The 824,043-nt window shown below is 43.1% G+C and overlaps 20 protein-coding genes and 3 long non-coding RNA genes across 104 annotated transcripts; 13 read left to right on the forward strand and 10 right to left on the reverse strand.

Moving 5' to 3' along the window:
• Positions 1–52,036: 52,036 nt before the first annotated feature.
• LOC100879209 (protein dpy-30 homolog) lies at positions 52,037–53,388 on the reverse strand. Of its 2 annotated transcripts, XM_012281474.2 has the most exons (3): positions 53,256–53,388; positions 53,063–53,139; positions 52,037–52,442 (listed from the first exon to the last, which is right to left on the reverse strand). In XM_012281474.2, the coding sequence occupies exons 1-3, from the start codon at positions 53,269–53,271 to the stop codon at positions 52,200–52,202; spliced, it is 336 nt and encodes a 111-aa protein (XP_012136864.1). In that variant the 5' UTR covers positions 53,272–53,388; the 3' UTR covers positions 52,037–52,199. The 2 variants fall into 2 exon arrangements, with proteins under 2 accessions (XP_012136864.1, XP_012136856.1); XM_012281466.2 differs by lacking the exon at positions 53,256–53,388 and having other exon boundaries at positions 53,063–53,249.
• Positions 53,389–53,627: 239 nt separating this feature from the next.
• On the reverse strand, positions 53,628–114,969 carry Dscam1 (Down syndrome cell adhesion molecule 1). 50 transcript variants are annotated; one of them, XM_076533914.1, is made up of 29 exons: positions 114,635–114,969; positions 112,163–112,286; positions 108,570–108,751; positions 108,047–108,185; positions 99,720–99,881; positions 97,283–97,432; positions 87,253–87,376; positions 79,405–79,841; positions 78,986–79,242; positions 78,590–78,902; positions 74,594–74,911; positions 65,029–65,148; positions 64,779–64,952; positions 64,424–64,720; positions 63,994–64,355; positions 63,555–63,926; positions 63,298–63,484; positions 62,933–63,220; positions 62,547–62,816; positions 62,253–62,484; positions 62,007–62,183; positions 61,736–61,902; positions 61,178–61,417; positions 60,637–60,804; positions 59,972–60,109; positions 59,094–59,284; positions 58,665–59,022; positions 58,019–58,076; positions 53,628–56,739 (listed from the first exon to the last, which is right to left on the reverse strand). In XM_076533914.1, exons 2-29 carry the CDS (start codon positions 112,248–112,250, stop codon positions 56,655–56,657), a joined length of 6,054 nt encoding a protein of 2,017 aa, XP_076390029.1. In that variant the 5' UTR covers positions 112,251–112,286; positions 114,635–114,969; the 3' UTR covers positions 53,628–56,654. The 50 variants fall into 50 exon arrangements, with proteins under 50 accessions (XP_076390029.1, XP_076390026.1, XP_076390030.1 ...); XM_076533911.1 differs by lacking the exon at positions 87,253–87,376 and adding an exon at positions 90,675–90,807; XM_076533915.1 differs by lacking the exon at positions 87,253–87,376 and adding an exon at positions 95,503–95,626.
• A 1,047-nt stretch (positions 114,970–116,016) lies between these two features.
• Positions 116,017–117,203, forward strand: Dpm1 (Dolichyl-phosphate mannosyltransferase subunit 1). Of its 2 annotated transcripts, none has more exons than XM_076533964.1 (4): positions 116,017–116,306; positions 116,392–116,558; positions 116,628–116,818; positions 116,874–117,203. In XM_076533964.1, the coding sequence occupies exons 1-4, from the start codon at positions 116,273–116,275 to the stop codon at positions 117,091–117,093; spliced, it is 612 nt and encodes a 203-aa protein (XP_076390079.1). In that variant the 5' UTR covers positions 116,017–116,272; the 3' UTR covers positions 117,094–117,203. The 2 variants fall into 2 exon arrangements, with proteins under 2 accessions (XP_076390079.1, XP_003699419.1); XM_003699371.3 differs by having other exon boundaries at positions 116,019–116,243; positions 116,348–116,558.
• Positions 117,204–118,098: 895 nt separating this feature from the next.
• Positions 118,099–123,780, forward strand: LOC100883870 (centrosomal protein of 104 kDa). Of its 3 annotated transcripts, none has more exons than XM_076533962.1 (16): positions 118,099–118,356; positions 119,085–119,249; positions 119,532–119,743; positions 119,806–119,992; positions 120,046–120,257; positions 120,325–120,532; positions 120,634–120,781; positions 120,841–120,967; positions 121,037–121,263; positions 121,321–121,590; positions 121,762–121,993; positions 122,055–122,233; positions 122,315–122,460; positions 122,536–122,637; positions 122,694–122,819; positions 122,885–123,780. In XM_076533962.1, exons 1-16 carry the CDS (start codon positions 118,317–118,319, stop codon positions 122,953–122,955), a joined length of 2,652 nt encoding a protein of 883 aa, XP_076390077.1. In that variant the 5' UTR covers positions 118,099–118,316; the 3' UTR covers positions 122,956–123,780. The 3 variants fall into 3 exon arrangements, with proteins under 3 accessions (XP_076390077.1, XP_003699420.1, XP_076390078.1); XM_003699372.3 differs by having other exon boundaries at positions 121,780–121,993; XM_076533963.1 differs by lacking the exon at positions 118,099–118,356 and adding an exon at positions 118,622–119,020.
• Positions 123,781–123,792: 12 nt separating this feature from the next.
• Nsun2 (tRNA (cytosine(34)-C(5))-methyltransferase Nsun2) lies at positions 123,793–127,381 on the reverse strand. Its single transcript, XM_012281511.2, has 11 exons — positions 127,162–127,381; positions 126,539–127,018; positions 126,384–126,468; positions 126,152–126,314; positions 125,969–126,076; positions 125,711–125,898; positions 125,498–125,642; positions 124,980–125,429; positions 124,555–124,922; positions 124,310–124,477; positions 123,793–124,239 (listed from the first exon to the last, which is right to left on the reverse strand). The coding sequence occupies exons 1-11, from the start codon at positions 127,225–127,227 to the stop codon at positions 124,115–124,117; spliced, it is 2,346 nt and encodes a 781-aa protein (XP_012136901.1). The 5' UTR covers positions 127,228–127,381; the 3' UTR covers positions 123,793–124,114.
• Positions 127,382–128,586: 1,205 nt separating this feature from the next.
• Positions 128,587–157,064, forward strand: LOC100883976 (Rad, Gem/Kir family member 2). Of its 2 annotated transcripts, none has more exons than XM_012281492.2 (8): positions 128,587–128,942; positions 130,176–131,423; positions 132,786–132,929; positions 137,573–137,750; positions 149,510–149,718; positions 153,146–153,237; positions 153,331–153,523; positions 153,769–157,064. In XM_012281492.2, exons 2-8 carry the CDS (start codon positions 130,538–130,540, stop codon positions 154,047–154,049), a joined length of 1,983 nt encoding a protein of 660 aa, XP_012136882.1. In that variant the 5' UTR covers positions 128,587–128,942; positions 130,176–130,537; the 3' UTR covers positions 154,050–157,064. The 2 variants fall into 2 exon arrangements, with proteins under 2 accessions (XP_012136882.1, XP_076390081.1); XM_076533966.1 differs by lacking the exon at positions 128,587–128,942 and adding an exon at positions 130,066–130,087.
• On the reverse strand, positions 140,881–142,396 carry LOC143264875 (uncharacterized). The gene is made up of 2 exons (XR_013038845.1): positions 142,237–142,396; positions 140,881–141,629 (listed from the first exon to the last, which is right to left on the reverse strand). It is a non-coding gene; the product is annotated as an uncharacterized LOC143264875 (long non-coding RNA).
• A 347-nt stretch (positions 157,065–157,411) lies between the features above and the next one.
• Positions 157,412–159,376, forward strand: LOC100874685 (vesicle-associated membrane protein 4). Of its 5 annotated transcripts, none has more exons than XR_013038844.1 (6): positions 157,414–157,642; positions 157,741–157,790; positions 157,861–157,911; positions 158,057–158,289; positions 158,867–159,021; positions 159,216–159,376. XR_013038844.1 is itself a non-coding variant. In XM_012281936.2 (6 exons), exons 1-5 carry the CDS (start codon positions 157,577–157,579, stop codon positions 158,902–158,904), a joined length of 438 nt encoding a protein of 145 aa, XP_012137326.1. In that variant the 5' UTR covers positions 157,414–157,576; the 3' UTR covers positions 158,905–158,943; positions 159,216–159,376. The 5 variants fall into 5 exon arrangements, 4 of the variants coding, with proteins under 4 accessions (XP_012137312.1, XP_012137326.1, XP_012137319.1 ...); XM_012281936.2 differs by having other exon boundaries at positions 158,867–158,943; XM_012281929.2 differs by having other exon boundaries at positions 158,867–159,376.
• Positions 159,377–159,525: 149 nt separating this feature from the next.
• Fatp3 (Fatty acid transport protein 3) lies at positions 159,526–170,865 on the forward strand. The gene is made up of 13 exons (XM_012281913.2): positions 159,526–160,192; positions 166,232–166,382; positions 166,440–166,677; positions 167,009–167,234; positions 167,802–168,003; positions 168,168–168,360; positions 168,869–169,012; positions 169,072–169,209; positions 169,352–169,418; positions 169,485–169,575; positions 169,646–169,799; positions 169,867–169,922; positions 169,981–170,865. The coding sequence occupies exons 1-13, from the start codon at positions 160,074–160,076 to the stop codon at positions 170,077–170,079; spliced, it is 1,878 nt and encodes a 625-aa protein (XP_012137303.1). The 5' UTR covers positions 159,526–160,073; the 3' UTR covers positions 170,080–170,865.
• LOC143264876 (uncharacterized) lies at positions 160,199–164,375 on the forward strand. Its single transcript, XR_013038846.1, has 2 exons — positions 160,199–161,098; positions 161,198–164,375. It is a non-coding gene; the product is annotated as an uncharacterized LOC143264876 (long non-coding RNA).
• A 116-nt stretch (positions 170,866–170,981) lies between the features above and the next one.
• LOC100879548 (5-oxoprolinase) lies at positions 170,982–178,537 on the forward strand. Of its 2 annotated transcripts, XM_012281897.2 has the most exons (21): positions 170,982–171,748; positions 171,802–171,987; positions 172,883–173,121; positions 173,189–173,351; positions 173,440–173,525; positions 173,609–173,810; positions 174,005–174,265; positions 174,340–174,459; positions 174,516–174,717; positions 174,778–174,997; positions 175,081–175,219; positions 175,304–175,581; positions 175,661–175,921; positions 176,012–176,117; positions 176,198–176,365; positions 176,427–176,671; positions 176,746–176,857; positions 176,932–177,156; positions 177,229–177,410; positions 177,588–177,747; positions 178,229–178,537. In XM_012281897.2, the coding sequence occupies exons 1-21, from the start codon at positions 171,587–171,589 to the stop codon at positions 178,367–178,369; spliced, it is 3,858 nt and encodes a 1,285-aa protein (XP_012137287.2). In that variant the 5' UTR covers positions 170,982–171,586; the 3' UTR covers positions 178,370–178,537. The 2 variants fall into 2 exon arrangements, with proteins under 2 accessions (XP_012137287.2, XP_076390080.1); XM_076533965.1 differs by lacking the exons at positions 170,982–171,748; positions 171,802–171,987 and having other exon boundaries at positions 172,984–173,121; positions 173,176–173,351.
• Positions 178,538–178,643: 106 nt separating this feature from the next.
• LOC105662189 (uncharacterized) lies at positions 178,644–181,336 on the forward strand. Of its 3 annotated transcripts, none has more exons than XM_012282947.2 (4): positions 178,644–180,435; positions 180,545–180,699; positions 180,825–180,998; positions 181,071–181,336. In XM_012282947.2, the coding sequence occupies exons 1-4, from the start codon at positions 179,992–179,994 to the stop codon at positions 181,210–181,212; spliced, it is 915 nt and encodes a 304-aa protein (XP_012138337.2). In that variant the 5' UTR covers positions 178,644–179,991; the 3' UTR covers positions 181,213–181,336. The 3 variants fall into 3 exon arrangements, with proteins under 3 accessions (XP_012138337.2, XP_076390083.1, XP_076390082.1); XM_076533968.1 differs by having other exon boundaries at positions 178,644–179,151; positions 180,159–180,435; positions 180,825–181,336; XM_076533967.1 differs by having other exon boundaries at positions 180,825–181,336.
• Positions 181,337–216,644: 35,308 nt separating this feature from the next.
• Positions 216,645–319,474, reverse strand: Neto (Neuropilin and tolloid-like). The gene is made up of 10 exons (XM_076533179.1): positions 319,259–319,474; positions 314,572–314,965; positions 257,896–258,326; positions 256,728–256,956; positions 239,230–239,490; positions 235,688–235,845; positions 234,382–234,631; positions 230,875–230,990; positions 221,562–221,699; positions 216,645–220,464 (listed from the first exon to the last, which is right to left on the reverse strand). Exons 2-10 carry the CDS (start codon positions 314,714–314,716, stop codon positions 219,454–219,456), a joined length of 2,739 nt encoding a protein of 912 aa, XP_076389294.1. The 5' UTR covers positions 314,717–314,965; positions 319,259–319,474; the 3' UTR covers positions 216,645–219,453.
• LOC143264748 (uncharacterized) lies at positions 302,583–305,593 on the forward strand. Of its 5 annotated transcripts, none has more exons than XR_013038666.1 (4): positions 302,583–302,938; positions 304,111–304,358; positions 304,437–304,870; positions 304,950–305,593. It is a non-coding gene; the product is annotated as an uncharacterized LOC143264748 (long non-coding RNA). The 5 variants fall into 5 exon arrangements; XR_013038664.1 differs by having other exon boundaries at positions 304,978–305,593; XR_013038663.1 differs by having other exon boundaries at positions 302,583–302,991; positions 304,437–305,593.
• Positions 319,475–323,266: 3,792 nt separating the features above from the next.
• Ndg (Nidogen) lies at positions 323,267–339,248 on the reverse strand. 5 transcript variants are annotated; one of them, XM_012281966.2, is made up of 21 exons: positions 338,914–339,248; positions 331,940–332,218; positions 331,500–331,705; positions 331,324–331,415; positions 331,015–331,161; positions 330,515–330,748; positions 329,904–330,429; positions 329,446–329,612; positions 329,239–329,367; positions 329,066–329,164; positions 328,309–328,470; positions 327,672–327,809; positions 327,180–327,305; positions 326,934–327,056; positions 326,236–326,579; positions 325,135–325,471; positions 324,739–324,967; positions 324,387–324,562; positions 324,195–324,303; positions 323,904–324,022; positions 323,267–323,607 (listed from the first exon to the last, which is right to left on the reverse strand). In XM_012281966.2, exons 1-21 carry the CDS (start codon positions 339,127–339,129, stop codon positions 323,480–323,482), a joined length of 4,086 nt encoding a protein of 1,361 aa, XP_012137356.2. In that variant the 5' UTR covers positions 339,130–339,248; the 3' UTR covers positions 323,267–323,479. The 5 variants fall into 5 exon arrangements, with proteins under 5 accessions (XP_012137356.2, XP_012137364.2, XP_012137362.2 ...); XM_012281974.2 differs by lacking the exon at positions 327,672–327,809; XM_012281972.2 differs by lacking the exon at positions 326,934–327,056.
• Positions 339,249–340,836: 1,588 nt separating this feature from the next.
• LOC100874799 (uncharacterized) lies at positions 340,837–630,318 on the reverse strand. 6 transcript variants are annotated; one of them, XM_076534070.1, is made up of 16 exons: positions 629,236–630,317; positions 579,514–579,688; positions 552,727–552,865; positions 519,368–520,177; positions 518,128–519,212; positions 440,544–440,733; positions 374,549–374,737; positions 364,905–364,998; positions 358,130–358,327; positions 349,729–349,941; positions 347,870–349,504; positions 347,283–347,531; positions 346,459–346,914; positions 345,991–346,266; positions 344,471–344,743; positions 340,837–344,043 (listed from the first exon to the last, which is right to left on the reverse strand). In XM_076534070.1, exons 2-16 carry the CDS (start codon positions 579,678–579,680, stop codon positions 343,853–343,855), a joined length of 6,165 nt encoding a protein of 2,054 aa, XP_076390185.1. In that variant the 5' UTR covers positions 579,681–579,688; positions 629,236–630,317; the 3' UTR covers positions 340,837–343,852. The 6 variants fall into 6 exon arrangements, 4 of the variants coding, with proteins under 4 accessions (XP_076390185.1, XP_076390184.1, XP_076390186.1 ...); XM_076534069.1 differs by having other exon boundaries at positions 374,549–374,758; XR_013038888.1 differs by having other exon boundaries at positions 343,902–344,043; positions 344,471–344,789.
• LOC100879989 (uncharacterized) lies at positions 488,452–489,336 on the forward strand. The gene is made up of 4 exons (XM_003699422.3): positions 488,452–488,622; positions 488,723–488,776; positions 488,987–489,110; positions 489,177–489,336. The coding sequence occupies exons 1-4, from the start codon at positions 488,467–488,469 to the stop codon at positions 489,248–489,250; spliced, it is 408 nt and encodes a 135-aa protein (XP_003699470.2). The 5' UTR covers positions 488,452–488,466; the 3' UTR covers positions 489,251–489,336.
• A 6,778-nt stretch (positions 630,319–637,096) lies between the features above and the next one.
• On the reverse strand, positions 637,097–640,521 carry LOC100880216 (uncharacterized). Its single transcript, XM_003699424.2, has 2 exons — positions 639,626–640,521; positions 637,097–639,569 (listed from the first exon to the last, which is right to left on the reverse strand). The coding sequence occupies exons 1-2, from the start codon at positions 639,902–639,904 to the stop codon at positions 639,288–639,290; spliced, it is 561 nt and encodes a 186-aa protein (XP_003699472.2). The 5' UTR covers positions 639,905–640,521; the 3' UTR covers positions 637,097–639,287.
• Positions 640,522–647,193: 6,672 nt separating this feature from the next.
• On the forward strand, positions 647,194–655,470 carry LOC100874914 (EF-hand calcium-binding domain-containing protein 11). 2 transcript variants are annotated; one of them, XM_003699377.3, is made up of 6 exons: positions 647,194–647,450; positions 648,113–648,169; positions 648,226–648,321; positions 648,377–648,512; positions 648,578–655,268; positions 655,438–655,470. In XM_003699377.3, the coding sequence occupies exons 2-5, from the start codon at positions 648,137–648,139 to the stop codon at positions 648,733–648,735; spliced, it is 423 nt and encodes a 140-aa protein (XP_003699425.3). In that variant the 5' UTR covers positions 647,194–647,450; positions 648,113–648,136; the 3' UTR covers positions 648,736–655,268; positions 655,438–655,470. The 2 variants fall into 2 exon arrangements, with proteins under 2 accessions (XP_003699425.3, XP_076390117.1); XM_076534002.1 differs by lacking the exon at positions 647,194–647,450 and having other exon boundaries at positions 647,488–648,169.
• On the reverse strand, positions 648,702–655,064 carry LOC100880330 (ATP-binding cassette sub-family C member 10). 3 transcript variants are annotated; one of them, XM_003699425.3, is made up of 16 exons: positions 654,924–655,064; positions 654,081–654,839; positions 653,683–653,940; positions 653,329–653,605; positions 653,020–653,243; positions 652,677–652,914; positions 652,339–652,607; positions 652,035–652,259; positions 651,758–651,969; positions 650,838–651,693; positions 650,541–650,767; positions 649,978–650,484; positions 649,621–649,812; positions 649,312–649,555; positions 649,108–649,247; positions 648,702–649,045 (listed from the first exon to the last, which is right to left on the reverse strand). In XM_003699425.3, exons 1-16 carry the CDS (start codon positions 655,062–655,064, stop codon positions 648,928–648,930), a joined length of 4,887 nt encoding a protein of 1,628 aa, XP_003699473.1. In that variant the 3' UTR covers positions 648,702–648,927. The 3 variants fall into 3 exon arrangements, with proteins under 3 accessions (XP_003699473.1, XP_012137470.1, XP_076390112.1); XM_012282080.2 differs by lacking the exons at positions 648,702–649,045; positions 649,108–649,247 and having other exon boundaries at positions 649,340–649,476; XM_076533997.1 differs by lacking the exons at positions 648,702–649,045; positions 649,108–649,247; positions 649,312–649,555 and having other exon boundaries at positions 649,689–649,822.
• Positions 655,471–655,661: 191 nt separating the features above from the next.
• LOC100880441 (coiled-coil domain-containing protein 97) lies at positions 655,662–657,151 on the forward strand. 2 transcript variants are annotated; one of them, XM_076534001.1, is made up of 3 exons: positions 655,662–656,548; positions 656,632–656,794; positions 657,018–657,151. In XM_076534001.1, exons 1-3 carry the CDS (start codon positions 655,662–655,664, stop codon positions 657,024–657,026), a joined length of 1,059 nt encoding a protein of 352 aa, XP_076390116.1. In that variant the 3' UTR covers positions 657,027–657,151. The 2 variants fall into 2 exon arrangements, with proteins under 2 accessions (XP_076390116.1, XP_012137451.1); XM_012282061.2 differs by lacking the exon at positions 657,018–657,151 and adding an exon at positions 656,872–656,979.
• Positions 657,152–657,362: 211 nt separating this feature from the next.
• On the forward strand, positions 657,363–661,725 carry ALiX (programmed cell death 6-interacting protein-like protein AliX). Its single transcript, XM_003699427.3, has 14 exons — positions 657,363–657,707; positions 657,989–658,104; positions 658,287–658,414; positions 658,497–658,772; positions 658,844–658,945; positions 659,011–659,233; positions 659,301–659,424; positions 659,495–659,672; positions 659,731–660,036; positions 660,104–660,319; positions 660,388–660,537; positions 660,610–660,751; positions 661,004–661,192; positions 661,267–661,725. The coding sequence occupies exons 1-14, from the start codon at positions 657,502–657,504 to the stop codon at positions 661,371–661,373; spliced, it is 2,463 nt and encodes an 820-aa protein (XP_003699475.2). The 5' UTR covers positions 657,363–657,501; the 3' UTR covers positions 661,374–661,725.
• Positions 661,726–663,204: 1,479 nt separating this feature from the next.
• LOC100875025 (uncharacterized) lies at positions 663,205–794,446 on the reverse strand. Of its 4 annotated transcripts, none has more exons than XM_076533998.1 (10): positions 792,561–794,446; positions 762,029–762,064; positions 721,102–721,320; positions 692,617–692,673; positions 672,737–672,873; positions 671,188–671,544; positions 668,407–668,469; positions 667,987–668,306; positions 667,612–667,908; positions 663,205–667,523 (listed from the first exon to the last, which is right to left on the reverse strand). In XM_076533998.1, the coding sequence occupies exons 1-10, from the start codon at positions 793,132–793,134 to the stop codon at positions 667,253–667,255; spliced, it is 2,331 nt and encodes a 776-aa protein (XP_076390113.1). In that variant the 5' UTR covers positions 793,135–794,446; the 3' UTR covers positions 663,205–667,252. The 4 variants fall into 4 exon arrangements, with proteins under 4 accessions (XP_076390113.1, XP_076390114.1, XP_012137497.1 ...); XM_076533999.1 differs by having other exon boundaries at positions 663,205–667,505; positions 792,561–794,437; XM_012282107.2 differs by lacking the exon at positions 668,407–668,469 and having other exon boundaries at positions 792,561–794,438.
• Positions 794,447–824,043: the final 29,597 nt, after the last annotated feature.

The following is an 824,043-nucleotide window of genomic DNA, read 5'->3' on the forward strand; positions in this document are numbered from 1 at the left end:
GCGAAAGACGTTCTAGCGGAGTTTCCAATTAACCAAATGAATGGCCTCTAAACATCAGCCTTTTCTGCGGATAACGCGTTATTCGATTCTTAACGGAGAAGCGGGTAATGATGGTCACTTTAAACGATCCTAATAAAACTGAACTGCTGACTCGGATACTTATTGCAAGCTTCATCGAAGCTATTACTGTTACTCGAATAACAAAATAAGCTCCTCGGTATTCATTCTCTGGACAAAATTAGCAATTAAACAAGAAACGCGCTTCGCTGCCATTGTTCGCGCTGGCAGGTAATGTTGGTCACGCGACATTTAAAGCCATGGAAGCACTCCGCACATAATTTCCGTTTCTTTCCTTTGAGCAATTTCATCCAATCCTTCTTCGGAATTGTTCCCTTTCTTTCGATCGAATATCGCGATACGCGTAACTCGTTAGTCCGATTTCACTGAAAACTTTCAACTTTTTCAAATTGAATCTTGCCCGCGTTACAGGTAGATATCACGGATTCAATTATTCCATGTTTTTCCTCCGTTCGTCGTATTTCGATGGTCGCGCATGGAACGCTTGAAACCGAGGGGTTGATTTTCAAACGGCGGTCAACGAAAACAAGCGAATTAAAGCGTCGCGCCATCCGATCGATTCGCGATTAATATTAAACAGGTGTCGACGCCGGAACGAGTCGCGGATAAGCATGCGACCATCGAACCGGTCATTTAGGCCGTAAAAAATTTAAACCCTTTTATTTAGGAATTTTGTAACGTCGAAGTTTAACAAATTAAAAGTAAAGGAGTTAAAAGTGTCGATGCCTCGAGGGACAGTCGGCCGGCATAAAACACGTGGAGCTTGCGTTGTAACGAGGAACGATCGAAAGTCAGCGGAGAGGACGGAACGAAGCACGGTAAACAATTCCGCGCACGGAACGAGCACCAGGGCCGATTATATACGAGAGGAGAGGGTCGGACCCGTGGGGCGACGTATATTACGTAGCACGTACACATCGACCCATACGAACCCTTCGCGTCGTGACCTTTACCCGCCTTCGATTTCCTCCCCGATCCACTCGAAGCCGATTCCGACGAAGCCGAAAGCTTCCGCGAATACGGAATTCCTCGGAGAGAATCAGCTCCTTCAATGTTAATTAATTTTTTAAAGGGAGACCAAAGGTCACGTGTCCTCGGAAGTCGACAACGATCGCGCAATCAATTAGATAACGAGCGTTCCGAGGCGGGGGACGTTTCTTTCTTTGGAAAAAAATATTACTTTCCGGTAGCCGTAATATAACCGAGGCGAGCGTGTAAATCGCCGTAGGGCACGCCACAGCGCACAACACCGTGACACGGTAGCGGTGCAGAGCGGCGGTGGCGGGATGTGTGCGGCCTGGCTAGCCTGTTATTTGTCCCACGCGCTGCCAGATTAAGATAATGGGCTAATGCGAGCCCTCCGCGCTCCGTGCTGTTCCCGGCGACCGATGGTGGACATCAGCGTGTCGGCGGGGGAGGAAGGGCAAAGATACGATGACCAGCGACCACGCGATCCTCCCGGACAAGCCCGGTTATACGCGCCTCGTTGCGAATTATCGTGCGAACTAATCGCGGGGCATGCGCCATCCGCGCGTGCCCACGAAACTGGGACTCGCTTCGAGCGACCGAAAACGACCCGTTCGACGATTGTCAGCCCTCTATTAAGCGTGCCGCATCTCCTCGCGGTTTCGCACTCGCGAAACCTATCCTTACTTTCGAACTTCTCTGATAAACGACTCGACCGAACTACCATCGTCGTATATAATCAACTTTTTCTCGATGTCTGAAACTCGAGGGAGAGTGAATCGTCATCAGACTGCGATGTTTGTGCATTTGTACCGGGAAACTGTACATGAATCATATAAGATCCAACTATAAACCAGTCAGGTTTGCAGACCTCGATTTTTACCCACAATCTGTAAATGTATTTCGTGGTCGATAATCGTGCCGTATCAATGACACGTATTGCAGCGACAAAAGTCTGTGCTGCATCTAATGGACGTGAAACGCCACAAGCACCCAGCGTGCACCCCTCATGAGATTCGAAATTATCGCCCGGGGTTCTATCCATGCTGTTGTCTCTAGGGTATAGTGCGCCCCGATAGATCGACGAAATCGTTGTAACCACCGATGGGGGCCATTTAGAGTATCAGCGATACGGGGAGTTTATACCGCGTGAATGGGTGTTCAACTGGTAGAGTAGCTTTGCTCAGTGGTCAAACATCTACCGTTTATTTTATCGCGTTTATCGTTTAGTTCGATTGGTCTCCTCAAAAACGATCAATCAGAAACGTTGATATGGGAAATTATTTTATTGCGATCAAACTGTATTATTATCGTTTGTGTAATAAATATCATTTATTTAATGAACATACCCGTTTAATGAACATATTAGTTTAACCCATTTGACGAACACAGCTACGAGAAATCAATGTTCCTATTTTAGAATAGAATAACATAAACAACTGAAAGACCCCTAACTGTGGAGAAAGTAGGGTTTCCATGGTAAGGGATTCCATGATCCTATAAAAAAGGGAACATACGTTTCCACTTAGAGGAACACCCATGGTGTTCCACCTGCTACATCCCGCTTCGAAAACCCTTTGCAAATCCCCTGTCCAACACATTCGTTCCAGCGCAGACGATAATATCGATATAAATCGAGCGTTTCGCGCGGCACCAGACTACGTGGACGATTCGTTCGTAATCGGCTACGCGGTTTCTCAATTATTTGCAGCCGCGCTGGAAATTGAACGTCATTTGATTTCGCTGGGAGGAAATTAATCCTGATGCGGCCGGGACGGATCGTACGCGTTCGAACGTAATCTGGGTTACGCTCTGTAGAGAAAGGAAATGGATAACGAAGGTGGGGAGGAAATAATGGCGGAGGAAGGGATGAAAAACCTGTTACATTGTCCCTTAATTTTATAAACATCGAAGTACTCCGTAAATTGAACACGACGTTTCCACCCGAGTGGCTTTACATCGTGGAAATGAATATGAGTTGTACACGTTTCGGTACATCGGTTCTGTTCAAACTTTGCGTAATTAAGGGGATGTTAAAAATAATAATTCGCGGAAACCTTTTGCAAAATAAGAGAGATTCGCAGAAAATGTATCGTACATTTCTCAGGCGCATCAATGGTAATATTAATGAAATCGTTAATGGTCGGCACGGTAAAATATGTATATAATAAAGCTAACAGAATGCTAATAATAATAGTACAGCAACAAGATATGTTCTTTCATAAAATAAAACGCAAGTAAGCAAAGCCCGCAACATTTCCTGCATCCCAGAATCAGAAACAATTCCGTGTAACCGAAGGATTCATTAACTCGCGTAAAAGCTTGTACGTAACTATCGATATCGCTCGTTACTCGGTTATTTGATACCTCACCGTTCGTAAAATAAAAAAGGCAGACGCGCCAAACCAGGTACAGAAATACGTGGCGGGAATTCGTCGAGTTGTAACACAATTTGACGCGAAAATTCCAAAGAACAATAAAAACATCGAAATTTCCGGAACGAAATTCCGCCAAGTCCGACGTGTGCGCTCGTAAATATCATTATTTATCAAGCTGGCGGGAATACTCGTGTCTTCGTAACGCGAATTATAACCGGGTTTCCCTCGTTGACGCTATTATATCGATGTCCGCGGACAGCGTTTTAATCGGCGAATTGGTGGACGGTGGTACTGGAAAAAAAAAAGAATTGCCCGGTAACTGGTATCAACGGAGGCGATTATCGATCGACGGGCGTATTTTCGACGCCGCATCGCGTCGGGACGAGCGGAATGGGATGGGCTCGTTCGTTCGCTATCGAAACTGACGCCGCGTTACCGAGATTTTTCCGATATCCGCGCCGCGGGCTGTGCGAGCGCGGAAAATTCAACGCCATTATTCGAGCACGCTGTTGCCCGAACGAGCTGCAGGCCCGTGAGTGCGCGCACGCTAGCCCCCACGTTGTAACGACAAGCTGAATGTTGTTAACAACTGGTATCAAGAGTAGGTTCAACACGGCGCGGCCGAAATCTACGAGGCTTTGTAGCTGACACGATAGCACGAGCTTGCACGTGGACCGCAAGAGCGCCCGTTCCAGGACCAGACGCCACCGAATCAGCCTGAAGAGGGCACGTACCGCGGACGCGTCCAAATCGACAACGAAACTCGATTTATCGTTTCTGACTCGACACGGCCGACAGGTGTTTCGAAAATACGTGCCTGGACACCGCTCGAGCCCAGGAGGATTTGCGCGACGTCGGTTCTCGACATTTTCTAAATCGCATAGAACTCCCTCGTGTCCTACGCCTCCGGTATTTACTTTCGCCTGTCTTCGCAAAATGGTTGACTCGCGAACCACCCACATTTCCATCAAAATCACTCTTCTTTTTTACCTACACTGGACTTCATTTTAAACTTCATATCTTATACTATACCCATACTTTCATATTGTCGGTCCATGTTAAACTGCAGATATTTCAAAATTAATCACTGTCTGCTTTAAATGTCAATCAATTAACGTCAATGAAATATTTATATGGATCGATGAAATTTTTATCGGTATTTTCGTCGGACTTCAAGCTTCAAATAATAAAATAAAAGTGGCATGTGTGCTGTCTTTATATCGTCACATCGCGTCAGTGTTTTGGTGTTACAAAATTGAACGATCGTTACTTATGTCGGACAGAAATATTCATATGCAATAATCATAAACTTTAATTTGCAGAGTGATATTAGTGCCCATGCAACTGTTAATAATTGAAAAGAATCACTGCTTTGTGTCTGTTTACTCTACAATTTATGAAACGATGAAACATTAACATGGTCTCACGAACATATAAACTTTAACCCCTTGCACTCGAAGGTAATTTGACTGTTTACAACCTGCAACTTTAAAACTTAGTTAAAAAGTTAAACGAATTCTCTTCAGGTTATTCTTTCTCTACTAATAATTTCATAATGTTTATACATCACACGTGTCATATTATAGAATCAGTTAAAAAATTTCAAATGGTGACTGAGAGTCACCTCTCGATTGCAAAGGGTTGAACTAAGAGTAATATGATACAAATACCATAATATAATCAAACGGAAGTTTAATTTTCAAATTGGCAACTAAGTAAAATCGCTTCACCATTGTTTGCACGACAATATATCGCATTGGTTGAGGCTTCGATAGCCGTCCCAGATTCTGGATGACAAAAGGTACGCAAAGCGGAAACGTAGGATGAAAATATCAGGCTCGGAGCGAGAAATCGTTGGGGATGCGCGATCCGCGAGCGGAGCGGAGTCGGTCGTTTGTTCCGTTTTCCCCGATGGTTGTAGCGGGTTCTCGTCGAGTCACGATCGACGTTCCCCCTTCTTCGTGGGCGAAGAATAGCCGAAGGCGTTTGTTCGTCGAACACCGCGGCGAAGGCCAACGACCCCGAACGAGCGGCGATGAGTGTGCGGAAAATCGCGATGAAATATCGGCTCGCGTGGAAAGAGGGTAGGCGGTTCTTTGTGCGTCCGAATATAACGGCGACGATGGAGAAAGCGTGAAAAGGAGCATCCGCGAGCCGGGATTTTAACCGTTCATCCCGTCCAGATTATATTCGTTCCGGTTTCACCGCGTTCGATCTGGCAACGACGTCGTCCGATATTTCTTCGCGGCTAATAAAGAGGGAACGCTCGGATTCTGCGCCTGTTTCGCGAACTACCAATTAATTTATAGTCAATTTGCAAGAATTAGCGGGACAAACATGCCACGATTCGTGCTATTCGTGCAGATCATGCATGTTTCACCGCGCACGCGCGTGCAAGAACAATGCCGAAATGTAGAACAAGAACGATAGCTGAGAGTTCCATTTTCATCCTGGACAAAAATGTTTTTCGATCCTCCGGAACGGAGATTACCGAAGTATAGATTTCTAGAATTTTTAAACAATCGGTGTCTGGAATTCTTCAATTTTGATAGCGAAGTAGAACAAAGGCTGGTAGAAGCGCAATCTGGTCCGAGGGGAGGAGGAAGCGCGTAAAAAATCTGCAAACATTATGGACAGCCTTAAAATGGGTTTGAAGACAAAAACGTTTAGGAAGACCTACTTTACAATGACAAGATTTTGCATAAACGGTCGTTTACGCTTCAAGAAGCTTTCCACAGTCGAAACGTGGCAGTTAAAATCGTAGGTTCGTGAATATACATCAACGTACGATAAAACGACTGGAAGTCTCTTGAACTCGACAAACTTCGTTGACAGAGCACGAAAAAAAAGCTGAGCTCCTCGCGATTCCGTGAAATATAAATCGTTTTGATCCAGCGTAAAAATTTCACGAAATTCTCTAGCTCGTGGAAATTGACGTTCATCGGTGCGAAATTCGTTTTCGCATATATTATCGAAGATAATCTACACTTTCGCGCAAGAAACAGCCAGCGAGAGCTGAAAAATCGACAGCCGGAGAAATGAATTCACGCTTCGAACACGACAGTTTTTCTCCCGTGTTTCGACTCGGAATGAGCCCCGATTATCGAACCGCGTAGAATATGCGTCAGAAAATTAATCCAGATATCAGAGAACGCGCATCCTGTGGCGAATGATATCGACCCACGCGAGCTAAAAGATTAATTAATTCCCTAACGAAATTTCATCGAACGATCGACAATTTATTTCGCGCCGATTATTCGCGTTAGGGTGACCGATCACGGGATCGAAAATACAGAAGGCCATCAAAAGGATGCGCACGCGAAAGGGTAGAAAAGGAAAATTGCGAGAAGCCGCAGTTTCCAGGGAATCGCGTTTGTTCGAAAAGTTTTCCAGTTACAACGGGGACGCGTTTCGCGTGGCTATCCCCGGAGGAGGAACAGGGACTTCCCTAACGAGTAGTGTAAAATGCTCTGAAGCGATCCCAGTAATCGTCGGTCGAAAATTCTATAAGACAACACTGGCTGGATCCCCCCGTTCCACTCGTTCTACGTTCTCGTGGCTTTACAACAGCTGGTCCGTCGAAAACTCCAACGGGAAAGTGGTGCTCCAAAGGGAAAACTGTGGGCTTTGCGACCACGGATTCACCGTGTACGTGTGTCTCTGTGTACACGTCGTCGCACAAAAATATTTGTTCACGGTTTACTGCAGTTTAGTACGCGCATTAATAGCTTCAATATTGCGCTATAATTATTGATATACGAGGAGTTCGTAGAGCTGTGGGATGATAGGGAGATTAGGGCAAAATAGGGATGTGGAGGTATAACGATTTCAACCCTCTTGCACAATTAAATCATTTCACTTGTAAATCTCTCGAACCTGTCAAATCGTATTCATGATGCAATGAGTACTTTTAAAATGTACAAACATCAGGGATCAATCATGTATCTTGCACCTTGTAAAATAAAAACAGTTTGCGCAATAAAAACGTCCAAGTTCCAGCACATAAATTTGATAACAAAATTAGTGAAACATAATGGACGATGGTGTTAAAATCTATGAACATATTCAGCCCGTGAATTAAACGTTAATTTTGTTGGCGAAGTAATCAGTGAACAAGCGTGGGACAATTTACACACGGTCGTCTTCGAAATTTCATTAAATGGACGCCTTTATTCCCGCGTGCCGTGGCAGGAAATCGTCTTTGTGCCGACGCCACTGTTCCAGTTCTCCAACCCCTTCAACGTTTGTCCGGCATTTGCCGTCGCTTTGGCTCGCAACGCGAAGAAGAATGGTCGGATGTGCCGGCAAGAAGAAAGCCACGAAGCTGTTCCCCCGTTGGGAGACGATTTTCCTTTGCCGTGGAACATTTGCATCCAACTTTGTTACACTCGGTCGAACGACAAAGACATACACGAAGACAAGCAGCCGCAGATGGCCGAAACTTTGCCGGCAGGACAATGCCGGAGGAAGACGGGACACGAGTAGTAGGGCGAGTCGTCGCTTCAGGGGGAATGGTTTAATCGGCCACCTTCTCTACTCCCGTTCCTCGAGTGTACCCTCTACCACCCCTTCATATCACCCTTTGCTCTGGTTATCCGACGGCTGACGAACAATGCTTCACTCTCCGCCTCCATGGAAACTGAGCCATCTTTCCCTTCCCTCGCCAACTTGCATCTCCTATTTTCTACACTTTTTCGCTGCTTCAACGTGTTTGCTCATTTGCATAATAAAATAGTATTTATCGCTGTTGCGAAATGATAAAATAGCAAAATAGTTTCTGCACCCCTGAATTACTATAATCTCAACATTTACAAATTCTTGCTTTTCCTACATCTCTTTTCTGAATTTCTATACGTGTAGTAGTACAATGGTAGAACAATGGCAAGAGATAGAATAGAATAACAAAATAGTACGTAAACAATGAAAACGGCATCACACTTTTATATTTCCTAATTATCGAAGAAAATTAAGAGGAATATCTCAAAGCTATCTCTCTACTTCTAGCTATCTCTAAACTGCGAATGCTATTGATTTTTGCAGAAGGTGACGTCAGCCGTATTTACATTTTTGTCCGTTCGCATTTGATTCGCATCAGTCCAGCCGTATGTCGCGCGTGAACGCTTGCTGGGCGAGTAACGTTAGAAGATATGACTTTTTACGACCGCGACGACGATGAAAAGGTGGAGACGCAACGACAGACGATGCTCAACAAGTCGAGTCACTGTCCCGAGTTATGCTCGCTTCTGTCTCTATTTCTGCTACCGTCTCTATTCCTTCTATTCGCGGTGCGTTCTCCGTCTCGGTTCCTACTTTCTTGCCCACAGCTCGCCGGTTATCTTCGTCCTCCTCCGAGACGCGTAATAACGACATGCCTGCCGAGTGGAATTTGTCACATTTATCGCGCAGTTTCTCGCCTTCCGAATCGTTTAATTAAACCGTCGCATTCTTCTTTCCACGTGGAACGTGAATACGCTTTAACGGAAAAACTGTTGATACGCGCCGCTTGTAACGATCGAATCGACAAATTTTAATCGCAACATGTGGTCTTTTGCTGTATGCGTTTTTGTGCTCGACACAATATTTGAGCTGATATGTAACTTTTCACGCCAATACTTTTTGTTCTGTTTCTTTACATTATGGACTTGTCATAAAACTGTGCATGAATGTGCTGTATAAAGATGTGTATTTTTACTTTATTGACAGTGCTTATATTTCTGGATTATATTGTTCAAATCTGTGCGGACATCTCTACATTCATTCAATATAAAAGATGCTCTAGATGTCCACATTACTAAAACCTTAGGTCTATAGATCTCTATTAGTCCTATATGTAAAAAGACGTATAGATACACATTCCTGTAATTTCTCCTATAACTTTACATACATATATCTCTAGATTTACATACATATATCTCTCCTGCCTTGGTCTTTCAAATCATACATCTCTACATCCCTAACAAATTAAAACCACAAGACCTCCTTTTAAACCATAAGACCCACAAATAAAGACCCTCCTGAAGAAACAGTCCGCAGCAGCAAGTCAGCAGGTAAACGTGCTATGTGGATCACGTTAGAGCGTGTCTTTACAAAGGGAGCAAATAGTTAACGAGTGCAAGCCGCAGTGGTAAGGTAAGTCGACGTAATCGAATAGTGGATTGAAATGACATCCGCCACTTACCGGTAACTCGACGAGTCTCTCGGTGTATCTTCAGAGCTCGCCTTGGCGCTATTTGGAGCGTGGATAGACGTTACACCGTTGACCATTACACGTCGCACGTAAGAAATGACGACGGCGCGCAACCGGTATCGAGTTTTCTACGGTTTGGTACATGGGAATCGTCGCGCGTGCACCAGAAACAGGATATCGTCGGATCAGCATTCACCCTAACACACATCGTGAGTCACGTTATGACGAATGGCTGTGTGGCTCGATAGAATTTCACTGGAAACCGAAGGTCGAACGTGTCGGTCGCGTTCGATGAACGGTCTGATAACGGGCTTGGCTATTCGCGCGAAAATGTTGCGAATTTTGTCTTTCCGACCGTGATTCCAACCGTTTCTAGACTTACTAGTAATTCCTGCACTTTATTACACGAGTCGCAAAATTAGACAAACAAGTGTGGTCCAAAAGTGTGTGATAATATAATGTGAACATCTTAATATTTCATTGATGACCCGAAGCTGTATCGATGTAAAATTTCTGCAACCGTTTCGATAGAATCAAGGGAATTATTTTGATACACTTCCGCGCGATGAAATCAAGTCAGGCTGTTTATCCTTCAAAATCGTTCATTTGATACGAAACGAGCCGATATATCGATTATCCGTGGTGTTTTGAAACTGGAGGCATTCGCAGGAAATGCCGCGTGGAAAAGTTCACTATTATTACCGCGTGCCGGATAATTTAATCGAAAAACCGAATACAGAACGGTCGGGCAGGTATTATTCGAATTCCATCGCGAATATCGTTCGATGAACGATCGCGGTGATAAATTGCAGTAAAAAATACGACCGCCAGCGGAAAATCGGAATCAATCGTGGTCCGAAATTTCAAGCGCGATTAACAATTATGTAAATGTTACCCCTTTCCATCGGTGTCGGACCATGTGTCTATCCGTATAACTGACAATCGTGCAACCGCTCCTATTTATCCCCTTTAACGCCCTCTATTTCTCCGTTTCCGTTCTCTGTTGGATTCTCTACCCGTCTCTGGCTATCCCTGCCAATGAGTACGTGTCAGGAAGCATGAGATCCTTCGGCCCATTAGTGTCCATGCGTACCGATCCCAAGATCGAGTGGCGCAATACGGAGCCACTCGGCACAAATGAGCCTGTCGTGTCTGGATAATAGCAAGCGCAATATTCGGTCTGTCGCGATAGATCATTCGTCGCACGCACACGCTTCCGGCTCCGTACACGCACGCTCGCCACTCGAGCGCGGTGAAACGCAAAATATCGTGCGGCGGTTGACGAGCGGCTACGTTCGTTGACCAGACGAGCCTCCGAGCGCGTCTGATCGATTAGGGACAATACTACTCGCGCCGAACCGCACCGACAACGCGCGGTGCTCGGCAAACGTCCTTCCGTGAAATTGCAAATTCTCCCAACGCAATTCTCTTCCGCTCCTACTTCTCTCAATTATAACAGAATATAAGAATTTCGTTATCTTAGTATCTGGAGATTTTTATCGAATACGAATTTGAGAATGTAAGAATATGGAGATTCAGGACATTGAGAATTTGAGATCTTTAGGACTTCGAAAATTTGAACATACACAAACTTGCATTGTATCCAAAAATCTCGGATATCAATTAATCTCGGATAACCAAAAATCAATTTATAATCTGCAGACCACTTAAAGTTCTATCATCCCTGATTCCACGACTGATCAATGAAGGGAGGAATTAAGTGTTCGGAAGCAATCGAAGCTTAATACCCATGAAGCTTATTACGTGCATTGACTGTTGCGCTGTTACGAGGCACGTTTTAAGTAACATTCGTTTCGTGTCGGTCCGTCGTAGTGGGAAGATCGAATCGCGAGCCATTAAAGCCAACTTCGTCGAATGTGATTCTTGGACCGTTTACGACTAACGTATCCAACACACGTCGTCCGTACGTGACGCGTACCACACTCGTGGTCCTTTCATTTTTCCGTTGTCCCGGTATCCCCAAGCTTCCAGCGTGCACGAGTCATTTGCTACGTTCGACGGTATACGAGCGGACCAACCCGAAGACCCGGCACGATGACATCCCGGCCAGCCGGTGCGTGAAAAATCGCATTCCCTTTATACAACTACGCAGATTTCTTCCATCGTTTCGTCATCCTTTCCGCCATCCTGGGAACATCAGGACAACATATGGCGAGCTTTTAGGAGGCGTTCGCGTGTCTTGGATACGTCAAATACCTTAGACTCGGGTAACTGCCGCTTCGACCCGCTACGAACCCTGACAAGGAACACGAATACCGTTCCCCTGTTAACGTCGCGCCTCGTTAATGGCTCGTCGCGATACGTTTCACCGATTATTACGGTAATAAAGCGGTTGCGATGGAAATAAGGGTCACCTTCCTAGCAAAACGTCGCTAAATCCTTCACCAATTTACACCTTGCCGATTTTTACGCTTTTGCAAAATTCCACCGTCTCTATTATTGTCATGACTACGAGCTTTCGTGGCTAAGCGTGGATTAGGAACAGTGGAATGCGAGCATGAAAAGTAGCCCAGATCGTGATTCGTAAAGAGGTTCGGCCGAAGGCGACGTGAATCATTCCCGGCCCATTAATAATATTAATCGCGTTAGCGAGGTGACAAGGCAACTTCGTAATAGCTCCATTATGGGCGAAGCGTCGGGCTAATTGGGCTGAACGATATCGGGTACACGGACTTTTGGCATGCGGTGAGGCATGACCAGTTCGGTAATCCGCTAGGCCTACGACCCCTGCGGTGCGGTTTGCTCTCGAGCGTCCTCGGTATCTCAACAAGCAGATAGTGGAAGCGTCTATACGTCATTTCGCGGCTGCCTGGAAACCCCAAGAGCGTCGCGACGCGCCACCGGCACTGGCTGTTTCGTGTATTAACGACACCCGGCCGGCAAGGAGCGATAGGGCGTAAGCCGTGAAATATTGAAATGGGATTTTTCCGTCCCCCGTGAACTACGAGGCCGCCGACCAACGCCTCTGCCACACGGAAAATGGGAATATAATGCGATTGGATGAAGTCTCTCCTCCATCCCCGGCAAGAGCATCCAGTGTGTTCGACGAAAATCAAGAAAATTCACTGTACTCTCCGCTGGCTTTCGTGGGCCACGGTTACAGGAACAAGGAAAAAGAGAACGGATAATTTGTTCGTAGTTGGGAAACAGCTAGCACGGTAATCCGACTGTGATTCCGTAACTTTGATCCCGAGTAAATCTAACGGACGCTGAAATTACTCTGGAACGTGTATTCACAGTTCGAGGGGCGTTAATATTGACGAAGCATTCGATAAAAGGAGCTCGTTAAAACTGAAACACGTGTTCCGTATTCAAATAGCCGGTCGATCGTTTTCGCGAGTCGATCGAGTTTACACAACCGTTCGTAGCTAACTTCTTCGAGCGAAAAAAGGTACAGGGAACGCGACTGGCTAACCGACGATAACTGAAACGGAAAAACCGTCGTATACTTTCGCGGATCGAAAGACGACTCTGTTTATTTGTAGCCCATTCGACGGATCCTATACGCGGATGCAAATTATCTCGAAAAATTCAATCTCCTCGCCACACACAAATATCTTACCGCTCGCTAAGTTCTCGGTTTGACGATCGGCCAATCGGATTTTTACGACCAGTTCTGATTCCGCGGAATATTCCGAGCTGAGAGATTGGACTCGAATTCGAACAACTTCGACGGACGGAGAATATCGAGGCACATCGAAGCAACGACCAGTATAACCGCAGGTTCGTGTAATTCGTAATTGCGGTCGGTGGTTAGCGGATTCGCGAATAATTGAGGCGCGAACAGGTCAAGTTTTATCGTAACACGATCTGCTGGTCGAAGCCAGGAGAGCGGCATGCCGTCGCGTCGTTGCGTATCCGGCCCGGTACAACCGTAACTCTCGCCGCCGCTGTTGGCGCTGGTATTCGCGCTTGATTCGTGCTGCTAGCCGAGTAAAACGCAAAGTTATTCGGCTGCCTTGCCAAATAGGCGATCTAAATGCGCTCAACCGACCAGAAGTGGTAATACGTTACCGGTTATTGCCGGCGGCAGCATCTTGCCGAGGACCAGCCTCTCGAGAAGTGGTCCAAGAAAGGCGGCGATGGTGTGAGGTACCGGTATGATGCACTGGAGGCCAAATATCTCGTGGCACCACGAATCGCCACCAATTTCGGGGCCAGAACGGGCGCGTCAAATTAACCGAGAAGCAAGATCCTTTCTACGGTCGATCCGAGAGAGAGGCAGAGCGAAAGGGAGAGGGATACAGCACCAGAAACCAGTGAATTTTTCCGACAAACGATTTTCCAGCGGTCGAAGTTTCAGCGAGTTGGCAATCGACTCGAATCTCTTCTACCTCTTGCCGCGTTAACCGGGAATAATCGAGGGATATTACGACGGGCTTTTTCGAAAAATGGCAGGTCAAACATAATGGAGCTTCCATGAAATTTACCTCGCCTCGACGCAAGAGGGGATTTTTTTTTATTAGATTTAATGACCGAGCCAGCGCGAAAGTAGGGCGATCCGTATTATCGGAAATAGCCAGCCCTTTTATCTCGCCGGTATGTACGGTAGAGCCGCGTAACCGGGATCGACGCACAGTTCGATCCACACCCCGTAAAATTACATCCAATGAACGAAAAAAACCAATGGAACGTGCGCTGCCGATCAGTCACTCTCGAGAATGCCCATCGCTCCGAGACTTTCAAAGACGCTACTCAATTAATAAAACGCGTGTCCGATCGTTCGACGTCGAGGATCGTTGTTGTTTCTTCCCTCCGTCGAGCGACGAAAGCGAGACACCGAACACCACAGTGTCGCGAGAAGTTCCGATGAAGTTTTAATAATGATCGACTTCGAAATTTGCTAACGAGCGTCGCGGCATAAATTATCGATCGTGTGCAAACGAGTGCACGCGATCGCGACACGATGTTCTCGTATCCAATCATGAAAATGCGACAGTAGCTCGGAGCCCTGCTCGTCAACTGGAAGCACGGTTCGCGGATTTCGCGGGCGGGCGGACCTATCGCTTTCAACAAAAACGCATAAATCAGGTCGAGCCGGGTTCCGCGAGCGAAACAGAGGAGAGAAACCGTGGGCAACATAGTCGGTGAGCAGAAGAGAAAGGGAAGTCATCGATCGGCAACCCTGTCTTCGTTGGCGCGATTCGACGAGGCGTGCACTCGTGGCCGTATTCATATTCATATTTCAAAACTCGCATCCACGGCCCATTGTACCGTTGAATACGCTATGCAGAATGCGTCGTCTGCCGTATAACGTTGCGCCGCTCTGCGACCGCCTTCTGAATTAGTAATAGCGCGCTGACAACGGGACCCGACTCTCTTGCCGGCCGACCCGCGACCCTACCTACCCGAATGCCTATCGTGGCGAACGCGATTCTCTTCGGATATTAATTTTGTTAATGGATTTACGCGCTAAACGTCACGCGATCTCGCCTACGCGCGCATGTGCCTCGTGTTTCGTTTCGTCGCTAGCTTCGAGCTGCTCCTTCGCCGTAATCTTGATCGATATAATCCTCGGTTAGCTAGGCAATACATCGAATTATCTACACGAGGAATATCCTGCTCGAGATAATGACTGTCTGCGAGGAGATTGATTAGATGCGGTTTATCCTGAACGGAGACTACATTGGATAGCGACTAGCTAAATGGCGACTATTACAGGTGACTGTGACTACTCCAAATGGGGACCGCATAATCCGGGACTCTGTGGGTACCGCCTGTGGACTGCTTCGAATGGAGATTGTATCGGTAGGAAGTGTGTAAATAGAGACTACTCCAAACGGGGACTGCATTGATGGAAATTATATAGATAGGGTTATGTGAATGGTCCTCATATTTGGTGTATAATTCTTATTTGAGTGTCCCTACAGCCCAAGTGTACGATTACCTTGATCCTCTTTTTGTCTTTATTACGGTTAATCCTGAATTAGATATCCATTCTGCGTAGACGTCGAAAGTAAACCCTATCAAATCTCGTGGGCAATTATCTCGAGCGCCATTCGGAGTGTTCCTCGTAGATAATCCCTATTCGGTTTAGCTGTTTAAATAGTCCCCATCTGGGGTCCCGTGATTAAATTTAAGTAGAACCGAATCAGTCGATGAGGAACCGACCGAATCATCTTGCAGCTCTCGAGAAACAAAAGAGGCCGTAAGCCGAGATACTCGCAAATGAATCGAGGGCTCCGCGGATGGAAATTAAGAGCGGAACGAGTACCGTCGCAGCGAGAATTATTCGCGAATGTGGAACGCCGTCTGCACGGTCGCAATTGTCTTAATATTCAAAAGGGCCGGAATGCATTTTTAAACGCGGCCACCGACTACACACGCTGCGCCCTGTCTCTCCTCCGGCTTCCAGCCGGCTTCCCGTCCGCTGGAAACTCGCAATTACGACACATTCGAGGATCTCTCGAGGTAAAAGAATTCCGGCCACTTCTGAGAGCAGTCGGATCGTCGCCGCTCTCACGTAGCGCAATTAAATGACATAGAACAGAACCGCAAGGGTCCAAGTGGGTACACGCACGTACACTTTCTCGCGGGTTACCGTACCTTCGTACAAAGTAAGAAGCCGTGGCAAGGGGGATATACGGCGGTGCTAACGAGGCTCCGAGGATCGAATCAAGACCGAATCTCCGCCGTTGATTGACCAGGGCGAATCCTAGAGCGGCGGAAGGCTAATTAGCAACCGGGATTTCTGTACGTGACCCGACAACCGGATCCCGAGACACGCCGATTATGGTTGCTCCGACCGTCTTAATTCTAACCTCGACAGAATGATCGACGAAGATAGAGGACACTACGGAACCGCTAGTTTCGCAATGGCGTCGGTCAGATTTCTCTTTGTGCAAACTACCTACGCTCGGTCTCCCCTTTAAATAGCTATCACTAAGCACCCTGTGAAATTCCTTCTCTACGATCTTCCCTTTGAACAGGATAACTGGCTGCCACTTAAACCGCGAACAATTCCCTATCCCGCGATACACAAGCTGCTGCACCAACGAAATTGTCCCATTCGGATGCACAGAAGTCACCGCTTGCCGATTGTACATAACATTCGTCGAATTTTAGCGTTTAATCGATTCGTGATGCGATAACTCTGACATCGTGAATCCTTGACAATTCGATTAACACTTCTTGAGCAGAACCGTGGTGCCGAACAATAGCGAAATTTTGATAACAGCTCGTATATTATCGAGCTAATTTAACTTCGTCGAATAAGTTAAAGAAATACAGTTACAAAGTTTGAATACGTTAGCCCGAAGTTGCAATGGCCCACAGAGGGTTAACCAAAAGTGAATTCCAAGTTCCTTACAATAGATTCTAATTCTGTGTACGAGCAAAGATTTCACAGACGGCGCAGATAGGCAAAGTTCCACCGACGCGTTAAAATGCCCTCCAATTAGACGGTTCTCGACGAAAACCGGCAGGGCCGCGAAGAGGAATCGGGAGAACGGAAACGGTTTTCGCGTCATCGACGCTGATTCGATTTCCTCCCGTTGAAGGCGACGCAATTAGACGAATCGTGTACATCGCCATCAGAACATTTAACGAACTCTTGGAGTCGCGTTGGTCCGCTGACCAACCGACGCGAAACGCTTAATTAACCAATTCATCATCGTCCGCGCGGGACTAGGGCGACCGCGAAATAAGCCTAGCGAGCTGGAGCCGAGTCATGCACGCATCCAGCGTTCACTGACAAGCTTCCAGAACGTACACTCTCATTCACAAATGTCACGCGACATTTCGCTATTTTAGAATTAATCCGCGTTACCTTGCAAATTCGATTATTACATTGGCCAGAAACAGATGTTCTGTTTAAGCACATTTGACTTCGCGTTAACGCGAGAGATGTTTATTATGCGCTCGTAAATCATTTCGAATGTGCTTTAATAAAATGTGCACACGCCTCGTATAAAGACTAGGCGCTTTAATAAAATGTATACACACTACGTATAAATACGTGCTTTAATAAAACGCATACACGCTTCGCATAAATATAGGGTGCTTTAATGAAACGTATACACACTCCAGATAAATAGGCAGGGTCCCAATAAAATGTGCGCGTATTTCAAATAGGGAGTGTCTCATTAAGGCGCACAATCCTCTTATGTCGTTTTCTTTAGCAAAGTACGATATGCACGAGCATGTCATAGTTCTAGAAGTACAGTGTCTGTACGTTCAAAGATTGTACAGCTTGTAGGATAATCAATCATAACCGTTCGATCGAATAACTTATGAACGAGGATGTACACGTGTGGGTGGTACGTATACGGGCGAACGAGCCAGCCGTGGTAACTTCGCGCGAATCTACGGAAGTGGTATAATTACGGCAGACGAGAGCGAAGGACGCGAAAGAGGGCGCGAGAGGGAGCGAAACAGAGAGCGTAGCTTGCAAATTTGGTACGGTGCGTGCGACTCGTTGAATCCAATTCAACCGGCTGAAATATAACGCTCGTCGATTATTGCCGCGTGCACGTGTACGACGCGTGAACACACGGGCCGTAGACGAGCATTAAAGCGAGCTACACGCGAGGATCAGACGACTGGCAGAGGCCGTTCTGCTGCCTCTCTATGGCTTCTGTCGGCCAAGCAATCTCTTTTCGCGTGGAGAGCGAGCAGGTAATTAGCCAGCCTCCACTCTATCGTCGATTCAAACTGCCGAACCGCTCTATGTACGGAGCGGTCATTAATTCAGCTGCAGTCAAACAGTGTCCACGCTGCGACCCGCTCCCTGCGTCGAACCTACCGGCTTCCGTTTCGCCTCCTGTAGCTTCATTATCTTTATTATTTCTGTATCGGTTCGTTATCTTTATTATTCCCGCTCGGACGAAAGTCGAGGATCGATCGTCGAGCACAATGGGAGTTGGTCCGAGAAAGAGATTTGATCCTTTTAATTCGACCATGGATATTTTCAACGCTGTTGATTGCACCATGGACGCGTTTTAATGACGAACATCGTATTTCATAACAGCACTCTGTTCCAGCGGAACGTTTCGCCGATGCTTGTTCTTTAGTTAAGGAGAAACTAGGGAAATCTATGGGATAAGAAAATTTTAGAGCAACCTTAAAGGGAACGTTGTATACAAATGTACGGCTGCATCCGAGTGTATAGCACGTTTCTCGATTTATTCGAGAGGAAGGTGTATAGGTAGGGACAGATTTCTCTTCCCGGCACAACAGTTTCCAGAAACTTTTCAAGAGTCGGAGGAAAATCTGTGTCGAAGCTGCGAGGAAATCTGTCGCGGTCTCGCCCGTGTATCCAACGAACGTTCGGAAGATAGACAAACTCGTGCCAACTGATACGCGAATCGAGTAGAGTCTGGTAAAGAGATTCGACGTTCCATTGGCTGGATAATTTGATCGCCGATAGGTTGACAAAATAGCTGGATCCTCGAAACGAACGGGAAGATAAAAAGGAATCGATTTAATCGGTCTCGATTGACCGTGATTTTTCTTCTACCTCTTGTCTTTATTCTCTCTGGACTCGAATAGTCGTCCGCGGTCTAACGCTACCCGTAATGCATCTCGTGAGGAGAGTTAACTAATGGAACACGATCGTCCTCTACAGGACGAACCATAATTCGGCGAACGAAATCGATAATATTATTCTAGAAAATTGTTATCCGCAAAATAATGAATACGGTCGTCAATACGCGTCATTGAAATTGCGAATTTAAATATTTGATGAAATAACTGATACGCGGTGCAGTTAATCTCTCGCGCAAAAAGATACGCAAGGTCGTATGTCGAATATCGATCGCTGTTTATGAACACGTAAATGAAGAGAACGACGGAAGCGATCACAATTCGTAAATACGAACGAACGCGACGAACATTTGTAGGAATTTTTTTGATTATTTAGTGTGCTGAATCTGTCATCGAGATTGCGTGCACGAATTATGACCGAGCCTGTATTATTGCGATCCGACGCGTTTGCACCCTATACGATCGCGGCAACCAATTCCAATTCCCCGTTCGGGTCAACGTGACGGCCGGCAAATAATTTACGAATAATGAGGACGGTGTGTGGAACCCGGCCAGATCTTTCCCCGTCTCTCTCTCTCCGGTCGTACGTAGGTGTCGGTGGACACACATTACCTACAGTTAACAGACAGACTGCGAGCGTACACCGGACTCGAACGTGATCAACCATGAAACACGCTTATAAATTATTCCGCGCGTAGTCTTCCAAGTGAAATCGGATACACCGATGAGCGGATCTCGATTTTGCAAATAATAATCCCGTGTAACGGATGAGGCGGAACGCCGTTGAACAAACCCAATGAATGGAACTATCGGAACCGGGCTACAGGGAGCTGTCGAAGAGCATCGCCGAGTCACGGCATCCGCGTTGCATTTTCAGAAACTGCACGCGACGTCTGACAATTTTTAGTCTCGTGCTCGCCCGACAAGGATATCCTTTTCTTTCGTGTCGGAGTTTTTAAAATGTCCATCACCCCCGTTCCGACCGATTTACCTCGAAAAACCGGTATCCCGCTTGACGCGATGTAACTTCGCGAGAAACGCGAAATATGCATGCATCGCGGTAACGTTTTCGCGAGCTTCTTCTACCTGCGTTTCCTTCTCGCGTCGAAACAATAAACATGCATCACGGAGGAAGGATAAACCCTTATCGTAAAATTGTATCTCGTATGCCAGAAAATGTGATCGCGAAACCTCCATTACAGGAATAAGGGTTAAGATTTTTTTAAATCGAAAGTAAACGGTGCAATAGCGAATTAAATTGCAAATGCTCATAGATCCACACGGATGTCTTCGACAGGAGTTGCGGTGCTCGTTGTCTATGTAAACGCGAAATCCTGTATAAATGGGGCTAAGGGAAAGTGTCTCGCAACACGTGGATTCTTTGCGAAGGAAGTAACGGAGAACGATTCGACAGACGAAGAAAGCCTGGCCCCTTTATTCAACGCGATCGAAAGACCTGCCATACAATACCGCGTTGAAGCAAGCGAGAGAATCTTATTAGAAACTCCTACCAGCTTAGTATCGATTCCGCATCAATTTGCATTGTTCGAGACGATCCGAAGGGAAACTATTCCCCCACTTGGCCCCTGTTACCTGCTTTTCTACGAGTCTAGATAGAGCGAGACACTTGGACGAGGAAAGAAAGGGAGGAGAGACAGAGAGGGCCAAAGATTCCGTAAACTTCTTGGCAGGGGAGAAAGGGGCAAACGGAGAGCTTGTCAATACCGTCCATTACTGTCATGACACCTTTATTACTATCGTCGTTCCGTTGCTTTTCATACGGCCCAACGGGTTCCAAGCGTCGTGGGTTACTGTCGACAACGCAAGTGGTGCAGTAGGCTCTCGTTATATTGCCGTGGACGAAGATGCGAGGATGGAGAATTAACGCACGCGCTGCAACGTTATTCTAAAGTGGTGATACAACTTCTGTTTCCATGGGCAATATATCGAACCTTCTGTATTTCGACAGATACAAGAACTTATAATCGGATAGAACAGATTTTGTTCACAACCAGAAGTTTGACGTCAACAAAATTTCTAGCGGTTTGGCTCACCAAGAAGGGATAGAGACTCGGCGCGAATCATTGTGTGACGAAGGAACTCTCCGTGTTTCTATGAACGAAAAATGGACCGTGTCGCGCGTTCATTTGAAGAGCATCGATGTTTCTACGTCAGTGAAACGCTGTCGACCGTTTGATCGAACATAACAAATATAACGAAAACACGGGCGGGTACGCGTGTAACGGGCGCGGAACCGTCGTTCCATGGGAATTTCAATGGCGATTCAACGTCGAGTGGACGAAACGGCAGGTTTTTTTTGTCAACTGAAAAATAACTATCGCAACGAGGCAAAAGTAAGAGAGAACAACCGTTTAAATATTATTTGTACGTTGAACGAGTTGATGAATGAGTGGAATCGTTAACGAGTCATTGCAATACGAAGGATACATCGAAATCGCTCAATTCAGCGTTCTGCGTGTGTACGCGATGTTTATGGACAAAAAGAAATACAACGCAAAGTGTCCATTAAAAAAAGTAACGTTCTGCATAACAGCTTCATAATTTGAGAATTCGATAATCCGTGAAGTTGAAATTCCGAGAAGTTGGTAACTCGTAAATTTATAAATTCAAGTGTTTGAAATTTTGTAAACGTTACGCGTCAGTGGCAAGTTGCACGTAGTCGCAAAGCGTCCTCGTTGTAGCCCATTATCGTTTCAGAGCGTTTCGAGTCGTTAAGCGGTGCACGGGCGTATTTTAAACGTGTACAGGGAATCATAATAAAGAAGCAGGGAAAGAACAAGAGAAAATAAACATCGTAACCACAAAAAGCGGGAACGCGTGGTCGGATGCAGATTTCGTGGATGATCCGCGTCAGACAGGGTCCAAAGTGGCCGAGTCACTTTTGGTCGGCAGGCAATAACCAGGCGAGAGCAATATAAGAGCACGCGAGCGACTTGCACAAAGTGAAGAGCATATTTATTGCAGACCATAGCCGGGCCAGCGGGCTGTGTGACGATGCCCTCAGAGACGACAAGTCTCACGAGGGGTCGGTGATATATATATATATTTTCGGCGGTGCACACGACCACCGCCACGGCCTATCTCGCGGAAATGCCATTTTCGAGACTCGACGTTCCCGGAAAGCAATAATACCGAAAGCAGTTTTAATAAAGGCTCAGCCACGATATATCGTGGCTATGCCCCCACACCCTTTACCTGTCCGACCCCGACTGTACATTGCCATCGTCCTATCGTCCATTCTTCCACCCTCTCGTCCCTTCCTCGTGCACCCTCTTTCATGGCAAACGCCACGGCACGAGCATACAACCGCCGTACCTATTCGTCGATGACCGAATTCTCTCTTTTTTTTTTCTTTTTATTTTCCTTTTTTTTCTCTTCCTCCTCCGTGATTCCTCTCGCTGTGCCAGGGGTCCAGATTGCTCGACGTCCGACAATATTTTATCCTCCGCGTTTCATTATTTTTAACGATGGCCATTTTATTACGTAATTCGTTTCAATTTATACGTACCGGCACCGAGCGTCCCGATAATAACGCAAAAATCGTGCCCGAGAGAGGAAAAACGAGAGGATGAAAGATCAGCGTTGTTTCTGACACGTCACTGTCTCTCTGTCAACTCGCGTTCTCCCTTTTCTTCGCTTACGCGTGTCAGCCTCGTCTACATGAAACGTGCGGGGGAAAAAAATAATAGATTAATCCCAGGGAAGTCAGTCCCGGAGAATGGATACGCAAGAAAGCCGGGAGATTAAACCGGAAGATATATTACGTATCCCGTGCCATAAACCAACTGACGAGACGTGCATACGCGGAATAAGACCGGATGCGTTCTCTAAAATACCACTTTGACGATGATTCGATAAATTCCGAGGTATCCTTTTTCCTTTATGTTAGCTTCGTACCACGATTCTTACAGCAAGGAATTTTGAAACTGTGCTTTCTACTTCATCGTGATAGAATATACATGAATACCTTGTTTTACGGAAGACGAAAAGTAATTACCGTAACGAATATCGAGGAAATCGTTCTTGTATTAATTGAACCGAACTGTACCTCAAAACTGAAACAAGCTTTACTGTCGTGTACATTGTACGGTCTAACGAGATCGCGTATACAGTGATCGTGAAATGTTTCAAGTGCCCATAAAGCTCGAAGATGAAGTAGGGGAACTCTAAAACTAAGATTAACTTTTCCGTTACTGTAATGTCCGATCAAAAAGGGAATGTGTAACAAAGCGCATTCCGTAAGAGTTTAAAGTACCTCTGTTTCCCTTAATTTCAAATTTATTCTGCCACATTCATCCGCGAAACTAACCGGGCGGTTATCGCGGCAGCGAGAAGAAAATTCGCAAGCGTCAAGTCTGCAACGGCCGCGTCACGGTGACAGGGTGTCTTCAACAAAGGATCCTTAATTTCCTGTTTGCCGGCGTATTTGTGTGCAAGAGCAAGTCGGTAACACTTCGCCGAAGGAAGAGTAGTTCGGTTTCCCGGCGAAACGACTATGTCAGTGGTACACGGAGGCCCATCTTACAAGCGCCGAATCTAAATTGGAATCTAGCCGCAGGCTGGACGAAGTTGAAGGAGGTTCGAAGGCGTCGCGAATCATCCACGCATCATCGCCGTTCGCGATTACGAGATATCTCGAAACACGTTCGATGGCGGACGAAATTCAATCGGCTATTCCGGCCACCGCATAGTCGGCTTTTACGAGCGAAAAACGAAAGAAGGCCAGATATTTTTGCGAGCACGTCGTTCCGCGCGTACGCCGAGCCTAGCTCGCTTGATTTATGGAGGTGACAACGTACCGATGGTCCGGCAAATATCGATTTTTCAATATTCCCGATGGTTCGCCCTCGCGGACTACAGAACCGTACGTGACGCTCCAACGACACAGACCTCGCTCGAATTATCATACGTCGAACGATTCCTGAATTAATTCTGTTTCGGTATGAACGCTCGACCGACCGATCGATCCACGAATTTCGTCATTCGAACTCCGGGTTCATCGTTTTTAAAACCAGAATCGTTGGAACGATATTTTGTTTCGTTTAAAAACAGCAACGCTAATTGTTTTATTAATATTTACGCCGCTATTGTTTAAATGTTTCGTGTTATATTCGAGTGTGATTGTTTGGACTGAATGAAATTAATTATCCAAATAAAAAATATTTATATTCTTAATAATACGTATTCTGTCTATCCACGCACGCGAATTTTCAGTTCGGTCACAATATTCAACTCGATATTTTAATATTATTACAGGTATTGTACATACAAAATGCTTATAAACTATTCATTGGATAAATCCGATGATTTACGAAGCGTGATAGAATGTTTAAGGAATATAGGAGACCTTAAGGCGGTTAAAAAGTTACATCAAAATACGGACGAAGTAAATGAGTTTCAGGGACTGAAAGGACCCAGTGGCGTCCATTTCCGTGTTAATATAATGGGAGAAAATATTGAACGGGGTCGAGGTTAGTAAAGTATCGAAAAAAGTAAGGTCGGGCGACAGCGGCGGTCTCCGAGGCAAAGAGTTCTCGTAACTATTCTTATTTAAAGAAGTACGGGAAACGAGCGGTACGCGTTGTAATACTGCAGTGTATTTACGTCTCAGGAGCAGCTGCAACGATCGTACGGACGTTGTAGCGTGGCACCTAAACGTTTTATGGTATAAATTATCCAGAACGCGAGCTAAGCGAATTCCCACACCTTCGGCAACCGGCTCACCTCGAACGGTGCCCCTCATTTTAAAGTACGCCAGTTAATTCTCGATTTTTTTCTTCAAAGTTATTTTATCGACAAAGTAAATGGCCGGTATCCTCTTCGATGGAACCTCCACGCGTTACTATCACGCTTTCTCGACACCAGGACGAGCAAATCTTTTTCAATCTCTTTTGAATCCTTTACGAGCACGATGGGATTGGAGAATAAGAGATCAGTGGGATGGGTGCGGGGAGAAAGATGAGAACGGGGTTGAATCTAGCCGAGAAAGGGTACCGCAGACCCGAGGTGCAAAGAAGAAAATGAGAGGGAGAGAAAGAGAAACGGCAGAAAGCAGCGGAGGTTCCGAGATCCTGTTCCTTTTTTCCTCGAGTATCGATAATCCCTCCACGTAAATCCTTAAACGCGTCATAATGGACTTTGCCCGGTTATTATCGGCTCTGCCGCTATACTCGCTGGAATTTCACCGCCTTTACCTAACCGTGCCACGGTCCGTTAGACGATCCTCGAGCAACCAGCCGAGGAAAGACCGACAAAACGGAAGCGCGAGAGAGAAAGGTCGCTCAGACAGGAACGAGAAGAACAGGCTAAAGGTCACACCTCCGAGTCGAACTCGAGCAGGACGATTTAGTTCTGACTGGAGGAGAATGCGAGAGAACGATAAGTGCTCTTCAGTGTTAAATCCACGGGGAGAGCTGCATCGCATAAGGGGAAAGGATGATGCGGGGATGGAATCCGCTCGCAGGTGTTAAAATATTCGTTACGCAGGAAACGTGTTTTCGCTCGCCACGGGATGCTACGGCAACACGCTTCAAAATACTTTTACGCTCGATGGCTTTTTCCGTCGAGACGCGGCTGCGGGGAAATGGAAGCTGCGCCGTTACAGTCTAACCTATATGTACTGTAAACCGTCACGGAATGGAAGAAAGGATGCTCAACAAACTACTTCGTCGAAAGAGATCCTTTGTTCAAGAGATATGTACCATCAAGGTTAGGTTACGTTTTGAAATTCGAGACTTTTAATTTTAATTTTAGAATTTTGCCATCTTCTAAATTATTTCCATACTTTGCAGTTTTCAGACTTTGGAATTTATCTTTTGAGACCTCAGAATTTTGCACTCTTCGACTCTTTGAAATATTTTAATATTTGAAATAAAACACATCTGACCTCACCGTGATAAAGCGAGTAATCAGATCATAAAGATTTGTATTAAAACCATATTCGAACCAGTTTCCAAACAGACGATAATACATAAAGGTGTGTGGTACAAGGAAGCAAAAGGAATACAGCGATTCCCTTGTCTCGTTTCCGCAATATAATCGGGATTTCACGTTCCCATGGTGGCTTCTCGAAGAGAAAAGCACACTTTCAGGGTGCAACGCTTACGTATGTACTATGCACCGTTAGAGCATCGCGATACATACAGGTCCGTCGTCGCAGGGAAACGCTTTAATGGTACACAGTCTGACGGCTGAGACCGGAAACGGGGGAAAAGCTGGAATCGGAAGGAGAAAAAGCTCCGGATACTTTCCGTGGTATCGACAATGCGCGAGGAGAACACGCAGAGCAGTCAAGTTGACTGGAGACTCGACGAGCCGCGCATGTACACGCGTGTATGAATGTACAGTGTGGTTCAAAAATATTTCTCTTCATTTATACCGAGTTTCTATGACGAAAAAGTTACGATTTGAATGCCGCGAGGGCATTCAAAAAATTCCAGCCTTCATATAAAAGATTCGGAGCTTCATTTTTAGATATCTAAATTTACAAATCCAAATAATAACGCAGATGTAAATTTTTAATTGTGCAAAGGTCACGTTCCTATATTTGCAGGTCCCCGAGCGCCCTAATTTCGAAAGCCCTAAATCACCAAACACCGTAATTTCCACGTCCCCAAATGACCGTAATTTAACACGTGGCAATATAAGGATGTTCCCCGCGAGTGGGTCGTCGGTAAAATTCGTGGATTCGATTTATCTCCAGCTTTAATTCGGTCGGTTGAAATACGCGGTAACGTCGGGACACACTGTCATTGAATCGCTCGATTGCAAGAGATTCGAGCGAAAGGAAAAGGGAGAATTAATTTCGTGCAAGGTTGAACCGGTGGATTGGAGAAATGGCGTAAACGGAACAACGGGCCACGGAATGGCAATGCGTCTTTCGTTCGGTCAGGGCCTTTCCTCTTGGCCGGAATACGTCCGGTAATTGCGTTTGTGTGTAGCCAGGAAGTTTTATTTGGCTGGCATTTATTCGGCAACGAAGAGACAGCAGCCCACTTAGCAGGAGAGACAAATGTATTTACGTCGTGAATCTGCCAGGAAGCCCGCATTCACCTTTCAAGCTTACCCCGTTTATCCGGGGATTCTCACAAAATTACGGCGAGCTTTCGCTACTGGTATTTCGACCGTTGGAAAAAATACACACCGAAACGGTAGTAACTGCAAATTGTTAATGGAGTGCATTATATTAATTCCGACGTGCGCTATTCTTCTTCCTTCTCCGCTATCGTGACAAATTAGATTGCCGTCCCACATGCTGGCTCCCGCTGTATGACCCTGGAGAGACCGTACAAAGTACCTTCTTCCGAACACCGATTTATTGCACGAACGTTCTTTAACTGAAAATAAATGTAAATACCGAGGATAATTATTGAGATTACTTCGAACCATAATTCTCGATGCAATCTCGTAATTGGAGAACTCGAAGTAGTCCTTATAATCTTTCCTGGGATAATCGATGAAAGGCTATTAGCGAAGAACTGCTCGATCCAGAGAGCTGCAATTTACCATTTCGATGGTCGACTTATGACATCCTGCGGAAAGTAGCGAACGCGAACATGACTCGACAGCTGCGACACCGACAGAGCCGGCAAGACGCATAAACGAAGGTGTACGTGTAAACGCTGCTTCGATAATAGATTCCCCATTTGGAGTTCAGAGTTCTACGGTGAATCTGTAACTTCGACGATCAAACTGCTTGCAGAGTTTGTCGCTCGAATCGAATGGGAGTTTGGGTAACTCCTACCTAGCCTGGCTCTTCTCTCTTGTACACGACTATGTATGTACATGAACGTATATACGCCTACGTCTCTCCTCTATTCTCCTCCGCTGTCTTTTCCTGCATATACGCTATCGCTCAAAAGTATTTACTCGTCGTTAACGCAACGTCGTGAATACACGCGGTAAATTACGCGTTCGCTTGTAACGAAGATACATTATCGCTGATTCGAACTTGCCTTTCTTCGATATTTAAATTAATCGATTTGTTTGATTGATTGTATTATTTCACTGACAGTATTTGATTTATATTTATAAAAGGATACAAAAGTTTCGAATGAAAGAAGTTTAAAAAATATAGTAGATTCATACGTTATTTAATAAACTGGATGAAGTAATTTAATTGCACTTCCATGTCAGTAAATATCAATATATATTGATTGTGTCTTCAAATATTAATATTCGTTAAAAGCATCTTCGAAGAATTGATAGAATTCTACGAATCAAGCTTCTGTTTGCACACCTTTACGACACATACTGACCATGCATGAGTTACAACGTATACACCTGCAACGATGTTCGATCGCTGTAAAATTTCTCGAGCGAGGGCCGTTCTAGCAGGAAAACAGAGAGAAGGCAAAGCGGAAATGTTGGAAATTTGCCTCGGGCGAGGTATGTCTAGATAAGGCACCGATAACGCAAGGAATTGCATGTCCGATAATTGAAAAGCAAGCGGACTAGAATATTTGCACGAGAATGGAGGACAAACAGGTGCGCGTATATACACTTTTCTTGCAAATGTACTCGATTGTTGACAAATTGAGTGGCTACATTCTGCTCGGTAATAAAAAGTTGATCAGAAATTCTGTTTGTTTAAAGCGGACTAAAAATGTATACCGATTTCGATTATCTCGATAAGATCTACATTCTAATAAGATTAATAGATTCATAAATTTTAATGAGACTAAATAGATAAACAGTGTATTTCTCGGATCTAAGCTAGCTCATTTTGCACAAATTAAAATTATATTTGAGTTTAATGTACTGAAGTTTAATAACTGAAATCTTTAGAGGCGAGAAACGTTCGTTTCCGAAAGTGGGTCTCAAGCAATAAAAGTTTGGGAAGCCTCGGCGCAAATAAACGGTGCAACAGCACCATTGATGTCGAAGCCAAAAAGGATGAACCGTAAAGAAGACAAATAGGAGTTTGATGCGAAACCGATGATCATTGACGAGCTAATATTTCGAGATTACGCGGACAGGATGGTCCGGACAAAGGCTAAGAGAAGCGACGGGCAATATTCGCAACGTGCCCGGCAGCGGATACACAGGGTATATGCAGTCGATATCCCTGATATCCTGGACATCCCCGATGGGCGCGATACACCGAGCGAGCGCGTAATTAAAACTGACGCTTTCGTTTCGACGTACGCCTGACACGAGCGGTCGCCCCGCCGCTCGTTCCGACGTCCAACGAGAGAGAATAAAAAAAAAAAAGAGTTTTCAAAATCGCCGGTTGTCGGACAAATGTGGGCCACGCGAAAAACGGGAAATTATTGGGGGAACATTTCCGTGCACGAGCGCGCGGCCGAATTTACATTCGACGAGCGTGCTGCCATGCCCTCCTCGGTGACGCGAATTAAATTTCACGGCTATCCGGCCAAATCGTGTCGCTGCAAATATTTATTTGATTTCCACCGATACCATTATGATGTAACGTCGATTTATTTAATGCTTTTCAACCGTTGCGCTTCCCTTCGCGTACGCAATAACATAACTGTCTCGGTTTGAACGATGAACGAGGTCAACGCACACCGACGACGCAACGAGAAACAACTATGACGGAGACAGCTGATCGTTCGTGCTTACGTTAATTTACTTCTACAGATTTATTATCGATTTATGCCACCTGTTCAAAAAACAATTACCACATTTGCATAATGCTCATTCTGGATAGAAAAGCTAATATGAATTTCTCGTTGCATTTAATATCTAACAAAACTTGATCTAGTAATTTGCAGCAGCATCCTGAACATGTTCCGTTGATCTGAGAATCAACGATCACTTCGATAAAAAAAGCGAATTTGAACAAATTCAACCTGTTGCTACTGAAAAACGAAAAAAAATGTCTGCGTGTTGACACGTAGAACGCGTGATCAAAGCGTGGAAAGGGATAATCGAGCGGGTCCTAAAACGTAGCACGAAATCGTTGATTGGCCTGGGGGTAGGAAAAGGAGAGTCGCGTGAAGGAGCCGGAAACAGGGGCTGTTAACACAATACCGTAATGCCGACACGTAGACGCGAGTCGATATGATAACCGAGACGCGATAACGATTTTCAACGGGCCCGTGTACCGCGTCGAATCGACGATAAATTGAGTTAGCTCTCGCCAGAAAGCGATAAACGCGCCGTTGTTGCTCGACGAGGACATAGCTCGATACAGGACCGCGTGTTTCATTCTTCCTTTCCTCTCCTCTCTCCTTTTTTAATTCCATCAGACCGACTAAATCCGTCGCGAAACGCGATTCAGGATGGCAAATTGAAAAATCTCAGCGACTCCCCGGGTTTTACGAGACGGTGCGGTCCCTAATGCCGTTTTACGACCGTACTAATTACAAATCTCGCGATTAAAATCCTCTGTCCTCGGGGTAAAACAGAAGAACGGAAATGTCTATCAACGAGCTTTGTCGCGGTATTACGGGCAAGCTTTCGAAACGTCTCGAGCGAAAAATACCGGGCAAATCGAGTTAGGTGCCATTTCAGGAAGAGGAAAACGGAAGATACGGAACGGAAGTCGCAGTGTTGGCGATACGATGTTATTTCCGAATTTCCAAATTGCTCGATTAGCAAGTCTCTAAATTTCTAAATTCTCAAACCTTCAAGCTTCGAACTTCCCTAATACTCAAGCCCTTCACCTTCAATATTCCCCGCTTTCTAAACTCCCAATTTCCAAACTCCATAACATTCCTCAATCTCCATATTTCCCGATATCTTTCAAATCCTGGAATTCCCAAACATCCAAATTCTCGAAACAGTCCAAATAGCTGCAAGTTCGGAATCCGTGAATAAGCGGGGCGACAGAAAAGCACGGAAGACAGAAGAAGCATAATGCAAATAGAGGCAGAAGCAGCAAGGTTGTCACGGAAAGTAAATTAATTTCGGTCCCCTTTGGTTTTCGCAGGTTCCACGAGAGGCAGGCGAACGTGTCCCGGTTGCTCGGCGCATTATGGACGATCGGGCAAATATGGGTGTAATGCGTCCGTGTAAAAGCCGTGCACGCGTGACCCGGCCCTCGTATCGAACACAATAGCGCTGTCGGTTCTGTATTTTTCGTGTACACGTAAAATCCATTTGGTCGTTCGACATACAGGGTTGTCACTCGGTACAATCGCATCCTCCTGTTGTCGCGACGCGCGTGCTCGCTCGTGGGGCACGCTACTGCACGCCACGGGTCAGCTTTATTGTCAGCGCCGCCAGAATTCCGGCTTTCGCATCGAAACGAAGAGCAATTATTCTCGTCCACCGCTGCGAGCTTTTAATTGTCCGGCTGCAACACCGGCTACCCTACCGTGTTCAAAATATTGTATTACTTTTCTGTTACGAGGCGAGCGCGATCGCGTTGAAAGCGTGTTCTAACCTTTTAAATTTTCCCATTAACCGACACATATATCGAAACCTCACCCTTCCTCCATTTTCACGCCCGCTACGCTTTCGCTTCTTTCGTCGTTTTGTTTGCCTTTATTGGTACTCGATGTCGCGGAGGACTTTATCGAACATCGTTTAACAAACCGTGCTGGCCGGGAATTAAACGTCGCGCGGAAAATACAAGCCTCTGTTCGAATCGCGGCCAATCGCGCTCGAATAAAGGTGGCCTCGTGGCCCAGACCTATTAAAGGGACGACTTGGGAAATTCGGCACCGTGAGACTTTGAAATTTTGCGAACTTCAGAATTTTGGGTACGAATTCGGAGAGAGGGGAATGATCGGATTTATATTAAAGTACAAGAATATTAGAACCTAACCGAGAAGTCGAACTTTGTTCAAGGGTCGATTGTTGAAAATGAAAAATGAGCATAGCTGGAGGGACATTAAGAATATTGACATCAACGTTCTCAAAGTTTGAGGCACTTTAAAGGCAAAGGAGAAAACCAATTACCAGTGAAATTAAGCATCGTTATGAAGAAAAGATGGTTCCCGGAGCGATAAAGCTCGCCAACGCGCAGTAATAATGGCTCTGAAAAAAAATTACAGGACAAACCGAGTTGCCATTAATCATCCTCCGTGGTCTTCTACTTTGACGCTATCGAATTATCATAGTTTCTAATCATCGTAAAATTTCGTGAATAAAAACTGTCCGCTCAAGGACGTAGATTTCCAGGCGAATGGAACGAACGAGCTGCATGGAAGATAACGAATAATAGCCATTTCATCGATCTTGCTTTGTTCTGGTCAGTGAGCAAGAAACGGGACAAAACAGTGGCGAAGCTAACATCGATATTATTTTCGATAGTACTTATGTTAATAGGACGGCAGATTCCACTAATTATTTTGATCGGTAAAAGAGGAAACTTCTGAGCTATTAAATTTTCAAATTCCCAAATCCTTGAATTCATCTCTCGTCCAAATCTCCAAATCCCAACCTATGAATTAATAATTTAGAATAGAGGAGCATTATGGAATGAATCTTTTGTAAATATGTAACAGTAGCTTCTAAAGATCTAACTGCGGTTTCATTAACGAACACGTAACACGTACGAACCCTCAAACGGTTTCTTCCTTTTATCAGAACCCTGCGTCGTTTGTTTTCACCTGGCGGCTTATTTCGCCGCTGGCCAGAAACTCTGTATTCTAGGCGCATCGCGTAATGCCGCAGCATTACTGCGGATGTCTGAGCTCGCTAACCGGTAAATATGAGTTTTCACTTGGTTCACACCGCACAAACCTGCCTCTGCTCTCTATTTTTACCTCGTTAATTACGATTACGCGTCGTCCCAAGGCACGGTGTCGTCGCGTGGAGAACATGCGGCTACAAATGGACCAAAGTGGGTGTATTCATCGATACAGAACTCTCGTACATAAGATTTCGTTACGCAATCAATAAAGGTAAGACTGGAGAAGTACTCTAGGGAGTTGGGATTACAATTTCTGTTGGAACCATTTTGAAGCTTTACAAATTCACAAGTTTCTTGAAATTTCCAAATGGAAAAGTCATCTATCAACGGATCTTTGACGTTAACAAAAAGGTAGCAAACAAGGTGGGAGACGAGCTCGTTACCGAAGTATTAACATTAGAAGTTGGTAACGCTAAGAAAGGTAGTTGTTCGCGAGGCGAAGTCGCGTCTAAGGTTACACGATCGGACGGGAATGCCTTAGCCCGTTAATTTCTAATTAAACAAGGGAATTTAGTGTATCAGCGCCATAGTTTCGGGCCACTCGAGCCTCGAGTGGAAACTCGAAGTCCTGCGGCAGAGGCGGAGGCGAGAGGAAGAACGCGGCGAAGAAGCGAGAGGAAGAGAATAGCAGGAACTCGAGAAGGATCTACGACCTCAATTCCCTGGCCTGAAATAGGCCCGAGTCTTCCTGAGGTCGGTCTTCGGTACTTCGACCCGCGGAAGCAATATTTCCACGGGACTTCCGAGAAACGGCGAGCCCCGCCGGCAATTAGTCAGGAAGTGGCTGACAAGCCTTCCCCGCGTCTCTACAAAGCGAGCTTTCGACGAATTGACCGCCTTTGTGCGCTCGATCGCCGCCGATCCGATATTGCCGCGAACGCCCGCATACCGCCGATTAAAGATCCTCCCCTTTTCTTCTTAATTAATCGTCTCGAATCGTCTCGACCGATCGATCAATCCTCGCGAGACAAAGAGAGAGGATCCTCTTCCGTCTCGCGGATTCGCGTTACCGTCGCGTTCGTGATTTATCGCCGAAGAGCCGCGGCCGACCGACTAAATCATCACGGTTGCGCGTTGTTTCGCACGATAAGACAATTCTCGCGCGATTTTCGCCCGATATAATTCTTCTTTAATGGCTCGTAAACAAAGTCACATAAATCCTGACTTTCGTTGCCTCGCCTCGGCTACCTCGACTCACATCATCGCGTCTGGTTGAGCTTGCCAACCGTTCCACGCGCTGCGAATCCGCTCCAATTTCGAATGTTAACGATCACCGAACCTTGGAGCTTCGATACCATTCGTCCACGATATATTTGCCGGAACTGACCATTGTGTCAGTTTTTTCTAGCTCTCATTTTGTGAACATATAATCTAATATACAGATATTTAGCATATGATGATACACATGAAGATCCGAGTGTTCATACGATACCACGCGTTGAAACAATGACAAAGTCTCCACGAAAATCCCCAGTGAAGATAAACCCACTCAACGGGCCATATAAACGGGAATCGTACAGCGAGACAGCAACATAATATTTTTCTGCGAGAGTTGCTTTCGGAATTCGCAAGGTTCGTGTCGACATTATACGGTTTCGCCGTCGAAAGGACATCACGTTTTCGATTCCATCATGCAGCGAACGGGGCAGGTGTCTGGTATTCCGGAAAACTCGTTCTCCAGGGGCCTGTAAAGCAATACAGGTATCTCCGGTTGCATTCATCGAGCTGGCGTCGGTTCCTTACGGACCATCCGGAATCCAGTAAAGTCGCAGGGCGGATAACGGATGCCGCAATATCCACGAGCCACGCGGCGCGATTCATATAAATTACCCGGGGTCTGACGTGATTTCAGTCGAGCCGTCGCGCGTTTCGTTACGTGTCCAGTTAACGCCGCGGATTTGTCTTCCGCGATGAAAGCGAGCACCGTCATTCTTTCTCCGCTGGAAATAAACCCGAAGCGCCCGTAGGTTCCTCCGCCGCCACGTTGTTTCTTTATGCATACATTTCCGGGTAACAAGATCGGTCGCTGAGACAGAGCGAACGGTAATTACAGCGAGACCGAGTATTATACGCTTAAGTATCCAATTACGAGCGGATCGGGCCGAGGGATCCGGTCGATTGAAAAATTTCGAATTCCCCGCGCTTAAGGAGAGTCCGCCAATTGTCCGTTATTATGCAGTTCTTGTTATTAGCGTCGACGTAGCTCTAGCAATTCAGCCAGGATAAAAGGCCACTCTATATCGTGCGCCTTGTCGTTTAACGAGTACCATTACGGGACGGTTCCAGTCGGATCGTAGGCTCTCCGGTCTCGTTCCCTTCCCAGAAAGAGTGCATTGTCTTTGTCATTAAATTACGCCACGCTTAATGATCGTCGTCGACGTCGCTCGCTCTACCGCTCGCTGTAATTTACGTAACTGCGGCCAGTTACGTCACTGGGACTCACGAATGCCGATAACAGGGTTCGGATGAAAACCGTACGATGAAAGTGGTATTACTCAATGCCGGCGCGGACGTAATCGAAATATTCGACGATACGCGCCTGCTGTCGCGGTGATACACTGCGACGTGTAAACGATACAGATATGGGATTACGCGATATTTCGAGCTCCTCTTGCAATCTTGTGAAAGCAGAAAATGCGAGGACTTGCTTGTGCTTTCCACGACACTCGAATCTAACAGAGCGTGGTAACCGGACATAGAATTGCACCCGTAGATTCGCTGGAAAATGCGACGGGCATGCGGAAAAACGACGATGAAGAAACGAGGGTCGGTCGTCGTTAGCGAGTCGTATATTAGTAGAAATCTGCCTGGAAGATCGACGCGACGTTATAAATCAATGACGATTCGCGGTTCCAATTAAACGTCGTCGCAGACGTTGAAAACCGAAGGAAATCCGTTGGAGAACGTCTTTATCGTGCTGATACATGATTGCAGTTTAAACAGGACGTCGCAGTTACCGTGCCAAACGAGTTTGTTACAGGCTCGATAATTGCATCTTCCGCGACTGACTGTTTCCGCACTGACGTAAGTCGCGAGGATAAGCCACGTACAAAGAGAAAATCAGGAAGCGGGAGAGGGAGAGAGAATAGCCTAGCTTCTCAGAAACGATCGGGAAGCTTGTGATTCCAATTAACCGATAACGAGCAAAAGTAATATCCTTTGTCCTTCCGTCTCCTTCTTCTCCTCTCTGCTGCTTTCCTCGCTTTATTTTACTACGACCACCTTTTTATTTTTCCTTTTTACGAATCGAACATCACGCGTCATTTTTCCCCGAATAATAGAATAGTACAGTTTGGACGTAGATGGCAAAGATACGTCCAGATAATCGGCGACGCACGGTACTTACTTGGGTTCGCCATTGTGAAAGGCTTACGACTCTTATTTCGTGAAACTGCCGAGGTGACATAAATTCTATGCGATTTTCACGGTTATACCTTAACACTATATCCGGCAGCGTTTCGAAAAAACTGATGATGGTATAGCACGAAACGGAATCGGTGATGGGGTTGTAAAACAGAAATCGTGACAAGTCATAAACGTTTCGTTTCACAGCGGGTCGAGCGATAACAGATCTTTCCTCGTAATCGAGTTACGACCAGAATTTCGATATTACCAATATTTACGATGCGTAAGCGGTCCTATCATGCGATAAATTAACGCGTTTCGTAATCACCCCTCTTTGGCGCGTCGAAAGGAGCCAACCGAAATTAATCATCGGCCCCTCTCGATTACGCGCACCTTACGTATCGAACGTAAATTTCGTCCGTGTTTTCTTAATCGATCGAATACGGTATCCGACGTGCCGTGCGCAGCGCTAATTAACGTAACGCGATGAAGCGGGGAGCAAAAAATCACGGAAACAACGAGCTTCTCGCGTAAATAATAATCTTTGGACGTAAACCAACACCGGGAGTATCATTTATAAACCAAGTAACCACCACGGTTGCATCCTCGTGCACGATTTTCGTACAGTCGGAGCGGAACGTACTCTCCCATGGGATTGCGGCTGCTAACTCGTGTGTATAGAAAATGTACGTTCAAATAGTGTGCGTGGGTAATAATGTACTGTCCGCTGGGGATATACGGGTAATCGAATGTTTCGGATATCCGGATCGGATAAGATTGAGCTAGCAGATGACCTATGACATACGGGCCTCGTGTTTCGAATAGACTACCGTTTCCAAATTTCCAAGTTCTCAAATTTCGAAATCCGATTCGCAAGTTTCAGCGCTTCCCTCGCGAAATTCCTAAACTTTCGAATCTCCACACTTTCGAATTCTCTCCATATTAAATATGAAAGTTTCAGAGAGCACAGGCAGAATTTCTTTTTGATAAGAGGAAATCCGCGAAGACAATGGGATCTCTCGTCCACAAAAACCGATATTTCCGTCGTCAGAACCACTGTACGCGGCTTAACGATCAACCCGGAAAAGGAAATTTCATCTTCTCGCGAGCTGCCCTCGTTTTACTCCTCTTTTTCCTTCGTTTTTCCCTATCCACCCTTTTCCGCGGCCCTACCGCCCTCTCTCCCCCCCTGCTTCTGTTCCTCACCTCCTTATTTACAGCGGCAAATAACTCCTTTTGCGACGTAATATCGTTACGGTTATGTAGTTTCGCCGATACGCCGGTTCTTTATTCTATTCCAAGGGATTCGTACGGATCCACCTACCCTTGTATGCGCGCCACGTTTCCCTTCTTCTCGCAATCTTTTTCCCCTCCTTCTACCCCGTGTTCTCTTGCTTGCCTATATTTTCAGCTATCATCTGGGACAGCCTATTCCCTTCCTTGGCACGAAGACAGAAAACGGTCCGCGTCGCGAGATTCAAGCGATATTCAGCTGCACCGTTGGAAATTGAACGATTTGTCGTATAAACGTCTTTGAGCCGATTCGCGACGACTCGATTGATAAATCCCGGGCTATATATAACACCGATCGTGTTTCGTGCTCGGTTAATCTCGCAAACAGTCTGCCACGAGGATCGCCATCGAGACGTTCAAAAGTATCTTACGTAGTCGTGCGGAAAGTTTCTGCGTTTAATCGTCCACGTTGATGCGAATGTCGGATGGTGTAACGGTGGTTCATTGACCTGACTGCTCCGTGTACGCAGCATTAATTGCATACGATACGATACATGTACAGTATCGATACGAGTACAGTTTTTATATCGGTTCCCCGTTCAAATAAATCTTTACGTCAATATAACTACACAGTCGATGTAAGTGAAATATGGTCGATATAATTCCGAGGATCCTTTACCGGAATATCAGGAACACGCACAAAGGAAACAGCATCAAATATAATCATAATACTCGACGCGAGTTTAACGGAAAGAAAGAAGCTGCCTCAGCAGCGTAGCACAAAGCGCAGCGAAAGCATTGATATTTTTAAGAAAATCCTTATGAAGCAGCTACCATCTCCAATTAATTATTCGCGTTCTGCGCTGCAAACGGTAACGATAAGCAGTGACATCGCCGCTTAATTGCCTGCTGAGAACAGTAACGACAAAGACAACGAACAGGGCGGCTCGTCTCTGCCTTGTAATTGAACCCCTCCTATGGAGCGCGGGCTACGACAGCTGGATGCACGCTTTAATCGCGACTAACCTTATCCTAACCTGGTGTCCCGTGGAACAGACGGTGACGACGATTTACGGGCTAACGAGTTCGCGCTTCTCGAATTTCCCGGATGCTCGCATGATTCTTCCCCGCTCGGTCGGTCGCGGTGGGAGACTCGCGACGGGGACACCCCCGTGTCTTCAGCCATCCAAACTTCACCCCTTACATTATCGTAGCTACGCTGCCGGTTCTTACGCTGGCGGGTGTCGCTAACTTTTTAACTAGTTGCAAATTAAATTTTAATTCGAACCTTAGTCTCTGCCAGTTTCTACGGGTAGGCTGCTGAACTTCTCGAAATAGATTTAAAAAACCGATTCCTTGCGAAATTTATGGGACCGAAGAAACTACTACTGGGATTTCAAAAATCGATGCTTTGTGAAATTTATAAGAACACGGGAGTTTTTACGAGCACGGTGAGTGCAGTTTCCTGACACGTATATTTTATTTTGGGAGATTTGATAATTGAGGAGTTTTGAAAGAGGTAGGTTCCAGCAATCTAGCGTCCAAATTAAAAAAGGGAGGGTCAAACATAATCTGCAATCCGCGCAATTACATGGCTGGGTAACGGACTCAAGCATAGCGCGCACGCGGTGAACTTTATTAAATTTTTTTCTGGAGAGTGCGTTATTCGAAGCTGCTCCAGTTTCCCCGGTCTCCCAAGCAGGCTAAGTTTTTCCGAGCCAAAGAGCAGAAACAAAATAGTCGGCTAGGAAAAACGGTAAAAATTTGCCGAATTGTAAGGATGATCGCTCGGATTGTATCCGTGGGCGGATGCAACAACAACAACACTCTCGACGGAACAACCGACGGATTTAGTTAGCCAAGCGTAATGGACCCCGCGAAGTACGCGATTCTTTTTTGTTCGGAACACGGCAACGGGTTAACCAGCCAGAGGCCGTTCTCGCGCGCAAGCAACATTTCAATTACCGCTCGACGTATCCTATTGTTGGCGGCGAACTGAGTCGACAAGTTTGAATCTCGCCGGGTGCTCGTCGGTGAGCAATGTAAACATAAATTTCGAAACTACCGTCAGCGATTTTTACGAAGCCGCTGAAATACCGTGGCGCACGGTAGCGACGTGGCTGCACGCACACACAAGGATTACGACGGGAGTTCCGCGAGAAAAAGGGTATCGGAACGAGGGAGAAAGAGAAGAAAAAGGGTGGGTAACCCCTCTTGCGACGGAGCGAGGGCAGGACGAACAAATTGCACTTCCCAGTCTCGTTAAAACAATGTCGTCGGGGGAAAAAGAGAAGAAGGGCCTCGGCGAAGCCGTGGAGGAACGACGGTGACGGGGTAGAGGCCGAAGGAAAAGCTAGGTGGCTGCTGCAGCTTCCAACGAAGCAGTATTCAGGTGGAAAGAGCTCTTCGCTCGTTAGCATTTAATTGAGAACCTCGCGAGGAGAGGACTCCGGGTCCCGGTAACAACCGGTCGACGAGCTCGTTTAAATATTTTAATAATCTCTTGTATCGCGAACGGCGATTCGAATATTTAGCGGCGTCGCGATATCCAGGCCCCCTGGACCGGGCCAACCTCTTTGTCGCGTTCATTGGAAATACGCGCTAAAAAGGAGCTTCATCCGTTCTCGAGAACGCGGCCGCTGGTAAACGATCGGCCGTCGCGTCCGTTTTATCGAAGCAATTACAGAGAAATTTATCGATTCACCGCCGAATGCAAATCGACTAACCGAGTCGAGACGCGACGACAATCATTATCTCCTCGCGAACAACCATTACAATTTTAAACGATCGAATTTACATCCAGCTTTCTTATTTCTCGGCAACCGTGACCTGAAAACCACCCTCTTGATTATCGAGTGTCTAAATTATATCGGTGGAGGTGTACGAGTATCGCTTCGAATAATGATTCGATATCTACTGAAGCGAAACATTATACGAAACAACCTTAAACGAGGTCATCTTAGCATACTGTGAATTGGGTTAACATAGATCTCAATCTTTACTTTAATCTTCATATTAACAAACCTATAAACGTATTAAACTTATAAAAGTTCTAATGTATTTTCCTATCTTCAAAAGAAAGAATTGATTTACCTAAAGACCGAAGCAAAATGAGGCGATTAATCGCACGGATTCGATCCGTCTGACCTCTATTCTTTCGCAAAGTGGACCGTTGTAATAGAAGGTGATATCGACCCGTGGAACGTCCTTCGAATTTTCCAGCCTAATGGATCGTACCATTTAGGCCAACATTTTGAGACCACACGTTTTTCCTCCGTTGTTTTTTCTTCTCTTTTTTTTCACAGCTAGCACACCTGTTCGCAGGCGCGCATACTCGCGACTCGTTTCTATACGTGTCTATTTATCGGCTCCGGTTGAAGGCTCGTTCATCATGCCGTAAAGCGATAATCAATTAATCGCGGCGAAAACTCGTATTTAATATTTAAACTTCTTGCCGAGAGAAGATTAATCCTTTACGCTCCGGCAGGGCGTCTATGATCGACCTATTTATCAGGGCAGCCTCTTTCGCCGCGCTTTACTCGCCGCTCGTGTTACTCGACGGAACTTATCAACCGTTGTGAAATACATTATTGCTGGTTCGTTAATTTTTCAGAAATATTTATGCGAGCTCGTTGCCAGGCTACCCGGCAGCGTATCGTCGATCCTACGTTTCCAGGGCGTTCCTTTTACGACGCCGTTCCGCCGCGCGATAGTCGACGATTCTTTCCGTTGCATCGCTTCCTTATTAAACGTTCAATGATGCATTCCGCGCCATGAATAATCGCGGCTCTCTCGTTCGCCAACGATATACCTTCTATCGAGAGAGCTCGTCGACCCGCAAACGTTCCATTACCTCAGCCACAGAGAAACAAGAATATTCCTAACTTTCTAACCTAACCAAATAAAGATCCAATTTGCCTGGGCTATAATTATTTCACGAGTTTGCCGCATCCTCGTCCAATCTGCTGTATCGTCGACCAGTTGGGACGCTCTTTGACCTAATAGAACGAGGAAACTTGACTCGTGGTCAGCGTTAATCAGTCGACTTGGTAATCTGTTGCGACCGCAGGTAAGTTGTCCCGATCAGCATCCTTCTCATCTAAAATCTTGAATCTGTCGTCGTCTGGTTTCGCCTTGCTTTGGCCGTATCAAGGTGAGCCCGGTTCATTAGCACAGGACCGATAGGTGTACGAAGTTCCTCGGAGCGAAGAGCCCGATTAGCTTACGCTTACGGTATCTATATATCGTCTTTGGGAACGATCGACAAATATAGCCGGAGTATCGTGTACTTCAACGGCATTAACTGGGTTTCTCTGCACGGATTTCACGGCCGTCGACTTCGTGTTTATACACACCGTCGTCGTCGTCGTCGTCGGTGGAATGCACGTCCCGGTACCCGGTGGTATTTGTTGTTTGCAGTTACTCAGCCCTCTATGTTTTCCTCGGGTCCCATACCCTCGAATCGTTCCCTTCGCTCTCTCTTTCTCTCGCCGGTCTATCCCCTACCTACCCCTCGCTCTCATCCCTTTTACCGCGCCAAGAATGCACCACGCGTTGCCCCGTGCAAGCAACATACTGTGTGTACCCAAGGATGGAGCAAATTTTTCTCGAGTTCAGGAATTTGGAATTTAGGAATTTGGAGCATGGAAATTTCCGGATTCGGTAATTCGGTCATTTGGAAATTTCGGGATAATTCGCTGATTCAGGAATTTAGAGATTTAGAAATTTGGTAACAACAGAATTCAAGAATTTCAATCTGCAAATCCGAAAGCTTACGTGTTCGAGACACGAAAGACCCTGAAATTTTAAGACTTCGAGTTTCGGTAATCTTCGTAATTTCCAAGCACGAAAGTCCCCGAAGTCTCAGGTGTGGAATGCGTGTTCCTCGCTATACGTATACAAGGGCATCAGGCTAAAGGAGGGGCAAGGAGAAGATAGTCTGCGGAGAGAGATTTTATTATACGGTAGAACGGAGAGCCGCAGGAATATAACCGTGGAAATGCACAAATAATACGAAAGCCACAAAACAGGCGGCAGTGATAACATCGCGAAAACACGGTGACAACCAGGAGGAACGAGTAGCGAACGTGCCTTCCGCCGAAGAATCCACCTTCTAGTCCCACGTAGCAGATGCAGACGCGAACAGTAATAACGAAAGCAGCAAATATTTTTCATCGCGGAGTCACGGAGTATGCGGAGGAAAAAAAATTCGCGGGGATCGCGAGGATAAAACCGTGCTCGCGGTTATGGCTGTATTTTCGGAGGAGTGGAACGGACGGATATAAAAAGTTCTTAACGGTTCAAATAAAATTTCGATCTACGTTCGATTGCATTTTATATCCTCGGTTTGAATCGGGTTAGGTTCAGATACCAAATATTTTTTCCATCGGATTTTACAGGAGCAAAATATTTATGCAAGACTTCCGTTCGTGCTAAATATATGCATTTCCACACCATGAATGACATATGGAAATTACTGCATAATTGTCATTGTTGATTTGAGGAAAAACAAACATGCTCTTACAGCCAATGGAACATACAAATTCGAATTTCATGATACCATAACCGATTCGATACGAAGGTCCACTTTTACGACTCCGCTATCTTAATCGAAATCGTAGCGATTAACGCCCGAAGAAAAACGTTCGAGATCCGAAAGTTTTACGAGCACGATCCAAGGGAGTAATCCGAACACGGTTGAACTTGATCTATCGTAAGCTGGATCGCGACAGCCGTCGAAGATGCTTGCGAAAGTATCCGGTAGGGCGTTAAATCCGTGAACAAGCGAGGAAGAAGATCGCGGAGGATGGTGTCCGAACGATTTTTGATCGCGAGAGGTCAGAACAACGCTGATCGACTCGCTTCTGGTACCGTATTCTCTCTGTCTGCTCTTAGACTACTCTTTGTCGCACTCGCGTCCGTGTACAGAGGTGGATAGCGAGGTACACGGTTTGCCCATTATCGGGTGTTTACGGCGACGACGAGGGACGCAGGAGGAAGCACACACGACGAGGATCGCATCGCCGCCGGTGGAGATCGCATCGGTCGCTCCGCATAATAACTAGCTACCACGCATTTACATTTTAATACGGGGCCACTCTGCATGGCCGGATAAAAGGTACAGTAACCGACGGGGATGAAATCCTTGCGTTGTCATCGACACCCTCAGCTTCGCGGATACAATTTGCCAAAACCGATACCGCAAAACCGTTATCTTCAAAAGGGTAACCGAATAAAAATTTATATGTCTGACTAAATCGACTTTAATACATACATCTTTTATGGTCTACCAGAAAAACATCTTAACCCTCTACCCCAAAATTTATAAAGTGTTCCGACATGCGCAACTTTCAATTAAACGAGTCCTTTATTCTGTTGTTTTTCCGGTCGTTGTCGCGAAGAAAAATACTCGCGGCGATCTCGCGACAAGAGTCGATGGGGTAAGTTTTTATTCGAGCCACCTTCCCCGAACGCAGCGTCAAAGAAGCGAGCGGGCTTGTTATTAATGCAGTTTGCACCAGCCGTGGAGAACGGCAGTAAATTAAAGAGTACTCGCGTTGAGAGAGGGAGAAAGACATACGGACAGACGGAGAGACGTATTACTCTATTTCCAAGTAGAGACTGCCAAGGCGGGAACGTCTTGTTCGACGAAAAAAACTGTACAGTCTTCTTTACATCTTCCACGAACAGCGACGACGATCGTTACTCTAGCTTCCGCTACAGGACGGCTAACGTACCTTGAAATCTACCAAAATGTTTTCACCTCGATCATTTTGAGCATCGCGAGAGTTCAACGTCATTTTCAACGAGCTGTTTTATAGTCCGCTGAAATTTTCTGCCGTTAAACGACCTGTACTAGCTAGACATCTTTGGAGTATTTCTGTGGTCTATTAGGAAAACGAATGAATATTTCGCTTTGATAGAAGTGCATGTATCGAGCACTTCCCAATTTCGGGTTCGATATTTATTCGTTGTAAATATGCAATGCTTGTATTGTACACCGCTATGCAAATTAATGTACGTATTATCAAGTGATCGAATCAAGTGAACGAATTGAATCGGCTCATAAATTCGAGAGATATCGATATAAATACTGCAAATAAACAGTATTTATCTTTGGTGCGCGCAATTTATGAAATACATATTTGCTGACGAGTGATCTTAGAGGAACCGCGGAATCGATCAGCAAAGTCTGATTGATCTAGTAATTCGTGAAAGCGTTGGTCATCGATTATCCAGGATGAAGGTTTCCCGTCCCAAAAGATTGCCGTGTATCGCGTCGCAGGATCCAAGGAAGCAACCAGATGTCCATTAAGATAAGCCGCGACCATGTTTAATGGCGAATTCGAATGTCGGCACCGAGGTTGGTCCGTGTCGTAGCGGCGGTGACGGTTGTAAGGGTGGTAACACGGGAGGGTGACAAAGAAACGAGAAACAGGGGCAATCGTTTCGTTCGGTGGTTTATAGCGTTTTCGCGACGTATCCGAAATGCGATACTGCGGCTGGATAGGCCTTGAAAAATGTCCTGGAACAGGAAGAAGATAACCGGTTGGCTATTTCGCAACGGTAACATCCGATGGAACGAAATCCATTTCGTCGGATGAAATGAAAAGAGCGGGAAGAATAAAAAAAAGGGGGAAGAGCCCGGAATAGAAGGGGACGGTTAAAGTTGAAAAAGGAAGAAGGAGGAAGAAAAAACAGAAAATTATTAAACGCGATCGTATCGGTGCCGTGTCCGTGGACCGATGCAAATGGCCCATAAATTTGCGAAATTACATTGAAAATCAATGCGCAAGAGGGTAGCGAGAACGAAACAGAGAGGGTGAACCAGTTTTAATAAAAACTCTCTAGCCTTTTTGTCAACGCGTACCCGCTCTCAGCGATATTAAAGCCTGAACTTGAATACCGGCTAGCTCGTTTCGTCGAAATGAACGAGCTTACATATTCTTAACCATTTTATAGCATGTAAGGGAATATTGGGGTACAGGTTCCCGGAATGTTGCTTATCTGTTTAATACTCTGTTCCCATGAATAATACATTCGCGACACGTGCGCGCATCAAACAAGAAATCGGACGTAAATGACGTATTTACTAAAACTTAACGCGATCACCCACCCCTCGAAAGGTGTTAATCCCCCACTAACGACCGTGGTGAAAGAAAAAACAATAAGAGGGTAAGGGGAAGCAGATTGACCTTATTCCGATAATAACTCTCCATCATTCGATTGGATCTTTATCGATCAGAATAAATACGGATCGTTTATTCACCCTCGCGATTCTGTCGGATTTCGCGCGAACGATCGATCCGCTGTATCGATCAAACCAGCACTCCGTGCAGTTGTCTCGCTGGTGGCAGGCGTGTTTCGTTATCTGCTCGATCGTTCCACCGTAATCGGTTCTACGGTCACACGCGAAACAATGTTCGCTTTCCTGACGAGAGACCGTGCCCTGTTGAACGACGACGTTGACGCTTCAATGTATATCGTCGAACAGGGATGCTAGCGGCAGACAGGGGCGGGTAGATATACAACGGTGATTTATTAGGTGGGGAATTCCAATTCGCGGCCTGATTCACCGTGGACCGCAGCCGAATCCAGTAAACATCTTCGATCCTCTTCCCAACAATTCCTCTCTGCGGTGACTCGTGTGTCGCAGAATTTCCGTCCACTCCTTGTGCAAATCCCATTTACACGAACGCTTACTCGCTAAACAATTATCGTGCTGCACGCGCTCGCCTTCGGGGAGATCGTTATCGAAGGAGAAAGATCGCTTTAAGCCAGTAAGGATTAACCAATGGCTATCGAGTTCGATTAATTAATGCGAACACAAATATTTTCGTACAATACAATTTTGCAGTGTATTTCAGAAAAATCTTTTATCTCGCAGAAAGTATAATCGCGCCTTCGAACAAATTACAAAATGAAACGCAACGGTTGATCCTTTCCTTTGTCCCGTGTTTCAAATTAATTAATGGTAGTGTGTAATCAGAAGCTAACAGCGTTCTGTTCTCTCTCAGTGACGAATGATCTTTCAGTTATTCTACGAAGCTTTCCATGGAAATTAATAACAAGGAAATGGATTACAATGATTGAATTTTCTCAGCAACGTCGATATCGACAAATAACAGTGAAAACTAAGTAATAATAATATTAGTAAGAATTACCGATAAAAAAGTTAAGGTTGATAAAATACAAATGTTAATAATTTATGATGTATGGCATTCTATAAAGTAAACATGAATCCCGTACGCTGTAGACTGTGGATTTCATAAATCGTATTTATACTCCGTAGACCTCAATGTATCATAAATATTCGCAGTCCATTGACAATATACTTAACGCGGAGCATTGAATCGGTAAGGTTCGAAACGAGGTCGAAGAAAAAAGGTGTTCGATCGTGATGAGACCGCGTTCGTGACGACAGTACAATATTTTCGTAGCATCACGAAACGTATTTTTGTCGGTTGATTGGTAGTCTCCGAACAGTTTATTACACCCCGGTCGACGATTTCGAGAATAAGCCATTACGGACCGGCAGACGTTGGTTGTCAGCATAGGAAGAGGTCGAACGAAGGCACCTATGTGCGTGCTTCTGCCGCAAAAATATCGGTTTGGCCGGAGTGAGTTATATCTCCATAAGGTATTATTCCACGGTAAGAGATGGCACGGCTACTATCTGATTCCGTTATCTCGGCGCCTCTCGTATATGCCCGTTCCTGGACTCCCCCGCGAAATAACAGTCTCCGAGAAATATCGTATTCCACCGTTAGTCTTCCATAGAGTCATCTACTCATTGTTCGCCTTTTAATCGCCAACCTTTTCTTCCCTTGACCACGAAAGAACAATGCACCGTCAATCGCGTGTATGTGCACTCTTTGTTGGAACAATCTGTGCGTACCTTTAAATTAAAGGCAAGGGGTTGGAAATTACCTTAAGTAATTTTGTCGAGACAAGTAGTGCAGTCTGATAAAAAAACTGATGATCTTGTGCAAAATTTGAATTGACCGATCGGGGAAAGAAAGTGTGTCCTATGAAATGAAATTGAGGATAAAGCGAAAGTTGAACTAGGTCCGAGCGGATAGGAAATTTATCGGCGATGGGCGAGATAGATGAGAAGAGAAAGGCTCTCGGCCGTTATATACCCCCGGAGGTACGCACGCGTGAGTCAGCTATTAATACCCACAAATTATAAATAATGTCTGTGCCGCGACCACAAATCAACGTTTACCGTAATACCGGGCGAAGGGCTTTCGACCGGTCGGAGGATTAAGCGATTTCCGAGAGACGCCTACCTGCTGGCACCACTGAGAGAAGATGAAGGGATGGCGGAGCGCAGGAAACCGAGTCGATTCGACGTCCAGCTGCGATCGAAAACTGAAACCCGAGGGAGTGGATTTGTGCATTAAACCCCTTCTGCACGAATATATACTGGTTCGCGCAAAATGTTCGTTGATACAGCCGAGAGATATCAATATTGGTACTGCTTTGTACACCGATGCAATTTCCAGAGGTATAAAAATAGAGTTGAAAAATATACGAGAGTAAAAAGAGAACGCTAGAGGTCCCTTGTGTTTTACGCGTGCGCGTTAGGGCTGGTCATTAGACTCTAGTGAAATGGCTGATCTAACTTATGGGCCTCGGAATTGAGAAAGTAGACAATGAGATCCTAATCTCCTACATATTGCTCCGTGAGAGAACACCGTATCACTTCATTATTCTCACAATCCCTTGTTTAAAATTTTCTCCTACACAAGACCCATCTCTACAAATTAGTTTTTAAAATTTCATACAATTTTATGTAGTTTCTCGATACTGAAACAAAAGTTTATCGAAACAGGGAAGTTGGAAGAAAGGGTACCCTTATGGTGTCTGATCCAGCTCATTGCCATCGAGATAGTCTAAGAAACAATCCAGAAAGGTGGTAACGAGATTGAGTCGCGGAGTAAGTTGGTGTGTTTACAGTAAACATTCATCAACTTGACTGTAGAATATTGTCTGCAGCTTGATGCACACAGCCAAACTTGTTTCGCTTAAACGTGCGACGTATTCTGCGTTCCCAAAGCGAAAGTAAACACCATTATGAAATTGAGTCTGTTGCGTGTTTTCTAACTAATCGTTCGACGTGAAGAGAAATGGAATGTTCGCAAGATTGCCGTGGCTCACGAAGACGATCGTGTTTGTGTTTCATCGCTGTCCAATTAAGGCAAAGTTTTTCCCTTTCCAGAATTACTCGGGAATTCTTGCGAACTCGACATACAGAGTTCAAGCGCTCAAGGGTTTACGGTGCCTTAATAAACGACAGCCTGATGGCACGAGATCGCTGTTGTCTCTTCCATGCTCGATATACGATGAGCGGATAACGAAAAACAAGCTGTTATTCGCCAAGAACGAGTCCCCGGTATTTGAGATATACACGGTGGTTCTTTGGTCATCATAACTACGTTCTTATTAGAGATACATTTCTTTATTCATATCTAGGCTAGGCGAAAATATTTTCAAATTGTTGGAATACTCGAACCAATTCGATAACTTTGCTATGTTTGGAGAAAACGGAGATGGAAGACCGTTCAGGAAGAATCGACAAAGTTTCGCGTAATTGCTTGTCGATGTTCTAACGGAGGGAAACGTCAACGTAGGACGAGCAAGCACGACAGAAAGAGGAAAAAGAAAGGGGAACGTCATCGAATAGTCGGGGACGAGATGCCGTGGTACGATAACGAATGCCTGCGTCGCGGATCTTGTCTCGTTGTCTTCGGGGTAGCGACGCGATGCGGCCGGCCTCGAGCATCGCGACGCTACGCGAAGCGAGAAAGACCGAGCGGAGTACCGTCAAACAGATTGAAATCAACGGGAAGCGACTTCTATTTTCTCCTCTGCACTGTACCGGAGCCAGATCTGAAATGAAAATCTGTGTCCCCGCGAGCAAGGAACCGCAAGATAATTCAGAAAGAGGAGAAGAGACCTGGCGGAAGAGCGGAGGGGCAGAAACGATAGAAGAAAGAGCCGTTCCTTCACGGATTTCAAGCGTTCCGTCAGGCTGATTAAAACGTCCGACTGCAACGTGACCGAATTACGAATTTCATTTTCGAGCTGAATATGCTCTCTCGTCATCAAAAGAAAGAGAGAAGGGGAGGCTTTTAATTTGCAGCTGCAAACGTTTCGATATTTAATTAACGATTTTATATTGCAAACGTGCTTCGCTACTTTCGGTACAGATACGTTTAATAAACGCTGAAGCGAAACGTCCGTGCAACGTTCAGTCTGCAAGTTTCATCAGAATTTTTGTCCAGGACGGATCGCTCTTAGGTCGGCCACGTGCTAATCTCGCATCTAACGTGTGCACTATATTTTGTACGTGTTATACGAGTTGTATTTCCACTCATTATACCGGCACACGTTACATCCCCGTATTCAGCAAAGAACCCCTACCTAGTTACGCCAATGGCTGCAGGTATCATCTTTCGCGAACAAAATGAAACATGAATAATAAAGAAAAAGAAAATTACAACAGAGAAAGCAAGAGAGTGAGAGGAAAAAGGAAAGCGAAAAAACTTTCTGGCTATCAGATAGAATTTTAGCATGGCAAAAAATATGAGAGAAAAGAGGGCTTTAGCTCTCGCGCGAATCTGCCTAGTAAGCGTTTTTTCCCTCGACTCCACCACGAACAAGCAAAGAGAGATAAAAAAGTTGTACTAGAGTTTCCAGTTATGACGAAAAATTTGATGTTACTCAAAGTGTGTTCGAAGAGAGGAATTTCGAAAAATCTCGCATTTACCACCCTCCAAGATCGCTGCGGGAACTTGGATGAAAGTTTCGTTTCTTTCGCAAACGAAACACGTTACTTTCATGGTGTACAGTTTTCTTTTTATTTTTTCATTCCCGTCCTTCCCTGGCCGCGTTCAACTTTCATTTCCTAGCTCGTAGGAACTTTCGATTAGATTTTCAGAGAGGAACGGCGCGAAACCGACGGTAGACGCCCGGTCGAAACGACCCTCGAGTAATTTCAGTCGAACGTCTCTGAATCCTTTGACTGGGCTCTCGTCCGGGCTAATGTAGCCGTGCATATTCAAACTCGCAATTCATGGTGCATTCCAACACGATTTCCGGGACCCTGCTGCGACTACGCCGCAACACAGCCACGACCGACAACATAATGTACCTTGTCTTGCTTCGACCGCGAATCAAGACGCGCGTTTAATCCGCGTTTGACGCTCGCTAGCCTGTTGGCCTGGCTGGGCACAGACGAGCGGTGCGATATTGCGCGAAACCGAGCAATTACTGTCGGTAATCTCGCTAATAGAATTCCAATATGCGTGCCAATTGAACCGAGGCACTGTATATCGTGTGGCCGTACGAGCGTGAATCTGCAGATTGTACGCGCACGACGAAAGCCGTGACACGGTTTACCCATTAACTACCCGCCTCAGTTTACTTGCTGCTCGTTCTTCTTTGTGCGTGTAGAGCGCGCTAACTGCTATATGCTGTCACGGCCAAGTCAAAATTACTGCTCGATGCAAAAATAGTGCTCTCCCGAAACAATTCTGAAAAAATAACTTTAAATGTTACCGAGTACTTTGCACGTACAGTAAAGTTGCTAAAAACATATTATAATACTTGATTCTTATTATAATACTTGATACATAAATACGTTAATTATACTCTTGTAAACTTGCTTTGCAAACTCTCAAACTCTCTAAAAGTACTTCATTCTATAAACAAGTTTAATTAGGATAAATTTTGAAAACGTTCTGATTCAAAAAAACCGCCATACGTAAGGAGTACCGATATTTGACGGCGCTATAAATGAAAAAGCGCGCGAAGAATTACAATTTGCCTATGCTCTCTAATTTCGCTAAATATACATAAAATCGTATATCGCTAGAGACAATTGTATCTAGAAAACGCAGCGTAATAAGTAAAAAGATAAGAGTAATAGGGAGTTTGCGGAAAATGTACGGTTACAATACTAGCAAGTAGCCAAGGCGGTATACAAAAGAGACCTCGTTAATTGGACTCGGTACGATGAAGCTACCGCGCCAATTGTTCTCTATGAAATTACCCGATATCTCCTCGTCGTCCTTTTATACAATGCAACAGTATTATCTCGACTGTGCACGAATATTCTTTCTGTGAAACTGTTACAATCTACCAACGCAGTTAAATCGTTCACACCATGCTCAACGATTCAGCAACCGGACTAATATCCGGTTAGACTCTTGTACGCGAAAAATTAGGCAAATTTGAACGCTAAACTATCAACGCAGTTGCGAGATAAATTCAAAGTGCGCGTTTGTAGGCTGTATATACGTAAATTAGTGAATTTATCGGAGTGTAAAATACATTTTGTGACAATTCGTTGACCAATTACGTTCAATTGGATCCAATTAAGTTGTCCAATTAAAATCGACACGAACACAGGAGACATTACGATTTATTGAACCAGCGATAACGATCCTCGTTTTTCACGATGATGCGAAAACGTGGATAACAGGAAATAATTCTGTTCAGGATTTCAGAGAGAAAGAAATTGTTTCAGATTTGAACTATTGAAAATATTTAATGTCTTTGTAACATGGTTAACCTGTACAAATTTGAATTATCTGCATACACACACAATGGAAAGAGGGAAGCAATCGTAAAGAATTGATTAGATAGATACAAAAATGAACATTAGTGGTAACTTATATTACTGCGCTTGAACCATTGAAAGAACCGTCGCATGATAAAAAGCTAATACATTTTTATTCAATTTGAAATTACACGGATGCACCTTGCCCAATTCAAATATATCCCTATGTCAATAAGTGTCTATAAAAAGTCAGTAAATGTTCATAAACAATTTATCGAATTTCCATCACATACTTAAAAATCGATAGGCAGTTCATTGACTAGTTGGCGGTGATTCACCATTGTCATATTGGCTCTTGTTCCTTAACAAATATCCAGCTAAAAAGCTGATGGGGTCAGCGGGTCTCTCCTTAGCTAATGTTGACAGCGCTTGTAACAAAATTGGAACTACGGTTTGATCCAAGTATTGTCTCGTTGGTAGAGATTGCACCTCGACACGAGATTTCTTTGGAGGTACACCAGACAGGTCAGAGTCCTTATTCATTGCTAGTATCCTCTGTAACAACAAATTGAATGACACATTAATACTGACATAATTTTTAATCAAATCGAGGTCCTCCTTAAGCTATCTATTATATTCTTTATTATATCCCGTACATAATGTAACAATAGACCGGTATTCACTTAAGTTATCTTTCATTTACTTAACGTGTCTTTACAAACTATAAATGTAATAAATGGCTTTAAAAAGACCCCAATTAGGATTCAAACAAATATTTTTATATATTTGTTTGAGAAGTTCACACACAGTTGAATACATTTTGAGGTGTTCAGACAATGCAGTAACAAATGGTTTTTGATTAAATTCAAAGTATTTGAATTTGAAATATAAAATAAGAAGATACGTTAACCTAATCGTGCAAACGACACATTCTTGTGATATAACTTCAAATATAAACAAATTTTAGCGTAACAGCTGTCATCGGATTGGCGGGAAATATTGAAATTTATTAACCTAACAAAACATTGAAAATATTGATCTACGAAAATCGTAGCTAATATTGTAGGAATTTGCGATTGTTATTAGAGCATACAAATTTCGAGTATTATCTATAAAACAAAGAGAAACGAATAGTGTAACAGTTAACAACGAAGTTTATAGGTTATCTGACTTACGTGCGCTGTTTCACTCACAACATTGGTGAGGGGTTGTGCCGGAGTTGTTGGCTCGGTTCTTTCTTCTGTCGTATTTTCTGGCGTCACAAGAATCATAAATTGGACAACATCGTTATTATAACGATCCTTTATTCATAAGTCATTGCTTAACGTTACTTGCTAAATAATAAAAAGCAAAATAAACGGTACATACCACCGCCGGACGCCATCGTGTGAACAAATGATGCTACCAACTACCACAACTTATCACTGCACGAACACTATTCAAATATTACCATGTATACATGTAGTGGTGAGCGCGGTATCGTCATTAAACTTTGAAAAAACATTTGAATTATAAATGTTTACTGCGTTGCTTTCGTAATATAACAAATTATGCATTGGAAAATTTTTGAGGTCAACTGAATTTCATCAGATATTTATTGTCGCTTAATATTTAAGCAAGAATTGATCTCGCAGGTAAGAGAATATAGATCCAAACACAAAAACGATTTCAGTTAGCATTTTAATATTTTATTAAGGATTATTCAATAAAATTGAGGAAAAAAATTGACAAACAAGCAAATGTTTTTTTTGGTTTTATTTATTTAACGTAAAGTTAGACGCTATGACTTTGGTACAAAAACATAAAATAGTGGTACTGAGGAAACGGTGTACTGCAAGCGGATCCTCGAGTCCCTACGAACGCGGAGAAATACGAGTATCGTTGTACGAGAATGCAAACTTACAGCCAATTTAAAGGCGAGCACTGAGCGCAACACAGAAGTTTACTAATTACGAAATGTCCCGAGTCTGCTTGCGAACTTAAAACAGATCAAACGATACGCGCCCCGCCGAAGAAGCTCGAAGAACCGCCCCGTTGTTGCACGAAACGAACATCCAATATTTCCATGGAACAAAGCATAATATTATAGGTATAACGTGGACGGTGATTACATACCGACCGTTTCACAGCATCGTTCGAAAAAGAATAACATCAAAACCTTGCGAAGAGAGAAACGATACCAGATCGATCACACAAAATCCATATAACGACGAACGAGTTTCCAATCGATGATAAATGAAAAATTGCGAGATAATTCGCGGTTAATCACGTTTTTTTTTTTCTTATTTTTATTAAATATCGACGCTCACGTGCGAACCGGAGGCGCACGCGAAATCGATCGTAGCGGTTAATATTGGAATAAGTTAAATATTTTCGTCGAATTCTCTTTCATCGCGTTAAGTTTCAAAGCTTCAAAGCGAAAAGCTCCGCGAGCGTTACGTGAGTAAAACGTGATATACATTGTTAAAAGGTGACTTGGATATGGCTACATTTAATTGTGGTAGAGCGCGATCGTAACACATACACGAGACACGAGACTTTGCGCAGCCTTTAAAATCACATCGATGAGTAAAAAATGCTTTGGCGAGCGGAGTCGCAGCCAGCGATACAAAAAGGATAAAATTGGGAAGAGAGAGAAATGAAAAAACTATTCGTGTTCCACGGCCAAAGTAACCCGGCACTACCTCATCGTCTACAACGAGGTATTCTTCGACCGTGAACTCTCAACTGGTGTACCACTCGTGCATCGCCTCAGCAAATAAATGCGACACCTAGACATACCTACTTACTTACAACGTACTGTATATGAACGTCAATATATATATATATATATTTATTTATTTATATATTTATATATTTCCGTATATCTAAATAGTGTTGTAATAAAAACGAACTATGAGTTACGCGCCGTGACCGTTTCCTGGCAGACTTCGAGCCATAGATTTAAACGTTCGAACATCTTAGTATCAATCTTTTTCCCCTAATTCGAATACTAAACGCGATTCTAGTAATTGTTGGGCGAGAATTTTAATATTTTTCCTACGCTCGACGTCATCGCCGTTCAACGAAAGAGGAAACGGCGCTCCTCGCGACCATCCGTCCATCTTATAACCTACTTACGTTTAAATCGGTACTTGTTGCTCGAATTGCTTACACGTATAATATCATCGTCGCATGTATCGTTAAATTCACGTATGCACACTGGAGAGCAGGGTGGACTTCCCCGGAGAAGATGGCAACGTAGGGAACAAGTCACTCGTTCGTTTTTGATTAGGAAAGCAATTTTCAAACAGAATTTTTGGAATTTTTCAACTCAATAATTTCGGGAAAGCGGATATTAGTGATCCACTTAATCCCTCGAGATTGAGAACAAGTCGAGACTGCTCCCGTTAAACTCACCCTCGTCCAAAAGAGCCTACCTTACCCCCAAGAATACATTCATAATTGATCAAGAATAGCTTGCGAATATATGTAAATGTGTGTGTATGTACGTGTGTATTGCGGACTAAATATCATATAGGAGGATTAAAAATCGACAGCGAGCGTGGTGTATTCGTATGTATGTCACATGTACGTGTGCTTACGTTCATAATCATTTCTGTTTTTCTCTAACGTATCGAATGATGTGGTCGGCTGAAATCGTATGTCTCTGCGATAGAACGTGCCGCGTTGTTCTTCCTACGGATCAGTCAATCGGTGTTTTCGTCAAATTTCGAGGGTGCTTTTCTAATTAAAACGCCACCACGGCATCGATGTGACTCGTTGTCCGACTACTGCTAAAGAACGACGACAACAACGACGACGCACTCTCTGCGACACCGTCGCAAATACAGTGCTCCTTAGAAATTGCTCTCCGCGACGTCGAGACTCCAAGATCGTCGATCAGCAAAAATAGGGGGTAGGTGATAGGGGGCGGGGACACAACCTTCGTTACGAAATTATAAATCGTATATATGTATAGTATCATTAATACGTGTATGTATGTATGTATAATATCATATGCCTGCCGGGTAGGGCAGTGTGGCACAACCATGACTTAAAAAGCGAGTAACTAATGTATCTCGTGTGTACTTCCCGTGACTCGTGGGCTCGACAATTGGAAGCGACAATTGTAACCTAGGATACATCTCGCCAAAAGACCCCCGTGAAATTTACCGTCGCCGAGAGCACGCGTCGCGGGCCGGATAATTGTTTCTGTCGCGTTTTCAACGTCCACGCGAACATGCCGGGTGTGTTCGCCTTTCAAACGGTGTGTGTCTCGTTCGCCGTCGTCCACTTTCTCGCGCAACCGCACGATATCCCTTGCCTCGCGAACAATAGTTGTTCCCCTCGTCTAGAACGGCAGTCAATGAATTTGGCAGTATCGCGATCTGGCCTTGTTGGTAATTGAGCAAGAACGTGTGAGCGATCGAACATCGAAGAAAAACACGAGATCGAAATAGAGAAAGGCCGTAAAAAATGGAGAGAAAAACGATATGGTCGAAGACGAAGAGAAGGGTCCTCTTTCTCGATTCAGAAGATAAGGATGCCGTGGACGGTTGCGTGGACCGCGTGGCCTACGTTCGACGAGGTGTACACCGTGTGAGATGGACCGTTGACTACCTACTCGCGACGATGGTGATTTTTCTAATATGATTAATCGTTGCAAATTGGACCGACGACAGCACCGGGGGAAGAGTTAGCGTGCGCACTCTTTCCGCTTCTCTCGAGTCTTTTTCGGCCGCTATCGACGAGAGAGACGGAAGACCACGGAAGATGATTTACAGGTTACACTGCCACAGTATCGTAGGGTGTGAGGAGTCCCCCGTGACCGCCGTGGCCGGCGCCGGTTTGCCGGCCGGGGGCTTCGTTTCTGTAACAAACAAGTTACGATTTTAATCCTCCTCCTCGTACTGTGTTATCACCAACTCCCCCAACGATACATTAGTACCCTGGTTACGTAGGATAGGAAAAGGGTTCAGAACTTGAACATTTTTAATTTAGCAGTGGACAAATGTAGGTCCAAAGCTCTGAATCCTTTTCTCGTATCACCTTTATACGTTATGCTCGGCGAGCATAATGGTAATGATTGCTAATAATGATGATTACAACGCATCTAAAGTATAGCGATTAAAACAACTGATGAAATGAAGATGATTCGGCAACGCATGCATTAGCTGCGACTCGCGGACACGTTAGTGACACCGCGAATCTTTGCATTACTTAGATACGATGATGGAAATGTATTAATAGCGGCGGTTAAAATTAGTAGCACCAGCAGCAATGGCAGCAGTATCTGTAGCAACGACAGGAGCAACAGCTGTAGCGGAAACAAATGAACTGGCAACGATCGGATCGTATACCGTTTGGCATCGGCTGGTAAACAAAAAAAGGATTAGCGTTAACTACACAAGTATCACGAGTGACGGTTGTCACCATGACCGCATGCAAACACACGTTGACATGGTAAAAGCGGTTTTTGTCTTTTTTTCGACCCAGGTAGAGATCTGATTGTCGTTGGTATGAAAGCGACGCTGTCGAAGCATTGACTGACCTATTCTCTTGGCCACAAAACAAAACTAGCTAAGGAACAAAGTTAAACGCAACGTTCTAAAGCCTTTCGAAAATCACGCTCTAACGCGATTATCGTTACAAGAATGCATCCTCCATGGTAATTACGGTTTAATTGTCTTAACGAACTTACGGCTTCCTGCGTAAAGAGCCATGAAACAAGAAAAAAGTCAGAGATACGTTAAAACAGATTGTCAAGGAGGATTGTACTGGAGTTCTTTTAGCGGACACCACCGTGCACTCGATCGCCACTACGATACTTTAGTTTTTGTTTTCGTATTTTTTTGGAACGTCCATGAGACACCGATAGCATGTACCAATCGTTGGATAGAGAATAATTTACGCGTAATAGAGAGCAGGTCTAGCAAAGAATGCGTAGAGTCGAGAATGAATGACTCTCGTCCGTGTACGACGAGAAGTCGAAGCGAGTAATTTGGGGATAGAAAACTCGGGCCAATTTACTTTCGAGAAAGTCAATGACAATTCTCGAGGCAAGAAATCGCTCGAGACACAGCGGCATGAGACGGTGACGATTGAATCGGTTGCACCGTTTTAACCAAACTCACTCGATCTCTACTGACCTCTCTATGAGTTTACGCATCTCCTCGGTGGTCATGCCGTCCTTGCCGCGAGCATTCACTGAAATAGAAAAACACACGGCACGATTGACACAACGGTAAACTACTACGACGACACGTAGCATGCAAATTCGTTGAGGCTAATTACGATTAGAATACACAGACTCCGCAGCGAGTCCCGTTCATTCGTGTACCTCGTGACTCGCTCGGCATGCCTATTATCGTCTACTGTGTAAGAACGAGCAACGACAGGAGACCAAAATGGCGGATACATCTGCCCCAACGGAGATCATCGATCGATACCCTCGTAGCCTGGATTTACGCGCGTGTGCAATTTGTACAAACTTTCATAACTTTCGAATTTCTGGAACATTGGAACTTTGGGAGAGAAAGGATAGTCTGTGTTCAAGGAGAAGTCCAAAGAACTAATCTGAAACGAAGAATGTAGGACCTAAGGACATCCCTCTTCCTGAAAATCGAACACCTACAAATCGCTAATTGGTGACCATGTTTGATACTAGGAAGTCAGCGCAATTTGCAGCAACACGTAAACCCAGAGATAAACGAGTAGTATCTCCGATCGTGCATCGACTGCTGTTCACGATCCGACCGTTTCGTCCCCTATTCGATTACAGTTCTTTGTACTGACCGCCGTAGTTGCGGTTCACAAGTTGGTCGCGATCACATTCTGCCTCGCTGATCTCGTTGCTTTCCTTGCTGTCGTTGAAGCTGGAGTTGTTCTGGTCGTGGTTCCTTGGTGGTGGTGGTGGTGGTTCCGGTGATCCAGAGACGGGGATGTTGCGGGCCGATCCTACGCTGCGACGTCCGACAGAGCCACGAGATCCGTAATGGTCATAGGGAGCGCCATATTGTCCGTATTGGGAGCCGTATTGGTCTTCTTCCGGTGCGCAGTTAGCTGGGTCGTCGTATTCGGGAGAGAAAACGTTGTGGGTTCCGCTGCCGCCTCCTTGTGATGGTACTCGGGAGTAGCGTCCATTTTGACGGGGCTAAAATGAAGCGACAGAAATGATAAAACTTGGAAGTTAGAGTGTTTAGATAGGAAAAACGGTAAGGGTACCATAGACTGAGATCCAGAACGGCTATGGGCAGAGGCATTGGTAGGATGTCCAACAGGTGGTCCCATGGTGCCAGAGTGTCCGTTTCCGGGGTGAGGGAATGTCTGGAATTGCATAGCCTTGCTGGGGTCCATTTCTTCGCGGAATCCAAGAAGGTGGAAAGTAGCGTACGGGCAGATCTCATCCTCCATACCTGAAAAAAAGGATTACCGAGGGTAGACACTGCCATTATGTATCTAATCAAACTAATCTATTATTGTACAAGACTATGGGTCGAGGACACTGTAGGCGTCGTTTGCCTTTCAAGGGACGATACTCCATGGATGACTGTTCTCATGCAGACATCTTCAAAGTAGTCAGGTACCTACGTTTCGCATTCCTACGTTTCCTTTCCTCGCTCTTACTCTTCGCGAAGGTTTATAGAAGTCATGCTTATTAGTGTCTTGCACCATCGACCACTCGTTCTGTAGTCAGACACTGAAGGTATCCGTTGAAGACTTTACTCTGAACTTTATTCTCAAATTCGAAATTCAGTGAAGCTCGTCTCACACACCTTCAACAAATATCTTCGACCCAGAAACGCGAGTGGGCTGGTCCTACCGACAAAGTGGCAAGAATCGAAAGAAGTGTGCCTGTGAGTGCCTCGTGTTTGCGAAATAAAAGGGCATCAGCGCAAGCATGCGAAGACGTGCAACATTAAGAGGAAGGACAGGTACCAGCACGGTGAGAACCACGGACGATAGAGGACTTACGAAGACTGACTGCAGGCAGCCGACAGCTGCACCGGCCGCGGGTTAGTCATTCGTAGTGACGCGATAGACGAAGGACACGAAGTAGGAAGAGCACGCTTCGTGTCTTGAACTACTTTCTGTTTACCAACCTCTGTGGGATAATGCTTCGGCACTGCCCATACGTGGTGGCGGTGGACATCTTCGGTTCGGCGCGCAATGATTCAATTCTTCGTACATATGTCGTCTGGGATCCCAGGTCGAGTGGCTCCTTATCGAGCCTGTTCCACCTATCGAACATATACTACAAAGGTCGTACGACTGACTGACGCTTACCGATATTCGGATTTGGCTCGCTGCCATATCCGGTCGATTTTTTCTTTGACGATTGACGGGCTTGTCGGTGGATAGAGAGGTTCTTACTCGATCTTGGTACGCGCAGCAACGCATAGCGTAAATAAGGGAGGAGAATGTCCGGTTCCCGTAGGGCATACATCTCGGTTACGATAAAAAAGAAAAGAATTTGAAGCGAGGCAAACAACGAAACAACTGGCAATAACTATGATGAACGCGTGTATATCTGTCTATGTAATGAGATTGTGTCTGAATGTACGTGCATTGTACGACCTATCAATCTTGTAGATTCTGGCTCATGATCGTGATAATCTAATCGTGTTCCTTGTGCGACATCCGACTTGTGTGTCACGTATGTAAAAAACGAAAGAAGAAATAACGGTAATACTATCGTGCCGATGCGACAACATCTAGACAATTGGAATTTAGCTAGAAATCATAATTGTTGGCAGTTGTGGCTTACTTATAACTGTACCTCGCTTGATGCGATCGCAGGTGTTATAGTTGGATCCAGGAACAGGGGGTAACTTGCGGTTCGGTGGTGCGATGTATCCAAGTTCGTCACGAAGGTCGGGTCTGCGTTTGTCGAGAGTAGCTCCGCCGACTCCGGTTTGCTGGTATACCACGTCATCTAAAAACCGATCATGGCATATTTATGAGACAGGGATCAATGCCGATTGTTTCGTGCTTGATTGTGTCGTTGGTCCACCGGCACCTACGAAAGAGGATTTTGTAAACGTAGGGCGTGGATCGATTGTCAGAAAGATGCTCTGTATGTGAAACGAAGGATAGAGTAGTAAGTGTGACACTTGAAACATTTGACAAAAGTAGGACATCTCGATATCATACCCTTGAAGGCGCAATTGCATTTGTCGTTAACGATACGTTCACAATAACATTCTGTAACAATCCTTCATGATTTAGTAGCAGAATGATGAACCTTCTGACAAGCTTCCATGATCGTAATCTTAGCAAGTTAAAATAATAAAAAAAAATTGCTATACATTGTCCTTCGTAATATTTCTCGTCGGCTGATGAGATACCTCGCAGCCGTGTTTGTTCCGGGCCTCGAGTTCTCCTGGACAACGCGACACAAATGACCACAATTCCCACGATAATGACGACAACGGTAGCTCCGACCGGTACCACAACGTTCACGTCGAGCCAGCTGGGTAGCCAAGGGAAATAACGTCTGACGTCCGTGTTCTCGTTACCACCGTTACGTACAGGGGGTGCGATCGTACCTACACGTCGAAACGGTAACAAAGAAGAAGAAGATCACAATTACCTTTATCGCTACCATGGCCCTTTCCTCTGAGAACGCAGATCACGATGACGGCAACGATTATAACGAGAATAGCTGCTACCACGGGTACGACCAGATTCAAATTAGCCATGAAAATTTTCATCGGATCCTCGTCGTTGCCACCACCGTTTACGTCAGGCAGCTCTCGGGCCGGTGCAATGGTGCCTGGAACAAAAAATCATGGCGACCATTCAATCCAGGCCACCATTAGCACCGGCCATGAGTGCCGCTGCTTCTTTAATTGCCTCATACTTACCTCCAGTCACGGTCAGTGTAGCAAACTCGTATTCAGCTACGGCGAAACCGGCGTTGTTGTGAGCTGTCACGCGAAGATGATACCAGGTAGCAGGGTCCAGATCCAGAACGACAAAGTTTCCGCCGGGTTTCACGTTGTTCGATACCTGATTCCATTCCTGTTGGTGCCTGTTCAAACAATCAGGTGTAACCATTGTTACCAGAGTCGCTATATAAATCTTAAAGAGGATAATCGCCGAAGGGTTTCATCTTTCAGAATATTTTTCTCTTACTTCTTCTTGTGTTCGACGACGAAGTAGAGCATGGGGCAACCACCATCGGACCAGGCGCTCAAGTGAAGGGTAATGCTGTTAGTAGAGACTTCGATGAACCTTGCAGCTTCGGGGATGATCGGTTTGGAGCCTTTGGTACGGGTGTTGAGCATGTCAGAAGGATCGCCAGTGCCAATTCTGGATTATCAAATCAAACAATTACGAATGCACCGGCTTCGCTTCGTGCCAGAAGTCGCAAATCATTACCCGTTGTATGCGGTAACGTAGATCTGATATCGGGAGCCACACCATAAGTTTTCTAAAGTGTATTTCTGAGCCGTGGAACTGATCTGAGCGGTTTCCCAGTCGCCGAATTCCGGTTTGTAGTGAATGGTGTATCCGTGGATGGGGGCGTTGTCGGTGGGGTGAGGTCTCAGTTTCATGGTCAGCGAGTTGGTGGTGGTAGCAGTGAGGGTGACTTGCGGTGAATGCGGAGGAGCTACAAAACGACACGAGATTCCGATAACTTTCTTCTTTGAAACTGCATCGCGTGAAACTCACCATGGACGATGAGTTGGTGAGTTACGGTGTCATGGCCGAACGAGTTTTCAACGTAGCAAGAGTATTCGCCAGCATCTGTACGGTCAACTTCCTTGATAAACAGAGATCCTTCGGGCAATTGTCGCAGTCTGTCGCTCGGTTGGAGAACGGCGCCTCGGACTTTCCATGTTACTTCCGGTGCGGGTACGCCGACAGCAAGGCAGGGCAATTTGACGTCTTCCTTGTACGTAGCCGTGAATTTGTCGTCGAATGAAGCGATCTTAGCCGGTACTGCAAATGAACGTAATTAATTTAATGCTAGACATATTTGATACTAGTGTTCGGGGATTTAGACACTGTATGGATCTAGAGTCCAGAAATTTGTGGATAACCAGAAGTCAAAGCACCTCTAACGCTCGGTGCCAAAGCCACAATCTTGGAAGCCTCTCCCTCGCCGATGTTGGTGCTGGCAGTTACCCAGAAGTCATATCTGCGTTGTTTGTCCAGTCCAGAAGCCTCGTGAGTCAGTTGGTTCGGTGGTACTTTTTGGCTAGTCGGTTCCTCTGTGTTGTCTGCCTTGGTGTAAACGGTATACTGGGTGATCACTCCGTTGGGTTGGCTTGGTGGGCGCCATGAGACAAGAATGGATTCAGCGGACATAACGAGAGCTTTGATAGCGATCGGTGCTTCGGGGGCTGCGAACAAGCACGACATAAATTCAAACTGACTGCACAATTTCTCCCGAATATCTTTCCACGAATTGTAGTCCTACCATCCTGTTCGGTCTGGCAGTGAATAGGTGCGGACTTGACTCCATCGCCACCGGAAGTGAAAGCCAAAACTTGCATGCTGTAGTTGGTGTATTTCTTCAGTCCGTGTAAGATGGTTTCGCTGGAGGATGTGATCTTGGTGTCCTTCGTGTTCTCGTCATACCAGGTGTCAGATGGTCCGTAAATAACCTACGGAACACGCTTATGAGCCTTTCTGAAGAAACAGGAAACAGTCAATCTGTACAGAGATGTAATCAACCTTGTATCCAGTGATAACTCCGTTGGCAGCGCTGAGAGGAGGCGACATCCATGAAACTCTGATCGTCTGGGAGGTAAGAGTGGTGCAGGTTGTGTCATGAGGAGGCTGTTCGGGTACTCCTTCGGCAGTGTGTTGTCTTCGTTCCTCGCTCATTGGGCCTGAGCCAACTTTATTGAATGCCTGAACAACAACGCTGTACTGAGTGTAGGTTTTCAAGTTCATGATCTGCAAATGGTGCTCTTTTCCGTCCTCCTTCGAGAAGTCCACAGTTTCGAACATGTATGGTTTGTCAGAAGAAGAGAGTCTGTATCCAACGTAGTAGCCAAGAATCTCGCCGTTCCAGTCTTCGCGTGGGGGTGGTTTCCATGTTACCTGTCACATTTAATCCCTCGGTAATTTTCGTTACAAGCCTAGAATCTATCTGAAGCATAATCAGTACCTTAAGAGTGTGTTGGTCAAGAGCATCAACTCGAACGGAGGTTGGTGGGCCGCTTGGAGCTTCTTCGGCAGTGATGATGGTTACGGTATCAGACGGGTCAGATGCGCCAATTTCGTTCTCAGCAACGATTCTCAGATGATAAGTGGTGGCAGGTCTCAGATTGAAAACTCCAGCTACGTTCTGTTGCGCTCCAGGTACCAGTACTCTGTCAATGTCAGTTTCCCAGGAGCCTTTGCTGATCTTGTATTCGATGATGTAGCGTTTGATCGGGCTGTTTCCATCGTACGGTGCTGCCCAGGACAACTGAACCGAACGTCCGGATTTGTCTAATACTTTAAGGCCGTATGGAACTTCGGGAACCTCTGCAATAAAAATTCCACGGATTAGAATTCCGACGATCATAGAGAATTGTTCAGAAGTAGATACAAACCTTGGACAACCATGTTGATGCTAGTGTCGTCGCTTCCAAAGGCATTAGTGGCAACGCAGGTGAACAGTGCAGAATCGCTCCTCTCGGTTCTCTTGATGCTCAGGTCAGACAGTACTCCATTAGCCAAAATTTCTTCGCGGATGGTGTAACGAGAGTCGCTCTTCGGGTCCAGTCTCTTGTTGTTCATGTTCCATAAGATGCCAATCGGTTTTTCACCCTGAGCCTCGCATTGCAGTACAGCCGGTTCTCCGCGTCGTGCAGTCTGATTCCTCAGCGTAATTTCGAAATGGGGTGGAGCTGTGATCGAAGAGACATTACTCGCAACGTTCGCAAAAATGCTCAGATGAGAACTTACCCTGAACCGAAATGAGAATGACAGCCGAGAGTCCTGAGCCAATTCCGTTAACAGCTTCGCAAAGATAGTAGCCTTCGTTCGTCTTTTGAATGTTATTAATAGACAGGGTTCCATCCTCTACGCTGATGTCGGGGTTGCTAAGTTTCAAGTCGGTATAATCGCCCGGTGTATCCCCTGTAAACGAAGGTGTAATAATTATGATTTTATAAAATTATATATAAAATTGTGGACGAGAGGTAAGAATACTAACCAGCTGCTCTCTTCCAGGTGACTTGAGGCTTGGGGAAACCGTCGGCTTTGCATTCAACGCGTGCATCAGAACCCTGAGCGAATGCCTTATCGGTCGGTTCCAGAATCCAGCGTGGAGGTACTGTTGCAGAAGAGAACGGTTATTCAAAGTGTTCTGTCGGCATTCACCGATCAACAGTTAAACCGGGAGTCAGTCGCATCGTGATCTTCGGAGATGCATTATTTGAAACCCGCGGACATTTCTCGTACGATATTCGATAAGAAGCCGAAGATCGCGACGGTAAGTTTCGTGGCATGCTGAACGAAACGCGACTCCCTCCCGCAACTGCGACAACACTGCGATAATTCGTACATGCAGGAACTCAAGAATGATTATGCGGGTGACTACTGCACGAACAGAAAGAAGGTCAACAGGCAGATAGATGGTAGAGAAGAGCACGGTTGCGGCTCTGAAGGAGCTCACAGCGCGCATGCGAAAGACACTAACTAAGAGTACTACGATACTCGAGCACGGTCCATCATGCTGCACCGCTTGAGAAAGAGTGATCTGTCTAATTGTTAGTTAGTCCAAGGGAAGAAGCATGCGTGTTAAAAAAGATCTTAGCTACCACTACGAATGCATGTAAAAAATGAACGAGGCGAGACGTGTGGTGAAAGGCATTGGGGGTCGGGGTGAAGGTGAAAAACGGATACGAGGTGATCGGGTGCAGGTGGACGGGGTGATTCTGAGGGGTTGATTGGATGGTCGGTCGGTCATCTTGGAACAAGGACACGTTGTAACGCGACGGGGGTACAGTGAGGTAATATAATGACAAATCGACACTCGAACTTTGTGATCACGAGAGACACGGCTCGATCGTAGGACCTACATAAGAGAATCGCTCTGAAAAAATCGCGACGATCCACCGATTACTGCTAGTTGTATGATCGAGAGTAATTGTGACGCGATGCGAATCGCGCATGAGAACGAAAAGTGACGTGTATGAGCCTGTCATGTGCCTGGATCTGTTGTCGCGGCCAAATCAACTGGAAAGCCAACGAAAAGTGTCGTCGAAGAGATCAGCGACGACGAGCATGACAACGAGACAGGGAAATCAAACTAGGCGAAATATGTACTTATAGCCACAGATACGATGCGGGTCAAGCTCAACCAACTTGCTGAGGGGAGAGACGGGAGAAACGTGTGGGACTTTGGGCTCACTCTGCGTCTGTTACTCGGCTGAAAAATCATAGGCGGAACCAGAAACGCAAAAATAAACAAAGATAGAATTATATACAATTTCACCAAAATATAGAATATGGTAAAAAGACAGAAAAAGAGAGAGAGAGAGAGAAACGGCGCGCAAGAATGTCGTCTCCGGTGACGAAAGCAACGCACTGCATGTGTGTGTGTCGTGTATATAAAAACTCTTCCGCTGAGAAATGAAATCCAGAAAGCTTCGCCAAGGGAACACGACAGCTTCGGCAACGACGAAGATGCATCAATCAAGCCTGCAATCAAATACTCTCACGGGTCCGGCGTGGTTGCTTTCATTCCGTATTATTCAATCATCGTTCAATCATTATCATCATTCAATGCTCCCATTAGTCTGGCCCTAACCGTGAACTCGCAATGTCGCCTCGTGGATCGTCCTGCCGGACGGATTACTAGCGATACACGTGTAACGTCCAGAGTGCTCCGGTGTAACCGGCTCGATCAGCAAAAGACTTGTCCGTGGGCCGAGTTTCCCGATGCTGTATCCCATGAATTGCGACAATGGCTGGTCCTCGTGCGTCCAGGTAATATTGATGGGGGTGTCACCCACCAGCACCATGCACGCCAATTGGGCTGCTTGTCCCTCATAGATCGGTTGATCCCCAAAATCGAACGGACTGATCCGTGGTAAGACTGGAATGATAGGCTCGAGCTAAATCCACGGATAGGTACATGGATGTTCCTTTTGCGATCCTTTTGTCCATCCCTTCATGGTACACTGGTCAATCATCGTGTTCGTGTACGTTGTCGGTTCGTTGCTTCTCACGAGAAACACTGGGTCCTCCCCTTTCTGGCTCCAAACCTACTTTACGTGTCTCCGGTTATCACGGGTCGCGCACATACTTCGTTTTATTAACGTCCCGACGAATACATCTCTCTCTGCGAATCGTTTCGAGAAGGACGAAGAGGATTTGGAAAGAGAGACAGAGACAGAGAAAGCACGAGAGAAGTGTGTGTACGCGTACGGGGACGTGGCACTGGCGTAACTAAGATCGTGGTCCAGGGTGGTCCCCTGGCGACGTTTCTCGGATGAAAATCAGGGTGTTTGTGATTTTGAAGATTTCTAAAGAAAGATTTTACGTGCAAGGAGAAACCTACCCTGGTCCCTATCTAGTTACGTCAATGGAAGCGCGTGAAAGAGCACGAGAGAAAAGAAAAGTGAACGAAAGGAAGGAGAGGGAGTTTAACTCGTCCTGAACTAAGGACAAATTACCTTTGATGATGGTAGCCCAAGGATTAACGAGAGTGGGACTGCGGTCCAACAACTACACTCGGCCGAGCGACCTACCTAAACGATGATGCTTCGAAACAAACGATATGCGGGAAGATAATTATATGTAAGAAAGAAAGATGGACAGTCGGGCAAATGCAGACTTCCAAAATAAACATATTCAATAATATGCTATTACAACAATCAACAACAGACAGTAGAGACGCAGTTCGTTCGCCGTTTCAAACCTTACACGACTACTACTCGAGCTACCAAGTGTCACACGAACGATTCAGTCAAATATATCGCGTTCGTTCGCCGATCTCACAACAACGTATTGATCGATGGCACAAGGACTACGCGTTGCACGCCTGGACAAATCATGCCGATTTTCAACAAATTCTTTCTATACACCGCGTGGCGTTTTCTTTTCTTTTTTATATTCGTTTGCGACGATTACATGATATGATCTCGTTTCTGTACCGTTCACTTTGAGATGGGCGCTGTGCCTAGCACGACCGGCTGGATTATCGGCGACGCAAGCATATTCTCCGGCGTGTTCTCCCCTGACGGCAGGGATCGTCAGAGCGGACACTCTATCCCCCAACGCGGTGATACCCACTCCGTCGCCTACTTCTAAATGGCGTCCCTCGAACAACCACTTGAGCGAAATCGGCGTGTCCCCCTTAACGACCGCGCAATGGACGATTATCAGATCGCCGGAGTTGGCCTCGTCGAACGAGAACGGCTGCAGATGCGGAGCGACTGCCGAGAGATAGAGACAGACTCTAGAGTCAGGCACAGATAATAGCAGAGGGAACAAGGGTTAAAAATTAGACGGACAATTCGTTTGCCAGGGTAGACGCGACTTCATTCGACACGGTTCGACTCTGACCGAATCGAAGACGGATGCCCTGCTCATCGATTTCTTGTACGCAACGGTAAATTTGCCCCCGCAGAAATAAAGAAACGTCAAACAGAGCGCAACAAAAAAGAGGAGATCCGAATGTTACTCAAGCAAGGAGAACTACTGGCTCGGGACAACAGAAGATTTTCAAAGGGACAAGGCAAATAAAGAAAAAAGATAGCGTGACGTTCGAATTATTAGGTTTACCGCAAAGTTCTGTCCATATTATGGCCATTGTTGTTTTCCACTTTCAGATGTGTCCTACATTACGTGTTATGTGCACTGCTACATCGTGTTCGCTAAGGATTTGTGCCACGTAAATTGCGGTTTCGTGTTCGGTTAATTAATCTGTTCTAAATGAGAGCAGAGCAAACATGTCGGATGACAAAGTCCGTTTATGCCACTACGAGTTCCAACAAGAGAATTATCAAATAATTATGAAAATCTGCATACAGAGGAAGGTATAAATGCTGTAGTGGAAAGGAGAGTGAGCCTCGATTAAATAGTCGATGTTCCGCGAAACATTTAAACGAAAAAGACGTGAAAGACAATAAGCGAATAGAGTATCGTTGAACAGATACCATTCAGCACTCAGGACCTGTATAGTCCAAAATGGGTACCATTAGGAGGTATCCGAGTTTCGTACGTGGACAGAACTTTTCGGCAGATCTAATATGCAAGATCACTGTTGCAGATCTTTTTAAGCACCGTTGACGATCAGATCGGCCGATAGCTCGTGCCTTCCGGCAAGGTTTTCCGCGATACACGTGTACGTTCCAGCGTGCGTCGCCTGGACAGATCCTATGCTGAGTATGGCGCCCCGTCCGCCGAGATCCACGATTGAGATTCCAGAGTGGGGCGAGATCGCGTGACCGTTTAAGGTCCAGCGAAGCTTCAAGGGTTGATCGCCCTCGACCACGGCGCACGGTACCGTTACTACTTGACCCGAGTTAAGCGGTTTCTCGCCGAACGTGAACGGCAATAATTTCGGAATGACTGGAAATAGAAAAACTGAACTGAAACTGCGCACGGAATCGTCGTGCGCTCCGCTCCCCGTCGGGAAGCGTTTGTTCGCGTCTCGTTCCTTGCACCAAGCTAATTCGCGCGATGGACCACCGACACGAGCAGAAGCGAACGAAAGGGGATACCAAAGGCAACCGAAAAAAACGCCGAGTGCTGATTGCGAAGGAGAGGGTAGGAGTCGATGGTCGGGAAAGGAAGTGAGGGTGTCCATGTATCGTCGAGGAAGCGTGTACCGTTGACGTCCAATTTGGCCGAGTGCGAGGTCGATCCAGCCGCATTCGAGGCGACGCAGGTGTACTCCCCGGCATGTCTCGCAGCTACGGACTCGATGGTCAGTTGCTTCACGCGTTTCCCGGAGTTAGACACGATCACGTCCATTCGATCGGACCTTATCGGTTGACTATCGAAGGTCCAGGTGATCTCCAGAGGAGAGTCGCCTTTGGTCACCACGCACTGTACCGAGACCAAGTCTCCGGCGTTCACGGGCTCGTCGCCGAAGGAGATTGGCGCGATCTGCGGAGACACTACGAGACGAACAACCACGTGTCAGACTGTCGCTGGAAGAACGGGTGGAAACCGATGCGGAGAATCGACGTGGTCATCGAACCGTGAACCGATATCGCGTCGGAGCGGATCGACGTTGGAATGAACGAAAGGGATTCGAAGTTGGGGATTGACTTGAGGGATTTTCGACGTACAGGATAAACCGTGCTAGATGCTTCGTATAGTTTCATAGTACCGTTCACCGATAACACTGCGGATCGGCTGACGGATCCCACCAAGTTGCTCGCGACGCACGTGTATTCGCCAGCGTGATGCGCGGTGACGGAGTCGATGATCAAGACGGAGTTCTTTTTCCCAGTTTTCATGATATTTATGTCCGGATGGGTGGCACGCGTGATAGGTTCTCCGTTCAAGCTCCATTGCGTCTCGATCGGTGAATCACCCTTCAAGATGCTACACATCGCGGACACTTGCTCGCCCCAGTTAGCCGGTTCCTCGCCGATTGAGAATGGCGCGATCTGTGGAGCGACTAGAAACAATGCCCTAAAGCTATTCAGTTCTTTCCACGGAATCTGTTTCGGTCAGTCTGTCGGTGTCGTTGGACGAAAACAAAGGTGGGATTGGACAAAACGGGACGGGGAAAGAAAGGAGAGTCTCGAACATTTTTGTGGACGCGTGCTAGCGAAGAAGGGAAGTGATAGCAGTTTCGTTCGTATCTGACGGAGCCTATTCGTGCAATGTCTGTACCGTTGACGGCCAAGGTAGCCGAATAGCTCGTCGCTCCGGCTGCGTTCGAGGCTGTACACGTGTATTCTCCGGCATGTCTGGCGCTCACGGCTTCGATGGTCAACAGACTGACTCGTTTCCCGGTGCTCGATATCGAGATATCGCCGTGATTTTCGCTGGTGATGGGCTCTCCGTTCAATGCCCACGACATCTCTATGGGCAGGTCGCCCTTTACGATCGTGCACACCGCCGAAACCGCTTCGCCCCAGTTCGCGGGTTCGTCGCCGATCGAAAACGGCGCGATCTGCGGCGCGACTGAAAACGTTCACCCAAAATCGATCAGAGCGCGAGCGACCAATCGGGAATCCGCTAGCCCTCTCGTTAACCTAATTAACAGCCACAGGAATGGAGTTTGTACGAAAGGAATCCAATCGATCGTCGAATCTGGTTCATCGGTTGTTTCCTTCGCGAACGACGTCTCTAAAGCGTCGTCCCCCGTGAGTACGCGCCACGACGGGGTACGGGGGCAGGTATGAATATTGAATACGGGTGGATGATGATGATGATGATGTATAGGATTGAAAAAAGGAGGTCCCAGAACTCTCGCCTCCAGGCGTGTCCGTGTGACGCGCGTCTACCACACATGCGTGCGTATTACCGTTCACGGCTAACATAGCCGTGTGGCTCGAGGCTCCAGCTTTGTTCGACGCGGTGCAAGTGTACTCTCCCGCGTGTCTGGCAGCCACTGCATCGATCGCCAACACGCTCAGCCGCTTGCTTTTCGTCACAGTGTACTGATCCGTGCTCTTCGAATCGATCGGCACGCCGTTGAAAGCCCAAGATATGTCCATCGGGAAGTCGCCCTTCAGGATCGAGCAGGTCGCCGAGATCGCTTCGCCCGAGTTCACCGGTTCGTCGCCGAACGTGAACGGGAAGATCTGCGGTGCAACTTGGACAGAGAAACGCGCGTCGCGTGATAACGGCCACGAAGGAACTCGAGATACTCCTTTTTGATCTTCTCGTCGAGGAGAAATTTCAGGGAACAGACGGGAATATTTTTACGTTCGAGCGATTTTACGACAACCTGAAAGATCACCACCGCCTCCGTGGAGCATGTTTTAAAACACAGTTAGGACTGAAGGTGTTAAGAGCAAAAAGAGGATCGTCAATGGGCAAACGGCAAATGCAGCATGGATATTACTGTCGTTTAGGCGATGCTTGTGCAAAACTCGTTTTTACTCGTGCAAGAGCGTGCTTGTTGATAAATAGGTACCGTTCACGGCCAGAGTCGTCGAGTGGCTGACGTTTCCAGCTCTGTTCGTCGCTACGCACGTATACTCGCCCGCGTGTCTCGCCGCCACGGACTCGATGCTCAGTGCGCTCATATGCTTATTGATCCTCGTGATCGTCACGTCCGGATCGTTGAAACCTATCGTCCTATCGTTAAACTTCCACACGATCTTTACCGGAAAGTCGCCTTTCATAATCGAACAGGTAGCCGAGACCATGTCTCCCGAGTTAGCTGGTCCGTCACTGATCGAGAATGGACCTATATGCGGCGCAACTACAACGACATCGAAACTGTCTTTATTTAACGTTCGCCAACTTGGAATCGATCGATCGATATTCGCTTTATTAGGCCGCGTTCACGACCCCGTAGACGTCAGAGACGATTGACCTCGCGAGAATAGCGATCGAAAGTGTCGTTTAAACTGGATCGATGATCCGTGTCACGAGTTCCTAAACGTCATGGATGAAACGAACACGCGTCACCTCCTCTGTTCTTCGACGGAACGGGATAAGAAGGAAAGAGTATGGAACAGGTTGGTAGCATGCGCGAAAAGAAAACAGAGAAGTATTAGAAGGGAACATAAGGGAAGGTTAGCGTGTACCGTTTACTGCGAGAGATGCAGAGTAACTCGTCCCACCGGCTGCGTTGCTGACGGAGCACGTGTATTCTCCCGCGTGTCTCGCTGTCACGGCGTCGATCGTCAGCACGCTGACGCGTTTGCTGGTGTTTACTATCGATATATCGTAATGATTGCGAGAAATCGGCTCGCCGTTCAGAGCCCATTCGATCTGGATCGGGTGATCCCCTTTCAATACCGTGCACGTTGCGGTCACCGTGTCCCCCCAATTCGCTGGTCCCTCTCCGATCACGAACGGCACGATTTCCGGCGCAACTGCGGTTATCATAATAACAGACTACTTAACTCACGACTCGAAACGAACAAAAAGGTATTTCCTGTTCACGAATCGTGATTACCTAACCGAAGATCGCTGTCGTCGACGGATGGAATGGTGAGGTGAACGATGGAGTCGCGAACGGGACATGATGGGAAGCTATTTGGCCGAGTGTCGCGCATGCATCGAGAAAACAAAGCAAACCGGGGGGTGAAAAGGAACACGCATTGTACCGTTCACGGCCAAAGTCGCGGTGAAACTCGTTCCACCAGCGGCGTTGCTGGCCATACACGTATATTCCCCGGCGTGACTCGCCGTCACGGCGTCTATCGTCAGCAAACTGACCCGCCTGCTGGTCGCGATCGATATGTCGGGATAATCGTGGGAAATCGGTTCGCCGTTGAGAGCCCATTCGATTTGAATGGGAGAATCACCCTTCAACATCGTGCAGGTTGCGGTCACCGTGTCTCCCCAGTTCGCCGGTTTCTCACTGATCACGAATGGAGCTATCTCGGGGGCAACTATGACGAACAAACAATCCTTAATTGTCTAAATTATCCCTCCTTTCGTGGACAACGAATACTACCCACACACCGCGGATCGATCATCGTTCGTCGTGAACGACCTATCGAACGGAGGAGATTCCAAGCCTCGACCACCGACGCCAACCGGAGACAATGAGGAAACGGTGTCGAAAGATAAGGAGCGAAAAGAGGGAAGTGTCGGAGAAAACGTGTCTGCTGAGGAAAATACCGTTGACGGCTAGGGTAGCCGAGTGACTGGTCGCTCCAGCCTTGTTGGACGCCGAACACGTGTACTCTCCCGCGTGTCTAGCGGCTACAGACTCGATGCTGAGGATGCTGTTCTTTCGCGTGGTCGCCAGAATGTTAATGTCCGAACGATCGCGGCCGATCGGCTCGCCGTTCAACGCCCACGCGATCTCGATCGGCAAATCGCCCTTGAGAATGGCGCACACCACGGAAATCGAGTCGCCCCAGTTCGCCGGCTCTTCGGTGATTACGAACGGAGCTATCTGCGGCGCGACTGTAATCAATCGTTGGCTTTGCCCAGTTTCTGTCGTTCGCGCGACAACGAACGTCGCGACCCTTTCGATTCGAGGCGAGATTGCGGAGGCGGTACGAGGGATGAGCGAGGAGTTTGAGACGGGGATGAATTCGGGGATAACCGACGAAATTTTCGGATGCGTCTACTGCTGTAGATACCGTTGACTGTCAATTCCGCCGAATAGCTGGTCGCGCCGGCCGCGTTCGAGGCTACGCAGGTGTAAGTGCCCGCGTGGCTAGGACTGGCCGAATCGATGGAGAGCAGGCTGTTCCTTTTCGTGGTGGTCACGGATATCCGGTGACTCTCGTCGATGGGCATTCCGTTCAACGCCCAGCTGATCTCGAGCGGGGAGTCCCCGTTGACCACGGTGCAGACAGCCGATACGGAGTCGCCCCAGTTCACGGCTTTGTCGGCCATTTCGAACGGGGCAATGCGCGGCGATACTGTCGACGTGACAACAGTGCCGTCGATATCGTTAAAGGAACACAACGGTCGACCGTGATACTTGGAGCGTAAAAAAAAGACTACGTAGCACCTGGATAAAATTTCACGAAAGAAGAGCTGTCCGAGAAAAGGTGTCGTTCGACTTTACCTCCACCCCCGAGTGACCCCCGACGCGTTCCACGCGGTTGACCGACCACCACCAGCCGATCAGTTCACCCGATCGTTCTTTTTTACACGTAAAAGCGTACCGTTCACTGACAAAACCGACGTGTGCGTAGCGGATCCGGCTGCGTTGGTCGCGGTGCACGAGTACTCGCCCGCGTGTCTTGCGGCTACCGAGTCTATCGTCAGGGTGCTGATCCGTTTACTACTTCTGCTCACGACGATGTCAGGAATGTCGTAACCGTGGTTACCGGACACGCGTCCGACATCGATAGTCCTACCGTTCAGCGACCACACGATCTTCACCGGAAGATCGCCTTTGATCACGGCGCACTGAACGGTAGCCATTTCTCCCGCGTTGGCCGCCTCGTCACCGAACGTGAAAGGCGCCAATTGAGGCGCGACTGGAAATTCGAAAAGTGTCTCTTGAATCGCGCGTAGGAGCTCCCAGAGAGGGCACCGGTTCACGGCGTTTTTTTTTTTTTTCGTTTACGAGATCGAATCGCGAACGACGCGCTGGAGCTGTCGGATAATGTGGATAACTACGAGGGATCATTGACTACCAGGGATCGGAAGGACCGGGCACAGAGTACTGTAAAAAAAAGGAAAAGAAAGTGATACTGAGAAAAGTGAGAGAAACATGGACCATCGTCTCGCTGTATCCGCGCGATGGACCGTGTCCTTACCTGCCGTCGTCTCTGACGATAATCTTACCTGTTCGCTACTACACGCGAGCATCGATGATACGTTTACGCGCTCGATCATCGGCACGACGACGGCAGTGGCCTTCGTTTCAAAATTATACGCTATGTAGATTACTGCGGAGAACAAGAAGTTACGAGAGAAAATACTGACAGAGCGTCGAAAGCGAACGAAGAACGCGCCGACCGATGTGCACGCGACACTCTTTTCCCGCGTTTCCGTCGTCGGCGTGTTCTTGAACGGTTACTTGCAGTCGCAAAATAAAGAAAAAGATTCGTATAGTCGAGGGGGATACCGTTGACCGAGAGCACGGCGGTGTGGCTGTCTGATCCAGCAGCATTTGACGCGATGCACTTGTATCTTCCGGCGTGCCTCGCCGCCACGCTGTCGATGCTCAAGAAGCTGACCCTCTTATTATTAATAATATTAATGTCCGGTCTGCTCGAGTCTATCGGTGTGTCGTCGAACGTCCACGTCAAGTTCACCGGGAAGTCTCCTTTGACGATCGTGCAAGAGACCGACAGCATCTCGCCGGAGTTCAGGGGATCGTCGCCGAACGAGAACTGGAGGATCTGTGGCGCGACTGCGCGAGCGACACGGCAGCGTGGTCGAAAGGTAAGAAACAACGAAAATAACGGTGAACGAGGAAGGTGTATGGTACGCGTGCCGCCTCCGCGCGAGAACTAACGAGGGCTTCCGGTCGCAGCCGCGTAATCACAGATCCGAGCGTCGATCGTACGAAGTTTCATCTGGACTATCGTCGGGAACATCTAGGAATTCGATGCGTAGAGGAAAGAGGAAGAGGAACGCAAAGATGTTAGTCACGTGCGAAGATCGTACGCGTGTACCGTTTACGGTCAGCTGGGCAGAATGCGTGGTGGCGCCAGCGCGATTCGACGCGGAACAAGTATACTCTCCGGCGTGCCTCGCCGCGACAGACTCGATCGTTAGCACGCTGTTTTTCTTGTTAGTGCTCGCTATCACGACATCGGATCCGTGCTGACTGTCGATCGGAGTCCCGTTAAACGCCCACGATATCTCGAGAGGCTGATCTCCCTTGGTTACGGAGCAGGTGACGGAAATCAGTTCACCCCAGCTGGCCGGTTCGTCGCCGAACATGAAGGGCAGTATTTGCGGGGCGACTGGAAACAACCACTCGAAGCAGACACGACAAAGCGTTCACCCGTTTGGCTAGCGTAACAGCCACACCGGCGAGGATACGCTTGGTCATGTCCGACTCGAAAAGTCGAAGCGAGGAGGAACGAGTGTCGATTCACGAGTACAGCGCTTTCTATCGTTTGTTCTATGAGGTTGGTATGGCGATGACCCGTAACAGAGGAACAGACACGTTTCTCGGGAGGAATCTATTCTCGGTACGGACATTGAACAGGGATAGTTGCGAGGGACAGTCACGATGAAAGCATAGATCGAGCGAGCGGGGAAGAAAAACGGGCTGGAGAAGAGGAGAGGAGATCGTACCGTTCACCGTTAAGGTTGCTGATCGACTGACGGAACCGGCAAGATTCGATGCGGAGCAGGTGTACTCTCCAGCGTGACGCGCCGAGACGCCGTCGATGCTAAGGGTGCTCAGCAGCCTGCTGATTTTCGTGATAGTGATACTAGAGTCTCTGGACGCGTCGATCGGTACACCGTTGAACGCCCACGATATATCCATAGGCATGTCGCCCTTCAAGATCGAGCAAGGTACGGACACGGAATCGCCCGAGTTGGCGACCTCGGCATTGAAAGTGATCGGCAGAAGCTGCGGGCCAACTGAAGTCATCGCACGCGGTTACGAATCGCTGTCTCTCTCGCTGCGTTCTATCGATCCTTCGATAACGTCTCGGGAGAAAATACTTGTGGTCAAGGTGTAAGACTCGAACGTTGACGGACCGTTGGATTCTCGATGCAAGGACGTCGGGCGTCGGGATTACCAACAAGGGGTTACTTTTCGCTACGGTGCTATTTGCCGGGATGGTGCAGAAACGAAACGAAACGAAAACGAAAGAGAAAAAGGTAAAAAACCAGAGCGAGTAAAATTGTCTAGGAACGGATGATAGTCCCGAACCATTGACGGTGAGCGTGGTCGAGTGGGACGCGGTTCCAGCCGCGTTTTCAGCGGTGCAAACGTACTCCCCCGCGTGTCTCGCGGTGATGACTGAGATCATGAGCATGCTAACGCGATCCGCGACCTTCTTCGCAAGTACGCCGGAGGAACCGCCCATCTCTTCTCCGGGATAGCTCCAACGTATGTTCAAAGGCAGATCACCGGTCGGAACGATACACTGCAGGTTTGCGAACTCTCCGGCGTTCATGGGTAGCTTCGTGAACGAGAACTGCTGTATCGTGGGCGGCACTGAGGGTGGAGGATCGATGTATGGACGTGCGATGAGAGGTCGCGGGCTTATTTACGCGACCGGTTACGTGTCGTACGCCGTGTGTTGCCATAATCGTTAATGGGTTGGCTGCGTTCTATATCGCGAGTTGCGATCTTGCGATCGATACCGTTATAGACCTCTGATCATATCTAAACCGTGTCTGATTTCTATTGTTAATGCACCTTTGCACTTCCGATAAAGTTAGCTGCCACCAAAACATGAAACTAGACTCGAATGTACAATCGGTCTCTGTTGGAACAAGCTTATAACGCAGCTAACCCATGAACTAGCGAAGTTAAATGATCGATTTCGAAATGTAGAAAGTCTGATTCGGTATCGATCTATAAATCCTTCGGTTTCAAAATCGATCATTCGATAACCTAACACGTTCAGAGACACGGTATCCGATGGAGCAGCGGTCGCTACGAGTGGTGGACGCGGAAAAACAAATTCTGACAAAAATGCACCAGTTTTCTTACGGTCGATCGTCAGCCACCGCCATACCAACGTTCCAACGTTCCAACGAAAGCGCTCGTGCCTCTTTTCTCTAAAGAGGTTTTCCGCGCTACGTGATTAAGTGTAAGCGAATTCTGCGACGGGGTCGTTGTCCGTGTGCACGTGTCCGCGGTCGGTGTTCGTTTCGCGGATGTTCACGGGTAATCACGGGTTTCGCGCGACACTCGGTTCGGCCGAGATATGGACATAATTGGCCGTCGGATCGACGAGCGCCAGGATTCGCTGAAAGAGTCGTCAGTTCGCTGTAAGACAATTATTCGAACGTTATCGCGTTAACGTTCGTCGAATCGTCTAATCCTCGTGGATACCTGTAAAGAATGCTTTACGCGGAATTTCGGTGCACCGATTTGACAAAGGAACTTTTGTTCGTCTACCGCGAGTTCGAACTTTTCGGATAAAAATCGCGATTTCGTGTAACGTTCAATTATTCGATCGGATGAAATTCGCGCGATGTCAGGGGATGATAAAAAGAAGCTTCGAACTTACCCATTACTTGTACTTCCAGGGTTCCTCTTGCGCTATAGCCTTGAGCATTGCGTGCCACACAAGTGTACGTAGCCTGATCGCTCATTCTCTCGACGTTCTCGATGATAAGCGTGCCGTTGGGGAAGACCTTTTGTTTCCTGTTGATCGGTAATACTCTGGTGTCTCGTTCCCACACGATGCTCTCGATCGGATATCCGGCGACTGGGCAGGTCACGCGAAGAGTCTCACCAGCGACGATAGCCTTTTTGTCCATGTGTCGGATGAAGGGTAGACCGTAAACGTTCAGACGAGCCGAGTGTTCCGCTGATCCAACCTGTAATCAAGAAATCGTTCCTCGATCGCCGTTCTTTGTACCTCGACCTGAATGTCGCGCAAACGAGACGCGATCGCCCTTGCCTTTGACGCGGCGATGCATTTGTAGAGTCCACCGTCGTTCGTGTGAATGCTGGAGATGTTCAGATGAGAAACCACGTCGCCGTTCACCGTAACGTACTGCCCTACTTGAAGCCTCTCGGTGTTGGATAGCCGTTTGCCGTCCAGTTCCCAGGTGATCTCAGGAGTCGGGTTTCCACTGGCGACACACTTCAGGAACATGCTTGGTCCGGGCTGAAGAGTCTCCTCGGCGAAGGCCTGACGAATCTGCGGGGGTTCGACTGTGGGTGTACAAACGTTTCCGATTAAATTATCGTATTCCCGATACGTTCTGACCCAAAACGGTACACTCTCGTTATTGGAATCTATTTCTGATACCCACAGACATCGCTAGTAATTGCTAATTTTCAATTAAACTTGCAAACTGTAGAATTAGAACTTACATCGTCCACCAAGTTTGAGTTCCGCGGTTGCCTGAGCGCTTTCCTGGTCATTCCTAACGAAGCATTGGTACATTCCTTTGTCCTCCTTCTTGACACTTTCGATTCTAAGCACGGGTTCTTCCAGTCCAAGGGGTTTGCCATCCTTCAGCCAGGAGATAGTCTTGATGGGGTTTCCTCTGACGTTGCAGGTGAAGGTAGCCGGTCTGCCGAAGTCGATGGTCTGGGTGCTGGGTTCGATTTCCGCGGCCAACGGTGCGGTCACAGTCAGAACGGTCTCCACGCTTTCACCTCCCACGGAATTGTTGACGATGCACAGATATTTGCCGGAATCCTCGACGCGAGCCTCACGGATGATCAACGTTCCGCTAACCTGACGTACACGATCGTTAAGCTGGACCGGTTGGCGGCGAGATGAACCTTCGATGAACTTGTACCATCTGAAACGATAGACACGAAGGGGATCGTCGGTTTGCCGGATCGATTTACCGTACGAAATGAAAACGATCTTATGTATGAAATGAAGCCAATAGAAACGTGTGTTTCTCGTTCCAAGGTGAAACACGCTGGATGGCGGGAAACGCGATCGGGACGCGTTCGCACGACACGCGATATCGCAAGGGAGAGAAAAACGTTCGACACACGGTGTTTCTGTTCACTTCATTCCACGTTGCTTTTATTTTCCTTGCTTGGCACGTATAGGCAGGGCTTTGGGCGTCTCTGGGCACGGGCTTCTGTCTCTACTGCCGGCTCGTTAGCGCGTGTCTCGCGCGACACGAGTACGCAAACTTAATCGAACAAAGAACTTGAACTCAGCTGGAGCTTATAGCAGCGGTCGTGAAGCAGAGCAGGTGAGGAAACGGAAGGACGGAGGCTGGCAGCGGCAACTTCGTTACGATTGGAAACAGAAACAAAAAGAGGATACAAAGGCAGACGTTTCGAAAACGAAAGTAAAATTGCTCGGTGACGTCGCGTCGGAAAAGGTGATGCTGAAATAAAAGTTAGCCGGGTGAAGATCGGGATCGAGACGATGGAAGAACGAAGGTGGTGGTATCTTGAGCGTTTACGAGGCGTGAGAATGGTGCAACTGAACAACACGAATCACGAATCTATACCTGGCGAGTGAGAGAAAGAGAGGGTGTTGGGGGGCAGTGAAAAACACGAACGGATGAACGGAGGCACGAAGGTGGCGAGGACTTACCAGCCAGATATCGTGGGACTTATTGGAGGTGTGCAGGTGCAGGGCAACATTGTTCGCCCCATTGATCGGGTGACACCCTCTCGGACCACCCGGATCAGCACCGAGGTTACCGAAGGAGAAGAGGGCCCGCATCCTTTTCGAGGTCGCGCATCCGTCACCTATCTCGGGGTTGCGCCACGGGGCTCCAGTTGGCACTGAAAACCAACACGTCCGATTGGCCCCGGATACGGGATACGTTTTACACACTTTCCTTTTTCTCCTCTCCTCGTTAATCGACCGTCTCTTTTAATTGCCTAGCGTTCACTCGTTCGTCGTTCTACAAAGCCACACGATCACGTTCGGCTTCGATCGATATCAAACACGTTCAAGGCGAACGAGACGAGAAAACGAATAAAAATTTCTCTTTTCTAATCTATGCACCTTTCTTCGAGATATTCCGAATCATCGCTGAACGCATGCTTTGCCCACTCACTTTTTTCCCTTGCCTTTCTTTATTTACTCGAGGCTACCTTTGTCCTCCTCCCTGTATGGTTGACAATTTTTGTTCTCAATTATTTCTCTCGTCTCTCTTTCTCTTTGCCTGTGTCGAACGTCCGACATCTCGGATTCTGTACGGTACCGCCACCCGACACGGGGTAGAGGGTAAGGATGGAACGCTTCGAAAATAGGAACCGTGCTCTGCGGAGCAAGACAAACGACCAAAGAAAAGCAAAAAAAAGAATTGAGAAGCTATACGGAATTGTGTGTACCTAGAGATCGGGGCAGGAAAGCCTTGTGCCGCACACGCCAGCGCCAGAGACTCGCCCTCTACCCCGCGGTACTTATTAAGGCCGTCTCCAGTCCCTTTTGGGGCAGTACGACCCGACGGTTCTGCAAGGATATCATTTATTGCCCAGAGTGACAAATTCGTCTCTTCATTCCTTTTCTCTACTCCGTCGTTTCCTTATTCTCTTTTCGTTTTTTAATCGTTACGGACGCTTCGTTGCGAGAAAAGAATTCGCTGTATTTAATCGAACCCTTCTGACCCTATTGTTATATCTTCCAAGTGTAGTAGATTAACCCATTGACTGCCAGCTACGAGATATCTCGTAGTAAGCGTGTGTATCAAAACTGCCAGCTACGAGATATCTCGTAGTGTTTTTTTTTCAATAAAAATTACTGTAAATGCTATTACAATATTATATCAGTAACTTAATATAAATATATTTTGTAAAATTTCATGTATTCTTCAAAACCTTGGCACCCAGGGCAAGACGCTCTAAATATGTCTGGCAGTCAATGGGTTAAGATAATTGTTAACTGTACTTATTCACGTTTCGTGCAATGACAAAATCGGGTCAAAAAGGTCGTAAAGCGAAAGAACAGAAATTCTGAATTTGCAGAAGGTACAATTTCCATCATGGCAGTCAACGTGATAATTGCGATAGAAGTAATTAGTAGACACACATACAGAATCCTGTTCTCGCCGTAAGTTAAACACGATGTTACGTACCTCGTCCTGCTCTCGGTCGGTTAATTAGCATCCTGAGTAAATTACACTTAATCGCATGCGATCTACTTACCTGACAACGCCAACGGGGCAACAGGTCGCACGGACCGAAACTGACATCAACATTGATTCGACTCATCAACGACGACGACGACGACGACGACGACGAGGACGCTGAGGAGCGACAGGAGAAACGAAGGGGTGATCTACCTTGTCAGGGGTGCGGGAAATCCCTGAAGCGAGTGACTTAACGCTATATCCTGACCCCTAGCAGCCAAAACCACTTCCCGTTCGAATTTCTTGCCCGACGAGCGCGGAGCTATCTTGTTCGTGCCCTCTGAAACGCGACCATCGTGGCTCGAGACGTGGGCCGTTTAATCGCGAGAGTACCTTGTCACTGGGACAGGAAATCCCTGAGCCGAGCAGTCCAAAGCCACCATCATTGTCCTCGGAACATCCACGAGCTTGCTACCATCATAACGTTCGCCGGCGATACGTGGCGGTACGTTACCTGTCGGTTCTGAAAGCGGCGTTTACGTTAGGCAACTTCTATAATTCCAAGACTTTTGTCTTGCTCATATGTTCCACCATTTCTCCATTTTTATTGCCCTATGCAAGATATGGCGAGACACTGCAAGTTAGTGGAAAGAGCTCAATCCAAGATAAAGGTAGTCTGTCTGGCAAAAGTTGCCTAATGTAAACGCCGCATGAGCAGTACCGCGGACAGAAACTCGACTGAACAACGCGATTCTAATCTCCAACGACACACAATAATTGAGAAGAAATGGGCTAGAAAATGAGCCGGTACCCGAGCAGGATCGCCACCGCCTGGAGCGAGATTCAGTCCCCAGTTTACGCGCCCCTACCTGAACGTGGGGGCTGGGAAACCTTGAACAGGACACGGCAGACCCACCATTAGATCGACTAGGATGTCCCTCTTCAGTCCATTCACGTCCTTGTCCCGTACGTTCGGTCGTACGCTACCACGTGGTTCTGCAATACCGTAAACAAGAGGGAGCTAGGGAATCCGTCGTCGTTGAGAAGCGCGTCAATGAGAAAGTAAAAAACGCGGGAACGAAAGAGACCGTTGAACGGAAGCCGAGGAAAAGGGTTGGTTCACGGTGTCCCACGTTGCTCACCTGTACAGAGGCGGTGGACTGGCCTGAGCCTCGCACAACAACGTCGAAGCTTGGCCCCGGATTTTTGTCAACCCGGCTAATTCCGACCTAGGCGGTGTACGAGGAGGACTACTTCCGACCGGTTCTAGAATACAAAACGTGGACAGATTCACCAGCAGGCAGAAAATCGATTTTCGCGAGAGAAGAAATTGAACGCGTAATCGCTCCAGGCGTAGTCCATCGCCCTAACGAGGAACACGTCAGAAGACACCTTTCTGTTTGCTCGTCGAAGCGTACCTGAAGATTGGCAGCGGATGCGCTTGAGCCTGACACAACATAGCAGTGGCGGTTTCGGCCGATATCGAGAAGACCGTAATTTTAGCGGTGGGTGGTACTTTGGGTGCAGCGCCGCTGACAGGCTCTAGAGAAACGACAAATGGAATGTACCCCCAACGTTGTATCATAGATCTTGCCGTACTCGCTATCGAGAGTCGTAGATATGTACCTAAAAGCTGGAAGAGGGTGACCCTGGGCTGGGCAAAGCATGGTTACCGGACTGTCCACGTAACTGGCGAGGACGTCGTACTTTGAAGTGGACGCGACTCTAGGCTTGGCACCGTTCACAGGTTCTATAGAGATGCCAAATAACCGATGAGTATGAACGGGTTCACTGACCTAAACGTGGGAGCAGGGAACGCCTGGGCATCGCACAGCAGACTTATCTCGGTGCCGTTCGCCACCTCGAAGGAATCGATCTTGGCTGACTTTGGGAACTTAGGTGACACCCGACCTGCCGGCTCTGACATTCATAAAACACGTTATTCGCTCGATACTTGCACCATGACGGAACGCGCCACCACCTTCTGCGGGTCTCTCGGAGGAAACGTGACAGAATATCGGAAAAACGTTACCTGTGAGTCGGAGGTGGCGACGCCTGAGCGGCACACGTGATCGCGACCGAGGATTTCGCGGCTCTGACATAGGTGACGCTTTTCGCGTCGCTCTGAAAGCTGGGCGCCTTGGATCCCACGGGCTCTACGTCAAACAAACGCGAGACAAAACGGTGTCTCCGACTAGAGTAGAGCATTCGTCAATTTACCTGAACGACGGAACTGGGAACCCTTGCGCGGGACAGAGCAACGTCGACGAGGATCCCGCGGCGCGTACGAAAGAGTTGACGCGATCGTCGCTAGAGAATTTCGGTCCTTTCGCTCCCAGCGGCTCTGGCAACGTAACAAAATCGTGCACACGATAGAGGCAAAGGAACGAGACGCTCCTTAGCAATTTGCCCGGTCAATTGGAAAATGAAATCGCGAAGGAGATCGATAAGGAAGACGGACTGACTCGACTACCTGAACACTGGTACCGGATGACCCTGCGCTTGGCACTGCAACGTGAATCCCGACGAAGTTTTGGTCTTCTGCCATCGTTTCGCGTCACCGACTACCGAAGGCGCCTTACTTCCTACCGGCTCTTCGCCAGAGAAAAAAGAAACGTTACCAGACAAACCGGTATACCTGAGCTTCGAATGTTCAGAGTACTTCTGAAGGTCCATTTATAGCGTCACTCGTCATTTGGAACGTTACTAATCACTCGTGGGAATGCCACCATTGTGGCATATGTCTGTACACATGGTGATAGCACACGTCAGAGTGCTATGTAACGTGAGGAAGAATAAACAATGAATACGACACGTGGCAAAGTACAACTCATGGCACATACCACGTCCCCCATACGATGTGTGAAAGGAAAAAGCTACTGTTGATGTATAAATGGACCTTAATCCCTCGAATTCAACAACCGACTAAACTAAGTTGCAAGAACGCTCCTCACGATTTACCTGAACGTTGGAACAGGGTAAGCCTGCCCTTGGCAAAGAATCACGATGTGCGTACCGGTGTGTCTTTCCATGAGACTGCCCTTTTCTCCGAGAATCGAGGGTGCTTTGCTACCGACCGGTTCTATCGAGCAGATAAACGGACCGTTTGACAACTGAACGATTTACCTAAAGTTGGGTACAGGATATCCCTGAGCAGGGCACGTCATCACCACGTTGTGACGCGTGCTAGTCGCCTTCCAACCGTGTTTCATTTCATTGATCAACGCCGGGGCTTTGCTGCCGATCGGTTCTAACCGCACAAAGTTTCAGATTTATAATAAATCTAAGGAAGTGTTTACCTAAAACTGGGCACAGGATAACCCTGAGCCGGGCAGAACAGAACGACCGTCGACTCGCAGATCCTGTCTTTCCAGCCACCCTTCAAGTCACCTGTCAACGCTGGCGCTTTACTCCCGACCGGTTCTGTCGTACGAACAGGAAGTTTCAAAGTGATGCAAAACGATTTACCTAAAGGAGGGCACAGGATGCCCCTGAGCCGGGCACGACAGAACGGCGCTGGACATTGCTCTCTTCTTCAGCCAACCACCTTTCAATTCGCTCGTGAACGCCGGAGCCTTCGTTCCAATCGGCTCTACGGATTTCACACAGGCATGCGTACAAAATATCCGCGTTTCTGTTCAGTTATGATGTTAGTAACAGAACCTTTGACCGAGTGAACGACCAGACAGAGAGAGAGAGAAACGATGAATTTAGTCACAACACGTGTAATTAATTGGAAGGCGCGTAAGAGCAACGTTAATCACCACGTTTAATCGCATTCGTTTATAATTCTGAAATTACCTAAATGAAGGCACGGGATAGCCCTGCGCTGGACAGAATATCACGATACTGGACATTGCCTCGACCTGTATCATAATTCCTTTAACGATTCCCATCAACGCTGGCGCTTTGCTCCCGACTGGCTCTGATTATATGTAAAACAAGGAAGCTGTCAGCAACACATAATGCCTGTCGTACAATTACAGGGAACAGGGGACCCCCGCTTAGATGGGACTAAAGAAGCGAAAGACGGAGAAAGTGATGAAATGAATCCAGCAAGTAGACTGCTTTCTCCTCGCGGTTAACACGTCGTCGATCTTTCCTCGATTAGAGATTATTAGAGATTTTACCTAAACGACGGAACGGGATATCCTTGCGCAGGACACGGCAATACGGCGCTGAATCCAGCTCCTTTTTCCAGCCACACACCCTTCACGTCCCCCGTGAATGCCGGTGCTTTGCTGCCGACCGGTTCTAACAATGCACACGAGATGAACGGGGCGGAATTAATTGTTCCACTTTAAGTGTCGGAAGAGGGAACCCGGTACCGGACAAGGGCTGGATGAGGGCAACGAAAAGAAGGCCAAGGCAACATAATGGAAACAATTTGGACCAATAAGTGCTGTTCAGTTTTCGCTGATTGACGAACAATGCCGCTTCGAGCCGATTAAAAATCGCAGCGAAGGACTTCCATTCTTTTAAAAGGCCGAACGTGATTTCAATTAACCCACTGACGGCCGTAAGCACGTCGGTGCGCCATTTTGTCGGCCATTTTCAGCGTTCGTGTTTGAAATATCCGTTCGATTATAACTTCCGCGTTCAATTTTATATGTTTAAAAATTCGTAGAATTTCTTCAGAGTAACTTGAAGCTTTTGGGTCGTTACAAAATTAGAAGTTTCGAATCTGAAGATTTGCGGTTGTTAAATTTATGACACTTTGGAAGTTCGAGACTTCGGAAGTTTGTAAGTTCCAGCAAGAAAAGTAATCGTTTTAGAGACTCGGTCCATAAAATGCAGGTCTTAATTTATGGATAATATCTTAAGCCAGAAGCTTAAAGTGTCGGAAGTTACCGAACGCATAACTAGATTGGCCATCAGTGGGTTGAGAGACTCGCTGAGTATATAATTCGACTCGGCAAGAGGAATTTGAGGAAGAAAGAGTTACCTAAATGAAGGCACAGGGTACCCTTGCGCGGGACAGAAGAGCACGAGACTGGTTCGAGCTTTGTTCTCCATCCATCCACCCTTTAAATTGCCCGTCACCGCTGGCGCTTTGCTGCCGACTGGTTCTGACGAATTATACAAAGACAACAGAAGAGCATGCTGTGAGCAACCGTTGCCTCTTTGATCAACACCGAGCGATTAATGACGTTAGCTACGATACCTATAGGATGGAACTGGGAACCCCTGAGCGGGACAGAACAGGGTGAGATCCTGGCCACTGAGACGATCGTACCAGGACAGCTTCGTGTCACTCGAGAACTTGGGCTTCTTCGTGGCGACCGGCTCTGTCACAGGATTAACAAACCAGGGACATGAAGACCGACTTCGAACCACGGGAACTAACTATTTTACCGGGTTAAAACTGTATCGAGTTACCGAACACGATACGAGCTAGGGAAACGGGCTTTGCACCTGACCGTCGCCACTTAATGGACTTACTGAATCATTGTCCCGTGAACAAGCGACTCTTTCGAGCGAGCAACATACTGCTTTATCTTTATCTCCGTCCCCTCTCAGGACGCACTCGATGGGTTTCAATAGGTGATTTAGAGTACCTGGTTACGGGAACAGGATGCCCCTGGGCATTGCACGGCATGCTCACTTGCGACCCCTCTTTACGTAGGAAGAAGAACGACTTTACATCTCCGAGGAACGCTGGCGCTTTGCTCCCCATAGGCGCTACGCAACGGAATAACGCGTATCATTAAATTTCTAGACTAGCTTCGACAGGGTTCTCCTTCGAACATCGTCTTCGACTAGATCGTTTCGGCCCGCGTTTCCGAAACCGCTACAGGAACACGATTCGTTTGACTCGAATCAGTTTCGTACCTATGCATAGGAGTAGGATGCCCCTGAGCGTTGCACGGAAGACTAACATCCATGTTTATTCGCCGTACCAACAGAGACAGTTTCTGGTCCCCGGCAAAGGCTGGCGCCTTGCTCCCCATCGGCTCTACGCAACGGAGTAACGCGTTAAATTTCTAGACTGGCATCGACAGGGTTCCCCTTCGAATTCGTCTTCGGCTAGATCGTTTTCCGAAACCGCTATAGAAAAGGAGATTGATTCGAGTCACCCAGTTTCGTACCTATACACAGGAGTAGGATGCCCCTGGGCGTTGCACAGAAGACTAACGTCCATGTTACGTCGTCGTGCTAACAGAGACAGTTTCGGGTCCCCGGCAAAGGCTGGCGCCTTGCTCCCAACAGGCTCTAAACAACATTGATGCTCGATTATTCCGGAGCACGGTGTACCCGATACACGAGACGGTCTCTCGCCCGAGGCGACAGCAACCGATAACTAATTCTACCCTGTCCGCAAGCGGTTTTTTTTATTCGCGCTCTCCATTCAATCGATACTGAATTCGTTACCTAGTGGTGGGCACAGGGCTTCCCTGCGCGGCGCAGAAAATGGAGATGGGCTGCCCCTCGTATCGTCTGATCGTACGGCTCAGATCGTCCGATGTTAATCGGGGAGACCTTGCCGCGACCGGCTCTGAAATCGATCGTTCGTTCATTCTTTTCGGGCAACCGATTACCTGGTGGTTGGCACGGGGAATCCCTGAGCGCTGCACGCGAGCACCACGCTCGTGCCCTGACGCCTCGCGTATTTGCTCAGGCTATCGTCGCTGGAGAAGATCGGCGACTTGAACCCGACCGGTTCTACGAAACACATTCCACCCGACACGTTACCCGTTATGTCAACACTCGCGGTGTTCAACACCCGGGGGACCCAAATAACCACGGCTGAGAGGGTGACTTTGATAAGTGATTGATTTCGAGAAAAATTTTAGACAGGTTTTACTGATATAGTTTTAAACTCTTGCTCTATGATTTATTAGGCGCGACAGTCAAAACTAATCACAGCTACAATAATAAAACAGACAAAGAAATGTTATGTCAATTTGGTATTAATCGTTGACTATGCAAATTGGACTTGAACTCCAAATTGAAGCGTATTCAAAATTCCAGTAAAATTGATCACAAACTACGTCAAGAGTATTAAAGAACAGTGCAGTTGAACAACCCACATAGTCAACAACATAGTTTAACTCATAAACTATCTGAACGCACTTCAATATTAAAAATGTTGATACGATTTACAGAATGACTCCGATCCGGGTACCAAGGTGTTGACACAAAGAATGAACGCGAAACAAATTGACGACTCTATTTCCTCAAAGCCTCAAAATAAGCAATCGATTACCTGGTGGTTGGCACGGGGAATCCCTGAGCGTTGCACGCGAGCACCACGCTCATACCCTTTCGCCTGGCGTACGCGCTAAGGCTAAGATCGTTGGAGAAGATTGGCGACTTGAATCCAACCGGTTCTATGGAACACATCGAAACTCGGAACAGAACCTTCGCGATGACTCGCAAGGAAGTCGCGAAGCTAAGTGGATCAACGACGATCGTGAAATCGCGTTCACCTAAGATCGCGTTAAGGCCAGCGTGCAATATTTCCTTGGGACACGCGAGACGGATTACCTGGTGGTTGGCACGGGGAATCCCTGCGCGCTGCACGCGAGCACCACGCTCGTACCCCGGCGCCTCGCGTACTTACTAAGCATATTGTCCGTGGAGAAAATGGGCGACTTGAATCCAACAGGTTCTGGGAACAACATTAAACCGTTGGGACCTAACCTATGATCTTGAGACGAGTGATCTAATGCTTAGTGACCTCGTATGCAAAAATGCATGTCGTGACCTAATGGTGGGCTTGTACCTGCATGACGTATGGTCTTAACACACGGTATTCTGATGTGTAGAGACTCGACACGATGATCTAACGCATCTAGAATGACAATTTAACGCTACAGAATGATCAATTACGCATTGACATATCTCGTGGTGATGCAAGACGTAATAATCCATGGGTAATCTAATGCGTGGCGATGTAACGCGCGGTGATTAAACGCGTAGTTTAATCAAAACAGGTTAGAGTTAATATGGAGACCGCCGCAAAAGCCAAGCACGGGTCATTCGAAACCGCTCGCGGCAATATCGGGATATCGTATCGATCACAGGGTCGACCGCGATTAAATATCTCGTCTCACCTCGAAAGTGGAACAGGGTAACCTTGCACCGGACACGTCAAGCTCGCTGCCTCGTTGTTCCTACCCTCCATAAATTCGACTTTACGAACGTACGGCAGTTTTGGCTTAACGCTAGAGGTGGGCTCTGAGGAGGACAGGAGAGCATCGATTAAGACACGATTGTTACTGACCGTGTGACGGGGACAGGGAACCCTTGAGCGGGACAGGTCATCGACACCGCGGTTGAACTGGCCGTAGGTTTCACCACCTTTATGTCGGCGTTCGTAAACTTTGGTTTCGCGCTGGACACCGGCTCTGACGGACAAACTCGTTAACGGTATTCGACCTACGAATGCTTTGCTTCCCTGAAGCTGGAACTGGGTATACCTTAGATTCGCACGGAAGACAGAAGGTGGATAAATATCGGTGAACCGGCTAGTCTACCTTTTACCCATCGACCTAATTTGCTGGACTTCTTTGATCGCAGCCATGCAACGGATGCACACGCTCTAATCGACGGTCGAGAGAGATCAAAGCTCTCTTTGTGTACCTGAAGGCAGGAACAGGGAACGCCTGGGCTGGACAGGGCAGAGTCAAAGGCTGCGTGTGACCCACCGTGTACGTGGTATAGGTGCGCGAATTTTCCGTCATTGGGAATTTCGGTTTGGTGCTGGCCACGGGTTCTACGGGAGAAGAAGCGAATTACCCTCTACTTCGAGTCACTGGAACAGGGTTTCGAGTCCATGGAAACGAACGTCCGAAACGCGATCGAAAATATCGATCAAACTATTCATGCGGCGGAGGAGCCGATCTGCCGTGAAACAAAGAGACCTAGTTGGGCCGTTTGTTGCTCTCGAAGAGAATAGGCTGTTCCGCAGTTACCTACCTAACCGGGAAAATCATTCCACGAGCGCAGAAGAGCGGACCGTGAGTTTACCTGAATGCTGGCACAGGAAATCCTTGAACGGGACACAGTAGGGTGGTAATCGTGCCCAGCATCGTGCTGGGATTTGTCGATTTCACGTCCAGGGCGGTTAATTTAGGTTTCGAGCTCGACACCGGTTCTGCATCACACGAGAAACGAACGGAGAGACGATCTCCAGAGATGGTTTACGCGATTGGTCCCTATGCGCCTTCTTGAACTTACTTGAACACTGGGACGGGATATGCCTGTGCAGGACACTGCAACGTAACAGCTTCAGACTCCAGCACCTCGAATGTTCGGCTCTTGTCGATCATTGAAAACTTTGGCTTCGCGAAACCGACTGGTTCTATAGAAAATGGAAAAATGCTTCAAACTTTAAACGCACCAGAAGTAGAAATTGCGGCATCAGAGAAATGTGAACCTAGCCTTGTTTAGATCCTTTATTCTATCGATTACCCATCTATCTAAAGTTTCCAATTGCCCAAAACGAAAGAGAGGACTATCGAAGGGTATGTCTCTGCGCTCTTTCTGATAGTCGAGACTCGGAATCCAGCGATTCTATTCTGTCCTGGTGACTAATATACTGGGACAGGGTGAAGATAAAGTAAAGGAGAAAGCAACGAGACCGAGACTATTTTTCTCCGTGCCAGGAGGCAGCAGAGTCGACGGATATATCGACCTACCTAAACGTGGCGACTGGAAACGCCTGAGCGGGACAAAGCAACGAAAATCCCGTGCCTTTCGTTACGCGTAATCCGACGTCGTTTACAGATGGGAACTGTGGCTTGCTGCTCGAGGCCGGTTCTAAAAACAGAACGCGAGACGGTGCGGAGGTCGTGCTTTAAAGAGGAAGCCGGGAACGGTCTTTGAATATGCTGGAATAGGGACTCCCCTTCGCCATACAAGGTCGCAATCTGTTCACTTCGCAGACGTTACACCCTACCGTAACCCTTTGACGTTCGAGTCCGAAGTCGCAAAGTTTTAACTGTTTTAATAACGCGGTTCTTCTGCTGCCTACCTATACAGAGGAACCGGGAATCCTTGCGCTGGACACAAAAGGGTGACGCTTTTTAACGAGGACGAGCTGAATCGAAGGAGGTCGCTCGGTCCGGATATTTGTGGACGAGTGCTGGATGCTGGTTCTGACGAGAAAATTACGTAATTCGCGAGACGATTGCCAAGCCGCAGACGTGTTACCTGTACGAAGGAACGGGAAACCCTTGGGCAGGACACAGCAACGTCATCGCACCACCGAGTACCACTTTAAACGTCTGCGAATCCGCCAAAGATGGAAATTTCGGGCGGGTGCTCGCAACCGGCTCTAAAGGAGACACCAACAATTTTTTTTTCCTATTTCACGAGGATTCGAGCTACGTTCTTTGAAACTTCGCGTGTTCCCGAGTACCTGAAAGCTGGAACGGGGAAAGCCTGGGCCGGACACATCAGAGTCAGAGGTTGATCGCAGTGAACCGTGTACGTGCGAGAATTTTCGGTCATCGGGAATTTTGGTTTAGTGCTGCCCACGGGTTCTGCGAGAAATACAGACAGACGTGATCAATCGATTCCACTTAACTGACGCCGGGACAGGGTGCTCCGAATTAGTCCCAGTTGATCACACCTGAAGTCTGTTCCTCGAGTTTTATTTTGGATAATAATAAGATGTTAACCCTTATCGGACGGCATGCCATGAGGTAACAAGATAAAATGAAGCGAAATTTTCACAGGTTAACTTATGACTAAAGTGGAATCTCAACGCAGAAGCTTGGAGAATTTGAAACTGGATCCAACAATATAAATGATGACACTGCATCAAGTGTTTCACTGTATCTACCATATGCATACCACATGGAGTAGCGGCTTGCAAACTGATTTATGAGGACACAAATCTGACGCGACGTAAAGCTTTATCAAAGTCTTTTCCTTAACATTTGAGTCGCGCAATCAACTATCGGAAGATAGTTCGCGAGTAATAAAGCTAACTCGAAATAGAACTCTGGCTCATAGTCGGTAAAGGCTTCTACCATCCGATAAAGGTTATCAACGAATCTAACCGCGGTCCCACCTATGCGAAGGTACTGGAAATCCTTGAGCAGGGCACAGCATCGTCACCGTCTGTTCGAGACTGGAGATGAACCCGCGAGAGTTATCCATCGTTGGGAACTTGGGGCGTGCACTTCCCACGGGCTCTACGAGAATTCCCGGAGGAAAGAAGCGTGTAAAGAACGACGGTGCCTCTTTAATATTTCGCGTAGAGGAAGTACGGGACAGGGAACCCATCGGGAATAGACTCATCGATCCAAGACACTCGCGAAAGTTGAACGATCTCCTCGATCATTAAGAAGGAATATTAGTCAGCGTAGCGTAGATTAACGTCAGCTACAAGGTTCAGCCATTTGTCGCGACAAAGTTTCCTGACGCCTGTACAAGATCCTAGAAACTAATAAGAAGCTCCGCGGAATTAACAGCCTAAGATCCTCAACTGTAATCGTGCCTCGAAATCTTATCAACAAGTTCCCTACCTATAAGACGGAAGGGGAAATCCTTGAGCGGGGCAGAAAAGCGGCAAGCTTCCGTTCGTCCTCGTCGTGAGTCCGATCAAGTTGATTGTACTGGAGAGTTTCGGTCGTGTACTCGACACGGGCTCTGCGAATCGTCGTCGAAAGAAACAGTGTTTACCGTGCGTCCAGTAACACGAATCTCGTCCACGCGACTTACTTGTACACGGGGACAGGGAACCCCTGGGCGGCGCACATCAACGTCACCGAGCCATCTTTCATCGTACGGAAGCCCCTCGTATCGTCGATAGTCGGGAATTTCGGTCTTACGCTGCCGACTGGCTCTGCATGTTATCAAATCGCGGTCACGAAGTTATAAATATCGCTTCATCGAAACTAGGATTCGGGAACCCCTGAACGGACTTCAACGAATTGATCTTTGTTAAAATGTATAAAACAGAGTGTAGGGGAGTCTATGGTTTGAAGTCTAGAACCTGTGTGTGGACCTAGAACGCTAGTGCTAAGTTAGAATCTATGACCTGAAGATAGTGCTAGACCTAGGCAATTAGGACCTAAACAAAGTGTAGAGCAAGCTAGAACCTAAAGATTGTCTAGGGAGATCCTGGGTTCTAGGGGCCTTTATGTTTGAAGCATCACAACGTCGAAGCATTTTGGACAGCATACCTATAATTTGGCACCGGAAATCCCTGCGCGGGACAGAGAAGGGGCAGCGTCCCATTTGACACGACCGTCAAGCCATTTATGTTGCTCACGGACGGGAATTTTGGTCGGACGCTTCCCACGGGTTCTGCGGTCGAGATCGAAAGAAAAACAGAAGACATAAGTTGACCGTCACGAGCCGAAACTTACTTGAATACCAGGGCAGGGTAACCCTGAGCGGAGCAGAGGAGGGTGACAGAGCCATCCTTGACCGTTCGGAAACTCCTGGAATCGTCGATGGTCGGGAATTTCGGCCTCACACTGCCGACTGGCTCTGATTATACAAACAGCAATGTTGCTTTCGGAGAATAGAAGAGTGTTCGTTTCGTTAAACGTTTCTACCTGTTAGAGGGAACGGGGAACCCCTGGGCAGGACATATCAAAGCCTGAGATCCGTTCATCGTCGTCCTGAATCCACGAATGTCGTCCGTAGATGGAATCTTTGGACGAACACTGCCGACAGGTTCTGGATACCAAGGATTTCAACGTTATGGTCCTGAAGGATAACTTTTCACGAGGATAAACTCGAACTACACGCTTCGATTTTTATGTCTTTCTGAATCACTTTTGCGGCCAACGCTCGAGTAGTCTTACGAGTACCGGCAGATCCTACGTGATTAGAGCCGTTGACAAGGATTTACCTGCCTGCTGAACGGGGAACCCCTGAAGGGATCTGAGCCGCCTCATGTGTCACCCTTCTAGTTTCTCAACCGTTAATCCGATTACGAGTCTTTTGAAGCGTCAGGTCCCGTGGAAACTTCTATGTTCTTTGTGAAAGAAAACGCTGTTTGATCGCCCTGTAACCTTTACTCGTCGAAATGCTCGATCACTTTTCCCGTGAACTTCCGTGCAAAATTAGCGACCTCAAAATACTCTGATTTGTTCGTTTCTGTTAGGTGATTCATACCGTGTTCACAAAAGAGAAGTACATTCTGAAAGATGTCCTTTGAAGCTAATTCAGTGTAGTTTGATATAAAAGGCATCTGTGACGCCATTATGGGATACAAGATGAAGTTTGATTACGAGTAAAATTTCTCTTATAGACAAAGAAAACTCTTTACCAGACTTTGCAAGCTTTCAGAACAATACAATTAAGAAGAAAGGTCCTACTCGAGATCCATTTCTAACATTCTCTTCCGGTCTTTCCTCAACTTTTCCGCCTACGCTGGAAGTTCCCTTCTTTTTTTGATCTCGTGCCAATACATGGTACCGGGCATCAGTGATCAGAGATATCGTACCTAGAAACCGGTACCGGGAATCCTTGGGCGGGGCAGAGAAGCGGGAAACTGCGTTTCGATTCCGTAGAAAGTCCGTTTATGTTGTCCATGGAAGGGAATTTTGGTCGTACGCTGCCCACCGGTTCTGTTTCAGAAAAGAACTGTGGAGTCTTTGTGGGTCCCCTGCTCGGACCCCTCTTCAAAATAATTCTCGTTGTTATATTTTGTGCATCGCTGATACTGTCGCGGATAAAAATTCACCTGCCTATTTAGCGATACAGTAACGATAGCTCTGTACCCAACGAAGGTGCACGGTACCCTATCACTTCATTATGAGCACCTTAGTACTGCATCAAAATTAAGCATCTTAATTTTTGCAACTTATACTTGGTAGCTGAACTATATGTCTCTTGACATTTCTACGAAAATGGGTCTGTGTATTTCTTTTAATCAAATGTAAAGCTCAGATCACATATTTATAACATGTGGTTTTATAAAAAAAATATTGATAAAGTCCTAGTAAGCGTGAATAACTTTTGTCCTGTATAATACTTGTCCCTCGTATCTGTGATCAAAAGTAACTGAGATGTGATCAAGTAACGTCGTTCACCCTGCCTGTATTTCAATGCCCATAATGGATTGGCGGAGTACCGTATGTCCTCTCTAACCATACAGTTTCAAAAAAGGTTGAAAGCTCGAATGCTGACAGCTGCATCGAGCATCCATTCCACCCGTTGAATGGCTAAATCTTGAATGCTCGTGTGAAGTAATAGAGTGACGTTAGACTTACCACGCGAGAGCGAAGGACAGAGCCCGGAGATCGCGTGAGGGCGCCGCAAAGCGTCGAAAGAAATTTTCAATGTTCTGTTCAATTTCTCTGTATCTTTTTCGTATTGATTTTTTTGCTCGTCGAAACCGATCATGCCAAGAGTGAAATTATGGGCGGGCGGTGGCGCGTGCCCGCAGGGGTACCCTGTCCCAGCATTCAGGTTCACCAACGAGCTAGATCTTCTATCCAAATATCTTTATAATCTGACGGAATTTCAAATGCTCTAATTAGAATATATTAATACGATCGAGCTCGTTGGGTCAAATCAACACGTACGTCGACGTGATCACTTTAACCGAGACCAATTGATTTTCATGAATATGTGAAACGTTAAAAAAGAAAATAAATCAACCGAGCGTTTAATTAGTTTGCGCCATCGAATGCTAGTATTACTTTGCTCTCGTTCACGGGAAATCAATTGCCTCGGTGCACAGTTTCGAACCCGGACTAAACTTCTACCAGGCGCCTCGTTTCATTCGATAAAAGAATAATTGGTTTGCCGTACGACACGAATCGGTACACAGAAGCGATTTACATTTCAAAAAGGATCTCTTTCGCGCGATCTTTTCTAGCGCCGTCAAACTATAATATCATTACCGTATTAAACAACCACGTGAAGATAAGTCCATTAACAACCGCGTTGTCCAGGTTCGAAACTACAGACACGATTCTGATTTTGTAGTCGAATAAAAATGTTTAAGAACATTCATGTTAAATCAGTGATGGGCGATATTTGCGACAGCACGATACAGCTATTTAACTCCTCCTTATAAAAACTCGGTATATTGGATTTCCAAATGTCTCGATTAAAGTTTCTAAATATACAAATCTGATTTGAAGCTGATGATTTTCACGGGTTGATCTGCCCATCACAGTGTTAAGCGATGAACTATTTTGACATCCGTATAAAAGATCGAAGTAATCAGAATCGTGACTTCGATCAAGATGAAAATGCTCGATGCTCTCACTTACCGGTAATGACGAGTCGTCCCTTAGTAGCTGACAGTCTGGTTTCGCCGGTGAGTCTATGCTTGGTTCTGCATTGGTAGGTCTTGTATCCATCTTCAGGTCCAACATCGCGGATGTGCAGTTCTCCAGACGGCAAAACCAGGTATTTTCCATCTGTTCGCGTGACCAGGTCACGGAGCAAAAGTATACAGATTAATCGACTCCGTTGATTGGTCCGGTGGTAGCTTTCTAACCAGGGATAATTGACTTGCCGAGCCATCGAGCCAGTATATTGGAACAATTTAATACGGAGCGATATTTTAACGGTTGGTAACCGATCTGGCTATGGCAATCAGAGAAATATTCAATTATCCCGACGACCACACGGTACTCGTCCTCGATCGGTGCACACGTGTGCATATAGACGAGTACAATGCCGTCTTGATTAATACATTGGCCCGCATGCACTCCATTACCTTTTACTACCTTGGCCAAGTTCGTTGAACGTTGAATAGCCACGGACTCTTTATCTATCTCGTGCTTTCATCGTTCGACGAATCGTTTGGGAATTCAAGCCGGCTCGTCAAACACCGAAGGAATATCGAATTTGCATTGTTCCTTCGGGATGCCCGAAAAAAATTAGACCGAATATATTCTGTTTGGAGAATTTAATCCTCTACCGATTAAATTGTAAACTATTTGACGGAGGAATTAGCGAGATTCTACAATGTAATCCGTCTCTTCCTGTAGACACGTTAAAATTGCCAATCGCCTCACGTTGCATTCCTCCGGATGACTTCTTCCGGTTACTAAATAACTGACGAACCAGCTTGCATGCAGCGAAACAACTACAAGCGTTACAACGGTAGAGATGGGATGCAAGTACTCGATAAATTCAGAAAACAATTTATGAACATTTTTAAAAAAATTGTAATTCAATGTCTTGATCGAGATGGATGCACTTATGGACAATTTAGAAATTGTTTAAATAGATAGGTTTACAGTTTAAATAGATAAGAATGAATAGATCAATCAGAAATTGCCTTCCGTGTAACTGTGTAAATTGATCACGGTGTTCGCCGCTGATGGATACAAGTTTACCTGATCTCTTCAGGGACACATGTATGTCCTTAAGCGATTAGATAAACATTTACAAGAAGCTGAAAAAATAAACTGAGTAAAAAACCGATAATACGGAGTCATAAAATTAAAATATTCTTACTAACTTATATTTCTCGTACGCCGGTGAAAATGAACATGGCGTCTGACATGAAAGAACACACGAGTTGCCAAACAATCTCGACACTTACAAACACCGTAAACTTCAAAATAATCTTGCGATAATATAAGAATCTGATATAAAGCTTGATCCCATCCCTACACATGCACTCGACACTAAAGCACACAGAAAAAGAAAGAGGTACGAAGAGTTGGAACTCTGAGAAAATGAAGGAAAAAGGGGAGGAAGTCTGGGACAGCGCGAGCAGCGGCAGTCAACGTCGTACGAACAAATTTCAAGAATAATTTTCGAAACGAGGGGCATCCGGGCATTCGAACCGTCTCATCTGAAACGCCATATCTTCGTACACGTGATCGAGACTCGCGAATGGGAGGCCGACGGTACGCTCCGGAGAAATAACTCTTTTGTTCGTCGAGTCTCGATATCCTGCTTGATGTTTCTTCCCTCGTAATTTACCGCATCCTACACGCACTCGCCAATTTCCGTTTCCCCGGCTTCTCCCGCGATCGCGATGCACAATGACGATCGTACCTGTTGCGTGCTTCCTTTCGCCGCGATTTCTGCTCGAACGCGACGCAAGATCGCAGAGGATATCGCTCGTTATTGGACGTTGCCCGAGGGAAACGCTCGTCTCCGCGAACGAGCCAAAGAAAAATCGCATGACTGTCCGTTTTTCCGCGTGCGAAGACTAAATGGAGCCATAAAAAAGTCACGCTTCGGGCCCGCGAGAAGGAAATGTGTCGCGACACGCGATCACAGCGTGGATCAAAAGAGAGCAAAACGTTCCATTTTTATTAGCTCCTTAAGTATGAAACTTGACTTATGCTCGAACGCAAACTTTCACATTTATTGCCCCGTTACAAATTGCAAGTTACATTACACTCTGCTTCATTACAGCTTCTATGTCTCTCACAATATGTTTATTATATTTCTTGATCCATTATTGTGGAATTATGTTAGGCACCTTGCGAACACTATTTCGTAAATTCACTACCAAAGCCACAAACTTATTCCAAAAGAGAAAATGGTCCTTTCGTAAGGCGAAGTCTGACACAGCTCCATACTTCATAAATCACACTGGTTGGAGCTGTGTCCTCGTCACAGCTGGTGAAAACGTTCCTCGACAAAATGAGGAAGTTTACGTTCTGTCGTTCCTGTCAAGTTCCATAGTTAACGGACTAATACTTGACTTCTTTATGTTCGTGCACTTAGCGCGTGTACCGTAGTCGGTGCTAGGATAAATTTCAGTGGTCTCGTCTTCGATCCAAGAGTCAACCTCGACGAATTCGGCGACGAAGCTCGGTATGTGACACTTGATAATTGCGGCGTTCCCCCGAAGGACGTGTTCGTCCATCACGTTCACTGCATACCGCTGCCCGACAACTGCAACCAGACACCGGTTTCCGGTTTTACCATAAGCCGCACATCAACATACAGCCTCGTATCCGTGGTGTCGCGACCGATCGCCCCGACGAGCGTTCGAAAATTACCGCGATTCTAGCTTCGGAGACGGAGAAGAAAAAAAGGTGGCGGTGGTTCGATAGGGTCGATCAACTCTGAATCGAAGCCGTACGAGTCGATCGCGGACTATTTAGGCCAGCGGCGGATCAACCCTTTCGCTGTGATGCAGCCGAAAATCTTTCCGTGTTTACTGGCAATATTTGAGCTTTGGAATTGTCGACTTTTCATTTTCATAACTGGAGAATTACTGATTAACCCCTTGCACTATTTGTCGGGTGCGTCAGTCAAAACTGCCTAATTATAGCTACAATATTAAAACAGACAAAAAATTGAATATGTTCTTATTCAACTGTTGACTACGTAAATTATAATTGGACTTGAACTCCAAACTGAAGCGTATTCAAAATTTGAACAAAATTGATCACGGCCGAAGTTTGAGTGCGTCAGACTCATCAAAATAATGCAAGGGGTTAAAATCTGAGTATCACGAAAAATTTAATTATGTGAAAGCTTGTAATTACACGTGTACTATGTGTTCTGCGATCAGTAATTATCATAGTGAAGGGTTTAAGCAGCACTCGAATCGCGATCAAGATGGAATGCACCGGAAACGAACGCCCGTCGAGGTAAAGGGAAAAATCGATGGGTGTCTCTACCGTCGCCATAGCGTGCGAATAAATGGTTCGCGCCTAGGAGAAATTTCTGTCCGTGCTCCATGCTGATTGATACCGTATGATTGTCCATCGGCCACGTAACTGCCGCCGTTCGAATCGATCCATCCTACCACGTCCACGTGGTCGGCGACGAACGAGGGAACTTGACACTTGAAAATCGCCGCGTTGCCGCGAATCGCGAATTGATCGTAAACCTGAACTTCAAAGTATTGGGCGACCACTGCAATAAAGCGAACACAGAAAAAAACAAGGACAGCTTGTCGAGAGGTTGCGCGGCCGGTGGACGCGGGCTTTGATCCGGCTAGATTGAAATTTCAATGAACCGCGACTCTGCAAACGCGAGCGACGCCGCGACGCTCTCTTTGCACCGATGGAAATTAGGCTAGCCAGCGGACATCAATTTCCTCGTCGGTTTGATTAGTCCGGCTTAATCTAATCCGAAATCACGAACCGTACCGCCGACGACCCCGTTTTCCTCCGCGTTCTACGCCTGTTCGTTCGGCCGCTCCACATCCGAGGGCAAATATTTGAGGAAAAATACATCCGAGCTCTGTTTTATTACTCTTAATCGTGCCACGAAATGACCTCGATGTAACGATACGTGAAACACGCTCGTCGAGAGAAAGATATGAAAATGAAAAGGATTGAAGGCAACGAATTCGTGAGGCCCGGAAGCTCGGGTACCTTTCATGTTCACTCGAATGTACGTGATATTCTTTTTATATATTATATTTAACATGATAGCATTTGTATGCTAGTAATGCAACACATAATGTGTATACCTTGCTCGATGAATACGTGTTTTACGCAGTTGTGGCATTTCAAAAGTTATGAGTCATATTTGAAACTCGTATATGTAAAAATAAAGAATGAAATATCCAGAAGAATCACATTATCCGTTTATGAGAACATTTCCTAACTTAATGCCCCACGATTGGATCATCTACTAAGATCATACTTTAAAAGATATTCTTGATAATGGAACAGAGATTATAACTACGAAAAGATTGAAGATCCATCATAACAGCAGGAAGAAGAATAAAAGGAAATTTAATTCACACGCGAATCGATCGAAGTTTTTAGTTATGGGCCAACCTGTCGAGTCTTCCGGTATCTCGGTAGCTATGGCCTAATCGACCGTGAAATAAATTCCATTAGCCCGTATTACCTAGGAACGATCGATAGCCGAACGAGAACGGACTCTCAAGTTATTCGCGGTCACATTAATTCCCACCGCGACACGATTAACCCCGACTTTTAACCTAATCGCGAAGAGGAACGAGGCCACTGCCAGCCGCACGCTCTGCCGCGCTGCGCCGATCTTGCATCGGCGTGCAAACGGAAAGGGCAAACATTTTCATAGGCGAGCAAATTGCACGTTCCACTCTATCAGGCCACCTCTCTCCTTCACCGTGCTACGAGCATATCCTGTACACCCTGAGAGCGAGAGAACAATACGGACGCCGGCGTCGAGCGTCAAAGCGAGCGAGCCGAGGCCCGTCTGTTCGCGCGAGGGATGAGCACGCTGGTAATTCCATTTATTAATTCCATTAAAATGCCGGCAGGACTTGTTGGCTGGAAATTAAACGTAGGCGGCTAACGGTCGCGTTATGCGGAGACCGTTTTCGATAAACGGACCGGACAAACTCGAAATACGTTTCTTTCGTCGGAAATCATATCAGACTGCTTTAGAGAGGACCGAATATTTTTTTGTGACAGAACATCTGTTGTCGTGCTCACAGTTGTTCTGCGTCGATTAGTAGATAATTAGTTCCAAATCGTTGTGATTATTTTTGACAAGTGTCAGAGGAGATAAACAGTAACGTTATGCAATGAGTCTAAATTCTACCTCGATGTTATCGCGAAATTATAGCTAGGTGTAAATTGATATTGAATGAATAATTGAATAGGAAGATGTTAAAAATTTGAGAGTGTAGAAAGCATGCGTAAACAGTTTAGTCCACGACGAATTTCAATGGAACCTATACATAGATTGTAGGAAGGGTTAAAGCCGTGCTCATCGCAGCCTCGCTAAATATCCTCCCCCTTTTTCAACGAAAAAGTACCCTTTTCTTCTTGGCCGTTCGCGGTGTACGTGGACCCGTCCTCGACAGCCAACCACTCGATCACGTCTACGAAATCCGCCACAAAGCTCGGTACAAGGCACTTCAAGGTTGCCGTGTTGCCGCGCAAGACGAACTCGTCGATGACCCTCGTCTCGTAGAACTGCTGGACCACTGCAACGCGCATTCTCCCAGAAGATGTCGCGACACGAAACGCCACAGAAACATTTGTCGACGAAACGCGTCGGAGGAACGTTAAATTAGCGTCGCGAGCGATTCCGGTCCCGGATAGTCGATTCGTTCGGGGAAAAGGAAATGAAAGCATCGTGAAGAGGAAACGCAGCTACGATTTCGTGCTCGTCGCCTACCGTAATCATCCCCGGTCGTGTATACCGTTCCATCGTCGGCCACCCATTGATCCACATACACGAACTCGGACACGAAACTCGGTATTTTGCATTTCATGATCGCGCTGTTTGCTCGTATCACGTACTCGTTCTCCGCCTCGGTCACGAAGAACTGCGAAACGACTGCCCGCGCGGGCACAACCAGGATACACCGGTTAAAAATCATCCACTGATCAATTATGCGATCTACATCCACTCAGTTACCAGATACATAGCACCCGATGACACGCCTTAGGGTTATTATATCCTCTGGTAAGCTTTCAAGTTAACTGTGAATACCATGTACAATTTCCTTATTAAATTATTTAAAATACTGTGAGAAACAAGAATCTATTCTTGACTATTCACAAAGAATCTATTCTCAAAGGTTTTCCCGCCAGAAACTAATTAGAAACGAAGTTCAGAAGGAAATAGCCATCGGATTAATTCCGACGAGGGGTAAAGTTTCCGCGGACTTTATGCTGTTGCTTGGTGACGAGGGAATTAACCGTAAGGCGTGTCTAGCCCCGATTAAGTGGAATCCCGGGCACAGTACCCTGCCCGACAGCAGGATCTTCCGGAAGATAGACTTCTCCGTCCTCTCTGATCCATGCCTCGACCGTAACGAACTCCGCGATGTAACTTGGGATGCTGCACTTCAAGATCGCGCTGTTACCCCTGATCACGTATTCCGTGAGAATTTCGGGTTGATACGGCTGCGTGACGACTGCGCGGAAAACAACAGGCAACTATCTCCTCGAAACTTCATCTCGAGAATCGACTCGATATTTAAACTACGATCGATACGCTTCGAATTTCGATCTTCGTATCCCATTATTATTCGAACGCTTCGAGTAATCGGAATTGATCGAATACGTCAAATGCTGGAGTGTTCATCCCCCAATTTATAGCCCGAGATCGTCGAATTCCCACGAAACGAGCAGGAAGAATTCGATTAAACGTCCCGCGTCCAGCATCGAGATTTTCACGCGATTTCTAGCGGACGTAATCGAGTTGGTTTATTTTCTTAGGAGAGCCATCTAATCCCAGCGTGAGAGCCACCGTGGATGGTTCATTAACCCTCGCGTTGCCGCCGCCGTTCAACTGCCACCAGACTGGTCCGCGCCGGAAACGAATCGTTACCACGTGCCACTTTGAACTCTCGGCAAGGTTGCCAGGGAACCGGGGTACGATCCAAGGAAAAAACTCGACCCGAGTCGAGGATTCTGGAAGCTGGTGGCCAATAATCGTTGTCGGATGGAGCAAAAAGGGATGGGGGGAAAGAGAAAAAAGGACGGGAACGAATGAATGCGTGTACCGTAGTCGTTGGACGGCTTGAAGGTCGAACCGTCGCTTCCAACCCAGGCATCTACCGACACGAATTCCGCGACGAAGCTGGGTATGGTGCATTTCAAGATGGCGGCGTTTCCGCGTATCACGTATTCGGACACGACCTCCGCTTCGTAGTATTGAGTCACGACTACGGGAATCATCAGCGTTTCATATACAAGTTATGTAATACAGGGGTTGAAACCGTTTTCACACTTGCTATTAATAACCGGTGTAAAACTTATGATGAGCTGGCTACTAAAATCGGATACGGTTTGTTACGTATCCTTTGCAAGTATATTTTACACAAAATCATTTTGGAACATCGAAAATACTTCTTCAAAACGAAGGAAACTTGTACATCCATAACGTGTTCAATTTCAAAAAATTAGAATTGAAAATCACGGTCTTCAACCCCTGTGCAATTAGTTACGTAACCTAGCAAGACCGGTAATTCGAGAGAAACTTTTTCGCTGGCGTGAAAAACTCAATGGTTCGGCACCCCTCTACGATCAAAGACAACCGTCTCGAGTGTCATACGACGTTGACCAACGTTGAACTCGCCTTTATCGAAAACTTTGAAACTTCCCGCCCTACCCTACCGTTCTTTTCGTCCGGATTAAAAGAGTTTCCTTGGTCGTCCTGCCAACCAACCACTTGAACAAACTCCGCGACGAAGCTGGGTATGCTGCACTTTAGAATAGCCGCGTTGCCGCGTATCACGTATTCGTTGTTGACTTCGGACTGATAATACTGGTGCACCACTACAATACACATAAACGCTGATAATCGGTCGCGGTTCTAAGCGATGCGAGTCCACTCGCGCCAATTACCGCTTAACGCTTTGACGACCGCGAGCTTCGCGGAATCTGCGGCCTCTGTAATTCTATTTAACCTTTTAACGGCTAAATAGCGGCTACTGATAGCATTGTATTCGACAGATAAAATTACCCTTTTTCAAATTGCAATTGGTAATTGTCACACATCACTGGCGTAACTAGGCTGAGATTGCGATCACTCGAACATAACATTGTGGACTGAGATGCTTCTAAAATTTTAATTATTCAATCGTCAAATTAAATCTTCAAGACACAAAAAATTTCCAAAGCTATCTAACAATAAAGTGTCTAAATTCTCAAATACTGACATTGTCAAATTTTCAGAAATCAATTGATGGTACTTAATATTGGACGTCGATTATTAATCAATTGAATGTGCCCACCCCTAACAAAAATCCTAGTTATGCCAGTGTGCTTTCCGATAAAAACTAGTGAGCATATGTACCCGCAGCTCGGGCATCAAAGCGTTAATGTCCGCCGCGATTATCATAAATTGCATGCACCAGCTGTGTAACACGAAATACGTGTATACCCGTGGCATTATCGATCAGTAAGCCATTGTATGCCCATCGTCGATTTTCGAAAACAAAACTCTGTGGAACGAAGAACAGTTCGGACGACGTTGACGACAGCTTCTCCGGTGACTTATTCGTCGTCGCCCTTCGAGCAGATCGATTCGCTAGGTCGCATCTTACGCCGCAGTCGCGAGCTTAGAAAAGGTTGCATCCAGGAGGAACGCGTCGACACGATGGCAAACGATCGGTGCACGCCTGGCTATGACTCGTGTGCCATCATGAGTGTATGCACGTACGTTTCTACGCATGTGCGAGAAACGTGAAAGAGAGCGAAGTAGAGAGAGACGCGAGGAGAAACGTCTGACGTCGACGTCGATGTCGACGATGCGCTCCAATTATTTGGGCCACTACGCTCCCCGGTAAAGGCAACGAGCTGGGAACATCGCTAACGAGATGAGTGACGATGTTCGCGCATCCACAGGGTGTTTTTTCCGAGAAATCTTCTCGAAGATCGAGCTAAGTAATCGGCGAAGAAAATCCCCGATGTAGGTTGAAAAATGAACGTCGTCAAAGAAACTTTCTTAGTTCTACGAAGCACTGAAATACAAGAGTTCTTTCTTTGATGTCCATAGAAAGTATTCTGCTTTTTATAACTTTGTAGTACCGTGTTACGAACTTCTAAAGGACTTTCACATTTCGAAAGTAAGAATTTGGTACTTTGGAATCTCTCAAATTCGAGACAGACTTTTGAAACTTTGCTTTTATATTACAGTGACTAGTTTCTTGCTATTTTTTTTTTTTATTAAACACCCTGTAGACGCACATCAATCACGAGTGACCCACGCTTTCGGTCCATTGCTCCATTTCATATGAATTCGCGGCTCGTTGCATGTCGTGACAATTGCTTCGATGCATTACACGCGGCCTCAATATGCATCAATAAACGTTATACACGCAAATGTTCGACACGACAGACGTTTCCTTCCTCGCGTGCTCGTTCGATGCGGTTCGCAAGATTCAATTTCGCGTTGCGTTGTACGCGAGACGACTGTAACGCGACGATTTGCTCGTTAGACGATTGTACGTTTGAATCGGGACATTTTCGACGTTCGTTAAGTGTACCGTAATCATCGCCAGGTACGAATTCTTCCCCTTCGTTGGTATGCCAGGACAAAACCTTCACGAAATCGGCGACAAAGGATGGAACGACGCACTTCAAAATGGCACTGTTTCCACGAATCGCGTACTCCTTGTTGACGTCTGTGTCGTAGTACTGTGCCACCACTGGTGATCGTCGTTTAAATACACACGTTAGCAAAATATGTTACTCTCCAATCTCCAACTTTTCGTTAAAACCACATAAATTAATCCAAATAGTACAAACCCTCGAAATAACTCGAATCGTTTAATCCAAAGTTAAAAAAAGTTACTCTGTTATGAAAGTCTGTGCTGAATGAGAAAATATTTCGACGCGTTTTGCTTAATTAATTGAAATAAAAGAGGCGTGTAATGTTCGGATAAAAATACTTTTCTCCCTCGTTTTTTACCCGAAGCGGTCATGATTTTTCACCGGGGGAATTTTAGCTGGAACTGGTTCAACTGGGTCAAGTAACAACTACACCGGGTCAACGACGTATGTTGGCAGCAATTACGGTGCTCGATCAAGGATTAAAAATTTCGAGAATAATTGCGAGCCGAATATCACGGTTTCGACGAATGGACGGAGATTGGAAAACAACGATTGTTTACGCGAACAACGGCGGCGGCAGCGATTACTCGTTATGGAAATCCTGGTCTAGTTTTACCCGTAAGTTCGAGGAAATCGTAATAATTGCCACCGATATCCTGTGTTCACGCGTATCGCGACGAGTAACGAACTGACCCACTAATGTTCGAAGACATTCGCGGCTTCGAGCTGGAAAGAAATCGTCTTAAATCCGTGCCTGGCCAATCTTTAAATACCGTAACTATTTAAGCTCTTGATCAATTTTATAGACTTTAATTGACTGGTGTGATGTATGATTTTAAGAAATTATAAATAGATAAAATTGAAAATTTTATGTCAGGTGATTTTAAGCTATCTTTAACATCATGTGGTAAAATACTTTAAAAATGAAGGAAGTTATTCTAAGAGTATTCTGCTTAAGTTTCAAGAATGTCAAGGCGACCTATCAAAATTCAGTTTCGCTCGAATTAACTTATCTGGATCGAAAAACAACAGATGGCCAGGCAACGGTAATCGTTTCGCGCAGTTTTGAAATACAAGAGCATAACCACTTACCGGCTCTCACGTTAACATCTCGGCTGTGAACTGAACCTGCAGGAGAACGCGCCAGACAGCTGTAAACCTGAGCATGAACCTCTTGACGGTAATCCTCGGCACGGAAGGGTGGGAACACCAGGTTTCCGTTCGGCAAGACCTAGAACCGTGCAATTTTTATTAACGAAACGTTCCAATAAGGCGTCAATTAATTCAGCCTTCTCTGACTGACGTAAGATCGTTGCACCGGTAACGACACGTGGGAAGTGCAGTCCGATGACAAAATTACCAATCATACGATTTTAATTATTTCTCTGAAACTACGTAATCCGACGTTGAACGTCTATTTTTACATTTACTTGGGAATTGCAGTGTTTAATAATTGTGAACAAATGGGTCCCGATAAATTATCCCACTTTCTGTGAGGCAAAAGTCTAGCAAGAATCTACCATATGAATTGAAATATTCATAATAAAATTATAGATGAATGTGCTCCATGACAGCTCGGACCGAGGTTCATTAAACGAGTGTCGAAAGTAGTCACCTGTCTGAGTCCAGGAACATCTCCAACAGCACTTCCGTCAGCACGAACCCAAATGATATCCGGTTGGGGGTTTCCTCTAGCCTGGCATTCGACGACAGCACCGGTTCCGTTAGAGAAGTCAACTCGGTTTGGTGGTTCCTTGACAAATACCGGTCCCATGGATTCATCCTCAGCGCAAGCCACTGTGAAAAAGGGAAAACGAACCGTTGTATTCGATCGGCAGTTTCTTCTGGCGGTGTCAGCTAGCTGACCAACGTTAAGAGATTTAATTAGTCGGAGCTGTCTCCGGCAAAGGGACTTTTGTTGCGTGTCTTTTGGTTTCGCTTATCATCGGTCTCCACCAGGATACGCGACACCCACGTTCAATTGGCGCGTCGCCAATTGCAGCAAACAACAGGTTGCCGGTCTCTGCTATTGAATAATATGCTATCAACGTCACGTGACCATAAGGGAGACGACAATGCGTGATTCCTTTTCCGTCGACGGGAGCGGTGCTCCTTGCCGCATCCACCGATGCACGAACAGTTCGTGATTCGAACGTGATCTCTGATTGAAATTCCTGCCCGAGCATATCTGTACCGACGCCTTTTGTGGACTCGAACAACTCGAGAAGTTTTTATCAATTTTTTGAGACGCGCTGTCTCGAACAAGACTCGATTTTCTTATCAAACGCGAAGTCTCTCGGGAATATCGACTTCGCATGGAATAGAAGTTTCCAGCGAACGGAGATAGATTTTATTATTTCCGCTCGAGTTGGCGGAAGCCCTTCGCCGATACAATTTTCAACCGCGAACACAAGTTCACGCATGTTTACGATTATACAAGAGTTCCGTGTGCCACTTTCCAAGCCGTGTAACCGCCTACCGGCTTAACTCGCGGTTACGGCGCGACGAGAACGGATAAACGCGGCTCGCTATAAAATCCGAGTCACGAAGAACCGGTTACTAAAAACGTACGGAGGCCGAAAGAACGGCAGAAGGCGTGCAGGTACAGTGAACAGGTGTTCCGAACTTTCGTCGTACTCCTCTCTTCTCGCTTTCTTTGGCGCGTCTAGCCTTGCTTTGTTCCTTGCCATCGAGCACGGCGTGAATTTAATTACAATCGAACATACGTACACGTCGTCGAAAGTCGATTAACACCTGAACGATCGACGTCACTCATTCGTCACTTTGATGTGCAACCTTTCGATTTAGTATTCTCTGCAACGTCCATTAGCTACAATTTGATTTTGCAACTTGTAGCACGTGTTCGCTACAAAATAGGGGGAAGAATCCTCGTCCCACTTGTTGATATTTAGTCGATGAATTTTCACTTTTATAAACGTGAACTTTTCCACATGAATGTTCCGATAATATCAGTCGATATCAGAATATCCTGCCCATCTATCTAGTCCCTATATCTGCTGACCCACTTCCCGATCATAAACGCGGATTCCAACCGATTCGAGGGGTCCGAAGGCTCCCATCTTTTCAGAAGTCTAATCGTTATGGCCGTCACGATCCTTCGAGTCCCTACGTAACGTGAATCGTGCGTGAGTCACTTCTACGCACGTTTTCGTCCTGTGAACGCGTGTATTATGTACACGTACACGCTTCGGGTACGCACATTATATGGCCGCGTACGCGCGTTCTATCGTTGCTGGAAATATATTCGATGCAGCGTGTCCGGACGTTTCGAAGCTTGCCTATATATAGATTACAGAGCGGTTATCGACCGCGAGGAATCCCGTCTTTGATCGCGGACGCGTAACTTTACGAAAAACAACTTCAGAGAGCCGGACTTATCGGGTCATCGATCAATGTTTCCGCGGCTCCTTTCTCTCCCGGCGTTTTGCATCCGTGTCGATGTTAATGAACAAGCTCGTTCATTCAACGAATAACACGCAGCGGAGGCGTTTCTGTGAGCAGTGCACGCGAAATTGCGATCGATCCTCGTGTTTTCGCGCTTTATCCGGAAGCTTACCAGTGGTCGTGAATATCAATTAACGAAGGTCTGATCGCCTTTCATCCCGCGTTCGAATGATAAAGCTGGTAAGAAATGTTATCGATTAAAACGGAGAGGACGGAAATATTCATACGGCCGGAAATTCAACGCAGTCCCTGCATTCTGTGTTTTGGGTCAAGTACGAGTCTCGTCGGTTTGTTCGATTTAGTTGGGATCTATTTTTAAACCTGGACTCTTTTACGTGGAGGACTTTTGCTCCAGCGGAGAACGCAACCTTTGGACGTCTATTTTTTCCCGTTACTTACAGTTTGTGAAAAGCTGCTTTACGATCGAATAAATTCAAGGCAGATGGATCTTAAGTGATCAAGATTTTCACGATCAGTCGATAATCAATCTTTCTTAACATTTAAATATTAAGGGAGTCTGAAATATATTGATCGAGGTTATGTGAAAAAGCGTCAAATTGACGAATGTATTCTTCGCATCAGCGATCAAAGTGTCAATAATTTTCACTGCAGCAGTGAAAGAGAATTTGCGTTCACCATTCATGATGTCGATTAAAACGAATACATTATTCATCGAAAGTCTCGTGTATTTCGAGAGGAAGGCAAAAATCAAAGGATTCACCTGGCGAGGCACGGTGCACCGAGAAAATACGATTCTCTTTCAGACACGGGCATCCGTTCTGGGAACAGCAGCTGTTCCTTTCCCTCGGTTTCCTCTCTCCCCCTGCTCTTTCTTGGCCTTTTCTTCGGCAGCTGCACACCGTGCTCCGTTTCAACCTACCTACGCCTCGTGGACCTTTCACGGGCTGACGGATTCGAAATGAACCAACGCGAGATTGCATCGACAACAACGAACCGTCCATTTCCACCGGGATCAAAATTGTTCCCCAAATTGCACGAAATGTCAACCTTAGGAGACGCGGCGGCCGCTGGGACTCGCTATTCTATTAAGGACTATGTGGATCTCGAGAGAGTGCAAACACGCTTAGAAAGTTGGAGAGTATACAAGTTTCATTAGAACGCGTAATTGTTTATACGTGCAGTTGCAATTGCTCGGAATACGATGATTTCACTTTCCTAGCCAACCTACAAAAACCTACACGCAAGGTTATACAATGCAGTTATACAACGCGTGTCGTGCGTGAGCAATGACAGAGTCGAGCAATTAATTTTATCGTTACATTCGTAATTGATTATCGGGAGCAAACGTTAAGTAACGAATGTATCTGTAAAATGCTACTCGTTCTAAAACATCGCGCAATGTTTCGTTGTAAAATCTTGAGCAACTGTTAGTTAACAGTTAAAAAAGGAAACTAAGTTCATGCTCCTTTGTAAGTCAACGAGCAAGAATCGTTGAATAGCAATTATAAAATTCTCCGAGATTGCCCATGGTTCTATTGATCTCGTGCATCCTCGGAGCGCGTCATCCGGAAGATAGTTTAACGAAAGACGAGTTACCGCGTCAGCTGCTGACCTCACAGCTTGCACCGGCGCGTCGTACGAGGTTCTCGATGCAGGAGCGATTAGATGGACAAGATAAAACGCAGCAACGCACGTTTTCCACTCGTTGAACGTACTCTCAATCTGTTCTTTGTAGCGGTACATTTTCATAAGAAAAGAACTAGTTATTTCCAGTTGACTCACCGTTCGTCAATGCCAAGACAGCCAGTAGGAGCATCGTTGCGATGTAGGTGGGTATCTTACACCCCCCTCCTGGAGGATCACGCCACATTCTGATCCTGTCTTCCTTGATCGCACTGATTCTCACCTGATTTCACAGAAAAACACTCGACTGAACAATCGAATCACCGATCCTGACAACTCGAACGATCGCAACAGTGGCGTTGAACTTTTACGAGACAGAAAAATGATCGACGACCGAAATGTTTTCCCGGAATGGCTTCCTGACTCAGTTAGGACACACGCAGTTACTCCTACGCACGCGTCCAATGAATATATTCGAATCGAGTGACCTTTGTACGGTTCAAGGCCGACTCGTCCTCGTTCACTCGATAACGTTCGCGAACGTTCATGGTTTTCGTTTTGAAGCTCAAAATAATCATGCATGACCGAGGCCAATGCAAATTGCGAAAGCGGTAGCTGTACACGTCATCGGTCGTACTTGATAGTTCCCTGTGTTTTTACATTCTCATACGACCAATACGCTACGTGCAACGATAAGATACGGAAGCTGCATCAGCGAGGAAAATAAGAATGAAACCAGGATAAAGTAAAACACGATAAAGCTGCGTGTAATGCGCCTCGGGCGGAAGAGATTCCCAAAGTTCAGACCTAAGAGTTATATGTTCAAATGCAAGTAAGATGTTTAAATTTTCGGTGGGATTTTGAGGCTTTCGGAGCTTTGAGACTTCGCAGTACAAAGATTTTGCAATCTTCGAAATTTTGAAACGTTGAGACGATATTGACATTTTGAAAGTTTCTTAAGGAAGTTTGTCTTAAGGAAGTTTGTGCGTGTCTCACAAGAAGTCTATCGTGAAAAATACGAGGCGGGTGGTCAGGAAGGGGCACGCCCCGATTCAGACATATTTTCTAGCCGTAGCGCATTAATGGTCGAAGTGGTCACATCTACTAATAAGGCTCGTGTAAAACTAGCCAGGTGGTACGTACCGTACCCATCTTGATTTTGTGCCGGTCTGAGGGACTTTGTGGGCCGCACAATACCCCAGGTTTGAAAAATTATGAACAGTAATCTGGAGTAGCACTCTTGTTTGCCCCGAAATAAAACACCAGTCAATGCTCCTGAATATAAAAATGTACTTCTAAAAGCCTGTTAAGTACATTAAGTATTTAAGTACGGTATTAAATCCTTTAAGTACGTTGCTACTATAAAAAAATCGTGTATCCAGCGATTCAGTGTTTGAAACAAGTGGGTCGTTAAAAGCGATGATTTGAAAAAATGGATCTCGGTGAAAATTTGGGAATCCCGCAGTAGAAAAAGCGAAAAAAGAATGCAAATCAATGCACGAGTGTAAGAAGTGCGCAAAGCCTTTAGCAGCCGGGTCATGATAATCCCAGGAACACGTTGGCTGTCGTTTTTCAAAAGCGCCGGCGATTCAGCGTGCACGTGCTGAATCGTTGATAGCATGAGTCAGGTAGGAAGAGGAGAGCCAGTAGGAGAGCAGAACTAGCGAAGAGGAGAAGAGAGAGGAGAAGCAGAAGCACGGAGTAGTGCGGCTCGTCACGGAGCTGCTCCCTCTCGGCGGGTTTATTGATCGCAGGGTGCGGAGCGGACCAATCTACCCCTCGTGCAGCGTACGCCATGCTTGCTGTTATTTGCCCGAACCAGTCCGCTTGCTCGCCAGTCTGTCTGACTCTCTGCTCCTCTGTTGGCCTTCGCTAAATCCGGAAAACCCGCCCCCAGAAAATGCCGCATGGCCTACTCTACCTGGACCAGAAATACTAACATCCTCCCTCCTCGAAAGGTGCGAACGTTCACCGACAAACTCCGTTCGTTAAACTCATCGTGCGACGCTGTTAGATACTGCTATCGGAGCATCCGAATCGACGAGGACTCTCCATCAACATGGGAAGTTAACACCCTTGCATGCGACACGGACCGACGTCTTTTATCTTTCTCGCGAGAAACAAGCCTCTCGTTCATGTCGACAAGAAAAGAAAATATTCGATGAATCGACCGTTGTGCGCGATCGTTTTGGAGTAACGAGTAACGCGACCGATACACACTGCACCCGCATGAATGAATGCGCGCTGTCTGGTTATTCATAACTCTTTTATTACGCGATAATCGCCTTGTCAACTATCGAACTATGATCGATAGCAGTGAATCCGATGGAATTCGAAAATCTGTCAAAATCGGTGGACGTCAACGGACTGTTGCGATCGTTCTAATCCGAAGGTTCTCCAGCAAAGGAGAGCCGGTCACCCGCGGTATTCACACCCGGTGTTCACAGGAGCACATGTATATACACACGTACACACCCACGAGAAGTTTCGCGACTCCACAATACGACTATCAATGACTTTTTTCCTTTTTACGCGTTTTCAAGGATGACCGCGACGGCTACTCGGTTAGGCGATTCCGAGCGTGACTCACACGTGCGAGCGAGTCACTTTTTCTCTCACCGGTCTACGTACCAAAGACACGTCGATTATATCGCAGAGATACACGCTGATCACACCGCTCCGAAGAACAGAACGAACACTCTAGGTCCGTAGACGACCGAAGAGTGCAGCGAGGAGCGTCGTTTGCTTCGGGACAGCGGCTGCTCCACGGGATCTCGGAGCCGACGGTGGGGGGTCGCCGTCGTGCTTCTCTCTTGCTTCTGTACGTACTGGGGAACGCTGGTTGGTCGACCTTTGTCGCACCCGAGGGAACTGCCTATATCGCTTATGTGTGTACAGCACCCGGCATGGTAGCCTTCTCTAGAGAAAATGTCGATTTTGGGGAAGAACGCCCCGCCACTCCGATTTTACTAGCATTCAAATCTTTGCATCGAATTCTTTATTCCAATAATTATTGAATCCTGCTGGCATGATTCACGCCCCACTATAGATTTGAATAATTCAAGGCCAAATTCTGCCAATATTTATACAGCGATATGATTCCAATACAAATCTTCGAAGTATCGTGAACTCAGAAAAAGGAGTACAATCTTCAATGATTGCATTTTATAAAATTAAAACATGTGAGTAAATGGAACAATATTGAACAAAATTGTGCGGTATTTTTATACGAGAAGATTAATCTAAATTTTTGCTGGGGATGTTCATCATGCTCTGTACTGTACTTCCACAGTACCTTCTGTAATTGCAATTGTCACGCGTTTACCCGACCACACGACACCGAATTTCACTTCCTCAAAGCTTTTTCGAGATGGTGAAAGGCAGTGGCGATTAACCATGCGCGCCTTCCTTTTTTTACAACGAGCTTAACACGTACGCTCTTTTATTTAGGATAGCGGAATTGCTTTTGATTGAAATTTAGCACGAAATGGGAATTTTAATCGCATTTGTTTCCGCTCACCCATCGTTTAATCACCCCGTATCTGCAGATTTATAGTGGAACAGAGTTATCTGATGCGAAAAGGAAATTGTAATTTCAAAGCCATTACTAATCAAAAATCGTGTTATCGGAAAAGTTAATCGTATTGTTTAAGTTTTACAAAAGAGCGCGAATGTAAAATTCAAATAAAGAGATATTCTAGAATAATAAGTGATTTTTTATTCGAAATTGAATTGCACATTTATAAATAAAAATTTGTCATAAAATTAATTATTTATAAAGAGGGTAATAAAATTTTGAAAACACGAATATAAAATCAAGTTCTGTAGCACTCTAATTGTACAAAGAATATTTTAAAGAAGAAAGTAAAATATTGCTCCCAAAAGTTTTCGAATAACAAAATTCTTGCTGTCCTTATCACTTACCGTAAGAGAAACAAGGATATCTTTGATAGAGTTTCTCGATTTCACCGTATGAGGTCTCTAATTTTCCACACGTGTACGACTTCGAATTGATGTCCAATTCCGCATGTGGTAGTGCGACGCCCGATAAGGAAGAATCCATCTATGACGTTTTCGTGTTTCAAAATCTAGTGTCAAAAATGGTCGAAAGGGAACAAACGAAAAAGGACATAAAGGAGTTGTCCAAAAATGACAAGTACTCAATTTTACTTCCCACTTATAACGAGGTGGAAAATTTGCCGATAATAATCTGGCTCATCACCAAGTACATGGACGAGAGGTAACTAGAGCAACAACATAACCTCAACTATGAGCTCCTGTAGGGTGAATTTAAATGTTAAAAGTATGAATTACGAAAGATTCAGTCAAGCGAAAATATTCTAGCAAACTTGATTATGAGATAATCGTGATAGACGATGGTTCTCCAGATGGAACATTGGATATGGCTAAGCAGCTGCAGAATGTGTACGGAGAGAACAGGATAGTTTTGAGACCGAGGGAAAAGAAGCTTGGATTAGGGACTGCTTACATGCACGGGATTAAACATGCTACAGGAAACTTCATCGTTATCATGGATGCAGATTTATCTCATCATGTATGTAGTTTCTTTTTGAAACAGCTGTTACAGTTACAACATTCTGACCTACATATGTTTCTCCTTCAGCCTAAATTTATACCTAAAATGATAGAGCAGCAGAGGTATCTTGATTTAGATATTGTTACTGGTACCAGATACGCGCAAGGAGGAGGAGTTTATGGATGGGATTTCAAAAGGAAATTAATCAGTAGAGGAGCTAACTTCTTGACTCAAATCTTGCTGAGACCAGGTGTTAGCGATCTGACAGGAAGCTTCAGGTATATATCTTACAACTGCTGCTGTACTCAATAAACTTAATGTAATGTATTGCAGGTTATACAAGAAGGATGTGTTGGAGAAACTCATTCAATCCTGTGTCTCGAAAGGATACGTCTTCCAAATGGAAATGATAGTTAGAGCTAGGCAATTGAAGTACACCATAGGAGAAGTTCCCATCACGTTCGTTGATCGAGTGTATGGAGAATCAAAGTTGGGGGGTTCAGAAATTGTCCAGTTTGCAAAGGGCCTCCTATATCTTTTCGCTACTACATAAATTCGATGCGAAATAAAAATTTCAAAACATTCCCTGTATCATAAATACATGTATAAATAAGAATTGTATATTGCTGTACGTTTTTTAAATAAATATATAACTTTATTAAATGCATTTTGTATACCTCGATCAATCTACAATAGTTCAAGACTATGTTTTCTTGTTACATGTTAGTTTGATTGACATACTTCAACCGGTACCCTAACTTTATTAATAATGTAACTGCCCCACACATAGTACGACAAAGTGACTTTGAAAAATTCGAAAGTTGGAAATGCATAAAGTATTTTATGTTCAATGATAAAGATCAGTTTGAACCCCACCTAGTGACGCCAGTGCTTATTTTAAACAAAGAAAATGATTCATGACGAACAATTCCCCGGTGTGTCGCTGGTAGCGGACAAATTGACGCGCATAATTACACTAAATGAAAAAAGCAGACATCTGTTCTTTTTTTAAAAAACAGAGAAGCACGTGTGAGCACACGTGGTTGTGAATGAGAGACACGAAACACCATATAACGATTCTCGCGAGCGATTCCACCCTCGCCGCACCCTCTGACGTCACGCAGCCTCCGTTTATTGATCCATTACGAAATTACAGTCTATATTTCGACTTGGATAGAATGCAAGACGGTGCCACAATGTGCCACGTACAGAAACCAACGAGGAATAAAAAAGTACACCCTCCGATACCACAAAGTCTAAATTTATATGACAGTATGAAAAATAAATTTCGTACGATGAATACGTAACTTTGATTTATTTTTAAACGAACAATATTATGCATAAAAATATTTTGCAACCCTGTCGAAATAAGAAAAAGCTTTCTGGCAAGAAAAAAGGTATTTAATCGTCGCTGCACGTTTTCCGATAATTGATTTATCACTGAAAGGGCTTGAAATTACGAGAATGGTTCCTCTCCGACCAGCAAAAAAGAGCTAGAGGTCTCGAGATCAGTGTTTCCGCTTGCGGAACGGGTGCAGTTAGCCAGTTCTGTCGCAAGCTTCGCCGCGGCCAGACGTGCAAGTGGCGTTACCTACGCGCCGGGGTGAAACTTGCAAGCTCCCCTTATCGAGCTTTCAGATGGCTGTGCCTTTCAGATTTTGACGTTTCCGTTCATCTTTCTCCTCTCGTACCCCCCTTTCTCCTCCCCTATTTTTTTACACGGTTCCTCGTACATTTCAGTAAGTCAATCTCGTCGGCAGAGAATCATCCCCCGACATGCCACGAAAAATCGGATTCAACGTCGTGTACGCAACCAGTAAGAGAACATCAAATTGTGTGACTGTGAAATCTATCGAATACCGATAACCTCGTAGCTGTGCGAGATATTTGTGCAAATTTAACGACTACGATCAAAAATACATACACGAGTGACGTTCCAAAAGAAATTCTTCAAAGGGTAGAAAAATCGCGTAATAGTTTATGCACGAACAAACATCGATTTTTATACAATATACCGTTTTGACGTGCAAATTGCTCCATTTTTTTTGTTGGTTGTTGTTTGGAAAAACAAATTAACAGCAAGGACTCAACACGTGCTTCACCGGGTCTCGTTACGGACGGCAATTTATCATTGATCCGAGTTGATAAAAGCGTATTTTTGTATAATATCCCGTGACTAAATATTAAACTCGATAGTTTTTCATTTGTAGATCTGTTAATCGGGATAATGTGCGTTCAGTCGTTGTCACGTTAAAGCATGTCGGGGATCAAAGCATCGCGTGACGGTGTCTCGTGTTCGCGGTCCATCGTGAAAGTATAATTTCAGAATTAAAACATTATCGATTACATAGGTATCTCCATTTTTGTTCAGAAACGAGAACGATAGCATTGCGCTAAGCGAAAACGATGCAGATAAAAATTGTAAAACTTTAAAGAATGAGGGTGCTTAAAAAAATTCTGACGAATCTCGGGAATCCGCTGTAAAGTTATTGCAACCTCGTTGGTATTTTTGGAAACGTATTTGTTAATCGTTGAAAATTACAGGCGAGGAGGACAGGCACTCTTCGTTGGAGCTAAACATACATGGACCGACGGTAAGGGGTTGGCAAAGTTCGCGAAGATGTACATATCCTCAAGAACTCATTCTTCGTCTTCACGGGCCGACGAAGCTCACAAGGATACAAGTCTTAGCTCATCAATATCTAATTCGTAAGTTGCACACTACGTTCCTTCGAAATGTCTAAATATTTGACAATGTAATTCTCGTAAAACTTTTTCCAACGTTAATAAATTTATGAAAATTGTAAGTCTATTCTGTAGATAGCAATTTAATGACGAAGATCGAATTAGCCGCTGCAGCCCTCAGTTCCCGAGGCTACTTCGTTTCACCCTTCTTCGCTTCACCCCTCTCATTCAAACCCAGATTGAATGCCAAGAAAAGCTTTATGCATTCCTTTATTTTACGCTCCAAATTCTCTGAAATTCTTACAGCCGAGAAGCTAGAAATTTGGACGTCGAAGGAGGAAAATGCGTCCGTCACGACGGAGTTCAGTTATTTGGGTTACATCACGTTGTCGGACAATGCCTCGACCATGTACAAAAGCAGAGAGTTGAAAAGCGTCGCCCTTCCGGAGACAGAAGCTGTCTCGTTGAAATTGAGACTGCACAAACCGCACAGTAACGCGCACAATGTTTATCAACAGGTACAGATCGAAGATCATGCTTATATGACATCGTGATGTGCTTTATCAACGATCGTTCCTAGGTCGGTCTTATCGCTATCAATATTCTTGGTGAACCTTATGGACAAGAGCTGACTGGTCAAGGGGATGCACCGTACAATCCCCATTACACGTCTCCATATGACGACCTGGCATTCGAGATGTACGTTGATCGTGACGTCGCGAAGATCATAAGGCAGATGGAGGCGAAGAAACTGCAGGCTGTGGAAGGTAATCAATGAACGGTATATCTAAAACAAGGATTGATCACATATGATTTGCAGAGGAGAGGTTCGAGTACGCTTCCAAGTTGAAGGTGGCGATGGAGAATCTCAGGAAAGCGGGTGAACGTCTCGGAAAGTATGAATTGGAGAAAAAATATGCTATAGCTCTGGAAGATTACGATAAGGCCAAGGCGAAGAAGGCTCAAGCGCAACAATATAGGCAGCAGGTGTACCAAAGCTTGGAGGTGCAAGATCTACTTGAACTTCACGGGGTGTGTATATATTGGAGTACCATGAATCTGCGAGAAGCACCTAATAATTTATATTTCGCGCAAATAGCCACTGGAGAAAAATAATATGTCATCCATGGAAGGAAAGGAACCCATCTCGGTGGACACGTGTAGCTCCAACGCGACGGCTGCTCCTGAAGATATCACATCTCCCCCGAGATTGGTGATCCCTCCGAACCGCGATGGAGCTATATCGCCAACAGGTCCTGCACATCAACCACCTGTTTCGCCTTTGCATCAGAAACCAAATAGTCCTGGTACGAAAATTTTCGATTGATTGATGGACCTCGACTGCTATGATCAAAGGCCCAAAAATTTTTGAGACGGTGTCAGAGCAGAATAATTTTAAATTCCACAGAAGTGACCGATAGCCCCACGAACGGTGTCATAGAAAGGCAGAATAACTGCAACAAAGGATCTCTTAGAAGGAAAACGAAATCCGCAGGACCGGCGCTTCGATCCAGTTACGAGGCTTACGAGGAGAGGACGATACCCGCTTTGAGACAGTAAAGAAAAATAAATTGCATTGCTTCGTAAACACAAATTACATTGCTCCGTATTTCAGCTCGCACACGAACGAGTTTACCAGAGAGTGTCACATGGATAATTCGGAAACGAAGGCGATATCGAAACTGAACGACAGGGAGAAGAAGCAAGCTGCCTTACCTATAGCCGTTTTTGGAATGGAAATGGTGATGCAAGTTTCGAACGATTATTTGTATCCACTCGCAAATTATGCTGATGTTTAACGAATGATTTAGGTGGAGAAATTCTACTCGAAACAGTTCACGGACAAGGAGGAAGGTTTGATGCAGTTGAAGGAAGAGTTGAAGACGTTCGATCCGGAAGTCTCGAAGCACTCCGCGAATAAAACGGCGAGAGCAGCCATTTTGTTGTTGCACAGAGCTCTCAGAGACAAAGTTTTCAGTGTCTACAGCCTGGCAGCGCAGTTGATCAGGATTTTCTTCGCGGAATTCGCGACGGATAGGTAAAGATACTTATCTGAAGCTTCTGAACTAGTAGTAAATTCATTTTTCCTTTTAAGAGTATCGTCAACGGAAATTGCGAGGAGCGTAGAAAGATTACTACCGGAATTATTAACAAAGTCAGGCGATACCACCCCGAGAATTCATAATATGGCAGTGCACACGATACTGAGTATGGCGGATTGTAAATGCGTGAGAGAGTTGCACATCATACCGGTGCATCTGACACGACCCGTTAGCAGTAGTACGCATCAAAGACTGGCCCTCAGTAGGCTAGAAATGGTGGAGCAATTAATTTTGAACCACGGGATTTCTACTGATAAACAAAGGTGACCCAAAGCAACATTTCATTGTACTTCTTTTCTGTAACATGTTTAAAAGTAACATGACCTTTGCGTGTGATAATCGACGTATCAGATAAGTGATATAATTCGATGTCACTCGCAAGGTCTACCCTCCGTATCAAGATTGCTCCTATAAAACGCAATTACTCTGATAAGGTACTGTAATTGTTGTAGTGGACTCACGTGTCGAACGTTGTCAGAGCTGGGTTCTTCGGGGTTGCACCATCCAGCGGAAGCGGTGAGGAAAGTTTCAGAAAGGATTTTAGTACTTGTGTACAAAGTGAACCCTAGGTTGGTTCGCAAGCAGCTACCTCCTGACGACGATATTACTAGGAGGAACTTATTATACCGTCAATTGTTTCATGAATTCGATCTCATTGATCTGCAGGTAAGGGTACTTTGATAGGAATATATATGAAGTGTGAATTGTATGTAAATATGAATTGTAGAGGAAAAAGGAAGCGGAAGCCAGTCACAAAACAACGACACCTACACGGACAAAATCGACGGAAAATAATGTAGCGAACTTGACGAAATCTCCTTCGCGAACTAGTCCTGTCGTTAGCACCGGAAGTTCAACAAGTATAACATCTCCGTCCGAGAATAGTACAGAGCACAAGGGTGATAAGTAAGAATTACTTATGAATTCGCAAACTTTAAAATTTAAAATAATCTCTGTTATTTTAGTTCAATTTTTTACTTTTCACAGAATATGCATATTCTGTCTCTCCAAGGGGCAAGGATATTCCGAGGAGGGATTAAATATTCATTATTGGAAAAGTTGTCCGATGCTAACGAAGTGCGAGGCGTGCAAGCAAGTGGTAGAAATTTCGTATTTGAATTTACACTTATTAAGTAAGCAATGATTCGAAATCACAAATTTGCAGAATTAATGTTCATTCGTTTGCTTAATGCTTATATTCTTTTCAGACGAATGTGATATGCGAAGCAATTACGTCAAATGTGACACGTGCAAACTAGCGATTAACGAGCATTCCTTCGAGGAGCATAGGAAAGACAACAAGTGTACAAGTATGCATTACATGGATCAATTATCAATAAAAGATTTATAAATTATTACTTTGTAGAACCCATCGAGGGCTACGACCGCTGTCCACTCTGTTCGACTCTTGTAAATCAGAACAAATGGAAGGAACATCTCATGGGTGATCATCCTTGTACGAACAATCCACGAAACAAACTAGGAAAAACCTGTAAGTTCGATCGTCATATAAGTTCAGATACTGTAGATAGTATGCCAAACTGATTTCATCTCTAGGTTCGAAGTCTCCATCCAATTCTCAAAATCTTGCCGGGAAAATGACCTCACCAACCAGTAGGGATTATTAGCATCAACCGTCGACTTCGAGTTTTTTCGGAGTGTAATGTTTTAGAAAAGATTTTTCTTTCGTTTTCATTTATAGTTTATCTATATGTTATGAGCTGTTTCAGCGTTTTTTCATATTTGTACTTATATTTAAATGTTTTTTATAGAAAAACCCGTCCTTCATTAGTAGAAATCTCTGTGTTGAACGAATTTCTAAGCGTAAGTTTAAAAACCCTCTAATCTTTAGGATCTAGGAATCTTGTTATCGATTCGATTGAAAATCGCAAGAGCATCTACTACGCAATGTAATTAAAGCGAATACCGACGACAAGGTTAAGAATGCCATTATAAGGACATTGGCGTAACTAGGTAGAGATCAGGGAGGCCAACATCCCCTAGAATGCAGGTTGGCTCGTTCCTGAACGTGAAGAGTGAGGAGTGACCATGTAACACGTTGCAAATTATCGTGTAGTAGTCTAACGATATAACGTGTTACGATGCTGTCACCCTTCTCTCTTTCCTAGATGAAAGTTTTAGTTACACCAATGGACAAGGTTATTCATCTTTTCCAATTTTACCGTACAGTAGATACACGAAGTTTAATACGATTCAACGACGCATTATCAATCGTTATGGCATCGGCCATTTCAGAATTAATGATTCCTCTGCATCCGGCCATATTTCTAATAAAGTTTGTACTATAACCTCACAGCAAAGTATCCTCGATCTAGTGGCCGAAAAATAATACGAGAAAAGGGTATTTGCCGCTCAAACTACATACAAGATATATGTACTTTCATAAAATTATTTCATAGAAAATGAATAGTAAAAAAAGGTATTTCCCATTATGTTACTGTCGCTTCTTTTTTCCCTTGTGTAAACGGTTTATTTCGTTCTTGTACAATACAACACAAATCTGCGAAATTTCGAGACATAACAGAAACAAAAATCGATTCGAATCTAGCATTAAAAATTATGTAGAAAATGAGCACCCTGATTCCTGTTTCTAAATCTCGCAGGCCTGTGTGTTCATCGTGGTACATCTAATAACATTCATCTCGTCATTTCTTCGGACGACGAATACTGTCATTAAACATTTAAACAAAATAAAAAATTTATTTATAGATATTAAAGGAACTGTACGTTGTATTACGATATTATGTGTTCCTCTTTCATTTCACTTTAGAGTTCTGCTTCATCTTCTATCTGTGCGTTATCTTCTTCTTCTTTGATAACATTATGAACAACTCCGCTGCTGTTTAGTTCGGTGGCTGTCGATTCGCGATTTTCTTTAAATTTATTTTTCTCTGAAATACAAATTTTTAATTACTAATTTGTATATCCTATTATTAAAATATTTATTTCATAAAGACTTACCAAATTGCGAACAGTCAACCCCTAACAGTCGTAAGTAATGAATTGCATCATTTCTGGAAATATAAGCTTTTAGAGACATCGTTCCTCGCCATCCCACTATTTGCAACTTCAATGGATACGGATGTTTTGCTTCGCTTTCCTCGTATATAAGTATACAACTTCCGACGGCTACAACAATCCATGAATAAATTTTTGTAATAAAATCTTAATCTAAATGCTCGTTTTAAAAGTATTAGGTATGTTACCAAAATTGCGTAAACGTTCTTGAGTGCCTGCATCGAGTTTTGTTACCTCAGGCGGTGTGTGTGGATTGAAGTTTTGTAGAATCAGTGTCAGATCGTCTTTAGTCACTTTGATTTTCCTAGAATCGCCAATGTACTTAATAATACATTGCAATCCTTCGTGCGCGAGCCTAAACGGACAACCCATGTTCTTGTTTTCGCAACGTACAAATGCTTTCACGCCGGTATTTATTAATTTTATGTGACCTTCGTTAGAGATTACAACGTTGCGAATTTCTGGTGATGTGTAATAAATGTTTTTTTTCTTCCTGCTAAGACACCTCACTAAAAGACATCGAGGATCCAACTCGTCCGATATGTCATAGAACTTCCTGAAACATTCAACGTTGAATAAAAAATTGACAAAATAAATAAAATGCATAACTTACTTAATAGACAGCCATACGTCTTCCTGATCATCCTTAAAAAATACAAACGGATCTTCTTTGTATCCCGTATACTTTTTACGTTTTCTTCTGGGATCACGTTGTTTGTTTTCATCTTCTAGTAGTCTTTTTCGCAGTTGCGAGTCTCTTATCGATTCTTCTTCCAAACTCATTTCATTATCGTCTTCTTTTAAGTTAGAATCATTTGCAACTTCTGTCTTCGTTTGCTGTTCTGAATTCAATGCATTACTGCTTTCTACAGAATTAGAATTATTTGCAGTTTCTGTCTTCGCTTGCTCCGAATTCAATTCGGTACTGTCTTCTGTAGAATTAGAATTAATTACAGTTTCACTAGTTGGACCCAATTCAGATTCCCAAGGTAATTCCGCTACCTTTTCCAAAATAGCCACAAAGAACCCGCCAGTATCTTGATGATGTGGCAATATTCTTATGCTAAATGATTACGTTAATTAGTATAATAATCGAGTACATATTTTGGAAGCAACTAATTGTTATACTACCATCGGTCCAAGTGAAATTTGGAAGCATCCTCCGGTTTTGGCGGAAACATCTGCGGTCGAATTTGTGTCTGCCACTGTTCCGGTACATCTTCCCAGGATTTGTAATATTGCAAATTTTTGGACGCCGGTATCCAGCTTGATACACCTAAGAAATATTTCATTAAATATTTTACAATATCAAAATAAACTTTAATCATGCAAAATATAACACACCTGGATTACACACTAATCCAGGTACTAAATCCCTGCAATCGACTAATTGCACGGAATCTTGAGTTTCAAGAAGCAGTCTATGAAGTACAGCTTCATTTTCAATTGGATTTAGTGAGCAAGTGGAGTACACCATCCTCCCTCCAACTGCTAATAGCTCTAATCCTCTCCTTGCTATCCTATACTGAATTCTACGAATAAACAGACATAAGTTGATGCTATTGATTAGACAATTATAATTCAATATAAAATCGTATTTACCCATGAAGATGATTACCATTTGCTGGACTCCATTTGCACCAAATATCAGGATTCTTTCTCATGGTACCATCACCACTGCATGGTACATCTGCAAGTATTCTATCAAATCTGTTAAAAAAAAATATGTTAATTACAAGAACATTGTGGACTCAATTTTTATAGAATATTGTACTTTTTACTAACTTTAATGTCTGTTTGGAACCATCTGTTTTATCAATGGTAAACCTAGGCAATACAGAGGCATCATAATTTGTGATCAAAATACTAGGACTGTTCAATCTCTTTGCCTGATGCACCAACATGTAACACCGATTATTGTCAAGATCATTGGCTATTACAAAACCACCTGTGAAACATTGATAAATAAACTTTGTGTCATCAGTGGATTAAATATGTAGTATTTCAATGAGATTACCTGGTAGTGTACTTTCATTTTCAGAGTGTATCATTTCTATCAGTTGAGCTGTTTTTGATCCTGGTGCTGCACACATGTCTAAGACCTATTTACAATAATTTTCTTTAAATTCCTTATACAGATTTACTAAGATAAACTTTATTATATCAACATACTTTATGATATGGTTTTACATCTAATACTAAAGGTGGTACCATGCTGACCACCTCTTGTCTACTGATACTTCCACAATCAGTTTCAACAATTAAAAAATTATGCAACTTAAAATACGCTTCTGATCTTCTGATGTCTTTTCTAGTTAACTGTAATTGCCAAGCAAGTTCATCAGGGTAAAATGGTATGCATTTCAATATCTGTTTTGGTTCTTCAGTTTTATCTGAACTTTCATTCGTTTGCATGTTCAAGATCTCCTTGAAAAAGTTACTTTTAATAGTTTCAAGCAATACTCTAGCTTCTCCTTTTGATCCCGTGATTCTAAATGCTACTGGAAGATTCTCCTTCATAGTAGACATAAACGAATTCCATTGATCTTCAGGAACAATTTTCTGAGTCTTATAATAATTTTCAAAATCCTTATTTTCCCTGACGATGTCTGCATAGCTTTGACTCATTGTAGTATTCCATTCATCTTTTTTCTGCACAATTCATAAACATTTGATATCTTAAGTGAACAAAACTCAAATAACATATTGTTTGTACAAAATGACTAAAGATTGACAGTGTAGAGTAAACATAACCGCACCAACCGGCACGTTTTCAATAGTAATAAAGATGATACCTTCTGTTTTTCGCGCCGTTTCTCAGCAAAACTTTTTTTCGGCTTATGTCTTCGACCTTTCCCCATTATATATGTTAGAAATCTGTGAGTTAACAAACGGCCACGTGTAACGCGGGACAGCAGTAAGTGATTACAAAAATACTCCTAACTCCTAACTGCTCCTAACGCAAAGAATGTTAGTGACCTGTTCTAGTCTAACCTGTATCTAACCTTACTTAACCTAACCATAATCATAATATTATTTGCTGCGGTTCCCACTAGATGGCGATAGAGGTATACGCTCAAAAACGTGCTGTGAGAGTAAGAAACCTAAATGCAATTTTATTAACTTTATTATGGTTCATATGGATACTGTAAAATGAGGATAATGAAGTAGCAATGTAAAACATGTTTTATCAATATTTTTTTAAAATGTTTTCCTTGTGTATATAATTTTCTTCTGAATTTAAAATTTGTAAAATCAATATTAGCACTACAAGAACTTTTTAATTTGTCAAAGAAATTAGTCTAACGTGAAATTTAACGAAGGCTACAGTTCCGAGCTAATTAAACGAATATTTTATTCGGAGCTACATTCTTTATCATAAAAGTTACTTTGTCGTGGTTAGATACTATGTATCAACGAGTTCAATGTATCGGGTTTGCTTGTCCAACGTGTTTGACGAAGTTTGACCACAAGCTCCCCAGGTGCAACGATACTTTTCACGACGCAAATTCAAACGCAATCTCGGTGAACGTTTACGGTGTCCTCGCAAACGGTCGATTACCCTAAAGGTAGCACCGTGGTGCCGGTAGCTGTCTGCGGTTTTACACGGGAATCCAATTTCCCTTGGGACTATGGCGACTCGTATGCTTTCGCATTTGTTGCTCGTCGTGGATGGATATTCTTTTGCAAATAAAATCGGAGCTCGGCAAAAGTGACAAATACAAACCCTCTGTAAATTAGAAATAACAACTACTGCGCTTTTTGGGAGAAATTGAATGACAAAACGTTTAGACTTTTCTGGTTTGTTCAACCTATTTGAGGTAGTTGTTTCAAGATCCAAAATTAAATGACAAAACATTCAGACATTTCTGGTTTCTTCAACCTGCTTGAAGTAATTGTTTCAAGATCCAAAATCAAATGACAAAACGTTTAGACATTTCTGGTTTGTTCAAACTATTTGAGGTTCAAGGCCCAAAGTTCTAAAAATATTTTAAAGTTCCAAATCTAAAGTGAGAAAGTTGTAGCAATTAAAAAAGCCCATGATGGTGAAAGTAGAGTATCGAAAGTGATCGATGTGTACGAAACGCGTATTCAGCAAGGCCGTGAACCCGAGGAGGAACTTAAGAGGGGTCGACACTCGTGTCAAAGCTGACAGGACGATATTTCTTTGAACCCTCAGGTGGAAGGCTAAGGAGATCCCGCGGAAGCACGGGAGAGAAATGGATCGAATTGACAAAGAGGCACGTGCGAAGAGAAAGAAAGCCCCGGGGACGTTGGTAGGTGGGAGTCGGAGCAGGGTGATGTTGGCGGGGGTGGAAACGATGGCCCGTACGCTGCAACCCCTCAGTAACGCGCAAGCCCCTGTCGAAGAGGTAGCTTCGTTCGTGCTTTATTCGGATCGCGAACAGTTTTCCTTCCACAAATCACGTCCGCCGATTACACCGTCGACCTCCTCGTCGAGGACAGCGTAATTCTCTCATGGAACTATTTGCTTCCACCGCGAAACCGTCGAAGAAACAAAACAACGCGGCGATCCTCCTCGCACGATCAACAGGTTAATTCTTCGACGAGTCTGGTGAGTCGACGATGCTCTGAGACGCTGATCTTTGATATGCATTCATTTCTTATGCACCTTTTTGCATATTATTTATTACGCATTCTTCGAACCGCAGAAGAACATATATTTTACTCGATGAACGTGTATTTTATGTTTTCCTAATTTAGTTTAAGTATCGTGACCCTCTTGTTTTCGCAAGATTTTTTCTGCCGAGGAAATTTCATATTTTTAAAACAGTGTATTCATGCAAGGAATAAAAGGAACAAATCAGAGGATTATTTCCTTGCAAAAAGATTTGTATAAACGTAGGAGGTGGATACCGGAGAAAGAATTTCTTTAGAAACGTGTTTTAGAACGAAAACTTATTACACGAATGAATGGAACACCGTTTGTAGTAACATTCTTTGTCTTCGAGTCACCCGACTTATTTTCGATTACTTTCTTCTATTCATCTCTGAATGAGTAATTTAAAGATTGCAGAATTATTCGTCCGAATATGAGGGAAAAAAATGAACACAGGTATTAAACATGAATTTCGCATTAATCCTTAATGTATTTCATTCATATTTCTCCACGCTCCACATCCCACACTTAATTTCTTCTACAAAGATTTTAATCCTTTTATTCTTAATATTCTTGAGAGATGAATTTGTTTCTATAATGAAATTTCTGTACATTGTATATCTTTAAGATACTCTGCTTCAAAAATATATTACTAAAGAAATAAAGTATGTTATAGTTAATATTAATTTCTCACGAACAAGTGTTCGAGTGACTGCATGGTTCATAGAAATTTCCTGTCCCTATGTCTCGTATTATTCGAGAATTAATTTGCGAAGATGAAAGGGAAACGGGTCTATACTGTTTACACGGTTTCGTTACAGTACAGAAGTACTCTGTCACGCGGTTGATATTAATTTTGTTCGCCAGTAATGTTGTCAGCACTGTTTTCCTTTGTCCTTAAGAAGGTTCCTTTTTCAAATTAAATAAATATTCTTCCTAATCTTGTTTAAATAAGTGTATAATATTCATAGTTTATAGGAAGTTGTTTCAAATCGATCCTCAATTACAAGAGTGTTTAATTGAATCATGTGTTAAGTGTTCAAGCTTAAATTTTTGTTCAGCTAATTGAAGTAGTACCTCATACTTTAATCTTGAAATAGGTATTCAATTACTAATTACGATTTAATCGTTCAACTCTTAATAGAATAATTAAAATTGAACTGAATTAGAGGTTACTCTATGTTTCAGGTTTACGGACGTATCGATCGACTCGAAGATCCTCGAAAACAACAAGTGTACCGTTACCTTCATCTCGAATCAGAGGCAGAAAATGCGCAAATTGTCGAAGAGAAGAGAGGAAAAATACTTAGTGAGATGAAAATCGAATCCGTTCGAAACGGTTGGTGGTTCGCTGTAGCGAAAGAACTGGAGGTGATCGAGACCAACAAAGAGTCTCGTGTTTCATTGTCGCCGTGGAGGCACAATGAGCCCGGGAGAGACTCGTTTTTCTCCCTGGTAGATTAAAATAGACGAGCCCAGAAAGATAGGGGAGAAGACGATCGACAGGTAGAAAGGAAGAAAGAAGGTGTATTCTCATCTACCTGTCGAAAATGGCGACTAATAGCCCCGGACAATCGATACACCTGAAGTCGCCCCGTAGCCCTCGTCAGCTACCGCAGTTGCCACAAATCCCGATCGGAGGCCAGAGAAGTCCCACGCAACTGTCGGTGGTCAAGTCACCGGGAACTCCGTTGGTCTTCGAGTTCCCGCCGGAGTATTATCCGGAAACACCCAACACGAATTTTGACTTTGAACAGTTTGGCCGAGCGAACGAGGTAGATCGAGCACCAAGAAGTCCCAGTTATTACGTTCGCCAGGGATGCAGAAGTCCCAAGAGTCCGAATCCGGACCTGTTGCATTCTCCCGGTCGAAAGTCGCCGATCTTCCAGTTCTGCGAGACCAGAAAGAACCTGGGGAAGACCATGAGCTATCCACCGAGGAGTCCCGTGTCAGGGTCACCCATAGTCCCAGTCAGGTCACCCAGTTCGAGCAGTTTCGGGTCGAAGAGCCCGAAACTCTTCGATCATCGCAGGAACTCCTGCTTCGGACTCAGCGGATCTAAGAGTCCCATGTCGCCCACTATTGTCACCTCCTCGATCCATGGGTCAACCAGTCCGAAACACTGCGAGACGAATATGGAGAATAATTTGAATTATAAGAATGGGTCGAGGAGATCGTCCGTGGAAGGCTCGTTTAAGGAGAAGAGTAGTCCGATAGAGAAGAAAGGTAGCAAGAAGGGCCACCTGAATCGAAGTCAAGGATGCCTGGACGAAGCCGGGAACAGTCAAGGTAAACCGAAGGAAGAAAACTATGAAAAGGAAGAGAAGAATATAGCGAGGAGGTCGACCAGTGACTTGACGGAAATTGAAGACGCTGACACGGAAGTGACGATGCTGTCCAGTCCCAGAAGAAGGGGCTCCATGAAAGGCGGTCTTGGTGAGTTTCCTCTTTAATAATCACATATTTCCTACTATTGCTTGCACAAATTTAAATCGAGTTTAAGCGAGAGGGATAAGTGCAGGGTTTTTAACGAACGTTTGTCTGCGTTTTATTAGACATAATTATGATTAAATCAATAGTGGTGCAGAAGGATAAATTACGTATAAAAAGCAACGAGTAAACAAGTCGTTAGCTGCACACGTTGCAGCGATTACGTTTTGACGCTGTAGCTCTCTGAGTTTTTTCATTTTTTCAATTTCCACGAAATGTTGAACATGATGTAAAACGTTAATGAGCGATCCAGCTGAAAACAGGAGAGTTTAACGAGCTTTGCCATCGAATACATGCGACGGATTGAATTTAAGAGCCCACAAAGTGTAGCTGGGTAGAAAAATTAATTAGCGAATTCGTGGAATCGCGAAAGAGTTCATTATTGATTGGTTAATGCGCGGGCGAGCCTTGTGACCGATGAAATTGTAAACGAAATTACCTGGTAATGAGATATTACAAACTCACCTAATTATCTGGATACTAAAACACTCGGTTGATACAATATCCCTGTACGAACGGAATCAATGACTGAAATCACTATCGGCTTTATAAATCATCGATCGTGAATTTCCCTTTCATTCGCTACATTTTGTTACTTTAGTTTTTCAATAGTTTGGAAAGGCATCTAACCACTGACAGGGTTTATCTAATAACACGGTTGACAAAGTTTTGTCACGTAACCAGATAACGAGCTCCGTTTCCCTAAAAATCACGTTTTACGCTGTGCTTAAATCTGATTTCGTAATCAAGAAGAATTGTGGAGCTGAATTGACTGCATACGATTTAAAGCTCTCTTGAATTTTGTAAATATTCCACGCTCTCGTCGCCGGTTTTACATATTGAATTCGTATGAATTTTCATTTTTGAATAAGTGAAATTTATTTAGATTTTAAACCGCTAGTTGGAACGGTTATGTGAACTGCAGAACTATTAAAGTCTGACTCATTATTTTTATTATTATTAAAAAAATAATAGAAGTCCCAAAATTGCACGGTCTCCAAGTGGTAAAGTTTTTAAACAGTAAGGGTGTAATTAATAGATTGTTCGACTTATTTCGAGCATCTAATCCGGATCGATCCTTGATTAATTCGTGACCCCGATGAAGAGTGATTGACGTTCCAGCGAATTAATCATCGTGACGAATCGTCATTTGACGCGTTCGGAGTGAAATTACGAGCCACGCTCGTTCCGAGTTGCAATTATCTATCCCTCGAACGATTCGTCCGACAAATCCCTTTGAAGGGATGCACACCACGAATCCCCAGCTGCCATTCGATGAAATTCACCGAGAATGGCTCTGTGTTGCAGCTTATCTAGCGTCCAGACGAGGCTCGCGCGACAGCCAGTGTTCCAATTTGTCGAACGTCAGCAACGAGGATTTGGGTCCGTTGAATTTCACAGCTCATCCACGTGGCAGGCAACGGAGGACCTCGAACTTCTTGGAGCTACCTGGTGAGCACATCTCCTTAATTATCCAGGACCTTACGGTTATTGAACCAAGATGTTTCGAGATCAGAACAGACTCTAAACTTATCTCCACAGTTTATCTCAATATTGCTAGACAACTTTTATGGAGATTTTATGGGGACATTTTCGAATGCGAGTTGAACGAGGTTCGACGTTTTTATAGATTTGTACAGCATTAAATTTTATGGCAGACAATTTATCGGCAGCTGACACAAAGTAATAATAGAAGAAAGTTAGCTCGAGCCGGATCGCGATAATAGGAAAATGCCGGGTTAAGCAGACTTCAATATTTGAACGGTAGAAACATAAGATTGTTATCCACTAATTAGTACGATTATTTTGCTATAAATGCACTTGAACTTGGGTCATTAAAGTACCACTGATTCACAAGTTCTTTCTAATTATGTTCAGTCAAAGAGAAGACTTCGGATCATATTAAATATGACTGATCTTCAACAAAATGAACAGTTGTGACTGCAACTGCCTATCTTTAGACATAAATAATTGTATCAAGATAAAAAATGACACTCCTTAATTTTTGCGACACAATTGAACAAGTGTTCCACAGAAACAGGGTCAAGTTATCGGCTCGGCTATTGTTCCAGGCGTTTTTAATCGTGCGTTGCTGTTTACATTGAATCATATCGGAAGCAGGGACGACACGGTACTGCTTGGCCTGGTTTAAACTTTCAATGTACCACTGAAATACGGAGCGAGGTCTTCGCTAACAAAATAAATATGTTCACGCATTCCCTGTGCACAGATTTACTTCTTTTTGCAATTACCGTGTTCATCCTCCGTTGTAATTAAACGTAATACAGTCCGCCCTCGCAGTAAACATCCTACAAAATTCTTGTTTCAACAACTGCGTTTAAACGCATATCAAACTTTTAAGAGCAGTTGCGAATGTTATTGACAAGCTATCAAAACCTCTTGTGCTCTCGAAAGTAATTCATTGTAAAAATTAGTTGAACGGGTATCAAGTTTTTTTAATGGATGTTTATCTGAAATATGTGGAAATCGATACGTCATGTTCTGCATAACGATTTCAATAATCGAGAAGCGTTGGTATAAAAATAAATCATTCCGAACATGAACTTCTCCACTTACATCGAAATCGTTTTTCCATGCGCGTGTCAACAGAGTATGCTCGGGCACCCTTCGAAGACGAATCTGTTTCCCTTGATCCTTAGGGAGCAGAGTAACAGCGGAGGGTGATATCGCAGCCGTTATCGCGAAAATAATTTCTGTCAGAGCTCATTTCGTAACCCCTGTCCGTCGGATTTAGGCTCCCCATAGCAAGCTGACGGATTACCTTAAAGTATCCGAAACAAGCCGTATCTGCACGTCGGAAATTAATTATGCGGCCCGGTGGATAAATACTTTCCGCAAACAGAGGCTGACCAGCTTTTCTCGAGCTACCAAATTTACTTTCGGGTCGATACAAAAAATCTACGAAGTTGGATGACATTCTTGATAAGCGGTGCGATAAAAATAGAAAATCGATGACCAAAAATTATCACTGGCGAAACCTGTGCACCGTATATTGGAATTGATAACGAAAGCTTAACGTACAGGAGGGATTCTTGTAACTGATACGGTTGCTCGGAAAGTTTGGGGGAAAATTTTGAGTGGAAAATAATGGGCGGACTTAGTGATACGACGTAAAATGATACTCTTATGGAAATACTTTTTGCTGTTGAAAATATGCTGCTTGTGAATGAAAAAATTTGATTGATGATAAAATTGATGTTGAAAGATTCTTATGGAAATACTTTCTGATTATTTTGGCTATTAAAAACAATTTCTTTGTGAATGTTTGATGAAGCCTATTTTAAAAAGTAACCTGTGTCGCTTACAAAAATTGTTAAAAAATGTTCTAAGGAGACTATGTCCCAAGATCTTAATAATTCGAAATCAAAATACAGTATTGTACTACAAAAATAATTCGCAAGATTCTTATGGAAGTGCTTTCTGATTATTTTTGCTATTAAAAACAATTTCTTTGTGAATGTTTGATGAAGCCTATTTTAAAAAGTAACCTGTGTCGCTTACAAAAATTGTTAAAAAATGTTCTAATGAGACTATGTCTCAGGATCTTAATAATTCGAAATCAAAATACAGTATTGTACTACAAAAATAATTCGCAAGATTCTTATGGAAGTGCTTTCTGATTATTTTTGCTATTAAAAATAATTTCTTTGTGAATGTTTGATGAAGCCTATTTTAAAAAGTAACCTGTGTCGCTTACAAAAATTGTTAAAAAATTTTCTAAGGAGACTATGTTCCAAGATCTTGATAATTCGAAATCAAAATACAGTATTGTATTACAAAAATAATTCCTGTACCGGTAATAGAAGCCTATGCTATTATATGTCGTATTAGATACGGCTATTTCTACTGCGCGAGTCAATGCGTTAACTGTATACTATGTAAGCCGCTTAATCACTGAACAGATGCGTAATCACTGATCGCAAACTAGGATAATCTTTTGCTATCGTGTCTAGATATGGTAAGAGGATCTGTAAAACCTCATTTGTAAATGCGGGGTAAAAATATGATAGAAGCCTTTTACGTCCTATAAAACACTACTGGTCTGAGAAAAAGTTCAATCTTTCAATTTATGTTCGCATATTTCATTTACCGTGGAGACGTTAATTTAATTATTCCGTTGATAAAGTATCATGCGTACCGTTCTCTATAGACGCCATGTAAGAAATTTTTTTTTCACTGATTGTGAGAGTCGTACAATTTGTAATTCTCTATCATTGCATAACTTTAGAATCAAGACAAGGAAAAATTCATGGTGAAAACTTGTAGAAGCTACGTAATTCTACGTCCATCAAGGTACAATGTGGATGAATATCAACACTGTTAATTTATAGAATCAATAACGATATCGTAACAGACAAATAAACAAAGTAGAATGCGCCTTTCAACCTAATAGAAGCGTTCGGTACCAAACGATGACGAACATGACATTCGTCAAGTTCGACGCTCAACGAGCTAATAATTAATCGAAGCATTTATCCCGTTGGTCGATTGTCGTAAGCGGAGTGACATTGAAATTTCCTGGCGAAATCGAGTATCATCGGTTTTCATCGGTGCGGCTAATTTTGAGACTTCCAGGCGAGCGTCGTTGCCCTAATTAGATACCTAGCCCAGAGGGTGAACTCCTTGAGTGCCTCGTCGAGTGTAACCGCATTAAATGTTGGAGCGTTCGTCGGCTACGCTTTGTCAGCGAACGTAATCGAAGTGACTGATTTTCCATTCGGGTCAAACTTGTCCTCGCATGATGAATCGTGCCATTGGACATCCGTGGCCGATCGTTCGCATTGTCCTAGCGTCATTGTCCTCTTCGTCTTTTGTTCAAGGTTGCCATACAGATTAAATATCAATTTTGTTCCGATTTTTATTAACCATTTCATTCTGTAAAACTAATGGAACTGCAATATTGTAACTCGATGTTCGATTGTGTCATATCTGAAACTTTTATTAACCTTCCATTTCAATACGATTTATTTGGATCGAAATTGTATGACGTTCGTGTATGAATTTTTTAACTTTTTTACTGAAACGTGTAGTAATTATAATTACGTTTGACAGGGATAATCGTACGAAATGTTAGAGCAACTCAGTTTGTGATCACCCTTTCCATGGAGGCCATATACGATTCTGATACAGTATTCATGAGCTGTCTTTGATGAAGCTGTAAACGCGAAGACCCACGATATACCTTGACCCTTGGGTTGCTTTCCAGGGGTTCGAATGCTGGACCACGTTCGGCCATCAAAGGCTCTTAAGTTTCTATAAAATAACAAGCACACCACGTGTCTCAACGACCAACAAATAGTAAACTTCAAACTCTATAAATTTTTGTCTATCAACTCGTTCAATGAATTTACAGTAACACTTTGTACGTATCGAATAAAAGCGAACATGGCAAAGAGAAGAGTTTAAAAATAGTCTACAAAAAAGCGAACGAAAATTTCACAGAGGGGCAAACCAAATTTTCCTTTATCGCTCAACAGTTTTGGCAATACGCTTTGCGTTATTTCAATTCGCAAATATATCTAACGAGCGGTTGCGTGGAAATTCGGAAGAGCGATAAAACGTGTACCTTGATGTTCGAAAAACGATTGAAAATCACCGAATCGATGTATTTTTAAACCGTAGATGAGCAGGAAATTTAAATTGGCAAGCTGCATATTAAGCAGTAAATCTTCCAAAGTTAGAACGGTTAAATTCTTTCCAAAATAGATTTGCAAATTTATGTTCCAATGTTATTTTGGAAGGTTAATTTTATCAAGTCCTTTTTATATCTATCTGTACTTTCTGGTATAAATTGTATCTGTTATATGAAAAAATTTGATCTGATTATCTGGTATAAATTATACTTTGTATCCATCATTATTTGTATCAAAGATGAAGTTACTCTCCCGTTATTTTATAATGATATTTGGCGATTATAAACGATCAAAGATCGAAACTTGGAGAGAGTAGTGTGTCAGTTAACGATGAGCAGTATCTAATTAACGGTACACCCAATCAATATCTGTTTATGTAATCTGTTTTCCTGTTCGAACTAATGGCACGGATTTAATTAACTGTCCATCAATATGTTACAGTGCCGGATCACATTAGGCCACGCGTGCACAGTTTGCCAGAAAAAGCGTACAACCCACGAGCCGGGGACGACCTCTACAGACTTCGGGCATTCAGCATCTCGCGTAAAGGTGTCGTTAATCGGGGTGATTCGATTATTTCGAGACGAAGCAGGAGCAACACTTCTGTCAACAGCAGCAGGTATCCCTAAGAATATTTCATAACTTTAAAAAAACACGGGTGTAATAATTTAAAGTGAGTGGTTTGAATTATGGATTAAAATTGAAGTCACAATTTTATGTCACAATTGTCAGATATTAAAGTTCATAAGAGGATGCAGTACCAGTAAAATATTTTCGAAATATGACACGGAAGAATTCGATGGAAGTGCAAGTCGTACGTGTCCGTGAATTTTATGCCGATATGATCGACCCACAATTCGAGAATTTCGAAACCGATAATCGAGCGCGTTCCTCGAACACCGGCCCGATCACGTTCCTCTTTCAGGATTAGTATTCTTCCAACCTCTTCCATCGAATCGCATTGAATTCGACCTAGAACGAGAACAATGACGAGCGAAATGCGTGACATTCATCGATCACGTCAACTTCTGCCCCCGAGACATTTAACTTCGAATCTTTGTTACGTTTCGACTTCTTAACTTAGCTTTCAAACTTTTCCACTGAAAAATTACTGAAAGATTTTCACAACAAAAGTCATTTTATGCTGAACAAATTTCTGTTAACAATTACAATTGTTCGGCACATTGTATGGTTTCTTCGAGACCATAAGTCTCTGACAGAGAAGAAACTTATGCATGCACTTTGTCTACTTTTTATAAAAAATGGTAATCGAGGTTTCGGTGACGAAAATTAGTTCGATACTAACAGAGAAATTACCTGTAGGTGGATAAAGATCGATGAATCACAAGGTCAAATCGTAAGTGATGGAGCGTGTTCTCTCGTGTTGCCGATAATTAACGAAAAACGTTTCTCTTCCGATTTGATCGTGAATTGATAAGCAATCTCAGGGGTGAAACACGATACCAATCTTTCAGACACGTTCAAAAATTTCTTTACTATTTAATAACACATAGCTGTATCATTTAAAATATTTACCATCTATGTCCATTAATGTATCACGTTCATTACATCCCTTATAAAATTCGAAATATAAATTCTGCTGAGTGAACAGAATTAAACAGCACCTAAGGGTTTCCTCATTGCAGATCGAATTTAAGCAATATTTAACCGTTCGATTAATTGCAATGATTCCCCAGCTGTCGGCTGTTAGTAACTTCTGATTGTCAAGTATTAATCACGGATTTAGCACGGAAGTTCGTTTTCCCCGCAAATAGACGTCCTCCTAAGCGTATCTCTCGACGAAGATATTGAAACTTCCCCTCGTATCTCGCCGGTTTAGCCGTAGCTTTCGGGGAAAGTGTAAGTCGTAAACGAGGACCCTCGAAAGTTGACGGCCTGTAAAACTTTCAGTGACGCTTACCGCATGTCCTAGTGGTTCCCTGGAGAGTGTCACTTAATTTCGTCAGACGACGCTGAATTTCGTCTCGACTGAACCCCTCGACCCCTTTGCCACTGTGTCTTTGTACACTTTAGCGAATTATCTTTTATCTTCCTCTCGATTCTACTCGCGAGGTACAAAGCACCGGGTTATTCCACTCGAACGCGGTTCATTAGCGAACTTATATTTCGCTTCAGGTAACATGTGAAATTGCTTTTGGGTGATTGGGAATTTATTCTACAACGACGAACTATGTTAGCCAAGTTTAATTTATTTTTATGACACGATTGCAGTTTCAATTTTATAATAAATATTAACAGTGCTTTCCTTATATCGTCGCTGTAATTAGTTGAGAACCCTCAAAGCATTTCCCGCGACAGATTAATTTTCGAGCCAGCCATCAAAGCATTCTTCCCGACAAATTGTTGACAAAATTAATTTGTAACTGCTTTCAGGCGCAGTGTTCGAATGCTTGAAATATTGCGATGGACCTGTGTCGCGAGAGGCTAAGAAAATTCACGCGGTAGGTCAAAGTAATTCGTACTCAAGGGGTTAAGCAAGATTTATCCGTGTACACTGTTCCGGTGAAATTACGTTTATAAATCTCCATATTGTCCGAAGGCAAGACGTTTCTGCCAGGACTTCCCTTCCTGCGTTCGTTTAATAAACGTTCGCACTCTGTCAGAATATTCAGGTTAATTTGTTCGAACAAAGTGCCCCCAGAAACAAATCAGCGGGAGTTGGTCTAAATGAATAAGAATATCGTGGAAAATAATCGGAAGAGATTTTGTAGTTCGTTACGCGGGTTACTGTGGCAGTAGAAATAGTCGTGTCTAGTCAGACATGGACTAATTTCGAAATTCTGAATTTGCTACCTTAAATATTGTCACTAAATGAGAATTCCTTACATTAAATTAAATTAATGTAATGTTATAACGAAGTTAATGCTCCTTTTTTGAAATTATATTCCGGTGAAAGGAACATAGAGCCTACCGTCGTTGACCTAATCCCGTAAGCCTCAATTTTGCTCCCATCGTGTTCGAATTTCCTTCGATTCAAAGACGTCCTTATCGAGGCTAAAAGATTAGTCGAACGTAAATAGAGGAACGTTCGCCACTTTGCTTAGCTTTTCACGGTTTTCGTTCGACGTCAGCTAATTGGATCTCGAAAACCCCATCGAACCCATATCCCACCCACTTCTGTGTGTACCTGCCAGTTGAATTATCGGTCGTCTCTGACGGCAAATAACGCTGATATTTCTTGCTCGAACTTCGCCAATGGTCGAGAAAAGGAAAGGTTAAGGGTTACATGAAAATTGCACTTCAGTTATCAAAATTAACTGCGAATCAAACACATCTTAACTATGCAAGGTCTAGGTCGGAACGCGTTGTGTAACATGTATTCCCATGGTACTGCTTCTACGTTGCATTGTCTACGTATTGTGCTACAAGTTGCATTATCACGAAGTTCTATGTTTGGTACTTCTATGCATTATATCCACATGTTGCATTCTGTGTGCACTACATCGCGAAGTACCGTACGTTCACATGTCATGTTACGCATACGTTCGCCAACGTGTTCCCATGTATTGTTCATTATCTACGCATTAATTACACATCATTAAACTTCTCCTACCACACGTTGTAGAAGCGATTGTATCGCTATGTATAACGTCAGACGTCGCTGAACTATAACAGTGTTGTACATCCGTGAGATGTACCTTTTACGAAAGTCCGATTTACGAATTCGTATAAGATACCATTTTGTGATCTGAATTATCAGAAAGAGGGGAGATTGAAGAAGACAAGAGAACAATATCTTAGAAAGTTTATTGTACAAAGATAACCGTTCGCAACGAAGTGTGGTCTCGAAAGGTGACGATGATGGAGAAGCTTACTTATTCAAAAGGAGGATCGAGCGGACCTAAGAGGATCCTGGGAAGGAAGGGGCGAGTATTTGGCAATGAACCACGCCGATTGGAGGAGAGCCAGCTAATGGACGAGGCTTCAAAACGTTCCTTCGTTTCCTTCTTCTTTTCATTATCACGCATCTCGGATCACGGTGGTTATTTCTGTAACGTAGCTCCATATTGTTGCGGATGTCTTGACCCATCGGTCCTTCGACTCGATTTCTGCTCTTCCTTTTACCTCTTCTTCGACTGTTCGTTTCGTCCCCTGGCGAACGTCCATTTCGTTTCTCCTGTCACTACGACAGATTTTTCGACTATGTTTTCCTTTCTCGAAACGTCTAAACTCGTCCACTAACGGAGCACTTCCGGAGCGGAAGTCGAGTCAAAAATACCACTCTCCTCCACGTGGCACGAAAGGGTGTATTTTTTTGATTTACGCGATGTCTTCTAGTCGCTGTACTCCACCGTCTCCTCGTACTCCATGCTCTGCTGCGACCTGGTCGACGACGAAGTCACGGACTTGATCGACGTCGACGACTCGATCACCGATTTCGTCTGCACGCTCTGCACCGACTTCATCGTCGACACGGACTTAGACTCCGCCGTGATGTTCATCGATTGCTCTACCAGGCTATCGGCACTTTCGTTTGCTGCAAATTGAAAACGGATCTCATTAGTGCTCAGGGTTAAACACTTAACTCGACGTTTCAAGTACAATGAAATTTCTTTTAAAGTAGGATTTTAATCGAGCGACGTCTTCAATTTTCTATTGAAACTTTTAACAAGTTTGGTTATTAAACTAAATCTACCAATTTGAAGTTAAAAAATAAATAAACAAACGAACACACATTTATTCTTTACCTTGATGAAAATCAATGCTGATTTCAAGGAATGTTTTAACAAAATGTGTAGCTTATAATAAGAAACTTGTGAACCAGTTATTTGACCGGTTTGGTTTTAGTGTTAATCAAACTTTGTGTGAGGGTTTGGTAAATATTCAATGCAATTAATATACAAGTCAGCAACAGGGTTAAAACACAAAGATCTTATGTCTTGTATAATTAAATTGACTATCCGAATACCAACACGTAAAAAATCGCAATTTTTACACAAATTGTAATTGAAAGAATCAAAAGAGAATTTGAGCTTGAAGAAGAATAGCTCGTAATTAAAAGATTCGATTTGTAAATCGAAGCTGGTGTTCGAAGAATAATGTAGTTAGAGAGGGGACAGTTGAATCGAATTTGTTACACGCACCTTTAGCGACCTCCATTATCGAGCGAAGTGTCCCGGTTCCCAAGGGTGGTAAGAAAGAAAGATAGGAAGTAGACGCGAACAACTCGAGTTCGAACTCGCGAATGGGTCGAACCACGGAGCTTTCGGTTATTCTAAACCGGTCGTTGGACGCGGGGAAGTGGAAGGACCGTGATCACGTGGTGGACGGTGCACGGATCAGGGGTGCAAGAGGGCGAGAATGTACGTAAGTCGTGTTTGGCGGCTTTACGACACGACGAGGAATATTCGTGGAATTTCGAATGGCTCGCCGCGTATGCCCGACGCTCCTCGATGAGTCAATGTTCTTCCGACAACGAAGCGTCCCAGACGCCCAGCTCACTTTTTCTGCATTATCGGGTCTAGGTTAGTCACTGACAGGCTTCTGTAATTCTTTGAACTATACGCGTCCTACGCACGTGGCCGTCGTACATTCTCTATTATACGAGACAGCCATCTTATGTTTATGGCGGAATATTCGATGACCCGAATAGTAATGGTTAAAATAGTCTTGCGATTTTGATCACATTGAGAAAATACTTTTCGGGGAATGTGATTCACGGTTTATTAGTAATTTATTAAAATGGGGTTCGATCTCATTTTCTTCATTTATATTAGATTTAGGTTCTTGGTACGTCTGTACATTTCTGTAGTTTGATAGCAGGCTTGATTTTTGCATCTCTGAGTTTCTACACTTCTGGATTTATTTACAGGTTTCAGGCTATGTAGGTCTTGGTATATCCACATTTTAATATCTTCAATTTTTTATATATTTCTATCCAAATCTTTATATTGTTAGAATTCTATATCTTCAAACCTGTATACCTGGTCCCTATGTGTCTACATAGCTACATTGTCAGATCCTTAGGTACACATATGTACACATATTCTTATATTTCCACATTCATATATTCTTTGGTCTGTAAGTACTCATGTGTCGAAATCTCTAGATTTGTTGATCTCCAGATTCTTCGATTATGTCCTCAGACACATTCTCAAATCTGCACTTCTTTTAAACATCATTTGTATGCCTATGCATATCCCATCATCCTTTCAATCTCAACAACAATTTGCAGCTACGTATTTGCACGTAACAGACAATTTCTCTTTACTTCAAGAGCTCAATGTTTCCATAGAAATTAAGTAGAGCGATACGTTGAAATTTGAAGTCGACAAGACAGCGATAAAAGCAACACGTGCAGCGGTTCTTTCCTCGGGAAATGACGGAGTAACAGCGGTACGATAATGTTATTTTACTTGCTCATCTCGAAGATGTTCCCGACACGAAAGGATGATCCACAAGTAACCGGAGTTCAATGGGAAGAAGTCCCAGGAGAGGAGCACCATGGAAAGAGCTCGTCTCCCGAGGAATTAGGATCAACGTTTGTTAGCTACAGCTAAATGAAACGCGAAGCGGGAGAAAGTGGGTAGCGTTGATCAAACATCTTTAGATCGACATCTCTCTCTCGAGAAATATTTCTCTCTGTGGTATTTCACTTGTCTTTATGGTTTTCCAATATCGAAGCTCTATTTTAACGCTCAAAATTACAAAGAAGTCGTAGAGCGAACTTTTACTCGAAATTTACCTTTTAGCGTGCAAAATATTTTAATAATTTTGGAAGATCTATTCCACTTAACTATGCTAAAACAATAATCGTAGACTTCTGTTTTCTTGGAGGAAGATCCCGGACGTTCATGTTTTCATCATTGTCTCGGAACGATTATTCACGGTTGAATTCTTGCCAGATTTTTCTCAGACAATCGTTCTTTGTTTTTCTTACGTTAACAGGTAACTTCTGCGATTCACTAAATATAAAGGCTGATTTTCCGGACCGTGTGAGTCACTTTCGATGCTCGAGTAAGTCTTCCATAGTGACTATTACCGAATAATAATCTATGACTCATTAACTCGTAACCGTGAATTTGATTTTCGTCGATGGACACGGTCCAACGTGTGTGTCGGGTTTCCGAGCGATAAATATTCACGAGGTAATTGTCAGCCAACCGTCCAAATCATTCCGATTAATTTACCGGAAATTTTGACAGGAATCTTTAATTATTGCTTTGACGTCCGCAGGATAGAACACTGCCAGACAGGTCCTTCGAAAAATACCGCTTTCGTTTCTTATAGAAACAACGTCACGCTATTTCTTCGGTCAAGGACATATTCCGAGGAAAATTTATTAAAACTAAGGCATGTATTTTATGATTGGTCACTTTTGACTCGGTTCGTTATTTTCGAATAAAATTTACTGGCTGCAGAGATTTTACGGTGATCTCTGCGCTCGATGCAAGTTGTTTTATGCAAATCCGATTCTCGAAAAGGTAAACGTCAAAAAGTATTAACGGTACAAAAAATTAATTTCAGATATTTCCGCTTTTTTACAAAATATCTCTTTATTTTCGAATATCCGACAAAAAACGCATTTGCATTTTTATGAAAATACGCGCACGTGTTAATCCTTTGAGTGGTCAGCTGCAATGTGTTTTCCGATTTACGTAAAGCGAATGACTATATTTTTTATTCCATCAAAACGAGGAAAATGTATCGATGTTACATTTCCATGGTGCTTTAAAACTCCATGTTCCCAAAAATAGAGACCCTACTTTATGGCTCACCAAAAACGCGTCTGCCGGAAATGACTTCAGAGAAATATCTCGTAGAGAGACGTTCTGGGTCTTGTGGAAGGTTCTCGCTGGTTTATCGACGCCTATGTATCAATTTTTTTAGCGATTCTGAATTTATGCGTCGTAAAAGTTTGACGTAAAAATCGTTCGACGAGTCGAAAAACGGAAGCTGAAGAGGTAGGAAAGAATCGAAAGAGGATTTGTATGGAGGTTGAGGAGCTTGGGCACTTTTCTAAAGAACTGAGCTGAAGAGTGAATTGTGTGCATCTTTCGCTTTTGGAGGGTGAGCTGTGAAATTTGGGAAGTGGGAGTCGGGAATTTGGGGGTTTGGGGGTTGAGAATTTGGGGATTGGGAAATTTGGGGATTGTAGAATTTGGGGGATCGAAATTTTGGGGATTGTAGAATTTGGGGATTTCAGAATTCGGGGATGTGAGAAACTAGGGGTTGGAAAATTTGGGGATTGTAGAATTTAGGGGATTTGAGAATTTGGGAATTTGAGAATTCGGGGATGTGAGAAATTGGGGGTTGGAAAATTTGGAGACTATAGAATTTCGGGGATTTGAGAATTTGGGGATGTGAGAAATTGGGGGTTGGAAAATTTGGGGATTGTAGAATTTAGGGGATTTGAGAATTTGGGAATTTGAGAATTCGGGGATGTGACAAATTGGGGGTTGGAAAATTTGGGGATTGTAGAATTTGGGGGATTTGAGAATTAGGGTGTTTGAGAATTCGGGGATGTGAGAAATTGGGGGTTGGAAAATTTGGAGACTATAGAATTTCGGGGATTTGAGAATTTGGGGATGTGAGAAATTGGGGGTTGGAAAATTTGGGGATTGTAGAATTTAGGGGATTTGAGAATTTGGGAATTTGAGAATTCGGGGATGTGACAAATTGGGGGTTGGAAAATTTGGGGATTGTAGAATTTGGGGGATTTGAGAATTAGGGTGTTTGAGAATTTGGGAATTTGAAAATTTGGGGGATTCAGAATTAGGGGATTATAAATTCGGGGATAGTAGAATTTTGGGATATGAAAAATTGAGGAGTGGTAAAGGGGATTGTAGAATTTGGGGGATTTGAGAATTAGAGTGTTTGTGAATTCGACAATTTGAGAATTTGGGAATTTGGAAATTCGAGGATCATAGAATTTGGGGATTTCAGAATTAAGGAATCGTAGAATTTGAGGATTTCAGAATTCGGGGATTTGAGAAATTCCAGATTTGAGACTTTGGGAATTGTAGTATTATAGTATTATAGTAGTATTCTAAAATCCTCAAAGATTGTAAAATACTCCTAGAGTACTCCTTGAGGATTGTAATACTCCTGTAGAGTACTCCTTGAGGATTATAGAATTTTGGAACACGAGAGTTCGGAGATTTGTGAATTCAGAAATTTGAGAGTTAGAGAATTTAAAAATTAAAGAATCTGGCTATTTGGGTACTTGAGAATTTGTAGATTTACTAATTTGAAAATTTGTGAATTATAGAATTTGGAGACTTGAAAAATTATTGATTTGAAAGATATGAGAATTTGTAGAATCCAGAAAAATGTCTACTTGACAAGTAGATATTTGAGAACCTAGATTTTGAGAACCTAGTCATCAATAAATTTGCAAATGCAGAGATTTGTAAGTGGATCGACAAAATCCGCGCAAAGTACATAGTCTTCACCGCAAACATTTAATCTTCCGCAAAAGCAGTATTCGACTGTGTATTTTCGTTAAAAAGCGACGTTGAAGGAAGAATAGATGTGGAAAAGACGGGATTGTTCTCCTTTGTCGTTGGAAGCTCGATCGTTAAGAAATATGGCTTCCATTGTGAGCGACAATAAGAAACACGGTTTCCGAGGATAGAAAAAGAAGTTCAGCTGTCTGGTCGGCACCTGGATCCCCAGGTTATTACGCGAATTATTACGTCGTATCGTTGGTAGATCAGCAAGCCGGTCGATGCGTTCCGTCGCCTCTCCAAATAGACGGTGTAAATATTTGCACCGGTTTTTCGTTTTCTTACCAAGATCCCCTCGTTTATATATAACTCTGCATCTTCAGCGCCATCTTCGTGCTTCGGTTACACACGTGCCAAGCCAGAGGAATGCACCAAGCATTGTTCTTGGCTAGAACGCAACGTGATCACTATGACTCGACGAAAACGAAACGTTTCTTCAAAATCGCAAAAAGAAGTTGTTTACTGCTTCGCCATTGCCAAATACTTCCTTTCATTGAAATATTCACTGCAAATTATCGGACTGGGGACTTGAAGACTACGGAGCATGAATATAGTCTTCATGTATGAACGCTAGGGTTAAGGAAAGAGTTTCGAAGTTTGCAATCAGATTTAATCCACCTGCTGAGCACCATGAAATAGTTATGTTACATTATGCAATTATCATGCAATTCTGAATGTGACTGTCATTAAGATCTGCAGGTAGTCTGAAGTTCTTCATTAAACTGCATTGTACAAGGAATCGAATTTTATGCAATTGTCAGACATCTTAAAATAATCCTACAAAGTTACAGTATGCAATTATTTAGGTAGAACTTCATATTCTAAATTAACTTAATGACAAACTAGTATTAACTCATTATATAAAATTATAATTTTTCATCTTCTTTCAAATTTTCATACTTCTTAATTTTCACACTGTCAATAAACGTTTCACAATAAACCCTAATCTTCGACTCTTTCGAATGTCCCATGACGTAAATGCCCCCGAATGTCCGTAAATCTGGTACTCGGTCCTGAAAAAAGAAGCTTTCTCGTTTTACATTGTTCCCTTTTTGTCGTATCACGGCAGCCAGTGGCTTAGGTAGCTTTTCTACCGGACCCACATTAATCCAGCGTCCCTAGTTTTTCTCCACGCGTGTTCTCCCTAGTGTCCGACACCATGCGCGTAAATTTGATTAGTCTAGCCGCAGGCGATCGATAGACCTCTAGCAAGATACGATTGGTGTCGGAATCGGTGTTCGATGAACAAGAAAAATTCGTGGGGACAAATCTCGCGGAAAGAAATTTTACTGCTTCCAGTCCTGTCGTTTGTGGAATTTAATTCCATACACAAAGGCACTATTATTTAAACTACACAATTCAGGGAAAGGGTTATAACTCCAGATCTGAGAGTTATTTAACCTTGCATTATAATTCAGGCGCGTTAGTCAGAACTAATGAGGTACAATAATAAAACAGACAAAAAATGTTGTAATTTTATGGCAATTTGGTATTGATCGACTATACAAATAATTGGACTTGAAGTTCAAATCCAAGCTTATTCAAAATTTTGGTAAAATTGACGATGAAGTAAGAGTGCGTCATGAGTGTGTCACGATTACCCACAAGTGCGTCATGAGTGTGTCACGATTATCAACGAGTGTGTCACGATTGTCCAAAAGTGCGTCACGATTGTCCACAAGTGCGTCACGATTGTCCACAAGTGCGTCACGATTGTCTAAAAGTGCGTCACGATTGTCCAAAAGTGCGTCATGATTGTCCACGAGTGCGTCACGATTGTCCAAGAATGCGTCATGATTGTCCAAGAGTGCGTCACGATTGTCCAAAAGTGCGTCACCATAGCAAGGGGTTAAAATATTGCAATTTCGAAACAAGTTTCACAACGAAACAAATTTGTTTAAAAATCCAGGAATTTTTACTTCCAAATCCTTCTTGGAATAAGAGTTTCATGCAAAATAAAATATCTCCAAATGTCATCCGTTATATTCTAGAATTATTTCCCAAGATATTCGAGTAACTAATTTATTCCTTATTTATAAATACCTCCTCTTCACTTGAAATTCGGGTAGTTACATTATTTGGGCTAGTGCCAAACTATGAGCACAATTCATTGTAAACTGTTCACTATTAAATTGACTCAACAATGCTCTCATCAGAGGAACAAAGCGAGACTTCTGCTATCGAAATTTCAATTCCCCATTTAGGAGAAACGAGAAAAATTGTCCAGATTTGCGTAATGTATCGTGTAACGTCCCCGTTGATTTGATGGAAATTCGATCGAGGGGTTTGATCTCACGAATGAACTGCCGTTGCTCTAAGATTCGATGGTACACGCTCTTGGCCCATTAACCTCGCGATTCGATTTTTCGATCGCAAATGACTCGAGAAGGTTTAAGCCGAACGATTTTCGACAAAGGGACTCGATACGAGTTCATTAGAATTTTCCGTTGGAATTATTTTCCGATTCGTCGAATACTGAAAGGACGAGATATTCCTCGGTCTCGCGAATTTGATTTTCCCGGCTGTTTCGTTGTTCTCTTCCGATGTGATTAAAATAGAAATACGACCCAGTTTTGCGAACGACACACGTACCGAGGGAAAATATTAAAAATAATTGCTATGAAGATATGACAATTGCTTTCGGAATCATTTATATAATAAAGATTGTTATCAATGTTATACAAATTTTATACTGTAATCCGATAATTTAAATTAACACATTGAGTGCAGTGAAAAACGTACATCAGATACCTGAATTAGCATTGACCACAGGGAGAACTGACATTTGTACTCTTAATCTTTCAATCTTATCTTTTAATCTGGTACTCAACTTTATGATCACTATGGTCAACGCGATAAATTAACCTTGTATTATGTAAAAAGTTTCAAGCTAAACTTTGTATTGCAGGAACAGCAACGTCTCGGGCGAAAGGTCACCGTTCGAGGGCTCATGTTGCAGTGGTCAGGGTGTCGGAGCAGACAGCACAGAAAGCGAAGACATGGAGGACATTCCGAAGTACAGAGTAGTATTACTAGGTGATTCTGGAGTTGGCAAAACTGCGCTTGTCTCGCAGTTCATGACCAGCGAATATATGAACACCTATGACGCCAGTTTAGGTAACCATTTTGATCTTAACTCGATTATTTCCATATTCCTAAATTTGGAGTCTCGAATTCTGAAATATTCGAATTCAAATGTTTCCAAATCCTTATACTGCACTTAACTTTTCTATCAAAGCTTAACTCCTCAACGCTTAACTCATCGAAGCTTAACTCCTCAACGCTTAACTCATCAAAGCTTAACTCCTCAACGGTTAACTTATCAAAGCTTAACTCCTCAACGCTTGAATCATCAAAGTTTAACTCCTCAACGTTTAACTCATCAAAGCTTAACTCCTCAACGCTTGACACATCAAAGCTTAACTTCTCAACGCTTAACTCCTCAACGCTTAACTCATCAAAGCTTAACTCCTCAACGCTGAATTCATCAAAGTTTAACTCCTCAACGGTTAACTCATCAAAGCTTAACTTCTCAACGCTTAACTCATCAAAGCTTAACTCCTCAACGCTTAACTCATCAACGCTTAACTCCTCAACGCTTAACTCATCAAAGCTTAACTCCTCAACGCTTAACTCCTCAACGCTTAACTCATCAAAGCTTAACTCCTCAACGCTTGACTCATCAAAGCTTAACTCCTCAACGCTTAACTCCTCAACGCTTAACTCATCAAAGCTTAACTCCTCAACGCTTAACTCCTCAACGCTTAACTCCTCAACGCTTAACTCATCAAAGCTTAACTCCTCAACGCTTAACTCCTCAACGCTTAATTCCTCAAAGTTTAACTCATTAAAGCTTAACTCATCAACGCTTAACTTCTCAACGCTTAACTCATCAAAGCTTAACTCCTCAACGCTAAACTCATCAAAGCTTAACTCCCCACAGCTAAATTCTCCAAATTGTCAAATTACTAAATAATCCAAAAGCTAAGAGTATGCGAGAGTCCATGTGACATATCAAGACCTGATACCAATGTCACCAGCGTCCTACAAATTTTTATAAAAATACCAATATAACAATCTACCATTCGATCGACTGCCATAACGTAAAATAATACAGAAAGAAACCTCCTCTGAGTTCTACTTCCACTTGTTCCTTCGTGTCCTTAAGGAAAGAGATCTCTTGAACGCAATTAAAACGCCAGAACCAAGTTCCCGTTTAAACTTAAGAATTTTATAAAAGAATTTTCAGCGGATTCCTTAAACTGAAGTATTATTTTCCTTCGATTTCTTGATAAAAGTTTTTTGCCCGATAAATATCAGACGAAATTCAATTGTTTTATCTTCACCATTTTCTCGTAGGAGTTTAACTTTGTTATCATCGTATATTGGTCGTGAAGGACTTTTCAGCACGATGGTTTTATCCCCGCTCGTTCTTTTACGATTTTCTTTTACATTTCCACGGGGCACTGTTTCGCGGATTCACGAACTGTGACTGGTTGCTGGAATTCATGTTTGCATTTACGTCCCGAACGAAATTACTGAAGAAAAACGTCGCAAAGGATTTATTCCACTTCCTTTCTCTCGTGAACGTTTCGCTAACTTTAATATCTTCAAAACCGTTTGAACCATTGTTTAACCATTGGAATTCATTCTTCAAAACCATTCAATTCCACGAATTTAATTGAAAAATTACCATAAAAACTGTGACATTATTTCATGTATCAAAATTTTCACAAACGGAATATAAAACCATGCAATTACCAAACCCTCGTAACTTTATTTTCAATTTCTCTTCTCAAGAGCGGTCCGTAAAGGAACTCGAGTAACTTCAGCAAAGAAAATTTCAACGTCTGATGAAATATTTTTACGTTCAAACAAACCTTTCATTTACAGCGTAAACCTGAACATTTCCATCGACGTGCTCCATCGTTTGTAGCTCGAAAAGTTCCAGGAAGCAAAGAAATCTAGGTGAACCCGATGAGTTCGCGGTTAGGCGAGCAACGTTAATTATAAACGCACGCGTGAAATCACAGCAAAGGTTACGAACGAGCGGGATTTCCTTCGTTCCTTTTCGAAATGTTGCCTGATTGCCACTCTACTTGTCGTCAATTCTATACGTGACCAGTAATGAACGATTCGCTTTGATTACCGTCGGAAATGAGTGTCTGCCACGAATATTTTAAAAGCTGCCTTTGACGCTGGCGCTAATTATCACATGTCATTATTTAACGTTTCAAATATAGACGGGGTGGCATTCTATAGCCACGTGTGCTATGTGGAGATTTACTGTTTCTGTGATTCGAGATTTTTGTGTTAGATATCTGGGTTCTTAGGTATTTGGAATTTTCAGATTTCTGGATTTCTGGATTTCTGGATTTCTGGATTTCTGGATCTCTAGATACAAGAATCTCCACATCCCAAAATTTCTATCTTGAGATTCTGGGACTCCCCGAGTGCTATATTTACAGATACCTAAACCGTCGAATCCCTAGATCACTAGATCCCTATATTCTGGAATTCCTACGTTCCACAAAGTCTACATCCCAGAATTCCTAAATCACCGGATCCCCATATTCCAGAATTTCTACGCTCCACAAACTCTACATCTCAGAATTCCCACATGCCAGAATTCCTAAATCACCGAACTCCCACATTCCAAAATTCCTCCGCCCCACAAGTCTACACCCCAGAATCCCTACACGCCCCAATCCCATCACCCCAAAATCCTACATCTCATATTCCCATATCCCAGAATCTCCACATTTCAAAATCTCCACATCTTTCACCTCTACACTCTAAAAATCCACATCCATAACCCTTTACGTCCACATACTCCTCGAGTACTGCTCGTCCTTATACTACTCCTTATATTCCCTGTATTCCCGCAATTCATCACCATGTCTCGCACCTAAAGTTAATTGTAAGATTGAAAATAAAATCAAGGACAGGAAAAGCTTTCCTAGATTTTATTTCTCGGACCCTAAGTTCCCGGTAGCCAACGATAATGGCGGTTTCGTGTAGCTCGCTCAATGCTGATCGTTAACGCGGTTGATTGCCTCGGGTGTAGCCACTTGTCGAAGCAGTCGCGCTTATTACACGACAATTATTGTTCTACGCTTGCCAGAAGCGATTACGGTATTCATTTACTTCGCTCGCTTCTGTCTCGCATAATCGTCCGTTTAACGACGCTGCACTGCGAGCAGATCCCCGTATTGACGAGAGCGGAACAATATTATTGCTTGGACATTGAATGTTATCGCTGGCTGTCGCTTTCTATCCGGGACGCGGCGATCGAATTTAATGAATGAAACACGAAAGCGTGCGATCGTTAAACTTTAGCAATTATATTGTTCTGAAAATACCATTGAATTTGTATCGAACACGCGACGAACAATGGCTTTAGCAAAAATCTGGTATCGTGTTTCGTTAGCAACGTTCTCGAGCAACGTCGAGAACACTTGAACTCTGGTGAAACCACCGGAAGCGCTTGTTTAACGTTCCGGGGCTTTTCCGCGTGAATTCACCTGAAAATTTCGTCTTGCAGACGACGAGTTCGGCGAGAAGACGGTCTCCATCTTGTTGGACGCAGAAGAATCGGAAATGGTGTTTATCGATCACCCCTACGTGGAAATGAGTGTAAGTGTAACAGCACTAAATTTCGCGGAATTTTCGTTTAAAATTCGATGAGTTCGCTATGTGGGAAGGTATTCCGAAAATTTCATTGCGTAGGTGGAAAATTCTTTGTCCACGTACGAGCCGCACGCCTGCATCGTCGTTTATTCCATCGTGTCGCGCACCAGCTTCCAGGTTGCCGAGGAAATACTGAACTACCTGTGGAGAGAGCATTACACGCAAGAACGATCCGTGATCGTTGTAGGAAACAAGTCTGACCTCGCGAGAAGTCGCACAATTTCCACAAACGGTAAGTTTTTAAATTAATGAGAGTCCAAAAATATATAAACTCAAAAAGTTGTCCAAAAATTTATTCCAAGAGACTACGATTGATTTAAGAGACAATCGAGTAATCTTTGTAACGTTTTTCACGGAACACCGAGTCCAAAATTGAATTCGAGACACAAAGACCGAACTATTAGCGCGAACTTGAAATTCGATGAGAGACCTTTGAGGAGTTGGAATCCGGTGATCGAATTCCGTATTCTTTCAAAGAGGGCAAGCAGCTGGCAACGTCGAGAGAATGCAAGTTCATCGAAACGTCCAGCGGGATACAACACAACGTGGACGAGCTTCTCGTGGGCGTACTCAAACAGATACGGCTTCGAGAGACTCGCGACAAGAAGCTGAAACGACAGGGTAGCAAGGGGAAGTTTCTCTCGAAACTACACGGCAGCAAGACCGCACTCAGCTTGAATCTGACCAGGGAAATACTGAACAGAATGTGCTTGATCGATAGTAAAAGCAAGAGTTGCGAGAATCTTCACGTACTCTAAACGTGACTAATGCGTTCGCTACTTGATCTTTCGCTAACAGGATTCAAATTGTAGCACGTCATTAAAATTAAACGAGTAAAACGTGTAAACCGCACATGTTAAATTGCTGAAAATACAGCAATGGGCAAGCTTCCAAACGGTAGCGAACTTGTTAACACGTCAACTACTAAGTCCACTAATTGTAGACAATTATCATTTTTCCCTGTTTAATGTATCAAACGTTCTTTTCCAACCGACAGTTTCCACATAACATTTTAATTGACGCAGTAATAAAAATGCAGTACATATAATTATAACAACGGGAAATTTAAATTTCAAATCGTCAACGAAAGCCAAGGGTTAAATCCTTCCTGAACGTTTCTCGTAAACGCGGGAGGTAATGGTCAACGCGCAGTTTGAGCATCCCATGATCCGTTTTATGTTCATGCTTTTCAATTACAGAAATTTTATTGAAATCGTTGGACGATGTCGTAGAGAGTTTAACGCTTTCGGTTACGATCGGAACGTCGTTCAAGGATCGTTACTCGCGACGTGAACCGATATTTCCGGAAAATAAAATCTCGTGCATGGATGCATAGTCTTTGCCGTATTCGTTGACGCGTTCTGACCACGCTGTTTTATCTGTTATCGATTTCTCGCCGTTCTTTCCGCCTAACGAATTCGAGCCTACGCGTGTCCCAGAAAGAGGATGGACGCGCAAACAGGGTAGCTTTTACCCTTCCGATCACACCTGTCCTTCGAATAATATTTGCTCGAACTTCCGAACCGCTAGGTAAGTAAATATCCGCTTACAATCGAAGAAAACGAGAAACACGAACTCTGACGCGTGTATGGCTTCGGTTTGCGAGGGTTCGTGATTCGCGTGAAGGCATCGCAAAAATTACCGTTTCAAAGTTTAATATCTTGCGGCATAAATTGTTCTGACGCTTTGGAAGATTAGCTTAAAATAAAATTAATTTTTGGAGACGACGCTGAGTCCCGTTATATGGCCCTTGAGGCTGCTACTTCTAAGAACTTCTTTATCAAATATTAAATTTTCTTATAATGTTATCAAGAGATCGCTCTTGCCTCTTTCAGAAATTTGTGCAACATGGTCAAAATTTTATTCCCACGTTCAGTAGTATTTTTTCGTGATCTCAAGAACAAACTGGAAATCAAATAATCCGAAGAATTGATTTTGAATGCGTCGCAATTGGAGTTCGACGCGCGCCAGACCTCGAAATTAGAATCGAGGACAAATTAATCGCGCGGACAGCACGGGAGAATTTGGCGGCTGTTTCGAACACGATTCGATTATTTATTAGGATCTAATGGTTGCCGTTTGTCTCTTGCTCTCAAGTGGCTTGCGTTCATTTATATGCAAGGTCTGGTCCAAAATATTGATGCTCTTTTATTATCTGGTCCAAAATATTGATGCTCTTTTACCACAATCTACAATAGAACGCAAAAAATAATACTCGTCCGAAATTCATCACTTTGGAGTCAGATCGATTAAAATAACAGCGTACGTCCAGGCAGACAATGAAAAAGAGACTAAAGAGATGGAGAAAATTTTCCAATAATTGCGATATAGCAACCTTCAATTAAACGGTTCGTATTAATCGGCGTAAAAACGACAGCTACTTCCGGAAATTGATGTCAAGACTCGCGCCAAATTCGATCGTTCGGTTGGCTCGATTTTCAAAGCGTTTTCCCAAACGGTGGTCCTCGGACTAATTAATTAAACCGAGTGGGAGTAACAACGCGAATGATTATTTCTTCAAAGCGCTCCCTTTCGCGGTGATACGCGAATCCGTCATAATATATTTCGCTTTGAAAGTCGAGCTAACGAGCGAGCCAACTGGACGCTGGTCTCGTCCAGTCTGCAGCGACGCTGGACGTCTCCATCGCTTAGCGCGGCCCATAAACGATCCAATATCGTGTGTAAGTGTATAATGTAACGTAGCCATTAAGTCTGTATCGAAACGTTGGGTTATTCCGAGGATCGTATGCGAAATTGATTAATTACAAAAGTACATAGAACGAAAGTCATTATCTCCGCAATCGATACTTCGAAAGAGATTCTTTGAATCGAACTTTTCTCGTTTGTCTTCCACGTTCTTGTCTGATTTTCGACGCTTCGGCCGCGGATAAATGGGTATCGTGAGGATGCACGCAATTCAGTCGAGTAGGGACGGCCTAAACACGTACGTACAAGACGAGAGACCTCTCCGTCGGTATATGTGCACGTAGACCTATTATATCGTTATTATCGACGTTGTTTTCATCGAGGCCACGAGATTATCGATAACGATAGCGATCGTTAAAGCGACACGATTGTTGAATTAGATAAGCGCTTCACATATCGAGCAACCGCTTATAAAACTTGTAGAAAGTTCGTATTTAATCGTAATCGTTAGACTATACTTGTTCCATAACGTTTATTTGTAACGTTGTTATTTCGCGTACTTCAGAATTAAAATATCGCTGTATAATTTGCTGGCGTGTGAAAGAAGAGACTAACAGAATTGGTTTTCGTACTCCGCGTGAGTAATGTACAGCTATTCGTGTGTGTCGAAAACGTTTTGAAAAAATCATTTCTCATGTTGTTCATCACCCTACGAAGTTGCGGATACCGAAGTTTCGAATAACCCGAAAGGCTGGTCTATTTTTATATACACACAAGTTCATCCGACACGTTTTATCACGACTTGTCGTTTATGCGATTGACGTTTTTCTACTGTATAAAGAACGATTCCGCGAGAAAAATCGTGCAAGGGTGAACATTTTTCCCTCCTTTTATTCTGCCGGACAAAACATTCTTATCCAGTTAGTTGCTAAACATAATGGCGGCGAAACTTTGAGAATGGCATTGTTTAACGTTTGTTCGACATATCTAACGATACTTCCAGTTCCCCCTTGCACGTTCATACGACAATCAACTTATTTTATTATCTATCGTTGTAACTCGATGATATCTGTAGTAGAATTTAGCATTTGGTGTTTACGTCGAATAAAAGCAATATAAGAAGTGTGTACGCTTTTTCATTTTATTTACCCCTGAAACACGATCAGTTTTGGCACAGAACTATGTCGAATCGCTGCGAATTAAATTGAGTTAAATCGGAAGGAATCTTAAAATTGAATCACGCCCAATGAAATTACATCGAGTACTTAACAATATTTTCGAGAACAGTTCGCAAAGACGTTAAATGCTAAAATTTGCAGAGCTAAGTTCTCTCCGAGCAAACTAAATTCTCCCCAATTAATTTGCGAAGAGTGCACGTGTGTCCCGGTGCAAAACTGTTGCATCCCGTTTTCAAATACGCCGGTCAACACGATCCACGCCATCTGCCGTTCAGTCTACAAGTTCAGAACCAGTTTCGAACTTGGCTCGGGTCGATGGAACAGCAGAATCACTGCAATATGGCTACGAATCGAGTGTTCCAGTAGCGTGTTCGAGACACGTTCGCGAGAACTGGCCGTCGCGTGGCGGTATTAACAGCCAATTCGTCGAAACAGAAGCAACAGGTTGATTAACCGGGATCATGTCAACGACCAGTAAGTGGGATTTGTCCAAGGCGGATATTATAGCCGCTGCGAAAGACGAAAAGGTGAGTCGTTTTCCTTATGGCACGTACGCCATAGCTGACGCGTTGGCAGAGATATCGTTGAATGGCGGGAATTTCAAACTGGATTCAAATTGTTTCAGGAACTGCTTTTGGAACCTGAGAGCGATGCAGAAGAAAACATGGTCTATAAGTAAGTTTACAATCTTTATTCAATATTCTTGTCTCTGATGAATTCTACCATATGGTTTTTATGTTTTTAGTCGACCGAGCACGTCCTCGGGAGAAACAAGGGTGGACGGAAAAATGGACAGGTAAATGTCTGTACACGTTTATGGTAGTCGCATTTGCTTTCGTACTTTGCTTCACTGATATATTCTCTGCTAAACAATCACCTTATCATCGAGGAATGTCCTTCTATCGCCAAGTGTTTAAACAATGCGTCACTTTTTATTCAAGCGTCCGGCTACAAATTCAAGAGGTCACTGGCGTGATGCGAGAGAACGTACAGAAGGTAATGGAACGTGGCGAGAGGCTAGAAGATCTTCAGGAAGCCAGTGATCGGTTAAATATGGCTGGCAACGAATTCAGGGCAACCGCGAAGAAAGCACAGCAAAGGGCGTGGTTGCAGAACTTCAGAACGAGACTCGTCTTGGTCACTATCACAGTGACGGTCGTAATCTGCATTATCGGTACGACACCAGTTTGCGCAAGTCTATGTTTGAACATGCATGATAAACTGCATGTCGTTCTACTCTTTATCGCACTTTACAATTTAAAGCAGGAATGCGCTATCCTTTAGCTCGGTAAGTTGTGAAGAATTCTTCGCAAAATTCAACGAAGTTTGCGACGTTCTTAGGTGACGGAATTGCTGAAAGGGAAGATTAGAAAGTTCTTATATCCCTAAATTCGATTTCAAAATCCCTGAATCAGTATATTCCTACATTTCCAAAGTCCACATCTATCATATACTCCCAAAATGTATAATCTTTGAATCTCTGTATCTCCATAATCCTATTCTCCAAATCTCCACGTCTTCAAAGTCTGTGAATCTCCCAAGATCTCAACACCAAAGATGTCCAAAATCCTCTTTCCATAAAAACTTAAAACTTGATCGCGCATTTCTGATTTAAAGCGTTCTCCGAACGTCTATGTTTCTCTGTCGCGAACATCGTGCACCAGCACCTGTTTTGTTCGACCGTCATCGCAAATCATTAGCCTCGATCGTTAAAAAGCGCACGTAGTCAGATCGACGCGTATCGTTTTCAGTTCTGGACATCATGGTGCTTTACCTGGTTCTCAGATAGCGAACACGGTGGTAACGAGCCTCAAACGTTCGATTGCAGGTACTCATCAATTTTCCACTTCTAAATCTGTTCCCAGCACACGCTCTCATCGGCTTCTCTTTTACCGGTAGCGGTTAGGTAGGTCTCCCACGAAATGTCTGTCGAGATTAACGCACCGTGTCAGATCGAGATTTAACAAGGCTCTTTACCGTTATCGATGCTTCTCATTGTTCCTGTACGACTTGCACGCGTCTCGCTTTTGATCCTCTCATGTTTTAACGTCCGAAGAAGGCTTGAACGCGTCGAAGTATCATTGGCGTTTTATTTTTCAGTATCCATCGTCGTGAAATATTCGTGACCGGGGCTCCGTCCAGACTGAAACACTCTCGTTATCGTGCGTACGTTACGTTCTATATTTGTACCTGTCTTTCATCAATTGTATACGTGTATTATTAACATATAAGTTTGTATAAATATATATTGTTATTCTTAAGCGATTCGCGTTCAGGTGTATTCTCTGTCTCGTGGTCTAAAAAAATGCGGAACATAGTCGGGTGCGATATACACTAATTAAAGACGAGTCTAGGTTCTTTTCGGTTTTATTCTCTCTAGGTTCTTTTAAAATCGAAGACTGGAAGACTCCTCACAGCTATTTTTACCCGAAGAAAATCGATGTTGCAGTATCGAAAAATTTGCTCGTGCACCTTTGCATCCGCCGCTTTTACCTCATTAATCGATTAGAAAATTGAGCACATCGCGGCGTCCCCGTTTAACGCAATTAAACCGACACTGTCTTAGACTCGATGAATTTTCAACATCGATTAGATCGCGATCGATTTTCCGTTCGTTGCACGAAGCCGCGAAAAGTTTGAACTCGCGCGATTCCCCTCCCACATTCTAGCACGCTACGCCAATGACTATCAATGACGATCACTTGTACGTTTCGCGACACGATACGTATATGCGAGTACACACACCGGCAGCCTGGTCAGTCGTCGTCCGCTCGCGACTTGGAGCACCTGACCGAGCGTATTAGTCCTCGTACGCGCGAGCCTCCTTGCACGCGTTCTTTTCTTATCTCTTGCGCTCGACTCGCGACAGAACATCCCTGTTAGATACGTGCTCGTGGTAACACGCGACCTAACGGGCGCCGGCGAATCGATCAGTGCGCGTCCTGTTCCCTCCGAGTCATGGGACTGCACGAGCTGGTGATCGCGAGTCTATCCGTTATTGTCGGCGCCTATTTGCTTACGGGAAGCCGACGACGCTTCGTTTATTTGCTCTGCAAGACCTTGCCCAGAGACGTGCTGTGAGTATTTTAAATTATCGTGCCTCAATTAACACCAAATCGATCGATGATACTGCTCACTTTTTCCTTTCTGCGACTGTCACCGTGAAAACATTTCAACGATCGATCGGTACGATTATTTACTGTGCATGCTATGAATTGTAAACACTAGGATAAGATTCTACGAGATATCGTGCGAGTGTTAGACATTTAAAAATTGAAAGTAAGTTCGCAAATTTGAATCGAGAAATTTGGGAGTTCGAAAATTTCGAGAATCGTTCATCGACACTGGTGGACCCACGTGCTCGCCGTTACCACGGAAGCAGAAATGGTGGAAACAGAAAACCTTTGAACAAATATTCGTAATATCTCGAGCGTTACGGCTCGATTTGACTTTGTACCGAACGTATATTCTTGATTACGCTTGAATGTACACCCACGCGTGCTCTTTCACGCTCCGCACTTGAACCTAATCAAACATTTTCTCTCCGTTTTCACAGAGTTCACGTTACAGAATACTCGGCGAAAGTATTGTTCAAAAATGTTTGTCATCCGTGTCGATGCCTTTTGCAATCATATTTCATTTCCTTTTATACACATTCGAAATGTTTTTATTTATTCTCATAATTCCGGTGTAAGTGGTACTTCAAATTTACTGTCCTTGCAATTTTCTTATCTATGCTTTTACATACTTTTCATTTTTAGTCATTGTCTGTCACTCACTGTTTTAATTCTTAGGTTTGGGGACCTTTGATTAATTTGTTAGGCTTCTGTGGTTCACTGTTCTCGAAAAGAGTGGTACTTATTTTGGTAGCAAGCGAGGTCATAACGTGCCAGTGGCATCATCTTTTTCGTAAAATAAATTGTACTGCCAATTAACACGTTTACTGCGATGTGGGATCCATCGACGTTAATGGAGTAAATGAAGTACAAGAGATTCTCTCTACAAGCCAAACCAGTATAGAATGCACGAAGTCTTATATTCCTATAACTTATCTAACCTCTTCATTATATTTGCCTCGTTAGAAATCATATACCAGTAAATGGAGAAGAGTGTAAACACAAAAACAATGATAACCTTTGACAAACTGACCGGTACAGAGTATTTTCGAGGAGGTTAATCTACATCCAAAAATTGTCCTCCGATAGCAGTTCGAAGACTAAATCTGCAGCAAAAAGGTTGCATAATAACGGCAGGAGCGAACCCAGGCCATTTGGCATTGATTTTATCACAGTAACAGAACTGGCCATTGATTGATACACCGCATCGTACCGGTATTCTTCGCGTACGAGTGTGCTCGTGCTATCAATGTGCACACATTCATCGGCGGATGCAGCTCGTGCATTGTACCGCCGCGAACGACCATTGTCGGGCCAATATGGAGTGCATGGAATTTAAACAGCTCCTTCAATAACATGGTTTTCATCCCGTGATCGCGCTCGAACAGAGCACCGTGCAAATACCTCCTCTGTTTTATATTTCGGACCTGGGAACCGCATGGTGTTTCGTGCGGTTCGCAAACATCGGTTACATAAGTTCGTGCGGCTTTAATTTTGTTCGACGCGTTCTCTTTGATGCGTGGACTTTGACTTTGACGACTGATGGACTGAAAAGCCGGAGAAATTCCCTTGTGGTATTGGATGCGGGAACGGGGCAAAAGTGGTTGATGTTTTTAAACATTTCACGGCTGGACAGTTGATGTGGGCATTTATAAATTCAAACAGCTATTAATAAAAATTGCACTTTCATCGTGCAGATATTTTTGTTGCGAATATAATTACCATCTCTGATACAGCTCATTTTGAGCGTAGTTTGCATAGGGTGGAATTTATGAATATGATAAAATATTCGCAAGTTTAATTTCCCTTTTAAATAATAATACAGTACATTATTAAAGTGTTTTCGAGGTTCTATTCGGACGAGGAATTTATTAACCCCGACCCTGACATTTGAATGATTTTTAAAATTTAAAATAAGGACAATGCATGAAGGTTTCAAATATTCACTTTTACATCAGAATTATTTGAGTCACGATTCCAGGATCATGAAAACCGTCACGCTTCCCCATATTTCTCAATAGAAAAGATGTCTACTTATACGAGAATTGCACCGCTTTTTCCACGAGCAGAGTCGATGGAATCGATTACAAAAGTGGTCGCTAGCATTGCCGATGGCAACAGGTTGTTGGAATATCGAATGCAGTATCGCATTCTCCGTACCCGGAACACGTGTAATCGCGCAAACATCGTTTGCAAAATTTTCTCGCCGAAAGATAAACAGCTCAACGCGCGTCCTTGTCCGCGAACGAGTGTTGGATGCCAGCGTTTACATTCCATTAAGCGTTGGTCTATCATCGCTCGAAGATCAAATGTCTCACTTGCCCTGCGCCATAGTTGTATACTCGGTGCAGTTTCCTACGAGACGACAATTTCTTGTTTCACAAATTTTATGTTTCTTTACTCGGGAAAATTTTATGATAATCGCGGTTGTATGGCGCTGCACGGTAGATTATGGCGATACTGCAGTTGGTTTGTTGGGACACGTTCGAGAATTTGAGAATTTGGGAAGTTGATGAATTCGGGAAATTGGGAATTTGAGGATTTGAGAGATTAGGGACGTGAGGATTTGGGGGTGTGAGGATTTGGGGACGTGAGGATTTGGAAATTTGAGAATTTGGGGACGTGAGGAGTTGGAAATTTAGGAATTTGGGAGCTTGAGAATTTGGGGACGTGAGGAGTTGGAAATTTAGGAATTTGGGAGCTTGAGAATTTGGGGACGTGAGGAGTTGGAAATTTAGGAATTTGGGAGCTTGAGAATTTGGGGACGTGAGGAGTTGGAAATTTAGGAATTTGGGAGCTTGAAAATTTGGGGACGTGAGGAGTTGGAAATTTAGGAATTTGGGAGCTTGAGAATTTGGAGACGTGAGGAATTGGAAATTTAGGAGTTTGGGGACGTGAGGAGTTGGAAATTTAGGAATTTGGGAGCTTGAGAATTTGGGGACGTGAGGAGTTGGAAATTTAGGAATTTGGGAGCTTGAGAATTTGGAGACGTGAGGAATTGGAAATTTAGGAGTTTGGGGACGTGAGGAGTTGGAAATTTAGGAATTTGGGAGCTTGAGAATTTGGGGACGTGAGGAGTTGGAAATTTAGGAATTTGGGAGCTTGAGAATTTGGGGACGTGAGGAGTTGGAAATTTAGGAATTTGGGAGCTTGAGAATTTGGGGACGTGAGGAGTTGGAAATTTAGGAATTTGGGAGCTTGAGAATTTGGGGACGTGAGGAGTTGGAAATTTAGGAATTTGGGAGCTTGAGAATTTGGAGACGTGAGGAATTGGAAATTTAGGAGTTTGGGGACGTGAGGAGTTGGAAATTTAGGAATTTGGGAGCTTGAGAATTTGGGGACGTGAGGAGTTGGAAATTTAGGAATTTGGGGACGTGAGAATTTGAGAGCTTGAGATTTTGGGGACGTGTGGATTTAGAAACTTGAGAATTTGGGGACGTGAGAATTTGAGAGCTTGAGAATTTGGGGACGTGAGGATTTAGAAACTTGAGAATTTGGGAGCTTGAGAATTTGGGGACGTGAGGATTTCAAAATTTAGGAATTTGGGAGCTTGATAATTTACAAATTTGAGAGTTTAGGAACTTAAAAATTCTGCATTGAAATTAGGGTAATTGCACATAAAAAATTTGCGAATAGCTAAATTGAAGATTCAAAACTCCCCAACTTTGAATCTCCAAAGTCCTAATTTTAATTCTCCAAAAATTCAACAATCACAACACCAAAATGTAGATTTACCCAAAGAAAGTGTATGAAACCCAGTAAATTATATCTGCAAACGTGTAATAAAGCGTTCAAGGGCGTACGTTCTCCATAGCGAAGAGTATTAACGTCGACTGGAGGATTACCTTCATGGAGATGCAAACCTGAGCCCAGGGGTTAACGTGTGGCAACGAAACCGCGAGTGATGCACCGCGGTCTCTAGGTTATCTTCATACCTAGCACGCAACGTGCTTCGTTATTTTATTTGATTTCATTTAATCACCGTGGAAGCGTTGGAAGGGGCTGACCGCTGGTGTCGTATACTCGCCGCGAGACGAGAGCTTCGGCAAAGGCGTAATCTTCCGGGGATAGCTTCTGTTTCTTCAACATTTTTATATTCGAATAAAGTGTAGCTTATATGCAAATAAAGTGTTATTAAAATATCGTCGGTTGTTTTTATTGATTTTACCTAGCGATTTGGCCTTAATTCCTTGAGATGGAGATTAGATGTGAAGATTAATAATCTTAAGATGTGAGGATTAATCTCTTTTGTGATTTGGGTAATTACTGTTCTTATTGTCAAGAGTATACTTTTTTGAATGATTATAATTACAGAGTTTTCACTGTAATTATTGTAAACATTCTTTTTTTATTTATAAACTGAGAATTTATTAGTTTGTAGAATTTATTGTAAATGCAAGTTGAGAGTCATGATGAGTAGTTGCAATTGTAGCAAATGTTAGTGATCTTTTTCAGTCAATATTACCGAAATAATCAGATGGTACACATGCAAGAGACAAAACATTAGCAACAAACGTGGTATTTTAAATTATCTACAATGACTCCATGTATATTTTAAATTATCTCCATTGATTTCTAAAGCAGATTTTGAAACGACATTTAATTCGAAATTAATGCATATAAATTAACAACGGTGAAATCTAAATATCTGTACATGGTAATGGAAGCGCAATCAAACAGGTGTCGAAGGAGCAATCGCAGAAAGGTTGCGTTCGCGCGACACATGTCACGCGCGTGTCGAGCCGCGACATTAACCAATTGATCCAGAGAGGAAAGGATGTTACATTAGAATCGTGGTATAATACGTATCAACGATCCAGAAAACATACGATCGTTTCTATCTGTACTCTGATTCGCTTCCCGACTAATCGTGTCATTCAATGCTTTTCCGACTGACCCCTTTCCCATCGTAGAAATGTGTCGCGTAGAATCACTCCCATTATCTAAATCATTACCGGTTGTCACGTCTTTTTTAACACGTCACTTTAATAAGGTGAGCAATTGATGATATTCCAAAATCAGAGTTAAAATTACAGAGAACATTCAAGGTTTAGAGTGATAAAATTTTAAGGTCCATTCTCCATGTTTGAAATTTTAGACTACAGCATTCTTCACGTTCGAAGTGCTAAAATTTTGGACTCCATTCTGCAAGTTTCGGAGTTATGGAATTTTAAGGCACAATATTTTTTAAGTTTCGAAGACTTCAGATTTTAAACACTAATATTTCTCAACTTCCAGTGTCGTAGGATTACAAAATCCAACACTAAGTACTAGTCTTCAAATTTTGAACACTAATATTCCTTAACTCTAGAGTCCTCAGATTCAAAAATCCAACACTCTATAAGTTCCAAAGCCTTCAAATTTTAAACACTAACATCCCCCAACTTCTAGAGTCTTAAAATTATCACATCCAACACTCTCTGAGGATTTGAGGACGTGAGGATTTGGAAATTTAGGAATTTGGGAGCTTGAGAAATTGGGGACGTGAGGAGTTGGAAATTTAGGAATTTGGGAGCTTGAGAAATTGAGGACGAGAGAATTTGGAAATTTAGAAATTTGAGAGCTTGAGAATTTGGGGACGTGAGGAGTTCGAAATTTAGGAATTTGGGAGCTTGAAAATTTGAGGACGTGAGAATTTGGAAATTTAGAAATTTGAGAGCTTGAGAATTTGGGGACGTGAGAATTTGGAAATTTAGAAATTTGGGAGCTTGAGAAATTGGGGACGAGAGAATTTGGAAATTTAGAAATTTGAGAGCTTGAGAATTTGGGGACCTGAGGAGTTGGAAATTTAGGAATTTTTGAGCTTGAGTTCCAAACCCTTCAAATTTTAAACTCTAACATCCCCAACTTCCACAGTCCTAAAAACCTAACCTACCTCCCATCCTAATCCATCACAAACTGATCCCTCGTCAAACCGAAAGATGAATTTCGTACTTCCGCATCCAGACTTTCAGACATCAGAAGTAAATGTTATTAAGCACCGTTTTTCTTCCGTGACAGGGGTGCCTACAGGTTCGTCCGTGTTAATGCTCTGCTATGGTGGTTCGAAAAGCGAGGGTACACTGTGGCAAAGATATTTACGAGGTTCGCCACCACTAATCCTGATAAAATTGCTTTCATTTTCGAGGACAAGGAATGGACGTATCGAAAGGTGAGTCGAATTAACGAGAATTCTTGCAGAAAGCATTGTAATGTTCTCGTTTCGTAGCTGGAAGAATACAGCAATCAACTGGGGCGTTACTTTCGAACGAAATCCTTATCCCCTGGGGATAGCGTCGGTCTGATAATGGAAAGTCGCCCCGAATATGTGGGAACGTGGCTAGGTCTTAGCAAGGCTGGATACGTGGGTGCACTTTTGAACACGAACCTTTATAGAGACGTTTTGGTTCACAGCATCAAGGCGGCCAATTGTAAAGCTGTTATTTTTGGATCGGACTTTAAAGAAGGTTCGTATCAAAATTTTCTTGGAATTTCTAATTAGTAGACTCTTTTGTGATTTAATGGAATATATGCATGACAAGAATTAACGTCAATAAGGAAATGTTGAATCACTCTTACAGTGTAAGTGTACTTTGTTGAAAAAGATTTCTAAGTATCGCTTAGCGAGAATATCAATTAACTTGTTGGCTCACTAGAACCAGTTGTATGATCTTTCATAATGCTATTTTTTTCAAGTTTTTTGGTTATCAGCACACTTCTCGCCTTAAATTGAATGTTAGCAACTTTCGATATTTCCGCTCTGAAACAGGAATAAGAACGATACGTCTTTTTGTTCAGTGATTCGTGAAATTAGGGAGAAAATTCCAGACGTGGCTTTGTACCAGTGGTCGGATCTGCCAGACACCCCGTGTCTCGAAGGAGCGATCGATCTAAAAACGGAAATCAGCACCATCGATCCGAGCCCTCTCGACCTCAGTCGAGGTACTCCCCGGGATAAATTGATTTACATCTATACCTCGGGTACCACTGGGATGCCGAAGGCTGCTGTTATTACTAATTTAAGGTACGAATTTTGACGCAAGCTTTAAACAAAAATCTTCATCAATTTGTGAGTCAGTTGACACAATTATTAACGAATCAGCGCGAGATTTAATCATAAAAAATGATCGAAAAATAAAATTACGTCAGAACGAAAGTGATAAGTATGATTCCAATTATCTCTGAATGATGTAAAAATGCAGATTATGTTTCCGAATACGCACGATAAGCGATGGCAATAAACAGACTTTGATACCAATTTTGGAAAGTACGGAATAATCGACGAGTCATCGTTTGCGAGAAAAATGAAGCTGCAAATGTTTATCGTCTCGAACAGCTGCTTCGCTTTTTTCAATTATTAAACGTTCATATTTCTCAATTATCTGTCTGTGAAATTTTATGATGTATGAAATCATCAGACGTTTCAATGACCTCGTTGCTCAGCGGCAACGGCGTATGTACTTTGATACTTTCCTTTTCTGATACCAACTATAACTCTCGTCAAGACTATTTCAATCAAAATGCTATTTCGATGGCCCGAGAATTTTCCAGAAGTCATCACAGTGATTTAACAGCAATTTATTTATTCTAGGTACATGTTAATGGCGTGCGGCGTAAACTCCATGCTCGGTTTGCGATCGACCGATCGTATCTACAATTCTCTACCGCTCTATCACACCGCCGGAGGGCTAATTGGAGTGGGTCAAACATTGCTAAAGGGCATCACGGTTGTCCTTCGCAGACGATTCAGTGCTTCAAAGTTCTGGCCGGATTGTGTCCATTACGAATGCACCGTAAGATCATTGTTACTCGGTCGACTCAAATTCAGTAGCATGCAATCGTAATTGGAGTTTGCAATTGCTCTATTACACTCGGTTTTTCCGCGTAACGTCGTATCACGAGCAATTTATTATAGTAATTGATTACGACGATAAGAGCAAGAATGTTTTGATTGCAGGTCGCACAGTACATCGGAGAGATCTGTCGATATTTGCTCACTGTACCTCCAGGCCCTTGCGATACCACGCACAAGGTTCGACTGATGTTTGGAAACGGCCTTAGGCCGCAGATTTGGAAGCCGTTCGTGGAGAGATTCGGGGTGAAGCAGATTGGGGAGTTTTATGGTGCTACTGAAGGAAACTCGAATCTGGGTAATTTCATTAATTTAAGCTGTTAGTGGTTTAAGCAGAATCTTCAATTTTTCATAAATAATTTTCAAATGCTTTCCATTTTTTATACCTGTCTATATCTAGGTTACAGTATACTTCTAAGTGCGGATGCACTACGTAACGATAAGGTAGCAATAACGTTCATTAAAAATTGATAAGCAAGACTATTAGTCATGAGCAAATATTTCTGTTTTCGCAGAAATTTACAACATGCAAGTACAACTAATCTATGAGAGTACTCGAAAATATTATTTCTAGTTAATCAGATAGATCGATGTTGATAGCCTAGTTCATTAATCTCGCATGACTAACTTTACCTCTGCAATCGAGTAATTGTAGCCATGGAAAAATTTGTCTATAACTTTAGAGCCTATCTGAAGTTATTTCACTTTTTCATTAATATTTGTATCTTTTCCTGTTTGACACACTGACTTTAGCTACATTTACATAGCTTTAAGGCAAGGATTTTTTATTCATAATTCCTTTTCAGTGAACATCGACAACAAGATCGGAGCAGTGGGATTCGTGCCGTTGTTCGCTGGTTCCCTGTATCCAGTAGCATTGTTGAGGGTCGACGAGGAGACTGGAGAACCATTGAGAGGACCGGATGGTCTCTGCATACGCTGCAAACCTGGTTAGTTTCTCGCTTCTGTCAATGTCGTAATAGTACTAAGTTGCTGTTTTCCTCGTTAGGAGAATCGGGCATCTTCGTGGGCAAAATTAATCCTAAGAGAGTGCTGAACGACTTCTCTGGATACGCCGACACGAAAGCGTCTGAACAGAAGATTCTTCGTGACGTGTTCAAAAAGGGCGATCGTGTCTTCAATTCCGGTCAGTAATGCGTTAAAAGCTTGAAACTCTAAATACAATCGCAACGTACAACGTACAAATAATGTACAATCGTATAAGATTAGACCAGACTTAGATGTTGAATATTTTTCAATAATATTGCATGTTCATATTTTTGGCACAGGTGATATCCTACTTATGGATGAGATGGGCTACTTCTATTTCAAGGACAGAACCGGTGACACGTTCAGGTAAATTCACATGAGTCTTTGAGTTTCCTAAATTCTTAATTGTTTTAAGTCTAAAATGCTACACAGGTGGCACGGTGAAAACGTGGCTACTTCCGAAGTCGAAGGTGTAGTCAGTAACGTGATTGGTCTGAAAGACGCAGTCGTTTATGGAGTGGAAGTAAGTAACGACCGAGAGAAGCTGCAATTTGGTTTTAAAATGCTCTACAGATACTCTGTAACATTGATAGGTACCTGGAGCCGAAGGCAAGGCCGGAATGGCAGCCATTTACGACCCAGATAACACTCTGAACATCAAAGAAATGGCGGAGGGCGTGAAAAAGGCTCTGCCGTCGTACGCCAGGCCTCTCTTCGTTCGAGTTTTATCGGAACTACCAATGACTGGCAAGTATCTTGCTAATAATATTATCCGCTTCTCGCGCAAATTTGATAAGCTTCTATGTTCCCTCAGGCACGTTCAAGTTGAAGAAAAAGGATCTTCAACGAGATGGTTTCGACATAAAAAAGGTAACTCGAAATCTTCTGTTTCTCTTTTCTCGAATCTGTTTTACTTTCTAATTTACAGATCACTGATCCAGTTTACTTTCTGGAGCGTTCTGGGGACTACGTGAAACTCACGGAACAAATTTACAACACTATCCTCGAGGGGAAGGCCAAGTTGTAAAGACTGCTACCTGAATCTGTTCAGCAAAAGATATTTTTTTAACAAGATTCGCAAAATTGTTGTATAATTTCTATTTATTAACGAGAGCTGTTTTCTATCTTTTGTAAAATCGTTCGCACGTTTCCGAATCTCGAAGCTTCCGCGAAAAACTGCATTTATGGATACATATTTTTACACGTATTCTACGATACTCGGTTGAGTTAAACCAGTGCCGCCGTTAGAGTTTAAGGGACCCTGGGCAGACATTGTTATTGTTGAACGCCTAAGACACTGCGTTAGCTCAGGACAGTGAGAGTAATTGAAAAGTGAAAATAAACGAGTTAAATTTTATAAATGCAATGCACAGCAGTAATATTGCATTTGCCATTCACATCGATTTTACAAACAGAAACTTTATCAGAGAACCTCCAGCTTTTATTTCCACTCTCCAGTTGCATCTCGCTATATTGCCAAATTGAGCTGCAGTGACTAGCGACGTAGAACAATGGAGCCCTGTCCCATTAACGGCGATACGGATTAAGCATACGTAGATTAGAAAACGTATTTTTATATTGAGAAACGTTCTCAACAGAAAAATTGTAACATTTAGACATCTGTAGGTTTATTTTGTACGTACGTAGGCATCAAAATTTCTAGAGATAAAGACTTTGTTAAATTATTTTGTAAGAGATGCGACGATCATGTGATGCGAACGTACGACCTCGACCCTGTAAAGCGACGTTTGCGTATGTAAAACGAAATGACATGTCATAGTTTAATAAATCGTTCTCGTTGAGATAAAAAGAAGTGTCAATTCGACTTGGACTTTGTCCCGTAGGGGAACCTGAGGTTCCTCCCATCGAGTCTAATGAAACCAGAAATCATGAGTGCGCAGTCTCGAAGGGTCCGGTGACCCTGGTCCTTAACGACGCGACGCTACTCTCTTTACGGTTCAATTAACCCAAAATACTCTTCATTCATGGAACCATCAACAGAATAATTTATCCGATACTCGACAGATCCAAAAAGGAATTATTAAAATTCGATCGAGATATAAACTTCAAGCTGGGACTCAATATATACAAAATAACCTCTAAATAGTTCCACGTTTGAAATATCCATGTACATTCGCGTTACGTAACAACCCAAACGAATAAACCTAATGGAAATATACTAGCTCTGTCATCGTTCTACGCCTATGTTCCCTATCGGTGTTACTCCATCGCAAAACAAACAGTTGCATGTTCCGTTCGAACATTCAGAAGAGTACTGTTGATCTATGGTAGATCGTGAGTGAAATTTTTTCAAAGACAAATCGAGTTTGCTGTTAACAATAATCGCGATATCACAGTCAAAATAACAGCAGTCGAAAATCCACTTTGTTTGTTCTATCGTGTGTACACTGCGGGCTTATGTCGTGATCTTATCAGACCTTATCGTGCACCGAATTCGATGATTCTCTGGTGAAACAGTCTCGCGTGTGGTATCCACTGGATCTCTCGAGCTTTTGACAGACTACAGGTGTAAAATGGTCGAGAAGTTCGAGTTCGCTATAGATCGCGGTGGCACGTTTACGGACGTGTACGCCAGATGTCCAGGCGGCAAGATTCGAGCGATAAAACTACTGTCAGTTGATCCGGCCAATTACGAAGACGCGCCGCGAGAAGGAATTAGAAGAATTCTTGAACAGGTAGTTAATTATAGCGACATTAGGTGCGCTGATTAATTTGCTGCGATTTTTAGGAGACTGGGAAAAGAATTGAGGGCGAAATTGACACTTCGTTGATATCATGGATTCGAATGGGAACTACGGTCGCTACGAATGCTCTGCTGGAAAGAAAGGGTGCGAAAATGGCACTGTTGATAAACGAGGGATTTAGGGATCTTCTTTTTATTGGAAACCAGGCGAGGCCTAATATATTTGATCTGGTATGTATCTGAGAGTGGTATGGTAGATTCAGAGCTCTGTAGTTTCAAGTACTTGAGTTCTTGAATTTTGAGATTCCAGATTTTTATATTTCATTACTATGTGAATTCTCAACTCTTCAAATCCCGAAACCTTCGTATCTCTAAATTCCGCTGTTCTCAAGTTCAAAAACTCTCAAGTCCCCAAACTCTTAAATTCTGAAATTCTCAAGTTTCCAAATTCTCAAGTTTCTAAATTCTCAAAGTCCCACACTCTCAAAGTCTCAATCTCTCAAATTCCCAAACTCTCAAAGTCCCAAACTCTCAAAGTTCCAAACTCTCAAACTCTCAAACTCTCAAATTCTCAAGCTTCCCACTCCTCAAACTCCCAAACTCTCAAAGTTCCAATCTCTCAAACACCCAAACCCTCAAAGTCCCAAACTCTCAAAGTCCCAAACTCTCAAAGTCCCAAGCTCTCAAAGTCCCAATCTCTCAAACTCCCAAACTTTCAAAGTCCCAAACTCTCAAAGTCCCAAACTCTCAAAGTCCCAAACTCTCAAAGTCCCAATCTCTCAAACACCCAAACTCTCAAGGTCCCAAACTCTCAAAGTCCCAATCTCTCAAATTCCCAAACTCTCAAAATCCCAAACTCTCAAAGTCCCAAACTCTCAAAGTCCCAAACTCTCAAACTCCCAAACTCTCAAAGTCCCAAACTCTCAAAGTCCCAATCTCTCAAAGTCCCAAACTCTCAAACTCTGAAACACCCAAACTCCCACTTCTGAAATTCTCAAAATCTCAAATGCCTCAACCTCCAAATTCCAAATTCCCAAAATTCCAGATCTCCAACTCCCAAACATCCCAAAATCCCAAATTCCCTTCCATCACCTTTCAACCCACAATTAACGCAATACTTTTGCAGCAAGTCCTCACGCCAGAAGTCCTGTACAAGGAAGTAGTAGAAGTTAAGTGTAGAGTAATACCCGCATTGCCGGGTAAATGCTACCTGGAGAACAAAAAATGGCGCCGAGTGAAAGGTTCAACAGGCGAGGATCTGTTCGTCACGCAAGAACTAGACGAGGAGAAGCTAAAAAAGGACCTCCAGGAATTACGACGATCTGGGATCGAGAGTTTGGCCGTGGTTTTGGCACACAGTTACATGTTCGTTTCTAAAGACGGCAATTGTTGCGTCCACAATGCTGTATCTTATTTTAGTCCCTTATTTCAGGTTCGCTGAACAGGAAGTCAGAGTAGGCGAGTTGGCGAGGCTTGCAGGTTTTCCTCAAGTGTCTCTTTCCCACGAAGTTATGCCAATGACTAGGATTGTTCCTAGAGGATTCACTGCTTGTGCTGACGCGTACTTGACACCACATATTAAACAATATCTACAGGTATAACATTCAAAATCTATGCATCAAATTTTTTTATATTTGATTCACGAGTTTTATTCGAATAAGTGATGCGTAACCGATTGTTCAGGGTTTCTCGTCAGGGTTTAAGGATAGACTGAAAGGTGTGAATGTGCTGTTCATGCAAAGCGACGGTGGACTGACTCCGATGCACTCGTGAGTGCTACATTTATTCATTCAGTGAATTATTCATGGAATAAAAAGTGAAAAGTACTTGTACACTTTTGAATAATTTATAGATTCAACGGGTCTCGTGCCATTCTTTCTGGCCCTGCGGGTGGGGTCGTAGGTTACGCGATGACCACTTACAACAAAGAAACCGATTTGCCTGTGATCGGATTCGATATGGGTGGCACTTCGACTGACGTGAGCCGTTATGGCGGCAGTTACGAGCATGTTTACGAGAGCACAACTGCGGGTGTTACGATCCAAGCAGCTCAGGTACTTCCGATTCAAAATTACCCTCTGATGCGTTGTTTTATGAAACTCAGCGTTTGTAAAAACTGTCTCGCATAAAATAGAACATAAGAGCTACAAATTCTGAGCTAAAAAGTTTCATCCACTCTAAATTCGAAAGTTCCGTTGTTTGATTGCATATTTCTTTCAACGTTTTAAAACGTGATCTTTGGTTGAAGTTGGACGTGAACACAGTTGCGGCAGGAGGCGGATCGATGCTTTTCTTCAGGTCAGGTCTCTTCGAGGTCGGACCAGAGAGTGCAGGAGCACATCCAGGACCAGCGTGTTACAAGAAAAACGGTCCTCTCGCTGTCACCGACGCTAACTTGGCTCTAGGAAGATTGTTACCAGAGTACTTCCCAAAAATATTCGGACCGAACGAGAATGAACCTCTGGACAAGTCCCGTACATTGCAAGCCTTCCAAACGCTTACGGATCAAGTATTGAATATTTCTTTTATTACAAAAATGACTAAAATACACGAGGTATATGAAAGTTCCGCTGTAATTTATAGATCAACGAATTTCTAGCGAAAGAGGGTCACAAGGGTAAGATGAGCATCGAAGAGGTGGCGATGGGTTTTATCAGGGTTGCGAACGAAACCATGTGCAGACCAATACGAGCTCTCACGCAGGTACAGAAACCTTCAAATACCTTGCAAAGACAGGTTGATATCTTATTTCTGAATAGGCCAAAGGCTATGACACCTCTCGACACGTTTTGGCCTGTTTCGGGGGCGCCGGAGGGCAACATGCATGTGCCATTGCTCGTTCTCTGGGAATGGGTACCGTTTTCGTTCACAAGTACGCTGGAATCCTCTCAGCTTACGGAATGGCATTAGCGGATGTCGTCGAAGAGGCACAGGAACCCAGCGCAGAAGTCTACGAACCAAGTAAATAATTCCCTAAAGGTAACCTTTAAAAATATTAATTTAAATGTTCTTTTACTTCAGAATCATTTGCACGATTGGACGAGCGTTTGGATGTTTTGGAGAAGAAGGTTAGAAATAAGTTAGCTGAACAAGGCTTCGCAGACTCTCACATAGTCACGGAACCATTCTTGCACCTGCGTTACCAAGGCACAGATTGCGCCCTGATGTGTACACCCAGCTTAAAAGGTAGTGGAAATAAAGGTACCAGACATGGGGACTTTCTGAGTACATTCTTGGAAAGGTAATATAGAAGATTTTGAAAATGAATCCAATAAAGAGAAAGTTACATTGATAGTATGATAAATGGATGTTTGTTTGATGAAGGTATCAAATGGAGTTTGGTTTCACGATGCCTAATAGAAAGATCCTGGTGAACGACGTTAGAGTCAGAGGTGTGGGTAAGATAGATATTAAAGAAGATCCTATTCTTCCTTCCGCGACGACGCCACCTAAAGTGGAAAAGGTAAGTGCAAGAATAAAGTATGTAGAAGTAGGATTTAGTATTTATTTCAGTCGAATAAATAAAAATTGTGACCAATTTCCACAGTCTACCAAGGTGTACTTCGAAGCCGGCTACCTAGACACTAAAATCTACCAACTACACGATCTGTCGCCCGGTCACAATATACCCGGCCCCGCCATTATAATGGACAGCCTAAGTACCCTCTTGATCGAACCCGATTGCACCGCATCGATCACTCCCCGTGGCGACGTAAAAATAAAAATTGGCCAAGGATCGAAGACCGAAGTCACAACGGAGTTGGACACCATTCAGCTCAGCATATTCTCACACCGTTTTATGAGCATCGCCGAGCAGATGGGCAGGTAGACCGATAAGATGAATATAAAAGTAACGTCCCTGCTATCTTCGATCCTATCGTAAGTTCAGAAATTGTGCTTGAAGGATTCTTCAGAGAACTTCCATATCTACGAACATCAAGGAGAGATTGGACTTCTCTTGCGCTGTCTTCGGACCTGATGGGGGCTTGGTCTCGAATGCACCCCATATTCCGGTGCATTTGGGCGCCATGCAGGAGACCGTGCAGTTTCAGATGAAGGTCTTTAAGGGTGAATTCACAAGGGGTGACGTGATTCTTGCGAATCATCCGTCGGCGGGTGGATCGCATCTTCCGGATCTTACTGTCATCACTCCGGTGTTTTACAGGTGGCTACTTAAAGGATAAGGCAACTTAAAGCCTTGTGTCTCTAATAGCTTTAGGAATGATAATTTCAAGTTTGTTAATCTTTGTTGCAGGGATGTGGAGAAGCCAGTGTTCTTCGTTGCCAGCAGAGGTCACCACGCCGACATCGGAGGAATTACTCCCGGCTCCATGCCGCCACATTCGACCACTCTACTTCAGGTACAAATTCATAACACCCTTCAATCAATAAGACAAGCCAATAAGACAATGCAACCCCTATTCAATGCACTAATTTACAGGAAGGAGCCGCCTTCAAAAGCTTCTTACTAGTCCACAAAGGCGTGTTCCGAGAAAAGGAGCTAACCGAAGAATTAATGGCTCCAGGCAAGATTCCAGGCAGCTCCGGAACCAGGAACCTGTCGGACAACCTGAGCGACCTCAAAGCACAGATTGCTGCTAATCACAAAGTAATCAACCTCAAAATGAATCTAGTCCTCGTTTATTTAACCTGATGAATTCTCACCATAGGGTTCGTTGCTGGTCAACGAATTGATCGACATATACGGACTCGACGTGGTGCAAGCATACATGGGCCACATTCAGCACAACGCCGAGGTGGCCGTCAAAGATATGTTGAAGTCTGTTGGCAACAAACTGTTAAAGGAAACTGGAAGTACTACTACAAGCGCGGTAGACTATTTGGACGACGGAAGCGAGATTAAATTTCTGTTGAACATCGATATCGAAAAAGGCGAAGCGATATGTGACTTCACGTAAGCTTTCAATTTTAGAAGTATAGCTTGTGGCAATACAATAAATCGGTAGTTTTCACGAAAGATAATTTCAGTGGTACAGGGTATGAAGTTTGGGGCAACTGCAATGCTCCCCGGGCGGTTACTCTTTCAGCACTGATTTATTGTCTGAGGTGCATCGTGGGCAGAGATGTTCCTCTGAACCAGGTAACATCTCATTTCGAGTATCAATTCTCTTCAACTTTAATCGCTTTCGTAGACTACTACATTTCTTTATTCAGGGATGTCTCAAGCCCGTCAAGGTAATTATCCCCAAGGGATCGCTTTTGGATCCTTCCGAAGAGGCTGCAGTGGTGGGCGGCAACGTTCTAACATCTCAAAGAGTCGTAGACGTGGTTCTGCAAGCTTTTGGAGCCTGCGCCGCGTCCCAGGGTTGCATGAACAACGTGACACTCGGTACAGAGGAGTGGGGATACTACGAGACCGTCGCTGGTGGCAGTGGAGCTGTAATACACCAAACTTTTAATCATTTCCCTTGATTGAATAAATATTTGTTTATCAAGAAGTGATTTCTGAAGGGACCAACCTGGAATGGCAGAGGAGGAGTGCATACTCACATGACAAACACTAGGATCACGGACCCGGAGATACTGGAACTTCGTTACCCAGTTGTCCTCAACAAATTCTCCCTTCATCCAGGAAGCGGTGGCGCTGGGGCATATCGTGGTGGCGATGGTGTCATTCGTGAGATTACTTTTAGGTAAATTCTTATTTTGTTAAGGTTTGGGAAATTCACACATAATCACAAACTTAATCACACGTCTATTAAGTTCGATATAACTTCAGTTCCTCTTTGCGGTAGAACCTAATGTATCACATCTGATATATTAATTTCCGTGATAGCCAATGCGCTAAGTAATAACTCATCGTTCTTTAGAGCACCCATGACGCTGTCCGTGCTAACGGAAAGAAGGGTGCATAGTCCACCAGGACTAGCTGGCGGTCTGCCAGGAGCACGAGGAAGAAATACGTTGCGAAGAGCCGATGGAAGAAAGATCAACCTGGGCCCAAAAACCGCTGTTCCAGTTCTTCCAGGGGTAAGAACGCATTACACGAATAATTCAGTTGGAGCGTGTCTAAATTCAGAAAAAGCTAGCAGCACTTTAAACGCTGTCTCGTAAAGATTGTTTCCCAGCGGAGCTCGATACATTTGGAAGCGGGATGTATACGAGCTCCTATGAACCGTCTGAGATATTTGCGTCCACACTACTTCCATACTTATTCGTAAAACCGTGCAACTGTGTTTCGGGAAACTTCTTCGTTCGCGCGGCAAATGAAATATGATCACAATCTTCAAAGTTTTCTCCGCGGAAGTTTTCACTTCACGCTCGCAACACCTTTACGCGTTTCCTCTTACGACCCAACAATTTCATTTCTCTCCGAAGATGGAAGACGCGGAGTTGTGTACCGAATTTTTCTATACGTATCTCTGAATCGTCAGCGTCGCGCGTTCGCGTGGAGGAGCAAAGAACCGTGAATAACTTCGCTGTAATTTATGAATCGTTCTCGTGTTCGCAGGATACCTTTATCCTGGAGAGTCCAGGGGGAGGCGGTTACGGAACTCCCGGAGAAAGGGTTGCATCGATTCAAAGAAACCTACAAGCATTCGTCGAACGCGGGAGCGTCTACGAGTACCGGAAGGCGCAAGAATCTGTCTAGAACAATTTATACGAATTAAATTATGTTAACTTGTCAAGAGCACAATATTCTTATACTACTACTACATCACATTTTGTCGGTATGTTTTAAATTCTTATATAAAATACTCTGTAGGATTTAATTTCGTGTAATATTATAGAATGTTCAATAAAAGAATTCTCAAAAGAATATTCATTGATTATTCCAATCATGATTCACTGGCGATGACTCTGTAACATAATTTTGGGCCAATTTGTCGGTAACGGATGGTCCTCGAAGTATCTCAATAAATTGAAGCAACGATCGGATGAAATTTACTGCAACTAACATTGATTCGCTCGCACGCCTCATTCGGCATGGTCGCGAAGCCTGCAGTTCCATTTCCGGTCGCAGTAATTGCCGACCGAAATATCGTGACTACGTTGCACACGTGCATCTCGAAACTTCCGATTGCACTTCCATTTGCGAAGCAGGCGAGTAGTTTCTTCGTCGCGTATACGTTTCGTGCCACGTCCATCGTGTTTCCGCGTGAACTACTATTCATGCCCGTAACCGGTCGCGATAAAATAGAGCGCTCCTCGGTTTTTCTCCCTATTTTTTTCCCTCGAACTCATCGATGGAATCTCCATTGATGCTCGCGGCACGATATCTCGCGAGATACGAGCGGAGAAGGCACTTCTATTTTGCGGATTTCCAGCCAGAGAAAGCTTCTTTGTGCTAGGCTTCCTTTCATCACGGAAGGAGATCCAAGAAACGTTCGAGGCTCCGCGTTAAAATGCAAGACGGCACCGCGGGTGTTAAAGGTACGTTCACAATTAGCTCGTTCGAACGAGCGACTGATCCTCAAGTTAGCAAGTACGTGATGGCCAAGGGAGGAAAATATACCAAAATCCTGACGCGAATTCTCTTTGATCTCGAGGGACAATTACAAAGGACACTGATTGGACCGATTAAAGACCGACAGATCCACCTTTCTTCTCTTTTTTCCACGATTTAACAATTCTCGTTTTAAAGCGGGAATATAAGTATGCGTTATGATCGGAAAACGATAAAGTTTCCGCGAAAATGTTACGAATACCCGGACGCAGGAGAAAGAGGAAGCGGAAAAGTTGCATGAAAAACGACGATAGTTCGAGTAAAGTTTCGCTCTTCCGGCAAAGTTATATCCTTCGCACGTCGATACGCGCGGCATGCCTCGTCCTGCCAGTAAAGCTGATCCTGCTGGAATCCCGCTGCCGCGGTAAGAAAATTTCCTGCAAACCGGCACGCCGCAAAAACAGCCTCGTGTTTTGTAGGAACCGAATTCTAACTCGAAATCGATTCCGCGCGCTCACTAAAAACGAGACATTCGTCAAAATCGGTGACAGGACCAGTTGTGTTTGTCTTCTTTCGTAATACAGCAATTCGTCAACGCGTAACGATTTCTGATCGTGCACATTGGCGTAATCGGGATTATTAGAAGCTTCAGTTCATGTTTTATAGCGGACTGTTATTTTAGAGCACAATTCGTTAGATCGATAAGTTGGATTGCATTCTTTAGTTGCACAGCCGATATGTATTGTCGACTGGTTGTATAAATGCAGGCGCTAGACTGACATGCATTCGACGCATTTCACAGTCGACTCGTACAACCTATTTTCAATATGCTATTGTTTAGCTCACGTGAAATTGCTACGCGATCCCATATGGTCATGTGCTACATGTATGACCTCCATATTCAACAAAGTCAACCCGGTTACGCCAATGACTGTTCAAACGCCACATATCAAGCATATTTCATTTTTCACGCAACAATTCCTGATCGAAACAGCTGTGCGACGCCTATAAAATTGTGTCCGAAAGTGGAGCCCAAACAGTCGAAACTAGCTATCACGATGAAACTACTTTCGGTGTTGCGAGTGTCCCTCATTACCACGTTTTACTGCGTTTCCGTAATTTCGTCGGTTAAATGCGACGCTCGAACGAGTCAGAATGAGCCAATTGCGGATCCAAAAAGCTCGACAGTAAATACATCTCAAGCAGGCAGGGAGATTCATATCAACGACATTGTTAAACTTTTACGGCTCCTCGAGAAGAACTTTGACCAGGTGGGTTTGAACGACAATATCAGTTAATCAGTCTGCTTCGTGTTTCTTCATCGCTGGAGAGAAGAGACAGTTTGGTAATAACGTCGCGAAAACGAGCGAACTTTTTCAGCTGACGGCGAGAAAGCAAGTTTCGGAAGTCCTCGGTCCGGACGACGATTTGAAAAACAAGGTGTCTGGCGACCATGTTGATGCGGAACAGAGCTTGCAGAGATTGTTTCGACGGGAGGCGCCTGACAATTCGTCTGCGGATTCTGACTCGTCCAGGTAACGATTGTTTAGATTACACGATGAAGTCATCACAATATTTATGCATTACAATATTTGTGTTATTACAATATTTTGAGAAAAGAATACTTCAACGTTTCACCAAAGAATCCAACGTTTTGTAGCAAAAATCAGGCAGCTGTAAATGAAACTTCAGACAGCACGAAAAGCAACGCAGACTCTTCGCAAGAACGAAACGTAAAGACCGATAATCCGTTTCTAGCGAATTTGTTTAAAAATGGATTTCTGGGCAACGTCGAGGCGGGTTCGCCGCTGCAGCCTGTCAAGCAGATCTTGGGGTTCGTAATGGATAAATTGAAGTCGAAATTGAAAGCTGACGGAGATAAAGACGACCAACAATTGAACCACAGATTCCCAAGGAAGTTATTCGAGCGTGGCAAAAACGTGCTGAACACTGTGAAAGAAAACGCCGAGGGTTTGGCTCCAGTTGGTATTCACAGAACGCTGAAGCTGGGTCCGTGGTCCGTGAACTTTGACATGGGGAAACCATGATCCGTTATCGAGTTTCAGACGGGCTTTCTAGTATAAAGTTCTTTCGATATAAGTTTTTTGCTTTAGAACGCGGTTGCATTTAGCTGAAATAAACGGATGAATTTATTGCTGGAAAATCAAGGTTTAATTTGCATTATCTTATGAATTATACGAGATTTTATCCACCTTTGTCTTTAATAAAATTCATCCACATCATAATCCAAGTGTTCAATATTTTGAAATGTACACAGATTTATTTTGATAATAAATGATTTTCATTTACCGCGGGAATTGATATCGAAGTCGAATAAACCTGTCACGAAAATGAAGCGAGAGATAAGAAGGAGCGCCGTTAGATAGCTCATCACTGAAACCAGTGTTCGAGAAATAAAACGGACGAGTTGATTAATCGACACCGAATGTAATTACCATAAAACGCAAGCTCGAGCCTTGTTACAGTCGAGGCGCACCACGATTGATGATCATCGCGCGAAAGAATATTGAACAATCGTGTCTACCGATAGAATTTAAGATAATGGCCGTGGATGAACCAGATGCCACGTGTTCCCCGATTAATCACGTTTCGATGCGTAACGAACACTCGACAAGTGAATCCAGTCCGCATTAATATTCTCGATGATCAATTTATTAGCAAGTTCCAATAATCAAATTAACAGGTAACAGGATACGTTATCGAGCGTATTGAATTCAGTCGGGGCAATTAAACCATGTTCTTTCCGTTTAATTAATATCGCGACATTCATGACACTGAATAGAAAGTCACTGTTGTTTTTCATTTGATCCTGTCGCCTTTATTTCGTGCAGCGGGAACAAATAGTTTCGACGTTTCCGTAAACAATGAGGAAAAGTTGTATCGATAAAGTCGCGGTTCGACAGAAAATACCGTGAAAGGACCGTTGTTTGTTCCTTCAACTCGGATTTTTTCCATAAACTATCGCTGATGCTTTACTCGTTCTTTGATTCTCTTCGGAGAGACATTATTTTATTTCCGAATGATTAGGTCGATGTTGAAGGCTATCTCAAATTTTCTGAAAATACAGGTGACAGTAAGCTGTTTGATTTCTCTTGATATTTATTTTTCATTCAACTCCAATACTCATCCCTTAACCTATTGATCAGCTGATCTCAAAGTAGATGCAAGGTATTGATCTTACCGAAAGTATCAAGTGCTGAATTTACCATATGTAAAACTAGAAAAGTATATGCATGTTTTTTTAAAAAAAGTGCTATTGTTCACCAGACGAAAATACGGAGCTAGAAACGGAGGTCCACGTCGCATAGCGAACGATAAAGGGGTGGTCACCCACTGCCAGTGGCACGTTACCAGTCACCAACATAAATCGTATTCCTCCATCCCTTGTGTAATGCGTGGCTGATCTTCCAGAGGAAACCGTACAGGAACGTGGACCATCGACGCTGTCTCGCCTCGATCTCTCGCATAAATCGTCAAACCGCAGCTTCTGTACCTCGTGAAAGCTTTGAAAGTATAATTTCTTAATCTTTCGTTTCGTATGCTGCGCTATGCTTCAACATTTAGCGGCTAAATGCAGGCGAGAACGTTAATCTACGTATCTGCATCCTATCTGATTCGAATTGAGCGCAGATGCGTGATACGCGGAGTGCAGTTACCACGAAAATTGCGGAATTAGATCCGACTCTGTTCTGCGATTGAAGGAACGCGTCAATTTACGGATTGATATGGAGATGATTTTTTTGACGCTGCAAAAAGTTAACTGTGTCGTTTCTAATCTGTAACAGTCACATAAAATAAAATATACAAAATATAAAATATCTTTGGTTGACGAATTAAAGAACTAAATATGTGAAGGCATATGTGTAAGCACCCTCGAAGAAATTAATAATGCAGAATTTTGAACTGAAGTGGACCAATATACCGGCAATATATCTTCCTAAACGATCCCTTGATCGAGGAAAGATTTTACGAGCGGGTTGATTTTAAAACAGGCGACGTGCCTCGTGAACCCGACCCAAATTCAGAAGAATTTCTCAAGAGTTTCGCATACCATTACGAGACAATGCTCTTCCGCAGGACCGGCAAACACACCTTCCTCTTCTGTCATCACTCGCGTCGTTAGAATGCTTCAGCCTGGCGAGACATTCTAATATTGAGTAAACACCGAAACGGAGAAGGTTCTCGTCGCGAGGCAAAAATTAAAAGCGGACGATTCAGAAGACGTTCGCTCTTCGAGTTCTCGCGCGATTACTCTCGCTTCGAGAAACTTTAACTCCGTTTAAAATTCAACTTGGAGACACTATAACGCGCATCGTTTCAATCTTTTCCTTACGTTCGAATTCCGGGCTACTTCGTAACTGTAGTAAATTCGCTTTTAAGTTCGGGGCTGACTATTTGCAGTAGGTGCCTAAGTGGAAAAGTTACTGCAGAAGATGGAAATTTAAGAGCTTCGAAATTTCAAATTTTTATGTTTTCAAACTTGCCAATTTCGAAATAAGCGTTCGGAAAATAATATGATCTTAGTATGCTACTGAAATGGACGATGTGACACGAAACAAAGTTCCACAAGATCAATAGAAACTTCGGAGTCCACCGAACGAATATTATTCCGTTCGATTCAAACGACGATCAGTTTTCGGAACTCTCTTATTCCACAGCTGTGTCAACGTTGTTCGAGAAGGTAACCTCCAAGTCGTTACGATGTTACGATTATCCCCGTTCCTGAAGCCCGGTTTATCGAAACGTTTCTCGAACGTCGGTCGTTCGAAGGATTGGCGGTTCGAGATAGGCAAATTAGCGTTCAATTTGTCGCGATATAACAGGTACGGTCTATACACGCACGATATCCTGAATTTCTACGAGCCGATAATAGAAGAAGTCCTCCGCCGGCTACCAAAGGACGTGCTGGACGCCAGAAATTTTCGGTACCAAACATATCCGTTCATTAACTGTTTACGATTTACCGACGAATTTCAGTCGCTCGAGTATTTCGTTTATTCGCGTGTTTGCAGTGAGCTGAAACTATGTGTACATAACTCGCGAGTGGCCTACATACGCTTTACAGGTGCATACGAGCGGCACAATTGGACTTCATGAAAACGTATCTACCGAAGGAGAAATGGATCACGTACGAGCAAGATTTGGAGTATCGGTATATGGAGCCGTACATACAGGAAATCATCGAGGAGAGGCAAGAGATTTATGATTTTGGATGCACCAACTACAGAGAGTATGATTGGCCCTCCGGTGAAGTCAAGTGAAGTGTAAAATGGCTGAAACGTGAGACAGAAATTTTTTAATAGTAAATATACTGTGTATCAAAATGATGTACTTTTTTCGATCAATTCGCGAATCTGAGTTTTGCATTACATTCCTTAATACAATACTACTATTGTATAAGACTAGAATCATATACTATAAGATCTTGGATACACTTTGCATATGAAGTATGAATGCGAGGGGATGTAAGAATTCTTCAAGATCCTAGAACTTGCAGATACCTCCGTCCGGAAGTATCTCGATCCTTTTTGGAACACACGCACGTAGCAGTGAAACATCGCATCGCCTCGGGTAGGAACGATAAAAGCGGCTGGCGTTAAGGCACACTCATGCGACGCCGCTCCTTGATGATAACTTCGTTATCTGCTAACCTTAATTATGGACCTTATATTCAAGTAGCCGTCTCGCAGCAAGGATGTCGCTGGAGAGATTCGAAAGTTGCTTCTTCGAGTGCATCGCGTGTTGCTCTCGTTGCCCTCAAGCGGTTCTTCAATGCTCCTCTGCCCTGACCTACACAGGATTCGCTCCTATTCAAACGCAAGCGTCAGAAATTCTGGACGCCTTTGTGCGCGTTCGCCTTTACAGATAGGCATCTCGTTTAGCCTGGTTTCGTTGCGATATCGGGCAAAGTGTCGCTTAATTAATGGGTCGAATCTTTGTGCAAACACTCCCGGTATTGGGGGACGATTTAAATTGTACTCGATCGTTTTGAGATCAACACTTGCATTTATTTTTAATAAATAACAAGAATTTTGTACTTGTAAGAAACTAGGTGTTTAATACCGAAGAAATAGTTATTGGAATTTAATTCCACGTGTATTTGAATAAACACGTCGAGTTATTTTCCCGTGTTAAATTTTTACGATCCGTTTATTTTAGAAGCTGATAATTACGCGAATTACCAACAGAGTAAATTTTCGATTTCAGAGTGTAAAAAGGAAGAAAAATTACAACGTGAAAACAGATAACGCAGATATTCTATCTTCCGCTTCGTGAATATCAAACACGTAACGTACTATAATATTACGCGCTACAGCAGCGTATTTACAAATTTTCTGAAAGGATAAAGCGAATCAGAGGTTTAAAAATAATATCATTTATGAATCGCGCCTTCCCCTCTGGGTGTTGAATTTACTTTTACAACGGGAGTGAAAACATTCAAGCGTATCAATTAATCGCATTAATCAATTTTCAGTATAATGCATTCTGTAAAAACAATAATTCCGTATGTTCACGATTAAATCCGTTGTACATCGGATTGAAATTTCTCGCCGATTCAAGAGCATTATGCGACAAAGGGATAAAGACGTGAATAATGGCCGACGACGTCTGTCTCCGTAATTACAGAGAATTTTAATTGGAAAACCACGGGGAGAAGTTTGCCAGGAATCGAGTGTCGGAACAAAATGGTAAATTAACATCAGGATCATAACGCGACCGCGGACCAACCGGAAGTCGGATTAGGTTAATTCCGCCGGTACTAAATAAGGTGTTCAGCGTCCCAGTTCGGACCGATTGTACGTTATAGAGCAGCAATGAATAGGTTCGCTTATTCAACCGGAAACAAAGAGACGTAATATTAATTCACCGTGGATACTGAACACAGAGCATTTTCAACAAGTATTCGCCAGAGACATAACCGATAGTTTTATGTCGTGAGCGCATATTGCTTCGATTCAATCTAACCGGGTTAAGACCCAAATTAGGAACCACGTTTCCCTGACAAATTATAATGGGGGAAAAGGAATCGGAAATTATTTTCATGTTTTATCAGAGCTGACCTACAGGTCACTAACCTCACTTTTCACTCTAGTGGATTGGTCGGGAACTAAAGGATACGCTCTTTTTGCTGCTCACTTCACGTCAAGTGCATACAGGGTCATTCGAACGTTATATCATTCCTTGAATTGTCACGCGAAAGAGATGGAGTGATATTTTAGAGTAAATTTACCAGATGCATGAAAAGATGTTTTCAAAACAATTTTAAATTAAAAAATTTTCACATCAAATTCTTGAATCCTTCAATTTTCTCAACTCTGTAGATCTCAAATTCTATAACAAGTCTTGCAAGATTCAAAGGATTGTGGAATGATCTAATACCTAAACTTCCCAAGTTCATCCAAGTCGGTCATTTTCACTCTCCGCGATTGTTAAGATCATAATCAAGCGTTTAGCCAGTTGATGTTTCACGAAGAGGCATTCAATGTGCAAACGGGTGCAAGACAGCTGCGAGCATGATTATGTTTCAAGGCATGTTTCCGAGAAGTTGGGCTTTGACTTTGAGATACTACACATAACCGTTCATCGTTTTAGGCTCGTTTGCAGAGGTCGGACCGATGCTATCATCGAAGTTTCGGCAAGGAAACTCGAGCGTCTTCCTGTGGAAACACTTGCGAAACTGTACCATGGTTGCTCGCAGATTACGGAATCGATTGACGCGAAACCGAGCTTTGTCCAAGATTGAAACTAGTTGCATTTGCCTGGTATCGATGGGCAGACGTTAACGGGATATGTTCCAGATGATCGAGCTGGCCAACATCTTCCGGTTCGTCTTAATTATCTCGTAACTTTGATCGTTAAACGAACTCGTGTTTCGCGCGTATTTCCGAAACGTAGGAAAAACAGGGTTGGATTACTTGGAGCAAAATAGATTTGGGGCGGAACGGAGATCTGATTAGCCTGTCTCGAGTCCGAGAGAAAAATGGCGCGACGCTTGGAACGACAGCGGCGATAAACATGAGGAGAATCAAAAGAAGTCTTAATTTTTGACGCCGGGTTCAACGCCGGAAGTATATCAGCGATTTTTCCAGCCGGCTAATAGCCACGGATTCATCCGGGATAAGTCCTTTTATTACATTAGTCCTCGACGAATCATTATACAGCAGACGGTTTATTAAGACTTTAAGCCGAACTTCCACGGTATTTCCCCCGATAGTAATTTGCATACATTGTAAAGTCGTTTCTAATTCTTATAAATTCGCCCAAACTTACAGAACGTTAATTAGGGAGCTACCGAATGAATGCCGGTTGAAATTGCATTCAGTAGTCGGGTTATTTTTTCCGTGGCAAACAAGCGATATAAAAAGTATTTTCTTGCTAATTCGTACAATCAAGGGGAAACTTCTGCCACGAAATAAATTAGAATTCCGATACGCAAATTGAGAACCCCATTTATTACACGGAATATCGTTAACAAATCTACCAAGTATGAAGAGTGCACTTAACGAGCTGCCTGCAATTATTAGCATTTACGCTGCTTCTACCACTTTGGTAATTTATTGAATATTATGGTTGTTCGTAGATTCCAGGAACTCCTTTTTCGTGTTTAAAGAACAGTTCAGCTATTGAATGCTAAGCATATTCGACGTAAATTGCGTTATCGATCGTGTACGGAATTTGATAGAAAGATTTTTGAATTTCGTTTCATTAACAAGGCATAGCGATGCTTGGTAACGCTGGTCGCGTACTGCTCTTATTACTTCGTTAATTTAATTATTCCCAGCGAGAAAGCATTAAGCCGGTATGCTACGCAGGGGCGTGTAGGTTAATATAATTGAATTGTAGCGTGCCTTTGCGATGCCGATGGGAATTCGTGGTACATCTGGCAATCGATGAGTGTTACACGAAAAGTACCACTGTACTCGGAGTACGCTGCTGCATTGTTGATACAATTTATGTTACCCGATTATGCTCTTCGTGGAAGTACGAAACAAACATTTTCCTGCTAATAATTCTTGCACGCATTTTGAGACACCAAACGTTTTCAGACAGTCCGAAACGTTCTGTTGCTACTCGAAATTGTCAAACGCTCCTTATTTTTGTGTATATCCAAAGCGAAATTAGTCCACCGCAAGTAACATTAAGCAACGTGGCGAAAGGAAAGGAATTTTATTAAAACTCACCGACAACCGCAAGGATGAACGCGCGAATTGCGCTTTTGCGAATTCAAGCGAACCGCGGTGAGAAACTTTTAATTAAACGGGACTTTAATAAGAAATCTCTGCTGCCTTGTAATGTGTGCGATAATAAATTCTGCTTGTCGATGCCGCGAGCGGAGTAATTTTGGCCAACGAAAGAATCGAGATGCACATTATCGTGGTTCCGAAATACAATCCCCGACAAAAAAATTATTTATCTACCTGAAGTTTCTCAAACTTCCAAATTCCTAAAGTACCAGATCTGTGAATGGCCAGAGTCACAAAATTTCAAAGTCCTAAAGTGACAAAATTACAAAGTCGTAAAGTCACAAAATGACGGACTAAAGTGTCAAAAGTGTCGACACAAGTACCTGCTGTCACGAGTAAAATATTTCAGTGTTGAGAAATTGGTTGAAATCAGCACAGTTTCGCAGAACATTGCTTTCCTTACGCTTTCTTCACACGCAATTGCTGATAGGTGGAATAAATCGTTTCCTCATAAAATTCGAGGCCATAGAGTGGCAGCCACCCAGAGAAGATACGCTGTTTTCTTCTATTGAAATTCGAAGACAATTCGCGACTAGTTGACGTTAAAAAGCTTCCTTGTATCTGAAAGTTTTCTCTCGAACGAGGTTCAACTTTCCTGTCGAAAAGGTTATCGAGAATAACTTGATTCTCACAGAAATTCCTGTGTCACTGCGCGGTTATTAAATTCATTTATAACAGCGCAGCGTGTCCGCCATGTCGCGTCATTTTTTTTACAAAGGACGTGGTTATTTTTAATCCCGAAAGCGGCCAGATCTAAAAGCGTGCGCTTTTTGAAACGTTAATGCGACTGGCGGAGAGGACTGATAACGTTCGCGTTTATTTCACCGAACCAATATAACGACCGAAGGTAATTTTTTTTTTTAAAAGCTTTTTCCATTAATGTTTCATATATTATTCTTTAATATGGATAACCGTACGTGTACCGAAAGGGGGGTGAATAAAATTCGTCGCCAAGTTGTTTTTGACAATTTCGATCGAATAATCCGAGGATCGATTAAACAGTTTGATTTCCATGTCCAGGAAATTGAATCGACCCCTACAACCTCGTCTTCTTAATGTCTCGATTGACGCTACGAGACTCTCGTTAGGAACCCTAATTTACGTGCCAGATTTGCATTTATATAGAGCCCGCGAACGTGCTGCTTTTAAATCGAACAATCACCCCTTTGTTCTTCAGTTAAATCACCACTTCGACTAATTTGTTTTGCATCCTATACTTATTCTAAACCCTTAGATTGATCTACATTTCGATGCCAAGAGTCTTTCCTATCCGCAAATTTATTGTTAAGAATAAAAGAACAACAGATTGGCCTACCAACAATTTACGTCATAAATCAAGTTATAAAGACTCCGCACTCAAAGGGTTAATTATCCCGTCTTTGTTCTCTCTTTTCAATTGTCCGGCGATCTTGATTACATTCTCCTTTGTCTACGAGAGAGCAGTTTTTTTCGATCGCAGACTAGCCAACAAAGCTAGTCTTAAACGATTGTCGCTCGCAAAGACTTCCTTCGATTTTGCAAGACGGCACTCGATGGCAAATACTTTTGCGCAGTTGACGATAGTTTCCCGCGTTAAATCACGCTTATTTACATAGCCGATGGAGTCAGGCTTGAATTCGCTAATATCAGCGAATTTCAAGACGACGGTATGCATACATCGGTGTGGTATGGCGTGGTCGTGCAGCGAGCCGCCATTAAACAGCTCTCAGACAACGGCTTCTATACTATGGTACTTCCTGTCCCGTTATCGTACGAACGTTAATTTCGAACCGCGTTTCCCCATTGTTTATTCAGCGTCGTTATTTATCGGCAGGATCGTTATCCAATGATGTCCTGATTCTCTCGGAAAATCAAAGGCGAACCGTTCGTTTCTGGCATGGTTGCCGGGGTGATAAAACAGCATTCAGGATCCCTGTCCTTTGTTCCGCCTTTCGTAAGTGCAGTGGAATCGTTGTTTTCGAAGGGAAACCATACAAACGACCGTATAACTCGAGACTGCTAACGAATCGAATACGTGTTGACCGATAATGACTACCGTGCAAGCTAATTATTAACTGTAACGCGATAATACGCAAAAGCTATTAGCCGTAACGAAGTGACTCGTAAATAAACTTTGTCCAAGGGAGTCGGATAAAGAGACAAATAAGAGGACCGTGATAAAAGGATCAAGCTATGCTTTGAGTCATCGGAAATTATTAGTTGGAAACTCCGACGAAACTCGAGGATCCATTTTGTCCATTACCTTTGGACCTCTCTACATTTACTGTTTTAATTTACAAAAGCTTTATCCTTCGTTACATCCTATTTGCTGTCATCTGCTGAAATCCTCATTATAGTACTGCGGAATCTGTGACAATTAAATTTCGACCCTATCTCCCCCAAATGTTTAATTGCGTTTTAATAGTTATTTCCCGACATGTGGAGAGTAATTTAGCTGTGAATTTTAGTCGAGGAAATATACGTAATGCTGCTTTAATATTAATTATTTTTCGTTCAGTCCATTTACCCTCGGATTAAGAGAAAAACGATCTTAATTATCTTATCCGGGGATCAAGTTAATCAATCGAATTGTGAGCCACGTTTCCAAACGGTTAACTAAAGTACACGATATCCCAGGGAGGAAATCGAATTAGTTACGAACAATAAAACAGCTCGTAAAAGTCGCGACTTCCGCAAGAAAGATCCAGTAAACCGCTACGAATGCAACCGACGAAGCTGATCTGGCGCTTGTCATCCGGGCTCGTTTTCAGGCTGACTAAACGCAGATAGGGAAACGTCGCGTCGTGCAAATCGCGAGAGGCACGAACTCGCCAAGACGAGATAGACGAGCGTACAAAGAGGTGAATGCAGCGAAATAAAAAGGGGACGAGTGAAAAACGATCGAAATAATACGATAGCGTTCGCGTTCGATGAACGAATATAAAACACGGTCGAGACGAGTCTTCCGAGCGACTTAACAGTTTCTTTCACATAATTTTATGGGGTCGCTGTTATTTCCCGAGCTTTCGTGACTTTGCTTTTTACAGCTCCGTGACAAACGCTAAATGGGAAGATTAAATTGTTTCCGTGTTCCACGAAATTATGCCACCGGTAATATTCGCTGACCACCATGGTCAACATGTTAACTTGTATCGTGCACGTTAATATTCACGGTGGCAATTAACATGTTGAGCGAGCTGGAGAACGTCCATCGGAAAACTGATTAATAAACTGATCGAACAGCACCGGAAGTTATAATTACGAGAAAGGGGGTGGCATCTTAAGTTGGAGATAAAGGGAGGCGATGGATAGCCTATTTCGATAACGGAGAAATCGACGGAAAGGTCGTGAACTTTCCTTCCCCGGGGTTTTTTCCTTTTGTCAGACAGTCGACCTGGCGAGAACCGTGGACGGGGTGTAAAATCCATCGAGAGGAAATAACGTGGAGGAAAGTACTAAATGCGCGGTCAGAGGAAGAATGGCTCGGAAAAGAAACGTCGGTAAGTGGCCTGGTAAGAACACGACTTGCAGGTTAACCTTGATTTTACCTTTTCTTCTTCTGCCTTCCGGCAATCTCTAATCTCGAGGGTTCTTCACGGCACTAGAGAAAAGTCTCTGGTCACAGAAATCGACGTCGTTCGAGCAACACCTTCGGCTTCACGAATCGATTTTTCATTCCTCATCCTTCCGCTCCCTTGTTTCCGCTGAATCTTTAAAGACGCGAGCAAACTGAAAATCACCGTCAAATTGAGGAGGCACGATGAAACGAAGTTATCGAACTTTTTCAATTTGCGGTCACTGCTTCAATTTGCAACTTCGAGTAATTAATGTTATTACAGATTTCGAATACAGTTTGCTTTGCATTCGATTACATTAACCTTTAAAGTCCGAATTTCCATGCGTTCGATCCGAAAATGTCTGTTTTCGCAATTTGCGACGGTAGGTGAAGGACCAAACAGAGGAAGAAAATGTTTAAAACCGGGTACAGTTTACCCGTGTTGTTATTACCATACATATTGCGTTCCCGTTGCGAATCGCTTCCCTTCCTGCCAGATTTTCGTGCCTTTCAGCGTTGCAGCGTTCTAACGACGAGCAGGTTTGCGAAAAGATTGAATTAAAGCAGCGAACGATATCCCCTGACAATAGCTCGTTGCATGTAAATTAAAGGTGAATGAACATTGTCCAAACGAGGCTTCAACATTTATTACGTAGGTATATTAAACCGCCAAAGTAACGCTCTGAAATATTCGGTTCAAGTGATTGTATCGCTAATCACGTCTCGTCGTTTATCTCTTTCACCTAACTTTAACGTAACATTTATAACCCGGAAATTAATGATACAACATGTGACCATATAGTAGCAATAAAATACATGGCGATGTAAAGCATAATGAGTCCGCTGTATCGAATGAGCATGTATAATATACACGCAGGATCTTCACCATCAATTTACTCGGAACGGACGATAAAGTATTCGCTTTTTAAGGCCGAGTTCACACGGCGATTCGATTTTTTCACGTATACGGTTTCACCGAATACGAGACGGCTATTCACAGCCGAGCCATTCGATTCGATTGTTGGTGCAGTCTAGTCTGCGAACAATCGTCGTGGATTCACGTTAGTACCGCAAGCGGAGTCATGTTTGTTCGCGTGAACAACGTAATACAAAAACAAGTTCCATCGTGTTCGATAAAAGCGTTCGCGGATTCGTGACTTGATCAGTTTGCGAGGAAAAATATTTCTGGAAATTTTACCAACTGTACCACTTGATAAAATGCTGTATACAGGGTGTCTCACAACTCGTGTAACTCCGAGAAACGGGTGGTAGAGAACGTAATTCTGAATAAGACTTTCCTTTGCGAAAATGGGGTGTAAAGCTTCGTTTTTGAATTATTAAGCAAAAACACGGACCAATCAGAGCGCGAGGACTACGCCCAGTCGGCCATTATGCTCGAAGGCGTCGCTCTCGCGACTGCGCGCCGCGATTGGCGCCGAATCCTCGTGCTCTGATTGGTCCGTGTTTTTCTTTAATAACTCAAAAACGAAGCTCCAAACCCCATTTTCGCAAAGGGAACTCTTGCTTAGAATCGCGTCCTCTACCACCCCTTTCCAGGAGCTACACGAGTTGTGAGACACCCTGTATGGTGTACGAGAAAAGTTGCTACGTGTGGAGCCGGCCTAAGTGTAGCAAATTGAAAAAACCCGGTATACATTTTTAGTCTACGCAAATCCATTACTCCGCGCTGTTCGTACATATTTTGCCTGAAATTAAAATTCTGAATTGCCAGGAAGCTCGTAACGACGCGTCGAAAGAATTTCACGAGCGTAAACCGGCATACGAGGCGCAGCAGATAAAACAAATAGTTGTGGTTCGAATTAAAAGATAATTATCGCAATATGGCCAGTTGGGCACGTATGTACAGTAACAAATCGCAGTCTTGGACAATTTATCATTGGGCATTGTTGGAAAACGATACACGAATCGCAATACCTGTCGACCAATCGTGAAATATGAATTCGCGTCGAAGGCGCTTTAATGCCACGGAACCGTACGTTTTAGTTTCGTTTGCATTCTCATGCATCTTTTTCTCCGTTAAATCCATCGTCAAACACACCGTCCGCGTTTCGTCCGCGACTTCCCGATGCAAGTTTTCATTCACAACAGCGAGAATAAACTTTCGACGAATACAAACAGCCCGTATCGTGGTCCGGATTTTACGAAAAACGAATAACGTTATGCCCGGAGTTTGCGTTGGAACACGGTAGTGATGAACACGGTTATGATGAAAATCTTACTTGGAAATTGCTCGAATCGAATTGCTAAATAACCGGCTATCGTTAAATTCTGTCCATTATTTACTATTCGTTTAAGTTTCATAAAATGCAGAGGCTTTATTGAATGATACGAGTATGGTTTTTCGTAATTTCCACTTTCGAGGCAATATCAGGAAGCAATATTAATGCATCGACTGTTAACGCTTTAAATTTTATATAATGGAGTAATTAATGAAAATGAAAACTGTTATTTAGCAATGAAAATGGATAACAAGTCAGACAGTCAAATTATGCTTGCTGCCATGTTTAACATCAATAAAATGTTTCGTTATCTAATTAATTATTCAATTACGCTTGCAACGCTCGCTTCTAATGGCAGTTGAATACTAATTAATTATATAATTACAGTTGTATTAATATTACCAGTAACAAATTATCTTTGAGACTCATTTACTATCACAATAGTAATAATTTATAACAAAATAGTTATATGCGATTCACGGGTAATTAACTTCTGCACTTGTAGGAATAAATTGATATTTGCTGTTGATATTAATATCGTGTACAATGATAGAACGTATGTTTCTAAATAATAATGATTTATACAATACAGGATTTTACGAGATATTTAAATTGAAAGTTACGAAAGGAACAATATAACGGTGTAAATAATAAAATGGTAAAAGTACTGTTAATCTACTAAACGAGATACCGGCGTCCACTTAACAAGGTAACAATCTTGTTTCCCTTCGAGTAGACAGACAAGCGCATTTCAGAAAATCGAAGCAGCCGTGCAACAAATGGGACTCGTAATCGAGACAGAAATTCCAATTACATAGCTGTATCGAAAAAAAGAATCGAATCGCTGTCGAGGTGTAATCATGCTTTTCTTCTAGGGACTTGTTGCACGAATTTAACGAGATCGTTTTGTACGGCAAAACGCATAATGACGAGGCACGAAACTGCAGGGAAAAATAACCGACAACAATAAAGCGATCTCCAAACAGCGACGTGTTTTTTCATCTCGAAAAAAGGAAACACAGAGGATCTGGTACCGAAATTAAAGATAAACAGAGGCGATTGCGAAAATGCAAGCCTTGTCACTTTCAGTCTACAAGTTGCTTATAACAAAAAGAAATATTTTCCCATGAAGTACGCTGCGGCTTATGCTTTGTCGAATGTTGGCTCGCTTTTGACACTGTTCTGTTTGCACGGAAAGTTGCGGGTGCGACATCTGATGATAAATTACTGGATAAACGCGAAGATGCATCGCTCGAGAATAAACAGACATTTGACATATTTATAAATGAGTATGGGGTGTTTTTTAAAGTATTAGGTTTTTACATTTCTAGGTTATAGTAGATTTGTATATTATTTGGTTTCTATTTTAGATTTCTGAATTTTTAGATTTTTATATTTGTAGATGTCTATGCATTCCATATTCTATACTGTAGATTTTTATGTCTCTGTAGTTTCATACTCTAGATTTTTAAATCCTAAGATCTCAAGGGTGTTCTACAATTACTGCAAGAAAAGGGGTGGTAGGTGGAGCCTCAACCAATATTTTGCACGAGGAAAAAGTTATACCACCCCTTTCCGGCTCTCACATTAATTGTGAAACACTCTGTATACCTAAACTTTTATTCTCACAAATTCTTACATTTTTATATCTCCACATTTCCAGAACTCTACATCCCCAAATCCCCACACCGCTTAGGAAGACTAATTATTTCTCTTTCCGACCCCCTGTTTTCATGGATAGACAAAAAAAAGAAAAAGGAGCGTTCATTTTGTCAAGGGTGCAAGAAAATTCCTGTTAACCTTTTTATCCTAGTCCCCACGGACAACTTGGACGGGACGAAAAATGATATCCTCGATGAAATTAAAAAGTAATTACTCCGTGAATCGTGATTTAATTCTAGCCCCGAGCAACCGATTCAATTCTTCGTAGTCTATTATACGAAACGTGGAGGATAGATCAGTTCCTATAAAGATATCTCGAAGAAGATGCCCGACGATATCGACCTGTTCGGCGGCGAGGATTTAAACCAAGGAGCAGTTCAATGAGCGCTGCTAACGAGGGTTAAAAGTAGTCGGGAAATAAGAGCACGTCGAAAAACGGGACTGGGATTTATTCAGACGAAGGAGATCATGCGAAAAAGTATTCCCATTCATTTCTTTTGTTGCATATAACTTGATAAGGATCGAGTTATAATATTAACGGTATTTATATTACTTATTTTATCAAGTTATATTATTAACGTGGACTGATATAAACCTTGTTACGGTCGAACCATTCGATAATCATTATAATGAATTAAAGCGCGTAATAAATATTCAATCGTATTTTACAATATTGATTTCCACCTGCATATTTCATCTATGAGCATACATAGAACAAATTTATCCGATCTGTTTAATTTCCGCGAATGGAACGTTTCGTGATTAAATTTCACAGATATGTGCGAAATTTTAAAAGTATCGTTTCAACGGTAATAAGACAGTTAAATCTATTATGTCATACGTAACCTCAAAAGCTATCATCGAATGAAACATAATCTCGTTCGCGAGCGGTAGCTTTCCATTTTACCTGGTAAAATCATCAATCTTCGCAATGGATAAGAGGAGGTATAGCTTCAAGAAATAGTCGATTTAACTTATCGTTGAACTTCCGGTCGCGCGTAGATCAATTATGTTCGTAATATCAGCGCTCTTTCTGATCGTCGATACGAACGATTATCCTCGCTTATCGATTATAGATACCGTTCGAACGATTGCCATTAACGGTGAAAGAAAAAATTTGATTCGACTATAATTTATTCGTCGATGGTCCGAGCATTTTTCAAGAGCACACATTGGCAGAAATGGATGCACGATTCGTCGATTTACATTCGCGGAATTTTCATCGCGAGCTTTAACGATGCCATGAATTTTAACCGAGTGGCGGACAAATGAGACGTCAGCAATTCCAGCGAAGTAGATCGCGGATAAAGTCTGTCGATCGTGTTAAGTAAACTAATTTCTATCTTTACATCCCTTAATTTTGAACGCTATTTGTTCCGAGGCTGGAGGCACGTAATATTTCATTTTTCTTAATATCAGGAAAATTAATTGAAATTAATTTTTCTCCGCTTTGACGCATCGAAATGTATTTCCCTTTGTGCGATTAAAAGTTGCCGCTTCTTGGAAGGCAAGTTCCGGCGCAGGGTACGGAAAAAGTGAGACGTTGGAGAAATTCATTTCACCCCCAACGGGTGTATATCTTGACGGGTTAAACAACGGGAGAAGCGGAAGGTCGGTGATTAACTGGAAAGAAACGGGAACGAAGGGATAGGCACTACCTTTGTAACAGTTCAGCGATGATTAATATCCGAGCGTTATCGGTGCGTAACTTGTGGAAACTCGTTACAAATTAATTAAGCCGCCGAAGTGCCAGTGGACCGTGATTTATTATATCAGATTATTACAGAACTCGAAAGATTTACCGTTAAATGTTTATGAACGCTTTTAAAAAACTCGGATATCTGTTCGATGCACGTGTTACGTCTTTGCGTCGAAGAAAATGGCGGAGTCGTTGTCGCTCTGTTCGAATCAACTAATAAATCGTTCCGTACTATTCAGTCTCGGAACAGGGACATTTATGAACGTTTTCCCGAGATTTTTTGCGATCGTCTTCGGGAGAATTCAGTTCACGAGTGCATAAAAGAGCGGTAGAATGGGCGTTGAGCGTATTAAGCTGCCGGATAGCTGGAGAATGCTGATCGATCTTCGAGAAGCATGCAATAGGACGATATTTCACGATCGAGATGCGGCTGAAGCTCGTGAGATCGCTTGAGCCGGGATCTCGATTGTGTCGAGCTTTTGGCATCTCGGCTCACACAATGCGAGGTGTAGCTCGACCACGTAGCATTTTATGTACCGAGAGCATCGAGACCACTACAGTGAAAGATTAGGGACGATTTTCGATCTTAAAGCCAGCGAAAAGAGGTCGCGACGGTGTGAAACCCTTATGGGTCTTGTCGCGGGGAGGTCTACATCGTCGAGAGCTTTTTGGGTATTAACCTCACGGGATCCTACATTTTGACCTTTAAACTATTCTGACTCTGTGCCAACGTGTTTTCTTGCCACAGCCGCGGGCTGATAAATATTAATAAGCTTCCGGGTACTTCTGCCATCTGCGAAAGTAAATACGTTCGTTGCTTCATTTTTAAACGCCTTTCTACCGTAAAATGGACTCGTTGCAACATTATTATCGTTGCTCTTATCTGCGGACAAGGGATTTCGCTTTTGATACATAGGCGAGGGCAACATCTGAACGATTAATGGGAATAATTCAATGACACACTGATCTCTGTTCTCTTTTCCTTCATTCTTTTTGTCTTTGTCTTTCATAAGACTTCTTTGTGTTCCTCATTTTATTCTCAGTAAAACATACTGCCACGGTGCTGAGTATGTGACAAACAAATTTTTAATAAATGAAATAAATGAAATTATCAAGCAACTTATCTGAATAATTTATAAGAAGAACATAATGTCAACATATTAGCACAAGGAGTACAACCCTTTCTTTAACCAGCCTCCAAATAAACATTGCTAACAAAAAAGTTACAGATAAATACATCAATTGTTAATTATAAATATCGAACGATAAAGTACCCTTTTCGCGTCATTTTCGCCGCAGAATTTTCAAGATCATAGGACGGGTGGAAATGGAGCTGTAACTTTCTGTCGCATCGATTTCTCAAGTTTCATCTCACGGTTCGATATGCCAGTTTCCGCTTAAGCGTTGCGGTTCTCGCAGTTATCAGTTTGTTAACCGACAAACCGAACCAAAACGTTCGGCGAAGTGTGCCCGGAGGTCCGGAAGAACGTCGAAAGTTTACGAAGGAAACGGAATGCCTCGAAGGAAATCGAAACGCGACCGTGTCGTTAGATTTCGAAACGTTGATACGGTGTTATTTCTCGTTGTTTTCCTACAAGCTTCGGCTTTCGCTCGGTTGAGCACTTGTTGAATGAGGACGCGAGTTCTGCTCGATCGACGACCGATCGTCGAAAAGTTTAATCATAAACTGCGGTTCGTTCGAACGCGAAGTGGAAACGCGACCAAAACGCCGACCGAGTAAACATTTACGCGGACTGATTTTTGCAAACATCGTCGCTTCGCAACGTCGAGTATAATTGCGAAGATAGGCTGAATTCCGGAACATGCTATATATTATGTAAGTTCTTGGAATTGAAGGCAGCGAAATGCAAACTTCACTGTAATTAAATTTCCTTGCTACAAATGCTGTAACTTTCGGTTCGTTTATACCAGCTGTTTACTTAGTTATTAATTATTTAGCTGAAGCACTTGCCTTTCGAAGGTTGCTTCAGAAAGAAGGATGTTACTGTAGTAAAAATATTTCAATTTTTTACAAGGATATTGTAAAGAATTTTGATTTTTCCTCTCAGTCTACCTTCGTCGCTAATTTCACTTCATCAATTGAATTTTCCCATAATTTCCGTCGCACGAAAAGTCATTTCGTCGCGCGGTTAAAATTCGAGGAAGATAGATAAGAGACGGATCACGCGTGAATGATAATTAAAGGAGAGAAAACGAGCAGCGAAGAGAGAGCGTTTACTTTGCTATCGGGCCGCTAACAAAGCGTTTTGATAGCGGATCTTGCGTTATTGGAAGGAGCGCGAAAGTCGAGAGGAAGTTAGCTCGAGGAAACCATCCGTCGAATTAATTACGGTTGGTCGCGGAACGAAACGAGGCGATAAGGCAACTTGGAGCAGAATGAGACGCTCGACGCGTTAGGATAGCGCCTCAGGGATATCCTCGAAATCGATCTTCGGCTTTTAATCACCCCTCGCTTGTTGTCTGCTTTGAATTTTGCGACTACGCAATTTCTTAAGAGCCTCTGCGAATCAAGATTCTAAATTACATCGTTTCTTAAAGAAAAACCTCCCTGGAATAATTCGATCGCTAGCATTCGCCGGTGTAATACGACAATCCGAGGTAATACGATTTATGTTATCTCAGGGTTATACGTTTAAGTGAAATGGACAACAGTGACAGTTAATAACAGAGAAACCACTTCAAAGAAATTCATCAAACTTTTTAATTGGAAAGTTTTATAGTAGCAAGAATACTTTGAAAAGGTTCAAACGTTCCCTTGGAGGGGACAGGATCAATGGTATCAAATTGATCCCGTGACATACTGGGTTTTCATTGAATTCGCTCCATCACGTCTCGGAAGCCTCCTTGAAAATTCATCAGGCCACCGTCAAGAATTTTTCCCGATTCTTCTTGTTCCTTTTCAGTTTGCGAACCGCAACAATTCTCCGCGATCGTGTTTCCAATTTCTTGGTCGGACCGGGGTGGTTGGCCCTGCGGCTAACGATACAATCCTGACAGTTTAATAACATCCTCGGCAAAGTTCGCGTCCCGATACAGACCCGGCAACGTTTCCGGTATTACTTTTCCAGCTGTTCGTTTCTGCCTTGCTTTACCCTTCTCCCGTTAAGTTTTCCGGTTCGATTCGCTTTTTCCGCGACGACATTACGTCTGCATTTCTCCGCGATACTCTCCTTCTACTCGTCAAAGTTCCACGCGCAAACAAAACTTGACGACTGGCAAACTCCCCGAAAAGTTATCGATGCGTTCGCGCGAATCACCGCGCAGGATGCGACAAAACGGAACCCCGAAAGGGGGTAGAATTTTCCCGGGAACCCCGGTTCGTCAGTTTGAAATATCGTCTGCGGAAATCTCGCGGCAAGTTCGGGCATTAATGCGGTATTTCGTGGATCCAGCTCCGGCATTCGTAAATACCTCGGCGAACTTCTTTACGAGTTCGTATACGACCGTCAGCTACTTGATCGAGCCCTTTTTTTACGGCTGCCAGCTTCTTTTGACATTCATGAGCGCACGGAATGGTATCCGTTCGCTGCGCGCTCCCCGTGGATCCTTTATACGCGTGTTTTTACTCGGGGACGAGAACACCGTCGCCGTCGATGGAAGACAAAGGGACAGGTGCCGTGGAGAACACGTCGAAAATTTAATCTCGATACTCACCGGAATTCTCGCGTAACCGATAAAGGAGCTGACGGTAACGTCGCTCGAATTCGAAATTCTAATCGTAAACATTTTACGAGACTGCCAGCGAGAACGATGGAGACGCGTTTCGCGGTGAAGATCAAAGGGAATTCGCGACGGTCTCTGCGACCCTCTAACAGCCTCCCTTTACTCTCTCTATTATGGCGATTGTAGGAGCAAGGAAAAAGAGAACAAAGAGAACGTTTCGTTCTGGATCCAACAGTGGACTCATTAGCGAGGCTACTTGATAGAACCGTGTCTTGGACTTGGGGACAAATGCTCGACGAAAAGATGTACAGGATGGACCAAAAGGGATGTGCAATTTAATTTGAACTTTACACAATTATAACTCACATCAAGGTTAACAATTTTGCAGGACTCCCTGAAGTAGGGGAGATTTTTAATCCCTTGCTCTACAATATTACACTCGTTACATTTCACATGTAACAGACTCGTATGTTCATTGCAATTGAATAGTAGAAATGACCTGAAGACAAAACGTGCTTGACATTTTCCAGTTGTCTTAACGTCTAAAAAATTGTAGGTTAGGTTAACTCGTGTACTGGACTACAGAACACGTATGGAAAGGGATTCCAAGTAACTTCCCACAGTTACACGAGCATTTTGGCCAATTTCGAGATCAATTGACTGGCATCGGTAATCGAAAATACAATCGGAAATCGCATTCGATGTTTCGTGTGGTTGTGTTTAAGTCTTTCATCGCGATTGTCCGCGGGTTTATCAGCTTTCGGGTTCGGAGACTGTGGCGAGGTCGGATCGAGGAAAAATCGAGGGAGACGGTCCGAGAAAAATGAGGGAAAAATCTCGACGGCGAAAGTACGGACAGACAGAGTGCACGAAGAGAAGAAAAGGGAGGGTAATCTTAGTACCCGAGGGTGCGCTCGATTCAACGTCTGGATTTTACCGATCCCTGCGACTTTTCGGCTCGCCTCTAAGAGAGAGAACGATGGGGGTGTTTTACGGTGGAGGGAGATGTGCTTTTGCGTCTACCATATCACGCGCTTGCCTCTCGTGGGAGACAAAAGAATCCCGGTGACACGGAATATATGTATAAAGCAATTTGCTGTCTAATGCTTCTTTTCTTTCTTCGTTTGCATTCTGGATGTCTTTAATCCACGCTGTGTGTGCTGTTTATCATTGAGTAGTTCTACTTAAACAGTAAGAAGCATCGAAGCTCCACTTAGTTAATCCTCTTCAAGAATTCCTCTCCTTATTTTCAGTCACGTAGACCAAGTATTTTCGTTTAAAACCGGATTAACTTCGTTCCGCATGTCAGTCTCCTTTTACGAATCCCTGCGTAAACTCCCGTCGGAGCATTCCCACGAAGGGTAGACCACAAATCGTATCGCTTGACATCCAGCAGAAAATTAAAGTTTATCGTAATTACCAGCCACCGCGGCGATACAACGGTATATCCCGTTCGCCTTTCGTGGCACCGACGCCATTAAGGATTTTTACGTCGTGCCATTTCTCGCTCGCATTTTCCAGACCCGTAATTATCGTATGAATTAGTCATCCCCCTCCGCCGACATCAGGCTCAGCTTTCACAGGCTTCTCCGCCCAGTTCTCGGCTCTGTCCGCGGCATTTCTACCGGAAAGAGGAAAAATAAAGAACCGGAAGGACATCCAAGAGAAACTGATAGCAGGAAGTATTCGATCGATTCTTCGGTGAATTCCCGTTTAAAGGTTGGACCTTTACTTTATTAGACACGAAAACGCAAGTAACGAGGATAACGTAGGTGGTTTAATTAGCAGTCCCTCGAATATCAGATAGTCGAGTCTCCTTTCATTAACGCACGGAACGTGTGCTTTCAGGCTTGCTTAATGTCTGGAGGTAATTCGTTAATGTCAGGAAGAATTACTTTTTAATTGTGGACCACGCCTTATTTGAATGAAACTAACACGCACATCGAGGGAACTTGTCCTCGTTATTGATGCCTCCTCTGGGAACGCAACCCTTTGCTATAAAAAGTCTAGAGCCTAGGGTATCGATTCTAATTGTAAGAATTTAAGAGGCTATCTTATGGCCATCGGTTACGGTCAAATGAAGATAGAGGAGCGTTGAAAACAAAATGGCGGTCCGGCAAAATATCGCGGTAACTTTCGAGCATCTCATCGATTTCAATCACCTTGAAATGCATCTGTCAAGGTCAACTTCATCATACAAAGAAGACAATTTAATTAAATAAACGACTCTTTGAATGCAATCCGTTATCATTTGTCTTTGCATTCGTTTCATGCTTTAACAACCCTCGTTATTAAAAGAATGGTATTTCACTGGTTCATAACTGTTTTCCCCTATTTCGAGAAATGAAATGCGCCATGTTTGAACTCCTTTTGTGTCAGTAAAAGAACGCATTCAATAGCGAGAATCGTTATTTTAACTCATATCTGTAGACACTTCAGTTCTTATTTAACTCCATCCACGAACAAAAGATACTCGGTGCAGGAGAGGAACGAGCCGAAGGAAGTGTGAATAAACAGAGTGCACATTGTTACGTGAACAACGACCGAAATAATAGCTCGCATTTAACATCGTTAAACGGTTAATCAAGGTACGGCCTCGGCTAGAATTAGCCCTGAGTGGTCCCCTTCCTGTTCCCGGCGTAAAAGTGTGATTAATTATTGCACGTTCGAGGCAAACAATGGATTTCCTTTCGGCCACTATTATTTGCACGAGGCCACGATGAGAAATTGCGGTATTTGCTCCCTTTTTGTCGACCTAATTTCACCGACTCTTGACCATCGCGAAAGGAACATATTATTTATCAACGACGGAGAAAAAAAACCGAACGAATTTGATATTATTGCGTATTCGAAATGGCTGACGCTGCGATCGATGTAATTCTATTCGAAGCGACGTGAAAACGCTAACCCAGCACAGTTCGACGTTTCCTTGTTTGTATTTCCATTCGATTGGCAGCGAAATGAGTGAGCTTGACATTAAAAAAAAAAATAAAAATGTGCGAACAGTTATTTGTTCGCGTTCGATTAACGCCCGAAGCTATCGTTTGCGCGTGCACACAGAACTTAACAAGTTCTTTGTACGTTCACCCTGTTTACCAATTGTTTACGTTTCATTGTCTATTGCGACTAGTTTTCGAATTTCGAGATAGTTATTTATTACTTTCATGTGTTTCCCGAATACGAAGAGAATGTACTTAAGAATAACCCGTCGAAATTGTCGCTCAATAAGAGCGTCATACGAATTTGCTTAAAGCAATCAGCTGTCGGCGATAAATCTCCCAAACTCAATTTTCACGGCAAATGATGATTAATAAAAGTCAACTTGGTCGAGCTTTACAATTTCATTCCTTGATTTACTGCGTTTACTACTAGATTAATGTATATAAAATTTTTTAAGGTACAATCGTTTTTAACTTGGGAGCTGAAAGTTTGATAACTGAAGCATTTTAGAATATGGACTAAAAATGTGTAAACTCAGACGATCAAGTGCACACATTTTTCATAACGGAGATTATCGAATATTCATCTCTAATATCGCTTTTCCGCCAACAGTCTGTTTTCTTATTCAACTTTGCAAGGTAATCAGCTCGTAAAGTACTCTTAAGTTTGCATAAACTAAAAGTTACGTGTACCTTCCACTACCTTTTTCCTGGGCCATAGAATCTTTAGAAAACACAATGTAGCTTCAACAGAAGGCTGTAACAATGCTCAGCGTAATTTCAGATTCTATCTAGGTGATCAGAAAGTTAATGGCTGTTTCAAACTAACCATAGGTACAATCATTTACCGATGCTTATCCCATAGCTGTGCATAAAGATACCAGAGAAGTAAACGTCGCCGGAACGCCCAGAGGGAGCTCGTTGCGTGGTAGATTCGCTTATTATGCCGATTGCAGTTCGAGCAACTTAACACGAAACCACGACGAACGATACCACGTGCTGCATCGTTTGCAGAGCCCACGTTGTTGTTCAAATTGTAATTTCCAGTATTAAGGGACATTAGCAGCTCCAATGTTTGTTTGCCTCCGAGGAAATTCCGATTATGCTCGTCCGCATCAAACTGGTGGCGACACATATCGTGTTGGTCTTTGCAAGAAGAGGAAAATGGGGAAAAATAAATGTTTACGCTCAAATTCGCGTGGACGAAGGGAGAGAAATTTTTTATCGTGACGATTGTTGGAGTTACAAAAATTTTTGTTGAATCATTGTACCAGGTTAAAATTAAAAAATTGGGCAAGTAGGAAATATTTATTACTCTGGTTTTTCCTTTACAACTGCATGCAGAATTGCTAACAGATTGCAGAACATGTTCTATTTCCGGTTCGATCAGCCACTTCCTCCGCAACGATGCAATGGTCGTAGCAGCGATTTGATACTGAACGTTATTAATAATTCAGCGTACACAAAGCTGTTCCAATTAAACCGTCCGCCGTAAAACAATCATTAACAGCTCGCAGTCGAACGAGACTTATGACGTCGAACGTTTTTATGACAATTATTCCAGATTCGTACGTCGTATTTGTTAATGGATTCATTGTGATTTAAAAGCGTAATCAAATTCCGTTTGTTCGGCGAACGCGCGTTTATCAGAGAAAGGGTAATTTACCGAAAACAATTTCGCTCGAGCGGATAAAGTAAGTGTTTGAAACGGGAAGCGATATAATCCGGTTTACGCACGGGAATTCGAAATAAAACGGTTGCTACTAATTATCGATTTTTGTCATCTTTGCATTGTACGGGCTCGCGGCTGATTCGATTATTCGAGTTATCAAGGAGAACGGCTTCGCATTAATTGGCGCGATTCACTTTCACGAGGTCGACGTCGAATCAAGGATTTAACACCGTCGCTCCTTTAGATACTCAGACGTCCGGCGAGTACTTGCTCGTTGGATAAAGCGGAGAACGGGAGAAAATAAAAAAGGGGCAAGTTAAACGAGGAAATGCATCCTCGAACGATTCGAGTTCCCTTCACCTAAGCGAGGAGATCGATTGCCTGCCACTTAAATTTCAAATCCTCTTCAAAGTAAACGAAGAAGCATTAAATACGTCTGAGCTTCCTGACTGCTAACGAAGACAGAGAACATCCTTAAAAGTATTAAATCTTTCCATCGTAATCTTCATACGCGATCGGCCATTTTCTCCTAACTCTTAGTACCCTTATTTACTTCTTGCAATAGCTTACATTTTTTAAGACTACCAAAAGATCATTGTTTATAATTATATCTTACTCCTTTTTGATTAGGTCCTGAATTTGAAATGAACAAAATAGCGATGTTCACATACGAGAAATTTATGTAAGGGTATATGAAGTGCAGATACACAGAAGTGGAAACATAAATAACAAAAAGTGTCAGATTTGCCATAACGAACGAGTAAAACATTGAATGACTCGAAGTTACGACAGCGCGTAATTAATCACATTAGTCGGTTGTTTCTGTCCCTTCTACCGGCAAGAAGTTTCCGGATTAACATCCAACGAACTACACTTTATCAGAGCTAATAACAAAAAGGTATATCGCGCAATTACGGCCAAGTCTCTCGTTAATCCTCCCACTTGGAAGTTTGGAATAAGCAACACCGATGCGATTCGTCGGATCCTACGACCACCCCGTTCAGGATTAAACTTTCGCGGCTTGATCCTCACCGTAAACCTTAATTGAATATACTTCGCCGCTCTTAAGGCAACAGTAGACCGCTGATTGCCCGCGGATCCAAGAAAAGCGCCGACAAGTTCCGCCGCGTGCTTTATTATTCCCGCCGAATGGTGTTAGCCGAACTTTCAAACTTAACGCAACACGCTTATACGCAGCGGCTTAAATCTTCTGTAAGCTCGACCGTGTCGAATGCTAATGTAATCAAATTCCCTCGCAGTTTCACGAGCTCTGATTCGCGAATCGCACTTGTGCACGGCGTTAAACTCGCGAACGGATAAGCTTTACGTTCGAGTTCAACCAGAGAATCGTTCCTTTACGCGTGAATTTATGTTCCTTTCGCAAAACTGTCCATCGTTTTAACGGGATAACTCGGATTATTTACAATGACCGACGATTCCTTCGATAAACTCCTTGACGGTGCAACTTTGTCTCCGAGGTGCATAAAATTAACTGCTTCAAGTATGATTCGTTAGGGTGTTACTTCGTTTGTAAATAGTTCAACAGCAGTTCCGTTTATATGGCTCTTACCAACTCAGCTACAGCCCCGTCTAGGGCCATATACCGAGACTCCACAGTGTTTGAAGTTAGAATTTATTCATGGAGCATCTTGGCAACTGTAATTCAAACTCGCGTCTGAGTTTCAAGGTTCCTTGAATTCTTTTCGCGGAGGTTTCGTTAGCGGTATCACTATCCGATTACCAATTAGCGGAGTTGAAAAGTATTTTAAGAGTCATTTCTTTTCTCCTAGCAGAAAGCTTCTCTTGTGCAACGTAATCCGAGATAACTCTGGAAATATTGTGCCGCGAGGTCGGATTATTCCGCAGATTTCGAGAACTACTCGACGGAATTAATTCGAAACGACTTCTGGCACGGTAAATACAAGACAGCGGAATTTCTGCGGAAAACAAGCGTGTGCCTAGGCGGACGTATAAATAGAAACAGTCGGTTCACGCTTATCCAGCGGACCACGGGCGGAATTAGCCTCGACCGTTTCCTATGAATGGCGTGAACGACCCTAGAATATCGTGAAATCTCTCGAACAGAGACGTCAAATCTCCTCGGGGATTTTCAACCTAAAAGTACACGCAACGAAGATCGATAACGAAGGAGATAGGAGAGGAGATATTTGATTTCGCGAGGAATATTCAGAGACGGATTTTTATAAGGTCCTTCGCAGGGTTGATGCCGCGAGTAATTTGCAAGACTCGGTGAAAGAGGATCTTGAAAGGAATTAACCCTGACAGGACGAATTAAGCTTGATTTATATTAACCGTTCAGACATGAAACGTTCGGACGAAAATTACAAGGCTTTTTAAAACTTTGAGAATTTGTAACAAGAATAATTAGAATTTCATATCATAGGTATTATACCATTACCCTGCGTACAAATGTTTACCACATCTTATCCTCGAACGAAAATGTTCCGTGGATCTTCCACGTCGAAAAGAGGTAAAATCCCCTTTATTTTCCGTTTAACCGGGTTAATTAAATTTCCATTCGTACCCTTCCGCCGACGAATACCGCTGGACGAACCGATTTTCCGAAATTGTTTCAAGCGAATCTGTGATTCCGTTGGATCGTTATGCCGGCGGTCCATTAGGACGCGGTTAATTTCGCTGACTTTTTGATATTTGTAATTCAAGTCGAGAACCGAACAACTTCTCGCAAACCGAGGAATCCCCTAAATGGGAATAATCTACAAGTTCGTAACTCGCCGCAAACACACCGGGTGATCCACTTTCGTGAAATGGATCACGGATTGGAACAAAATATGGAAGACAGCGTAAAATGCACCCGGGCATCATAGTAAAATTTTATCGAAACCAAAGTAAAAATTTCATTCCTTATGTGGATCATGAGTTAAATCATTGTGCACCTATTGTAAGGCCTGTCACGTGAACAAATTACGACACGACGTAATATAAACGGAACACCGTGTACAGACAGTAGTGGTCGATCATATCGGAAATTAAAATGAACATTATTAGCGTCGATCAGAGGACGAAAAAATGCTGGCGTAATCCCGTTGTCGCGGGAATATTTATTGTGCAACGAAATTATGCGAACTGATGCGGTTTCGAGGGTATCGAGCCGCGTATTTACATTTTATTAAAAGTGACAGCGGCCGATGGGAGGGCATAAATCGCGATACCGCCGATATTACCGGTGGCTTCTATGCCGTATGCGCCAGATGCAGATACAGAACGATGCAGGCGGATCCGTGGCCATCACGGTACACGCCATAAAGCCGAGACTTTATTCCTTCTCCATTTTCCTTCTCGCCATTTTTCCTAACGGTGTCTGGCCCCTTTTTCCGCGACTCGTCTCCTATTTCCTCGACGTTGTTTACGCGGGACCTGTCACGTCGATCTTATTCGTGACGGATCAGCCGCAAAATTGAGCCGCGAAATTGTTCCTGCGGAAAGCGGCAGTCGATTGGAAAGTAATATGGGGGTAGAACGGTGGACAGTATGTTAACTCGCTATAATGGCGTCTTATATGTTGCGATCGTTGCATGAGTAACACTTATTAAACTTACTTTACTATTGGGAAATTTTCTGGTTATTTGATTACTAAAGCTTTGAAGAAATATATCAAATTTATAATAAAATATGATATCAATCACGAAGTGCATAAAGAGTGAAAGAAAAAACGAACATCTAATTTTTGGATGTAAGAGCATCTGCTGGTAGAAATATTAATCATAAAAAATTGCAGAGAAAATGAAACGTCAACTATAAAGTTGTTCAACTTCCAGACATTAACAAGGGGTTATTAAAGTAGCAGTATTCGCCAAAGCAAGAATGCTCATATTCAAGAAAGGAAAAATGCGTGTAGAATGACTAGCAATTAAGTCTAACTACATTAAAGGCGCGTAATTTACAAAGACACGGGTTAGATGGAAGACGGTAGATTCTTCTTAGTCGCGGAACAAACTTCCTCCCCTTTAACGAAGGTAACGAAGATTCAGCGAAGGAAGAAAGGTAGATGGCCGCAGACAAAGTATTTGTACGGGACATTAACTTCAAATCCCTGATCGACAATACCATTAATACTCGCGGGATCGTTCAAAAAGTCTATTGTTAATTCATTTAACAGCACCCGCAGGGAGGATTCATTGTCGGCTTTGGAGCTCTTGATTTACGGGATGGTCGGGCAAAAATTACTCCGCTATCTGGATAGTTATAAAACTTGCGTACAAATGAGGTGGTCAAGAACTACTTCATCTTTCATTTTTTATGGTCAGGGATAAAATAATATTTCAAACTTAAAAAATACAAATATTATTTCAAATTTCGAGTTTAGACTTTAGAGTCTCAAAGTTACCTAACATTTCAGGGAACAGAAGTTTCGAAGTTTTCCAAGATTTTGAAGTTGCAGACCTGAAGTTTCTACAATGTATTCTAAACAAAACTTTCAAGAATTTTCAAAGTTTATCAAAGAACCAGAAGGCTTGTTTTCGAGGTTCGTTGAAGTGACTAAGAAGAAGAAATGTTTAATGAGAGTAATAAAACAAGTTCAAGTTTCATTGGTTAAAACAAGTAGGTCGATCACGCCTCAGAGGACACGGCCATTAACGAATATTTATGCTCACGCGAGACGTTAGAAAATATACCGTTTCGAAGAATAATGGTTCACGAGCAGCGCGTGTAGGTATAGGCGTTCTAGTCGCCACCGACCGAGGACACGTTTTAAAAGTCCCTTTTAATGGCACATCAATCGATCGAGACCTCGTGACGTCATGAAATCGTGATCTTGGGTGAGTAAATTTTCTTTTTTCTTCTCGAAACTGTTCCTCCGTGGCGAATTCTTTCTCGATCAACTGGAGCCTTTTCCTTTTATTTCTCTTCGTCGAATAAATTTACCGCGGCTGTGACCATTACGTCGCGAAATCGTACGTTTTCGGATAAAGTATTGTTCTTGAAAACTCCGCCATTTTGTGGGGACATTCGTCAAGCCCGTAATACCTTTGACTCAGCGCGAGATATGATTTAGCAAACGGTGCAACATAAAATTGTTGCGAAATGTGTATCAGAAAATATAAAATTGTTTCGCTGGAATCCCTCGTGTAAGAAATAAGAAAGTTACAGTTATTTTCGCTTAGCAGGGTCTACTAAAAAGATGCCGTAGCCGGAGGATTTGTCTTCTATCGTTGAATGTACGGTGAACAGCGGATCGAGGATCGAACAGGGGCGGTTCTTCTTCGTTTCCAAACACCGTGCGAAGAAAGGAAAATTTATCTCGCAAACGAGTCCCGGGTAAAAACATGGACCTCTTCACGGATACAGAAAGAAAGGAGAGAACGTGTGTTGGATGTTCTTGCACGGGCTACTTGAAGAACATCCAACGACCTACAAACGTATATTTACCGCGGACGTCTGACGCTCGAACAGCCTCACCCTCTCTGTATAAACGAGGTTCCACGACCCTTTTCCCGTGCTCTTTGCGTTACGGTACATCCGACGGATCTTTCTTCCGGAAGCTCTCGAAATGCTTATTTTACGGCGGCCCGTCATAAAGCCGCGATCTCCCAATGAGCGTAAAACTCTCGACTTCGATTCGTCGTAACCCATGGACGCTTCGATAAATACGCGCCGAGTAGAAACGAGAGGTTTATACTTCACATCTTGTTACACACTCGAAATCCCAATGCTTACGAGGGTAACAATATTCTACGTGATTATGGAACTGACATAAATGATCTTTTTGCCTTGTGGTAAAACAACGCGATTCCGGATGTCAGATTCGCGGTATAAAATTTGATGTACTGCGTTGACTGTGCAACGCATCGATTATGCAATATGCCGAATACGAAATGCGGTTGCGCGCCAAATATGCACCCCTGGATTTTTATGGTGGTCTGTTATCGTGCAATAATGGATATATGTAGTATTATATTTTTAAATTTGGGTATTTCTAAATTATCATATGTCTAAATCCTTATATCTCTAAATCGGTGTATTCGAATCCCTATTTACTGAAATTTCTGTGTACCGAAATTTGTACCCTGTCCCGAAATTTCTATGTCCCAAAATTTCTGTACACTGAAATTCCTACACTTTAGAATTTTTGCAGCCAGAAATTCTTGCATCCAGAAACTCCTACACCCTGAAATTACACTCCATCTCTGCACTTCGAAATCCCTATGGTCAAAATACCTACACCCCGAAATCTCTGCACCTCAAAATTCCTATACCCTGAAATCTCTACCTCCTACAAATCCTTCCTTCTGCAATCTCCTTCCTTCCATTGGTGCCTCAGAACGATTAGACACCATCTCAATAATTGTAGCGATAGTTGTTTGACAGCTACAGAATATAAATTCATAGATAACCTGAATCGATTAAGCGAATTTCGTTCTCTAGACTAGTTTGTTCGTCGAAGACTAGTTTTATGATAGAAAGATCGCGAGAGATCGCTTGAGGAATACTTTGGCAGGAGGCCAACGCATAATCGCTTCCGATAAATACTGTTCTCATCGGGGCAACGGAAATGTCTGGTAATAAAAACGAAGGGGCTGGAAGAACGTAAATGGGAAGAATATGTTCGTCTTACGCCTCTCCTGAAGGAACTTCTAGCAGTTTGATGCTACCCGATCTCACGCTTTTTGCTTGTGGTTGAGACCACTTACAGAGGGTTGCAACTACGGTTTGCGTCTTCAATTGCAGTTCACACATTCATATTTACGTGACATTCGCTTAATTATTCTGACAATTCATGTATTGACCCATTGTAAATTTAATATCGTGCCTTATTACCTGAAGTATTTAATAAAGATAACTATAAGTGCATATCATGGAAAATCCTATTTTGTAATGTAGATTATGAGAACCTTCCATGAAGATTTCTGTAACATTATTTTATCATCCGATGAACAAACGTATAATTTCGATGAATGTTTAATACGCTACCTCGAATTAAACGTCCGTCGGCGCGTTAAAAATCTCGCAGCATGAATAATTTGATACGTCCTATGCAAATTTGATTACGTTCAATTATATCGAGGAATACACCCGTCAGATTCTCAAATTTTGATCATTCGACTGCGGGCTATTAAATCGGAATTAAACTATCACTCGTGTGATTAATTCGAGCGAATATGCGATAATAAAAAGGTCTGGATCAACGTTAAAGCGTAGCCGTACAACAGGTTGTTATTCAATTGTCAGTAAAGCGGAGTCCCGCGGCATATAATCGTGTAAAATTATATCACAGGGTCCGTGAAAGGTTGGAAAACAATGTATGAGATTCTGAGTGAAACAGAGAATAGCGAAATAAGAGAACGTAAACGGTTTAGCGTTATAATTGGCAAAGTCGCGAGCCAGATGGAAATTTCTCTGGGAACCGAGACGTAGCGTGGTACAGTGGATATTCTATATAAGCAAATCTTTCGGGAGTGAAGTTGTGCTTATATCGTACAGGTCCTACATTGATTGATGTCTTGCCGAACGTAGAAAAGGACAGAAGAGAAAAATATCACGGTCGCCGTTTGCGTATATCGTAAAGGTGCTACATTTCGAGCGATGGAGACCGAACGTAAACAAACAGTGACTTACTAGAAGGACACTCCTAATGCAAGAATAAAACTTTTTTATTTTTTATTTTTTTTTGTTTAAATTTTTTCCATCATATTTGTAACATTTTTCTCATTAAAATGAGACCAAACACGACATACTTCGGGACATATTTACTTGTAATTTCAAGTGTTACGCGTACATCGATGATTTTACTCTAATAAGATATTGGAAGTAAATATAACTCAAATTACGTCATGTTTGGTCTCATTTTAATCAGAAAAATGTCGCGAATATGATGGAGAAAGTTATATAAAGAAATGGATGGAAAATAAAAAAATTAGCAATGCTCAAGTATTGCAAACAATCGAACAGACTTTTGATCTTTGCCGACTGCCACGATCATAGCGTCTCTTTCTTTTTGACTCGCTATCCTCTTCGACGTGAGAAATTTTTATCGTCAATTAAACCAGTAAATATAGTCTAAATTATGTCGTGTTTGGTCTCATTTTAATCGGAAAAATGTCAAGAATTAATTGGTAAAAGTTTGATAACGAAAAAGTCAAAAATAAAAAAGTTTTATATTTGTATTGGTATTGTCTCACGGATACACTAATACCCGGGTCACGTTACATTTCCCGGCGAGCGAACCTCGGGCTTCTCGAGGGGTCTTCCCCCCAGTGGTGGGGATAACATTTGTGCTTATATCGGAAAGGACATTTTTGCTTATATGGAATGAACACTGTATTACGAATTCGAGAGTTTACGACTATCCTGCGAGGAGCGTGTGACGAAGTTAGCTCGAGTCTGGATGCTCGCACGTCTGCCACAGCGAATTAAATTTAAACACTCGGCATACCATGGAACGGATTTCTATTTCGTCCTTCGATGCATGATTTAGCTACGCGCCTGAATATTGATTTATTACACCACTGAATAATTTCTACGAAGGTAAAGAATGCACAATTATACATTCAAGTCGAATAAACTTTCACGAAAGCTCTTCACGCGGTTCAATATTAAATTTGCAACGCGTAACCGACCGAGAAATACGAGTAGCAAAGACTTCTTTCATAAGATCTGTGCAACAAGTAAATCCTCGTTTCTGGTACGACGCTCTTACCTTGACGTTCAGTTTCTTGCTTCGTTGCACGTTTTCATCGCGAACATTTAATCCGAACAATGGTACCGCGAGACGGTAATTACCCTGTTTTCAGTTAATGATTTCGAGCATTGTTTTGCATTATACGTTATATGTGACGAAGTAATATACAAATAGCGATACGGAGAACATTTATGGAACATCGTGTTGTCAGGACAAGAAGAATCACCATTAAATATAATATTTCATTGTTGTCGGATGGTCCGCGACATCGACGTGACTACGCTACACGACCGTACATAAATTACAAATTATGCGGAAGAGATAAAGGTGGATGAGCACAGTACCTGCCACGTGGGCTCATATAGATGCAACCGGGAACATTACTCGATACATAGGGTGGACCAACAGTTTGCGTTTCAGAATTCACCTTCGAACTCTGGGACTTTGAAATTTTTGTCATTTTCGTCTGTGAAATGTTGGGACTTTAAGATTGTGGGACTTTTGAAGGATATGAGGTTTTGGTATTTGAAATTTTGGTCATTTTCGTCTGTGAGATGTTGGGACTTTAAGATTGTGGGACCTTAAGATTGTGGAGGTCGAAGGATATGAGGTCTTGGTACTTTCAAGCTTTGGAACTTTAGAAATTTAAAATTGTGGAGCACTTTAATTATAGAACTTTATAGACTGTAGTACTTTGGGGTTGTGGGACTTTAATGCTTTAAAGTTGAGAAGATTTGAGTTTTTCACACCTTCAGACTTTCGGACTTTGAAATTTTGGTCATTTTCGTCTGTGAGATGTTGGGACTTTAAGATTGTGGGACCTTAAGATTGTTGAGGTCGAAGGATATGAGGTCTTGGTACTTTCAAGCTTTGGAACTTTAGAAATTTAAAATTGTGGAGCACTTTAATTATAGAACTTTATAGACTTTAGGCGTTGTGGGACTTTAATACTTTAAAGTTGGGAAGATTTGAGCTTTTCACACCTTCAGACTTTGGGACATTGAGACTGCAATTGAGGGACTTTATATTTTATAATTGTAGGACTTTGGAATTAAAAATATCAGATAACATTCTATTGAAATGTAAACACAACTACCTTTTACAATTCATAGATTAATAATTTTAATCGAACAACATTTGTTGCTACAAAGGCTATGAAAGATTATACAAAAGTTCGTGGAATACCCTGTATATGTAGAAAGCAAACGACGAGCGATTTAACCGCGATTTAACTCATCCGTCTTCGTTATTTCCGTTTCTTTGATGTTCGATCCGTCAAAGGTCTATGGGTTGCTAAACGAGCAAAAATCAACGTCTGTCCATACGTGCTTTTTAACGATTTCAGGATACTAAATGGCCGCCGTATTTTTACATAGCTGGGATCGATTCGGTGCAATGATTACAAGGTCCGTGTTTATTTAAGCGACGTTTAATGACAGGGGACTGGGAACATCAAAGCGTGGCTAACGCTTGTTAATATATTATTACAGGTAAATCCTCAAAGGCCATTTACTAATTATTTAAGACTAATTAGGAGGTAAATAAGCTAATGCTAACTAGCGGAGCAAACATTCAAGTTTGAAATAGTTTAACACGTTCGCCATAAATGGCGCATTTGTACGATTCTAAGAGGTAAGGTTCTGGAAGCATTTCATGGGTTAAAACTTCTCTTTGAAGACCATAATTTTACGTGAACTCTTGAAGACCAAAAAGCGTAAAAAGTTTGAACGCAGTTGCAGGCTTCAAAGTGTCAAAATCCTAATCCGCAGCGAACGTATTAAAGTTGTTCACAGTAATTCCGTACTAAAAGCTGCTAGGGAAATGATTCACATGCCGAGCCGTTTACTCGAATCTAGATTATAGTTAAATAAATAACGTCCGTATTCTTAATCCCTTAAAAGGATAAAATTGAAACGCGTCCGGAATGTACGATGCAAGCTCGTCTTTATCAAACCGTTTAAGAATCATAAAAATCCCAAAGGTGTCTTTCAAAACGAGAGATACAAACGGAGAGAGATTAAATCCCCTCAGACATCTTCAATTTCTTGGTGCAGCTCGGCGTATGAATAATTTATGAGGATAAATGTACGATTATGGTAGGAGAATGGATGAAACGTCTGGTTTATTTTAAAAGTACTATATTTATTCGTCTGACGCGTCGTCAATCGACAGACGTGTTCATGTATCATTTATATACAAATTGTGTACACTCTCTGTACATTCTGTCCTATACGATCAAAGTTAACACGTAACCTGTACAGAAGCGAGAATTTTCAACGTACTAAATAATCACTAGATTCCTGACAGCTTTTACAACGTAACTGTTTTTTTACATCGGTTACACGATATAATTCACTCGCGTGGTTCGCATATTCCCTTCGGTTCGCTACACGAATCTTTTCCGTCGTTTAATTGACTAATTTTAATTATACTTGTTTTCGCGCCAAAAGCGCGCGCTTCGATAGGTCGACGAGATTACGCGGGAAAACAACGAAACGATTCGTAACGAAACGCGTGTAACACGAACTTACAGAAGTTAAATTCGATCCTAGGGATCGAGAAACTATCCACTGGGAAAATCAGCGAGAAATTAGAAAGACTGCGATCGTCTTTCGCGCATCGAATTTGTACAAACGACAACGCGGTGATGTTCGTTCATCTCGAAACCGACACATAAATGCATTCTTCCGATTTTGATTTCAACCTGGTCAAACATGCCTGATCTTTGTCTATATCAGTGAAAACACCGTGGAAAAATAGTTTGCCTAATATCATATTCGTACGCTCGTGTTGTGTGCGATAATCGAGCCGCTAAGTCGACATCGCGTGTAAAAAAGGGTTAGGCTACGTTCAACCTGAATATCGTACGCCAAACGAATTGACGCGTTTACAAATAACAAATCTACTTACTCGTTCGTAGAAACAATCAACCGATCCTCGACAGTCTTGCCAAGCTCCTCGACGAGTCCTAAACATTTCACTTTCGTTTACTCGACCGCGAAAACTACCTACATATAGTAAATTAACTCGGGACTGACTAGTCGCCCGATCGTAACCCGCCATCTGGTGGGGCGCGGTCGCAACTATCGATACCGAGAAATAAGCCGAGTTTCCGATATGTCTGTCGTCAGTTCGCGCTTTAATTATACTTCGCGAGGGAAACGTCGACGAAATAAACAGCGATCGTTCGAATTACTCTACGAGTGCCGCGTGTTTTATTACCGATTGTGACCGGTGCAATTAAGGAAAATGCAACGAATCCAATTATGCTGAGTTTGCGAGGTAACCTAACACGCTATTAAACTTTTTTCGGATCCGAAGTTACGAAATCTTCGAACAATTACAGAATAAAATTATGCTAATCTATTTTACTCGATCGCTCTTTGGTTCCACTAAAACGAGTCATTTAAAATTACCGCCGTAATCGTTGTTCAACTAAAAGCAAAGTAGAAAAATAAACGATGCGTTCGAAAATTTCTGTCACGCGGAAACGAAGGAGTACACTATTTGCTAATGCGTTTTCGTTTAGGCACAGTTTATCTGTAGCGTATAATTAATCCTTTCGTGACCGTGAACCCTGTATATTAGCTGCTGATCAAATGTTCATGGATCGATCATTCTAGTTCGGTCCTGCGTATTTACCAGCCACCTGTGTTTGCTGTGGTTCTTACTAGAATATGAGCGTCCATAAGCGCCCATTGATCATTCATGTTTCGAAATTTGACCACTGATTATGATCGTGATCACGCGTGCATGCAGGTTAGAGCAAATGCTACAACTATTTTCCTCAAACAAGATATCGTACCTGGTTAAAGGGTTGTTCCGTAAAAAAAATTATGAATATGTTTGACGAAACATCTCAACCTATGGGACGCAACGTTCTTATCGATACGAATAAAAAAGTATTAAATCCGGTGCATACTTCGATCAAGACCGAAAGGATTAAAGGAACGCATAGCAAGCTATAATAACGAGCTTCTGAAATAAATCGACAAATAGCGTTCGTTAATCAACGACAAAAACGATTCTAAGCTTGTATCGTTAACAGTATTACGCCCGCTAGTAATTCCTCGCGTACTAAAACCTTTGGTCCGCGATTCGATCGATCTTCGGCTAGCGAAAGAGACCCCCCGCGATTCGCGATTAAACGTTAGAACGGTATGGTGGCTCCGATCTCGAGATCCACCGATCTCTCGGTCATGTCGATCGATCTAACGACGCAACGAAGACCGCCAAGGGAGGATCGCGAGCCTCCGAACGAGCTCTGCGTGCCCACGGTTCTCCTCAAGGGTCGAATGAACCTTCGGTTGGTTCTGTTAGGCCAGGTTCGATAAAAAGGTTCCTGATTGTGTCGTTTCAAGACACTCCAAATAACCGAGGATCTCCGGAGCGGCCAATGAGAATGCGAGGGGCAGTCGCAGTGCTGCCAAGCCAAGGTCGGCGTTTTGCATCGGAAAATAGGAGCCCCGAAAGCCTCCGGAGGCCTCAAGATCGGTAGATCGTTCGGTTTCAGAGCCAGGCACGACGCTCTCGATACACCGTCCATCGATTCCGTTCCGGTCGATCGCTGCAACGTACTTGTTCCGATAGACGGAACAGCTGGATTCGGTTCGACGAATTCACCGTTATTGTCCGTACGAGCCTCGGTTTCTTTTATTTCGCCGATTTCCGTGGATCTCCGCAACGAGGGCCGCCTAGACTCGTGGTTCGAGAGGTCCGACTGGGCAGATCGATCGATCGCGGCGGTATGCGTGGATCAGGAGGAGGAATTCGCCTCTACGGTCGAGCTGGTCGAAGCGTCGTCGTCCAAGGAGCTCTGTGTGGCTACTGTGACCTTGTGTCCGTCGTTTCGACCAGGCAACTGATGATCGGTCACGGTTTGACGGGGATGGCGTCTCTTGTAGGGCTCCCAATCCCCAGGACCCCGGCGTCAGTGAGTCGCGATCACGTCCGGCGCGCTCTTTGTGCTCTCTATACTGAAAGGCCGCCTCTGATCCACTTCTATGACCGCCTCCGCTCTGTACCTTGGATCCGGTGTCGTTTGAGGGCACTTCGGCGTGCCGGAGTGTTGGGCGCTCGACGTGTTGCTAGATCCGTGTCCGGACCCGTACAGAGAGCTGCCGTACCTCTCGCCGGAGCCAATCGTCCCTTGTCTCAACAGCTTCGGCGACTGACGATAAGCGCTGTTCTCCCTGCTCGGTTTCGGGCTCTGGAACCTCTGGTACGTCGGGTAATCCGGTGGATCGGGGTAAGAGGCGCCCTGATGAAGCCCGGCCGGATAGCTGGACTCGTGAGTCGACCAACCGGGAGGAGCCGGGATGGGGTTGTGCTTCGGACAAATACCCATGCTACCGTCTCGACCTCTCGAAGCTGGGCTACAACCGGAACACTGAGAGGCCACTTGCTGGGAACTGTGCTCGGAAGACTGCTGGGTGCTGTGCTGAGAGGGAAGGGAACTCTGCCGAGACTGCGGCGGACTCTGGTGATGATGCAGATGATGATGACGATGGTGATGTAGATGATTGGTCCCGTTTTGCGAACTAGGTCCACGCACTCCGAACGTCGTGAACCCCAGCGGCATCCCGTTGTCCGAGATTCGAGCCTCGAACAGACTCTCTCGCGTTTGACAAGAATTGTCACGCATCTCGGGCTCCTCGCTCGACTCTTGCAAACGTTCCTGCGTCGCGTTGCTGACGTTGTTGCTCTGGTGAATGTCGTTCATGTCCCTCGTGTTGTACGTCATTTCCAGCACCAGGTCTTTCGTGTAGTCCTGAGCTATCAGGGTCGTGGGTGGTAAAAGTTCCTTGCTGGGAATCACCTCCAGACTCGGAGACTCGTTGCCACGATCACCGATGTCCGTCCTGGAAGACGAAATTGGACAGGGTGTTGTCTTACGACCCAGCTCGTCCAATCGATTCTCCCTCGACTGTCTGATGTGCTCCTGGACAAGACAAACGAATTCGTTCGATTAGATCGGCAAATATTGGAGTTTCGAATAACTGGAACTCGACTGAAACATCGGAACGTCCGATGAATTATCCGTTTTGTTACGGCCGATGGTGTTTGCACTCGTTGCCGAGCGTAAATGACACGTCGATTGTTAATTTTAAGTCAATGTTTAACGCGGTGCGTGACAACTTTCAACGATGGAATTGCATTCTCTAATACTCGCGTGGATAATTAAATATATCACACGGGTTGAGAGCCGCTCCAAAAAAAAATAATTCAGAGTGTTTTACCCAATTGCTCACACGTGGCTGAAATTTAATTCTGGACGTAACCAAAAGTAAATGTAGTTAAAAAATGATGTCGGCTGTAATTTAAAAAGTACACTTCTTACGAGCACAAGCTTTTTCGCCGAACCGAATGAAAAACCGTACGAAGTATAATGTTTATTATGCGTAGTTGAAACATTAACGAGCAAAGTTTTACAAGTTTATAGCAAATCCCTCCGAGCGATTGCCGCTCGGTCGAGTCAGTAATTCATGCGGAATTTCATTCCATTTGCCTGTTAATACTTGCCGGCGTGTTCGTTATACGCGCAATTTGTATGACTTCAATTTTCCGCGTTCTATCTTCGAGAAAGAAGTGAAGCGAGGACATAGTTCATATTGTACTTTATCTTTGTCTCGCGTTAGGCACGTATGTCGGTACGTGACATGTATGAGCCGTGGACAGCATCGAAATCTCTATGTTCGTGTAATTGGGATTCCAGAAATATCTTGAAACGCGGATCGCGTGGAAAAAGCTCTCGTGATTTGTCGGCAGAAACGTTTGCTGTTTCACTACATTGTAAAACTGTAGATTGAAATCTTGTTACAAAACTTACATTGATCATACCGAATGAACGAATAAATTTTTAATAAGAAAGATTTTATATTTGGAAAGTTTTATGAATTTGGTAATATAATTTAAGGTCGAATGTTTGATCGTGTTTTATACTTCGACTCGCAGATTATGGAAAGAAGTTTTATTCGTACCTGACGATTTTCCAGACGATTGGTGGGCGAAACGACTATTGGAAAGGAATTCACTTACCCGAATGATTCGATGATCCCGGATCAACTTCCGTACGCAGTTGAAGACGAATGCGAAACTCATGCCGAACATGATCAGGGAGAAAACGATGAGAATTATGACGATGTGCTGAGAGTCTATCAATCGTGACGTTTTTTCCTGCAAACAGATAAGAAAATTATTTGCATGCTTTTTATTTCATTATAAAAATTTTATATTTATCGGACTATCGTATGTTAAATTTTGCGGATAAAATTTTCATTCGAAGTAAAATCGTAGGCGAATCAGAAATACGATGTTCGATGTAAAGCATTCTGAACATAACGCATGAAAATAAGCGCAACACGTTAGCAGAAAATTGTCAATGGTCCCTAATTATCTGGTTGAATATGCGCAAACTTTATCTGGGATACAAATCGCATTGTCTCGGTGGATCACAATGTACACATTCATCAGGAACAATTACCGTAACACGATACGGGAAGTTGCACGTAACGTACGAAGCCGAATCTCAGTCCCTTCATATGCTTTGTGTACCTTGCTTCTGCCGCCTGCGAAACCGCAGCATTAAATAAGCTGCCAAAATTTCAGACACGTCCATTTCACGCGTGTGTCCGTAAATACGATAACACGATACTGTGGCAAACAAATCCTAAGAGAATAAACTTCCTTGCCGTTCACCTCTGTTGCGCGAAATTATTAAACGATGAGAACTCGGGCAACCCGCCGGCGAACATATTTCATTTAGAGCTTAATTCTGAAATCCTCTGGCCGCGCCAGACAGTTTTTATGAACAGAGGCATAGTTTTGCTGTAACCAACAGAAATGGCGGATTACAATAGGTTGATTTGAAAATAATCCGCGAGAATTATGGAGACGGCCATCTTAAGAGCGTCCGCTGACATGATTTATTTGTCCATGCTTAGGAGTAGGAGGTAGCCATAAGTTCTCCATAGAGACTCCAACATTCTCCCAGGGATAATAGTGGATCCTATTCATTCGTACATGATATATACGGGAGTAAGTTTTCTCTGGAATGGGCGATATAAGAGAAGGAAATTCTAATCAGGAGTAATATATAATATCTGCGTAGAGTGCAACGATTATAAATGTTCGCTATCTTAACCGCACATTACGTCGTCTTTATTGTCGATGCTCGAATACGCTACGTGATTATGGTACCATCAGTAATTTGGCTGTACTTTGCTTTCTTCTCTCTGCATAGCATTAAAAGGTGGAGCGGCGGTCGAGATAAGAGCAATAAGAACAATGGCGCATAATGAGTGCATTTCGCGGTGAATCGGTACAATTAACAATATAGACAGAGTTATCGTAGCTAGTTTACGCCGGTGAAACACTGCGAATATTCTCGAACCGAATGAGATTTCTGTGCATTAGGCGCTTACATTTTCTACGAGGAATCTGAAGCGCGGGGGGTGAAAGGGTGGAGATGCTTCTGTCGAGGGCTTGGAAATGTTTCATTCCGCCTCTACGAGCACGAGCGGTTTATTGTTATGCTTATACGGGCATAAGAGCACACTTGAACGCGATCCATGAAAAAATGTGTACGTATCTTTCGAATGGTGGTCAGTTTGTTTTCGGCCGAATACACTTTTGATGAGTTTCTCCACTGTCAAACGTGGATTTATTTCATTTCGAAACTTGAAAATTCAATATTTTCGATCGTGTCGATATTGACGTTGCTGGGTTCGTTCTATCGTGTAGAATAAACATGTCCTATCACGAACGAATAATATTTTTTTCATACGCGTTGCTCGATTTCTCTTTACAGGCAGCCATGCCAGATTAATAATTTCGATTTAATCAGAAGCCGAGGATTATTATTCTCGTGTATAAAATATCGTTGCAAGTATTATAGCGCTGTAATCCTATTTGGGAGCTTGTTTGTTTCAACAGGTTAATACTCGAAATCGGAAGCGAAATATTATTCGACAAATATCGGAAAAAATGGTTCTCCTATTTTTTTATGAAATCGTTTTTATCACCAGAGGTCCAACGGCTCGAATCGCGTTTATCATCGATCCGATGAAGTTGAAGCTTTCACGACAGTTTAATCCCTCGAGTCGAAGATCAAAGCGAGGACCACGCCGCCATCAAATAGTCAGGTTAAGGATTAAGTTATGAAACTGTCCGAGCAGGAAATGCATCGCTGACAGAACCTTCCAAGCTCCAGCATTGTCCCTTCCTGTGTTTGCTTTAAGGTTAACGAGAAAATCCTTGGAGCAACGGTCAGCGCGGAAAAATATTTGCTCGACATGATACGGGACTTACGGTGGCTATCGTTGACAAGGATCTTTTATATATCACCGGCACGAAGGGTTCTCGAGTTACGACTCCGATCTATAATACCTAAAAATATGACAAAAGCTCGATCCTTTATACCTGACACTGTTTGTCAACGTTCAAGGGGAAGAAGTTAATAATGGAACATCTTTTCCCGTCGCCGAGTACGAATGGACTAATGGCCGACTCGAAAAAAAGGAACGAGGGGTTCTTCTTGTCAAATGTCAGATATCAGAACAGCGTGGAAGTATTTATTTCTTGTTACGCTGGCTTTTATTGTTGGCATGTTGAGGTTTATGCCTTCCTCGTGAAATGCGAATTCTATGGCGCGTGATGAATTCGCGTTATTCGCCGTTTAGCCCCATTTGAGATGCTTGTTACTTCCACGAGAAATATAGGGGAGCCCGGTGTAAGATGGCCGCACTAAAAGTAGATGTAATTTTATTTTTCTTCCGTATACACAGTATTCTACCGACGGTATTTGCCCGAACGTAGATCTACTCGTTTCGCGTAGATTTCCATTCCTTGACCCGAATCTGTCTGCAGACAGATATTCAAGCGAGCTGGCGTGGAAATTAATGTCAGTCCAACGACGATCCGTTTCTTTCGACCGAGAAAAAGTAATAATTAGTCGCAAGGTGAAAGCGATGGAGAAGTCCTCATTAAGAGGAAGTAATGCAGCTTCCTCGGCGAGAGGAAGGTTCTGTTATGCTCCCGATTCCCAGATTCATTTGATCGTGAAAGGGTTCGCGCCGGTTGTAACGATAATTAACGAAGGATTCCTGTGGCTTAATTACAATCGATATCTGTAAGAAGGGTTAAGAACGACGGATATAAATGAAAATGCGAACGAACGGAGGAAATCAAATACGTTTATTCAAATAGCACTATCGATTCGTTGATAAGAATCAAGTTAAGTGATCCGCCATTTATTGATCGAAAGTGTCTGTTTACGATGAAATTGTGCGCAGAGATTCGAATTAAGGTTGTTCGATATCGGGCCGTTGTATAGTTGATTCGTTGCATGGTCGATGGTCAGGATGCATGTGCAATACGTTATGCAGTCGATACGTTGCATATTCCATGCGTTATACAGTCGATATGTTGCATATTCGACGCGTTTAACGCATGGCTTGAATAGTTGACGCGTAAGATACGCATTGCATAATTGGTGAGTTGTGTAATTGATGCATTGCATAGTTGACGCGTTGCATAGTCGGTGAGTTGCATAATTGACACTTAACGCATAGTTCACACGTTGCATACTCAACGCAGTGATTAATCGATGTATTGAATATTCGACGCGTTTAATGCATGGCTTGAATAGTTGACGCGTAAGATACGCATTGCATAATTGGTGAGTTGTGTAATTGATGCATTGCATAGTTGACGCGTTGCATAGTCGGTGAGTTGCATAATTGACACTTAACGCATAGTTCACACGTTGCATACTCAACGCAGTGAATAATGGACGTATTGAATATTCGACGCGTTGAATACAGGCGTTGCATAATCGACCTGATGAATACATGGAGCGTTGTATAGTTGACGCGTTGTATATTCAACGACCCATAGTTCACGCACTGAATGTTCGAACTATGGGTCGATAGTCAACGCTTTGCGTATTGAGCGCGGTGCATAATCGACGCATTGAATATTCGAAGCCAGGAATATTTAATGGATTACATAGTGGTCGAATATTCGATAGTAGCATTGTATGTTTGAAGAGTAATTCATATATTAAATTATATTTATGGAAGTACCGACAAATATTTAAATATAATAAAGTTCGATCGGAAGTTTCCATTTGTATTTCCATAAGAAGCATCGAGCTAATAGAGCAAATAACTCAGCACCAATTAACTTCTGACCTCTCGTACTTTCTTGCCGATGGTAAAGGAAATACGATCGAGTGGCTCGTTAAGGCACCGAAGAAACGGTAGGCAACGTGAAACGTACTCGAGGATAAATCCTCGCTTTCTTGGAGGTGAAACATCACGATTAAAAGGAGTAACTGCAAACACAGTCTCTAAGCAAAGTAAAAGGAGAGTCCTTGCAGGTAGACCGCAAAGATGAGACTCTTTGCGGTCGTTTGTTCCGCGATATTCATCCGTAAAGATCATGAACCTTCTTGTCCCTAGGCCACGCTAAAACGGTTATTCTCTTAAGAGATGGTCGCCCGAGAATTCCTTTGTATTCGTACGATTTATCGGGGACGGCGCAGAAAGCTCTCCTGTTTCTACAATGGGGATCCGTTTTTATTTTCCCGGAAATTCGACCAGCATGAGAAGCTGCGTTGTTTGACCACACACGGCGAATCAGTTTCCCAACGGACTGAATTCTTGTCTGCGAAAGATGCGGGTTGATTCAAACGTACTTGGTGGTTTCGAGCAATGACTTTGTATTCTGGGAACTTCGAGCGAATTGAAAGGACTATTTTAAGGTTTAGAAAGGTTTGAACAATTTAGTCTGTAATTGTTTGGATACTTTGAGCTTCAGGATTCTTTGATCACTTCATGATACATCAATGAAAATGAGTTGAGGAACCTCTTCAATAAAGCAACAGTAACTGTACCATAATTATCAACAAGATTCAGCTTGATGTATTAATACTTCAAATAGGAAACTTTAAAAGCATAAGTTTCACGATGGATAATTGAGTGCATTTATTCTGAGTCTCCTAATGTTCGCAATTTTTATGTCACCCGTTTTTAAAACGGTATCCGCGGATACAATAGAACGAAAGTGAACGAATTCAAAGCATTGTAATCGCGGAACAAAAAATATTTATTTCGCATTCTGTAGATGCTCCATTCTGCAGGCTCGTTCGTGTAGATCAAACGTGTGGAATTTTCGGATCAGTGAATACCATGAAACGCTCTGGGCAAGAATACCCCACAACTGTGCGGACGCCTCTATCGACTTTCTGACACACGCTTTCTACATGAATTCATCTCGCGTAGAATCGACTTCACGCTCGCACCACCTTGGAATTTCTTCGTCGTCTCCCCGACCGTGACGCGAAGTCGAGGCGTGACGGAGCGTGTAAAAAATGATCCCAACTTTGCCTCCGAGTAGCTTGTTTAATCTTTCAGGGGGTGGACGAGGAATTACGCAAATAACCAAGTCATTTTTTAGAGAGTAACTTGGAAACGATGATGTAACTTGTTCTGGGGATGAGCACAAAAGTTATTAATTCGAAGCGGAAGAAAATTGTGAGGCAATTTATTCGTTGGACAGTTCGACTGACAGATCAAATAGGAACATCGAGAGTCTTTATGATCTCTCTCAAGGTCTTCAAACTCGTTTAGAAATGTAGACAATAATTTAAATATACATAATATAATCAATGTATAAATTTTCCAAAATTTGCAATTGACATGTGAACTGTTCACAAAAGCCTGAGAATGCATATGCAGGACTTCATCGCAGTAGTTCATGTTTGAGTTAAACCTCCATAATGAAATAGATCAACAAAAAATAGAGGAGATAAATTTTTTACTGTACCATTTACGCGGATCTCAAGATCTGAAAAGTCCACGATTCAAAGAATTTAATATTCCGCTTGTCATCCACGCGCGAACGATACGTATGCTCCAGGGAGGAAAATGAAAAATTGTGGTCCGCTTTTACGAGCCAGCTTGAATCCCAGCCGCAACCTTTTCTGTTGTCGTTCATAGCTTCCCTTATTCCTGTCCCGCAGCCTTCTACCTGAGCGTGTCTCATGACTGCAATAAAGCACGACAAGATTGTAAGCCGCGATAGCGGTGTTCCATTCGCATGGGAACACGACTACGAAATTGACGGTACGAACTTGAATGCAGAACGAAATCGTGCCAGATACGCCAGCCACCCTATCCAATTTTATTTCTCTCTAATGGAAAGTGCACCCCTTCCTACCAAGTGAGAAGGTAAATACTAATGGAAACCAGACGATAGGAAAAAACGAAATCACCTTCGAGAACCATTCGGTGCCTCTGCGGGGAAGTAGATCACGTTAATTATCAGATTTTGGCGATTTATTTCGATTTTGCTTTCATTGGACTGGTATTTAGTTACTTTATTATATTTATGTACTATTATATTATTTTACTATGTTACTGTTTCTCATGACTCAAATTCTACAATCTTCAAATTTCCTAATTTTCAAATGCTGAAATACTCCTTCCAAATGAAGCAGTGCTATGGGGATGTCATGCGTAGTGATCGAACGCATAGATGTCTGACGCGTGGGTATCTAACATGTCGGAATCTAACACGTAGGAATCGCGTAGGAATCTAACGCGTGGATAGCTGACGCGTAGGTATCTGACACGTGGATATCTGACACGTCTGGATTTGACAAGTGAATGTCTAACGCGTAGGAGCCTAACACGTGGATATCTGACGCGTGAGTATCTGACGCGTGGGTATCTGACGCGTGGATATCTGACGCGTGGACATCTGACGCGTGGGTACTTGATACGTGAATATCTAACGCGTGGATATCTAACGCGTGGATATCTGCCGCGTGAGTATCTGACGCGTGGATGTCTGACGCGTGGATATCTAGCGCGTAGATATCTAACGCGTAAATACCCGACGCGTGAATATTTAACGTGTATATCTAGCACATATCTACCCAACACTTCTTCACCCCAACTTCACTATACACACACCTCAAAATATACAAGCAGTCTACTTTCTGTTATTGCACCATACCGTAACTAATAGCACCTATAAGAACTCTCAGTATCCGTTAATCAAACCATGGAACGAAATCTCCAATGACAAACTGGCGAATAACGTGCCAACAGAATCGAAACAAGAACAAATCGATGCACTTACTAACCGATTAGAGAAGCTACTAGTTTACAGCCATCGATTCCGGTTTGGACACCGTCGAACGGAGATGCACGCAGAAACAAGGACGCCGATCGAATGGCAGCATATCGCCGGCATTATTTGCTGTCAGATTAATATCCCGTCGGTGCCATAGTGCCGTCGGTTCGTAGGTAGCTTATTTTGGTTGCTTGCCAAAGACGGGCGCTAGTTTGCACCCTCAGAACCGGAAACGCCACCCCGTACAACGCCACGGATACGCGTTCAGATATCGTGAAAGCAACGGGTCAGGAAAACGGAACGAGCCAGCCAAAGCAGAATGCCACGAATAAATTAATTAATCGTTCTCCAGAGAGAGCGGTGAAAGCATAGGAAGATATTAAGCCCCTGATAAACTTCCGTGGAGGGAATTTTGGTGGAGAAATAAGACACAAATTGACGATTAACTATTTTATGATCGGTTCGTGTAGCAATCGTTATTGATATGTGTTGTATTCTGCACGTGCTGCGATCTACGTGCGTTGTATTCGATAGCGCGTTGAAATCAGCGCTGGTTGCATTCAACGCATATCGTATTGACGTGTTGAAATCGGAGCGCGTTGTATTCGCATATTGTAATTGGTAATGTGTTGGTTCGACGCGTAATCGATACCTGTTGTAGCTGACGCGCGTTAGTTGGTTGGATATCCACCCGTTAGATACCCACGCGTCAGATATCCACGTGTCAAATATTCACGCGTCAGATATCCACGCGTCAGATATCGACGTGGCAAATACCCACGCGTCCGATATCTACGCGTCAGATACTCACGCGTCAGATACCCACGCGTCAGATATCCACGCGTCAGATATCCACGTGTCAAATACCCACGCGTCAGATATCCATGCGTTAGGCTCCTACGCGTTAGATTCATTCACTTGTCAAATACCCACGCGTCAGATATCCATGCGTTAGGCTCCTACGCGTTAGACATTCACTTGTAAAATCCAGGCGCGTCAGATATCCACGTGTCAAATACCCACGCGTCAGATACTCACGCGTTAGATACCCACGCGTCAGATATCCACGCGTTAGGCTCCTACGCGTTAGACATTCACTTCTCAAATCCAGGCGTGTCAGATATCCACATGTCGGATACCCACGCGTTAAATTCCTACGCGATTCCTACGTGTTAGATTCCGACATGTTAAATACCAGGTTGCGATTGACGTGCGTTGTATTGTACCCTGTAATCAATAACGCGTTGTAATCCGCGTCGTAATCGCTACACATTGCGATCGTAATGCATCATAATCGCGTTGTGTCACCACCGGTTCACGCGAACTAATTAATTAGGCAAATTAAACAAATATCGGCACGGCTCATTCCCAGTTCTTCAGGCGATAACCGGCATATTAACACGAGCGGGGTTGCCGGCGGTAAGAGCGATGAACTTGTTTCGAATAAATTAATTAGCCCCTCGGAAGAGACGGAGGCAGAGCAAAATGGTGAGAAGCGATTAAGTTCGGGGCGATATGGCATACCGCCCCTCGCTGCACCCCGCGCCGGATCCTCGATTTCATACCGGCGATAATTGCAGTCAGAGAATGATGACGTTTTCTCAACGAACGAGCAACGACCGCGAAGAAACCTTGTCACGCTGTTCGTCAAATATCGCAGACGTCATTAATTGGTCCGATAATACGCAAACTTTATTCAGAAAGAATCTGCTTTGTCGTCGATCTTCGCCACTCGGAGTGCTACACTTTCCCAAGTAATATTAGGAAAGAGCTTTACGATTGGAGGACGGTTAGTTACGATAGTTAGAACGAGGAGCTGAGAGATCTTATTAAACTTCCTCTTGCTTGTCCTCTCGCAACAATTCTATCAGACCTTTCGAGCTTTCTACGTAGAACTAACTTATCCGCAACCTTGTTTCAATCTTTGCCAACTGGTTGATAACGAGAGAAAAGTAAACTTTCTCCTACTATAAACGGTGTTGCACATTTGCATGCGAAGTAACTTTCTCTCGATTAGGGGACCAACAGAAACAGTGCTCGAGTTAAACTTTTACATTATTAAGTCGGAATCACTCCATTTTGTATTATAGATCTTTAATGTAATTCTAGGAAATGATTCTTTTTTGTATACAAAAAAAAGATATAGAAAATGGAACATCGGGAAATATTTAACAATCGGTGTTAAATTTGTGGATGTTTGCTCACTCACGTTACAAGCCTGATCTTCTTCGTCCCACCGGAAACGGCAATTGACCCTCCCGTTGCACTGCAGATCCGATGCGATGCATGTCGCGTCCTCGCAGTAATACTCGTCGTCGTGGCAGGCTGAAAGTATTCCAGAAAAAACACAAAGCGTTATTTGTCCTCTCATTTTATAACACGTTAAATTCGTAATTAATAACTGATGTTACACAATTAAACATGCAGCGTTTTATATTCTTGTCACGTGTCATTCTCCTGTTTAACATTAACGAGGTACGCATTGTAGGTAAATGTGGACACTCCGGACAATATTGAAAAGTTCATGATTTATTACATGCAGCAGTTGGAATATTCGGATCATGCAAGGAAGTTTTCATTTAAAATTTTATTGTTTGCCAGAGAGGTGAATAAGTGAATTTCCTCGACCTACGGAAAGTCTCGTAAGATATTAGTTTCGCGAGGATGGCAGGTGTAGAGAGCCAGACATTCTTTTCGTGCCGAGATACGAAAGCGGATTCCACGCGCGTAACCGCGGCTTACTCCATTCAGCGTTTAAGGGGTTATCCTACTGTGATCAGTCTGAAAAGTGCACGTTTTTTCGGCTTAAAATGCGAGAGAAGCGAAATGCTACAAACATTTTTTAGTCCCTTTAAACGCTTTTGCTTAAGATTGTACTCGAGAGCAAACCTCATAGCGTACAAAGTATCAGAGAGATCACAGAATGTGTCGAGAGTCATCCAACAAGCAGAGATAAGTTTGAATAAATCTCACAATCTTTGCCTCGTAATAATTTGCAAGATTCATGCACATTGTTCGAGCGTTTGATAAAAGAGATCTGCCATTGTTGAACGAATGAAGTTCATTGAAGCTCACGAATCAAGTTAGATTAAAGTATTGAGAGAGTTCTCCGAATTTTATAGTAGGATAACCCATTAACCGAGTCTATTAAAACAGAATTCGATATATCCTACATTATAATTTGAGACGATTATCCGTTTTCAATGATATCGCTATTCGAATATTAATTGGACGTTCAAGGTAGAATCGGTTCGTCGATAACGCGGTGAATTAAATATCTTTTCTTATTTTTTTAGCGTGTTATACTGGAACGAATAGAATGCCGAGCAATTTTTATCTTCGGGCGAATTCAGTTTCCGCTGAAACAGCTAAAAATATGGGAAATTTTTTCATTTTCAAATTGCGAAATTAATTACTCGTCAGCGTACGCCATTTGCATGTTCGGGCAGCTCGCGGGCACAATTGCCTATCACTGGCTCGGACGCGTGGAATTTGAAAGGTATTTTCACGCGATGTACGAATGAAACTTCCGCGAAAGATCTCGGATATTGTAGTGATATGACGAATAATTCGAAGCGTGTCACGAGGTAAACGGATCGAGATGGAAGCGGGCTAACCTCTGCTAAGAAACTTTTCATCGCTCATGTCAATTTCGCAGGATGGAAATCGTATTTCCGATAGGCCGAGATTGACATTCCCATTTTCCAATTTACCTATCGCCACCGTATTATCGATTCCTCGTTTATTGTCATCCCCTTCGGGGCGTCGTTTCGGAAAATAACGAGTTGGCTTAATGGACTCGTTCCCCTTGTTAATAACCTTTGATCAAAAATCAATCTTTCGATTTTTCGGCGCGACAAACTTGCCAATCATATAATTGCTATACATCGGTCCTTTTCTTTTTTAATTTGTGGATTTTCATTAGACTGTCCTACCTTGTTCGTGAACACGAGAACGCTTTGAACGAACAGGTCGTGGCGGCGGTAAATTTAATGAAACTTTCCATCGAAATTGCTTGCGTGTCGCGAACAAAGTCTTTCACAATATTCTCACATCAGCCCAACTAATGGAAGTTAAAGTTTCCGGTACCGTTCGTGATATTCGTTACAGGAATCTGCTATTTAGTGCAGTATACGGGTAGAAAGATGTATACGGGGTGGAGCGTATAAAACAGGCCATTTATAAAAATTATCCTATGATAAAAAAGTGATGATAAAAATGAAATTGATTGCCTTGATGATTTAGGTTAATTTTGAAATATATCACAATTTATTAATGTGGGATTTTATAATGTTAGTTTATAATGCGTGGCGATATGACTATTTCACATATGACAATTCTACGTATTACAATTTCATGCGTGTTAATTTTACACGTAACGATGTCACATGTGATTATTCCACATATGACAAATTCCACACGTAACGATGTCACTTGTAACTATTCCACATATGACAATTCCATACGTATCGATGTCACATGTGATTATTCCACATATGACAGTTCCATACGCAGTGATGTCACATGTGACTGTTCTACATACGACAATTCCATATGTAGCAATGTCACATATGCCTATTCCACATATGACAATTCCATACGTAGCAATGTCACATGTGATTATTCCACATATGACAGTTCCATACGTAGCAATGTCACATGTTACTATTCCATATATGACAATTCCATACGTAGCGATGTCACATATGCCTATTCCACATATGACAATTCAATACGTAGCAATGTCACATATGCCTATTCCACATATGGCAATTCCATACGTAGCGATGTCACATATGCCTATTCCACATATGACAATTCAATACGTAGCAATGTCACATATGCGTATTCCACATATGACAATTCCATACGTAGCAATGTCACATATGCGTATTCCACATATGACAATTCCATACGCAGCGATGTCACATATGCCTATTCCACATATGACAGTTCCAAGTATGTCAACTCCATGTATGACAATTCTACACATGACAATTTTACGCACGTTAATTCCACACGTCACAATACCATATGTGACAATTTCACATATAGTTATTCTACACATACGGGTACCATACGTGACAATTCTACGCGTGTAAATTTCACTCGTGACGATACTACAAGTAATAATTTCATATGTGGTAACACCATACCTACAACATGTGACAATTTTATATAGGACAAATCCACATGTGACGACGCAACGCCCGATAGTACCACGCGTGTGGCAACCCCATTACGATATCACGCATGGTGGTTGCAGATATAACTCGCATCGGTACGATCCGACGCCAAGCAATATAAGATGTGTCAATATCACGTGCAATGTGTGGCAATATAACGCAAGGATGTGTAGAGACCTAATTGACGATGTCAAAAACAAATAGTCCGTTTCACCCTGCATTTTTGTTATCTCCGATCGAAATAAACGTTTTTTCGCGATAATGAAACAGATCGGTTAACGCGATAATCTGTTGGTTTTCGAAATTTCTATTTTATACGAAACTAATGACTCTGTTTCGACGTACTGTAATCTGTTTATTCAACGATTGCGATTATTGAATCGTGTAGTGGAAATGCAAACACGCAGACATCGGCGTGGCCTATTATCGAGTCTCAAGCGACGACATATTGTAGTGAAACGATATCGTGATAGTACGAAACGTATGCGTAGAAATGGGGAACGATTAATCGGTGATATCTGTGGACTCACGTTTGTCTCCCGGATCTCTGTCTCTGAGCGCTGTCATGACAGCCTCGAAGCTGCTGTTCAACGCTTTCGGCTCCGCGTAAAACCTGACAAAGGCGATATTGGTCGTGACGACCACCGTGTCGGCGATGCTGCCGCAGAAATTCTTCTCTCTCGATGACATGTCGGTGCGTTCTTTGAATATGTCCACGAAGTTGGCGTCGCACTCGTTCGGTCGTTGCAGCTTGAAGGGATCCGAGAACGTCAGCTGAATCTGAAAAGTTGTACGTGTTCCGGTGATAAAGCCTGCATCGAACCGCCTTTCTCCTCTGTTCCTCTGTTTCCGGCCGATGAACAGCGAAAGCTCAAAAAGGATCCGCACCAATTAGACGGTAAATTGTGTGAGGCAAAGCGGACGTCTCGATCGCCTGGCATTTTTGTGCCCGACGTGATTTCGTTTGACCAGATCGAACGCCCCGAAAAGCATCGGGGCTCAGGGATCAAAGGGATCCTGATAGAGCTACCGGTTATGAAGTCTTTCGAACGTTCCTGTTCAATATAGACCGAACACCTTGAGCTTTCGCTGTGACGTCGCCTTTTTTTCGCCAGTGATCAAACTTCGCCAGTTATTGACTCTAACAAAGCCGTGACGCTGATTTAATATCGATAACACTTTGAACGGACACTTTTCCACGTCGTCATTATAATATACAAGCTTTTATTTCGTTGCTCCGTACTTTTTTATTAAACTCGCGTATTAAACGTAGGGAATTTTATGGAATTTAATTATGTGGATATAAAATACTCGCGTATAATAATTTCAAGTTTCAAGAGCACTGAAACTGTTCCATCGATATTTTGAATACAAAATGAACGATTCCTCGTTGAAACGAACAACGGATCAATTCATGGATTGCTGTTTTCCATTAGCGGATTCCGAATTTCAATCAATTTATATCGAATTGGTAAGGATTTATTGATTTGTAATAACACAAAGAATTCTCAGTTTATGAATTAAATAATGTTTTTTACAGATACGGTATGTTGGAAAAATACGGGGTATACCTCGTGCATTGTTTATGAATCTATCGTTCGTTACAAAAGAACAATAATTATATTACGTCAAAAACGGCGAAATGTTTGTGCTATCGATTTTATTGTGACTGTAGCTTCGAACTGACATTTTGCAAATATAACCAACGTGATATTTGGAAAATAAATATGAAACATGTGGAACAGTAATAGTTAGAATAAAATCAAAGATCGGTAATTCTTTGGTGTATTGCGTTTTAATATTTCATGTAAAGTGTTTAAAAGGGTGCAAAGTTACCTTCCATCCTTCCTTTACAGTAATGTTCCAAAGACAGTCTATGGGAATGCCTTCTCTTTCAGCGAGTTTCTTCCGATCCAACACATCGTCGCTGTTAATAATCGCCTCGGAGCCGTTCACGTACCGCACACATGGTTCCGGTTCCGGCGGCACTCCCGCTGTGAATCATACCTATTACAGCATAAATGCTTTCCAGTGCCAATTTTTCTGATATTTTAAGAATTCGCTGGATTCGGGACTCTGAGACTTTCAAATTTCGGGATATGGATTTGAGAATTTGGGGGTTTGGGAATTCGGGGATTTGGGAATTGGGAATTTGGGAATTGGCGATTTGGAAATTGGGGATTTGGAAATTAGGAGATTTGGGAATTGGGGATTTGGGAATTGGGAATTTGGGAATTGGGGATTTGGGAATTGGGGATTTGGGAATTGGGGATTTGGAAATTTGATATGTGAGAATTTGGGGGTGCTGGAATTTGGGGATGTGGGAATTGGAAGAAGTGGAAATTTAGGGATGTGGGAATATGGGGACGTGGGAATTGGGAGATGTGGAAATTTGGGGATGTGGAAATTTGGGGGTGCTGGAATTTGGGTACGTGGGAATTGGAAGAAGTGGAAATTCGGGGATGTGGGAATTTGGGGACGTGGGAATTGGGAGATGTGGAAATTTGGGGATGTGGGAATTTGGGAGTGCTGGAATTTGGAGGTGCTGGAATTTGGGGACGTGGGAATTGGAAGAAGTGGAAATTCGGGGATGTGGGAATTTGGGGACGTGGGAATTGGGAGATGTGGAAAATTGGGTATTTAGAAATTCAAGAATTCGATCACCTAAGAATTCATAGATCTATCATCTCGACTCCTCCAAAAAAATTGAAAAATTGCCAAGCAAACTCCAAAAGTCCAACCCCAAAAGCCAACCCCAGCAAAGTGGTACAACTAACTTCCTAACACCTAACAAACCCAGCAAGAAAAGCGAGAAGCAAAATAAAGAACACGTGCCTCAGGCAAACACGCCGCACGAATCGAATATTTCGGTACAAAAACTGGTAAAGAAGAAAAAAACCTATCGTAGCCATTGTTAGAGGTATAATTAATATCCCGTTTCGAATTGGCTTTATAAAGTCTCGTGAACGAGGGAGCGCACAATAAAAGCGGGAAATTAATCAACCGGTCGGAGATTCACCTCCCTCCATCGGATTAATTTCCCCTCCTTGTCGGTGCTCGAATTTGAACGGTCGTTATCGCCGTAACGCTGTTTTAATGCCTATCCAGGCTGTGTGATAAGATCGATTCACGGACGTTGAAAGTCGCGCGTTTTGGAGCGTATTAAGAGCAACGCTGGTGCTCGAGCGGTATTCAGGATTCGAACATAAACGTACGGTAATAATGAGGCGTATGGAAACCGGGGATGAATATCATCGTCCTCGTTGTCGCGTTTCTGGTAATCGGCCTTTCCGACGTATCGAGCTTAGAGAGAGACTTGACGGGAAGTCGTGAAATTCAACCGCGTTATGTACGAGTACTGCTGTCACACCACGGCCACAAAGTATTTTACTAGCCTTGACGCGTTATCGATTTGTCGCTGACGCGAGAAGGAGACACTGCAGCGGACGCTGGATGACAGGGAATGAACAATCGAGGTGAATTTTGTGGCTAGTTTTTAGCGAAATTGAAATTCGATGAGATCTAGTTTGAGTTAAATTGCAATCAAAGAGGAAGGTAGAAACTATTTAGTGGAATTGAAGTACTGTGGCTTTCAAGGATAGGAGGAGCATATGCGCTGAGTAGTCTACGCGCTGAGTACTCCACGCGTCGAGTAGTCTACGCGTTAAGTACTCCACGCGCTGAGTATTCCACGCGCGGAGTATTCCACGCGCCGTGTAGTCTACGCGCTGAGTACTCCACGCACTGAGTAGTCTACGCGTTGAGTACTCCACGCGCTGAGTACTCCACGCTTTGAGTAGTCCATGCGCTGAGTATTCCACGCGCTGAGTACTCCACGCGCTGAGTATTCCACGCGCTGAGTACTCCACGCTTTGAGTAGTCCATGCGGTGAGTATTCCACGCGCTGAGTACTCCACGCTTTGAGTAGTCCATGCGCTGAGTACTCCACGCGCCGATTACTCCATGCGCTGAGCATTCCACGCGCTGAGTAGTCTACGCGCTGAGTTCTCTACGCGTTGAGTAGTCTATGCGTTGAGTACTCCACGCGCTGAGTACTCCACGCGCTGAGTACTCCACGCGCCGATTACTCCATGCGCTGAGTATTCCACGCGCCGATCACTCCATGCGCTGAATACTCTACGCGTTGAGTACTCCACGCGCTGAGTACTCCACGCGCCGATTACTCCACGCGCTGAGTACTCTACGCGCTGAATAATCAACGCGCTGAGTACTCTACGCACTGATACTACCAACTAAGGATATCGTAGACCTCTTAATTTATATTCACATTGGAGCCCCACCGTTCACATTAAACAATACTATCATCCTCGCTTGCATACAACCGTTGAATCATTCATCTCCCCATAAAGACGACCTATAATTCGTAGTAGTTGAACCCATGTATCGCAAGATGGGTCCACAAAATCCTCAGCGATTTAAAGGCAAGGCTAAAAGGGGCGAGCTCGATAAGTACGGGTGTATCTCCTGCATTCATAGGCTTCCCCCTAGAGTTCTTCATGGTGACTATGAATTAATTTCGTCTCTCTGTCGCGCCTTCACGGTACACGACACCGTTGATCATCTATTCCCGAAGTGTCTCGTAATTTCTCCACCAAGAACGCGACGAGAACCACCAAGTATTCGCTATAGAATCGCCCCGTTCCTACGGGACATTAATAACGATCATGCTGCGATATTCTTTATCCCTCTACGAACCTCTTTAGCACAAAACCGCCACGGTATTTAACAACTTTTGCTCGAGTAAATAAGTTTCATCATTTTTCAAAACTTGTAGTTTAATGGATATTGTCGGAGTCACTAACGAGGTGGCTAACCGTTTTGAACGTTTCGAGTGCTTTGAGATGATTTTTTAACGCTGGTGAAATTGGAACTTTGGTGAAATTTTAGAGGGAGGTTCTTGAGGATTTGAGGGGTGAGGATTTGGAAATTTAGGATTTTTAAAACTTATGAATTTGGGAATTTGGGTATTTGAAAATTTGTAAGTTTGAGAGTCTGAGAATCCGCGAATCCATGAATCAGAATTTGACAACTCTGGAATTTAAGAATTCTAGAATTTGTGATCTTAGGATATCTGAGTTTCTTATCTTTTAAATATTTAATATGTATTACTTTACACAGGTATCTTGACATTGTCCCTAGGGAATATTACCATGTTACTGCCCCCGGAACTCAACAGCCATTATCCCCTAAAAGGCAGTCGATAATTCCCGATCTATCCGTACATCGGAATGTTCCCTAGGGGAGCCTAGGTGCTACCGCAACAGACTACACGCGTTCCCCGTGACGTTAAACGCGTTAACATCTCCGCAAGACAACGTGACGGACGATGAAGAAGGATCGTAATACCGTGGACTTACGATAGGTTGGTCTAGGTACCATACTCCAGACGGCCCTGAAGCCCTTTCCCTCGATGCTATCGTCACTCTTGAATCTTAGCCAGAGGTATCTCGTCTTCGACGTGATCTCTGGGGGGAAATTTGTGCCGCAGAAGTTGCCGAGAAGATTGGAGAAGCCGTGCTGGCCGTCACGTACCTCGAGGAAATCGTAACGGCAGTCGGTGCTTTCTTCGAGCTTGAACTCGTCTCGAAAGTCGAGCTTCAACTGCATACCTTCGTCAGCTGAAACGACAAAAAAGAGGAGAAACCTATGTTAGAAACGGTAAAAAAAAAACCACACGAGAATACATTGTTCTGCCCAAACGGTTTCTCCATTCCCTGTTATTCAGGGACGGAAACGTACAATCTTTGGACTGCACGAATGTTCAGACTCGATTATGCTAACTGCGCTTGGAATTGAAAAAGGATTCGTACGCTTATGGATAGTCTCGATTCACGTTATCGCATGCAATCTCGACAATGCCGGTATTTCCTGCAAATATTGCGCGTAACGTTCTTAGCTCGTCTTTCAAGGAAAAACGAATATGAGGAACGGAACAGCGTCGCTGTGCATCGCTGGAATTGTTGTTCCAGTATTTCAGTCCGCGATTGGTCGAATCGTACGATGGGGATTCGTTGGCGCGACTAGCATTTCTTTCGGAGGACAGTTTTAAATAGCCAGTAGATTGGAATGCGTTATATAGCTACGATAGGTCGCCACGAGTTGTATTACTGGGTGATAAATCGCTGTGCGTTGTAGGATTATGCATTGAGTAACCTACGCGTTGAGTAGTCTACGCGTTGAGTACTCCACGGACTGAGTAGTTTACGCGTTGAGTATTCCACGCGCTGAATGTTCCACGCGATGAGTACTCCACGCGTTGAGTAGTCTACGCGATGAGCACTCCACGCGCTGAGTAGTCTACGCGTTGAGTACTCCACGCGTTGAATATTCCACGCGATGAGCACTCCACGCGTTGAGTAGTCTACGCGATGAGTAGTCTACGCGTTGAGTACTCCGCGCGTTGAATATTCCACGCGATGAGTACTCCACGCGATGAGTACTCCACGCGCTGAGTAGTCTACGCGTTGAATATTCCACGCGCTGAGTACTCCACGCGCTGAGTACTCCACGCGCTGAATACTCCACGCGCTGAGTAGTCTACGCGTTGAGTACTCCACGCGTTGAATATTCCACGCGATGAGTACTCCACGCGCTGAGTAGTCTACGCGTTGAATATTCCACGCGCTGAGTACTCCACGCGCTGAATATTCTACGCGATGAGTACTCCACGCGCTGAATACTCCACGCGCTGAGTAGTCTACGCGTTGAGTGCTCCACGCGTTGAATATTCCACGCGATGAACACTCCACGCGCTGAATAGTCTACGCGTTGAGTACTCCACGCGCTGAATATTCCTCGCGATGAGTACTCCACGCGCTGAGTACTCCACGCGCTGAGTAGTCCACGCGCTGAGTACTCCTCGCGCTGAGTAGTCTACGCGTTAAGTTCCCCACGCGCTGAATATTCCACGTGCTGAGTATTTCACGCGCTGAGTAGTCTATGTGCTGAGTAATCCACGCGTTAAGTAGCCTACGCGCTGAGTGCTCCACGTACTAAACAATGAACGCGTTGTATAATCTACTCGCATCCCAACATGTTCAATAATCCTCGCATCGAATCATCGATTCTACATACACTCTACACATAATACAGTCCACATGTAGTCTATAGATCGTACACTCCACCCACTGTGTATTCTACTCTTCGTATAATCTACGTTACACAGTTCACGAAGCGTCCACGAACCGTATCGAGGCATGTACAGTCCCCGCGTTATATCGCCACCTACAATCCACGCATCGCAACGCGTCATAATGCGTTAAATTCCCTATCACGTAGTATCTACCTCGATCCGATTACCACGTGTGGTATCCCCCCACGTTAGATTACCGCGCGTAATATCTCTCAGCCATATCAGCATACATCGACACACTTAAGGGCGGGAGTTGCAAGGTTCGCCCCGTACTCTATTTAGTTACGCCAATGCAAATATTCTAATGTCGTTAGCCCCGTTGAATCGCCCTGGCATTTGGCCAGCTTGTTCCTAGTCGTCGCGTAATTTCTGCTCCTCTTTTTTTATTTCTTTCAGACCGTTCAACGTCCAAATACGCACGGTTCAATTTGCGACCGGTACAGCGTACTTTTTCGCGCGTTTTTGTTCCACGACGGGGAGGAAATCGTTTTATTTCGGCGCAAATTCGTGAAAGCGGTGATTCATTAAATCGTTGCGACGCGTGGCATTCCATCGGCATAGCCTTTCATTCTCGAAATGGAAATATGAAATGCAGTCTCTATTTTTTCTTCCTTCTTTTTGCTATGATTCGCCGGATTTTTCACGACCAAATATTCCGCTCGTTATTCGCAAAAGCAACGAGTTTAGTAATCCGGTAGTTCTTGCGCGCACGACGAAATGGAAATTGAAATTATTTTATTTGATACGTGTAATAACTCAGCGTATTTTGCGACGAGTCCTGGATACCCTTATGATGTATCTTGTAACAGACTGGTGTAATCCGCAAAAAATCACGATCCTAATTGCTTTTCGCCGGCGAAGCTCGTAAATTCCGGCCGATACGCGATGCAATCTGTAATGAAGCTCTTGGATTGCAAACGTCCTTAACTTTCCCAGCACGTATCGAGATTATTCGAGAAGTATTCCCCATGACCGTTAGAATTCGTTTCGTCTCCGAGATTGTTCTCGGGGCTGGAATTTTACAGGGCTACTTTCGCATCCCTAAAAAATTCACCACGTAACATTATACAAATTGTTCACAATGAGGCTATTTTCAATAGACCGTATTTCTGTGGCATGAATGAAAATTTGGCCATCGTCTCGGGAACGACCCACGCAAATCGTGGTCTCATTTTTGTCCGAAGGTCGCATAATTCGGCGAGAATTTGTCGCGACGGGTCATCTGTGACGATAGTCAGACTTCCGTCTCAATCTAGAATGAATAGCTCGCTTCAAGACGGTCGTTCGTTTAGTCCAACCGCGTGTTCCGACTCGAAGAAAAGGCGGATGAAAGGCAAAAAATAGGGAAAAGGAACAATGCCCATCACGACCATTTTCTTGCGGTTCGCGAAGAATCTTTAAAGCGCCGGCAATCTCACCCTTACCGCTGTCCGCTTTCGCATGGAAATACCCGTATTCCAACTACGAAACGGTCGATCGCATTTTTTAGCGGATTCAAAGCGCCTTTTTCCTGCCCTTTCACGCTTCGTTATCTTCAAATTGTGTCGCGCTCCTGCCGCGCGTAATCTTCTACGGATTAAGAACTTTCTTCGAGACCGCTTGTTCAAAAATTCATTTCCTTTCCGTGTTTAGGTCACGGCTTTCATTGTTCAATTGTTTAAGGATCTTAGAGGATTACAATGGTAAGGAGATTTGGTAATTTGTAAATTTTTATTTTTGGAAATTTGGGGATTTAGCACTTTGCGCTCAAGAGGCGCCATTCGACTTAATACGATAATTTGAAATAAGCATTATTTAATTAATTCTAGAATAGTTCTCATGTGATGTATAAACATAGTGAAATACACAATAGTGGAAATTATTAGTAAAGAAATAATAACCTCAAAAGAACTCATTTAACATTTTAGTTAATATTTTAACGTCGCTGTTTGCAAACAATAAAATTATCTTCGAGTGCAAAGGGTTAGAATTGGAGGATGTGGGAATTTGGAGAGTTGGGATTTTGGAGATTTATGGATTTGGAGATGTGGGAATTTGGGGATGTGGGAATTTGGAGATTTGGGAATTTGGGGACGTGGGAATTTGGGGACGTGGGAATTGGGAGATGTGGAAATTTGGGGGTGCTGGAATTTGGGGATGTGGGAATTTGGGGACGTGGGAATTGGGAGATGTGGAAATTTGGGGATGTGGGAATTTGGGGACGTGGGAATTTGGGGACGCGGAAATTGGGAGATGTGGAAATTTGGGGGTGCTGGAATTTTGGGACGTGGGAATTGGAAGAAGTGGAAATTTGGGGATGTGGGAATTGAGAGATATGGAAATTTGGGGATGTGAGAATTTGGGGGTGCTGGAATTTGTCGATGTGGGAACTGGGACAAGTGGAAATTTGGGGGTGCTGGAATTTGGGGATGTGGGAATTTGGGGACGTGGGAATTGGGAGATGTGAAAATTTGGGGGTGCTGGAATTTGGGGATGTGGGAATTTGGGGACGTGGGAATTGGGAGATGTGGAAATTTGGGGATGTGGGAATTTGGGGACGTGGGAATTTGGGGACGCGGAAATTGGGAGATGTGGAAATTTGGGGGTGCTGGAATTTTGGGACGTGGGAATTGGAAGAAGTGGAAATTTGGGGATGTGGGAATTGAGAGATATGGAAATTTGGGGATGTGAGAATTTGGGGGTGCTGGAATTTGAGGATGTGGGAACTGGGACAAGTGGAAATTTGGGGGTGCTGGAATTTGGGGATGTGGGAATTTGGGGACGTGGGAATTGGGAGATGTGGAAATTTGGGGATGTGGGAATTTGGGGACGTGGGAATTTGGGGACGCGGAAATTGGGAGATGTGGAAATTTGGTGGTGCTATAATTTTGTGACGAGGGAATTGGGAGATGTGGAAATTTGGGGATGTGGAAATTTGGGAGTGCTGGAATTGGGAGATGTGGAAATTTGGGGATGTGAGAATTTGGGGGTTCTGGAATTTGGGTATGTGGTAATTTGAGAAAATGACAATTTGAAGCTTTCCAAATTGCGAGATCCCCAAATTCTCAAATTCAGAATTCCAAGGACTCGCAAATTTTAGTACTCACATCATTAACAAATAAAGTTAAAACTCACAAATACCATTAAACTTATCCCACATCTAGAAATTTGCCTACTACGCTAAATCCTACAAGTACGATACGAGTCCTCCAGCTCACCAACCAACACCCTCAACCCAGCGACATAAATTCTTAAAATTGCAAAAAACGTAGTGAAATTTTATCCACGTCAATTTTATCCAGTACTGACAGGCAAACGTTGCGCGTTACCATAGAGTGAGTAACGTCGGTCCAATATTTGCCACTTCGAGTCGTTGTCGTCGATGTCTACGGGAACTTGGAGGAACGTTGCTGACGTACGGAACAGGTTCTGTCAAGGGAGAAGTTCAGTGAAATCTAAGGAATCCGCAAGCGTTTGAGCGTGTCGTACGCGTACCAACGATATTAGCACACCGAGCTCGTGTCTCGGTATCCTATGAGACTCATTTGTTTCGAAATTGTGCCACTTCCCGCCGACTATACGTCTTCGTGGTTTTCTCGGAGCTAACGAGCGTTTCTTAAGTCTCCAACGGTGGATTATTCAGCTAGATGGTCACGTATCGTTCTTACATAAATTTCAATGGCTCACTCTAGCTATTCATTTAATTCGCTTTATGTCTCTCCGTTCTTCTTCTGAAATATTACTTTCACGGCTATTATTTCTGCTTTGGTTCAACAGTTTTAATTTATTTACAACTGCTTTCGTTGCTGAAATTGACAGGTTACAGACACAATTCTTTGAAGTATCATTACCGTTATACCCAGCATAAAGTAATTGAAGAATTAACTGCATCAGTGAGTTAATTTTATATCGAGACTCTTGCTGTTTGTTTCGAACATTTTGATAAGCCTTTGTTTCGTTTAAAAACATTCAATGTTTAATCTCTTCGTGAAGCATAAAGATAAAAATGTTTTAATTAATCCAATCCGTGCGGACTCTACGGAATAAAATATTTGAAAGCAGCGAAATCTTGGATCTTCCGCGAAACTAAATGCCTTCAATTAAGTTTCTTCTTATGCATGCCTGTTTACTTGCACTTACGGCTACTCGAAAGCATGAATATTCCATGCGCTTACACGGACGTGTTTACTCTGGAGAAATTCGAGCAAAACATAAGTTGTAACTCCCATAAACATCGTTTTACAAGAACATATTCGTCTTGTGAAATTCCCACAATTTATCAATCGTTATTTGTATTCCCAAAGTAGCTCCTTTCTTTATTAAAGCAGACAAAGAGAGTAGAAATTTTATGTCAATTTGCTATCAATCGTTGCAAACAATCGACCATACAAATTGCACTTGAAATCCAAATTGAAGTGCATTAAAATTCGAGTAAAATACACGAAGTACAAGTGCGTCACGACTGCGTCATGACTCCTCAAAATAGTACAAGAGTAATCAGATATTTCTGACGTCTATAATTAATAATCGATCGCCTAAGTATAAAGTGATCGAATACAGACGTTACAGTATTTCCAGATCCCTATTTCCCGAGTTGTCCTTAAAAGCGGATTTTTCGATCGATCCTCGTCACAATGAACGTTTCGAGTCACGGAGCCAGTGTAAACCAATCTTCGCACATTTCCAATCGATGCTCCGTGAAATTCTACAGAGAAGTCGAGTTTGATTTCTATCCGAACGTGGACAGAGTTCGATTTTCAGCGGGGGCTCTAACAATTTATCCGTAACTACTAGGCTACGTGGTTTTCTCGATATTGATTAGTCTTTTCTTCGTTGGGATAGCGAGGTATCAATAGAGACACGAAGAGAACGTTTTTCTTGCCCACCTGACATGGGAAGGCTATTGAACTTTGAACGTGCCTCGCTTTTGAGTACACCTCCAACTGATTATTCCACGATTAATTTCGCTGCTGATCTTTAACCAGTCATCTGATGACTCTACTTCACTGATCTTTATAGACAGCTTTATAGACGGCTTTGAAACTGAGGTTCAGTTGAAAAATGGTCCTGACAAAATATTTTAAGATCATTGAAACCCACTTCACTGATTCTTAAATATTTCTTTATAGACATCTTCCAAATTAAGACCCAGCTAAAAAATGTTCCTGATAAAATATTTTAAGAATATTGAAATCCACTTTACTGTCTCTAAATATTTCCTTATAGGCATCACTGAAATTACGACCCAGCTGAAAAATGTTCCTGACAAAATATTTTAGGATCATTGAACCTTACTTCACTGATCTCTAAATATTTCCTTATAGACATCACTGAAATTACGACTCAGCTAAAAAATATTCCTGACAAAATATTTTAAGATCATTGAAACCCACTTCACTCATCCTTAAATATTTCTTTATAGACATCTTCCAAATTAAGACCCAGCTAAAAAATGTTCCTAACAAAATGTTTTAAGATCATTGAACCCCACTTCATTGATTTCTAAATGTTTCCTTATAGACATCACTGAAACCAAGACCCAGGTAAAAGTGTCTCCAAAAAATTTCAGACCATTGAAATGTACGTAGTTTGTGAATAATCCAGTTTGTTTCGTACAATGACCAAAAGTTAATACGAACCCCAAAAGGGAGGTAAAATGTTTGGTGGTAAAAGAGTTAATTGTTTCGATAGTAATCCAGTGACGGTTTCATTTGAAAGTTTGTACGAAACTCTTGCGTATTCTCTTGGGAAGTGGCAAGAATCGCGGGGGCTCGTACGTAAAAGTTACCGAAACACTCTGCGTAGAAGACAACGGGCCGTTTGTAGAAAACGGTGCGGAAGAAAATAGAAAAAAAGGAGAATAAACGGGACACCGAAGTTTTCCCAGGCAGAATTCGTGTTGCCCTGTAATAACGATCGGCATCTCTCCGGGGAAAGGTCACCGAATTTTCCGTCTAGCTTCGCAGGATAAGGGTGTGCCTCTCATGGACTCTGCAAGTTGAACGAGCTAACCGCTTTGTTCCCGGAAACTCCTGCGGGATACTGCAGTCTCGTGGCTCGTTTTCTCTCGTCTGTACTAAATTTTCATCGTCCTGTATCGCCGCTTCCGCTAATATTTGCGGATATCTCGAAAAAAAAAAAAATGGGGCAAACGTTTTAAGAAATCGCGTAAAAACACGTAGCGGAGGTGTGAACGGAATTTTTGCCGCGTTCGAAAAGCCGAACGTTACGTCGAAACTTGATTTCGCGTGACTGCTCGTGGCTGCATGATTGCGCAGCCGATTCAGACCGAACGTTGTTCCGCGAAAACGTTGCTTTTCACCCGAGTTTTCAGAAGCGTTTTATATCGTATCGAACGCCCGCAGTTTCCACGGTGCGTCCGAATACACGTTTGAAGAATCGATCGTCCATCGATTTCGACGTTAATTGCGTACATCGATCGATATACGAGCTTCTTTTATCTCCGAAGAAAGGGCGCCGTATAAAAAGCCTCGAAAGGGAAGCCGAGTTTATGACATGGAACTAACTTTAGCCGATTTAATCTTTTACTGAATGATAGAGACATCGTTCGTTGCCGTTCCTCCTCTATTTTAAAATTAATTATTTTCTGACGCACGAAAAATATTTTTCGATATACTTCTAGCGTTTGAGAATAAAAGGTATCTGAAATAATTATTTTTTTATTTAAAAAATAGAGAAGTGTTCTATCTCCTTCGTGTTCAAATTGATCGCCATGTGTGAAATAATATATCGTGTCATTAAAAAAATTTTTGAATTTTTAGCTTCTTAATTTGCTTTCCAAACAAGTTCCCAAGTTTCCAAACATATAAATTTTGGAACTTGAAAATGTCAGTAAAATGTCGCGCACGTTTAATCACACGTTGATTAAACAAAGTTTCAATTAGAATCTGGCGGAGCAAATTCCCGTAAAAATGAATGAATTTGCCCGGGAAAAACAACGGGGAAAATTGTTTCCAATTTTCATTAACAGGGAAGCAGGCAGTAACTGAAATTTCGTTGAGAGCGTTTTGCGGGTGTTGGTGTAACGCGTTACGGCACGATTATATTTTATCGGAGGACCGTGGCCATATTTTACGCGGTATTAGAGGGCTTAAGGACGCCACGAGTTTGGAAAATGGAGCGAGCCGGTTCTTTTACATTCGCATCAAGTCGTATCTTGCTGAGTGAGAACAGTTAACGAGTAACCCTCCAACAGGAATGACCGTGAACGAGGCAATCCGCCGTGAAATGCGGGTCATTTTCGGATATACGCCGTTAAAAGTCAACGAGGGAACTTTGTGTCTGGGATTTTATACATCGACGTTCTATTTTATCTGTACTAACGCGACGTGTTTGACGAAAATTAACTACATCGGAAGATATAGACCCATTCGTTTCAATTAGCTCGGTTATTTTTAGCGATCATAAACTGTGCCACATTTTCCATAAAGATATTACCTGTATCTCCAAATGACCATATTTTACCTCGTACCTAATGTACTGTTATATTTAATGTACCGTAATCTAATTTTTATAAAACTGAATACAAATATCGGGAGAATCATTAGCAATATAAAGCAAAGACTTCTCTTGTGTCCTCTCTTTGGATTCCGTCCAACTCCTTCCTTACGATCTTCGAGTAAGAAGCAAATATCGGCAAAAAAATCAGCGTATCACAGATTTGCAAGCTTCGAAGCGGAGATATTTTCGGTTCGCTTGGCGCACGAAACACGGCTAAAATCGTGCATCGAAGACGGTTTTCTTGCAGCCGACGGATAAATCGAGGAGCAGATAGAACGTCGTTTTGTTGGCCGATGATGCATGGACGTCGGCGCAGAATGGACGCGGACGCGCCGATGCGTTTCATTTTGTACACGCTTAAACGCTCGGCCGGCCCGAGATTTCCGCTCTCACGGTGATTCACTGCGGCTGGAGGCAATTCGACGACATCGCCCATCATGGAACACGATCGTCCAAAACAATGGGGAACAAGCCAGCCGCAAGAAGGAATTAACCAGCGATAACTTTATTACGGGTAACTGCAGCCGGCTTCCAATTTAAACGAATCCGCCCTTTTCATCATCGAAATAATCCCGACTCGTAGTTACTACGGTATTATAGCTCATTGTAATGTTATTATAAGTGGTACATGTTCCTATTAGCGGTTCATTATGCGTTTATTTCATTCCGTTCAACGGCTTCGTTACATTTAATGAGGATGATTTTACAGGCATGGTAATTGCTGTATTATTCGTTCAACATTTTTTCTTTTTTTTTAACATTTCTAAAGGGAATGTTTTACATTTAGGCTTGAGAGCTAAGTTTTTAAATTTACAAATACCAGAATTTGCAAGTCCTAAATTCTCAACTTCGTTCTTTAACCCTCAAACCTCTTTGACGTATATTTAACCTGAAGGTAAATTCCCAGTGTTGTCACCGTAAAGTTCACCGCGATCTCAATGATCGGCGACCTCAAGAGGAAACCTCAGCGAGACGCGTTTCGACGCCGAAATGGACGATAATCGTTGTAAGTTTCTGTTCGGAAAATTGATGGATGGCAAAGCACATCGACGCTGGTGTTTAACGCTATTTTGGTTCAAGGACAAGCGCAGTGTCTTGCCGCAATTAATGGCTTCCCTTGCAGAGACTCTCGGTCTTAGAGTATTTCGATGTTCCACGAAACACGGAGAAGGCAGAAGGGCGGTCGCCCTTGATTTACGTGGGATCGCATTAAACGGTTCTTTGATGGCCCCTTACCTCTTGAGTGGTTGATAACTTGATTTGCTCGCCCACTTTGGAACTTGGCCACGATTTCCTCCCATTTACGATGCTTCTGAACAACCTTTCCTCTCGACCTTCCTGTAGCTACCCTTTTCTTTTTGCGCTCCGGTGTCGCCACCCTTTCGCTCCTCGCAACAGCTCCTTCTAGTTTGCTTTTGCCAACTCGCGTCGATTCAGTCGAGTAACAAGAGACGAAAAAATTGTCGTGATTACAACACTTTCGAAAAGAAGTTTTTACGGAACATTTAACAATGTCTCTCGAGGAACAAGAGACGCTCCGTCGAGCAAACCCTTTCAACGATATTTCTGATGGACCGGTTTGTTATTTAAACGCGTTTAGAACAATGACGAGGAAAGTAATCATGGCGCGTGATGAAGGAACACGTCATATTGTCCGCCGGGGGGCAAAGTTTTTATCGCGAACTTGGTCCCCGCAGGGTGAAACACGAAACTTGGCACAGGTAAGAACACCCAACGCTTTAAATTGCGGCCACCGACTGTAGTAGTGAATGGGTGGTTACAGGTAACGAGACAGCCAAGAAGAACGGCCGAGGAAGCAGCGAAAGACGTCGTTGTCTGTGAAAAAGTTGGAGGACGTACGATTAGTGGACAACTAGTCCGTTCCACCACCGTGTACGAACTTTTCAATTGAATTCGACGACTCGTAACTTTCCTCGTTTCCAACGATCTTCGCTTTCAAAGCTGACCGACGTTTGTTCCTCGCGCAAGTTTCTCACGCTAAGTGCTGTTAGCGGGGATCTTACACATCGATACTATTTCGAAACTCAATCAATTTCAGTATGAATGGCTCTGTTAGAAAGCACTATCGTTTCATCACCTGGAGCATTAAACTTAGTCCGGTAGTAAACTATTTGATCAACAATCGCTTAACTTCGATTAATTCGGAAATGACCAGCAGATGTGTATAACACAAAGTAAGGAGTCAGATAATTGTGCGAAGTCTCAGTGTCAATTAATCGGGTTTATATTTACGGATAGCTAACTCCCGATTTTCAGAATAATTAGAAAAGAAGTTGCATACTTTGGACTCGTTACCGTCCCGAGGTAGATGAAGCGTACCCGTTTAACGAACTGCTGTTCCTCGAGTTCCGTCACTCCCCGAAGAAAGGGACGGTGCAGAATGTCAGCGCGAAGGAAAAGGTTCGATCGCGTTTCATCCGACGAATTATTCCGTCTCCATCCGACTGTGATCTCATTAACTTGCCCGAGTGGCTTCGGCTGCTTAAAGGTGTCCCACATTTCATAATGACAGCGGTGTAACCGTGTTCGTCGGCAATTAAAAAGGTTCCATCCATGCAATTAGGACCTTCCGGAAGGGCTACTTGGCCCGCTTGCGTGCCCCTCGGTTAGGAGTACGAGTCAAAAAGGAAGACACACAGAGTGTATATACCTTGTCTACGCTATATAGCGACGATCCATTCAATCGACTTCTGTTCCAGTTTCCGGGCTTTGGAAGAACTTGCCGTCAACCCAAGAGAATCAGTCTGTAGTTTACGGTCGGCCGATCTTTCGAACTCGAAGAAAGTTACGGAGCTTTTGGTTCGACGCAATCCTCTTGGCTCAACTATTACAATTTTTATTAAAACGACCGTGAGACGTACGGTCTGCCGTCTTTAACATTTAACAGCAAGCGTAACGGAGACGATCAGCGCTCGCCAGCGACGTATCTTCGTATAACCGTGAAATATTGACAGAATATATTGTCCGAGGAATGAAATTTTCTTCATAACCCCTCTGAAACTTTTCACGAGAAACGTCAGACGATGTCAGCATCCGGTAACAATGAAATAAAGTTTCGACGAGGTCCGCGAATTTCGATGATCGAATCCGTTTCTATATTCATACCCGCGTGTTTTCCGATAGTGGCCGGTACAAATTCGCCGGTGTGTCGAGAATGCATAGAGAGTGGCAATTTCGACGCGACGCTGAATGTTATCTCTGTTATATCAAGCAGAGAATCGAGTAGTCTCTTGGTCCGATCGTTCATCAGTTCACCGGCAATTTTCGGTGAAACGTCAACGGATAGATCCTAGCCCAATTTCTCTCTCCACGCTTTCAAACGATTTCGTCTTTGCGTGGTAGCTACCTTCGAATTGTTCCAATTAAACTTTGATCGAGCCTGCTCTTCCCGTCGTTTGCCGGAGCTTTGTTGGGAACGCGATTGGAACACTGACCGTCCCTCTGTCGCTCGATGATCCTCCAAAAGTTTCGACGATCCATCGTGTGTCGACTGGTAACTGGATGGCAAGTTTAACGAGTTCGCGTAGACGCGTAAGAAATCGGAACTAGCTGAAAACTAAGAACTGTGCTCGAAATAAGGGGCTTAGATCTCGAAACGGCTTGACCCGCAACTCGAACATGTTTAAATCTTCCGAAGTTCAGGCTCATCCTTCGTATAATTTTAATGCAGATAATTACGCTGACCGATTTATTAGTCCAGATTCAAACCTCTCTTCCTTCAAAAAAATCCTGCTAATTCCAGTTTTTGCCTGGCAATCCTGGCTTTTCAGCAGCCTTTGTCGATGGTAAATTCGTTTCTCGTGAATTCATGAACAGCCAGCCGTTCAATAGTCATTCTCGTCGCAGAGAGAATTTTCAGAATAGGTGAAAATCCTTCGTTAAAAATGCTGACAGCCAGAAAAGTGGCAATTTCTCTTAAATCGATGTAGCTCGCAAATCCAAACCGGTCAACTGATTTTCACTTTGAACTCCATATCTTTTTTTCAGATTACTAAATAGACCTCGTTTTCAAAACTTTGTACGTTAAAGTAGTAAAACGAGAAGATTAATTTTACTTAAACAAAAATTTTACGATGGAACATTTTCGTATTACCCAGAACAATTTCAACAACCTAGTGTAAGCCAGGGGTCGATCCAGTGAAACTTCCGTAATCCATAGAAGATCCACATTGACGTGTGGATAATTGGGTGTCGTAACTTACATGGAGCGTATAATATGCCATAATCACCTCACTGAACGTAATACCAGATGTGACATGCTGATAGACAAGTACCTTTAACGATGTTCGATTCCAGGAGCAAAATTTTCCGAATTCCGCTAATGATTCTAATTCCTCTTAACGCTGTTCACAATCGAACTCTGATTTTGATGACAAGCTCTGTGCTTCGAATTTGTCATGCGTGTTCAAATGTTAAATGACAGTTTCCAAACGCCCGTGCAACGTTCCGTTAAATGAAATTTATGTTCTGTATGTTAAATGATTTTATTTAAATTTTTGTCACTTGGGAGTTCTATCTTGCTTCGAAGCTCATTTGCAGAGATCTCTCGTCTCGAACGGACGATTTAATCCGTTCCTTGAACGTGTTCTGAAATTTTCCGGATAATTGCCCGAGAATTCACTACTTATCGTTTAATGAAAATATCTCTCGTTTAACCGAACGTTGCAGTTAAAAGCTCCGCTCCCTTACGAGCGCCACGATGTAGTTTTCGTTCCTTCCGAGCGGTTTCTTATCGCTCGACAGCCAGTTGCGGCACCTCTGCTTATCGGTCCGAGGAAAAGAATATTATCAAAGGAACTAACTCTGGATTTATTCGGCGCACGTTACAATCGTTTTAACCGTCCGCGTTCTTCGCGGTAATTCATGTAAATTTCGTGGCAATAACGTGATCTCGATGAGACGCTCCGAAAGGAAGTAAAATGGACCGGTTCGATATCCGCTGCGCATGATTTACAGTCGAATCGACGGAAATTTATTCAGTTTCTGCTGGTAACGCATCGTCGATTTACGATGTCGCGTTAAAAAACGCTGCCGAGAGGAATATTTCAAGGTTGTCTCTGGGACAATGTTCGATTTTAACACGCGTTCACGAAGATCGTTTCCAAAACTCGGCCGAGGACCAGCAATCACCGTGGATACTATTTCGGGACCATCAGAAGAAGATTCGTGTACACCGTCTCGCCGACCCTGACTCAATTTCGAACACGACCCAGCTGCCCTCGTTTGCACAATCCTAGTCTCGAATAAACGCGATCATTGGCCGAAATTTCAAGTCTCGTCTGGATTTATTAAGAATTCGAGTGTTGAAAGTCAAGGTGGAAATTCCAGACAAAATTTAGCTATGCTCTTAACACATAGTCAAAATTTCTGTTTGCAATATTTTTTACAAGACTTTAATGAATTCACCTACTCTGTCATAAATTTTCTTTGACCAGTCACTTCATTAGATCCTTTGTTTAAAATTTTTAATCTGCAAGTTGTACAAGTAAAGAGAATTAAAAAGACATTTTAATTTTCGAGGAATAATATTAAGGATTAAGATGCAGAATAAAATGTTGTAGCCGGTTCGTTTCGTTTTATTTTCCAAGCGATCGAGACGAGAAAACGCGAGAGAGGCTAATCTCGTAGCGCGTTGATTCGCGTGTAGTCGGAGGAAATTCCATGAAAGAAGAAAATCACGAGAGCGAACGACTCCGTTCCTTTGTGGAGTGGTTCGTATACAACTCGTTTCGAGTGGCACGCGAGGTACAAATCAATGAATGGGTCGATTACTTTTTTGGGGCAATACGAAGTTGATCGGTTATGGACCAATCATTGAATAATTGAATCTGTAGATTTATAAATTTTTATATGTTTAAATTGGTGGATTCACAAGTTTTCAACTCTCTCCAAATCACCAAATTTTCAAAAACGCCATCATTATTAATAAACCCAAAACATTCGATTAACCACAATAAAAAATGCAGACTAGATCAGTGATCATGGGTCATGAAAGTTTTCGCGTGAGACGAAGAAATATTCCGGTGCACGACTCTCGACAATGGCTTTCCGGTCTTTCTCCACGATTTATCGATTCGTTATCGAGACTAGCTGTTCGCACGACCACGGTCAGGTCAAGAGACCACGGACCGTTATGATTTATTACACCGACCCGTATTCGACAACGTTTTATCCGATTACTCTTCTTCCCGACACGGACAATTTCGAACAGAGCGCAAGAACAGAGAAAAGCTTCGCTATGATACGACCCGGAGAGCCCTTTGTTTGCTTCATTCCAACGGAGGGATTTATGCGTTTCTTTTTGCAGCAGTAATTTTTGTCAATTGCGCTTCACTTGTTCGTTAGAAGCTAGGGATAAAAGAAGCTGAAGGTGTGGGATTAAGAACAGTGGTACGTGGAAAAATCGGTACGTGGTGTAGAGATCTGGAGATATGATGCATTGCTGTTTGGGAGTAGAGGGAGGTAGAGATCTAAGGCTATAGGAAGGTGGTGACATGATCTTTAAGTAGAGGAGTCTGTGGACATAGAGATCTCTAAGTGACAGGGATTTAGGGACATAGAGATCAGAGGTTGTGGGGATATAAGAATCTCTAAGTAGAGGGATGTGGACACATGGAGATCTCTGAGTAGAGGAATTTGGAGATATAGAGATCTCTAAGTAGAGGGATGTGGACACATGGAGATCTCTAAGTAGAGGGATGTGGACACAAGGAGATCTCTAAGCAGAGGAATTTGGAGACATAGAGATCTCTAAGCAGAGGGATGTGGAGACATAGAGATCTCTAAGCAGAAGAATTTGGAGACATGGAAATCTCTAAGCAGAGGAATTTGGAGACACAGAGATCTCTAAGTAGAGGGATGTGGACACATTGAGATCTCTAAGCAGAGGAATTTGGAGACATAGAGATCTCTAAGTAGAGGGATGTGGACACATGGAGATCTCTAAGCAGAGGAATTTGGAGACATAGAGATCTCTAAGTAGAGGGATGTGGACACATGGAGATCTCTAAGCAGAGGAATTTGGAGACATAGAGATCTCTAAGTAGAGGGATGTGGACACCTGGAGATCTCCAAGCAGATGAATTTGGAGACATAGAGATCTCTAAGTAGAGGAATGTGGAGACCTAAAGATCTCTAAATAAAGAAGCCTAGGCACATACAGATCTTGTGGTGTGAAGATCTAGGTATGTAGGAATCTAAGATCATAGTGATCTCTAAGTAGAGAGATCTGTGCCTGTAGAGATCTCCAAGTAGAAGAATCCATACATGTTCAGACATAGAACTCTCACCTGAAAATCTAGGCATACCATATATCTAAACTCATAACGATCTAATATACACCCTGTAAAAAATATACGACAATAGAAATAACAAAATCTACAAATCCAGAAATATAAGAGTACACGGATCTATAAAATACAGATTTGCAGTTCAGACTTGTTTACGACACAAACGAACGAGCAAAAACTTGCAAGTTAATTTCCATTCGGCGAGTCTTCGTATCGATATCCCGGGTAAAATTTATCGAATGTTTGGCTTGGATTTAGCGGAGCCGTCGCGGAACCACCAGAACATATTAATCATAGCGTCGCGCGATCGTTCCCCAGTTTCGAGATTCAATCGAGTTTCACCGGGCTAGTTACGACGAGCTTATACATATGAAACGGACGGAACGTCTCCGCTCAAAAGCGGAACTGTGCAGTTATCCCCAAGTTAATTTCGCGTCTTACGCTTTCGTAATGAATTTACTCTCCCCGATGATGTGTATCGTTGTTTCGACTTGAGCCATTTCTGTTTCCATACTCGGCAGATGTGTTACCGCAAAATAGGATAACGGAATATTTAGTGCGGGGATCATTTTAATCCGCTCTCGCAAGTACAGGGTGGTCCACAATATTTGTACACATGACTTTTAAAGTATGCATTCTTTGACAAATTTCTTTTTATGTGGTTTGACAATTTTTTATGTTGTCCTTTTGCACTCTGAAAATTTATTTTGCAATTTAAAATGTCCTCTCGGAGAGAACAGCAGAGTGCAAAGTGTTATATATTTACATGGATTGTAAACTGTACAGTGAATGTATTTTTTTATACATGAAGAGGTTTCAGAGATTCAGTCATGTCACAAGTTGTGCAAGTCACATGAAACACCCTGTATCCGGAGGTTTGTAATAAAGACTCTATCCAGCAGAAAGTACTCACCTTCCAGGACTTTGACGCACTCGGTGAGGTTCGGATAGTTGTCCGGATAGTTAGGGCTGTAAAATTCTCGTTTCACCTCGTCCCCGACGCTGAACTTATCGCACGCGTCCGGAACGTGTCTCATCTGTCGTCGAACAACATCAAAGAATGTAGTCGGCGTGGTCGTCACTTTGCTATGGTTTTTCACGTTCTGTTTGAACGGCGACACTGCTACCTGCGTCGGCACTATCTGCACATGTTTAAAAATCACACGATAATTTACCACCGGTTAATCCCCTCCGGTTTAAAAACGGTTGCCTCCGCTTAATTTACACCGTGGACGCACAGAATTGATTTCAATTCGAAACTATTGAAAGTTTATACGATCGACGAACAATAATCCTCTAATACTCAGGTGTCGGGCCGTTAATTAAACGAAGGTAGGGGCTTTGGGCAGCCGCTGGTATCGTGATACCCGTGAATTATAGTTATCGTTCCCCTACCAAATTATTGGTCACGTCTGAAATATATTACGACTATTACCGCGCTAGTACGCTAACATCTGCTACGATCCGCCTCGCGATTCTTCTTCTGTTCTCTTTTTTGCTCCTGCGCGCTGCTGGATTATCGCGCTCCAGACTTTATTAATGCCGGATCGAAACCTCCGGACCCGGTAATAACAGGAATCATGGGAATTGGAATAACCGTGAATGCCAGGACGCAGAATCTGCTTCGATTTCTGCTCTACTAATTTGGCTGGGGATTAATGAAATAAGAATCGTGGTCCTTAAATACTGGGATCCTTTTACGATTCTGACTTTCTCAATACCCCGTTTCGAAATCCCTTTGCAAATCGACCAATTCCCAAATCCCCAATTCTATCGTTCCCCAATCTCTAAAATATATCCCCAAGTCTGGAATTCATATGTTCCAAACTTCAAGTGTCTAACCTACTCCTCGAATCCCTGAATCTACAAATCTTCAAAGGTTCACTTCCTCATATCCTTGAATCTCCCAAATCCTTGTATACTGGAGTCCCTAGATTTCCAAACCCCCTAAGTGCCAAATCACCAAATCCTCACATCCTAACCTAACCGAATCTTCAAAAGTCCAAGCCCCAAATTATCAAAACCCTAAAATTGCAAATTCCCAAATTCCTCACATCCCAAAATTGAAATACATGACTTACGTTATCGAAACTCGTAGAGGAAGCATTCTTGAAGGACCCTTCCGTGGATTGCGTAAACGTCCGACCAGCGGATGGATTTACGTTGTGCCTAGGGTTCCTGGAGGATACGGTCGCGTTTCGATTAAAGAATTTCACTTTCCCCGAGCCTTCCGTTGTGGACATCGCACGCATTTCGATCTCCTCCTCGTCCTCGTCGTCGTTCGGACTCTCGCTGACCGGTCTCAGCAATTCCAGGGTAACTCGTTCCCTCGAGGTCCAGCTGTCCGTGTGCCAGCCAGTCGTCTGACGAAACTTTCTGACGGATTTGCTTTCTGCCGTGGCTCGTTCCGTGCTCGAGGACCACCAGGGAGTGGACCGGTTGTTCCTTTTCGCGTCGTACACGTTCCACAGTGACTCCGTCTCGCGTGTGGCTTCCGCGGCCGTTCCAGTGACTGAAACACACATATGGTATCGTGTTACGACACTGGCAAACACGCAAGTGACATCACAAACTGCGATGCGTTGTTATTTCGTTTGAAGGGATTCCGATTGAGCGAAGTCGAGACAAAATTAGAACGTCTACTGTTTTACCATAATTCGCTTTTAGTAGCTTAGTTTGTTCGGATTATTCGTGATTTTTTAGTAACGTGGCTACAGCGAAGGTAATTACGAACGGACTTAAGCTTCTGGCTTAAAGCATCGAGCAAGTTGGTTACACTCCAAATGCGAATAACATTACGGTTTTATTATGCATTATGCTCTATTATTTAGTTATCATTGCGGTCTCAGCCGCGCTGCGAACTACCATGTAAATTTTATGAGCTCACGAATTCTTTTTCTTCCAATTTGCATTTTACCACAATATTTTCTACATGAACGCGTTGACTGATCGAATGATGGATATGAAATATGAAGTATCGTGCGGTTTACACCGGGAAACAATATTGTGATCTCATTAATATTTGATCACGCTGTACATTCAATAACGACGGTTTTAATTATTAATGTATAAAAGTGTGCTGTATCGTATTCTCTTTCGGCTGCGACGATCGGTACACGAATAACGGCTGGCTCATTATTTATTTGTCAGTTTATTTTCAAAGCCGAATATCTTCTCCGTCAAAAACTGTTTCCTGACGATTTTAATAATGCAATTATTTTCTCCTGCCTCGCACTACCGGAGCTTCGTAAATCGCAGGGTAACGAACTGTGATGAAATATTTGCACACTGCGCGTATTTCTTGCTGATTTCGAATTTACATCCGTCTGCGTATAAAAACAGTGCGAGTCAAAAGTTCGGTATAAAACAGAATTGAAACAACACGTGCGTTTGAACAGGACCTCCGATACGTCTAAATGAATATTTCGTTTCGGCAGAACACGTATTCTGCAAGATTCTGGATGACAAATTCGGGTCAAATTGAATCGTCAGGTAATAATTTAGCGTATTACATTTTAGACTAATAGAATAATAAAATAGTAAGCTAAATTGGATAACAAAGTAATAAAATAATGGATACTAAGAGTATAAGATTTTCCGAAGAAGTTTCAAATTCAGCATGGTTCATCGATTTCGATTTACTTTTTATCGCCGTTGCAATCCGTTTCGTTCGACAGCGTTTTTTCCTCTCGCGGCCATTTTCAGTTTAATGTCAGCCGCTGTACACACGGAATCGAATCCCGCCCGATTTGTAACCAAATTTTCTATGAATCTACGTGCCCGGTTTCCTCGAAAAGGCTATTAGCTCCCTAGAAGCGAAAGCCGCTCGAAATCGTCATCAATCTACAAAATCCCGAGACTGTATTCCTCGCGCCAGACTAATTATACGGGCATAAAAGGGTGTACCGTGCATGTAATGCTATAAATGCTTCCCTTTAGTGTTCACGTTTTAAAGCGGAGCATCGCGTCGGAGTTTCAGAGGGAAAACCGAATGTTTCAAGTTTGACAAAACAGTCGTGTTTCATAGACAAAGCGAAGGAAAATGCAGGCTATAAATGTTTGCAAATGTTCACAGTAACTTGAACGAATCGTGCTAATTGTATCCGAATAAATCCTACTAAGATCTTCAGAAACATTTGATATTAGTATTGTAATAAACAATGCGCATTTCTGTAACAGCAATTTGCATGAAGAGGTACGTTAGCACCCTCGAAGCTCATTCAATTTGTTAAGGTAAATTCCTACATCTTCTTTCGCCGACGGGCTAATAATTTGCATCCTCGGTGGAACTCACAATGAATTGAGTCACCGTTTCGCAACCTAGCTACCTGTCCCTCGGTGCTCGCAAAATTAGCAAACATTAACGTCAGGAACGAACGTTTCCGAATGCAGCTTCTTTGACGATTGTTCCCCTTCAAGAAGTTGCTACTTCGTTGACAGTTTCGACAAATACTGCATCCTCGGAATTTTAACTGGCTTCGAATTTATTTCGTTTAGGTGGAATTCTTGCTTCATCGAACTTATGAAAAACACAGTTTGCTCGGAAAATTTCTTTCCGCCATTTTTAGGAATTCCGCTGAAAACTACAAAGTTTCTTTCTATAAGAAAATCGACGAACTTTTGATTAACATCGAACTCGTTTAGCTCGATTAAATTCGATACTGTGGTAAATGTGATGAAATGCAGCTCTTGAGGTCGGTAGAGTTAGGAAAGTAATCTAAGGGTATTCATGAAGATGAGGTATGTTTGAAGAAATAGCTGATTAAAATTACAAATGATAGTTTCTTAGGATAGTACCTTAGGATCCTTACATCTCTAGATTCCTCAGAGATGTTAGCTTCCTCAGAGCTGTTTATCAGGTCTATCTCTAAAGTAGTCATATCTTCAGATTATCATTCCTCCAGAGAACGATAGTCCCAAGTTTCTATTCAACCAAATTCTACATCTAATTTTCTATATCCATAGATTCTACTTATCCAGATCTCCAGCTACCCACATCTCTACATCCATCCCCTAAAATTTGTATACCTCCACATCCCTATTTATCCAAATCTCCATCAGAAATTCTCATTTACCCAAATCTATATTTGGAAATATCTGCAACTACCATTGTCGCAGCCAGAGTTAATACCGTAGCAATTCCAGAAGCAAGAGAGATTCGTCGAATGATTTCTCTGTGTGACCGGGTGAGCGGTAATGTCATTAACCTAGTAGCGCTTTGACCAGTCTATCTTGAAATTTCGAAACGCAACACCGGCACAGGATTTCCCGCGGAACCTCGAGGAGTTCCTGAGGCGTAAGCGTTACCACGGTTCACTTTCCCAGAGCAAAAGCTGCAAAAGAGATGCATATCGTCGCTGGTCAAATAAATCTGATCTTTTGCACAGGACACTTCATTCTCTCTTTTCCTCCGTCGCCACTGTTACTCGTCCTGTATGTATCTCGATTCAAAGACGCATTCTGCTTCCATTGCCGCCTCTACAAGAAGAACGACCCGGTCGTTATTCTTCTTTTTCCACACTGCAAGATTTTACCGCGTTGTTTACGACTTTGTTCCTTTCCCCGTCGGGATTTTCTTTCCTGGTACTTTTCCGCCTCGTATCTACGTACACCTCGCCTCGTAATTGTTTCGTTCTCGATGGATTTTCTATTGTACCTCTTTCCGACCGCTTTTGCCGTCTTTATGTGCGATACTGATGAATGTGGTTCGATTCTGAATGCACGAACGTACGTACGAATTATTCTTGCATAGTGATCGATCAGAATGTATTTAAATATCGTTGACGCATTGACTGGTTCGTAAATGAAGTCCATAATTGTCAGAATTAAATATATTTATACTATGTAACATGCGAGACGAATGAGGTACTGACTCTTTCCAAAAAGCCCCTCAGTTATGGACATACCAGAGTCCCGCTAATAAAATTACAAATATAATTGCCAGCAGAAGGGCTAACCTACGTAACGAAAGATTACAAATGCGACATCGTTACAACTGATCCCGTTAAAAAGGAGGAAAGTAGTATAACGCGATAAGCGCGCCATTGTCGATCAAACGCTCGAAATTCGAAACAACGCAAGGACAAAGGCGCTCCAATAATGTCGCTAATTTCGAAAAGTGGATGCGTCAAAGCGTCAGCACGCATACGGGAAATTCATTCTCGCGGCAATCCTGTCGGGATTCGAGCGAGGATGTTTGAAAGATTAACGGGAAAGTTTTCTGCAGTAACCGGATGCCACCTCGAAATTCGCAAATCTCCAGAGACAGGACTTATTTGAAGCGACGCGTATCGAACAATTCGTATCGAGCGATATTACGTTGCTAATTGCGTCGAAACACTTCGTTAATTAATAGACCATGGCTGCTTGTCGGGGAACAAAATGGCGGCGAATTAAACGATGCAAGAGGGCAAAAGAAAACGGGACACAACTTTGCCAGACTGTTTCGTGAACTGGTGTCCCATGGGAAATTATAAATAGAACGTAATATCTCGGCCCACCCTGAAGACTGACATTCTGCTAGTTGTATAAATAGTTAAACTCGTCCCGCAATTTGTTTCGGAACATCTATCCTGTTATCGATGTTGCATCAGGGTATAGTTTAACTTATATGCCCGAGAGCTGGTCTAATCCGAGCGCAGTTTTGTTGCTTTTCGAGAAAGATAGAAATACAAGAGCGCAAAATTGGATTTTGGTTAGTCGCAGATACGGAGTTATATGACTCGTTCGTTATTGCAAAACCAGTCGCATAGTTTCTGTTCTTTTGTTTTACTTGTAATCGATATTTTGTACCGAAATGTAATAAAAGGCTCAAATACTAGAACTCGTTATTTCGCTAAACTTGTTACAGTTTTAGAAAAGGAACAATCGGAATATCTATATTTTTACGAATTTCTGATTTTCGAGTCGATAAGTGTTTAACAAGCATTTACGTTTAAAATGTACAATTCTTGGTACACGGTTCGTGAGTCGACCTGTACACAATTAACAACGAGCGTTATGGTATTCGCGGTAATGCGGTCATTAGCATTTTGGGACAATTGAAGCTAATTAAATTTTCGGAATAAAACGGGGGATGCATCGACCGCACCGAAAATATTGCTCGTATATGTAATTAACGGTTTCGCTGATATCTGTTTAATGATCGCCCTTCTGAAATTGCGAATCTTTAAATTGCATCGTGGGAAGCCGAAACAAGATATTATAATTGCGCCGATATCGAAGAAGCCCGGTTTGTTAAAACATTTATTAGCTCTTTCTGCTTTTCCAGGAACACCGCTGGCAAGTGTTTATCGATTGGGTTGTCCTCGAATGTTTCAGGCGGAACGTTATCGAAGGAAAGTTTGTCCTTTGAACTTCTAATCCTTCCATTTTCGCGAAATGTATTCGTTCGGTGGAAGTTTCCGGTAGCTTCTTGTAGCGATGCAAACGTCACGAAGAGCGTTAGATGATAAATCGAAAAAGTTTCGCACTGAAAATCCCTCGGAATATCGAGGCTCTTAGCCAGTTCTACGAAAGATCTCCATATGCGATTCTCACAAGGAATAAGAAATACGTCTACGTTTTCGTGATAGCCAACTGACTGATATCATTCTCGATTTTTAAATTTTCATGCTGCGGTATTCCTCTCGCGAACGGGTTAATCGAAAACAAGCAACGGATAGAATCGTTCTACGTACTTTCAACCCGGTTCGCTTAAAGCTCCGCTCGAGAATGCAAAATTAAAATTCGTCCCGCGAATTTCGTTTGACGTTTAGATAAACTTCTATCCGAAAGCAGATTCAGGCTCAAATGGAACTCGGACATAGAGCGATGATTAATTTTAATATTTCAATCGGGAGATCCGAGCAATTTCGAAACACAAATACTTGTTAGCGCTGTTTGGAACGGCAGCTTGCGAAACGCCGAAGGATATTTCTGGAATCATAAAATATTTTGGATGGAGAGGGTGGATCAAATATACCGATGGCGGAAATCAAAAGCGATGCTTCACTATCCGAACAAATATCCGAGGCACGAACGGACGATCGCCTCGTCGGTATACGGCGAACGCAGACGTCCGTTTTATTATTCCAAATATCCGTGCGTCGTTCGCGAGCAGGGAAATTCTCGTGTCAGTCGAACTCTTCCTCTCGCTATGCTCGATCCTGCTGCTCGATATCGGCCGGTCTGCAACTAACATGCATGCATGCGCGACATGCGCCAGCGACCCGCGTAGAATTCCATTTTCTTCGTTTCAGGTACACAGCCTCGAAATTCTCTGCGTGAAGAGAAGAGGTGATCGAATCATAGATGGCGCGTTCCGACTCTCTCCCGTCATTTGCATCGAATTCTACCCACAAAGTATTCCATGGCGAATTGTAATTGTTGGAGTTATGGAAAATAAAATAAACGCGTGTAAATATAGTTACTGTGATAGTAACTATATTTTAGTTACTGTGATAGTAACTATATTTATGTAAACGAATGGTGGAGCTACTGAAACTCGGCGTACACAAGATGGCGGCATAGAAACTGCCACAATGACGCTACTTGCATTGATACTTACACGCTCCAAATCCTAATAACTACATAACCTTACAATAATTGTAAAGTATATGTGGTTTCTAGAGAAGTGTAAACATTGTTTTTACTTTAACAGTATACTCTAACAATAATTCATAGAATTGATCAGTGAAGTCCAGAGTTTAAGAAGTCGTTTGATATCAGCGATTCGGTGCCTGTCGAAAATTAATTAAAGCGACAGAACTTCGAATCGTAACAGCTGGAGAATCCACTGCCGCCAATTTGTAGAACTTGCAGACACTGCAGGTTTCAAGTTTCAAGGAGCACGTGTCTAATTTGCGATCGCGACTGACGTGGATGATTGATTGTTGCGATAGTTTATTCCTGTTGGTAAATACCGTGTATAACTGGTATAACGTGAAACCGAATCTGCCAAACTAACTTCTATCGATTAGAGTAGCAAAGCCACTGCGTCAGATTTGTCTCGGAAAGAGAGTCGAATATTCGCTATCAGAAGCCTATCGAGTACTCGTATTTGTTCAGGAAGCGTAAATATGTTCTACGAATATTAATGGATTAACTGGGAGAAGCCAGTCGTCAAATCAATATAGTTAAAAGGAAAAACGGATAAATTGGAATCTGTAGAACGTATAAAACTCTGAAATTTTGTCCATAAAGCCGATCATTGCTGAGTAGTTTTTTTTCATTCGACATGGCTTTTTCCGAAGTATAATATCAGTTTCCGAACGACGTTAAACAAAAGTCAATAGTTCCAGAGTAGTGATTGATTCTTCCCCTGGGAAACGTTCGGTAGGAAACTTCCTCGGTTCCGCTTCATAGATCTGGGGTGTTTCTTTGCGTATCCGAAGAAATTCGTAGCAGTCGACTAAAGCGGCTGCAACTTCCGTATTACCGGACGGATATTACAAATTAGTTTGCGCGACGATTTATAGTCCTTCAAAACTTTCTAATATCCTTCGGTTTCGAGCCTGATAGGTAAATATAATTCCCTAACAATTAAGCATTCTCTCGTTTCAGTGGCAAGCACATCCGTGTTTTAATCTCTGTTATAATTTTTCACGATACAGCAAGTTTCCAAATTCCTAAATTACATTTCTTGTGACGAAGAGTCCCGGAGTTTATAAAGATAAAACATTACACACGCTAAAAAAATAACATTGTTCCGTCCTTGCAGCTTACAGTTTTAGTATATTGTGAGATAATAAATTAAATGTCGCGCTGGGGAATAGTAGCTCGGGTTCCTTAATTACACCGACAATCGTAGAAATACCTAAACTAAGTTCGTTGCAACACACGTTTCCATATTCTGCGAATTTAATATGAATGTAATTTAATTTTCTTTTAGTCAAATGAAGTACTTTTTTGATTAACTTGCAAGCTGAAACTATTTTGAAAGGACCATACTAAGAGAGAGTAATACTTTTTCTATAAAATAAAGTGTTATATTTCTTTGAATCTCTTTTCAATCTGCGACTTGTATCCGAGTAAAGAATTCTATACGCGCATCTTTGTTCTCTGCCCATCGAGTTTCCCGATAGTTTTCCTCGACGCGAAGTGAAATCGCGAAAAATCAACGTAACAAAAATGGAGACGCGTTCAATAGCTGAAAAGTTTGATACTCGATCCCATGGAATATTTGATGGTTGGATGAAAGAGGTGGTACGGGCCGCTCTTAATCGACCGAAATGTTTTTCCTTTTCTCTATCGGGATAGAATTTCTACTCTTCCAAATGGTTTTTCCTTGTACGGCAAAATTTTCTACCGTTCGAGCCAATTGAATCTTTCGTGCTGTTCTCTGTCTTTTTTCCATAAACGTGACAGCTGTTCGGAGCCAGGCAGCGGAATAAATCTTTGCCGATACAACGAAAACATCGGCGAGGAATGGCCGCCAGATAGATTTATCGTCGAGCCATTCTACTTACTTGCATTTCCCGAACTCTTCGCGAAGAAGAATCTTGCGGTTGACGCTGATGAAACATTTCTCGGTGGTAGCCTGCGGGATTTTAGCGGTTTTTGCGCCATCGCTATATCGGCAAATATTTCGTCCGCTTCTTGTTAGGGAACCTCCGGGGGCTTATCGTAAGAACTTGTACTGACAAGCTAACCGCCCCAAGTATTCTCCTCTGATTTTAATGAGCTTTTGCATGCTGATAGATCGTGCTATGAATCCTCTATACATAGTTTTACAAACGATCAACAGTTTATACGGCGTTTCGTACAAGTACCTAACACGTCGGTCGACAGGAGATCACAAAATGTTCAGCCATGCAAAGTTACCGCTGTTCAACCATAAATATTTTATAAATTTCTAAGTTTCCAAACTTCGAACCTAAAGTTATCGAAAATCTGAGGACGTTCAAACTGCCTCGTGATTAGCTGGTTACGGAGGAGATTCGGTTGCTCAAGAAAAGACGGAAATATTTAACGAAGTACCGGCTGGCTGCGAGCGAATAAAGGCTGTCGGTTACGCGAAACTATATTCATTTCCATTCGACTTAATAATTTAACGCCTTTCAGGAGATTGGCTTGCCTCCTGATCCAACGAAGCAAAAGTTGCCCGGAAAATTTATGCCGCACTTACGTCCCGATGTTTTCCCAACATTGAACGTCCCTCTCTTTCTCTGTTCTGAAATTCCCTAAAATTAAGATCCCTTTCTCTGGCGGTCCATTAAAATGCAACAGTCGACGGCTGGGTGCTTTACGTTCGTCGCCGGGTCAGCTTAGGTTTTGTTTTATAAAACATTCACCGGCTACACCAGATATTTCGATGTACCTTCGGGATAACCGTATCGCGGAGAACAAGTTGCAGAGAAACTTCCCGTACTCATCGCAACAGCAATTTTCTCACTGCTTCTCATATAACTATTCATCTAAACGCGCATACACCTTTCAACCTCGCTCGAAAGCCCATTGCAGCCTGCAGTTTATAGCAAATATTCTGCGCGAGGTTTATCGCGGAGTTTAACGTTTCGCGAGAAAAATTCTGGGTTGTTGAAACTTCAATTCGGATGCTACCATTTTGTAATCCTTATTCGCACTGATATTTCTTAGAGAGGTGGTAGATTTAAAAGATATACAAGTTATAAATACTTAACCTTGTATACAATTTTAACCTCGTATTCTAATTTGGCTGAATAGAATACGTATAGATAGAATGGTAGTGCGTTACATGGATGACTATAGGTTTACGTAACAATGTCGATAAACGGAAAGCAGCCTTAATGCTTGATCTAACAGTAGATCACGGATGAAACGTAACTTCCCGTTGGATCTTTATGTGCCAAGATAGAAGCAAACTTCAAAGTTCCGTAGTTTTATCGCAGAATTCGTAAGGATTCGAAGAAGTTGAAGGCGGAAATCGACAGCCTGTTTCCAAGACGAGTCGATCGTGGGAGGACATTTCCGCGAGGGCACGATGCCAGCGGCTAGAGAGGATCGTAACGTTGGATATCGTTTCCGGTCGAATTTCGGCAAAACTCCACCTACCGTCTTTCGCGGTGCGCACCATCTATCTTTTTCGCTGACTTCGCCCGAACCACGCCACCGAAACCGACGATTTATAATGGAAATTCCGTGAATTTCTCGAAACCGGCCGCGCAATCCCGTGAAACCATTAGCGGCGAGACATTAATTGCAAAGGTCAACGAGTGGCTGGGCTTTCGCGACAGTGGCTTGTAATGAGCATGCTGCACCTTTGTTGCCCGCCAATTAAACTGACAATGCATCGACCTTTTGCATACCGAAGCGTTACTTGCTTAAACGCTTTAATTCACATTTTACCACCTACGATCTATTGCTGATCTCGAGATTACCCAACTGTTTCACTGCTTTATTCTGCTTCATCATTACTAATGTTCATTATTCATCATGTTCATAGAGTATGTTCATCATTATCTTTTTACTCGTGTTGGTACATATGTAGAGAGACCTTTTGTGCAACAAAATGGTGGCTCGTTCTCCAAATCCAAATCTTTCCAAGTAACCTAACCAAAATGTAACGAAAAGGCGACGGTGGTTTTGATAAGTACTCGTATATTCTGTACAGGATAAGAAGTACTTGGCAACACTTGTAGCGCACAATATCTCGTAGGAAAATTTAATGGACTCCACGCTTGTTTGGTACTTAGTAAACGTGCTTACGTATCTGAGAAGCGTCTCGTATCGTCGAGCACACTCAAAGTTGCACCGGTAACGGAATAGTCTCGCGACGTTATCTAGTTATATTCTATGCACAAACGATTTCAGTCGATGTACGGACAAATTATTCAACCGAGGACTTCATATTCAAACGAATTTCCAAACAAAATTTCGACGCAACGTCGCCATCAAGTGATCCCGCATCGTCACCGTCAACTTTCTCGGAATTACGGACGATTAAATTTTCCAACTACAAAGTTTCGCGCTGCTAGGAACGCATTTATTCGCGCGTGGAAAATTTATCTCGCTTGAAAGAGTACTCGGACCGTGTCTGGAATTGATTGAATTTACAATACCGGAATAGCAGGATATTGCCGGTTTTGAGGTTCCCGTTTACGCGTTTTAGTTTGTATTTTCTCTTTGGGACATCGTCCAGGATTTGAAACTCTATTCCCGCAGGCACCGATGTATTTTAAATCCTTTTTTGACTATAGTAAATTTTGCCATTGACTTCTCGAACGTTTACGTGAAATTTTAGAACGACTGTTAAAATTGGAAATTTCCTTGCGAATTTTTCGTCGTAATTTTAAACGAAGATCAAAAAAATTGTGGATTAAACTTCTGTTAAATATTAAGATTTTGTTGCAAGTAATTTTCCCTTGTCGTGATTCCACGAATTTCTAGTTACAAATCGCAACACGCTCAACATGGTTGACAATGCTCGGCATGCGGGAGTTCTAAATATACAAGACCATATTTTCCGTCCTCGTCTCTTCGGTGTAGCCATCTTCCTGAGTTCGAACGCCTCGGCGATGTTTCCTCTTTCCTTCGGCGCGCCATTGCGTTAATTTTGGATCCTGCTGGTCGCGCCGGGGATCGGACAGCTTCAAACTTATTACCTCCACCGCTCGCTCCCTTTTTTTCCTCGTTCTTTCCTTTACATAAAGCTTGGGAAACGCGGTCTCGTTCCAGGCACTCGTGGAATTTGCTCGCGTGAACGCAAAGCTCCCTCAAATCCCGACGAAATTTCGAGCTGAAGTTTCACGCGACCAACTTGTCCGCCGGAAACGTAGTTACCGGCGCGAAAATGAAACTCACCAGCAAATTCTCTGGCCTTTTTTGTCTCAATATGGTCCGGTATTTCCGTTTTATCGCGGCAATAATTACAGCTAATTTATGCGCTGTCCGTTTTACTTTCATAAAGCGTGTTTACTCTGCCCTGCTTCGTAGAATAATAACTTTAACGATATGATACGTATTTATCTAACTATTTACACCGTTGCTCAAAAGTTTCGAGTACTCTTTACCGTTTCGATAATGCAAATTATACGTCTAGTGTCATTAATATTTCGTGTCTGCATATTTATTGCTGCACTCTATAAATTTCGTTGCGAAAATCTGGGACTTTCGTACAAATAAGAGGATCTTTTCATGATCACCTCCTAAAATATCGCCACGCATCTCGACGTTCCATCTTTCGAAGCTGCTATTACAGCGGTGCCATTGTTGTACCACAAAGCCGCCATTATGCGCATCTTACGGGCGTTCGAAAGCATTCGCAAGGACACGTAACAACAATTCTGTGATTCCGTAGAATCCCGTCTTCTACGTTAACGAGCAAATATGGTGATAGCATACAAATGAAGACACGAAAGCAATGTAACGTTTCATTAATTTCTTGCACGGTCAAAGTGTATGTTATGCTGAAAAGCGTCCATTGACGGATCTGTACACAACGCATGAAAGCCGCCATATAAAATGATAATGTAAATACACGATATGAATTATGTATATTTTATACATAATAACGTAGATTTATGCACAACACGTACAATAAACCACGAATTTAATATTAATATTTGAGAGTCCGTATAATTTCAATGTTTATAACGGTGATTAAAGTTTATTTGAATGAATGCGTAAAAATTGATGATAACTCGAACTCGTTAGTAGCGAAGTCCGAGCGAGTGAGAGATTAAAATCATTACGGGACGCGTTTAATGTGACTTGGCCCGTGACAGATTGATTCCAACACACGTGATTAATTATTACTGCTTTGGCATACCTGGTGCTAGATGTAGAGCATACGTTTAATTGAAAGCGAATAACGAAACTTTATTGATCGCGTGCGGTACTATGTGTTCGGATATTTGGTGATTAAACCGCAGATGCTTATATATTTATGCCATTTATGAATCTCACGAGGTAATATTTGATTTTTGACTCGCATTGTTGTTCGATTAAATTAAAATTGCGGTGTCGTGATTTACCTGCACCGTAATGGACACGCTAATTAAGAGTAAAGAGAAATGTAGTAAGGGGAGTAGAATAAAGAAGGAATTCTTAGAGCGGCAGAAACCGTGAGATTTCAAGTTCCTTGAATTTCTAATTCTACAGAGCGTTAACGTAGGAAGACACAGGAGTTAGAAGCATGTAAGTAGAAAGATAGAGGGTATACATAAGTAAAGCATACTGCAGCACGCGAAACTCTTCGTTCCACCGAGGAAACGCTTCAGAACTTAAACACCTCCTTTTATAAGGGAAAAGTCCTCGTGCAGCTTGACGAGTGTGTTCGCAACGGCCGACTTTCTTGTCCCAGAGCACAGCTTCCGGCGCCGCCTCGTCGCTGCGAGTGTTCCCGGTTTATTCCGCTCTTTCCTCGCGCACCACCCTTTCCCTTCTGTGGTCGATGGGGGAAAAAAATTCAGAGTACCACTTTTACCCCATTAAGCGAAATTCACGATCAAAAGGTAAATGGACGAGAGTAATTTGCGGTTCGTGTCGTTACGAGTGTGTTTAGTAATCTGGAATACGCCAACGAGGGGCTCGCGTTTCTGAACAATGACAAAGAAATAAAAAGTATACAATCCTCGATGCATTTTCGCGTCTCGTTTACCGGTGTTTTGTTCCACGTTCTCGATTTTCGTGCCAGCTGTCTATCGAACGCGTCTTTTTAAAGGAATTAATTAAAATCCACAATATTCGCGTGAAAGAGTGACGTGCGGGCTTAATTAAAAACGTGGATTGAAACGGGTGTTGGGTTATTTACAGTCGAATCGCTTGATGAAAAATAAATTCAAACTCTAAGATTCGGTTGCTAATATCACTCGATATTTTTATTTTAGCTGATTTTTTATCAATCATTATCCGTGTAACGACGCGGGAGTAAACATATACCCCCGTACATGAACCGTGGGAGCAAACATATTCGGTAGGAAAATATTTTCTGAAAATCTGTCAGCGTAACGAGCTACAAGGTATTCTTTGCAACCCGTCACAGACACGCTCTAACCGAAACAGTTACAATGGATCCGTAAACGCGAGCAGTCGCGAATTATTCATGCCTCGTGCAACATACATGGGAAAAGAGCGTTTGCGTATTTATTATCGTACGGTAGATATACGCAGAAGGTACGTGTATCGGAAATTCGAAGCGCGCGAAGTGGCCTCCATTGTCGAGAGATCGGTAGCAAATATGTATCTCGTTACGATTTGCTGCTTCGCGCTGAGGCGTTTATTCCGTGAATAATTTTCAGAAACGAACCGCGTGATTTTCTCCCCTTTTTTCGCCACCGACTCGGCTGAAACGCTGCGGGAAATCGCGCACGAATTCGTTGCTTTACGAGTCTCGTTAAACGACGTAAACAGGAGGAGACGGAGTGAGGTTTTCGTTTCACGGTCCCATTGCTTCTCCTTTTTACGACTTCAAAATTTGATGCGTTAAAATTTCCTGATATACGACTGTCTTGCGGAGCATTACTCGAACCTGTTACGGACAGGACACGAGCGTTTGTAGATCACGGTAATAACTCTTTCTCGCAATTCTTGAAACGACATCGTTTCGAGCTTAATCCCTCTAGTTATTCGTCTGAAAAAGAATTAATTATGCAGCCTCCAGCCATAATTTCAACTCTTATAACAGTCAGCGTAATAACGAAAGAGTTATAAACCAAAACCGTATTTCAAACGTTTTAATAATGTAATCCCCGGAGAAAGATAAATGGCATCGTAAAGCACGAGGCAGATAGTAAATTGTACTTTGTATCGGTGTACGGATCAGAATCACAAGGAGCGTACTCTTGACCCGAAAGAAACTTTCATATCCTTTAACGCAACCGCATCGTTACATATCCTTCAAACTATTCGTTGAACACGAGAGCGTAATGTTCATCATTCTCTCGTAAAGTTCTACTGCCAGGCAGATTTACGCGGGAGAGAAAGTCAAGTTTAGCGAACGGTTACGATAAAACAAGCGAAACGATCTGTGGAACGGGCTAGCGATTCCATTCCCATTTGCTCGGAAATGAATTTCGCGACGGCCATTTCGATAAATAAACATCGTCGATCGATACGGGACGCGCGCTCGCTGCTACCGATTTTATTTCCAAGTAAATTTCGAGTCTACGCTCTGCCCGACGTAACGTCATATTATTTTATTTGTCGCTTATTGGAAAAAAACGCGACACCGTTGTCCTAGATAACGCGAAAGGACCGGGGTTTTCGATACGCAACGACCCGGTGTTTTGATCGTTGCCTGACACGGAGCACCACTCCAAACGAAAACGAACAGGAGTGTCGTTGAATTTTTTTTTATTTTTTTCTCAACGAGTTCGAGAACGCTACAATTTTCGAGGGGGGCAGCCGCAACTGACGGGTTCGCTATAATGCGCCGAACAATTACGTCAATCGCAGGTGTCACTGTTCGCTTATCAGAATTATGGTAATGTCGCGTGGCTATTATGGTCGTGTTTTGGGAAACGGGTTGGATTATTTATAGCGAAACGAGTTTTGCGAGCGTGCCAAACGTACTAATGCACGACTAATGCGCCGAGCGCAAATACGATCATTAGGCGAGTTCACAGGGCTGCTTCCAGGAATGCGAATTTTCATGAAGAAAGGTACCGATGGGGGCTCTTCGATGCGTTAACCTTTGATGTATTAGCACCGATATTACGAAATGAGACTTAATACTGCTGCGAATTAATTCCTTGCTAGTTAACTCTTAATGCATCATTTTTGTAAAATGAAAAAATGAGACTGCTTTTAATACATATTTTATTAGTAAGTAGATACGATTCTAAAAAATGCGTATATGCCATATGTAGTAAAAATATGTTGCACTTTGAACTTCGTATGTCACTCAAACTTCATATATCACTTCATACTTCATATATAACTATGTTGCAATACTTCATCATGTATTTGAGGGATAACATGCACAGTACTCAAATTTTTGCACACTCAGGAAATTTGAAAGCAGCTGAAAGGTGTTTTCCAGGAATGAAAGATTTTTCTACGTATTTATTAAATCAACATTTACCATTCATTTCTTCTGATAAGTGAATTGTGTGCATTGTTGTTTGCCTCAATATAAAATGAAAAAGTCTGGTGCAACGGATAAACAAGAACGATCAAATCGCAGACAATAGTCGACTCAGCGATTGCATCGGCACGTTCACAACGTTTGCAATGACTTCAATCATTGATTGCGTAAATACGTTTGAGCTAATTAAAAGGCCAATAAACACGAATAAATATTTGCTATTGAATTAAGTAGTTACGGCTTCGATCCAACAATGCTGACCACTGGTCACGAAATACAGGTATACAAACACGATAAGATACTGCATACGTATATGATATTCTTTTGATCGAGTTATACGTTGTTATCGGTGTATCGCGTTTCGAGCTAAATTATGCAGAATTAACCCTTTGTACTCCTGTGTCGAGAGAGGCTCGATACTTCGGTCTTGTAATTCAGATAAATTATATTTTTATTTACTGCTTGTAATAAATGAATTTCACGTACTGCACTGTTGTACATTTGATTGAAAACCTTCTCATGATTTAATTTGTAAATGAAAGTGTTGGTAAAGGAAAATGAGGAGTGCAAAGGGAGTCGGCAAATAAATGTATTTAAAACTGAGTCATCGACTATCTGGACCAAAGATGCGAGAAGAGATTCTAAATTCCTATTTTCCCGAAATAACCTCCCAAAGTTTCAAAGTCCTAAAATCCGAAAGTTTAAAACATCTCGAAGTTCCGAAGTACCGAAATTCCGAAGGAAATTCGATGAAATTATAAAAAAACGATAAAGTCGTAAAGTTTACGACAATCGTGGGATATCGATGAACAACGAGGAGAGAAAATTCCTGGAGACCCGTTAGTTTCTGTAAGAGAAAAAAGTCCGCGTGCGAAGAGTGTTCCAGTGGTTAGGAGTTACTCGAACGTTGCGAAAACGACGTTCCCATAGGAGAATAACGTCGACGATAGGGGATAGATAAAAATGGAAAACGAACGTCCCTCCTTAGCGAGCGATAAAGAACGAGGAACTGTTGGGGTGAATCGAGGAGCCGTCGAATAATGGAATCGGGTATTATCAGAATATATACGCGCGTCCGAATAAAAAGTTCCGTCCTGTGAAACGACGAAAAAGAAACAAGAATGGTCGGTAAGCCGGATAATCCGGCCGGAGATGGACGAGCGAGTTTGCTCGTGCCTTCGGCATAGACAGCTTGACGAAAATGGCTTTGTAATACTATGCGGTATTATTTCCTCTATAACACGCTCGTCATTGGCCATGGCCGTACGAATTGTTAAAGTGTGCAACCTGTAGCTGGACACAATCGTTATTTAACTTGGACTACAATATCGACTCGAATGCACTTCGTGGTTATCCAACTCTTCAAGGATCGCTGAGTGGGGCACCTGAGAATTTGGGGGATTTGAGTATTTGAAGGCTTGAGAATTTGGGGGTGTGGAAACTTGAAGACTTGAGAATTTGGGGGTTTGGGTATTCGAACACTTGGGAATTTGGGGGATTTGAGTATTTGAAGGCTTGAGAATTTGGGGGTTTGGGTATTCGAACACTTGAGAATTTGGGGGATTGGAGTATTTGAAGGCTTGAGAATTTGGGGGGTGTGGAAACTTGAAGACTTGAGAATTTGGGGGTTTGGGTATTCGAACACTTGGGAATTTAGGGGATTGGAGTATTTGAAGGCTTGAGAATTTGGGGGATGTATAAACTTGAACACTTGAGAATTTGGAAGGTTTGGGTACTCGAACACTTCAGAATTTGGGGTGTTTGGAAACTTGAACACTTGAGAACTTAAAGACTTGAGAATTTAGGGGTTTGGGTACTTAACCCTTTGCACTCCTATGTCGAGTATGGCACGACGTCACACTTCTCTTGGATCTCATAAATAATTCAGATAAATAGATTGGTTGAATATGTATATTATCATTTATTTGCTACTTGTAATACAAGAAAAATGCATTTCTCACATACTACGTCCTATGGCAATACATTTTATTGAGAATCCTTTTCTCAATCTATTTTGTAAATTAAAGAGTAGGTAGGTGAAGAAAATTGAAGAGTGCAAAGGGTTAATGGTTCAAGTAATGGAATTTGTAGCTTCAGGAATTTAGAAATTTAGAAATCTGGGGGTTGAGAACTTATGAGATCTCACAGAAATTGATCAACATAAAACTTAATAAAGCTTAACCCTTTGCACTCGAAGGTAATTTGACTGTTTACAAACAGCAACTTTAAAACTTAGTTAAAAAGTTAAATGAATTTTCTTGAGCTTATTATTTCTTTACTAATAATTTCCACTATTGTTTCACTATGTTTATACATCACACGTGTCATCAGTTAAAAAATGCTTATTTAAAATTATTGTATTAAATATAATGGTGACTGCCACCTCTCGAGCGCAAAGGGATAGCTTCAGTTGTCTTCACGTTGCAGGAATAATTAACCAGTGACTGTCCATGAAATCATAGGTTATAGCCTTAAGTTTCGACCATTTGTAATTAACATAAAGTAACTCTATTCTGATCACACCCTGACAGTCTTCGAGAAGCTTGTTTCGCGTCTGCGTAACGATGGAAATTCATGTTTAGGTAAAGGTACTATCTATCGCACCATTAGCTCTAAATGCGACACGCTTTCGAGTAAAGAGGATATTAGTGTCTAGCACTCGAAATACGGGATCCAGGAACACGAGACTTTAACGCAGATGATAAATCATTTATTCGAGCCTAGCTAGAAGCCCCAGAAAATGCAGTAACATCAATTTTAAGCGAACCCCATTTAAACGTTGATTTGTTGGTTCCTGAACAATGCCTAGGTGGTTCACGCAGTGCTCGTATTTCGTTATTGAGGTGCAAATGTTCGTATGAATAATGTTTTAACTTTATATTGATATGACATAGGCAATTTTACGTAAAACGAGATTGCAGTTTGATTGCCTATTTTCACGAAAATTTAGTTATGTTCGTATCGACTATTCTGAAGCTGGTTCTTTTAGAGAATACACGAAAGCACGTATTCATAAACATTCGTGAATTATTGCGTAATGCGGTATAATAAAAAATTTCATAATGGAAATTTCGAAGCGGGCTCTACTTGCTGAAAAGTTACGCGGTTGTGTTCGCGTAATTAGTATAAAAAAAAAAGAAAAATGATATTCCGACGGGAGGGCGGTACAATCCCATCGAACCGAGCAAACGTTTAAAATAACTTCATTACGTTGGTGCTCGTCGGTGAACGTGAAAAATACTCGTCGAAAATATCGTGTCCGGAGGTCAAAAATCTAAACTCGAAACGTGGCCGGCCGCGGTGAAATTGCGCGAACGATTAAAATCGAGAATCGAATTATCATCGCTTTTGCATATTCCGTGGGGAAAAAGAGTGTCAATTTCTGAATTCCTCTCTTCATCAGATTCAATATCAAAAATTTTACGTTGCATCGCGTTTTACTTTGCACGGCGATGGCGCGTATATTTGATGAAGGGTAGTTGAATTTTAAAAATTGAATGACCCATCAGAAATTAAATACTGAAATGAACGAGAGTTCCTGCTGACCGTGCAGAATTACCAGACGCGCACTTCATATGCAGTTAATTAACTCTCGTTAATTACACAATTTTTATTTCCCATCGATTTTCAGCCACGAATCTAGTAATCCAAAAAAAGACGATTTTTCAACGTAGGCAGATGTCCAGATTACGTGAAAACTCCAGTTCCTGTAATTTGGAGATACAAGAATTTTCGAACTAAAGGATTTTAAAATATAGACATCAAAAACAGCGGATTCCATTTCGCTGTGAATAAATAATTATGGCTTTTACGACGCGCCAAAATAGCGAATTAGATTTTCCTTTTATCGTCAAAAATCAACTAACCTTATCAACGAACGAGCCATCAAAGTTCGTCGTCCTTTGAAGTTACATTTTAAACACTGTACCAGCCGGGAACATAACCTGCAACGTCGGCTTCGATATTAAACATCCATGTGGTCCGTTCTTTATTACTCCCAAAATTTTCCATGTAACTTTCTCCTGGTCTCATTAATTATTTCAAAGCCCTACGTATGTAGCTCTAAATATTTCCCATCTTTTAATTTTACATTCTGCGCGTTCTTGTTCCATTTTCTTTTCCCTCCATTTTTACTGCGCTTAGATAAATAAGCCAGAATGAGTTCAAGTTGGAAACTACCGTACCATATGATTTAAAATTCTATCCCAGCATCCGCAATTAATTCCGTATATTTAATTCGTTATTTCAGGAACTATTTTTATAACAATTCTGAAAATTTTTGTAATAACTCTGGCATTCATAACGGATGAACATGTTGGCAAGACAGACCCTCTCGAGAGACAATTTTCTAGCCCCTTTTTTTCATCAATCATGTCAGGAAGATACTCCCTTCGATTTGCCGATGAAAAGATTTCACGATATTACAGCTCCATGCAAAATATATCTGGGAAAACTGTCAGAAACTCGGCTACCTTGTTTCCTCGTGCAAACTATTTTCCCTTCTTAAAGTTACCGCAAATCTTCGTGAAAATATAAATTCGATACGTGGAATAGAAAGAAACGAAACAGAGTTATTGAAATTGAACATTGATCCATCGCCGTTCGATTCCACTTGATCCGCCGGGTGATTATGATGTACGTAACGATGACCCGAGCAGTAGATTGCGAGTGGAATAGAAAGAGGATTATCGGAACGCTATGCTCCTTGAAATACGGGACACAAAGAGGAAGGACTTGAAATTGCTGTAGGAAATTGAGAGGTCGATGGTAGCATGACTAGGAGTGGGATTCGAGTGTATTGGGAGATTCAGATCTGCCTGGATTCGAATTGTTCACGAATTCTTCGAGAAATAAAAATCACTTGCAAGTTTACGGACGGGATATTACCAGGCTGGAATTTATTGGATCGACGGAGAAATTATCGAGTTTCGCAAGACTTAATTGTTTCGATGGTTATCTACATTTCCCGCTATATATTCAAATACGGAATATTCAAATTGAGATTCGAGATCAAACTTAGGAGTTTCGTGATTCCGGTGTTTCTCACTGTTCTAAATCGCAGGGAATTCCCTTTACACGGTTCTCTTTTTCCCCTCTTCCTGCAGACATGAAATATTACGACGCCAGCAGCGACAACTCCATTTTTATGATCCAGGACTCTTGGCGCGAACTTCCGCTTCGTTCGAAAGCCCTAAAGCCATTCTAACCGCGATCGTCTCTTGCTTACACTTTACCCCCGATTGTAATTTCCACGTGTTTGCCTCTCGACGACGCTTAACGGGGCTTTCGTTAAACCTCCAAATTCCTCGTCCCCGTTATCAACTTTCACGATCGAGCATTTCGATGCATTAAACCGAAGCCATTTATTTCTTCTGCTATAGATTATCTTTCATTTCATGCAAAATTCCGTGTAGTTTATTATATGCGTATCGGAATCAATATGGGTTTACGGCAGGGATGTGAGATTCGTTATTCAACGCTGAAGTATTGAAAAGATTTCGATCAAATGCTCCAAATAAAAGTTTAATTAAAACTACAACACGCTTTGTAATCGGTCGTTATTGTTATTCGAATTCTATTGGGAATTTTCAATGGAAAATTGCATTAACGTACGAATGCAATAATTGTTTTAAAAATTATTCGGTTTACGTGGCTTCGTGCATTTCGATGGTGTCGAAATTTCCAAATGTCCTCAGAAATTCTGAAATTCTCTACCAAAATTCCAAACGTCGAGCAATCGATTGAACGGATATCAGATTTTTGTCCGAATCTGGGCGGAAAAGATTTGCCGAATTGTTTTTCTCTTTATAGCGCAAAGAAACGGGCCGGATCGTTAGGACCTCGTCATTTGTCAACTATATCTGGTCGATTAATCCTCGCCGGTCGAAAAAGAGACGGCGCTAAATCGTTGAAAATTGCGACGAATTATTTTCTCGGCCTCGTTTACCCGGCAGTGTCTTTCTTCCCCTCGCCAGTTTGTTCCCTTATCAGCCTTGAAAGCAACGTTCATCCTGGTTATTATTCCACGGCCTTGGCGAATCTAAATCGTCGTTGGCCGGTACAATGGCAAGAAAAAGTGGTCACGGAGAAACAAAAGAGCCGAGACATTTATCGAGTCGCATTAGGTTCGAATAGTGGACGATTTTCCGCGTTAATGCCCGCTGATTTACCCCCTCGTTCGTTTCGGCGCGCGTCTGTTGCCCGTTTATTCCTGACCCTTTATGAAAGTTAGCTCAATTATTATGAATATCACGACGATGAAACGACCCCCGGGTTATTCGCGAAATTTACGAGGGTGCTTTGCTTGTCCCGACTTTCCTGTTAGCAGGCTATTTTTCGTTGGCGCAAACTCATTCGAACCGGAATAATGGAAACGCGTCGAGGCTACCATGCAAATTAATACAAGCTGGGTTGCTCGAAATTGTGTTGAATCCCCTTTTCTCTTTACTCTTCGTAGACCTTCACTTCACGGAATTTTTAAAACCAACAGATCAAAAATCAGGTATGAGTGTCGAATCAAGCTGCAAGTAGAATAGCAAAATAATAAATTGTACACGTGTATACCTGCTATCGAATCAAGCTGCAAGCTGCACAATAGCAAAATAATAAATTAGTTGTACACAGGTATATCTGCTATCGAATCAAGTTGCAAGCTGCACAATAGCAAAATAATAAACTAGTTGTACACAGGTTTACATGGTATCAAATCAAGCTGCAAGTGTAATAGCAAAATAATAAATTAGTTGTACACGTGTATACCTGGTATCAAATCAAGCTGCAAGTGCAATAGCAAAATAATAAATTATTCGTACACGGGTATACCTGGTATCAAATCAAGCTGCAAGTGCAATAGCAAAATAATAAATTATTCGTACACGTGTATACCTGGTATGAAATCAAGCTGCAAGTGCAATAGCAAAATAATAAATTATTCGTACACGTGTATACCTGGTATGAAATCAAGCTGCAAGTGCAATAGCAAAATAATAAATTATTCGTACACGTGTATACCTAGTATCAAATCAAGCTGCAAGTGCAATAGCAAAATAATAAATTAGTTGTACACGTGTATACTTGGTATCAAATGAAGCTGCAAGTGCAATAGCAAAATAATAAATTAGCTGTACACGTGTATACCTAGTATGAAATCAAGCTGCAAGTGCAATAGCAAAATATTAAATTATTCGTACACGTGTATACCTAGTATCAAATCAAGCTGCAAGTGCAATAGCAAAATAATAAATTAGTTGTACACGTGTATACTTGGTATCAAATGAAGCTGCAAGTGCAATAGCAAAATAATAAATTAGCTGTACACGTGTATACCTGCTATCGAATCAAGCTGCAAGCTGCACAATAGCAAAATAATAAATTAGTTGTACACAGGTATATCTGCTATCGAATCAAGTTGCAAGCTGCACAATAGCAAAATAATAAACTAGTTGTACACAGGTTTACATGGTATCAAATCAAGCTGCAAGTGTAATAGCAAAATAATAAATTAGCTGCACACGTGTATACCTAGTATCAAATGAAGCTGCAAGTGCAATAGCAAAATAATAAATTAGCTGTACACGTGTATACCTGGTATCAAATCAAGCTGCAAGTGCAATAGCAAAATAAACTACTCGTATGACCAATTTGACGAAATAAAAATCGGTACAACAGAACTAGTAAAATAATAAGTCCGAATCAGTATTACGTATTCTGAACGTACAGTTCCAAAGATTAAATCTGGTACATTATAACGATCCACGGAAGAAATGTGGCACGAGTGGGTGGAATCTGAACGTAACAAAGAAACAACGAGCGTCGTTCGTGAATTGCAATAACGATATAAAGCGGGCGGCAAGCTGTTGCCTGGAAAAATATCGCCGAATAAACGGCTTGATAACTGCATCGAGAGAATCGGTACGCTCGCGAACAGACTTGCAGATTTCCTACATTTAACGGTCGATTCGCGTCGAGGAAAATTTCAGCGACCGAGCTACGAATTTTCTCCGCGCATTCGAACGAGTAACTAATTCTAGCCGCAGGGGAGGGAACTGACACAAAAATGGAAAAATGTTATTAAACGCGAGAGATTGGCCGTAGTTTATAATGAACTTTTTGATGAACTCACATAACCAATTTTACGCTATTCCGTTTCATTATTCTCGGAACAGCGTTTGCTTTTTACCCAACTCTTTGCGGAGTACTGAAAGTCCAAGTTTTTTGCGTTACGTGAACAACGTTCTTCGTAATTTTGCTTTCTAATTTTATGCAAGAACTACTCCCGATAATAGGCGCTACTGATACGATATTATGTCTCGACGTAATCTACTAATTCGAAATCCGACTCCTATCGTATGATCAGGCTCGAATTACACTATTAACTGTGCTATCTTCCGTGGAACGGATATTGTGGTTGAGGATGGACCGAGAAAATATTTGACAAACTCTATAAACATTTACAACTGCAATCAGACTCTTGGCAAATATTTAACCCTTAACCGATGAAGTTTTTCATTTAATTACTTCCAACTTGCCTTTTAAAGTACCCCCAGGACTTTGATCACCGTACCTACTTCACTTTCCAACTAATCAAATTTGCCAATAAATTAAACCTGCAAACGAGACAAACGTAAATAAAATCGCGCGAATCTAATTACTCCACGATCAGTCCCCACGGGAAGATCCAAACTTTCGCCTCATCGTGCATTCAGAGCTGGCTGCTGTATTTTCTCAAGACCGTAACTCATACTCCTCGTCCTTCACTTTTCAGCGCGACAGTCGGCTCCCTCGCTTATAAACGAGCGAACTTGGTACATAATGCATGTCTCATTAGAGCCAACTGTCTATGCCACGGAAGCGTACAGTGAATAAGAAGCACTCGTCTCGAATGATCCCGACTGAAAAATCCGCGAAAAACGGGTTCGTTGCGCTGTTTCGATAGGGTGCCGGATCGGTGACAGGGTGTCAACAGTATATCGGGAGTGCATCGCTGTTCGCGGTCGAAACTCGCATCGAACACGATAATCAGAAGCGGACGCAACGATAATGGGTCAGCGAGAATTGCCTGGTGATTGATGGACGGGAACGTGCATGTGTTGTTACCTGCCGTCGTGCCATTGTAACGTATCGATGCTCGAGGCTAGGCTTAATGCGTAGTCAAGGTTCGCCAGTAATTAATCATTCTATGTGGTATTTTTACTGTCTGTCGGTATATCACCGATCCTGCCACCCTTGCGACGTGTAGTCGTGTCGATGGCTTCGACAAACCACTTTAACACACTCAATTATTATGTTTTCTCATACAAATTCATTTTTAATAATTATTTCAAACTACACAGGTTAGAATACGCAATGCATGGATATTATAGAAATTTTTTGAATTAAAAGAGTGTGACTTTGACGTTGATTTTTTAGACCTTCACCTTTTGTTACAAAGCTAAATATAACCTAACCTGACCATACGTCAAGTTGACTTTAAATATTCTCTACAATAATGCAACCAACCCTTTCAATGTAACGAAACATGACTCTAAAACCGTAAAGTTCAGAAAATCGATGAACTTCCATCGACTCGAAACAAGTTTAACCAACTTTGCTGAGTTTAATTCCACAAGGTCCCGTTCTGAAAGATTTGACTCGCAGAGTTAACTGGTGGATAGTTCGTAAAATCCAGCGGGAAGAAAAACACGGAGTACGTTGTTGATTTAATAACTTTCCGCGAAAGCGTTGCGCGTTTCGTACAAAATTTCTCGTGTTTGATATTTTCATTCAATTTCAAGCTTGATCCTTGGAAATCGTTTGCGCGGATGTAGCGAACCCATTACGGGTGTAACGGTTTTCCGAAGGTGGACGTTGCAGCTATTTTACCCATCGAAAGATTTTTATTTTAACGAACCCGAGCGTTATTGGGAAGCAGGCCGGAATACCAATAAGCACGGTAAAATAATCACCGGCTTGCTCGCGTACAGGAATTTTGCGTCAGCAGTTATTGAACTTAATATCCGAGTAATTGAGGAGACAGGATGGCCACCACGGCTTGCCGATAGGAAATAGAAAATCGAGGTTCGAGCATCTTGATCATCTTTCTGCATCCTGCTCGGCCTGTTTCTTTAATTTCCTCTTTTGGAGGAATGTTTTGCATACATTTTATCATAAATAACATCGGAATTAATACAGAAATTACGGTAGAAAGTTCAAACGGTAGATGCAGAGTCCTTCAATTGCAGTAAAACAGTAGTGGCTTTTACTTTGTGTTTCAGCGAACTATAGGAAGCTAACCGTTTTATCGAGTAAAAGGTGGATTTGATCGCAACAATGGTAAAAGCAGGCAGATTGCGTGAAAGGATTACGCGGTCGAATTTTGAATAGCGTACACGGGACTTGTTACTTGGATCGAGCAAGCGTACAATCCCTAATTTCAGGTAAACTGCCCACACCCAATCCCGTGAGTTAAACCATCGTTCACGCGGGTTTACGGCGTGTTAATTGCTATTGAATGTAACACACGAAAGTGCCCTGTTTCTACCATTAACAGCTCCTGTGCAATTAAGTTTCTAGTTTCTCGATGAATTTATTTCATAACGATACCACCAACTTTGTCTATTAGTGGATTGGAAACTGATACTGTATCGGAATAATTTCCGGAGTGCTCCACATGTGCTTGCTCCAGTGCGATGTAGAATGTCACTTGGATAACATATGTATACGAGGGGAATGTTTCTTGTTCTACATTTCAGAGGAACACTTGCAGATGAAAATTTCTACTCTTTTTTATTCTAGATTTTTTAATTTCTGGTCAAATCAGAATTCACTTGTTATACGACAAAATTATTTACCAGAAAAAAGATAGTGTTTATAAAAATTATATGTAGAATACTGTTTCTACGTCTTACGAAGTCAGCCATTGGTACTTGCTCGAAGTATTCAGACGCAGTCCACACATGTTTGTTCATCGGAAAGTAGATACAAAGTTCGCTCGTACTTCAACACAGCGGAATACATGTACGAAACAGATGTTCTGTTGACAATGATAATGGTGCAAGTCAGACTTGTATCATTGTAATTGCAACTGTTTCCTGTGTGTGTTTGTTTTGCTAGTTCATGACATTGTCACCATAAATTAACCCGTTGAATGCCGCACTGAAAACGACCCTGCAGTAGGGAATATTGTTGTAGCAATTATTCAGAACGTGATTTCATTCGATGTAACCTTTACAGTTTTCTATATTTCAAACATCCATTCTAATTTATTTTGTTCTTCGTGTAAGTATGCGTCTTTCTTGAGAAATAAAAATCACATTTACGGAGAAATGTCTTCTTTCTGTAAGTGTGTCATTTTGGGGTAATATATTACCAGGAAGTTTATCATAATGTAATAAAGTCTTTCGCATAATAAGGATTGAGCGACTTATATCACTTCGTCCATTGATATTAACTGGGGAAGAGTTTACCATATTAAAATAGTCTACCTTCTTCTGAATAAAGACACAATTTCACTTTGGTTACATCTTTGACTATTTCATACTTTGAAGCTAATGAAATTTCCACATTCAAAAATTTTCAAAGGCAGAAGCTTTCAAACCAGTTCACTATTTTAAGTCTCGTGACGCACCAGTTGCGTCAGTTATACTTACAGTTGTCTTTAATTTTACTCAAGTTTTAAATCCACTTCAAGTTGGAGTACGTTGGAGCTTTCTTTGTCTATTTTAATGTGTTAGCTGATTAGTTCTGACGCACCTAAACCATAAAGGGGTTAAAAGAATGATCGATGTACAAGGAAGGTAGAGGAGCGCTGCATTAAATTCTGACTCGTTAACGTCGGAAACGTGTATCGTTATCGAGTGTGCCGATAATCTCGTCTAATCCCTGTAACAGGTACCGAAGGATCAAATCTGCCGGTTTCAATTTCGAGTCCCATCTACCCGCGGCGGCCAAAATTGAGATGCAATCTGTCCGTGAAGGAGCATCCATTGCCTCGAAGGGGATTTGCGCGTGCCATCTATGCAGCAGCCAGTTAGCGCTGGATAGTGGTTTACGTTAATCGGATGCAAGTTCTGGACTAATGCGCATCCGTCTCGGTGACGTTATCACGGTCATCGTCTGTCCGATGACTATCGTTACGTTTCTGATCCGACATGCATGTCCACCGCGCGTTTCCGTTCGACGCTCTGACGAACACAAAATTCCAACGTCCGACATTATTGGACTCTTGCCGGGGTAACCGCCTCGAATGGTCGCGGGCACATAGTCAACGCAAAGAAAAACTTGTCTGTGGGCATTTCAACCTTGATTAAGGGAAACCGTCTAGCCAAGTCTGAGTTAATGAAAGGGTATCCATCAGACTGATTGCGCCACGTGTAACGTAATAATCAGGGCAAATATTGAAGCTGCGGTTTGCATCGACAAACGAGTATTGAAGATCGGACAGGGGGAGATAAGCGGGGTACTTTTTTAAGAGGATTGACATTGACGTAGAGAGTGAAGGGGATCTTCTGATGTTATCAATGTGGTTTCTGCAAATTTTGGATTATATAAAAAATCATTATGATGGTTTCGTCAGAATAGCCTGTTAGCATCATGTAAGTTTGAAGGTTCGTCAGTTGTAAATATATTTTAATACCTTGACTGTCACAGTGAACATATGTGGCCAGACATATTCATAAGAACAAGGAAACCCTTCAATTTCATCTCGTAATTTGTCAGTACATATCATTGTCTAAGAGCCATCAGAAGCTTCTTTTCCTTGCTTCACTATAAATAATACACATAACTGAATGTGTCACATATGACCACCAATGTTCTACATGTTACATCTACATTATACCCATATGTTAACTATCCACAGATAGTTGATGTACAATTCACCTACACATTCACAAACCGTTCCAACCAAATTGTCCGTATTTTAATGTCAAATGTAGACAATTACAAGTACACAATTTGTACAATACGAGAAATAAACGTGTATGGTCAGTTAGAAACTCGATTGCCGCAAATTAATCCGAGAAGCAACGAAGCGTCATGGCAGCAGTCGCCGCATTGGAACAAGGTAGAGATTCCAGTGAACTTTAACCTGTCATGTCTTGGATACACAAAGTTTGCTTCGGAGTTTCTGCGGAATATCGCGCTAGTCGCTAATTAACGAACAGACGTAACTATCATAGCAATTTCAATGACTAAGTTAGCCCCGTGTTTTTTGAAACGTATCTTCTCTTGCTGCTTGCGGTGTTACATTTATTGGTACGGTTTACAAATCAAGAGATACAGTTCAACGCGTCCGAAACACAATACGAAGTACAGCGTATCAACTCGCTGAAACACGATGCGTTGAAACGTCTTTCGAAACACGATACATATGTGATGAAACACGTGTGCCGAAATTCAATGAGTCAACGTACAGCACGGCAAAACACAACGCTCGGGGGATAACACGGAATTTAATGTGTCGTGCAACGCTGTGAAACAACGTTGAAATACCACGTGTCAAAATGGAACATGTAGACAATTAGCGCGTCAAGGTACAACGCGTGACTGCTCAACCGAAATTCACCACGAAATAGAACGAGTTGAAACACATTGCAACACTTAAAGCAAGGAAATTTCGTTTGTCAATTTAATAGAACGAAAAATAATTGCTCGATATTTCAGTGAAATATCGATATTGCATATTTATAATTTCGGAAGCAACGCGTCTCGATAACGTGTCAAACTAATATCGATTTCATTGGATACCTATATGTTTGATAGTAATCGACATAGTAATTTGCGAGGTGGTTTCGAGCACTAATCATCCACGCACCCGAGGCGTATCGGAGAAATTAAAATCACGATCAGTTGATGTATTCAAGTAAAATCGCGTGTAACAGAAAATTATCAAAATTACATCGTGTATTTCCAAGCTATTTATCCGATTCCCGACTGAGAGAACTCGCGAAAGCTTTTTTGTTTTTAATGAAACGTTCTCGCTTCGTGTCAGAAGTTTGTGCGATAAAGCTGCTTTGTTACTTTCATCGTGAGAATTTTTAAGCTCGATTAATGGACTATAGAACGTCTTTCTCTTTTTAGTATGCGTCAGTACCGTGACGTTACTGGAGAACTTTTGCGGCAATCGACGTCTCTGCTTCGTTTCCACTCTTTGTTAATTTTTCTCCGTTATGTTCGCACTCGTATTGAAATTAATAGATTTATGGCGTTGGAACTCTTTCTAGACTCGACAAAGCACTCGGTGGTGACTCGTGAACGTTAGGGGATGGACGTCCTTATACTCTATACATATTTATTAAGAATTGCAGATTTTATTTTTCAAAATAGGAACCTTAAAGTGCTGCCATAAATCTCACGTGTATATAAAATAAAATAAGGAGTAAATTTTCGAGTAGAAGTAAAGTTTCGATACTCCTCGTCGAATTAAAGTAGAGGGTGTTTAATCCGCAAGGAAGTGGCCGCAAGGAGTTTCTAAGCAAGGAGGTCGATACCATTGTCGGATTTTTCGTCGAATACAGATGACTTTCGTTAATTCAAGGGGCGTAATCAGGAAGTTAATTACGACGCAGCGGTAACCGCCTCGCGATATTTTACAGCCAGCATGGAATTGCCGGTGCAGTTGCTCGCGGCAAAATTCTCGGCACGTTGGCTGTATTTCCCTTGAAGCTTTTACTCGCTACCTGACAAACCACCCACGACCAGTTAGAACTCGTAATTTAAACGAACCGTATCGTAATTCTCGCGTGATACGCCGTTCTTGCATCGATTTCTATTAAGCTATTCAATTACGCTAAATTACGCGCGGCAAGTTTGTTCCGCTGGGCGCGCGTGCTATACGCGCTGTTTCTACTACGTAAACCTTACGGGTCGTGGATGCTGTTACGTGCCTTCCCCTAACTTTCACGTTATCAGCAACACCTGTATACACCGTGGAACCGTTTACGAAAACTTGCAGCCATGTCATCTCGATCGCGTGTACATTACATTAAGTAGGTAAAGACTGGAGCCATCTTCTAACAAATGGAGGTCTTCTGACGTGGTCACCTTTTAATGTGGACTTAGAAATTTTTACGTTCAAATCTCTGAATCACCACATCTCTCCATTTCTAAATTACGACTATAAATATCTAAATCTTCTGATCCATAAATATGTGAATCTGTAAATCTCCGAGTACTTAAATCCTCAAATACTTGAATCTCCAAACCGCTAAATCTCCAAATCTGTAACTCTCCGACTCCTCAAATCCACAAATCCTTGAATCCCTGAATCCCTAAATCTCCAAATCTCTAACTCTCTGACTCCTTAAATCCATAAACCTTTGAATCTCCGAGTCCCTAACTCTCCAACTCCTCAAATCCTCAAATCCTCAAATCCACAAATCCTTGAATCCCTGAATCCCTAATTCTCCAAATCTCTAACTCTCCGACTCCTTAAATCCACAAACCCTTGAATCTCCGAGTCCCAAAATCTCCAGATCTGTAACTCTCCAACTCCTCAAATCCACAAATCCATAAATCCTTGAATCCACAAATCCCTAAACCTCCGAGTCTCCAACCCTCCAACTCCTCCCCAAATCCCCAAATCCCTAAATCCCCAAATTAACCACCTAAACTCCCAACTCCCCAAATTTCCAAAAGCCCATAATTCCCAATATGAAACTTCGCGCCCAGTAATGAAAATGGAGATGTTGGAGAACAGTTTCATTAGCCAGAACAATATGCTCCAATCTTGTGTATCTTCGGCTTCTTCGCAGAGTGTATATCGCTTTTTATTTCGTCGACACCACGTGCGTGTTTTTCTTGCTACAACGCAGGCGATATGTTCTGGAATTGCCTTCGCAAACAAAGTTGTAATTGCGTTGGAAAGGGGAAGGCAAAAGTTAGAGACTGCCGTTGAGTCGTTTGTTCTACCTTAAGCTGTACTCTTGTTGTTCTTCTTTTCGGTTCGGGTAACTTTATTGTTTGAAATATGTTCGTTGTTCCGGTCAAATTTTCCTCATATCCAACTTCCTAATAACGGTACATTTTTTTAGCTCGATAATGATATTTCACGCGTTAGTGAAAATGGCGTTTAAAATAAAAAATTGAAGCTGGTTCTCAATTATTCGATTATTATTATTAAACCTGCCTAAATTCTGGGGGCAGTTATCGAGAAATCAATGTATTAATATCACATTTCATATTTCAATTTTAGCCTTTCATTCGATACTGTGATGTATAATTCAATATTATTGCACATATGAAATCTGGTATTGATACTTCAAAATTCCGGTGAAAATGTTTCAAAAAGCGCACCCTTCATTGTAATATTTCTTTTTGAGTATAAAGAGACACATGGTACAATTCCATTGTTCATTTTGGCGAATCGAACAGCATCGAATTATGCCCCATTAAATCATAAGATTATATGAAAATTATAATCATCGATAATTTTCATAATGGATTTACGCTTCTTCAGAATAATCAAATTACACGTTGAAAACTGTATAACTAGTAGTTGGTAACGTTCTATCGCGTTAATCCTGCTGTAACAACGCAATAAAGCAACGAATAATTCGAGAGAGCAAGCACCGCGTCGGCGATGTTCGTTTTGTTAATTAACAGTTTGCCATTTTGCTTCTGCGACTTGTATTCGGCTGGCGGACGGCGAAAATGAAAGAAGAAAACACGAGCGCAGTGGGCGTCGGTCTCCACGGAATTCCGCGCAGCGAGCAAGCAGAATGCGGCGAAGTGAGCGTCGAATTTAATAAAACGTGCAGTCAGACAGGTTGTACAGGGATCTCGATAATTCAACGGTCATCCATGGGAACACGAGACGCGGCTAATGGGGTGCGATTTTTTGCGCGTGACGAGACGGGAATCAACGGGGCGTACCGGTACGTGGCGAGAGAACGAAATAGCGTGACGACGATCGCTACACCGCTGATCCGCTTCGATTTTAATCGACGCCAAACGTGCCGCACCGACGAATATTCCTCTACGAATTATATTAAAATCGTGCTTAATAAACGACGGACAATCTCGATGCTCAATATCGTCACTTTCTGATACGCGTGCAAACGCAATTTAACGTAAATACCTTCCGTCACACATTTCACACTTTTCTGCTTCCATCAATAAAAATGTAATTTCAATTTTTACCTCCCTTATAGCTTATTGTAACGAAAAATGTAATTTAATGTCAATCTTCATAAAGAACTTTATTATAATAATTAACTGTGCCTAATTGAATTTAAGTTGGTCTAACTGTTCGGAGAAGAAACTTAGGGGGTGATTCAGCTTCGGCATCGGATTACCGGAACACAGACTCTGTCCAGGTGACGAATGCATTACACGTCGCAGAATCTGGGTCACGTGTCTGGAGGGTCCTAGACCTTGCAATGTAGATTGAGCGTAACGCGTGTGGATTGTACACCTTAACCACATTATGACACATCGACTGTTATCGATAGCACGACACTTGAATACCAGCATAGAAACCAAACTTAACCAAACTTCGTATCTTTTAATGTCGGTTAATTTAGACCTCAACCAGACCTCATCAAACAAAGTCCAAAAGAACAATTTTATCTCGAGAAAGTTTACAACGAGGTTAAAACTTCTTCCAATTGTTCCCCAGCAGTTTGATCCACGCAAACTCCACGTGTCCACAAACAATTCTGCCGGTGGCGAGAAGATATTTGACACGTCTCAGCGGATTTCGCGCCGGCACATTCGATGCTCTCTTATCACAGAGTCGTATGTCCTGGCGAATCCCGTGACACGTTTTATCCGTGCAATGTAAGCGAAGCCTCAGATCCGAGTGAAGGAAAGAGGTGAAACGCGTCGAGTTTAGAGCGGACATTTGCAGACCGGCATTTACGGCATCGCGCGCCGACTAATCCGACTCGAATGAGTGGCGCAACCATTTCACAAATTTTCACCCGCTTCCGTGTCCGAATGGGCTCGCGGAGGAGCCTCTCTGGGCCGTGTTTACAGCAGATTAGAACGTTGTTCACCACTGAAAGGTTATATCCTAGATGAAGCGGCAAAATGGCTCGTCGAGAGGGAATCAGACCCTCCAACTTATCTTAATAACCTCCTTGTGCAGACGCTGCCGAATCAGAAGGATTTACGGAAGACTTCTCGAGTTACACAATTCCAAAATCTCTTAAATTCGCAATCCTTCGATTTCCACTAAATTTCCAAATCAATTTGCAACTTTGTAATTTTCACCCAGCTCCCAAATTCTCATATCTACAATTATGAAATCGAATCTCCATTTTTCAAACTCTTGATCCCCCAATCCCCGATTGCTTGAATTTCCAAAACCATCGCCTTCGATACGTGAGTCTAATATATAAAGTTACCGAACTCCGAGTAAAAATCGTGGTTGAAGATAATCGAAAGCGGGAGGAGTTGATTAACCTTTCGATAGCGGAGGCATTTAAGAAAAGGCATCGTTGAAAGTTGGATCAGCTCCTAGGTGGAAAAGTTTGGTATTTCGTCGGGAAGTCGGTCGCAAGTTCGCGTCAAAAATCCTCCGCTAACTACTTGGTTGAAACAACGGCCCGACTGGTTTGTTCCGCCTGCAAACAAGTCTATTATCTGACGCCTGATAATGGAACGCGGCGCGGTCGTTTGATCGTCCGTTAAGCAAATTAAAGTTGCCGCTAACGTCGTCGCTGGTCGTGCTACGTCGAACGCTCCGAAACTCTTTACAATAGCTTCGCAGCAGAACGCTGCGGTTATCTTGCGGCTTCCTCGAAAGCTAGCGCGAGTTTCCGCGTACAAATAAAGACTCGGTCGGTGTTTCACGACCGGTGTTCCGGGCAGCTTTCCAGCGGGACGTTTCGCCGAATTTGTTTGCCTTCTTTGCCACCGTCGTTTGCTCTTGCTTCGTGGTCAGCCTCGAGAAACTCGTAGCCATAGTTGGGTGGAGAAAATCTTTCTGGACGTTTTTGGCTCGTTACTTCTTTCTTCATTGTCTTTCCTGCTCCTCTTTCTCCTACACTGATTCTCCATTTAAACTCTCGAATGCACGAACGTTTTTGGTAGCACGCTCTCTTTCGTGCATGCTCTCAGGAGAAATTAAACGTTCGGTACCTGCATGCACCTCGCGTGCTCTACATTTTCTATTAGAACGAGGAGCTTACGGTAGTCGTTCGTGGAGCGCGAACGTATGCGTGAAAATATCGTTGCCAGCGATCTAGCATTTCCAAGAATCAAGGCTCTCAAGACTACCGAAACTTTCAAAAGCTATACGAGTTTCAAGACCTAAACTTTTATAGTTCGAATAAAACTCGGGGCGATTTGAAGTATACTTGACCGGAGTTAGCGATCGATGAGATCGTAAGGTATTTATGGAGTCTGTTCCGTGCTGGATGCGTGCGAGGAAAACGAACGAAAGAATGATGAGTCGGTTTTTGTCGAGATAGTTGACTCGACGTCGCAAATTTTTAAATGAAAAGCGCCACGTGCGATTGACGACGACCTTTCGAGGCAACTTGAACAGATTCGACTTCTGCATATATATTCTTCGGCGGTATATATTCTGAGGGATCAATATTGTGACAGCCGGTGTTTATTCGCGACTCGTTGGATCAACAGTCTCTTTCTATCCGACTGAACACGTCGCCGGTTGCGTTGGACACGCAGTGTTATCCTGACAGTTACCGGCCGATAAAAACACGCTCATACGAACAGATCGCGTATCCCGACGGCCAAGAGAGCAAAATGGCCATTGTGTGTTCGCGCGTTGACACGGCTTACCGCACGTGGCAACTAATATTCCCCGTTGTTCTTCTCCTATCGCGTGAACAGCCGTCAATTTTGATTTTAATTAACTCGTTTCAACACGTGGTCGACGCACGGTCTCGCTTCGATAAATTCACGCGTTTAGAAACAACGATGGACAGCTACGCTTGTCCGATCATTGCGGCCGAGTACGCTGTTGGCAAATTAATTGCTTTCCGCTAAAACTTGCTTTCATACACCGTGCGAATCGAAACGTCATCAAAAATTAATAACTGTCGAGTGCTGCAAAGGATCTCGACTCGACCCGTTCGCGAAAAATAATGATGGATTTAAAAAAACGTGAACTGTCGATATTCTGATACAGTTGGACAAATAAACCAGTTAATTTCGACATTGATGTACTCTCGGTGCTATTTCGCGAGAACTTCGCCAACAATTCGTTTCAGCGATTAGACCCACTCGTTGCGTCTTTCGATCGATGTTCGAAGTTCAGCCACTCGAAACCCTCTTCTGGATACGTTCGGCGAATGGCGGAAAAGGAATGCAAGAGCGTTGGCTCGCGAAATAAGCAGGCGGAAGAGGAGCGGCGTTATGGGCGAACGTGCAGCAGTTTTCGGAAGCCACAGTTTCCGGTGTGGCATCTCGGAAGTTTGTCGAGTGCCGAGCAAGTTGGTCGGTGAAACTCGTAGAAGCTCCGACCCTGCACGGTAATTGTACTCGCCCGATCTCGAAGTTTGTCCGCGTTTAAATAAGAAACGAATTTCTGTCGTTAGAATAGAACCGTCGGCCTTGGTGTTTCACCTTGGCTCTGATCGCGCCTTATCTTGTCTCGCTGTTTTTCATCCGGAGCCCGTTTTTCGGCTAATAAGATTTCACGGACGACGACTCGCGTGGCCCGCACTCGGGGCTGATCCTTTATCCCGCTCACGTACGCCCAGTCACTCGAGGGGATTTCGAGGGCCGTACCGACGTTGATTCCGAAAAGCTTCTTCGTCCTGTTGAGTGGAAACGGTGCCTCTTGCCTGACGACGACGGATCGATCGACCCTTCAATCTTGATTATCAACGTAATCCGATTACCCCTTTGGCCGCGTAACGGTCTTTTGTATCGTGCCGAGTGCCTCCATATTTTTTTTACGAGGATGCTCCGTGATGCCCTTGCCTCCAGTTTATTGTGCGCCGCGTGTAAATATGGGCAAATAGATACTCTGCTCGGCAACTTCCGAGGTCACCAAGTTACGACCGATGAATTCTCATCTAAAGTTTCTCGACCGAACAAGTCATTTTATGCTCGATAAATACGAAAATATTGTTACGGGCATAAACACCGTCATACAAGGTATACACTATCGTAACAAATACAGTATGCGCTTCAACACGTTGATCGTCGTAATGAAACTTCACGTTCTTTTGTAATTATTATTTTTCTATTATCAAGTGTGACTGTTTCACTGTGGTCATACGTAACATTTGTGGTACTATAGAATTAATTAAAAAGTACTTATTTCAACTTGCTGAATAATGATTTACCTTCCGAGTGCATAGGGTTAACACTAAACTTACCGACATATAATGTGTACTTAATTTGAAATTAAGAAGTAAATGAGCAAACGACGAAACATAAATTAGTACACACATCTATCTTGATGAAAATCAATGCTAATTTTAAGGAATGTATTTTAACAAAATATGAACCTTATAATAAGAAACTTGTAGAGCGGTCATTTGACCGGTCTGGTAGCTTCAGTGTTAATCACGCAAAGAACAACTAAACGAAATATGTTTGGTGAACAGAGTGGTACTCGCAGCTAGTAGTATCAACAGAGAGTATCAATAGAAAGACTAACAGAGTTCTAGCAACAGAGGTTGCAGCGTGCATGCTAACAAGTGAAACAAACCCGCGAGTGATCAGACGTGCCGGTCTGATCAACGTGATCACCGTCGAAAGAGGAGATCGCTCGACGCATGATTATTGGATTTTTAAACGGGCAACGAGCTAGGGGCGTGCCGTGTTTTCTGCCCATGAAACTGTCAGCCGTCAGCTGCAACAAGCGTAGCTCGAGGAATAAATGAATCGAAACTGACGAACAGTTGCTGTTGGTTTAATTTCACTGTGCTTCGTTCGACGCGTGTTCGAAACATGGAGTAACATGGTCGATCAAGCTCCGTGATAACGTTTACCGATAAGAGAAGGCAATATAACGACCCGTGGAAGGTTTCCAACCGCACGAAATAAATCACCGGGGTGAAAAGGCGCGCGTTTCGGGCGTAACGCTGCGTAAGTAATTCGCCGACAATCTCGCGTTAGAATTCCTTGAAATTTTACAGTGGCAAGCATAATCGTAAGTTTACGGTGAATGCGGACGTGACTATTATGCGAGTGTACATTTTACGCGGGGAAAGGAACACGACTACCTCGGGTTCCGTGCCGTCAGGATTTCCTGTTTGGAACGAACGAATAGCCACGCGTCCGCGAGAAAATATTACACCACTGAATTGTTACAGGTTCGGATGAATCTACGAGCCTGTGCGCCACGCCACGTTATCTTTCCTGCATACTACAGCTTTATCAGATTTTCCCTCCCGATAGATTTACGGGAACCTGAAGACATTTCCGTAACTAGCTAGATTAGGCTTGAAATACTGCATTTGTTCTGTCATTTTTTCAAACACCATAAATCATCGCTTTTAAGAATTTACAAAATCACGTTTTATCGGTTTTCTCGCAGATTCATTGAGAATTCCGATAACGTTTCTCACAGATATTCAATATCGTAAAGATATCTCGAATGGAAATTTAAAAACGTTTAACGTTACGACTTTTTGAATTTTCAAACCGATTCTCAAATATTCTGTAAAAACTTGTGTTTATGCATGTGTCGAAGGCTTCTTCAGTATTTTTCTGATAACGTTAGTGGCGAAGAGTTGGTAAGTGTTTTTGTTCAGCGTTTATGGATGCATCATAAATTCGCGCGACCAAAGCGTAGAGAAAGTGTCGACCGAATCGATACACAGAGGCAAATTTGCCTGATATATGATAATGGATCGTTATGCTAATGGCTAGTATTCTCTGCGGCTATGCCACGATTATATATTAAAATTTGAATAAAAGTTCATCGACCAAATATCTACCGACAAACGTTGCTCTTGCGAATATCGAAGAGCTATATTACAAATATTCACGCAGTTAATTAACAGAAAAAACAATACATCAATAAAAACAATAATTACAAGTACCTACGAGAGGAAATACACCCGTGTGCTTTTCAACGAGTTCACAATGTCCCGGGAGTATAAAGAAATTTTGCATAAATATAGATTTATTAAGGAAATAATTTTCAGCGGTCGCGAAGCAGCATAATTTATGCAAAACGCTACCGAAAATGGGGAGCTTGATCGATATTAACCGGCGAATGCTTTCCACCGCGTATAAAATATGCAGGAAATAATTACGGGAACTTTTTGTATATTTCGTAGAGCTGATATAACATTCTGTTGATAGTGCTAATTACGTTTTTCACATCGTTACAATCTATTAAGCTCCACCATGCGCTCCATTTCGTCCCTGTCCTTTGTGAACATCGTGTGTGAGTTTATTCCGACGTTTCTCGTTTGTTCTACGCTCCACAGGGACGATTCTTCGTTCCTCGGACAAATTTTGTCGCGCAGAAACCGTCGGAATTTCCGGTTGACAAACGAGCCCGGTCGTTTCCGATGGTAATGGAGCAAGTTCGTTCGACACAAGCGTGGCTGTCCCTGTCAATCGGCAAAGATGAATTTCACTTTTGACAAAATGTATCAGTCCGCCGGAAAGTGTGCTCAAAACTCAATTCGTTTCAATGTGACATTTTTCGAAACCTTTCGTACGAACAATCTCTGTTATCGATAGCGTTGATCGATTACCGGTGTCACGTTGTTGCGAAGCAGTTTGCAAAGTATCGATAATTGCCGACAAATTGAGGCTGCATCTCCCGTCTGGCGTTTCGCTCCTCTTTTATTTGGAATTAAGCTACGTTTTCCAATAAAGAGTATTAAATGTTTCATGAGGCAGACTCTAGCTATATTGTAGTGGAACTGTAGCGATTCTTCGGTCGGATAAATTGACTAAAAAATATTCTCGTTTTGTACGGCAATAATATCGCTGGAATTCGTGCGCGATAGAACGCGTGACATGCAACGCATTGCAGTCTACAATTGACAGTGCAACGACGATATATCGTTATTCTATTTCCCAAGCGTGATCGCGATAAATCTATTGTTACAGACACGAAACTGGATTAACGTAGCCCGCACAATGCTAGAAATTAAAGTTCAGCTTCATAAAAGGAATAAACTTTAAAACGTTTCCGAGTTAAATTATTGCTACGGTATCGAGATAATTCTGCTTGCAATTTTAATTTCAAATCAAATTATTGCGCAGTGAAATTCATCAAAATTTGTCGAATAATCTTTAAATGGTCAATGATGTCAATAACGCGCCAAAATAACGTTTGCGGCCCGTTACCAATAAATTAATTTGTTCTCGTACGAGCATATGAAATTTTGTATACACGAATTTCATCGAAATAAACACCGACAATTTAAACTGAAATTAGCAAATATCAAGTACACCGTGGAAATTATTAATTGCTCCTTTTTCGAGTTGTTGTATTTTCTCCGGTGGTGTTTCTATTCTTCCAGTCCCAGGACTCGTTCGAATGTTCTTCCTGTTTCCTCTCGCATCGAGCCCCTCGTTCTTCTCGCGTTTCCGCCCTTCTCTTCCGGTGTTTCCCTCGGTCGTTCTTCTTATTATCCTCCGGGTCTCTGCCCCAGTTCTCTTCTTTTAACTCGAACCTCCGTCTTTTCTTCCCGGAATTACGTCGGCGCGAATGTTTGCCCTGTTCCCTCTCGCCGAGAACTCTTTCCTCGCTCGTCTCGAAATTTGCCGTAGTTTCCCAATCGCCGAGCCGACCAGAAAAGAAACCGGAAATGAAACGAAATTCCGAAGGAACCTGATTTAACCACTCGTCCATTTTTCATCCGGTTTACGCCATTTTGGAGATCTTTATAGGCTTCAATATTCTTCTTCAACTTCAAGATTTTTTTAGAGAAATATAAAAGATAGTATTTCTATTTTCCTCAACAAAACCTTTGTCTATAGGATTTTATTGCTGATCATAATTTAATGACTAGCACCTGCATCCTCCATATAAATTTAAAATAATAGACAAAAATGTATTCAGTAAATTTTTCCCCAATAAATCTTTGTTCACCCATATTTTACATTCTCCCGTATTTCCTTAAAAAGCACCATCTATCTCGCGTCTCTAAAGTGACATAACCTCTTAAGAAACCTGCTTCTCGGTAAACAAATTCGAATCCCGAGCTGGAAGACTGATTACGCGAATGTCGGTACCTCGTTACACTTCTTTCCTTCCTTTTTCCTCGTACGGCTCGCAGTGGAAACATCGACATTTGACTTTCGTTCAATCTTATAGAAAATAGGAAGGTTTTCAGAGAACAACAGAACGTACGTGCTTTCAACCGGGCCATACGTTTTACACGGAGTGAGCAGTTGTCGACTGGAAAAAGACTTTTCTTCATTCCGTGGTGGCGTTAACTCCCCGTTCACGATGAATGCTGAATGGACGTTGTAACGGGGCTACCAGACAGTTTCTCGTTCGAATGGAAAATGACTGACGAATGAAAGACTAGTTGCGAGGAATCAGAGAATCGAAAAACAGCGAGATTCGTTTGGTTTTGTCATATTTTAAAATGAAATGGTAAGCGGTTTTTGTAGAGAAAAAAGTTTGTCTACTCTGCAAGAAAGAGAGTGCACTATGTTTATTATGCACTGTACTTTAATACAAGAAATAGTTGTCTTGATCGATTAACCACTGACTTCTGTTTCAATAACTCAGTCAATTAACGCGTAGGTAAATTAATTACAGATACGTTGAATTTCAGAATTTCACTCACGAGTGAATTTATTAATGCAAAGTTCGATTTCAATATCTCAATACACGAGAATTAATTAATTTCCAGCGGAGTATCTGTACATACTCCACATTCACCTGTACACAAGTCATCAGTAAACCCAGAAACTCGTACACGACAGAATAGTAAAATAATAAGGAACAGAACAAGGTATATTTTTATGAAACACTTTCCCGCGAACGTGCCCATGGCGTTCAATACCCTCCTGTCCAGCAATCAACTCAGATCCTTCGCACAGCCCTCGCAATTTACGTTGGAGAGTGTCGACAATCGAACTCGTCAATAAAACTAAGCACCCGCCGCGTCGAAGATTGAAAACGAGACGTGATCGCGATTTCATTTAGTTCACGAAGATGCGCTCGGACTGACTGGCTATTTCCATGCAAATACGATCGATCTACGTATTCGCTGATACCAGCTATTCCTTCCTGGACGATGCTTTTACAGAAAAGAAATCGAAGGCCACTCGGTAAACAGCGAAACATGCAATTCCAGTGATGTTAGTATCATTTTTATGGTGCTTTCTTACAATTGCAGGATGCTGACGGTATCAGGGTGCATTATTTTTGGGGTGATGGGAGACGTTTTATTAATTTGGGATTTGGGGGTTTGGCGAGTTGGGAGTTTGGGGGTTGGTTATTTGAAGAGTTGACAATTTGGGGGTTTGAGTAGTTGAAGACTTGAGAATTAGGGGGGGGGGGGGTGGAATTTGAAAATTTGAGAATTTGGGGGTTTGGGTATTCGAACGCTTGAGAATTTGGAGGATTTGGGTATTTGAAGGCTTGAGAATTTGGGGGTTTGGGTATTCGAACACTTGAGAATTTGGGGGCTTTGGGTATTTGAAGGCTTGAGAATTTGGGGGATGTGGAAACTTGAAGATTTGAGAATTTGGAGGGTTTGGGTATTTGAAGGCTTGAGAATTTGGGGGGTGTAGAAACTTAAAGACTTGAGTATTTGGGGGTTTGGGTACTCGAACACTTGAGAATTTGGGGGATTTGGGTATTTGAAGGCTTGAGAATTTGGGGGATGCGGAAACTTGAAGATTTGAGAATTTGGGGGGTTTGGGTACTTGAAGGCTTGAGAATATGGGGGATGTGGAAACTTGAAGATTTGAGAATTTAGGAGGTTTGGGTATTTGAAGGCTTGAGAATATGGGGGATGTGGAAACTTGAAGATTTGAGAATTTGGAGGGTTTGGGTATTTGAAGGCTTGAGAATTTGGGGGATGTGGAAACTTGAAGATTTGAGAATTTGGAGGGTTTGGGTATTTGAAGGCTTGAGAATTTGGGGGATGTGGAAACTTGAAGATTTGAGAATTTAGGAGGTTTGGGTATTTGAAGGCTTGAGAATTTGGGGGGTGTGGAAACTTGAAGACTTGAGTATTTGGGGGTTTGGGTACTCGAACACTTGAGAATTTGGGGGATTTGGGTATTTGAAGGCTTGAGAATTTGGGGGATGCGGAAACTTGAAGATTTGAGAATTTAGGGGGTTTGGGTATTCGAACACTTGATAATTTGGGGTGTTTGTAAACTTGCACACTTGAGAATTTGGAGGGTTCAGGAACTTAAAGACTTGAAAATTTTGGGTTTTGGGTACTTAATGGTTCAAGTAATGGAATTTGTAGCTTTAGTACTTTATACATTTAGAAATCTGACGGTTGAAAACTTATGAGATCTCACAGAAATTTACAAACATAAAACTTAATAAAGGTTAACCCTTTGCACTCGAAGGTAATTTGACTGTTTACGAACAGCACTTTAAAACTTAGTTAAAATGTTAAATGAATTCTTTTGAGGTTTTATTATTTCTCTACTAATAATTTCCACTGTTTATACGTCACACATGTCATATTGAGTCAGTTAAAAAAAGCTCATTTCAAATTATTGTACCAAATAAAATGGTCACCTCTCGAGCGCAAAGGGTTAATAATGAACCACGTATCTTTTGTAAGGGTTAGACCCGTAGATACGTCATTATCGCGTATTGTCGAGACGTTTGGTCGTCTAGGGGACGTTGGAGCAGCGAGGAATCGGTTGCCAGAAATCTCGGAATTGGGTCAATTCGAGTCGCGCGGCGTCTTGGAGCGGTTTATTAACAAAACCCCGCACCGTAACCTTCGTCTCTTTCCCTTCTGCGTCCGCGACCGAATGTAGGTTGATGTATTAATATCATTAACTCGCGTACGAACCGTTTCGGCGCGTGTACCCGCTCCACTGCTCGTCGGCCAAATCACGAGCCCTTCGGTTGCTCGCTTCTTCGGGACCCGGGTATTTTAAGACCGTTCGATTTCCTCGAGATTCGTTCGACCAAGAAAATCAGACAAATGTTAACCTACCGAAACACCGACGCTTTCTTCGACTTAAGAGGCGGGATTATTTATGGGTTAGGAACCAAAGTACTTGAAATCGAAAGTGTTTGAAAGAGTCTGCACCCTGAAATCAGGGTAAAAGTTCTGAAACTGCAGAATATTTCAACCCCACATTATCAAAAGAGCCGTTATTTCAATTTGAAATAAAATTTGTTTCCGCGTACGGAGTTTGCACAGATTTAATTGTCCGTGATTAATGGCCGCCGCAGTCTGTTTTGCTATTATACAATTTTCGCTTTAATTATCAGTTGGCGAGCATAAAGGAGTTTAATATCAGTGATTATAAACCGTGGTGAAAAAACTTGAACCAGTGCATGATCGTGTACTTTTGTTTTGTAAAACTTGCATCCGTGTTCGGATGAAATACGAGCTTAAAATATCCATAATTCTTTTCCACGTTGCAATAAATAATATGATAAAGCGAATAAATCTTGTTTGAAAATGCAGTATAAATAAGCTGAATGCGAACGAAATAAAATAGCGTTGATAACTTAATTTATCCTCCATTCTGCGAATCAATAATCCCGCATAACAATAATCGCTTTCGGGTAAACGTGGAAAGCATTTCGAGCTGCGCTAATCGGGCAAACCGAAATTGCCGAAACTTTTGACAAATCGCATCAATAACGAACAAGAAGCAACGTTAGAGGTCAGATAATTCGAACGACGCCATTTTATGTTGCATTCTTACGTTGATAACAGTTGTACCTCTGATACATATGTGAGCTCCATCGAACTGTAGTTAAGGCAAGGCTTTAATTCCTTCCGACAATTATCCCTGGATCCTTGAAAGCACAGGGCAGAAGAGAGATTAGAGGTCCTTGGATGGCCGCTGGCGAACGTGGCGCGAAATTGTCGGGGAATTTCAGTTTATGATGTCGCTCTGTGCTACATGGTTACGGGACCAACTTCAAAATGAAGGGGATTACGAACCCTTCTTCTCCGGCTTAATTGCTGGACCGACACCTTGCGAAATTTCAACTTGACGTTCTACAGCAATGCTAGTTCAAGCCTTTCTTCAAGGTCTTACATTCTGTACATCTTGTCATCTGCACGTGGAATTATACTTGGTGAACTTCTGAGGTTACCAAACTTTGCACTCATACTTAAATTTCACATTCTTATAGACTTATATGGTAGGCTATGGAGAAGGCACATAACCTTACATTTTTTATTTAATTATATATGCTGAGGTTCGGTTGTCGAACTTTGCACTTATACTTAAATTTGACATTCTTTTAGACTTATAAGGTGATAGGCTAGCAGAAATACTGAACACGTATAACCTCACATTTTTTATCTAATTATGCTGAGGTTTGGTTATCAAACTTTGCACTCATACTTAAATTCAACATTCTTGTAGATTTACTTATAAGGTTATAGGTTATGAAGAATACTGAACATACATAGCCTCACATTTTTTATTTAATTATATATGCTGAGGTTTGGTTATCAAATTTTGCACTCATACTTAAATTCAACATGTTTGTAGATTTACTTATAAGGTTATAAGTTATCACGAATACTGAACATCCATGACCTTAAATTTTTTATTTGATTATATATGTTGAGGCTTGGCTATCAAACTTTGTACTTGTACCTAAATTCAACATTCTTGTAGATTTACTTATAAGGTTATAGGTTATCACGAATACTAAACATACATGACCTCAAATTTTTTATTTGATTATATATGTTGAGGCTTGGCTATCAAACTTTGTACTTGTACCTAAATTCAACATTTGTGTAGATTTACTTATAAGGTTATAAGTTATCACGAATACTGAACATACATGACCTCAAATTTTTTATTTGATTATATATGTTGAGGCTTGGCTATCAAACTTTGTACTTGTACCTAAATTCAACATTATTGTAGATTTACTTATAAGTTTATAGGCTATAAAGAATACTGAACATACATAACCTCACATTTCTGATCTAAATATATATACTTTTAACATACAGTTTTAACATACAGTTTTAACATACAGTTTTAACATACAGTTTTAACATACAGTTTTAACATACAGTTTTAACATAATGTTTTAACATACAGTTTTAACATACAGTTTTAACATAAAGTTTTAACATACAGTTTTAACATATAGTTTTAACATAAAGTTTTAACATACACTTTTTAACATACAGTTTTAACATATAGTTTTAACATAAAATTTTAACATACAGTTTTAACATAAAGTTTTAACATACAGTTTTAACATACAGTTTTAACATACAGTTTTAGCATACAGTTTCAGGATGAAGAAGTTTGAAGAAACACTATTGCAAATCAAAGATGCCAAACATCTAATCAACCGCGTATTTTCGACACGAAAAAAAGAGGTGCAAAAATCGATTTTTGATCTGGCACAATATTCCACGAATGGTGAAACGAAGTTTATTTTGTTGCATCGAATTTTGATCGCAGCAAAGGAAAATTAACAACTTCGACCGCATCGGTTCGGGCAGGCTTTTGCAGCTGTTTGAAAGCTTTTAAAAGGTATTATCAGAGCCGACCGCGTAGATAGAAACAATTCGGACAATATCGTTGCATCGGACGGATTGCGTTTCATTTCAGTACGTAATTGTGCCAGGACTGGAATGCAATAATGCAGTTACTCCGAATGGGCAAAGGAGTCGGAATACCGTTGCACGAAAAGTAATAACGTACCATGAACGATGAAACACGGAATCGAAAATGCAAACTTTGTACATATTACTTAGGTGTTCGGAATCTGAAACAATGGTAGAAATAGTCGATAGGAGGTTTGAAAAATTAGATTTCCTTGCACTTCGGATCTGGCGTCGAACGGAGAAACACCGTTCAGTTCATAACGATCGGGGACACAAAATAATTCGATAACGTCCACTCTACGTGGCAATGAACATTCCCCTGAATTTCTCTCTTGGCGAAAGCCTCGATGCTGCGACTAGATCCAATTGCAGTAATCGGTCCCCTGAAAGCGCTGTTATTGTTAGCTGAAACTAGACGTTAATGTTTCATCCGTGGACGTAAGTTATTGGAAATCAAACTGCTAATAGAATTACTTTCTCTATGATCTTCAACCACGTCTAATAGCGAGATAATTAGTTAAGGTCTGAAAACTTCATTGTCACAGAACAAGTCTGGTAATCGAATTATCGAACGGAAGTTCATGAAAGACCCGGCTGTATTTCTTTCGTTCGACCACGTCTGTATTCGATGACACGCTTCGTCGGCGGTTTATTCGTGCGTGACGACAATAAAGCGTGAACAGAAGTTCCTATCGAGCATTTTCGAATCGGTTATTGTAACCGGAAGCTTCCGGAACGTGGACTGCGTTCCCGGAAACGTCATAGCTACCCGACATTTTCCATCGCTTCGCCCCCGATATCCTGTGCGGATCTTAACAAATTTTATGCTTTCCACTGTTGCGATAGAACGATTAATTTTCAAAATTGTATTATTGTAAATGAACGAACGTTGTCGAAGCTGCATGCGGAAATTGAGCGAAACAATTTTGATTTGAATAATTCAAACGATAAATTAACTCCAAATACGTAACACTGTATAATACATAAGACTCTCTGTAAACAATATTGGTGTATCAATTGTACTGCTTTGAACAAATGACAAACATGTTGATTTGTATAATAGCCCACAGAATGTTAATTGGTGTTTGGAAATAAACAGGCGAATCGTAACAAACTAACAATGAAATAAATATTTGAGCTTTGAAAGCGGCGAAAATAATATCAAACGTGAATATTTAGAGTAAACGTTTAATAAATATAAATGAAATATAATTTTGAATATTCGTTGGTTCAAAAATTACAAGTTTGGCAATTTTGTAGAATAAGGCGACACAAAAGGACAATAAATTTCAATATTCATAATTTAAACACTAACACCATGATACCTCTAATGAGATAGCCACGCACTGATAACAAAAAATAATTTTACCAGAGCTCTCCACAGAAACTTTATTGACTTTCGAGCCAACAAATTCTGACACTATGAATCGCAATATTTCGTCCACAAAATCGACTGCAAAACTGGAATAAAAAAAACTAAAAAAGAGCGAAAACGAAATTAAGTCAGTTATATCGTCTCTTTTATCGCGATGACAATTTGATCGATGAACACTTCGGTGTTTTATATCACTGTTATTGTTTCGTGTCGGAGGCCAGAGGGTGTTTAAGAGCGGTCCATTTTTCAGGATATTCAGTATGACGAAAATCCACTTTGACACCTCCAGGGCGGGCGTCTGGAGAGTCACAAAGACTTCGTATTTCTTTGAAATTACCTGGTAGCCAGGCTCGGCTTAAATCTTTCTGTAGGGCCGTTTATGCGCTTCAAATGGTTACTGGGTCTGCAAGAGCGTCGTTGCAGTTTCCCTTTTTCACCCTGAGGCCACCCTTTTTCGCTCGCTTCTTCACTTTCGCTTGTCAGTAACTTATTCACGCTCTCTGGTTACCCTTGAAATTTACGCGGACTATTTTAACGTTGTTTATGCTACACAGGGAACAGCGAAATTGTCCGGCGGTCAAAGGGCACACTGCATCAATGAAAGAGGTTCTTTTACGAGTGTACTCGCGAAAGTTACCAAAGGGTGCTTTTAACTGATTAAAGGAAGGCAATTGTAAGTTCAAGATTGAAAGAACCTGCAACGAATTAAATGACTCCTTTAATTTCTTGCTCAAAGAATTCTCGTTACTTATGTTCTGAAATATATTTTACCATTATGCAGTTTGTTCGCTGATCGATTTATAATTGATAGATGTTGCACATTTGCTCGGTAATCCAGTAATAAGAAAGCGGGATGTTCTTCGCCATAAATCCTCGTTTCGGTTGACACTTTACATCGTTCCGCCGTTTCGAGAGGCAGACGACAGATATCTTTCGCTTCCTGCACGGCCATTTATTTCGTGCACGACGATTCGAGTCGATACGCCCGACAAGCGATTGAATCGTTCGCGTAACATTGTAAATACGTAATTGCGAGAAGCAAACGGAGAAAGCTCGATGGGATTCCACGATGGCAAGCTTATTGCCGGGCAACAGAGAAAAGCGAATGGAAACGACGCGAAGCGTTCCTCTGGGCCGTCCTGGAATCCAATTTCACTGATAAACGCCTCCGCGTGCAATTAATCGAAGTCTGTCTCCATCGGTATCGGCACGGTTGCAAATTTAATTAACTGAATTTCTGCTGGTCAGCGCCGATTACCTCGCATCCGTGAAATTTCTCCCGAAAAAATTTCGCTTTCCGTTTGAAGTCGTGCTTTTGATTTATTCGCGGATCCAAAGCTTACGGATTTACATCGTTATTGGATTTTCTACGAATTACGAGTTTTCGCGAGAACGATCTATTTCTCTGATCTGCTTGCCCGCCGTTATTGCCCACGGCTTAGCCCCCGTTCAGACTTGTTCAGGAGTTTTTGTATCTAATTAAACGGGGATCAGAACTGCAACGGTTTTACTGTTCGCGAATTTATTGCAAGGCTTAACGAGTACGTGATCGTTGAAAATAGTGTTCGACGTTGATTTCAGCTGTCTTGTTAACTGTTTGGGTACATTTGAGTTAGATTCGTCATCTGTTTACTTGGGCGAAGTTACGGTGGACGAGTCTGACACGTCATTTGAATTTAAGAAGACTTCTACATATTAATCCATATAGACAAATTAAATCCGTCCATGGGCATAACAATCTTCAAATAATTCAGTGCTCAAAGGATTAAAAGTAGAAAGCAAGAGTAAATTCACTGTATCACGTGATGATATACTAGAGTGTTTTTCGATCATCACGAATCAGAATTTCCAATTGTGAAAACGAGGGGACCATAACCAGGACGTGGGACAAAAAGGCGACAACGACGGCAGCCAGCTATTAGTCTTCAGGATTTTATCTACTGCCTACGCTGCAGAAACGGGGCGCCCGGATTTCTATGCGAAAAATATGAGGGAATCGATATATCCAGACGAAAATTTTCCCTCTCTCATTCGAAAATTTATCCCCGATATTATCGTTTCCAGGCTGTATTTATTTTGTGCCGGTACGCAAACAAAATATCGAACAATTTACATCCGAAATCGCTTCCTGGTTATACATTATGTAAATGCTGCGTATTTGCCAGTTGCGTATCTTTAATCCTTCAGGGTATTCCTTGTGTCATTAAACAGTGTTTATTTTTATTACATCGAAATTTGATCAGCTGCTTTTCTTTTAACGCGATCTAAAGAGAAGGAAGTGTCGAAGACTTTAAGAGCTTTATAGACTCTGGAGGCTCTATTATGGGGACCTTAGGGAGCCGACGAAAAAGTTATTACCTAATTTGCAGAAAGAGCTCTGTTACACGGCTTTTTTCTCTGGGGAACCATAACGTACCCAGCACACATGATCACTTACAGCACGTAAAAAAATACGGTTTAATTAAAATTGACCCACTAGTCGTTAAAATGATTAAACGACACGTTCCATTTATAAAAACCACCTAATCACCCTCTGTAAGCTATAAGATGAATAAAACGTCAGAGAAATATAACCTTTTCCCCAAGTTTTTCCACGCCTTTTTACACGAACATTTATGAACGCAAGAGTACTCGAAACTGATATGAATACACGTTTAGACCGGCGTAATAGCACGATTTTGAGCCTTGCAAAGTGTTTTTGATCAAACGAAACCACTTTCCAGCGAAAGAAAGTTCACGCTCGATAAAAGGAATTTAAATTGCGTATGAAATTTTTCGCACCCTCGTAAGATCAAATTGTATAGCTTCCGAGATAAACATTTACAATTTAAAACGCAGAGTATTATCCGATGCGAGTGCGGAATATTTATTAGCAATCAGGACCGCAAATTGTTCGCGATACATTGACTTTAATAAACCACGACGTCGAGTAACTTCTGTAGCCAGTTTCACCCCCAGTTTTGTCCTCGATCCTAACGCTGATAACCAAGTTTATCAGCCCTTTCCTGGCTGGCATTAAATTTGCGAACTTGCCAATTACTGCGGCACTTCTTACGTAATACTTTCGGACGTAATCGAACGCATTCGGTGATCAAATTTATCTGATTTAATAACCTTGCAAATTTATTAGATATGTCAAAATCAGAGGTATAATATTAAGAGAAAAAAATTGAAATGTTCTGTCAATTTAGTATCAAGTGACGCAAGGGGTGCGTCACACTGAAAATAGTGCAAGGGATTAAATGTGTAGATTTCTCTGTTTTTATTTTGATCACTCTGTATATACGCGTTATCTGCCATCTCGACGTTATTGACGTGGCAAAATGAATTTGCCACCGTAAATCCTTTAATAATTCAGGTTGACTCGACCCCGCGCTTCGATCTTCATCGTTCAACGACGAAGCGAGACTTTGCAATTTTCTTGGCTCGCAACGAGTCAAAAGCTTCTCCCGTCTGTATTTTCTTCTGAGAGGCTTGTACGCGGAAACACCTACACAAAACCACTTGCCGTCGGTTCCGGGTAAGCACATTAAACGACTTGCAGTTTCGTTACGGTCCGCCATTTTCTTCTCCGCAAGAAACGCGAGTAGGGAAAACGATCGAGCCCTTTGTGTGTTGAACGGTTTCGATCGTATCGTGGAATTTGGATAATTTCGCGATCGTGATTCTTCTATCTTTCTTGTTAGTTTTGCGAGACACGAAAGTGGTAAGTGGATAAAACGGCTAATTCGGAAACCGGGGACTTTGAAGCGAGATGAACGATAGCGTATTCCGCCGGGGCAAAAATGAGGCATTCATCTTTTGCAGAAACGATTTCTCCGTGGAGAGAGACTGAATGTTGGAAACACTTTGCGAAATTGAACGTTTACATTTAGAGTTCGGAGCACGCCTTTTCACCAAACTGTTTCTGAATAGTTTTCCGGGATATTTTTGAGCTCCACTTTGCTGGCAGTAGTATTAAAAATCGATGTGGGTTTCGATGAAATTCGGTATAAAGCTGCAGTTTCGAGGAAAGAACGCTGTACATGTTAATGGAAGGAAATATAAACATTATACAGGCATGTGGAATTCTTGAAATAAAAATAGATTTACAACTACTCCAATTATAATCTATGCCATTTCGTAGTAAGGTAAGGCTTCGGTAATTATGCACAATAGATCTGGAAATTGGTGGCTCACATTCTGAGATACGCTTTCGCTTTGAAATGCATCGGATCGCTCGTTATCGCTTTATTCCATTCACTCACTATGTATCCATTTGTTCTCTTCGGCCACGCTATTCAGTGTAATCTGATTAGTAGATCTGCCCATTTCAAACACGATAATGTTCGAATAGGTGGATCTATTACTCTGTAATTGTAGTCTGCAATTAGATTCACATACCATCCGTGTAGCAACTTTGTAGCCTTTAAGCTTAACCTTTCATTTCACTTTATTCATTTATGTGCAATTAACCATTGTAAGAATAGACGATTATAAAGTAATAAGAATTTCATATACATATAATAAGAATTTCACAAGATACGCAAATAACTTAATAATTATGTATAGATTTGATCAATGCACAAACAAAATGATTGAACTCTTGATGACGCGATTCGGTTACGAAGTATCACGCTGCAGCGAATGCTGCTTGCGTGTACTTATGAAATAAATATTTTAAGACGCGTTATCTTTATTCAGATTAAACGTTCTCTGCCTTTTTATTTAAATATTATTAGCTACGCAGTTTCAGACAAACATGCATTACTTCGCACAAGTATCGCATAAGCAAAGAGGAAGAAGTATAATTGAATAACATTATAGTACAGATTTAGCATCTAATTTCAATTTCGAGCTTAGGTCACGAAACCCCTGATTCAGCGAACAATCGTAAATGTGAAAAGAAAGAGAGTCGTAGGTTGCAGGAATTATGCAACGATTCCAGCATCGCGGATGATTGCCGGAAGATTGTTCCCTGACAAAGTAGGTTTCACATCGAACCACCGATGGAACATTCATTCTGTATGACGCGCAATCCGTCAGGGGATTCCTGAGACTCGATATTGAAATTGTAGCTTGTTGCTCCTTCCCGTAACTTACGACTCCGCTGAAAATTTACGAGCTATCGAGCCTCCTGATTGACGATAATCGTTTGGAGGCATCAAAAATTCAGTTACATTAAATTGGTCGAGATAAAAGCATTGCACGTGCTTTACGAATCAGTAATGTAATTAGACATCGAACGCGTTCGTTCAAAGAAGACTGATACGAAAATGCACGGGAGGCAAATTAGATGGCATGTAAATAAGAGAGACTGTTTTATTACAACAGCGAACGAGTTCGGAAGCGGTTTCCGTACTTTCCCTTTGGGCATCCTCTGACCAACCGTGTCCCTGTGGATGCAGGGAAAACTGCCACCGCAACGAGGCGATAATAAACTGGACAACTCGAGACGAGTCAAAGAGAACGCGGACGCTGTTGTCTGACAATAATATTCTCGTAATGATGTTATATACGGTGAAATTTATCATCCTGCTCTTTGATACTCCTCGCATGCAGCAATTTTGCTGAAATTTTCAAACTGTCCATTGGTGCCGGAAAGTTATTTCACATATTGACATACAGTGTTATCGAAAAGGTGGTGAGATTCGTACGTGTACTTTGATCGATCATCCACGTGATACGCGTCAGAGCGAGAATGCAAATTATTCCAACGAAAAGAAGAATCGTCGTTCGTGCGATAAAAAGGCAATCGTGCCGTCATGCAGGCAGAAGGACATAACTGCGCTCTTTGAGACAGACTGTCTCCAACCGGCATAGAAATAGTTTCGTTTCACGGATCGACGTAACGATCCTTTCAAGCAACTTGGATGGAACGTTCTTTGCTATGGACGGAAGTCGCTATGATACAGTCGTTCCTGTCAACAAATGGGACTTTCCGGGATTCGTCTTCTCCTTACGACCGATAATCACTCGATACTGCTTCGTGATAGGAATGCTATATTGCGACGGGATTTGATAGAGCACTTTGTGCATCGAATACGGAAGGTCTTTGCACTCGAAATTAAACGTTTAAGTTTTAGAAATGAGTTAAAAATTTGCTGAATTCTTTTAAGGTAACCAATATTTATTTAAAATTGTATTAAACTGAATGATGAATGCACCTTTCAAGTGCAAAGGGTTATACATCAAGTAATTAACATTTCAGTCAATACGTTGTATTGAAAGTGAGGTTATGTTCTAAATTATGATCTAAAGTCCAAATGTTTTTGAGTTTGTCTAAGTGGACGAAACAAAATCATTAGTAAAATTAATTTTGTGATGAAACGAATATTCAGCAACTAAATAAATATGTAATTAAATAAAACAAGGATAAACGAGATCCAAAGTAATTATTCCTACACGAGCAGGATTGTAATTAAGTGCATACTTCGGCGCGAGAAATTCAGGTGCAATTAGAAGGACATAAAGGAAATGGGATAATTAATTTCCAATAATATGTTTCACCGTAGAAAATAGCGAGAAATGATGATAGATGATGGTAGACATTGGGGAAAGCTATAAGGTAAACTAAACAGTAAACTTTTGGGAAACAATACCGAACCGCTGTATTCTGGCTGAGCAGATATCCCTACCATAAAATTCTATAGCTAGGGCTTTCATGATTCCCGTTGTATAATTCCGCAATTACCGCAGCCCGTTACGGTGGTATTTACGCAGATCTGAGGGATCAGGTGCAGTCAACTTCTATCTCGTGTTTATGTTTAAGAAAGTTTGCTCCACGTGTCCTGTCTCGATCTTCTTTAACGAAACTTTATTCATTTCGCTTTGACCCCAATGAACCTGCTTAATTAAACTTCACCTTCCGTCCTGTTCTGCCTGAATTTTCAAGCTCAATTTTCTCGAAAGTTAGCCGAGCTCGATAGAGCAAAATTTTAATCCACATCTTCTACTTATTTTTTCATACAGCACCGTTTACATGGATACCTCGAGACACCGTATCGGTAAAGGCAAAGAGCTTTTGTGAGATTGTGCTTGAAAGTTATTTGCACTACAAAATTGCTAATAATACGTGGGAATAAAAAATGTATCGTGACATTGGCCTACAAGTTTGTCCGCGCAGAATTAAAAAACAACGCTCTGGTGGGAAAGGGTGCTTCATCGTTTCGAAAGCTTGCGGCAGTTTACACTATGCTTCGACGAGAACAATGCAAACTGTCCTAGACACCGTTCCCGGCTGAAAGCGCAATTGTACCAACTACCGACGATGTAATTGATCGCGCGTAACGTCTGGATTATACTTGACGAGCTGCTATCGACAGAGAAATTGATTGGCAGAGATTTTTGTCGGCGCGTGTCACCCGAGCAAAGTCGACAAAGACACGAGAGGTGGACGATTAACTCGATTTGACAAACTTCCCGATAGAAATTCTGATTATCTACCCTCGACAGATTAGTCAATTAAAACTTTGCCAATCCATCTGTCTTCATGGCGAACGACCCTGTCAATTGGGTTCTAGTTGGATCGAACATCTTTTCAACTTCGAAAAGGAGGTTGGAACGGTTCCACGTTCAAAATTAGGGGAAATAAGCGTAGTACAGGCTTTCGTTATATCGATAAGAATTGTAGAAGTTTCTTCGATATTGAATTTATTACGGAAGGAAGTTTTCTATACATAGAATTAGCATTTTTCAGTAGTACGAACGGTCCACGGTCTTCAAGAGCTGCTACCTGTTACGCACGGGGAAAAAGCGACTCAAAAAGGACACTTTCCGTTTCTTACAAAGATCGCTAACTTCCCCGAATTCAATTTGATTTGTGATATGTAAAACGCGATGAAAGTTCCAGGTTGAACTTTCGAGTTTCCAGAGATAGCTCACTCCGGGTTCCTGTTCGGCAATAACTCTTGTCGGGATTACGGAGTCCATGTGATACACCGTCTTTCGAAAACTCTGATTCGGTGATAAACTTATATTTTGCTCTTCATTCTTCATTTATTTATTCAACATAATAGAATGGAAAGGAAAACATGCGTTTCGGCCACTAATTCGTAATTGCTTGCCACGATTAGTCGCCTATGTAGTAGCTTGCTACGATCGCGCAAACAGTTAACTGGGTAAATTAGATCCGAATAAACAGCGATCTAGCATAACTCGGGGATTTAGTTCCCGGTGCAAGGGGTGGCCGAGCAGTTCTCCGCTTGTAAACGTAAATCGAAACCTAAACGACAATCAAGACATACCGCTCCTGAAATCATCTCCTACAAACGGATTTGCACAGTAACCCGTGGCTAAATAAGTCAAGATTAGGATTTGAGGTATTTCGGCTCGGAAATTTGAAGACCCAGGAATTTCGGGATGGAGAATTACGGGACGAATATTTGAGCTCTGAAAATTTGGGTGTTTTTTAAACTTTTAATTTTTATGACTTTCAATTAAATCACAATATCGCGAATTTATGGCAGATCACATCCTGGGATTTAACCCCTTGACCTGCAATTTTCTGGACAGTTATTCACAGGTAGCTAATTATTCTTACAACCTGAAGACAACTGAAGAAAATTAAAATGGTAAAATCAAAATTCAATTACAGTGAAAATATGAGACTAGTTCATCACATTCGAACAGCAGCGTTACGAATGTGACAAGTTAAAAATGGTCCCTAAAATCTGAAAATAATTCTGTACAGTAATACACTAAAAATGATTGAATCCAAAAGATCCAATATCAGAGGAAGTAACAGTTCGAAAGGTGGTGAAAATAAATAGGGTATCCGACTCACCGAGTACGAGCAGCAGTAGAACTTGTTGCGGGAGCCGAGCCACCATTGTGGGCTCCTCCTCTGGCACATTTATGAATTGAAATCGGCCGATCCTGGCGTGGCCCGATTCTACTCTCACGATCACAGCCGCTCCTTGCAACAACATTCATTTAACGTTCCTCCCAGCTTCCACGGACCCGTTGCTCCTCTCTTGGCTTGCACCTCGCTGAAGCACACACTCGCGCACATATATGTACATATGTACAAACGTGTCCCACACAGCCGCGCGCGCTTTTTCGCGTCTGGAACACGTTCCCCTTTCGATCTCTTCTGCCGTTTCACTGGGATCACTCGCGAAACACTATCTCTCCTTCCAACGTTGGTGTTCACATCGGGATTTCATCGATCTTGCTGCCTGCAACATTGTTCGCGGATTCAGCGTGCAAATCGACCGGTTCGATCCCGAGGATTTGCGTGTCGGGGATGTTAGGCCTTTCGGGAAATCCTCAATAACGAATCACGTCGTTCCCGTGGCAATTCCGTGGTATGCTGGCTACCCAAATGTTTGAATTTCCTACGATATCGTGATTTCGCGCTGTTTGAATTTCTGCGTGTGTTTATCAAAAAGTACCTACGTCTATATATCTATAGTCTAGATATCGGTACATCGTTACGTCTATAGGCATTTAGACTCCCAGATATGTGGTTGCTCAGATACCTGAATGCTCAGATACTACCAGATGATACCACGAGATACAAGGTTGATACCAACCTTGATCCCCAGATATCAATAGCCTGAATCTTTCATATTCTTACATCTCGAGAGCTTCATACCTAACCACATACCTAGGTCTTCATATTCAATCTTAAAAAATATGCTAAATATTTAGACATGAAATAAATTTCTGAATTATATAAATTTCTCAAAATCTCCATTAGGGAACGACCGGTGTGAAGAGTCATGGCTTCTGAAGTGAGCTGACCAATATTTTACAGACCACAGCGCGCTGATCGAGAGATCGTTATACGTGTATCATGGGAATCGGTGAAAAATAGGGATTGGGATAGCGGGAATGGTTCCTGGGATCTTGATCTTTGTTTCAGGCTACCTTCACTACTTTCACGGTTCCTCTTATTGGGGTCTTGGGATCCCTTTGCTATTGAAAAGATAATGTATCGAAACGAACAAACCCATTCTTATTTATTTCTCTGAGGGTACGTTGTCACGGGACATTAAAAGTCATGGCTTTTGCTATCGTGACTCGGTAACATTTTTGTTATCTAACGTTTTAGAATATCGTGAAAGAAAGCAATTTAAATTGGACACGTCGAAATGTATAAAAGAATTAAATTAATCGGCGTGTGCTGTTTTCTGTAACTGAAATGAACAAAAATCAATAGTCAGATAAAAATTGTTTCAATAAAAGCTTCGTGTAACTTTTTGTGTCCAGCAAAGCAAACACTTGACCCTTCCATATTTTCATGCGTTTTGCAAACACTTTAATTTGATCAAAATTCCAAACACGGAATTTAACCAATAAATGTCCGATTATAACAGTGCAACAACGTAACTTTTGCTAAACAATTTCATCTGACGACGTTGATGCAAGACCTAATGTCACGGTTTTAATTCTGAACGGTCGATAAAACTCGTTACATTTATCACGGCGACATTAAACGTCGCGATTTAACGCCACATGAAAACGTATTCTGACCGTTTGATTAAAAACCAGCGGATTAACAGGCTATGTACGCTATACATCGCGTACGTTTTGTTGTCGAAACAGAATGAAAGCAACAGGGATTTGAATGCTGCCTTTTGATTCGCGGGCCACAATCGTTCGCGACAAATACTTCAAAGTCGCTGAACGATACAAGGGGGTCGAAGAGAAACTGAATACCAAGAGTGATTTAGTGGCGCTACAGAGGTTGGCAGAATCGTGTACACGAATAAAAGCGCGTAAACAAAACATCACCCGATACGCGGACACGAAAGTCTATGTATTTTATGGAGCAGTCGTCGGGGATCGAAATGTATCGCAGCTATCGTTGATAAAGCATTCCTCGTGGCAGGAGAAAAGCATCAAACCAGCGAGCGAATTGAAAACCGATAAAGTCTGGTCTTCTTCAGGGATTATCTCGTCGCCACTGTGGCTTCCGAGTTTGAAATGCGCGCGTTACGCGCTCGTTCGCTTCCCAACTTTTTGACGAAACACCCTCATCGGGACTTTTGTTCTGCTTCGATTCGAATAGTAAAGTTCAACTAACCTTGGGACTTCATTGCTTTCGGACTTTGGAATTCTTCCAGTTTACGAGTTTTGGCAGTTTTGGGGTTCGGAAGTTGCAAATTCTTGTTTTGGTATTCTTCAAGTTTGGGATCTCGGAATTTTATGGCTTTTGGACTTTGCAATTTTCTTGGTTTATGAGTTTTGGTACTTTTGGGGTTTGCGACTTTTAAGTTTGCACATTTTGGTATTCTTGAAGTTTGGGATCTTGGTATTTTGATATTTTACAACTTTCGGACTTTGCAATATTCTTGGTTTATGAGTTTTGGTACTTTTGGGGTTCGCAACTTTAAGTTTGCACATTTTGGTATTCTTGAAGTTTGGGATCTTGGTACTTTGATATTTTACAACTTTCGGACTTTGCAATTTTTTTAGTTTATGAGTTCTGGTACTTTTGGGGTTTGCGACTTTTAAGTTTGCACAATTTGATATTCTTGAAGTTTGGGATCTTGGTACTTTGATATTTTACAACTTTCGGACTTTGCAATTTTCCCACTTCATAAGTTTTGGCATTTTTGGGATTTGCAACTTTTAAGTGTGCACATTTTGGAATTTTTAAAGTTTGGGATCTTGGTACTTCAGAACTTTCGAACTCTGCAATTTTCCCAGTTTACCAGCTTTGCCACTTTCGGGATTCGGAACTTTCACATTTTTATATTTTGATACTCATGAAGTTTGGGATCTTGGGACATCACGGTTTTTGGAACGTGAGTCTTAGTGAATCAATTTTGTGGATCTTTGGACCTTGACACTACTGGGAATTTTTGAAGTTTGCAACTTCAGGGTCTTTGAACTTTAAGTCTTTAGACCTTGATACTATAGAAATTTCAGCAGTTTAGACTTTAGGAATTTAGGATTTAGTTTGAGATTTTAGAAGTTTGAAATAGGATTTTGTAACTTTGAAACGCTGATACTTTAAAATTTCAGGAACGAACTGTACAACGTCAGTACTTTAAAATTATGAAGTTCTAAAGCATTAAAAATTAGAAACTGTGGTTTAACTTCGAAATTTTACAATCTTAGAACTACTATTTTTTAAAATATTCGAATTTTGCAACTTTAAAAACTTGACTTCAAAATTGTTTCATACAAGATTTTTTAATTCCATTTCATCCACGCATGTTCATCTTATGCATAAGCAGCACGACTTTCCAAGTTTGAAAATGTTTTTACAGCGTTAACTCGAGGTTTTATCTAAAAAATGCAGGCTACTAGCGACTGTGTCTACTGTAAATATTTTGCGGAAGTTTTCAGACGAAATCGCAGTTTTTCATGACTTTTAATCTTGTTCTGTACAACATTTTCAGCCCTTCTGTTAGTTTTTCATCCGCCAACGTAAATGCTCGTTTGACTCTTGACGTGTGCACGCGGACAAAAAAAGGACGATATAGAACATGGTAAAAATCGTCACGTCTCCATACTCTTTATGAAGTTTTTTAACCGCTCCTTTTTTCTTGGAGGGTTGAACATGCTCGGTCATGCGATTGGCCATTTCGAAAAATTTCTCTACTCTCGATCTCTTTCTGTCCTCTCCGATTTGAGATCGTCTGGTGTAATTCCACTCGACGGAATCGAGACGAAATATTTAAACGTAATCGCAGTCAAAAGTAAATTTTCGATGGTGGATTGATATAACTCGAAATGTTTGAGATACTTCAAAATTAGTTTCGAATCAATTTGAAAGTGTAATTTGATGAAAGGTTATGAAATGTGTAATTTAGTATGATTCTTCTTTTTAACTATGAAGTACTCAAGTAACTTGAAATCTTGTGAGACCTTTAGGAAAATTTAGTGGGATGTTCCGTATCAGATAAAAGTCATATGCGTTTGATAATCGTACTCGTGTAAAACGTTTCTAAATATTGACTCCAGAAGATTAATCCGTAAACTTTGAGTACAAAGCAAAGTCTTTGCAAGACCCATTTCTTTTCTATTAGCCGAGTGAGGCTATCCGATCGTACCGTTTCTCCGCGGTTATCCCTCGAATCTCCTCGTTCTTCGAATAAGCGAGACACAAACCGTCCCTTAATGAAAATGTCACTTTTCGCGAAACACAAAGTAGACGATATAGTTAAGAGCTTTGCACGAGCAGGCTACCGACGCGAGTGCATCGACAAAAGATAAAAAGGGCTACGAATTCCCAAAGAAGAGGGAGTCTCGCTAAGCGGATTGCAGCGTGGAGAAAGGACCTCGGGGGTTCGGATGCTCGCAGCGAACGATTGGAGTCACGAGGAGACCCCTTTTAAATTATCTTATCAAAGCTGTCCCTCGAACTATAGCGATCTCTCGAGGCCGTTTGGCCGGTTGCCGAGATTTTTCGTGGATATTTTCGTCGCGGTCGTGCATCCGCGGTCTCTGCTCCGTACTCTAACCGAAAGGCCCAACATACACGACGTGAGAGACCACCGACAAAAATTATATACCGTAACACCGGATGAGGCTCTTCGATTTGCACTGGTTCACTAAGAATCACTATACTTCAATTTTTCACCGGACTCACTCTGTTTCTGTGGAATTCCCGCCGAGTTTAGGCACGTGGGGAGAAAAAATCGCGCTTCCCTTTCTCGAAGGGGTTGGAAAAGAACCACGGCAACGAGGCGTTGCACGCGGAGTCTCACCGCCGACTGACTAGCGCGAGACTCTTCTTCGTTTACCCCTCCTACCCTGCTACCCTACTCCGCGCGAGCACGCGTAGCAGACGCGCCGGCGTTCGCGAGTTTCGCGCGAGTTTCCGCGACCCGCTCTCTTCTGCTTCAACGTTTCTACACGTTAACGCGTCCTATTGCGACCGGGACATAGGCACTGGTAACTTCCATACGTCTTATACGTGCGTTGTTGACAAGGCAGACTCGGAGCGGGTTACGTCCACCGGCACAATTTTAGGGTATTAACGCGGCTTTTCCGTGACAAAGGGAATTACACTCGCGGATGAACTTACGGCATTACTTCCTATTTAACGTCTGCCGTGAATCCTGACGACACATGTGTACCTCGACGTCCTTGTTTGCTGACTAATATAATACTGTTAACATTAACTAACTGTATATGAATCTCAACGAAGATATGAATCTCATGGAAGATTTGATTCGTAGATTTGAAAATGCACTGCACCCCTGTGGACGTACATTTGCACGACTCATCGTTTCGTGAATAAAATTTCAGATACAAATAAAATTCTTCGATCACAATTAATAACTGCATGTTGATATAAAATTATGCTTTCAAATAAAATTTCACCCCCACTTTCTTTATCATTTCGTATTGTACAATATTTGGTACGAAAAAAATTGTTGTGCTGAAGTGAAACATACGTTGCAATACAGTGGGTCATTTTTATCGTGAACGTACAGGGACCTTAACTCCTGTTTACTTGAAACTCTCGCGCGACTCTTCGTTCTCGTTCTCCAAACCCCTGTTTTCTCGCCCCGATGCCGGACACCGGCACAGCGGTCGTGAACGGCGTTACAAACCGGACGGGTTTCGTGGAAATTTGCGGTTACCGGCGTGCTTCGTAATTGCATTGTCCGATAATTGTCGCGTAATTGTTGTCGGCGGTCGGGCTAACGGCCGGGTTTGCTTCTTATTTTCTAGCCGCGCGGAACTCGCACAGATAGCGGCGTAATCTTGTTTGCATTCGTGTTGCGGTTGCTCTTTCGGTGTCCTTTCAACGCTGTTTACCACGAACGCGGGAAAAACGTAAATCCCGGGCCGGAAAGGTGGCTGGAATTCTGGCAAAAATGAACGGTGTGGCTGACATTCGCTCGAATTGCACGAAATAGAAAACAATGGACTCTGCGCGTTCTCAGGGTATGTTAGTCGCAATTAGTGTGTTGTTTGGACTCTCTAAATTTGCTTGTTACATGCAATTTGTTCTACCATACGGACAACTGAAATTATTTGACAGCACGATGAAAGTAACCTCCTTGCAACTGAAATTATTTGACAGCATAATGAAAGTAACCTCCTTGCGAATAAGCTTTGTTGTTCACATAATAAGTATAGATGTAGACAATGCTTATAATAATTATAAATGTTCTTTTATAAATGTAGACAGTTATCTTTCACAAAGTATAGAAAGTGAAGAATAAAGTTCCAATGTAGTATCCTCAACGTACACCAACGTCATTGGCACCGATACTATCCAATAATATCCCAACATATTCGATGTTTATCCAATAATTTATGCACAAGAAAATATTGACTAAGCGGAGACAAGTTGAACGGCGAAGCTCAAACATGGCCCGAGTAAATCGATGAAGCAAAGCTGATGTTAATTCGCAACACGAAGTTCGCTCAGAACAGGTCCATTGCGAAGATGGCGGAGTTCAAAGCGAGGAGCAGCCGCATTCGCGCTCAAAGTGTGTTTATAATGGAAGTCTCGAGGAAATCGAAGGAACGTATTGCGGTTGCGGCAGCTCGATGCGTTTTTCCGAGCGAGGAACAAGCGGCGCGCGCGTTCGCACAGGCAATTTGCAATTTGCAAAAGAGCCGACGCTTTTGTCGATTGGAGGCCGGTGAATGGCCGTGCGAATTGGAAAACGTCGGTTAGACGTCTGGCAGTGACGGGTGCTCGATCAGCCGGTTCTGCCGTGCCCTTTCGCTGGGCAACCGTCGACTTTTCTGGCCGAGTTCAACGCTACTCTCTTCCTCGTCAGCTTTTTTCCTTCCTCCTTTTTTTTGCAGTGAATGAATTAGCGACTCTACAGCTCGCGAGCCTCCGGTAACGACGTGGCGGAACTCCAGCGAAATCGAGAGTTGTTACTTTATTACCATTCTGTTCGTGTTACGTTCCTTCTTGCAATTATAGCCTTGAATACAAATTATTTACAAATATAATACTCGGTGAATAATATCGATTTTCGACTAAATATTTCATCAAACTGGCATCATTATCGTAATGATATCATTAAGCGTAGCTATTTCTATGCACCCCTATTACGCTATGAAACTGTTAGGTACTAAGCTTTATTTGACGAGATTACGTAGGGTGTTGAGTTTCTTATTCGGTGCAGACATTAAAGCGGAGATTGCAACGGTGAGCCCTGGATGAGTGTAAATTCTCTTTCGACTCCGGATTATCTGTTTTTCGTTACAGGATTAGAAGCTAGCAAGCTCTTACCGTTGAAGCTCAGACATCCAGAGTCCTCAAACGCGCTCTTAGCGCCTACGTTGCACTCGGATGTCCCACGTGTCCCGGCAGTGGTTGTGCGCTTGGCAAGTTTTCTGAATTTTAAAGTAGACACTGATATTACGTTCTTCGACTTCGTAACTGCGAGTTCGCTTCGATATTCATTGGAGAACTATACCCACCGTTTCCCGATATTGCATTTTTGTTTGTCTTACAAATAACTTCGACTTGTTTGTTACCGCCGTCAAATATTTGAGTCGTGCAACGATATTAACGTCGGAAAACTCGACGAAAAGAACTGGGAGATCGAACGTCTTTATCGCGGCTCGAGGCAGAGTCAATCGACGAAAAAACCGTGTAATTTCACTGGGGAAGGGACAACACTTCGTTTCCTTCCAGCGAGTTTCAGCGTGAACCGTGGTCTAATCGCGGAACAACTCCTGGGAGACACCTCGGACTCGAAGATTCTTGCCTCTCTGTGGCCGTTGGCTAAAGTTTAATTAAACGCGACGCGTTCAAAAGAGTCGCGGTAGGAGAAAGTCGATCGTTAGTCGATGAATCGTTTACTGCGCGACGCGAATGGTTCCTCGCCGTTTAACCGCGGCCTCGTTCTCCTCTGTCTTGTTAAACCGTCGTCGTGAAGAAGATAATTGATCATCAACAACGGGGAATTGTATTTTTATGCCGCGGCCATGCTACGCTGTTGTTCTTATTAGGTATCTAAGTAGCTGCTTATCATCGTAATACAGCGACGGAAAAATGAAATGGGCGGCTGTTACCGCAGTAATGAACACCGTAATTGCCCTTCGCGGATGCTCTGCCTTGCTGAGAATTTATTTGCGCCCCGGTACAGAACGGAGAAAGCTGAGGCTTCATTATCGCCAACTTATGAGCGACGACAGACTGATTTTAACGTTCGCGATCGTATCGGAAATTTAGCTCTTCCTTGTTGACGTCTCAGATCGACTTCGAATAAGATTCGATGTTGACTGATGTTCTAATGATTACAACTAATTCTAGATCCTCAGATTCTAGCTCAGATCCTTAGATAGCTTTCAAAGTCTCTACACCCTCGAACTTCGCCATCCACATCTCTCTACCACTCAGATTTTAACATCCAACACTCAGATTCCTACATGGGATTTCTACATTCCCTTAGATTCTTTAACCTTCCAGATCTCCACCCCTTCGGATCTCTACATCTTCAGATGTCTAAATTCCCAGACAGAGTTCCTTGTCCTCTCTGCACCCCTTTAGTACTTCAAAAATTTATCACCAGGGAGAATGAACTCGTGAAGCGTAATTAAGTTTTATTGTTTCTTAAGTTTTTATTAAATAACGCGTCAGGGGACCGTGGTACAATACAGCCAGCTTCTCACGCCGCGGTCCCTGTATTAGATACAAAAGTGTTACTCGAAAACGTAAACTAATCATACAAAGAGTAATATTATAATTTACACGCGATTGGCACGAGCCGAATTCTTGGTTTCGACCGCTCGTGTCTTTGTAGCTTAATCTAGTGAGCGTCGGTGCAAGGTCCTGTCGCGTCGTCCGCGCACACGCACGTCCTGCCACCTTGACCATCCGGTAAGCACAGTTGATCCGTGCTACACCTTCCGTTCTCGTACTGACACACGTTGGTCACTGTCATGAAATAATTAAGCAAATTGACTGTTTAATCGAGGATTAAAATAGCTGGATTTGTAACTTTAGAAAAGGTCTTAATAACTGGGATATTCATCGATGGGATAACTTAGTTGTCGATAGCTTGTTAGCTTAATCAAGTGACGATGATCGATTAGCTGATTATGACGCGACTAATTGGGTTACCACCGACGAGGTCATTGCGAATTACGATGTCTCTCCCGCTTTTATGTACTTTTAAAGAGGCGATTAATTTTACGGGGACACAGCGTACGTTGACGTAAAACTTGATTTACCTCGCGGGCATGACTCAGGAACGACGACTATTCCATATAATTTACCGCTTCCTCCCGGTGGAACCGATATGGCCGGCTTCCTGTCCCCGCTGCTCTTCATGGCGACTTCGATCTTGTGCCTGCGACGGTAAATAAAAGATGATTTAAATACCGCGCGCATTCCATTTTCCTGCGCTTCAACGTTTAATAACTTCAACTTAGTACACGCGACGGTGAAATATCGTAATGGGAAAACTGTTCAGAGAGTTCATATTGTTCTACTTTAAATTGAAGACAGTTTTGTGAACTCACGTCTTCCAGTCGGTCCAGTAATAATTCTGATGGGAGATCGCCAGACCGAACGGATAAGTCAACTCGTTGGCAACCACGTTAATCTCTCTGCTATCGATCTCCATGCAACCTGAAAGGATTAAACAGAAAGAGGAATTATGAAATTAACGACGATGATCATAATGTATCTATTAGAAACAATTCTGTATTTACTTATCGTGAACGTTCCAGCGTCCGCCCAGCACAGTTCATCCGTTGCCCAATCGATGCTCAACGAATTCGGTAATTTTACGAAATCTCCTTGCAGGAAGATTGCCCGACCACTGCCGTCCTCGTTGGCCCACTCCAATTTCGGCGACGCGCGATTCCAGTCGGACCAGAATATCTTGCTAAAACAGCCAAGTTTCCCATTCAATTTAATTTTCCTCGCGCTCTGACAAATTAACCTGCGCCAGTTTTAATAAAGTTCGCGACGATGAAATATTAATTAGTTGTAGTTTCGTGCTGGGAATTGAATGCATTCTCTCCAATTTTTTTCATCCTCGAAATTTATTTAAGTACTCACCCGCGATAGGGGTGGACTGCTATTCCCCTAGGATTGACCAGTCCGTCGGAAACGAGTACCTTACGTTTTTTCGTCTCGAGATTGGCAACCTCGACGGTCGTCTTGCTCGAATCGGTCCAGAAAATATTTCTCGAGACCCAATCGACCGCCAGTCCCTCGGGGCTGCTGACTTTCCGCAGGAACGTGTCCGCCATCGATCCGTTGTAAGCCAGCTCGATTATTCGATTACCTAGAAATATAAATCTCGGTGTAGACGGACAAACAGGCCATATACTCTCGCGAGAAAATTGCATCGTGATTCCGGGACCACGAGTTTTATCTCGGCGCACGCGAATCTGTCGATTAAACCGAATTTATTGAAATTATCCGAACGAAAGGGCGTAAATTCGGCTTTACCCGTGATGTCGCTCGAGTAAGCTTTGCCGTTGGTGCAGTCGATGTCGATCGCTATTGCCATCTGCGAGTACTCGATGTAAATCGGACTGCCGGGATTGTCGTGTGTAACCGTGAACGGAATCCTCAGGGTGGCCATTCCTTGGTTCACCAGCAGGAAGTTTGCTTCGTGTTTCGGTCGGGGTTTACAGTTGTTCCCATCTCCGGTGTAACCTTCGTTGCATACGCAAGCGAATTGATTGCTGCCAGCTGCCACGCAGGTCGCGTCCGGCGAGCAAAGGGTCGGGTTGTGTCTGCAGGACAACTGAGGTAGACACGTCAAACCATCCCCGTAATAGCCCTGAAAGTAGTCGGAATCGCTCTCCGTTATGTTTCGGCGATCATCATTCGCTGCCTCGCATCTGTTGCATGCGAACGTTTTACTGGTGTCATTTAAACTTCACCTGTTACGCTCGCGTATTAACTGCACACCATGGACGCACCAATTGTGCTTTCGAACATTTGGAATTTCGAAATATGGGCATATGGTAATTGGGGAATTTGGACTTTCCGGAGTTTCTACATATGGAAACGTGGAAATTCGACGGTTTAGATCTGTCTGATCATTGCCACTGCTAATCTACTTGCGGTGCGGGCCAAATTGTACTGGTATTCACGAGGCTACTCTTGTTTAATTAAATTAACTTAAATTGTCCTATCTCTAGACTTCCAACGCTGCGGGTTCAAATATCGTTAAAAATAATTCTAATCAGAACACTCCAAGCTCCCCAAACTTTTGCGTCCCAAAGATCTAATTCTGAATCTATGAGACCTCTTCGACTGCCATTTTTTAAACCAGATTTGCAGCTGAGTTGTATAAACAGTTGCAAGAGTAATAACCATCGTAAGCAATATTTGCTCGACCATCATAGATTCACAAATGTGCAGGTAACCTTCACACGGGGATTACACTCTGTTTGCAACGCGTATACAATATCGTTGTACCATCGAGTTCCGTTCAAACAAACGCATAAACTATTATTAACGTTAGCAATAACCAAACAGCTCTCTCCGGAAACCGCGTCCTTATAATTCGAGCTAAACCGAGGTGTTCAATAACCGTACCGGCTGACAGATGCAAGCGAAATTCGCGGACGTCTGATTGTATTCGCAGACCGCGTTTCTGCCGCAATTATTCAACACGTTGCAGCCGATGTGGTCCTCCAAGCACTGCTGTATCCCGTCACCGTTGTATCCCTCGATGCAGACGCACTTGTACCCCCCGTCACCGGCCGATACGCACTGCGCGTTCACGTGGCACTGCGAAGGATTCGTCGAACAATCAGACACCACGCAACGTCCATCCACCATGCCGAAGCCAGGATTGCAGGTGCACTCGTATCGCGAGTTCGCTGGGTTGTACGAGCACCGTTCGTTCTCCAGGCAGTCCTGGTTACCGCTGCATTCGTCTGCACGCAGAGGATCATCGTTAGAGATTTTGGATTTGGGATTCAAGGGCTTTCTCTGAGGTAACTGCATCGTGTTACGACATGCAACGGAAAGTGGCTGCAGGCTTGCAATCAGGGAGAAAATATTCGTCCATCGAACAGCTTATGAAATTAATAGAGCGTTCTTAAAATCTCGAAAGGACAAAAAGGAAATCTTCTCAAACTTCCAAAGTCATAAATTCTCAAATTTCTGAAGCCAATGTTGACATCCGATTATGTCTACTCTAATAGATAACAGAATACTCTTCTCCCCGATGAAATATTGTGTAAAAGCTCTCGAGCACGTGATAAGATGAAAGATAGCAAAGATATGACCGATGGGGCTGCAAGTGGTTCCGTCTCCTTCGAATCCAGGGTTGCAGACGCACTTGGCCAAGGGTTCCTCGTGTTGGCAGGAGGCGTTGGGGTCGCAGATGTCCACCTCCAAGCAGGACACCTCTGCGCAGGAACAATAGCTTTCAATGACTCGTCATCGCACCGCAACGACGCCATTGTACTTGCTCGTACGCGAGTGATAATGAACGATAGGCGAAACGATGAACAAGATGCGATGTGACGTACCTGTTTTCGTGCACTCCATACCGTCACCCTCGTAACCCGGGTTGCAACGACACTCGTAATCGGCGGTGCTCGTTACGTAGACACACTGGGCGTAGGGATGACACCTGTTCACCACGTTGCACGATACTAGACAGAAGCGTGCGCAATTACGAGGGCGATCAGCCGAGGTGTCATGTTTAATTGCTTGAAAATGTTTCGGTGAGTCAATTGTGGATCGAATTTAAAAGCGAAATTTACGTGCCCGTGGGACGTGCCAACTTTTCTACCAAATTGACTGCCCATCAAAATTTTTATTTTTTAATAGCGGAAAAATTGATGTACAAGATGTAATTGATAGACGCTACTTTTGATAAATGGATAGTCAACTGGATGATTAAATTCGATCGTGATACACGTAAATAAGATTAAATTAATGTGACCGCGGGTAGCATGGCTTCCGCTGTATACATTGTTAATTCAGCCAAACAAGCAGAGAAGCAAAGCTTTCCGTACAGTGAACTCCTGATGGACCCATCGTTTCGTGGTTGTATCCTGGTATAGGCGTGCAAATCTCCTCGAAATGGTCGTAATCGTATCCCCAGGGACATATGCAGCCGTCTTCGTAGCATTCCGGGATTGGTCGTGCCGATACTAGAACGCACGATGCAAACCGTTCGTAGCTAACTGTTAGTGATCATCGCAATTCACGCGAGTTGATCGTAATTTCAACATGACCGATTCGTGCTATTAGTCATGCATCGAATTTTCTTGACACGTTATTCAATCCCTTCGAGATTCGAACTCGCGAAAGAAATACTTGTTTACGAAAGTTTTAACGAGATCCTTTGAGTTCGACTAAAGAGTGGCATGTAATTTGGTGCATTTTTATCGAACGGTTATGACTAGCTTAACAAGTTAATTATTGTTCCTCCGACAGCACAAAGACATTGTTCTCGAGGGATTGAATTTTCCACGCAAAGTAAAAGAGGGACAAAACAAAGCTTGCGATTAATCAAAGGCTTAAATCTATCAGAAAATCTCTTTCCCGTGCAAGTTAAGGTTCTTAAACCCTTTGAAAAGAGTTTAACCGAGGGAGCTGTCGAACCTGATAAATAAACCAGAAGCAGAACTTCTGATTGCTCGTACTTACAATCCCGATCCCAGTCAACGGGCTTTTCTTCCTGTCGCACGCATTCGTTATTTCGGTATTTCCAGCCCCTCGAGCACGAACACATCTCCTCCGTGCAGTGCGGTTTCGGTGGTTCATCCGTTGTGGTTTCGTCCCCGTCCAGATTGCACGTGTAACCATCCCCTGCAATCGATTGTGATCGTTGAAACGAAAGCTGATCACGAGATACCGTTGCCGGGACCGCGCAAAACATAGAATTCCGTAGTTCAATACTCCATCGATCACTGCGATCCATTGCAACGTAATTTGTGCTCTACACAAGGCCGCCTGCAACTTTCTAGAGTAACAGGATAACGTAATAGAGCTCCACGAAACTTGTTACTTATTGGTTACCTTTAACGACGTTAAGTCCTACGTCCAAGGAGTAGTTTAATTGTTCTGCTCTAGTTAAGCTATCGGCCCTGTTCAATTTCCAATTTTGCTCGATAAAATTCCTCCGGATATTTGCGAAGGGTTACACGGGACACTTTCATATAAGATCAATTTAGTAAGGTCGTTACCAAAGTTAAGGAATCTGCCAGGAAATTGTGTAAATTCTGTCCGAGAAGTAGTGCGCTAGTTCTAGCAAATCGAAAATGTAGAACTAAGTCACAGTTATAAAATGTAGCAAAATTATTTGAGTTATGATCGTTCCATCGAACACTTCAGCATCTGTCACGAAGTTTGGATAAATAAAAGCAACCGAGACACCTTTGATTTGTACATTAAATTATCTTACCAACAAAGTCCGGCAAACAAACACAGACGAACTTCTCCTCGTCCGTATCGAAGTTGCAGACCGCATTGGGTGAACAGTTGTTCTCGATATTACAGGGACCTGCAACAAACTCCGTCGATAATCAATTCAAATTCCCTTGATCATCGAATCCCTTCTTTCCCGACAATTCTCACCGCGTTGCACGGGGTAACATCCCTCCTCGGTGTCCTCGTAACCCGGCATGCAAACGCAATCGGGCACTTCGTCTATCATCACGCATATCTCGTAATGGCCGCAACGTGTATCCTCGCAAGAGGGTAGTCCTACATTTACAACAGACGATACAGTTACTGGCAACGCGTAAAGCAGATTTCTTACGTTAACAACGCACGGTAACTTACTCTCGCAGACTCGACCGTCGCCAGAGAAACCAGGTCTGCATTCGCACGTGTGGCTGCCTTCTTGATTGATGCACTGTGCATCGGGAGAGCACATGTGGTTGCCGGCGCTGCACTCGTTCACGTCCACGCAGACTGCGCTACCGTTCTCTTCGTACAGGTACTGATATCTGGTCGATAAGGTGATAAGTTAGGTCGAGGAAGATATACAGGGTGTACCGTGTGACTTTAATGATCTACAATAGAATCTTTGAGGGTCAATCAATATAGAATTGGTGCATAGCTGACTTTTATTATGTCATCTTGATTTTACTTAGACATCTAGATTTCTTGGTGTAGTTAGAGAAAGACTAACTTATCTCACTTTCGATCTTGAACTTTATTTTTTTTAAATATCCCACAGAAGACCCATATCAGTACCTCGACTAGCAGTGCCATTCTGCCACTCAAAAATGACTTACCCAGGATTGCAGACACATTTGAAGTTGTCTCCCTCGACAACGCACGAGCTGTGCTCGCTGCAAGTCTCCCTCCCCTGAATGCAAGGGTCCTCTTCTTCCAAGGGCGCTACTTTCGTGTTGACCGCGAAACGCACGATTCCTTCAGTGGCTTCGTACGTGGTGACGCCTCTGAAGAATTTCAATCTGTTCGTGTCATCTTCAGGCTCGACGGTCAGGTACGGACACTCGTTGTAGAGGATCGTCTGATCTTGCATGAAAGTCAGTTCCCGGTCCACGCCCGCCTCTTTCACCTTGCAAGTTCTCTCGCTCTGTGCACGGATTACTCCGGGCTGCGCTCTGGTATAAAGTTCGTCGTAGTCGCCGTAGTCGACCTTGGTGTCCCTCGACAACCTGGGCAAAGTACCTTTGATCTCCGCCTCCATCTTTAGTTGTCCGAAGACGTCCAGGCCGAGGTAATTGCTTCGTATCGTCACTTTGTCGCCGGTTGAGGCGAACGTTAACTCCGCGGTGTGGTTGAACATACCCCCTGAATCAATTGTTTCGCGAAATTATAAATGGAAGACTCTGTCAGATTTCGCTGAGTGTTAAAGACGGACTTCACAAAAACGTACCCGTGAGTTCGTACCCGTTCTTCGTGTCGCTAACCGGTTTCGCGAACAGCCAGCCGATCACGCCACCGAGGTTCCCCAGCAGCTGAAAACTAGCTCCAATTTCGTCGGGCACCCTCGACAAAGCCGTGTACGTTCTTCCGTCTTTCGTCTGAACGTAACACTGGAGGTCCCTAGCCGGAAATTCCACGCCGTTGATGATCCCAGAAACGCGTCCGTTCACTCGCAGTGGAACATCTACGAATTTTTACAACCCTTTGAATCCTCCGTTCCGGTTAAAAACATTTTTACGCGTGTCTGAGCAGAACCGCGTCTTTTACGAGGCAGGACAAGTTTCTTGTGATCTATGAATAGATCAGACGGGCGAGATTGTTGGGTGTCTGTTTCGCAACGCGAAAAGAAACGATCGAGACCGTCTGAAAGCGAATTTTTATATACCGTGGCTGGATCAAAGGGACGCGTGATTCGCGAGTGTGTCGAGATATTTTACGACTCGAATTTACCGTTCGGTTGACAGGATTTGCCGTTGCCGAAATATCCTTGCTTGCAGTGGCAGCAGAAACCAGCCTCGTAGTCGGTGCAGGTCGCTTTGCTGTGGCACATCGTTGCCCCGGTTCTGCAATCGGTTATCTGATTCGTTGCGCTGGTGTCTGATCAACGAACAAAAGTATTGCACGATTAATATCAAAATAATGAGATGACGTGCCGATTCAGGGTGATTAAAATATGTAGGGAACAAGTTTACGTAGTTTTTGTCTACAAACTTGGGGCTTTGAAAGATTGTCCCGATAGGTCTGGGAGTAGATCCTCACCTTCAATATTGTCAGGGGTCCTCACATCCTCATCATCGGACGTTGGTCCAATGTAAAACATCCACTGACCCGGTCTGTTCACGTTCGACCACCTGGACAATAGAAATTACGATGTCGTTGCGCAAGTTGCTCGTAGACAAGATTAATCGCTCGTAAACGGTCGTTCCGTGACTCACTTGTCGACATTCTGAATCTGATCCGTCCCGGAACCCTTCAGCGTGTACATTCTTCCTTCGCTCATTAATCCTGCTTGAGCCTTCGCGTCAGGTAGACCACTAGGGTGCGATTCACCTTGAATCCATTGTATGCCGTTTTCCGGGTACAACAGCTCGGCGTAGGAATGCGTGCCATTTGAGGAGATGGCTACTTGATACGTGTTCACCTAGGAGAAAGCATGTTACTTTAACGAGTAGGATCAATAGGTATCTGCATCATTCTTGCACCCTTCGTCGCTCTTTTTATCCGCAATCTTTTGTACATTTGATCTGGCGATAACATAAGGAAGATTCATAAGAGATCAGTGTCTCAGACCCTGATGTAACAGAGTTTTCTTCTTTCGCGTAGTTTACAGAAGTTCCGAAGGTGAATCATAGAAACTCGATGCAGTTTTACTCACCTTATCACTCTTTCCATCATAGTATCCCACATCCACCCATGTAGCGAGGAACACATGAGTCGGCATAAAATCAGCAGCGTCCGAGAAGGCGCTGCGAACCATTCCGCCGGCTCTACCCAGCACTTCCGGTGCGTCCGTTTCACCATAGTACACTCGTCCTGATGTTTTGGTATCCACATGCGTGTAAAGAGGTGCGATCACAGGGTCGTCCAAGGGAAACGGAATGTTGAAGAACCTTGGCATTGCTCTGGCGAACGAGAGTACGCCATTTCCGTTCACCTGCGATAATCATAGTTTTAAAATTAAGCGGAGCTTAAAGCTCCAGTCGTAGTTACTCGATCAAGAATGGAAGATATCGTTCTTTAATGTTCTGGTTTGAGTTCAGAGATAAAGTTTCACCCGTCTTTATCTAAATTCCTCCTAGCAGTCTCCGAAATTTTACAAGCTCAGATTCGGGGTGGATTTGCATATCTAGACTCGCTGATCTAAGTTAATACCAATTTCAAATTATCGACCTATAACCACGTTTGAACTTAAGATAAACGAAGGAAGACATGTGACGTAAATCAACAGGTAAAGCTAGCACGTGCTGCGGCACAACGGGAAGTCTCTCAAGTGTTGTATACATAAACGACGAAGAGTCATTCACCCGGTGCACGCTGAAGAAAGGGTTTGAAATCGAGATCCGACTTCAACTCGCTGGCAGACGCGCGGTCGTTTCGTCAATTGGCTAAACTGAAAGGCGACCGCGTTACTCCATATTCGTGAGCAGCTGTCCCCTTCGTTACGGAGAGCCGCAGTTCTTCGTCATAAACGAAATAAAAACCGCTTTTCTCATCGTCTGAACTTAACCCGATACTTTTGATAAACTGGAAAAGGGAATTGAAGTTGCGCTAACGAAGACTTTCTAGGATCCACTTCCGCGTTCTTCGAGGGTTCTTTAGCGGGTCGTTCGTAGCCTTGATTAAGGGGATGCTTGAAGATGAAATCGTCGAGAGAGGATCGCGAAAAGCGAAGAAAATTGAAGGAAATGAATCGTTCGGATAAAATAACGTTGATGAAAGTTGATTGATATGCTCCGTGGAAATCGAAGGTAAATTCAACCCTTACTCTGGGGTATTTATTTATATCCGAACTGAGATGATCTAAGTCGAAAAAGATATTCATATCTTCGTGAAACCTTGTTCTAAAATATGTGAGAATTGTATCTTCGATCAAGTATATTTTCAGAAAAGTTTTATGGAAGTATTGTGTAAGTGACATTGCACTACAAATAGTAGGATGTAAGTTTAGCACGAATAAGAAGTGACACGCAAACGTAGGTCTGAACGGATGATGCATTTGGATCTGCAGCACGAACGTGCTCGATGGCAGAAGGCGACAACCAAATTCCGGCCTGGTTTCGGTCTGTCTCACGGTCTCGTTTCAAAGCGTTTAACGTCGCTCGAACTTCGAGATGATTGTTCAGCGCTCGTATTGTTTTCACGTGATGTTAATACCACGGGCGCCGCGTCGAATTTAACACCCGAGTCGCGCGTATCGTTCAACGAGCGACCCGGTCACGGAAATTGACACGAATTAGACAATGTAGAAACGATCCTGTTGCAGTCGCCGTTAGATACAAATGAATAATTTATCGAGTGTCACCGATCAATCCTTTTCCTCGCGCTCAATTTCGCGCCAGACAACGCGAGTTTCTAAGCGAAAGGGGAAACGAAAAAAAGGGGGTAACGAATCCCTGCGAGTAGCCGTAATTATTCCGTTCGAGCTCTTCTCTCCTTTCAATCTTGGCCCGATCGATGGCAATCGGCGCAGATTAGCCATTTCCGATTATACGATTTTCCAAGTGACAATTACGAGAGGCAAACCGGGAGCACCGATACGAGTCTCGGGAGAAAGAAGGACAGAGATCGAACGAGTGGTCATCGATCGTGTTTCCGTGCTCGACGAACGTTTTGACAGTGGCGAGTATCACGAGTGGGGGAATAGTTGGACTCGGCCGCTATCTTCGTCGGGGCTATCGCGCGGGTCGTAGGTCACAGTCGAGCCGATGACACACACGCACACACGTAATCCCCGTGGTGATCGTAAACGCGAGAGAAAACGGTGAAAATAGATAGGGACTCGCTGGAAGTAATACATGGAATCCATTTTGCTCGCTGATGTCTCTCTTCCTGATGTGGCTGATTATCCCGATTGCTCGCTCGACGAACACGTCGAAACGGGAAGGGGGACCCAGTGGAATTATTCCTATCTACTGGGTCATTAACTAGCTTCGAATATTTCGCATCTTTTTTCGACTCATTTATTTTTAACCGTGCGCTTTTATTTATACACTCGTGGAGCAAGGGAAGTACATGAAATATCGGAACACACTCTTGAGAATCGTAGAAGCTTTTATCCAAAGTCTGAAAGCGGCCAGTGGGTACTAAATCTGGTGAACATGATGTCTTTCCTTTTTGAACCAACTGTTCACTCGTGACATACCATGCATCAAAGTGAACAATAGCAACAATGACAGCCAGTAATTTAATATATTGACTCACATATAATAAATTACCGTATGCGACTAATAAAGAATATGCATCCTACTTGGTTGATACATGACGGTCGATACTTCGATGAGCAGAAAAATATAATGGTGCAAATCATTGCGACGATCGAGTGAAAAACTGCTTTCCCTAGAAGAGTCACGGAACTCGATTTCTCCGCAATTTCCAAAGAAGTTAGAAGCGAAAGGAGATAGCTGGTAAACCGCTAGGCGACGAAAGGTTCAATTAGTCGGGCAAACAACGAGCGGCGTACCCGGTTTCGCGCCACCGCGTTAAATAGCAACTTTGTGCTCGTTTAAACTTGAAAACTCGATCGCTCCGCGGGACACTTTGGCATGGATAACGAGATTCGCGAGCCGCGCTCGTTGCTCATTGAATTTTCCTCGACAGCCGCGATAACTAACGCTCGCGGCGTCGTCTCCGGACGACGAAGACGCTCTAGACGAGCAGCGAGGTGAACAAGGCGGACCGCACGCGCTAACGCAATCGTGTAATCGTCCGCAATCATTTTGATGACTGAGAATCGTCGACGATAAGCGAAATAGAGATGATTGTCGTGTAGGCCGAGTTTCTAAGTAGACCGTCGCGGGGATACGTGTGTATCGTGCCGCTTATCTGTGTCAATCAATTCGTCGAACAAGTGGTTCACGTTTTGCATAGCAAACATCCGACGCTGGTCACGAATTTCACCGCGTGCTGATGATTACCGCGACCGTAACATTTTCATCGCGTGCCGTCTGAGAAAGTCATTCAGCATGTTGCAAACTGGCGTAGGTCGGTTACGGTTGCCATTGGGCAAAATTGGATAAAACTCACGTAGTCGTACTGATTTTACGATAATTTTTCATCTACATCGTTTTCTGGAAATTAACCTCCTTAAGTGTAATTACACGTGTGTCGATAAGGGTAATTGCCTTTATTAAGTTTTTAAATTCCTCGAGCAAGGATCACGGTACCATTGTTTTTGAACTAGATACAATTTGCTTATATAATCGCTACAGAGTAAAATATATCACACGAAAAGAGTAAATCTTAAAAAATCATCCCTGAAGGAACGATTACTAGAACGTAAAAAATAGGATTTTCGATAGAAACTCAGTAACCTTGAATGAATATCGGTTTTCGTAAAAGTCGCCGACGTAATTCACTTAACCGTAAATTTTTCAAGCGAGGCTAATTGACCTCCGTCAACGATGACGTCGCCCGGACAATCTTGAAGAATCGCGAGCGTAATTTCGCAACCGTCTCTCCCCCGCTACGAATCATCCGTTAACTAATGTGGGAAAACGTCAAGGCTAATTGTCCGCGTTTACACATAAAATCGTCCATCAACGTCCATCCGCATGCAAATGCGTCGGCCAGTTTCCGATATCGTTCGTTTAGCGAAGATAGGATCGCGCAGGCGGAACCAACAGGTATCCGTTTCCTCGACGAGCTTCAGTTTCCGCGAACGTGCGAACTACGCGGTTACGCGGCCCGTCTAATTACACCGGCTTCTTCTTCCGTCCGATGAATCGGATCACGCTTACGTATGCATTTATCCGTCTTAATTAGCGACGCGTGATACATTGTTGTTGTGAAATTTTCGCGCTGTTTCCACGACTTTGTCTCGCTCATCTGCCGAGAGTCGCGCATCCTTGCGTAACTGCTAATTAGATATTTATCTGATGCTCGACCGGGCTTAATTAACGGTGCCACGTCTGTGCAGCTAAGTGAAGAACGAGCGTGAGACGACGTTCAGATGTTACTATCAAAATATACCCTTGCCAGTCTCTCGTAATTATCCGTCATCGATTTGCCTTATCTTCTCTTCTGACCTAGCTGCCTTTTCGTCAACGATTCGACACGCGACTCATCGATACGATTGTTGATGTTTCGGGACGAGTGTATCGATAGAGCGTCGATGAATGAAACTCTTGGAACCGTGCGTACTCGATATACAGGGTGCTTCAAAAATTATGATAGCATGAGGACGTGCAAGTCGACGAGGAAGAATAACACCAGACTACAGTTGATAGGTCTGTTGACTGGATTAACCCTTTCAAGCCCTGTGCATATAGTGTACATGACATTTATTTAGTTTCAAGTTCACGAACACTTTGCAACATTATACACATGCACTTACATAATCAACTAATGTACTATTATAAGTGTACCATAACCTCTTTATTATTTCATACGAACAATTTGTTCCTAGATAAGAGTCTGAAAGATCAGTTTACAGGGTCTCTATGAACCTTCATATCCAGTTTCCTTAATAAAAGAACAGAGAAAATATGGAAACAACGCATTATGCATCTTCTAAACGTCCAATTAATAGCATTTACCACGTTGCACGACGAAAACATGACGCTGTCATGAGATCATGCACCTTGTCTGGCTAGGATCAATTAGAACGAAGATTCCTACGGTAAGAAGCAACCGCGCAATCAACGTTCATTCACGCTGCGTACGCGGCTCTGTGAATCGCTTCGTAGAAAAGTGAGATCATCGTAGGATCAACCGGTAGAACTACTCTAATCTGATCGTGTTTGCCTAACATGAGTCAATACCTTTTCGCGGTTAATCTTTGCCTACCGTTTTACCCGAAAACTCCGTTTGATAAATCGACGAAATCTTATCTCCTCCTCGAACTTTTCTGTGAGCGTTTCTTTCATGAACGTCATTTTCTTTGGGGACTATGATAGTAAATTCTGGTAGCATTTTTGGTACTCTTGGGTTGTTGGAAATTTTCATTTTTTACCGGGAAAGATGATTTTCCTTCTTTTTCCAAGGATATGGGCAAAGTAAGAAAGGTGCAAATTCGATTACCTACTGGAGGTACTAGCACTACTGACATAATGTAGACCCTTGCGCAAAGAAGTTCCTTGCATTGAAGAAGATTACATGTGATAGCAGCGAATGGAAATTCAAGGTTCAGAAATTTAGACTTGTGGAAACTGCGGAAGTTTAGAAGTTGATTTTGCTAACTTCTGCTACCTAAACCAAGCGTGATATCGGAGAATTTTCCGCGGGTGTTATCGCGCGTGCTGGCGTCGATGAGCGTTGCAGGGGCGAGTGTCCGGACGCGTATCCGCGTGACGAGTGACGCGTAACGAGACGGTACGCGAGAATCAGCTCGTGCGACGACCCAAGCGCAATTAAGCGATTGCGCCGGCTGTTCTCGACCGTCATCGCGCGCAATGAATTCGTGTCACGCCAGAAGATGACGACGGATTAGACCACGAGGCGAATTAAGGGGATGACCGAATGTTCCCGGTTTTTCTTCGTTCAATATAAAGCATTAACGAACGAATTACCACGCCAACGTCGCCTCGGCTCCGCTATTTCGATCTCGTCAGAAACTCCACCGTTTACGTTTCGACGCGCAACAGGGACAGAGTGGCACCTGGTTTTAATTTTGAAACTTCAAATAAACGATTTTCCAGTTGCAACACGACAAAGATCGTTTCTGTTCACCGCGGAGCGTAAACAGCGACACGCGTGCCCCTGTTTACACAGTTTCGCGCTCGCGCGCCAAGGGTTACACGCTCGGCGGTAACGTTCAAACGCGCCACTTCCAGCCCGGTTTTGCCGTGTATTTTTGTGAGCACCGAAATTAAACGGGACCGGATGCGAATGGCCACGCTGTCCGATGGGAAATCCGTGGTCGACGGGGATAAAAATAACAATTTTTCGACCGAATCGCGCCGCTTTTCGACGAGTTTTAAAATAGCACCGTTTCTTTACGTTACGTTAGCAGTCTGCTTCGCGATTAATCATAATCGCTGTGAAACTGCTAGGTAGGCTTCTTTACGAAATTTTAATATATTGTCTAGCGAGTATTTTCTACTCTGTTATAATTAAACTTATTTACGTGTGAAAGTGATGCTATCAAAATTAAATAATGAACAAGATTACTGTGAAGATTCAAGTAACTTGATTCACAGACTTGGCGTGGTTTGAACAATTTATTTCATTATAAGATTGCGACAAAGGCAGTGTAGCAAGACACGTAATCGTAACTATTCAGAATACGATTTGTTTCATTTCTTAAGCACTGCGTACATGCTTCCACGCCATGCATTCCTCAGCTTTCTTTATTTAGTTATCTCATAATCAAACACGGGCGAGACAAGTCTGTAGAACATGGTGTATGAAAAATACATTATCAAGAATGTAGTATAATAGTCTGAAGTGTAGAATGTCCAACCAGCTGCTTCATACTTCAACATTTTGATATGCTAAAAACTTGAAGAATTATTCGCCAAGTGATCAATGTCTCGAACTAACTCGCCAAGCGTTAACGTATCTTCTTCAGATTATGCTACAAATGCATAAACATGAACATAGTCTAATAATATAACATTGTTATGGTTCAAAGTGACACTGCAGCCGGTAATCTGATCGAGTCGGGAAAGAAATATTTCAATGGGTACTCACGAATATGGAATTGTAGACTCTGTCGTAGAATGCGATGGGGGTCTTCAGGATCGTTTCGGCGGACACGAGCAATCCGTTCACGTCCGACTGCAGGATCGAGGAGCCGGGTGTCGAGTACGGATAGAGATCATGCTTTGAAAGGGCCGCGGCGAAGGGCACGATCAGGGCCAGCACCACGGCCAACCACGAGACGTTGAAACGCGCGCGACGAGTCATTCTCTCGGACTGACTTCACGCTACTGTCGATCGACACGGCTACGACGAGTCTTCTCTCGCCGCCCCCTAATCGCTTTTGCCCGCTTTGCTCCTCTCGACCACTCTTCTTTCGAACACACGAAACGCCGACTCGTCTCTGCGCTTTGCTCTCTCCCGCCGATAATTTCGTCTCTCCCCACTCTCGACCTACGCTCGCTCGCTTCTTACTCGCGAGGGTACACGCGGTTTCGCTATCGTTGCATCTGGAGGTATCTTCGATATCAGATATCGGACAATTTCCCATTTGTCACATCGTCGGATGCCATATTGCAAACTTTCATATTTTCCAATTTTGTAGTTCCCCTATTTCCAAGCACGATCTTGCAATTTTTCGATTATCAAATTTCCTAGTTTCTACATTTTCCAATTGTACAGCCCCCTATCCCTAAATTTGTCAATTTCAAATTCTTCGGTGTCCCAACTCAGTCTCACAATTCTCCAATTTCGAGTCATCTCAATTCCCAAAATTCCCAATTCGAAGCACCCCAATTCTCCAAATCCGAAACTCTCAAAGATCCTCAACTTAGTTTCCAAATTATCAACCCCTTTGCAGTGACCATCAACCCCCTCAAGCCTAACACTGCATTTACACTAACTACGCAACAACTCCAGAATAAATAAATAAACCGACAACATCGAAATGTCACTCCGCTGGCGATAACATTTGATCATACTCCATAAAAATGAACTTATACACATTTTTAACTTTTCTACGAATATAATTGTGCAACCCGAGGCGGACGATGCATCTATTTTTATTCCATGAGTTATCTGTTATCTGTTGTAAGTGGTCGCATAATCGAATCAATTGCACCTTCGATCCGTTCTATTGTCAAGGACCCGGACACTCGGACGAGCGGCAATTTTCACGCGCACGTTTTTAAGCATTTCATTGCGACACTAATCGCGATTTATTGGTAGCCGGTGCAAATGGGATTCAAGGTCGGTGCAATTTGCATCCGGTGCCCACATCGAACCGCTTTAAGGATTCACGCTATTGGTCTAGTCGATCTTAATCCCCTGATTAATCTGTATATTCAATCTCACTCTTCCGTTGTGTGATACGATGCACGAAACGTTTAAATTTAATGTTTAGTCATGGACTCGGGGATCGCTTGATATTGCTAGTTTTATATTTTGAACTTGAGTTTTATTCTGAACTTGAGTTTGCAGTCGAAGATAATTGTTTGCAAACAGCAACTTTAAAATATTAATTAAAATGTTGAATGACTTCTTTTGAGGTTATTATTTCTCTGCTAATAATTTCCACTACTATTTCACTATGTTTATACATGAACACTATTATAGAATTAATTAAATAATGCTTCCTTCAAATTATTGTATTAAATGGCGCCTGAGAGGCAGCCTCGCAGAGGGTTAAATTTCTACAATGATTCATGTATCACGAATTTCTTTGCGTTCATATATTTTTAGAGTCCCATATCACCAGTGAAATAAAAGAAAAGCGAGTAAAATTGTTCCAAGTAGCAGTAAAGTTTGCATCGAAACTCGGCGGGACAGAGTCGGGCTTTAGACTCGCCGCGACCTAAAAACGCGCCCCAATAAATTGTCTGAGGAATTCCCGCGATGCATCCAATTCTCTCGTCTCCTTTTTGCCGGCGGGTTGAAATTCCTAAGGGGAGAGTAAGAAAACCGTTCCGACGCTCGTTTCGTTGCACGTTGTAAATTGATCTTTATTACAAGAAATTACATGACTAATTTGTACATATAAAATATAAATATGGTACAAGTACTATGGTACACAGTAGACGCGTGGTGCGATACCTCCGGTGTGTGTGTTCCTTGGTTGTATGTGCGTGTAGTATGTGCGTGCGCGATGTGTCTTACTCTCTGTTTCGCGGAATGATGCGGAGGTCGGTTAACTCTTAATCGTTAATTGCTATGGCGGTTGCTATTAATTCGTTACTATTCACGGTAGACGGAGTGACGCGCTCTCGGCGACGTGTCTCTCTTCTCGAACAGGAAAACGAAAAGGAAGAACCGGATCGTGGCAAAGTAACAGGGAATCGTGACAGTGAATTGGAACGATATATCGAACCTCGTTCTGGAAGCCGTCGTTGCGGGACTATCTATGATGGTAAGAAAAGGAGAGACGATGAACAACGTGTTCGGCAGTGGTACGAGAACGGTCTAAAAACACGGACGAATAGCGTAACGGGTTCCTTTAACAACGGACAACGATACAGGGAACTTGGATTACGGTCGTTCGTCCCGGTAGCTTCGCGAACTTCCGGTGATCGACGATTCCACGTTGCTCGGTAAGCGTGGCCTAACAGCTAGCAGTCTTGTTCCGCTTATAAAATGATCAGTCTGAATCAGACTGCCGATCGTCCACAGACATCTTCGAATCCGGGTAGGTAAGGCTGATTCGTGCACGCGATTGCTCTTTGTGCGCTTGGCTAGTTTTAGGAAAATTCTCGAGGTAGAGCAATCGAGTACGAAACGTGTGACGATTTGAATATGTCTGTGGAACCAAGCTGTTCGGTGGTCCTTGAACTCTGTACAAAAAGGGATGAGCTCTTGGACTGGCAGTGTGACTTCCGTGGATCGAGACTATGTCTGAACACGAAGAGATCGCGAGAACGAGGCTTTCGGATGTGAGCTCATGTGTCTTCTTAACGCGTGCACACTCCAGATCGCTCTCGAATTAGGTTCAACTCAAATAACATTTCGATTGAATCTACTCAATTTTTAAACAATGTCTACAACTTTGATCTTCAGGTCTGAATTTATCTTCAGACCCTTGAACTTAACATTAAATATTGATAAAAATATGCTTTATATCCGGAAGCCTCGGGCTGGATGAAAGAAAAAAAATAGGATCGTAAGAACGAGAGCTGTCATTCGCAGCAGCGGGAACAGAGAAATGATTTTTATCGACACCGTAGCTCGACCGAATCGGCCACGAATCGTATCAAAAGGCTGGAATCTCTTTTGTTTCTGCCGCGTATTACCGCCATTCTCGATTTATTTTCATCCCGTCTATTTTCATTCTCCCTGGCACCTTTCCCCTGCCACATTCTGTACACCCACGTCTCTCACCGATACGTGGATTCCTTTCGATAAATCGTTCTCTCTGCCCCTTTCGCAACCTCATAACGCAATAATTCTCGCGTTTCCCATTTTCATTTTTCAGACAGCACTCGCTAACCGAGCAACCGTTACGATTACGAATACGTTTACTGTCGAAAGGTAACTCTCGCGGCATCTCGTTTCTCATTTTCACGCTCGTTATCGTCTCTTTCTCTCATTCGCTCTCTCTCTCTCTTTCTCGCAGCCTCGCATTCACCCATTCAGGTTCTCGTCATCTTCTAAGTGGAATTACAGAGCCCTACGAAGTGCGGTAACTGTTGATAACGATTAAAGCTACGATAATATCTTGAATGAACGTGCGTGCATTAAATACAATGGTTACGACGCGTATCATCGTCGCTTTTTCCCTCTCTCGTTTGCCTCGCGTCACAATTTCCATACGTGCGAAATCATTCTCACCTCGTGGCTAAGTGCCGTTTAAATTCGACAAAGTCCAAAGGAATCTACGCGTATTAAATTTCGTCCCTAAATCGTCGATCGAAGATTCAGCGTCGAATCGAAGAATCAATCCTCTAATTTCAAAAGTACACGCTTCCTCTTATTTCTTCGTTCGCAATCGATGCTCTATCCTCGATCGACCCGTTAAAAATTTATTTACGATACCGATTTACGTAGTCCTAGTTCCATTGGTAATCAATGGAGCAGCGTTTAGTACCAAAAGTCGTGCCTCGCCTGTTCCAATCGGAACTCGATTTATCTAAAGCGATCCTGACGCTCGATTGGTAAAAAAGATGCAGCACCATACGTACGCTAAATCAGTAATAGACAAGTGCAAGCGACGTTCTGAGCACAGGCGGTGGGTCATTCGATGGATTGCAAATTGGATTGTGTTGTGACGAACTTATTTTCAGCTAGTGAAATCATGTTGGAGATATAGGAATCTGAAGATGTAGAAGTTCAGGGGAATATAAATGTAGGAGTATAGGAATTAGGACATAGTGGAATTTTGCGGTGGAACTGAAGCTATAAAAAATATGGGGACCTTAGCATACGTGGATCTGCGTATAGAGGGATCTAGGAACGTAAAGATCAGGAGATACCGGTATTTAGGAACGTGGGAATGGAAGGGTATCTAGAAAAGTAGGAATCGAAACATCGGTACCTAGGAACGTAGAGATCAGGGACATCGATATCTGAGTATACAGAGATCTAGAAATTTAGGAAAGTGTATATAGAGCAAAAAATCGAATGACAGTGTCTGCCCATCGCTTGCCTTGTCCATCACAGCGCAAAATAATACGAAGTCAACAAGTATCCGACAACGTCGAACCGCATCGCGTCGCAAGAAACTCTGTCCTCGGCTCGTCGACGCGAAACGGAAGGGATGAAATCTTTTATTCGTGTTCTATGATCCATTACACGCGCGTAATAATAGCGACGACGTACGACGACGATCACGACACGATTAAACGTCATTTAACAACTATTGGACGGAGTCGAGCGACATCGTGACAACGATTCCCATTTCCTTCTTCATCAGCGACTTCGCTCGTCTCGTTTCATTTCTAATCGTTTCCTGGCGATCCTCTCGCGATCAGCACGCGGTCCAGCGCACTGATCCGAGTCTAGGTTAGGTGATCCGTACCCCGGTCGGCGATTCGGCCTGGCGCGTGCAATGTTGCCGAGGATAAGAGTCGAAGCAGGTGATCAACAGGACGTGACTCTTGCAGGCCTCCACTCGCTTCTGCAGGATACACGTTTCTGCCTCGAGGGCCTCCAGAAACGACGGATCTCGCCAGTCCATGCTGTTCTCTACGTGAACTGCAATTACGAAAGTTTAGTCAGCGATCGCGTATCTTATTTGCAGTCCTCCGCAATTTAAGGACACTCCTATCTGATACCAAGTACAATTCCGAATAAAAAGTTTCGGTAACAACTTTTGCAGATGCTTCCTCGCTTATCTCTGCTTGGTCCATTATACCCGTTATGTATCACGTTATCTCTAGTAACATTCCTTAAACTAGTGCCATTTTAAACTAACTTATTTACCACACGATTTTCGATTCTGAACACATTTTGTCTCACTTAGGATAACAATGTAAAAATAATAGAAGTTTAGGTTGCGTTAATCAAATTAATTACAATAATGATTAATGATTTATTTCACGTTGCATGACTTAGTTCAAACGATTGATAACCAAGTGTCCTTAATTTGGAAGACAAGCTGTGCAACAGGGTTGTAACTCACGATCGTAGCTCCAGCGTGTGTCGGGCACCATCAGGCGCCTTTTAGCGTCGCGAAGCTCGAGCCTAAGAAGGCGCTGCCGTAGTCGCAGGTTGTGTATCCTGGACATCGTGCCACGTGGATCCGAGCGCAACTGCGCGCGCCTGTCCAGGATGTCCACGTCCTCGCTTGTGTACGCGAGTATCCCCGGCAACGCCGCGGACGGCATCCGTGGCAGATGGGCCTGGCATTGGGCCCGCGACGGATGCCCGCACTCTGCCACTCGCTGTTCCACCGCTGAAACACCCGCACAACGTCGAGGTTAGAACCCCCAGCGCGCCACCTGAGGAGAACCACCGTACGGAGGGACCATTTTAGAGGGTTGCCATATCGTTTCATGGGGAGGATTTCTCTACCAAACTCTCTTGCAACAATTCCTAAACTACGTGTCGTTAAGAGTGCATTTTCACTAAACGTACTTGCAAAGAAGTCTCTTGTTCGTTTCTATTTGCCTCGCTGCTGTAATCTGAAGTACTCTAAAACACATTTGCGCTAGGCAAGAAAGTAGTCAGAAAAGTAATTAACTCGGCGCGTTTCAGAGCCTAAAAACGAGGAAGATGTCCTCTTTCTCGCTTCCGTGGAGCTACCTACTTGTCTGACTACTCGTCTGACCACTTAAGCGGCTATTTGCCTTTCTTGTCTGGTGCGAACGCGTCCTTAGACATGCACTAATCTACCGGCACGAAAAGAATCTGTCGCTCGGGTTTCTAAACGCCTGCAACAAGTGGTGCCACCTCTGAGCATCGACAGATTCTTCTTTTCTGACGAGTGTGAGGCGAATTACGTTCTGTGCAAGTTTACTCTTCAAAGTAACTTCGAAGCATCAGCATGCATGGTGGATCAAAGTTACTGACAAGTTCGAGACGTTCAAAGAACATTCAAATTAATTAAATCATCACGCATTTCGATTCTACGTTCCCTTCGGGCTCACGAAAGTTTTCGGAAGACTGACATTTAAATATATGCAAATGTTCGGCACGGAAATTCGTAGAAGAGGATTCGTGTATTTCGAGAAAAATCACGTTCAAATGCAATTACTACTCTGTATACATAGTATTGTAGGAGTGTATTGTATTTTATGTTTGACTAGTTGTAGAATGTTTGTATAGTTTGATAATCACTGTGAAATTGTATGTATGACTGCAAGTGTGAATGACGATTTATGAAAGGAACAGTGTGAAATGCTAAGCGGAAGTGGTTGCTAGCGTTTTGAAAAAGTGTTGTTGTTAGTTCAGTTTAGAAACGGAAGATTGGTCTAGACGTTCTAGACGAATGAATTATAAGATTGTACGTTTTACGATTTTACTACGTTTAAAAGTTCAATACGTTATTGTGTTTTTGTGTTCTTATTGTGTGCTCTTAAATAAAAGGATAGTTCTAAAAATTCTATTCCTACAGTATCGAATACGTAATTACATCTGTACAAGAATCAACACTGCGGAAATACTTTGGTGAATGATTCGGAAACAGGCAAAAGCAATTACCTTGATGTTCTTGAAGAGCTCCGGTATGCCTGGACGAGTCGCTAGCGATGCTGCTGGTTTCGCTGTCTCTAACGATGCTGTCGTAGCCAGAACTTTCGGCTCGATGCCTGGACAACGTGGCCGGCGAAAGTTTTGCTGCACGTGGCGTGGAATCGGCACCGGAGTCGTAGCCTTCTTTGTTCAAACCTAACGAGGAGCCGACGCTGGTGATTTTGCGTTGCAATCGACCCGAAGACGGGGCCGGTGATGGAATGGACAACTGTAACGGTGCTGATGCTGTAACAAATTCGTTTCGTTCAGTGAAGAGATATCATGAACTTATTTCTAAATTTAATATACACCGATCAAACTTGAACTCTTCAAGAAAGTTTCAAAAATTATTTAGTGGTGAAAAACCCCTAAGATCCTCAACCATCTTAACTTCTTAGACTAAAACGACAGTCAATACGAAGGATCCACATCGAGTACCTTGAACCTTGAGATCTTCCTCGATGTCCGACTTGCCAGTGACCGTCCTCTCGGACCTCTCGACAGCCGTGAATAATTTCTTCGCCTCGACGTACTCCTCTTCGGGATCAGAACCGGAAGCTCCGTTCCCCGGTAGCCTCTCCACCTCTTCCTTGAGATTCGGATTCGAGGCACCGTCAGGATGCCTCAGACTAGAGATGTTACATTCGCCCAGTTTGCCGCAGTATCTTCTGGGGCTGGCTATGTGCGCCACGCTGTTCGGGTACCAATACGAGGCGGTGGCCGGTCTCGTCATACTTTGACGACAATTGTCGCAGATCTTCTCCTGGTCGGACTTGCCGGCGATGTACGCTGGCTCGCTGTAGATGCTGCCGTGATTGCTCGCGTTGTCGTTGAACATCACGTCCGAGAGGGACAAGGACTGACAGCGCGACGGTGGACGGAAGACGGGGGCGGCTGGAATTTGTCCTGCGTTAATTTCATACTTGATTGAGGGTGCAAATTAAATGCGAGAACTCGTTAGTTGACTGTAGCGATTGTTGTTGACTTTAATAATTAACACTTGGATGGTGTCTGTCGTTTTCCAAAATTTAATTGATATACTCGCTGCATTCGTATATGGTTATTCATAAAAATATACGATGCAGGGTATGTAGGAGCTTAAAGATTAAAGACGAAAGCTTAATAGACACGTTGAAAAAGTCCGCAGTGAAGTCACAAATTCGACAGTGGCCACCAAAGTGCTGAACGTAAAAGAAAGAATAACAGAAGAAAGAGAGTTCAAAAGATCGAGCAAAGTGGGTTCTCGTGGAATGGAAACTTACATGGAGTGTCTCTAACGTTCACGTTCGAGGAGTTCTCCCTCTGGTAGGTTACGGAATTGGAGACATTGGCCAGCGCGAGCTTGCTCTGATAGAGCTCATGGAGCCGAGCCAACTGGTCGAACTTGTACCTGGTTTCCTGTTCCAGGAAATCCTCGTGGTCGAAGTATGGCCTTGGCAAAACACCCGCTCCAACCGGTGGTGGGTACTGAGGTCTGTATCGTTCCGTATCCGACATCACCGACATCGAGTCTGAAAATCGATATTATGTACTTTATCTTGCTGTTTCTGGATATCGCCCGTTCTTCGATAAGAACGAAGGAAGTGGATAAGGAGGAAGAAAACGAAGACGCGCGTTCGAAATCGAGAATATCGACGAGTAATTATATCGAGCCGTTTTTCCACTTTCCTCTCGTCTGCTTATAATCTCTGCGTCATTCTTCTTCCAACAATGCCGGATCAAGTATGAGCGAGATAATGATCGAGGATCTAAGAATCGATCGACGGAGAGGAATATTTGAAAGCATCTTGTGAAGTAGGATTGTGAAGGGAAGATGGAAAAATAGATTTGTTACTTATTGTCAACTTACCCGTAAAGGTCGACACGACAGTCAGATTCTCCTGGCTAAGGATTCTCAGTGGATGTTCCTCCTGGTCGCTCTCAGGCAGAGGATTCTCTCCCATGCACATGGCGATGTCCTCCTCCGTCACCTGGAGGCAGGAGTCCTGCATCGGGACGGGTTCCAGGTCCTCCACCTCCACGATTTCCAGGATCTCGTCCTCGGAAGACAACGAATGTCTGGAAGGTAGCACGATGTCCTTGTGCGACAGGTTCAGGCTCTCCATCGAGACCTCCCTGCTGACCCCGTTGCTCAGGGGTTCTATAAGAGGTAGCGGTGGTGGTACGACGATCTCCTCGTCGTCGTCCTCGTCCTCCTGAATGTCCAACTTGCCTTTGTCCACGCTGTCGTCCATAACCGGACTGGCGGTCAGATCCAACCCGGAGTCCGTGTTGGACTTGACGTTCAGAAGGTTCAACTTGGCGCCCAGTTTCTCGGTGATGTCCTCGATCTCGTTCGCCTTCAAGCTATCGCTCTCCGCGGTGGATAACGAGGTGTCGTCGTCGTCGATACCGGCGCAGGTCTTGAAGGTGGTCAGCTCCTTGAATTGCGACGACTGTCCAGATATCTTGCTGCTTTCGTTCCTAGCAGCGGCGTGTTTGCTTCTCTGTATCTGAGACGATTGGTTCTCGACCCACTTTCTAATCATGCTCTTCTTGTGGCTGTCCATAAACCCGTAACTGGAGGAATGTTGCTGAGTGTGGAGCTGCAAGGTAGGCGGACCGGTCAGCTGCATTGGCCCGTCGATCCATGTCTCCCTCGGGTGGTGAGAGTCCTTCACCATGAGCCTAAATTCCGCGAGCTTGGACTTGGAGATTCTGGGACCGTCTATCCACTGTTCGTCCGAGCCTCCGCTGGGTGCCGCGACCGGAATCTTGCTCCCTGGCGAATCATTCACCTTGGAAGACGACACCTTGGTCGCCAAGCTCTTCCTGGCTGGACTAGCCTTCGGAGTAGCCGTGTGAGCCGGCGACGTCTGTTTCGAGGCGGTCTGGGTCAACGTTTTCACCACTTTGGTCGACTTGTGAACCGGACTGCGCTCTTCCGGGATCTTGCAAGGTCTCTCCGCCGTGGACCCACGCAACACTCTGCCCATGGCGCACCGATTGTCACCCGAGTTTAGGCTCGGTATGTAGACCGGAGGATGCTCTCCGTCCGTCGCGTCGTCCGTGCTGGGCCCAACATAGATCACCGTATCCGCGGACAGGTCGCTCGAACTCGGATCGCACTCGCTGTTCTGCCTCGCCGCTTCCTCCCCGGAACTTCCGCCGCTGCCCGTCCCCTGTGTCCCGCCTCCCACGAACTTGATCTTTCTCCGCCTCATTCGGTGGATGCGGGAAGCCAGTTGCACGGTGGTGAACGTCTCCGTGTAGTGCTGCGCGTTGGGCGACACGTGGGCGATCATCGCCGCGTGACACGTCAACGAGCCGAGACACTCCTTCAGTAATTGGGTTAGCTTGTGCTCCTTGTACGGCAGATGCTTTTGCCCGTTGAAGATCGCCAGCAGGATATTGCCTAGGCCGGATAAGGGGATCCCTCCTGAAGACTTGCCGCGGTCCGAATTACCCAGGTCCATTAGGTGGAGCCTGCTGCGGCCGCCGGCAACTGGATAATTAAGAAAATCAAGGATCGTGTTTGATATTCCTTCTATATTAGTCGTGCTAGCTTTGTCGAAATAAAGTATAGCCTTTATTTCCATGCTAACATCCGAAAATATTTGTTTGGTGAACGATACTATTGAAAATCGAGCCAGAGAACTCGATGACAAACGTTCTTTACGAGTAAAGCGATACGAAGTAGAAATACGGTCGAAAAGGAGAGCAACTCACCGCCTCCTTTGCCGGCTACGCTGTACTGGTAGACGTGAAGGGTGTAGAGCATGTGCGCGTCGCCGTCGTCCCGTTGTCGTCCAGCAACTGCCGCATCCAAATAGAAAGCGGCACGTTCCGCAGTCGGTGCACGGAGCTCGCTATGCTGTTGCAGTTGCAGGCTGCCGAACAGCGGATCGTCTCTCAAATACACGGCCGGTGACTGCTCGGAATCTGAGAACAAAGAACGACCGCAAACCAGCTTACACGTGTTCTCCGTTACGGTTGCCGCAAGCCATACGTGTACGCTAACGTGGATCGATTTATCGTCTCCACGTGTACGCGTCTGGCTCTTTTGATAAACGGCTATCAATTTCGTGTACTTAGAGGCTCGCATAATCGATGAGATACAACGGAGACAAATCTGAACTCTGCGGAAGCTTCCGTTAACGTCTCCTTTAAGCATGGGGCATAGTTACATGATTCTGTTGCTCGACCGTGCTCGTGTCATTTGTTAGTTATCTAAACGTGTCGTATTATCAGCGAAGTACGAGCAGGTCGTTGGATTTTATTATTTCGTGGAAAAATAATATCGAGGAAAAGAAACGGTGATGCAGGTAGCCGGTAGTCAGGACCGTAAATCGGCCGCGCCTGGTCTCGGAATATCCACGGAATGTCTTCTCCGGCTGAGTTACGACGACGATAAAACGTCAAAAGATACGCCACGCCAAGATATCACGACGCGTTATCACGAAGTATCGTCGGACGTCGCGTACAGCGCGATGGTCACCGTACGGTGCGCGAATAATCAACGTAATGCGAAACATAGCTGTAAATAGTGATCAGCGTAAAAGCAGTGTTACATCCTCGTCTAGTCTCGTGGATATACGAGTCGTCTTGTACTTTTTCCGGCCGACACTGATTCCGTTGGAAGCTTCGTCTCGAGGAAAACTTTACCGTGTGATCCTCGGACCCATATCAATGTATCACGCTCCCTTTTCTTTCGGACAAAGGATCTTAACTTGCCAGATGATAAATCGACCATAAATTTTCCCCATTTGAAAATCCACGGCGAGATTAGAGAATTAATCCTCGGACGAAGCCGATGGGACAGCCACGATTTATATTTAATTTTACACGATTTCCCGTTTTCATTTTCAAAATTGTTCTGTAAATTATTAACGAGTGGAAGTTTCTATTTTATTCTCGTAATTGTTGAGATTTTTGGAGTGTCTTTCGAGGTGGAATTGTTGAACAATACAGAAATAGGTAATTTTGCATCACTCGGAAAATTTATAAATTTGATATCCGATGTCTGCGATTGTTAGGATCGTGAGATTTAAGAAAACCGAAGAAAATAACGAACGTCTTTCGCAGCAAGAAAATTTTATTGCCTGCACTAGGAGGTTCGAGCAGTTGGCAATAATACACGCGCCATCTGATCGGCTCGTAAACCAACGTATTTTATGTACATCCTGACCGGTGACATATTGGCTATGCCTTAAAAAGAGCTTTCGATGCGAAACGACGGAGGAGAAAGGGCCATCGGGAGACAACGATCGTTATTACGTGTATATCGGCTGCGAGTTGTGGTAATATAAAAAATATACCTGCACCAAATGGCAATCAGAGTGGACCGAACATTGTAGAACTAATCGTCAGAATCCGTTGATTAAGCAAAGTTCTGACAAAAGTACAGATGACGGAAGAAGATACTCTCATCGTTAACTGCGATACAGCGTTTAGATAATCCCCTTTGTAAATTGCCAATTAACGTTTTACTGCTTCGAGAACTCGCCCCGTGTAGTGTCGTTTCCGACGTCGTAAAGGAACAGAACCGAGGACATCGTTGATACTTTATTCTCGTTACGCGTTGGAGCACCCGTTTGTCTGCCTCCATTTTACGACAGTTTATAACGTCCCGGGGAACGCTGCTTAAGATTTCTATAAATTGAATGTCCCTCGTGAAAACGCAATTTGTGACAGCCGTTTCTAAATCGCTTTCGTCGCTGTTTTTAGATCTAATTTGAAGGGTACGATTAATTAGTTGGAAAGCGTGCACAAGAATTTAAAATTTGAAAATTTCAGCAGTATGGGATTTCGCAGACGATGCACCCTAACGTAAAAGGTCGTGAGCGGGTGAAGATGCCAATGGCCGCCGGATCGTCTCTGAGCAAATTACAGGGAAACTCTAGAGCTAGAGCCGCGACGAGATGCTATCGATCCCCTCGGAAGCGAGTTTTACCGCTTCCGGTGTACCAGATCCGTGGCTGATAACGCGAACGAAGATTATTCTCGAGAGAAAAAATAATGACGCGGAAGATTGAGGCTTCGGTTCCTTTTTTGTGCCTCTTCTGAGCGTTTCAGATATTTTTAGACCCCTCGTAAATGGTCCGTCACCGACGCGAGAGCTTCGAAAACCCGTCTCTCCGTTAGAACTACGAAATGGTAACCATTTCGTATGGTCTACGAGGCATTTGGGAAAACAGTCTCGTAACGCGCGTATCCCCGGTCATTCGAAAAGGCGGAAACAGATTTTTTTTACTGCCCCCCGACAGGTTCACCCTCTCGAGGGACGAGATTGTCCATGGGCGTCGCTCGATGATGGTATTCGAAACGCGTCGAAAAACGATTTATCCGACGTACCCGGTTGCACGACCCCTTGCGCGAGATAGCACCGACCCAGGAATACACCGACCCGTGCATCTGGCAAAAGACGCATCCATTATGCCTCTATATTCCGGCGAGTCCTTCTCGCGGAAGATCGCCTTTTTATTTCCTCGATGTTCCGCCAGAATCTTCCTCGCGAGCCGCACAGATGCCGACAATATTACTTTCCCTGTCCCCTTTATGGATATTGCCACGCCTATGTGTCGCATTAATACACCCGCGATCGTGGGTGTACCACTATTTCGTGTTCGTTAGACCTTTCACGCTGTCTTCTAACGAAGTTGCGTCTTCAATCTTTTGGAATGCGAAGTTTAAGATATTACTGACCGACAAAGTCTATGTACTTCGTATGTTATGCGAGAAACGTATCGAGTTCTTTATCACGTTTTTCAAATTTACCGCAGCCACCACTTATCTCTGTAGAATCACCTTAACGCGCAGAAAAATCGACGTCGAGGACGTAAAGTTGAAGTAACCGTGAAGCAAGCACGAGCGTTAACGAAGGCAGCCCATAGCTCGTACTAAAGTAGAAACAGTCAGCGTTGGGAGTGGCGGCAGACGTGCTTTACGCGGTCGTACGTTCGCCGAAATAAGTAGGAACTGCGAAGACCACCGGGTCTTGGATAGTCTCTCCAGGGAAAGAGGTGTGCAGGATGAAGGGATGCTCCAGGTAGCGAGTGCAAGGGTAGGTCGTCAAGACCCTGGAGAGAGTTAGGGCAAAGCTCGTAATAAGCGACTGTGAATATTCGTCCTTCGTGAAAGTCTCCGTCTTGGCTATAACTCGAGGATCCGTTGGGAGCCACGTTTCGTGTAATTTTTTCCGTTGCCAAGACTGCAAAGGGTCCGCAAATGTTCATGAATCATTCTTCGCCGTAATAATCACGAGAATGTTTATACGAGCAGATAAATTATATACTCGGTTTCTATATTAATTTTCGGGGAGCACAGTTTAATCTCTTCAGGAACAAAGAACTCTTTCTCTTAAACAAAGAACTGTACATTTACATTCTTCAGCTGTCTTTTTACTGCAAATAGTCCGGGGAATCATGGACAATGGTACAAGGCAGTAAAAAAGTTCGTAAAATTTTCCCAGCGTTGTGTTTCGGATAATTGAAATGTCGGAACAAGCACTCCTGTTATCGAGAAATTTCGAGTAGAAACACAGTTCGTTATCCTCGAAATCTACCATATCCACAAATAGTGCTGCGAATGCCGCGAAAAAGGAAGCGATAATAGAGAGATACAGCTTCAGCAACATTTTACTTACTTTACTAATTTGCGAAACGACTATTATAATTAATTGTAGGTGTTACTCTTTCATAAGGGCAAAGCTCTCTTTATGGTAGTTTCATTCGGGACTACATTTTTATGTTTCTCTCTTTGCGACCTGACTTCAACTACTTCCGACTTCATTTCGCGGTTTTTAATTACGTCCGGAGGGTCTTGAAAAAGTAATATTCTTGCGGACAATTGCCCGGAAGCGCAAAAATTACGAATTTCACGAGGATATCATCGATAATTGTAGGTCATTAGGAAAGTAGAGCAATGCGACTTTTACGGAAATTACTGCTGACGTAAACTAACAATTAACTTGGTGGAAGGTAGGTATCAAAGCCTCGGACCATTAAACTTTCAAGTGACGAAGTGAGGAAAGCTGTCGTTAACGGAATGACCTCCAATTCCTCTTCTTCCCCTTTTCAGGACCGAACATGGACCATTTGCTTGGAAGCCAGCCGCTACGTAAGACGACGGTTTTCTTTAATTGCCTACCGCATCCCCTCGTAAAAGTTATTGTCTCAGATCAACGATTCGGTTGTCTAAATTTCTTGTTAAGAGGCAAAAGTAATTTCAACAATATACGCACAATTAGACCGCCAATGTTCGTACATTTATGATGTATTAGAGTCTGGAAGAGTAATATAGATCTAGGGTGTGCAATGGCTATGGTGTGCCTATAGGGTGTGCTCTGATATACAGGGTGTCTCACAACTCGTGTAGCTCCTGAAAAATGGTGGTAGAGGACGCGATTCTAAGCAAAATTTCCCTTTGCAAAAATTGGATTTGAAGCTTCGTTTTTGAGTTATTAAAGAAAAACACGGGCCAATCAAAGCGCGAGGACTACGCCCAGTCGGCCATGATGCTCGAAGGCGTCGCTCTCGCGACTGCGCGCCGTGATTGGCGCCGAATCCTCGCGCTCTGATTGGCCCGTGTTTTTCTTTAATAATTCAAAAACGAAGCTTCACACCCCATTTTTGCAAAGGAAAATCTTATTCAGAATTACGTCCTCTACCACCCCTTTCCGGAAGTTACACCAGTTATGAGGCACCCTGTATATTATAAGTCAACATCTGTTAACGTCCATAAATAAATATGAAAGTGTACAAAATTACTGTGACAAAAGACAGTTCTAGCGACAGTGAAAAAGGACACCTCCAGTGAAAGGAAAAAAATCGTGCACCCTTTTCCCCAATTTGCCATCGGTTCCAAAAGAAATAAAATAAAGAAACGGACGAAAAGCGGTGCATTTCCGTTCGGCACGTTTTATACATCCGCTAAAAGCCACGGTTGCTATACAGCGATGCTACGACGCTTCTTCCATTATTCTCTGTGCTCGTCTTTATCCCGCTTCTTATCCGCTTTACGTACGAACCACCGGAGAAACATAAAACAATAACCGTACCGCGAGTCGTGAGAATTATTGCGAGCGTGCTTTGCCTCCTCGTCGCCAGACGGAGAAGCCGGAAAAATATTCCAGAAAATATTTTTCTTGGTGCCATTGAAATGCACGCGACCGCTTAAAAACTACCACGATCCTACTTTTGCTCGGAGAAACGTTCCTCGCATTCCTGGTACGTGCTGCGAGAAAATATGGAGTAACGGTGTTGCTCAATTTTTCGTGATACTTTCTTGTATTTGGAAGGTCGATGTTCAATAATCCTAACTTAAAAATTTGGAAAAACCTTGCAAATTTGGAGATGTATAGAAATATAAGGTAATCATTGAAGTAAAGAGAAGTAGAAGGGAAATGGAGATAACTGCGTAATGGCGCAGAAGGGGTTGTAAGAAACAAAAGCAAATTGCCGCAAAGACGGTGTTTCCAGCAGGATCTGACCCGTCGAAAAGTTGAAATAATTACCGTGGCCCGGATTATCGAGTTCCCCGGAAAAGCCGAATCCGAAGGGTGTGTCGAAGGAGCTTTTGCTCGCAACCCCCGTCTCGCGAAACGAGAGACACGGAAAGTCGAAACGAGAGCAAGAAGGGGTGGTTTCTACGGGCGAGACAGACCTCGAGATACGAGTTAATTATTTAATAAGCTGGAAAATTAATTGCACCGCTTCTTAATTAGTTAGCGCGTTCCAGGAAAGCGGAAAGAGTCTCGTTAAGGCCGCTGCCACACGCGCGTGTTTCCGAGCGAAATCAGCGGGGGAGGCTTGTTCGAGAGAAGCGTGTGTTTTTCGATCGTGCCGAGAGGAAACTCTGTCCCTCGAAATTCAGCTTTCTGAGAAGGGGTTGTTGAAACGGTCTCGAGACTCCTGGACAACTTTGACGTTTCGAGCGCGCGGCATAAATCAAGTCACACCGTCGCAAAGGTACGCGAAAAAAAGAAGTTCGCAACAGTTTATGAGTTAATGCGACTCGGTTCGAGAAGAAAGAACGTTCGACGCTCGAGGGTTTTATTACGCCACGTTCCGACGTGGCACGCGACACGTGCGTTAATGTCAGCTGCAAAATTTACTGCGATCCTAAACCCTTTGAGATTATGACCCTTTCGCATTTATCCTCTTCCGAGGCACGATCGCGATAACTTTGGTTACATTGTGCGCCGCGAATCGCTTTTTAACGCAACGCACCCCCCTACCGTAACGTTTTAATTTCAAAGTCCCTGTTTAACGATGGGCTCCACCCTCTGCCATAATTTTGACATCCACAAAATGAACCTATCTTCCGGATCGTTTTTTAAAAAACGCGTAAAACGTTGCGGATGATCCTGCAAGTCGAAGTTACGGCTCCGTAAACAAAATGGGTACTCCAGGCAAATTGAGGTTGGAAAAAGTTGATATTTCTGTATCTGGAAATTTTATACTGGAACGATATACACGGATTCGACGGTCAGCCGAAAGTATCGAAGTTTCGACGAAGCTCGAACGTTCGGTTACATGTAACGCGTGCAGCATTTGTACCGTAATCTAGGCGGGCAACTTTTCTCGTTTGAACACGCTCGATTACGATAGCATTGTGTTCCCGCGCGTCGAAGAAACTTGAGTCGTAAGAAACACTTGTCTCGGTCGTCATCCCCCAGTTTTAAGAGTTTCTATTCTCCCAACACTCGTTTCTCTCCCCGGATCGTCTATCCTCCATAACGGGAGCTTCTTATATATAATGTATATATAGCAAACTTTATGTATACATATACATGTATATATTGTTAGGGGCTGAAAGTTTGCTGAGCATTTCGCGATAGGGTTGCGAACGTTTGTCGCAATTAATTCGATGCCTGGAACAATGCGGGCAGGTACAATCGTTTTGGATTAATTAGTGCCGAGTGCAGGGCACAGCGAAGGGAATTGCGCAGTGTCCTGCACTGGTCCGCCGAGAACTCGATCTAATTTTCACGAACTTCGTTTCTCTTCCCCCTCGTCGCGTTACCCTCGGTGCAATCGACGTCAGCGTGAGTTGTAACTGTGGTCGCCTTAACGGTTACTTCCTCGATTCTACCACTTGAGTTAGAGGTTAATTTTTGAGTCCAAATTGAAGATTAGAAACACTTCAAGTTGCAAATAAACGTTGTTAACAAAATATTCGACCAAAAAACAAAACACGATTTCAAACTACTCTCGATGTCGAAGACAGATAGTATTTCGAACGAATAACTTTCGTAACTTTCCATTTAAGTAGTTCTATTTCCAATATCGGTATGCAAACTGAACTGGGGGGCTGCCAAGAAAATTGCATCGATACACGAAACGGAAAAACCGGACAATGCAATCTTAACAAACGCTGCCTCGGCAATAAAAGGAAAAGTCATCGTCGTCCAACGGAAATTACATTCGGAAATCGCATGTGCCATTCCTGCCTCAACTACGATCGCATTCACAAAAACTGGGAACAGCGTCTTCGGATCGGCAAGAATGGCCGGTAATAATGCCGTTGGACGCATTGGTCGAAAGCCTGGAAGAATGAAATCGTTCCATTCCGTTTTTGCGTACGTTCGAGAGAGCCGCGATCCTTTAAGATTCCGTGGATAATATGCAACGAACGTCATGCTCTTGGTCGCCATTCGGTTTCCTCTTCACGGACCAACTCGTCCACTCGGTGGTCCGTAAAATTAAGGGGTAAGATGACTTCTTTCTCCGTCCCCCTTTTTGCTTCCTCTTTTATTCGTTTGGCGAGATGACTTCGAAATTGCTTCATCAACCGTTCAGTTTGTGGAGATAAGAATTGTCTCTTTACCCAAATTACTTCGTCCCTGATCTACTAAATTATTTTTATTAATTTAACAATTCGCGGAATATCAAGGTGGAACCCGTATATATCTCTGACACTAACGTTAATTGTTTTATCTCCGTCCATGATTTTTCCCTTGCGCAAACGGTTACGCGTTAATCCAGAACCGTTCCTCGAATCCAAGGGTTAATTGCCAGCCAGCGAATGCTAGCAAAGCACCCCCTGTCTCAACGTTTGCTCGTCATCACCTTTTCAAGACTCCCTGTGCAGCAATTTCGCAGATAGCGAACCGCACTTATTTACTCACCGTTTGCGTGTGCCGCGAGAAGATCCCTGAGCTGCTGTTGGCCGGTGGTTAATTCCACGCAACTAACCCTGACGCTGAATCTGGCACCCGTCCTCTGTCGTTGCTCCGAAATACCACGAAACAACCAGGCGATCGCGCATGGTATTGCTCCCAGAGTATGACCCGCTTCCGGTGTACCCAGCATCGTGTGCGACTTGCCTGCAACAATCAACAGATCCAAGTTCCTTCAGATTTCAAGCATACGGTCATTTATTCAAATAAAATATAAACTGAGTATCTTTAACCGCTTGACGTACAATTTATTTGTCAGATGCGTCAGTCAAAACTAAATATTCATACGTATAATGTTTGAACGAACAATAAACATTAAAATGTTGTGAATATTCAGCAATCTTTAATAATGCAAATTATAGTTGGACCAAATTTTAAGTTGAAGAGTATTACAAATTTTAGTAAGATTTATTATATTTGAGCTGTGAGTGCGTCACGAGTGAGATTCGTCAAAGTACAAGGGGTTAAGCGACTCAATCGGTTTGCTTCAAAGATCGAACTATATGTGAATACACTTTCTGAGGAAAAATAATAGTCTGGGTCTGCAATGTATTCAATTGGTTTTCAGGTATATAGCACCCCTTGACTCTGCTGCCAGAGTGAGAGCTTCTCTGTGTACCCAGTGACGCATAGATTTATTTTAACTCATTAATTAAAATGAAAACATCAGTCAGACTAATCGTTAACTTGCCAGCCAATTGCGTTTTGTGTGAAAACTTGCAGGCATATTTCAGCTTTTGCAAACGACCGCCCCTTTCAAGTTCATTCTTTCGAAGCGCGCACACGATAAACAGAATAATCGATTTCTCCATTACGAGTCGATTTGCGCTCTTTGAAAATCCCCAGCCCGCAAGTGTACACGACGAATCTGCCGATCGTCGTGGAGCGCAACAATCGCGACGCCTGATTTGCGGTTCGGCTTGACCAATTAATTTGTTTACTATTTGCCGATGGTTCGATGGGAAAGCGCGAGCCGCGATAAACGCTCGATCATAGTTAGAACGCGTAACGAAGCCCATCAACGGGGATCTAATTTATACGGCGGATAGATTGGAACCGATTAATTCGGTTACCATTACAACGTCCGCGGGTTTGACCGGTGACGGTCGAAACGAATGTAATCGAAACTGGCGCCGCGGTTTAACGTCCACCGCTGTTTGTCAGAAGAATTGCGAAATAAATTGTTGCACAAACGCCGTACTTTTCTACAACCTTCTTTTCGTAGTCAAATTAGAATCGTTATGATCTAATTGTATGTTAATTGTAAGTCGCGAAGATGAATCGCGAGGCTTTTCAAAATCTGAGATCTGGTTTCGGGAATGGCTGATAGGGTAATGAATCAAAGAGCATAACGAGGATACTTGACGCTCGGGCACGCTGAATGGAACAAGACAGCGTGAACTGCACTTTTCCAGACGCTAGAATAGCATCCCCTTGTGGCAAGGGTGAAACTTTGGGACCCGGTACAAAGAAAAGGTAAGATTGGCGACCAGAGGGTAGTATTGATAGGGAAACGAAAGAGTCTTATTAAAATCATAAAACAATACGGCGCTGGGAGTATTCGTGGCAAAGAAAGAAAAAAAGAGACGAGAAGAATGGAGCGGGAGAAAGTGACAAACGAACGGGTAGAAAGGGAGAGTTGGATGAGAATTGAAAGCGAAAGGCGTAAGAATTCGGTGGAGGGTCGAAGCCTGGCGGCTATACGACGAAATAATGGAAAAGCAGCGGCAGCCGTCGCTGAATCTTAAGCGTTATTTAATTGTTTTACCGTAAGACGGTGAATTATGTTGTTATTTAATTAGAAACCGGGAAAAAGGCCGGCTCTCTCCGGCCATTTTCCGTCAAGACCAACTTTCCGGTTGAATTCAGACAGCCAGCGCGAATTAACCAATCTCGATTACTTTTGTTGCGCGCAAATCTCTTCAGACGAAAATCTCGCTCTCTCCAGATTTTTGCGCAAAAATTCCCTTCGAAATTACTCCGAACATTTTTCTCCTCGCATCGGGTGTTCAACTTTACGTTTCTAAAATTCACCCCGCAGATGAGACGCGTATCGAGACAACTCGCGGTCGATTCACGCGGCTAAAAACGCGGAAAATTTCAGCGCGAACTTTTACCAGTAGGTGGAAGAAAGCGAGAAACATTCCCGGGTAACCGAGTGCTTTAAAGCCGATGCATCCCGCCGATTGGAATTCCCCTCAAGTTCTCACCCCCCGGCCGAGATAAAGAGAATCGCGTCTGGTCCCGTCGATTACTCGAACGCAGCGCGAATCGAAGTCGTCTCTGTCGGAGCGTTTCAACGCTCGTCGACTTCGCGAGATCCAACGTCAACGACGGAATACCGAAACGGGTAACAGAACGGGAACGCGGAAAAGAAAAAAATGTGATCGATGCACGAAAAAAAAATGACGACCAGCTATCGAGGCCGAGCGAACGGTATCGATTTAATTTCGGGGATTTTTGCACTTCAAAGGGAGCAAGGAGAAAAGCACCGACGAGATAATTCCTGGATTCGCTTCTTCCTCGGGGTAAAATAGACATTTCGGAAAAAAATTTATCTTTGGACGATTGTGCGAGGTGCTGGCGAAATTCAGCAACTATTTTGTGGGAGATTTGAAAGCATATTTGATGCAGATTTGGCTGGGATTATACATTCAAACTCTTTAACAGAGGAGCTATAATAAAATAGGGTAGGTTGACAGAATATGGAAATCACATTTGACTTCGACGTAACTGAAGTATAGTTCTGAATAATTTTTCCTGTACATAGAGTGATTGCATTCATTTACGAAGTTGTAAAGGTGCAACAATCAAGATAAATATAAATTTAAAGATACAGATATAAAGTTGAGCGCTACTTTGTTAAAGGTTATTGCTACAAAACGATCCCCATCGCACTTGAACACGAGTGAAATAATTAAGTAGTAATATACCCCAGAAGAGGTAGGAGAACAGGAAATAATCGTGTCGTAAAGTTTGTTTTAGTGCGTAGCAACAATTATCGCGGTGTATTTGCACGCGAAAGGGGTGGCAGCAGTCCAAGGGTGATACGATCTGTGGTTCTTTCCCGTCGCGTTGGTTAATCTGGTTTTTGGGTGGTTTCTCGCGATGAAAGGGATCGACAGCGTGTACCTTAAGGGCCGCGGCTGATGCAGAGTAATTAGCAGCGCGTTACAAAGTACAAAAGACCGTATTGTCTGGTCGGCATGCAGAGTGCTCTTCCTTCGCCCCACATCTCGCCAGTCGCCCTTCGTAATTTTCTGTACGACAAATCCCGTTGGCTTCAAAGGGAGGCTCTTCGGTTCCCTTGTTTCTTTGGTTTTCATTTTTTTTATTATGGTCGCTTGCACCGGTCGATCTTGCGATATATCTTCTTTGGCAGCGTCGTCTTTCCGCGGCACGATCGACGCTTCGTTTTAAGATTGTCCGGGCTCGTTCGATCGTTTCCACGATGCGTACGCTCCTCTCCTTCTCGCCTCTCTCCCTTTGTCGCGCGTTCGTTGTAATTCCGTCTCTCTTTCTCGTTGCGTCAAAGCGACAGGGAAACGGCGAAGTAAAGAGTTAGGGGAGTGGGTCCTGCTACAAAGAAACTAGAAGAGAAGGGAGAAGAATGACTCGCGGAGGGTCCGGGAGAGAGAAAGGAAGAGGAAAGTGCGTTGTCGCAGCGATGATCAAAAGCAGTTTGCTCGCGGACTTGCCTCAAGTATCTCTGTCGAAGGCGCGAGGGGGATGAAAGTTCGTTCGTTCGGCTTCCTTCCCAACGTCTTTCTTCGCTCGCGTTTCTTTATCTTCGCCCAGACTCCTACATAGCCGCCGTTACGTTCTCTGTTATATGTATATACACATATATATGTATATGTATTGATCATTTCTTAGTAGTTCGCGGGGAATTTGAACGATCGCGCATTAAGGGAGCTCGATATCAGACACGAGAACCCGTCTCTTGGAACTATTACCGACTCCTCTTCTTTCGTTGTCGATACCGTCGCGATCGAATTCCCTCGGAAAGGGCGAAAGAGGGCTGAAATTGCTCTTAAAAACACCGAGACGCGACCATCGATCAGACTACAATCGACGGAGTAAGAGTTTCAATTCAAACGTTCCCCAAATCGATATACTTCCGTCGCACTGTTCATCACGCGAATCGCAGGAATTTTCGTCCAGATTAAGGATCTTTATATTGAATAGCAAGCACACGAAGTTACCGCTGAAATATAGCAGCTGGACGAACATAATCTCCGGTTCGCGTTAAGATTTGAATAGTTAGAAAAGATGGTGCGTGTCCCAGTAGCATACATTATCCCGTTTGCTTTTCGACTCCACCTTTTTGCCCCTCGTTCTCGCCCCTTTTCTCTCCTCGTCCGTTTTCCTCGCGGCCTCCTGTCCCCACCCTTCGCAGGCATCGCCCGAGAAAACCTTCCTTACCCTCGGTTTCCTCGCATAATCATGCATTTGCATGCAAACTCGATATCACTACTTAAAATGTAAAACAACTCTTGCGCGTCTCGTCGACCGCGCTCGAGACTTAGCTTCCTGCCGAGACGATGAAAAGCTAGCGGAAAACTGCCGGCGAAAATACAGGCGGAACGAGGACATTCTACATCGAGAATTGGTATAGTCGTTCGCGGTTCAACTTTGATAAGGGTAACTCCCTTCGTTATTATCGCGCTCAGAGTGTTGACTTGCTTGACTTAATAAAGGAGTTTGTACATCTGATTGTCGCGGAATTCATTTTCAAGCGTGAAAGTGAATATAATCGTTATGACGGTACGTGGTTTATTACCACGCATTGCATTACCTCTACATTTCCATGTGCTAGGCGTTGTTACTGCGAGATGATTTACTAGGTGCTATATTACTGTACTACACTTACGATGTGCTGTATTTACCCTGCGTTACATAACCACGCGTTTAATTATCACAAGTTGTATTACTATGCGTTTCATTATCACGGGTTGTATTACTCGCGCAGAAGCACTGTATGTTGCATCACTGTACGTTATCCTACTACGCAGAGAATTTACACCTGCTGCATTCTTACTCGTAGAATTACTATTTGTGGAAGTACACGAATAGAATTTGCGTGCGTTGCGTTTTTGTGAGTAGAATTGCTACGTATAGAATTGCCAGGTATAGAGTTACCACGCGTGGAATTACTAAGTATAGAATTATCACGTGTTGAATTCGCACGCGTAGAATTACTACGTATAGAATTACCAAGTATAGAGTTACCACGCGTGGAATTACTACGTATAGAATTACCAAGTGTAGAGTTACCACGCGTGGAATTACTACATATAGAATTACCATGTGTTGAATTCGTACGCGTAGAATTACGACGTATAGTATTACCAAGTATAGAGTTACCACGCGTGGAATTACTACGTATAGAATTACCAAGTGTAGAGTTACCACGCGTGGAATTACTACATATAGAATTACCATGTGTTGAATTCGTACGCGTAGAATTACTACGCATAGTATTACCAAGTATAGAGTTACCACGCGTGGAATTACTACGTATAGTATTGCCAAGTATAGAGTTACCACGCGTGGAATTACTACGTATAGAATTACCATGTGTTGAATTCGTACGCGTAGAATTACTACGCATAGTATTACCAAGTATAGAGTTACCACGCGTAGAATTACTACGCATAGTATTACCAAGTATAGAGTTACCACGCGTGGAATTACTACGTATAGTATTACCAAGTATAGAGTTACCACGCGTGGAATTACTACGTATAGAATTACCAAGTTTAGAGTTACCACGCGTGGAATTACTACGTATAGAATTACCAAGTATAGAGTTACCACGCGTGGAATAACCACGTATAGAATTACCACGTGTTGAATTCGCACGCGTAGAATTACTACATGTAGCATCTCCACGCGTAAAATTACCGCTCAAACAATATCCACGCGTTGCATTTTTACGTATCGAATTACAACATATAGAACTATCACGTGTTGCACTGTCACGCGTAGAATTACCACACGACGATTTAACATGCGTCAAATTATCCCACGTAGAGATACCACATATTGAATTTGCGCAGCATAATCACGCGTTAAATCTTGCACGCGTTACACTATCACGCACCGCATTTCTACCCACAGCATCTACCTTCATTCGTGCTGAATCACCACGCGATACGTAGCCAGAGGTTTACCGCGCGTAGAAACATTAAGCGCAGTATCTACGCGTTAAACTGCAGCGAGTCGAATTGCCACATGCATAATTTCGCCACGCGTCGTGAGTTGTATCGCCAGACGTGGATTATCACGCGTAACGAACGATCGGCCATCGCTCCGAAAGCAGATTAAATATTTTGCCGTACTTCCATACAAGAGTTGACAACGTCTTCTTCCGACGGTTCTTTGTTCGGCAAAGTTCGACGTCCTCGTGGACAAAACGCTATTGTCTAGCCCGCGTCTCGACTGGCCGGCCCGAGCGTGGAAATAATTACATGAAATATGAATAGCTCGAGGAATCTTCATCGTTTTTATACACGGTTTCTCTCGGCTACTCACAAATGGGCATCTTAGACTTGTTCGCGAGCTGTGTTAACTAATGATGCAGAGGGTTAGTCTCTGAAATATGAACTGAAGTTCTTCTTAACATTCACGGTGACTTTGGACGATTTTCGTTGTCGAAGATTATTTTTATAGATCGAATCGAAGAAGTCATTGCTCGAGATTAAACTTTTAAAATGCTCACCTAAGCCAGCGTGTCCAAAGCAGAACAAACACCCGTCCGTTCCATTGATGACCGCATGGATGACGTCCGTCAACGCACTCGAACATATCTCGGTCTGCAAAGAAACAAAAATTGAGATAAATATTTTGAGAGGCAAGGAACCCTTTTAATGATCGATATGGCACGATAATTGATATGAATCGCGTCATCCCAATTTCTCCGGTGTTAAGTTACTTGAGGGCAAGAAGACGAGACGATGGACTCGATTTTAATTGCTCCCGATAGTCGGTGCTCTCAGAGGGGGTTGAAGTTACCTTCGAGGGTAACGACGAAGCTTAACTTAAAGCGGTTAAGAAAGCGTTTGCGGGACGGTTTAATAAACACGTCAACAGGATAGAAAAGGAGAGAGATTAAATCGTCTTTGGTTGTTTTTAATATATTCATAGAGCCGAGAAGTCCTTTCCCGGAGAAAGAGAGTTTAGATTATCTACGGTGTCGTTTCCTTCGTTTTCCCGTCGGATTTTCTCGTCCGTGGTCGATAACTCGACCATGCGATTTCGACGATCCGTAGAGAAGAAAAAATAGCGCCGGGGAGAAGCTGCGAAGGGTTGTCGGGGTTTCGCGAATTTCCTGCGGAAGCGACCGGGAATTTCCTTCGTGCTCCTCGACTCGTTCCGATCGATAGAGAAAAGCATCGATCGTTCTCCGTTACTCTCGCAAGGGTTAGCAAACGTTCCGCGGCCGGAAGGGGCGGATAAAAAGGGAGGGAAACGAAGGAACGGGGAACAGGTTGCCGGGAATATCGAGAGGAAGATGAGGACGTGTCGATACCTCGACCAAACAAGATTGAAATCTTCGTGGACGAGAATCGGATGAATCTCGAGACCTGCGGATGGAAAAGGGGAGATGAAAGCAGGGTTTCGCGAAAGAAATGCAAGAAAAAAGGAGAGGATAGTTTTGCGGAAACGCGTAACGAAAGATTTGGAAAGGAAACGGAAATAAGATCCCTTTTCCAATATGGTAATTCCAATCTGTCGCTGCTCGTTTCGAATCCCGTTCCGCGAAAAGGAAACACTTAATCCGTGATAAGCGATGTTCATTGCGAACAGTTGCAACTTTTTGTACAGTCTAAGCTCTTTTTAAGAATATACGGTTGGACTTATAATTCATAACGTGGCAGTAATGGACAAATCGCATGTGGTAATTTGGTCACGGCAGACGTGTAATGACCGTGAATTTATGGCTAATGACTTGACGAGTTTATTAATTCCAAAAGTATAATCGGATTTATGCGCAAATAATTATCGCTGGTAATTAACACTTTTATGACCGGTGTATATTCATGATTTTCATACGAAACTTTTTGCATACTAATTTTATTACACGCATTTACAATTTAAACGCAAGATAATTACATTACAGAATACTCGTAAATCCTCTTGTAAAAATTTCGAAAGTATCTCGAGGTTCTCGATAAATTGCAAAAGCAAATTGTTTCAGTTGATTAGCACCAGAAACAGTTCGAATCGAACGAATATTCCAACGGAAGTGTCTTATCCGTTTTAATCGCGCGAAAACGGTCCGTTTCGAAATCCCCGAGTCGAGATGAGATTAACGAAGCCGAAAGAGGCGAAGAACGGTCGGTTCGCGGGACAACAAGGACATTCATAATTATAACGGGATCATCCTCGGAGATATAATGCAAAGCAAACATATTTCGCGGCTACCTGCACCCTTCGAGAGACCCGACAGCTTCCCTCCGCTTTCAAACGACGCGACGGCATGACGGTTAATGAAATACGTGACCGAAGCCTCCGTCATAATCTCAAACACTTGATTCCGCGAACCCCGCTCGGAATTGAGCGGAACGAAGGGTTCGCTGCGTGGAAAACATCCCCTTCGGAGGCGAGGATCGTACACCTGATAATGCGTTCAATTCAAATTTCCTCGCCCCTCGACAGGGACGTTAAAAATATTCTGGATCAATCCCAATAAAAAGCTTCCAGATTATCCAAATTTATCTTTGAACCTCAGGACGCGTAAGTGCTCATGAAAGAGCTTAGGAAAAATTCTAAAAGAATTCTGATGTCCTGTCTATGCAAAATTTAGAAATTTAGAATTTGAGTACATTTTCTATACTGTGTCTATGAGACACTTGTACATCGGTAAACAGCTCGGTACAAACGATAGTGACGGTATTAAAATCGAGTCCCGATAAAAAATATATGTAAAATGGTTTTATTTCTAACCGAGTAAGTCGTCGAACGAATCACGGTGCGGTGAACAAAAACCGGATGTCACGCATATGGCGACGCAATTTTCGGGATTATCGGCTCGTGAACGCGAACCGACGAAGCTTTGCGCGTGTACGTGTGCGTGAAACGAGAACGACAAGCACCCCCTCAGGCCTGCTTGTTTTTGATACGGTTTTCATCGAACGACGTCGCTGCGTTTCTGCGGTCTCGATGGAGGGCACCAGCTGCGTGTACATGCAAACGCGAAACCGTGTTTTCTTCTTCATTTTTTATTAGTGTTCTCTTGCAGTGGCGAAGCTCGCGCGAAAGTGGCATAAAATTATCGTAACCAGACGCTGTTATTGCTTAGCATGTATTCCAGTTGAGAACTGCGAAATACTTTTGTACATTCTCTTTCTCACATTTCATTTTGCACCTAGAAGTTGTAAGTGAATATCAAATTTTATTGTAAACGATAATGTATCGATAACATCGCTGTAGAATATTCTTCGTTGAATTAATAAAGTTTCCAGAGTTTCATAGAAAAAGAATGATACAATTCTTACTCGAAGCATCAAGCAAAATCCCTAGCGGGGGTTTAGGAGAAGGCCCTGTTTCGTCCACCGCCATCGACATCTGGAAACTTGCGAATTAAGAGATTCGCGAAAAGGGGTCATTCGATTATTTCCAGCCATTAAAAGGGTACCCTTTTACCCACGTCGACAGTCCCACGACCGGTTTCACTCCTTCCACGGCTTCTTTCCGAACTTTCTTACACGAGTTTTACATTTCGTCGCGCGAAAAAGGGAGGCTCGAGAGGGTCGGCAAGAAGGAAAGAGAAGCGGCAACTTCCTCGACGAAGCTTGTCTCGGGCCACGAGCATCGACAACTCTCCCCATCTTCAGCCCTCCGTGTCGTTGGTATTCCACACGACCACACCAATATTGCGTTACTAGAACGCGTCCTGCAAGTGGAATCGAAGCTACGCGGGGTCAGGTTGACGTCGCTTGTAAGTCACACCGCGACGCCCGTCCTGCGTCCCTTTTAATTTACACTCGCCAAAATTAATGTCTGCTGTCCCTCTGTTCCCGTAATTGAGACGCTATCGGCACATACCAATTTTTTTCAATCGCTCCAATTGTTTCGGGTTGGGGAAGCTTTGACGATTGGATTCTGCTGTAATTCGCAAAGGGCATTCCTTCATTTATAAATTAGGAAATACTCAAATTTTCATCTGTCTATATTCTCCAGTTCATAAGTTTCCAAAAATCTTCAAACACATAAATTTTCAAATTCCTCCCCTTCAAATTGCAAGATCCCCAAATATCTCAGTTTGCAAATCTGCAAATACCTAAATTCCCAAATTGTCACCGCCCCAAACGACGAAATTCAGAAACGTCCAAATCCCCAATATTCGCAAATCTACCCAAGACATCCGGTGCACCATCGATCCCGACCACATCTGGTGAAAATCGAGGGAACGTGCATTACCAGCTTCTCGCCGTCTTCCGAAGGGTTCATCTTGCATGGCAGACTCAACGCGGAATTTTCAACTCGTCAAGCTGAACGAGAAACTTCTCGCAGCGCGATAACTCCCCGGATAACAGCCGAGGAACTTTTTATCCAGCCCGCGAGTATCAAAGTAACGCGTTAAGATCGATCGAGGGGTGCGCGAAAGAGGGGTGTGAGGGAAGCTATGGAGATCCACCGGGGTAACCCCAAGCCTCGGCAGTCGGTGAAATATGTCGCGATTTACACGGGAGATTGGCGTCATTGGCGCCTGGGGAGCAACCAAGGGCACCCTCCACTCACCCCCTCCGAAAAAGCTACCGGGACAACGCGGTGCTCTCGCGGTGGCTGATCGGATCAAAAAAGCATTCGCGAAATCCCGAGTCGGTTGAACGATGGTAAATCGAAATCGTTAATAATCCTCTTTGCCTTTCTTCTGTGCCTTCGTTTGTGGACTGTGGACTGCTATGGACATTACATTCTGTCGTATAATGATTAATAATTACTGTCGAAACCGGCAGGAGTGTTATCAAAGCAGTGAAGAATTTTATTATAACCAACATGACTTTGATTATAACATATTTTCGTGAAGGATTCAAAGACTTTCCAAGCAAATTCAAATGAAATATCACCCCTATCCAAAGAGGTAAAACACTTCACGAAGAAGTACAGGTCCTTAAGAGAAATTTTTTGATTTGTATGATCAGTCCCCTTTTAATTATGTGGAGTGTGTTTGAAGCAGGAATGGCGTTGCTGACCAAATAAGCCGCGATGTTCTCCGGCTTCGAGGCGTCTGACGCGAGGCAGACACCTGCCAAACTTCATCAACCCTTCGTGAAGCCCGAATCGTGGGCCGAATTAATCTTACTGTAATATGGAAATGCGCGGTTCGGTCGAACTACGTCAAGATCCGGTCGAACGGATCCGGTCTGCGTTAGAACAAGGAATATAGATGCGGCCAATTGGGGTGGATTCGTTCCACGGGCCCGTATGATTGGTTTACAGATTACTCTGACCCCTACCTACAGCGGTCCGTCATCAACCCCTATCTGCTTACTCGCTGGACGAATCGTCGCGATCGTCTGACGGGTTTTTTCTAACGTTCGAAGAGGAGCTGCATGAGAACAGCGATGCAAGAGTCAATAATTAATTGCTTTAAATAAAATTGAAGACAACTTTAGGATATTAAATGAAAGAATTAACGAGTATTCGGGACGAGGATCAGTAACTAAAATGGACAGGGGGTTAGATAATATGAAAACTGTCACGGTAGCAAGTTGAAACCGAATAAGCTTGCGAAAACTCGACGTAACAGTTTACAGAAGCACCCTGAAGCAGATCCATTCACGAGCACGCCCTTCCGTTTTAATCTGAATCCAGACGAGGGTGGAGTATAATTTTTCGGTAATCTCCATAATCGAATCGAGCCGCAAATTAGAAGGGCACCGGACGGCGCGAAAGGTATCGATGGTTTCTTTCCTCTTAATAAGAATTCGTCAGCCCGGGTAGTATATTCGTCCCCTTAATAAGAAATTCGGCGTCCATGCTCCGAGGAAGCTTTAATCTTGGTAGTCGATCCATTTACCCCGGGATACCGGAAACCCGCAGAGAACAAGGAGTCACGGTACCAAGACCCTATTCGATCAGCGTTTGCCGAGAAACGAGCAATAGATCGAAGCTACGGTTACAGGAGAGAGGTCGCAGACTGAGAAAGTAAAATTCAGCAAGGGTGAATCTATGAATCGAAGCGGAGAGAGAAAGATAATAGCAGCGCAAGCGCGTATCGAACACGCGCGTAATCCACAGCGTGACTATTAGTCGTAAGTCAATAATAAAGCCCCTGGCCTGGACCGACTATAATGGCTCCAGTGAATTATTCTGTCCAGGATGCATTGTCCTGGTCGGATCGTCCACGGGGATAGAATTGTCGGCGGCCGGCGGCGATATATGCGGTTTACACACGCGTAAGATCTCGAACGGGAACGCGTCTAGCGGCGCATTCAGCCACGTAGGAGCCACGTAATTGAGATGGATGTTCAATTAATTTGCCCAGGTTTCATTTGCACACCGACACCACCTACTAACGTCGCTTGATCACACTTTTTACTCCGTTTCTTCGAAATTACGTTTTCGTCCGATCTAGCTTTTAAGTTCCTCCGGGATCATAAGCTCCCACTGGATTCTCCCACTTAAACTGCCTCAAAGTCCTAAACTCGGGATTCTTGTTATCCTAATACCTAAAAGCTAGACCCTACGACTTTTCGAAGTTCTAAACTCTTACTAAGCTACCCTTTCTACGAATTCTCGAATCAAATTCTTAACACTAAAACTACCAAACTGGTCAAATGACCGTTCCACAAGAACCTTATTATAAGGTACTCATTTCGTGAAAGTACATTCTTTGAAATCAGAATTGATTTTCATCAAGATGAAGAATAAATGTGTGTACTAATTTATGTTCTGTCGTTAGTTTATTTATTTTTTAACTTCATTTTTAATTTCAAATTAAGTACACATTATATGCCGATAGGAGTAAATTTAAATGTTCAGATTTCTAAATTGACTCCACATTCCCAAGTTTTTCAAAACTGCAACAATCTTAAACAATATAAATGGAAATCGAGTACAAGGAATGTAAAGTACCCTCAGTTTGATTCTGATTAAACTCGACTAAAGACTGATTGCAGTGGAAAATTCGCGTTGAACCCGTGTCACCGTAAACTAGCGTAAACTAAGCCTAAAGAATGAATGGCGCAATGTAATTCGAAGGTCTGAGGAATAATGCTTGGCAAATTGCCGGCTCGGTTGTAAGCTACAGTGTTCGCATAACGACGCTGAAAACGGCCCTCGGGAAGACGATCGAACAAATTCGAACTTCAAAGACATTTCCCGGTGGTCGGGGTTCCTTCCTTCTCCGCCTTTTCTCCGTCTCTCGCGGAAAATAAACTTTCGCGCGAGCGTGAAACAAGCCGCGAGCGGCGAACCAGCGCGTCTATTCTTACGTAATGGCTACAACCCGAAGGGATGAATGGGTCTGACAGGCAGACGATGTTACGAATTTATCGGACGATTCGATCGCTGCTTAGTCGACGTAACGTCAGTTCGCGAGAAATTTTCTTTCGAATTTCGAAGCTTCACTTCGCGTCTGAACGTTCCTCGAAACGCTTTGGCTACAAATTGCTCTTCAATTTCTTTCTCATTTTGACACGTTGCCAATGAACGAGTTTGTTTCTTCTTCTCTTGACAAATCGCGTTATCTTCCGACGAAACGTGGTTAAGACGTTCAAGATAAATACCGTAAGGGTTGAAAAATATTTTCGACAAACTAGAGATGTTACTATCGTCATACGTTATTAGTCACTATCGTCGTATCGTCATATATCAGATAATTTAGTAATAAAAATGTCATTGCTATACAAAGTAAAATTCTCTCAGTGTAAAGTTGGACATGGCTTATTTGTTAAAGCATAAAAATTAATGAAGTTGGGACGCATACAGTTTGTAATAAACTTTGCACGCGGTTTGGTGTGCACAGATTGATCAGAGCAAACACTAAATGACCGATGGTCACTATCGACGACGTTAATTTACAACTGACCCATAATCAACCTGACGCGGTCTGTTTGCGCGTCATATTGGGACGCTTCTCCACACAGCAGCCAGCAACCGGGTATTCGCGGTTCGCGTATTTGCGGACTCAGGTAGCAAAGGTATCCATTGGCCGAAGATTATCGGCGAGCGGGAATTGCGACCAGGCTGAATTACATTTCCGACGTGTGTAATTTAACACAGCGTGAAACGTGTGTTTTTCAATCGAATCGCAGATACGGCGACGATAAACAACCGGTTAGCGAAAACCACCGGATGTTATTCTAAAAATTACAATTTTTTTTTAACATCGAAATGTATATTGAAATATGGACATCTAAGTATAAGCAAATTTGGACATAAGATAAATTTATGTAGTTATATAAGAACTTAGTCCTTTGAGAACTTTGTGATTTGAAAGTTTGAAGAATTCGGTCAATAAATTCCCTAGAGATTTGTCCCAGCCAACGTAAATACCTCGATTCCTTTAATATCCATCATAACCGGTACGGTTTCCCTGCCGACCGTGGCTATTGACAGATTTAATCATCCCGTTAATTCGTCGCCATTGAATCCCGAATCCGTCCCTCGTCCCTTTCCAATTTATGTAATCTACGAACCGCGAACAGACATCCGGAAAAAATTGAAAAACCGAGACGTCCGAGAGGGACGCTGGTAAAAGATGAACCACTTTCCGGGACTTTCCGGGATGGTCCTGCAACTCTCTTTAAAATATTCACGCGATTCTGCGTTTGACGGCCGGTCGAAAAGGACGAAACGTCCCCCAGGACACCACGCTGCAAGTTTCCTGTCCCTTCCATCGATTCTGAAGTTTCGTTCGGTTCAGGTCCAGTTCGGAGTCTATTTTAACCGGTCCAAAGTGAGGGTGGTCAAAAAAAAAGAACCATGGAAAGAAAGAAGAACGTTACTATTGTGACTTTCGATAACAATCGTCGCTGACGGACATTTGATCGAATCAATCGATCGTTTTCTATCGGGTACTTCTAAACACGGTCGGATAGAAGGGCTGCGTCAAAGGGCCAGGGCTGACGGGAGGGCTAGTCCCTGGGGAAGACCAGCAGCCAGCGTGGGATAGAGACCCGCGTACGCGGCAGGGCAGGGGAAAGGGGTTGGGAAAACCGAGTAGCTCCGGGCTCATTTGAATCCGACGCTCGATAATGTCCCCGGAGAGCACCAAAATATCTCCTAGAGCCGCGTATCTACGTGCATCGCGCGATATTGCAAGCCAGCTTCTTCGTGGCTTACGACGTCCTCCTCGATGGTGTCGTTCATCAATGCCATACAACAAAATTGGCCCTGCTAAGTCGAACAACCGAATCGCGGCAGCGCTGGAAAACGACGAGAGACGCTGATCGATCCACTATGCGAGTGGATGCACCCACGACAGTTCTTTTCATTTATCCGCGAAAGATCGACGAGGCAAAAATGACGGTGGAAAGGGATGATTTAGTGGCGAGTTCTGACTGGTAGGATTATCGCCTAGGTTACACCAAAGGACCACTCAAAATAGAGGTAAAAATGAGCAACTGGTCGATTTACATAAATAACCCGGTGGTCAGCGTACACTTGGGAGCCAAAAATTCGACAAAATTTGGATTACTCTGTATACAAACTCGTAAGTCCATAAATTAATTTGGCCTCGAACGAGTGTTTAATTTGACCACTTCGTGTTTCCGTTATAAATTGTAAGAATAAAACGAATTAGCGAGTCGGCAGAATTTCTAGTTGCAGAATACTCGAGGATCGAAGGGTGAAGAATAATCGTCGAGGAAGAAAGTTGACGGCAAAGTGTTCCCCGTTAGAAAAGAGTGCTCGAATACGCAAATTCGAAAATAATCACGACTATCAGGACCCGATTCGATTTCCTGGAGGATCGTGGATAGAAGTCACCGGCAAGAAGCAACATTCGCCCGAGGGGATGTCGAGAGATGGTGCAGCGGGGGGGGTGGAGTGGATTTTCCTGTCGGTAGGTGGAGTTTAGAGGTCGGGAAATTAGTTTAGTTATGCGCCCGGCAGGGACGTCTCTAGGATGAACGTAAGCCGACGACAGAGCACGTAGACGTTCTAACTTTCTGCACCCGTTCATCTTTAACCTCCTACCCCCCAGAATTCCTCTCTTTTCTTATTTATCCGCCACTTCCGTGCTTCTCGACGATTTCGATGGTAGACGAACAACCGTGGAGGGACGATTCCTCGATTACGAGAGAATATGCCGGTTGTAAAAACCTGCATCTTCCATGAGCGTAAAACGATCGCGATAAAACAGCCATTCGCGAATTATTCACGACACGGGGAAATATGTTGGACGTTTACCTGAGAATCTTCCTCGGTGAATATCGCGTCGAAGGCGAACATTTTTGGGGCTGCCACCGCTGGTCTACGATCATCCGCCGACGAGGATTGGCCGGCAGTTGGATCGATCAACGTCACCTGCTTTTTCCTCTTGTCCGCGTTGAAGAAGCTCCCACCCTCGCCGGGTGACACCTTCAACATCACTTTCACCTGGAATTTCAAAGCACACCGCTACTTTTAATGTAATATAAAGATTTTTACGGTCGGAAAGATCGGACTGGGCAACATGTTCTATCTATTAACATGATCATTTGAGGAAGTGTATACGCTAACATGTGTAGCATGACGTGTAATATGATTATCGGCATGTTTCTCTAACAGAACCTTTGTCGTTCCATCGTTTGATCGCTCTTATTTTATTATCTTACGATTGTTCTCATTCGTCATGAATGCTGAAAGGGGATCAAGCTTGGTATTAATGATTCAGATCATCGAATTCTTCAGTTCAAGCGCGAAATTCGGTTTCGATTGTCTGGCGAGTCCTTTAGAATAGGTTGACGTAACGTAATGAACGAAATCTTCTGTCGGATCGAACAATAGCCTCGTCAGAATTATCTGATGGACAGTTTCGGCCGGAAAATAGACGACGGGTCTAGAATTACGAGGGCCCACATTAAGCGATCTGGTTCAACGAACCACCATGCTATACCCCGGGTTTAAACCTGGCGAGTTATTAGCTAATAGAAATCAATGGATGAAATGTGACGGTTTATATCTCCGATGATACTTGCTTCGATGTTGCCAATTAAACTGAAATAGAGTTCATTACTCTAAGTAATTCGTGCGAACTCGACATCTAGGAATACTGTCAATATACGTACGACAATCTGTACAATTACATCTGAACTTGGACACTAACATTTACAATTCGGTAAACAAATAAATGTTTAAAGGGGTTCGAGACGGGAAAAAATAAAGGTGGTCTACTTCTATCGAAGTTCATCATGGAAAAAGCTGTCTGGAATCAATCATCCGAGGTAAAAGCGATACAGGAAGGGAAACAACATAGGGAAGGGGTGTCGGCCGATGCATCGATGCATCATTAAAACAGCATTCGTTGTCGAGAGATCGATGTTCAGTCGGCGTGGCGTGCGGCAAGTCGGTGTCCGTTCGGTTGGCTGTCCAGGAAATTGCGTTTCGAGATTTCGTTCAGATTGCTGCGCACGTTCTATCTTTTGCATACGGAACGGTTCTACCCGTTGAAAAAAGAAGACGCTTTTCTACCAACGATTTCTCCCAACCCTGTCGAACATCTAGATACCCTTTCCTTCTGAATGTCTGTGCATAGTAGTAGTTTACGACCAAGGGACCGAGTACCAGCGATCGAGAGACCGGAAATAAAATACCCTTCCAGTCTTATTGGGAAAACTCTGCATATCGATTGACTCGTCCTCTCTTGCTACTCCTCTTCACTTTTTTTTCTCGAATACTCGACTGAGTTCATTTACTCTTCTCTGTTCTCTGGAAGGTCACGAAGTTCGGAACACTTCGGATTTTGGGATTTTGGAGGTTGATCTGGGACTTTGGTGGTATGGAATTCTCGAGATCGGGATATGGGGATCTTGGGATAGTGACGCTTTGGCATATGGAGATATTGGGATGTAAGAGGTGAGCACAGTAACCTTGGGATGTGGGGACCTCATAGGGACATAAGCATCTCGGTATATGGAGACCTTGGGACATATCAAATTCAGCACATAGCAACTTCGGGACATAGAAACTTCAGGAACTTCAAAACACAGACTCTTCAAGTAAACTTTGGGACATATGAACCTCAAGATATGAAGACACGAGGACCCGAAACATAGAAACCTCGGTCAATTAAGGTACAAAACATAGAATCTTTGAAATGGTCAACCTTTGAGACTTGAACTTATTAATCCAGTAAAATGACATCCATTTTTCTGAACAAAGTTCTGCGCACAATCTATTTACGAGAATATAAGAGAATGAAAGTAGATATACCAGGGTGATTTTGCCTCCCTTTAACATTTCCCATGATCCCTCGCATCCGTACATCCACTAACGAGGCTGATTTCAGAGCAGAGTATTCCGCACGGACGACCCGAAGAATCATGTTCCCGCGGATATTTCTCTGTCCACTCGTTCTTTCTGCTCGCCGCAGCGTGTTCGTGAATGCCGGATTTCTCTCGGTAGAGCTGTAACGGACCCCGTCGATAAAACACCGTGGAAAACTCCTACGGTCCAATCGGGAAACTTCAAAGCCATCGAAGTTTGCCGTCGTCGATTCATGCGTCCTTCCTGCGAGAAGTACGCGCGCAGTTTACACGAGTCGCTTGCTCGAATTAATTAGTTCCGTCGGTCGATTCGACTATTTTCCGGAACTTTCGAGTTCGCCGCTCATAGATATCGATCGGGGCCGAAACTTGCCGAATATCGGGACGAGTTCACCGGTGTTTGATCTGTTCGAATATTAGAGTATCTCCTTGATTACGTCGGCCGCGCGTTAATTGGCCTTGATTTATAATACGATACCGGCAATCGCATTCGCAGCTAAGACAACGCCGAATTTACATAAACGGCTCCTTCGGCTGGCTACCTCATACATCCTCGCAATTTGCTCCATTGTAATCTTCAATCTTACCCTAATGATCCTGCTACCTTCTGCCCAGGCAGCCTGCCAACTTGTCTGTTCCTATTCACCGAATCTCCAAATTTTGCCAACCCCTTCCTTTCACTGCGAGTCTTCACCCATTTTGTCATGGTTGCAAACCCTTGTTTGTTCATTCACGCAATAGATACACCTTTCACGAAACAATGTTACTTGGGTTTATTAAAACATTCTTCTCAAGGTCTATACTGGACTTTAGAGATAATATGTGTGAATTATACGAGAACGTTTGTATAGTGTTTCAGCTAGAGGTAATTTAATCTCCACCGTCTCAATTCGACGCACCGGTTTGAACAGAGGCCCGTGATACCGGAAACGGGCCCTGGATCCGGAAGGTCGCCGTTAATTTCTCAACGTCCGAACAACAGGAATGAGCCGCGCCACCGTGCCTCATACGCGGACCTCGTTGTCGTTTTCCGGACGGACGTTAAAGTGCAGAAATGTTTTATGGCGCCACCGGGCATTATCCGCCAATTTACGATCCCGTCGGACCGTACACCCGCGCTTACATGCCTGTATCGGCGTGAAAGGTCGATATAAATTCGTATTTGCTTCGGCCGAAATAGCACGCTCCAGAGAATACGATGTATTCGCCGTAAAAATTTATAAGGACGTAAACTATGCAAACGATGAGGACGTAAAACGTGTTACTCTCTTACGTAACTTTCTGGTGAAAGTTATGTTTCGATCTAATATCTTCAAAGTCGTAACTAATAACTTTCTGCAAAGTTACTTTTGGAGATCTAAGTTCGGAAGTTATTTTCGAGAGTTGTTTTTGATCTAATAACTTTCTTGAGAGCTTGTTAACGATCGAAGTTCACCTAATTATTAGTTCCGTACACATTAATCTATCCAAGTTTCTGCCTGTCATCAACCTACCATTAATTCACATCGACCTAATTACTTAGAGTAATAAATACTGCAACCTCAAACCTCTGTAACTACTACTTTCACGTACGGTCACGTAAGCTTCGATAAAGAAGGGACGTGGTGTGTCACGATACCCTGTTAATTTTTTCAAACGCTATGCACTTGATGAACATTTCTTCTGTTTTAAATTCAAAGGCATATAACATTTATTTTTATGACACACGGACTCAAGAGATGTCACTGGTAGATTTGGATGATCTAAAGACTTGATACCATAATTATGATTGTAGGGTTTCTAAATAAAATGAAGTTTGTAATTGCCAAGATGTTGTATTATATTCGATCGTTGTATTATATTGTCTAGTGCGAACGGCAACTAACTCCCTTCCTTTAATCTTTTTCCCAAAAAGGAAGACTCCTCAGCCTAAGGACGAAAGGAGCCAACCGTCTACATGATTAAAGTCAGGAAATGAATAAACTACAGGTGTGGTATATCTTCAGTAAGAATATGTCATACTTCCGATGAATTAACGATTCCAAAATTAACGATTATCCGTGAAATCCTCTGTAGGGAGCAAGAGTCTCGAGGAAGTTCCTTATCAAGTATCCGGGATAAAGTCGTTACACGAGACAGAGAGCCATTAATGCGCGAAATCGATCGACACAGGTTCGCCCCGGGGTGTTCGCCGATGACGTTACTACCGTTTTAACGAAGGGGTTGCCACGAAGGAATCACATTTTCCCCGCAGACGATGATTATTTAGATTATCCGCGATCCGTCGTGTAATCCCCGTGCAAAGAGTCAGCCGGCGCTCGCGTCTCGCAATCGCTTTGATGACATTCGTCTTCGAAGTTGTATCCCCCGGGGCTGTGTTTCGTGTTCTCTTATAACGGAACCAACGACGACCCCGGCTCTTGTCGCGATTAAAAGCCAAAGCGCAGTTCGATTAATTCCGGTTATTTGCGTCGGATCGATCGGCTGGAACCGATGGTTTATTTGCTGTCATCCCCTTTGCTCTCCGTCTCTGTTCCATTCTCAGACCGGTCTTCTTTCCAGTCTCTTACACGTCGACTGTCAGACGATGTACCTTCAATTACCTTTGTAACTCATTATTATTACTATTGCAACTGTTGGATGCGAGGGTTGCGTCGAGGATTAGGGCGAATCCTTTTGTTTCCGTTTCGCACATTTGAGGAGTCTCTCGAGAATTCAAATTAAGCTGCACGTCAGAATTGGGCAGATTACTTCTGTAATTACTTCTGAAAAATATTTGTTACATCCAGTGCTTAATCGTTGCTAAAAAATCGAACTTGCGTTGTCCAAATATTGTTATTCGTAATCGGTGAATGATCAATTTTACGCTCGGGAGCAGAACGCAAGTTTGTAAAACTAGCGTATCGTAGCAGGGCAGGAAAATGAATAAAACTTTTTTATTTCGTTGGTTTTACATATTGCCACGCTTCATCCGGAAATTGGATAGCTCGGGAAATTTACACGAGACACAGTCAACGTGACACCGTTCTAAAGCGTGGCATTGTTTAAAGAGAAGCCAACTGGCAACGGTGGGAGCAGCGTGGACGTAATCGATTTCCGGCGTGTTAACGATTTCCACCCGGTAATCGAATTCCCGGCACCAGTTTTTTTCCCGTTGCACCGCTCCGCTAGTGTTAAAGGGCTCGATGCGTTTATGCAAATTCGATCGTCGTTTGGATTTTCCATCGATCCGCGGGAAAACGGTTATGCTCGAACGTCGCGATAGGGTTGAAGTTCCGGGAAATCGGTAGGGAAAAAAATGCCCCCCGTCCGAGCAAACGAACGCTCGCCAATAAAGCACTCGTCAATAACACGGGACCAACTCGAAATATTGTTTATTCATGACGGTTTTAACTTTTCGCTTATAGTAACTTTTCACGACTGCGTCGCGCAATTTTTCAACTGCAGTAAAAATATCTTTTTATTCCCGTGCAAATTATGCGCAATCTATTACACGAAATTTCAGCCGCTGTAAAAAGCGCCCTTGCTTCGAAAATATTGGCGTCCGGTTTTGAATCGCGTGATTTGCGAAATAGGCGAAGATTGATTCTAAATATAAATTGGTATATCAACAAATTCACAGCTGCGTGCACAGCGAGGAATTTATTGCAACTCATTTCTCTTTGTAGACAGAAAGAATTATAATCCGAAGACATTTTTATCGTGTAAGAAGCGAAAAAATGCATCGTATGTATGCATGATTAATGGACTCTGTTTATTTATGATATATCTGCAAAGTCTGAGTAATTCGCGTAATCTATGAGATCCACAATTTACGGATTATACGCTGCCTGTTTATTCTGTACATTTCGATATATCATAAGTGCATAAACATCCGCAGTATATCGATCATTCGATTCGGCGTGCGGCAATCTAATAACTATAATTGAATCGCGGTAAATTAACCAGAAAGCATTTAACGAACTTATTGACGTTTTAATCAGGTATTTTATCGAGGGTCAACGGGTCCCCGCAGTAAGTAAACACTCGCAAATGCAGATGGAACGCGAATCGACGAGAAACGGGGAGAACTCGATACAATTTCCGGGAATTCGCGGTCCAAGTGCACGATTACAGTTCGATAATAATTAGACTACATATCCAGGTGGGTAGATTGCTGTAGCAGAAGTTTCTGATTTAGCAGCCATGGAATTAGAAAGTTAACCCACATCCAGATCGAGTTACAGTCGAACGTTAAACCGTTATTAGGCGGTTGGAAACGGCGAGATAAGACCGTTGATATCGCGACAGACAGATCCTTTGATACCACGAGTTCAGGGGGTCGTTTCGAGAACCACCCTTACTGCGAGACTATCCCTGTTATCCGTTCCACGGCTAGATGTATCTAAATACATCTTTATTCGGGCCGCAGGCGAACGTCGAAGGGTGAAAGTCGAGCGTAGAAATTTCTACCGAGCTTCGGGCTATTCGAAATTTACGTCGCGAAATGGGTCACCCTTCGTGAAGGGCTGCCGACAAATGCGATTTTCCTACGACGAGATCCTTCCTCGAAGAACGCGATCTCGCGTGTACGTCATTCTTTCCCGCAGAAATTCCCTAAAAATCGGTACCCTCGATATTACCGCGGGAACTCGAATCGCAGCCACAATGGCACCGCTTGACGCTATCGAGTTGAGAACTTGAAATTGAGTTGAGGAGTGTAATGCTACTCGTCGCGCTTTAATTATAATTTACGCGACAAGTTTCACTACCGGCCGGAAATGCGATATTATGCGAGGAGTTCAAGTAGAATACAATATCAGAGATACGATTTAACCCGTGTCATTGAATTTACCGCGCGAACGACAAAACAAATATCCGAATTGTTTGTCATTATTCGATTCGCGACCAATCACGCAACGAACACGACAGTAAGAGGGTTCGAAGTCCCTTCCGAGAAAGCAAAAACGACCCCTTGCAGACCCTTCATTTACACCGCGTCCACTCTATTCCACCCACCCTCGCCCCTAAATTCCTAAACGCCTTTTCGCCAATTAAAAATTTTCCATCCCTCACGCGAAACGTTAGTATTTCCGCCGCGACGGTATGTCTCTTATCTGGTAACCGGTGTGGAATTTCACGATTTACTAGGAAGCTACGATGCCGACTACGAAACAACCCCTGCACCTGTACGGAGCGCAGAACGCTTCCGTGGCTTGCTAGAGGGTGAGAAGGGGTGACCAGCTCGGTTAGGGTTGTCAGTCAAGCGATGGATAGGCGGCACTGCAAGCGTGCTACACGCTATTTCGCCGTGCTTCGTTTATATTGTACGCTATGACGTAGTAATAGCTCCGTAATAGCGGGATTAAAAATCGTATTAATATTGCGGTGTCTGGCGAAGCTATTTATTTCTATCTTTCGTATTTTGGTACTTTCGGCATTAAGTGCAATTTCTCCTTCCAAGAAATTTCAAATTATTCGAAAATCTGAACCGAAATATCTTATGGAAGTTGACCCTTGCATATGCGTCTATCGAGTGATCCATCTTCTTCGTTCTTTGCTCCAGCGAGCATCAGCGGCTAGCAGCTTTCCCGACATCGACGTGTCAGTGAAAAATTGAACCACCCTCGGCCCACAAGTTTCTTCCCGTCCGGAGATTTGTTTAGGAATTCTGAATCTCCGGGAAGAAATCTAAGCTACGACGTTTCGCCGGGTTAATCCGTATAAATCAACGGTAGCTACAAGTTTTTCCGATTCGTCTGGAGGCGCTGGCAAGAGAGGACACAGGAAGGGAATTGATGACGCTCATAATTCGCACCCCCGTCAAGCTGTACTGTTCGTGTTTGGACTGGCATAATCCGACGGCTTAGCGCCTGAACGACCGAAACCGACATTTATCTGCTGCCTGAACCAAGGATTATTGTCGAATAACGTTTTTCGGACTCGTAGGCAGGCCGACTTGGCGGATTAATTAACATCAAACACCTTGCCGTCAGTCTTGAGCCTTTCTTTAAACCATTCCGAAGGTACAAACACGTGATAGTACATAAAAAATAAACGAGGTAGAACAATCGTGACCGATATTGCCGGGAACGTTAGCAGATATTGCTTTTCGATGGTGCGTGGTTCCTTTATTATTTTCGCTCGGCAATCTCTCTGCCCTCGCAACAGAAAAAAGAAAATGATCGTTACGTGTAACAGGAAGCGGAAAGCCACGAGGCAAGAAAGAGGAGGAGAGAGAAATTGGTTTCCAAAGGTAAACTAATTTCGAGCCACTTCTATCCGTGAAGAGAGGAGTCACCCTACCAACCAGTGTCCAAATCCCACTTTCTTTCGCCTTTGCCGCTTTCTCTTCTCTTCTCGTTTCTCCGCTCTTCATTGTCTTTTTATGCTCGTTCTTGTCCCTAACCTCGGTGACCCAATTTCTCATTACGCGAGAAAAAAAGAGCATCGGCCATGGCTGAGATCGTCTAGTTCGGCTGAACGAGCGAAAAGACAGCCAAGCCGGCCTCTTTCAATCCCGAATGCAAATGAAAGTGGAGCCGAGGATTCTTTGAAGGACCCTTTCATCCTTTGAGCATAATGGTGCGCACCGGAGGTCCATTAAGGCTCCTACGGGGAAATTTTTCGTCGCTGCCTCGCGAAATAATCAAGACAGGACCTGACCCTGACTCTTGTACCTTCTACGTCGTCATCGTCCTCGGCCAGACGAGATACCGAAACAGATCGGCGAGACGCGGTGGAGATAAGGGTACATTGTTGTCGAAATGGGGGAACGTCGATTTCCTTCTTCCGAAATCTCTCATTGTGAACTACGTTTACTTTACGTTTCACTGAACGTCATTTTTTCGATCTCGATTTCGAACGTCGTTTGTAAATGTAACTTTTGACAAATTAACACGGTCGCTGTTGACGGAATTACATCACGACAACGAAGTCATAAATCTTCCACTTTGGAAGTTTACATCAACATTAATATACAGTGAGTTCTCACAAGTCACAACTCCAATTAAATTAAATGGGACACAGTTCCAAAGTCACCTTACCAAAACATCGCAACAATAAAGGTGACCAAGAATTTGTGGCTCGGAATTTGTTCCATCGATTTTCGCGTTTCAATCCGAGTAACTGGCCCGCTGTGTAATCCTTGGTAATTTCGACGTCGAGTAGACTGATGATAGTCGAAGAGGGAGACGTGTCTCGACGATTGGCTACACCTTCAAACGGTCCGGGAACCAAACGTACGTCGTATAGCAGGGAATGTAAATTGCTCGCTTCTGCCTGAAGCCACGGAGCAATAAATCTCGACGTTGAAGACGCGACGATTGCCGTCTACCGAGCGGGGATAAAGTCCCGAATCACGCACGAGGATTAAAGACCGTTCAGGTTCAACGATCATCCATCTGCTGAGATCACTGTCGGTTCTCATGGACGACTTTCTGGTCATTGTTCTCCTTAAATTATACTACTGCGAAGTCTTCAAACTTCTCCAAATTTTGAATTTGCTACTGTCAGAACAGTATGTGACCAAAGTGTTAATTTTCTTAACAATTTTAACTGTGATATATAAAGAAAGGAACAATGAATCGAAAAACAATTTGAGCCCCACTGTCAGTTCGCAAAGTATCGGTAAAAGTAGACATTAATATCAAGTTCCCTTGGTTACGGCAGTTCGTCACGAAGGTAGTTCCTTTATATGAAAACCGAAAATTACGAGAGGAGGGAAGCTTTATCTCGGATTTTAGCACATCGATCGTCAGATTGGACGAACGAGGGACAGAAGTAGCCAGGAAACAGGTAGGTATTGCAGAAATACGTGCAATTACCCGCGACAACAATTACGTGTCGGTTTTTATGGACAGCTGTCACGCCACGCCGTCGATACTATTATCAAACTGTTGTTACTTCTTTTTTTTTCCGGCGCTCCGTCGACACGAGCATCGGTGCTCTCGTAAAAATTCACTCAACGCGGGCCGAGCGTCGCGCTTTAAATCTTGTATCGTCAACGATCGTAGTCCGGTGAAAATTGGCCGTGTCGACGCTCTAGTCTTTGATTATTCACTTCTCTCGATGAAACGTCGCGAAAAAATATGCCCGCGAGTTGTTCCGAACGATATTTACACGGTCGCGTAAACGGCCGCGTGGCACGCGATCTCTAACCCGCTCGATATCTCTTGCTCTTACATTTTTCAATAACGCGTTAACCAATATTCGATCAAAAGAACAAATATTAATTGAAAAAATCGCGGAAGAGTGAACAAAGAACTTCGACTACTTCGTATTCGAGAAACGAATCCGGGAGGGATGAAATTCGACGCTGATTGAACAGTGTACATCGCGGGCGATAAAATAGATAAAGACCGAGGATATATCGCGCGAAAATAAAAGGCGAAGCTCATCCGCGAAATCATCCCCCAGGAGCTGCAGCGAGTAAAAAAAAATTACTTTAGCCCTCGTTCCCGTGATGCGCTTAGCATATTCATGCGCCGGCGCTATCTAGAGTTTTCCGGAGTCTGACCACCACCACCGTCATCCTGCTGCACCCTCTACATATTCATAAACGAACCGTGGTGCAGAGAGGGGCGAAAGAGACGGTGGAAGCGAGCTCACGTTCTAAGGAGAGAAGAGCAAAAAAAACGTCCCCATGGATCGAGTTGTCGGTGCGCCGCAGGAAATCAACAGGATCAGGTCCTATCCAACTGGCGTTTTCTCTCGATCGAATAGTCGTTAATTGTTCGGACTAAAAAATTTCTTTTTAGTCGAATTTTCATTGGATGAAAATCATTGCTTTCGATGACCACCTATAAAAGATTGATCTTTGAGGGTATTCGAAGTTCAGCAAAGTTCATCTATTTCTTCCTTGAGTTACTTTAAGACACGTCACGTTTCTGTCAGATAAGTGTTTAATTTGACTTCCAACGATGCTTCTAAGAAAATTAAATTAAAACTATTAAAGATTGAAATCTTGAACTGTTGAAAGTTTGAAAATTGTGTCGGTGACGTAACTGGTTATCGAATATCCAATTACCGACATCAAGAATCCTGTAAACGTTTCAGTATCGGAACGCAGCTTTCTGCAAAGGCAGTGGAACGTGTCGGTGTACGATCAGACGCAATCGCGTCGGTTCAATTATGCCTCCGATTACTCGCCCAATTCGTCGTTCTGCGTTGCTCCAAAGACGTTGTTCCCTCTCCGTCTCTCTCTGGCGTGGATTCCGCGTTGCTCTTTATGCTAAACTACCTGGTGCATCTGCATGCGATGCGTTACACAGAAACGGTAGTTTAGCGTTTCTAGCCGTCTCCGGTGTTTCGCGTGATGCGTTGATGGTGTACAGGGTGCAGCAAAATTCGCAATACAAGCGAGAAAACGGTGGTTTCCCGTGCAAACGCGAGCCCAGATTATGGAGTTAATTTGCTTCATTCGGCCGCGGGAACAACTTTGAAATTTCATCGGATATACGTGCGGTTATCTCGTTCCTTGATTACAACGAATCCAGACACGTGTTTCTTTATAAGCTCCGAGCGTGTTCTGCGTATTACGAATTGAATAAACAAACAGTTATCTCGTTCCGTGATTACGGGAGGTTTACTGCTCGCAAATTCTGTGTACCGTGTTCTGTATTTTAATATAGCTAATGAATGGAATAAAGAAACGAAATTTTGATGGAAGTAGCGCGTCTATTTGAATCATGAGGGACGTTAAATTTTCGGATTGAATTCCAAAGTTATTCGTTTCCCGAAACGAGCTGTCAGACGAAAGAGTTTTATTCTACGATTGCAATATATTTCCGCATATTGTATCGGCGAATTTTCTCGATCGTGCCATGAATTATGCGTTGCCCTGTATATCCGGAATCGAACAGAGGCAGAAGAAGGAAGGGAGAAAAGATACACAGGTGACTAGGCCGAAGCGAGAGGGCGGATGCGAGTGAAATCGGCGCGTGTACGGTCAGACGAACGAGCCGACGCGACGCTCCCTATCGTGCATGTAATATGCACGTAGCAATACGCAAACTTGTCAAATATATCATTCCGCTCGATGTATCCGAACGCTCGACCGTTGCTCTAACTTTATTCAATTTCCCGTTTCCCGACGATACAGCGACGCCGGCACGCATAAACAAGCATCGTGAAAAACGGAAAAAAAAAGATTCCGATCGGACCATTTCCTCCGTATTGAATTATCGAGCCGAAGGGAACAGGTACACTGTTCTTCACACACCGGTGCACCTGGAGTCTTCAACAGGTACGGAGATTCGACGTCGGCGCTGTTTCTCTTCCGGAATGCGTTGTCGCGCGTAAACGATCACTCGATCGAGCGAAAAGGAAACGCGACGAACCGATATGATACAAAGAAAAATACGAAAATCATGCAGAGAGGTGTAGCGCTCGAAGGAAACCTACTTCGAAAAATCTTAACAATTATTTGACTTTGGAAGACTCTAAACAGGAAACTGTACAGCAACCATAAATGTCAAACTATCGGAGTTAATTGAGCTCTTTCTTATTCAGTGCTCTATTATTTCCCACTTTGCACGGTTCTTGCAACTTCCACGGCAGTTTAATTCCGGCGATGGCGGCACGGGGTGATCGTTAAAGTGGCTTCACCGCGGCGCACTGTGCAAATTCATAATTCATAAGTTCGCGCCAGTTTCGCATTGAAATCGCCTCGAGAATACGCACTGTGACGATCTCCGATAATGGCGTGGTTTAGCTTGTTTCCCGAAGCAAACCGCCACTACCGCCTTCCTTCTCGCCTGGAATATCATTTTCCAGACCGCGATGCAGCGAAGCGTTGTAAGCGAAACATCCAAGTGCGTTTCGAACCATTAATCCGAAGTATCTATCCCGAAATTTTGCTGCGAGCACGATCGTTCGTTTTATGGCACGCTCCGAAGACGTGATTTCGAGCGAAGGTCTCCATTTTAAGCAACGCTTCCTGCGCCGCCATTTTAACGAGGAACTGCTGCTGTTGTAAAAAGATCGATAAAACTGTACGTTGATAAATACGCGGTCGACGTCGATGGTTATTAAACCTTGTCACCGGTCGGTTGACGTATTTTCACGTAAACCCGTCATTTATTTTACCCGAAATCCTTTTGTATTACAAATTGACAATAATTTTGATAAATACATGAAATTTTGTCCAGCAAAAGAGCCGTTAAAATTGTTCATGAAATTTATCGAAAATTATATTATTAACTGCAAAGATTTTAGGACGGTATTGGTATTAATAAATGTTTATAAATACGAAACGATCAAATGCAGCGCGACTTGTCAAAACCCGAGCCCGATTGAAAATATTGTTTCATAACTTTGTAAAAAGCGATCGTCGCGTTTTTGATGGGTGAAACGAGGTCTGTTCGTCGCCAATGGCCATTTACATTTCGGATCGATCGACGAGGATTATAGGAAGTATCGTTCGCTGAAAAATTGATTCGATCGCGGATAAAAACGTTTTGTTTAGGCAGGGACGATTTTTTGAAAAAATGATAGATAGAGTCATAGATAATGGATTCTTTATGGAAGCTGCGAAGGCTATAACTTTTCATCGATTAATCCGCGCATCTACACCTGTATTGGAGTCACGATTCTAGCAAGAATATTTGTTCAGCAGTTAGAACAAAGATTTACCAGCTACTGTTAATGATCCGGTTGAGCGGTAAGCGCGAAATGAAACGTATTTTATCCGTCTCTCTCTTTTCACAGCTGTTTAATCAGTATCGACCGAATTCAGTTCCCTTTGTCCGATCGCAACAGCTTCACCCATTTCTCCCGCAGCCGTTCACGATCACCCATACTGCCGTTCATTTTTTATCCGGCAACTTCGCTAATGGCTTAATTACGATGCAATTACGTTCACGTTTTATTTGCTTAATGGTTTACGCGGCTTTCAAAACCGCCGCCCGGCGAATTAATCCGCTTGCCGCGATTCGACGCGTTAATTCGCTACCGCGAGTTATTTCTCCGTTTCAACGAGCAACTGACACGCGAGAGAAAAACCGTGGCTCGGATAATAAATTCAAGCCAACGAAAATATCTCCTCTCGGCGTGTAACTCCGTTACGCGAACAATCGAATCGCGGGGCAAAATGCGTGTCTCGTTCGCCAGGTTCTTTCATTACAGGCCTCGTACATTTTCTTTTCTACGGCTGTTCCTCGCCACGGTTGCTGCCAGCAACTTTCCCTCTGAATGCGACCTCTCTGCCGCGTGGCAGCCTGGCAATGTCGTTAATTAATGGAGTCGCTGGCTTTCGCGATAATTGGTCAGAAAACGATGAGCGAGCGTGCATCGAGCGACGAACGGATCGAGGTCGAGCGGCTGCAATCGTGGCTGTCATATTCTTTGACGAATTCCCTTTCGCTCGTCTGCGCCACTCGTTCTCGCTCATTTCCTGCTTAATTTCGCGAAATTTCATGACAAACGTGCTTCACGTCGCGAGACGGGTTTCAGATCACCGACGAATCCAGACTCTGGTATTCGGAGATTATATTCGGTTATTATCTTAGGAAACGTTACGTTATATTTTTTTAACATTTAACAACTGCAGAAGAAATTGTTATCCGTAGAGGACAAACTTCTGATTAACTCTGTTCTCGAAAAGTAAGCTGCCGTAAAAAGAATACGGTTACAATGCAGGATCAATTTACGAAATGCACCGTAACCACAATATTCTTACGTTTCCATTTTCCTCAGCATCAAAATTCCCAGAGCGAAGGTGTTTCGTCGTTCATGAAAAAGCAACGAAAGCACGAGACACTTGCAACTCGAGCATAAAACGGCGTCGACGAACGATCACATTTCGTATTTCGTACCTTAAGCCCTTCCATAAAAGTTCCATCATCCCCAAGACGTTCCTTATTGCTCGATTCCCGTAAATGAAGTGCATCATTCCGCAACTACCGAAATGATAATTTTCTGGCGTGTTAAGAGGCTGGCATACCGTTCTTACATACTCTCGGTAGATGGCAGACACCAGATATACCCCCGTATGCTGCATTGATATTAATGTTACCCTTTTCCCGTGGCGTGGATTAATATTAATCGCCGCGGTCGTACGTGGCCGTGTTTCGCGGGCCGGATGTACCCCGGGAGATCTGTTCCTCCCGAAAACATTCATCCTGGCTGCCCCTTCGAGGCGAACGCCTCCGACTGCGCGTGTTCAACGTCCTTGAAAACTCGACTCGACGTTTCCCGACAGGGGAAAGGGTTGTGGGGTGGGACTCGCGGAACCCGTTTTAAGATGTCCCTGGTGCAACGCCAACGGCCGCGGGCTGCTTTACGAGCGGGGTAAATAACGACTTGGTCGTGTCGCGTATTAGTTGAATTTATTACGGATGCGGACGTAAATTTCGTGTGTTGCTGATGGCTGTCGCTTTCAGGTAAATTAGCCATTGACGCTGCTGGCAATGTTCCCGTCTTCAAGAATTAGACCTTTCGCGAGTGTACGTGAACACACGCAGGAGGAAATATAGCAAGGTTTTTTGGAATACTGGATATTAATTGAGGTCTCCATTACGGTACATCAATTCCTGCGTTAAATATTTCCAACCGTAGACGCGGTAATAGAATATCCTTGCGGACTCGCGTTATTTCTCCGTCCATTTTGTGCTATCCGACTGTCGACGTCGCAAATTTCTTTCTCTCGTGCACCATTTGACGAGGCATTTTTCCTGGCCGAGGTAGCCATTAATTTCGAGGCATTATTAATTTCGCGAGACGGTCCGATGCACGCCGCGGAGAAAATCCCAAGTCTCGAGGGTGGGCCCTCGCGATTCCGCGCGCTCTCTCTTGTTTTGTTTTCATTAGCCAGAGCTGTTTACTCGCGCGACAAGCCCGAGACAAGTGGTTAGATTTCGCTCGATACTCCGGGGCGGGCGATGTTACACGCCACGGAAAGCCACCTTCTGCAGCTGCCTAACAAACCCCCGCGGAAATTCGTTGAACAGCGAAAGGAAAGGGACAAGCTGGTTGATTTCCCGGCGACGAGTTATCGTACGATCTCCGCTCTTGAGCCGAGAATCTGTTGGGAAGGTAATCTGAAAAATGACGGTTTTATTCATGAGCGGTATCCGCGTTGATCTACGAGGAAAAGAGAAGAAAAGGGTGCCGGTGAAATCGCGATTCGCGACGATTCAATCGCTACCCCCTTGCTCTCTTTCCCGGATGAAATTTCAACGGAGCGAACGGGACCCTTTTGCAGTAGCTCCACGATTTATCTCGCCCCGAAACGGGGAATCGATGATTCCGCTTGATCCAACCTGCTCACACGTTTCACGTCGCTATTCGTGTTAAATCGGATTTTCCGTTTCGACGAAAGCAATTAGCCGCTTTTTCTAGCAGTTCGTATCGAATCTCTTCTTTCGTCCCTTCGAAATAACACGGGAATCGTACGAGACGTTCCTATCGATCTAGACAGGAACTGTAACCCTTCTAGCCTCGTACCTCGTGCAACTTGCATTAGAGATTTAGGAATTTTCAGAGCTACAAATTCGCCACTTGCCGCTGACAGTAAACCGATACGTGGTCTACCGCAGAAATCTTCGACACTATGTATCCCTCGCGCGATAGGATAATTCCGTTTCGAAATTTTACGACCGAACCGAGAGTGATATCTCATCCGTTCCACAAAGGAATAGAAAAAAGGATCGACTGAAACGAACGAATGGAAATTGTACGAGCTCTTCTTTGTTTCGTAGTTGGAGACGAAGGGAGTTGGCACGGAACGGGAAAAGAGACGCCTCGACCGGTGGCGTGAATGTTTAAAGAAGGCGCAGTTAGCGACCGGAGAAGTACAAATGGCTAGCGCCTGGTCCATCGATTATTCACACGGGGTCACGTTAAATATGTAGGTTTTCGTGGGGATCGCTCGCCCGGGGTGGCTTCTTCGCCAAGGGACGAGTTTCACGGTCGACTGTCTCTCTCCGGTTACGCGTTCTCCTCTAAACCCCCTCCCCTGCGTTCTCGCTCAACGACGAGGGTTAACTTGCATGGGGAATCGGCGAATTAAAAGAAGACGACCTTGACTCTACTGACCCACATTGGGGTCGAGTGCATACGGGGCTCGAGCCCCCTTCAATTTCAACCCCCTTCGTGTTCTTTCTGTCGGCAAATTGGTCTACAAATAAGTAAACGGAGGCCCCCTGTTAATTTATGATCTTTTAAACCCCTTTCTTGCGGTCTTTAAATATAATCTAGGCAAATGTGTGTCGATGTTTTTATTACAGTGTGACCATGTGGTTAAACTACATTACAGTAATTACATTACTGCTTAAATTAATTAATATGTATGTAATATTTCAAGTACCAGAAAGTGGAGTTTATGAAGCTTTGAAGAAACTCATTTTCGCTGGAGGGGATAACACCCCAACCCTTAAGGACGCAGGGTGAGTTATGCGACGGAAGAAGAACGCGCGATATTTCACGTAATCCCTGTCGCGCAGTTAAGAGAAAGGACTAGCCTCGTTAAGGTACATCTCAGGCATCCGCGGCAATCGAGGCTCGCACGTTCCCATGAGCGACACGCGCTGCAAACGACAACTTCTAACCCACGTAGGTGAAATCAAGAAGATTTGTGAAGGAACAAGGGTTGCCGGAGTCACGCGTGCAACTTAAGGGTTGTTCTTGCGTGGACAACGGAGACAACCATAACTAAGAAATAAAAGTTCGGTTTGTTACATGACCCACTAAGAGATTAAGGGTTCAAGGTAGATTTTACGAGGTGGCAAGAGACTGCGAGCATAAAAGGAAGGGTATTGCGAGTCATCGGCAAGCATGCAGACAAGGAGATTTGAAGAAAAGAACGCGACGAGCAGACTCGTCCGCCTGACGCGGGTAAATTGCATCCCCAGTTACACAGGCGGACGGTCTTTTCCCTGGCAAACACGAAAGTGCACTCCCGCGAGTTTCCAACTCGCAAAATACCATTAGAAGCCTGGCTTGCTGCGTTTATTAAGAGTTATGATCGTATGACATACTTATTACCTCTCTCTCTCCGTTTCTCCTCTGAAAACGCGTTCATATCGATCTCTAATCATCGCTAGTTCTTATTCTTAACCTCTATATTATTCACCATTCTTCATGCAGAATTTATAAAATATTCAGTAGATATAGCGGAGTCGTAAATCTTTAAATGTCCAAGTATATAATTTACAACTTCGCTATATCCTGTCGAGAATTATTAGCGATAAATTTGTGAAACTCACTGAAGCAAAAAATAAAGTTGGAGTGTGTAGAATATTTTACGTTTAAAAACGCGTGCTTTCTGTATCCACCTTCGATTCCCTTTTCACTCTGCCAAGGGTGCGAATCGAACCCTCCGGTGGCCCGGTAATACCGACATCCGGCCCACTTTTGGCAGTTTAACGAGACTCTCGCCCGAACTTGATCTACGTCTAGATATTTTTCTCATCAGCGTTCAGCTCGGTAAACGGCGTAGCCAGCGGGCGGATACGAGGGGTAGCAGACTGTGCAGGGTTGCGGACTTAACGGGTATCGGGTGGCGCGGGGTCGCGCGGAGTGGACATATTTTTCTTGAAATTTGTCGCGGCTATCTGTCCAAAGGGATCTACCCTCGCGTATAATTCCCAGCCGGAGAAGCTGCAAATCTCGAAGCCCTCTCCCCAACAACCTCCCTGTACCGATTTACCCGCGCTCCCTCGAGGCTGATATAAACGTTTAAGATTCCGGCGTTTACGCGCCCTGTGACGAATCTAGTCACCGATAAACGCTGGTTAAACGCGCTGTCTTTCGCGATTTCACCCTGCCATTCCTCACAACTCCAGGTTTGTTCTGTGGTTCGCTAAATGTTCGAAAATTACTTCATTCTCTGACAGAACTTTCGTGGAAATTTAAACGTCAGATTTTAACATTCAGCGAGAAGGTTAAAGTTGATGGAACGATATAGTAATCGTAAATTTATAAATGGCAGGAAAAATCAACAAAATTTTGAGACCCAATGGGATCGTCGAACAACGTTTTCAGCGTTTAAAACAATCCACCCCTTCCGTTGAATGCAGCGCCTAGACGTTGTACACGGTGTAGACTGCTTATTAGGCAGTTGTTTGTCCAAATTACACGGTGAATAATTCATGCCAGCAGCGCGTATGAATTTATATTAAAACATTGCCCTCCCTCCTAATTTCAATGTTGCTTATTATGCACCATTGTTGCGCGTGTGCGCTGACGCATTTACGCCGTGAACCATAGGATTCTTTTTTCCCGTCCACGTTGCAAGAACAAATTTAGGCAAAGGTCGCCAAAGAGTTTCTCGGAATTTCCATGACAACGAGGCCCGGCTCTTTCCAGCCCCGTGAACGCCTTATTACGCCCACGTATAGGACTGTACATCATCCGTCGACACTTATTGACTCTTAGAGAGGCCGATTGAAAAGTAGCTGCGTCCGTGCCATTTATTACCCGCCTGAACTGGCACGCGGCGTAAAGAAGACCGAGACTTCTCGTCCACCCTTTGCGAGTTGTCCGCGAAAGGGGATGAAAAATAGCTGGAAATTTCGGCGATGCGAGCCCCTTTTCGACTCTCCGCACTTAATAAAGGGAGTTCCGTTCACCCGGTGACTTTTCGGGGAAAAAAAACGTTTCATGCCCGAACTTTCATCCCTCTGTACGGACAAATTGCGTTATAGGCCGACGTGTCGGGGCGGTGCACGCACGGCGACGTTGATTTGTGGCGCGTTTCAATTATCGATCTATGTGTACAGCTTCGTTTTTGGTGTTAATAGGCCCTGGGGTGGCTCGCATAATTATCGGCCGGATCCTGTAATGGATATCGCTGATGGCGAAAGGAGATACGGAAAAATTGACCTTCATTGCGCTGCTTAAATAACTTAGATCACGGTTTGCGAGTTGAAACTCAAATGTGTTAACCGTTTAAGTTCCTATATTATCAAGTTACGTCTGCCAAATTTATTTAATCCATCTCGAATTTCTGAGTATGTATATTTCGTACAAGAGACATAATTTCAATAACCTTGAAAAAGTGTAATTGTGATACATGACATTTTACCGCACAGTCTCCAAAGTGCAGTAACTTTCAGTATACTCAACTCACCTTCATCAGAATTAAACCATGAACTTTCCGTTTACCCGGTAACGGGTCCACCATAGCGCAATTCGTTGTTTCCGTTTCTCGGTAAATACCGCCAGCTACAAAGCAGCCTAATTTGCGTTGCAATCCGCGTGTTTACAGTCGCGCGAAATGGTCGACTGGGAAGGTCGAAAACGCGGCTGCTCGTCTTTGAAGTTGAAGCGTTGATCTCGCGTTGTAGCGGGCAAAAGCTGATTCAGCTCGGGATTAAGCCCGATTCGTATATTAGGTACGTACACACGCTCGCGTTAAACAACCAACGGCAGAGACGGCGAAGCGACGGGAGGCGCGGATTAAGCGCGGCCCTGCGGAAAGTGTCGTAAATTGTCTCCCGGCAGGCTAAACGAGGATATGTGCTTTAGCCTCGCGGGCTAAATGATAATTTCAGCTTGTGGAGGAGGGCACGGGGGCAGGAAGGGCAGCATCGAAAACGAATGGCGACGCGGAGGAGGCGAACACTGGGGGTGGTTCGTTCGGGGTTGAAAATAAATCGTGCCGACCAACCGCGTTTCCGCGGACTTGATTTACCTCCTTCGCGAACGATTTCGTGCAAACTGTCCCTTTTGCGTGTACACAATCTTTGCGTTCTTCTTTTTTCACCCTTTCAATATGTAGAGGTCCAAAGTACATCTAACATGACTCGTTAAATTTCAAGTCATTCAGAGTTAAAGAATAGTGAACACCTGTCTATCAAATTACCCTGCTTTAAAATATATATTGTCCGTATATAACATATAATAGATCAACAATGTGTATGAAGTTTAAGAAAATGAAGAACAAATAAATATCGACTACTTCAAAGTCGTGTTTTAACATAAGATACTCGAATTTATATTGAAACCATAAAATATTCTGTATCTCCTCTCGTATGTTAACCTAACCTCTTGCGAGGTTAAGTCCTTGCGAAGGCACAACACGATCGCCTTACTCCCTAGAGACTGAAAAATGCGGCAGCACAAAATAACCCGAGGAAGACAGTGAAATTCACAGAACTCCCAAAGGTAACACTCGATACCGTCATAAACTCCCACGAGGTGTAGCCAGGTGTTTTTGTCCGCAAAATCGAGTTGCATCAAAGATGCATGAGCTTCTCGGTCGCTGGGTGACAAGTCCACGTGTTCGGCAAAGAGAAAACAGGGAGCTAAAGAAACGAAGCAAAAGAGCAAGTTGAATTTCCGCGATGTCTGATCCAACAATACGCCGCCTGGTCTAAACGGCTGTTCATTCAATAGACCCACATGGGTCTCGACCCGATAAACCGACTTGTGCCTTTTAGATGCTCGTAAACCCTTCGTCTTCGATTATTCTCGCACCCCTGCCAGCAATGGACGTCCGTGACAATTCTGCCGAGGCACAGAAGCCGATGGACGTTGGCCTTGGGCCACTCTTCATCCCTCTTTTGTCGCGTTTTTTATGGAAATCGAACTCGTTCCACCGCAACGATACGCTCTTTCCTTGAACGATAACTTTCGGGGGATTCTGGAAGGGTTGAGACATCTGCCTCATTTGAATGCACCCTTCGAGAAATCGAGAGGATACGTATTACACGCGTTGCTACTCTTGTATAGAGATGGCTATTCGATACTCTTGCTCGTAAATTTTGAACCAGTTTGAGCAATGTAGACTTTATATCGATAGCCATACGATAGGTATGATGCAACATGTGTATGTCACGCGATTATACTAAGAGTTACGGTATCAGTAACGTATGGAGATAACACGTGGAAATCTTATACGTAACTCTGCTTGTTCACTTGGAAAGTTTCGAAATCTTTAAAATTGTCGAGAAGTTCTAAATACTGATTAATGGTATTTGAATTTGTAGGAAGAGATAATTAGTCCTCGACTGTTCACATCGCTTTAGCAGACAATTGCCGTAAGAAAATCTGTCTGAAGTTTCTTTACGTCACGTTCCTTCGCGTTCGCCGTGCAGTGGCCAGAAGCTTGCACAGGTTGGGCAGGTTTACGCGAGGTACAATTAAGAAACTTGGAAAGAACAATAGATTTTTATGCAACAGCGAAGTTCCGTGTTGCTCGCGCGCCGGGTCTAATTTTAAACTCCAGACGGTCTCTCCCGACGATGATTTTATTGTCCCTTGTGTAACGCGACTTTCTTGCGACCATTTTAACCGTACCTTTTACTCGCCGTAACAATGCTTCCTCGTTAACGGGCTACGTGTGACCGTGAACTCGTTAAACGCGTTAATAACTCGCTACGAACGATTTCGTGATAATGTGTCGTCGAAAAACAAACGAACGTCGGGACGCCGCGATGTGTGCGGGATCTGGTAATTAGACCAATTTAGTAACTAATTAATACTCATTCAAGGACTAATTAACGTAGGTACATATTTTCCCTTTCAAGCTTATCAAAAGCGTCATTCTACTTTCCACTATATTCACATTATATTCATTTGTATGTATACGTACAATGTACTTTAATTGATCAACCGAGTGACGTTCGACAAGTATTTTTGGCTCAATAAAACTTAAAAGGCCCTCTGAACAGTTCCACGATTTCGAAGTCCTTTTCCTCCCACGCACTCTTTCAATTTCTGGACTTCCGTTGTCCAACGGTGACCTGTCAAACGCAGACGCCTCGCAAAATCTCTTCCATCGCGAATATTCCACGAATCGAGAACTTCCATCCGATGGAGAGGAATCGAAGGAGAATTAGGGGGATATTATTGCTCGTGGATCCATTAGTCGATAGGGGTTTATATCGGTTTCTAATTAACTGTCAACGCTCGAGACGGAGATTCAGACTTCTTTTCCAAAGATCCTCTCTGGGGTTTCGAACATTGTTTGGCCCTCAAGATTCCCCCGATCAAACTTCCGGTGGAAGTATATTTGATCAAAAACGTTACTTCAAAAATTAATCCTTGAGACGTAACTGAATATAGATCAATTGATCACAATTAAATAATAAATATTCAAGAACAATCTTCCTTACATTTTTATAAATCTTTCAGCGAACAAATCCAATTTTCTCGAAAACGTCGTCTGCAAAATGTTCAATTTGCCCTTAGAAAGGAACCCTCGTACACTGATTACGAGGCGCTCTGAAAACTTCGCCGCTTTATCGAACGCTATTTCGCCGATCAGCACAACAAAGTTGCACAAGCGTTCGAGCACGCAAAACGTTCGTTTGAAACCCGACTTTCTTTGAGTGTATTAGGGTGACAATTTTCGATGATCGAATTGATAGTTTTGACTCGCAGGGGTTCGTGTAGGCTGTTAAAGTAAATGAGCGGTTCTCCTTCCATGATTCCGATGGTCCCCGAGTTCTGGCTGGAAAGCACTCACATTGATTTGTTCGCAACTCCTGGTTTATAGCCTCTCCTTACTCCGAAACACATCGACCACTCCCATACCAGTCGCGATAAAAACCTCCCTTGGCCCTCCGACCCTTCTTTTTCCTAGCGAACATTAATTCAAATCGTTCAATCGGTCTGAAGAGAATACTCTTCGACGTTGCAACATCTGGAGACATAAGGGCGCAACTCGAAAAGCTACTCGCTGGGTAATTGAGTCTCCTGACGCGAGATCAAATTCATTGTCTTCGCACGCGTTCTTATTACGAGGAAAATTCTGAGAACGTGGATTACGAGAATCATAAGACGTCCATGTTATAGGAATGCAGAATAAAATCTTTTATTTACTCTATTCAATGAATATGTAAATCTCGTTCCATTGCAATTGGTACAAATATCGAACACGGTCTCGTTAAATAAATTTGAAGCGGTTGAAATAAATTGAAAATGATTCTGAACAGCTCTGATAATTCTGTGTCTTATCTGCAGCGGAGATAATATAGCAATTACGATTCAATCGCGTGCATGCCGCGTAGGAACGGAATTAGATTGATTAGATAACGAGAAACGTCTCGGTAAAGCAACCTGCAGCAGCTTTAATTAGTCATCCGAGACGGTCCAAGGCAATGAATGATTTAGTGAACCGGTCGCGCCTCACAAAGAGGTTTCCCGTGTTCGAGTCCCGGTTATGCATATTGCAGGAACGTGCCCGTCATTCAAAATCCCCCGACTCACTCGCTTACGGCCCGTTCTCTCTTTTTAGCGTCGCATCAACGAAACGATAAGAGACTCTTGCTCGTGTAAATGACTTCTGCCTGTATTGTACCTCCTCCGAACAAATCGCGAGCTCTTCAAATGCGAATAAATAACTTCATCGATTGTGAGCTTCCAAATAAAAACGTGTATGAAGAGATATTATTGTTGTTAAGAACAACATCTGCAGTAAAATTCACTTTCGTGATGTGTTTCTATAGTCTCCATGGGCTAGGTCCTTCCTGATCGTTTCACTTTCTCTGGAAGTGCAATTTCCCCGCCTCGACGACCACCGTAGCACCACCCGCGCTCCGCAGCCACAGCATCGCCACCCAAGCAGTACTAACAGCATTATGCAAATGAGATGGTTCCGCCGGCACGAAAACGTTGGAACCCCATTCAAGGTACTTCCCCATCCGTCGCAAAAACCGAGGTTTCGCTTCGGTTTCGAGTGGATCCCGATAAAGTCCCACGGACGCGACGAAAAGGAGAACAAACCTACATCCCCCTGTTCGACTACCTCCAGGGACTCTTTGCGACGTTTCGATTTTTCAAACGGCCAGGAGAAAAAAATACGAACATTCGATGGATACTGGCGCGGTGAATGTTACCTGAGAAAGTACCAGTGTGCCTTGCTCCCCAGAGCTTTCTTTTGTTAAGTGAAACACGTTGGATCGGGGAGTGGGATCTTATCGTCCCATGTTCCTTCTTCAGGCAACAGTCGATAGCTGTCGTCGCATGAAAGTGTCTATTAGTCCGTATCTTCTAGTGACAACATTTTTTATTACATTTGCAATTCGACTTTTACCTAGCAGTTGAAGAAATAAGAAAAAACAGTAACATTACATATCATACCATGTTAATAATATGAAGAAGCACAACAGAGTTCTATCACATGTTCTCAGAAGTTCTGAAACTCATGTGATAGTCATATAAGTTGCACAGAACTTACAGAGAATTTAATGAGAGGTGTCGGAAAATTTTGAAAGTAAAAATTTAAGTAAAAGTCCTTGATGTACGTTAAAAAGAACGTGTGTACAATGAGTACATAGAGTAACACCGTCGATCGGTTTTGGCCACCTCGAGATCATAAGAAAGCAAAGTCGTTAGGCAACATCAGTCCCTTTAATAATTAACCCTATTCCGTCGCGTCAGCAGCGAAACAAGCAGGTGCACAAACAACGAGAGAAAAACGAAGAAAAACCGTTCTTTTCATCGGCTAGGAAGTTCCGCCCCGTGTCTCTGCCTCATTAGCAAGGAGAACAGCGAGCGTCCGCCGTGCTTCTTTCCCTGGCTGGTAACTTCTGTCGCGTGTTCGCCGTGCCGCTTTAATTGCGTCCGTCGTCCAATCAAAGGAAACTTTTGGGCGTGCACGGGGCCAGAGGCGAAGCTGAGGGAAAAGTAGGGGGAGAGAGACAGAAGTTGGGAACCGGGGCTATCGCGAGTAAGTGATCGATTCCATTGATAATCGCGTTAACGCGGACCAGCAGCAATCGGCTGCGAATAACGTAATTACGTGGGCTGCATTACCGCACGCATCTGCGTGGGATCGGTTGCGGCTCGCCACGTTCGCGCTCCTGCCCGTGTAATTCCTTTTTTATCCCCGTGCAACCCTCGCGTATCCCTTTGCCGGCTCGAAGGATACGCGCGAGCGCTTTGATCTCGCGACGTCGACGTTAACGCCGCGGTCCTTCGACTTTATTCGATTAACGGCGGTCAGCGAAGTAAATGGGAAAAAAGGGGCAGATCCATCTCGACGATCATTGTTTGTCAACGAAGTTAGAGACGGCAAAGAGGCACAGAGACTTTGATTCTTTTCAGAATGTCCAAGTGGCGCACGACGTTTGACGCGGCAAAGGGTTGTCGCGATATCGAATACAAAGCGATGGGACAAAACGAAGGGCTGTGACGAATAAAAAAAGGAGTAGTAGAAAAACAGAAAGGAAGAATGGAACATGGGGGAGAGACGCGGAAAAACAGCCCTTTTTCGCAGTGACAGCCTGTTTACGTTTCGGGCTATTTAGAGTTCGTTTACGCACGGACAGGAATGCGGCGGCCCGGTTGATTAACACTTCAAACGGGAAAACCGCATAATGCCACGTAATGACAGCGCTCGGAAAGAGGTAACCTGGCTGGCGTGTTCGATAAATCGAGGCCTCGTTAGAGCGGCTTTATGCAGCCGACGAAAGGGGAAACTGCCCTCTTCCTTTTCTCCTCTCGATACAAACACCGAAACGTGACTTCAAATAACGTGCGCGTTCTGACGATCGATGTTAAACGAATCTATGTACCACTTCTTCGAATAATCCGTTTGCTACGATTGCCTGTAGCAAATGTCTCTAAGCGTTTATACGCGATCTAAATTTACCTCGGCAGTTCATGATAGCAGAAGGTCAATGCATTACGGTAAGTGTATATTTTCATCTATCGTGGTACACGAACGTTCATAAATTAAATTTACCCAAAATTGAATTACTTCCTCGACGTTATCGTTTAGCGTGTCAGTCAAATCGCGATTAAGACAAGCAACTAAATTTGTATCCGCTAAATGTATGCATTAAATCACGTTATTCGTTAACTATTGAACGTTCCAAAATTATCGTTCGTAATTGACAGCTTAATACAATCAGAAGTTGTCCGTCAGAGCGGCAGTCTCCAAAATGCGGAAGATAAAACTATCCTATTAAAGGAAATAAATTGTTAATTCTTGAAAGTTGACGTCGACCCGGTATCCGGGAAATTACGTTAAATAGGGAACACGAGGATAATTGCGAGGCGAACGAACGGAAGGTCCAAAAGTACCTACGGGTCGAGACCGGTCGTGTTAAAATTCAATATCGACCGGGTCTCGAATTGCACTCGACTCGTTTCGAATGCATCGATCGAGAGCGCAAAAGGTGGTCGACCTCTTGGCACGCCGGTGGCTCGGTCTGAATCTTTCAGAACCGTTGGTCGCGTGTCGTTCGATCGGTCGCAAGATTCTTGACGTTCCTAATTCGAGTGACGGCCGCGTTCGTCGCACGACAAACAATTATTCCGAGCGTTTTAACGACGTAACGTCTCTCGACTGGAAATATCTCTCGCGGAGAGCCAGCGAAACGAAGGCAGCCGGCCATGTTCGTCCCCGACGAAATCGATGACGAGGTCCACGGAAACGAAGGGGCCACCACGGAGGTGTCGTCGACCGCGGGGTTTATATATTAATGGATAATAGGATATCCGTTGCGCTGTCGGGCTCGAATCCCGTCCCTCGTTGCTTCTATTCAACAGACCGTACAAAGATAAACCGATACCACCTCGACTCGTCGAGCAGAAGACGCCTCGCAGCTCTGACTCGCATAATTATCCCCATTTCTCGAGTGTCTTTCCCTCGTTCATCCCGCACCGTGTGTATCGAGATTTTCCTGGACACAACGGGACCACGTTAATGATTCCTGATCCCTTTTAACGACGATTACCGCGCATCGAATAATTGGATTCGCGGGGACGAGACACAGCACGCGATGCGTCGGTGAACGGATTTTGTAATAGGGTTGCGACGCAATTATACGGGTCGAGCTGGTTTTTAGAGATCTTACGAGCTCCAGCGTTCATATTTTCTCTCTCTTATCGGTGAGTGACGGGAATACGAATTGGCGAAAGTTTCCAGCATTTGATATTGAACTTTCCGAACTTGGACGGACCGAGACGAAGGCGGTTATTTTTCGTGACCCTCTCCATTTTAATCCATTATTTTCCACGTTAAGTCTTGAGTACTCCCTAAGTCCACTGCTTCCCCACATTTTCATATCTCCGGGTCTTCTAATTACAAACTCTCCAGCGATAAAATTAAAGAACCCGAAAATACCTTAAAAATGACAGAGAAGTTTGCATTGTTGTACAGAAAATACTGGGAAGCTTTCTTTCGGCAAAAAAATTCTGCGAAGCCATAGCGCGCAGGCGAAAAGCCGAAGGCTATCGAGGGCCAAGAAAAATAGCGGTAGATTAGGCGAGCGAGGAAGAGAAAATCGTGAAACGGTCTCGTAGGGAGAGAGAAAATCGTCGGACCTCTCGAACATCAAATTCAGCCACTATGAAAACAGGGGCTAAGTGTTTCGATATTTATCGGCTGCCACTTCGTCCGGACCGTTCCGCGAATGGCTGTAGATGTCGAGCAGCTTGAGCAGCGAGGAAAAAGGAGGAAAGGAGGGCGCTAGTGGGTTATATTTTCTGGAGAGAGTCCAACGACAACGGCCGTGGAAACGAGCTCAAGGAGGAGCCCACGAGAAACCCTACGATTCAATTTCTCCTCTCAAAATGGAACTCCACCTCCTGTTTCCTTAATCGTCAAAAATATTGGCCCCGTCGTCCAGCTTTTCTCCTTGGACGACCAGGTAGTCGTTGCTCGACGATCGTCTTCTTGGGCCATCGGCTGGACCGTGGCCAAAAAAGAGTCGACGGGAATATTTACGGGGGTGGACGGTCCTGTCGGAAAATTACGTGACTGCCGCGTTTTCTTTGGCCGGCGAACAACGCCCGTTATCTCGAGCGTAACCGTATCGAAATTATCGCGACGCTCTTTCCATGAAACGGAGCGCGAAAAGTCTCGTCCACCGACAACGTGGAACGCGTTAGACGGCTGAGAATCCCGAAGGAAACTCGTAACGAAGAGGTTTTCTTAACCTATTCAACAGCCAGCTTTCGTTTTCTCAATGAGGACGTTGAACCTGACGGGTCGTTGGCCCCTCACGGTCCTTTTCGTCTTATTCCGAGGGATTTTTTACAATTTTTTGTATCGGCAGAGAACTGTAGTGGTTCTCGAGGTTTTCCGTAAGCACCACGCCTTTATTAAACTTTTATTTCGAACCCAACGATCGTTATCACCGCACGCTGACCACATACGGGGATACTTATGTAAATCGACTTCGAATTATTATTTAACAACCAGTCGCAATGTCCGGGACTTCTGTTAAAATTACACGTTACGAGTAGAAAACGTGAAGAAAGGCTAGAAATTAATACGTTGTAATAGGAAGAGGGAAGAAAATTCTGTCAGATATTCGAATGCAGGTCGATATTTTACTGCGCATACCAGCGCGAAAAATGTCACTTACTAACATTTCTCGCGCCCAAAAAGAACATGACCTTTTACCGCAAATAGAACAAACCGAACAACGTTACGAATGCATACCGCTACCATCAAAATATAAAACAAAAATATCCAATACGTATACAACGTCGGATGCAAAAGCGCTCCATTGGCAAAGAATAAAATAAAATTTCGCCGACAAATGTCCAATATTTCCTGTTCGCGCGAAACATAAAAACGTAACAGTTAAACGTTACATACTATTCCGAAACCCCTTCGATTCCAATCAACCGACAACAGAAAAAATCACCCTATGAAAAGAACCTCGATATTTCGATATTAAAATCTTTTTTATTCCCATACACATTTTCTAAGTCCAGAAAGTCAACAAGTAGATCGTTAAATAAAATCACGATATCGAGTACGTTACTTATTGTCGGTGATTATGCGACATAAAGGCTGGTGATCAATGTTTCTTTTACTGCGCGTGTAAAGCGCTTTACGAAGAGTGGCTAGTGGTTATCTGCGAGATCGGTCCTTTACAATGGCGGGTGATAGAGGGGATGCTCGAGTAGGAATCGAGGAAGTTCACGGCGATGTACCAGAGATACCAAGCATCCTGCCCGAGGGCACATTAGTCCTGGGAACCAGAGAACGGCGCAATAGGTGGCCAGCAGGCTGCGAGTGTATCACCCGGGGCTGCCGGACGTTGTTCGGTCCACCCTCTCTCGACGGACCATCGGTCTGCACGATGGTTGCTTGGGCTGATTCGTAGAATGGGCAGAGAATGGGAACAGGTCGAGAGAAATTTCGAGGTCCGACTAACGAACCAGTCTCCGCGGAATGTATGTAGAATCACGCCCGGGTACGGCGATTTTCGCGGTCGGGAGATTAAAAGGAACGTGATCGGGGTTAACCCTTTCACTCTGACGATTTTTCCAAAACCACTCGCCTGTGCCTCCTTGATTGCCTCGCTAGATTACTCTTCGTACTAACATTAAATGTCTTATTTTTATTGATAGTAAATTAATTACTGCGAACGCTACATTGTCGTCCGTGCAAAAGAGCCGATCAAAAAATGTAGCAAGGTAATAAAGAAAAATGTAAGGAACATAAAGTTGCAGAATACATTCAGTTGGTACAGTTAGGTTAACCGTGAGAGTACAAATAATGGCAAGAGGGTAGTAAATTGTAAAATTCCAGAGAAAAGGTGTAACCTCCAGAGTATAATTCAACAAATACGGTTGTTGCCGCAACAACAGTTACTAAAGCGAGTGAATAAACTCGAGTAGAAATTTCGTGGAGATCACGTCATTCCGTGGTTTTCACGATGGCCTTTCGTATAATTCAGCCAAAACGAGCACGTATACGCGCGCACGTCCGACCGAGTGCATTGCCTCCGAATGAACGCGACACCGCTTGAAATATCGGCGGATGATACGCGTTCTCTTGTCTGGTCGTTTGTCGGGTCCATTGCGAAGCAACGATATTCGTGGATCACGTTGATTTCACGTATTCGTTTACCAGTGGAAATAATTCGGACAGCGCTTCGTATGTCTTAATTTGTGGGGGTGGAAAATTGAGACCAATTCGTTCGAATTTTAATTCTACTTCAGGGAAGAAATATTAAACCGTGCATCCGACAATTAGATCTGACGGTGATAGTCAGCGTGAAGCTTTTATCGTAAAATTTCATTTCGCCGTTTTATAAGAACCTTTTATTTATTGGACTCGAGCGAGAAAGAAGGATTCGTTAGTTTGTTCGACTAACTGGCGTTCGTTCAATTACATCCACCTGTTTTACGCCGCCTATCTTGGGAAACGCGTTAAAAATTTATAGCGCGGCGGTCCGACGATGCATTTCGTGCCTAGGCAGAACCGTCAGGTTAACGACTATGACCCTCTGCCGGCCGACTTTACGCCGTTCAATTATCCAAGGCGTCGGGACGCCGCGCCGCGGGATAATATCGCGTCGGGGCCAGAAATTCGCGTTAACGCGAATACCTATGTCAAGAAAACAGAGCCAGGTCTACGTTAAGTCCGGGCATCAAGACAATCCTCTTATTAACTTTCTTCGCGTTCATTACAACGTTCTCGTTCCGTTAAAATACGTTGATTGCATCCCCTGCATCTTTCGTTCGCCATTCTGCATCGTGTGTGCAGGAAGTGTACCAACTGGATCTAACATCGTCATTCATCGAATTACTTATGAGGTCATTGAATGAATACAAGTGATTACACAAGTAAATGCTCAAAAAGATATACAAGTAAAAAATCAACATTCGTCTAATTGTTTCTTAATTTAAAAGATTAATAAACAAAAAGAATTTAAATTTATCAGAAAAGAAACCTTCCAGTAGATTATCTCGGATAAATTCAGTGATTGCGGAGGCGATATAAAAGCTTGCCTCCATCGACAGTTACTCGAACGTGTCACGCTAGGAGTCAACGCTTCCTCCTCTGTTTCCACCTTTTCCTTCGAAGCTTTCCACTGGAAACGTTCTCGTAGTACACCGAGACAGGTGCACGAAGCGACTGGTATTTACGCGTGGGTCGCGTGCCTGGTGGCATAACGCCAGCCGTACATCGGACACCCCTTTTCCTCGCGAACCCGCTGGAAACCATCGAGAGACGATATCGAGGTGCGCGTGCGTATCGTATATCATTGATAAACGTCCATACCGAGACCCTTGCCGTTATCTTACGACCTGTGCTACCCTTGCGTCACCCTCTGCCTCTTGATCATCCCCCGTCACGATTTCTATATCGCGATTCTCGCTCCGCAAAACACTTCCTTCGCCGCCACTGCCTTCGTTATTTCCTTGTTACAAAGTTTCTGTTTCTGCATTGGAGACTGTCTTCAAATTTTTATTTTCTATCGAAGATGAGGTTGTAAAATCTGTTTCTCTGGGTTCACCAGTACTTATGATTTCAAATCTTTAAGTCTCAAAGAGATACTGGATCTCCAAACCCATGTCCTTAATTCCTATATTTTCAAGTCACTGTTCACAAATAGCTTCGTCACGAAACAATATCCCCAAATCCCTACATAACGAAGTTCCCGTATCCCCACAGCCCTATAACCCTACTTACACCGTGTTCGAAGTATTCGCGTGTTAAAACGTAAAACAGAAGCGTTTAAAGTAGTCGGTAGCTGACGTCCATGGTGTTTCGTAATGGCGCATTAACGCGTCAGCCGCGCACGCCTGAAAGGTGCTTCAGAGCGAAGTAGTAGTCGCGACAGAGAAAAAAAAATGGAAAAGCTAGGAGAAAAAGAGGTTGCAAGAGAGAAGAAGCTGTAAGAAAGACAGATAAGACGAGGAAAGGTGGCTGACAATACTCACGTGCTAGCAGCACAGAGTACATTTGCTCTGTCGAGACCGACTAAACATCGAGCTTCTCTCGACATTTACAGCCGGCCATATATCTCGCCCGGTGGGATTTAAAGGCCACTCGTCGCTCGAACTCATCGATCTTCGCGTTAATGCCTGATCGGGCGCTGTATTTAACGAAATAAACGAACGACGTGACTAGAGTTCGCAGTTTTATAGAGATTAAACCTTCTCGCGTGTACGACGAACACGTGCGTTTCGGTTTTATCTCGGAAAGGTCTCTTTAGATCTTTAGGTTCTGATATTCTTTTGAAAATAAAATGAAGGTATCAAATAAATTGTAAATCGTTGACAGAGTATTTGTACAGCTTCGAGAATAGAACGAATACCTGGAATATCTAAATCCGATAGGGTTGGCAGTATTTAACCGCAACAGAGATCGTAAGCCAAGGGGTTAATTTTCCTTTCTCCTCGGCAACGTTTGTCACGCGTTAGAGAGCAAATAAGCAAGGAAATCACGAATCGTGGCTCTCTAAATGGTACAAGTTGCTTTTGTGCGTTCATTTTGACGATTGAACGGCACGGGATCCGTCAAAAGGGAACAAGGCCAAAGGATCCCTGTACAGACGGCTCTCTAAATAACTGTACCGGAGCGGCTCGTTTGGGAAAGACAATCGAGCGTTGTGCGCGAATAAATTAGCAACGAGAGGGTTGGAATCGCGACCGCGCGAGGACTCCGTCGTGCGGGAATAGCGTCGTCAGCGTCGTCTGGCGACGTCTCGCGGTTCCTTTGAGCCGCCTTTCGACGGCTGTTTGTTTTCCTTGCTTTTCCCGCTCGTGCACACAACGCGCCACTTTTCGATTGAAACGCCGCGACGACACACCGTCCAAATAAATATCTTCCGGGAATATCGCCGCTTTCCGAAGCTCGCCGGAAAAATGGATATTTTAAGTTCCATCGAGACGGCTGCGCGACCTGCGACTTTTCACCCCTCGGGTGCAACCCTTTGCTCCGGCAGACGTGGTTCGCCGCTCCGCTTCCGGATTTCAGCAGATCCGCGTGCGGATAACGCGCGCGACCGACGAATATCGAGTATCGAACGCGTCTAGTATTTAGCGGTGAGTGTCGAGTTTCCATGAGCCACCGACGCAGCCCCCAGACGCGTGTGTCCATAGGGGTTGCTCTGCTAACACACGCTTCCGCGCAATTTTCGTGCTCGCAGCTCTAGCTGCGAATAGCGAACGAGAACGTGAATTTCAACGTTCGTAAGTCGTTATATCCGGAGCTTTTTCTGCGAGCACGTACTTCCGTGTAGAAGAAATGTAGGAAAATTTAGTTCGAATATCATTTTTCCAATATTTAAAAATCTTTCGTTCGAAAAAAGCCCAGCTGTTTAACCTTGGCGGGATTTCGTTCCGCGAACATTTCCTTTCCGGTGGCAACTAGTTCTTCGGCTATTCAGAAAAAAAGAAAGAGGAGAGAGGGACGCGAAACTAAGCGGAATTACGAGCCGGCGGAGCAATTAAAATTAACGAAGTAATGCACCGAGCACCGGATCCGTTTTTTTTTTTATTTTGCACTAACGGCCTCGAAACGACCGCCACGCTACGCTGTTATATATATATATTATTTAAACAAACTTTGACATCTCGCTCGTGGTATTTCGCTCTCAGAAAGCACGCCAAAATTTGAGCCACAATTCCCGCCTAGCTGAAGCCACGCTCCAACGACCAGAAATAATTTTCATTCCCGTCTCTAGTTACGTGCTCGAGTTTTCATTTCGCTCGTCTACTGTATTTCCGGCATCCATTTCATCTTCATAAAAAATACGAATAAAACGGGGAAAAAGACGGGAACAGTGGGAAGATGATTTTCCTTCTACGAACCCCTCTCTTTTAAGTTCGGTCTTCAAACATTAATCGATACTTTGATATAAGAAATGTCACCGTTAACGAATTAATCGCGGTTAATAATGTCAGGAAGAACACCGGTCTGGAATAAATAGATGTAGATGTTTAACCGATAATACATTAATTATTGCGAATGAAGTACCAAGAAAAATATACAAAATATGCAAACGCCGCATAAGGTATTAAACATATTCGTATTTATTCATCAGTAATTTATGTAACACGCAAAATATCCCATATGAAAAATATGCAAAATTGACACCGAACAGTGGATGATCACGTTATTTAGTCAGCCGTGTAAATTCAGAATTTTGCATAAAAACAATTAATTTTTAAATAGGACTTCGATAGGATGGACAAGGCATTGATTGAATTGAAAGACCTTGAGAAGTATTAAGATTAAATTTGTGTATGGGGAAAAAATTGTGAAAATCAGCGATTCAGGGTGTATCTTGAGCAGAAACAGTATCGTCGACGTTCAGTCGTGGAATTTCCGGAGGAGACAAGCTCGACGTTTGAGCTCTCAGCACCCCGTGAACAAAATCTGGACGACGCAGACGGTGGCGCTGTTAAACTACACTTTTAATTTGAAAAGCTCAGACGAGCTTGCCACCCGTTCCACGTTCTCCTCCATTGTGCCATTTCCGCCACAAAGGGAGTCGAAACCGGCTTTGTTGTTTCACGGCCGCACCAACACCGCTAATGCCCGTCTGCTACTATGCGACATTCATCCCCGGATGTTGTCTGCTAATCCGGAGAAGTAACGCGTTCCGTGAAATCGTTCGAAGACGCAACTTTCCCTCTTTTCCTCGTGTTTTAGATCCTTTAACGCTTTAATCCTCGTTATTCCTATTTCCGTTCTTTGAAGATCGAGCGCGGACAAGGTGAATTTGGGGAATTTCGAATTTGGAGAATTTGGGATCTGGGGAATTTGGGATCTGAGGAATTTGGGATCTAAGAAATTTGGGACCTAAGGAATTTGGAAACTAGGGGATTTGTGACCTAGGGAATTTGGGATCTAGGGGATTTCCGACCCGAGGAATTTGGAATTTGGAGAAATTTGGGATCTGAGGAATTTGGAATCTGGAGAATTTAGGATTTAAGAAATTTAGGACCTAGGGAATTTGGAAACTAGGGGATTTGGGATCTAGGAAATTTTGGACTCGAGGAATTTGGAATCTAGGGAATTTGGAATTTGGAGAATTTGGGATCCTAGGAATTTGGAATCTGGAGAATTTGGGATTTAAGAAATTTAGGACCTAGGGAATTTGGAAACTAGGGGATTTTGGACCCGAGGAATTTGGAATCTAGGGAATTTGGGATCTGAGGAATTTGGAATTTGGGAAATCTGGAGAATTTGGGATCTAAGAAATTTAGGACCTAGGACAAGAACGTACGTGCAGAGTTCGTGTTGTCTAGAAATCTGCGATCGATACCGAATCTCGGTTCCATACGATCCGCTCGAAACACCGCGCCTGAGCCACGCTTCATTATTCACGAGAAGACATCCGTCCCGCGGAAATAATTCACGAAAAGCCGGTTGCGAGAATTCAAATCACGAAGGGGGATTCATTAGATTCGATTTAAAATTCGGATTCGATCGACCGGCAAATTTATGCGATCCTGTTTCATTGATGGCGACGGGTTTAGGATTCGTTTATTCTTTCGGAAAAGAATTCCATCTTCGTAAAATATTTTAGAGAGATGACTTTGCTGAACGATTGTTCAGCTCCGAACTGGGATCCTCCAGGATCCCCATGCTTGTGCGGGGTCAAAGGACGACCCATTAAACGTGTAATAATACGATCGCAGGATAGCAAAGATTAAGATAATACCGACTAACGAGTAGGGAAGGAGAGCTTCATTATAAGCTTTACACGGGGCAAAGCTTCGTCGGCCTTCATAAATCCCATATAATTGGGAACCAATTAGAAGGTATCGGGGTTTAGATACCATAGATCGGTGTTCTTAATCGATGGATTTAATTGATGCACCGGAACGAGATACGACGTCGATAAAATTCTGATCTATAATACGAGCGAGCACCGAGACCGAGCTTCGGTCACCGAACTTTATCTATAATTCAACCAACTCCTGGAGCATGGTGCCAGAACATCCTCCGGATTTAGCTCGTCGACGAGCACGTCGCGTCGCGAATTATCGAATCTTGCGGTCGACAAATTCGTCCAGGTGCCAGGAGGGAAGGGGGATCGATTTCGAGAGATTTGACTGGGTAAGCGACACGGATAGGGTCGTCGATGGGGCAGGGGTGGAACAGGGGTGGGTACGCGTTGGCCCCGTAAGGATGGACGGAATTTAGATTGCTTATTAAACGACGAATAAATAACCGGTGCCCTGACGACTCGGAGAAGCGCGTTCCACGAATTTCTTCGCGAAAGAACTTTCGTGTGCATCTCTTTCGAAAGTTCGGCCTCGAAGTTGTCTTCCAACTTCACAGGTGTCAAGTTTATAATAAATAATTTTTATAAAAAAAAAAAAATAATTTTACTAACCAAGATAATTTTACCAAGTAAAATATTTTTGACCACTTCCTGTATTTACAATCTAATAAATTTTTTTATGATATTGTATTCTGGAACGAAAGTTCACGGTTGATAAAGCACATAAATGTTAGGAGATGCGCTTTAATCCACAACGTACGATCGAAGTTGCATCGCGTCGATTGGAACGCTCTCCCTTCGGGTTAAGGCGCGGTGGCTTTTATTCTCCGCAACCCTCTCGCCGTTTTTCGTATCCTCTCGGCCGCTGGAAAGGAGGTGGCGGAAGACAATGGAATGCTTACGTCAAAACCCGCGCCCGCCTCGTCGGTATTTCATGTCTCAATTATTTCTCACAAAAGCAACCGACGAACAGCGCCGGTGTCTACGTTCCCTTCTCTTCCTCTGTCACAGCTTTTCCCGGATAACCGTCAGAACGGTTAACCGGCGTATTATCCACCGCGAAACGGAAATTTTCATCGGCAAAAGGACGCCTTTCTCTGTGGCTACTTGAGCGAATGTCTCCTACGCTGCAAGTTTTGATAACTTTCTATCGAGTATATCTAATGGGAGAAATAAACTCTGATTCACAAGAATGCACCAATACAACTATTCGACTGAAAATGAACCATTTTTTTCTTAACCCTTAAGTACATCATTTTTTAAAAATAAGGAAAAATGAGACTAGGTATCGATACATATTTTGTTAGTAGGTAATGATTCAGAAGGGTGCATATTTCACATGTATGCTAACATAAGTATGTTGCACTTATGCAACTTGCATTATGCAGTAGAGAAAAACTCTGTGTAAACTCAAGGCATGTTGCAATGCTAATTTTGTATTTAAGGGTTCAATTACAAATTCAGGAATATTGAAAGCATTCGTCGAAAAGAGTCCAAGAAAGTAAGAGCAGTAAAACGGAGGAATTAAAATGCTAAAGACACGAAAAGTTTGAATAGAAGATTGTCGAAAGCGAGGAACGTAGCCAGAGTAGAAGCGAGTTATAAACATCGTTAGTATGCACCGCTCCATCATTACCATTCGTTCTAATGCACGGCGGCTTGGACGTCTCTCCAGGGTGTCGTTCCCGATTATTACCCCGAAAGGGTTGCTACCAGGTTGGGAACAGTACCTGAGGGTGCACTACCTTCTCCCTGTTCGTGATATCCTTTTGTTGTTAGTTTACTGCGACGTCGATGAAATCTTCCGTGATCAATTTTCTCACATTGTCCATTACGTAAAGAGAACTTTGGTACTTTTGTTTGAATTAAAATTTATTTTCAAATATCGAATCACTAAGTTTCACCTTTGAATATAGAGTGAACTACCTCCATTTGCTTTACCGATAGCCTAAAATATGTTTGCTGAGTCCATTGCTTTATTTCGTAGCCCAGTTTCTGAACCAGAGGAATCCGAGAAGGTACAGAATGGCGTGAACGGTGACCTGGTGGCCAAGTGCACGGATTTTCCTGCGCTCGAGGGTTAGGTTCTTATCGCGGCGCCCTCGTGCAGGAAACAGTATCCTCCAACAGTCAGGAACGTTTTCGACGAACGCGTGCTCGTTAACCGGTGCAAAGTGGTTTCTTTTATTCGAGGGGAGAACGGTGAATTACGAGGTCGAGGTGCATAATTAAAATCCGCGTAGAATGACACGCTAGCAGATGGAAAAAGAAACAGATTGTATCTTTCCACTTCACAAATTGCTTACTTTTTACACCGATCGATCAGATTACGAGTTAATAAAGTCAGCTGACATTTTAAAAATCATCGTGCTGAGGACTTTTCATATTTGAATCGTTTTTGTTATGCAAAGGGATTATATAGATCTGAGTATTGTTCCACGAAGGTATAATAAGGTCGAAATACTGTCACAAGGTTAATCGCGCAGCATTTCTGTCAAGTTTGCGGACGAACCGCAAAATAGCCTTCAGAGAATCAACGTGAACGCGTCGTTTGCGACGAGTCGCGCGTACAACTCGTTAATTACGCTCGAAACGGATTGCGATGGCGCGATTCGAGCGGGTCGCTATTTTCGGTGCACTTCGTTAGACAGCGTTAAGGTGCGTTTGGACTGGGCAAATCGCCAAGTAAGTGGCTGAGCAAATAGCGAGAGCTGGCAGACTATCTTGATTGCTCGCATGTACGGAGCCGGCTCCTTGCTCGGCTACTTGCTCATTGTTAGTCCGAACTTTAAACGTACCTTCAAACCACCGACCATCGAGAGTAACCGTCCGGTCGATTTTCTCGTAGCAGTCGTTTTCAATCCGTTATCTCGTCTATTGTCTCTTTCTATTATATTCCCCTTTATTTTCCCGGCAATGAGCGTTTGAATTTGAGCCCGGAGCTGCTCTCTCCCTCTTGCTTTTCCACTATTTGATTTCACCCCGGCGATGTGGCGCGTCGACGAGCGGCAGCCGGCAGAGAAGCAAACGAGAAAACGCTTCGAGGAGAAACAGAAAGTTCCGGCCAGAAAAAGGGATTTAATTACTCGGTTGCGAGGTTTCCGAGCGGACGCACCGAGTACGGCCAGCTATTTTCAGTTTCCCGTGTCTCGAAACGCGTGCACATCGATTGCGGCCGTGTATGTACGCGGAAGCTGCTCTTTGTTCCTTTGCTTTTCGATGTTTGTTTGCTTCTTGATGCGATCATTTAATGAGAAATTAATTCTAATTCTCTTATGACTCTAATCTCGCATCGCTTTATGATACAACCTTTCATAAGATTTCGTGTCTTCTAGAGTTGTTAGGTCCTCGGATTGTCAGGTTTTTAGGTCTTTAGGTTTCTAGATCCCTAGGTTTCTAACTTTCACATCTCTAGGTTTGGAAGATTGCAAGTTCCCAAGCTCCCAGTGTCACAAGTTCGCAAGTTCCTAAGTAGCATCTCAAGGTCTACAAGTTCTTCCCACATTACCAATTCTATAAATTTCAATTTCTAAAGTTCTCACATCCCCGCGTTACCAATTCTACAAATTTCCAAATCTCCAAACACCAGGTCTCAATGCTCCAAAATTAAAAAATGTCGATACCTTTATTTCTATAAAATAGTTTACAAGCTTATGTTCTTTCTTTCGCAACCTTCGGAGACCAGTTCACATGCGGTCCAATCTATGGTCCGCTATCCAATTATAGTCACCAGGAAACGGAAGGAAGTCGGTTTCCTTTGGCCAGCAGATTTTCTTGACGGGAAGTGTTTTCCTGTTCATTTCCGAGAGACCGGGGCAACATCGACGCGGCGTACTTCGCGTCGAGAGAGTCACATGTCAGGGCGAGTAAAGTGGCTCTCGCAGTTGAAACAGTTCCGCATCAAAGGTACGCGGTACGATTCTCTACCGACACTTCACCGCCGACCTCCCAGAAAGCTCTTCAACGTGGATTGTAGCGGTGTTGTACCTCGCTGGTCGAAACAGTCTCCTTCTAACTCGCGCGAGAAAATCAGTTGAAAACACACGCCTTCTGGGAAAGTCAAAGTGAACTGACCTTTTATGGAGGGACGATTTCGTGGAAATTTATAATCAACTTGAAACTTTTGTACTTCGCGTAAAAGCTCTTAGCTTTTTTACCGACTCCGTGATATTTATACTCGCTTTCTTGCATCGCATCTTCCGTGCAACAACAACGCTAATTCAATATTATTCGTCGATGTCGTTCCCCCCGTATCGTGTTTCACGTCGGAGGCGTTCGCTAAACTTTTGAGCAGAAATAATTGAGGAGAAAGATGGAGGGGAAAATTTGTAAGGAAATTTCGAACGGCGATAGGTGGATATCGACGTATCCAGTTTCTTGGCGAACGGCGCGAAGCTCGCTACGTTGTTTCTTTCGTTAATGCATTTTATAGCAAGCCCGGAGCAGTTTTACTCCTCGGGTACATTTCATCTATGCATGAATATCCGAGAAAGCCCGGGGCCCGGACGGACGAGCTCGGTTCCTCCCTTTTCCATCTGCTTCCACCCCTAATTTGCCGGTTCTTTTTTGGCCCGGGCTCGCGGTGCCGCTCGGATTCAAAGCACAATTAAGCCGCGAGCATTAAAAATTTACCGTCCAGAGTCTCGTGCTGTTACGTTGCCGGGCTGGCCATCAAGCTGCTACTTTGTACGGATGTCCGCTGGCCGAGCCGAGCGATCACGCGCGTCCCACCAGCTGCGCCTGTGTAGGTGTCCCCGTACGCTCGCATGCAGCACGCTCCAAAATTACACGCTTGCCTTTGATGGGATTTCTCCTGTTATACCCTACGCGCCTTTCCCTCGTTCCGCCGGATTTTTCCCTCTTTTTCGAAAACGTATAGGTAGATCCGACCGGATCAACCGTCAACCGATGCAAAAAGGACTCGCGAGAGCTTCAGGATTTACCGATGACTACGCTATTAACGTATATACACGTCGTGCCGCGGATACAAGACACGCTGGTAAGGAAGGATAAAGAAATATTTGGATAACCGAAATTTCGGGGTCCGACAAATTTACTCTCCGCAACTATTTGTCGAACAATTAGCCGACACGTGCCGCGTGCTTCAATACGTTTATGCTTGTTTTTACATCCCGAAGGGATTAACCCTAAACACGAACTTCGAGGGCGAAACTATCGAAACACTCTCGCACCCTGGTCTCATCTTTCATGCACCCATGCTGCGGCTTTGACACGGGTAACTCCAGACGAGAGAAAAAATAATGTCGCCCTATGGGGTGGCGATGGATACTCTATTCAAAACACTTCAACCTTATTGTCGGAGCTTTTATGATACAAGCAAAGTACTTTTATTTTAGAGACAAATATGATATATTATTTTTGTTTCACATGTGTGAAATTATGCATATAATTTCTTATACAGAAAATAAATTAACTAAAAAATAAAATGATATACATAATTTATAAATTATTCATATAATTTCTTACACAAGAAACAAGTTGACTAGATGGCTACATGAGCTGATCAAATATTTTCTTTTCACACGTATATACGAAAAAAATTAATAGACTTGATTTATACAATATATACATGATTTATAAATTATTCATAAAATTTCTTATAAAAGAAACAAGTCGACAAGACAGTACTTTCACACTGCTCGAAGGAGATTTCTTTCCTAATAATTACAACTTTCATTAAGAGTATTTTCGCAGTCTGCGTGCAGCATGAGACTGTTCCGGGTCGGTGAATATTAATACCCCTTATTCATCCCTGTGAGAAGGGGAGGAGGGTGTCTCGTAACGCGACTTCGCTTTTATAAATAACGGAGATCACATCTCGGAGAGCTGGACTCTCTCGCGAGCCCTAAAACTTTTAACAGGCGTTTCGAACGTTTCATTCTTGCTACCCTTGGATGTCCTCTTCTTCCTTAACCTCCGGGGATGAGTGACGTCCGTCGAGGGTGCGCGGCTCGAGATAACCTCTGAGCCTGATGGGAGAAAAAGTTAAGTACATAATTACTTCAGAATGACGAAGCTCGCATTCGTTCACTGTAATTTTAATCGACTGGGTGTTTCTTATGGGAGCCATCGGAATTTGCCAACTTATAAATTAAGGACGTATATCTGCGATGTAAATTAAGGATGTAAATCTAGGATGTAAATGTACCACAGTCGATATCATAGGTTTAACATTTTATACTATAAAATTGTGCTTGTATCAAAATGTCTATTATCGTGTTGAAATAAAGTGTGTATGTTCTACATGTTGGAAGTTGAGATAACAATATACACCGAGGATAAATAATATTCTGAACGATCCATCAACGTTGCCGCGATTGTGGACGTTACATTTCTCTGCGATCCGATTAATGGCGGACCTTTAATCGGAATAAAAAGGGGCAAGTACAGGGAACGATCTTGACGGAGGTATTAAAATGTTAATAAGATCGGACCGGTTTAATTGACGGGGGAAGAAAAAGAGGAAAGAACGGTCGGGGAAGTTTTTGACCCACTGTTCAATTCCATCAGACTGCGCCGTGCTGCTCGTTGTTCGTAAACCGTTTCCTCTCGAGAATAAGCGCGTCTATCAAACGTCTCGTTACTACGCAGCTTCTCTAACGTTCCTCCCGCCCTGTTCTCCTTTTTCCCTTCTTTTCTCCCCGCTTCCCCCCACGAACACCGAGTATCTTATCCTTAATGAAAATGAGTACAATATTTTGACGTGATCAGAACAGGAGACGCAGTTAAATGAAACCCTTGTCAAAGGGAAACTTCGCGACGCGGCAATTTAATAGAACGCAGAAAATAAGGCAGAAGTGGGATCCGCAGTTACTTGCGTCGCGAGGATAATTTTTCTTGCGAAGAGTTTGCAGGCAGAAGGATGCTCAAAAGAACGTTTAATACGAGTGTCCATTCCTCGAAGCATAAAGGAATTGAATCTTCCGAAGGAACCGAAAATCGGCGACAATAGGAAGGTGCGAAACCGGTCTTCGAGCCGCGGATGATTCTGTTTCCTTCCCACAATCCTGCCGAGTATTTTCAGTGCATTAGCAAGTCAAATAACCGAAGTTCTACCGGTAGAAACAGAGAACCCTTCCCCCTTCTTTCCCGTCTCGATTACTCCCTTTTTTCCCTGGCGGTAGATAAGGATACGTCTACGCACCGCCAGGAGAAAAAAGAAGGATCACGCAAAGAGAATTTCAGACGAGAGGATGGATTTACGTTTGTTATACATATATATAATCTATGTACGTGTATACATATAGAACCATACGTATATACCCGGCTCGAGGTGGTAACACCCATCCCCGACGGGGTAGCACCTCGAGAATTTAAAAGGGGATGTCTGGCTTAGGGCTGAATTTCTTCTATCTTCGCTTATTTACTCGGCCGTCCAACTTTCTCCGTTCGTCGATGCCATTAAAAATAAAAGTCTGCGGATTCTCGCTTCCCCAATTTTGTCCTCTCCTCTTTCCAATCATTTTCACGTTTCGACGATTTTTTTCGCTGTCTAAAGCCTTCGCTGTTGGAGGTCATTGGTAACATTTTCGTACGGGTGCCCCATATAAAATTATGTTCACTATTATTCAATTTAGAAAAAATGATGGAAGACTATATTATTTTAGGACATACAGTAGCTATGAAACTTCTGAAGATCTTCATCGTATGTGAAATTAATTTGATAATCAAGTGAAATATTTTTTGTAATATGTTCCTATGAACGGTTCTGCAAATCAAAATATCTGAATCTACGATCAACAGTCTCAGTAAGTTCCCTAAAATCCCTCACGAAAACAAAGTTCGCTGTCCCACTTTTTTACCGCCAAAATCCACCGAATTCCAGTATCATGCCTTTCCCCGAAGAATTCTGAGTTTAATCTCGAGTATCCGTGGACGAGAAGATAGATTAATATAGCGTGCCGAGCACGTATACGGGCACGCGAGATTGAGGATAAAAGTGCACCGAGAGCGAAGAGGAAAGACGTAACAAAGAAGAGAAGACACAGCCCGTCGGCCAAGTATTGTTTCCTCCAAGAGCATTTCTTCCTGTACCGGATGAACAGAGAGTTTGTACAACTCTCTAAGCAGACTATCCTGATACTACTTGGACCCTGGATCAACTTCGCGTAAACGGAACGAGACGTTTCCGGAAACTGTCCAGTCGCTTTTCGAACACTATTATTGTATCGGTGAAAACGGATCGTGATTACTTGGAGTAAGCAACGAGACAAAGGCTATTGTTCAAACAATATGAATATGATACATGCGTGAATGTGACGACCGAAGGTTTGTTAATTTGGAATTGTAGCAGAGGTTTGTTCGAAGTAGATCAATTTTGAAACCGTATTTGAGTAATCTTGTGTTAATTCCTGGATTGAAACTTCAAACACGTCGAAACGATTGCTTACAGTTGTACTGTTGCGCAATTGTTCGTCTAATATAATTTTACCAACAACTCGAGAGTGGATTATGCATCACTGTTTGCAACAGTAGTTTATTCCTATTTGATGAGTATTCGGCGATGATTATATCGTAATTGAGTAACTTCCGGTACGAGTTGGTTATACAACCGAAGTGACTTGTATTCGATGTATAACTAGCCACAAGTTACGGGAAAGTTCGGTAATTTCCTTGCAGGAATCAACGAAACGGCGCATAGATGGTGAAATAACGTATTATAATTGTACTATAGCACAAACTTATTTATCTTTTTCAATGACTGCCGAAGCAAAGACAAAATTAAAATAAAAAAAATCTCGCCAGGAGGTAAAAAGAATTGTACAAGGGTAAAAAATGTATCCCGACAAAATCCCCGAGACATCCGAGTTTCATGGGCACCGTCGAGGGAAGACAATGAAATCGTGAGCGTTCCAATTTGAAAAATCCAGCGAGGACAAAGATATCACGAAGGATCAAGCGACAACAGATTCCGAAAAAGCGAGGAAGCGTCTCGGATTTGACGCGACAGAAACCGTGAACGTCGAGATAAAAGAGCGACGGCACGGAAAAAAAGCGGAGAAGAGTAACAAGGGTAGGAAGGCTACGCATTGTTTCTCGGCAGACAGTCGCTGGGTCCGAGAGAAGGGTCGAGTTTGCGTCAAACTAGCGTTTTTGCTCTGTGGCCAGCTCTCTGGCTGCGTGACGACGTTTCGACACTGTTTTGCCCGCGGTTCATAAGGCGTTTCTTGCACGAGCTAACAAGCAGCGTGTCGACACGCGCTCCAAAAGAATCCGCGACCCTCGTTCTGAGCTCTTAAACGTCCCTCGTCACGTTACCGGCAAGAAACAACCGCAAATGTAACTGGAACGGACCCCGTGCAACTATCCGGCCAACAGAAAATTGCGACAAAAGAAATATAAAAGTCTGAATACCTTGGCATGACTGAATAAACTGTTCTTAAATTGGATCTCTCCTTAAACCGATAAGAGGAAACACTTTGAATACTGTTTTAGAAATTTCACCGGATCGATCACGAATTGTTAAATTGCATGAATGACTTAGGGATTCGTTGCATACCAAACGGCCAATTTGCAAATATGATCGTAATTGGATCAATTGCTATAAGGTGAATTTAGAGTAGCGTGATTTAGCAAAATGCGAGGGAAACTTTGACTAACAGAAGTTCCCGGAAGCAGTTAATGAATTAATAAATTCATTAGCTACTCACCGCGTTGAGAAGCAACGATCCGTCTGCCGAGGCTCTAGACGCGTTCTCGAAAGGCATCCTCGGCAAAGTGTTCCCAAGACGCGCCACCGTGTCTCATCTACGTTCTCAGCGAACTATAATAAGCGACGATGAACGCGCGAGCATAATGTCACGAATTAATCCTGCTCGATGAACCTGTACGAGCACACTTTACCCGCTGCTGCAAGATTTCGCGTTCCGTGAAATCCCCCCGGGCACTGATCAACATATTCGGATGCGACGTGCTTCCGCTAAAAACTGCTGCACGAGACGTTTAATCTTAACGAATCAACTTTGTAAACTTACATAATTTGAAGGTTTAAAAATTTGAAAGTTTGAAAGGTTGAAAAAGAAGTGCACCGCCATTTTCCCTCGGGCAGTTTACCGAGCCAGGTAAAAATACTCGATATTACGCTTTTCAAATTACGCTCAACTTCCGCGGGAGAAGGAAGCGAAACAACGTAAGTATTGTTCGAGTTTCTCTTACTCGCTTGGGAAAGGAGCATTCAACTTTATCGAAAGAACTGAGACTGTCCTTCTGCCGAGTCTCCATCTTTTCCCTTTCTTATTCGGACAAAACGAGCATGCGACCGGCGGAGGAAAAAGTTCATGTCAAACGTGGCCCAGACGGCTGAACCTGAAAATCAAAGTTTGACAGGATCCGTTTACTCTCCGCACGGACTTTGCAGACTTCCGTCGTCTCCGAGCACTTTTCCCTCGCCCGCTACGACACCCTAATAGCCTAGCCACTCTCGGAAAACCGAGGATTTTCTCCGTTCCTTCTGCCTCGACGGTCTTGCCAATGATTTCAAAAATCTTGCTGAAATCTTCTTTCGTCTCAGTATCCACTATTTTTTCATAGAGAAACGTTTAAAAATTTCTAAACTCGCTTCTAAAATTCTCAATTTCTACAACTTCAAACTTGAGAACTTTTAACCCCTTGCACTATGGCTTGTTTGTCAAGTGCGTCAGTCAGAACTAACTACAGCTACAATATTAATACGGACACAAAAATTTGAAACGTTATGTCAATATGTTATTATACAATCGTTGACTATGCAAATTATAATTGGACTTGAACTTCAAATTGAAGCGTACTAAAAAATTGATCACGGCCAGAGTACGAGTGCAACACGAGTCTGACTCGTCAAAATAGTGCAAGGGGTTATTTACTCTAAATTGACAAATAAAAAATCCGAGAATGTAGATTTAAAGAAGAATGGAACTATGTGTTTGGAAAATACGTGAAGATAGAATTTCGAAAAAGTAAGATCGAAAAAGAGAATCCAGCACGGTTAATCCTTTTGGCCGGCCTCGCAGAATGACAGGGCAGACCATGAGCGTGAAACAATATTGGTATTTCAGATATTTTATTAAAGTTCCAAACGGGCCAGGATCACAGAGGGAGAGGCGAACGTTGGTAAAGGGTGGTGTGCGGTTCACGGTCCTGCGACTACGAACCTGCTATCGATTATTGACTGGAGAAACGACAGAGGAGGAGGCAATACACCTTCGACGTTCTTTCATTCTGATCTCGTCCACTTGGGAAATCCTAGATCCTAATGGATGAACTCACGATATTTAATTATAGAACGGCAACCGTGTCAGGATTCTTGATAGAAAGGGTTGTTGGAAGAATTCGAATAGGTAAAATTATTGAGTCTTAAGTAGCACAAAAGTATAAACGAAGAAGCCCTTATGTGTCGATTTCGAATAAGAGATAAAAATCAAAGGGATATCCTGGAAGTTTTCCTGGCTCACTTATTCGGATAATAAGACGTTTTGATATCGTGGCTCCAATTTTGCCACCCTTTGGTAGGCCGTGTCAAAGGGAAATCCAAGGAGGTTACCGATAATCGAATCCGCGAAACGAGTTTCGATGCTCAAAAGAAACAAGTTCGGTCGGCCAAGAAGCCACGGAGGAAATCAAAGCGGTGGTCAGAAAGTCGAGCAAAGAGAACGTATAGACTGGAAATTCCAGCGAATGAAATTAATACCAACGACGCGGAGAAATAAGAGAACCACCCTTCTCTCCCTCGTTCTCCTATTTTTCTGCTCGGCCAGCAGATATCCAGAGATCAAATGCAATTTCTCTTAAAGCTGTTACTTCCTCTCGCTGTCCACTCGGAACAAGAACGCTGCTCTTGAGGGAGTCCATTAGAAGCGGACGCGAGTGAACCGGAAGTCTCTCGGGAACTGGGGACGGAAGAAGCGCGGCAACTCTGCCCAGTTACCGGAAAAGTAACGCCGAAGACGGCGGAAGAAAGAAAAGAAAAAGAGAGCAGCAAGAGAGAAAGAGGATCGGCATCAAACGGTTGTTTCCACGATTTTCACTTTATTTTCTCCCGGACCATCGGTTCAAAGTTTCGTCCGATGAAAACGGACTAGAACTTCCAGCCACCCTACTGTAATTGAAACGAATTAAACCGATAACGAATCTTTCTTTTGCCGCCGATCAAAGCGGAAATCATATTCAACGTTTGCGTGCACGATCCAATTACTCTCTATATTCCGACCGCCGCACCTTTTAAACCTGTGAAGTATCCCTCTTTATCTCTCTTTTTATACCTGCCTATCCATGTTCGTTCATGAGAGTCGATGGAGCGAAAGGAGTCGTCGGACACGAAAGAAGAAAAGGGGACAAAAGTTTCGAATCGCTGTTTAAACGAACAAAATATAATCTTGACCGTCGTAAAAATGTTACGGACGCAACCCTCTTGCAAGTCCCTCGTCAGATATTTAGACGCGTGATAGTAAACTTTTAGCAAGCATTGTACGGGGATGTATGCATTTTTTTCATTCTCATTCGAGGATAACGGACCACCTACAGCCCCGGCTAACGATAGGCACTTAAAGTTTAATCTACCTAATTAATAGTGCTCGTCTATTACTGCTAGGGTCTCCTCATATTTTCTACCCTCTTGCGGGCTATATCCGACGGCTACAACCTCTCGGGAGCAAAAAGCGTCCCGCCTAATGCAGGGAAATGGCTGTTTCCTAAGTTTTCGGCCTTCTTTTTTCACCCCCTAGATTCGACCGTGCGCGTACCTTTATGGGCAACCTCTTAATGTCGCTTCCTTTTTTGTTATTTTTTTATTTGTAGACACTCGAATTGAGAGACCTTTAAAACTGAAGATCGAGTGTGGCAGATGGTATTGATCAAATAAAAGCAATTTCTTTTTTAAAGGACGTTTCAAAGGAGGTTAATTGAATTGATGGAACCAATTGAGAGTAATATTACATTTAGACGATGATGTACCTTTAAGTGTTCGCCGTAAAAATGATTAAATGACCTGCTTTTAAAATGGATACTTGCTTCAATAAAATCACAGTATGCACTTATTTTGGAAAATCCTGTAGAACCGAGTAACCGCAGAGAAAAATGAGACGGAAACTATTTGAGACCCTGTGGTATTTAGCAGAATTGGATAACTTCGTGAAAAAGACATTGCGGAAAGACAGGAAGCAATTGGAAACGGAAAAGTGATAATCGGAAAAAGTTGAAAGAAGTTAGGGAAAGGAAAGGAAATATCAGAAAACGATAGCCTGACCGTGCACTAATAAAATAACCTTACTGTATTCAGAGAACCGCGCAGATCACTCGCCTCGAGACATATCTCTTCATACAGCCGTCAACAAATTTCAATCGTTGACATTTATCGAACGTCGTAAAAATCGCGGTATTTTTATCCGGATTTTTTCTATAATCTTCTTTCGCGATCCAGAACTATTTCTACTTTGACGATTTGCTCCTAAATAATTCCGTCTCCATTAGAAGGTCGTATAAGCGAGTAGGAACGATGATAGGGATGAATTTAGGGGGTGAGCTGTTTACCGAGCCAAACCAACGGCATATTCTAAGTGAACGAGTGCATCGAGCCACTCGCACAAAGAGAATATTCATAAAGTCACCCAAGACCGGCGTTGTCCTCGAGGACGTCGGTGGATCCGAAACGAGCTGGAAGCACAAGCTGTGACGGGCTGGTTGAGCCGCTTAACGGCAGACGATACCCATCTAGTTCGTCTACCCCCTTGGCCACCCTGCACGGCTTCTCGAATCCTTCTCTTTCTTGCAGACCAGATCGTCGGCGGGTTATGATCTCGGCGCATTATAATTTATATCCTCGATGCAGCTCATTCGACGTCGCTGTATCACCGGCCAGCATCAATTTTATTGGACGATGCGGAAACTACCCCATCGATAAAACGTTACCACTTATATCAAGCTAAAGAACCGTCTTTATTAAATTCCCTGTCAATGTAAAAATCCAATTTCGCTACCACAAATGCACTCTTGAAGTTCAGCTCGTATTTTGCAAGAATTTCAAATACCCTTGATGTAGGTTGTACTACGGTCATAAATTCTTGTGTCCTTCGGTATGGCGAAATTCGACAAGAAGGTTAATGTAAGAGCAAGTACAAAGGAGGAAGAAACAAGTGGGGGTGCGTTACGAAGATCAAGGTCGGACAGACAAGCCTCGAAGCAGCTTCGAATCAAATTTTATCGGCGTCCCGTCCCGTTAGCGCCGAAGGCCTTAGCCTGTTTTACATTTAAAACGCATTACCGAGCCGCTCGCTTCGAATCCCATGCGGCGATAAAATGAAATTAATGGTCGCGCCCGCCAATTCGAGATATATCGACGGAACGAGCAAGTGCTGGCTGGTTGCAGCGAACCGGTGGCCCACGAGAAGGGAGCGAAAGGGAGAACAGGTGAATAGCTGGCGAGATAACGGGTAGATAGCGATCTCGCGAAGCGGCTCTGGGAAAAATGGATTTCTTAACAGGAAATGGAAGAGAGTCTCGCGATGGAATATTAAAGACCTCCTTTCGACTTCTTCGGACGTGTGTTGCTCTCTTTCGTCGTTGTGTTACAATGGCTGAAAGGAGTTTCTCGTATGAAATTTCACTCCCACGTTCAAGAGAAATTCTGCGTTTCCATCGATTCGTAAACTAACTTGTAATTACGAACTACGGTACATTACGGTTGGAAATACATGTAGGTAGAAATATTAAATTATCGGATGCGGCTACAGTTTCGACGATATTCGGAACTCTTCTTTCCTCAATTTTAAATTGTTCCGTTAAATTAACTTCGTAACGTCGATGAAACGAGCCCTGAGGCGGTCAACAAACAAATTAATAATAAATTTCCCAATGTGTCTACCGCAATTGTAATGTCAGTGAAAATGTTCTCTTTTCCCTCTATCTAAATTATTTCCGTAAATTAACTTCGTAAGCTGGCCGAACGATAGCCCCTCAGGGCAGTCAACCTGGTGGAATAAAAACGAGACGTTTATTAAATTACAAGATCGATATCTCGTACCGGCGGTAAATTAACAGCGAGACGGTAAATAATATATCAGGATAAATTCTTGTCGACGAGATTTTCGACGAAATCGATCAAGGGACACGGATGAAAGCACCTTGGCCAGATTGCAACCAATCTGGACAGCCCCGGGGCCTCGTGTTTCACTCGTTGCAGAAGTCAATGCGCCCTCGGCCAACTGGCTATCGGCTGTGCTGGCAACTGGCTATTCGAAATGCGCAAACACCGGCAACAGTGGTCAGTGCACCGTGAGGTCAGCCGACGGTGGATTAATTATGCAACGGACCTCGGCCAGAGCCTGTGTTCTCGCCCATCCAGTGGCCAATTAACTCCAAAAACAGTCGCAAGTCCCGAAATCCAAGCTCCGATATTGCTGGAGGGGAGAGAGCTACCCCGTGCCATCGAATTTTTCGGTTTTTAACGAACGTTTTTACATTGCAAATTCGCGGACTGAAGAGCACTATCGAGGGAAAATTAACGCGAGTAGATGGATTTTAATGCAACCTGTTTGATGTATGCGGAAATTTAATCAACTTTAATCCGTCGATGTCCTTATTCGTGTCATACGGGGAAATGAATAAAATAGGATATGAACGGACAGATAATTAACGGTGGCGAAATAGCGATCGAAAGAACGGCGTAATTCGAGCAAACGTGTAAATGGAGTCTTCGAGGTCGCTCCCGGAGTAGCAGGATGAATATCGAAAGTTGGGGTACGGTCTGCCGGGCATTAATCCCGTTTATCCAGGGTTTATTGCGTGCGCGAAGTAAATTGGTAGGGACTGCGCTAAATACCAGGAATACAGTTTCCATCGGCTATGACCACCGGTTTATCTGACACCCTCTTACATTCTCTCGATCTCCGTAATAACGATCCAACAGTACGAAGCTGAGGTGAAACGAAAGGGCGTTAAATTCGGATAGATACTCGAATTATTTGTTCGTCTTTATTTTGGAGGATCGTTTTCAGAAACGTCGCTGAATCTGGTTGGAACGTTTTCGTGTCCATTATTCGCACTTTCACCGTTGAGCGGCGGTGCAGACGGCGTCGAAACGATGTGCGAATAAATAGAACGCGAAAATCGCATCAGGAGGAAGAATACGAAGATACGGTCGAGAAGAGAAAAGTTGATTTCACGGCAAGGAACGATTTCTCCGCGAAATTAACGTCCCCGAGTGTACCGCGCTTCTTTGCCAACGCGAAATAAAAGATCTGTTTCAACACTTTGCGTTTAGAGATTCTGTTTTAGCATTTAAAATGTTCTCTCTACAAAGGGTTGAAGGCGTAATATGGTAGATGTTCTTTTCACGCGAATTAAAAGCGTTACAATTGATACGAAATTATATTAAAAAAGTACAGAGTGAAAAATATAAAGGTTGTATCAAAAACCGATAGGTCTATTTGCGAACGATAGCACACGAATACCAGCAAACGCAAACGAAACGCGTGTCCGCGCACCCCAACGCAGCCGCACGCGCAACACGAGGGTCGGAAGGTACACAATTACTGCATTAACTCATCATTGTCATTTTTATCACGTGCCCACTTGAATCAACAGCCGGTCCCCGCTGCCCTGTGCCCCGGTTCGGCTCGCTCATCCGCGATTGCCGCCTTTTTGGCTCAACCCCTCGAAAACCTGTCCGCCTGTTTTCGCGCAACTCTTGAGCCCGACCTAGCCAGCCCGGGGGTGGCAGCCAGCACGGTTTAGCATTGCTTCCAACCCCGTGTCCTCCACGTTCCCCCTCTCTGTTGGATTAGCCGCTAACGACTCGTGTTACTCGTTCGCAACGCAATTTTCCCTCCCTCTTTGCGACCCCTCTATATCGACTCTTGCTACTGTCGTAAACTCGCGACACCCTCGTTTTTTTCCTCTTACGCGGATTGCCGGTGGACGTTAATGGGATCATCTGACCGGAAGAAAATTCCATTAATTTGCATAGGAGGGGGAATGTTTAGGGTGGAAGAACGTGGCTCGCATGGTATAAATCACGCGTGGCAAGTAATGCGAGCAAGTACGGGATAAAACGAATGCATGTAAAAGAAAAACTGAACGCCAAAAAATAATTCATAGAAACACGATGTGTGGTACAATGTAATACTAAAACGGATCATGATAAGAACAATGTGATGTGCAGTAGAAACGTGTGAGTCTAGAGTCCAGGGAACAATAGGATCATCTGGGCAGAAGGAAATGGAATTAATGCACAACGGGATAACGGAAAATATTCCAGGAATAAGAATGCATTTTCCTAAGAAATTGCAAGAGATTTTTGCAAGCAAAAATCCGATAGAGAGTTCCATCGGTTTCTGTATATTTTATCCGCCTCCAGAGACGTCCTCGACACAGCTTTGTTGCTGCACCTGAATAAAGGTAGATACGCGGCGCGATAAAGTTGAATCACGAGACGGCGTAAAGCGTAAAATTCAAAGGGAATCCGAGAGAAGGTGACGGACGTACGAATGTCTGGGACAAGATGGTGGTCCGATTCGCCGGTAGCTCGGAGAATATTGTTTATTCAGGATCCAAGGGTGGATAAGTCGGCCCTATGGCGGAAACGCACCCCTACGCGGCGCTCCTTCCTCGGTTAAATATCGATAATCCATAAGCACGCGGCGCGTATCGCGTTTTACGGTATTACCTACGGTGCGGTGCCGTGTCGAAAATTCCTCAGGAGTTTGCGCGACAGGAATTTCATCGCGAACCGTCTCTCGAAATTCCAGCCGAGACGAACCTGTCACCTCGATTGGACTTCCTCCGGCGACAATGTACCCTTTGCTTCGAAAATGTTACAACCTCGAAACCGACGTGAACTTGTTCGAAATAATCGACCGTTTCCACGAAATTCCTATCTTCCTAGAAATATTATCATCGGTATGCATTCGTTCGGGTATTTCAAACATGTTTTCAAGTAGCTCCACGATGAACCGCTACTGGGTGCAACAACTGGGTGCCTGAGCTATAACAGGTATAGCTCAAGAAATTTATAACTTCACTACACTTATACATGTGTATCTGCATAATTAGAAGCAATCGTAAATCGTATAGATTGCTCTTTATAATATACAGTAGAACAGTTGCATCAATTTTACACCCCGAATGAAATAAAAATTAGTGGTTACAATTGAGAACATTATTAGAAGTAATCGTAAATCGTATATATTGCTCTTTATAACAAACAGTAGAATAGTTGCACGAATTTTAATTTAACACCCCGAATGAAATAAAAATTAGTGGCTGCAGTTGAGAAAATTAATCCAGATTTCTTACGAGCCACTAAAACCGCTCGAATTTCCTAGACAAAGCGGGGTGTCTGATGACGTAGAAGAGCACCTGCGAGGATCATTAAAGCAACGGAATTTCATCGACTTGATCGTGGACGAGATCAAAGCCACTCACGGTTTTCGATGGCCTCGCGTCAGATGGCGAACGAGCGGGATTAATTAAGCTCGTTTGTCCGTCGATTTGCGCCGAAATCAAATCGCGCTGGACGAGCATGCGAGCCAGCGCCGTTGCCGGCAGCCAAGGAACATAACGAATGGGTATCGCGCGTTACCAGGAACCGGTAATGCTGGGGGACGTAGCACGAACTCGTCGCTCACCATTACTAAGCATTGTGTCTGCGGTTCCAGGCGATTTGTACCCTTGCCGACCACGCGTCAGGGACATTTATTAAAGCGGCACCGGTTCGACAGAGAGAGAGAGAGAGGAAGGGAGTTGGGGACCATTTCGTGCAGTCTCCGCCTCTCGAGGGAATCGCTCGCGATCGTCCAATGCTCGAAACGACGGGGTTGCGCCGACGTTTCGCTAGTTTCCATGTCAAGTTTCTGCATTCACCTTGCATAATTAATTTGCGCTTTCTTATGACTTTTCTTGGTCGAAATTACTGATATTCCTCTTCAATTGGACTGAACAAATAAATTTTAATTTGGTAATCGTTTTGAGACATGTTCTCGTTTCAATCATATTGAGATATGTTGTCAGGATCAACAAGTTTATACAGGGAACATTCTCAAAATACTTGAGCTAAATTATGATTGACACATTCTACTTATCCACATGATTTTCCTTTCTTTTTTTAGTGTCACATCAATTATACTGAGATTGAACATGACATGTTCTGTCATGTAACCATGTGCTAAAACATTTAAGAGCATTCCACACCCATATCGCTAAAACATTAACACTATACAGAAACACGAGTAATGGACCAAAGAGCTGTAAGCTAATTGCAATAATCAATGGAATATACCCGGAAAGGTGAACTTGAAGAGATGCGCTGAGTAGTTGAACTAATCAGGCAGTTTCGGTCAGGGGTAGATCGGAATTGAAGAGCGAGAGAAGCGCAGCGATGGCGTGCCACGCGCGTCAGTTAAATACGCGGCTGCGAGCCCAAGTTATTCTGCAACTAACAAGACGGTAGCTACAGGGGTGTTTAGTGGAATCACGGCTCGTTAAACCGCCTAGAATGGGTAATTACGATAGAAACTTTGCGAACGAGCCCGTGAGAGATCTAATAGAAGCCGAGCGGAGCGGAGCTCTCGCACGAAATACGCGGCGAGGCCCAGCCGTGGGCGAGCGTATTCGCGAGCAGAGCGGCATTGTCGGCAACATCTGCCTTCTGCCCGCGAACGAATGCGAGCACGCTTCAAATCCCTGGACACGCTTTTGAGCGCGGTCCTGCCAATTCAATCGTGCACGAATCGCTACGAACAGCGAGTTCGCAGCGTGAATTTCGCTGTAATTTTACACGACCCGCCTAACCGTTTTCTCTGGAATTTCTCATTTGTTCGATGGGAAAATCCAGCTACGGGAACCCCGGCGACCGGCGAAATTTCGCTACGCTGAAAACTGTGCGCCGAAACACGCAGCCCGTTCGCGTGATCGACGTTCTCGATAAACGGAACAACCGTTGCGCGAGCGCCCGATACGCGCGTTACGGGCGCAACTTCTGTATGAGGTATGGACAGTAATTTGGATAATTGGATATTTGGGAGTTTAGGAATTTACGGACTTAGAGATCCGAACCGTTGAGAATTTAGAGAATTTCGGGATTCCAGGATTTAAAGATTTCAGCGTTCGGAATTTAGAGTGTTTGGAAAATTCGGTAATTTAGAGATTTCGATATTTAAATATCAACTTAGAGGACTTGGTCTCAGAATTTTTAGAATTCTTTGAGCCTGAAGAATTTGATCATTTAGGGATTTAGAAATTTTAGAGGATTTCGTATCTTAAGAACTTGCTATACATTGACGAGTCTCACACGTGACACACTCACAACTCAAATGTGACATAACCTTTTCCAAAATTTTGAATACTCTTCAACTTGAAATTTAGGTCCAACTACAATTTGTATAGTCAAGATTCGCTGAATAGAAAATGCTCCAAACATTTTAATTTTCTTTGTTTATTTTAATATTATAACTATGAATAGTTAGTTTTGACTGACGCATTAGGCAAATAAATTGTAAGGCAAGGGGTTAAAAACTCGCTCGAGGATTTAGAAGATTTGTAAAGATGAAAATTTGCTAAATCAATAGAGATTGAAAATTTGAGAATTGGAGAACCAACCGTTCGACGTTCGTGCTTGACCATCAGGCGTAAGCTCTTGAGCCAAATGACGTCCATAGAGCTTCACTTGAAAAAACAAGCGTAAATACGACGGAAGAGGAGCGTCCACGCGCGATAAAAATCACGTGTTCATTGTGACTCTTGTTTTTCGACGGAATAAAAGCTGCGAGCCATTGCTGGTCGATTGAGCTGGCAATTTGTTCGAACATAATCGGCGATCATTGACTTTCACAGAGGCGTATCGCGTGTGACGCAGCGCTGAAAATTTGAACGGCAACCCTTTGACCCGTGCTCGGCGAGCGTTATTAACGTCGGGGATAGGGATTTTCCGCTGGTCTAGTTTCGTCCTTTTTTTTTTTAGAAGCCGATCAATTCGGTGGAAAGCAAAAATCGACCGCACGCGTTTTGGAAGCAAAGTTTGCTCGGAACGAGTCGGGCGTTATTGGTTGGTTCGCGTGTTTCGGGCCTGACGAGCACCAGGTGTCACTAGACGGACGAACCGCTTCCGTAAAAATATACACGCCATCGGGCAAATAATTCAGGGACTCGTCACGGAAACGCGCTCCTTTATGGATTACCCTGTCAAAACTAACGTCCGCGAACAAGCGGCGTAAAACACGCGGTCCATGTCTGACACCGGTGTCTTCCATCATCCTTCTTTCCTTCTTCCTCTCCTCGACTTTTCGGATAAATTCACGCGAAGTCTCGTAAAAGCCACTTCCGTCGTATTTTCTATGGTCCACCGTGAAAGCGGCATGGTAGAAAGTGGCCATTTTCGAGCTACCATGCGAAACGTGCTCGCCCGACGTTCAAGAACCATTGTTTCGAGTTCACGGAATGAATTTTAGCAATTTTACTCGAATACCGGGTGAATGTAAATTGAAAAATCGAATGATCTTTGATAGTTATTTATGTAACGCGGTTTACGGCCTTTTATGGCCGGCACAGTGAAAGCGAGCGCGCGAAAAACGGCACACTTAAACAAGAATTAAGAGCCTAACCTAGGACAATTTACGAGGGAATTTTCTAACTCCCGACTGGGTAAAAGTGTTAATGCCGGCAACCTTTTTCAGCCACGTACCTAAAAAATTACCTACCCCGGCCACGTGTAAACTTGCCGAAGACAGGTGCGCGCTCGATCCCTTGAATAAAACAGAGCTCTCCAACGAACACGTAACTACCTTCCGTGTTTTACGATACATGGCCCCGGCTGAAAATCCAGTTTACCGGCTATCAAGGAAATTCCTGGGAAAAAGTATCGTAAAACTTTTTCCATCGACACTCGCCGAACGCAGCTCGCATTCTCTGTGAGCAATTAGGAAAAAAGGAAACTCAGCGAACGAGGAAACGTCGTGAAGGTACATGGAAAGAAAATCAGACAACGTGGACAAGTTCGTGATTCAACAACGGGACGCGACGACGACGATCGAATACGGGATTGAGATTCGATTCCACGAACAAAGCTCTTGCAACCCATGATATATTGCCGGTAATCTACGTCCATCGGCGATACTGTATGGACGCTCGTAAATAAAGCGATACCCATGGACCATTCTTTGCTCGACCGTCATTTGATCCGATGCGATAGCAATGCGATCAAAACGTTTTCTAGTTTGATATAAATGGTGATCGGACGCAGGGAAATTACACGATACCACACATGGCGATATAACGCGATACCTGCGATCGTATCATACGTAAAGTCTGGCGATTCTTGTGGTGCCATGTGTGGTGATCTAATATGTGATAATACTACGTGTGATAGTACGATGTGTGGTGATCTAATGTATGACAATACTATATGTGATAGTATCATATGTGACGACGTAATGTGTAGCCATCTACGTATGGACAATATCACGCATGGTAGTCTAATGTGTGAGAGTACTACATATGAGAGTACCACGCGTGGAAATTGCATATGTGGAAATACCACATATGAGAGTACCACACGTGGAAATTGCATATGTGGAAATACCACATATGACAGTATCACACGTGGAAATTGAATATGTGGCAATACCACATATGACAGTACCACACGTGGAAATTTCATATGTGACAATACCACACATGGCAGTACTACACATGGAAATTCCATATGTGACAATACCACATATGACAATACCACACATGGCAGTACTACACATGGAAATTTCATATGTGACAATACCACATATGACAGTACCACGCCTGAGAATTTCATATGTGACAACACCACATATGGTACTACCACGCCTGAGAATTTCGTATGTGCCAATACCACATATGACAATATCACGCCTGAGAATTTCATATGTGACAATACCTCATATGACAGTACCACGCCTGAGAATTTCATATGTGACAATACCACATATGTCAGTACCACACATGGTAATCTCATATGTACAACACGTGACAATTTAACACACATTCCTATATCCCAAGTCCCTAAATCCCTATACTCCCACATCCTCACAAAACCCTGAAATACCTACATACCCAATTCCCCACATCCCCAGCTACATCAATTACTTATCGCAAGCGACATGTGACTCCCTATTTCTATTTTTTGTAACGTTATACGCGAAAAAGGAAACGAAAGAACCGAGCAACGAGCTACGTGATAATTATTAATTGGTTTATTTAACGTGGCGTCGCCCGTTGGGAACGAACGAGCAGCTCGTTCGGCCGAGTCGTTGAATTAAAGAGGAATTCATTCTGAAATATTTCTCCCGACGGATTCACCAGAGCACCGCACAATGAAGGATCTCCTAATGAAACGTATGGAAACGTTTCGCTCTCCAAAGGCGAGAGAAGACCTTTTCCGGAGTGAGGGCCTTTTCCGGAAACCCAACCATCCTGCCAACTTCCTTTGTTTTGTAATTTCAATTAAAGGCGCGGTTAAATTAAACGTATCACGATGTAACGCGAGCCGCACCGTCCCTCGGTTAGATTTTCGCGAGTAGTTCAAAGACTTGTTACCGGTACTTTTTTTACGTATATCTTGTTAAAATTTATTCTCGGCTTGTTTCGTTGCTGTGAAACCCTTTCGCGCAGTTTAACGTTTTTGAAGGGAACAATACTCGAATGGTTGACCACAGAAATGGAATTGTGGATTTAAAGTTCCGAAACATTCTTCTCTTTGTTCTTTTACGAGAGAGTAAATTTTTGTTAAAGTCGAATGCAATGGAATAAAATTGTAGACAGTAAAAATAGCTGAATATCGACGGAATAATTAAGCAATATTTATTCGTCGAATTGCAGTGATTTAATGTTTGAAGTACTAAAAGTTAACAGATATTGTAAGATTCCAAATTGAGCGTACGCTTAAAATAGACCCTTCATACGCTTCCGCGAAAGCGATAAAAGCGGAAGGGTCATCAAACTCGATCAAGTAGATAAGTCCATGAATAGTCAGCCGTCAGTTCACGGTAAACGTTTTTCGTGTCGCCGCCGAAATACCGTTAATAAATCCGCAAACGGATGAAACCGAACGTTCAATAAGACTACTCTCTCATCGTTTTGACACTCGTTATTTGATTAATCGCGGCAACGAGCCAATCGCGAAAGCGAAAACGTGCTCGGTAAATTCAGGCGTCGCCGGAGAACCCGTCGAAAGGAAAGAAACGATGACACGTGGATCGATATCTTCCGTGCGACTGGCAACGATATAATTCAGCGGTTCGTTTTCCGTTGGCCGCAAAGTCGTTACTCGTCCCGTACCGAGCGAAATTTAATTTCACCTCCATTGAAATCCGATCAAAGCTCGTTCGCTAATTAAACGCTCCTCCGGCCGGCGGATCGTCATCGTGCCAAGATATATTTGCCTCGTGGCGATGATGGTCGCGTTGCATCGACCGTACGGCTAAAAAACCCTAGTGGAAACGGGTCTACCTCGCGTAATTACCCTCGACATACTCTTCCCGCCTCTTTTGTTCCTATCTCCGATTGCGAGCACGTTTTTCCATGTAAAAAATTTCACACCTCTCTCTCGCAATTTCGCGATTATTATCGTTGTCTGGATTACCTGACTGGATTTACCGTACGGACGAAATAGGACACCGTTGTTTTTCACGCGTTCGTTTAATCACTCGTTCGCGTGTTCAATCTTCGGTATTTGCGTCAATAGATTTGCTTAGACAAGCCTCTCTGTTACACGATTTCATTTATTACTCTTTGTCGAAGGTGTCATGTGAAAAATGTTCCACTATATGTGTTCAGGGGATATGTGAAATAAAATAGAGAGTATATTATATTTATAACAGAAAAATTAAACGATGAAGAAGCTATTAAAGAATTCGGTGCTTACAAGACGAGCGCACAGTTAGAACTAAAAAGAACTGCTACGACAGTACATGCATAACCTGGAGTACTCGCAGGCCCCAGACCCTAATTAAACAATAACTTCGAAGGATGTGGGGTTTTCTAAAAACGGTATAAACATGCTTTAACAATATGTTCCTTTAATGATTGTTTAGTAATCCGATGGAGATAATCTCTTCGCAAGGAGTAGACTAGATAGGAGGTTGTTAGTTAGAATCTGTTCGAGCAGCTTTGTGAGGCCGCTCGCGACGCGCAAAATCCTTAATTATTATGCAGCAAAGCAAATCAGGAATCCGGGTAATGCCAGCATTCGAACTGGCCTGCAGATCGGCTCGTAAGGGTTTGGAAGGGACCGGAGGAGTCCCTAAAACCGCAGTGACCTCCAATTATCCTGTGGGTACCACGTGGGCCACGTGGTACCCGTGGTCCCTACGGGCTGCCCGCAAACACCCCTATATGTCGGTCTTCTATCCTGCAGCGCCCCTCGGATTAATTCATTATTAAAATAACCCTATCGGAGGGAGCTCGTTATCGTCCTCCATTAGAGCGGAATCGCGTGAAATCGAATTAAAACTCGGACCGCGAAAATTATTCTTAACCCAAGAATCGCGTGGAGATCCTGCAGCTCGATGCAACGAAACGCGTTTCAATATCGATCGATTTGTAAACGACATCCATAAACGCGAGGCTTCAAAGGGGGTGTTCGTCGACCAGGACACGACGAATCGTCCCTTCTAGTTCAAAGATACGCGCAATTGACCAGGATTCACTGAACTTCGTCCGGGGTCTGTGGTTCGGGGAAAATCAAAAGCCCTCATTAGGTATTCCGAGGTCAGAGGGTGGCAAAGGGTGTTCAGCCTCCCTTTCGTCTTGCACCCAGGCCCGCCTAAGACCGGACATTTCAATAAACCCTGGCAAACGTGTGGGTTTAAGCCGCTGACTGCGACGACCCCCGTTCTGGTCAGCAGCTTCCTCCTCGATCAAATTGCGCATGTCCTCGTGTCTGTCTTCGGGGCATACCGGAATAACGACCACCGATCGATCCTCGCGTCCTGCTCTTCTGTTTTTCGTGAAAATGCACGAAATATATGGAAAATGGCTGCGGACAAATTTTTATCACGTTGTATTCTTAAAACTTCGTTACGGTTATATTCTGGATCTTTATTATATATTCTAGCTGAACCTCCTGTCTCATATGTTATCTTAGGTTCTACGTAAAGTACCCGTACTATTTTCTATTCAAATGTCCTCTTTAGACTATCCCCAGTCCCCTGAGTATATAGATGAGTATAAGCCGAATTTTTCTGGGATCGCCTAATAAGAAATGAATAATAGCAGGGGCGGTAAGTGGTAGTCGAGCAGCATTCAACAGCCCATAAAACTTTTTTTTCCCTGGGTGACGATGGCGTTCTCGCTTCGATTCTTCCGAATTAGCGAAATGATTTCCGGGGAAAACTTTCCGCGCCTTCCGTCCACGGTCACTTTCTCCCCCATGAATCTATCTCCCCTATCCACCGACTGTATACACGATTGGTCGACGTTTCGCGTCCGCGACCCCTTGTCTCTCTATACCCACGGTTCCACTCTGTACCGTCGCTAAAATTCGATCTGTCCCCGCCATTGGCTCGTCGTCGAAATAATCCGACGGAGAAACGAATTACACCGTCTGATTGGAACGAGCTCGAACAGAAACTCCGCGCGTCGTTAACAAACTTCGTTAACAAACTATTGGGAACAACGTTTTTGCAGATCGATCGGAAAGGTGGTCATGAACGGCCAAATGGATTTGCTGATGAACTTTTCTGACAGCTAGTTCTTTACGGTACTTCAACTTGTAATATGAGTCGGAGAGGACGAAAGAATATTGAGAGAAGACAAAGCTTTTCTTGGTTAAGCTTTACTATAAAAATGTAAATTGCGTATAAGGTACATTATCGAAACGTTATCGAAACGTATCTTATATCGATACAATTCAGTAAATATAATAAAATATCTGATTTCCGTTAGCAAAGCGATTTCGAGAAACCACGATGTGCCGATGTCTCCGATATATTGTTCCGCAACGCGACGAGCACAGGGAGAGAAAATGGTGCTCGAGTTTCTCTCTTCCGGCTTTAAAACTTCATTTCCCAGCTTTCATTTCCGACCCCCGTTACTCCTTTCCGGAGAATCAGCCGGTGAGATGCCATACGTCTGCACGTATTCTCTTAAAGGCGATCACGGGTCCTCGCAACAAAGTACTCGGTTGTTTCACGAATCCGGGTACGACGACCATCAATGATCACGGTTCATTTCGTTCTACTTTCGCAAACTCCGTACCTTTTTCTCTTCGGGTCCGTTGGCTCGTGGCTCTTCTCGTTCGGTTCGGCCGCCCCGAGGAAACGAAGAAAATAGCCGCTACACGCTCGTACGAGCCCATAAAAATCACGCTCATCCTCTTCCTCTCCCTTTTCTCCCTTCTGCCCCGATGGATTATTGACTTTGCGTTTGTCGGAGTCCGACGAGTCTTCCTCTCGCTCGTGTCCCTACCAATCTTCCCAGCCTCGGTTTTTCTTTCGCAGATTGAGGCCACACGGGTCGCATATTGGATCGAGATTCACCGGAAATCGGAATGCTTTCCTGTGGACCTGCACCTTCCGCATTCCCTCGAAACTTACGAATATACTTTCTATTTGTTTGATTACACGGAGAAACTATAGATCTAATTTTAAGTCGTATCTCCCGTGGGCCCAATCGCGAAACCTGTATATTTACAAAAGAACGCGTTCGAGCTACCTCGTATTCTTTTTATCGTTCCAACAGTCGAGCAACACTCGGATAACGAGAGAAATAACGGCACACAGGTAACTGGCGAGTTACCTGAAAAAAAGAGGAGACATCGCGATCGTCGGGCACGTTCAGTTGCTCGCGCAACGGGACACAATTTGCCGGGCAAATGATGCCGCCGAGTTGAAACAGGAGTTTGTACTTAAATGATGAAACCAGAAGCGCAGCTTTGTCGCGTCGGTAGCTGCGACTGGAAGCCAAATTGGAAGCCGACAGCACGGCACGAAAGTACCAACGGCAACCTACAGACGGACGTGGATGGACATATAGACGACCAGCGTTGCTAAAATCTCTCGTATTCGGTAAAGCGCGTACACGCCGACGGAACCGGACACTGCGCGACGCAACCAAGGGCGACTGTTCGCAACTAAACGAGCAGAATGCTAAAGCAAAGCCACGTTTAGCGAGTATTCGTCGCGTTACTGGCCCGTTTAATTACTCCCTTCATAGACACGCTAAATATTCTAGTGTCTTTGTGAGACGTTTGGCTCAGCGCGTGCCGTCATAGAAAGATAATTACGCGAGCAAGACTGCTCTCCGGGCGTGTAACGGTCCTTATTACGGGACATTGATCGTTTATACTCGATTGCGTTGGCCAGATCTTATGGCTCGAGTTTAATTCGATAGGAAGAAGACATTAGGAAGGCTGATAAAACTGATTGAATTAAATCAGAAGAGTTTTAGTATGAAGTTGCAGAAGTGTAACATTGTTATATTTTTAGTATGCATGTGAGACGTGCACTTTTCTGAATTGTATCATTGTAATATTGTACCAATTGTATTGGCACTAATAAAATATATATTAAGGTGCATAATGCATTTGAGCCAATGCAACCTACGAACATTTGGAGTTAAGAAACAACACTTTAATTAAAAAAGCAATAGTTGAAGTTCACACACGGATATCTGCTATCGAGTCAGACTCAATATTGACCTATCAAAGGGTTAAAGCGGACAGACTCAGCCGTCAGTTTTCGTTCTCCGTTTTCCCGCCTTCGCAGTTCGCCAGACTCACCCTGTTTTAATTAGCTTTACCGGCCCTTATTTCTTGCGAATTAATTTTCAATTGCTATGGTCATACAACGGTCGCGGTTGCAAGTACGTCGCTTTTATTCGGGAAGAAACGAGTAATATCTGCTGCACGTACACTTCTGAGACTCGATTCAAACCACACTATTGTCTCCGATGTAGCGAGAAAAGCTTTCTTTCTTCAACGTGTTCCATAGATTACGAAGAAACGAATTGATACTCAAATGCCGGCGAGTTGTGTTTATACAGATATAATCGTATTATGTATCGGTAAGTAAGGTATAAAATATCGATAATCAAAGATCCGAACGCTACCCGATGAGACCATCGATCCCTCCGCGTCGAATCCTTTCCGAATATTCAAGCGGAGCGGCAGGTAATCGCGGTAAGAAGGACGCGTCACGATGGAAGAAAATCCAAAGCGGGAGCGGAAGGAGGAAGAGGAAAAGGAAGAGGTAGAGCCCAGCGGCTTATAGCGACGCGAGACGCTCATCTGCATTTCAAATGGCGCGCCCTCACCAAGATTTCCACGGGACACTCCGCCACGTTCGTGCGAGCGAGAACGCAACAAGCGTGCATTCGAATACCAGACGAGCCGTGCTGGAAGGTCGCGTGTGTACGATGGAATCCAATACGGATGGATTCGAATCCACAATAGGTCGCCAGGAGGTCGTTTGCACCCCTACGTTAGGCTTGATCTAGTGCAAACGAGACTAGCCAGGAAACCGAGACCGATTCCGCTCGGGTTGGATTATACGCGCTGGAATTCTGTTTAACGTCGAACCGACGAATCCGCTGTGTTTCGGTGAAATATCTGATTCCGTGCCGGGAAGATGGAGAACTTACCTTGCCGACGCCCGTCAGCTCCTTCACGCCTATCCTTCGGAGCAGGGCGGGTGGCGCGGGCGGCGGTGACTTCAGGAGGAGGGCAGCGTATCCATTCGGAAAGATCGGCAGTTCGTCCGAACCGATGTTCTCGTCACCGGAACGACGTCGACGGTGAGGACTCGACGAGAGGTTCAACTTCTGGGCTGCTCTGCAAAGCAAACGGAACACGTCATTATATCAAATATTCTTATATTATGCTTTCAACGTTTTTACAATAACGTTCCCTACTGACTCTTTAATTTACAAAGTAGATCAAGTCCTCAATCAAACGCAACACAGTGCGGAGTATGAAAAATATTTAACTTATTATTAATGAAAATTTATATACTCCATCAATTAATGTGATATCAAGCTACACAGGAGTGCAAAGTTTCGGTACGTACAGCTTTGTCGTTAATTGTTCGTGATGTTATTTAATAAGGAAAATGTAATTATGCAAAATAATTCGCGTCCGTTATTAGGAAAATTCATTGCTCAAAGGGTTGAAGGGTAAGCAAAGTATGGAAACTCGTTATAATTTTCCAAGGATATTTCGCTGCTGCAGCGGGATAAATATTAAGAGATTTAATTAAGTAGACTCTGTATAACGGGAAAGAAAAGCGACGCACGAACGAAGCGTACACCTTCCGTAACTACATTTTCTCGATCATACTGTTGACTCTGGCGTCTGGCTGTCGCAAAGTATCCGAAGTTTCCCTCCGACCCGGAACTTACTTTCCCCGTTTAAATATTTGACCGAGTGAAATAAGTTTCTCGTATTCGTTCGTCTCGCAGTCGTGAACAGAAATCGACGGTCATCCCAAGAATCGTTGCCAATTATTCCGAGCGAGCAGGTTTCTTGTATTCGCGCGATCGTTGAAAAATCGATCGAATGCCGTTTCGAGCGTGGAGAACGACAACCGGTCAGTTGCATGCATCGTCGAGCGTGGCTGAAAAATCAGCGGCGGCGAACCAGAAATAAAAAACAGGGAAGAAGCGCCGATAAAAACGAGCGCTCGTGAATATCGAGCAGCGATATCCGTCCGTCCAAGTTCCGGTTCGTAAAATTTCGCGGCTCGAGGCCGACACCGCGGGACCAAATAATCAAAGCGGACATTAAAGTCAAAACGGGCGGAGGATTCGATACGGGAAAGGGATATCGGACGCGATGATTTCGCGGTCAGCGTTTCGCTCGAAGTGGAAAACCGTCGCGTCGAATAAGAGCTCGTTCGGTTCGATCGCGCTGCGGGAGGTGACTCAGGAAGCGAAAGAAAAACGATACGAGTACGCGTATTTTTGTAGGACGACGTGTACGGTCCGCTATCTCGACGAATTTATCCGGCGCTGATTCAGTCGACTAACGAATTTTTCCACGTCGCGTAGTCACGCTAGCGTCGTCGTTAAAAAAAGGGATCCAAAAGCGGAGAAATACGATTCCCGTTAGCTGGCACGGGGGTATCTTCTCGCGAGACTATTAGCCTCGGTCCATAGAGAAAAGCGGCAAACGGTGCGGATTATTCGGGACGTAATGCGGCCGGAAGTCGTGGCTGTTAGCCGAAGCGAGCGACGGCTAACGCTGATAACTGGTCCGTGTCCCCTCTCTTGTCCTTAGCCCTTTCTATTTTTTATGACGCTCCCATAGGGTGGTCGCAAACGCTTGCACGCGTATACCGCAACGCGCAACGAGAGACGCGAACGTAGAGAGAGAGAGGGACTAGAGTTCGCTCTCTCGTTGGTATTTCCAATTTCACAGAGCGTGGGTTAACGAGGCCCGAGGGTTGTGGGAGTCGGGACGACCGAACCCCTGAACCATCCTCTGCCCCGCTAAAAGTGAGCCCCGATAGTCCTACTGTTACACCTCTTCACCCTGGCTCCGTCTCTCTTTCTCTCGGTACACCCCTTTAAACCTGCTGCCCTGCCGCGTACGGGGTTCTGGCACATTACCTTCGCTGATTACCGGCCTACCCCACGGAGTATGTCACCCAGTCACCCTCGAGACACATACCTTCCGGAATCCGGCGACCCTTTCCTACGCTGGCTTCCGTATCTGCGAGATAGGCATCGCAGGAAGCGTTCGAGACGAACGAATGTACCAACGAACGACCGCCCGCTATGTTCTCTCGAGATTTAAGCGGTTCCTCTGGATAGAGTTTGTGCCCGACAAACTTCACGCTCGATTCTTTCATGTGAGCACTCCATCGCCTCACGGAGTTTCTCTTCATGAAACTCGTGTTAGAAAGTTTCTCGAGATTGCTCGTTAATCCATTGTAGAATTATGGGTTAAAATAATAAATTATACGAGGGTTGCCTTTTAAGTTTTTACAATCGAACAATAGGTGGCATTAATGAGTTGTGGCACCACTGTATTTGTGAACATTGACGTTTGTTATTGCGAAGCCAGTGGCAATTTAGAAATTGACTGAGTAGGTTGTTGATAGTGAACGTTTAAAAGAAGCAAGTTTGTGCAAAAATGGAAATCACCCTTACGTTGTATGATTTTTTATGATTTTAAAAAAGGCCTTATTCAACAACAATGCATAGAATCGCTTCGTGCAACTTTTGGTAATGAAGCACCATCAGAATTGGTTTGAGCGTATGCAAAAGTGTATAGACCTTAAGGGCGAATATTTCGGAAAGCAATAAATACTTTGTTTCGAGCTTGTTCGTTTCTGTTTCACTTTTTGTAAAAACTTAAAAGGCAACCCTCGTAATACCGTAATACTATGCAGAACCTATGCAAAAATTTGTATTGGCTACGAGTCGGTCATGCAATACTATTGCATATTGTTTCCTGTCTCGTAGTCAATTCCTGGAATATATCATTACGAGACCCTTAGGTTTCCTGTTGGACCGAGTTCCATTAAGATCGGAGCGTGTACGCTTCGACGGAACACGAACGAAGGTTTTTTCCTGTTTCAAGGGAAAAAATCATTCGCTTCTTTCATCAGTCCGGAGAATCTGAAAACGAAGCGGAGGAACTGGGAGACGCAGGTGCGCGTCGCGCAAACGCAATCTACGCATCAATCACGAGGAACAGATGCGTACTGGTTCCCGCGCGTTCTCAATCTTCGGCGGAAAGTCATTTTCCCGTATACCCGCGGATAATCGACGATCACCTGCTATATCGTGAATAAAATCAAAACCTGTCCCCGCGATAAGCGCGAGAAAAATACTTTCTATTCCGGAAATAATAGCAGGGAGTGTCGATTAAGGTCGTACACGGAATTGCCTTTATGCACCCCTGACGGAGGAAAGTAATCACTTCCTCGAATTCAGAACGTACTTTAAAACGATCTTCTTCAGATATGATTTATGACAAGCATACGTCATCCAAGAATAATTGGACTCGAGGTAAAATTGAGAGTCGTCCGAATGGCAAATACGGCTATTTTGACGGCGAAAAAAATGCAGCGGTAGGCTGTCGAAACAAGCGCAACCCGGTCGGTATTTGCCGCGTTACTTAACGCGGGATCCGCGCACCATCGATCCCGGCTGTCGCTGACAAAGTGAATGAGTTAAAAGGCATTAAAGCGGCGTACGCCATAAAAATGTTCTCGCGTAATCCGATTGCAACGGCATCGATCACGCGTCGCTGACCGTGTCCCTACGCTGACGGATTCCGTCAAGAGACTTCCTCCGCTTCGTTTTCGCGATCATAAATTCTCGCCGGTTTTTTTCTCCCGCGTTGTGCAGCGCGACGACGAAAGTATCGAGAAGCACGCGGAGGGGTTGCCCGGCTCGTAATTCGCACGGAAATTACACGCTTAATTCGCGATGTTATTTACGAGCGAGCGGACACTCGTGCCCCGACTCTCCCTCTCCGCCCACTCCTCGTTCCGAACCACCCTTTGCTTGGCAACTCGCCACGTATCTCGGCTTAATCAAGGAAATTATGGCGCGAACCGCTTTAAACGTCGGGGGCCGTTAGTAAGCTCGCATATCTCCCGCTCCGCCGCGAACGATACGCGGCTGGCTACGAATTAAAAACTTCTGAAAAGACGGAGCACGCGACGACGCCACACGCCCAACCGGGGGGCAAGAATACACACCCCGGCACCACTCTTTTCTTTTTGCCTGCCTTCCCTTTTTCGAGACGGGTCGCCAGCCGACGGGAATTGATTAAGGTAATCGAGTAGAGCACCGTGATTCGAGAAACTGAGGCGTCGGTTGCTTTGCTTAACCCCTTATCAACGCTGTTTCATGATTTATCACTTGCGTGAAACTTATACAGAAGGGTCGCCACGTTTCTAGATCGATCGCTACGAATATCTGAAAATGTTCAAGATATCACAACCTACGCGGACATTCTATCAAAAGGTCTACAAGCTATGTCTGTTTCGAACTGAAGCAATATGTTCAAAATTATATAATAAGTGCAGGAGCATGACAATTAAATCACATATGTATACATTAAATTCGTATCTCCCAATTCATGTATGTTGTAAAATATGAGAACATGCTATGCTTTTCGCCAGCAGTGCAGATTCGTAATTCGTAGTGAAAACCGTCGATTGAAAACACAGTTGGACGAGGAAAGGATTACAGAAAGGACCCCACTTGATTGTTTCGAGCGATCGAAGTGCGGACGCAGACGCTTCACACCGGAAAACCAACACAGTTGGTAAAAAAAAACGGAGGTAATGCGAGAGGCCGGTGAAAACGTGGACAGGATTTTTCACGGATCGATTATGGCAATTCAATGAGGAACATCAAGTGCGGGGACGAGGATTTGTCGTTCCGAGTCGGACGTTGGGATGCGGTTTATCCGTACTTCCATCCACGCCCTCTCGGATGTTCTCCATCCATCCTTCCGGAATCCTCGGTGTTTTCTTTCCGTTTCCGGCCAACTGGATGGAGGATTGTACGAACAAGTTTGACGAGTAAAAGGGGTTAGCGATTCGTATTGGAAAGTTTATTCAATTATCTCGCTCGAATTGCGGAGCAATAAATCATCGAAAAATTTAATACAGAGGCGTGATAAATGGAATATCGATGTAAGGATTTTGCAAGCACAAACACAGAGTTGAAAAAAGATTCGTTTGGTAACGATCACCGGATGCATTTTTTCGCGCAAAATTTGCAACGGTGTAAGTTAAATATGGCGCCCGGGAGAATCGTTTAACTAGCCCGACCGTACGTGTGCAGCTCCCGCGTCGTAAATCACACGGGATACCGGGAAACCGTCGAAACGATCGGGGAAGAAGCTCGAGCTTCACGAGAAAGGGAAAGGAACTGGTGTCTCAGCTGTTCACCGCCTTGCAGCACTGATTGAATTGCTTCCGTTTTCTGTGCTATAACAAACCCATATTCTAGCAATTTTCGCAAACTCCAAATTTCCCAAATATTACCCCGACGTTGCAACGCGAGAAAGTTCCAAGTTCCACGCTTCATGTAAAGTGAAACTTAAGGATAGAATACTTGGACCTCTCCAAGATATTAAGAACTATTTCGATCGGTGAAATTGCCTGGCGAAATTTATCCTTGACATAATAAACGAGAAGAAGAAGCTGTTGCGGGACCCGTAAAATTCAGCTCGCGAACACGACGCAAAGTTTCAGCTAGACGAACTCCCGAATGGAACGACGTTGTTTCTGGACCGGAAGATTTTACGCTGTCATGGTAAAAGGCCACACGGATTTCCCCGGTACGTTCATATTTCTCTCGGCGTTGGAAACTGCGCGGTGCAAATAACTCTTCCGACAAGTTTCCGCGAACTTGCGAACGCTTGTTCGCCAACCATTTCGAAGTGGTTGGCCGCGTGTATATTTACACGCGCGTATATACTGGTGAACAGTGACGTTGCTGGTTTTCAGCCACGACGATCTCGTCGAATCGTCGATTTTCGGGCGACCATTAGCCGTTCCGAGAGAATGAACCAACTTCCGGGGTTGCGGTTCCTTTCCATGAATTTCGAATCTTGGAAATTACCTCGGCGTTTTAACGGAGGGTGGTTCTTTCGGAGTCTTCGGAGACGTTGATTCGAAGTTCCGTGGAAATGTGGTAGTTAATTAACTGCAATTGATCGATTGGTGTGAAATTGCAGATTCCTCCGTCACTGAATCGGTATACAGAATGAAGTTACGCGATCAACCAAAGTTTGAAGGCAGATATATTCTCCGTAAACCAACCGATAAGTACGTGGACGCAAAAGAGGAAATTAAATTCCCGGTGTTCCGAGTTGCTCGGAATATAATTAAGGTAATATTTATGGGTATTTTGTCAAACCCAAAAACGTTTCACCTTTGGAATTTTAAACTGATATTTAAGACCATATGAACGTCTCCACAACTTGACGTTCTTAACAATTGACAATAACCTTCTAATAGGCCAGAAAAGCACGCTTTCTTAACACCAATATACCTTTTCTTAAAGAAGTTTATTCCATGGTCCTAAACTGTGCACCCCAATAAAGTGGGCCTACGCGCTCGAACTCCGATGATAAACACATGGTGCCCATTTATTACTTCCTTTGAAGGACCCAAATCACTCAATTGCTTTGGGTTACTTTGTTAACAAAATGTAATTCACAACCCTGGAATAAAGGCTAAAAATCTTACAATCCCATTCGCTAAACCATCTCACCAATCAGTATTTTTCACAAATAACAATCTGTCCTGATTGGCCTTTTTTGGTAACGCCTTCACGTCCTGAACTTCCGGCATTGCTTTCTTTTCTGGCTGTTTAGAAGCGACGAGTCAGTCTTAAATCAGCTTCCTTAGAACTTACTTACTTCGGTCAGTCTTACATTAACTTTGTTACTATCAACGACTTCAACATACAACAATCGTTACTACCAGTGGGATGATGAACTACATCCTTCATTGACCTGGGCACACCAGTGTGGAGGACTCTGAGCCACTCTATCAATTCTACTCTATAATACTAACTCTACATATAATTCCACTACCGTAACAAGTTGTGGAAACGCCATGGGTCGACGAAGATTTACAACCTTCGAAATTAACTATAAATGATTAATATTTTGCCCATCGCGTGAACATTTTTGGTCCTTCGAGCCGGATTCTACGAACTTGCTTAGTGCATAAACTCAGTTTACAGTGCAATAATCAGGATTAAGTGTTACAATGTGTATGACAAGTGTTTTGAAAAGTCATAGTGAATGACCACACTGGTGTGTTCCCATGCGCGTCAAACGGACTATTAAGTGAAATCAATTCGAAAACATATCAAACAACGGACAATCTGAGGATTTTCCAAAGGCTTCAACAAGATAAGTCAACAATCAGTATATAATTTCGCTTCTCTAAAGTAGGCTCGTTTAATCGTTTCGCCAATTTCTTTGATATTCTTGTTACACGATTTTATGACGTCAAACAGTCATGTCAAATCCGTAAAGCTCAAACATAACAATTCTTAGTACAACAATTTAACATTGCTAGCTTGCGACACTAATGAAATAATAACATCAGGCAGATTTCTTTACACATGATCAGTTCACGATTATAAAAATTCACATCATTACGATGTATCATGTATTTTATGCAAATTCAACTGACTGATTTAAATATTCAATCCTTTTCAACAAAAGTCGATTTTAATTGTTCCATGGATCTAAACAAACACGTAGTTTCGGAATTCAAGATAATTATTATACTATCGTAGCCTAGGTTGCATTATTCTTCTAAGATAGTGTCCAACGGGTCCTTCGACCCACTGTTTTAACACACTACCTGACTCGCGCATACCTACCCTAATGGTCGTAAACCATTTCAAATGCGTTTGCACGTATTCTTTAGTAAAACAGGCTTATTATCCATTCATCTTCTTACATTTATTCAAAATCGTACAAATTGCATATAATAAAAATCTTCGAAAACATTTCTTACATTTGGTCGAACAAACAGATGATCATCAATTAATCTGCGGATTTTAATATCCTTGGTCAAAATTACGGGTTTCTGTCACAAAATAAGACCTCCCATCAATTTCATCAGAATGTTAAAACGAAAAACTTCATATCAAAATATATCTCATTGATATTATTTTATTCCTAACAAGAGGTTGCCGTATTTGCAATTGAAAGGATTCATCTCAGGTCGCTTCTTTAATAAACAATGACCATTGTAAGATACTCCCCATATCCAGATTGTTTGAATTTATATTCTAATATTTAATATAATTGAAATTCTGTCTTCTCGACTATCAATGACATCATAATTACTATTCTGTCAAGAATCACATTTGAAGTCATGTAAGATTTAACTTTATTGGTAGCTTTTCTATTTCATTACAAATACGTGTTAACAGATACATTCCTATCAATTGTCACATGATTAGAATATATTGTTATTTCAAGAGAATATAAAATTGATTCAAAATTAATTACTCTTCATTCATGTAATAACAGATTAACCTGTTATGCTTGTTCAAAAATACGCTTTTAGTAAAATCAACAATTCTTTTATTGTTAAATGTTAACTGATAACTGTACTTCGATAGATATTCCATTAAAAGTCTCATATCAAAAGATCTCAGCATCTTGCCAAACAGGTGTTTTATTTCAATTGCACTTCATAGAATTTCGGGCTAACAATATCTCAATTTTATTAGAATCTTCAAATTCAATGGACATGACGTAAACATATTTAATTATTATGTATCATCAAGTAAGCTTTAGTGAGCATTAGCAAACATCAAACTCCATGACCATTCCAAGCGTCACGTACTTATTAAAATCATCTTATAAGCATTCAATTTTTGTTATTTTTTAATAACTAAGGTTAGCAAAATCTAAAATTTCATAGTACATACTTTCAAACATTTAACCTGGATTGGTTCATCGGGGGGAGCTAAATAATTCCCCCAATTTAGGCAAAATATGTCGTATCACGTATAATTCAATCTACTTTATTCTGTAATGTATTCACACTTCACTTTGAAAAGCAAAAGATGAACTACAAGTTCAGCATTTGCAAAAATGCTAATGTCTTTCTCTTACGTTTCACGCTCCATGAACTCTTCGTTTAGATCATAATCTAAAGTTAATAATTCGATTCAAAATGAAACTTATTCGTTAGATTGTTTCTCAAACTATTAGGGATTCTCAATAATACGAGATCGATTGAAGAACTCATTTACGGTTTCCTTTTAAGAAAATTCAATAACCTTTTTCACAACACGTGGAACAACCGTCAATGTTTGTAAAAAAGACGTATGCAGGTATGCATACATACGATAATAAACAAACCTTACTCAATAAAAACTCAACGCTGACCTTTAGTCAGCTGAATTCAAGTGCAAAGGACGGTCGTCAATTGCACCTTATTGTCATCAGGTTTCTACTCTCGTTTAGTATACTACCTGATGAGACCCTGGCAATCTTCATGGTCACGGAGTCCTATTTTTCATCTATATTACATTCCTTTGTCAAGAAAGTAACTTTCGTTTAGTTTCATGGAACAAAACATTAGAACCACAATTAAAATATTATTATTGGAATCTATATTACAGATTAACTTTAGATCATTATTTATGTTCAAAGCGTCATAGAATATTTCAGTTCTGAAGATTTACGACCTTCTTGAGCTGGAAATTCTATGTAACGCGAAAACAATGTACAAATACATGATACTCAATTCAAAAATATCAAAACATCACATAATTCGTATTAGTTAAACATTTCAAATATGAGGCTCATTCTTTCTCTGTTTCTTTATGGCAGTTTTGAGGCAACTCGTACAGTCTTGGTTTACTATGGCAATCAGACTTGTTCATTTGGAACCCATTGTGCACACGAACTGCTCACAGTTTTTTTTTACCAAATCCTTGCTTTTCCTTTTGGGCCAATGCATTCAAACTTATCAACATATATCAGCCGCGCAGTGTCCGATCCTCACAAGGATACGCATGACACTCGGGCACAATCAAACATTATGCTTTATCAGCCGCGCAGTGTCCGATCCTCACAAGGATACGCATGACACTCGGGCACAAACAAACATAATGCTTTATCAGCCGCGCAGTGTCCGATCCTCACAAGGATACGCATGACACTCGGGCACAAACAAACATTATGCTTTATCAGCCGCGCAGTGTCCGATCCTCACAAGGATACGCATGACACTCGGGCACAAACAAACATTATGCTTTATCAGCCGCGCAGTGTCCGATCCTCACAAGGATACGCATGACACTCGGGCACAAACAAACATAATGCTTTATCAGCCGCGCAGTGTCCGATCCTCACAAGGATACGCATGACACTCGGGCACAATCAAACATAATGCTTTATCAGTCGCGCAGTGTCCGATCCTCACAAGGATACGCATGACACTCGGACACAATCAAATCACAACCATTCTTGCCAGTCTCACTGCAGACTTGATCAATGCGCCCCAATCAAACGAGTCCACACATTCAAATACAATCTATTGGTGCGCCCCACACAAGTGGGTCTACGCACTCAGACTTAGACGACAAACAGGCACGCTTAGCACCCATTCCTTATTTCCTTTTAAAGACCCAAATCATCTAATTATTTGAGTCACCTTTGCGAATCATCACAACAAAACATACGCAACCAAGACACGGGGATGCACGAGAATGTTAAGTGAAATGGAAAACCAACTTCCGTAAAATTAATCAACCTCAAAACAATGTATAAATCATACAGACTGCAACATAACAGTATTTCAAACTGCTTTTCACATAAATTTACAATCTTAATATTCTTTGAGGTTCTATGAGCCACATCGAATGCAGGTAATTGATTCGATCTTCAATTCTTCATCAAACTGCTTTCATCACGAATACACAACTAACTGACAAACACAATCAGAATTCAGCCTCAAATGTGTCGCAAGAACTAAATTATTTACTTTACAAATGACAACACTTTAATTATTCAAACAAAATCATTGTGAAATCACGTGTATTCATGTTGTCACATCAGACGCAATAGTTTACTATTCTGCATTCCGAACAATTTGTTATTGGCGATTCGTTAACGAGTTCTACGCAAGCGAAAATCAAATCATCAAACAAATCATCGAGATTCAGTGTTCATTTGAATGAAAACATTAATCAGAAAATAATGCGCCATCACTGCAATGGCTTCTTGGTTCAATTATGCATCCAGAATCAGACAACTCCATCCAGGTGATCAACATTCGAAGTGTCACAATAATTCTTATCAAGAAATCAAACGAGTACTACTTTACCCAATCAAGCAAAACAGGTACACCCAAAGACATCAAGGTAATCGTAAGTGATACCACGTGACAGTCAACAGCTCAAAGATAAGTACCCAGACTTTATATTATTGATCGGTACCCTCTCAACGGGGGGAGTATGTTCCGAGTTGCTCGGAATATAATTAAGGTAATATTTATGGGTATTTTGTCAAACCCAAAAACGTTTCACCTTTGGAATTTTAAACTGATATTTAAGACCATATGAACGTCTCCACAACTTGACGTTCTTAACAATTGACAATAACCTTCTAATAGGCCAGAAAAGCACGCTTTCTTAACACCAATATACCTTTTCTTAAAGAAGTTTATTCCATGGTCCTAAACTGTGCACCCCAATAAAGTGGGCCTACGCGCTCGAACTCCGATGATAAACACATGGTGCCCATTTATTACTTCCTTTGAAGGACCCAAATCACTCAATTGCTTTGGGTTACTTTGTTAACAAAATGTAATTCACAACCCTGGAATAAAGGCTAAAAATCTTACAATCCCATTCGCTAAACCATCTCACCAATCAGTATTTTTCACAAATAACAATCTGTCCTGATTGGCCTTTTTTGGTAACGCCTTCACGTCCTGAACTTCCGGCATTGCTTTCTTTTCTGGCTGTTTAGAAGCGACGAGTCAGTCTTAAATCAGCTTCCTTAGAACTTACTTACTTCGGTCAGTCTTACATTAACTTTGTTACTATCAACGACTTCAACATACAACAATCGTTACTACCAGTGGGATGATGAACTACATCCTTCATTGACCTGGGCACACCAGTGTGGAGGACTCTGAGCCACTCTATCAATTCTACTCTATAATACTAACTCTACATATAATTCCACTACCGTAACAAGTTGTGGAAACGCCATGGGTCGACGAAGATTTACAACCTTCGAAATTAACTATAAATGATTAATATTTTGCCCATCGCGTGAACACCCGGTGTCAGAAGCAATTCCGATTTTCGGAACGCGATAAATTCTGCGGAGAAGTAAGTTCGAAGTTGTCGAAAAGAGACATCCGCGGTAATCAAACTTTTCCCAAATCAGATTTCCACGCTGGTCGGATCATCGAGACTTCGTCGCTTCCCAGAATATTTATGACCAAACGAAATCAAGGAAAGATAGCCCCTTTCCGTTAATGCGACGAATAAATCAGGACAATATTTGAAAATTACGCGTGTAACGCGCCGTGAAATGAACCGATCGGCCGTCACGCTGCTTCGCGATGTCGTCCCTCTCGACGCGACCGGCTTACTATATTTCACGACCCTCGCGAGATTACTTTTTCGCGAGTCGCTACAGCCCTTTTCTTTTCCTTTCTTTCTCCTTTCCAATCTTGTTTCATTTCGCGGCTCCGTCGTCGGTCCGTTTCTTTTCATTCGTGTTCCATGGCCGATAAATACGCGGTTTCTTCTTTTTTCATCCTCATCGTTCGTACGGTGCAGTTGATGGACGAGGAATTGCACCCCCTTCCGCACTTTTTTTCTCTATACATCAATTTCGTGGCTTCGTGCGTGTACAGTCGCTCCCAACAATGTACCTCGGTAAAACTTCATCTTTCGTGTAACATATTATTTTTACAATATCAAGGTACCCATACTTCTCTTACGTTACAAGATTCCTCCTTAAATATAGCCGTATTTTTATATTACTAAAATTTGCTCTAAAGATCTGTTTCATGAACGCGATGTGTTATTGTGGAACGCACTGTACATGTGCATGTATTATCGGAAGGGGTTGCGTCTGCCACCCCCCGTCGCTTCGTGTTCCCTAGGTTGGTGTTCCTTTCTGTTTCGTTCTTATCAATTCAAGCGTAATGTGTCTGCGGAATGAAACGCATCGGGTTGTCGTAGGATCACAAAGAGCCGGCTCGCTGAAGGACTCGTCAAGGGGTTCGGTCCATCTGTACCCCCCGCAATCTCCGCCTTTGGCTGGTGGTCGGCATCAGGGAGCTTTCGCTTCATTTTTTCCTTCGACCACGCTACGACGCCGTTGCAAATCATCCCTCCCACTTTTATCGTCACGACGTTTATCGATAAACGTTGCACACCGTCGAGTGACGTACGCCGCGATAGGGCGCGACTTTAACCGAGATTGTTCATTGACGATCATCGACGTTCGCAACTTCTCTCGCGGATTAAAAGGATTTTAAAATCAAAAAATGATCGTCTCGTGTGCAAGATTTACAGGGAAAATAATTTCCGTCAAAAAGAGATTCGATATTCGAAACAACGAAGAATGACGGAAAAATATCTGGACTTCTTGGGTCATAGGTTCGAAGGGAGCGTTTATTGGGTGGATAAAATTTTATTGGCGCAATATCGAGTAACTTTCATTTGTCAAGAGTGACGATGCCCGTTGGATGTCGGTTCTCTTCAAAGCGAGAGCCAGTCACGTGTCGGTGGGACGAATAAATTTTCGATAAACCGACGTCGACGGGCGACGATCGCTCCGATTTCGCTGTCCCGACGACGCGACGGCGCGTATCGAATTTCCGTCGTCGAAATAACGCTGAAATATGCCAGCCACGTGACAGGAACATGTCTGAACACAGAATGCTTCAAAATAAGTCGTAACCCCAGCCGGGACTTTCGCATCAAAGATCTTAACAATTAACCCCCGAAAACTCTGATTCGTTGCTTACAAATTAGCTTCACTTTATTAAACTTCCATTTTCGTTGACGTGAAAGTCAGTGTACAAGCTTTCTCCTTCTTCGATTCATAACGTTTTATTTTATCGTATCATTACATCTTCTTTTAGTGCATATGTTTGCACGATTATACGCTGTTGCAACATACGCGATTCGCGAAATTACAAGCGACAAGGTACTCAGAACTTTATTTTCCGACTCGTACGAGTTATTTTATATTATACTCGACAAGCTATTAGCGCGTTGAATACTCACTTAATTTTATACACTCTGCAAAGTACTCTAAAGCGAAAACAACCGCGTGTAGTACAGCATATCGTAATAAGGATTATTAAGCACACGAACGTGCAATTTTTCAATCCAATTTTTCAGCCTACTACTTCGTACTATCGATGTAATACCAGTGATTGATGCATGGATATGGTAGTACCGGCAAGTCGACTTCCGGTAACCGATAACCTCCACGTAAAACGTTTCAAAGCTAACACGAACATCTATCGACTATAGTCTAACACAGTACAGGTTCGTTCAAAGTAACTAACATCGAGCTTTATCGAAAGAGAAAAATGACCGTAGCCAGGATTAAATAGAACGCGTTTACGTAAATTATTGCCGTTCTTATTTGTATGGCCCGGTTCTCCACAATAGGGAATTGCCCAAGTTACGAAACACCCCGTAAACGTTCAATGGTATCGCTGGAAATTTTCCTCGCGAGATAAGAGTGGAGGCACAATGGCGAATATGATGAATGTTACGACTCGGCGAATGCCTTCTAAAATTCCGCGGTATTACCAGCGGGCAATTTGCACCGTGGTTCGAGCCGGCGATACCTCGCGAGACTTTCTACCGGCCTCGTGTCGCGCCTACGGGGATATTTTCCCGCTCACATCCCGCCGCCTCCCAGACTGTCGATAACGTGAAATTTTATGTCGGTCCTGTATAGAACGCGTGACTTTCACCCTCCCCCGCGCCAAAGTCCTGTCTGACATTTTTAAGAAATTCCTCACCGTCTTACCTGATCCTCTCCGCCGTTTTCTTGCCGTCGCTCCCGGCTGACATTATGCTAACCAGACTCCGACCCCTCGATATTTCGAAGCTTCGACGCTTTCCTTGATCTACGAGGACTCCCCTCTTGTTACTTGTTAACGTGTTCGCGTAGACGAACCTTGGACGCGGTTCACCCAGCTTCAAATCGTACTCCCAACGGGAGTATCCGCGGAATTGAAAGCTGCGGAGTTCTCGATTTGTTATTTCTAACTGGAAGGTCACTGTTTTCCTCGGAGGGAGCGGGATTGAAAGGGAGGGCGCAAAAAAGGAAGAGATACGTATATGAATATATACATTTGGATAAGAATATACGCTTTCCATCGTTTATCTTCAATTTTGGCAGAACCCTAGGGATCCACGAGGGTTTCAGAAAAGTCTAACCTAGATAAGTAGCTAAATGGGTAATTGGATAAATAAATCAACGCTGTATCCACATGTTATAGTGTAAAGGAGAGTGGTGGATCGATAAAGGCCTAAATCTATGAAAGAAGCCAGTAGGCCTTTTCTTTCCCGCGACGTTTCAACTTCGAAATCTAAAATCGATAGTGGCGTTTGTTCGAGATGTCAGTCAGAAGCGGTTGCAAAGTTCATCTGCAGTTCGAAGAGCGAGCACCTGTCGGCCCACATTTGGCCTCAACTACTCAGAAGGCGGACCGCGGCTGACCGCAGCAACGTCTATACTACTGGTGGCTGCGGCGGCGTGTTACATTGTAGCCAGAACGAGCGTAGATCCCGGTAAAGTCTGTCCGACCGACTCCTTAGTCAAGATCTCTTGGGAGATGGACGCCGTCTCGGCAGGTAATTGCACGAAAGCTACCGAGCTAAGAGTAGAAGGCTGGATGAAGTGAAAAAGTGTATTATCAGCGACGTTCTGGTTCCAGTTCTCCCAGACTGACGTACACCGACTTCCGAATAGCATTAAGGGCCGTGTTATACGTCGCTGCGACGGTAACACGCAGGATTTCTCGTGACGCGGTTGCTGACGGTAATTAATAATTAGCGAGGCTCCTCTAATCTGACGTCTGTCGGTAAAACTAAACTAATATAATATAAACTGCTCCTCTAATCATTTTCACTGCTTGAAGATGAAGACGTGACCAATGAAAATTAACTGTTTGATTGGAGTATTGAATCCGTTTGACCAAGTGCGGCGTTAACTTCTGCGGGATTGGTCGCAAGCGCGAATTTTCTAAATTGATCACCTTGGGTCAACAAATTGAAGAAACCTCGCTAACGAATCAGTATCGGGTAGAAGAAGAACTGGAAGACGAATGAGAGTCGTTTCGCTGCAAATCGTTGGATTGTGAAGGTTTTTCGAATCAGCACGACTGTTATAAATGTGCTCGATTCATTCTCGAGAACAAAAGAACTTTCACCATGGAAGGGGCAGGAGAATAGGCTGGTTACGTGTCAGACGCGGAAATAGAAGCGTTACGGTTTACCTTTTTATTTCGTCGTTTCAGTGTCGGAAATATCGAACGTAGTAAGAGTAGTGAAAGTAGTTTCGTTAACTGTGCTATAATTGCATTACTATTGTTTACTATATCATTCTGGCTGCAACTTTCTTATAGTCCAGTATATTTAGACCAAAAAGTCCAAAGATATACTTGTAGATCATGTTAAATTCCAAAATAATTATATCGTAAAATCACTGCATTCAAAAGTGACGATGCAAAATCGAGTCAATTAGACTTTGATAATCCCGAGAGATCAAAGATCTTTTCACAGTTTCCACCGCGGTCAGGAATAGACGAACAAACTGAGTTTCGTGGTGACACAGCGTTACAACTAGTCACCGAGCTATGAACGGCGATCTTAATTTGCAAACTATTCGCGTAGCCGGTGCCGTACGTGACGACAAACTGTCGCTGGTTGCACGCACCACCCTTCCTCCACGGTCGCCGATGCCACCGCGAGACCGATGGAGTCCTGTTGGACACGCAAAGTCTACGTGCCAGCACTGGGAACCGAGTGACTTCAACGGCACAATCCGAGTTTGCGTTCGTCGCCATTAACCGTCAGCGCGTTTAAACGTTTATTCGAGTTGCATCGCTTGCGTTCGCGTTATTGCGGTTAGCGTGTATTCTAACGTTACACGATCGCAAATCGACGAGTAAACAGGGAGTAAAATGGTAAAATTATTACGAGGAGAAAATTGCGCTCGCGAACACCGACAGCCTTCTGGCTGTCCATAGACAGCTCAGAACGGAAACCAATCCCAGTTCGCCTCGACTTCTTGCGGAAGATTCCCTCTGGTTCGCTCCTCTTCCTCCCACGCCAGTTTCCCCGTCTTATCCCTTCCGTCTTTCATCCGACATTCACTCGGTGCAAGAAGTTTCGCGTTCCAGCCAAGTATTCGGCAAGTTTCGAGAAGGCTTACGTAGCTACGGTTCGGCTGCTAGCCGTCTGCTCGCATACAAACAGCCCGGACAACAAAGATCCTTCTCGCTTGTTGCTCCTCGTAATCTCACGGCGGCGAGAGAGTACGGCCAGCTCGGCACGCGAGCTAAGAGGATCGCGTGGCCTTCCTTTGCGTTTGCATCGGTAATTAGACCAACGACTCGTTCGGCTGCCTCCTTTCTTCTCGAATACCTTCGCTTCAATTCACCAGACTCCAGCCCTTCCCGAGACTCGCTTCTTCCGCGACTCGATTAGCTACTCGCGGCTCGCAGGATGTTCCTTTTGTTAGCGAAAGAAGAAACCTTTACCGTGCATACCGAGCTTCTTGCTACGAGTGGAGATTTGGGGCCACAACGTTTTTCCCCGACCAGATGAAAGCGAGAGTAGAGAGGTTCTCGCGTTCCTCCACTTGCGCGAGTACGCCGCTGAAACGCGTCGGCGGTTTATTTTTGATCGTCATATCGCAGAGCTGTGCCGATAATGGAGACTCGTGGCATCAAAGGGACATCTCTCTCTCTCTCTCTTGAGAGCTCTTTTTGCGCGAGCTGCAAAGTAACAACCCTGGCTCGTTTGCGTAATACGCGCGATTAATTGTCGCTCGTGCTTTCGCGGTGTACGATCGTTTATATTTATCGCGACGTTGTCGGACGTCGCATAATTGAAAATAATCTGGTCGTTACACGCGTTGCAGTTCGCTGAAAAAATCTACCGATGGAATCAGTTTCGAATTGCAAGCTTTTACAAATACTCTTTACGGAACGTTCTGGTATGGAAAAAGAACGCTAAAGGGATCAAAGAAGCATACGACAAATTTCGAACAATTAAAATATCTTTGGAGGCGTCGCGAGTGTCTCGGCCAACGTGAATTATGACCCAAGGGCGACGAAACCTTCCGACGAGTTTCGCGTCGCGACGCCTTCGCTCGTAATTCATTTTTCAAAGCGAGTGGAACACCAAAAACGCGGCAGCAGTGGCTTCGTAAATCGAATACGTTTCAACGGGACATTCCGTTATTCCCGGCGTGATTTGTCTCGGTTAGATGTATTATTCGTGCAATCTTTATAAGTTAATGCTTTTAATTGACGTCACACAGGATTTTTCTGCGCTCAAATTTCGACTGTCTGTTCACGTCATTTAATCTCAGGAATTTCTAAATGAAATTCGACTTGTTATAAGTTAATAACAATTGTGACAAAAATTAAATAACAGACATCGAGATGACCATCCGTTGAATGTTAGTTAAATTCCCGTAAAATTAAATTAATGTGCCCAGAATAGGAACAGGAGTCTTGCACGTGAATTTCAGTAAAAAAAAGTTGTTCGTCGACGCGAGAAGAATTCCCAGGCAGTAAGAGAGAATCGCATATTCCGAAGAAGGCAGGAGCGTGTTCGTCATCTTGGAGGTCACGTCAGTGGCGCGTCTGACACCGAGACCATCCCCGGGGAACAGGAGGGATCCACGTCGCTTCACGCGCGTTTACACGCGTATGCGTGCGCGCTGTACACGCTCACAGATGAAAAAGAGCCCGAGTGTCAACGGCTGGTATGATGGATGCGTCGGCTTTGACATAACGTAATACGCATAGACGCGATAGTCACGCTCTTTCCCGTATCTGTCTTTTTATTCCTTCTTGTCATCCTCCCGAACGACCACGAATAATATGCCGAGCACGTACCTCGCCTCGTTTCCCCATAATTTTCATCTGGATTTTACGACGCGTCTCCCTAGGAGCCGCTTTCTCCGTAATTCGATGATCCTTTCGTATCGTCCTCGATCGTTTTCGTTACTACACCTGTCGCCGCTTTCCTTGTAAATTATTAACTACTAAAATTATTATCCGACTGTGTACAGCAATAAGGTCTTTAGGTAATATCGTTGTATCGCCATATATTATATTAACCGAAGAATTCTCCTGTCGAAAATAAGAAATAGCGCATGGAAGTTTGCTTTCTGAACAAAAATTGCATCTCCGGCTTACACACACAAAAAAGTCAGCTCGAAATGCATCTGGTCGGTACAGGCGCAGAAAAGAGGATAAGTCCGCCGAAACGGCCAATGGCCTTTCAATCGGTGTTCCGTATCCCTTTGGAAAACCGATATCCGCTGAAAGAGGTGTCTGTGGCACATTTCTTCGGTTGCCACGAGGTAGGTGTATCTCGAGGACGATGTAAAGTGCACAAAAGCGACGTAACGTCGGTGGAAATAGCATTTTACGAGCCGCTCTCAATGGTACATCCATTTGTATTCGTTTTGGCCGGTCTCGCTTGCTTTTCTTGTAAACGAGACGCGTGTTAGGGGCGATGCGTTTCGAGGGGAGATACAAAGCGTGTGTAGACCGTTGATATAACAGTGGTCCACGATACGAGACTGCGTCCGATTTCTCCACACAAATCGCTCTTATTCCCCTTGTCTCCTTGATTTATCGCCGATCTCGCCGCGCGAAAATTGCCAGATTTTGCTGGTAACGAGCGACGAACCCTTGCTGGAGATTTTCTACAATTTCCACTGTCTGACATCCGGAGGATTCAACGATTCACGATATACTAAGAACTTATCTTTGATGTGTAACAATTAATGCGGAAATAAAATAGTAAAGAAACTTCGAGGAAAGTTTGAAGTAACTCCTGGTATTAGCACCTTCGAATCCTTGATTTCTCTTTGCGGAGGTCTCTTCATTCCTCATTGCGCCCCATGACGAGCTCGTTTTCCCTGTGATTCGTGCAGAGCCATGAATCTTCGTCGGGGAATTCATTTTCACCCCGGCCGGACAGCTTAATCGGGTCGCGTTGGCGCGAGTCGAATAGTAACCGGGAGAAAAGAAGAAGAGGCGCGGGAAGTTTCTTAATTATGCGAGTGCGTGCCCTCTCCTCGAGAAGGAGGCTGCGTCGCGCTTCGTCCAGAACGTCTCTGTTTCGGCTCTCTCACCTCGTCGCGAGAGAAAGAGAGAGGGTTCTCTACGTGACGTGCACCCTGAACGTCCGACATTCGTCGCTCGATATATAGCTCCGGGTTAGGTCTGGTCTGGTGTCCCTGTCGCGCGTACAACCATCCCTTTCGACCATCCTCGTCGTGTCGCGGCTCCTCCTTTGAGCTTCTTCATCCTTCACCCTCGTTCGTCCGATCCATCCATAGCTCGGCTGCTGTTGGTTGGTGGTTGCGTGGCGGACCGATATGGAAATAAGATCAATACCATTGTTTCGCGGTTTGCACCGCAAAATTGGGTCGTATTTTATTTGCCGGGAACCCATCAGGCCGCACGACATTCTCGTCCCTTCTCGTCGACGAAGGGAGAGACCGTTCGTCCCCCGTACACGCCCTGATTTATTGATCGCCGATCGTACCTTTCTTCCTTGATATTCATGATACGATTGCTTCCCGTCTATTTTTTCCCTCGAACCCGCGGATCGTTCCAACCCCGATGGCTCGCTTAAGGGTTTGTTTCGATTATTTTTGCCGACCGTATCGTCGCTGGTAGCGCAGGTGCGGAAGAAATAATAGAATAGAGATACGGCGATAAGGAAATTTACACTGTCGAGCGTTCTCCGTTAACGAATCAATTATCTTCGTAGCATCGTGAGAAATTAATGTAATCATCTTGCGTAAAGCGCCAGTAGAGATAATTAAGTTATGATCGATTCTTTTGATTACCGGTGAAATTTTATTCCGATTGAAGATTATCGGTGAGACATCACAGTGGGAAAGAGTACGTAATCTCTGAAAAATGAACATCGCGTTTGTCTTTCACGGTCATTATCGACTAAAAATAAATCCGATGTCGAAACCAAAAGGTCTGGACTAGCCACAACGCTCTAGCATCGTTTCGACGAATCCTGTGTCGCGACATCGGAAAAATCAGCAGTGAACAATCGTGTTTTATGCTCGACTTTTTCCCGGTGAACGCTGGCAAAAGATAACGTTGATTTAAGGCGGCACTCCGGGGCCAAAGCAGGGGTGCTGACAAATTGCCGAAGACTCGAAAACCGACGCGGATAGAAAAGCGGCCGACGGTTCGATCGAAGACGAAAGGTAATATGTCGCAACGGAGAAGAAAGGTCTGGAGTTTTTGATGCGACTGGGGAGAAGGCCGATCGAAGAAGAGGACAATAGGGCCGATAAATAAGTCCGTAATCGGTGGTCCGCGTTCACGTTTAACCCGAATGGCTCGATCGACTGCCAAAGGTGGCTTCGAGAGGGTTCTCCTCCCTTTTCGCCGTAAGCTCGATCGCCTGCACACCTCGGAAAGGTCTTCATCCTTCTCCTCTTTGACTTTTTCGATGGCGTCTTAACTCGTGCTTTGTCGCCCCTTTCTTCCATTGGCCGCCCGTTATTCTCGACTCGTCTTATATACGAGGCAGTACCTCGCAGATAAAAAAAGCGACTGTAATTAACGCCTGCTACCGCCGCTATTTTTTTTACGAGCTCGCGAAAGTACGTGGCACTCCTCGTTATTAAAGATGACGCGCGATGGAAGTCACGCGACACGGTTTCATTCGCAGAGGAATTTTTGCGATCGCGATGAAACGTACTTGATGAAAGGAAATTTTTCAAGCGCCGGAATAATGATAGAGAAGCATAAGATAAAATGTGTTCTGCGACTGCATCCTGTGGCGCATGAATGTCTTCTTAACGAGGACTCGTTCGCTGAATCTTATATACTTTTCATAAAAACCGTCCACTCCCTTCCTTACACATTCAATTTTCTTCTAATTTAATTTTCAAATTTGTCTCCCATTATGTTACGCTACGTGAACAAACTATTGTTCGGTCAAAGGTTGATCGTGTAAATAATTGTCTGAAAGCTTCAATAAAAATTCTATTCAACCTTTATTTGTGATCTCGCAGAAGGGAACTCTTTCACGATTGTACAACAATTACGCGAAGAGACGCGAGCGAAACGAGTGTCCTAAAGAAACAAAACTGCAGGACGATTTCAACGAGCGAAACATCACTAGAATCCGGCGAGGCGAGAAGCGTGGAATGGCCGGGCGTTCGCGCAGCCCGCGACGAAAGGGGATAATCGCGCATAACCTCTATTTAAGCCGACTGAACTGCGACGCGGTGTTCCCGCGGAAGAAAAAGGACTCCCGCGTCAGCCCCGGCTCGGCGGTCTCCTGCCCCGGCAAACTTTTTCAATCTGCCGTCATTATGCGCGAGTTTAGCTTGCCGCTTCACCCTTACTCTCTCGACTTACCCCCGTCTTCGCCCCGCGTATCCTACCCGCGATGCTCAAACTAATTTTCAAAGAGACGAGAGTAATGGAGTCGCGCGCCGCCAAGAGTCCGGCAGCAGCTTTCGAAAAGGAAACTTCCGGCCGTAAAGTAATTAATTAAAAGGCACGTATGAGCTCGTTCTAGTCCCTCCGCCACCTTCCTTGCCAGCGATTTACAACGGGGCCGAGGAACAGAAAGGAAGAAAAGAAAATGATTTCTCGCGGCTGCCGAGAGATGAGCGACGAAAGAGAGTTCCCTCTCTAAAATGCCGGAATAATTACGTGTCAACGGGGATGACGGGGCTATTGAGAACGCGGACGAACTGCCAGGAGAACGGAGCCGAGAGACGTCTGTTTCGCGAAGAAGCCTCGAAATTGGACCGAGAGGATCGCGAGCGGGGAAATGTTTGTCGATGCCCGTGTCCGTTTCGACGAGCTTCATTAGCCGGCGACTCTACAAAATACCCGTGAGACGAGCACACTGGGGAAGTCGTATTGAAGCGTTTCGAGAACTCAAACACTTGTCATTAAACGTTTTGATACCCTTTACATCTGTTTCTGAATTTTAGACCTTTGAGACTTTGGAAGTTCTTGGATCTATTTTTGGGTGTGAAACTAGCTGACATCAGAGTCTGATATTTGTAGAGTATAAAGTTGAAATTTAGCTGACTGTAAGTACAAGGTTAATTGAAAGACGTGTGGCACCACCGAAACTATTATGGCAATCGAGAGTTAATTCAGCGTCGCGGGGAGTCGAGGGCGAAGAAAAAACGAGTAGGCAAAGAAGGTTGAAAACAAATTACCATCGGGTTATCGTCGGTTCTTCGCACGCGCGGAACCGGTGCACGGCGGAGCGCAATTTTCGCGACGGGGTCCTCCGTCAGGCTTTTCCTCGTCCTTTCAGAGACTGACGCTGACGAGACACTTTCCTTTCTACCGCGAAGAATCGTTCGTTAGTCACCGACCGCCACGCCGCTAAAAGACTCGACGAAATACGTATTATGTGACGTTAGCTAGGAAAGGGAGGAAAAATTCGTCCTCGTTGCGGTCAGGCAAATTTCGAACGGGAAGAAAAATAAAAGACAGTACCTCTCGAAATGAGATTCAGCGTTTTCCACCCTTAGTTCGGAAGCGAGGGAACGTTCGGTTTACAGAGAAAATTCAAAACCGCCTCGACGTATTCGCAAGAAGCCGGTGAGCATCAAAGAACCGACCGGCCGGGAATATGGGATTAATATTAGATTTATTATTTTCCTTTCGACGCGGCAGCATCCTCGTGGATTCTCGAGAAGAGGAAAAAATGTATCGCGGGCCTGTGCAAACTTCTACGAACGATCGAAGAGAATCCTAAGAAAAGGAGAAACGAGGAGAACAAACACGGGACGTATCCGCAAGAAAGCTGACGATGGAGACCCGACAGCCAGACAGAGATAAACAAATAGTGGCGATGTACAAAGCGGACGGTCTGCGAAGTGTACGCGGTTCGCAGACTTCAGCCAATGAAGTTTACCCTGGCTACTTCTTCTGGTAACTGAGCCTCTTGCCTCTTGCTAGGCCTCTAGGGATAATCGCTACGTGAAGAGGTTATTCGTTAGACTCTGTTTGGTCAATTTGCAAATTCTCGACTCGAGAATTTAGGAATTCGAGGGACTGTAAATTAGGTAACTTAATAAATCCACCCTTTAGTCCTAACCTAAAGTAAGCTTACGTTGGCCCATCACTTTCGCGGTCCGCTCATCCCCTTGAACTTCTGGCGCAAATAAAAGTTCTCGAAGAAACACGAGTTTGGGGACGCACCGTGACGAATTGATTCGACCACGAGGGAACAATGAGAACCTTTTACCCGATGACTGCGCACTTTTCCAAGCTGGCGCTGTTTGAACGATTCCCAGATCGTATGGCTGAGTAAACGCGAGTGCACAACATGGGTCGATTCATGAGTATTTATGAGGATGATTCGAGATATCGTGAAAAGATATGATTATAATCGCTAGAGATTATGAAGTCGGTGAACCGCGGGTAATTTTTGTTCAGGTAAATCGATGCTGTTATCTATGATACATGAACGAGTTGCAAAACTATATTTAATGAATGACGTTCGAATATCGTAGCGATCCGACTAGACGGACATTTGCGTATTTATGACATATCGGGGTAAAGAATACATAAATCATGCAGTGTATAGACTGCGAATTTCTATACTTTGCAGATTTCGATATATCATAAATACGTGAACACCGGCAGTCTATTAATAACCAACATCTGAATGTGTAAACGCGAATGTTTAATTCAGCACAGTATTCTGTCCGTGTAAATGTAACGGTGCTTTAACGATTTTTCGAAAACATCGAGATTTCGTGATCAAGTTCATTGTATTTTAACGCTTTGTTTGCTGTGAAAACGTTGAAAAATCTACGCATTGAAACAACGAACCACTACATGGTTCACTGCCTCCCGTATCCGCTTTAAAATGAAAGGCCACTAGCACAGCTACCTGGCGTAACACATCAAAAGCTCTTCTTTCGCTCTTCATCTGACATTTCATCGATTCTACGCGATTGACCGCAGCCTAATCGTTCGCAGTGAGCGAAGATATCTTCAGATTTGCTCATCACATTACTGGAGCTCGATAGCAAATTAACCCTTCAGGTGTGTCAGTCAGAACTGATCACAAGTACAATATTAAAGAAAGTTGAAATGCTATGTCAATTTAGTATCAGTCGTCGATTACAGAAACAGCACTTGAACTCTAAACGAAGTGTATTAAAAATAAAATTGATAGCAGCTACAAGAGTGAGCGACGCACCTGGTGCGTCAGCATCTAATAACGAATGAAACACAAACGAGCTAACATTTGTAGAATATCAATATCCTCGAAGAGGTCGAAGGTTTCTACAGGAAGGAAGGTGTGGTAAAAATTGCCTGTCGTTCAGTGAGAATCGCAAGAATCACGGAGACGTCGCGGGAACACGAGTCGCGAACAAAGCGGCCGCCAATGTACATCACGCGTTGAAAAATAAAAGAACCTGCGTATTTTCATTGCCGTTGACTTGGCGTGGCCGGGAAGAAGAGGGTTCTCGCCGCTGGCTAAGCCGCGCGCCGAGCAGAAAAAGCACGGAAAAATCTGCGAGAACCCACGACGAAAATGACAAAGTCCCGCGGGCATACATCCGACATTTCTCTCTGGTGGCGCGCGTAGGCAGAGAGCCGCGGCAGCCTCCGTTGAAAGCGAGTTTCGTAATAACCGGACGGGCAGCGAAGAAGAAAGGAGACACAGAGAGGGGATGGAAAGAAAAGAAACGAGGAGAAAAAAAAATAGAAAATAATCGGGTGGTGTGCTGTTCCTACAATATCCGGAATATTGGAGTCTCCTTTCGGGGGAACGACGGTGAATCGTAATAAGTGGAGACGAACGCGGTCCACCACGGGTCAAACCAGTGGCGTAAGGAGGTTACAGATATAACGCGGGGGCAAAACGTCGCTGTGCGTAGGTTATTCGGGTAGGTAGTTCAAAGTGGAGATTTGGTACTTTAACATGTGGCGATACAGCGTGGGTAATCTAGTATGTAGTAATCGTAATCAGTGCGTAATCTAACGCGTGATGATTGAGGCGTAGGTAATTCTACGCGTGATAGTGTGACGCGTAGGTACACTAACATGTGGCAATACAGCGCGTGGGTAATCTAATATGTAGTAATACGTAATCAGTGCGTAATCTAATGCGTGATGATTGGGGCGTAGGTAATTCCACGCGTGATAGTGTGACGCGTAGGTACACTAACATGTGGCGATACAGCGCGTAGGTAAACTAACGTGTGGCGATATAACGCTTAGATAATCAGGAGGTGGTAATTTGGTGTGTAGGTATTCCTACTCACAGTAATTTGATGCGTAGGTAACCTAACACGTGGCAATACAACGCGTGGGTAATCCTACGCGCAGCGATAGAACGTAGGTAATTCAACACGTAGTAATTTAGCGCGTAAGTAACCTATCATACGACAATACGTGTAGGTAATTCCACACATGGTGATACAACGTAGTCCAATGCGTGAAAATTTAATACGTAATCTACTACGTGGCAGCACAACACATAATTGTACACTTGACGATACAATACGAGTGATGATCGCATCGAAATTTGACGTAACGAAATACAACTGCAATGAGTAAACCCCTATCGAAACATTTTGGACCTAGAAAAAATCCTGGTTACGCCAATGGATGAAACTTTCGTCTATATAAAAATAACGAAAGTATCCTTTCGCACTGTCCCTTTCCCACCCTTCTTCCGCCCTCGGAAAAAGGAAAACTTATTCGACGGTGTTTCACGATCCGACGAACTCTCGAGATTACGCTCGCGTCTTGGTGCTTAGATTAAATTCCAGCAACATGGCGTGGCTTAGATGGTTTCTGGCTGGATCCCGAGCTAACATTCCGAGCCGCACGAGGACTAGCCTGCAATTGTGCACGCTAACGCGCTCCGAAGTGACAGACACGCTTCATGGTGTTCGCGTCGAGCTTTCTTTCCGCGATTTTCATCGTGATTCTCTACGCAACCGCTGCCGGCTATCTCGAATGAGACTGCAAGTAGGCCAACCATTTTTCCCGTCCCTGTTTTTTTAGAAACTTCACGGCCGGGGGATAGTGGCTTTTGTATCTCTTGACACCCTGTCAACGGGGTTAATGAGTATTTTGTTTAATCGTAACTAATATTCATGGTATTCATATCGAAAGATCATAAACAGGTCCAATAAAAAACAGTTTCAATAATGACAATGATAGTCAAACAACAATGATAGTAAAAAGTACTGGCAGGTAGATCAGAAGGCAGGAAGATTATCATTTTATTTGCAGTTTTAAGATGACCCTCGGTCGATTTTAAAGTTGCTATGAAATACACAACTCGACAGAGTACAAATGCGCACACGGTTGCTAAAATGAAATTTACTTTATTGCTAATTATGAACAACAGTCTGTTATTCAATCCTCCTCAAATGAATAAACGTCAAGGTGATTAAATAATTATGCACTGCAGCTGTCGTCGGTTTCGAAAGAGGTTAAAAAAGGAGCAATTATCGTTGCAATTTGTCCGATTTCGATCCCCCGGCATTCAAAATTTTCCCCACTTTATTAACCGTCCACATTTCCCGCGAGCTTCGTCGCGCGAGTTATCCCGAATTCATCCGCAACGCGTATTCCACGATACGCGTCGAGTTTCCGCGACGAAATCGCGAATAATTATTCTCGTTTCGATTGGTACAGCTCGCGAGAGCACCGCGTGCGTTATTCCCGTTAACGAGGCGCAGCAATTTGCGTGTTTTTAGTTAGTTATTACGTTGACCGGCCGACGAGGACCGACGCGCATTTCAAGTTTTGTTTGCAATTTCTCGTCCAACTCACCCCTTCTTTCGCCACCCTCGCCGCGTGCACGCGTGCAGCTGCGACTCCACACGCTCCGCTCGTTTCGCATCGCGAATAACGCGCTCGCGATCTACGTGCCGCGATTATTATTACCGCGAGCATTTCATTTTGACGCGTCGCGCCCCAAAAACGAATCGCGAGTCGTCCAGCTGGCCCACCCCGTGTAAATCGAATATAATCCACTGAAATCGCTCGATTTCCTGGTAATTGGACGCTGAACGGGACTCAAAGACGCGCCGCGGGAACACTCCATTCGAATTTGCTCGTTCGTTGCCAATTAATACCGGACAACGTCGCGGTAATGACTACCCCTTCGACGTGTTTCATAATCCACTCGTTTATTGCGAATTCTATTCGAAGAGCACTGTCCGGCTCAGAGGTGTATACCCGGGGTCTGATCCTATCAAGATTTGCACCCCTTCGTAGCATGAAGGACGCAGAATGTGTTAGCTCGTGCGACTATCAGACTTTTAAAAATAGTCTACATCACTTATATATTTTTAAATTCATAGGTCAGTTTCAGTAATTGTAGTTTGAAACAAAAATTAGACCTGTAATATTTTGCAATATTTTTTGGAGTATTTTGTAGTAATTCAAAAGTTTGAAAAGGATGTTTGAAGAACCGCAAACTTAATATCTGAGAAGTTTAGAAAGACTCAAAAGTGCAGGAATTTGAAAGGTCACTGATTTGTAAAATTAAAAACAATTCGACCGTGAACGTTTCCGCGTTTAATTAAAACCCTATCCCCGTGGCGCAGCGGTCCACGCCAGGGGGTGAAACAGAAATTGCAGTGAATTGTCGAGAAGTCCATCGAAAGAAATACCTGGGAGATTCCTTGCCCTCCTGCTGTCCAGTCGCCATGTTCCGCGTCCGATCTCAAGGAACCTTCGTCGCACGAATTCAACTTCACCACAATCTCACAACACTTTCCCACAGTTTCCCGGCAACGAGCGTTTAACAAACATCAGGCATACGTGAACCGCGAGCGTGAACCATCGATCGCAATGAACGCGACGAATCTGGAGATCCTCGTACAGTGAATCATGGTTGAACGATCGCGACACGGAATAAACGTTAGCAAACCGCGGTGAACGAAGCGCGAATTTTTCTCGAGGACAGGTCCGAAGGGCTCTTCGCGTGGAACATGTCGTAAGATAAACTATTCGTTAATAAACCCGTGGCAGCGTGAAACGGGGAAAAACAGGAGGAAACTCCGTACGGTGGACACGTGCGAGGAACTCGTATAACGTGCAGGCGCCGCTCCGCACGAACCGGCAATTTATCGCGATTTATTTCGCCGCGATAACCGTCCCGCGTATTGAATACCGTCGCGCACGAAAGCGGGAACGAGTCGACTCAGACGAGTAAAAACTTCCTCGAAAGCTCGCGACACGCTGGTATTTGTTTATTGAACGCGCACAATTTTTCTCTCCGCTTCGACGCGTTCCGCTTAGGCTCTCACCGAAAATATCTTCTGTGCACCTCACTCGAACACCGTGCAAATGGTCCTTGGATCGTTATTAATATTTGTTTGATAGGTGCTTTGAATATCGGTGGAACGAGTGGTGGATCGCGAGCGGAACGTGCGCCAACGCGAGCTACATAAGAATGCGCGGCTTCCGAGGGAGGAACGTGCGAGTGTGACGGCGCACGCCGCGCTACTGACGACGCCTGACGGCGCGACGCCACGCCGTCGGCCGGCTGAGACCCATTGCTCGCGCACGCGCCACCTCCAAGGTTCGCCACGCTTTTCGACGATCGGATACACCGGTCCGGGGTCCTACAAGGATCCCCAAAAACCTTCTCAAGGCTCCAAGGTTCCTAAATTCCAAGATCTTGAAGTTAAAACCCGGTACAATTATGTCAGAATTTGGGACAAATTGGCAATCTGAAGTTATTCAGGTGTACTGTGCTCATATGATAAAAAGGAAATGTGACTTTGCACATGAATTGTACAGAGACCTGCAGAGTTTACCTGTAGAGTTCTACAGTTTTAGACAAGAGTTCTATGAATCCAGTGTTAATAACGAATCTATAACATCTTCATCCGAACGTGACCTATGTTACGAATTAAATCTGTGACTGATATCTATGATTTTGTGGATCCCAGAGGCGTAGCCAGTGTCCGAGAAAATCCGAATCCCGATGCGAAAATGAAGGGCAGAATGATATCGGAATTTTGGAGGGTAACCCCGTGTAGCAGGGCGCAAGGGAGATTGCGACCAAATAAATTTCCCCTTAATCTCTCTTACTAATTAGCCCGCAGCTCGAGCTTACCTCCCATCATCCGGAGAAAGAGCCGTGAAGCGTAAAAAAAAAAAAGAGTATATACCCGCGCGCGGTTATTTGCATTTATAACGACGCGTCCTGGACAGAAGCTGGAAGAGGAAGAGGGAAAGAGGATCGCGAGAGGGAGCCGAAAGCGAAGAGGAGGGACAGCTGGTCGCGGGCTCGAACCTTCGGAGTGGAGACATCCGGCTTCGAAACTCGTCAAAATACACAAATCTCTCGCACGTCCCCAACGAATCGAGTAACACGGTGCTCTTCTCCCGTGGGACGACTGTTCGCCAACCGCGCCGCAGGGCTTGCTCTTCTTCCCGTCGCGACGCCTCGTTCCGAGACAAATGGCGCCAATGGAAACGTTCCTTTCGATCAACATCAACTTCTTCGAAAAAATAACACCCGGGTAATTAGAGACGGATCCTTCTGTCCTCGGCAACGTTCGGTGTTCAATTTAACTTGAACTCTTCGCGGCCAAACAGGGGGGATGAAGTTATTAGGTTGGGGCGAAAGTTTCGCGAGGTCGCTTCTTAATTCTCGAACGTCGGGAGACGTTTCTTTATCGAATCGTTTGTGCTTACGGATTATTCGTGTAATCGAACCTTTTCGGGAAAATATCATTAAGTTTTAATGATTAAGTTTTCATATGACTTCAATTTTACTTATATTACATTAAAGTACTGTGCAAATATTTTTTATTTTGTCGTACAGTATGTAAGCATATTTCACTTATTCCGACGAATAGTTTATTTCTCCTGGCTCAATCGTTTTTGAATTCCTTATGCATTATTCTACGGCGTCCTACGGGACGCACAGCGCCCGTCGGGATGCACCGATCGATTCGTCCACGCCATGCTCGATGAAAGGTCTAATTTCCATACACGGCACGGGTACAAGGCGCTCCGTGAATTTCAACCCCTTCGATTCCCGCGCAACTCGCACGTACGGCCTTGAATACGGCTGTTACCTGCTGGATATATTACCAATCTATCGCATTACCCGGACTTTAATAGACCAGACGCTGTAAGAGCGGAAAGAATAATGGACTGGGCCATATAACGAATAAGTAAAAATCGAATCGATACGTCGAATCGAGTTCCACCCGCTGTTTTATCGTCGCGACGGGATATTTCGAGGTCATTAACGCGAGAAGAAAAGCTCGGACACGTTCCGTGGCGTCTAAAGAGCACTTCGCTGGCGCGAACAATGATAGGCTTTCTCTTGGCAATAACGAGGGGATGCTAACCGTCTTTTGTTGCTGCGAGGTATCTCGATACAGGTGTTGCTTTCAAACTTTGTTTCTTACGATTGATAGAAAACAGCGATTCTTTCACATTTCGCGTCTTAGAGCCACAGGTTGATTATTTCAGTTTAATGAAAAATTGTTTTGAGAGAGGAGGAAATAAAAATTGGAGACTCCTAAAAATATTTCAAAAAGTGTGTAATACATTTCTTGACCTCATTTAAGGAAGAGATAAAAAGCGCGCTTCTCGCAGGTTATGCGATCGAATATCGACGCAGACGGTCACAGAGCGAATGACCGGGTATAGTACACACTGGCCCACTTTGCACGGCGCCGTGGAAAAATTAACTATTCATTCGTGCTGTGGCCGATACAATGGCTAGCCGAGATATTGAAGGATCAGCCTCAATCGAGGCAACTCGATGCTGAATTGCTTCCTTCCATGGGATTGCGTTGCGGCGTCGAGATGTAGAGGAGAACCACGTGGGTGGAAGCGAGAAGCGGATAAACGACGATCAGAATGAACCGACGACTAGGAAATACCTCTACCTACACCGAATAACCGGAAGAGTTATCGCCGGTGATTAAAATGTGGCGGACCGAAATTGGAAGCGAGATCTTTGTTTAAATCGACTGCGGTGTTGTTCCCGAAATCACTGACTGCCGATACTTGCTTTCCGCGAACGATTTCCGCGCGAAAATCGCGACACTTCAAAACATATGATGTTCCTATTGTGACGGAATAAAATCTTGATTTTAAATACGTGAAAAAGAATGTGTTTCATTCGAAACGAAATTCAGTCTTTTCACGAAGAAGTAACAACTTGATTACTTCGAAACTGTATAAGAAATTGTATTTTGTTCATGTAGTTGTTAGAAATTAATGGGAGATTGTGTCGTTGATCAAATTTGAAAAAAGTCGAAACGGTTGCGTTTTACTTCGACAGAGAAGGAATGAAGACGGATAATTCCTGCAGAAATTACAGAGTGTGAGAAAGCGAGTGAAAGGAAAGAAATTAGGAAAGAAACTGGAGAAAAATAGATAATCGAACAAATATTCCGTTAACTGAATATTCTCCGAAACGTAGCAGCCGTGGCCTCCTTCCGGTCAATTAAATGCCATTGTGTCCGAGGGACCGGAAGCGATATCGGCTCGAATCCTCGTCTTACGATCGAGCTCCATCCGATAATACGAAATTTTCATTTCGTTTCTCTCGAATCATCCCTTTATTAATTAACCTCGGACCGTCGTTAGAACAGTGTCGGAGAATCAAAGAACAGACTCTCCGTCAATTATCTCGGGAGAAAAAGATGAGGACAATCGGAACATGCGACGTAACCTCGTTCCCTGCGATCCGGTTTTAATACTCTTCTACCCCTTGGCCTCGTTAACGATCAATTTTTTTCACGCCGTTGACAGACGATCCGGTCGCTTGAATCGCTAAATCCCGTCGGGGGAATTCGAAAGCATTGGCGTAACTAGGATTTTTATCTGGGGGTAGTTAATATCCACTGGGTTTTCTAGAACTTTTAAAACTTAGGGAATTGAGAAAGTTAGAAAAGTAGGAATCTAGAAATTTAGCAATTTAGAAATATAAAAGTTTAGCTAATTTAAAAATTTAAGAATTATGAAGCTTTTGAAATTCGTCAGTTTTATAATCTGTAAATTTGTGAATTTTTGACAAGAGATATATGGTGATATATGTATTTATAGTGGGTCAATGTACATTTTGGGAGAAAGCAGGTCCTAGTTACGCCACTGTGCATGACATCGTTTACGAGCGAGCGCGAAAGGTTCGTTGAACATGATCACCTTTATCGAGGGGTAGGTTTAACGCGATTTGACAATCTCTGATCGCGAACGGCGTAAAAGCGGATACAGTGTCGTATATTAGCGAACCGCTACGTGACTCTCCGACATTATTATAGGGTGCATAATTCAACGGTCGCCCCCCTTTCGCCGAGAATCTTACCGGTATTCAGCTGGAAGTAACTTTCGCGATGTTGCCTCGAAACACGGTCCGCTTCGCTCTCGAATAAGTTTTCCGTTTGCCCAACAACGAATACACCCAACTAACCGTGCAAATATACACAACGCGTAAATGCCTGGAGTATCGGCGCGACTAAACTATTTCACAACCCCATCCCGATCCCGGATTTCCTTCGAGTTCAGCTCGAAAAAGTAGAAGCTCGAAAACAAAAAAAAAGAAGATCGAAGCGAAGAAGCGAGTCTGTAAATATTTGTGCTACCCGCTTCAAACAACCACCCCCTACGTCCACGAAACGCCACCGTATCTTTTTTTGTCCTAGCGGAACAAATGAAAAGAGTTTTAACACCGTCTGGCCCGAAAACATTTGTCGCTCGTAAAAATCTTCCTCTGAGGACTACTGGCCCCCGGTGGTTCGCGTCGTTATTTTAAATCGCCCTCTACTTGCACCGAACTCTTCAGGGGGAAACCACGTTCCGAAACTCCATTTTGTTTACACTACTCCTAAATATATACATGCCGAACACGAATATGGTAATTAATACTGTCTTCTCAAAATTAAAAGAAAACAACCCCTTAACTACTGCAGAACAAAATTGAAATGTAATAACGCGTAAAATTCTGACAAACCAGAATTCATGAAATCTCTGAAACTTTTGAGCGAGAATGACGTTCTATTACTGTAGCTCTATGCAACAAGTAACTCTACATCCCGAAACCCCATCCTTCACGAGTAAATATACAAATGAATAGAGCTACCCTCAGCGCGAACGAGCTGCAACGGAAGCTGCAATAAAGAAGATTTTCATCGATGGAAATCTCAAACGACGTGTGGCTGTCTAGAGAACAAGATCCATGAAAGAGCCCGCGGTGCGCTTTACTCTTGTCACGTTATCTCCGGCCAGCCATAACCTGGCTAGAACGAAGCTGATAAGAAGAGTACCAACGCTCGCAACTTCCTTTTTACGAGTAGAAAGTTCGCCGCCACTGTCCGCAGAAGAGAAGCGATTATTTTTGGCGCACGGGGTCAGAGCTTTGCGAAAACATCCTGCGTTCGCGGAAAGCCAATACGGGGCTTTTAGTGGCCACTTTAAACAGGAAACAGAGACCCGAGAGAGCCTGACAGACCGTTGGATGTAGCTTCTCGTTGCTGGTTGTCCTGCGGGACAGATTAACTCGGTCGGTTGAATTGGACTCGATGTTATATGGAGGATTTATGAACTTCTGGAGGCACCTGGTGAACCCTTTTCCACCGCAAACGGACTGTTATCGAATGTAAAATGAATAGCAATTTTGTGTGAATAGCTTGCGTCGGGTTGGGCGCGGTTCGATGAATAATTTGGGACTTTGGGTGACTGAGAATTTCGGGATTTATGGATTTGCGAGGTGGGAATTTGGAGAGTTGGGAATGTGAGGTGAGGACTTGGAGATTTAGGAGTTTGAGAATTTCGGAAACTGAGGGTTCGGCACTTTGAGAATTCGGAATCTTGGCAATTCGACAGTTTGAGAACTTTGGAACCTTGGCAACTTGGTACTTTGAGAATTCGGAATCTTGGCAATTCGACAGTTTGAGAACTTTGGAACCTTGGCAACTTGGTACTTTGAGAATTCGGAATCTTGGCAATTCGACAGTTTGAGAACTTTGGAACCTTGGTAACTTGGTACTTTGAGAATTCCGAACTTTAGGAATTTAAGAGCTTAGAAATTTGGGTATGGATTCTCGATCGAGTCCGACCGATATTTTTCGTTCCCAACTCATTCCATAACCCTTTGACCCAAGTTCGGAGTAATTTGCATAACCGAATTTCGATGGTGCTTCGCGAAGGGCGAAGGAATCGCCTCGTTGTCAAAATCGAGTCCAGGAATTTTTATAGTCGGGTGGGAACGTTGGGTCGTCGACGATCTGCGGAGGAGATAAGCCTAAAGACAATGGGGTGCCAGTAGAAAATGACAGCGCACGAAACTCGGAGATCCAGGACAGATTAAGGGTCGTGAAGTCTTTCCCTGTTTCGCGAACTGTGCGCCCCTCGCTATTTTATAAACTTGCCGAATCCCTGCTCGCGAAAGTACCTCCTTGAGTTCTCGCTCGACACACTTGGATACCGGGAGAAAGATAAAAAAAAAGAAAAGAAGGGAAGAGTCCCTCTTCCTCCGACACGGAAAATCCCTTCGAAGCTAGCAGAGGCACGATGCTGATTCCATGGAAAAAGAGGGCACTTCTCGACTGCCTACTTATGTTGCAGAAACGCTGAATCGTTGCTAAATTGTGTAGGATACTACCTCCGGTTATTCATAACGTCCCTCGACCACGGAACCCGTGCAACTTTCAACGATTTCTCCGTCTCGCTTCTCTCTGTTTAGCTTTCTCCGCTGACCAGTCTCTTACCGATCTCCTGTAAATCTTACGGCCGAGCGTAATTCACCGTCGCGTAACTATTGTTAATCACTGACTGCAGCGAAATCGGCGCGTTAATCCGCGAAGCAAAGCCGATCTCGAATCTATGCAAATACAATTACCCTCCTCTTTGGCGTCGAGCTACGGTCCGCAGCCCTTGGCACCGAGATCGGTCGGTCCTTATCAGCTCGTTCTTCAGAGTATCCTGCAAACGAGGCGGGATCATCCCGGGTACTATGTTAATGCAATGGGGAGAGGCCTTATCCCGCGGGATTAGCCGCGTTCGCGGCTCGTTTTTCCCTTCTTCTTCGCTTTTCTTTTTATGAACGATCTACGGAATTGATCGACCAAAGTCGCTTTCCAAGTTTACTGCAATTACGATCACATCGAAAATGATTATCCCTAACACTGATCGGAGACCGCCAATAAACACTGTTCGATATTGATTGCAATCGTGTCGATCGAACGAATAACATTAATTCAGTGCATGAATAAATACAAAACCTACAGAATATCACTGATCCAGAACATCGTTTATTAAAAAACGAATAGTGTATGAACATCATTGAGCCAGAACATTGCTGTGCACCACCGATCCAGAACGTGAGCATCACTGATCCAGATCGTGAATAGCTTTGTTTTAAAACGTGTTACAAAGAATATACCCGGATGAACAGTATCCGTCGATTCCCGATAATCTTGTCATGTCCAGAGTAGTTTATCGATCTTATCTTAAGCTGGGAAATTGCAAGCGACGTGCTTTGACAAAGTCTAGAGACAGCATCGAAATCGATCGATAGAACCGGGAATCGCGGAAGAATTCTCGATCATGAAGCAGCCTACTCCACGATCCCTGAGTCTGGAGAAAAAAATGGACATTCGTGAGAACCACGCGCGGAAGTAATTTCCATGACGAAGAGCAGTTTCCAGCGTAAAGTGGAGTGAAACAAGGGTCACTGAAGAGTCGAGGGAGTGGCTTCGTTAGCACAGCCTCCCCTTCCTGTCCGTCTGCCGAAGAGTCCTCCAGGAAAGCCTTTCTCGATGACGATCGAATTTCGCTGCACGAAAGTCCGGCGAGTGGCCGAGAAATCGATTCCAAGTCGAAGAACAATCTTTCCCTCGGAATCTCGGAAAGAATCTTTTTTTTCCCTCGCGCTTCGTTATGGGGCATCCAGTGGCCGAAAATCCCTCGTTTACGGTGCGGTTGACTCGAGGAAAACGGTCCCTCGACGAGACACTCGGAAGACTCACCCGTTCGATAGATAAACCTTCTTGATGAACAACCCTCTCTACTCGCGTGAGGTACGACCTTTTTCAATGATCGAGCTAGAAACACCTGCAGTCTTGGACGCATTTACACCTCGCTGGAGATTTACGTAGTAGGATCAGAAACTTATTCATGAATTAATTTGTAAAACTACTTCCACATGATGGAAGCGTAGGAACTAGTCTGACAATATACGAGAGGTAACTTGAGAAATATTTTCAATTTATAAATCTTGAAATTCTCAGTTTCGAGGTCTTTACGTTTGCTCCTAAATCTTCCAATAAATTAGGATTGCAGACTTGGTGAAACGACTTGATAATATCCCCTTTAGAGCACATACGACAGGTGAAAATGTGGGGTCGCATTAGCAAAAATTAATTAAGAAGAGAGCGTACAAGTCAATTCTCGGGTTCACGCCATTCTAGCAGCCACTCGGGGTTATTTCGGTGCAAAGTAGTCGCGGAGATTTATCGACGTGTCCCTTCGCCTTGCCCTTCGCACCACCGGCTCCCTTGATTTACAGCCGATAATTAAACCGCCGTAAACTGGGGCGAGGAGCGTAGGAGGCATAAACGGTCTAACGCGCCCCGATCTCCAGCTCCGTGAGTCCCCAAAAACTTTGCTTCGGCGCTGGCTCGAATTGCCGAAAACTTGCGCCATAAGTCAGTCGGACTTAACATTTCTTGTTAACTTATTCGAGAAGAGAGAGAAAATGGAGAGCATTGTGCCGATCGGCGAGCGGCTGAAATACGCGAATTTAAAGACCGGCGATACAACGAACGAGGGGTTCGTCGAGTGCGCGTCGTAAAAGCAACGAGGAAAAAAAAATAATTTATCGAGCGTACGTCCGTCGAACGATACGAGGGACAGAACGGGGTAGGAGAGGGCGTTTACAACCCTCGCGCGAACCGGAGGACCGTGCATGCGTCGAGCACGAAACATTGTAAGGGTACGCTTTCACGTGACAGTAAAAGTCATGCATTTTTATGTCGTGACACTGTGGCATTTTCCTACGGACATACATTCTTTGTGACTTATCCTAAACGCGAGCGACGATAAAAATCGTGGAAGCTCGTGACGAGACTCGAGGACAAAAATCATTTCGTGTGATAAAACATTATATGTTGCGATAAATCCAATCACACGATACCGCGATTTATGAACTTCACAAAGGTTACGACATTTAGTATCACGGTATTAAATGTCGCGGTTTATCATCGGCCAAAAACGTACCCCTCGGTGACGGCTAGAGAGCGGAATAAAAATAAACCCGATTGTGATATACGTGTAGATATACGGCGAGAGCGTCTCACGTTAAAAGGACCATTAATTTTTCAATGGAATTCCACGGGACGAGATTGACCGTGCTACCCCTCTCCACGAATTAAGAAGCAGTTTTTCCTACCCCCTCCTAGACGAAATATATTGCAAATAAGGTTACTGGAAATCGTGGGTTCTTGGCCGTCCATTCTCCGACGAAGGCAAAGTCACCCTCCGAGAAATACGTCCCTGAGACAATCCGTAGGAAATAGCTAAAATTCCGTCGCCGCCACCCTCCACAGCTTTGGACGCTTTCGCGTTAACCGAGACCCATTACATTACCCACTTAGCCCCTTGCTGCTACCGATTCTTCTTCTCCGTTTTATTCTCCTTTTCTTTGGCAATAGTTACCAAAATACTCATCCATGTATATTTCACAGACTCAGTCTATGCAATTTGAAATTTAAACATTAAAAGGTTGTTAATATTTACCAGAACGTTGCCGTCAGAATGGTTTCAGGAACGTCTCACTTACCTGCAAGAAAGATACGAATGGTCAGAGAAACAATTACACGAATCAGATCACAGAATGAAAAGTCCATAACAATAAATTGCAGATAGAAAGAGAGGCGTGTTCCGCACGAACTTCCACCGCTGATTTCTGCGGTGTAATATATTCCACGCGATTTCGCTCTAATCGCGGCTAATTGTTGCACGGGCGTTAATTACGGGTGTAAATGATAAAACCTGGACTTCGTTCGGTCGGAGCTGGATTCGTGCGGTCGCGATAATCGCGGAAACACGGCGAAAATTAAATGCTTCTCTTCTGGCCGTGGTCACGATACTCCCACGTACGATAAGTGAAAAGGAACGGTAAATAATTAATAAACTAGGATTGTGTCGGATTTGTTCGCATTCCGCAATCGCCGATCTTCGAGGCTTTAAACAGGGATAAGTAGATTCGAGTGATAAAATTACGTATCAGGTTAGACTGTTTCGAACGTATTATTTTAGAGTAGGTTATGTAGTCGTGATAAAACGCGGAATTTAATCTGGAGGTACTTTCAAGGGTGGAACGGAAACGACTTCATTTTTGGATGAAGTTATTTTACTCCTTTAGCATAGAAATTAAATTTGTGAAACTTGGTTAGTAATTTTAAGAACATAACCTCAACGTTACAACGTATGAATAAGTACTGTGTGTATTTATAATAAATATCTTTTAAAATATCGTTAAGACGTCTTCTACATCTCTATCGATTATCGATGGAACGACAAGAAAATTTTCCAAAATGGAGTTTTTTTATCTGTTTCACAAGAAATTTCCTTCATGTCAAATTTATGTTGCTCGCAGTTTTCTCTAAGAAACTTATGGTTATCATCAGTTTCGGAAATACCCGAACAAATCAATCGAAACGAGGCATCATTCGAGCGTCCGTTAACGGCGTTTCCACGCAGCAGCAGCATTTCGTCGCGTCGCAATTCGCTCTGTAGCGTCACTGTCACAGTGCAATCCACCGTGGCAACATATCGTTCAATTATTCCTAAACTAATATTTATCACCTTCCTGGCTACGCGTTCGACTGTCACGCTTTTATTGTGGCTCCGAATCCACCCTCTACGCGCGTTCCACCCTTCTGAAATATGAACGAGAAACGTTACGACTTCGCGAGATTTTACGATCCGTCGTAATTTTGCGGGACGTTATATCTCGCGGCGGGAGAAATCGTAAGAGAATTATAAAACGCTTCCGCGTTTCCGAGACAGCTGGGAAAAGGGGGGTCGTGGGTCATTTACGGGGGTCTGACGTAACGCGTGCCACTCGAGGGTAAACTGTTGGTATCGAGTGGCGAAACACGGTTAGTATCCATCTTAATTTTCCTAAATAAGTTCCGATGGGGATCTAGGGGTAGGAGAGGGGGTACGTCTAACTGAATTATGGGAATTAGCGAGCCTGTGATTTGCTGAGGGTGTCGAAGATTAATGAAAGACGATGGAAATCGCTTGTCGTCAACAAGTTGCTTCTTTACCTCGACAGGGTTCTTGCTATACTTGTGAGTGGGTATATTTTTCGGATGCAATTGTCTCATTTACAGTGGAGTAATCAATTACATGTTGAAGACAATCCGCTACTGAAATCTTTGACCGTAAATATCTGTCCGAATGTTCTGATGCGCGAGTAAAAGTTTAGGAGGGTGATCGCTAGAAGTTTCTGAAATCGCGATATCGTCGATTTTTCATCGTTTCTCGAAAGCGCGATAAAGAAAAAGGATAGGAGTTTTACAAACGACGTTGTCGTGCGTATTCGGGCTTCGTGCCTCGCTGCCGATTCCGATCTCTCGATTAGGATCGAATTTCGCTCTTCCTTCCTCGGTCTTCGTGCGATAATTAATAAACAAACTCATAGATATGCGATAGCTCGACAGGGCGAGCAGGTCGCGTGAGATTTTACCGAGGGTCTCCCCTCGCTCGTCGACGATTAGAAATGCAAAAGCTCACCGGTCTACGATGTTCGATCGTGATGTTCGACCCTCGACCACCCCTCTCTTCCTTTCCTTTTTTTATTTCCGTTTCGATTCGAAAGCGCTACACCACTTAAGGGATGAAAAGGTTTTAACGGGAAAAGTAAGGAGAAAAAGGGAAAGTGCTCGAACGAGGAGACGAAATTCGCGGTAAAAGTCTAGTTGTATCGGGCAAAAACAAGGGTGAGTTACGAGCCGAGGGTGCCGTCTGGTCCTCTCGCCCTCAACCTCCGTATCCTTACCGACTCGATAATTCGAGCGATACATTTGAATTTCCCGCCATTATCCGATGTCTACTGTTCTATCCTGGTTTACCCCTCTTCAACCCCTTGGCCATCAGGAATTTCCATTAGCTAATTACCGACGGACAGGCACTGTTTTTGTCGCTTTTAGCTCTCTCGATAGTTCGAGGGTTAGATTCCTTTGTACAAATTTCATTCGAAGAAATGGCGTTCAAACATCGAGCCGTCGAAGCCTTAATTTAGATTGCCAATGTACAAATTACTTTCTCAAAATATATTAATCTCTCAGAATATTAATCTACTCGATAATTCCAAGTATATTCGACCCCTTGTCTTACAATATCCTGACGCACTCGTGACGCACACTACAGCCGGAATAAACCATATGTTTAACATTTTAACTTTCTACAACCACTTCAACGTTGCAGCAATAATTAACAAGTTGTATGTGACACAACTGGGGTTAACTTAAGGGGTATCAAATTCAAATACGACAAAAAAAATATTAATGTTCAGAAAGATCGACCGAAAGATATACACTTAAATCCACCCTGTGAATGCGCGTTCGTATCATCAACGCAATCAACGAAAGAGCTCATCCATTCGCTTAATTAAGCGCTTATTATTAATTAACCATGGCTGGCGGACACCGGAAACGGATAAAACGTCAAGGTGTCGCAGGCATTAATTATATTTGAATATTCTCTGTCGATTCCGCATGAACCGCTGCACTCCATCCTACCTCCGCTGCGGGGAACAATGCGCCTGTCGTCTCTTCGGTTTTATTTAATAATTACCAGTTATTAATATACAAAAGCCAGGCTGGTGACGTCGATTGTTCGAATTATCCGACACTGTCATTCGTTACAAAAGCTTTCTCCGTTTTTACACGATGAAACCTGTAAAACATCTGTATTACTCATTGATTAAATTATCGGATTCCGAAGACTTCGAATATCACGTTCGCACAATATTGCTGACGTTTCTGGTTTTTTAATTTTCAAATTTTCTGTGCTCTCAAATTACCAAATGTAAGTCTTCGAATTTCTTAACATCCAAATTTCCAGGCTCTAAATTTCTAAATCTTATACTTTTAATGGTTTCCAAGTTCTCAAATTACCAAATGTAAGTCTTCAAATTTTTTAACATCCAAATTTCCAGGCTCTAAATTTCTAAATCTTCTACTTTTAATGGTTTCTAAGTTCTCAATTTTCCGAATTTCCTAAATCGTCAAATTTTTAATCCTGCAAATCTCAGCTCCTAATTTCCAACTCTTATATTTTCATACTTTCTAACTTTACAACATCCCCTAATCATCCAAATTCCAGATTTTCAAGGGGGTAAATTTGAACCAACCAAAACTGAACGACAGTGTATCCTTTTTCGTTTACATCGTCGCTTCCTGTGGGCGCAGTAGGCAGAGTGTATTAATAGGGCCCTAGGCGATGATATTTAGCGTTTCAAATATGTAATTCCAGCGACTCGACTTAATCCGATCGGTCGTCGCACACGGTAGCAACGTGTGCCATGATAAAACGTCAAGAGAGATATCCTCTCGTCTGACACTGTCCGTTTAGTTAAGTCCTGGTAATCCTGCGCGTCCTTCCGCTCCTTTTCTCCGTCTCGCTTATCTTTCTGTTCAGCCCCTCGCATCCCGAGAGAGCTCCTCGAATAAATCGTCGTGGTCAGAAGCTTGAAGGGGATTAATACGTGGCCCAATTAAGGAAGAAAGAGCCGTGGAACACCGTTAATTTACAGGTCAGTATCTCTCTCTCTTTATCTCGGCAGAGACAGAGTCGAAAGAAAAAATGACGAGGATAAACCAGACGGTCTGCGTTTCGGACGAGAAGCTGACCACAGGATTTTCGCTTCTTCCGTTCGTTCTTTTTCTAGAGAGGTATTTATCTAGCGGATATTTACGAGATAAGGGTTGAAATCTTGCGAACGAAATCTCTGCTTTAAATCGCTTAAGCTGTTTTATTTAAATGATTTCACGGGTATCGATTTCTATTCGCGAAATGACGTTCTCCAGCAACGAATCGTTTCCGTAAAATCGGGGGATTTTCGCAGCTCGAGAAAAGCCAGAAAACTATACGATCGTGGATATATCTCAACGACTTAAAGGCTCGTACGCGGTGAGATCGGCAAGATTTCCAAAGTGGAGTGCCGTGTCCCGATGTCTTTCGATACTTTCGAAAAAGTTCGATAAAGCCTCGACAAACGTATCGGTTTTTCAGCCAAAGATTCGTTCGCTGCGAAAGTTTCCCGATAGCAGCAAACGCGATTAGTAAACACGTCAGGTAAACCGTATTATTCCATTCGCCAAACCACGATTAATCGTGGTTCGGTGATTAATATTAAAAATCTTTTGAGTGCGGCATCAAAGAGAACAGTTTGAATGTTACAATGGCGCTCGGATTCCGATATTACAACCATTCTCGCGATTACTTTGCCAGGCTATCCCGTTGTATATTTATTTCGGATCGGTAGTCAGAAACGCCTGTCGAATACAGCACGGTTTGCGAAAAACCGACGAATAAAATGGAAGGGCGCACGCAATTACGCAAATGCGCCACGGAGAATCGATGCATCGCGGATATTACGCGACCGGATCGCGATATTGAAAGAGCATTCGCGGGAGGAAAAGAGACAACGAAAGGAGAATAAAGATCTGAAAGCACGAGACCAGAATCGGCTCATAAATTCACGAACAACGTAACAGGGCCGTACACGCGGCCTAGATACCCTTGCAGATTAAGTCACGAACTCTCCACGGCGCATGGCTATGGTACACGCGTATATTTATGGTACCTCCGAGTGTTCCACGCTGCCCCGTGGTACGTGTACACGTGATCTATGGGAATTCGCAACAATGACGATTCTGCGAGCTTTCGATACAAACCGATACACTGCTATTTAGCGATTAAACGCAGTGTATTAGAAGACTTTGGCCGAAGATTTTTCAAGTTTATGTCTCGTTACAAATTTTCAAGTCGACTGTCTTACATCTTCAATGATATTCAAAAACCTCAGACATGCACTATTTATGGTAGTGTATGTTCAACCCCTTCACTTTCAATACCGTCACATTCGTGACGCTACAACAACAAACAAAAATCATATTTTCAGCATGAGCCTGGAACTTAATATCGGTTATAATTTGCACAATCAAGGTTTCAATTTCCTTTATCTGCTTTAACATTTACAATTAGTTACCTCAAACTGATGCACCTATCGTAAAAATCATAGATCAGGATTAAATCTGAATCGCTTCGCTCTGAATAATACTGAAGGGACCAGTTAAAAAGCGTCAAATAAACCCCTGTTAAAGTGTCGAAAATTGACGGCTTTGGAATGAAGGGAAGGTGCCGCACCATGTGGGAAAATTAGAAGTTTTGCGGCTCTCTGCGGGCCAGTCCAACAAACGGACAGAATTCAATGCGTAGCGCTTTCGTTCGAGTCCCTTTATTGCTCCCGTGAGACGTCACGGGGGACGCTTGTCGAAATTAGTCTATATCTGGTGAACGAGAGACACGGGGATGGCACCGAACGTATACTTTGTTTTCGAGGAGGACGACAGATGTCTCGAACCACAGACGTTTTGAAATTAGAGCAAATTTATAAATTTCCAGCTTCGAGGAGTAGAAAAGCTTTGAGTAGAAAATGTAACGTTGGAATTGTTCGAAGTAATATGTTCAGCGTATCAAAAACGAGTTTCTCACCTAAAACCAGTGTGAGAGGTAACGGTTCGTTAATTAACCAAAAAGGAACATCCTCGATAATCGCCTATACGTGTTTTTATCGTAGAAAGAAGTGGGCGTTATCAATTATCGGTATAAGTGAACCGGTGAAAGCTGCGAATTCCGATCGACCGGTTACGGCCATAATCGATTTAATAACGCGATACTGATTAGGGACAATTACGGTGTTCTTTAAATGCGGTGGATAAACCGCAGCGACCGCCTCCTTGATAATACACCCGGCGCAGATATCGTTAAATGGAAGGAACGCACGAGGGCACATATGCCGCCCTAAACATGAGGGAATCCTATCGAGCAAGTCAAGCTAATCTTCGGTCCCGCATTACAATTTCATCGTTAACGACATGCCTGGAACATATCCTCTATGTACTCTCTGTTTAATCGTAACGTAGGTGCATCACGAAAATGGTGGTCGCTATCTCTTTGACCGGCCAGATAATCGTCCCAATTAAGCCGCTTTTCCCACGATGCGAATCGTGCGCGATACGAACCAAATCAATATCAATAATAGCCTCTCTTCTTCCATTTTGCTCGGCGTTCCGTCATTTTCATCCCCGTAGCGGTACGGTATCGATATTAAATAATTTGCTACCTTCCGCCGGTAATCGGTCTGTAAAATTTTAACTTATAATCCCCTTTGGACCGAGTCGGATTATGCCCGGCGATCGAATCGAAATTGTAACCCGTTATTCGATTATGATACGAATAAAGTTCGTGTACGTATTGAAATATTAATTCGGACGGGAACCAGACCCGTTGACAACGAATTTCATCGCGCACGGATTAGGAGTTTTAACGCCGATTCTTGATTACGGTTATATTCGAGGGATGCATCAATCAATGTTCACTAATTTAAAATTCACCGTAATAATTTGAAACACGAATATCACTAAAGTTAAGATGTAAATAATTCGTACATTAGAAAATTACCGAACAGTCACGTTCACCTTGATCTCGTTTTACGCAGCACATTCCCTCGATTTCATTTCGTCCAGTAATTTTCATATCACCGGCTTTTCGTGAGCGCATAAAAGTCCCCGTCGTTTCCGTTTTTACGTCGCGCTTTACTGCCCGATGTCTTCGCGGCGCGAAATTAATTATGCATACCCTGGATACGTCGAGGTGGTCGTTCGTCGACAAGGCCTCGCGTTATTGGAAACTTGACGGTCCATTTGGAGAGGAGCGCGGTCGATTCGTCGAGCAGAGAAGCCGTTTGCATAGCCGCGAAAGGAGACGTCGAAGTTGTAGACTGCTCGAAACTAGCGGCCCTACGATGGACACTCGACGCGACCGGAGGTCCTTTGTTCGTTTGATTACCGAACCTCCCTGGAAACTGGTCATTAGCTTAGCAAACAGACGAGTCTGGCCGCGATCTTCCTCCCCGGACATCCGCGACGCGTTGTAGCCTCGTTCCAACTAATTGAACGGTGTTAATTTGCTCGCGGCGACTTAGACTTTCTTCGATATCGAGTTTTGTTAATAAACACGTTTCGAGTCTTTTTACGTTGAAAGAATTCGAAGCACGAGGCGTATTTAAAGTAAGCAGAGCGATTAGAAGCAATTCCAGCGCGATTCTAAAAGCGTCGTCAGGTCGACGAAAGAGTTGGACAAACAGGCGAGTACCGGCCGCGTTAATCCCGAGAGGAAAAAAGAAGGCGTCGCGGGGAAACGGTGCACGGAACAGGTCAAACGACGCTTAGCGATACAACTGGTAGGCGTCGGACACGCTTGAAAATAAATGGAAGGAAAACGCGTCGAATTCAGCGAGATCGTTCGTCAGTCGAGTATATTTAGACCGTGACTGTGACTCCCGAGCTTCTCGTACTCGCGTGCTTATTTTTGTTTTCTATCTCGTTTACTTGCCATCCACGATTTTCGGCCATCCGTTGACACTTTGGTCGCCTTTGATATCTCCTCCCTTTTCATAGCGATTGGGAAATTATGCTTTGAAACGGGTTCGATCTTGAAATAAATAAGACATGAATTTCATCGTTCACCCCTTCACTATATTTGTCAGGTGCGTCAGTCAGAACTAACTGATTTACAATGTTAAAACAGAGGAAGGAAGTTGAAATGTTATGTCCATCATTGACTACGCAAATTACAATTAAACCTCAAATTGAAAGATATTAATATTTCGAGTAAAATTGATCACGAAGTGTATCACCAAACGTCAAAATAGTGTAAGGAGTTAAATGATGTCTATATATATAGCAGTCAAAGCGGAAAATCCGTGTGAAGACATGAATTTCATCGTTCACCCTTCACTATATTTGTCAGGTGCGTCAGTCAGAACTAACTGATTTACAATGTTAAAACAGAGGAAGGAAGTTGAAATGTTATGTCCATCATTGACTATGCAAATTACCCTTCACTATATTTGTCAGGTGCGTGAGCCAGAACTAACTGATTTACAATGTTAAAACAGAGGAAGGAAGTTGAAATGTTATGTCCATCATTGACTACGCAAATTACAATTAAACCTCAAATTGAAAGATATTAATATTTCGAATAAAATTGATCACGAAGTGTATCACCAAACGTCAAAATAGTGTAAGGGGTTAAATGACGTCTATATGTATAGCAGTTAAAGCGGAAAATCCGTGTAAAGTCGGCAATAGAGCCTCCTCTAAAATTGTATCGATATGAACGATGATACAACGGCCGCATATGATCTCGATTTTACGAGTTGGACAACTCGTAAACGTTGCTAAAGCAATAACTGGACGCTACAACTCTGCAATGCCTTTTATCGACCATTCTATTTTTTCCAATTTAGATTAAGATCGCTCGAGAAAATGATCGTAGACCAGTTTTGCGAACGTTTACGACGTCGCCTGTCGTCCCTCTTCCGTAAACTGGCTGTAACTAATTTCCCGCGAAGCCTCGTTAAACGAACGCTATTTACGCAAATTGTTTCGAGTCGCGGTTAATATCCATAAAGTTGCAACTAATTCGTGTAACCAATTTGTGTCGGAGATAATGCATGTAGGTCTGCGAGTAAAATGAACTTAGTGTCGCAATTGTTGTCTCATATAAGGGAGCGGTTCGAGAGGAATCGGCATCAGTCGACGCAAAAATCCAGGATGAATCGTCTGTTGCTTGTTCTGCTTTTCGTGTACGTTGTTTCTGCGACACGATGCATCATCAAAGACGACAAGGTACAGAGATACGAGCTAGTCTTACCGAACAGACGCGTAGTTCAATCGTTCTTGGTAAATCGTGATCATGTTCTAATCGTCCTTGGTCCTCCGTCCGCAGGACGAACCAGAGGTTCACGTGATCCGCTTAGGGGATCGCAGCAGTGGAGAGTCAGTGAGTAAAAGCGGCTTTCCTTTCGATCCTTTTGTAGTAAATCATTCTATGCGGTATCAAAAAGTTTCACTCGGAGGTGTAACAAAAATATAAAGAATGGATGCTTCACGGAAATAGCGAGGAAAACAGAAGCTGCACATTAATAAAACAGAAATATCAGATAGGCAACATTTAATCCTGGACAAATTTAAAATTGTGTTTCCCTGGCAGGACGAGTCGGACGTCGTAACCTTGCACCTACCGGACAGCCGACGGAAAAGAGCAGCGAGTGACTACTGCAAAAAACACAGCGACTGTGCCGCGGGAAAAGTTTGCGTTCCCTATCTAGGATGCAGTGAGTACTAAAATCTTGTTGGCACTTTGACCGCGGAATACTCCTACAAGCGCGCTTTGTTTGCAGTCAGGGGACACCGAAAGAACCCTACCACGCAAAAACCCACCCCGATGAATCACTTGGTTGGCAACGTTCAGTAATGCAACTACCGACGAAATAACTCTGTCGTGGTCCTAGTAAAACCTGTACTCCGTGCACCGTTCGTAATAAAGCACCAGCATCGCTACATTTTTTGTTATTCATTATAATACCCTCCACACAATTTTTGGAATTCAAAACTTTTTTGAGAAGCATGATGGGAACACTTTTTACGAGTAATCGGATTTGCAAATATCTTGAAAAGGTAACAACTTTTAGAAGGGTGAGAAAGACTGTCACGACAGGGAAAGATGGGACAGATGCGATCGAGTCTCATTAACGCGGAAAACGGAAGAAAGCGAAGCGTAAGAAAGTCATCGTAAATTTATCAGGAACAAGTGACTGTTTGGCAGAGATTCTTAGCTCCGTCTGAACCGCAATCTCGTGGAGAAGGCAGCGTGACTCCATAGATTTACAGTTAAAATCAATTAGCCCCTAATTGGCTTCGAAAGCTTTATCGCTGGTATCGTTTTATTGGAAGACGAGTCGACGGGAAGCAAGGGTCGAGTTCAGAAGCAAGATTGATCGTCCCACGACGCCGCGGATTAGTTAGAATTTTAAATATGTATCCGAGGGTGGAATTTCTTGAGGGGGTTCGCAAAATTCCCTTTACCGTATCCGCTTTGAGACTGCGAACGAACTTTCTCATTAGCACTGTTTACATTATACCATTTACATTATTCTCGGTTACAAATGTTGGAAAATGAAAAATTTTTATAAATACGAGGCCATGTGTGTTATGTCCTGATCGCAAGGGAGGTCAGAAGTACAATGAATAATTGTCAAGGACCATTGGTGTTCTCGCACATAATATTTTAATGAAGAAACATTTATTCTGTGACATATAAAATAAATGAAGTATCTTATCGAGTTAATTTTGTATACTAAATTCAAGCTTAATGTTTTCTGACTTTCTTGCACAGAAGACGGCGAAATTTAGCGACGCTGAGATCGTTAAGAGCCGTCATCCTCGAAGAGGTTCGAAGGCAAAAGGGAAAAACTCCCGGGTAGAACAAGAAACGCGATATATCAGCGGCGGGGGCCGGCGATTAATTGCCAAAATAACTGCAGACACGAGGAATCGTTTAGGCACGACTCCCGGAACATTGTTTACCGTGGATACAGCCGGCTGGAATGTATGTCCCCGTGGACACGCGGGACATAATATACGGGGACAGTTACCGCCCTCGGCGACGTATATTACCCCCCACCTGAGTGCAGCTCTTTCGTTCGTCCTAGCGAGCCGGTCACGGTGAAATATTCCGCGTGGTTCGCACCAGACACCCGCATGATTCAGGAGAAGTCGATCGATCGTTTCGAGACCCCATCGACACCGCGCCGTCCACAGGGAACGTTTCTAACCCGTTGTAACCCCGGGCGTGCAGGTGACACGGAGAATCGCTTCGACGCTTCGTTCTCGCTTTCGGATCGTTCGATATCACGGAAGACGAATATCCTGGACCGTTAAAGGACACTTTGTCCATCGGTACGATTAAATCTTCCGTTCGTTAAATTACTCGCGCCGTATGTCTCGCGTTCGCTCGTGCATTATACGCGGACGTCCGGCTGGAGAATTGCCAATAGTTTCGAGACCGTCCTTGTGGCATTGTGTGTCGTTAATGAAGCTTCGTTTAATCCTTCGTGCTTGCCAGAAAACGCTTCGGCACGTTTCGCACGTGTAGCGTGTTCGAATGTGTACGCGTAGCTAATTATTGGAGAAATGTGGAGGAGACGACGCGCAAGATTTATGTTCTGGCGGTTTACTTAAAAGTTGCTGACATTCGAAAGCTTTAATATTCGAAACTCGTTTTGATTGAAATCCTTTTACGAGTTAAGTTCTCGAGAGAACAATTTATGGAACAACAAAACGGATTTCAATTGGAACGACGCGAATTTGTAGCGGCTGCGAACGAAAACGCGGGGAGAGAAATTGATTAAAGCGTGAAAAAGCAGCGACGGAGTAGGCAGGAATCGAGTCGTTCAACCGTGAGCCGGACCTTTAACCCCGCGCACGCTCGACGAGGCCTCCGGAGAATCCGCTCGCGAGAGTCCCGTGCAAGAATAAAACGTAGGTGTCGCTCGGCTTTATTTTCGACCGTGTACCGATTCGCTTCGAAAGCGCGGCGAATTTATTCACGCCCCAGTGGCTGAGGTATCTCGCGATAAATAAAATCCACGGGGAAAAGAGAGGGAAAAGGACAAAACGAAACGAGCGGAAGGAACGACGTGTCGACGCGTCTCGTCGCGAGCATTCGGAGACAGCGTTTAAATTGACCGAAGAAAAATGTTGCTCGGGATGCTTTCCGAGTCAACCGACGCCGATATTAGCCGGAGAGGACGAGCTTTTAACGCTGGAATTTTCGCGCCCCAGTAGACCGTTCCTCTTTTCGAGTTTACGAAGTTATTAATTATTGTAGTATCGTCAACTTCTGCCACTTTGTCGATTTCAGTCCCGATTCCGACGTCGTAAAATCGTGGAAACTTGGCGCGCTTATGGAAGGCAAGCAGCTGGATCGTTCGCAGCCGTATCTCGCCGCGTCGCGCATAATTTCTCAGGGACAAATCCGGAACTACAAATCTCGCGGCAAGTTTCCGCGGCCCACGGAGCAGACGTTTTGGAAATCGCGCGAAGTAAGCGTGCCGCGGATCAGCCAGCGGTTAGAGGATGAACGACGCTGGGAAAACAGCGTGCACTCTCGTCCGGCCATTATTTCCGCGCTCCAGCTAAATCATACTTAAAGCTTAACTGTCTCCTTCCCGAAGATGGGTAGTTCTCCGTAGAGCTTCCGCTCTATTTTCGCGGCGGGTTTTGCCGCGGTAACGAGATCTCGTATCGGGGAAAAATTGGATTCCTGAAATTTCGGGGTTGGAATTTTTTAATACGCGCCTCTCGAATGTTGCGTCGGGCAACGTTCGAGGCCCTTCTTCGAGAAACTTCAAAGAGAACTAGCGGCTGAGAATGCCTGTCAGACGAACCCGACACACAGACTCTGCGCGGTTTAATCGAGGAACCGCGAGCGATCCGCGCGAGTTTCAAGCAGAATCCGCGATCGCTTTCAAAGGCGGGGAACGTTAATAATATTCTCATCGAGTTGATCGTTTGCTTACGAGGGGAAATTCAGCGTGGCAGGTGTACGACTTGGTGTGGCGTTTTGAAAGAGTAGACGTCGCGAATTTATCAGACCAAAAAGCTTCCTCCCCTTGTCAGGCGTGGCAACCAGGTCCGCAAACATCGTTTAGCACTCTCGCCCGCGCGAATTCCCCGCGAACAGACTATCGAAGCCGCAACGTGTCCCCAAGTATCTCGAATAAACAAAGAACAACGCATATGGGGTTAGATTCGTTCGACCCTCGATCGAACTTCATTATGGACAAGCAGACTACCGATTTAAAATATTATTCAATCACGAACATTTTATAGTCTATGACTAATAGATTGTCTCAAAGAGACCTTCAGATTTTATCCGAATAAAAGAAGCGATCGAGTTAAACGAAGTGATCAAACGAGACGGATGAAAGAGAGAAAGTAATCGGCTACATGAAAAGATCACAGAGGATTGCTTCAGAAGCGAACAAAAATTTCTGATAATCGCGAATGAATTTCGTCGAACAAGAAAGGCTAATGAAAAATTAATAGGGGACTCGGAAGTCTGGCAAGTGCAGCGAGAACGATAGCTGGATGCGTTAATGTACGAGAGAAAAGCCGGTGAAATGTAGAAGCGAGTAAGAAAATGGGGCAAAGGTAGAAAAAGACGGGAGAGGAGAGAGAAAAGCCCGTTAGCGGGCACGGAAGTCATAAAGAGCCAGCAAATCTTTTCATTATCGCCCCGCGTAAGTGATACGTATATCATACTAAAGCGACCATTTCACGAGCATTATATCTAGACGGAGGAAGTTGATCCAGCCTCTGGCCAGCCATCGTTGGATGCTTTTCACGCCACGTTCCAGTGTAAGTGCGTAGCGGGATTAAGCCAGGTCGTTTCTTTCCTTCGCCTACACCTCGTGCGAAACCGCCTTAACTTTTCCACGATACTTCCACGATCGACAACAACATTTTATTTACGACCCGCCGTAACGTGTTCCCCCGCTCGCGTCAAAGCGAGCATTCTCTTTTTAGAGCACGTAGGTGTCAAAAGGAATTATTAACATAGTAAAAATTCTATGTAAGGTCACGCTAGATCTTTCAAAACCGAAGGGAAGCGTCCTTCCATGTATACTTATCTGCAGGAAGTGTTGCAGTCGAGAATTGACCGTTACTTCGAGTAAATTTCAAGGCTGAAATATTATATGTCTATAAATTTCACGTATCTTCCGACGCTTTTCGCGTTATAACGCGTTAACGTCCACCCTCGTTTCCTCCGAGTCGATGCTCGCGATCGCTGACTGCCCAATTCTCGCACGACCGTCACGTATTCGATGCTGGCCGTTTAGAGTCACTAAAATAATAACGACTGGGCTACCACATAGTCAGCCTAAGTCGCCCCATGGCCTATAGCTCTCTTTTACGGCTGAAAATTACAGTCGCGCGACCCTCGGCACGTTTATGGCCTTCGACGTCGCGCCACCTTCTGGTCAACCAGAAATTCATGTTCAAGCTTCCTTCATAATGATTTTACTACCTCTTCCTACATCATATTAACCTTATAATTAACAATGTCCATAGAGACCGTAAATGTCTTAACTATTTCATTAATAACGTCACTTCCTACAAAATGAGTGAAGATAAGATTAATCTTAACAACGAATATCAGGTATAAAAACGACAAGGTTTTCTTTAAAAAACAACGGCAACTCGTAAATCTCGCACTCTCGAATTTCAACCCCCGTGGCAAAAAGCGCGTGGCGCTCGATGACAAAAAAGTTGCCGTTAAGAAGTTTAGTTCCGATCGCGTCACCTTTTAATACAAGGTAATTGGAAAAGTTTCGGAGCGGGTTCCCTGTCCTGCGGTGCGTTGATCCCGAAAAAAAGTGGCGGCTTACGAAACTAAGTCCTCCGTAACGCGTGTCCGACCCCAGCCATGTGTCTGTTTGATTTTTCTCCGCCGTTTCTCCCGTCCCTTATATCTTTCCGCGCCGCTGTTTCCGCGTGTACGTACATTTCTTGCCTCTGCTCCCGTGAACTCGCTAGATTTCCCGTGTGTTTTCGCCATGGGTTCCCACACGCGCGCAACATCCACACCAGGCCAGGCTTTAATCTACGCGATGCTACGTGAGGTGTTTGCGGTCGAGCCAGCTGCCATCCCTTCGCGCTTCTTTCTGCGACCAGCTTTTCCTTCGATGCAAACGAGACCTGCACTTTCCTTTGCTCTCGTTCGCTTTCTCTCGCCTCTGCACTCGTAAAACTTTTGGCCGAACGATTTCGTGTTCCTTTTTTCCTCTTTGCGAGTCCCTTCTATCGCTGTCTCTTCGTGACTCGCTGAGTCGCCTACGGTCGACAAAGTTAGGACTCGCACTAAGGCGAATCGAATCATGGAGAACCTGCAAGAGTTCTCCGCTCGTGATCATCTCGCGCGAGAATGCGGAACTCGAGAATTTTAACTTCGGAGCGTGCTACGTGTGCAGGAAATTTTGTAGCTTCTAGAAATCAAATGCAAAGACTCGGGGTTTCGGTGTCCGAATACGATCTTTTCAACCCACGGGCGGTATAAACGGATTTAAGGAGGATCGTAAGGGTTGAACGCGAGTACGAAAATGGTGGTCGGTGATCGAAAATCTTGATTCATGGTACACGTGTATCAATGTCGGGATTTGTGTTCTTCAATCGTAAGTTATGACCTCGCGGAGTATCGATGACACACGAATTTGTCCTGAGCGATGAATCTTGGACGTCGGATTAAAATTTATCGACTACTCTGTACTTAAATTTTTCAATAAAAATTTTGATTTTGAGTACAATAGTCACATTTGCAGCGCACGTGGTAATTTGTATCGTCGTTCCGCGTTATTCGTTCGAGCCGGCGCGTCCGCACAGCAGCGATTTACCGCAATCTCGATCGATCGGCACATATCGCTGTTCGGTTTTTCCGCTCACGTGTCGTACAGCCGGTTTAGCCCGATCCCAACAAGGTGTCTCTCGTGCGCGAGTTATCTCGCGGCCGGAACGCGTGGAATTTCCCTCTCTGACCCGGTGGTTTCGTACGTGCTCGATTTCAGGCGTCGACGAGGACCAACGACGGCCCGGGTAAAAAGAGAAACAAGGGAAGAAGCCGGCTAGACAGAGATTTTTTGCGCGATACATGCAGCCGAGCGAAAAATTCCAATTTATGCCGCGACGCGATAATTAGCCGGCAGGAAACGCGCGACGGTTTTTGCTCGCTCTTTATCGCGATCAAACGGATCGTCGAGTATAAAACGATCGTTATTGGCGCCATTATTATCGTAGCGGTCGTTTAATATAGAGCAACGGGGCGAACTGACACCGCCGCCGGCCAGGATAAGCCAATATACGAGGCGCAGGCTTACGGTTAATCCGGCGATTTTTAAATTATCCTCACGAAATTGCGTCCCGGTTGGATAGGACGCGCCGCAACTTCTGAAACTGCTAGATAGCAGCCACTGCTCGGTTCGTGTTGCCAACTCCTGCCCAGACAGGATCACGTTTGATCCTTTTGGGTATACACAGCTCTCTCGAACACCCCCTGTTGCCTTCTCGACGTCGGTTCTCCGCTGGACCGGCATCTTCTTAATTTTGCGAACAGACACCTTTTTCGTCGCGGAAATTAGAGTCCCATTTTTACAGTCAAGGGATATTGAACTCGAAGGTATCGAATCTGCTGATTTGTTGCACTAGTGGTGTGGTAAACATCTCGATGGGATGAAGAGTTCAGAAATTAGAGTCCAACATTCCATTTTTACAATGAAAGAATATTGAACCCAAAGATATTGAATCAGCTGATTTGATACACTAGTGATGTGGCGAATATCTCGAAGGGATGAAGAATTCAGAAACTCCGAGGAGATAAGTGTGCATAATGTCTTACGTTATAGTCTTATTACCAAGTTAAAACTAATGCTTCCCAACGATCCACCCCTGAGCCCCGAATGGTCCCTTTGCGACCGAGACTTACAAACTAACTTAATATTAATTACAAGGGTCCGACTTGCTACTTGCTAAAGTACCATCTTATGATATTTAGAGCAATTGCCATTCATGGAAACTAAAATAATGTATGGAAACGTGCAACCCCGAAAAGAATTTTTCTACAAATAAATCTATAAATCCTCCGCTTCATTCGTCATTTCTTTGCATCGTCAGTCATGCAGTTTCTAAAGATTTCTTTAAAGCACGTCGGGTGCACTTCCGCTGAAAATTAATAGCGAAATGTGTCTGAACGGCTACACAAGGGGCCGGTAATGCAGATGATTTTGTCGCTGGAAGGATATTTACGACCCCCGAACGGTTTTTATCCCGCCTCTGTTCGTATCCTGCCACGCGAAGAAGTATCGAAGCACGCGCTGAACATACGGCCGACATTTCTTTCGCAACTTTTTACTTGGCCCCCGTCGAACGACGTTCAACCCTTTTCCACCGCGAACATTTCGAACGGTAGCTAGTCACGAACAAATTTACATTTCGCGGTTTCCCGCGAACCAGCGCAATTCGACACAACGCGACGCAACGTCTCGAATCATTGAACGTGACAATCGTTCGCCCGACTCGTCCTCTCGCTCCAGAGACAATTACGCGACGAGTCGAATTTACATTCGCCTCGTCTTCCAAGATAACGGTATACGCTTTCGCGTCAGCTCGTCGCTGACAACCTCCAATTAGCTGTATCTTCTTGTTAAACGTAATTTTCGTCTGGTACGTCTAACATTTCCCATGTTTTCTTAACTGACGTATGTTTCCATATCTTACGCATTATGATTCTTCCTTCTAAATGGCATTGAGCTCGGATATAATTGCTTAAGCTGAACGTTGTTAACATCAGAAAAATTATAAATTATATCTTGATTGTTGTATTTTTATTCTTTGTGATCGGACCCTTAAGTTTCTCTCAACGATCTTACAATCGATCCTTTATAGCCGATTAAGAACATACAACCCACAAAATGTCTCGCACACGTTTAACCAAGAGTATCGTTAAACTAGGAACAGCTCCGCAGATTTCCCGGGGTATATCTTCCCCCGTAAAAGAGCAACAAAGGGGACGAAACGTTAGGGTACACGCGATTCGTTATCCTAAATCCGAGGAAACTTCCTGTATCCGAATGATCAGTCGGTTTCTCCGGTGCGAGCGTCTTTAAATTACGCACGCAGAGATCAGGAGACACGCGTGTTGTGGATGAAAGAGAGACAGGGAGATCGACAACGGGCTCGTTTGAGCGTGCTAAACCGCCGAGGTTAAACCGCAGTCCGTCGTCACGGACGAGGCTCGTAGAATCCGAGACAGGGGAGGATTCCGATAGACAATGGGGGTGGTATCGTGGAATCGCGTACTGGCACGCATTGTGCCAGGACCCCCTAACGACGCACGATTACTATCCCCTCCCATCCCTCTTCACGGTGGTTCGTTTTGTGGGGTTGCGTCGTCAACGACGATGCTCGATTTCTCGAATTAACGGGGTGTTCTGGACATCCGGTGCGGGAAAATCGAAATTTATTCCTCTGCATTTTGTGCAATTACTGTGAGAGCAATACCCGATTTATTCTGATATGACAGCTTTAGTAAAAATTAATATTTGTAGTCAGACACCCTGCTATATAGATTATTAAGAAGGGTGCTGAATCTTTCAACTCGAGCTTTTAATTTGTCAGTGTATATCACTGTCTCGACATTGAGAGTCTTCACATGTCCTCTTCATTTGCTTTTCCTATAAACAGTTAACTTGACTTGCACTATTTAATTTAACTCAGTCACATGTGACTACCATGAAAAACGTATTAGCACGTGAGGTGAATTTATACGTAGACCATATACAGTTACAGCATTAGTTATAAAATATATGATAATAAAATTACATATAAAGTATAATCTACATACACGATACTTCCATATCAGTCCTCTAATATCTGTACCCTAAGAAATCGAGGAGTATCAAGCAATAAAAAGAGAAAAATCGATTTCCCAACGAGAGCAAAATGTTAAAAAGACCAAAATCTCTTGGTATGCGTAGGCAGCGGAAAATCTCGGAGAGACCCCAGAAATAAATTGTCCTCGCGTCTGTTTCCAGTACCCTCATCATTTTACATATTGTTTCGATACACACCCGTTGCCAGAGTTTCGAGTACGTGCGGATAGGAATCCTCGAAGGACATCGCGGTTCCTTCAGGAAGTGGAGCACTCGGTGGGGTCTGTTTGCACGCGACGCGAATACGAATGCGATTATTAAAGACATTTTCACGGTAAGGTTCGTTCGTGCCGTGGCACGTGAATGGTAAATGATCCGCGTCAATGAGAAAATCTCGGCGACATCTTGCTACGCAAAACGGTCTTATGGTTGAAGCCGAAGTGTTTTCATGGCGGAACATCGGCTGGCTTTGCTTCGAAATGCGACAACGTGTTTATATTTTAATAACGACGCCGCTTTTGTTGCTTGCTCGGATAGTGGGGAACGTAAGTGGACAAAATGAAAAAGCTCGAAATGAAACGTGAGATTAAAAATGTTTTTTTCATCTAACGCGACACGCGTTAATACTGCGGCGACGAGCGGCGCCATTATGAATTTGATAAAATCAAATGACTGAAAGAATTAATATCGCGTAAAATACCGGAGGCAATGGAGAAAACTGCGATGGAAAAATCTAGTCTTAATTGTATCCGCGTGATTACGGTCTGCAGGTTCTCGCTATATTGCCATTGTTAAATCGATTTCAACGCTAATGGCATTCCCTCGCCACGACACGGCTTAAGCTCGTTTACACGTGAGAGAATAGGCTTGTAGACGAAGAACGCATAATGCACGCCCCATTGGTTTATTTCGATTCTTCGAGCCTTCGGTTTCGCGAAAGATATAGCATTCTCGAGGGGTGCATCGTGAATGCTAAGGGGTTGAACGATCCAAGATTTCCTCGTTCGCACCTATTCAAACTATTGGGGACGACGGAGCCGATAGTGGTTACCGCCAAAAATATTTCAACTATTCGCACAAATTAATGAGAGATGCCTAAGTACAATCAGTGCGCAGATACGAGCATCGTGAAGGGGATGGTTGATCAAAAATACCCGAAAATGATAATATTAGCGAATTTAAAAGAAAATATGTATCTTGAAATGTACGTGGTAATTGTTAAAACATTTAATTTAACATGTAATTTAACGTAACGACGAGACAAAGGAAATATCGTTAGCCCCCATTTGCCAATCATCCTAATTAACGATTAAGTCGTAAGCATAAACAAAAGCGAGGAAATAATGTTTTACGCTTACATAAATCAGATCGTACAACAATGCGTCATTGCACGAACGTCGAATCGTTAACGAGCGAAATTTCGAACAATACGCAAATAAATAATATGCATAGGTTCTCCGTCGGCTATCGCGTTTCAGCGTGTCGTATAATTAACGATCAATGGTGTGACGACGAGAATATTATTCACAATTAAGACGAGCATGCACCGTACAGCGATACATTATTCTAGCAATAAAGGGAGGTTTCTCGCAGACGCGAGTTGACGCGTTTAAATGATCCCGAATCGTGCCTTGCCGGACGGAAAAATATTTTAACCGCTCCCGGTCAGAGGGAGATCTACGGGAATTCCATATGGTGGAAATAAAAAAAAAAATGCGAAAAAGGAGAAAAATTGTGAAACCAGCCGGGCAGCGGCGCTTTGATATTCATTATCGGTGGCAGGCTGTCAGCGAACGAAACATAATTACGCCAGCGGTTGATCCACGAGCTGGCTGCACTGACGGCTTCCTCCGCGTGTATCCTGTCCGACCGGTATCTCCCTCTTTACCAGCAAATTATATTCATATTTGGGGGATTACGTCGACGATCCCTCTGGATCAGGAGCCTTAAAGGGAGGCTCGCCGTGCTAATTATTTCCCGACGGCCTTCCGCTCAGATTGAATTTCGCCACGACGCGACGGACACCAAGACGATGGGAATATTGCTCTTCTTGCATCGGCATCTCAAGAACCCCGCACTAATTAGGCTCTTTGGTCACCGATCGCAAGAATTCTATCCGACAGTTTCACGCATAGGTTGCAGCCTCATGCATATGAATTCTTGACACAGTTTCATGCGTGGCAATTTTGCAAGATTACTTGTTCACACATACTTCATTCATCTCTTCGTCCATAATTTTCCTCTCTCATCTTTCTCCCTTTCGCACCGAACGCCGAATCGTAGCGAAAACCGAAATTGCCTGTTCGACGAGCAGTCAGAAACAGGCCGATGCTCAAAAACCCATTATCCGGGCATTATCATCTTTAATTTGTTTTCGCGCCGAATTATCTTGAGGGAGGATTAGTCCGTCTCCGTCTCCTCTTTTCCTTTCGCTGCTCTTTTTGCTTCCTTTGGCACGGTTGATCTCTCGATCTTCCGTTCGTACCGGCCCCCTTCTCCTTCGGTCGAGATTCGCCGACAGGAACTGGCAATTACGGAAACGTCGGAATTGGAAGGAAGAACAGTATCTTCCTGTGCAATCGATGCTCGACTCGTCTCTTAATGGCTCATCGAATAGATTCTGCCCTTCCGTGGAATCTGACGGAGCGGCTTTCCAGCGATCGGATCCCTCGAGGAATGTCATCTTGCGAAACCGTTCCAGCCAAACGAGAATCTTAACGTCTCTACAAAATAGAAAAATGTCTGTCGGTACACTGGCTGCGTTTGTTACCAGGCTTCACAGGTTTACCGAGTCAGTGAACATTCTGACGTAGCCAACGAAACGTTTCGTTCCTTCATTGTCTTGCCGCTTCGTAGACGTTGCCAGCAGAGATCATGGATAATGTCGGAACGCTTTCAATTTTTCATTCTCTTATAAATTGTCTACCACGTATATTTCTCTTTGTAAAGAACTGCGATATGCAAACCGAGGAATTCTCTTTGGCTGCGTATTTTATTTGAGGCATCGATTTTAAGAACCTAAGAGTTTGTCTATGAAGTACATCATTCAAAGACTCATCTTCAAAGGCAGCAAATGTTCTTCCATAAAAGACGAAGAAAATAAAATTAAATTATACAGCCCCAAAGAACTGCATTGCACAATTAAATGAAAAAATATAAGGAAAAAATAATACGACGTCCTAATGAAGAATGAACAGGGTGCTTTCTAATGAAACTTTATAATAGAGCCAAGACAAATGGAAACATAAATGGAAGAATTTTTCTTGTCGGTGAAATGGTACGCTAACGCCACCTTCTTCAGAAGCGTAGGAAGCGACACGGGTCCAGCACGGACGATAAACGTAGGAAACTGCAGCGATGCAATCGATGTGCATACCGGGTGTCTCGATAAAAATAGAGCAATCGATTCCCGAGCGTGTATCTATTCCCGCAAAAATACAAGTAATTAACCGGTGCTATCGCAACGAGAAACAAGAAACGATTCAATTTCGAATCTGGCCAGTTTTAATCGGCAGATCGAGCTGAAAAATTCCTTTTTTATTAGAAAAAAGGGTCGCGAGTTAAATACCCCGGTTCGCGGTACTTTTCCAGCCAGCGAAAAAGTGCATTTCAATTATCGGCTCGCACGCTGCCAATTTCGGCTTAACCGCGTCCGCTGCGACGGGTAAATTCAGCTCGGTCACTCACCCGAAAATCCAGTCATGGTATAATTAAATTCCAAACGACTCTACCGAGTCCGTCGAAAAACCTTCGAGCGGGCAGTAGCAAAAAAATCGGGGCTCCGCGCGCCGTGCTCGCTAAACCGGAGCTAATAAATTCACGAGATGCTAGTTTTTTAAAGAGCCGTCGGTTCCTGAAGCCACCCTTCCGAGCGAAACGCGGTTGCGCGGTGAACAGTGTCATTGTAGCAGCGTTGTAAAGCGATGATAGTAACAATTGCAAATTTTGACTCGATTACTGAACGAAATAGGTATCAGGAAGTTTGTACATAATTTGTTGCGGCGCACAATTCGGCCAGTTTTTCCCGCAGGAATTGCGTACACGCGATATAGCAGGAAGTCGTGGTGGGAGGAGCGAGATTAAATTGAAATATTCGATGAAAAATTCTCGCTTTGGAATTCGATGGAGCGAGATTAGCGGGCGTAATTTATCGTCGTTTAATTATCAACAAAAAATCGCGTGGAACCCTCGAGTCCGGGGCATGGGGGAGAAATATAGCGAGTACCGAGCACGCAGCTCGCTGAAGAGGGTGGTATCGAGAGCGGCGAGAGGGGGAGGGTGGCACGACCGGATTTAATTTTAATCTCTGATGCTTTTAGCGCATGAGACGATTTTTCAAAGTCTCGACCTTCCTTCCCCTGCCTCTGCCATGTCGCGGCCTCATAATTCTCCGGCGATGTATTAATGTCGTGTTAGCAAGCAATATAACAATGCCGAATGGCTGAGCGCGCGCGTACGCGCGTTTGTAAGTGCATGGCATGCGTGTACGAACGATGACACACTGCGATGGAAACCGCACCGACGAACGGAACGTTGCCGCCGTTATCCAGGAAGCTGCGAGACAACCCCCGTTCTCGTTAATCGACACTTTAACCCTTCGCTAACCCTGCCAGGTGCGTCGTCGTTCCGTTTCCTAGGGGGATGACAAATACGCGCGAGCACGCCACGAGCATCGATAACCGCGCGACAAGCGAGTTGCACGAAAATGCAACCGAGGTGCATATCGAACGAATAATTTAGCGACACGAAAGCACCGCAAAATAATCGTTTCGCCTGTCGGTACGAACAATGGTGCCGGTTAATATCCAATTTTTGAAAGTTTATATCTTAATGAACCGTTCGATTTATTATGCTACGGAGAATTTGCGCTTCTCTTTCGTGTGCCATAAAATCGCTGTGTTTCGAAACCAGTCATTTCTCGCGCAACCACATAAAACACCGCGGTGAAAAATGGGTCAAACTGTCGGCGACACGATTTCCTCGAACGGGCACATCCGGAAACGAACGGTCAGTCGTTAAAGCCAGAAAGTTTACAACACGCTCGATTCGTTCCGGCTCGGAAGAATCGATGCGAGAAGTAGCCGACTGCACCGAGACAAAGAACTAATTTTCGGTCGAGTCGATCCGGGGCCGATCGCGCCACGTCGCAAGATATATCGAGCGTGCTCGTTCCGTTTGACCTAGTGGCGGCACCCTGCGCTCCCAAAAGGGATCGTGCCCGTAGGAGGAGCTGCTCCAGGAGGGCTGACCGACCGTTATACGCGGCTAACCGAGCACGCACGTGTGGTGCACGCACGCGGCCAACGCACGCACTCTGGTGATCCATAACAATGTCAACTTTTCGACTTTCCATCGCCGATAAAAGTCGACGACCCGATCACGGTTCACGCGTGAAATACTCGAGACGATCGGCTCTCCGCCTCGATGAGCGATTCCGAGGGTCTCAACCCCTACGCCAAGATGAATCAATTTCTTCTGATTATTTTTGTTTCACATCCTAAATTATTAACGTTTCTTATTTTTGCCCATAAAGCTATTCTACTACTAAGAGCGTATCGAAAAGGTCCTCATCTCCAACTTGACTGTTCCCTATTGCATATCGGACATTCGCAAAACGATGTCAAAGCCCGACAAAGTATCCAGTGGATTCAATGCTCGCATTGAAGAACACCGGATTGAATGGTCACATGATCGAAAAAGCTGTGCTTTGTTTACCGAATAAGAGAGCCTTCGTTTGAGCATCGGGTTCTTTCAGGCCGATCCTAATATCGAAATGGCTGTCGTCAGTCGGCTTGGTCATCCCGACAAATGCGAACGACACGAATTAAAATCGCGAGTGCACAGAGAAAGGGACAAGAGGAGAAATAGAGCAATCGGAGTGCTCTGTCAATTGAGCTATTCGGGTCATTTGCAGCTTTCCTTCTGTCAATCCTAATATCGAAATGGCCGTAGCTGACGAGCGGCAAACTATCGAGAACTTTGTTGTGCAGCGTCGATGGCTTGCACGCGAAATACACCGACGTTGATGGGACAAGTTGCATGACACGGAACACCGCGCTACCGAGTAATTAACACTTTATTAACGGTAACTTGTCAGCGAGAGAGAAGCCGAGAAATCCGTTGTTGCACAACTTTGCCAGATCCGCTGACGTTGCATCCTACGTTTGCAGTTGTACAGTGATACGCCTGCTAAATTCTGAGATGCATGCTCATCGCTTCCAAAAATTACGGATGTTTCCCAAATTGTCAAAACTCGGAGAGTCTCTAATTTAAAAAACCATGAGTGTTTTAACGATCACGCGAGTTTCACGAAAAGGAAGTATCGCATAAAATACGGGGTGCTTTAAAAGAAAAGACAATAGCCCGATAGGATCATGCTAAGCATTCCGTTTCGTGTCGAAAGAGTTGGATCCGGACATCCGTCCACGTTCTCCCCTTTTTCTGTGAACAACCCTTCTCATTAACACTATCGTTGGTCGGTGATAAGCAACGTTCCGGATATAGCGAGCAACGAGAAGCGATATCACGGGCGAGCGGTTCGGGTCAGTTTCGTTATTTCACGCAACAGTGGAAGGCGTTTCCAACGATTGCGAATCGTTGGAGTGTAAGGTCGCTAAGCGTAGGAGGAGGACGCAGGTAAGTCACGCTCGACCTGGAAAACGAGTAATCGGCTAAGCGTGGCCGTCATTCACCGGGACGAAACGTGGCCGACCATTTCTTTTTTTTTTCTTTCCACTCTTTTTCGTCGCAACGCTGTCGTGACGAACGGCAATATAATTACAAGATTACACGATGTCGTGATAACGTCGTGCCACCGCGACCGGCATCGACTGCAAGAAAATATCGTGCGTCTGGTGTTCACCTTTAACCTCCATCCACCCTTCTCTTTTCCCTGTAATTAATTGCCAGTTCTCTACTGGCGCCACCCAAAGACCCGCTACAACCATTAACTTTATTTACCTGCTTCATCCCACTCCTCGGATGTAAACAAGCAGTTTACTGTTGCACTTTCCGATCGGATACTCCTGACCACGCGTCGCGACGCCGTTCTACGTGTCTTGAAAGCTGATCGATTTAATTGCTCGTTAAACCTTCGAGTTTCGGAGTCCGGTTCAACGTTTCATGCAATTAGGTTAGCTACGAATTAAGGCGAATAAAAAATACAGACGATTCCTGTTTTTCGCTAATCAATTTATCTTCAAAACTCCGGTATCATACCATTCTACTAAAGCGAATAAGTAGAAATCTCTTAGACAAGATGTCAAATTGTTCCACCGGAAAAGAGACAACAACCGACATCGCTTACATTATTAATCCTCCAAAGCTTCCGCAAAGAGAACCCGAAAGTGTCGGAACGTAAGAATTCTATCCGACCGCTTTAGCAGTACTCTATCGACTTCCTGTCATTGTTCAGACCGATATTATCGAGTTATCGCGGCGTACGTAAGATAGAGTTGCATCAGAAACGTACGGGATGTCTTCCGTTACGTTTCTCGTTTGTCTCGAGGCCCTCGTTGTTCATTTATAATAACAACAGCGGAACATCCGTCTTTTTCAGAGCGGAATCCTCTTCCAACTTTCACCGTTCGAAAAAAACCAGCGGAGTTCTTTACGACCTGCAACCCGCCTCTCTTAAATATTCCCAACCTTTCGCAGGTCTGACCCTCGAAATCTCGAACGAGCGCGGTTCGAGGATTTCGCTGGAGGGTTTCGTTGGGTTCGTCGAAGACGCGCGAGGGGTCCACGCTGACATAACACTTATATCTTATTCCAAGACGGCGGAGAAAATGGATTTATGCCCTGCGACTCCCGTTGAATATGTGCGTAGATCCGACGGAATCCTGGGGCATTATTTATCCTTCATTGACATCGAGTCGGATTCTTTCGTTTCAAACCCCGGTATGCCCGCAGAGATTATTTGCAAAGGTGTTATTTCACGAGATAGATTTTCCAACGATCTTTCTTCGTAACTTGAAATTTTAACCCTTCATCAACCGCGGACCGCAGGAGAAACTTTTTGCGGAGAAATGTAAATATCGGCGTTGAACTCCGTACTTTGAGGCTTATCATCTCGCGAACCATCGCCGGTGTCACCTTTGTGCGGTAACCATCTATTACGGAAGTATATTCGACACTGCATCGATATCTTGCACCATCTCCCGTGGATCGCCTTCCTGCAGGAAAATTTCAATCATCGGAGCAAACACGTTTATCCGGACGAGGATATCTCAATTCCAATCTCCGCGAAAAAACCTTGTATAGGACGTAACTACTTTTCGCTGCGAGTATGCGGGCACGTCATTGAAATGGCGATGGTAACGCTATGGCAATAAGTAGTAATATCAACGATTACTGCAGCTATGCAAAGTAATTGATACCTACCGATGATCGACAAATCGTAACGACCGAATTCAGTTCACGATAAAGAAAGTTAAAAGAATCCTCGACGATCAAATCTCCCCTGCGTATTCTTATTTCGACTGTCATTAATCATTTTCACCTCGAAGGAGCTCGTGAGACGTCTTCCAGTGTCATTTCCTAGATCATTCCAGCCTCGACGGGTCACGGGAACCTCGTAAAGCCGCCGTACATCGATCTAATCTCGCGTGCTCCGGCTCTAAAAGCCTATCTAAAGATACGTAGCCGCATCTACTAAACGTTATCCGGCTATAACCGTGGCAACGATTGCCCCGAGCTACCATTCGATCGAAAGACTTTCCACGACAGTGTTGCACGACGTTCGTGATATCGCTCCGATAATTTCGTAGCGGCCCCGAGATCGAGGGAATTTCAAAAATTTCCCCCGAAACAACGAGAGATCCGAGTGGCTGAATCGCTGCCGAGTCGACACACGTCTCCGAGTTACATTCTGTATTCAACAAGGGCGATCGCATTCGAAGCTGTCCGTAATATTGCCGCTCGTATCGGGAGTCGACATCTCGAAACGGGCACCGTTCTCGCAACTCACGTACGAAATATTTCCCCGCTTAATGGACGGTACTCGCGTGCAATTCTTAACGTTACGAGGCTAACGTCTCCGCTAACGTTTCTCTCGGGAGCTTCCTTCGTGAAAACGGTATCGGGCATAACATTCTTTCCGTTTATTTCGTCGCTAAATTTATCGCACCTTCCCGCGTTTTATCGGCTTTACGACGAGTCGAATGTCGTTACGATGCCCGTTCGTGTCGTTAAAATGAGCAGTATTCTCGCTAATTCAGTTTAAACGCACAAGAATCTTATTAAATTCTTTTGACACGCGTTGAAGATTTTTACGACTCTGTTCTGTTCTAAAGTCTCACGATTTTATCGCATGGTGTAATTGGAAATTTAGGTATTCTAAGCAGTGTATCGATTTATCCGGACAGAATTGTAAACTCGAGCGATTTCAAAGATTTCGTGCTCGTTCAGCCAGTAACGTATTAACCCTTTGGCATACTTCGACTTATGGTTCAAATGCGATAAATTCTTGCACAGATTTTTAATACGTTTCAGTTTACGATCGTATTTGCGCAGTCAAAGATTGTTGAACATAAAATTGACATAACATTTTATCATTTAATACTGTAGCTGACGCATTTGATATTACCCGAAGGGGTTAAGGAACCTTTTCTTTCTTAAGACAGATCTCTGTTCGAATATTACCTCGCGTAATGGAACGACGCGTGGAATTACGTGCACAGAAGTCGAGGAGCCGCAAAGTATATGCAAGCTTAATGCCACGAGAAATATTCCTGGAATCACTAGCATCGCTCACGAGAGCTCGCATAAATTCTTAGGAAGGTGTAGTCTCGGATATATACATAGTACATCCGCTTCCGCGGTAACTCCCAGCCGTAACGAACGTACATATCCGCTTCCGATGCGAGCGTAAGAAGAAGCGAGAAAACCGCTGGCATCATTTTTCTCGCGAGGCAAAAGAAAGCAAAAGCGTTTTCTTAGACGCGATGGTGACTCGATCGAAGCCGACGAGGCAATCGAGGGACGTCGAACAAGACCGGAATGACAAATTATGTCCCGGTGACCCTAGTTTACCGTAGTCATAGAAGTCGGATTAGACCACGTAATCGACAAGCAATCCATCAGGATACCGATCCATCCCCAAATGCGATCTTAATACATCTCTGGCCATCGGCCAATCGCTTCTCTCTATCTTCGCCCGATCTTGTGACACCGTGCAACACAGGCGTATAAACGATGCTACCTGACTGCCGTACTAATGCCTGACTCGCGACGAAGATTGACGGACAACCACAAAAAAAAACCCCCATCATTTCAAGCTTCCACATCAAATATTATCTAAAACTTATCCTTCGGATTCTTATCCTTATAATCAAACCTCACCTAATCGATAAGTTGAAAATCACGAAAGTACAAAGGGTCGAAGTCACAAGGTCAGAAGGTCGTAAGGTCATACAGCTCCCCATGTTTCATGATTCGAGAATACTCGATAAAAATATACCGCGAGATTGAATGTTCGGGTTGGAAGGCAAATATGTAAAGGTGAATCCTGATCGAACGACTTCATCATCTGCATTCTCTTCGCTGGCTTCTTCGTACGGTAACGTCTGGAAAGTGTTGATCGAGTGGGTCGGGATGATGAATCGACCATCGGATTACGTAAAAAAGTTACGCTGCGCGAATTCTATGAGTTCGCCTGTTTTATGCGCCGACACGATTGACAAATCCTACCTGAGGGACCTTGCCATCGAGATACCTGCGCTTCCATTAGCTATTTTTTTTCTATTTTCTTCTTTCAACGTATTGTGTTATTCTATCTTATTTTGTATGTTATACTAGTTTTGACCATAGCTTTTATTTTTGAGTGAATCGAATTTTCATTGAGCGAATGGAAAAGGGGTGAATCGCGACATGTCATAGTGTCAGAACGCGTTTCAACGATTTCCTATATGACTCGTAAAGCATGTTCATCCGATAAAACACTTACGCGAGAACAAACGAAGCAAGAACGAGCCAATTACAAGAGGGACAAACAGAAAGGACGCTCGGGTGATCGTCAATGGAACTAGTGAGGTCTGAACAAGAGGCGCAGCAGAGGGAAAAGTGGATTTCGCCTGGACGAATAACAGTTCAAACGGAGGGCGGGAAATTCAAAGCTCCGTCTCGGGATCATAATTAAACGACAGAAGGCAGACCGGCGCTAATTAAAAACATAAATCTCCATCCGCAGCTAGGTAGCCAAAAGGCTTGGTGTTATTAAATTCGAGAGTATTAATTACCTTCGTAACGCAAAACTTAGGAAATGACATTTGAATCGCAAAGAGTTTTCCGCGGGTAAAGAACAAAGAGTGGCGAAGCAATATTCGAGCCCGGGCCTTCCTCTGTATTCGGCACAAAGCCGACGTTAATTAACAATTAAAGTTATTACGTCCGTTTGGTTACGGATGAACAACTTTTCTACCTACATGCCGAATCGTAAACCGTGCGCGTGTACACGTGTGCGTCGATGGCCACTCGATATAGGACATGGTCATTTTCAAAGGAACCGGTAACCGTGAAATTTTAATATCCTCCACGAGCATTACTCGCGGTTAAATATTCTTTTTCGAGAGCCCTTCAAGGCGGAAGTAATGCTCTCTGTCGATGCTCAGACTGGTTACGTTCGACGATATCGAAAAATGCTATTGTATCGATCCGATAAGATCAATTTACGACGCACTCGAATTCTATCTCTCGACAACGAGATAGAATTCTATTACCGTAACCAACGATAATCTACGGAAGTGTTTATTCGCGGGATTCGTGGAAGCTTTCAAGACCAAACGTGATTATTCGAGCACCGAACAGTTTAAGGCTACGCGTTACTGCCACTCGAAGTCAAGTATCGCGGAAGTCGCGAGAAACTATGGAACGTCTCCCCGATATTCGCAAAAATTCAACTCCCGATCCGCGACGCGAATAGCAAATTCAAGACAAGCTGCAATAGTGGCTCGTTCGTATCACTACTCGAAACACGTGTCCAGGTTCACGCAAGAAAAGCTTGCCTAGCACGTTCGAAGCCGGCACGCGCATACATTTGCATCTTACGACGCGCTTAATTGAGCTGTTCGTTATTTTGTCGTGGCGATTCCCGGCGTGCTGCCTCGAACGCGCTGGTTTATCGTCGCAGCTCGCGCTATCTTCTTACTCCGGATATAACAAGAAATCGAGGAAAAACGAGCCAAGGGAATTCTTATCTACAAATATGCATTATCGATCAGAAACAGAGAGCAATTAAGCAGAATAGAAATAATTTATTCCGTTGATTGCGATCGTTTCAAGAAAACCAACTACTATTTACTGACTTCCACGCTTTAGAAAGATTATATCATTACCGATTCAACGCGTGATTCTACGCCATTTTTCATTCTCGGAGTATACATCGGTTAATTGAAAAATATGTACCCGAACGGCGATCGATCGACAAAAACTGGTTTCATCGCGTTCAATTATAACCTCGTACGAAGCTGTGAATCTAGAATCGTGACACTTGGAACCAAGAAGGTTAAACAACCCAACTCCACTGCTGGCACGAACCACGCTGATTTATCAACGCGACCGACCTTTTTCTTGGGCGTAGCCTACCATCTATAATTGAATCTAGAAAATGCTATAACAAAAGGCGTCGAAAATATTCCCCTGACGTGAGTGGCGGCGCTTAAAATGTCGTAACGCTTATAGATTCACTTCGCATATAAGTTTTTAAATCCCACATTCTCGGATCTTTATTATCTTCTAAGGTAATTGGATTTCTATATGTCTTCTATGTCCCAGGATACCTTAGATCATTCCTGTATTTTTAGATCATGTCTTCAAATTTCTATATTAGCTGTAGATTATACATTTTCAGCTCTAACCTCTACTGCATATTTTCCAATATGTCGATTCATGACATTAAAGATTTATGGATCTCTGTAATTCACATATTTCTGGGTCCATAGGTACCTTTGTCCATAGATGTTTGAATCCATACCTACACCCCTAAATCTTTAAATCTATTAAATCTCTGAATCCATAGATATATACTCTTACATATCTGAACACATAAGATACTTGTATATCTCTACATCTCTGGATTCATAGACACCTATGTTCTTAAACGTCCTAAATGTCCATACATCCAAAAATACATTTTTATATAGCCGACCTCTAACTCTCTAAATTCTAGGCAGCCATGAACGAACTGCAGAATGATCTACGAGTTATCATTTACTTGAGAAAATCTATTGTGCAGAGATAACAAGAGATTTTCTGGCAAACCGAAAACCACCTGAACTTATTCGTCTGAAATTTGCCGCGCGACTTTATGGACGATAACTTTCGTTCCCTCTGGCCGTTCTCGCCGGTTAATTCTACTGTACAAAGCATATTGCGTGGCGCGTTATTAGTTCCATTGTCGGGCGTATTTTCATAAAGCTCCTTCCGGCACCGAGTATTCGTAAACAATGCCGAGGGCTCTGTGTCTGTCTCCTTTTTCTCTGGGCCGGGCTAATTAAATATCAGTCTAACCGGCTGTCCCGGCGCCGTGTTCCGGAAAATTCATTTTCAATCCCCTCTACTTATATTATTTTGTTGCGCCGGTCCCGCGACAGGAACGGTCATGAGAAAATCGTACACCCCTCGCGCGAAAAATTCCTCGCGAACGTGATTCGAGCGACTAAATGCTTGGCGGTCGTTTAAATTCTGATCGTCTACCTGACATGATCGCTTGATAGCTTCTTAACCGTGACTTATTTGTGTAATATCGACTCCGCAGGGGAACCGATGAGAGAATTAAATTCGATCTGAGCCGTTAAACTCGATCTTATCGCTCTGTATCGCCAATTTACACGAAATGTCTCGCATAAAGTCCCATCGTTATAAAAGCTTAATCAATTAGTCACGCGATAGCCGAGCCATCCGTGCGTAATTCAACTTCATAGTAGCAAAGAACACGATGGCGCATCGTGTAAAAATCGTGATTTAATTCAGAATGGACGCACAACAAGTTAATCGTGAAAGTCATTACGTAATGAGTTCCGTCGATCCCGACAAGATAAGGCTGGAAGGTTGCCTGGAACGCACCGTTAAGGTCGCCAGATTAAATTAACGTCGCCAAGACAACGGGTGAATATAATTGATAATTACAGCGCGCTAATATAAGCGTCCCGTGTGCAATTTACATGCATGCAAATTTCGACGCGAGCTTCTTTTCACTAAACTATGAGCTAGTTATTATGTAACTTGTATACTACGTGTGCAAATAATTAGATGTAATACTTCTCTGCGAGAATATTCTGTTACCTTCATCGACTCTGTGCTCAGAATTTCGAATTTACCAGTAAAACAGGAAATCATAAAGAAATGAACTTTCAACTTTATAGAATAAAATTCTACCGTTCGATAATTTCGCGGTTCCAAGAAAATTTCAATGTCTCTTTCAGTCTGCCCTCTGGTCTGCGGGCTCCGAGTGATATATGGAGTGGTCACGAACCCTACGTAACAGGGGTTACGAACCTCCAAATTGATTCGAATCGTTCTCGGCCATAATGTTGGATAACTAATGATTCCAGCGTGGCCGTGATATCACGACAGGTAAGAGACCTCACGGTCACGTAGGATGCACCCGCGGGTCAGAGTAATTCCACCGTGAGTCGTTTAAATCGGATTTTAATCGCGTTTCTCGATTGCCACCATGCTGCGGGAGAGATAAATGAAATGCACGCTTCATTAACATCGTCCTATTATCCCTCGAGTTTGGGAACCAATTTTTAAGTTTACCGTTACAAGAGAGTATCTTTACACGAATTGTGAATCTTCGAACCGAGCTCAGACTAAGTACTATTTTATGCGTTTTTAATATGCACCAGACTTTTGTGGTTTCGAAGCTGGTAAAATTACCATTTCGTTAAGATATTAAGTAGGTTCGAGAAGCTCGCAAACCCGGCTGGAAGACTCCGTACGGTAGCTGCGCAGCAGGTACATCGAGCGAATCACTTTGCCGTTATTATTCCATAAATAATAAACGGAATAGAAGACACTTAGCGTCGTGGTATAATTTAGGCCAAGTTCGTACTTCTACGTGTTCGTTTTTCGCAATTACAGCAACGTGCGATTTCAATATCCGCATCGCGCCGCTTTTAACCAGCTAATCACAGGTGTCCGACCGCGTGCACGTAGTCATCCGTTAATTGGCCTCGCGAGGAGAGCTGAATGATGAACGGGGAGCGTCCGAGCAAATCGAGCAGCAAGAAACGCAAAGATGGAAAAGCTGGATCGCGACATCGTTCCGGCGACTCCCGTGGTATCAAATTGAAAAGTAATATCGCTACCAAAGTGTGACATAATTGCTCGTACGTATTGGCTCGCTATGTCCGGCAGGATAATTACAAAGTTCGTCCCTGTTCTCCGAACTCGATACTGCATCACCGAACACTCACCTCGACGGGCTATCGGCTTTTAATAATCGCTCGTGAAACTCGTTAAGATGCTGGCGTCGGTTAATCGACGTAATACGCGCATTTCTCTTCTAATTGGCGAAATCGAGGTCTCAATCGAGGGGCGGGCCGGGGTAGGGTGGGTCGCGGGCGAAACCGGATCGCCGAAAATTAAGCGTCGCCGTAACGCAGGAACAAATTGAACCGAAACGCGGCTAACTTATCAACGCGTCAACGGAGATAAATGTCTCGTTACCAGGACGCGGCCAACGTTCACGTCCAGGAATCCGGTGAAACTTTCCCTTAAATCTTTCGGTGCTCGTGAAACGCGTACAAGCGCGAGGAACGCTCGCTCGAACGGCAGATTAATTCCTGGGAACCTTTTAGCGTGATTTCGGTGATCCTTTATTGCCCGTACGAGGCGTGTTGGTATTTACAGTGACATACGGACGTCGCTTAACTTGATAGTCGACGCGTTAACACGGTCCGGCGTTATAAAAGACGGACAGGCCTACGTGCTAGGCGCCCACGCTCCGACGTAACATTCCTTCACCAACCACCTGACTCGAATTTCCCGAGACCTAAATTTTCAACTATAAAATTACAAATTTCTCCGCGCATCCTGTCGTCTCGTCGCGACGCAAAAAAGGGAAGGGAATCGTCGGCGCCGAGGATAATAATCGAAGGCACCGCGAGACATTCCCTGAAGAATTATTATACTAAACGAGCTGCCACGTCCGGGTGCCAAGACACCGAGTATTATCCCATTAGAATAAATGCAAAGCAGAGTTGACTTCTACCATCTCGATGTACCCTATCCCTGTCTCCGTTCGGTCGTCTTTCAGAGACTGATTTTCTCGTCGGATCGTTTGGCCGTCTCTTTCCCCGGCTCGCTTTCGCCCTCTCCGTCCGTTTGGTACAGCTTCGCGTCTGGTCGGGCACAAGGGTGGAAAATGGGAGGCAGTCGGAGCGGTAGGGCGCATTTACATGATATGAATATAATGGAGAGGGCCGGGTCGCTGGCAAACCCAGAACTACGAGAGCGCTACCTGTTGAACGAACAGTTCAAACCCACGCTGACCTACGGGATATATTCGGCCGGTGTGGACCGGCGCTCCAGCCGCTACCAGGACATCCCAAATCTTTCGCCAGGATTCGTTAACCTTTCTTCTCTTTTAACACGTCGATGCAAATGGGTATAAGCACGTTTTATAGAGTCTATGATTCTTGTAATTTTATGGCGCCTTTCGCGTCTGCAGGGGAATCCATTAACCTTTAGCCATTTAAGTCCACTTCCTATTAAACACTGGTACCGGCATGCGTGGAATTCAAACATTCGGTAATTGCTTCCCTGGGCTTTGTGTTATTTTATTTCGTGATGGGATAATCGTGGTACCGACCGCATCGATTTGGAAGACGCGTTCCGAAATCGAACCTTCGATGCTTATAAAAGATTTATCGCAAATATTTGCTCGTTGTTAAAGGACGTTTAAGATCCCAGAAGCGAAAGAGAGACCTACGCGAGAAAACTGAGGAGGAAATGTCACCTGTCCAATTAAGGACCACTTTCCTATCCGCGATACGATCACCACGCGCGCTCGGCTAACTCGCACGGTTCCATTCTACCAAACGGAGACAAAGTCGTCGCCGCCATAAATATGTATAGGATAACGCGTCGTTCAGCCTAAGGCTCCGGATGTTTCCCTTCTTTTCCTCGATACTTGCCCTATCGTAGCCACGGATAGCTGTCGGATTATGCGTTCGTCAGACAGCGTGTACTTTAAGCGGACTGGAAGTTACGAGTTAGATAAACGCGTTTAGGAAATTTGGGTTTAAGGTATCACCGATAACGGCTATTAACGGACCACGGAATATTAATTACCGATCGGCGCCACAAATTTCACGTAATCGAAAGACAGAAAAAAAAGCATCCAAGGTGGTATCGGTATTTCGTCAGCAAGTTCAAACAGCAAAATCGAAGTTCTTCGATCATGTTTATAAAATATTTTCGATCACTCGCGAAATATCCATGCGGAAAATTTAAATACGAGACTGAATAAGGAAACTTTTTATTATGAGTATGAAAAGCAAACGTTGTATTTGAACGGAAAATCGAGGATACCTGATTCGCGGAAGAATAGAGAATCGATCGACGATGTTTACCGTCGTGCAGCCGTGTGCCCGACATTATTTTTCGAGGCTCGATTACGCACGAACGAGAAGCAGTCGTCTCGTAAAAATCGTTCTCTGGCAAAGCAACCGGAGCAGCGTGCTCTCCGTTGAGAGACAGAACCCGGTTAAAATAAAGAACCGAGGAATAAAGAGAGGCCCCCAGGCGAGAGGAACAGTCGAACATCGAGCTGAGAAACGACGGAGAAGCGTGAAGGCAATATAAAAGGGCAATAAAATCACGACGGTTAACAATACGGGCACGAACTTGGCCCACCGTCTTCTCTCCTTGCTTCCTTCTGTGAACGCACCCTGGTCAATTTCATTTGTCCTCTCGATCTCGCAGATTGCTGCTTTCAGCGAATTTTCGAAATTCCGACTACCGCTGGACCACGATATTACTTTTCAGTATCATCAATTTTTCGCTATTTGAATTCGTCACAAGTTGACAAGTATCTTCAAGGTTTCTTAAGTTTAAAAATTCCCAAAGCCCTTAATTCCGAAATCGTGCCGTCATTGTAATCCGTTATCGTATCATGAGTGATTCTACGAAGCATGGTCATAGAACAGGTGGTAATCTAACACGTTACTTTCCATGTGTGTGTAGGGATTTATCCGAGAAGCATGACAGTCTGCCAAGTTCTTCATAATTCTTTCGTACAACCCTTATATGTCGAGGCACAGAATGATATCAAAACTTATTGGTTTACAAAAGCTTCCGATGGTTCGAGTATTCATGAAGTCGAAGAGTAACGGGCCGATGGATAACTTGAGTATCGAACACCTCAAGTATCGAGTACCTCAAGAGACTACGGAGTCTCCGATCGAGAAAACGAGACAAGTTTCGCGCGTGTTCCTAAATAAATTCGCAAAGGAGTTTTCAACTGACGATTGTCTCCGGGTCCGTTCGAGAGCGGAGTATACCAGCCGTGAAACCAGTAGTCGTACACAAAGGAGAAGCAGGTACACGCGTCCGTCGAGGCGCGATTAATTTCAATTCTTGTCGCGCGACAACTTCCTACGACAGACCGTAAACGTTCATTTCAAAGAATCCCAAACGGACGGAGTAACGTACTGGTGGATGCGAAACGAAGAGGAAAGAGACGCGAGGCGCCACACTCTTCCGTGACGAGCGCGTTCGAATCCCGCAGCCGGATCACGATCGGTAACGCAACTATCCATTAACGATACTCCAGTCTTTCGCTTCTGTCAAGCCTATTAATTCATGGAAATTAAGACTTTTTTATCGAAATTATTTCCGGCAAGATGCATCTATAAATCTATGTTCTTGTAATTTATACACTGATGCGAAAATAATAATTACGCAACGAAGAGAAAGAAATATGCGAGAAATCGCGACTTCGCCTTTCATTAACTCGTCGATGAACATTCCAACAATCGATTTTTCTTCTATCGAGAAACAGATAAAAACTCGGCCGCCTTCCATCACGGATCGGTGTTAATGACCGTAATCGAGAGAGCTAGAATATCACGATAGATCGTTATTAAAGCGTACCGCTCGTAATTACTTCGGACTAATAACTCGTGCAGACGCCGGTGTACCGTACGCGAATACCCGAAGAATGCCATTGGATTTCGTAACGTTGGTTTATTAAACACGCGGGGTCGAGACCGGAGGGAGAACTAGGGATACTCCCGAGGAGCTTTATCCTGCCGCGTAAACCGCACGCGATTTATGCTCGACCGAACGCTCTCACGCAAACCACCCTGCACGCGTTTCGGTTTCGCGTCGAAAACGCGTGGCGTTGATCAAAGCGCTACGCCCTTCAAGAAATGCACGTTTCCTACGTTCGCGTTTAGAATGGATAAGTCTTTGCAGATTCTGAACACCTTAAAATATGTTCCCAAATTGTTTTAATCGATACGTAAGTCATGTAAAATCTCGAGAACTTGAAGGTTATAAAAATCTCTAAAGACACCCTCGATAACTTCGATTTGTTAACATCCACCTGCGTACGGTAGTAAAAAAGGAGCCTGAAGGATTAACTCGTCAAGGTTTTACGCGAACGGGCCGTGTCAGAACAATGTAGTCCGTACGATGGTGCACGATAAAGTCTTTGCCCGTGGCACGAGTCAACGTCGAGTTGAAGGAGGCGTCACGTAAACAAACGGGAGCCTAAGCCGGACAATTACAGATAGCCGGTTAGGAACAATGAGTGCCGTTTGGAGAAGAGAACTCCAGGCACAGGCCGTAAATCTGAGCGGAAAACAGGTGGACGCGCGTGATCGCGGGTAGTATATGTACAGTAGATCGAGTAACTGACCTTGCGAAGAAAGCTGCGGCTGCGCTGGCCTGCGCCGGCGTCCCGGGCACCCCGCTCACGTTGTACGAGTACTTGGTCTCCTGGTACACTTGATACGCGCTTTGCGGCTTCGAGTGAGACGATCGGTGATAATAATGGTCGGCGTACACCGCGCTCTTCTCCGTGGACCGTTCACCGGCGACCTTGGACAGGCCGTAATTCTGCATCGCGGTCGAGGAGGACGACGTCTTCGAATGACATTTCTCGTGGCCGTTCTTCTCGGGCCCGTGCGAGTGCGACTTCTCGTGGGCAGACGATACGGGCTTGTCGATGGTCCCGTAAGACTTGTAGTCGTACCCCTTCAACTCGCCGTAGTACTTGATATTCTCGACCTTGAACCCGTGGCCGACCTCGTGACCCTTCGACTTGGCGGTCTCGTGTTTGCCGTAGCCGAGTTCCTGGACCGATTTCATCCTCTCCCCGCACTTCCCGACGGCCTCGATACCGTGAAGAATCGCCTTGGTCGAGGGCTTCTCGATCTTCAACATCGATCTCTCGCACAGACGACCTTGCACCGCCTCGCTGGCCTTCAGCAGAGAATCCACGGCACCCTTGTACCTGTCGCACGTCGAAGGGTCGCACGGCACACCGCTACCACCGTGGCAGACATTACCGGAAACGGTACCGCAACCACCGCCGCCGTTACCGCCGATGGCGGACGATCGAACCTGATGGTGATGGGACGTCTTGGACGCGTCCCCGTGGCACCTCGACGACGGTATCACTTCCGACTCGTCGTTGACATCCTGATACGAGTCCTCTTTGCCGACGTTGTTGCTGCCGTTGCCGTTCGAGCAACGCGTGTCGCACGATTTATAAGGTAGCCGCGAACGCGACGAGGGACCGCGTGTTGCTTCTCGCGCGGTTGGCGTGATACTGGCCAGATTAGAGGGCGTCTCGGCGCCATGAGTGCCGCCGGTCCCCCTGCTGGAGTTACCACCACCGCCGCCGCCACCACCGCTGCCGATGCCGCTGACTACGCTCCCTCCTCCGCCTCCTCCGGCTCCACCACCACAGCTGCTACCTTGTCGTTTGCCCCTCTCCTCCTATCGAATTGATAATGTTAACGGTCACCGCTAATCGTCTCGATTCGGAGATCCTCCACTTTCGAAGGGACCGGAACTGGACGTATCGATCGAGGGAGAAAGAGGAACCGGGGGATCTAATCTATGTACCTATTCGAACAAAAATAAAATCTCACCTGCACTCGTTTGTAGTCGTCCTGTCGCCTGGCCACCTCCGAATACTTTGGCGGAGGTTCCGTCTTCGGAGGGGTTTCCTGGTACTTGGGTGGTTTGTCGAACTGCCTGTATTTCGGCGGATCGATATAAGGGTTATTCTGATGTCTATAATAATTCGGCAGCTGACACTCGGTAAGGTCCGACTGCGATCTATTCAGCTGATGATAATTGGGTGGAGGATTCGGCTTCTGTTCTTGATAGCTCTGCTTGGCGTGCTTGGTGGTCGCGCTCGTTTTTTCCTGACCAACGTGACACTTGTCCCGCTTCTCGTCCTTGCATCCCTCGTGCTTCCCGTCCTTCTTCTCCTGCGAGGTCGGCCCATCGATCTCGTAGAAGGTCAGCTCCTTTTTGTTTTGGTTCTTCTCGATCGCGGAACGATGCGATTTCGAATGGTGCTGAACGTTCTCCAGCTTGACGGGCGGATCGATCTGATAGAAGGTCAATTCGCGCGAGTCCTGCGACTTCGAACGGATCTCCTGGCACGGGTGCTGCTGCCTCTCCGGTTGCGAATGGCTCCGCGAATACCTCTGATCCGGCTTCCCGACGACGTCTTGATGTCTCGACGATAATCTTGTGAACCTCTCGTTCGGTCCTAGCCTGACCGAGTTACGCCCGTACTCTAGGTACTCGTCGCCGTACTTGAAAACCTGTCGAGGCTTGTACTTCTCCTCGAACTGCGAGTAATTGTATGTATTGAAACCCACTTGATTAAAGTTTCTGCTGAGGTTCGACGAGTCGTAGTCGGTCGACGTGACCGCCTCCATATTTATCTGGAACACGGTAAAAAATCAAACGTTAATAACTCGATCATCGGACTTTCTCTTTGCTCGATTTTAAATTCTACGCATATTTTACCACGTTTTCTGGCAAATCAAACGACAAGGCGCGATCAAAGAAAAACTAGGCTACTCGAGTCTACAGGATACAGATCACTGCATCAAGCTATTTGTTGCACGCGAGTGTACTCGAGTTTCGATCGCATCTAGGTGATCGATTTCCGAAGCATCTGGTTGAAACGACGAGTTGGCGAAAGTCGCAGAGATTCGGAGACCATAGACACGTACGAGGAGGGTTACGCGGAGGAGAAAACGAGAGTCAAGGGCGTTCCACGGCAGAAAGGAATAAGAAAGAGGGACTCGAGTCAGGCCAGGGTGGACCATAAATCGGGGAACGTCTTACTCTTAAATGCCCAGGGTATTTACCGAGAAACAAAAAGCCACGGAACGATAAATAAAATCTGACACCAAGGGGGCGTGCTTCTGTCTGCCTCTGTTTCGCGGATAAAGCGCCTCGCTGTTGCTTCGTGTCTGGCAGTCTCTTTGGAACGAACCCTGCTCGAGAACCTCTGGAGAGGGTTGCTGCAACGGCAGCAGCAGGAAGCTGACCGGCCAGCACCGAATTCCTCGTCGAAAATCGAGCCGTGCTCGAGGAACCGGTTCGCACCTTTGCACCCGAAGGCCAATCGATTGCGCCTGTATGTGTAACCGTCGCGGGTTGCTTTCACGATGAGCCCAAGATCACGCGTGTTCCTTTCCTTCGTTTTTTTCTTTTTCGTCTCCACCTCCTCTTTCGCCCGTGTTCAAGCCCTTTTATCCGGAATACGCTGCGAGGCACGACCAGAGCACCGAGATGCATGACCGCGATTAGGCTGCTCGACGAGCTCGTAAAAATACGCTGCTGATCGCGTGCTCGTGCGGACGATGTACGTGGATCACTCAAATATAAATGGCGATTGCTCCTCCACAACCGTTTCGGGGAAATTAATGACCGCTCGTAGGCCCATTTCGCCACGCGATTAATCTGCTGACACTTTCGCGACTTATCGACTGCTACCGGTGAAAATCTTCAGCCCGCAATCTTGAAACGTGGCTCGAATTTAACCGATCTTTGGATAATCGTCATTTCGAGTCTAATCACCGAAAATTAAAATATTCGAGTAGGAATATCCGCAAACGAGAGTTATTGAGAAAAAATGCTTATCAGTAGATTATTCGTGTAATCGGTGCTTCATCGATGGCCATCTTTTTGACCTGAAATCGAATTTCGCTGATCGAGCATCTTCGCCGGACTCTTTCAAGTACGATCGGGTCACCTGGTGTATTCGTATTGGACTTGATAATTTCTTTCTAGAACATCGAGAGAATGGCCCTCGGGGTAGCAGGGTTATATATTACCGAGCGTAATGAAGACTCCACGGCAGCGAGCTACCGAGCCCAGGCTTGTTTATCGCCTCGCCTCAAATATACAATTAACATGTTGAAAAGGTGCCCGGGGTCTCGGAATCGCGACCATCCTTTTGCCCAACGCCGACAAAGAAAGGGTTGCGGGCACTGTACTCCAGTCTCGTTACCTCGTACGCCTCGTTAAAGCGTGTCTGGATTCTTAACCCGCAATCTCTTTCTTTGTTCTCTCTCTTACAAACCGCCTTTCCGCGGTCTTCCTAAAATTACATACATTTGGATCTTCTTGGCCCTCCAAAAATTGTATACAGAAATTTCGCGAGTTGCGAAGAATTCAACGAGATTACTACCCTGCGAAAACGGCGTAAGAATTGCCCCGAATATGAAAAACAGAATCTATTCTCGGTTGAATTATTAGATTTAATTAAAGAGAAAGGACGTCGAAAGTGTTTGTCTCAATCATGTTCACGCCGAGCGGATAATTCGCCAGATTTAATCGGAACGAGGTGAAAACTCGTCGCGCCACAACGTAGCCGGAAGTGGCTTGCAAATGAGAATCACGGGATTCGAGGTATAGGACGACGTGTCGCAGGCTGCGCGATACGCGGCCAATATTGATAGTCTTTCGCGTCACAATTCTCATTTATCTTCATCCCTCAATTTCCCGTGTATACGTGCGCCGTTCAGAAATAAAACCTCGTCGTGTTTTCTAAAGTACACGAGAGTGATAGCCCTTCGAGCACCGTTCGATTAAACTACGAAGCGGATATTCCATCTAGGTCCTTGAGACATCCAACATTTGTATTATTTTTATCATCACATATGATTGCTATAAGTTAAAAATGTGTTATCAAACTTTTAAAAGTCGTCAATTTGCACTTGTAAGTTTGGCGAAATTTGCAACTAAATTTGTGGATCCGAACAAGGATCCTTCGAGATAGAATGTAAAGGCAAAGATAATTGGCACAACCTCAAAAGGCGAAATTCCGTTTTCAAATTTCCAAAGGGTCACAGGGTCTTGTAAATGGAACGGAGCAGAGTAATTAACCTTTTGCATCACAGTGGTTTTGATACGAAATTGCTCTTCATTTGCATGTATAAGTATTTCCATATCTTTTTTCTTGCTCCATACTTTGAAGGGTCGACTATCCTTTTGCGAAATATGAGATACGTTTTGAAAACCACGGGAACTAGCATATGAAGATTGCGAGATGATTCGAACGAAGCTGCGAGGTATTAAAAATTTTACTAAAATTGAAGTGAAATTAGTGGAAATTGAAGACGTCTATCAATAACGTATCTCCAAATGTCGATGGATTTTTTCGAAAGAGGATAATAAGGTTATTTGCGTTGGGAATAATAAGTCTTTGAGGGATGCATAGGGCCCGAGTTTGCGAACGGGGCCCCGTAATTACGGTTACCACTAAAATTATCCTGGCAATCGGTTTCGCGCGATCCACGGGGTGTCTCGAGAGGAAACGACCACCTTCCCGTTCGATTAGTATTATTAGCGAGGCTAGCCAAATCGGTAAAACACCGTCCCTCTTCTCATGGAAACGGTACACGTGGACCATTGGCGTAGCTACAATTTTTATCTCAACCCCATCAAATTTCTAATCTGTCGTTGGATGAATCTCCATCTTCTGTATGATTACTGGACATATGATTATTATATATAAGTGCACGTACCTAGAAAAAAACAACCCATTCTATGAGATCCCCAGCCATCGGCTACGTCAAAGAAAATCCCAGAATTAATTCCTCATCAAAAAAACGAAAGCTATTACACAGTGCACCAAGGCGATAATCCACGACAAAACAGAAATCGAGAAGAGCTTAATAATGCCATACGTAATTAGTCTCCGCGGGACGAGCAGACTTTTCCCAGAAACGTCCTAAAGGAGAAAAGCTCTGGGAGGACCAATGGAGCCAGCGTAATGGAGCTTCAACGTAACGAAGAATGCCGACGAATCTTGTTCGCGAGACTAATTGGCTATTTAATCGGCGGTAGTTGTTGAAAGTAGCCGTTTAAGGTCGACAAGCTGCGGCCCGTGTTGAACGTCGGGAACGGGCCGCGAACTGCGGCGAAAAGGAGCAACGAGGGGGAGAGTGCTGTGGTACGAGCAGCATTTCTCTGGGCAATTTGCGAATTATTAATTTAGCTATTCCCCCTTAACGGTACGCCGCCCGTGGCTAATATTTTCCCGGAGCAGCCGAGGGTCACCGAAACGTACAATCTACAGCTAAACGGATATTCGAGTGCTGGAACTCGGGTTTGGAGAATAGGTTGTAAGTACTCGACAATGAGGTATGATAAGAATAGGAATTTGATGGAAAAGTGTATGGTAGAAAAGTGGACGAGGTCAATGTACAAGATCATAATTAAAGCAATGTTGCGTACGTTGAAATTTTCCTACAACCCCTTTGCTATAATCCTTTTCCTATAATGTATATGACTCGATATATTTATTTATTTACCACTTATAATAAATGAAAAATTTGTCACATAATTTGAGAACCCCTTTCTTGTTTTCTAAATTAAAGAGTTGGTAAAAGAAATTAAGTACGGGGTTAACGAAGGGTGTATCGGTTCGAAATTACACCTTGACGATAATGCTGCTTGTTTTATCGCGGAACAAAGCACACGTGGCAACACGAGCGAAGATTCTCATTCGAACAGTCAACCGGCCGTTTCTAATTCGATTGTTGCAGTCGGCGGGGTGGATGGCATTGAGACAGGTCAGTCCGCTGTGAAAATTGGATATTCCCCTCCCCGGGAGGCTGAAAATCTGGTTATGATTTCGTGCTAACAGATTCGTTCCGTGTTTTTCAGTCGACGGTTAACTTCGAATAACGCTGCCAATATCCCGTTAATAGTTACTCGGTTGAGAAATCGATATATTCACTTTTCGAACAATTACCAACGCAATCGCTTCGCTGTACCAGAAGAGCTTAACATCTATTGAATTCGGCTTTGTAGCCGTTTATAATTCATAATGACGGGGTATGTAATTATTTTTTCCTTGATCTCAGTGATATAACTCGCTGGTTCCTTATGCAAAACAAATCGCGAGAGGCACACAAAGGAACAAGGGAAACCGCAAGCTTCACCCGAAAGAGAAAGCTCTTTTCAAGTGCACAAGAACTTGGTACTTCCCAAATGAGCATAAGAATTGTTAAATACTCATAAGCTGAAGAAACTCGTTGAAAGTAAGCAAAAAGACTGTGAGCTCGGGGCATGGGACTTGTACGCATCTTTAAGAGAGTAAGAGAAGCTCCGTAGGAGCAAGGAAAGAACTCGCAAGCTCTAGCAAAATAAACGGAAGAACTCGGAATGGTCTTGTAACGAGGGAAAGAATTTTTAAGCTTCTATGAAAAAACGATGGGACTTGCAAGCTTCTTTAAGTGCGTAAAGGAACTCTAAAGCTTCGACAAGCAAATGAAGGAACTCGTCAGCTCCGACAGGTAAATGAAAAAACACCAAAGCTCCCATAAAGGAAGTGTGGAATTGGAAAGACCTACCTAAGCAAGTTGTGGAACTCGCAAGCTTCTTTAAGCATCTAAAAGAACTCTAAAGTTCCAACAAGCAAACGAAGGAACTTGCAAGCTCCGACAAGTAAATGAAAAAACACCAAAGCTCCTGTAAAGGAAGTGTGGAACTGACAAGGCCTACCTAAGCCAGTTATAGAACTCGCAAGCTTCTTTAAGCACATAAAGAAACTCTAAAGCTCTGACAAGCAAACGAAGGAACTCGCAAGCTCCGACAAGTAAATGAAAGAACACCAAAGCTCTCATAAAGGAAGTGCGGAACTGACAAGACCTACCTAAGCCAGTTATGGAACTCGCAAGCTTCTTTAAGCACATAAAGGAACTTTAAAGCTCCGTCAAGCAAACGAAGGAACTCGCAAGCTCCGACAAACAAATGAAAGAACACCAAAGCTCCCAGAACTTGCAAGCTCCTAACCTACCTAAGCAGTTGGAGGAACTCGCAAGCTCCTATAAGTGAATTAAAGAACTCCAAAGCTCCGATGAGCAAAGGAAGCAAGCTCTACATAAGTGTAAAAACGAGGAACTCCTAGCAAAGAAGTAGAACTCGCAAGCAGCGATAAGCGAACAAAGGAATTCGCAAGCACAACAAGAAAGAGTATTTCTGTGAGAAAGAGAGGGTCGATAGGAAAAGGATAAGGGTCGGGACTTTTAATATAGACGGCGGGAAGAGCTTTTGAAGGGCGCATAGAACCGCTAGATTCCGCTGATTGACTGACTGACACGCGACGGTAAAGGGGAACCGGGTGAAAGGGCCAGACAAAGGGAAAACCGGAGGACAACGGCCACGACCACGACCGGGAAAGCACCGGGCACACGGAGTAATCTCTTACGGTCGAGTTTGCCCCGTGTGCGGAGAATCTTCCCCGATCACTCCGAATAATCATCGTGGGACAGCCGTTCCCGCATCTACGAAAATGAGAGTCCTCGGCGAACGAATTTTAAGCGGATCACGCGAGTGCATCGCGTTAGACCGATTTCTCGAGTTCCGATAGTTCCTCTCACGAGTTTGACTTCATTACGGTTCTATCCGTGCACGGTTCACTTTTGACGTCGGATGAAATTCTGAGAGAATGTTGGATCGGAACAGGTAATTAATATTCAATCGGATCGAGAACTTCAAAGTCATCCAATTAACGTTTTGCCGACCTGGTTAGTCGAGTGCGGGTTGGAACATTTTCAAAGTTGGGATTACGTGTCGAGTATCTTCTTCAAATTTTCAGGATTTAACTCAATAATTGTTTAGAATGTTGACACGGAAATTTGTTGTATTTTCACCGATTAATTAGGGCGCACCTGAAATAGAAAAGTTGTTAAAATACGAAGTATCCCTTTCAACCAAGTTTAATAAAAGAGTACTTTAAAATTACGAACCACTAGAAAACCTGATGAATTCATCGAAATTATCACTCGAGGCACAAGTTACCTAACCAGTTCGAGGAGTTAAAGCGTCAGGAATTAATATTCCAATCAGAACTTCCACCTTCATAATCGCTTGTAAATCCCTCCGAAATACCAAACACCATCTATCGTATTCGTTCCCGGCGACGCTTAAATACCATCGCGAACAACTCGTACAATCGTAAATCTTCCTTAAGCGATCTTTTATCACCCCGCACGGTTTACCGGACTTACAAGCGTATCCGTCCATGGAAAATCACGTAATTAATAGATTAAGCCGATGATCGTGCATATTGCACCCTCGTACCGTTTTGGCATCTGCCTCTGTTATCTCTCTCTTGTTGGATCACACTCTTCTTTGCAAGATTTTTGACTGTGTAATGATGCTGAAGGTTAAGGTATTCAGTTAAGATACTTCAATGATACTTTAACTAGAGGTTATCTTTTTTTAGTAGATTCTTTTGGATATTTGTGCGTCACCATTTGGGTGCATTAGCATATGTGTTCTTTGGACATGTGCTCTTCGTTGAAACATTTAATTTATATGTGTTTATATTGAAATTAGTTATTGATGTCGAAGCTATTTCAAGTTGCAGAAGTAATAATATGTGAACACCTCCTTCATTATCGCGAATGAAGGTACAATTTAAAATGGAGACCGACATCGAGCATTTTGAAACCGGCTTTGAACTCGGCGTCACCGATAACCGCATGTTCTGTCCCTTTCGTTCGGCTGGGACAATATTGGTTCATTCTGGCGAGCAACTTAAATCAATGAGACCGTTTTATTCCTTTCCTACTCGCCGATACGTTCAACGAGCGACCTAAGTATCCGCAGGGATATCTCTGCAGATTTTACAAATCCTTTGGCCAAACAAGTGGCGAGGATCTGGCAGGTGCCATTTGCCATTGAAATCCTGCTGCCATTAGAGACGTCCGATCTAAATCCCGCTGGCATTTGCGCACCGGATTGTCGTCTTATCCTGCCGTTTCTCCTTCTCGCTTCAGCACGTGCCTTGCTCTAGCTTCCTCCAGGACACGCGCAACCTTTCGCTGCGTTCGAACCCTCTTCGTGCATTTCCCTCTTGTTATTTCACTGGTCGTCCCTTCGCGGCGGCCGGTTGCCCGCCAACGTACAATCTCTCTTCTGGACCGTTTCTGGCAGCGAACGTTACCCTGTTAAGATCCGCAAAGCAAACACCGAACGGGAGATAAGAGTGTCCTTCGGGAGGCCGCCAAGGATAACAGAGAGCTTTAAAAGGTTCGTGGGGACCGTTCTTGCACGCCACTTCTCGCGGACGTTTTTCAAATTCGATTTTCCTGCTGTTCGTTCGACGAGTTTACTGCTCTTCTACTCTTCTGCTTTTTCACATTCTACGTTATCGAAAATACCGTTTACATTTTCTTTCGAGTAATGCTCGATCCCTTTTTCCATTTTTCTCGCGCATCAAATTTTTCACCTGTTCGCATAAACACGAGATCCCATCGGCAGACACGCACGATTTCCTCCCCATTCATCCCCCGTTCATTCAATTTCCACAGCGCCGACTCTCTTTCCAGCGTCGACTGGCGCCCCATTGACAACAGTGCTTTTCAATTCGGCTTCTTGTTACGTATTCAATTAATCCGCGGAATCTTGCGCATCCAGAACCGGATACATCCCGGTTTCTCGTGGTCCAAGAAGCAAGAGGTCGACCGCGGAGAAGTTGGCAAAATACGGGAATAATTTAAATTTTGCATCAACGATGAATACAGAAAATCTCTCGGATGGAATCGCATTAAAGATATTAGTTGGCATGCTATCGTTGCGCAACGGAATATCCAGATTGAACAGAGAAAATATTCCTCTTTCGTATTGCTACGAAGCTAGACAATTATCATCCGGATTATTTCGATCGGTCCCGAATAAAATATTACACGAAAAAACCTGTACAGAGCGTTAGAAAGGGCGATAACGATATCCGGCGATACCGCGGTATCTCACGATCTCTGATGACCCCCGATCGAGGAAGATGGACAAAAAGATCCAAGTTGCTCGAAGAAGACGAACGCCGTTATTCACCGTTGAAAAACCTCGAATTCCCTACCCTCCCGGTTCGAGAAGAGCAAACAATCTAACAAGCAAAAAATCCCTTTTACGTCCCGAGTACCGAGAAAGTCGCTCGATGCTTGTTAAAAGAAGGCCCGCCGTCTCTCTCCGAGTGTCTCTTGCCCGTACGCTGGAAAAAGAAGAGAAAAGAAACGCGGCAAGGGAGGGACAGGTGAAAGGGAGAGGACGAAAAGCACGACAGGGGGTTGTGTCCTTCGTTAAGAGACGTTAGCGAGACACCTGGTGCACGATTACGCTTCGCGCTACTCGCACATGGGGTTTTCCGGTGATGGCGCCTCTATGGGGACTGAAAGCCCGCTGGATGCCCGACGACATCATGACGGATGGGTACGTCAGCCGTTGCAACCGGCGAGCAACGAACAATAACGTTACGAATGTTTCATTTTCGCAACGGTGTCCACTTCCGCCGCGAACTTTTCATCGTCATCGATCATCCACCGGTAATCGGCACGAGTGCGCGCCCGGTGAAAAACTGGTCGATCATTTCGCGCAAAATGGGAGTTCAGAAAATTATCCGGGATGGACTGGGATTTTCGCTGTTTTTCCTCGAATAAAACATTCCCTGATGTTTTCTTCCCGAGGAGGTCTTGGCTACGACAAAAGCAGTCCGTTGAATCACGCTACGCTTAAGAGGGCTCCTTGATTTATATCCAGGGAACGTTGCTAAACGACGACAGACAAATTACTCCCCATTCGTTGGTCCATTTCTTGGAAGACTTAGGATGCTTTCGTTTATAAAACTGTACAGTTTGAAGTATTTATATTTCAATGTTGAGAAGACTTTAAAGAAGCTTGAAATGATTTATCGATCACGGTAATCGTACGATAACAATGATACTGCAGTTAGTTACTGCAGGGTAGAACCTGTCGCGTCGATCAACGCTAGAGGAAGACTTGATGGATTTTAACCCCTGACTGATATTCGATTACCGATCTGCTTCCCTCGACCGATAATCCATTATAGTTCTTGCATCCCCCGCGTCAGATACTCATTCCTTCGGTGACTCGTGCGTTTTCTGGAATTTATCAAGCCGAATTGGATCGTAAATGGGGTTCATACGGAATTTCGACCGGCTGAGGGTGAATACGAGAAGTTGCCTGTTGTGAAAGCGATGACCGTGTGATGAAGCATCGCCCGGGGGCGGAAAGTAACAAGACAAACGAAACAGTGCTTTTAAATACCTTTCCTTTATTTATGGACGCGTTTTATCGCCACGCGTTTCATTAACATAGGTTAGATTACTTTTGGATTACTGCAAGATAGATCATTACATGATAGATTGTTAGATTACTGCAAGTTAGATTACCACGCGTTAAATTACTACGAGTTAGATTACCACACGTTACATAACTACGCGTTAGATTACTACGCGTTATACTGCCACGCGCCAGATTACCACACGTTAGATTACTACGCGTTAGATTACACCAAGGTAGATTTCCACGCGTTTGGTTACTATACGTTACAGTTTCACGCGCTAGATTACCACGCGTTAGATTACCACATGTTAGATTACTACGCATTAGATTACTACGCGTTATACTGCCACGCGCCAGATTACCACACGTTAGATTACTACGCGCTAGATTACACCAAGGTAGATTTCCACGCGTTTGGTTACTATACGTTACATTTTCACGCGCCAAATTACCACGCGTTAGATTACCACATGCTAGATTACTACGTGTTAGATAACTACGCGCTAAATTACCACCCGTTAGACAACCACGCGCACTATTTTCATAAGTTAGAATTCCACGTGTTGAATTACCACGCGCGCACTTCCACGCGTTGCATTTCCACACACGACATATCTACGCGTCGCGCTTCCACGCGTAGCATTTTTACGCGTCGCATATCTACGCGTTGCACTTCCACCCGTTGCGTTTCCACGCTTTCAATTGTCATACGTTGCATTCTGTCGCGTTGAACCGTCACTCATCGCACTTGCACGCGTTGCATTTTGACGCGTTACAATTCCACGCCGCATACACCAGCGACCCATATTAAACAATTTCCCCGTCGGAGAGCGACGATAGCTCTTTGAAAGAGCATCGTACGAAATCTCAAGCGTGCAGTCGAGGCGTTCATAGCGAAACAGTTGCGGGACTTGGGGATATTTACGCACTCGCGGCAGACGCGGCAAAGTTGTAGCACAAGGGGTGCAAAGGATCGCGATGCTCGCAAGAGAAAAGACCGCGTAAGGGTGGTGGGAGACCCTTTAATCTTCGCGGATCAAAACGTCGCGGAGCCACGAGACGATCGACCACCATGCCGCTCGTCTACGAGAGCGCGTGATTGCTTCGTGTATTCGAGTGGAAGCGGTTTCAAAGGGGCGAGCTGCGCAAAGAAAATTGCATTGTAATTAAAACCGCGGCGTCTTTGTGGGTCGCTCGGTGCTCCAAAAGTGCACTCGCCGTCGGGCATGCATTCATCATCCGATTGTACGCGCAAAGAGGATACGTCGGTTGATGTTATCGCGGGCAATAATCGCGTACAATTGTTTCATCCCGGAGTATGCACGTGGCCGATGTGTTTGCTTAGAAGATTCAACGCGATTAGATGCCTGCATGTTATTTCGAAATAAAGTTTTCCTTCGAGGCACAGATTCCTCTGAGGACAATTGTAAGTTTTCTTAGAAGTTATTAAACTAATCATTGATATATCAAACTCATCGTGTATCAGATAAAGTTTGAGTATACGTGCAAATACAAAGGTGAAATCCATTTTAAGATGCGCTTATAAATGGCGGGGAGATACAAAGGTCATAAAAAGCAATCGAAGAAAGTTCGGCGAAAAGAAAGGAAGGCAGACTCTATTTAAAATGAAGGGATCTATAAGGGACGAGTAACGAATCTTCTTTACGGTCCATAAATCAGCGGTAGCCGCATTGGAACTTTAATTGCATTCGAACGAGTGGCCCTGTTCCAATTTCCCTGCGATGCCATCGGTTATACAGCATCCTCGGAGCGCACCTAAAAGAAGTCATTCCGGCTGCGCATAAAAGGAACGAAGATACAAACGACGAAAATAATTCGTAGACCAGTCATAAAAGTGTACGATAAACGTAACTTCTTCTGATCGATAAACGTAAGATACACGAGTGGATGGAAGCAATTTCAATCCACGATCGTGTTTCTCCGAGAATGAACCTGTGGGGAGATCAGTGAAGTCAGCTTGGGCGTGAATTGAACGCGGTAATGCAATTTCATCAACGCGCAGGAGGGAACTGACCCTCGCAAGTCCACGAAAGGTCATCTCTGTCTCCAGGTTTTGACCGACCCTCGAATAATAAACGGACCGTTAGCATTGATTAAAGCGCACGGCCCGATGGTCTGTTTACTGTTTCCGCCCTGTACCTTCACGGAGGACTTCTGCAAACGCAGGAGTGTCGGAACGGTTTGTGTCTACCCTGACATGTCGGCAGAAATTGCTTCCAATTTGGGATCGATGGAAATTAAACACAAGGTCTGAATCTTTGATATCTAGTGCTGTTGGTCAAATTAAATTCGTTGTTCCTTCGTTCGAGTACTTTCATATATGTAGATACACAGACAGATAATGTGTGATATGTGATACTTACATGTATGAAATCATATGTATGTCTTACATGTATGAATCCTTGATATCTGCTGCTGTTGATCAAATTAAATTCGTTGTTCCTTCGATCTCGAGTACTTTCATACATATAGACAGATATATAGACATATACTGTGTGATATGTGATACTGTCTTATATGTATGAAATCATATGTGTGTCTTATATGTATGAATCTTCGATATCTACTGCTGTTGATCAAATTAAATTCGTTGTTTCTTCCTTCGAACTCGAGTACTTTCATACATATAGACAAATACATAGACATATACTGTATGATATGTGATACTGTCTTATATGTATGAAATCATATGTATGTCTTACATATATGAATCTTTATCTACTGCTGAGGTGATCAAATTAAATTCGTTGTTCCTTCCTTCGAACTCGAGTACTTTCATACATATAGACAGATATATAGACATATACTGTATGATATGTGATACTGTCTTATATGTATGAAATCATATGTATGACTTACATGTATGAATCTTTGATATCTACTGCTGAGGTGATCAAATTAAATTCGTTGTTCCTTCAAACTCGAGTACTTTCATACATATAAACAGATACATAGACATATACTGTATGATATGTGATACTGTCTTATATGTATCAAATCATATGTATGTCTTACATGTATGAATCTTTGATATCTACTGCTGAGGTGATCAAATTAAATTCGTTGTTCTTTCCTTCGAACTCGAGTACTTTCATACACATATATAGACAAACACACAATGTATGATGCCCAGATAATGTATATGTGATACTGTCTTACATGTGAAGAAAGAAAGTTGTAATTATTGTTGGAACGTGACTTTGGTTGATGTTCGGTTCATTTCGAGTCAATGTCTCGTTACCGAGATTGCAAAGAGTCTTTGTTGGAAAACTGATTCGTATAAAAGCTCGGTCCTCGTGGTTTCCTCGATAATCTCAAAGCTGGACCTCGTGGACGAAAAGGAACGACACGATCGTGGAAAGTCGCTTCTTTCCGTAATTAAAATCCGCTCGGTCTTTTTCCATCACGCGAGAACGAGTGTAACGGGGACGAGGAGCACCTCGTTACAAGAGTTGTCCGCACGTAGAGGGCCGAGAAAGGGAGAGGACATTCGGTCTCCATTATGCGAGGGTCACGCGTGTTAGGCCAACATAATATGTGACGGAGGTCTGTTCTTTTATATAGTTGCTCTTCTGTCTCCATCTCGAGCATCGCGAAAGGAACTGTCGTAATGCGAGCCCGGATAAATGAAAAACCGTCTTTAGAGCCTAGATCGCTACGACGACTTCTAACCAAAACGAGAACCAAGGGAAGAAAAGATGGACGTATCTTGATACGCGACAATCGCGCCTTACGCCTCGGGGTTGTTAAGTAAAGTAACCTACGACCTCGTTATTTTCCTTACTGAAAATACGGGATTCTCTTGCGAACGGTAATAGTCGGAATCGAGATGAAAATATGCGACTGATCCTGCAATTCCAATGCGTCCCAACCAGCGGAAAATGCGACGCGGAGGAAAATACAGCGCGTAGAAAATTGCGGCGGGTGTAAAGTTGAATGCGTGGAAAATGCGATGCGCGAAAAATGCAAAACGCGGCGCCTGGAAAATCGTATCGCGGTGCACCTCGACTGTAAACAGCACTTGGTAAGTTTCAGGCCAGAATGTTCCGAACAAGTTAATGGTTAAAGCAATTAGCCAGAAAATAAAAGAGCCGAGGTCAAATTTCCGGAATATCTTTCTCGCAACAAAGAAAGATAATCTCCGGGAAGAATTCCTGGTTTATTATCGTTGGCTCCATTTCGCAGGAATTCACTCCGGCAAATGTAACGATACAGCTGAACGACAGCAAGCGTTTTTGTGCTCTCGCGATAATTAATTATCAACCCAGAAACGCGATGCTTCGCCCACGCGATCCATGGATCCATCAAGGTTTGTCCGATGCCACGTTAATGCCTCGTTAATGCGTCTAATTAACGAATTGCTGTCTCTAATTATCCGCGTGATTATGCCGAACAATGCAGCTCTCAAAATTCTGGATCCAGTAATTGCATCTCTAATCTGATTAATTAAATACTTTCTCGACTTCCGGCTTCTTTTACAAAATCCTCCCTCTATCACGTAAAAACGTCGTTAATGCGTCCCTCCTCTTGCGGTTCGAGTCCATTTCGGTAAATTGTATCGCGTCACGCACGCCACCAATCATCCTCCTAATTCTGCGTGTCATCGAAGAAGTAGCTTTTATAAAAAGATCCATCTGCGGACTCGACAAGCGATAGACCCGTTAATATCGTAAAAATATCGAGGGTCTATTCATTTTAGAAGAACAAAGATTCGGACCAGCAAACCTCAAACGTGACTTAATAGTCCGTGAAACAAATGGCAGTCCCGACTCATCCCCCAGGAAGCCACCCCGACGACAGCAGTGATTTAATTCCGGGGGCTCATCTTCCAGATTGGGGGCGCGGTAACTTTTCAATCAGCCGTCAAGTCCGCGGTCGCGAGAGGGTGGAACACTGGGGGTCATGAGTACCCTCGAAAAGTTGCCAAATTCCTGACAACACGCTCACACGAAGTTGTCTACAGATCAGCCGCAAAATCTACTTCAACCTTGTCCCCTTGACCTAGGATTTTGTCGACAGATTCGGAGAGATCATTTCTTGATTATACAAATTATAATTAGTATTAAACTCCAGGTTAAATATGATTTTATTTCGTTGTACCTAAACTGGAATGTGCATCGAATGTGACACGATATTGTAAGCGAAAAGTGAAATAAAATACTTAGATGACTCGTGAATAAACCTTAAATTAAAAATGTGATGGACAAACCCTTCTGTTCGATCTTATTTTAACAGCAGCGTTAAAAAAACGAAATAAACAGAAATGCACAGAAGCAGCAACTTTCATCTTTCTTTTAGAAGTCTGGTCCGCAGTAATCGTCGATAAATACACTCGAGGCGCTCTCTAAAAATAATTATTTTAATTGCAACTTCGCGTCCGAGCGTTCGAAAGATTTCCGAAATGTCCTCGACAGAGGGGAGCACGAACGAGATTGACGTGGTTGACGAAGAACGAAAACGCGAGGGAAAACGGTGAAATTCAAAGCCCGCTTAATCCATCCGGACGGGCCTGTGGAAATATTTTCTTAACGAGAATATTCAATTTTCCCGATCGATTCCCTCCGATGAAAATTATTCGCGCACCCTTCTGTACGATATCGGTTTCAACCCTCGATCTCTGGCCGTTCGCGTCGACAGGCCATCGAATAGTGTCGCGTATGAGATAAGTCGCCGAATACGCGATGGAAAAACAGAAACGAGGAAAACAGCTTCGTAGAATTAACTTCGTGCTCTGTAGAATTTTCATTTACTTCAAATTTTAGGAAAAATATGACGGTCAAGCATTTTTTAAATATTTTTAGGTTATGTTACGATCTTATTAGAATCTGTGCATATTGTCATAGCAGGTTCATCATGCATAGACTGTGGAGTTTCGCTATATGGCCTAGAATATTGTAAAATAATATTCTTAGATGTATCTTTAATATGCATTGAAAATTCGGCTGTTCGCAGATTATTGTTTATTCTAAGATGAGATAGGTTGGTTATTTGAAAAAGGGGCTTTTGTTGAAATCACGTCGAATGAGACAGCCGACGAATTCCTACGAAATTCCTGAATATGGAAATCGACGGGTAGCATACGTCGACCCGGCCACAATATACGGTGGGCCCGTCTCGTTCACTCCGTCAACGACGAGGAAGTTTTGTCGATAGCGGCGCGCGTTTTCCCCGGAACCTATAACGAATTCCGATACACGTCGGTCCAGGGGCTTTAATATCGCCACACCATGGCCATTAACACTTTTAAAATCGCACATTACGTTATATATAACGAGGGAAGTACGGTGGGGATCTCGATTTAACCCGGGTCCGTTCAGCCATTCGTCGGTCGATAAAAAGAATCTCGTCATCGACAGCCACACACGATCATAACGATGAATTCGCGATATGATGTTCGCTAATGCCGTCGCAATTCGAAATATTACGAACGCGCCGCGTGGTCGTCATTAAATTATATATTAATGCCACGCATCGTTTAATACCGTATTTCGGAACTGTTTCCGCTCGAAATCCTCCGGCTAGCGAATACACTCTCGTTCGATCGCGAATTCCCAAAATTTTACAATTCGATAATTTCGTTAGATTCGAAAATTCAGGGATTCAGAAATTTGGAGATCTTGTCGAATCGAATAGCCCTCATTATGTATTAATACCACGCACCGTTTAATACCGTATTTCCGCTCGAAATCCTCGGTGGCCAGCGTTCGTGGCTGTATTCTCGGTGCTCGTCGAATTTTCCACGAATTACCAGCCACGATTATTTCTTCCTTCCTGCGTCGGGAAATTTCGCGAGCTGATCCACGATAACGACGACGACGATTATTTCACTTTCTCCGGCAAATGGCACATAAACATAGCCGCAGGCTGCGGAACGAACCTCTGCAAGGGACCTCCTTCCATCCATAAGGTTAACCAACCGAGTAGAAGCATGATTTATAAGAAGAGGGCGATCTCGTTCTTGCTACGCGTTGCTGAAACGTCAGGGTTGGAAATCTGAGAACCGCTCTTCGTGAACGATACACTTGTCACGTGCACGGTTCGAACTTCGTTACGCAAATGATAAATAACAGAGATTTTGGAGATTCGAGCTCATCGCGTCCTTTGACAAATCAAGGGGGTGAAACGAGTAGTAATTAACGTTACGTTTGTATAATACAGCTTTGCTGTTAATAGTATCAGAATTTTTATGAACACATACATGTGGTTATCGAGTTAGTATTACTAGTGTATTTTTCATGAATTAGTTGCAATACATAAGCGAATTATTTACGTCAGTTTCTATTATTGATCAGGTTAACCTGAGTAACACACAATCGATTGTACACACGGCTTTCACAGCAGTAGCGAAATGGGAATACAGATGTTAGAGCACCTCACCGATCAAATATTCCCCGCATAGCACCCGCGAGCCTATTAAAGTGCACCCAGGGACTAATAAATTAGAAAATAAAATTTCGAACTACCAAGAAACTTGGATCTCTATCTTGTTCGCGATACCCTTTTCCTTTTTTCATCGTCTGATGAGAAATAAAGTGGTCGTAAATCCCATCTACCGGCCTGTGTAGATTGCCCGTGGTACGAACCTATTTCAGAAGCGTACGAGTATTTAGGCTGCTGCCCACTACTTACAGGGAATATCCGGGAATCGCGTATCTTTCCGCCCCACTAATTTCGGGGTCGAAGAGAAACGACCGTGAAACGGCGAACGATACCGTGCAGAGATCGTTAAGTGCATTAGGAGGCTGTTATTTCTCAAGGAGAATATTACATTGCAGTTGAAACGAACGGTTCCGAGAGAGCCAAAGGTCAAAGGAACAACCTGCGATTAGCCAACTTCTTCCGCTAACGTTCTCGTAATGATCTGATCATCAAATGTCGCTTCAGAAATTTTCGGAAACACGAAATCTTGAAATGTAGAGATATTAAAATCTTATAGAGTGATGTACGTCTCTATGTGGAGGCAGGGTGTAAGAATTTATAGAATTTGATCTAACATGTACAGACATTTAATTTAAATTGCAATGTCACTAAATGGCACTTATTCTTGAATGAATTATTATCTCATTGTCATTGTATTTCATGAGTTCTGTTAACCCTTTGCGCTCGAGGGGTGACTCTCAGTCACCATTTTATTTAAGACAATAATTTGAAATAAGCATTTTTTAACTGATGACACGAGTGATGTATAAACATAGTGAAACACACAATAGTGGAAATTATTAGCAGAGAAATAATAACCTCAAGAGAATTCATTTAATTTTTTAATTATGTTTTAAAGTTGCTGTTTGCAAACAGTCGAATTAGTCCTCTGAACAGTCCTCCTAAATTCTGTCCTCTTAAGTGTCCTGTTAAACCTAACAGTAACAACTACCAAACATTGTCCAATAACTACTACATCTCCAATAACACTATTGTCCAAACACTACCAACTAAAAACGTCCACAAAGGAGTTGTAAATTTTCAGAGGTTCGAACTGCATTACCATAGCCAGGACACAGCAAAAAAAAGAGAAAACAAGGATGAATTATCCCCCCCTCTTAAACTCGCAGGGAAAGTTCCGAAGTTTTCCCAAGGAGGATAAAAAAAGAAAATGGGTAACAGCTTAATCGGTTCGGAAATGCGTGGTGCGTAGTCCTGGCAATAAGTTAGCCATGGCAAGCGGGAAAACTATGGTCGGAGGATGGATGGAGTATGTCGAGGTGGTGAATCAGGGATAAGAGACGGTGAAGAAGGGGTGGTTAGCGATAGACGGGGCCAAGGGGCAGACAGCCCGTCGAGCGTCGTTAATTTATGGACTTATTTTTCCCGGCGTGCGGTCGCAATTAATCCTGCGCTTTAATTGCTTCGTAACGCGCCCCACGAAAGGATCTTTCGATTTGATTAATCGGATTTGACGGATGTCGCCGCGCAGTCCCGACGAAAGGGAATCATTATAGACCGGAAAGGAGAGGAACGTTCGCTCTTTTTGTCCTGTGGTTACATTTGTCGACTTCTTTCCGAGATGATTGATACGGGTTACAGAGAAATCTAGGAAATTGCATTATTTGTTCCGAGATAACGTTAGGATTATATCATGGTAACTCGATGTTGAGTACACTAACTCTGATTGATGTCTAACTCGAAACTGATTTAACTTTTGTGAACTCTGTAAAGTTGATCCAACTCTATGGATTCTATGGTAGCGTGGAGTTATTCTGATTATATGTACTCTAACGTAATAATGTTCTCTAATTTATCGTTGCAGTTTAATCATTTTTGTTAACTCGTTAAGATAGTTATTTCTGGCGAAAAGTCTCGGTAGTCACAGAAACGTGCACATAGTACAATATGATAGGATTAACGGAGGTTGTTGATGGACAAAACGCAATGGAACGTAGAGACGGGATGAAAGCGAGAGATTCGGTAGATACGAGTCGGACTCTCCTTTTGAGAAGAAATAATCCAAATATTTAGAGAGCCGTCAGTGCTCTATAAAATTCCATCAAATTCCCGACACATCAAACCCCATGAAAACCGGCTGTAAATTAATCCACGGCCGTATGGACCGCGGCGTGCAACCCCGTTGGCTCGACGTATCGAACATTTAAATCGTTGAAATACAAAAACCGGGAACAATGAACTAGGTTTTACGCCGCGCATAGAAATATCGGGATAGCATACAAAATTAAATGTCGCCGAATTTCATAACTTTATTGACAGAATTTTTATTGGCGCACCGTTTTCGCTCCTGTACCCAAAAAATAATTACTCTCTCTCTTTGTGAGGGACCGTGTAAAAAATATCCCCGTTATGTGTCCACGCTCTGTCTCGCTCTTTTGTTTTCGTCCGGCAATTTCCACATGCGAAATTTCGAAAAATCCACGAGAAGTCTGAAGCGTTGTATACAATCGTGTTCCCGCTCGTCGACGAATAAATCGAATCGTCGAACGACCCCGGCGCGTGGAAATTCACCGAAAGTTACGTCGTTTGTTCCTCGGTTTCCGATATGCGTATACGTTATGTACGGGTTGTAACGTGTACAAAGCCAATGGAAAACGGGAAATTTGTCACGGTTCGCTTGTTGTCAACGTTTACCGTGCGCACGTGTATGCGTTAGGTGTTTCCACTTTCTTTTTCCCGGTAGCTAGGCGTTCGACACCTGCTAACTAAATTATTGCTCTGCAGTGAACGCTGGCAAGGATTCACGACGATTGCGTGGGCGAGTATTTCACGTCTACAAAAAAAAATACGATTCCTACCAATCGATGCAAATTCGGATTATTAAACGCGTATACCTTACAATTATTGATATTAGGTAGGCGGACATGGGCAATTATGACATATTTCTTCTACGCATATTAACTTTATAGGCACGTAACTTCGCGGTTAAACGCATGTCGGAATGAAATGGCACTGAGAGACAATAACTATGTAAGGCTGCGACAATAACTGTGCAGTTACGCAAAGTGCAGTGCGGTAAGATGCAATCGGCAGAAATGTAACACTTCGTACTGGAATGCGTGGAATCGCTATGCGAATTGCAACACATCGATTTGCAATGCGTGGAATTGTAAAGCGTGAAAATGCAACGTGCCGAGTTGCATGCTGAGTTGCGACGCGCTAAACTGCAACGCTTGAAAATCGTTGAGAACGCGTTGAGTTACTACGCGTGGAATCACAATGAGAACTGCAACGCGTGAAGATGTAATACGTCGAGTTGCAACGTGTGGAATTGCAGCGCGTGAAAATACAACGGATGGAACTCCAGCGCGTGAGAATGCAACGCGTCGAGTTATTACGCGTGGAATCACAAGATGTGGAATTTCAATGCGTGGAATTGCAACGCTGCGAATTGCAACGCTGCGAATTGCAACGCTTGGAATTGCAGTGCGTGGAATTGTAGTGCGTGGAACTGCAGCGCTTGAAATTGCAACGCTGCGAATTGCAACGCTGCGAATTGCAACGCTTGGAATTGCAGTGCGTGGAATTGCAACGCTTGGAACTGCAGTGTTTGAAATTGCAACACTGCGAATTGTAACGCTTTGAATTGCAATGCGTGGAACTGCAGCGCTTGAAATTGCAACGCTGCGAATTGCAACGCTTGGAATTGTAGTGCGTGGAACTGCAGCGCTTGAAATTGCAACGCTGCGAATTGCAACGCTTGGAACTGCAGCGCTTGAAATTGCAACGCTGCGAATTACAACGCTGCGAATTGCAACGCTTGGAATTGCAGTGCGTGGAATTGCAACGCGTGGAAGTGCAACGCTTGGAATTGCAACCCTTGGAGTTGCGCCGCGTGGAATTGCAACACGTAAAATTGCAACACATTGAATTATAACGCGAGGAATCACCATGCGTGGAATTACAACGTATAGAATTGCAGTATATGAAATCACAACACGTAGAGTCACAACGCATAAAAATGCAATGAATCGAAATGCAACGCGAAAAAATGCAACGCATCGAGTTGCAACGCACGAGGTTGCAATGCAACCTAAAATACAATAACACCCGGCAATACAAAGCGTAATAACACGAACGATAAAAATTTTCGAGCCCCGTTTCCACAATTACGCGCATCTTCCACCAAGTGGCAATTCACCAGCACAGCACAATACACAAGTATCGAAGGAAATACATAGGTATAGACGGTTATGCAAATCGGGAACGTGAAAGTTAATCTTTCACGGCCCATTGCAACTTCGTTCGGGTAACCATCTTCTTATCTTTTATTGCCGTCTACAGCGCGAACGACACCGATGATATTCCGAGCGTGCATAAACGACGACACCTATCGAGACTAACGCCTTTTCTTTTCTTTCCCTTTTCCGCCGCTTTCCGACAACAATTCGGAAGGAAAAGGGGGATCTTTGATACGGTTCACTGGGCTCGGTCTCCAAATCAGGACTTTGGCAGAATTTATCCGAACCGTTCGTTCGAAAGCGTACATTGTCCGAATTTAATTGTCGAAATCGTAACAAGAACCATGAAACGGAGGAAAAATATGGTAGTTTGAAATATGATCGCAGAATAAATTGCAGCGTGACGCGGTGATTAATACTGCACGTGTCTCGGAGAAGCGAGTCGTTGGCAGAAAGCATTAATAGTTTTTGAACGGCCTGGTAACTTTTGTCGTCGGTCGACGACCCACGAACATTCGCAGAAGGAACACTTAACCATTCTCGTAAGTCGGCACCGGAAATCAATCGACGATACGACTAGCTCGTAGGAAACACCCCGTAGACGCCGTAAACGTAACGTCATAATTTTATGGATAGCAAACCGTGTACGTGTAGATGGCCACAGTGTATACGTTTGCGCGAAAGCATAAGTCTGCCGAGCATAAGGGGTAATATCGTGAAACGAGGGATACCTCCGCAAATCCCTCTGATCCCCCTTCAATGCACAGTCCGACGTCTTAAGGTTATGATACCTCCTCCGAGACCCGTGATTCCCTCGGTTTAATATTTATAAACCAGATATATGGTCGCGTACCTGCAAACTCTGCCGATACAAACCGTGCAGCCTACGATTCTGTGCCGAGGACTATGGTTTCTAGTTTTCTACTGATTGTTTACCTATTATGGAAATCAGTGGCGAAACAATACCTCTGCTATTGACAAGAGTTTGAAAATTGATTGCGAAAGACTTTAGATTTATGGTGATAGACAATAATGGAGAAAGCTGCTTATGCAATTTCTGAGCGTTGCAACTCTAAGCGTCGTGATTCCACACGTTGCAACTCCAAGCGTTGCAATTGTAAGCGTTGCAATTCGCAACGTTGCAATTTCAAGCGCTGCAACTTCAAGCGCTGCAACTTCAAGCGTTGCAATTCCACGCACTGCAATTCCAAGCGTTGAAATTCCAAGGGTTCCAATTTCAAGCGCTGCAACTTCAAGCGTTGCAATTCCACGCACTGCAATTCCAAGCGTTGAAATTCCAAGGGTTCCAATTCGCAGCGTTGCAATTTCAAGCGCTGCAACTCCAAGCGTTGCAATTCCACGCACTGCAATTCAAAGCGTTGCAATTTCAAGCGCTGCAACTCCTAACGTTGCAATTCCATGTACTGCAATTCCACGCGCTGCAATTCGAAGTGTTGCAATTCCAAGCGTTGCAATTCACAGCGTTGCAGTTTCAAGCGCTGCAGTTCCAAGCGTTGCAATTTAATTTTAGTTTCTGCAGAAGCTCCGGAAAGACGTAGTGAAATTATCACTGGGTCGACGAAAGTCAAAATAGTTTTAGCGTCGATTTCTCAATTTCTCGGGCAAAAATTTGAAACGCGAAGGGCCCCAAACAGTGTAACGAAACGAAGGGTGATTTCAATCGCGGAGGAACGAAATTTCCGCTCGAATCGTGTCGCGATTTCAGCGACGTCGAAGGCGGCGTCGCCCTAAAAAGACTCGGGTCATTTGGCAAAGTGCTACTTTGTGTCACATAAAAAAAGCGACGACGTCCCTCACCGACGCCGGTTATTTCGCAGTCAGCGTTTTCCACCATTCGAATTCTCAACCCCTCCGGCGAACCGTCGAACCGCGTCCCTCCCTTACGAGCCGCAAGGACGCAATCTTTCGCGGCTCTTTGATTGAACGGCCCACGCGAAATGCAATTGATGTGATTAAAATCTGGAATGGGTGTTCGAGTCTTTTGAACTTGGGATTACGTGGCGATACAACCCTTGGTTGTACAACGCTGTTTTCAATGCGTGACAATATTCATATTGTGTAAAATATCCCACACGTGACGACATAATTCACAGATATGGCTGCACACATAGCAATTTATCACACAACGATTTATGCTGTAGATTGTCGTGATGATTAATATCATCTGGTCAAATGCAACCAATATTCGATTATTTCGATCGTTATAGTCTCTACAAATCAGCGTTAACTGATTTATTTGTCAGGTGCGTCAGAACTAACCAGTGCTACAGTATTAAAACAGATAAAGAGAGTATAAATGCTATGTCAATTTATGTTAACTATGGAAATAATTGGACTTGAACTTCAAGTTAAAACAGGTTCATTCGAATGAAATTAATCACAGCTGTAAATGGAAGTGACGCACAAGATGCGTCACGAGACTCGTGACTATGCAAATAATTACACTTGAACTTCAAGTCCGAGAAACTTGTTAACGCATGTCTATTCGAATGAAATAAATCACAGCTGTAAATGGAAGTGACGCACAAGGTGTGTCACGAGACTCGTGACTATGCAAAAAATTGCACTTGAACTTCAAGTCCGAGAAACTTGTTAACACAAGTTTATTCGTATGAAATAAATCACAGCTGTAAATGTAAGTGACGCACAAGGTGTGTCACGACACTCATGACTATGCAAATAATTGCACTTGAACTTCAAATCCAAGAAACTTACTAACGCATGTCTATTCGAATAAAATTGATCACAGCTGTAAATGAAAGTGACGCACGAGGTGCGTCACGAAACTCAGAATAGTGTAAGAGTTTAATTTTGATGAGATGCAAAGTTCGAGCACGTGGTACATGAGAAATACCCAAAGTTTAGGATGGTAAGCTGGCGAAGGGTTCAGGACACCTGGCCACGAGTTGAAAAATTATCAGGGCGCGTTTGAAAAATGATTGACCCTGGCTCGGATCTACTTGACGTGAATCCGTGCTCGAGAGGTCGAGATTCGTGTCGGTACGTTGTTTTGATGGGTTATGCGCGAGGACGGGCCTCGAGTTTTCGAGTAATTAATAACGAGAAGTCGTGTACACGGCTTTGGGGTGGCACCCCTGGCGCGCTTCCTCGACGTCGAAGAACCCGGGGTGCGAAACGAAAATCTCCTCGAGTGTTTCGAAGACTCTCTCGTTAGTACGCAGGGTGTTTAAGATCACTTACGCGACTAAACAATTAAATAAACAATTAAGATTCAGATTGAAATAATATACGAATAGCCCGGTTATAAATTCGGAATTTCAGCTAGCGCAAACGGATATTTCAGCGGTGAATACATATTTTATAACTGGAGATTTTCTCGAGCAAATACCCAAGATAGCATAGTCTCTATAAACTCCGGTATAAACGTGGCATCAGGAGCTCAACATACCACGTTCTGGCATTTTTGTCAAAGCGACCATTGTATCGCGGTCGTATAAGAGGAACGAGGAAACGAGGGAAGAGAAACGTAGACGAGAAAAACAAGTCGCTGTTCTCGTCTTTAAACGCGGATATCGCGCGGAAAACGCGGCCGAAACAATGCGCCGCGAGACAGAGGGAAAATGTTCGCGAGAAAGGAGAACGGCACGTAGAAAAAGAAACATCGCCGGGGGAAAGGGAAGGTACAAGAATCCCTTGGCCAATTTACCATAAACTTAGAGGTTTATGGGGGGAAAGTGGCCGGATATTACCGGAGGAAGCGCGAGAAATGCGAACCGCGGTACCGCGCGTTACTCGATAAGAATATTAGGCAGCGGGGGCTAAAAAAGAACGGAGACGAGAAAATCGTTCGAGTGAAAGAGGGAGAACGCTGCGAAGGGGTGAAAAAAGACGACTACCGGCTGAACAATGGAATTAAAATGCTGTCTCGTGTACTCCCTTTTTCACCAGAAAAAAGCTGCAACACTATCGCCATCGTCTTAGGACTCCTGTCATCCGAAATTTATGAACGCTTTTAAGAAAACCATGAGCAAAATATATTAACGGTATACTGTTTCGACCGAAATTTTACTTAGGTTTCCCTGTAAAATTAGGTATTCTTTTAACCACAGAATGCAGTGGATCGAAGGGGTTGAAGACCCCTCAATCAAAAGAAACTTGTTTCTTTATCCTTTATCTCGCGAGAACAGCAGCGATTCAAGCTCGTATTCAACGTAACCGTTCATCGCAATGTTAACGATTACGACCAAAGTTTGTGCTTGCAACGCGTTTCTTTCTTTTTACTCCAGGAAGATTTGTTACATCTCGCATGTAACGGCACGTGTACACGAAGCCCACTTTCGTAAAACTGCAGCGTAAATTGGAAGAAATAGTGTGGAATCTTATCAACGAGAAACGTGCTCTAATGAAACGATTAAATATAGTCGTCTAAGAAATAGGTGACGAAGGTTCCGCACGAAATGTGGAACATTCGACGATAAACGATGAAAAATTGGTCACAAACTGCGAGCAAACAAGGAGGAATCACGAGGAGAAGTCTGCGTGGAAGATATCGGAGGGGTTGAAAAATTAAACAAAAACAAAGGGTGCGTGCGCGATCACAATGAAGGAAATAAGCAGCCATTGATAACGCGGGGAATCAAGAGTCCGAGCGGGTCGACAATGGGATATCAGAATGGCCATTATACTCGGCGTAGACTCAATTATTTTAAGCCACTTTTGTACCGCGCTAATGAAGCGAGCAAAGCGGAATATTAAAGCAACCTCCTATCTTTCTTCTCTTATCTGTACCCCTTTCCCCCGGGCCGCCAGTCCACGCCGTTTGTATCCAGTGTAACGTTCAACTTCGCGATCGATACGCTCTCGCGTACCAATTTTGTCCGCTAACAATCCTTTCCGCGTTCACGGCTTACCTCTATTAATTGGTCAAGTGACCAAAGTATCGAAAGACACAGAGACACACTTTTCAACCCCCTACATTTCCACCCTCTACTCTACCCTCCACACTTTCACCTTTCTACGCTCCCGCTTTTTCCTACTTTCACCCTCTGCGCGTCTAACTTGTACGCTTCAGTACGAACCTTAAGGGGTGAAACTGGAACAGGTATAGGAAAAATATTTCGAAACGCTTCCTCGAACATTACGAGGCGATTCAGCTGGAAAATAACGATACTACTTAAGGAGTCATCGCACCTCGTAATTTCTCCGCGGGCTGACTCGGCGGATTCTTCGGATTCGAAAGAAACCAGTTCCGTCGACCATTTGCCTCTCTCGGGGAGAGAAATCGTAGGTGCTCACCGAAAGAGTTCTATCGAAAAATTCAAAGCGGGTGGTTATCGAGTGATTCGATCCCCAAGGGAGAAAACAGAGAGGAAGAGAGAGGAAGCCGATATGCCTTGCGCGACGCTATTTACTGCCTCGTCGGTTACTTGTCGGCAGCAAGACGCCTTGAAAACCCTCAGGAAAACCTTGTTAATTAGACGTCCAAAGTAAAACGCGAGACGCAAGGCAACGGCTGAGAAGAGAAGAGAAATAGCGGAGACGTTCTCAATGTCGGGACCCCATAGACGTGACTTTAATTCCGGCAAGAAGAGCGACGTCTACCGAAGTAAAATCCTTCTTCGTTGCTTCGAGAGGGAGAGAGGACTGCTGCTTTCCCGTCGCCTTGAATAGAACGCATAATAGCATTCATCTTTGGGTCTTCTTTTCTAAATTGTCCACGAGAAAATCGCGGACAATAGATGCGACTGGTTGCGATCGAATCCCGTGTGATCGTCGATACAATAAATTCGTCAAGTGTTCTTAATACTCGTTTGCGTTTCTAGGACGATGCATTAAACCTACCACGTTATTTCGCTTCTTATTCAACAGCTTGCACTGTAGCTTACATCCTAAACCTTTTACACCCTACACCTTGCACTTTGCGTTCTACACTCTACGATCTATCTTTAAGCTACCACACTTTACGCTTCTATGCGCTACGCTTTCAATCTCTTATATCTTCTACACCTTTAATCTCTATATTTCAAACCCAGACGTGACCGAGTCTGACAAATTTTGGGAGTAATATATTGATATGGTTACTACGGTACCTTGAGAATTATATTTTCGTTTTATTTACCTTGTAACTGTTTTCAGACATCATTCCAATAAATTAACCAAAGTTGCAAATGTGCATTTATTATTATAATAAATTTTGGTTTTGATAATATGGTTACTACGGTACCTTGAGAATTATATTTTCGTTTTATTTACCTTGTAACTGTTTTCAGACATCATTCCAATAAATTAACCAAAGTTGCAAATGTGCATTTATAATTATAATAAATTTTGGTTTTGATAATATGGTTACTACGGTACCTCCAGAATTATATTATCGTTTTATTTACCTTGTAACTGTTTTCAGACATCATTCCAATATATTAACCAAAGTTTCAAATGTGCATTTATTATTATAATAAATTTTGGTTTTGACTGAACTTAGAACAGTAATCTTGACGAGTTAGATTTGTACATTAAGTTCAAATGTAATAGACCTAAATCGTACAATGAATCAGAAAATTAGTCGAAACGATTCCCTTAATTGATTTGTACGAACAAAGTTGGTAACACCGTGCTTTTAAGGCTTCTTTGCATCGAACGTATCGAACGGTATGATTTACCAGCGAAGTCAAAACTTAATTATCCGCTTTTTCCCTTATTACTCGTCGTCGCGAACTGGCTGAAGGCCGATTTATGGCCGGCCGATAAAGCCCGTGGGTATTACGTAATGTACTATCTGTTCTCTGGGAAAACGGACACGAATAAAAGGGGAACGAGCATTTTGTACGCTCGAACGGCTCGAAGGGCAAGATCGTCGGTGTGACCGCGGAAGAAAAAAAGGAAAATAAAAGGGGGAAAAAGTAGTAGAAGTAGGCACAAATCGGCCGTGAAATCCAAGATTTAACCCCATCCTTTTACCGTAGGCGATGAAACGCCCCTCCTAGCTTCGCTGATATGATAAACACCGAAAATGACAGCAGCATCCAAGCCGCGTCTTCCCCTTTTCGCTCCTCTCGCTCTGCCGCTTCTCGTCTTCCCAGGGCTCTTCGAGTTAATCACGTCAGGCAGGCAGACCCTCTGATTAAAACGGGCCTCCATCCCTTCTTATTATTATTGTTATTAGAGGAACCGAGTGCAGGGCACTCGGGGAATCGCGAGATAGACGGGATAGCTCCTCTGAGTATACATAGATATATAGGAAACACGTAGACGGATACACGCGAATAGGTGCCTTCTAAGTCGTCAGAATTTTCGGAGATTATTAAATGGCCGATCTCTGACGAGACTGCGAACCTTGTTTCGCACCTTCCTTAATTAACTTTCCTACGGGCATTATCAATCGTCGGAAAACGCAATATCGTTACTCGAATAAACCCTCTTCACCGCTGGACTATTTATTCGTGCAATTATGTAGATGCGTTGGAGCAGTTAAACTCAAAATACTATGATCAAACTCGTTTCTTGCACTTAGTAGTGACGTATTAGAACCGTCGTCAAACTCAAACTCTTTAGCAGAGATTTTATTCTGAAGGAGTCGAATCTGTGTCATGAACTGACAATTTAGAACCGGTCGTAACGAGACACTCTTCCAATTACAAATGGTATTGAAGTGCCATGAAACTAGACTCGAATGATCCAGATTACCAAAGATAAACCTACTTGTCCAAACGATTAGAACTTTGGACTAATACAGAAATCTCCAAGTTTAATCTCTCAGAATGGGAAATAGCGACTTTCTACCCTTCCCGAGTAAATGAAGCCTAAGTATACAATTCGAAACGAGTCTCGAGCTACATAACGATCAGATTGCTGACCGAATGATGATCCGGTTTCACGGAGTAATCTATCCTCCGAGGAACCGATCATGCTAATAAAGCCGACAGCTATACGTAACCTGGAACGATCGTAAATCCTGTCCAGACTGGTGAACATGCTCGCGAACGCGCAACAGTCGACAGTAGCGAAACCGCGACGCAAACTCGTTCGGAGACGACCGAAGCCGTTTCAACCGATTTGACAAATACACGATACAATCCTTACCAACTACTACCTGCAGAAACAGTAATCATTATTTCGTGCTCGCAACTCGTCGTCGACTGTCAGGTACCAAGATATCATGTTCCGATGTGACGTACAACGCTGACGAGTATGCTTGTTCTCATTTTGCTCTAGTAACGTGCTACGACGTTCTCTAATTATCGGTTTCCGCGTCTTCAAGGTTCGGAATTTTCGAATTGGAGGTTTTCAAATTTATGAATTTCTGCGTTGCTAAATTACTGGATACCTAAATTTCTGAATACCTAAACTTCCAAATTTGTGAAGAGCTGAAGAGCTAAATTTTCAAGTCACGAAATTTACCAGTAACTGATTAGAGAAAATCAAAAAACTAATAATACACTTTTAAATACTAAATAATTATTTAATATTGAACATAAACAATACACATTTTAAGATTAATTATTAATTCAGGGATTACTTTTCCATATATCAAAAACATCACGAACGTTTACATTATAATAACAAGAAGGAAGTGCATTTTTCAATTATTTTCTTTTTAACATTGTACATTTCTAATACTGTTATCACAAGCTAAATTTATTAATAATTTAACAGTACCTAAATTTCCAAAAACTTAAACTCATAAATTTCGAAATTTTGAAAATCCTAAATTTTCTAATTGTAGCTAAACTTCCGAATCCCTAAACTTCCAAATTCCCAAATCCCCAAACTTCTAAATCCCTAAATTCTCAAATCTCTAAAGTCCCAAATTCCCAAATTCCCAAGTCCCTATACGCGCAAATTCCTAAACTTCCAAATCTCTAAACTAACAAATCCCCAAATCCCTAAACTTCCAAATCTTTAAACTCCCGAATCCCCGAATCTCCAAATCCTCAAATCCCCAAATCCCCAAATCTCCAAATCCCCAAATCCCCAAATCCCCAAATCTCCAAATCCCTAAATCCCCAAAATCTTAAACTTCCAAATCCCTAAACTCCCAAATCCCCAAATCCCCAAATCCCCAAATCCCCAAATCCCCAAATCCCGAAATCCCGAAATCCCCAAATCCCCAAATCCCCAAATCCTCAAATCCCCAAATCCCCAAATCCCCAAATCCCCAAATCCCCAAATCCCCAAATTCCCCCCAAAATTACCACCTGTCCAAATCAAACTCCTTCCAAAACTACCCCATCCAAATCCCAAATCTTGCAATCCAGAATTTATCCCACAATGTCATCCTCCAAGAGTTAAATAAAAATAATTCAACCCTACACTAACATCTCATATCTGTACCTTCGTAGCCCACGAAGAAAGAGATGCTCTCGATTACGCCATTGTGCGAGGATCACGCAAGTGTGCGATCTGGTGGGTCGAATCTGTGCAAGCTGAAGGCTGGCAGAGGAGGGACGCGTCCGGGGGTATTACGTAAGGTCGTGGAGCCGGATGGGAACGAGATGATCGAAGAAAGAGGAAGAAAAGAAAGAAAATAACGAGTTCGCGCCAAGTTACGAAACGGCTCGTAGCTGGCAGCGATGACCGCTCGCATGGGCTAATAGCTGCCGCGAGCATAACGAAGGGTTATGTGGATCACGGGTTTGTTATTGGCTGGTTTAATGACTCGTCCACTCGTTCTACCTGTCTACAACATGGTCCACCGTCGAATATCGAGCGCCAATGAAACATGGGACCAACGTTCCAATATATTGTGGACAACGAAGCGGGAAGGTATTTCAATGGCGGTTCCTGAATGAGTGCAGATTGTGAACGACTCTCAAAGTAATGCAACCAATTAATTGCGTTTTCAATAACGAATTCATGCCGTACACGGTTTTGGATACTGACGATAAACTTTTGAAAAGATTCATTCGATCAACCAGATATATAATCCCACTTTTTTTGTAAATAATTACATATACAAAAGTTACCTTCTCATGATAATTATTTTATCTTCAAGGTATATTTTCTGATTTAGGAAAATTTTCTCACCAGAAAATTTGAATAGGAACGTAAGCAGTACACCCTTTATAAAATTGAACGTATTACGAGTTACACCCGGAAGGTTAATAATAAATTTTCAATCAGAAACTTCGGCATCGATCGAGCTCCTTCTAAACTCCTCGAACGAGGTAATAACACGAAAAGGCGAATGGACACGTATCGTGTTGCAAGGTGCACGCGAGCGATTAAACGTCTCGAAAGTGCACATCTTAATCCCAGGACCTGTTCAGCCCCGACAAGTCTGGTTTAGTCGCGACTCTAATGAGAAGCATCGTAGCCGGCTCGAGGCAAGTTTTATTCGCCTGATATTCCAAACGCCTACAACTCGTTACTCCCGGCTATATTCTGTATTTACGTAGCCGTTTAAGCGTTCTGAGCGACGTAAACGGGGCTGTATTAGATAGCGAGACGGTGCTGCGGCTCGACACTCCGAATTAATAACATAGGAATCCAAAAATTAGGTGGAAAATTAGGTACCCTATCTTACTATCCTGTCTTTGTTATTTTATTCCTGTTATTCAAGATTCGTCGAGGACATCAGATCTCTAAATACCCCAAAAATTGTCAAGGTTGAAAAGTATGCTAAACTGTTTGGTAAAGTGGGGTTCACCGAATAAATCTTTGAAAGATTCGTCGAGGACATCAGATCTCTAAATACCCCAAAAATTATCAAGATTGTAAAGTATGCTAAATTGTTTGGTAAAGTGGGGTTCACCGAATAAATCATTGAAAATATTTTAAAGCACTTGAAGATGCAAATTCGTCCTGACACCACCGGTAGAATGAAACCTCCCTCAGGAAGGGGAAATAAACTCGACCATTTTTCTGACAGTAAATAGAAAATGAGTATCGTGAATATAATTATAAAACCTTGATTGACGGTACCCGACCTCCGTCCACACCCTAGCGTGCCACATGCACATCGCGCGATCGCATGTTATTGAAAAGAAGCTATTCGCGTGTTCTTCCGCATTTTTATTTTTCACGCGTGGGTAATTGAATTCCTCAACATGTTCGATGGTTCATCGATCAAGCGAATTAAAGCAAAAACTTCTCACCGTACCGACCGGCTCCCAGTATGAACTAATTTGTTGTCCGGTTGAAATTACAGCCCTTCGCGCGTGTCTGCGTGCTAGAAGGATAATGGATCTCGCGGCAGGAACGTGAGAACCTTAGACGGCCAGCTAACGTACCGTATAATCGATGCATTTATATTCACTCACCATCGATATCAGACGAGGATTGATCCACGCCTGCTGCATGTTATCGTCGAGATACCGCTTCGCTATTCGGGCGATGTTTTCGTGAGGCTCCTTCCTAGCCGCTGGCATCGCGGGCGGAACGTCCACGTTCACATTGTTCCTGAAACAGAACCCGTTAACGCGTAAGTTCTAGCGTGGGTGTGATTGGTTCTTTCGAAACGACAAAACGATTTCGGTGTACCGGTTACCATGTAGTGTCAAGATTAGACTTGATAATTTCTTGTGAAATATTTGGGTGTTTGAAAATTTCTTTATACAAGAAATTTAAATGCAAGACTTTAATGCAAGACTTAAAAACTTGTTTTGGATGTTAGAGGTATTGGTTAGCTTGACTTTACAAGGAAATTGTATTGCATCAAGATCTACAGACTCGATGTGGACAGAAATATTTGGAAGATCATGTAGCTTGGAAAATTTCTCATGTAAAGAAACTTTTTTGTTGCATCAAGATTGAAAGAATTGTTAATTTGGACATTAGAAATATACAAAAGAATGAGTAGCTTGAATTGACTCATATAAGAAAATTTCTGTATTGCATCAAGATTTACAAACTTGATAAGTTGGACAGTATGAAACATTTGATACATCGTGTAGCCTGGAAAATTCTCATATAAACAAATTTTTCTACTGCATCAAGGTTAAAAGAATTATCAATTTGAACATTAGAAATATACAAAAGAATGAGTAGCTTGAAAATGACTCATATAAGAAAATGTCTTTACAGCATCAAGATTTACAAACTTGATAAGTTGGGCAGTATGAAACATGATACATCGTGTAGCTTGGAAATTTCTCATATAAATAAATTTATCTACTGCATCAAGATTGAAAGAATTGTTAATTTGGACATTAGAAATATACAAAAGAATGAGTAGCTTGAAAATGACTCATATAAGAAAATGTCTTTACAGCATCAAGATTTACAAACTTGATAAGTTGGACAGTATGAAACATGATACATCGTGTAGCTTGGAAAATTCTCATATAAACGAATTTATCTACTGCATCAAAATTGAAAAGCTTGATAATCTGGACATTAGAAAAATTTTAAAAATTAAGTAGCTTGAGAACGACTCAAGGAAATGTCTGCCAAGAGGAAATTTTGTTTACAAGGTTAAAAACTGAACAACTACAGAGTTCAATAAGTAGAGCCTTATTCATCACACAAAAATGTGATTTCACGGCAAAGGCGCTAATCAGACCTCCATGTGAAACCAATTAAGATATCAGTAACGATAAGCACCGACGAAACGTAACGATCTTGGTTGCCTAATTGCGAACTGTTTCGTCGCGCGATAAGCTCGCATGGTCTCTGGTTAGACGGCGATGACGGTGTATGGCGTACGCACAATAGATTCGGTTTGATGCATAGCCACAATAGCGAGAGCAGGGTAGACCGTTAATTTGGTGTCCTGCTGGCCCACAACGGTCCCACACGCGGATTGCCGTTCTCCGTCAAACGTCGCTCGCGTTAATAACTCATCGAAGTAAATAATAGCATTTGCCAAAGTGGACCCCTCAGTTTGTCATCTATCGAGATTCCGGCGCGTCGATCGATTTCTGTCATTAATACGAGTCCCGTTATACATATCTCGTTAATACGCCCCGGCACGTCGATCTATTGTTATGAATTTGTAAGCGACAGGGCCTCCTGCTGGCGTCGATCGGGTTTGCGAATCGTAAGATGATGGATGAGCCACCGTCGCTGTAATGGAGTATCCGAGAACGAAATTTAAAAGGGATGAACGAGTTGCGCTGAAAAGCTGACGGGAATTGCGTCGGTTTTTAAAACTGTTTGTATTATAATTGTTTCGACCCCTTTCATTAACCTCGCCTTTGATTCAGCAACATAGAAGGAAATAGTTTTCCTCGGTGAATAAGATTCGAAAATCTCGAGTCACGCTTAAGCAAACTACGCCATCGATCACGAGTATCGGACACTTTTATGAGCAGCGAAACATAGGTCTCTTAATCCCCCTTCATTGTTATTCGTTGTTTAGGTACACTCGTAAATTCCCTGCATCTTTCAAGGTTTTCTCCGCGGAATTTCACGCGCGTGGAACTCGGATCACTGTCTTGTATCAAAATTTCCATCTGTCCGTCCCGTTGAACGGTTACATCGCTAAGATAGACCCGCATGAGCACGTACAATGGCCAGCTGTATGAATAATCGTGTACGCGCGCGTATACAAATGTTACGAAACGAGTATTATTCTCGCATTCAATAGAGGAATTTCCCCGGCTCGCGCTTTACGGGTTTCTACGGCCAGATATCGTCTAAGTGAATTATGAGAGTTTATCGTGACTCTGCGGTCCGTCCCTGTTGTTACCGTTGAGGCACAGCTGTCGCTTTAAAGCTTAAGTTGCTGAACTGTGCTCGAGATCTCGGCAACCACTGAAAATTATTGCTCCTTTGGATCTTTGGGTTCTTCGTTTCTCTCATCAACTGTTACAAGAGTTAAAGACAATTGCAAACGTTTCAAGTTTGAATATGTTCAATTTCGAACAATGTCATTCACGTTTCAACCCTTTGACTCATTCAACACATATGTCGAATGTGGCTCAACATTTTTTTTTAATCTTATACATTCTACAGATAAACGGACTACCACATGTAATAAATAAAAAATATATTTGTCATATACTCCACATTGTTGCAATACATTTTATGAACCCCTTCTTGATCTACTTTAAAAATTAAAGAGCTGTTGGGTAAAAAAAAATTGAAGAGTGCAGTTATATTTTCTTTGGAAAAAATTGTACAACAATCGACGCACGGTGTAGCAAAAATCTAATTAAAAATCCTGAAATTTCATAACAAGATAGAACTGGCAGATCGCAAATAAGGGATGAGGTAAAATTTCGAAACAAAAGTTAGCACGAATTACGAAGCAATGAAAAGGGACGCAGAGCAAGGGAGTAACGGAACATAACGCATAATTCGTTGAACGAACAGGTGCTTTTGCTGGTGCGATTCACGTTCGTTTCCCTTTTCACGGCAAGTACGGTAAACAACTTCAGCGACGGGCTTTGATCTCGATGTCTCGGGGTGGAACAGCTACCTGGTTAGTCCAGCAACATCGTACGAATTCGTTCTTTGTCGTTCACCTGTCGAGCTTCTGCATTTCAAGCGTGCCCCCCAGCACTTGGACTAATTATATTCCTACAAACGCATACACAGCGAAGACTAATTACCGAGCTCCGGTCGTCCGTGTTTTATCCTTTCAACCGGATCAACGCGGAATAGATAATAACGGAGGAGAAAAAGATTGGAAAAGTAGCGAGTTAGGGAGAGACACTCGTTGACACGAGTGGACCCTGGTCGAATAAAACTGTATGTCGAAATAAAATCTGAGCATGGTTCGAGCTTACCGTTCTATGAATGGACGAAATATGAACGGACCGTTTCGGAGATAATCTTCGGATCTAAACAGGTGCTCCTCGAGATTTCGAAAGTCACGTCCAGGGTAAATCTCGATTTACGTTTCGTTCCTATTGTTGACCGGTACCGCAGCTGTCCCGAATCGCACGCGATTTTCTCCTGAAAATTCACGCGTCTTTGAACGAAAATCCGCGGAGCGCAGGTGTTGCAGGTTACACGCGAGCGCACGTGCACGAAAACCGAGAAAAGTTTCGATCGACTTCGCGAGAAGTTATCCTTGGCGGAATGATAAATGGCGAGTGTTCGAGCGAGAAGTTTCTTTCCGAAGAAAATCGCGCGAAGGTGAGCTCGGATAAAAATCGAGCGACCGCGGTTTATTTGAGGCCGGAAGAATAACGATAAAAGAGAAGGGCCGGGCAAATTTTCGGTCTCGGTCACAATTCATGCTGTCGACCGGCCACTCGAATCGGGAGCTCGCGAGAATTCTCCTGGCAGATTTTACGATGCCCCGAACGATAAACTCGATAGTTTAACGGGCACTCTCGCTCACTACCTGTCCTCGAAGCGTCGTTAAGGCAACAGGCAGCCGCTAAACGCAGCAGGTGAGTGCAATACCGTGTATGGCTTCTACGGACACTGGGCGACCGAAAAATCTATAAACATTGATCGATACCTCGAGAAAACGAGCAAAGAAACAGGATCGTTCGGTCCAGAGTCGTTGCCAACTTCTAAAAGCGGTTCTCTCGTGATTTCCTGCGATTTATACTACCAATTCGATGTTTTATCGAACCGATTACGAGCTGCACCAAATAATAGTATTACCGAGTTGACCAAATGACCAACATTCAAGCTATCATTCAACTTTGAAGGATTAATCTTTTAGGGACAGATTTAAATCTAGTACTACAGACAGAAGTACTATTTCTTAAATAAAAATAGTCGACGAAACAATTCGAACTAGTAGCGCAATCGCGTCATCTCACGTGCCAGGTTTTTAATTCGAATCGATTCCAGCTTCAAGAGCAGATATGCAAATTGCGGCACGAGCATTCGGCGCAGCAACATTACTAGCCCTTCTATCGCTGCAACAGCTCGCAGCCTAATCGCGGAGGAGCGTATTAATCGAGCCTGCCGGCGTACCCGCAGTAAACGATACCGATTACGCGCGAGTATGCTCGGTAATGCTCGATAACGCGCGGTTTCGCGAGCGGATTCGCATCCCGGAGCCGCGTACAAATCGTCGAGATCTCGCCTCGTCTTTGTAGCTCGTTCACGCGTTCCCGAGATCGCTTATTGCCGACTAACGAGACGATTTCCTCCTATCGATTCTCCGGGCTTCCGTGCCCGTAATTCCAACGCCCTTTCTCGTCGGCCGACGATCTCTCCAGGTCCTGGCAATTCGAAAGACCGGATCCACGTATCCCGTGTAACAAACTCAATTCACGCGATTCTTCTTCAAGACTGACTTTTCGAGTACTCGGTAGAATTTCCACAATCGGAACTTGTCGAGTCTCGAAGATATTCTGCGATGTATGGAACTGATCGGTTGAACGTAGAATGGCACTTGTGTACGGCCATCTTGTTTCTGATGGTCGAATTTAAGAAGTCGCTTTACCTCGATGTGAAAAAGAGAAGTTGAATTTCGGAAGCTGTTAGAGACAGATACTATTGTAAACAAGATGGCAGTAAAAAACAAGATGGCCGTAAACAAAAAGGCGACTCCGTCAACACTGTGATACAGTGTACTAAATCACCGTAGGATCTCGTTGGAAGTCTTAATTCTTGGTCAGTGAGAAACCTGTTACTTGACAGGTTAAAGTTTGATTATTTCCACGTGCTTCGATGGAGTGCCTGAAAAGGAAAACCTGTTCGAAGGTGGCCGAACGAGATCTCTTTGTACGTACATGCGTCAAACGGTGAGGTGGTGGCTGTCGCAAAGGAAGAAAAGAGGTCGCGTGGTAGGTTGTCGATCGAGAGTTTACGCGGCGAGACGATATCGTTGTACGTCGCGCACGCGTTGGATCGAACAATCGTTGGCATTGAAGAAAGTACAGGTAAAGTCCGGAACGAAATCGTTGAGCGATAGCATCCGCGGTCCGTCGGTGCCTTTAAGAGATAAGACGGCTCGTAAATCCGTTAAGAACGCCGATATCGATCTGCCATTGGACGAACCTCGGTTATAGGATACAATCGGGTCCACTCGTCAAACATGTACCTCCTTCTCCGTTTCCCTTGTCCTGCTCGCTATCAGTGGCGTATTCATCGCACGAACCGACCAGCTCGCGACCCGAGTCACGATACGAATAACTAGGAAATCGTTATGGGTTGTATAGGTAAACGATCCGTATAGCCTATCGTTCGTATCGAGCAACGATATTCTATCGAATCTTAATATCGTTGGATCATTGTACGTATCGGATATACGGCAGAATCTGTGAGCGGATAGCTGGAATTAGACGAAAGACTCGATGGTCGATGTATGAGGCATTCGATACGAGTATTGGGTACCAGATACCTAGTATAAATAAACCGTATCGCTGAATATCTCTTTCGATAGAAGTAGTTGTAAATGGAAAATTGATAAAAACGATCCGGTGATACGGGTCAGCAGTGTAAGGGACTAATTTAATTTCCAGCGTCGATACGACAGCGGATATAACGCGTACGAGTGGAATAGTCGAGTGGGAGATTGATTATCTTCCTCGACGGGAAGCAGTTGTTCGACAGCCGACAGGTCTCCGAGACAATGCGATCCTCGTCTCGATAGGATGTCTATATTTATCCGAGTCAGCTTCCACCTGCATTTGTTCGTCAATTAACGACTGTGCCTTAATTGCCACCGCCTCTAGCCGTCCTGAACTAATCCGGATAAAATGTCAGGCTCCTTCCTTGCTACCGTCCACTCTTTTTACAACCGGCTACTTATTCGCGTAATCCGCCACTGGGTATCCTCCCGTGGCAATTTCACGTTTCGACGATCTTTAACGTGTCGTGACAGTCGTATGGAGTCGACTTAGCCGCTAAACAATACGCGGATAAAAGAAGGAGATCGCTACACTCCGCAAATGGAATAAATAATGCGGAACGGAGAGAGAGCAGTTGCCTTAACTGCTCCATTGTGTTGGGCCGAGTTCGCAAGAATCGAGTTAATCGTTTTATTATGTCCTCTTCCGTCTTTGAGACCCGCTTCGAGGAGATCGAGAGAAAGGATTCCCGTCCGGAGAAATCTTCGGTTCGTCGAGGGAACTGAACGGACTTTAATTATGGTCGAAAGGACAACGATGATCGACGATCGCGATAGAAAGTCTCGACGAGCTCTCGCTGTATACAATTCATCCCTGCACAATACCAATCTAATTATACGCGGATCATTCTCGTAAAAGATTTTGGCGACGCTCGAATCAATTATTCTATTCAAGATCTCTAGATTGATGTTTTATATGTGCTGAGACTTCTATGTTCCGAGATCCCCATGTCCCGAGATCCCTACGTGCCGAAACCCCTATCTGCCGAGACTTCTATGTTCCAAGTTCCCTACATCCCAAAATCCCTACGTCCCAAAATCCCTATGTCCCGCTATCTCTATGCTTCAAAATCCCTATACACCCAAATCCTCACATCCCCAAGTCCTTACATTCTCAACTACCCATATTCCAAGATCCCTACCCTCGACCGCAAGTCCCCAGCTCCCTCCACCTCGCAATCCACATCGGTATCTCGAATTTGCGTTTGAAAGCGATCTAACGATCTCGTCCAACAAACGGGAACAGCGAGATATATCTTAACGAGTGTTCCGAGCTGTCTTCGTTACGGACTTACGCGGTGTCGAAGTCAAACGTGGCCGCAAAAACTGTCGCAGCCGAGTCTGCCGTGAACGCGTTTTGCAGCCGGTGGCGGGTAAATCGATGGCCATTAGTTCGATAGTCGAGTTTTTACTAGGGTTCCGTCGGTTGGCCCTACCACAGCCCCGTCGTCGGTTCGGCTACCGGCTCGCGGAGAACAATGGGTCACAAATCACCGGTGGAACCGGCTAAATCTCGTTTCGCGGACTCCAACGGCCACGCAAGTTCTAACGATACGTGGAATAAAAGAAGGTTTCTTCGGCTCGTCTCCTGGCACGCCGGTACGGTCTCGCACCTTTTTTCTCCTTGGTCCAAGGAGAATCAATCCGAACGAATAAATTCAACGGTTCTTTTGTGCCATGGATCGACTTCTTTCTCGTGTTCGTTTGTCTCGGAAGCCGCGTTCCCTTTTGTTTTATCGGGTCCTTCTTGCAGTGTTGGACTGATTGTCTAGTTAGGTATATTTCACACGATGCATTTCGCGATTAACAAACCCTGCTATCAGTACTTTTTCAAAAATATATAACATCACAAGGTGGACATTTTTGGGAAGTTTATAGGTCAATATCGTTCCTAATTTAAAGTCCACTTGGACCTTGTTCAATGTCTTCTTTCGCTTGCTTTCGTACCCAGACGTTGCATAAAACCCGAGTTCCTTTGATCGAGGATAAACTCCGTCGTCCAGCTTTACTGTCGCGGTAAAACCCGCCAAGAGATCATCCCTGTAGAAAGACCGGATAGAATGGAAATGTTGCAAGTGACGAAAAAATATCGCGGTCGTTTTCCGGGAATTTCAAGTTCGCCGAGAAGTGCAAGAGAAATACAACCGGAAAGGGGAATGGTAGGAGATAAAAAGAGAATGGAGTATCCGTGCGATTATCGTTATCATCGAGGATGGCAAACTGTACGAGCACCTACTTACAACCACGGTATCGCGATACCAGGATATTACAGGTATTTCTTCGATACGGCGGTGGCCGACGTGTGGCGGATGGAAGGAGAGAGAGCAAAAGGAAGAAGTAGGGAAAGGGTGGAGAAAAGCAGGTTAAGGGGAGACGAGAAGCCTTAGGGATGCTGCCGATACGATCTGATAGTCTATTTATCATTCGTCGCGCTTACCCCACCATCCTTCGTTTAGTTTTCATGGGGTCTTTACTTGAACGGTGCATCGTTCCGGTCAAGTATCGAATACGTTCTTTATTCGTACACAGTTTACAGGAATATCCTAATACGATCGAAGAAAGATAATTCAATTTGAATCTTAAAAGTTCTAATAAATTTGCAACAACTACAAGTTGCATAATGTAAATTATATGGACGTTAAAATCCTTTTACTCTTGTTTCTGCAGCAGTTTCTCGAGCATCATCCACCGGACGATGATCGATGGGATCCTGTTTCGTAGTCAAGAATTCCCTTTAAAACGTTACTGGCTCGGAGCTAAACCCCGTTGTGCCTCGAAGAAAGATGATTCGATCTGGACACGCTCTAAGCACGACGGAATCGAAGAGAAAAATGCTTTCGTCTTGCCGGAAGAAAAATTGTTTACGTTGTTAGAGGCCTCTTTATGGTTCACGTTGGCCGTAAATCTTGCTCGACAGTCGCGATTCGACCTGATGTCGCGAGATCAGCCTTCGTCGCGCGATTCTAACGGTTTACGAGGATCGATCCGCGTGAAAACGACTGGTCTAACCGGAGAACGCGTGTTTCGGCCTATGATGTTGATGGATAAGCGTCTCGTGCCTCGCTGATGTACGATTTGTCATCGTACAATGGACACTCGAACGACGAGATAAAGCTCCTTCTCAAATCTTGTATCTTGCCTTGTCCACGTCTGCGGAACACGCTTCAATTTCTACGGGATGTAGGGTAATCGTAACACTTTCTTCTTGGACGTCGAGTATACGATACTCTCTTTTTAAATATCGTATACTTCATTTTTAGAGATAGCTTAGAGTTTATCAGGTATATGTTCACCCTCTTCAACCTCTTCAGGGATTCTTTAAGGTTATGAGCAGAAGGGATGACATTTTTTGATGTGTTAATATTCTACTTATTTTAAATATGTAAATTGTAAGGGAACTTAGAGGAACTCTAGTGGAATTTAGAGGAACCTACATGAATTTGCAATATTTATAATTCTGAAAGAACTTAATATACACAGTGGCAACTTCCATATGTGTAATGTTTTTTAAGGTTATGAGCAGAAGGGATGACATTTTTTGATGCGTTAATATTCTACTTATTTTAAATATGTAAATTGTAAGGGAACTTAGAGGAACTCTAGTGGAATTTAGAGGAACCTACATGAATTTGCAATATTTATAATTCTGAAAGAACTTAATATACACAGTGGCAACATCCATATATGTAATGTTTTAACTAAAGGAAGTGTAAAGTGAATGCACAAAATATCTTTAAAGAGTAAAAAACGAGTGCACATATGAGAGATCGGGTGTTAGAACTAATCTCATACTAAAGAAACCGCGTAAGAAAGAAATACTGCCTGGCCGTTTCATAAAACAAATAACATTTTATTCGCGGTAGTAAAACGAAACGGGAATCCCCGAAAAAAAGAAGCGGTTCCTTTCACGAGAGGAGAAAGAAAGCTATCGGATAAATGAAATCTCAGTGAATTTATTTGGCAACAGGACCAAGCGAAGTCTCGTTTTTCCCACGGAGCGTATCCTCGGAGTCTTCTGGAAGCAGCCGCCATTTCCTTTGTCCTGGCCGCGGTCTTGTAACGATCGCGCGTAAAGCTATTCGCGCGCACGTCGTCCGCTCGGAATCCGGCGCGCGAGTGAAATATCCTAAAATTATGCGGTAATATCTGGCAACGACACACGCGGCCTCCCGAAGGGTGCAGCGTCACCTGCGAGAAAGGAACGGAGAGGCGGATACGACAACGGACGCCCTTCGGGATCTCCCTGGCAGCCTTTGCCTCCGGTTTCCTCGCCTCCTGCGGCGAACATTTTCATAAACTCCCTTATAAAGCATATTCGTATTCTTGCGCCGGTATTCACGTTCAACCTCTGATATTAATTATACGCGAAGAAACGTAGTCCGATCGTATAGACCGCTCGTGGATGGTCGTTAGAAAGCATACTTATCTCTGCATCTTTTGCATTTAGACAACCCAAAGATATTATGATTGCCGGTCGAAAAGCGTGAGTTTACTTGGAATGCGCTGGACCAATTACCTGTCGATTACTTAATTTCATGTGGAATCAGATCTGTACGTAATCTCTGTTTTTTGTATTATGAAAATTGGCTCGGTCCACATAAGGATATTCAACGAAGAAGCAGCATGTACTGTACTACCTGCCAATACTTAATTTTATCTGCGTTCAGACTTGCACAATGATCCCTAAATTACTTTGTATTACGAAAAATAGTCTCCATCAGCAAAACGTGGATCTCTCTGACCAAACGTCTGGGAGTCAACGTAAACAGTCAATCGATAAGAACCGTATTGCAGAATTAATTCGTGACACGAAAAAGGAACGTCTCGTGGACTCCAATGAGCAGTCGATGAATATGAATGAAAGAGAGCATTGTTCCCCAATTCGCACGATCACGATCAACCGTTCACCATTTATTCGTCATCGTCCTTGACATTATAAAAATCGTAACGCTGAATTTTCGATCTGTGTTTACGAGTATTTCGATTGTAATAACCGTGGCGTATAAAACGAATATGCTGGCTCGCGAAAAATTTCCTCTTACGATCGACGGGTTTATGGATGCTAACGGTTACGGCTTAGAGGGGTGAATTCGTCCGTAATGAAATGTCGTGCCTAAGACGTTATTGGACGACAAGACAACGCACTTATGGGATCCGCAGAGTATCAAGAGAGGCGGAGAGAATTCGCTTCTTTGTATTCAAAGGGAGGCGTTTAAACATTCGTATACAGTATACGACCTCTTGTTTATTGCTCTCTCAAGATTCAACGTTTTACGTCCACCCGTTAATGCATGGAGCTCTTTGTCTATCCAGGAATTTTCTTGCAAATCATAAACATGAGAATCAAACTGTCTTTTTTTGGTGGGGACGTTGTGGGTAACGGACGGGAAAACGACGAGAAAAGTACTTGTCGACGAACGTTAACGTCTCCTTGACCAGTGGACTCGATGACTATCCCTTGAAAGAAACCATTTTCCAACGAGGTTCTCTGATCCGCGCGGACAAAGGGTCTCGGATCCGATACCTTCTTAAACTTTCCACACGAAAGAGAACAGAAATCATATCGTTCCTCTTCGTGCTTAAGAAGCATTACGTAAGCAGAAAAATGGGATCGGATAATGATAGCCCGGAATCTCTCCTTACAGCCAATTGAAATTTATGTGATCAGTGATCGTTTATTAAATCGTGAAGCATTGTATAAAGAACTGTTGAAGGGGTTAGTAATTGTATTTATAAAAACGAATGAACTATTGAAACTCTGAACATCCTGAAATACTCCACACCTTAATTAAACAATAACTGAATGTGTCGCAAAAATGAACACTGTTAGTTTAACTGACTTACAACTTCGATTAAAATGTAGATCGTATAAAATTGAGCTCATCGATTAAACCGTGGCACGTTATAATCAGATGGTCGATGTCAAAGGAAGAACGACGATTAACCAAATTGCCGTGTAATTAATCGAAGAAACCCGCAGCCAGAAACCTTGCATCCCCGGCAGCTTCCTCTCTAGCTTTTAACCACTGTCACTCAGGCATTCGCCGTCAATTTCTATCCGTCGTTCCATCATCTCGAGGCTAAAGTGTCGATCGAATTACATTATGGCTTGTAGGCCGAGGAATGACGCGTTCGTTGCCCCCGTCGTTCGTGCTCTCCTAAGAAAAGCCCCATTGCATATGAATATAAGTGTATTATCATAATATCGCGACTAGGGTGGTGGCCCTTCTTCTGGTTCGCTGCTAGGGGCTCGAAACGCCGCGTTTCAACGCGAGAGAAGCCACTCTTGCAAGGATAAGTGCGCACGATGAAATCCTGATATCTCATGGAATGTATGGATCCCGTCTCGAAGACATCGAGCAAAATAAGTGTCGATTTATATACGTGTAACGTCTGAGTACGTGGTTAAAGTACGGATTTTACCATAATGTAGGACTCGTGTGGAGAATATTAACCTCTTGACATAACGTGTCATGACACATAGTATTTTCTCTTCAATTGTATTTTGGGTTCAATTATGATTGGTATCTACGTAATCAAGAATCACTGAATGTATAAGGTATCTAGTGTTTTAACTCTCTTCGGTTGTTCTCACGTTGTAGAAATAATTAGCTAGCCATGAACGACGCAAGGAAACTCGAGTTCACTTAAATTCGATCTCAAAGCGAAGTACATCCAATTTGCGTGACGAGAGAATTTACTGTATATATTATTGCTAATCCGTAAGAGTATATTGCATCGAAGTGTACTTCTGATTGGAGCACGAAGGAGAATGATATATCTATCTGCCAGGTGTAGCGCGTGCCCCGCGAGATACTCTCGCCAGATACACAATGGCCGTATTTTCTCGATATTGTCTTTACCGGGTTTCCGTGTAGTAAGAAATAATCGTGCACACGTGAGCCGCTCACGATACGCACGTACACACGTTTCCTCTTTTGTATTACGTACAGTTCGCTCGAGAAGATAATGCGCGCGCTTTTAAGCGTTCTTCACGGTAAATTATTCTTATCTGAGGGTCCTGCGGGTTCGTATCGGTCCAGTACGGCGAATGCCTGTCGACTCGATGACAAACGCGCGTTTGTTCATTATTTTATCGGCGTGAAAAGCGCCGTTTCGAAATGTCTTTCGATCGCCGTCACATTGTTTTCGCGGTGAGGCTGACCTTACACGACGATATTGTGGGAACGTACGAGACGGCTCGATCCACAATAAAATCCGTGGCTCGCGATTCTTTGCCGGATATATATTTATCGCCGGCGAGATTACACGCGAGTAAATAAACCGTAAATTATCGAGAAACGCGTGGCGCAATCGAGCCACGATATCTCGTCGATCGGTGAAACCGATTCGTAATTTACGCGCCTCGATCCCTCTTCTTCGCTTCCCTACACAAAATGGCGGACACGGAGGACCGTGTCACATCACCTCTTTTTAGAAATTTAGAAATTTGGGAAGGTTTCAAACCTTTAATAGGCAAAGTCTTAAGTTGTAAAATTTTAGAGTTTGAAGGTTTCATTGTCTCAGTGTCCCAATGTTCTACTTTTAAAAAATTCGATGCGTTCGATACATTGTGGAGTTTTTGCGAGTGGATGGTTACACCAATCACACCCACGATCCTCACGATCGTCGATTTAATTCGAGAATGATGAAAATCTTTACGAGTTAGAAATTTTTTCTTCGGTCAACTATCGAGTCTCACGGTGCAGACAATGCGGGATGATCCTCGCTACATGACGTTCAACCGTGGACAGGATAATCCTGTGATCCACGCACGCCACCCACCTGTACACCCACCGAGCTAAGTAAACACGAGCGAACGCGGCGTCGATTATTCAGAGGGAATCGCCGTGCCGTGGTGTAGCTAACTCGTCGATTTACTGGACACGTGTATACTCCATCGTATATCGCCCGAAATTCGACGATTTTTAAACTTCACCGCGCCAACTTTATCTCGAACCTTTATTTTAATCGGTGCGAGTTACTGAAGATTCGTGGAAATAACTCTGCTTTCACTTTCTGTGTCGTTACTTTATTTCGTCATTCCCTTTCTCGCTCGAAAAGCAGCGAGGCGATCATACCTGGAGTTCATAAAGGACCCGCCTACGCTCAAATCTCTCCTCACAGAGGGATGGTAATTCACCGTCATTACAGATAACTAAAACGAGCGTTCATCAGGAACGCTCCATTCTCTCGAAAGACTCGCATGAATTTCTCAGCCTTGTTACGTCGTCGTAAACATGTGATTTTAGCGAGCGAAGATTGGAGACAATAAAACCTTTGTAATCGAACGTGCTTGAAGCATTGAGGTGAAAATCCTGGTTTGAATAACTTCTCACGAATGAGAGATTGAGTTAACTTAACCAAGGTGTGCGACACATCTGGTAAATAACACAGGTGTGTATAGTCGTGTCGAAGCGATACGAAATCATTATCAGGACACGGGAAGACGAAAAAGGAGAAGAAGGAGCGAACGTTTTAAAGGACGGCAGAGATTCGAGCACGGTCCCGAGGGGTGATTACGCCGGGGCGACGTCGGCCGGTCTCCCTTGCCGTGTAATTAACATCGTTAAAACATGGATATTAAATAAATTATAAATAATTATGTTCGACGGCGTTAACGACCATCCTAACCAACAGCGGTGACGACGCTCGGCTACATTTACGTTATCGATTGCAGCCTTCCATCTCGACTTCCCTGTTCTGGCCGGAAGTCCCGGGAATATTTATTCCGATACGTTCTCCGAACGGACGAACACGCGGAATCGAATCTGTCGGATTTAATCGTGGGTTAACGAGCGTTGCCTTCTTCTATCGCCAAATCGATTAAACGATGTTCGCTAACTTTTTTCGCTGGGACCGTTCGGCAACTTCGAGTATCGTCAAAAAGTTGCTGTCCAGATTAAAGTTTTTATTCGTAAAAGTCCTCGGTCGGAAATAACAGGCAATCAAAATTGTCATTAACTTCTCGTTAAACGATGATTAAAAGAGAATATAACCTGTAATTTTGTTACACTGATTACTCTATAAAACTTTGAACTCAGCGTTTAACTTCTTAAGCGCATTAATATTCCATTTAAGGTTGTATTTTATTTTTTAGTCCTCCAATAATGTAGATCAGTGTAAACTTTTTGCTCGGACCGATATTAATTTTCCTTCCAAGTAATAAAATCGTCACGGGGCCAATCACAATGCTCAATTTACGCGATCTCGATCGATCTAAACGAATTATCATAATCCCAAAGAACGCATCGATAGACAGTCGATTCGCGGTCACTCAAGAAAAAAGATCTGGTTTTTATTCGAGCTGGATCGAAAGCTTGCATTAACCTGGCACGATCGTAATCTGGAAGAAGTCTAAAAGCCGGTAATGGCTCGGTAACGGGACTCCGTTCGAAGCGTACCGGTTTCTAATCACGGAAAAAGATTAGGCAGTCGAGAAACAAGCCAAGATCTGTCCGGATGGCAACTGCCAATCGGAATCCTGATCGCGCCATTATAATTCAAATGCCTCCATTAAATGTATTCACGCGCTATTAGAGCCGTGCATTCGTGTACATTCGGGGGCAACGTTTCCCTTGGGTAACTAGTGTTGGGGGAGGAACCCTCTGATGCTACGAGGGATGCTAAAAACTTGCTTATTTCTAAATTTATCTGTTTTGAAATTTTTAGACTTTTAAAGGTAGAGTTTTACATTTTTAAAATATTCATATCTCTGAATTTTTATGTTAAAATTGAAGTGGGTGCTCATGCTAGAATATTCAAATTCCTCATCCTAAGTTAAAAATTTGTAAATTTTTAAACTACATATTTTTGCATTTCTAAATTCTTCAATCTACAAATATTTAATATTTTCAATTTCCAAATGCGGGAATTTTTACACACCTAATTTTTAGTGTTACAAATTTTTTGATTTTCAAATTTTTACACCCTCGAAGTCATAATATTCCAATTCGTCAAATAAGCAAATTTCAACACCCTCAAGTTCCTAATGTTCCAATTTCTGAAGCACTCAAATTTGGTCACCCTTAAATTTCTAATAATCCAAATTTTCAAATGTCCAAATTTCTACTGCCCCAAATTCCTAATATTCCAATTTCTGAAGCACCCAAAGGTCACCCTTAAATTTCTAATAATCCAAATTTTCATATCCCCAAATTTCTACAGCCCCAAATTCCTAATATTCCAATTTCTAAAGCACCCAAAGGTCACCCTTAAATTTCTAATAATCCAAATTTTCATATGCCCAAATTTCTACAGCCCCAAATTCCTAATATTCCAATTTCTAAAGCACCCAAAGGTCACCCTTAAATTTCTAATAATCCAAATTTTCATATGCCCAAATTTCTACAGCCCCAAATTCCTAATATTCCAATTTCTAAAGCACCCAAAGGTCACCCTTAAATTTCTAATAATCCAAATTTTCAAATGCCCAAATTTCTACAGCCCCAAGTTCCTAATATTCCAATTTCTGAAGCACCCAAATTTGGTCACCCTTAAATTTCTAATAATCCAAATTTTCAAATGCCCAAATTTCTACAGCCCCAAATCCCTAACATTCCAATTTCTGAAGCACCCAAATTCCTACACTCCCAAATTCCTAATATTCTAAATTTCCAAATGCCCAAATTTCAACCCCCTAAAATCCTAACATTCCAATTTCTCAAGTACCAAAATTCCTCACCCCCAAATTCCTAACATTTCAAATTTCCAAATTTCAAGCCCCCAATTCCCAAATCTTGTAAAAATCTCAAGATTTCCCAAATAGCCAAATTTCGGACCCGCAAACTTCCAAATCCCAAAATCGTAAAATTTCCCAAGTTCCACATTTACTAAACAGAAACACGTTTCCCTAGGAAAGATCGCAATGCTCGCGAGTGTACGATTTCTGTATCACGAAGATTCTAGGGTCCCGGTAGCTGGTTTTCTCGCGATTGGCCTCGGCAAGGATGTCGGCGACGAAGTGCACCATATCGATCCTCGCCTTAACGCCGTTTCCATTAGGTTAACGACCCTACGGCTGATAAACTATTCACCATGCGGATAATTGCGACGCGATTCCCCGCGCACGCTTCGACTATCGTCGGCGAGAACGTTTCGAGAGAGTAACTACCGAACGGAGATTGAGAGTCATAAATTCGCGTTTCTAGACGAGTCGACTCGATTCCACTCGCACGCGCGTCCATCAACACGCCGCTATCTCGACTAGTATATCTGGTAATTTCTCATCGACGCTCGACGTGCAACACAGTCGAACGGGCAACGTTAATAAAAAAAAGGGGAAAAAAATGGAGAACGGTATATATCATAGACGGTAGCTTAATGGCGAGCTAATGCAACAGGCAATCTGTCGGCGACCTGAATAGCTCAATTGCTTAGACCAGTCGTCTGACAAATAGGAGATTCTGAATTGGATTCTGATTCAGTCAATTGGCCAAACGATTCTCGCTCGGTCTTTTCGACTCTCGTCTTATATCGAGTTAGCTTTGAAGTTTACGCGCGAAAAATCCCGATCGTATATTGCATGGTCGACGTATAATTATACTTCTAATTACAAGTTGCGCGACGGGGAAGCACTAATTACGGGTTGTTGCCTGCGTGTAATATTTCAATTACCTTTATTTGTCTCGGGGTTGGATAAAACTATCGCGCGTTATCGCTCGTAGAAATCATGATGTACGAGCTAATTCGCAGATTAATCTTTCAACTGTTTAATACATAATTTATCAATTGTTTGCTCTTGTAATCTTGGCGTGAAAAATTATTCGATTTCTCCTGAGCAGATTTAACGAGACACATCCTTTATGCGGATGAGTACCCAGGTAACCACTTCTTTTAATTTATTTTCTCTTCATTTTTGTTCCTCAGATTGACCAGTGAAATTTATAAAAATATGACGATTTATGTACCTTTGAAATTTTGTACTGGTTTGATTCTGATACATAAGTTAATAGCAGTAGAAAATTATCTTAATAATTAACAAACACTAATTTATCATTAATAATCTGTACCTTGTCTAATACATAAAATATACAACCCTTCCTAACGAAAATTCCCAACAACCTGTCCTTCCAATAATATCCTTAAAATAATATTCGCAAACGCGAAAATGTTGTCAGAAGCTAAACAAATAATAAACAACCAGCATCAGATTGGGGGTTGAAAGTTTTACCCCGTAAGAGTAGGGTGGCGCCAGCCAACGGAGACGCCTGGAAGCGATAGGCGTCCCGACGTCCATGTTTCCCCGATCTGCCACCAGATTGAGATGCAACTTCTCTTCGAATGGTGACACAGGGTATATCGCGCGCCGATAAAACAGGATCATTAATCTGACTATAAATCTCCGATCGATTCGATTATGCTAATTACGCGAATTCGAATTGCACAACGTTCCGATGTCATAGATCTCGATACTCCTGAAAGAACGCTTGTCGCGAATAAATCTTACAGCTTTTTCATCGAGATCGATCGTGTTCTACGATAATGTTGCGAAAAGAGTACACCATGAGAAATATCCGTGAATACTTGTCTTGGCAAGGAAAAGGGAGAGAAAGGATAGAGGAATAGAAACGGCATTACTGATCATTCGAATATTTTCTGTAACGACGGCAAGCTTTTAGGGATGCTCTAAATGAGGACGTATCGAAATGGTTTTGATGCATTAACGACGCTGGAGAAATGCACGTATGTGACACATAATATGTATGTGGTGCATTACGGTTCTATGAAAAAAGAGTTTAGCTTTTATGGAAACCTGTTTCAAACGGGGTGTTTACACGATCAATTTGAATTATTTTCTTCTTTCAAAATTACTAAACTTACATTTTTAAATTTCTTAAAAAATGGTATTGTATTTAAAGTATCTTGTATCTTGCATTTAAAGTCAAACTTCAGTAGCGGAAGACAGACTCTGATTATCGTGAATGGATGAAAAGTCGAAGTATCGTATGCTTTCAGACAAAATACCGTGTCGTTTGGACAAGTATCATCGATGTTGTCTGCAAGCGAGAAAAGAAGGAGACCACCATCATTGACACGGAACCAGGCGTCGAGTGGATGATCCAGTTCGATTACGCGATGCCAATCGTCGAGGAATCCGCGAGAATAAACAGAACGAGAAAACGAGAATTCTCTTTAACCAGCAGGCACTTTAACCAACATAAACCGTGACTGACTCGTTATAGCATAACGGTTCGACAGTCGACAAAGGTGCGAGAGATCGCGCCAATCGAAGCGACGTGCCCGATTATCACGCGTTCACAGCTTTCTAAAGCCCCGAAAAGCGCGACAGAGGGTGACAGCAGGAGAGGGTGGGGAGAAAAAAATGTACGGAAAGGGTGAAATCGGCGACCCCGTCGATTCGAAACGATTGAAGGCTCGTAACGAGGGTAGCACGGATCATGGGGCATCCGTCAAACACTGTCTTTCGACAAAAAAATCTATTTCAAAGGCACCAGTAATTCCTGACACTTTGTCTCAAGTTCCCTCTTTAAACATTCGATAATGGCCGACGATTTAAATATTACACGAGAAATTTCAAATTAAATATCTTAAGATTTTGAAGTTTCCTATATTCTGATTTTCTTGCACCTCCAAATTTGTCTGGTCCGATTAAACGAACATATCCGACACTTCCAACGCGCACATTTTTCCCCAGAGCGTTCGGCAGACGCGTCCCGTTTTTCGTGTCACGCAGCTGCAATTATTGGCGATCACCGAAATCGATTTGCAGGGTGAAACTCGTCGGGACGCCGTCAGATATTACGCGCGTCAGATCAGTGGAACGCAAGGGCGATCGAAACGCGGTGACAATCGAACGGTGGATGAGGAGAGATCGGAGAAAAAGCGACGAACTCCGGTGGCGTGGAGTGGTTTACCTGCAATGCTATTTTTTCTTTTGGTTGCCTTTTTTTCACGACAGGTACACGCAATCGGTGCGTGAACGCGGAGCAGAAGCGAGAAAGAAAGCGGGTACGCGGCGGCGTTTGCCTGCGAACATTATATACGCGGCTTGCCACCCCTTTTGCAGCTCGCCAACACAATGAGCGGCTTTGTTGAAAATTTCTGCGGGCTTTTGACCCCAGTTTTCCGCGTACACCCAGACCTTCCACTCTCGCTCACCATTTTCGTCCGTGCATTTCGTTTCCCCGATACCCTATACCGATCGGCTCATACGCCGCTGAGTTCCCATAGGAAGATTCCCCATTCGACGTCGATCCCGTGAAATCCGGCTCATTAAATCGCTTGACGTATTTCGAGATGGCGTGTTCGCACGCGTTTCCAGCTCCGATTCCAAAGGTCTCTCCTTCCCTCTCGGATGCATTTGCACGCGTCGAGGAATCAAATCCTCTCGCCGCGAACCCTCGATAATGAATATATTAAATGTAAACAGATTAGAGGGAACGCGTTCCACGGGTAATATCACCGCCACCCTAATACGATCCCCCCTTTTTTTGACTTCTATCCGCTGATAAGCAGAGGAATTTTATTCAGACTCGAGATGCGTTTCCTAAAGATCGATCCGTCGAAACGCTTGAATTATTCAGAAGAATCGTTATATGCCCAGCTGAGACGCTTATAAAGCCGGGTAGCTTCATCCTTCTTCTTATCGCCGCTAATGAGCACTCCAGTAAACGAGAATAAATCATCCGCGCAGAGTACCTGGTCTGTTAACGGGCTTGGGAGGGCACTTTCGAACGCTATTTAGTAATTGTCTCATCCGTGAAATGTAATTGTCTACATATCTTTCACATCATAGTTAACATTTTAAATCAGACTTTAAACGTGACTTAAACATTTGTGGATTCAGTACACTTTAGAAAAAGAGGCATTGTACAGTTTTGAAATCCTGAAGTGCAACTGGTCACTGATGCAAACTATATAAATTGTATCTTACTCTATACCTTGTTCTATGACTCAACAGGTGCGTCAGTCAGAACTAATCACAGCTATAATATTAGATAAAGAAAGTTGAAATGTTATGTCAGTTTAGTATCAGTTGAAGTGTACTCAAAATTCGAATGAAACTTATAACAAATTACGAGTGCATCACCAAACTCGTTATAGTACAGTAAGGAGTTATAACCAAAGGTGGATGAAGAGTAAAAGAAGAGCGACAGACTAACTTCACATAACGAGTAAAGCCGCGTAACATCGCAATTCGATTTCTGTTGTCGAGGATGCTTTCGGTCCATTTCGCTGTATCTCTGTTCGCCTTTCGGACGAATGAGCGTACTCGAAAAAATGAATACGCACACTCGATCCTCGGGCAGAGCGAACGAAAAAGCGCTTTGATCCGTTGACGGGAAGAGGAAACGTTGCTAGCCGGCTAACCAGCGAAAGAGCGAGTTTAGGTTCCGTTCCGCTTGTCACAGTAAATAGTAATAAAGGTTGCCGGCGTATCGCTTCATTAACGGACAGAACGGCAAACTCTTTTTCCAACGCGGAACAGTCAACCTTGAAACATTCGCCGTCTGCGGAGCCAAAAGCCGCGGGTAATAGCGGGAAACACTTTTGCACCAGTTTCGCCGCAATTTTCTCCGATACGAATCGAACTTCGACAATCGTTCGTCTTTGTCCTTTTTGCCTCGCTCGACTTAATGCGGAATCGATGTTATCGGTATTCGTTAATTAGGGACACAGTCAGTTTTTGAATCCTTTTAGTCCTTGCTTGTACGGGTCAAGAAAAATATCTTATACTGCTTCCTGCTCGTTTTAAGCGCAATTTATCTGTTCAGAAATATTCTCTGATATTTGAGTACAAAGTGGTTGCAACATTGGACAATGTTTTATATGATAAAATATTTTATATGAACTTTTGAATGATTAACCCTTTGAGAGGCGCCTCTGAGGCACCATTCGATTTAATACAATAATTTAAAATAAGCATTATTTAATTCCATAACAGTGCTCATTATAAACATAACGAAAATGGCAATAGTGAAAATTATTAGTAGAGAAATAAAAGCCTCAAAAGAATTCATTTAACATTTTAATTGATACTTTAAAGCTGCTGTTTGCAAACAATAAAATTGTCTTCGAGTGCAAAGGGTTAATATACCTCGTATACTTCAAACTGAATCGAAGTTTCAGATAGTAGGTTAAAAATCATGAAATCGTACAAGGTCATAGTTCACTGATATCGGCCCCTTGCCATACGAGCCTGCCTCGTGACTCACAGTGCAAACGTGATAAATCTTACTTGTATTATCGATACACGATTTGAAGTTTATGTTCAATAACAATTTGTATAATCAAGGATCTTCTTGTAGCAATAATTAGCTTTGAATGTCTGCTAAATAAATCGTAGTGTAAGTGATTAATCTCCGGTTGATTCAATATGCAGACACGTATACCGCGGAAAAGAATGTACATGGAAGAGGAATACCGCGATAAATTCATAAAAAGCGGAGTATTTTTAGAGCCGTTCCGGTGTTGATCTCCCTTAAACGAGTAGCATAAATCAGGCTTTACCGAAGCTGCTTCCCTTATCTCCTGAAAATTTTAAGCCTTCCTCGAAGTGGCTCGGTCGGTTAACGTTAGCCTTATAACGAGGTCGGCACGAAATAATTAAATGCCTGTTTTGGTCGCGTTCACGATTCCGAGCGGAGCCGGCTCGCGCGAGCAGACGCCGCGCCGTGATTCCGATTCACATCGACAATTCTTCTACGAACGTAACGCTCGCGTACCCGCCTACAATTCCCTCCGCTTCCTCTGCTTATTGGAACTATGCTAAATACCGCCTAATGAATACATACGGGTACCTCTTTGATACAAAGCCCTCCCTCCTTCTCTTTCTCTGTTTTACATAAAGCGCCAGGCGAACTATTTGCCCTGTGGTCGACAGAATTTCAGCCTACGCAAGGATCTAATGAACCTTCGCCTCTTCCACGGTGTTCGCGTACACCGGTCGAGGGATCGGCTGCCGTTATATACCAGCCAGCCCCGCTAATTAATTAAAATCCTCTGCGAAAAATTCACTCGGTCCCGGACAATTCCGATAATTGTCCACCCAGACTCTCCAAATGTCTTTCTCTGGACGTTGCGCTGCGAATTTTACGACCTGAGCTGCGGAGTTTCGTTATAATGACACCGACTTTTCGCGAACAAACGTCGCGCGATCGTCCTCAAAGGATAATTAGCCGGTAGCTATCTGCGGAATGAAACGTGTATGAGGCATTCCGAAATTCCCACTCTCTTAATTCCTTTATATCTCAGATTGGTAGAGATCGCTAAACCCTCAGGCAGCTCCTTGCTTTCCTGCTTCCTTGCTTCCCTACTTCCCTAAAGTCTTGTATTCCTACGTTCCTATAGGCCTATATTTTCTACATACACTACCATTCAAAAGTATCCGGACTTCTGTTACATAACACATAGTTGAACTTTGTACGAAAGTTCAACTAGGGCTATTATATCATTTATAATAATTTGTATTACCTTTTTGAGGTATCATTACCATTTTGAGGTAATTTGAGGTATCGTAATAGAATTAATTTTTAAGTACAAATTATACAATGTGTACAGAAGTACAATATGGAACGCTTTCGATGCTAAAAAAAATCTCCACATATCCCTAAATCGCTACATATGAAATCTTGAAACACGACATCTCGCAGAAAAGTATCATCGATTTCAAGTACAAAATTGTATATTAATTGTGAACGAAGGAAGTAAAGATCGGCAAAGTACAGAAAGGAATCTCTAATTAATAGAATGCAGATTTATCCACGTATTAAAGTCGCGCTAGACACGCACCGAAATCGCATGGATGCGCCCTTAAGCCGCTTACGACCGCTTGTACAACGATGGAAACCACTTTTCGAGATAAGTTGTAGATCTCTAATCTCCTCTCTCGCTCTTTTTCGTTCGTTTCGCCGCAGGAATCTCCTTCTTGTCTCTTTCCGCCGTTAAACCGGCGCACCGGTCTCGGATTAAGATCCCTTCGTCGTCGACCGTTCGTCGAATATTTCGTACGTGGATTTTCTGCTATAGTGGTTAGAGACTGTCCCGAACATGTTACTCTATAAACAGTTATGTTATAATCCAAACAGCTCACGAACGAAATAAAACATCTTATGAGTGAATGACAATTTAATCCTTAAATAATGTTGCAGTACATCTAATTCAAAATATATCATATTCACATGTAATATACATGTATGCATGAACACAAATGCAACATAGTTGTATTTGTAATAAATCATCATTACCTAATAATAAAATATGTAACCAAACCAGATCTGATTATTTTCCTTACTTATACAAAAATGAAGTAGTAAATTGAAAAAGGTAATAGTGTGTATGCTAGAGAACGTAATTTGCAACATGACGAGGTGTAAGTTCCACAAGCGGACTCTGGAAATATTTCTTATTGGATCGTTTCTGGCGAAAAGCATCGAGTACCGGTCGTAGAAAAAATCATTTAACAGACGGGCGTTCGACAAGTAGCGACACTTGTCGTGGTTTTTAATGACGTATCGCGGAAGACACAAAAGCACTGTTGATACGCCATACGTTGCGCCCGAGGAGAATGAACCCGCGGAAATGGAGAGTGCGGTGGTTTCATTTCCAACTGTGGAAAAAACTCCAGCCGTTAAGTAATTAATTTCGCGGCGCTGCGAGACTCGTTAAAAATTTGAACAACCGGCCAGCCATCGATCGCCGGAACACCTGAATTACTGAATTCTTTATTCTCTACCCTAGCTAACGCGTGCCTCTCGTATAATTCTAACTCGAAGCGAGCGGTAAAACGCGTAAACTCGTGGCGCTATACAAATCTAATTGCTGGCACCCGGAGTCAACGTTTCGATAGGAGAAAAAATGATTTAAAATAAGAAACCAGAAGGGAGTAATGCTCGCGCGTTGCGCGAATAGAGCACACGAATTGTAAACCCTTGTTGAAGAAATTGGTATAAAGTAATAGAGACAATTTTCACTCGACGTTACGAAAGAGCGAAATTTACGAGGGACGCGGAGAAAGCGTCTCGTAGCAGGATACGAGACGTCTGGGAAATGAATTCGCCGGTTGTCCGATGGCCAGGATGGCCCGTTAAGTCTTCTACGTGGCTCGAATGCGTTAGAGAACAGAAGTTGCACGGTAAGTGGTCCAACGATACCACGGTATACATTTTATGGCTGTATAGCAGTCGCGACGCCAACAATCTCGGAATAACGAGTCGGACTGGACGCAGCCGGTCCCCATTCCACCCTGTTACCTTCCTCGCCAACTCGAACGGTAATAGCGTTCCTTTAATAATCCGCATTAGTTAACGACCTTTTAAAGAGACCACGGATTCCGACTTGTTAATCTCTTGTTGGCGGAAATAACGACCGAAGCGGAACGGAAACGGACGATAGACGTTTATGTAGTCGAGAGTTAATACCACGGAAGCAGAAGAGGCAAATCCACCTACCGACTGCATTCAACGTGTGGTCGAAGCAGATTGGTGGAAGAGATCGGTAAAGTGGCCGGTGGTCTCGTGTTTCGTGAACTTTAATCAGACGGACCGAACTCTGCCGTATTTCGATGCTTCGTACTTAATGGAGCCTATCCCTGCTCGCGGACCAACTGCAAAATCCCTCCGAAACCGCAAGATAAAGTTCCATAGAGCATTGGCCACTGTTAGCTAACTAGGTGTTTGAATCTATTTTTTTTAACCTACTTTTCAGGTTAAGCGTTTAAGGGGTGGAAACACCCCTTGTCGCTACTCTTCAGCAACGCTATTATCTCTGTGTATTAATTATTAATACATTAATGCACTTCAGTGTATTACTCTCTTAGACTATGAAGAATTCTTCAATTTTTAATCAACATTCGACTCGCGACATTTTCGGAAATGTTCCCATTGTCCCATAGAAATATATATTCCGAAAAGTGCAATCTAACGTTCCCGCAATAGTCTCTAATGTAATTGAACTGGCATTACCAGATACGCGATTAAACTACACGGTATACAGCTGGAGAACATCTTGAAATTGGTCAGGAGCACAGAGTGTCCGGTAGCTCGGTAAACTTTGATCAGTCGAGACCAAACTCCATGCGCGCCTAATCTCACTTACTTAATGATGTCTCTTCCCTTACATTCAACGCGACCAACATCGAAGTCGAAGTTGTACTAGTTTCACGGATATCAATATCGTTCTAATGATTCGACATCCGTATCGACGATTTCAAGTACACTGTAACTAAACCTATTTCAACTTCTACCGTGATTCAAATTAACTTAACTTAATTTGAATTATTTGTCACACACCTTGCAATACAGTAGTAAATTAACCCTTTGAGGGATGACTCTCAGTCACCATTTTATTTAATACAATGATTTGAAATAAGCATTTTTTAAACGATTCTATAATATGACACGTGAGATGTATAAACACAGTGAAACAAATAGTGGGAATTATTGGTAGAGAAATAATAATCTCAATAGAATTCATTTAAGTTTGTAACTAAGTTTTAACCCTTAAATGCATGATTTTCTAATTTTACCAAAAGTTAACAAAATACCTTGAAAGCGGTTGATTCAAATTAAAACGAACAGATGACGCTATATAACAGATGTGGCATATCTGCAACACTAATTGCAGGTTTCCTACATTTTGTATATAATTTATAAGATTAAAACTGGTATGTTGCATTTATACAACTATATGCATTTAAGGGTTAAAGTTACTGTTTGCAAAGAGTCAAATTACCTTCAAGTGCAAAGGGTTAATTCGAGATAAATATATTTGTCACATAGACTCTTACAATACAAAAGTAAAATTAAGAAGCGCAAGTCAAAAATTATCGATTCGTATTCGAATACGAATAGAGAATATCGAGATAGGATAATTTACTCACTTTTGTTGATTATTGTTGGCAGTGGGCATAGGGGTTGGCACCCTCGGCGGCGGAACCGGTATCGCTTTTCTTCTTCCTCCACCTGTTTGATGTACGGTCGGAGTAACGCGTCCGGTCGGCGCTATCCGGCCAGCCGTTCGGGGTCTTTCTGTCCGTACTTCCATCATGGTCGTTTCTGCCAAAGAAAAATCAAAAACGTCCCGTTGTCAGTCCGGCAAAGTATAAAAGATTCGCGGTTTCTTTCCCTCTGTCGACTGATTTTCGCGTGTACCCCGGCCGTTTTCTTTTTCCCTCGCTCTCCCTTTGCGGGAACGGACGATCTAGAAATAGCGACGACGAGTCGCGTAAAAAGGTAGTCGAGCGAAAAAAAAAGAAAAACGAAATTATTACGGGACGCATTAGTAACCGGGACACAAAAGTGCCATTTTCTCTTGTGCTCGCAAGGCCAGCCAGACATCACAGAGATTGCGGTGAACTTCGAAAGAGCGATCTCGAAAGTACGAGTCGTAAAAGTATTCGTACTTTCTCGGTTAATGACTGATCACGCACAAAGTGCTACGTATTTAGGTTTTTGTAAATTGCATCGTTGAAACGCTGCTACAAAATTTTTAAAATTACAACAGCGGTTGAGAGCAAAATGTTGGTACATAATAGCTGTTTGTAAATTCCCGTCGTATGCAAGGCAGCAAATTTATTTAAAGGAAGAAAGTTACATCGTTACCGAGTCGGTGAGAGGAGAGCAAACACGAAATCTCTCTTCATTTTAATTCTCACCGGCTTTGTCGAATGCTACTCGATCTCTTTACACGGAGCTTTTAATTACTTTCTGAACAGCTTTGGTCGATAATTGCGAAACGAAACAACGGACCGTGCCCGGAGCGCTTTGTGTAACACTCGAGCGTAATACCATCGTCACCTTCGTAATCGTCGTTTTACTTAAACGTATTCATGTATCATTAATTCTCTCTTGTTGTTACATCCAAGCGGAGTTTTCCCATTCACCTGTGGGCCACGAGCAACAATGTAGCCATGTCCAATTATTCCTACCGCGAAGGAGGTAAAAACAAGCATTTTCCGTCGGGGCAAACTGCGAGCGTGGATTCCTAATTAAGCGCATGCCCTCGCTAATTTACCTCGATAAAAACGATAGAATCTAGTCTGCGTACTGCCGCTCGGGCATATAGCGAGAGACCGTCTCTATGTTGCAACAGCGACGAGAACACGCGCGTAGCATTTGCGTAACGGAATTTCAATTAATGATTCGCTCGCGTATAATACGTCAGACAGCCGCGAGCCATTTCAATGAGCGCTTTCAGAGCACGTCGCTACCGAAGTGACGCCAGCCTCTGCTCTCTTCGTCGTCTTTTTCCGACAACGTTCACCCCTTTCCTACGATTTTCCGCGTCCCTGCAACCGCGACTCTTTTCTTCCCTTATCTGGTCAAGGTAAGCTCGTTTAAATTTGCGCCTCCGGTTTGCGATTCGTTTCCCGAATACGTGGTTTTTAGCGCGTTGTTACTCCTTGCTTCACCATTTGCTTTACAATATTTTTTAATAAATATTATTTGTATTTTAATGTTTTTTCATTAATAATGATATCAGAATAATAGTGACATTAGATAAATCCAGAGTGAAATTGTCAGTCAATGCGATAAGTTACCTTATAACTTATATATTGTAGTACTTTTAACTAATTAAAACATTAGTTTAACAATATTTAAATATTTAATTAATCTTTCAAGAAATTTCACACGCGTCTTTAACAGTTCGAGGATAACATAAGACTGGTCACAAATTACATGAACATTCACGGCATTCAAGCGTTTTTCAACGAACACTCATCACCACTTGCAACCCTCATTCACTCCGTTCACGCTTCAAGGGATAATTAGAAACATTAACGGGTCATACAATTAATAAAGAACCGATAAATCCTTACAATATACAAGTTATAAGTTAAGAAAGTAGTAAACACAGTAACGCGATGGTTCTTGGGATTACCGTATGAAAATAGCAAACACAGTACGAAGGTAAATACTTTTTCTTTACACAGTCGTCTTCGATGTCGAGAACTCTCGGAACTGATTTTAGAAATATTGGAAGGAGAAAGTTCAATCCGTTGATGAAATATCGAAGCTAGAAAGGAAGTAACCCAAACAGAGATATTTTTAGATCACTTTCTATATTAGTTGGAAACTCGAGGAAAGAGGAAACTCCTCGAGAAGGGCCAGGGTTGAAACGCAGAAAACCGATAGGGGCAAGAAGGGAGTACGACGTTCGAAGGTACTCGCGGAGCTCCTCAACCGTGGCACGAAATCGCTAAGCCTCGAAAGATCCTCGAGAACAGAAGACGAGCAAGAAAAAAAGGGGTTAAACTTGTACGTTGCGCACTTTCGGAGCCCCTCGATGCGAAAAAAAAAGAAGTGCATGCGTTCGGGGAAACATAATGTATCGCGAGCAAGGGATGCTGAAGACGAGTCGAAAAAAAGGCAACTCCTTCAGAAAGCAAGCGGCGTGACGGATGCTCGCGGGCCCTCTTCTCTCGTGAGATCCATTCTTCGAAATTCGTTGCTTCCGCAAACTGATCACCCTGCCGGAACGAGTGGCGGAGCTTCGCGGAACTTTTCCCAAAGCTTTTTCCGCCGAGATGCGTATCGTTAAGAAGCCGGAAGATGTAAGCGTTACCTTTGTTCTCCTTTAGGCATCAACCGGCGCGTGCAACGAGAGACGAGCATCGAACTTTGTCGTTCCGGTAGAAGAGTCCGAGAGATAGACAAATAACGAGATAACTAAACTAGTAACCCAAATACGCGCTTCGATCGTCGAACAACAGCTCGATTAATATCCGAGCACGCCGCGAATTGCTGCCAGTTAAACGTTAATGAGCCATAAATTCATGCAAGGCAAATCTTGTTCATCGAATTAGTGTCATCGTAGCTAAAGGAAAGGAAGCGGAGCTTCCGCGTTGCTCCACCAACGGGATATTCGAATCATGGTCGAATTAACTCGCATCAACGCGTGTCATAACTCCGATTTACGACTTGTCGTTTTCTGTTCACCACGATTTATGACACGAAAATAACTCGCTTCAAATCGAGCGAACAGGAAGACGCAAACAGGTGTGTCCGTTTCGAGACCTTGATTCCCTTCGAGTTTCGTCGCCCGAACAATCGGAATATCGAACTCGTGACAGGTGGCAATTCAACTGTCACGTCGATCCTATCGATCGCTTCGGCACGCTTCGATGAACTATACCACCGTCGGCACAATGAGCTCATTAAGCTTCAATACGAATCAATTACGCGATGCCAAATCGCTTCTGGCCTTTCGTTCTCCTTGCATTTTCACTCGTGAGAACATATTTACATTCATCGCTGTTCGAAGATTCAGAGTGTTAGGTTTATATTGGAATTGCGGAGATGAAAGCTTAGTAGAGATACATTATATTATTTCATGATGAAAACGTCTACGTTGAAGTAACGAGCAAGGGTCTCTGTATAAGTAGTTATCGCTGATCTCTTATATCGTGGCTCAGATATTGGACATGTCTATAAGCTCACTATAGTAGAATTAAAAGAAAAGATTTGAAAATGTTCAGGTGTGAATATTTCATCGGCAAAAGTCGAATGGTTCTCAGGAAAAAAGAAAGCCTACGCTGCAGCCGAGTGTACATTGTTTCCGCCGACAGTAATACGTCGCTTCATTTTTCCAGTGTTCCCCCGATTCCCTATCCAAGGGCGGGTTTGCCTGGTCTCTTCAGCTAGAACGCGTTTGTCGGCCCTCGAGTAGGCGTTATTGTGTTACGGGATGCGACAGCTTTCGAGATGGCTCTGTTCGCGTATCACGGATCCTGGGCAAACGTGATTATTTTTCGCAATTTGCTAAGCAGATGCCCCTATTGTGCGAATCTCAGCCACGGTAGGAGTTTGTTCTCTCTCCACCCTCGTTTCCACCCCTTTTCTCCTTTTCCTCGAGCCCTCGAGTCTCGATGCGTCGACCGTAGCGACAGGATTTTTTTCTTTTCACCTGTGTACACATCGGCGTGTTTCGCGTTTATTCGCGAACACACACGGCCAGAAGTCTCGGCACTTTTCTCTCTTGCTCTCATCTTGAGCGCGTCGACGCGTTCCCGTTGATACACGGAGGAAGCGCGCGAATCCACGCACGCCGGGGGCTGCATATTTTAACCAACTTGCCTACGCGTATTGTCTTTCCAACGTCCCCGTCTCGCCGCGTTCCTCCTCCGACAGAGAAATAATGATCGTACCCAACAGCAGCATATCCTGACTTCTCGGTCTATTCTTTGCGAGGCACGGAGCAAAGCGTCCGTGACAACAATGTTGCGAGCACGCTCGGAGATTGCGCGAACCGTGTCCTTTTTCTTGCTTCGATTGTGTGTTCCCAACCCCTCGCTCAAGGGTAGGGTTAACGCGGGAATCGCTGCGAGGCTTCTTCCAACGCGGTATCCTGTTTCTATTTACGCCGAAATGCTCCGTTGTTACGGTACGCAAGGGGTTCTCCCTTTCGAGCGACCGGATCATTTCGTCCGCCCGAGTTAGCCGGCTGCAATCGAACCTATCGACGCGAGACGACGCCGTGTTCGCTGATTAAAAACGATAATTTCGAGCCCGACTATTTTATCGAAACCCGATGATTTTAACCACAGACACGAATGCTGGGATTGACCGCTTTCGTGGACGAAGGGTTCATTCAAATCTTCGGTCACTTCATACTGCATTTATAATCTCGTGCAAGAGCGCAATGCAACTTTAGACCTCGATTAGACGTTAGGAACTTCTTTCTGACTGGATATTTTTATTTTAGCAGGCGAAGGCTTCGGTCACTTCATACTGCATTTATAATTTCGTGCAAGAGCGCAATGCAACTTTAGACCTCGATTAGACGTTAGGAACTTCTTTCTGATTGGGTATTTTTATGTTAGCAGGCGAACGTTCCTTATGTGTTCGTGGCTATTGCAAGTATGATTTATTGCAAGTATGAGAACATTTAGTTATGACAAGTAGTTGGTTATCCAACACGAATTTCTTTCTGTGCGTTATTGTAACTGAATATTGAATATTCAGGCTGTATAATATATTTGTAGCAGGAAATTATTAATAAACGTAAGAAAGCCTGGTACGTGTGCGTGTTCGCGATCTTGAGATATCCGTCTCTCTCCACGACGCCAGGATCTCGATTCTTTTCACCCTGTTTGCCTTTCTACGGGATGAATACGCGTCCCCTTCCACCGACAATATCGCGTTTTCTTCTCGACTTCGCGGCGCGATCGTTTCCTGAACCCATTTCCGCGACAGTAATTATTTTTACGGTATATTAAGTCGACGAGAAAGTTGCGCGTTATTGAAATTATGAAAATGGCGCAACTTGTATTCATCGTTTCACGCTTCCGTTCGTCCACAGAGGAAACTGTTTTCGGTAGGAATTTACGGTCGGCGTTCATAATACACCCCGACGTACAATTTCATCGACTCCATGTATTTTTCAACCGCGTCCACAAGCGAATTCTATTCATCCGAATCATGCAATCGAGGGTTTGAAAAATTCAGTCTGTTCTTTGCGGACACATTGATTTCATTTCGTTCGATATATAGCGGCAACGAATCCGCGTCGGTTTTTTTTCGTCGGGCTACTAGCACCATTTGTTACGCAGCTGCGAACACGGATAGCTCTAAGCGAGGGTTGGAAGGATATCACGGAACAAGAAAAATATTTCCTTGTCCACGAACGCGTTAGCCAGGCGAAAATTTATCGCCGATACCGTTGCAGCCGGATCTGTCGATTCCTATTAATCACCGGTGCAACGAATTCGCACGGAGGCCCACTAAAATCCACGCGGGAGTTTCTCATCTCGTGATGCGGTTTGCACATGCGACCAAATCCCGTAGCTCGTGCCGATCTCCGGTATCGAACTATCCCGATATTTGTACGTATGCCACTACGTGTTACTCGCATGATCGGTTCTCGAGTATGAACACATCGCGATAACGAGAGAACTTTAATCGTAGATGTACTGCACGATGCATCAAGTTCATTAGGAGCTTAAGGCACCATTGTATGACCAACTCATAGCCAACAGATTTCATGTCACTGCATAGACACAAACATCAAACTTCCCTTACTCATCTAACCTATGCTTACTCATCCTTTGCACTCTGACCTTGCACTGAGCACTGTACCTGTTATTCACTCTAAAATTTCTCTATAGGCATCGATATCGGTTTTCTTTGCACGAGCAGAACGTCTATGATTAACCTCTAAACTTCTATTAACCCTTTGCACTATGACTTATTCGTCAGGTGCGTCAGTCAGAACTAATTGCAGCTATAATATTAAACAAACAAAATTGGAATTTTATGTCAATATGTTATTATTCAATTGTTGAGTATGCAAATTGAACTTCAAATTGAAGCGTATTAAAAATTTGAGTAAAATTGAGCCAAGGTCAGACTCGTCAAAATAGTGCAAGGGGTTAAAAAGTGTTTATTCAACCTGGAATCCACTGTGTGATATAATCTAGCATTGTCAGAATATTTGAACTGATTCGAAAGGGACGTAATTTATGAAATGGCCTAATCCTTCAAGAAAGATCAAATTGATCGGTTGAAATGCTTAAGCAGCATCGATCACAAGCATCAATCAGCGTATTAGATACTCGACGACATCTTGGCTAATGGACAAGAGGCAGTGATTGTTTGGAGCGAATAGGAAGGAAATCCTGATCGATGAGCGATCAGGAGATGCGTACAGCGCGGATACTGTATCAGCGTGCGAATATCTGCGACGAAACGCGTTGCATATTGTGTAGGCAGCGTACGGTGCGAACCCGGCTCCGAGCTTTTAAGCTAATCCTTTCTTTTTTTCTGCTCGTTTTCTTTTTCGGGACGAGCGTAAAATATCGCGTGCAACGGAGGAGTGGAATTAATCGCGGCGACCTTCGTACCGATACGAATAAAAGGATGAAAATCCCACCTGCGCCGTGCAATATCGAGATAGTTGCTGCAGTTTTACCGTGTTCTTTTTTCTGTTCTTTATTCCGATCCACCTGCGTGACTGACGACCGTTCGTGCGTTTATTAAAATGTTTACTCGTCGACTTTTCGATCTTCGAGCTATTTGTTGCGTTACCGTAGTTACCTTCATATCGAACTTCAAAAATTTCTGCGTTTTCAAATTTGAAATTTTGAAGAGAAGTTTGAATACGTAGTTGCCCGAAGCAAAATTTGCAACGGGAGAAATGAGGATGTATGCGGGAGCAGCGGTAACTTTTTTCTGTGTTGCCAGTAAATTACTTCTTTGCCATGCCTTTTTGCATCAGCGGTGCGTGGGTTATTCGTCGATGCGAACGAATGCATCGCAGAGTAAACAGGAAAGGGAGTTCTATCGTTGCCGACTGGTTGCGTGCAACGTGTCCGTTCGCGTAAAAAATTCACCGATTTTGGAATTCATCGTTCTACCGTGATTTCGTCGGGGATTCGAAAAAATTGCGAGCCCGTTTCACTTGTTGAAACCGCGGTCGTTAAACGGTCTTGTGCTTCGAAAAACGAACCGGAAGAGAAGACGCGAGGGTGTCGCGATGAGAAACGCGCGGTATTTTTAGCGGAACCTTTCGCGTCTGGGTGGGCCGATTGCTTTTTTAGCCTCTACTAAACACCGACCGAAGATAAACTAATTTGTACCGAATTTATAAAGTCTGCCCTTCTCGTCCCGTGAAAGTGATACACGGATCGTTTATACGTTTCAACAAACACCGAGTAAATCACAACCGCGAGTGTAAATATTACCGCATCGTGTTTGACGTTCTTTCTCTATACGATCAAAGTTAATTATTTTAGGGGGCGGTTAATTGAAATGTTGCATACGAATTTCGGACATCGAAACTCACCTTTCCGATTGATATTCCGCTCGTTTATACAATGTTTATTTGCCTATTATACGAGCAAATTTTCCATACCTTTGACTCGCTTTATTTCAAGCAAGACTCCTGTCATTTCGTTCGAAATTCGGTTGATATTTATGCCACCAGTTGCGGTGCTCTTTGTGGCCATTACCTCATTTGTTTCCACACGACTTGTAATTACAAATCGTATGATGTATGATGTATAATTATACAAGTCGTATATGACAACGTTTTAAATCAGACATATCTTTAACACTGAACCTACATGAATTTAACATTAAAAATGATGAAAATTAAATAGACAGACTAAACATAAAACCGTACATGCAATTTCTAATATTTAATCTTTATGTAGATTTCAAGAAAGACATCTTAACAAATCTTGTAGCTTATAGTTCCAGTTGTTTCATTGCTAAACTTACAATATTTTAATTTTATATTGTAGAAACTTTTAACTGAATGGACATTTATTAGCAGAGCAATATTTAAACATTCTATTAAATATTCAAATAAAAATTACAGAAGGATAACATAAGACTGACTGAAAATTGAATAAACATTCACGAACTTCAAGGAATAACTATAATCATTAATACTGGAACTACCAAACCACTCTACAAGTTTCTTATTATATACATATTTTGTTAAAGTACATTCCTTAAAATCAGCATTGATTTTCATCAAGATAAAGAATAGATGTGTGTACTAATTTATGTTTCGTCGTTTGTTTATTTATTTTTAATTTCAAATTAAGTACACATTATATGTCGATTATATAAATATATAATAAACACATTATAATAGATCACATAAATAATACAGAACCAATAAATGCCTACAGTATATCTGCTGCTCCTTCATATTTCCTCCCCAAAATGCCAGGAAAATGTTTAAAATATCAGAAACCGAGATCGATCGATTCGATAAATGGGACATATGGCAGGCAAATACGAGCGAAGCAAAAACAAATAGGTGTCTCCGTGTTCCCCAGTTCCCTGATCTTTCGGTCCCCCTTTAACGACGCGGTCGCAGTACGCGCGACAATGCCGGGGTTAATGAAAGACGTAGGTGCTAGTTATGGATGCCATAACTCAGCTGATGGGGCGCCGTAACGCCACGAAAATCAGCCCCTCTCCGATCAGACAACACCCTCCTCCGGTGTATGACTTCTGACTCACGAGCCACGGGGGTCCTCGGGGGTGCGAAAAATAGAAAATCGGGGCTGCGTCGGGTCACAATAGGCTGGAAGGCATCGTACAGGCGGAATTGCTAATCGTCTGTGCTGCACTGCCCGTGGGCATTCGCTCGTATGATGAAAAATAGCGCGGAACAACTGGATAGCTTCTTTCAAACGATTCAGGATTGCTTTGTACGTTCCATAAATATCGATAAATGTTTAGGTGTCGATAGAATAATTTGGCGAGATGGTGATCTGTACCAATTTTTTAATACAACCTTGATTAAAGATTAAAAAATTGTGTTAGTTAAAAATGAAGTAAAGGATTGTTTATATATTTTAAATATCGATAAATATTGTTAGGTGTCGATAGAATGAGCGATTTAGTGAGATGGTAATCTATACCAATTTTTAAAAACAACCTTGATTAAAGTTTGATTAAAGCTTAAAAAGTAATGTTAGTTAAAACTGAAGTAAAGGATTGTTTATATAATTTTAAAAGCTGATATTTTACATCTACTTCAAACAGGTAAAAGCATTAAACTGCTTGATATCTTTTGAACGATACGTTTAGGCATCGCAATTAATCCTCATTGAAGGAGAAAACGAGAGGCAGTGGATCTTAACGCAATTAATTAACGAGATGCCGGAAGTAGTCAGTTTCTTCTAGAACTTCGGCTCTTTGTTACAGTGTCGCAGAGTCGGCGAAGTCTCTCAACTCTCGCTAATGAAGACCCACGCGTTCTGAAGTTGAAACAATAAACAGTAGCACTTAATTCGAAGCACGGAACAGACATCCACCTGTCCATTTTTCCGTCTTGTTTCTGTTCCTCCGTTTTTTCTTTGACTTCGCCTTGCAAGAACGGTTACCATCAGCCCCTTACATTTACATGACACTCGGCTAGACCGGTGAAGCTAGGGCTGAAAGAACCGCGCCCACTCTTTTCCCGTCGTTTTTCCGTTTCGTCTACCTTTTACAACTTTATTTCGTCGCGTCGAGACGCGGTTTAGACGCTCGCTCGCGTCTTCCAACACTGGGCAACAAGAATTAACGATGCTCGCTTAACCATCTGCCGTGATCATCGCGCTTCTTCCGCTTTGCCGAGCTCGTTCTCTCTGAAAGCCTGACTTAATTAGAAAGCCTGGATACGCGTTAGCACGAGCGTGCAGCTTTTCACCGTGTCACGATGGCGTGCGCCAACTCGCGTGAAACGAATCTAGGCCGTTTTCAATGAAACCAAAGAGATCACCGAGGAGGATAATGAATCGGTCACGTCGAGGGATACCAATCTACGAGACGCTTTTCACCCTTTTGCACCGTGGAAAAGGAGAAAAGAAACCCTTAAGCTGTCAACGGATTCCACACAGATTACACAGAGGCGAGAACGTCTAATCGCATTTCTGTCAATTCCTGGACCATTAAACGTGCTTCCTGAATGCGTTTACTGCTCCCGAGAATAGTTTCATACAGGTTTTGTTTGCTAACTTTGGGAATTTGGATGGTGCAGAATTTTCAGTCGAGAATGTAGAAATTTAGAGGGGGAGATTTTGTAAAATAATATTTGATAGTTGGAAAGATTTGTGAAGTTTAGCAACAAAATTAGATGCAACTAATTCAATGCAATACAAACAGAATCTCACACGTCTTTCACTCACAATTTCTCTCAAAGGAATTAACTCTTCGCTTCGCTCCGAAAACATTCAATCACACCAGAAAGACAATCTTTTAGCAATCTTCATTACATGCAAACTTCAAACATACCATGCGCAAGCTTCATTCATATTATGCACCCATGCCGATCAGACAATTACATAGTACATACACACACCACAATTCGATGAGGTAGAAAGGGAATTTGAGGGAGTAGAAGCTTGGAAATTTGGAAGCGTAGAAATTTGGAAATTTGAGGGATTAGAAACTTGGTGATTTAGAAGAGTAGAAATTTGGGAATTTGAGGGAGGAGAAGCTTGGAAATTTGGGAGAGTAGAAATTTGAGAATTTGAGGGAGTAGAGGCTTGGAAATTTGGGAGAGTAGAAATTTGGGAATTTGAGGGAGTAGAAGCTTGGAAATTTGGGAGAGTAGAAATTTGGAAATTTGAAAGAGTAGAAGCTTGGAATTTGGAAGCGTAGAAATTTGGAAATTTGAGGGAGTGGGTGCTTGGAAATTTGGGAGCGTAGAAATTTGGAAATTTGAGAGAGTAGAAGCTTGGAAATTTGGAAGAGTAGAAATTTGGAAATTAGAGGGAATAGAAGCTTGGAAATTTGGGAGAGTAGAAATTTGGAAATTTGAAAGAGTAGAAGCTTGGAATTTGGAAGCGTAGAAATTTGGAAATTTGAGGGAGTGGGTGCTTGGAAATTTGGGAGCGTAGAAATTTGGAAATTTGAGAGAGTAGAAGCTTGGAAATTTGGAAGAGTAGAAATTTGGAAATTAGAGGGAATAGAAGCTTGGAATTTGGGAGAGTAGAAATTTGGAAATTTGAGTAGAAGCTTGGAAATTTGAGAGCGTAGAAATTTGTAAATTAGAGGGATTAAAAGCTTGAAAATTTGAGAGCGTAGAAATTTGTAAATTTGAGAGAGTAGAAGCTTGGAATTTTGGAAGCGTAGAAATTTGGAAATTTGAGGAATTAGAAGCTTGGAATTTGAAAGCGTAGAAATTTGGAAATTTGAAGAATTAGAAGCTTGGAAATTTGAGAGCGTAGAAATTTAAAAATATACTAATTACGTAATACAAAAACTTGCAAATCTAATTTAACCCCTTCTTGATACCCGAATCACATACCGAATAAAATCACCCTCCCGTCCCCATCGTGTCCCATAATCGCCATATTAAGAAGATAATCGTTCCTCAACGATGATTCCTCATGTTTCGAAACGTCCGTAAAAATGGTGATTAAAGCCACGACCGTAATCATTCCAAGTATTAAAGATTAAACGAAAGAAACTCGAGAAACGTAATAAATAACTTCATCCCAGAACGCTTCTATTAATTTCTCTTCCGAGAAATCGTTCATTTATTTCCATAATCCCTTACGAGATGTTGCGGACGTTCAGTTTTATTGCTTCATTCTGTACTCGTGTCTTCTCGTGAAGATAAAGTATCCAAAGTAACATGACAAGAAAAGTATCGAAAATAACATATAGATTTTAATGAGTGAGTTACTTCACGACAGTATCATCACTTATGTTATTTTATGAAATTTTTTCACCTATGAAAAGTCGCGTTTGAATTTCGTGTCGCTGTTTTTAATATCACGAAATCAAATCATCGGAGCATCTCTCTTTAAATCCATCATTGCACCCGGATTTTATTTAAACAGTCTGTTTGTAGTCTACATGAAAATATCGACAATTTAAACCTTTACTTTATTGGTTTTTGAACGGCTTTTACCAATTTTTACCGGGGACTACTTTGACCAAACGATTTTTGTTCGCTGTTATTAAAAGATTAAAATTAAAATGTTTTCATATAAAAACAAAGACAGAATTTTTACTCTACGATTTTAATATCGATGAAAGAGTATTCTGTAATTTTAAATCAAGATTCCCGAGAACAATGGATCACCCAAGGAAAATGTCAGCGTTGTAATCGACAAGATCACCTTTGTCGAGCGAAAACTTTATCTTAAAAACAGCGATCCCCTCATGATATTCCACCGTTTCACAAATAATGTAACCGACATTGTCCACAATCGTTAAGGGCGTTGCATTTAGTCACGATGTCTCCCATTAGCTCTTCGCATTATAACTCTATCACGCACGTGAACGTGAATCAGGCAAATCCTTATGAACGGGTTCGCAGAGACTCGAGTGAAACGCGTCGTTTCAACGTCAAAGAAACCGTTTCCATAGCCATGGGCGCTTATTAAGAGATAAATGGAAGATAATTTAATTGCAACACTTTCAGACCCCATAATTCGTTTGTACTGAATATACTTCTGCGAATGAAAGGAAACGTTGCACTGACCGAGTTCCAATGCTGTCTTTGTCCAACTGCTTGAACAAACTTGTATTGCCAGGAATTATAGGTTGATACAATGTCGATGTATGTTGTAATGTATATTATTTCAAACTTTTCATTTTACAGACAGGTTACCAATCGTATTTGTTTCCGGCCATCTTGCGGTGACCGTAAAGAAGATGGTCGTAAACAAGTCTCCACGATAGATACCGCTAGACAGACGCGAGAACGAAAGAGTTGAAGGCTCGTAAAATCGATTTGAATTCCTGTCGCTTTCAGGAGATTTACGAACGATATTCCGCGTTCCAGCTAATAATGTCCCTCGAATTAGACACGGTTCAGAAGATCCCGATGTAATCCGAACGGAGAAATCTGTCTGGCCATCTGGCAGGTATTATTAGATAGACGCCAAGTGCATCCCGGGGCTAATCAAGAGAATCTACTATTTGATTAACCAATAACGGAGATAGGAGCGATATGCAGGCGCGACCACTCATCGATTACACTGTCTCTTCCCCATGGTAATCCGCACGGATGCATTTCCTGTACTTGTTCGTCTGTCTGAACGTTCCTATCTCGTAATTTCGATCTGAAGGACGCGTCTTTTTCGAAAAATATTTTCTACTTAATCTGTCTTTTGCAGATGTACAAAATAATTCTATTGGATTATTGTCTGCTGAGAGTGGATTTTTAGAACGTTTATTTTTATCACTGTATGGTCTTAATACTTAGAACTGACAGACTTAAGGACCAGAGACATTAGTCGTCGGGTGACAAAAGGTTTATAGAGTCCCTGTGCTCGGATGTGAACTGTTTATACAGAACTTTCATCCTACGTCGATTGGTTTTTATCAAATGTATGATCTTATCTTGATACCAAGAGGGCCAATAAAATATTTTAGAGTCATAAGTGTTCAAAGTCTATTAAAGTTAACATTTAGTCTAAAAAAAGTGTAAAATATTTTAAGTATTTTTTTACGAACGTGAACCAGAATAAAGCGTATACACGTCGAACCTAACCGGCTAAAGAACAGCAAACTTATGGAATGAAAATCTTTACGTTCGACGTGGCGGATTACGCGACGACAAACCAACGCACGTAGACATTGAATTATATCGGAAGCCGCGAGTGTACGATTATTTTCCTTCGTTAGATATTAACTTCGAAATAATCCGGGATAAGTGGGAAATATCTCTTTCATTGGTCCGCGCTGACTGAAAAGTAATAAAACTGGATTACTCGACGAATCCTCGGAGCCCCTCGCGTTCGAATCTCGTCCCTTCCAGAAGCGGGAAAATGGATTTTATGGTACCGAAGGGGAGGAGTTAAGAACGGCTGACTCGCTGACTGACTGACTGATATCGAAGAATCTCCTATCGACCCGTTCTCGAGCTCTTATATCCGCTGCCGCGAGCTCCGACCGGAGTAATAATAAACAGTTTATCTGTCTGTCGAGTGTAAGCGGATTATCGGTACCCTCCTTCCTGTAACGCGAGACAACCGATAGGCAAGACGCGACCCTTATCTACTATCATCGCCCTTCTTTCTCCGTCCCTTTGCCATCGCATAACCCGTCTACCTTCCATGTGTCTACGTACGTGCCAGTCGACGAATGTATGCGTCACGTAGCGACGACACGCACCATTTCTGAATATTCATAAGCGACACCTCGTCACCCTTATACGCGTCCCTCGCGTAATCAATGCCCCTCGTCCATCCTTTCAATTTGTCGGTCCGATTGAAAGGACCGCTGAAGATACGTTGACCTCACCCTCCCAACATACTACAAAGTTACGTATATGCATGGTAATTAGTGGATCACTCGGAGACGCGAGAAACTGCTCGATGAACTCATCGACGCTCAACTTATCTCTTCGTCTGATATTGGTTATCGATTAAAGGAACACGCGTGGAATTGAAATACAAGACCTCCAACCGCGTCAATTTAAAACGTAGAATCGAATCGCATCGAACTCTTAGAATTGTACTGAACAGATTGCGTCGAAATAGCGTGGAATTGCTCTGAATTACATAGAATGAAATAATACGCGAAACAGAATGTCTGTAAATTGAATGACATCGAATCGGATCGGCGAGCTTAATCCTAACCCAAAAAATACAGCGCACTAATCTCCGCGAATTCTACGCGAAGTGATTCGGCATGTGGTAAATTGGTATGTAGTAATTCGATATGTAGTGATTCGGCGCGTGATGATTCTACGCGTGGTGATTCAACGCGTAGTAATTCAACGCGTGGGAATTCGACGCGTGATAATTCGATACGTAGGTGATTCGACACGTGGTAATTTGGCGCGTGGTGATTCGACGCATGGTTATTCAACGCGTGGTAATTCGATGGATAGGAGATTCGGTGCGTGGTATATTCGACGCGTGGTGAATTCGGTACGTTGAATATTCGACGCGTGGTGAATTCGGCGCGTGGTATATTCGACGCGTGGTGAATTCGGTGCGTTGAATATTCGACGCGTGGTGAATTCGGTGCGTTGAATATTCGACGCGTGGTGAATTCGGTGCGTGGAATATTCGACGCGTAGTAATTCGATGCGTAGGTGACTCCATGCGTGGTGATTCGATGCGTAGGTGATTCGGCGCGTGGTGATTCAACGCGTGATAATTCGACACGTGGTATATTCGACTCGTGGAATATTCGACGCGTGGTGAATTCGGTGCGTGGAATATTCGACGCGTGGTAATTCGATGCGTAGGTGATTCCATGCGTGGTGACACCATGCGTGGTGATTCGATGCGTGGTAATTTGATGCGTACATGATTCGACGCGTGGTGAATTCGATGCGTGGAATATTCGACGCGTGGTAATTCGATGCGTAGGTGATTCCATGCGTGGTGACACCATGCGTGGTGATTCGATGCGTGGTAATTTGATGCGTACATGATTCGACGCGTGGTGAATTCGATGCGTGGAATATTCGACGCGTGGTAATTCGACACGTGGTATATTCGACGCGTGGTATATCGGACGCGTGGTGAATTCGATGCGTGGAATATTCGACGCGTGGTAATTCGATGCGTAGGTGACCCCATGCGTGGTGATTCGATACGTGGTAATTCGACGCGTGATAATTCGATGCGTAGGTGATTCAACGCATGGTAATTCAACACGTGGTAATTCGACGCATGATAATTTGATGCGTAGGTGATTCCGTGCGTGGTGATTCGACGCGTGCTAATTCGATGCATGTGTGATTGCGTCGAAACGTGGAACTGCTCCGAATTAAATGCATAGAATGAAATAATACGCGAAACAGAATGCCTGTAAATTGAATGACGCTGGTCGGACGAGCTTAATCCTAACCCAAAAAAATATCGCGTCCGCATAAATGGAATTCGGGGAAAAAGAGCAAAGTTATTGTAATTGTAGAATTAGCCACGGAGGAAAGTAACGATGTCGCAATTACCGGTGGAGAAAATAAAGTAGATTCGGCGGGATCAGTGCGCGGAAAACGAGAAGTTGGCGAGTGGCGAGCATCGGGTGGAAATTCGCGATTAAAATCCCAGCGGTGGCATTACCGTCGTAACCGGGGGTTGGGGGAAGGTGCGAGGGTGCCGATGGACTCATGTGTTCGATCGTTGGTCGCGTTTAAACCTCGATCTGCATTTAAATTGGTTTCTATATGCCGATTCGCGCGACTCTAACGCGACGCCGTGTTTTCACGTGGCCGCGGCGTTCTGTTGTCGTTTCAACCCCTTCCGGTTAGGCTGTCCTTCCTAAGCCCTCCATTACCTTCGATTCTCTGGCCCCATTTCCTTGAGCTTAATTAATTATTCATTTATTCGCGGCTCGCTTTCGACTCGCCATACGCGTTCAATTAATTATGTTTTTCAACGACAATGGGCCATCAGCGTTGCCGCGGGCTAACCGGAAAAGATAACGGACCGTTTTAACCAAGATATCGTTCGTCGCGAATATTCATGTAAATTAACGATAATCGGTGCTTGATTTAATGAACGAGCGAAACTGCATAATTAATTAACTCTCGCCCGAAAGTGGCAATTATGAGTATGCTAGGCGCGTGCGAACGTCGAGAATTCGACGTTTCCCGGCAAATCGGCAAATTTCCATTCGAAATTCGCGCAGGTAACGAACGGTTAAATAAATGAATATTATTCCCGTGTTTCATTCAGCATTCCAGCCATTGTCGTGTTCGGAGCGCGGACCAAAACTCCGCCCCGATACAAAACGGGCTAAATTAACAAATAGAAATTGTCCTCCGCGAAACGACATCCATCGCGATGGCCTATATTCTCGAGACTCTTCGCCGCAAATGAAATCCGTCCTGCAAAAACTCATCCACTCGCGGATGTTCAAATTAAATGTTAAAAAAGTTCAACTTCAGTCGGCGATCGTCGAGACTAAACGACATCTTTTCAAGTCGGATAACGTTTGCGGAGCGTGCTCGTTAACCCAGTTGCGGGCCAAGAATTGCTCCGAACAAAGATACGCGCTCTCAGACGGGAGACGATTGTTCGAAATATCGAATAACCGGCATTGTCGAGTTTCAAGGACCGGTAGCCATCGCGGACGTGCAAATTCTCGGAATTCCGGGAACACGAGCAGTTTCGGTCTAAAAGTAATCGAACAGGGTCGGTTAAAGTCGGAGTGATTGAATCGGGTCGGTTCGGATTAAAAATTGATCGAGTCGGTGAAATCTGCTCGCTCCGAATTGGAAAATGGAAAATCAGCTTCGTCCAAATTCCCGAGAGTTTAAATATACGTTAAGGGTAAAAGTGTTACGAGTACAATAAATGCAAATATCCACGTACGCGATTCACTCGGGCAAATATCTTGCGATATCCACCGCAAATATTTGCCCGCGTGTATTCAAACGTTCGCGCTTAGAAAGTTTCCCTTGCCGGCCCGTAATTTCGGGTATCCAGACACTTCTGGTTACCATTGATTATCACGAGCCAAGAGGCGTTATTACGGTTCTCGTCTGACGAGAAGCATTTGCCTTCCGTGCATCGGGTGATGAGCAGACTGAAAAGGACGCGGAGGAAGGGACAGAGCCCAACAAGGTGGCGAGAACTTAAGTCGAACGGCCGGAACAGAGGATGGCGGGATCTGATGATTACAGAGATCAAAGCAAGCAATCACTAGACAACGAGAGGAGACCGTTGAAACGAGGGTAGAACCGGTGACTGCGGTTGGAATTTGCGACAATGTCTCGCATGTTCTTCCCTGTGCTTACACCTGCTGCGCTCTCGTAGAACCGGTCACCGTGCATTATCCTGAAACGATCGTCAAAGACCGTCCGTTGTTGCCCTCTGGACGTCGGTGTCATCGCCGTACGCTTTCACAGACCCCCTTCTTTTCCACGCAATTCAAGCACACCCTTGAGACGCTACGTAACTGCACCGAGAGTTCTTACGCGTCTCTTTCTCTTCCTTTCGTCTAGTGCGTTCTCATCTTTCGACTGTGCTCCAGATTTTACTCGCCTCGGCTTTGCGTTCACGGCTCAACTTCTTCAAACGGGCTTCGAGACCCGGAAACCCTCTAACGCGATACCTTTGCCGCCGGGCGCCGCAGATCTCTTCTTAGCCTACCTACAGATTCTTACTTTTTCGAACTACGATCCTCATTTATCTATTCCTAGCTCAAAATGAACTGATAAAGTTCTTCGACTTTTAAATCTTCTTGTTTATAAGTTCTCATATTCTATAATTAACACAGATATTAATTTTTAACTTCTTAACTTCGCAACTGCCTAAGTCCTCAATTTCCAAAGTAACCTATGCTCTTCATATTCCTAACTCCTCAAGTTTATAGCTTTCTAAATTGCAACTACCTACCTAACTATAGGTAACTTTCAAACTCTCCATCTCCCAAGACCCCAAATTTCTAACTCCACAAATCTCCAAATCCCCAAATCCCTAAATTCTCAACTCCCAAAATTTCTGCCTCACCAAATTCTCGACTCCTCAAGTTTCTAACTACCCAAGTCCCCAACTCCCAAAATCCCCAATTATAGTACTTGTAAATTTGAATATATTTCAACTATCCTCCCATGACTAAGAAACTTTGAAATTACCGTCATCAGAGCAAAATAGAGGATCTCGTTTATGAAGATTCCATATTTAGGAAAAAGAGCGGATAACGAGGTAAAATCGTAAACGAAGGATACAGCAGGCAAACGATGTGTTTTACGTTTAACTTTCGCGACGTTTTAATTGGCTGAAGCTACGAGGGCAAAGATGTTTCTTCGTCGTCGGATCGGGTAAGTAAGCGGAGACGGGACTTCAAATATTTCGCGAGATGCTGCGGCATTTGATCAAAGACGAAGAGAAATAAGCGTCTTCCCGGGGTTTTCTTCGGGAAAATATTCACAAAGAGAGGAAACGAACGTAACGAACACCGGGAAACTCGGAGGGCTGAAAAAAGGGGTATACACTGTGAATAACGAGGATGTAAAAAACTTGCGACAGATATAAACGGCTAAAGATAAATTCCAAGAATGTACCTATGACCACCGATTCGAGCGTCTAGTTAACCGAGCCCTTGGAATCCGTGCTTTTTCATATTAAATTCCTCGCTTGTATCACGCGTTCGCGTTGATTTCCCCAGACGTTATTTGCTCTTTGTCGAGAGCGAGCTCGCCGTTGGAAAAATGGATTGGTACGTGTGGGAATTTAAAAAACTGCCGGATACATCCTCCACTTTGTCGGCCGAATAAATCTCTGGATATACTCAGCCGCGGAAGTAAGACTTTCATCAACATCCGAATCACCGTATCCTCCATTATTCCTGTCGCGTTGTCTCTCCTGAAGGGAGTCAAACTTATCGCGATTCTCGTCTATATTTATGGCGACATGTTTCCCCGTCAGCCGGGATAAATCGCGACAGACAGGCGTCCACAAAGGAAACTGCGAATTAGCAAAGAGCAGACGAAAACCTCTGTCAAGGCTGTTTAGGATCATTTTCTGCAGGATTTGTTTGTAATCAAATATTGATGTCGCTATGTTTAATGGAAATTGAAAGATGTACGAGATCAAAAAGATGTACAGCAATGGTTAACATGTATCTCTGTACCTAAGAGCTAGTGTAATGTCACCATTTTTTTTTTAAAGAAGAGGAACACTCTCATGTGTTTCATATGTACAAGAAAGATGTACAAGATCAAAAAGATGGACAAGTCAGCAATGGTTGACATGTATCTCTGTACCTAAGAGCTAGTGTAATGTCACCATTTGTTTTTTTTTAAAGAAGAGGAACACTCTCATGTGTTTCATATGTACAAGTCAGCAATGGTTAACATGTACCTTTGTACCTAAGAGCCAGTGTAATGTCACCATTTTTTGTTTTTTAAAGAAGAGGAACACTCTCATGTGTTTCATATGTACAAGAAAGATGTACAAGTCAGCAATGGTTGACATGTGCCTCTGTACCTAAGAGCCAGTGTAATGTCGCCATTTTTTGTTTTTTTAAAGAAGAGGAACTCTCATGTGTTTCATATAAATGGATTAGATAGAAAAAGAAGAATCTGAGCAGTTAAGAATCGTATTAACACAGTTAAATATATGTTAACACGTGTAATGGTGTGACTTTACGAATCAAGTATTCGCAGCTTCTAAATACGAATGCAGGAACCCGTAGATCGGTGCTGTAGAAAATATATCGCGCAATAGGTGTCATCGTGGGTATAAGGTACACGATATTACAAGATCCTTGAAATTCAAAGAACAACTTGCACGTTCGGCGCTGTTACGATTGCCTTCTCGGTCCGATAGCGTCAGCTACAAAGTAGTCTTTATTGCCACTAAAATGACGCGTTATTCTCGCATCCTCCTCGAACTTATTGCCCAATAAATTCCGGAGTATCGGTTGTCAGCCACGAAACGTCGTACCTTCGTTATCTACCCGCGATGTCCAACTGTCCGGAATTTACGACCCTCCAGTATGCGCCTTCTTCCACGCGGGAAATTTGAAATCCAGTTAAGCCCGAATGAATCATCGTCGCGATGGCAATAAAATAAGGAATGCGAGTAGGGAAACCGATTGAAAGTTTAGAGGTTGCAAACGAAGGGACACGTCTGATCCAGCGATCAAAAAAATCTACCCCTGTGGGACGTTCCTTGGTTGTTCGACGAACGAATATGAAATATTGATGACTGGCGTTACGGACGGGTAGCGTCATCCCGTTCATTTGCCGGCGATGACGACTTGGACGTATCCACGCATAAATATGCACCGCCAACGATCGGCCGCTCGCGCGATAACAGCACGGGGTTGCATCGCCCCCACGTGTCCACCAGCATCGAACGTGATCGAATTTCAAATTCATCGAAATGTTTTGGATACGCGGCCGGAATGATTCGCGACGAATGAAAAAAGAAATTGGATCGGCCGGACTGTCGAGCGCGATCGAACGTTCTGCGAATCGATTCTCGATCAAACTCTTGTTTCGACGTTGCGGTCGTTTTGTTTCATTTAAACAGCGTCTCTGGGGAAATAGCCCCTGGAAGATTTTCAAAGATGGAAATAGTTACACGAATAACTGTGGAAGTCTAATCCCTGATCTCTTTCATATTCAATTTTTTTACCATCTTTGAAAAGTTGGTTCAGAATTAATATCCAACGCACATGAACGTCTTCGGTGCAATCTTGCGAAGGCAAAGAAAATATCATACAAGTCTTTCATCGCGTCTCAAAGCTCCGCAGCAAAAAGCAGATTGAATAGATTTCACGCGAGATAAACGCCAGACTCGATTAGTCGAACATCAATTACGAAGAATATGAAGAAACGAAATAAGGAAATTGATTGTTAGGTACGAAAAGAGCCATCGATAATCGGTAGGAGCATTAAACGCACGGTCTGGGAGGTTGTCGCTCGGTAATCGAGGTATCGCCGCTACTTCGATTATTTCGATCCGATTCGCAAAGTATTCCCGGCCACTCTGTCGGCTGGCGGCACTGATTTTTCTCTCGATCGTAGAGGAACTCGTTAAGGCGTCTATCAAGGAGGAAAAATGAAAAATAACGACGCCCGACGTGAACGAGAGTGCAACGGCGCCGGCAACGAGCACGAGAACGCGAGAACGAGGAGAACGGTACTAATTGAGTGAGACGGAAATGGTTGAAAAACTTCAACCACGATAGAGGTGTCGCTGGTGAATCGTTAAGCCGCATTTATAAGTCGTCTCGACCGTGCACCACCCGTTCGGCTAATTGTTATTCGCGAAACATCCGCGTGTCGTCTGCGCGGTGATCGGCGCGCGAATAATAATACTTTCGAGCAACTTTATTTCTCTATACCATATGTGAACTTGGGGGGCACATATGTAGTACGTGGGAATATTAGGAATTAGGAATATAGAAATACTATAGAATGTAGAAATATGAGGATATTGAAGTCTATAGACATTGGGCTGTTGATATATAGGGGTGTTCAGAAATAGAGATTCAATGATAATGAAATTTATATCGGTGATTAGGGATGGTGAGGCGTATGTATACTGAGGGTAGGTATATCTAAAGATAGACTCTAAGAATATTGGTACCTAGAGATACTAAGATATTAAAGTCATAAGATCAATACAATGAGAACAATGTACAAGGATACTGAAGACATTGAAATGTAGTACCTAAACAATTTAGAATTTAAAAAATTAATACCCAGAAATGATGGAGCTGATATATTATATAATAAAGAATATAGAAAAATCGAGTTAACGATGCATATTATGAATCGTTCTGTACAGGGAGCGCGTGAAACTTTCACGTACGCCCTCGCACATACATTTCGCGGTTAGAAAGAGAGAATTCGCTGATGGAATTACGTTTCCATTTATTTCTCGCGTGTAATGCCCTTCAAGTAAATGGCTGGTTCAATTACGGTTAAACGTCGACTCTCGCTAACCCTGTTAATTCATTTACACTTCAACCACGATACCGCGAATAATCCGCGTGAAATTGTTACTCCGTCAACAGGGAATAATCTACAATTTTCTCGCGATCGAGAGAAACGTTTTAGTTGTCACAAGCAGCTAGGTTTACGAATAACAGAACGGTCGAAAAGGGTCCATTGTGAAGAGGCTATGGCCGAAACTTTCCGGATTAGACTCAAGAAGCTACGACAGAATAGGAAGCCTGTCAGAGCGCGGAAGTTTGCCATTCTGAAAAGACAAAATGCAGCCATCAAATAGTCACGTCTGGCCTGTTTCCTTGTCTTTCGACGGGAACAACTACTTAACGACTGAGGAATTACGGTCGTACGACTGCGTCCATTACTCGGATGTACTTTCATCCCTAATCTCCACCAAGTCCTTTATAGTTTCTTCGTTCCTCTTGCCTGTCTGCGTCATCTACACTGCTTTGAACTAGCATTTTACTGAGAGCGGTATCTATCGTTTGCTCGTTCAACTATCGGTTTTCTATTCGGGGCAAGTACTATACTTAGTGTAGTCTAGTGGCGGTATATAGCGTGATGATTTGATTGGTAGCAACAGACTGTGTAGTAATTTGATGCGCTGGATTCGACGCGAAGGGATTCGGCATGTAGTAAATTGGTGCGTAGTAATTTGATGAGTAGCGATTCGACGCGTGGTAACTCACCGCGTGGGAGATTCGGCGCGTAGTGATTCCACGCGTGGTGATTCGACGCGTGGTAATTCAACGCGTGGTAATTCGATGCGTAGGTGACTCGGCGCGTGGTGATTCAACGCGTAGTAATTCAACGCGTGGTAATTCGATGCGTAGGAGATTCGGCGCGTAGTGACTCCACGCGTGGTGATTCGACGCGTAGTAATTCGATGCGTAGAAGATTCGGTGCGTAGTGACTCCACGCGGGGTGATTCCACGCGTGGTGATTCAACGCGTGGTAATTCAACGCGTGGTAATTCGATGCGTAGGTGACTCGGCGCGTGGTGATTCGACGCGTGGTAATTCAACGCGTGGTAATTCGATGCGTAGGAGATTCGGCGCGTAGTGACTCCACGCGTGGTGATTCGACGCGTGGTAATTCGATGCGTAGGAGATTCGGCGCGTAGTGACTCCACGCGTGGTGATTCGACGCGTGGTAATTCAACGCGTGGTAATTCGATGCGTAGGTGACTCGGCGCGTGATGATTCGACGCGTGGTAATTCAACGCGTGGAAATTCGATACGTGGTAATTCGACGCGTAGTAATTCCACGCGTGGTAATTCGACGCGCGGTAATTCGATACGTGGTAACTCGACGTGTGATAATTCGATGCATAGGTAATTCGGCGCGTAGTAATTCGACGCGTGGTAATTCCACGCGTGGTAATTCAACGCATGGTAATTCGATACGTGATAATTCGACGCGTGGTAATTCCATGAGTAGTGATCCAACGCGTGGCGATTCGACGCACTGCACTACAACAGTGCAAAATAAATCAACGCATTTTAGTCCATCACGCGTGGTAATCTAACGCGTGATATAAGGTCATACAAGCCTTGATCGTACGGTTCAAGAAACGCGACTATCCGTGTTCAGTCGAAAGTGGTGCTTCAGACGTTTGAACCGCTTAGGGTACCGATCGGTTGGCTCCTGGGTACACGTATCGTCCGCGTGTCCGCCCACGTGCACATACGATCGTAAGCAAGCATAATCATCGTGTACAAAGCTGCTAGAGAATCGAGTTGTATGTATCGAAGCAAGAGAGGAACTGTAGAAGGGGGAAAGAGTCGCTTGTAGGTGCACGCGAAAGGGAGAGTAAGGACTTGGCTGTGGCGCCATATGGCTGCTGGGTTCCTTTATCCGCGAACCTATAGGGTACGCACAAGTACCTGTGTGTATCCACGTTATACCCTTATAACGGGTGTGCTTTCCATGGGGCACACGACACGCACATGTACCGAGAATCCACTCTCTAACAGCCGCAGAGCACCGTGAATGCATGGATTACCTATTGTTAAGCGTGCGCACGCCTGCCGAACATATCCCGGCATACCTACGCACGTGCCTAATTAGATAGGAAGTGATCCGGAGCTCGTCGCGCCGATCGCCTCGGTTTATGTTGCATGCTCGATTATTTTCACCTCTTGTTATATCGAGTGCGCCGTGCTATTATCTCCGAGAAATTGCACTCCTCTTTTTCGTAAATATTTAACCTTACGCTGCAGAGAATTCCCGGTGGAAGGAGCTAATGCACCGCTAGATAGCTCGAAGATTTAGTGAACTTCTGAGCTTGGAAGTTTGCGAATTTGGTCATTTGAGATTTAGGTGCTTGAGAGATGCGAGAGTTTGAAGATTTGCTAATTAGGAAACTAATTCAAAAATTCAGGAACTTGAAAATTTAACAACCTTGAATTTTAAAATTCAATCTTGACAATTTTAAAATTCAACCTTGATTAAAAATTTAAAAACCCTGTATTTAAAAATTCAGACATTCATCAATTCGCCGAGAACCAAATCCCGCATTTAAAAATCAATTTAAATTTTCTACAGCGACAGAACTAGTCTTTTAAATCCGTAAACAAAGAGGTATAAAAGATTTTGCGGGCTAGCCGTCAACATCTGGTGAATGCAAACACCTCGATAGGGGGATAGTTTTGGTCCCTTTATGTTCGTCCGTAGGGGCGGTCGCGGTCTCCTACGTGCATTCGTGACACGTTGCGTTACAAGATTCACAACGTAAGGGCAATCGGGACCGCTTCCAACCAGCCATCGATTTACGATTAAGAAAATATATAGCGGATCGAATATGCAAATGTTTATGCACTTCTATTCTGGACGTCGGCGAATGGTCGTATGTTACATCCGCACGAGATTCATTTCGATATGGACAACTTTACGAGCCACTGGGATGCTGATTAAATTCGAGGGACGTATCTACATCGTTCGTTCCTTTCTGTGTACGTTCGTATATTCATGCACGGCTTTGCTAGACTCCTTCCCGTAACCGGATATCCTAGAAAATTCATTGTGGAGGGAAATTTTATAGACCACAATTTGCGTCGATATTGTGCTGCTATTTTTGACTGTATGTGGAGGACATATTGATTGATCTTTGCACTAAAAACATCATTTAATTAGTACTCTTTTATCTTAATTGTTGGTCTTTGAATATTTAGCAGAGTCTACAACGTGTAAATAAATCGTGCAATCTATTAACTTATAAATTAATGGTAATTCAATGCATGGTAATTCGATGCGTAGGTGACTCCATGCGTGATGATTCGACGCGTGGTAATTCGACGCATGGTAATTCGATGCGTAGGTGACTCCATGCGTGGTGATTCGACGCGTGGTATATTCGACGCATGGTAATTCGATGCGTAGGTGACTCCATGCGTGATGATTCGACGCGTGGTAATTCGACGCGTGGTATATTCGACGCGTGGTGTATTCGACGCGTGGTGAATTCGGTGCGTGCTATATTCGACGCGTGGTAGCTCGATGCGTAGGTGACTCCATGCGTGGTGATTCGACGCGTGGTATATTCGACGCATGGTAATTCGATGCGTAGGTGACTCCATGCGTGATGATTCGACGCGTGGTAATTCGACGCGTGGTATATTCGACGCGTGGTGTATTCGACGCGTGGTGGATTCGGTGCGTGCTATATTCGACGCGTGGTAACTCGATGCGTAGGTGACTCCATGCGTGGTGATTCGACGCGTGGTATATTCGACGCGTGGTATATTCGACGCATGGTAATTCGATGCGTAGGTGTCTCCATGCGTGATGATTCGACGCGTGGTATATTCGACGCGTGGTGTATTCGACGCGTGGTGAATTCGGTGCGTTGAATATTCGACGCGTGGTGAATTCGGTGCGTTGAATATTCGACGCATGGTGAATTCGGTGCGTGGAATATTTGACGCGTGGTAATTCGATGCGTAGGTGACTCCATGCGTGGTGATTCGATGCGTGGTAATTCGATGCGTAGGTGATTCGGCGCGTGGTATATTCGTCGCGTGGTATATTCGTCGCGTGGTATATTCGACGCGTGGTGATTCAACGCGTGGTGATTCGAAGCGTAGTAATTCAACGCGTGGTAATTCGATACATGGTAATTCGACGCGTGATAATTCAATGCGTAGGTGATTCGGTGCATGGTAAATCAAAGTAAATAAAAAATTCCCTAACAAACTAAAATACAACACTGAAGTAACTACCCTTAATTACAGTGTCTCATACGTTTCCACCGTGGTTCATGTAGCGAACGCGTTAAAACGAAGAACAGAATAATCGTTTCGTAATGAATTGCACCGAGAATTCGCACTATTGTTTCTCGATTAAAGAGGCAGAATCCGAAGAACGTCTGGAAGCGTCAAACATTTTTAATTTCCTCTCAGCATCGACCGGCGGTGAAAATAAGAAAGTCGAAAGCGATTTTCCGGGAGACGCGGCCCTTTATTATTCAATACCTACTACCACAGTCCCTATTTTTCCTGTTACCTCTTCCCGTTCATCCTGCTCATTTTCTTCCGCTCTTGCCGCGCTGAAAAAGCCCCAAAAAACGGAAAGAAGAGAACAGAGGGGTTACCAGAGAGGGAAAGCTAACGAAAACAATAAAGGACGATCTTTTCCAGACCGATGAACCACGCCTCATAGAAAATTCTCTTGCTTTTTAGGTTAAAACTTTTTCTTCTCTTATGCGCGGCAAGAACGTGCTTTAGGTGAATACTCAAGGAAATCGTAGTTAACGCGCTGAATACCCCGATGAAAGGGGTTGTATATTGCATGCCATACAATGTAATTCTGCAGAATGAATTTTTCCATCGTGAAAAAAGTTGCAAAATTTGTAAAATAGGCTTTTATATAAGAAAAGTTCTCTTTTAAAAAATATGCAAAACACAATGAGTCTTTATAAATCTTGAACAATTAAAACAACATTTGATTACAATGGCTGATTTAAAAGGACATAGTGTGTGTACTTTTTGTAGGTGGTTAAAAGGACCACAATTAACCAGCATATGTGTACTTAATTTAAAATTGAAAATGAAGTTAAAAAATAAATAAACGAACCATGAAACATAAATTAGTACATTTATTTTTTATTTTGATGAAAATCAATTCTGAATTCAAGAAATATATTTTAACAAAACGTGTACCTTACAATAAGAAACTTGTGGACCGGTTTGGTAGTTTCAGTGTTAAGAACAAAGATGTAGAATATAAATAGCGACTCCGGTGTATAAATCAAAGATGTTAGTTAACGAGTGTACGAGGGCGTTAAATTGTCCAAGTAGCAATTTACCGCGGTATCGAATCGCATCGGGACCGACAGAAAATTCCCTTCCTCCGTTCGCAATTTCATCCCTTTTCCAAGAAATTCCCACGAGCATCGCGAGAGGACTGCGAAAGAAAATCAGGAACGAGAAGTCCATGACCTGCAATTCCTTTATTCGAAGCTACCGGTGCAAGAATGCAATCACCTTTTATAATTGAGGCCCGAGATGAAGATCAACGATTCCTCGATTCATCCGGCGATCGGTTATCTACAATTACCTTGTGACTTTTACACGTTAATTGAACGTACATAAAAGCGGAAGGAACCGAAGAAGGCACGGGAAGAGAACAAACCGTGGCCGATTAAAGCAACGAACAGAAGGGAGACTTCAAACGTTCGCGGAATGAAATTCATGAAAATGCAACAAAGCGTTCAAAGGAACCGAAAAAAACGACAACCCGGTGTTTCGATGCTTCTGTTTCAAAGCCGTGCGATCGATTCGAGGGTAGAAAAGCGATAATCGTCCGACTAATTGCATTGTTTCGCTACCATTGTTCGCGGGCAAAGCAACTCGCGTTTGTTAACAAACAGAAAGTAGGAAAACAAAAGAACAGGATCAAGAAAATATCGTCGAGTTTTCTCCCGCATCGATACCGCCGTTTCAAAGTCTCGAAACCTATTAACATTTACGGTCGGCTACCGAACGGGACAAAAGGGACTGGGTCGGCTTGAATTATTTTCAAAATTTACTCGAGAACCGCACTCGGCCGTCATTGCGTGGCTACTTCGTTTAATTAAACGCCCTTTCCTAAGAAGCACAGCAAGAACAATACTTTCAACGCGATTTATAACCGTGGCTGAATTACCATCGAGGTAAATGCTTTTTCGGACGAGAACGCCAAGTACAGTCCGTTCGAAAGTGCAGACATTTTTGTACGCGGGTAAGAGCGTGTCGCGCAACCGTTGGAGTGGCTCGATTACCGTGCTTCCAAGGATCGTTCATAAAGACGTCCTCGAAGGGTGGTCTCTCGGAATACATCCGACTAATCGGCTAATAAATAGCCGTCGAATTAGCTGTAATTGGCTTTGCCTGTAAACAGAGCGCGAGCGCACGGCTGTAGCCCATTAGCAACCCGCAGGATCCATTAACTCCTCTCCTTCTCTGCTTTGCACGCGACGTCGCATCGGCTTAAATCCTCTCCGGTTCCTCTTTGTCTGCCCCGACCTTTCTCTCTCCCTCTCTCTCCCGTCGCCGCCACACGTTTCCTTCCTGATCTTCGGGAACAAAGTGTGCACAGACGAACTCGTCGAAACGTACGAATTACAGCCAAACGAACGTGGCCGCGAATTAACGATGAAACGGAGGTAAAGAGAGGAAGAGTTATTATCGATTACGTCTTGGAATCGCGAGGAAGCCCTTTGAGCGTACGACCGCTTCATGATCGCTCGCCGACCAGCTCAGTTCGTTATAAAGAGAGACCGAAACGACGCGGAACCCAACGGAGACACAAAGAGCAGACGAAAATGCTGAAACGACGCGCGATACAACCTCTACTGTCTGAAGCCTGCACCGTTAATTTTGCAATTTTAAATTTCTTCAAATTTAACATAAAAGTAAAAAATCTTCTGAAACATCGGTACAAAGACTTTGCACCATTCCGGCCATTTATTCAACACCTGTCGATACAACGCGGAAATGTCACGCGACACATCGCTCCGTTATCAGTGACCGGTTTATGATAAAGCGAACACGCGACACGACACGGGTGGAAAGACGCGAAAGGAGAAAAGCCGAGGGTGGAAAATGCTAAAGTGACACGTGTTCGTGAACACGACAACGGCCACCAAAGGACAAAGGAAAAGAAAGGAGAAGACGGTATCGAGAATATGCGTCACTTGTTGCTAGAAATCCAGGACGGCGGGAAACGCGCGCCAGAGAGTCAGGTGAATTTCTCTCGTCCCGAACACGATTTTACTTCCGCGCGGAATAGTCCGTGCGCGAAATAAACTCGACCGGTCAGAAATTGAACGCGATCCGTTTCCCGACTCGATTCCCAGTTTGCTCCAGCTATTTGATTTCAATTAATTCTTTTTCTTCTTTCCAACTTTTGCGTTTTGTTTCCCGTTCTGTCGGGAAACGGCGTATTGATTCGCCGATTGCTGGCGACGGCCGCAGACGATCGAAACGATTCCTCCACTTTATGAACGTCTGGCTTTCGAGCGAAGAAATATTTCAACCCTCTTTTTATTTCAGTCGAATTATTATTGTTGTTGAAAATTATTTACAATATTATTATTTAATTTTGTTGTTTGATAAGACTGTTTATCTGCTTCTTGACCCTCAGTCACAACTATGTTTTATGAGGTATATGAAAAAGTATATACATGCTTTAAGTAGCCAATGAATTCAAGGTTAGGGTACCTGATATTAACCTGGCCAGTTTGGTATCTGCTTCTTAAACCTCAGCCGCAGCTAGGTTTTATGAAGTACATGAAAAAGTATATACATGCTTTAAGTAGCCAATGAATTGAAGGTTAGGGTACCTGATATTAACCTGGCCAGTTTGGTATCTGCTTCTTAAACCTCAGCCGCAGCTAGGTTTTATGAAGTACATGAAAAAGTATATACATGCTTTAAGTAGCCAATGAATTGAAGGTTAGGGTAACTGATATTAACCTGGTCAGTTTGGTATCTGCTTCTTAAACCTCAGTCGCAGCTAGGTTTTATAAAGTATACGAAAAAGTATATACATGCTTTAAGTAGCCAATGAATTCAAGGTTAGGGTAACTGATATTAACCTGGTCAGTCGTTTCATATTTGCTTCTCGAACCTCAGTCGCAGCTAGGTTTAATGAAGTATATGAACAGGTGCGTACATGTATTAGGTAATCAATGAATTTAAATTTAGGATAATTAAAGTCAACCCGGTTAGTTTGGTATCTCCTTCTTTAACCTCAGTCCTATGTCTTATGAAGTACATAAAAAAGTGCATACATGCATTAGGTAGTTAATTCATACATGTTTTGGGTCAATCAACCCTCAATCAAATTTAAGGATAAATAAAGATAACTTGTCGTTTTACATACAAATTCCCCAGATTTCGAATATATTTTTGTTACTGGATTTCTGGTTCAGATCGTGGAGCGGGCTGTTGCACACCGGGAGCACGTATCGAGCGAGTAAGTACCGACGAGAAGCGTGCAGAACGTGTAGGGTGAGCACGCGTTTGTCCGCGGTCCATTAAAAACGCGTCGGTTTTATTTGGGCAACCCACCGGCCAGCTGACACGAGGGGTAGGCTTGAAAGAGAAGCAGGCGTCGCGGTGCTCGTTACGATATCGCTTCGACGCCGATCGCTCGCCAGGCGCTCTCGAAAACGTCCTCCCGCGAGACAACGATCAATCGTTTTGCACACGGTATGTGCATCCGGTCGAATAAACTTACGAGACATATGGCTGGCTCGCAAAACGAATCTGCAGCCGGCGACGAAAATATAAGGGACGATAATCGCGGAATTGAATAAAAGAGAGGAAATTGTGTTGAGAGATAAATTTGGATAACGAAATAGGACAGTTGCGAGACGGAGATTCCATGAATGGAGCAGAAATGCAACCTTGAAAAGAGGCTGGAACACAATTGTTCGTGAGGTCGTTAAGAGATTCACAGCCACAGGTGTGCACCTCTGTAAACATCGTTTTCTACCTATGCCAGCTAGACAGACAGGTTTACGGTCGACGAAACACTCCCGGTGACCGGGTCACACAAACCGAATAACCGGGAGTCAATATTTAGCTGGCCATTAAACGAACGAGCTATCGAAAGCACTTGTACAGGCCGTGTACGAGACGAAAAAATATAAAAAACGAAAAAAGCAAATCCGCCCCACGTAGTTTAAACAGCATGGAACACATCGAAAGGTTCGATTTCTCTTTTGGAAGGCCACCGAGAATTTCGAGAACCTTCGAACGATAAGAGTCTCTTTAATTCTAATAAAATAATTCAAAACGCACGGTAACCCGATAGTTTTTTCCTTGGAAGAAAGAGAAATTGGTCGGTTCGAGGAACTCGAGCGGACTTGTCCAAATAATTTACTCGGATGGGTGCACCTAGCTCGTCGAGGGAACACGCGCGATTCCGCGCGTGCCGCGCCATGTGCCGCGGCCAAAGCCACCTATAAATAAAACCTCGTCCCTTTCGAAATCGTAGGTGGTGAGCTCTGATCCTTCTGCTGCGGCCGCGTTTGTTTGGATTTATTCGGGATTTCCTGCGCGCGAAGCCGGCGTCGCGACCGAGAAGCGTCCGCCCTGAAGGATTTATTTCCACCCGCGAACCGTTTTCACGCCCTGTCTCCGAAGCTGACGTTCCACTTTCGGATACAACAGAAGCGTTGATCAATTTTTTCAAGCGAAACTTATTCCCTGAGTTTACTCGAAACGAGAAGCTTTCTCGAGTCAAGGGCGAAGGGATATTTGCTCGAATTCGAATAATAAAGTTACGTCGAGCTAGGTTTACAATGCAAACACGTCTAAGTATATTTGTGCATCGAGGCCACCCACGTAGGTTGTTTTAATTATTTTTCTTACTACATGGAAGTAATTGAGATACGTCTCATCGATGTAGATGACGTGTTCTCCAATTATTTCAGAATTCGAGGAAACATAACAAGTTTGAAGTGGCATAAATTGAAAGCGCGGGGTAAGGAGAAGGTTTCAGCCGGAGACGACTCCATTCCGGTTAAATTGATCGAGCAGAACGTCGATTGATTGAAATTCCTGAAACCGCAAAATTTGTCGAAGGATTCGTAGCGGAAGGGTCAGCAGGGAAATACGAAACTCTCGAAGACAGGAAGAAAGGAGAAACGTCCGTCGACGTAGACGACGGTGAAACTGGACTTGAAATCCTTTCGTGGTGGCCATTAACGATGACGCGTAGGAACCCACAAAGTCTTAGACGACCAGGGTTTAAAACTAAAAGCATTCCTCGCGATTATTGACAAGGGTAAACCAGGGCCCGCCATTACGTGTTTCCGAGGATCTAATCCCTTTTCTGTCCTTCCTCGGCCCGTCCACTTAAAAGCATTCTCCTGAATTATTCACGCGACACTAAGATCCCGATGCGCGGGGAATTTCATTATTTTCTTTCCCGTGTCTCGCGAGATATAAACCGAGCGTAAATTCACTATATTGCTTTAACAATTGTAACAGATATTTAAAATTCGTCCAGGTTAAAATCCTACCACTTTCATTTATGAAACTCCTGTTCATGTAGGTAGAAAATATTGCACAAACGTTTGATAGTTTCGGATCTACAACCCTTAGCACTTCTTGTGACTCGACATTTCTGTTGACTCTTATGAATAATTCAGATAAATTGGTTGAACATATTTGTCACATACTCCGTTAAATAAAAATAAAAGAAATTTATAGAAGGTTAACACAGCAATTTTCGCACAGGGTTTGCAAAGCCACAAGTAGCCATGACCGACTCGATTCCTTCTCCTTGAATGAAGTCGTAACCCAATTTGCGGAAGACCCTAACCCACTTTTACCGTCACAGGAGGGTGTAGATGCGCAATTTACGGGCAAGAATGCGATCTCCCCAGCCAGGGTACCGTTCAACCCTCCTCCTTTCTTAGCCGAGTTTCCCCTCCGCTGCCAAGACGCGTCTAGACGACCTACGTCAACGTAGACGGCCGAAAAAATTTCGCCAACCTCTCGAAACAATAATTCCCGATGAAAGAGAGGATAAGCAACGAACCCAGACGCATCCTGCAGCCAGTAGTTGCCATCGTCCAAATCGTTCGTTGAAGGGAATCGAGGAACGTTCGCCCAAAAGAGAAATACCCTTTTCTTCGGTGCTCGTTTCCTTCTCAGAGAAATCGTCGAAGCGTCTTCTCGTTATGAACGAAAAAGACTCGTTATGCCTTGGCCCGGTAGACGCAGAAAAACGGTCTCGTTTCAGACGACCTGGCTCGCAAATGATTGCATGATCCTTGCTGCGTGGAGCAAATCTTTCCTGCACGTCTTTGGTTCGCGAACAAAGCGTCCCAGTTTCACAGGGAATCGTTAAAACAGAACGCGTAAATTTTAAAATGTCGGTATTCGATAACAGTCGCATGACGTCAGTCACGTGTACGAGCAACGCGGTAAAATGAGCAGAAAATAGGAGATGGAGCTCGTCGACTTCTGGCAACGAATAACTATTCAGGTCTCGTTAATTAAGGATGATCAACGAAACAAGAGGGGTCGTCGAACAATGGCGTTTATTATAATTCTGGTGGATTGTCTACTCGACCGGAAATATCGTGAACGAGACCGTAAAGAGAATCGAGAGGCACGCCGGTCGGAACAATGATTTTTACGATCGTAGATAAGATAGAAAAGGGGTTAAAAATGTATAAACGTGGATAGAACGGAAAAGGCCCGCTGAAAGTCTTCTGTTGTATCCGGTGGCAAGTGGTTACTACATCGGAGGCCCTGTAGAATGTTGAACGCGTAGCACGTGAATAGGAGAAATGCGCAATCTTACCCGCTACTTGCCGAGTAACTACTACCACCTCGGGAAGTGCCGGAAAAACTTTAATGGATCTGTTTTTAAGGACCTACCCCATCCTACCCGGTGCACGAGTTGCCGACCTCTTCACCGTGCAAAAACCCTCTCGAGTCGATGCTCGAGTCGGGCCACAAGGGTAGAACAGAGACAGAGAGCTATGTAGAACTCGAGCAACGAGCGGCAAATAAAGTACGAGACAGATAATCGTGTCGTTTAACAGCGGTGCTCATCGAATCTCGTCGTCGCATCGCGTCTCAGCGATGAGCGGCAATTAAACAAAACACCGTCGCTATCTCTTCTGTTTCTCGTCTTTGATGCCATGTGACGCCTCCGTGGCGGAAATTTCGATCGTATTTACCGATTACGAGGCGACGAAACGCAATATAGATAACGGAAACGTAAACGGTCGGCCGGAAACGTTCGTGCGATAAGTCGAGATGAGATTGGTGAGAAGAAAGAGTGGTACAGGGAAGAAAGGTCTAGTAAAAAGATTGCCGAAACCTAGCACGTCGATGAATACATAGAAGCATCTAGCCTGCATTAATCATCCTGTCGCAAAGGTGGCAGCAATTTCCCAATGAACGAAAGTTCAACAGATTTTTCATCTTCTGCGAGCGTCTCTGTGGCGTACTTTTTCTCCAGCGTGCTCGTTCTCGCGTATTTTCTACCGTCTTTGTTTTCTTCTGGCAGCTCGTTTCCCTGAAACCGCCCGTTTGTCCACGAGGCTTACTCGTCTTCCTCTTCGTCATCATCATCCTCGTGTTGGTTTTAGCCGCGGTCATCTCGCCAAGAGTAATATCGGGAAATAAAGCACGCGAAACATAAGGCGTCGATCGAGCACGTGGTCCTTTGAGAAATAATGGCCGACTTTGTACCTCGACTTCCTCGCGCATCGTTGTTGACCGATTAATCTTTAAACCGGTTAATCTTCGAGACTCCTTAACTTCTACCTTTATTTTTCTTTCAATTTGCCGCGCGAAAAAGCATCAGGTTAGCGTCGCACTTCCATGTAAATTATCCGTCGCGTCTTCAAGCAGGGACGTTTCATCCTGATTACAGGATGGCAGCGAAAACGTTTCAGTCCCAAACGTTTTATTAGCTTTCATTAGCGCACGGTTGTGGCCGATCAAATATTTACCTTGTCTGCGAAGTTTTTCTTGAAATCCGGAAATGCTCTTAAATTAACGAGGCGCATCGGAACTTTTCCGGTCGGGAGTACGAGCGAATGCGAAAACTGGGTACCATGGAGATGGTACGGTTGAAGCAATCGCGATAAATCTCCATTGTATGTGGTCGGAAATAGAAAAATCTCATCGTGCAAATTCTTTTTTTTGACGGACCCAGGGAACATTCTCACGTGCTTTTTCTTTTTGCCGCTCGTTCAGCCATTAACTAATGCCCGGCTTACTTGACTGTCAAACAACCTTTTTCGATAGAAACTCGAGATTATCGGATAGCAAAGTTTGCTCTCCAGAGTTCAAACTTGTTAATCCTCCCCCAACTTAAATTCCTAACTTTGATAATCGTTTAAATGGGTAGATGAATATTTTGAGTAAAATTTTCAATTTTCCTCGTTAATAATTTTAATCATGTTTCGAGTATTCCTCGAAGTCGCTGCAAGTCCATAAATTATCGCAAATTTATATTTAGCATCATTCATATTTATATTTACTTCCTTAATTGCTGACACGCTTGACTATTCGTGCGCGTATTTTCGAGTGTTTACGGAAGAACGGTTCGGTCGAAACGTTTTTTAAACCGTTGATTTTTCGCACCATCGAAACAGTCGCGTGAAGGGTGGCGAGGTCGCGACCAAAAGGATTAATACCGCAAAGCGGCCGCGTGTCGTTTGCATTCGCCATCAGTTCCAGCCGAAATCACGGTGTCGTGGTCGAAGAAGAGAGGCCGTTTCCGATAAGATACGAGCAATAAATGACTCGCATCGCGACGATATATATTCCCGGACGTTTCGCATAGGTTTCCACCTACAGAGGGACGATGGTATCGCAACGCTGGAGGGGACCATTCGAACAAAAGGGAGAGAAAAAGGATTCATGCCTTGAAATTCGAAAGCAAATTCCAAAATCTCTGCTTCCCCTTCCGCGAAAAAAAAATCTTACTCCCTGCAGGCACTGAGATACATAAGCTAATTTTGTACATTTATTTTTATTAACACTAGAACTATCAACCAGTCATAATGACTGGTTTCTCATTTTATATTACAACATTTAATTGTTCTGATATTATGAAAATGTCTGTCATATTTTGTTGAGGTGAAAACTAGTTCTATATGTTACTTTAGTATTTACTTATTCATGTCGATAGTTCTAGTGTTAAAGACGCTAAATAAATTTTTTGAAAGTTTGAAACAGTAAAATAAATGTGGCAGTGTTTCCACAGGATGCGAAACGACTCTCCCGAATGTAATAATAGATTGCTCGTAAGAGAATCCTTCCGTATTTGTATTTCAGGAGATATTGTAATTTCACAGAAGTAAAATTAACAGTGGAAATGTAATAGAAACGCAGCCATTTGTTTGAGAACCTAAACGTCGACTTGCAACCACCGACCGTTAACCGCGTTACCTTTCATCGAATAAACCAATTTGATTGAATAATACCATTTAATCAACTAAAAGTAATTGAACGGCGTAACAATAACCGTGCCATTGTATTGCATTCCAGCCAATTATACGTAATTTAATTATGGCGAGTACGATATATTAATTAATAGAAGGTTCGTAAGGTTGGAAACAATGCTGCTCAATTTTGCGTGCAACATGTAGTTGCAATTCGATACGATGTATCGGTGTTCCCAAGTAACGCGCGTCGACGGTGATTTCGAAAACTTGGCTGAAATGAAAGGCACGTTTCGCTGTAGACCTTTCGAGTGATGTATAACCTAACGTCGTGCGAATGGAAACACCGAAGACAGGATGTTTAGATTGAGAGCCTGGTCTTTATTGCTTGGCAGACCAGAGGCTCTCAGAGCATTTCTGAATAGAACTGTAGCAATGTTGCAACGCGTGTTCAGACGTCCGTGTGATTTGTAATTCTGTTCGCTGCATTATAGCGGAAACCAATAGTTCGCAATTGTTTTTGCGCGAAATTGAGTGGAACACGAGCACATGCCATGATAAAGAGCTTTAGAGATCTTGCGGTAATCTATTGCCGCTATAATGTAATCTATAGTGGTAATTAATTCATTTTACTCTATAATAATAACTTACAAAATATAAACTAAAATTTGACTCTAAGTAAAATAAACCGTGTACCATACAGTGACTTATAAATACAAAAATCGATGAATTTGAGAATATAATATAACGAGCGTATAAATACGACACGTGTCGATTAAAACTTCACAGCGAGAACCGTGAAAAAGAAAAGGGGGCAATTCTCGAGTAATCAAAGGAGCCGAACCCCCTCCGGTCTCACCCTAGCTCATTTACGAGGGTACAAATTGCGTCTAACGCGAATACCAGTAACGCTGTTTATTAAATAAATCATGGCGTGTATCACCGAGATAGTTGGATAGTTGGTAGTCGAACGTTATCGAGAGACGATGCTCGAATCATAAATACGTTGGTGTACGTGGGCTTCAATAAACCCTCTCTTAGCGAGCTTCAGCCCTCGGCTACGACCTTCTCCGCTTTCAATAAGGCAAGTCCTTTCGACTAGGTTGGTTTTCCCAGGGAAAACGGATATGTATCGCTGTATATTGGCTGCCGGGAGTATCCAGAGTGGCTTTCGACGTCGTGTCGAGAGGACCTCTATAGATTCCTTCAATGAATATTCCTTCGATTTGTAACGATATCGATTCGCGCGAACGCAAAGTAGATATCTATCGTCGCTACATATGCAACAGACACGTGTTTTCCTTCGTTAACGTAAGAAAAATAGCCGTTATTCGAAAAAGTGGTAAATACCAGCCTTGACGGTTGTTTCGCATTCGCGTCAGAGTTTTCGTTATATTTCACTTTCAGATGAAAGCTCGACAGAAAATTTCGTTCAATTTGCGGGGAACAATCGATTCGAACGATATAATCAAACGGGGAGAATACGATTACGCGATCGATGTTTGCTTCTCGAGATTGCAAAAAAGCTCGACAAGACGATGGCTCTCTTGTTGTAACCAAAGCCGAGGGGGACACTTAATAATCCAGACGACTATAGAGTAGCTCGATTAAGAGCAACAGAAGAGAACCAGGAAAGACTCTCAGCCTAATCACTATCCCCCGATAGCATCGAGCCCCCAGACCTCTATGCAGTCCGTGCTCGACGTTTAAGGGTCTAGAATCATAGTAGGTATGTATCGTTTCTAGCGGAACCAACGATCAATATTGAAGGGCTTTAAAATCAGAACGGAGACGAGTACATAATAAAAAGCCGAGATACAGGGACTACGTAAACAGCGGCCGTACACGAGTTGTTTTTTCTTCGTTCTCGCAAAACGCCCCGGAGAAAATGGGGAAAAGAAAATATCTGTTTAACCCGGCAAATAACAAAACGGTTCTCGCGAAATAAATTACCCGGAGGAGAGAAATGTTGCGATAATCCCGGTGCGTTAGTTAACCGCGATAACTGTTAACTGTTGGAAGCAGAAAACGCGCGTAATAGACGGAGAGAGAGAATTGAAAGGGTGAAATCCGATGATCAGCCACGTATAAATAGCTCCCGACGATTTTGTGCGTTAACAACGATGACGAAGAGGAGAATGATTCCGTCGATGATTAAAAAAGAGAACCGCTCACGCCCTCGAGCAAGCACGCATTCGATTCAATTCCTGAATGGGACCAACGACTGTCTTATTCATTCCGTCACGCTATAGAAAGCAGGAGAAAAGTCTGAAGCGAATTCCCGAATCTCTTCCTCTCCCCTGCTTTGTCTCAGCCTGCCACGATTTACCAAACCATTCTCCGAGGACGAGTTTATCCCTGAGATCACCGGCTAAACCAGAGTTTGTAAACCTCTCGCACGGCGATTGCGTATAATTAGGCATTGTCTACGCGAGGAACGGCAACCCAGACACCGGGCGGAAATTCTGCTTCGATATAGCTGCAAGTATGCCGTAGATGTAGCCGTAAAGGGTAAATTCAACCGAGTCTATTCACCGCGGGTAGTTTCGTACCCGGGAGAATTGTTTTTCTTCCTTTTGCGACCCCCTTTAAACGGAAACTCGGCGAAACATTCTTCTCGATTACACCCCTGTTCAATCTCGTTTTATTACAAATTGGCTGGCACTTGGCAAATGCCAACTTTTTGTAAACAGAACAATATCGTTATTTAACCATTGATAAATTTATACGATACGAAATTTTCAAAGCAATCAATGAATTGGTATCGATCATTTTTACTTCGAATGCCTCTATTTGATGGAGCATGTCAGTTTGCGCGGGTAAGCGTGTTGCCATCGTATATACCTAATTAACAGCGATACCGCGCAAATATTCGGTTTTCAATAAAAGAGGGCTGCACAAAAGCATCATTACGGTAACAGCCGTTCCGATTTAATACATAATTATTTCTTTCTCCGAACCAGTAATCGAACCCCCTGTTTTCCTACCTCTACATGCAAAATTAACGAACGTCTCTTCTTTCAATTAATAAAACCTTTTTAACGGATTCATTTTCTCCTGAATGAACGAAAATCTGCTGCGCAAAAAATTCTCTGCTCTGCTACAATAAAGTACAAATTTAAGACTTCCTCTTCGTATAGAATATACTACAAAAATTAACAAACACCCTGCAATGTGATAATAATAAATAGCTAGCTACAAACGATTTAGTACGAAGGTTCAAAGGAGTTTGTTTGATCATTTCAGAGCAAAATCTAACGAGGGAATCGATCTGGTAATCCAAAGTCGTACGGAATTCGCACGACCGTAGAAGGGCGACGAACGCGTGCCGCTATCAATCTTTCAGTTCCGTGAAACGATTCTCAACACGATTTTACGGGCTGATCGGTAAACGAACGGGTCCCCCAGAAATCAACGCCACGTGGCCCGCGTGCGTAGGAAATTCGAACGGGGAACGTTACCCTTCGACATGCTCCAGAAATGCTATCTATGTCGTACAGGGGTGGCGCGATCTTGTAGGTAACCCTCCGATGACCTTGACAGTGACGATCGAATCAACATAATTGATCGTCCAACGTTGAAATCTGATATCTGACCCGGTACTCGGAAATGTTTTTTAACTTGTTCCTGACAGGTCATGCTCGGACAGGAAAATTGCAAATTCGTTTAAAACCTATTGAACATATCAACATGATGGAAAGTATTGATTTTTGGCGGATGTCACGAATGAAACGCGTGTACAGTCGTGGCAGGCAACGGCATCGGCCGATATTTACGTGCCGTGGCTACATTGATTTTGGATTGCCCAGGTGAGCACGTAACTGCGTAAATAATGAGACTCGGGCATGGTGAGCGATGTTTTATTCATCGCCGATCGGTCGACGAGCGGGACGCAAAATTTTTAATTCCCCGTAAAATCCTGTGGTCGGAAGCGAAGAAGAAGAACGAGCGTTCAAATATTCGACACCGTGACCGACCAGCACATTTATTATTCTTCGGAGAAATTCCGCAAGAACGCGTTGCACTTTTATTGCACTCGGGGTGAGCGAACGGTTCTGAATATAATTGCGATCGAAATATCGTTTTTTTTGCGGACCCGTTTCATCCGAAACCAACAATTTATCGTTTGCTTCCGATACGGTGCCTCGGATCGCGATTCTTTTCATGATCCTGGTCGAGCTCGCCTTCTCGACCTCCGGTGTAATAACGGAACAGCTTTGTGTGGCTCCTCGGAAAAGTGGTGACCCGTGCACGATGAAATTGCTCGCCGATTGACAATATTTTACAACGATTGATATTGTATCCACCCGCTGCTCTTCTTCTTCCTGCGATTATTCAACGAGAATCGGAAACTTTTCGAATATTGCTTGCGACTTGCTGTTCGATCGATTTCGATTGTTCCTGAATTTTATTTGCGCGTCCAATAATCGGAATGCGATATCCCGATTTGAACGCAATTATTTCCTAATGAAATTTGATGGATCAACTATGACGTGTGCGGCCATTGTTCCTTCGTGTTCTCTAATTGCACCGAACAGCGAGCCTATTAACAAAACACCGTTTCACCTTTGTTGGACCTCCTAGGGATACGTGGGGAAGACACGAGTCTCTATTCGCTTGTAAAATTGGTCACGTGGCTGGAAATGTTTTGAACGCGTGTACAAGCGTTCTTTGTGAAGGAGGAAGGGCGAAACTGCTTTCGATCGAGCTGGCGATTTGTTACGTAAGCGAATGTGCTCGGTTTTATGGCACTCGTGTTCGTCACGCTACCAAAATCCCCGTCACGTGTGCACGCGAGAACAGAGAGAACTCGGGGCACAACTGTAACCGGACAAGTTCGGATAAAGTTTCTTCGTTACCTTCTTCTGCTTCCTTCAAAACTTACTCTTTCGAAAACTACCTTTGAAATGAAAAATGATCGGAAGTATTTAACCCTGTGCGCTCGAGAGGTGACTCACAGTCACCATTATATTTAATACAATAATTTTAAATAAGCATTTTCTAACTGATGACACGTGTGATATATAAACATAGTGAAGCAATAGTGGAAATTATTAGCAAAGAAATAATAATCTGAAGAAAATTCATTTAACTTTTTAACTAAGTTTTAAAGTTGCTTGTAAACAAATTACCTACCTTTGAGTGCAAAGGGTTTATCCTTACACGTATTATTCGAATCATATCAAGTTCCTACAATATTCGTAAACAGGAGAACATGAACAAAATTTCAACTGAATCAATGAGCCAAGGACGCTCCTAAATTAGTCCTCGTTAAAAGCAAATTAATTAGAGCGTCCATATAAAAGTTATGCAAAATATTTCGTAATATCCCGAATAATCACACATGCGATACGAATGAAAATCAGCCTGCGGAATGAAAAATCCCGACGTTATTTCTCCGAACGAGATCAAAGGGCGCAGAGCAGCACGATAATTTAGTGGCAATTTAAATTTAAATCAGGTAAAAGCTGACCCCTGACCATCACCGCGAGCAACATCTAATGTTATCGAATTTTTTCTTCTCTCCTCGAACTGTCAGAGCACAATGGAGCACGGCGGCGAACAAAGCGGAGAGACGCGTGACAGGATTACGAAGGGTGAAAGTCGTGCGTGTCCTGGGGGAGGGTAGCGTCTATGATTTCTCGAAGGTAGGCGATGCACCGAGTGGTAATGATTCCCTCACGGCTCGTAACGGTTTGCGCGGGCCGGGCTTGCATTTCCTGCTTGTTCCGCGAAACGATCCAGACGCATAACTTCCGTTCACTCGTCCAACCGCAAGGTCAGAGGTGAGCGCCGTGCATAACGTCGACGTCGGTCGGCCCGGACTAACTTTCGACATTATTCGCGTTACTAGCCTCGACTCGGTACACCCGGCCATTATTATTCCTCTTCTTCCAACCCCCGTTTTGCTTGGCTACCTCTACAGCCGGCCGTTCTCGTTTTTCTGTAACCTAATAGATTGCGCCGTTACGCGAACAGATTCGATACCGTGAAATATCCGGTAGTCGAGAACTTCCTTGAGATTCGCTTTCTTTTTCTCCGCGGAATTAAAGCTGAGAGGTACGTGCGTTCCGGGAGGAAAGTTTTACGGGCGAGATAAATCGACCGGTGCAGCTTCCGTACGATTACCTATTATAAGAGAAAGGTGAGGATAGCAACCCCTTCGGGAAGAAGAATCGAAGCTGGCGAGTGAAAAGTGGCTCAACCCCGGAAACGCTGTAACCCGTCCTCGACGATACGTTGAAAATACTCGGATAGGAAGTATACAATGTCTCGTGTAACAAGACCGAGAAACTTTCAAAACCCCGGGACTATTGCATCAACCCATCGTCGGATGTTCAGGTGCATCGAGTGTAAACGAACGACGATAAAAACGGGGTCATGGCTTCTTTCGGCGCAAAAAAATCGTTTCTCCGCAGTTAAAACACTGGTTCTCACGATACAGCGATTCGTCTAAGCGGAAACACGAAGAACGATCGTTGGCATCGGTTTTCCTTCAGGCAGCCTACGCTTAACGGATTCCTGGTGGAACAGTTGCCGTATTCGTGGCATGCATCGAGCAGCGCGACGCTGAGTCTGAAAGGCATGCATCGAATAGCGACGACTAGAAAATACGGATTTAGGTCCCCGGAACGAAGAGCGTGGTGAAAAAACAAAAACCGGGGGTTGATCGTGAAAGAGCGCTAAGACGCGTTGCGCCTTGAACGAGCGATGAACGTGGCTCTCGGCTCGTTGACCAACACTCCGGGTCCATCGTCGAGAGGGTCCATAATGCCCGTAACACCCTCTTCAGAAACGCCAAGCGCCTTATTCACGTGGAGCCCCATGAAAGCTTATAATATCCAGGAGCAACAAGAGCGAGCGAGTCGGCCACGAGACGTCCAGACTCTCTCTTTCGCGGCCATAATTACGAGACGTTAATTACGCGATGAATGCACCCGCGGCATAGAGGAGCCGCGTCACTCGAGAGCGGTGAGCTTTCAAGGGTAATGCAGCAGCTACTCAGGTTCACCAGATGGTGTCGATTCGTTGGAGTTCACTCTTTTATATCCTCCCGCGAGTGTTATTTCGCCTGGTGTTGGAGCGCAACAATAAGAATCGCATCTGCCTAATCGTCCGAACTGCCAAACTACCGGCTCGAGACCGGAGATCTACGATAGCCAACGTTTACGTTAATGTCGCGACAATTCGTACACTTCCAGTTCGTAAATTTACATCCGAAAAAATTCTCGCGCAGAAATTTTTTTCGGTGTGCTTCACACTCGGGTGCGGACCAACCACTCGGCACAAACGAACGAAACTTTCGAAAAATTAAAACCGCGACAAATTAAATTTTCTGCTTAAAACACTTGGACGATATAAAGCTTAGTCGGGAGGTGTGGTATAAATGACCACTTAACACCTTTGAAAAGCAGGGTGAAGTTCTTTCGTATTTCTCGCGATCCGACCCCACAGTGCGCTTGCACGTCTAGGATTCTTATTTTCGCGGCTAGAATGGCAGCAATAACCCCGGTGGGTAAGGTGTTAACGATAACGATAGCACTTTCTAAAGGAAGCATTAAGGATTACGAGGTATAGCCGGCGATCTTCGACGCAGCGGGATCGTGAAACGGCTGCGGAAACGATCGCTGCACGCAGTCTACCTCTATTCCTCTAGGCCTTCTTAATTAACAACGAACCTACTCGAAGCTGTTTTTCAAACCGCGAGCGCCAAGTAGCTCGGAGGTCGACGGCCTGGAACAGCTAGTGCGTTTTCGAGCGAAGAAATTCCTCTCGAGGACGCTCGATCGAGCACCACCCAATATTCGCGATGATGGCGGTGGCTAGGTAGAGGCCAGGTAGCCGTAGAATCTGTGGTATGCCTTTTTCTCTCACCCCCTCCTATCGTTTTGCTTTTATTTACGTCCTGTTTCTCTCCGCTTACCACTTTTCATCGATTCGATCGCGGAACTCTTCTTATAATGGATTACTTGCGCCGGAGATGCAGCTACAGTATTTAGGTGAATGATGGAAATACGATCGACGTACCGGAAGCCATGGAACAGTCCGATAGAAATTGAAATTAATCCTGACTAAAGGGAGAGCGAACGGAGCAGCCTGATCTCGAACAGTGGATAAATTTAATGACGCGAGAGAAGCGTACGTGACTCGATAATTACAGCCGCTGCTGAATAATCGAACGACCCAAGGATTTGGAATCGAATCAATGATTACCGCGTACCAAAATTCGACCAACGTCGCGATCACGTGCCAAAGCGAGCATTATCGGTACATTTCGCCCGTGAAAATTCACTCGGACGTTTTACAATCTTTCACACCCTTTCTTCCAGTCACGATAGCATTATGCTCGTACATTGTTCCCACGTGCAAAATCTCGCAACGTTTCGTACGCTTTAAAACCGATTAATACTTAAATTCTATCGCGCAATCTCGATAATAGTTTTATCTAGTACGGTGAAACAAGGTGGCAATGTACCCGGCGAGCACCTAACGAGACTTACGTAACGACGAACAAGACAAAACACGAGATAAACGAGGAACGTAAGATTCGATTACTTTCATTGTTGACTGACCGAGTCCGGTTAGCTCGGTAACGAAGTGCCCTGGAAAATTTATGGTCGATGCATGATTTATCGAACAGCTCGGCAATTAAATCGCAGTTTATATTAAGCCAGTCTGCGGAATCCATAAAGGGTTATTACCGTTCGAGATAAACCGACAGGAGGGGAACAGCCAGGTTTCCGGGAGAGCGTAGAACAGAGGCATCGTTTGCAATTAAATTAAGCCAAATTACGTGCAGGAAAATGAATAATTATCAGGAGCGGAAACGCGAGAGACACCCTTCTCGACGTATCGCACAATGATCATTGAAAGCGATCACCCTTAAAATTTCCTCCGTTTTCGGATCTCCCGAAGCAAAATTTTTGAAAGTAACGCTCCCAGGAACACATCCCCGGGGAAACTCATTTTGATCCGCCACTATTGTCGCAATCAGGAAGCAACCTCTACCGACAATCCTCATTGTGCGTCCATGAAAGATCTTTTTAAGCTCGACAATCGGTGCACCGAGAATAAATTATCGTTGAATGAGACGTTGAATAAAAAGTCACGGGAAACCGGGATTTCTCGCGAAGAAATCGAGCAATTTCCATTGGACTCCGGGTCGCTGTAGGACGTCTCTTATTTAGCTACATTGGAATACGGGTCCACTGTAACATTGCTACCCGATTCGAGATACATAAATACCCAAGATTTGTATCGCAAGAAACCCCTCCATTCAAAAACCCGCTTGAGAATCTGTGACGTGGAAAAATGTTACATTCGTTGACGATCATTGAAAGGCAAATTGGTTTTCGAACCGTTGTCGAGTGATGGATGTCCCCTGTTGTGAGCTCTCCAGTGATTTAAGGCACTCTATCGCGACCATTAGTGTAATTAGGATTTTCGGACCCATCTCTAGCTAACGGTTTTTGAAAACTTGCGGATTTAAAATGCACAGAAAGTATCGTGAGTTTACCGATAGATCGCATGAATGAATCAGCTTAGACGATCGATGCGTTTAGCCAAATGAAGGGACCTCGTGTCTGAACTCCATTACGTATAAAACAATATTAGTTCGGTCGCGTCGATGGTACCGGGTGTTTATAAATAATTATCGTCAGCTAGAGGGAGAGGTTAACGCGAAACAGAGAGGTTTGGTCGTGGTTCGAATAACATTCGTCGGATTCAGGTGGACGAGGGATCGAGCGAGGGAGAGAGACGGTGAATTAGATCATGAAGGGGAAGAGGTCTGTGGCAGGGAGTTTCATTTTGAACGAGGAGCATTCTCTGTGCTCGTCCGATCTAAACGGGCAATATTAGCTATTGACTTTGGCCCATGAGGTTTGTCGATGGGTCGGCCTAAGTGATGGCGTTGGTTCCAACTGTTTGGTACAGGGGAATTTCGATCGTGTCTCGACGATCGCTCGTTTACAAGCGAGCTCGACTCCGCTAATTTTCCTCGTAAATAAAAGCATCGTGACGATCTCTCGCTTTTCCTGACCCCGTCTCCTCCATTTTCTCTCGCCCCTCGAGTTCGCATTACGATTGTCGTTACAGCTGTCGACCTGTCTCTGGTTCGCGTATCCGGCGCCGTTCACCGATGTTTCGTGACCTATCCACAAAGCTTCCCGTTGGGGTTCATGGACGCTCGTAAAACTCGGCGTCGTGGGTAGGTGCTCGTGTGCGTTTTCATGTTCTTACTCCTAGCAGTTTGTCTCTTTCGAATGGCATCTGGTATAAATGGAAGTTTCTTTCCGAACGGACTTTTGTCCCGGAGTTTCGTATTCATCGTATACGCATCTCGATCCACCTCGAGGGGGATAACTTCGTACGTCATGCAGGAAAGATTTCGATAAAATCTCTACCCCCCTTATATTTATTTATTTAGTGGCGAATGAGCGATGAGGCGTGCGATATCGATACAACCGTTGGCTAATGGTTTCAGGCGTAGGTAGAAACGCACGGTGTTTCCATTTTGAATATAAATGTATTCCGAATCTTAAAGCCTCTCTGAACAGGAAAGAACTGTGGACATATAACACGTGGCTAATATCGACACCTCGATCACCACAAACGTCGATAAAATAGTGCAAATATTTCACCCCTGAAACGGTGTTGTTAAATGTCGCTGTTAAGTGTATTAGCCTTAAGTGTGACGAGACAACTCGTGAAAGCCTCGAGACTACGTGCGGCAAGTGTTGTTCAAGACTTTGCTCGCGGATAGAATGTAACGATTCTAATTCCAGGACGTCTCGCGGTTCTCTTTGAACATTCCGCGTCTAGGCAGAAACGTGCGAACTGGTAATTCTGTTTTTCTTGCCCTCTCGTCTCTCTCGTGCACTTATCTCCCGACAGGCCGAACGAAAGGAGGCGAGCAAGCAACCAGAGAACAAGCTATTCGTCTCCGTGTTTCGTTTTGTACTTCTTTCCATCGGAGCTCCCACACGCGAAAAGTTTCTTCGTTTGCAGATATTCTTTTATTTGCTTTCGACGCGGAATTCGCGAAGCACCGAGGTGACAGACGATGAAGAAGTAGTATGTCGGTAAATATGGTAGGCTTTGTTAGGGAGAGAGCGGGTACATTTTTAAATTGAAAAAGATAAAAAGTTTCGGAGTTGTCAAAGGTAAGGGATTGAAAGTCAAAGGTAAGGGAAGTGTACGTTGTATCCAAGTGCGTCGGAATCCAAGACTCGGAGATCGTGACAAGTTCATCGCACCATCTCGACTTCTTTCTAGAACGGATTTCCCTCGTGCGTTTCTTTTGTGATTGTCTTTTTTTCATTTCTTTGCGGCTCCCACCGTGAGTACGGTTCGCTCTATTAGTCTCTATCGTTCAATAATTACACGGTTGGATATTAAATGCCGCCCCTCTGGTATTGTTCCCGATGTATCTCGATGTAAAAATCACGTTCGAGATATGGAAGGAGGAGGGAACGACAAGAGGGGACACAAAGGGAACACGCGCAACCACGGCAATAGCGGAAATAGCTACTGATTCGAAATCCCTTGTGCTCTCGAGGTTAATTCTCGCTACTCGCCGACTCCCTTCTCAGAAGAAAAAACAACGACCGATCGGCGGGCGGGAATGTTAAAGAAGAACAGAGAATGATTGAGGGTACACACTTGCGATCTACTCTTCTGGAGCAAATGGAGTATTTTAATCCTCTACCTGCGTGCCATTAAGTCAATGTACCAAATTAGCGACCAAATATACTTTCGTCTCTAATTCAACAAATTTTTTATAATACACTTGCGATCTACTCATCTGGAGCAAATGGAGTATTTTAAGCCTGCGTGCCATTATACAAATATATTTTCAGCCAATGTACAAATATATTTTCGTCTCTAATTCAACAAATTTTTTATAATAAACTCGCGATCTACTCATCTGGAGCAAATGGAGTATTTTAAGCCTCTACCTGCGTGCCATTACACAAATATATTTTCAGCCAATGTACAAATATATTTTCGTCTCAAATTCTACAAACTCTTTATAATACATTTAGAAAGAAATGATCTATGTTTTGGGTGAACCAAGTTGGCCAATCAAAATATAGAAGAAAAGTAGATAAGACAATAGACAAACGTGAAAGATACAAGTATGAAAATTTTTGTATCAATGGTCCACATTGAAAATTATATTTTACATATTAGGTGTACCAATGAGTTCACCATTTTAGTACAATTTATTTTTAATTTTAATTTTAACAAAACCGATTGCAATATTTGCTTTTATATTAAATAAAAAAGTGATAGAGTCAAGTATAAACCTCAGTATGTTTAAAAGTACAACTAGTAATAATAAATGGATTTAAAACTCACCAGTGGCGGATGAGAAACGCAGTCACTCGTGGCGAAGAAACGTCACTGTAAGTTGCCCCATGGTCGTCCAAAAAGCGGAGCGACACCGTTTCTGTTTCCGATTGCACTTTGTCACATTTCATACACAATCGTGAAATTCCTGTTGCGCCCTCTTCCGCGTCATAGCCGCGCGAAATAGAACGAACACCGAATCGCCGTCGACTCGAGGCGTTCGTTCGTTAATTACTCCGTCGAATTAGCTCTCTTCTTTCTCGCGGGACCCTTCAGCCGCACCGATCCCACGATACAACCGGTTCCACTCTCGTTACTTCCCCGAATTCCACGAAATATTCTTTTTACCGCGACACGTCTCTGTTAACGCGAACGACAGTTTTCGCCGCGACGCGATATTTCGATGTCGTTGACACTCGCGTGTTATTCACTCGGAACAATTTAAACGCGACCGAAATAACGTTAAACTCGCGGAGTGCACGAGACGGATACCACGTGGTAAAACCGGCTTTTACGACGCGTCGGTGACTTCGATATCGTTTTACGCGAAACGATCCCGTCCAACAACCGAATGCCCCGACGTCAAACGACACACTGAACGTCCTTCGAAAGAATGCGAAACTGCCGGCCGGCGCTTCGTTCGTTTCTTTTTTGTCTTCGCGCACTGAATACAACACGAGATCCTTCGGGACAGTCCGGTCCGTTTCCGAGAAATCGTCCCGTGTCGAAAGCCCCGTAGGATTCTTCGACAGAACGATAACACCGTCACGATTATCCGATTACGATTACCGCGCTCAGCGCGAATGCGCGGACTTCGTGAAGAATCGGCCGGTCTCGTGCTTCGTCGCTGATAACTTCGTGTCGCTACGGTCGCCCGTTTTCGAAGTCATTTTCGCGACGTCGCGTTTCGAACGATCGAATTAAAGATAGAGAAACGATCCGTACGTGTATATGGTGTCGTGATCACTGTCGCGAGGCACGTTGCACAGTGCCGGGCGTTAATCGAGATTTCGCGGGCTCCTCCTGCGGCGTTTGGAAGAGCGCGAATGCACACGGGATGCGCGCGTCCCGGCGGCTGCGCGTGCACTGCCCGCGCGGTTCCCGTTCCGACGCCCCCCCACCCGCTCCCGCGCGACTCCTCGTTTTCTTCTGCAGAAACGACGGGACCCCATGTCTCCCTTTCTCGTTATTTCTCTCTCCTTCTTTCTCCGGGAATCCTCTCCCTTTCTCCGAGTGTCTCGTCCTTTTTCTCTTTCTCTCGAACTCGAAATCCCCTGTGCCACACTATCGAGGAGTCAATCCCTACTCCGGTTAACGCAAACACCGTATGTACCGAGAATCGGTAGGCACATACGTGTAAGCCGGACACTGTCCTTGGACACCGCGATATTCCTATAAACAGAAGGAGAGATTTTCGTTCTTTTTCGCTCGTTTATTATTAGCTTGATTACCAACGCCTCGGATCGTTGGAATCGCCACGAGCTTTCTCGTGTTCCCTCCGTATCGTGGTTGTAACTTTTCTCGCTTATTAAGAAACTGTGATTGCTTAACGGGGTATTGAATTTTAACCCGAGAGTATTTCCACGCGCAAACGTGTCTCGACCTTTGCATAGCACATTTTAAAATTATCTATCTTCGTATCAATGGTCCAGAATTAACAGAGCATCCCTTGTATTGCCCTAAGAACATTTTATTTCTGTACCTCAGACTTATTCATCAAAAGGTCTACAGAACCAGTAAACTTACACGAAAATCGATAAGAGAAAAATGAAGGAAAATGGACTCGGAATAGGGCAGGTGTAGAATTTTCCTCATTATCGAAAGAACACTTCGAATGAACCGCGTAAAAAGAGTAAAAAATAAGACGCAGTTTAATGAATATGTAATTTTAACACGCGTTCGGACATTTCCAAGGATGTGCCAAACGTTCCGTAAGAACATCGACATTAATTTGTACCGAAAGAATTTTTAATTTACGCCGATGTAACAGATACGGATCCATTCGAATATCACGGTTCATCAACGCACATCTGCATTAATATTAATTACCTTATTTCGGGACCCTGACATGTCTACCCTCGGAATCTCAGCGTCGACGGCTCTTCGTCTCTTATGTGCCCCGACCCAGACAACTCGACACACGTTCTTACACGTATGTACGTTCCTGCATAAAAGCGGATACGTGTGCGATACGAGGCTTGAGCGTCACCAAGCGTGTAACGCATCTTCAAACGCGCGTCTTCTTATTGCTTGCCTCTTCGAATCCCTAATGAATTTGCGTGTCATTTAAAATTGGAGCAATTTCTCGTAACGTTGGTCGTAATATTAATATTTATATTAACCCTCGCGTTTGGACATCTTACACGCAAAAAGTAATGCATTTTTAGTGTCGTGTCGTTACATGATATTCGTGAATATCAGTGATGTTCTTTTGCTCGGAAGGTTAAATTGAATTTACCCCTCAGTCCTGATTCCGTAAATGATTTACAACCTCAAAAATATGGATACAAAGATAGCCGTTTCGCGTGGGAGGCGGTTCCATATATCTCCATCAATGAAAACGCAGTGCGAACGAGAACTTTAAGGCATCCACGATTCGTGATACGCGTATATATAATACGATGCACCAGGTAGTATCAGAGTAGCTCGGATGTACCTAAGTATATGTCGAGTATCGAACGTGCCCTTGAGGCGTACTACACGAACCAGCCGAAGAAGGAGAGGCCAACAGAAGTAGAAAGAAGAGACGGACGACGAAACCAAAAAGAAAACGATCGAGATCGAATGAATTATGGCTGGAGGTTCTTAAACGCCGGATTCAAATCGGTCCCATACATCACATTATATCTGGCACTTTTATTCTGCTTTCTGCGACCCCGCCGTACCCTCCTTACCGGCCATTGTTTCGCGTCTTTTATCTTTCTCTTTCTGTCGGAGTACGCAACATTGTACACGATCAGCTGTGCCGTTTACATTTTTTCTCTTTTCGCTTTGATCTTGTTTCGCGCCTACGCGATCGATTTTCGATCGATCCACACCCCCGATGTTAAACGGATCTTGTTCGCCCGAAGCCATCCACCGACAGAAATTCTCCTTCGTCATCGGCGAAACACGACGTTAACGTCTCGATGCAACGATAAGCGGACCGGAGAAAGTATTTAATTGAAAAACTCTTTTTTTCTTTTCGAGACTAACGAACAAACGACGCCACTTTATGTTACCGACGTTTTTCACCGAGCGATGCACCGCGCCAAACATAAACAGCGAGAAAGCTGGCGTTACATTGCCGTCGCCATCTTTTTCCCCGTCTCACGATAATTCGCGCGTGTTTACGACCGGTAGAACGTATCCTGCCGCTTGTTTTCCTCGCTTCGCGGTAGAAAAACCCTCGGTTCAAGTGACACTTGGCTAGCAAGAAACGGATACAAAATTGAAAACGCTCTCGCGATCCTCCGCGACCAGCGTGTAAATCAAACGAAGCTCGTTAACGCGCTATAGTGCGAATCAATTAAAGTTCGATGCGCGACGGACGCGAGAAGAAACGTCGCGTACATGAGACCGTTCACAAAAGAGTCCTTCCTCGATCCTTTTTTTTCCGTCGCGATTCGCTTCGTTCGCTGTCGGCTAAAACGCGCACACGATTCTTCGATTTTTCATCGTTCCCGTATCAAGCATTCTGCGTCCTCTCGATGCGTGGCTTGCGAGCGTGAATACATTCATGGGTTCCTGCATCGAGTCACGGCACGTTTAAACGAGTTTCGTTACGGGGATTGTCCAGTTGTCATCCCGTTGCTTTGGCCGTGTCGGGTTCTGAAGGAAACACGGTGTCCGTGGACTCGCAGAACTGCAATTGTTCTGTTAACCCCGAATGCTCGCTTTGAATAAAATATGCATATCTACTCGGATTCATTAGCACTCGAATTAAGGAAGACATAGAAACGCAAGAATATAATAATTACTTCGAAGAGACGTATGCATTCAGAAATTAAGAAATCTGCTAATGTGTTGAAATTTTTACTGGAACGGAAAGCTTAGTTAACGAGGCCGAAGCATTAGGGGTTGCAATTACACGCGCGCAAAAAAAAAACCGGGAGAAACGGTTCAATCACCGAGATCGAGTCGAGTTTCTGTTTCGTAAAAATTATGTGCCACTTCATCCCACGTCCCATATAATAAACTCCGTTCCGCCGTGTCACGATTTCTTGGTACTTTAAGGCACCGTTGCGGAGGAGGGTGAGGTCGAAACGAATACCGGTATACATTCGCAGCCTGTCATTAATGACGATAGTTACCATTTCGTGGCCATAAACTCGGGCGAATTTGCACGATATTACGCGCAGCTTGAATACGGGACAATAATTATGGATGGTGGTTCACTGTGCCCCAGTAAACGACCAGGTTGTTTGAGGGTGACGTTTAAAAGAAAATCCGTCGACGAAGGTCTTTGTCTCGTCTCGGTATAATGACGCGGAAGAAGAAAATGTAGCGGGACTACAGGCGACTGCCTGGCCATTGGCATCGCTGTGCGAGCGCACTCATCGCATTATTGAAGGTGCAAACGATGCGTCGGAACGTCGACGCGATTCTTTCTTGGCAAAGATGAAAAAACCTCCGTACTTTCCCTCGGCGACGTCGCCTGAAAAAGATGTCGCCTGGAAATGTCGACGCCTCCGCAACAACAACACGATTTCGTTATTGTGATGCTTCTCCAGTCGCCGACACCCTTTTTGCATAGGTTCTTTCAAAAATCATTTCTTTGTACCGTAAAAACGGCGGTCTGGACGGAGATTGTCAAACGAATCGCGGCGAGCTTTCGCAGAAAGAGTGTTTTCTCGAACTGTGTCAGTCGTGACAATGCAATGTCGACACACATACAACACGGAAATTTCGAAGTCCAACGCAAAACCAATACTATAAAATTCGAATGTCGTAATAGAAAATATAAGAGTACAGTGCTCGGAAAATGACTCGAGTTTCCAGAAAGTCGAATAACGTTCACTAATTTCCTTGGCACTCGAGAGGGTTATGCGTTTACGGGGTCGTGTAAGCTCGATCAATCCCAGTATAGGTAGACATAAGTCGGAGTATTGCGTAAGAGAGGTTCAAAGCTGGCGGACGAGGGTGGAAAGGGGTAAGGGGTGGCACAGGTCGCCTTTGTTTGGTTGGAGTGTACGCGTTTCACCGGTAGCAGAGATGGTGGTAACGGCAGGAGAGAGATTCAGGGTGGCTGGATCAGTGTACACGTGTGGGTATACGTGTGCTTCACCGAGCCACATCGTCCACACACCCCCTGACGCACCCCAGGCGAAAAGCAGGGGGTTCAAGTGTACATGTATATACGTATACAAGCGCGTTTAATAAGAATACGCGCCAGAGCAGACAGTCGGTGCGACGGGTGCAGCGCTAACATTTTATTTATCAGCGCTGATGGCTTTTCCGTTCTTGCAAGGGTCGTCGTTCCTTTTTTTTTTCTTTTCGAGAAACCTGAAAGAAGGATCCCCTGCGTGTCGCACAATCAGGAACGCACGCGACGACTACATCTTGCCAGGTACTGTTCCTTACGCCTCATGCGTACTTCTTCTACGTGCTTGGCCTCTTTAAAATTCCTACCCCTGTGCTACATTTTTCATGTCCAAACTTAACGACTGACAGAGTGATGATTTCGTGTACTTATTCGATTTAATAATTCCGTCTGAATGTATAGAAAAAAATTTGTGAACAAAGGGAATAAAAGTTTGATCGAATTAGAAGCAGCATAATTGAATCCTATCCGGAATGACAGTCTTTTCGGAGCGTCGTTCGTCATCGTAAGTGGATACCTTTATCGCTTTCACGGATTGAGCGTTGATAAATGGAGTCGTGGTTACGAGTATCCAACAACATTAGACACGTCGAGCAACGCCTCGTATGATAACGGTCACGATCATGATTTTTCCAGGAACGAAGTTAACATAGGTTAACGCTGAAGTTCAACGTGTCACGGCGTGACGCTATCGCGATCTTCCAGCAATCATGTCAGAACGGCACATAAGGTTACAGTCATCCGTTGATATTTCCTACTCTCGTGATATACCCACCACGGTGCTCGGAACGGTGAAAAATATTGTCAAGACGGCGTTGAAATATTACACCGTGTCAGGCCGCAAGAATTGCTGCACCGTCGAGGATAATCTACCGCTGGTCGTGCGCGAACGCGACAATTCGTATTGCTCGCGCGAGGAAAATACGAGCTGGATGACAATAAAGTCCGCGACAGGTGGAATATCCGTGCATACGAAAGAAACGATTATCGTTTAAATTTAAAAGTGCTCAACGTACGAACGACAAAAGTCCCCTTTAACCGGCGCGTATTTTACCTGTAATTCAGCTGTTTCGCTACCGCTTCGCATTCCTCCAGGCTGCCGTCACGCCGCTATTTTCGCGGATCGACCGTTTCGATCTCTATCACCCGAGAAAATGAAATCGCCCGATACTCGCGCCATTTTAAATCCGTTCGTTTTATTGGCAACGTTCTAATTCCTTCTTTAACCGTCACGATTCAACCGTCCGTGCCAGCTTTGGGGAATCGCGTGAAATTCGCGGGACAAGCAAACTTTTTGGCGTGCCCGAGAAAAACGAACGGATGCTTAATTAACTCGCTCACGGTGTCTAACGGATAGCTAAATGTTACCACGATCGAATCACCATGTCCGAATACAGCTGTAGCTGCTGGCGTTCATCCAACAGGCGTGTCTGAGACATTATACCCTCGTAAACACGAATTTGTCATTTCTCCTTAACTGTCTCGTTTCGCATAGATCGCATTCTGAACGGCCGTGATTTCATCTGCATAAATTTTCTCGTCGCGACGGTCTATTTTAATCGGCCATTTTTTAATACCTCACACTTCTATATACGGGGTGAATCACACGCATTTTCGCACGGTAATGGTGCCCCGTTATGTGGTCACACGTTCGCGTCGTTTTGTCGGGACTAATTTCTTGCGAAGTCGATAAAACCGGAACTTTTGACCGAGATACACAAAGTAGCGACAAAAGGAAAAGAAAGGCAATGAACTTATTACGCTCGGTACTTCATCCGTTTACGTTCGATTATCCATTCGACTGGATATACTTTTAACCGCAATCGGGCTACCCACTCGTCTGCCTCTCTTATTTTAATAATGAACTATTAACGGATATTTACCTCGCTCTTCCTCCGTCGCAGCATCGACGATCAGATTCTTTTTTACCCTCGAACATCCTCTTCCACGGAGTTCCGCTTTGAAGTGAACGGCTCGACGATCGTGAAACTTTATCGTGAAAGGGAAAAACAGGAATTATTACAAACTCGATTCATCCCGGCACGTGATTTCCTTTGGACATTATTATACCCTGAAATACGTATCTCAACGAGACCGTGTTTCAATCGCTTCTTTTTTTTTATCTTTCGCGACGAGATTGAAAAGCCGTCGCGAAATATTTTATCGTTAATGAGAAACCGATTTCCATCGCGGTCGTTTTACTCGCACAGACAGTCTCTGTGTGTTTTCTCGTCTTTAATCGTCATTATCGCGCGTTTATCGCGATACCACGTTAACACGTGGCCAAGCCTTAACGCGACTGGCTTTGATACAGCAGGCTGGAATTCATGGCATTTGATCTGAATTAGTGCGCTTTCCAACGCGGTACCGTCCAATTTCTGTTGCTGCCATTCAAACGCGCTTTCAAACGAGCTGCTCTCATAGATAAGGTCGTCGCGATAAACTTCAATTAGCGATATCATCCTGTCGATCGTTGTTAATTTATCGTTGTACCGGCGCACCTGCGTATTAACATGTTATTTGACCGATACAATAACCTTCCACGCAGAAAGCATTTAAAATTACTCGTTAAAAAATTTCACACGTTTGTATTTTTCTAATCGGAGCGAGAAAAGTAGGTGGAACCGTGTGATTGGACGTCTCGTACAATTATTGGAAATTAATGACGCGACATAAAACATAACGGTGAAACGTTATATCTGGTGGCGGCGAATCGGAGTAAATTGGTCGTTGTTTATCTGCAGCGATGCAGCGCCATTATATTTGTCGGCGATGATTATCGATGATGAGTTTTGATATTCAATCCGTAAATGCAACGATAGACCGACGTATCATGGTTCGACTCTGATCGCGTTCAACACCCCCGAAAAAGCGCGGATGAATGGACGCACACCGTTATAAAATTTCGTGGAAAATACGTTTGAACGTTGCTATTGTTTCACGGTAGGGTCTAGCTGGTGGGACAAATCGGACTAATCTGTTACGCGTGAAATTTTCAATCGTCGATTCGTGCGAAAGCTGAATAAAAAAAAAACAGGGGCAGGAAAGACCTTTTGGTTAATTCGCGGGAAATGAAAACACTCGTTTGGATGGGTCGAACGAAATAACAGTCGCGGGAGCGGCATAAACCATAAAATTGGCTCTCTATTTGAGCAAACAATCGGGGTGCGGTCGATAAGATCCGTTTTGCGTTAGTTGACCAGAACGAGGTAGTAAAACCTGTCGCGGCTCGGTCGTGGAGGGTCGTATTGTAAATTGATAGCGATAAAATCTGCTCATCTCTCGGTTTATTCGGCGAGCCGAGTACCACCGGCTCTGTCCGTGGCATTATGCACCGTGTACCAGCGAAATGGCAAGATTATTTTAAGGCGTATCTCGCTCTTACACGATTTCGTCTGCCTCCTTTCCCGACTTCTTCTTCGTTTTCTTCCTCTGCCTCTTCTCCTTCTGTCTCTCGTCTCGGTAGGGTTTTTCACGTTTTAAACGCGAAAGTATAAGTTAGGCCCCTCGTGGATACAGGTACTCCTCTGACCGGCCGAGAAAAGCGGGCAAGAAAGAAAGAGGCGAGTGTCTGCTGATGGTTCCTTTGCGATATCGTTCTTGGCAAATATTAGGTAGTTCCGTCGACTGGAAGACGGTCCAATGTTTTCATTTAATATCCTGTGAATGTCGAGCGGACTCGCAACCGGCATTCAGGGAAAAGATTGCGAGAGCCATTTCCCGTGACTAGTGAGCGATGTCGTCTTTGAGATAAAGCACAGCCTGAACGTCTTCTCTGTACAACCGCGCGGCCGGACAAGACGCCTTCTACCGGCTAAAAGGGTTGTTACGTCTTACGTTCTGTTACTTTTTTAATTGCTACGAATTGAGAGCCAAGTCGCTGCTTTTTACTCGCTTGTTATTATCCTCCTTATTTCTACGGGATAGAAGCTAGATACGTTCGCTTCCTCTGGATAAGCGGTAGACACATAACCTCATTTTGGATTTTACCAAATCGAATTCGTGAACCTGCAAACTTTCAATCTTTCAAACCCTCAACCCGAAGACTAAAATTTTTCATTTCCAAACACCCTTCTGAGAATAACAAAAATGACCATTTTCTAATACCTCCGTATACCGTGAACATAATGACCCAACGTCCTCCGTTTAAATAGAAAAAGTTTCCTTATTATTTCGTTAATTATATTCGCTGCTTAGTGCAACGAGGTACGCAGATTTCCGCAGCCAGGCATTTCCTTTGACTCGAGTGGTTGAACCTCGTCGCAGAGAATATTTATCGATGTTAACGATGCCATTTTGATGGCGAGGTGCGTGGTGCGACAAGTCTACGCGAGTAGAACACGTTAGTGCGTATGTTAGCACGTGTACGTACGGTTACGTGTAATTAAATCGACGCCAGGTCCACTCGTCGCTCTTGCCCGTTTATTAATTAACGCGTAACACTGTAGGAAATTATTACCAACGGCGATAAAACCGTCTGGCCCGCGACAACGACATCGTGACGTTTCGTTCGTCGGTTATTTATATTCATAAACCCGCCCCGAGTAATTAATTACAATCAATATTGAATGTTTACTGTTCGGTTTTAGTTTTTGTCGCAACAAGAGCCGTCCTCTACGCGAGACTGCAAATTCGACGTTTTAATCCAGCGATGGGCAAATGGTCGAAAACTTCCCGACGAGCTCACAATCATAAATTTACAAATTAACTCCCCATTATTGCGGGCGACGCGTCACTCGCACGCTCCCCATCACTGGATCTAATCGAAGCAACACGATTCGCAACAAAGCTGTTTCTTCTTCGACGGTTTACCGCACGGACGTATCTCTGGCGGGGGTTTCGTGCATAACGTGAGAGAGTACGACGAGGAGGATGAGACGTCGCTGTCACAGCAGTTCAGAAGCTTCTCAACTGACCCTGGCACCTGCGGTCTGTATCCTCCGAGAGCACACGCGCCACGAAGGATGGCCTTTTGTAGCGCTTTTTCGACCTCCTTCCGATCATGCTTCATGTGTTCTATCTCCCGTCGCAGATGGAACACCTACGAACGACACATGTCAAGTACACCAGTTGCACTAAAATACCTGAGAAGTATACCTCGCACTCCAATTTCTTGATCCGATTTTCCTCGCACTTCGCACATCCTTTGGGTGACGGCGATCGATCGTTGCCCGGACAAATATCGGTCAACTTCTTAACGCATTTCGAGATCCTCTTCCGCTCTGTTTCACACGGCACGATCTTCATGGCTTTCTTGCACTCGACCAGCGGACCATCTTGCTTTCTTTTAGGTGGTCGAGGACACGGTACGTCACGAATGCATTTCTTGATCACCTGCTTAACCGAGCATGGTACCACTTCTCCATTCGTTGTCATTGCCTGCTCTTTCGGTATCCAGAATTTTGATTTTTCTTTCTTAAATGTGGCGCATGGTTACGACGTTTGATGGGCTAACATTCGTCGCCTGAACACAGCCGCGGTCGAAAATGGCGTTCGATACGAGAACGGGAATATGGAGGGTCCTTTGGAAGTTTTGTGCGGAGCGAATCCGCGAGGAACAGGACGCTTCCGTTGTCACTTACTCGCGTTCTTCTTCGAGTTCTTCATCGTTTTCGTCTTCAGCTTTCTCTTGAAAATCCCGTTGCCCGTAACCTTCTTCGAACTGGACGCACCGTCGATATCTTCCCGTGGTTTAGGCGTGAATCGATTGATCGCGGGAGTCTGCAATTTGGGACTGAATTTGGGTATCTCGGGAACGAAACGCGTCGCTCCGTCGAACGAAGCCAGTCGATTCTTGTATTCGGCACTGTCGCGCTTTAATTTCCCGTTTTCCTGTTCCAGTCGAGCGATCTCTTGCTCCAACTGTGCCATGCGCTTGTCCTTCTCCGCTAGTTTGACTTTTTTGGTAAGTTTCCTGTTCCCCGCGGACATCGCTTGAAAGGGCAAGGTTCGAGTGGACGCTGGAAATCACGGATTGACACTGAGGCTTGAAATCGATTACTCTTCTCGCGAATACGGAACGAACCGTTGCTACGCGGCGATGGAAAAACAGTCGAAAATTCAGAATTACACAGGCGAAACCCGCTCTTTGTAATTTCGTAATCAGAAGGAAATAAAACGCCGAAATCAGAGTAAATTCATGACGGTCATCATAGTGTTAAAACGATCGTGCAGCGATGTTGCAACATTCCACCCTTTTTATGCACGCAGACGCCACGGTTCAACCATCGCTGACGAGAGAGATTGCGTTCGACGAAAGACCCAAACATCCCCTTTTTCTTTTTCCGTATCGTCGAACTAAATGAAACATCCTCTTGCAAGCACGAGAACGTCGCAATATTTTAACACGACCTCGTAATAATATCGTTTACAAGCGAGATCCCGCGGGAGGAAAGCGCTCTTTATTCCATTAAAACGGGGAGTCCTTGGTTCCGACGAGGAAACTCCAACCAGACGGTTGCTCCGAATACTTCTCATACCCTTTCGTCGTTACGTCATTTTTTTCATTGGAACGGCCTGTTGCCGATACCGGCGAGGTTTCAATACGGGCCCCGTTGCATTAACGGGATCAAATTTAAATTCGATTCAAAAACTGCTTTGATGACAAGTTTTCTTCGACCAAATTTTTGCACTCCTCAATTTCTTTTACCTACCGACTTAATTTACAAAAAATATATCAAGGGGTTCTCGGTAAAATGTATTGCAACAGTGCGAAGTATGTGACAAATTTTTCATTTATTATAAACAGTAAATAAATAAAAATATATATATTTAACCAATCTATTTATTTGAATTATTTATAAGATCCAAGAGAAATGTGACGAGCCACGCTCGACATAGGAGCGCAAAGGGTTAACGTTGAATTTTAACCCCTTCTCGTGCCATTTATTTAACAGATGTGTCAGTCAGAACTAACTATTCATAACATTAAAATGAACAGAGAAAATAAAAATGTTATGAGTATTTTATACTGAGGGGTCCTTGACGATGCAATTTATAGTTGGACCTAAATTTCAAGTTGAATGTTCAAAGTTTGAGTAAGGTTTGTTACATTTCATCTGTGAGTGAGACTTGTCAAAGTACCTGACAAGTACCCCTGAGGGAAGGGGTTAATGTTCAATGTGTGAATACGGTGAACTAAAGAGAATTTAAAGATTTGAAAATTCAGCAAACTAGTTTGTATATTTTAGAGAGTGATTAGAGAGCAAACGTGTTTAATTAGAGGATTTAGTAATTGGTTAATGAAAGTAACATCTAATCCTTTTTATAAATATAGTTAACCAACGGGTGGAGAGATCGTTTCGGTGTAATTGAAATAGAGAGTTCGGGGGTGGAGAAGTGTATTGGCGTGGCAAATGTTGCCGGAGTTGGATTCGATTTCGTAATTCATTAGCATAGAATTTCCGGACAGCTATGCTTTGTTCGCTCGACATTATAATAATTTAGCCCGGTACTATCGAGCCGCGGAGTAGGGGATCGCGATTGGCTCTGCCTGCACAATTGGCTTTCACCTGATGCGAAATAGATGCAGCTACGAGAGGATGGAATTCGTATCGCGCCAAATGCGATGCACAGGTAGTATGTAATTGAATTTCTCCCTTGGTATAATCGCTGTGTGATCAGCGATAAAAAGTTGAATATGCCATTGAATACACAGAGGTTGAATAGCTGGTCAAATATATTTTGCTACCCTTAAATACGAAGGAGGGTCGTGCATAGATCCGCAAAACTTGCTTTTTCCCCGTATAAATATTTTCTTATTTGCATCGAAATTTGAAATTTCTCGCGATACGAATAGCTGACACGCGTGCAATTACGTGCACCGATATTTTTTGCTTCCACCGGCGCTGACTCTGTTTAAACCCACTTGCGTTCGCTGGATACGTTAATGTCATAATTACTAAGGACACGTATTCTGTGTAAATTCTACGTCAAATAATATTTCGTCGTGTGTACATTGTACAGAATAAATAATGTTTATTTATGTTTTATTTGCAATTTACCTACATTAATCCCGTGCGCATCTGCGCAATTATTGAACGGAGATAAATTGAAATCGAGCGTTCTATAAGCTTCGTATTTACAAACGACCGTGGAAAATTGTAGTAAAGGATGTATCTGAAATAAAGTACTGTTTATTATTGCAGTAAAATCAATTAAGGGACCGGAAACGATAAACCAATACGAGAGCATAATAAAATAGAAATTTTCATGTTCGAACCGACAGGGTCGCCAGACCCGTGCGCGAAGTTGCGTCAAAAATTATCTGCTAAATTGTCACATGCACGAAACTTTATCGATATTTCCAACGTTCAACCTTATTCGTTCGCATCGTATTCAGCCTTGGCGGGCTTCGTTTCGTGCACTGATTACAATCGCCATGCTACAATGTTATCCCTTTACCTAAAGGGCCCACTAATTAAAAGCCGGGGTAAAAGTCGATCGATCTTCGCGCGACGTTCTTGAAACAGTATATCCGTTTCCTCGATTCCTCGTACAAGCAGCCTTGTGCATACGGTGGTTTCAAACGTCGACAGAGGGGGCTTCTTTCTCAAGCAAACACTTACTCGTTTACAGAACACCCTCTCCGTTTTCCTTCTCCTCTTTTAATCTTTCGTTGGCCGTCTCGTATCTTGTTTCACCTCGTTCACCCTACACCAGCTTTTCGTGTTAAACGAGAGCTGACAAAAACACGTGTAACTTTCAATTGGCTGAGCAGTCGCTCGAAGATTCTCAACGGGGTTCCTTAATTGGGTTAAATAAATTCGGCTGGATACCATGTGTGTACACAGCGAAACGATCACCGTCTTCGTGTGTGTTCACACGGAAAGGCCATGGACACGCATCGCTGCTCGGACCAACGGTAAGACGAACCCTCCGGCTTATTCGCTGTTGTTGCAAAGGGTTGAAATTGAACGGGGGCGTCCAGGAATTCGATAAACGAACTCCTCCAAAATTTATTTACCACTCCGAGATGGATCGACTCGATGAAGAAACAAGATACACGATTCAATTTACTCTCGGTGTTGAATTGACAAGCTATATTGCGTTAAATCGTCACCTGCCACATTTTTTACATGTTGCATTATATTAGGGGTACCGAAAAGTAATCAAAATTTTGTTTGCTGGCGAAAAATATTTATTTATTAAAGAAATTTTAAATCAACAAAATAATTTCCATCACTTTCTAACGCTTTTTGCCAGCGTAAAGACAATTGTTCCCTTCTTAAAAAAGTCCGTCGATTTTTCATAGAAAAACTTTGAAATCATCGAAGAAATTTTGATTACTTTTCGGTACCCCTAATATGTGTCATTGCATTATGTGTCGCGTTTCGTTATACATATTGTATAGTCACACGTTATATCACGCGTTGTGTTACATGTGTGAACACTATGTTGTATTTCTGCGTTGCTGTATTCGTTGTAATCACCAAGGGTTGTATTCCCTATTATATCCGCCTGCGTTCGTCACGCACCATAATTGTCACTCGTAAAATCACGTGTTGTACTCGCAGCGTATTATATTTCTCACGCCTTGTATTCCCTACAGTATCCTATTGTATGATTAAACAGAGCATCAGGTGTTAGACTTAGGCATATAGACCAGTAATTTAATAAGAGTAAAATCTCTCAGACAAAAATCCTTGTTACGTGAATGATTCTTATTAGCGATAGGTAACATCCGGCCGGTAAGAGAACGTTGTTGATGGTAGACTTCTCTCTATCCTCGTCCGTGCAACCCGTCAATTACGGGACACGTAATGAATGAGCGCCTTCATAATTCGCGAAAAAAAACTTATCTTCTCGCCCCTTTAACGCATCAACGGCTGCCGTCAACAGGCGTCCGCACGCTTCGCTTAGCTCGGGACGGTAGTAATGATTCTACGGAACAGAAGTAAATGTTGAAGACCCGTCTCACCTTCGTGTCTCTGCTATTTCTCGTCGCGACAGACCGTATAATGCGAGCAGGCTGTGTCGCGACGGAAAACGCACACGTATAGAATGTTTCATATCGAAACCTCGTCTCGACGATCCTTCACGGAAATTCAGAAGTTACGTTTCCTTTCTTTCTTTCTTTCTTTTTTTTCGCTTCTCCCGTTCCCTTCGTTTCTCTCTCGTAAAAGTGTAATAATACTAACGCGACAGTGGCGATAAGGGTTATACGCGTGCGAAACAGCGCTGCGAAAACCACCTTTCTATTCAACAAACAGAAACGTTATTAAAAAAACGGATCCGAACTAGTAAATGGAGATTCGACGTGAAAAGAGTCGTCAAGCGAATACGCGGTTGAAAGCACGAATATTTAGCGACTTGACATTTCGATATAAGTCTGCTCTAAACTCTCCTTAGCCTCGATATTTCGTATCGATACATTTCCGCGGGACGATACAGAAAGATGTTTGAGAACGGAACGGCAAAGCTCTCTCCCCCGAGGCGGGTAACCAATATGAACGAACCTAGAGTTCGAAATCCCTGGCCATGCGAAAGAGAGCGTAATATCGCAAACGCATTTATACTATATGCGTGCAATATACAAGAACGAAGGTTTACACGCATCTCCGTTAACCCTACACGAGGCATCCCATTGCATCCTGCACTAATCATGGTAAAAGCTGGAGCTCGTTCGCGTTGGTATCCGTTACCCGGCTGTCTTGCCTTACTTAATGGAAATATGAGAGACGTTACATTCGTCTGGTGACACAGGTCTATCTCGTTTTTTTATTTCTAGTAATACCGCGGGGACATTGTTCCACAAACACGGTCGGTGCCGTGTCAACGCGCCACGTCGAAACTCCCTTCTGTCGCTGAGATTTCGTTTTAGTTCCTAAAACTTTGATCCTTTACTATTTTTGGAACTATCTTTATATCTCTGCAAAATTTTTCAGCAAAAATCTCCGTGCATTAAAAGGACGAAACGAGAATGTTTGCCGTAAATTATTCTAATTTCGCCTCGGCGGTTTGCCTAAACGAACACGTTGTCAAAGGACGGTTCGCGCAAAGTTGAATAATCGTTATCGCTGTTAGATAATTACCATGGGACGGAGATAAAACGTCAGAGTTAATTTGAATGCGGTACCATCTATCGTTTTGGTTTTACACGCCGCATTTTCTGGATTCGAGTCCCGCTAGCCGTGTCCACCTGCGAGCCACTAGGGCAAATTGTGATTTATGCGACCAACGTGTTGCCGGTTGACGAAAGAGAGAATTGTCGACGTAATGAGTTATGGTGACTAGCGGTCTAATGCAAATATATGGCCCTTTGGCATATAATCAGCCCGGTCGCTTGACATCCTGCACGTCCAGGCAAACCCACCGCGTGTCCTACGATCCACGCAAGGAACCGTTCAACGGGGGCGTGCGATCGCTAGTTAACGTTTTTTCATACTGTTCGCTGGCAATCATGCGCTGCCGCCTGCGTCCTTTATCTGCCTTCACCCCTCATTCAAACAACATTGGCATATTTTCTGCGTAACTTCAAGGGTGAACTAGACACCCTTCATCGCTATAGGCCTCTAGCTACATGGAAAATTTTCTAATCGCGAATAATCGATGAACTTGAGAGTTGTTAGTTTTGAAGATTCCTTTCAAAGTGGTTTGTGAGTACCACTTTTGAATCTCTATGATATCTCTTTTTATCTTATCGTAAAAAGCCTACTTCGAAAAGGGGTTGATAATCGAGTACACAAGGTTCGATCTATTTTCCCGTCACCCTATGAAGCCGGTAAATTGCAAGGGTATCGAGATAAATTAACGCGTTATAATATCCAGCCACGGCCATACATATATCCATATTTTCCATCCGATCTAATTCGCGGCTCACACGTTATCACGAGGAAATTGCGTCCGAGACTTCAATAACAAACGCGAACTAGTTTCCAAAGGGCGGCGCGTACCAGTCTCCGCGATAGCAAGGGTCTCTAGGGTTGTATGCTCGTTGAAACCAACCCTTGATAGGTGCACTTTTGGGGTAGCCGGCAAGCCCCCTACGCTAGTGACTGTGCTTCAAGCCTCGAGTGCCCACCGAGACGCGCAAGAGCGAAGGGCTGCGTACCGGCTGTGTCACGGGGCGAGCTACATCCAAGATGAAATTTCAAATATTCCACGCCGTGCGTTTAATCCTCTTTTTAAGAAAATCCGTGCACGCGAGCCCTCGAGAAATTCCTCCTCTAGCGACAGAAAACGTAATGCTCTGCCTGAGAGTATTTCGTTTTTTTTATCGGGCGATCGATGTCGAAGCGGAAACCGGTGTTGGTTATCCACACGCGAGTCTCCAAATTAACGATCACGTGAAAATGTGGCGAAATATAGAATTATATTTATGCGTAATAATAATGGGAGCTCCCTAGCTGATTCCTACGCTATTGTCTGGAAGATCCAGGCGCGAATGTTCGTGACACGAGCTCATGCTTCACGCGAACAGAAATATCCGTACCGCAAACTTATTCTTTACGAGGGGGGTATAACGTTTTCTTGCCGTGACGCGTTTTATGGTCTGTCGGAGTGTATCGGCCGATGACATAACGCCGCTGTAAGTCTCCGCTTTTCACTCGAGATTGCCTGTGCTTTACGCCGGAAGCACACATGTTTCAAAGGCGGCTTCTTGCCGCTTCGATAAAGAGAAAGAAAAAAAACACTGCTGTGCCGCCGCGCTAGATCCCCATCTGTGTCTGTCGCGTCGCCATGAGAATTGCGACCAGACGAGGAATTATGAAAATTACTTAATTCGTCGTTTTCGAGGGGTCATAAACCTCCAAACGAGGTCTGCGCTGAAATCGATGACGTTTACTGGGGCGTCATCCACTCGACAGATAAGCATCGCGATTTTATATATGAAATACTGACTGAAGTTGTTGCTATTTAAACGATCATCGCTGACAGGAATTGCACGAAAATTCGTTTACATATTTTCTGACAAATAAAGGTCTGTTTAACAATTTTAATGTAATAATCGTATAGTACTTTAGCTCTTAGATGGACCGCTGATGCGAAAAATAATGTAACTCATTTTCCTAATACACGAAAATCATTCGTTTCGAGATTCCCAAATAGTGGGCCACGATCAACCCGGTCGAGGGGTTAAATCGTCGCGACTTGTAGCGACGAACATCATTAGCGAACATCGTTTTTCTCTGGTTTTATTAGTCGTGCACGCGCGAAAAAAATAATATCGTTTCTGCTCTGTCGTGCGCGTACGATGTAAAAAAAGGAAGTGGGAATAAATGAGATTAAATGGTGGGTAATTAAAAAAAACGGCGAGCAAAATCAGAGCGGAGTTACAGCTCATTAGTTTTCAGCGGTGGAGAACGATGACAGGGGTCCGCGAATATGTGACGAATGAATGCCGGATACAGCAGACACGTTATGTCATTGAGACGCGTGTACCTCTGTGTCCCGCGGCGGCGTTAATTGGCTCCGCGATGAATATTACAAAATACTGCCGGCTGAATGGAGAGGCACTGCTTTAATTACGATATAATGCGTGTCGGTCGAGTTATCCGCGTGAAAGACCGATCTCTCTGCAACACCTCGCTTTCATTCGCAATCGCTTAATTCGTAATGTCGCTCAAGGAAGTTTCCTTCCAGCTGAATTCATCCGACAAGCAAGAGATGACGCACGTGTACAAGGAACGTGCGAAAACGGTAAGTCGAACCATGGGAAAAGAGTTGTGAGAGACTCGCAGCTTTGCGTTTTACAGGCTTTCGATTATGCTGACGTAGACTCCACGGGTTCGTTGACCAAACAACAATATAAAATAGCGATGACGGCCGTGTTTGGATATCGGCCGGATAAAGTAAACCCTTTAAACGGAACGATTAGAGTTCGTGAAATAATTATCACGTTTTTAGGTAGAGGTGAAGCAAGCTTTTCAGCACACTGATAAAATCCTGTATGAAGAGTTTGAAAGATGGGTGCTTAAAAAATGCGTCGCGCAAGATTCACACATCAATGCGGAAATAATATTTGCTTTGTTAGATAAGGATTGTATGTAATTACCATTCATAATAATAATCTTTTAAAAATTAGTGAAAGAATATGCGAATTTTCAGATAAGGGGTACTTACTCTTGGATGACTTTTATTCCGCGAGCAAGTCTGTTGGTTTGAAGGTACCACTGTCGGTGTGGGATGAAGTATTCAAGGATTTGGATCGTTACAAAAGAGGATACATAGATTTCGACGAATTATTACGTGTATTACCGACATAGAGACCTTACATAGAGGTAGCGTTGATCAGTACACTATAACTTAACTGTAAAATAAATTACTAATAGTTTAGGACTTGAATCACATAAAATCTTTAGCAAATGATCGCGTTATTTATATTCTTATTAAAATACAGTTCTAGTTTCATATGAAAATAATCATGATTTATAATGTAGTTTCCTTATACTATGAAATTATTCCGTATTCGTAAATTCTTGACACGCTAATTGATAAAAGTAGGAATCGGTGTTTTGGATCAACAAGTTAGGTTCGTCGAACTCTAGAACCTCACCGTCTCCCATTACGAGAATTCTGAAATAAAAGTATCAATGCGTTACAAACCACTTATAAATATTTATAAAAAATTATCATACCTATCACAGTGCATGATCGTCCTTATTCTATGCGCTATAGTGAGAACCGTGGCGCTCTGGAAGGAAGACTTTATCGTCGTCTGAATAAATTTGTCTGTTTCTTGATCGACGTTGGCCGTAGCTTCGTCGATACAAACAATCTAAAAATTAAAATTTGTAAGGAATAAATTGAAAAAGATACAGTGAACAAAAAAGTTAACTAACCTTGGCATTATGTAAAACAGCTCTAACCAGACAAAACAATTGCCTCTGTCCTGCGCTAAGATTGCTACCACTTTCGTCCAAAGTAGCTCCAAGTCCCCCCAGCCGATATACTAACGTGTGTACTTTACACTTCTCCAGCGCTCTGTATATGTGCAAATCTGCATACTGATTTAAAGGATCAAGATTTTCCCTAATTGTTCCCGAAAAGAGGAACGGATTTTGGGGGATAATGGCTAACCGTGATCTGAAACGATTCGTGCCATACTCTAGTCTAGAACAGTGGATGAAATTCAAGCTGAAAATAATTACCTCAACGCGTTCAGCTGCAGAGTTTGAATATTAACATTATCGATGAGTATACTTCCGGTAGTCACTTCAATCAGTCTAAATAACGAAGCGAAGAGCGAACTTTTTCCAGCACCTGTACGCCCAACGATTCCAATCTTCTCTGCTGGTCGCGTGACGAACGATACGCCGTTCAGAGATGGCACCAAATGTTCCCTGTAACGTACTAGTTACCGTAAAAAGCTTATCTATTATCAATATTGCCAATAGTGCCGGGAAACGAAGCACCTGTTCAGTGCATCGATCTTGGGGACTCGCGAATTTTGACGTGAAAACCAACGAAATCAGATAATTTGTTATTTATTTAAAAGTTGCAATTACCTATATTTTAAAACGACGTCTTTGAACTCAACTACTCCCTGACTTGGCCAAGCATACGGTGGATTATCTCCTTTTATAGTTTCCACTGGAACGTTCTCTAAATATTGCTTCACGCGTTCGACGGCGATCATTTCCCTTTCTGTCTCGGTAAACGCGTTCACCACGCCGGACAATAAACCAGTTATGGATAACGTATAAGTAACGACAAGACCTATCAAGCCAGGATCAGCTATGTCATACTGATGCTGTAAAATTGCTATGGTGCTCACTCCAGCTAAAAGTGCCACTCCAATGAGTTGCAACCTTAATGCAAGCCATTGGCTGACGGCGAATGATGCAAATTGCGTTTTTTGACTGACTTCCAGCAGAAGTTCGTTTTCTTGCTTGAAACGAGGCACAGTGCGAAAAGCTCTGATGGTCGATAATCCGTGCAAAGTTTCGTTGAAGTGTGCGTATAACGGTGAAAGAGCGGTACTAGATAAGCGCTTCAATTCTCTTGAAGTCAGCCTGAAACACGTTTTATAAAGTCAGGTGAAAAAATTTACATTTCTATAAGTACATACCTGTAGTGGTTTTGTATCCAATGATAAATTGGTACCAGCGGAGCTAGTACTAAAAGTATCCACGGTAATCCGTACGTTGTGACAATAACTGATGCAAGCAAACCAAAGAGTTGTGCGAATAATATGTTGGCTATAAAAGGAAGACTGTCGTCGATCGTGTAGGTATCGGACGAGAATCTATTTAAAATTCTGCCAAATGGTTGAACTTCAAAAAACACGGATTTAGCCTGAAAATATAACTGCATTTGTACCGTGTGTTTTAACATTAAATATTCGGCTGTTCCGAATGTTACGTACCCGTATAACAGTCTTTAATAGTTGTTTGTGTATAGTGATGGCTGCTTGAATTCCGCCATACGCAAACATAAATGCTCTCATTAACGTGAAAACTGTATTCAAGACAACTAACACAGTGTATATCGTTAAATAGTAACTGGTGCTCGGAGTAGACTCGTCGAAGAAGTATTGTAGATGTACTGTATGTGATTTGTTTGTAGTATTATTTGCTGTCGTGTTGGTATGAGTAACCCAGTAAGACAGCCACAAATCGGTAATATTCTTAGAACTTTGCATTAAAAACATGGAAAGAGCTATCGAAATTGCTAAATAACGACCAACAGCTTTTATGTAACAATTGTATACGCCAAGACGCACAGTCCCTTTTTCTCTGAATTCTTCTTCAAGCAAGGGGTCTCTCTCGTCCCTGTCACTTTGATAAATATCTTTTGGCAAGTCACTTACAGACATAATGTCCAAATCTGATTCTATAGACTCTGAAGATAATAAATAGTCTTCTAGGTCGGGCAAAATATCCGTAGGTTTACCCTGATTAACGATCCTGCCTCTAGCCATTTCCACCACCAAATCCGCATGAATCAAATACTGGGTTTGGTGAGTACATAGCAATCTCGTTTTGTTTTTTAATAACCCTAAGATCACATGCTCAAATACGTAGGTAGCAACTTTCGAGTCTAATGTCGCGAAAATATCGTCGAGTAGATAAATATCTTTGTCCGCGTACACAGCTCGTGCTAAAGAAATTCGTGTTTTTTGACCGCCACTCAAAGTGTTGCCGGCCTCGCCAACAGGCGTCAAATCTTTCTTGGGTAAAGCATTTAAATCGGCACTCAGCGCACAGGCTTTCAAAATATTCCTGTTATGAATTAATTTGTATTAGAATATTATACCAACCTTCAGCGGTGTAGTTCGACACTTACTTATATTTGTGGTAGTCGTAAGATTTACCGAAAAGTATGTTATCTCGGATGGTACCACGTTGTAACCAAGGATTTTGTTTGATATAAGCGAAACCCTTTTCAACGTCACTCATAGATATTGTACCGCGAACTTTAGTAATTTCGCCCAAAATGCCGTCTAAAAGTAGCGATTTTCCGCTACCTACTTTTCCCATAATACCAATTAAATGACCCTACAACAAAAACTCGTTCAACTTTTAAACCTCAAACAAATCCGGAGAAACTATCTTTTTATTACCTTTGGAACTGTGACATTAATGTCGTGTATAGTAAATATTTTATTGTCCTCAAACGTAACAGATTTAGATTCTGAACTAGAAGGAGTTAAAACATTTTCAGGCGTCTCAAGACCATTTTGTTTCGTACACGACTGCGTGTTCACATTAAATGTTACATTTTGAAGCATTAAATCTAGGTCAGGTACAGTTTCTGAATAATATGATGACATATCTGTATCTGGTAACTAATCAAATAGTATTTAAACAATTGGTATTTGAAATTTTCAAGTTCTCATTTTTACTTAAGAAAGGCAGGCAGCTTACATCTAACATTTTTTGAATCCTTTTAAGTGATACCCAAGCTTCGGTAAGACCATTTAGAACCCATGGAAATGCATTCAATGGACCTATTAGCATATTCAATAATGCCATACTAGTAAACACGGTTTTAGCATCCAGTTCATTCCCAAGCAGTACATATGTAGTAAATGTTAATATAGAAATCAATACTGGTGTTGTAGCCCAAAAATAAACGCACAATGCATCCAGATATTTTCTACCGCGTAAATATTTAATTTCATTCTCTCTTAATTCTAGGTAAGGAAGACATGTTAACAATTTATGTTCGAGGGTAAATTATGGAAATATAAATATATACTAACTAAAAATATTTCGTAAAAAGTGGTCCTCCCAAACGTTTAATTTAATCGTAGTAATTCCTCGTAACGTTTCTCCTATAAGTCTCACTCTTTGATCTTTACGTTCCATTAACCTTGTACTAAGTTTTCCGATATAATTTGCTATCACTTTATTTATTGGTATAAGCACTATTGCAAAAGTAACCCCTGCTAAGAATGAAATCCCTATTTGCTGTTGAAGCAAATATAGTGTCACAACTAGCTAAAAAAGATATATGACACTCTGAGTATCACTGTAGAAATTTTCCGAAATAACTACTAAAAGATAGAGTTCAAAGCAGAATATCGAGATATATTAAAAAATTACCTGTAATGGAATACTCCAAAATTCATGAAAACTTGAACAACTGTTAACAAGTCTGTCACAGTCAGTACTCATAAAATTAATAATTTCACCAAAATTAAATTGCTGTCTCAAGTGAATACCTGAAGAATGCAAGGTCTTCCTGTACAACAAAGTTATGATTGCAGAACGAATTTTTAAACCAACAATAGACATCCAAAATGTAAAATGAGTATTACAAAAGGCCCCTAAAATCGCAAAATTATTATAGTTCATAAAAGTAACAATTACGTATTTGATGTAATTAAAATAAAATTCATGTGGAAACATTACCTATTAAAGAAGTAATAAACAGTAATGATGCATATAAATATCCATTCAAAATAGGTTCATCTTTATCTTCTATGAAACCAATTAATCTATTTAACAATAGTGGTCCCGTGAACGTAGCACAGTTACTCATAAACTTTAAGATTCCAACTAAATAAAATTCACAACCAAAGCATTTGTGTAACAAATAGAATAAAGTCATCTTGTTTCTAATAACATGTATATGTGTTTCCAACATTGTATTTTCAGCGTTTTCCGTTCTACTATCTACATAGTTCGACTATAATGTAATATTACCTATATTGATAGTGTTAATTTCTGGCATTGATGTAACATAAAATAAAATATTGGATTTACCATAGTTTGAAAGTGGTTATTGATCTTCTGGCTAATATAGTTAGTACTGATATATTCTGGCAAATCGAATAAATCATCCGAGTGATTTAATAAGCCGCGAACACCTTTTTCCATCATTGGATTTACCCAATGAAATATCAGTTTGGATGTTATTGTAGCTTCCTCCATAGCAGTCCCAAGGTAAGTTGGGTCTTGATCATCAGGAAATCTCACATAAGAAGAATTGGGTGTACTCAACAGTGCAGTCCGTTCTCCTATCTAAAGACATTTTTGAGGTAGCTATAGTATCTATATTTGTCCAATAATCCATGGATTTAGATACCATGATAAGCACATCAAAAACATTAATCATGATAGTGCTACAGATCATTATATTAAAAGTATACGAGGTAACTTACTTCATTAAACTGAGATGATCTCATATCTCGTAAACTGCTCTGACCTGGTATCAGTGTTATGGCATACAGTATTAATAGGGTAACTACACTGATACTGAATCCCAATGACAAATTGGGTAAAACATCATCTTGTGCATCATATTTAATGTGACTCCTCAGCAGTAATATAGAAATAACAATTAACAAAAACACCAATGCTCGAATTAATACAGGGCCTCTAGGATTAATATTCCTTCCTTTTTTTAAACTTAATATGAAACAAACATGAACAACCCATGCTAATCCTTCAGTACCTGCTACTAGGTAATCAATAGGTTTGGCAGACGTAGTGTTATCTTTGACTTCATTGAATACTGAATTATAATTCTGCGTAGAAGTAGCAATAGAAGGCTCAGTAATACTTTGCATAATGTCTTTTGGAAACAAAATTGATTTTGTAAAATTAATGGAACGATCAAATCCATCTTTTATCTGATGTATTATATCTGATGCATCTGTAGATATATCTAAACTTTGATACGGTGTCACTGTAGATTCAAGCCTAGCGGAATCATCATTGAACGTTGTGACACTTTGCGGAGCAAGAACTGTATTAGTGAGAATAATATATGCTCTAATTATTGGAAGGATTGCAAGGCACACTGTAAAAAAAGCTCTTAAATTTATAATATAATTAGAGCCAGAGTGATGAATAGAATAGGTATTTCTTTTCCCACAATAATATGCAGATATTAATGCAATACAGACTAAAACTGGAACCTGAAATTTATAAAAAACATAGATATTACATTGACCTATATATGAATCATAGAGCTATGAATATAGTAAGCAATATTAAATTACCTGAAGACAAAGCTGTTGAAAACAAATATTAAGATCATGCGTGTCTGGACTCAACGGTCTAATACCACTACGGCTACCACATAATTCTGTCCAATTCCATTTCCATGTCCCTCCACCACCATCGCTCATCCACTGATCCATATTTCAAAGCTGTAAGAAATAATGTTTCAAATTTAATAGTATATTGACAAATAACAAAATTTTTAGGGAAATTTTAATAATATATTAATAGTGTAAACTTTGAGATTTATCAAGCAAATTCATTACATTATATTCAAAACTGCAACACATTTTCTGTATACTTAGCTGATTAAACAACTATTGCCATATTATAAAAGAAAACAAGTAATTATAATTTAAACGTTCATGATAAATTTACTATGCTGTAAAACACTTACCTATCATGCATAGATCTCGATTTATAGAACTATAATTTTTATGACATGTTTCACAACGTATCACCTTTCAAATTTAATCTAATGCTGAAGTATGTTGAAATAAACTTGTTGGTTAGGTTTCAGGTGACAGGTGACATCGGTGATGCATCTGATGGTAATGTGTACAAAGAAAGTAAATATATTATAGAAAAATAAATGCAGAACATTTACTACTTTAAGCTATATATGAACATGAAATGTTTATAAATTTCAAAGAAGTGCTAACCAATAAATCAACAAGTTATATTGAAGCCCAATGTTAAGGTTACTATAAATTTAAAATGTATTAGTTTGGTTAGGAATGAGTCAGAAAGAAGTAAGGCAAATTCACGCACTAGAAATGATTGTAGATGAAAAAGATAATGATAATAACTTGCAACAAAATTTCTTGAATGAAAAAGAAGAAGATGCAAATGTGGAGGAGGAACTTTTAAACTACGTAGCTAAAAGCAAAGCAACTTTTATAAGTCAACAAAAGGATGATCCAGATTTAAGTTTAGAAGAAAAATTAACAATTGCTCGTGATGTTCTTAAAAAAAGCCATTGTTCGTTCTTATCAAAATTTGGACACTACTTAAAAGAAGAACACTTAAAATATTTTGAGAAGGATAAAGATGAAGACTATGAAATTGCTCACCATATTAATAGACTGCGAAGGTATTTTAATAATTCAACAAGACAAACAGATATTAGAAATAGGCGGTATCAAGCTTTAAAAACTTTGATCGATGAAGGGGAATACTTCAGTGAAACAGAAATGATGAAACGAAATCCATTATTATACGAACATTTGATTGGACAATATATGACTGAAAAGCAAAAACAGATAAGAGATAATATAGATACTAAAAATATTACTTTTGTAAATTTATTAATGGAGAGCATTGACAGAGATAATATAAGTAAGAAAAAAAAATTACAAGAAGAAGAGGAACAGAATGTATTGGAAGAAACTGAATCAGATGAAGAACAGCAAGATAGTTGTACATTAAAACTTAATACAGAAAAAACTGAACAGTGGGGAAAATTTTTAGAATTACACAAACCAGAACCTCATAATGAACTACAAATAATAAATAAAAAGCCACATAATATATCTAAAGCAGAAAAACAAATACTTAAACAAGAATTTGTAAGCTACATGTATCAAAATTTTTTAGATGGGAAAGATACAGATTTTGATTATAGGTATTATAATAGGTTTTAATTATAAGCAATTATTTTAATATGTTGGTTTATTAATATACTTTATATACAATTTTTTTTTTCAGTACTGTTGATAATAATGAAGCATATGATAACATTGATATAAGATCACAGGATGAAGAAGATAAATACTTTGATTCAGAATCTCCAGAAATTGTAAATTTAACTGAGGATATAAATGAGAATGAGACTGAGGATGAATTGGATATTTATATGAAATCATTGAAGGTTAATTGATATTTCAGTTTATGATAATCAGTTCATATTAAAAGTTCTAATTCACAATAAGATTATTTATTCAATAGGAGCAGGTTGCTACAAATGCAAAAAAATCCTTGGATAATCTTGTATGCGATGATTAATTAAAATTCTTTTATATGTATCATATTGTAAATAAACATTTATGAATAGTAGATTTATTCTTGTACATTTGAATGTTTGAGCTTTGCAGGAGGTCTGATGGAATGGGTTAAGGACCTCTGGCAGCAAAATTGGGAAACAACAGATAAGATTAGCGATCCTTGTTTCTTCCACGCTACTGTGTACAAGAGGAACAAGGACAATAATAACTTCCTGGTTTTAAAATTGTGGAGAAGACTGTCTTATATTATTAGAACAAGTATAAAGAAGTAACGCAATTTTTAAAACTTCATAAAAAAGTACATTTGCGCATATCTTCTTTTGTAAATTTTAAAATTTATAGAATTGCGCAATTGGATGTTAGAATAGATACTGTTCAAAGAGTTCAATAACTTGTAAGATACAAGCAAGAGGGCTCTAGGATCCTTTTAATCGCGTGGTATAAAAATGTATTAGTCAGTTGTGTACGGCGTACGGTATCTATTCCACCACCCCGGTCTCTCCTTGTCTACTACTACATGTAGCAATATTATCATACGTGTACCTAGTTCACTTCACTTCAAACATACGTCAAAATGGCTGAGCTAATTGCGGTACCGTTGAAAAAACCATCTGACGTTGACGTTATTAAACCACTTACAAACGTTATTAAATCAACTTATAATAGTTCAAGTAATCAAAAAGATTATACGGAGGCAATAAATGATTTTAGTAAACTAAGAAACAATGCTTTGTGGCGAGCATTCGAGAAGTTTGAAAGTTCCTTGGAGGTTATATACAGGTATGAGTCATGTTTAATTATTATTTCGAATGTAATTATGATGATTTTTCAAAAATCTGTACATCCGGTATCTTCTGGTTTATTAATTTGACCCTTATTTCAAAATGCTGTTTTAGGAATAATTACTACAAGCAGTCAAAAATTTATTATCTAATTTCGACAGTTTTCAAGTGCATGATAAGATATTTGTTTATTAATACTAATTTGTTAGAATATAATATAATGATATCATTCAGAATTATTGTTATATTTTGAATAAAAATTATTTTTACCATTTTCAGCTACTATGATCAATTATGTGCATTGGAAGGGAAAATACCTGCTCATGAATTACAAATTCCATTTAAGTGGAAAGATGCATTTGATCGCACTATATTTGGTGGAAAACTTAGTTTAAGTAAGATATTTCAATGTTTTTTTATGTATTCATGTGAGAACAAAAATGTGTCTTAGTCATCAACTGATTAATAAATAAGCAATAGATAAGATAAAGTTATTGATTGTATCATTAATTTTGGTTACATTTTTGTGATTATAGCTTCACAATATTTGACTTTATACATTGATTTATGTTTTCAGCTATTAGTACAATTGGATATGAAAAAGTATGTGTATTATTTAATATTGCTGCATTGCAAAGTTCAATAGCAGCAACACAATCCTTAGAGAGTGATGAAGGTTTAAAATTGGCTGCAAAATTGTTTCAAGTTAGTACATCTATTTCATAAAATTAATTGCATAATATTATTTGGAAGTTTTGATGTTTATATTTAATTGTGTAAACTTCAGCAATCTGCTGGAATCTTTAATTATCTTAAAGGAAATGTTATGATGGCTATTCAAGAACTCACACCAGACATTAGTCCAGAAACATTAAGTGCATTATCTGCATTAATGCTTGCTCAAGCTCAAGAAATATTTGTACATAAAGCAATCTATGATGCAATGAAAGATGGAATTGTTGCTAAATTAGCTGCACAGGCTGAGGAACTATATGCAGATGCATTAAAGTTGTTTCAAAAAGAGATTTTTAGAGCATTTTGGGATAAAGAATGGGTTCCCTTAGTATGTATATTTCACATGGATTTTATAAAAATTAAGTATGCTGAATAATTGTACTTATTATATTAACATAGATTGCAGGAAAACAAGCTGGGTACCGTGCAATGGCTGATTTTTATCAGTCACTTGTGTGTAAAAATAATAAGAACATTGGGGAAGAAATTGCCAGACTAGAGGTAAGCCTTGCATATAATTATTACTGTAATATGTGTAATTATGTTTAAAATATATGTGTTTTTAGCATGCTGTAGAATTATTTAAAGCTGCTCAGCAACGTTCAAATAAACCTAGTTTGTTCCAAGATTATGCTAACAGGGCTCAAAGGAATCTTACAGAAGTGAAGAAAGACAATGACTTTATTTATCACGAAAGGGTACCCGACGTTAAATCGTTGGAACCTATTGGCAAAGCTAGTGTTGCAAAGTTGTTACCACTGCCAGAGGTTTTCAGCTCGAACTTTAAAGGTTTGTTATCCGTAGCGGTAATTTATTCGAATGCAGTTCTTTTTCATTTACATTTTTCTGTTTCTAGATCTTTTCTCTGACCTATTACCCGTTACCGTGCATCAAGCATTATCTTCTTACGAAGTTCGTCGTAATGAACTAGTTAATTCGGAAATATCTAAATTACGTGAGATGACACAAGTTTTGAATAGGTCCGTAGAAATACAAGTCTCTATAACATCTAATCAATATTCATTTAATACCTAGTAATCATATTTTTAGCGTCTTGGCAAGTTTAAACTTACCGGCGGCTATCGAAGACACAAGTGGAGTAGAGTTACCTCAATCTCTGTTAGAAAAAGCTCAATATGTAAATGAAGCAGGTGGAATTAGAGCTTTGAATAGTTCTATGAAAGAGTTACCCGAGCTTTTACAACGAAATAAAGAACTTCTAGACGAGGTGAGTGAATACAGAATTATTTATTGAGATGATTATTAAATTAATGTTATTTTCGTAGTGTGACCGAATGCTCCAAGAAGAGCGAGAATCTGACGATCAATTAAAAGAACAATTTAAAGAACGATGGACGAGAATACCTAGTGCGCGTTTAACAGAGCAGTTCACTGTTAATCTGCGGAAGTATCGTGAGATTATTAATAATGCTGTAACAGCTGACAAAGTTGTACGCGAAAAATATGAAAGTCACAAAGAGGGTATGGAAATTTTAAGTTCGGATGAGGGCGATTTAATCAATGCTGTGCCAGCTGGTTCAGCGGTTCAAGAAAGCCGCACTGTTGCTCATCTTAGAAAATTGATGGAGGATGTAAGTATTTTTTATAAGTTTACAATTTATTTAATTTATATTGAGTTATATCCTTGTATTTTATAAGGTTGAAACGTTGAAAGCAGAACGCGATGTCATCGAAAGCGAATTAAAATCTGCTACTACTGACATGAAAACGACATTTTTGTCAGCGCTTGCTAAAGATGGTGCAATCGATGAACCAAACTTATCCGTGGAAAGTATAGGAAAGACATACGGACCTTTACAGAAACAAGTGAGGGAAAGCGTTGCTCGTCAGGAACAACTCATTGCAGAAATTCAGGTACGCTCGAATGCAATAATATATAATTAAGATATTGTTTATGATATTAATTAATGCAAAATTTACAGAGGAGTCACTCAGAATTTACAGCAGAACAATCTGGTAGTGGTAGCTCGCGAGAAGCGATGTTATGTAAACTGGCAGCTGCTTATGATGCATTTAAAGAATTAAGAGACAACTTGAACGAAGGTGCTAAATTTTACAACGACTTGACGCAGGTAAATATTAATTATATTTTCATTAATTGCTATTATATTCGTCAAAACAATGTGCGATTTTATTTTTTATAGCTATTGGTGGTCTTCCAAAATAAAATATCAGATTTCTGTTTTGCTCGTAAAACTGAGAAAGAAGAGTTATTGAAAGATTTAACTACAAATTTGAGTCATACCGGCCCAGCTACGACCCCTACTATTCCGTCTCATCATGGAGGTATATAATATACTAACACTAGGTTTACGGAACACGTCGAAGCGACGTATGTTAGGTTATGTAAATAATGTATGATAAGTTTGTTAAGATAAAGAATAAGCGCATAAATTAATTTATGTTTCATCCTTCATTTTCTCATTGTTGTTTGTGTCTAATCTAAAAAGTATTCATCGAGTATCCGTAGACCTAGTGTTTAGACATAATGTTATAAAATTTTTTATACAGTTAATTTTCAATCGAAAATTTAATTAGGAGTATCAGCACAAAGTCAATCTGGGACAGAACAAAGTGGATCCTCACAGTTGCCGTACCCTACACAGTATCAAGGTGCAATGCCGGTACCATATGGAGCTGGTCCAGCTACACCTTATCCTGCATACATACCACCTCCTATGCCTGCTACTTATAACCCATATGCAACAATGCCTTATCCAACACAAGGTAACTAAAGTCCAGAATCACTAGTGGATATTCATAACGTTTCATATGTGTTACATTTGACGTTTCACTTTTAGGAGGTTATACTCCATACCAGCCTATGCCGCCAAATCCTTATGGCGGATTTGCGACCATGCCGCGTTACACCGGCGGTCACCCTCCTCATGGACAAAACCCATACTGAACCATAAACCGAGCACTGTGATTGCAAATATAGCCATATAATTTTATGAAAATGGGGCATAAACTGTATTTAATGATACCGTGGCAGTTAAGGCACAACATTATTCGATCTGTCCAATGAAAACAATGAAAAGCAGCGCGGCAAGGACAAATTTGAAGAAAGTATATTCCTTCGTTGTTATTGTATTTCATGCAGTTGAATTTGATATAGAATATATCAAGCTTGAAATGACGCTTCGTAAAAGGAAAAGAAAGGTTTAAGCATAATAATGCCTTTGCAATTTATAAATATATTTTGTAACATAATAAGTGTAATCAATGACTTTATCTATAAATCAAACTTATTTTATCGACGATTAGTATTATCTAACCTTTTTTTAGTATTTATACAGCAACATGTATACGTTAACAATTCTTGGTGCATAATATTCATTACGCCACTTATGATTTCACTTTTATTTCAAGTTGTATATTTTTTGTAATAAATTAGAATGTCATGAAAAATGTTATATAACCGTTCTTACGAAGTAAAATTTTATTTTGAAGATTTTAAAACGTAGAGTAGGCACGAAGCCTACTGTCCCGATCTCACTCGAGTGAGTTGTAGGGAACGATTTGTAACCGAGGTCCTAAAACGAGATAAAACAGTAATAAGGTTGTGCTCAGTAGGATCAACATCGACGGCATATCTATGACGCAGTTTATTATACAATTACAATATTCTTACTAATCATATTGTGATAATGATCGTAGTAATAGTATATCTTAGATAACATGAACTATTCCAGATTGATATGACTTTATTTATACAGCATCGTCGCCGCACGTACACATTCTTTCACTCTCTTTCATACGGTCTCACGCACACTAGCTTCCGGTGAATCCCCGCGGGACCGGGGGGAAGCATGGAGGGCGGACGTCAGAAACACACATTTTTAATCATTTATTCCTAATCGTAGCGTGTTTCGCGATAGAAACGTTCACTGTTACAAGCGAACGCGATAAAAAGATCACGAATATCGCGAGCATGCCTCTAATTCTCGGTACAAAATAGTTTACACGATTCTTGTCATCGAACGAGGATGTTCCTCGCGATTATGACTTTACTAATTAATTTCGTTTACCCTTTTAAGAACTGTCATACCGTGCTCCTTTTTTTTTCTTCGTTTGTCGTTTATCACCTAACGATTACCGCTTTTCGTCGTTTATAATGTTTTTTTTTTTACCTTTAAATGGTACACCATCCTTATATAGATTACATTACCTCTAGGCATCGAGTCGAACGTCCCATTATTTACGGGTTTACACATCGAATCGTTAATAGGCTTCTAAATTAATACTAGACGTCTCTGTAAATGATTATACGTCTCTATTGATTGAATTAGGCGACTAACTTTTGTATACCGACCATTTTGGTTGCGTTCATTGTGCCGCCATCTTGGGAAATGGTATCTGCGTGTTCTTGCGCGTCTCTTTAAAATTATTTTGTGCAGGTATTTACAAGAAAAACGCGGTGGGACGGCAGGAGTAAAAATCTTGCGGATCTTCGTGTCAACGAAAAATTTTTAACAAGACGATTAGGTCATTTTTAAGTCTTACTTAAAAAAGATTGTCAAGTTTCGCTATGAAAAACTAAAACTTCTCACTTCTTTAAATTGCACAAATTAATCTCTTCAAGAATGTAGTTAATTTTTGTTAATTACCACGAAGAAATTATATAAATCTGTATAGAAACCATTCTTGAAGAGATTAGAGGTACTAAAATATAAAAAAATGATCGAAAATAGGGAAGAAAGGGTAGACAGAAAGAAATTAAAAGGAACATAAATAACTAAAGTCTGTCTAGTACTTTTATTTTCAAATAATAAAAGTTAAAATATAATGAAATAATAATAATTAATAATTAATAATAATAATTAATAATAATAATAATAATAATAATAATCAATAATTAATAATAATAATAATCACTGTGATAATGCGTGTATCGCTCACGGAATGCGCTGGGTCATCGAGGCCCAGAATAAAAATGAACCAATGACACGTCGATCAGAGGGTGGGGACGAGGGTTCGATTCTAATTTCTCTCTTCTATCTACAAAATAAAAATAAAATAAAGCATACTGTACACCTTAACGACGAACGGGAAGAAGAAAAAGGAAAACGCGAGTGTCCCTTATCTCTGCTCTCGTATCTCTCCTTCTTCACCCTATTTGTCTATCGATTTCTCATTTCTCCTCGCTCGATCGTTCATTTTAATCTATAAAAACTTCTACGCAACGCACTCGAACCGGGTGCACTAGGAACTCTTTTTCTTTTTCGCTAAGATCTCTCGCTCTCTCTCATTCGCGCTTTTGCTTCGCTACAGCTTGGTCCACGACTCTGGAAGTTAATGTTCAAAGTAAAACGAAACAGGGTGAGGAGTTACTTTGATGATTGCGTGAAAAATGAGGGATGATTATGGGGGTGAGTAGGGCCAGCAAACTGTGTTTCGAAATTGTTCCGTGCTTCAAATGCTTCCAGGTACAAATTCTTTAAACTTAGAAACTTTCGATTCTAAAATTGCTTTCATATTTTTAAATTGTTCCAAATTTATTCAAATATCTAAATTTCCAAAGGCTTCAAAATTAAAACGCTTATAATTTACTACTGTGTAAAGCTTGATATTAATGGTGAATTTTTTCCCGGGGCATTTGGAAGCACGGCCGGCCCTGTACACAGGTGAAATCATGATCCGAAACGAAAGGACGCGCTTGATCGATATGAGATCTCGTCTCGTACACGTTTACATACGTACATACAAACATACACATGTTATATTATATTATATGTATACAATAGCGCGGTCACGATACACCAGAATATGGAAAATATATTGTAGTATATCGCGGTACGTCGATGTGGCTCCCGTATAAAATTACATATAATATAATATCAAATATATATACATATTAACACGTTCTGTGTCGCGGATATTTAAAAGAAGTCTCAACAAATTTTATACAAGAATGTACTGTTACAATTTTTTACTTCTTAAATTCAATTAAAGAATACTTGCTGCCTTTTACGCGCTTCCGATGGCGGCACGGAACGCGTTAATAGAACACACTCTCAACGATTTCTATTCATAAAATGCAAAGAAAGGTTTCTCGCAAAATTCAAGCACCAAGTACTCTAAAAGAAAATGAAAAAAGAATCGAAATAAAATTTTTACTTGGCGTTTGAACTGTTACGCTTACGATCATCGAGTGACAGCGTTGCCCAATGATATTTTATAATTAACGATTACTTAATCATCGCAATAATAAGAAACGATCGTCACGGTGAGTAAATCCGTCGCTGATTCGTTAATCGCCGTTCTCTATCGAGTCTTCCTATTATTTACAACACGTTTTCTTTATACATTTATGTATAATATGTATATTTATACACGCATACGCGTATTACCGGATGCGCCCGTTTTGCCTGCCGCGTTTCTTTTCAGTTTCCCGGAATGCATATACGCGCATACACACATGTATAATATATAATATATTTATACGTATATGATTCTTAGTATACGGCGATTACGCTAGTAACTCCCATGCACGTACACGTTTCTCATCGCGATTCTCACGAACGTAACTTGTCTCACAATCAGTCTATCACAGTGATGGGCAACTGTGCACGCACGTACAAGTAGTATGCACGCGAGGGCACTCCACGTTTCTAAATTTATAGTTTTCATTACTAAAATTTTACCAAAACCCCAAATTTTTAAGTTGTACAATTTCTGAACACCTATGTTTCTAAACAGAAAAAAATCAGAATACTAAAGGAATTTCTAAATTTTCAAATCTGAGAAATGGAACACTATCTCGTCACACCTTTGACCTGGGCACCTGCCCACCACTGATCTATCATAGCCCTTAATTAATCACCGGGAGTTCACCACCTCGAAAGTCGAATTTTCAAGCCCCGCAGGATCACAGTTCGTGTTTGAAACTCGTGTCATAGCCTCGTGTGAAATTGATATTGAAAAATATCGAGAACGAGCGAACTGTCAAGCCACGACCAAGAAATTTCACCCTCATAAACATATGTATAACGATTCGCTTATATGTATATCGTATGTACACGTACGCATGTATCTACAAAATGCTAAATCCTCGTGTCTGTGCAAGAATTGTTTCGAGAACACGAGAGCTTCCACACCTTTGTTGAACCCTTCCCTTTTATTCTTAACAGTTTGTTCTCCGTAAGATGACACCTTTGGTTCGAGCAGCTACAATTAACTAATTTCAATATAATCGGGTCAAGGCTTCTCTCGTATTCTCCTTGATTAGATACCTTCTGGCTTTTATTTCTATGTACAGACGTACCTCGGGACACGGATATGTATGACGCTGCGACAGACACGCAAACACACGCGCGATTATGTACAAACGTATTGTCGGACCTCGCCGCATTTTCGCCACCCACGAGGGGTGATTAGAATTTGAAGATCGCAAGCTCGTCTAATATTTGATTGTTACTATGATATAGTCTCGCTATATGGCCCACAATGTGGCGCACAACCTTTCACTTTTTCTTACAAATCGTTTACAAAATAAATAATTCCTCTGTCAGGAATTTATCACTGTAAAATAATTGTCACAAGGGTTTGAAATTTTGTTGAAACCTATGTTCTTATTTTCTTGCTCATCTGTTATGCTACGTTCTTGCTCGTAGGTATTGATGACGTTATTTACTGTAATTTACTGTCATGGCAGTGGACCAGCTTGAACAAGAAACTTGTTGGTTTTGGACGAGCTTTCGATCTTGAAGAAATGGTCCTCTCGCAGGTGGCGCGTAAACCCTGCTTACCACGGAGAGACGAGCTTGAAGATGGCTCTCCTCGAAGGAATCGTCTCGTTCGATGAATTCAGAAAGTGATCATTCCTTCAACGTGTTACTTGTTGGTGCTGTGGTCTGAGGATTCGAACACGAATGCAAGTGACCTTTCTTGTTCTCGTTTCGCGAATTCGAAGCACACGTATTCGAAGTCGCGAAACGGAGAGAAGCGTGAACGATGCGAGTCCAAGATGGACGCCAAAATGAAAATCGAAGAGAAACCAGTCGATTGCACGAACGGTTTCCTCCTGATAAATATTTCATAATTGAACGACTAGCCAGGGAAACCGATTGAGGGTTTTATGGCGACCAGTTGCATTCGTGTGGTTAATTGCATGTTGTACAGGTAAACGTTGAATGGCATCGGCCTCCGTATCGTACGTAAGAATGAAGTTATCGTTTCGAAATATTTTCAAATCGACACGGAACTTGAGATTTCATATTAATTAAGTTGGTCAAATCGACGAAAGAAGACTGTTGAGTTCAAGACGAAAACTTCATTCGATACAGTTTCCTCTTCAGTGACGTCAGTCGGTGCATCGAAACACGTAATACTGAGAAAAAAATACACAGTTCCTAACAAAACCTCTGCTCTTTGGATGTTCGCAACATCGAACTAAAAGTCGAAATAAGTAATTGTCTAGAGTCTTTCACCGACGATAGTCTCGGTTCGTATACTCTTCGGATGATTATACGCTTCTGTCCCCTCTATCCCAACGCGGCTTCCTCGAAGCGAACTGGTCTCGACACCAGGATATGTTTCGAATTGTATCAAGCCACACGTGTAGCCGTGTATTGCTTCACCCAGTCGTCGCCAAATTCCATTTGGCACCGAAATGCATCGACCCTGGGTCGTCACCAGTGACCCACTGCACACAGACCAGCCGGCGAATTAATGATAGAACTCCGGTAAATTGCACAAACGTCGTTGCTGTTGCTGTTGATGCGGTGGTGGTTGGTGATGGTGCTGGTGAAAAATAGTGTCCCCCTGGTGGGTGGGCTGCTGGTGTCACTCGTGGGACTTACTGCTGAGCGGATGGTAATTTCCACCTGCGGAGGCCACCAGGGCCAAGGGTAACGGTGATCCCAACGGTGTCGGATGAGGATGAGAATGCGCCATGCCTGAAGAGTGCGTCGTCAAAGCCAAAGGACTTCCCGACATGGAGCTGGCGAGCGACGCGAACACCGAGGGTGCAGGGGACGCCATCGTTGGGCTGCCCATCGCCGCTGTCGGTGGGTTGATCCTTTTCTCCTTTTGTCGTCTGGAACGGACAGTACGTCTGATTAATTTTGGTGGTAGATCGTTAAACGCTCCGAAATTAGCGCAAAAATTAGAGTTGAAATTTACTGAAACGATTTGAGACTAACCTATTGCAAAACCATACTCGAACGACTTCTTTCTCCATCGCCAAACTGTCTGCCAAGACTGTTATTTCTTCGGAGGTGGGTTTCGGATTTTGCATGAACGCCTTCTCCAACGCTACTCTCACACTGGTCTCTATCGAGGTCCTCTTCTTCCGCCGCCTGCCGATGGCTTCCGGTGTGGTGAGCGGGTTCGACAGGGAGTTGGGATTGTTCAGAGAGTTGTCCGCGTCCTCCAGCCACTTCTGCAGGAGCGGCTTCAGCTTGCACATGTTCTTGAAGGACAGATTCAGCGCTTCGAACCTGGTGATCATTAATTGGTCAGAAAAATCTTCAAAATTAAAAAAAATGTTTCGAGCTGAATATATGAATGTTTCGTACCTGGAGATCGTCGTCTGAGAGAAATCGTTGCCGTAAAGTTTCCCCATCGCCAAACCAACATCGCCCTGAGTGAAACCGAGCTTGATCCGCCTCTGTTTGAAGGTTTTGGCGAACTGTTCGAGTTCTTCGAGGTCAGTGGTCTCTTCTGGCGATGGTTCCAGTCTGGTCGGTGGTTGTTTGACGGCTGGCGGTGTGCCAGGTGGCGGTGGTGACCTTTGTTGCGTCAAACTTCGACCAACCAGACCCCCGCTACCTTGGAGAGCCTGCTGTTTCTGCAGAGCTTGCAATTGCTGGGCCGCTTGCGCCACTGCCTGCTGCACCTGATCACAGAAAACCAAACGTCGTCTTCAATCCACTATGGACGATATCTGTATTTTTGTTTAACTTGGATGCAGCTCGATGGCCAATCCGAAACAGTACCTGCATGGACTGTGAGGGCGGATGACTGGGTCTTGAAGAGTAACCACCGCTCTGCAACAGCCCCTGCAAGACGTTCGTGACCATTGATCGAGGTCGTTGAAAAACCGTCTCGATCTTTTCACGCTCGAAATTAATTCCTCACGTGGTGAAAGATCGTTTAGGGTGTCTCAGGGTGCTTTATGTGGTCACGCGACTATTCAAGGCGCGATAGGGTTAAGGGGTTTAAAGCGACACGTGTTGTGCTCGTGGACAGGTACGTAGGCAAAGAGGGGTGCCTCTCGAATCGATCGATTATCTTCAACCTTTTCTTAACCAGATGCTCGATTACGAGAATAAGGGGCTCGTGCGAAACGCGTCGCCTGGGGAGGAAAAGGGTTCGGGACAGGTCGCGTGTCGCTTTAAACGAGGAACTTTATGCTTATTGTCGCTAAGTGAAGACACCCTGCGAAGGGTGCTTTGAATACAGAAACACGTGTCACGACAGGTACAAGCAATCACCTGTACTTTTGTGGACCAGTGTCAATCGAAAAGGTGAAAATTAGAAAGCAGGAATTCCGTTTCTGGAAAACTGCATCCGCGAAATTAAAACGCTAGAAAGCGGCAAGTGATTGTAATTCTATTGATTATAATTGGAGATAATGGCTTAATTCGAAAGTGAACTGTTGCTACTATGATGCGTTGTACCGCCACTAATTTTTAAAATGGTTACGGAGTTGCACTCGAAAAAACCTGAACATTCAAAAAATGTATATTTAATGCGATTTCTAAAAAAGTTACGAACAAAGGCATGAAGTATCCATTACGCGAGGATGAGTGGCCAAAAATGGTCTTACGCCATGCGTGTAATCTCGTACAAAGCAAAGGGGTTGAACGCAGGTTGGCAACTACTCAAGGGTTGCGCGAAGGTCGTGTGCCCGTTCCTAAATCCCGAGACTGTTTTCGAAAAGAAACCGAGAGGATTTAGAGAACGAAGGTAGAGAGAGACGCGGCAAAGAAAAGAGAAAAAAAGAAACAGCCTGGCCACGTGTGAGGTAACAAAAGGCACCCGGTGGCAAGGTGCCGAAGGGATCCGATGGATCTCCTTGTTGCACCTTTCAAAGGAGACACGGAAGACTCGGCTTTAATGCTACGTACGCGTATATCTACCGGTGAACACGGACGGCCATTAAATCTGCTCAAGTTCGAAGTCGTTTTGTTAGTTTTTCCAGGAGGTTACGTAGCCGTGCACGCGCTCCATGTGACGGAATCTATAGAAATTTTTTTTCCTAAATGCACAGACTCGGGTCTCCATTCAAGGAAGGGGCCTCGAGGAGGAGGGTCGGAATCGTTCGGTATCCAGGAAGGATCGTTTTTCATGTCCCCGGATATATCGATTTTTCTCCTACGATCCGCGGACATCGGAACAATCGGAAACTTCTTTGCAAAGACTTTCTCTGAATATGCAATAAATATCTTTTCTTCCCTCTCATTCAACGGATTTAGAATTTAAGACCCTCGATAAAATCTGGGTCTTTGTTGGACCTTCTTAGAACTTTTTACTTACTTATCGTGCAGATTATTTTATTGATCTTCTTGCTCGAAGCGCGCTAATTATGAAAATCGATTGAAGATCGTATGTGGTTTTAAATGGAGAAGCTTGTGTTTTCGACACGTACGTCGGAGAATACGTCGCGAAAGAAAACGCGAGACTAAACGAGTAGAATCCCTGTCCCCTTTGTGACATTGTCAGTTTGCTATCTCCGCGTCAAATCGAGCGAACCGTCCTCGAAGAATAAGACGTCTTCTTCTTTTCGGCCGGTCGATCAGATATACCGGGAACGTCTTTGGACCTAACATAACCCCACCTTCATCGCCGCGATTCGAATCGAATTCGTATCGAGTAGGTAATTCGACGGAGTACTCGCTGAGAGATCAGTGGCTGGAATTCGAGCGTACAGGATGCATTTGTTCGCGTTCCACACGTAAGTAATTCCTTTAACGACCGATACCTTTTGTGTTTCACGGAAAAAGAGAAACACGTGGGTTAGATAAGCACAGATCATTTTCACTTCGTTTCACTCGTTACTTGATTTTTGCTAATTTTGACTCGCGTAAGATTATAATTATTTAACACTTGTAGCAAGTGGCGATAAAACGGGTAGCAATTTAATGGCCATTGTTGTGAAAGTTTGTAGAGTGGCAATATAACTTACTTTCGTAATTAAGTGTAGTTTGACTGAATATAATAATTTGTATTATCTGATTTCAGTAAATAATCAGTAGAATTACTTGTATTAGCCTCTGATTTTCAGATTAGGAACATTTGCGGATCTCGTAATGAACGGCTGAGCAATGGATGATTCTGCTGGTATTTTATGTAAAGCGAAAGGCGCGAAGTTATGCAACCGAAGGAATAATAAAGAGTGGAAAATTCGCTTTCGGATGTTATGCTTTGTAGCCTTCTTTGAAATTGAAACAAATGTTCGCGATACGAACAACAGAAATTAGTATATATATCGCGGAAGTTTAACTGCATATTTATTTCTACGCAATATTTTCTCTTTTACTTATTTTATACATTTTGCGTAACAGCCTGATCTCCATATTCCGCGCATTACGAATGCGTAAAATTAATTTCTTGCGTGTTGTCCATTTAACTTAATAATTTTACAGCTAAAACTTCACGGAAATCATATACTAATATTTTTCATTTAAAAGTATAATTCAGCAAAGTACTCTACTCGGTTCTAAAATTTTAAAGCCACTCAAAAATGAGGAAATACGAAAGACTCCTTCACGCACCTGATTCTGCAAGAAAAACTGTGCCTGCGCCGGAAGTTGGCCCGCCGCAGCGGAGTTCGCTTGTTGGAACATCGCTAACTGTTGTAACTGTTGCTGCAACGATTGCTGTTGTTGTTGAAACGTCGATGCGAGTGCCTGAATTTCCTGTGGTCCTAACGCACCCAAAGAACCGTGCATCAGTAATTGCTGACCAACCAACTGAGCTGCGAGAGCGGCTTGGGAATTGCTGCTGTTCTGCTGGCCGGTGTGTTGCTGTTGCTGATGGCTTCCGGTTATCTGGCTGCTCACCCCGGAACTCGGCGACGAGGCACTGCCGCTTGTACCGCTGCTACTGTTGCGATGGGACACGTCCGTGACCTGTAACAATTTTATTTTTTATTCAAAAGAGTGCTAAAAATATTGTGAATTTCAAAGAGAATTTATTATATTAACACTAAACCTACCGGCATATAATGTGTACTTAATTTGGAATTAAAAATGAAGTTGAAAAATAAATGAACAAAGAACGAAACATAAATTAGTACACACGTTTATCCTTTATCTTGATGAAAATCAATTCTGATTTTAGGTAATGTATTTATATATTTATATATTTTAGGGATGAGTAGATGAAGAGATACTCGAGGAGCTAGGTACTATTGTGATTTAAGTTGTAAATAAACTTAAGTTGTAAATAAGAGAATATATTATAATAATATAATCAGATATGAGTAGATGAAGAGATACTTGAGGAGCTAGGTGCTATTGTAATTTAAGTTGTAAATAAACTTAAGTTGTAAATAAGAGAATATATTATTTTAATATAATCAGAGATGAGTAGATGAAGAGATACTTGAGAAGCTAGGTACTATTGTGATTTAAGTTGTAAATAAGAGAATATATTATAATAATATAATCAGAGATGAGTAGATGAAGAGATACTTGAGGAGCTAGGTGCTATTGTGATTTATGTTGTAAATAAACTTAAGTTGTAAATAAGAGAATATATTATTTTAATATAATTAGAGATGAGTAGATGAAGAGATACTTGAGGAGCTAGGTACTACTGTGATTTAAGTTATAAATAAAAGAATATATTATATTAATATAATCAGCAATAAGTAGATGAAGCAATACTTGAGGAGCTTGTAGCAACTACTGTGATTTAAGTAACAAATAAACTTGATAACACAAACTTTGAAAAAATAAAAAAATCTAAATGTTCGGAATACAGGAAACTTGGACATCGTGGGACCAAAGAGAAATTGGAAAAAAGGCGCGAGCCACCCTCCCAATATTAGCCAGTAAACGGCATCGAACAAAGCGGTGTTTACACTCGGTCAGGTCAGAATATTGGTCAGTACGGTCCATCCCGTGCTTTTGTGTTTTATAAAACCTACAACCCTGCAGTCCCCTTCTGTCCATCTCCCGCTTCCTCTATTTATTTGCCAAATATTGAACCAAAGTACTTTTTACATTGTTCGAACAATAAATCGAGGCTGAAGGAAATGAAATCTCGTCGGAAGTTGTTTTCGAAGAACAGTTTGCGAGTAAATTTGCGATTACTAACCAGATTAAGGGCTTCCCTGTCGGAGTCCATGGAATCATGGTCAAGGTTCGCCTCGGTCGCATCTTGGATGTCGCTGGCGATACTTCTGTCATCGCCGCTGAGTTCGGGTCCGTCAACCTCGCCATGAAGGTCCGCGTCTGGAAAGAAATAAAAATTCGTTAGTTATCGTTCTGCAAAAGATTTACTAAATGGTGGCATTGTCTACGGATTTCAATTCAATATGCATTCCATATTGGTGCAAGATCGTACAGTCATTGTTGTTCTGAGGCCTATACTTCTGGTGGTGATAACGCGAGAGGGTAGAGGTCGGCGTGCTGGTCGCATGAAGTCTCATATCCGCAAAAATCATCCTCGGGTCTTCCAAGAAGACCATCTTAACCTCGTTCGCCCTCGAGGATTCCCGTGGCCCGTTACTCACATGGGGGTAGTTTTCAAGATCCAGCACGGCGATCAGTGACCCTGATCTTCAGCCACGAATCCTGAGTTAACGATCTCTCATCGTGTTTTTATATCTCTCATCACTTTCGACGATTTCTACGACACTCTTTTCGATACGTAAACAGATGCAAATACACTGGAAAAATTTCGAAGGTCACACGAAGTGGTCCTCGTCGAAGGACCGATACGGAATGAGTGTCAGAATGACGCAACGAAATCGTGCCCCTAAGGACGAACCTACCCTCCCCACCATCGCTCAAGCGGAAAGGGCCACGATGATTGGTCGCAGGCACACGATGTTCGCGTACGATTGGCCAACACGGAACCCTTTTTGGCCCTTTTCTTTCCGCGTGCCTGCCCCTCTGCCCGCGAAACGCAACCCTTCGTGCATCCATCATCGTATCTTATGACTAGCCTCCCTCGCCTACCCTTTCCTTCTTCTTTCGCTGCTTTAACGCGCCCCCCGAAAAAGGGGTACAGAATAATGGCACGGAACCGATTCGTTCGGTTCGAGAAAACGAGCTTACCATGTCGCCATTGGTCCACTGCCATACCATAACGGTTTTTAATAATAATTACTTCGATACGGTGCACAAACCTTTTTGCTTGAATCAGGGGGTGATTTACGGCATGGCGAATGAGATATTAAACTTTTAGTCGAGGTTTCATGTTTGACTTTTGCACCATGGCTTTTGACTTCTTTGCAATTCTGACTTCTTTTGACTTCTTTGTAAAAATAATTCACTTGCACGTACTTTTTCTGTGGTTCTATGATAAGTTTAAAAGAAGCTTCTATGTTTAGGAACTTCTTCCTTATTTTGGTGCTTGAATTATTTTTATATGAAACACTTTGATTAATTCGTCCAAACTCACCCCCTTCAGTGACATTGATACATAGAATATACTTGATGCACACATAACTTCTGTACACCTTTAATTTTAAAAATGAAAATCATTTTGAAGCTCGTATATAATAGAATATACTTGATGCACACATAACATCTGTACACCTTTAATTTTAAAAATGAAAATCATTTTGAAGCTCGTATATAATAGAATATACTTCATGTACGCATAACATCTGTACACCTTTAATTTTAAAAATGAAAATCTTTTTGAAGCTCGTATATAATAGAATATACTTGATGCACGCATAACATCTGTACACCTTTAATTTTAAAAATGAAAATCTTTTTGAAGCTGGTATATCATAGAATATACTTGATGCACGCATAACATCTGCACACTTTTAATTTTCAAAATGAAAATCATTTTGAAACTGGTATATCAAATTGATGTATTAGTTGGATTTAGCGATACAGTGTTGAATAAGTTCTACTTGAAAAAGAACGTAACACCCCGTATAACAAGTAAAATTTTCTCCTCGCAAAAGAAGAAACTAGAAGATATATTGATTCGGAAAAGGGTTTTGTTTTACGATCGCCAGGTCGCAAGGGTGAATCCGAAGTCCATCGCGATCTCCGTGAACGAGAGAGGTCAGTGAACCGAGGAAACGAAGAAAGAAAGTCGTTTAGCCACTTGGACCTCGGCACGAACTTTCCCATCGAGTCTAGTCAATAGCAGAGAATAGAGATAAACGCTCGCGAAACGCTCGTAAAAAGGTGCAGTCGCAGGTGGGGGATGCTGCGCTCCGTGAAGACGGTTAAGGGGGAAAAAATTTCAAAATCCTGTGAATTCGCCGGAAAGTTTCTCGCTCCCAGCTCGGCCCGATTTTCGCTCCTCCGCATCTGTGTCTCCCCATACCTGATTCCCCTAAAACGGTGGAAAAAAACGTCGAAAGAAGAGAGGCGACAGGTCAGGTAGGACGCTTCAGACAACGAGAGAGCCTCCGTATTGGTGGATTCCGTATGAAATTTCGGTTACTCGTCCTCGTTTCCTTCTCGCGGGTTACGCACCCTCTTTCTACCCCTCGAATCGCGCGAACACCACGCAAAAAGCAGGTACACGCCATTCACGGTTTCCCTCGTCGACCCTGAATTTGCATCGTCGATTCCCCTCTTTTCACCGAAAATTACGCTTTTTTTCCCCCTTTGCGTGAGAAGCTATGCGGTTTCCAACGGTAGACAGGGTGAAAGGATTTTTTCGGAAGACAAAGTTTTCCACCCTTTTCGCGTCCTTCTCTTTTTCACGTTCGAAGTAAAAAGTAACGTTTATCGGCCTTGCCAGCTGCGAAACTCTAACGTACCATTTTGACCTTAGATAAGGTAACCGACAACTTTTTCCATTTTCTTCCCCTGCATCGATTGGCGCGTTCTTTCACGGATTCTGTGGGTACAGGTTTGAAAAAAGTGCAACGGACGAGCCTCTAAATGGGACAGACCTTGTCTGAGTGGTGGAAGAAAACGATCGGAGTAACGGTTCGTTTTTTAACGTTCGCGAGGAACATTCGGGATTCGATGGTTACTGGAGTCTGTGTTCGAGGAGAAATTTTCATGTGCAATCAGAAAATAGGAATCTGCTTTTATAATACATCGAAGTCTGTACTGTATACACAAATTATGTTATTTATGACATTTCGCATGTGTAGTATGGACATGTGACATGTAGTATGGACATGTGCAGAGTTTCATATATGTATCTTGCAGAGTTTATACCATCACTACTTAAACATCTGCAATTTGGGAACCACGTTCGTTTGAAACTCCGGATACATCAAGTTACAGAGGATAGCTGTATTTACATGAACCAGAATTAGCAAAAAGTTTTTCAATCGATCGTTTATCGATGGTTCCACCACCTGTGTTCGACCACATCCTAATTCCGAGAGGTTACTTTGTATCCGTTGCCTCTGTTGCAAATTATGAGAGAAGATCGATCGCAAAAAAGTGGCGGTCGAGCTCGAAAGAAACGGAGGCGAATAAATGAAGCAAAAGGAGAGGAAAGAGGGCCAATTCGAGGGCGGCGTTGAGGGGAAGGGGGTGTCGAGAAACGAGGGATGCAACCGCGAAATCAGGCGTAGCCGTGAAAATAACGATTTCTCCTTTGTAGTGCCGTACGTTAAGCCGAGAAGAGGCGGTTTTACGAATACCAGAGAAATGTAGCGAGAAACGACGACAAGGTTCGTGCACGGTTATTCGTGACTCGTCGTTATTTCTCGTGAACGCAGAAAGAATCGATATTTTATGTAGATCACGAGAAAAGGGCAACGTGTCCTTCGACGCTATTCTCGCCTGAACGAACAAAAACATCGACCGATCCCATGCGAAAGAACGTGCAAGGCTGTCGCAAGAAAGAAGGTGAATAAGGGTGGGTAAGAGAGAGAGGGTGGGAAGCTTTGTTGCATGCCAGAATTCATCCAGAAAATGGAACTTCTTCGGTGGCGATTGTTACGTCGCGGGTGGAGAAAGCTGCCACCTATTCACACGATGTATTGAATTAGATAGAAATATTCCAACGAATAGGCTCCTGTGTTATCGGCTTCATTATTAGAATTTGAGGAAGACAAATTTTTCGATCGTGACACCTTATGTTATTACCCTCACCCTATTCAATTCAAGCTATTCCAAATATTTCATTTAAACAATTAACAAATTCAAACTGTCACAATGGAGTCTTATTCCACTCTACTATCCTTCTTTATTGATAAATCAATTTATTATTTATTATTATCAACTCTGTTTATCAAGTGTCCCCAACATCTCCGATCCCTCAAAGAGGTCCAGCGGTCGAAACGTCCAGCTCAGGTGTCTCATTGTCCGTTTTATCACCTGACATACGTGACGTGGCCGAGGTTTCCCCAGATCATAGCTGGTCTCGAAGGTCAGGTCGTCGTTTTCCCTCGATTCGGGAAAAAAGGTAGAAAAGCATCGATGCGTCGAAGGTCCAGCTGCTCGTAGAATGAATTCTGTTGCCCTCGTGTGCGTGTGCGGGCACGGTCGTGTGGAAACGTGGGTGGGTGATGGATAGACGGTTACCGTGTCACTCGTGCAAACGTTAAACGGGCTTCAATAGCTGGAAATTGCATGGGCAACGGCATTGTGCACCCCCAGCCCCATTTATAATAGCACCTAGGTCTCGGCGTATGCAGATGCGGGACAAAGAGAAGACGCAACGACACGATTTCTAGAATTTTTCATCCATTGCAGCTGGAACGGTGTTCGAACACAGGAATCAATTCATATGCTCAGTTCTGGGCAATTTTGTCCATTTATTTAGTTGTTCGAGGAGGTTCAAAAGATTTCTGGGTTCCAATAGAAACCTTGAACCCTTTGATTTTTTTTCTAGTATCATCTTGTTAATTTACTTGGATTTAATGTAGCACATTCTCCTCATGTCGCTGTTAATGAAGTTATATCAAAATTACTATCCAACTCCAGCAAACTTTCCCACCGATGAAATCTTCGTTCCCAGGCGAAAAAAAAATCTGCCCCAGATCGTACGATTCGAAGAAACTCGTCGATCTCCCTAACATCCGAGGCAAAATGAAACGTCTCGAGATCCGCTCTCGATTTACCTGACTGCATCTCAGACACCGAAAGATCGCATTAGGTCTCGTTCCATCTTCGTCGCGTTCGTGTATCAAGGCGACGGAATGTCTAAACAGCATCTGCCTTCTCGTCGTTTCTTCGTCGCCATTCTTACGTAAGGGAACCAACGACAATGCGAGCCTCCCTCGGCATACGGGGGAGGAATGTCTGGCCCATTATTTCGGGCTACGTGCACCGGCTGTCAACCGACTTACGATTTTATTAGGGCCTTACGTCATTCGATTACGCTTGCCGGCTCCATTTTTATACCGGGGTTACGGAAAGAAATGCCTCTTTCGAAGATCGATAGACCCGTTTCATGCAGGACCGAGGACCGATATAATACTCCAATTACATTTCCTTATGCATTTTGAAGGAGGAAGGAAAACCCTTATGTATTAACCCCTTGCCGTGCTATTTATTTATGAGGTGCGTCAGTCAAGACTAACCATTCAGGACTATAACATTAAAACGAACAAAGAAAATTAAAATGTTCTAAGTATTTTATATTCAGGGATCCTTGACAACGCAAATTATAGCTGGATCTAAAACTCAAGTTGAAGAGTAAAATTTGAAGTTGAAGTTCAAAATTTGAGTAACATTAATCACATTTGAGTTGTGAGTGCGTCACGAGTGAGACTCGTCAAAGCACGGGAAGGGGTTAATAATATACCTGAGCACCTATTTCGATAACTCGAAGAATTTACAATTTAGTATTTATTAAATATATAATTTATATTAATTAATTTAGAGGAGCAAGTACAAGTATCAAACTTTAAAGCAAGTTTAGCTTTAAATTGTTTTAAATTTAGCTGTAAAGTAGCGATGGTTTAATGGTGTCAGGTGAGAAGGTTACATGAATAAAACAAGAAGGTTCTTGAGAAATTATTAAACACCTCAAAGAATGTTAAGCAAAGGTGTTACCGGATGAAAGTTTGAGGTAGTTTAAGCGAATGTAACTATAATCGAGGAACTCGTTGAAAATGGGGTAGGCGCAAGGGGGATAGATCCACGAGCCAATAGAATAACAGTTTCCTCCGGCGTGTTTTGGAGCAGCGGTGGCAGCGGTTCGGCAAGGGTGACGAGAGAAGGGGTGGACTGGTTTTCGAACAGCGTGTGGGGTGAGTCTAAAACCGTTAGGTTGGTCGCGTGCTACCAGAGGCACGTGGCCTTTCTCTCCTCTCCTTTCCGCTTTCTCTCTCTCTCGACTTCGTCTACGCACGCGCACGCATACGCGTGAATCTCAGCCTCATCTTTCGTACAAACTTCCATTTAACACTTTCGCAAATAAAATATTTATCCAACCTAATATAACTATCACACCCTCAATAACCTAATAACTTCATCACACCCCAAGCTTCGATAGTTCAAATACTAAAATTATTTAAACAAAACAGAGATAATTCCTGAGTAAAATGTTGAAAATACTGAGCAGGATCCGACCAACATTTTGGGAAAACAGTTTCCAAATTAAAGCCGACGAGCCGTTCAATTTATTCCGCCCAGATCGAGGCACAAAGGAGCCTACGAGGCCAGAGGCTATCGATCTTGAAAATTCGATGATCGAACCCGAAATTAAGCGGCAGGTAAGGAACGAGAGATTCTCGGACACATGGTGCCATTAGCCTAAGGCCGAAAACGAGATATTCCAGGATGTGGCGCGGGTCGGGACAGATGCAGGATCGGTAAATAGTCGGACTGGATAGCAGTCAACCGTCTACGGTGATCGTCGTCATCGACAGCTACCGTTATAATGAAACCGAACGCTCGTACACGAGACCCTTTGGCACGTGCTCCTGGAACAAACACCGCTCTTCGATGCCTCGTGCATAACGGTGCACCAAGATGCAGTTCTTACTTGCAGATGGCTGGGAAATGTATAACGGATGTAAAAAATATTCACCGTATCTTCAATTCATTATTTCTTCATACGAAAAGATTTTTAATATTCCTAACAGCTGATGTGACTCAAAACGAATCCTCAAAAATATGTATTTCCAATTCATTAACTGTTTATTTGTACGAAAAGATTTTTAATATTCATAACAACTGATGTGACTCACAACGAATCCTCAAAAAGATGTATTTCCAATTCATTATCTGTTTATTTGTACGAAAAGATTTTTAATATTCATAACAGCTGATGTAACTCAAAACGATTCCTCAAAAAGAGTGACAGCTTTAAATTCCTCTAAATTCTTTTAAGTTCCTCAAAGAGCTTCAACAGGCTAAAAATCTTGTCAAGTGCGAAGCACATCAATTTTTGTACATAATTGTGAATACACCGATGGATTCACCATTAATGAATTGGTTCATCAGTACGATATTATGGTGTATGGGAATCATCGTTGAAACAGTTTACAAGTAGAAATAGAGCAGAGGGCACAAAGAAAGTCTACGTAATTACGGCAGAAAGACTGGAGGCAATTAAGGGCTTGAGAACTCCATCGCGTTCGAGATAAGAAAAATGGTCTGCGGAAAGGGAGTCGGGCGAAGCGTAGCCACGTTCGCCGTAAATTTCCGATAAGGAAATGAGACTATGCATATAAAACAGCGGCTTTCCGCGAGGGAGTTCCATATTGGCACTTCGACTCCATTTGCCGGTAGCCCCGCAGCCGGTTGGCAGTGATGTATGACGCGGTAGAACCTGCATGCTGACCACTATCGACGAATCTTCTTCCAGGATTTTGCAAGCTTCGAACCTTCGCGTCTTAACGTTGTTTCGCGCCGGTTGACCCATCACGAACGAAGGGAAACGAAGGGGGAAGGGAAGTAGACGAAGGGAAGTGGCGAGATTATTTGAATATCCCGTATTTAAGATTCGTCCGGCGTAGTTCGGGGCAGTGATTGCCGGCTTGGCAGGCGGGTCACGTGGCTGGCACGTCATACACGTCAAACCCCCGATGGAAACCACCCCTATTGCGCCTTAGGCCAGCCAGTCCTGCGAACACTTTACATTCTATTTTCACGCTGTACTGACTCCGATGTATGCGACTTTCTTAACATATTCGCCAGATATTGCCTCCTGGCACGTGCTCCCTCGATATTCATCCCCGACGCGAGAATCATTTCCTGTAGCCCTTAAGACCTACCTTGACCAGCTCAAGGTATCGATTTCTCATTTATGGAAATCGCTATCCGCCTTGAAAATAAATATTTATCTGGAATTCTGGTTGCGAATTAAATTAAATTAAGTTGTGGGATCTTTAGATACTTGTGATTTCATATGTGATTCAATGCATGTGTTATTTCAACTCATACGTGATTAACACATATATGAAAGAATTTTCTAGTTATGAAATACTATAAATTTTACACGATGTTATGAATTTTTTTGTTACCCAAAAGGAATGATTAATCTGCGTGCATGCATAAATCTGGAAGTTGTGGGATCTTTAGATACTTGTGATTTCATATGTGATTCAATGCATATGTGTTATTTCAACTCATACGTGATTAACACATAAGTGAAAGAATTTTTCAGTTATGAAATGCTATAAATTTTACACGATGCTATGAATTTTTTTTGTCACCCAAAAGGAATGATTAATCTGCATGTATGCATAAATCTGGAAGCTGTGGGATCTTTAAATACTTGTGATTTCATATATGTTATTTCAACTCATATGTGATTAACACATAAATGAAAGAATTTTTCAGTAATGAAATGCTATGAATGTTTCACAACGCTATGAATTTTTTTGTCACCCAAAAGGAATGATTAATCTGCATAAATCTGGAAGTTGGTGTAAAAGTATGGTTGACTGATTTGTAACCCTCCGAAAATTATGGCGAACACCTGACTCATTCTAAACGGGGTTTGCTCGCTATTTTATGCGTGTCACCGCCCCCACAGTGTTTTCACGGGACGGCGAGCACCCCCGGATTTTTCCTGGGGCTGCTTGCGAGCCAACCCCGCCAAAGGGGAGGGACACCTAACCGAGTTAAATAACGCTACATTAGCGTCCTTCGACGATACAAGGGCTGTCCGAGTGTGAAATACCCTCAGGCTTATCAGGCGGCCGCAGAGCTTTTTTATTAGCTTCCGGCCGATCGTGCTTCAACTATCGGCCCTCTGCGTCGCGACGCCTCTTTCCGTGCCAGAAGGAAATTCAACGGGATATGGGAAACCATACTTTTCACCCCTGGACACGGTTAATCGAGCTTGGGATACGGCTCGTAATGAGAAAACTAAAGTGGATCTGCCTTCCATTCTGATTTCTATTTCACTTTTCATTCCTTTTTAATATCGGAACATTTGCAATTTTTTTTCGAGCTATACTTCTTTAGATTCTTTTATGCATCTGTGATAGTTACAGAATTTTAGTTTGTAGATTTCCAAATTTTAATTTGTGATTTTTGCATGATGAGGATTTACAGCTAAGGGTGCAAGAGAAATATAGACTGAAATCGTAAAGCAGATGTAGGCTCCTTTGCACAATGAAGAGAAAGAGAAAGACGTATCGCGACCTCGAAGTCCCTTTTACGCTTCTGCAGAAACCCGATAGTCGGCCATTAAGCCATCGAAAAACAAGGCAGACGGAAAGTTGTAACAATAAAAAAAAGGAGTGAACATAAGTCAGCAAAAAGAGAAATAATAAAAGAGAAAGTTTGTTAAACAGATCCTAAACTTCGAGACTACAAAAAGTGGAACGTGTGATATATGTTTGATACCATTCGGCAATTTGCAAGCAGAAACTTTTGGTTACGCTTCGTGCATGTTTTATTCTTTCGTAAAGTTCATTTCCGACGGATATTGCAGGAATATTCGGTATCCGGAAATTTCGTTTCGAAGAACGTCGTTCAAGATTATTTCCGGAACTAGATTCCTTCGAGACACCATTCCAGCTTGCACATGCAGACGGTTCATTTAAAGGTATAAAAGTTTCGCTGTTCCGTCGAGCGGAATATAGCCAGAGGAAAGAAAAGGAAGCTTCTGGCGGAGGCGTTCCTCGGAGGACGAGAGAACGGATCGTTTCTTTTCTCGAAACGGTCGACCAAGCGATCCTGGCGCTATGTAATTGTCATTTTCGCGGAGAAACGAAGGCCGCGTCTAGACGACGGTAATTGTGGCAAAAGGACAAAAGACAAAGCGGCCAGGTAAACGGCGCCGTTACGCGTCTCCACGGGAATATAAGCTTGTAGTGGTCATCCTTGTGGAAAGACCAACCCCTCCGAAGAGAGTAATTAAATGTATTATCGAGCTCCATCTCCACTGTTCTGGCATTCGTTGAGCTCCGTCCTTCCTTTCGTTGCTCATTGCCTCCAACTTGTTATTAGCTCCAGTATTTCACATACAGATTTTTACATTCATTTTTACTTTACATTTAGTTTTACACTACATTCATTCTTACTTTACATTTAGTTTTACACTACATTCATTTTTACTTTACATTTATTTTTACACTACATTCATTCTTACTTTACATTTATATTTACATTAACCCCTTCCCGTGCCACTTATTTATCAGATGCGTCAGTCAAGACTAACCATTCAGGGCTATAACATTAAAACGAACAAAGAAAATTAAAATGTGAGTATTTTATATTCAGGGGTCCTTGATAATGCAACTTATAGTTGGACTTAAATTTCAAGTTGAAGAGTATTCAAAATTTGAGTAAGGTTTATCACATTTGAGATGTAAGTGCGTCACGAGTGAGACTCGTTAAAGCACAGGAACAGGTTAAATTTATTTTTGTATTACATACGTTATTCATCGCAAGTTCTACAAATTTAGAAATATGTAGATTCGGAGCACAACAAAATTTAACCCAACCTACTTTGATTAATATTGCGTTCCTGAGTTACTATCATTGTGTAGTTATTTTTTGTACTTTTACTTTAAGCAGAAATGTCGGGAGAAAGAACGTGAAGCCTTCGTCGCGACGGTGAAAGGTAACGACAAGGGGTACGAGGGTAAAAAAGTGCTGCGAGGATCCGACTACTCATCAGCCTGTTGCCGAGCCACCCTCGAAACCGGTATAAGACTGGTGTATAAAAAAATCAGGAGGGTTGCACCCCATAGAATGCGGCGTTTCGTGCAGTCGATGGCAGATAGCTGGTCGCTAATTGATTATAATAAGTGATCAGGAAGTGGAAGCGGAAGCGGGTTCTCGCCGAGGGGTTGGAATGGTGTTTAAACGATTGCTCGATAACACGGTTGTCGGTGCAAGGAAAACATCAAGAACATATTTAAATTATCTACTTGTAAGAGTCAATTTTCCTCTTCTTTTCATATAAGGGGTTGCATAAGTCAGAAACAGATCATAATAACAGGCAGATAATTTTAAAAAATGAAATACATACATCGTCGATGATCTCAATTTTTTGTACAATTTATTGTACTTTTTCTTTCGATGAAAAATATTAAAACCTTAGTTCGTTAAGTTTATGAATGTATCGCGTTACTTGGAGCGATCGAAGCCGTGTAAGGGATCGTGACAATGCGGTAACAATTAAATTACACTAATATCCGGTGTAAATACCGTTCGGTTAAAAGAGCATCTCCTTGACAGGAAGAATCGTGAGGACGAAGAAGGAGAAAGAAGAAACAGGAGTAAAAGAGAGAGGACTGAAAGAGGGAACACGAGACACACGGCACCGACAGCGGGGGCGTTCGACAATTTATCGTCTTCATTTGGTCACGTCCATATTTATTGCGTCGTTATGAACAATATGGCGCCTATTAAGCGAAATACGGGCCCCACCGTGGACGCGGAATCGAATTAATACCCGGCTTGCACCGCCGCCGTGTCCGATAATAAGCTTAATAAATATTGATTGTTTAATTAATGTATAATCGACGCGTGGGACACCCGTGCGCCATCGGCAGTCCGTTCGATCGCCCACTCGCGGACACGAATTTATTAAAGCCTTGTTTTCGATGTACGCACGCGAAATTTTATTGGAGTGGGGAAGAGGGGAAATTTTGGGAATTTTGGAATTTTTAGAGATTGGGGTTTTGGGAGATTGGGAATTTGGGAGGTTGGGAATTTGGGAGGTTGGGGTTTTGGGAGATTCGGATTTTGGGAGAGTGGGAATTTGGGAGATTGGGAATTTGAGAGATTGGGAATTTGGGAGATTGGGAATTTGGGAGATTGGGAATTTGGGAGAGTGGGAATTTGGGAGATTGGGATTTTGGGAGATTGGGAGTTTGGGAGATTGGGAATTTGGGAGATTGGGAATTTGGGAGATTGGGATTTTGGGAGATTGGGAATTTGGGAGATTGGGAATTTGAGAGATTGGGATCTTGGGAGATTGGGATTTTGGGAGATTGGGAATTTGGGAGATTGGGAATTTGGGAGATTTGGAATTTGGGAAATTGGGAATTTGGGAGATTGGGAATTGGGAGATTGGAATTTTGAGAGATTGGGAATTTGGGAGATTGGGAATTTGAGAGATTGGGATCTTGGGAGATTGGGATTTTGGGAGATTGGGAATTTGGGAGATTGGAATTTTGAGAGATTGGGAATTTGGGAGATTGGGATTTTGGGAGATTGGGAATTTAGGAGATTGGGAATTTGGGAGATTGGGAATTTGGGAGATTGGAATTTTGAGAGATTGGAACTTTGAGAGATTGGGAATTTGGGAGATTGGGAATTCGGGAGATTGGAATTTTGAGAAATTGGGAATTTTGAGAGTTTGGGAATTTGGGAGATTGGGATCTTGGGAGATTGGGATTTTGGGAGATTGGGAATTTGGGAGATTGGAAATTTGAGAGATTGGAACTTTGAGAGATTGGGAATTTGGGAGATTTGGAATTTGGGAGATTTGGAATTTTGAGAGATTGGGAATTTTGAGAGATTGGGAATTTTGAGAGTTTGGGAATTTAGGGAGATTGGAAATTTGAGAGATTGGGAATTTGGAAGATTGGAATTTTGAGAGATTGGAATTTTGAGAAATTAGAACTTTGAGAGATTGGGAATTTGGGAGATTGGAAATTTGAGAGATTAGAACTTTGAGAGACTGGGAATTTGGAAGACTTGGAAATTCCAGAGTTAGAAAAGTATTCTCAAGCAAACAACAAAATAACCATGTCCACTTCAGCCCATAAAAGCCATCACAAGACTGACACCATAATCCGCTAAAATTTCCGTCGATTCCAAACGTCAGATGTTAATCCATAAACTGGAAAGAACGAGAAAATGGTGGACATAAACAGCAGCAAACTCGCGAGCACTGATGGACGTGCTAATTATACGTTCTCGAAGCAATTGGGGATGATGGCGGCCGAAAGGAACTGTCAACGGAAAAGAATGGGCGAAAAACGTCTTCGCCATCTGTGGGAACGTACGTCCCATTAATGGAATCACCAATTGCAGACTTATTGGTTTAATTGCTAATTGCAAGTCTCCGTCTCTGTCTCTCGGTTGTCTTTGCGAAACGAGCAACAATGGTGTCGACACCCACCGCTCGTACGATGTCATTTTCATACACGATTTCCTTTATATTTTACGTATTTTATGTATTCTCAATTTTGAGAGAATTTCCATTACTCGAAGCACTTCGATGTGTTGGAGGGAGGCAAGAAAGGAGAACGGAAGTCGGTGGGCCCGTGAGAAATATGTCGAAGAAAGAGAACGTCTTCGAGCTGATCGGTTTGGTACTTCTTATTTTCTTCGGCAGCTTGTTTTATCCGGCATTCCGAGAAATTCTACTCGCTCCCGTTTCCTCTAACACGATTTACTTTGCTACGAATTGTTTTATTCCTGATTTATGTTGAATGTTTCATACGCGATACATACTTGATTCAAGGAAATAATTTTTAGGGATGCAGCAGTATTTTGGGGATCCTAATGAAAGAGCGAATGCAGAGTTACTTTGAGGAACTCTGAGAATTTCAAGACGTTAACACTCTGATATCGCTTATTGAATGGAATGTCTATTGCGTTGTGTATAGTTCTCACGTCAGTCGTATGCGGTATCTATTTTAAATATATCCGCTGATAAGTAGCAAGGTATCAGCTCCGCAAATAAGAGCACTACAGCAAGCTTAATACTCAAGGTTCACTCCATTACAGTATTATAATTGAAGGAGAAATATTTTAACCCTTTGTGTGATTTGTCAGGTGCGTCCAAACTAATCACAGTAATATTAAAACATACTTCATCCCCAAATTAAAGCGTATTTATTCAAACAAAATTAATCACAAATGTAATTGACGCACCGGGTGCGTCACGAGACTTCAACTACAAAGAATTACAACCCCTAATTTCAAGCTGGCATAGCTTTTCTATATTCTCACAGTCAGATCACGCGATACTCTGATAATTTCGTGTAGGTTTCACTTTGCACGTGGGCAGGTGATCGTCATTAAGGGCCACCCTTTGGACAATTTCGCGGAAACAGTGTCAGATGAAGAACATCCGGTCGAACGAAGTATCCAGATGAATTCGTGCTCGATCGACGTTTCAAGCTTAACGGGAATCGAGCGGATACGCGGTAAAGCTTTTTGCAACTAAGCGACCGGCTTTACCAGGGACGTTGCCGCAAGAACCGGACGTTCTGGATTGGCGGGCGTGAATGGAAGCTCAGGAGGGTTCGGGAAGCCGTTTCGGCATTCAATAGAGCGGTTTTCCACGGTCACCTCGGTCCTCGCTGCTATTTGAATAACAAAATCAGCAGGAAGACGTATTATCGGTTCCGTGGCCGTGCGATCGGCCGGTTCTTCTCGTGCGCGAGTTTATCGCGGCGGTCGTTTGCATTCCAAGCGAAACCGATCCCCGTTGCGTGACATTCAACATTTCCATCCTCGTCGATCTACTTGTCCTTTCCCGCCTCTGGATCTCCTCCCTTTCCGCGTAATCGCGGACTAAAAACCGATCTGAACGTCTAATTCGAAGAATTCGGTAACAGCTGCTGCCTAGTGATAGACTGACTTCATTTAAATCGCTTCGACTGATACCATTTTAAATTTCCTATTTTCTGTGTTCTCTGTTTTCTTCAAGAGAACTTGGAGCAAGTGTACAGTTACATCCAGGCACATTAACCCTTTGTAGTATAATATCATGTCACGTGACTTCAGTTGCAAGGTGATTTATCAGACTCGTATAGTAGTAAAGTTATATCGAAACACATTAACCCTTTGTACTACAATATCATGTCACGTGACTTCAGTTTGCAAGGTGATCTATCAGATTCGTATAGTAGTAGAGTTATATCCAAACACATTAACTCTTTTTACTACAATATCATGTCACGTGACTTCAGTTGCAAGGTGATCTACCAGACTCGTTTTTTTACTGCGATTGAATTTTGGGTTCAATCTGTGTAATCAATGGTCAGACTCATGCTTTCAACATGTTGTATTCATCACATGGCATAATCTCAATGTCTCATACTCGTCACACGACATAATATCAATGCTTCATATTCATCACATGACATAACCTCAATGTCTCATATTCGTCACATGAGATAACCTCAATGCCTCATACTCGTCACACGACATAATATGAATACCTCATATTCGTCACATGACATAACCTCAATGCTTCATACTCGTCATATGACATAACCTCAATGCCTCATACTCGTCACACGACATAATATGAATACCTCATATTCATCACATGACATAACCTCAATGCCTCATACTCGTCACACGACATAACCTCACTGCTTCATACTCGTCACACGACATAACCTCAATGCCTCATACTCGTCACATAACCACAACACCTCATATTCGTCACATGCCTCAACGTATTCGCCACCTCATAATATTTCTGTATCATCACACTCATCTACTCTACCCCCAAAACTGTATCATCTTCCCTCAAAAGTCCCGGAAGTACCCTGAAGAAGAAGCAAGTAAATAAACAGTGCTGATCAAAAGTTCCACGGATTCATTTGCCGAAATGCAGTCTGAAAGTTTCCTCGCAATCAACGCGGACGACTCATTCTTCGAGGTGGCTTTCTAAGAAGGACAAACGATCCGATTGTAAAAAGGGGTTACGTTGGCAGGCCGTTAACGAGCATTTCCAGCAAAAGCAGCCTCACTTTGTTATTCGGATCGAGGGTGACAAGGCAGACCCGCGTCGAATGTTGACGAAGTCCGAGGGTGACGATTCACACCCCGGAGCAAATTCAAATTCTGCGGCACGGCTTTCCCCTGGATTTCCAGACTTTTATCGTCCCTAACGTCGACAGAGTGTCCCGTAAACGGAATATGCTGATTCGCAGGAGTGCTGACCGTGAGCTTCTCTGCTTGCACAGGAGGTCTCATATGAATACCGATCTTCGAGTCCTTTTCGCGATATCCTTTATCATGGAAAAAGGGGCGGAATCGTTGAAAGTGGTTGGGAAGTTTGGCGTAGATTCTTGGGTAATCACTATATAACGTTCCTTATTAAACGGACAAGGGTGGACGGCAAAAAGGCAAACGGGTACGGTAGCGAGAAAAAGAGAGAAGAGAAGACAAAGAACGAAGAAAAATATCGTCGTGAGTTTACATTACAAAGTATGATGAGGGCCGTTCCTCCGTTCGAGAGATCTCCATGAAGACCGCGTTAAAAGAATCTCTGGTCTGACCATATTGGTCGAACAGGTGTGCCTGTACGACGCAGGAATAAACGATTAGCGATTCGATTAGCATCCGCGGATCATATCGATCGCGGGTCGCTTGCATTCCGCACGATACGTTCGTGCTTTTGAACGCGGCGATTTCGCAATCGGCCCGATCACGAACACGATTAATTTACGCGTCGTCGGCCGCGCTTAGCCTGAACAAGGAGCAGAAGTTAATTACCGATAATTCGTCGTTACCGTGGGACGCGTCGGGGCTTAATTAACAAGTTCCGCCGTGTCATGATCGCACAATGTTCGGAACCTTGCAAAAAGGCTGGATTGAAAATTGGAAAGCGTGATCGCGCGTGTCGCGGCTCTTTCTTGTTCGTCGACGGACGTCGTTACTCCGTTGCTAATTATACCCCAAAAAAATATACCGAAATATGGCAGTTTCTCAAATTACGAGGCGTACTGAATCGACATCGATTTTGTCGTACAATGTTCGCGATTCAGGATCCAGCTGTTCAATCGACTATTGTATTATTGTCTCCTTATCTCAACGTGATGACTTTTATAACATAAAATACAATATAATTCTTACATTAAAGAATAATGTAAGATTATTCTTACAAATTATGTAAGAATGTAAAAGAAGTTCCATATTATTTGAAGTTCGTAAAAGGACCCTTTTTTATACGAATACTGCGGTAGAATCTTTGAGCGTTTCACGCGATCTCCCTCCCTGGTCCTTTTCCACGTAAAGTATGTCATAAAACCAATTATACTTGGCGAGCACCGGCTCCATGGCGGTTTGTCATTCTCCTCAAAGAATTCTTTCGTGGCGTAGAACCTGCCTGTTAACTCGGGGCATTATCTGCCCTGTCCTTCGGCTAGCTTTTCGTCAAACTCGTAAAACAGTACGATTCTCGAAGACGTTCCCTACAACCTAAAAAAATCTGAAAACGCTAGAAGCAGATAATTCAGGCTTCTCGAAATGACAGCATACGAGCAATACTGCTGATCGAACTAATTTGGAATGTCAGAAACGTAACGTGTCAGGGTGGAGACGTGACGGATTTTAACGAGGGGCGATCTGCTCGGAAAAGTTGACTTTCATTCTCCTGGCGAGAGCGATACGAAAATCCGCGTTTTGGTAAAAATCGACAGCGGGTTCCGAGATCTCCATTCAGCACGCGAGGAGTCGGCTTCATTGAAGCTCCGTGTCGCAAATCGAGCATCGGACAAAGCTCCGAAAGGGCGGCAAAAAATGCCCGCTCGGAGTCTCGGAAATGCCGAACCGGTCGTAACTAACCGCGAGAGGATCCTCCTGACCGACGAGAACGCCAGGATTTCGGCTCGACCCAGTATATCTACGGAGGTTGAGAAACCGAGCAGAACGATCGTCGAAACGAGGACAAACGGCAGAAGGACCGGGAGGGTCATTGACAACCTGTGTTTTACTTTATAGCATTTAGCCCCGTTGTTTGTCTTATTGCCATTAGCCTTCGTCAATTAGCAATTGTATTTTTAATGCCGATTCCGTGAATCGAGGTGCAGCTCGAAGGAGACGGTAGGAGAAAATCAGATAGCGAGTTGGTGGGGATCCGAGTGGTCAGGTGAACGAAGGGACAGAGAAGGGGGGCATGTCATTAGGAGTCATTAATATCAGAGGCCTCTGTAATTTGACACACTTCCGATCGCCTAGCGCCACCATCGCCACCCGCTCCATTTTTCTTCCCTTCGTTCTCCTTAAACCTGTCTATTCTTTTCACTTGCACTCTTCGTTCCCTTCTCTTTTTACGCTCTTTCTCGTTGAATACGCTGTACTTAACTGCCACTCTTCTTCATTTTTCATCGAACTGTCCACGGGATTTCTAATACTTGTCTTTTTTTAGTTATAGAAATATTTTAGATACTTCAAGAAGGACTTCAATTATGAAAGCACATAGAGTCACTTAAAATTGCTGTTACTAATAGTAACTTATAATGTATTCGACAGGGTGAGGCACTTAAAAGTCACCTGAATAACTTGGCGATGACAGGATGACCTTCATATATCCTTGACGCCGTCACTTATTAAAAAACTGACACCGTATGATCAAGTCTTTGATACCGAATAATTTTGACCTAATTTCCTATCAGCAATATCAACCAAGATAGATGGTCAGTCTTAAATGTGTCACCCTGTACATTTACATCATATGTGACACATATGTACTATAACAAATATACTTGTATTTGACGTCGTCACTTAAAAAACTAATATCGGATGATCAAGTCTTTGATAGCAAACAATTTTGACCTAATTTCCTGTCAGCAATAGGTGGTCAGTCTTAAATGTGTCATCCTGTACATTTACATCATATATGTCACATATGTACTATAACTATTATACTCGTATTTGACGTCGTCACTTAAAAAACTAACATCGTATGATCAACTCTTTGATACCGAATAATTTTGACCCAATTTCCTATCAGCAATATCAACCAAGATAGATAGTCAGTCTTAAATGAGTCACCCTGTACATTTACATCATATATGACACATATGAACTATACCTAATATACTTGTATTTGACGTCGTCACTTAAAAAACTAACATCGTATGATCAACTCTTTGATACCGAATAATTTTGACCCAATTTCCTATCAGCAATATCAACCAAGATAGATGGTCAGTCTTAAATGAGTCACCCTGTACATTTACATCACATATGACACATATGAACTATAACTATTATACTTGTATTATAATATGAATTATACGGAATTAGTCAACTTATGTAATTGATCAACTTGACCTAATAAAAACCTATGTGACTTGTTAGCAAAATAGTAGAGGTTTCGAAATGTTAAATTTAGTATGCATCTCCTAGATCAGAGAGGGAATGAAGCAATGTTTGGAAGTCGAAGAGGATGACGATGCATCATCATTCGACGACTGGTTTCGGACCCGTTCTCCACGGCGGTCGATTAATAAAATCCCCGCGGCGGTGTCCCTCGTTCCCTCGCCCATTCACCGTCCATTCGGTTTCTTTGTCGTCTGAAAATTTCTCAATCAGGGCCTTTCCTTTCCCGCGACGGATTTTCTGCGTCCGGCGTGTACAATGTAAAAGCTCATCGTTGCAATTAAACGTTGGCCGCGCTCGATCTTGCCGGTCCGCGCCGGCAAAAAGCCGGCTAAGAAATAACGACGCGGATTTATAATGCCGATACTTGTGAGCCTTTCGCTCAGTCCGCCGTGTCGTATTATTCGTTTGTGAAATTTATGTTGCTGCCATCGGCGAAGGTTAAACCCTTCGGTACGTTAATCGTATCGCGACTCGAGGGAGAGAGAGAGAGACCGTAAAGGAGAATCGCCGGGAGAAAGAGAGACGGAGAAAGAGAGAGGAAGAAGAGAGAAACGGACGACAGACGGACGATGAAACTCTGTGCAAACTCACCTTGTATGGATTCCGGCGAGGCTGGCTCCTTATCGATTCGGCCGAGCGCGTCGCTGGCTGCAACAAAAAGTGCAACGGGGCCTCGTTAGTGACGTCGCGTTATAAAGCCGCCGGGAAACCTCGGCTTTTTCTCGTAAAAATGATAGATGCGATTCCGAAAACTATTTCCACGCCTGCGAGATACCTAGCCTCAGCTGTTTCCCTTACAAAAATCATTCATGCTCCTTCACGAATGTCTTTCAATTCGACGCATGTCTCAATTACAATCGCAATATACCTTCAGAAGTTACTTTAAGAATATAAATATAAATCATTTAAGAATATAAATTACTAATGTAAATCATCCCCAAAATTCCTCCACATTCGCCAAATCAGTGTAACCTTCGCATATGTCATAGCCTCCCCGAACAGAGGGATTCCAGTCGTATTTGCGCCGGATATCCTTGACCAGTATTGAAATGTGTGTCTAAAAAAAGGGGAGTAAAGGAAAAGGTGGGATTATCTGAATACAGTCGTTTCAGGGGTGAGTTGCAGCCCCCCAGGGGGTAGTAGGTGGTCGCCCTAGGTCCCCTTTCCGTGACGTATAGTGGTCATCTTCGCTCTGAATTACCACCATCTCCTTTTCACGAGCCTTTTCCCCTACTGCAAATAGATTGTTTGAATATCGATTCGGCTCGTTTCTCAGAATCGTGAAAAGGGGACCATGTGATTGCGTTTTAGCATAATTTGGCTGATTGATGCGAACCCAAAGTTTAATCAGACTGCATGGTTCTCCGAAACCATGGGGGTACGATGCTGGATTGAGAGAATTTTTCGGCGAGATCGGACGACAGATTAGCAAATTGGCACGAATTTGAGTGGCTAGTTTTTGAACGGTGCATTTATCGAGTCGTTTCAATTTAATATAATTCCCTGAGTACACAAAAGGTCAGCGATTCCATGAAACGAAACTCATTATCCGTTTATTTTAATTACAGTTAAATCGTCGCGAAAAGAAACTGATACGGCGTATAAATTGAATTTGCAGTCGGAATAGCGGTGAATGATTTTCAGCCGCCAATTAACCGGTGGCCGAGGATCAAACGAAGAAACAACGACCATAATCGTGGAATAAGTTATATGTAGAAGGCTGGTGTATCCAACGCGAGCGGCTAACTGAAAAAGGAAACGGCGTCGGGAATGCGAGCACCGCGGTCTAACGATCATCGGTACGCCTCTGAAAAACGAACAATGCGAGGTCCTTGATGCGCTCGTTTTCATTATTAAACGAAGGACTGCCGCCGGGAAACTGGCACACGTTTACATTAAATATGAACGTCGACCTCGTTCGTCTCTACTTGCAACCGTCGACTTTTTTCTAAAGGTGCATTAGTCACAATGCGCGAACGCTGCCCAACGGCGGTATCCCTTGCCTATGGAAAAACTCGATTAAAACGATCCTATGATCCATAAATACCGGACGCCTGATTAGCAGCTTCGATCAGTGTCATCCGAGTCGTTAAGATGATAATTTGCTGCGGGATTCGTTTCGTATTAACCTCAAATTATTCTATTTTGGCTACGCTGTAGATGATGTGGAGGAGGAGGCTCCATTTTGATACAGAAATTTGGAAATTTGCTAAGTTCGCTATTTGAGCGTCTGGAAATTTGGCAAAATGGCTATCTGAGAGATTGGAACATTGGAAACTGAGAGTTTGGTAAATTGGTAATTTGAGAGTCTAGAAATTTGGCAAATTTGCTATTCGAGAGACTGGAACTTTGTAAATTAAGAATTTGATAAATTGGGTACTTGAGAGTCTGGAAATTTGGCAAAATGGCTATCTGAGAGATTGGAACATTGGAAACTGAGAGTTTGGTAAATTGGTAATTTGAGAGTCTAGAAATTTGGCAAATTTGCTATTCGAGAGACTGGAACTTTGTAAATTAAGAATTTGATAAATTGGGTACTTGAGAGTCTGGAAATTTGGTAAAATGGCTACCTGAGAGACTGGAACATTGGAAACTAAGAATTTGGTAAATTGCCAATTTGATAGTCTCGAAATTTGACAAATCCAGAATTTAAGAGTAATTTGGCAAATTCGTAAAGACTGGTGGTTTTTTAATGGAGGAGCTCGATAAATACGAGATACCCTCTTCCGCGCTGAAAGTCACCGGAGGATCGTAAAGCAGTTACGTTTTGCACATCCACCTATGCAGTATTCACGGTATGCTCGAGAATTGGGCTCTCAACACGTCTCCATCGTTCCTTTAAATTGTTTACTGCTTGTAAAAATGACGGGACTTTCAAGGAAACATACTGAACATATAGCTTTCAACATCTTGCATAATCTTTAGCATAATTAGATTTCGAAGTATGAACTTGAACTAGATCATCAAATTTAATTTCACTAAAAAATTATAATATCTAATTTTAATCAAAGTGTCCCTACTTGCTTAGTGCCTCCTTGACTACTTAGTGGCACTATAGGTCTAGGTTGATCCTTCGCCATTGGAAGCTCTGTACTCACGATATTTAACCTTTAATGAATCACACTGATCGTAAATGTCATCGAACGTAGCAATCGATCCATCAAACCATAAGGCTACGATAATCACAATTTGCCCATTCTCCTGTCTATCAATCTCCCCACGCGATTGATATTTCTCATCGAGATTTTCGTATTCACCGTAGACGGACATCGATTTCCACGATGTCGACCGGACCGGTCACTTATTAATTCGACACGATTGCCTTCTGACAGGCCGGAATCGCGTGTCTGCGGCCACGATCCACCCTTCCCTCGGTATTCATAAAGGTCAGCCGTGTGTGGCTCGCAAAGTGCCACCTCTCGTGCACGTATTTCCATTCAGCCGGTTACGTGGTCGAGACACCTGTACAGCTAGTCGACAGCGTTGCGGACAGGTGAGCTCGATAGTCTTCCACTTGCTTGCCGGAGAACCGTATTCTATCGGAAGATCGGATTGCACGAAATCAAATTTTTGGCTCGTGTGAAAAATTCATTGCTGAAAGTCTGAGTGCTGTTCATAAAGAGCTGCTCGTTTCTAATCATAGGACTCTTCCAGATGGTTCGATTATTGATAGCAATATTCGCATCGTTGCAATCGTTTCTCAAATTATAAAAGTTGTCGAAAGAATCGTAAAGCTAATTTGATAGAATCGTGAAATTAACCGATGAAGTTCTTTATGGAGGAAAGCATCCTCGGTTTGTTCCGGCAGCGATTTCTCATCGCTATTCACGCGCGTTGTGGCGGCATGATTTCACCCCTGGCGCATTCTATCTGAGAACGTGGTTTCCATATCGGCTCACCGACGGTGCATACGTATTACACGTGATGGTTCTTAAAAATTGATGAGAGGGTCAGTACCACGCAAACTAGATGTATCCGGATCCCGCATCTCGTATTCATGGTGCTCCTTCGATTCGAGCGGGAGAACGTGGATAGAGTTTGGCCGGCGTGACCCGTTCGTGAAGAGAAAAAAACGGAGACGTTGGAAAACGCGAGCTCGCTGGCGAATTCAGCGCGATTAGAATATATCGCGACTGGAATGGCCGGAACGTAATATCGTTCCCCGGAAACCGCAGCCTTTTCAAAGCGAGCACAGGAGGGTTGTGCGGTTGAACCACCGCAAAGCAAACGAAAATGTCAGCATTAATATTTCAGTCGTCTCTTGTAAGCCGGCCAACGGTCTCTCTATGCTTATTACACTTATTGTATCGTGGCAAGGTTTAAATATTAAAATCTCGTTTGCCCGATGAAACTTGCCGCTGGCTACGCCCGGAAGTTCAGGCGAGTCGAGGTCGCTCGCGAAAATAGCTCGCGACAGAAATTTTACGTCCGTGATTGGACCAGTAACGGTGCTAAAACATTTCTAAGTTCGATGAATCATTGAGGAGCACCTGACGAGATATTAAAAAACGGAGTTCGTCAAGGATATCGTTTTACGGTTCTATCGAAGGCTGCTTTTTTATTAGAATAAACTGAGGCATAGTTTTCAGATCGAGTCCTAAGAATGCTAGTTACCTTCCTACGAAATCCTAGCTCGCATTCGTCAAGATAACCGAACAAACGTTTCCTCCGGAAGAAACCTTAATCCAGTGGATAGCAACTGTAACCTTCGTGACGAAGAACCGATGGTAAGGTTGCGGAAGAAGCAGGAAACAGCGAGAAAGAGGAAAGGAGAAAGAAATGCAGCGCTGGAAACGACGTTCTTGCACGTGAGCCGAGACTTTTTCCAATTACTAACGGCGCCATTCGCGAGCCGGCTGGCGGCGATTATTTTTAAAACAAGAATATTCCCTTCCGCCCCCGGGACATAATGAGGAGGAGGAGGTGAACGTAGAGGCACGGTCGGAGGGCGCGATAATGGCGGCCGTTATGAAGAAATCAACCCAACCCCCGGTCTTACCACCCCCGTTGGCCCGCTATGCCGTCCCTCTGCCCACTTGATCTTCCGTCTCCATGGCGACCGCCTTGTCCAACGGACCCCTGCTCGCACAGGGGGTGGTTGCGAGCATTCTCTTTTATTATGAGTCTCCTCCCGCGGAAGGGTTGCAACTCCTTCTTCCTATGACTTTACAAACCTATGTTCACAGTTTGCTGATAGATAGTTATGTTTAGATATCGTTTATGGAGGGGAAGTATTTTAAGATGGAATCGCAAGGTCTAACCTGTATCTCAAATTGTCAGATCTAGGTCCACAAATTCGACTTCAAATTTTTAGGTCCACAAATTTCTACGTCTTCAAATTTCTAGATAGATAAATTCCTACATTTCCACATTTCCAATATTTGAGGTTCAATCCCTCAAATCGAAAGTTCTCAAATTTTTAACCCAGCCAAATCTCCAAAAATTCTAAAAACTGAGCGAGTCTGGAAGCCATATTTGCTTTCGACGCGGTTTACAGTTCCGTTGCCCTCTGGCAAGTTAGTTACAAGGCAACGGCGAATATTCCGTTCGTGGTAAGGATAATTTCGAGGCATAAAGAGGTAACCAGATCGTTCCCTTTGGCCGGGAGTTTCCAGGAATCGCTGATGTTTTATCGGGACTTCAACTCGACCTGCCAACACTCCCGCTGGACCCCACCAATTCCACGAAGCGTAACGAGCATTTATACGGGTGCAAAAACGGTCCCAACTGCGTTCCATGCAATTAGGCGTTTTCGCCGGCCATGCGGCTTTCACGCGTCCATCGATCGATCATCTCCGGCTCGATAATCGTTCTCGAAACGCTTAATCCCGTGGCGAAACTGATGGATTCCCGAATAATTGCTCGCGAGGAATCGGTCTGTGATTCTTTGGGGAGATGCACCGGGGGTGTCGCATGGTGGAAAAAAAACACATGGACATCGATAGACGCGAGAGGGTAAAAAACGATCGGAAATTATTCGAAATTGATGAGGACGTCTGGGTAGGAAGGGTTGGGGTCGCGTGGCGCGTTCGATGCATAAAAGAACTCGGCCCCCTTTTATTGGTTTTCATTCTGTGACACGCGCGAGATCTTACACCCCTTCCTCCGGAGATCCTCCAAACCCCGCCTTGGTGGCCCCTGGTAATTCGAAAATGGCGCCATAATTTACGGCGAGTTAATTCGACGCGATATGTGGGGAGGCTCGAGAGAAACGATAATACAGTTATATGCTGCGGTATTTGTACGAAGTACGATACGTATCGATGCTACAGCGATTTATTGGTTCCCTCTCGCTACACGGAAACCGTTTCGTCACTGAAAAATTGCCTCCTCTTATCGCGAGGTATTAAAATGCGGAGGTCTCGACGTTCCAAATTGTTATCATGATTTACGTCAATCGCGGCCAGGTGGTTGCTGGCAGATTACGAATCGAGATTGCGCTCGAGTATCTTATGTGTTTGAGAAATATTTTAATCGGGTTTCAAAGGTCTTGCTGTGATTCTAAAAATATTTTATGCGTAATTGTACGGGGTATCATTGACCAACACAGTCGAGTAACCACTTACTGTTAAGTGGATACATTTTTACACAAAAAGGGAACTTGCTATTCTTAATATTAATCACAAATCCACTGTAAGAATAGCGAAGTGAAACAACATATTGAAGGCAATTTGCCTTCTTAAAAGGACCTAACAAAGTGCAAGTAACTCACGCAACCCAGTAAAAATCACGAATCGTGATTTTTGGCGTATCACAGAAAGAGTTGACTCGAGTTCCAGCTGGCACGTTTCCGCACGTAGCTTATTACGATATTTTCTTAGGAGTTAGCGTGAAAGCGTGCAGACACGTAGGACAGATCGTAGCGCGAGGACGTTTCGTTGCACGTACAGTAGAGAACGAGGGTCCATTAACGGCCTCGCAGGGACGCTTACGCGAACCTTGCGCTCGAGGGGGTGGTTTTCCAGGCGACCCGATGGCTGCGAGCCGGTGGAAACATCCTGACGACCAAGAAACGAGGAAAACGAACGTAAGTGCTTCACGCGGTGAGGTAATGGAGTCGACTTATTCGTCAGGGAAACGCCTTGGTCGGGAGCAATTGAGACAGGAAGGTGGATACATACGTGTTAGAACGGGAAGAAAAAAACTAGGAAGAACGTCCATGGACAACAGCGGCGCACGAACGAACGCGTAAAATGGCGTTATACGGCGTTGGATTGTGATTAACGAGCTTTTGATTAAGGACCGCCGATGGTATGGTGTGGCCTGGCTGAACGTTAATATGCAAAAATGCGCCATGACAACGGTATTCCTCCCGGTTGATGGTTATTTAAGTACGTCTAAATTGCGGCATTCGAGGCTTTGAAGTTCTGCCTTTTAGTTAGAACATTCTAGACGGATTAATTGGAAGATCGCAACAATTATGTTTCAGGAATTCTCTAATCTAGCTTTAACGGGACTGCCATCAGTGCCTGATCACTTAACTACATCTTCGCGATTAATTTTTCTATTCCCTACAAAAGACATTTTACTCGCTTTATATACACATGAATTTATATATAACATGAAAGAATATAATATACATGGCAATGTTCGTGTGGTATGTTGACTATTCAGTGAACGTACGTGTAAACGTCCACATATGTGTAACTAACCTCGAGGAGGATAAATCCGCTAACTCGAAGTTTATTTTAATATCAAGTCACATTACCTCCCTTTTCAGGAGTACCGTATACCATATAAAGTACCGAATATCATTTTGAACATCTTTTCAAGAACATACACGAATCTTCTGGTAATGTTCCATCGAAAGGAGGCCGTGCACGAATTTATCGAGTTCGATTAATTAAGAAGTTTCATGTACCGGCCGGCGTGAATGAAATATTCATCGAATGCAAATGCGTCGAGACGCGTGTATAATCCGTTAAAAAATAATAACGACAGAAATTCGCCTTAATTGGCACAATAGCCGTGCTGACATGGCTCGATGCTCCTGGCGATCAAACACGACCTGCGTACGTAGTACAAGCCTGTGACAACGGGTTTGCTGCTCATTATTACTTGGTAATTAGAGAGGTTTGTCGCTGATCATCGTCTCGAATAGCCTTTGATCCCCTCGATGCAACACGCTCTCGGTTGTAAAGACAACTGGGAATTCTAATTTTATGTTCGATATCGAGATATGGAAATCCGATAGCAACAATCACGTTCAATTATCGTCATTCATCGCGCACATGAGCGTCGTTATAACGTCTAATTGATACTTCAAACTTAATTTTATGACGAACCGACTTTTCAGAACGCTCTAGTCGACGTGTTTATTGTCGGAACGGACTCGTTAGCGTCTCAAAGAGACACGTTAACGAAGCGCGCTTAATCGAGTTGTGTCATTGCGTTATTAAATTTAAAGATTCCAAAATGGCGTTAAGTACCGTCGTATAAACGTAACTAGCTTCGCAGAAACTGCTAGTCTTCCTTCTATTTTCACTCCCTCGGAGATACAATTTCTCGGCGCAAAAAGTTTCTAATGACGGGAAATCTAATATATATCGTTTCGAGCCAGCCAGCCGGCCCCCATGCGAGCAGCTTTTCTTGTAATTAAGTTATAACTAAGAACACGCGCGCGAGAAGAAAGAAACGACAGGATACGGTTCGAACCGGCGGGTCAGGGGGTGGAAAGGGGAGGCGAAGTAGATCCTTGCTAGAGTGGAAAACAATAAGAGGGCTCCGTTAATCCTGACGATATATTATATCCAACCGGAGTGCTTCTGGCAATGTCGAGGCAGCTGTATATATACACACTTAGAGAGAAAATGGGGGTGAGAGAAAGAGGGGTGGCCAACAAATAAAGAGCAACACAAGGACTTTGTTTCCGGTGAATACGATATTAATGCATTTCCTAAAATTTCACCAATTTAATTTCATAAATCGGACTATCGTTATAATAATTATATAACGTGACTATAATAATTATTTTCGAATACAAATACACAGTAATTTGTATTTGAGTATTTTTAAGAAATAAAACGCCGTCCAAGTCAACGGAGTCTTAATAACTCAATTCTGAAGAGCAATGGAACAAGAGGGCCAGTTAAGCGTTGATAAAGCAAGAGGAGGGATCAAAGCTCGATAATTATCGTAGCGTGCAAATATCGATAATATACCGATTGGGAAGAAGAAAACGAGAGAACGATCGTCGATGGGATGAGGAGTTTTACCCGCCTCCGAACGAACAACTCAATTGCGCGAAATCGAGTTACGTAGCAGCTCGAACGAAGATGTAATTAATTAATTCGAGCGCCATTTTGCTACGGAGAAATATTTTCAGGAAATAGAGTCTGAAGTAATCAACGAATCTTTTTGTTCCCCTAAAAGCTTCTAATAATGCTCCGCGATAGAATTACAGGATGGAAAAATAAATTTTATTAATGACCGTAAATACGTTTTGATCGAGGGTTTCAGCTCGTTTATCCGAAACTAATTGCATCTTGAAAATCGGTATAATATATGGCTGTCAAAGTGTAAAGTTCATACGGTTCAGTAACGAGGAAGGTTAAAAATAGGGGGCGAAGAAGAGGCGAGTATCGATGGATCCCAAGGAAAATCTAATTAAACTGACCCCGCAGAAAAACTGGTTTCTCCAAGCAGCATGAAGCTTCCAGCGAAACTCGGCTCGTAATCTTGGGAGGGCACCTTATCAGATCGTTATCACCCGATCTGACCGCGTTCCTGCTTCTGGGTTGGTCACGATCCGGGGCCCAATGGCCCTCATACCTTCTCCAACCCCTCTGCCCTTCGCCAGAATGCGGGTACAGTACCTTAATTAAGCGTTATGACTTGAATTCCTTGTTAAGCGAACACGTAGCCCCCCTTTCGCGGTGCACTCGACCAGATCCTCGTGGGGGTTTGCTACAAATTTGTGGCTGCCACACCGAAACAATCCCATGATCATGTTTTACATCCTTACTTCAAAATTAATCTAAATCTCATGCAGTTTTAGCATGTTATAATTACTAAGATCTCGTGATAATTATATAAAGTACTAATACAAATTTGATAGAGCTAAAGTCGACGATATAATGGTTCTAACGGGTCATCTAAATTGGGAAGGGTTAAAAGGACACTGACAGGATAAAATCTAGGGATCTATACATATTTGATATTAGAGGGACAGTGAAGCGTTCATTTCCGTTCGAGGAAAATCGATGGTCGAGAAATCCTGCGATATAATGCAAAGCGTGACTGACGTTCGACTTATCGTGCCATATAATCCTATTAAACTATCATTATAAGCTTAGGAAACACCGTAAGTGCTCGCCGATATTTCATGAAAATTTATGAATTTAGTCCAATTAACATAGGAGCTGTTCCCTTACCCTATAAACAGAACGCGAAAGAGAACCACTGATAGCGGAAGGGGTGAGAATCTCAGGGAAAAAGACACGTCGAGGGACAGCGAAATAGAATTCGAGTGCGTTCGCGGATAATCCACAGCGTATGGGGTAGCACAAACGAAGAGGGTGGAGAGTTTAAAATGGCGGGAAGCATCCCTACTCGACCTAAAAGCAACCCCAATCGTCGCACGCTGGTCTAATCAGAGAAAGGGGGTTGGTTTTGCATTTCAGCCTACCAGCACTATTGACTCCACGCGTGTTTGTACAACGAAACACGAGAAGTTTAACGATACAAATTAGTATAGATAGAATTTATTTATTTCATAAATTCAGAAGTTTGAGTATTTTTGAATAGCATTTGATGGGGGCAAGGAGGCTGATATAGAAATGATAAAAAATGAAAAACACGTCAGAGAAGAATGAATTTAAGAGACCACGTTGTCCAATGCGGGAGTCTCCGAAAATTCTCGACATCCGGTGACGCATGCTGGTATTATCACTCACCGAACTCGATATGGGTTTAGTCGATTATACCGAACCCCCGTGATCTCGTGATATTCAATTAGATTCCCTTAAAATTACGTTATAGACGTAAGAAAAATAGTACATTTTCGCTTACGTATCCGAAAGGTCGGCTTCGCGTCCGCGTGCATCTTTCTCTTGCCCCCGAACTGACAGATTCCGACAACCATTAGGAAGCCTTTGAAGTCTATTCAATTTTAACACTTTTCCTAAGCTTCCCACAACTTCCTGTTTCATCGAAAACACTCGCACTCGATCATAAACCTATTGTCCCGAGACGCACGTGAAATTTTATCTTTAATTCGCGGATTTACAAAATCGAGCGTGGAATTTTTAGAAAAAAAAAAATAATAGGTTAGGGTTCCCAAGTTGGCCTGTCGGGGGCAACTTGTCTACTGGTGAGCCAAGAGCTGTCCGTTCGCGTTGGTCAGCGCTGCCCCTCTCTCAGCTGGCCTGTGGGGGTGCACCCCCGCAAACCCTCCTGAGTTAGAGAGAGAACGGACAGCATCGAGAAACAGAGTCCCTACGTGCCTCTCTGCCACTCTCTTCTTCTCTCGCCTCGTTCGACAGAGGGTACATACATTATCCGACCCTGATCCTCGATCCTGAACGATCGACGTCTCTCTAGCCGCTGCACTGAATTATAGAAACGTTTTCACCCCTACGGTCCGGCAGCCTTTTAATTTCGCGGCTGATCGCTGCACGGTTGATTTTTCAAAAATTACTCGAAAGCTTAATATTCAAGGTGGAGGGAAATGTCACCCCATAGGTTCTACGTTCTTGACTCGAGATTAATTTGACAATTTTCGTTTATATCTTCATGATGTTTCAGATCTCCAACGGGTCAGAAATAGAACGCTGATTGTGATAATTGTCTAGCATCCTACAGTTGCATCCAAACATAAATACGAGTAAAGTGGTAGCAGTTGGCCTGCCAGCGATAATTAAGCCAATGTACTAATTAACCGAATTAGATAATTCATCGATCCGGGCGTAAAAATAATTGAGCCCCGTTTTTCTCATCGACGTATCGGGGACCGTGGGAAGGCCAATTTCATCGCAATTGCCCAATCAACATTTACAATAACAGCTGAAACTAGAATTAAGCAAAGATTACGTGAATTTGCCGACGTGGAGGTTCAGGCTTCTTCCCTCGCGCTTTCCCTCCACGAAGATTTACAGTCCCTCATTACGGATTGGAATTGTAGATTTTCGCAAAACATGGAAAGCCCATTTTCAGCGGTGCCGTGTAAAAAAAAAGAATTTACAACACCCTGGACCTTCAGGGACGCAAATCTGTTTTTTCTTCTCTTCAGGTTACCGTCTAGTTTTACGACTTAATGACTCCGACCGACCGGGCACTCCGAAATTCAGATAAACTGAGCTCTCTTCTTTTTTGTGCATAGTTTTTTCCTTTGGCGCACCCTTCACGGAAGGGCTGAGAGAAACGAATAGAATTTACTACTATAACGCTTGTCCATTTAACTCGATTCCGGTTGCTATTCCTTTGTTTCACACATTAGCGTGACTTAGTACATTTTAAAATTTCCAAATTTTCAAACTTTCAAATTTGTAAATTTGAAAAATAATTAGAGACCTCACAAAATATCAGTTGCTTACTCCTCGTTCCATTAACAGAATTCCTCTTTGAGAGAACCGAAGGTGACAATGCAGCTAGTATGTACATATATCACTCTCCGAATCGACCTTCCGTGTCCACATCAGAATGGAGGAAATTTTCAGTGAGTCGAAAATGCGAAAATGTCCCAGACTGAAAGACCGTTCGACCCCACCCACGCTTTTAGGGGGGAAATGAACGTAAGGGTCCAGCATCCGGCGCCCCTATTTTGCAACCACCCACCCCCATTTTCCTCTTGTCTGTTCGTCGATAGTGCATTTGACCAGAGCATTGTCCGGCCGAACGGTCCATTGTCGGATTGAATCATCGGTCGGGGTTGGAATATTCAGGGATGGCCGATGGTCAGTGGCCATTATTGTTACCTCTACACGCACGAATATCCGTGTACCGCTGTCCACTCGCGTCCAGGCAAATGGACACACTCGAGAACGTGGACACATTTCGCCCTTTCAAAGGTCGCCAGTCGGCTCGTGCCCGCTCTGCACCCCCTCGTGAATTATTGGCTTTAATTGTGAGCCACGGTAATGGCCAGACTGGGACAAATTTCCGGGCGGGAAGCTGGATGATTGTTCGAACGACTGGAAACGGTCGCGTGGCTTTGCGCGGATCGTCCAGCGTGTAATTCATGGAACTCGAGCGGATAATTTGAATCTGCTTGATGTTTGTCAGCTTCGTTCGAAGAGATTCGATTTTCTACTTGGTCAAATTACGGATAAGATGTGTATGTTACCGTGAAAGACCCAAATCGAAGAATGTCGACATTTACCGGTGTAAGTCAGAAATAAGGGTATTTAGCAAATATTTCGGACATACATCAAGCGACTATGTGAATGTCGACATTCACCAGATTTCGATCTTTCACGGTAACATGTACATTGCGTCCCACATGGGGGGAGGCACTTAAAATTTGGCTACGATTGATGATAGGAAAAAATCAGGTAAAATTGTTTGGTCTCAAGGGACTAGTAATATCGGATGACCACCCTGTATATCTGATGTTAATTCTTTATGAGCTTCTCGCATCACTATCTCACAACTGTTCGTAACATTATTTCCTGTGATCAGGTAAAAACAGGTCTGTTACAGACCCACTGCAGTATTGTATAGGGAGGGACTGCGTCATATAACGGTATTGCTCGTATGTTCCTGCTGTAGGTCATAGGGCAGTTTCGACCACTTCTATACCCTTATTATGACACAGGGTCACGTTCGTGTTCATGCGTGGGATCGAACTGTCACAAACTTCTGTCCTACCACTCATCCAAGATTAAAATACAGAACACAATATTTGTATGCGTTCAAACTCGTTTAAAGATAAGATAAAGTGCAGCCACTTTGTACATTTCGTTTTAACATGCCATTCAACGAGAGACGTATTGAGCTACAGAGCCCTAATGAGTTCATAACGCTACCTGGAGAATGGCCGCAAGCGATTTCGATCTGTACCTTTCGACATGCTAATGCGAGGGGTCGCCGGATGTCTTTAAGTCTTTCATTACTGTCGGGCCCACGTTTCCGATACGTGCTTTCTGCTATCGACGACACGGAAATCCTTTCCCGAAACCAGCGGCTCCATTGAGCTTGCAAAATGCACATTTACATGTCTATGCTTTTGACGGACGGAAGGTAAGGGCAGGTAGACTTGATATTGTGGAATTTGTAATATTCGGTGTGCTTTGAGAAACTTCTACAAAAAGGCAAACTACCGTTGAATTCCCAAGCCGTGAAATTTGATAATTCATTTGGAATTTTTAACTTTTTGAACTTTGCAACTTAGGTCTAATAGTCCCAGACTGATCCTTGGTCCACAAGGGCTCCGAAATTTTCATAATTTCGTCCATTAACATACGACGTCAAAAATCAGTTCGAGATTTTTATCGCAGCACCGATCTTTCGTGAACATAAAAAAATATTTCCGGAAGAGGGAAAGTATACGGGTGCAATTAAGAGGAAACCATGGTCCGTTCGAAGGAACCCGATAGGCTGGCCATAACCGCATTCCATATGCCCGAGCCGAGGGTTGCCGTAGCTGGCCACCGGCAGGTCCGCGACCCAGGAAGTAGGTAGTAATTTCGGGCACAAGGCCCACCGAAATTAGCAGGCAAAGAGCCGAGAGATGATTTTCCAAAATAACACGTCCCGATACAATGGGGAAGCAATTTCCCGAGCACCAGCTGCTGCCACCTATCTGATTTATCATCTCGCCTCCCCGGACTTCTCCTCCCACTTCGGCTTCTCTCGGCTACCTTGACCATTCAAAGAAAACGTTTTTTCATCGATAGATCCGTTTTTATGAGGAAACAGACAATAACCCATGGTCGAAGTGATTTCCATGGGTAAAGTACCGTGGAAAGATCCGCTCGATTATAAAGGGGTTGTTATAAAGTCGGTGTAGAGTTATGAAATATAAATGTTTCAAAGGACTTGCAAATCAAAAGCTATCATTGCATCAAGTTCCGTATCAATCTAATAAAAATTTCAACTTTTCACTTTGCTTCGCGGTCCGTTTGAAAAGATTACTTTGCTAGGGAGATCCGTTTAAATTTTCCCGTTCCAGGGATTATTTCGCCAGAATCAACGAAGAGGATAGCAACGCGGCGAAGCCGTGGAACGCAGGATTGTTTGGCCGTTAGCTCGGTGGAATGCGAGCGGCCGAACAGATGGGGGTTGAGAGGGGGTTGTTCAATCGGTTATTGATTGGAAATGTAAGCTGAAGCGTGCAGACCGAGGGGGTGACTCGAGAATAGGACGAGAAAGCAGGGAAAGATAAAGACAGAGCGAGATAGGAACCAGTACAGAAACGACCCGACAGATGGCCATTGGTCAGCGGCAAAGTTTGCCAATCGAGGAAACAGCATCCGATCGTGTTCGAAATTATTAGATCTTTCAAAGTTCCGAGCCAGATATTTTTAGCCTTCAGTCGACACCTGTCGCTTCTTTATCGCGAGGGACTCCGTGTTGCAATTTCATTCGAAAATCAGATCGTGTACCTTCAATTTTTTATTCTGTAACGTGTATTAATATATGAGGAATTATTTTTATAATAATGACTTGAGGACACTTTATCATAAATTGCTATATTTATAATGAGTGATGTTGGACTTGACGGTTCGAAGAATGGTGTAAGACTTATTTAAATTAAAATGAGCTAATTAAAATTTAAATTGTAAAATTTTAGCAAGCATGGTTCCAAAGTTGTAACATTTGATAGTTGCACAGTTCGTAGGGTTAATCAAGGCAGAGCCTATCAGGCTCGATCAAAAAATTCTGAAATCGACCATCTGCCAGCAAAAAGGCTACGTTGGAAGGTAACTATTCACGCTAATCGGTATTATCGAAGGGCGCAGACAACGAGAAAGGGTTGAGGTGACGAAGAGGTCGTCCAGCTAGGTGCTTAACGCGCTTGTAGGCGGAATATCGAGGCTGCCGATCGTATACCCAGAGCTTCCCGCGAGATGACCGTGTGCACAACCGGGACTCGTTTTTCCAGCGAAATGTGCAAGAAGGAGACGTTATCCCCTCGCCATTCGATCAAACTCCATCCTTGTTGGGCCACCATCATTGGCCTCCATGCTTGCTACGATAGTCAGAGCCTAGCTCCCTCGCATCCCCCGGGCAATCTTTTCAATTTAAAGTCAAGTATTATGGCTTAAATTGCATTATGGTTTCCTTCCCCATGAAGAAGGTAGGACGAGAGCAACAACGAAGGGCGGCTCCTTGTAAGCAAGACTCAATCACGCCGCTTAACCTCTGACCCTGGTGCCCAGCCAGGCATACACACACGCAAGCGCGCTCGCACCAACACGTATTCGTCTCGCCTGCCACGACTGAGTGTATGAACAGTCTGACCCGTACAATGTATCTGTTATTATAATATTACTGAAACTGCGTATCCACTTATGGCAGCGTTTCGATGTTGCGGGTCGTTTTGGAGGGGCCTGTATCGTTACGTATGACGACATGTGATGACGATACGCGACGATGATACGCAACTAGTGGATGCGTCTCAAGAATGCTGTACGATTAAGCAGATTTAGAACCGATGCACCGAGCGACCTTTTCCTCTGCAATCTTATGTGGTTTTCTTTATTTTCTCAGTCAAAAGCAAGACATAGTAAAGGGATCATACAGAAAAGTTTGCGTATGTTCATTAAATCTTAGACCTGACTTTAATATGGATTTCTCATATTGCACAATTTTGAGTACGATGTTAAACTTCATTTTTTATATCGGTTAATCTTAAACATAAGACATAATTGCTTGCAGCTATTTCAGAATCCAGCATTTAGGTAACTCACTCTTTAAGCAATATTGCAAAATAAATATAATCTACAATATCCTCGCAATGTTCAACCATTATCAACTCGATCGAATGAGTCACATCCCTAAATACTCTTATCACACACGGGTAATTCGCGATGAACGCAGGTGAACCTGCGTGTAACCGATAACGTAATACCGGAAAAGGGAAAAGCAAAAGAGGCGGGAGCACACCAGCTCGCGTCAGGTATCTGTTACACGCCTCATGGACAGCGCGGAACGCGTGATTACAGCCGCCAAAGGTGGTACGAGGCGAGGCCGTTTTTTTTTACTTCGCTGGCAACACCAAGTTCAAGGCTCAGGTTCGACTCTGGGTCGTTTCTATTCGTTCGTGTGGAAAGCGTGTACTCGTGCTCGCACCTCGTGGATATTACGCGAGTACACAACCGCACGTCACCGTGTTGCGCGTTTCTCGATTCGCTTTTCCTCGACCAGATCGAGATATCGTGCGGCGTGACGCTGCTATTACGCGCTTCGAGCATTTATTTATCGCGTTTCGCAGATCGCTCTTTGACTGCTTAGTCGCACCGTGAAAAGCGGAATTTTCAATTGAAACGTTAGGTTGATGGTGTTTTGTGAAGGATGTGGATGTGGGAAATAATGGAGAGAGGGTTTTATGAGTTATTTTAGTTTGGGTGGTGTGAGAGGTGATAGTTTGTAACATATGTTGGGTGGATATGGCGAATGTGTATGAGGAATGTGTAGAATGTTAAATATGTATGCATAGGGAGAGTTGGGTATAATTACGCAAACTTGAATGTATCGTGAGTTGGATACTCGGAGCGTTGGATACGGTGCGTGGAATATATGCTACGTTGTATACGCAACGTGTGGAATACATGGCGTATTGAGTACACAACGCGTGGAGTACACGGCTCGTCGAATACACAATGCGCAGAGTGCACGGCGCATCGAGTACACTACGCGTCGTGTGCACAATGCGCAGAATACACAGCGCGTCGAGTACACAATGCGCAGAGTACACGGCGCATCCAGTACACAACGCGTCGAGTACACCGCGCATCACGTATACTACGCGTCGAGTACCCAATGCGCAGAGTACACGACGCATCGAGTACATAGCGCGTCGAGTACACAATGCGCAGAGTACACGGCGCATCCAGTACACTACGCGTCGAGTACCTAATGCGCAGAGTACACGGCGCATCGAGTACACTACGCGTCGAGTACACCGCGCATCACGTACACTACGCGTCGAGTACCCAATGCGCAGAGTACACGACGCATCGAGTACATAGCGCGTCGAGTACACAATGCGCAGAGTACACGGCGCATCCAGTACACAACGCGTCGACTACACCGCGCATCACGTACACTACGCGTCGAGTACCCAATGCGCAGAGTACACGGCGCATCGAGTACACTACGCGTCGAGTACCCAACGCGCAGAGTACACGGCGCATCCAGTACACAACGCGTCGACTACACCGCGCATCACGTACACTAGGCGTCGAGTGCCCAATGCGCAGAGTACACCGCGCACTGGATACACGGCGCGTCGAGTACCCAATGCGCAGAGTACACGGCGCATCGAGTACATAGCGCGTCGAGTACACAATGCACAGAGTACACTGCGCATCGCGTACACTACGCGTCGAGTACACGGCGCATCGAGTACACAGCGCGCAGAATACATGGCGCATCGAGTACACAACGCATTGAATACCCAGAACGTCCACCACAGCGTTAATTACACACCGCGTTTCTACAACCTTATGATACGCGTTTCTACAACCTTATGATACAATGTCCAACAAAATAACGTAATAACTTTCAAAGTACGGCTCGCACCTGAATCCAACAATAACTCGATCCGATACTTCACCGCATGACAAGCTACCTCGAAATTGATAAATAAAAAATTAATTAGGAGCTGGTATAAATCTGATGCAACGTTATTTAGAAATGAAGGTGTATTTAAAATGCTCATTAAAGCAAAGTAAAAAAGAGCGTAGCTCGACAAGGTTGGACGGAGTCGAAGCTCACGCGGGGGACCGTGATCGTCGGACGTGGAAGCATCCGTTACCGTCTGCGTTCTTAGCGAGCAATCCTTAAGTAATATATTTCTCGGGGGTAATTGCAGGCAGCGATTTCGTGCGGCTCGTTCGAGATCCGCCAGATACGTCGTACCGCGCCACGAAGCGTGTATTGCACGTGCAAAAGCCAACAACCAGACGGAGAAAGAGGATGAAGGTGTAGGTGCATACGGTAGGTTACCACGCGTAGGTAGGGTACCTATTCGAGGTACATACATAGACGAAGAGGGTCGTGTTGCTTTCTCGATCGAGCGAGACGGCTGCAACGAGCGAGCGAAGGAAACGTTGTAAGATCGAAGACGGAAAAAGAGGGGACAAGAAGGAAGCTAAGGATGAAGAGAAAGCGAGAGAACACGAGATAGAGAGTAACTGACTTCTTGGCCGGTGCATATTACCGGGCTGTTAGAGGGCGGAGTCGGCTGATGAGTTAGCAACGTATTGACTTTATAATAATCACGTTAGCCGGTCCACCGTGATCCCTTGGTATTACGCGCGGATTCACGTACCGGGTGATTCCTTCTTCGTTATCCTGGTCCTTTATCGTTAACGAGGATGCACCGTACATTTTCTTACTACTTTGTGATCATCCAGGAATTTTTATATCCAGCATTTTGCGAACGTATTCAAATTTACGTAACTTGGACGACGTTGATTTGGATGATTTGGGACTTTGAGACTTTGAGCTTCAAGATTTAGAAGCTTCAAGAAAAGTTTCAATTTAAAGAATGGTTTCGATTTTCTTATCCGACTAAATTCCGAAGCAGACTGGACTCCGCCAAATGGGGAACGATTTCGCGTTAATATTAATGGCCGATGACGTATTCCAAGATTCGTTTTCTTTTTCGTGAGTTGATTTATCGGAGCCTGGTTTTGCGACTCGATCTCGGTAAATCTCTCGGCAAAAGAAGGAACAGAAGGCTCCGTTCATCAAGATTTATCGACAGCAGGTATGTAATGAGAAAATTTAGCTTCGTAAATATCAATGCGATTCAAACAGTAAAGCCAGAAAAATTGAGGCATCCTTGATTTTAATATAGATAAAACTTGGAGAAGAGGTATTTAGAAGATCAGGTCAGTTTTGAAAGTATCCTTCATTAAATTGCGAGCAAAATGCGACCTTGTTGAAATTGAGCGATCACGCGTGTCAGAGGTACCGGTGAAATAACGGTGGCGTTATGAGAGACAAGAAAATAATTGATCTCTTGCTTTTTATGGGTTAGCTATTAATAGAGCAGCAGCTGATGTTAATAGCTTAAGTTTTTTGCCGATGTTGGGCTAATCTGCATGTCTAGATTGCATCTTTAACTTGCAAGTAGCGTTTTAGGTATTATAAGGTTATTGGAGGTTGTTGGGGTGGATCGAAGATAATTAATTAATTGGTGATTGGGGATGTGCAGTATTCATTGCTAGATGGGTTCCATGGTTCAGATCCTCAAATCCTTCAATTTCCAAATTCTCAAACCCTCAAATTCCCACATTTTCTAAGTCCCAAATCTCCAAATTTTCACGCTTCCAAATTTTCACACCCCCAACTCTCAGATTTTGGAATTCTCACGTCTCCAAATTCTCAAATCTCCAAATTTCCACGCTTCCAAATTCTCACACCCCCAAATTCCCACATTTCCTAAGTCTCAAATTTCCAAATTTCCACGCATCCAAATTCTCACACCCCCAACTCTCAGATCTTGGAATTCTGACGCCCCCAAATTCTCAAATTTCCAAATTTCCATGCCTCCAAATTCTCACACACCCAACTCTCAAATCTTGGAATTCTCACGCTCCCAAATTCTCAAATCTCCAAATTTCCATGCCTCCAAATTCTCACACCCCCAACTCTCAGATCTTGGAATTCTGACGCCCCCAAATTCTCAAATTTCCAAATTTCCACGCATCCAAATTCTCACACCCCCAACTCTCAGATCTTGGAATTCTCACGCTCCCAAATTCTCAAATCTCCAAATTTCCATGCCTCCAAATTCTCACACCCCCAACTCTCAGATCTTGGAATTCTGACGCCCCCAAATTCTCAAATTTCCAAATTTCCATACCTCCAAATTCTCACACCCCCAACTCTCAAATCTTGGAATTCTCGCGCCCCCAAATTCTCAAATCTCCAAATTTCCATGCCTCCAAATTTTCACACCCCCAACTCTCACATCTCCAAATTCTCACGTCCCCAAAATTCTCAAACTCCCAAATCCCCCCATTTCCAAATTCTCAACCCCCCAAATTCCCACATTCCCTAATTCTCAAATCTCCAAATTTCCACCCTTTCAAATATCCACTCCCCGAAATTCCTACATCCCCAAATTCCTGCATCCCTAAATTTCCAAACGCACATCCAACACATAGCAATAAAACCCAGAACCCCGAAAGTTCTCCTCAGTTTTTGTTACTAAAATTTCTCTGAACGAGTGCCAGGAGTAAATCGCTTTCGCACCGCCCGTTACACTCGCGAGCGGGCTGTAGGAGCGGTCGTCGGACCGCGCTGACCTCCAATCTCACCTCAATTTGCCTACACGCCGCCATTTGCGTCAGCGGGAACAGCGAGCGGCCTATCTAAAATTATGATCTCAAAAAATGCCCGTCGGTCGGCGCGCGAACCAGCGCGAGACCGCACGTCCCGCCAGTGTAATCGATTAATTATGGTAAATCGCGCGTTATTATAAATTTTAGAGGTAATTGGTACCTCTGTTTAGAACAGGATACAAGATCCTATGGATATTGTTGCGTTATCTCGAACGTTTGTCGATTCTGTTACGCGTTTTAATGTTTAATATGAAATCGTAACCTGGATTCTGTCGGGAGAATTCGAGCTATGTCGTTACGAAAGGAAATAGTTCAATGGAGAAATAATTCATTCGGTACTTTGAAATTCGATGACTGGTATATTGCTGGTGATATTCTTATATGGAGTAGTAAAAGTGATTATTGGTATTATAATATTTTACAAAGCTAGGAGTCATAGTAACGATATTATGAAGTCATATTTCGTCCTCCCTTCTCGTTAATTATAATCCAAAAAAATAATTTATTCGGTACATTAAAATTCGATGACTGGTACACTGTTGGTGATATTCTTATATGGAGTAGTAAAAGTGATTATTGGGATTATAATATTTTACAAAGCTAGGAGTCATAGTAACGATATTATGAAGTCATATTTCGTCCTCCCTTCTCGTTAATTATTAACCAAAAAAATAATTCATTCGGTATATTAAAATTCAATGATTGGTACACTATAAGTGATATTCACGTATGGACTAGTAAAGAGTGATTATCGATATTATAATACTTTGCAAAGTCCTAAGAGTTTGTTGATCCTAGTAACGACATTACACAGCCATATTTCATCCCTCCCGTCAATTATAATCCAAAGAAATCCGGTACATTAAAATTCTATGATTGGTACACTACAAGTGATATTCACATATGGACTAGTAAAGAGTGATTATCGATATTATAATACTTTGCAAAGTCCTAAGAGTTTGTTGATCCTAGTAACGACATTACGCAGTCATATTTCATCCCTCCCATCAATTATAATCCAAAGAAATCCGGTACATTAAAATTCGATGATTGGTTATAAGTGATATTCATATATGTACCAGTAAAAATGACCGATATTATAATACTTTGCCAGTCCTAGCTAGCTAAAGTAATTTTGTTAGTCCAAGTAACGACATTACGCAGACATATTTCATCCCTGCCGTCAATTATAATCGGTAATATTAATTTTGTCGATGCGATAATTAGCGAGCCTATGAGCAACGGATAAATGAAGAGAGAACGACTTCCGCACGTTCTAATTAATCGTTCGATTAACTCGAACATCGGTCGCGAACTGTCGAAACCGCTATCGTTTTATAGCCTCCGATGCTAATTTGCGACGAGCAGCTGCTTTCGCCTCGAACGAATCCACGCGACCGCCTCGAGCTTTTTGCCGCGAGCCTCGCCAGGTAACTCGTCTTTTGGGTTATTACAGCCGCTCATCAATTACCCTCGTGCATCTCATTTTTGTTGGCGGCGATCACGAGCAAAGAGGAGTCTCGACGGTTCGGGATCAACACGCGTGAAACGCCGATTTAGCGGGCGCCACTGTTCAACGTTACGTTCAACTCGTTATTACGCGGCCGAGAAAAACGCCCCGAGCTTTTTATCCGACATGAAAAATGTCTCGTTTCACGTACCACTTTTAAAACCACTTTTATTAACGGTATAAATAAAGTTCCCGCGGTTCTTCCTTTCCGAAAATACATTTATTAATACAGAACGATCGATCTGCGGGCGAAACTCTCTAGCGAAATGACCGGCTGACAGCTGTTGCGAACGATGACTAATTCTCAAACATCACTGCTTCGACGCGGTTACGTGACACGAACGTTGCGAAATATTTATGTAATAAATCGGTAATGTAAGCCACGATTCTTACTCCACATACTACACCTTTCAAAATTACTGAATTCTTCTTACAAATCTATCAGAGATCCCTTAGGTCTCCCGATAAGAAATTAAAATGTAGAAATTTGTCAGCGAAGTCTCTGAGACATCCAGAATGAAACTTGCCCTCCCAGATTACAGTTCTCAATAATTCGCTCTCCGTAAATTCCATATATCTGTCGGTGAAAAGTGTCTAACCATCGAGGAAAGTCTCGTTTCGCCTTTAATTGAATTTTCGAACGCGTTCGTCGCGCGAGGAGGACAGAGGAGAGTAAGAGCTTTCGGCAGTTCGAAACAATTCGTTCGGCCATAAAACTTTGGCGCAACTTCGGTCACTATAAATCCGAACTCTTAAATCACGTAACTTATATGAGAGAAGGCCAGCGGGGAAACTGCGAAACTCGACGCGTAGATCTTTCCTTTCGATGCTGGTTGGAAATTCCTACGTAGAGGAACCGCGTAGGCCTTCTTCTCGGAGCCAACAGCGAGAGGGATATTTCTGTGTTGGCAAGACGCGGCCAGTTAAATCAGAATTCAATTTGAACGACGTTCGAGCCGGGAGATCCCCATAGAAGATACGAAATATTCATGGTGAGAATACTTTATCGTTGTTATTCTTAGGCCGTGGCCACACGGCCTTCCATAAATACATTCGCTTCCCGCGACGACCATTTACACCGTTTGATCGCTGCAGTACCTTTCTAACGAACCTTTGCCTACGCAGGACATGCTTCGAAATAAGTTTAACCCTTACGCATATACCTCCGCGATTAATGACGGACGATTTATGCGATTAATGGCGGTCAAATTAATCACGGCAGTAAGAAAATTTTCTTTAAGTAATTCTTCGTTGCTCACTGCATTCATCTGTTAACCGATCTAATATCACCACAGCTACAATATTAAAACGTATTAAAAAAGAGTAAAATTGATCACTGCTCTAAGTGTACATGACGCACCCTTTGCGTCATGACACCCTTTGAGTCTCCTCGAAACTGTACAAGGTTCCTGATCGATTATTATACAGTTCATTGAATTAACACCACGAGAAGATTGTTCATCCAAATTCCTTTGACAATAGCCTGGACAAAATAGACCTATAAGTTGATGGAAGAAGGAAGACTCCGAAAGACGTTTCAAAAAAGGACTTAATCGTTCGCAACGTGTTCTCGAAGTCTATAAACGATCAGTCCCTCGATGCAGCAGCCTGATCGATTTAGCGCCAAATGTCGCCGTGTTTTACACACGGCAATAATGGTCGAAATCTATGTAGCCAATATTTCACGAGCCACCCTTTCTCGCCCCCGTACGCGTCCCCTTTGCCGTATATGAAACGTTCGTACACCAGCTACGCGCATTCCCGGTTATTGGCTCGCATATGGACGTTCCTCGATATTTCAAAGTACGCGACAAAATGGAGGAAATTCATCGGAACCAGACTTTGAACAATGACTGTGGGAATTAATTTGTTTGGCAAGATGCGAAGACAGGGATGCGACGTTGTATGGAGACTTGGTGGTTCAGGTTTCTATAGTTTTTTGGAAATTAAATCTTGAAGTACTGTGTCAGAAATGTTACTAATAGTGATGTAAGCAATATAAGTAGTAAAGTAATGAGTAGTTCAACACTCATTTTTGTATAGCTCGTAGTTCACTAACGCGTAACTATGCAATGAGTGATTATGCAACGCGTAGAAATTTAACGCGGGGTTACCTAACGCGTAGTTATGCAACGCGTGGTAATCTAACGCGTAACTATGCAACGAGTGACTATGCGACGCGTAGTAATCTAACGCGCGGTACTCTAACGCGTACTTATGCAACGCGTGGTAATCCAACGCGTAACTATGCAACGAGTGACTATCCAACGCATAGTAATCTAACGCGTAGTTATGCAACGTGTGGTAACCGAACGCGTAGTTATACAACGCGTGGTAACCTAACGCGTAGTTATACAACGCGTGGTAATCTAACGCGTAACTATGCAACGTGTAGTAATCTAACGCGTAGTAATCTAACGCGTAACTATGCAATGAGTGACTACTTAACGCGTAGTTATCCAACGCGTGGTAACCTAACGCGTAGTTATGCAACGCGTGGTAACCTAACGCGTAATTATACAACGCGTGGTAATCTAACGCGTAACTATGCAACGTGTAGTAATCTAACGCGTAGTAATCCAACGCGTAGTAATCTAACGCGTGGTAATCTAACGCGTAGTTAAGCAACGCGTGGTAATCTAACGTGTGTCTTCGCAACCTATTTAACTCACAACTCGTGGCAATATATCCCGCGGCAATATACCACTCGACTAAAAGTTTCAGCCAGCATTTTGCCACAAAATTGAAACCATCTGAAATAAAAATTTTGATGGAAAGAGTGGTTATAAAAGCGTTGCGCAGAGTGCGGCATCGGGCCGCTATCGATCCGAACCGGAAGCCGCTTCTCGAAGGTCTAGGAAGGTGGACTCAGCCGCGTGGAACGGTGGCTCTTTCGTTTGCTTAAATAAACATTGCTCGAACAATAGCGTGGGGGCCCGATCCGGGCCTCTTTCGACCGGCAATACGATCGAAGGGAAAAGAGAGGCAGCAAACTGATTCCTCTTCCTCTTTCCGTGGAAACGAGAGGAAGCAGTCCGCGCGGCATGTTTAATGCATCGTTCAACATTTCCATGTCAAACATCGCTTTGACTCGCGGAATTTAAAACCGTCTGACCAGCGCACACACACGTACACACGCGCGTATGGGTACTATCATGTGGGTGCGTGTGTGCACGCTGATGGGAAAACCAGCCATCTTTATTTACCGTCGCCGCTGGACAAGGTGCGCTAAGGCTCGATAAGGGTGCCGATCGATAGGGGTCGAAAGTTGAAAGCAACACGATTGTAACGCGAGACGTTGTTTCTAAGAATGTGGCGTTTTGCACATTCTTCTGAGGGTTCAAGTGCTCTTTAAGGGTTGCTGTTTTGGACGACTGTAGTACTCGTAGGATAGTTGATCATTTCATGATACTTGATATGTTCCTTCAAGTGTTGTTCACGTCTCCTATCTTCAGAGCCCCGAAGGCAGTGAATTATCAAGATATTACCCTGTTCGAGTATACCACAAGAAAGTTAACAGTTGAGATAATAGATTAAATTGATTAGAAAATGGAAAAAATAATGTCGTAAGAATACGATAAGGTCCACTTTAAGACACAGGATCTTCGGAATCTATTTGCCTCGCAAAGCTATCCCGCCTAGCTGCCAAGTGTGTTTATTCGGTATATCAATAAGGACGAAGTGGACGAGGTTCCCTAAGGGTTTCATCCTTGTCCGACGACCGCCTCTCTGGCTGGACAGCTTGATAACATTATGTTTCTTCGGCCGACATATGCACTCGGTTTTTGAAGAACGAGGGATAGCACCCTAAAACGTAGCGACTGCTCCTAGGACATGTGTCGAAATGATCCTTTCACCTCTGTCCCTTAAATGGACCAACGAAAAGAACATAAATCACTGAACTAATTAAAAAAGTGTCAAGGGTCAAATGTATTTGCAGGTACGAGGTAAATACAGGATATCAAGAAGTTATAGTAGCGGAGATAACATGTAATAAACACACGGTAATAATCTAATACACAATCTCATACGTGCCAATATAACGTGTTCAACAAAGAATTAACAAACGTTTTCCTCGTCCGGCAAATAACGACTTCAATTAACGCAAAACATCGTCATCGTTCGTTGTTTAACCAACCGAGCACCTAATAAAAACAACATAGCCACGCGTCAAAGGAAGTCGGTCGAGGAAAGAAGACGAATCGCGAGCGGACGAACGGCTGTTAAAAAGTAATCTTTGAAGTCAGTGAACTGTGTAACGTACTCTCGTCGCGTGTAAATTACGCTGTCCGTTTACGGAAGGATCCTTTCTTGCCGTTCTCCAATGTATCTCTCCCTTGGGACTATCGTTCTTCTTCACGGGATTACCCTCTTTTCCTCTCAGGTATTTAAATTCCGTTTATTTGGCCAACTCGAGCGAATTATTTCACGTGCCAATTCAGATGGGACGATTGTACACGGGTTACTGTCACTGTTTCTTTAAAACTTTTCTGGGGCGTCTCTATTTATTACTATAATACTTATATTACTGATTCTATAGGGTGTACGCAAGTAGTGCTGGTCGTGGGAAGAGGGTTATACGCGTTAGATTACTACGCGTTACATAGTCACTCGTTGCATAGTTACGCGTTGCATAACTTCGCGTTAAATTACTACGCGTTGCTTAACTACGCGTTAGATTACCACGCGTTAGATTACTACGCGTTGAATTACCACGCGTTAGATTACTACACGTTGCATAGTTACGCGCTAGATTACCACGCGTTGTATAACTACGCGTTAGGTTACCACACGTTGCATAACTACGCGTTAGATTACTATGCGTTGGATAGTCACTCATTGCATACTTACGCGTTGGATTGCCACGCGTTGCATAAGTGCGCGTTAGAGTACCACGCGTTAGATTACTACACGTTGGATAGTCACTCGTTGCATAGTTACGCGTTGGATTACCACGCGTTAGATTACTACGCGTTGGATAGTCACTCATTGCATACTTACGCGTTGGATTGCCACGCGTTGCATAAGTACGCGTTAGAGTACCACGCGTTAGATTACTACACGTTGGATAGTCACTCGTTGCATAGTTACGCGTTGGATTACCACGCGTTAGATTACTACGCGTTGGATAGTCACTCGTTGCATAGTTACGCATTGGATTACCATGTGTTAAATTTCTACGCGTTGAATAATCACTCATTGCACAACTACGCGTTACACTACCACCCGTTGCATAGTTACGCGACAAATTACTACGTGTTACAACGATACGCGTCAGGTAACCGCGCGTTAGATTACTACGCGTTGCATAGTCACCCGTTAAATTACTATACATAGCCTGTTAATAATTATAGTATGATTATTGAACATAACATTACACACATTTTACGCAATAAACAACTCACGCGTTATATCACCACGCACTATATAATCAATTTTCACCACGCACAAATTGTATCGCCACTCATACACCACTATTACTTTACCACAATGTTGTACCAATACGTGGTAAATTACCAGAATTCCATAAAAGGTTTGAAATTTTCTGTTACCCAGTAATCTTTTGGCGTTCGCAAGTTGTATAAAGCATATTCTTTTGATAATTGTTATCGTCGATAAAAAACCGTCTGGAGCCCGAAGAAAAGAAGAATCGTGATTGGTGGGAGCACGTTTCGTGGAGGGTCGGAAGCAAGCACCTGCGAGGGGCAATTTCGCTGGACCTTTCCCTAAAAGGAACTCCCCCCATTGTCCGGCAAATGACATCAAGCTTATTGCATTATTTAAAGAGCCTCGCTTTAAGGCCGCTTTAAGCCGCCGACCCTTCGATTTCTTGGACTTTTGGCACCGTTCTTGAACCGAACTTACTTTCGAACGCGATGGGAATTTAGAAGCATAGATTCAGATTTACTCGATCACAATTTTCATATAAAAATTTGTTAACTCGATTAAAATTACAAAGTTTGTAAACCTTGTGTTCTGAAAAATCTCGACTGAGGAGTTGAATACTCGGACGCTTTTTATCGAGTTAAAATTATAGACCTCGAGGGCAGGTTTCCAGATTGACCGATGATATTAAAGTTCGAAAAATAATTTAAAGTTTGTACTCACTAGGAGAAATACCAAGTTTCACGTGGAGGCTGCTAGGGCTCCTATGGTCGGGGGTGGTGACAGGGGCGGCTATGGGTGGCGACAGGTGGGGGTGTACCGGTGCTCCACCACCTGTCGTCGTCGTGGTAGTGGTCGTGGTGCAGGGATTTAAGGGAGACGTCCTCTTGAAAGATTGTTCCGTTCGCCACGCGACCTCGTTATCGCCTATCCAAAGTTTACCTGCAAAGAAATCAATTCATCACTCAAACCATATTATACCAACGTATATAACATATTATAACATATTAAACCCATGGACAAAACTATTTAAACACATGCAACTATTTTGATCAATGAAATATTTTGACCAAACGAAACTACCAAGGAGAAATATCAAATTGCAGAAGATACCGAAACTTCCCCGTCCCCTTTCTCTCCCGCGTATTAATATAAGGGTCTTTGTGTTCGCGCAGAAAATGGCTTGTCCCCCTTCACGAGTTCACGTAATTAGCAACCCTCCGAATCCCCTATTCCTGCCAGTTTTCCCGGCTTTCCCTCGTTTCCCTTAATTTCTGGGAACAATGACGGCCTCTGGATGTTGTTCCAGCCTGCAGTGTCTAATTACACCGGTTTCCCTCCGGGTGTATCGAATGTTTCGGAATATTAGAACTTTCGTACAAAATATATTAATTTTGTTCTCCGAGAATTCTCTGACAAATTTAAGTACCTCGTTTTAATCTTCCCGAGGCATACATCGCAAGACCGATTCAATCTATTTCGAGGCAAAGAGCTTTTCTTTTCGTCGCATGGAATCTCAGCGGAAACGAAGATTTCATCCCCGTACGTGCCGGGTCCACGCAAATATCAGAGCCCCGCATACGTGACTCACCCCGCGCATTATTTGCCCGATGAATGATTTACTCGACTTAGGTCCGTCTGTTTCCATCTCCTCTGTCTTCCGCTAACGAGAAAACGGAGATAAAGGGAAGAGGGTGGCGAGGACTCGGAGGGTGAGAGGAGAGACTCGTTCGAGAAGAAAGTGTAGCTGGCGCTAACTAAGGGCGTCGGCTAATCAATATCATCAGGGAATGGCCGCTGACCTCGGTTCGACCGGTGGACCACCCTCCATTCTTCCGTATGCCAACTTCTTTCTTTCCGATGGCAGAAATAGCCCGGACTCATGCTTTCAGCCGGCGAATTCGCCAGATTCCTTTAACGTCGCATTAACCTTAATTATCATCCTATGCACTCCGAGTGGATAATAATTAACAGACAATAAAGAACGAATTAGAACCGGCAGGTAATTATTCAGGATTACTTGGAACAATCCGCTCGAGCCATTTTCATTACCATCGTAATTAATAGTGCTGGTAATAGTAAGCCTTTATTCTTTGGCTGCTGCCAGATAACTATAGGGGTAATTCACAAACCCGGGTTAAAGTAATTGCAATTGGGATAATTGCTGAGATATTTAGCCATGTTTTAGACATCTTTTAACCCTCTGTACAATTCATATCTACAATATTAAAAATACCTTTTCACCCCTTGTATAATTTATCCAAACTATATCTACAATATTAAAACAAGTAACTAAAATTTAAATGTTAAAATGTCATTAATATTAAACGTCAACTTCGTATTCAGTGATCCTTCAAATAATTTAAAGTGATCCTTACAATTAATTCAAACTCCATGAAGTTTTGATGAAGTATTCAAACTTCAAATGCAGATAAAAAATTTCTGTAATAATTTCAACAGTCAGAATCGTCAAAGTACAGTTAAATTTTTGTTCCCAAAAATTAGAACATATTTCGAATATTAGTATAATGACACAACGTCTACAATAATCTCTGGAGACCGGAAACGGTCTTATCGCGAGCAAGCAACGACATATTCGATACACGATGACTCAATCGGTTGATTCAATACGCTGATTCATTATCGACCCGTTAAATTTCGAGCTAATCCCGCGAGTTCGAGTAATTGAATTTTCCATGAGATGAACCCAAAGACGCCATTTCTTTGCCCGCGAGGGGTGGTTTGTCTTCGTGGGGGAGCATGCAAACACCACGAGATTAAAGGAGCTGGAATCGTGACCCGAAGACACGCCGCGGGTTAGCAACCCTCGCGTCAATATTGCGACCGGAAGTACAACTTATCATTGGAGCAAATACTTGCATTAGTTTCGATAAAGAACTTCGTGTTCTGCGATAAAGATTTAGTGTTTTTCGTTTAGCTTATCTATCTTATCGTTATTTATTGCATCGAATGTTAATTACAATTTGCTGTTCAACATGGACTGACTTTAGCTGTAAGAAGATAAAAATTGGGAAAAATTTGACTTTGAAAGTAAAAGTGTAAGTACAGAATTAAAAGAAAAGATGTAACTACAGACTCGATATTTGAAGATTCTCGAAGAATAAATTAAAATAAAGAATCAATGATTCCTTGTCCAGCAGAAAAATCTGTAAAAATTTGACTTAAAAAATGTAACTACACACTTAAAAAATGTAACCACAGACTTAAAAGAAAAAAGATATAACAGACTTGATATTCGAAGATTTTCAAAGGATAAATAAAAATGGAGAATCAATATTCCCTTCTCCAACAGAAAAATCTGCAAGAAGGAAGGTAAAAATTTGATTTAAAAAATGTAACCACAGACTTAAAAAATGTAACCACAGACTTAAAAGAAAAAAGATATAACAGACTTGATATTCGAAGATTTTCAAAGGATAAATAAAAACAGAGAATCAATATTCCCTTCTCCAACAGAAAAATCTGCAAGAAGGAAGGTAAAAATTTGATTTAAAAAATGTAACCACAGACTTAAAAGAAAAAAGAAATAACTACAGACTTGATACTCAATTTCCGAAGAATAAATAAAAATAGAGAATCAATGTTCCCTTGTCCAGCAGAAAAATCAGCTCTCGTTTCCAGCGAAAGTTACAAAAATGAGCTCTCGAAATCCCAGCGACCGGTCCACATAAACAGGATCATCCATTTGGCGATCCATCGATGTCCCGGCTAGGGCGGTCTCCCTTTGCATTCCCCTAGCTCATTCGGCCAAGCAGGCGCGAACTCCATTCACGGGTTTATCACTGTCCAGATAACAACGATTTACCTATGGACGCCTAGGATCAGTATTTTGGAGGGTCCAACCGGAGAACATACAGTAGAAGAAAGAGGGAAAGGAACAGAAAAAGGGCGGTCGAGGAAAGGGGGTGAGAAGCGGTCAGCCACCTTGCATTCAGAAGTATTTCACTTTAACGGCCCTCCAGGGGATTGGCTGACCCTGCTTCGAGACCCTTCACCGTTTCAGCATAATGGACCTCTACATTACTTATTCGTCCTGGCCAATGTCCTGCCAGAAGACCACTCGTTTCCACGTTCTTCCATTTCCGCGCGCGATTAATCGACCTCGATGCAACGATCTTCCTGTTCACTGTTCTTCCATCGACAATGACTGATCTATTCCTTTTACAAATTTCGCAACTCTTTGATAGAACGATTTTTCTATTAGTTTAATTTTTAGTCCTTCATTAAGCAACTTAAGGACATGTGGCTACTTAGGAATTTTAAAAGAAATTAAAAACATCCCTCACTGAAAATTTAGCTACTTTTCGATTTTGTTTTGTGACTCTTCATTTGTAGAGATAGAGAGAATGTTTTGGGACGAAAATTAATTTAAGTTTCATCAATTTCTAGACAATAATTCTAGAAAAGTTACAGAAAAGCATTTCTTCTAAAATTCGTATTCTTGCAGGAAATTTTAACCCTTTCCGCTCGAGAGGTGCCATTCGATTTAATACAATAATTTAAAAGAAGCATTATTTAATTAATTCTATAATAGTGCTTATGTGATGTATAAACATAGTGAAATAGACAATAGTGGAAATTATTAGTAGAGAAATAATAACTTCAAAAGAAGTCATTTAACATTTTAATTAATATTTTAAAGTTGCTGTTTGCAAACAGTAAAATTATCTTCGAGTGCAAAGGGTTAATAGATGATTTATAATAAATGAACGAAAACAGCATAATACATTTAACATGTTCCACACGTTGCATATTTAGCTACAAATTGCAGCTCGAATTTCTACGTTAAGAAGTCATAGATGTTAAAACGGAAGAATTTAGTGAATTCGCGTATTAAGAGCGTAGAAATGTAAAGATAGAAAATTGTAGAAAGGCAATCGAAGCATCACGTGCGCAGAACGGAAGAGGAAATTTTGTTCGTCGAATCGAATACGAGAATCTAGTTGTACGTGTATGCGAGTGGCCCCGGGGGCAATCCGCTTTTTCCCGCGGTACTCGAAAGAATTGAAAATTCCAGCTCGTCCAAGGGTTGAAGAGGACCACGAGGAAGAGGAAGAAAGCGGACGCGGATAAAGCGTTCGATATAAGATTAATAGCGAAGGCCGGTGACCGGTGCACGTCGAGGGAGGCTCGTCTACACACGCGACGGTGATTCCTCTTTGAAGGTGGAATCGTGGGCAGTGGCCAAATTGAATCCTGCTTAGGACAGGCGAACCGAAGAACCGCGACCGGCCCTCGAGCACTTTCTCCAATAAATAAATTGCTCGACCACCGATTCGCGCGCCTCGAATTAAAATTGCCACCCCTCCGGCCACTTTTTGTTGTCGTGGACCGACAGTAGATTGACGACCGTTTGAATTAAATTAATGAATATTTGGACTTGATCAAATTACCCTCAATTCAAGGGGTGATTCAAGTAAAAATTGACGCTCTTACATATTTTGGTGATGAGGTTACTAATGAAACTTAATTTTAATATTGTAGAAACTTTAGAAAATATACATTAATGGAACAATTTTTAAACATTAAATTAAATTACAAAGTTCTTCTCATTTCAAGTAATATACAGAGAGAAAATTAAACCTTTACAGCAATGAATTTTCAACAAAAACATGACACCCTTACTCCTTCATACTTCAAGGAATAACTACAATTATTAACAGGTCACACAAAGAATATAAAACCAATAAATGTCTACAGTATTGAATAATTCCTAGCGTGGTATCATCTGATAATAAAATTTCACCTGTGAACAAATGTGTCGAGGTAATCTCGCCACGTGCGAGGTCCAAAATTTCGATAAGTTTAAAAATTACGATGCAAGAATCGAAGAGGGAGATAAGAGTACGTGAGACCTTTTTCTTCGGTGCACGTGCTCGTACCTACGTGAACGACCCTTAATCGGTCAACGCTTTTCATACAAGACGGTCCGGCCAAGGATACAATAAGGAAGAGTAGGAGGAGATATCGTTATTGAAACGATATCTCGCTTTCGTAATTTCAGTAATGGAGCACGCAGCATTCAGCTCGTCCAAGATAAATAACAGCACGATCGTGTCACGTACACGAATTTCGAGAGGATTCTAATCAGACGGGAATGAAAACCGAAGGCGAAAAATAGAAAGAAATGGAGGGTAGAGTCGCGTGAAACTGTTATCGTTATCGAATTTCGACATCGAGTTTATCGCGTTAATTGCTTTCTCATTTAAAGGAAATTAGTCGAGTGGATCAGCTTTGAGAGTTTTTATACAGAGAAATAGAGAATTTTAGTCGATGGGAATTTCGATAACAACACCCATCGTTTTCTTTATTATAAATTATAAATTTGAACTTGTAACATACATTCCTCATCTGACATTCTTCTTCGTTCTAAAAATTCTAAATTTAACAGTTTGTACAAGCCCTTCCAAGATCCGATAAATAATAAGACCTCCCTACGCCATTTTATTCAGAAAAGTATTCGTCAGAGTTACTTGCATTATTTAATAAAATCGATGACATAGTGTAGTGGAAAATTTATGCTGTTTACTCTAGAACTACTAAAGTGTTTTATCTGCTAGAAGAATCCGATTATCAAGGCGTTACCGGCACGATCGAGATAATATCACTAATACAAGTACCTTTTCCTACGTGGATTAATTCAAAAAACAGAAAAATGTGCAAGCCACGACGCGCGCACGACGCGCGATATTCTTATTATCGATGATATACTTAACGTTTAAAAATACCAGCCGATAAAATCGATCGCGATCAAATCCATAATTTGTGCGTCATTCCAAAGAAATATTCGGAATAGTAAAACTTGAGGAATCGAGTATGCGTGTATTTTCGAATTCATGTATGTACGCATTTGAAATTCATGTACGTAATTCAGCATATCGAAGGTGTTTTTAAGCGTTTAACCAGTAATTACAGGGATATTATCGAGATTAATTTCGACGCGTCATATTGCTCCTGCGGGAGATTCCGATCAAAGAAGCTCGGTCAAGACAAAGAATCGCTTGGAGAGAACGGTTTCCCTATTTCTTGTTGCTTGCCCTTGTCAGAGGGGCGATCGATAAAGCCAACCCCCTCTCGGCTACCTTAACACTCGTACAACCCTTGTGTACTTTTCCGTAGGTTCAAAACGCATTTCCTTTCATGCAGTTTTCCCTTTTTGCTGTCTTTTGTCTTTTATTCTCAACATCATCCACACATTATACTGACAATATTTATATTCAACTATAACATCACTGCAGAGATAAATTTTGAACAATTTGAGAAATTCGTGTATTCTTCCTGTTTTAAAGCAAAAATTACAGAGGGTAGATATGATAATTTATACAAAGTAACGATATTATTTAGACATCTAAAGATGCATTCTAAAAATGCATCAGAGTTGCAGTAATTTAAACTTCCTTTCTTAAGTAGAATTGAAAAAAAATGTAATTAGAATTATGTAAATACGAATGAATAATAATGAAACACCGTAGTGAAGGATTGGTCGAGGGGATGAAATGGCAAGGGTTGTGAGCGCAAGCGCGAAACCGCCCTCCGCGGAGGGGTTGCGAGATACCACCCTTCGATATAACTCCTTTCGACCGACACCTAGCCAATCTGCATGAAACTCGCGACGAGCAGACGCCATTTTGAAGGAAGTTTAAAGCGAAAGGGGAGGTACTTCGCCACCCTTTCTACCCTTCGCATGGTTTACAGAGGTTGTGACGCTCAGAGGTGGTTTCGATGATCACCATTTTTGTAATAACTTACGTTTATATTATATGAAATTTCTATTGGATGTAAGTAGTCAACCGACAAGATTAAATGTAAATTATCTGATAAATTAAGGTTCGATTATTTGTACTGAAAAGATGTAAAATATATTTTTACAGTATTTTGTATGTTGCAGTATATTATAATGTATGTTACAAAATATTGTAGTGTACGTTATAGTATATTATACATATGTTACCATGTATTATACATATATTACAGTATATTATAATGTATGTTACAAAATATTGTAGTGTATGTTATAGTATATTATACATATGTTACCATGTATTATACATATGTTACAGTATATTATAATGTATGTTACAAAATATTGTAATATATGTTATAATATATTTTATAATATACATAAAGTATCAGTTAATGTTTTCACTGCTATAATGCTGTACAGCATAAAATTCATCAAATAGAAAAAATGGTCCACATATTCGCTACAGTAACCCTAACCCCATTCGATATTGCATTCGTGGTTGATACATGTCGCTACCCGCTGTGAACTCCGTTTTTAAAAGATACAGATACTCTCGATTCTCTGTGGGTACAGCTGAATTATGCCTGCGGGTCTGATGCATCGTCACTGCCCTCAGCAAAATTGAAACCCGGAAAACTCACAAATTCAACCGAATTCCAAATTTAATATAGCACTGCAAAACCCAAATTAAAATAATTTCGAACACTTATATAATATGTAACAAATAGTATACAATAGTTAACAAATAGTTTCTGAATTCTACTGATCTCCACACTATAAGATCGAGTCCTGCAAAGAGGCTAATAAAGGTAAGGTTAGAAAAATGAACGAGCATTTTCCATTAAGATCAAAGATCCTCTCGAACATACTCGAGACCAGAATCTGGTAATGCCAGCGTAGCAACTTCAAAGGGGTGGAAAACGCGGATAGAAACGATGTAAAGGGATGGTAACGAGGGAAAGGGGAGGAGAGTAGCCGATTTTAAAATCACAATGGCAGACACACGTCCACGTCGTCTGAACCATCCGCTCCTCCTCGCCCCAAAAAGCCGGCTGGCTCCGTCTGTTCCCTGTGTCGAAGCATCTGCGTCTAAACGCTTCTTCCTGCGTGTACACAAACACGGACTTGCACGCACACAGACTTGTACACACAGCGAGGAAGAAATCAGTGTGTAGAAGAAAGGTGCGTGGCACGAACCCAGCACGCGTTTGGCCCCACATACACAGCGAGTCCTGTCGAAGGATTCCGCAGGAATACAACCCCTGCCGGCACCTCTCGCGAGAAGGGGGATGACCCCTTCCTCAAACATTTTAAACTTTTCCTTTTTTTCTCTCTTTCTATGGCTCCCTCCACGCGGCGCGAGACTGCACTTTTAACGACGCACGACTTTCGATCGAGAAGGGTCGCAATGGGGTGGTGGCTGCTGTCTGCCGTTACGCGATTTTTTATTTTTCATTCGATTCGATCGCTGGAACCGTGAGTTATTTCCTGCCATTTCACTTAACGGTTCGGAGTGGAAGTTTGTTCATTAGACCTCTTATCGATCGTGGGATTGATGGACTGTCCGTTGTGAGTAATTTGTTTTTTCCGCAATTCGGAAGAAGAGGTAATTAGGCATTTACTGATTCATAATTTTTCTGCTAAGAATGACCGAGCGGCTTCCTAATTAGAGATCTCGATTTGTAAAAATGAAGTTTCGTTAAGGAATCTGTTTATACATTCGATTATTCAATAAACGGTATATAGTACAGTACGCTAAAAATTTCCATACATATGCAATTCAACGACCAAACAGATGATATGTTATCTGAAAATTACAAACGTGGAAGAGGCTCATTTATGAACCTAACAAAGATTCCATCCAGACACCCCGTATATTAATGAACTGCACATCGAGGCTGAAAAATACTAGAAAAATTGAAAGAAATCTGTCCGTTCCGCGGTGGAAGCACGTACAATCGAGTTTCTAGAAACGCACAGCCGTTTAGCAATTTTCAGTTTAATTGGCACGCGTGAGGTAAAAAATTGATGGTGTACGCGGTGCGTCGGAAAATGATCGTGTAACGATGAACGCGAAAGATTCCGCCGATTAATTATGATAATTCCACGGTGGCGGGCCGGTCGATCCGCTTTTATCAACGATGCGCGAACAGACCGCCGGCGGACCATCCACATCGAATGCATTCGTTTATTCCTGGCTGCACGTGGGAACTGCCGATAGGGCTTATTAAATTCCTGCTGCCTTTCCGGCCAATCGTTGCCAATCATCTTTTTCTCTATTTCTTTTTCATTTGCGCAATTAATCTCCCGGTGCCTCGCACCTCGTTATTTTTCGTTTATCGATCGTCGCTTGTCTCTCGTTCTCACGCTGTACGTGACAGGGAAAATCAAATGAAAACTGGATGAATTGAGGATAATTCGTTTGCATCGTTTTAATAATAAAACCGGTCAAATGATCGCTCCACAAGTTTCTTATTACAAGGCACACATTTTGTTACATTATCAGCATTGATTTTCATCAAGATAATAGATGTACTAATTTATTTTTCGTCGTTTGCTTATTTATTTTTTAACTTCATTTTTAATTTTAAATTAAGTGCGGATTATATGTCGGTGGGTTTAGTATTAACCTCTTTGAGGTTATGTGCACTTCACACCTTACGCATCAAAGGTCTCATACACTTAAATAATTTCTGAAAATTTATTTATGTAGTTATAGATTTAAAACATTAAATAATTATCACTTTTAATCTTGACAGAATTCCTGTAGAAATGAGTCCAAGTTCATGACGCACTCATGACGCACTTGTCCTTTGTGACCAATTTTACTCGAATTTTTAATGCACTTCAATTTGGAGGTTCAATTTGCGGTAGTATTTTTGAACGTACCAAATTGATATAATATTTCAACTAGTCTATATTGTAGCTGTTTTGACTGGAACGCCTGGAAAGTGGATAAGGAATTTTATCGTAGAAATCTAATAATTGTCTGCCGAGAGTCTGGAGTTTAATCAAGGATAATATCTAGAGTGAGATTTTAACGAGGCGTACGTTAATAAAACTAATTCTCGGTAATGGCGTTTATAAAATAGGATGAATTTTTTACGTCGTTTTCGGTTCCATTACCCCGGCGATATCGAGACGATATCAAAGAGAAGATACGGTGCTCAGTCCGCAATTATACGCAAACTTTGACGGGCGCTTGTTAAAATGATTATATGTCTTTATTTAGATTAATCGCGATTCACTTGCCGGATCGATGCAGCTGTGCATTAAATAACGCACCACCGGGAATGAATTAAACCATCAAGCAACGAGACGAAGTTAGACAAGCGTTACACGCCTTTGTACGCCACATACATGCATAATACGTATACATATTATGCGTGCATACATAAGCATGATTCGCGGTTACTTTCGCACCCGAGAGCCTCCGCACGGGCCGGTGAATAAAGAACGCGGTAGGTAAAGGGACTCAAACGTGGCAGAAAATCATTTCCTATTCTCTCTTTCTCTCTCTCCCCTTTTCTGCCCATAAATATGATTCGCGCGTTTTATTTCACCGCGGCACTCCGCCTGGCTTAATTAAAGCGTCCACGCTCGCGCGAGCATTGTTATTATTACCATTGTTATTGTTTGCTCCGGGTTTCTCCTCGAACAAGAGAACACACACGAGGGAAACCCAGACGGTATTCATATTCAAATCAGGAACGTTAATAAGCTCTCTCCTGCCATCACCGACGATCTCCATCTTGTATGCTGCGTTGAAAGAAATCCACGCACCCTGCCGCAAGATTTATCGCGCAATGGACGATACGAAAAGAATGGAAGGGCATCGTTGTAAACAAATGTCGGATAATCGGTTGCTTTTCTGCTTCGGTTCCGGCCAAAGGTGCCGCCAAGGAAACAAAGGTCAGAGAATTATCGGATCATCTGCTTCGCACGAAAATCATGCTCAGACTGACTACAATGAGTCGTTACCACTCGTGGTGGTTTGTCTTGTCACAACGCAAACGGGCTAATGATCATAGTAGCCCGCAACAAGAATCAATCAATCAACGACGCAAACTCTATTCGAATACTTGTTCAAAATTATTTACATTATATATTTTATTATGGACCTACAATATAGGTTCACCCTATTCTTCTATCTCAGTATTATATTTTCCCATGATGTTTGTAGTGAGTCATTTATTTAACTACATATCATAAGACGCATATGGTGCGTCACTGATTACATGTATAATACAAGACGCACGAGGTGCGTCGTCGATTATATGTATAATACAAGACGCACGAGGTGCGTCGTCGATTATATGTATAATACAAGACGCACGAGGTGCGTCGTCGATTATATGTATAATACAAGACGCACGAGGTGCATCGTCGATGACATGTATAATACAAGACGCACGAGGTGCGTCGTCGATGACATGTATAATACAAGACGCACGAGGTGCGTCGTCGATGACATGTATAATACAAGACGCACCGGGTGCGTCGTCGATTACGTTCCGTAACACAAGACACATGTTGACCATTCGTGGATTACACTCTTATACAATAATCATTGAAGACTCCATCAACATGACTCAACCTTGCGCCCGAGAATTTCTCCGCAAACATAAGAAAACAGTAGGTCTACCAATTTTGGACCACATATGTTATGTGGTATATTAAAATCCATATACAGTCATAATATTAACAAATTGAGTATAAACACTACGCCCAATGTTGAATTTCTACCACTAAATTTTAAATCTATCCTACACAACCTCAAAAAAGAACATTCGACAAAAGATTTCAGCTTGCCGCGCGAAATTGTAGAGCGTCATTACGCATGCATCGCGAGAGCGTGTAAGTGCATCGTGCACGCGTCCACGCAACGGCAGAAGTGCATTTAGCCGATTGCATTCGCGGAGAGTGCGGTTGCATTGGCGGCGAGGCCAGCCAATCGGGTTATCGGGCGACGAATTCACCCCTCCATGGCCCGGCCGAGACGAGCTTCGAGGCGGGCAGTTTGCTTTAAGGATCTGTTCGTTTCTGTTCTCTTTTTTTTCCTCTTGTTGCTTTTTTTATTTGCTCTACCGGATTCTCTTCTTCTGCCGCTTCTTGCTTTCGTTCTTCGTCCGCGGTGACGTTACGCGCTCGATGCACCGATTCGTTGATGATCGATGCCGCGTTTCGGAGCATCTGCCTCGAATTGCTTAAGCGTTTACATTAAGCAACTCCAGAGAATCAATTGGACTTAAATTGTCTTCGGTACCTTTAGCCTTCGATGTGCGTTTTAACGATTATCGTTTACAAATACATTTTCTTCGATTTGTTTCTGTTTTTTGGTTATCGTCGAGCTTTTGCGCATTCGTCTACTAGCTTCAAGTTAATGAATTCAAGTTTTTTTTATTCCTTCATCTTGCATTTTTGAGAATTTTATGTGAATTGTCCTTCTTTATATGAACTTTTCACTTACTAGTTTAAGTTAATAATTACAATTCAAGGTTTTTTAATAATTTCATTCTTCTTCTTTGGCAATTACTGTTATTTTACAGCATCAGTTTAATAAATTCTTTTACCCCTTTGCACTCGAAAGTAATTTTACTGTTTTGCAAACAGTAACTTTAAAAATTAGTTAAACGAATTCTTTTGAGGTTATTATTCCTCTACTAATAATTTCCTCTATTGTTTGTATATATTTATACATCACACGTGTCATATTATAAAATCAGTCAAAAAATGTTATTGTTTGAAATAAAATGGTGACTGAGAGTCGCCTCTCAAGCGCAAAGGGTTAATTGAATTTACTGAACAATTTCATTCAAATAGTCTTTATTCACTTTATACGTGAATTAATTCAAATTAATGACTGCAACTTTTTTCAATAAGTCCTTCATTTTTCTTCCCTGACAATCACTGTTATTTCATCTTCACCTTGATACATTTTTTTCAAATCGAATTAACAACAATAAATTCTTTGTTCACGGAAAATATTCACGTGCAGCCATTAATGATCACAACTCAGCCTTTTCTTTCACTCACCATTTCATTTTTCATCCTCGATAATTAGTTTAATTTTATAATGAAATTCCCTGATACTTTTTCATCGAACGATTTCAGCTTTCATCTCTGAATTCAATAGAAATTTTGTTAATTTTCCGACTGTGAGAAAGTCGGGATCGGAATAAATTACATGGGTTTTCGTTCGAATTTCGAGGCGAAGGCAAATCCACTTACGCGCTCCAATAAATCGAGGGAGAAGATCATGTCCGCGTAGGTGCACGCGTGTGCAACGGTAGAAACGCGTGCGTGTGCGAGAAACCCCGTAGGACGGGGACAAAAACTGGTATTGGCAGCCATTGCGGGCTGCCCGTCGACCGACTGCGACTTCTCTTGATCCTTCTGTTGCTGTTCGTCGAGAAGAGAAGGCAATGCCGGACGATCGGGGGAGGACTTTTCTCACGGAACGATGACCAAGAATAAGAAGAAACGAGCGTAAACGCGCCGCGTCCAGGAACGCGAGCGAGCGGACTGAATCCACAAATTCATGGAATAGATTGTCGGTAATAATTGTTATCTTTGCTGCATGACTTTAGGCATTTTTGTGGAGAGATTATTCTACTCTCGGAAATGATGATAATGGAAATAACAGAATAGAAATAAGTAATCTTTGTTATAATAGGTCTTTGTTATATTATATGTATGCTAGATAATAGGGTCGATAAGAGCAGTTAATCACTGGAGTGAATTTCAATCAATTCCAGGTGCCAAGACAATGGTTCCAGTATCTTCACCAAATCAGGCACCTGCCAAGTGGACAGTCCTAATTCCGAGTTTTCAACGCACCTGATCTGACAGAGGTAATTAGCGTGACGTCTAAGCTATTAAAAAAAGCCCATCCTATCAAACGCGACTCTCCTCGTAAAAATTCGAGACCCGTGAAGATACTGTAACCCATTTCAGGAAAGAAGAAAAATTTGAATTCTTATCGGACATTCCTTCGCGAGACGTCAGATAAAGCGACTGTAAGTCGACCCAGAAACGGTTTCGTCGAAATAACGTAGCTGAAGTTTCAATTTAGTGTGGCTGACAGGGGGAGAGCATGTCGTGAAGTCGAAATTTGAAGTCGGGTACAACCTGTAATCCAGTATCGACTTTTACAATGGACGACCGATAAAGATTCTGACGCGAACGTGAGCGCGTGTTCGTGAGCAAGAAACCGAGATAACGAGGGCGCACCTCGGTTTTACATGTTTTAACAGTCAATAAGATTATCGCTGAGCAACGTGGAATAAATCAAACACCGGTGCGCGAGCAAACTGTACGCGTATCGATAACCTCGATGAACGAGGCGTAGAGAACGAGGCGTCAATAAGCTATGGAATGTCTGCTACGTTTTTAATACTTTATTGTAAGAGTGTACACGTCATTTGATGAATTTTGGTTCTTTTATTTACTTAGTTTGCTTGGGCGTTAGATTATTAGACGTTGGGTAGATGGACGTTAGATTAGTGCACGCCGGATTAGTGAGCGCTGGATTAGCGTTTGTTAGGATACTGTTTCGGGACATTGCTATGCGTTGGATCATCAAGTTTTAGATTGCTATGCGTTGAATATTCACACGTTAGATTACCACGCGTTAAATTACTACGCGGTGGATTACCACGCGCTGGATTACCAAGCGCTGGATTACTACACGTTAGGTTACTACGCGTTGGACTATCACACGTTAGAGCACCGCTTAGCTAAATTACCACGCGTGAGATCACCACGCGTTAATTTACTACGCGTTGGATTCTCATATGTTAGATTACCACGCGTTAGATTACTACGCGTTGGATTACCACGCGCTGGATTACTACACGTTAGGTTACTACGCGCTGGACCATCACACGTTAGATCACCACTTAGCTAAATTACCACGCGTGAGATCACCACGCGTTAATTTACTACGCGTTGGATTCTCATATGTTAGATTACCACGCGTTAAATTACCACACATTGGATTACCACACGCTAGATTACCACACGCTGGATTACCATACGTTGGATTACTACGCGCTGGACTATCACACGTTAGATTACCACTTAACCAAATTACCACGCGTTAGAACACCACGTATTAATTATCTACGCGTTGGATACTCACATGTTAGATTATTACGCGTTAGATTGCCACAAACTAGATTACTACGCGCTGGATTATTGTTCGTTAGGACACTATTTCGCTACAATACCATGCGTTGGGTCACCAAGCTTTAGATTACTACGCGTTGGATACTCATACGTTAGAATACCACTTCGCTACATTACATGTTACATCACTACAAGTTAGATTACCACCCGTTAGATTATCAAGCGTTCAATTACTACACGTTCTATAGCTGCGCGTTAGATTATCATGTGCCGAATTATCGTGCAACGAATTGAATTACCTCGTTCATCACATATATAAATCACATGTATTGATCACATATATTGATCACATATATTCATCACATATGTTAATCAAATATATTCATCACATATGTTAATCACATATATTCATCACATATATTCACCACATATGTTGATCACATATATTCATCACATGTATTCATCACATACATTCATCACATATATTCAGCACATATATTCATCACATATATTCATCACATATATTCATCACATATGTTGATCACATATGTATATTCATCACATGTATTCATCACATATGTTGATCACATATATTCATCACATATGTTGATCACATATATTCATCACATATGTTGATCACATATATTCATCACATATATTCATCACATATGTTAATCACATATATTCATCACATATGTTGATCACATATATTCATCACATATATTTATTAGGTCACATACACATAATTATTCAAACAAATTAAACAATTTTAAAATTTAAGAATCTGAAAGTATAAAAATTTGAGAAATTGAATAGGTTTGTCTTGGGCTACCCGTAATTTGGAAACTGTACCATTATTACATCTCGTTATGTAAACCATAGTATCTCGCGATAATGTAGATAGCGAGAGAGCTACATAGAGAGTAGCATACGTTAGTACGCCTCTGTTTTCCTTCAAACTTTCTCAAGAATTGCTGAAACATATTTAAAGCATGACGAGGCTGACTCATCGACCGCTTCGGCAAAAAGAACTGACCGCAAATTAACCAACGAATTCCGTCGATTAGTTTGCTAATCTTTTTCACAATTGAATTTCGGTCGATTGAAATTTACGCGATCGGATATTTCGACGTCGATACGTTTCGTAATCCCTTAATCTGTAAACGATCGGTTAATAGTTTTATCTGACAGCGATCGTCCGTCACGATTAGAGGATCCTCTCGGATTTCAATCGAAACTAATTCCATCATGGAGGTTTGACTATAAACCGCGATCGATATCGATTTTTTAAACTCCACCCCATATTGTCTTCTCTTTTGTCGACAGATGAATATCGCTACTCTTTTCTTTATTTTTTCTCTCTTTCTCCGCGAGGGTATGGCGACTAATCGAAGGGTGGTTTCATCGGTGAAAAGTTTCCTGCGATCACGCACACTGTGACCACATCCGAACACAAAGTATAGAAATCACCGGGGACCTACCTGACGAAAAACCAGATAATTCTTGTTTCAACTTGCGAACAGACTTTGGGACTCTTGTTTTATTAGGATATTCTTTTCTGGGTTTGCTTCCTCTCTTTTGAGTACAGAATTAGTGTTCACTTTCTTGAAATATTTTATAGTTTTAATTTATGAACAGACTTCAACTTTGTGTTGAGCCACTCCATGCGAGCCATTCCATGCGTCGAGTATTCCACGCGTCAAGTATACCACGCGTCGAATATTCCACATATCAAGTACTCCACGCGTCGAATATTCCACATATCGAGTAATCCACGCGTCGACTATTCCACATATCGAGTAATCCACGCGTCGAATATTTAGCGCGCCATCTACTCCACGCGTGGTATTCTAACTTATCGAGTATTCCACGCGTCGAGTATTCCATGCGTCGAGTATTCCACGCGTCGAGTATTCCATGCGTCAAGTATACCACGCGTCGAATATTCCACATATCGAGTATTCCACGCGTCGAATATTTAGCGCGCCATCTACTCTACGCGTGGTATTCTAACTTATCGAATATTCCACGCGTCGAGTATTCCATGCGTCGAGTATTCCACGCGTCAAGTATACCACGCGTCGAATATTCCACATATCGAGTAATCCACGCGTCGAATATTTAGCGCGCCATCTACTCCACGCGTGGTATTCTAACTTATCGAGTATTCCATGCGTCGAGTATTCCACGCGTCAAATATACCACGCGTCGAATATTCCACATATCGAGTATACCACGCGTCGAAAATTTACGAGAGAGCGACGATTCCTTCCTGTTTCAAGAAAATTTCCCGTCTTCCCCGAAACCCTTTCGACTGTATAAAACCGAAGAAAGCGACCTAAAAACTAGTGAAAAGATGGAAAAAGAAAAAAAATCAGTTTCCACGATGGCATTCATCCGCGTCTACCTTCCCATGACCCAGAAATCGGGAATTCTAAAGAGCGACGGATTTGCGTTCAAAAAACAGACGGTTTCACCCCGTTTCGACCCTCCTTCCAACCCCCTCCGCATTTTTTTTCACAACCTGAATCGCTTCTTCTCTCCAAAACCGTTTTTTTTTCCCTCCCTTTTTTCCCCGTCTTTTCAAACCCTCCTGGTTTTTAGAAAAATCCAGTGAATATGCAGGATATGCATCATCCGCGTCCCCCTTTGATTTCACCCCTCCCGAGATGATCTTCCGAAATTTCGAAAAAATTTACCTGCGCACCCCGTCATTTCGCAGCGAGTTTTCCCTCGTTTTTTAAAACGCTCCTTGTTTAAGGGAAGAAAGAAGCAGCGTCGGATTTCACCCTGAAATAACGTTTTTTCACACAGTTTTTACGCGGTATAACTGTGGGGCAAATGAGGGTAGCGATTTTTATAGCAGACAGTTCAACGAATATTCTCAGGCCTTGAGAATTCGGTGCAAATAATGGCGTGATTAAGAAATTATTTATTGTCTTATTTACATCGAAGTAAAAATTAGAGTAAGTACATTTTTCGAGGGTGTACATTTTTCTTTCTATGAGTTTCTCATTTTAATTCTTGCACTTGAGGATCTTTTTACAAGCGTTCAAAATTTCTTCACGTACAAAATAATCTACTGTAGAAATTATAGTGTCTAAAAATCATTTTGACAATTACAATTATGGTCTCAAATTATAGAATTTTATATAGCTGCATTTTTTATCAGAGAAAAATTGTATGCATCCCTTTATATTTATATATTTACAGTCTCAAATTATAGAATTTCTTACAGCTACAAAGAAAATTATATACACCCCTTTATATTTATTTATTTACAGTCTCAAATAATAGAATTTTTTACAGCTACATTTTTTAGCAAAAAAAAATTATATACACCCCTTTATATTTATTTATTTATAGTCTCAAATAATAGAATTTTTTACAGCTACATTTTTTAGCAAAAAAAAATTATATACACCCCTTTATATTTATTTATTTACAGTCTCAAATAATAGAATTTTTTACAGCTACATTTTTTAGCAAAAAATAATTATATACACCCCTTTATATTTATTTATTTACAGTCTCAAATAATAGAATTTTTTACAGCTACATTTTTTAGCAGAGAAAAATTGTATACACCCCTTATGTGTATATTTACAGTCTCAATTTATAAAACATTTTACAGCTACATTTTATAATAAATTTATATTTAAAAACCAAGCTTGCGTTCAACTATTAAAATTTGTTTCAATCAATGGCTAAATAAGGTGGTCTTCAAAATTGATCATCGAGCGGGTTAATTCCTGAACATTAATACCACCATCAAAGAAAACTGTTCCCGCCATATAATTAGCGGAATCGACGAACCCGATCCGACTTCCGGAGCAAGCGATCCACATCGAGGAAAATCATAAGCGATCATTTCCCTAACGCGGCTCGAATGTAAATGAATCTGTTGTCGGAGAAAGACCACGCGAGAAATTCGAGATCTCGATGCATTGAGAGTGCAACCGAGCGGTCCGCTCTATCCAGACTTATATTGAATCGTCATAAAACGTACGCGTGCATCAGACCGGGCTCATTGTCCTGTCATTCACTCGTCATCCCCCGCCTATTTTTCTGTGCGCGCGTCCCGTTGTCAGGAAGAAAAATAAACCACCCCTAATTCACGTTTTCCCTTACGATTACGTGAAACGCCTAAGCCAGGATCAACGATCCAGATTTTCCCTTTTCAAAGTTTTCTTTTCCTGCGTTTAATTCTTGAAACTGTTTCGCTCGCAACGAGGGTTCTTGAAATTTAGAAGACGCACGATTCGATGCGGTGTTGGTGGGATTTTTGATCGAACGAAAGGTAAGTTATGTTTTATTTCTTTTTTTGTGGAAGAGAAAATTTCTGTTCATTATTTTCGTGGGTTAAGCTGAAGTTTTGATGTTTGAACAGTTATTTTTTGTTCTGTGGACGATTGGCTTCAGTATGGGAAGAGATCGAACGAGGAATGATAATGAGAGAGCACCCTCCCGAGATTACAAAATCAGTCAAATCGACTCAGCACGTGCAGACCAACGTAAATGTGACTTTTCAAAATTCAACCGGGGGTGAATTCACAACGAACAATACCCGCGCCGCAGCTGTCCCATCATTACCAGCCTCGTCACCATAACTCTTACGGTTCGCTGCCGAATACTCGACGTTTCAATAAAATGGCCGTCGAAACTCTCTATCAAGCTTGTAATTTACAAAACTTACGTAAACGTGTATACAATTTAGTTGGATATCAACTCCATATCTATTTACAAAGTTTCGAGAAAAACGAGCATCGGTATCTAATCTATTTTTTATTGTGCAGATAAAAATCTGGTGTATAAACAGAAATGATCGAAGCAAATCAGGAACAGTCGCGAAAAGATAAACAAACAGAAATGAAATTGGATTACGTGTCATTTAAACACGGGCCCCTAATTAAGATTTCTTGAAACTAAAAATTCTTTGAAAATCAAGGTTTCACCTGCAAAAATGTAATTCGCAAATTTAGGTGATTTTAATGTAGGAAATTTTAATATACGTGATTTTAATGTAAGTCATTTTAATATTCGATGAATATATTAAACCATAATTTGAGGTATCATTTTAATAGTCTGCGTGAAAGCTAATCGATTGCCAAAAGAAACGATTTATGCCACGCAAGCAAGGTTAGTTCCATGCGGAAAGGCAGCAACAGTCGATTCGACGAAATCAATTCCGAGCCAATTTACAGAGTCTTTGAGCGCGACTCGGGTGGCGCCTTAAAAGTGCGTAAATAAATAGATTCGGACGTGGGCGTAGAACAAGGGTGGTTGCACGGGGGTCGAGGGTGAAGCTGTGGAAACGAGACAATAAGCCCGGAGGGTCCTCCCGGCGAGAACTCAAAGAGTGCCCATGCTGCGACACTCGTCCGGTAATCTAATAAAGGGGTTGCCTCCACTTTCCTTATCCCCTCTTCGCATTCCTCTTATTTCCTCGTCTTTCTGGACGTCCACGACGCCCGCGATGATTCGAAGGTAAATATTACTCGAAAAGATTTCGACCGACGGAAAATAGGCAATTTCGCCGCTTAAAGCTGCCCTCTTACCCGAACCCTGTTTTATATCTTTTGTAAAATGGTATATTAGTAGATATATTGCATACAGAAGATATGTATATTAGTAGACAAAGAACTAAACTGCCATCAAGTACAAGAAAGTAAAACTACACCGTTGAGGGTAACTCTGTTTCTCAACCCCGTTCGCTTTTCCCTGAAAGTCTTTTTGGCAGTCCATTCTCGAGGTCATTGGCATCGTTCCGAACGTGTTTGGTGCCATTCACCGGACAAGAGTTGCCAAAGAAACACCAGTCCTCCGATCAATGCATTCATCCGTGGTGTGTAATTGAATTTTATTTCGAATTGTTATACACCGCCATTTGCAACATAATTTCGCACCATCTACTTCACGCGTCGAATATTGCATGCGTCGAATATTCCACGCATCGAGTATTCCACGCGAGGAGTATTCCACGCGTAGAGTATTCCATGCGTTGAATATTCCACGCGCCGAGTACTTAGCGCGTCACCTACTCAACGCGTGGTATTCTAATCTATCGAGTATTCCACGCGTAGAGTATTCCACGCGTTGAGTATTCCACGCGTAGAGTATTCCACGCGTTGAGTATATCACGCGTTGAGTATTCCACGCAACGAGTATTTCACGCGTCGAATATTCCACGCGTCGAGTATTTCACGCGTCGAATATCCCACATATGGAGTACCCTACGCGCCGAGTACTTAGCGCGTCACCTACTCAACGCGTGGTATTCTAATATATCGAGTATTCCACGCGTCGAGTATTCCACGCGTAGACTATTCCACGCGTAGAGTATTCCACGCGTAGAATATTCCACGTGTCGAGTATTCCGCGCAACGAGTATTCCACGCGTCGAGTATTCCACGCGTCGAATATTCCACGCGTCGAGTATTTCACGCGTCGAATATCCCACATATGGAGTACCCTACGCGCCGAGTATGTAGCGCGCCACCTACTCAACGCGTGGTATTCTAATCTGTCGAGTGTTCCACGCACAGAGTATTCCACGCGTAGAGTATTCCACGCGTCGAATATTCCACATATCGAGTATTCCACGCGTCGAATATTCCACATATCGAGTACCCTACGCGTCGAGTACTTAGCGCGCCACCTACTCAACGCGTAGTATTCTAACCTATCGAATATCCCACGCGTCGACTACTCCACGCGTGGTATTCTAACCTACCGAATATTTAACGCGTCGACTACTCAACGCGTGGTATTCCAACCTATCGAGTACCCACCCGCCGAATCTTCCACATATCAAGTATTAAACACATTGCGTACTCAACGTGTAATTGAATTTTATTTCGAATTGTTATACACCTCCTTTCGCAACATAATTTGGGTTCTCCAGATTGAAAAAAAGACCTTCAGGTACTTGAACGCGGTTCAAAAGCAACGATGAGGTGCGCACTCGATGATTACCTAGCTGACATAATGGCCAGCTCGTATTCCCCGCGATCAAGTTTATCGCGTTTCAATTCGCTCGGTGAACCGAGGAAATTTTCGCAAGGTGCACGGGATACCGGTATTCACGTACGCAGAAAGTGGATGAGAGAAAGAGAAGAGGTCTTTCAGAAACGGCAGCTATTTACGAGACTGAATGGAAGAGGGTCCACGAAGGGGGCGCCCACCCCTGAACGTATCGACCGCTTCGTTCCGTTCGATCATTTTACGTTTTAAAGGGAAAATTTCGGTTTGCAGTAGATCGAAAGTAACGCAATCATTGGCGGCTCTTCAAACTCCCTTGATTTCCCAACGTAGAAATTCACGAATTTGTAAAATTGTAACATTAAGAACTAACGAAACGCAAACCGAAAAATTAGGAATTTGCAATATTGGAAATATCGAAGCTGAGAAACTATCAGTCGGAAATTTTCGTCTGAATTTTTGTCCGAAAGAAATTCTTAACATGAAAAATAGTTTCCCATCCAGAGAGCTCAAAATCGGTTGCGAGTTTGCGGAAACAATTTCGAAAAAGCGGGGATCGAAGAGACGCGGGGTTCAGGGACCAAAAACAAACGAGCGACGTTCGTCAGGTAACGAATTCCGACGTTGTTTGCTCGCGTGGAAGTTCGTGCAACAGCGAGGAGAAAGATGCGTGGCATCGGCCAAGAGAGGGAAAAACGAATTCGACGAAGGGAGAGCGACTGGCAAAGGTCCCGCACGTGACGTCCCTTCCGGCCTCGTCCTGCGTCCTTCTTCTCCTTCCGGTACCGCCTTGACTCGTGTTTGTTTTACTTATTTTATCACACGCCCGAGAAATCGGGACACCTCGCAAACATCCGTTCGTTTTGTCTGGCAAATTTCGATCTTTAACCTCGGTACGTAAACTCCTAAATGTTAATCTTTGTCAATTTACCGAATTATCACCTTGATATAAGCTGGGGACATTATTTTTTGGTACAGCTTCAGAATTTATATCTTGAACTGTCTTTTATAATTAAAATTTCACGTTGGACCAATGACCAAAGCTATCGAGGCCCTAACAAAAAACAATAACAAATTTCACGTTTGTCAAGAGAAGTATTATACAACATCTATATACAGCTTCCGCCAAAAAGTATGAAAGTATTTTTGTATACATAACATATTAGATAATATATTAAGAAGGAAGAAGCATTAAAATTGTAGATATCTCTCAAGAGAAGAAACCGAGGTGAACAAAAGTTGATCAGACCGGAAAAACATCAATAATCCGCCATAGTAAATTTTTTGCGAGAGCCATTCGAGCCACGGGACATCGGCTGATTTACTTTCGCCGATCGCGTCGGCGTATTTCCTTCGAAAGTAATGCCTCCCGTACGTGGATGTAGTATCAGCATCCAGCGATAAATAAAACACGCGATCGTGCACCATTGCTCCCTCGATCGCGAAGACGTCGCGTCGTCGATCTAAGGGCGACTCTGCCCACCCACGTGCAACGATTCGTCCCGCAACACGCACGTCAAGTACGCCTACGACGCGTGAAACGACGTTCGTCAGGATCACTGTCAGACTTATCAAGCTTCACTTCTTTGTCTTCTGAGGTTCTTTGACAAATTCGGTTTGGAAGATAAAGGGATGCGCCGAGTATTCTATGCGAAGGGTACTTGCGTTGAATATTTTACGCGTCGAGATACGGGTTGAGGATTCTATGCATGGAGGAGTCAACGCATGGTATTCTACGCGTCGAGTAGTTAACGCGTCGAGTAGTCAACGCGTCGAGTAGTCAACGCGTCGAGTATTCTACGAATCCAGTATTCCACGCGTCGAGTATTTCACGCGTCAAGTATTCTACGCGTGGAGTACTTAGCGCGCCATCTACTCAACGCGTGGTATTCTAATCTATCGAATATTCCACGCGTCGACTACTCCACGCGTGGTATTCTGATCTATCGAGTATTCCACGCGTCGACTACTCCACGCGTGATATTCTAACCTATCGAGTATTCCACGCGTCGACTACTCCACGCGTGGTATTCTAACCTATCCAGTATTCTACGCGTTGAGTATTCCACGCGTTGAATATTCCACGCATCGAGTATTCCACGCGACGAATATTCCACGCGTCGAGTATTTCACGCGTCGAGTATTCCACGCAACGAATATTCCACGCGTCGAGTATTCCATGCGTCGAGTATTCCACGCGTTGATTATTTGGCGCGCCATCTACTCCACGCGTCGAATATTTGACGCGCCATCTACTCCACGCGTAGTATTCTAACTTATCCAGTATTCCACGCGTCGAGTAGTCAACGCGTGGTATTCCAACGCGTCGAATAGTCAACGCGTGGTATTTCAACGCGTCGAGTATTCTACGAATCCAGTATTCTACGCGTCGAGTATTTCACGCGTCAAGTATTCTACGCGTGGAGTACTTAGCGCGCCACCTACTCCACGCGTGGTATTCTAACCTATCGAGTATTCCACGCGTCGACTACTCCACGCGTGGTATTCTAACCTATCGAGTATTCCACGCGTCGACTACTCCACGCGTGATATTCTAACCTATCGAGTATTCCACGCGTGGTATTCTAACCTATCGAGTACCCACGCGCCGAATCTTCCACGCAAGTATTAAGTACATTACATACTCAACCTGTCTCTACTACACATACTGATCCACACATGTTCAGTGCCACCCCATTCATAACAAAGAACTAATTACCAGCTCCCAAGAATTAACCAATTACTAATCCTATAATTACACGCCTCCGTCATCCTAAATAAACGACATCACCTAAATAAGCGATCGATCAAAATGGCGAGAGCAATGACGCAATAGAGAATTTTCACGTTGTAATCAAGCGAAAAGGAAATTGTTCGAGGTAAATGTACATAGAACAGCTGGTCGTCGTCAGTAAAACTGACTCGTAAGAAACAGCGTAAGGCCGGGAGGAAATAGCCTGGGCAGATCAGCTCGCATTCGGTGAAACGAACGATAAAGCGAAGCGGATCAAGCGGATCGCGGAAGAGGACGGATTACTGGAAAGGTGGTTCGGAAGGAGGCAAGCTGACCAAGGTATCCGTATGGATGATTCTCCGCTGCTTTATGGTCGGCCAATCGCGGCGTCATATCTCCGCAGGACCATCCATCAACCCACGGGAGAGAACAACCTCTGTTCTCGACCTCGTCTGTCCTCCTACGAGTGTCATAACCTTCGGGAGACGTCACGACCTCTCGTCGATGCCTCCGATGGAACTGGAGTTATTTCGTGCCCGAAATAACCCCGACACCACCCTACATCGATGTGTTTCACGATATTTGCCAGACACCCCTGTCGCTTGATTCAACAACTTCATTCTGGTTTTGTCAAGGACTTCCTGCTTTTTATGGGTACTTTGCAATTTTGATGTTTTTTGGGTAATCTGGGTTAATCTGGAGGCCAGACACACACTTGTGATTCTTACGTTTTCTGTATATTATATGGACTTCAGGGCAGATCAAGTACTTGATAGACTTGTTGTAATTGATCATGTATACACATGTGTTGGACATATGTAAGCTTGTAATGAACATATGTAGACATATTCAACATACATAGAAATGTACTGGACATTTATGTGTAGACGTGTATTAGACATATGTAGACATGTGTTGGACACACATAAGTGTGAACATATGTAGACATGTGTTGGACATACATAAGTGTGAACATATGTAGACATGTGTTGGACATACATAAGTGTGAACATATGTAGACATGTATTCCACATACATGTGTGTGTATGTAAGCATAGACATATGTGTACTGGATACATATGTGTAGACATGTATTAGACATACGTAGACATGTATGATTTGTAATCATAAATGCATACGTTTGAAGAATGCACATTACTGTAATAACATAAGAGGATTTTCAAAAATATTTCAAACTTGACAATGTAGTATTTTATCAATAATGATGATGAGTGATGTATGTACTTAAACATTGTTTCTTTAAGAATTTTGGTCCAAATAATTTCAAGGGATAAAAAGAGTATATGAAGAACCTTCTGTCTCCTGCTAAGCAAACGTCTCAATACAAGTAACGAAACGCGAATGGTACGTGGTGGCAGGGGTCCGTAATATATGGCCCCTAAATCATCAGGTAACAGTGGATATGGTGGCTCAGACTAACCAGGGTAACTCCGTAAACATATCAATCAGTCCACCCTGTTAAAACTCGAATATTTGCATATTCCTTCATCAGAACTTGAACAAGATACCAAGTAAAATTCTTATACAAGAGAAGCTCGATAAATTAACGAGAACAGATTATTCCGTTGGGAGGGATTAATTAGAAGATTATTAATCAGCCACATATCAGAAGCTTCATTTATCTAAACTCCAAACCGAAACTTTACACGATATTCGGTTAATTGAATTTCCTGCCGTGCTATTATTGGAATCATTAGTAGAACGAAACAGCAAAATTTCATGCTCGACTCCACTCGATGTGGAACAGTGAGCTCGAGTTATTTTAGCTAGAAATCATTGATATAGAAAGAGAGAAATCAGCGAGCTCCTGTTATTCGAACATCCCAATTATCCGGACCGTATCGACCCCACTCAACTTTTAACACGTACATTTTTCCTGAAAGAAACTCTTAACTCCACATTAATAATGTAGACTCTTAACTCCACATTAATAATGTAGACTCTTAACTCCACATTAATAATGTAGACTTTTAACTCTGTATTAATAAGTAATAACAATATTGCATTAATACATTCAACATATATTATTACATCTAATAATTATTTCCTTCAAGACGTCACCTTTTATCGAACCTGAGAAACTACCCTTCGAAAAGATCAGAATCGATCCACAAACGAAAAAATTCTAGATGACTTTATAGATCGATCCGCGGGCAAAACGCGTTCGATTAACAAATATCTAATGAAGAAATGAACAAGGAGCGAATCGAAAGACGCACGCAATTCCGATGTTGCATCCATTGCTCTACCGCGGCGAGTCGCTGATTGTAACGCGGCGTGATCGCGTGCGCTTCGCTAATTCCCTGCGGGCATAAAAGAACGGGCAAAAATTATTTCTGATGTTTTCCAATTCCCCTCGCGTTAACGCAAAATATCAATCGCCTTTCTCCATTGAGAAGGGGATCAATTGCCGATGCCCTTATTGGAACTGACTCGGTACGGAAAATTCGGCGATATGTGGGACGCGTGGAAATACTCTGAATGAGAAATACTTCGCGTGGAGATATGGCGCGTGGAGATATGGCGCGTGGAGATACGGCGCGTGGAAATACAGCGCGTGAAGAATATAACTCGTCGAAAATACTACGCGTGGGAGGTAGAGTGCGTGGAGATATGGCGCGTGGAAATACAGCGCGTGGAGATACCACGCGTGGAGATACGACGCGTGGAAATACAGCACGTGGAGATACCACGCGTGGAGATACGACGCGTGAGGAATATAACTCGTCGAAAATACTACGCGTGGGAGATACAGCGCGTGGAGATACCACGCGTGGAGATACGACGCGTGGAAATACAGCGCGTGAGGAATATAACTCGTCGAAAATACTACGCGTGGGAGGTAGAGCGCGTGGAGATATGGCGCGTGGAAATACAACGCGTGGAGATATGGTGCGTGAGAAATACTACGCGTGGAGAATGCAACGCGTGGAAATACAGTGCGTGGAAAAAGTCCGCGTGGAAATACAGTACGTGGAAAATTCTACCCACGGAATACCCCACGCGTGGGAAACGCAATGTGTGGAAATACTACTCGTGTGAAATTCTACATGTAGAAAAAGCAGCGCATGCTGATACTTCTTGTGGTAATCTAACACTTGCCTCCTCCAGCAAAAGATCCTCCCAAATGCCCCAAACTCTCAAATACCAGAAACTCCCAAAAAACCTGAACTTCCAAAGACCCGAACTTAATCGAAGTATTAAATTCAAAGGTGAAATCCATCAGGGCAATAAGAGATCGCGAGTGGTAGCCCTCATGCAATTGCAGTCGAATGAAGTTGTAGTCGAGGAGCGGGTAACAATGAGCGCAGTGATAATGCGTCTCGTACGGTGAATGGATGAAGAAGACGTGAAAAGAAGTGGAAGCGAGGAGGGACGAAGGATGGTCAAGCATTGCCCAAGGAGATCATTAGTCCAGCTGGCTGTGGCCCTGGGTAACGCTTAACCGCTTGACAAGCGTTGCGAGCCGTTATCGGTTTGTCCCTAATTATGCACACGTGACCATACGAGAGCCTCGTGGCTATACGTTGGATCGTTCCTTTATTTTTTTCTCCCGTGTCCGACGGGGACGAGCGTTGTTCAAAATTAATCGCATTGTCTTTGCTTGGCTCGTTCGATCAAACCTTGGCGAGACATCAACGAATGGGCCAGCTGCATCCCTTTGCCGCCATCTGTGCCACCTTCTAATTTTTCTTCCTTTCTTATCGTCCCTTCTTAATGATATCGGGCCAAGGAAACTTTCGAGTCGAATAATTCTTGCTGATATTATGCGCGGTAGCAGGAAAGTAGCCACAGGATGAAGAAAGGTATTGTTAATTGCTAATCATCTAATCGGTTTAGTACGTCATATCCTAACAGCCAGACTAACCAAGTCCATTTTCTGCTTAATCGATTTTCACGCAAGAAACGTGTGCTCGTTCTTCTACACCTTTTATGAAAAGCAAGCAAAACTTGAACCGGACTGGCAGGCACAGATAACGATAAAAGACGTACAGATAGAATTCTATAACGACAAAGAACTATTTCGAAACCTGCGCATAAAACGTGATGACGTTCATTAGTCACGGTTTTTACGTAATTCCCGCTGATTAGATCGACAAATAGCTCGATCGGAGGATAAATCGATCGCGGTTGCATAAAGGATTACCGAATCTGAATCCCGCGAGAGAGGCGCCATAACCGCGGCCGGTACTTGATCGTGGAACGTTTTAATTCTCTCGAATCTCGTGTTGTTCGTCGGCGAGGTATACACGCGTGCACACACGCGAGCGTGGCGTGCGGCATAAATCAAACGCTGTACCCCCGCATTCCCGGCGTGGCCGTGGATCGATCGGCATTCGTTCCGCGATACGATTTCTCAGAGGCCCACGAGGAGAGACGTTTTAATCGTGCCGCCTAAACATTCGTGGCTCGTCACCAGTCATCCGCCGCTCGTTCTCCGTTCCGCCATTTTGGTACACTATTTGGTTTTTTCGCCGCTGCACCCCCTGCGTTTCGAGCGGTACGCGGAATCGTTTCGACGGGCCGTTTCGCTTTTTTCTCCCCGAACTATGGTTCCGGACGTTACATTATTTTCGGAACGTAAGAAAAAGGCATCTCGGACGACCTCGTCCGATGATAAATGTCGAAAGACCGTTCGGAGGACTTGTTACGGTTTGTAGAAAGAAAGAGTTGACTATAATCGTCTTCCGGTCGATCGTGACCGCAGGATTTAGCTACGGCTTCATTAAGGCATCATTAAGTCCGAGGGACGTAAAGCGTTTGAATTGTAGAAATCGTTGACGAGACGATTCTCGTTCGAAATCGGCAGACAGTATTTTTGCTCGGTTCATTACTCGTGAGACGGTTCATAGCTCGGCAAACAGGCCGTGTAATTAACGCCCCTTCGCGGTCTAATTGGAACGATACATCTCAGGAATCCGTGAAAAATCGCCAACTTCCGACACCGGGGATCGAAACTAATTCCTCGGTTCTCTATTTTGTTCGCTCGGGTATCGGCAGTCCGGAATTTAGCGATGTTTCGCTACGGGGCCTCGTAAACCGAATCGAATAGACAAAAGCAAAAATAAAGAGATAGTGGGAGGCAAGGAGAGCGCACCGCGAGTATTACCATATAGCAGCGTGACTCCGTGGAGCGGCCGGTCTCATCTGAATAAATATCGTATTATAATTAAAGGAATCGTTCGACTCATAAATCAATGAGGCCGGTTTATATATCAGGCCTCACCTATATAATGTGTACCGGTGAAGTACCGCGGCGATCCCCGTGCACGCCGTGGGGGGTCCCCCTATGCTAATGGCGCCCTCTCACGAAGCTCAAGGGCTGAAGGAGCCGCGGAGCCCTGGGATAAGAGGAACCGTGGGCACCGCCACGGTTCGTTCGTCCCTGACCTGAGAGAACTCTCGTTCCGAGTATGCTGCATCCCTGCTCGCGTAAGAGATCGGTACCGGCTCGCTGCCTCTGATCTTTGCCGACCATGACCGCTTATCAATTTGTTAGCGAGCGCTGTTTGTTAAATCAAATCAAGGGCTTGCACGCCGTGCCGATAAATAATCCTGCTTAATATGTGCCTCGAATTCTCGGCTCCCTCCTACGGGGATACGTTCGTGTACACCCACGTGGTAAGCGAGAAGGGGAACGCCGGGGTAGGGGACGAGGAACACGAGGTGGGAGTGAGAGTACACGCGTTTCTATCCACGTGGTTTATTGATCCATCGATCGATCCTCGTGTTCCTCTCGATCGGCTTGTCAGTGCTCTATCGACGTGATGCGGACACTTGGGATTTATGCTCACTCACGAGTACATTCTTTGCTTTTAATTTTATGAATTTATCTTGTAATTAATACACTGGTGATAAATTCTTGGTACTTGCTCCCCTTGTACCTCTAAATCTTCCCAGTTACTAGATACCTGTACTTCCAGATTCCTCTCCAGATTCCAGATGTTATACTTCCAGTTGTCTATATTTTTAGAATTGCATACCCCAGATTCGAACGCTAAATCTGTGGTTGAATTTTTCGTGATAAAGGTCGACGAGTGGGGCGTTTATTATGACGAGTCGAGACATAGCGTGGACGCACGGTAGTTTATTTGGGCGAGGATGGGGCCTCGGATTTGCGGGGCCCCGTACGAACGAACGGCGCGGTCGCGATTAACAAAGGGCGATACAAATTAGATTAAATCGCCGTAGGGGGCGGCATCACGGTGGAGAAAGGCGAATGATGATACCGCTTGATAAATAGACGAACGTCATGCGATGCCTAAACGGAGTCTGCGTCCCTGCGGCCGATGGAATGCCACGGCTAACTTTACTACCCCCTGTAACGGACTAACCTACGATCTTGTTGCACCTGAAAGACTTCGATATCGCGTGGTACGTGTTTCATCCCTTTAATCACCAAATGCATATACCTTATGAAATCGTGTGAATGATTGAAGAGGTGTTTTCATATCGAAATCAATTGTCTCAAAAGCAGTTAGTCAATTGGGATTAACTTTCATTATTTCGAATGTCAAGCATCTAAATTCGAGTCACAGGTGCGTTTAAAATCTCATCCACCGTGAAAGTACTCTCCTTAATTCCAAAACATTTACCGAGAATCCCCGATAAATTAAATGAGAATGAAGAGACAAATCTCGTGGATGGTGCACAAATCTTTTTCCAAGAACAGCATGTAGCACAGCAAATAAAAGGTAACCGGCAGGAAGTGAAAGAGATAAAACAGCCCGGGAGAAAGAAAGGAAAGAAAAAACAATAGAAAAGAAAGTAAACGCGGGTAGAAATCCAGCGAACACACCCCTCGAAACGTACGCTGAAACTGGCCCCAACGGCCGCGACCGGGCGGCTGGCCAATATTTAATTACAGATAATTACCGGTTATAATGCGCGGCAGATCGGCGGCCTGCCGTTTAATTGATCGGCTTTACGGCCTGATTTGTGTATCTGCCCCGTTCGTGCGATCCGCAGTTAAACTCCGGTACCGATTTTTAATCCTGCGCTGTTTCTGCTCGCGAACGCATGCCTCCCGGTTAGTTGCATCGTCTCTTACCGCCGTTATTTAAACGGCATTACGCAATCCACCCATCTCCGTTGCACCACCATTTATTATGCGCGCCGTGAACTACGACTTGCGCGAATTACTGAACGCTCGAATGATTATTTTGTATCGCGAGGCGATATAACTCGTGGGAATGTAACTTGTGGGGTGATGCGTGGAAATTCAATATGAGATACGGGAGGTATATGCTTAGGAAATATTGCGTGGTGATATGGAGTGGGGCGATTCAATGAGTGGCGATATAACGCGAGGGAAGTACCATGTGTAGGAAGTACAAGTGAGAAGTACTAAGAGTGGGTACTACGCGTGGAAATTACTTTGTGTAGAAAATACTGTGCGTGGTGATATGGTGTGGGGTGATTCAATGAGTGGCGATATAATGTGAGGGAAGTACTATGCGTGAGAAATACCACACATAGGAAATATAACGCGTGGCAATACGATGAGTGAGAAGTATTAAGCGTAGGAAATACTATGCGTGAGAAATACTACACAGAGGCAGTACAATGCGTGGCGATATAGCGCGTGGTAATCTAACGCGTACCAATACCACGTGTGAGAATTACTACGCATTAGAAATACTACGCGTGGTAATTTAACGCGTGGTGATTCAACGCATCGTAATACCACGTGTGAGAATTACCACGCGTGGTAATATAACGCGAGGCGATATAACGCGTGCCAATACTACGCGTGAGAATTACTACGCGTGGCAATTTAACGCGTGGAGATCCAACGCGCCGTAATACCACATGTGAGAATTACCACGCGTGGTAATCTAACGCGTGCCAATACTACGCGTGGAGATACAACGCGTCGCAATACGACATGTGAGAATTACCACGCGTGGTAATCTAACGCGTGGCGATATAACGCGTGCCAATACTACGCGTGAGAATTACTACGCGTGGTAATTTAACGCGTGGAGATCCAACGCGCCGTAATACCACATGTGAGAATTACCACGCGTGGTGATATAACGCGTGGCGATATAACGCGTACCAATACTACGCGTGGTAATTTAACGCGTGGAGATCCAACGCGCCGTAATACCACATGTGAGAATTACCACGCGTGGTGATATAACGCGTGGAGATCCAACGCATCGTAATACCACATATGAGAATTACCACGCGTGGTGATTTAACGCGTAGCGATATAACGCGTACCAATACTATCTGTGAGAATTACTACGGACATATGACCACTCCTCACGTGATAATCTAACATACGACCATTTAACGTGACAATCTAACGCACAGCAATATAACGTGTGACGATATACCTATAACCGGAGAAACGATTGCTAACCGGAGGTGTAGCATATTTCCGAGTAGCTGAAGGGAGAGAACGAGATGGCAGAAGGGATTCGATCTATTGCGTTATTACCACGTTATATCGATACGCGTAACCTCTTCCCTCCGTTTTGGATCTCCAGTACGTTGCAAAGTGTTGCCGATAGAACACGAAAGTTCGGTATGGTCGGCTCCTTTGCCGAGGTCGGAGCATGCAGATCCGACACAAAATATCATTAATAGTCGTTTGCCGGATGACCGAGCCCGGTAATCGTCCTTTCTGCGGTTCGGATCGGATCGCCCGAAAACCACAACACGTCGACTATAAGGCACCGATCAAACCGCCTTTCGGCGCGTAATTTATGTTCGGAAACTCCGGATCGTCAAGTGCGAATCCTTAGATTTATTTTAAACTCCGTCAATCGTCGCAATAATAATACTTGAAACTAATCAAATATAATGAATTATCACATATGTATCAACATGTCTCAAAAATGAAGGGACATTCTACGAAAACCTAAGCTGTCGCAACACCACACATACACCACAATTTGCACCCAGTATCTCCTCAAAAGCGATGTCCAGATAAAACCTCGAAGCTCAGCCAACGGGAGAGCAAATGGCAGAAGAAAAATCCATCAGTATAATATCCAGAAGAGCATCTCCGTAGAACTAATAGGTATCCCCATTTCATGGTGTTTCCAGTGACTCGTAAATACCCTGATTCGTCGCAATGAGACGCGAGACAAAACAGCGACTTCCGACGCGATTCTTCGACATCGCTCGTAACGATCGTTTCGCGTACGACACCTTCTCGCTTTCGTACGACCGCTTTTGCTTCGCACACCTGGTAGCCGGAGGATGCCAACGACCAATCCCACGCACAATGTCCACAGCGCGCGAAGACTTCTCGCGACGGTGTCATTGTTCATTTGATTGCCAGCTCCTGGCCGCTCACGCTCGGTTCGCCTTTTATTATTAGTCGTCGATTAGCCTCGCTCTACGAGGTCCACGAGGGGAGCCGGCTACGATTACGGTACGATTTCCGACGAGGAAACCCTCCGACCGTTTCGAAGAAGATCGATCGTAGAGAAGCTCGTTGCTGCATTCAGATCACTTGCAAAATGTACGAGTCTGTACTTGTCTGGTCATTTTGTGTATTTGATATTCAGACATGAATGTACAACATTGTATATATAAATGTATAAATGTATAAATGTGTATATAAATGTATAAATGTATAAATGTAGACAGATTTGTATTAATGTATGATTAGGTTTACTGATGATCAAATTGAAATTTTTGTCTCGTGTTCATTTTTGAAGGACAAAAAAAGTACTCTAAAAATTTGGACCTAGCTGATAGTCAATTAATAACCTATAATTTTTCAGGCTGCTGCAGGCAAATATGACTAATTGCTACAATATGAAGTATAAAGAAAGTTAAAAAATTAAGGACGTTTGCTATTCTGCTTGATTGTGAAGATTATAATTAGAGGCGTACCTAAAATTCAATTGCGATGAGAATACGAATGAGGTTTATCAAGTATGAACTATCATATATGTATGTAGTGTGCGCCACGAGTGACACGATGTAGTAAACGCCATTAACCCAAGCATTTATACATATATTACAATAAAGTCAACTGGAGTAACGAGTCTAAGAGTCTCGCTAACCCGTCAACTCATCGTTTCATCAACCCCCAAATCTCCAGCATCGGAAATTAGAATAATGTTCGGAGTTCCATCCAATTTAATTAGATGAACATTCAGAAGTGGTCCGATAACAATAATAAAACGTGGCAGTGGAAAAGAGCGGCGTCCATTAGTTACGTCGAGAGGATCCTCACGGACCTGCTCCAGATACTCTCCCTGGCCCGTCCGTGCACCGTCATCGTCGTTCGTCCCGATACAAAGACGCGGGCCGCCATGACGGACGGCAGGGCCGGTCAGAAAAAGTGGCTATGCTAAATAATAGTCCTGGCGGCGGTTCGTTGCTCGCCTCTCGCATAGTTCGTTCATGAATACGGATTCAATGTTCCTTTAGCGGCGAGCGCGGTTGCATCGAGATATCGAGAGCGTAGAAACGCTGAAAAACTCGACGCCGAAGAAACTCCGATCTACGCCTTTTGCATCGGCTCTCGGCGATATTAAAACGCTTATTAATCGAGGTCGAGCGTGGACGAGCGCGGAATAAGAATCGTTGGCTTTCGAGATCGGCATGAATATGGAGGCAGCTTTCTACGAGTCCATTTTCCCATGGAAAGATAGAAACCGGATGCGGATACCTGTTCGGAGCCTTTGGAACCCACGAATTTGCCTAGGAAATTTCGAAGGAACGGACATCTTTTGCAACGGGCATCTTCTACATCAGGTAGCACGACGCTCTGACGTTAGGTGACGAAGGTGAACAGATATTGGGCTCCGAGATCGCCGGATAAAACGAATACAGACGTTTCTCATTTTCTCGCTACGTTAACACCATCAGAAGCTTTTCGCCTTAGGATTTCCTACCCTCGATCAGTAATCACGATAACGTTAGCAAGGGTGCGTTTAATGTGAGCGAACGTTATTCAAATGCACCCTGATAAAATTTAACAGCTAGCAGCTTCGAGGAACTCGATTTCACCCCGTGACTAGTAAAAATTTCTTTGACGATCGTTGACAGGCAAAACGCGAGCCGGCGACGCTCCAGACCAGTTGAACCCGGTCTGACCATTCCGGAATAGCCAAAGGACTCGCGGGATGCTCCCAAGACTCCTCGGGCACGTTTTTCTTGCGCTCGCCTATCAAACGAGTTTGACGCGGACAACGGGCTCGACGTTGTCGGTCGTGGAAAGAAAGAGCCCGGTAACGGGATAAACGGGCGATCGTGCATCACCACCGTACACCACATTCCGATACGTAACGGGGAAAACCGTGCGTATATATCGTACGCAACGGGTGTAAAAAATTTCTCGGAAACGATCGAGCTACGTGCATATAAAATTCGAGTAATTTCAACTCGACCCGGCTTGGCCGGCTCTTTGCCTGCGTCTATTCGCGGAACCGACGTTCGAGGAAGCAATAAAACTGCATCGCGAGAGATGCGTTCGCGGTCCGACAGAAAGAAAGTTCCTTCGATGAAACGGAAAACATTCGATTAAAAGGAAGCTTCAAGCTGATTTAATCGATCTTTGACTTCCTATCGAATAGCTGTGGATCTGTTACGGTCGTCATTCGAGTTAATTCAGGTTATGTGGAATTGTTAATCTTAACTGTGCTTAATGACTGCAATTGTTAGTAGGCTGTTCTTTGAATCAGAGTACTTATGATTTGAGAGAAGTCGTAATGATATTGTGTTTTACAGTTGGATAAAAATCCGAGAGAATATTATAGATCGAGCATCGACTAAAAAGTTTCGCCCTCTACCTCCATCTGCCACTTCCTCCGCAGAGTGCCTGCCATAATTATTATTATTCGCGGCGAAATAGCCCGGTGGCTCGCCTGATTGGTCCCTATCCTGCAAACATCAAGAACTATACGGCTCCGATCTTATTTTGTGCTGTAACTCGTTCACTATGACATTCACCAAACCACTAAGACCAAGACATCTTTCTTGACTTTCCTTTCATTGACCAAGACATCAATCTTTCGGTCTTCGAAGACTAATTCAATAATTTAACAAGAAAATTTGGTGACCGAAGTTGAGGGTTCTACCCCGAAAAAATTAGGCGCTCAGAAATTAAAACGTCAAACGACATTCCAGGCGTTTTACGCGGCGCACGCCCGCATGCAACTTCCGGCAATTAGCAGGGTGTAGAGGGAGGGAACGAGAGAGAAGGGTGGTCGACCGTTGATGCACGACGAATGCAAAGCACCGGCAAGGTCGCGATTCCGAATGAACCGAGAGTTGCTGCTCCGTCACCTTCGCAGGTAGTCGAAAGCGTCGAACGAAGAAGAGAGACGAACAGGAAGGTGGATGACGACCGAGAGACGAAGAAAGACGGCGAGGAGAAGAGTAAAGGCCCCGGGCGAGGTCACCCACCGCCCCCGCCCTCTCGCCCTCCCGCACACCCTGATTACCCGCAGCCGGGGGCGGGACACACCGTAATGAGCATCGAAGAGGTGCTCAACTTCCACTAGCAGTGTTTTCCTAGTCGAGACGTCTTGTCACCGACGCCATTTTATTTTTTAACGTTCCACTCTTTGTAAAATTATTTTTGTATTCAATTTTCGAGTTAATTTTCTCTTTTGGAGTCTCGTCAAAATCTGTGTGGATGTATATGTACATATGTATCGGTTCGAAATATGCTCGAGTCTGGGAACACATGTTACGAGTAGACATAGTGAAGCGAGCATAACGGATACACTTGGTATACCAAAGTAGAAACGTTACGGTAGAATTTCTCGATTAAAATCTAAATTAAACAGATAATTCTGATAATGTAAGCACTGTAGATTGGAGAATCATAAATTAGTTAATCAGTGGAGAATTTAATGATACAGTAGTACTCGTAACGAAGCAGTAGTGTATTGAGACAGTGGTTTTCGAATAATAAAACTATTAAATAAAAATAAGTAATTAACGAAGAGACAGTGAAATCTAGCATACAGTATATTCTTATAGAATGAGAGAACTAAACAGAGAATGATGACGGGATTAAAGAAGAGAGCAATTACGTGTATCTGTCGAAAGCGGAAGTGATACGGTTCTAAAGACAGATCGGACGTAATGTGACCTCGATTCGACGGTACCCGCTGAGAAGGTCGCAGGGATCGTGGAGGAAGAACGAAGAGGGGACAAGCTGAATACAAGAGTAGCCTGGTTGCTTGCTTGTCGACGGAGACAGCCGGATGATCGAGCGATGTTATTTTAAGTTTTCCGTGGGGGCTCTCCCGTCTTGTCCTAATCGGCTGTCAGCCACCCCCGTGGCCTGGGGTCGCAGGCCACCCCCAGGACACGACGTGCCGACGCTTTTACGCGTGCTTCGTGACACGGAAAAGGAAAGACGTCTATGTTGGCAAGAGAAAAAAAAGAACCCCCGCTGACGAGATTCCCCTTTTGTACGAGGAGATTCGCGCGGAGAAATCATACCCCTCGAGGGGTTGGATTCAAAACGCTTTACACTCTCATAACTGGAACCTGTTGATTCTACAGCGTCGAAAATCGCCGACACCCCTCGACGTACTCGAAAACGTTTTACCACGTGCTTCGTCATCCTGATTGACTAGCGACCACCGCCGATGGAACCACTAACTCATCCTCACAGTCGAACTGTTTTAGCGCACGGTTTATGAAGGAGAAATTCACTAAGTTTCGGAGCTGCAAATTAGCTGATACAATTTCTAAATTTATGGGGTTCTTGAATTTGGAAATTATTGGGGCTTCTGAAGTCTTAATACAATTGCATAAATTTGAAAATTCTGGGAATAGTGTAGCTGTATGCTACTAATTTTCTAGACTGATAAATTCCTACATATGGAAACATTCATACATGCATACATTCCTACATGTCTACATTTCTATATCAACAAATTTGAAGATTTCTAAATTCTTAGATATCCAAATTTCTATATTAACAAATTAGAAGATGTCCAAACCTCTACATTGCAAGATCTCCACATCCCCACATCCAATTCCCAAACTCCTACGCTTCAAATCCCCAGATTTCCAAATAACCTTAACACACCCTGAAAGCTCATAACTTGACATCACCGTGTCCTCGCTAACGTTGAATCAGTATCGAATATATCGGCCAAAAATCGATCAGAAGGTACAATCGAAACGATAAAACCGTGAAGGAAGAGAAATTCCAAGCGAGTGCTCGAACTCGGAACAGACCGTGAAGATGAAGTCGCTCCAGGGAAGTTAGGATGACCTCGGTGGGTCCTGCGGCTCGTTTGATGGACCTCGTTCTGTCCTTCTTTCTCCCTCGACTATTTCTCGTCCCGTGGTGTTCACGCATTTTCACCGGATACCCGTTTACACCGCCCGGTTCGGTGGCACATATTACATATACCTGCGGAAAGGAGGCAGAACAAAACCAAGGGAGGAGGAAAAAAGAAGAAGAGAGAAGGGGTAGGGGATTTCTTGGAGCCAGCGTGCTTATTGCGTGATATTAGCCACGGTGGCTGCCAGGGTAATCATAATCTCGAAAGAGGGACAAAACACGGGTCCCGAATCGCATAACGCTGAATTTTACGACTTCTGGCACACAGGACAACCTGGACCGGATGTAACGCGACTTTTTGCATCCCTCTAACGTTCCGAGTTGATGTCAACAAGAAGGGCATCTCTGCGACACCCCCTCAGAGAGTGATCCACTAAATTAGGATTAAATCTACGGATCTCTGAGTTCTTGAAGCATCATGTCTCTATATTTTCAAATTTGTAAATTTCTGGATTGCTGTGTGTTCATATCTATGTAACGTATCTATCGAGTACATATGATGTACTCCAGTTCTTGAATGTCCACATTTTAAATTAGATTCCTTAGTATTCAGATAGAATATTACCTAAATGTCTAAATTTCTGATTCGATATTTCTGATTAGATATCAAGATATCTAAATGTCCAGATCCCTCAATATCCCGATCTCTAAGTATCCAGATCTCTAAGTATAAAAATCTCCAAATATTAAGATATCTAAGTGACCAGATCCCTAAATATTCAGAACTCTTAATATTCAGATATCTAAATATCCAGATCTCCAAATATCCAGGTCTCTAAATATTCAGATCTCTTAAAATCCAGATATCTAAGTGTCCAGACCCCTAAATATCCAAATCCCTTAATATTCATATTTCTAAACATCCAGATCCCCTGACATCCACATCTCGAAATATTCAGATCTCTTAAAATCCAGATATCTCAGTGTCCAGATCCCTAAATATCCAAATTTCTAAATATCCAAATCCCTTAATATTCATATCTCTAAATATCCAGATATCTAACTGTCCAAATCTCTAAATATCCAAATCCCTTAATATTCATATCTCTAAATATCCAGATCCCCTAACATCCACATCTCTAAATATTCAGATCTCTTAAAATCCAGATATCTCAGTGTCCAGATCCCTAAATATCCAAATCCCTTAATATTCAGATCTCTCAAAATCCAGATATCTAAGTGTCCAGATCCCTAAATATCCAAATCTCTCAATATCCAAATCCCTTACCATCCACATCTCTAAACATCCAGATCCCCTAACATCCACATCTCTAACTACCTAACTTCCTAAATATCCAAACAGTCCCCCAAATCTACAAATACACAAATCCAAAAGCGAAGACTCCCACTCCCCAGATTTCTACACTCCACTATCTCCAATTTCGACAACAAAAGAAGAAAGGAAAGTGTCTGAAAGAAATGGCGGTCGTAAAGTTTCTTGCGCAGCGTTTGAGGACTCTGAAACGACGGATCCGAGGCACGGAAGATCGAAAGTGGCAGGACATAAAGCAAATCTCGCTTTCTATCTGAAACGATCGTTCCCGGAATCCGATCTAATTTGCACGTTTGCATAAACGATTTCCAGGTAATAAAGGACAGAGATACTGTTTCGCAATATCGTATGAATGGAAACGCTCGAGCAGCAGGAAGGAACATTCCTGTTCGCGGAAGACACCGCGCAAGGTTCCGCGATATTTCTCCGGGTTGAATCGAGAAATCGTGAGTCACTCACCGTAAGGTCGATCCGCAACTGGCTGCTCGCACGAGTCTGTAACAGAGAAGCAAAAGTTTGATAAGCAAATGTTGAGATTAAACGAAGTGCAATTAGGACTTGTATGAACTTTGAATTCTCATACTTGAATCTTATACCGAGGCAAGAAGATGCAACGAATCTTGCGGGAGTATATCATTACGCGGATTGTTTATTCACGACAATTTGAAAACGGGTAATAGCGTAATCAGCCATCGGAATGACACAGCTATTACGTTTTCCAATTTGCATACGATTATTCAGCGTTACAAGGACCTTCGCAATTCTCGTACCAAATTATTAGCAATTTACCGGATGATTGCGCGTGAAATGATTTCATCGTGGGAATAAAATTAAGAACACGGGAAGGAAATTTTGGAGTTTGAAATGACTGAGCGACCTGGAGCTTGTAAATGTCTTACTCAAGGTGATCGTATACGGGTCTAATAGAAGCCGCTAGGTAGGTCATCGGATGTCATAAACGCTCCACGAAGTTTCTTCGATGGTGCACCGCGTGTTAATAGCCTCATTAGATATCCTGGGACAGTGACGTATACGAGCGGTCGTGGACCACCGACCCAAGCATACCACCATTATAAAACTTAACTACAGTAGACTTCCGTTATATTGCCTCCACTCTGATCGAACTCAAACCTTATTATTCCACGTATGAAATGGCGCAAAATTCATGAGATCATGTTTTACTATGGACCACGTTTAGGAAATACAATCACAAAATGATTTGACATAAACTGATTATGAAAATTCATCGAAAATAAAAAGGATATATGAACGATGTATGAAATATGAAGATACACGTTGTTCACGAACTTTTGTTCATAACTGCATGTAATACTGTTAATGGACAAGTTGAATAATTATTTCTAGAGTCAGAGTTAAATTGTAGTAGCATCTGATGTTCGATCTAAAATTTATTACTACATGTGTATCATATGTGTTATACTACATATAAGATTAAAATGTTCTGAACATATAAATGTGTTAATGTATAAGATTAAAATGTAACAGACATACAAGACTAGTATGTGTCATATGTAAAGAGTCATATGTAAAGAGTCATATGTAAAGAGTCATATGTAAAAGACAGAAATTTGTATGATAAGTAGTTTCTTATTCCAGGAAAAATTTGTCCAATCTCGAACATACAGCCTGGCGAAGGCAGTGACCCTTGGGGGTATAATAATGGACACGACAAGGCAGGGACGATCGAAAGTACAGATTAGATTCGACAGGACAAAGCATCCTGCATCTGGTATTCCGTCGAACCTGTCGTCGACGGCACAATCTGACATTGGCCAGGAAAAAAACGACGATGACAAACCTCAAAAACATTCCTATATGCAATCTTCGTGTTAGCAGTGGTACAGTATGTCTTATTAACACTTTCACTAACAGAAGCTATTTGAAGAAACACTATCAGAACTAACACTATTTGTCTTGCAAACACTTTCATTTTTCAAAAGATGGACGTTCAATATTGAACAGTTTCAAGAACTAATCCTCTCATCTGATTTTAATAAATAAATTGATTCTAATAAATCAAAGAGTTTCCGGTATAATCGAGCGTTCATGAAATAGACTAGGTCAAGCATAAACCGCGTCAGACCCGTAATTCTATCAAGATAAGGTGAATCTTCCTGAGAATAAATTTAGCAACTGATACGAACTCCTTTGGCCGTTAAATCGCCGGCTAATTGCAACGGGGTTCATCCTCGATGGTGCGTGGCGGTGTGTGTCGCGTTAATTGCCGAGCGTTAGCCAGGCTCCTCCCTCTTTGCGCGTAGCTGGATGGATGGATTACTTAACACTTGTCACGCCTCGCTAATTAACATTCAGTCATCTCCCTGTCGGAAGTCCCTTCTCCTCCTCCCACCTGTGGAAACGGTCGACGGCAGGTGGAAAGTCGTTTAATATTTATCGACTATCGCGCGCGACCCCGTTGGATCCTCGGACCCGGGACGACCGGCTCTCCAATTAGAATTCGTGACGTTGCCTCGCGGTTCGCGGGAAATATTACAATACAACGCCGCTATCTACCGGCCTGCCAAATCATCGCCTGTGTAGGATTTAGGTTTTCGATTCCTTCGTTGTTCTTGCATTTTATTTGGATTTCATATGTGGATTTGGATGACACTTTTGGTATGTTTTCTCTAAAACCACATCATCAGATATGCAGCAGATTAATGTAGGACCTTAACCTATGAACCCCTTGATCTTTTCAATATGTGTGTCAGTCGGAGTGACATTAAAATAAAAATAGAAAGTTGTTAAGTACATTTTGGATCTGGGGATCTGTGTTTGAGCAAACTGATGGATATTAAATTCCAGCCTCCATCATGCTGCAGATATAATTTTTGTTTGTCGTATCTGAACAGTAAGGTGTGACACGAGTGACATAATATGAACAAAAGAATTAATATCTTAATGAACCTTGTAGATAACTCCACGTAAAAAAGTATGAATTCATAACAATCATAATTGACAACTGCACATTTATGCACACAGTCATACACAATCGACAGCATACAAAATGAAAAGAGGTGAATGGTAGATGAAAACAGGGTGAACCTTTGTTACAAATTAAAACGAAGAGATTAGCCGATGGAAATAAGATCCCGGAAGCAAGTGCGACCGGCGAGGCAAGAAACGAACAACGCAAACTATTATTTAACTCTAATTGATGATGGTTCGTGGGCTGTTCCACATTGATGGTCATCGATAATCCCTAATGATTCCACCGTTTCGCGCAACCGCTGAGGGGCACGAAGTCGAGCGCGGACAACCCGCCGATCCTTTGGTAATACAAACACCCGCTAAATGGATTAAAAGAATGATTATTGGCCTGTACGTGACCGAACTGTCGAGTCATCAATACACTTCCAGCCGTTCGCCCGAAAATGGTACACCGATTACTACCTGCGTACTTTCTTTCTGTAACCTTTCATTCTCGCGCGTGTTTCTCAATCGTACCTCGATCTATTCGAACGAAATGAAGTCGCAATTACGTAGATTACTTCATTACGGCTTGTACTTTCGATCGCGATATACGGTTGATTAACATAAAATTTGTTCGGGTAGCGACTGTTTCAAAAGTACTTCAATTTCTTGTTATATCACAAATATACAAGTCACGTGTCTTATTCTGTAAGAAATATAGCAGTCACATGTCTTGTTCTGTAAGACATGTGAGCGTCATATGACGCACTGCTATTAAAATGTTATGAACCAGACTCGTATTGAATTCACAGTAAGTGAATTCAAATTATAATCTACATCATGAATGATCGCTGAAGGCAAAGTATGCTTAACAATTTAACTCTAATTGACCCAACGTTGTGGCAATAATTAAACTCTATATGACGCAACTAGGAATAGGTTAAGGAATTAAATATGCAAATTTTTATAAAAATTTCAGCCCACCCCGTATAACCAGACCCCCGTATGACCAGAGCCAACACAGAGGAATTTGAAACTCCGTCAGAAGAAACGACAATGTAAGCCTAAAATTATGTAGTCACGGTGGGTCTGATAGGCACGGTGAAACGAAGCGTCACAAAGATGGTTAGTCTTGGCACAAGATCCTTATGGCGAATCGTTCGCGGCTACTCCGATCGGTCTACCTCAGACTTTTTCTCTCTCTCTCTCTTGTTCTTCCATGGTGAAAAAGAACGTTCCAAGTACAAACGCACCCGCGCCGATGATTAACAACCAGTCCCAGCGTATATCTCCGGGGCCCGACGAGCGGGCTAATCGATTAATATACGATATCGAGCGCGCACGTCCCACGGCCATTGTTTGTTGTTAATTACACTGATACATCTATTCGAGACGGGACCAAGAGGCTCGGTTGCGACCGCGATATTCGATGGGTCGACCGCCTGCCGGCCGGTATTCGATCCCCGACAGGATTTGAATCGAACTTTTGACACGTACCGAGTCGCGGTACGAAATACACGATGTGTACACTCGGTGGGCAGAAAAAAATCATCGGTTTACAAATCTGATAATTTACAGTAGCTGTGATTTACTAATTTTTGAAGTCTAAAGTCAAATCTCTGAATCTTTAAATACTCTGTTCTCTAATTATCAAATTTATAAATTTTCATACTACAGTCTTTACTTCATAAATCCCTAAATTTCTACTTCAATAAGTTCCTATGTTCCTAAATTCCTAAATTTCAAAATTTGGAAGTTGCTGAATCACAAAACTGACAAAATCTCAATTCTGAGATATCCAAATCCTCAAATACTTATACTTCAAATTTTACAAATCCCCAAAATCCCTATACCAAAAAATCGCTAGATCCCAAAATTCCTAGATTCAAAAATCCCTAGATCCAGAAATCCGTAGTTCCAAAATTCCTAGATCCAAGAATCCCTAGATCCCGCAAAACCTGGATCCCAAAATTCCTAGATCCAAGAATTTCTAGATCCCACAATGCCTGGATCCCACAATCCCTAGATCCCACAATCCCTGGATCCCACAATCGCTGGATCCCACAATCCCTAGATCCCACAATCGCTAGATCCCATAATCCCAGGATCCCAAAATCCCTAGATCCCACAATCCCTAGATCCCACAATCCCTAGATCCCACAATCGCTAGATCCCACAATCCCTAGATCTCACAATCGCTAGATCCCACGATCCCTAGATCTCACGATCCCTAGATCCCACGATCCCTAGATCCCACAATCCCTAGATCCCACAATTGCTAGATCCCACGATCCCTAGATCCCACGATCCCTAGATCTCACGATCCCTAGATCCCACGATCCCTATATCCCACAATCGCTAGATCCCACAATCCCTAGATCCCACAATCCCCATATCCCACGATCCCTATATCCCACAATCGCTAGATCCCACAATCCCCATATCCCACAATCGCTAGATCCCACAATCCCTAGATCTCACAATCCCTAGATCCCACAATCCCTACATCCCACAATCCCTAGATCCCACAATCCCTAGATCCCACAATACCTACATCCCACAATCCCTACATCCCACAATCCCTACATCCCACAATCCCTACATCCCACAATCCCTACATCCCACAATCCCTACATCCCACAATCCCTAGATCCCACAATCCCTAGATCCCACAATCCCTACATCCCACAATCCCTACATCCCACAATCCCTACATCCCACAATCCCTACATCCCACAATCCCTACATCCCACAATCCCTAGATCCCACAATCCCTAGATCCCACAATCCCTACATCCCACAATCCCTACATCCCACAATCCCTACATCCCACAATCCCTACATCCCACAATCCCTACATCCCACAATCCCTACATCCCACAATCCCTAAATCCCTAGACCCAAAACTCCCTAAATCCCTAGATTCCAAAATTCCTAAATCCCTAACTCCTCAAATCCCGAAAATGACACCTTGCCAACTACTAATCATGTCAGTACATTCCAACCGTATATCGATCGTAAAAATTGCACGAACACGAGAACGTAGATCGCGTCGCAATTCCATTCACGATTCTCGTTGCACCACGAATCGGCAAAGCAACGATCAATCGATCACGTATGGTTTCTACGATTAGCTATGCGAGTTCTACAAGAGGTAAATCATCGATCGATAACGGAGTCGAGTTGCGTGGCCGGCGTATACATAGAGGCTTTCGACGATTCTATCGATTAAAACGGTAGAAAGTTTTGGTCGAATAAACGCTGCTTCGCCGATTCATCGGTTGGCCGAGTCAGATCGGCGCGGAGATGGGTTCAGACGGTTGCTCGATGAGTCGACGTACCGGTTAATCAGAGGCTCGCTGCCCGCTGGATTATTCAGTAATCAAGAGATCGTAACTTCTTTTCTCGCGCAGTGAAAGGTGCCTGTACGCGTTCACCGGCGACCGCTAATTACCGGGACAGACGGTTTTATATCCGTGTTCCACGTGGGGACAGGTAAATCACCGCTCGTCCTCGCGACTCCATTGTTCGAACCGGTGAGAGGCGATTTGAATACGCTGCTATAAATGCTTAGTACAACGTCCAGGTACCTTGTCTACGTGTACCTTTAACGCGCCGACACCAGCATTCTTTAGCCTCGCCGATATTCAATTTCTCGAGAATAATCGTCGGTTTTTTATCGATCGAAAAAATTCGACTCCGTTTTCGACACGGCACGTATGGTCATTATCGAAGCCGCAACAGCTACGCGTCATTTCTCGCGAGATCCGGCGAAAACCTGTCCGTCCAAAGACAATCTCCACGGACCGCTGCTCTAATCGTACACCTGCCCGTCCCGAGAAATCCGCGGGAGCTGTGACAAATTTCTTGCCATCGAAATCCCGCGACATTCGTCTCGGCGGCGTAAAATCGCGCACGAAAAAGCCTGCGAGTTCGTGCACGGCCCTAAGGGCTTGGACTGCCCGCCCTCGGCTAACAATCCGTCACCCTGTCTTCTCTTCTCCCGAAATACACGTCAAGTTTGACGACTTTCATGACTATATAATTTAAATAAATTCTTAAAATACTTCTTAATTAATGCGGTGTAATTTAGATCCTTATGTGATGAATTTATATTATCGATTTAACTAGCGAGTTTATTTTATCAATTTATGATATGAACTCGTACCAGGTACATCAATTAATAGATTATTTTTTGTTGCAAGTTATAAATTTCAATTACAAATTTATATTATGAATTCATATAATGAATTTCAATTACAAGTTCGCATTATGAATTTCAATATGGAATTTACATTATGAATTTCGATCTTATGAATCTTAATTACAAATTCAGTTACACATTACGGATGTAAATAACGAATTTATAAATTTATATTATCAGTTATAAATATCATAAATTTATATTATCCGTTATAAATATTATCAATTCTACAAACTTATATCGCAGTAATAAATGTAACCGCGCAACGTATCAATTTCTAAGATAAATCTGAGATAACAGAAACTAAAGTGGCCATTTGTTGGTAGCGCAAGTACCGAAGAATTTCATACGGCGTGAAAGTATCTGATATTCGAAAATAGTATTACGTAGGTCATAGGTGGGAAAAAGAAGTCGGAAATAATGGAGGGAAGAAACGAGAGAGAAAGGGGCGAGTAAGCTCAGGATGTGGCTGCGGAGATGAGGTCTCCGGTAAAGTCACTGTCCCGTGCAAAAAACTGAAATTGATCAAAATGAGAGTTACGCTGGCAAAAAGGTAAACGACCACGGTGGTAGGCGCATTTCGTGCCGGAGGAGAGTTTAGGTAGCGACCGTTTCGAGATACAGCGTAAACTTCGCCAACGATCCATCCTCGGACAGAGATCGATCTCTCACCGTGAATCTTTTGCCACGCGTTTCGCGTGCAACCGCTTTGAACCCTAGCAGATGGACAGCCTTCACGTGCACGTTTCTGCGCTACGGAAAAGCGTAATTTCCTACGATTTCATGCCAAACACTCGCACGCGTCCTGATAAATATAGAGCGCTTCCATTTAAATAACGTTTATGCACGTTTCTTGCCACCTGCTATTAACATACCTACACGCAAATTATGTCTAACGGGACATTCGACCTTTCCAAAAATATTTAGTCACTCTGATCTTACTGTATTTGTAATCATAAAATTTTTTACTATAAGGATCCTCCACCTGTATTATTTTCTTAGGCTAATTTGCGTAAAATACCAAGGTAGAGATCCAATCGGACGTCGCGACTCGTGCAACTGGACCTTATGGATACTCAGGAGTGATGGGTTAACTAGCTCTGTCTTTTCGAACAACTGCCACAACAACAATGAAATTTTCTTATATAAGTATCGGTTATATTCCTACAAGAGTATAGACCCAACTAGTATAGTCTTCCACATGTATCCAGCTAATTTCTATAAAATTGAAAATGTCAAGATAGGAAGAGAGACACAATGGATAGGTTTAAGACGTTGGTACATGACCCCTGCAACTGGTCCTTGTGGCTACTCATGAAGTGCGAGGTTAACTACCTCTGTCTTTTCGAACGACTGCCACAACAACAATGAAATTTTCTTATATAAATATTGGTTACATTCTAACAAAAGTATAAACCCAACTAGTATAGTCTTCCACATGTATCCATTTAATTTCTATAAAATTGAAAATGCCAAGATAGGATGGAGATCCAATGTAGGTTTGATTAAGACGTCGCGACAAGACACGTGCAACTGGACCTTAAAATATGGCTACTCACGAAGCGCGGGGTTAATTACCTCTGTCTCTCCGAACGACTGCCACGGTATATAATGTATTAGCACGTTTAGGCACGGCCAGTTAATCCCAGGGAACTGCTCAACGCACCGTTAAGGACGCTTTAACTCGTTAAGTCACCTAATACCAGTCACTATATACGAACGATATTATCCTAAAGATGATCGCTGGGTAGGGAGAGCGGCCCCATTCGGTCACTCTAATTGCTTGCTTCTTCCTTTGTGTAACTAGCCTTTTAAGCATAATTATTGGAATACTGTGTCCTCGACACAACGTTCCTTTGAATGTTCGCGCGTACGTGAAAGCGGTCTTCGATTGTTCAGCGGGCATTATGGGACAAGGATCAAACGATTTTACGTGACTAAATTCTTCGCTCAATTGACTCACGACAATCGCGACTTTTATTCGGTCGTTAGTTTGTTGTATCATTAGAAAATTAAACGGTTAACAACTTTTTGAGGATTCTATGGACACTTTGTGAAGAACTTTTCTTGTCTCGGGGTAATTTTCGATTAAATGCTACATATGGTGTGTACCATGGTATGTGGTACATGTGATACTTTGGTACCAAAGTCTCTGACTTTCGATTCCATAAATTCTTGGGTTTTAGGTACAGAAATTTGTTGAAGAATTGCCAAATTTTTAGATGTTCATATTCAAAGATTTCTCGAAATCAACAAGTCCTCAGATTCCTAAATTGTGAAGTTGCCAAATTTTCATATTCGAAGATGTTCTCAAATTTTTGTACTAACTACATGTTCTCTAGTGTTCATATACCCAAAGACAGATTTGCTCCTACAATCAACTGGATACATTTGCAAATTTGTTACAAGTCCATCAGCGTTGCTAATAAAATTTAGAAGTGAATTTCTAAATTAGAAGCGTTCTCACGAACTATTTGAAAATGTAGAATTATATGAAATAAGTGTATAGAATAATAAAAAGCAAGGTACGGGTCGAAGGAAGAGTGCAGTAATGAAAACGCGTCCTTAGTCACGCGTGCTCGTTTTTATCGTCCGGCGGGATCGTGCCGGAAGCATAACTCGATTCGCCTTTTCGTTGGCATTTGCATGCGCGGAAATAATTCCCATGATTCGCCGGAAATGTATCAGATAAGGGCTCGCGGCTATATCGTCGTTCGCATTAACGGTGGCTAATTAAACCGGCGTAAACAATGGCGGATCCAGGAAAGGGTGAAGGGGGAGAGAGAGTCAGCATCGGCGTGTCAGAAAAATCCGACGTGGCTGTGTTTGTGCGCAAGCGTAATCCAGCTGGCGCATTATGCGCCGTTCGCTGGCTAATGCACGAACACGACCGACTAATCAGCTGCCATCTACATCGTTACACTTATGTTTATGGATGATAGTTGCCTTTACAAGACCATCACCCGCAATAACGATTACGAAACAGAATTGTCTCGGTGCTGTCTCAGAGGGATGAGAATAAACGACAGTAGAAAAATTCTTACATCGTCTTCATAATCGCTCTTGCTCGTTTCGTGCTGCAACTTTACATCACTAGCTTTACATCGTTTTACATCGCTGGGTTTATATCACCGTGTATACGGTCACTGCATTGCCACTGTTTCCGAGCAGCTCAAAAAGCCACACACGATGTGTTTCGCTGTATAATTTCATTCAACTGTCTCGTTAGCTCGTCAGAAAAGACCGAAATATCAGGTGTTCGGAGCACAGGTAAACGGTATACCACGGCGTAACAGCGTGTAGGTTAATGCACGAACACGACCGCGTAATCAACGACCATCTAGATCATTAGACCGATGTTTATGCACGATACGAGGCTGGCTACACGCGTACAAATATAATAACAGACGCGTCCGTGTACGCATTTGCCACTGTGATCGTACGGTGTGCATTACACGCGAGACAGGGAAAAAAATCCAAGAGGAAATCAAAAAAGGAGGATTGGACCACCGAGGATGGCGGTGCAATATCGTTAATTAATAAAAGTACATGCAACTGCGATTTACATTTTCTGGATAACGAGATCAAAAGGCACAGATCCATCTCGTATCGTTTCAGACTGATCGTATCAAGAAATGTAAGCAATATTTCAAATTTTACTCGCTATTCTGCGCTTTTAATAATATGAATTAATGTACGATCACAGTGCTGCTTTTTCTTCCCAGATTCCTTATACAAACAATGCTTCTAATTAACACGTTGCATTTGAGTTGATATTCCAAAAAAATTACCACGACTTTCACCCCAAGGAATAACGGAGCGTGATTGATTAGAGAACAAGCGGTGAAATAGAAATTCGTGGAAGAAAGAAAAAAATGGAGGCTGAAAAGACGGTGCCATGCCGGTTAAATCGACATTCTTTCGACAACATTTACCGTCGTAATCCCGTCACACATAACACAATTCCAACATTCTATCCTTGAACAGAAGATACCCGGCGAATGGCAATTTTTTTCCCCCGGGTATTTAGCAACAGTATATTACTCGGGCAAAAACCGAAGGTCTCCTGGCTGGTTAACTGGCAGAATATCCCGATAAAAGCATCGAAATATCATCTCGTATGCAAAGAATCTCGACGTCGTTATTCCAGTAACGCCAGGCCGTCGTAAAACCATGGTCACCATCCTGGAATCCTCGATATGCGCTAATCGACGAGCAATCGATGATTCGTTGTTCTTTCACTGGATCTGATCAGAAAGAAACGTAACTTGGTCTAGGTTAATTTTTACTCTATTATTCTGAGGAATAATTTATCGAATATATTTTTGACCAATTTTTCATGCAAACTTCCGTTGCGGTGTCCTGTTCCGAACGCCATATGCCCGTATGCAGATTATCTCCGGTCGACACGGAGCCAACAAATTGATCGCGACATCTGGTACGCCACGATCGATTGATCGTTCGGAGACCACGGTTGTTTCGATCCTGCGATACGAATTTCGTGGCATTTGCATGTCGTGCAGATCCGAAGATTTAGTATCTGGTCTCGTTTTATTATACTCGCTCGGTTTTTATTATCCTTTGGACGCTTTCGTGGCTTCGTTTGACTGCATGGTTCGTGCGTTGATGAGGATTTAATTATAATATTTCGTGCAGAACTGGATCGCTGTTATAATGAGCGATCGCAATCGAAAGGGCCAGTTTCGGACGTTAATCAAGGTATTTTCGAAGAAACCGTTTCTCAGCTGTTTAACAATTTACAGTGTTTTTGCATCTCATTGCGACTGATCCGGCTGGGACCGGCCATATATCCGGACAGACTGATTCCCTAGAATCGACTGTCTCAGCACTGTGAAATTATTTGAATAACATGACTAACTTCATCCATTCGATACTTCAAATATTTAATAAATGATTATTTAAAACGTGGACGAATTACAATAATTCTATTAAGGCCGGTGTATTTATTCGTTGCGAGTCAGTGCAGAAATATTCCCTATACCTTGGTGGTATCTAAAGATTTACCACATAGATACAATTAAAATGAAATATTAGCTGAATTGGGAAAATACCAGAGAATGGAATGGAGGTCTCCGATTACCAACGTGTTACGACCAATGGTAACGAACCGACAAACGGAATATCGGCATTATGTAATCGGCAAAAAGTGGCAAGTTGGTGGTCGTTTCGAATTTCGCGGCGTTACATGTGAGTCAGCAGGAACCCGTGGATCGTCGAGGAAATGGCGACACGCGGTGGGATCGTTTTAAGTGCGGATAATGCGAGCGTACACAGAAGGAAGAGACGCGCGTGGCTAATGCCATCGTGTACAACGCTTCCTGCCTCATGTATTCAAATTAAAGCACGTAACGCCGTCATGGAGCCGGGTGTACTTATGTATCCTGGTCGGTGGTGTCATTCGAGAGTGCCGTCGATGACGGTGCAACAAATGATTTCGACGTGGAGACCGTGGCGCGATGCTTCGTCGGCCTAATGCGAAATTTGCTCGCAATTTGTAGCCTGTTACCTCGTCCACCGTACGCTGTAATTACGTTATTATACGTGTCGGTGTTTAGCGAACATTAGCCCCGTGCATAAATTGTCTTAATAATTGTCGTTAGGAGTTCGTGACCGGGAAACGAATCAGTTACTTGTTCGGAAGTCGGGTTTTATGGTTGATCGAAGGATGATGTCTATATGGGATTATAATTCTTTGCAGATTAGGTATTGACGGACTGGGAGGTGATGTTTAAATGCGTTAATTTTTATGTGATCAATGGTTATCGGTATTGGATTGTCGTACGTTAGATTACTGCACGATAGATTACCATGCGGTAGATTACTACACGCTAGAATATCACGCGTTAGATTACCATACGCTAGATTACCACGCGTTAGATTACCACGCGCTAGATTACCACGTGGTAGATTACTACACGCTAGAATACCACGCGCTAGATTACCACACGCTAGATTACCACGCGTTAGATTACCATACGCTAGATTACCACGCGTTAGATTACTACACACTAGAATACCACGCGTTAGATTACCATACGCTAGATTACCACGCGTTAGATTACTACACGCTAGATTACCACGCGTTAGATTACTACACGATAGATTACCACGCGTCAGATTATCACGCGTTGTAGCACTACACGTTAGTTTACCACGCGTTAAATTACCACACGCTAGATTACCACGCGTTAGATTACTACACGATAGATTACCACGCGTCAGATTATCACGCGTTGTAGTACTACGCGTTAGTTTACCACGCGTTAAATTACCACACGCTGGATTACCACGTGTCAGATTACCACGCGCTAGATTACCACGCGGTAGATTACTACACACTAGATTACCACGCGTTAGATTACCACACGTTGTAGTACTACACGCTTCATCACCACGCATTGTGTTCCTAGGCGTTAGATTGCCACACGTTAGATTACTACACGCTAAATTACTACGTGTTAGATTATCGCACGTTGTAGTACAACACGTTTCATCCCCACGCATTGTACTATTAGGTGTTAGATTATCACATACTAGATTACTACACGCTAAATTACTACGTGTTAGGTTATCGCACATTGTAGTACAACACGTTTCATCCCCATGCATTGTACTATTAGGTGTTAGATTTTCACATATTAGATTACTGTATGCTAAATTACTACGTGTTAGATTATCGCACGTTATAGTACAACACGTTTCATCCCCACGCATTGTACTATTAGGTGTTAGATTTTCACATATTAGATTACTGTATGCTAAATTACTACGTGTTAGATTATCACGCGTTGTAGTATACCGCCTCCCATCGTCACGCGTTCTATTACTAGGTGTCAGATTGTTACACGTTGGATTTTTGCATACTAGATTACCACTCATGAGATTGAAATGAGATGTTCACTACACGTAACATATTTATAACCTAAATTTCCATGCCATTGTGGCGAACATATGAACATAGGGTAAGGTTGCTTAAGTCGTACCTGTTTTATATTTGAAGTGTTATGGCTATTACAGCTACATTAGGATTAATTTATATGACAACACAAAGATTGTTCAGAGTTGTTCTAATAAATAAAAACAATATTTATACTAGAATCGAATAGCAAATATAGTTTTTACATATTTGTTAAGTGATTATTTTTTCTTAGGAGCAACTTGAGCAACCTTACCCTACATATGTGATGAACAACTTACTGTAATAGAACATGATATATTATGGTATATAACGCGTGAAGATGTAACCTGTTAACGAAGTATTTACGATGATATCGACGAAGAAGGACCATGTTTAGCGTCTTAAGACTGTCAAGGAGTGAAGGTAGCAAGAAGGTTTAAAAGAGGAAGGAGAGATCGGTTTCCCGGAAAGAAGTCCGATCTGTTTTTACATCTCGGCGACAGTTCTGTCCGGTGGTTGCGCAATGGCATTCGCGTTGATTCGCCGATATTAAGGGAAAGCCAGCGTACAAAACGGAGACGGGATCGTTGACCTGCACGACTAATCTGTCCTCAGAATCGTTCCGTAACAGGCTCGATCCTACGAAACGCGAAGCAACGAGGAAGTGCGTCACCCGTGTCTCTTCTACTCGCTTCTTTCATATTTTTTTTGCCTCGCTTCTGTCTCCTTTGTGCCGAGTCCTCGTTAAACCGTTACGATTCCTTCCGGAATTACAGGTCGCTCCTTCGGGACCGAGGACGTTCCCCGAGCGACATAATTAAGACCGACCCTTAATGTAATTTTAATAACTGGTTAAATAAACATAAGCGTAAGCGAGGCGTAATTTGAATCCGGATGTGCCACGATGAACGGTCTCGATAAAGCACAATGTTAATGCCTCGACTTAGACGAGAATTGCACCCGTCTCTTCGTTCCTTTTACCCCCTCCGTGTCCAACAGGTGCCTTTTTCTTTTTTTACAACCTGAGCATCCTCCACCTTCGCCTTTCTTCGGCTTTGCGTGCGGTGCGTGCGTGCGCGAGCGTGTCAGCTCCTCGGTTTATGCCAGCTATGCTAATCCGAACAGACCATAAGCGCATCGAGCATTCCCCAAATCATGAATAATTTTACGCTGGCTGCGTCGTCCTCGACTTTATTTCATTTCTTCGCCTCGCATATCTTTGCGTGACGGATTACACCCTGGCAACGGGGCCTTTGGATAACTCAACTTCTTTAATTTTTTTTTTTTAAATATATAACTTCTCGAGTGATGAGACGCAGACTCGATCATAAGATTGATAAGATTGTTCATAACCATACGGTTCAGTTGTCGGACACTTTTGATTGTCCGCCATATTTGGCCATTTATTGTCAGATAGAGTTAATTATAGCGGAGAATTCGAGTGCAGTTGTACGTTAGAAAGGAACAGGACGATGGTGCGGCGCGCGTTATTCTAGCGAGCGTCAGCTCGGTTTCGAGTTGCGTAACCGCGCGAAATTAATAAACGCCGAGGGAATTTCCAGGAATCGCGAACCACGCACTCGACCTTCGTTCTCCATAAGGATTACAAACGAATTCCGTCGGATGATAATCGCGACGTTTCACAATCGTTTCGGAATCCGATTCCTGTTTCCTGTGCCTTCGCTGATTCGTCCTTACATTCCCTGTCGATGATCCGAAATACTCCTGCAGGATACTTTCTCACCGCATCGAATTCCTCGAAACGTGCATCGAACCAGATAACATACGTCACGAAATATTAGTACAATGTAGAAAAATAATTAAAGATTAATGGTTATTACACAATTTACTCTGATCAAACGATAATGACAAAACTAAACACAATTCAATTATGATTTCACACCGTGCACAGTGAAATCTCATGATAGTCAATTAATCATCTTCGTATCATAGAATCAATCTAATAAAATTTGTGTCATTGTATTAGAAATACGAGAAGCTACGTCATTCTGGATAGTCACCTTCGTTATGTGCAATACATATGAGTACGTTTTTCAAATTAAGATATAACCTGTCTAATTTCATGATGGTCAATGTAGTAATATTCTTGGGCACGTACAATAGGTAGCAGTATCAAAATCAATGTAACTTTTGTGTCATCGTATGTGAAGCTACGTCATGTCTAACTTCATGACAGTCAATGTGGTAATCATCTTCTTTGCTGTTCACAGTACAGTCTGTATAGTATAGCATAATGAACCTACAGTAAAAGGAACATATTCTAAAATAAACCTAATGAAATGTGTATTGTTATACTTGAAGAGTATGAAGCTGTGTCTGACATAACCTCATGATACTCAAATGGGTTCATCTTCTTTGCTATTCACAGTACAGTCAGTACAGTATAGTAAAATGAACCTACAGTAAAAGGAACATATTCGAAAATAAACCTAATGAAATGTGTATTGTTATATTTGAAGAATATGAAGCTGTGTCTGACATAACCTCATGATACTCAAATGTGTTCATCTTTTTTGTTGTTCACAGTACTGTCAATACAGTATACTAAAATGAACATGCAGTAAAAGGAACATATTCTAAAATAAACCTAATGAAATGTGTAATATTATACTTGAAGAGTATGAAGCTGCGTCTGACATAACCTCATGATACTCAAATGTGTTCATCTTCTTTGCTATTCACAGTACAGTCAGTACAGTACAGTAAAATGAACCTGCAGTAAAAGGAACATATTCTAAAATAAACCTAATGAAATGTGTATTGTTATATTTGAAGAGTATGAAGCTGTGTCTGACATAACCTCATGAAAGTCAAAATGTCGACCATCTTCTTTGATACCAGAATACAGTACATCAATGCAGTACAGTGAAATGAATGTAAAGTAAAATGAATCTATAACAAAATAAGCCTTATCAGTAAAATGAACCTAAAGTAAAATGTACCTATAACAAAATAAGCCTTATCAGTAAAATGAACTGAAGTAAAATGTATCTATAACAAAATAAGCCTTATCAGTAAAATGAACTGAAGTAAAATGAACCTATAACAAAATAAGCCTTATCAGTAAAATGAACTGAAGTAAAATGTATCTATAACAAAATTAACCTTATCAGTGCAGTAAAACGAACCTAAACTAAAATGTACCTATAACAAAATAAGCCCTATCAGTAAAACGAACCTAAACTAAAATGTACCTATAACAAAATAAACCTTATCAGTGCAGTAAAGTAAACCTAAAGTAAAATGAATCTATAATAAAATAACCCTTATCAGTGCAGTAAAATGAATCTAAAGTAAAATGCACCTCATCAGTATAATAAAAGCCCAATAAAATTCGAGTAATTTTTGAAAGCTATGAAGGTACGTCCCTAACGATGGATTAATCGCCAGCGCAGTTCCCACGATATTTACGATGTGCAGTAAAAGAAGAAAGAGTGAACGCGTTTGTTTCAGCGAAGCGACAAAGTTCCGACAGCAAGGCGATACAGGTTCGGCGAAAAACGCCTTGGCTGCGACATCGTTCACCTTCGTCGATAGGAATAATTCACTCGATCGGTCGGCCAGCAGGATTACTCGCTTGTTGTCCTTTTAACTGAACGCATGCCTGCACGGTTGCAGGCTGCCAATCCATGGCGAAGCGAAATTAGCATACGAGCGAACACCAAATACGGCGAGTAGCTCACCTGCACGCTCGCCGACAAATGCGATGAATATGGTGATTTCTATCGTTTATCGCTAGGCGCAAACGTTCCCGATCCTCGGGGCCTTGAGTCGCAACGCGAATATCGATTCCAGTGTCGGCATCGATGAGAGGCATTTGCGCCGATGAAAATATGAGGATTCGTATCTCCTAGAGCTGAGTTAGGATTAACGTCGGACGAGCACTGCTGAAGTATAATCAGTTTTATTAACTATGGCAGTCGCGGTTGGAAAACATTCTATTTTCGGTGCAAAACGCATAATCTATCGCGAGTAGCACGGTAATTCCGTCGATGAATATGGAACAGCGGGGAAACACGAGCGACTGGATGAAAAATTAACATTAAAATGCCAGCAAACGTTTTCTAAATGTAGCCGGCGATTATCAATGAGATCAAAACGGATGAATATTCATGCCACGATTATCGAACCTGTCATCTACGGTTGCACGATCGAAAATTAAAATTGTGCTGCGTGTAATCGCAACCTGTGATTTTTCCGTCTGCAGGTGTCGAATTTCAATTTTAATTCGGCCTTAATCAATTTGGATAACTTCCGCAAATTAAATTTTCGGTAGACTGTAAAATGCATGCAACAAAATATAATTGCAAAGGTCACCAGCGTCGACTAACAGAAGATACTTCACTCTTCGATTCAAGAAATAAATTCCCGACAAAAGAATCAAAAATAAACGAATTAATAAATTCCCAGCAAAAGAATAAAATAAACGAATTAATAAATTCCCAACAAAAGCGAAAAATAAACGAATCATCGATGAAAAAATCCACGGTAATTCGAAACGTGTCCGTACATTATACTCGTCGCATTATCCTGTGCCATTATAGGTTTCATTACGAGAAGTGCATTTCCTTTTCCGATCCGCAGCAAGGTCGGCCATGTGTGCACCTCTCGGAGCGTGTTCACGCGGGAATCATTCGTCTCGGGCCGGCTTCGACGCATTCGTCATCAACGCGAGATCATATCGATCGGACTCGTGGGACAGGATAACCACGCCGCTCATAATTTGCATGTCTCGACCTGGTGCCACCGGTAACGAAGACTTATGGACGCGAATCGGTAAAACTTTTCGAAGGAAAAACATTGGAAGGGAGATTGCGATCGAATCGCGATGCAATATATAATACAGGGCCCTCCCTTCAAGGGTCTTCGATGAGGCATTCGTGAGAGCAATATTTTTTTGATGGTCCTTGTGTTAAATTTATTTTAAAGATATTTACTGACAATTTTGTATTTTACATTGATTTATGATATATACATTGATGTGTCATGTGTGCTATATGCATGATGTCATATGTGCATCGTTATGTGTAGGATTACATATGTAGGATTGCACGAATGTATTTCATGTATGTAGCATCATACATGTGTGTAATTTTATATAAGTAGGATTGCATATATCTATGACTTCATATATGTATGACTATACATGTGTATGATTTCGTATAAGTAGGATTACACATATGTATGATCTCACATATGTAGGATTGCACGAATGTATTTCATGTATGTAGCATCACACATGTGTATGACTTCATATAAGTAGGATTACACATATGTATGATCTCACATATGTAGGATTGCACAAATGTATTTCATGTATGTAGCATCACACATGTGTATGACTTCATATAAGTAGGATTGCATATATCTATGACTTCATATATGTACGATTATACATGTGTATGATTTCGTATAAGTAGGATTACACATATGTATGATCTCACATATGTAGGATTGCACGAATGTATTTCATATATGTAGCATCACACATGTGTATGACTTCATATAAGTAAGATTACATATATCCATGATTTCATATAAGTATGACTATACATATGTATGATTTTATATAAGTAGGATTACACATATGTATGATTTCATGCATGCATGATACATATGTATGGTTCCATACATGCATGATACATGTGTATGATTACATACATTCATGATTACACCTATGTAAGATTGCATATGTGCATGATTACACATACGTATGACTTCATAGTTTCATATATGTATGTCATCACATATGTGATACATTAATAACATTATAGTAGAAGTTACACTATATGATATACAACTGCACCAAATTTTTGGACAACGTTGAATAACTTGACCCATCACGAACATAACAGCAGACACTACAGAAGTCTCATCTTGTCAGTTTCGAAAGAGCTTACGCAACATCTGATAAAGCCTGATAGCACCTAAGTTTGAAAGAAAATATAAAATGTTCATTGCAATCATTAGCAGTTGCAACAAATTTCCGGGTAACGTTTAACTTCCCTGAAAACGAAATTACAAAAGTCTTTACTCCGTCAATCTCAAACAAATTTATGCCAATGATGATGTGTATTTAAAAGTATCGTATTTGAATGAAAATGCTCATCAGCAATTCCAACAAACTGAGTAATGTTTAACAAGCTGAAGACATTCGAAATCAGTTTCAAAATACGTTCTAAAGAATGCATCCAGAAATATTTTGAATGAAAAGGATTCGTCGAACCGATTAACATCGAGTAGGCTCGTTAAGGTGTCGCAAGCTAACGAGACGAACGCAGGTGCGGCCTGAAGGAAGCGTGAAAACCGAAGCGGGCACGTGGCCAGAAACCCTTCCGGCTGAATGTTTAAAGAAAGGCGCAGGAAAGTCGGTCGCGTGTCACGATGCGACGGTGATTTGTCGTGGTGTTTGTGTGCGCGTGTACACTAAGAAAACACGCGAAAAGGTGGCCCCGTGAGTTAGGATAGAAGGGTTGCGGACCGGGTATACCTGGTCGCGCGGGACCCTGCTCGGATAAAAGAACTACACGAGATAAAGAAGAGGGAGAGAGAGATCGTATAAGGAGAAAACAGAGCCGTCGTAGCCGCCACGTGACCCCATGCATGGTCCTCCATTCTTTATTGGAATCCTCCTGGCCCAACCTGACCTATCCAAGGTGAGATTTATCCGACGGCTTTACCTGCCACCACCTATACGATACCTTAACCTTACTGTCTCTAGCTATCGGGAATTCCCGTTCTCATCCTGGGTCGAATTTAACCCCTTGCTTTGACGAGATCAATTTTACTCAAATTTTTAATACGCTCCAATTTGGAGTTCAATTTACATAGTCAACGATTGAATAACATATTGAAATAACGTTTCAAACTTTTGTCTATTTTATTATAGCTTAATTGGGCAGTTCTGACTGACGCACCTGACAAAGAAGTCATAGTACAAGGGGTTAATAACAGATGACATTTCTGCATCTTCACATAGTGGATGCAGAAAGTACACATGTGAAGGGTGCTTTTGAATCAAGCTCCAGTCGTTCTGTAGCTTCTGAGGAATTTGCATCAACCAACTAGTTTATTCTTCATATTCTAATTAAACATCTGAAGAGACTCTTCATAAACATCTCACAGACAAATGAGTCACAGTGCAAGGGGTTAACAGGTGACATTTCTGTATCTTCAAATTGTGGATGCAAGATGTCCACATGTGAAGGGTGCCTTTACATCAAGCTTGACTTATAATATGTCGTTCTGTAGCTTCTGAAGAATTTGCATCAACCAACTAGTTTATTCTTCATATTCTAATTAAACATCCGAAGAGACTCTTCATAAACATCTCACAGACAAATGAGTCACAGTGCAAGGGGTTAACAGGTGACATTTCTGCATCTTCAAATTGTGGATGCAAGATGTCCACATGTGAAGGGTGCCTTTACATCAAGCTTGACTTATAATATGTCGTTCTGTAGCTTCTGAAGAATTTGCATCAACCAACTAGTTTATTTGTCACATTCTGTTTAAACATCCTAAGAGATTCTTCATAAACACCTAAGTAATCTGTGGCTACAGAACCACATTCGACCTCTCAGATTTTTATACAAAATTTTGGAGGGATCTGATTGAAATCGCACATGGACATTAGTGTAACGCTTGAAGATATAACGCGTATGACATGATCGAGTGAAAATCGAATACGTGAACGTAATATGTATTGAACTCGTAAATCGCGACTAGCGGAAAGTAGAGCACGCGTGGCCGACACGGTGAGTAGCTCCGATGCAAGCGTCTGGCACGTTAATTTTGCATTGTTTGTTGCGGGACGACACGCGTCCCACGAATTTCAATCTGCGTATGCAAATGCGGTAACCGATTTCCATAGAACGGGCCATGGAGCTACCACCTACGAGTCACGTGCCCACCGGTTTTCTTGCCGGTAGAAAGGAACACGCGAGTCGAGGTATAATAGGCGGGATTTCGCTGGAACTAGCCCGAAGCGTTTCGAGGCAGGTTCCGGTCGGGGCTCGAACACTACTAGGCTATAATCGGTAAGCAGCCTGGACAATGCAAATGAGACGGCATTATGCGTTCCCCGGGCGTGATGTAACAACGCAGAAAAATGGCAAGTCGCTTCCGGCTCACAGCCGAAACCGTGGATTTTCATTAAAGTCTCATTAAGTGCGTTCGAATGCCTAACCGGCGATCCGAACCGCCGATAATTAGCCGGGAAACTAACGGGCAACGACGTTAATTCCCGGTGTTATATTAATTAACAGAATCTCCGCGAACAAATGGTTTAAATGAAATACGTTAAGGGGGATCTTTATTAGGAAAACAAAGCTGGATGAAGGTAAGCTGCCTTGCTACAGATTCACCGCCAGATGTTATACTGCTATCTACATTGATTATCTAACACCGATACGGGGAAAAAAAACATTGAAAAGATTCAGCCGGAAAAAAGAAATGTTAGAGGCTCTTCGTTATTCCGCCTCTTTACCTTTACTTCCAGTAATCGCGATTCAATTAACACTCAGCTACGGTCTATATTTCCGTTTAACCTAATATTTCCGACGTTTTTCCACTCTTTTATCGAAACAGATAACGTTTCGAAATATAATGAACAAAATATATCAGATTAGCGTTACAGAAATGAACACTTCACGTGTACCTACAATTAGCCTCGAACGTGTAACATCACGTGTCGATACTGGTCGATCGCGCAATCGTTCAATACGTAACACGAGTGTACAAGGATTTGCTTTTCTTGGAGAAAAAATTAATACCATTGCCGGACATTTCTCATTCGTTCATCCTGCAAGTTGGACTAAAAATTTGACTTCGTGTAACTTTAAACTTACCGACATATAATGTGAACTTAACTTGAAATTAAACATGAAGTTAAAAAATAAATAAACAAGTGACGAAACATAAAGTAGGACAGACATTTATTCTTTATCTTGATGAAAATCAATTCTGATTTTAAGGAATGTACTTTAATAAAATATGTACCTTATAATAAGAAACTTGTGGAGCGGTCATTTGACCGGCTTGGTAGATTCAGTGTTAAAGACATTGCTATTTGAAGACATGTAGATGTTGGAATATAGAGGCTTGGATATTGTGAGGAGTTTGAACATAGGAATTTGTGTGTTCAGCAACTTGAAGATTTAGGTGTTTGGATGCTTTGGAGTTGTAAGAAAGGGGACCAAGAAAATTGAAGACATAGACACTTGGTACCTTGCAATTTGAGGATGTAGAAATCTAGGAATTCAACCACCTAGCCAAAAAATTTAGAGTCACAGAAAGTGGAACTAGAAGTGCAAGAAAAATTGAGAAACTTCAGATTTGAAGATCTTCACAAAATAATTCCAAAAATCTGCAAATGCAAAAATTTAGAAATTGAACATCCAAAATTTGAAAAACCTAAATTTACAAATGTACGAACTTAAAAATGAAAAAATCCTGAAATTTGCATAAACGAGCCAAAGCTAAAGACGTCAAAGTGTAAATTGCGTAAGTCCTGCACGGATTTTCCTGATTTTCGGGCTATAATCTCGCGTAGGCAGTCCGGAAACGGGCCGGCACATTATTCATTCGAGTTTGCGTTAGCCCACGAAATTTACACGAACGTGAAATGCGTGTTAGTCGAGCTGGGGCCCGCGTTTCCGGTCGTTTCTGCTCGTCTCTCTTCCTCTTTCTCTTCCTCGCCGCTCGAGGAGCGTTGTCTTTTTATCTCGGAGCCCAAGAGCCAAGCCTTCATTTCTCAAGTGACGCGCGCAAGATTGCCGATCGATAAAAGGCCGTTTCACCCGGCTCGCTAGTGACGCGAATCGCAAAAATAAATATATTATTCAGGCAGGATTAATCGATCGTTGTGCAGTGTCAACAAACGATTTTCTTTCTCTCTTCTCTTTTTAAATCGTTTCGCTTATAAAATCGGTCGGGTTAAGATTCAAAAGATCTAATAAGTATGTGGTCTCTCGTTATATCACCGAAATTTTGCTCTGATTTAACTATACAGAGCGTTGCACCAATTGTGTTAATTAAATTTGTATAACATGTCTTATGTCTATGTATAGCATGTCTTTAATTTTAGATCTATAAAGCGAAATAAAAAAAATAAAATTGTATATTGGTTAATTTTTTATCTTCACAAAACGTTTAAAAAAATCGCGAATATCCGTAATGTAAAATTTGAGACCCGAACTGACTTTCGTAGGTTAATATTAAATCCCCTTGTATGGCCCCCCGGTATATGGCCCTTCATCTGATACGGAACATATTAACAGTCCCTGATGAGACTATCATTTCATTTCTGGTATACACAGCGTGTAACTCAAAAGGAGATAAGAATCGCCGATCGATCGATTCTGCAATTTCCGCTAATTATACACCGCACCGTACCAATCGTGCAATTAATTATGATAATGCATGGCGATAAATAAATCATATTTCGCGCGTTTAACAGTTTATCGGACATTGTGAGAGGTAATTTTTAATAAATTCGAATTGAATAGTGGTTTTAACGATTGTCGAAAAGGCGCGGGTGCGTTCGTTAGCGAAATCTCGAAAGATGGCGAGGCACTCGGCCGCCGTCGGATCACTCGCGTGCGGAAAATTAGACTCCATTCCGATTCGTGAGAGTACTCTCAGCTTCGTTTCGTGGCTTCCATAATCCTTGATGTTCTTCGAGTTTCGTGCGCCGACGACAGTTCCCCGAACTCGTTTCCTCCGAAACCAACTCGAAGAAACATCGCACGACTTTGTTTCTTCCGATTGCACGATCTTTTCTTCTTTCACCGATCACTCTTTCAACCGACAATCAGTTCCTTCGAATTTCTTCGATGATTTTTTCACACAGTTCGAGTCGCTTTATTTTACGATCGGAAACAAGAAGACGCTTTATTACGAAGTTCTAATATAATGAAAATTAGTAACTGGTTTTTGTTTGATGCGGAAAAAAGAGAATGAAGATGTATTCGGATGGCGATAGAATCAATTTATCAGCGACGCGAATGTTGTATTTACGATGGATAATTTGAACGAGAACTGCAATAAACATGACTAATAGAACAAGAAATCGGACTTGATATTTGTAATGCGAGTGGGTAATAGAACATTTACGGCCCTATATTTGTAGAGGACTTTTTCTTAGTTTTAATCGGGGAACGTGCTGACTTCGATGGTAGAAAAATGAAGCATCCTGTATATGACACATAGCGGTTTAGTGCTTAGAAGGACGTGGAAACATGTGTGGAAGCATAAACGCATGGACACATATGTGTAGGAGTATCATATGTGGAAACAACACATAATACAATGTGTAGAAATACAATACATAAGAGTTCAATGCATGGGCACATATGTGTAGGAGTATCATATGTGGAAACAACACATAGTACAATGTGTAGAAATACAATACATGGCAGTTCAATGCATGGACACATATGTGTAGGAGTATCATATGTGGAAACAACACATAGTACAATATGTAGAAATACAATACATAAGAGTTCAATGCATGGACACATATGTGTAGGAGTATCATATGTGGAAACAACACATAGTATAATATGTAGAAATACAATACATAGCAGTTCAATGCATGGACACATATGTGTAGGAGTATCATATGTGGAAACAACACATAGTACAATATGTAGAAATACAATACATAGCAGTTCAATGCATGGACACATATGTGTAGGAGTATCATATGTGGAAACATAACACATAGAAGTACAACATGTAGAGATACAATACATAGATGTTCAATGCGTTGCAATCTAACCATAGAGTACATGAATATACAGTACATGTATAACATATGGTGGTCTAATATGTAGAACTATGATGTGTGCAAACACACACGTAGAAGTACAACGCGTGGAAACACAACACGTAGAAGTGGAATACGTGGAAACTGAACTTGTGAAAATACAAAAAGTAGAATTACAACGCGTGGAAATACAGAGCGTGGAGTTACGATGCATGGAAACACATATGTAGAAATATTACATATACGAAACCTAATGCGTAGAAATATAACGTATAGAAGTACAATCCATGGAAATACAATAAATGGAATTACAACGTGTGGAATTACAAAGCGTGGAGATACGACGCATATGTAGAAGTATCACATATGAGAACCTATCACAAACACAACGCGTTAGAACGCAATATATAAAAGAACAACACCTGCAAAAATAAAGCACAATTTACAACACGAGAGCGTTGTAACTCACGGTGGTCTCCGTGAATCCCTACACGCCATAATGGAGTATCGCCACTACCGCGCATTAAGGTACACGAAAAAATGGCGCTGTAACAAGAATCCTTCCATAAAAGAAAGGAACAGAAACTCTGAATAAAAAAGCGCATATGTAAAAAGCGAAGACAGACACGTACAGGACATCGAGGTATGAAATCAATATGGAGAGCGTATCTAAGAAAATTATTGTTATCGAACGAGGGGGTCATCCAGCGTGAAGCGTTATTTCCAGCTATGGACCTCGCGGCTCACTGACGCGCGATAGAGATTGCTCGAGCATAGAATCTAATTATGTGATAAACATTGTTGCGCGGCACACCTGCCCGTAAATAACATAGAATCAAACACGTATCACGTTACACCGTAATACACGTAGAGAGGACCCCGGCCCGTAGAACAGGTCCGTAGGCCCTGTTGAACTGCAATCGGCTATCGAAGATAGCCACAACAAGGTGCGCGGTCCTGCGCGTGTTTCTTGCCAGGATTAATTATATTCCCTCTGTATCGAACATATATTAGCGGGGCTAGAAGAAGGGGATCGAAGTAATTACGTTTCCCCTGCTATGGTGTAATCCGAACGGACAAGGTCGTTCGCGCGAAAATTGCAAAAAACATGTGTAAAGAAGATTGTAATACAACGCGTGGAAGTACAACACGTGGAAACTGAACTTGTGCGAGTAAAACGCGCGAAAATATAATAAGTGGAATTACGACGCGTGGAAATACAGAGCGTGGAGATACAAAGCGTGAGGGATACCACGCATGTAAATACATATGTAAAAATATTACATATATGAAACCTAACGCGTAGAAATATAACGTATAGAAGTACAATCCATGGAAATACAATAAATGGAATTACAACGGGTGGAAATACAGAGCGTGGAGTTACGAAGCGTGAGGGATACCACGCATGTAAACACATATGTAAAAATATTACATATATGAAACCTAACGCGTAGAAATATAACGTATAGAAGTACAATCCATGGAAATACAATAAATGGAACTACAACGCGTGGAAATACAGAGCGCGGAGTTACGAAGCGTCAGGGATACCACGCATGTAACCACATATGTAAAAATATTACATATATGAAACCTAACGCGTAGAAATATAACGTATAGAAGTACAATCCATGGAAATACAATAAATGGAATTACAACGCGTGGAAATACAGAGCGTGAAGATACAAAGCGTGAGGGATACCACGCATGTAACCACATATGTAAAAATATTACATATATGAAACCTAACGCGTAGAAATATAACGTATAGAAGTACAATCCATGGAAATACAATAAATGGAATTACAACGCGTGGAAATACAGAGCGCGGAGTTATGAAGCGTGAGGGATACCACGCACGTAAACACATATGTAAAAATATTACATATATGAAACCTAACGCGTAGAAATATAACGAATAGAAGTACAATCCATGGAAATACAATAAATGGAATTACAACGTATGGAATTACAACGCGTGGAATTACAAAGCGTGGATACTCTTTCATTAATTGAAGGACTCATTTGTGCATCTTCTGAAAAATAGAACTACCTTTGGAAAACAGGTTCTACATAAAGTACAACTATGGTGAACAATCCGAGAATTGTCTATTGGTTAAATATTCTTGTAAACGAAGTCCAAGTAATTACGGTTATATAAGGCGGCCATTATCTGGGGCACTCTACGATTTCACTTAAAAAAATGAGTTTTTCGTGGTATTGCGTTGCTCATCGAAAATAACCGTCCTCACGATCACGCGCTTACGTGGAATATTTATTCAAACAAGCCTTAGAGCTCTAGCATCTTATCGACAGATACGATATCGGTTAACATTTTTCACCAGCCACGTCGTTTGTTTGCCGTTGCATTTTCTTTCTTTTTTTCAACATTAGTGCAATTATGTAGACTCGATCGCACGCACACATGACCGACAGGTAAGAGGACGATAATTGCCTGGCGGATTAATCGTAATATACTCCAAGCCGTTATCGATGACACGAAATCAGAGATAACTCGACATTTTATTCACTTCTTTTCCGCGGTTGATTATCGAGGCTCTCGCTTACAAAGTTGCTCAATTTCGCGCATGTAACGATTTCGCAATAAATCGATTATATTATTTTTTACGGGTAATTTGCAACAAATTACCCGGCTTATCAGTCTCGCCGTTGTTTACCTTGCATTTTATTGAAACTAATAAAAGATCCGGCTGTTTAAAATCAGATAATGATCGGCTGGTATCGTTTTAATTACGATCATTCTTATGTTCGCCTTATCGCGGCTCGCGACACATTACGCCGCGATAATAAACACGAAAGATAACCGTGGTCGCATCGGCAGGTATAAATACAATAATATTTAGTTTTTACGGAATAATCAGCGGCTTATCGTCGGCAAACCGGAGTCGACGGTGCTCGAGCATTCTTTTTCCCTTTCAGCCTCCATTCTTTTTATCAGCGAACGGTGTCGAAATCGAGCCAACTCCTACGATAGTTTCATACGTGGCCGTCCACGTGTCCATCGAATTCCCTTCAATGAAGATAACGTTTGCTGTCAATTTTATTAATAAACTGGATCACGTCCGTATCGCGTATCTTTCACGGAAACATGCGGTACGCCACGAAATTTTAGAACCTGAGGAAATTTAAGAAATTAGTAATTTTAAAATTTACAAGTAAACAATTTAAGAATTCGGAAGATCAAAAAATTGAAGATTTCAGAATGCATTTAAATATTTTGGAAGTTGGGAACATCGAGTTTCTAGAAATCTAAGAATTTGCGACTCCGGGAAATTTCCAAAGATAGAGATCTAAGAAGTTTTTAAAAAGAAGTAGAAATTAAGGCGAGATATTAAGGTGTGCCAGGAAAAAGCACATACACAGCCGAAAACTCCAATTTCACGTGTGACTCATACGATTAATAAGGCGTAAATTACGGACACACTTTAATCAGGCTTAAACGCAGATTTCTTTTTTAGATAAGCACGATTACGGACGAGTGGCGCTCGTCGAACGACCATTATTCCGTTTTCCACTAAATAACGATGCTGTCGTTTCGATAACGTACTACATAGATTTTTTTTCTATTCGACAATTATTGCCATGAGCAAATTATATTAATAAGAACGACTGTATGAAGTACTACTATTTGTGCAAAGTATTTATCAAGTATTAAAACTAGTATTCTAAGTTATTAAAGCAACTCGGTATTCATCAAGTAACACTTAATATTCATCCAAAGCGTCCATTAACTATTAAAACTAGGTATTAATACTTAGTATTCAAAGCAAGTAATTATCAAGTGCTAATGCCACGAATTAATATTAATTAATGAAGTGCTAATATTAATTCATGAAGTACTAATATTAAGTCCGGTGCGCGTTATGCATATGTATACGAAGGTTCGCATGTCGTTAAAAAGCTCATCTCGGAGCTGTCACGGTAAAACTAGCATCGATATTAATACTTGCGCAGCATTAACCGAGCGTAACAGAGAGCCCTATTGTAAGATCAGAGCCGACGCGTCGTCCGAACGTGTCGAGCGAAACCTTTCTCTCTTCTCGGGCTAATTATATTCCCTCCGTACGCGTACAAATATTCTTTATTACCTTGTACGCTCGCGAAACGATACGTTGCACGAATTTATCCAAGAAGAATTCCCTCTTATCGCCGAGGGGAATCGTGCAGGCTGCACGCTCACGGCGAGCGAGGAACGCGGAGCGAAACGAACCTCTTCTAAAAGGGAATTTACCTTCCCATCGTAAAACGCATGCCGGAATTGGCGAACGCGTTTTGCGTATGGAAGCGCGAACCGAGAAAACCCGTTCGTCCTTTCAGGTAACGCACGTTTTTAGAGGGGTTGCATTACGGAGCGAACCGACAATAACAGACCATTTCCAGGCAACAAAAGGACAAGGTGTTGCGGGGGTGTTCAGTATGTACCATTGACAGCTGAACCACGATTTTCCCCAAAATCCAGCATGGTTTCGTGTTACCCCGTCGACAAACAGCGGCTGCCGTGACGCACGCGTTCGATTTATACCCTTTGATCACTGCGAGGACGATACTTTGGGAAACTATTTTGTATTCCTCGATCATTCGACGAAATTTTATAATTTTGCAGAAGAATTTCCTTGTACGTAGTTTTGACAAAAACAAGTTTAAAGATATTTTCAACTTCGTTAATTAATGAACGCAATAAATCTATAAACGTAATTATTAATACAACTGATACGCATTATTAATCGCTGTTATTAATTATTCGCGACATCGTTTAATGATCGATTACCTAAACGAAAAGAGTGATAAGAAGATATTTTTCATTTTCCCAAAAATACAGTAAATATTTCAAGACTGACACAGCCCTTAACCCTTACAACTCTGACCTAAACCCACATGCACGATCCACGAAAGATTAAAAATTTTCCGAGAAAATGACTGACTCGAATTGCGCAAGCGGATGCAAAATTGTGAACCTGTTAAGTTGCAGGTGTATTCAAAGTGCTCTTAATCTGACGATTGTACAATACGTTGCGTCACTGCGACTTATCAACGCACGCGTTCGTCATCGCGATACCATCTGTTCGCCGAAAATGAATAATAGAGCGCGATAAGAAATTTGCATGTAATTCAGACTCACCGTTCTCGTTGCCGCGGAGAGGTCCGGTGGGGCTGCCTCCGGTGGAGACTCCTTCGTCCTCGCTGCTGCTGCTGCTACCATCGCTAGGGCTGTAACTTCTCCTGCTAGCCGTTCCTCTGATCATCTTCTGTCCGCTGGCGGTGCCGTTGTTGTTGTCGTGCATCCTACCTTGCAGTCTTTCGTGCATAGTCCTCACGCGCGAGTGCAGCCTCTGCTGTTGAAGGGAACCGACCGAAAAGTCCAACGGTTGGTCGATCTCCGATTGAAGCTGCTGCCTCTGTGCTTGTCCGCACACCGAACCGGCGATCAAACTTTGCGCCTGGCTGACTTGCTGTCCTATAGGCGATACTTGCTGTTGTTGCTCCTGATGGACGCTACTGGGCGGACTCCACCACTGGTGGCCACCCTGGATAGACCTCCAAGCTTCTATGGTGTTGTTGTTGGTCGGGCTGGTCTGCTTCTGTTTCTGTTGCTGCATCTGCATCTGCTGCTGAGACTGTTGTTGCTGCTGGGCTATCGCAACCTCGACCAGGTTGTTGTTCTCCAGCAGATGCATGCTGGGGGTCTGCGTCATCGACGGCAAAACGAAAGGGGAACTTCCCACCGAGGGTGGGCTCGGCTCTTGACGTTGCCGATGGCTGGAATGATGGTGATGCTGCTGCTGTTGTCTGTGCGGCTGCTGTTGCGACGTTTGCTGCGATTGATGATGATGTTGCTGCGAACTAGATGGTACGACGACCGGAGGCGGAATTTGCCGGACGGTCCGCGCGGCCTCGGCGACCCACCGGCGCACCGCCTCGCTGTCGAGGCCCGCCAGCCCTGCGGACTTTGCCTTCGACTGTCCACCGGGCGATGATAAACCCTTGTCGGGTATCAGGCCGGGCAGCGCGAGGACCCCGGTGCCCGCCACCGCGACCCTGGGTCCCGAGACGCCCCCGTAAGCAGCCAACGCCGCGAGATCCAACGTGGTCACCTGCTGGTTCACCTTGCCGAACGAGCCTCGCTGTTCTGCCGCCGACTCGAACGATACCCGTCGATCACCGGCCCGCTCACCCTGTCCACATCGGTGCTCGGCTATTTTCGAGCCGATAGGTCCTTGCTCGAGACTACGGTTATCCTTCCGTATCACAATACGTATATTCCTGAGGAGACACTACACTCGTAAACGCGCACGTTCAACACCTCTCCGGCTCCAGGTCTGTCACGGTCACCGGGTGTACACCGACTACCCCTCCGATTAAACGATCACTCCCGATTGCACGCGGCTATCGAACGGACTAGCGTGACACGCTACTGCATAGTTCCTGGGCCCCGTGGTGTTCACCTGTCGCACGACTGTCAACCATAGAACGACCGCGCAAATTTCGAATTCCCACTGGCGCCAACTGTCAGCTGTGTTCACTGTCGCATGTTCGCCGCGCGAAGATTCGAAAACCGGTACTGTCCCCGTCAACTGTCATCGACACACGTCCGAGCGTGGAGCACGATCGACGCGAGCATGTTCGAAGACCTCTCGTGGAAAACTGTCACTTCGGTATCACTGTCTCACTACCGACGTACGCGATGTGTCCGGCGAACGACACGTGCCAGGATCGTTCCGTCATATGTTAACGCGGTCGGATTTCTCGTTTCGCGCTGCCGAGCCGAGGCGTGATCGTGGAAATGGCAGAGTATCGTATTATCGTAGGCACACGGGCATCCGCGACGAGCTACGGCGGTGGCAGCTACGGCTGCGGCGGCTGGTACGGCGATCAGATGCTGTCGCGTGCATGTGTGCAGCTACACTAGAGGGCCCACGTACGCCCGGTCGGCCGCCTACCGGCCACGGGGAACCGCGGCCGCGTTAGAGGTGGGGGAGTTGCCGAAGAACGAGAAAGAGCGAGCTATAGCGACTCGGAGCGGAACGCCGGGCCGAGCGACGAAGAGCGAAACGGAGAACACCGGACGGACGCCTGGACGCTCGTTTTTGGTGGGGAAACCTGAAGCGTCGGTGGGGAATCGAGCCTCCAATCGCGAAGGAACGCGGATCGCGCGCGGCTCCGCCCGGCTCAGGAAAGGCGAGCTCTTTGCTCGCGAACGCGAGCGCGCCTTTTTACCTCGCGTGTACCGGCTACTACGAGAACACCACCGCCACAACGAGAGAAGGTGAATGCATTTGCATACGAGAGAAAACCGGCCAATCCGATGCACTCTCTACCCCCTCTGTCGAGCGATGCCGATTAGGGCCTTTCCACCGATTTCACTGTCAGCAATCGCTATACATGCTACAGTGGCTCGTGTACGAAAGCGGCCAGCATCGATCACGTGATTACCTGGTGGGCGTGGAGCGACTTTTAGCTGCACTTTCGCGGCAATAAAAAATCCACTGCATACGATTAATCCCCGTGGCTGGCACGAGCCTTCTTCTTAAAGAAGAACACGTGACGCGAACGTAAGCTGTTGGATGCGCCTGACCCTAAGTTTCGACAAGACAGAAATGTTTATTCCCTGTCCGAATCATGAAATAACTGCATCTCGAGACATGCTCCAAATTGTCTATGGCGGATAATATCGAAAGATTCCATTTCTTAGGAGTATTTTTATGATTCCATTTAATCCTTCGCGTGAAAGGATCATGTATGAACCCCAGATTTCACCCCTACGTACTTTTGGAGCACCGTGAGATGCCTCTGCACGGTCCGATGAACCTTCTGCTAACAGCAGGTGGGTACTTTTGGGGATTAAAACCGCTTGCTGTGATCTCTCGAACAATAGCTTTATTATACAATGTTACCAAATTCGCGAACGCATCGAATTATCAATTATTCTCTCTGTCTCGATACATCGTTGAAGTGTTCCAAATTGGTGGAATTGTTCGTTTAAATTTAATGTACGATACAGGAATCGATTCGGAGCGCCATTCTTTTGCAAAAGCCCGGCGCAAAGATATTCAGCAACCCCTTACATCCCGGACGCCATTCCTTCGAACCCCGTCTCACCTATCATATTTCCATGCACACGAAGTCCACCACTCCCAACATTTGAATGCGGCATGCGCAGTGCCGGTGCAAAAAAAAAGAGAAGCAAAGAGGCGCTTTAAACTGGGCCTTTATTGGTCGCGGCAGCCGTGCAGTATCCCCACCCGCCCGTAACACAAGCATCCCTGCCATTCTTCCTCTTTTTATCGCGCTATCATATTTCCATACAGCCACCGGCCACCACCACCGTCGCCACCTCCACTTCGATAACCAGCTCTCGCCCAGATTTGAATCCGGCATGCGCAGTTCCGCGCGCAAAAAGGGCGCTTTAAAGAGGTTCTTATTGGCCATGGGAACGCCATCCCCCACTTCTTATCGCGTGTGCCGGCTACCTAACCTTACGAACGGGGCACCCTTCCTCTTATCGCCGTCCCCACCCCTCTGCACCCTCTTTATCCCGCTCGTTCCCTTCTTTCCTCCTTCACCCTAGGCTACCCCACCAGCGACGTCTTCGCGACTCCCACGTCCGGCCAGGAACGCGAACATCCCCTCGCTTCTCTGCCACCCTCACGCGCGCGACGAGGATGTATAGCGGCGACGGACGAAGATGGAAACGGAGACGAGGGAGAGGAGAGCGAGCCAGTATTGATTTTAATGACGCCCCTACCGACGCGAATTCACCAAACAGGCGCGAATAATATCTACGCGCTCTGATTCCGGGACTCCGCTCCAGGAGACGCTTTACGAGTTACTCTGTATTTATGCTTCTACGAATTTCCGTAATTGTACTTACAAGAGCTATGAGTACTTATGCTTACTATACAGGCGGTTGCAACGTGATTATAATAAATATACATGTTCCATTGCATAAATGTCTACTCTGGAAGCTAACACTACATATGTATATATAACATATGTTATATGTATAACACTATAATATACATGTCACATTACGATGACAATACGTTGAGAACATTTCGCACATCTTACTTATATTCCCATTGTGTTCGATCAAAACATTACACGTTGAAACAGTACCTTCCACCTGTACATTTCCACCTGTACCCGACACAAGTCCGCAAGGTTTCCAGGGTATCCAATTATTTCCCCGTTAGATCCGATTAGGGTTAACCAAAGAAAGAGTCGCGTGAAAAAAGGTTAGTCATATTTATGCACGATGCCGAAGGGTGAAGGCACTCGCTGTAAATCGAGTTGGTCGAGTGGCATTATTAAAGGGTGCTCGAATATCCATACCGGGGACCCTAATCTGAATAAGAACCCTTTCTCCCCGTCCGCGGACCCTCCTTTTTTTATACACCGTGCGCAGGTATTTGCATGATTCGACTTGTGATCGCAGGTGTCGGGCTCCCCTTTCTTCCCTGTTGAATGAAACGAACCTGCAAAGGGGTAACCGTGTGTATGGAAATAACCGGGTAGACACGATGGTGCACCATTTGCGACCGATTATAGATTCGGTAAAAAAGGGCTACACTCGAATTAATACCACCGCAGGTGAAATGCGACATATTGCACCTCTTTTAAATTGATGTCACTTACTAATTTCAATCCTGGCTCAGGAAGAAAATTAGTGGGAATTTTAAATAACATCTGATACGTTTAATAACATGTGTGGTCATCCCTTCTCTGACTTTGAAAGTTGCGGACAATTTGCATATCTTTAAAGTATACTTTTATGAAAGAAAATGTGGTCAATGATTAAGAAGGTCAAAAATTGATTAGATGTTAGATCCATTGATTAAAGTATAAGTACTTTAATTTTGTAAAAAGTAGAAATGGTAGACAGAGTGAACGTCTAATGCATCGAAGCACTTGTTACAGGAGTGGGATTTTGTCGAGACACCCGTTGCAGCAGAAGCAAGCCGGTGCCTGCTGACCCCATGACCCTCTCACAAACCCGACGACCCGTCTATACGGTGTATACGTGAATTGCAGGCTACCATTCGGCCACCTGCGGCTTCTGACATCTCAAGCAGCCTCGGTAGTGACCGACCGAACACCTCTCTTTGCACGCGTGAACACACTCTTTGACAATGGTGTATTTATCCCTCGCCTTCGGCTTTCCTGAAAACCTGTTTGCAAGCATCGGATCCTTTTGTCCTCCTCCTTCAACGAGCTAGTCACAACATTGTGAAAATCGTGGAGGAAGAAGCAATCTAGCGACGTTAACGACGTCATTTCATCTTGCCTTCTGTCTTTGTACGGGGTGCGGCAGATGTGCGCGATTTGCTTTTATAATAATCGAGGAAACTAGCGGAAAACGTTATTAGGATGTCGGACTAATCGGAGAAGCTTGCATAATCTTTTATGATAATCTAAGGAAATTATTTAAATTATTAGAAAGAGATTTTTAGTTCGAAGATCTTTTGCGATAGAACTCGAATAGCTTGTACGGAAAATTTTGCGATACAGTAGAACGGTTCGCCGCAGGGTCTCTGACCTACATTTCCTAACCGTACACACTAATCAGTTCTTTTGCTCTTTGTGCGGAGGGCGTTTTTTACGAGGCCCCGAATTCCTCAACGGTGAAATTCGAACGATACAGAATCCGGCGACTCGAGTTCTTCCTTCGGCACTTCCGATTTTTGAAAAAACGAGAAGAAAGAGAACGTCACGTGAGACTCTCGTGGCACACACCCTGCGAAAATCGTTTCACCCCCCAGCGAGGAGCTTTTTCTCCTGCGTCCACCTATCGCCACCCTCCAGGAATAATAAAGACGTCCCATTAAGCTCGAAATTAGAGGTTTTGATGCTGTTTAGTGTACGATGGAGGGAAACGTTTATTTCTGGCCGGGAACGTTTTAACCACTAGGGGCCAGGTGCGTCCTTCGACGATTTGTAGGATCAAGAAACTGAACCAATTTCGTAGCAACTTGAAAACTTTGACACTCGTTCGTACAATGTATTTAAACACAATATGTTGTAAAAAAATAAGAAAAACTGTTAAGAGTCTTGAACAAAACTTCTAGAGGGTTGTATCTGTCCACTTAACATCGAGTGCGTTCTTTGAAACTGTTTTTTTTAAATTTACCCCCAAAATCCTTAAGTATTTTTTATCATATGGCAGTTTCTCGTGAAGGGATTTCTTAAAAGGAAAATATTAATGCTATTTTTAATTTTAGAGGGTGTTTAAAATTTTTAGACGAAGAAGTGTAGAAACAGAGATTGACCAAAATAATTTTCTTAGCCTACCCCGAATTTTCCACCCACTTGCGGAAACCCGAGACGCATTCCCCCACGATTCTTCTCTTTTTTGCGCGGAAGGAAAAGTTCCTGAGAGGCGAACTTTACCGAGCCGCTATTTTCTCGTCGAAACTGCGCTCGTTCTTTTTTCGTCTCATCTTCCCGGTTTGCCCTTTCTAATTCAGGTCGAACGGTTCCGACGCCGGCATAACGTTCGACGAGGCGGTAATTTTAACGAAACAGAGAGGAAAAAATAAAGTAAACACGGGACCATTTTACAGTTTCCCGACCATTCGGGCCTTTTACCGTTTCGGCTACCCTCATTTACGATGCACCGAATGTTTGTTCGTTCAGGTAGCCCATCGATCTGTATTACTTATTACTTCACTAATTGCTTTACGGCGCATCTAAACTCTCGACGGACGCAGATTTTTCTTTTTTTATATCTCTTTTTACGACTCCAAGGTTTCCGGAATATTGCAGCCCCTCCGTAAAATCATTCGAAATTACGGAACCCTCGTAAAAAAGAAAAAATATTGTAGTAATGGTTTATAAAGGTGCAAACTTCTCTTTTATTATTCACAGCATCCCGATTTAACAAACAGAAATAAAAAAAGATCGAGTTAGACAATTGATCGCCTCGTTCCGCAATCGAGGAAACGAGTTTGCTTATCGTCCCTTTGCACGCTTCGTATGGTAAAAGAGGGATGTTTCTTAGGAAGGGTGGTCGAGGACCATCCGGAAAATGAAAGCCGACGTCGGAGGTGTCCGAAGGTCTGGAAATTGCGAAAGACGATAGGGAGAGACCTTACGGAGCGGCTCTCTTTGATCCACGCTGGTTCGCGTCGTTTCGGAAAACCGAAACCACGTTATTATCTCCGCGGGCCGAAAAGTACTGCTGTATAACGCGAGCCTCTATACCTGACCACCTCCAGCTTTTGATTTCACGCCCCGCCGCTACACAAATTAATCGCTTTTCGTGAAACGCCCTTTTGAATTTTCCCCGCTCGATGCCTCGGCAATTTTCGAGTGACTACACGATATTCGACGGCCTCTTTCAAACGCGGACCAGGATTTGCGTAACTAATTCCTTCTGATTGTTCCTGGGCGATACTGACCCTACTACCTCAAATTATTGTACGATATTCAGTTTTCACGACGTGAAAATATTCGGAGGTTTTTGAGAAGATGGGAGTGAAATTGGGAGTTGTTTCAAATAATTTTGCTACACGTTTTTTTTTTTAATTTATTTATTTAGAGACGCATCGACCGTCCATGGGTTATTCAAGAAAAATTTACAGCTTATTGTATAGTTTAGGTACTTTGTTTAAGATACTTCAACAAGTTTTGAATGAACTGCAACACTTTCGTGTAATAAGATATGAATAAAAAATTATTCATAGGCCTCAAAATTGAAATATTCTGTAGAACAAAATTTTGTAAAATTTTCAAGAATATTAAATAATTTATAATTCAAAGACATCTTCACTTGAAATGAAACATACAAAATCATCATCCACATTTTTTACATCCACCCTACATTTTTTAGTCGATCATTTTATTTACAGTAACAGTTTATGTTCGCGTGGATTACGGGTTTCTGTGGATTTATTTGTAACAGAAATAAGAAAGATTAGTGCAAAATCGATGAAAAGTTCCAGAGGTTAGCACACGTATTCTGGTTTGCTGAAAAGGCGACTCGGTTTCACGGAAGTTTTGAATTAAAAGAAACGGAACTCTCAATTCCCGGCGGAGTCGGTCGGTCGTGCACTCGCGAGTTATCGTGGCACGCGTGACAGAGCGCGAGCAAGCTCGGTAATTTTCCTGGCGTTACTCGTGTGAGGGAGCATAACGTGTGATTATAAAATCAGCGGTTCCTTTTGTGCTAATTAGCGGATCAAGGACAGCCACGAACGAATTCGGGAGAACGGCGTTCTTGTAGCTCTACGACGTGTACCAATTCTAACCTCCAAATTAAATTCACTATTCTAATTTTTTTCTTGTTGCAAATTAAACATGACTAAAATGACGTTGACTAAAATGACGCTGACTAAAATGACGTTGACTAAAATGTTAATTCTTAATAAGACAGAGTTGAATTAAATGTTTAAACTTGATGAAAGAGGGTGGTCCTTAATCAAACAAGTTTGAGTTGAACCTTAAAAGAGGGTTGAATGAGACCTTCACACTTAATCAAAGAGGATTGAGCTGCACCTTAATTCTTCCTCAAACAAGCAATGTTTGAGTTGAAATCAAAATTGAAATAAATTTCTCAGTTTCAGTATTAATATCATTCAGCAAGTATATTTTACTCCTGAACATTTTCACCCTCTTTTTGCTCCATAATTAAATAAACACATCAAAGTATTTTGATAGGCAGGAATTAAAAAACAATTTTATTTTCAACAGGTTATCCTAGTCTACCATTATACTTTCTGATTCCGAACAAGTATACACAGCTTCAAAAATAAATTTCCAAACTTGAAAACTTAACATATGTGTCATATATGTAAAGGGTATAAAGGTGTTAGTAATAAGCACTTGAACGAAGTAAAACTATAAAACCTAGCAAAAGTATAAAACCTTGATATACAATAAGAGTTAACTGTCTGAAAGCAAGTTGTATAAAAAGTGGGCGCATTCTTAGCATTCGCGATATTTCGCGGACACGAGAGCAACGATGACCCGTGGCTCGTTGACTCGCGATTTGCCAATTGCTTAACGCTCCCTTTCTCGCGGAATTCCATCTATCCGTGTCTCGTTCCAGCAGTTCAGTGTCTCTTTCTCCTCGTGGCGTGGACCTTTTATTCCACGGAATATTCACCGGATTAAGGTAATTGCTCGCTCGCGGTGGCGCACGACGTAGCACCGGCGCGTATTTTGCGTGGGCGCTTTTCTACACGCGTACTGGGCTTCTAGCGTGAGATCGTCAACGTCCTCTTACGTAACATTCTTCTTTTAAATTGTCAAAAACACCGGCGTTTCACTCAGTAGTCAAAATTCTGTCTGTCAAAATAGCACTGTCAAAATTTTCAAAATTATTCAAAATAAGTTTGTTCAGAATCGTCTGACGATTTAACGGATTAATTATTTAACAGAAGAATCGTTCAAAGTACTCAAAAGTTTCGAATCAGCATACTGTCTCGAAAATCGTGATAAAATTGTTAGATTGTAACACTAGTAGATGGAAGATACAAAGTCGAGCGATAATAGAGTCAGCGGCGATATAGCGCCACTGGTAGCCGTTCATGGGGTCGAGGTCTAAGTCGGCGGTGTTGAGTTTCACAGCGGTATCAAGCATAATATAGCACGCGCCTCAATTCAATCCAGCTGCCAGGCCACTGTCACATTGAACGAGTTGCACTTTAACGACCGGAAGGATTAATTCCTCTGCCGAAACTCATTTCGTCCTGTTTGGCTACCAGGTGCCGTGAACCTCTAATTTACTCTTACTATTAACTAACGGGATACGCAAAATTTTTCACCTGTGGGACATATGATAGTTTTGAGTAGGTTATTATTATTCATTTGTGGAGCATGTGGTACTGTAGGAATATTATAGTGTCAGGTTTGGTATATTAGGTTAATATGAGATGTGTGATATGTTTAGGACAGTGAGGTAGGATTTGTGGATCATCAGTGAGGTGGGGTCATTTTATTGATTAGGATCTTCAGATTTTTTGGTCTTTAGAGTTTTTGAATATCTAGTTTTACATTATTATATTACAGTATTTGATATAGTACATCTCCATATGCTAGTATTCTGATATTCTCGTGTCCACGTATGCTCACATATGAATATTCTTATATTGCCATATCTCTGTATTATAATAGTCAATGATATACCCATGTAGATGGGTACGTTCCTAGATAACTATGTGCCAATGTTCCACCCCTATATTCCAACATTCCTAAATCCACCCACCCCATATTGCAAAATTCCCAAATCCACCCACCCCATATTGCAAAATTCCCAAATCCACCCACTCCATATTCTAAAATTTCTAAATCCACCCACCCCATATTCTAAAATTTCTAAATCCACCCATCTCACATTCCAAAATTCCCAAATCCACCCACTCCATATTCTAAAATTTCTAAATCCACCCACCCCACATTCCAAAATTCCCAAATCCACCCACCTCATATTCCAAAATTCCTAAATCCACCCTCCCCATATTCCAACCTTCCCAAATTCACCCACTCCATATTCCAACCTTCCCAAATCCACCCACCCCACATTCCAAAATTCCCAAATCCACCCACCCCATATTCCAACCTTCCCAAATCCACCCACCCCATATTCCACCATTCCTAAATCCACCCACCCCATATTCCAACCTTCCCAATTCCACCCACCCCATATTCCAACCTTCCCAATTCCACCCACCCCATATTCCACCATTCTCAATTCCACCCACCCCATATTCCAACCTTCCCAAATCCACCCACCCCATATTCCAACCTTCCCAATTCCACCCACCCCATATTCCACCATTCCCAATTCCACCCACCCCATATTCCACCATTCCCAATTCCACCCACCCCATATTCCAACCTTCCTAAATCCACCTACCCCATATTCCCACCTTCCCAAATCCACCCACCCCATATTCCAACCTTCCCAAATCCACCCACCCCATATTCCAACCTTCCCAATTCCACCCACCCCATATTCCACCATTCCCAATTCCACCCACCCCATATTCCAACCTTCCTAAACCCACCCACCCCATATTCCAACCTTCCCAAATCCACCCACCCCACATTCCAACCTTCCCAAATCCACCCACCCCATATTCCAACCTTCCCAAACCCACCCACCCCACCATTCCTCTCCCTCCCACTAATTAAAGAAAACATCTTGCAAATGGCTACTCAAGTCTCGTACCCAACCGCTAAAAATCCGCTCGTGGGTGTAACGCGCAAGCACGACCGCGTTCTCGCTATGAATGGCAAATAAGAAGGCAGCTATCGGCAACAGCCGGTTGTCTAACTGTCGAGCCAACTGGCTATCTGAATACAATGAGCCCTGCCGGTCCAAGGCATAATGCATTCCTCTTAATGGTATTGCGACTTCTCGCGACCTCTGCGCAGAAGCCTCTGGCAACGTCCGCGTACGTAACACGCGAGAACGAGCGTGTACGATGCGCCTCGACGCGGAGCCGGCGTCGTTTTATTAGATAATTAGTTGACGAGATGCGTGGGTGGGTGCCGCGCGGCAAAGCTTTGCGTAATGCAGCCAACAACTGATGGATCGATCAATTGAGCATCTTCAGAGGATACGCGATCTTGCCTTTAATGGGATACATTGTGTTTTGCTCGTATCGATTTACGGAATTACAAGATACTTTTCGATGGAGATAGAGTTGCTCATATAATTCGATCGGATAAAGAAATAACTACTTACAAATTTTCTAATGCTACTCTTTTTTGTAGCTTACAAAATTTGATCAGATAAGAAAATAGCTGCTTATAAATTTTCTAATGCTACTCTTTTTTTGTAGCTCAAGAATCATCCACAGATTTGATGATGAATGAAAATATCAAATTTTGTATAAATAAAAAACAAACATATGTACTGTGGATCTAATATGGAAATGTACTAAGGACACAAAATTTGATCAGATAAGAAAATAGCTGCTTATAAATTTTCTAATGCTACTCTTTTTTTGTAGCTCAAGAATCATCCACAGATTTGATGATGAATGAAAATATCAAATTTTGTATAAATAAAAAAAAAACATATGTGTTGTGGATCTAATATGGAAATGTACTAAGGACACAAAATTTGATCAGATAACGAAATAGCTGCTTATAAATTTTCTAATGCTACTCTTTTTCTGTAGCTTAAAAATCCTCCACGAATTTGATGATGAATGAAAATATCAAATTTTGTATAAATACAAAAAAACATATGTATTGTGGATCTCATATGGAAATGTACTAAGGATACAAAATTTGTTTGGGATAAGAAAATAGCTACTTATAAATTTTCTTCTTCAAGTCAGTTCTAGTACTATTCTTTCTTGTAGCTGAAGAACGTGCCACAGATTTGATGATGAATGAACACATCAAGTTTTCTATATAGAAAAAAATACATCTACATAGTGGACCTCATATGCAAATGTACTAAGGACACAAAATTTGTTTAGGATAAGAAAATAGTTACTTATAAATTTTCTTCTTCGAGTCAGGTTCTAATACTACCCTTTCTTGTGGCTGAAGAACGTGTCACAGATTTGATGATGAATGAACACATCAAGTTTTCTATATATAAAAGAATACATCTACATAGTGGACCTCATATGCAAATGTACTAAGGATACAAAATTTGTTTGGGATAAGAAAATAACTACTTATAAATTTTCTTCTTCAAGTCAGGTTCTAATACTACCCTTTCCTGTAGTTGAAGAACCCTTCAGAGGCAATTAATGAAAACATCAAATATTTTATAAATAAAAAAATACATCTGTATAGTAAATGTCATATACAAATGTATAAAGTTTAATAAAGCACTGCATCAACTCATGTATGATAACCTCCCCTATAAATACCAAAAGTCCATCCAAAAAAATTGACGACACAAAAATTCCACCGAATTCATTAAAAACACCTTTTCAACTTATTTCTAAAACTACCCTCCTCTACAAGTACCAAAGATGCGTCCAAAAAAGTCCGAATTAAGATAACGAAGAGAAACGCGATAAGGTAAAAGCGAACCTTAATTTCAATTCCCAAAAAGAAGAGGGTGAGTGGTATCTCAGCCCGCTTTTTGGAAATTACAGACCAAATGTGACCGACCAACTGTCATCGCTGGTGGAAAAGTAGGGGCGAAAGCAAAAAACAGCGAAACGAGGGTGAAAAAACTGTATCTCGCTTTGTGTTCGCTCTGAATGAAGCTTCGATTTTTTGTCCGAGGACCAATATTTGCATAAGCGTTGTTCAAGTATCCGTATCGAACGATGGCTACGTTTGCATCCAAGGGTGGGCGCGACCGTTCTTCACGGAGTATTTAACCCTCCTGATTTATCGCCATTTCTTTTTACATATTTACGTTGCTTCCGTGATACGTGGTATAAACAGCATCCCCGTATATTTTCGCACGCAAAGGGAGAAACAAAGAAAGGAAGCCTGTATAATATAATAACGTAGGTACTTAGCGGCGGATTCTGTTTCGTTTTATCGTGCAATATTATTAACACGCGTCGTAAAGATCGATAAACGTCCCGAGTTTTTTCTGCACCCCTGTGCAAAACGTCCACTCGCAATAATTTCCGACGAAACATCCCCGGACGATCTAAAAAGGTGATTGCTGTTTGGCGATCACGAGAAATCGGTTTTGTCATAACGACGCCGGTTTATATCTCGCTTTTAATGCGGCCGCGACACGCGACGCTTACGGGCATAATCGTTCCTCGTTCTTTCTTATTATGGATCTCGTTTCATGAAAATTCTCCACCAATCGTTTCAATCCTCCGCTCCAATCGTTTTGCGTTTACTGACGTTTCAAGCTTGCTACCTTCTTTCATCGATTTTCTAAACTTCTCAATTAAACTCACATTTTCTAAACTTTTCAATTCACGCCTGTTCCTGTTTGGTTCAAATCAGGAACCATGCGAAATACTTGAATGTTGATCGGATTCAGAGTCAAAACAGGGATGCCTCAAACTTGAAACTCGTTCAGGTAAAGTCCGACTCAGTTCATACGTAAATTAACATTAAACTATATTTACGAAACTCGTCAAAATGGCGGATAATAGGTCTATTTTAATTTGTTAAGAATTTTTTGTAAAAATGTCAACTTTCAATAAAAGAATCAATGTTTTAGGCAGTTCACGTATCATCCGCAATTTATTTTTCTACTTTAGGTAAATTTAAATAAAAGTGACCATCAAACCGTAAATCTAGTGTTAACAACGAACAGTAAACATTTCATACTCGTACTGAATGAATGTAGAAGTGGATGAAAGTACAAATGCTTGAAGTTCTAAATTGTGATACATGTGTTTAGTAGCTAGTTGGGTAGGTCCTCAGATTCGAATGACTGTGGATGAACTCTCAAGAGTTAATCCAGCGTCGACATTGTATTCGATTTCCATTTCTTAATTACCCCGGTGTATCAACCGGCACTTAGGGAAGCAGTATTTATACTCGATTGTGACGCATCAGAAACGCAAACGTTATAAGCCGCTTCTCATATCTGCGAAGGAATAGTTTCACACAGAATTAACGAGGTACGGTTAACAAACGAGGTCGCGCAGGGTTCACGGAACGCAGCCTTCACCTCCCAACCCTTTTCTCATCCGTTATGCAGGGCTGCCCGTCGCCATTATCATAGAAAGTTTCACGAGCGTATCGCAGTTTCTCGAACGCGACTTGCCCCACCACTATCTGCCGGTCTTTTGCCTGGCTAATGTGAAAACTCGAGGACGTTAAGTGGCTCAACTAGCCAACGTGTCTTTGATGTTTACCGCCCACCACTGCGTACACACTCACGCGACGCAACTACGTAACGCTACCATGCGATTCCACCGTGGTCGGTTGCCGTATTATCGTGCCTCCGAGACCGACAACAACCAATCTTTCCTCTCGCATCCTCGCTATACGCGGAATATATTCTTCTCTTTTCTTCACTGCCATTTCTAACTCGTATGCACGCAACGGCATGAACTTCGTGGCAGGGATCAGCTACTCTCCTTCTTGCTCCTCGTACGACGAGTCGACGCCACTTAGCATCTCTTCCACGAACCTTGTTACCATGACGAATGAAGAAACGCGCGGGGCTGCCTGTTTAATTACCTCTACTTTGTTGGAAAAGAGGTGGCCACTGCGTCTTACCCTGACACAGGATTACGTTCCAGCTTTGAACTATGCTTTCAGCCATACTGTTTCGGTTATTTCATCTGCAATTTTATTTTATTTGTCGTGGTATGAGTTTGGGTCTTTGGCTGGGTTTATCAGATTTGACATTTTTATGTGGTCAAAATGTCAATGGAGAGTAATATATGCTTCATGTTTTATATTTCATTAATATTTTTCAAGTTTGCTTAATAGTCTCTTTGGTGAAAATTGTTGTCACTAGTATTTGAAGTGTGTATACATTTTATTGGCACAACTGTACATCACAAGTTTCTTACCCTATTGTTATCTTCGTTATTGAAGACGTACATAAATATCATATATTATTAATGTTCTGTATAAACGTCTACATGAATGTGTAAACATGTAAATAAATATCTACATCAATGTATAAACATGTAAATAAATATCTATACAAGTCCACGAACATCTACATATTAATGTATGCTCATCTAAATAAATGTCTATATGAATCCACAAATATCTCCATAAGTCTATGTACATCTAAATAATTGTCTATAAAAATCCCTGAACATCTACATACATATATGTACATCTAAATAAATGTCTATATGAATCCACGAACATCTACATATTAATGTATGCACATCTAAATAAATGTCTATATGAATCCACAAACATCTACATATTAATGTATGCACATCTAAATAAATGTCTATATGAATCCACAAACATCTCCATAAGTCTATGTACATCTAAATAATTGTCTATAAAAATTCATGAACATCTACATAAATTTATGCACATCTAAAAAAATGTCTATATACATGCACAAACATCTTCATAAGTCTATGCACATTTAAAAAAGTGTCTACATAAATACACAAACATCTTGATAAATCTATGCACATTTAAAAAAGTGTCTACATAAATTCACAAATACCTTCATGAGTCTATGCACATTTAAAAAAATGTCTCTAAAAATTCACAAACATCTACATAAAAATTTAATCTTATATATGATCATGTATTTAGCTGCATGAGTGGCCCACATAGTGGCACCTCACATTAAACGATGATCTATTGATCAACAGAATTAGAAAAGTTAATTCGGTGGGTCGATAAAGTTGTCTCGCCATTCGCTTCCATCAGCGTAAATTGATCTATTAATTTCCTCGGAACGGTTTCATCCCCGTTACCGGCGTTTTCGTCGTTTATTTTTCTTCCTCCACTGTCGCGATATGATTAACACCCAAATTAGGAAAAAATTGCCGGACTCCCGTTGAACTATCGCCGAGGGTGGTGTCACGAGGATAGTGCAAGGGGGTGATCGGACGAAGGAGGGTGGAAAACTTTCGTAAAGACCAGCCTGTCAATTCATCTTTCCTATATATTTCACGTCAAAATATTGCAATAAATCATCGGTCTGGCGACGAATAAGGGGACTCTAAGTTAACCGGACTCTTGCAAACAGGAATATTAATCTCCGGGAAAATATTTTTGGTATTTACACGGAATGCACGTGGGATAATATATGATAGAAATCTTGATGAAGATTTATGGGAAGGGAAATGTTATCGGAATTATGCAATCGAACCCCCTGTTTACTGTATAAACGGATAACTTGTAAACCTAACCCTTCTCACGATGAAACTCAGAACTTTAGAACACAGAACAGAGTTTAGAATTATAAAATTTTTGTTTGAATTTGAAATATCTAACCTAACCTAACTCTTCTTACGATAAAACTCAGAACAGAGTTTAGAATTGCAAAATTTTGCTTTGAATTTGAAACAACTAACCTATCCTAACTCTTCTCACGATAAAACTCAGAAGAGAATTTAGAATTGTAAAATTTTCCTTTGAATTTGAAACACCTAACTTAACCTAACTCTTCTCCTGATAAAACTCAGAACTTTAGCACTAAGAACAGAATTTAGAATTGTAAAATTTTCCTTTGAATTTGAAACACCTAACCTAACCTAACTCTTCTCACGATAAAACTCAGAACTTTAGAACCCAAAACAGAGTTCAAAATTGTAAAATTTTGGTTAGAATTGAAACACAAGCGTACGAAAATGGAGTGATACAGCAAGAGCGATGTAAGAATAATTTGTACGTGTGAAAGTCGAAAGCACAAAGGAGTTGGACAGTAGGTCCGTGAAGAGACACAGAGATTGCAAAGAGAAAAACTGGTGGAGTTGAAAGAGGAGTAGGAGGAAGAAGAAGAGGTATTGGCGAACTGAAGGGGTCGTTGATGGAGAAAAGACGAGACGGTCAGAAGGACTATGGAGGAGCAGGGGGCTATTAGCTGGCAGATTAGCAGTTAAAATTGAAATTTGCACGGACAGTTCGATGCGCGGCGGCAACGTCTGAAGAGGCCGAAAGCGTTCTTCGTGGCTCGAAGATTGGAGAACCGAATCTGCCACGGATCGGCGTTCGAAAGCAGCCAACTCGCGCCTCCGTTCTTTTCTCGGCTGTTCAGGTATGAAACGAGCTATGGTTACGAGGCCCATATACCACGGGAAGGATGGCGAGGCATTCATTTTGCCGGTTATTCAAGACGCGATCCGATAGTCTGGGCCGCGTTTGCATTAACCGGCTTGTCTGGATGCCTGCGGACGAGCTAATGAATTCGCTCGCGCGATTTGTATTCCTAATGAGACCGAACGGTAGCGAAGTTTACTTTGTCGTGGAAACCGGTACGTTACCCGTTAATAAGCTTTAATTTTAATCATAGTAATAAGCTGATCTCTCGTTTAATTGTTCCTTTGTTGTGAGACATCGACTCTCATTACCCTGAACAATCCGTGCTCGTTGAACCCTACGAAACTGGTAATTAACGCTCGGTTCAACACCACTTATTCTGATCAATTCACTCCTGATTAATAATTAAACGACTCGTAAATATGGGTCGTGCTGTCTCGTCTTTCGCCAATATTTTGCTGTGGGAACTCTTCGACGTCTCTCTATTAATATTTTTTATTAGAATAAAATTATAAATAAATTTAATAATTTATAATTATACCCACAAATATTTTACCTACCAACTTAAAATTTATATGGGTATAATTTTAATAATTGAATTTTATAAAATAATTTTTATTTATATATATAAAATATTTTTTATTAGAATAAAATTATAAATAAATTTAATAATTTATAATTATCCCCATAAATATTTTACATCCCAACTTAAAATTTATGTGGGTATAATTTTAATAACTAAAAATTCATTCAAATAATTTTGCATTTGCACTCGCACATTTTACATTTTTAATTCTTTTTCAGTTATTCTTTCTCATCAAAATTTGAAGCTTCTTATAGGTAGATTCTTGTTAATAATAAAAATGAAACTTCCTAGATTTTGTTTGTTGAATTCAAATTGAATGTCCTTAGGAGTAGATTCTTGTTAATGATGGAAACTTTGATTTTGTTTGTGGGGTGGATTCTTGTTAACGATAAAAACGAAACTTCCTAGATTTTGTTTGTTGAATTCAAATTGAAGGTCCTTGCGAGTACATTCTTATTAATGATGGAAACTTTGATTTTCTTTGTGGGGTAGATTCTTGTTAACGATAAAAACGAAACTACTTAGATTTTGTTTGTTGAATTCAAATTGAAGATCCTTGAGAGTAGATTCTTGTTAATGATGGAAACTTTGATTGTAATTTTGACGATATTTGTCGTCAACAGAAGTTCGATCGCTTTCATTAGCTTAACCGTGACTAAAAGGGACTAACGCGATGCTCGGTAGTTGATCATCGCAACGAGTTTAGCCACCGTTCTTTATTGCCGGCGGCACTTTTAATTGCCAGTCCCCTCGAAAATTGTCTCCCTCCCTCTTTTTCTCGCCGACTTCTCGAGACCGACGCTCAGGGGTCGCTTTTTTCTTTTCTCCTCGACCCGTGACGAATGCGAGCAACGCGAATCAAGTATCAGACGTTTGGAAGTCGATCAGAACCACCGTTTAACGATCCATTCCCTGTTTTTCATTCTGCAATTAATCGTAGATAACTCGAAATTAAATTGTTCGTTGAAATGCTACTTTCATTCGTAAAATCGAGACAAAATTTTTCAAAGTTGTTATTTATTTTTTAACATTCTTCAGCTAAAAGTTCATTGTTCAATTAATTTTATTTTTATTCATAAATGTTGATTTATCAAAATGATCATTTAAACATGACCTCTAAGGTCCTACGATTGTCATCGAGGTTCACATAAATTAAGGTTAAACTCTCTATTAGTTTCATTTTCTGAGATTTTTGTATTGGATCAAACTCGTCATGAAACCAAAATTAAGATCGATGTCTTGAGAGATAAGGAAGAAACGAGAGATCCAGATTTCGAAACCGGTAAAATTTTCTAACACGCATACGAATCGATTTCTCGGTGTTAACGAACGGAGGAACACCCACGTAGAGGTATTAAGTCTATGCACGATGCAACATCTTCGAGTCACTGTTCGATCGCGGCCATGCACGTGTTGGTGTTTTTAGGGTATCGAGTCAGGGTCTATGGGAACCGAGAATGGAAGCGGTGACTTTGAAGACTCCACATTCGTCTTACTTATCCGTCCGTATCGCGAGGTCTTCATCCTGATTTTCTGCTGCAAACTTCAAATGTTGCTTGTAACTTCTAAAATATACTTCATAACATTTTGAATTTATTTCATAATAAAATGTTACGAGATACTTGACTATGTTACAGGAAATTATATTATATTCGTGATAAAATATATTTATGCTATGGAAAATCATGTTTGAAGAAGACTTTTAAGTAGGTTCTACAATTCTGAACCGAATGTGTTTGCACTTTACATAAAATAGTTAACATTGAATGGATAAAATTTGCAGGAAGAGCGACACGTGTATATTGCAAATCAGAGAAGCTGACAATAGCCCGACGAGATCGACGCCCATTGTGTGTCTCCAGGCCTGAGGAAAGGCAGATCATTAGGAAGTCTTGTCTAATTAAGTTTTAATTGAATGCAAAGCCGCGGAGTGGCGCGACCAAAGGAACAAGGTAGAACGGCGACAGAAAGACGCAGCAGAAGGAGGAAGAAGAAGAGGCAACGGGAGCGTAAGATCGGCGGCTTTCTGTGCACGGAAACAAGACGAATGGCAATTTTCTTAATTACCATGCTAATTGTTGTAATTACCTGCCGCGCGAGTATTATGCTAATGAGATGCGCCAGGAAGAAACTCGAGCTTCAATATGTCGCTGTAGGTAATTTCAATTTATGAAACGTTAGGGATTTATGGAGGTGTTTCATGGAGATGTAGTTTTCTTTTTGACGTAGCATCGATTTCATGTACTATATATTCTTTATTATGATGCATACATATGCTGATACTTTTTGAACGATTCACTGTTCATTTTTGTTTAAATCCTTCACTACTTGTTGTTCATTTTTGTTTGTGGACCTCATTGACTCATTGTTCATTTTAGTTTATATACTTCACTACTTTATATATTCATTTCACTTTGCATTCTTTATTGATTCACTGTTCATTTTTGTTTAAACCCTTCACTACTTATTGTTCAAATTTGTTTGTGGTCCTCATTGACTCATTGCTCATTTCGTTTATATACTTCACTACTTTATGTATTCATTTTACTTTGCATTCTTTATTGATTCACTGTTCATTTTTGTTTAAATCCTTTCCTACTTATTGTTCAAATTTGTTTGTGGTCTACAATGACTCATTACTCATCTTAGTTTAAATACTTCGCTAATTTAAGAACAGAAGTTTTGTAGAACAAATGAGACATGCTATGTAAATGGTCTTTGTATATGATAAATTTCGCAATTTTTGGTGTGGGTGGCACGTACGTGGCTGTCGCGTGCACGTTTTTGAAGAAGACGCCGCGACGAAAACGCTTTGCGGAATCAGAGAGTGCAGCCCAAGTATAGAATAGGGTAATTTGGGGTTGCTACGTCGGCGGAATGTGAAACGAAGCCAGCTGGTCTCCTCTTTGCCTTCGTTTCCGAGTTCCGCACGGCCAATTTCACCGTTGCAGAAAGAACCGAAAGCACAATAATACCTTGGCTGTTGTTATCGAAAGCGTGCACCGACGTTACACGTGACTCCAACTGTCCTACCTTCCTGTACACGATTTAGCGTAAAATGCATCTGCGAATTTTCTTTATTTTCGGGTTTGGGGGTGTGGGAATTTGAGGCGATAGGGATTTAGGGATTTAGACATTTGTGCACCTAGGAATTCCAGAATCTGACAACTTCATGACCTAATTTGAGAATACGTGAATTAATAATTTGGAACTTTTATAATTATTTACTTTGAGTATCTCCAAATTTCTGAACTTAACAATTCCAGAATAAAAATTAAGATATTTGAAAATGTGAAAGTCGAGGAGTTGAAAATTGATCGACACACATGTACCTATAATATGTACCTACACATGTGCCTACATATGTACCTATCATATGTACCTACACATGTACCTATCATATGTACCTACACATGTACTTATATATGTACCTATCATATGTAACATACCTACACATGTACCTACACATGTACCTATGTACCTATGACATCTACCTTTCTCTAAATCAAAGTATAGAACGATAAAGGGTATTTAACCGTTTTGACCATGCATATATCAAGAAATGCCCACAGTAAAGACGATCAAGGATGAGAAACGCGAGAGTCCGCGAAGGCGGTTTGAAAGCTTTCGTTGCCTATCGTGTCGGCGCGTCTTTCTCCTCTGCAAACGCATCATATAAATGCGTATTGAGCTGTACGCTTAATGGCGAGTGTCGCGCTGAATATACGGCACCGCAGCCCACACAGAGCGCAACAACGAACGGACACACTTGCCGCAATTTTATCGTCGGCTAAGAAGCCACCGTGCATAAACGATCGACCGCTGCTCGGTGACCTCGTACACCTGGCTGGACTCTCTGCGTGTCAGATTCTCTTCCGTTCAGGATATTGCGAGCGTCAACCACCGAAACGCGTGTTTATTAACTTCCAAAACGATCGTATTTGATAAATTTCACTCACGATAACGCGTCTCGATATCTGGGTATTAATCGAACTCGAGTGTAGATCCTTCGAAATGCGCTGTCGGCGATTTCCTTCAGATAACTGACCCGGCTAATTTTCAATTAAACCGAGAACGAGTGGAACCAATCTTCGATATCCGTCGATCGAGATATCGCGCTCGTCATCGATGCGGGCGTTGATCGGTGGAAAAGAAACGAAACTGCTTCGAGTTTTATTTGTCATTTAGGAACATGGGGAGTTTTGTTCTCATGTGTTGTGGTGGTGTATGTAGTTATATGTAGGACATGTGTAGGCAATAGCTGTATACAGCGTATGTAGAATATGTAGTGTATGAAGTAGTAGTATGTGTAGTGTATGTAACAGCACTATATGATGCACATACTACTACTTCATAGACTGCATATCTTATACATGTTGCAACACATATACAGCATATGTAGGACATGTAGTGTATGAAGTAGTAGTATGTGTAGTGTATGTAACAGCACTATATGATGCACATACTACTACTTCATAGACTGCATATCTTATACATGTTGCAACACATATGCAGCATATGTAGGACATGTAGTGTATGAAGTAGTAGTATGTGTAGTGTATGTGACAGCACTATATGCAACATATATAACATATGTGGTTTATGAAGTAGTACTATATGAAGTGCGAGCCATAACACTATATGCAGCATATAGTGCTGCAGCACATAGGATATGTAGTCTATGAAGTAGTAACATATGTAGTGTATGTAATAGCACTATATGCAGCATATGTAGGACATGTAGTATATGAAGTAGTAGTATGAGTAGCATATGTGACAGCACTATATGCAACATGTATAACATATGTGGTTTATGAAATAGTACTATATGTAGTGTAAGTCATAACACTATATGCAGCATATAGTGCTGCAGCACATAGGATATGTAGTCTATGAAGTAGTAACATATGTAGTGTATGTAATAGCACTATATGCAGCATATGTAGGACATGTAGTATATGAAGTAGTAGTATGAGTAGCATATGTGACAGCACTATATGCAACATGTATAACATATGTGGTTTATGAAGTAGATAATATATCCAATAATATTCTTATATCAGAGGGTCAATCGTATGAGTCAGAGTCTGGGACAGACTAACAGACTGAATAGCCTTCTGTGCATAATAGAAGGATTTGAAATTACTTATCTGAACTAGAAATGAACCCCAAAAGTGCCTAGTTTAGAGATGTCTCCAACGTTAAATAATGCGTCGAAACAGAGTAGCAAGTCAGTGATAAACGTTTCGTTTTCGAACCGACCCGAGTCTACCGGACGTCTGGTAGCTTGAAATGGTAGACAATTCCGTGATTAGGTGCACGAAGTACGTGTCAGGTAACACCGCCGCCAGGTGAATACACTCTGTTACGGCTACGCGTGTACCTGTCTCTCGTAGGAAGCTACCGAGAGATTTCGTGTGCCGATATACAGCCTACATGCAAACTTACACACCGGTTTACACGCGTTCAGAGCGACGCAAGAAATTCCCAGAATGTTCTCGCATGCAAACGCGTATCACTCGAGCTAATTTCTTCGACTCGCAACACGCCATTCTGATCTATCAGACAAACTTTCAAGACCTTAACGCGTTACCTTCTTCCGAGTCCATCGAGCTATTTGATATTCGGTTATTTTGCTTGGAAACTTAAATATAGGTTAGGTTGAAAATGTAACATAGTTGCTGCAAGTATTTTATTTACTATTTTAATTACGACAGGTTTTTGTTATGTATAATTTATGGGTACTTGCAGATGAAGTCAAGATAAGGTAAACATAATTACAGATACAGTAAAGATAACTATAATTACAGATTTTAAGATAGGCTGCTAAGTATGGATTCTTCGACTTCATGCAACGAAAGATTCTACATAATTCGGTTCGAAAAACGTGTTAAACCTTCACTTAATTTCTCGGCTACCTTTCAATTAATTTACAACATAGAAACATTGCACTTGAAAATTAATATTCTCAGAAACTTAGAAGAAGTCTTAAATTATTACTAAACAATCAATTTTAGTAAAAGTCTGAAACTTCAAAAATATGTCGACAAAGAATGATCAACAAACATTATATTAAAAGTTCTTCACTCACTCTTCATCAAATTTAAATTAAAAATTGTATAATGAATAACTAGATACAATAGTTACATAAATTCTGAAATACGAAATGCATAAATTATGAAAGTTGACAGCAATGAAAGTCACGAAACTATGATCGAAACGTTGAGTTTCGACGAAAGATAACAGAGTACACGTGGTTTCCCGGGCACTCGGTTGTAAACCAGTTCTCGCTAGGCATTTTTATTGTTGCTGCAATTAGCGATATAATTAAGTCAATTCGTTTAATTTGTCGGGATGTTGTTTCCAGTAAAAAAGGGGGAAGGGAGCGGGCGATAATTTGTTTCTCGCATGGTCGGTACCGTAGCCGCCGCCTCCGGCAGCAAGGATAGCCAATTTGTGTTTAATTATTTAAATAAATGTACGCCGTGGCGGAGGACGTTGGTTACCAGGCAAATGAGCGAAACGGTATCACGCGATGTCGGCACGGTGATTCTTTGTGCACATTGCGAGCCCGCCTATTAGCATTGCTCGTGATTATACCGATAGTGAGAAACTTTTCTTAGAAATCTCTCGCTGACCTCTCTTGTTCCTCGATTTCAGTTACTCAGAGCGATATTAACGAAAGGAAGATTGATACAAATTGTCGGTGTAATTGCTGTGTGCTTGGAAATTCGAAATTTACGGGGAGAATGTTTTGATTCAATTTTGAAGATGGAGGAAGAATGAGAAACCTAACCTCACTCTTTTTATTCCTTTGGATTGCTTGACATTACAATAATGGTTAATGACCGTAGAAAAGATTGATACAAATTATCTGTGCAATTGCTGCATGGTTGTAAATTAGAAAATTAAGGAGCTAATGTTTTGATTCAATTTTGAGAATCGAGGAAGAAGGAGAAACCTAACCTCACTTTTCTTATTTCTTTCAATTGCTTGACATTACAATAATGGTTAATGACCATGGCAAAAATTAATACAAATTATCTGTGCAATTGCTGTATGTTTGTACATATGAAATTTACGAAATGAATGTCTTGATTCAATTGTGAGGATCGAGAAAGAACGAAAAAGTTAACATAACCTCACTTCTCTTGTTTCTTTCAATTGCATGACATTGTAATAATCGTTAACGAAGTAGAGAAGATTGATACAAATTATCTGTGGAATCGAAGGCTTGAAAGTTGGAAAGTTGTTTTGATTAAATTTTGAGAGAAACGTTTCTTTCGCGACGATCGGATAAGGTTTGTTATCGCGTGTGCGCATCGAGTCAACCACGAAAAAGACCGTCCATGTCGCGAGAAAGTTTTTTTACGGCCTGACAAACGACGGAATTCCAGTCGATGTCACCTGGGAACGCATCCGGACGCATTAATGCGTCGATCGGTCTGAATGCTGGCTCGATCGGTCGTGCGATTTTCGCGTTACGTCATGTGAAGTCGATTTCTGCGAATGTAGCAAATTACGTCGAATACAACAAACACAGAATTATGTATCTTATATTTTATTCAAAGAGAATTGACTAGAAAAGTACAGTACAATAAGTCAATAAATCAGTGAAGGATTTAAACAAAAATGAACAGTGAATCAATAAAGAATGCAGACTAAAATGAATACTAAATTAGTGAAGTATTTAAACTAAAATGAGCAAAGAGTGAATGAGGGCCAGAAACAAAAATGAACAATAAATCAGTGAAGGATTCAAACAAGAATGAACTATGATTTAATAAAGAATGCAAAGTAAAATGAATACCAAATTAGTGAAGTATTTAAACTAAAATGAGCAACGAGTCAATGAAGACCACAAACAAAAATGAACAATAAGTAGTGAAGGATTCAAACAAAAATGAACTATGATTTAATAAAGAATGCAAAGTAAAATGAATACCAAATTAGTGAAGTATTTAAACTAAAATGAGCAATGAGTCAATGAAGACCACGAACAAAAATGAACAATAAGTAGTGAAGGATTTAAACAAAAATGAACAGTGAATCAATAAAGATTGCAAACTAAAATGAATACTAAATTAGTGAAGTATTTAAACTAAAATGAGCAATGAGTCAATGAAGACTACAAACAAAAATGAACAATAAATCAGTGAAGGATTTAAACAAAAATGAACAGTGAATCAATAAAGATTGCAAACTAAAATGAATACTAAATTAGTGAAGTATTTAAACTAAAATGAGCAATGAGTCAATGAAGACCACAAACAAAAATGAATAATAAATAAATAAAGAACACAAACTGAAAAGAATAATAACTAAATAAAATATGTAAACTAAAGAGAATAATCAGTATATAAACAAAATACTGAACCCCAGAGAATGCAAATAATTGCGTGAACGTGGTTACCGATTCAGTAGCCATCAGTCAACATAAACGGCAGTAAGCGAAGTAAACGTAAGCGGAGTCGTTCAATATGCGTAATAAACCTTGTTGACCGATCTAGAAATGCCACCCAACGAACACGAACAATGCAAATGAAAGCTGAAAGTTGTTTCCTAATGTCCTTGTACCGAATGCCAGGCACGGACCACGGTATCGGCAATATGGTAATCGGCGATGGTATTCAACAGAGGTGGGATCGAATCGTGTGTACTTACACGTACTATGCGTTCGATTCGAACCAGTGCATCGAATACGATTATAACCTCGTAGTTTTTTTCCTTTCCTTTATTTTCCACCAACGAATATAATTGATATTAATGGAACGAACGATTAACGACTGTGACCGACGCTTGTTTGATTATGAATAAACACCATAAACGATTATACTTCTTAATTGCTTCGATATTAACTCGTTGATTTTTCACGGTGAAAACGATCCTATCTGCTATGGTAATTACATTAGTTCTTTTTTTTTTGGTCCGTAAGATTTATTTATGAGGATATTATCGTTTAATTGTTAGGTTTATTATTTTATATGACTAATTGTATTTAGAATTTTCCTTGCCTCTTTTATTTTCTAATTGTTTGATTAAGTCCGTGATACGATACGGTTCAAATGGTTAATTAATCGTTGATTTGATTAAGCTGTTTGCCGTGACGAATCCGTTCTATTCTTCAAATTAATTATGACCATTAATTTGTGAGGAACCGCGTTATTTCTACGACGAAAACAATCGACCAATATTCAACGTTAAGATAAAATATCCACCCATGATCACGTGTACAAACGTACATGTAGTTTCAGTGTCTTCGAGAACAGCTTTAAAGGTTCAACTACATTAAACAATATTTTAAAAAATTATTATACTTCTAATTATTTTTTAAGAAAGTGAAATTTTAAAGTGCAACAAAAATAAGAATAATAAATTCAAACTGACACGTCAGTGCATCAACAACAGTCAATTAGCTAAATAAAAGAAAAACTAGAAATTTGTTTAAATGGAGCAGTTTCGTTAAGAGAAACTTTCGAAAGCAACAAATTTCTATGCGGTTAAAAGTTGAAAATGATAAACGATGATCGCGATTAAAGAGGAGCGATTCGTCGACGTTGTTGATCCTTTTCCCTCTTCTTCCTCGTTCGTGCCGTTTCTTCGTTCGACGGAAGAGTTCAGTTAAATTTAATTTTCCGAGAAGGATATAATTAATATAATTAATATAATTCTTCTCTATTAGATCACTACGATAAAGCGGCTGGCTCATGAATAAAAGTATTCTTATAATTCCTGTTCATAAATACAAATTAAAGGAGAAACCTGAAATGCTGGCTGCGAGTCCATATTTCCGTGCTCTCATTAAAATATCTTCGGCATCGCTGCCATAAATCCTTTATCTGGACGATCATTTTGTGGGTGTTCATTTTATTGCAATTTTTCATTTTTCAAATTTTGAATTTGGATGTTTTTAGATTTTAGGGAAGTTGTCGGATTTTTGAATTTTCAAGTTAATTAATTTCCAAATTTTCTAATTTTCTAATTTTCTAATTCCTGAATTCTGAAATTACCAAATTTTCCAATTTTCCAATTCCCAATTCCACACTCTCCGAATTCCACATTCCCCAATTCCACATTCTCTAATTCCAAATTCCCCAATTCCACACTCCCCAAATCCCACATTCCCCAATTACAAATTCCCCAAATCCCACACTCCCCGAATCCCACACTCCCCGAATCCCACATTCCCCAAATCCCACATTCCCCAATTCCAAATTCCCCAATTCCACACTCCCCGAATCCCACATTCCCCAAATTCCACACTCCCCAATTCCATATTCCCCAAATCCCACACTTCCCAAATTTCACACTCTCCGAATCCCACATTCCCCAAATCCCACATTCCCCAATTCCACATCCCCCAATTCAACATTCCCCAAATCCCATATTCCCCAATTCCACATTTCCCAATTCCACATCCCCCAATTCCACATTCCCCAAATCCCATATTCCCCAATTCCACATTCCCCAATTCCCATATTCCCCAATTCCACATTCCCCAATTCCACATCCCCCAATTCCACATTCCCCAAATTCCATATTCCCCAATTCCACATTCTCCAAATCCCACATTCCCCAATTCCAAATTCCCCAAATCCCACGTTCCCCAATTTCACATTCCCCAATCCCACATTCCTCGATCCCACATTCCCCAATACCTAAATCCCCAATTCCTAAATCTCCAATACCTAAATCCCAAAATCTCTATATCTTCAAATCCCTAAATCCCTAAATCCCTAAATCCCTAGATCCCTAAATCCCTAAATCCCTAAATCCCTAAATCCCTAAGTCCCTAAGTCCCTAAGTCCCAAAATCCCCAAATCCACCAAACCCTCAAATCCCAAACAAAACATAAAACTTAACAATAAACGTATAACTAATCCTTTCCCTAGAGAAGCATTCCTACAATTAAAGACAAAGCGCGTTGCACATAGTTCGAGTGGCAATCGCGTTTTGTAGCAACCCCCTGCGATCGGTATCTCTTGATTCCATGAGAATGGCATAAAAGAAACGGAAAGACTTATTAAGTGTGAAACAGACGGAAGTCGACGGGTCGAAGAAAAATAAGCCGATTACTGTTGCTCGCTTCTTTCATCCACCGTTACCCTTCGAAGCGCGGCTCGTTCGGCGTCCGACGTCGAGCATCTTGGCGAATGTGCCACACGTTGATTAATCTGTGTGAATTTCCGAGCTAATGAGGGAATCGGGGTGCAGAGAAAGATAGACACGTTAACCGAGAAGACACGACAGCCAGGTGTTCGTTAATAAACAAAGATGCAATTACCTGTCGACTAGAAAATATACAGTATCTCTCATTCTAAATTCTCCTTCTCTACAACCCTCTCTTTCTACGCTTCTAATTACCACTCCGACATTGTTATACAACGCCAGAAGCATTCCGGGTCTGGTTCGAGATATATATTCAATTTGCTAAATTAACCGTGCGAAGGAGGCATAGTGTGTGGCTCGTCGGTCGCGCGATACCGAATAAAATTACCGAGTATACATTTTAATCTCGCCTCGACTTTCACGTCGACGATCCGAACGAGGAAAGAAAAAGGACGGCCGCAGTACGTGTATACGCAGCTGGGATCGCGAGGCGAATAATCAAGAAGAAACGCTCGACAATCCCGCGAATCCGTACGATAATTATTCTTATTATTATTATGCTATTAACATCCGACCGATTCTTTACTCCTTTCGCACCGTCATTAGAACCGTGAACCGAACATGACAAACGGTTCCTTACTCGGTCGCTTCTGTCGATCAACCTTGCACCTATGGACACCGTATAACATAACCTATCGACACCATTATGTCTTTCATTTTACATCTCTTTATTTATATCCCCCATTTTCGGTAATTTACTAATTTGGGAATTTGTATGTTTGAGTATTTGGAAATTTACAAATTTGCGACTTTGTAAGTTTGAGTATTTGTGAATTAGTAAACTTGTAAATTTGTATGGTTGGGTATTTGTAAATTTACAAATTTGCGACTTTGTAAGTTTGAGTATTTGTGAATTAGTAAATTTGTGAATTTGTATGTTTGAGTATTTTTAAATTTACAAATTTGCGACTTTGTAAGTTTGCGTATTTGTGAATTAGTAAACTTGTAAATTTGTATGTTTGAGTATTTGTAAATTTATAAATTTGCGTCTTTGTAAGTTTGAGTATTTGTAAATTAGTAAACTTGTGAATTTGTATGTTAGAGTGTTTGCAAATTTACAAATTTGCGACTTCGTAAATTTGAGTATTTGTAAATTTATAAATTTGTGAATTTGTGAATTTGAAAATTTGTAAATTTATAAATTTGTGAATTTGTGAATTTGTGAATTTGTGAATTTGTGAATTTGTGAATTTGTCAATTTGTGAATTTGTGAATTTGTGAATTTGTGAATTTGTGAATTTGTGAATTTGTGAATTTGTGAATTTGTGAATTTGTGAATTTGTGAATTTGTGAATTTGTGAATTTGTGAATTTGTGAATTTGTAAATTAGTAAATTGTGAATTTATAAATTTGTGAATTTGTAAATTTGTAAACTTGTGAATTTATGAATTAGTAAATTGGAAAATTTGAAAACTCGAGGATTAATTTGGGTATTCAACGAGAGTGTGAAAAACTTGCGGTCAATTCAGCTTTGCATAACGATGCAAAATAAGGCGTAACACGGTCTATTAAATTTTAATGACGCGTTCGTAGCGACAAGTGGCTCGCGCATACGATTATCCTGCTTTTCGTCGTCCGAAGTTATAGATTTCTAAATTTCCCGATCGTGTTCGAACACCTTATATAACCATTCATAAAACATTGCACAAAAAAAAAGAAATTTTGTCCAACAATAATTTCCAAGATAAAATTACCTCGTTTAATGTACCAGAAATTTTAATCGTCGCAAAATGAAATCTGTATTATTGTTTTTATGTTACAGTGAAATGTTGCTTTCGAATTTTGGAGTAATTTGACCATCTGTGCCGTAAAGAACAGGTAGAATTAACAAGAAATTGTCGATTAGAATGGCTGGCGATTATCCGCGTGAAGATCGCGAGAAAAACGCTCGAAATCGCGGTCGGTCATATCAAAGTCCGTGAGGCAAACGTAGACTTTCTGCAATAGAATTTATTTATTCCGGCCCACGAACCCAGTAAAAATTCGTCATCGCACTCTCGTTCATTTTTCCCGGTCGCTTTCCCCGCTTGGGAAAGTAGCTTTGGTCACTGACTTCCTTCTTCGTGTTTCCTTCAAATGCGCTCGTTACTTTGCATATTATATAAGCCTCTGTATTCGGATCACGTTATCTAATAAATTAGCCAGGCGGAAAATTTAATTATGCGCGAACGAATCAGTTCGCTGAAAAATAATTGGGTTACCGGTGAGGTCATTCGTGATCGATCGTTTACATTCAACGTGAGTTGTGTTTTGATACATT

This window comes from Megachile rotundata, chromosome 7, assembly GCF_050947335.1.
Source record: "Megachile rotundata isolate GNS110a chromosome 7, iyMegRotu1, whole genome shotgun sequence".
In the NCBI taxonomy this organism is placed as follows: Eukaryota; Metazoa; Arthropoda; class Insecta; order Hymenoptera; family Megachilidae; genus Megachile; species Megachile rotundata.

Bases quoted from the DNA above. Each gene is read 5' to 3' on its own strand.
- LOC100879548 (XM_012281897.2), top strand. From the start codon at position 171,587: ATGGTCGAGAAGTTCGAGTTCGCTATAGATCGCGGTGGCACGTTTACG. The intron at 171,749-171,801 runs GTAGTTAATTAT...TGCGATTTTTAG, and splicing joins TTAGAAGAATTCTTGAACAG to GAGACTGGGAAAAGAATTGA. The intron at 174,998-175,080 runs GTAATATAGAAG...TGTTTGATGAAG, and splicing joins CTGAGTACATTCTTGGAAAG to GTATCAAATGGAGTTTGGTT.
- LOC100879989 (XM_003699422.3), top strand. From the start codon at position 488,467: ATGAACTTAGTGTCGCAATTGTTGTCTCATATAAGGGAGCGGTTCGAG. The intron at 488,623-488,722 runs GTACAGAGATAC...CTCCGTCCGCAG, and splicing joins GCATCATCAAAGACGACAAG to GACGAACCAGAGGTTCACGT. The intron at 489,111-489,176 runs GTGAGTACTAAA...CTTTGTTTGCAG, and splicing joins CGTTCCCTATCTAGGATGCA to TCAGGGGACACCGAAAGAAC.
- Dpm1 (XM_003699371.3), top strand. From the start codon at position 116,104: ATGGTCGAAAGGGAACAAACGAAAAAGGACATAAAGGAGTTGTCCAAA. The intron at 116,244-116,347 runs GTAACTAGAGCA...AAAATATTCTAG, and splicing joins ACCAAGTACATGGACGAGAG to CAAACTTGATTATGAGATAA. The intron at 116,559-116,627 runs GTATGTAGTTTC...TTTCTCCTTCAG, and splicing joins ATGCAGATTTATCTCATCAT to CCTAAATTTATACCTAAAAT.
- LOC100875025 (XM_076533998.1), bottom strand. From the start codon at position 793,134: ATGACGCAGACCCCCAGCATGCATCTGCTGGAGAACAACAACCTGGTC. The intron at 721,321-762,028 runs GTGAGTGACTCA...ATTTCTTTGCAG, and splicing joins AGTTGCGGATCGACCTTACG to GTAAACTTTGGATAGGCGAT. The intron at 671,545-672,736 runs GTTAGTAATCGC...AAATTGTTACAG, and splicing joins ACAGGGAAGCCCTTAATCTG to GTCACGGACGTGTCCCATCG.
- ALiX (XM_003699427.3), top strand. From the start codon at position 657,502: ATGGCTGAGCTAATTGCGGTACCGTTGAAAAAACCATCTGACGTTGAC. The intron at 657,708-657,988 runs GTATGAGTCATG...TACCATTTTCAG, and splicing joins TCCTTGGAGGTTATATACAG to CTACTATGATCAATTATGTG. The intron at 661,193-661,266 runs GTAACTAAAGTC...TTTCACTTTTAG, and splicing joins AATGCCTTATCCAACACAAG to GAGGTTATACTCCATACCAG.
- Dscam1 (XM_076533909.1), bottom strand. From the start codon at position 112,250: ATGTGGCGTGATCCTCCAGGAGGGGGGTGTAAGATACCCACCTACATC. The intron at 108,186-108,569 runs GTGACTACTTTC...GCACGGTTCTAG, and splicing joins ATGTTCCTGGACTCAGACAG to GTCTTGCCGAACGGAAACCT. The intron at 97,433-102,699 runs GTACTTTTTCGT...TCACGCGAACAG, and splicing joins GAACGGCCAAGAAGAAAAGG to ATGGAAAATACCTGGTTTTG.
- LOC100880216 (XM_003699424.2), bottom strand. From the start codon at position 639,904: ATGACAACGAATGGAGAAGTGGTACCATGCTCGGTTAAGCAGGTGATC. The intron at 639,570-639,625 runs GTATACTTCTCA...TGTCGTTCGTAG, and splicing joins TCAAGAAATTGGAGTGCGAG to GTGTTCCATCTGCGACGGGA.
- Nsun2 (XM_012281511.2), bottom strand. From the start codon at position 127,227: ATGGGGAAAGGTCGAAGACATAAGCCGAAAAAAAGTTTTGCTGAGAAA. The intron at 126,469-126,538 runs GTATGTTGATAT...TATTGTAAATAG, and splicing joins ATGTAAAACCATATCATAAA to GTCTTAGACATGTGTGCAGC. The intron at 125,430-125,497 runs GTAGTATAACAA...GTAATCATTTAG, and splicing joins AAATTTCACTTGGACCGATG to CATAAGAATATTGCCACATC.
- Fatp3 (XM_012281913.2), top strand. From the start codon at position 160,074: ATGGGACTGCACGAGCTGGTGATCGCGAGTCTATCCGTTATTGTCGGC. The intron at 166,678-167,008 runs GTTCGTATCAAA...CTTTTTGTTCAG, and splicing joins TGGATCGGACTTTAAAGAAG to TGATTCGTGAAATTAGGGAG. The intron at 169,419-169,484 runs GTAAATTCACAT...AATGCTACACAG, and splicing joins AGAACCGGTGACACGTTCAG to GTGGCACGGTGAAAACGTGG.
- LOC105662189 (XM_076533967.1), top strand. From the start codon at position 179,992: ATGCTATTGTTTAGCTCACGTGAAATTGCTACGCGATCCCATATGGTC. The intron at 180,436-180,544 runs GTGGGTTTGAAC...GAACTTTTTCAG, and splicing joins TCGAGAAGAACTTTGACCAG to CTGACGGCGAGAAAGCAAGT. The intron at 180,700-180,824 runs GTAACGATTGTT...AACGTTTTGTAG, and splicing joins GCGGATTCTGACTCGTCCAG to CAAAAATCAGGCAGCTGTAA.
- LOC100880330 (XM_003699425.3), bottom strand. From the start codon at position 655,064: ATGGATCAGTGGATGAGCGATGGTGGTGGAGGGACATGGAAATGGAAT. The intron at 653,244-653,328 runs GTAATGTTTCCA...TTGCGATTTTAG, and splicing joins GTTTATTACTTCTTTAATAG to GGGCCTTTTGTAATACTCAT. The intron at 652,260-652,338 runs GTAAGCTGCCTG...CTATTTGATTAG, and splicing joins GGATTCAAAAAATGTTAGAT to TTACCAGATACAGATATGTC.
- LOC100883870 (XM_076533962.1), top strand. From the start codon at position 118,317: ATGCCACGAAAAATCGGATTCAACGTCGTGTACGCAACCA. The intron at 119,744-119,805 runs GTACAGATCGAA...GATCGTTCCTAG, and splicing joins CGCACAATGTTTATCAACAG to GTCGGTCTTATCGCTATCAA. The intron at 121,264-121,320 runs GTAAAGATACTT...TTTCCTTTTAAG, and splicing joins GCGGAATTCGCGACGGATAG to AGTATCGTCAACGGAAATTG.
- LOC100874799 (XM_076534069.1), bottom strand. From the start codon at position 579,680: ATGATGGAAGTACGGACAGAAAGACCCCGAACGGCTGGCCGGATAGCG. The intron at 519,213-519,367 runs GTGAGATTTTAT...TCAATTCGATAG, and splicing joins ACGACTACAAACGAGTGCAG to GAGGAGAGGGGCAAACGACA. The intron at 344,744-345,990 runs GTAATTGCTTTT...CGGGTGTTTCAG, and splicing joins AGCTCTTCAAGAACATCAAG to CGGTGGAACAGCGAGTGGCA.
- LOC100879209 (XM_012281466.2), bottom strand. From the start codon at position 53,158: ATGATTCTTGTGACGCCAGAAAATACGACAGAAGAAAGAACCGAGCCA. The intron at 52,443-53,062 runs GTAAGTCAGATA...TTGTTGTTACAG, and splicing joins TTGTGAGTGAAACAGCGCAC to AGGATACTAGCAATGAATAA.
- Neto (XM_076533179.1), bottom strand. From the start codon at position 314,716: ATGTTGTTGCAAGGAGCGGCTGTGATCGTGAGAGTAGAATCGGGCCAC. The intron at 256,957-257,895 runs GTAAGTCATGTA...AAACATGTGCAG, and splicing joins CCTCTACGAGTTTCGATAAC to ATAGTGCCGACGCAGGTAGC. The intron at 239,491-256,727 runs GTGAGTACTTTC...TTGTCGTTTCAG, and splicing joins GTGCGTCAAAGTCCTGGAAG to CTGACGAAGGTATGCAGTTG.
- Ndg (XM_012281966.2), bottom strand. From the start codon at position 339,129: ATGACTCGTCGCGCGCGTTTCAACGTCTCGTGGTTGGCCGTGGTGCTG. The intron at 331,706-331,939 runs GTGAGTAAAACT...GCTTTCTCCTAG, and splicing joins ATGATGGAAAGAGTGATAAG to GTGAACACGTATCAAGTAGC. The intron at 326,580-326,933 runs GTCATATCTTTG...CTCTGCGTGCAG, and splicing joins AACCACTTGCAGCCCCATCG to ACGAATGCAGCGGTAACCAG.
- LOC100874685 (XM_012281922.2), top strand. From the start codon at position 157,577: ATGTCAACGACCAGTAAGTGGGATTTGTCCAAGGCGGATATTATAGCC. The intron at 157,643-157,740 runs GTGAGTCGTTTT...AAATTGTTTCAG, and splicing joins CCGCTGCGAAAGACGAAAAG to GAACTGCTTTTGGAACCTGA. The intron at 157,912-158,056 runs GTAAATGTCTGT...TTTTTATTCAAG, and splicing joins GTGGACGGAAAAATGGACAG to CGTCCGGCTACAAATTCAAG.
- LOC100874914 (XM_076534002.1), top strand. From the start codon at position 648,086: ATGTCGCTCAAGGAAGTTTCCTTCCAGCTGAATTCATCCGACAAGCAA. The intron at 648,170-648,225 runs GTAAGTCGAACC...TGCGTTTTACAG, and splicing joins ACAAGGAACGTGCGAAAACG to GCTTTCGATTATGCTGACGT. The intron at 648,322-648,376 runs GTAAACCCTTTA...TCACGTTTTTAG, and splicing joins TTGGATATCGGCCGGATAAA to GTAGAGGTGAAGCAAGCTTT.
- LOC100880441 (XM_012282061.2), top strand. From the start codon at position 655,662: ATGAGTCAGAAAGAAGTAAGGCAAATTCACGCACTAGAAATGATTGTA. The intron at 656,549-656,631 runs GTATTATAATAG...TTTTTTTTTCAG, and splicing joins GATACAGATTTTGATTATAG to TACTGTTGATAATAATGAAG. The intron at 656,795-656,871 runs GTTAATTGATAT...TTTATTCAATAG, and splicing joins TTTATATGAAATCATTGAAG to GAGCAGGTTGCTACAAATGC.
- LOC100883976 (XM_012281492.2), top strand. From the start codon at position 130,538: ATGGCGACTAATAGCCCCGGACAATCGATACACCTGAAGTCGCCCCGT. The intron at 132,930-137,572 runs GTGAGCACATCT...AATATGTTACAG, and splicing joins GAACTTCTTGGAGCTACCTG to TGCCGGATCACATTAGGCCA. The intron at 153,524-153,768 runs GTAAGTTTTTAA...ATTCTTTCAAAG, and splicing joins TCGCACAATTTCCACAAACG to AGGGCAAGCAGCTGGCAACG.